Below are 1,153,433 nucleotides of genomic sequence, written 5' to 3' on the forward strand. Positions count from 1 at the left end.
GCAACTTCTCAACCCCAACTCGCTAGTTCACCTGTACCAGCAGGGTTTGTTGACATGTTTCAGTGAGTACACTCCTCGGGTAGTTACTAGCGCAGCGATGGCTTAATATCAAAGAATGTTTATTTCAAAGGAGATAAGTGAATCGAAAAATGCAAAGAAATATTTCCGTAAAGAATGAGAAGAACAATTCTTTATTTTATTTTATTTTATTTACTTGTACAGATGTATTTATGCATTCATTGGCATAATTTTCTGAAGATGACTCAGTCGAGTCGAAAACGTTAAATATTTATTAAACAAAAAATGTGTAAAATAACTTCTAGTTAATTGTTCAAAAATATATAAGCATAGACGGACCTTGTGTTTAACTCAACTTATATAACAGCTTAAAGGATATCCATTATGGCTTTTAAATTTAGAGTATACTTAACCTAACATAATACATAATAGTGAAGACCATAATAAGTTCAATGTTTCTGCCACAGATTTAGAGATGAGTAAAACTACAAAATACAAGAATTGGATGGCTAAATGTAGAGCAGAAAAAAAAGAAAATGAAAAGATATGAGCAAAGTATCTGAAAAGGGACACATAAAAAATAAGAATAATTATTGAAAGGAGAAAGTTAAGTGTCCTAATGATGAAAGATTGCTGCTCCAAAGAGAGAAAGCTAGCAAAAGAGAACAAGAATAAAGAAATAGGCAACAGAAAAAGCAAAAAAGAACACAATATCTGAAAGAGCACTCGGAACCTATAAAAGCTTAAGTACTTTAAGAAAAGCTGTTTTCAAAGTACAATCTGCCCTTCCACATAGCCCATACAAGAAAAAAGATGTAGTTCGTGAGCTTATGAAAGAAACCTTTCAAGCTCGTTAGAAATAGTAAATAATGTGATTAAATATTGTGACAGTGATAGGATTGGCTGCCAAGCTCTTGGAAGTGAAAGATAGTCAAACTGGTGAAAGAATGTATTTGCAGAAACGTTACCTTGAAATGAAAATAGGTTAAATATACCTAGAGGAATTTATATTTCAACGAAGTGAGTTGAGGCGAGTTTCAGATTTTTTTACTAAATATAATAATAATAATAATAATAATAATAATAATAATAATAATAATAATAATGATTTATTTTAGCTGGCAGAGTTAAGGCCGTAAGGCCTTCTCTTCCACTCAACCAGCAAAAAGTGTATATACATATGCATGAACTTACAAAGAATTCAACAATTTGATTTAGATGAGAGTTACATGTATACAAGAGTTATTTACGAATTAAACAACAAAATACTATGAACTATTAATTAAACACTGAAATAAACTGTGTAGCAGAATTAAACTAAAATACATAGAATGTTAATATATTACAAATAATATTAGATAATAGAAAGAGATTATTATGAGACAATTTTGAAAATACAGCACAATCAGGATGATGTCTAAAGAAAAAAGTAACAATGTAGTCAGTGATAGTTTAAATCAGTATGATTGGAGTGAAATGCTAATAAGATTATCTTTTAAGCTGTTCTTAAAGGTGTTGCAGCCCCTAATACTTTGTGACAAGGAATTCCATTGACGCGAGGTGGATATTGTAAAAGATGATGAATAACAAGATGTTCTATGAAGAGGTATACTTAGCGTGCCACAGATAAGTGATCTGGTATTTACGTCGTGGTTAGAGTATAGATAAGAGAAACGAGAAGAAAGGTAATTTGGTGTTAAGGTGTGCAGAATTCGAAAGAGTAAAGACAAAGAGTGTAGTTCTCCGTTCTTCAAGTCGGAGCCACGAAAGACTTGCGAAGGAAGGTGATATGTGATCATATCGTCGGATGTTGCACACGTATCTGACGCACATATTCTGAGCTCGCTGTAACTTGCCTGACAGTTCAGAACTTAGGTCACTTAACAAAACGTCACAATAATCGAAGTGCGGCATTACTAGGGTTTGTACTAGGGTAAGTTTTAGTTGCTGGGGCAAGAAATTTCTCTAGCGACTCAAACAGTGAATGGAGGAACAGATTTTTTTTTATCGTTTCTTTAACTTGAAAATTCCAACTTAGATTATTATCAAAAAAGAAGCCAAGATTTTTTACGACAGATGAATAAGGGATTAGTGTGTTGTTAAGGGTAACAACTGAAAGATTACTGTTATTAAGGGAGTTAACTAAACGCTTATGTCTAATAATTATGGCTTGAGTCTTACTTGGATTAAGTGCGAGTACGAAATTGGCCGCCCAAGTGGAGACAGTGGCTAGGTCACAATTTAACTTGTCAATCGATTCATTGATCGTATTGGGTCTGGAATGTAATGTAAAGTTGTAGGTCGTCGGCATAGAGGTGATATCGGCAATACTGTAAGTTCTTTGATACGTCATTAATGTAGATAGAGAAAAGTAGTGGTCCTAATACGGAGCCCTGCGGCACTCCTGCCTTTGTGCATCGCCATTGGGAGAATTGATTATCTAGTGAAACACATTGTTGGCGGTCCCGTAGGTAGGAGTCCATCCAGCTCAAGGTATTGTCTGACAGGTGCAAAGCCTTCATCTTTGCAAGAAGCAAGTCGATATCAACAGAGCCGAAGGCATTGCTGAAATCGAGAACAGTTAGTGCCGTTACTTCACCCCTATCCATAGCTTCACGGATGTCCTCAGTCACTTTAAGTAGGGCTGTAGTAGTGCTGTGTCCATGCCTAAAACCCGATTGATAGTCATCAAAGAGTTTGTGTTCGTCGAGATAGTTCGTAAGTTGTCCGTGTACAATATGTTCTAATGCTTTTGTAAGAGTGGGAAGAATTGATATCGGTCTGTATTGCTTTACTGTAGAAGGTGTGTTAGATTTAGGTAAAGGTTTCACTAATGCCATTTTCCAGAGTGAGGGGTAGGACCCAGTCATAATAGATGCATTGAATATATGGGTGACGGTCGGCAGGATCACATCTATTATTTTATACAGGAGAGTGATATTTATATTGTCTATACCTTGGGCTTTCGATTTCATACGTCGCAGCGTCTTCATTACGTCAGTCGGGTTAATGTATTTAAAGAAGAATTTATCCCACACAGGTTGGGGTAAGATCTGAGAAATTCAAGAGTCTTTTGCTTATGTAATGGTTCAGGTGGAGCAGTGACGAAATGTTCATTTAGACTATTGAGTGACAAGTTGAAGTTATCTACACGAGGCTTTGCTTTTGTTAGACCCAGGTTATTAAGGTTACGCCACAATTCTTTTGCACTGACCGAAGGTAGAATAAGGGAATGTGCATGGCGTAATTTAGCATTTCTTACTGCTTGATTACATTTATTTCTTAAAACTTTGTAAGTATTATAATCTAATTCGTCCTTGCTCCGTCTGTATTTACGATAAGCTGTGTCTCTGTCTGTCATGAGTAATTTTATGGCATCGCACATCCAAGGCGCAGGGCGTCTACCAACTCGTCTGGTTTTCAAGGGTGCGTGTTTATCGTATAACTGAATTACTAGGTCGTTAAATTTTTCGATTTTGTCGTCAATGTCTGGTAAATTCCACACTTCAGTCCAAGGCAGGCTAAGTGCGTCATTGATTAATTCATCATGCTCAATATGCTTCAAGTCACGGTATGATGTGATGTGAGGTTTATATTTTGGACAATACAAGGAATATTCTAGAAAGATTATGTCGTGAGCTGAGATACCCGGCGCTGGTAGTTGTCCATTCGTTAATACTAGCTGAGAATTAGTCGTGGCAATAATGTCAAGAAGTATCTCCGATGTGGTGTGGTGGGTAGCTGCGGAAGGAAGGATGGATATATTGTAAGACTCAAACATGTTCTTAAGTTGAACTGTAGCGTAATTACTTGAATTTAATAAGTTTGTATTGAAATCGCCTAAAATAACAGTATGGTCATAGTGAGGCACAAGATTAAGCAAAGGTGTTTCAAGATCACTTAAGAATCCTGATTTAGGGGGTTTGTATACAACTCCAAGGAGGCACTTTTTGTTGCTTGCACCGACTTCGATGAATAGATATTCAGGATGTTCTAAGACTTCATTCGAAGACTGGTAGACAATTTTAAACGGTAAGTCCGATCGCACATATATCGCAACACTACCTCCGCGTTTACCGATTCGGTCATTTCTACAGAGGGTGTAATTATCTAAACTTAAAGAGAAGATGAGAGGGAAGGCTTTAACCACGTTTCGGAGATAAGAATAGCGTGAAGAGACAAAGGAGAGAAAATAGATTGAACTTCATTGAAATGACAGAGAAGGCTTTGAGAATTTATGTGGGCTACTTTTAAAGTGTTAGGATGCGAGCTGAAAGACTATTTTAACAGGGCACTGGTCGAAAGAGCAGGTAGTACTATAAATTTTGTTCCCATAAACATCACACGAAATTTCATAACTGTATATATATAAATGGAAAATGTATTTGGGCTTTACCACAATACAGTTAGGCCCGGTATTTTGTACAATATAATACTAACTAGCATAACCTGAAGGTTGCTAGGACTTGAAACATTCATCGGCGAAAAATGACCGACAAATGTTTCTTAAAGCTCTCTGTAGGGACTAGGGTTTTTCTGTGTACCGTAAATCTACGATAAGAGCCTCCTAGCTTTATTCCCCTCACAGAATAACCCATGTTAAGCCATGCTAATGAATTTCGTTTTCAATATTTCCACTCTAAGAAAGAGTGCGTCAAAGAAACTTTAATGCAGGCTTGGAGAAGTGGGCGACAATTGTGGCGTTGCGTCACTCACCGGATACGTCACTCACCACTTCGTTCCATTCCCGCGTCATTGACTTGGTAGGGGAGAGGATTTGTATTCAATGTCTGTCTTATGTGATTGCGTACGGGCCCCGGATACGTCATTTAATTCCGGTGGACTGTGGACGGGGAACCAACGCTTTCCCAATGCTTTTCACCCCTCTCGCGCCAGTTCTGTATCCCTGCTTTAATGCGTAAAACAAACTTTAGTGCTTGAAAGTAAGTCATTTCGAAACTATTGTACGATTTATTAAAACGTTATGTAGGCCTACATTATACGTGGCTTATGGTAACTTTATTTCACGATATTCAGGAAAAGTCTACTGTACTTCTACTATTCATGAGAGAATCTGTTTTTGTTATGGTAATAAATAAACACGAGTTGTAACGAAATACACAATTTTCCAACTGCTCTACCTTATCTCCATCCATACGCAATAACATAGCCTGTTATTTAACACACACTAATAGCCTACGCGCAAAGAAGTAGAAGTTTTAAAACACGACTACATGCACCTGCAAATATAATTGGCTCCATTTATGAACTGTAATATTAGTCGCGCTAACAATGAATAGTGAAAATGTGAGGTTTTCATTTGTTTCCTCTATATACAAAAGCCCTGTTAGGAATATAAAATACACAAAAAACAAACAAACTGTACCCACATACATGCATACATACTTCTTGCAGTGCAAAATGAACTAAAACTACATAACACTGCAGAAATGCCATGTGTCCCATTTGACGTCTAATGAAGTTGTGAAATAGAGGGGTAGATCTATGTTCCTATCACAATTTTTTTATGTCCCAATTCCCTCTTCACTGCATCTTGGGCTACATTTTCCGAACACATTTCTGATATCAATACTCACACTGTTCGAAGCTCCGTAAGGTTATGTAAAGCTCTCGCCTCGATGCTCTGCAGTAGACGAACGTTGTTGAGTACTCTGGAACAAGGATAAACCACGAGTTATTACTTGTCCACTCTCTAAGTTTTAGCCTAGATCATAATATGTAACAGATTGTTCATCCCTATAATATCGGAAGCACTTTGAAGAGAACAACCGCCAGGATCGCCACCCGTCCGCCGTAAACGAACACGAGATGGCAGTACAGTCTCTAGTGCAACTGAAATGACGTGACACCTTACGTAACAACTAGATGGCAGCATAGTAAATCTGACAAAAGTGGGATTTAATAACGATCATAACAAACCATAATGGTGATTTTCAAATCGCAAACTCATGACGATGAAGCACTTTTCTCCTCGCGAATCATAGGCATGGTATAGAGCAGCTGTTATCAGCACAGTGCACCCTCGGGCTAACGTCTCTTACACGCGGATAAGAGACTGCACTATGGTGCATCCGTGGCTGCTGGCGGGAATTCTATCTCTCTGTCTTACTGCTGCACGACGGGGCATATTACGATGCACTCTTTACCCGTTACCAATTTCAGCGAGTGCTGACGACCACCGGTATAGTTTCGGCCTTGTAGAAAATCGTCCGGCAGTTTTGGTAGAAAATTAAAATCTAAGGTAGGAATGGTAGTAGAACTGGTGGCATTAGTCAGAAATGAAACTTGAATGCATTATAGAAAACGATTTTTTTCTTTAAGTTAAGGGCTATAGAATCACATGACAATCAACAATATATCTTCATAGGATACTCAAATAGGGCTGTGATGGTTATCAAAGTTATAATTGGTCTGAATGATAAATGAATCCATCATTGTTAAAAGGCACTAAGCCAATAATTCTTGATGAAAATGACATTTTCATGGATTTCTTAAGATTATTTCTGTTGGATTCAATAAGGGATGAAACAAACTTTTCTAGCTTAGTATTATCTGGTGAGTGATATGTAAACATAACAGAATCATACCTTGGAAAACATTATGTTTTGGATGCCACAGGAGTGTTCGAGTATGTAGTTTTCATTGTTAGAGTGGATTTTGCTTTATTTTCAATCGTAGCTATACGGAGTGGATGGTAATTTCTGCACCAAAATTTAAGAGGCGATTGTACATACTAAATATAACAAAACTTTTATTACACTTTCCCTTCGATGAAGCACCGTTAAGCAGGAAAAAATAGTCTTTGCTCAATATTTGTAGCGCTCTATTGCGGCAATGGCCCGAGACAAATGGCTAAATGCTATACAAGCAGATAGGTAAAAATAATCTGAACAGCTAAGATGTTGAGGCCTTTTTTATCGCAAATTAAACCGTTTAGCCATGAATTTAAACTGAATAATAGCGAAAAGCAGCAGAGGTGGACGAGAAGGCAAGAAGTGTAGGCCTCGCTTGCTTAGAGTTATTGCAGTAGCCGTGACGTTGCCAAATGCTTAATAGAAACATAACGATTTCCTCTAAAATGGTGAATGTTAGAGAAAAACTTACTTACATTTTTCAAATCTCTTCTCATGATCTGTTACCAGTTTCATTTTGGTGCAGAGGTTAATATCCACCCTGTATAATTACTTCATTAAGTGTTCAAATTAACTTTATTATAATTTTGAATTTATAATCTCTTTGATTTAAATAAGTAATAACGTAAATGTTCTGTTGTAACTGCATTATTGTAAATCGATACGCAATATTTGCATTTGGCTTCCATCTGGTTTTTATATCGTACAGTTCCCACACTTCAGACCTACGAAGAATTCTGAGGATCTTTACTCTAACACTCTTGCCTAAAGAAATCCTTTATATACAATACACTAACTTATCTTCTAGATCTTATGAGTGAAAGTAATTAAATAGTCTCTTTAAGGACAAATTTCCATGACGAGAATTCGGGATATCATGTTCAGACAGCGCATTTTTGTTCCTGTAGAAGTCATGAAAGTTATCGGTTAGTATATCCTGGAGTTTTAGAGTTCAAACTCTGACTATAAATGCTTACGTCAGGACGCTACGAAAGGTATAATCTAGCTTTGGTACGTAACAATAATAGAGCATGACAACTGTAAGTGGAATTGCTACTAAATTGAAATGGTCTGTCCAGATACGTTTTAACCATATAAACGCACTAACACTGCGAAACTAGCTCTGTACAAAATATTAGTGCTACATATTACAGAAACTATAATTATATCGATAAAACTATTGAACTAGTATATACAATACATATTATAGAACATAATAGTAAACATTATATACATTAACTGTAAATACTCTATTGTACATAAATTATACAATTAATTCATTTAACGAAATTAACTCCGTTACGGTGAACAAAAACATGTATTCTGAAATTATGAAGTTCATATCTTTTACCATAACTGCCAGTAAAAATTTGTTCAAGATAAGAAAATGTTCTTCCTATGTCATATAGCGTTACAGGAACAAAATAATAATAACAAAAATCAATATACAAATTATTAATATTTACATATTACACAATATATACAAATAATTCGTTTACGAAAACATATATTCTGAGGTTATGAAATGCGAATCTTTTACGAACATCACATAAAATTTGTTTAAATTAAGAGAATTTTCTTTTTACGTCATATGACGCTACAGAGGCATATTTATATTAGATTACATCATTATTATTTAATGATCCAATGCGTACCTGCTTGCTTATTCTACCCTCCTTATGCATCCACGTGATGTAATAGATGTAGCTACCAGAAGAAGCTACTCGATCCACTGTACGTTTGGGAACGAAAATGCGCTGTCTGATCATGATATATTTTGTAGTCACAAATCCTAACCCCTAGACAACGAAACTGTATGTTATACAAACTGATTACTGTATAGTTACTTATAGTAGCATTGATATATGACAGCCCTGTTATTTATGCAACTAATAACTAATACAGCCTTGGGGTACCTATCATTCTATTGTATTCTATGAATGTTACTAGGAAAACTACAGTATTCTACACTGGTATTTCTTATTCTACAGTAGTCTACCGCAGGTTTACAATAATTTTAGTACGGAGCATTCATTAGCGCGCTTGATGAAGTGTAATGTCATGTACGAAATATCATGTCTGTAAAATTTAAAATTAATGCAAATAAGGATATTTGATAATAAAATATATGCAACGGGACAAAACTGAAATACAGGGTCATATAAGTTAATAGAACAGGTATCTGACTTCAACTATCTTGGAAATTTCATATAAAAAATGAGAAGGCTGTACATACAAAATTGGACAATTGTAATAAATTAAATAACACAATCAAACGATTTTTTTTAATCCATGACGGCTGAAAAAAAAATGGAACAATACGCATGGTAAGCAAACATCGGTAGTCGACGTTGCTCGCTTGCTAATAGTCACCGGGCCGTACCGCGCCGTGCAAACAAAAGACAATCGATATGGTGGTAGTAAAATGCACGACTATATTCTTAAATAATTCCCTCCATTAGTCGAGTGCAAGGTTTATGCAGTACAACGGCGGTGTTTTGAATGCACCAAATGAAAATGCAGCTGTAGTAAGATCTTAAAGTAGGTTATCACAACGAAATAAAGAGGGAAAAAGGTGTGTTTCAGAGAATACCATTCAAATGAAAGAAATTAAAATTCCAATTAAAGTTCACCAAAGCGTTAAGTACGTAATTATGACCCCGTTGCTGTTTTATTTGTGGCCTAGAGAAAATAACTCGTCTTTTACGAAGAAAACTTTTAGCGGCTATGAAATTATTCACAGCTTTCATCATATTATCGTTTATCAATATTACGAAACAAAAACTATCATAAGGATCATGACCGACAGGACCATCTTGGCTTTCTGCTCATGCGCGGACTTGGTTAATAAACACTTAAACTAATCAAACCTAACCTTCGTATAATATGCGAGATGTGTAACCGGAACAAGAAGGGGTCTTCTTGATTTGACCTGGAATGTACACACGACAAAAAAATTCGAGTAAGAATCACACTGCCACTGCATGAGAGGTCCGCGCATGCGCCACAGAAAAACTGTTCCTGTCGCGAGCCCTTCATCAAAGCCACGTAAGCTACTTGCAATATTTAAGCAAATATATCTTGTCGCTAACATTTGTGCTATCTTTCAGTAATGTTCAGAACGAGGGAGGTAGAGAGAAAAATATCAAATTTCTCCTTCTAATGACGCCCCCGATCAACGTCATGTCCTTATGTTGGCGACATTGATTATTTAGTTAAATTTGGTCGTAACCGTAACGGCACGGTTCAAAGCTACCGTAGCAAATTCTCCAGTTTCGCGAAAAATATAATACTACATAACAACACTTAAAAATGGCAGTGAAGTAAGGGCATTAAATTAGCGAGATCAGAAAAAGATAGAGGCAGTACATACGAGATTCCTGAGATCACTTCTGGTATTCACGAGATTGGATCACAAAATAAATTCAGAAATTAAATAACAATTAAAAGTTAGTAACTTAATAGGCGTAATCTTAAATTACCAATATAAATGGGAAGAACACGTTATCAGGTTGGTAAGAGATAGACTTCCAAAATTAACAATGCAGTATCAACCACAGGAAAACAGGAACCAAACATTAACACTTTTTTTTATAAACTACAGGCGACAGTTCCTTTTACGAATGTTCATGATGATATATACATTTATGTTACATTTTTTATTCCAAGTAAGCGTGCAATTTTCATGCTCTGTACAGGATAACAGAGGAAGTTTGTGCCAGTTTATATCTTGATATTTTTATATAATATATGAAAAGCTATTTTTAAAGTACTTTCCTGAATATTAAATCTTAAGGAAATTGCACTAGAAATTCCAATGTCCTCACAACCACTTAATTATAACACGATGTCGCTCTTGTGTGGACGCTGTTCGATATTACGCCAAGTATTATAAAATAATACTTCGTCTTCTTCTTCTTTTTCTCCTTTTTCTCCATCTCTAGGCATAACAATCTCTGAGAAGTTTTCTACTATTAAATTCTATTTTGAACATATAATATAATATTATTCAGTTCTTTATTTTAATTTCTTTCATATCCACAATGAAATTATCTTTCCATTTACATTTTGGCTTTCCTGCTGTTCTCGTGCATAATGTTTTCCACCCGTGTAGCTTCATAACTTATCTGTCATTTTGTATGCGGTTTATGTGGCCAAAACATTCTAATCCTTGTGCCTTCATAGAAATGAAATAGGGTAAACTAGGGTCTGTTGGACAGTCGGGCATTCTGGACACTCCGTATTTTAACGTGTTACCACGCCACTTGTGGGCACCACATTCAGCTAGAAGTCAATGACGGAAGTAGGAACGAGTGGGGCTACTTCCGGCATTAACTTCTAGCAGAATGTGGTGCCCACAAGTGGCGTGGTAACACGTTAAAGTACAGAGTGTCCAACATGCCCGACTGTCCAACAGACCCTAGTTTACCCTAATAGTTAAAGTCATCAATGTCTTTCATAGTGCAGATAGCTCTGTCATTAAAGCTGCAAAGGTTCTCGCTTCAGAACTTTGCCAAAACATTTTGTTCATTTCAGATAACTTCAACGTCTCAATCAAAACCATAACATATTTAGAGAAATTTAATAAAGAAATATTTCATGTTCTTAATTCTGAATCTGCCCAGAATCTTTCTCAAATAATTAATAAGACTGCAGATGGTGAAACAGAAACATAAAAATGTACTTGATCAATATTTTTGGTTATTTTCAAATGTGTGAAATAAAAATTATTACCTTAAGGTCCGGTAAGGCAGATAAAACTAGACCTTCAATGCATAACGCTGTAAAATATTTTAAATATTCATAAGTAACACTATGGGCCATAAAGTGTACTTTTTCTCAGTTCAAACACTATCTAAAGGACAGTCGGATAAAAATTACATTTCATAATCTCAGAATTTATGCATCTCTTCATTGCAAAATGAATAATGTTTATATTATGCTCTATCTTAAACTTAACGTTTTCTGTATATGTTTGGTATTGGAGTATACAGGGTAATTTACGAGGATTTACTGTCACTTGCGGATGTTATTTCCGAAGACATTCTGAGCAAAAAAAAGTCATATAAACATTTGTCCTAATCCCAATATTTTAAAAGATACATTAATTTGAAGTTGTCAGTAAAATAATTTTTTTCTTTAGTTTTAAGGGTAAAAAAATATTGCCACCAGGTTGTCTTTTCGACATTTCTGGTCTTCTCTCCTGGCTGTGGCTTAGTTGTAACCCACTTCTGAGGTTGGGGCGCCTGGAAGGCGGAGTTACATTACTCCGATGATGTGATAGGATGATTATGATAATGTAGTGCCAGGAGAGGTCTTAAATCTAAACTTAACCTAAATTCCAGACCATGGACGAACACAGGAATAATCCCCTTTAAGGAAAAATTCCTGTGCTCTAACCGGGAATCGAACCCGGGACCTCATGAACTGTAGCCAGAAGCTCTGACCACTAGACCATGAGGCTGGTCGGGTAAAAAAATATATGAACTATTCAGAAGTATAATTTATTTAATTGGCTAGTATTCTGAAGCTAAAAATGTGTTGTTAATTGCTTCGTACAGATTTTGTTTCCCAATTTTTAACTAAAAATGACATCATTCTTACGTACTTTATCGCAAAAATTATTACAAATCATACGACTTCAGGAACTTGATTCTTTACAATTTAATTATGCATTGTAATGTACGGTCTTAAATAATTTACAGGAGTGGTATGATTTGTAACCTTGTTGTGATAAATGCGTAAGAAAATGTAATTTTGTAGTTAAAAATCTCAAAAAATCTGTACGAAGCAACAATGGAATTCACAACAATTTTTTAGCTTCAGAATACTAGCTAATTCAAGAAGTAATACTCCTGAATAGTTCATTCTTTATCTGTAATATTCTTTTACCTTTAAAACTTAAAAATAATGATATTTTACAAACACCTTCAAATTAGTGTAGTTCTGAAAATACTGAGATTAGGACAAATGTTTATATGACATTTTTGCTCAGAATGTCTTCGGAAATAAGCTCCGTAAGGGACGGTAAATCCTCGTGAATCACTCTGTATATTTTGCAATGTAAATTGGTTTCGAATGGTTAGTAAATATAGTATCTGTTTATAACATTTGCTGGGACAAAACAATCGAGTTGCAGTTCACAAAGTCATGTCTGTGAAACTGCATTAATTTCATTTATCGAATTACGCCCGTTATAGCAAGCAGTCTGCACTAGACATTCAAACCCCTCCGTCCATGGTAGTACTGCTACTGATAAATTCCGTACCTGGTTCGAGACAAAAATACTAAGCCATTTATAATTATGATTGTTAATGTCCGCTTTTCTGTGAAGGTGATGGCTCTTGGGCAGGTTCTCTACTGATATAGTCTCTTCTGCTATTAATGTAATTACACTTTTATTAAATTTTCTTGTAGGAACTAATACAGCTGCACACACCCACAATTACTATCTTTCTGCTTCCTGCGCCGGTTTCCCACCCCCCATTTTTAAAGAACACAACTTTCAACAAATAGCTACCCTAATACAGGTAGATTAAGTCTGAAGCTGTATATATTTTACACAGTGACACAGAGCTATCGCGTGTAATTATGCATAGGTTTTTAAGTAAACGAAAATCTCAAATTTATTCCATCTCGATGACTCATCACCAGACAGCGCATTTTCGTTCCCAAACAAGTTAGGAAAGTTATCGGTTAGTAGGTATATCCTGGAGTTTCAGGTTGAAACTTTAACCTTAAATGCTTATGTCAGACGCTACGAAAGGTAAAACCTAGTTCGGTACATAATAATAATAATAATAATAATAATAATAATAATAATAATAATAATAATAATAATAATAATTATTATTATTTATTTATTTATTTTTATTTTATAATATTAATGTGCGAAACAACAGCACAAGGCCAATTACAGTTTAGCACAAGATACAAACAAAACAAGAAATGATGATGAGAATGAATGATAGAAATGGCAGTGAGATGAAATACAATCAATATAATAGTCTACATTAATCAATTGACCAAATGCAACAAAATAAATAGCACAAATAATAATTATTAAAATTAGTTCAGTGAGATAATTAAAAATAATGGCAATTGAATAGAGTGAATTACAAATGTATTAATGAAATCAAATAAATGAAGACTGGAATAATATAAGTAATATTGTAAGATATGAATTGGCAAGAATAGTATAATACATATATTGACAATGGCATAAATTAATAAAAATGACATAAAAACTCAAAAGATATACTACACATTAAATGGATCCAAGTTCAATCCATGCAAATTAGCATATTTAATACATCTGCAGACCGGAGACAGAGATTTAGAATTCCTATCATAAAACATTTTATGAAATCTTAAACCCTTAGCAGGAATATGAAGACTGATATTGCTTATGAAAGATTCACAATCAATATCACCCTTAATGACTTTACAAAAAAATAAATAATCAAGATCCCGACGTCTGGTAAACAAACTACCGCAATTAAAATATTTGCAATTAGTCTCATAGTTATAATCGGAATTTGGTAAAAATCTATAAGAACACAAGGAAATAAATTTTCTTTGAATATTCTCCAATTTAGCCAAGTCAGTGGAAGTAATGCAGTTCCATACAACAGATGCATATTCAAGCTTGGATCTAACCAATGTATAGTATAAAATTAATAAACACATAGGAGTAGAAAAAGAATAAGTTATAGATCTGATTAGACCAAGCATTCTTAATGAATGGGTACAAATATATTGCACATGATCATGAAAATATTATTTTGAATCAAGTAAGACACCAAGATCTCTAATACAATCTTTCTTAGTAATTACGACATTACTAAGAGAATAATTAAATTTTTGGGAAGTAGTTTTCCGTGAGAAGGAAATAACAAAAGTTTTTGATTGATTAATTTTCATTCCATTTTCAACACACCATTGTAAAATTGAATTAATGTCATTTTGAAGAATTTGACAATCAGCCGAACTATTAATTTTACGAAAGATTTTGAGATCATCCGCAAATAAAAGGCAGCTAGAACTTATTCTTTTACTTATATCATTTATAAATAATAAAAATAGGAGAGGTCCCAATGTAGACCCTTGAGGAACTCCGCATACACTATTAAGTGGAACCAAGAGAGAATTACCTAGTCGAACACAAGACTGTCTATCTGTTAAATAATTTTCAAACCAATTAACATAGTTAGTGGAGAGACCAAAATTACTTAATTTATTTAATAAAATTTTGTGAGGAACAACATCAAATGCTTTGCTAAAATCAAAATAAATTGAGTCAATTTGACCTTGAGTTTCCACAACAGGCATAATGAGATTGAGATAGGAAACTAAATTTGTAGTAGTAGATTTCCCTCTAGTAAATCCATGTTGGGCCGAATTGATCTTATTTTTGACATAAAATGAAATGTGTTTGTGAATAATTTTTTCAAAAATTTTAGAAAAATTGTTTAGGATAGAAATGGGTCTATAATTAGTAACACGTTTTTATTACCATTTTTAAAAACTGGAATAATGGATGCTTCTTTCCAAAGTGATGGGTACATTCCTGTTTTTAAACTGAGATTGAATAAAAAAGTTAAAATGGGTATGAAAATATTGGAGTAACCCTTGATTATAAAATTAGGAATGCTATCTGTACCTTTAGATTTATTAGGCTTTAGCTTCTTAATGGCTTTAGTTACATCATCGGATGTAATTTTAGGATCATAAGTAATGAAATTAGAGTTACAATTTTGTTGAACAGATTTAAATTGACTAGCAAATGCATTTGCAATTTCTTTTTCATCTGTGATGTGAACGCCATTTATTATTAATTCTGTGGGATTGCTGTTAGTTTTTCGAAACGTTTCTACATATTTCCAAAATTTATTTGGTTGATGTTTTAGGTTATCATCAATTGATTGTAACCATTTGAATTTATCGGATTTAATCATGGCTTTGACTTGTTTTCTAAAATTAGAAAAAATTTGATAATGATGATCAGTTTTATATTTTTTTGTAATTTTTATGAGCTTTATTTTTTTTCTTAATAAGCTGACGTAATTCGTTTGAAAACCATTTAGGATAGTGCGATTTTTTAACAAAGGTGACAGGGACACAAAGAGATATAGCATTGCTTATAATTTGAGACAGACAAGGAATTTGCTGCAGTGTTTACATCAGTAGTCTGATATATGCTAGTCCAATCATAATTGTATAGAATAGAATAAAGATTCAGATAATCACCTTGAGAATAATTTAAGTATGAACTGATATGACAGTGTTCCGGTAACGATAAATTTACTTCAATATAAATAGAGATAGATGGATGATAAATATCCTCTAAAACTAGAGAGTGATCGCCAAGTTTAACTGTACTGTTAATGACATTAGTAAAAACCAAATCAAGAAGATTTTTACTTGTAACGGTAGAGTTAATTTGATTTAATCCAAGAAGGCAGGACGAGGAATATAAATCCTTAGCCTTAATTTTAGAGTAATAATGAGTGTCATTAAGATTAGAACCAGTTGACCAGTCCATAAAACCAGTTGACCAGTCCATAACCAGTTGACCAGTCCATAATAATAATAATAATAATAATAATAATAATAATAATAATAATAATAATAATAATAATAATAATAATAATAATAATAAGGAAGCATTGCAACTGCAAGTGGGATTGCTACTAAATTGAAATAGTCTGTCCAGCTACGTTTTAAACACATAAACGCACTAACATTGCGAAACTAGTGCTCTACAAAATATTAGTGCTACATATGACAGGATATATAATTAGATTGATGATAATCATGAACTAATCTATACAATATATTATAGAACATGACAGTAAACATGATACACATTAACTGCATATACCCTATAAGTACAACATATACAATTAAGTAATTTAACAAAATCAGCTCTGTTACGGTAAACAAAAATATATATTCTGAGATTATGAAATTCATATCTTTTGCCATAACAGTCAGTAAAAATTTGTTTAAACTAAGAAAATGTTTTTCCTACGTCACAAGACGTTACAGTGACACAATTATAACAACAAAAATCAATATAGAAATTAACAATATTTGCATTTTATACAATATATACAAAATACAGATCAAAATGAAATACTATATATAACATAGATAGATAAATTAAAATAATATTAATATAAAAGTCTGAATGAAAATGCAACTTACTCAGTATTAGAATCAGATCACAATGTAGTCGTAACTTGGTGTTTTTACATATTATTGACGATGGAGCGCCTGTATTGTACTATGATTCATAGTCTATGCGTACTTGCTCACAATACTACCCTGCTTATTCATCCATGGCTAACGAGCCACGTTATGCAACGACATGACGTAATAGATATACCAGAAGAAACTACTCGATCCGCTGTACGTTTGGGAACAGAAATGTGCTGCCTGCTCGTCACATTAGGCAGAGACTTTCTAAAAGTTATAATATTTTTTGGCATTTTAATGAAATTCCAAAATTAATAAATGTGGAGAAAAATACACTTCAGTCCTCTTCCCGACAGTTCAATTATTTACCCTACTTGTAAATTTCTTCATAAATATTAACAATAATAATAATAATAATAATAATAATAATAATAATAATAATAATAATAATAATCCGAGACGCGACGGCCCGTGAAGGACCAGCTGGCTGCTGGCCTTACGTCCAAAAACCTAACAGAGGTGAACGATCATTCAATCAGAATGGAAGTAGCGTGTGGTTAGCGCTTAGCAATATGATCCTCCAAGTCGTTCTAGCTGGATTTCGCTACCTATTGTAGCTCCCCAAAATATTCACGATGCTGCATGGATACCGCTTTCATACACTGATCAACATTTCAAGGACTCAGACAGATCCTATTCCGTAACGCGAGTCCTAGGCATAATGCCTTATACCACGATGCTACAAATTTCTTCATATTATACCAAAACGAAAATATAACTTCTTATATGCATAATACGCAACACTTCTCGTCTCAAAAACTGTTAAATATGTATAAATTCTGTTGTTTTTTAGGCCTACATCAGAATAATTTTATGACTACTCAGTATTATCAATTTATCTAAATTTAAATATTCCTTTGAATAAATATATTATTCACAAAAAAAAGCGCTTCGATCGGGAGTTTACAACAAGAAGAAGATTAGTAACTGAAATATGGGGATCGTCTTAAAAGTTCGATTAAAAACATTACTGGAAGAAAACCTGTGTCACAGACACTCTGCCTACTACAAGAATAATGAAATGCGCCGAACACGAACCTCCGGTTTCTCTTTATGGCAAGAATCCTTTAACTTTGTCAGTTGACCTAGACTTCAACGAGATTTGAATGACTATACAATTTACAGCTTTGTTCACCGTCCAAATTTTGATAAGATCGGCAACATACCAAGAAATTTCCATAGGCGAAGTAAAAACACGGGAGGATAAGATAACACTATATTATGCCATTGTAACCAGTGTTGCATCACACGCCCTTCATAGAGGCGTATGTAATCATGTCACTTGTTAACTTCAAAAGAGTTCATTATTACCCGCTTTGTGAGTTTAGCTAAAGCAAGCGTTATGACAGTGATGAAGTTTCATTTTCCGGTTAGAATACAATATTGATGTCCAATGGCTCTATGTGGACTTTACATCCGGCAGGTGGCCAGATTCTTAATTTTATATTATAATAACGCGGAATTTTCCTTACCACATTTTGTGAAGTGTCAGGAAGGAAGCGTATTCACCAATATCGTCACGTGTAGAAAAATGTAACAGTACAGCCTATTTGAAGTGAGTATTACGTCTGTGACAGGAATAATTCTTATGATGATTATTAGAGGAAAAAATTCGCTCCAGCGCCGAGGATCGAACCCGGCTCCTTGGTTCTACGTACCAAGTGCTCTAAACACTGAGCTATGCTGAAATTCAATCCAAAGCACCGGATCGAATCCCACTCGTCTAGTGTTTTTCCTTTTGTGGCCTGACTACAAGTTCGACATATATGTTGACATATTATATAAAGTCAACTGTCATTATACCTGAGCGCACTCAATTGAGTGACATGGTAGCCGGGATTCCACAGTAATATGCACTGTTGGGTGAAGAGTCTACGTAAAGATTATTTTTTGTGCTACAGAATATATATGTTATGGTAACAGTGATTATTAGGGGAGAAAATTCGCTCCGGCGCCGGGGATCGAACCAGGGTCCTTGGTTCTATGTACCAAGTGCTCTAACTACTGAGCTACGCCGAAGTTCAATCCACAGCACCGGGTCTGTTACCATGACAGATATATTCTGTAGGACCAAAAATTAATCTTTACGTAAATAAATAATCCTTATGTCTGGTTTCTCGCTGTACGTAGCCTACATATAGTAAATACCGAGTGACACTAAACTACATCCCATATATTTAAACAACATCATTTAAGCATTCTCATGAATTGGCACGTCATTCTTTGGTAGGTGATAAGTGTGATGGAGACACAAATAACAAGAACAACATTAGGACGTATTAAAAATATTTATGTAGCTATACGATATAGAGAAGTAGTGAGAACAAAGAAACCTTGGGTCACAGGGAAAATGTTGGAGAAGATGGATGAAAGAAGAAAATGGAAAAACATCAATACGGAAGAAGGTAGAAGAAACTACAGGACACTAAACGGCGAACTAAGAAGAGAAACTGATAAGGTCAAGGAAGACTGGATGAAAGAGAAATGTAAAGAAGTAGAGGATCTAGAGAGAAAATGATGATATTTAATGTACGGCGAACTTAAGTGTTCGGATTCACAAATAAGAATAGGAAATCCATATTGTTGATAGAAAACGAAGTAGAAAAACATGAAATAACAGACAAACAAGGAATACTGAACACATGGACGAAATATGTAGAAGAGTTATATGAGACAGGAAATCGTCCTGATAAGTTAGCCATAGAAGACGAAGCAACCGTATCAGAAGACGAAAAAGGATTTTATATTTTAAGAGAAGTTGAACTAGCGCTTCGGGAAATGACGAATGGGAAAGCAACAGGAAGTCCCCATTGAACTAGTGAAAAGCTTGGATGAAGAGAAGGAAATTCTATCATTATACAACGAAATATATAAGAAAGGCGAATGGCCTGAAGATTTTACGGAAACGGTGTTGCTGCCAATACAGAAAAAAAAATGCCAATAAATGTAAAGAGTTCAGGACTATCAGCCTGATATCGCATTCGGCGAAGATTCTCCTGCGAATATTGAATCGACACTTATATTCTACGAGTAAGATGGAAAAACAGTGGAAAGAACAGTGGTTTGGCTTCAGAAAAGGAAAAGGTACAAGGGATGAAAATGGACTACTACGAACAATCGGCGAAAGATATCTAGAGAAAAATAAAAAAGTGTATATAGTATTTGTTGACATAGAAAAGGCGTTTGACAGAGTGGATTAGAACAAACTGATGGACATCCTGAAGAAAATAAGTGTGGATTAGAAAGACAGGAGACTGTTAAGTAACGTATATATGAAACGAGTGAAATTCAGGATAAGTTAGGAGAAGAAATGTCTGAAGGAAGTGAAATAGGGAGAGAAATATAACAAGGATACCCTTTATCATCTATCCTGTTCAACATCTACCGGGAGGATTTGATGAAGTACTGTTTTCAGAATGTGGAAGGGGTAAAAGTAGGAGGAAGAAGAATAAATGCATAAGATTTGCTGATGATATGGCGTTGTTAGCAGAAGAGGAGACGATACTAAGGGATATGCTACTGGAGCTAAATGACAGCTGTGAGCAGTATGGAATGAAGATAAATGCAAACGAGACGAAGACCATGCATGTCACAAGAAAAATTAATAATGTAAACTTGCGAATTCTAAATGAGGCATTAGAGAAAGTGAACAGCTTCAAATACTTGGGATGTACATAAGCAGTAACATGAGCTGCAGCCAGCAAGTCAAAAGTAGGATAGCAATGGCAAAGGAAACTTGTAATAGAAAAAGGAGAAACTTCTGCGAACGTCTGAAAAAAGAACTAAGGAAGAGACTAGTGAAGTGCTTTGTGTGCAGTGTGACTTTGTATATGGAGAAACATTGACATTACGACAAAGTGAAGAGAAACGAATAGAAGCATTTGAAATGTGGATATGGAGAAGAATGGAGCGTGTGAAGTGGACAGACAGAATAAGAAATGAAGTTGTGTTGGAAAGAGTGGATGAAGAAAGAATGATGCTGAAACTTATCAAAAAGAGAAAAAGGAATTTGGTTGGGTCATTGACTGAGAAGAAAATGCCTACTGAAGGATGTACTGGAAGGAATGGTGAACGGGAGAAGAGTTCGGGGCAGAAAAAGATATCAGATGATAGAAGACATTAAGATATACGGTTCATATGCGGAGAATAATGGAAGGTAGAAAATAGGAAAGATTGGAGAATGCTGGATTTGCAGCCAATGCCAATGGGGGAGAACACTTACGTATGTATATGTATGACTTCAATACCTACCCATTTCACTTTACAAGATTCGGGTTCCGCACATTTCGTATAGGTGACAGAACTGAGACCCATTTTCTAGTTGCACACCACTTCGACGGCATGATGTATATCTGTCGAGAGTTAGGTCTGTACTAGGGTGAGTGTATGTGTAAGTGTTCGTGTAAGTGTAGTGTATGGAATGAGTTATGATGATGAATATGAGAAAGGGAGAAGGGGTAACCCGGTGCCGGCACGTAGCCTATTCCTGTCTAGAAGAACCAAGGGAACCGCCAGACTTACCGTCCTCGTTCAACGGACGATTCACTATCAATAGTGACATGCCTTCTCTTCATAAGCACTGCGAAGAGATTTGGGATTTAACCCAGGCATATTGGTGCACAATCTAATGATAAGAAGTTGTACACAACCATCTCTCCTACTTCCGAGATAGAAATTTTACATGAAAATATCTGACCCCGCCGGGGATCGAACTCGGTCCGGCTAGTCTGGAGGCAGACACGCTACCATACCACAGGTGTTCAAAATGTTCTATTCTACACGAAAGGGAGAAAAAGAGAAGGGACATATGGTTGGATTTTTATAAAACAGAAGCCATGACAAACAGATCCTGGACCGACGCAAATCAAGATCTCCGACACCTAGTGAACTCAATAGCGGTGCGTGGATACCACCACAAAATATGCAAGACCAAGTGCTTCCACGAACCCGGGAACAACTGTGTGTGTGAACTGTGCGAGCACCCGTGTAATCGGTACCACGTAACCAAGTGCAAGAAACGAATGAAATCCCTGGTAGAATTCTGTGAATAATGAACAAGGTGAATAGTTAGAGGGAAATCCTCGGCAGAACATTGAGCACAAACAATGTGAGCAACAGAGTGCTAAGTTCAATCTGTATCTTATGTAGCTTAACTACCTTATGCACGACTTGTGCGCATTTATTCTATTATTATTATTATTATTATTATTATTATTATTATTATTATTATTATTAAAATATTTATTAACTGTTTTATTGTACCGGCAGAAAAGATTACTCTTTTGAAATTAAAATAGGTAAAAAATAAAATAGGGGTCATTATAAGGACCACGACAAAGACAACAAGAATCATGATATTGATTACGACAAGGATCACGATAAGGACCAAAACATACACCACGACAAGAATTACGACAAGCACCATAGTCCATGTTGTGATAATTATCACAATCCAAGTCATAGTCCTCATCCTGGTCTTTATCAAATGTTAAAAAAGTAATGAAATGCAAATTTGTAATAAATTTCACATTTTTCACCGAAATAATTTATTTCGCTCTAAAACACATAACGCGAAAATTCGCGATAAAAAGTTGCTTTTTTCGCTATTGTTACAGACGTATTCGCAAAGAAAACCAACTTTCTTTTTAATCAACGATCTGCCGCTTTTATCGCTAATACGAAAGTCTGTGGTCTCTAGTGATGGATATCTGACAATACCTTAGAGGCGCTATTGTCAACCCGTAGAACGGCCTGCACTTGCTTCAATTGTATAGGATTAGTAGCCTCAGAATGAACATAGATCAGTGAGGTATATTTCGAGATAAGCTTTGATGGTCTGTTTTCCAGGAAATGGCAAAGAAGCCTCTCTTCTCCAACAATTTATTTAAAAGGACTGACCCTCAGACCGATAAAGGAACAATAGCGACCAGACCCTGATTGAGAGGAAATGCGATGTTGACAAGTATCTAACGTTCTAACCGAACCGAAAGACAAATGTCTCAGTTTCTATCGGTCTGATCGACTGAAACAATGTCTTCCATTTGTCAGCCATGTGCGGAAATTTATGAGGGAAGAAATGAAGAGCAAAATTCAAATCCTGGACCTTCGTCTCAGAAAACTCTTACAAAGGATGATTCAAACTCTGGTACTACGTCTCAAAAGACCTCCATAAAGAAAAGAACTGTGTAATTGAAAAAGGAGCGAAATTTCGGATATACACTGTGAAGATGGTGAAAATAGTTCAAAATATTCTGTGTTCCATGTTTGATCATGGGGGTGTCTTAATTAATACTCCAAAGTATTTAAAATTATAACTGTGGATGCGACAGGTGTAGGAATTATTACAACGGGAAAGAAAATTTTCATCAAACAATCTGGGCTAGTATCAGATTCCGACTGAAGAACACAAGATCACTATATTCTCTTCTTACCGAAGCGACGACTTTTCCCGTGACCTATTGCTCAGAACAATCTATGAGTGATATCGAAACGGTATATGACCTAATATAAGATAACTTGACTCAAGTCATGCGAGGAAAGACTGAGCTATGCTTCCATTCCTTTGCCATAAACGGTTTACTGTGAGTTTAAGTTTCATTATTTTTTAATCTGTACATGTATTTTCTTAAGTTTGCCTACAATCAATTTTAAATAACATAGTCGTAAAAATCGAGGGCTTCATAACGTATTAAAATGTATTTAGCAAAAAATGCGGCATCCCTTAAAATCTGACATTTGGCAAGTATCAAAGCTGTTTAAGGGAGGGGGATGGTGCGAGGAAGTTAAGGCTTGTCCAGAGGTAAAATAGTGCGGATTCTTGACCTACAGTTGGAAACATAATAGCAGAATTAATAAAAGCATGGTTTGATTCGAATATGAAGAATCCACTGCAAGAATGATGGATGTCATTTGGAATACATTTTGCAGGAGAAGCAATTGAAAGTTTGAAATGCTTAGCGCTCAAAGCTTAACTGTGATTTTCCGATCATTACTGGACAATGGCTATCAGTGATAATGCCATATAACTCTCTATGTACAGCTGTCAAAAGAAAAAAGTGGCCGCTCTCCTGAAACAAAGTTCCCTTCGGGTCTCTTCGCTATAATTCGGAGACAGGCGATGTTAAGTGTTGTTGGACCACGTTGCCTGATATCTACAGTTATAATTGAAGTATTCTCTCTGTGATTCGATAGCGTAATGGTAGCGTTCAGGTCTCTGATTCATGAGGTCCTGCGTTCGACTACAACCTCGTGCTTTTTATGTTCTTTTTTGTTATGTTTTTGAGAGAGACAAACTATACATAATGGCTCCTTTCTCTTTTACCATTATTTTAGTAATTAAAATCAGGTTCATTAATATATTATGCCATGACTTTATCATTATGATATTGTGGCTGCAAATGGGAAGAAAAAAGATTTTATTCTCAATAAAAATATCTTTCGTGGCATAAACAAAACAAATTTACTGGCGTCGGCCTTAAAACATTCAAACAATTAAGCGTTCAAAAAACAAAACAAAAAGCCACAATTCAATATTTAGTCTATCTTCCTCTTATCTCGATCATCTTGCAGTCGAGTGGGCATGGAATCGACTAGTCTTTGCAAATAGCGACTGTTCTTAGACACGATATTCCAGGCATTCTGAACATACCTACATAAATAAGTGTTCTGTCCATGGGCAGGTCTTTCATTGCAAACACAGCAATCTCCAATCTTTCCTATTTTCTGCCTTCCTCTTAGTCTCCGCACATGATCCACATATCCTAATGTCGTCTATTATTCTTTTCAACCAGAGACCCAACAAATTCCTTTTTCTCTTTCTAATCAGTTTCAGCATCATTCTTTCTTCACTCACTTTTTCAAACACAATTTTATTTCTTATTCTGTCTGTCCACTTCACACGCACCGTTCTTCACCACATCCACATTTCAAATGCTTCAATTCGTTTCTCTTCATTTCGTCGTAATGTCCATGTTCCTTCCCCATACAATGCCACACTCCACACAAAGCACTTCACTAGTCTCTTCCTTAGTTCTTTTTCCAGAGGTCCGCAGAATATCCTTCTTCTTCTTCTTCTATTAAAAGCTTCCTTTGTTCATGTTTGCAGTTTTTCTTGGGATGGATAGGCCTAAATGCGGTAACATCCCGTTGCTTTCCGCACACCACTATCTCTTTCGCATCTTATTAAATTTCAGGGGACCCAAGCGTGGAGATGAGGAGAGTGGATTTGACTAATTGGGCCCTCCGGACTTCACCGAAAGTCACGGCAAGGGTTAAATATTAATTCTATCAGGATGTTTGACCCGATCAGAGACCGGGAAATCTCAATTAGCCTTTGCCCCCCGCATCCTGGACTAGCTTCTACGAATCATCAGAAAATCTTAGAGTGTGACTTGGCCAATTTTTCCGAAAATGTTTCCACACTTTTGCCCTCGTAGCTCAGCGGACGAACGTCGAAATTTAGATGTCAACGTCTCAGGTTCAATTCCTCGTTACTCCTTTTCATTTTATTGTGGTTCAAGATAGTATAATGTAATAATACAAAAAGAAAACTAATACCAGTATTATGCAACTGGATTTTTCCAAACCTAATATTAAATTTATGTTATTTATATCGCTAAAGAACGATTACAATATAAATAACTTGAATATTATTTATACAGTATCACTAAAGAACGATAACAGAATATAAATGATAAATATCGGTTTGTTTAATTAATATAAGATATTATATAATACTTATTTAATTATCTAAATAAAATAACCTATTTTACAAAGGAAGATGGTTATTTGTGTTATAATAATTACTTACATAAAATACAGATTATTTATATTGCGAAAGAACAATAACAATATAAATAACTTGAATATTATTTTATAATGCTAATGAAGGAAAACAGAATATAAATGATAACTTGAATATTATCTATATCGCTAAAGAACGATAACAATATAAAAAAATGAATATTATTCATATCGGAATTTCACACACTTATTACAGATGTATTTAAGAAATTGTAGAAGAATAGTAATTAGTAACAGTGTCCTATTTATTCTTCTTGGAGCCAAATTTGTAACTTTTAAAAGTGTGGTTACTATGTTGAAGTGTATGTGTTGTAACGGATGCTTGATTTGTTATGTATGTGAGTCAGTTATGTGATTCTTGATGTCGTCGCAATGTCGTAATTATAGTTTGATTGTGTTTGTGTGACTATTGTGTATTAATTTATGATTTATGGTACGGAAAGCTGCGTATTTGTGTTATAGAAGTGTTACGTATGTGTGTTGTTAATGTTTTTGTATGTTTCAAATTGATACCTGATATTTATTTTGCAATCGCAATGCCTAATTTACGGATTGTTTATGTTTTGTTTACATCGCGTAAGCTAATTTAATTTTCTTTCCTATTTCTCTTTATGCTTATCTTTTTTGTGTATGAAACTATAGCCCTAACATACATATGTAAAATAGGACTAACCACCATTGGAGATACAGTAATAATAATTGTTATTCATATCGTTATAAAACGATAACAGAATACAAATGATGACTTGAATTTTATTCATATCTCTAAAGAACGATAACAAAATATAAATAACGTGATATCCATAAAGAACGATAACTGAATATAAATGATAATTCGAATAGCATTTATATCGCTAAAGGACGATTAAAAAATAAAATGAAAACTTGAACAAGGCCCGAACTCACAACCTTTGAATCATTAAACAAACACTCTACCGCTGGCCTACGAGGCGCAGACATGGAACACTTTCATAGTTCGGGAACTGCTTGTACAAGCACATGCATCGTGTAACATCGCCGCGACCCGAAGTGGACTTTGAAAATATTCGCTGTTCACGAGTGCGGCCACTTTTTTTTTGACAGCTGTACATTCTACATGTCTTAAGCTATGCATTGACAGTCTTGGTTCATTTTCGACAAGAAAGTGACATCCATCATTATTGCAGTGGACTCTTCATATTCTTTCTCTTTACACTGCTAAAACTACAGTTATTACTTTTTCATTAAGTAGTAAATTTTATAACTTATCTCATTCTCCCCATAACATTAAATTACATAATATTGGTTGTTCCGCAATTTACTGTAATTGTCCAATTATAATGAATTTTCAGACCTTAAATATTTAAGAATAATTATTCATAAACATCAGAAATGGAACAAACAAATCAACTGTCTTTGTAATAAATTACGTAGAATTATAGCCTATATCACTTTCTTCAGTTATGAAATTACTTATCAATGTATGTACTGCGTGCAGTTTACTTAGCCTTATCTCAGTCAATAACCTAATATGGAATAGTAAAACTAACCTTAATCAACTAGACTTATTACAAAGAAGAATAATTAAAATATGTATTTAAAAAAAGCCTATTGACTATCCTACCGGAAAATTGTTTTTAGAATTTAAAGTCTTGAAAATACATCAAATTTATATCAATGCATTATAAAATCTTATACATAAAAACCACACATATTTCAGATCATATATCCAAAAACATAAAGACAAAGGCTTGGATATAATACGTTTGTTTAAACTCAAGTGTTTAACGAGCACTGCTTTCAACCATAGTACTAATATCGGCCCTAGAATTGATAACAAATTAATAAAATGAAGACTCAGATCCAGGAGAAAAGTTTTCCGGGCTATCAGGCCGTGATCCATTGGTTGTGTGACCAAACGTAGGCCTATTCTACACCACTGATGATGTGATGTTTATTGACTTTTCTGGCTTTGAGCCAGAGGCCGTTTTAGGGTCTTATACGCGCAGGATGCCCTCTCCAGCCATTGTACATAAATAACAATAAATATATATTTACATACTTATACACTATCTCTGGCTTAAGTGCCAGTAGGTGTGTGAGTGCGGTGATTGGCTTTTTATTTATTTTATTTTATTTTATTTTTTACTTTATTTTTTTTTTGTTTTAATTATTTTGGTGTAGGCCTAATTTGTTAATTTGGAATGCTTAAGGAATGGTGAACGGGACAAGAGTTCGGGGTAAAAGATATCAGTTCATAGACAGCATTAAAGTATTATATGGGGAGATTAAGAGGAAAGCAAGAAAGGGAAATGCTGGGTTTGCAGTTAAAGACCTGCTCTTGGGCAGAACACTGTGCATACATACATATATTTTGAGTTTCCCCTTCCGGTGGCAGAAGCGTCTGAATCGTTATGGAGACTTTCATGGTGTGGTGTTATTTTATTCATCTGCCTCTCTGTTGCTGTCGTGTGTTCTCTCAGACAGTTTTCAAATTTCCAACACGTGTTTGTGGTTTTGTTTGTGTGTTTTAGTTTGGTGGTGGGGGCTGGTGGTAGTTGTAGAGGAGTTTCTCCAGTGTTGTTCTGTTGTTTGTGTTCGGGGGATTTGCGAGGATGTGTTGTGTATATACGCGATTTACTCCCGAATGTGTGTATTTCCTGTTTATGTTGTTTAGGTGTGTGAAGAGTGGCTTTGTTTTTGTGGTAGTGTAAACTGTGTTATTTCTGGTGCGTCTGTGCAGGTGGAAGATTTGGCGGAGAATTCTTCTTTCGCGTGCTTCAAATTTCAATTGGGTCGTTGGAGGGGCTTGTGCGAGGAAAATGGAGGGATATATGCATAGGGATCTAACCAATGCTTTGTATAGGTGGAGGAGTGTTTCGGTTATACAACCGGGTCGATTGATGCCACTTAGGTAGCTTATTGCTCTGGTGGCTGCATTATATTTCCTCCAGGTTTCTTTAGCTACTTCGGTCCAGGAGAGTTTGGAGGTGAGGGGTATTCCTAGATGTGTGAGATTCCGCTGGAGTGGAAGTTGAGTGTTGGCTATTGTGATTGGGTTGTTCTGGAGGACCCGAGTCCGGAGTTTTGGGCGGAAGACGCATATCTGTGTTTTGTCTGTGTTGACTGTGATCCGCCACGTGTTGGTCCAATTTAGATACTGCCTGAGTGTTGCGTTTAGTAACTTCCTAGCGGAGGGGAGTCGGGGGTGTGTTGCCCAATATGCGACGTCGTCTGCATATTGTGCCAGTCCTACTAGCGGATTATTAGGTAGGGGAATATCTGCCACATAGATGTTATACAGAGTGGGAGATATGACACTGCCTTGGGGGACCCCAGCTTCTATTCGGAAGGTCCGAGAAAGTTCGTTCCTTCCGAGTCTCACCTGTCCTGTTCGGTTCGATATGAAGCTGGAGAGCCAACGTGTGATTTCGTGTGGCAGGTTTAAGGATGTGAGTTTATATTTTAGGGCGTCTATCCAAACGGTGTCAAAGGCTCTCTTGGCGTCTAAGGCAATAAGGATGCTGTAGTGTCTGCGTGTATAAGCCTCTTCAATGGGAGTGAGCACTCGTATCAGCTGGTCGTGTAGCTGCGCTCCCGGTCGGAATCCGGCTTGAGTGGTCGGGAGTAGATTGCGGTTGCGCATATAGACGTGTAATCGTGACACGAGAACTTTCTCCATTAATTTGGCTAATGTTGATGTCAAACTGATCGGTCGGTAGTTTTGTGGGTCAGACGCGTCTTTGCCTGGTTTAGGAAAGAGAAGTATGTGAGAGTGTTTCCAGCGCTTTGGTGTGTGTCCTAGTCTGAGTGATCCTGTGTAAAGTTCTGCAAGATAATTTAGTGCTTTGGGAGGCAGTTGGCGTAGTATGTTGTAAGTGATTTGGTCTGGTCCGGGGGAAGAGTTTTTTATGTATCTTAGTTCCAATGATATGTCTAGCGGAGTGATGTTGTCAATGAGTGGATCGTCGGTCGATCGAGGAAGTGGCGCTGGAAGCGGCTCGTAGAGATCAGGATTCTGTGTGATGTGATGTGTAATGTATGCTAGATGTTGGGGGTCGAAAGATGGGTGATTTGGCGTGGTGTGTATATTTTCTAGTGTGCGGCTGAGAAGATCTAGTTTACCAGGCGTGTCGTATACTATGTGTTGTCCGTCGCGTAGTGGGTGGTTTGAGTTTGCGTGTTTTCCTCGTATCCGTTTGATCACGTCCCAGAAAAGATTGGGATTGTGAGTTCTATTGTGGTCAAGTCTGTCTATAAATCTTTTCCATCTGTGCGCCTCAAAACGTTGTATGGTATCTCGTACATCCTGTTGAAGGGAACGGTACAGTCGTCTGTCTTCGTCTGCGTGTGTCCGTGTGAATAGTCTGTGCGCTGCTCTCTTTGTCTTTATTAGTTTGATTATGTTTGGTGGTAGTCGCCTGCGTGTATCCGTGGTGCGTTTTCTTGTCGGTATGGATATATTCATTGCAGCTTCAAGCACCTGTACGAACGTTTCGTCGGCGTGGTCTATGTCTTCTGGTTTTGATATGTCGATGTCGGGTAGTGTCAGTGTAATGTGCGTCTTGAATTGGATCCAGTCTGCGTTGCGAAAATCTCTCGTAAGTATGGTCTCCTTGTCAGGAGTTGGGCGGTAGGTGGTGGTGGCCAGTTTGAAGACGATTGGTGAATGGTCTATATTGAGTGGGGCAAGAACTTTGATGTCAGTTATACGGTGTTGTAGGCGGTGGGAAGTGAATATTTTATCAGGTGTGGTGAAGTTTTGATTGAGGTAGGGTGTTCTTGTGGGGGCTGGTAGTGGTATTTGGATGTAGGATAGGTTTGGAAGTAGGGTGGCTAATTGTGTGCCCTTGGGGTTTCTGCGGTTGTCATGGAGGAGTTCATGGTGAGCATTGATGTCTGTTGTTATAACTATGTTTGGGAGAGTGTTCAGATATTGCAGTAGGAGTATGGGGAGGCGGCTTGTTGGAGGGGAGTACAGTGAAGCCACATGCACATTGGTATTTCCGTCGTCTATTCGGATTATGACGCATTCATTGTCGTCGAGGTACGGTGGTAGTGCGATTTGTCTCACGTGTAAGTCTTGTTTAGTCATTAACATGGCTCCTCCTCGTGGTATGCGGGTGGGTGGTCGATCGTATCTGTAGATTGTATAACCTTTTATGTTGAATTTGTCCGTTGGTTTCAGGCAAGTTTCGTTTAAACTTACAACGTCGGGTTCCATTTCTTGTATTAAGTCATAGAGTTCTGTGCGGTTGTTGTACAGGTGCCTGATATTGCAGTGAATAATGGTCATGTCGTGTCTTAATCGGATAGACCCCATATTGAATATTTAGGTTAGGGAGGGAGGAGGATGTTGTGAGGGATCGTCGGGGTGGGATGGGGGACATTGGATAGTATTGAAACCCTCCGCTAAGGCTGTGTTTATAGCGGTCCCAATTACAGTCTGCATTTTCTGTAGTATGGGTGTTATGATTATGTCAATGTTGTTGCCATAGGGCGTAACATTGACTTTTCTGTTGATCGTTTTCTTGGCTGTGGCGTTTATTGTTGCTGTCGTGGCGTCAAATCGTGACGGGGGCGTTGTGTTGATTGTGGTGGCAGTGATGAAAGAGGTGATACTGTTGATGGCCTGGCTTATCTTCTCTTCCACATATTTTTCCAGTCTGTCAATGTGGGCCGCTATTCTTTTGTCAATGTAGTCCCGGATTTGTTGGGGTGAAGGAATAGTTGGGGTTTCATTGGTGGGGGAAGCTACTTTCGCGTATGATGTAGTGTTGCTGGTTGTGGGAGAGGTTTGGTGCGGTGTGGTTGTTGGTTAGTGTAAGCTGGGAAGTTGTCATGTGTTAGTTCTGGTGGTGGAGGAGGCATTTTGCTGGGTTTAGTTGGGGAGAGTGGGGCTTGTCTTTTAATGAGTGGGTGGTATGTTGGTTCATCGGGGAGGTCAACATCTCGGGGGTACAGAGGGCAGTGCATCTCGCTGCAGTGAACGAAACGTTTGGTCACACACCCAACGCACCACGGCCTGATAGCCCGGAAAATTTTGCTCCTATTGACGCCGGCGGTGAAAGCCTACACTCGAATATAATACATCAATTTACCTCCAACAGTTTGACATTTAAAAATGTGCGTAAGCAATTTGTTATGAGTGATTATTAATTTTTAGATGATATTTGATTGTGATAGTAAATGTATTTGCATCCAATCCTACCCTGAGCACGAGAACACACTTTTTTCAGGGAAATGCTAGAATTTTGTAGATTCCAATTTATTTGTATTATACTTTTCGGCAATTAACAATTATTATTATTATTATTATTATTATTATTATTATTATTATTATTATTATTATTATTATTATTATTATTATAGTAGTGTGCACCTGTAGACGTATGCTTTGCGCGAACAATTACAACGTAAGAGACTTTTTTTTATTGAAATGTCAAGTGAACAGAAAACTGTAGCGATTACAGTTGAGACTGGGAGGAGAAGAAAAAAATGGTGAAATCCTACGATACAGACCGCCATATTACTTTTTATGACGGAAAGTGAGGCGATATCACCAGCAGATGTCTTATAATAAAGCAGTGGAAGGACATAACAGCAAAGAAACTTTGCGAAAATAAAACTCAAACCAAAATATCTGATTCCTCTAAGTAAATACTGTTACTATAATGTGTATTAAATAAGTTTTTAGAGTGCGTGGATAACAACAGAGATTTTTTTAATCACAATTTTTTCCCTTCAGAAATTACTGTAATTTCTGGCACTTACGGTTTATTAAAAAAATTTATCATCCGAAACATCCTCCGCCCCCATTGTTTCGGATGAACGGGGTTCTCCTGTAGTTGCATTCATCAATGGATCTAATCGAGCGATTAACGTTACGGACTAGGGCGCACGCTAACAAACCGCGTTAGAATCCAAGTGAAATTTGTGAAGGAAACGACTCCGTTCGGTAGTAGATTTTCGCGGGGTATTACCGTTTCCTTTACAAGCATGCTTCCATTTCTCTACTGTAGTTGCATTTATCAATGGACCTAATCGAGTGATTAACGTTACGGACTAGGGCGCACGCTATCAAACCGCGTTAGAATCCAAGTGAAATTTGTGAAGGAAACGACTCCGTTCGGTAGTAGATTTTCGCAGAGTATTACCGTTTCCTTTACAAGCATGCTTCCATTTCTCTACTGTAGTTGCATTTATCAATGGATCTAATCGAGTGATTAACGTTACGGACTAGGGCGCACGCTAACAAACCGCGTTAGAATCCAAGTGAAATTTGTGATGGAAACGACTCCGTTCGGTAGTAGATTTTCGCAGGGTATTGCCGTTTCCTTTACAAGCATGCTTCCATTTCTCTACTAATCATAATAACCGTCGAATTGGTGTCGTGTAAACCAGAGATATTCAATCTCTTTTGCTAGAGTACCCCCAAAATATATTTGTACCCCCGAACTTCATTGGAATTAAATAAGAATTAACACAAGACTATAACTGATGTTGTACGAAAAATAAATTGTTATATTATTATTATTATTATTATTATTATTATTATTATTATTATTATTATTATTATTATTATTAGACTATACAGTAGGCCTAGTTAATATTAGTAGTAATGATTTATGTTGTTGGTGCTTGCTCTCGGCGTGTTCCAAATATAGCATCGGAACTTGAATCAGGTATGGCTTATTGGATAAGGAGCCAGAACGTAAAGCTGGAAACCCGGGTTCGAGTCCTGGTACCGGAGAGAATTTTTCTCTATTCTACCGATCCTCCACCATATAAAATGTTTTAGTTTTGAAGTGCTTTTTGTTTTAGATATTTATACATGTTTTATCTCTATATTCAAACAGCTAAAATATATTTTAATATTTGCAATAACTTATTTAAAATTTATGTTATATAATAGATTTAGCTTTGTATGAATAACAAAGTAATACAGTATAGCTGCGAAATGTAGCTGAAGCAGAGTAAAAAGGTATAACGATGGGACAGATTCAGAAAGTCTAAGTGTGTGTTAAAAATTACGTACAATCTATTCAAATGCACTCTTCAAATGTTACACTTCTGCAAACGTTTCACTACATTATTTTACTTCCAGGTCGTGACCTCCTCCTGTATTCCATAATCTCAATGCCTACCTAGCATTCTAGAGTTACATTTGAATAAACTCACTGAAAAAATACTCCGTCATTAAATATATTTCTGATGATTATAAACTTGAAAATGTAGCAACCATAAGACTTACATCTCTCTCAAAGTCTCCCGGTAATGTTGTAAGGCTCCTTCTTTCAACACTGTCATGCCGGCGTGCACAACCGTTCTGAAAGAGCAAAGAAAGTTTGTTATTCAAACAGTTTACGATCAAATAACACTTACACGCAGAATGCTTTTTTATTTCTATAAACAAATAAACCTTTAAAATAATGTTCATGGGAATTATCTGAATGGTTCCATAATGGGAACCTTAATTGTATAACCGAACATAATATTACCACAGTTTAGCATATACAGTTGCGAAGTTCAATACTTACTAAATATGCAAACATAGACAGTTGAAATATGCATCCATAGGTAGTTGCTAGCCACCAGGATCGCTACTATCGCCTCATCACAGACTCTTTCCCTAGCAGACGATAGAATGTATTGTACTTTTGATATAGTGTTCTTTTGAAAAATTAACACCTTCCTTCCACTATTGAAATACGAAATACATACGGTTTATATATTATTTTCATAAAGTATAAATTATATTTTATAAACTCACCTTCCTGGATCTTTCGGAAGGATAACTCTGACCTCTTTTTCTTAGAATTTATAGTACAACAAACGTCTCCTTGTCCCATATTATTACTCAAATTATTGTATTTTAGCCATTTACAGTTATTACAACCGATAACGAACATTTCACAGTTTACACAACTTTTCACAACAATGCGAAACACGGCACAGTCAATGCCTTCGGGTTTTCTATTTCAGTGTATGGAGCTCAGTGAATTATTATATTATAAATTTATTGCGTATCATAGCTAAGTTTTATTTTGTGTAATGTGTCCAAAAGTTCCCTTTACTTCTTGTTGCATAATATGTTGCAGAAATAATTACAAATCTGTGTTATTTTAATGTGAAGAGAATTTTACATGCTAACATAATCTTTTCGCATCAACATTTTAAGTTTAGAATGGAAGCTATTTTGAGGTTTAATAAAAAAGAATTTATATTGTGATTTTAATATAGCACATCTACCTTCCTTGATAAAGACAGAAAATTTGTCATACCACTCTTATGAAATTAGTGTATGTACGATTGTTTCTTCCTATCTTAGGTAGTAGATAAATACAATAATTCAATACTCAATTGTAGTATTAAAATACAGACAAATTGAATGTGCGGAGTATCATACATGACATTATGCTTACTTATAATGTATAATTGCGAATTTAGGAATATAAGATATAGTAAACATAACCTATAATATTTCCATATGAATGGCAGGGCATTGGAGACCACTAAAATTAGACAGAAAGGGGCAATTGGTACAGTAAACATAACCTATAATTTCAACATATCTAAATATTCGTGCGGTTCAACTGAAAATTATTGAATCGTGCATAAATGAATGTACAATAATTTCGCAATATTTAATCGAAATAAAGGCAGGTAGGTCTATTACACATACGAACAACGTAATTTTCACATCAAAAATAATATTACACCTTAACTCGCAAGGAATTATGTCTGAAGTGTCTCCTAATCATTGTTTTAAATTTTATTAATGCAATTACACTAATTTTAGAGAAATATATGTTACTTTTTATGCATTCCAATTAATTTATATGCTTGAAACGCCGCCCTTCGTGATCGGGTTAAGCTAGTCACATGGCCTGCCTTACGGCCTGTATTAGATCACGATGGCAGTGACACAGTCTATTGTTCCTAGTACACACAGCGCTCCAAGCGGCTAGCAACTATCGCGAGAAATGCAAAAAATCACCCCAAGATCCGCGACTGTATATACTAGACTGTGATATTACAGTGAGTGCTGGATTCTATAAATACCAATAAGAGATTAGTAACTAATACTCGACCAAGGCCAGTGGAGACCTGCACCCAGGAGCCGTGGCGCTGCTGCTCCTGCGTTCGTAATACCGCATCGCAATAGTTCACATTACGCCCGCGGCTCCACCTGCTTTGGTCGAGTAATAACACAAGAAACATTATTGAGTGGCGACACATTAATATTCTTCCAAATATAGTTATAAGGCACATGTGGTTTCATCATGACGGTGTTTCAGCGAACTATTCGGCAATGTGTAGAACAGTGATAATTCCACTCATCCTTCATCAGTGATAGTAGGCCTAAGTCGAGGGAAATATCCCTTTTCGTGGAAATTCAGTTATCGATATTAAAAGAAAGGAAAATTGATGAGTGTTTATACGAAGAGAAATATTTATAATATGAGCAGCAACTTGTGATAAAATAAAACAAGCATTTAAGATCAATAACAGATAATTTAATATTTAGTTAAAATGTTATTTAACCAGCTATGAAAGAAACTGCGACTTTTAAATATGTTATTAATAAATAGGCCTACTTTAGCCACCGGTGTAGCTTAGTTGCCTAAGGCGCTTGCCTGCCGATTCGGAATTGCGCTCGGGCGTGTGTTCGGTTCCCCCTTGGGCTGATTACCTGTTTGGATTTTATCCGGTCAAATACTATCTCGCTTTCACCAAGCCTATCGACGCTAAATAACATAGTAGTTGATAATAATAGTAGTGGTAATAATAATAATAATAATAATAATAATAATAATAATAACAAACAAACTAGATTTTCTTCAAATGTGTCTGAAAGGTCGTTACAAAAATTGAATGATAATGAAAAATACATTATCTACTGAACCTAGGTCAAAATGTGAAAATGGCTATAAAAAGATTGTAAGTTTATTTTTGTTTTTGTGTTTTCTTTATTTGTTTGTTTTTCGCATCCTGTTATAGTTGGAGAAACATCCATAGTTTACAGATTAAATATTTATTTTTATTATACGAGAAAGAATAAGAGCAAATCGAAAAATCTTATTTCCGACACAAACAAGAAATTCAATGACAACAATATCTGCCACCGGCATGTCTGCTTCATAGATTCATAACTAGAATAGGCAGGGAAAAGATTATTTATCTGTTGGATTCGTTGTTACCACTTTTGCTATGTCTAGCTTCGTTATTGCTCTTGACCAATAAAAAGCTGAGGGGAATTTAGAGTGAATGAAGAGGTAAATTTTATAGAATTATCACAATTCACGAAAATAGCAGTACATTCTAGGACGTTATAGAGCAGTGGTATTCAATCTATGGTACGTGTAAGCCAGGGGTATGCGGGGTTGTCTCAAAGGGTACGCATCCCACTGACTAGGTATGTAAATATGCTGACGTATTTATTTCATTATATTTGTTGATAATTATTGCAGTTTGCATACTTATTTGCTTTTATAATATAAACTCTTGTTTTTCCTCCCTTCGGTAACACTTTACATAATTTATTACTATTAATATTGCATCAATAACTACTGTATGTATAATAATAATAATAATAATAATAATAATAATAATAATAATAATAATAATAATAATAATAATAATAATACTTATAATTTATTTTGCATACATCAATCATAGTCTTTTATTGTTACAATTGTAATGCAGTTTGGGGGTACGAAGGTAAAAAAAAATGTATTACGGGGGTACGCTGGCAAATAAGATTGAATACCACTGTTCTGGAGTGTGCCGAGTGTGTCAGTCAACTGTGTATTCTGTATTCTTAGTTTCGAAATTAATGGTCAGCATTTTGAACCTGTATATTATAAATTGTTTGAAAGACAAAATTAGTGGTTCTTCAAATAAAATATACATGATTTTCAGCATGGAATTGCGGATTTATATTCTTTCCACTTGTACTTGGCTTATGTCCGCTTGCTTTGTTATTGGCCTGCTTTTTTCTTATATGACGTAGGGACCTACATAGAAAAAAGCTTCTTTGCCATACTCTCTTAAAGAGTAGTCGAAGAGCAAGGGTTTGTAGGAGAGAGGTAGAGATGAACAAAATTAACTGCCGTTCTCGCTCGCTGTGTTCGTTGCATTTGTTTCGAATCTCGTCTCGTCATTCTCGTGCGCTTCGAGTCTCGCTCATCATTCTCGAAATAGCATTTGGTCGGCGTGGAAAGATTTCGTAACTTTGAATAACATAAACCATTGAAATAAATAACATTATAAATGTGTAAACGAAACAAAAAGACAAAACAGAACAGTATCTTAGTTATCAAATTGTTCTGGTTCTATTATATAATATTACCTATGGTTATATAAATAGGAAAAAAAACCATTCTCAAATAAATTTGCATTACTAAGAAACATAAAACATAACGTTAATATATTTTTACTTGAGATTGCACACTTGATTTCAAACATATGATAAGAAAATTCCTAGCCTTTTAATAAGAGTCTAGTAATTAAATAAAGATTGGGGAACGGGTTATTATTATTATTATTATTATTATTATTATTATTATTATTATTATACACAGAAAAGGTACAGATGGTATTTCAAATAGCCTACTTGATTGTTTATACATAAATAACAGTTGCCAAAATAAATAAAAGTACAGTCAGGTATAAACAACTGTGGCGATTCAAGCCTTCTTGACGTTCGGGACTTCGGGAGTGATCAATCTCGGCGTCTCGAAATACTCACAAGCAGTCTTTACATCAACGACGCGATGTATAGAAATTGTCGTGCGGGTTTTCGGCTTTGCGGGCGCTGTTAGCCTTATTTTCTCGATCGTTGTTCATTTCTAGAGAGAGGTTTTAGCGAGTATTCATAGCGGGGAGGCGAGTCGAGTATTTTACTGCAAGATAACAGTCGGAGAAAAGAGAAACAGTAATACAAACCATATGCGGGACCGTGTCCTCCCGCACATGTTCCATTTCTACATCCCCGCCATCTCGGCCCATTTTGTTCACATTATGTATTAAATAAAGAATGGTAATTTAGGCTTTCCTGGCTGAGTTTAGTCTATATACGAGTAAATACTTCTACATCCATCGTTGCACCGCAATGTGACGTGAGATGGCTTACGATGTGACTAATTTAGAACCTTATCCTATCGATATAAGACATGCGCCATTTACAAGTCACAAAAACATCATTTTAGTTGATCTTATAATGTCAGAAAGAAAGGCAAACGACCTAATGTTTTTAATATTTCATTTTTTGTGTATAAATTATAGCTTAACGTGAGGACGAGTTGAATAGCCTACCTAACGATCAGTGTCAGGATTGGCATGCTCACGACGAAACGAGTTGAGTACATGTTAATCTACTGGGCGAGATATGAAAGTATGAAATAAATGGGGATGTACAGGGTGTAAGGGGTATAAGTGCCGTCCTTTCCACAGTCGTAGGGGAGGTCTACAGGATCAAAAAATGTCCATACAACATAGGGTCAAAACTTTATAGTTTTCCCAGAAAAAATATTTCTTCTCTTATGTTATCCGCGTTATATTGCTTATATCGTTAGTAAAATTACGAAAACAATTACATCAGTAGGTATATCTAGCAAAGAACTAATATTAGTTTAAATATATATTTGTGTGTTCTATTAAGTTTTCGTGAAATTAAATAAAATGACATCCTTAAATTTGTTAATATTCTGGCGTGAGAGACGTGGCAACGTGTTCAGCAGGCAGTACTCTACACAGACGTACGTACATGTCAGCTGAGTTCAAGCTCCCTGTCCATAGCTCTACTGCCGAACGGATGATAGTTCGGTACCAGGTATTCGATAAACAATTTACAATGTTATTCACAGTTTAGGAATATCATATGTTATTAATTTATGGAGAAAGTCGTCGTAATTGAAGTGAGTCAAGGAGACGTGCAGTCAATGTTTTCCGCAATGAAGGTTACCTAATCGGCGAATTTTGTAGCGGTTTCTCAACGATTATATTTATTAGAACCTAGGGGTGCTATTCATAGACATTTCGCTATCCCGCGCTACGAGCGTGCTAAACTAGCCCCGGCTATCGACTGGTTACTTGTACACGATTCATATCATATCATATCGCTAACACTGGTTTATTAATACGAAAAACGTTAGTTCGCTGATAATGCACCGGAAGCCCGCGCTAAGAATGTCTACAGGAGTCTCTTACCTCGTTTCGAAAATCACACAAACAGATATTTCCTTAAGAATGGTACTGCTTTAAGGAAGCGGGAGAAGCTCAAATGTTGCATTTAAAAAAGAGTTCGTGTGATTTTATGCAGTAAACCATTATTGTTTATTTTTAGACGTACAATAAAAAATGGACCAATATTCCCAATATTGTTAAATAACATCGTTGTTTCTGCAATAACTCCTATGTGCAAAATATAAAATTTTTCAGTAGCAAGAAAAAACACAATTATTCATTCTATGGCAGTGGTACATAGATTTTATATCCTTATATTTTCGAAAGAAAGAAATACAATTACATATAGGAGATTTTATTATTTTCGGTATCACTATTTGAGTTATTTAACAGAGCAAAAATCAGAAAATTGATTAATATGTCACATAGGAATTATTGCAGGAACAACGACAATAAAATAGAAATTTACCATAAAGTTCTATTAATGAGATTTAAAGTTTGTAATTGCTGTTCGTTTTATGTAAACAACGGTCCGCCTCTGCAATAGAACAGAGCGTCTGTTTTGTACCGGTATGTCTGTATCCCTTGAGCTGTACCGTGTACTTATAAACTGCCTCCTCCCCATCCAGCAACGTTGCCAAAGGCCTAATATTGTGAACTTTAATAATTAGTTAAATATTGCAATTAGAAAAAAATTGAGAGGACATTTTTCCTTCCTTATGACATGAACAATCATCAGTTAAAACAATGGCACTTATACCCCTTATAACCTGTATACACGCATAAAGCCTGCTATCAAGCAATTTGATTAGAAATGCGTCTTATAACTAATAATAAATATATCACAATAGTTTAGGCTTGGTTTATGAAGAGAAGCCCATAAATATGGCTACCTTGAATTCGAAATAAATCGCAGATTCTCTCACAGCTTTTGTTAATGAACTCTATTACAAAGTAATTCGTGGAATGCTTTATAGGCCTACACAGCAACGCAAATCAATGGCAGCAGGTGGTGTAACTTACCAAAGGTGTGAATTTATCACGACGCTCATAAACCATCCATGCCAATACATGTCGAGGAAATATACGACTACAAAGGTAAATAAACATAAACGCAGCGTTTGAAAGTGTGGGAATACCAGCGATGTGTCAGCGAGTGAAATAATTAGATGGATCACTGAACTTGATTCTCCGAAATGTAGCGTAATGACACAAAATATATTATGTCATGACATATTAGTCAGCTGTGATATTTACACAATTTATTAATTAGGCTGTGATATATTTTCTGAATTTAAATCCACACAAAATTTGCTCTGGATACGAGACAGCATCGGTGATTCATTTTGAAAGCTGATTTCGTTCTGTATAAATTTATACCCTAAATATTATTGTTCACTGTCGTTATGTATTAATGTGAAAGAGCGTTTCAATCCGTCCTATTAGTGAAAGAAAGTAAAGATGTAGAAGAAGAGGAAGCGGGAAGAAGTTGAAAGTATAAAACATTACACTAGGTGAGTGAAGTATGGAAAAATGGCTGTAATTTTCCTGTTTTTAATTTTATGAAGAAGCTCTATATAAAAAAAACATAAGGTGTGGAAAAGTAAATATCTCTAACGTGCTTTCGAAAGGTATTTTTTTCACTTATAAAGAGTGTGTTAAGGGATCTGTTATTTTAAACGGCACTATGTGCTTATTTTTTCATCTTTTGGAATTTTCAGGTCTCAAAACGTACAAAATCATTATTATTATTTCTTACCATTTATGAATTACTATCTTCTAAAAATCGCCTTCACTTTATGATCTCAATAAACATATACATAACAAAGATATGATTTTCAGTAAGCTTTTATCAATTTATATCTATAAAGAATTAGGGAGCAATGTTGTATTAAAATCAAAGAAGAACACTTATAAAAGTCGGAGGCACCGATTTTGGCAGATGACCTCGATGACATTTCCAGTAGGCGAGCCAATACTGTTTGTGTAAGCTGCGAGAATGAGATGCGATAACATTCTGAGTCGTTCATATTTTCATAACAGCAGCTCATATCAATTATCCTTATTATGAAACACACCACGGTACAGTCCTACTCAAAGAATTCCCTTAATAAATGTAAATGACTTCCGTTCGCAATGATTTTACAATACGTCTCCTACATTTTCTAAATTAAATTAATTCTTAATTAAAAGGAAAAAGCATTGCATTACGCATACATGTATATATAATCCTACCCTTACCAGATCAATATACAAGATTTGTCCAGTAATAATCTAGGGATCGTCTACTGGTGGTGCGACAATTCAAGTTAATAAAATTACGATTCTTCTTAATAATCAAAATATAATTTGGTTAATTGGGTAAAATTGCATGCTGCGGAAGTTAGATTTATATAAGAGTATAATAAATAGGATTGTAATGGATATTACAAGGGCAATAACTTCTTCACACGCACATTGTGAATAGAACAGAGAAGAAAGCATTTTAAAATATTCGAAATCGTACAAAATACCGGAGAAACCAATTTTCTCTGCACAAATTGCACCAATTGAAAAATATAATTACCATTCACAATAAATACTATATTTTATGGATTCTAAAAAGTTGTTTATTAATCTAGAGGTATTGGGTGATGACTCTATTAAATTCCAGCACAACATTCATTCGGAATATGTAGAAATTACACTTTGGATTTCACTAAATGTAGAGGCCTACTATCAAAAGGTGCTACATACCCCCTTAAATACTGTACATGTGTTACCTGTGCGATATCCGATGTTTAATTTTTTTAAATGTAATTCATAGTACTGAAACTGCCATATTGAATTCGCACAAATTGTATTATTCGTAATTTTCGCCTCGAAAACCCCTAAGATATCTAATTTAATTTTTCACCCATTTTTGTCCCACTCCACCACTTTAGGGACAAAGTCGGACTAAATAATACCTTATTCGTATTCTGTGATAGTAAAGATCCCCAGATATGGACTTTCATCGAGATCGGATGACATGAGATTTCTCACTCCGTTCTGCCTTTTCATCAGTACCTTAGGATATGGCATTTAAAAAATCTAAGAATGTTTAACCAATATTGTAGAGAGTAACCTTCATTTTAAATTTTACGTCTTTAAATATAGTTTAGTGAATTTTTAAAATCGTCGACTTCTTTCTCTCTTCTCTCTGCTCGGAAGTAAAAAAAAAAAAAAAAAAAAAAAAAAAAAAAAAAAAAAAAAAAAAAAAAAAAAAAAAACTGAAGTTATTTCAAGGGAGTAGCCTACGTGAAATTGAATTTTTTTACTTTCCATATACATTTTAGAAACAATTCTGAGAGATGAGATGAATAGTCTAACCCAATTTTATGAGTGAATCTTTGTTTTAAATTTAAAGGCTGCACGTCTGCTGGTTAAAAAAAATAAATCGGTATAATTATTTTGATCATTACTGCCTCCCATTTTCCATCCCTTAATGTTCGTATTTTTTAAAACTCAGTCTTATCTATTGACTAAGGATTAACATATTTCCATATACATATATATTTCCATATAATATATAACAGATTATATTTCCATTTCGTACAATATTCTGGTCACGAGACATAATCATATACTTTGTCTTTTCGGGATTTACTACCAAACTTATCGCTTTATTTGCTTCAAGTAAAATTTCCGTGTTTTCCCTAATCGTTTGTGGAGTTTTTCCTAACATATTCACGTCATCCGCATAGACAAAAAGCTGATGTAACCCGTTCAATTCCAAACCCTCTCTGTTATCCTGAACTTCCCTAATGGCATATTCTAGAGCGAAGTTAAAAAGTAAAGGTGATAGTGCATCTCCTTGCTTTAGCCCGCAGTGAATTGAAACGCATCAGATAGAAACTGGCCTATACGGACTCTGCTGTAAGTTTCATTGAGACACATTTTAATTAATCGAACAAATTTCTTGGGAATACCAAAGACACATGTAGACTACTGTAATATTTGTTTAGTTTTTGGAGGTGATTGTCCAGAGTACACAAATACTCGTGAGTGCATGTTTACTCTTATGTCCTACCCATTCCACTGCGACAGAGATAACAGCCGATCTTGCAGCGGTGAGGATTCGCTCTCCAGTTCACATTCAGAAAATCCATCTGCCAAAATCCCTGGCGCGACCTATAGCTCATTTCATGATCCCTTTATTGACAAAGTGATAAATTGATGTACGGTACTAAAGGATTTCCTTTTGATAAGTACACGTACAATTATGATGATAAATTTCAGGGAATTTTTCAAAATATAAATTTATATGTAGTAAAATACCTGACTTTTACGTTCTGGGACCTGAAGAATCAAAGAATGGGTAAATAAGTGTATGATACCGTTTAAATAGAGACTCCTTGCACAACCTTTATAAATGGCATACATTGCTTTTGAAGACATCTATAAAAAATATTCCAATACCTATTCCTTTTTTCACTCGCTAGAACTTTCTCATTAAGGGTTAAGAGAAGAGAAAAAGAGAGGAGAGGAGAGGAGAGGAGAGGAGAGAAGAGAAGAGAAGAGAAGAGAAGAGAAGAGAAGAGAAGAGAAGAGAAGAGAAGAGAAGAGAAGAGAAGAGAAGAGAAGTCAGTGCTAACTCTCTATTTAACATCTGTATTTGACTCAGATTTTGTGATGTAATGATGAGACTGTAATGGGGCATTGGATAAATGAAACGTGTAAAGAGAACAAGATCAACAATATAAGGGCGAGTAGGTGTAAAGATTATAATAAAGAGTATAGATAAGAGATCAGAAAAACAGAGCAGTGAATCAAAGAAGAAAAATAACGCTTAAATTAGGAATGTTATTATTGGAAATGAACTTAATAATAAAGTAACAACCGAACACATGAAATCCCCCACGTTACACGCCTGATCTTTCAGAACATAATAGCTTAATGCAGAATAAGCGTTGTATGTAATTTTACAGACTTCTTACTAACCTAATTGAATAACTCAGGAAATAGAAAATTAATTTTCCCACCCTCCTCCTACATACTCACACTGCATCATAAGCTAGTCCTTTAGAAAAATTATTTTCAGGAAATACAAGCTCTTTGCCTGTAAGCGTGGGACTATCATTTTGCGTATAACAGATGAAACACTAGAGTCACTTGCAATCCCTCCAAGAGACATTGTTACTGGAAGTTACACTTCACACAAGAGAAAACAATCCACGTCTGAATTTGAAAATAAACAGAATCTATCTTCGTTTACAGAAAGGGGCTTCAGAGCAAAATATGTTATATGTTGTAGGTTGGATATCTCTGTTTAGTCTCTAAGCGATAACATGCGAGCCAGTTGACATACAATTGCCATTCTTGTACAGTTGATTTCAGAATTTGTAGCTCTATCGAATGTCATAGCTTAAAATTAATTCCTAGCCATAAATATTGTGCGTGCAAGAAAGAAACTAATACGCGACGCTTCAATGAGACTTCGCGACGATTTAACTAGGCAACACCGCTACACTGTTACTGGCTAGTCGACATACACCGGCCTGAATTAGCTCCCCCTTATATGCCTTCGTCCCGCGCCGTGGCGTCGCGGTCTAAGGCATCCCGCCTAGGACTCGCGTTACGGAATGCGCGCTGGTTCGAGTCCTCATGGGGGAAGAAATTTTCTCATGACATTTCGGCCAGTGTATGGGACCGGTGCCCACCCAGCATCGTGATGCACTTGGGGAGCTACGATAGGTAGCGAAATCCGGTTGCGAATACCAGCTATAACGGCTGTGGGGATCATCGTGCTAACCACACGATACCTCCATTCTGGTTGGATGATCGTCCACCTCTGCTTCGGCATGTGGGCGTGAGGCCAGCAGCCGGCTGGTCGGTCTAGGCCCTTCACGGGCTGTAGCGCCACGGATTATTATTATTATTATTATTATTATTATTATTATTATTATTATTATTATTATTATTATATGCCTTCATATTCTGAAATCGCTTTAGTGGTGCGATGGGATAAATGCCTGAACCGCGGTGATGACTAAGTGGAAAAATAATCAGAGGTATTTAAAATATTGCCTGCATTTTGATTTTCCTGTATGTTTATTATTGTCAGATTAACTCAGTCCTTAACGTCATATACTGTATCACCTCCCTCAAATCCATTTCAATATTATTATCTATGTCTAGGCGTCTCCAAAGTTCTTTTTCTTTCTGCTTCTGCCTCCCACTAACACTTAACATACATTTCTGAATTCGCACATTCGTGCTACATGTCCTGCCCTTCTCAAACATCTGGATTTAATGTTTTCAATTATTAGGTGAAGAATACAATGCGTGCAGTTCTGCGCTGTGTAACTTTCTCTATTCTCCTGTAACTTCATCCCTCTTAGCCCCGTATATTTTCCTAACAACCTTATTCTCAAACACCCTTAGCTTCTGTTTCTCTCTCAGAGTGATAGTCCAGGTTTCACAACAATACAGAACAACCGGTAATGTAACTGTTTTATAAATTCTAACTAATTTTCTTTAGAGCAGACTGGATGATAAAAGCTTCTCAACCGAATAATAGAAGGCATTTTCCATATTTATTCTGTGTTTAATTTCCTCCCGAGTGTGATTTATATTTTTGTTATTGTTGCTCCGAGTTATTTGAATTTTTCCACCTCTTCAAAGAATAAATTTCGAATTGTTATATTTCCATTCCGTATTATGTTCTCGTTACAAGACATAATCATATAAGCCTACTTTGTCTTTTCTGGATTTACTTCCAAACCTATCTCTTTACTTGCTTCAAGTAAAATTTCCGTGTCTTCCCTAATAGTTACAGGTAACTAAAGCTTCGGGGGGGGGGGGAAGTTCGACCAGAATATAAATTCACACCAAGGGCATCCCTCCCAGTATGAGTCCCGATCGCTACCTGTACCTTGCCTGTGGTGCTAAGATATTTATTATAACGTCAATGGTTTATATTCCTTACCATATTTATTTAACGTAAATTATTGAGTGAAATAAGGGATATGAAATAATTCATTCTCAGAATCGGGGGAATCAAGTATTCTGACTGCTTTTCTTCTCACAAAATGAAAATGAGCCAATTACTGGGCCTTAGCTAAGCAAAATCGTAACTCTGTTCATTCAATCAGAAGCGCGTGTCTTAATCACTTATCCGGAACGCTATTCTGATTTCCCTGCCAAGTTTCAAGCTGTACCAATTCTCAGAATACTTACTGTTCTAGGAGGCCCTGTTTGCTTGGTTGCCTACATCAATTATTTCTAATAATCTTAATGCTTGATCAGCGATATATTCTGGAAGCAGCTTAATTAGAAGACCGCAATTATATCCTTACTATTAATAGAAAGTGTAGTGTTTACTTTATGAAAACAACAGGACTGGAAAATTCAAAGTATAATTTTAGACACAATAGGAATATCCATTCACTTATAATTTAGGACTTCCATTTCAAAACTTCTCATTCTAAATAACAATTTATTTCAATTAAATTTAATTTAAACAAACAAAAAAATTCATTTTAGAAAATCAGGTGGAGTTTGAAATCAGTATCAGTTTTAATTGCATTTGAGGTTTCACTTCCTCACCTCCTGTCCCTTTGAAATTTTAAATGGCACACCTATAATATGGTTATGTCTCATGACCAGAATATAGTACGAAATGGAAATATAAGAATTCGAAATTTATCTTTTGAAGAGGTGGAAATATTTTGGATCAACAGTAACAAATATAAATGACACTCAGGAGGAAATTAAATGCAAAATAAATATAGAAAAGAGACTATTATTATTCGGTTCAGAAACTTTTGACATCCAATCTGCTTTCAAGAAAGATCAAAGTTAAAATTTATGAAACAGTTATATTAACGGTTGTTCTGTATTGTTGTGAAACTTGGACTCTCACTTCGAGACAGGAGCAGAGATTAAGAGTGTTCGAGAATAAGGTTGTTAGGAAAATATTTGAGGCTAAGAGGGATGAAGTTACAGGAGAATGGAGAAAGTTACACAACGCAGAACTGCACGCATTGTATTCTTCACCTCACATAATTAGCAATATTAAAATATGCCTGGGTTAAATCCCAAATCTCTCCGCGGTGCATATGAAGAGAAGGCATATGTCACTGTTGATAATGATTCGTCCGTCGAACGGGAATGTTAAGCCAGGCGGACCTTGGTGCTATTCGAAAGGAGTAGGCTACGTGTCGGCACCGGGTTTCCCCTTCTCCCTTCCTCATCATCATCATCATCACCATTTATTCCAGACACTACACTTACACAACACTTACACATACACTCACCCTAGTACACGACATAACTCGCCACAGATACACATGTGCAGTGTGGCTCGCCAAAGTGGCGTACAACTAGAAAATGGGTCACAGTCCTGCCATCTATCCGCAATATGCGAAACCCGAATCACGTAAGGTGAAATGAATAGGCATTGAATACATACATACATACATACATACATACATACATACATACATACATACATACATACATACATACATACATCTGTGTTATATTGTAAACATACAGGTAGCAAGGCATGTAGTATTACCTTTATTGTAATGGGACATGCCGTTCAACTAATATTTAAAAAAATACACACTGTACATACATACATACATACATACATACATACATACATACATACATACATACATACATACATACATACGAGTACATACATACATACAATTCAGACGTTTGAGATGGGTAAAGTATGTAGCATATATGGGTTAATTCAGAAATGTATATAGGCCTACAGTGTTATACTAGGGGCAGAAGAAATAGGCGGGTATGGTGAACCCCTCATTCACTACCCCGACTCCTATACCCCTCAGAACCTGCTTGGTGTATGGTCCTGTCCCAAGTAACTTACTCCTCCATTCACACGTTTTACACTATAGGAAAACTTAAAAGAATAAAATAATAACGTGATTTCTAGTAAGTACAAATACCTGATTTACTGAATATTGTTTGTTTTGGTTACTCAGCTATCCGAACACAGGTCTGAAACTCATAAATGACAACAATAACGCATTACTCATGAGGTAGCTAAGCCAGGAGATAATGGGGTATGGTGGCCAGTTTTCTTTCCCCTTCCATTGCATACATCGCTGAATAGTAACATATTACACTGAGACTTTAGATGATATTATCATTTATAATATTTCGCAAGTTAGCCATTTCACAAATGTAATAATTATTATAATGTAATGTAAACCTAATGGGGAAATTAAATATTTAGCACTACACATAAGTATTTTATTTTTATGTGTTTTCAGAATAGCCTATTGTATTTAAATAGTAAATACTAAATAATTGTTATACAATTGGCCTATTAACTTTGTGAATCAAGAGAAAATTAAGGTGCAAAAAATTATATAATATAATTTTACTGTGTGTAGAAAATGTACACGTTATCATAACATGAACGAGTTTCGTAATAAAAAATACTTACGTATTAGAAGCATACTTAAGAATGACTTAGCTTAACAAAACAAATAACACAATAAATATGACTAAGAATCGTTCTGCACAAATTCTTTGAATCGATCGTACTTTTAAAGTCCTCACAATCTTTAAGTTCTTTTAAGAAACAGTAAACGTGATTAATAACGCCTTTAGTATGACGTCTGACATCAGGGCTTGACTGAGACATGATAGCGATTACTTGGATGATTAGTATAAAATAAAAATAAATTATGAGTGATTGGTATTCAAAAATACTTTTTATTATGATATAATATATTTGCGAAGAAGCTATAACATAATAGTATCACAGAAGAGCACTTGTCAACAACTAGCATTCGAACGCAGCGACAGGAAGGTCTCTTTGTTCAGGTCATAAACCTCTAAAGAAAGTGTGGAGTGAGTAGCTTCAGCACAAGACCAAAAACCCGCCTATTTCGTCTGCCTTTACTATAGTTAGAAGTCCAGAGAGAAAAAGATCTTTGAGGAGGTCGAGACGTAGATGGGAGGGTAATATGAAAATGGATTTGAGGGAGGTGGGATATAACGGTAGGGATAGGATTAATCTTGCTCAGGATAGGGATCGATGGCGGGCTTATGTGAGAGCGGCAATGAATCTCTGGGTTCTCTAAAAGCCATTTGTAATTTAGTAACCCTTGTAATAGGCTATAATACTTCCATTTGAAAGATTATTAAATTTTTATACACCTCATTCATTTTTTGTTTCCTATCGTCGTGTGGCAGCTCTAGCTGAAGAGAATAAAGTAATAATCTACAAAGGCTATTGTTGATTACAGGTTATTTCAGGTAATAACACAAACTAATATTAAGGAATGTTACTGTTGTATATTATAAAATCATTATTTGAAAATTTAAAACCGGATAGGAGATTAAAAAAAAAGAAGTTTGAATTTACGTTATTTGTCTATGGATTTGATATTATGGCAATGTTAAGTAGAGGAGTTCCGAAACAGACTGTATCACAATGGAGCACATTTTGACATTTAATTTAGTAAATTTTATTAATTACATTTAGGAAATTACCCAAATGAAAATGTGTTTACATCCTACAACCAAGTAACAATAAAAAAAATCCAGGCTGCAAGGCGACGATAGAAAACAAAAATCTCAGAACAAATGAATGAGACGTGCGAACATTTGAATACTCTTTCAAATTAAATTTAAGTAACATGGAGGACTGCAATTGCAAAGGAAACTTTTAATATAATAAGTATAAATAAAGAATTATTATTATTATTACTATTACTATTATTATTATTATTATTATTATTATTATTATTATTAATATAAAAAGGACCTCTGGAAAAAGAACTAAGAAAGAGACTAGTGATGTGCTTTGTGTGGAGTGTGTGGCATTGTACGGGGCTGAAACATGAACATTACGAAGAAGTGAAGCGAATAGAAGCATTTGAAATGTGGATATGGAGAAGAATGGAGCATGTGAAATTGACAGAATAAGAAGTGAAGGTGTGTTGGAAAGAGTAGGTGAAGAAAGAATGATGCTCAAACTGATCAGGAAGAGAAAAAGGAATTGGCTGGGTCACTGGCTGGTATTAGGATTTATTTATCTTTATTATGATTTATTAAATTAATAGAAGATTCTAACTTCTTTCCTATGCTTTTAAAACATAGAGAAGAAACTGTCTGCTGAAGGATGCACTAGAAGGAATGGTGAGTGGGAGAAGAGTTGGGGCCAGTAGGAATATTGAAGAATGGTGGGTTTGCAGTGAAGGACCTGCCCTTGGGCCTAACACTATGAATTAATGAATGAATGAAGATGTATCATTAAAAATTTTAAAGGGGGTTGGAGTAATGGAGTGAAACGTAAAATGCAATTAACACTGTTTTTAAACTTCCCCGTCAATATCTAAATTGTTTTTTTTTAATTAATTAAATTCATTGAAGTAAATTTCATTCATGAGGTCCGCAGAAGATGCTTCTTTTTATATTAAATGTTTCCTTTGCCATTACAATCCTTCGTGATACTTAGGCTAAATTTAATTTGAAAGGGTATTCAAATGTTCGTACATCTCATTCAATGGTTCTGACATCTTTTGTTATTTGTATTGGAAAGTTTTGAAATAAACGCCGTGTATTTTATTATTAGTCACTGTTTATCCCCATGCAACTAAAGCTCCTTCTTAATAGATTGGTAGTATAATATTAGTAATAAAAATTGAAAAACTGATAGCGACAGTATAATAATAGGACCCGGTTTCTTCAAACTTTGTTAAATTATAAGAGTGTGTTATTCCATTTTAACCGTAAACTTAACAGTTGAAGCATTTCTTGAATTACTGTTACTACTAACAGGCTGTTAAAACCCATGTTAATTTAACTGCCCAATTTCATACAGATAAATCACTTAACTCCCTATTAGCATAGAAGTATTCAATATGGCTGGTGCATTAGATGCTGAACTTTTATATATTGATTTTATTCAGAAAATGATATCCGTGAATACCGGTACATAAACAGAGCGGATGATTTCTGTGATTTGATAGAAAAGAAGTTCATACAAAGGTATAGACTATTTTCTGCTAAGCCTTACTTTTCGCTTTCAACGTAAATCTATTTGTTTGTTTGTTCTCAATAACTGGTTTATTCTGCGAAATTATTTTCAGCAGAAGACTTATCTCGAATGAAGAGACATGAGTCCCACGATTTCTTTTTGTTCCAATGTTTACTATTCCACAACAGCAATACCAAAACGCCGCTCCACGCTATTGTGATACAGACGACGGAAAGAAGCTTAAATCAAACCTGAGAAAATAGAAAGACTTCTATCCTCTCTCAATCAAACACGAAAACAAGCGAGAATCGCAATTTTCAGAGTTCAGGAAACAGAATTGAGACTAGGCCTATACTTGGTTATAGGTTATGGTGAAATTCTAGAACAGGCGTTCTCAACCTGATGCTCGCGAGCACCAAGATGCTCTTTTAATGACATTTGGTGCTCTAGTCGTGCAAATAAAAAGTGCTCGCGAGCACAAACGCTCCTGAGGCCCCTTTTTCAATTCCAATTTTGTTTACGACCATCCATTATAATATTACCTTAGAGGCCTGATAGGTCTTCTCGTATTTCATGGTGTGTATCCCCTTTCAATTCAGTGTGGACTTAATCAGAAAAATCAAGACTATTCAAGAGAATAATATGGCTGCTCGTGAGAAACTTGAATTATTGATAGATCTCTAGTCCTTTTCAGAGCAGAAACGTTTGTTTTATAGGGAGAAATTCGTAGTCTTTGGGGAGCGGAAGATAAAAAGAAAAACTCAAAATACTGCAGCGTGTTTCTCTCATATGTCTTGCTATCTTCGGGACAACCTTCCTATGCGAAAAAACTTTCTCACTTATGAAATACCTCAAGAACAAAGTGCGTACGACCACTATTAATTAATTCACATCTGCAGGACTGTTTACGATTAGCTACAAGCGAGTTCTCCTTGGGAATCACTGAAATTCTAAGTAACATTCAAGTTCAATCATATCAATATCGTAGTGAATGTTTAAAAAATTTATTTATTTATTTATTTATTTATTTATTTACTCACTCATTTATTTATTTATTTATTTAATGTATTCATATATTAAACCTATTCCATTTCATATTGCTCCCTCACCTAATGTTACAGTAAATGTGCGCCGTGCTCACAAGCTTCAAAAGTTTGAGAATCCCTGCGTCTAGAATCTCTGGTCCTAACAGAGAGTTAACAAACAGAATGTTAAAATGTGAAATATGAAATTAAAGAAACGCAATATTTTTAACAGCAATTTATACTTTCAACTTACAGTTAATTAACGCTATTTTACGTGCATTTTAACAAAGGTTGAAGAAACCGGGCCTAGCAGTTACAGCAATCCATCAGTGGCGAGATCAGCCGACTGCTGGTCTCACGTCCACGTGCCTCAGCAGAGGTCAACGTTCATCAAACCAGAACGGAGGTATAGTGTGGAGAGTACGATGATTTCTCCAGCCGGTATAGCTGGCTTTCGAAACCGGATTTCACTATCTATCGGAATATCAGAAATTCATCACGCTGCTGGGTGGGCGCAAGTCTCGTCAGTGGCCGAAATTTAATGAGGCAATTTCTAAGATACAAAACAAATTATGTCAATAATGGTAAGAGTAAAAAATAAATATTTTAACTAAAAGTAGCATTAGTGGCCGATGTAAGAATATAAGTGTTGATATGAAAGACAGTGATATTATTATTGGTTTATTTTACGACGCTTTATCAACTGCGCTGATTATGTAGCGTCTGAGTGAAATCAGGGTGATAATGCCATCACCGAACGTTACCCTGGATTTGTTCTTAATGAGTTGAAAAAAACCTGAAAAAACCTCAACCAGGTAACTTGTCCCATCCAGGATTTGAACCCATGCCCGCTCGTTTTATTATCAGACGGACACACTAGCCGTTACTCCACAGCTGTGGACAGCAGTGGAAATTAGGGGCAGTACTTGTGGTAGGAGGCATCTGTAGCTCAACATCTTGGAGGCTAGACGATGATGGAATTTCTTAATTGCTATATTTCCTCAGAGGAGAGAGTTACATTAATTATTAAAATGAAATTACTGTCGGTGACTCAGGAGAAGACGAGAGCGGACTGAGGAGGAAGGGATGTGAACAGATAACGTACGACAACACGTGCAATATTTGGTATTGCAGTAAGAGGAAACATTAGGTCTCCTTCTGTTCAACTTAGCTTTAATTTCCATACGCATTGTTACTCATGTTTCCTTCACCAGTAATAACCTGGCTACTGGGATGCTTATCTGAGCGATGTTTATAATAATCAACAGCGATAGTCAAGAAGGTCACGTTCTTTCCGCTCGTCTTCTCCTGAGTAACGGACAATATGCATGTATCTTTAAGCCCTAACTATTGTATTTAATAGCCTCTCGGGATATGCGTAACAATTCATGTACTGTACAGAAAAATGTATATAGTCTACCTTTATAACAAAATATTCTGTAGATATCTCTGGACCTTGGTACTAAAGTTTGCTGTTTTTACAGGAAAGGCGAAAAATTAGATCCTTGGAAACGAATGTCACCTTTACATCTAGATTTTTTTTAATAATCTCATGGGTCATAGAAATATTTTTTCAGTCTCAAAATGTGATTAAAATTAATATTCAGGTCGAAATTTAAGCTTAAAAGTTGGAGTTGTCCATCTCTGAAACTAAATCATGGAACTGTCTGTTTTTGAAACCAAATGAAGCCATATTTAAAGTGGAATTGTCTTTTTGAAACCAAACGAAGGCATATTTATAGTGAAATTGTCTACTTTTTAATCTAAGTCTCTTCTAACTCGGTTTCAAAGAAAATTGATGTAAAACAGATTATATAAACAATCAGCAGTGTTGGATTCGCGATGCGTGATGGGAAAGGCGGTACGAATGTGGGCTTCTCATTGGCTACTGAAGGAATTGTCCTAATTTCAAACCAAGCTGCAATGGAGTTGTGTACATTTTGATTCTAAAGCACACAATTAAGTACTATTTTCGCTCTGTTCTATCCGTTTTTGAACAGAAACAGGCCCATAATCGCATTCAGCACACAAAATTCTATGAGAAACAATCAATAGAATTGTCCTAATTTGAAACCAAGCTACAATGGAGTTGTGTACATTTTGATTATAAAGCGCACAATTAAGTGCTATTTTCGCTCTGTTCTGTCTGTTTTTGAACATAAACAGGTCCAGAATCACATTCAGCACACAACATTCTATGAGAAACAATCAATAGTTATCTCGAAATCGCAAAAAATGGAGCTGTCTAATTTTGATACTATGCTCCTCATCTATACTCTTCCTTTTACTGCTTATAATTTTTTTTTAATTACAGCGTCCTACTTCGAGGAAATTATTATCTAATATTATTTTCAACTCAGTTGATTTAGCGGAAGTTCGTTAAGGCTATGGATCTGTGAAATTTCTAACTTCTACATTTTTACACCAATTAATCTTAAACTTTTACCACATATTTCTTACAATGTGGACATGCAATATCAAATTTTCATTTCTATATTCCAATGAGTTTATTTTGTTTGTTAATACTGAATTATAATTGTCCCGATTTTCAAAGTTTACATAATTTTTCTTTATATTTATATTTAATTTATTCCTGATAGATGTATGTAAAATATGATACATGCTTTACATATTTTCCAATTACTTTTTGAGAAAAAAAAAATGTTTACTCTTTTAGTTGTTAATTTTCAATTTTGTAAATCTTATCACATGCTCAACACATGATGATTTGAATACTTTCAATAGCAGAATAAAACACGAGTCAGTTTACTTCACATGCTTTTGTGGACTTCTGCGCAAAATTTCACTGAGATTTAATAAAAACTACATTCATTAGAGCATTTTGAATGTTATAAAATGTTGAAAATTTGAAAATCGAGTATCAAAGTACAGCATATTTGATATACACTATCTATTTCCTTCCTTCCTATACAGGCCTATCACACACATTTCTCTCCTACATAACATCGCGAAATATTAACTGAATGAAAAGTAAAATTAGTTAGAATGAAGAACAAAGTCTGTCATAACAACAGATGAGTGTCAGTTTAAAGGGCTGCAGCTTCACGCATGCACTGGTCCCTTTAAATTCGTTCTAAGGGGCTTTAAATAAGTTACCATAGGGCCAAAATAAATTCACATATTTAGAAAACTGAAACATTATTTTATTTTTTAGAGTTAAAAACGAAATTCCCATTTTCTAAGGGTTTTTTTTCGTTATTTTCACCAATTCATAGTCTTAATGTACTGTACATTATCTCCAAGCGAAGTGGCTCACAGATGCGCAATACTAAAATAATTGAATCCGCCCTATACTTTAGTTAGTAGACATTTCTGAGTATGAAGGAATAGAAAATCACGAATTGAATTATTGGTATCAATAATTATGTAAATGTCAATTTCCAGAAAAATATACCTAGATATTTGTAAACTAAAAATATTTATTTTTTAACCAATGGCAGATACTCTAATTTGCGTTATTGACCTAAGCGTCCCAATCTATGAGCGACGCGCCAAAGCTGTAGTTATTTTTGCATTCTTAGCGTTGCCCTCGGTGCACCATAGGGAGTCAAGTACATAGAACTGCATGATGATTAATGTACCAATGGTGGAATTAAATCGTGTCACTTGTTCAATTGTTTTATTATGTAATATTATTTTTGCTCTGATAAATGTTTTACCTACAAAGGTCAATGCCTTTTTTTTTTTTTTTTTTGTTTCTGAATTTGTTTATATTATATTTTTGTCACAATATGAAGTGCACATTTTGGTCACTGGATATCATCTTCTAAACCAGCCAGCAAAAACCTAGTCATCTGCAAAGGGTAAATTGTTAATGTGTTCAAATCTTACATTACTTCCTTCCGAATTTTTTTCTTTCTATTCCATTATCTAAATTTAAAGGTTTATCTAAATTTAAATAAACATTTACTTGCCGTTAAAACTTATCTGAAGAATATTGCTGGAGAATCTTTTAAGTGTAGTGTAAATATTCGTAATTTAAATATGTATTGTATTGATTAAGGCTGGTTGAGTGGAACAGAAGGACTTATGGCCTTAACTTTGCCAGCGAAAATAAATCATTCTATTCTATTCTATTCTATTTTATTCTATTATCTAGACAAAATAGTAGTGCCCTGGATAAACCTATCACTTAGTACCGTCTTTGTCTACAAGAAGTTTCACTTGGACAACCCAGGATTTGAATACCCGTCACTAGCGTGAAAAGCCAATGCCCTGCATTTCGGCTAAGGAAATTTCAAAATATATAAATAAAAAATCTATGTATGATTAGGAAAACTCCTGTTCCATATTGTCCTGAAGCGAAGACTAGAGAAACATCTCTACCATCTAGGAATAATTCCATTACAGATTTTTGTTAGGTTAGGCACGAACGTACAATTATTTTTATGGAAATGTCATGCCATAAGGCTCCATACTTAATGTTTTAGAAAGGAGATGTATGTAATTTATTTTGTGAAAATAATTTATATACTCCGATACATTTAGTGACTGTGTTTTCGGAATACTGAGTATACCAGACAAGAGGGCTGGAGTTCCTTCCCTTCAGAGGAAAGCGATGTAGTTTCTGGTCTTTCTCATGTGTACTACCAACGCCGCGAACCGATAATATAATTATATCTTCAAGCTATACCACGTCTTGAACAAATGAAAGCAGGAAGATTCCCAATACTTGAAATTTAATTTCGAAAGAAATTATCAGGAGGAAAAATAGACGTCCTCTGCAAACCACTGCAATCAATTTGTTAATAGCAACTCTATATTCAGCTGTGCAAGATAAAGTTTTCATGTAATCGTAGTTCTTTATATAACGTCACTCTCTCAATACACCGGTTACTTATAGACGAGACTATGACTGTGATGGAAGAATGACAAAATGAAAGCGATAAGGGAAAACGGAATATTAAATAGAAATCCACGTGATAACTTTCATTTTACCTTTATGGTAGATGAAGAAGAAGAAGAAGAAGAAGAAGAAAATGATCGAAAGGATCTACAACAGGAATATTTTAGTAATAACTAGAGACCGGAATCTTAGTCCCTAAAATTTGAAGTTAAGTGAGCACAGAGTTTGTGCAATGAGCCAATGACTTGAAGAAGAGTAGTGGCGCGTGGCGCTGTACTATTAAAACAGACAACGTCCGCATCAAGGAAATCGCAACAATTAAAATCTTGGTTTTTCTGAACCGACGCATGCGACGTGCGAGGTGCGAGGCCCGCCTCGCACAAATCCAGACTACAGTGGTTTGTATGGTTGCGAGATGCGAGGTCTACGTACCTCGCAGTTACAGAAACCAGTCACTATCTTTCGTGTAGTCCAGATTTGTGCGAGGCTGGCCTCGCACCTAGCACGTCGCATGCGTCGGTTCAGAAAAGCCAAGGCTTAAAGAATGATTTCAAGAGTAGGGCTGTGTTGTGTATTACGAAGGAGTAAACATAGCTTTTGCTGCAAACTGTTAAATTTAAATGTCACTGTTTCACAGCCACTACTCTTAATGAAATGTTTAAGCCTATATTTCAATAATCTTTGTTGTAAAATTTTTCCTTAAAATTTTACTGTTTAATACGTGCTGCGAGGTCTGCGCGCCTAACAGTTATAGAAACCACTCACTCTCTCCTCTGTGGTCCGGATTTGTGCGAGGCGGGCCTCGCACCTCGCATCTCGCATGCGTCGGTTCAGAAAAACCAAGGCTTTAAAGTTTAAGCTTGTATTACGATCTTTGTTGTAAAATTTTAACTTAAAATACCGGTACTACAGTAAAACAGGTACTTCTCTTAATGAAATGTTTCAGCCTATATAATCTTTGCCGTAAAATTTGATTTAAATCATATATACTACTATAACACAGGTACTGTGCTCTTCAATAACATTTGTGAAGTGCTTGTCCTCAACTTTGTTGAAAGGAATGTTGGCAGTGCATGACGAGTGGATAAAGCACAGGCTCGGCTCTCTTCACTGCGCATGCGCTAATCGTCTGTGCATCGATGTAACCATAAAATCGAGTTACCATCCGCTCTGAAGATGTCTTAAAGTCTTTTACAAGGTATGTGATAAGGTTAGTGGGTTAGTTGAGGGGATATCTAAGTGACGTGAGACCGAGGAATATGTGAAATATTTCAATTATTTAAGATCTACGGCCTCACGTCACTTACATATGCCCTCAACTAACCCACTAACCTTGTCACATACCGCGCATGCGCAATGAAGAGAGCCAAGGGTGAGATTTAGCCACTCGTATCTAATCCACCATCATTTCACACAGATCTCTGCTAAATTCGTCCTCTGACACTGAATTATTAGTTGAAGGTAAACATCGGACTCACTTCTTACTACCAATTTTAAGTGGTTTGTAGGTGTTTTTTTTTTAGTTGCAGTCCTGCTGTAAGTATGGTCTTTTAGAACAGATTTTGTCATTCTTACATAAATTACACACAATTATGTCACCATTTACTGTCCTCCGAATTCCTCTACTCACTTATGAAAAGCAAATTTCATATAATCGGTTACTTTTTGAATTTAATTATAAAACTTTAAAATCTAGACCATTATTAAATAGCCAAATTTTACTCTATAAGACTGTTAAAGGTATACTGAATAACTGTGATTTTCTTAAATTCCTTCATTCAATGTAAAAATAACAGAATTACGTCATAGACAACCTTTTGTTATTCCAATTCCTAGAACTGTTTTCTTGAACATCTCTCCATTGTTTGTTATTTGTAATACAACTCTGTGTCTTTAAACTGTGATTCTCAATTAGATTTCAGTTTAACAGTTAAAAAATTTCATACAATATTAAAAAGAATTGTGTTTCCTTAGATATTTAAATTATGAATAAATGTATTATAATGTTTTTTATACTAGTTTTGAAATAATTTTGCATTATTATATTGAAATTTGGCATCATATTAACTGAAAAATTATATTCTAGCATCTATTGTGTATCTTTCTTTCGTTTGTGTTGTTTGTTTTTTTTTTCTTATTATGTATTTTGTATATGTAACAATGTAAGCCACCTATAATTGGAAGCTTGCTTCTGTTGGTGGTGGATTTAAATAAAATAAAATTAAATTAAATTAAATTAAAATAATATCATAAACATTGCTGAACTGAAGTATACTGTACTTGTTTAGGAGTAAGGAATATCATGTAGTGTGACCCTGTAGTGCCCGTTATTTGTTGTGAGTAGCCTGTACTGAAGACACGTGCCTTATTGTAGACCCCGTGTGCACTTATACTCATTCCAATGTTGTGGTACTAAGAAAACGGTCTTTAGTAATAACCCTTTTTTAGCAAGAGTGCCTGAATAGAATAGTTTAAAATTTGGAATAAGTTAAAGAAGACAACGTATTTTCAACTAAAGTTACCATTTAATAAATAAGAGAAACAAATCACTTCCCTTAAATACAATAACTTGACTAGTTGGCTAGCTTTTCGAGGACAGGACCCCGGATGGATGCAATATGCACTTACCGCTCACAGTGGTCATTGTGCGCCCTGAATGCGATGATTGTTCCAGTCCGACAGATGGCATGCGTGAATCCGATATTAAGAGGCGGACCATACAACCTCATGTCTGATTGAGCCAGGTCCCTGATAATCTCTTGGGCTGGGAGTCCCAAGTCCTTTAATTCTTAATGAGCATCGGAAACCCGTAGAATCCTCAAAGCTTCACCCAGTTTATTTTTAACTATTGCAGAATATGGATGAAAAGAAAACGAGGTGGAGAGCGTTGTTGGAGTGAAAGAGAAATACCACCTGCAACGTTTACATTGTTCGCCACAAATTCCATCACGACCTGCCCGAAGATCGAAACCGGGTCGCCTGGATGGAAGACTAGCCAGCTAGTACTGAATAGAATAGAATAGAATAGAATAGAATAGAATAGAATAGAATAGAATGTTTTATTTTCGCTGGAAAAATTAAGGCCATAAGGCCTTCTCTACGACTCAACCAACCTTAATCAATACAATAGTTACATACATATTTAAATTATGAATATTTACAATACATTTAAAAGATTCTCCAGCAATATTCTTCAGTTAAGTTTTAACGACAAGTACATGTTTATTTAAATTGAGATAAAACCTATAAGAAAAAGTAATAACTCAATTTATAAGTTAATGTAATTCAATTTAGTCTATATCCAATATGTAAAGAACTATAATTAAATTGAAATAGCTATTTGGTTAAAATGATGAGAAACAATATAATAGAAGTTTACTAGAACCATGTTATAGGAAGCAAAATATATGAGAATATTAATGTAATGAGATTTTGCCATTAGAGGTTTTGTATTCTATTTAGAGAAATTAATGGTAATAATAAGAACGGACAGATGTTACTTTCTTATAAGTAACAAATATTAATCAGTGATTAACCTGTTAAGCAAGAATTTATGTAATTTTGACCTAAATGAAGTCATTGCCCAACAACCACTTACATCACTCGGAAGCGAGTTCCAATTTCTAGCAACTGAAACAGTATAGGATGAAGAATATAAAGATGTCTTGTGGTAGGGTATAATGAGTAAATTGTTATTATGAGACCTGGTAATTAGCTGATGATATGCGGATAAATTTTGAAAACGAGAAGTCAAATAGATTGGGGTAGCGGTGCGCAGAATTTCAAATAAGATAATAAGAAAATGCAGGGCTCGTCGATCACTTAGCCTTAAACAAGACAGATTTTGGAAAGACGGGGAAACATGATCATACTTACGAATATTGCAAATATAATGGACGTACGCATTATGCACACGTTGTAGCCTGCTGCTCAAATTTTCATTTAGGTTACTTAATATAATATCGCAGTAGTCGAAGTGTGGCATCACGAGTATTTATACAAAGATTAATTTTAGTCTATCACGAAGAAAGTGATTCAGTCGCTTTAATTAGTCACTGAAGAAGAAAAAACTTGAATGTTATGCAAATTTAAGTTGATTTAACTAAACATATAAAATCTGACAGTTTTAAAATTATAATACCATGGTATTAATAATAATAATAATAATAATAATAATAATAATAATAATAATAATAATAATTATTATTATTATTATTATTATTAACAATGGAAATTATGAGAAAAGATTAAACATAGGAATAATAAAGGTAAATTTGCTATATCGATGTTAAAAGGAACATAGCCTACTCATTTTTTTCGTCCTATCGTCATGCTGGGCCCGTAACAATAAATTTCGATGGTGAGATAGAAGCTATCAAATGCTACCTCGAAAAACTTCGTGATTTAAGACGGCGCTTATTCCGTCGGATCCCGGCCAACTAGTCACTCATAACGAGTGGACCTCAGCACATGTGTGTGGACTTCAGTCCTACGTTCATAGACATCTATGATGTAGTGCAGAGGGCGGCCACTAGAGGGAACCCAAGAGCTGGAACTTAAACTGAGACGATTCTGTCCGGCACCGAGATGGGTATCCGGTGTGGCTTAGTGGATAAAGCATCAGCACGTAGAGCTGAAAACCCTGGTTCAAATCCCGGTGCCGGAGAGAATTTTTCTCCGTTCCATTACTCTTTCATCGTATGATGACGCAGAATATCTGCATGCAAATATCATATGTACTTCGGTACATTAAAATAATATATATCAACAATGAAGTTATTAGGCAAAAAATGAGAGTCAAACATACAATTTTGGATGACATCTCAACAATTCAGTTGAGATAGTATGGGCACGTGCAAAGGCTGAATTGAGACAGACATCCTAAAAGTATATTCGAGAGGTTGCCAGAAGGAAGAAGGAAGAGGGGAAGACCAAGAACTACCTGACGGGATAGGATAACAGCAGTGATAACATCAAGAAATTTGGAAGATCTCTGGAGCGATAGAGAAGAATTGAAAAGGCCAATCGGAAGAGTCAAAGACTCAGAGATATTGAAATCCCGATATATTATTATAAAATCATTATTATTTTATGAGGCGAAACTTTCAACTGCAGATATTTATTGTCTCAATTCAACGCGGGTAAGAAATGCTGACAAAATTTGCCTTGTGTCCACTATTTCAGACATAGTAGTAAATATACGACCCATAGCTTTATCTTATGCCGGTAGAAAGCCATGCTAAGAGTTTTATTGTTCTTAATAATCTATCGTCCTCAACTGATTTTGAATCTGCGAACCTGTCAGCGACATTAAAGGTTGCACAGCTTTATCACAAATTTTACGTCAGTTGAGATTAAAATAATGTACGGTGAAGTATCATCATACGAAATTCTGCTGGTAGTAGCGAATGGAACCGCTGATCTGCATGATTGTACGCTCATTGTCAGTGGCACACGACTGAGTTGGATTATGAAAGAATGGTAGGTTTCTTAATAATACGAACGATATATACGTAGACTAAGAGAGAAGCGGAAAAAGATAAGATTGGAGAAACTGGGTTTAGAGTGAAGGTCGCTCTTGCCAGAAAAATATGAATGAAAATGAATTCTAATAAGAAATTCTTCAGGAAAAGTAATTAAATTGCATATGCATATGGAATTATAGACAAAAGGAATGCCAAAACCACTTTCTCAATATCAGCATGAACAAAACATATATTTTTTTTAATTTTTATTTGTCGTTTAACCTCCTGTGTTGTAGGTCTTACACACCAATGCTATTCTACAGACTCACACACTAGACAGCGACACATTTGTGGACCCCCCCCCCTCCAGTCTGTGATGGGCAGAGTGTAGAGACCTGTACAGAGACACAGGACAGAACATTAACATGCCAAGACGAGATTCGAACTCACCAACCTTCGGACAGTGCCGTCTAAGGGAAACGCTCCTTAGACCGCGTAGCCACCAAGCCGGGAAAACAACTTGAATTTCCGTGTTAAATTTTGAAATTGACCTAACTCAGCGTCAAAATATTTTTTTTTTCTTCGGAGAAGGACGCGCAGACAAGTACAGCAGCCTTAGGATTATTGTGCAGCCTTCTTATGTTGGTATGATTGTTGAAGTCCATTTAGGATCGCTCTCCAAGCGCATGGTTCACTGCATGGTGTCATCGTATCAATTCAGCCACAGAATTCAGTTCTGACTGGAGACGTGATCCTCCGCCTGCCTGTGATGTTATTCTGCAGCCTCCTCAATGGCATTTGTTCGCAATTCATGTGCCTGAATCTGCTGTATCCTCAACCAGAAGAACATTCCGCAGTCGATTCCATGGCTCACCAAGGCGTCATCTATCCAAGGGAGCTACACTCCCCAGGTAACACGCAGTCCGCCTATTAAAGCCCCTGCGGCTTCGCTGGATATGTGCAGCTCCCGCAGACAGATGCCGCCTGTACGCAGATCCTGGCACCACGCCCGCCACGTTCTCCTGATCGACCTGTAAACTATTAAGATGATTAATGAAATGATACTAATGAAGGCGAAATGAGTTCGAGGTCCAACGCTGAAACCTCAAAAAAAAAAAAAAATCCTAACCAGATAACTTGTCCCGATCAGGATTTTAAGCCGGGCCCTCTCGTTTCACGATCAAGAAGGCTAACCGTTACTCCACAGCGGTGGACATAAATAATTACTTTATCTCTTAAACTTAGTGTAACTTGAGGGAAGAAAGAGGTAATGACAACACAGCAACTACAAGAATCTTTTCATAATCCGTAGGGAAGAGGAAAATTGATCTGCGTTAGTGAAAGAAAGCGAGGACTTCTTTGAGGCTTCGGAATGGATAATTACATCCAAAACTTGGGGTGGACGAAGCCGTAGTAGCAAATCATGCTGCAGAACACGGACTGCGAACTGCGATAGTGGTAGCGGGATTTTTCTGATCAATAGTAGAGATGGGTACATTGTGAACGAGTCGTTCATAAAGAATGAATTATTGAACTGAGAGAACGGATGACGATTCAGTAAACGAAATGAATTAATTCCTTCGTGAATTGAAAGTTCAATTGATCGTCTTCTCGGTCCTCTACAATGAAGCTTGTGAATCAAGGTCACTTCATCGATTTGAGAGGAGACGTCAAATATAGCGTTCCAAATATGTTTTGTAATGTGTGCGTTTGTTCAAGTAAGCACACTTTCTCTTCTGGAGGCACTTTATATTACGATGTTCGAAGAAAGATCCCACTTCTGGTACTTTCATATTAAGCTCTTGAATTGTTTCGCTTGGGAAACTGTTAACATAATATAATTTTCTACTAAATTAACTACGACACTACTTATCGAACTTTCGTTAGACTAATGTATCGTGCAGGGATATTGGCTTCTCTAAAGTTCTAAACTGTACCGCACCATGACGAGCAGCTTCCCGAAATGTTGATAAACAAATTTAGGAGAGATATTTTCCATTCAAAAATATAAAAATTACCTTGTCTTTACCTGAATTTCCCTCCAACTTAAAGCATGAAACACGATACATCGTACATGAGAATGGTATTGATATACATTAATATTTAGCATATACTCGTATACTTATGGTACAAACAGAAACACACAATTTTTTATCACTTAAAGTATACGAACACAAAGGATTGCGGAGTTAATCTGTCTTTTCATACGAAATCGATTAGCTGAAAGCGGGCTCAGATGCTCTGGGGTGACGACGAATTTTTCACAATCAGTATTTTGCAATTGGAAGCTCAATCTAATTACTGCCACAGAGTTTGAATGAGTTTGAAGGAATCCTGGTCAATTTGATTCTTCTTCGCGCTCTTTATACAAGTGTCACTATTTAAAATATTCTGGCGGCGTTTGAATGAGGAAGTGAGAGGATTATTTCAGCCAGTTTCCCAAAGCGTTCGATCTGTGATTCATCTTGAAAATTCTTCATAGTGTAAATGTCATACCACTTCATCTTACCAAGACATAACTTACTATATATTTTCATTTCCTTCTGCTTTAGTTGGTTATTTAACGACGCTGTATCAACTACTACGTTATTTAGTGTCGATGGTATTGGTGATAGCGAGATGTTATTTGGCGAGATGAGACCGAGGATTCGCCATAGATTACTTGTTATTTGCCTTTTGGTTGGGGAAAACCTCAGAAAAAATACTACTAGGTAATCAGCCCAAGCGCGAATCGAACCTGCGCCCGAGCGCAACTCCAAATCGGAAGGCAAGCGCCTTAGCCAGTGGCTCATTTGCTCTTTTCACGCATCGCTGAGTGAGATAGATTCCTTAAAATTCACATATTAGTAGACATAATATCTGTGTAATTGCTGTACAAAATTTCTCTTTGTGAACTTCTTAACAATTCTCTCCAATGGAATATTTTCTCCCTTTCCATCCTAACCTTCTAAAAATTCCATCTCACAATGATATTTCCCTCCATCTGCCATTACTGTCTGTCACTAGCCTATATGTTGTTTTGTTTGACTGGCGTCACCGTAAGACGATTAAAAAAATGGGTGATGTTATTTGTTTCTGTTTTAAAAATGCCAGGAAAACTCTTGAGAGAGAAACTAATAATAACAGCCAATCTAACTGAAAGACTACAACGTGTTCATAATGTGTGTGTCTGCTTCACCTGCAATATTCGTACATTTGGCCATATAACGTCACTTTTTGAAGCTCTTTCATGGGCCCGCCTAAAGGAGCCAAGAACAGCACATGCTTTACCTGTTCTATTTACAATATTATCCACTTCTGCTCCAAAATACCTGAGAACTCGCTTTGAATACCTTACAACACTACGGAATCAACATCAGGCTTTATTATCCATTCCTCGTCTCGCAAGCAGGGAATACCGACGGAAGGAATGTGAATGAAACAATGCGATGAGGAAGACAGGGCGACATGAAAGGTCACGAGATAGCTGGAATGATATTCAAGAGTACAGTCGGAAGAGAAATGACGTCGATAGAATCAGTCTTGCGTTGTGATAGTTACATTACGACTTTAGTTTATTCCATTGCATGTGAATACGTGTCTTGTATCGCACGGTATTATTATTTCATTCGTAAACATATGTTGCGCGTTTAATTAGCTTCGAATTTTTCCTTGCTCGTTCTTTATTTCCACAGCGATGTCCTCATCTGTTCATCTTCTTGGAAGAGACAGTACGTTCAGCGGCCCTCATCTCTCGCTCCCTCGTCGTGCCTACATACACAAGTCAAAACAGACAGCAACGCCACCACTGCTTTTCGGTAATCGTTCCTTGCGCGAGCTATACCTTTTTCTATTCCTTATATATCACCGTGTCAGTTTGTCGCCTATGGAACTCCTTACCTCGTCATGTCAGGGATTGGCGAACAGTTAATCAATTTAAAATGAGAATTAAGAATTATATACTTTTACATGGAATTGATTTATGAGTGTTAGCTCATTTTTATAGGTTATTCTGTATGTTTGTATAAATTGTCATTTAGGCCTATTATAAAGTAGAATTAGGTTGTAAATTGTAATTAATTAAGTAACATGTGTAGTCAATATTTCATTATATGTAAGCTCCTTAATGTGCATGATAACGATTTAAGTATTACTATTAATTTTACTACTTTTGTTATTGCTATTGTTTGAATGAATATTTCACTTCTGGTAGTGGGAAAGAGAAGGCCTCATAGTCTTAACTCTAACAGAATGAATTAATGAATGAATGATATTTCCTTTGTCAAAAATACTCAGACGTGAACGTGTTTGTGACATGATGCCAAACCGATATGCAGGGGCTTGGATTCTCGTCACAACAGACCGCGTTGTACTATTGATTCTGCTTTCTTTAGACTCAAACACATTCTACTAAATAGGTGGAGCAATGTAACAGTGGAACATGAAACTAAAATCAACAACTACGTTTTTTTATTATATTAAAACACTTCATATTTCATAAAATACGAATAAGGAAAAGAAAATGACAGAAATGCCATACTGATGTTGGTGATTGTAGCTATGACTACCTTTTAGATCAGTCATGTCAATTGATGCCCATAGGCGCAAGCGCGCGCTTTAGAGCTCAGGAGAGCCTGTGCGCTTTAAAGCGGAAAGGAGACAGACGAAGGAGGTACGAGTAGTATACGCCACTTGGTCGAGCTATATACAGGGATGGCCAGCACTGATTCAATGGATAAAGGGAAGAGAACTTATTAAAATTGTATTCATGTTAATTTTTAGATTTGTCTGAGAAATGTAAATGCATTATAAGAATGTAAGTTTCAATTTTAATGCGCATTTTTCACAAGATTGTTTTTTTTATTCAAAAGGAATATTTTCTAAACTTTTTTTTATATAAAATTGAAATTTTCAGATATAGTCCTATTTATTTAATAGCCTTAAAGGTACTGAAACAATGTTTTCGTAAATATAATATACCGTAAATACGTATTACTGAAGATAGTGTATTACAAATTTTGAAAATATTCGCATGGGAAATGTTTGTAAGGAAATCGATTAACAAGTCCACACCTGTGGAGTAACGGTCAGCGCGTCTGGCTGCGAAACCAGGTGGCCCGGGTTCGAATCCCAGTCGGGACAAGTTACCTGGTTGAGGTTTTTTCCGGGGTTTTCCCTCAACCCAATACAAGCAAATGCTGGGTAACTTTCGGTGCTGGACCCCGGACTCATTTTCTCCGGCATTATCACCTTCATATCATTCAGACGCTAAATAACCTAGATGTTGATACAGCGTCGTAAAATAACCCAATAAAATAAAATAAAATAAAAATCGATTAACAAAGCAACTACTGTTACATCACAAGCAAATGATATGTGCCCATGTGTTGTAAAAATGTCAGCTCTATAGCTTCAGCAGGTTTCGAGAAAATAATTTAATATTCTGATGACAGGAAGTTTCGCACCAATATCACCTTAAAGCATAAATGCGATAAGAGTTTTGTTATGGAATATTAGTTAAACTTAAAAACATATACAGTACTTAGGTAACCTTGCTTTGTACTATAATATTGTTTTGATTAATTTATTGATTACTTTTATAAGGCTAAAGATACCATCAATATCAATTCCAACTTCTCATGTCATACTCAATCCCTTTTTATGGGATATCACTTTCTTCATGATGATGTATTTCATCCACTTAGTATAGTTGTACTACTATGGAATTTATGTGAATAAGCCTTCTTAACTCTTTATTTTGTTATTAACGTTTAAAACACAACTGCAATATTAAGAAATTGGTGTTAGTACTTCTGTATTACAGAAAGAAGCCATATAAAAATAACGACATAAAATTTCACGTTCCGTTTGAAGTTTGTGCATCACTGCTTTCTTAATCCAACAGGCTGCTTATTCCTTCTTCCACACCTAGCGCTTGATGCCCGCGCAAGACGTCAAGGTAAAAAAAATGCGCTTGCTTTGACAACACTGATTTAGATTGTTACAATTTTATCTTGAGGAAAAGTATTTTAAAAGACAGAACAATAAAATGTCATCACTCACTTTGTTCTTTTACATAATCTTCCTCAACCGTCTGAGCTCTGAATGATGTGATAGCCTCTGAAGACAAATCCACGCATCGGCGCTCATGAAAGCTGATATTATGCATGTGGCCGAGTAGGGCAATGTGAACCACTCGCAAGTTCGAACTTTCGATTAATTGGGTAATGAGATATACTTTTCACGCATCGCGGCCTACAAGAGGTGTAACGTGATTTCACGCTATCGGCAAGGAATGCATTGAACTTGCCTATTGATCTGTTCCATAATATGCATCTCTCATGCCGTTCTCCGCAATTACTTTCAAACCAGTGGTCTGTGAAAATCAACATTAGGTCTCAACGTTAATATTCCAAGTATTTTTGTCTGTGACGTTACGAGAAAATATTGATGTCGAGTGGTGTATCCTGCAGATCGAGGTTATTTCTAAGCCTCTTGTTCGATTCTGTAACTCTTACTTATCTATATCGGGTACAAATTATACTGCTGTTTTCGTAATTTGAAATTCCTGTAATCAATCAATCAATCAATCAAACGTTTATTAATGTCATGAGCAACAGTTTGTTGCAATAGACATAAAATATACTAAATTACAAGAGATATAAAATCTGTGGCCGGGAGGAAAAAGGTCTTAAGTGAAAATTTTATACTTTTCAGGAGAGCAGTAGAATGATTGAAATTGGTATCAATTAAAGAGTTTTTTAATTAAGAGGTTTTTCCTGGATATTATTTGTACATATTTCTTCTAAAATAGGTAATGTTGCTCATTTAACAACTTTCTTGATTATTTCCAAAATATAACCGCACTTAAGCCCTTTTAAGACTAGAACCCAAATTGAATAGAAGGGACTACTTAAACATAAGACCTTTTTCATGTCAAAATAAATGAGAAATGTAAATTATTAGGAATGCAAAATGGGTCTTAAACAGTTGTAGGACTGTTTAGCCTGCTGCTTAAAGTATTAAAAGGAAAGGTCATCAGTATGTGATAAAATGGCTAAAATACAAGTTAGACCTTTTTAATAGGAAAGCATGGACAGTAAACATGTGATGGTCTGTAAGGAACAAAGTGTTAAATATTCTTAAGTCCTTTATTCTGTGTGTGCTCGATTCAAAAAGTACTTAGGACATTTGGTAACGCTCTATAAATCAAGTCAGGAGTCTTATTTGACTTTAGCCGTTTTACCAGATTGTAGAGAACTATTTCCGCTTTCAGAATATCTAAAAATCTCATTTTCACAAAAAATTGACATAAGATGTTTTTCCTCCGGGCCACAGAAATAATATTTGACATAAAATATAAAAACAGATGAATACAACAATACAAATGAAATACAATACTGGTAATAATAATAACAATAATAATTACTAATAATAATCGTAATAATACAGAGCAATGCAGATTATAAACTTAGAATACATTTACAGTGGAGTCAAGAAATTCACTAATACTATAGAACAGATAGTTGATTAACCAGTTATACAAAACAGATTTAAATTATATATAGCTTGCATCATGTGCCTTTTGTGATAACTTATTAAACATTATTATAGCAATAGAATTGAACCATTTTTTTGTACTTAATCTAACTCTAGGTTCTGACACACAGTAATATTGTACTTTGTATTATAGTGATGAACTTCTGTTTTAGAGTGATAGGTATTAGACCCCTAAGGTGTTTCTTAATTTTCATTAGACATTGGAATAAATTTATGACAGTTACAATTTCTTCTTGAATAAATAGTGGTCTACAGAGAGCATCATATGCAGCCCCTGTTAAAATGTTTATAGGTTTTTTTGAAGAATGAGAATTTTGGATATGCTACTGCTATTTCCCAAATATAAATACCATATGGTAATATACTACTGAAAAATAAATAATAAGAATTTATGAGGTAGAATTTTGGTATTAAAGGTTTTAAATGTCTTAATAAGTAAATTACTCTTGACAGCCTAACACTTAACAAACTAATATTTTCATCCCATGCTAGTTTAGAATCCAATACAAGTCCTAACAATTTTACCTGTGACTGAGCTTCGGCGTTCGATGTATTTTTCAATGAAAATATTATATTTTGAGTTTTATTTAAATTTAGACTAAAACCATTCACCCGAAACCAATTTACTGCAGTATATGATTTTTTCATTATTGAATTCAAAATTTTTTATACCAGTATGTGATGAATAAAGAGTTGTTTCATCTGCAAATAATACAGATTCACAACTAACATTTTCTGGAAGGTCATTCACCATAATAAATAATCAATAAATGCCGATACCAACAAAATTGCGAACAATTACATGCCTTACATTTTTTAGTTCTTCATTAAGTAAAGGACACAACAAGATACTGTATCTTATAGAAATTTTGGAAGTAAGAAATAAACTGTAGATCGCGGAGAAATCCTGAAGTACGAGTACATAATCTGTGAATGAGTGTATTACAGCTGGAAAATCACACTCAAAAACTCAATAGTATTTTTCCTTTGTCCTAAGGCGGGGGCACGAAGAAACGGCTACCTACTTCCTTTTGTGACTCCTGCTATGTGGTGCCATCTGTCGATTCAGCCAAGTAGGTTTAATGTTCGGGCGAGATTCCATAAGAGTGCCCTTTCGCTCCCTGGAAAACATTTTACACCTCTTGAGCCTGATGCCATCTGTACTACAGTCACAATACTAAATAACACTGACAACGTTTTTTGTTAATGTTATTGTAATTATGTTAGTGAATACTGAAATGGAAAGTGGCGATGGAACGAAGGAGGGAAACGGGAAAATCCCTCATGAATCTTGGCTTTGTTCATTACAAATACGGCTCCTTTATCATCAGAATTCGAACCCATGTCCTCAGTAGTATTATTAATACTCAAGGGAAGTTCATTTTCGAAAAGTATCAACTGAGAAAATGAGTGTAAAGAGGCTGAAAACAATTGTATATTTATACATATATTTCATGCGTTTCATGACATTTAATTTCCTTTACTATATTGTCAACGATGTCATAGTTTATAGCTCTTTTCTCGGACTGTTATTCAACAGACATGCTTCAATGAAACCATTTAAGGGGTTAGGTACAGCTCACAGCAGTAAAATTTTGGAAATATTCAACATTTTTTCCTCCATTACTGTATCTTATACAATAATGAAAATTGGTATCTGTAAAACACTGTCCTGCTATATGAAAACAAAATTTTTCTGCGATTTAAAAAAATTATTTATATATGTTTTTTTTTTTTTTCAAAATTCAATACGGTGGCAGTTCACTGTGCAGTGATGAAGCGTTTCCTTCATAACTCATAAACTTGTTAACTTTTTCATGTTCTCTCTCTTTTATTTTATTGCTGAAACTCATGTTTAAAATATCATGTTATTTCAGCTACATTCCTTAATAAATAATATTTTTTTTTATTTTGTGTTAGAAGAAAATAATTGTATTTGATCATTTTTAAATGAATTTATTTTTTATCAGACAACCTATCAAAGGTAGAGAAGTGATCTTGCATAATATTGTAGATATGATATGCATAAATACACACACAAAATTTCATCACATAGTGTTGGATAGTTTCTTACTTATGTGGAAAATGGTTCATCACTGCACAGTGAATTGAATTTTGAAGAAAAAATATATAAATATGTTTTTAAATCGTAAAAATATTTTTTCTTGTAGCAGAAGGACAGTGTTTTACACATACCAATTTTCATTATTATACAATGATATAGTAATGGAGAAAAAAAATTGAATATTTCCAAAATTTTGCTACTGTAAGCTGTACCTAACCCCTTAATATGCACTTGACTAATATGAACTTTTGTTTTATGGATTTTACAGAAATAGACGTTTTACTTCATCTATACATTGTACAGCTTAAGTATACACAGTACACAAATATTTAATTTTGTATAAGTTTCCATAAAATGGCTGTATATATACATATTGTATAATGTTAAATTTATTCATGAAATTCGGTTCTTTTACTGGCAGAAATGATTATATCTGGCTTATCCCGATATGGTGTGGGAACTTTCACTCTAAAAATGTCATAATGAAAAGTAAATACATATGATAAGATAAGTCCATAACTTTCCAAAGATCCTTTTACCATAATAATAAGGCTGACATATAGTCTTACGGGGTGACCCAGTTCCTATGAGAACGCTCTCTTTTGCACACTCGCTTTGTAAAGAATAGATGTTAAAGAAAGGCTATGGTAAAAAGAAACCTCCTATGGAAAATATTAAAAGGAAAAGTTTTTCCACAGCATTTAATTAGAACTGTCCAGAGTCTTTATACTGAAACAAAGAATAGTTGAAAGTGGAGAAAAAAAAATAAAGAATTAATTTTAATAAATTTAGTTGTGCGACAAGGGTGTCCATCATCATCTATTTTATTCAAATTTTTATCTTGACCAGGTTATAAATGAATGGCTTGAATATTTGAGCAAACTTTATAATATGAATTTCATAATGCTCTTATTCACTTAAAATTCATCCGTACCCAAGGGACAACCCTGTACGTACGATAGAAATACCAAAATTCTCTCTCTTTCTCTACCAATAGATACCACACCCGTACAAACTATAGTCTCTGTACTGTGGATTGCATGAAATTCTTTTATTTATAAAGTTATGAACATCTGAAGAGTAAATACCGGGACATCATTTTATTTTTTACTAACATTTCTAATATTAACCTGACTATACCTTCGGATTAACGGTTGAGAACCAGAAACACAGTTTGCTACCGCCTTCAACGACTGGGCTTCAATGATACTGGCGTAAAATACAAACAAATCACTTTACTAGCTATAGAAGGGAAGAAAAGTAGTTATCCATTTACGTAAACTAGGAAATATCACGATTTTGAGTTTGACAATTTCCATTAGGTTTTTGTTTAATCAAAATACATTACTGTATTAACAATAAGTGTTTTTACTCCACGAACTGAACTATCCATTCGGACGTATTCATTATGCAGTGTATATTATACTGCCTACAGCACATTAGCGTACAATATAGAAAATGAAGTTAAATTGAAAAATAATCATAATATGGATGTTTAAACACATTTTTTAAAATGCTGGCCGTTCATTTCGATACAGGCTTCAGTTCTTTTCTGCCTATTATCGCACTATAGACTATTGTACCTAATTCCAATTACCAGTTTCCTCCTTAATACTAGTAACTCATGTTGATATAATTCTATATCTACTCTATAAAAGAGTACCTTACGTACTGTAAATTCAATCTTCACTTCTGCCCGATCCCAAAAGATAAAATTACTCAGACATGATATCTACTGTCCGTCCAAGTGGTTATGTCACAGGGTCGTAGAAAGGGGAGAAATCACGTGACAGTTAACTACTTAACGAGGCCCTTTTATTTAAGTTATTTTAAACAGTTGTATAATATTACGTAGACGTCCAATTTCTAACAGAAATTAATGTTTTCAGAAAAGAGCTAAGACAGTCCAGCTACTAGCCTTTACAGAGCGGCGAGCAGAAACAAGTGGGGAAACCGAGAAGCGACGTAGGTAAACGGGCCCACAGCACCTAGATGCCAAAATATCATAATATATTGAAAGTTCTTTCGTCACTGGAAAACGCGAACATATTTCTGGAACGTACTATACTCACTAAATCAGTACTCTTTACCATGACCGCAAGACGTCTTTGACTGCATATGCTGCCTTGGTTCTGTGTGGAGGACGAGTGTAAGTTTACTAGTAGAAGGGGCGGGAGGGAAGTACATTAAAAAACTCAGGTACAATAAAAATTGAAGTAAAAATAAAATGATCTCCCTGTATAATTCTACATACGATAAGATAAGTCCATAACATTCCAAAGATCAAGGTCCTTCTATCAGAATGGTAAGGCTGACATAATTAGTCTTACGCGGTGAACCAGTTCCTATGAGAACGCTCTCTTTTATTCACTCGCTTTGTAAGGAAGATTAAATAAGTGTTTAAATTGTAATGGGGAACATTTAACCCAAGTTATTTCCAAAATGTGAAGAAGATAACTAAATTGTATAGTTTTAAGTTTGTTTTTCTCAAATATTACACTTTGTTCACTCTTCTGTGGTATAGCAGAATCATTTTAAAATTCATCCGTACCCAGTGGCCAACCCTGTGCTTACGGTATAAATACCAAAAGTCTCTCTCTTTCCCTGCCAGAAGGTACCACACCCATACAAAGTATCGTCTCTGTACGGTGGATTACATGAAATTCTTTTCTTTATATAGTTGTGTACGTGGTTAGCTCAGAACATCTTTCTACGCTGCTTATAGGTTTTCGTGCTGTGAAAGGAATCAGGTATTTCCGATAAATACGATATTGTGACACTTCCGAGAAATCTAATATATCAAGAAAGAGATACTTGATCCTAAACAAGTGAAAAGCGAATGAAGTCTTACATAATTGAAAAAAATATACTGCGATAGCTAGTGTTCTATTCAGTAGAATATCTTTACGTGATATTAAAACCTTCAGCGTTTATTGATATACAACAAAGACCTTAATAAAGATGCTGCACTGCATAAGAAGTTCATTTCATCACTAGTATGCGTAACTTAATCAGAACTTTTGTTTATGGATTTTACAGAAATAGACTTTTTACTTCATCTATACATTGTACAGCTTACATATACACAATACACAAATATTTTAATTTTGTATGTTTCCATAAAATAGCTGTATATATATATATATATATATATATATATATATATATATATATATATATACATATACATATTGCAAGGCAAAAGATGGAGATGTTACATTATATTTTTAAACACAAAGTTAAGATGTATAAATTCTGTACTGTATGGTTATTTTAAAGTAATTGGCATAGTACAGATTATTATTATTATTATTATTATTATTATTATTATTATTATTATTATTATTATTATTATTATGCACCGAAGTACATTTGATATTTCCGTGCAGGAATTCTGCATTACCGTGTGATGAAGGATGGATAGAACGGAGAAAAATTCTTTCCGACACCGGAACTCGAACCCGGGTTTTCACCTCTAGGTGCTGACGCTTTATCCGCTAAGCCACACCGGATTCCAGTTCCGATGCCGGATCAAATCCCCTCAGTTTAAGTTCTACATCTCCGTTTTCCCTTTGGTGGCCTACCCTCATGTACTGTGTCACAGAATATGTGACAGTGGCACAATGTCCAACGCAATATGTACAGAGGTGCACTCATTACGAGTGACTAAATGGCCGGGATCCGACGGGATGAGCGCCGTCTTGAATCACTACGTAATTAGGCCTACTTACGCATATCATATTATTATGATTTACCGAAGTACATATGTTATTTCCGTGAAGGAATTCTGCGTTAGCATATGATGAAGGACGGATAGAACAGATTAATAAACTTCTTAAAAAATAATCAATATGAATTAAGCTGCTATGTAATCTACGAAGAACAGCATTTAGTTATTAAGTATCAAAACAAGAATGGCTTCATTTTTATGATTTGACAATAAAATTAATCTTTGAAACATAAATAGAAGTTTGTTAGACATTAGTTCAGCCCTAAACATAAAGGGGAAAGGAAGAGGAAAGGAAAAACCCAAGCCCATATCCATTTCGCTTACATCTTCATAAACAAACACACAGTAAAGCATTGTGCATCAGTGGTGGATTTTAGACAACCAGCGAGAGCTGAAAGTTCGTAAAAGTTATGATGCCTGTCTTCCACAATCCGTCACTGAGCGATGTTTAGCTTCCTGTCAACTCGTATCGATCCGAAACATCATTGTCTCATAATATCAAATAGTTTGTTTTATTTTCAGTCTATCACTTATCAAGTTATGGCAGCAAAAGTAGATTCTGTTACATCAATTACAATATATTAATATGCATCACGAATATTTTGGACTTTTTTATGTAAGTCATCTTCAGGTCACAGAGTGTTTCAGAATTCTTCTCACAAATTCCTAGCGTTTATAGAGAGGAATGATTAAATAAATTTTGAAAAGAAACCCATGTCCGGAAACGTACTTACCTTTTCCATACTACAAGTAAAACAAATTTAAACCAAGTTTTTTCCATTCCCCGTTTCGACATACCCATCTTCCCATGAATCACTGGTCAGGATGATCAAGAACGGCAAGTGCAAAGTAAGGTGGCCCAATTGCTTGGCTTCCACGATCGCCGGATTTAAGTGTATTCGACTTTTTCCTGTGAAGCCACAAGAAAAGTCGTATTTACGAGATGCCTGTAGAGTTAGAGGACTCATCCTGCCTGTGGTTTTCCTATATCGCTAAGAGGAATGTCGGGATTAGCCCTAAAAAATGGGCCACGGACGTACAATCCCTCTATCCACAAAATTTTCAGCATTTTTTCAAATTAAAGTCTTCGAAATAGGAGCCTTGAAATTCGCATAGGCCTATTACCTTTTGTACATGGCCAAGTTCACTCGACTTCCACTCGCACAGTGAAAAGGCTCGGAACCTTTCAATGTCCGGGCTTTTTACATTTTCCGGCGTTCCTTGTCCTGATGCTGGCTGAGTCAGAGGAAGACCTGCTTGCACGAGTTCTCGTCTCTGCGCTAGAGATTCAACAAACACTAGGTCTTTGCGAGCGAGTGTACCAGAACATGATTAGCAGATGCAGTGTCTGCAACGAAGTTAGTGGTCGCCACATCGAGTCACTATTGTAGTGTAGGGTAAAGTTTCGTAATTCCGTGATACTCGTAATCCCGTGAGAGGCGTTTTTCATTGAATGCCACGGGATTGGGTATCTTGCTAGGAAGTCCACCGATGTCTCAAAAGTAGGCGAAAGACGCACTCTTTCGAGAAAGATGTCTGGAGCTATGGTGGAACGGCAAAGCTTTGATTGACATTCAATTTTAAAAAAAAGTAGCATGGGATTAGGGGTATCACGGAAAGAGGCAACTTTACCCTACTGTACCAGGATGAAATGCAGGACACAGCTGAGTGGTCTCCTTGTCCTTCCTGTAATCTCCTTATCTCCCCTTATTCTCCTTCTCTTCCCCTTGTTCTTCTTGCCTTTCCCTTTTTCTCTTTGTTCAATGTTTGTTCTGTTTATCTCATTCCTGTTCTTCTTGTCTTAACTTTCTTAGTTTCGTCTTCCCCCTGTTCTCCTTATCTCCCCTTCTTCTCCTTGTCTTCCCCTTCCCCTTGTTCTACTTGTAACTGCGAAAAGAGGTCGCATTTGTACGTGATGTCCAATTTAAAAACTTCCCCCATCTAGTGACGAGAAAAACTTTCCCCGGAGCCTGTTATTAGGAACCAGGTTGTTTTATGTGCCGTAATTCAAGACAAGAGACTCAAATCTATAATACTCTCCCGGAAGAAGCTGTGCTAAGAATTTACCATTTATTATAGTCCACAGCACTCGGCCAGGTTTGAACCCGAAAACCTCGGACACAGCGTGTAGCATGCTAACCACAAGGCCACCGAGGACAATAATTCTAACCTGGAAGACAAAGATTTATAATTCCTGCATCTTCTTCCTGCCTTCTGCGTGGGTTTTAAAGAAGAGGCTCCGAGAATAAGATGGAACGTTAAACAAATACCGTAATTATAATATACTGAAGTTCTGTACGGATCTCCTCCTCTGTTTGGACTGTATTTGCAGTTCAACTCCCACGTCACTAATCTTATAGTGACCTTATTCTAGTACTAAGCCAAACAACAACAGATTTTCTAGTAGATGAAGAGTGGAGTGTATATTTAGACGTGTAATATCGTGTGGGCTGGGTGTAGAATAGAACCATAGCCTACACTGTTTGCCTTAAGAAGCGATTATAAGAGAACCTATCATCACCAGAGCTCTGTGTCATGTGAGATTCTCCATGTACTGCACATCAACGTTATTATAACATTAAAAAAAGGAAGTCTTGAAAGGACGGATTATCGTCTCCATTATTAAAGGTGATACTCTACACTGCCTTGCAGGAAGCTGAATTACTACCCAGTCCTAGAAGATAGTTTCAAGACGCTGAATACAGCATGAGTATTCATTCGTTATTCTTCTTTATTGGGCTACATCAGTTTTCTTCAAAAACATATTAGCTTGTCAGTCAGACATTGATATATCGATGGCTGAGAACCAGACTGTTCTAAGTCCAACTTTTTATAAGAAAGAAGTCCGTGTTTTATTGTCTTCCAGTTCTTGTCTGCATATATGAATCGAACAAAATTTAAAATATTCCTCTCCATAAGGTTGCAATGAAGCTACTCCAAATTGTTTCATGAAACTTTGAATGTCAGGAGCTTAAAACAGCTCTCGTGAAAAAAAAGTAAAATGGACTTGGAACAGTCTGGTTCTGAGCCATCGACGTATATATAAAGCTTATTCATAATTTTATTATAAAAAAATACTAATAAATTAATCTTACATTTAGTATAAAATGTTAAAATGACGATCAAAATATTACCTCATGAAATTCGAGAAACTGTACGTCTGCAATATAATTATAATACATCTTGCAAATATAACAACGGCTTGCATTAAGTTATAATTTATTTCTACAAAACACCAACAGTAGTCTGTGACGGTGTTTCTCAAACTTTTTTCACAGCGGAATCCCTTTCAACCTACAGTGTAACCAAGAAACAATTGTGATCCATTGTCTTGGTTCTATTATTATTATTATTATTATTATTATTATTATTATTATTATTATTATTATTATTATTATTATTATTATTCATGTAAGTACAGTAGTGGCAAAAAAACCGGACCGACCCTTGTAGCCGGTTTGAGAGCCTTGTTCACTTCAGACCACGATAGACTGGTAACTAAGACTGTCGTGGTTCGAATCCTGCCTGGAAAGGAAACTTTTTTTCTGCTCCTTATTCAAATTTATTGCCATTACTTTTCGATTGCAGCGATATTTTACTACTTAACTTAATTAACTTATTATTCCCAGAACATGAATTTTACCACCAATCGAAAGGTATTGGGAATAAATTTAAATAAGGAACAAAAAAAAGTTTCCTTCCCAGACAGGATTCGAACCACAAAAGTCCTAGTTACTAGTCTATCGTGCTCTGCAGTGAACAAGGCTCTGAAATCAGCTACAAGAGTTGGTCCGGGTTTTTTTGCCACTACTGTACATACTGATGATGTCTTATATTATTATTATTTTTATACATTAAATAGTATCCTCTAAGTACACAATAAAATACGAAAAGAAAAAAAAATTGGACTAGAAACCCCTGGATTCAGTCGGCCTCTTTCCAGCGTTGCTGCCACATCCATGTTCGCTCGGCACCGCTGAGTGGCCGTCTTTTTGTTCGTCATTTTTGCCTTCTCTCTTCCCGCATCAGAATTTTATAGGGTTTTGAATATCACCTTTGTAATTATTTCGAAATTTTGAAATGAAGCCTAAAGTACTGTCTTTCCTTGCAATCTTTCAATACCCATATATTAAATTTGCCCGTTCACTATTTACACACTTTTAAATTATAGTGTCAAGAAATGAAGCTATGTTGGAAAGAGTTGATGTAGAAAGAATGATGCTGAAACTGATCAGAAAGATAAAAAGGAATTGGCTGGGTTGCTGATTGAGAAGAAACTGCATAAAAAGGAATTGATTGGATCACTGATTGAGAAGAAACTGCACTGGAAGGAATGGTGTACGAGAGAAGAGCTCGGGGTAGAAAAAGATATCAGATGATAGATGGCATTAAGATATATAGATCATATGCGGAGACTAAGAGGAAGGCAGAAAATAGGAAAGGTTGGAGAATTCTGGATTTGCAGTGAAAGACCAATCTCAAATCACATTGACGCATGCGCATTAGGATAGCTGTGCTTTACTTTTATCACTAGACCGGCACATACGTAATTTTTGCGTTAATATTTTATGTTTCCATGCTTATCTACATCTTCTTGTTAAAATATATCTCGAAATTTAATTACACCTTCAATATACGAGATTAGTAAATTATTCTATAGTACCTACATGTACGTTCACGCAGGGATGGTTTGAAATGTAAATTAACTTCAAGCCGATCATCGCTGATCATTAACATTTTGAGTTTGGAACAGTTTTCAAATAGTTATCAAACCATCATAAACTCTCTGTAGAAACAAACTTCATATCATCTCTCTACTGCATGATATCACTGTCGTCCTCCTCATACTATTACACGCCGGACTACAAGCGTTTCCAATTTCACCCTTTTTCGTCACATCCGATCCGCCGACACGGTACATATACATATTCTAATTAAAAAATTATTATTGTTAACAGCTTATAAAATAAACTTCAAATAGTGAGGTACTTCATTGTCTCTTCCTTGTTTCATGGCATTCATGCGTGTTCATTTCGAACTTTCCTGCCCTCCATACAGGCATAGACATACAGAGGCGCTTACCGGGTGGGACATACAACATCCCTATGCATTGCAGCCTAAGGAGCTTTTTCTTCCATTCGCGATGGAATGAGTTGTGTGGCGACTATACTCCACTGCTAAGTCGGCTCCATCATCCGCATAGCTCTCCATCCTTCACTCCGTATATCATACCTCTGGTGGTGATCTGTCGTTTCTTAGAAATTTATGTACCGTATGTATGTCAGGAGGCTTCGGTGCCTCTGTTTACAAATCCACTAATCGCTTAGAGCCTAACACCAATGTCATCGACCAATTTTTTTGACAAACCACGAGGAACTTCTACCTTAAACCTTGGTTTTTCTGAACCGACGCATGCGACGTGCGAGGTGCGAGGCCCATCTCGCACAAATCCGGATTACACGAGAGATAGTGAGTGGTTTCTATGGCTGCGAGGTGTGCAGACCTCGCATCTCACAGTTATAGAAACCACTCACTATCTCTCGTGTAATCCGGATTTGTGCTAGGCGGGCCTCGCACCTCGGACGTCGCATGCGTCGGGTCAGAAAAACCAAGGCAGGTAGTAGATTTGACATCACGCAGCGCAGGAGATGCCATATTTTTGGAAAATAAAATTATAATGAAAGGGGAAATGCGAAGAGCGTTGTTAGAATGACGTGAGAAAAAGAAGGAGAACTTCGAGAAAAATTCTAACAATCTCGGTGTTGTCCACACAAATGCAACTCTGCTATTGCCGAGATATGAATTCGAGTTCCCGTCCGTCATAAGCGAACGTTGCAACCAAGCTACCAAGGAGGTTTTCTGCCATTCAGACTTATACTATAGGATAATTACAGTTACTCTTAGTCTTCATTCTTTTAACATGACCATACCAAGTTAGTTGTCTGTGTTCTATTTCATCGAAGCCATTTCTTTGTACTTTCATATCTCTTATTAGCCTACTTCATTCGTGACTAATCCAATTTAGACTTTCTTACTTAACTTCTTTAATAACCGATTACAGTTTTCAGAAGTATAAAGTCATTTTCTTCCAGTTTATTGTTCAAGTTTGGAAGACATAGGCTTGGAGTAACATGCTTTAAACTTTCAAGTAATAAAGTTTTTCTTTGTGCTGTTATTAAAGAGTATATTCAAATAGGTTACTTCACATAAATGTTACAAAAATAATTAAATTTAGAAGTTTAGAAATAAATGTTACGTGGGCAACAGAACAGCTTGGTGCATTCAAATGTTTCCGTAACAACGATTTTATGAACTAAACAATAATTTGACAGTGGAACAACGGTTCCGAACGAATTTGTATTGGAATTAGTTGTAAGCAGTAAATGAAATCACATCCACTATATATATACTGAATAATTATTATATTTTGTGTTAAATCTCTATATAATTATGCATTGTGGTAAATTTACATTTGCATTGGCTTGTAGTGATTGCTTTTTCCGATTTCGGTATTCGCTTATGCATTGGGAACCAATTTCGGAAATTGTTAGAAATTAGGCCTATGTAATTTATATGCTGTGTATATTTCACGTTTAGTGACTGTATAACGCTTGTAGTTGAACAATTTGTAGGCCTACTTATACTGGTTCCTACTACGCTTTTCAAATGACAAGCGATTTGTCCCTGAGAACCTCGCGATTAACGTCCAATTAGAAGAAGCGAAAGAAACGGCACTCTCTATACATGAAGCTGTAAGATTCCATTCATATAGCGCTCACTGGCTATTACGTAATTCGCTTTCTATTTGAAACATACATTACGCGTAATGCTTTTTGCGATTTCTATATTCCCTTATGCATTTTGTGCGAGTCTTAGGAACGTTCTCAGGAACCACATGTTCAATTTCTGCTGCTTGTAATCGATTTCTCCTTCTGTAATCTATTATACACTCCCAATTTTCAGCTCTCTTAGTTTGAAGATTATCCATTTTGTTATCTGTTCATGTGATTACACAACACTAATACACGCCGTAATGGCAGTAGACAATTTCAGCATTATTTAATATAAGCTTAATCAAATGCTTCTAATTTCGAAAAGGCTTATGCTAGCTCAAATCTGAGAACAGATTCAGAATTCTCGAAATGCAATATGTACTTATTTTGTATGCAGAATGTCCACTCCATCTCTTATGATCTAGGAGCTTAATGTGCATAACATTTTGAACTTGTATATACTGTTGCCTTAAAGCTACAATAATATTGTTGTTGACTAATGCTGCGTTCTTAGCAATAAAGTCATGGACTCTCTTGCTTTCCAGTATTTCTCAAACACAGTGATTTTGGAGGAAAGGGCTTCTGATCCATTTCTTCCTGAAGACTGCGTAATGGGCGAAGTAATGAAGAAGTAATTTTAATTTTGTTCAGGTGTTTTAATCAACAGTCATGCCCTGTGAGTAATAGAAAGGATGGAACTACACTTCCCTTTAGATACTCAGGATTTATATTTTTATACATTGAGACACTCCCTCTTTCATTATTTGAAATGTCGTACAAAAGTGTGCACATTAAAACTAAATTATATGTCAGTCTTCATTAAATTATGGTATTCACTTAACTTTAACCCTTACTTTCTCCGTTTTTAATAAATGGCGCTTGGCCCACTATGGCTTTGAACCCTTCAATTTGTCGGTATATATTGAAAATCTACGTTTATTAAGTTTTATCAGATGGTGTATAATGAATCAGTTGACTATTTATATCATAGCATTTTATTTAAAGGCATAAACATGAAGTGAACAGAAACGACTAGAAGTATTTGAAATGTAGTTATGGAAAAGAATGGAGCGTGTGAAATTGGTAGACAAAATAAGAAATGAAGCTTCACTGCAAAGAGCGAATGAAGAAAGAATAATGCTGAACCTGATCAGGAGGAGAAGAAAAAATTGGCTGTATCATTGCCAAGAAGAAATTGCATACTGAAGGATGCAGTGGAAGGAATGGTGAAAGGGAAAAAAATTCAGGGCATATGAAGATATTAGATGATAGACAACATGAAGATATATGATCGTATGTGGAGACTAAAAGGAAAGTGGAAAATAGGAAAAGTGAAGAATGCTAGATTCGTAGTAAAATACCTGCCCCTGGGCAGAAATGTGCAAATGAAAATGAATTAATGGTAATTATGGAGTTTGACTACTTTTGGACAATTTTTTTCCAAACTTCCATTTTCGTCGTATTTTACCGTCGTAAAAACGAAATATTTTCATTTGCCGGAAATGAACTACAATCTAAACCAACTTAACCTAACCTAAGAACGCGTTATTATAGGTAATTTCCGACAAGTGAAAGTATTTCTATCTTTTTTACGGCGGTAAAATAAGGCGAAAATGAAAGTTTGAAAAAATAGTCCAAAATCCATAATTACCAGCGAATATAATAAGCTCTGCAACTTAGCAATTAGACGTGAAGTTTTGAATATAGTATCTCCCAATCTTCTTTCAAAATATTCACACTATTCCCACATGCACAACTTTTAGATAACAAATTATTATTATTGTTGATAGGACTTCGTTAATAAAAACTTAAACTAACGAACTCTAACCTTCAAATATGCAGGATGTACAATCACGTTGCCACTGCATCGGAGTTCATCCACTGCCATCCAAGATCCAAATCAAAAAATCAAAAGACAGAGCCTCGAATGCTGCAATCGATCGATCAATCGAACTCTACCACCCAACAACCAATCACAATATATTTGAGCCACTAACCCTTCTAAAACAATTTCTCTTCCAATCCTTTCAAAATATCTCCACAAATGCCACACGCACAACTATCAGATAACACACCGTGATTAATTAAGAACCCACGCAATTCTTTTTCCCTCAATCTAATAAACTCTACCTCACTCGTTGTATAGTAGCCTCGTTTAATTATTAGGCAGCGGCATTCCTTTTAAGATTTGTAGGTCTTTATTGCATGCACCGATAATAAAATGAAATTGCGACGTTGTCACGTCTTGTTTGTTGCTGCTATATATTAATATAACATGGAGTATTGGAGCGGCCTTCAAAAGACTTGACGACAATGGACAGCGCGACATAATTAAAATTACTGAAACTATAAAGCTTCCGTCCTCTTTGACACCGCTAGCCTACTAATTGAACGTGGCCACTATACATCCCGCGCACAAGACAACATTGTTAAACCAGAAATAAGTAAAATAAAAATGTTTAATCAATCACTAAAAGCAGCTCTAAAACGAATTAATAAAAAAACAAACTGCAGTAACCAATGTTGAAGAATGAACTAAAGCAGACACAGGAGTAGGAGCTGCTATAGCAGCCGGAAGTCAAGAAGAAAATGGAATTTGAGCTCTCCCACTTCGAAGTCGAGACAAAAGCCATTTCCTTAAATACTACAATCGATCGACCAATAGAACTTCCCACTCAGCAGTCAATCACAACCACCTCCACTCAAACCGAGCCACCAATCATCACAAAGCCCGCCGAATTCAACCGTATAAATCGTAATAAATTAATAATCACATGTTTCCGTCATTTCCGACAAATAAAAAGCAAAACACTGTTTTCACCTTATAAAACTATCCTTAATCAAGAGCCCTTATTTAAAAATCCACGCAGTAGTCAAACTCCATAATTACCGAATTAGTAATGATTTCCTGCAAATACTGTAAATTTTATTCCGCGGTTTTAAGAACTGCTGAGTTGAGCAGAATTGCGTGAAAGATATTATTGTTGCATCTCATATACTTTTAAAGGTTGGATATTTTGTTCTTTTAAAGGGATGTACACTGCTTCATATAATTTCCCCTGAGGCCAAGATCTCGTTCCTTTTGAAGTAAAGAGGCGTTTTCTCAATATTGTGAGCTACAAGCACACCAATAATTTTTAACTTGTTTGTTAGGGTTGTGAAATGCACATAAACTGGTTATGAGTCTTGTAATCGCTTCAGTAATTCCGTTAAAGAGAATACTCGTATAATATCATAAATCAAAATACTGCAAACAAATTATAAGAAAACTGTACTAGGCCTATATCTTATATACAGGGTAGAAACGATATAACCGTGGCGATTGAAGGGGCAATAGAATGCATTGAAAGAAATAAAAAGCCTATTATGCGTTTTCAATTGAGTGCTTGGTTAAGGAGAGGCAGAGGTGAATATTTCAAAATCCACAAACTTTATCCGATTTGTTTGAAATTGATCATGGGTACTAAGTATGTTATTAGTAATGGACATACCAAGTTTCAACTTTCTAAGTATGTACAATAGTTCTGTAAATATTAATAATTTTATAAAACTTTATATCGTTTGATATAAAATGCTCCATACACCATATTGTAAGAAATTTTCAATATTTATTTTTATTTATATGTTCAGAGAAGGTATATAAGTACAGTAAATAATGATAATTATTAGTTTATTATGGTAATAATATAGTAATACAGTTATCTCGGTTTAAATTTCATACATTTAAGGGCACAAAATCAAAAACTAACATCGGAATATGAAAATAAAAATAATAAAAATGGAAAAAAACCAAATTTTCATTTTTTCTTCAGTTTTGTTCGAAAATTTCACCTCTGCCTCCCCTTAATTATAAAATTAGACAAAGTCTGCGTAGTTTGGCAACAGTGCGTCGCCAGCTCACATACGAACACACACTAACTCTTATCTCAATAGCAGAATTCCGTCCCTTAGTCACTGCAGTAGAGTTGCCAGATTTCCTAATGGCAGGAAATAACAATACTCGTCAATTCTTTTAACTTATTTAATTTCCAAAGAAACCGTACATTTTTTACTGCTCCTACAGGGATAAATTATTCCGCATCAGTTTCTCTCATGTAAAAATAAAAATCAGAATCGTACGGATAGTATTTGTCGAGTAAATCACTGTTAAAACTTACCAAAAATAAATTACTTTTATTATTTTTTGCGAAGAAAGTATTCATTTGGGACTAATGTGGTGTTAGAATTTTTTCCAAGGAATAGGTTGTTAAAATCTGTACAGTTATATTACTTATATTCTTCACAAAACCAAGTGGAAAATAAACAGAAGAATATATGAAACGACGTAGCAGAAGACTAGAGATAATGAGACAGCTTAAACTTTGAGTTTCACTACTGGCCATAAGGCCCAAATATGTTGACATATATTTAGACGACGCAGTTTCAAGAGCAAATACTGAAGATTGTATATCTAAACATTTAAGTCAGCTATCACAAAATATGGAACTGACATTTCTCCTTTAAAAATTATATTTTATCATTTTAGGGCTGAAATCTTATTTCAAATTTTCCAGAGCAGGAGACTTATCATATGAACAGTAAAATTCATTTTTTTCTTAATCAATAAACTTCATGATGAATACTTTCATGCTTTTACGTAGCTTACGACTTTACGATCTTAAGAATTTATATTCAGTGGCGGCTCGTGATAAAATATTATGTGTGTTCATAATTTTGTGTCCCAAAACCAAAGAGAATTTGAAATCATAAGTTTAGGTCTAATATGAAATGTCATGATTCCAATGTTTGACTATCGAAAAAAACCGGTCAAAAGTTTTCGATCAGCTATGAAACCAACTATATACTTTATTTCAATGTACAAACACATCGGAAAAAACCCTAAATAGACAAACAAAATAAATATTTTCTCTCTCTAGCATTATGATATGGTAGAATATTCAAAACGAAATCCCTGTTTTAACCACAAATCCATAGTTGTGATAGGTAATGGAAAACTTTTGACCGGTAGTATATATAATAATGAAACCCAAACTTTTTATTTCCAATTTTTCCTGGTAAGTCAGTTTACTCAGTTCTTTACTGTTCAAAATTGCTTGAACAGAGTTCAATGTTTATATTTCTTAAAAATTAATACATACCACTGTACCGTTATTCACAAAAGCGTGTGTTCAGTAATATATTTTGGTTCAGAACACACCGATATATTATAGCCTATGCCTGTACTGTAATCTCATTCGCATAGATTGATTTCTATAAATACATGCCAGTAAATATTATTCTTAAATAATATACACCACCATACAGACACTTAATATCTCTTTCTGACCTTGCTATTATATCAATGTCATCAGCAAATGCTAATAATTGAACTGATTTATGACAAAATAGTTCCTCTTGTTTGTATTTAAGCTTCCTGTATCACCTTTTCAAGGGATATGTTAAATAATAAACATGCTAGGAAGTCACCTTGTCTTAATCCACTTATGGTGTTAAGGGGTCAGATAGGCCTGCTTGTATTTTTATTCGAAACTGGCTGTTTGTCATGCTACCTCTCACTAGGTTTGTTACTTTTTGTGGGATTCCAAATTCCTCCATAGCTCTATAGATTCCAGCTCTACTAACGCTAACATATGCTGTAATAAAGTCTATGAATAAAATATGGTGAGTTTCAATGTTGTACTCTGCTGGTTCCCCCCCCCCTTTCAGAATTTGTCTTATCGTAAATAATTGGTTGATGGTAGATTTCCCTTTACGAAAGCTAGTCTGATAGGTTTCTGTAACTTTTAGAGCGTAGGAAAGGAGACGGTTATGATAGAATTGCAATACAATATGGCAGTCATCGGAAAATTTGTACTTATGATATCACTTGACGCAACCCGCAATACATATGACTTTATATCAATCGAGGAGTATAGAGCATTTCGTTCGGATGCCAGTGGCGAACTCTCAATCCAATCATCTGATGTAGATTACACAATAATGATTTATAGATGAACAGATTGTATTTTATTTCATCTCAATTTTTATTTTTCCATAACAATCTAGGAACATATGTCACAATTTTCGTCCGCTAGTCACGATCTTTGTTTATATTTTACAAGTTTTCATTCAGAAAATAATTGTTCGGAAATATACTGAATGTAGAGTCAAACATAGCAGCTACACTATCTACCAAAAAGTAATTGGACACTGTTTTCGCCCCTTCACAACCTCGTGGTACCACCTCTTGTTGCTACAACAGCAGCCACCCTGTTAGGCATGCTCTCCACTATTTTGTGTAGGATATCCACTGGAATGCGTCCCCATTCCTCTGGCACTCAGTTGGATAATGGAAGTTGGCCGCATCTCCCGAGACCTCAATCACCGGTTCAAATCGTTCCAAAGGTGCTCAATGGGATTGAGATCAGGACTCTGTGTAGCCAGCCCAACCGGTGAACATTATTGTCTGCATACCATTGCATAGTAGCCGCCGAAACATAGGGCCAACTTCCATTGTCCAACTGAGTGTCATGTTGCAAGAGGAACGGCGATGCATTCCAGTGGATATCCCACACAAACTAGTGGAGAGCATGCCTGGTGGTGGCTGCTGTTATAGCAACAAGAGGTGGTACCACGAGGTTCCAAAGGGGCAAAAACAGTGCCCAATTACTTTTTGGTAGATAGTGTATTTAGAGAAGCGGGAAGTGATCTAAGATAGAACTACAGATATTTGTCTATGGAGAGCATTTTAAATAAATAAATCTAAGCTAGTCTGGTGTGTTATACAATGACAACATTTTATGTCCTCACTGTCTGTGAACGTTACTGAAACATCGATTAGGTTTGTTTTCTCTACCATTCTACTTACAACTGTTATTTTCAATACATAATGTGCTATTATGATGTATATCATAATATCTCTAATACTTATATTTACTGCTTTTTAGAATAATTTCCGGACTATATTTGTACAGCATCCTGTTGATTCCGAAATTAACTTTTATTTCAAAGTCAATTTCCGGTTACATGTTAGGCCCCTAGATATTTAATTCCACCTCACGGTATGCTGTCTTCATGATGAAGCTCAGCATTGGCTATATGAGTAATTGCTTTATTATTTTCACCATATTTTCTAGAAGTATTCCCAGTACCAATCATAATACGATTGTATTAAATGTAGTTTTCTGTAGTCATCACCTGATCTTGTATGGCAATGGTCATACCTCTAGTTTAGGTGAATATATATATATATATATATATATATATATATATATATATATAATTTATGAGCCACATGTTAATTAAGACTGTATGTTAAAGTTTTCTTATGAAATTTAAGCCCTAATTCCTTTCATGAATTGGTTCTTCGCACAGTTCATTCCTTTCTCTTGTGGAGTTATAATTATTGTTATATTTTCCATGTCCTCTTAAGGCCACTAGCAGGATTTAGATTACAGGACCATAAGAGAAATGAAGATATACGTCAAGAAGTGAATATCGAATGTATAAAAACTATAATTGAAAACTATAGAAATAATTGGTACGACCACATAACAAGAATGCCCAACGACAGGATACCTTTTAGAACATGGCGTTACAGACCTACACGAAGAAAACGAGTGGAAAGAGCAAAGAGACGTTGGAGAGACCAGTTTGACGAATAAAATTCTGGAGGCGGAACAGGCCATCGGCCTAAACCTTGAAGTTATTGATGATGATGATGATGATGATGATGATGATGATGATGATGATGATGATGATGATGATGATGATGATTATGATGATGATGATGATTTTCCATGTCCTGTTTCGTATTTTAAAACATGTGCAGATGAGATCTGAATTAAGAACGTAATGTAATTGACTTTCTTGTTTACATTAATTTTTAATTTTGTATACTTTTGTGAAGAATTGTGACACTTTCTTCACAATTCCTTGACAAAAACATACATTTAATATCGCTATAATAAAACTACTGGCAACTGAAAGAGTGCCCACTGGAATTTTTTTTAATATTTGTTTCCATTACAGATTTTGAAATGAAACTTCTTTAGACAGTACAAGTCAAACTATGCGAAACAAAATTCTGTGGCGAAAGTTTTAAGAGGGCTTTACGTGTTGTTACGTATTTTATACGTTCCTGCAGTATTTTATCGCTTAAATGAAGTTTTGATCTTTGCAGTTTTCCACTAATTTACACAAATTACTGAATACATTATTGGGAGTGGGACTGTTGTCGGGCTGTAGGCATACTTCTATGCAGTGTTATGACTAGGGAAAGGAAGTTCATGCATTTGCATATTTGTTCTCTATCGTTGTGTGAATATGCTGAAAGATTATCTACATGAATCACAAATTTCTGGATACAATGATATTACTTTTATTGTGCATAAAAGTGTATATTTTGCCTTTATTTATAAAAGCATCATATTTTAACATTTATGCAGAGAAACTGCATATTATGTATGTTTGTTTTTCTCTCATTTTTTGAAGTGTGTAACCTCGTAAACACGACTAATTTATGTTAATGAATTTTGAACGTAACGATGACGCCCTCATAGGGAGCCTCTCAAGTTAGCAATTGGTATTCCTTCACTGCAGTCTTTAGCAGATTTAGATAGAACAATATCCAGTTTAACATCAGTTCCAGGAAATGTAGATGATAAAGTGAACGAGAAAACAAAAACCCTGGCTATTATCAACTTAAAGAAATTCAAGATATTCTCGAAGGAAAACACCCCAAAAAAAAAAAAAAAAATCAATAGAACAGCTCACAGCTTTTGTGCAAGCCCCTCTTACTTTTTGTGACGTAGAACGAAGTTTTTCGCAATACAAAGGTATGCTGAGAGACAACAGGCGAAGAATGACAACAAAAAACTGCTTAGTTGTGAAATGTAACAGCATAAGAGGAACATTCAGCTATGAGGCAAGCACTTCAAAATCCATAGAATAAACGTAAGTTACCTATACCTTATTATTCTGTTAAAATAATCTCAAACTGAAAATGCATATTCTGTAGCATATTAAATTTATCTATTTTTACGGCATAAATGCATACATATTCTTCACGTTTCTTGGGCATGAACTTCCTTTCCCTGGTTATGACGTTATAGTGTTATACAATCGAAACTATCAATGAGTGAAAGTATTACATTGTTGAGAAGCTTTCGATATAGAATATGCCGACATTTGGAGCTGAGCGAACGAGAGAGTGTGGCGTGGACAAAAGCGTGCAAATGAACTGCCAAGAATTGAGCTAACAACGAAAAACAGTAGTCCGGAACGAACGCGTGAATGTCAGAATGTCTTTGGAAATAAACTACATAAGTAGCAGTAAATCCTAGTGTATCAGCATGTATAGTCGTTGAATTAAAAGCAAGAATATATTCACAAGAACACTTTAACGCAGTCATTTTTCTTCCTTAAAATTGAATTTCGGGATTTTTCGGACGTGAAAGGCGATCGAAGCGTGGTGTTGACCATGGCACACGTTTTTTTTATCCGTGTTGAGAAGTCAGTAACATACGAACACATTTTCCCATATTTTATTCTGAAACTCTATCAAATTAATACCTTAATCAAAGGCATTTCATTTTACTATTAAATTACATGGAGATTACATTTGTAAATGCATCACTTAACAAATAAAGAAAAAATACAAGGTCTCCACTTATGTAATATTTTATTTGAATTACAGAGATTTTCTGTGTACATAGACTATGATATAAAAGAGAAATGCGTTCATCCTCTGCTTAAATGTCAGGATTAAACGAAATTAAATTTATCGTCTCACAGATGTATTAAATCTATTCGCCCGTCATATTCTGATTCTCTCTTGCAAAACTGTTACCAGGATTGAAATATCTTTATACTGCAGTAGCGTTATATGAGTGACTAAAGGTATTTCGTGACACTCCCTACTTCCTTTATGTGTTTTTTACTGAGTTATTTAACGACGTTTTATCAACGACGTGGAGCCACTGGCGTAGCTCGATCGGCTAAGGCGCTTGCCTGCCGATCCGGAGTTGCGCTCGGGCGCGGGTTCGATTCCCGCTTGGGCGGATTACCTGGTTGGGTTTTTCCGAGGTTTTTCCCAACTGTAAGGCAAATGACAGGTATCAATGGCAAATCCTCGGTCTCAACTCGCAAAATATCATCTCTCTATCAGCAATACCATCAACGCTGGATTACCTCGTAATAGATACAGTGTCGTTAAATAAACAAGGAAAAAGTAAGAAAAGATCAATAACTTGGTTATTCAGCAGAGATAGAATTATTGGTCACAGTATGACGGTATTTGGCGAGATGAGGTCGAGGATTTGCCATAGACTACCTAGCATTCGCCTTATGATTGGAAAAAACCTCGGAAAAATTCCAACCAGGTAATAAGCCCGAGCAGGAATTGAACCCATACTCAAACGCAGCTCCAAATCAGCAGGCAAATTCTATTTTTATGTCCGGAGACTAAAAATACTTTAGCTATATAGCAAAAAAGATTGCAATGCTGAGTTTGTAAATTAATTCATATAAGTTAATATTACAAAGGCGTGCCGTTACTATAAGTGTAGGAAGCAGATTTGTATTGTGCATATATGTTTTGGAATCGTGGTGATTAATTGGAATTTTTAAACGATATAGAAAGAAATTATGTTTTATTTAACGACGCTCGCAACTGCCGAGGTTATATCAGCGGTGTGCCGGAATTTTGTCCCGCAAGAGTTCTTTTACATGCCAGTAAATCTACTGACATGAGCCTGTCGCATGTAACTAAACTTAAATGCCATCAACCTGCGCCGGGACCGAACCGCAACCTTGGGCACAGAAGGCCAGGACTCACCGACTGCGCCACCCAGGCCGACTAAACGATATAGTGTATATTGGAGAACATTTCTTCCCTATAAGTCCATGCAATTTCATTATAGCCTAATATTTTTATAATAATTGACTCTAATCTATAGGTCTGCATGGAGGAGGGCAACTTAAAAAGTTGTGCAAATTAAAATTAAGGTGACATTTAACATTTAATTTTTTAAGGTGACATGTATTTATTTAGCCTGACGAGTTAATCTCTTGGTTTGAATTGTAAATTATTTAAAAATAGCGTGTAAGAGGGTCTTAGACTAGAAATGTTTAGCTTAAATGTGGTTCTGTTTATAAGTATGCATAAGGGTGTAATTATTTGTCTTATTTGAACTGTTGTATCAGTGAAGCGTGGTGAGTCAGTGAAGTGATGATTTTACAGTGCAATGAATAGTTCCGATCAGTGACAATTTATACTGTCAATTAAATGTGTTCTATAGTGTCAGTGAAATGTGTTATAGAGTGTCAGTGAAATGTGTCCTAAAGTATCAGTGAAATGCGTCATAGTGCCACTATAGTGAGTGAGATGAGAGTAAAGTGAAAGACTATTATCAGTACCAATGTGAAACTTATGTAGGGCCTATACATATGTAGGTTGTATTGTAAAATTAGGTTATTTTATGTATTATTATTAATTGTAATTATTTTGTTAAATTGTATTGTGTATATAATTGTATTGTGTATTGTAAAAAGAATTATCAAGATTTGTCTATATAAACCTTTTGATTACCCAACAAAATTAATTTTTCAGGAATTTGGTGTATCAAATCTAGAACAAATTTATAAACAAACATTGCTGATTTACTTCCATAAAAACCACATTGAATTTAAATTTGATCCTTACGAATACCATACGAGACAAAACTACAGTTTCTTCCTAAATAATCCCAAATGCCACACAATTGCTGGATTAAAACACAGCAGAAATTTTGGACCCAAAATATATAATGCATTAATTAGAGCTTACCCTGAGCTAAGTACACTTAACGCACATAGATTTGAGAAACAAATCAGATTAATTATTTAATTGTTTAAGCGAATTGAGTTAAAAATTGATACTCTAATATTCATGTATTTTTATATTTTCTATTTGTATATAGACCCTATTATTACATGCTGTATGTATTTTACCACTTATCAGTGTTACTTTGCTCAATGAACTCTCTTTATTTTCTTATATGTTTTGTATAACTGATCTGAACTGCGCCCGAGCACGAGCTTCTGTTCTTTCGGGCTGCAATGCCTAATGTAGCTCAAGTTTATAATATTAAATAAATGAAATGAAATGGAATGAAATGAAAATTGTAATTTTATTTTGTATTGATTATATCGTGTATACCACTGCCACCGGGTGCTTGCCCACTTGCAGTGTAAATAAATACATACAAATAAATTCGTTCTGCCACTGTGCTATATCGTCGTTGTTCCTGCAATAACTTCTATGTGACATATTTATCGATTTTCAAATTTTTGCTCTATTAAATAACTTAAATAGTGATACAGCAAATAATAAAATCTCCTATATGTAATTATATTTCTTTGTTTCGAAAATGTAAGAATTCACAGTCTCCTATGTACGGCTGCCATAGGATGAATAAATGTGTTTTTTCCTTCCTACTGAAAATGTTTATATTTTGCACATAGGAGTTATTGCAGGAACAACGACGATATGCTAAAATATGTAACAGCGGCCGAAAATAGGCCTATTACTTTCTGTATATGATGGATGGCGTTTTATAGATAAGGTCTTCTGAACTAAATACGCCTACGTTAGGAAACAATATTATTACAAAAATATTGAAAATGTATACAAAATTATATGTTCCAATTTACCTAAAAAGATTCTCCCAAATCGGCAACCAACTCTGTCAGGATATAATGCAAATATGACATATGGAAATATCATAAAGTCAACTGTTTCTAACACTCTGTTTTTAATACAGAAGAAAATTTCCCGCTCTTGAGTTTAAACGTTAGGACAAACCTTGCATCTTCTCATTTAAAGCTTTAATTAATTCAAAAATGTTTGGTTCGGTTTTTGGAATGTTTCTAAGGCGACGATGCCGCCCTTCAACGACGTAATAGTTCTGCGGTTTCGACCATGGTAAGTCCACATGCCGTACTTTGAATGATATCATTTTGTAGCCATTGTGCAGCAAAATAGTCGCTGAACTCTTCGATTTGTTTCCCTTGAGGGCAGGTTCCCATTATCGCGATCCACCCATCGTCAATGGCAGCAGGCGGCAGATGCGCCAGTGCGGCACACATTCGATGGAATCACAACGCAGAGTCCTCTCTGTATTTTTTATTGGGTTATTTTACGACGCTGTATCAACATCTAGGTTATTTAGCGTCTGAATGAAATGAAGGTGATAATGCCGGTGAAATGAGTCCGGGGTCCAGCACCGAAAGTTACCCAGCATTTGCTCGTATTGGGTTGAGGGAAACCCCCGGAAAAACCTCAACCAGGTAACTTGCCCGACCGGGATTCGAACCCGGGCCACCTGGTTTTGTGGCCAGACGCGCTGACCGTTACTCCACAGGTGTGGACTCCTCTCTGTATGCTGCAGACAGACTTGTATGTTCCACTCTTCTACACAGGGGGAAAGTGACAAAACTGTGCAGATTGAGGGACAATATACCACATTAAAATAAATAAAAACATATGTGTTGCGTTTTGTAATGGTTAATTAGAAAATTAGGCTGTAAGTCTGCGTAGTTTGGCAACAGACGGCTCACCTACGAATACACATAGGAACTCAGGTTTGGAAAAGTTCCGTCCCTTAGTTACAGTATTATGGTTGGCAGATTTCCTCATGGCAAGGAATAACGATGCGTGTTAATCTTTTTATTTAACAGTAATTTTCATAGAATCCATAGATTATACATTCTGTGCCATATTATTTGCTTGTTTATTCTCAAGTTATACCTTTGTTAAGAAACGTAAAAAATTATATATTTCAGTTATATGAACACTAATAAATATAATATAATTATTAAAAAATTAGTAAAAGTCAGACATGTTTCGGAGATGCTTCTCCATTCCCAGTGACCTTACCACGACCGCTGGTTCAGGTGATCGAACAGCGTTGTTGCTTGTCTCCTTTAAGCCAAGCAACAACGCTGTTCGATCACCTGAACCAGCGGTCGTGGTAAAGTCACTGAGGATGGAGAAGCATCTCCGAAACATGTCTGACTTTTACTAATTTTTTAATGATTATATTATATTTATTAGTGCTCATATAACTGTAATATATAATTTTTTACGTTTCTTATCAAATCTATGAACACTGTATAATTGGCCCAACATGTATGGTTTATCATTGAATATTATACCTTTGTAATAATAACCTTAATCTTAGCTCCTATTTTACTAGTGCCTAAAAATGTATTTCATTTCTCATCACTATTTTCTGGGGAAATAGTAGCAAAATTGGAAGTGTCTTGATTTTGCAAAAGAAAGCCATTAGAATTCCATGTCAATCAAACTATCTTGGACATTGTCGACCTCTTTTCAAACAATCACAGATATTAACTGTCACAAATTTATATATATATATATATATATATATATATATATATATATATATATATATATATATATATATTATAATTGGCTTTTAATTAATACTTTCTACTCTGTAGATGAGTTTCTTAACATAAATTCATACGAAATTGTTTTTTAATAAATAAAGTTATTTAGATTAGTTACAATTATTACATAAGAGTGAAGTGTTTTCATTAACTTTAGAGTTTCAAAATGTTTTGTGTTTTCATTTTAATTGCTGTTTTCAATTATATGTTTATTTTCAAATGTATTTTTTTTGTGACGAAGCCTATCACTGTATGTTTAATGGCTTAATAAATTGAATTGAATTGAATATTATTATTATTATTATTATTATCATTATCATTATCATTATCATTATCATTATCATTATCATTATCATTATCATTATCATTATCATCATTATTATTATTATTATTATTATTATTATTATTATTATTATTATTCCATGTATTGTGGGTCCCTGTCACCACGGCATGGCGCGTTCTCAGGTTGCGGATAGAGGAGACGGCCACCAGATATGGAGGGTAGCTGCGAAAATATTGAATAAGCAGTCGTGGACAGCCGATAAGGGGTGGTCCTCCAGCTTGGGGGTTGGACGAAGGGCTAGCAACCCATCACCGTAAAAACAACTTGTTACGAAACCCTACAATAAGCCTCGGAATGGGACTGATTCTCTGGCACGACCACAGCAAAGAAATAAGGTTAAAAATGGATTTGAGGGAGGTGGGATATACATTGATAGAGATTGGATTAATCTTGCACAGGGTAGGGATCGATGGCGGGCTTATGTGAGGGCGGCAATGAACCTGCGGGTTCCTTAAAAGTCATTTGTAAGTTGTAAGTATTATTATTATTATTATTATTATTATTATTATTATTATTACCTCAAAATCAATCAAGAAGGATGATAGGATGGTGGGATGATAGAGGAAACGGGAGAACCCAAAGGAAAAACGTCTTCAACGTCTGCTTTATTCATCACAATTTCCATCACAACTTGACCCGGGATGGAACATAAGGCAACGGATGAGTCAAAATAATAATAATAATAATAATAATAATAATAATAATAATAATAATAATAATAATAATATTATTATTATTATTATTATTATTATTATTATTATTATTATTATTATTATTATTCCTCAGAGCTTAAGCATGATTTCTAGTTAGGTATTAAATTCGAGACAATCCAGGAAAAGTGTCAGCAGAATACATCGCCTAAAGCGGAAACGCAATGCAATCCCAGCTTGCGAAGTAGATACTTAGCTAGCGTTATGGAGTTACGTATGTCGCGCGTGCGGTTAATCACCGACTGCGATAAAAGTATTCTTACGCCACGAATCACAGCTGGACTAATCACATTGGTTTAGTGTAATAAAGCATGCATTTTAATTGATTAAATGAAAACACGCATTGTTTGAACTCTTTTCTTGCGCGTAGTGTCATTAAAGCGACTTATTTCTGCATTGCATTGAATCGAATTAATTATAACAGACGTTTGATTAAGGCGTCATCCTCAAGCACGTATAAACAAAAAGGGTTTAAAGCCCATCTCACCTGTTGGATAGCGTGGGTACGCCTCGGCTGGGAAGTCGGGAAGAGAACATGAAAAGCGTTTGCTTGGGGGACGAAACGGCGGTCTTGGTGAAGAATAAGTCGAAGACAGGACACATCGTGATGGCATCAGCTCCGACAAGAGATATACCATGTGAGTAATTCATTATGTAAATTTGTATATATTTAATAAATCAAGTATAGTTCCGTTCATAATCAATTCAGTCTAGAACCTAAGTTAAGTAACCATGTAGTTTTCCTATAATATCTTGAGAGTCCCAGCTCTTTCAGTAAAATCGTTTCTTTTCCATTATAAATATAATAGTGGTGTCAGAAATCCTGATGAGTGTGAGCGGGAGTCGAACGCAGTAGTCATCCGACCTAAGTTGTCACGCACAACAGTAATAATAATAGTCATAATAATATAGCCGTGCTGGAAATGAAATTTTTGTGTTACATCTTGAAATTATTTTATATGAACGGGACAAATATAGTGCTTCTTTATAAGCAACATACATAAATACATTGGCATTAACAATAATGTTATCGAGGGAATCTTACTAGAAAGACGTTATTGAAATACTTTAATGGAACCTATTTATTTTAAAACAATCGTTTGAGAGTTGAAGAGTCCACTACAAGAATGATGGATGTCATTTGGAATACATTTTGCAGGAGAAGCAATTGAAAGTTTGAAATACTTAGCGCTCAAAGCTTAACTGTGATTTTCCGATCATTACTGGACAATGACTATCAGTGTCATTGCCATATAACTCTCTATGTACATTCTATATGTCTTAAGCTATGCCTTGACAGTCTTGGTTCATTTTCGACAAGAAAGTGACATCCATCATTCTTGCAGTGGACTCTTCAATTAGAATGGGAATGACAAAGAATCAAAGAACGTACTTGTTATGTCAACAAAGATAATAAAAATCGTTCCATATTTATATGATTTTACTGTACATTGCAGTATTTTTATGTGCTCTTCTGGAATGTTGCCCTTGATATGGATAATGAAGGTGTACATAAATGTAATTATTTTCCATGCATTGAGTATTGGTGGATAATATAATATATGCCTACAGAAAACAGTTGACACGAGCACCGGAACTCTGGTTTTTCATGTAGGTGTCTTTAACCGCTAATTATTATTTTTCCAGACATAGTTTTTTGGTTATATGCAGGAATTTGTGGATAATGATTAATGTCCCTGATATAAATTTTTTACATAGCCAAGTCCTTCCTCTTCATTTGTTATATTAAATTTAACATGTTGAAGGACAAATCAAGTCTTTGATATTTATTTCTCGTATTGTTATTCATGTTTCTTATTTGTAAGTTAATTCATTGTTTTCTACCCAAAGACAGGTCTTTCACTGCAAACCCAGCATTCTCCAATCTTTTTCTATTTACTGCCCTCTTTTTAGTCTCCATCTATGAACCGTGCACCTTAATGTTGTCTATAATTTGGTATCTTCTGCCCGAACTTTCCTCCCGTTCATCATTCCTCCCAGTGAATCCTTCAATAGGCAATTTCTTCTTTGCCATTTTTCCAGCCAATTCCTTTTTCTCTTCCTGGTGAGTTTCAGCATCATTCTTTCTTCACCCACTATTTCCAACACAGCTTCATTTCTTATTTTGTCTGTCCATTTCACGAACTCCATTATTTTGCATATCCACATCTCAATTGCTTCTAGTCGTTCCTTTTCACTTCATCGTAATGTTCACTTTCCTGCCCAAAACAATGGTAACTAATACTCCATACAAAGCACTTCAGTAATCTCTTCCTTAGTTCTTTTCCCAGAGGTCCGCAGAAGTTATCCCTTTTTCCTTTTCTGCTCAAAGCTTCCTTCGTCATTGCTATCCTCCTTTTGACTTCCCTGCAGCAGCTCATGTTACTACTTATAGAACACTGCAAGTATTTGAAGTTGTCCACTTGTTCCATTGCTTCATTTCGAATTCGCGCGTTTACTTTCTTTATTTTTCTTCCGATATATTCATCCCATACTGTTCACAGCTGCCATTTAGTTCAAATAGCATGTCCCTTAATACAGAGTGTCCCAGATTGATGTATACACTTTTTGAAATGCTATTTCACAGCCAAGAAATGAGATAGAAATACGATTTTTGCGGTTTATGATTCAGGAGGCAATGGAAAGCATGGAAACATGTTCATCTGTTTATAAACAAATATGGCGGTGCAATTATTGTTCGATTAACGTAAGTGGATACTAAAATGTTGTTGGAAAGTGCAGGATGTTGTTGAAGTTCAACGACGTTGGAGGGTTGAATTTGGAACACAACTACCAACAAGATTAACTATCACAAGAATCCGAGACAAGTTTGAAGTCGACAGAACGGTGCAAGTTATTATGTTGAAAGGGCGGTGCGGAAGAAAGAGAAGTTCCACCGATAACGCGAGTGTTGATGCAGTTATGCAGGCTTTTGCACAATCCCGAAAGAAGTCAATGAGGCAATGTTCTCGTGAGATTGACACCTGTGGAGTAACGGTTAGCGCGTCTAACCGCAAAACCAGGTGGCCCGGGTTCGATTCCCGGTCGGGGAAAGTTACCTGGTTGAGGTTTTTTCCGGGGTTTTCCCTCAACCCAATATGAGCAAATGCTGGGTAACTTTCGGTGTTGGACCACGGACTCATTTCACCGGCATTATCACCTTCATCTCATTCAGACGCTAAATAACCTAAGATGTTGATAAAGCGTCGTAAAATAACCTACTAAAATTAAAAAAAAATAAAAGATTGATATCAGCAAATCCAGTTTTCATCGAATTTTTCGAGCTCGAAAATGGAAGCTTTACATACCGAGACTTGTCCACGCGCTAAATGAGGACGATTCAGAGATGGATAGGACGAAGAGGAAGTGCTGCGGAGTTCTCCGGATTTAACCCCTCCAGACTTCTACCTACGGGAAGTTCTAAAGGACACAGTGTACATCACGAAACAAGTAAACACTGGAGGAACTGAGAGTTCAGATTGAACATGCCTGTAATGACATTCCATGAGCAACAATCCAGTTGGTATGTCGCTCTGTTGTACGTTGTTGTTGGGAGTGTACTGTGGCGAAGTGGGGCTATTTTGAACATGTACGGGCTTAAGGAATATAAAACCGCAAAAATCGTATTTCTGTCTCATCTCGTTGCTGAGAAATAGTATTTCAAAATGTGTATACATCAATTTGGGACACTCTATATTAACTCCTCAATATTTCACACTCGTCATTCTCAGATGAATTCACAGGTAAATTTTGAACATGAATAATAGTTTAGTATTTATCCAGACAGCCGGACAACCAGTGAGAGAGACATAAAGACTACAGAGAGCTTTACAATTTGTATTTATTTCATATTTCATAGTATGACAACATTCCGTCTTTAATACCTCGTACGACTTCAACTCCAATACGTTCACACAGGGGATTTTATGTAAATCCGATTTAGTATTACACAGAGAGTGAATTTTCCTATATCAAAACTTCCTTCGAAAGCGTTTAATTATTTTAATAACGGTAGGGAAATGGTAGCCGCTCAACAACACTCCCTGCGTTTCTTTCGCAATCATTTTCAGATATCAGGCCTGAAACAGTGATTATCTTCTCGCCATTCCTTGTAATAATATTAATAATAATAATAATAATAATGAACATCATCATTATCATCATCAACATCAAACTATCGTAGAACTGGCTCGTGTAATCGTTCCTGGCCTTAGAGATCTGCAAGAGCAAAGGCCAAACCCACGGATCTAAGTCGGTTTGGGTTTTGTTGAAATTTTTAAGGGTTTGTCAGGCTGAAGTCGGACGCACGCAAACAGAACTATAGCCTAACTCAATATTTTACCTGTATTTTCTCTGGCCGAAATAGCATTTTCCATTTTTATAAAATACAGCAGTGGAAAAAAAAATGACCGACCCTTGTAGCTGATTTCAGAGCCTTGTTCACTCCAGAGCACAATAGACTGGTAACTAATACTTTCGCGGTTCGAATCCTGCCTGGGAAGGAAACTTTTTTTTGTTCCTTATTCAAATTTATTCCCAATACTTTTCGATTGCAACGATATTTTACTACTTAATTAACTTATTATTCCCACAACATGAATTTTACCAGCAATCGATAAGTATTGGGAATAAATTATAATAAGAAACAAAAAAAAGTTTCCTTCCCAGGCAGGATTCGAACCACGAAAGTCTTAGTTACCAGTCTATTGTGCTTTGGAGTGAACAAGACTCTGAAATCAGCTACAAGGGTTGGTCCGGTTTTTTTGACACTACTGTACCCTAGAAGGCCTGTACTTGAAAATTATCAGTATGATTCTATTTCTGTCCTGTACATATTGGACCATGTTACTTCTGTATTAACATGTACCTACTTAATGGGGGAAGATCGTTAAATATGGTGAAAAACCAGTAAATTAAAAAAATGCTTTCCTTTAAAATAATGTTTATATATAAAAATAAATTACGTACAGTTTAATGCGTACTTACGGCCTTGTCATCTGTAGTGACGCCATTTTTAAAGATCTACAAACACAGTTTTTAAATGATACTAAACTTTGACTACAATTTGCAGCAAATTCTTTTTTTTTTTTTGTAATTGTTCTCTTTTTAAATACTCTTCGATACGAAAATAAGCTACATAAAATTTAATGGGCATTTATGACCTTGTCATCTGCAGCAGCGACTCCTCTTTTAAAGCTCTACTGCAGGCGGTTTTTAAATGACACTAATTTTTATTGCAATTTCCTGTAACTTCAATTTTTTGCTTTTTCATTACAAGTTATATATAGCATCTTCGGAACTATTAATGGTACGTGCGTCGGTGCAAACATTATTTAGGCTGTTAGGAAATTTTCTCTAGAATAGAAATTTGTTTCTTTGTTGCATTTGAAATATACGTCTTCATATTCTATAAAGAGTACCTGTAAAATTAATTCTTAAAGTGTATGAATAGGCTTAGTTCTTCATCTCAAAATTTTAAAAGCTGTGCTCCAGATATTTTAAAGAACATGTTCTCAGTAGTAAAATGTTATAGAAATTGTGAATTTATCTCTAAAACTGGCTGAGATACATCCACTTCAGTACATTATTGTATCATGTTTTTTTTAATTTGGACCGAATTTTTGTTTAAAAAAACTAATCTCGATTTTAAGTTCTTGCAGCAACAATATTTCTACATACAAAAAATGAAAATTGTTCATCAATTAGAAAAATAATTAAATTTCGGCATTTTCTCCCCTTAAGTTAATCCTAAATAGAACAAGGGCCTGTTACACTTGAAAAATGTGGCTAGCAATCATAATTTCCGAATATACATGCGTAAAAAGTAAATACCGTAACTTTAATAATAATAATAATAATAATAATAATAATAATAATAATAATAATATACAACATTTATCATCATCATCATCTTCTTCAAATAAGTATTAGGCCTCTCGAATGGCCTGTTACGTCTCCTCACAACTGATCTCGCCATCTCTTTCTAGGTCTTCCCAGCGATATTCTTCCTCTAGGCATATACTGTAGAGCAGCTTTTGTTATGCGTGTTTCAGGCATTCGGTCTACATGTTGTATCCAGTTAGTTCTATAATTGTCAATCGTCTCGATTAAACTTTCCATTTTTAGCTCCTTCCTTATATCTTCATTTCTCTTCCTATCTATCAAGGTGTAACCTGCCACATATCTTAAGAACTTCATTTCGCTGGCTACAATTCTACGTTCTTGATCTTTTCGTAATGTTTAACTCTCACTGCCATAAAGGAATGCTGGTAGAATCATAACTTTGTAAAATTTTAATAAAGTTTCCTTCCTCACTGTTCTGCCCAATGTTCGTCGTATAGTTCCGCAAAAATGATTAAAAACATTGATTTTAGTTTCAATCTCTGAGTTTGGCTTGTAAGTCAAATTGCAGCCTAAGTATTTAAATGTTGTTGTACAATTATATTATTTAATTCGATTTTCACCGGTAATGGTTGTGATCCTACAAATGCCATAGTTTTTGTTTTTTCTGCTGAGATTTTCAACAGTAATCTCACTAGAAGTTTTGATTTATCTAGAGAAAATCAAAACTCGAGTGGGATTTGATTGACTATTACACGATTAGAAGAAAGTATATAAAGATTAGAAGTAACGAAGTACTCCAATACAATAAAATATTAATTGACTTACGAAAATACAACCGTCTTCAAATATATTATTGTACCATCTCAACATTACAAATATTGCGCTAGACGCATGCTAGATGGCAGTGGAGTGTTATGATTATGTGATATTATCAGGTGTGCCAACTATGGAATCTTCATTGAACTCTGTAGACGGTTACTAGTCAAGAAGGCTTTGTTGATTCAATTTCATTTTTATTAAAACAGTTGTATTCCACTTCAATTATCCGGATCCCAGTAATCAACGTCACTTTACAGATGATTTTCAATAAATCTTAGTATTAAACAATCTCTGATACGTGACTATCCATAATATCATATAGCAGAAGCTATAACATAACCTAAATAAAATAAACAAGTGTTAGAAAAGTTTTAATTACGGATGATGAAATAAACAAGAAAAGTTTTAATTAACGATGATGACATAAAAAATAAACATGAATAATTTTAAAAGAAACAATTATTGAAAGTACAATTTTCAAATTTGAATGTTTTAGTGGTTGGTGTTAGTGTTTTATATTAGACGTGTACTTAAAAGAAGTAGAACTCGTTGATGTACATGGTTTATTCCTCAACTTATTCAGGATTTCCGAATGGCGCTCTTCATTTATTTGTAAATAGGATTTCGGGGAAGATGTATAGGTATGACCAGTGATCTTTATTAATGCTTGTTCTTGAATGCCAATGCGAGTCATATTTGAAACTGCTGTGCATCGACTGGAGTGGTTTGTAATTTTCTGTTGTTGTTTTTTTTTACGTCCAGACCAGCACAGTTTGAAATGTTGGCAAACAAAGAAACAAATGCTAGGGACGCGATAAAATTAAACAAATGGTAGGGACGGGATAAAATTGTACGATAAGCAGCCATGATTGGTTGAAATACGTCCTTTCGTACCGTTTTATTGGTCAAAAGTAGTATGACGTAGTAAAAGTGTAATAGTCATATTAAAATCACTGGCTACTTTATTCAATCTGAAAATTGCTTTCTGTAGTTCATTTTCACTGCCACTAATTATCACGTCTTGATCGTCTACATAAAATAATGTTGTAAAATTTAGCTTATTAATGTTAAAATGTTCAATCTTAGTCATCCATATTTGTATGATTTCGTCCATGTAGATAGATAATTTAGATAATTTGTAGAAACAAAAGCCGCCCTAAATAAGGGTTCGATAGATCGGCCTACTAATCAATTCATAAAGAATAATAAGTAAACAAAACAATTTTGTGACACTTGGAAAGAAAAAGAAAAAACATTAAGATAAGAAAACGTAGGAAATCATTTACAATAAAAATTTTGTTGGGTACATAGTGGGTGAAAGGGGACACCCTTGTCGCAGTCCTTGATTTATTTCTACCATCTCGCTTGTACTATTTGGTATTTTAATCATTATTTTATTGTTTTTGTAAAGGCTCTGTATAGCACTAATTAGTTGAAATGGGATTCCACGATTCATCAGTACTTTCCGTAGTATGTTACGATCAACTCTATCAAAAGCTTTTTCGTAGTCTGTAAAGACAAAATATGTAGGAAGATTGAATTCTCGTTGCTTTTCAATTAGTTGTGTGATAATAAATATACAATCTGCATATGACCTTCCTATCCTGAATCCATGTTGATTCTCCGAAATTAATGATTCTACAATTGGTTTGACACGTTTTACAACATTTATAATATCAATAAAGTAAATTTTAAACAATTTTAATAATGAAATTCTGCGTACGCCACTGTACAGTAGAAAGTAGTTTTGCTCCTATTGTTGTGTTAGAAGGAGAGCGAGAGTTAATTAAAAGCCAAGCTGGTATTGTAACTGTTGCACATTGCGGCACACAGCAGTCATCTTGCCATTATGGTGTTTTGAAAGTGGACGCGGAAATTGAAGCTGTGGATGAAACTAGAGACACATCACTGTAAAACTGGGTACCTTCAACCAACTTTCAGTGAAACTAATCGGTGCGGGTTACGACCCTAGAATGGCTACTTAAAATTGGTGAAATAGACCTACCGTTGCAAGTAGCTTGAAACCAATAAACTCACTTGCCAAGACACTCATAAGAAGCCCAAGATATACGCAGTTCGTTTTTATTTCATTTATCGTATTACATAGATCTTACACCAGCACTGTAGGTTTGAGATGTCGATGGCTAAGAAGTGATACCCGGTATCTACAAAAATGATAAATTTAGTTTAACTACATTGTTATTTACAATAATTAGAATAACTACATTAATATTACAGTAACACAATTGTACAGTTAACTGCTACTCTGTTCTCGAGTATAAGGTCTTGCAAAGCAAAAACATAATTATACAAAAACTTTGTCTATTTTGAGAAATATTAATTTATAAAATAATATTTTTATTCACCTGAAATTTTGCAGATACCAGGTACTACTTCTTAGCCATCGATGTGTTACAAGTAAACATTCTTGGGTGAAATCTTAATGTTTATTATGACTTTGTTGTATTTGAGGCTATAAAATCTTTTGTTCACATAGTATTAACATTATTTTTAACATTACCACTCTGTCAGTTTTATATTATTAAAATTTCAAATAATAATCCAATAATAAATATAAATGTTATCCATCTCCAACAAAATCTCTGTTCCTATCTCAACGTGAGAGTCCAAGTTTCACAACCATAAAGAAGAACCGGTAATATAACTGTTTTATAAATTCCAACTTTCAGGTTTTTTGAGAGAAGACTGGATGACACCGAATAATAGCAAATCATTTCCTATATTTATTCAGCGTTTAATTTCCTCCCTAGTGTCATTTATATTTATTACTGTTAATATTGATATTTGAATTTTTCTACTTCTTCAAAGAATAAATTTCCAATTTTTATATTTCCATTTCGTACAATAATATGGTCACGAGACATAATCATATACTTTGTCTTTTCGGGACTTACTGCTAAACCTATCTCTTTACTTGTTTCAGGTAAAATTATCGTGCTTTCCCTAATCGTTTGTGGATTTTCTCCTGATGGGCTATATTCACATCATCCGCATAGACAAGCAGCTGATGTATCCCGTTCAATTTCAAACCCTCTCTGTTATCCTGGGCTTTTCTAATGACATCCTCTAGACTAGAGCAAAGTTAAAAAGTAAAGGTGTTAGTGCATCTCCTTGCTTTTAGCCCGCGGTGAATTGGAAAAGCATTCGACCTATGCGGGCTCTGCTGTACGTTTCACTGAGACACATTTTAATTCATCGAACTAGTTTCTCGGGAATATGAAATTCATTAAGAATATCATATAAAACTTCTTAACTGAGTCATATGCCTTTTTGAAATCTATGAATAACTGATGTACTGTACCCTTATACTCCCATTTTTTTCTCCAATATCTATCGAATACAAAAAATCTAAATAATATTCGATCCATTACGCCTAAAAGCACACTGATGATCCCCAATAATTTTATCTACGGGTACATATTGAGCAATCTTCTCAAAAGAATATTGAATAAAATTTTGTACGACGTCAACAAAAGTTATATTTCTCGAAAGTTACTTATATTATATTATATTATATTATATTATATTATATTATATTATATTATATTATATTATATTATATTATATTATATTATATTATATTATATTATATTATATTATATTTCACTGCACTGCATTCATTATATTGTATTGTATGGTATTGTATTATATTATATTGGGACCTACAAGACGTGCAATAATTTGATGTCCATCACATAGGCTAAGCCTGGCATACATTTCCCACATACCGCAACTCTACGTTACTAATTAACATCGGTAGGCTACATATTCCACGAAATGTCACACTGCAGGTTCCTTTGATCTTCCGGTACATTACCGTTGTTAATATTGATATCCACGTAATAGCTGGTATGGAGACTGGCATCTCCGGTAACACTATTACGAAGATCCTTGACGTTGACTATAGTGATAGTTGTGGTTGTCCCGTTTCCATCAATTTTGTGAAGTCCAGTCCATTAATACTCTTTATGCAACGTACCTTCCTTTCTCCTAATAAGAGATATGGAACTGAGTAGTATACTAGCTGACGTGATACTAAATTATTACGGCAATCTAGATATAATTTGCTGGATAATTTTCGTAAACTGGTGCTGATCGAGAATGTCTAGAGCGGGGACATGGTTTCTCTTCGGAGTCACTGAAAAAGTGTAGCCTGGCATTCTTCTTCTTTGTTTAATTTTACTTGTTTATTCTTTTGTGCGTTATATGTATGCTATTGTAATAATTTTTCGTTTCTTGTAGTTGTGGTTGTATAAGAGTACAGCTAAATTAGAAAATACAGTATAATTTGTATAATACTACTGTAATAATTTGACATTTGCTTTGATTATATACAAGGTGTTTCCGGGCTAGTGTTACAAACTTTCAGGGATGATGGGGAAGGACAAATGCATCAATTTGAGATAAAGAACCCTGGTCCGGAAATGACTGAGTCGAAAGTAACAAGCAAAAATAGTTGTGTGGAAATGAAATAATTTTATTCCTCTGTCCACCTTAATTATGTGTATTTATCTGTACATCTTACACATACTGTATTCATCTGACTTTTTTACATTGCCTATTTACAGTATTCCGTTCAGTGCGCTATCTGAGGGGTGGGGATTAGAAACTATACTAGAGCAATGCAGATAGCGTAATGTGTAACGGACATGGTCGGTCCTGATATGCAGGTCTGTAGACAGCAGTATATGTGTACAAGTTGCAGTGTCCAGTCAAACTCACAGATTGTATCGGGACAAGTACCCACGTAGGAGACATCCGATCCATACCATCTTTCCACGACTGTTTCAAAGGTTAAGGGAAGGAGGGCACGTGGTGCGAAATTACAATTTCATTTCCACACAACTATTTTTTCTTATAACTTTCGACTCAGTCATTTCCGGACCAGTGTTCCTTATCTCAAATTGATACATGTGCCCTTCCCCATCATCCCTGAAAATTTGTAATACCAGACCTGAAACACCCTGTATATATGTATATTATATATGTATGTATATAGACAAATAACAAATAAATATACAAATAAATAAACAAATTTATAAATAAATAAGTAAATAAAAATGTGAATCAGTTAATGTCAAGTCAACTAATAAATACACAACAATAAATACATGTGTATTCTTCGTAGTATTTTTTCTCGTTTTAACATATAAATATAACACAAAATAGCAAAAGAATGCAAAAAATAAACAAGCAAAAAGAATGGAGGAATGCCAGGTTACACTTTCTCTAAGTCGGATGTTAATCTTTCAATCATATAGATCAAGACAAGTTATAAGTAAGATGAGGTGTATGAGAAAAACATATTATCAAATAAATGTGATTGACTGTTGTTAACTGTCCGAAGACAATTGTGAACCTCACAAGTGATACCAACATGGCACCACTTATGAGGCAAATAGGCCGGGAGGTGATGGTGTAGGTTGGCCAGTTCCTTTCCTCTGCCATTACAGAGGGCCTACATCGCCAATTAGCTACATAGTACACTAATCAGACTTCAGACATAATAATAATAATAATAATAATAATAATAATAATAATAATAATAATAATAATAATAATAATAATAACAATAATAATAATAATAATAATAATAATAATAATGTTTTATTTTCGCTGACAGAGTTAAGGCCATAAGGCCTTCTCTTCTACTCAACCAACCTTAATCAAAACAACACATATTTAAATTACGAATATTTACAGTACACTTCAAAGGGTTTCCAGTAATATTCTTCAGTTAAGTTTTAACGACTAGTAGACTACTTATTAATTTAAATTTAGATAAACCTATAAGGTATAGTAATTTAAATTTAGATAAACCTATAAGGTAAAGTAGTAATTTATGAGCTAATTTAATTCAATCAATTATAATTAATTTGAGATTTGAGATAGCTAGTAAAATGATGAAAATTAATTTAATATAAGCTTACTAGAACTATGTTACAGGGAGAAAAACAATATATATATATATATATATATATATATATATATATAATATATTTCTATAATAAGAATCTATATATATATATATATATATATATATATATATATATATATATATAATTTGAACTGATAATGGAAATTACGGGAAAACGGCTGAATGGATTTTAATGAGTGACCCCTCATTTTCATGCCTGGCATCCAAAGTTTTTCGGAAAAATAGTAGTTTTCAGTGAAATGTCAATTTTCTTACATAATTTTCCTATTTTCCAAAATCCATCTGTTGTCAGTTTTGAGAACTAATTTTATTGAATCACGGCCGACTTGATTGAATTTCAGAACAAAACACACACTACAATAAACAATAGGCTATTACACGAAGGCCATGACCTGCAGGATTTCCGACATATTTAGAGCTCAATTCAATTTGTTATTAAAAACTGATTCTGCAGTGTATAATATTCTGAGTATAGCTGTGTATTGGATATTCAAATCTACGAAACTTGAGGTGGTTTGATGACATTATTACCATTAGAAATTAAATATTATTATAGTTAAACTCATGATGCGTCTATTTTTAATTAATTGTACATAATATTGATGCTATATTGATGGCATGAAAGTGAAACGTTTTGAGGTATGTAAGTAAATGTAGAGAATATCTTAATTTAGATCTTCATTTCTATAATTTACTGAGTGGCTGCTATATATATAACTACAAAACTTAAGTAAGATAATAATATTGTTACTAAAAATCAAATATTTTTATACTTATTAACCCAGTGGGGTTGGGTCTTTTTCATATATTTAATGGCGGTGTAGTGTAGATATTGATATGTGTCTGTCTTCAGTATTGGCTCGAGAGAGCGCAAAAATTACAGTTCCTAAGGAAAGATAAAAAGGTATTACTTACTGATAAAATAAGAGGCCTAGAAAATATTGTAGTCTCCAGATCATTTCAGCAAGATCTCTTAGTAGGATAAAATGATTTTACTCTCTACATTTCAAGTTCTACATGCAGCAGCTATAAGAAAATGTTATTGTTCGAAAGCTTAGCAAACCTGACGTTTTTCTAACTTTTGCTTACAATCCAAAATGACATGAAATAGTTACTGCTATCGTCCTGACATTGATACTTGCGTTTTCGCGTTGAAACTCAAAAATTGAAGTTGGATAGGTTCAAAAAAAAGTATTTGGCCTAAAAAATCCATTCAGAGGGAGTATGTTTCATCATTATGGCAGCAAATAACTACAAAAAAGACAAGTATTCTTCATTGAAAATAAATCTGAAAAATTTTTATTTGCACGTCTAACGAACTTAGTTTGCAGCAGCATTCGCTGCACAAGCCACTAGTATTAATGTAATTGCCATTAGAGGTTTTGTAAATCTATTTAGAGAAATTAATGATGATAATAATAAGAATGGACAGATGTTAGTTTCATTAAATGTAATAAATATTAATCAGCAATTTACAAACAATAACACTAACCAACATAAAATTTACCTCCGTGAAGATAATACATGTTTTAGTCCATTTTTACGCGTAGATTCTGAAAACAAAGTTTAAAATGTCACATCACGTCACAATTTTTAGATATTTTAGATATACTACATCGAAAAATACTTCGCGTGCCACCTGGTAACACGCGTCATGTTGGCTACCCCTGTCCTACACGATTATTTACATACTTAGAAAAGATGAAAATGTGTTGTTTGTTTTACACTAAACAATACAATAATAATAATAATAATAATAATAATAATAATAATAATAATAATAATAATAATAATACTACTAATAATGAAACAAGATTGTAGTACTAAACGTAAAATACACTGAAAAAATTTTTTTTTTCACCTGGAGTGGCAATAAAGTTAATGAATTTAAATTCAAAATTGCATGGGTAGAAAACTTTATTTCTTTCGATTTCTTTCAATATATAGGAGTCTGACCAATACACTCTCAAAATACATACAAGGAAAATCAGTTAATTCTAACTTCATATGGAAAAAACTCTTTCTTCTGTGTATGTGTATACATTTTCAGTCGCCTGTACCCTCTCAACTCTTATTTCTTATCCCCACTTACTCCTTTGCTGTACGGCGGCCGAGCGTTCTCAGCTATCTGTTCTGCTCAGTGAGTACAAATTGTGTACAGTCCTGGTCTACGAGCACCTTGATGTTGATGCAGGTTCAATTGTACATTGGACGTATAGACAGACGATTCTAACTCAGAGCTCTTCAGTCTCAGTGGTTCCAACGCTACTGCCACTTTAACAACGCTTTTATAACATACTCCGCTCAATTTCGTTCACGTTACACAAATCTTCGTAGAAATATTAAGAAACATTGCAATAATGATAGAGTCAGCCTTTTTTTGTTGAATTAAGGAACTGGGTAATTTGAGGAAAGAATTATGTTATTGTTAATTTTAACTGTCATTAAGAAACACAGATTTTTTAATATGTAGTAAATCTATAATTTTATTTTTGTCCGAAGACGCCATAAAAGTAATTATTACCTCTCTCAACTACCCATCGTCCTCGCAATGCAATGACAAGCGCTCCAAGCAAGTAATTAACAGAGAGGCTACCGTAACTAAAGGCAGACTAAATGAAACCGTAAGATATATTCGGAGCTGCAAAAAAACTACGTCTATAACAAATTGAAACTGGTCAGTTTATATGAAACAACATAGGCCCACAATTTTATTATAGAACTGTGTAAAAGAATTTATGTAAAGTGTCATCAAACAGGCGTACCGTAGGGGAAACCCGGGCAAAGCGGATAAGCTAAGAATAAACAATGCCAAAGGCAATATTTTGGTGATCCCGAAACAAAAACTTCATGACTTTGGTTGTGACACATGTTGTCCATATATCTACAAAACAGCAGTTCGTTTCTCGTACCTACGGACAGTGATATGATTTGAGAAAGAAAATATAGTTAACTATTCGCTTTGCCCGGATAGAAGGGCAACGCGAATAATTAACCCGGGCAAAGTGAATATCCCTATAACATTTTCACCTTTCTATTTAATTTCTATTCACTGATAATAAAATTAAATCGACACATAAACACAATTTTAATGAGTCATATGAGACTATAAGAAATGTTATTACAGCCCTTTACAGCACGTTAGATTAGTACAAAATACAAATTTGAACAAGTCGACGTTTCACTGGCACTGAAGACTTTGATTTCTTCTGCTTTTCCTCCTGCCCATAAGTTACTTCTCTTTCAACGTTTTTAATCGGTATAGATGTAAGAGCTTCAGAGCGCTGACATTTTCTTCATTTAACTAGCATCTTTCGAGCATCCACTTTTGGCACTGGTCTAAATCAAAAGAACTGGCTTGGGTTCTCCTGCTGACGATGTTGAGGGTTTTGGTATAACAGGAACTGAAAATCTGAGTGTAATCGGTGTATTGAATATTTCTTCAATCTCTGAAGATGCCGACATCAAAGAGGTGGTTGATTCTATTGATTCTGAGTGAGCATTAACTGTTTCTTCAGCCGCTGAAGAAGCTGGCACCGCATAATTTGTTAAATCTGAGCCAGCTGTCGTTTCGCTGATTTCTGTCTCAAGTGGGCGATCTGTAAGTTTATCTGGAGCAAAATCTTCATCAACAAACACATTATGGTTGTATGGCCACATAGTAGAACCACTGATTGGAAGATTTTATTTCTTCAAGTGCTTTCTTCATGGCTTCTTCAGACCATTTGGCTTGTTCCGTCTTCCTCTTGAAAAATTAAACCATCTGAAAACACATTACGACCTTTTTAAATAAAAATTAAGCTCAGTGTTGCTGATTTATAATTTAATTAGTGTGACTTAATGCCTCCACTATGTAAAATGACCTAACACGCTTTATTACAATAGACAAACACAAACAAAAATACAGCTGACACTTATATAGACGAAAAGGGTGGCAGGGCAAAGCGGATAAGTTATCCACTTTGCCCTATTCACTTTGCCCGCAGACGCCACTTCGCTTTTCATTTAAGGTTATACAAATATGAACGTGAATAATCTTCTTCATAAGTACGGCAGTATAGAAGTAATAGTATCGCCTATATATTACTATCATATAACAAAGAGTTTCTGCAGTACTGTATGTTGTACATATATTTCTCTTACCTTGAAATATTTTAAGAAAACAGTCAATTTTCTTCAAACACACGCTCACTACTTCTCCCACTAGCTAGAATGACGATAAGTCAGTTCCAGCAGCAAAATCAGGTTGGGATTCTTCCCCAACATAGCGGAAAGCGCTATCTATTGGCGTTTCTAAGAAATAGACATTATTCTCTTTGCCCAGGTTATTCGTTTTGCCCAGGTCTCCCCTACTTAATTAAGTTACAAATGAAATGAATGAAAGAACATTGTAAAACCGAGTAATTGGATGGCTTAAACAATCCCATTATTTTATTTTTCGAATTCGAAATTCACATTATTATTATTATTATTATTATTATTATTATTATTATTATTATTATTATTATCATCATTACTAATACTGTTATTATTATCTTTACTATTACTGTTATTATTATTATTATTATTATTATTATTATTATTATTATTATTATTATTATTATTATTATTGTTGTTGTTGTTGTTGTTGTTTCAGACTGGCAACGTTGTTCTTGAAGAGCAGTGGCACACCGAAACCCAGACCAGGGCCACAATCGAAAAGAAAATGTCTTATAGACGTCAGGTTCAACAACATTGGGAATTTTATAGCAAAAGATCCATCAGGAAAACAAGTTCGGTGTGTCTACTGTCCGAAGGGAAAGCAGACAACAATGTGTCTGAAGTGTAAAAGGGGGCTCTGTGACAAATATTTTGAAAAATATCACAAATTGTAAAATTAATGGATGAAGATGTGAAGTAAAATATTTCTTAATAATGGAAATTAATATACTAGTAGATTTTTCAATATAGCCCTAATGTCCTATGTATAGGACACACTGTATATTTCTAATGTGACAATTTTTTTTAGAACGTCCAGTATGTAAGCCTACATATTGAGACAATGTATCTGAGTTCGTTTAGTAATAAAATATTAAAATGAATAATGATATGTTATTGTGGGTCTTAATGGGTTAACCAGTGACAAAGGGACATCATATTCAGTAAATATATTCCACAGTTTTTGTCATATCGCCTTCTCATAGTCCTTTTCATAATAAACAAATAAGAAATACAATTATAAATTAAATTCTCGTCTCTTGTCTATTAATTGTTTTATTACAAATGTCGCGTTTGTACAGGATCTAACTTTGCGGAAACCGCACTGTTTTTTCTGTAAGAATTCTTCTGCCAGAAGCTGTAGTTTATGGCGCGTATATTTTGTAAGCACTTGTTAATGAAGATATACCTCGGTAGACATAAGAAATTTATAAATGAAATAATAACAAATTGAAATAGATAAAGGATATAGTTAATTACTTACTTAAAAATGTATATGTTGTCAACATTCTAAAAAACTGATCATTGACATAACTCTGTAAATTCTTATTACTTAAAACAGTTACATTTTCATTAATGTAATAAGTTCGAGATTCTACTCTCCCTTAAGCGCTATCAGATTCTCTGTGTTACTTCTCTCCGAGAAGAGAAACACGCTCTGATGTCAGACGTTGGAAATCTCTGCAAAATTTCTCAGCAAGAATAATATGAGACATAAAACAAACATTAAATTTCTGTTGAACATCTGTTAAAGAAAATACGTGTATTTTGTTTGTCGTAAACAGGGAAGAAATTACGGCACATGCTAATATTATGACAGTTTGAAGTTAGATAAATGTTGACGCTCCACAAACCAAAAGTAATTACTGATATCATTGACGTAACACATCAAATTCTAATATCACCAAATAATGTTATCCAATCAATCTAGGCCTATGTGTTTATGAAGTTGCTGGCATAATTTCATGCACTACGGTACATCACCGATAACATATTCAATCCTAAAGTACACACGGATATTTCATTCTGACCTGCCGCTGGAAACATCAAGTGTAACTTCCGGTTCCGTAATTGCGGTTTAGTGTTCGAGAATGTTTCTTTTACCGTGAAAATCCGGTTGCGTAACAGTAATAACATAATCGTCTTTATTTACGTAACTGATTGCTAATATTAAATTGGTTTCAGAGAACACTTTGATGTCAAAGATAATGATTATTACAGGAACATTTTTATAGATTATAAAAATATTGATATGAAATTGGAACGTCTATAGGAGAGAAGTATTGGATGAACAAGCCTCTGCGCGCCCGTTTCCACTGCTTGCGAGTCTCGGGCGAGTCAAGCCGATAACCGCGGTGAACTGGTATCGGAGAGTCCGCAGTAAATCTACCTACAGTTTGTCGTGTAAATTCTTACTAATAAACACTTAAAAAGTGAAGTAAAAGTAATTTACCCACCCATATCAAGCAAGGGTTTCAACTCCAGTAACTTTACAGCCGTTCGAACAGAGCCATAAGAAATTCCCATTTGCTGAGAAAGACGTCGAAGTGATTTACTAGCGAAATTTTCCAAAGCACTGTCCAATGTTATCTAGAGTTTCTTCTGTGGTTACTGTACGTGGCTGTCTACGCTTCTTATCAAGAACATTTCCCATTTCACAAAATTTATTTACCAATCTTTGAGTCGAACTTCGCTTTAGAATTTTGACACCAGAGAATATTCTTAAAATAAACTCCTTACAGCAGGAGCCGATTCTGTACGAAAGTATGACTCATATATGAATACTCTTGGGAATAGAATACCTTAATTGAAGGGTTCAGAACCATAGTGGGCCAACAGCCGTTTACTAAAACCGTAGAAAACAAGGGTTAAAATGAAGTTATTACCTTAATTCAATGGAAACATATAGCAACTAATATAAAGTATACACATTAAAACTAAATGATAGGTATGCCAATTTTCATTAAACTATGGTATTCACTTAACTCTAAATCTTGCTTTCTCTATTTTTAATAAATGGCTCTTGGCCCACTATGGCTCTGAACCCTTCAATTGTGCCATATTAACTTAATTAATACACTGCATTATGTGCCTAAAGACCACATGCTTATCTTACAAGAGTATAACTCACACTGACGCCTGACGCGACCTTGAGCGCGGTGTAGCCAGGGAATTTATAACAGGCTTAGCAGCTAGTTCCGCAGGCTAGCCGTAAGCCGTGAAAGCGCAGGCGCGAAGAATTGTTCACCTAGTATAAGCAGACAGGACAATTTTATTTCTTTACAGGAGTAAACATGCATTTTGTCACGTGCTTCATACACAACACATAAATTGCAATTAGTCATTGATAATGTGAATTCCTCTAATAATTTATTACAATTATCACTCAGTTTTTCACATACACATAAAATTGTACAAGGAAATAGTAGTCATCACAGACAAAAAAATTAGGCTATACAACAAACCATAAGAAATAGGCTGATAACAAATCCACCGGGCAAGTCTAAATTTTATAAAATCAGCCTCTATTTTGGGGAAAAGCACAGTAGCATTGAAAAATATGAACAGCTACTTTTGCAAAAAGTAAAGTTATTGTATTGTCTAACCTTTGTAAGTGCCTTTATACGAATACGATACCGAAATTCTTATAATTATAATCTGAACATAAAGCCGCTTGTCCACCGTTATGGAGTAACAGTTAGCATGTCTGACCGTGAAACGAGCAGGGACGGGTTCAAATCCTGGTTGGGATAAGTTACATGGTTGAAGTTTTTCCGGGGTTTTCCCCAACCCATTGAGAACAAATGCTAGACAACTTTCGGCTTCTAGACCTTGGACTCATTTCGCTGACATCATCTCCATTTCAGTCAGACGCTAGATACCTGTCGCAGTAGTTGACAAAGCGTCGTAAAATATACCAATTGAAATAAGTAATAAGCGTTTTCTGTGCACAGAATCCACAGAAGTAGGCCTACTACTTTGGCCTTATTGAAAAAGAGAATACATTTCGCACACAGGTATTTAGATGAAATCTTCATGAAATGCATCTCTCTTTTGCTAAAGGTTTGTCACTAGAATATTGGTAAATTATTAATAGGATTTATTGTACAAATATTGGATAAACAACACGGAAGAGACAAAACGAAAATTCCGTAACTTAGATAATAATCAAAATTCCCAGACGACGAATAAATTCGTCAAAATAATGGTTAGAAATAAAAATAATACACAGTGGAATATCGAACTGAATGAATGAATGAATTAATTAATTAATTAATGCATGTATGTATGTACAGTATGACATCTATGTATGTATGTATGTATGTATGTATGTATGTATGTATGTATGTATGTATGTATGTATGTATGTATGTATGTATGTATGTATGTATTTACACTGCAAGTGGGCAAGCACCCGGTGGCAGTGGTACACACAATATAAACAATACACAATGCAATTATACAATACACAATACAATTATATACACAATATTATTAGAATACACAATAATTACAATTAATAATACTACATAAAATAACCTAATTAATAAGCGAACGTAATTTTACATTACAACCTACATATGTATAGGCCCTACATAAGTTTCACATTGATTCTGATAATAATCTTTCACTTTACTCTCATCTCACTCTCTGTACTGGCACTATGACACATTTCACTGACACTATAGAACACATTTCATTGACACTATAAATTATCACTGATCGGAATTATTCACTGCAATGTAAAACCATAACTTCACTGACTCACCACCCTTCACTGATACGAGAGTTCAAATAAGAAAAACAATTACACCCTTATTCATACTTGTAAACAGAACTACATTTAAACTAACATTTCTAGTTTAAGACCCTCTTACAAGCTATTTTTAAATAATTTAAAATTGAAACCAATTTTTATAACCTTCATAGTGAAAGAGCAATAACGTATTTATGGACATCTAACATTAACACTTAGAGGAAAGTACACTTTTGAAAATATATTTTGACTAAATACGTAGTAATACTTTTGTGTCTGTATGATTTCGGTAAGTCTCAGGGTCCTTGACAATTTTGTACAAACTTGGTATGTGAGTTTGTGTAAATATTGGTTTCGGTAAATAAAGATCAACTACAAACATTCTCTATTCAAAAAAGTGTGCTGTTAATCATTTCAGCACGGATGTCTTACAAATTTAAAATGCAGTAAATTAAATTTCCTAAACAGTTACAGCTAATTTAATTTAATAAAAAATTTCAGTAAAATAATTAAATATTAATAAATCAAAATTTTAAAAAATAAAATTTTAACAAACTTAAAATGATAGTTATTATAAAACCAACATTATCCAATAAATAACAAAAATTAATATCAATCGCAATTTTGTTTATCATACCTATATATAATTCAAATTTCCGAGGTATACAATTTTATCCTATTAATCAAATTATATTTTGATTAATAACAAATATTAATATATTATTCTGGTATTTATTCTTGTTCTTCAGGTTATTCTCGTGAATATTAGCAGAACGGATAAATTGACCAACTTCCGCCATGCGAGGCTGGTTGCTGAATAGTTTCCAAAGCACTGTAATGGCATTTTATTTCTGTTTTGCGATGACCGTTAGATTTTTTTAGAAAGGAAATTCTTTCAGTACATCAGAGATAGAAACAGTAGCTTCACTCTTGCTCTAAATTTTCCAGTCAATTTACCGGAAATCATGTAGGTTCCCAGATTTCTTAAAAGGCAAAAATTTATAAAGTTCTATAGTTAAATCCTAAAGATTTAAAGTTCAGTTTTTTTAAGTTTTACTATTACTATACCTTAAAAATATATTAAATCTGGATTTTAAAAATAGTAATGGCTCCATATATTTATATGCAGGTGATAAAGTGATTATATTTAGTGTTTATTCCTGGAATGATTTATAAAAATGTTAACAAATTATGCATACTAATTCTTGTAATGTTTCTTGTCTATGCAGAAGACGTGAATATGTTAGGAGAAAATCCACAAATGATTAGGGAAAACACGGAAATTTTACTTGAGGCAAGTAAAGCGATAGGTTTGGAAGTAGATCCAGAGAAGACAAAGTATATGATTATGTCTCGTAACCAGAATATTGTACGAAATGGAAACATAAAAATTGAAGATTTATCCTTCAAAGAGGTGGAAAAATTCAAATATCTTGGAGCAACAGTAACAAATATAAATGACACTCGGGAGGAAATTAAACGCAGAATAAATATGAGAAACTTTTATCATCCTATCTGCTCTCAAATAATCTGAAAGTTAGAATTTATAAAACAGTTATATTACCGATTGTTCTGTATGGTTGTGAAACTTGGACTCTCACTTTGAGAGAGGAACAGATATTAAGGGTGTTTGGGAATAAGGTTCTTAGGAAAACTGTTGGGGCTAAGAGGGATGAAGTTCAGGAGAATGGAGAAAGTTACACAACGCAGAACTGCACGCATTGTATTCTTCACCTGACATAATTAGGAACATTAAATCCAGACGTTTGAGATGGGCAGGGCATGTAGCACGCATGGGCGAATCCAGAAATGCATATAGAGTGTTAGTTGGGAGACCGGAGGGAAAAAAGACCATTGGGGAGGCCGAAACGTAGATGGGAGGATAATATTAAAATGGGTTTGATGGAGGTGGGATATGATGACAGACAGTGGATTAACGTTGCTCAGGATAGGGGCCGATGGCGGTCCATTTGTAAGTAAGTACTTCTTGTAACGTGGTAGCCATTGATTTAAATACTTTGTTCTCGGGAAGTCTCGACTCTGGATTCTATGCAGATATAGCAGCGACTCTTACAAGCGGCTGAGGCAGAAAATATCTCAAAGGTAGCTGTGTCGATGTTGGAAACAGACGTAGACGGAACTTCCAGTTATCGAGATGTGTCATTATGCTATGCAGAGCGGAATGTTCACATTCAGGTGATACAATTACTCACGAATGCAGCGCACGCATATTAGGATTCAATTATTGGAAAACGTGAAGATTCTCAGTAACCGATGACGAACTCTATGAAACTGTATCAGTTACGCCTCTCCACTGTGCTGCAATATCTGGTTCAGTTACTATTTGTGACAATGTCTGTTGGGCGCGGTGCAATACAAAATGACGAGGACGTATTTGGGCGAACACCGATTCATTTGGCTGCCAAGTCCGGATCTTTGCCACTCGTTCAAGAGTTCTCAGATATCGGTGCCAGTCCTTTGTATAAGAACAGTTAAGCCTTGGTTTTTCTGAACCGACGCATGCGAGCTGCGAGGCCCCCTCGCATAAATCCAGACTATACGAGAGATAGTGAGTGGTTTCTATAACTGTGCAGTACGCAGTCCTCGCACCTCGCAGTTATAGAAACCACTCACTATCTCTCGTGTAGTCCGGATTTGTACGAGGTGGGCCTCGCACCTCGCAACTCGCATGCGTCGGTTCAGAAAAACCTAGGCTTAAAAGTCACACTCCTGTATTCTTCGCATCGAAAAGTATTGGAACAAATTTGAATAAGGAACAAAAAAAATGTTTCCTTCCCAGGCAGGATTCGAACCACGAAAGTATTAGTACCAGTCTATCGTGCTCTGGAATGAATAAGGCTCTGAAATCAGCTACAAGGGTCGGTCCGATTTTTTTGCCACTACTGTACAACATCATACCTCAGTGGATTATGCCCGAGATGGGAGATTTGACTGTTTCAGATTGTGGCAGTTAGAGGTCATTTGGACGTGACAGAAGCGCTTTTAGAAGCAGGTGCTAACATCAGCGCTGTTAATAGTGACGATCAGGCAGTAGTTCATAATAATGTCTGTCTGTTCAGGCTCTTGTCAGAGCTCCCTCCGATCCTAGAGCTGTTGACAAACTCGGGAAAACAGCATTGGACTTAGCCAGAGAGAATTCTCGGCACGAGATACTGGAATGGTTCTCGAGACTAAAGACATGAAATTAGATTATAGCTGTACACAATATCTTAATAACACATGTCTTAAAAATTGGCTAACTGAACCTAACATAATTCCTCTCACGCCTTAAAGCAACTCCATTTTTTTCCCAGATGAGACTCTAGGCTTCGAAACTTCGGACCCAATAAGCAGTTCAATGGGAAATCCGCATAACGGCGTACTGAGTATAGTGATAAAGCGTACAGTGGGTGGGGGTACTGTAGAATGAATGCCAAAAAATACGCAAAGAAAAACGCTCTGGATTTGAAGGTTCTGACGAATAATTTAGTTTTCATACAAACCCATTTTCAAACTGTGTCTGAAACTATTATACGGTTAGAAAAGTCAGAGCAAGAGATGTCGGAAGCCCTCAAATTAATTGAGAAAATGGCGCAGAGAATTAATGAGACAACAAGTACACCGGTTACTGAACGTGTAAAACAGAAGTGGAAATCAATTTTATGTAAAAATAACGGATATGGAGCATTGTGTAACATAAACAGCAAATTAGTAGACATAGAGTCGCCCGAGAATAAAGGACTGTCTCTTAGAGACTGAAATGATGTTAGGTTTTTTCGTTTTGCTCCTATCACGTCATGCGACGTAGAGCGTAGCTTTTCACAATACATACTGTGTTTAGCTGATAACCGAAAAAGATTTACGTTTGGGACACTGAGAATGTACCTTGTAGTACACTGCAATTCGGTACTGTAACTGCACTTCCTAAAGACGACCAATAGGATAAATGAAAAAAATTAAAATTGCTACATGTTTATTTCCACCATTAACACTGTGTATAATTAAACACAAATGCTTATAAAAGACAGGAGAATAAATACTTTTCACATTCTTTTGACATTATCATTGTGTAGTGTATATTTACTTTCAGAATGTACATATGTGTGTGTTTCCCATACTACCGTACTCTACTCTAAATAGTAACGTTGTTACCTCAACACATCTCTACCTACCTGCAGCGAGTCAACAACCTATATTAGGCCTACATGCACAGTAAACTTATTGTATCGGGTCCAAAGTCTCGAAGCCTACGTTATGACGTACCGCAAGATATGTGCTGGAGATGCCAGTGACGTCTCATCATAGAGAAATTTGATAGTTTTATTTTGCTGACTTTATGAAATTTTGCTGAGAAGGAAGATATTGTGATACAAAATCATAATATTCATTTCTGCTGTAATGAAATTGATCTCATTCACAGGGACCAGAGTTTTCACAAGTACATAGAGTTACGTTTAACATTTAGATACATTGTTAAATTGTTTGTAATGGTTTGTCTTTAAGTTCTGTGCCTTGTATTAATATAGTATATGAGAGAGAGAGAGTAATATAATTCCGCAGATTCTAACACTTTATTCCTTGGATAGAACACAACAAAAATTTCTAATATCTTATTAGACTCAAATGAATACTTTCCCAGAAAAAAAACTTGAAATCTTAACACTGTTTCTCTCGATAAGTGTTATCCTTATGATTATGATTTTTACTCTTATCACTACAGAAACCGATAAGGAATGATTTATTCCTTTGCAGTTTTTAATTAAAATGGACGGTTTTCTTGTCAATTAAATAGAAAGATTGATCAGTTATTTCTGCCATTAGGAAGTTTAGCAGCCCTATTGCGGTGACTAAGGGATGGAACGTTACTATTCAGAACGAGTGCGTGTGTGTTGTAACTGAGCCTGCGATGCACTTGCCAACAGCCTAATTTTCTAATTAACCATGCACTTAATTATAAAACGCCTAACAGATTTTCATTTATTTTAATGTAGGCCTACTATTGCTCCCTTTAATCTGCAGAGTTATATCACTTCCCTCCTTGTGTAAAATCTTATAAAAGTGGTCATGGAAATGTAATGGAACTCTAGAAACTAATTCGTCTGAAAATATACAGATTAGATTAATGGGAATAAGTGGTCAGTGAACGTTAGTGATTCAAGTGAATAAATAAGTTGCCAACTATGGAAGACTTCAACTTAATGTAAACAATGTTGGGAACAATTAATAAGGAATTGAGAGAAGTGATTGTTTAGTTAAATGAGATTAGTAAGAATAAGATAGATAACTGCGAAAGGAAGGGGTAAGTAGAAAAAGAAGGGAGGGGAAACAGAGGTGAGAGACGTGATAGAAAAGTGATCAGGGTCATTTATATGTAATAGCGTAAAAAAGCGTAAGCAGAATGTTATGTATCCAAGGGAGTGATGGCACTATATGCAGAAATGTGAAGAGCTATCACGACCGATGTAAGCTGGTGGAATATATCATATCATATCATATCATATCATATCATATCATATCATATCATATCATATCATATCATATCATATCATGTCATGTCATATATCATATATCATATATATATATATTATATCATATATCATATCATGTCATGTCATATCATATCATATCATATCATATCATATCATATCATATCATATCATATATCATATCATACATATTGGGTGAAAGAGAAGGCCTTATGGCCTTATCTCTGCCAGCGAAAATAAAACATTCTATTCTATCCTATTCTATATAATTTCTTCATAAAATTAAAATAGAAAAGCTACAAGCATAATTCTTACTCATTGTATAGATCTATGAGGAACGGCACAAGTCCACCATATGTATGGTATACAGATTATGAGAAAGAGGAATGCATAATGTGACGGTTGGGTTAACCCCGCAGCTCAGTCGGCTCGCAACTTATTTCATCACGGGTGCAAAAATGCTTCATTATGCTGCAGTGCATATGGATGTTACATCCTCACTTGATAAGCACCTTTATAGCTGGTGAAATAAATATCACCATATCATATCATATCATATATATCATATCATTTATATCATATCATATCATATATCATATCATTTATATCATATCATATATATCATATCATTTATATCATATCATATATCATATCATTTATATCATATCATATATATCATATCATTTATATCATATCATATATCATATCATTTATATCATATCATATCATATCATATCATATAATATCACATATATTGAGTGAAAAAGAAGGCCTTATGGCCTTATCTCTGCCAGCGAAAATAAAACATTCTAGTCTATCCTATCCTATATTCTATATAATTTCTTCATAACATTAAAATAGCAAAGCTACAAGCATAATTCTTACTCATTATATAGGTCTATGAGGAACGGCAGAAATTCATCAAATGTATGGTAGCCTATATAGATTATATAATGAGAAAGAGGAATGCATAATGTGGCGGTTGGATTAACCCAACAGCTCAGTCGGCTCGCAACTCATTTCATCACGGGTGCAAAAAATGCTTCATTATGCTGCAGTGCATATGGATGTTACATTCTCACTTTATAAGCACCTTTATAGCTCTAGGAGGTATAAGACCTAATGCTATTAGCGAGGACAGAATTACCTTTGTGTAAAGTAGATTTCATCTTTATTTCCTCCCCCCATCTTCGTTAAAATTCGTTGTCATATAGTGCGACTCGCAATATTATAACCAAGCGCTCGTTTAGTAAGATGACTGTGGAACACATAGATATAATGAATGCTCTGACTTAATATAAACTTTGCGCTAGTAACGAACTGCGAAGTTAAGAGTTCTTAGCCTCTGCTGCTTAACTCTCTGTTTCATTTCCTCCTATTACAACCTGTTTCAAATAAGAAGGCTACAAGTTACGTTTCGTAGACGGAAAACAATTTCTACCCAAAAGAAACGAAATTATATTTCTAAGCTTGTCAAGGCTTTAGATTGTGTTCACACTTACAGGACTCTGCTGCGTCATATTGTAAGACTGACATGAAGAATACACAAATTGTTTCGAGCCACAAATGAAGAGTCTAACATTCGTTAAAGATAAATATGACGATGATGATGATTATGATTATTATTATTATTATTATCATTATTATTATTATTATTATTATTATTATTATTATTATTATACTACGTAACTAGTAAGCCACATATATTCTTGAAGGTTTTTATATTGAAATTTGCAAAGGACGCTAGCCTGATCTGTAATTACTAAAGTGTTTTCACGAAGTCTTATGATTGATTCGTAAATAAAATATTGTCATAGATCATATCAGAACAGCAATGGAAATATAAAAAATTACTTCGTTCAATGGTAACCACGAAAGTTTAGTTGACAGACAGACTATAAACTGGAAAAACTCCTGTTCAATCTCAGGTGGAGAAGGAATTATTCACTTAGTAATAATTTCTAGAACAACTTCGAATTCGAAACAACCTTTTATAAAATTGAATACTGGGTGCAATAAAACTCAGTTAAGCTAAACTCTGTTGAATGGGATATCGTTTAATCCGGACAAATTTGCTTTCACGGAATCAATTCCCAACAATAAAGTTAAATGAGATGAAACAATAACTTAAATTGCATGATCGATTTTATTCTACAAACTTACAAGTAAATATCTGTTCATTATCACTAAATAACGCATCTGTATGCATTTATAATGAAGGTGATATACTACATCACCTTTACTTTTTAACTTTGCTCTAGAATACGCCATTAGGAAAGTCCAGATAACAGAGAGGGTTACATCAGCTCCTTGTCTATGCGAATGACGTGAATATGTTAGAAGAAAATCCACAAACGATTAGGGAAAGCATGCGAAATTTACTTGAAGCAAATAAAGAGATAGGTTTGGAAGTAAATCCCGAAAACACTGAGTATATGATTATGTCTCGTGACCAGAACATAGGACGAGATATAAATATAAAAACTGGAAATTTATCCTTTGAAATGGTGAAAAAGTTCAAATATCTTCGAGCAACAGCAACAAATATAAATGACACTCGGGAGAAAATTAAACGCAAAATAAATATGGGAAATGTCTGCTATTATTTGGTTGAAAAGCTTTTGTCATCCTGTCTGCTCTCAAAAAAGCTGAAAGTTAGAATTTATAAAACAGTTATATTACCGGTTGTTCTGTATGGTTGTGAAACTTGAACTCTCACTTTGAGAGACGAACAGAGGCTAAGAGTGTTCGAGAATAAGGTTCTTAGGAAAATATTTGGGGCTAAGAGGGATAAAGTTATAAGGAAAATGGGTAAAGTTACACAACGCAGAACTGCAAGCATTATATTCTTCACCTGACATAATTAGGAATATTAAATCCAGACGTTTAAGTATAAAGAAATGCATATAGTGTGTTAGTTGGGAGACCGGAGGGAAAAAAACTTTTAGGGAACTAGAGACGTAGATGAGAGGATAATATTAAAATGGATTGGAGGGATATGATAGAGACTGGATTAATCTTGCTCAGGATAGGAACCGATTGCGGGCTTACGTGAGGGCGGCAATGAATCTCCGGGTTCCTTAAAATCCATAAATAAGTAAGTAAATAAGGTGATGTACTTACTACAAATCACAAAAGAAAATAGACACTCATTTTAAGCCAAAGTAAGGAAATTTACAACGTGTGGTATTATCAACACAGGTAGTACTGTACTATATTATTACACTGTAATTGCTTTTATGTTTGAGTCTCTTCACGGGCATGGAAGGATGTCCTTCCTTAATGTTCTGTCCTGTGTATGTCTCAGTGGAGGCCCCTATGGCATGCAGACTCCAGGCTAGGGAAGCTCACAAATGTGTCGATATCTAGTGTGTGGTCTATAGAATCGTCCCCTCCCCTACAGGCGTTGGTGTGTGACTTCTATAACAGAAGTAGTTTAAAACTAATCGGAAAATAAACTTTTATCCATGAAATTGTCTGTTTCATTATTTGCTTAATCCTCAATGTTGTTAACCCAGGCTACTTTCAACACGAATTGGTCTACTCATGCATTTCACGACGTGTAATATATCAGAGAAAATTCTCTTCTACATCCTGCAACGTCTCAACACACATTATTGGTGCCATTTTAACAGACAAGATAATTTTATAATTCATCGTCCATTTGAAAAGACATTTGTTATTTAGAGATGATGGTATGATATTTTATAGAGGAGCAATAAAGGAATAAAAAATTAAAGAAAAATTAGTAGAACATTAAGAACATTTGTTCGAAAACTACTTCATTCACCATAATTTTGAAAAAAATTCCAAAGATCAAAATTAGACCTTTTCATAAGAAACGATCACCAGATTGTGCAATGAATAGGCTTAACTGTATGATTGATATATCTCACTGCTTCTCAATTAACAAATAGTCACCGGATTTTCATTTATTAAAAATTAATATTCCAGAAATGCCCTCGCTCTGGTATAATTAATACCGTTCTATTTAATAGTAGTAGAGGCACACGCCTGGATACTACCGCGCACCCTTCCATGAATCAATTGTGTATTAGGGCTTAAAAGAAACCCAGATGGAAAACTACCAGGTTGTCTTATTGTGTCGGTATTTTTACGGCACCTTGTTATTTTCCTTTTCAAGTTCTTCATTGATTTTTCTTCTGTTGATCCCTTCTGATCGGTTTTCTTTATTTCTTTCTTTCTCCTACAGATGGCTCTCTCTTAGCTTTGTTTTTTCTTTGCTTTATGTCTCTTGTTTTGTTATTTAATATATGTCAGGGGACGAGACTACTTCCGGGTTTGAGGTTTGCTCACCCATTTTGCTGATTTTGAAAATTTTCCGTTGCGAGTTTTTGTCGTTCACCGTTACGTGGCGAAGAGTGACGTGACATGGAGTTGCCTAGAGACAGAGAGACAGACTGGTTGGAAGAGTGCTCCAGTTCACCAGTTGTGGGAGACCGAGAGCGGGTTTGGATGGCTGGTTCGCCTGGTTTGGGGACAACCAAGCCGTCTGGTGTGGACGAGAAATTTGTGAGATTAATTAAAGAGAGAGAGAGAGAGAGACAGAGACAGAGACACTCCTTTTGGTTTGAGATTACCTTTACTATTTGTTCATTCAGTTTTCGAAGTCCTTTATTCTGGTTTCAGTTATGCGTTTTGGTTATTTAAATAATTTCTGTTCACCCTTATTCGCTATCTTATCACATATTGTTTTTGACGTCAGATTCGTTACCTCATATATTCTGAATGTTGCATATACTGTATCTATCTTGTAGTGACGTGGGACATTGAGTTTAGGTATGCATGCACTGATTTCCTATTAACAGTGATTGTGATTAACATTGGCATACGTTATGGATTTTGTGTGAGTTTAGTGAGTTTTTTTCTATCTTCTCATGTTTCAACCAGATAATTTGCATCTCTAGTAATGTATTTACTAGAGCAATTATGAGAGGTTTTGGTTTGTTATAGTCAACGAGAATGAACTAGTTTTCTCTCTCTCTCTCTTTTTTATCTACCCGTCTCTCATTATCCCTAGTTGCCTTTCGCCCTTATATTGTTATTCTTACATATCTTTCCTGTGAGAACTTCACTCCGCTTATTGGTATTATTTTTCTAGTCTCATTGCTGTTTTTTATTTTATATTTATTTATTCATATATTTATATACAGCATGATTATTTAGTCCTGACAGTCGCCGGCGATATGCGCCTGGGTCAGGCAAGTCCATTTAGTTCCGCCAACGGGTGTTTGGGTTAGTCACTCGCTTGCCTTCGGAGCGATCGGATGTCATGCGTGCGGTAGAACTGTATGTTTCCAGTACAATTAAGTTGTACTGCATTCCTTTACCGACCGCTCGCCCTTATCTCTACTCCGAAGCTCTTCCCACTACTCCTATTACTTCCCCTCTTTCGCGTCGCCGAGCTGTCAGGACTAAATAATCGGTCTGTACATATTTACGGACAATTTAATGTTACTATATTATGTTGTTATTATTACCTTATTTTATATAAATAAATTGTTGTTAAGGTAAATGTTTAATTTTTTTATTATTAACCACATTATTCCAACAAGGTTTTCATCATTATTCAAGGGTTTACGGGTGAATAATGGTCAAAGGTAACCCAGTGCGTTTAATTGTGATCAGAAAATAAATGTAAAGCCAACTTTAATACCAACACATTGGCATGAACATTATTACAAAGAAACATACACACATTGTACAAACGCATCTCACATCATCTCACTACAGCTCGCCAAAATATTGTTAAAAAATTGTAGAAATTTACAAAATTGTAAAACTTTATAAATTGTAAAATATTGTAAAAATTGTAAAAATTTGTAAAAATTGTAACTGTAATATTGTAAAATTTTTTACTTGTTCCACATCTTAAAGCTTCATTGCTCATGTAAGATCTATGGAATATAATAAATGAAATGAAACGCCCCAACACTTACACTCTATTCCCTGGCAAGAGACGGGTAACAACCCAGCAAACGTAAAATGACCTCGATCTGTAGCGAGGGAAGGTAAAAAAAATTAACCGGTAATATATATATATATATATATATATATATATAATTCATTTGAACAAAATTAGGTTACGCCAGCCGTCCCTCTTAATTGATAACCTCCACACTCGGAATGAATCATAACCCCCAAAGAGCGTACGATGTTACAGACCAAATAATTACTATCCTATCTTGAAACATACGCATATGCGTCTCTGGAAGGATTCTTAATGTACCATTAGATGTAGGAAACAAAACACCATAAAATCCAGTTAATGCACTTGTACACAAGTTCACCACAAGAAACGATACTTCTCTCCAAATTACGTGGAAAATCCAACAAAATAACTCAGCGCGTGGTATAAGAAGTAATGGTGTGGCAGTGCAAAGCAGGAAATCCAATACAAAACAGGGTATCGTAGGCGGTCGACGTAATTGCAACGCTGGCTTACTTCGACGCTGGCTGATAGCAGACTCCTTATACAGGATCATGGTGGATCATGGTATTCTTCCACTATGTACAGGATAAATACCACAAGAAGAAAACATAAAACCGTCAGAAATTCAAAAGAGCCAATGAATCAACCCGTAGCAGTTAACCTCGAAATCCCTAAGAACCCAGAACCAAACCGCAGAGTTCTAGCGAGTGGAAAAAATGTTGGCGCAAGTCTTGAACCCTCCGGCAACGTAAAGGGGACCACAACTGGGCTATCCTCTATTGAGAAAATGAAAAAGGGAATAAAAAGGAATAAATTAAACGGAATAAATAAAGTAAAAGAAAAAGAAAGCAATAAAACTAAAATAGAAGAAAATAATGAATGAAAGAGGAGGAAAGAAGACGTGGCAGGACAAGCAAACGCCACAGTAGCCAATAGTAGTAAGTGGCACCAACTTCGTGTTAGCTCCATAATTAACAAAGTTGCACCATTCAGTACAATTGGCCACAACTTCTGTGACTTAGAACTTTGTAGGTGGTTTCTGTGGTTGTTGTTCGTTTTTCTAACGCAAGTACAATAGATTCGACTTGAACGTTAGTTACAATTTAGCAAGTGGGCTTCACTGTATGCATTCTTCAAACCTTGTGACTCAGCTGCTTTGCTAGAATTAAGAATCTTGTGAACAACATTTCAAAACGCTTATAATAATCTACATCACATCCAATCACATATATAATTTGTCAAGTTAACTTTTAATATAGCTGATAAAGTCCACTCTGTATTAATACACCGAATAATTAAGCAATATATTAATTAAACTATGCTTATAATTATTGTGTTATTTTATTTCTATTTCTATTGTTGTAATTATATTCTGTAGTCTGGTGTATTATTCTGCATTATATGTTCTGTTCTGTATGATTATATAATTTTGTACTTGACCATGTTATAGCATCTTCCGATGCATTTGAAATTTGAAATAAATAAATAAAAATAAATAAAAAAATCAAATGAATAATCTATCAAATATTTGATCGATTCTTAGTTTCCAAATAGCTATGAAATGTTTTGTATTAACACTTCTTCGAATGTAATTTATAATAAATACGTATTCTATAATATAATATCAAAAGAATGACATAATATCATCATCATCGTCATCATCATCATGTTCAAAACATAGAGAAGTGAGCCTGCCTGGAGAGAAATAAAAAATAGGTTGCAGCCGCCAAACTGCTCTTCAAGGAACGACCAGTCATATAAATTGAAGGAAAGAAGGCAGAGGACGGACACTGGAAAGTTTTCTTTTCTCAATCGTACTATCAAAGACTGGAGTGCTTTACCTGCAGACTTACTAAAGGCTTTACCAACAACCAAAAATGTATTTAAAAATAGGCTTAAGAACTTTATTAATAGAAGGTAGTATATTACACACATTATTTAAGGTGTGTATTTGATATTTTGTTATTTGAAATGTTGTATCAGTGAAGAAGTGAGTTTTGTCAGTGAAGTGTGTTGTGGAAGTGAAGTATGTTTCTGTCAGTGAAGCTTCATAGTTTATAGTGGCAGTGCAAAGTATTTGAACAGTGAAATGTTTTTGAAGTGTTAGTAAAATCACAATAGAATCAGTGAAATGTGTCGTAGTTCCAGTGCAGTGAGTGAGTTGTCAGTGAAATGAGTGTAGTGCTGAAAGGTACTTGTGCAGGTATGAACATATCATACTCGTTGGTTCTAGTTCGAACTTAGGATTAAGATACAAATTAGATTTACTTTAAATGTTATTTTAAGTGATCGTGCTTCATTTAATTTAGGATGCTCCCTGTTGTTGTTGTTGTTGTTATTATTATTAATTATTATTACTAATATTATTATTACTAGTATTATTATCATTAATTTATTATTTATTAATTGTGTTTATTATTATTAATGGTTATTACTGAGTGTAATTAGTTACCACTGCCACTGGGTATATACCATTTGCAATGTGATTACATACATACATACATACATACATACATACATCATCATCATCATCATCATCATCATCATCATCATCATCATCATCAAACATTACAGCTTAGGCCTACTGGCTTGTTCCATTTTCATAAAATCCAAATGTGTTTCAAATTACCTCTTCCCGTTTCTTTGCTCTGATCACATCCGTGCTCCAATTGCTCTATTATTGTGAAGTTGGAGCCAAATTCGTAATGGCATTACCTTAACTACATTTTTACATAAATTTAATTTATTCGCAAGAGCGTGCAGATGCATCCCGCTGTATATCGTTTATGTTTAGCGACAGTGGAACTATGCAACCTACAACAAAACATTAAGTTATTGGAAAAATAATTTAAGTTTAAATATCATCGTACCGTATAATATGTATTACATTCAAGATATTACTAGTGACTTACATTTTTCATTACAAGTTCAAGTTCTTTGTTTTATGATTAGGCGTAGCTAAGATGATTCTCATCAAACGGTGAGATACGATTATTTGAAATAGGACAACCACCAACCACTTAAACACTCCACACAATTATAGGGATTCTAAGAATCTCTTACCATGTTTTTTTGTGAATTTCTGAATTTTTTACTCCTGTCGGATATCTTCTTTTCTTTAAGGAGTCTGAAGGCTATGGTCAAGCAATTACTGCGCATTATTGCAAATACAAGTAATTTTTGTACGAGAGATGCAATTGGACTGCTAAGGACATTAGGCGAAAGATACCTAGAGAAGAATAAAGAAGTGTATGTAGTATTTGTGGACTTAGTAAAGACTTTTGAAAGAGTGGATTGGAATAAACTGATGGGGATCCTAAACAAAATTGGCGTGGATTGGAAAGAGAGAAGACTGTACAGTAATCTTTACATGAAACAACGAGTCAAATTCAGGATAGGAGAAGAAATGTCAGAAGGAAGTGAAATTTGGAGAGGAGTACGTCAAGGATGTCCTTTATCACCTACACTGTTCAACATCTACTTGGAGGATTTAGTAAAGAACTGATTTCAGAACATGCTAGGAGTGATAGTAGGAGGAAAAAGAATAAAGTCCATAAGATTTTCTGTTGATATGGCGTTGTTAGCAGAAGAGGAAATGCTACTAAAGGATATTTATTATACTGGAGCTAAATGACAGCTGCGAAGAGTATAGGATGAAGATAAATGCAAATAAGAGGAAGAGCATGGTCATAGGAAGAAAAATAAAGAAGATAAACTTGGGAATTCTAAATGAGGTAATAGAGCAAGTGGACAGCTTCAAATACACCGAGAACAGAACTACAGGCTTCAGTGACGTTACTACAGAAGAGCCCACACACAGCAGAATTGTTCGTTGCACTACAAACTGAAAACATTGACCACTTACTTTCACTGATCCAACTGTGCTCTCACAATGCAATAACTTCCGTTCAGAAAATGTTTTGCAGATGAATGGTACCGTACTTAATAGTGCGGGAGGAGGGATTGTCGGACCGCTTAAAAGTAAAGCTCTCCAAGCTTCTAGATGTTCTGTCCCCGGTGTATTTGGGGTATAGGCCTACTATAAGCAGCAACATGAGCTGCTACCAGGAAGTCAAAAGGAGGATAGATATGACCAAGGAAGCCTTTAATAGAAAAAGGAGCATCTTCTGCGGACCTCTGGAAAAAGAACTAAGGAAGAGACTAGTGAAGTGCTTTGAGTGGAGTGTGACACTGTATGCAGCAGAAACATGGACATTACGACGAAGTGAACAGAAGAGAATAGAAGCATTTGAAATGTGGATATGGAAGAGAATGGAACGTGTGCAGTGCACAGACAGAATAAGAAATGAAGCTGTGTTGGAAAGAGTGGGTGAAGAAAGAATGATGCTGTAACTGATCAGGAAGAAGAAAAGGAATTTGTTGGGTCATTGTCTGAGAAGAAACTGCTTACTGAAGGATGCACTGGAAGGAATGATGAACGGGCGAAGAGTTCGGGTAGAAGAAGATATCAGATGATAGACGACATTAAGATATATGGATTATATGAGGAAACAAAGAGGAATGCAGAAAATAGGAAAGACTGGAGAAAGCTGAGTTTGCAGTGAAAGACCAGCCTGTTGGACAGAACACTAAATGAAATGAAGTAATTTTTAAATTTTTCCGCTAGCTACTCAAGTTAGAACACAAATGAATTCTAAATTCGTCTCTCGAAATTGATATTTTACATTAAATATTTACATTTTATTCTGTCAAATTCCATTACTATAGCCACGAGAGAGAAATATTCCTTATCAAGCTGCACTGCAATCTCAGAAACATTATTACGTTCAATAATAGCGAAGTCTGATATTAACTTCCTTATTTGAATGGTATAAAGAGAAGAGAAAGTACTGTGATTCTTAAAAACAAATAGAGAGAGACAAAGGAAATTTAAAAAAAAATAAAAAAGAAGAAATAAAACATCTTGTAGAGTTCCACGAAATATACCTGCATTCTTAGTACCTCTCTTATCGAGAAATAAGTTTTCTGCATGACAGACCGCATCCTGCGCCTGGTACAACGACTGCTCTGAAATAATGACAGAGTTCGTTCATATTCAATATCTACAAGTGAATTCAATCGGAATAACGTACATGATATACAATCCGAAGGTTCAGAATAACAAGTTTCTATCTACTGTTTCGTAAATTTTACAGGAGAGCATTTTAAAGCTTGTTTAGAAATAAAATGGAAATGAAAAATATTTTTATTGACCACTCTGGTCTGTTAGCTTCGTAAATGAGTTGTTTATCATTTCATGAGTCTAAAATATTCAGAATAAAATTATTTTTTGTTGTACTGACATGAAATAAAATGGTTGTTCTCAAGTAGAACCTTGTGTTTCCAAATCGTTGTGTTCGCAGTTTCAGTTTTATTTTCATTACCACATGAAACAAAAGGAATCAACTATTTTTTTAAAGGCATGGTAAAATTCCTCATTTAGATCTTTTAATCTTAACTTGTCATAAATGTAAGAAAGGGGTAAGGTTATAAAATATAAGAAATGATAATTTCTCACTTCTATTAACATAACTCATCTTTGCAAATAATTTTGTTGGTCTAATTAAGACATCACTTGTAAATATAGAGGACTCTTTAGAAAAGTATACAAAATTGGATTAACATGCTCACTTCTAAATATCATTTCCAAGGGGTTGACCTCTTTCTGTGAATCATTAGCCTACATTCATAATAAACAACTCATTTACAAAGCTAACAGACAAGAGTGGTCATGAGCTGTTGCCAGGAAGTCAAAAGGACGATAGGAGAGGCAAAGAAAGCTTTTAATAGAAAAAGGAGCATTTTCTGTGAACTTCTGGACAAAGAACAAAGTACTAATGAAGTGCTTTGTATGAAGTGTGGTATTGTATGGGGCAGAAGTATGGACATTACGACGAAGTGAACAGAAGCGACTAGAAACATTTGAAATGTGGATATTTAAAAGAGTGGGGGCGTGTGAAATGGATAATGGACAGACAGAATAAGAAAGAAAGCTGTGTAAGAAAGAGTGGGTGAAAAAAGAATAATACTGAACTGATCGGGAAGAGTAAAAACGTTTTTTCACTACTACTTGATAAATCGTCGGAATTCTGGTATATAATCTTTGTCAGAGCTTGTATCTGAATCTAATATCTCTTTGAAAGGATTCGATTACACCATTTCTACCATTTTCTTACCTCTCGACATAATATAATGCTATACAATGAAAAAAAAAAGTGAAATGTATATGCAAATAAACACTTATCATAAACAAAGACACATTAAGTCAGCACCGAAAGGATGTAGACGAAATGTAGCAGTGCTACCAATGGCAGTAAAATTATTGTTCCTAAAATTTTGATGAAAATTGATTTATAATACTACAAATATTTGTCGCGCGCCGTGGCGAAATGGTCTAAGGCATCCTGCCTAGAACTCGCGTTACGGAATGCGCGCTGGTTCGAGTCCTCATGGAGAAATAAATTTTCTCATAAAATTTCGGCCAGTGTATGGGACCGGTGTCCACCCAGCATCGTGATACACTTGGGGAGCTACGATAGGTAGCAAAAATCCGGTTTCGCAAACCAGCTATAACGGCTGGGGGGGATCATCGTGCTAACCACACGATACCTCCATTCTGGTTGGTTGATCGTCCATCTCTGCTTCGGCATGTGAACATAAGGCCAGCAGCCGACTGGTCGGTCTTGGACCTTCATGGGCTGTAGTGCCATGGATTTACTTTTACTACAAATATTATATATTTATTGAACAATGTTAATTTATAATGCACATAAACGAAGAATGGTATCAAATAACTGATTTTATGCATTAATGTGACATAATCTTCTGATTGAGGTTCTGGCTGATATGTACATCTGTTATTAGACAGTACATCTCACTTGACGATATGTGTCAGAGGAAGAACAATTGGATGGAATTACGCAATAATAGACCAACCGACAAATTGAAAAAAAAAAGAGAGAGATATTTGTACAAATCTGTTGATGGCAGGCTAATTTAACTCAGAAAAAAATTCTAGAATGCGATATCTGAATTTTGCCCCTATTTATAAGCAAAAATTCGTTTATTACATAAAATTCATTTATTTATTTTGCTTTGAAATATTAATTCAAGTGCTGGTCTCTTATCAAAAATCGTTTAGCCTTTTTTTTTTTTGGTATTATTTGTGCTATTTCTTGTAATAGTATGAATGTTATAATAGCCTACTTCTTGCATAAAATGTTTTATGAAAAAATACTTATTTCCATCGGCAATATCTCGAAACAGGTTTTTGGCGCTTGGTCTATTATTGCGTAACTCTGTCCAATTGTTTTTATGCATCTGAAGTCTGATTAGTGTAATATGTAGCTAATCGGCGATATATGCAATAGAGGTGGAAAAAAACTAGCCACCCTACCACATTTTCTCCTGAGCTAATTGCCGTATAAGTTGTGCCTTATTGGTATCACTTGTGAGGTTCAGTCCTGTCTTCGGACAGTTGACTAAACAACAACGTGACATTTGATTGAAAATCATATATGTCGACTATTTTGGTTTACATGATTCTAGTGACGGAAAATAATATTGCAATATCAACAATTCATATGGTAGATAGTGCTAAAGTAGTACTACTCATTACAATAAAAATCTCAATTTCACACAATAAATGTCAAATAGAACCTTGTTATTCTGATCCCTCATCATTAAACAATTATAACGCTTCTTTACCTTAAAATAATGCAGAATACCTAGCTAGGTGGCTCAGTGATAAGACACTAGTCTCATATTCGACAGCACCTGGGATCAAATCCTGGGACTGATCAGGATTTTCAGTGGTCTCTTCTATCTAAATTACTTATTTGAAAGGAAAATGCCGGATTAATTCCAACTTTCACTACAGAGATACAGAACAGATAATGTTTCGCAAATCTTGTCTGCAGTATTCAGGCATGGCCACTAGAAGGCAACACATCCCTGGGGACTGGTCGATAGATGGCAGAAAAATGAAAATCCACTAACCATTACAAAGACGGAGTCTCTATATAACCTCATAGTTCAAGTGACTACAGACAAAACCTAGAATACAAACTATATAGAAAATTGACACTCGAAGGTAGCTGCAGTGACATTTTTAGGGCTTGTTTCTTATATAAAATCATGTGGCATAGCCAGTATGTCTGTAAGAACTTTTCTGAGAATTTCTTTTCTATAGACTCATACCTGAAATTAAAATATTTCTTCGATATCCTCCATTAGCGTACGAGGCGCATCTAGAAAGTAACTTTCCCTATTTTTTTTTAAAGAACAGACACTTTCAGGAAAACATTTATTGGCAACAGGTACAACAATGTTTCAGCTATTTTTCAACATAGCCACCATCAGAATTGAGACACTTGTCGTATCGTGGGATCAAATTTTGTATCCCTCTGTCGTAGAACTCTGCCGCCTGTGAATGGAACCAGCGTGTGACAGACGTCTTCAGCTCTTCGTCGTTGCCAAAACGCTCACCGGAGGACAGGAATTTCTTGAGGTGAAGAAAGCGTGAAAATCGCTGGGAGCAAGATCAGGACTGTAGGGTGGGTGATCAAACAACTCCCACCCAAATTCCGTCAAAACAGCTGCTGTGCGCCGAGCCGTATGTGGACGAGCATTGTCATGGAGGAGCACAACACTGCAGTAAGCATTCCACGCCTCTTGTTTTGAATGGTACGTTGGTCGCAATTTTCGCAGTGTTTCACAGTAATGGTCAGCGTTCACTGTTTCACCTCTTGGAAGGAAGTCAATGAGCAGAATGTCCTTCCTGTCCCAGAACACCGTGCACATCACTTTCCGTACCGACAGCGTCTGTTTGAATTTCGTCCTGACCGGAGATCCACTATGCCGCCAATGCATTGACTGCTGCTTGGTTTCCGGAGTGAAGTGTGAAATCCAAGTCTCATCGCCCGTGACGATCCTGTCGAGGAACTCGTCGCCGTCATCGTGATACCGTTGCAGAAATGTCAGTGCTGCTCCTAAACGTTGCATTTTGTGTTCGGGTGTCAGGTTTATAGGCACCCACCTGGCACACAATTTTTTGAACAGCAGGTGCTTAGTGACAATCTCATGCAACAAGGATCGCGATATCTGCGGAAAATGGCTGCTCAGCTCCGTAATCGTGAAGCGACGGTTCTCCATGATGCACTGCCGCACCAGCTCAACACGATCATCATTGATGAGGGATGGTCGCCCACTGCGCTCTTCATCATGGACACTTTGACGACCTTCGGAAAACTGCCTACACCAGCGACGTACCATCTGCTTACTCATGATGTTCGGCCCATAGACCTGACAGAGCTGCCGATGAGTTTCAATTCGCGCAATGCTTTGTGCATTAAAGAACTTTATCACCGACCGAACCTCGCAGGCGGCGGAAGAAGGAATAAGAGCTTCCATTTCGGACCACTGCTGCCACGCTACTGGCACCAGGCGGGGCCTGTCCGGCTGGCATATGATTGATACGTCATAGATTGTTACGCATGCGCAATTGACACGGCTAATTACGTTTACTTTCAAGGGGAAAAAATCGGGAAACTTACTTCCTGGATGCGCCTCATAAATGCCAGAGGTTCATACGTCTGTAAGATGGTAAAACTGCTGTTGAACGAGATACAGTGTTCGACCTTACGTGAGGAGATATTATGTTTTACGAGAATAGCAACGATTTATACGTCTGTGACGCATGGATACGATTTCACATTTTTAACATTTAAATTAGAGCATAGAGAATATTTAAACTTGAACGATTATGAGAGCATTTGCCTAGAAATCGAGCAGTAATTGACATTATATAAATTAAATGTGTCTACTGCAGATAAAAGGGCCCATTTGTGTAATCGCAGAACTGACAAGTCACCCAAAACTGCAGAAGAGAAGTAGAGGAAGAAGTTTATTTCACAAAGTCCATAAAGTCGTTCTACATTTCTGTTAGTATCTCCAATATTTCCTCTATGGGTGTTTGTTTGCTTGTTAATTCTGCAGTGCTTGCAAAACGTGGCATAAGTCAGTTTCCAAAAACATTTTTTAATAATTTATTGACAACTTAACGGGACATCTGCTCGCTTGGGAAAAGAGACATAAGTATTTCTCCCATTACAATAATTCATACAGAAGAAAATCAAATCGACTTAAACCAGTGTGAAGACAGTTTTTTTCCTTCGCCTGTAAAATTAATATTTTTGACTTGTGCCACTTTTCCCAAGCACTACAGAATTAGTATCTTTATTTCTTGTTTATTCACGACGGTATTATCCCTGTTCACAGCTGCATGCAATAAATTCTCTTCATCCGGAATTTTTTTTATTTTCAGTGCACGACATGGAATCTACTTATTGTTGCTTCCGATACACAGTGTACCTGATTATTTATTCCAGTCCTCAAACTTCGAACGATAAGTCGGCTTAGAAAAATATACTGTAACTTCGTGCCTTAGGAAATGGCTTAGTAGATCGTTATTCCAATAATATGCAGTTTTTTTTTATTTTTAATTGCGCGAATTTTAATGCATATTTAATTCCAGTAAAAAAAAAAGAAAAATCTGAGTGTGGACACACGACCCCTGGGCTTTACGTTAATGCGGATGGCTTAAATCGACAGACATAGACGAGATCTTTCGTTTAGCACCAAAATCAGATCGCTAGCACATCGGAGTCGGGAGATATAGGCCTACTGCCCGGAAATGTTCGTCCACGCTATGGGTCCCCTTCCACGCCTCCCGCGTGCGCGCCGCCAACTCGTCATGCTCACATCGTAGTTGTATACCCGATCGAACGGGGCCATATTTATTTCAGTCATGTTATTAGTTATTGTGGATTACTCTGCAAACATTACATCGCCGTTTCCGTCCTAGTATTCCATAATTATATCGATCTGATTTTAAAGACGTATTCACGATAAAAGTATTGTAATACAAATAGCAGACCATCATTCTAGGAAGAGCACCAGTGAAATATCAAATAAAAATGTGAGTATTACTATGGAGGAACGAAATCGTGGTAAGCTGTAAGGCTGAAAACAAAGACAATTGTTAAAGGGGAGTAGGAACCCTTGTCGGTGTGGTTGTTTCCTTAAAGTGGGCGAAGAAAAAATGGAGGAGATATTTTAGGGGAGAGTTGGTAGTATCGGACATCGGGTAATATCGGACAGTGCGTTTCTTTCATCTACCACAGATGGTAGTACCTGAATGACGTGGTTACGTAACTGTATGCGACATCACAGAAACGTAACCATATCATTCAGGTACTATCATCTGGTTGTAGATGAAAGAAACTCACTATCCGACATTACCGAATGTCCGATACTACCCAACTCTCCCCTATACATTTTTGGCAATTGATAATTATAAAATAAAAACTGGGTATTTAAACAGTATGATGAAACATTTCGAGGTGAAAATATCACGTATTAAGGGCGTACTTTCTCGTAGACTGAATACTGTGAACTCCACATTGAGATGGACTCAAGGGTTTCTTTCAGTATCTGTACTGTCGCTTTCAGAAACATTCATGGCCTAACTGAAAGAGGATTACGCACTTTATGTGGTAGTGAGATCAAAGGAAATGTCGGCTTGGAAAGATACCAGCATGGTCATAAAGAGAAAATTAGGACACTATCAGATTCGGTGTGGTCAAAGAGAATTGAACACATTAGTAGTCTACTCGCACTTGTAAGCCATTACAACAGAGAAAAATGTCATAATAGATCAACATTTTCATATGAATACCTATTAAGTGTTCCTAAATAATTACATGCAATATATTGCGATTGGCTCATTAAACATCATAGCGATGAACTAAGTTATGTCACAGAGTCATTCTATAGAAACATTTTAAATGCAGAATTCAATTACGGCGACAAAAGTAAAACAAAATCCAGATAAAGATTACGATGCTGAAAGAATGATAAAAATTAATACTGTGTAAGGTGTGCATGAAAGGAGGTCTAAGTTCCTTAAAAACTTTCCAGTGGTAAAATAACCGACAGTTGCGGCCGTAGATATAGACTTGCAAGCTACACGCTTTGCCAACTCACTGAATAATCTCCAGTACGACTATTACAAGAGAAAGTAGTGGACTTTTAATTTTACAGTACTTGACGTTAATATTGGAAACGCCTCAATATACATTTGAGATGAGAAATGAGCATTCCAAGCACCAAATTTTGTGAAGAAAATTGTTCACTTTTTCTAATACATAAGGTAAGGGGTTTGGCATCAAGGTTAGCTACAGTTTATAAGATCCGTATTTCATGAAGTTACAAAAGGTCGTAGAAGGAATTATAACAGTATAACATTTAATCTATCTACAATGGCTGTACAAAACAAGTGCAATAAATAAATACGTCTCACTACGTATCGCTAGATAAACATACGGATATCTGCCGACTTGTTACCTATAACAGCAGAACTCATCATGCACAATTTAATTCAATCAGCCCCAGGGAAGATTTATTATTATTATTATTATTATTATTATTATTATTATTATTATTACTATTATCGTCATCATCATCATCATCATCATCATTATCAGCAATAATTATTCATATCCTCCTGAGTCCTGAGAGTATAGTATACTAAGTTATACCATATTTCTAGACATCGGAAGTTAAGGCACTAAAAATGGTATTTTAGGCGCCTAAAAGACTCTAAAAACAATAAAAATAGGGCAATAAAAGGCATTAAAATTACATTGAATCACTTATAATTCATAAAGTAAACATCCATAAGACCATAAGTAACTTAACAAAGTGCACAGGAAAAGTAGTTTCTCTGTTCTATGGACTTGTTTCACTTGTACTTATGATTCCACAACTTCACGTCCATAATTTGAGTGCAATAAACAACAAGCAAATTTTCAAGATCAACACACAAACTTCTGCCAGTTTATTGAACAAAATCAGTTAATGTGCTGTAAAAGATTTCTCAACGTATACTGATGTGATTGAGCATACTTAAACAGTGCCATCCTGGCTATATAATAATCGTTCCATCAGTAGTTTGCCAGTTTATTGAACAAAATCAGTTAATGTGCTGTAAAAGATTTCTCAACGTATACTGATGTGATTGAGCATACTTAAACAGTGCCATCCTGGCTATATAATAATCGTTCCATCAGTAGTGTTTTTAATTTTGGCATTTTTCACCATACAGCACAAAGACAATCCTAGACTGACTGCATACCTCGTGTTCTCAACACAGTGCTGGAGTCAGAAGGACAAGGTCGATTCCGAAGTAAGCAAAGCAACAATGCTGCATTGCAACAGTGTGTCCCATATCTATGGCTGCTATAAGAACTGCAATTGCCTTAGTTTCGAACGCTGAAATAAATTCAGCACTTGGACACGTGCTTGGACAATGCCCTAAAGGCGAGCTGCTGATCAATGCTAGACATCATCGTGTACGACATGCTTTGGCGACATCGTTAAAAACTTTAAATTGGGAAATTCATGAGGAAGTACATTGTGTATCATCAGATGGTTCTTTCAGACGGGCAGACATTATTGCTATTAACGGACTCTTAAAACGGGCTCTTGTTCTTGACCCTACTATCCGTTTCGAAAGAAACCTAAATCAGGCCACCGAAGTTGATATTGAGAAGAAGTCCATATATGAACCTTGTCTGCCTTATATTTCTCAAAAGTACAACGTCCCTCTTAAACAATGGTCCGTCATTGGTTTGCTGTTTGGCAGTAGAGGTTCTATTTCCAAATTCACATTGAATTATCTTAAGGAACTTCACATTCCTTTTGATTATGTAATGTCTGTCCTTATAAATATTATCAAGGATTCTCTTCAAATATTACATCATCATCTGTATTTCAATTAATCCACTTATATTTGCCTTAAACAATTAACTTTCTTTTTTCTCTAATGTATCACATCACATTATATTGTACATGTTTATTTTATTCAGGACCCTTGTGGTCACTCAAATTCTTTGAGCTGATGTCTATAATTTAGAATTTATATATGAGTGAGTAGTCATATAAAGAAAAAGGCAAAAAAGTATAAAAGCAAAACAAGGCAAAAAAGTACGTATTAAAGCAAAAAAGACGTTAACGGCAAAAAGGCAAGATCAGAATGCTTCATTTCTCGTGATTCGTGCACATTTACTAAAAGCCTTTAAGTATGAACATTCAAATAATAGGCATTTTCCTAAACATCCGATGTCTACATTTTACATACATGATTATGATATAAGATGTATGTGCAGAGACTCAAAAGTATAATATAATATACCTGCATTTGTGTCCTAACTGTAACCTGCATAATTTTTTCAGCATTTTCCCTCATGTCAGTGACTTTTTAAAGTGTAGAATATTGAACTTTAAAAATAAAACAACAAATGTCTCAGGACTCAGGAGGATAATTACTACATTACGTAAAATGATACATAAAAAGTAAAAAACCGAGATCTTATACCAGTAAGTTGTGTACACAAAGAAACTGAATTATTTTGTTACCGTACTGTAATTGAGGTGTTTCCTAGAATAACAACTTAACGTACATTATGCCGTTTTTCCGTTTCCAACATATATTGAATTCTTAATAACACATCTCCCTCCTGACAATATAATCCTTACCTCTATCAACCACAGTGCCCTCTAGAAACATTTGAACGTAGTTCTGTGCAATGCTGTTATACCAGATCTAAAATATTTGATGCTCTGTATTTCAAATTCAAGACTTTGTAGTTAAGTTCTCGTTCCAGAGTAGCCTACGCCTTAATTATGCTATTTTAAATCTTACAAAATTCACAACATTTTAGAATCAAACTTTGCAAAGAATTAACATTTTGTCAATACCAAAATTTAGCTTCGGTGCATTAATAACTGTGAAAAACAGTAGGCCTATATGAAATATTACTGAACTTCAAACACGTTATTCTCGAAATTTATTTTAGCGCATAAGCATTGCTATTCTAATGCCCTTATTTCAGGAATTACACCAAAGAAGGCCCAATAATAAAACAACACTGGAAAAATAGATTGAGCATATAAAACAATACAATATACCAACACAAACAGCCGGTTAAGATACGCCATACGTACGAATAAATTACATCTAAAAATAACAAAATAAAAGAAAAACATCGATGGACGGAATATAGTTAACGATGAACAGAATATAAAAAAAAACACTCGAGGATGTTGTACGATGTTTTCGAGATTTTCATCGTACGAAATATGCAGATACATTTAATGTAGGAAAAAAGCATATCGGATCAATACGGACAGCAAAGAATAAGAAATTTATCTTCTGCTATTCGTTATCAATTGGAAATTTTACTTTCTGGTATTATTTCCGTAACGAACAAAACAGACAGATTTTCTTTTCGAACTCTTGTACAAAGTTAAAAATATGAAAGTATTAAATTACATTCAATTGGAGTATGCAACCTGACATATATCTACGACTCAATGTACGAAAAAGAATGACGAGGAACAAGGAAAAGAATGACGGTGTAGTAAACAATGACAAGGAAGAAGATAAAGAATGCTAAGAAACAAGAAAATGGAGAGGAAGAAAAATAATGGCAATGAAGATGAAAAAGAATGCTGAGGAAGAAGAATGCTGATAAAGAAAAAATGACGAGAAAAAGAATGACGAGGAAGAATAATATAAGAAAAGGAAAACAATGACGAAGAATAAAAATAATGACGAGGAGGAAGAGAAAGAATAACGAGGAAGAAAAAGAATTACAAGAAAGAAGAAAGAGAATGAAGAAGGAGAATGACGAGGGAGGACACAATACTGATAAAAAAGGAGAAAAATAATGACGAGAATGAAGAAAAATAACGACGGGAAGAAAATAAATAATGACGAGGAAAGAAAGAAAAGAGTAAAAGAAAAATAATTACTTAGAAGGAAAAGAATGATAGGAAAGAAAACATGAATTACGGAAAAAAGACAAAGGAATGAGGAAGAAAAATAATGAGGAAGGAGAAAAAGAATGACGAGGAAGAGGAAAAATAATAGAAGGAAAATAATGACGAGAAAGAATAAAGTTATTAAGAGGACGAAGAAAAAGAATTGCGAAGAAAAGGGAAAAATAATGACTAGAGAGGAGAAAAGAACACAAGAATGAGAAGAAGAAAGGAATAACGAGGAAGAAGAAAAATGAATGAGAAAGAAGAATAAAAGGGATGACGAGGAAGAAAAAGCGAGTGAAGAGGAGGAAAATAGGAATGACCAGCAAGAAGAAGAATAACGAGGAAGAAAAGGAATCAGGAAGAACAATGTGATGCGAAAAGAGAAAGGAGGAAGAAAGAAATAAAGGAAAGCGAAAATGTAAGAAAAGGAAAGAAGGACGAGGGAAAGTATATATGGAGAATAAAAACAGTAAGGAAACGAAGAAGTAGAAGAAATGAAATAAGAAAGGATGAGGGGAGAGAAAAAATAAAGAGCATAAGAAGAAAAACAGATAAGGAAAATGAGAGTGATATAAGATGAAAAGAGACGAAATGGAGAGAAAGAGGTTTCACGAAAAAAAAAAAAAGATAAAATAACAGGAGGAAGAGCATAGAGATATTTAACCGCTTCAACTCTGCATTGGTTAATTTTTGGTAGCGATCTTACAGCATTCTGTAGTATCACCACATATTCCACTAAAATTTTATCGTATGAAGTAAATATGATATAAAACGCATGAAATTTCTATACAGTCATATGGATACGCCTTCCACTTCCACGCACATCAATCAAACTCTTTGAGTTTTATTTTTAAACTGTGCGGACATGATGCTTATGATCGATCACAGTATCGAAGTGTAATATGCTTATTTATGTGAAAGGGTCATCGTCTCTTTCAACTGTTTTTCTTTCATTTTTTCCTAAAATAGTATTTAAGACACTTATCTCGAATTGTGCTCCTAAAATTTTTGAATAATAATAATAATAATAATAATAATAATAATAAACAGATTTACCAGTGGAAACCTCCAGGAAGAAGAGGAAGAGGTAGATCAAAAAGAACTTGGGACAACGAAGTAATGGAGGTCATGCACAAGAGGGGGTTGAGGACTGAAGACGCACAAGACAGAAGGCTTTGGGAGGATTGGCACAGGAAGACGGCAGTAGCTGTAGAATCCTGAATATATAATAATAATAATAATAATAATAATAATAATAATAATAATAATAATAATAATATAGCTGTAGAATCCTGAATATATAATAATAATAATAATTATTATTATTATTATTATTATTATTATTATTATTATATATTCAGGATTCTACAGCTATATTATTATTATTATTATTATTATTATTATTATTATTATTATTATTATTATTATTATTATTATTGTATATTCAATCCTCTAAAGCCTTCTGTCTTGTGCGTCTTCAGTCCTCAACCCCCTCTTGTGCATGACCTCCATTACTTCGTTGTCCCAAGTTCTTTTTGATCTACCTCTTCCTCTTCTTCCTGGAGGTTTCCACTGGTAAATTTGTTTAGACCATCTATCTTCGCCCATTCTCATCAGATGACCAAACCACTTCAAACTCTTATTTTCTATTCTATTTAACACTGTCTCTTAAGCAACCATTCTATGCCTAATTTCTTCATTTTTAATGTGGTCCAAGCGGGAGACTCTAGCACTTCGTCTCAAATAATCCATTTCTAAGGTCAAAATTCTTTTTTTCTATAATATGCATTTGTTACCCATATTTCACTTCCGTAGTTTAATACAGATTCAACTAACATTTTGTCAATATATTTTTTGGTTTTCTTCCAAAGATTTTTATCAACCATATAGAATTTAAACATGTTATAATTGCTTTACTTTGTTCAATTCTGTTAGATAATAATAATAATAATAATAATAATAATAATAATAATAATAATAATAATAATAATGACAATAATAATAATAATAATATAAATTGAAGATTAAACAGACACTTTTGCCAGGACAAGGATTCTTCATTGAGCCTGTACATTTAGTCAAAACATCTGGAATACAAATTGTCTTTCAATGCCCTGATCACTCTGACTACTTTGAATTTCCTCAGGATTCCCAACAATTTAAAGTACAATCTCTCAGTATCACATTTTCTTGATATCTTCTTTTCTTGGATGCTAGTGAATTTTCTAAGCAGATATTCTGTTTAATTGAAAACTCTTCCAATATTCCTCCAAACTTAAAAAGTTCATCACTTATTTTTCGTATAAGATGTCTATTATACTATCAGTTTTCTAGCACCTCGAAGTGAACTTTACATATGCTTGCTTAACACGTGAGGGTAACAGATAATTTCATGATAAAAAGATTGATAATAAAACTAGCCGTACATACACATCCTAAAATTCCAGTAACATATGGAGTTTTTATCTTCATTTATATCAATTTCAAACCTTAATGTCTCTTAGTGCTTACACTAAAACACTATCCTCTTCTGATATCAGCAGCTCCACTTTGTTACAATGTGTGAAGTGACATGAAATGGTTTATCTTAAATGATTGTCACATATTTTAGAATGCCATGATTACAAAGTTTTTAAAAATGCACATACAGTGATTCAAGGGCATTGAATAACATTTTTAAAGTTCCTATGTTTTTACAAGTAGGCTATTTAATAATAAAAGTGCTACTTTGTATGCACAGCAGTGAAAATGAACAGTTTAAGGGTATCTTTCCTTGACTTTAGTTTGTCTATGTTACCAGGCATTACGCTGCATCTTCATATACCGTATTTGAATTATTGTTATCAATCCTTCGTTAATTTAATTCTGAAGAACGCTAATTCTGCTATAGTTAGTTTGAGCAATCAATGAATTTGAGAATTTTTATGAAATTTGAGTTCATCATCATAACGAATGCAAAGTGATAATTGTTGCTATGTCTCACACCTAACCATAATGGTAAAACATTCACAGTCTTTAAATTCAGTAATAATTTTTCATGTAAAATTGTAGATATTATGATAATCACTTCATTTTGTATAGTCTTATTACCAAATCCAATGTTTCTATTAAAATTTTCTTAAATGAATTATCATATTGGGCAAAAAAAATTTAAAAAATCCCTAGAAATTAATATTTTCCTTGATTCCTTTATTTACTCATGTCCCCTTCAACATTATCAGCATTAGTCTTATGCCATGGAAGTTTGTTATAGGCATCCAACAAGGAAACTCAGTGCGCAGAAACCAGCGGGCCTGACTGTCTCACGCAGATGACGTATGCTCCCGTTCCCAGCATGCTCTCACGCTTATGGCGGGGGGGGGGGGGTAAGAGGAGTATAGCATGCGCGCCGCGAGGAGTCCGAGCTCAGTTTTGTTTGTAGGATACCTATAGTATCAATGTTATGAAACCTTTTCTCTTGTTACGCAACAAAATTGGAAATTTTCATCTTAAAAATAACTGTCTTAGATAATTTTTACTTGCATATTCCAGGAGATAAAGAAATTCAGGCTGTATATTGCGAAAATTAAAATAGTCACAGAGAGGTGTCCTTTATTTTTGTCCTATTTACAGAAGTCTATGATTACTTTAATTTTACACATTAATTCGTATATAATTAAAAAATTTCTGCCTAGAGACGTTTTCAAGGACACGCATAATTATGTATACACTAAATAATTTATTGTCGCGTCCCTATTATTTCCGGCGTGACTGCTCCTCTTTGCTTACACCTTAGGAAGTGAAGGCTCTATAAAGTCTAGGTAGGTAGGTAGGTAGGTAGGTAGGTTCTCTCGTTGCCGAGCTACCAGACGAGGAATCAATTTGCCGCACCGTTAAATATTATCATGTCGCAGCTCCTATGATAATAAATCAAACGCGCTGTAATTCAGCAAATAATTGAGCGGCACGTAACGTCTTCGTTTCTGCGAACACCAACGAAAGAGCAAAAATGGCGGGCGATTATATTAAGTATTTATCGAGCCTTATAAAGTGCATAACGTCATCAGCAGCGAATGATAAGACGCACACGTTTAAATCTAGCCGACCTGCAACGTGATTGGCTGCCGGAAATAAGAACTTATAAATCGCATTATATATTGTTATTCCATTTCATGTGTTTTTTAAATATGTAACATATGTATTTTTAAATGTATAGAGCTGTTTTCAATAAATCGCCTTCTTTTTAAAATTTTATTTGAAATTAAGAACCATCAGTGTTCAGCAATGTATTACATTTCATGTCAGTAATTCGTTGAATTGGTCATAGATACTAATTAATTACGAATAAAATCCATTGAGAAACTGACACAAGTTGCCAAAAACATGCACTCATACTTTCATGATCACTTCGAAATTTAATTTTTATGATAATTAAAATATTGTTGTCATGTATTGTACAATGAGGAAGTAAAACCCCATGAATTATATATAGACCTACAGTAATTATAGAGGAAAAATGTGAATAAGTGCATACAAGGTGTGTATAGAAGGTATATAGAGCTCAAGAAAAAGAAATACATTTCGCAGAAGTGATATTTCTGCAAGTTCAGGCTATAATAGATAAGACCGAACAGAAAAAAGTCCTGAAAATGTAAACACGAAAAGAGAACCGTAAATAACAAGCACGTTAAATGAGAACATTTGAAACTGCGGAGAAAACTAGCTGCGCATGTGAATAGAACAGTATCTGGCTGCGTTTCATTCAAAGTGCTCTAATTTAAACCGAGAGACAGGGAAAGTAGGGGTTGACTGAAATCATGAAGCATAGAACAGGTTTTTTTTTTTTTTTTTCAAGATTGTACGAATAGGCAGAAAACAAAAGATGTGAATTTTACAGTGAATTTAAGAATTCTACAGGATAATGCAACATTCTCTTCGTCATTGTCGTCGTCATCGTCACCAACACCACCGCCACCATCATTTTTATATATAATTACGGACAACGAAAGTTTACGTATTATAAATCCTTAAAAGAGGCATGCAAAAAGACGTTGTAAACAACTAAAATAGGTAATAAAACTAAGACAAAAAATAGTGATTTATGTAACTAGTGTATAATGTTGGTAATTATTTCACGAGAGAATGTTTAGTGCGTGAGCATAAGCGAGCGCTCTAATTTTCACGAATGTTTATAATGAAGATAATGCAAGTGTTACATACAACGTTTTATGCAATAACTGCATAACATTATAAACGTGTTTCATAGATCATTTTTGTACGACAACATTATAAAACAATAATTAATAAAGAAATAACATCAGATTTGTAATGATGGGTAGTTTGATATCATAGTCAATGAAGGAGGAGGTTGCTATGACGACAATGATATATTAAAGCATGGCAAATCGATTGATAATGATAACTTTATGGCACAGGTTATGCCGTCATACTAGAAGTCATTACTTTTTACTTGGCATACCTGTCACTGTTGCTGCAAATAAATTAAAAAAAGAAAAGAGAATGGTGCAGAATGAAGCGTCCAAAAGTGAATGGCATGCTGTAATTCTTATTCTGACTACCAAAGGATGTATACCTACTGAAATCCATCGCAAAATCATTGCAGTATATAGAGAGACATGCTCACAAAAATAAACTGTAAAGAATTGCTGTACGCGGTTTCGTTCAGGCCGAACATCTCTATAGGACAGTCCACGACTAAGGAAATCGCTCGAGGACAAGGCACCGAATTTAATTCAACATATTGATGCCTTATCCGAGAAAATAGGAGAATAACAGTAAACGAACTTAATTTATTAGTCAAATCAACCAGCGAAGTAACTATAAAATTATCCATAAACACAAGCAGTGTCGAAAAGTTTGCGCGCAATGGATACTAAATTCTTTTACAGTAATTGCTCAGCATAAAGCCGAACATGTGAGAATCTGCCAACAAAATCTCAGACGACATCAAAAGGATGGTGATCACTTCGTGCATCGAAATGTGACAGGTGATGATATCTGGTGTCATAATTTTGAACCACACTTCCGTCAGTCTAGCATGGAATGGAAATACACCAGATCTCTTAGGCCTAAAAGATCAAGTTGCAAGGAAATGGAGGAAAATATTACACTTTTTTTTCTTTCGATTCTTGAGCTCCGTATTTAGTGAAATTTCTGGAGCGTGGAAAAGTTACCAATACCCAGCGCTATACAGACGTTCTCGGACATCGTAGACAAAACATCAAGAATAAATGCCCAGGCGTTTTGACATGAAGAATTCCATGACAACGCTCGAGCTCACACTGTCAGATCAACAAAGGGCAAGTTGCAAGTGTTTTGCTGGGAAACATTACCACGCCCCTCTTACAGACCAGACATCTCCATGCGATTTCCGTAATTTTTTTAGATTTGAAGAAACACCTGAAGCAACAACATTTCCATCCGACGGACGGACCGATGCTGAACACTGTTAATCAAATCACCTCTAGGCCACAGGATTTCTTTAAAACCGGCATTCGTCACTTGTTGTTATAGTGAGGGGAGGTGTGAATTTGAATAATTTCAGCTTCACAGAGAGCGAGATTTGCATATCTATATATATAATTTGAACTGGTAATGGAAATTACGGGAAAACGGCTGAACGGATTTTAATAAATGACCCCTCATTTTCAAGCTTGGAACCCAACGTTTTTCGGAAAAATAGTTGTTTTCAGTGAAATGTCAATTTTCCTACATCATTTTCCTTTTTTTCCAAAATCCATCTTTCGTCAGTTTTGAGAACAAATTAATTGCATTCACGGCCGACTTGATGTTCGCTTCCTTAAGCGAAGCGAGCATCAAGTCGGCCGTGTTACATTTCAGAATAAAACAAAACACACACTACAATAAACAATAGGCTATTACACTAAGGCCATGACCTACAGGATTGCTGACATAGAGTTCAGATGGCTCAGATTCTTTCCCATCATAATGCCAATATGTCGATCTTCATTTGTACAATTTTTTGATATCGTATAAAAAATAATTTACAGGTCTGATTCTCTGGTCTGTAGTTTTCCGAGTACAGCTATGTATTGGATATTAAGAACTACAAAACTTAAGAATGTTTGATGACATTATTACCATTAAAAATGAAATATTATTATAGTTAATGCAACACAATGCTATACTGATATATGAAAGTGAAATCTGTTGGGGCTTTATGTAACTAGAAGCTGAGAAAGAATATTTTATATTAAATCTTCATTTCTATAATTTACTGAGTAACGGCTATAGGCCTATATAAACTTATGTTACTGAAAACTATAAAACTTACGTAAGGTAACAATATTGTTATTAAAAATGAAATACTTTTACAATTATTAATCAAGTGGTGTGGGTTCTTTTCATACATGTAATAGCAGTGTGATATAGATATTTATATGTCTGATTCTCTAACTTTCCTTGGTAGTAATTAAGTCATGCTTCCTATTTTAACTGCGTCTTTAAACTACATCAAAATTAATTTCATATTTCTTTGGTTTAATTGATTAGATTTGTGATCGCTGCCAAGCATATTTAGTTGTAGGGAAAATAGCATGCCATTTCACTTCTTGCTACCGTGATGAGTAAGTTTATTTCCCGCAAACAGCAACAAATGAAACACTGAAGCTGCTAACGATTTACGATGGACAATTTTATTTAGGGCGCATATAAGATTCTACAGCTCTGACGTATCATTCGCCTCATTTTCCACATCTCAGCAATAAATTCCTCACAACAGCCTATATTACAGAAAATATACGAAATACTGTAACATTCATTGTTACACAAATTAATCCAGCAGTATTTGATAGATCAGTATTGTCTGGAAGAAGCGCAAAAATTACAATTCATAAGAAAAGACCAAACGGTATTACTTATTGATAAAATAAGAGGCCTACAAGATTTTGTAGTCTTTTGATCACCTCAGCAAGATCTCTTAGTGGGAAAAAGTGATTCTGCCCTCTACATTTCAGGGTAGTTCACGAAACTTGCAGTAGCTATATCAAGATGCTAAGTCTTTTGTTCAAAGCATGACAAATCTTACATTTTCTTAACTTTCACATACAATCCGCAATGACCCGAAATAGCTACTGCATTACTCCCACATGAAAAACCCACTGATCATCCTGACATTGTTACTAGCATTGAAACTCAAGAACTGAAGACGGATAGGTTCGAGGAAAAGTATTTGGCAAAAAAAAAAAAAACATTCAGAGGGAGTATGTTTCACTATTATGGAAGCAAATGACTATCAAAATGTCTGGTATTCTTCATTGAAAATAAATCTGAACAATTTTTATTTGACCTTTTTATGGACTTAGTTTACAGCAATTGCTGCACAAACCACTAGTTATACTTTATTGTTCGTTAACAGAACACCAAAATTTAAGTCACACAGAGTTTGTGTACTTTGACGTCCTGTCAAGCCCACTTGAGGTATGTGGATATAAAGCTAGTGTCTGGTACAGCCCGATCGCACCAGCGCGAAAGACAAATTGGCATCCACTTACATGGACTTGCCCAAGGGGGTGTTTGAACAGTAAGCTCTATGAGTAAGCAGTCGCCTGCACACACAGTACCCTCCACTCCGAAGTCCCAGAAGAAGCTCGCGCATGTTGGTGCTACGAGTTTGCAATCGGGCTCGACAATTCCTGGGTAGCTCAGACGGTAAAGCGTTGACACGCTCCACCAAAGGTCCCGGGTTCGATACCCGGCTCCGGAACAATTTTTCCCTCGAAATTATTCAACAGAAGCGAGTATTAAGCATAAGTTTAATCTATTTTTTTCTGCTAGCGAATGCGGGTTTCATTTGAACAATGTCGAGTATTGTTATGCAATAATCAATAACTGTTTCTTTCATCATTTTTATATTATTATATCGTTACCACTCTGTGTGTGTCAAAATATCCTTTATTGAAGCTTTGTTTTCTAAGCTTCGCGTTATTATCGACTTATCTCACTCGACACCGATGTCCAATTTTAATTAATGACATATAGCATTCGATGATTGCAAGGGTCGCTTTTCTTCCCTGTCTCTGTCTCTGCGCCGAGCGCGATAAGCAGTTTTGTTCAGTATATAATCAACCAGCCATGGAATCCCATCATAAGTCCATACAGAATACAATGCAGAACAGACCAACAAAACTAAATTGAAAATATTAGTACAATAGAGGTGGGATATCGCTCCAAACGGCATTCGTCTTCATTGTCTGACTTCACGTCAGGGAGATTCATTAATAATAGGTAAATATGAGTTGGAGATTTGAAATGGTGAAAAGCATGTCTGAAGTTGGTCAATTACGTAAATGAAATATCATTCAGACGTGCAAAATTTTATAAATATAATACCAATGAGATATCTCAAAAGGGCATAAATATTTATTAAAATATTATGTTGGACATTCAGAACAAAGTCAGATGTTAGAGATAATTTGGTTTCAATCAATTAGGAAATGCTCTTAAAAACGTAATATACTGGCATGTAAATATCACCATCAATTCAATTCAATTTATTAGGTCACTAGACACAAGTATTAGGCTTCCTCACATATTATAATCCATTTCAAAACCAAAAATATAAATCAAATTAATTCAAACTTTAAAAATTAATTAAAACAATCCATAAACGATATATTAATACTAACTAAATATAACTAAATTTATTTATAAAAGAACAATAGGGTTCGTTATGAATTAATCTATGAGGGTATAGATTTTCTTTTTCGACTTTCCCTGTCTTCTACACCTCTAAGAAACTCATTTCCAACTGGCCAACCTGTGACGTCGGAGCGCATTTCCCCTCTCGAAGCAGAGCTGGAAGACTATGTGAGAATGGTGGTAATGTAATGTAATATATTCGCCATTAAGCAATTCTTTCGCGAGATGGTAGTTCACAGATTTTGCATAAAGTACCATCCCACCTTATTACATCGCAATTTATGTGAATCATATATTACTTAATTCACTCTTGCACTCATGGTCTTTTTTAATGTAATTTCATCACCTCTCACTCCCATTACTACCCCTCTATTACTTCTTCACTTCTCATATCAGTGATGATCTACTAGTGACACCCACACTTATTCCCACCCCATAACTTGCCATTGACATCCTTCTCCCCTCCTCCCTACTATCTACTTTTTCTTTCAATTCTCTCTCACTTCTTTCCCCCCATACGAACTCCTTAAATCATATTGCTTCATTTTGCTATTATCCCCTCTTCCTTCAACATTGCCCCCTGTTTCTGTTTCATCCCTCCTCGACTGCCTCGCTGTTGTTTTATTCTCGCGCTGTAATTCTCGTATCCTCTTCGGCATAGCCCCCAACTGTCGACCACTAATCTTCTCCGGTTTCATTGTGGTCGAATTCTGTCGCGTGTGAGCGAGGTAATTTTGAATTGAATTGAAAGAGAAGAATTGGGAGGACAAATTTAAGAGGTACGCAAAACGCGTCCTTGCAAGGGATTCGGGGCTGTAAGAAACTAAATATGTGAGCTCGAAGCCTGTTGGCCACTAGTCTCACAGCGAGGTAATATTGTGTCTCCGCTATTTAAACATCTCCATCCCTTTAGCTGCCATTCCCCCTACTTTGAACTTATAGCTATGCTTCCACTCACATGGAGCTCGAGAGAAGAGTCGTGTGACGTCACAGAACCAACAGTTGGAAATGACTGCTCGAAGGACTCCAGTCCAATGTATGTCTTATCAGATCACTATATTACAGAAACATTATGAAGTAGGAGTGACCTAGGAGGTATGCTTGGATACTAGTGGAATTAGTGTCAATTATGAACCATTAGTTAATAAAGACAAACTTTTGATACCACCGCTTAGATTAGGCCTAACTCAGATTTAATTAAAAATTTTATGAAGGCTTTCAACAGGGAGAGTAGCGGTTTCTAGTATTTCAAAGAAGAATTTCCAAGATGAAGTGTATATAAATTGAAAGAAAGTATTTTTGTTGGTACAGAAATATGTGAAATAATGCAAGACATATGTATGAAGATGTTCTATTGGACAACGAGAAAGCAATATAAGTGGAATATAAGACTGTGTGCAGAAACTTTCTAGAGAATATGTAGGCTGAAAACTACAGAGAAATAATTGAGGTCATGGTAAAGGCATATAAAACTTTTGAGTGCAATGTATCATTAAAAATCCATTTCTTACATTTCTATTTAAATTTCTTTCCTCCCAATCTGAGTGCTACTTATGAACTTTCTTGTTGTGAACTACAAACGAAAGTCTTTTAGATATTTTAATGTGAGTGAAATTAAGTGTATTTTTATTTTTGCATGATAACCATGAGTTTTCATTATATGCCATTCTAACGGCATTCGTTGAAATTTGTACATTTATTTTATAAGAATTTTGACTTTTATGAAGTTCTATATCATAGGTAGGTAATATTTAAATTAAGACCATTTCATGTATTTTTGTTGCAGAAAAACAAATTCCCCGACAAATGAATAAATGATAAGAAATTTTGGACTTCAGATCTGAATTCCGCACAAGTTTTATACCTGTTTTCATTCGAGTGCAAAATAAAAAAGTTGAAAATTGTTATTCAATGTTTTATTATTATTATTATTATTATTATTATTATTATTATTATTATTATTATTATTATTATTATTATTATACCGAGCGTGCTAGCGGCGAGGTAGAGAGCTAGCCTTGCATTCGGGAGGTCCGGGGTTCTATCCCAGGGGCCGGCAATCCTAACTGAGGTTTTTCATGGTTTCCTCAGTTATTTCCAGGCAAATGCCGGGATTGTACCTCTTGCAGTACGGCCATGGACGGCGATCCTTCCCTTAATCCTTTCATATGTGTGAGTGAACGCTGTGTAATGTCTTAAATGTTTGTGTTGTATCGGAGGTGGCCCTGGCATTGAGCTGATCCCTCATCCGAGGAAGCCCTCCATGTCCTTGTGTGGTCAAAAAAGTATGTATGTGATCCATAGATTAATTCCTCTCCCGACAGGTCGCGGCCCTGTAAGGCCCGGGTGGCGTGGGTCGTGTAAATGCACCTAAAAGGGAGAGGTTAAACTAAGGGAAAGAAGAAGAAGATGATGATGATGATGATGATTATTATTATTATTATTATTATTATTATTATTATTATTATTATTATTATTATAAAAAAGTTGAGAAAATATTTCTTTTGAATAAAAAAAATCAAACTTGTGAAAAATGAACATTAAAATTAAAACTTACATTCTTATAATCCACTTATACTTCTCAGACAAATCTAAAAATTAACAAGGATAGTTTTAATAAGTTCTCTTCCCTTTATCCATTGAATCAGTGCTGGCCATCCCTGAATGTAGCTCGACTAAGCGGCATATACTACCTCTTTCGTCTGTCTCTTTCCTTTCCGCTGTCAAGCGCTCAATCTCTCCTGGGCTCTAAAGCGCGCGCTTGCTCCTATGGGCATCAATTGACATGACTGATCTATGGGCTCTTTTTTTAGGGACTAGTGAATCCAGGGGATATTGTGCGGCCGGAGGTATTGTATAATTGAAGAGAATCCATGATCTCGCAGAAGATAGAACGCACAACCATCCGGCTTATAACGTAACGCTTACCCGCACGCTCCTGTCGTCAGAATAGAAATATAAAAAAATCCTTCACTGTATCTTACTGAAGAATAAGCAGAAGAAATGTTATTTCATCTGAGATTCATGAATTCAGCCCTGATGAATTTTTAAAGGCGAAAAAATATCTTTAGAATGGCCTCTGTGTGCAGCCCTTTAGAAAGATCAGTTTAGACGTAAAGCTCTTCTGGCTGAGAGGACTTGGGACAGGGCGAGTACATCAGTCAATATCGAAATTCAATTATTTTATTCAATCCTTATCCTATCGTTCTATAGCGCAATGAAGATGATAATATTGCCTTACAGCTGCGCTCACTTGAGAAATTATTGAATTCTTCATTTTGACAAGGGAGGGTTTTCTATAGGGCACTATGGATTTGGCTGAAAGTGTTAATATAGACTAATTTAGGGTTCCTAAAAACGATGATAAAGGTTCTCGTTTCGGAATTGCATATTTCTGAAAATACAGGAATTTTTTTAATCTGGATTGTATGTCGTTCTTGAGCGCAGCTTCCTCATAACCTACTTGCAGAGAGCACTAGAGGCGAGGAAACTACTTTCTTCCATCCCTGTTAGAAATCTAGGAGTCAAATATGTTCACATATTTGCTTTTAAGAGGAAATGGATAATATTTAGGATAAACTCATCTGTTATGTTCCCACATGATCATGCGGGTTCTCTGAGAAATGTTAAGACACAGTATCTTTTCACAATACAGGCATCTTATAATGGCTGCTTTTTCACACTCATCGACACAATAGACACTATTTCCCACCCGCAATAATGTTTGAAATACATTTTAAAGAGTTTATTTTTCTTCCCCGGAAAAAACCTCAACAAGGTAACTTGCCCCGACCGGGATTCGAACCCGGGCCACCTGGTTTCGCGGCCAGACGCGCTGACCGTTACTCCACAGGTGTGGACTGGAGGGAGAAAAGAACTGACCATTCTACTCCATTATTTCCTGGCTTAGTTGCCTCATAAGTGATGCCTCAATGGTGTCACTTATGAGATTCCAACCTTATTTCGAACAGTTGACAAAACAACAACATATTTTATTTTTGGTGCTAGATATCAGACGAAATTAAAGAATCAGCAGTGAGAAGTTAAAGAGAATGGAAGACGCGACACAGAGCACTTCATCTGAAATGGAGATGGAGAGAACAAGTAGACAGATGGGCCTACGTAAAAACTGTACGGAACCCGAGAATGGGGAAGAAGAATCAGGGACGCCGGAGACAAAAATAGTCGAAAGAACTTAAGACGATGGCCGGTGCTAAACGGTTACAAAAGCCTGTGACAAAGTTGTCTGGAAACAAATCTCAAGTCACAGAACTTCAAGACAGTGGACAATTTACAAAAATTAACGACTAAGTTAGTGTAAAGTGTATAAGTGCGTGCTTACAACGGTCTCGCAGGAATTAGCTCGCCTTGTGAGATTACGTTTGCGCCATTCGTACTGTCCTACCATTATGGCAGGATTTTCTTCCACTTAGGGATCTTAAGAACTTATCTTATTTCTTATTTATATCACTTTAATTGCTAATTATTTTAGGAGTTCTTTAAATCTTTATTTTTCTCGTATTAAATATGAGATCTGAAGTTCGTGGATTTAACCTGATTAGTGACGACAGATTTTGAAGAGCTATAAAAATTTAGCACGACTTCATTCGGAAGGAAAGTAATGTCATGGTACGATGTCCTAGATAAACTAAATGCAAAATTCCGATAATTACATTTCAGACAGTATTTAATAATACATTTGAAGCACATCACAATTATGGTTATGCTAGTCATCACTCTTTTTTTATCACACTGCCATAAGTCGCAATCATTTTTCCTTAGGGTAGGCTATATGTCACTGAGAGGTATTGAGATGCACAAGAAGCAGGAGGTAGAGCTCCCAGCTTTCTTTACTTCGGGATTTGGTGGAAGTGATATAGCCAGTATATTATCCTTGGGCCACGTTTTACCTCTTGAAAAGATCCAATAACATTGAGTAGGTCTTGCAACTGTTCTGTAATTTATGATGGAATTAAAAATATCACTTTTACTTGGGCTTCATATCAAACGCTTCCCTTCCTCAGCCTGCGACATTATCCTATAATTTTCCATTCTAAAAACAGAACTGCACATCAGAGAGACAAGCAATTTTAGTTCATTATATTGCAGGCATTGAAAGTTTTTTTTAACGATGTAAACAAAATATATCACATGCGTAGAATAAAACAAAATTAAACGCTGGAATAAAAATGTAAATTGATTACAATAACTTATTAGCAAATCGAATGAAAATTAGATTACAGTAAATGTAGTGTGATGTGATTTGTAATTAAATTCGGTCGCATTATAAATAAAGTACCAGTCGAACAGTAAATAACACACAATTCGATTTGCATACTCGCATTTATTCGCACTTCGTAGTAAATTACGAGTATATATTATTAGCCTGACTTTTACAGAAGCGCACTTCTCCCATAATCCTCTTGTTAGTAAATCGCAACGCATAGTAAAACATTATACTATTACGTTCGTCAAGTCGAAAGGGGTCCTATTTTGTAATATTTCTACTCAGTGGCATGGTTTTGAATCAATCTAAACGAGGGATGTCAAGGTCAGGCCACGTGAAAGACTATGTGCTATCAAGCGCTCACTGGTTCCAATGAATCTATTCTGCAACAATAGCGCTGAAAAAGAAGGGGTGAGCAAAATGAACAATATTGGCCTACCACTGCAAGATGAATTAAATTGTTCTTAAGTAATAGATAATGTGTTACGCCCATACAAGAAAGCAAGAAATAAAAGCATGTTTTGCAGCATGTACAGTAAGGTCCGAAAGTCTTGTCATCCCCCTCCCCTTGTTTGTATGTTGATGTGCATCCATTTTGAATATATCATAGCAGATGTGTGACAATGATTGGTACTTTACGTTTCAGCTTGTTTAGTGATCCAGAACATCAGTATGGGACCATCATTGTCGCGGCACAAAATGATGCGGCGCCATGTCCTGTGTGAAATTTTCCGCAGCAAAGGCGGTGTGATTTCCCTTTGGGGAATAATTAAGCAGCATGTCTCGATACATCGATACCAGACAATTGAAGATTTGAAGCAAGCTGTTAGGGAGGCATTCGGGAAATCACTTCCTTTGTTCAAATATGTACCCATAATCTCATGCCATGTCTAGATTGTTTTCGGTGTATAAGAACATATTCTCCGATTGCCGTGGAAATACTGAGAAATATCTCGTGGCACATTGTGCTTCATGCCTTGATTAACTTGAGAATCATAACAAAAACTATATCGTGACATAGCCCTATATAAATGTTTATGTTGTATGAAATTGATCTTCTTATTTATTTTCATTTAAATTCCATTTATTTTTAAAACTAGAAACAAATTTTAATTCCCTGTGAAATGTTGATATTTATTTATTTATTTATTCATTCATTCACTCATTCATTCATTCATTCATTCATTCATTCATTCATTCATTCATTCATTCATTCATTCATTCATTCATTCATTTATTTATTTAACCTGACAGGATTAAGGCCATAAGACCTTCTCTTCCATCCTGCCAGATAGCATATATAAATACAAAAAAGAAGTACAAACACTGATGAAAATAATACAAGTTAAATTATTAAAGTCCTATAGAGGGTCAACAGGATCAAAAGAATACTATAGAGCTCTCATCGAGCTAATACAAGAAAAAAATAATACAGAGATACCAATGATGATAGTGATAATTAATAATAATAATAATAATAATAATAATAATAACAATAATAAATAGATTACATATTAATTGTCAACCTTACAACAGTATAGTTACAATATTTATTATATGTCATGGGTTAAGCCGAAGTTGTGCAACCTGACAGGTGTTCAACAAGCAATTCTATGAACTAGTATATGATTTTTTAATTTAAATTTGAATTTTGATATCGTCCGACAGTCTCTGACATGGTCAGGGAGAGAATTCCAGAGGCGTGGAATCGATATGTTGAAAGATGAGTAGAAGGATATTCTGTGCAGAGGAATAAAGAGAAGGTACATGTTCCGGGTTCGAGGTAGTGAAAGGTAAACAAAACGAGATGCTAGGTAAGAGGGTGTGGAAGTGTGGATGATTTAGTATATATTTTGAGGTTTGTAATTACATTATTATGTACACATTTTTAGGATCAGTATTACATAAAAATCCGGACTCTATTTATGGAGACAATAACTTAGTCGTTTTCCTACCTCCATATTTGAAACTCTGCTACCGTATAATATATGAGTATCAATGAGAAGTTACTCAAATCAAGCATTATATCTTGGTAAAAGAATTAATAATGATCAGGTAAAATTATCAGACATCAAGGATCATGTAAAGTGACGCACCACCGGAAGTTTGATAACAACGCTAATGGAGATAGTGACATTTGTGAGATCCCTGGACAGCCCTCATCGTGATGGCCCGACCAACATGTTGTGTGCTAGCACAAAGCATTATCTCTAAGTTGTCTGTTAACACAGCACTGCATTTACACTGTGATGTGTACACAGTCATTGAAATTCAAATCCTACGCAAAATCAGGTGCCCACAGTTTTCAGTCGCCACACACACAGCAGCATGAAGAAAGAGCTCATCGTAGCTTATACTGCATGCTGCTTTTACGTCTTACATAAAACATTTTTACCCCTTCAGATATTATATTCATACACTTTTAAAGGATTTTACTACTTTTAAGGTGAGAGCGTGTGAATGAAATAGCGGAGGTTTGTTAACAGAGTACGTCAGCGGATGTGAGTGACTGAGTGAGTGAGTGAGTGAGTGAGTGAGTGAGTGAGTGAGTGAGTGAGTGAGTGAGTGAGTGAGTGAGTGAGTGAGTGAGTGAGTGAGTGAGTGAGCGAGTGAGTGAGCGAGTGAGTGAGTGAGTGAGTGACTTGATTTTATCCGAATGGAGTATTAAAGATCTAGTCTTTATTTCCTCAAAAAATCTGAGTGAGTTAACGAATTTTCCCCAAAGAATATCGAAATTCTGATTTAGACAGATTAAAATGTTGTTTCCGATCTCTGATAACGAATTTTAATGATGTCATGTGCGCCAGGAATCACACCGACAGCTGAATTGCGGCGAGAGGTGACAGACCAGTACTGTACTCCAACCAGGAGAAAGTCTTAGGGGAATGAGACGAAACGGGGTGATGCTATTAATGAATGTTGATATCATAAGGTCACACACCTGGGTGCACGCATCTCCATTGGCTAACTCTCAAAGCAAAAACGATAACACTGATACACACATACTTATACTACCCTACCCTAGTTACAAAATTAGATCACTGTTAATCTCCTGGTTTTTTAATCTCTCCATACAGGAAATAACATATGCAGGAGAGCGCATGTTTTTAAACTGACGTTATAATGGTCACATTATCTATCTACTTCGCTCCAATAGATGACGCAATATTAAGCACATTCCTTTCACGGTTAATCTCCTGGTTGGAGAACAGTAGTGAGTGATTTCATAATCAGAGTGCACGGCGTATCACAGTAGCAATGCCCAACAAAATCGAGCCTTTTTTTGGAGGGGTACATAACAACTCTTACAGATGCCAAGTACAGTTACATGAAAATCATAGGAGCCTGCAAAAAACGTGATTTCCTTATTTACAAGAAAAGCATCTTCTGTGTACCTAATAAGACTGGCAAAGCTCGGATGGGATTAATTGCAGAGTGGAAAAAGCAAGCAAATCCACCCCGGTCAAAAGTCGTCGCACCCACGAGAAGATACAAATTTATTCCATTCGAGCTTTACCAATCTTATTCAGTATACAGAAGATGCCTTTCTTGGAAATAACGAAACCTCGTTTATTGCAAGCTTCTTTTATTTTCAATTAAAGGGTCGTTATGTACCCCTCTCAAAAAAGCTCGATTTTCTTGGGAATTTCTGCTGTGAGTCGCCGTGCACTCTATGAAATCACTCACTACTGGTCTGTCACCTGCGCCACAGTTCAGCTGTCGTGTGACTCCTGACGCACAAATGTCTTTCAAATTCGTTATCGGAGATCGGAAACAACCCTGTATGTGAGATTTATGAAAATAAAGACGCAATTATATAGAATTTTCAGAGTAATTTGGTTGTATTTAGTTTGTTACTAGCGGCTACAATATTTCCCCATCACTATGTCATTAACGCTACATGGAGAAAATATTGAACTGAGAATGAAACTCGTTGATCTTAAACAGTACTCAAGAGTGAACAAGGTCGAAATTCAAGGAGTGCCTGTGAAATTTGCAGAAAATTCTGTTACTGTTGTACAAGATATAGTAAGAGTTCTTGGTCTTCAAGTCAAAGATAAATTTATAGATACTTGTCGTCTCCTGAAATCCAAGTCTCAAACTTAAGTCCCTGCTATTATAGTTAAATTCACTTATCGCTAGCATAAAGAAGATATCCTAAAGCAACGAAGTATGAAGCGCAATCTCAACACACTTGGTTTAGGGTATGACTTCAATAATCCAGTCTATATAAATGAATCTCTCTGCAGCGACAGGAGGAAACTTTTAGCCAAGGCTCGCGAAACAAGAAGACTTAAAAATGCCAAGTATAGTCCGGGTCAGCTTACTTCATACCGTAAGGGTGAAACATAACCATTTTTCCCCATTACTGCATAATATGCTAGTGCACTGTGGTGATTTTCTAGTTTGCAGGTTGAATTAAAGAAAGTTATAACAACTTCGTTTCAAATGTCGATACTGACAAATACTACAAATGGTAGTGATTTTGTAACTGCTATGTTGGCAACTAAGATAGACATTGTCGGTACTGGAGTTTCATGAAATTAAAATTGTACTAGATTTCTCAGCCAGTTACTAGAAGTTAGTGAAATCTGAACATACTAATAATTAATTAATATCTGTATGTATTAATATTAATACATAATAGTTATTTTTGTGTGTTGCGTTGTGGTTATAATTCAAGACTATAGTCAGGTAAGTTTTCGCAGTTAGTACTAATAATTTCATGTGGTCAAACAAAATATATTTTTAGGTTAGGTCTCGTGAATCAATTGTTTAGTCAAACCAATTAATTTCGTATTGCCAGATAAAATTCCTAACATGTATATCCCTTTCTCGTATAGTTTGCGTACGAAAATATGTTACAAATTATTGAATTATTTAGAATAACCTTCCAACATAAGGAAAATTACGGTAAGTAAATAAGTCATTCAGTAATAGGAACGTGTGATATCTGATAACAGGTGGCAACGCTGACAAGACGGAAATATTTGCTGTTTAGGAACTGTTCTTACGTGACACTCACTATAATATGTGTGGACAAGAAACGGAAATATTTTTTCACCTTCAGGATCAATCCCCTGTTTTCAAAATTAGATATTGCTAAATTTATTGAATGTCATTGAGTGAAGTAACTAATTTTACTATTTATTATGAGTATGTTAGAGATCTTAAGACAAAAAGTAAGATTATTTTAGTAACTTGTTCTTAATAGTTTTTCTGTAACAGCATTCTTTCTCAAAAAAGTATGGCCCTATTATTCCAAACTGTGCAACAGTACTCCAAACAGTAACACTCTCGCTGTGGAGAGTCGCTGATGCATTTCTGGAGAATTTTCTTGGGCCCAATACCGAAGGTTTTGTTTGTTGACGCAGCCCAACAAATGAGAATAACATTAGTCATTACTGAACACTACTGGAACATTTTTTTCGATATGGTCTCGCAAGCATCTTAATCTCCCAAAAGTACAATAAAGTATAATTATTAAAATAAGAACAATAAATAAAAAAAATTTTCAAAAAATTCCAGTAAAATAATTAAATATTAATAAATCAAAATTAAAAAAAAAATAAAATTTTAACAAACTTAAAATGATAGTTATTATAAAACCAACCGAAGTTCCTGAATCATCGTAACTTTGTAGGGATGGAACTTGAGGTCTAAGTGACATCTGATACTCCGGTCAGATATTCCCAATACCAGAGCATGTTAAATGGCTGAATAGTGTTGTGGAGATGTGCTAACAGCGTGCCTCACTGCTGCGGTATTCTCGGGAGTCCGAATGTTGCGACATCTACCGGGCGACTTCTGTTTGAAAGTTGAACTTTTTGTCTGAAATTTTTCACCCTTAACAGTATGATTTTCTTATCAGGAATTCTTTCCTGTCGACCTACTCTAAAATGGGTACGAAACTGCCGCTGCTTTGCAATCACAGAATTGCAATTTTTCTAATATGCTTGAACAACAAAATGCACGAGGTTCAACTGCCCTCGCTATGATGGTAACTGAAATGGCATGACTTGTGCTGCTTAAAGATATATACTACTCAAGCGCAACTATCAAGAAACCTGTGCGGCGGTCAATTCAAACCGGGGAGATCATTCTGCCGGACCCTGTGTAACATTTTAGAAATTTATTTTGAATTTTTTCTAGTAACAGAATATATTAATCCAGATAACCGCAACATACTCTAATTTAGATCGAACAATGGAATTATACAAAATTACTATGGTTTTGACTTTATATTTACAAGAATTTCTCATAACAAAACCTAAACTTTTATAGCAGAAATTTATAATTTTAATAACATGTCTATGAAATGTAAAATTACTGCTAAATATTATATTTAAATCTTTATGTTCATTTTCTGCTAGTAAAACTCTTGTCTCTGTTTTGTATGAAAATTTAATTTTATTTTTCAGTCTAGAAAGATCATAATGTATGTAAGTTTGTAACATCTTTTTGAAGTAGCTTACAATCTGATATAGTTTTGATTTCTTCACACAATTTAACATCATCACAAATAATAAAATTTATAATGTTGTACACAATTCACAATATCATTAAAATCAATAATGAACTAAGATTAGAACCTTGAAGCGCACCAGAATTTACTGTAAAAGGCTTAGAAGTATGCCCATGAATATTCACATGTACTGTCAAGTGAGGTGAGTTCGGACGCAGTGGTGAGTTCGGACAGTACTGTTATTCTCTCTTTTATGACAATCAGTTCACACTACAGCGTCAGTTTATGACTCCCGCACCTAACAGAACCTTAACAGATACTGCAAGTGACACGTGCTTCCTGTTTCCACTGATTGGTTTTGTTTGGAAAACTTAATTTGGGCCTTTTAAACTTTACGACGTAATAGCTGGGATTTTTACAATGTGGATAATTTTCACAGTTGTAGACTGAGGGATATACAGGGACATCATTTTATTTTTACTAACATTTTTAATATTAACCTGTCTATACCTTTAGAGAACCGGAAACACCGCTTGCTCCCCCCTCCAAGACTGGAGTTCGATGATACTGGCGTAAAACACAAATCACTCTACTAGGTATAGGAAGGAAGAAAAGTAGTTCATCCGTTTACTTAAACTAGGAAATATCGCAATTTTGAGTTTGATAGTTTTCATTAGGTTTTTCTTTAATCAAAGTACAGTACTATATTAAGAATAAGTGTTTTTACTCACGAAGTGAGTTATCCATGCGAACGTATTCATTATGCAGTGTATATTATACTGTCTACAGCACATTAGCGTACAATATAGAGAAAGAAGTTAAATTGAAAAATAATCATAATATGAATATTTAGACACAATTTTGAAAATGGTGGCCGTTCATTTCGATACAGGCTTCAGTTCTTTTGTGCATATTATCGCACTATAGACTATTGCATCTAATTTCAATTGCCAGTTTCGTCCTTCGTACTAGTAACTCATGTTGAAATAATTCTGTACCTACTCTAAGTACTGTAAATTCAATCTTCACTTCTGCCCGACCCGAAAATATAAAATTACTCAGACATGCTATCTACTGTCCGTCCAAGTGGTTATGCCGCAGGATTGTAGAAAGGGAGGAAATCACGTGACAGTTAATTACTTAACGAGGCCCTTTTATTTAAGTTAAATTAAACAGCTGTATAATATTACGTAAACTTCCAATTCCTAAGAGAAATTAATGTTTTCAGAAAAGAGCTAAGACAGCCCAGCTATTACAGAGGGGCGAGCAGAAGCAGGTGGGGGAAATCGGGATGCGACGTAGGCAAACGGACAGTACCTGTGCGAAAATATGATTCAATATTGAAAGCTCTTTGGTCACTGGAAAACGCGAACATATTTCTGGAACGTACTATACTCAGTAACTCAGTACTGCTTACTATCTGCGGTCTTGGTTCTGTGTGGAGTTGGAACTTCCTTAGTAGAAGGAGTGGGAGTGAAGTACATTCAAAAACTCAGGTACAATAAAAATTGAAGTAAAAATAAAATGATGTCCCTGTATAAGAAAAGCTTTGGTTGTGCATTTTGCAGTTTCTGAAAGTGTTTAGAAAGCCACAGATCAATTTGCATTATTAAGTGTTTATCAGTATCCTTGTAGTAAGCGTATGTGACTAAGAAAACAGTGTGGGGTGAGTGCGGACAATGCTACGTGAATACAAAAGTAAGCCGGGTTGTAGGCAAAGAGGTCATTATGACTCGAAGAAGCTTGAAAGAGCCGTAAAATATATTAAGGGGGGGGGGGAATTATCCTAGAGGAAGGCATCTGACCTATATGGAATTTCCAGATCAACATTGGAAAACAAAATTAATGCGGCAAACCCGACGTGGCCGCTACCTTGCAACTGAAATCTCAAATGTTCGCCATCGAATGATCGTTGAAAAGGAGGGGGCTGTGCTAGAACTGGAAGCATTTATAGTTGTTAATTTTACTTATCAGCAGAGGAAGAAACAACTTACAAGACAGTTTGTTGGTATCAACTGAAGTAGAGGCAAGGGATGCAGAAGTGAAATGTTTACGTCCGTATGAAGACAGTAAGTCAGTGTTTGTTTTCCCATAAGAGCCTGATGAAGACACCGTAACAAAAGACCAAATTTCAAAAGTGCTATAAACTCCAAAACATGAAAAAGGGAAATTTGTGTTTAAAAAGTAATCTAAAGTGTGTGTATTTGTAAACATAGAATAACAATTGAGAATAGTTTGTTCGAGTTTTAACATTGTGTAAAGGTGTAAATAGTTTTCTTAATTAATTATCAACATCACTTTCATCTGTTTTTATTGTTTATTATCAACTTTTACAATTTTTTTTGTTAAGAATTTATAATGTGGTCTATTCACAGCTGATTATGTTAAGCTTATTATAGACAAAATTTTCATATTAGGAAACGTTTTTATCTTCATATAAATTTTGTGTTCATAAAGGAATAAAAAGAATGTTTTTATGCAAATTATATGTAATTTTAATTTGCAATACTTATGTTTTATAGTCCAATATATTCTCATTACCCCAGCATTAAAAAGAAATAAGAAATTCTGTTCTAACTCACCTCACAGTGGAACAACTTCAGACATAAATAAGTAACTATTTAGTGGCCGAACTCACCCCAACGCTGGGGTGAGTTCGGACACTTTATATTAATTTCTATAAATTCCAGTAATCAATAACTATTATTAATTAATTAGGGAATATGTTCCTTAAACGTATACCCTACAATTTATGTAATTTCTATATTTATTGCATGTTTATTTACAAACTACATAAAAAAGCGTCTTAAAACCGTCCGTACTCACCCCACTTGACAGTACTCTTCCTTTCAAGTAAGATTTAATCAATGGAAGCAATGAGAAAGAAAATCCAAATTGTTTCAATTTTAATAAAGTAATATCATGCTCAAACTTATAAAATGTTATCCGAAAATCAGTGTAAATAACATCAACTTGTAATTTATTATGTATTTGGGTTGAAACAAATTCAGTGAAATTTAGTAAATTTGTGACAGTTGATCTTCCAATCATAAACTAATGCTGATCATGGAAAATTGATGCTGCCACGTAAGTATAAACTTGTTTATATATTAATAATTCAAATATTTTAGCCAGTGTTGATAAAACTGCAAATGGGACTATAATTTTTAATTTAGCTAAATTTACGAGACTTAAATATTATATTAATTTTTGTACATTTTCATTCTTTAGGGAAACAGTTGTATTTTATAATAAGACTGAATATACCAGTTAGCGGTGATACTAAATTGTCTGTACAACTTTTAAATACATAAGGTGGTATACAATCTGGCCCTGCAGAGTTTTTTGGGACGCAATTTTCTTATAGCACATTTTCAGTTCACAAAGTGCAGTCGTAGAGAGCGGTCGTGTGGTAAACAGTGTCTATAAGAAGGTTAGCGTGTGGAAGAAGTTATGGGTGACGATCTAGTTTCCTACAGAGCGCGGATCGGAGGCTATAATGCAGGGCATTACCACAGGCATACAAAATGAGAAAATGCTGTAGTGATAGATAGTTTCAATATATTTCTGACCGCGGCTGTTTTATCAATCCTCTTAATTATTGGAAATGTGGAGTTAAACCCTGGGCCTGGCTCTAGGGAAGGAAGAGATAACAGTGATGAAGTGTTTCAAAGAGAATGGATAAACTATATGAAAGAAACGAGAGAAGACAGACAGAAAGCAAGTGTTCTACTAAATAAAGTTTCAAATGACTTAGATACACTAGTTAATAGGTATAATGAAGTGGAAAATAAGTTAAAAGAGGTCATTCAAGAGCAGGTGGTGTTAAAAGCAATAGTGAAAAGATGGGAAATTAAAGCAGAAGAAATAACATTGTTTTCTATGGTGTGGAAGAGGAAAATTATGAAAAAGGAAGTGACACTTGTTTCGTTGTGTTAGACTTATTAACTAAATTTTTCAGACTTAACTTGGAGGTAAGCGCAATAAATAATGCTTATAGAGTTGGGAGAGGAAAGAATAGACCAATTGTCGTGAAATTAAACAGTTATTTCATCAAAGAACACATTATGGCTAACACGAATCAACTTAAAGGATCTAAGATTTACATCGAGAATGACTTCTCGAAAGAAATAAGAGAGAAACGAAAGAAATTAGTACCATTATTAAAAGAAGCCCGCTTTAAAGGCTTTAAAGCAAGCTTAGTGAATGATAAAATAAAGATAAATGGGAATATAGTCGACCTAGAATTCCTCAAAGATAAAAATATTGAGGATGTATTGAGCAGCTGCAAAAATAATAGAAATACGAAAATGGCGACAGATAGAAATAGATCATCCTCTCCACATAACGCAAACAGAAGAAGTGGGTCACGAAGTAGAAAATCTAGAAGCGTAGAGAGAACCGAGCAGATAAGTAATGCTACTGATAGGCTTCAGCAATCTGAAATAACAAATTGGAGAATGGATGGGCTTACAGGAGCAAAGGAGTTAATAAGCTACTTAAATAAAACTGAGAATGATGTTAACAGAAATCCCGACAGACGAAACAAGAGTGGAGAAGGAAAACCTAGTTTGGAAGAAGTTACAGGAGCTAGAGAGGATGCTGTTAGGGGAAGTGTACCACAGGCTACCAGGGAGGGTAGACCGAGGAGCTCGAGTGGATGTATAGCAAGAAGGAGCGGTTTTGGAGCAACTAATGAGGTCAGCGCAAGTGAAGATCTGGTGACACAGTCTGGTGGAAGTTCGTGGTGCTTGAGAGGAAGTGAAACGTCTACTGTAAGGAGAAGCGTTGCTGGATCAAACGATGAGGTCGATGCAGGTGACGAACATTTGCTCAGAGGTAAAATGACACATAGGAACTTTAATAAAAATAGATATGAACAATCTAATTCGAATAAGGATATAGTTAATGAAAGAATTTACTCGCTAAGAGATAGGCAGCAACAACGAATAAACTTTCATGCTATTAGAAAAATTAATAATTAATTAAGTAAGAATGGTAGACATATTTAAAAAAAATAAATAAGATTTATTAGTGTCGAAGTTTTAATAAATAAAATTGAAAATAATACTTTTATGAATTTATTAAGTAATAACGGTGTAAATTATTATAGATGATAAAAGTGATAAAAAGATTAAGACGTTATAAATTGGTAAATATTATTCTTTAATTTGACAGGATGGTACTAAGTTATAAATGTATTAGAAACATAATAGCAATGAATGTAAATGAGTGCATGCGATTGAATTGATTAAAGTGGAATTTATGTTATCATGTAATTAGTTTGACAAATAATGTATTTAAACAAGTAAGCTGACAGCTGTAATAAGGTTACGTCGAGGATTTTGCTGACAAGCGTAAGCACGAGGTTAGACACTGCCCTACATATTCACATAGAATGTACTGATTCAGCTATTCTGTTTGTTCACATATTGTCTGCATCTGCTAACCTCTATGCGATATTTATTACATGAAATAGTTAAGTATTGTGTAAACGAGGAACTGAAATTTAAATATAAATATGACTGTGGTAAAAGATAATTAGATGAATATAGCAGCAAGGACGATTTATATACACTTGTTTATTATAGAAAAAAAAAGAGAATTTCTATCTTAGCATGTAAACAAGTTTTGAATGTGTAAAAAATAAATGCGATAGGGTGAAAACTTGCACTAAAACCAGAAGTAAGTGTAAGTTAAACCACATAAGTTGAATAATTATATGATAGAAAATTTGTTATTAAATTGTGTAAATATTGTGTATTATCATTATTTGTGAATGTATCAGTTTTAAGATTAAGTTTATGTACTTTTGAACTATTAATAAATAATATCAATATCAATATCAATAGCACATTTTACATCTTCATGTGTAAAGTACATTATGTTTAACAAATTACAATATTATTCACTGTATCAGTCGATACAACACACACAAGGTCCACATTATAAGTGGGTTCAGTTGAAGAATAAACAGATTGAAAATAGTTGACAAAGCCTTCAGATATTTAATTTATCAATGACAATTTTTTCTAATGATATTCCATATAATGTAAGTAATTTGTGTGTTTTCCTTTTATTTTTAACAAAATTCCAGAAACTATTAGAATTAAATAAACTTGTACTGTCTATTTTATTGATATATTGATCATAAGCTTTTTACATTTAATTTTTTGTGACACTCCGATAAAATTGATACGTCAGTAAATAATATTATGATTTTTTTTTTAACTTTTCTCTTGATTTTAAGTTTTTATAACACTATTATTAAGTCTTAAAGAATATTTATTTTTTATACGTTTCTGTTCTGGGAACACATTGATCCATAATAAAATACATTTTAGTACAGAATATAAGAACAGCAAGACCAAATCCTCACAAAGATGAATACTTGTCCAGTCACAGTGTTGTATAAATCGATATAATTGAATTGTACTTTTTAAAAAGAAACTAAGTCAAAATTTGCTACTTTTCAGGAGAGGAAAAAAAAAAAAACTTAATTTCATGAATAAATTCCAGTGTACCAGTGCCGTGCTATAAACATCAACTTGATGTTAGAAATGCAGGGAAAAGTTTGACTGAGTTCCTTTCTTTGACAATTATTAATGAGTCTTGGAAGTATTGATCATTTCATCAGTAAAAATAAAAAATGACGAATTTTGACTTAGTTCCTTTCTAAAAAGTGCGATTCAATTTCTCAAAGTCCGCTTAACCCTTAAATTCTCAAAGTATCCTATAGGATACAACAACTTAATAGGCTATCTATATAATATAATTTGAACTGGTAATGGAAATTACGGGGAAAAGCCTGAACGGATTTTATTAAATGACCCCTCATTTTGAAGCTTGGAATCCAAAGTTTTTCAGAAAAAAATAATAGTTTTCAGTGAAATGTCAATTTTTCAACATAATTTTCCTATTTTCTAAAATCCATCTGTCGTCACAAACTAATTGCATTTCAGAATAAAACAAAACACACACTACAGTAGACAATTTTACACGAAGGCCATGATCTTCAAGAAAGCTGACATATCTAGAGCTCAAATTAAATTGGTTATTAAAAACTTCAAGACTTACTAAAAATAATTTACAGTTCTGATTCTGTGATGTGTAATTTTCTGAGTACAGCTGTGTATTGGATATTAAAAACTACAAAACTTGAGGTGGTTTGATGACATTATTACCATTAGAAATGAAATATTATTATAGTTAATGGCATGCTGTGACTATTTTTCATTAATTATACATATTAATGCTATATTGGTAATATGAAAGTGAAACGTTTTGGGGTTATATAAGTAGATGTAGAGAATATCTTAAATTAGATCTTGATTTCTATAATTTACAGAGTGGCGGCTATATAGTATTGTTACTGAAAACTATAAAACTTACGTAAGATAATAATATTGTTATTAAAAATCAAATATTTTATAGTTATTAATCAAGTGGGGTTGGGTCTTTTTCATATATTTAATGGCGGTGTGGTGTAGATATTTATATGAGTGATTCTCTTCAGTATTGGCTCGAGAGAGCGCAAAAATTAGAGTTCCTAAGGAAAGACCAAAAGATATTACTTACTGATAAAATAAAAGGCCTACAAGATTTTGTAGTCTCCCGATCATTTCAGCAAGATCTCTTAGCAGGATAAAATGATTTTACCCTCTATATTTCAAGGTAGTTCACCAAACATGCAGCAGCTATACCAAGATTCTATGTCTATTGTTCGAAAGCATAGCAAACCTGGCATATTTTTTTACTTTCACCTACAATCCGCAATGACCTGAAATAGCTACTGCTTTACTTCCAGATGAAAAACTGACTGATCGAACTGACATTGTTACTTGCGTTTTCGCGTTCAAACTAGAAAACTGAAGGTGTTTAGGTTCAAGAAAAAGTATTCGGCATAAAAAATCATTCAGAGGGAGTATGTTTCATTATTATGGTACAAATAACTTTCAGAATGTTTTTTTCATTGAAAATAAATCTGAAAAATGTTTATTTGAACATCTAATGAACTTAGTTTGCAGCATTTGCTGCACAAGTCACTAGTATGCTATAATTTTAATAGAGCAATACCCTATGCAAAAATTGGTAAGAAAGTATTTCAGAAAGGCATATGACTCGGTTAACAGAGAAGTTTTATGTAATATTCTTATTGAATTTGGTATTCCCAACTATAATATTGTTCAACATATAAAAACATATAAAATATGGACATTGCGATAGTTGTTTTCTTTACAGTTCGACACGATTTGATAAACTAGTGTGAGAAATGAAGTTTTGCCTTTAATGAAAATCATATTGTCCACATTGACTGACTGGTAGAGTTACTAATTTAACTAATTTAAATGTTACAGACAATGCAGAATGGTTACTATCTGGCCTAAAGATGGAATTTATTTTTCAACCTCTATAACGTTTTATGAGATCAAGAATCGTATTATTATTTATATTAAATATTTTATTATAGGATTTTAAATCGAATAAATTCATAAACTCCATTAACTATCATCCTTTAAGCCATCCTCTCGCAAGATCGTATGTATCATCAGTAATTTTATTTCAGGTATATTAATGTCTCCCAAAATCGATATCTTACTATGAAAAGAAATACTAGAATTTTTATAAGCGTTTTCTAAAAAATTATTGTAAATTTCAATTGCTGAATTAGGCGGGAATTATACTACACAAATTAAATATTTATAAATACAGGATAATATGTTAAGATAATTTGTAGAGTATAGTTATTAGTTAATCTCAAGCTACTTTCACACCTTATTCTCAACTAATTTTTTCCTTTCTCTTTTTTCTATTTTGTTTCTATTTTTAATAAGGGTATGTTTCGTTTTCCTTATGTTATGTGTTATAGATCATGTGAATTGTAAACCTTGAACATTGTAATTGGGCTTTGCCTGTTATGTTCATAAATAAAAAAAATAAAATAAAAATAAAGAAATAATACAAAGTAACATTTTTTTGTATATTAGTGTCAATATTTTTGTTATTTTTATTATACTGAATACGTTTGTACGCGAGCATGTTGTTAATAGGATTTGGTAACTTTTCATGACCTGTAATATATTCAATTACGTATGCATGAATTCCATCCTTTCATGTTTGCTTGTAGTAATAACCGAATATAATGTAAGCAAAACACACGCACATGATTCACATATATAAAGGCCACAGATTACAACCCGTAATTCTGTACAAGGGGAATCTGATATAGTTTTCTATAATTTCAATGTATTAGATTGTATACACTAATATATTCCAAAAGCTTTTTGTTCGTAACACTTCCACAGAAATGTAGAGGAATGATATTACTAGGATAGACAATTATAATTTCATAAAACACCCCAGAATATAAACAAACTTGAAAATGGTCTTGACAAAGAAGACCGTAGAAGGTTAATATAGCACAATATATTATGTTAGAAGAACATCACAAAATTTGAGCCGATAATCTTTTAAATCTCTATAAAAAAAAAAAAATGTAGAAAATTTTTACATTTGGCGAAGCAGGCTTTTATAGTCAAAATGTCTCTGAACAACTTGGCATCAAAGGACTCTACAATAATAATAATAATAATAATAATAATAATAATAATAATAATAATAATAATAATAATAATAATAATAATAATAATAACCGTAGATTCCCAGTGGGGCAAGGTCCCCTGCTTGGGCAGGGGTGGCTCGAGTCTTGACCATCAGAAGAGCCGATCTTTTAGTCTATATCAGCGGTCATCAAAGCACTGCACGCTCAGGCTAGCATCTCTTACCCGCGGACAAAACACAGCCCTAGCGTGCAATCGTCGGTCCTGGCGGGTATGCTATCTCTCTATCCCTTGTGCAGGACGGAGCAGAGTTCCTTACCCTCCATGCACTCTACCCATTTGAGCGAGTGCTGACGACCACTGCTCTATACTCTATAGTTACATTCCTAGTTCTAGTGTCCACAATTTCATTAACACTGGTTATTGCTGCCGCTCAAAGTTGGTTGACTGCGTCCTTCCACCGTGTTCTTTGGCGTCCTATTCTGGTCCACAGTCCTCCTAGCTGCTACTTGAACTCGTCCCCCTCTGGTTCTCGGTCGTCCACGGTTTCTCCAGCCAATTCTTGGATCCCACAGTGTCGCCGTGTGTGCCCATCTGGTAGGATGCATTCGTACCACGTGTCCTCCCCAGCGCCATTTCATCCTATTAGCTAGTGTGACCACGTCCTCTATGCCGCTTCGTCGTCGTACTTCTTCGTTTCTGACTCTGTCCTTCAGGCTTATTCAGAGTATTTTCCTTTCCATTCTTCTTTGACATCTTCCTAACTTTAACGTCTGCTTCTTGGTGAGTGACCAGGTTTGCGCCCCATACAGAGGTACAGGTGCAATGCAGCTGTTGAAGATCTGCCTCTTGTTCTGCAATTTCTGGGTCTTGTCCATTAGGTCGAAGGACAGACTCCAAAACTTTTTCCATGCTGATGCTATTCGTCTATCGATTTCTTTATCCATGCTATTCTGAAATGATATGGTCTGGCCAAGGTAAATGTATTGCGTGACAAATTCGATGTTCGCATTGTTTACGATCATCTGCCCTTCTACGTCGTTAGTCAATACTTTGGTTTTGCTACTATACACCTGCTTTGATTTTGTTAATGTTAATACTGTAAACGAAATGGAATATGGTAGCACTTTCAGTTGCGAATACCAGAGATTGAATACGGAAATAATATGTATATATATATATATATATATATATATATATATATATATATATATATATATATATAGATTTGGACATAATGCAACTTTACTCTTACGTTATCGTAATGACTGAAAACTCAATTTTATTGGAAAAATACGTCTTATGCGTCCGGATGTATTTTGACGTGGATAGTCTACGGTTTTTAAAATCGGTACCCTCTATGAACAGTTACGCGACTAAACAAAGTGGTATACGAGTAGAACTTCAGCTATTATCTCAAAAAGTATAACTGACAGCCACGGTGGCCAGATTTTTATTCGATCAAGTTTTGAGGCGCTACTGTAGCCAGCCCAATGTCGCCAATCCCTGAACTTTCATATAACCGCTCTTCAACGCATAATACGAATATACGCCTCAAATAAAAAAGGTAGTCCACGTACCTAATTAAACATACCTGAGACACACATTTAGTGTTAATAACAGTGACGATTTTCAAGTTATTAAATATAACGTATAACAGAATACGAATTTACGAACTAAAATTAAGGGTAAATTATGACAATTCAAGAGTGTGATCTCACGCAGTAAGCGAGTTTTCAAGTGACATACACAATAACACAAACTTTTAGACAAGGATTAGCGTTGTTTTGGAAGAATATAAGCTTCAATATAATGATAGAGGTCTAAAACATAATCATATACATATATAAATCTTAAAAATGGCCAATGTAACTGTAATAAAACTCTTAAAAACATAAAGGAGATATTGGATAAACAATTTCAGCGAAATTAGTGGAGAAAGGGTCCCGAAACAAATGATGAATTACCCCGAAGTAAATGTACATTTCCTACAAAATACAGGAACTTACTTTTACAGTGTTACATCCTAGAGCGGGAAAGTGATATATTGCATATTATAGATATTCCTAACGTTATAATCACAAAATTCCGACGTGTTCAATTCAACTGTGATCTGTCATCAAATTATTCCAAAAGGAATTCACACTATTCGCTTCCCAATTGGCAAACAGACCTCGAAACTGTTGTAATTCGAATCGGATCCCGTGGTTTGTAATTGGAATGCGGTATTTCTAAATAACGCAGCCATGTGATGCGCACACTGTTCTCCCCTCTGGCAGTACTACAGACGTAACGAACTGAAGTTCTGAATATAGCCACGAATTCTATTCTGTTCGAAGTACAAAAATATTCTATATCTGATTGTTGCCATATTAAACATCTGGCATTTCTTTAGCTAGGAGACTGAGGTTCCTTGCTGCTGCGCCTCTGGCTCAGAGCTAGTGTCACAGTCTAGTACAGCCGTGGCGAAAATGTAACTCACGAGCACATTGTGGCTCGTGATGATAGCTGTGCATGTCTCTTGCTCCCCCAACCCCCACCCTCTCACTCAATGGAGTCAAACTCCGTTCCATTTGTATTTGTCTCTGACCTGCGAGTGGCGTATCGTTGCAATGTCTCTCTCGAAACATGTACCTCTACAAAAACGAAAGTTTCAAGTAGGATGGGAGGACGCAATATGGTGAGAATATTAAATGCATGATTTGTTCACAAGTATTACGAGAAAAACGGTTGTATAACATAAAACAGCATTATACTACATGTTACTCATGAAACATTAAAAGGTTAAGTGTTATTATTATTATTATTATTATTATTATTATTATTATTATTATTATTATTATTATTATTATTTCGATCCTTTTTCAGCAGATGTACGATTAATGCGGTTAGGTCTTCAATTTAAACTCTCAGATTTACAATGTAATGTTACAATGAAAGCTAGATGTAAGGACTTGACAAATGTTGAACTTTTCAAATTTTTGCCAAAAAATAAATATCAGAAGCTTCGTTCTTTTGCTTGCTCTGTTGAAGACAATTCGCTACAACTTACGTTTGTGAAAAATTATTTTCAACAATGAAAATATTAAAACCAAATTTAGATCGCGACTGACAGACAAATATCTTCATGATCAACTACGACTGGCAGTAAGTGACATAATTCCTTATTTTGAAATTCTGTCGCAGAGACATTCTCAAGACAGTTAACTTTAGATTGTGATAATGTGTCCTATGTTTTCTTGTTCATTTCTTTCTTCGTTACACGTACTAAACATTAGTTTGTAACCTTATACTCTATAAAATTATATTTAAGTACTTGACGTAAGGAAAATGAAAATCCGTTAATAAGTCAGACAGTTGCTTCACTTCCCCTTCGGGTGTCCGCCTCCCTCCATAGGTGCTATGCACATTGCAGGTTAAACAGTGGCTCGGCGCACGATTACACTTTCGCCACGGCTGGTCTAGTATATACAGTCACGAAGCTTGAATTTATGAGAGTACTAGAAATAATAGACTGTGAATGTACCATTTCACATTGTAATGAGGCGATAGTAGCGATCGTACTGGTTAGCAACTATCTATGGATGCATATTTACTATGTATTGAACTTCGTAACTGTATATACTAGACTGTGCTAGTGCGCTAGTCTTTCTTCCAGGTGGCTCAGGTTCGATTCCTGGCTAGCTACGTGTTGGTACTTGTGATAGAGAAATCAAACGTTACAGAGAGTTTTTCTCGTTTGCCTCTTTAATTCCACCAACACCCTCCTTTTTCCTTATCATTTCATCTATCATCTACAACAGTGCTTCATAGAGTGCATTGCACTGCGCAATGCACTTTGCATGTGCATTAACAAGACAATACTGAGGGGGTGTCAGTACAAACTGTAGACGTGACGGCGAAATAAATAAATGTAAGTTACATATTTATTTACAATTTTTGTTTTTCTTAAGTAATATCTGACAGAAAGTGTATTGAGGTAACTTGAATTTTTTGTTTTATTGACAGAAACATAACACTTAACATAAAACGTAGTCTAGTGATGTTTCTTTCGTTGTTGTTTCATTGGGATGATACCTGTTACATCAGGAGCAATAGTACGATTGACATAAACCCTGAGAATATGGTTTAAATTAGCATTTGAAATACTCGACCGCAATTTTGTTTTTGTACACTTGAAGACAGAAAAAAAAATCGTTCACATAAACAAGTTGAGTAAAACTTAAAGTAAACAAAGTTAAGCTCCGTTCAGTGATCGATACCACACAATTGTCTTTACATGTTGCGGCAACGTAAGATTTTATTTATCTAATGAAGCCTAACCAAACATAACAAGTCCAAACCTGTGGAGTAACGGTTAGCGCGTCTGGCCGCGAAACCAGGTGGCCCGAGTTCGATTCCCGGTCTGGGAAAGTTACCTGGTTGAGGTTTTTCCGGGGCTTTTCCTCAACCCAATATGAGCAAATGCTGGATAACTATTGGTGCTGGACCCCGGACTCATTTCACCGACATCACCTTCATCTCATTCAGACGCTAAATAACCTAAGATGTTGATAAAGCGTCGTAAAATAACCTACTAAAAATAACATACGTATTTTTTATTTATTTAAACAACACTATTATGAAGTTTAGAACAGAAAAAGATCGATCACTAAACTGCGTACTTTTCAACTCAGGCTCCGCCGTCTAGACTTACTGTAATAATCGCGGAAGATGTATTTGGATACCTCACAGCAGTACTCTTTACCTCGTTGCACTGTTGCAGGGCTATTTGAACGCGTGCAATTTTGAGCATTTGTGAAGCCCTGATCTACAATATTTAAAATTAGGCTGAGTTGAAATCTTAGGAATTGTACGGGTTTCCGATGTGATAGAGGACTTCAGGGGCTTAAGGCTCTGTTCCTGAGAATTATTAGGTACTCGTCAGGAAATGGGACATTTCTCTGACACAGCTGTGGTAAGATTGCTCACCTGTCAGCATCGGATTTATGATTGCCATCCGGATCACCTATGGAACTAGATCCATAATCGCATGAGCTTATACAGGGTGTATCAAAACATATGGGAACGCTCTAGGGAATTGTTAGGGAACCTGAAAACAAGCAATAAAGTTCATATAAACATATGGTCAATTTCGTTTACATTAGTTTTTTAGTTACAGTCACTATTTGTGATGTATATCAGACCATTCCAAGTGGCCTGCCACAGTGATGTCGCGTGGCTGCTCTGGGTTCGTAGAAGCCGTGCCAAGTCCCGGAGAGAGACAGCGAGTGAGTGGGAAAGAGACGGAATACCGAACACTGAGAGAGAGGCTTGCGTGCAAGGGGTGGAATGAGCCAGTGAGGTATATGGATGTTACATTTTATGACACATAGAAAGAATTCAAGAATTACAACAATTGGCAATTACAAAATAACACAACAAAATAAAATTGTCCTTTTTTCTGTAGTTAAGAAGACAAATGACATTTCTTTGATTTCACCAACTTAGCTCTATCGGGGAAAATTGTTTAAGCAGAATGAATGCGTAACACTGCTTTCAACGCAACATCGACTGTCGACGCATTTCTTTTCATTCTTATTGAAAACAATTACGCACAAACGATAGTACACCATAAGGATGAATGAATGACTGATGGAACGTATAATCCAGTAATGCCTGCAGAATATCATTGAACAGACGAGAAGAGTTGATGATCGCATGCATTCGTACACTACCACAGCCTCAGCGACAGAGACAAGTGGGAGTCCGCCCTGGGCAGACACAGGGCAGCGTCCGGGCGCCCTAGCCCTCAAACGTTGTGTTGGAATGCTCTGGTGTACATAAGCCTAATATCTGTGATGACAAACAAGCCACATGTAATTTTTTTCCGTATTTAAGTCGTTGATTTGTTTTTTATTAAAAGCCACCTGATGACAGTTGCCATAGCAAAATAAACACAAAACATATGTTCGAACTTTCATTGATAATTTGTGAAAATGTGTTATTTTGAGTGTAATAATTAATTACATTACAACTAGTGCTCAAAATTGAGTACTCTAATCAGGAAATGGCAGAAATGCACTTTACTTACGGACGAGCTAATTGCAATGAAATGAAGCAATGCGTTTCTATACTCAACAATTTCCCAATAGAATTTACTCAACAACAAGACGTTCTAAATAATACATGACTATCTTGAGGAAAGAGGCTCTTTTAAAAAAAACGTGTTTCAGATGGTGGAAGACAAAGGAGCACCAACACCTAACTTAGAGGAAAGAGTACTCATAGGATAATATTGGGAACAGCTTCAGAGACATACCAGCCATAGAGAATGTGAGTCACATGGCAGTGTGGAGAACAACCTTATATCCATACCACCTTCAAAGAAGGATGTCAACAGATACAGCAGACGGCTGGAATATGGGAGAGAGGAAGGCAGTCGATGATGAAGCGCTCAGAAACCTGTATTACAGTTCATGGTAGACATTTTGAGCACTTTCTGTAGAAGTCTGAAGTCTTTGTATAAGAATAAAGTATTGTAACTTGTAAATTAAATTTTATCGTCACATATTATGTACACCACAAACAATGACTGTAACTAAAAAACTAAGCGAAATTAACCGTATGCTTATATTAAGTTTTTTGCTTCTTTTCAGGTTCTCTATCAATTCCCCAGAACTTTCCCACATGTTTTCATACACCATGTAGAGCGCGTAATGGACCATAACTCTAAATGCATACAGCACGCCCTGGAAATGATAACCAGCCACCAAGTCAGACGTTCATTGGTCGACATTACTATGCTGTCCGGTCGAACAAATAATTGCACTGTTAATCACGTGCGAATATAGAGTCAGAAAAACTTCGCTTTACTGCCACTGGAATTATTTTATATTTGATTATATATAAGAAACGTGCAATCACAAGTTTTGGTCCTCAAACTACTGCTGTAACCTGATTTTACAGAGGAGACATCCAACAAATTAAGCCGGAGAGCACTGAAACTTGCTCAGCATATAAATGGTTCCCTATCCTGAGCACGATTAATCCAGTCTCTATCATCATATCCCACATTCCTCGAACCCATCTTAATATTACCCTCCCATCTACGTCTCGGCCTCCCTAAAGTTCTTTTTCCCTCCGGTCTCCCAACTAACACTCTATATGCATTTCTAGATTCGCCCATACGTGCTACGTGCCCTACTCATTTCAAACGTCTGGATTTTTTGTTCCTAATTATGTCAGGTGAAGAATACAATGCGTGCAGTTCTGCGTTGTCTAACTTTCTCCATTCTCCTGTAATTTCATCCCTCTTAGCCCCAAATATTTTCCTAAGAACCTTATTCTCAAACACCCTTAATCTCTGTTCCTCTCTCAAAGTGAGAGTCCAAGTTTCACAACCATACAGAACGACCAGTAATATAACAGTTTTATAAATTCTAACTTTCAGATTTTTTGGCATGAGACTAGATGACAAAAGCTTCTCAACCGAATAATAACAGGCATTTCCCATATTTATTCTGCGTTTAATTCCCTCCCGAGTGTCATTTATATTTGTTATTGTTGCTCCAAGATATTTGAATTTTTCCACCTCTTCGAAGGAAAAAGCTCTAATTTTTATGTTTCTATTTCCTACAATATTCTGGTCACGAGACATAATCATATACTTTGTCTTTTCGGCATTTACTTCCAAACCTATAGCTTTACTTGCTTCAAGTAAAATTTCCGTGTTTTCCCTAATCGTTTGTGGATTTTCTTCTAACATATTCACGCCATCCTCATAGACAAGAACCTGATGTAACCCGTTCAACTCCAAACCTTGTCTGTTATCCTGAACTATCCTAATGGCATATTCTAGAGCGAAGTTAAAATGTAAAGGTGATAGTCAATCTCCTTGTTTTAGCCCCCAGTGAATTGGAAAAGCATCAGATAGAAACTGGCCTATAAGGACTCTACTGTAAGTTTCACTGAGACACATTTTAATTAATCGAACTAGTTTCTTGGGAATTCCAAATCCAATAAGAATATTATATAAAACTTCTATCTTAATCGAGTCATGTGCATTTTTTAAAACAATGAATAACACACCTACTCTTCCTGAAGTCGAAATTGCGATAGAAAATCAGAAAAAGTACGAGTCTCCAGGTATCGATCAAATTCCAGCAGAATTAATACAGGAGGGTGGAAGCGTATTATTTAGCGAAATTTATAAACTTGTACTTGCAAAGACTCAGAAGGTACTGATGATTATGTAGATGAAGATGATGTCCTTGAAGACACCTCAATAGGCTGCAAATTAACTTCTGACGTATTTGTTTTTGTCCTCTTTACTTGTGATATATCATTCGTAGCTACCCGTTTAACAGAGTTAGGTCAAAGCCCACTCTGATAAGATATTCCTTTAATCGTGATGCCAAAGCATTATGATAATGAATAGTGTTGCAATATTTATAAGTTGCCTCTGTTGCACACTTCCGATCAAAGACGCATTTCACTAGAGTATTAGGTTCTTCGGTTTGGCTGAGTAAGTTATACAGTAGATTAGCACTGGAATTAATTTGTATCATCTCGTGGAGTGCAGCGAATTGTGACGGGGTGGGTGGATTTGCTTACTTTTTCCACTCTAGAATTAATCCCATCCGAGCTTAGTCAGTCTTATTAGGTATACACAAGATGCCTTTCTTGGAAGTAACGAAACCACGTTTTTTGCAGGATCCTATGATTTTCACGTAACTGTACTTGGCATCGGAAAGAGTTGTTATGTACCCCTCCCAAAAAAGCTCGATTTTGTTGGGCATTGCTACTGTGATACACCGTGCACTCTGATTATGAAATCACTCACTACTGGTCTGTCACCTCTCGCCGCAATTCAGCTGTCGGTGTGATTCCTGACGCACAAGATTTCATTCAAATTTGTTATCAGAGATCGGAAATAACCCTGTAGGTAGTTCTGTACTTAATCTACTACTGGTACCGGTACTCTGAATGTAAAACTTGCATTGATTTGGCTTGCAGCCCTCATCCACTTTACAGGAACCATGTGAATAGGAGCTTTGACTTTGGAAAAATTATGTCTGCTGACTTAGAAAAGGTTATAATGTTGCCTCTCGTTGACAGTTTAAAAAAGCCATCTTCACTAACAAGCTTATAGTTCAGAACGAGACTATGCACCTGTAGGAACAAGTGAGAGTAATAAGATACACCCTTTTCCTTCTTTGTTGCATGAAAGTGTAAGAGTGAGAGGGTAAGAAAGAGTTAATAAGTTCTTTCATGCAGTTAATCATGTTTCACAGGAATTCAGAGCATTTCATATTATGGTTAGATAGCCTAATTGTGCTGCCCACAAGAAAAATTTGGGCCTTCCCACTTTTCCTTGTTTATACAGTATATTCTTCAAAAGTGAGTGAAAAGTCACTCGAATGTGAATTATTTTGAATCCTGACATACATTTGAGTATTATGACAACTTCTTACCATCTAATAGAATTGTCGTTGTAGCATCAAGAGAAAACATAATAACGTCAATGATTTCATCACTGCTGTACAGCCAAAAAATAAAGGTAAAATAACTAAGTAATGAACATTTCATATTCATTATCATTTTTAGGATTTTCTTGAGTTCTAAAGCGAAAATATTAATCCATTACTTTATTGAATACATGTATTTCGTAGGCTGGAGTATTATGGCTGATTTGTAAATCTGGCTTAGAAATGACTGAGAAACAACCTTAGTTAAATAACAAACAAAGCACACTAATGCACACTTGCATCAACGTCGGTTAGTGTAATCACCGGTTAAAATTGTCACCTAACCGCTGGTTAAGCATTTTTACAGTGGATCGACCTCGGTTACGACTTAAATAGGAGGTTAACCACAGTAATCTCTAACCGGCCATATTCGAGTGGTTAAAAGAGATAACCAGTGATTAGCAGAGCAAGTAAAGCAAAATGGCGGCCAGAGCCACATATGTTTATTTCGAAGACAATTATTATCGCACAGTAGCCTACTTGAATTTCTTGAATAGAGCATGAACGTGAAGTTTCTTTAGTGGAAAGAGAGAATTCTTACGAGGAATTAGGTGACAGAAAATTTCAGGAGGTATTTCGTTTATCAAAATGTACAAATGGATCACTTGAAATAACACACAAAGTCATATTTCTCCTATGGATCGGTTGCTTATATTACGATTCTATGTAACTGTTATTTTCTGTACTAAAAGGGGGAATACTCGAATATCTCTTTCTCCATGTCACTGGCTGAACAAAGAGAGGTTATGGATGGATCTTGGGATAATGAACAGTTCCCTCGTGTAAATGGGGTCCTGGATCGTATACACATTCCTACTAATCTTCTGCATCCTTTTCCTGTATATATATTCCATCTTTTTTATATATATTATATTTAAATCTAGTAATTGAGTTTATCGATACTTCAACCTCACATTGGGATATAATCATTTTTGCATTCAATTTTCTATTTTGTACGATTTTAACCTAACAGCACTGAAAAGCAAAGAAATGCAACTCGCAAATATAACAGCGCCCAAAGGCAAACAAATGCAAAACGAAAATGTAGGACACGTTCATTTCGATGTAGAACGGAGTGAGCGCAGCCGTTTTTAGACATTGACTATTATCTTTGCAGCGGTATGGATGCTTTCCTTTAGTAATTTTGTAGAAACAGTGTACCATCATAGACATTACTCTGGTTAAATGAGGTGTCAGCTAGCCATGTTTAAGTAATCGGTAATTGTGAATGGTGCACAGAAATTACATTTTAACCACTGTTACTGTTCAACCGCCGTTTCGTAATCTATGATTACTGCGTTTTTAACCGATGTTGATACACTTCGCCATAAATAAAGTTAATATTATGTTATTACGAAAAACATTGTTATAACCCAGGTAGAAGCCTACTATACCTGGTAAGGTTTAACTTGTCTCAGTAGCAATAAAACCAAGTCCCTTCAAATGAAGGTGGAGATTATAGGAGGGTTGTAAATTTTTAGGATTCCTTTCAAAACCTTGTTATTGTACAGGCTCCCGGAACTCAGTTTCTTGAAAGACAAGCTCAGTGACGGAACTATACAGTACGAAGAGAGATATTTTGTTACTTTATTTTGCGCTACAGAATGTATCAACTAGTCCCTTCCGCCACTGGCATCGCTTCACTCCCCCCATCGCAATAACAACACAGACGAGGTAAGACATATCTTCTTTCTCTCTCTTTTCACAGTGAGACAAGTTTCATCACACAGACTTTAGCACAATTCATTTTCAGTACTAGTAACCAATAATAATAATAATAATAATAATAATAATAATAATAATAATAATAATAATAATCCATGGCGCTACAGCCCGTGAAGGGCATAGACCGACCAGCCGGCTGCTGGCCTCACGCCCACATGTCGAAGCAGAGGTGGACGATCACCAGAATGGAGGTATCGTATGGTTAGCAAGATGGCCGTTATAGCTGGCATTCGCAACCGGATTTCGCTACCTATCGTAGCTCCTCAAGTGCATCACGATGTTGGGTGGGCACCGGTCCCATACACTGGTCGAAATTTAATGAGAAAATTTCTTCCCCCATGAGGACTCGAACCAGCGCGCATTCCGTAACGCGAGTCCTAGGGAGGATGCCTTAGACCGCGACGCCACGGCGCGGGACACTAGTACCAATAACACTTATAAATTCCACTGCTAGTACTGCTGTACTACTCCAGAGTATCAGTCCTTCTGAAGTCTGGTTGTAAGTCTATGAACATTTTCCTCTTTGACATTAAAGAGATGTATTGTACAATTCCGGTGACGTGAAATTAGCACGACGTCGGGAATTGATTTCAGACAATACATGCCATCACAATGACAAATGTACAAACGTTCAGACCCTAGGTGACCGAAGCATGCTAGTGGAACTCATCAAGATTCGAACTGCAATCTCCGACGTAGGAATTTAAAGTTCCAACTACCACAGTTTTATTACGGTAATAAAAATGCTCTCATAATCAGAACTCCTGCATTTTCAGTTAAAAATAGTAATATATAAAACATTTTAGAATAATACATCCTCTCAGAATGTGATAAATTAGTAGGAACTCTTTTTACGGGTGAACTTACTCCATTTTGAAATAATTATACAGAACACATTGTAATCATTATCACCTTCCTTATATCGTTGTCTTAGTCGTAAATGCTAATAACAGAAATAAGTTAAACATAAGTAGAAACAACTCGGGAGCAAATTAAACGCAGAATAAATATGGGAAATGTCTATTATTATTCGAGTGAGAAGCTTTTGTCATCCAGTCTGCTATCAAAAAATTTGGAAGTTAGAATTTATAAAACAGTTATATTACCGGTTGTTCTTTATGGTTGTGAAACTTGGACTCTCCCTTTGAGAGAGGAACAGAGATTAAGGCTGTTTGAGAATAAGGTTCCTAGGAAAATATTTGGGTCTAAGAGGGATGAAGTTACAGGAGAATGGAGAAAGTTACACAACTCAACTACACGCATTGTATTTTTCACCTGACATAACTAGGAACATTAAATTAAGACGTTTGAGATGGGCAGGGCATGTAACACGTATGGGCGAATCTAGAAATGTTTAGTTAGTATAGTATAGAGTGTTAGTTGGGAGGCTGGAGGGAAAATGACTTTTGAGGAGGCCGAGAGGTAGATGGGAGAATAATATTAAAATCGATTTGAGGGAGGTGGGATATGATGATAGAGATTGGATTAATCTTGCACAGGATAGGAACCGATGACGGGTTTATATGAGGGCGATAATGAACCTCCGGGCTCCTTTAAAGCCATAAGTAAGTATATTTGCTACATATCATTGTCAACGTAATCTACGTATCAAGTTATCTTCATTTACGTATTAAGATTATCTTCATCTCTATATCGTGGCTATTTTTACTCTGTATCGTGATTATCTTTATGTAGTATGTATCATGGATATCTTCACATACGTACCATAGCTCTCTTTACTTACATATCGTGGTTATTTTTATCTACGTACGTGACATGGTTATTTTTATCTACGTATGTGACATGGTTATCTTCATACACGCACCACGCAACCATGCAACTTCACTACGGCTCATGTTACCAGTTATCATGATTACCTTCACCTGCATATTATCATGGCCTTATTTTATCTGCATGTCGTTATTTCTATCTGCGTATCATGGTTATCTTCATCTACGTATCATCGTTATCTTTACCTATTTATCATGGCCATATAGCCTATTATTCACCTATTTTCATGGTTATCTTTACCTACATATGGTTATTTTATCTACTGGTTATTTCTATCTACGTGCCATGGTTATCTTCAAACATGTACGTCCTTTGACACGGAAATTGGTCGCTGTTCAAAGACTAAGTCCTACCTCGGAATAGCTCGGGAATCATCTTTTGTGCTGTATTTACACACGTGCGTTTTACGTAGAGAGATTCGAAGCCCGGCCTTTGTAACGAGAAGAAAGAGCTCTACTGCTAAGCCACAAAGGTTTCGTAGGGAATATATTTTCATGGCATACAGATACGTCGCAACTACGACTTCATTTCATCCTAGGACCTCGATGGTTAATATTTCCCCGTGTGAATCTCGCTTTAATCCTAACGGCACAGACAAATTCACGCATCACGGTTGTCTCTGTTTACAATACAGTGGTGTTATTCAGCTAGTTCGCTAGTTCAGCATAAGCTTTTTTTTACAGAAAGCAAGAAGAACACTAATTTAAGAAGAAATTCTCTAGGTTTTTAATATTGAAGTAAATATAATATAAATAAACTACAATAGAGTGATCATGCTTAATATTACATTGTTCTTTTCTGTCCACGTATCCAGGTACAGAAATTTGATATTCCTGCAACTTGGTAGCCGTCTACCCTTTTCTCTTCCAATTAACGCACACACAACAATGAAATGTAGTATACAAAACAATTAAAGAATAAAGAAGTTTCAACTACAAAACATACTATTGAGCAAATTATTAACGTACTTCCTTTCCTTCTTTTAATACCTTTCAACAATATTTTATGAAGGAAATAAATTATTTGTTCATTAGGAATAGGCCTACTGACTATACTGAATGCATTTTTCGTCATTGGGATACTATAGCATTCGGTATCTTTTAAACTGCATTTTATGTTTGAGTCTAATTCGCAGAGAACAATCAGTTACTGCAATGAAGCGTTAAGCAGTTCGATCAATTTTTTTTCTTGTAGTGATGGTAAAGTTACGTAATGAAAGTAAAACAGATGATATAAGCGTACTGGTTGACGTTTCGGAAAGTGAAGAGTTAAATTGAGACGTGTAGTTGCAAAATCAGATAATCACTTTTTTTCGAAAACGAGTTAATGTTATGTTTCATGTCTTCATAACATTCTACAACTGCTGTAGCACTGTTATGCTTCAAAACCAGATACATCACATGGATTTGTATGATGAAAAATAGTATTGGTTGCAAATTCAGATAAGTCATGTGACTTTATTTCCAAAACCAGATACATCAAGGGTTTGTGCATATGTTCACTGCGCATCAATATAGTTCCCGCGAAGGAACAGCTGAAAGGAAAACGGCAAGATGTCATTATTAGCTATAACGAATATACAGATATTTTCTCTAATTTTGGAATAGTCATAATTTTATCAGATAAGATATATGATTGAAAAAAAAATGTTTCCAATATAATGCGGCCAAAAGGTTCTTCTTTCAGTCGAACAAGAAGGATGACGTGCTGCTGAAGGGTGAAGTTCGTTCACTACAGAAGTGAGTCTGGTCAATACAAGGGCACTTTTAAGAAGAGCAAAAAAATAATAAATATTGCATCGCCAAGCATAATGCTATCAGAAGTACATCTTTTCTTACACCTCAAGATATTCCTGTCCGATCAGCATTTTCACAGTGACAGAGAGGTCAGACGGCTGTCACACACTGGTTTCGATCCCAGGCAGCAGAATGCTAGGACACAAGGATACGAAAGTTGATCCCATGTCTCAATTATGGTGGGGAACATGTTTAAAAAGTAGCTGAACAATTGCTGTATCTGTTCCAATAAATCTTTCCAATAAATTGTGTTTCTTTTCTCTAAACGGCTCCAGGGTAACTTACTTTCTGAACGCGCCTTGTACCATGTTTACCTTCACCAAAGCAAACTATCTCTGTTATCTCCACCTACGTATCGTAGTTATCTTCACCTGCATATCACGGTTATGTTCACCTAAATGTCATGGTTAGCTTCTACTACGTGTCATGAATATCTTCACTTATGTATCATGGTTATATTGATAAACATATCATTGTTACCTCCACCTGTTTCTTCTAGTGCGATCGTCGTTACCGTCAACTATATAGCCATATTAATATTGTCATTTTCACCTATGTATCACCTTTATCGTCACCTACACCTCATCGTCGTCACAGTCACCTACATAGTATTGTCAATATTGCCACTTACTTGTCATCGTCTCGAAATTCGCCTAATTTAACATCACCTTCCTCGTCATTATGTCCTTCATCTTCGTTGTTAACCAAAACATGCTCAGCGTTATCATGCTTACAACCTCAACATCGTCAATATCATCTTTAACATTGTTGTTGTACTACTTACTATGAGACGTATCATCATCACTAACTTCGTCTTAGTCGTCGTCATAGTTATTCTCGTCGTCAATATCATTATCTTCACGCTTTACTTCTTCTTGTATGCTCAGTCTTTGAATTCCACTGTCGTTTCGAATTTCCAGGAATCCTTTTTCCTGTTAACATGTGAGCCGTTCAGAGCAGAAATGGTTTAAGTCAAAAATGGATAATGAGGGTTAAAGTAAACATTCTGTAAAATACAGCGCAAAGTAGCAATTAATATGTAATTAATATAAAATATTAGTAGTCAGTGGATAGCACGAAGGACACCACTTCTGCTCTGAACGGCTCATATACTGCATTTCCATACCGTTTCTAGTAGTGATTATTGCTAGTCTCAAGATATACACTTCGGCACTTCTCTAATTTAATATCTGTTCGTTTCCCAACCTTCATTCCTGGTATGATCTAGTTGTTAACATTCTTTATTCGATGTAGAAATGCAATTCCGTATAACTGTATGCGAGACCTACTACCGCTGACTTCTTTACGTTTCATTACGCAGTATTCTTCTCCGAATGAAAGACTATATTCTCCCGAGTAAAGTTAGCTTAATGGAAGATGATCCTCCTAGGCATGCTCGTTCCTCTATCAGAATAATTAATATTTAAACCTTGAAGCGAGTGTCATTTCTTCATTAATATTTATATTACACACGTACTTTCTCTCTCTCTTAAGATTTATATTAGAACTCATTAATACAACTCGCCGTTCCTTCCTTAACAACCTTTCAGCAGAAACGGTCTGAGTCTCTAGTGCATGGGTGTCCAAAAGCCTATAGCACCAGGAGATATTGCACGTCAAGCATGCTCTGCTAAGGTCAATAACTTACCATATAAAATTGGAAAAACGACCTTAAAGAATATGCGTTGCGGGTTGCTTACTCCAGGGGTTACCTCGTACGAGTTACAATTTGACATTATGCTCTAATGGCAGAAGGTATGGATGATTCCACAGCCGATTTGAAAATAATTGGTATATAATGAAAATTTTTGCCATAGTTCTTTTATAAAGAAAGTGTTTCTTCTCACAGCGTATGAGAAAGGACAATTTAGAAATTGACAGTCACACAAAAATTCAACGCCCTCCTTTCCTCTCCTCGTATATTCGTTTACTCCTCGTCTCCCTCTTATTTTCTTTGTATTCCCTTTTTATGCTTGTATTGTCCTCATTCTACTTCCATTTCTATTTTTCCTTGCAATTCCCTTGTTCTCTTTGTCTCCGCCTTGTTATCTTCGTCTTAGCCTTGCTATCCTTGTCTTCGCCTTGTTCTCGCTTTCCTCGCTTTGTTCTCCTTGAATTACCTTTATTCTCCCCTCTTCCCCTCTTCTTCTACTTCTTCTTCTTCCTCTTCTTGTCTTCCTCTGTTCTTGTATTCTCCTTGCTCTTTTTATCTTCAAGTTTTATTTTCCTTGTTCTCCTTGTATTCTCTTGTTTCATTTCTTGCATTACACACGTAGTTCTACGTAAAGATATACTAAAACCCGTAGGGTAATTCCGGGGGAGATAGCCATGCGAGTGAGACGACCAACCGCTCTTATTTTTATTCTAATCATCTGTTTCGAATGAAAATCGGTTTGCGGCCAGATGTTAATTAAACGAAGTGATTGTTGCACCTGCGAAAACGGAAGGTTATTATTTCCGCGTTTTGTAGCCGTTCGTGAGTCTGTGAGCATGCAATAATTTTTCACCTTCTGAAATAACAATAGAGAAATACTGCATTTTGTGAGGAAATTTGCTGGAAACATTATCAAAGAGGTAAGGCATATTTAAACATTCTATCTTAACTGTATTTGTTCTCTTCACTGCTGCCAGTTTTTATTACGCGGTATGGCCATCTCTCCCGTAGAAAAAGGAGAGATGGCCAGCATTTTTCCGGGATAGATGGCCTACAATTGAGGAATATTATTATGTTAAAAGTATCGTTATTTCTAGATTCCGATAAAATATAAAGCAAAGCCCGGCAGCAAACGTGTCTTTGGAATGAAGATGACTTATACCGTGCTTTTGAAGCCATTAAATATGGCACTTCTGTACGCCAAGCCTTCATTACATTTCATATTCCAAGAAAAGCCTTGGAAAGTAGAGATAAAACAGACAATTCTACAAAGGGTGCAATGGGACCAAGTGACACATAGGCAATGTCAATGGATGTAGGTTTGTTCGCCATATTAAATATGCAGGAACATGGATTTTCCCTTACAGGGACCGATGTCTATAGTCTCGCTTACATTTTTGCTGAAGAACTTGTCAATATTCTCTGACTGGCTGACAAGCAAGCATTCTGATGGGAGCAGATAAAAAAGTTATTTTTTTTTTCATGTTAATAACGTCAAAAGAAGTGCTTATAAAAATTTTGGCCACTTGACCGCAATTACGAGGGCCGTAAAAAAGTTCGCCAGGGGTCGTTAACAGAAAGAAAACACAATTTAATTAAAAATATTATTGAACAGAAACAGCAATTGTTGAGCTATTTTTTCAACACATTCCACACCGGAATGAGTGTTAGAGAAGGCCGTATGGCCTTAACTCTGCCAGGTTAAATAAATCATTATTATTATTATTATTATTATTATTATTATTATTATTATTATTATTATTATATTATTATTATTATTATTATTATTATTATTATTATTATTATTTGTCATATCATGGGATCGGTAGGGAGGTGCAGGCGGCTGTCAAACGCTGGTTTCGATCCCAGGAAGCTGACTTCTACGACACAATTGTACAAAAATTGATTCCATGGTATGACAAATGTCTCAATTCCAGTGGGAGATACGTTGACAATTAGCGCAACAATTGCTGTATCTGTTTCAATAAATCTTTCCATGTAATTGTGTTTTTTTCTGTAAACGACCCCAGGTAAAATCACTTTCTGGATGGACTCGTAATTACGGTCGAGTGGCCAAAATTTGTATAAGCACTTCTTTTCACATTATTAATATGGCGGAAGAAAAAAAATAACTTTTTTATTTGCTCCCATCAGAATGTTTGCTTGTGAGACAACGCTTCCTATCCCGGAAACCAACTGGAAAAGACACTGTTACTTTGACCTTTCAGGATTTTGTTTCATTAACATGTTCATAAGGTCCCGCGTCGTGGCCTAAGGCATCCTGCCTAGGACTCGCGTTACGGAATTCGCGCTGGTTCGGGTCCTCATGGGGGAAGAAATTATCTCATGAAATTTGAGCCAGTGTATGGGACCGGTGCCCACCCAGCATCATGATGCACTTGGGTAACTACGATAGGTAGCGAAATCTGGTTAAGAAAGCCTGCTGTAACGGCTGGGGGGATCATCGGGCTAATCAAACGATACCGCCATTTGGTTGGATGATCGTCCACCTCTGCTTCGACATGTGGACGTGAGGCCAGCAGCCGGCTGGTCGATCATGGTCCTTCATGGGCTGTCGTGCCTCTGATTATTATTATAATGTGTTCATAAGGGTTTCAATTTATTTCTGTGTTGTTTTAAGGAAAATTCACTAAAAGAGGAAAAAACAAAAAATAAAGTTTTTGAAAAGTTTCAAACAATCATAATTATGCACTTAGACACTATATTTATGTGTCCAGTGCATAAAACCTCATTCTTTTACAAAAAAATTGTTATGAATTTACTTAAAAATTATGGTGGCCATCTATCCCTATATCCTATGGCCATCTCACCCACATATGTTGGGTGAGATGGCCAGTGACCTATTATATTTCGAACGTATTTTTTTATTACATCAGTGAATTCTATGCGCCCTGAGGCACTGTAGTGGAGAAATATAACCTAGAAGGAACGTATTTGATTCGTTTCGTATTTCTTTACCAATCGGTTACCCTGTTCTAAGTGATTTAAAAAACTATGGCCATCTAACCCGGAATTACCCTACATGGCAGAGCTATGCATCTGTAGACAGAGGATCGCAACCACACGCAGCTATACATAAAGATATACAACAACCCGTACATAGAAAAAAAGCTATGCATCTGTAGACTGAGGATCACTGCCACACACAGTTCTACGTACAGATATACAACCACCCATACATAGCAAATCTATGCATCTGTAGACTGAGGATCACTACCACACACAGTTCTACGTACAGATATACAACCACCCGTACATAGCAAATCTATGCATCTGTAGACTGAGGATCACTACCACACACAGTTCTATGTACAGATATACAACCACCCGTACACCGTACATAGCAAAGCTATGCATCTGTAGACTGAGGATCACTACCACACACAGTTCTACGTACAGATATACAACCACCTGTACATAGCAAAGCTATGCATCTGTAGACTGAGGATCACTACCACACACAGTTCTACGTACAGATATACAACCACCCGTACATAGCAAATCTATGCATCTGTAGAATGAGGATCACTATCACACACAGTTCTACGTACAGATATACAACCACCCGTACATAGCAAAGCTATGCATCTGTAGACTGAGGATCACTACCACACACAGTTCTACGTACAGATATACAACCACCCGTACATAGCAAAGCTATGCATCTGTAGACTGAGGATCACTACCACACACAGTTCTATGTACAGATATACAACCACCCGTACATAGCAAAGCTATGCATCTGTAGACTGAGGATCACTACCACACACAGTTCTACGTACAGATACACAACCACCCGTACATAGCAAAGCTATTCATCTGTAGACTGAGGATCACTACCACACACAGTTCTACGTACAGATACACAACCACCCGTACATAGCAAAGCTATTCATCTGTAGACTGAGGATCAATACCACACACAGTTCTACGTACAGATACACAACCACCCGTACATAGCAAAGCTATGTATCTGTAGACTGAGGATCACTACCACACACAGTTCTACGTACAGATACACAACCACCCGTACATAGCAAAGCTATGTATCTGTATACTGAGGATCACTACCACACACAGTTCTACGTACAGATATACAACCACTCTACATAGCAAAGCTATGTATCTGTAGACTGAGGATCACTACCACACACAGTTCTACGTACAGATATACAACCACCCGTACATAGCAAAGCTATGCATCTGTAGCGGTAGACTGAGGATCACTACCACACACAGTTCTACGTACAGATATACGACCAACCGTACATAGCAAATCTATGCATCTGTAGACTGAGGATCACTACCATACACAGTTATAAGTGAAGGCATGCAGCATAGTAGAGCTATGCAGCTATCTATTATGTCCTACATATTAAAATTTGTCTAGTATACTTATATAAATTTATTAATGCAAATTCCGTATATATGAAATGTGAAAGATTTATAAATTAAATTATTAGCTTAGAGAGATAGCCTACAAAGAATTTGCAGTGACAGATTCTGTACTGAACTGGAATAATATTTTATATATATATATATATATATATATATATATATATATATATATATATATATCCGGCGTGGCTTAGTGGATAAAGCATCAGCACGTAGAGCTGAAAACCCGGGTTCAAATCCCGGTGCCGGAGAGAATTTTTCTCCGTTCCATCACTCTTTCATCATATGATGACGCAGAATATCTGCATGGAAATATCATATGTACTTCGGTACATCAAAATATATATGATATGCGTAATAAAAAATCACTTTGTGATTTAAGACGGCACCTATACCGCCGGATCCCGGCCAACCAGTCACTCATTCGAGTGCACCTCAACACATGTATGGACTTCGGTCCTGCGTTCATAGATATCTATGACGTAGTGCAGAGGGCGGCCACTAGAGGGAACTCAAGAGATGGAGCTTAATCTGAGACGATTCTGACCGGCGTCGGGGTTGTATCCGGCGTGGCTTAGTGGATAAAGCATCAGCACGTAGAGCTGAAAACCCGGGTTCAAATCCCGGCGCCGGAGAGAATTTTTCTCCGTTCCATCACTCTTTCATCATGGAATAATATTGTTTTCATGTATCTGAATATCATTTTTGAAAGAAAATAAAAGAAAAATATATATTAACGTATTCTCATTTGCTGGCAGGTGACACGTTGTTTCAAAGTTATGATTATGTAACGTTCATAACCATATGTTTTCTATTGTATTCAGAGGAAAAAGTATTCATACAAGATAAAACCGTTACACTATCTAGCACTTCTACATAAAGCAAATTATTCAATATTATTATGAAATGATACTCTTTAAACCTATTGCTTCTATAAATATGGATTAGGCTGTTCGAAACCACCTCTCTTTCCAAATGCCAACGTCTTCTGTCCATTTCACCTGTATTATTAGGTTCCTATCCTCCATGGCTTTGATCATTCCAGAATTTTTTGGGTAAACAAATGACGATCTCAAAGCATATTTTATAGTACCATAAAGAATTTGCAGTTTGAAATGTTGGAAAACAAAGGAACAAATTATAGAGAAATTATAAAAGTAAACAAATGCTAGGGAAGGGACAAAATTGTAGCGATAAGCAGTTGAATATGGTTGAAACACGTCTTTTCGTACCGTTTTATTAGTAAAAAGTAGTATAACGTAGTAAACGTGTTATAGTCAGCTGAAACCTAAAATTCCCCCTTATAATATAATGATATTTTTAAGCTAAGCAATAGTCTAAAAGCAGCCGTATAACCATAAAGGCTTTCGCTTTGCCCAAAAATGTTCATCATACTTAAAGATAATAAAACAATCTGAACCAAACGTGAGGAGAATCGGTGCATTTCTAAACCATCAAGCTTCATGTTCATATGAACATTCCTTCATGGCACGTCAGTGTGATACAATTTAAGAACATGCCGAGAACGACATATGAATTTCAATTACTAAGATGTATGTACGATTCTCTGAGACAAAATGAAGAATTTTCATTAGAAATTTCCTGGCATCGGCATTTTTAACACTTAACAGAACCTCAATCTTCAGGGGTGTAAATAAAACAGTTATTGTTTATTTCAGACAAGAAAGTGATTACATCTTGTACTAACGAAAAATAAGTTAGATGAAATTGGCAATTTCTCCTGCCAGCTTACGTAGTGTAAATTATGTTGTGTACAGTTTAAGAGCTGAAAAAAATATTAATGGAGTTATTTCTCACATTTATGTAGATTCTGAGTCTCGCCCGTGCCCAGACATGGAGACAAAACATTAATATTTAAAATAAAATGGCTCTACTTCTTTTCTGTTTATTTTATAAATTTCAGTTTTGCTGCCTTCCTACCGAAAGATATGCCGTATATTCGCAGATGAAGTCAGGATTGTTTCCGGTAAGCGATTCGCTTGCAAGGTTAAAGATAACACTGTATATTAATGTAGCATCAATAAGTCAATAACAATGACATTAGGTAAATAACTACTAGGTCTAAGAATAATTATTAAGATAAAATTAAATTCAAATTCTCCATACTTTCCCATTACACATTTAATACGAGAAGTTAAAAGGTTTATATTTCAAGTGAAAGTGAAGTAAAATAATTCTCTGCGTTCATCTGTATATACAATGCATCCTCTGGTTTGCGCAGAATTATATCGATGGTGTTCGGGTAAAGAGGAGTTAAGTCATTTTTTTGTGCAAGTGGAGTTTTGTTCCCCAGATGAATATACAAGTTAAATTCTACAAGTGGGTGAGCAAAAACAAAAGAATACTAGTATTTGATGTGTTTTATTTGTGTAGAAAATTATTTGCAGTAAGGGTCCTAAGTTTTATTTTCATTTATTTCAAAATTCATTTTTATGACTTACCTCCCTTTACCCAAGCAATATACCACCGATATTCTCTTAATTATTTATTTATGTATTATATACAGTATATATATATATGTATATATATATATATATATATATATATATATATATATATATAGGAATCTTTCAGTTTAGGTACTACTGTACAAAGAAATATCAGTGACACAGGTTTCGTCACGACTTGAAATTACGTCATTATTATGTAGACCTATTTGAATACGAGTATAAGGACAAGTCCAGTCATAGGTCTACGCTTTTATTATTTGGGTGTGGCACAATGGTACAAAATCACATTGTTGACTTCAAAGAAAAATTAACTAACGCTATCAATCATCATTTCGATATAAGATAGCAGCTACTTACGCTATGGTACATGGATTATTTATTACACGCATTATATTTTTCTCCTTCAACAATAATTACTGCTATGAATAAAATCTGTAGCAGTAGTAGCATTATAGTAGTTATATAGTAGCCTAGTAATAGTCGTAGTCGTAGTAGTATTATGAGCAGTAGCAGTAACAGCAATGATAGTAGTAGCAGCAGCAATAGCAGTAGTATTAACAGTAGGACAAGCAATAGAAGTAGTGAAAGTAACAGTATTAGCAGTAGTAGTAGAAGTAGAGCAGCAGGATTAGCAGTAGTAACAGCAATATCATTGGTGGGAGTAGTAGTGTTCGTCTCTTGCTTTATTTTTTTCTATTTTTTTTTCTAGTAGGGGAATGTTTAGGTGGTAGTGGGGATGATTACTTGTTGCGTAGAATTATGTCGAATAGTATAGGTGTATTAAATTATAACTGATTATTGAATATGTGACACTGACGAAAGCAAACACCATGCCGAAACGTTTCTATGTACATTACCTTTCCTAATACAGATTTAACATTTCTAAAAGTTTAAAGTTTTACAATTTTTACATTTCGAGAAAACGGTGTTGCAGGTGACTTCGAGAAAACAGTCATTTTGTTATTTTATTTTTAAGGCATTTACCATTAACATGTTCATCATACTTGGCTGTTGATTTGCCTCATAGATAATTATAATTATTTAATGTAAACAATCTGTCAATAAATTTAAATTAAATCGCTGACCATAGAGAGACTGTATGCCAAAAACCACTCTTTAGATGGGACAAATATTGACAAGATGTATTTAGCTGAAAATCTCGAAATCGGCTTCTACTAGCATCACATCTGCCAGTTAATATCTTATCTAGGGTTCGCTTATTCGCGGATGATTGTATGCTATACAGGGAAATAAAAAGTCATGAAGATACTACTCTTCTCCAGAATGACCTCAATAGAATAAATGATTGGGCAATAGCCAACAAAATGAAAATAAATTCTCTAAAGAGCAAAGCCATCAGTTTTACAAGGAAAAGAAATAAAATAGTCGCATCGTATACGTTAGGGGGTGAAACCATTCCGGAAGTTAACAAATGTAAATACCTCGGAATAACATTTAGCAGCGATCTCGGCTGGGGGGAACACGTTACAGACACAGCGGGAAAAGCATGGAGAGCGTTACACTTTGTGATGAGGGTACTAAGAAAAGGTTCTGATAAATCCAAAGAGATTGCATATAAATCACTAGTACGTCCAGTAATGGAATATGGTGCTGCATGTTGGGATCCTTACAGATTAGAACATATTAAGACACTGGAAAAGATTCAAAAACGGGCTCTTAAGTGTTGTTGGAAAAATTCACCATTAAAATGGGACACACTCACGGACAGGAGAACGCGAATTCGATTATGCGCACTGTTCAAAACATACAGAGGTGAGCCTGCCTGGAAAGAAATAAAAAATAGGTTGCAGCCGCCAAATTACTCTTCAAGGAACGACCACTCATATAAATTGAGGGAAAGAAGGCAGAGGACGGACACTGGAAAGTTTTCTTTTCTCAATCGTACTATCAGGGACTGGAATGCTTTACCTGCAGACTTACTAAAGGCTTTACCAACAACCAAAAATGTATTTAAAAATAGGCTTAAGGACCTTACTAATAGACGGTAATTATACACAGTACTTAAAGGGTGTAAACGATATGTTGTTATTGAAGTGTTGTAGGCTATCAGTGAAGAATTATGTTGTGTCAGTGAAGTGTGTTGTATCAGTGAAGAAGTATGTCGTGTCAGTGAAGTGTGCTGTGTAAGTGAAACGTGTTCCTGTCAGTGAAGCTGTATAGGTTATAGTGGCAGTGCAAAGTATTTGAACAGTGAAATGTTTTTGAAGTGTTAGTGAAATCAGGATAGAATCAGTGAAATGTGTCGTAGTTCCAGTGCAGTGAGTGAGTTGACAGCGAAATGAGTGTAATGTTGAAAGGTACTTGTGCAGATATGAACATATACTCGTGGGTTTTAGTTCGATCTTAGTTTTAAGATACAAATTAGAATATTTCAAATGTTATTTTAAGTGATCGTTTCATTTAATTTAGTATATTCCCTGTTGTTGTTATTATTATTGTTATTATTATTATTAGTATTAATTATTAGTATTATCATTAATTGTATTTTTAATTAATAAGTTTATTATTGTCATTATTGAGTGTAATTAGTTACCACTGCCACCGGGTATATACCCATTGCAGTGTGAATAAATACATACATACAATATTCTTTTTTCCTTATAGCCTACCTCATACAATGAGGAAACATAAACTTGTACGACATTTTATTTTTAATAAAGCCTCTGTAAACTTACATGCGGTGCACGTCGCTGGCCAAGTTGTTGGGGATGTCGGTGAGCTCGAGACCACCACATCGGCACTCCACTTCGACGTCGCGTCCGTCCTCCGTGGTGTTCCAGCAGTCACAGGTGCCGTGTAGTTCCGCTCCCCACTCGTCCTCCGAGTCCACGACTTCAAACCCCGGCAACATCTCGAATCCGCGATCTAGAACCGACTTCCGAATCGATTCGATTTCTTGTTCCCCTCGCTTCGAATTTTTATCAATAGCATCAGGGACGACGTCTTCCTCTGGCTGCATGTTCAACACTGCCTCCCAGCCATGCTTCATATCTGACACTTCATCAGGCTCGTACCTGATCTCAGCTTCCACTTTCGAGTCTCTGTTTTCAGACTTCTGTTCCTCGTCCTCAAAAGCCATGAATCCATTCGCGATTCCTGGGAAGATCTTATCATGAAATCCTGCATCTGAATGCACGACGGTTCCCACGTTCTTGAAGGGATAAAATGAAAATTCTTTATCGTGTTTGACTGCTGTTTCGTCGTTCTTCCATTCGACGATGCTTGAATTTGTTGCTTCCAGTGTTTCCCCAAACATGAAGCATGCCTCCAGGAGCATCAGAAGATGCAGCCACCTGCAAGATAAGATAAATGGCGTCAGTACGTTTTATTAAGCAGCAGGAGAGTCAGTGAGATAGGGCTCAAGTATTTTTTCTCCTCCCACTAACTGAATCATTAGAATAGGAAAATACCGATCATTCCAGTAGAAGGATTTCTGTTGGTAAACTTATTTTAAAAACCGTAAATATTATCCCTTATGCGAGTGAATTTTAATAAGTTCGCGAACTTTGAGGTCATATCAACCAATTCATTTACTATCCCCTGCTGTAACGCTCTAGTGAATAACCTTGAGATTTTCAAACGAACAGAATACCATCTGATTTACAAACGATTCTAACGCTAATTTTAAAATAGTGTTGGGAAATTATCAGCTACCCACACTTTTAATCTCTTGTATACATTTTCTTATCTCATTCTAGACCCGAGGTCAAAGAATGCCTTGACCTCTACCTTCAAGGCCCCATGTGCCTCATGTCATGTACGGGAGTACCTTTAACATTTTTGTATATGTTATTAATTGTTACATTGTCTCTCCTTCTAAGCAGTAATAAAATCGCAATGCACATGCCGAATAGGCCTACGCTATAACAAAATTACACAAAACCTTACAAAGCCAATTAATTCACAGTTTTTAGTGCAATAAGTCACGTAGCAATTTACTATCCTTGGAATAGTAAGGAAAGTGTAATTTTAAAAATATTGGATATATTGTTGACATCACTAGAAAAATAATGACAAAAAATCTCATAAAACCATACATTTTGAATTAAGGTAGAAAGACTACTAGCTTCTTTCCGATATTACAAACCGAAGGAAAAACAAAGTGTGGGACACGTATGAACGAGATTCTTAGACGAACTTTCCTTAAGTTCAAGGAGCAACAGTTTGCAAGCAAATAAGTTGTTTATGATGACTATTAGAGCTGAAATTGTATGCAGTATCATAGTAAAATATGTTCATATACATGTAGTAAATTATTCTAAAATGCGTAGTAAAATCATAGGCCTATGCGTATATAAAATTATACAGATTGTACATCTCGGTCTATTAAACATGATGTGTAGTGAAATTGTATTTTCTCTTCTACTTTTGTTCTTGATTCCTAAAATATCGTGTTTTAGGATTGATACCTAAGGGCCCTATTCATAGACATTCTTAGCGCGGGCTTTCGGTGGATGATCAGCGAACTAACGTTTTTCGTATTCATAAACCAGTGTTAGCGATGTGATATGATATGAATCCTGTTTAGCACGCTCGTAGCGCGGGCTAGCGAAATGTCTATGAATAGCACCCTAATAGTCTATATTTACTGTTCGAGTAAATGTGAACGTCATTGCGAATGACCTTCCGTTCAACACACGCTAACACCACCACAATAGACACAACAAAGTATCCTGATTTCAACATGGATATCACCACAGTTGCAATGTACATGGCGGACCGAAGTAAACAGTGATGCTTTATTACAGATACCATTTTTTCTAGGGAAACCAAAAAGTTACAGAAAAATTTTATTAGACTTTTTTGTTCAGTAATTTATGTAATTTATGCTCTATCGCCATTATTGTATTTTACTTCTATGCTAATTGAAACATTACACTATCACAAATATTGAATTACTTTGGACCACAATGTTTTTTTTTTTTTAATTCTCTGATGTCATGGACTGATGTTTATCTGATAGAATGCTCCTACGCGTAGAATGGCATATGTTAGCAGAGGAATTTACCGAGAAAAATATCTTCAGGTGGACCAACATCATCTCTTTTATGGATCTGGTACACTATGTAATATCTTGAATGTTTTCTTTTAAACATTGCCTGGAGTTTACTACATACACCTTCATCAGTTTACTTTACAAATCATTGAGAACTCAACTGATGCCAAAGAAAATTCTGATATCAGATGGTTACTTATTTGTTCACTTTGACTGCCCACATGAAATCAGAATTACTTTGAGATATTTTAGATTAAGAACGAAGACGTTTAATCCAAGTACACAGGCTTGTTTGAGGACGGGGATGTCTTTTACACAGCGTGATTCTTTGCTGCTTGACAAAATATTTTGTTAACAATTATACAAGTAATGCAGGATGCAAGGCCCCTTGTAGGCAGGCTTGACGAAAATGGAAATACGTAGGTACCTACTGTATTTTACATAACAGTGTGCATCCTTAGATTGTACCGCGATCATAAATAAAACCCCATTTAATGTGTTGACTAAATCAATTAGTCTTCATCCGTTTCAAGACTGGTCACGTGTAATCCAAATTTTCTGAAGTTATGGTAGGCTACAAGTTACAAATCTTTAACTGGAAGTGGAGATTATAATCCCAAACAAGTCTGAAACTTATACACACATAAGAACATACGATGAAAGAGATAACGCAGAATATCTGCATGAAAATATCATATGTACTTCGGTACATTATGATAATATACATAAGAACATGTTAAAATATCTAGTTTTATGTAGGCTTAAATTTATTAGCAATATGTAAAGTATTGCCAAAGTATTAAAGTCATGTATAATATAAGTAAAATACGAGTACAATAACTTCAGGGCAGTAGTGAGAACCTAATGTATTAAATTAATTTGAAATTTAAAGAAAGAAAGTTATTCAAGGACAACATAGTTTTCTTCCAGCAGCTCAATATCGAGAAAAAATAGTACATATTACGGTCTAATGTTATACTTTATGGCATGAGTCAATGTTTAGGGAACGATCGGAGAGAATTTCCTAAATTTTGAACGAATGCAATAACTGTATAACCAGCGAATAGGGATTATAAAGAATGGACACTGAGCGAATTTTCCTGTGTTTTGTTTCTCTGTGTGCCGGCGTTTAGTTCCACTTTCAAGCGCTAGAGGTTAGTATAATCGAGCATACGCTAAGATAATAATTGAGTATAGAGTTGAGACACAGGATCCAAAAATCGCCCACCTTATTGCATAATCCAGTAATGCTTTGTTTCAAATAAATTCAAGTTAACAGTTTTTCCTTATTTCTCAGTGGCAAACTAGTTGTAATAATAATTTGTTTATATTTCAGATATAATAAATTATATTATAAAATAGTATAATACATTATAAAATTAAGTATCGAATTCGTTTAATATTTGCATATTATAATATAATATAATATAGGTATATGGTTTTACTTCTCATAAGAGTTTTGTTTTTCCATTTTCAGTGCTATCATATCATTACATATTTTCATTGTTGTTGGGGTCAACGTCTCAACTCTCATTATAAAGGAACTCTAGAGTCTAGACATTACAGTTAATGACGGATTTATTATTTTATGAATCCAATTTATTTTATTTGAGTACATAATGTACCTAGGTGTATTAATTATATGCAGGGAAAGGATTTATATGTAAATACATATTTACTTATAAAGCTAATATAATTTATATTTTGCATTATCTTTATGTTTCACAATGTGTAGGGTTGAAAAATCCTACTTTTATTTTCCATATTTTTCCATATTTTAGAGTTTAGTACATATTTTCGTTAATTTCCATATATTTTCCATATTTCATATAAAACAGTCCATATTATATTAGGTTTAACAATAAAACAAAACAAAATTCCATTAACTTTTAAAAATACATTTCAACAATAGAGATTTAAACACATGTTCAGTAATCCCTTTAACATCAGAGTTATTTGAAAATTAGCAGTCCTATCAACAATGGGAAAGTAAGTTACAAAACTGTATTAATTTAATTTAAAATTTTTAACAGACTTCAGTTGTGCAGCTCAACAGTTAAATGCCAGTCAGAGTACACATAGGTTCAGTTTTGTAAATCATACTATAAAGACGGTAAATATGCCAAAAGTACGTCATTCAGTCAATTTAAAATCAAAACTAACAAGTTACATTTCAGAATTTAAAGAAGATGGTTTATCAACTGACAATAAAATATTATTTTGTAATTTGTGTCAGTGTGCAGTATCATCTACACAAAAGTTCCTGGTGCAACAACACATTACAACTAGTAAACATCAGGCCAACAAACAACTAAATTCCAAGCAGAGACAATTGTTTTTAACACAACCAACAACATCGAATGTAAGATCTGAGTTTAACATCGACCTGTGCCGTTCTCTCATCTCTGCTGATATTCCTCTCTACAAACTAAAGAATAAGGTCTTCAGGGAATTCCTTGAAAAATATACTCAACATACAATCCCGGATGAGTCAACACTTAGGAAGACGTATGCTCCATCCATCTACGATGAGACAATACAGAAGATAAGAGATGAAATTAAAGATAGTTCAATTTGGGTTTCCATTGATGAGACTCCCGACAAAGAAGGTAGACTTGTTGGTAATGTAGTTATCGGTTTGTTAAGTGAACAATATTCTGAACGAATTCTTTTACATTGTGATGTTCTAGAAAAGTGCAATAACAAAACTATAGTTAAACTGTTCAACGAAGCTATGGGTATCCTGTGGCCAAAGGGTATTATGTACGATAATGTGTTATTCTTTATTAGCGATGCTGCCCCTTATATGGTCAAAGCTGGACAAGCATTATCTGTTGTATATCCTAAATTGACTCATTTTACTTGTGTGGCGCATGCATTTCATCGTGTGGCAGAAGTGGTCAGAGACAATTCCCCTAAAGTAGATTTGTTGATTTCATCAGTGAAAAAAGTATTTCTCAAAGCTCCCAGTAGAGTTAACGTGTTGAAAGAAATGTACCCTGAAATTCCATTGCCACCAAAGCCAATTTTAACTAGATGGGGTACATGGCTAGAAGCAGTTGAATATTATGCCGAACATATAGACTCTATTAACAATGTTCTCCTTGCATTGGACTCTGAAGATGCAGTCTCAATTGATACTGCGAAAACAGTTACCTGTGACATAAGTGTGAAGAATGACTTAGCTCACATTCAGCATACATTTTCATGCATCATAAAAACGCTCAAAAGTCTCCAAAATAGGCACCTTTCACTATCTGAAAGTTTTGAAATTATAAATAGTACTGTGGAACAACTGAATCGTGGTAGAGGTAAAGTTGCAGATGCAGTAAGAGCTAAGGTGGACACTGTACTTTCAAAAAACCCTGGATATGAAGAACTACAAAAGGTTGTTGCTGTGATGAGTGGTGAATCAACAGTGAAGATTAACTTGGACTTATCCCCAGCAGACATTGTGAAATTGAATTATGTACCAGTTACTTCTTGTGACGTCGAACGCTCTTTTAGTCAGTATAAATCTATCCTCAGAGACAATAGAAGAAGATTCACTTTTCAGCACTTGAAAGAAATGTTTGTAACCTATTGTTATGGTAACAGACAATAAAAATTGTGTTTTGTTGAAACTACATTGGAAGATAAGGTACGTCCATTATATTTTTTGTTTAGTTTGATTAAAATGTACCAATATTTAACGTACATAGTCATTTTTTTATAATTTTAAGTCCATATTTAATTCCATATTTTGGTAAAAATCCATATTTAATTCCATATTTTGGTAAAAATAACTACATATATATTTACATATTTCATATATTTTTAGTCCATATAAATCCGTTCCCTGATTATATGTGTTATATTTCCGCTGTGTCGACTGCTAGCTGGTGTGATGTCAGCGCCAACTCTAGGGAGAAAGCAGAATCTCACGCTCTAGCTGGCTTGAAGGTCATTGAAATCAGTCTGGCTGCAACAAAGGTACCGACGCGAAGTGTCCATACTTAATTACCTATACGCTGGTATAACATTATAAACGTGTTTCATGCGTTATTTTTGTACGACAACATTATAAAACAATTAATAAAGAAATAACATCTGATTTTTAATGATAACATGGTCTATGAAAGAAGAGGTTACTATGACAACAATGATGTATTAATATTGTGGCATGGCAAATCATTTCATAATGTTAGCTTTATGGCACAGGCTATACCGCCATAACAGAAGTCATGACGTTTTAGTTCTTATAGCAATATTTTACAGCACTGGTACAATAATGTGGCACATTTTTCGATTTTCACTGACGATGACGACTGTTTATAATGCTGGAGTAAAAGAAATAAATATAATATGCATTTACGTAAAAGTCATATCTAATGATGATACACTATTAAAATAATAAAAACAGACCATATATTTTACAAAGTTTTATATTTCTTATTTAGCTAATTATAATTTAATTTCAGAAACATTAACCAACGTAAGACATCAATAAGCTTTCTATAATTAGATATTTTCAATGTTTTATAAAATAGTAAAAATAACAACATATAACATACATTTTAGCACTAGCAATTCATATGAGATCACCTTTTCAAGAAACAGGCACAAACTGAAAAAGCCTGTGGAAATGTTACAAAAATGACTAGATGATGTTTGTTACTAGATTAGAGATTCTACAAATAAAAACGAAAGGACGTTTGAATTTTTATAACTTGAAAATATTTACAATGGCGTGCTCAGTAAACGTTTATTGCCCTCAGCCCGGATTAAATCCACGAACTTCGTATCTAATTGCAAACAATTTAACTAATCAGCGATCAAAGAGGACATTACGCGGCTGAAATGCGTGAGATTTTAAGTACACACATTTTCCGTAATACCACAAAAAACTAGTACAATAACATAAGTCCCCCATCATCAGTCCGCAGTGGTGATAAAGTTGCATTTATATCCACTGTACGGACATTTCAGGGTGCAGAGTTTCAGGGAAGTATTAGCAGGTACAGATATACAATAGAAACAACTCAACATGTGACTCAGGATTATATGAAGGGTTCAGAGCCATAGTGGGCCAAACGCCATTTATTAAAAATGGATGAAGCAAGGGTTAAAGTTAAGTGAATACCATAGTATATGTAGTTTGACATATCATTTAGTTTTAATGTATGTACTTTATATTACTTGCTATATGTTTCCATTGAATTATGGTAATAACTTCATTTTAACCATTGTTTTCTACGGTTTTAGTAAATGGCGCTTGACCCACTTTGGTTCTGAACCCTTCATATAGAAGCTGAACTATTATTCCTAACTAATCTTATTTATATTGTTTGTATCAAATAATGCGAAGCGTAATTGCTCACTAATCCCATAACAGTGATGGTCAATTTATATACTTTTTATTATTTTTTTCTGATCACCATATGTGTCTTAACCCTAGATCAAGTCCATGAGATCACTCATTCTGCCGTCGATATTATCCGGTAGGCCTATGTAGTACATCTTTTCTCTTTAATTTTGTTGAAAAAATTATAGTTTATTTAACGACTCTCACAACTGCAGAGGTTATATCGGCGTCGCCGGTGAGCCGGAATTATGTCCGGCATGAGTTATTTTACATGCCAGTAAATCTACTGACATGAGCCTGTCGCGTGTAAGTATGCGTACATTTAAATATCACGGACCTGGACCAGGATCGAAACCTAAAGCAAAGAATGCCAGCGCTATACCGACTACGGTACCCAAGCCGACTTCATTTTGTTGATGTTAGTAAATGAAGAAATAGCAGAATTACGGCGGGAAAGGTTAAAGTACCCTGAGAAAAATTATACCAGATTTACATATCAGTCAACTATAGGCTACATTCCGCAATTTAATTCGGGCTCAAATACATGTATAAACATACGAAAATTATTTAATATCTAACGCAATAGAAATGTCTCGGATCCAATTTCCACAAAATAAATGAAATACAGAGCTCTCGCTTACGTAATGTATGTCGACGGAGAGGCTTGCGACCGACACGAAGGCCATTCAGTACGCCGCAAACCGTCTCCCGAATGCTCGGCAGTCCAGATCAGTCTTTCTGTAGAATGGTTGTATTGAGGTTAAATTACGTGTTATTCTTCTGATTGTGTTAGTGACATGTTTAGATTTAGGCGTGGTTGTGTTGACGTCAGATTGCGTGTCATTCTTCTGATTGTGTTACTGAATTGTTTAGATTTAGGAGTGGTTGTGTTGACGATAGATTGTGTGTTATTCTTCTGATTGTGTTAGTGAAGTGTTTAGATTTAGGCGTGGTTGTGTTGACGATAGATTGCGTGTTATTCTTCTGATTGTGTTAGTGAAGTGTTTAGATTTAGGAGTGGTTGTGTTGACGATAGATTTCGTGTTATTCTTCTGATTGTGTTAGTGAAGTGTTTAGATTTAGGCGTGGTTGTGTTGACGATAGATTGCGTGTTATTCCTCTGATTGTGTTATTGAATTGTTTAGATTTAGAAGTGGTTGTATTTACGTCAGATTGCATGTTATTCTTCTGATTGTGTTACTGAATAGTTTAGACTTAGGAACGGTTGTGTTGACGGTAGATTGCGTGTTATTCTTCTGATTGTGTCAGTGAAGTGTTTAGATTTAGGCGTGGTTGTGTTGACGTCAGATTGAGTGTTAGTCTTCTGATTGTGTTACTGAAGTGTTTAGACTTAGGAGTAGTTGATTGTGTTGACGATAGATTGTGTGTTATTCTTTGGATTGTATCAGTGAAGTGTTCGGATTAGCTTGCTTTCATGCACTACATAAAGAAAAAAAGATGATTTGCACGAAAATGTCCTAATGTTAGCGTTCCACATAGCAACAACAACAAAAGACCACCTTAAATCTTGGGTGCAACTTTACAACTCAAAAATATTCACCACAAAAACTGTATGTAATACTTCAAAATGTAGGTGAATAATGTGAAAGGAAAATGCAGTAAACAAATGAAAAAGCAGAAGCTGCTATGCCCTATCACACACAAAAATCCCTTCTCTTTATAAAGTTTATAAGTTTTGCCTTAGTCAGACTAAAACTACGTATTATGGTGTTTACATAATCAGTGCGTGAACATGTACACATTTATAAATTGTACATATTAAGTAAAAAAGTAACAGTGTGGCAGAATGGAAGAACACTATAGACGTAAATTCCCTGGCCGCTGAATTTCGTGTAGAAAAGCAATATCAAATTTAGTGAATAGCTTTAGTGAAACAGCTTCTATGAATGCTTTATATGAATTAAGTGTCAGACAAGATATACAACACTTCCAGCAGCGACTGTGTAGAGGGTTGTAACGTAGTTAAGTTTTAATTCAAAGAAGTGCCGCGACTTCACGAATGGAGTACCTGCCTCTGGACGTCCGACAGAAATACCGAGAACGTTCGCTGGGACTCACTATACTTTGTCTCCTTTTGAAATATCTAGGATTTGAATTTTACAATAAGCAGATTTAGAACGAAGCTGTAGGTCCAGGGTCAATCAATTCCATTAATGTCGTCACGTTTTGAAGTTTCTTTACAGCCATTACTTCATCCCTCTCCCACTGCTAATGTTAGCAAGTTGTATACAACAGACACACAGATAGCCATTCCTACTAGCAGTGGCGTGCCACTGCACCTCTGAAATGGTGACATGCATCGAAAATCAGTTGTAAGTTGTAGCTACTACTCTATCATGAACATCAAAACAGGGATAGAAAATAAAGGTGAGCCAACTCGCACTTGCACAGTAGGGGTGAAGTTAGAAGTTGCAGTTATCGTTGTCAGTAAGACTAAGGAAAGAGGCGGCATTAATGCAATTCAGTATACGTATTCCTGAGGCACATACTGTATGTCACTAGGGAAACGAATTTGTAAAGTAAGCGCTTCTAAATGATGTAAACATTAAATCACGTTTATTCTTTCATGCTACATGGACGTGAAACATTAACTTTAAGAAAAGACCAAATTAAATATTAGAAGACACAAATGAGTTTTATCAGTTTGGTTGCTGGATACTGATTCAGGAATGAACATAAATTTCCAGTGGAATGAACTTCATATTTGCTACAGCTTCCGAAACACACAATATTAATTGAATTATGTACTGAAGATGTTATACAACAAATAAAATAACAAGCGAACTGTTATAAGCTCTTGTCGAAACTTCCTCTTAGACTGTGTACATTGTACTTTGTCAGCTCTCCACAGCATATAAACAATACAAGAATAGATGATGCTCACTCAGCTGGGCTGCACGACATTGCTACGTATGTCATGTTACGAGTGGAATATGGTTAATCGCCGGGGTTGGAAACTTAAATATCCCCTTCAAATACGTGCTATTGTTTCTTAATGAATATTCAAAGTAAATTTTCGCACCCAGTATTTCTTATACTTTCCTATCTCCTGTGGAAATGTAACTATGACCTCATTTTATGGAGACATTTCGAAATAAGTTCATTAACAGTTATCAAAAAACCATAGATCACAAGGAAGATCAAGGGAGATATCAAGAGAATAGTTATCTGCGTATGGAACAGGCCTGGCAAAGACTACACCTTCTACATAGTGAACAAATTATGAGTTTTCCGCCTGAGCGCTGTCAGTCAGCCCAGCTGCGGTGTCGGCCAAAGCCACGGCAGGGAGCGCGGGAAAGCATCATCAGTCTTAGCGTGCTAAGAAAGGTATGACTAATAATAGACTAAGTATTATATTCAAAAATGAGTGTTTATTTACGATTTGTATGTGCGTGCATAATCGACTCGTGCTGTCACATTATTCCAAGAAAATTTCCCTGATGATTGCGATCCAAGTCCTGCTGCGATTCATTAATTAGTCAACACCTCATCTAACCCCTTGACTATTATCTCTGAGGTACAATCAAATACAGGACAAATCCACATACTTTAGAGGAACTAAAGAAGAGCATAGCCTAAGTCAAGAAATAAATTCAATTAGCCAAAAGGAATTAAGAAAAGAGAATGTATAATTTCGTTAATCGATGCCAGAAATGTTTGAAATAAGAAAGAAATCAGTTCCAGCATCTCCTTGAGTGACATGGGTCAGTACATGTCTCAAATTATTATTCTTTTTAATATTATTAGCCAGTGCCTCCAGTACTGAAGACATAGTTTGGTAAAGCGCGGTCTAGTGTTGCTGCACGGCACATAAAATCTTGCGCACAGTACGGGAAACTCACATCTGTCCATCCAGTACCATCAGTACTTGATCATGACGGTAATTGAAAATCTCTCAGCTTTCCTTTCTATCACGTTTCTATATGACGGAATTGCAACATCTTGTTCGAAGTATTGCCCATATTTAGTTGTCATTACTACTTTACTACAGCACAATCTATTTGTACTTAAGGTTACTACTACCGCTGCCACTACCACTGCCACTAATATTAGTAATAGTAGCAGTAGTAGTAGTAGTAGTAGTAGTAGTAGTAGTAGTAATAGTAGAACCAGAGTATTTCGTGACACTACAACCCTATATCGGATATGGATTTGTCTTACACTTGGTCCATTTTGAGAAAATGCGTGGTGGGACCTCCATGACTCTACTAGTAGACTTCGTCCAAGTATAAGATAACATAAGACATCACCTTAAAAAAAAAGACAAAATACAATGCAGTAAGTGAGATTCAACCTAGAATTGTTGTTTTATGCCGTGACTAAGCTGTGTGCAACATACAAACGCATAATGCAGTGCATACGATTTTTTCCTTCATATCAATATTTTTTTATAATTGCTTTTACGAGAACTCTTTTCTATTTGAAGACTTAACGTTCGTGACAAACTGTGATTCAGAGAGCTCACTTGAAAGATGAACAAGAAAAGACAAATAGACTGTGGAAACAAGTTGTTAAGCGTAAAGTAACTGCTGCGTCCAAAACAGGAAACAATTTAAATTAAAAGGAGCAAGGAAGTAAACAAACGTAAAAGCTAAGAGATGTATAATCAATATTTGGTTTGCATTTGAAAGTAAAATACTACTTCAGGAAAATTAAAAAGTGGAAAGTCACCCACAAATTTGTCAGCAGCAGACATAGTTTCTCCTTTGTAATATGAGAATTACTTTACAATTTAAATTTGGCAAACATTAAGAATTAACAATATATAGACCTCGTAACAAATTAACAGAAATAACGTCTGAATTCATTACCGGATGAACAGAAATTATTATTTATTTCTGTTCATGCATTAATTTGAAAGAGAAGGCTCCATAGCCTTAACTCTACCAGAATAAATAAATACATAAATAAATAAATTCATTAATTTATTTCTGGATTATTTCGAAAGGTGAAGAATGCGAGACAATACAAATTTAAAATACAATATGACGAAGGTCAACCGTCCTCTTCGGCCACAAGCTGCGAGAGATCGACCAATAGAAACTTAGGTCTATTGCAGAGACGAGAAAAAAGAGAAATATAGCCTACGTACTGACTACTTCCTCCACTCCTATGCAATTTAATGCAATCAGAGCCTAGTTATTCCTAATATTGTCATCTAATTTGACTTAGATAACAATGTTAATCCTATTATAATTAATTAAAAGTATCATGGTTTATTACTAAGGGTAATAGTGAACAAGTTCGATTCGATCCGAGATACGAACAGCCCATAAAGGACCAACGCTGTCCAGCAGGCTGCTGTCCTCACGTCAACATGAATCAGGAGAGGACAGCCATTATCCAACCAGAAGGGAAGTATCATGATCCCTCAGCAATTACAGACAAAAGCCATATCAGACTGAACCGGTTCCCTGAAACTTGAGGTCCTGCTGTGCATGAGTGTTTTTTTCTTTTGTGAGTTGACTGTACGTACCTGATGTATGACGCAGCAGTAAACAAACGTAATGCTACACGTTACAGCAGGTCTGAGCGTCGGGAGCGGAACTGGACTCTAAACGGGGACGCTTAATATTCATCCGTTACTGAATCAACGCTGCGCGGTGTTCGGCGGGGAAGAAAGGGGATGAAGAGAAATTATATGGCTCCCCGTGAGAGAGTAGAATCCGCTCTTGCTGCCCAGCTCTGCGTTACAGCCTAGAATAGGAGCTAAATCTTCGGAATTTAATGATAACGATCAAGTGTGTTCTGTACAAAACTACGGTAATAATAACTGAACTGTGAGACATTAAATGCAAGCTTTTGTTCCATAGAGAGTCACCGGCGTAGCTCGGGCTGTAGCGCGTTTGCCTCCTGATCCGGAATTGCACTCGGGCTTGTGTTCGATTCCTGCTTGAGCTGATTACCTGGTAGGAATTTTTCCGAGGTTTTCTCAATCGTAAACGAATTTCAGGTAATCTACGGCAAATCCTCGGTCTCATCTCGTCAAATACCATCCCAATATCACCAACTCATCGACGCTAAATAACCCAGAGTTGATACAGACTCGCTTAATAACCAAGTTAATAAAGTCCCATAAATACAAAGAACAGAGCGATTCTATTACGAAAATTCTTATTCAACTACTGATCAAATAATGGTTTGCATTGGTTTTCGTCACTCTGTACTTTTAAATTCCTCTCGAAGTTTTTCATATGTAGGAAATCATTGTCTTTCTTGTTCTAGTTGAGACTATATTCTGAATTGGAAATGGTTTTAATTGTACAAATGCAGTTCTGAGATTTTCATCAAATACAGGTTTGGATAAGGTGATTTAGTTTTCTATTGATCCGTTTTACTTATCCTCCGGACCCTTTACATCCGGAGGTTACATTTGTTGTTTTATATTTGATTTTACATTGTTGACATTTCGGACTTTATAGATCCGAATATTTTATAAAATTTTATGGCTTTAAAATATGATTCACAAATTATCTCTGGTGGCCTTAGTTTTATTGTTTTATTTGTTCGTTTTGAATACAACCTAGTGTGGTAGAATTGCTCACTTTTATGATTCTGTAGAAATCACCTTATGTATACTGCATTTGTGTGCCTCGTTTTATCGTGACAACGCTGTTTAGTTCTTTTAGCACTCTGATTATTATATTATTTATGTATTTGTTATATTCAGAATTTTAGATAAGGGTGCAAATAGCCATAGTAGCTGACGCGCCCTTCTTAAACCCTACTACTCACTATTTTCTGAAATTAATAGAAAATATTACATCTGTTATTGACGTCATATGTCTATACCAGACCTACAAGGAAAGAAGAATTGTCACGTTCTGGCAATAAAGATTTTTCTGTAAACACTTGCGGCACCAAACACAAGACTGTAGCCCGGCAACATAAGAGTACATTTCAAAGACTGCAAAAATCAAGTGCTCCTACCGGCCATACTAGAGTGGGGATTAAGTCATTTGTAGGGTAAGATTCTGCTCCTATGAAGTACGGTTTACTCTAGATAGTGTAATAATATATTACTCGATTCAACTACAATTTGCCGATGACGTGGAAAATGCTTGTGTATGTTTATGTTTGCTCCTATTGGCCGGTCTGAGATACGGGACAGGAAGTATTGCATGCTTCGGTTCTATAATAAATGGAGCGTTGCACTAAATTAACTCCGCTCGTGAGGGGGAATAAAAAAACTTTCATTCACATTTTTAGTCTACAGTAATCGTGTCGAACAGCTTGTACCCCTTCCTCGGCGATATCTACCTCGTCAACAGTGTCCGTCAAGCTATCAGTTACGTCAGATATAATGTAAGGTTGAACTTCGCGCGTTTTCATCCGTTTTACGAGACAAGCCATCATTATTATTACACTTTCAACAACGTATTCCATTATACCACCTCTTCGCCAGTATTCATTTCCTATTTCAAGTACTTTATCGCAGGTCTTCTTCCAGTCTTCCTTTGTGATGCTCCATATAGCATCGTGTATCATTCTTTTAGCACTTTGAAATTAATACTGCCAATATTATCTGCTCCTTCAATAGGATCCATTTCACCTGCCGCATGTGCAGCCTTAGACACAAAAAATGACCGAAGCTGAATCTTACACCTCTCTGATCACTCTCTGCTGTTTTTCTATAGTCGTTCACTACATTTTGTATTGTTCTTACACTTTTCTCTACAGCTGGAGCCACTCTCTTCATGATTTTCAATGCAATTGCATGTACCTTTTCCTTTTCCTGCTTGCAGAATTGCACTGCGTTATTCATAATTTCTTTTCCATCTGACCGGACTCCTGTACAACGGAGCGATAGTTTGAGTTTTACAATATCCATGTCGCATTACTTCACTTCATGATGCACTCACTGCGCCATTGTGTATTCTGCACCGAGTGTCCTCGAAGATTCATAGCGATAACTCTTGCTCGCCTGCGATTATGTTTACTGTTTGGTTTCGTCATCGGAAATTGTAGATGGATACAGTTTTAGCTTTGTTGTATTCGTACTACGTCACCGTAAATCAGGTCAATCTTGAAGTATAAAATGGAAAAACTCTGTGTCACGCCACACGATATCTGTGAGTGGGCGTGATAGTATAACATCATGCGCTAAGCAGAAACTGAAGTGTTATGTTTAGTATGTTGTCACTCTACGGCAGCCGTGGCAGAAATGTGTTCGTGCGCCGAGCCACTGCGTAACCTGCAACGTGCATAGAACCTATGGAGGGAGGCGGACACCCGAAGGGGAAATGAAGCAACTGTCTGACTTATTAACGGATTTTAATTTTCCTTACGTCAAGCACTTAAATATAACTTTATACAGTACAAGGTTACAAACTAATGTTTAGTACGTGTATTGAAGAAAGAAATGTATAAGAAAACATAGGACACATTACCACAATCTAAAATTAACCGTCTTCAGAATGTCTCTGCGACAGAGTTTCAAAATCAGGAATTATCTCATTTACTAGGCCTACCAGCAGTAGTTGATCACGGAGGCATTTGTCTGTCAGTAGTGATCTAAATTTGGTTTTTACTATTTTCATTGTTGAAAATATTTTTTCACAAATTTAAGTTGTAGCGAACATAGCTTCAACAGATCAAGCGAAAGAACGAAGCTTCGGGTATTTATTTTCTGGCAAAGATTTGAAAAGTTCAACATTTGTCAACTCCTTACATCTAGCTTTCATTTAACATCACATAGTAAATCTGTGAGTTTAAATTGAAGATCTAACTGCATCATTCGTACATCTGTTGAAAAAGAATCGACGTGACGATGATGATGATGATGATGATGATGATAATGATAATGATAATGATAATGATAATGATAATGATAATAATAATAATAATAATAATAATAATAATAATAATAATAATAATAATAATCTGACAGTCGGGAGTCGATTGCGTCCCACAGAGGTCGGGGGTGCACGAAGAAAACGAGCAACGCAGCCACCTTCTTCGCTGCGGCCGCTCGGGTCTGGAGGGGACAGACGTAAGAGGGGGGCACGAGCTGGAGGCGCGGACGCGACGAAGGGTGAGGAGGGAGCAAAGCAGCTGGTGACTGAGGGGATAAATCCAGAGAACTCTGGATAGGCGTTATCTTCTAGGCATCTGTCGACCGATCGCGAACTCTCCAAAACTATGGTTTAGTTATAAATACAACACGCGAGTGAACTTTAGCAGTGTTGTAATCGTTGGACAGCAAGCCAGTCTTGTGTAGCAGTGAAACCAGCTTCGAGACTGGAGTTCGACTTGAGTTGTGTCCGTAACTGTGGAGCCGTAAGTCCTGAGTTTGAGTGCAGTGGACCGCAGTTGGGGGACCTGAGTTCGAAGTTCAGCTACTGTCTCTGAAGGTCTGGGGTTCGAGATACTGTGAACTCGAGTGACTGAGTTAGAAGAATTAGCCAAGGCAAACGAACTGTGAACTGAGAACTGACAGTTTTGATTTGTAAATAGTGCTCTGTGAACATTAGTTAAGATTAACAGTTCATTGTTGTTCACAATAATCCAAATAAATTGTCATTGTCGTCTGTGGAGTGCAATAACGAATACTGTGTTACGGTGTGGAGTGGAGATCCCATTGTTGACGGGAGTATTTAAACTAAATTATAGAAAGTAATTATTGTTGCTTTGAATAAAGGTTACATTGTTGAGTTGGAATAAATTTACAACAACAATAATAATAATAATAATAATAATAATAATAATAATAATAATAATAATAATAATAATAACTTAACATTTTAATGTTTCATGAGTAACATGTAGTATAATGCCGTTTTATGTTATACAACCGTTTTCCTCGTAATACTTGTGAACAAATCATACATTTAATATTCTCATCATATTGGCAGCAAAAAAATGCATCATCCCACCCTACTTGAAACTTTCGTTTTTGTAGAGGTACATAGTTTCTAGAGAGACATTGCGACGATACGCCACACGCAGGTCAGAGACAAATACAAATGGAACGGAGTTTGACTCCAGTGAGTGAGAGGGTGGGAGTTGGGGGAGGTACGAAGCAACAGAAATGCGAGCCACAATGTGCTCGCGAGTCACATTTTCGCCAAGGCTGCTCTACGGCCTACAGTATCACTTTCTTGCATTAACCTAGCCTAGTATATTGTTGTAAACTCTGACGTCACTCGAGGTTGCTTGCATTCACAGAGTTACATCACACGCGATGAAATAAGTGCAATTGCCTAGATAAATTCATTATTGCACAGAAGTGCATGTATACGAATTAGCTACACGAACGGGTTCATTAATATGTAGGGGTGTTAACATTATTTTGAAAGTGTAATGTTTGTTAGTAATGATTCGTCATGGAAGCTAAACGGACGCGTGTGGAATATCAACCTGAGTACGTGTGTGAGTAACCAAAACACAAAAGAGTGAAAATAGCGAATCTGTAAAATACACTTTTCAATTGGACCTATTTTCAATTCACGGATTAACATTACATGGAATAGGACTGATCCCTGTATTAATACGGAGTTTGTTGATTCTCCTGTATATATAACTACAGGGACATCATTTTATTTTTATTTCAATTTTTATTGTACCTGAGTTTTTGAATGTACTTCACTCCCACCCCTTCTACTAAGGAAGTTCCAACTCCACACAGAACCAAGACCGCAGATAGTAAGCAGTACTGAGTTACTGAGTATAGTACGTTCCAGAAATATGTTCGCGTTTTCCAGTGACGAAAGAGCTTTCAATATTGAATCATATTTTCGCACAGGTACTGTCCGTTTGCCTACGTCGCATCCCGATTTCCCCCACCTGCTTCTGCTCGCCTCTCTGTAATAGCTGGGCTGTCTTAGCTCTTTTCTGAAAACATTAATTTCTCTTAGGAATTGGAAGTTTACGTAATATTATACAGCTGTTTAATTTAACTTAAATAAAAGGGCCTCGTTAAGTAATTAACTGTCACGTGATTTCCTCCCTTTCTACAATCCTGCGGCATAACCACTTGGACGGACAGTAGATAGCATGTCTGAGTAATTTTATATTTTCGGGTAGGGCAGAAGTGAAGATTGAATTTACAGTACTTAGAGTAGGTACAGAATTATTTCAACATGAGTTACTAGTACGAAGGACGAAACTGGCAATTGGAATTAGATGCAATAGTCTATAGTGCGATAATATGCACAAAAGAACTGAAGCCTGTATCGAAATGAACGGCCACCATTTTCAAAATTGTGTTTAAATATTCATATTATGATTATTTTTCAATTTAACTTCTTTCTCTATATTGTACGCTAATGTGCTGTAGACAGTATAATATACACTGCATAATGAATACGTTCGCATGGATAACTCACTTCGTGAGTAAAAACACTTATTATTAATACAGTACTGTACTTTGATTAAAGAAAAACCTAATGAAAATTATCAAACTCAAAATCGCGATATTTCCTAGTTTACGTAAATGGATGAACTACTTTTCTTCCTTCCTATACCTAGTAGAGTGATTTGTGTTTTACGCCAGTATCATCGAACTCCAGTCTTGGAGGGGGGAGCAAGCGGTGTTTCCGGTTCTCTAAAGGTATAGACAGGTTAATATTGAAAATGTTAGTAAAAATAAAATTATGTCCCTGTAAATTACCTGTTTAAGTTATCATAGAAAAGGTTAAATCAATTCTTGCAGATACTAAAAATGTAGAAAAGGAACAATGTTCTATAAAGGTAAAGGTATCCTCTATACATGCCATGAAGGCACTTGGAGGGCGTGGAGGTGTAGCATGTTTTCATATTTTAGTTGGTTTATTTTTCGGCGATTTATCAACCGCGATGGTTATCTAGCTTCTGAGTGAAATGAAGGTGATAATTCCAGTGAATTGAGTCTAGAGTCCAGCGTCTCAGCATTTGTTCTTAATGGGATGAGGGAAAACTCCGTAAGAAACTCCAACCACGTAACTTGTTCCAACCAGGAACTGAACCCGGACCCGCTCGTTTCACCGTGTGACAAGCTAACCATTACTCCACAGCAGTGAACCCCATGCGTTCTTGACCTAGAATGAGGTGGTGTGGTCGGCACCACGCTCCGACCGCTTCTTACCCCGGGAAAGTCCCAGTACTCAATTTCATGGAAGCTGAGTGAATCTCGGGGCCGTTCTGGAAGTTTGGCAACGATAAAATCCCGTGACGACCCGGAACCGAAACCAGGACTTTCCAGTCCGCAGCCAGTTGCTCTACTAATGTTCTACAAGTGAAGTTTAAATTCAATTCTACAGGTAATAGTTGTGGAAATATTGGGTATATATTATGTTATGCCCTATACACACATGAATTTCAAATAAAATACACAAGAGTGTTAAAGAAAGTACACATCGTATTTTGTCACTTTAAATCGAGTATACAGTTTTTATTTCACACAATCATTTGGATTCCCTTAATTCCTTAAATTCCCTGCCAATTTTTTTCTCGTTGCCATCATCATCATCATCATCATCATCATCATCATCATCATCATCATGACTGTTAACCCTATCAGCATAGGCGGAGTTAAGGGGGAGCAGGGTGGGAACTGCCCCCCCAAACTTGTCTGACCTCTTTCTTTTACTAACATTAGAAAATATTGAATTCAAAAGATCTTTTTTGCTTTTGTTTATGATAAAGTTTCTGTGTTTAAATTGATGAATTAATGTATTTAGATCATGTATCTGGACTATAATATTTATTTTAAATTTCTGAATATATAAGAATTCCTATACCTCATTTGAGGAATGGAAGCACTGTAATCTTTCTTTTGTAAAGGCTGTACTTATGTGTTACAAGTCTGCAGGTGTTCAGACCGCCACTTGGAGAAATATGAATAACATACTGCACAACAATGCAGAAAAAAGAAAACTGATCCCGGTATAATGTGTAAACTTAAAGACGAGATTAAATAAAATAATAATTAGAGTTTACTTTTCATATGATATCTTCAGGAAGGTAAGTTTCATATAAAAAAGTTTTTGTTAGCAGTGTTACGTAGTTTTATTGATGTATGCATGTGTTTCTGTACGAGAGAGAAAAAGAGGGAGATTGTTTTAAGTTATGCCCTATTATAATTTGTAGTAGACCTATAGTTCAAGCCCTAAAAATCGTGGATATGGATGTAACACTGTAAGAAACATGCCCCCCGAAAATATCTTTATTAAATAATCATATTCCGACATACTGTACCACGGTCAAGCTATAACGGGGGAGGAGATAAATGATGTCTCCTATAACCCCGTTATATGGTGATTCTATGGTTTTGCTTTGACCCCCCCCCCCAAGAAATCTGTTCTCTCTCCGTCTATGCCTATCAGAACATTATACTGATCCTCTATATTCCGTTGAATGCTACATTCCAGAAACAAAATTCAGACGTCACTATTGAATATCAAGAATTTTTCTACCTTTGTATGTCTCCATTTTAGTGACCACGGGTCTGTTTCATGTGTTATATTTGAGTGATTCTATGAATATGTCGAATGGTAAAAATTGAAACTATACTGGGGTTGTTTGTTTTTTATTAAATGTGTCCTTAAATGTCTCAAGTGCCGTATTCAATAAGAACATTTGGGAAAGTATGTCATGAATGTACATTATCATAAATCAAAAGTTGTGGAATTAAATATCATATTGAAATCGTAGTGCAACCGGCACTATTCAAAGTGAGATTTCATTGGGTAAATATTTCATTTTATACAATAATTTTTTCCATGTCACACTTTGGTACTTCTTCAACATAAAGGATGATACAGTGTAATTTTTGCATATAAGTTAAGTCATCTATAATGTCATGTAATTATTCTCTGGTCAGTACGTAACACTCAACATGTAAATACTTTCGTAAACAGCATAATAAGCACTGGAATAAAAATTCCTTTCATGTTCAAAATCTACATTATAGTACAAACAAAAAATATTTAATCATTTTTTTCTCTAAAATAGGTTTTTCTGCGTACAGACGTCATGACAAAAATGTCAGTACGTAACGGCGCGTTTTCCTCTGACTCTCCTGCTTGGTCAGTAATAAGCGAGACGTTGGTGAAGGTGAATGTGTGTGTAGTTGCTTTTAAGGCCAAGTCTATATCAGTGTATTAAACAAGATTTGTTTCTTGTTCGCGTAGGCTTCCGCGGCTGGTGTAAATGGTGTGTGGATAAGCTTTAGGGCTTCTACCGCGTTGTCTTGGTGTTATTGGCTGACATTTCGACCGCTGTGTTGTGGCCATCTTCAGAGCAGTTGTTGGATAAGGAAATAGTCTGCCAGCTATTATATATATATATATAGAGCAGTCTCGATAATAATAATAATAATAATAATAATAATAATAATAATAATAATAATAATAATAATAATGTTTTATTTTCGCTGAAGTGCTAGCTGTGATAGGTCGTAGGTTCTCCTTCTGGCATCTGATTTGTTTCTGTTATGGCAAAATCGTCGTCAGCACAAAGACAACGTGGATTTAGGCAACGTATAAGGGAGCAGAACCGATAAAGAATGGAAAGAAAAAGAGAGTCAGAATTAGGAAGAAAAGAGCTGCACTCAGAAAAACTAAAAGCGGAAGAGAACAACTTAAAGCAAAGAACAGAGAGCATTAACGAGCTCAGAGGTTGAGAGACAAATTGAGGAGAACTGAGGAAGGTCTTACTAACATTGCGACGCCTAAAAAAGGATTTAAAAACAGACAGCCTTATGGAAAATGCAGAAAATGAGTTGAAGAAGCAATGTTCAACTCTCCAACCAAACTAAAAGAACTCATTGCTAATTTAGCACGGAAGGAAGGAAGGGTTAATAATCAAGAAAACAGAGGATCATATGTCGAAAAAAACCAACTATCAGACAACATTCACACAGCAAGTCTCCATTTCTATTTTTTTTTGTTACTAGGTAATTTTACGACGCTTTATCAACAGCTTAGGTTATTTAGCGTCTGAATGAGATGAAAGTGATAATGCCTGTGAAATGAGTCCGGGGTCCAGCACCAACATTTGCCCATATTGGGTTGAGGGAAAACCCCGGAAAAAACCTCAACCAGATAACTTGCCCCAAGCGGGAATCGAACCCGGGCCACCTGATTTCGCGGCCAGACGTGCTAGCCGTTACTCCACAGGTGTGGTTCTCCATTTCCATGAGGATGATACTATACCATACCAAGCTCCTGGGAGTTGCTTCTGCAACTTGCGCAATGCAGAATATACTTTAAAAAGGACGTGTAACTCATGAAGAACGTATCATCGGACATAATGTTCCTTAACAAAAAAAAAGTAATTCTCTTTGTGTGACCTATAATTCTTCAAAGTTTGTCAGTGATATCCTGTAACACTCTGTATATAGACGTAGGACGACATTTGATAGAAGAAGAAATTGATTGTTCTAGCAGTGATTTTCTCTCACGTGAGTGGTTTTCATTGAAAACAGTTAATTTAGCCATATTTCCAACCTGTGCTGCATTTAATCCATTGAGAATTTCAACCTACACCACTTAGTTTAAGTCAATACGGCTACCTACAATGATAGTTATAGCTGGAATGTTATTTACATGGTGAGATAGTCTGAATGAAAGTCCACTATACGACCACACTTCACACTGTACAAATACTGCCGCATTTGATATGGACAATGACAGTAATTGTTCTGTGAAATCCACTCCACAAAGTAACGAGCAAACCTTGCGTTGCTGCAAAACACCCAAGTAAAAAATAATTGCAGTCATCATTATTCATGATGTTACTGTTCAACCATCATACAAATAATATTTGCTTTAATACTTTTTAGTTAAAAATGTTTATATGCGACAAGAGATGGAACTCTATAGTTTTCTTAATCGCTCTGTCATGATCAATAATTACAGTATGTAAGATATCCACCACACGTGTAGTATATGTATAGCCCTAGCGTTTGATCTCCTCTAGTATATCTATTGCTATTTACCAGTGTTTCCATGCAGCTATGCTTTTATAATGGATCGTACTGTATTACTTTCAGTAGCTTTGAAGCCATTATTTTCGGATTCCCATTGATGTTTTCATACAATTTATTCCTCGGCCTGTTACAACTCTTTCATCTCTCTGATGGCGAACGAGCCCCACAATTAATGAAGTCCCTGTAATATCCTTCAATACTCGTTTATGTGTCTTAGGTAAGCAACCACCGAATCACTCTGACAAAAAATGTTATATAGTTCCAAGTTATGAGCTGGCAATTCTTTGCTTAAGTTCCATTTTGAACAACAGAAACTATTCAGATGTGATGGTATAACGAAAGTTGAATATGATGAAATGAGAATAGCACAATAACAACAAAAATCGAAGAAGTTAGAAAAACTTGCAACAGCTTTATCTCTCAGGATACACATTGATTTTAATCAGCTCTTCTTTCATGGAAATCAGCAAAGAAACAACTACTTCAATAACAATTCAATAAAGTCTTCTATTATGACAGGGATGCAGAACTGGCGAGAGAGGGGTGGAAAGCTTAGGGAAAGCGATGATTCCCCGGCGTTTAATGACGTATCTGTGGCCAGTACCAATCACATAAGACAGACACTGAATACAAATCTCCTCCCCTACCAAGTCAATGACGCGGGGATGGAAGGAAGGGATGAGTGACGCAACGCCACAATTGTCGCCCAGTTCTCCAAGCCTGTATTATGATTACCAGTAGTGGCAGCAACATCAAATCTTACTCAGTGTTATTATAAATGTAAAGAGGTTATTCCCGCACACTAAGAAGATTCAGAACTCTAGAGTGGGTGAAGAAAGAATGATGCTGAAACTGATCAGAAAGAGGAAAAGAAATTGGTTGGATTACTGGCTGAGGAGAAACTGCCTACTGAAGGATGCACTGGAAGGAATGGTGAACGGGAGAAGAGTTCAGGACAGAAGAAGATATCAAATGATAGACGACATTAAGATGGATCATATGAGGAGACAAAGAGAAAGGCAGAAAATAGGGAAGACTTGAAAATGCTTAGTTTGTAATGAAAGAATTACACCTTGGCAGAAAACTATGAATGAATGGCAACTTAGTGGTTACAAAGCCACCAATATAAATGTTTATTACTCCACAGAATGTTATCAAATAATTTAGACTAATTAGAGCATACTCTGCAGAAAATTCCAGCAAATTTCATCTTTTTTCGCAGTATTCAAGAAAAAGCTATTCTACATAATTAGATTTGCAAAACTTGATTCGTAGTTCTATCTTAAACATCACAGTTATGGCATAACAGAAAAGATGACTTTTTCTTTTGGATTGGCGAATGGATTTTGATAGACTGTATGTTCACGCACAGCAATCATTTTCTGCTCATCCCAAACGGCTAATGGTCGCCCTGTTCTTATTTTATCGCAGACACTGTCGGTTGTCATTAACTTTTAATGGTAATTCCTGCTGGTTCAATCATCCAGTGTAGCATGAATCGATCGCTGTCTCCTCCGCCACCTCTGAATATAGATTACAGAACCCCACACCTCGTAACGAGCAGCTATTTTTAGCTTTCTTCAATATTAAGAAATGCCAACAGTCCTCCAGCTTCGCATAGGCTCTTCGGCTTAGCCAGCGTTTCTAAAACTTTTTCCCTGCCAAGCTCCCCTCCAATTCAGAAATAAACACAAACTATTACAGATTTACAATAAAATCATGTTACTACTTTTTTGGCAATTAGATACAGTACAATTAAATGTAAAGAATATATTGAAAATAATTAAATAGTTTTACTAAAATATATACTGTGTGCCATAACTTTGGGACACACCCACAACTAGGGTGTGTATTCAAATATTCTATTTTATTTTCGTTATAGGTTTCACCAAGAATCTACTGCTTGGAGATTACGTAAATTATACAATGTGTTACTGGAATTCGTGAGAACCTACAAATATGTTTAACGACTGTTCTTGAAAATGAAACGAAATGATGGACCCAATCCCAGAAGAAGTTGAAAATAAAGATGGTGGTGGCAATGACAATGTTGACTAGGCTTACTTAGGTTCAAAGATATATTTATCATAGGAGATATTTGTCGGTTGTAGAAAATTCTTATGAATCATAACTACAATTGAGGTTTGTATTAATTTGGTTTTTAAATTATTTTTGACTACCTTTTGATGCATGCCCCAGTATTTTAGCACATAAATTGTAGCAAATGTATAACACTTAAAAAATCTCAAATCGAATATAATATAGATTTTATAGGCTAAATAAGATCACTGTTTCATTTTCATGAGTCAGAAACATGAGCTCTTTCAATCGTATGTATGTCCGTATCGTCCTCGAATTGGTGTGGTAAAATCGCGTGCGTGCATGTATTTAAGCTGTATGTGTACATGCGTATGTATTCTGTATGTATGTAGTCAATGTACGCATGAGTTGTAAGTAACCAGGTATGTATGTACTATATGAGGGTAAGTCAATAAGTGTCCGGATTTTGTAGGTTGGCTGTACGACTTTGTGCGCGCGCACGTCGACTGGTGGTGCCTTTGCCTTCGCTTGAGGAATGTTTGACTTATCATTCCACTTAATGTTACGCTGTTGCAGAGTAAATATGGCTACACCTCTCTCTGCTTGCACCAAACAAGAACAGGGTGCAGTGATCCGATTTTTGTCGCCTGAAGATGTACCAAGAGCCGGAATCCAACGAAGACTTTCCGCGCAATATGGGAACTATGTTTAACAACGGCTAAAGGTGTACTAATGATTGAAAAGTTCATAAATGCTCGGACAAGCGTGAAAAACGAGAAAAGAGCAGGATGTCCTCCATCCACATTCACTAGTGACGTCAACATTGAGCAAATCTGCACCATGATTCAGACGACTATCGATGAAATGGCAAACCATATGCAAATTAGTCGTGGTTCTGAATATGACATTCATAACAGGCTTGGCTTTCGCAAAGTCTGTACAAGATGAGTCCCAAAACAGCTCACATGAACAATCGAGGGTCCGTCTGCCAACGCTTACTGGGCCTTAATGCTAACGAAGTTCAACAAGCTATTTCGAAACGAATAGTCACTGGAGATGAAATGTGAATCCATCACTTTGAACCTCAAAGCAAAAACGCCAGAGCAAAGAATGTTAACTCCCCGAATTATCCAGTCAACAATAAATTCAATAGTCAACCCCTCCCCCCGCAGTAAAAGTAATGCTTACACTTTTCTGGGACTCACAAGGCCAATACTGCAACATTACTTAGAGAAGGGCTCAACAATAAACGGTGCAGATGCTGAGCAAGAGCTGAAGCCTGCAATTCGAACCAAAAGCCGAGGCCTATTTACGGACGGAGTTCTTTTCTTGCATGTCAATGCGCGTCCACACTACTTCTTTCAGTTCATGAAATACCTGTAGTCCATTTGAGTGAGCTCCAATATCCACAATCATGTGTTTTAACACTAAAATAATGTCTGTCATCTTTTCTTGACACATCCTATATTGATGCATATAAGGGTACGTGTAAATTTAAAGGCATACTTGGGCTGTATTTAATAAAATATATCTATGGTTCACACCTTAGTTATAGAAATAGGTAAGTTATTGAGGAACTGTGTTTATACATATACATCTTGATTATACAACTTTTAACACTGTATCACTTCGGAATATGTAGTTTATTTCTTTCTCTTGTTAAATAATAGGTTAAGTGCCTCGTTGACTAGTTTCAGCCTCTTGTGGACTATCTGCAGAACTGGTTGGTCCTCGTCTTCGCGCCTTCTGTTAGTTTTTCCTGTGGGGGTGTGTTTGTGTAGTGTAATGATTAGTAAGACGTTAGACATGTCACGACGTGTGCTCTGTGAAATTGTGTCGATGTCAGTGAAAACATTTTTATAGGAAAGGTCAAGTGAAGTACCGTATTTAATAATTAATTATTACATTCAACCGAAAAACCAGAAACTAAATACACTAGAACAATACGAAATATACACCGTGTCTTACTTAGAAGGATCGAGAAATAAATGCTCACTACTTAAAACTAGATAAAGATATCGTTGAGATTTACATCTGGCAAGATAGAGAAACTGTCCAAGTTTACGCAACAAAGTTTGAAAACAGCTGCATGCGTAACTTTCGTTTATTTGTTACTAAAACAAGCGTGGCGCCATTTTGTAAGAGAACACGCCATGGTCAAGATGTGGACACCACAACAGAAAGTTCAGTGTGTGCTATGGCTAGCTGAAGAAAAATCTATTACGCGAATACAACGCCGTGTTTTTCGTAAATGGATAGATGGATCGGAAAACGAGGACCCATTGCCCGGCCAAACAGATCACCCGACTTTTTTTTTCTGGGGTTTTATAAAGAATGCCGTGTACCAAAGAGGAAGAGCTAACACTTTGGAGGAAAAGAGGCAACGCACCACAAATGCAGCTGCGCTAGTGACTCCACAAATGCTACAGAACACTTGGCGGGAGGTTAAATACCGTTTAGATGTGTGCAGAGTAACTCAAGACGCACACATCGAATTGCATTGAGCATTCTCCGAAACTCGGAGAGTTTCTACATCAAGGTATTTAAAAAGGTATGGTTATAAACCATTATTTACACTTGAAATTATCACTTATTTCTCGATCCCTCTAAGTGGGACACGGTGTACAAACACACAAAAACGCACAAGCATGAAATTCTCAACACACAACTCAATTTCAGAACACACACATTTTAACTCCACATTACACATACAAACACACCCCCACAGGGAAAGCAATCAGAAGGCGCGAAGGCCAGGACCAACCAGTTCTATAGAGAGCTCACAACAGGCTGAAACTAGTCAACAAGGTACCGTACTTATTATTTAACACGCGAAAGCAATAAACTGTATATTCCGAAACTGTGTTTCATTTACGTTTAACTTTATTATTTGATTTATATTTGAACAATCTTTCAATTACTATTATATTTTCTAAACATGTTAGTATTTGAAGAGATAACTCTGTTTACTTCGAAGGAAGTATTGCATGTTAAAATTATGTGACAATGTCGACAGTACAATGACTCTAGCAGTTACTTGAACCAAGAAATAAACATTGTCGTGGGCGCGATGCAGAATTTACTCGGTGCCAAGAGAACTACGTACGTTACCAATTACATTACGGCACATTGAACTCCGTGTAGGCGCTGGTTTGACCTTTGGGCTCTCCGAACTTAACCAATTTAGGTGCAAACACATGACCCGAGCTTCGAGGAACGACGGCAGCCACTCCATGGGGAGCGGGAAGCGTATAGTTCACAGTACAGTGCCAAGACTTCATTACTATAGGAAGAAATATTCGTTCAAAGAGTTTGAGCGTTACGCTTCTTGTTATCGCACACTGACATTTGTGAACGTGTTATGTCTGTAAACATTGTGCAAAATTTATTCTCTAATCCTTTAAGTGTCGTACAAATTTAATGTAGAGATGAGAGTGCATACTGCAGAATTTAAAAACGTTCAGAGCAAAGCTGCATAATAAATAAATTAACAATATAATATGAATACGAATACAAACTAATCTCAGGATTATATGAAGAATAATAACTACAAAAGAAACAGATAAATAAAATAATAAACATGGAAAATAAAAACGATATTTAATTAAATTTCTATTAATCTACTTCTGATTGTTGGATACATCTCAGTTCTCATTAGTGAAATTATGTTACTAATCAGCGATGTACGCAATGGAAGGGGAAAGGAAGTTGCCACCCTTCTCCATTATCTCCTGGGTTAGTTTCTTCATGAGTGATGTCTTACTGGTGTCATTTATGACTCTTGATTAAATATACTACTGAAGAAACGAAGAAATACATGTAAACTAAATGATTAACGTTGAGTAAATAATTTATTAAAGTCAATTTAAGAAAGAATTCTTTTTAAACAACTTTTAAAATCAAGCTCACCTAATGACATCATACATACTGGTACATTTCATTCATTCATTATTTAATTAATTAATGAATTCATTCATTATTCTGCCCAAGGGCAGGTCTTTCACTGCAAATCCAGCTTTCTTCAATCTTTATTGTTTTCTACCTTCCTCTTTGTCTCCTCATATGATTCATATATCTTAATGTCGTCTATAACCTGAAATCTTGTTCTGCCCCGAACTCTTCTCCTGTTCACCATTCCTTCTAGTGCACTCTGCAGTAGGCAGTTTCTTCTCAGCCAGTGACCCAATCAATTCCTTTACTTCTTTCTGATCAGTTTCAGTTATTCTTTCTTCACCCACTCTTTCCAACACAGTTTCATTTCTTATTGTCTCTGTCCACTTCACACATTCTATTTTTCTCCATATCCACATACATTATCAACAGGTAAAAAAAAGGATTAAGGTCAAGTAGGGCTAATATGATACAGTAAAAAAAGTCGAGCTAATTTTATACAGACTTTAAAATGTACCAAAGGTTTAGTTTGAAAATATTTAAAACTGCGATTACGGTGGAAATACATTTGGGGAGTCTGTACTGCCTATCCCAGCAATGTAAATTTCATCTAATTTAGGTGCACTTTTCTCAGGACTTACATACGATAAACATTTGAAATGTTTAGGGGTTATTCTTCAAGTATTATTGTATGTAACAGGCTAAAATTACGGTCTTTATCTTTTATTATTCTGCTTTACATTGATGGGATGGCAGTACAGATTCCCCAAGGAGTAATATTAAACAAAATTTAGAAAATCATTATCAGCTCATAAATGTATTAAAGGAAGATAGTTTTGTTTCTTGGAAAAACTTTGATGTCATACTCGGTTACTTTTGTTATTGCTCTTGAATGAAGATATTATATATATATATATATATATATATATATATATATATATATATATTAATTTTCCTTCTATTCAGAATAGTTTATGTAAATCCTTTATGTAAAGAAAAACTGTGAATGTCGAGCAGTCTAGCAGTAATTAATGTGTTAATAAGGAGGGCTATTATGATACACATTTAAGGGATGTTATGATACGCTATAAGAGCTATTATTATACTGTATTAGGTTTACAATGAAAGAAATTTACCAAGTTAATCAATCTTCTAACATAATGTAATTTATTACCTCTTGAGGGATATTTCATAATTTCTCAGCTCTTGACGGCTTTTTAATTAACATGTTGGAATTGGAATGACACCTACAATATAGTGTAAGCTAAAAAAATTACACATATTATAGACTTATTTTTACTTATTATCTAACAGTTTTGGCTTAATCATCATTCTTCTTACTGCTAAAACTTAACACAACTTTGGAAAATATATTCATCACTATTTCAAAACTTATTTTAATTTAGATAAACACAGTATAATATTTGTTACTCAGTCAAATGACAAATCAATGTAAAATAATGACATATTATATGGTCATTAAGTTTTATATACTGTACATAAATTACAAATTGCAAACGTTTTCGCCCATTCAGGTATCTTCAGGCACAATTATACAATATCACAATATCAAACTGTGTAGTCATTACATTGGTGGTAGATGAAGTGTTTAAGGTTAATGATGTACAAAACATCTCCATAATTAAAATGTAATATTACAGGTCATAAAATTAAAATAATGTTAAAAACCACGTAGTGTTGTAATTAAACTTTATAATATTCTGTGGAACTCTTGTTCAGTAGAGTTCAATGAGTGATGAATTATGTCTGAAATATATAAATAATACGAAATAGAAATAGGAATTGTCAAATGTAAAAGTGTAATCGGATTGGATAATTGAAAGTACTCACGTCGTTTGAACGTGGCAACTGTATAGATCACTATAAAACATCCTATGATAAATTCTGCAGAGGAATATAATATTGCAAAACAGATTCAAATAGAGAACAGCAGTCTTAATGAAAATTTGACTCAAATCCGGAATCCCCTGTACAACCTCTAACCCCATCACTACGCAATATCCTTCTGCGTTAGTTCTTTACACGAACACACACTTCCCCCACGTCATACTAGCTACAGTTCCAACAGCAGCAGGTCGTCTCACGTCTACGTAAGTACGTCCATAATTTAGTCTTCCAATTAGTTTTTCAAATTCTTCAACATTTTTATTTATTTATTATTTCATTACAGATAACTACTTCAAACATAGGATGTTTTATAGTGATCTATACAGTTGCCACGTTCAAACGACGTGAGTACTTTCAATTATCCAATCCGATTACACTTTTACATTTGATAATTTCCTATTTCTATTTCGTATTATTTATATATTTCAGACATAATTCATCACTCATTGGACTCTACTGAACAAGAGTTCCACAGAATATTATAAAGTTTAATTACAACACTACGTGGTTTTTAACATTATTTTAATGTTATGACCTGTAATATTACATTTTAATTATGGAGATGTTTTGTACATCATTAATCTTAAACAGTTCATCTACCACCAATGTAATGGCTACACAGTTTGATATTGAGATATTGTATAATTGTGCCTGAAGATACCTGAATGGGCGAAAACGTTTGCAATTTGTAATTTATGTATATAAAACCTAATGACCATATAATATGTCATTATTTTACATTGATTTGTCATTTGACTGAGTAACAAATATTATATTGTGTTTATCTATATTAATTGACAATCTGAATATTTCCATCATGCTTTCTAAGTTATTTTAATTTACTTCAGTTATACAAACAGTATCATAATTTTCTCAATCTATTGCCTTAAACATAACAAATATTTAGGATACAGCAATTTTCTAGCATTGGCAGTAAGGTGTTAAAGTTTCAGTAAATTGTATACACTTTTATGGGAAAAAGAGGTCATTACTCATTACAATAGTTGCTAAATCTTAGTCAAATTTCACATGATTGCAACTCAACTTTTACAGGTGATACACTACCCATCTGTGTGTATCACAATGGCCTTACTTCATTCCTCTGTATAAGATGGCCAGATTGATAGTACTGCACCAGAATATCTTTCTAGGTGTATCACAATAGCCAACACAGAAGACATGATACGTTCGTTTTGTTTTAAATCTACCCATTATTACAAATAAACAATAAATTTAACTCCAAATCTTTCACATATGTCTAAAGTAGCATATGACTCGATTTTTTTCAAATTTGTATATATGCTTTGATAGAAAAATTACAGCAAAAAAATTGATATTTTGTATCACAATAGTCTTACTTGACCATTCGTCAAAAATTAAAAAAAAAAATCGAAGACAATGAAGATGGCATATTCCAGTAAATGACGTACTCCAAAAATTCAATAACCAAAGACAATAAAGATGGAGTAATACTACTACTACAGTAGAACGATTACGAACTCTAACGTACTGTCGTCTGCTTATGCTCCTCTTCATACAAACATAAAAAAAGGTAATACATGGTGACAAACGGTTGCATTCTGATTCCTCTTGCCAAACAGCCACAGTGGAAGATATGCTGCTTTTAGTGATGGCAAACATTTGCTCATGTCTCGGAAGATATTACAGTAATTTTAGGGCCAATGTTTGTAGGAATTATATTTCTCATTTGATGCATACTACCTCCTCTCTAAATATTGGAACCTTTTTTTCAGAACACCCTGTATGTTAATAATGTAAAGATTTATATCTATACCCCTTCCAACATTTGTACATACGGGTATAATATACATCTAAGTGCATGAACTATTTGAAAGTTGAGCATACAAAAATGCCACTAGAATGTTAATTACTAGTCAATAAATTCGATATCCTTGATGGAAAACTGGAAATAACTGTTTTTATGAGATGTACCACAGTGCAAATGCATATGAGAGCACTAAAGGGGAAACCACAATGACTACGTCAAAATCAGATAGTGCGTAATATTATGTTACACAAATATCAGATTTCGGTCTATCGTTATACGCCAATTCTACCCGTTTCTGTAGCTAGTTCAAAGCCCTTTTGCAGGTATATTCATCTGTACTGCACCCTACCTATACCTAGTATCAAGTGTGCAATGCTAGTTTTATTTTATCCTCTATCAGGCTGCTGTAGTCAATTTGTTGCATGAGTATACAGGATTATTTTTTATGTATGACCCGCGCTTTAGGAATTAGTCATATAGGTCATTTTGGGCAAAAATGTCTTATTAACCTAAGTCCAATTTGTAAAAATCCATACGTCGTACTGTGAATCAGATTGCAACTTGTTTGCGTCTTAATAGAAACATTGGGGCCTGCACTAAGAAGGTTTCGCTGTGACATGAAGAACGGCGGAGAGAGGGATAGGACAGATCAGGCCTGTACTCCAACCAGGAGAAAGTCTCAGGGGAATGAGACGCAGCGGGGTAATGCTGTGAATGAATGTTGCTGTCAAAAGATGACATAAGGTCACACACGTGGGTACACGCATCTTCATTGGCTCTCAAAGCACAAACGATAACACTGATACACACATACTTATACTACCCTAGTTACAAAATTAGATCACGGTTAATCTCCTGGTCTTTTTATCTCTCCATGCAGGAAATAACATATGCAGGAGAGCGCATGGTTTTTAAACTGACGTTATAAAGGTAATATTATCTATCTACTTCGCTCCAATAGATGACGCAATAGTAAGCACATTCCTTTCACGGTTAATCTCCTGGTTGGAGAACAGTAGTGACATCAACTGTCGATGAGTAGGCCAAACATCCGCATTTCGCAATCGTACATTGGAAGGTGTTCTTTTACAGACATAGCCTCCCCTCGCTTTCTCGTGCAGTAGTAGCTCACTTTAATGAACGTTCAATCAGCAATCAATTAATCACCAATCTTTATTAATGTTATGAGCAACAGTTTGTTGCAATAGACATAAAATATACTAAATTACAAGAGATATAAAATAATATTTGACGTAAATATAAGAACAGATGAATACAATACAAATGAAATACAATGCTGGTAATAATAATAATAATAATAATAATAATAATAATAATAATAATAATAATAACCAATACTAATAATAATCATAAAGACCAATCCAGCGTATAAATTTAGAATACATTTACAGTGGAGTCAAGAAATTCTCCTAATACTATAGACTGGATTGTTGATTAACTAGTTATACAAAACAGATTTAAATTGTATATAACTTGTATCATATCACATTGTTATAGCAATAGATTTGAACGTAGAAAGCCAATGTTTACCTACTTAGATATAACACGCGAAGCAAGTCCCCTGCAATCGGCAAACATAATAGGTAGACACAGTATGAAAGTCAAGGAATATTAAAGACAGTAAAAAATCGTTCACATGGCAATGAGTATTTAAGAGTTGTTAATTCATTATAAAAAGCGAATATGATACAATGTTAATATAAATTAATTTTATTTTCTACAAATACATAATACAGTAATAAATAACTGAATTAATAAATGAATAAATAAGTAAATACGTATATAAACAATAAGTAAATAAATAAACAAGCAAATAAATAAATACAGTAACTATGGATATAGTGTACTCCGTTATAGTGAACATTCGGCTTTAGTGAACCTAAATCGTTGGTCCCGACCCGCATACATTAATATTTCCGTTTATAGTGAACTCTCACTTCGGTTATAGTGAACCTTAAAATTGAAGTTACAAGAGTTGTATACTGACAAATCTCATTTTAAGTCAGACCTTCTTATATAAAATTGAAAGCATGTGTTGAGAACAACATTCCAAGTTTCTTACTCCTTTAGTCAAAGGACAAAGATACGATTAGTGATTCCTAGACAGTGAACTGTAATGTAAATCCAGGCAACGCGTGACAAACTTTGACTCACTCCACTGTTGCCATTCTGTTCTGAGGCACACTACTCTCTGTTATTTCTAATCCTCCACCTCCAAAGGGTTGCCTCTTGTTCTCAGAAACATTTCCATTATGACGGATAGCATCGAAACAACGGAAAATGAAATTGCCTTCTTTTATTAAAAGGGGAAGGACATTATGTCCAGAGCATAAATTAAGGTAAGATTCTGATGGGCTTCAAACTTCATCAACCCTCTCCCAGTTTCCATTAAGTGACCCTGAAAATTCCAAGGCTGAGTTTGCAGTCACACTATAACAGCATTTGTCATTTCTACCTGATCAGTCTGTTTCTAGTGTTCCAACAGTGAACGTACTGTATAAAAATGTCGAAGCGTAAAGTGTTTTCTTTGGAAGATAAAGTGAATATTGTAAGTGACATTGAATGTGGTCTTTCGCAAACTGACATGGATCGACAGCATAGTTTAAGTAACTCAACTGTGAGTAGCAGTATACCAGTGTAATCCATTTCACAAAAAATGAAATATTTTAATGGCTGTTTAGTATTTTATTTTCTTGTTCACAATTTCATTCATTCCTGTTATTTAAGATTAGGGCAGAGACACTTCGGATTTAGTGAACGAAGTATGCAACTCCACAGAGGTTCACTATCCAGAGTTGATTGTATATAAATAAGTAAATAAACAAGTAAAATAAACAATGAAATAAAGAAACAAAGGAGACATGGAAGTATTTGCGGCATGATGCCTTACGGCTATGCGGGGGCTTGGATTCTCGTCACAACAGGCCACGTTGTAGACCAACCGCTTTGCTGCTTTCTTTAACTCAAAAGCAATCTACTAAATCGACGGAGCAGTGTAGTTCATAATGCCTTCTGAATTGCTTGTGGAAACAAACATATTATCGGTCAGAAAACATATTTTCAAAATATTTAATAATGATAATAATTTAGTATTTGACTTTCTTCATTCAATTACTTATTTCAGCACTGGCGAAAATGTGATCGTGCGCCGAGCCACTGTGTAACCTGCAACGTGCATAGCACCTATGGAGGGAGGCGGACACACGAAGGGGAAGTGAAGCAACTATCTGACGTATTAACGGATTTTCTTTTTCCTTAAGTCATGCATTAAAATATAATTTTATACAGTATAAGGTTACACACTAATGTTTAGTACATGCAACGAAGAAAGAAATGAATAAGAAAACATAGGACACATTACCGCAAGCTATTAACCGTCTTCAGAATATCTCTACGACAGAGTTTCAAAATCAGGAATTATGTCACTTACTGCCAGTCGTAGGTGATCACGAAGGTATTTCTCTGTCAGTCGTGATCTAAATTTTGTTTTTACTATTTTCATTGTCGAAAATAGTTTTTTTACAAACTTAACGAAGATGTAGCGAACATGGCTTCGACAGAGCAAGTGAAAAAACGAAGTTTCGGATATTTATTTTTTTTGGCAAAGATTTGAAAAGTTCAACATTTGTCAAGTCCTTACATCTAGTTCTCATTTAACATCACATTGTAAATCTGCGGGTTTAAATTGTAGGTCTAACCTCATTATTCGTACATCTGCTGAAAAAGGATCGACGTACAGAGGAGATGATGATGATGATGATGATGATGACAATGATAATAATAATAATAATAATAATAATAATAATAATAATAATAGTAGTAGTAGTAGTAGTAGTAGTAGTAGTAGTAGAAGTAGTAGTAGTAATAATAATAATAATAATAATAATAATAGTAAATAAAATAATACTTAACCTTTTAATATTTCACGAGTAACATGTAGTATAATGCCGTTTTATGTTATACAACCATTTTCCTCGTAATACTTGTGAACAAATCATACATTTAATATTCTCATCATATTGGCAGCAAAAAAAAAAAAAAATGCGTCCTCCCATCCTACTTGAAACTGAGGTACATGGTTTCAAGAGAGACATTGCGACGATACGCCACTCGCAGGTTAGAGACAAATACAAATGGAACGGAGTTTGAATCCAGTGAGTGCGAGGGTGGGGGTTGGAGGAGATAGGGAGCAAGAGAAATGCACAGCTATCATTGCGAGCCACAATGTGCTCGCAAGTCACATTTTCGCCACGGCTGACTTATTTGAATCATGATATTCCTTGCTAATTTAATTTCGTTGCTCACAATACTATCTCGTCATGAACTATTCAGTACGTTTATAATCTCAATTCTCTATTCTATATTATGATATAGATCTGAGCAAGGTCTGTCTTGTCCCTAATAACAGACCACTTTCAAGTGGCTGAATCTGTACTGCATAATACAAGACACGTTGCTAGGAGCATTTCAGTCTGGCGTTGAAGATTTAGTTGGGAGCACCTTCCACACAGCGGATTATCTGGAATGAAATAGCAGCCTTTGTGAAGCAATGCTTGCCTGAGGGAAATAAAACGGGGAGGTTCTTCAACTATACAACAAGGTCGTGTATTGAGATGAGATTGGGCTGCACACAGGAATGAGGAGTGTTTGGTTAGATTTGAACACTCCGCTCACGTAAGCGGCCGAATCGAACGTGAATTGAAGTCACATGAACACACACACATACGGGCTTTGAGCTTAATGAAACAAATTTATTGCCTGGCATGGGGGCAATATTCAAAACACGTTTACACTGTAGCTGTTAATGAATTACAGATAAAAATTAAATAGCTTTATTCCACTGAAAGTACTGCAGCTTTGTAAATGACAAAATTAATCCAGAATACGTTTCAATTCGGTCTGGGTGGCACAGTCGGTAGAATGCTGGCTTTTTGTGCCAGAGGTTGCGGGTTCATTTCGACTCAGGTAGATGGCTTAAATGCAACAGACTCATGTCAGTAGATTTACTGGTATGAAAAAAACTCCTCGAGACAAAATTCCGGAACACCGGCGACGCTGATACAATAAAATGCACTTACAATATAACATCAACGGCATGTCTTACTTACTTTTGCCTGAAGTAATTCGAGGAAAGGAGAAATTTATTTCGGTTCAACGAATAAATAATTAATAATAATGATGATAATAATAATAGTAACAGTAATAATAATAATAATAATAATAATAATAATAATAATAATAATAATGATAATAATTTCAACTAATGACTCTAAACTTCCTCGTCTCTCCAGCTGTAACGACTTTTTTTAAAAGGCCTAAAGCCAGGAAAAGTCGTGTAAAGTTCGTGGGGTAGCTCAGTCGGTAGAGCATTCGTGCGCTAAGCGAAGGGTCCCGGGATCGATACCCGGCTTAGGGACAATTTTTCCTTGAAATTATTCAAACCTGCTTCACAGGAAGCTGCTATCCGAAAGCCAGATTTACAACAGGAAAAGTAAATTTGTGGGAAATTGAACAAACTATTTTAAGAGCTAAACTATCTGGAAATATATTTATACAGTAATTCCGGTCGCGTGGACTGATTATACGCATTATGCGGACACTTAAGTCAAGAATGTGGAAACGCCTATATTACATACTGATACTACAAGTAATACAAATTCAACAAGGTTCACTCTTCAGCAAGATAAAGTACAATCATCGATCTTAAGGAAATATGCGGGTTCTTTTTAGTGATATTCTTATATTACGTTACTGAAAATCAAACACAAACAACAAGCAAAATGTATAATAGTGATAAACTCAAAAAACATATGAAAATATCATGAAAGATAAAGAGAATCAGTATTTTCACTTGAGATGTACTGTTTTTTAGTCATCGTACTTTGCATTGCTATCTATAAGCAAACTGAAAAGTTCTTCATAAAATGACATATGCTCAGTAAGGACGCACTGATTTATTTTGTCCAAGTCTTGCACTTCTTTCTATTTTACTGACACTTCTGAGCTTATTGCTGGAGGAAAACAGATTCTCGCTTAAGTGCCATGAAGAATGTGCGACTTATTAACCCATTAATATTATAGGATTCTTTGATGTATTCAACTCTGTCATGTTTATAGTCCAAGTGGAATGAGCTAAATATTGCAAAATTTACTCTCTCATTTCTTTGTAACATGTTTCTTCAGAAACAGCAGTTTATTTCTTTTGTTTTCAGCTGTTCAGCTGTTCTCACTCAACCACCATTGTCAGTTGAATAATTTTAAAACGGCGCATGCCATTGACTACCGTCCACTTAAAACAAATTGTGATTTTAACTTGCCTCTCTAATATCCCAACGAACAATGCTATTGGCGCCCTTTCAAACAAAAAGAAGGCTTTATGCATGTACTTTCGAGACTACGATAAAAATGAAAACATCAAACATTCAATTCAGTTGTTCAATAAATCATTTCGATCATCATAAGCTTCTTCTATTTTCGTCTCTAATTAAGAATTTGGTTTAGGGTGTCAAATTATGCCTATTATTTGTACACTTCCGGGAAACAAATTTGACTAATTGTGGTGGCAAAATGAGTTGAAGTACACTTAACATCTAAAATCTGTATTTTTCCTTTCATTCAGTGGCGTAGCGTCAGGGGAGACAGGGCAGAATCGTCTACCAAAAGGTCACGAATTGATTCTTACTATATGTATTTATTATAATTTACTTATATGTTCTTTTGAATTTCTAAACAGCTTTCTTTTAATTTCTGATAAATTTAATGAAGATCCGCGTAATCTGTTTTAGGTGCCTCAGAAATAAGTTTCCTGCAACAATAATGAATACTGCATGTGAGGTATAGTCCGGATCAGCTTACTTCATACCCGAAGGGTGAAGCCTAACCATTTTTCCCTCCCATTACTACATATGCTAGTAGATTGTGGTGATTTTCTAGTTTGCACGTTGAATTTTCTTTTTCGAATTTCGCTACTGACAAATACTACAAATGGTAGTGATTTTGTAACTGGTATGTTGGCAGCTGAGACAAAAGTTGTCGGTACTGGAGTTCCATGAAATTAAAATTGTACTAGATTTATGAGCCGGTTACTCGAAGCTAGTGAAATTTGACCATACTAATAATTAATTAATATCAGTATTAATATTAAAACATAATAGTAATTATTTTATGTGTTGCTTTGTGGTTATAATTCAATACTATAGTCAGGTAAGTTTTCGGAGTTAGTACTAATAATTTCATGTGGCTAAACAAAATACATTTTTAGATTAGGTCTCGTGAATCAATTGTTTAGTCAAACCAATGAATTTCATATTGCCAGATAAAATATCTAACATGTTGATCCCTTTCTCGTATAGTTTGCCTACGAAAATATATTACAAATTATTGAATCATTTAGAATAACCTTCCAACATAAAGGTAAACTACGGTGAGTAAATAAGTCATCCAGTACGTAGGATCACGTGATAGCTAGTAACAGTTGGCAACACTGACAAGACGGCAATATTTGCTGTTCAGGAACTGTTCTTATGCGACCCTCACTATAGACACAACACGATTTCTCTCTCTCGTCTGCTGAAGTCTGTCGTAGCTGCACCAGACTACCCGGTATGACTTCACTTTAAAAAACGTGCGCGCTCAGGATCACCTTCTTCCCTCACACACAAAACATAACGCAGTCTACTCGTAAATTGCTACACGTGTCTACCCCGGTTTATACACTGCAGCGATGCGACAGTCAGTATTTTCTTCCCGTGAATGTTGTTTCTCTTGCTGCAGTTTTAAACAATCTCTAGGAATCATGGAAAGAGATCAGGTGATGATCGGAGTGAAAAATATGAGTTTTGATTCTGTTAGTTTTTTTAAAAGCAATTCTTTGTTGTCTTTAACATTGAGCAGAAGATGAAATTAAGTATAAAATAATTAGTCCTCAAAGTTGTCCCAGAAAGACGGAAATGTGAATAGAAAATGTCGAAGTATTTCGTACTCTAAACAAAGATGGCTATGTGGTTCTGAGCAGGTGAAGAACCCTGAGTCGTACTGTTATTACCGCAGTAAAAAACTTTGAAGTAAAAGTCATAAAGTATGCAGGGAGAAAAACATATTAAAAATGTTCCACGTTGTGAAGAAACAATAAAACACTGGCAGAAACATCATGCTTTGAACCTGTTAGACATAATGAAAATGAGACACGGAATAGACGAATAATTGATCACACTGTTGTAGTAATATGCACCTTGAACGGCAAGAATAAATTAATCTTTAGAGGAAATCAAGAAGCCCAAGAAACAATAAGTAAATACAGTTATTTACAAACCCTGCACTTACTGGTAATAGAAGAAGCCTTCCATGAAAGACCATGTTGAAAGCAGTTCTGTTTTTTTTATAGGCACATCTTCAGATATTCAGAACGATACGATCCAGTCTGTCATTAATGCTTTAAGGGTAAATATATTATTGTTCTCAGAATAATTTAGATATTTTGTGTCTACCCATACTTTTTGTTACGCTTCGCCACTGCTTTCATTATCACATTCTTTTCGATGTTTCTTCGCGACTAATTGGATATAATTTTCCAACAGAATAGTTTCATGTGCTTATACACCATATACCAGCTTCGTTTTAATAGTTTGTGGATGAAAAACAGTTATTTACTAATTACCTAGCAAACAAGCACCTAGTGAAAATAATTAACACAACAGAAATGAATACATAAATTTCATACAAGGCAACATTTTTTTAAATCAGAATACTAAAAGGTATTAAATGTGTCTTATTGTAAAAAAAAAAACAGATTTGCAAAGGTCTTAGATTTCTTTTTTCCTCTGTCTTTTAATAATGTTTTCAATGGATGGTGTAATGAAGTTTGATACAGCAACCTCTCTACAGTTCTTACCTACGAAATTCAATCCGTTACACTTGTTCTTAACTTGTCTTCACTCTTTTCGTTCTCTATATTAATGCTTCTGGATCGAACCTTATATTGTCAATCACATTAAATACAAATTGAAATAATACCACTTAGCCTTAAGTCCTCAATTAGTAGAGTGAATAAATTCATCCTTTCATCACTAACGATACGATACTTTTGTACTTTTCAGCATGGAACACATCACAATGTAGCTTTAAATTATATTTTCTGCACCTGACAAGTTTTTACGAATAAGACACTGTCCATCCACTGATTCTTTAAAAAAGAATAACAATTTCCAGTCATTGTTAAACTCACAGTAAGTTCCAGGTTTCTGCTTTGCTACATCCATGAAGATACATAGAAGATACTTCAACCCTGATCCGAACGAAATGAACTCCCTACTTTCCCCTTCACCGCTACCTTAGAGAAAGATAGCAATCCTTCCCGCGAGGGAACAAACCTATTTTCGTTTGCCCGTACGGGTAAAAAGCTCGTACGGGAAGCCAATTTACCAGCCCTGCCTGAGTTAAGTGATTACTATTGTCATTATAATCAAAGAAAACCATGCTTTTATATCTTAAATTAGTTTTTATGCAATATGTACTTTTCATATACATCAGGGCTCTAATAATAATAATAATAATAATAATAATAATAATAATAATAATAATAATAATCTTTCACGGTTAGCCGTTCTGGTTTGTTATGAAAACAAATGACAATAATAATAATAGTAATAATAATAATAATAATAATAACAATAATAATAATAATAATAATAATAATAATAGTAAACGACTATAATGAAAATCCTATTTACTACAATAGTCGAATTTTAATTAGTGACAAAGACATTTAAAAATATTTATTAAAATGTACAAAATTAATCCAAATTTTGTAAGTACTAAAAAACATATACTTCGGGAAAACACCCTCTTCATTTCTCACATAAAATTGCAGCAAGTGACACGTACTTTCTTAAGTATGTGCCACAAATGTTTGGAAGAAGAAGGCAGACAATTTCAGCACCTCTTTGTTTAATTATATTGAGTAAATGATATTTAAACCGTTTATAGTTAATTAATTAATCATATTTTATATTAATGTCAAGGCTAAAGTGCTAGGCTTATTAGCCAACGGTTCCTGGTTCAATTCCCGCTCTGCTCTGAATTTATAACTTGTGTTGTATAAGCCCGTGGTGCAGGAAACAAGTTTTTCTCCGCGTATTCAGTTTTACCTGTCGCATCATAATTTTTCTTCACCACCACCACCACCACCGCCGCCACGAATGTAATGCAGATCCCGGCCTATATACTACGGAAGTTTTTTTGACGAAGTATGGTAGTTTACGCTACTCGGCACTAGCGACATCTATGAACCCGCTTGTACAGTCGGGGCGAATAACGACAAGGGCTCTAGTCTGAGGATTGTCGAAACTGTTGCTCTATCCACTAAGACACACCGGATTAAATATATAAAAAACACAAGCCATATTATTTAGCAGGAGAAATAAATTCAATAGACCGGGCATAAATCACACAAAATTAGCCATAAATGGATCACAAATCGCGTGGAAAACTTCAGTAAAATATCTCGGAGTAACACTAGACAGACGGCTCACTTTCTCCGAACATGTACTACAAAAACTCAGACTTTCCAATTCTAGAATGGTGGAGCTTTATCCAATATTAAATAAAAGCAGACGTCTAAACATACACACAGCTCTAACTTTGTATAAAACATTAATTAGGTCAGTAATACTATATGCTTGTCCTGCTTGGGGACATGCACCTATTACAGTCCGTAAAAAATTACAAGTTTTCCAAAACAAAATTTTAAGATTCATCACAGGACTTCCTAGAGTAACTCCTGTTAGATTGATTCATGAAAAAACTAGAAATTCCGACAATTCAAGAATATATTTCAAATCAAGCCTTCGGCATGTACACCAAGTCGTACAGCAGCACAAACCCACTAATTTCTTCACTAGGAAATTACAACCCTGCATTAGACAAACATAAAAGACCTAAGAGCGTACTCCACCCTCTAGCTTGGAACGACAACGTACAAGACGAATACCAACTGGAACACTAAATAACCACTTGACTCTACACACAGACAAGTCTATTAATGCACTAATAATGTTATTTCTCTGTTTCAGGGTCATCACGTTATTGGCAGCATAAATGCATTGTTCTTATTGTAAACACTTTTTATGTATCTTTAATGTATTTGTACTTTGAATAATGATTAAACTAAAACCTCCCACCTGAACATATTCCGACCCCACTATAGCCAATTGGCTTGTCGTCAGCACGACATCTCATGCTGCTCTAGGTTTATCCGTGGTTTCCCTTGAGCAATAGACAAATGTCGAGATGAGCCCTAAAAGAAATGGGCCACGGACCACTTCCCTTCCCCCACTCTTTCTCTTCTATTATCACAAAGAACTTGCTAATTTCTTAGATAACAACCCTGTATTATGATAATAGGGGAACATAAATATATTGTAAGTTCACAGGGCTAACGGCTTCGAAGCTGGGTACCTGGTTCTAATGAAGTGCACTGGTAGCAATCTAAAACATGGGGGCATGAGATAGTTACTCTGCCTGCCATTAAAAATTCACTTCACTAAATCCCCAAGGTAAAAAAAAAAATACAAAAAAATAATAATAAAAAAAAAAGGACTGTCGAAACACCGATAACACGCTCTCACTGCAGCGCATGGGAGCGCACTGGCCGAAATTGATACTTCCACTTCGTGGTAAAGAAATAATCTTATTTACTCACCCACTAGTAGGCCTAAAGGGCGTAGGCCTACCATCACTTCCTTTCAACTAAATTTGGTTACTAGACATATAATTGAATGTTATAAATTTTATTACTTGAATCGAAAACGACGCGACGATGACAATAATGAGTGGTCGTTGTAGCAGTAGCAACAGCAGTAGTAGTAGTAGTGTAGCAGTAGCAACAGCAGTAGTAGTAGTAGTAGTAGTAGTAGTAGTAGTAGTAGGAGTAGGAGTAGTAGTAGTAGTGGTGGTGGTGGTAGGTAAACTAAAATAAATGCATTCCTTACCACTGACTGTTAGGCCTACCACGTGAATTCAGAATGTAACGTATTATTGAAGAACAGAATTATAACAATTGTAACACATTGTTATAACATAATACGCAAAAAATAAATCCTAGATGGACAGAGAAATATGTAGTGACTATATTCATATTAGCACAAGCAGAAGACGTTACGAGTAAAATATACTGAAGATAAAAAATAACATGAAAATATACACCACCGCTCTCATGTCGGATACGGTTTCTTTCCTGAGAACAGTAGAGCAGTCTCCTGAAATGACGAAAAATCCCAACAGACTGCAATGTAATTTGCATACGCTGGATCTAAAGCAGCTACAACCTCAATCTAGGGACATCATATTGCGTAACATCGCCCCTCATACTGGAGAATGTACTTTCGAGCCTTTGTCAGAAATGAGTACAATGAATTTAACACTAAATAAGTCTTCATACTCATTAACGAACATTAGGCTAGCTGGTCCGTTGCGGCGAACAAATGAACATTTCATAGGTTATAACTATTCTTTCCATCCGAATCCGCAGGTTAGGTGTACAGAATGTATCAAAAGTAGTGTTGTGGGGTTTAAGAGATTAATCGATCAATTTCTGTTGTAAGATTAATCGATCAAAAATATTTAATCGTATAATCGAGTCCATTAAAATTAATTGGTTGCACTTGATATTAATTATTTTGTTAATACAAACTCATATTAAAATTCCGAAAATATTTCTCTCTCAGAAATTGCTTACTTAAAAGCACAACCGTACTGTTATTTTCTAACTGTAAACCAGATAGCGTAGGGCAAAACACTTCAGAAAGAGATGGAGATATCAGGACAGAACCCTTAGTAAGTTCAATGGTTTTTCAAGAAAACTTCCACCTTGTTGTCAGCTCATCTTCCTAGCATATGAAATACATACTTTTCTGAGATTCGTCCCCCTCATCCCTTATAAAATAGCCATGCCTACACTGTGTGCAAGTGAGAGCGTAAGTATCTTCTTCTCTTTCTAAAATCTGGTAATTCGATTACAATAGGGGCCAGTCTTCTGTTTCGACCGCTGTACTTTTGCAGGTGCTTGCAGTTTCTGTATTGAGTTTGTATATGAAGGTTGTGTGTTCAGTTTCATTAAAAAATCACTTTTCTGTGGTTTGTGAAAAGTGTAAACTCCATTATGTCATATGAGATTTTGAGAGATAAACTCGGTGAAACTTTTGGTTTTAAATTGAACGTTCGTGGAGTAGCGTTTAGTGATGCAGGAAACATTGTTACTAAACGTAGAGCGGCACTTAATTCGGAGTATGTGAATGCACTCACATGTTTCAAATCATGATGAAGCAGTATTAACTAGGTGAGTCTTCGTACTTCTTGTTATTTATTTTTGTCTGAAAAAGTCCTGGAGAAATTGACACAATAAATTATAAGCCTCATAATAAATATGTTAGTAAGTAATTAAAATAGTTGTTTTGTAATATAACGATGCAATATATATAGATACACAACATTTAATATTTATGCTTATCACCGAACACAAGTTAAATTTAGCAATAATTGTGTAATGTATCGATTAATCGATTAAATTCAAATAGTTAAGAAGAGAAGCAAAAATAGTTCCAGTAAACACTGATCCGAAAATTAAACGTTTACGAGATGATATATTTTTTTGCTGGTTGGGGCAGCCAGTGAACAGAGCATTTGGATACGATAAAGCGGCAACATTCATTCTTCGTAGCTTACTATGTCGCACTCTCCCCATCCCATTTCCTTCTAAGTATAAGACGATATCTACACAGACGATATGGTGAACGGTGGATAGGTAGAGGAGGACCTATACCTAGATCACTGGATTTAAATCCTTTGGATTTTTATGTATGGAGTTATGCAAGAAGCCTGTTTACAGAACAGATATCACCTTCTCTGAAGAATTGTAACATCGGATTGTAGATGCCTTCCAGCAAATGAAGAATGGCCAAGGATTGCTGGAGCGCATTCCTGGTCTTGGAGAAGACTGGACAGATTCATTCAAATGCATGGTCAGCAATTTGAACATCAGCTGTAAATTTTTTAGTTAACAGGTTCATACTGTACTGTACCTTGTTTATCCACAATCTTCACTGCCGTTCAAACAAACAAAAAAAAAATTGTGTAAGTTCAATCATATTTCTGTGGTGGTGAAGCCAAAATTATGAATTTTGCTGTCTCGCGATTGATAAATTAAATAAAACTGTCACTGCTTTTATTAGAATAAGTACTTAATTTTCAGCGGGCCCCAACCAGCACAAAATGACATTATCTCGCAAACGATTATTTCGCGGAACTATGTTTACTGAAACTCTTATGATTCTCTTCGTACCTACTTTTTTCTCTACATTCTTTACCATCGCTTTTGCAACACTCCGTATTTATTTATTCTTATAATAATATATATTACATCAAATAACATACTGTACATAAATGCATTTTTTTCTTAAGTGGGTATGACTTCCAGTGATGATAAAACATTCATATTTTGCCAGTATGTATGTACGTGTGTGTAGCCTAACAAAGGGCTGTGTGATTATTCTCCTCTATTCTGCAAAATCTAATTTTTTCTGCATTTAAATTCAGTGTTATTTCTGAAAATCCTAACAATTCAAGTTTCATAATTTCTTTGCATTGTTTGGACTGAAAATTATATAATCATTCTCCTAGCTATGCAATTACCTCGGAAATGACCATCACGTAAAAATGTAGCCTTCTTCCTCAAGAAAACCAAGCTGAAAAAAAATAAGAACAAGGGTAATACAAGGAGAATAACGGGAATACAAGAAGAGGAAGGTGAATACGAGAAAAAATAGGAAGACAAACAGAACAAGGAGAACACAAGGACAAGAAAAACAACGAGAACAAGGATAAGATAATGAAAACAAGGAGAATACAAGTTGAACAAGGAAAATACAACTAGAACAACAAGGGAAATAAAGGTGACCAGTGAAATACAAGAAGCACAAGGGATATAAAAGGCAAAGGAGAAACCAAGAAGAACAAGGCGAAGGCAAGGAGATCATGGAAAAGGTAAGCAAAACAAGACGAACGCAAACAACAAAAAGGGAACTCAAGGGCAAGAACAAGGAAAAGGCAAGGGAACAGAAAGAACGCAAGGAAATTTTATTTTTAACTGTCGAATACTTTATTATTATATATCATCATTTGCTGCTATCTAAATTACCTTTCATATGCACAAAGGCAACGTTACGGAGGAAAAAATATCGACAGCCATGGTGAATCCCTCCTAGACAGAGGCGCTTGGGTGAATGACGCAAGTCAAGCGCTCGCTATTTAGAAAAAAGTCTTCAGCCATACACCGTGCATTATACAACCGTGGAAAGGATGTTTTATGAATGCATAGTGAATAAATGAAAGAAGCAATCTAGTTATAGATTCTGTGAGAATTATTCAATATATATGCAGTACAACATGAACACTTACTAAATGCTGCTCAGAATTCCAGGAAATTATAAAGGAAAATTATCAGTTTCTGGACTCTAAAGGAATCAGAAATATTATATTGGTTATGCAAGAAGAAAAATAAAAAATTGGTACTAAAGGCATAAAAATAGAAATTTCATAGGAAGCAGTAATTTATGTTTGCAATGTAGCATATTATTTGTACATCGCTTAATTATCCTTAAGCTACCAGCGTGGCTCAGTCGGCTAAGGCGCTTGCCTGCCAGCCTGAAGTTGCATTTGGTCTTGGGTTCGATCCTCACTTGGGCTGATTACCTGATTGTGCTTTTTCCGAGGTTTTCCCTGTGGCTTATCAGGCTACACGTCCGCGAAGCGAGCCCTAGCTCTATCGGGGGCTAAGGCAGGACGGCATCGGATTCATGAATGCTACCTAGGCCACCTGTCGGACTTGAACAATATTTGCATATAAGGGCGCACAATGTGCCGAAGCGTGCTTAAGTGTACGTGTCCAGTCCTCATCTAGCCAGTCAGCCACATACTACACGAGAATGAATGTTGAAGATCCTTTAGATATTTTACTTTTAAACCACTGTTATTGTTTTTTGTTAAGTCAACTGTTCGAAGATAGGTTGGAACCTCAGAAATTACACCAATAATGTATTGTATTGTATTGTATATTGTATTATATTATATTTACATTCAATGGTATTCGTACATCGCTTCACAGCAAGAATATCGAACATGTCATAAAAATCTCAATAGTATTATAAAGTCTTAATTATAGTCACAGTCTAGTTGAAATATATAGGGTAGGTTCGGCTAATAACGCCATAAATTCAGTCATTCGTCAATTATTCATACGTATAAAATATAAAAACCGTGAAACATGTAGGGGAAAGTTGGCCAAGACAAGATACATAGCGCGAAATAGCTAAAATATCTTCGAGATCACTGAGAGGAATAAGAAACAGTTATTGTTTATGAGTCCCTTAGGGAATGTGTTTTAATAAGTGATGTGGAAATTTGCTCTGTACCACAATGCTTAAGAGGAAAATAATGTTTATTTAAAGTTTTTAAGTGTCCCGTTTAGCCAAACGGTTGGATAAAACGGGACAGTTATATAAATCAATTGAAATTGTAGTAATATTAATGAATAAGTCACAAACATTGCACACAAAACATGAGTATGAACGAAACAAATTATTTATATGTAAATTTATACATTATATTTCCATTAATTATTATACAGCTTTGGTACGCCCACTTCCTAAAGTAAATTCACCTACTTCTGCAAAAGACTATAGGCCAATCTCCATTCTTCCCGTTTTATCTAAAGCTCTGGAACGCATCATTCATAAGCAGTTGTCAGACTACCTAATAGAATTTAATCTTTTAGACCCTTTACAATCAGGTTTCAGAAATGGCCATAGCACTTCTACTGCTTTGTTGAATGTTACTGAGGACATACGCGCAGCCATGGATAAACGACAGGCTACTGTACTAGTTTTATTGGACTATAGCAAAGCCTTTGATTCTGTTGACTTCGATCTACTATTAACTAAACTACAAACGCTACACCTTTCTGATAGTGCTATCACCTGGATGTACTCCTACCTTACTGGCCGCCAGCAGCGTGTCATATCTAATAATCGTTTCTCATCCTGGCGTACTGTAGATACAGGAGTTCCTCAGGGATCAGTATTAGGCCCCTTGCTCTTCTCTATTTATATAAATGGAATTTCCAACTCATTTAAGCACTGCAGATATCAAATATATGCAGACGACGTTCAATTGTATATTTCAGCCCGTCCCGACGCACTAAACGATACCATTAATAGTCTGAATGAAGATCTTGATTCCATCTCTTCCTGGTCTCAACAATTTGGGCTTAACCTAAACGCATGTAAATCACAGGCTATTCTGTTCGCGAACCGTAGATTAATTCCTGAAGTCAACGACCTGAATATTCCACCTGTGAAACTGAATAAAACAATCATCCCGTTTAGCTCTACCGTCAAAAATCTCGGAGTACATTTCGAATCTAATCTCAATTGGGATACGCATATTAAATATACATGTAAGAAGGCATTCTCTATTCTCCATTCACTAAAAAGATTGTATCATTATCCATCTAAATTAAAACAGACGCTGGTACAGACACTCATTCTACCTCACTTCGATTATTGCGACGTTTTGTTCAGTGATCTCAGGATTGATTCCGCTCAGAAACTACAGCGTGTTCATAACGCGTGCGTCCGCTTCATTTGTAATGTTCGATACTATGATCATATCTCACCTTCTTTCAAGAAGTTATCGTGGCTTAGGTTAAATGAGAGGAGAAATCTGCACTCACTTTCTCTCTTATATCGAATTATGCACTTTTCATCCCCCTATTATTTATTCGCTCGACTTCATACTCTCTCTCGCTATCATAATATTAATACTCGATCACAACGCGATAACACGCTACAAATTCCACTTCACGCATCGTCTCTGTATTCCTCATCCTTCACTGTTGCTACCTCTCGTCACTGGAACTCTCTGCCGCCTGAAGTCAAGGGCTGCCGAACATTGAATTCTTTCAAATCCAAGTTAGAAAATTATCTTATGACGAGTTGCCAAACTAACTTACTATTATGACAAGTGTTGTATTGCATGTTTCCACGTATTCACATTTTTTTTATGTTCTAATGATATTCAACTTATTTTATATTTTTGTTTTCATATTTTCCGATAATGTTATATCTCTAATGTGATAAGTTGAGCTATATATAATCTTAATTTTCCTTATTGTGTGTACTTAGAAATATTGTATTCACTGTATACTTCGTACTGCACTATTTTATTACTACTATTAGTATTATTATTATCATTATTATTATTATTATTATCATCATCATTATTACTATTATTATTATTATTATTATTATTATTATTATTATGAATAATTGTCTTTTTTTGTATGCCTCATTTACTTTGACCTGCTGTTCACATATTATTATGCTTTTTTCTTTCTTTCTGTATGTTATATATTATGTCTGATTTCTTCTTATTTGTTGTTTATTTTTTATTATTATTATTATCTTATTCAGTTTTGTGTGTAAAATTGTAGTGTAATTTGTAAATTTGTAATGTTTTTGTAACGCAGTCTTTACTCCTGGTTGAGTGTTAGAGAAGGCCGTATGGCCTTAACTCTGCCAGGTTAAATAAATCATTATTATTATTATTATTATTATTATTATTATTATTATTATTATTATTATTATTAAATATTATAATTATTCAAATTGAGAAATGTTCATTCACAAAATCTTCTGGATCTATGCCACTGCACTCCTCGTGAGTCCACTCTTGGCACTGGGCACACAGGATTTACCCCTCTTCCGATTTTGAATTTGGGTAGAGGTCGTTGCAATAAATAAATGCCTCATCATTGTCCTCGATTTCCTCCTCCTCAGAGCTGTTTAAGGGATCGGTGGACCTAACTTTTCTTGAATTGCTTTTCGACTTTTTGTTTTCCACAGAAAACTTATTGCCACACTTAGGCCTACTGCGATTTCTTAGAGTTTAATTTCTTTACCATTTTTCTTGTCCTTGCTTCCACAGCTACTACAAGCTCATTCTTGTAAGGTGAAGAGATCAATATTGCTGCCTTCCTTCGTCTTCTATCATTATTTGTTGGTCCTAACCTATACCGAGTTTGGGGAATTTTCATAATGACAAGACACTATCCCGTTTTGGCCAACTGTATAGTATCTCGTTTTGTCGGACCACGCGTTGAAATTTAAAATATAAAGCACCGATAGTTACGAAGAAATATATCGAATTTAACTAAACTACAATTGAAGACTAATGATTATAGAATTATTTCAAACACTTGCCTATTGGCTGTTGAAGTTAAATGCCTCGTTATAAACACGTTAAAATGAAGGATGTGTTTTAGGAAAGATGGCGGTTTCTAAATTCTGATTCACACAAAACACACGAGAGAATTCTCACCAAGTAATGGCTCCCCAGTGAAGAGCTTGCGTATAGGAAGGGAATGCATATCTTATTTGAGAAGTGACAGTATTTTCCTACGGAATAAATGTGGTATCCTGTTTTGCAGTACCATCATGTTTTACCCAACTCTTCCCTAGAAGTATGAAGTACAACTATCTGGCTTAACGTACTAATGTGTCTCTTAAAGAATTTTTAAATAATTTTACTTATTTATAAACCATTTTGAAAACGCGTAGAGATGACGTTATTACCCTCTGTGTGTAGGCCTATAACAACGCCAGGCAAGTATATTGCTATTTATTTTCACACTAGAAATGAACAAATTTATTAAAATAACGTTAATATAATTCAAGCAATTGATAGAATAATAATATATAGATACTGTAGCTACCAGAGAAGTCCTTGGTTCCATTTCTAACTCCATACTTAATGGGGACAAAACAAACATGTTAATCATGTCCACAACTTTGTAGGCCCTAATGTTAATTTCAAATTATTATTTAAGTAGGCCCTGCAGAAAAATCACACTTCACTTTCACTTAAAGAAGCACATCCTTCGTCACATAAAGTGCACAACCCACGCTTAACGATATTTCCTTTGTCGCACTTCTCATGGTACCACACTTTGCACTGAACACATTGTATCCAGCTATCCCTGTTCTTCTTGTCAAAATAAAATCTTCCGCAATCATCACAATACATATCATCAGTTTTCTTATTTTTGTTCAGAACTTTGGAACTTTTTTTGGCTCCTGATGCTGAAGTTTGAAACAAACTTCTGTTGACGAGTATGGCTTTCACATTGAGGGATCGACGACATTTCACGGGATTTCTTATAATTTTAGGAGTAAGGAGGAGTTCGTGAACGGAATGAGATGATGATGTGGTTGGAGTTGATGTGTTTTTGTTGGTGTTAATTCTGGCTCAGTCTCGTGTTGAGGGGTTTCTTGAATGGTCCCAGATGTTGATGGCTCCTCTGGAGTTGGACGGTCTGAAACGTTGCTTGGAGCAAATGCTTCATCAGGAATGATCTGAGATTATAAGGATAAATTCCTGTAGATTTGAAACCTGATGCAGCATTGCTTGGAGTGGCAGCACGCATCCATGCCTGGGCAAACAGTTTGGGGAACTGAAGCTTTCCCAAAGGCCTTCCAGGATTCTTTCTTCTGAAGTTATCTAGTTCTGCACTCCGGAAAACTTTCAGCGGCTTAAAAAAGCTTTTTTCGAGTGGCTGAAGTTCATGACTGCAATGTGCTGGGAGACAGAACAATTGAATACCCAATTCTTCTGCAACATCAACTACAGAAGAATCCAAGTGATTTCGATGCCCATCTAGAAACAACAATGCTCTTCCAGGCAATCGATTGGCATTGAAATGACGCAGAAATCTGCAGAATTCCTCCTTCGTGATGTACCCATTAGAAGTCATACCAAAAATGTTCCCGTTAGGGAGATCATCTCCAAATTCATTTTTGGCATACTTGCTTTGTAGGGGATCATTGGCGGTATCCAATTAGATCCAGTGGCATTGGTGCAAGCCACCACTGTCACAGTTTCGCTCCTATCACTGTGAGTTGCTGTATGGACTAGCTTACTTTCTTTTTGGGCCAACACCAATTGGGAACTGCTGTACGTCAGTTGTAACCCACTTTCATCCACATTGTATAGTAATTGTAGTTTGTCGCACAAATCTAATTTAATTAGAGTTTTTTTAAGGCGTTCAAAGAAGTCGGAAACTATTTCCTTGTTGAATCTTATCAGTCTTCCATAACTCAGAATTTCCGCTTTTCTCAGCACAATGTCTGGAAACCTTTTGAGAAAGCCGTACAACCAATCTTTCCCCGCTATTTCATTTTTAAACGGGTGGGGTATGTTATTTTCCTCACATATTTTATAGCTGCATGGTCGAACTTGCAGTCTTGTCAAGCCGAATCCAACTTGCTGCAGACGAACTATCCTTCTTTTAAGTTCCAGTTCTAGGTCTGGACTAAGAGCTGCACGCCTTCCAAGTTTCCTTTCTGGACTCTTATTTCCAATCATCCAGTCCCGTAACGTTCTTCTGGGGATGCTGTACTGACGGGATGCAGCAGCTACCGTTCAGGCAATCCCAATTTGATTGCCTGAAGGGCAAATTTAAGATGCTCAGTTGCCCATTTAGCCCTAACCTTGGCACACGTTTTATTCATTTTCTGTAAAGAAATAATTCGTGTAAATTGCGGGATGAAAACTATTCACCAAACTTCTTATTTCTGAACTAGTTTGATATCAGAATGAATTGAAGAAATCGATCTCCCGTAAAGTTTTACAGTCTTCTCCTCCCCCTTGGCTCATAAGAATTAACAATACATACTAGCACGCGGAAATATAATAACCTCAGTTTCGTTGATTTTCGGTTTGTAAAATATTTTCCGTAAATTTAGTTAAAATTAGGGGTTTGTGCAACAATACCCATTTAGGCCTACTTAGATACTTAAAGACAAGAGTACTTAATACTTACTTACTGGCTTTTAAGGAACCCGGAGGTTCATTGCCGCTCTCACATAATATCCCTATCCTGAGCAAGATTAATCCATTCTCTATCATCATATCCCACCTCCCTCAAATCCATTTTAATATTATCTTCCCATCTACGTCTCGGCCTCCCTAAAGGTCTTTTTCTCTCCGGCCTCCCAACTAACACTCTATATGCATTTCTGGATTCGCCCTTACGTGCTACATGCCCTGCCCATCTCAAACGTCTGGATTTAATGTTCCTAATTATGTCAGGTGAAGAATACAATGCGTGCAGTTCTGTGTTGTGTAACTTTCTCCATTCTCCTGTAACTTCATCCGTCTTAGCCCCAAATATTTTCCTAAGCACCTTATTCTCAAACACCCTTAATCTCTGTTCCTCTCTCAAAGTGAGAGTCCAAGTATCACAACCATACAGAACAACCGGTAATATAACTTTTTATAAATTCTAACTTTCAGATTTTTCGACAGCAGACTGGATGATAAAAGTTTCTCAACCGAATAATAACAGTTAATACTAATATTAAAATAATAATCATAGTAATAGCTGTATTTTGTCTATCAATGGAATAAAATGAACAACTAGAATAGTTCCTACAGAAGGATAGTTATCATTCCATTACATTATTAAATTAAATAATTTAATTAAAATAATCTAAGTAATTTAATGGCTCTATTCTTATAATTGAATGGTTCTTAATCAATATTGTTAAATTTTATTGCAGTGCAAACAAATCTCGAACGATATCAAGATTGCAATATACGAAACTAACATGGCGTTATTTCCCGAAACGTGCTTGGTGTTAATATCCAAAGTAATATGTTTCATTCAAATTATTTATAGCACCTTGGAAATTAACTCAAGACAGTTAATTACGTGAATCTAAGGACACTAGTTACAATATGATTCATTTCATATATAACACTGTTATATTACTCACCAAGAATAAGCGTTGAAAATTTCTTCAGAATTGTGACTTTTGCTGACGGCGCATTGTCGAACTTTTATTGCTGAGAAAGTAGAATAACAACTGTTCCCCTCCAAAAGCGTGGGTTTCATTGTGCAAGGTCCAGGCTACAATATACCCAAGTGGTATAGTCACTTCTTTTTACGATGTGTGTAAAACTTAGCTTAAAGAAATGAAATCGCGTTATTAGCCGCCTGGCATTATTTGCCGAAGTTTCCCTACAGAAGGATTTTACACCATACTAGTACAACGCAAGAGTTTAGTATCGATACTTAATACAAGACAGAAATATTCATGCTGCGTTGTTGAATGTCATGAATTCACCTAAAGAATAGAAGGCGTGAGGAATTAGGTACGTCTTTAATTTGACCTAGGTAATCTTATGTTTTCAGTTTGATTTTTTATATCCATAGAGAGACTATTAAAAATCTTTATTGCTATACAACGCACTCCTTTTTGATATCACTATCAGTTGCTAAGTCAGCGGTTTTGTAGCTAAATCTGGTGTTTTTAGGACTGTCGTCAGCTACAGAATTTTACCGTCAGCGGCTAGCTATTTATTTGGCGTTTTTTTATGACTCCAGGCAGAGAGAGATGATTGTTCGCGTAGGCTTCCGCGGCTGGTGTACATGGTGTGTGGATAAGCTTCAGGGCTTCTACCGCGTTGTCTTGGTGTTATTGGCTGACGTTTCGACCGCTGTGTTGTGGCCATCTTCAGAGCAGTTGTTGGATAAGGAAATAGTCTGCCAGCACTTATATATATAGTAGTCTCGATGGGGGAGTACTTGCTGTGATAGGTCGTAGGTTCTCCATCTGGCATCTGATTGGGCCTACATTGTCCAATCCGGTTGAGGTCTGTATGGAGGGGAGTATTCATATTAAATACTGGCCCTCATAAGATCCGAAAGAGTGACCTTGATACCGTGCCCGATGTCCGGATGAAGGGGGGCGCCGCGTACATGTGGAGACCTGGCTTCTCGTTCCTAAGCATGATCTTGGAATAGACTTCCCCATGAGTTGCTGAGTTGTAACCCCTCGTCCTTGTTGATGTTGTTGGGATGTTGTTTGATGTGGAAGGCTTCTTTAACCAGTCTTCTGTATAAGTTGTCTTCTTTATCTATTATCTTGATATTGTCGAATTCGATGGTGTGCCCTGAATCTGCTGAGTGTAAGGCTATTGCTGATTTTTCGTACGGTCCGTATTTCCAGAGTCGTATGTGTTCCTTCCTTCTATCTTCCACCGTACGTCCAGTTTGCCCTATGTATTTTAAACCGAATTTTCATTTTTTCATTGTGCGAGTTTTATGTGAACTCGATTTGGTGCAACCACATCCATTTCCTGCTTCATCCATTGTTGTTGTACAAATAGGTATTCCGCATTCATTAAACTCTTAATTTAATGTATGGATTGTTTTTGTAAATGAATTGATGTATTTAATCATAAAGAATAGATAATGAACTGAATTATTATTTTCATTTATGATATATATTTAATTCATCATTCCGCATTAAAATTTATGTAACACAGGTACTTAAAACCATACTCATTGTTAGCAGGCACGTCTCCAGCTCAGTGTGAAATCAGATTTCGAACTGAATGGTGTCACTGTGAATGTGATTATTTCCGAAGTGTCCAGTATATTCTTGATCTACTTCATTCAATTTTGAATATGCCATGTAAAACTACATAAGTACAAAAGTTCAGAGATGTGTGAAAAAAAAACCATAATGTGTTGAAAGATTGGGTGGAAGAAGTTACCGGTGGGTGATAGTTCGAAAGCTCGGTGTAAATGGTGTAAGGTGATATTGAATGCTAAATATTTAGATTTAATTACTCATGTGATAATTATACACAAGAAAAGAGTAGCGAGTGTTTTTCTGTTGTTCGATAATATAAAATTGCCATTCACAACAAACGTCTGGGCAGAGGTGAGTGTTATTTCAATTTCCAGATATTATAAATATTACAATTTTTTTTTAATTTGAAACCTAAAATTCTCCAGTTCCTAAAACTATATAGTTTGTATTTCAAATTTGGAAATGATGTGTTAAGAAAAATCTGGAGTTTTTTAACTACAGTTTAGCGGTTTTTTTAAGCTTGTGCAGCGGTAAATGGAATTCTGAGTTGGCACGACTGAATTCACTATAGACTTGCTGATGGAGTATGAAAGTCATTTTTTGACGAGTATTTATGCTATGAACTGTTGAATTAGTTATAAAGTTTTCACATTAATGAAAAAATATACTGACAAGCTATGGGCAGTATTGTTTTTCTTTTAATGGTCCTACACGAGTCCTACATTTGGCGCCTACTATTATTCTAATTACTCTTTTTTGTATAGAAGAAACATAATGTTACTGTCTGCAGACCTTCCCCAGAATATTATTCCAAAACTCATTACCGAGGGGAAGTATGCAGAGTATATTGTTTTTAAGGTATTTATATTTACTATCTTTTGCATAAATGTAATAGCAAAAAATATGCTAAATTTAGTTTGGGGATAATTTCTTTAATATGATTTTTAAAATTTAACACATTATCGATTTGTAAGCCATGGAATTTGGTTGTTGTTGTTGTTTCTGTTAGGGCTCTATTGTTAATTAATGCGCTTTAAATTTGCGACGTTGAATTTGGGCAGATTTAAATTGGATAAACCATAAACGACTGTATTAACTATGCTGGATTTCAAGTTAATACTAGTAAAGTTCACCACTGGTCCTCTGTTTTATTTTATGTTCATCAATATTTGTTATTCTCTGCCGATATCAACAAAAAAGGTAAAAATTTATAAAAGGCATCCGGTCTGTTTTAATTGATCAGGGTTGAACACGTGATCAGGAAACAATGTGGCTGGTAGAGAAAGTTTTACATCAGCAAATTCACAAGTCATGAGTTAAGTTGGTATTCGGTACGGCAATCCTAAATGGTTTTCCATTCAAAATCGTGTTTCATACCGAGAATCTCAGAGATCATCGACGTAATGTACAGTACGAAGGGCGAGCAGAGGCGAGGCTACGGTGCCCGTTTGCTTTACGGAATTAAAGTTAGATATATATTACTGTTAAGTTTCTTGGTATTTTTTTGGACAGTAAACTTACTTGGGAATGTGTGCACCAGATTTCACTTTACCATTAAGCGGAGGCAGAGGTGAAATTTTCGAACAAAACTGAAGAAAAAAATGAAAATTTGTTTTTTTTTTCTGTTTTTATTATCTTTATTTTGATATTCCCATATTAGTTTTTGATGTTGTGCCCTTAAAAGTTTGAAATTAAAACCAAGATAACTGTATTACTATATTATTCCCAAAATAAACTAATACTTATCATTATTTATATACCTTCTCTGAACATATAAATAAAAAGAAATATTAAAAATGTCTTACAATATGGTGCATGGAGCATTTTATATCAAACGATATAAAGTTTTATAAAATTATTAATATTTACAGAACTATTGTACTTAGAAAGTTGAAACTTGGTATGTCCATTACTAATAACATACTTAGTATCCATGATCAATTTCAAACAAATCGGATAAATTTTGTGGATTTTGAAATATTCACCTCTGCCTCCCCTTAAAGCTTTAAATAAACACAAATGATATACCGGTAATGTATAGTACATTAATTTGTTTTTTAATGTTAAAGTAAAACTTTGTATGTCAGAAAGGCCTAAACTACATTACAATTTCACTAGAATGCTGTTGTATCTTCTATGCAATTTAAAAACATTCATGCCTCGAACCACTGTTAAAGCCGCATAATTTGCCTTCTATCAATTCATTATTATGCTTTACAACTTTTTGAAAATGGAGCTCACATTAGCAAAATGTTCGTTATTCAAAAGAGGGCCATCTTAATATTGACTAATTTTAAGTTGACACCCTCTGTAGGCCTTTGTTTATTAGAGCAGAAATAATGACAGTAACTCTACTCTCGCTATTAATATACAGCATGTAAGGGATATAAGTGTCATTATTTTAACTGATGATTGTTTATGTCATAAGGAAGAAAAAATGCCCTCACATTTTTTTTTCTAATTGTAATATTTAACCAATTATTAAAGTTTACAATATTAGGCGTTTGGCAACGTTGCTGGATAGGGAGAAGGGAGTTTACAAGCACACGGTACAGCTCAAGCGGATACAGACATACCGGTACAAAACAGACGCTTTGTTCTATTGTAGCGGCGGACCGTTGTTTACATAAAACGAACAGCAAATACAAACTTTCAATCTCATTAATAGACCTTTATGGTAAATTTACATTTTATTTAACAATATTGGCAATATTGGTCCATTTTTTTTATTGTAAGTCTAAAAAATAAACAATGGTTTACTGCACAAAATCACACGAACTTTTTTAATGCAACATTTTAATATCTTCTTCTTCCATAAAGCAGTACCATTTTTAAAGAAATTTCTGTTTGTGTGATTTTCGAAACGGGGTAAGAGACTCCTAGTTTCTAATAATCGTTGAGAACCTGCTACAAAAGTTCGCCGATTAGGTAACTTTCATTGCGGAAAACATTGACGGTACATCTTCTTGCCTCACTTGAATTACGACAACTTTCTCCATAAATTAATAACATATGATATTCCTGAACTATGAATGACATTGAAAGTTGTTTATTGAATACCTGGTACCGAACTGTCATCTGCTCGGCAGTAGAACTATGGACAGAGAGCTTGAACTCAGCTGACATATACGTACGTCTGTGCAGAGTACTACCCACTCAACACGTTGCCACGTCTCTCACGCCAGAATATTAACAAATTTAAGCATGCAATTTTATTTAATTTCACGAAAATCTAATACAACACACAAATATGTATTTAAACTAATATTAACTCTTTACTAGATATACCTACTGATGCAATTGTTTTCGTAATTTTACTAACGATTTAAGCAGTATAACGCGAATAAAATAAGAGAAGAAATATTTTTTCTGGGAAAACTATCAAGTTTTGACTCCATGTTGTATGGACATTTTTTGATCTTGTAGACCGTCCCCAACGACTGTGAAAAAGACGGCACTTATACCCCTTACAGTCTGTATTCAAAATAACAATTTAAATTTAATTAAGCACACTAGTCAAATTTATGATTGTAATATTGTACAATTACTTTGCAGAACGAAAAGTTACATTTGTTCTGATCAAATGTCTGCACATTTAAAAGATATAACTAAAATTCTTTCAATTATTTATTATCATAACACACTTCCCTCTTAAATTGACTGAGCATATTGGGAATTAAATCAATAGCTTTTCTAAAACACGCTATGAAATGTTTCATATAAAACAATTTTATCTCGAAAAAGGAAGAAAAAACGACCAAAATTTTATGAAACTATTTGTTTGAAATATCTAAAAAAATAACCTCCTGAAATTCATGACATTACTTACGGTTCATCTTATAGGCTACAAAGAAAATATATACGAACCTAATCACCATAATCCACAGCCATCTAAATAAACTAACACACCAACTATCTCCATAACACGCGCAACACCAATTATAGTAATCGATGACGTAATTTTTATATCATTCATTTTTCAATCTAGCCAACACATAACTTATTCTCATAAACTCATATCCGATATCCTATAGCTAGTAAGATAGTCCCCCATGTCACTGTAAATTTTATTTACTTAACGACAATTAAATATCAACATTAAAAAACATAATTCGGTACTCCCCCTCCTGTACGTACTGTAAATAAAGTCTGCAATTACGTAGTTCTTTAATTTTATTAATTTGTTTGCTTCTCCTGCAGATGCTTTAAATTCCTATTTCCTGTTCTAAACGTTTCAAGGACTTTCGAGGACTACACTCCAAAGGCAGCTCCTATTTCATCAAGTTTTCCTTCCGTAAGCAGACGATGTTTTCTTTGGCTTTTCCGGTTATTCACAGAACCTGTTTTGTTAAACCTATCCACCCAACGTTATTCTTCGTTCATATTTACCGAACGTCCTTGAACTCTGCAACGCACTGAACAATCGTCTGCTAGCTTAGTCAATAAGAAGCGATTACTGGAGTGCAGCCAATATTCACCATACACATTTCCTTCCATGCCATCTACCAACATTATTTCTAACCCTTAATTTCATTGATGGTGACATCGCAAAACTTCGTGTGAATAAAGATGAATATCTTTCCTGGACCAAAAGTAAAATAAAATTGGAATAACAACACAGAACTGCACGCATTGTATTCTTCACTTGACATAATTAGGAACATTAAATCCAGACGTTTGAGATGGGCAGGGCATGTAGCACGTGTGGGCGAATCCAGAAATGTGTATAGTGTGTTAGTTGGGAGGGCGGAGGGAAAAAGACCTTTGAGGAGTCCGAGAGGTAGATGGGAGGATAATATTAAAATGGATTTGAGGGAGGTGAGATATGATAATAAAGATTGCACAGGATAGGGACCGATGGCGGGGTTATGTGAGGGTGGCAATGAACCTTCGGGTTCCTTAAAAGCCATTTGTAAGTAAGTAAGTAAGGAGTAACAACTTCTATTCGGGTATACTGCACGACTAGAAGTGAGCACATGAGCTGATAGCCAAGTAACAGGAGGTCGAGGACTGTGACAAGGTTACTTTACTTTACTTTACTTTACTTACTGGCTTTTAAGGAACTCGGAGGTTCATTGCCGCCCTCACATAAGCACGTCATTGGTCCCTATCCTGTGCAAGATTAATCCAGTCTCTACCATCATATCCCACCTCCCTCAAATCATTTTAATATTATCTTCCCATCTACGTCTCGGCCTCCCCAAAGGTCTTTTCCCCTCTGGCCTCCCAACTAATACTCTATATGCATTTCTGGATTCGCCCATACGTGCTACATGTCCTGCCCATCTCAAACGTCTGGATTTAATGTTCCTAATTATGTCAGATGAAGGATACAGTGCGTGCAACTCTGCGTTGTGTAACTTTCTCCATTCCTCTGTAACTTCATCCCTTTTAGCCCCAAATATTTTCCTAAGAACCTTATTCTCAAAAACCCTCAATCTCTGTTCCTCTCTCAAAGTGCGAGTCCAAGTTTCACAGCCATACAGAACAGCCGGTAATATAACTGTTTTATAAGTTCTAATTTTCAGATTTTTTGACAGCAGACTGGATGATAAAAGCTTCTCAACCGAATAATAACACGCATTTCCCATATTTGTTCTGCGTTTAATTTCCTCCCGAAAGGTTAGAGGTGGTTAAATGAGAGGATAGGTAAGTGACAAAAGGTGAGGCGTTCGACAAGGTTATGATTGTTGTTATGATGGGATAGACAAGTAACAGGAGTTTAAGAACTGTGACAAGTTTAGAAGTGGTTAGATGAGAGCATAGATAAGTGGCAGGAAGTCGAGGACTATAACAAGGTTAGATGAGAAAGTAGTTAACTGACAGGTTGTCGAGCACTGTGACGAACTTAAGAGTGTGTTAGATGAGAGGATAACTAAGCAACAGGATATCGAGTACTGTGACAAGGTTAGAGTGGGTAAGATAAGGAGATAAATAAGTGACTGGAGTTCGAGGACTGTGGCAAGGTTAAAGTGAATAAGTGAGAGAAGGTGGAAGATTGTGACAAAGATAGAGGTGGTTGCATGAGGAGATGGATAATAAGTGACAGGAGATCGAAAACTGTGACAAGGTTACAGAGTGGTTTTAATGTCACGAAAATGAAAATATGATCCATAAACACAGAACTGCATTTGCCTCCATCACCTACGCTACTAAACATTAACAACATTACTTCTACGTCTTCTGCTAGAAACTGCTCTGATACAATGTCTCTTTCCCCTCTATTTACCAACACTTCGAAGGACTAATATTAATACTTCGTTTCTAATTCTTCTGTTAAAAAGCAAGTAGTATTTAATGCGGATTAGTTGGGACACACACATTTTGATAGAAATGATCTCTCTCCCCACCATCCAGGTCACCTCCTGTATGCATCCTATACTCTGAAATTCGCTTCCTTAGTTCCGGTGATGGTAATTAGAAGTGCAACACTATTAAATTTAATATGTATTGTTTCTACACGGAATTGGACTGCCAGGAAACTTACGTCTAAATTTTTGCCTGTTTTTACCGCACGATTGCTTATTTTTATTACGTTTTGAACGTTAATACACTCAGTAAATACGTAACCATTGTACAACACAACAAAATAGACGGAAATAAACAGCACTGATTCGCAGCCGCCTCATAACTGGCTTGCGCGCTTATCGAAACCAAACTGCGCATGTACCTGCCGGCAGAACAGAACGGAAAAGCTAGCAGCGGCAACTGAATATATGCAACGATCCGACTGCGACGTATATTATACAAAGATATCTGATCGATAATTTGTTGGTGTAAATGTGGAGTCTTTAGTTATTGCTTCTATGAATAGATGGCGAAGATAATAGTCACTGTTGCCAATTATTGTAGATAAATATTCCCGCATTATGGATTTCAGTTTTTCATCCCACTCAACTAATTGTAAAATAACACTGGGTTTAGCTGGAAACCGCTAATATTGTCAGTTGTGACAATAATTAATGCTTATAGGCATCCGACAAGGAAAACTCAGTGCGCAGAAACCAGCGGGCGTGACTGTCTCGCGCAGATGACGTATGCTCCCGTTCCCCGCATGCTCTCACGCCTACTGCAGGGGGGTAAGAAGGTTATAGGATGCGCGCCGCGAGGAGTCCCAGCTGAGTTTTCCTTGCAAGATACCTATAATCTACATAATCATTTTCTCTGACACTTTTTAACTGTCCCAATAATGGTGCCACCTATTGAGAACTAACGGAACTGTTTCAAAGTTTGTTAATTTTTTTTATATCTTTGGTTCTGACTTATCCCGTGGTTGGAAAATTCACTTACACGATCATAAAATCGTAGGTCGGATACCTTTGAACCTCAATGTACGTACATTACGTCAACGTTTACTGAGACTCTCTGTACACATCTCGTATTACGAGTATATCTCTGCTTCTGTGCAACGTCACATTTGCGATGGGGAGGCAAGGTGATGGGAGGAAAGTGCAATGTTTTCAATATGCTGACGCCCACGTTGTAAGATAAGCCACTTGAAGTTTAATGACCACTGCGGCAGAGATATAATACGAATCTGTACCTTTCTGTCACGTTACGTACATCGTAATCCCAGCTTTGCTGTAAAAATTTTCTCGTATTAGGAAGAACTTTAGGAATAATTACAAAATATTATGTTAAGACACAGATTAGGGAACAATTTCAATTCATTCTAAGCTTCCAGCTAGTTACGGAGTTGAGAAAGAATAATAGTAATATTTACTTCTAAAAGACCAGGAACATTGTTAAAAGTTTTTACGGAACTTGGAGGATCTACGGCAGATTGGTTCATGATGATTAGAGCTAGGATTTTTTTTATTTTATTGAGTTATTCTACGACGCTATATCAACATCACAGGTTATTTAGCTTCTGAATGAAATGAACGTGATAATGCCGGTGAAATGAGTCTGGGGTTCAGCAACGAAAGTTACCTAGCATTTGCTCGTATTGGATTGAGGGAAAACCCCGGAAAAAAACCTCAACCAGGTAACTTTCTCCGACCGGGATTTGAAACCAGGTGTGGACTAGAGCCAGGAAGTTGGTACCGGAACTATTAAGTTGTATGAGCATGGACTATATCTCTATTAAATGAACAGTAGTGACACAGCTCTAAATATCAACAAACCAGCACAACAAACATGTGTAGGCGGTTGGTAATCAAACTTACCTTTATGTCAATGGTCCATGGCCATAGAACAAGAAATATAATGAACAAATAGGTGTCTAATATAAAAAGCTCTAATTCTTAACTAGAATCTTCGTAATTTTTAATCTAAAATAATTTACGCATACGTATATAGCAACAAATCACATAATGATGTGTCTTTGGACTTTTTACAATACTTAATAATGTACAGTAGTGGAAAAAAAACCGGACCAACCCTTGTAGCTGATTTCAGAGCCTTGTTCACTCCAGAGCACGATAGACTGGTAACTAAGACTTTCGTGGTTCGAATTCTCCTGGGAAGGAGACTTTTTTTTTTTTGTTCCTTATTCAAATTTATTCCCAATACTTTTCAATTGCTGGTAAAATTCATGTTCTGGGAATAATAAGTTAATTAAGTAGTAAAATATCGCTGCAATCGAAAAGTTTTTTTTTGCCATTATTGTACATTTTCAGTTTATGAAAAGAAATAATCCATGTTCAGAAAAACTATTTGTATGTGGAAAATGTTTGTTTTATGCCACAAGATGTGACAAGCCAATCTGTAATATCATGCAGTATTTCTCACTATGCCAAGTGAATAATAGCTTTGTGAATCTCACAGTTCATGTCGTTTGTGGCACATCATATTAAAACCGTAATTCTTTTCAAGGACACTTTTCATATTAATTGCTTTAATGGCTATTGATACTTCTGCGGATTGGTATGCATACAGTACTTGAACAATATTATTCTTCCATATGTCACTGCTTCAGTCATTTCCACATTTCTGGACTGCAGAAGAATGTTTGTTAAGGCAATTCAATTTGTTGGAAAGGATATTGTAACATACCAACATTATACATATATCGAAAAATCAGTAATTAAAGAGAGGTATTCCGCGTGTTCCTGAATTACTATTCATCTTATAAATTATATTTCCATATTACAAAACTTGCAGTACAATATTTCTTCATTTGCTACTATGATTACCAGCGAATTCTTGAACAATTGCATTCAACTTGGTGTAATTGAGTGAAAATGGGTCACAGTTCTTCCATCTATCCGCAATATGCGGAATCCGAATAACGCAAGTGAAGTGGGTAGGCATTAGGGACACACACACACACACACACCGCTCATTAAACTGCATAGCTCCGCTGCGACCGTTAGTACGTAATGAAACTTTTCTCTACTGTACATTATTGTTGTAATGTAATGGCTGAAGTCATTCATCCATACTTGCAGATATACTACTGCGAGTTGTTTATATGAATAGCAGTGGCGGTTCCTCAGGGGAGGGAAGGGAGGAACGACCTCCTCACATTTTTCTTCTTTTGAAAGTAAATACCAAATAAAATATGTGCCTTGAAATTCAAGGAAGATTCGATAATTTTTTAAGTTCACAGCTATAAGGAAACCTCGGTTGATCGAGTTGCAAACGATGCGCGCTCATGTGCTGCTAGAAAACTGTGAGAAAGATGCGAGATTGTTTGTGTGGAGGAAAGTCAATCCATTCCTCCTTTACTGCAGTTAGCACACATGGACAACAGCGCACTAGCGGCCAGAGAAAGAAAAAGAGTTTTAAAGCGAGTAAATGAACGGAAAGGGAGGAGATCCTCCTCTGAATCAGCGCATGCGCGGGAAATAGAAACCGACAGGTCGTGCAGCAAGCTCGCTATCGCTGCCATCTAACGATCTTGCATTCAACCATACTATAACACATCTAGGAGAGGCACAATAAAAACAGTTTGAACGCAATGCTATGAAAGACATCATAATATAAACTTTTTAAAAATTATAAATCAAAAATATTATTCATTGCACTTTATATAGGCTACTATTCATGGTTTGAAACTTTCAAGGATATTTGAAAGTTAAAGTCGGGTTTATATAAAACAAGGAGGAAGTAGTTCTACGTTAGTATCGCAGATCTTTTTGGCCCCTGAAATTCACTTCCATTCATTGAGTACTAGACAGGGCAACAGCCAAGTTGTCAGTTTTGTACAAATATATTTGAAACTCCAAACTACATTATTTTTAACATAAAAAATTGGCCACCGGCAACTTTGAACAATAATGGTAGTATGACTTTACAAGAACTGATATTCTTCAAAAGCATGTGAAACTGAACTTGTAAAATGTACATGTGGCAACACAGACCACGTGGGTGGGTGCAGTGTTCTCGCTTTCCTCAGATTATTTCCCATTCCCATTTCCGCGGTTCCGATTACGTGTTAGTAGCTATAGTCTCTTCCAACACGTGTGATGCTGTAGTGTGCTCGAAAAATGCTGCGAAGTGAATTTCCTTGTAATTGTTAATTTGTGCAATTATTCAACAATGAATGGAAGTGAAAACATTATATATTGTGGACAATTTAGAAAACTCAGTTTACAAGAACAGATTATTGCTATACAGAAGGGAAGGCCAACCCCAACACTACCTGGTCTTACATGTATGCATGTTGGTTAATTTGTAGCATGTTTCATCCAAGAAGGTGTCATTTCGTCCTGTTACCTTCTTTCCTCCTCTTAAGAAATACGCAGGAGCCGCCACTGATGAATAGAGTATTGGTATGCTAAAGTCTATCCCAGATAACCTGATAGGGACTCCTTCCCTTTTGCTAACGGCAGAGGGGAGGAAACTACGGTCTATTAGAAACATTGCCCATATGAATTCATTACTCTGTACATAGTGTGTGTCTTATATTGTAAGAGCAATCATACTAAAGTATAAAAATAAGGATGTGAGAAGTATGTTGCATGTACGAAAGTTGAATTAATCTAACCAAAATAAAAATATAGCCTACAGATGAATAATCAGCATTAAAAAAAATATATCAGAAAATAATACAGAAGAAGTCTTTATATTTAATAACTAGTCCTACGTACCTTTTCAATCACAATATCAATAGAGTCTTTTCCCGTCATTTCAGTCAGTTCTTCAAGAGTCGTAGTAGGATATTGTTCCTTCAATGAACTAAACACATTTCAAATGCATTTCTTCTCCCCACTTCTTAATGCTTTACAGTGCTTATGTTTTACGATCGAGTTTTCTGCCATTACAAATCTCACTCACTAGGCCTATATGGGCCTACTATACTGTTTAAACTGCACTCTTAACATTACAATTAGGTAATATATTTATATTACTCGTAGATCTATTTATACTATATACGGTACACTATTTACACACACACACACACACACACTAAATTATAGACTATATACAATTTATCATTATATATCTTACGCAAACAGTTCGGACAAATTACATCGCGAACACGTTCGACTGCAAAAAAAAAATGTTTTCTTCAAGGATAGTTACCATAACTCTAGGGGAGCTACCGCATTCCTAAGTTTTCTCACACCCCCCTTTAAAGTTTAAATAAAAAAAATATCATTAATTAAAATTAAAGGTATTATGTATTTATTTCACTTATGTGATTGGGAAAAGGATATCTAAACACTTTTACCTAAATTGTCTATATTCATATTTTTTTATTATCCGATTTAATAAACCCTATTTCACCCTTAGGTATATTAGGGTTATAGTTGGCGTCAAAATACATATTCTATAACCAATAAACAATAGTAAAGTTATAATATAAAATAGTGGTCACAGTTACAATTCACATGAATTATGTAGAAGCATGCACCTTAAAGAAAGAATGGCTCCTGTTAAAGATTAATGAGATGTTTGAGGAATAATCAATGCAAAAGATATACAAGATGCACCGTTTCAGAGTAAATACACGACCTAAAAAGATAATCAATAGTAGATTAATATAACAAAGTTTGACTTTCACTTTCAAATTAATACTTAATTCATGAACAATGGAACAGTTAAAAGTAATAAAGGGATATTACAAGCAATATTAATATTATGATGATTTCAGTTCAAAGTCTGTACTTTTTAAAAGTAAGTAAATTATGGCGAAGCAAGGGGGTAGAAAGCGGTAAGAGGAACAGCAATGTTCGCGCTGGAGACACGAAGAGGCTACAAGGAGGGGGTAGAAGTTCTTTTTTTTTCCCTGTCAGGTTACCCGAGATAGACTTTAGTGCAATAGGTCTTATATGTCTGGCTGCACTCAATCTGGAAACTGTGTCTTGGTACGAAATTCCTAAGAGTGATGATGATGAAGATAATATTCACTTTTCTTCAAGATAGGCTACAAATGTCTGAAAGACAGTGAAACATATTGACAGTTCTACAAATGGCTACATGTTTGATAAATTCTGGATAAACTAGCAAGCTCCAAATTAATGAACTCTCCATACTAAGAGGGGCAAACATTCTAGTTTGAGGAATGATGCATCGTCAAGCCCGCAGCCCTTGCGGCTTTGTAACGAGCTGAGTGAGTGGGCGCCTCATCGAATTCCAGCACACACCGGGACCGCGGCACGTATTTGTCTCCTCTTAAATAGGATTAGCACCCACTGACCGTTGCGGTCCGCCATCCTGCAAGTCCTTTATTCCTTTTCCAAGCACGTTTCATGAGTGCATCTGCAGTATAACTCTACCAATTGACAATCTTTCAGCACCATCCATACTCTCTATCTCTCTCCTCCACACACACACACACACACACACACACACACACATACACACACAAACACATACGTCTTAATCTACAGGATTATTCTAAAAGATGGACCCAATTTCATTAATTTGTATTTAATGAAGTATAAATTGGACATGAACAATCTACGTACTAATAAGAAGAGGAAGTTTCCAAGTTTTTTCAACACAGGTTATAAATGTTCATGTGTTCCCCCTCTGCTGCACGGCAAACATCTAAGCGGTAGCCAAACTCGTCCCACACGTTGTAAAGAAGCATGTCTTGTGTTACTGAGTTCACCGCAGCAGTGACACGGTTCCGCAGTTCGGTTAGAGCTGTTGGTAGAGATGAGACGTAAACAGCCTCCTTAACATACCCCCACAAGAAAAAGTCACATGGCGTGAGATCAGGAGATCTCGGTGACCAGATGTGTAGAGCCAGGTCTTGATTTCCAATGCGACCTATCTATCGTTGAGGAAGGAATTTGTTTAAAAATCCTCGGACATCACGGTGCCAATGGGGCGGAGCTCCATCCTGTTGGAAAATGAAGTCTTGTGAATCTTCAGTAAGTCGAGGAAAAAGCCATTGTTCCAACATGTCCAGGTACGTTATTCCACTTATAGTGCTTTCCTCAAAACAGAATGGTCCATAACCCTTTATCCGTGATAAGGCACAGAAGACGTTTAGATTCGCCGAGTCTCTCTTATGTTACAAAGTTGTACGGGGATTTTCAGACCCCATATGCGAAATTGTGTCTATTCACTTTTCCACTAAGGTGAAACGTAACTTCTTCGCTAAAAATTAAGCGCGGTAGAAACGCGTCATCCTCCATCATTGCTAGCATATCACCACAAAATTCAATACGCTTTTCTTTGTCAAACTTTGGAACTTCCTCTTTCGTTCGGTATGTAGACTGTTCATGTCCAAGTTGTATGTCGTGAAATACAAATTTTTTAAATTAGGTCCATCTTTTAGAATAATCCTGTATTTCTCTACCACTCTATCGAACCATCTGTGCATAAGGTATGGAATGGAATTTACGGGAGGGGCGGGGCAGTATGGCCCAGCACTGCGACCTGGTACGATCTATTGTGCTAACTCTCAAGCTAGGCGCATTCTGAAACCCCTCGCCGGCTGACTACACTAAGGTTCGCTGCGTACCCATGTTTCGAGCAAGCCACTCCACTCGTCCTTAGGCCAGTTCCCTCCGTGCGTTGCCAGCCGGCAATCGGGGAATGCTATGGAATGATGACGAAATGGAGAAATTATGACGGAATGATGTATATGCCTAATATTTAAAAAAACGGGGGAACCCCGAGAAAAACCCGGACTGCAACCTTGTCCGCCACAAGTGCCGCTATGGATTTTTCAATGAAAAATCTCAGACCTGCCCGGGACTAAAACCCGGGCCGGTCTGACCACTCTGTCAACGCAGGAGTTCCCCATAAGGTATACTTCATACTAGACTGCCGGTCCTTGTTTACCTGTCTATATTTCTATGAATTGCTTGTCTATCTAGCCATATATATCCACCAATATATCTATCTCTCCCTCCATCTACAGAGCTTTCCGTTGTCAATTAGTGTCTCATTACGAGCCGTTAGTGATATCGGAAAGAAAGTGGCCAGTTTTAGTAAGAAAATGTGTCGTCTAAGACATAGCTACACAAATATATTAAAAGACTTCAAACTTAACTTTACTATCGAGAGATTATTGAAATTGTAAGCGAATGTTTTAACCATTGGTGGCAAACATCGAAACTACATCTTATGATATAGAGTCCAAAGCTATGAAATGTATCCATTATACCATTATTATTATTATTATTATTATTATTATTATTATTATCATCATCATCATCATCATATTGTTAATAAAATAGCAATAGTAGTAGTACTTTTCATATTACTTCCCAAAGGTAGAGTGCGAAATGATTTAACAATTTAAATAATACTGTATTTTAAACCATAAAATGCATACAACATAACACAGGATTATTTCAACACTACAGGCATGTGACATGAAGCTTTCTTCCCACTTCATCTTCAAATGTTACTGAGGTCCCAGGTTAGATTCTTTGAAGAAAAGTTCCCTGGGTTTCTTGGTTTTGAAAATGTATATGAATGATTGCGAGTGTGCCAGGTTGTAAATTAACCAATCTTCAAAATATGAAACATACAATATATCAAGACTGTCGCTGAGCTTAAATCTAGACACGCGTTTCAACATCACATTGTTGACGTGTAACTCCATCAATTATTGTTTAACATTTCGATACTATGAATATAACGTTTCAACATTAAACTAAAAAGCACTGACACTATATTCCCTTTGTTACCCGATCTGTTTACATCAATGGCCTGTGTATTTAGTATTCAAACATAACATGATCGCCAACATCTAATCACTGACCAGATAAATACAAGTAGCTAATATGATTAGGTTGCTTCCGACTAAAATTCTAAATCGGCTATACATTGGGACGATTTTTATACATCAATAATAATAATAATAATAATAATAATAATAATAATAATAATAATAATAATAATAATCATATCTAACTGACAATAGGAAGGCAGAAAATATGAAAGATTGGAGAAAGCTTGGTTTGATTGAAAGACTTGTTCTTGGGAAGAACATAGAATGATGATAATAATGATGATGATGATGATGATGATGATGATGATTCTATAAATAAAGAATATTCATAATGTATCTAAAAATTTTCAGATTTTAAACAATAAAATAATCAGTTTCTTCCCATCATTCCCATCGGAACACAGCTAATAACACTTTTGCCCCAGTACAATAAACTCACGAACTTCCATTATGATACACCTTGCTTCATAGGAGTTAACACTTCTCCCCTCCGTCCAAAGGCCTCGGACGTGCACAATATCTAATTACATTCAGGTCCACATTTACTGTTACTAGCAACCGCCCTGGTAGCTCAGTTGGCAGAGCGCTAGCTTACGACAACCGTGAACCCTCAATCAAATCTCGGCCACGACGGAGGTGTGTTTGTGGTGCACAAAGCCAAAACTTTGAGGCTTTTCCTCGGGGCTCTCCCGTTTTTCCCACATTATTCCATGCAACAAAGGACACCAAAAGTGAAATTTACAAATCCATAGATCGAATTACTATAATATACGGAGCTGAAACTTGACAATAAAATTAAATCACAATACTAAATTAAAATTACTATAAACAGAAATGGATTATTTGAGATAATCGGTGTAGATAGAATCAGAAAGGAGATTCTCAGAATTCTCTATTAGATGTTATTAAATAAAAGCAATTAGAATGACATGGACACGTAAGACGGATACCACAGAAGAGAAGTCAACCTAAGATCACATAGTTAATGTAGTTAGAGCAGTCCTGCCACCAGTATGACTTTGTGGAACAGATGGAATTTTGCTATATGAAGTGCGCGGCTATCTATCTAGCAGGCGTACTGTTGTCACTGTACGCGAGAGCCGTATTTTGACATCCTTTCTCCGTTCTTACACTTTCAGTTTCTTCATTCGTTTTGATTTTACTATGGCCTTGAAGTTGGGATGAATATTATCAGCAAAAGATATCCGCAAACTATTTCTCAGGTTACTGTCACTCATCCTCAATCTGTGTTGACTTTTTAGAAGTTTCATAACAGAAAATGCCTGCTCACATATGTACTTCGAAACATGGCTATTGTTATTGCTTTATAAAATTATATTAGATTAGTACTTGAGGTAATGATGAACTTTTCACGAAGCCTACTGTCGCATCTTAGGTTGATCAATTCTATTTGCAATGGTGCATCCTGAATATTCTTAAAATGTACTGTGAATGGGATATCAAACAGAGAAACACATTTCCATTTTCTTCATACTTTCATAACGTATTTTGATTTGCTTCTCTAGATGTCTTAGAACAGCTACAAATCCTTCGAGAGAAATATTCTCACAGTTATCTAAGGCTTTAAGTTTCAGAAAGTGCAGTAAATTTCCGTATTCCAATTATTCTATTCACAGTAGTAGTTTAATTTTGGAGTGCTCGTTATTAAATCCCACATAACTGATATCAGCTTATTTTTTTACTTGTAATGTTTGATTACATAACAAACTTTTACTATACCGGTACGTATCAAAATTCTGACATAAGAAACTTTTTTCCCAAGCAGGATCAGAATATTTAATACCACTTGACAAACAAGTTGATGTAGATGCACACGAAGACATCGCTATCTCTTAACTAAGCAAGGAGTCATCTAAACAAATTCCACATATAACACTCTTGCGCGCGCATACAAGTACTTCACGTTCAGCACTCGATAGGCGCTGACAGCTTCAAGGTTTGCCACGAAGCCATAGGCAAAGCTACTGCCACAGGTAGAAGAAATTGACATCGCTGGATTAGAGGAACGATGGAAGGGAAAGAATTAGAAGACAAGGATTGGGACGACACAATGGAACAGAAAAGAAAAGTTGAAATGTCATAAAACTATATTCAGGACGATGGATATGCATTGTAAACTCTTTAGTATGGAAATTGAATCCCTATGTTCAGAAATATAGCCTATTTCTTCTGTAAATAACCGATGTTGATATTATTATATTTCATAACAATTTAAATAATTGATTAAATGGCGATCTTACTCGTGTTAATAATGTACGCATTCGTGGCTCACAGCTGTTTTGGAGCTACTTGACACCATCCTCAGAGCCTACTAGATCTCGGCGCTATCTCAACTTCGCTGCCTGTTATGTGGGTGCGTTCGTGTGATGAAGAGTTGTGTCAAATAGTGTGTGTGTTCTGAAATTGATCTGTGTGTTGAGAATTTGATTAGGGAAATTGAAATTAATATACCTCTTATTAGAGTTGTTAATAAGAGGATTTTTGTTGAATTGTTGGTCATTAGAGAAGAGAGGATTTCCTCTATAAATGGGGTGTGTTTTAGTGTGTCTGTATATTTCATATTGTTCTAGTGTGTTGAGTTTTTGGTTTTTGGGTTGTATGTGTAGGATTTCCATGTCTGTATTTAAGTTATTGTATGTGTGGTTAGAACACAATTTCAGAACACACACAATATTTGACACAACTCTTCATCACACGAACGCACCCACACAACAGGCAGCGAAGTTGAGATAGCGCCGAGATCTAGTAGGCTCTGAGGATGGTGTCAAGTAGCACCGAAACAGCTATAAGCCACACTTGCTTACATAATTAACACGAGTAAGATCGCCATTTAATCAATTATTTATATTCAAGTGTTAAAAGTAGTGTACGAAAGATTCAACATGGATAAAAATTTACTAACACCGGGACAAATTCAATTACATTACATTATTTAAAAAAAAGTCATTGCTCACCGACAGCTATGTTTCAAAGAAAACACAGTATGAGAGTCATTAGGTCACAAAGGAGGAGTGTTTCGATATTTTATTTGAGCTGTTAGCACACCCGTTCTTCCTTTCTAAACGCCAACTCTATACCATTTTTAGTTGTGATTTATGAGGATTATAGTGATAAAAATGTTGAGAGTGATAGCGATGACAACGATGATGATTCGATATGATTCGATTCGGGTTAGATTCCCGCTAGGATTTTTTCAGATACTTTCCAAATTGTAAAGCGAATTACAGGTAATGCCATGGCGAATCCTCCTCTCATTTCGTCAAACACAATCTCGCTATCTCCAATTCCATCGACGCTAAATAACAAGCAGTTGATCCAACATCGTAAAATTACCTACTAGGGAAAAAAGGACCAAATAGGTTCTTCGAACTGTTTCTAATAAATATTTTGACGTAGAACTTAGTATTTCTTCTCGCTGGGTAAGGGGGGTTGGCTTGTGAAATGATGGTGATATAAAAATGCAACTCCGTCTATTGTTCTCCTTGTATTCTCCTGTTCTCCTTTATTCTCCAAGTATAAGCATTATTCCACTTCCATTATACTTTTTCTTGTCTTCCCGTTGTTCTCCTAACCTACCCATTGTTCTTTCCTTTCCCTTATTCTCCTTGTATTATCTTATTTTGCTTGTATCCTTAATGTTCTCCTTGTATTTTAACTGTTCTCCTTGTATTACCATTTTCCTTCTGGTGCTTCCCCTTGTATTCCCTTTGTTGTCCTTGTTTTCCCTTATCCCTCTTATCTTTCTCTTGTTCTCCTTATGTTCCCCTATTCTGCTTATTTTCTCTTTGTTCGCCTTATACAGGGTTGTTTCCGATCTCTGATAACGAATTTGAATGACGTCATGTGTGTCAGGAATCACACCGACAGCTGAATTGCGGCGAGAGTGACAGACCAGTAGTGAGTGATTTCATAATCAGAGTGCACGGTGTATCACAGTAGCAATGCCCAAGAAAATCGAGCCTTTTTGGGAGCGGTACATAATAACTCTTTCCGATGCCAAGTACAGTTACGTGAAAATCGTAGGAGCCTGCAAAAAACATGGTTTCGTTATTTCCAAGAAAGGCATCTTGTGTGTACCTAATAAGGCTGGGAAAGCTCGGATGGGATTAATTCCAGAGTGGAAAAAGCAAGCAAATCTACCCCCCGTCAATAGTCGCCGCACCCCACGAGATGATACAAATTAATTCCATTCGAGCTTTACCAATCTTATTAAGTACACAGAATATGCCTTTCTTGGAAATGACGAAACCTCGTTTATTACAGGCTTCTTTTATTTTCACTTAACTATATTTCGCATCGGAAAGAGTAGTTATGTACCCCTCCCAAAAAGGATCGATTTTCTTGGGAATTTCTGCTGTGAGTCGCCTTGCATTCTGACTATGAGATCACTCACTACTGGTCTGTCACTTCGCGCCACAGTTCAGCTGTCGTGTGATTGCTGACGCACATGATGTGATTCAAATTCGTTATCAGAGATGGGAAACAACCCAGTATTCTCCTTGTTTTACTTAGCTTCTCCAGCTCCTTATATTACCCTTCTTCTCCTTGTCTTCCCTTTATCCTTATATTCTCTTTTTTTCATTTCTCGCACCATACACATTTACGTATACGTAAATAGATGCAGCAAAGTAAAGCTATGCATCTGTCGACTGGTGATCGCACCAATACGTATTTCTGCGTAAAGTTATGCAGCATTTTAAAGCTAAACTCCTGTAGACTGTTTTCTTCTCATTTTTCCTTTTGGCATGTCATTTGTGCCATTACCTTTTCTATTCTGAATCAAGTTGTTTTCAATTTTCTCTTTCTCATACCAAATAAGTTTTTCTTTTATTATTTCGTCTCTTACTGCATGAATGATTCTCTCATCAGCCCTACGTGATAAGTGGGCGCATCACGCCTTTCTTTTCTCCACAATTGTTCCTTTGCGCTGTGTTTGACAAAGTTCTCTATTAACTTCATTTCATATTCTGTCGTATCTCTTCCCCTGCTACTTTAAGGAGCACTTTATCTCATTCCCCTCAAGAATTTGTTGTGTTTCTCTGATGTCTGCCCTTGTTTCCGCTCCATAAATTAGAATTGATCCGATCATGGTTTTGTAATCCTGGCTTGTCTCCCTTTGCGAATATATTTGTTCCTTCATATTACATCAGCAAGTCAACTAGCCTCTCTCCCTGTTTTATTCTGACTCGACACTTCATTCTTCAGATTTCCCCACGTTGTTCTACCCAAGTAAATATGATGTAAGACGTTCATGGCCTTCAAGGTTGTGCAAAGATTTCGAACAACGATCGAGTAGTTGAAATGCATTACTTGTTCCTTTACTTTTAGAAAGCAGAATAATCAAAGTAAACAGAAGTGAAGGCAAGATTGTGGTTTATCTCTGTTTTTAACATTTACTTTTGGAATATCCTTCCATAATGGATAGATGGAAAATACTTTCGTTTTGTACTTCATTATTATAAATAGTCTTTACCGCTAGTGAAAATCGTGCGCAAGATGCCACACTATTGTACCAGTGCCGTAAAATATTATCATGCCAAATAAAACGTCAAGACTTCAATAATAGTACGCATATTATGCAACAAGCCTATAATGGGAGGTATTAATTAAGACGCGAGTATGTTTATGAAACGAGCTTAAGCGAGTGTCATAATTTTCATACGAGCATCTTAAATAATTACCATTATAGGCAAGATTCATACGATTCTTTTTGTTCGACCATTCTTAAATGTCTAAGAAGCAAACATTCTGATGGGGGCACATAAAAAAGTTAAATTTTTTTCTACAACCATGTTAATAATGTCAAAATAAGTGCATTTACAAATTTTTACCACTCGACCGCAATTACGAGGGCCGTAAAAAAAATAAGTTCGCCAGGGACCGTTAACAGAAAAAAAAACAGTTTCATTCGACAAATTTATTGGAACTTACAAAGCAATTGTTCAGCTATTTTTCAACATATTTTCTATTGGAAATGAGAGATTTCTCATATCATGGATCGAGAGAGAGAGGTGTAGATGCAGTCAAACGCTAGTTCCGACCCCAGGCGGCTGACTTCTACGACACAAAAATTGATCCCATGGTATGACAAATGTTTGAATTCCAGTGGGGAATATGTTGACAAATAGCGCAACAATTGCTTTATCTGTTTCAATAAATATTTCCATACCATTGTGCTGTTTTCTATAAACGGCCCCAGGGAAAATCGCTTTCTGTACAGCCTCGTAATTGCGGTCGAGTGGCCAAAATATGTATAAGCACTTCTTTTGACATTATTAACATGGTGGAAGGAAAAAAAAAATAACTTTTTTATCTGTCCCCATCAGAACGTTTGCTTGTAAGCTTTGAGTTTTTTACGAATACCTTACCTTGTTACTTTACTGGTAATGAAACAGTGGCCATGAGTGTATTTTCAGTGTGTTCTCGACTATTACAACAGATGGCAGGCATGAAGCACTTTTGCGCCTAAGCAGTATTTATTGCTTTTTTGCAGGTTTTGAGATTTTAACCTCAAAGCAACACACATTAAAACACGGAAAATTAACTCAATTTATTACAATATTATTATTAGGACTAGAAATTTTATGATGTGGCATATATTTTTTGGTATGACTGATATGTTCCTTAAATAGCTATATATAAATGCTTATTATGAAAAAACTAATTGTTTCAAAGTACTTTGTTAAGTCATATTTATGCATATGAACATTTCTTTGTGATAGAGCATATTTTAGTAATTTAATGGTCATATTTGCCATATTTTCACTCTTTCAAGAAGTAAAGAATTTTTCTGATATAATTTCTTTCTTTCGTGTTCAATCGAGATGTCACATTTTTCAAAATTACATATCGAATTTTGTTTTCTGGAAAATGGTAAAATTTGCCTTCTTCTCCTATTTCGTTTAAATTCACAACGGACATAACCCTTACGTACCAGTGAACAAATATTTGTGTAGGCCTATTGTTTCGCGACATGCTGGTAACCGATTATTTAATCCTGACAGCTCAGCGACGCGAAAGAGGGGAAGTAATAGGAGTAGTGGGGAGAGTTCCAGAGTGGAGATAAAGACGAGAGATCGGTAAAGGAATGCAGTACAACTTAACTGTACTGGAAACACAACCCTCAACCGCACGCGTGAAATCCGATCGCTCTGACTGCAGGCGACAGACTAACCTAAACATCCCTTGGCATAACTTAATGGACTCGCCTGACCCAGGCACACATTATAGGCGAATGTCAGGACTAAATAATCGTACTGTAGCTACTGGAGCCTGTCTTTATAATCTGGTTACAGGACTGCAAACCGATTACAAAAATTGACGGCGAATCCTCTGTTCTCCAATCTGAACGAAAAACATGTGTTGCAGATGTCACTGAACAATTAGTTTGAAAGTATTGTGAAATTATTTCAACTCAACAATTGGATTTTATTCTTCCAACAATAATTCCTTTCTACAATTCACCTTAAACGCTCTCGTCAAGAATAGGATTTTCACTCAACACAGTATTCGTTATAGCACTCCACTGACGGCAATGACAATTTACTTGGACAATTACGAACAACAATGAACTGTTAATCTTAACTAATATTTACAAAGCACTATTTACAAATCAGAACTGTCAGTTCTCGGTTCACAGTTCTTCTAGCTCTGTCACTCGAGTTCACAGTATCTCGAACCACAGACCTTCAGAGACAGTCCACTGTACTCGAACTCAGGTCCCTCCAACTGCGGTCCACTGCACTCGAACTCAGGTCCCTCCATCTGCGGTCCACCGCACTCGAACTCAGGCCTTCGGATGTTGACAGTTGCGGACGCACACTCGAGTCGAATTCCGGTACACAGGACTGGCTTTCTTGCTCTGTTCACTGGCTTAGTCACTGAATGGCTGAATAAACTGGAACTGCTCGAGTTCGCTGGCGTTTCTTCTTTTATAGCGAAATCATAGTTGCGAGAAATTTCTACAGGTGTACAGAGAATTATCTGGATATCTCCACTTCGACGGACTTCTGGAAGAGTCGGGAGGGTCCGTCCCCCCTACTCCGCACGCAGCAGTTGCGCGGGCACTCTCTCCGCCGCGCGCCGTCCCTCAGTGCTCCGTGAAGCCCGCGCGATCTGCTTTCTTGCGGGACGCTGGTCGTGAGTTCGAATCTCACGTCGCTGTCACATCGCTCCCTCCTTAGGACTGCTCGTCTCGGGCAGTCCCTTGGTAGGCTGCTAATCGGTCCAGATGCACCACCATCATATTCCCTCGAGGTTGTCGCTGGATGCGGTACACCACGTCGTTGATCCGGGTCACCAAGCGGTATGGTCCATCCCAGGCACGCTGCAGCTTTGGTGATTTCCCTTTGGTCCTGGTAGGTCGATACAGCCACACCAGGTCGCCCTCCTGGAATCCTGCAGAGTTGGCTAATCTGTCGCAGCGCACTTTCATCCTGTCGCTGCCCAACTTGAGGTGCTCTCTGGCCAGTTGGAGAACTCCATTCAACTTCTCGGTGAGTTCTGCCACATAGTCAGTCGCTGGCTGGTCGGCGCTGGGTGGCGTGCCAAACAGCAGATCACAGGGCAGGCGCAGCTCTCTCCCGAAGACCATGTTTGCCGGTGTCATCCCTGTTGTATCGTGGACCGAAGCTCTGTAGGCCAAGAGGAACAGTGGGACCCTGGCATCCCAGTCTCACTGATGGTTGGACACCACCTTCCGCAGGTGCTCCTCCACGGTTTTGATGTATCGTTCCACCATGCCGTCGGACTGTGGGTGGAGGGGAGTGGTCCTGATTTAATGCACCCCAGACGCTCGAGCAATTCTCCCATTAGGTTGGATTCGAAGTTGCGCCCCTGATCGCTATGCAATTCCAGGGGCACCCCGAATCGGCAGATGAAGTTATCAAGCAGCGCTTCGGCCACCGTCGAAGCCTCTTGGTTGGGAATCGCGTACACCTCTGGCCATTTTGTGAAGTAATCCATGGCGACTAGCAGGTAGCGGTTCCCGCGATCCGTGACCGGGAACGGTCCAGCAACGTCGATGGCGATCCTCTCAAAAGGAGCTCCCACGTTGTACTGCTGCATGTCTCACCTGCTGCGGGTCCTTGGTCCGCGACTGGCTGCACAGGTGTCGCATCTTCGGCACCATTGTTCCGTGTCGGGTCTCTGATGCAACCAATAGAACTTCTGCCTTAACTTCTTCAGCGTCCTGTTGGCTCCCAGGTGGCCTCCAGTCACTCCAGCATGAGTCTCCTCCAGCACTTCCTTCACCTTGCTCCTGTGCAGGACAAGTTGTTCTATGCGGGTCCTTCCATCGGCCGACTCCCAAATCCTCTTCAGGATACCGTCCTTGACAGTGAAGGATTCCCACTGGGCCCAGTAGCTCTTGTAAGTGGTGCTACGGTTGACGATATCGGCCTATACTGGTCTCTGGCCGGACTCCACATCACGCAGTAGCTGTCCAATATTTGGGTCCTCCAGCTGCTCCCTCCTTATGGCGGCGTTATCCCATCCTGGGCTCGGCTGGGCGGCAATTGCTCGGAATGCGTGGGCGCCATCCCGCTCTTCTACTTTCAGGCAGTGTTTGCAGCCATCCGGGCACGGACGTCGTGATAGGGCATCAGCGTTGGAATGTTTCTTCCCTTGTCGGTGTTCAGAGGTGACGTTGTACTCCTGCAGACGTTGAACCCAACGGGCGGTCTGCCCCTCCAGATTCTTGAAGCCCAATAGCCAGGTGAGTGCAGAATGGTCTGTCCTCAGATGGAATTCCTGGCCATACAAATATATGTGGAAATACTTCAGGGTTTCCAAAATGGCAAGAAGTTCTCTACGTGTCACGCAGTAGTTTCTCTCAGCCTTGGACAATGTTCGGCTGAAGTAGGCAATCACCCTCTCTTGCCCGTCCTGTTCCTGAGAGAGTACTCCGCCGATGCCTACGTTCCTAGCGTCCGTGTCAAGTGTGAACTTCCTTCCAGGGATGGGATATCCCAATACAGGAGCAGTGCAGAGCGCCTCTTTCAGTGACTGGAAGGATGACTTCGCCTCGTCCGTCCACTGGAATTGTCGTTACTCCTCGGTCAGCGGGGTTAGAGGGTTACAGATGTTGGCGTACCCAGCTACGAACCTTCTGTAATAAGTGCAGAGGCCGAGAAAGCGGCGCAACTCTTGTTTGTCCCTCGGTCTCTGCCATCCTCTGACGGCTTGTAGTTTCTCCGGGTCCGTGGCCACTCCTTTCGTCCCTACTTCGTGCCCCAAGTAGCTGACCTTCTTCTGGAATAGATTACATTTCTTCGGGTTCAACTTCAGCCTGGCTTATCGCAGTCTCTCGAACATTTTCCTCAGGTTCAACAGCTGTTCGCTGAAAGTCTTGCCCACCACGATGACGTCATCAAGGTACAGCAAACAGGTGTCGTATGTCAGGCCTCTCATTACGGACTCCATTAGTCTCTGGAATGTAGCCGGGGCGTTGCAGAGGCCGAACGGCATAAGAGTGAACTGCCATAGTCCCTGGCCTGTAGAGAATGCCGTTTTCTCCTTGTCCTCAGGATGTAGCGCCATCTGCCAGTATCCTGACTTGAGATCCAACGTCGAGAACCACTCTGCTCCGGCCAGGGTGTCCAAGGTGTCGTCAATTCGTGGAAGGGGAAAGCAGTCTTTCCTGGTGACGTCATTCAGTCTTCTGTAGTCCAAGCAGAAACGCAGGTCCCCATTCTTCTTCTTCACCAGCACCACAGGTGATGACCAAGGGCTGTCGGATTCCTCGATGACCCCTCTTGCTTTCATGCCCTCTAGTTAGTTGTCAATCTCCCTCTGTTTAGCTAGAGAGACGCGTCGAGGAGGTTGTCTGATTGGGCGGGCATTTCCAGTGACAATGCTGTGCTGAACTTTCTCCGTTCTCCCGTAGTCGTTTTCGGAGAGACTGAACACGTCTTGAAATTCCATCAGTAGATCGTGGACTTGTCTTCTTTCTTCTTTGCTTAAATTCTCCGCCAATTCTCGAGCCAGCTCTTTCAGTAATGGATCTAGATCTGGACGTGGACGGTGACACTCCTCGTTATCTGTCAGAGACGTCACAGACACCACCGGCTCGACGCTACCTAGTACAGTTCCACTAGGCACTTCCTTGTCCCGATTGGTGACATTCAGGACCCTCACCGGTACCACCTTCTGATTCGGGAGTAGGGATCTGGCCACATAAACCCCATCTATCGGAGTTGTTTCCGAATCGAGGAGCAGGTTTCTCTTAGGTTGTCCGTCCAGTCTTGCCGTCACCACCATCTCGCAGCCTGCTGGGATTGTCACTTGATTCTCCAGGGTGAGTCTGCTGGCCATGGGTTGGTCTTCGACGTCCCTCAGGAACACTTCATCCTGACCAAAACGGAGGATACGGCGCCGGACGTCCACCGTTGCATCGAAGATCCGCATGGCGTCGAGTCCCAGGATGACGTCTTCAGTGATGTTGGCGACGAACACCCACATCTCCAGTCCCCTCTTTCCCAATGTCAGCACAGCCCAGGATGGGATAACTCCGCCATAAGAAGGAAGCAGCTGGAGGAACCAAACATTTGACAGCTACTGCGTGATGTGGAGTCCGGCCAGAGACCAGTATGGGCCGATATCGCCAACCGTAGCACCACTTACAAAGCTACTGGGCCCAGTGAGAATCCTTCACTGTCAAGGACGGTATCCTGAAGAGGATTTGGGAGTCGGCCGATGGAAGGACCCGCATAGAACAACTTGTCCTGCACAGGAGCAAGGTGAAGGAAGTGCTGGAGGAGACTCATGCTGGAGTGACTGGAGGCCACCTGGGAGCCAACAGGACGCTGGACAAGTTAAGGCAGAAGTTCTATTGGTTGCATCAGAGAACCGTCATGGAACAATGGTACCGAAGATGCGACATCTGTGCAGCCAGTCGCGGACCAAGGACCCGCAGCAGGGGAGCCATGCAGCAGTACAACGTGGGAGCTCCTTTTGAGAGGATCGCCATCGACGTTGCTGGACCGTTCCCGGTCACGGATCGCGGGAACCGCTACCTGCTAGTCGCCATGGATTACTTCACAAAATGGCCAGAGGTGTACGCGATTCCCGACCAAGAGGCTTCGACGATGGGCTGAACTACGTACTGCCTCAGGCGAAAACCTCTTTTTGGATGGGCAGGTTCTCGCCTGAGGCAGTACGTAGTTCATACCGGCGCAGCGGCGTCCTCCCAGGTAGGCCACGCATGATTTCCGGTCTGGTGATAGTGAGCGACGCCCCGGTTTCTACCAGTACTCTGCATGGGCGGCCTCTTATCCGTCCGTCAGCAATCAGCCCATCGTCGCATCTTCTGTTAACCGTCTTCAATATCAGCCGAGGGGATGGTGATTACGGCGCCGACGTGCCCCTCATCGCATCAGACCCTTTTATTTTCCTGTTTGTGACCAGATCGGTCACAGTCCCTCCTCAGGTGTCCAGGTTCGCCGCCAGACCAGCAGGTGAGCACTCTTCGTCTTCGGCGCTCGGGTGACTTCGGTTGACGCTCCTCGACGTCGGCCGCTGCCACACTCCTAATCCGGTGCGACGTCGAGACGTTCGCCGTCAACTTTGCTGCCTCCATCCTGAGGGCCGCCGCCAGAGCTGCGTTGATAGTACGATGCTCTGCCAGGAGTAGCTGTTGTCTGATTTCGGGGTCTCGAACCCCGCTGCCGAAGGTGTAGGTCGTCTCTCCAGCGATGAAATCATTAGGTAGGCCCCTGAGGGCCTTATGGGCCAGTTGTTCCACCACCATCGCGAATTCTTGTAGGGACTCGCCTGACTGTTGGACCCTCGCTTTTAATTGGGTCTAAATGCTGCAGCAAGTTGATGGTCACCATAACGTCCCTCCAGGGCCGCCATTATCTCAGCGGCTGTCCCATCTTCTGGAACGCTGTGAAGAATCTCCGACGCCTGTCCCTGAAGCGCGGCCAGCAGCTGAGTAGTTTTCTCTGCCGGCGTCCACCCATTGTGCTCTGCGATTGCCTCGAACTGGCGACGGAATATCACCCAAGACGTCGTACCGTCGAACTTCGGCGTCTTGTCGTTGCAATGTCTGGCTGAGGGCGATGGTTCCACGTGGCCACTACATGAGGTCCTCAATTCTGTCGTCGATCTTTCCACGGCCCGTTGAACTTCCTCGGCAATTATCTGTTTCTGTTCTCTAGCCTGGCGATCCACCAACGCGAGGATGTGTTTGTTTCCTACAGCATGTTGGTCCATTAACGCGAGTATGTGCTTGTTTTCCTCAGCGTGTTTGTCCATCACCTCACCCGTCTGCTCTTGACGACGCTCGAGATCGCGGATTTTTCTGTCGAAATGGTCTACATCCTGTCTCAACTCGGCTACTGTCTCGTTTATAGTTGTAAAATTCTGGTTTAGTTTATCCAAATCGACCTTAAGTTCGTCTTTCACGATGGCGACAATTCCATCTACGTGGGCCGAAACGCTTTCAATTTGCGTAGTGACGTCATCTTTCACTCCGCTTATGTCACTTTTCACCTCCGTTTTCACTTCACTTAGGTCACTTTTCATCTCCGTTTTCACTTCAGTTAGGTCACTTTTCATCTCCGTTTTCACTTCACTTATGTCACTTTTCATCTCCGTTTTCACTTCACTTATATCGTTCTTCAACTCACTGATGTGCTTGTTCATTTCGTCTTTCATTTCTGCTTTCATTTCCGCGATGGCTTGCAGGATCTGCTGTAGGTTCTCCATTGTCGATAATATCCCACTTCTGACACCAGTGTGAATTTATTTCAACTCAACAATTGGATTTTATTCTTCCAACAATAATTCCTTTCTACAATTCACCTTAAACGCTCTCGTCAACAATAGGATTTTCACTCAACACAGTATTCGTTATAGCACTCCACTGACGGCAATGACAATTTACTTGGACTATTACGAACAACAATGAACTGTTAATCTTAACTAATATTTACAAAGCACTATTTACAAATCAAAACTGTCAGTTCTCGGTTCACAGTTCTTCTAGCTCTGTCACTCGAGTTCACAGTATCTCGAACCACAGACCTTCAGAGACAGTCCACTGTACTCGAACTCAGGTCCCTCCGACTGCGGTCCACCGCACTCGAACTCAGGCCTTCGGATGCTGACAGTTGCGGACGCACACTCGAGTCGAACTCCGGTACACAGGACTGGCTTGCTTGCTCTGTTCACTGGCTTAGTCACTGAATGGCTGAATAAACTGGAACTGCTCGAGTTCGCTGGCGTTTCTTCTTTTATAGCGAAATCATAGTTGCGAGAAATTTCTACAGGTATACAGAGCTTTATCTGGATATCTCCACTTCGACGGACTTCTGGAAGAGTCGGGAGGGTCCGTCCCCCCTACTCCGCACGCAGCAGTTGCGCGGGCACTCTCTCCGCCGCGCGCCGTCCCTCAGTGCTCCGTGGAGCCCGCGCGATCTGCTTTCTTGCGGGACGCTGGTCGTGAGTTCGAATCTCACGTCGCTGTCACATTATAAACACATTTTTTCACTTAAATTGAACATAAAGGCATTCTGAATCCAATTCTCGATACTGAATAATCATAGTGAATACTGCCTCTTCGCAAGTTTGCATTGCAGTGTGTAAGTGCTTGTTTCAAAACCGGAGTATCATGATTGTTTTAAAGTAACAGACATAGAAATTTAAATATTAATATGAAAAAATGCAAGGGACTTTCCTTAATTTTGGTATTAAGAAATTTCATACTAAAGGTGTTTGTGACGTAACAACTAGTGAACTAGTGGTGCATCGTGCATCCACTTCAAGTTCACAGAACGATCTCCAGGATAGGCAAAAAAAAAGAGAGAGAGAGAGAAACTACCAGCACAGAGAAGAAAAATTCTGCGTTCACTCGCAAGTACATGGACAACTGCTTAAAATTTGGTTTCATACAATGCCCTTGCACTGAACAATTGCCACGACCGCAATGAGTCATTTGTGCTACTGTTCTGGGAAATGGAGCTATTAAGCCATCGCGACTTTTTCGAGATCTCAACACAAAATATTCCGATTTAGTCAACAAACCCCTGAATTATTCATGAGTAAAAGAGATGTACTTAAAATGAAAAAAAATTACTTCCTGTATTTCAACCAAACGTACTCTCTAAGTCTTAAGATTACATACGCTATACTTAATTATTAATACTTGTGTTAATTAAACATATAATCTTTTAAAAAATTATAAAGATAAGTAAATTTGTTGGGGACGGCCCTCGTCTTAAAGAAAAATAATTACCGGGTTGCGGTCTCACAAAGGTTAGAGCCACTGATTTAGATTAGGCCTATTATGTCATCTGACAGATAAAATGTACAGGAGCTCCGTCATGCTGGAAGAACATGCTAATTACAAACAGCTGTTTCTCTACACCCATTATGATCATTTCTGCTCTCAGACGATCTCAGAAGAGAGACACGTGTTATTCCTTTTATACGTAGTCAATAGTTTGCAGTTATTTGTCGTTCCTTCATACCATTTTTAAGACTTGTTATGTGTAACATTCAAACAAATGTATCTCCAAACTCATTGTAAATTAGACATATATTTTTATTAACTTTACTCAGAATAGTCCATACTACCACCCCGAATATATTTACAATACTATTCCTCCTGAATCATCCTCTAGATACTTTTTGATTAATTTCACATATGTCAAATACATTTCTCGCCTTATTAACCTACCGTACAAGACTTGCAGTTCAGTACACGAGAAAAGTGTGTTTACACATAATGTGAAATGTAGGCTAGTGTGTTAATATAATAATGTAAACAATTTTCAAGGATGGATAATAATGAATTAAAATTGGAGAAAACATATAAAATTATGGAGATGAGAATTGAAACTCTTAGGTATAACAGCGCATAAAATTGTATATTTCGTCGCCTGATTCTTGGTAACGAGATGCAATTTATGTGATGAATGAATGATCAGAAAGGCTAATGATAACACCGCTGTAAAAAGTAATTATTAAAAAAATTCCTCAACTTCGACTTCAGCCTAAGGTTTGCTTGCGTTTACATTTAAAATCCTGTAACTTTGTATGTCTGCCATTAAAATAACTCGTTTTCCGCTGGCCTTCCGTCATTATCTATCTTCAAAATCCTGACACTCTAGCACGTTTCTTCGTCGTTTTTTCTCTCGTGTTCTGACCAACATTACTAATTGAAAACAGCGGTAGTCTGTGGTAATGCGCTCAGCCATCGCTTGACAAACAAACCAAAAAGAAAAGAAATACAGACATCATGGAAAAAATATGAATCTTCATTTTCCTGCAGTTAATCGAACCTGGGTCTATATAATATGTAAGTAGACACATATACCCTTGAGCTTTAACATTAAAATATTGTTTGCCTTACATCTCCATTCTTATTCCTATTTCGTAATTTTAAATACATAAGTTAATCTGTTTATTTTGAGGGGCAAAAGTTGATTGCATGTAGGCCTAATTTTTTCGTTTTTTTCCATCCTATTGGAGTGTCAGAGGGGAATTGTTTCCAAGCATAATTTCTCTTTACCATGATAATCAGAGCATCCCCAAAGAGTACTATGAGCTCAAAATCGTCGAGAAATATGAAAAGTCTCTGTCATTGGTTGATTAAATCCTTCAGATTGTGTAAATCAAGAGGTAGACTGTTAGGTAGATATGCAGGGTGATTCTCGAGGATTTACCGTCCTTTACCGAGGTTATTTCTGAAGACATTCTGAGCAAAAAATGTCACAAACATAGTTCCTATTCTCAATATTTTCAGAGTTACACTAATTTAAAGTTGTTTGTAAAATACGTTTTTTTCTTTAGTTTGAAGCTAAAATAATAATACAAATAGAGAATGAACCATTCAGAATTATAATTTCTTTAATTGGCAAGTATTATGAAGCTAAAATGTGCTGTAAACTCCTTAGTTGCTTCGTAGAGACATCTTTTTTTCTATTTTTAACTAGAAAATTACATTATTCTTACGCACTTATCACAACAATTATTACAAATCACACCACTTCCACCGACTTAATTATTTTCAATTCAATTTTGCATCCTAATTTACAGTCTTGGAGAGTTTACAACACATTTTAAAAAATGTCGCCGTCCGCTTGAGTACACTTGGCCGCACGCTTGTGAACGGCACTTGTCGCTCTACGTAACTGCATACGGCTATCTTTGATTTCCGTAGCGCTCGCTCTGGGTGCTGACTGCACGCTGACTATGATCACGCGTTCACAGCAATGCGTTCCAATAACGAAACGTAACTCTGTAAATATTGGGAATAAGACCCATGTTTATATGACAGTTTTTGCTCAGAATGTCTTCGGAAATAAGCTCCATAAAGGACAGTACATCCTCGTGAATCATCCTGTATGTTACATATACATATTTCGATACATAATAAAACAATTATTTCTACTGCTTCAAAGTTAGAAATTATAAACCCGTAAACCTTATGATATTCCACCATGAAGTATCCGATGAATATTGAATCTACTGCATACTGAAGGTAAACTATTTTTCCACGTCCAATAACAAAAATAGATTGTTCAATGTTAGTAACGTATTACAACGAACACAATATGACCAAATTTCACTGATACAATATAGCTACCTAATGTAAGATATTTAATAGTCATGCTTTGGACTAGCGATACAGAATGAGAGCTGATTCAAGCCCTCAGGGGAAAGAAATTATCTCATGAAATGTCGAACAATGTGCTCACCCAACATAGTGATAAATTTGGTGAGCTACAGTGAGTAGCGAAATCCGATTTCAGACGCCAGTTATAACGGATGGAAGGATCATTGTGCCGTCCTGGTTGGATAATCGTTCATCTCTGATAAGTCACGTGGACGTGAAGTCAACAATCGGCTGTTTTGCTTTGGCTCTCTATGGGTTGTCGCGCCACGCATTTTAAACAATATATAGGTAAAGGACAAATAATGAGTTCACAATGTAACAACTCGGAATTAAAGAAATGAGGATGCTGGGAGAGAACGGGTTTCACGTTACACTTTGAATTTACAAGCAAAGTCCAAATCAAGAACCTAAGAAGGCTGACGATCCACTTAGCCGGTTGTCAGTAGGTCTCTAAGGACAGCCGCTTGTCCCAGCAGATTCTCAGACTAAAATCCCCGATCAAATGTCGATGAAAAATTTGCTCAGGGTTAAACACATGAATGCAAAGCAGTACGTATAGGGGTGGTGAAATAGAGGGTAGCACTATGGGACACAATTGGTGACTGCTGGGGAGGAAAATATAAAAACAGGATTGAATTAGCGATCTCTTAAGGAGAAAACTGTAACCATTACATCACCAGTTTCTTACTTGCGAGTAGACAAACTGTACAAATTATTTATCTTCTACTTTTAAGCGTCGGGTCCTTCCGTCCTCAATGTTGTGAGGATTATCCACCATTATTCTACCTACAGACATAAGTAGCAGGACTTTTTAATCATGTAAATGACAAATCACTGACGAAAGGAAAACTGAAATAATTCTTGGACAACAATCAGAAATGGCTAGTGGTGTCTTCTGGGCAATGTTAAATGTTCTGGACTTAAGGAAATTTACATGGGCCCAACATTTTATCTGTTCCATTTTCAGGGGAATTTACATGACTATTACACTTTTACTACGTCATGCTATTTTGACCAATAAAACAGTAGGAAAGGACACGTTTCAACAATCATGGCTGTTTATCGCTACAATTTTATTACTTCCCTAGCATTTGTCTGTTTTTATCATTTCCCTAACATTTGTTTGTTTGTATCACTTCCCTACTATTTGTTTCTTTGTTTGCCAACATTTCAAACTTCAAAATCTTTACGGTACTATAAAACATGCTTTGCGACCGTCATTTGTTTACCGCATAAATAGTCAACTGAAAATGGCGGCTCCGTTGAAACATTTTGGTGAAGCTAACATTAGTGAAACAGAATTTTAGTAAGTCAATTAATACCTATTTTTATTGCATTAGAGTACTTTATTTCTTCTAATCCTTATACACTTTCTTCTGTTTTTTATCACCTGCCTACTATAACTTGTTTCTTTGTTTGCCAACATTTCAAACTGCAAATTCTTTACGGTACTATAAAACATGCTTTGCGACCGTCATTGTTTACCGCATAAATAGTTAACTGAAAATGGCAGTTCCGTTGAAACGTTTTGGTGAAACTAACATTAGTGAAATAGAATTTTAGTAAGTTAATTAACATTTTATTGTATTAGAGTACTTTATTCCTTCTAATCTCTATATACTTTCTTCTAATCGTGTAATAGCCAATTAAAACCCACTGGAGTTTTGATTTTCTTTAGATAAATCAAAACCTCTAGTGATATTACTGTTGACAAAATTATAAGCCCTTTTGAATTAGGGGAACTTAAAATATTCCGTTGTATCAACTACTAGATTATTTAGCGTCGATGGAATTGGTGATGGCGGGATGAGACCGACAATTCACTATGGGATTAACTGACATTCGCCTTACAGTTTGGAAAACCTATTAAAAACAAACAACCATATAATCAGTCCAAGCGCGAATCAAACCCAGTAGGCAAACACACCTATCGCTTGACTATGCGGTGGCTTACAAGAATGAGGAACAAGTTAAATGTAGGTGGATAATAACCTTGGATATGTAACTATGTGTAATATTAGATTTTTTTTATTTCCGATAGTGACTCCGAATCCAACAAAGTAGATAGTTGTATTATCTGTTTTTTTTCATATATTCACCAGTTACCTCATGGGAAGTAGAAAGATTTTTTAACGATATAAAGTTTGGTGAATTGTCAATAATAATAATAATAATAATAATAATAATAATAATAATAATAATAATAATAATAATAATAATAATAGAGGTTTTCTTTCGATACATTTAAAGTCATGTTTTGTTGAACAATATAATGAGCAGACCTCGGATTTTAGGCTAAGTGCCTATTTTTTTTACAGGGCTGAACTAAAATATCTTTCCAATAAAATATGAACGTTTAATAGAAGTTTTATTGTGCCTAAAATGCCTATTTTTTCCATTATGATCTATTTTAATATTTTAGAGCCTATAAGTGCCTATTTCGGGTATAGGCCTATATATTTTTTTGCTGCAATATTATAATAATTTTTTAATACTGACATCACACACACACCTTTCAATTACTTTGGCTGTAGAAAGAAATTCCTGTAATGTTGCTGGATTTGTTCATTACGAGCGTATTCCGAATCTCACCGGTGAAAAATCCGATGGCATCATGGTGTTCCGAATTCCACCGATGACGTCATTGATGCTCCACTGGTGTCTCACCGGTGCCATCAACTTGCAGAGGTGGTAGCAGTCTCCATCAGCCGCCATCAATGAATCTGATTGGTTCTTGTATAGGGCGGGAATTAGCAGACGAATAACATCGTGCACTGTTGTGTCATGGCGGTGTATTCTGCTTTAGTTGTGCTGTATTGTTTGTAATGAGCACAACGTAAAAACAATATGTTAATGGCTTATGAGCGAACATGTCAACGGACCCGTTATTACTAACGGTTCAAGAAATAAATTGTTTATGCTATCTTTTCTTTGAACGAGATCGGAGTACGAAAATTTCGCAAAATTTTGCTAGCGTAGCACAGACAACAACTTGTACAGTCGCAATTGACAGCCATCGGTCCTTCCAGCAGTTTTGTTCCTTATTTCGCTGCAACGTGACGTCATTGATGCCATCGGACCGGTGAGATTCGGAATACGCTGTACTTTAGCAGGTAGCAAGGAAACAAAAGAGCAGCGACCTTGTGAGAACTGGAATTCCCAAAATACAGACTATGAAGCTGAAAAGAAAGGACAGGAATTGAACTGGCTGTTATTTGTCTGCAGTCGAATAGTGTGCAAAGTCTTACACGTAGTTACAGTTAAACGTGTAGTACAGTTTTTATTGAGTATATTTATTTAGTTTTAAATTAAGTTGTGTGAAATTGTGTAGTTCGAATTATTGTAATTATGTAATGCCGAAGGAGAAAGGAAACAAAAGTTCACTAATTAAGCAATGAATCCAGCAAGTTCCAAGACTGACCTATGATAGGACAATTATATTCTGCCGGTATTGTTGCAAAGAGGTGATAAAATAGTGAATAAAAACAAAACAATGAACTACATAGCAGTAGCAGATGATGTAGACTTAATACCGGTAACATGGATTTCAACAGTTCAATTTCTAATATCAATAAAGAATATTGCAGAGTAATTATAGCTATTGTTTTCTGGTGTTTATATGTCGCAAGAGAAAAAACCTCACATCAGCAAGCATGTTAATGGCTCCGGTCATAAAGCAAAAAGTCACCCAGAATAATAACACTAATCAAATCAATCAAACTCCTGTATCTCCTCATGAGGAGCATAAGGCGTTCACAAAGTGCCTCCATCGGACCCTATTTGTAGCAAACTTCTTCACTTCGCTCCATGTTTTCCCCTCCCTAGCAATTTCCTCCAAAACTGTTCTCTTCCATGTATTTTTTGGCCTTGCTCTTGTTCTACTACCCTGAGGGTTCCAATCCAAAGCCATTCTTTCTACTGCTCCATCTTTTTTACGTTATTTATATTTTTAAAAATATCACGTGTCGTCTTCTGACAAGCAAACTTCATATAATCAGTTACTTTTTAAATTTAATTATAAAACTTTAAAATTTCGACGATTAATAAATAGTCAAATTTTACTCTATAAGACTGTTAACGGTATATTGCATAACTGTGATTTTCTTAAATTCCTTCAGTTCAATGTAAAAAAAAAAACAGAATTACGTCATAGGCAACCTTTTGTTATTCCCATTCCTAGAACTCTTTTCTTCAGGAACTCTCCATTGTTTGTTATGTGTAATAGGCCTACTTACAACTCTCTGTCTTTAAACTGTGATTCTAAATTAGATTTCAGTTTAACAGTTGAAAATGTTCATACAATATTAAAAAGAATTGTATTTCCTTAGATATTTAAATTATGAAAAAGTGTATTATAATGTTTTTACTCTAGTTTTAAAATAATTTTGCATAATTATATTCACATTTGGCACTATATTAACTGCAATATCATACTCTGGCATCTATTACCGTTATATATTTTCTGTCTTTCATTTGTGTTGTTTGTTTTGTTTTTGTATTATGTATTTTGTGTATGTATCTATGTAAGCCACCTGTAATTGGAAGCCTGCTTCTGTTGGTGGTGGATTTAAATAAATAAATAAATCTTCTTTCCTGATTGTGTGCCCTATCCAATTCCACTTTTGTCTTTTGATTTCTAAATAACACTAATACCTTATACCTACTAATACCTACCTACCGCAGAACAAGATAAATAAATCCATTATAATTAATGATATAATTAAACATAGGCTAATTTGAGATTTTAACAAAACCATAAACTAACCAAAGTATTTTTTTGTTCTTGTAACTATAATTAATACACCGCAATGTCTAATATTAATGATTACAGTTATTGTAATTTCAATAGGTAGAATGTATTTAAAAATAGAAATGTATTTAAAAATAGGCTGAAGGACTTTACTAATAGACGGTAGGCCTAATTATACACAGTATTTAAAGGGTGTAAATAATATGTTGTTATTGAAGTGTTGTATCAGTGAAGAATTATGTTGTGTCAGTGAAGTGTGTAGTGTAAGTGAAACGTGTTCCCGTCGGTGAAGTTTTATAGTTTATAGTGGCAGTGCAAAGTATTTGAACAGTGAAATGTTTTTCAAGTGTTAGTGAAATCAGGATAGAATCAGTGAAATGTGTCGTAGTTCCAGTGCAGTGAGTGAGTTGACAGCGAAATGAGTGTAATGTTGAAAGGCACTTGTGCAGATATGAACATATCATACTCGTGGGTTTTAGTTCGATCTTAGTTTTAAGATAAAAATTAGATTTATTTCAAATGTTATTTTAACCGATCATTTAATTTAGGATATTCCCTGCTATTATTATTATTATTATTATTATTATTATTATTATTATTATTAGTATTAATTATTAGTATTATTATTAATTGTATTTTTAATTAATAAGTTTATTATTGTCATTATTGAGTGTAATTAGTTACCACTGCCACCGGGCATATACCCATTGCAGTGTAAATAAATAAATACATACATACATACATACATACATACATACATACATACATACATACATACATACATACATACATACATACATACATACACACACATTTAAGGTGTGAAAAACCCTATCTTGATTTGCCTTAAATTGTATTTTAGGTGCCTAAATTTATATTTTAGTGTCTAATTGACAATTTTTAGAGCCTATTTTAGATGCGTAAAAGTGCATTTTTAACGGCCTAAAATCCGAGGTCTAATAATGAGTCGTAAAGGAATGTGATCAACTACTGGGTTGGCGCCATTGCTAAAATACTTTATTAGACCTTTGCAGCACAATTTTTTTTTTCATATCAAGGATCATAACAAAGCTTCGATCAATTTTTTTTTTCAACATTTTAACTCTACACACACATTTCAAAACATAGCTGGCACCTCTATGTATACTCAAGAGGTGGTTCCTTGGTGGAATATCTATATATATTCCAGGCACGAAATTAGGCCATTGTTGGCTTGTTTCGGTTCCAGCTATACAGGATCCAATAGACGTTTCTGTGGACGTCCAGGTCGTCGTCGTCCTTGAGGGTGGTATTTTAGCATTTATTGGGGTGTCCGGCCAGCTTCCATACGAGAAATGTGTTCAAGCCATCTATTTCTCTATTCTGTAATTTTTTCTTCTAATGGTTGCATGTTGAGTTCCTGCAGTATATCCTCGTTCCTCTTGTGGTCCAGAAGTGTGTATCCTGCAGTTCGTCGCAGATATTTTATTTCAGCTGCTCTTAATCTGCTGATATCTCTTTGTTTCAGAACCCAAATTTCGCTTCCATAGAGGAGAGTTGGTATTGCAAGCGTTTTATATAGTTCTATTCTGGAATGTTTCTGTACTAAACTTGGTTTTAGTGTATGGTTTAGCAGTCCTAATATTTTAAAAAATTTGTTATTTTTTCTGCTTACATCATTCTCTCCTTCGATCCCGGACCAGGTCGATGGCATTTAAGTGTGCTTAAATGCGACAGGCTCATGTCAGTAGATTTACTGGCATGTAAAAGAACTCCTGCGGGACAAAATTCCGGCACATCCGGCGACGCTGATATAACCTCTGCAGTTGCGAGCGTCGTTAAATAAAACATAACATTTCTCTCCTTCGCGTGATATATTACATCCTAACTATGAAAAGAAATTTATCTGTTCTAAAATCACATTTTCAACAACAATTTTGCTTCGGATTGGGTTTGCACCTTCAAATGCCTTTTTTTTTTTTTTTTTTTTTTTTTTTTTTTTAAATCTTCATGCCATGTTCTTCTATGATTTTATTTAGTTTAAATATACCCATCTGTAAATTGTCTTCGGAGTTTGCAACTAATACTTGGTCGTCCGCGAAAAGAACTGAGTTTAGTCTTATGGAACTTGAAATTTGAATTCCTAATGTGTACTCCTCACACCAAAGGCGTATTATTTTACCCATGTATATATTGAAAAGACTTGGAGACAATGGGCAACCTTCGTACTCCTTGCTTTATGGATCTATAGTTAGAAGTAAAATTATTAAATTTTATATTTATTTTAATGTTAGTGTAAATATTGCAAATGTTTTGAAGCAGGATATTTGTTATATTTCTTTTTTGCAAAATTTCCACTAATTTAGGTCTTTTGATCAAATCAAAAGCTTTGTTATAATGAATAAATGCTAAATGCGTTTCTAAATTGAACTCTCGTCTTTTTTCAATTAACAATTTTATCGAGAAGGCAGCATCCATGCAAGATCTAATCTTTCTCAACTCATTCTGACTTTCTGAAAGGAACAATTCACTTTCTTGTTTTAATCTTCCATTTAAAATTTTGGCATCTATCTTGTAGCATGTATTTAATAAACTAATTCCTCTATAATTATTTGGGTTCGTTTATCTCCTTTTTTGCATAATGGTATTCGTTAGGTATGTTAGCTTGTAAATATATATTACTAAAGAAATTTAATAATCTTATGTGAAATTTTTCACCGGAATATTTGTACAATTCGGAATTTATGCCATCTTCTCCAGTTGCTTTGCCATTTTTAGTTTTCTTTAAACTTTCAGTTAATATCTGTGGAATATCTGTGACATAAAATTTAGGAAGAAAGAAAACAGTGGTTCTTCTGAACAACCACTATTCTGCAAAGGGTTAAGTATGTACGTCAATGTAATTCTTGTTATTGTGTTCATTTTCACATCTTGTTTCTAGGTACATATTATTTTACTGCATGCTATAATATAAAAAAAAAATATTACAAATATATATTCCGTTCTAGCTTCTTTAACGGATTATTCCTACAAGTAACTGTGGCACTATCTCGCTCCAATTCTCCACCTTCTGACAGAATACAATACAAGCCGGTACCTCCCAACTTGGATGTTTTATAACCCCGCATGACTTCATTCCTAGGCTACACAATAACGTCGTGCAGGTTTGCTTCTGACACCACGCTCTAAAACAAGACGTCGCTTTCCTTGGAAAATGGTTTAATCTACTGCACATTTTGACACAGATGAGAATAGAATTTATACTGTCGTCGGCTTAAATAGAGTGAGGATTTACAAAGCCATTTGTGTTTCAAGTTGAGGTTAGCACCATTTGCTTAGTTAAGCTTCTTCTTTTAGTGAAGGATGGATGGGGCGAGAAAAATTCTCTCCGGCACCGGGACTTGAACCCGGGTTTTCAGCTCTACATGCAGAAGCTTTATCCACTAATTTCCTGCATGGAAATATCATTCGTACTTCGCTACTGTACATCACAATAATTCTTCTTTTAGGTTAACAGTGAGTTCCTTTTTAAACTACGTACTATCATCATCATCATCATCATCATCATCATCATCATCATCATCATCATCATCATCAACTTTCAGGTTTAGGCCTTCAGACCTGTTCCGTCCTCAGGGAATATCATCAGTCAATCTTGTTCTTGGGCGCCCAACATCTCTACGTCCTTTGGGCTTATAATTTAGCATTATTTTAGGAAGTCGCGTTTCATCCATTCTAATTATGTGGTCATGCTAATTTTTCTTCTGTTGTTCATGTTAAATATGTTCAGCTCTGTTCTGATATCAGTGTTCTTTCTGTGGTCTAGGAGAGTAGTCCCTGCAACTGATGTTAGGAATTTCATTTCCGAAGTCTCTATTTTCCTCTTATCTTTCCTATTTAAGGTCCAATTTTTGCATCCATACATCAGGACTGGTGTGGCTACTACTTTATAAAGTTTCAGTTGCGTTTCTTTTGTAGTTTTCTGTCGTAAGTGTCTCCTGATGGTTCCGCATATTCTCCCAAATTTCTGAACTTTCATATTTATATCTTCATTTTGATTATATGTCACATTAGACCCTAAATATTGGAAGTGGGATACTTGTTCGATTATTTTATTATTTATAATGATTTTGCATCTAAGTGGATTTTTCCCTAAAAAGGCCATTGATTTTGTCTTCGTAGTAGATATATTCAAGTTATATTCTGTCTTTATGTTCTGTAATTTGAAGGATGCCATTTGTAGTCCATCTTCTGTTTCTTCTATAATAGCCTGATCATCAGCAAATAAAATTGTGTTTAAAACTGTATTTCCTAGTTTTATACCCCCCATTATAGTATCTAGCCATCTCTTAATGGCCTCGGTCAATATATATACTAAAAAGTGCTGGAGACATCGGGCAGCCTTGTTTAACACCTTGGTTTACTTCAGCTGTTGTGCCTGTTCCATTGTCAATCGTAATTAATGTATTTTGATACAGGCTTTGTATAACATTTATTAGATGGATAGGGTATCCTTTGTTCCTCATTATGTTCCATAGTTTTTCCCGTAAGACTTTGTCAAAGGCTTTTTCGTAATCCACAAATAATATGTACGTTGGTAGATTGTATTCTCTCCTTTTTTGTATAAGCTTTTCCATTATAAATATGCAGTCAGAACATGACCATCCTTTCCGGAATCCGTTTTGTTCTTCTCCCAGCTTTACTTCATTTATAATATTCAATCTTCTTGTGAATTTTCGCGTAAATTTTATAGGCTATATTAAGTAAACTTATTCCTCTGTAGTTGTTGCAGTCATTTCCATTTCCTTTTTTGAAAATTGGACATATTTTAGATATTTTCCACTCTTTCGGTATTGTGTATGTGCTCCAGCATATATTAATTATTTGTAGATATCTTGATTTTACTTTTACTGGAGCGTATCTTATTAACTCGATGTTCATTGCGTCAATACCTGGCGACTTTCTGTTTTTGAAACTTTTTAATATTTCTTCTAGTTCATAATATTCTATAGGATCAAAATCATTCATTTCTTCATTTTGAATTTCGATATTATCTTTGTTGTTATTTGTCCACAAATGTTGAAAATAGTTGAGCCAGTCCTCGTGTTTGATGTTCATGTTCAAGCAGTCTTTCTCAGATTTATTTAAATGTTTTATCACTTTATAAGCCATATTTTGTGCTCCATGTATATCGTATTCAATGTCACTTACAAATTTAACCCAACTTTCTCTGTTTATTTTCCTTACTTCTCTCTTGGCTATAGCACTTTTCTTCTTATATTCTATTCTGTCTTCAGTAGATTTTGTTTGCAAGTATTTAAGGGAACAAGGTAGTGTGAACATCTAGCTGTCACACATTCCGGAAAGAAAATTTCTATTACTCACAAGGTTCTCAATGAATTTGCATGTAAATTTTACCATATATACACAATGCCTTGGAGATTATTTTTGTTTTTAGTTTGTCTTGCTATCTATTGTATTTGATTTTATAAAAATTATTATGTGATAAAAATTATCGAAATTTTTATCTAAAACAGTGGTATCTTCATGTACGTTTTTCTCAGAAGTGACATGCAGTACAGGATTAAATTTTTTTGTACATGTTCATTATATACTTTTTTACTTTGTCTGCCACAAAGATGTTGTTAGGACTACCAGGTTAGGAGAAATAAATTTATTCACATTTAAGAAATTAAAAACCATTTTTGCTCTAATTTTTCCAATGGTAATGTGTCACTAAAAACCAAAATTATCATTATATTCTTATGTCTTATGGCGGATAAAGTTCAAAACTATATATGAAAGAAGTGTGCAAAATTTCAGATTTTTAGCTCCAATAGTTCTCGAGAAAAAGGAACATATGTGTCAAAAAATTTAGATTTGAGAAAAATGGGTTTAAAGTTAGTGATAACAAATTGTACCTCACATCAATGCATTCCAGGATCATAATCATCTGCTTCTTCACGAGCCGACTCTTTCTGCTTCTCAGCATTCCTTCTTGTGGTCCTGGCTTCCTTCGTGGATGACTGGGCAGCTCGCTGTGCATGATAAACCCGTTCGTTGTCGATGCGACATAGTGCTCTCTCTGTGTTGAAACCTGGTTTTAGGCCCATTTCATTCAAAACCAGCAATCTACGTGCAGCACCATTATTGAATGTGATCACGGCATCATGCACAGCAATCCAAATTGTCTGATGTCCCACAAATACTGTTTTTGGTGCTCGCTCCCAGATTAAGTTGTTAAAACTTTCATTTTGGTTCTGTGTCTGGCCATGTAAACACTTTCTGAGTAGGTTAACATCTGACAGATCTTTATACACTGGTTTTATGGTCTCCAATACTGCATTAGGAAGAGAATGCTTGTGGTGGTATGCCTCTCCAGAAGCTGCAGCCTTCTGAAATCCACACCATGAGTCGGGTCCTTTCGGGCAGAGTTGGTGTTGAGGTCTGTCATCGGTTGAAGCCTTATGGAGGAATGATGCCCACACTGCTGATGTCATTTCATTGAGACTGTTTGTGTTACGTCTAATAGCCAGGCCATAATAAGTCTGAAGTTTGTCTATTTCAGCCTCAGTTAGTCGGCCTGGTCCACCAAGACTCTTTCCGTCAGAAAGTTTTTTCCCCTTCATTTCTTTCTTGAGGTTTCTCAACCTTCTCCCCATTCTCTTTTGCATGTGGCCCACACACTCTAGCTTTTCAATAGCTACATCTCCATAAGGCTTACTCTCACAAACAGTCTTGTAGGCCTTAGAGTCTCCATCGCCCAAATATTTTACATACCTGACACCGCGGTCTCCTAAAGAGCGCTGGAAAATTTCTTTAGCACCCTCTGCCTCCATGGCTCCACTTGACCCGTCATGATTCTTGACACACTTGTGACCTTCTATATTAGTGCTGCAGCCCCTACAGTGGTTGGATAATACTTCCACATCCAATACCTTGCCCGTAGCAAGGGACGTTGCTGCTACGACACCATGATGAGACAAATGTCCCCTACGTTGCCATGTTCCATCGATAGCCACTGTCAGGTCACCATTTCCTCCATTTGCTCTCTTGGCTTCCATGGCAGCATTCATCATTGAACCCTTGGAAACTTCTCTCAAGTTTATTTCCAAGAATTCAGTGTAGTCACTAAATTTAGTAGGTGGAGGAGGGAGGTTGAGCATGCCACACAGGAGTTCACCACATTTCTTCCCTTTGCCTATAGATCGGAGACCATATACAAGTCTGACATTAATATCATAGTATTTGTGCCTCGTGCATACTGAAGTTCTTGATGTGTTGGCAGCATCACACTTCTTGCACTTCATAACAATCTGGGAGCAGAGACCCAATCTACCACTAATATTTTCCTCTATATACAATGAGTCTGAAGACTTACAGTATTTACAGATAGTGTTTTTATTCACAAAAGATGAAAGTAAGTCAACACTAATAATAATATTTACATCATTAGGCATACTATTTTCACTATTACTACTATTTACACTGTCACTATCATTATGTACAACTGCTTCACTTAGTTTCCTCTTGGAAGCACTAACCACACACTCTGTAACACTATGGTCAACACGTGGAGTTCGGAGGTTAGACTGCACATTGTTTTTGGTATGTTGATTACCATGAAATCTGTGTTTTTTGTACACTCTCGTACTTCTCGGCATGTTGTAGAAATGAAATCAAACTATAATGAACTCCAAAATTTTCACTGAGTCTGCTAAACTTTTCACTATTATCCACAAGAAAAAATGCTCACATTCCTTTCCACACAACAACAGAGAAAGAACAAAGCAGCGTCACGAAGCTGCAGTGCAGCCACTAACTTTCCAGCACAAAATAACATTTACCTGCGGTTTTTATCACCTCTGGAAGCAAAGAAATACATGTACCAAGAAGGGGGTGTGGCACTCCAAGTTTAAAGGGATGCACTGTCATATTTAAAATGGCATTTAAATTGCCATAAATTGTCGTATCACTATAAACCTATATATTTTCTTAATCAGGAGAGATTGGAGAATTTAACTACTCTAACATTAAAAAATGCCATTTTTGACCATTTCATACTATCTTGTCCCCTTAGATATGCTTCTTTCTTTTCCTTGATAATCTGTTTATTTCTTCAATTCCACAGCCATATTCCTTTCTTTTTTTTAAGCTTCCTTCTTTTACCAAAGCCTTCATTTGCCCTATATTAAATAAAATGTTCCGTAGTATTAGGTTAGGAGTAGGCCCGTGTGGCGTGGGTCGTATAAATGAACCTAAAAGAGAGAGGTTAAACTAAGGGAAAGAAAGAAAGAAAGAAAGAAAGAAAGAAAGAAAGAAAGAAAGAAAGAAAGAAAGAAAGAAAGGTTAGGAGTAGTAGTAGTAGTAGTTGTAGCAATAATAGTAGTAGGAATAACATAAGTAGTACGAGTATTATTTTTTATTTGTATCTTATTTTTATTGTGTACCGGTATATTTAATTCAATTGTCTTTAAAATGTTATTGTGTAAATAGTATTTTCTTCTAATGTAATGTTCATATGTTTACCGCCGTGTTCATTTTTGCGTATTCTTTATTCAACTTCTGATGATTACTTTATCATGTAAATCGTGTTTACTTACCACTTAACTTCAATATGTATTCCACTGTATTGTCTCTTTATTATTTTTTTCCTTGTGTAAATTTTATTCAATGTCGGTTTCTGGTTCAATTATGTGAACCCTACTTGTAGTTTAATACTAATAGTCTATGTATTCCAATGTGATTATTATTATTTTTATTGTGTACATTTTATTGAATTGTCGGCTTTTGATTTTATGTGATTTGTATAGATTATAATATTGTGTGTTATTGGTATGTAAGTCAGATTCAATTCAATATATGTTATTAAATTAATAGTTCAGTACGTGTTTAGATACTAATCCAGAAATATATTCAGTTTAAAACCAATTAAACAAAAATTATAATGACTATCGATAGTTTTGATTATACCTATCAATAGGACTATCGATTGTAGTAACTACAATAGATACTCCACTGCTGTGGCCTCGTAGTAGCATTTTCGCTTCCGTACCCAATGGGCCGCGGTTCGATTCCCCGCTTGGGACGAGTTGCCTGGGTGAAGTGTTTTTTGGGATTTTCCCCTCTCTCCTATGGATGAATATCAAGTAACTTTATGAGGCGTATGCAATCCCACTCATTTACGCCACCTCCTTTCCTCCATCATCATCCTTTCCTTATCATTTGAATTGTCTTTCCTGGTTTTTAGATCGCGCCTCCGGCGGCCCTCCGAAGCTACTGACGCTCTCGGCCGGTCTCCATGGATATGTCAAGCATGGTAGTTGGTCACCCAGCAGCGGAACCCACTCCCCACCCGACGGGATAGGGGGTCTACACCTCAGACCGTTGAGGAGACGGGGAGGGGTGGTTTACATCTCAGATCTTTTGAGGGGGGAATGTGGGAGGCTGTTGGGACTGGAATGGTATACGGACTTGTATGGTTGGTTGACTAGTCGTCAGAATTTTAGCGGTTAGGTCGGTTCGGCGTGGGTGCGGTCGGTGGGCTTGCAACTCATCCCAGGGCGCACAATAAACCTCAGGTCACGGTGCACAGGGATGTTCCCCTCCCGGCCTCACACAGAGAGAGAAAAAAACTGCAATAGATAGTACAATCGACAATATTGCAAGCGACATATCTAGGGTGTTGTAGGTAGCATTTGTTTATACCATTAATGCACTCGAGTGTACCCTCTTGAGTGATCAGCTAGTATTTGTACAAATGTAAGAGATGCAACATCATTACCCAGTCTCGTGGTAATTAGTAGTTATGGACAACTTGAAGAGCCGTTTTATCATTCTTGCCAAGCTTCACTCATTGCACTATTTGTCACTGAAGTTTCGTTGATAGGTATTGCATTATGTATTTAATTCAAATACAAAAAAAATAGAACATAGGGCCCACTGATATAACATGATGATGACCAATATGAAATATAACATGATGTCACTGGTGACGAGAACTCGGATTTCCATGCGCTATCAAATCTTAAAACAAGCATGCATTCATGAACTATCGTATGACAAAACATGCATAATGAAGGAAAAAAACGTTAAAAATATACACTGTCAAAATTGAGTTCTAAATTACATTTTTATTTTATTTTGAAACAACGTACTACAAGTAATTTCTCAAAATTTTCTTCATTAAGCTCATATGTTTATCTGAAGCATGTTCTTGACCACAGAAAATGATCTCTCTTCGTCACAAGAAGTGACATATTTAAACGAAGAAATTTGAGATAAAGTTAGGTCAAATTGTAAATCTTGCATTTATGTATGATGACGACCCCATCGGGAATCGAACCCGCGATTTCCGGACTTAGTAGTGTTACTCCTTAAAGTGCGATGCTATCACATTCCCCAAAATACAAAATTACTTAGGTCTTTATTGCAACAATCACAATAAACTATAATCTTTTCGCTGTAAGAAAAATCCTAATGTAAACAATAGCACGTGACTGAAGTGAGGCTTCATTGGCCGCTGTTTGGCGCAATAGATTCTCAGTACGTGTTCCCGCCTACGTTGTACATTCTGTTTCATGTTAAACATTTCCCGTTACTCGTCAAGTAGGCCTAACCTCACTACTATGTATTCGTTTGCTTAGGAAACATTTACTTTATAATTACTGTAATTAAAACTCACTTAACTTATTATATACATTTAAGACTATTTGTTTTTCTCCGCTTTCGAGAGGATTTCCACTCTTATGTTTAATAACTACACACACCGATGATGCAGAAGCCATACTACAGTACCATGTGCTTACGTGAACAACTACGAGCTCAAGTGACGTCAGCTTGTTACAGGAACAGACTACCTCGGTATTACTGTTGGTGTTCATCCGCGTTCATAGTACATAACAAGATTAAAAGTAGCTTTTCTTTTACATAGCGTTTTACATATGAGTAAGTTATATGTTTCATCGTATTTAAGAACTAGAATTCAATTTTTTATTTTGAAATAATACAAGATTATGGTTTCCAAATACGAACTATATTTTCCTGCGTCGTGTGAGTGTTTCCACTGGGAGCCAATCCTGGGTATGACAGCAACGTGCTTATGTTTGCATTAGGATTTTTCTTACAGCGAAAACAGTATATACATTACCGTTTTTCTTTAGGAATGCCTTTCCCTCAATCCATTTTGACACAAGATCTCTTCTTGCACTTGTAACAGAAGCTATAGCAACACTTCATAATTCGACTCAAAGCTATATACTAAATTGCAGTTTGCAAGCATGCTGCTTCTGCCTTCCTTTCTTTCTTTCAATTATTTTGATCTCCGGCTTGTAACGAGCAAGAGTTTGGGATTAAAAATTTCAGTGTAATAAGGGAATGTTTAGTTAAAATCCAAACACTAATTGTCAGGTAGGATGCCAGGAAACCATATTACCGACACCTCTCTTCCCCCCCCCTCCCAATAGACAAATAACGTGGAAATACCAGAGTCTATGAAGCATAAAAGACACTATTATGCAACTTAACATAATATATGCACTAAAGTCAGAAAAAGGGCATAATATGCAATAAGAAAGTGTATTGCATTCTTTATAAATTTACTCCCCAAAAAGGCCAAAACATGCAAACATTTACGGAAAAAATACAGTTATTTGGAATCGATAAGTCACAAAACTAATATTTGCAAAGACAGAGACGTATAACATATAAACGCATTTGCATGAATTTCCGAGCTCTACTGATGACTAGAGCCGTGACATTGGTATATTTGTATTAGTCTGAGGTGAACATACGACGCCCCGGAAGAATGTAGTCGACGTGTTTCAAGTACAGGCAGCGCAAGCGAATTTGACACACCTAAGCAAACACGTTCCTTGTTTTGTATAGGCCTACGATTATTGCGTATTATAAAATCAAGACAATACAATTTATTGTATAATAAGAGCTAATATCGGAAAGGTCTAAAATGCTGGTGAGGTTGAGAAATCATACTTAAATTGTCACAAATGTGGTAAAACATGTAAATCTGAAAAGATGTTTATATATATATATATATATATATATATATATATATATATATATATATATATAGACAGAGAGAGAGAGAGAGAGAGTTTTTTGCATTACAGTTTTAGAAACCCGAAAAGGTATATGGCGTACAATTTTGCTTTCTCTATATTTAACACTTACATTAATTTATTTATCACATCTAATCCGTACCTTACTTTTCTTGCATGTTGTTCGCTTAGTTTCGGTTCCTGCTACAATAAACAACAACATTTACGGTAGGTTACGAAATTGATGCGATAAATAAATTAATGTAAGTTAAATATAGAAAAAGCAAAATTGTATACTATATACGTTTTCGGCATTCTAAAACTATAATGCAGAACTAAAAAAAAAAAAAAACACATTTGTGACAATTTAAGTATGATTTCCAATAATTATTCTCAACCTCATCGGCATTTTAGACCTTTCCGATATTAATCCTTATTATACAATAATTGTATTGTCTTCATTTCATAACACGCAATAATCGTATACAAAACATGGAGCGTGCTTGCTTAGGCGTGTGTCAAATTCGCTTCCGTTGCCTGTACTTGAAACACGTCGACTACATTCTGTCCGGGGCGTCTTATGTTCACCTCATTCTAATACAAATATACCGATGTCACGGACCTACTGATGACCCATAAGATCCAATATGACGTAATTTATGTCAATAAAAGGAGAGGGTTTATTAACTCTCAATCTTATATGGAAACTGGAGAGCAATGGATCACATCATTATCCAATCGCGAGATCATGTATATGTCGTAATAAATATATGTTTCCCGTTTAAAGGAATATGTAAGCCTACTTACTGTTAGACTTATGCCATTAAATGACTGTAGAGTGAAAAGTTTGTAGGATATAATAGTGAGATTACAAACAACAATACCAGGGAAATGGAAGTTCTCCGTGAAATCTCAATTCACAGACAAGTCATCCATTACAAAAGTCAGAGGATTGTTCCGTTATTAAATCCGGGGCTTCTCCGGTGAGAAAGCCGTAACAGACAGCACTACAGTCAGCCAGGTACTGTAGATTACTCCACAAGAGACCTCGCTGCAGACAAAGAGAGCAAAGAAAGCAGGAAATCAATCCCGTGGCTTTGTGTGTTGTAGTATTTGGGTACAGACTAATACGTACAAAGCTAACAACAGTGGTGCAAAAGGTTTCCTCTTGTTCTGTGTAACTCACGCGTCAACTGGTAAGTACTGTATTCTCTGTCTGGTATTCATGGCACGACTACAGTATGCATTATGTTTACAGTCTCTTAAAGTCAATCTCATTACAGGCCAAATCGGCCCAGAGGGAGACGGGAGGTAAGGCTACCATCTTTACAAACGGTATTAATAGCAGTAGAGATGTCAGTTCTACGTGTCCGCCGCCTTTACGTCCAAGGTGCTCATCTCTATACAGGGTGATTCACGAGGATTTACCGTCCTTTACAGAGCTTATTTTCGAAGACATTCTGAGCAAAAAATGTCATATAAACATGGCTCTTATTCTCAACATTTAGAGTTGCGTTTCGTTATTGGAACGCATTGCTTGAATGAGTGATATTGTTCATTGTGCAGTCAGCAGCCAGCGCGAGCGCTACGGAAATTAAAGATAGCCGTATGCAGTTACGTAGAGCGACGAGTGCCGTTCACAAGCGTGCGGCCAAGGGTACTCAAGCGGACGGCGACATTTTTTAAAATGTGTTGTAAACTCTCCAAGCTGTATATTAGGATGCAAAATTCAACTGCAAATAATTAAGTCGGTGGAAGTGGTGTGATTTGTAATAACTCTTGTGATAAGTGCGTAAGAATAGCCTAATATGATTTTATAGTTAAAAATAGACAAAGATGTCTGTACGAAGCAACTAAGGAGTTCACAGCACATTTTTAGCTTCATAATACTTGTCAATTAAAGAAATGATACTTCTGAATGGTTCATTCTCTATCTGTATTATTCTTTTACCTTCAAACTAAAGCAAAACATACTTTACAAACAACATTAAATTAGTGTAACTCTGAAAATATTGACAATAGGAACTATGTTCATGTGACATGTTTTGCTCAAAATGTCATCAGAAATAAGCTTCGTTAAGGACGGTAAATCCTCGTGAATCACCCAGTACATTCTTATCGAGGACCTCACCGTCCTCTAATGAATATTGTGTAATCAAATAACTTTTTATATACTCACCACGTAGATAATTATTAATGGAGAAAAATTCGTTCCGGCACCGGGAATCGAACTCAGGACCCTCAGCTTGGCGCGCTGAGTGCTCTTACCTTCTGAGCTATGCTGGAACCCGATCCACAGTGCCGGTCGAACTCACCTCATTTGTATCGTCAGGTAGTAGGCCATCGACGATATAAAGGAGGAGAGCCAAAGTCAATTAACTATTAACTGGTATATTGTGTATTAGCATGAGAATACTCAGTAAATATTGTTATGGTCATTTGTCCATCTGTATATGAGTAATAACAAGCTTGTATTATGAAGGATGGGTGGAACTGAGAAAAATTCTCTCCGGCACCGGGACTCGAACCCGGGTTTTCAGCTCTATGTGCTTTATCCACTAAGCCACACCGGATTCCAGTTCGATGCCGGATTGAATTCTCTTTGTTTAAATTCCACTTCTTAGGTTCCCTTTAGTAGCCCACTCTCATGCACTGTCACAGATGTGTGACAGTGGCACAATGTTCAACATACTATGTGTAGAGGTGCACTCATTACGAGTGACTAAGTGGCCGGGATCCGACGGAATGAGCGCCGTCTAAATCGCTAAGTGATTATTTACGCATATCATATTATTGTGATGTACCGAAGTACTATAATATATCCATGCAGGAATTTCGCATTACCACATGATGAAGGATGGGTGGAGCGGATGACCAATTCGTTTCTTGTGGAGTACACTGAAAGTTGTTTTAAATTTCTGCAATAATTTGACCACATATTGGTATGATGGTTTCTAAATATCAGGATGACGACGATGAAACTCGTCTGCGGCTTCTCTTGTTGTCCTGTGATTGTCCACAGAGCAATACTAGTTCCACTCGCTGTTCAAAATGATCTCTTCAACTTTCAAAGAATACAGTATCAGTGCCACAGCTGAAAACAATGCTATCTTCTTCAACTCTTACTCAACTCAAAATAATATCTCAATAGTTGCACACAATAAACGAAACGAAACACAAACTAACTGTAGCATTGTTGTTTACCGTGCCATAGCCTGCTTCAATTTATGTAGGCCTACTGTACTCATTTTAAGTATTCCACTATTTCAGGAAAACTGATAAGGGAACTATTTCAGGAAAACTGATGAGGAGGCAAAAGGTAGAGAACTCTAGCGGCACAAAAGGGAAATATGTACTGCGAACCTAACAGTACAAATGAAAAAGTTCACACAGATTACGGACATCTTGGAGGGAACACGTCGTTATGTTACTCTGTACAATAAATAGTTCAATTTTACAATTACTAATGTTTCCATTTGTCAACTGCCTTCTGTGTCACACAGTATGTCACCAGGAGTATCATCCCGAGAGAGATCAACTTGACTCTTGACATGAACAAGGACAAGGACACTTAACGGCTTCCTCATTAATAAGAGAGTACAGGTTGTCTCAGATACATACAGAGTAGTTAGTTAGGTCGTCTACCAAGATTATTACAAGAGAACATATTTGTCTACGACTTATAGTATGTAGAGTAATAGGATAGCCATTGTAGATATATTTTATATGTAAATGGTATAAAATAACACACTTCTAGTCCTTGCGATATATCATTACCAGTGGTATTTTTAATAACAGCAAAAAGGCTATGCTCTCAACAGCGATAGAACAGATTTGAAACATCGGACTTATGTGTGCAAAGTTACATCAGGTGTTCAAAATAAACTTCTTCCTGCGCTGCACATAATGTGACTTCCCTCATTACCATTCTCGCATCCTCAGCAATACTACGGGTGTTATAGTTTCACTTTCTGCGAGAATTCTCGTTATAAGATCATCCCTGTCAGCAGGTAACTCATGTCAAACACGACCTCAAAGGAACTCCTTAGAAAATAATCCATAAAGTTAAATCCGTGGATGTCGGGGGCCATTCTTGTAAACGACTATGCAGTCCTGTCGATCTGCCGGAGTGACATCTATGCAATATAGCACAGTTCATTAATGCCACGTGAGTGGGATGGACATCTTGGTGAAAAAATGTCTCGGAGATTAGCCAGTGGGACATTCTCTAACAGATTGTTCAACTGTGCCTCAAGAAATACCGAGTATAGTCAGCTTACTTCATACTCTAAAGGTGAAATCTAACCATTTTCCTCCATTATTACATATGCTAGTGGATTGTGGCGATTTTCTAGTTTGCAGGTTGAATTTTCTTTTGCCAACTTCGTTTCGAATACTGATATATACTACAAATGGTAAGTTAGTGATTTTGTAACTGGTATGTTGGCAGCTGAGACAAATATCAATATTTGTCGGTACTGGAGTTCCATGAAATAAAAACTGTATTAGATTTCTGAGCGGGTTATTGGAAGCTAGTGTAATTTGAACATACTAATAATTAATTAATATCAGTATTAATATTAATACATAATAGTTATTTTATGTTTTGCGTTGTGGTTATAATTCACGACTATAATCAGGTAAGTTTTCGGAGTTGGTACTAACAATTACATGAGGTCAAGCAAAATACATTTTTAGACTAGGTCTCGTGAAACAATGTTTAGTCAAACCAATGAATTTCATATTACCAGACATGTTGATCCCTTTCTCGTATAGTTTGCCTACGAAAATATGTTGCAAATTATTGAATTATTTAGAATAACCTTTTAACATAAAGGTAAAGTACGGTAAGTAAATAAGTCATTCAGTACGTAGGATCGTGAGATATCTGGTAACAGATGGCAACACTGACTAGACGGCAATATTTACTGTTCAGGAACTGTTCTTACGTGACCCTCACTATAGCGTGCAGTACGACATTCTCTTCGATGAAATGGGGGCCAATGACCTGGTTATATACTATTCCCACCCAAATTTTTATGGTGAAACGATCTTGGAAATACAGTTATTTCCGGCAATGAGGTTCTGATTAGCAAAGTGTTGTTCGTTACGGTGGTTTATGATATCTTCACTTCCAAATACCTCATTTATCGGTCCATTAAATTCTTCTTAATAAGTCATCATCATTGTGAATATCTTCTACATCAACGAGAACATGTTCGCCTATAATAACCTTGGTAGGCCACCCAACTATCTGCTCTGTATGTATCTGAAACGACCTTCATATTATTAGTAAAGAAAATGACGAAATCATCTTCCGTATACGTCATAAGATATAAGTAATCGTATTATGTATGACCGTATTCCCAATCTCAGCGCTCAGCAATCTGATGGCATCACGGTGCTCCGAATTTCAACAATGACGTCACTGATGCTCCACCGGTGTCGCACCGGTGCCATCAGCTTGCAGAGGTGGTGGCAGTCTCCATCAGCCGCCATCAGTGAATCTGATTGGTTCTTGTATAGGGTGGGAATTAGCAGACGAGTGACATCGTGCACTGTTGTGTTTGTAATGAGCACAACGTAAAAACAATATATTAATGGCTTATGAGCGAACATGTCAACGGACCAGTTATTACTACTGGTTCAAGAAATAAATTGTTTGTGCTCTCTTTTCTTTGAACGAGATGACAGTACTGGAATTTCTCAAAATCTTGCTAGCGTAGCACAGACAACAACTTGTACAGCCGGCGTGTTAGCCATTGAACCTTCCAGCAGTTTTGTTCCTATTTCGCTGCAGCGTGACGTCATTGATGTCCACCGGTCCGGTGAGATTCGGAATACGCCGTATAGTAGAGTGGGGCTATGAGAAATAACTTGAGAACAGGAATACAAGGCCAGAAATGCCTCGAATGCGGACTGTAACTCAAAACAATTGTCACTGAAACACCGAAGTCCGGTTAATCCTTCCGCATGTATACAAACTGAGAGTTCTACCGAACAGGGAAACTTAACCAATGGATCTGTAGTAACTCTTCCAAAAGCCGCAAGTTTGTAGTGGAGGCAGAATAATTACCAGGCAGCTGTACGCAAATGTACACAGGTGGCACAAAGCCACAATTGTGATTAGAGCTGTGGCGAAATCCATCATATCTGTTGTGGCAAAACAATGTGTAGTATATTTAGTATAGGTGTTGAACATTTGTTCCTTTTCTGCTTGAATTGTTTCTATTGAATTCTGTGGTTCATGTTTCACAGTATGTTGAAGGGCCCTTCAACTACATGAAATACAAAACTACATATGCCTAATAACCATGATTATATGGTCTGTGAGAACAGCCTATCAGATGTTCCAGTTTACACTACTGGCTCTCTGTACTGGAATATTACAAGTCAAAACTTAAAATATTAATACTGTAAACAAATCGCATTATTTTAAATGGTGACGAATCGTGTTTTCTTTAATCCAAAGCCTTGATTTTATTAGCTGATATCGAAATCTGTATTGTTTAAGATTATTGTTTCGGGAAGACAGATAGTAATTAAAAATATTATATTCTTAGTCATAAAATTTGGAATTAATTATTATTATCTCGCTGAATACGTTATGTAAAATAGTGCCAAAAAAACCGGACCGACCCTTGTAGCTGATTTCAGAGCCTTGTTCACTCCAGAGCACGATAGACGGGTAAATAAGACTTTCGTGGTTCGAATCCTGCCTTGGAAGGAAACTTTTTTTTTTTTTTTTTTCCTTATTCAAATTCATTCCCAATACTTTTCGATTGCTGATAAAATTCATGTTCTGGGAATAATAAGTTAATTAAGTAGTCAAATATCGCTGCAATCGATTCGAACCACGAAAGTCTTATTTACCAGTCTGTCGTGCTCTGTAGTGAACAAGGCTCTGAAATCAACTGCAATGATCGGTCCGGTTTTTTTTTTTTTTTCCGTTACTGTACAGTACTACATTGTATGGCATAAGTGTAAAATACATTATTAAATTAATAATAGTTCACTTTTGGTAAATGATATACTGTATATGTCTAACTTGCAATTCATGAAAGAAAGATATAGTATTGTGACTGACGTATAGATGGCATTAGTCTGCGTAGATGTACGCTTTCGAAGGTGGAAGGACATTTTAGTGGTACTACACCGGGATCTTAAGACGTGGAGTCTGAATCAACAGATGGGCTCAAACGACTGAGTTTACAATACCTACAAAATCTTCATTGTTCGTAATTAAAAAATCATTCCCACTACAAAGTGGAAGTGAAATAATCCTGCAGATTGAAAGGGACGATGGAGTACACTTACATGCATAGACAACCTATATCAAGTTTTGTAAAAGCACGGTTAATTAGAAAATTGAGTTGGAAGTTTCAGCAGTCTGGCAACATCGCTGCTAACACAGACCTGTTTCTTCTTGTAATACAGATGTAAGAGGCCAACGAACTCAGGTCTGTCTCGCTACGCAAACCTCCCTCTCTGGCTACAAAGTTGCAATCTGGTTGCATCGTTCAGTGGCTTTAAATTAGTGGTTTTTAAATTAAATTTACACGAAAACCGTCCACGCTACTGAAATACACCAGATGGATAAAATATTCTTTATTCGATTTTCTATCGATATGGATAAAAATCACGATCCTACTCGCAATAGTTACCGAATAAGAGACTGTTAAAATTTGGGATTTTTTTTTTTCTTCAGAGAAAGCAATGAACTTTCCCCTAATATCTGTATTGCACTTTTTTGTTACATACAACATGATCTATTCGCTCTGAAAATCTGCAGGATTATTTCACTTCCATCCTGTATAGAAGCGATAAGGTACAATAAGCCTTTCCTCCGTACCAAAAATAAGAACAGAGAAGACGACTCTTCATATCAACGTGATGAAGAAATCTCCGGCAGCCAATCACGTTGCAGGTCGGCTACATTTAAACGTGTGCGTCTTGTAATTCGCTGATGAAGATGTTATGCATTTCCTAAGGCTGGATAAATACTTCATATAATCGCACGCCATTTTGGCTCTTTCGTTGGCGTTCGCAGAAAGCACACGAGGACGTTATTTACCGCTCAATTATTCGCTGAATTACAGTTCGTTTGATTTATTATCATAGGAGCTACAACATGATAATGTTTAACGGTGTGGCAAATAGATCCCTCCTCTGGTAGCTCGGCAACGAAAGAACAAAAATTGCGAACGATACTACTTACCTAGACTTTATAGAGCCTTGAGTTCCTAACACGTAAGCAAAGAGAAGGAGTCACGCCGGGAATAACAGCGTCGCGACTATAGTTTCATGACGTTAGGGGTATTAGCCTAAAGGCTGGTTCACAATAAACCGGGAACAGAAGTATTGTTAAAATAAATGTATTTAAATGTAAGCATTCACAATTAGCTATTGTGAATGATCACATTTAAATATATCTATTTTAACACAATTAGCTATTGTGAATGATCACATTTAAATATATCTATTTTAACATTATCTCCGTTCTCGTTCTCGTTGTCGTTTTCGTTCCCGGTTTATTGTGAACCAGCCTTAAGTCGTTACAAAGCTTAAAAATATGTTTTTTTTTTTCTGAAACAAAAATACTATTTTCCCTACTACAGGCCTACATGAAACCCTCATTTTCGCAACGGCAGTTTTCAGAACATGTTGATCACCCATCCGACACGGTCTGTAACTTCGCAGATGGGGAGAAATACAGTATGTCATGATGTCATGTATCCAGTGAGGGTTGTAATTTTATTACATGTTTTATCACAACATCCTTTTTGTCCATCGCAGCTACACATGTCATTTATCGTCATCACCAGCGTCATCATTTTACATAGGCCTAAATGGATATTCTTTACATTTCTATGGAGAATGTGTGTACACACTATGTTTTCAGTACTATACACTTTATATGAATGAGACATGGAAGTTAACAGTAGACTCATTTAACAGTCAATTAGTCATTAAGTACAGGTACGTATGTGTTAAGATTAGAAAGTCGTCATGAATGAAGCCAATATAAACGATATCTTTTTCCTATGCCGGGCACTTGACTACCGTCATTCTCTCATGCATCCTCATCTGGACGGAGCGCCGAGCTGTAGTTCTTTTTGCTACCGTACATCCCGCCTGGGTTTCGAAACCGGCCTACCAGCGTAGAAAGATGACGCCATGAACGGTGCGCCATGAAAATGAATAGCAAGAAGATTACACATTCTTTCTTCTTATATTCTTTTCTTGTCTCGCGACAGTTCAGTTCTCTTGTCATGTTACGAATAATATACTACAGTTTAAAGTACACTGAGTTGAACTATTTTTAAAAACACATAATTTACTGTGCACCAGAAAGCAAGATGATTTGAATTGTACACAAGAGGCATTATTTATAAATAAAAATAGAGATTTGATGTCATTCAGGTCATGTACTATATGGTTTAAGTGGTACTGTAGATGTTATTAATTTTACACAAATGTACTCAAATTATTGTTGATATATTCATATAATTTTTTACGCTTTCAATTTTACATTTATGATAATCGAATTTAAAATTCATCCAAATGTTGAAATATCTTAGTATTATGAGGTAAAAGCCCGATTTTTGATAGGGACTTTATTCCAGTAAATTGGGATTTAAAAAGCTTACAAAATGTTCTTCGCTTTGCACTGCACTTCTGACAGGTCAACATCGTTTGTCAACAAAATTATGAAACTTCAATAATTTATAAAAACAAATATCGCAATATTATCCAAAACCAGGTGCCGAAAAGAGGGTAATTAATATAATTGAATATTAAAAATTTTTGGCTACGTTGCTCTATGTTTCTCACACACAATTTTAATATAATCGGAGACATAAAGGTCCAGGAACTATATTATTATGATATTTTAAATAGGCTTGACATATGCCCGGTTTTTTTTACACAAAGTGTCACTTTATAACAGCTCTGTACATTTTGCATTTCATATAAACAGCCTTCTCAGTTTTTGCAGACTTCTCAAGATTCTGTTGGAAAAACTATTGAAACTACACATGTATAGATGAAGGTATCTACTACTGGGCACTTTATCCAAAACCGAGCTTTTACCTTAGTAGGTAAATAATAATAATAATAATAATAATAATAATAATAATAATTTATTTTAGCTATCACAGTTAAGGCCGTAAGGCCTTCTCTTCCACTCAAACAGCAAAAAGTATACATACATATATATGAACTTACAAGCTACAGAGAATACAACAGTTTGATTTAGATAAAACGTGTATACAAGATTTCCTTATTAATTAAACAGTAAAATACTATGAACTATTAATTAAACAATGAAATACAAACTGTGTAGCAGAATTAATCTAAAATACAAGGAATGTTAATAAGTATATATTTCAAATAATGTTGCATAATAGAAAGAGATGATTGAGAGAATTTTTTGAAAATACAGCGCTATCAGGATGCATGTCTAAAGAAAGAAGTGTCCATGTAGTCAGTGACCGTTAAGTGAGTATAATTAGAGAGAATTTCTAAGAAGGTTATCCTTTAAGCTATTTTTTTTTTATGTTTATTGTCTTGCAGCTCCTAATACTTTGTGATAAGGTATTCCATTGTCGCGAGGTGGATACTGTAAAAGATGATGAATAACAAGATGATGATAATAATGATGATAATGATAATAATCATCATCATCATAATAATATTCTTAGCATATTATCCACTTTTTATTCCTATAGAAATTCCTCCACAACTGCAAGGAAGTCATAATTTAATAAGTGGTGAGAGTCACAACCAACATACAATATCCTTTAAGAAGCAACGGAGTTTGCAACTAATGGCCGATATTCCTTACGAATATGTTTCTTTCCTTACTGCTTGGCCGAGGCAGTGAAACATTTAATGTAACATCGCAAATACATGTAATTTTGTAGCATATAACGGTTACTGATTAATATTTCGTAATAGTCTATTACTTTCTTTATATGAAATACATAGTTTCATTTGTCAGTTTACTCGCAGCCCTGGGTATAAGAGGAGAAGTGAAAAGAATGAAGAAACTCTCGCCCATGTCCTTTTCGTTTACATCGCCTTATAAACAAACCCATAGTAATGCTCTGTGCATCAGTGGTGGATTATAGGCGACCAGCGAGAACCGAAAGTTCGTAAAAACTATGGTGTCCGCCTGTTACAATCCTCACTGACCTTCCTGTCCGGTCGTACCGTACCAAAGTAATTGAATGAAGGGGTGGTCTGCAGTAACTCAATTGAGTTATCAGCGCCCAGGCCTGGTTTACTGTATATAATACAAAAAAATCGATAGGCTATACCGGAGGTACAGTACGATTATTTAGTCAATTTAGTTACGGCAAGGAGTGTTTGGGTTAGTCAGTCGCTTGTCTTCAGAGCGATCGGATGTCATGTGTGCGGTAGAGCTGTATGTTTCCAGTATATTTAAGCTGTACTGCATTTCTTTACTGACAGCTCGCCCCTATCTCTACTCCGAAGCTCTCTCCACTACTCCTATTACTTCCCCTCTTTCGCATCGCTGAGCTGTCTGTACATCAGCAACGTAGAAATACGTCTTGTCACACGGATGCTTACAAATGAAACACGGTTTACTTAACAATTTCATTTATTTCTAAAAATTAAGCGTTTTACTCAATAATTCAAACTCTTCTTAGCTAATATATACCACATCCTGGTGACATGTTTTGAACGTGTTTCTGAACTTAATTAATATCTGTAGAAGAGTTTTACTTAAGAAATAAAATTACTACATGTGGTTTTCAAGTAGGCTAAATTTAAATAATTCATCTTATTGAGTTCGTCCACGTAGACGGGAATTCACTTCGGCTTGTGATTCATGTAAACACGAATTCTGTCGATATGGCTCTGTATATGTTCGATCGCCATTTATCTCGACTGTTTGCGAAATCAGAATTGTTCTCGTTAATAATTTAGTAATAAATGGCCTCTTTGCAGTATTCCCGCCACTTCCGTATTCACTCGGCATCGCTGAGTGGCCCCTCATTTTCTTCGGCGTTTCGCCTTCTTTCATCCCGAGCCTGAACCTTACAGGGTTTTTTAATATTATCTATGTAAATGTTTCGACATTTTCACATAAAGTTCAAATTTTTGTCCTTTTCGAACTTGTACTATGTTACACTTGCCTGTTCAATACTTTTACACATTTATTTTGTAGAGCAATCCTTAACGAGATATTTGAATGACCAAACATGTGTGTAGGTCCTTCGGTTAGGCCTCCTGAGGTAAAAAAAATGTAGGGAAATGTGATAATTTTTACCTCGCGTTCAGTCGCATCCCCCTATTCCAATACGATAATGCAACCATAAAAGCACGCGTATGTCCTTGCCCTGCTGTATGATACCACTGTCGTGCCACTCCAGTTATTAGATGCTGAGCAGGAAGCATTTCAAATATCACCCTTTTTCGTCACACTCCATCCGTGGGTATGGAGCTCCATACCAGGTACGTACAAAGACTAATTTAAGTTAAAATTCAGTCTAATTTAATTTTTGTTGTTTTTGACTTGAAATAAAATCCCATTTAGATTCGTTAAAAATGCATTTAGTTTGCATTATGTGCTGAATATGAACAAAACAGTCAAATTATTTGAGATGAATCATTGTGTGCAGATATTTCATAATCCTTTTCTTTTTGTTTACCAGAAAGCTCAAAACACGTATTTCCTTAGAAATCATGAAATTTATATCTTTCAGCATTATAAAAACAGCGTTTAATTTCCTAACTTAAGTGTCACTTTCGCTATTAACAGCTACGGACCGGTTTCCGACATACTACTCACAAGATAGTTTCAAAAGAATCTCTTGGATAGTCACTCATCGTTATCACTATTTATTTAATAAAAACAGAAAATAGATAGACTTAAAGAAACGTTCTACCCCAAGTGTTACATCGTTTTAAAGTTTCTTTGGTCTTTCCTATTCTTATAAATTTTCTAACAAAATTATACACTGTAGGACGACAAATAAAATTGACACCTGAACATTTTCTACTAATATTTTTTCTACATTTCTGAGTACGAGAGAAACATAATACTCGCTGCTATATAGTGAACCGGAAAACATTTATTCCAACGACACGATGACCACAAAAATTTCTCCCACTCGTATTGGCTGCTGAAACAAATTGAAAACAAAACTCCCTTCTACAGGGAATAGATGAATTCAATTGCCTTAAGTTTAGCCTGTGTTATCTTATTATTGTCTCAGGCCTTGAACTTAGTCATCACCAGGCTTCGGCCTAGGGACACAGAGTAACCAGTATGAGGTTTAGAGTACACGGAGTATAAATGACGTCATGATCTGTGTGGAGAGGTGACTGCAACAGCATAGGTGGGTCCGTAATGTGCATTACCGTTGTGTGTAGGCCTATTGCTGCTTAGCTGCGGTACGTGTAACAGGCTTCGGCGTAGGGACACCTGATTGAAGGTTACAATTCACGTTAATACTTTAATGGTAGACATTTATTGTCTACACTTGGAATGTACTGTATATACTGCATCTGTACAGAGTGAAATATATTTTGTGCCTTACTATGACGGACTGTTTACAGGTTGAGACACGAAGTAACAGCGCGCTCCAACTCCTACTCCACTCGACCAACACAAAAGTATCGTCCGTGCATTCTGAACGTCATGCGCTTCTGTGCCCAGAACCGAAGCCTGGTCATCACACAGAGCATGAGGTGAGTGAGAGAAATAGCGTTTTCCCCAACTGTAAGATGAGTGTCAGGTACTCTATGGCGAATCGGCCTCATCTCCCAAATACCATCTCATTATCACTAATCCCATAGACGCTAAATAACCGAGTAGTTGATACAACGTCATTAAATAACCAAATAAAAATATAAAAAAAGAAACTAGCGACATAGCTGCTGGTGTTTATGTCTCTCTAGCGGTAAGGAAATGAAATGGGCGCTTTACATTTTCATCAATTCTTTTACGATGCTGTATCAAATACTAGGTTATATAGCGTCGATGGATGTGGTGATAGTGAGATAATGTTTAGAGAGACGAGGCCGAGGATTCACCACGTGATTACATGACATTTGCCTTACGGTTGGGAAAAACCTCTGAAAAATGTCATCGGGTAATCAGGTCAAGCGTGAATCGAACCCACGCCAGAATGCAGAAGACGAAAGCGCTACCACCGGAGCCACGCGTGTGACCCACTATATTTTTTCGTCACAATTTTTATAATACAAGAATTAAAATGCAAAATATAGCCTACTTGTCTAGCTTCTCTACTTGGGAATTAAATCCTCAACATCTAAATTATCTGTTATCTCACTTGATGATATGTGTCAGAGGAAGTCTGACTAGTGTAATATGTAGCTAGTCGGGATGTATGCAATGAAGGGAGAAAATATCTGGCCACCCCACCCCATTATTTCCTGGCCTAGTTGCCTCATAAGTTGTGTCTTCTTGGTATCACTTTTGAGGTTCAGACCTGTCTTCTGACAGTAGATTAAACAACAAACATCTAAATTAGTGAACATAAACTTTAAAATTAATTTACCGACATATGACTTTGTTATTTTTTCATTGGTGTTTTTTTTTTTTTTTTTTTTTTTTGCAATAGAAGAAATTATGAATGTGCTTCTTACGATTTTTGTGTAATCAATTTACCTTAAAATCGATTAAACATTATCGCAATTAATCTTTTAGCCTGTACTTGTAATGAATTATTACATTTACCCTAAGCCGAAGTACACGGATATGTATGAGAAAGTATACGAAACGTTTTACAAAATATTTTTGTCAGGCTACAGTCCCTATGGACAGAAAATTTTGTCTTATATATATATATATATATATATATCCTAATCACACGAGACGCAGATGTGCTTTTTTTCATAAGCAGTTTTTTTTTCCGTTAATGCCCTCATGTTTCAAAACCCAGAGTGTGCGTAAAAAAAGCGTTCCGATAAATTTTCCCGAGGCATGCAGAAACTGTACTTGACAGATATTGTGACAAATACTCCCCAACTCCAATCTATTAAAAGGTTAAAAGCCATTACGTGGAAAACAGAATACCATCGGTAATTCAGTTACGGAAGGCTACGCTGTGTTCAACAACCACGCATATTTCAATTTATGCCTCTAGTGAAGAAATAATTAGACTAAAAGTTCTCAGAATCATATTTTTCCTTTATTTTCTGAATTCCACAAAATATTCAGGAGAAAAATGCTCAAAATCCTCAATTAATTAATACGCGCACATTTAAATAAATAATATTCCGTGTATCTAAATGGCCTTCAAAAATATGAAAGAGTAGAAATGGTTTTTCAGAAGACATACACAATGTGTTCAAGTGGCATAATGCAGAGAAACACAAAAAGTTTGGTACCGTACGTAGTGAATGTTGAGTTATATACGGTTACTTTCACAGGTGCAGAGCATGTGTTTTGGTTCGAATACACGAAGTATGCTATACAAGTTCGAAAAATGTTTCGAAATCAGTATTACAAGAAACATTCCTAGTAAGCCTACAATTTACTCATGGCACAAGAATTTGGCTCAGAACTGGTATTATATGTGTCATGTCAAAACTTCTGTTCGTCTGCATGTTTCTGACACCACCGTAGAACTGGTTAGATAAGATTTGGTTCGCAGTCTACTAAAGTCAAAATGTGCATCTCGGGAAAGCAATATTCCGTAAAGAATGTATAGATGATTGAATGGCGTTTCGTAAAAATTTAAACTTAAAGGCGTACGAATTATCTATCATGCAATACTTTACGAACACAGATAAAATGGCACCTAAAGAATTATCTACGGAAATGTTACATCGAATGGAAGGCAATGAAACATTTTTGGACTTTTTCAGTGATGAGAGAATGTTTCATATCACTGGCAAGGTTAACAACTACAACAATAGAGATAGGGGCAACAAAAATTCGCATGTCTTCGTGGAACATGTTAATGACAGCTCAAAGATGAATATGTCTTGCGCTCTCAGCAAAGTAATAGTGTGCGGCTCCTTCTTCTTCACGGAGACGGCCATTATCAGTTATCATGAAGGATACATTCATTTCCAGCAATAGTACATATCACCGCATTACCTTACAGAAGTGCGAGAATATCTCAACACTCATTTTCGAGGTCGGTGAATTGGTAGAGGAGTGCCGATACCACGACCCCCTCGTTCTCCGGATGCTACAGATGTGATTTTTCTTACGCATGTCCCTTAAATATGGAGTGTACGTACCACTCTTACCTGCAAATATCGCTGAGCTCAGAAATCGAATTACCGCCGCAGTTGCAGAAGTGACACCAGAGATGTTATGTTGAGTGTAAGGAAAAAACTTTCTACAAGTGCTGCATTACCAATGGAAGTCACATCTAACCGTACCTATACGAGGTGAAACTTTATGTCTCTTGCCACATTATGAGACTTCAAAACATTTGGTATGTTCTCTGTATAAATATTTTATATTCTTACAAATTCCTAAACTCATTTTAGACAAACCTGTTCTTTTTCTCACCGACAAGCATTCCGATTGTTCAGAGAATCATGTGTAACGTGCTGAAATTGCAGGTCGCTTTACCTACATACATACTGTATCATCCGTGATGCACCATGATATATTGATTTACATATCATCAAATTATTGAACTAAGAGAGAAATTATGAGTTTGCGGTAGGATAAAATATGGCAGCACACCGCAGACACGTCTAAAATATCAATTTTACCCTCCACACATTCTATTTGAAAACGCCAGTATAGTATAAACCCGAGCTTATACTGGAAAGCCAGCGCTCCAACCGATCGGCTAACGGTATACAAAATTGTAAGAATACAAAAACATAATAGGCCTAATTATCTAATTACCGGAAAATCAAACTTCAGCGATAATTTCAGAGATTTCTATGGCCATTTTCCCTATAAAACAATAATACAAATGTTTTAACACTTCTCAAATTAATTATTTTCTGAGATGATCCTGTGAATTTGAATTTCTGCTTTCATAATAAAGATAAACTTGCATTTAAAAAAAATCCTAGAATTATGACAGAGGAAACACTGGCACATCGAGACAATCATCCGATCATGAGTACAACAAAACCCGATAAAGAATGATGGGTTTTTACATTTGGTTATTATGTCTTCTTCAATACTTAATTTCTACACACAATATTCCACATAAATAATTTGTGTTCCCATTATTGAGTCCGAAACACCACACTCTTTCAGGATGTGAGCATAATAATGTGATAAAAACATTCGCATCCCATTCTATATCGTTTACAACCGCTGTGAGTTGTGCTAGCGTGTTTCGAGAATACCCATGATGTTATCGTTCCCGCATTGTCATAACCTCTATTGTGTTCTTCAATATTGTCCAGAAATGCTCGGCCCCGTTAAGATGTGATGATACACGAGATCATTTTGCGTTCCTATACCACTATCGGGGATCAGCTGTTGTATTGCGTTTGCCTCAAACATTGTGCTTTATCGTCCAGAAAGAAACCTCTTGAGGGTCAAGGATATTACCAGGATTTCTCAAAATGCGGAAATAAACTACAATCTACGATGCATCGTCTTCTCCTCTGATAATCAGCAGAAGATTGCGAGCTGTGCGGGAAGGAAGTGGAGGACACATAAATTATTGAAGTGGAATATGTGGAAAAATTAACACCGTAATTTAATAATTATTTGTAACTACCAAGTGTGTTTATATGTGTTTCATTTTACGTTGAACCCCTAGGCAATGCTTATGACTTGACACAGGATTTTCATGCAAATGCATGTTTTTATACAGGGACATCATTTTGTTTTTAGTAACATTTCTAATATTAACCTGACTATACCTTTGGATCAACGATTAAGAACGGGAAACACCGTTTGCTACCCCTTTCCACGAGTGCAGTTCGATGATACTGGCGTAATATACAAACAAATCACTTTACTAGGTATAGCAGGGAAGAAAAGTAGTTCATCCATTTACGTAAACTAGGAAATATCGCGATTTTGAGTTTGATCATTTCCATTAGGTTTTTGTTTAATCAAAATAAAGTACAGTATTAACAATGAGTGTTTTTACTCACGAATTGAGCTATCCATTCAGACGTATTCATCATGCAGTATATATTATACTGTCTACAGTACATTAGCGTACAATATAGGGAATGAAGTTAAATTGAAAAATAATCATAATATGGATATTTAAACACATTTTTGAAAATGGTGGCCGTTCATTTCGATACAGGCTTCAGTTCTTTTGTGTATATTATTGCACTATAGACTATTGTACGTAATTCCAATTACCAGGTTCGTACTTCGTATCAGTAACTCATGTTGAAATAATTCTGTACCTACTCTATAAAATAGTACCTTACGTACTGTAAATTCAATCTTCACTTCTGCCCGATCCGAAAAGATAAAATTACTCAGACATGCTATCTACTGTCCGTCCAAGTGGTTACGTCGCAGCGTCGTAGAAAGGGAGGAAATCATGTGACAGTTAATTACTTAACGAGGCCCTTTTATTTAAGTTATTTTAAACAATTGTATTAGTATAATATTACGTAGACGTCCAATTCCTAACAGAAATTAATGTTCCCAGAAAAGAGCTAAGACAGCCCAGCCACTAGCATTTACAGAGAGGCGAATAGAAGCAGGTGGGGGAAACCGTGATGCGACGTAAGCAAATGGAAAATGATGCAATATTGAAAGCTCTTTCGTCACTGGAAAACGCGAACATATTTTTGGAACGTACTGTTTACTATGACAGTAAGGCTACTATGACTGTATATGCGGTCTTGGATCTGTGTGGAGAACGGTTGAGCTTCATTAGTAGAAGGGGTGGGAGTGAAGTACATTCAAAAACTCAGGTACAATAAAAATTGAAGTAAAAATAAAATGATGTCCCTGTATAAGCTTGCTACAGTTCTCAAACTTCGTAAATATCTGTTTCATGGCTTAGTGATTCGAAATAGGTATACTTTTTTCGTGCATATTCGCATATTTTGGTCTTTTTAGTGGTAAATTCATGTATAATGTATGTTTGTTTTAGATTTTATGTTTAATAATGCATATTTTGAGGTTCATGTTGCATATTACGTTCATTTTTACATTTTCAGTGCATATTTCATATTAAATCGCATGATACTTCAGTTTATAAATGAAGCTTACAATATTTGAGTATATGTACTAAAAATATAAGTTAAATGCTAACGGCTTGCAGGGTTTCTACCCGAGAACTTTGAACCTTACCAGCTAATACTCTCACTGTATTGTCACACTGGAATTTCACACTCCTGTTCTATACAAGTTTTGCCCTGAAGCTAAAATTATTATTAGAAGGATGCCTCTTCTGCTCCCTCCCATACTTCGTAGTTTGGCAACAATAGCACTAACATGCTTCCCTTAATATGCCTTTAATTTGGAAAGGTATATAGGTAGAAGGTCTGTGGTAGGCTACTTGTACAGGTGTTTTGTGAATTAGCTACTGTATTTGTGTTCTGTGGTGATCTGTGAAGTGTTGTAATGCCCCCGATTAAATGTTCGAGAAGAGATCTTGTGGCACAGTGGATCAAGGGAAAAGAATATCTTAGAAATTTGGAAAGATTGTTAGTAATACATTGTGCCATTCTAAAATAAAATATGTTTCAATTTTCGTAGTGCATATTTTCAATATTTTTTTTTCCTTCATAGTGCATATTTGGCCATTTGATAGTGCATGGATGCATGCATATTTTACGATTTGATAGTGCATGAAAATCCTGTCTCTACTTATGACTAAAGATAGGAATTTACCCACAGAGACTACAAGGTTAGGTATGCATCGAATGTTTGTTGTTAAAAAAGAGAGTGAGCGTAGCTAGCAATGCAGGTGCAGGGGTACCTGTCAGGGAACTCTGCCGTAGTGTAAGCAGGGTGAGATTGTAGCTTTATGTGGTTAATCAATCAATGAATCTCAGTGCAATGTAAACAAATCAATCAAGGAGCACAATGCGAACCCTACTCACGAAAAACGTATCTCCATTCAAATGCTGCGATACACAACACATTTCAGTCTTCACGTCATTCATGGTTTGCACAACTAACCTAATATCCTCATGTTGTGGTATAAATTCATACCATTACTTATGACCAATTCTGTATATTTTATCAGTTTACAGATTATTACTACTCTGTTATGTGATAGGTTTCAGAAGATTTAATGCTACTTTACTTTCTAACACATGGAAGAGAGAATACAGTTTGTTTATGCATATTATGCTCTTGCTTCACTCCCTAAGCCATGGCTCCACATACGCAATGAACTCGTATTATGCTACCAGGTTCGAAGCGACAAGTTGGCAGATTGTCATTATATCTTACTTGTATTATTATTATTATTATTATTATTATTATTATTATTATTATTATTATTATTATTATTATTAAACGATGTCTCCATGCAGATTTGATTTTCTCTTTAAGATCATCGCAATATAAAACAACTGTTCTTTTAAATGCCTTTATTTAACGAGGTTGTAGGAACTACAAGGTTATCTAGCGTCGGTGGAATTGAAGAAAGCGAGACGGATGAAGCCGAGGATTCGCCTTGTGATTAAATGGCATACGTCTTACAGCTGCGGAAGCCTCATAAAAATTGTGCACTAATATTAATTATGCGTATACCTGTAGGACTGTAGGTAGAGTACGCCGCCGTGTTTCTGGAATTAAGCTACAGTTGCATTAGTTGCAATCAGTGGCGTACGCAGAATTTTGTCAAGGGGAGATCATTATTAAAATTGTTTACAATTTACATTAATGGTAGGCCTACCGTACTTTAAATTTTGTGTATATTATTATTATTATTATTATTATTATTATTATTATTATTATTATTACCATCCCTGATCACCACCATACTGTCGCCAATCATCATGACCTTCATAATTAGCACTACTATCTTACTTTTACTATCACCAGCATTATTATTATTATTAGCATCATCATCATCATCATCATCATCATCATCATCACTGACCACCACCATACTGTCGCCATCATCATGACCTTCATGATCAGCATTACTATCTTACTTTCACTATCACCAGCATTATCATTATTATTATTATTACTATTAGCCTCATCATCATCACCATCATCACTGACGACCACCATACTGTCGCCATCATCATGACCTTCATCATTACTATCTTACGTTTATAATCACCAACATTATTGTTATTATTATCACTGACCAGCATACTGTCGCCATTATCATGCCTTTCATGATCAGCATTATGATCTTACTTTTACTATCACCAGCACTATCACCATCATCATCATCATCATCATCATCATCATCATCAGTGACCACCACTCTGTGTATATTTTTGTGTGGCTTTACTTTGTTTATAGTGTGTTTTTTTTTCTTTTTATGTCTATTATTGTATTTGTGTTTCTGGTGCTGTGGAAGAGAAGGCCTGATGGCCTTAACTACATCAGAATAAATAAATAAATAAATAAATAAATAAATAAATAAATAAATAAATAAATACTGGGTGCGATAGTACAAGTTCCACTAGTTCATGGTCTAACTACTAATAACATTAGCATTCGGCTGTGGCTCATAATGTTGTTACAGTACGCATTTGAAATTCAGCCAATTTTTGTTTCACCGCAGGTAGCGGAACGAGCGCCCATATTCGGTGCGGGGAAAAATGTATTCTACGTCAAAATTCAGCGAGGTAATCAGCTCATGCCAGAATACAATCTCTGGTATGTAGGCAAACGCGCTGCCGGTGGCTAAGAAGTAGTTATACTATAACAACTGCAACATCAGTACCATTTTCAAGGAATGTAGAACGATGTAATTAATAAATTTAAAAAGGATATTTTAATAGTAATTGTGTTTTATTGTAATAAGAACATAAATTCTAGCACACACTTGATTTTATTCCACGAGCCACTAGTACAGGGACATCATTTTATTTTTACATCAATTTTTATTGTACCTGAGTTTTTAATGTACTTCACTCCCACACTTTCTACTAATGAAATTCCAACTGTCCTCCACACAGAACCAAGGCCGCATATAGTAAACAGTACTGAGTTAGTGAGTACAGTACTTTCCAGAAATATGTTCGCGTTTTCCAGTGACGAAAGATCTATCAATATTGAATCATATTTTCGCACAGGTACTGTCGTCCGTTTGCCTACGTCGCATCCCGGTTTCCCCCACCAGCTTCTCTCGCCCCTCTGTAAAGAATAGTAGCTGGGCTCTCTTAGCTCTTTTCTGAAAACAATAATTTCTGTTAGGAATTGGACGTCTACGTAATATTATACACGTGTTTAAAATAACTTAAATAAAAGGGCCTCGTTAAGTAATTAACTGTCAAGTCTATTCCCCCCTTTCTACGATCTTGCGACATAACCACTTCGACGGACAGTAGATAGCATGTCTGAGTAATTTTGTCTATGCAGGTCGGGCAGAAGTGAATATCGGATTTAGAGTAAGTAAGGTACTCTTTTATAGAGTAAGTACAGAATTATTTCAACATGAGTTACTAGTACGAAGGACAAATCTGGCATTTGGAATTCGATGCAATAGTCTATAGTGCGATAATATGCACAAAAGAACTGAAGCCCGTATCGAAATGAACAGCCACCATTTTCAAAAATGTGTTCAAATATCCATATTATGATTATTTTTCAATTTAACTTCATTCTCTATATTGTACGCTAATGTGCTGTATACAGTACAATATACACTGCATAATGAATACGTTCGCATGGATAACTCAGTTCGTGAGTAAAACCACTTATTGTTAATACTGTAATGTATTTTGATTAAACGAACACCCAATGAAAGTTATCAAACTCAAAATTGTGATATTTTCTAATTTACGTAAATGGATGAACTAATTTTCTTCCCTCCTATACCTAGTAAAGTAATTTGTTTGTATTTTATGCAAGTATCATCGAACTCCAGTCGTGGAAGGAGGTAGCAACTATGTTTCCGGTTCTCAACCGTTAATCCAAAGGTATAGCCAGGTTAAAATTAAAAATTTTAGTAAATATAAAATGATGTCCCAGTATTTTAAGAGAAGGAAAAAATTCTTTGCATATCTTTCTAAGGAGTAGAAGTACTGTTAGCACAGTGAGGCTAATTGTAAGCACGCCATATCTTCTTCCTTTCCCCTACGGACCAACCACATGGACCTTGCGTGATTGTGTACATTATCAAACTATTCACTGCGCTGACTGTACAGTTGATTTTTCTAACACTGACAGCTGGGTAACTCACTTAGTAGAGTAAATTATTACGGATTGGATCCATTCAGCCATCTGTCAAATTGAGTACCGGGTCTCTCCCGGGGGTAAAAGTGGTTCGGAGATTGATGCCGACCACATCATCTCATTTTAGTGCCGAAATAATGAAAGCTGTAACTTCATGTCCGATATGTCCCTCCAGGGAGTGTAGTGCGATACCATACAAACAAGAGAACACTTTCGCTGCATGAGATGGTAGTGAGGAAAAGCAACGGCAACTGAACATTTTTGGTCCATTTCAAAATTCTAAACTGCTGCTCCCCATCTTCGCCCGCCGATATTGAATTATCTTCGCAGTGATGCCCATCTACACGTTATCATTTCATAGAAGTGGATAGAGATCTCGAAGTCATCTTGAGAGACTTGGGGAGAAAATAATCCGCCTCAGCCTACGCTTGACACGGATTCCTCCAGTTCATACCATGTTACCCCGCTGAGAGAGCCAGATCGATTCCTCCTTATTCTTCCTTTCTTTTTTTTTTTTTGTCAGAAGTCCTAATACCAAATCCATACTGCTGTTTTTTCTTATGGTCTAGATTACTATGTATAGCTACTGTATATACCGTACAGTGTGTAATCCATACTGAATAGGAAGTGTTCAGGTAATGACTCTTCTGTTTTACATTTAACGCACAGAGGGAAGCGTTTCACGAAAGCTTTTTCCATTTTCTCGTCCTTTTCATTCTATTAAAGAGGCACTGTCATTTTCCAAGATGTGTACTGCTCAATCTTCATACAGTTATTTCATCTTCTCTACTTAGGGTAACTTAGTCTGAATAGGGTCAAAAATGACAAAAATCAAGATGACTCTTAACAACTTACTATTTATTAAACATAAAATATACCAAAGTTTAGATTGGTCTTTAAGCAACAAATCACATTAGTGTTAAATTCAGTAATAACAAAAACCTATGAACGATATATATTAATTTCACTCCACTGCACGACCCTATTCACCCTACCAAGTTAGGCTAAATCGGGTCAACCATTAGGGCGAATGGGGTCACTCTTACAATGCTCTTACATGTTATTTGGATCACCAAAAACAAAAAATAAGTTCAAAATTTTAATCATTCAACCTACATTTGCCACAAATGAACTTCTTCTTTCCCTTGGCCCCAACACAATGTTCGCGATACCATTCTTTTCCTCCCCCAATGCATTAAATCCAATCCCCAAGTTTCTCTGAGCGAGGATCACTGTATTTCGTTGAACAGAATCCACAAGTTCCGATTAAGTTTAAGTTCGTGTATAAATTCGTAACGACATTTTGTTACACTCAAAATTATTTATCTTACATAAAATACATTAACGAATCGATAATATATACTCCTACTAGTGTCGTGCAATGTTCGAACATGTGAGGGGATGTCAAGATACTACAAACTTCGCCGTACTCCATAGGCATCCCAACAGTACGTGGAAGTGAAGCATGTGAACTAAAATAACTAACCAGTAAGAGGCCTTATGTTCAGTTCATGTTTGTCGAGTCTCTGTAAAAGCGAAGCTCCCTTTGCGTTTGTTCAATCTTCCTCTTTCCTTACATGTGTTCGATGACTTTCTCCTTAGTTCCTCTTCTCTCTTCGCCTTTATGCTTTAGCTGCATAAGGATATCAGGCAGATATCTTGCGAACTTACGCATAGTAATGAGTATAGGTAACTTTTCTTGTTATTAATATGAATAAATATTCACAAAAAATATGTATAAATAAATTAAACAATATGTATTAAAGCGCATATGTTCAAAGTACTGACTAATACTGTGCAATGTTCAAACACGAGGGAGGAAACCAAGACATTGCAAACTTCGTCTTATTCCATATGAAAAATTAATCGCAAGATATGTGCTCAAATTTTTAAGCCGTTTAAAATAGTATCCTGCAATGTTCCAACATGAGAAAGACAATCAAGACATTACAAACTTCGTCTTACATCGTACTTAATATGAAAAACTAATAGCAAGATATGTGCTAAAATATGAAGGGGTGGGAGTGGAGAACAGCGAATATTTTTATAACAAGGTGGAACAAACACGACAGACCTTCTTTTGCAGAGCGGAAATCGACGAATATCGAATTTCCTCATACTCGACTAACTAGAATCGAACATAGTGATTGTAATAAGTACACGTCGCTAAAACTTTCATCATCCGTATAGTCACACAAATATTGCATCCGAGCAATTGTGATTAATTTCAATATTATGTTAAATTACCTGTTTTTACATCTAAATAAAATTTCACAAGAATTGTTCTAAAATCTTTACTTAGCTAAAAGTATAATGACATGGGAGGGGAGGGTAGGAGAAGCCAGCGAACTTCAAGGGCAGAGATCATACAAGGCGCAAGTCCGAGCGAGCTGTGACAGACTCTCTTCTTCAAAGCAGACTTCGGTTCTTGTCACGTTCGACAAACTTGAACCGAATATAGAGCTTGAAATGCACGACACTAACTCCCACTTTTTTATGATTGACTCCAGACGCTCTCGCAGTTTTTCGATCTCAAGCCTGAAGAAATCCGGTAGTTTCGAGTTGAAGAAATCGTCGAGTCAATTTTGAAGAACAGCTTCGTTAATAAAGGAAACCCCCATATAGAGAGCAGAATGTATTAAACTCTCGTGAAGAAAGATCAAGAGAATAGGTGGATGTGGAAAAATTTTCCAACCGAACTCTTGGATAACGACTTTTGTAATGTTAGTAGTATGCTGACTGGCTTTATCAAGCTGCAAAATCACCTGACGCAGTCGTATTGGTCATCTTCCTCGAATTGCGGCCTCAAGCCTGAGTTGTTAGCAATGAATATCGGTAGTGAGGAACACATTCTTCGGAAGTAATTCATAGCTGATGACACTTTCTTTGTCCCACCAGATGCACAACATTAGCTTACATTAACGGACACCAGCTTTGCAAGACTAGTTTTTTTGCTTGTTAGAACTCAGCCTTTCATTTCTCTTCTTGATGGTTATGAGATGTACTATTTTCTTTGTCAGAAACAATCTGGGACAAAAACGATCAATGATGTTGACGTGCTAAACGATGAAGAACAAGCAAAGATGCACAAGTGGTAACACTCTGACATTGTTGTTCTTTTTTTTTTTTTCAAAATGTATAACACATATAAACCCAGTTTTTGAAGTTAGCCAGTGCAATGCAAATGTCATACAATATTTGATTGGTTACAATTCCTGAATTTATTGGCGCGGATCATCTTCAATGGAAACGTTTGGAAGATATTCAACAAGTCGGTCTTCTTGAACGTGAAGAATCATTCCTATCAAAACAATACTCTTTGAAACGAGAAAACCATTTTCGTGTCGTGCTTAGCCCGATAGCGTTCTTCTTGTAAACGGTACAAATATTTGTTGAGGTCTGCAATGTCTTTACTCTTCGGTTAAACTCAGAAGGATATTATGTCGGAAAGGTGTTTTTGTACTTATAACTTCTTTTTAGCCCATTATTAACACAATCTTTCCTGGAAATTAAAAAATTCAGTACATAATCAGTACGATAATATTCTGTTATTGAAATTAGAAATGACAAATTTCAAAGAAATTCCTTGCCAAACCCTATTGTCGTAGGAAAGAAAAACACTACAAACACAAGCATCAATTTGTTATTAATGAATAAACTTATGCCGAAATCGCCCCTCAAACTGCGCATTGTTCACTGTAGACAAATGCAGAATATTTGTTGCGCAAGCTAACTGTAGGCTTAACTGTATGCTTTAAAACTTGCTTCCATTCTTGCATTAAGAAACAATAGCCTGTTCTTGGAGAAAGTAATTAACTTGCCTAGTTACTTGAATGCTCTACGCTGTCACGTGAAATACTAAATTGACCTTTGATATTCAACGCATTTAGCCAGATGCTTGAGCACTATGCATTCACTCCTGGAGGCTATTAATTTTCTTATAATATTCTATTCACTACTATTTCGCAACGTAACATGACTGTTCGTATGCGCAGTTAGATTTCTTGTACTTGTCTATCTGCTGTGGAAATGTAACATTGTGTGGAATATGAGAGGTTTCGACGTAACCTCATTAACAATTCCCTTGTTAAATAGTGAAGGATAGGTGGAGCTGAGAAAAATTCTCTCCGGAACCGTGACTCGAACACGGGTTTTCAGCTTTATGTGCTGCAACATGTTCATAATGCTTGTGTTCATTTCATTTGTAATGTCCGCTACTTCGATCACATTTCGCTTTCTTTCGATAAATTATTGTGGCTCAGGTTAAATGAGAGGAGAAAGTTACATTCCCTTTCTCTCTTATACCGAATTTTGCACACCTCTACTCCCTCTTACTTATCTGTCCGATTCCACAGTCTTTCTCGGTATCATAACTTAAATACTCGGTCACAATATGATAACACGCTAGAAATACCACTCCACACACCATCTCTTTATTCTTCATCTTTCACTGTTGCTACTTCTCGTCACTGGAATTCTCTGCCGCCTGAAGTCAAGGGCTTACGAACTTTAATTTCCTTTAAATCTAAATTAGAAAAATATCTTATGATGAGTTGCCAGACCTAACGCGTTGCAAATATTTAATGGAATGTGTTCCACTGTATTTATTTTTTATTATTTGTTTCTTATTTTTATTATCTAAATCGTGTTTATTTATCACTTAACGCCAATATGTATCTCACTGTGTTGTTGTTTTTTTTTTATTAATCTATTTTTGTCTACATTTTATTCAATTGTCGGTTTCTGGTTTAATTATGTAAATCCTACTTAATTGTAATCTAATACTAATATGTATACTAATGTGTTTATTTTTATTTTTACTGTGTACATTTTTTTTTATTGAATTATCGGCTTCTGTTTTTATGTGATTCGTATTTGATTCTAACAACATTAATATGTATTCCACTATGTTTATTTTTATTTTATGAGGTAAATTTTTATGTAACTACCTCTTTTGATCTCATTATATACCTAAATTGTATCAGTATGTAATTACTTAATTCCGATCCAGTTTTATGTTTAACTATCTAAGCAAGTTTTAATCCTGGTTGAGTGTAAGAGAATGTCTTACGGCCTTAACTCTGCCAGGTTAAATACAGTCATTATTATTATTATTATTATTATTATTATTATTATTATCATCATTATCATCATCATCATTACTATACCGGATTTCAGTTTCGATGCCGGATTGAATCCTCTCAGTTTAATTTCCACCTCTTAGTTTCCCTTTAGTGGCCAACCCTCATGCACTGTGTCACAGATGTGTGACAATGTCCAACACAATATGTGCAGAGGTGCACTCATTATTAGTGACTAAGTGGCCGGGATTCGACGGAATTAGCGCCGTCTTAAATCACTAAGTGATTATTTACGCATATCGTCGCTTAAGAAACAATACCGCGTAACTGACATTTTTGGTCAAAACTGTTTTTTTTGCACAGATGGTATCTCCACTTTCATCTGCATGCATTGACAAGCGCGGGAATTTGATTGCATGAATGGCCTGCGTGCGAAGGAGGGGGGGTACAATACCGCGTATCTGAAGTCACGAGGAGTCTGTAGGAAATATCGCGTATCTGACAACAGATAGGCTGTTATTTCTACTCCCTGCGCGCCATCAGTACGGAAGCTAGTTCTCGTTACTGCCTTGTAAAATTGTATCAACAGTGTGTGATATTCTGAGAAGATTAAAGAAGTGTTCAGTTTCAAATATTTTAAAATTTAAATACAATATAATTATTTCACTAGTGTCAATTGAATGTTAGTTGAGCTAGGCCTACAGATACAAGAAAAGAAATGGACAATGCATTAGACGACGGTCAGTTTAGCGAGAACGAAATCCTATCTTTGCTATGTTCTGCATTCAAGACGGGAGAAACTTCTGTGAAGATTAACAAAGGTATGGCATAAGAAGTATCACAGTTATTAAACGTTTATTTTTCTTCAGTTATGGAATCATAACAGCAAACTTAATTTAATTAATAATTATATATAATAAATTTTCAGTCAAATACACTTTTCAGTTTGTGAGGTCAGATAATCTGTTACATCACAATATTTAATACAAAGTCACTAATATTTTCGACTTTAAAAAGTCATCATCAGGTGCATGAGATGCAAACAATTTTAAAATAGGTGATAGTTGATCTAACAATTAATAATATAGTAAGTAATGCATATGCTGGCATTTACAAGTATGTAAGTTTCGTGCCTCTTGAGGTAAACTGTACATGGTAAAGCTGAACACTGATGCTAGATTCTCGTATGTATATAAAACAAGGAAAGGCACAGCATGATATTAACCTTATACAATTAAGGCTAAATATTCTCAGTAGGTCATATCATTAAAATTAAATTTGTACAATTTGATATTAACTATGTTAAAATGTTATATATAATGTATAAATTTAAAAGGGATGGAAAAAGCTGTAATGCAAGTGCTGCTGGTAGGAGAGCACGCAGTCTAACTTAATTTAAGTGATATAAATAATCATGAATGGGCCGCTAAAATAATTTGCGTGGTCCTGAGCTTGGTTCCTTCCATTTCCTCTGGTAGGAGAAAGATCTAAATTGATGATAATATTTACTACACATGTTTTTTAATCCATTTATATCACATTTACAAACATTAGTAATCTAATCTTATTCGTAGGTGTACTGCCTGATAATTCAAGTGCAAATGAAAACCGTCCTTCTGAAAATAGGTTGCTGCTTATCAGGCATTGTCCGTCCAGTGTTACCGGTAAGGTTATGATCGTATTATGCAGTCTAGTATGACTTAAAGCAACACTATTAAAATAATACCGCTAGAAATAGGATAGGACAGAAACTGAAGACAATACCCTGTCAATGAAGGATCTACACCAAATTTCGGATGCGTCTTCAGATGTAGACGACCGCGAAGAATTCGTGAGTGCTACTTATTCTACATCTTTACATTCGTCAGGAAAAGGTAAAGAGAAGAATCTACAAGCGTTTCATGGAAATTTGACAGAAAAGAGAAAAAGAAGTTAAAAGCCACACAAGGGTAAGTGGATGAAAATGAAAAATAGAAAACTTAGAATCGAAGAGGATGCTTATCTTAGCTACAAGAGATCGAAAGATGGCAAAGTAACACATGATACGGAAAGAGATGCAAGGAATTTGGGACCAGAGTGTAGTTATAAAATGTGCCAAAATTCGAAAGTAAGAGGCTGTAATTTAATTTCTAATGAGAGAAGACACATCTTTCAGACATTCTGGAAAACTATGACTTAGGAACAGAGGACCGTTCACGTATCAAATCTTGTGAATTTCACTCCTACGAAAAGACCTGGCAGTACAAATTCTGAATCGAGAAGAAAGAGAACATTTGTCTACAATCTAAAAGTTGATGAGAAAAAAAAATTCAGGTTTATATGTAGAACCGATTGTGCCATAGTTTTTATGATAGTATTCCACACTAGGGTTACTCAAGGATTACTTTTTGTGATTTCAGCATAGGCCTATAATTATTTCTTTATTGTGTTTAACGAATATTGTGCCTGAAAAATTATCATCATTATTATAATTTTTATATGATTTTCTTTTCATTATTCGCAAGTCAGTCAAGTCCATTGTCAATAATAATAATAATAATAATAATAATAATAATAATAATAATAATAATAATAATATTATTATTATTATTATTATTATTCATTATTTTATTATAAAATTATAATTGTCAGCAACGTTTTAGTAAGAATTCTACATATCTATTCAAATACGTAGTGTGAAAATAAAGTACCTGGTAACAGATTATTATTATTATTATTATTATTATTATTATTATTATTATTATTATAACAATAAACATTGAACTATGTCTTCGTTTTCCCTTTCCCATAGTTTCACCATCTGATTGACTAAGAATGCAGCAATCATTGTCTGGAACGTAATCTAGTGCTGATTCGAGCTACAACCTACCGACCTTGACCTCAAGTCAGATGGTAGGACAACAATTCAGATAACACATTGACATATACAAGAGCACGAATAATATTTCAAGAAGGCAGTTTTAACGTAAAGTAAACGCTTGTCAGCATGTGTTTTGAAGGTGCTAAAGTTGTTTCACAATACCGCGTAACTAACAAAATGTAGTCAACGGCAGAGTTCCAATACCGCTTAAGTGACATGGCCAAATGTCTACGGCCATGATCATCCATTTTCACTTAGTTACAAATTAGTTAAGCTATTTCATAGCCATACACCACTTTTCAAGACTATAGCGTTATTTTTATGGTTTTTATTCGGTTTTTTCCTTCTCCTGTAAAATTTACATTTTGTCAGTTACGCGGTATTGGTTCTTAAGCGACGATATCATATTATAGCGATGTACCGAAGTACATATGATATTTCCGTGCAGGAATTTTGCATTACTATATGATGAAGGATGGATGGAGCGGAGAAAAATTCTCTCCGGTACCGAGAGGATAAAATCCAGCATCGGAACTGAAATTCGGTGTGGCTTAGTGGATAAAGGATCAGCATGTAGAGCTGAAAACCCGGGTTCTAGTCCCGGTGCCGGAGAGAAATTTTCTCCGCTCCACCCATCCTTTATTATATAATGCAGAATTCCTGCACGGAAATATCATACGTACTACGATAGGTCTACATCACAATAACATGTTAGACCTATGCGTAAATAATCACGGCGCTTAACCGCTATTAACCTCAAACAGAAGAATATGATAGCCACCGGCGTAGCTCAGTAGACTAATGCCTGCGGATCCGGAGTTGCGCTCGGACGCGGATTCAATTCCGCCTTGGGCTGATTACCTGGTTGGGTTTTTGTGAGGTTTACTCCAACCGTAAGGCGAATCCTCGGCCTCATCTCGCCGAATACCAACCCGCTACCGCCAATCCCATCAACGCTATATAACCTAATAGCTGATACAGCGTCGTTAAATTAGAATTAGAATTAGCCACGAAATCCCATGAAGGGCAAGGCCTCCTGACTATGCAGGTGACTTGTGAAGCAGGTATAGCCAACTAAAAAAAAAAAAAAAAAAAAAAAAAAACATGGTGAAAGTGTTCGTTCTTTTTCATTTGACATTACATTTCTTTTAGCCCACAAATAGCACAAACTTTGTTCAAATCCGCAAAATGCAAGGCATATTTACAAGCACGGCACTCAAAATAACAAATGACGAAATGTCAAATGGCAAACGACAAACGATCTCCTACTGCAATAACACAGTGTTGTGATGACGAACAAAAACGATACGAACCTATGCATTTGCTCATGATCCACAGTTAATTCCCGATTTACCACGAAAATAGTCTGTAGCTGCATTTAGATTGGCAACAGGCCATGATTGTTTGGCCAAACACCTGCATAGAATTGGAATATATCAGTCCCCTAACTGCCCATTGTGCAACTCAAACCAAGAAATGGATTCAGAACATCTCAAAATCTGTGCTTCAGTGGCTGACCATGATAATATCTTTGAAAAATATTGGAGTGCAAGAAGTCAAATGACTTTATTGTCAAACGCCTGGCATTAGAAAACAACAACAACAACAACCTATGCATCTGCCTAATAGAACCATTTAGTAATTATTAGCACAGAGCAGACATAATAAATTTGAAAACTATTCTATATGGATTCATTATTTCTTTCTTAAACCCTACATCATATATACCCAGATTGCTCAACCCTATGTTAAAATCGGTAGCACTTTAAAAGAGAACAACCGCCAGGATCGTCACCCGTCTGCCGTAAACGAACACGAGATGGCAGTACAGTCGCTAATGCAATTCAAATGGGAGTTATGACGTGACTCCTTATGTAACAACTAGATGGCAGCATAGTAAACCTGACAAAAGTTATTACCGTCAAAGCCTATTAGGCCGAGCAATCTGAGTATATATGATCTACACTTAAACCTACGCCTTGTGTAGGCGTATATTCAGTTCACAAATAACAGGGAATCTTTGTAATGACGACGTATCAATTGCTCAGTTTTGCAGAGTCAGTGAAATTAGTAATAGTGTTATGGTATTCAGCAAGAGGAGATATCGAAGGGTTTGCCCTGGGATTGCCTGACACTTACAGTGAGAAAACGCAACCAGATAATCGGCCCACACAAGATTAAAATAAGAGTTCAGGCGCTGCCTCGGGGAAAAAGTTGAGCTCACTAATCCTTAAATGTTGTGGACACACGGAGATCACTGAAGAAAGCTCGAAACGCAAAACAAAAAAGGAACACATGAACTAGGAGTAGATTCCGTTCTTCGCGCGCTGCTGGTGCGCAGGACGCATGTGGCTCGCGATCAATCTCTCTGACACCCACTTGCAGCCTCCCGAAGCGCGTTAATCCCGTCTAACTTATCAGCGAGGCTTCAGAAATATGAAATTCCAACTCCATGTGAAGTTCCATTTAGTAGAAATACGTGACGTTGCCTGAGGCCCTTCATTTCATGAAAAACACACATCTCTAATTTTATAGAATCGTCGTCCGTATCACACACAAAACAATGTTCTCTGTAAACTATTGGCAGTTAAAATATATAGAAGTGGAAGACGTGCTTAGCAGACAGAAATAAGAAATTAAGAATCAATAGGGACATTGCAACACACTGGCTATATTTACGAGGATAGATAGTGATATTTTACTTTATCTTACCAACGTTACTGAATATTTTATATAGTTCAATTATCATTAATAAAGTCTCTTACTAATGGTACATTTACCACCACCACTACCACTACTACCAAAAACCATTACTACTACTACTACTACTACTACTACTACTACTACTACTACTACTACTACTACTACTACTACTACTACTACTAATAATAATAATAATAATAAAATTATTATTATTATTATTACTATTATTTATAATATACAAGGTGATTCACGAGGATTTACGTCCCTTACGGAGCTTATTTCCGAAGATATTCTGAGCAAAAAAATGTCATATAAACATTTGTACTAATTTCAATATTTTCAGAGTTACACTAAATTGAAATTGTTTGTAAAATTTCATTATTCTTGAGTTTTAAGGGTAAAAGAATATTACAGATAAAGAATGAACTATTGAGGAGTATCATTGCTTTAACTAACTAATATTCTGAAGCCAAAAATGTGTTGAGAATTCCATAATTCCTTCCTACAGAATTTTTTTTTCGATTTTCAACTACAAAATTACATTTTCTTACGTATTATCATATAATTGTTACAAATCACGCCACTCTTGTAGATTCTTCAAGGCTGTAAATTAGGATGCATAATTAAACTGTAAACAATCAAGTTCCTGAAGTCGTATCATTTGTAACAATGTTTTAGATAAGTGCCTAAGAATGAAAAAAATTGAAAAAATAAAATATATACAAAGCAATTAATAACACATTTTCAGCTTCAGAACACTAGCGAATTAAAGAAGTGACACTTCTGCATAGTTCATTCTCTATTTGTGATATTTTTTACCTGTAAAACTAAAGAGAAAAGGTATTTTACTAACAACTTCAAATTAATGTAACTTTGAAAATATTTGGATTAGGACAAATGTTTGTATGACATTTTGTGCTCAGAATGTTTCGGAAATAACCTCCGGAAGGTACGGTGAATCATCCTCTATGTTGATTCATAAACCACATAGGCCCTATTATTTACTTACCGATTCTAATATAGGATACCTACTACATATAGCCCACGGTACACTTGTATTCTTTTATGCAAAATCCTAGTAATATACTCATTCATATTTACATCAGTTAAAGTTATTAAATACAATACAATTGTTTCTCTCATATGGTGAGTAAAATTGTTTAAATTATGATATACACAGATAGTTTATTTGGTCAGTGTATTTATTGATCGCGTTGTGAATTCTGGATATTTTGAATGTGGTTTACTTCATGTGTGTGAATGCCAGTCTGTTTTAAAAAATATATATATTTCATTCGATTATTAAAATTCAGAATAACGTAGGTTTCTCTTTTTGCGTCCAGGTATTTCTTGCCTGTCATTTGTTTCCTTCAATACCATATTGACGACATTATACTCTATATTCAAACTTGTCTTCAAAAATGTACAAGTATTATAGTACATCAAGTCCGTGAACTTACATAGTACAAACATCATTACGATAATAAAAATTGATCGTTTGAGACGGGCCGGAAATTTGGCAAGAATGGAGGACTTACGACCAGCTAAAAGAGTCTTTTTATATAATCCAGGAGGACAGAGGATTAGAGGAAGACCGAGAGCTAGATGGGAGGACGACATAGAAAAGTATTCTAAAAGTTTTGGAGTGCGTAATTGGACTGGAAGAGCAAAAAAAGAGAAAGGAGTGGCGAAAACTTCTTGGGACAGCCAGGACCCTTCATGGGTTGTAGCGATGATGATGTTGATGATTATGATGATGATGATGATTATTATTATTATTATTATTATTATTATTATTATTATTATTATTATTATAGTACTTACTTCTCTCTTATTTTTATATTTTCAATTGTTTCTTTGTATACTTTGTTTCCAATGGTAGCCTCCCATTGGGAGAAATAAAATTAACAATTAATCAATAATAGTTAATCTGATTACGCCTACTGTTTTTTTAATATTTTTAGAGTTATTGTAAATGTATTGTAAGTTCCGGACCTCCATTATCAGCTGTTAGAGCAGCAGAATATCTTCAATTAAAGATTGTACATACATAGTAGAGTATATATAAATACGTAGGGGAGAGTCGGGTAGTATCGGACATCGGGTAATATCGGACAGTGAGTTTCTTTCATCTACCACACGATGATAGTACCTGATTGACATGGTTACGTTTCTGTGATGTCGCATAGAGGAACTACCATATGGTGGTAGATGAAAGAAACGCACTGTCCGATATTACCCGATGTCCAATATTACCCGACTCTCCCCTAGTGATAATTGTACATACAATACGTTACTAATACGGTACATGAATAAAACAATGTTTCAATTACTTTGTTTCATACTCTTAACAATTATCATGTGTATTTAAGATAATTCGTATCACTTTGTAAATGCAGTCATATAATGGATGTATATTATGGGTCTACTAGCTCAAAATATTATTTTGTTTTATTGTAATAATATTGTTTTATAAACATAAAATGACGAGTGGGACGTTTGTAAATACAAGGACATCATTTTATTTTTACTAACATTTTTAATATTAACATGGCTATACCTTTGGATTAACGGTTGAGAACCGGAAACACCGTTTGCTAACCCTTCCACGATTGGACATCGATGATACTGGCGTAAAATACAAACAAATCACTTTACTAGATATAGGAGGGAAGAAAAGTAGTTCATCCATTTACGTAAACTAGGAAATATTGCAATTTTGAGTTTGATAATTATTTTCATTAGGTTTTTGTTTAATCAAAATACAGTACAGTATTAACAATAAGTGTTTTTACTCACGAACTGAGTTATCCATGCGAACGTATTCATTATGCAGTGTATATTATACTGTCTACAGCACATTAGCGTACAATATAGAGAATAAAGTTAAATTGAAAAATAATCATAATATGGATATTTAAACACATTTTTGAAAATAGTGGCCGTTCATTTCGATACAGGCTTCAGTTCTTTAGTGCATATTATCGCACTATAGACTATTGCACCTAATTCCAATTACCAGTTTCGGCCTTCGTGCTACTAGTAACTCATGTTGAAATAATTCTGTACCTACTCTATAAAAGAGTACCTTACATACTGTAAATTCAATCTTCATTTCTGCCCGACCCGCATAGATAAAATTACTCAGATATGCTATCTACTTTCCGTCCAAGTGGTTATGTCGCAGGATCGTAGGAAGGGGGGAAATCATGTGACAGTTAATTACTTAACGAGGCCCTTTTATTTAAGTTATTTTAAACAGTTGTATAATATTACGTAGATCTCCAATTTCTAACAGAAATTAATTTTTTCAGAAAACAGCTAAGACAGCCCAGCCACCAGCCTTAACAGAGGGGTGAGCAGAAGCAGGTGGGGGAAATCGGGATGCGACGTATGCAAACGGACGACAATACCTGTGCGAAAATATGATTCAATATTGAAAGCTCTTTCGTCACTGGAAAACGCGAACATATATCTGGAATATACTATACTCACTAACTCAGTACTATTCACTATATGCGGCCTTGGTTCTGTGTGGAGGACAGTTGGAACTTCATTAGTAGAAGGGATGGGAGTGAAGTACATTAAAAAACTCAGGTACAATAAAAATTCAAGTAAAAATAAAATGATGCCCTGTATAATAGGCCTATAGCAAAGACTTTCGGTATACAGTTGAGCGATATAGCGCCATCGCTAACTTCCTCGCCATCGTTGCGATGTAACTTAAACATCATGTGCTGGCGAAGTGCATGCGTGTCTATCTAGTACATATGAGGCTTTTCAACATATTTCAACCGATAATGTTACCTCCAAAAGAAGAGTCTGGCAGTGTAGATAATGGGATATTTTCTTGTTATATGCCTTTTCTTCAACGACCTTTCAATGTGCAAAGTTTGGAAAAGAATCTCAACATGACACAGTTAAAGGTTTCCTTGTTAGCGTGATCTTTAGTTCAAGTGTCAGAGTAGAAAACTCGTTATTCAATACGCCACAAAATCTAAATCAAAAGTGTTAAAAAATAATTTTCTTCCCATTCAAAAGGTTAACGTCGGCAACTCTTTGATACTCATGCTACAACGCACTGCTATATTCTTCCATGAATGATTCACCTAATCATCCGTAAACATTCTTGGGAGAATACAAGAACCCACACATCGCGATAGCACAGCTCAGAGCATGTTTGTTTTACATTCGCCGCGCTAATTAGTATTGTTCATATAAGACAAGAATCCGGATATATATATAACTCGCAGAGGAGCGATAAACTTAAACATCTGTTGGCTCGTGATGAGAAATATTCACAATCGCCAAGATTCAACCGAAGACAAAAATCACACTGTGACAAAATCGCTATTATCTGTCACAGCAATTTTTCCGGAGCTGTGACTGCAAAACCTGGCATATCCCACCTGTGTTATGTTATGTGAACCCTTCTCTCCCCCCTCCAAATTGCCGAGCTAGATTGCTCAAAGCCCTCACTGTTCCGAGGCTGATGATCCCTGCTATTGATGGTAATGTTAGTTTTGATAATTTTATTGGAAATGCTGTTCATCAGGATATGACGATTATTATACCGTTGAAGACAATGGGACAATGGGGGTGACTATGATGTTGATGGTAGTGGAGCAAATGATGATGGTGATTATAATAATGCAGTTATGAACAATGACAGTATGGTGATGATGACAATGATTATAATGCTTATGATAGTGACAGTAACAATGATGATACTGATTATGAGGTTCATAATGATGGTGATGGTATGGTGATGAGTGATAATAATGATAATGTTGTTGATAGTGAAAACAACGTTAATTCTGATTATGAAGGTCATGTTGATGGCGACAGTATGGTGTGGTCAGGTGATGGTGATGATGATGATGTTGATGATGATGATGACGACGACGATAATAATGCTGGTGATAGTAAAAGTAAGACAGTAGTACTGATTATGAAGACCATTATGATTGGCGACAGTATGGTGGTGATCAGAGACGGTGATGATAATAATAATAATAATAATAATAATACTAACAATAATAATTGTGTTGATAGTGAAAGTAAGATAGTAATGTTGATTATGAAGGTCATGATGGCGACAGTATGGTGGTGGTCAATGATGATGATGATGATAATGATGATTGATGATGATAATAATGCTGGTGATAGTAAAAGTAAGATAGTAGTGCTTATTATGAAGGCTATGATGATTGGCGACAGTATGGTGGTGATCAGAGACGGTGATAATAATAGTGATGATGATAATAATAATAATAAGTCTAATAATAATAATAATAATAATAATAACTGTGTTGATAGTAAAAGTAAGATAGTAATATTGATTATGAAGGTCATGATGATGACGACAGTGTAGTGATGATAATAATGATGATAATTAAAGTAACGATGGTGATGCTAATGATGACGGTGGGGATCATGGTGATAGTAGACTGTAGTCATAATGAAGATGATATTGGCAGTGAAAGTAAAGGTAACGATACTGAAGAAAGAGTCAACTTGAAAGTCCCTTCCCCGCTTGTAAGACACTTTGCACAGATTGTAGCTGTCAGCTGCTAGGGATTAGCACTATTTCCTTGTGAAACAAATCGCCCCTCCGTCGATTCCTCTCAGCCTCCACAATGCTTCTCCGACACGTTCCACAGCGTGGGTGCCCGCATCAATAACCATTCCGCAACTCGAACTGGAGGCGTCACAGTCGCCTGGAATTTTTATCGCGTCCGTGAACTTACATCGCTCTGAACTCTTTATGGATATTAGTAGAAATGTAGCAGTCACCTCAGAGACTCCACAGTGACTATTCTGATATGAATATACGGTGATACAGCGGGGTTGGAAAATACTGTTGTAAGAATATTGCGAGTGAAATCGATTTACTTGTAGAAAGCGACTCCTTTCTGCCACTCCCATCAAAAGTTTATAGCTGCTGTACTACCAAAGTTCTGTGGCTTTGACCTAGAAAATCGAGCGCTAGTGCAGTACTTATCACTTAGCAGCGGGTGCGTGGGAGTGCGAAGCTATCTGGAACTGGAATACGATCCTCATGATTGCGTCAGTTACTGTGTTGCCACGACTGATAAAATCATCATTAAGGATCGTGAAAATTATGTTATGTCGACCACTAATCGAGAATAGGTAACAACATTGTATACACCGGAGAGAAATTCAGCAAGCTGATAATAACAAGTTGGGACTTAGCGGCTGGTTGAAAGGTCAGCCAGATGATGTCAGTCGATCTACTGTAGTGGTTCGCATATTCTCCATGTCGTCAGAAGTTTTGGCGCATCAGACCTTGATCGAATTCCGATTACTTTAGTAAATACTATTTTTATTGGTGATTTTATGACGCTTTATCATCTGTTGTGGTTATCTAGTTTCTGGATGGGATGAAGGTGATAATGCCAGCGAAATTATTCCAGGGTCCAGTGCCGAAAATTATCCAGCATTTGCTCTTAAAGGGTTGAGAGAAAAACCCCAGGAAAAACCTCAATCAGGTAACTTGTCCCAACCAGGATTTGAACCCGGGCCCGCTCGTTTCACGGTCGGGCATGCTAATCGTTCCTCTACAGCGGTGAACACTAATTTCTTAAACTATGAGAAAATTTCATAACCTAAATAAGCGATAAAGTTTTATATCTGATAACTAAATTACATTATGCCTACTAACTTTTATTTAGTTATATTTTGCTACTTTATTTTTTATTGGGTTATTTTACTACGCTGTATCAACATCTAGGTTATTTAGCGTCTGAGTGAAATGGTGATAATGCCGGTGAAATGAGTCCGGGGTCCAGCACCGAAAGTTACCCAGCATTTGCTCGTATTGGGTTGAGGGAAAATCCCGGAAAAAACCTCAACCAGGTAACTTGCCCCGGCCGGGATTCGAACCCGGGCCACCTGGTTTCGCGGCCAGACGCGCTGACCGTTACTCCATAGATGTGGACTTGCTACTTTATGTTCCTAACAGTTTCAGATATGCTTTTAATTCTTATAGTTTGTATCATTAGGCTGTTTCAGTGAGTTTGTATCACTTACTTGTTAGTTCTTTTAACTTAATTAATAGGTCTACCCCATAGCTTCTGCCAGTTAGATTGAATTCGGACTTGTTTTGAATTGTTTTTGTCAGTTTTCTCAACGTTGAATATGTTACATCTACCAGCCTACGCTAGATATAAAATTTAATTTACTCAGTAACTGTAAAATATGGATAGCACAAACCTAAAGTAAGTAAATTAAAGAGAAAATAAAAGAACTTTCTATTTACCTAACTTATTTTTTTGACAATGAATGTTTTACACATTGTTACATAATTACTGAAAACATACAACAATTTTTGGTCACTTTACAAGTACCTACTACAAGTGTTTAATGTATACATATTTAGGGTGAAAAAAGTAAGTCTTCTGAAATCTGTATTCTAATGTTAACTAGTGTTTGTGGTTTAAGACGTTTGGTACAATTTGTAATAAAACTTTGATTTACTGAAGGAGGACTGTTACAGACCAATTATATAGTCCTGGCAGCTCAGCGACGCGAAAGAGGGGAAGTAATAGCAGTAGTGGGGAGAGCTCGGGAGTAGGAGCGAGCGGTCAGTAAAGAGATGCAGTACAGCTTAACTTAAACATACAGCTCTACCTCACGCATGACATTCGATCGCTCCGAAGGTAAGCGAATGACTAACCCAAACACCCCTTGACGTAACTAAATGGACTCGCCTGATCCAGACGCACATCACCGGCGACTGTCAGGACTAAATAATGTACTGTACGTAGTCCGCTGTGACGACATATAGCTGCGAGCTCTGCACCACTCACTATCTCTCGTGTAGTCCGAATTTCTGCGAGGCGGGCCTCGCTCCTCGCATGCATCGGTTCAGAAAAACCAAAGCTTAACCTAAAATATATACGTAATACCGATACATATAATAATTACCTGAAGGATCTGATTATAGCACTTTTATTTCTTTGCGCTATAGCAATTATTGTTAAAAACTCCCAAATTTTGAAACTTTCGAAACTAAATGAATGAAGAATATCGAATAATATATTCTGTATGAAGACAATCTGCGTTCCAAGTCTGCTGAAACTACAGGTGCATATACGAAGTATTTTATGTCATTTATTTTTACATCTCTATTGGCAGCATTAACATTCTCCACTTGAAATAACTTCAGAAATTTTAAAGAGAGTTGTTATTTCTCTGTTTTTCTGCAAGGTATTTCTCACTTTCTCAGACACTTATCGTATCTTGATTGTTAAGTTTGCATTAGGGATTTATTATTACAGTTTGGCCTACTAATTCTGCTCTAGATTTTTTCAAGAATTTATTTGAAGCCGGAAGAAATAAAAAATTTGATTCAATGTATTTCAATTAATCATTAACAGTTGATTTACTCAGGAGTCTTTGAAAGATGCGTACTGGTGCCGCGTCACTGCTGTCAAATAACTGGATCACTTTGTAACTCTGGACAAATACGTATCCGCAAATGATTCATCCGGTTTTAATATGGTTTATTTCAAAAATCACGTAAGCTGTGCGAATGCTGTTACTGTCAACACATGGCTAATATCTCTAGTTTATTAAGTACTTATACTGCTGTCACATACGCATGCAAAATGCTCACAGTAGTATTATCAAGCGTCCAGCAAGGACCCCCACCGTCTAAGAATAGAACTTATTGCAAATTTTCAATAGAATTTTATATTAATAACAGAGAAAACAATATTCTCACCGTATTTGGAAATATATTTGTTCAGATTACTGGGAAGTTTCTTTTCACCTTCGGTATTTTGACAATAAACACAGTTTGTCCCCTGCGGTGAATGTTGTTTGAAAGAATGACACCTGTGCAGTCAGCTCTCTGCCTTGTCACACAGACGAGCCTTGTATTTTGATGTATTTCATATTGGTAAAGAAAGAAGTCGGAGTTCCACTGAACGTTGAAGAGGCGCAAATGCTCCAATGTCTCAGCCCTACGTTATAATAAATAAATACTTCGCGTAACAAATTATGCTAAATATCAATTGTGATATTTCGTTTATATTCAGTATCTACAAGACAAATCAGCCAAGAAGTTTCACATGATATTCAATCACTTTACAGAAAAACAATCGATTTTTATTTGAAAATGAAATAACGCCAAAATACGTTTCACTTTAAATCAGCGCTATTTTCTTTCATAATCATTCCCCAATACAAATTGGTAGAAATAGAGGTAGAGATGTCTTTCGTGAAGACCATGCAACATTCCTAAGAACTTCAACCCAAGTAGATCTACTTTTCGTACACTCGTTATGGGATGAGTTCTGTGCCAATTTTGCTCTCCGGCTAAGCCGGTCTCACCATCCGACTCATCATAAATTCTTATCCAGACATCAAATATATTATATATTATACCTATGGTGGTGATATGCCGTCCCTCATAGATCTACATTCAGTCGTCATGTGCTCATCAGGAAGAAAAGTAAGATCTGGGGACTCAGATGCCCCTTTTCCCAGATGTATCAGTCTTCTAGAATCCTCATCACTACATATACCAATCTTTGGACAAACCTCGAGGAACACGTACCATAAATGACAACCGATTTGGCGCCGACAAATTTCAAATCTTGCCCTGTTTTCGAGACGGAGTTGATACTGAAAGTAGCAGTTGTAGAGAGGATTGGTGAAATGGAGAGGAGAGAAACGGAAGAACTCCTGTAAAACCTCACAAACCTGGGTTTTCCCATCACAAATCCAACTCTGCCATCATTAGGTTTTGAACTCGGATTTATGACTTCGTAATCCAGCGCTCTGCGAACTGAGCTACAAATGCGGCTAAGATAAAGTGGTTAGTGAAATGATATAGGTTATGACTGGGCGCTAATAACTCAATTGAGTCACTGCACCCCTTAACTCCCCACTCCACCTTCACCGGCAGAGACATATGTTTTGGACCGATACGTGTAGAGGAAGGCAAACTTTGCTGAGTGACGAATTGTGTAAGGCAGATATACCTTTCGGCTCTAGCGGGTCGCCTTAAAATCCACCACTGATGCACAGTGCCACACTATGCGTTTGTTTCTAAAGCGGTGTTGACGAAAAGAACATGGGCGGAGTTCTCTCCTCTCCTTTTCACTTCCACTTTGTGCCTAGGACTGATATAGGTAGTATGTCTCGAAAACGCTTTCGTCAGAGAATGTTTCCGTCACGCGACAGCCCATCGAGGGCCAAGATCATCCAGCCTACTACCTGGCCTCACGTCCACACGCCTAAGCAGAAGTGAACAATCATATAGAACCAATATGGGAGTAAAATAAGTATATAGTGATACCACAGTCTAGGATATACAATCACGAAGCTTGAGTTGTTGAGGGTACTAGGAACAACAGACTGTGCCGGTACTATTTCGCATTGTTTGTGATGAGGCGATAGTAGCGATTCTAGTGGTTAGCAACTATCTATAGATGCATATTCCCTACGTATTGAGCTTCGTGACTGTATATATAACACGGGCGGTAAGACCTGAACCAAACAAATGTTTGCGCAGACGTCTACGATGACGTAATATCGACTTGCCTGACCTTCACAGCACGTGATATCCATTCTCTTCTACCCGTACGGAAGAGAATCTAGCTGCGCGAGTTTGGTTCAGGTCTTACCGTCCGAGTAATACTAGACTGTGCTGATACCCTAGTTGCGACAACTGACGTACGAAGCCGAAGCTGGACGGGAACCAACCCCACAAATTGGTCAAAATATCATGGCAGAATTGGTTCCCCCTTATGGCTGGAACCAGGCTTCATTCCATATCGCTAGTTCTAGGCATGACACCAGTGACCGCAGACAGCTATGTCGCGACACTTGCCCCTGCCTCTACTCGAGCCTAAAGATGATATTATATCCCCACTCTCTTCTTACCCCTTCATTCCGTTAGAAGTAAGCAGTCAGATACAGGCGGCCCGGTTTCGAGTCCCGGTCAGGACTGAAAAATTCATAGTGACACTTGTGGCGGACAATATCGTAGTCAGGATTTTTCTCGGGGCTGTCCAGTTTTTCTCCATATTAGGCATCTACATCATTCTGTTACCATTTCTCCATTTCGTCATTATTCCATAGCATACCCCTATCGCCGGCTGGCGACGCACGGAGAGGTCTGGCCTAGGGACGAGGGGCTGGGGGGGTTGACTGTTGTAAACCTGGTACGCATCGAACCTTAGTGTAATCAGCAGTGTGGGTTTGGAAATACGCCTAGCTTAAGGGTTAGCGCAATAGGTCGTAACAAGTCGCAGTCCTGGGCCATAGTGCCCCTCTCCTGTAAATTCCATTCCATTTCTTATGAAAGGCTAAGACTACAATGTCACGATCCTCATTAGCTTCAACTTCTTTTTTAGTTTTCTTATTCCGGTCGCTATATTCTTTACTTCCCGAACAGCTGACAATGTCCTATACACTTCTATAAATCCTGTAGAAGCCAGAAGACTGAGTTAAGCTGCCTGCGGCGTGGTCTTGTGTCGCCTTTACACTTTCAAACATGCACCGGTTTGTCTGCGCTAGTTCTGCGTTAATTCAAGTCTCGACAGACTTCTCTCAAGCCGAACACAAACCGTACGCAGACCAATTTTTCCGTCGGCGATTCATTTACACACGAATACTCTCCAGTTTGTCTGTACATAGTCTCGCAATTATTGTGTAATGATGCTATTTCAAGTTCTGTTAAACAATTTATAAAAATAAGAGTGTGATAAAACGTGTTTCAGACTAACAAATGTTTTGTGCCTAAAATTATAATCTGATGAAAAAAGTTTGTTTCTATCTAAACAAAACCAGGTTCACCTTAAAATGACTTTGATAGTAGCAGCAGCAGCAGTAGTAGTAGTAGTAGTAGTAGTAGTAGTAGTAGTAGTAGTAGTAGTAGTAGTAGTAGTAGTAGTAGTAATAGTAGTAGTAGTAATAGTAGTGTAATCTTAAATATTTGTGTTGTATCGGAGGTGGCCCTGGAATTGAGCTGATCCCTCATCCGGGGAAGCCCTCCATGTCCTTGTGTGGTCAAAAAAGCATGTATCTGATCCATAGATTAATTCCTCTCCCGACAGGTCGCGGCCCTGTAAGGCCCTGGTGGCGTGGGTCATGTAAAACGAACCTAAAAGGGAGAGGTTAAACTAAGGGAAAGAAGAAGATGAAGAAGAAGAAGAAGTAATAATAGTAGTAATAATATTAATAACAGTAGTAGTAATAGTAGTAGTAGTAATAGTAGCAGTAATATTAGTAATAGTAGTAGTAGCAATAGTAGTAGTAGCAATAGTAGTAGTAGCAATAGTAGTAGTAGCAGCAGCAGCAGTAGTAGTAGCAGTAGTAGTAGTAGTAGTAGTAGTAGTAGTAGTAGGCCTAGTAGTAGTAGTGGCTAGGGATGGGTTAGAGACGACCATTCAGCATGTCGTCTCGACAGTGGCCATTTGTGCATCCCCAATTATGGGATGAACGGGAATGAGGTTTACCAGCCCACCGGTCGCATGAGATCCCTCACCCGCTCACCCAATGGGCCCCCTACACCTACGCCTTAAGTTCAAACAACCAAGGTGACAAACAGCATAGGATTCATTTCGACAGCCCCTCTACGGTGTCGAAGTGCCCCTCGGAAGTGCTCTTAAGGAATGAATCCTGGCACAGATAATGCAAAAGGCTTGAAACCCAGAGAGGGTTTCGGAGAGGACGCTTCTCCTACAAGCGAATCAAGATATGCGTCATGACCTGAATACGTCTATGGAATGAGATGATGAATATAAATGACCTTGATAACCTCCACTAAATCGAAAATTACCATGCCATTGTTTTTCCCCTACAAAAGAAGAAACACTTACTTAAAATTGTATTCTCACAAATGCATTATTTTCGAGGTTAGCAGCTACAGAGATTTTTTAAAACACGCTGTAAATCCTTTCGAAAATTCTTGAAATAAACATTTGTAGTTGAAATATAAATTGTAAGAATTTTTTACAAATTTAACCTACTCGTAGCCATTACGGAAGAAGAAGAATAAATGTAATCCTTATTTAGCTCTGAAAAGGTAACAAGTATAAAATTATGCCTTTAATTAAAACTTCTTGAGACGAAATTTTCATGATTAAAAGATTGAAAAGTTAACGTTACAGGAGTAGAGCAATTTTAAAGATATTTTATTCCTAAGAATTTTACTTTTCTAGACCCATATTGTGTATTGTCAGAAACTGCACTTCTTCCTCGCAACAGATAATAATTTAAGTCATACAGGACCATTATAAGGGGATTATTATAATGGTTTTCAAAGTACTGTATGTTACCATACGTTCGCCGAATCAATGTCTTTAAAGGAGAAGTTGTATCTTTTTTTATAGTCGTACTACTGGGAATCAAGAAGTAGGCATGTAAGAAATTGCATTTCATATTCATGTTAATTTTAAACACTGACTTTTATACACAGCAAAAGATAAAAGGTTCAAATAGGCGAAAAAATTCTCATTACACTTAGTTGATATCTTTTCAATTTTAGGAGCTGTTAATTATCTCAACAAAAATTAATATAAACCAATTAATGTAAAACCTGAGTGAATTAAATTATTTATATTAGCCGCAGCTATTACACTGCTTAAGTAATTATAACCAAAATGTAGAAGATTTTATGTAAAGTACAGTAGAAATGAATTATATGTTACTTATACCGTAAAACTGATCAAGAACGTTATGTATCTCGGTCTTTGAAATTGTAACAAGTATCTTCGTATCTTGCAGTCATTTAGGTCAGAAAAGCTCTTCACCCTCTCCTTATGTACAACAAAATAAAATTTCATTGGATCCGAGGACACACGCAGCGTGTGGGAACGAACAGGCAGATTTCATAGCAAGAATAGACTCCAGAAACCACAATGTAATACAATATAACAGACATTCCTTATCACTCTGCAAACGCAAAGTCTCTGACTACTACAGAAACCCCTGGAGAAAAAAAACTACCTATGTATATACATCCTCTCCTAAAGCCTTCCATACAAAACTCCTCTTCCCATACATTCACCCCAGGTAACAAACCAATATCCTTCTAACTTTTATCCTGACGCAGTTTCTAACCAGCTACGGTAAGTTCCTGCACTACTTATACAGACTAGAAAAAAATCTCCACAATGCCCATATAAATAAGACAGACGGATGTTCATCTTCTCGCCACATGCAGACTCCAAGAATACAACAGACATCGATACGTAAAGAATTCCAGGGCAAACCTCTATGCCGTCATCTCACACCAAAGAATAGTGACTTGGCTTTACAAGAACTGGACGCGGTACGGGTCCGTTCACATAGGCATTCTTTGATCCATTGTGCGCTTTATGTATGCCATGATTGTCGAAGTCCGAAAGGTGACCTTCATGGCATTCGTGAGTTCGACACTGACAGGTGGGCCATCCTGCCCTCTAGATTAGCCAGGTCCCGTATGCACACGAATAGCCTGATAAACCACAGGAGCCAGGAGCCCAAAGCACTTCCTATATCAGATCGAAAATCCGTACTATCTCAGACTTTATTTCTCAGCCTATTTTTACTATTGCAAATGATAGATAAGATGAGGGGAAGATAGTGTGTGTTAGTGTAATGACAGAGTAAAACGGGGGTATCCCGAGAAATAACCCTCTGCAACAAACTCCATCACGAGCTGGCGTGGAATCGAAACCAGGCTGCCAGGCTGAAATGATCTTTCAGCGCTCTATCACTTGAGCCACAGCCGCGGAAAGGACAGCAACACTCATGGACCAGATATATACAGGGTGTAACAGGACGTAACCGACAAACTTTGAGGAATGATAGGTCACACAGAGAGGATAATTTTTTATTCATGAACACATACTCGAAGACATGCCCTTAAGGAGCTAATATCCGAAGAATCAGATCTCCGGTAAATTTTTTACAGAAATTAAATTTAATTTTCCATGCATATTTTGACAATTTACAACAGCTGTTAAAAATTGCATACCCTGTTACAGAACCTCGTTACATTTTCGACACCTTCTCAGCATTCGTCATCCAACATTGTCGAGCATGGTAGGGTTGTGTTGGATTTGTTCGATGATAAGACGGAATGAAAATGCATCACACAGATCAATAGTAAACTGCAGCAGTGTAACAGATATGGTAAGGACTTCAAACGCACAGTTATGCAATACACGTGATGCGGAATGAGCCTCTAAAAAGGACGTATAACTTTACTCATGAAGGATGTGTTATCGAGCTTATTTTCCTTAACAAAAAAATTATCCTCTCTATGTGACCTATCATTTCTCAAAGTTTGTCGGTGAGGTTTTGTTACACTCTGTATATGTGACACTAAATCAGCAGCTGTAAACAATGTGTTTGTTAGTTTAACCAGTGTCAACGGTGGAAATATACCATGATTTACGCCCACGGGATTAAACGTGGGTTGCATTACAAGACTAAATTTTAAAAAGTAACTTCACATACTATGCGAAGCAAATAGCTATTCTTATTTGGATGAATAGTAAATGTCTCTTGAATAAGAGTTCATGGAAATAGGAATACTATTGATAACATGGAATAGAACTGAACTTTTCGAAACATTAAACTGTATAATGAAAAATCATATGTTATTTTCTTCCTGATACTATTGGAGGGATCAATACGATCCAGCATTGCGGCTTTTGTAGATATTTTTGCTAATCCCCTCAGCTAGGCGGATTCCCAAACCACACCACCTGACTACACTAAGGCTCGCTGTGTATCTGGAGTCTCCGCTCGTCGCCATTCGGCAATCGGGGAATGTTGTGGAATTGCGATGGAATGGAGTTCGAGAGTTCGAACGAAATGATGATTCTTAATATGGACAAATGGGTAAACCCTGAGAAAACTCTAACTACGATCTTATCCGATATACGCGAGTAATTTATAGATTTTTCAACGACAATCCTTTAGGGCTGACCGGGATTCGAACCCAGACAACCTGCGTGCCAGGCTGATGGTGTAGCAACCGCAGAAACTCTCATCTTTTCGACTCCAATTTTCAACATTTTGTTCTTTGCTCTTTGTTCATTTTCAAATAAAGAAGGATCAATACTTCGCTATACCGCTACGTCGCAATTTTTCTACAGGACAGCATACTGCTGCTCACCGGATGCAGAGAAATTCGGCATCGGTATTTCGACAAAAAGCAATCTCCTAGTATAAATATTTTTAAATAAAGGTAGTTAAAAGTAATGTACTTAATAGTATTAAATAATACGTTGCTGAAACTGTCTGTTCTCGACTTATTCTTCGCATATGTTTATAAATTTACACACAAATCGATGCAATTTCCTTTGAGAAATGGAAGCAATGTTTTAACGGATGCAATTTATCACTTCTTCCTGGATGTGAGGATTTACTGTATTTTGTACGCTGAATTTTAAAGAAAGAAAGAAGCTGTACAGAAAATATGCTTTTACTGAAACAATTAATAAAAAACGAAAAGATTTTAATTTGGAAACACATTTACACTTTTCATTGATTATAATAAAGCTTTTGATAAAGTAAAAAGTTCAAAAATACGTATACAAAAATCTAACAAGGAGAAGACTAACAAAACAATTTTATATAAGTAGACCTACTCAAAAACATGAAGGAACACAGATAAAAATGAATCGGCGTGAGTCAGTAATAATTGCAGCCAGGATCAGACAAACATGTCCCATAAATCACAATTTTTTTTAATTCTTATGTGGATGAAATAATTAATACTATGGGAGAACTTAGTTCAATGAAGTATTAAACTAGTTGTTGTTATAATAGTCAATAAACTGGCGTTTGCAGACGATGAGATCCTGCTAACTAAAACGGAAGGCGAATTGCAGAAGATGTGAATATGGTGGCAAAAATTAAATATGAAAATATCCGCAGATAAATCGAACACAATGGCTTTTAAATGTGCATAGTCAGTTCATTTAGAAACTGCTTTCGAAAACTGAATACAGGGACAAGTACCAAAATTTAAGTTTCTTGGCTTCAGAATTTCATATGCAGACAAAATAGATAATATTTGCAAAATAAATAGATTTAACTCTATAACTGGAACATATTTATTGCACTCATGACTCCAAAGAACACAATCGCTTATTTCAAGGGGCGTTACACAATAGAGTTAACGTGAAAGTACTTGCAATCATAAATTTAAATTAAGTAAATTTAGAACATAAATTAAGAGAAAAATTATAACATTTAAAATAACACAAATAGACAGCACACGTTTGTTATAGAAAACAATGACAATGCATTCATTTGCTTACATTTACACTTAAACTTATTTATATAATCCATAATTATTACATAAGCAACTGCAAATAAAAGTGGATTACTTTGATAGAAGTGAGAACTATTTTAACAGGTAATGAAAATGCTATGTACTCCTACATTAATACAAACTCTGAACAATAAAATAAAGCCAGACCAGAATCAGCAATTAAACTGTATGAGACAATGACAGTAATTCCTAGTGTCATTTATGATGACTCAGAACCACGGACATAAAGTAAACATTATTATTATTATTATTATTATTATTATTATTATTATTATTATTATTATTATTATTATTATTATTATTATCAAAACCTTTTCCTTAACAGGGATTGCCTAGAGGACAAAGTATACCATTTACAAAACAAAATTTTGAATAGTACATATTACATGGATAATTTGTTATGAATATAAAATCAATGCAAGAAAGAGAACAGAAATGAATTATAATGCAATATCTTATCTGAGGTGATTTCTTAACAATGCAACCGAACCTTTCAACGCAAGTAAACAAACATGTGTAATTATAGATGACGGCAAATGAAAAGCCTTGCAAAAATCAACAAACTGCTTCGAGATGGATCCTCTTGCTCCGACCATCAAACCTATTACTTCTGTCTGTTGTAATTGATATTTCTCTTGATAATACGGGATTGTTGGTTCATAGATTAATTGTTTCTCCTTGTGGACATCTTGCGCTTGGCTCTTGCAAGTCTCGAAACGAACTGTAGGGTCAATTATATTAAATAAAACCTCTCCGATGGTCCTGGAAAGCGATCATATCTATCCTACGAGTGCTTCCGGTGGTTGATAGGCCATGAACCTCTTCGAAAACAGTAAACCCAGTATTACGTGGTGCTTGAGCAATGGCGCTTCTTACTTTATGGTGTCTGGTATTGCGCAAAGCTTCGCCATGCGGGCAAGAACCGAGCACGTGATAGCTGAGATGAGATATTTTCTTAGAATAGCAGGCTACGCCAAACATGATAGGAAAAGAAACACATATTAGATAATAACTTAATATTGAAGAGTTAAATAAGACAATCATAACATACAGAGAAAACTGGAAATAAAACTTGAATGCCAAATAGAAGACTACCCTAAGAAACACAGGCCTGAAAAGGAATCCAGTAACAACTAAGAAAAGCTGTCCTCAGCAGTTTGAAGCCGGAAAGAGTTGAAACCCAAATTGCGTTGAAGAAGAAGACATTTTAAAGTGTCCGATATTAAATTAGTACGAGATTAAATCGGGGGATTGAGGAGGCCACACATTGTTACTCTGTGCTCAAACACTTCACGAAATCCTTGCATGGAAACATTGGCTATTTCATCATGACAGAATACCGTCGAAAAATATTAAAATACAGCCATAGATGTAGGGTGTGGTTCGAATCCCGCTTGTACTGATCGTTTAGTTGGTTTCGTTCCTACATTTTCCCTAACTATAATAAGAACAACATGATGAATCCTCAGACTCAAGTCGCTAAATATCATAACGCAAACACCAATTCCACTTATACTAGGCAATATCATATATATGATATATCGTTATTTAAATAACTGATAAAAAATGGTGACAGAGGATTTGGGAAAATCTCTATGCTTGCGGGTAACGTCAATATGGGAGTTAGGGTAATGGAATTATGATAAATGCTGTATAGTTCGAGAGGCGAGACCTCGCATGTGAACTACGCGACAGGAAAAAGAATGGGAATCAGGAAGAAAGTTTGTTTGGGGGTTTGGTAAATACTTACTTACTTACTTACTTACTTACTTACTTACTTACTGGCTTTTAAGGAACCCGGAGGTTCATTGCCGCCCTCACATAAGCCCGCCATTGGTCCCTATCCTGAGCAAGATTAATCCATTCTCTATCATCATATCCCACATCCCTCAAATACATTTTAATATTATCTTCCCATCTACGTTTCGGCCTCCCTAAAGGTCTTTTTCCCTCCGGCTCCCAACTAACACTCTATATTTGGGTTTGGTAAATATTAGACGAATCTACCGATACAGAAATCCAATTCAAACTAAAACTTCATTTCCCCCCTCCATGCTCACTGGCGTAATAAGATCACAGGACAGGTCTTGCTTCCTCTACTATAGTTTTCTGTAACCCTGTAAGATATGCGTGTCCAGTGAGCGCAATGAAATACGCTACAATAATAATAATAATAATAATAATAATAATAATAATAATAATAATAATAATAATAATAATATAATATAATAATGTAATAATAATAATAATAATAATAATAATAATAATAAAGAATGTATTAATATAATAGACAAGTAAACAACTGATTCTGAGGCACAGACAGTTAACAATTGACTGGAAATATTGTATAGAAGTAAATGAGATTATCCCGTAAATATTACTAAGTTATTTACCTGTCTACATGAGAGTAATGACAAGCATATATTAACTGTATTATGCATGAATTGTGCATGTGTGTGTTTCGCATTCATGTCAAAGAACAACCGAATAACTTATTTTCTTAAATATGTTGAAACACTCATGGGTTATAATAAACCATTCCAAGTAGATTATGCAGGTTTCTGTTATACGTAGGATTAGATCCTGTACATTAGCATGTTATCAGGCATGATGTAAACATTTCCATGGCGATTAAAATCGAATTTACGTTCAAATTTTTTCTATTAGTGAGGTTGAACACAGACTTTTTTTCGTTTTCGTTTAACCTGCTCCCATTGTAGCACTTACTCGCCAATGCCTCCTGTAGGAGAGGGAAATATTCTGATTACCACACACACTAGATACCAACATATATGTATGTCTTCCCTAGCCTAGGATCAGCAGAGCGTAGGGGCCTCCACAGAGACACACTCAGGACAGAACTTTAACGAAGAACATCCATCCATTCTCAAGTTGGGTTTCCAACCCACGAACTTTCGGACCGAGCTGTTCAATGGGAGTGCGTCTTAGACCGTGTAGCCCTCCGACTTGGCCGAATATATAGTCCGAGTCAGCTTACTTCATACCCCAAGGGTGAAATCTAACAATTTTTCCTCCATTACTACATATGCTAGTGGATTGTGGTGATTTTATAGTTTGCAGGTTAAATTTTCTTTTGCCAACTTCGTTTTGAATTTCGATACTGACAAATAGCCTAGTACAAATGGTAGTGATTTTGTAACTGGCAAGTTGGCAGCTGAGACAAATATCGACAATATTTATCGGTACTGGAGTTCCATGAAATTAAAGTTGTACTAGATTTCTGAGCCGGTTAATGGAAGCTAGTGAAATTTGAACATACTAATAATTAATTAATATCAGTATTAATATTAATACATAATAGTTATTTTATGTGTTGCGTTGTGGTTATAATTCAACACTATAATTAGGTAAGTTTTCGGAGTTAGTACTAAAAATTTCTTGCGGTCAAACAAAATACATTTTGTTTAGTCAATTGTTTGGTCAAACCAATGAATTTCGTATTGCAGACAAAATACTTGACATGTTGATCCCTTTCCCGTATAGTTTGCCTAAGAAAATATGTTACAAATTATTGAATTATTTAGAATAGCCTTCCAACATAAAGTACGGTAAGTAAATAAGTCATTTAGTACGTAGGATCGTGTAATATCTGGTAACGGCAACACTGACAAGACGGCAATATTTGCTGTTTAGGAACTGTTCTTATAGTGACCCTCACTATAGACGTTACACGACAGAAAGTAAAATTACGTTCCTTCTCAGTTAACTCACTAAAAACGAATACAAAATTATCGCATATTCATCGAAGTTAAGACATTCTTTGTTTTAATTGCCTATTATTCTCTCGCCGCTAATGGCGCACCATATTCCTACTTTCGCACCATGGAAGAGCACTTAAATGAGATATCGTTTTCCGTAGTTCTTACACCACGACAATTTTCAATGTCTTGTAACTTTTCACGCAGAACTATAAGATTTTACTGCAACTTCCCAGGTCATACGTAAAGCCATCTAGCTGAATGTTCCTCCTTGAGGTCCGTACTCTGTTGTCTATCTTAGGGAATTTGTTCACCATGTCATGAACTTGGAACATTAACATCATGAAATCTCTCTTGAAATGACTTTTGTGCAATTTAATGCTTAACCTAAAGCATTTTACTTTTAATGATTCAATTCGAACACCAATGCCTAGAAGAAACGTACAACCTCATGTACAGTTCTTTACTACTTTTTTGGCTTGATTGTAATTGCACCTGTTGTTACCAGCGTACTAATACAAGTAGCAAAAGTGACGCGTGAAAGCATAACGGAACTTTCCTCACCCAGTAGTTTGTTTCTTTCATAATATGTTTTCAGCCTTTTTTTCTTTCATTCATTTCTTCTTCCACAGGATATATTTATTTATATTGTACACTTCAACTTTTAACAAGGCATAGGCTACACATAGTGTTTAATATATTTGGCTGCCGTAGCATGGGATCTGGCTCCCGGCCGACAAGTTGAGCATCAGCGGGTAAAATACTGCCTGCAACTGCGGAAGCACAAATGATTATGATAGTATATTATGTTGAAATTGTCGTCCTTACGCCCGTATACAAGCTTGACATCGACAGAATAATTATGTTATCATTCACTCCTCATCAATTACGTTCACTCTTTCTTATTCTTTCTTTTTAAGATTACTCTGTTTCTATTTTGCTTACTTTTTTGTTAATAAGCAACACACGTTAATTGTTTATGTACTATATTCTCAATTATTTTTCTCTTTTCTTTATTCTTCTTTCATTTTTGTCCCGTTCTTTCCTTATTTCTTTCATTCTTCAATGAAATACCTTTATAACTACGGACATTACTCAATTCCGATGAAGTGAAGATGTAGAGGGATTACCGAAATGTAAAAGAAAAGGTGCCTTATAAGATTATCTGTTTCTTTGTAGCACGTTTCGAAATCGATTAACTAAATCCTGTAGGTTAAAAGAGAGCTACTATTCGCTTAATATGTGGCTTTATTAATTCAATATTGGAAGTGAAATTTATCAAAATTAATTTTTAATGTACCAAGCTAGCTAGAATTTAGACAAGTGGCCATAAGTTCAAGCGTTTTAACTCCGACATTAAATAAAGAAATTTAGTTGAAATAGTAATTCAGAGACGCACAATTGTAACTCAGTTGACGGTTTCTTGATAGACATATCGGATTTTCGATTTCTTGCAGATTTTTTCATAATTCTAATATTCATAACACGCTACATTCGCTGTAAAGAATGAAGTGAAGTAATATTCTTCTTTACCAGACCAATTTAATTAGCACTAATGTTCCCTTTAGGAGACATTTTAAACCTAAAATTCCTCACCGGTTGCACTTAAGATTGGATTCTAATCCTGCCAGGACTGTTCGCCGGGTTGGGTTTTTCCGAAATTTATCCCAGCTGTGAGGCAAATCCCACGACTCGTTTTACTAAATAACATCTCGTCAGAACCAATTCCACAGTCACTACGTATATGATACAATGACTTTAAATAACTGAACAAAAATTCTTAAGAGTACACAGCCTAGTGTCCTTCCAAATATTCGGCTCCAAGAGTGAAATTAAATATCTCCCGTGAATTAAGAGACTTAAGGGGTTAGGTATAGCTTACAACAGTAAAATGTTTGGAAATATTCAACATTTTTTTCCTCCATTACTGTATTTTCTACAATAATGAAAACTGATATGTCTAAAACATTGTCCTTCTGAAAAAATATTTTTACGATTTAAAAAAATATATATACATTTTTTTTTTTCAAAATTCAAAATGTTTGCAGTTTACTGTGTAATGATGAAGCGTTTCCCTCATAACTCATAAACTTCTTAACTTTTTCATGTTCTCTCTCTTTTATTTTACTGCTGAAACTCATGTTTACGATATCATGCTCTTTCAAATGCATTTCTTAAAAAATGATGTTTTTTTTATTTTGTGTTAGAAGAAAATATTGATATTTGACCATTTTAGATGAATTTATTTTTATCAGACAATCTATCAAAGGTAGACAAGTGATCTTGCATCATATTGTGTATATGACATATATAAACATAAACAAAATACTTCATCACAGAATGTTGGATAGTTCTTGAGTTATGTGGGAAACGCTTCATCACTGCACAGTGAACTAAATTTTGAAAGAAAAAATAGAAATATATTTTTTTAATCGTAAAAATATATTTTTCATGTAGCAGAAGGACAGTGTTTTACACATACTAATTTTCATTATTGTACAAGATACAGTAATGGAGGAAAACAATGTTGAATATTTTCAAAATGTTATTGCTTTAAGCTCTACCTAACCCCTTGAAAAAGAAATGTCATATATATCATAGAGAATGCAACTCGTCTGGAAAATTATAATTCTGAAATTTCAAATTTGGGGAATATTTCAGTTCCGTAGAAGAAGTACAATCTTAAACCAATAAATAAACCAATATAAAATATAAATAAAATAATATATTATGTCGAAAATGAAATAATCAATGCAAAACGTAAGCAAATATTATGTCAGTGAGAGAACTAGTTTTAAACAATAAAAGCATATTATAATACGCGTTTCAATTTAATAAATTCTTGATATGCTTCTCTTTTTCTCCGGAGGAGGATCCAGAAGGCACTGCAGTCTTTATTGGACTAATGTGCCTTACCGGTTCTATTACGGGAAAGACGGTCCGAACGGTTGAGCTCTTGATATATCGTTACACATTTATTTATTTATTTATTTATTTATTTATTTATTTATTTATTTATTTATTTATTTATTTATTTATTTATTTATTTATTTATTTATTTATTTATTTATTTATTTATTTATTTATTTATTTATTTATTTATTTATTTATTTATTTATTTATTTATTTATTTATTTATTTATTTATTTATTTATTTATTTACTTAACCTGGTAAAGATAAGGTCATCAGGCCTTCTCTTCCTCTCAAGCAGGGGATTACAACTACAGTGACTGTATGTATACAGTCACTGTAATTACAACTACAATTTGATGCCATCTGTCGATGACTGAACAGAAGTAGTCCGATTGTAGTGCTCTCTACCTACAGTGCCACAAAAAATAAAAGGTCCCGGAGTTTCAAGTCCTTAAATCCCATATTAACATCAGAGATAAGAACTTCACACCAACATTATTTTTAGCTGTTACAAATGAGAAATAAAATTAGGGGCTGGTAGAGACTGTTAGTTGTATAAATGAGGGATATGGAAGTATTCCTAGAAAAATTTCCTAAAATGTCTGTTTTGTTCATCACAAGTTTCACCATGGCCATGTCGGAGATCGAATTGGGGCCGCCCAGAATAAAGTCTAGCAAGCTAGCGCTGAGCCATGGACGTATATTCTTGAATAACTGTATCAGTTTACTATAAAATTCATTTCTTGTTAACTTAAAAAAATTAAATTTAAACCATTTCATCTTGGAGTCATTAGTAAATAAAGAGTAGTGGACAAACTGGTGATATAAAGTCTCACTTTTAATAGTAAGTGCAGGTGGAAACAAATTTCTATGGCATCTTTGCAATGAATTCATTTGAGAGAGCTCATAGAGGGTTGTTATTAAGTTTAATTTAAGTTGTAAACGCTCTCAAGGTTGTCCTTCGTGCATTATAGACCCAGATCCCTGCACTCTCTCAAAGGGTGGCGCTTGTCTTTAATAAAGAAACGAGAGCCTGCAGTCTGGTGCAAAGTCCCGCAGTTCATAACGTGTAATGAATATTAATGGATATTCTCACATCCTCATAAAGGTTTTACACACTTTCTGAGGGACTCCCAACCCTGTTGCAAACATCCGTCGCTTGTCGTAATTGTAATTTTACCCCACTTTAAAAAAAAAAAAAGAGAGAGTCCATTCAGGTAAGTTTAATATATTGCGCATGTTTTAAACCCAGACCGTTTTAACCTAATAAAGTATGAAGTGAAGGAAGTATATAAAGTAGGCTATATGAAACTCCAATAAGCATTATGCTATGTAGATGATAACATCCTGGTTGTAGAGATCGAAGATGATTTTCAATGTTCCTTCTGCCAATTTAGAAGTTTCATCTTTATTAAGCTTTCAAGAACATTACGTGGAAACTCATAATTTTAACTTTATTACAAAATATTGATGATTAATAAAGACGAGAATTCCATGCAAATGCATGTTTTCATAGGAACATAGGACGTAGCTCAAACTTAGTAGGAACTATTCATCCATTTCATTACTTTCCAGTTCCAAATATGTGTACTTTTCCCGTGCATATTTGCATGTTTTGGCCTTTTTGGGGATAAAAACATGCAAAATGCATATTTAAGCAATTTTTAGCATAATAATACATATAATATACATTATATTCAGTTTAAATGCAGATTTTAATGGTTTTGAGTAGACACCACAGTTTCTCGATTTTTATAACCCTCATCTTACCTTCAGAAATTAGGATTGAAAAAGGAAAAGAAAAAGAAAACTAAGTAACAGAAAACGGTTCTTGCACCCATAAATTCTTGCGATGTAGAGGGGTCATTCTTTGCCTACAAAAACATATTGACTGACAAACGCAGGAACCTCACAGAAACAAATTTAGAAATTCTATTAGTTGTTACAGTCTGCGTCACCGTTTTTGGCGTGTGAAATAAGTAATGGGAACGTTAAGTGCGAGTGTTTTACATTTTCCGCAGTCAATCTGACAACTGTGTGTGGCAAATCGCTGATGTGACGTGTATAGGAAGTGGTACCATTCTCAGCTGCACTAGCAGCATGCTCACAAACTGGGCACTATATATCTAGGACACACACCAAAAACGCTGTCGCCAGCTGTAACTGGGCAAAAAAAAAAGTGAAGTGAAATGAATTTGGAACTAAAATGAAAGTGTATGTTTTAATGTATTTTTCACTTAATCGTGCATGTTTAATAGTTTGACAGTGCATGAATGCATGCATATTTTGAGATTTTATAGTGCATGAAATTCTCGTCTCTAATGATTAATTTATGTAATGTTAATTCTCTAGTGTATGTTACTTATATGTTTCACCTTTATCTACTTAGAATTTTTTGTTGTTATTTTTATATGTCTTGCAATGTTGGTTCTTCTTCTTCGTTGTTGCTACAATGCTCTAGAAAAGCTTGATCTTTTTTTTTAGTGGGTTTTTTTCTTACACTGTATCAACATCTTAGGTCATTTAGCGTCTGAATGAAATGAAGATGATAATGTGAGCGAAATGAGTCCAGGGTCCAACGCCGAAAGTTACTCAGCATTTGCTTATATTGAGTTGAGGGAAAACCCCGGAGAAACCTTAACCAGGCAACTTTCCCCAATCGGGATTCGAATCCGGGCCACCTGGTTCCGCGGTCAGACGCACTAACCGTTACTCCATAGGTGTTCACACCTTGACCTCTTTAATGTCAGTTTATTCTGCACTGCAGTTCTCCAAATACGACATTCTATCCTCCTTAAATCTTCCTCCACTCCACCCAGCCATCGAATTTTAAGGTCATCCTCTGATCCTACGTGCTCCAGAGTTATCAATCGGGACTCTTTTTGGTATTGTCAATTCTCAAAACGTATCCAGCACATCTTAATCTTAATGCTCTTGTTACATTCAAGACCGGAAGATCTCCATATATTTTACATAATTAATTCACGAAATATGTATTACATGTCTTTCTCGTATTAAATTTTACCGTACCTAGTTAACATGTTTCAGTCTGTTATAGGCTATCTTCAGAACTGGTTGGTGCTGGTCTTGGCGTCTTGTGTTTGTGTTTCCTGTGGAGGTGTGTTTGTGTAGTGTAATGTGGAGTCAAAGAGCGTGTATTTTCTGAAATTGAGTTGTGTGTTGAGACTTTCATTTGGAAGGTTTTTTTTTGCGTGTCTATATTTCGTATTGTTTTAGTGTGTGAAATCATGAATTCATTAGCAAAATTATATAATCAACCAACAAATTTAATTACTATTAAGTGTATTAATTTAAGTAAAGTTTCTGGATTTTTGGTTGAATATGTAGAATTTCCATGTCTGTGTTTATGTCTCTGTAGGTGTGGTTAGCATTTGTGATGTGTTCTGCATATGTGGAAGTGTTTTGTAGTTTTGTTATGGCTGTGATTTATTCTTTGTAACAAGATTTGGATTTGACCAAAACAGCGCAGTGGAAGCAAACAAATAAGAAAGGCTGAATATATGTAATAAGATATAAAAAAATGAAAGAATACAAATACATATTATACAATTAACTGAAATAAGATGGATGTCATTTGGAATACATTTTGCAGGAGAAGCAATTGAAAGTTGAAATGCTTAGCGCTCAAAGCTTAACTGTGATTTTCCGATCATTACTGAACAATGACAGTGTTAATGCCATATAACTCTCTATGTACATTCTATATGTCTTAAGCTATGCATTGACAGATTTGGTTCATTTTCGACAAGAAAGTGACATCCATCATTCTTGCAGTGGACTCTTCAAATAATAGCTTCTCTTGTCTATACCACACGAGAGCAAGTTTCCAAGCCTCACTCCCACACCAGGCGGGATAGAATTTCCGAATGTCGATGTATGATCATCCGCCTATTCAAGAAAACTCCTTTCCTCCTCTCTCGTCTACCAACAATTCCTCGCTGGTGCCAATTATGGAACTTTTGGAAAAACCGAGTGAAAAGATAGCGCTGGCGAAAGAGCAAAATTCGTCCTTCCTTCCTACATTTATTTATTTATTTATTTGTTCATTTACTTATTTATTTACTTATTTATTTATTTATTTATTTATTTATTTATTTATTTATTTATTTATTTATTTATTTATTTATTTGTTTGTCTGTCTGTCTGTCTGTCTATCTATCTATCTATCTATCTATCTATCTATCTATCTATCTATCTATCTATCTATCTATCTATCTATCTATCTATCTATCTATCTATCTATCTATCTATCTATCTATCTATCTATCTATCTATCTATCTATCTATCTATCTATCTATCTATCTATCTATCTATCTATCTATCTATCTATCTATCTATTTATCTATGTATTTATCTATTTACTTATCTATCTATTATTTATTTATCTATCTATTTATTTATTTATCTATGTATCTATCTATCTATCTATCTATCTATCTATCTATCTATCTATCTATCTATCTATCTATCTATCTATCTATCTATCTATCTATCTATCTATCTATCTATCTATCTATCTATCTATCTATCTATCTATCTATCTATCTATCTATCTATCTATCTATCTATCTATCTATCTATCTATCTATCTATCTATCTATCTATCTATCTATCTATCTATCTATCTATCTATCTATCTATCTATCTATCTATTTATCTACCTACCTATCTATCTATCTATCTATCTATCTATCTATCTATCTATCTATCTATCTATCTATCTATCTATCTATCTATCTATCTATCTATCTATCTATCTATCTATCTATCTATCTATCTATCTACCTACCTACCTACCTACCTACCTACCTACCTACCTACCTACCTACCTACCTATCTATCTATCTATCTATCTATCTATCTATCTATCTATCTATCTATCTATCTATCTATCTATCTATCTATCTATCTATCTATCTATCTATCTATCTATCTATCTATCTATCTATTTATTTATTTATCTATCTATTTATTTATTTATCTGTTTACCTGTTTATCTATTTATGTATTTATCTATTTATCAATGTATTTATCTATTTATCTATCTATCTATTTATCTATTTATGTATATATCTATTTATTTATCTGTTTATCTATCTATTTATCTACCTATTTATGTTTTTATCTATTTATCTATTTATGTTTTTATCTATTTATCTATTTATTTATTTATTTATTTATTTCTTTATTTATTTATTTATTTACTGTATTTTATAGCTAGTTATATTACAGGAAATAAAATTAATTTATATTAATGTTGTTTCAACTTCACTTTTTTTAAATTAATTGACAACTCTTAACTATCCATTCCAGTAAGATCGATTTTTTACTGTGCATTATATTCCTGCATTTTCATGCTGTACCTACACATGATGCTTGCCGATTGCAAGGGACTTGCTCCGCTTGTTATACTGGTCAACAGTCATTTTGCGCCAGACATAAAACTTATATAATTCTTACTAATTCCGACCTCCTGAATTAAAAAATAACAAGAAAAATGTTCCATCAGTTCGGGTTTCCGAGATGCACAATATGATTAATTTTCTATGCATTTTATTTAAAAAATCATCGTATTTCGTGTGTAACTATTTTGTTTTACAAATGTGACGACCCATTATGTGAAAACAATATTAATATAAGTAGGCCACCATGTTAGAAGCACTTGTAGAAACGGAATTATTTTATTGCCCTTTTATTACGAACCTATTTGGAGGGACAGGATCGCGGTATGAATTCGCTTGAGTTTACCTCATTTTACTTGAGATGTGTATTTCTTTCACTGTGAGCTTCAATTACATTACCGGTACTGTAGTTTGCAATAGACGACCCTGTCAAAACCACTTCTAAAAGCGGAAATTGTTTTATTGCCCTTTTCGGTTCCATTTAGAGAGGGAGAATCAGGTTCGCCATATGAAATCGCTACAGTTTATCAGGAGATTTCCGTGGTGTTAGTATTCTGTGCAAGACGTTTATTTCTTTAAAGTGTGTTTTAATGATAATTTCAAAGTACGAATTATTTAAATGTGAGAACTTGAAGGTTGTAGCATTGCTTCTTGGAATGCAATTAAGCTACACAAAATGTTTCTGCTTTCTCTGCGAATGGAACAGTCGCGCTCGAGATAAACATTATAAAATAAAATGAAAATCACTAGAGCCAGAGACGAAAAATATTATACATAAATCCCTTGTACCTCAAAGTAAAGTAATTTTACCCCCTTTACACATCAAGTTAGGATTAATGAAGAATTTTGTTAAAGGGTTGAATAAAAAAACTGAAGCATTTAAACATGTCCAGGAAAAATTTCCTGCTATTAGTGACTCAAATAAAAGAGGGAGTTTTCAATGGACCACAAATTAGAAAAATAATGAAAGCCAATCACTTCGAATCTCTGTTGGAAGGAAATGAGAGAGCCGCCTGGATTGCATTCAAGGAGATTGTATTAAGTTTTCTGGGTAACCGTAGAAGTGAGGACTATGAAGAACTAGTGCGAAATTTACTGTTGGCGTATGAAACTATGTGTGGTAAGATGTCTCTGAAAATCCATCTTGACTTTTTCCCTGAGAATTGTGACGATTTCAGTGATGAACATGGTGAGCCCTTTCGTCAAGAAATTTCAACTATGGAAGACATATGCTAAGAACAATGGAGTACCAATATGCTAGCAGACTATTGTTGGACTCGTGATGTACATGATGCCAAGTTTTATTGAATATGTTGAAAAAGAAAGCCGTAATCTTCTGAACAGTGAATGTTTAAGCTTATTGTCATTATACGAGTATAAAGTAGTATTTTGAATAGATATAAATTCGAACATTTCTCAAAAACCATAACTAACAACTGTTTTTATTGTCATATTCGTATTCAGGAGGCTCAAATTATATAGAAAACATGTATCACATGCCCAGCGCAAAAAAAAAGTTAAAATTTGTTATGCAGTGTTATATCTAAGTACAGGGACATCATTTTATTTTTACTAACATTTATAATATTAACTTGGCTATACCTTTGGATTAACAGTTGAGAATCGGAAATAAAGTTTGCTACCCCTTCCACGACTGGAGTTCAATGATACTGGCGTAAAACACAAATAAATCACTTTACTAGGTATAGGGTGTAAAGTAGTTTATCCATTTACGTAAACTAGGAAATATCGCAATTTTGAGTTTGATCATTTTCATTAGGTTTTTCTTTAATCAAAATACAGTACAGTATTAACAATAAGTGTTTTTACTCAAGAACTGAGTTATCCATGTGGACGTATTCATTATGCAGTGTATATTATACTGTCTACAGCATATTAGCGTACAATATAGAGAATGAAGTTAAATTGAAAAATAATCATAATATGGATATTTAAACAAATTTTTTAAAATAGTGACCATTCATTTCGTTACAGGCTTCAGTTCTTTTGTGCATATTGTCGCACTATAGACTATTGCATCTAATTCCAATTACCATTTTCGTCCTTCGTACTTGCAACTCATGTTGAAATAATTCTGTACCTACTCTTAAAAGAGTATCTTACGTACTGTAAATTCAATCTTCACTTCTGCCCGATCCGCACAGATAAAATTGCTCAAACATCTACTGTCCGTGCAAGTGGTTATGTCTCAGGATCGTAGAAAGGAAGGAAATCACGTGACAGTTAATTACTTAACGAGGCCCTTTTATTTAAGTTATTTTAAATAGTTGTATAATATTATGTACGTAATAGTTGTATAATATTACTAGTCTTTACAGAGGAGCGAGCAGAAGCATGTGGGGGAGTTCGGGATGCAACGTAGGCAAACGGACGACAGTACCTGTGCGAAAATATGACTCAATATTGTAAGTTTTCGTCACTGGAAAACGCGAACATATTTTCTGGAACGTACTATACTCACTAACTCAGTACTGCTTAATATATGCGGCCTTGGTTCTGTGAGGACAGTTGGAGCTTCATTAGTAGAAGGGGTAGGAGTGAAGTACATTCAAAAACTCAGGTACAATAAAAATTGAAGTAAAAATGAAATGATGTCCCTGTAGATAGACATTGACTTTCTCCTATATCGACGGAATAGTGTACGTAACGGCCTAACTATAGTTTTGATGATGCATAGAATTCGCATTTCACAATCTCGTATTCGAATCCTTCTACTAGGACACGGATGTTTATTCGTTTTGAATGGATGCTGGCTCCACATCGCATCATTCCAACCAAGTCTTTCATCGTTCAAATAGTTATTAGAGAAAATGTTCAATATGAATATGGACAGAGGTCTTTAAAGACATCAGCTTCAAGAAAGAAGAGAAAGGAGCAGCAGTAACAGTCATTAAAATTTTCGATTATGTAGTATGCGAAGGAGTGTAAGTGACTGTCCAGGATTCAGAGGACTACAATTTATTTCTATCGAATCCACCCACACAATCCAGTGTGCTATTTCGGGCAAGGGAAACTGAAAGTTATAAAAATGAAGTACATCACACCTCACTTCACGTCAATTAGGTCACGTAGGAGCAGCTGAGGAACAAAATGCAGCTACCAGAAGACTTTAACAAATTTTCCAAGTGAATTGTTTTAAAAATCATAATCATACTCGTATAACGTGATGGGTCAATTTTGAGACTTCCTTGGCACTGCACTGTAACAGCGATAACATAATAGGAAGCTGCCTTCAATTTAGGATGAACAAGAATGTGACCCGAGAGAGAAGCTACCGTAATGAGGTCTTCAAAGTTCCTTGGTCCTGTGGCAGTTCGTTGGGTTGAAAAGCTATCCGAAAGGGACACACTCCATAAGATTGTTGTGAGTAAAGTGGCATTAGAGGAAGAGTGCTGTTAGAACGAGGATGAGAAAAAGAGGGGAGCGAAATAAATAGGAATAAGAGAGAGGAAATAAGATAAAGGAACCAGAATGAGGTGTATGAGAAATAGACGAAGAAGAGGAATAGGAGTAAGAAAATGAGGGGAAAAGAGACAAAGGAGCGGAGGACGAACATTAGGAAAAAAGAGTGCGAAAGAGCGGATGACGAAAATTAGAGGAAAGAGGCGGAATACGTGGGAACATAATTATGGGAAATAGACGAAAGAGAGAAGAGGATGAAAATTAGAAAGAAGAGAATTCTTCCGTTAACACTATACGCGACACAGTAAAAACATCTGATATATGATATTTTAACGTATTAACAAGCTAAGATAGAAAGAATGTCACCGGCGACAAACCAACATTCGAGAATTCATTCAAGAATGTAATTGTAATTTGATCATATTGTCTGCACTTACAAGCAAACGTTCTGATGGGGGCAGATAAAAAAGTTATTTTTTTTCTTCCACCATGTTAATAATGTCAAAAGAAGTGCTTATACAAATTTTGGCCACTCGACCGCAATTACGAGAGTCGTAAAAAAATAAGTTCGCCAGGGGCGCTAACAAATTTATGGGAACAGACACAGCAATTATTGAGCTATTTTTCAACATATTTTCCATCGGAATTGAGACATTTCTCATGACAGAGAGAGATGCAGAAGCAGTCAAACGCTGGTTCCGATCTGAGGCGGCTGACTTCTACGACACAAAAATTGATCCCATGGTATGACAAATGTCTCAATTCCAGTGGGGGATATCTTGACAAATAGCGCAACAAGTGCTGCATCTGTTTCAATAAATATTTCCATGCAATTGTGCTTTTTTCTATAAACGGCCCCAGGGAAAATCATTTTCTGGACGGCCTCGTAATTGCGATCGAGTGGCCAAAATTTGTATAAGTACTTCTTTTAACATTATTAACATGGTGGAAGAAAAAAAATTTACTTTTTTATCTGCCCCCATCAGGACGTTTACTTGTTAGATGTACTTTTTAAATACATTCAAATACAGAGTGTTAAAAAAAGTATCCAATATTTTAGGAAGTGATAGTATGCATCAAAACAAGAAAAAATATCTGATAAACATGGGTCCTACAACGCACACTTTCTGAGATCTGAACACTTGTTCATAGGAGGTGCTCAATGTGACGTCCATTTATGGCAATGCATTTTTCTGGCCTACAATACAGCAGGCTACCAGATAATCATACCGTAGTTGACACCCCTGGCATGGAATATTGATACGTTGCAAGGAATATTGAAAAGAAAATTTTGGTTGCAGATATGAGCAGGGTCAAGCAGAGATGGTGTTGTGAATTTTCGTAATCAGCATGTGTGGGCAGATGAAAATTCTCATGCAGTTGAAGAAACAAGGCATCAGCACCAATTCTCAATCAACGTATGGGCAGGCGTTCTTGGCGATAGATTAAGTGCTACCACAGAGATTAACTGGGGCTCTTTATCAGAATTTTCTAATTAACGTATTGCCTATCTTTCTGGAGTATGTAACATGTCAGCAAAGACTACAGATGTGGTTCATGCATGATGGCACACCAGCACATTTTTTTCCGCAATGAGCGTGAACACCTGACGCTGACATTTCAGGACCGCTGGATTGGTTGGGGAGGCCCCACACCTTGACCTGCTCGTCCTCAAATCTAAATCCCCTAGACTTTTGGTTGTCAAGAACAACCAGATCAATTTCAAAGAGTGCATGATTCCTTATGCTGAAGGGCAGAAGAATGCATTACCATGAATGGACGTCACAATGAGCACCTCCTATGAACAAGTGTTGAGATCTCAGAAAGTATGTGTTGCAGAACCCATGTTTATTAGACTTTTTTTCTTGTTTTGATACCTACTAGCACCTCCTAAAATATTGTACACTTTTTAACACTCTGTATAAGTCTCATAATGTGATAGATTAATGTGCTCTCAGGATACAATTTTTAAAGTTTGACATTGATTAGCACAGAGAGGAAGAGTAGGCTCAAGATGCTTATAAAAATTTTTAATAAAGCTTTACCAGTGGGGTAAAACATATCATTTTTCTAATAATATACCTCTACAGTTGATATAATTTTGTAAAATATAAAGTAAAAAAAATCTACAATATTATTAAATCGTTGTCACTTATTGCAAATTTGATTTAATTAATAATTTTAATTAAAATAATTAATACATATTTTTACATTACTTTTTTCACCTATATCACATATTCCAAGAATCTGATATTACATCCTTTTTCCGGGGAAGTCTTCAATTATAGAACTCTTCATTAGAATTTGATAAGTAATTTGCTACCATGTAAAAATAAAATATAAATGCATATCCGACGTCTGCTTAGCGGTTTTTCAGCGTCTTAGTTTTCGGAAATAAATTCTCGCGATTTATAGATTACATTACAGATGTGACAACTACACTGAAGAACTAAACACAATAAAAATATGTAGCACAAGACAACGGATATACCCTTACATGATAGACACACTAATAAAAAAAAAGCAAAACAAAAACAGAACAAACCAAAACAAACACCGCGTGAGAAAAAATACATAACATTAACATATCACAATACCAATACGTATAAAATCGCAACTTCATTCAGAAAACTAAAATACAAGATAGCATATAAAACAAATAACACAACAAAGAAGTATCTAAATAATCACGTCAGACATACAAATAAATATGATTCAACTGGCGTTTACAAACTAAAATGCAATAGCTACCCACATTTTTACATAGGACAGACAGGAAGAGCCTTTCAAACAAGATATAATGAACACATTAAAGCTACTCGTATAACCAAACCCTACATCACATCAAATTACGCAGAGCATATTATCAACAATAATCACGACTACAATGATATAGAAAGAGATATGGAAATTCTACATATCACACCAAAAAGTCCACAGTTAAACATGTTAAAACAATACGAAATATACAAACAATAACACACCCACAACATACACTTAATACACAATTACAGTTCAATACCCACACATTATTCGATATTATAACACATAATACACAAACAACCACCCCCACCATAAGAGCAACACATTTCCACCTCTACAACTGCCGAATGCAAATGGCAGAATTCAAGATCAGCAGGAACAACAGTAGTTCGTAGGACACTGAAGATGGCTTTGTACCGGCGTCGAAACGGGCCGTCTGTCTAAGGTACATAACCTATAATAAATTTTAACACTTTTAACGTGTCGACTAATACAATTTTGTGCGAGATCGTGCGTATTTGCTTGGTTTCCGCACAAAACCAATCCGCGGAAAGTCTAAAATTCCACATTCAGTATTTCCAACCTAACACACATAACAATTTCCCTCTTCTTACCACTTAAGTGACATATTGATTTTACTGCTTTAGGCTTTTAACATATTATTTTTAGAGACGTTCAATATAGTAATAATTATAAATTGGAAACTTACCACTGCAATTTCACCTAAATTGCACTGTTAATTATTGTTTTTAAATATTTGCAAAAATTAAGTAAACTCTACAACTCCACTAAAGTTACTGCATTCATGATGCAAGTAACATTAAGGAAGCCGTGAAAAAATCAACAAATCAACATGCCGATGTTATTACTGCAATATATTATATAAATAATATTGTTAAAATATTAAAATGAAAAATAAATCATTACATAACCTTACCGTTTGTTTTAAGTTCGCATTTATAGACTGGGGGAAAAAAAGACAGACGTATATCACGGCCTGCTGGAGTATAGTAAACACAGAAAACATTTTAAAGCAACAATGTTGAAAATAGATATTTTTGTTTTGCAAATTTGCCGTCATTGAACAGATACCAAGATGGAGATTTCATTGCAACTAATAGAAATTCCTCTTTCAGGTATGTAATAAACGATCTTCGCACAAAATAATGTACGATACACGAGCGGTATGTTTTGTTTCAACTACGTTTCGCTTTTTCAAACTTTTCTTCGAACATGAAAACTTCAACATACCGCTCTTGTAACGCATATTACTATTAAGTTTTTAAACAAAGTGTTAACGTGAACTAGAATCAATGATTCTATTGACGTATATTATAGTAAATTAAGTGAACTTTCGACTGCTGAAAATATAACACTAAGTTTTGTACGATTTCTTCGTCATATTCGTGCCGTAAATGAAGATTGGGTGTTCTAATGTATAAGTTACTGTATTGCCACTAGGTTGAACTGCACTAAATGGAAGTCAGCTTTATAATAAAGCTCAAATCTCAACGACCTTTCAGTCTGTGTTATCTGTTCATACAAAGCAGAACAAAACTTTCCACGCTCGATTCAGAAGAAATGTAAACAAAATTTCCTCGGCAATCGCTTGCGATTTATGACAGTAAAAGGCCGATGACATCTACCTGAGAAAAACTTATTTCCCCTACGAACGCTCTGTATAAAAAAAATCCGTTCTCTAGCGATAATGACAATGCTAATGATGGCGATAATTGTGATAAACGTGATGGTGAGGAGGATGAGGACAACGATGGGGAAGACAAGTCTACTTATCTCAATGTTCCTAATTTCGTAAAGAAATATTTTGTAATTTACATTAGTATGTAAACATATTATGAATAAGAATTATACTTTCCCTGAAAGTAACTAAATTGTTCTCCAGAAGTAAAAAGCATTTTATTTATCCTGTTATTTCACCAAATAATATTATGTCAATCATCCACTTATATCTTAATTTATTCTCTCCAATATGCACGTACATAATTTCGTTTCACCCTACGTACGGTACACGAAAATTACAGGTTAGGCATGCAAAACAGCTGGAAATCTTGAGATTCAGTGAAATAAGTCTGCGATGTAATTCCGACGCTTCCTGCGTCAGAATAAATCTTATCGCCTCTGCTCTTGAACAAACAGACTCAAGCAGCGTGGAAATCAGATTCTTCAACTGAATAATTCAATTCTAGATATGCAAATTTCGCGCTTTGTCACCATGGACTTCCACCTCTTCCAACAACAAAGAGATTGCTATTATACGTTTCCTGTATTTACTATTTCAATTTCCGCCGGTATTGAGTCGAGACTTTAACTCCTCAATGTCTACGTTCCTTCAGAAGTTTCTTAATAACAGTGGAAAGATTTGCATTAATAATGCTGTGAAATGTTCATGTTGAGATATATTTCCGCCAGTTATAGTCTTTGTTACGATGCGCAGTTCTAAAATTGAGTGAAATCAAAGACCGTTGATTCGAGACCTACATGTGGCATGAATAATTGTATTTTATCAACAGTAGGGGAGGGTCGGGTAAGTTGACGAGGAGGTTAAGATGACGAATACTTAATTTTTCCGAAGTTTTCACATATAGTACCACTTATTCCGTAGTGTCAATTCCTTACAGCGCCTCTGAAGGCATTGCTGTGAAACGGAACCTGTTTGACTATCTGGTTTTGATGAGAACAGAAGCTTGCAAGCAGAAACACATTTCGCTACTATTTTTCAGAGTTATAAAATAAGTTTCATGTAAGTATCATTGAACTTTTAACTTAACTCAATTTATTTCCTTCTAAATACATACGTTTAATGATTTCCTAATGAAGATTAATTTAAAATATTTTATAAACTCTCGTATACATTTAATGTCAACTAAAAAATGGCGTCTTCGGTTAAGATGAACAAAGATGCAGGGGATAAAATGACTATTTCGTCATCTTACCCGCCACTCTATTTTTTTAAGTTTCTATACCAAGTTCCTTTCTTATTTTGTAATACCGCAATCTAATTCGAATTGGAGAGTATAGACATGGCAAAAGTGTATGTTCGGAAGACAGGGCGGAAAAGAATGAAACAATGCAGGAAGTAACAAATGCAGTCCCTGTTAATGCTGCCGCCAAGGAATTCTATGTACCTGAAGCTACTTTACGTTGCTGTATGAAAAATTATGCAGAAGTTGTAAGTAGGGTATGCTTCGTTATATATTTGAATTATATTGATTATTTGTTATTTAAACATTCTTATAGTAATCTCTGATATTGTTTCAGGATCTACTGCAAAAAGCAGGTATATATAAACACATTTAAAGATGACTAATTACAATGATTATAAGAATATGTTATAGAAGTGGATAAAAGAGCTTTCGCTCAATGGGGTCTGATTTTGCTCGACTTGTATATTACTATGCTGAACCAAAGAAGATACCGCACAGATTCAAAAAGGAGAAGAAACAGGCAGGGAAAGATTTTATTCATGATTTCATGAAAAGATTTAAGTTTTCTTTTCGCAAACCATAAGATATGTCGGCTGCTCGACTGGCTGCATTTAATAAAGTGAATGTAGATGATTTTTTCAATTTATATAGAGAAATACGATCGAAATAAAATTTAAATCCCATCAGATACACAATGTTGATGAGACGAGATGTTGAACTGTTTCCACAAAGACATCGTCAGTACTGAGCCCTATTGGCAATAGAAGAGTTATAAAAATGTCCTCTGCTGAGAGAGGAACAAATGTTAGCATTGCTTGTTGTGTTAAGTGTGACAGTTTATACCTCCGTTTTTCATTTACCCGATGGTAAGAATGCAGGCAGCATATCTTGATGGTACACCCAGGGACTAAACGTGTACTAGCATTAGGTCAGAAGATATGAAAAAAATGAACTAAACAATGTTCCGGCTCCTCTTATAACTCTTCAATTGAAATAGAATATGCAGGCAGTGATTCCGACTATGCAAAAGAGAGAGAGTCCATCATTTGTGAAGAGTATGGCAAGACAGAACTACAGTATCAATGCTCACTAGGCCAATAGTGGGCACATGCCCAATGTACAGACTTGGATAAGAGGGCTGCAAAGGAAAAGTCTTATATTTGTGATTTTGTGATAGTAAGTAGACTTCAATAAAATTTCATTTCATTCTTAAATAACAATATTATTTCGTCATCTCACCCGCAATCTGAAGTCATCTTACCCTCATGGGTGTGTAAGTTGACGAAAGAGATCAGCATGGAGAAAAGTAGGTAAAACTGAACATTTTTCAGTTTTAAGAAATTTTTGAGAATACATTTTTAAAAACAATAAATCAAGTAATCATACTATAATAAACACACCGCTTAAGGGTAAATTAAAAGCAAGCAAAGAAACAAGAAAGCTTAAGGTCGCCAACTTACCCGACCCTCCCCTAATCTCAGGCTAGAGGTCTTCATTTATCTAAAGAAAATCAAAACTCGAGTCGTATTTAATTGAATATTACTAGATTAGAAGGAAGTAAGCCTAAAATATAATATGGCGAAAACGTTCGTCGGTCATTATGTACCATCATATGTCATAATCTAATGATTTGAATTAGTCCACACCTGTGGAGTAACGGTTAGCGCGTCTGGCCGCGAAACCAGGTGGCCCGGGTTCGATTCCTGGTTGGGACAAGTTACCTGGTTGAGGTTTTTTCCGGGGTTTTCCCTCAACCTAATATGAGCTGGGTAATTTTCGGTGCTGGACCCCGGACTCATTTCACCGGCATTGTCACCTTCATCTCATTCAGACGCTAAATAACCTGAGCTGTTGATAAAGCGTCGTAAAATAACCTACTAAAATAAAAAAAAATGATTTGAATTATTGATTATTGATAAGTAATTCTGACGGTAATAAATCTATACATATTTGAAATTGTAAAAATAATTACTAAAATATGAAGATTAAAAGAAATAAAGTACTCTAATAGAATATAATATTAATTAATATATTTCACTAAATTTAGCTTCACCAAAACGTTTGAACGGAGCTCCCATTTTCATTTCACTATCTATGCGGTAAACAAATGACGATCGCAAAGCATGTTTTATAGTACCGTAAAGAATTTTCAATTTGTAATGTTGACAAACAAAGAAACAACTGGAAAGAGTGATAAAAACAGAAGAACATATATAACGATTATAAAACATAAAGTACTCTAACACAATAAAATAGGTATTAATTGACTTATTAAAATTCTCTTTATCTAATGTTAGTTTTACCGATACGTTTGAACCGAGCCACCACTTTCAGCTGACTATCTATACGGGAAACAAATGACATCGCAAAGTATGTTTGATAGTACCGTAAAGAATTTTCAGTTTGAAATGTTGGCAAACAAAGAAACAAATGCTAGGGAAGTGATAAAAACAAACAAGTGCTAGGGAAGTGATAAAATTGTAGCGATAAACGGCCATGATTGGTTGAAACACGTCTATTCGTACAGTTTTATTGGTCAAAAGTAGTATGACGTAGTAAAAGTGTAATAGTCAGTGTAATGTCACATGTTGTCTCAGATGGAGATCAGGCGTCGCACAGACTTAAAACCGTAGAAGTTCTACTATATGTTCACCTACGGCAGTGGTAGCCACTTTTTTTTATAACTTTAGGTGTTCTGTAGGAGATCTGTGCACAATAGTGTTCTACGAGCAAAGCGCACCAAGAGCGTTCGCCTGTGTGGCAAGTTGTCGGGCTGCCTCGTGTGACGTCAGTGCCTTGAGACCAGTGGAGATACAGGAGAGAGTATTTGATTACAACGTTAACAACTACATTAGTAACTTACAAGTGTAGCCTACTATAGAGTAAGAACATGTCTGAACCAAGTCCAAGTTATAAGCGCAGCTCTACCACATGTACTTTAAAGTGTGACTGGGGAGAAATGTTCCTTATTGAATTTGAAGGAAGTGCAAAACGTTCAATAAGTACTCCGTATATCACAGCCAACAATGTTATGACTAGAGCCCGGATGTTTAGGCATTTATAACAGTTAACATAGGCAGGCAAAAAAGGCAATAAAAACGTAAAAAAAAAGGTACAGTAATATTTGAAAAAGACATTACCAATTTTTAAAATGCATCATAAATTTTAGCAATAAATTTAAATTATATCAACATAACTGATATATTTACTTCGTAGGTGACACATGTTGACTTATAAAATACTATTTTTCGTGATTAACTGTCTTCTCACAAACCTTACGTAACAAAACTGTTTCATCGGCACCAAATTCACTAACGTTAGCATGAAATTTACTTTGCAATGGTTTACTGAATTTAGGTATTCTAGCTAACCGATCTTATACCTTCTGTCACCCTACAATAACTAACTGTTCCTCACTCAAATTTCTTTCTCCTACAATAATAAACACGTGTAGCACATAACTGTAACAGTAAGATTTGAAAATATGAAAGCAAACAATTGAAAATGCTACGTGACAACTACGAGAATGAGCTTAATATTTAAAATTATAAAGCTTATTGTTGATACCGTGAAGACATGACAATATATTATAATTCTGCAGTGCTCGGGAAAAGTGACATAAGTCAGTTTCCACAAACCTTTTTTGATAATTTATTGACAACTTACACTGGTTTATGTCGATTTGATTTTTTTCTGTATGAATTATTGTAATGGGAGAAATACTTATGTCTCTTTTTCCAAGCGAGCAGATGTTCCGTAAGTTGTCAATAAATTATCAAAAAAGGTTTGTGGAAACTGACTTATGTAACTTTTCCCAGGCACTGCAGATTTGAAACTGTGGATTGTCGATCATTATTCATATTACACCAATAGTATTAAAGCACGATTATTATCAGATTAAGCACCGAAATAAATACTTTTATTTACTATTGTTAGTAAAGTTAGTCATTGTTTCAAATATTTAAATTTCATACACATTACAATACAATTAATTAGAAAATTGCAAATAAACAAGAAATATTGCTTTAAAATGCCATAAAAGGCTTTTATTAGTAAGAAACACCGTAAAAAGGAAAAACAGGCAAAATAAAAATTGACGCTATCACTTTGATTTACTTAAAATCACATTTATTTATATCTATGCAAATAATGATTTACTTCCACCCAGTAAAAAAGGCATTTTGCCAAACATCCGGGCTCTAGTTATGACTAGGTGAATATCAAATTAAATTAATAAATGAACTCAAAGAAGCACTGTTATCAAAAGAGGTTTAAATTAACATAAAATAAATCTTTGGGGGGACATTCAGTCACAGTGATCATGAATAAAACTACACCATGAAAGAAGTGAAATTGAGAATATTATTATCATCATCGTCATCATCATCATCATCATCATCATTATATTCACTGTCACCGTCACCCCTGAGCGTATCTCTTACATATTAAATTTATTTTGCTTTCTAGAGCGACACCGAGGAATAGATATACAAAGAGCCAGCCCATCGGTTCAGTTACCGATTTTGTTTAAATTTAGCAAGGCCTATCAAATTTTTTGATGATGGAAATAACATTAACGAACGTTTCATAATGTCTACAGAAGAATTTTTACCTTACCTAAAGACAGAGTATCAGTCCGTTGCCATGTCGTACAGCACTGTGACACTCAAATATTATATGTTTTGCTAAAGAAATGTAAAAGTTGATTTACGAGCAGGTATGTGCTTGAAATATATTATTTTTATTAAGAATTTAGCATTAAGAACGTGTTATTGATTCGAGTGCAAGTTAGTGATAATATTGCAGTTTATGTATTATATTACTCCTTGAACTTCAAAATAACTCCGTGTCATAAAATTCTGCAGTGCACGCCACTGATGCGGCGAGCTTGCATCCGAGAGCGGAGCTGTGGAATTCCCTTACCAGGAGGGCAAGAGTACGCTCGTACGGGCAAAGAGGTGCACGGGGCTGATCGCAGCTCATTCAAGTCACGCGCTAGCGGCTAGACTGTCTTAAAACCTCCTTACTGCAGCTCAGGGGTGGCTCATACATAGTACAACAGTACAAATCATTGATAACCTTAATGGAAACAGAACTAGTTTATTACAATAGGAACTAAAACTGAAATTTATGTAAACAAAACAATATCTTCTTTAATAATGAGCTCACCACAAACTTTAACATTTATCAATTATCATCATGATATGATATAAAATTTCTTTCACAAAATTCATATATTCTTGAGGACATATAGGCTATGTTGTGCTACTTTAATTAGGCGCTTTTAATACATTCTCCTTCCGTATACAGTTTTTGCTTTACCAATTTCCTACCAAGCTACATAGTTCATTTCAAAAAGTTTTTTTTTTCCTCCTGAATTGCGGTTCAGTTGTTGTATTTGGCTTATTGTTGATTGTCTTTATTTGTTTCTACCATAAAACCAGTTTTTTAGTTCTACTAGTTGTGTAGCACGATCAGCACATGCCAAGGGATGTAGTTTGTAAATATAGTAATTTACATGAGCGTACTGATGAATTTTACTTATAGGTCTATATCAAAATCAATATGTATACATTATGGGTATACAGGCCTATGTGTAGCATATATATATATATGTGTGTGTGTGTGTGTGTGTGTGTGTGTGTGTGTGTGTGTGTGTGTGTGTGTGTGTGTGTGTGTTAAATGCTATGTTTTATTTAACGACGCTCGCAACTGCAGAGGTTATATTAGCGTCGCCGGATGTGCCGGAATTTTGTCCCGCAGGAGTTCTTTTACATGCCAATAAATCTACTGACATGAGCCTGTCGCATTTAAGCACACTTAAATCCCATCGACCTGGCCCGGGATCGAATCCGCATAGAAGGACAGAGCTATACCAACTCGCCAACCAGGCCGACTATATATATATATTGTACTCGCCAAACTTAGACGACCGCAGCTCAGAGGAAACAAGTCAAAGAAGCCGCATCAACATGCTCTCGATGTTTATGTTATGCTGTTGGCCGCGTCCGATAACTGAATTGCTTTATAACAGCGTTGCCGAACATAGACGGCCTTAGCCCGAGTAGAGAGGTCAGTTTATCTTGCCCAGCAAAAGATAATTACTAACTTCTCTGTAAAAAAAAAAAAAAAAAAAACATCGTACTTGCTTCAGGACAGCGACTTGGTTAATTCCGAGTCATAATGTGACAACGCTGCTTAACTAGCAGGCATGCACCGTATGATTTATTATGTTTCGGGTAAAGCACGAGTCAGCAGAGTGGTGTGAGTGAGGTGCTCTAAGATTGGCGAAAATATATAGTTAGAAAGAAAATAGCTTCATTTTTCAGAAAAAGACAATTACATTTTAATTAGGCTACTTGGATCATAAAAATTAAACCCTTACATTTTTATATAGCTACACGTACGGTGCATATTTTCATAATGTCGCTGCACATTTCTTATTTTAGAAAGCTAGTAATACTTTTTGGCACATCAAACATCTATTGTTCTCTTATACCTCACCAAAAATACCGTATTGTTTTTTCGCATTCCTTATGGAAATACTATTTCCTTGCCTTCTTCGATTCACTTACTTTCTTTGAAAGATACACTCTTTCTTATTAAGCTGCCGTTAACAATCGGACGCGGTAAATCGATATACAGAGTGAACTAGAATAATTAAAAAAAAGTATATAATTATTTTAAGAAAGGAGGACGGCAATGTCATGACTCATTTACAAAAACCATAGTTGCAACAGGAGTAGCACGCTCTACGCTAAAAACAAATAGTTGCACTAGATACAGCAAAATATTTCACGCCAAAAGAACTGTTCAAAACAGGAGAACAGATTTGTGTATAATCAATTTAGTCATGACCTAATTCGAAAAACCGTGCATGAATTTTATGTGAATCAAACCGCCCCAAATATAGACAAAATTTTAGAGCTCTTCACATCATACAATGAGCACTGAATAGTTCCTATATCACAGAGCCACTCGCTGAACCCATGTTGAGTGCGGTACTTCTGCCGCAGCTATGGTTTTTGCAAGTGGGTCATGACATTTTCCTCTTCCCTCCTTAAAATATTTATATACATTATGAACGATTTTACCTGACTGTATGTATTGGTTTACCGCGTTCAATTGCTGACACACAGCGCTCATTTTCATCATCAGTAGGCTATAGACATTTCGCGACACAGACTTCCAAGGACGTCACATGACAACAATTGGCTTACACTTTAACCAATCCTAACAGAAAACTTACTTTCAGTTCATAAGCAAAGAATACTAACCAGCCTCTTCTTAAAGTAACATGTTGCAACCGCGATTGGGTTCTTCTAAATAGCATATTCTTCACTAGCTCGAAAAGGTAGTATCCAGAGATACTACCTCTTTCCACTGGCTAATACATCTATGAACGGACACCACTTAATCGAATAATCCCTTCACAAATATCGTTTATAGTTCTAATTAAATCATACGTCTTATCTTCATCAGTATTGTGTTGCAGCATCGTAAATCGGTATGGTTTAAGTGCAAACGTCTCCTTAAAATGCGCCAAACGGTTGGGTGTGGAATCCCAGTCTCACGAGAAGCACGCCACGTTGATTTTCTAGGGTTTCGAACAAAGCTTTCCATCATTTGTTCGACCACAGCATCAATCACACGTGGAAGTCCGGAAGATTTGGCATGGGTAATAGAACAGCCAGTCTAAAGAAAAGTACGGTGCCAAGAATAAATTTTTGCTCTCGTAGGAGGATCCTTGCCATACTGGGTACGAAATCTACACTGAACCACTGTCGCAGATTTAGTTTTTTCAAACAAAAACACAGCGAGCTCACTCTGCACTGTGAAAGTTGTATAGTCCTTTAGGAATCACCGTATATTATCACTCTTCATCTTTCGTCTTTTATGTTTTCCTGTGACAGACACGCTAATGAACAGGAAAGCTTCATTTCAACATTTCTATCTCAAGCGTCAACTTCAATTTGCAGTCACTTGGGAAGTAATTGACGTAATATAATATAACAAACGTGTAATTACATTAGTCTACCCACTTTAAATTTGGCTAAAAATAATATGGGCTTTCCATTTAAGAAATAAACTATGTGTTACAAATTACTATTTCCACATATGTTTCGTATTCCTGTAAGTCTATGAAACCCCTCCCATGTCTATTTCTATGAAAACAGTATTTCAGTAATGGTTTAAGAAGTATTTACGGTGATAAAGTACACCGAATGACACAGTGCTTCAATTAAAATAATTGTATTTGTGTTACAATGTATGATGTTGTGTTCTACCAGAAGTGTATACGACTTTTCCTAGAGTGCAACTTTGCTGCCACTTAAAGTAGTGTGAGCTTACTACACGTCTATCTTACGTGTGTGTCAGAGGCAAGGATAGAACAGAAGGCGAACAAATGCTACGTTCCACTGGGAAAAAGTGCCACAGAAACATTTCGAATGTACGGAAGTAGTTGTCTCTCTCGTACACTCATTTTTCAGTGGCAAACAGTTTCCGCCAAGGAAGAGAATCATTAGTAGACAATGAACATTCCGGCCAGACAAAAACGATTCAAACTTCAGACTTGATTGAAAAGGCCATGAAAATGACTAACGAACAATACGCAACGCTTCGAATTATTTCAGAGCATCTTTTGCATCAATAAGGAAATCATTCGACAAATAATAGTAGCGTTTAGAAGATAACTACAGACTCTGTACGGTTAGATTTATATTAATTAACAATAAAAAACAAATCCAAGTCTGTTGTGTTTAGATAGCTTGACCGGTCATAGCAGTAAACCAGGCAAGTCTATTTGATACTGATAACGGACAAAGGGATTGCTGTGCAGCTCTTGTAGAGTTCACTTATTTTCTTTGAGCAAGTGCGTAGCATATTAACTATTGAAAATACATCAATACCGTAATGGAACCAATGAAGAAGAAGTTTATTTTATTGTGATTCAAAGAGTAAAAATTAAGATGCACTGTGTTAAGTACAAGTGTTTAATCATCTTAATAGATACAGGTCGACCAGGGGCCTGTTTCACAATGTTTACAATCTTTGTAAATTGTAAACTTTGCTTGTAAATTGTAAACTTCTGTTTCGCAATCTTTGTTTGTAATGTTGAACTTTACAAAGGAAATCAAATCTTTACAAATTAAATTTTCCTCACTTTACAAGTATTCTGTTTCACAATGAAGAGTAATTTTACAAACATGTGCATTTTACTTGTAAAATTAGCACATTTTCTGCAATACCTCTGAGATGTGTAAAGTTTGATATTGCAACAAATTATGACTAAATACTTATTGTATTAATACTTATTAAATACTTAAATTACATAAGTTAGGTCAGATGCAACAGTGTTCATGAGTAAGATAGTTATATATAATAAAAGTGATTTAATACAGTTATATGAACACTTTTTAATGATTGAATAAAATTAATAAAATCGGTTAAAAACCATACATTTTTCGGAGGAATGCTCCTCCACCTTCAGTGGTAGTACCACGACTGTAACAGGAAACATAAATTGTGTGGTAAGTAATAATTTTACAAAGATACATAATCTTGCTGACATTTAGATTATGTATATTTGTAAAATTATTACTTACCACGAGCTTTACACAATTTATGTTTCCTGTTACAGTCGTGGTACTACCACTGAAGATGGAGGAGCATTCCTTCGAAACATGTATGGTTTTTAACCGATTTTATTAATTTTATTCAATCATTAAAAGTGTTCATATAACTGTATTATATTACTTTTATGATATATATAAAGAAATACTTATTAAATTAAGTTTTGAGTAACTGGAAAATATTAAGAATTAAACTAAAGCAGTTTTGATATTATTAAGGAGTTCTAATGACTCAGACGAAGATATTGAATTTAGTCCTAATGAAACGAAGACGTATACGTAAAATTCTCCGGGCAAGAATTAATAACACGTTCGTATCATTGTATAAATTTAATGAAAGGTTTCGAATGAGTCCCGCGCTATACTTCAGAATACCGCGTAAGTATGTATATACGAAGACTATTTAATAAATACTCGCACTTAATAAAGAAGTTCCCTGCACCAAAAATAAATAATTCAATAATGCAATAGCGACACTACTTACGCGGTATTCTGAAGTTGTTTCGAGTCCCGTTTCGCTGGAATCTCTCCTACAAGATATGGGACATCATATCCAACATCCAAAAGAGAAAAGTGATGCCCTAACCTCAAAGCGAGAACTGTATTGTTTTGCATTGGATGCATACTAGCTGTCAGTTCCGTGGGTTAGCAGATAAGCACGGAATTTCTAAGATATCCGTGTGCAAAAGTGCTCACAGGGTAGTTGATGTTGTTAAAAGAGTTAAATTCGGGACAGGTTTTTGATCACCAAAATGTTATTTACTATAGCACAGAATTTTTATTCTGCTGATGGGATCACTAATGTTTGAGAGGTTATGGATGCAACATTAATAAATACTGATGGATCAACACAAAATTAACCTGATTTTGTGGTTAGACATCGTAATTATTTTATCAATAGCATATTTGTACGTGGACCAAATCTGTTATTTACTTATTTGACTGAATTTTGTGCTAACTTTGGTCATTTAAGTAATAGACGTATTGGTATACTCGACCAATCACATCACATGAAACTCCATTGTCGCCAATATATAAAAATCTAAATACTTTTAATTTTTTTTAATACATTATATTTTCTGTTGGTGAAATATGAATCAGCAAGCTTAGAATAATCTATTTTAGTACAAAATATAAACATATGTATCGATAGTAGTAAAAATACAGCGACTTTAGGGCTGCTCCTTAGCGATTTTTGTAAACTGTCATTGGCGATATTGTGTAACCAATAATGCGTATTTCTAAATTTCTTTAGCTGATTTTGTAAAGTTCGTCAGACTTTACAAACTAATAAAATAGCTTTGTAAAACACAATTTACAAGCATTTGTAATCTTTTACTTGTTATTTGTAAATTGTTAATTTGTAATTTTTAAGGATTGTGAAACGGGTCCCAGGAGTACACAGCGGATGTGGTTCCAGGATCTGACTATAGGCGCATCTGTCTGCGGGAGCTGCACATATTCAGCAAAGCCGCAGGGGCTTTTAAGTGGACTGTTGATGACCGGGTAGTGTAGCTCTTTCGGGTAGTTGGCGACTTGGTGAGTCATGGAGTCTTGAAATCGGCTGCGACATATTCTTCTACTTAAGAATGCAGCAGATTCAAGTACATGAATTGCAAACAGATGCTATCGATCTGAGGAGGCCGCAGAACAACATCACAGAAAGGCGGAGGATCAGGTCTCCAGTCAGAACTGGATGCTGTGGCCGAATCGATGCAATGACACCATGCAATGAATCGTACGCTTGAAGAGAAATCCTAAATAGACTTCAACAATAATTCCAATATAAGAAGGATGCAAAATAAGCCTAAGGCTGCGGTTCTTGTCTGCGGGCCTTCCTCTGAAAAAAATACGATTGTTTGGATAGCAGTGAGTGGAAAAACTGTGATTGCCCATGGAATGTAGGTACGTGGTCAATGCTTTTTTATATAGCTATACTTATGTCAGCATTCATACAGTTCTCCTCCCTTCCACTCCTGTCCCACTGAATATGCTGAGAAACTACCTCATTCCCCATCACTCCTACTCAAATGTTCGCGCGTAACACAGGCCAAGCTACCTAAACACAACAGTAAAACATTTCAGAGAACTCATTGAGGACATGGGAAACAAACTCAACTTCTTGAATTCGATTATGATTAGTGTCGGTATGTCAGAAAAGCCTCCCCGAGCCAAAAAAAGTTCACAGAGAATAAAAAATCAGAACTCTATTCATTTTATACGACAGCGAGGAAATTGTTCACAAAGAGTTCGTACCAGTGCGCAGTGGTCAGACTGCTTACCACTGGATATTTTGAAACGTTGCTTCAGACAATCTGTCATGTAGTCACCAGCAGCGAGAAGAAGGCAGTTGATTTCTATTTCATGACAACACATCAAGTCACAGGGCTTTCATTCCTAAAGATACATTGACGAGAAAAATGCTTGTGTGCTGTAGCATCCAAGTGATCACAGGACTTAGTAACGTATTAACACTTTTTCTCCTGAAAGGCTGTTATTTTTATGACCTGGACACCGTCCAAAGGGACTGTAACGAGGGAAATAGTACCGGCCATTTGAAAATGAAATATTCAATCTTGTCGCATATCTTCATTAACGCATCGGAGGAGCACAGTGCAACTTTTCACGAATTCTATATGTGTAGGTTATATACTGGTATATATTATAATATAAAGGGTGATTCACGACTAATGACCCGCACTTTAGGAATCAGTTTTACAGTCTATTTTCAACATAAAATGTCATATGAACATGGGTCCGATTATCATTAGTTTCAAAGTTATTCGTAAAAATTCAAACGTCACACTGTGAATCAAGCTTTGGAGTTAATTGCATCGTAAAACAAACATTGAAACGTAAATTAAACGGAGGGTTGCGCCGTGACATGAAGTACTGAGGAAATGGGAAGATAGATCTGGTGATTATCAGCTGCGCTTATCAAGGACAGCCGTGACGTAGTACGGAACGCTAAGCGTCATTCACATCCGTGCAGCCAAATACATTGAAGTGGAAGAAGGAATATTTGAAACTCTGTTTCCAAACTGAGTTATGTTTATTTTATGATTAATAGAGTATTTTTAAGTAACATATATATATATATATATATATATATATGTATTTCTAAGTAAATAACTCTTAGTTCTGTTCAAACCACGGCAACTATTGTAGAATTCAATCAGCTGTAATTCCTTAACGGTCGATAATCAGACCCATGTTCATATAACATGCTCAAAATGACTCATAGAACAGATTCCTAAAGCGAGTGCCATTAGTCGTGAATCACCCTGTGTATACAAGTTTTTATTATGTATACGGTGTCCTTTCAAGAAATTGAGTTTCCCTGCAATAAAGTAAATACGTTTCATTTGTTCAGTTTAGTGTTACGTTTTCAAACTAAGTCACTTTAATAGTGTCACATGTTTGTCTCTATACTCGTCATTTTAAGTACCAATGTTACACTTAATAGAAAAACCATCAGTATTTTCAATTCAATTTAATTTCCCTCCGGAAAACTTTGTGGTGTGCAATATACGGTATTTGACAGAGTTTTAATTAATTGTTTTAGTCCACAGACACCGAATACCGATGGTAACAAACGCTTTGTCTCCCAAATAATTATCTTCTAAAAGTGTTGGCCGCAGGTAATTTGTATGTGTCGTGTCAGGAAACCTGCGAAGTCCAGTCCGAAACTTACACAACAAAACAGTTGGTTGAAATTCATTTGTATAGTGACACAAGTGTTCATATATCTTCTGAACTTGCCCTTATTGAAAATAATGGCGCAAATGAAAATTAGTCACCGTCCAGATTTTTACTTTCATGAATTTAACAACACAAAAGTAATAAAAGAAACGAAAGTGATACTCTACAGTGTGAATTTGAAATACTGCGTTATATTCCCATATTATATTAATGAACGCAAGAAATATAAAAATATGTGGTCTCGAATGTGACGTAGACAACATTCTTGTGTGTTTTACACTAGTTGTTCTCAAAGTGAGGGTCGCCGAAGCTAATTCTGGGAGTCCACAAATATTCTGGATAGGGAAAATTTGTATTTTTTTTATTTTGCAATATTATGTCAGGAGCGCATTAGGCTCGTGGGTACAACTTAAATTCTTTCAATTGTCAACACTTTCTGTGTGTTATTAAACAATGTATTTGGTCGAGTTTGGCATGAAGATCTTCGGTACAAATTATACAGGTTCGGCGTTCTAGACTACCTATGCAACATAATCACGAATTTCTTGTCAAATCACACATTCTCAGTTAGAGTGGGTTGTACCTACTCCTCTGGTAGACTCATCAGTGCTGGCGTTCCTCAAGGCTCTGTCTTAGGTCCGATATTAAATGTATATAAGTACTTAGGATATTTATGCAATAACTGCACAAATTGCAATGTATTCAGATGATACAGGTATTTATGCAACCCATCGCAACATTAATATAGCCTCAAATCACCTTCAGAAAGCCTTAAACATCATGTGCCCTTGACTTGAAAATTGGCGCATCGCATTGAATTACAACAAATGCGAAGCAATGATATTTACATTGTGTCGTCCTGCTAGTCCTCTATAAATAAATCTTTCAACCAACGTGATGCCGTGGAAACCAAAGGATGAAGCTGTAAAATATCATTGGGGTACACTTAGATCGCCGTCTATCATGAAAATATCATATCAACAACAAACTTAAATTGGCCTACTCACGATTCGCTAAATTATATCCGCTTCTCAACAAGAAAGCATCTCTAAAGCTACAATTTGCATGCTACTCTACATATCTCTATTACGACCTCTACTGCTTTACGCCTGTCCTATCAGGGGTCGAAGCTGCAATAAGTGAAATAAACACAAAGTCATTTCATAATGAAGTCCTAAGAATTTCACTCAATTCTTCTTGGTTTGTCCGTAACAGCCAACTACACAGAGAAACTGGTATTGACACAATGAAACAGTTTATTTATTCACAATCTATAAGCTATTCATTCACAAGTTCTGTAACAATATAGAAAATACGATGAAAGAGTAATGGAACGGAGAAAAATTCTCTCCGGCGCCGGGATTTGAACCCGGGTTTTCAGCTCTACGTGCTGATGCTTTATCCACTAAGCCACACCGGATACAACTCCGACGCCGGACTTCATATCATAAATATCATAAATAATCAAAATGTATCATCACACCAAACTATGTATATCACTTATTAACAATTTTTTGTTCACTGAGGAGTCCAATCTAGGCTGCCCTCAATTCTATGTCACGTATTGTATTTGTATTACATTTAGACGTGGTCTGTATAGCATTAAATCCGCTGATCGATCAATAAATTATTAAAAAAGTAGTATATCGAAATGATAGCCGTACAAATCTTGGATTTAAAATATCGGCATTCTAATCAATTCAAATGAACAGAAAAGAAAATGTAAATTAATGTTAGAAAAATGCATCATGGAATTTAAAAAAAAAAAATTAATAATATTCTGCGACAAAGTGTGGTAGCTATCAAAATGATAAAAATGTATTAAAATGAATAATACATAAAGACGAATAAAGATGGTGATTGATGATGTTCAATGAAGATTTTGAAATGGTTGATGAAATTATCTGAAGAGTCTTTTCAGGAACCTTTAATTTTCTGAGGTTCTCCCATGTAAATTTGGGAATTGATCCTCACGCACCAAACATAATTCCAATGACATTCCAATCTTGAATATTATATTTATGAGTGAGATCATCACAGCATGGAAGGTAAATAGCGTGCATTTCTTCATGTACTTGCTTTAGTTAAACAATGTAAAACTGCAGAGCTACGGAGGAATTTTTGTGTGGCAATGAAGGAATTCTTGTGTGATAACAATGTTACAGATGCATTGGCCGTTGTTAGTACAACTTCAAAATTCACTCATTTGTTGTCGACTGTCTTCTCCTGTTACTAACGTTATTAAACAGTGTGATACTTAAGTTTAAACAAAATAACCACACACGTTATAAGTTTTGGCTATAATGGATCGTTGGCTTAAAACGTCATAATACGGATGAAGATGAACTCGAAGATTATTTTCTAGTTCTTAATTCTAAGAATATGTAGATTCAAGATATCTTTATCAGAATGGAGACTCACAATCTCGCCAAACAGGAGCAATATCAGTTTGTCGACTTATCGTGTGACACTACTTGGAAAAACACAGTGAATGTCAGCTTTTTAATTTTTTTTATGAAAGTTCATGTTTAACATAAAGAATTCTCACAAAAAGCCTTCAAACATTCAATGCCGTTTCCCACGGTTTACTTGTGCGAGCAGGTGTTTTCTGCTCTTTCTTGTATCAGAACTGTTAAAAGAAACCGAGTAAATTATGTGTTAGACTTAGCATTAAAAATAACAAAACATTGAACCTAAATGTAAAGACATTTTAAGCTTGTATATGCGGATGACATCAATATGTTAGAACAGTGGTCGTCAACACTCGCTGAAATGGGTAACGGCTAAGCGGTGCGACGTAATATGCTCTGTTGTGCAGCAAGAAGAGGGAGAGAGCATACCCGTCAGCAGCCACGGTTGCAGTCTCTTATCCACGGGTAAGAGATGCTAACCCGAGGGCTCACTGTGCTGATGACCGCTGTGTTAACAGAAAATCCACAAACTATTAGGAAAAACACGGGAATTTTATTTGAAGCAAGTAAAGAAATATGTCTGGAAGTAAATTCCGAAAAGACAAAGAATATGATTATGTCTCGTGATCAGAACATAGTACGAAATATAAATATAAAATTGAAAATTTATCCTTTGAAAAGGTGCAAAAGTTCAAATATCTTGGAACAACAGTAACAAATATAAATGACCCTCGGGAGGAAATGAAACGCAGAATAAATATGGAAAATGCCTGTTATTATTCGGTTGAGAAGCTTTTGTCATCCAATCTGCTCTCTAAAAACCTGACATTTAGAATTTATAAAACAATTATATTACCGGTTGTCCTGTATGTTTGTGAAACTTGGACTCTCACTTTGAGAGAGGAACACAGATTGAGGGTTTTTGAGAATAAGGCGCTTAGGAAAATATTTGGGACTAAGAGGGATGAAGTTACAGGAGAATGGAGAAAGTTACACAACACAGAACTGCACGCATTGTATTCCTCACCTAACATAATTACGAATATGAAATCCAGATGTTTGAGATGGGCAGGGCATGTAAGCATATATGGGTGAATCCAGAAATGCATAAAGAATCTTAGTTGGGAGGCCGGAGGGAAAAAGACCTTTGGGGAGGCCGAGACGTAGATGGGAAGTTAATATAAAAATGGATTTGAGGGAGGTGGGATATGATTGTAGAGACTGGATTAATCTTGTTCAGGATAGAGACCAATGGCGGGCTTATGTGAGGGCGGCAATGAAACTCCGGGTTTCTTAAAAGCCATTTGTAAGTAAGATTGTTGCTTTAGCTAGCGGCTCACTCATGCATATCAAATGTTTTTGGAAGTGGTGGTAAATCCAGTACAAGGAAGCTCGTTCTAACTCGTCCTGCGGTATACGTACTCAGCTGTTTAGCTTCAAGCTTTGAAAACAGACTAAACTCATAAGAAGTATAAATAATTCTATGTTAAGTTGGCCTTCACGTTTGTCAGTTTATTCTATGTAAAACATACAGTCACGAAGTAAATTTGATAAATATTCTTGGAGTTGAGCTCCATTTTGTACTTTTGATTTCAACTAATTAGACATTAATTTTTATTTAAAAAATATATATCTGCTCTTTATCAAGGATAGAGGTTACGAAAAATAGAAATTATATATTGCTATTGAACGCCTGGCGCTATAGTCAGTATGCAAAGCTCTCCCATCTCGCAGAGTGTCTCAGGGTCAATTTATCGAATATTCAGGTTGTTTCTTATTCATTGTTGGTCGACGGCAAAGGAAAACCACACTGAGACCTGCAGGAGTTACAAGAGCCCTTGCAAGAACGCGTTTATTATCGTGTAGGTCTGCCATTAATTGATAATTCCTCCTCTCTGAGTACATTCAATCAATCATCCATCCACCCATCCAACCATCGACTCATTAATTCATACTTCGATTCATTGATTCATACATCTATGAATTGATTGATTCATTCATTCATTAATTGATTCACTGATTAATTGATTTATCAGTTGATTCATTCGTAGATTCATTGATTGATTCATTCATCCTGTCCAGGTATTACAATTGGGTTCCTTTTAGGGCAACAACATGCTCCGTGAAAGTACAAGTATTTGAGCTTCAAAGTGCTTTTCTTTTTGTTAATAACACTCTAGCTTCTCAAAAAATGATTTATTAATAAAATAGTAGCCTAATGCTCATACAACTCTTTAGAGTAATTAAAAGGCATTATATATCAACAACTCCTGTTTTAGATTTTAAAATGTAAATGATGCAGCACAATGTAGGCCTACGTACTTATTTGCTCTTCTCTTTAGTAAGTAATTGTAATTTATTTTATTCTTGCACTTTTTTACGCACCAGATTTCATATTCTGTACAACACTTATTTAATGTCTCTTACTGATGTCCAGTTGTTCATTTATGTATTAGTTATGGAGATAAGTGTATTAAAGTTTCCAATCAATAAATTCTAGACCTACATCAAGCAAACACATTTTTTAATAAGACAAGAAAATTTCCTTCAATTATTACTCCATTTGTGTTCTCAAAAAATGTCAGATTCATGTATGATGAAGTGCGCTTTGTATTCTATCTGCAAAACATAAGAGGTAACCGGTTGAAAATCGAACATTCGGTCGGTTGCCCTACCTTGGCGGATATTCTCTAACCGGTCGAATCTAAACCGGCTGTAAGCGTTATTTTGCTGCTCTCTAATCAGGGATACGCCAACACGTAGAACACGTCACACAGTTTCTTTAATGGAATTATAGTTTCGATTCACAAATGCAAAGTTTGGGCCTATGATACGAGAAGTAATTAAAAATGAAGGGCGTATTATATATGTTCTCTTCAAATGAAATGCCATTCAGGAATTTATCCCTGCTCACAAATGTTTGAATATGGTCTACTCAAATTGCATCATGCTTTTATATTATGGCTTTAATATTGCATAATTCGAAATTACAAAACAAATGAGTGGTCGCACACGTCTGTAGTTGTTCGCGGTGCCGAGATATTACTGAGAGAGATCGCAGGTCTATTTTTTACGTGAATACGGCACCCTCATGCCTGTAACGAGGGGTGGTGGTGTCATTGGGCGTATTCATATAAATTACATTTGTTTATGGCTTAAGTACTAATAACATTAAAATTCGGCTGTGTCCCTAAGTTTTGTTATAGTAAGCATTTGAAATTCTGTAATTTTTTGTTTCAATAGGGAGCCTAGAACGGATGCCCATATTCGGTGCAGCGAAAGATGTAGTCTACGTCAAAAAAATGTATATTTCATGTGTGTCACTACAGGATAATTTGACCCTTATACAGAGTGTCTCAGGAGGAATGTAAAATACTTCAAGCTAATGTTGTTTGGGTTAATCTACATCGATTTAATCTCATATAATTATGTACGAAATGTGACGGTTGGGATGTTATTAAATGGAGCGGGACGTTACAGACGTTTTTTACCTTTTGGAACGTTGTGATAGGATACATTATTGAAAATGCTGCATCTCTTATTTCAATAAGTTTATTTCATTATTAAGTACAAACTCAGTAAGAAAATAAAATAATTGCACTAGACAAATTACTAAGGTTGTTCTTATAGATTCCATTAATTGTAAATCCATATCAGGAACTTTACCGCTTCTCTTTCCAACCTCAATGAAACACTTAGTACCTTGCCGGTTTCAGGTAACATCCGGTAAACACGGGAAAACACACAGCTAGATGAAACCTCTCGATTGGGAAAACGTCGTCTGTATTCCTCAACAGGAGCCAATGCATTGCCATCACAAAATCCGGAAACAAAAAGAATGTTTGCATATTCACTCTGTGAATACTTACTTACTTACTTACAAATGGCTTTTAAGGAACCCGAAGGTTCATTGCCGCCCTCACATAAGCCCGCCATCGGTCCCTATCCTGTGCAAGATTAAGCCAGTCTCTATCATCATACCCCACCTCCCTCAAATCCATTTTAATATTATCCTCCCATCTACGTCTCGGCCTCCCCAAAGGTCTTTTTCCCTCCGGTCTCCCAACTAACACTCTATATGCATTTCTAGAACCGCCCATACGTGCTACATGCCCTGCCCATCTCAAACGTCTGGATTTCAAGTTCCTAATTATGTCAGGTGAAGAATACAATGCGTGCAGTTCTGTGTTGTGTAACTTTCTCCATTCTCCTGTAACTTCATCCCGCTTAGCCCCAAATATTTTCCTAAGCACCTTATTCTCAAACACCCTTAACCTATGTTCCTCTCTCAGAGTGAGAGTCCAAGTTTCACAGCCATATAGAAGAACCGGTAATATAACTGTTTTATAAATTCTAACTTTCAGATTTTTGGACAGCAGACTGGATGATAAGAGCTTCTCGACCGAATAATAACAGGCATTTCCCATATTTATTCTGCGTTTAATTTCCTCCCGAGTCTCATTTATATTTGTTACTGTTGCTCCAAGATATTTGAATTTTTCACTCTGTGAATACACGAATTAAATGTCAAGTGAACATGTATTTAGTTGTGTGTGTTGTGCTGGTGTTGCGGTACTCAGATGCTACCGTGTGAAAAAGATCTCGTGTAACAGGTCAAGTATAGTACATGGAAACACAGGACGTTCCAGTATCTCCCCTTAATTTCTCCCCTACCGTTAGACTTCGGATATAGGTATATCAGATTAAATCGATGTAGGTTAATTCAAATTACATTATCCAGCAGTATTTTACATTTCTTCTCAAACACCCTGTATATTGACAATGAACAATCTAAGCAATATGCAAATCTGGCTTTCAGGTAGTAGCTCCCTGTAAAGCAGGTTTGAATAATTTCAAAAAAATTTTTTCCGGGGCCGGGTATCGATCCCGGGACCCTTCGTTTAGCGCACGAATGCTGTCCCGACTGAGCTACCCCAGGAACTATACGCGACACCGTTACAATTTTTCCTTTATATCCACACAACTCAAATGGGCTGACAAGTCGCGCCAGAACCAAACTTTGAGTGCACACAAGTTCTATGTGACTTAAATTGTGGCTTCCTGTTAACGTACCTCCAATAATGAATATATTATACAAATCTGGCTTTCAGGTAGTAGCTCCCTGTAAAGCAGGTTTGAATAATTTCAAGGAAAAATTGTTTCGGGGCCGGGTACCGATCCCGATCTAATCAATAAGTTAGGAAAAATCACTGTACACAAGACACAGTGTATAAAACCACTTTTTGGTGTGATGGACGCTGAAAACGTGTATCTTCGCAGAATCTCGAAATAGATATTTCGCAGAATCAAAATGCTAGAGATGAACAACGATCGAGAAAGCATGATTAACAACGCCCGCAAAGCCGAAAACCCGCACGACAATGTTCTATACGTCGCGTCATTGACGTAAAGACTGCTTGTGAGTGTTTTGAGACGTTTAGATTGATCACTCCCGAAGTCCCGAACGTCAAGCAGCCTTGAATCGCTACAGTTGTTTACACCTGACTGAACTTTTATCTACTTTGACAACTGTTATATATGTATAAACAATCAAGTAGCCTGTTTGAAACATCATCTCTAACTTTCAGTGTATAATAACCCGTTCCCCTGTCTTTATTTAATTACTAGGCCCTTATTAGAAGGCTAGGAATATTCTTTTCATATGTTTGAGATCAACTATGCAATCTCAAGTAAAAATATATTAACGTTATGTTTTATGTTTCTTAGAAATGCAAACTTAATTGAGAACTGTTTTTTTTTTTCCTATTTGTAATAGGTAATATCATATAATAGAACCAGAACATTTTGATAACTAAGATACTCATCTGTTTTGTCTTTTTGTCTCATTTAAACATTTATAATGTTATTTATTTCAATGATGTATGTTATTCAATGTTACGAAATCTTCCCACGCCGACCAAATGCTATTTCGAGAATGATGAGCGAGACTCGAAGCGCACGAGAATGACGAGACGAGACGAGACTCGAAAGACAAACGTAAAGAACACAGTGAGCGAGAGCGGCAGTTAGTTTTGTTCATCTCTACAAAATACCTATTAACTATAAGATGACAGCAAAACTCGCAATTTCTCATTACATCAGTGTTTGAAAGACGAGATATTTAATATTTCTATTATGCAGTATGGAAATACTACGTAACATTATTAGAGTTGGATTTAGCAGGAAACTGAATATATTTCTTATCGAGACATAATCGTGCTGCTTGCACTACTGCACGTATTTTTATTTCATCAAATACATAAATAAAAGTAATTCTATCTTATTTAACATAAAATTCAGTAATCAGACATCTTACTTAATCGATAGATGTTCTCACGATGCCCTGAAGCATGGGTCTTCACCAAGAATATGCGACGAACAAAAAAAAAATTCTGTCCTCGGCAGCGAGAAAACTTAACCGAATTAATATTCGATGACGATTATTATTGCTTTATTGGGGAACATACCTCTCATCGGATTATAACAGAATTCGCAATATTTCGTTTCAAATCGTGCTTTCACTGTGGAATGAAGTCTAAAATAGCGTTAAATAACACAAACTTCAGAGTTTAATAAGAAATTAAAACATTACTAAGTAACAAACGTTTACATTGACACATAATTATATAATACATAAAAAACGGGAAATTAAAACGGATAAATGACTACAAACCGTATTACAAATTAGTCGCAAATTCAATACAGAACGTTCGCTTACATAACGTAGGTCGACTGGAGGGGGGGCGAGCGACCGGCACGAAGGCAAACCGTCTCCCGCACACTTGGCAGTCCAGTTCAGTCTCTCTGTAGGAGTGGTTGTGTTGACATTAGATTGCGTGTTATTCTTTTATTTCTGTTAGTGACGTGTTTAGATTGAGGAGTGGTTTGTTGACGTTAGATTGCATGTTATTTTTCCGAGTGTGTTAGTGAAGTGTTTAGATTTAGGAGTGATAGTGTTGAAGTTAGATTACGAGGTTTTTTTTAAGTTTACTTATATACGCTTTAACATCTTCGGTCATATCGCGTGTTTAGGATCTGTGGGTATACCAGTAGGCCGTTTTTAATATTGTTAAGGTTCTACAGTATTTCTATTGTGTTGTTTGTGTTCATGTGTTTATGTAACTGATAGATTACGAGTTATTCTTCTGATTGTGTTAGTGAAGTGTTGAGATTTAGAAATGGTTGTGTTGATGTTATATTGCATGTTATTCTTCTGACTGTGTAAGAGAAGTGTTTAGATATAGGAGTGGTTATGTGAAAGTTATATTCCGTATTATTCCGTTGATTGTGTTAATGTTTAGATATAGCAGTAGCTGTGTTGACGTTATATTGCGTGGTATTCTTCAGAATGTGTTAGTGAAGTGTTTAGATATAGGAGTGGTTATGTGAAAGTTATATTCCGTATTATTCCGTTGATTGTGTTAATGAAGTGTTTAGATATAGCAGTAGCTGTGTTGACGTTATATTGCGTGGTATTCTTCAGATTGTGTTAGTGAAGTGTTTAGATATAGGAGTGGTTATGTGAAAGTTATATTCCGTATTATTCCGTTGATTGTGTTAATGAAGTGTTTAGATATAGCAGTAGCTGTGTTGACGTTATATTGCGTGGTATTCTTCAGATTGTGTTAGCGAAGTGTTTAGATATAGGAGTGGTTATGTGAAAGTTATATTCCGTATTTTTCCGTTGATTGTGTTAATGAAGTGTTTAGATACAGCAGTAGCTGTGTTGACGTTATATTGCGTGGTATTCTTCAGAATGTGTTAGTGAAGTGTTTAGATATAGGAGTGGTTATGTGAAAGTTATATTCCGTATTATTCTGTTGATTGTGTTAATGAAGTGTTTAGATATACCAGTAGCTGTGTTGACGTTATATTGCGTGGTATTCTTCAGATTATTTTAGTGAAGTGTTTAGGTATAGGAGTGGTTATGTGAAAGTTACATTCCGTATTATTCCGTTGATTGTGTTAATGAAGTGTTTAGATATAGCAGTAGCTGTGTTGACGTTATATTGCGTGGTATTCTTCAGATTATGTTAGTGAAGTGTTTAGGTATAGGAGTGGTTATGTGAAAGTTATATTCCGTATTATTTCGTTGATTGTGTTAATGAAGTGTTTAGATATAGCAGTAGCTGTATTGACGTTATATTGCGTGGTATTCTTCAGATTGTGTTAGTGAAGTGTTTAGATATAGGAGTGGTCGTGTTAACATTAGATTGCGTGTTATTTTTCTGATTGTATTAGTGAAGCGTTTAGATACATGACACTACAGAAATTTAGATTACAGTAAAAGATTTCCATGGCAGAGACATCTGAAAAAGAGTGATTGCGGAAAGATAAAAAAGATGATTTGAAAGAAAATTTCCTAATGTTACCGTTACAGATAACAACAGCAGCAAAAGCACCACTCCTAAATCTAAATCTAAATACTTTACTAACACAATCAGAAGAATAACACGCAATCTGACGTCAACACCACTCCTATAGGGGGACTGGACTGAACTGAACTGCCTAGCGTTCGGGAGACGGTTTGCAGCGTGTTGCATGGCTTTCGTGCCGGTCGTGCGCCGCCCGGTTGATCTACATAATGTAAGCGAATGCTCTGTATTTGTTTAATGGCCGAAATGAAATGGATTTACAACTTTGATTGAATTTCGTGAGTAGGTACGAAAAGAGGCCTGAGAAGCTTAAATTTTATATATATTTTATTATTATTATTATTATTGTTATTATTATTATTATTATTATTATTATTATTATTATTATTATTATTATTATTATTATTATTATTACTGTACTAACGAAACACTTCAGGTTTTCCTGACTCTCTATAGCAAACATCAAGAGCAACCGAGTAACCGAAGCTTCAATGGTTTTTTTTTATAGATTCCAGGAAGAGAAAGATCCGCATGTATTCTGCTAGGAGTGTCTGTGTTTCACCCACTCTCTCTTTGTAAACGTGGGTGGAACGTCATGTTAAAAGCTCGATACAAAAAGAGTGACGAAAGATGTACTGCGTACCAAATCGAATCTGACGCAACAGACTTATTTCCTCCAAAATAGCAGGCCACTAACATTATTCGTATTGGATGATTTGAAAAACTCTCAAATTAAACATTTCGTCGTTGTTCCTGCAATAACTCCTATGTGCAAAATATAAAATTTTTCAGTAGGAAGAAATAAAACATTTATTCAGTCCATGGCAGCCGTACATAGTAGACTGTGAATTCTTATATTTTCGAAACGAAGAAATATAATTACATATAGGAGATTTTATTATTTGCTGTATCACTATTTAAGTTATTTAATAGAGCAAAAATAAGAAAATCGATAAATATGTCACATAGAAGTTATTGCAGGAACAACGATGATTTACACAATAAAATATATATAGTATAGCCCATTGAATTAAGTATTCAACTTCCATCAACGTACTTGTATATTAATATTAAATTAGCTTAAATCTTTACAAAATACAACTTTTCCTCCTCAGTGCCTCAATCAATAATTTTTTTTTAACTATAAAGTTACATTTCCTAGAGGAAAGTTCAGATGTACTCATATATTCCTCTAATACAAAACTGTCTGTCTGTTATGACCTTCATCTTGTGCGGGATTTATATTGGCTTTAGTAGTGGCTTTGCGCTATGCTAACCACTGACCAAGAGTTCGGTCATTTCTGAATAACGGAAGAAAGGAGCTTATTGTAACAGTTTTTCTCTTGCCCCATGTAAGTGTTCACTGTTTCTAGATTCCTTTATCACTCTGCATGACGATGTCCTTTGTCTAATACTGGGATTTTTTCGTTTTATTTCATTTCATTTATTGTATTACACAGATCTTAAGTCAGCATTACAGCTTTGACATGTGAAACAAGACGTAACAAATAACAAAACATTGTACATGATTATTAATAAAAGTAGGAGCATTAATTTAATTTATCCAACCATAAACTATTTATAGTTGAGTAGAAAGTAGTGATGGTAGTATCCTAATGAATAAATACGAATGATTCGAATCTTGTAAGTTCTCGAGATATATTTCGAATTGTGAACAAGTATTCGAATACTTTTCTCAGATGGCTGATGCTGCGAGAAGTGAAGAATGAGAACTGAAAGAAACTTTATAAAGAACACCGATTGCTCAATAGTCATATACTTACAAACATGACGTAGTTGCGTGCAATAAAGACTTGCTCTAGATCGTCTCTCTCTGTCTCACCTCTATCCTCTTTCTTTCTCTCGTCTAATTATGGAACGCTGGAATCAACATCTTTATCGGAAGTTGCAGGTAGCTACAGCTCGTGATTTATAGAATATTAAAAAAAAATACGAACTCCTGTTGCATAATAGAGATGGGAAAAGTTGTAATTTTCTCGTAATAGTTACAACTGTTCGAGTTCCTTGAAAATACTAGGTTTCAAATAACAGTTCCGAAATAATAGTATTATCGCCGCGCTCTCGTGGTTAACATTCGGCAGGTCTTTGAGCGGCCTCGTGCATAACATTCGGCAGGACTTTGAAATTTAATTGCATTATTGTTTTCAATTCCTTATGTCGCCGCTCCAATCACTCGCCTCAATTTCAATATTGCAACCAATAAGCTGCTTCCATTATTAAATGACACCTACTTGTCTAATCCACGTGGACTAAAACAGAGGTTGCAATGTCTTGTGCTGAGGACGAACATTAAGGTATGTGATTAAAAATTATTATTAAAGAGTTATTATTAAGAGTTAAGAATGTCAACGTACTCGTATATGAAATAATAATAATAATAATAATAATAATAATAATAATAATAATAATAATAACAACAACAATAAATCGGTCGGCAAAATTATGTTTTAAAAGCACACCGCACGTTATTGTATGATGCCGACATGTTAAGCATGAGTTCGCGGCGATAATACCATATGTAACTACACAGGTGCACAGTGATATCTTGGGACATGCACGTATGACTAGTATCTGATGGAACAGTAGTATTTCGGAACAAGTACGTACTACTAGTATCTAATGGAACAGTAGTATTTTGGAACATGGACATACGACCAGTATTTAATGTAACAATGGTATTTTGAACGCTAAATGACCACATACTTCCCTGTATGCCATGTGATGCAGTATGATGTTATACTGAGCCGAGATGTGAATTCATGGAAAAGAAATGTTTTCTAATGCCAAATTGAATTCGTAGATCAGGTTTGTTCGAAGCAGGAAATGTAATGCAATTTTAAATTATTTGTAAATTGGTCACGAAATCGAAGTGGATCCCAATGGTAAATAAAACAACTAACAAACATGCTTTCTCTTCTGCTCAGCTCAAGTTCACAATGGTGTTCAATTTCCCCAAAAATGAGTAAATAAAATCTATAATCATTTCGGCCGTGCTAAAATTCATATTAATACCGCCATGAAAAGTAATCTCATTATGATGAAATAGGAAAATTGACCGTTGTATTGTTACATCAGCTTCTTGTCTATGCGGATGACGTGAATATGTTAGGAGAAAATACACAAACGATTAGGGAAAACACGGAAATTTTACTTGAAGCAAGTAGAGCGATCGGTTTGGAAGTAAATCCCGAAAAGACAAAGTATATGATTATGTCTCGTGACCAGAATATTGTACGAAATGGAAATATAAAAATTGGAGATTTATCCTTCGAAGAGGTGGAAAAATTCAAATATCTTGGAGCAACAGTAACAAATATAAATGACACTCGGGAGGAAATTAAACGCAGAATAAATATGGGAAATGCGTGTTATTATTCGGTTGAGAAGCTCTTATCATCCAGTCTGCTGTCCAAAAATCTGAAAGTTAGAATTTATAAAACAGTTATATTACCGGTTCTTCTGTATGGTTATGAAACTTGGACTCTCACTCTGAGAGAGGAACATAGGTTCAGGGTGTTTGAGAATAAGGTGCTAAGGAAAATATTTGGGGCTAAGCGGGATGAAGTTACAGGAGAATGGAGAAAGTTACACAACACAGAACTGCACGCATTGTATTCTTCACCTGACATAATTAGGAACATTAAATCCAGACGTTTGAGATGAGCAGGGCATGTAGCACGTATGGGCGAATTCAGAAATGCATATAGAGTGTTAGTTGGGAGACCGGAGGGAAAAAGACCTTTAGGGAGGCCGAGACGTAGATGGGAGGATAATATTAAAATGGATTTGAGGGAGGTGGGGTATGATGATAGAGACTGGATTAATCTTGCACAGGATAGGGACCGCTGGCGGGCTTATGTGAGGGCGGCAATGAACCTTCGGGTTCCTTAAAAGCCATTTGTAAGTAAGTAAGTATTTTCGTAAATAAAATAACTTCAACAATATAGTCATGTTTCAACGGAATTTAGTTTAATTTCAAGAATTGGTAATGAAGCTAAAAATATAAAAATTTGTAAATAAAACATAACCCATATATTTTCATCTCCCTTGAGCACAATAATTGAACTTTAAATTTTCTTTGTTAACAACAATTTTTAATAGTTTTTTTTAAATAAGGAGCATTAGCAAATTGTATGTTTGGGAATTTAGCTATTATCATGTTATAACGTCTTGGACCGAAGTTGCTATTGTGATTATATACTACAATTGTAGTACATTTAGGAACTGACAAGCATGTTGTCTGATCTTTTGGTTTTATATTTATATGAGTATAAATTAAATACATTTCGGTTTTTATGTACGAAATTCAAGTAATACATTGTTATAAATTTGACGGAAGTCAAATACTTTAAATTCTGAATACAGCAACTCTGAAGGATAATCAAGAAGTTTATTAAGGCATATTTTTATTATTATTTTCTGTAGCAGAGTTATTGGCATGAGGTAATGTTTTGATTACTATTAAATTTATCTTGGCTTTTAATATAACACATTATTAGGTAACGAATATTACTCGCATGGTAAGGTCAAGATTACTAAATTTTGAAAAGTATTTCTACATCCTTTTGCGCATACCACTCGTTATCCTAATACCTTTCTTTTGTAAAACAAATATCATCTGTTCAGCTTCAGAAAAGAAAATATCATACTTTGCATATACTCTGACTTTGATTTTACAGCGATAAGAACTCAATAATAAGTAACATCCACTTCCTGTTGGCGTCTATACATTCGGTAAAGTGGATTTCGACACAAACGCGTTTGCAACTAATTTCCTTTCCTTGTACAGGAAATTGTGAACCGTGCTCTGCGTGCGTTACCGGATATCTAGCCAATTAGAGGCGCCACACATAGGCCTATCTACAACAGCAGCTGTCTTGTGACACATCACTCCATACTTAGTGAATAATGTTACGTATGGCTCAAAAAACTAAAACATATGATACGTTCAGGGTTAACCACTGTGGAGGGTACATGGCATAATTATTATTGTCTTGGAAATGAAACCGAAACCCAGTGCCCATGTTGTGAATTTACAGAACACAAAAGAACTCTGTTACAGATAGATAAAACTCTAGGTTATACTGTGACCAAGAATTCAGTCGAATCCGCTGTATGGTACTTAAAATAAACGTCATACGTCATATTTTATAATCACAGAGTACATGTAACATCAGACGTGCCAGTAATAATAATAATAATAATAATAATAATAATAATAATAATAATAATAATAATGATAAAAATATCTGTCTGTCCGCCTGTCCATCCATCTCTTATATGTTTAAGTAGGTTATTTTACGACGCTTTATCAACATCTTAGGTTATTTAGCGTCTGAATAAGATAAAGGTGATAATGCCGATGAAATGAGTCCGGGGTCCAGCACCGAAAGTTACACAGCATTAGCTCATTTTGGGTTGAGGGAAAACTCCGGAAGAAACCTCAACCAGGTAACTTCCCCCGACCGGGAATCGAACCCGGGCCGCCTGGTTTCGTAGCCAGACGCGTTAACCGTTACTCCACAGGTGTAGAATCTATCTATCTATCTATCTATCTATTTATCTATCTATCTATCTATCTATCTATCTATCTATCTATCTATCTATCTATCTATCTATCTATCTATCTATCTATCCATCTATCCATCCGTCCGTCCGTCCGTCCGTCCCTATCTATCTATCTATCTATCTATCTATCTATCTATCTATCTATCTATCTATCTATCTATCTATCTATCTATCTATCTATCTATCTATCTATCTATCTATCTATCTATCTATCTATCTATCCATTCCAATCCTGTCTGTCTATCTGTCTGTCTGTCTATCTATCTATCTATCTATCTATCTGGTTGAAACAGAGCTTCCGGGCTAAGATGCCGTGGTCTACTGGTGCTGACGTTACCAGACGTTTCGTCTACTTCTACGGCAGACATCTTCAGTAGTTAGGTATCCTCGGTCGAAGTCTTCTGCTCGGGATACCTGTAGCAACTGATGACCTGGCTCGAAAAAAATCGAAAAATCGAAGGAGAATTGGGAGGAAAATTTTAAAAGGTACGCAAAACGCGTCCTTGCAAGGGGTTGGGGGCTGTACAAAACTAAATATGTGAGCTCCAAGCCTGTTGGCCACTAGTCTCACTCCGGGTTACGCTGCTCCCCTGAAGGAGCTCTAGAAAATTTTGAAGGGGAAGCCGAAATTGGACGTAACCTCTTAGGTACCACATACGCGAGGGGGGCTGAGATTGATCAATTGATCACGGAACGGGGCGAGGAGGAGTTGGCTGGTGTTTGCCGTTAGTATGGCAAGACGCTGTCATCTGTTGTTCGATGACAAAGCAGGTGAAGGCCGTCGGAATAAGCGCCGTGAAATCTAAGCTGCAATTTGAGAGGTCCCTGTCCTTTCAATTTGCGACTTATTGAGTGACCTCGTATGTTTAATAGACTATTAATATTATCTGAACTAGGGCATACATAATTTATAATAAAGGTGGAATATATATGGGGAAGGGCATATAGGTCCGTGGCCCATTTCTTATAGGGCTCATCCCGACATTTGTCTTACGCCTGAGGAAAACCACGGAATACCTTAGGCAGGATGAGTTGTCTCATATAAGAGACTAGCCAATTTGGCTATTATGTAGGAGGTCATGAGCCTTGTTGATTTGTCTCAATTTCGAGACCAGCCATTTGGCTATATGATGGCTCAATTGCGAAGAGGGGGGAGAGATGTAATTGTTAATTAGGGGGATTCATGGGGATATGAGTGCAGGTCCGTGGCCCATTTCTTTTAGGGCTCATCCCGACATTTGTCTTAGCGCCTTAGGAAAACCACGGAAAAACCTTAGGCAGGATGAGTTGTCTCAATATCAGAGACTAGCCAGTTGGCTCTTAGGTTGAATGACTCTATGAATCGATGGATATATACTAGCCAATTGGCTCTATTAGATTTCCATCGATCAACAAAAGTAGATAATGTTATGGAGGGATTTTGTTTAGCCCAGTTAAGACAAGGTCATTTTAAAGCGGTTGCACTATCCAAGGAGTCTCATGGAGTTGAGTCGTAGCTACCAAAACCTGGGAGTAACGCCAGCCTCCCTGTCCTCCTGTCTCAATAGTATAGCTAATGGACCTGTCTGGTGTCTACGCCGTAACCTAGGATCATACTGGCCGAGGCCAGATATGAGCGGGTTGGGGTTAGCACGAGCTTCCGCATACAGGTTCCTAGCCAGTCGAGCAATGAACTCGTCTATGGTTGGCAACTCTAGTTCATCATGGAACTTTCTTCTCGAGGCGACTCGGGGGAGATGGGTAATGAGTCGAATCACCTGGTTTTGGACAACTTGGAGTTTACGGAGATGGGACACTGCCGCAAACCCCCATGCGGGTGCGGCATAGGTAATGACAGAGCGAATGAGGGCCTTATACATGGTAAGTCCTACCCTCAGGTTGTCAGGAGTTAAGGCCGCCAGAATGGGATAGTGTCTAACTATCAGCCCGTTGGCCTTACGAAGAAGGGATTGGATGTGATCTCGGAAGTTGAGATGAGAGTCCATAATGATCCCTAAATATTTAATTTGGTTCATCCGCGGCATTTCTCGTCCGAAAAGTGTGGGTGGTGGTGGTATGTCTTCGAGCCTCGCTCTTAGTGAAAAGAGTATGGCCTGACATTTCTCTACATTGACCTTGATTCTCCAGTCGTGGAACCACGGCTGGAGGTGATCTAAGATCGACTGTAATCTACGGGACGCTAATCTATAGGTTTTGCCCATCGCCAAGAGGGCAGTGTCGTCTGCATAGATATACAGATGACTACTTCTGCCGTGGATATAGCGAAACGGGAGGTCATTAATGAATATATTGAAAAGTATGGGCCCGATAATGGAACCCTGTGGGACTCCTGCGTGAATTTCACGGGGGGTGGAGAAACTAGTGCCTACACGGGTTTTGAATGTACGGCCTCGGAGGTAGTTAGAAATGAGGCGTATCATTCCATCTGGGACTCCCATGCCCAGTAACTTAACGAGGAGTCCCTCATGCCAGACCTTGTCGAATGCTCGCTCGATGTCCAGGTAAGCTGCAGCTACTACACGCTTCGTGCTCATAGCCCAGGTAATGTCCTCCGTCATGCGGAGTGCCTGGAGTGTAGTGGAACGACCAGGGTGGAAACCGAACTGCTCGTTCCTGATTTGGGGCAACACTACTTCAGTGAGGCGTCTATGTATGACTCGCTCCGCCAGTTTGCTGAGACAACTGAGGAGACTAATAGGCCTATAGTTCCTTGGATTCGTCTTATCCTTTCCGGGCTTTGGAAAGAGAACTACTTGAGCCTCTTTCCAGGGAATGGGATAGTGACCGGAAGCCAAGATATTATTAATTATCTCTGCTATGCGCTTCATAGCTGACTTTGGGAGATGCTGCAATATAATTCCTTGGATACCGTCGGCTCCTGCGGCCTTATGAGGGCCGAGGCGACGAATGAAATGGGCGACCTCGTGGGTGTTCGTAGGTCGTATCCCATTTTCCGGCTCCCTGCTAAGGAGGTCTCGAACCGATTCCTCAACAGCTCTGATATGGGGCAAGTTTAAATTTTGTTCCACGGGTTGAAAAGTGGTCTCTAGCACGTCTGCCAGTGCGGTAGCCTTTTCCTCAGAAGTAAAGGCCGTGACATCTGGACCGACTACTAATGGGTGAATAGATTGAGACGGATTGGACAGAGCTCGAGATACACGCCAGACATCTGACATGTTTCTGCTGTCCATCGTTTCAACCTTGGATTTCCAAGCATCCACGACCGTTTCGTGGACCGCCTCACTGATCCGCCTGCGCAAGCGGTTCATTTCTATTCTATGTTGATCTAACCTAGTACGCTTCCACAATGTTCTTGCTCTATTGCGGGCGATCTTTAGGTCTCTAATATAGGCTGGCAGCTGCATCCGTCCCGGTTGTGAAGACCGTTTCGGTATTGCAGCAACCATTGCCTTCTTTATGCACTCCGTCAGGTCGCTAACTGACCTATCTATCCCTGCCGGAGTGACTTCAGGGGGGAGTGGTGGAAGCGTAGCGGCTACCTGGTCTTGAAAGAACACCCAGTCTGCCGCCTTGTAGTTGAATTTCTCAGCGGTTGGGGAGAGTTCGACTGGGTGCATGATCTCCATTATCACCGGTAGGTGGTCGGACGGAAGATCATCCAGGGTTGTTAGTCTCGCTCTAGTTGTGAGACCTTTCACCAGAGCGATGTCTAATATGTCAGGCAGTTGATTTGCAGCATCCGGTACGTGTGTGGGTTCCCTTGGGGCCATCACGACGTATCCGTTTCCTGTAGAATTAAGAAAAAGCCTATCGCCCTGGCTGGTTGCTCGTCCTTATTTATAGCGCCGAGACTTGGTGTTCCGTTGTCGCGGCGGTCCGCGCCCGTCAGATCGTGACCTTGGACTGGCCGTGGCGTTGATTGGTCGCGGCGGCTCGCACCTGCTCGGTCCCGGTGGCCTTGGGCTGGTCGTGGCGCACAGTTGTTGCGGCGGTCCGCGCTCGCTAGAGTGCGGTGGCCTTGGGCTGGTTGTTGTGTTCCAATATCGTGGCGGACAGCACTCGCAGGATTTCGGTTTCCATCCGTCGTACCGTCGCTGTGCACAGGTTTTGTACGAGTCCGTTTCAGGACAGGATGCCAGCAGTTGTTAAGTTTCAGACCCTCTTCTTTACGGTTGAAATTGTTTGGATGTTTATGGATTTCAATCGCTTCCCTGAATAGGCGGGGGAAGTAATTGGACGTGTTACTGAGGATGTCTGTTTCTCGGAACTGTATGTCGTGCCTCCCATCCTGAAACGCATGTTCCGCCACTGCAGATTTATCCAGCTGTCCCAATCTGCAGTTCCGTTCGTGTTCCACTAGTCTAGTTTTGACGCTACGTTGTGTAGTGCCTATGTATACGGCACCGCAGGAGCACGGAATCCTGTATACACCTGCGGCAACCAACTTGTCTCTCTTGTCCTTTACCGATCTCAGCATGTTACGGACTTGTTGGGTCGGCAGGAAAACCGTGTCTACATCGTGCCGTTTTAATATCTTGCCGATCCGGTCCGTGACATTCTGATGATACGGGAGGAAGACCGTGCCCTTTTTCTTCTGCTGGACTAGAGTGTGGCTTTGGGATGGCCCGTTCAGATCTCTCCTGGGATGCATGGCCCTCCTAATCTCCGGAGCTGAGTACCCGTTACTGCTTAGCGCAGCTCTTAAGTGGGCCATTTCTTGTCGGAGATGTTGTGGTTCTGAGATTTTCTGCGCTCGCTCAATCAGAGTCTTCATCATGGCTCGTTTTTGACCAGGATGATGGTTTGAGCTCTTGTGTAGGTATCTATCGGTGTGGGTGGGTTTCCGATAGACGCTGTGTCCTAGGGTACCGTCCGGTTTCCTGTGGACCAACACATCCAGGAACGGTAACTTTCCTTCTGATTCTAATTCCATCGTAAACTGGATCTTTTTGTGGACCCCATTTAGATGGTTGAGAAAATCCCTTAGTGCTGGTTCTCCATGTCTCCACACCACAAATGTGTCGTCCACGTATCTGAACCAGCATTCAGGTCTTCGTGTCGTGGCCTTGAGTGTAGTATCTTCAAAGGACTCCATGTAGAAGTTGGCAACCATCGGGCTAAGAGGGCTGCCCATGGCTACTCCGTCTGTCTGTTCATAGAAGTCCCCATTCCATTGAAAATACGTAGTAGTGAGCACCAGTTGGAATAGCGCTACAATGTCCTCTGGGAAGATGTTGCACCAGTAGACCACGGCATCTTAGCCCGGAAGCTCTGTTTCAACTAGACACCGGCCGTGAAAGCCTGCATGCTAAGATTATCTATCTATCTATCTATCTATCTATCTATCTATCTATCTATCTATCTATCTATCTATCTATCTATCTATCTATCTATCTATCTATCTATCTATCTATCTATCTATCTATCTATCTATCTGTCTGTCTGTCTGTCTGTCTGTCTGTCTGTCTGTCTGTCTGTCTGTCTGTCTGTCTATCTATCTATCTATCTATCTATCTATCTATCTATCTATCTATCTATCTATCTATCTATCTATCTATCTATCTATCTATCTATCTATCTATCTATCTAACTATCCATCCGTCTATCAATCCAGCCATCCATTCACCCACACAGATAACACGGACTCTACCGTAGTAGTAGTAGTAGTAGTAGTAGTAGTAGTAGTAGTAGTAGTAGTAGTAGTAGTAGTAGTCGTAGTAGTAGTAGTAGTAGTAGTAGTAGTAGTAGTAATGATAATAATGGACTAATAATAGTAGTAATAATAATAATAGCAATAATAATAATAATAATAATGATAAAAACATCTGTCTGTCCGCCTGTCCGTCCGTCCATCCATCTCTTATATGTTTATGTAGGTTATTTTACGAAGCTTTATCAACATCTTAGGTTATTTAGCGTCTGAATAAGATAAAGGTGATAATGCCGGTGAAATGAGTCCGGGGTCCAGCACCGAAAGTTACACAGCATTAGCTCATTTCGGGTTGAGGGAAAACCCCGGAAGAAACCTCAACCAGGTAACTTGCCCCGACCGGGAATCGAAACCGGGCCGCCTGGTTTCGAGGCCAGACGCGTTAACCGTTACTCCACAGGTGTAGAATCTATCTATCTATCTATCTATCTATCTATCTATCTATCTATCTATCTATCTATCTATCTATCTATCTATCTATCTATCTATCTATCTATCTATCTATCTATCTATCTATCTATCTATCTATCTATCTATCTATCTATCCATCCATTCACCCACACAGATAACACGGAAGCCCTGATAAATCGGGACTCTACAGTAGTAGTAGTAGTAGTAGTAGTAGTTGTAATGGACTAATAATAGTAGTAATAATAATAGCAATAATAATAATAATAATAATAATAATAATAATAATAATAATAATAATAATAATAATAATAATAATAGCGTAGGGACGAAAGCATAATATCAAAGACGATAGTTATGAGATTAGACTACAACTAAATTCGGAAAGCAGAGAACGGAAGTAATTTAGGGTGCTATGCATAGACATTTCGCTTGCCCGGGCTACGAGCGTGCTAAAGAGGATTCATATCATATCATATCATATAGCAGACACTAATTTATGAATACGAAAAACCTTAGTTCGCTGATCATCCACCGAAAGCCCGCGTTAAGAATGTCTATGAATCGGCCCTTAGCGACGAACAGATGACAAGAAAACTACAGCACCCATCTTCTTCCGACACGTCTCATCCCTTGGCCGCTCAGTATCTGCATTTTCTCACCAACATCAACATTTGACTGTACATTGTCACAGTGCTGTCTTATGTAGATTTATTGAAGATCTGACGTTCATTTCGAAGATGTCATAGCGTCTATCGTGTCTAGGATACGTACAAGCAGGGTGCGAATTAAAAGGGGGAATGGGGGATTTACTCCCTGTTGGAAAGTTATCCCCCTCTCATAAATTCATATTAAGGGGTTAGGTACAGCTTATAGCAGTAAAAGTTTTGGAAATACTCAACATTTTTTTCCTCCATTACTGTATCTTGTACAATAATTAAAATTGGTATGTGTAAAACACTGTCCTTCTGCTATTTGAAAAAAAAAAATATTTTTACGATTTAAAAAAGTTATTTATATATATATATATATATATATATTTTTTTTTTTTTCAAAATTCAAAATGGTGGCAGTTCACTGTGCAGTGAAGAAGCATTTCCCTCATAACTCATAAACTTGTTAAGTTTTTCATGTTCTCTCTCTTTTATTTTATTCCTGAAACATGTTTACAATATCATGCTCTTTCAACTGCATTCCTTAATAAATAATATATTTTTTTTATTTTGAGTTAGAAGAATGAATTTATTTTTATCAGACAATTTATCAAAGGTAGGGAAGTGATTTTGCATCATATTGTAGATATGACATGCATAAATACATACAAGAAATTTCATCACAGGATGTTGGATAGTTTTTTAGTTATGTGGGAAACGCTTCATCACTGCACAGTGAAATGAATTTCGAAAACAAAAATGTAAATAATTTTTTTAAATCGTAAAAATATATTTTTTTAATATAGCAAAAGGACAGTGTTTTACACATATTAATTTTCATTATTGTACAAGATACAATAATGGAGGGAAAAAATATTGAATATTTCCAAAATATTTGTGCTGTAAGCTGTACCTAACCTCTTAACATCCCTGCCAGGGATAACTTCTATCGCCCATCACAAAATATAATACAGTATACTTTATAACGTATAAAGTACGCAAAGAAAGTAATATTACTGTACTCGTATTATCATCACCCGCAAGCTGACAACAATCAATAACTTAGGAATTACACAGGCATCTTATTTTAATTTACAATTCATTTTAATATATTAATATGCCTGGTAAATACTTATTAATAATCTTATTTTAAGCTGCTCATGGATATAATTATTATTATGATCAGGATTCAAGACAACCAACTCAGTGCGACCAAGCGTTGAGCCGTATCGATTGAAGATAATAATAAGTTTATGTATGGCATTCTCTATCTAGGATTCTATCCCCCCCTCATCAGAAATCTTAATTCGCACCCTGCGTGCAAGATGAAGCCTGGCTGGTTACCGAGTTCTTGGCTCGTAACCTACCTGGTCGCTGAGTGAAAGTCAGACTGATCAAAAAGAAACTTGTTTTCACCTGCCATCAAGTGTAGCAGAACTCACTCAGATTTCTAAATTGTCTTTGAAAAAGAATAACAATTTGTAAAACTACCAGGGTGAACTGTATTGGCCTCCAGGATCTCCTGAGCGTACTTTAGATATTTTGAACTTAATTTCTTATTATATCTGTCTGTCTGTCCATTTCACACGCTCTATTCTTCTCCGGCTCCACAATTCAAATGCCTCTACTAGTTAAGCTTCTCTTCATTTCGTTGTAATGTCCATGTTTCTGCCCCATCACACTCCACACAAAGCTAATGATAACGAGAGACAAACATATTTCCCAGAATCGGAAAGTGAAAGAAGTATGGAGGAATTAATATATAACACAAGGAAAAACAGCTATTGTTGAAGTATTCCATGATAGTTCAGATTTGAAACAAGATTATCACTTAACGATGTATGTTAGAGAAAGCATAGTTGAAGCGTTGGGCCGAATAACGGTCTATGTTACAATTTTTCAAAATCGACTTTTTAATTGAATAATGCTGTATATAGTCTTACTCAGCTGTCACAAAAATTGTTTTTCAATATCTGTACCAGAAGAGCTTCTACACGAGTTACAACCATAACTTCCAGATTGTAACATAGACCGCTTCAATTGTTGCATACTTATGAATAGAGCTCGAATGTTTAGGCATTTATAACATTTGAAATAGGCAGGTAAAAAGGCAATAAAAACGTAAAAAAGCACAATAATCTTTGAGAAAGGCATTATAAATTTTAAAAAGGCATAATATACTTTAACAATAAATTTAAATTATATCACATAACGCACATTTTTACTTCGTAATTGATACATGATGACTTATAAAATATTATTTTTCATTATTAACAGTTACTGTTTTTTCACAAACCTTACATAACAAAAACTCTTCCATCGGTTGAAAACACATGGGCACCAAATTCACTAACGTAAGCATGAAGTTTATTTTTCAATGGTTTACTGAATTTAGGCATTCTAGCTAACCGATCTTATAGCTTCTGTCACCCGAAAATAACTGACTGTTTCTCACTCAAATTTCTTTCTCCTACAATAAGAAACACGTGTAGCACAAAATTGTAACAGTAAGATTTGAAAATATGAAAGCAAACAATTTGGAAATGCTACGTGATAACTTCTATGAGAACGAACTTAATATTTAAAATTATAAAGTTGATTGTTGGTATCGTGAAGACATGACAATATCATATTTGTAATTGTAACTGTGGATTGTCGATCATTATTCATATTACACCAATAGTATTAAAGCACGATTATTAGCAGAATAAGAACAGAAATAAATTACTTTTAATTACTCTTGTTAGTAAAGTTAGTCATTGTTTGAAATATTCATACACATTACATTACAATTAATTATAAAATTGCAAATAAACAATAAATATTGCTTTAAAATGACAAAAAAAGGCATTTATTAGTAAAGAAACACCTTAAAAAGGCAAAATTGGAAAAATAAAAATTGGCCCTATCACTCTGATTACTTCAAATCAGATTTATATTTATGCAAATAATGATTTACTTCCACCCAGTAAAAGAGGCATTTTGCCAAACATTGGAGCTCTAATTATGAAGTATGTTTATTATTAGTGAACAGCTGTGTTACTAGTAAGGGATGTACGCAATGGAGGCCACTCTACCCCACTATCTCCTATGAGTGATGCCTTATTGGTGACACTTATGAGGTTCTAACTAGTCTTCGGATTGCTGATTAAATATACAACATAGGCCAACACAAGTGTTTCCAAAATAACTGTTTCCACATATTGTATCCCGCGTAAATATGCCATATTTTCCACAATAGATTGTATTATTATAACCTCTACAATAGTTAATAATATGTCGTGTGTTAAATTCTATCGTACCTGGTTTACATGTTTCGACCTATTATGGGACATCCTCAGAACTGGTCGTTGTTGGTCTTGGCGCCTGTTGTTTTGTTTCCTGTGAAGATGTGTTCGTGCGGTGTAATGTAGAGTCAAAGAGTGTGTGTGTACTGAAATTGAGTTATGTGTTGAGAATTTCATTGGGGTGTGTTTTTGTTTGTCTGTATATTTCATAGTGTTCTAGTGTGTTTAGTTTCTGGCTTTTTGGTTGGTTGTGTAATATTTCTATGTCTGTGTCGATGTCTCTGTAGGTGTGGTTAGCATTTGTGATGTGTTCTGCATACGTGGAGGTGTTTTGTAATTTTGTTATGGCTGTGATGTGTTCTTTGTAACGTGTTTGAAATGATCTGCCTTTCTGTCCTATGTAGAAGTTGTTGCAGGTGTTACATTTGACTTTGTATACGCCTGTGTGGTTGTATTTGTTTGTGTTGTTTGTGTGTTGAGATGTTTTTGTAAAGTGTTATTTGTTCTGTATGCGATGTTGCAATTTAATTTCTTGAATGAGGTTGCAATCTTGTGTGTGTTTTTGTTTTCGTATGTTAGTGTGACCAACAACGACCAGTTATGAGGATGACCCATAATAGGTCGAAACATGTAAACCAGGTACGATAGAATTTAACACAAGAAAGTCTTATAATACATATTCCGAAGTGATACAGTGTTAAAAGTTGTGTAATCAAGATGTATAGTTAATAATAGTCAGCATAACCTCAAACATAGGCAATAAAAAGAGCTAGTAACCAAAAAACGAAATACTTATTTGTACAAAACACGGCATACTAAGAATTTCTGTGGTGTTATGGTAGAAGCTGATATGTACAATTTCACCAAAAATATATTGTCTAAATATGTTGCAGTTTCAGGCTGCAGTGTAAACCTTCAGGTCCCTCCTCCGTACAAGAAAAAAAAAGTTGCATATGTTTTTTTAACGTTATTACTAGGAACAGGATTTTTATGTAATGGGCCATTCCATGTCAAATCAACACAAAAAAGTGGACTTTTCAACCCGACCACCTCAGATTTTCATTAAATTTGGTGGGATGGTAAAGAACCTTAAGTTAATTAATTATGTAAAATTTTAGCCCTCAATAATGCACGATATCCATAGAGCAATTCTGTCAATACGAGAAAAAATGTAAAAATGTCGCATACTATGTCAACAAAAATAATTCATAACTTCTCTTCTAATTGAGGTAGAATCTTAAACTTGAGCTTATTTTAAAGCTAAGCGATCATACGTTTCAATACAAATAGGTTTGCACCAAAGTAATGAATTCTTTATTGAATGGTCACGTGAAACACATTTTAACATTGAATATCTATAAATGCGGGACATAAATTATTTCGCGAAAAATGTATGTTATAGAGGTAAGAGTACTCTCCCCTTGGAGTAAATTTAATTTTGGAAACTTTTCAGGAATATCAGTAAAAAAATATATCAATGTATTGGTTTGTAACACTTAAACCCATCTTACACCAACACTGCATGCGCGCGAGTTCGTACTTGTCTGATTATCTGCGTCGTCGATCTGTCAGGCCGTCATGAGTGGCAGTTTATACAGTCTTCAATTTATACAAAACGTGCAATCTGTTTCAAGTGCAGTGTCGTTAGTTTTTGTAGTATGTGGTAGTTTTGTGCGATGTAATGGAGTCGCGTTTTAAGTTATAGGCCTTTGTTTGCTGCAATCCCTTCGAGAAATCAGGGCATTGTAATTAGAGGAACAATTTAAGATGTGTTATATCGTGGATACTTAATGTATTTCCTGATTTAAAACAGGAACAAAAGGAGTGCGCTATATGTCGCAAAGAAATAAAAATATAATATGATGCTATTACGCAGAATCCTCAGAATGACTCTAGTAATGAAGAATACGTCGATTCTACAGCAAATGTAAGTTCATTAAAAACAAGTCTTTTTGACCAAGGTGTGTTCCTTATTAAACAAAAAAGGCTACAACAAGAGAAATATAAGAGACAGAAATTTGGAAATATTGTAAAAGATAAAGTCTTCGATATTAAAGACGCCGAGGAACCAGGATCTTTCTGATTCTGAAATTTTATCTCAGTTGCAGGAAAATTTTCAAAATTCAGGTAAAAGTGAGAAAATCACCATTTTAACACTACTACATAAAAGCTGGAGCGTAAATAATATAAAAAAGAGTTTCTCTCAGCTTTCGAATACATAATTCGGAAAGCAATAGTCCTGGCAAAGGGAAAGAGAAGTTTGTGTTCACCAAATCCCAACCCTGGAAAACCCTTGCTCTCGGCTGTTGCCGGTAAAGTTAAAGAATTCTGTTGTCCTGACGAGATAAGCAGAATGATGCCTGGTAAGAAATATTTGTTGTGATTAAAGAATCAGGGAGTAAATCACATGAGCAGAAATGAATTATATGCAGTGTTTAAAAATTCTAACCCTGAAATGAAGGTAATAGTCTCCAAATTTTCAGCTCTTAGACCAAGAAATTGTATTCTAGCTGGAGTTAGTGGAACTATACTGTCTGTGTTTATGTCCTTATCAGAATGTAAAACTTATACCGGAAGCAATTTATTAAAGTTTCAGGTCTACGTGGAATTCTAGAAAATTTTTCTTTATACCTTCCAACTTATCAACATTTCTTGGCTACTATGGTGTGCAATCCTTCTCATATAAATTGCTTGTTCAGGAAATGTACAGAATTTCCTGAACCATTCAAAATAAGAGAGGGTTTAGAGAAATGTTTCGAATAAAACTTGAGTGAATCAGTGACCTACAAGCAGTGGATGACGACTGACCGATCAACGCTTGAGACCATAATGGAACCCACAGACAAATTTTTCGACTGTCTCTTGGAGAAACTTGCTGATTTACTGACTCACTCATTTATATCATCTGAACAAAGTAAGTTTCTACGTGATATGAAATCATTTCTACAGCCATGCCAGCATGTTGCGTTATGCGACTTCGCTGAAAACTATTATTTCGTAATCCAAGATGAAATTCAGTCATATCACAGGACTAATGTGCAGAAAACCATTCATACTTTCGTAATATATTATAACGAATCGTCATCCGATAGAGTCTCTATTAAAAATCTGGTAATAATTTCACACTGCCCGAAATATGACACTACAGCTGTACATCTGTTTCAAAAATATCTAATGGAGTCATTAAAACAAACATCTGTAATTCACCACAAAAATTATGTATTTCTCCGATGGATTCTCTGCTCAGTATAAAAATAGGAAAAAAATTCCTGAACCTCACATTACATGAAGAAGATTTTGGATTTCCAACAGAATTGCATTATTTTTGCATATCGCATGGCAAAAGAGCATGCGACGTTGTAGGTGGGACACTTAAAAGGTTTGCGGCTTGTGCTAGTTTGCAGAGACCATCCGATAAACAAATAACTACACCTAGGGAATTGTACGACTGGACAAGGGATCATCTCCCAAACATTAATACCGTTTATGTGACTGAAAAAAGCTATACTGAAGAGGAAAAAATGCTTGCTCTTCGATTTGCAAAATCCACCGCAGTGCCTGGAACACAAGTTTCATACAGTCCTGCTGTTTAGGATGGGTATTATACTTGCTAAGCAGTTTTAAAATGCAGCTGAAACAACGCAGCATCCTGTCTGGAAAGATGATCAGGCTATTTCATCTCAGCAATGAAAGATAAGCATTTCTTACAGAACTTCAGGTTTAACAAAATCCATGTGACAATAATTTATTTGAGGTAATAATTAAAAGAATTCGAAGTATGTACTATATGTTAAATTACATAGCAACTTTCAAGAATATGATCAAATATAATTAAATACAACGAATGTGTGGGACATAATTATCGCAACTTATACGGTTAGCTTACGCTTGCAGTGACATAACAATTTTTATCTTTATAACCTATGATGATTCCAAGTTGAAACTTATCAGTTCATTATATCACTAATTGAGGCGTACTATATATTTTTTCCTTAAAATAGAACCCCCGCATTTTAAATATGAATATATGAAAATTGTTTCACCATGTTTTTTAGTGTAATTAAATACATGCAGAAAACAATATAAGCAATAAAAACTATCACATATTAAGAATGTATCACCCAATTTTTGTATATTTATCTGGAGACGTTGTTGAGATATATAATTTTAATTGAAGCGGCGTCCTTACAAAAATGTGATTTTTCTTCATGTTTGAAACGCCACTGACAGAAAACGAAAACCACAGGACATATGAAACCCGGCAGTTTTAGTTAGCGCGGCAGGTAAAACAAACCCTCAAATTTTGAAAGAAATCTGAGTCGGTCGGGTTGAGCGCCTTGTTGATTTGATACGGAATGACCCTAATATCAAGGTGTGAAATATGTACATATTTATGTAAGAAAAATAAGCTGAATATGTACCAAAATATGTAAAATCATGAAAATATTTAATATCAATATCTGGCAGGTATAGGATAGGTAAAACTCTCCAGTTGTGATTTCGTAGAGCATCTGACTTTTTTACCGCACACTTGACACATTGCTATTTTTCCATCTGTAGTGAAAGCTTCGTTCATCGCAATCCATGATTTTATTTTTGTCGTTAGGGTTGAAGATACAGGAGCCATTTTAGTTAGCTAAAAGCATTAGATAAACTCACTTGGAGTTTATAACTTACTGTAAGTACTAAAACTAGAGAACTGAGTGAAGTGAATGACACAACTACACTGCAAGCACTGTTTCGCTTTACTAGATTAAGAGAAAATAAGAGGAGATGTGGGACACATGCATTTTAGTTGCTCCCTGTAAGAAACAAAATACCTACTAAAACCTCAAACTGTTGTTTGAAAAGTGACATTCCTGTCTCATTCAGGAGGGTAGTATTATTCCTACTTTCTAATTGCTTGGAAAATCTCATTTCCGTATAGGTCTACTAAACTTAAAGTAAAGAGGTCAAGCAATAACCTGAAAAGCTATTTATTTTAATATTTCAACATCTTTTCAGTTTATTCTTTTACTCCAGCTTCTTTTCAAAAGCTGGCTACTTTATTGCGGCTCATGTCAAACTTGACACGAGTTTTCCGAGGGTGGGTAAGGTTGCATAAGAACAACTTATTAAGACGTGTGCAGAACAATTATTATAGTCCGAGACAAATCATGTCGTCCTCGTCCCATTTCATCACATGAAGACAACGCTACTTTCTGAGTGATTTTTGCAATACAAGGTAGTTGTATGAGAAAGATTGTCTTTTGTTCACTCATATTTACAGTGGGTGGTATGGGGTGAGTGCTTCTATTACTTCCTGGAACTAAGGGCGTTTCGTCCCAAAATAGATCTTTTCTCGGGTAGGTAAAAAGGCCTTTTAAATCTATGTATTTCAAATTGTAAACTTCCCCAGCAGGAGTTTTTTTTAAGAGAAGTAAAAATGAATAAACCCACTAAATATGTTGGTTTATGTAATACCAAGCCATAATATGTAATGTGGGGTAAATATGTAAAAATATGTAGTATCAAATTTTAATATATTAATGATAATTACAAGATTTGCAAAGATTTGTTATTTATATACAGTGAGGTTGAAAGGAATAGAATATGTAATTACATAAAAATTCAGTCCCTAGTTATTACAAAACATGATATGTCTACTCTTATTAGTAGCTAACACTGGTAGTAATAAAAAATATTTATTTTAATATGTCCCTGATTTTTCCTGAAAGAATCAACTTTAGAACTGCTCTCCTGTAAAATAAGGAAAATGAACAAATCAGCTTATTCCATAATACCACAGAATTTTAACTTAACTCTATTCAAAACTGAAATGAACTTTTTCCGTATGATGGGTTATACGAGTACAACCCTCATGGACCGTTATAGAACAGTCTGCGGTTTCCCACCAGCTCGAAAAGGATCTGCAAGTATCGAAGAGTCAATATTCGGAACATAATAACTTCCGGTCTCAACAAATATTTGCAATATTCATTTGAAAGGTTAAATAATACGCTTCAATTGGCTTACCTTAACAAGACTCTTCGATATTTCAAAGTAAACATACAACACTAAGCCTACACATCCTGTGCACCCCCGCAGTGCGCGGGCCGCAATCCTATGTCCGCCTCTGCAAAGAATGCATTAGAGCTTGATCTGTTCAATTAAAAATGTGAAATGTCACCTCACAGGCAACTGTCATTGAATGAATAAAGGTTTTCTGGTATCGGATAAAAAGAAATCCAGTGGGAAGATATCCGGTGAACTTGTAGACCAGTTGATCCCAAAGTGGGGGTCGTGGCCCTCAGGTAGGTTGTGTAAAGAACTGATGAGGGCCGCGAGATGATTTACAAAAAAAAAAAAAAGAAAGAAAAAAAAAGAAAAAGAAAAAAGAAAAAAAAAGAAAAATAAAGAACGCCTTACGAACATACATTTACTTTGCCTTTAGAAACACAAACTTAAATAACGCTTAACACTTAAATAACGCTTAACATGAAATAAAAAAAATGTTTCAGTACCTCGTTATAAAGTAAATAGTAATATGCGTTACAAGAGCGGTATGTTGAAGTTTTCATGTTCGAGGAAAAGTTTGAAAAAGCGAAACGTAGTTGAGTTTTTTTAATTTCCGAGAATTGAAACAAAACATACCGCTCGTGTATCGTACACTATTTTGTGCGAAGATCGTTTATTACATGCCTGAAAGAGTAATTTCTAATCAGTTGCACTGAAATCTCCATCTTGGTTTCTGTTCAATGACGGCAAATTGCAAAACAAAAATATCTATCTTCAACATTGTTGCTTTAAAATGTTTTCTGTGTTTACTATACTCCAGCAGGCCGTGATATACGTCTGTCTTTTTTTCCCCCAGTCTATAAATGCGAACTTAAAACAAACGGTAAGGTTATGTAATGATTTATTTTTCATTTTAATATTTTAACAATATTATTTATATAACATATTACAGTAATAACATCGGCAAGTTTAATTTTGCCGGTCATGTTGATTTTTTCACGGCTTCCTTAATGTTACTTGCATCACAAATGCAGTAACTTTAATGGAGTTGTAGAGTTTACTTAATTTTTGCAAACATTTAAAAACAATAATTAACAGTGCAATTTAGGTGAAATTGCAGTGGTAAGTTTCCAATTTATAATTATTACTATATTGAACGTCTCTAAAAAGAATATGTTAAAAGCCTAAAGCAGTAAAATCAATATGTCATTTAAGCGGTAAGAAGAGGGAAATTGTTATGTGTGTTAGGTTGGGAATACTGAATGTAGAATTTTACGTTTTCCGAGGATTGGTTTTGTGCGGAAACCAAGCAAATACGCACGATCGCGCACAAAAATAATTAATGTGACTATTACACTTTTACTACGTCATACTACTTTTGACCAATGAAACGATACGAAAGGACGTCTTTCAACCAATCATGGCTGCTTATTGCACAATTTTATCGCCTCCCTAGCATTTGTTTAATTTTATCGCTTCCCTAGCATTTGTTCGTTTTTATCACTACCCTAGCATTTGTCTCTTTGTTTGCCAACATTTCAAAATGCATATTCTTTACGGTACTATAAAACATGCTTTGCGATCGTAATTTGTTTCCCGCATAGGTAGTCGACTGAAAATGGCGGTTCCGTTCAAACATCAGTGAAATAGAATTTTATAGTAGCGACGCTGTTATTCCCGGCGTGACTCCTCCTCTTTGATTACGTCTTAGGAAGTGAAGGCTCTATAAAGTCTACGTAGGTAGTATCGTTCGCCATTTTTGCTCTTTCGTTGCCGAGCTACCAGACGAGGAATTTATTTTCCACACCGTTAAACATTATCATGTCGTAACTCCTATGATAATAAATCAAACGCTCTGTAATTCAGCAAATAATTCAGTGGCAAATAACGTCCTCGTGTGCTTTCTGCGACCGCCAACGAAAGAGCCAAAATGGCGGGCGATTATATTAATTATTTATCGAACCTTAGGAAATGAATAACGTCATCATCAGCGAATCACAAGACGCACACGTTTAAATGTAGTCTATTTTCAACGTGATTGGCTGCCGGAAATAAGAGCGACGGGACTATAGTAAGTCAATTAATATCTATATTATTATATTAGAATATTTTATTTCTTCTAATCTGTATATACTTTCTTCAGTTTTTATCACCTCTCTACCATTTCTTTCTTTGTATGCCAAAATTTCAAACTGAAAATTCTTTACGGTACTATCTGAGAAGATAAAAACGAGGGTACTATAAAATATGTTTGCGATCGTCATTTATTTACAGCATAGACAGTCAACTGAAAATGTCAGTTTCGTTCAAACGTTTTCGTAAAGCTAACATTAGTGAAATAGAATTTCAGTAAGTCAATTAATATTTTATTGTATTAAAGTACTTTATTTCTTCTAATCTTTATATACTTTCTTCTAATCGTGTAATAGTCAATTAAATCCCACTCGAGTTTTGATTTTCTCTAGATAAATCAAAATCTATAGCGAGATTACTGTTGACAAATGTGCTGTTTGTTGGAAAGTATCTCTCAAATCTGGACTAAGCATTCCATACACACACAGTGATATCATTTTCAAATTCAAGGAGGTTTCTCGCTTTTGTTTTATTGGCAATCGTAGAGGATGAACATAATTTGCATAAGTACGAGGTTGTAAAATGTTATTAAAAATGTAAGAGAATTTTTGAAAGCTCGAAGTATTCCTTTCATACAAAACTCCTATGTTCTGCGAAAAAAAATGTCTAGTTTCAACATTCCACTAGGAGACATTTCGCTGAGTTTTCCTCTTTCTCTTAATTTCAGCCAGTTTAAGGGGTTAGGTACAGCTTACAGCAGTAAAATTTTTGGAAATATTTAACAATTTTTTCCTCCATTACTGTATCTTGTGCAATAATGAAAATTGATATATGTGAAACACTGTTCTTCTGCTATATAAAAGAAATATTTTTACGATTTATAAAAATCACTTATATTTTTTTTATTAAAAATGGTGGCAGCTATGAAGCGTTTCCCTCGTAACTCTTAAACTTGTTAACTTTTTCATATTCTCTCTCTTTTATTTTATTTGCTGAAACTCATATTTACAATATCATGCCCTTTCAACTACATTCCTTAATAAATAATATATATTTTCATTTTGTGTTAGAAGAAAATATTGATATTTGATCTTTTTTAAACGAATTTGTTTTTTATAAGACATTCTATCAAAAGTAGAGGAGTGATCTTGCATCATATTGTTGATATGACATGTATAAATACACACAAAAATTTCATTACAGAATGTTGGATAGTTTTTAAGTTATGTGGGAAACGCTTCATTACTTCACAGTGAACTGAATTATGAAAAAAAAAAAAAAAAAAGTAAATAATTTTTTTAACCGTAAAAATATTTTTTTCATATAGCAGAAGGACAGTGTTTTAAAAATACCAATTTTCATTATTGTACAAGATACAGTAATGGAGGAAAAAATGCTGAATATTTCCAAAATTTACTGCTGTAAGCTGTACCTAACCCCTTAATGCTACTGTCTAAAAGCGGATTCAGTATCCATCTGTGACTGTCGTAATTGTTATGAGTTTTTTTTTTTTTGTTTGGAAAATACTAAAAGTTGTTCTTTAAAATCGTGCTTTCGGTGGTATCCATTGATACTGACAAATAGCGCAACAATTGCTGTATCTGTTTCAATAAATCTTTCCATGTAATTGTGCTTTTTTCTGTAAACGGCCCCAAGGAAAATCACTTTCTGGACGGCCTCGTAATTGCGGTCGAGCGACCAAAATTTGTATAAACACTTTTTTGACATTATTAAGATAGTGGAAGAAAAAAACTAACTTTTTTATCTGCTTCCTTCAGAATGTTTCCTTGTAAGAGATTTGTTTCGAACACAATAATTTGTTATGCCTACATCTGTCATTTCAAAATAATACTGTTTTGCCCATAAGGCAAGTGACTTTTGTGTCACACGATGCATGAATCAGTTCAAAATCGAATGTTCAATACAACTGCATAAAATCTGAAACGCTTTTGATTAATAGGGATATCCTGAACTAGCACCAACAGATAGCGCACGTGTACTTTGAGGGATACGCTTTGCGTGTGCATTTGTTTTCCGGTATAAACATTGGGAAATACGTAGTGTATTAGTATATTAAATACTCTTAAAAATAACTCAAAATGCCAAATTTTTGTTATGTTCCTATATGTAGAAACCAGGGAAAGCTTTTTATCTTCATTTAGGTCCCGAAATATTCTGAATATATACTTTAAATCTTAAAAAACAGAACTAATTAAATTGCGTTATTAAACAAAAGTATCTACTTCAAGTAAGGTATTGTTAGCTACAGTTTCATTTTGGAAGAGGGAAAAGAAAAATTAATAAAATCATATGCAACCTCTACAGCGAGTTATGTTAGCTTAGATGACTTACATTATACACAGTAGTTGTAGGAATCTCCGAAGTTTACGCCTGCAATAAACTCTCGATAAACTGTTATGTTTATTATCCAGGACGATCCGTAGTAAAATCCATTTCATGAATAATGTTTTTAATGTACTCTAGACTAATTATTACAACCATGTTTTAACTTCAAATTTTCAAAATCATCCTACATAGTATTCTAAACTGCATGCCCTTAACCTACAAAACACAGGAATAATCGTCATACTACTGCGATCATATTATATTGTGAATTTTATTTGTAACAACAATGTAATTTATTCGTCACAACAATAATTCCTTTCTACAATTCACCTTAAACGCTCTCGTCAACAATTGGATCTTCACTCACACAGTATTCGTTATAGCACTCCACCGACGACATTGACAATTGACTTGGACTATTACGCACAACAATGAACTGTTAATCTTAACTAATATTTACAAAGCACTATTTACAAATCAGAACTACCAGTTCTCAGTTCACAGTTCTTCTATCTCAGTCACTCGAGTTCACGGTATCTCGAACCACAGACCTTCAGAGACAGTTCACTGTACTCGAACTCGGGTCCCTCACAAATACAAATATTTGTGGAATTGCTTCAGGGCTTCCACAATGGCAAGAAGTTCTCTACGGGTCACGCAGTAGTTTCTCTCAGCCTTGGACAATGTTCGGTTGAAGTAGGCAATCACCCTCTCTTTCCCGTCCTGTTCCTGAGAGAGTACTCCGCCGATGCCTACGTTGCTAGCGTCCGTGTCGAGCGTGAACTTCCTTCCCGGGATGGGATATCCCAGTACAGGAGCAGTGCAGACCGCTTCTTTCAGCGACTGGAAGGATGACTCCGCCTCGTCTGTCCACTGGAATTGTCGTTTCTCCTCGGTCAGCTGGGTTAGAGGCTTAGCGATGTTGGCGTACCCAGCTACGAACCTTCTGTAATAAGTGCAGAGGCCGAGAAAGCGGCGCAGCTCCTGCTTGTCCCTCGGTCTAGGCCATCCTCTGACGGCTTGTAGCTTCTCCGGGTCCGTGGCCACTCCGTTGGTCCCTACTACGTGTCCCAAGTAGTTGACCTTCTTCTGGAATAGATGACATTTCTTCGGGTTCAACTTCAGTCTGGCTTGTCGCAGTCTCTCGAACACTTTCCTCAGGTTCAACAGCTGTTCGCCGAAAGTCTTGCCCACCACGATGAAGTCATCAAGGTACAGCAAACAGGTGTCGTATGTCAGGCCTCTCATTACGGACTCCATTAGTCTCTGGAATGTAGCCGGGGCGTTGCAGAGGCCGAACGGCATAACGGTGAACTGCCATAGTCCCTGGCCTGTAGAGAATGCCGTTTTCTCCTTGTCCTCAGGATGTAGCGCCACCTTCCAGTATCCTGACTTGAGATCCAACGTCGAGAACCACTCTGCTCCGGCCAGGGTGTCCAAGGTGTCGTCAATTCGTGGGAGGGGAAAGCAGTCTTTCCTGGTGACGTCATTCAGTCTTCTGTAGTCCACGCAGAAACGCAGGTCCCCATTCTTCTTCTTCACCAGCACTACAGGTGATGACCAAGGGCTGTCGGATTCCTCGATGATCCCTCTTGCTTTCATGCCCTCCAGTTGGCTGTCAATCTCCCTCTGTTTAGCTAGAGGGACGCGTCGAGGAGGTTGTCTGATTGGGCGAGCATTTCCGGTGTCAATGCGGTGCTGAACTTTCTCCGTTCTCCCGTAGTCGTTTTCAGACAGACTGAACACGTCCTGAAATTCTGTCAGTAGATCGTGGACTTGTCTTCTTTCTCTTTTGCTTAAATTCGCCGGTAATTCTCGAACCAGCTCTTTCAGTGATGGGTCTAGATCTGGACGTGGTCGGTGACACTCTTCGTTTTCTGCCAGCGACGTCACAGACACCACCGGCTCGACGTTACCTAGTACAGTTCCACTAGGCACCTCCTTGTCCCGATTGGTGACATTCAGGACCCTCACCGGTACCACCTTCTGATTCGGGAGTAGGGATCTGGCCACATAAACCCCATCTATCGGAGTTGTTTGCGAATCGAGGAGCAGGTTTCTCTTAGGTTGTCCGTCCAGTCTTGCCGTCACCACCATCTCGCAGCCTGCCGGGATTGTCACATGATTCTCCAGGGTGAGTCTGCTGGCCATGGGTTGGTCTTCGACGTCCCTCAGGAACACTTCATCCTGACCAAAACGCAGGATACGGCGCCTGAGTCCACCGTTGCATCGAAGATCCGCATGGCGTCGAGTCCCAGGATGACGTCTTCAGTGATGTTGGCGACGAACACCCACATCTCTAGTCTCCTCTTTCCCAATGTCAGATCAAGGAAAACCTCCTTTTGGATGGGCAGGTTCTCGCCTGAGGCAGTACGTAGCTCATACCGGCGCAGCGGCGTCCTCCCAGGTAGGCCACGCACGACTTCCGGTCTGGCGATAGTGAGGGACGCCCCGGTGTCTACCAGTACTCTGCATGGGCGGCCTCTTATCCATCCGTCAGCAATCAGCCCATCGTCGCATCTTCTGTTAACAGTCTTCAAGATCAGCCGAGGGGATGGTGATGACGGCGCCGACGTGCCCCTCATCGCATCGGCCCCTTTTAGTTTTCCTGTTTGTGACCAGATCGGTCACAGTCCCTCCTCAGGTGCCCAGGCTCGCCGCAGGACCAGCAGGTAGGCAATCCTCGTCTTCGTCGCTCGGGTGATTTCGGTTGACGCTCCTCGACGTCGGCCGCCGCGACGCTCCTAATCCGGTGCGATGCCGAGACGTTCGCCGTCAACTTGGCTGCCTCCATCCTGAGGGCCGCCGCCAGAGCTAAATTGATGGTGCGATGCTCTGCCAGGAGTAGCTGTTGCTTTATTTCCGGGTCTCGAACTCCGCTGCCGAAGGTGTAGGCCGCCTCTCCAGCGATGAAGTCATTAGGTAGGCCCCTGAGCGCCTTATGGGCCAGTTGTTCCACCGCCATCGCGAATTCTTGCAGGGACTCGCCTGACTGTTGGACCCTCGTTTTTAGTTGGGTCCTAAATGCTGCAGCAAGTTGATGGTCACCATAACGTCCCTCCAGGGCCGCCATTATCTCAGCGGCTGTCCCATCTTCTGGAACGCTGTGAAGAATCTCCGACGCCTGTCCTTGAAGCGCGGTCAGCAACTGTGTAGTCTTCTCCGCTGGGGTCCAGCCATTATGTGCTGCGGTGGCCTCGAACTGGCGACGGAATATCGCCCAAGACGTCGTACCGTCGAACTTCGGCGTCTTGACGTTGTGATGTCTGGCTGAAGGCGATGATTCCGCAGGGCCACTATATGGAGTCCTCAACTCTGTGGCCGCTTCTTGCATGGCACGTCGAACTTCCTCGGCAACTATCTGTTTATGTTCTCTAGCCTGGCGATCCACCAACGCGAGAATGTGCTTGTTTTCTTCAGCATGTCGGTCCATCACCTCACTCGTCTGCTCTTGACGACGCTCGAGATCGCGGATTTTTCCGTCGAAATGGTCTACCTCCTGTCTCAACTCGGCTACTGTCTCGTTTATAGTTGTAAAATTCTGGTTTAATTTATCCAGATCGGCCTTAAGTTCGTCTTTCACAATGGCGACAATTCCATCTACGTGGGCCGAAACACTTTCGATTTGTGTAGTGACGTCATCTTTCACTCCGCTTATGTGGCCTTTCACTCCGCTTATGTCACTTTTCATCTCTGTTTTCACTTCGCTTATGTCACTTTTCATCTCCGTTTTCACTTCACTTATGTCGTTCTTAACCTCACTGATGTGCTTGTTCATGTTATCTTTTACTTCACTAATGTGCATGTTCATTTCTGCTTTCATTTCTGCGATGGCTTGCAGGATCTGCTGTAGGTTCTCCATTGTCGATAATGTCCCGATTCTGACACCAGTGTGAATTTTATTTGTAACAACAATGTAATTTATTCGTCACAACAATAATTCCTTTCTACAATTCACCTTAAACGCTCTCGTCAACAATTGGATCTTCACTCACACAGTATTCGTTATAGCACTCCACCGACGACAATGACAATTGACTTGGACTATTACGCACAACAATGAACTGTTAATCTTAACTAATATTTACAAAGCACTATTTACAAATCAGAACTACCAGTTCTCAGTTCACAGTTCTTCTATCTCAGTCACTCGAGTTCACGGTATCTCGAACCACAGACCTTCAGAGACAGTTCACTGTACTCGAACTCGGGTCCCTCCAACTGCGGTCCACTGCACTCGAACTCAGGTCCCTCCAACTGCGGTCCACTGCACTCGAACTCAGGCCTTCGGATGCTGACGCAGATGCGGACGCACACTCGAGTCGAACTCCGGCTGGCTTGCTTGCTCTGGCTTTCTCACTGACTGAATAACTGAAAACTCTGAAACTCTAGTTCGCTGGCACCTGCTCTTTTATAGCAAAATCATAGTTGCGAGAACCTTCTACAGTTGTGTAGAGAATTATCTCGATATCTCTACATCGACAGACTCCTGGAATAATCGAGAAGGTCGTTCCACATTCACTGCGTTAAGTAGCAGCTGCGCGCAGACTCGTTGCGTTGACGTAATACACCCTCTCTCTTCTCTCCACCGCGCGACGTCACTCAATGTTCCGTGGAGCCTGTGCGATCTGCTTTCATGCGGGACGCTGGTCGTGAGTTCGATTCTCACGTCGCTGTCACAATATCATCGTGTCAAATATTGCACTTCATCTCTCTGCAACTATAGAAAAAATACGAGGAATTCAATCTCGATAATCCCTTCCCTATAAAAAAAACGCATTGGTGGCTGCATATCTTGTTTTTAGCGTACGGTACTTAAATACTTATGATTAAAGAGGTAACATTCACCTTCGACAAAGTTTCTATTTTTTTATTTGTGCACCTCGTTCTCAAAGTTCTCGTTTATGTTCATGAATATTCAATTTACTCGTATCTGAAATACTGCAGATTTCCCCACTCATCTCTTAAGAGGAATCGCTTAGTATTATACAGGTTTACGCTATTATTTATTGTAAATTAAGTTAAATTATGAGGTAAGAAAATACTGAATTATATTAAATTATACTAGGTTATACAAAATAATTGTGAATGTAATTTTGACACGCACAGAAAACCAACAAGCGGGAAAACATAATCAACTGTAGCATGTGATATAATATAGCCCTACAACATATTGCGCCGCATGGAACGCTCCTGCAATCTAACGGTAAAACTTCGCATAAGATATCCCTATTTTGAACGTCCCAAAGTAGTAGTATTCCATCTAATCGCTTATAATATTAGTGTAATTAAAACATACTTTGAATCTGCAGTAGGTAGTGTTAATTCACTCCATTACAGAGTGTGCGAACGCAGAATTGCATTTGGAATAAATTCACGTGGTGTAATTCACTTTATATGCAAGTGGAATGTAGCGACTGGCTCATTAAAAATGCATTCGAATAGCTAGAAGGAATTTTCATTTACGAGTTGCGGCTGCCCTCGCTTGCTTGAGCGGCTGTGGAAACAACCGCAACCTCAGACAGGTGCAGAGGGGCGCAGCCCATTCAAGACCGGCAGCACGAACTGCAGTTTCCCCCGCGACCCGCTAACTCAATCAGCAGAACGAATGCGTGCTCGCCCTAACAGAGAGCAGGGTGGCAATTACTTGTGTACCACCTCAGAGTGGAGAGGTGTGCTCGCTAACGTAGGGCAGGATGGCAATTTTGTGATAACTTCCTTTAAGAGTGGAGAGGTAATTCAGAGGAAATGACAGGCACGACTAAAATGAAGCAGTCAAAATGAAAATACTTGAAAAATAACTATTCCGAAAGAAAGAGAAAAAATAGCTTTTCAACTCAGAATCATCTTTAATAGGTTATTTTACGACGCTTTATCAACATCTTAGATTATTTAGCGTCTAAATGAGATGACGGTGATAATGCCGGTGAAATTAGGCCGGGGTCCAGCACTGGAAGTTACCCAGTACTTGTTCATACTGGGTTGAAGGAAAACCCCGGAAAAACCTGAACCAGGTAACTTTACCCGACCGGAAATCGAACATGGCCGCCTGGTTTCGCGACCAGACGCGTTAACCGTTACTCCACAGGTGTGGACCTCAGAATCATATAAAAAGGCGTACTCACTAATAAAATCACAAAGCCTACATAAATATTGTTATACAGTCGAGTGTCTAGTGTTTTCATATCCATCAGGTGTTCCTTAGTTCAATTTCGGTCATTTTGAATTGACATTAGATCAGTGATGTCAATTGATGCCCATAGGAGCAAGCGCGCGCTTTAGAGCCCAGGAGAGCCTGAGCGCTTTACAGTGGAAAGGAAAGAGACAGACGAAACAGGTAGTATATGCCGCTTGGTCGAGCTATATACAGGATGGCCAGCACTGATTCAATGAATAAAGGGAAGAGTACTTATTAAAACTATATCTATGTTAATTTTTAGATTTGTCTGAGAAGTGTAAGTGCATTATAAGAATGTACAGTTTCCTTGAAAAAGGATGAGACGATTGAATATTCCTAAGTCTCAGATGTGAGACACTGCGCATGATCGGAGACCAGAGCACTGATACACAAGATAACGAATATTGAGTTACTTAAATTCAGGCTATTTGGCTTGTTACTAGCATCGTTCCGAAATTCACTTCAAAAACTGCAAAAAATATGATAATATTACGTAAATAAAAGATAAATAGGCCTATATACATAAATCGTGTAGTTAAATCGACAATGGACCTTCATGACTAGATCGACACCCCGCACAGAAAGGAACGCTTTTATGTCGTTTCAATAGCTCAGACGGTAAGACTTCTGCGTGTTGTGTAGAAGAGTGCGAGTTCGATTCTTAGTCTATACAACGATTTTTTTTGTCTAAATAACGTTGAAATAGATAAGTAACGTTGAAATAGAGTTTTACAAAGTCCTGAGATTAAGTGTTAATGATCGCAAACAATACAAAATTACAAGTTATAATATTATAAACGTTAATCTAATGAATGCATTTATACACACACATATATACAATGTAAATGCATATATATTAAAAACTAACAATTAAAATGAAATTAAAAAATATATATAATAATAGACAAACTTTTACAAAGGTTTAGAGTCCTTAGGCTATGTCATTTGTTGAGTAATTATTACAATAATTTATTAATAGCTTTCCCATATGTGTAAGAAATGCACTCGCAAAAAACAATTTTTGTTAAAAGTATGGCTTTGGATTATTTCATTGTCACTCCTGCAGTTAATTTTAACTATTTTATCTACGTGTTTGCATTCAATTTTATTCATGTTATGATTGAATGTATAAGCACTGTTGCAGTTATTGACTAATTACATATATTAATAATAATTATTAAATGCATCTGTTAAGTAACCAATTGCAGTATCTTTTGCAAAATCTTGAATGTTTAAGTTGTCAATAATATTTCTGTACTATATACTATAATACTTTAAAAGAATTTGCAATAGATTTGGGATCCTCTACTTTATAATCATTGGTTTTAGTGAAAAAATATTTTCTTTCTTAGGATATCTACAAGTTTAAATTTAATAATATTCCGAATAGATTTAATTGCATTATCTGAATTTTGTACTTTTCTATTCAAATATATTCTATTTCCCTCTTTCATAATTTTTGATAAATTACACTGTACTCCTTGCAGTATTTAAGAACATGAGGATCATTACATTGCAACTCATTACATATAGATTCTTCTTTTTAATACATGAGATTTTGAAGTCCCTGCGTTATCTACATGTTTTTACTTTTGAATTTTTTCACAACATTGAGTGGAGAAAATCCACTGAAGTGATTATGAAATTAAGTGAAAAATGCAATACATTAACTCTTAATATCAGTAGTACCAGTATCATATACGTTTTTCCAAGATTCATTTTGTAGACATAAATGCAAATGATCATTAGATACAACATTTACGATCCTTTCTTAGTTTTTAAATTAATATTTTGAAATTGTTCAGTGACATTGGAAACACTTAGGATTTGTTTATCATGTTCAGACAAGCTATTGATTATAGGTTCTGTCGAATAGAAATTCAGTCTAATTCTGTGTACAAAACATTTATCAATGGCTGTGCTACTTCAGCTTAGATTTAATTTGATTAGTTACGCAACAGTTGGACTTCCTGTTATATCCTGTTATTTAGATATTAGATGCAAGATGCCTCTTATTTCAATAATTCTATATCACGTTAAATAGCCATTGTCTACAGTACACTAAAGTATTATCGTCATCCCTCATTTCTCATCGTAATGGCGAACCGACGTGACATGAGACAGCGAGTTATAGCTCTAGTTGAGGCTGGATATGGGGCTAGATCTGCTGGCCGTTTGGTCGGTGTTCCTGGAAGTACAGCCGCGAGGTGGGTGATCGTTACCAAAATTTAGGGGAGGTCGAAAATCGCCCTATTCCTGGGCGTCCGCGGATTTCTTCATTGGAAGAGGATGCTCTCTTATTCGAGACAGTTCGACAGGACCCCTTTCTGACTGCTAACGAAATAAGAGCAGTATCTAACTTTCCCGGCTCTTCACAGACTGTGATCAGCAGGTTGAGGAACCGCGGTATTAGGAGCCGGAGGGCTGCGCAAATGGAAATATTGGGGGAAGCACAAGCTGTCGACCGTCTTGCCTTCGCTACCAATCGAGTGGATTTCGATTGGGGAAATGTAATTTTCTCCGACGAAACAACCATCTCGAGTGATTACGAAGGTCCTGTTCGTGTCTATCGTGAGGATGGTCTCCGACATGACCAGCGCTATGTGCACTGACGTGAAAGATCGGGGCGCTTTAGGATATCGTGTTGGGGGTGGATGTCTTACGATGGACCTGGCGTTATAGAAGCATCTATGGCCGATTTAATGCGGGAACTTACGAGCACATTCTGGAAAATATATTCCTTCCCTCCGCCCGAGAACGTTTTCCCGAAGGAACATTGCTCTTCCAGCAGGATAGCCATCCCGTGCACTCTGCTGCAAGCATTCAAAGATGGTTTCAAAGGAGACCCGAGATCGAAATCATTAATTGGCCTCCGAAGTCACCTGATTTGAATGTCATCAAAAATTTATGGGTGGAATTGAAAAAGAGAAGGATAGTCCCTATGCCCACCGACGCCCTCGAAATCGAGACGAATTGTGGGATCAAGTTGTTGACACCTGGGAAGATCTCGCCGGGGATCAGAACTTATTTCACAATCTCGTGACATCCATGCCGGATCGACTTAGATCTGTAATAGAAGCTGATGGCAAGTGGAAAAGATTTTAAGTTAACAGGTCTGTTTTTGTTTCTTATGATTTTTGTTTGAGGAAGAATACTTTTAACTTCCAAGTAAGTTTTATTTTTTTTTTTGACGAGGTTCAGCCAACTTGTAAAACCCAGAAATTGGGCATAAATTATTCCATATTTTTCGACAAATTAGACAGTCGAGGAACTCTGAACAAATTAATTACACCTCAATAAAAAAAAGTTTTACCCGGGATCGAACACGAGACGTTTCGGTTATACAGCGGAACCAATACGCTACTATATGAGCTACCGAGACAAGACAGTGACAGCAGCAGTCCAGAATGTAGATCCCTTAGCAGGTATTTGCCATTCGGTACAGTGAAGCAATGATATTTTGTGACTCGAGCTATGTTGTGAAATCCTGGCCTTAAATGGCAGTCTTCTTCGTGATCCTTATTCTGGTCCTTGTCCTTATTGTGGTCCTTGTAACAATTCTTGTACTTTTTCTCATGTTATGTATCGTTACGTCGATATCGAGTGAACCGCGCTGTAGAACTTTAACTTCCGACGACCAAGAATCGTCTCATTCTTTTTAAGGGTAACTGTACGTTTTAATTTTAATATTCATTTTTCACAAGTTTGCTTTTTTATTCAAAAGGAATATTTTCTCAACTTTTTTACAGAAAAATGAAATTTTTAGATATGTTTGTTTAGTACAGGTACTAAAACAATGTTTTCGTAAATCTAATATATCGTAAATACGTATTATTGAAGATAGTGTATTAAAATGTTCGAAAATATTCGCATGGAAAATATTTGTAAGGAAATGAATTAACAAAGCAAATACTGTTACATCACAAACAAAATATATGTGTCTATGTGTTGGTAAAACGTCAGCTCTATAGCTTTAGCAGATTTCGAGATAATTTAATATTCTGTTAACAGAACGTTGCGCACCAATATTCCCTTAAAGCATAATGCGATAAGAGTTTTATTATGTAATATTAGTTACAGTTAAAACATATACTTAGGCAACTTTGCTTTGTACTGCAATATTGTTTTGATTACTTTTATAAGGCTAAAGATACATCAATATCAATTTCAATTTATCATGTCATATTCAGTGCTTTCTTTGGGATAACACTTTCTTTATTAATGATGTGTTTAATTCACTTAGTACGTATAGTTGTAGTTATTATGGAATTTGTGTGAATATTCTTTCTTTACTCTTCATTATATTATTAACGTTTAAAACAAAACTGCAATATTAGGCTAAGAAATAGGTGCTAGTACTTTTGTTTTACAGACAATATAGAAAATAACAAACAGAAAGAAGCCCTTTATAAATAACGACATAAAATTTCACGTTCCGTTTGAAGTTTGTGCACCACTGTTTTCTTAATGCAACAGGCTGCTTATTCCTCCTAGCATACCTAGCGCTTAATGCCCGCGCACGACGTCAAGGTCAGAAAAATGCGCTTGTTTTGACATCACTGCATTAGATGAAAAATTAACAAAAATCTCGTGACGTGGAGTCAGCAAGACGCCAGGTCTCTATTTAAGACAGCAAAAGTTAATATAATAACAGACAAATATACAATATAGGCTCTGTGTGTGTGCGCGCGCGCGCGTGCGTGCGTGCGTGCGTGCGGTCGAAGAGAGCGGTGCGTGAGAAGTGGTCGTTCCGCTACTATCGTTACCTAAAAACATTGACTACACCAGCCGTGGGCATAAAGAGGTAGTGCAAGGAAATGGAGAAACTCCCGCCCACGTTCTTCTTTCCTTACACCATCTTACAAATAAAAGCACAGTAAGATACTCTGTCTGTGTCAGTGATGGATTTCAGGCGACCAGCGAGAGACGAAATTTCGTAAAAACTGTGATAATAATATGATGAAACGGCACTTGATATAATTATTTCCATATTCGTTTGGTACCTTGCATCAATAAGAGGTACAGATATAACTTAAAGGATCTTTTCTTCATTTTACTCATTTATGATAGGCTATAGATCACTCTGTTACAGTCCTGGGGATTAACCAGCCGAGAAAGAAAGTAAGTTTCGCTTTTTCTTCTCTCTTTTTATGAGGAAAACTTGTTACATCACTGTCACGTATTTGTAGATGCAACAATGGCGAAAATCATATCGCAATTTCTGTACATATTTTTTGGAAGAAAACCTGATTAGTGATAACAAAATAAAAGGTTTTTAAGTTTTTTAATTAGGAGGACTTTACCCTATTTTAATAAAAATTAAATGCAATAAATAACAAAATGGTTCTCTTCAATTCCTTTAAACTGCAAATTAGGAGCACTGAACCTCAAAATACTCGCTGTTCAGCCCTATTTCAATACAATATTATTCAATGTTACTCAAGCTCACATGAAAATGGACAGCATTTTCTGCTTGTTAACAATATTTATCATTTATCTGCTTGGTTCATAAAATATCACTGAAAATCTGAGAAGCCAAAAAAATTGTAATCTTGTAACATTTTGACTTGTTCCATATTTTAAACCTTCAATGCTAATATAAGATCTATGGAATAGATTAAATGAAATTAAAATGAAAAAAATGAAAATCTGTCAGGCTTATTGTCTCCTTTCTGAAACTTGTAAAGTATCTGTGCGACAAAACTTGTTTTTAAGACTGTACGTACATTTCGTCCATAAAAATTATAGGCCTTGTTTCAGGCTTCTGAAATATTTCAGTCTCAACTCTCGAATTTCACTTCTATCAAGCAGCTTTGGATTATTCACATATTTCTTCCATCGGGATCCAAGGCGTCTAAAATTAAACGAGGAATCCATGAGCTACCACTTTAATTCTATTTCATCTTTTAGAACACGAAGCAAAGATTTTACCGTTCGCCATTCCTTTTGCGTCAAATGGAACTCATTCGCAGTTCTCTTAACTAGAAACAGATTAAATTCGTTAAATTAGACTTGATTTTTCCCCAAGGCTTCTTCTTGTGGTGAGTTGAAAATGTGGTCGCGCTACTCACACATTCTTTCTCTTCTTTTAAAATGCGTTGTTTGCTTGTGATGCATTCACTAATCACCTCTGAAACACGAGCTTCTACCTGCTTAATATTTATTGATTCCCCCATTCTCAGTTTCCCTCTTCATAATGTGTAGACGCTGGTTATTATTTCCCTACTTTGACTATGAATTACTTTGTTACCTCCTTCCTACTGTATGTTTGGTGACTTCACTATCCATGACCCACAACAGCATGAAGAAAATACACATTGCACGTAAATACACGAAATGAAACAAATACTATTAGTGAGCTGACGAGAAGAGCCGTGGCCAGGCGAGGGAACACAATCGCGGAAGAGACTGCTACTGTTCGACCGGAAACATTAGTTCATAAATTTTCTGTCAGATAGGATGAAGATTTGACTTTCTCTCTGAGCATTCGAATTAGACTTACTGTATGTAATGCGTTATACTGTCTAATAAACTTATACAAATTCGTCATTTGTCTTATCGATTCACTTCATAACACATATAGTCTAATATTTAAAATGATAACACAATATTTAAAATGATACAAGTTAAAAAATTTAAAATCTTTATAACTTTACTGTGTTAAAATATTGTTAAAGAAGAAGGAAATTAGTTAGTTAGTTAGTTAGTTAGTTAGTTAGTTAGTTAGTTAGTTAGTTAGTTAGTTAGTTAGTTAGTTAGTTAGTTAGTTAGTTAGTTAGTTAGTTAGTTAGTTAGTTAGTTAGTTAGTTAGTTAGTTAGTTAGTTAGTTAGTTAGTTAGTGGGGTTTAAAAAGGGCGCGTCCGCTACTATGACTATTTGCGTCCTTATCTAAAATTCTTCACAAAACAGAAACACAATACAATAATCAGAATGCTAAAAAGAACAAAAAGCTTTGTCACGGTTAAAATGAGGTACACACAAAGAAGAAGTATTCAAGGTGTGTTGCCTTTTTTAACAATATTTCAATACAGTGAAGTTTCAAAGTTTTTAAATATTTAAACTTTTATCATATTTTAAATCAAATACATCACAATTTAATTACAGAAATAATTCAAACTGTGAAATCGAATTGCAAAAAAGGTAGCCTACAAAACTGTACTTCTAAAAATTAAACTAAAAAGACATGCAATTATCTTAGAAAGTTAAAGCCAGCTCCTAGTCTTCGCTTTCTTCGGAAGATGATGACTCATTAGAATCTTCGTCGCTGTTGCTAGTATTAGGGTTGCTAATGATAATTTCATCAATGACGTGTTCAATAATCCCGTCCCACTGCCAGTATTCCTCTGCCAGCTTTTGAACATGACGGCTATAGCACTGCCAATCATCTTTTGTTACTGTCTTTATTCCCTCTTGAATAAGCTCCTAAACCTCCTATCCCTGCATATTTTCCTGCTCTCTCTGTAACTTGAGCCATAGCCAGCTGTTTGCTAACTACCTCCTTGCTGCATAAATTTAAAATCTACGTAAAGATTAACCATACATTTATTATGTCGGCTATAATCTCTCGATCTTCACTATGAATAGTTTTACAGCGTTTACGAACATGCGGCATGCTGGTATATAGTAGGTATAAAACCCTACAGAAAATATTGCGATAACAAACTGCCTAATAAAATACTGACATTCATGTAGCATTACAATTAAACAGCAACTAATTACAGTACATGCAATCACTTACTAAAAACGCATTTAAATTTCACACAACAATTTCTGTACAACATTGCACTTGCAACCCCATGTTTTCTTAGTGGTTATTAAGAGCTACCGCGCTCTTATCTGTAGCCAATAGCAGCACTCCTCTCTACCTGCAGCTTAAGATAGAACACCGGTTCCCCTTGCACATCCCCGCCAAATCACGGATCAACTCGTCAGCTCGCTACTTTACACGACGAGAATGGTTAGCCTACTGTTCTCGACTGTAACACGCGGTATTTTATCTCATTACGCCAAGTGTTGTCCTCCTTGCCCACTGGCTCTGTAATCTCTGTGCATATGAAGGTCACCAGATAGGTCTCGCCTCGCGATTTATATCTACACCAGGGATACAGAACTGGCGAGAGAGGGGTGGAAAGCATAGTGAAAGCGTTGGTTCCCCGTCCACAGTCCACCGGCGTTGAATGACGTCACTGTCGCCCGTATGTAATCACATAAGACAGATACTGAATACATATTCCTTCCCCTACCAAGTCAATGAGCAGAGGCGGAAGGAAGGGGTGAGTGACGTATTTCGATGAGTGACGTAACGCCACAACTGTCGCCCAGTTTTGCAAGCCTCATCTACACCGATATGAGATTTTTAACTCTTACTAATCAATTGTCTGAAAGCTAGGAAAAAGTTGCAGTGATGGAAAGAGCACTAGATGTAACGATAAGAAATCAAGAAATTTCTACATATAGAAGGAAAATGGCAGTAAAGTAGCAGTAAATAAATAATTAGCAGTAAGTAAAGAATAAGCAGTAAATACATTAGCAGAAGATAAAAAAGAAGTAGCAGTAAATGAAATAACAACAGTTAATGATGATATTTATTGGGTTATTTTACGACGCTTTATCACTGCTGTGGTTATTTCGCGTCTGAATTATATGAAGGTGATAATGTCCACAAAATGAGTCCAGGGTCCAACGCCGAAAGTTACCCAGCAAGTGCTCTTAATTAGTTGAAGGAAAACTCCGGTAAAAACCACAACCAGGTAACCTGTCCCAACCAGGATTTGAACCCGCCAGCTCGTTTCACGGTCAAGCATGCTAACCTTTACTCCACAGTGGTGGACCGTTCATGATGATGTAGCAGTTAGTGAAGAAGGAATAATTAATTAATGAATAAATAAGCAATTAATCAATAAGTATGTTTTAATTGGTTTATTTACGACTCGTTTTCAACTGCGATGGTTATCTAGCGTCTGAATGAGATGAAGGTGAAAATGCAAGCGAAATGAGACCAGGATTCAGGGCCGAAAGTTACCTAGCATTTGCTCTTAATGGGTTGAGGAAAAACCCCAGAAACAAACTGCACCAGGTAACTTGTCCCACCCAGGATTTGAAGCCAAACCAATTCATTTCACGGTCAAACATGTTAACCGTTACTCCAAAACGGGGGACAAGTAGAACTTAATCAATAAGAACTTAAATCAATAAGTACAAATTAATGAATAAGTAACAATAAGTTAAATAGTAGTAAGTGAATAAGTAGCAGTAATTGAAGTAGTAGACCTAGCAGTAAGTGAAGAAGTAGGCCTAGCAGTAAGTGAAGAAATAGGCCTAGCAGTAAGTGAAGAAGTAGACCTAACAGTAAGTGAAGAAGTAGACCTAGCAGTAAGTGAAGAAGTAGACCTAACAGTAAGTGAAGAAGTAGGCCTAGCTGCAAGTGAAGAAGTAGATCTAACAGTAAGTGAGGAAGTAGACCTAACAGTAAGTGAAGAATTAGGCCTAGCAGTAAGTGAAGAAGTAGGCCTAACAGCAAGTGAAGAATTAGGTCTAGCAGTAAGTGAAGAAGTAGACCTAACAATAAGTGAAGAAGTAGGCCTAGCTGCAAGTGAAGAATTAGACCTAACAGTAAGTGAGGAAGTAGACTTAATAGTAAGTGAAGAATTAGGCCTAGCAGTAAGTGAAGAAGTAGACCTAACAGTAAGTGAGGAAGTAGATCTAACAGTAAGTGAACAAGTAGGCCTAGCTGCAAGTGAAGAAGTAGACCTAACAGTAAGTGAGGAAGTAGACCTAACAGTAAGTGAAGAATTAGACCTAGCAGTAAGTGAAGAAGTAGACCTAACAGTAAGTGAAGAAGTAGGCCTAGCAGTAAGTGAAGAAGTAGACCTAACAGTAAGTGAAGAAGTAGGCCTAGCTGCAAGTGAAGAAGTAGATCTAACAGTAAGTGAGGAAGTAGACCTAACAGTAAGTGAAGAATTAGGCCAAGCAGTAAGTGAAGAAGTAGGCCTAACAGCAAGTGAAGAATTAGGTTTAGCAGTAAGTGAAGAAGTAGACCTAACAGTAAGTGAAGAAGTAGGCCTAGCTGCAAGTGAGGAAGTAGGCCTAGCTGCAAGTGAAGAAGTAGACCTAACAGTAATTGAAGAAGTAGGCCTAGCTGCAAGTGAAGAATTAGACCTACAGTAAGTGAGGAAGTAGACCTAATAGTAAGTGAAGAATTAGGCCTAGCAGTAAGTGAAGAAGTATACCTAACAGTAAGTGAAGAAGTAGGCCTAGCTGCAAGTGAAGAAGTAGACCTAACAGTAAGTGAGGAAGTAGACCTAACAGTAAGGGAAGAATTAGAGCTAGCAGTAAGTGAAGAAGTAGACCTAACAGTAGTGTGAAGAAGTAGGCCTAGCTGCAAGTGAAGAAGTAGATCTAACAGTAAGTGAAGAAGTAGACCTAACAGTAAATGAAGAAGTAGGCCTAGCTGCAAGTGAAGAAGTAGACATAACAGTGAGGAATTAGACCTAACAGTAAGTGAAGAATTAGGCCTAGCAGTAGGCCTAAGTGAAGAAGTAGACCTAACAGTAAGTGAAAAAGTAGGCCTAGCTGCAAGTGAAGAAGTAGATCTAACAGTAAGTGAGGAAGAAGCAGCAGTAAGTGAGGAAGAAGCAACAGTAAGTGAGGAAGAAGCAGCAGTACGTGAGGAAGAAGCAGCACTAAGCGAAGAAGCTGCAGTAAGCGAGGAAGCAGCAGTAAGTGAAGAATCAGTAGGAAGTGAAGAATCAGCAGGAAGTGAAGAATCAACAATAACGGGAAAAGCAGCAGTAAGTGAAGGAGTAGTAGTAAGTGAAGAATAAGCATTAAATGAAGAAGCTGCAGTAAGCAAAGAAGCAGTAATAAGTAAAGAATCAGCAGTAAGGGAAGAAATAGCATTCAAAGAAAAGTAGCAGCAGAAGATATAGCAGTTAATGAAACAAGTAGCAAGAAATAGAGTAGACCCTAATAGCAGTAAACGGTGGAGTAGCAGTAAATGAAGAAGAAGCAGTCGATGGATAAGTAGCAGCCGATCGATAAGTAGCAGTTAGTGTTTCGTCATTGAATTATCTGACATTCGCTTACATTGGATAAAATGTATGAAAACTCAACCATGTAATTAATCCAAGCTGTAATCAAACCTGCGCCCGATCACAAGTCCCGCTCGCCATTCCAAGGTCATGTTGGTGAGCAACAATGAGAAGTGAAGAAAAATAAGATTTAGTAAAAGAGGAAACGAGAAATAATAAAAAGGAAAGAGGTAAAGAAAGTGGAATAAGATGTTGGAAGGAGAAACCTAAGTGATAATGAAGGTAATATTAGAAGAAAAGAGTGAAAAATTTGATCAGTAGGGTTAACATCAAATAAAAGAAAGTGAAGAGGAGCAGAGAACTAGATGGAAGAAGTTATGGACCTGCTAAAAAGAAATACAAGGAAAAATGAATATAACTAAACAGATTTTTTAGATTCCTCATAATGTTGGAAAATGATAATACGTATACATAGCAGATAAAACAATTCTCTGACCTGCCTCTGTGCAATCTGACGCCTGCTACCATTCACTTTTAGTAGCAAAATTCAATATCTGTGTTGTTACAACAGTTTCACTGTAATTAAATTATTTTATTAACGCAATTCGGAACAGAATAATCATTATAAAAGCGATGTACACGTCAGCGAAACCAACGAATGATTAAAGCTGAGTGGCTCAAACGACACCATTTGATCACACGAGCAGGAACGACACAAACACCGCCTTTAAACGTGACCCACACAGTTACACGTAGTTGTACGTAGTAATCCTCACAAACGGCGAGTAACGATTCCTTCTAATCTGATGAAAAAGGCAACTGTACGCGAACTGGAAGCAAGACTACAGTAGCTCAAACGGAAATCTAAATGTGGTTTTAAATGTGGATATGATTTAATTTGGTTTTATACATTGCAGACATCACATATAGGATGGAAGGAAATCTATTACATTAATTCACAGAGGTATAGATCAAGTCAATGTGAACAAGTTTTGTCAGATAAGTTTTTTGATACGTTCAATAGTTTTGAGAATACGAAATGTAACGTGTTGTAACGCTGCAAAAAGTAGCAGTACTACTTGAGGTCATTGCTCCGCAGTGTGTGAATATAACTACAATCATCTTCGGAAGATTTGCAAGAGGAGAATGTAAACAAAAACGTTTCATCAGATACGTTTCTATCAGATTACTGTAGATTAAAACGTAAAGAAGTCAATGAATTAATTACGCAACTAGTTTGGTTTTTAACTTGCTTTATTGCGCTATAACCTCTTTAACTCTGGATTTAATACCATGAAACTTATTTAACATTCACAGTATGGTCCACACCTGTGGAGTAACGGTCAGCGCGTCTGGCCGCGAAACCAGGTGGCCCGAGTTCGAATCCTGGTTGGGTCTAGTTACCTGGTTGAGGTTTTTTCCGGGGTTTTCCCTCAACCCAATACGAGCAAATGCTGGGTAACTTTCGGTGTTGGACCCCGGACTCATTTCACTGGCATTACCACCTTCATATTCAGACGCTAAATAGCCTCAGATGTTGATACAGCGTCGTAAAATAACCTAATAAAAAATAAATTCACAGTATGTGTTGATTTCTTTACTTTTAACGTAATTACAAAATAGTAAAGAATGTATGCTAACGTTCAAAGATATCTGACCCTACTAATCGATAGTGATCGATAATTTGTTGGTCTAAATGTGGCTTCTTTAGTTATTACTTCTGTGAATAAATGGAGAAGATAATAGTCAGTGTCGCCTAGTAGAATGACATAACTCTCCACAGAAGCACACCATGTACAGTGTGACCCGCCGAAGTGGTGTACAACTAGAAAATGGGTCACAGTTCTGCCATCTATCCGCAATATGCGGAACCGAACCACGCAAGTGAAGTGGTTGGGCATTGGATACACACACATAGTCAGTGTCGTCACTGGTACATAAATATACCCGCATTATAGAATTCAATTTATCACACCACTCTACTGATTGTAAAACAACACTGGGTTTAGCTGGAAACCACTCATATTGAGAATAATTTATGCTTAATCTACATAATCATTTTGCCTGACAAATTTTTAATCGCCCCAATAATGGTGCCACCTATTGAGAAGTAGCGGAACTCTTCCAAAGTCTGTCAATTTTTTTATATCTTCGATTTTGACTTATCCCATGGTTGGAAAGTTCGCTTACACAATCATAAAATCGTAGGTCAAATATCTTTGAATGTCAGTGTACATTCTTATAAAACAAAACTATTTTCATTAAAGATTCCTTTATATTTGATGTACTCAAAATAACATTGTTACGAATACACATTCTGTAACTCAATCTCCATCAGAACCCTTCCAGGCAGAAGCCTTGGTACTACCCATTGCAAAAGATGCGATGAGCAAGAAACCTCAGCCCATGTACTGGGTTTTTGCCGGAAGGGAGAATTACCGAGAATTGAACGTCATAATAAAATAAAATTCTCTCAATGATTATCATTGAAATTCGTCGGGCTAATAAGTATGAGGTTTACGAGGAAATTGGGTGGCTTTCTGCTGACGGATCAACTCGAAGAGCAGATATCATTGTTATAGACCGAAAAAAAAATTGTGGACTCATTCTAGATCCCACAGTCCGTTTTGAGAACAGCGAGGAACAACCTAGAGAAGTCAGCAAAGAAAAACGGGCAATTTATCTGCCATGCTGCAGGGATTTGGGGACCAAATACAACAACAAGACATGGGACGTTATAGGAATTATGATTGAGCATAGAGGCACAATCCCACGAGAGTCCTTAGAAGTCTTCCAAAAATTAATAGTTCCTGACAGCACCCTGGAGATGATATCCTCCACTACACTGAAGTCATCGATTTGCATAATTAATCATCATTTATATTCTTTATAAAATGTGATTTATGTTATAGCCTAAATTGTTTATTGCATTTCCAATAAATTTTTCAATGATAGCCTACCTAAATAGGGTTTCTATTAAAGAAAAAAATTGAATCAAATATAAAATTCTTTTAGAATTGATTGGGAGACCGATTATTAAACCCTGGTTGGGACGGCTACCAAATATCTAATATATTTCAATAAATTAAAAAAAAATCATTTTTAAAAAGAAAATTAAGTTCATAGTAGAGTTAAATAATATGTTAAGTGTTAACGTAGACCTATGCACCGTAATTTAATCGAAACGTATCTGATGAGACGTGTTTGTTTACATGCTCCTCTCGCAAGTGTTGCGGAGTGGATGATTGGAGTTAATGCCCATGGCTTGTCAGTATATCTTTTCATTAATAGTCTTCCTCGTATGTAATCGTGAAAACTTTGTAACTAATTCAACAGTTCATAGCATAAAAACACGTCAAAATAATTACTTTCATACTCCATCGGCAAGTCTATCGTGCTATCAAAAAGGAGTGCGTTATATGGCAGTAAAAATTTTTAATAGCCTCCCTATCGATATAAAAAATGAAACTCAAAACATAAGATTATTTAGGGCCAAATTAAAGAAATACCTAATTTCTCACGCCTTCTATTCTGTAGGTGAACTCATGACATTCAATAACACATCATGAAATTGATACTAAAACTATGTGTTGTACTATTATACTATATTGTAAATCTCGTCTGTATATACATTTCATCTAGACTGTGACTATAAATTAAGACTTTATAATAGTATTACGTTTTTTGACTTGTTCCATATTCTAGCTGTAAAGCAATGTATGAATACCATGGAATGTTAATAAATACAACACAATACAATACAACAGTCACCTCCACGGCGGAGCAATGACCTCAAAGTGCACTACTACTCTTTGCAGCGTTCCAAGGCGTTACATTTCGTATTCTCGAAACTATTGGACGTATCAAAAAACTTATTTGACAAAACGTGTTGTCATTGACTTGATCTATAACATCTGTGAACTAATGTAATAGGTTCCCTTTCACCCTGTGTATCAAAAACAATAACTCCATTTCAAACATCTATAATTCCTACATTTGAAAAGTTACAATTGTGGGGTTTGCTTCAAACTGTAGAATAACTCTCCAACTTTCATCTTAGTTCTTTATATCTTGTATAATTATGTGAACACCACCAGTCACACTACGTACATTGAAACGAAAATCCTATTCGTCCTACAGTTCAGGTAATATTATTCTTGTTATTTCTTCCATCAGAGATTCGTGGACAGAGGTGACATATAGATAATATCTTTGACACAGCCTCACAAAAGAAAATTCATTACATTATGTCCAAGCATCTGATGGCCAGCGATGTCTTTGATGCCGCTGCGCCCAATCCAACGATATACGGGTGATTCACGAGGATTTACTGTCCTTCACAGAGCTTATTTCTGAAGACATTTTCAGCAAAAAAATATCATATAAACATAGTTCCTATTCTCAATATTTTCAGAGTTACACTAATTTAAATTTGTTTGTAACATATGTTTTTTTTCTTTAGTTTTAAGGTAAAAGAATAATACAAATAGAGAATGAACCATTCAGAAGTATCATTTCTTTAATTCGCAAGCTAAAAATGTGCTGTGAATTCCTTAGTTGCTTCGTACAGACATCTGTTTCTATTTTTAACTAGAAAATTACATTATTCTTACGCACTTATCACAACAATTATTACAAATCACACTACTTCCACCGACTTAATTATTTGTAGTTCAATTTTGCATCCTAATTTACAGTCTTGGAGAGTTTACAACACATTTTAAAAAATGTCGCCGTCCGCTTGAGTACACTTGGCCGCACGCTTATAAACGGCACTCGTCGCGCTCTGTAACTGCATACGGTTATCTTTGATTTCCGTAGCGCTCGCGCTAGCTGCTGACTGCACGCTGACCAAGATCACGCGTTCACAGCAATGCGTTCAAATAACGAAACGTAACTCTGTAAATATTGAGAATAGGACCCATGTTTATATGACATTGTTTGCTCACAATGTCTTCGGAAATAAGCTCCTTAAAGGACGGTAAATTCTCGTGAATCACCCTGTAGAACTTCACCAAGAAAGTTACGGACCTTTCAATGAAAATTGGTGGAAGTAGGCGTACCGTTTTGTTGGAAAATTGTATTGTAATCACGTAGTCTTGCAATCATTACCTTGTGGGAGCAAATAAATACAATGGAGATAGATCCGATGGTGAGAAGTGCCAAAGAAGACAGACGCTTAGATGGGAAGAGAGGAAAAGGAAGACCTCTTCAAAGATGCGCGGAGATTAGATGCACATCTTTAGAGGAGGAAACTTGCTAGGAAAAACAAACAGGAGCAACTCCTGTATCAGCAGAATATTAAGACAAGTCAGACAACTCCACTAATTGCGCAAAATACTTTATGCTGCGGAATATTCATTTTGTTTCCGACAAACAGTACAAAAATTTCGACAGTTGAAATATAGTTGGGAGAGTTTTTCTACCATCTGGTTCAAATGACATATTTGTTACTTTTCAAATACCACCATTATTTACGTAGGCCTATAAAATTGTACCATTCTTTTTTTAATAGTTCTCTATGTCTATACCTTCTTCTGTATCGATCCCTTTGTCCTTCAGCTACTTCCTAAACTCAATTCTATCTTGAGGAGGGTTTCATTTTCAGTAAGGTCTCCCCCCCTTCTGCTGGCATGTTTATAATTCTCTATAGATATAGGAAGGGGTTTCTTACTTTTTCTTTGGCAATAGTTTCATTTACTTCTGGTTTCGTTCCAATAAAGTTAGAAAAATATTAACTACAAATAAACAAAATCTATGCTACACTACTATTGCGTACCACTGATAACTTAAAGTTTCGAATATTTAATTCAATTACTCTTCGCGGCCTATTAAATTTATTCAAAAGGCACAACAAGTAGGTTGACTACTTCGCATCACAAAATCTATCATAGTTGTTATGGTTGTAATTTAACAGTATTTGTGTTACAATAAATGCTTAATAGCGCAATTTTAACATCTTCAGACACAGAACTAGAGTATCTTATTTTTATTTAGGCTTATTTATAATCGCTTTAACAGTGAGGTCATACTTCGACAGTCTATTAAGAATGAGATACTGACTCACGTAGCACTAAAACAAATGAGCGTAGTACAATGACGCATTTCCAAAAGACGTAAGAATTTCTTATTCACTAAGCTTCGGGGAATTGCTGAACATGCCGTTTGTTTTAAAACAAAAAACATATACATGAAAATATGTTCAGAATGTGCAATTTTCTTACTTAAATAGGAAAATATGCATGCACTGTAACTATATCTTAAGTATGTAATCATAAAAACTAATAAAATATATTCGTGATGACGAATATTCATAATCTTCATAATATTTTTTTTAATTAAATTGCATGCAATATACATTTTGCATATAAATCCGGGCTATATTTATAATCTTGATATTGTGTAATCTCAAGTTCACTTAGAGTAACCTACCGATTGATATTACATTGATTTTTAATGGGTATAATTTTATCTTATCTTCAACCTATATATTTTTAGAACGTCGTTAATGATAATATGGTTGTTGGGATGGCAACTATATAATTATGCTTTGTATTCTCTGCGCTCTACAAAACAAGAGTCTGTCCTTGTGGATTATAGCGATACTGTTCCAAGCCTCAAGCCCCACTGCCTAGTAAGCAGGTGTATGAGATTTAAGCTTCAGATTATCTTTAATATACAATCTGAGGTAAAAATCACAAATTTGATTAACTCCAAAAAGGATCCTGATCCACAACCAGTTTATTGTTCACTCCTCGAAATACAAGGTAGTAACTCCATGCCAGTGATGCCAAAAATAAACGTGATTCGGCAGCGACTATAGCAATTTCCACATGAAATCCTAGTTCATCTTTCCCCAGTCGCACAATGTCTATTTCAGTTCTGAAATCGTGTGAGATAAAGTAAGAAGCGGAGATAAATGTACAAAATAGAGAAGAGAAAGTATACAGCAAATCTGGCTTTCAGGTACAGCCACCTGTGAAGCTGACTTGAATAATTTCAAGGGAAAAATTGTTCCGGGGCCGGGTATCGATCCCGGGGCCTTTGCCTTAACGCACCGAAATTGAAATTGTTCAAGCCTGCTTCACAGGGAGCTATACCCGAAAGCCAGATTTGCATAATATACAGGGTGTAAGGGGTATAAGAGCCGTCCTTTTCACAGTCGTCTGGGACGGTCTACACGCAGGTATGCTCATTCTCTCACTCGAGATTACGTTCTGTAATCACAGCCTTCGAATGTAGAGCGTGCTGTTCCTCGTTCGAAGCTCGACGGATGACTGCGGAAGGCAATTCAAGTACTTAGTAACGTACGAACAGTGCGGGACAATGACAGAGTCAAAACCTTCTGTAAGCAAACGACATATACCATATTGTTTTGCGTTCGATAAAGTGTTTACTATGTTGTAAGGTACTATCAGGAATACTACTGAGCAACATAAAATGACATTATACGCTCTGACATCCAGAACATGCCGAAGTGACAGGGAGGCTGTTTTCTGTAATATGTATTCATATACCAACGTTGTTATTATTATTACTATTTTTATTATTATTATTATTATTATTATTAGTAGTAGTAGTAGTAGTAGTAGTAGTAGTAGTAGCAGTGTTATTACTATTGTTAGGTAAATTACAATTATTATTATTATTATTATTATTATTATTATTATTATTATTACTATTATTATTGTTAGATAAATTACAATTATTATTATTGTTATTGTTATTATTATTATTATTATTATTATTATTATTATTATTATTATTATTATTATTATTATTATTGTGGTGATTTTATTTCAACAGAAATGCATGCTATTATAAAATAATTTTTCAGAGGCACTACAGTTTCAAGAATTGAAAGCACTTAATGAAAGGCCAAACATTGAAGAGAGTCTAAGAATTTAGAGTCTATGTTTAGGAACAAGTTATGTAGTGTGTTGGGAATTAGCTAAAGCACTAAAACCCTTCACGGATGGTGAACTTGTAAAGAGATGTATGGTGCCTGAACAAATTATAGTTAATTATATCTGTGTACTGAAACAACTCAAATTTGAATTCACACAACACAGATTTAGTGATTTTAGATGTATGGAAAGTGGTATTAATCTTTTTGTTAATCCTTTCATAGTATATTTAGTACAATCCGTGAGAGTGCAGTTCCAGGACGAGTTAATTGATTTACAAAGTAACGTAGAATTGAGAACTAAATGCAGAGAATATGACTTGACAAGCATAGAAGTATTAAAAAATTAACAAAACGTAATATCCCACGATGAGCTTATTCGCTGCCACTATGTTAGCTACCTTTGCCTCGACATATGTGTGCGAACAATTATTTTAGAGAATGAAAGTTGTTAAATCCAAACATAGAACCCGATTAACAGATGAGCATTTTTTGAGCCAGCTGCCCATTGAGTAAATTCGTTGGAAATGGATTTCCGATTACTTGCAGAAAAGAATCCACATGTTGAACAGACCGCAATGTATGGTGCAATATGAAAATAGCATTATCTATGATATAATAATAATATCATAACTATATTAAATATAATACACAATGTAATAACTGAATATTACAGTGTATATTCTCTACTTTTTCGAATGCAGTTTATTATCCATATTTGTAAGAGTATCAGAGCGATGCCACAGGCGGTGCTACAATGTAGTTGCGGAGCCCAGTCCGTACACTGTGTGTGTTATGCAATGCAGCATCATCCGTGTAATCGGGGCTTCTACAATTTTGAGCATACCTGGTCTACAGCAGTGGTCGTCAGCACTCGCTGAAATGTGCAAAGGGTACGAGGTGCTCTCCCAACAGGAAGAGAGAGAGAGAGCACACCCGCTAGCAGCTACGGAGTGCACCCTAGTACACTGCGTTTTCCGCGGGTAAGAGAGACTAGCCCCAGCGTGCTCTGTGCTGACGACCCCTGGTCTACAGGATCAAAAAATATTCATAAAACATAGGGTCAAAACTTTATAGTTTTCCCAGAAAAAAAATATATATATTTATTTTCTTATTTTATTTGTGTTATACTGTTTATATTGTTAGTAAAATTACGAAAACAATTACATAAGTAGATATATCTAGCAAATCGTTTATATTACTTTAAATAAATATTTGTGTGTTCTATTACGTTTTCGTGAAATTAAGTAAAACTGTATGCTTAAATTTGTTAATATTCTGGCGTGAGAGACGTGGCAACGTGTTCAGCAGACAATACTCTGCACAGACGTACGTACATACAAGCTGAGTTCAAGCTTCCTGTCCAAAGATCTACAGCCGAGTGGATGACAGTTCAGTACAGGGTATTCGATAAACAACTTACAATGTCATTTGCAGTTTAGGAAGATCATGTGTTATTAATTTATGGAGAAAGTCGTCGTAATTCAAGTGAGACAAAAAGGATGTATCGTCAACATTTTCCTCAAAGATATAAAAGGAAAAATTGAAAAGGTGTCGGGTGTAGTTCCTGGGTACCTCAGTTGATAGAGCGCTGGTGCGTTAAGGCAGAAACCCTGGGATCGATTCTCGGCCCCGGAACAATATTTCCCTTAAAATTATTCAGAAAGTATATAGATTGGGCTTTGGGAAGGCATGACCTTATTCAAAACTTCACACAAACATTTCTAAAGTAAATATACTGTTAGTACAGCAAAATATTGCACTCAATGTCCATTAGTGTAAAGATGGAGCATTTCGAACTAACTGTTCTGCAGGCACAATTTCTTTTTTAAGTACCTTATTAAACCTTCGACTTGATACTTTAACGTTGGACTCATTAACTCTTCAGAACAGTTTTAAAATCGCTGACATATTTTTAAAAGTCACATTTACATACTAATAAAAATGTCCAAACAGAAAATAACAGAGTTTATTTGTGTAAAAAGCAATTAATATTAAAATCAAAATATGGAATACATTTTATTCTTCAAAGAGTATAAACTTTCGTAAAGAACGCACTTCGCAAGATCAACATCTTAAAATATTTACATTTCTAAATATTCACAGGGCGTTCTCTATGTTATTCACAGGAATAACGACTAAGAACATTACTATCTGAAGAGAGAAAAAGCGTTATTTATAAGAATAAGTTTAGAGAATAAAAACACAGTAATTCATATAAGAATAGCTTCGATTAAGTTTTCTTTGTTAGATTTCGAAATAAAAGTTAACAAAACAACAGAGTAATAGAACTGAAATCGAATAAAATGCCGTTGAAACACATTAGGCCTATATTGTAAATAAGACTTTTTTTATTTTTTCTCATAATTCATTTTAAGGAAACTTCAGATACTTACAATACTATACTTAAAATAATTTGGAGAGTTAATTCATGTATTCCTCGTAAATTAAGTTCATTTGCGATTTACTGTATATGCATTATTAATTTCAGTTTCATACATTCTGAATGCTTTTACAAATTACAAATAAAAACGTGGCACTACTTTCTTGGATTGGACAGATAGAGCGGTTAAATTACAGCAGGTTGCATTCCTTCATAGTTAAGATGAAAGAATATTTTCAAACGAAATAATACCCTTAACATCACTTTATTTATACAAATGTAGCTTTCAGGTATAGCTCCCTGTAAAGTCCACTTGAATAATTTTAAGGGAAAAATTGTTACAGGACCGGGTATCGAAAACGGGACCTTTGGCTGATCGCGCCAACGCTCTACCGACAGAGTTACCCAGGAACTGTACCAGACCCCATCTCAATTATTTTCCTTATGTCCACATACCTCAAACAAATTGACAGAACGTCATAGCCCAGCATTGAGTGCACACTTACTGTGTGACTCAAATTTGTGGTTTTCTGTTAACGAACAATTTTTCCCTTGAAATTATTCAAGTCAGCTTTACAGGGAGCTAAGCCTTAAAGCCAGATTTATATATTATACACGTTTACTGTTCGTTAACAGAAGACCACAAATTTAAGTCATGCAGAAGTGTCCACTCAGTAAGTCTGGCGTTCTGTCAACCCACTTGAGGTATCTGGATATAAGGGGAATAATTGAGCCGGGGTCTGGTACAGTTCCTGGGTGGCTCAGTCGGTAGAGCGATCGTGCGCTCAGCCAAAGGTCCCGGTTTCGATACCCGGCCCTAAAACAATTCTTCCCTTGAAATTATTCATTATTTGATTTACATTTACACTAAGCTAAGACTACAGAGTTGGAACTCAACAGTAGATAGCATACATTAGATTCCTCAAAAGTAAGATGTAATTTCAATTGCTCATATTCTTTCTATTTTCTATGTAATCCTAGAAATTCGTATATGATAGCCTATGAGATAGACTGAAGATCCGCATTGGGTAATGGCCTCCTACTCAAGGTAGAGTGGCTCCGTTGAGGCAATCCATGAGAGATTTTTACCCTGTTACCATTGGTGTGAATTTAATCAATTAGCTAATACTATTACTAACATTATGGTCTTTCATATCTATACGCTGTTCACTATAACATTTCTCACTTTTATCATCATTTCTCTTCTATAGCACTGTGTATGGTGCATAATTAGTTCATTCTCATATGTTTCCACTACTCACGGGGTCTGACTATTCTTGTCTACTTTTTCGCCATTACGTTCATAAGTTGCCTGACCATCTGCGATGCTCTCTTCCTCTCTTCCCCAGTCGGTTGTCCCACATTGTTGACGCGTATGCTCATCAACCTTGGTATATCCATGCAATGAGCCCTCCCCACTTCAACTTCAGCTGACTTGCTCGTGCCGCTACGTCCTTCATGCCCGTTTTCCTTCTGATGTCTAAAAATTCTTAACATAGCAACGAATTTGTTTATTTTTGTAGAAGCAGTAATATTCTCTTTGCGTTCATCAACTTATTTCAACGTATAAACTCTACTAAAATGGATTTATTAATTTTTTGTAAAATAAAAAATAGTAGGCCTACATTATGCAACGAGCCTATAATGGTAATAACTAAGACGCGAGTATGTTTGTTTATGAAACGAGCGCAAGCGAGTTTCATAATTTTCATGCGAGCGTCTTAATTACCATTATAGGCAAGTTTCATACGACTTTTTATGCTCGACCATATTTCTAACTTGAAATTATTCATAAGTATTCATGTTATGGTTATCTAAGTGAAGAGCGGAACTGACCTTCTAAATTGTAAGATGTGCGCAGACGCGAAAGTACTGATTTTTTTCCGAGGGACGAATGTCATTGACCTTGATATAATCTAGAGAATAACATGAACATTAATATTGATATAACCTGGAAATTGATTTAGAATTGAAAAACAAGATGACAAATTGAATTTATTTGAATATTACTTACAATTAACGCTAATTATTATAGTAACAGAACATAACCTTCTGCGATAGTATTGGATTTCCAGCCTCCGTGACGTTTCGCTAATTGTCTTTGATTGCATATCCGAGAATAATCGATACTTGCGGTTTTATAATGGTACAATGGTGATTTCTCATTGGCTGAACAACTGAACTATAATGAATAGGTGTACTTTAATGAGGTGCATTAAAGGGCTACTATCAGGTGTATAATTACTACATTTCGGCATGGTCGAGCATAAAATATAGGCCTATATTACTTCTGCAAACTCGTATATAAATGATTAATCATTATTAGAAATGTGGACGGATTTTACAGCATCTTTCAACGGTTTTATACCCTCCATATATTAATTTCTTCAATTTTTATACTAGCCTTTGGAAGAAATTGGTTTGTAAAGGCTATAGCCTAGATGTAAGGAAATCAGGAAGATCTACAACGACAACAGATGTAAGAGTTGAAGTTTTACACGACACATAGAATATTGCTTATGAGAACCACTGAAGTAGCAAAGTGTCTGGAGATGTGCAAACACACCGGTATGGCAAATACCAAAGAGAAAACTTAAACTGCATTCATATAAAAGGGAAGTTTTGTTCTAATTGAAAGAAAAGAATAAAGTTAAATGAATAGATTTTGCTATGCGCACGATGAATGAAATTGAGATGGATGCATAGTTGCCTGATAATATTTTTCAGATTAACGAAGAGTACTTCCAACTCAATGGTATTGTAAACACTTACAGTCTAATTAAAAGATTTGGTATTCAAATCATTCACATACAAAAACTTTAAGATTTTACCGATTTATGTGTTTCACGCTCATAAAAGCAGTAATACTTTTTCTGAATAGACCGAAGAAAAATAGCAAAAATTGTTACAGTAAATAAACATTATTTTTTATTATTTTCGGAGAAAAATTATTTGAATATACTTCGTGTTTATACGATTCATCTGTAAAAGATAAGTCACTGAAAATATCTTATTGTGCAGGATGGTTCGCCAGACCATATCTTTGATCCCACAAAAGAATATCGTAGGTTTACAAGCAAACACATTAAGTAAAAAATATTACTTCTGAGAAAAGACGTACATAATGTATGTTTATAAACTCAGAATCGGAAAATGGAATACACATAAAGGAAAACAGTCTACAGCGAACAGCGGATCAGTATAGACGTGTGCGGAGGGAGCTCGGCAGTGGAGAAATATTGTAGCAGAGGCATTGACACAGACATCGCGTAGCAGTGTAATAATGGCGAATAGTGAAGAAAATAATCAAGCAGTAGTAAAACTGGAAGCAAACATTGAAGAGATCTACAAGAACTTGGAAACGCTACAGAAGGAAAACGATCTAATGAAAAGTAAGGTGAAATATCTAGAAGAAGATCAGAGAATAAAGAACTTAATATTTTTTGGAATCGAGAAAAGGAAGAAGGAACAGGCATTGGAAACATACGAGACTGTAATGAAAGTGTGCTGGGATTGGTTCAGGATTGATGTGAGTGATGGTCAAATAAGAGAAGCATACAGAATCGGGAAAAATGGAAATAGACCTATACTAGTTAAATTCTCAAGTATAATGGCAAAAGAAAAAAATTTGAGCAAAAGAAAGTACTTAAACAACTCAAATATTAGACTGGAACATGATTTTGAATATGAAGTAAGATGCAGGAGAAGAATATTGATTCCTTTTATGAAGGCTGCAAGAAAAAATGGTCATTTCGCTAGATTATACGGAGACAAATTAAAGATAAATGGGCAGATGTTTGATGTGGAATTCTGCTTGGAAAATTTGAACCATAAAGAGTTAGGGACAATGAAAGAGGAAATAAGGAACATTATAGTAAAACATACGATGGGAGAACTATTTGAAAAACTAGAAGGTGGAGAGATCATCACATAGGAAAGAATAGCAAGCGATGGAATGAACCAGTCAGCGAGTAACATGAACCAGGAAGAGAGGCCAGAGGAATGCATAGCTCAGCAACAGCAGCGGACGAAGTTGCCAACAAGCAATTAAAGAATAAACAAGAGACTTGCACTGAAATTATGATGACGACATCAGGTAGACAGGGGAGAACAGAAGGACGGCATACAGGAGCTGAGAACAGCAAAAAGAGTTCAGAGAATCCAGCTGGAAGAACAAATATGGGTCAGCAATTACAGTAGGGATCGAGAGATGAAGAAGATACCAAGATAAGAAAACAAGATTCTACAAGAACCGGAAGGGATGAAGTAACATTAGGGACACCGAATAGAGGTTTGTCAGTGGGAAGAAGTAAGGGACAGAAAACTTATAACTTAAGAGGTTGGTGCATGAGTGGCATGAGTGACAAAACGTAAGAAAGTGACAAAGTGAAAAGAGTGATAGTGACAGAAAAGACGGTAAGGCAAGGGAATAATGGTGAAAAAGGATAAGATACAAGTAATAACCAGAGAGTGATAATAAGTAAGTAGTGATACAAATATAATAAAGAAAGTGGGAATGGAAAGGTAATGAAACGGTAGAAACTACATCGTCTGAAAATATACAGATTAGATTAATGGGAATAAGTGGTTAGTGAATGTTAGTGATTCAAGTGAATAAATAAGTTAACAACTATGGAAGAGTTCAACAAATATAAACAATGTTCGGATCAATTAATAAGAGATTGAAAGAAGTCATTGTTTAGTTAAATGAGATTAGTAAGAAAAAGGGAAGGGAAAGGTAAATATAAGAAGAAGGCAGGGAAACAGAGGTGAGGGACGTGATAGAAAAGTGATCAAGGTCATTTATATGTAATTTCCGGAGGTTTAGAAAAAGCGTAATCAGAAAATCATGTATCCAAGGGAGTGATGGCACTGTATACAGAAATGTGAAGAGCCATCACGACCGATGTAAGCTGGTGGAATAAATATATCATATATCATATCATATCATATCATATCATATCATATCATATCATATCATATCATATCATATCACATCATATCATATCATAAAGGAAAACAACTTACTAAAAATAATATTTTGAGGATTAAATTTTACCAACAACTTTCAAACGCCTTTTCCTCAGAATTAATTTTTTTTTACTTAGTGTGTTTTGCTTGTAAACCGCCGATATTTACGTAACACTTCAGGTCACCGTGTTATCAGTAAACAATTTCCCATAAGTTAGCTTGCAACACTTTCACATATGAGGCCTAACCCTGCAAATGATTGGTTGTGGGGTAGGAATGTTTGTGGGCAGACCTACGACAATTCATTAGTTGAAAGGATGAGCACACAACATGTAACAGATATTCCAGAACATAAGCTCGGAATTGTTACTTACAGGATTGAAGAGAGGTGCTACTTAGGCTATACAGGAAGACTATTGTGAACACATACAACGTTTACAATAAAGTTATAGCAATGAATACTGGATTTGAAAATCCATTTCTTGTGTAATAAGGCAGTTTAAGAATTTTTAATAGTCTACTATGTGGAAAAAAAGATGTAAGTTATAAATTAAAATTACCTATATAACAATATTTTTTAAATACGATCTAACTTTAAATGACATGATTCATTACTCTCTTGTTGGAAACTCATAAAAAGTTAGGCCAAGTTTTCAGAATATACCTTGTGATTATGATTATGATGATGGCAATAATAATAATAATAATAATAATAATAATAATAATAATAATAATAATAATAATAATAATAATAATAATAATCCAAAGTTCATCTAAACTCATGTAACCATGTGATGTTCGATCAATTCCTCTTCTTTCTCCCAGATGGAAACCATTTTAAAATTTTCCTAGGTAATCTCAGCTCTATCTTTTTTTTATTGGGTTATTTTACGACGCTGTATTAACATCTAGGTTACTTAGCGTCTGAATGATATGAAGGTGATAATGCCGGTGAAATGAGTCCGGGGTCCAACACCGAAAGTTATCCAGCATTTGCTCGTATTGGGAAACCCCGGAAAAAACCTCAACCAGGTAACTTGCCCCGACCGGGATTCGAACCCGGGCCACCTGGTTTCGCAGCCAGACGCGCTGACCGTTACTCCACAGGTGTGGACTCTCAGCTCTATCATTCGTCTTACGTGCCGATACTACTCCAATTGTATGTTATAAAATCAAATAAAGAATTTTTAACATTAATTTCTTGTTTCATTATCCCGCTTGTGATTGTATCTAATCTAGAATGTCTCACCGATTGTCTCAAATAATTAATTTCTGTCTACAGTTATTGGCAATTCAATAAGTATGGTGATTTCATTTTTCGCTTAGCAGCAGAAGGGACTTAAGAAGAAGAAGAAGAAGATGATGATTATGGTGATTTCATTACCAAGTTTCAGATCTGCATGTTACAACATTTCGAACTATGGCTTTATAAATTAAAATTTTGGCGTCCTTTGTTATATTTGTATTTCATAATACTCCATTATCTCCTGGTTTAGTTGTCTCATGAGTCATGCCTCATTGGTGTCACGAGGTTGTAACCAATTTTCGGACTGCTGACTAAAAAAAAAAAAAGAACAAACCCATTTAACACTGCTATTGCTCATCTTCCTTTCTGTGCTCTGCGATTAATATAATTTTTTCCCCACTACTTTTATTAATTTTAGCGGCCAGATTCGTAGTAGCCTATATTCATTACAATTTTTCCATCCTCCAGAATAAAATTAATTGTTTATTCTCCAGAAATCATGGAACATTTTTTTGTAAATTTATTGTTAGTCCCCATTTGTTACGAGTATATTCCTCTACTAATTTTCAACTCATAGGGATATAATGCCTATCATACCCGTAATTTTGAGTTATAACAACTGGATATCTGTTAATAAGAGTACAATTTTATAGAAACCGTTTTATTTCCAATAGGTATTCCCATTACACTGAATTTCTTCTTCCGGATTTCTAAAGGTTTTTGGTACATATTATATATATTATACAAGGTGATTCACGAGGATTTACCGTCCTTTACAGAGCTTATTTCCGAAGACATTCTGAGCAAAAAATTGTCATATAAACATGACTCCTATTCTCAATATTTACAGAGTTACGTTTCGTTATTGGAACGCTTTGCTGTGAACGCGTGATCTTGGTCAGCGTGCAGTCAGCAGCCAGCGCGAGCGCTACGGAAATCAAAGATAGCTGTATGTAGTTATGTAGAGCGACGAGTGCCGTTCACAAGTGTGCGGCCAAGTGTACTCAAGCGCACGGAGACATTTTTAAAAATGTGTTGTAAACTCTCCAAGACTGTAAATTAGAATGCAAAATTGAACTGCAAATAATTAAGTCGGTAGAAGTAGTGTGATTTGTAAAAATTGTTGTGATAAGTGTGTAAGAATAATGTAATTTTTTAGTTAAAAATAGAAAAAGATGTATGTACGAAGCAACTAAGGAGTTCACAGCACATTTTTAGCTTCATAACACTTGCGAATTAAAGAAATGATACTTCTGAATGGTTCATTCTCTATTTGTATTATTCTTTTACCTTCAAACTAAAGAAAAAACGTATTTTACAAACAACTTTAGATTAGTGTAATTCTGAAAATATTGATAATAGGAACTATGTTTATATGACTTTTTTGCTCAAAATGTCTTCAGAAATAAGCTCCGTGAAGGATGGTAAATCCTCATGAATCACCCTGTATAAAGAAATCATCGTCATTATCTAAAGTAAGATGTGATCAATAACTTACAACTGTTCTTATTTTGTATTCAAATTCACTTCAACTCTTTATTCCATCAATATGGCTCAAATAACAATCTGGCTACAAAAATAGCCTATTTGGGCTCGATTTCTGTTAGGCGAGTGACGGCTTAAGGCTGGTTCACAATAAACCGGGAACGGAAACGACAACGAGAACGAGCACGGAAATATTGTTAAAATAAATGTATTTAAATGTGAGGATTTACAATTAACTATTGTGAATGCTCACATTTAAATACATTTTAACATTATTTCCGTTCTCGTTCTCGTTGTCGTTTCCGTTCCCGGTTTATTGTGAACCAGCCTATATGTTCTTTTAAAAACAGTTTGTTTTTATCAGTGTTGTGGTAAGGGATAACCACGTGAGTAGGATATTCCGCTACAAGTGACAATGATTAGTGATAGTAGTAGTAGTAGTAGTAGTAGTAGTAGTAGTAGTAGTAGTAGTAGTAGTAGTAGTAGTAGTAGTAGTTTTAGTAGTAGGCCGTACTTACAAATGGATTTTAAGAAACACGGATTTTCATTGCCGCCCTCACATAAGCTCGCTATCGGTCCATGTCCTGAGCAAGTTCAATCCAGTCCCTACAATCATATCTCACCTCCCTCTAATCCATTTTAATATTATTCTCCCATCTACGCCTCGGCCTCCCCAAAGGTCTTTACTCCTCAGGTCTTCAAACTAACACTGTAATGCATTCCTAGATTCACCCATACGTGCTACATATCTCAAATGTATGGATTTAAAGTTCCTAATTATGTCAGATGAAGAATATAATGCGTGCAGTTCGCGTTGGGCAACTTTTTCCATATTCATATAACTTCATCCCTCTTAGCCTCATATATTTTTCCTAAGCACTTCTATTCCTCTCCCAAGGTCAGAGTTCAAGTGTCACAACCATACAGAACAACCGGTAATATAACTATTTTATAAATTCTAACTTTCAGCTTTTTAGTAGTAGAACTAGTGGTAATAATATTAGTAGTGGTGGTAATATTATTATTTGTGGTATAATATTAGCGGTAGTTGCAATAATATTAGTAGTAGTAACAGTGATATGAATTAGTGGTGGTGGTAGTCTTAAACCTAATAGTAGTGGTGATGGAAGCAAATGTTTTACTTTACGACAGTTTTAACTGTAGATTTTATGATTATTTTATGATTATATGAGAAGATTCGAAGAGAACGGCAGATACGTAGACTTTCGGCTCCCCCCTATTACCAATAATGCATAACACAATGTCAATACGGCGGTTGCTGTCGTCTGCGATACAAGGAACTTTTCTGTTGATTTTCGAGTTCGTCATTTTTTTTTCCTGGTTATTATATCCTTATTTAAGTTGTGTTAATTCTCGCTAAGTGGTTTTATATTTTATTTTATCCGTCTTAGTATTTATTTTATTATTGTAAATATTTTTGTTTTATTACTATTATTATTATTATTATTATTATTATTATTATTATTATTAATTAATTAATTAATTTGTATTACTATCTTTGTATCATCTCCGTCACGGTTATTGTATTATTATTATTATTATTATTATTATTATTATTATTATTATTATTGTTACTATTATTTCTATCATCAACATTATTATTGATCTCTGTAAAATGTATGTAGACTACTGGACTGTACCCGAGCACGAGCATATGCTCATTTCGGGTATCTATTCATATGAATTAATTTCAAATGTAAATTGTGAATAAATTTGAAATTTGAATTTGAAGATGCCAATCAGATGAAATTTTAATTTGGGCGAGAAATGGTCGACAAATGTCGACGGAAGTCCTCTTTTAAGTTTATGCCGTAAATCTACGACACGGAACTCACAGTTTCAATTGCCTCACGGTGAAAGCCACGCGGAAATATTTATAATCCTTCAAAATCATCGTACTTAATCGGGTTGGAAGCCGCGAACCTAGAATGCAATGGCTAGTATAGTAACAACTAGATCACGAAGAATTATCATCATCATCATCATCATCATCATCATCATCATCATACAATCACATTCTACAATCTTCATAACTAGATCTTGAATTTTTAGGCTGAAACATACGTTCTTTAATGGACATAGTTTTAGGCAATACCATCGCTCGTGAATTTCTCGTGTTGCTTACATTTAGGGATTTTTACATAAAATTGTTGCAATCTATCCTATTCGAGCCTAAAAATGCGAGGTCTACATATTCATAACATTTAATTACCAGTTCTATTGCACATGCTATTAAAAAAACATAAATTCGAACACTGCATATGTTTAAACAGTACAGTTACAGAAAAAAATGGCAACAGTTTGCGCATGCTCAGTGCTCCAAAGCAGTGGTGCACACGAGATCACTTTGGCAGTTATTGAAACTCATTTCACTTCGATTATTATCGTAACCTGAAAGGCATTTGAAAAGATTCGATGAAAATTTATCTATTCTTAATATACCTAGTAGATGAATATTTCTAAATTTTGCAGTAAAATATAATGTTGGTAAACGAAAAACAGCCTGCATAACTGATTTTTAAAAATTCTTTCCTGAACAGTTTTCCGACTCTGCGAGTACAGAGCTATGGGAATGTTTGCGATGAATTTTCATAATCCGGATAGTCGTGCTATAGGTCTATCGTGTTTACTGCATAATGACTCTTAGGCATTAATTCGACCTTATTTTCAGATTAAATACGTACTTTTTGCATTAGTTATTAAATACCTTCCTGCAATACTATTCAAATAATACTTGGTTGAAAACAGTTGTTAAATCGTTGTAGTGTGAATCGTGCTCTTATAAGAATTTTCAAGAATTGGGTCTTTTTTTTTTTGTCCTCGGGTTGTACATTAAATGTTCGGTTTGCTAAAAAGGTGTGAGTTAAACTTGCGAATCGAAAACTAAGAAGCATACATTCTCATGGGGACAGATTAAAAAGTATTTTTCTTCCAACATGTTAATAATGTCAAAAGAAGTGCTTATTTAAATTTTGGCAACTCGACCGCAATTACGAGGGCAGTAAAAAATAAGTCTCCCTGGGGTCGTTTACAGAAAATAAAACACAATATCATGAAAAGATATATTGGAACAGATACAGCAATTGTTGAGCTATTTTTCAACATATTCCCCACCGGAATTGACAGATTTGTCATACCGTGGGATCAACTTTTGTATCTCTGTGTCGTAAAAGTCTGTCGCCTGGGATCGTAACCAGTGTATGACAACCGTTTGTACCTCTCTGTTGATCTCATGGTATGATAAATGTCTCAGTTACGGTGGGGAATATGTTGAAAATAGCTCAAGAGTTGTTGTATCTGTTTCAATAAATTTTTCGAAGGAAATTGTGTCTTCTTTCTTTAAACGGCCCCATGAAGGCTTATTTTTTACTATCCTCGTAATTGCGCTCGAGTGGCCAAAATGGGCATAAGTGCTTGATATGACATTAACCACTTCAGTCCAGATTTTATATTTTTTAAATATTGAAAAAAAAAATCGGTTACATAATCATTCTGGGGTTTCAAAAATCCCAAATCAAGTCTTCACAGAAAATCAAATTTTGGGGCATTGCAAAAGTGATACCCTTCGTTTCTATCAAATTTAATGTTTCAAAATTTTCAAAAGTATCCAAGACATTGCAAAAAAAATTAAAAGAAAATTATGTATAGTATACTCTACAACAGAAGAGATTAACATGGTGGAAATAATTATTAACTTTTTTATCTGCTCCCATGAGAATGTTTGCTTGTAAGATAATATATGAACATGTTACATAAAAAAGTGTCTATGGGAATAATCTAGAACCAACCTTCTAATATGATTAGTCCAATGAGAAATTTTGTTAATCAACTAGATATAGATATAGATATAATAGCTTTCAAGGAATCTACAAGATCTGGGTTCATAATTGATCCCACTGTGCGTTTCCAAACGAATGAAGAACAGCCAGCAGAAGTGGATAAGGAAAAAAAAAAGAATATCTACAATCCTACTATTCCCTATTACCTCCAAAAGTACCAGCTAAAAGAGCTTGAAGTAATCGGACTTCTGGTTGGAGCAAGAGGTACAGCTATTCTCTTCATGAAAGATGTGTTTAAGAGGCTTGGAATACCTACATCTATTATTCCGGTTGTAACCTTAGCTGCAATGAAAGGATCAATTGCTCTCCTGAAGCATCACCTATATTCGAAATCAAACTAAGTTCATTAGCATTCTTTACTTTTTTGTAACACTTATCTCCCTAAAATTAGGTATATTTTCACCAATCACAAAATATATTTGCAGCTATGTACTTGTAGGAGTTTCATTGTCGAAACAAAATCAATGGTTCAGTGAACTTGTAAACATTTATATGATTAAGTACTCTTTGTCCCTTGTGGCAGCTCACAAATGGTGAGAAGATTTCTAAATTCTAAATTCTTTGTCGTAATTGTAACATTAAAAAAATCTTTCGGCACTGATTCACACAAAATAGTAGGGCCTATACATATTATACAAGAAATACTGAAAAGCATGCTTAGAAACTCAGAGCATGTAGTACAGTTAAAATCTTGACTATATTACTGAATTAATATCTTCCGTTTACATATGAGTTAGAGAGTAAAATTAAATACTTAGGCAACATTACTTCAAAACGAATTCCTTTTTCCGTTAAAGGAAATTGTTTACAATCTCTTTCGCTTCTTTTGTGTGCGTTGCTATGTTTGATTTGTGCCCTGTTGCAGACCTTTAAGATAACCAATACTCTAGAGATCGACAAGTTCTTTTAAGGAATGATCCCTTAGAAAGTGAGAGGAGAGGTCATCTCTAGGGGCTATACATAAGATTGCTTTCCTCATATGCTGTCTTTCTCATATACTGTCCGGCCGGCATTCCCTCAGGAACAACGTCTTCCATATTCAAAGAGAATCACGATACTTGAGCCTAAGCTTTGTGATGGACAGTTTCAAACTAGGCTATTGGTAAATGGTTTCTTTTAGAATATGGGAAGAGAGGAATGAATAAGCATAGGAAAAGACGAATGATGGCGTAAGAATATATGTACGTGAACGACCACAAATATTATCAGAAAATGCAGGTTCTAAATTTACAAAATTTTGTAAGAAAATTCATTTGAACTGAACTCACAATGAGGACTGTTTTTGCAAAACTTGCTAACTGAAAAAAAAAACTAAATTTTACAGGAGACACAAAAAACTGAATGATGACAAGTATGTTATACTACAATGAAGAAAAATAATTCAATTTTACTAAGATAACTTTAACATCGTATAGAGGCCCGCTTTATGTTAACGAACACACCAAAATCTCAATTTTGCAAATTTTGCAGTTAGCAAGTTTTGGACAAAAATTACAAGGTACACCAACAAGCCTTATTAGAACTTAAATATCTGATAAAAGTATAAAAAAATTACTAATAATATTTTTCAGTCCACACCTGTGAAGTAACGGTCAGCGCATCTGGCCGCGAAACCAGGTGGCCCGGGTTCGAATCCCGGTCGGGGCAAGTTATCTGGTTGAGGTTTTTTCCGGGGTTTTCCCTCAACCCAATACGAGCAAATGCTAGGGTGAGTTTCGGTGTTGGACCTCGGGCTCATTTCACCGGCATTATCACCTTCATTTCATTCAGACGCTAAATAAACATAAATTTTGATACAGCGTCGTAAAATAACCCAATAAAAATATTTTTCAAACCAGTTTTATCAAAGTATGCAAAAAAATCTGCAGTTACATCATTTAGTAACAATAACATTGTTATGGTCTCTCTGACATCTTTAATATTTTTCCTGCATGTAATAAACACTTATTTCTGAAAAGTAGACTACTCTCAGACATGTACAGTTGATTATTTTAATACAATTAATTTTTTATTTGTCCTGTATAAAGTACATTAAAATTTGCATAATGTTTTGTGACCTATTTTTTCTATTTTCAAAGAAATGGGCATTTTATTGTAGTCTACCGTTTTCATAAATGCATGTTAAATCTGTGTACAAAATTTCAGAATTCTCTAATAATTGTGGAGTTATGAAATATTATGTGTGAAAATTTTCAAATTTTGGAAAATGTAGTTTAAAGTAAAAAGTGAATTCTAAAAAATATTATTAGTAACCTTTTTATACTTTTATAAGATATTTTAGTTCTAATAAGTCTTGTTGTGGTACCTTGTAATTTTTGTCCAATTGTGAGTTCATGTCCTCATAAAATTTTAGAAATTTAGAGCCTGCATTTTGTGATAATATTTGTGGTCGTTCACGTACATATACCCTTTTTAAAAGAGCACACTGAAAATAAAATAGAAAAAAAAATAAGTGAAAAGTGCAATAAAAAGATAGAAAGCGGAAAGAGAATTAAGAATAAAGAAACTAATATACTGAAAGGAAGCAAACAAAAGAAGAAAATAATACTGCAGAAAAGTCGAAACGAAATAATAGAAGGAAAGGAAGAGTAGAAATAAACTAAATATGACAACAAGAGAAGAAATAATACAAAATAAATAAAAGAAAAAAAAACATAAAAGAAAAGAAAAATAAAGTAACTGCTAACCGAATGATCAAACAAAGGTGCCCACTAATTCAGTTTTATATTGACGGCGTTATTTCAGAAAGGAAAGAAAGCTTCTTTCTAAAATATAATAAATAATTAACCTATCAAAGACAAATCTATCTCAAGTTATAATTATATAGATTATAGAGATCAATTAATTAATTATATTTAACTAGCAATTCCCGTTGATAATCAACGGAAAATTCGCAAAATAATACATAACATAACATTCAGCGTTAGACCCACTTTATGAAATGAAAATCATAAGCGAATTCTCCCATTACAACTAAAAGGCCAATGCCAGTTACTTTATAAATTGAGTTCATTCTGCCGAGTTTTTGATGGGCCTCAGTACACATTTATGTTCTTGCAAATTGTAAATTAGCGTCATTAGGGACATTTCGACACGCTAAGCAAAATGTTAATTTTGAGATCAATTTATGCAAATTTTATTATAATTTTTCCCCTAATATATATGGATATGTTTGCCGTACATTTTATATATATAGTGCCAATGTGACCAATTTTTCCACTGTATTAAAAATATACAAAATTCTACCGAAGTGTAGACTTCTCCCATAATGGAGGAGATTTTCACATAGAATTACAAATATATGAAACACTTTAAAATCCAACAATTACGTTAAAAATTTCTATCCTGAAATAATTCTAAATATTTTATAATACTTCTACTCGCGTTGGTCACATGTGAATTTTTCATGGGTGCCATTTCCCACACATGTCTTGTGAAAATATTTCTGGTATTCTCCAACACACTGAATACAAAGTTCTCTAGCATTGTCATCATAGTAACACCCACTACACGCTCGGCACAATAAGTTTTTTTGGTTTGTCCAAATTGTTTGATGAACCAACTCCTTCCCCCTGCACGCCGAGCATCATACGGGAGGAAGCTAACTTCTTTTGTTGTTTAGTTCCCTTCACCTGTTTCCTATAGTTTTCAGACGTTAATAGCTGAGTCTTGCAGCTTTTTCCCAACCACAAGTACAGACGTGCCCTTATTGCGAGTGGCTTAGTGGATAAAGCTCCAGCACGTAAAGCTGGAAACCCGGGTTTGAGTCCTGGTGTCGAGAGAATTTTTCTCCGTTCTGCCGAATCTTCATCATATGGAAACGCAGAATTACTGCACTGAAACACCATATGTATTTCGGTACATCATAGTAATATGATAAAGGCGTAAGTAATCATTTTGTGATTCTAGACGGCGACATGTTGCGTCGGACCCCGGCCACTTAGTCACTCGTAATGAGTGCACCTCTGTACTTGCGGTTGGACATTGTGTCTACTGTCACACATACTGTGACACGGTTCATGAGGGTAGGCCAACAAAGGAGAACACAGTACGTAGAACTTAAAAATGAAAGGGATTCAATCCGGCATCGGAGCTTGAATTCGGTGTGGCTTAGTGGATAAGATACCAGCACGGAAAGCTGGAAACCCGGGCTCGAGTCCCGGTGCCAGAGAGAATTTTCTCCGTTCTACCGATTATTCATCAAATTAAGATAAACGCTAAAAAAGAAGATAAACAAGGAGAAATTGTGCGAAAGTAGACGAGATAATGGAAAAAGTTTTCATAAAATAATGATTGTTAATGCATTCACTTTTCAAAAGTATCTTTATCAGAGAAGGTCATGAATAATTTGTGTGCAGTGTTCTTTTTGTTATTCAGTACATTACTTGTAATTTTGTGAAGCTTTACTTAACCACTCATCGTATCACTTTTGTGATGACACTGTTAAAAGAAGAGAGAATTGATTTCATTCTGTGTGTGACGAGTTAAGCCACAGGGACATTAGTTTTTTAGAAATTTTAATGCACGATATTTTCTATACGAATTGAGGTAATATCTTTAAACAGATTTTTCTATTTTTCACAAAAATGTAGACACTTTAGAGTAGTCCCACAACCCTTTTTCCATTTCAAATTTCAAAGTTGTATCCAAGATAGCTGAGTGTTAGGTCATCACGGTGGTTCAGTGCTGAAGCGCTGGGCTCATAAACTCCGAGTTCAAGTGTCCCTCTACCCTGAATTTACAACTTGTGTTCAGTAAACCCGTGGTCCCCGCAATTCATCGGTTTCTCGCCGCCTGTGTTGCACTCTGGGTGGCCTCTGACGAAATAAGTGGTCTAAGCTTCTCGGTACTGGCGACATCACTGAGCCGCTGATAAAATCGAGACGAATAACAAGTTAAGGGCTTCCTATTAGACAATAGTAATTTGTATATCAAGGGCGAAATGAAGATGTTTATAGGGAGAGATACAGAGTTGCTGCCGAGGATCTCTGGCCCGAGATTTAAACATGAAATTTCGCCAAAAGTTCATACTTTATTTTGTGGCACAGTAGTCCGTCATTGAATAAATGAAAACTTTTTGATAAGAATTTTAAGTTACAAATTCGCTTTATGTTTGTATGTCTTGTTCAGCGTGTTTTGTTTTGGTATCTAAGAACTGTGTATACTTAAAAAAAAGGATACGTAAAATAAAGTTATTCGTTGAGGGAGGCCACGCATGATGCTATTCTTTATTTGTTGTTCAGTTACCAGTCTCTGAATTTAATAATCAATGTTCTGTTATGTTGGAAATTATGTCGGGATCTGTTGAAACCTAAATTCCTTCTGGATTTATTAAAGCGAAACAAGTTGAAGATAAATGTAGAAATTTGTATGACATTTTTTGACCCTACTGCCTACAAGAGTATTTTTACGCTGCAAAGGTGTAATGGGCTGTATTACATATTTCGCACCCAAGGAGAAATTGAACAATTTATTATGGACTAGTTCTCCACAAAAGAAAAATATATTTATCTTTCCCAGGCGTTTGATTCTTTCTGTATAGTTTTGTACCATCATAATATTTTGTTGTTGCGCTTTGTGCATTGGAAAGTGAAAATAAGAAATGAGGTAAAATAGAGGGAAAATGAGAACAATAGAAAACAGTAAAAAGAAAGGAGAAATAAATAATATGGAGAGAGGAAGAAAGTTCTTTACAATGCCTCGTCTATTGTTGTAAGACAAAACTCTCAGTGTGAAAAGATGTAGGAAGATTTTCCTATACATCTTTCAACATCAGCCTCTATATTGTAGCCTACATGTATGTGAAGAAATAATTATGACTACAGAACATGAGTTCGCAGAATCTGCACGTCCTGTGAAGGCGTCAAATGCTTTACTATTTATAAAGAATTCAAAGGAATTCTCAAACACAATTTTCGTCGTAGAATTCAGTGTACACATACACACGGGTTGTGAGAGCTACACTCGGATATGGAAGAATAAACTCACATTACCTGCTTCTCTTGAGACAGGATAATTAATCTGGAAACTCAAAGTTTCTCTACCGTCACCATAAAGTCCTAACGCAAGCGTATTATGCATTGAAATTAAAGCATAATTAATCTCGAGGAAGCCCAGTCTAACAAACATTCCACTTGTAAAATGTGATTATGGAATTTTCGCTCATCCAGGAATAAAATCTTTCTAAACTTAAAGCTTATGATTCTGATTATACTCTCCGTTGTATTTTTAAACTTCCTTTTTAACGTATATTATTTTTCATATTGTTATAGGAGTATACAGAATGCACTTAAATGCTGCAAAACATCGAGTTCGAGTGGTCCCAACCTCACCAACAGTCTCTGTCTGTCTCTTCGTAACTGGTTCTAGCATCTATTTCTTCTCTGTATACTTGCCTCTATCTGCTTCATCTCTGACTATCTGCTACCTGCTTTCTCCTCCTCTATGACTTTCTCCACTATCTTCTCATCCTTCCCTTTCTTTGACTCTGTACTCTTCTCGTTCTCCTTCTGTGTCTTTCTCTGACTTAGCCTTCTTCACCGTCCCCTTCTCTAATTCTTCATTTATTCTCCGTCCCCTTTTGTCTCCTCCGTCCTCTCCTTCGTCACCTTCTGTATTCTTCTTTGTTGTTTGTTTTCTTTCTGTTCCCTTCTATCCTCTTCTCTGTTCCCGTCTGTCCCCTTCCCTGTCACTTCTGTCCTCTTCTCCGTCCCATTCTATCCTCTTATGTTCCCTTCTGCCCTCTTCTCTGTTACCTTCTGTCTTCTTCTTTGTCTTCTTCTCCGTCCCTTCTATCGTCTTCTCTGTTCCCTTCTGTCGGCTCCTCTGTTTCTTCTGTTCTTATCTCTGTCCCCTTCTGTCCTCTTCACCGTCCCCTTCTGTCCTCTTCACCGTCCCCTTCTGTCCTCCTCTGTTCCCTTCTGTCTTCTCCGTCCCCTTCTGTCGTCTTCTCTGTTCCCTTCTGTCGTCTCCTCTGTTCCCTTCTGTTCTTATCTCTGTCCCCTTCTTTCCTCTTCACCGTCCCCTTCTGTCCTCCTCTGTTCCCTTCTGTCTTCTTCTCCGTCCCCTTCTGTTCTCCTCTGTTCCCTTCTGTCGCCTTCTCCGTCCCCTTCTGTCCTCCTCTGTCCCCTTCTGTCCTCCTCTGCTCCCCTCTGTCTTCTTCTCTATCCTAGCTTCTAAACGACGTGTCGTAGAAAATGGGTTGTCCGACAAAAAATGGTCCTCCACGCGAAACCCATCATCCCTCAGATTTTGGTGCAGAGGTTCTGAATTGCTCTGTATTTATGGTTGTGAAGAGCGAGCCCCTACAGCCAAGGCTGCGCAGAAGTTTAGAGTAGGGACAAATTGAAGCTTGCGTCCGCCGCCATGTTTTGGGAGAAGCACCGGCTAGCAGACGGCTGCACTATACAATGCTGAATGTTTAATATATATGTTTGGTGTCTCTTATAAATCAATCTGAATGGATAAATGAAAAAATCTTATTAACATTTAATGCGACCACTTTACGGACATAATCAAGCTTAGTTACCGTTAGTTTGACACGAAATAAAAGAAGACTGGAACAATTTTATTCCGTAACCAAAACTGTTGTGTAGTTATTTGACAACATATAGAGCGAACAGAAATACAAATGCATATTGTCGTAATAGTTCAGATGAAAAGAAAGTCATTAGTATTAACTATTATTAACACAATACTGCCTGCTGTGTAAGGCATTACATTAGGTCCATATTGTAAACACACGTTTTCTTTGATGTGGACAAGAAACGAACAATTATTATTTATTCGCTTCCATATCACGTAATATACACCAGTAAATAAAAACACATACCTAATGTTTTAGTTTGAAATATAAGTAGGCCTACCATGCATTAGCTTATTATCACAGCTGTAGTATGAAATAAAAGTCACATGCATGAATTAGTCATATAATAGAACTCAGGCCTAGTGTACAGAACATCTTGCCTATTGATTCATTATTATTACTATTATTATTATTATTATTATTATTATTATTATTATTATTATTATTGTTGTTGTTGTTGTTGTTGTTGTTGTTGTTGTTGACTCCGTTAAATATTGTCTTACAACATTTTTATGTAAAGTCGTGTTGTACTGGTAACTTTAAGTTGTGTGCTGACATCTGCTGGTTATGTAATACTTTTCTTAGTTGATTATTTAACGACGCTGTATCAACTACTAGATTATTTAACATCGATGGTATTGATGATAGAGAGATGGTACTTGGCGACACGAGGCCAAGGATTCGCCATAGATTATCCTGACATTCCCCTTACGGTTGGGGATATCGGAAAAAGCCCAGCCAGATAATAAGCCTAAGCTGGAATCGAACCCGCGCCCGAGCGCGACTCCTTATCGGCAGGCCTTAGCCCATTGAGCTACGCCAGTAGCTCTTTATGTACTTCTATGTCAGTTTAACAAGTTTAAAATATGATTCTCGGGAGGAATCCGGGATCCATTTTTTTTAATATGTCCCTATAAGTGTAGAAAGATTATACAAGTGTTCTATTGTTAGATCACATTGTTTTCACACGATATAAGAGTGGGTGGTAATATGCCATTGAACTGTCAACACCTGTATAATCGCTCTTTCACTTAAGCGGCATATTTCTATAATCTCAGATGATGGTATGACAAGATTCCCATTATTCTTTCGTTAAAAAAAAAAATAAAAGATTTTGTTTACTGCTGGTAGGCTACGTACCATAAATTGAGAATTTAGATTTATTACACCATATTTTTCTTAACGATTTAACAACTAAGCCAGCAATGCATACAATCACATTTTGACAATATTGTGTCATTTAGAATGATGTAAGAATGAGGAACTTGCAATCAATGTCTCCAGTAGAAGAATCATATCGCCTCTGATTCTCAAAACACATCAATGCACATTAGTGCGCTTTCATTTATTTATTAAAACACGGAGGATTATTATTACAGTGAGTTAGGTGTTTGCAAATACCATTGGGTATATAGACATTTTAACGGACATCCCTCTCTTTGTAATACAATTTAAATAAATTATTTAAGTATTTTCTAACGTATATAAAATAACATAAGGTAACATATTCCATGTATTCGGTCATAGGAAATAGAAATAAACTAATAAGTCTATTTATGAGCAATATAAGGCGTTTACATTTAAAACAATGCTTAGTTACAATATTTAGATTTACTTCTGTTATTTTATATTATTATACGTTAGACAATACGTAAATAAGTTAGTTACTGTATATTACAGTGAAGGAGGAAATCCACTAAGAAAACGCCTATATACTCAATTGTATTTTCTAAATTCCGAATGCTTTATAGAAACAATCATTCGTGCTCCCCAAACATGGCGTCGCGCGAACCTGAGCGAGAGGTTTCAAATTTGTACACGACACCAGCGCCAATTGTGTGTTTAGATATATAACTACAACGTCTTTGGTGAAGAGCATCGTGTGAGCTATGATGTGTCCAAAACTACCTTCCGATGGTGCCTTTAGCATGTTTCCATAGTAAACATTCAAATCAACCAATCACGAGAGACGCGTAACTATGGTAAAGGGACGGTGTTGCAATGTCTATGTTTACATGTTGCACGTGCATACATTGCCCGGGATGACTTTGAGTTGGCTGGTTAGAGCGTGCGTTGTGTGAATTAAAAATATTCCTTAGTTTTATTATTGTTTTAGTGTAGGCCTATCGATAATTGTGTTCAAATTATATTACACGTATTATCTTCCTTATCATTGGTGGAGTGTTTAACTAGTGTATGTTTTATAGTTTCTGTGAGAATTTCTAAACAGGTGACTTGTGCAATGTCGGAATTAAGGAAAGGCAGGCGGAGAACAAAGAATATTATAGAGGGTGCCTCGTTAAAGAGTGAAGCGCGAGAAATGGTGTGTAACGTAAGAGAGTATTTTGAGAGAGAAAAAGATAATGGCGGGCCTCTTTTATCTTTGGCGCAAGCCGTAATGAGAACTGCTGTTTGTGTTAAAATTAATAATAGCTCTGTTATCGATATTGGAAAAGAAAAAGGCCGTGTAGATGAAGATGACGCAGGGTCCTCAAGACTTGAAACTCCGAGGAAAAGGGAAAAGTGGAAAAAAGTGTAACAAATATAAGTGCTTTCCAGCAAGATGCTTTTGTGACAATATTACATGGACGAATACTGGCACACATAAAGGTAAAGCTATCGTATTAATTTTAAACTTATTTTTACAGTTTACAGTCCTTTCAATGCTTTTCTAACATTATTATGATTACATGTATTTCTTAAAATGGTGTAATTATTAAAATCTACTCCGTCCTTGCTCCGTCTGAATTTACGATAAGCAGCGTCTCTGTCTGTGACGAGTAATTTTATGCACCGCATATCCAGGGTGCAGGGCTCTACCAACAACACGTTTTGGTTTTCAAGGTTGCGTGTTTATCGTATATTTGAACTACTAGGGCCTTAAATTTTGTTTTCGATTTTGTCGTCAATGTCTGGTAGACACCAGACTTCAGTCCAAGGTAGATTAAATGCGTCATTGATTAATTCATCATGATCAATAAGCTTCAAGTCACGGTATGATGTAATGTGAGGTTTATATTTTGGACAACTATAAATTTTCAGATAGTGTAGTTGTGTGATAGTTTTCTACAGTTCCCTACTTTCTGCTGTCATTTCTGCATTACTGTTATGTTATATTATATTTATTAATAACGGGAAAAAATTCGCTCCGCCGCCGGGGATCGATCCCAGGACTGCCAGTTCTACGTAATGGGTGCTCTACCACTGAGCTACGCCGAGGCTCAATCCACGGCACCGGATCGAATTCCTTTCTGGTTTTTTCCCCTTTTTGGCCTACTTCATGCAGAAGAGCACTCATTTGACTTGGACGATCAGGAACCAACAGTTATGTAGACCTATTGTTAGAATCTATATCATATTATTATTATTATTATTATTATTATTATTATTATTATTATTATTATTATTATTATTATTATTATTAGAGACCGGATTTTAAAAAGAAAATATTTCATTAAAAAAGAATAAAAAAGGAAAGTTATAGCCAAAAAAAAGGGCCTGAAAAAGGGCTATATTACTCCCCGAAACACACTTCAGCACATTCATGGATATACATGGCACACACAATCTTACATTTCTCTCTTCACAACATAAGAAAAGTGTTGTATTTGATCACATTGAACATTTTAATATGTTTCAATATGATTCTTCTCTCTGAATGCAGAATGCCTTCATAAACAGAAAATGATTGCTCAACAACGACTGAAACTAGGGGTGAAAATTTTCTTTATATCCTGAACTCTAAATTAGCACACTTTATTAGTTTTTCAATGTCTGGAATCAGAAGAAGATCGATATTTATTTTCGCTTGTTCAGGAAGTTATAGGTCTATTGGAAAAAATATAGGAAAATTATCTAAATGTTTTAGATATTCTATCAAATAAGGACCAAAATAAGAGATGTTTAAAAAAAAAGGGAAAAAGAGGAATATGGACTGAAAAAGAGAAAAAAGGGAATATGGACTAAAAAAGGGAAAAAGGAAAGTCAAAACAACATAATTTGGTCGTTGGGAGATAGTTCTGAACATCGTAATTAATTATTTCATATTTCGTGTTGAAATGAAAAAGGACTTCCCTTTAAAATCCGGTCTCTAATTATTATAGTAACCACAACAGAGAATTTGTAAGATCAAAAATTAATATCATCATATATAAGTTATAATATATCTCTAAATGTCATATTATAATCATGAATATCTTGAACGAGGCCATTACTGGAAGCTTCGCTTATGTATTTTATTTGTACATATAGCCTACGTATTTATTTATTATTCTAAGGGCTTGCATGCACTAATCAGAGTAAGTATATAATTGTAGGTTTTTGTTAATTCCCGCAGCTGACAGCCGGATATTCAAATGAAGAATTCTTGAAAACCGAATCCCAGACGCCTTATGCGGGCGCAGGAAGAGAATTTGATCACGTCTTGTGACGACAGCTGCTTAACGATTACCCATTCATAAGCCCGCGCGTGGGCTCGAGGACCTGTCTTGCCACTTCCATTAGCAATTCCAAGCGAGTACTCGGCTTTGCTCTACATTTCTATATTTAGAAACACCGGCCGAAGAATTCGGCTTTAGTATAAAAGATATACTCCAGTAATTCAGCAAGGCCTTATATCTATGCCGGTCAACTATATGTGTACAGAAACATATTGATCCAACCGATTACTCTTCATGTCACATTTCTAAAATATCGAATCCTTGTTTAGGATGAAGAAGAAAACAAATATACTGAAGAAAAAATTTCAAATTATTTTTTATTATCATGGAGGTGGGAAAGACAAGCTACAAGCAAATAAAGAAGATAAATTAATGAAAGGCAATGAAAACGAAAAGCATAAGTTCCTTCCGTGTACAGTGACTCGCTCTCTACTCCCTTACTCGATTAAATTTTTCTTTTCTCTTTCATTTCTGCTTGTTAATGAGAACTGACAATGAGCGAAGTTCCCTACTTTTTTGTGCACATGGACTAGTTTCGCATTTGATTCCACTTTCAAACGATAGATGTCAGAATAATCGAGGACTCCCGAGCAGTGGAACAGCAATCCCTATTCGCTGGCAAGTCTGCTAAAAATATTTCTGCTGTCGATTGCTGGTCCGATATCAGCGCCAACTTTAGGGAAAAGTCAGAACCTCACGCTGATGTAGGTACAGCTCCTTTGAAGGTCATTGAAATAAGTTATTGCTACAACAAAAATACTGACGCTCACTTATAATTCTCTGTATGCTGGGTAAGGTTCTTACTATCCTGATTACTACTGGGTGTTCATTTCAAAGTGTATCATAACGTCATTGTTGTGAGTCAGCGATTTGAAGCGAGTTTCAACTTTTATGTTGCCTATTAATCAAGGCGTTCAATCTGAACTTGAGAACGTGTACGGTAAAACTTGAACGTCGTAGCAACAGATGGCGGTCTGTACGGTCTCTGTGCTAGCATAACCTCTTTCGAACTGTATTTTGCGCGGGCAAGTCGTACGCAGGGTATTTGTTATCATCGGTTGTGTACGGCAGTATTCCACAACACAAATCAAATGCTCCGTGTCCATGTTGACCGTCGAAGTTAATGTCAACAAATACTGTACGTAAGTAATCGTCTTAACTCTCTCCCCATATCCCGACAGTAAGAAAAAATTCACCTCAGTACGTGTTTCGAAACAGTTCACATTCCTGCCACTACCGGCGTTACCGTACGTATTGGTAAGTACTCTTCAGAATGAACGCCATACTTGCCAGGAAACTTCTCTTGCACATAGGTAATACGCCTCTGCGGAAGTGTAGGAAGATTGAATTCTCTAGGCTCATCGGCTAGCCACATGACATACAGCGAGCCACGACACACTTTGAACTGAACACGCAGTATAAGGATACCACTTTGTAAATGCAGTTGTAATGCGCATGTGCTGATCTCCCCTCCCACAATTCTTGTTCATGGCGAACGCTGAGTTCGTAGAAAGTACAGTTGCGATAAAGTGAAGTGAAGTATAAAATAAAGGAATTAATACTAGTAATAGTGCTGTGTGTTTAAGTAATAACCAGAGTATTGACATGTTTTTATATGTGAAATAGTGTTTGATCATAAACTCATAGGTGAATATTCCCCCGAAAAATGGAGAAAATTAAGTGAGCATGTAGGAAAAATAGAGGACATATTTAGACCAGAAGTGTACGGTTGAAGCGGAAGTAAACAACGTAATCCAATGAGAGTCACGATAATAGCGGTCTAGTACCGCCAACTTGGGTTAAGACACAGATTCTCATTGGTTATCGACGTCGGGGAATGCACAGACGGGAACACGCAGCGAATGTGAGAGAAGGAAATGAGTTAAGGCTTCGATCATAGCTTCATTTTTTAAGTGGTCTAGCTATAGCTTATTGTAAACAGCTTGGGACAGTGGCAGTCGAGTATTATAGTAGACTTAACCTTTCTTTCGACTTATGACAGCTGACTAGCCGCGTGGCTTACAGGTCTGCTGTCATGGTAACGTTGCCAACTTGCTGCTACCGGTAAGAACCGATCAGTCAGTCAAGTGTGATATGTTCGATAATGTGGCAGCAATGCCAGCAAACTTGGACGAAGAGACCAGGGGGCATCAAACGATGATTGGCTAATTCCAAAGTTAACCTTGGTTGCCATTACAACATCCCGTAAGCCACGTAGCTAGCGAGCTGTCAGAAGTCTAAAGAAATATTAATTCCACTATAATATTATAGCAGCCAGCAAAGCAAAGTGGATAGCACGTATGTGGTACAGTACGGCTCACTATAGTCCCGTCGCTCTAATTTCCGGCAACCAATCACGTTGCAGGTCGGCTACATTTAAACGTGTACGTCTTGTGATTCGCTGATGAAGACGTTATGCATTTCCTAAGGCTCGATAAATACGTAATATAATCGCCCGCCATTTTGGTTCATTCGTTGGCGTTCGCAGAAAGTACACGAGGACGTTATTTGCCGCTCAATTATTTGCTGAGTTACAGTGGGTTTGATTTATTATCATAGGAGCTACGACATGATAATTTTTAACGGTGTGGCAAATAGATTCCTCGTCTGGTAGCTCGGCAACGAAAGAATAAAAATGGCGAACGATACTACCTACCTAGACTTTATAGAGCCTTCACTTCCTAACACGTAATCAAAGAGGAGGAGTCACGCCGGGAATAACAGCGTCGCGACTATACATAGGACAATACAGCAACACGACGACGGCGTACGGCGTTCATTATTAAACTCTCCTCTACTCCGTTCCAGAAATCTGTGGAGTAACTTCACGGATATGGGGGCGGAGTCAATCTGTGCCGGAGTGTATTGCGGGCAGCATCAGCTCGAGGCCGCTAAGGGGTAAGATGCTCGTGGTAGAAGGTAGAGTAGAGTTCAGATAGAAATTATACAATCCCTACAAGCCATTGCTAGCTTCGTTCAACTCTAGATTATATATACCCAGATTGCTCGGCCTTATAGGCTTTGAGGTAACAACTTTTCTCAGGTTTACTATGTTGCCATCTAGTTGTTAAATAAGGAGTCACGTCATAACTCCCATTTGAATTGCATTAGCGACTGTACTGCCATCTCGTGTTCGTTTACGGCGGACGGGTGGCGATCCTGGCGGTTGTTCTCTACAAAGTGCTACCGATTTTAACATAGGGATAATCAATCCGTTATATATGTGATCTGGGGTTCAACCAACACTTCCCCCAAGCAAGATCACTGACCCTAGCCCTCCCACATACCACTTGCGCTGAGGTCTTGTTTCGTCTTTCTACTCCACAGATACTTGGGACGGACCATAGATTAATGTAAGTGATAGAGTGGAGTGGTCTGGAGAAAAATTAGGGTAGTGTACTCTGTCACTTACTTCCTAATGTAAACCAAATTTAAACAGTGAATTAATGATTCAGTGAGTAAAGTGATTAAAAGTATCGAAAAACGCTGAAAAAGAAAATATTAAAAACGAAAGAATTAAAGAAAATGGGGGTACATAAAGAAAAGTAACAGGAAGCAAAAGGAACGAGAAAAGATTCGAAGATATAGAAATAGGCTTAAGGGAAACAAATTTAAATAAGACACAAACAAGCAACCCTAACTCCAAAACTGAACTGTGTGCTTCACTACATTCCTATCATCGCTGATTCCCAATTGGTGCTGGTCCATGCTAATAACAATTTCAGATCTCATCAATCAGCGTGTTTTCACCTGTCCGGTGACACGCAGCATGCAAAGCACGGCATATGACCGGCAGACCAGTTCATGATAAAAGCTGGTACTGTAAATTGCTTCCAGCACACTGGAGCACATGAAACAAAAAATAATGATCTCGCATTAAAAACTTGCGTCAGATCGGTTTCCAATTACGAAATTGAGTCCAGTTTTAACGAGAATTAGCCTATTACCTTTAATGGTTGTTAGCGGTACATCAATTGCCCGATACTACACGAAACAGAAACCTCTCGTCAACTCATGAAACAGTATAACAATGGAATTAAAAATAACAATAAATTTATTCTAAAGACAATTAGGCCTACTGCAATCAAATAAATTCGATTGACAAATGTTTGCCAATTATTTTTCACACGAGACGTTCTAATTGATTCAACATTGTTTGAAGTTAAGATTTTTTTTTCGCCTACATAGTCATCGTTTCAGATTACACCCCAGTTCAGTGTTGCCAAGTCAGCAGTTTTGTAGATAAATCTGATGTTTTCAGGACTATAGTCAGCTACATAATTTTACCGTCAGCGGATAGCTATTTATTTAGTGTTTTTTTGGTAATTCCGGCAGAGGGAGACGATATATTTTAAGTTTGTCTTAATGTAATTTTTGTACAAAAAACAAATTTATAAATTGTTTTATGTAGTTTAAGAAACAGATAGTTTTTATGGTAATCCCATCGTAAAGGTTGATCTATAATAATACAATACCTAGGTATTTTACTTGGTTTAATTTTTTTTTTTTTTTGAGCATCTAAAAATTGCTAACTGAGAGCAATTACTGTCATGGATAACTAAATTTTTATTTAGTTTCATCGAAGACAAACCTTATTTATATATATTAAACGGTATTAATGTAGTTTCATCAGTACTGAGCGAGAGAAGACTTGTATCCAGCCATTTTAATCGAGTTAAATAATAATAATAATAATAATAATAATAATAATAATAATAATAATAATAATAATAATAATAATAATATCTTACCACAAAATACTTCCATAATAAACACGACACGAATATATTATCTCTTCTGTTTAGGTACAGTACAATGGCTGCATACAAGTCGGGTAATGAAAGACAATCACCTCGTGAGTTGCAGGGTTAGAGCCTACAAAATGATACACACTTTCAATAATTTACTTTATATTTATATAAAATTCCTAAAACTGTATAGCTTGTCTTTCAAATTTAGAAGGGATGTGTTAAGAGAAAATCTGGGTTTTTTAAACTATACTTTAGCAGTTTTTTTAATCTTGCGCAGCGGTAAATGGGATTCTGAGTTGGCAACACTGCTCCAGTTGCTTTAGTCAGATTGTTTTTTGTGGCCAGTTAAGAGTGGTTGGTTCCATTTGCAATGGGGTGTAGCTCATTTTGTTTTGATAGATTTTCTTTGATTCGGTCGTTTCGAATGACGATTTAATTTGTAGCTTTATTTCGTTTGTATTTACTTGTTTGATTTGGATTTGTTTTGTAGCTTTACTAGTATTTGTTGGTATTCGCTGTTCATTTTACAGTACTGATGATAATCTACAGAACGATTTAATACAGTGTTCGTATTTTTTACATTATTAAAATAACAAGTCGAAAATGGAGCTAAGTAACAGGTAGAAAAGAATTGAGACACGAATAATCTTGCCTTACTGATATATACGATGTACGTGTATTAGAGATTTTATCCACCTCCATTTCTTCCTTCAAAGGATTTTAAAAAAAGTGAAATCTTACGACTTGGAGCAGCTTCAAATGCTTTAGCAACGTAATTGATTAAATTACGACTACTAAAACGTAAGAATCTCTCTTCAATAATTCATCGACACTTCTGCCTCAATTTCAAGTAAAATTACACTTCCTACATCTCGGTAGATTTTGGTAAAAGTAGGTAATTTCTAATAGATAAGCATTTTACAAAAAGTGGATCACAGATTGTGAACATCATGAAAATCTGTATAGAAATACAAGAAAATTCTTTGAATTCTTGACATTCTAATTTCTCATCAGAGGAAGTATTGTGATGCTATAATAATAATAATAATAATAATAATAATAATAATAATAATAATAATAATAATAATAATAATAATAATTTTATTATCAAAAAATATAATACAATGAAATTGTGAATTCACAGAATTCTAGAACTTTCCTGAAAGAGAGTTTTCTCGTACTCAGGGGAGGATTCAATATACTCGTATGATAAAGAGTTATATATATATATATATATATATATATATAAATTACAGTAAAATTCGACTTCGCTTGTGGAAAAATAATCGTTCTAAGAGTTCCTGATTCCAAAAAAATAGTGTATTTATGTAAAAAGTTTCTTTGCCTGCCAATTCATGCAAAATTATTTCTCCTAGCTAAGGGACGTATATAGCTCATAAATATTAAGTACCTACAAGCCAAGTCAACCGGAAATCATACACATGAAATACTAGATGCGCGAACTGTAAACGGCACACACATTTCAGGTATATTGACCTAAAAGAAGGTGATTTACACACATGTAATTTGCACACACCGATTTTGGATATGTAATCAGCACACGCAAACAACCCAGGTAATAAAGACAGGATGCAGAAATTGCACACAGAGCTAAAATGGCATGTATTTCCTTTGAACATAATCCTATTACAATATTACGACATTAACCAATAAATTTATATTGGTAGGTGTATTTTGCTCGCTTAATGAATTCCAATCGAGATGTTGCCTCTCATTATCTTTTATATTTCTCTCCGTAGTTTCTTTCCTCCTTAACGAGCACCTATTTTTAACTTTTGCTGCATTAGATATCCTCTGAATTTTCATGTATGTGTCTATTTGAAATTCAGTTAATCTATTTGTAAAAGTATAACTATCAGGATGAGCAAAGTAAAAAGTCTTGTTGAATCTACTATGAAAAGGCTCACAGGTATTAGTTGTACGCTGCAAGCTTGCTGTTTTAGCTGTCCAGATTCAAGGAAGAAATGTAGCGTCAGTGTCTAATAAATATTCACAAAAATTATATAATTTTTCATCTTGTGGCTTAATGGCCACTAAATCAGATACAAAACAGTCGCCAACCTCATGTGGGTCTAAAAATAGAAGACCGAATACAAGTTTTAACCATCTGCCGATTTCAGAATCACTTTTATATTCCTTTATCAAACCATATTTCTTAATCTGACGTAGCCAGGATTGACATAGTGGAATCTATACATCCAATGACATTGGCCTCACTTCATACATCTAACTGATACAGTACGTCACTCCTCCCATTACAATTGGTTGACATTGAGTTCGATTTTTATGTAATTTATTGAAAACATAAACCGAAGCATGCTGTGTGTGTAGTTTACATACGACCCCTACCACCTAGGTTTTGTTGTGTGTGTAGATTACATACCACAAGTGTATAGCAAAGGTATGGAAAAAAATATACATGAAAACTGTGTGTAGTTTACCTCCGCCCACTAGATGAACAGTATAGAACAGAACGGGTTTTACGGCCGGCCTGCTATGCGTGCGAAGGTGGGGGACTCAAGGCCGCGCGACGCCGTGAAACCTGTTCTGCTCTATACTGTTCATCGAATATAACCATACTCGATACTAGTAAAATTTAATATATTTGAAATAAAAAAACACATAACAGCAAGTTAGTTGAACTCGGTTCTAACGGTTTGATTTTCAATTTTGTTTCTCACATAACTTCAAGTTACACATTAAATTATGTTATAATTAGTGTGTTCCCGAAGATTTTTCATATGAGAAGAATTAATGATTTCTTGCGTAATTTCCAATCTAAAGACAATATCTATACAGTTTTATAGCTATTATGCTGCATATCTTTAGGTAGAACTTTGTTTGGGTGTGATCTGTTACAGGTGCATAGCTTTACCATGCTGTTTATCTTCACAGCGCGCGGAACAAGGATAACTAGGGGAATACAAAGAGAAGAAGGGGAATACGATAAAAATGGAAGTACAAGGAGAGCAAGAGAGAAAGACAGAGAATACAAGAATAAGAAGGGAAATAGAAGTATAAAAGATGTAATACAAGGTGAACAAGGGAAATACAATGTGTACAAGGGGAAAACAAGGAGAATAATGGGAAGACAAGGATAACAAGGGGACAAGGAGAATACAAGGCGAACAAGAGAATACAAGTAGAAACGGTGTAACTCAAGGTTAACAAGGGGAAAACAAGAAAAATAGGGGAAAGACAAGGATAAGAAGGGTGATATAAGGAGAACAAGGAGAGTTGCATTTTTATGTGATAGTCAGTTACCAAGTTATCCTCCTATCCGTCCATCTGAGTCCTTATGTCGCAGGGTGGTCGGAACGAGAGGAAATCATGTGACGCTTACTTACTTAACGGGTTCCTTTTCATTACACTATTTTAAACAGTTGTATAATATTACGTAGACTTCCAATTTCGTACAGAAAAAAATATTTTCAGCAAAGAGATAAGACTGGCTAACAGCCCGGCCATTAGCCTTTACAGAAGGGTCAGCAGAAACGGATGGGGGAAACGGGGATGTGACATAACCACTCGGACGGATAGTAGACCTCCATCGAAATTCTTTTAATAAAAACTTTAGGATTAAACACATCCGTTTTTAAAAAGTAACACAACTTAATTCTGCATGGTTATGGACTGAAAAACATACTTTAAAATGTCCTCTAAAGACTATCTGCGGAATTATACTTCCATCTGAAAACTTCGTAACGAAAAATATTTAGGTACAATGAAGATATCGACAAAAATAAGTTTTCAAACTAATTACTTCAAAACAGAGCAACGAAAGGGAGCTTGATTGACATAAAACTTATTTCATGATATCTTAGCTGCAAAGTCTCGCAATATACAGAGTGTGTATAATAACAGTCCTTGTAAGAGACGAATCTTTAGAATAGTATGAATGGAAAAGTTCTCTATCATTTCGTTCCTTTGCGCTTAAATTTCTCAGAAATTGTTATTTTATATAACAAATTTTGATCCCGTCTTCGTTTAAATGCATTTAGAAATATACATTTTGTAAACTATTTAGAGTTCCCCGATCCAACAAATAATTTTCCACAATATTTCTCTGATGCTTACGGTTCAAGAAGTATTTTAATACTTTGTTTATTAGTAAATCACTTTAAGTAATTGATGTTTAGAACGTTGTTACCGAAATGTATACTTGTGCTTTACCCCAGGGTCAAAGTACCGTGGAGAGAAGAGGATTTTATAAAGCGGAGCATGCAACAAGCAATGTTTGTCTCCATCTTTTCTACGGAGAAGGAATATTTACTCGAACATGTGATGACAAGTGTGCTTGTATGTTGTAATTATTTCTAGAAATATAGTTGATTTATCATTAAATAAAATAAGTAACTCAAAATGGCAAAGGAAGATTCTGTTTCTTTTATCATAAGCATTCATTCAGTGACGTTACTGTCATTGAACACTCTCCGCCCTATATCGTCAAAATATGTCCCTCATTACAAGCAATTTAAATATCATGGAAGATCGATCATTGTAACGGAAGATAATCTGATCTGGAATTCAATTGAAACATCTGCTTTATACTGAAAAGATTTAATCATTTTTCCTTCACTTCTAAGTTGTTTTTAAAAGTAATACAGATTCTCATTATAAAAGAAAAATATTTTCATATTGTTACCAATTTCCAACAGAGTTGTGATAACACTTCTCAACACATTTTAACTTTTTTTCCATAACATTAGTAAAATAGGCTGATCTTAAATAATTTTCATGCGCTGAACACGAAAATGACAGTGAAAAGTCCGTAATACATCACGTTTTTGTGTTATAGATATTTACTTGATACATTGAAAAATCAGGATTTTTTTACCTATTAAAAATTACTTTATTCTCATTTTTTGTATGAAAATTACCAAGGGCAGCCTAGATTTGATAAAACGGATACATTAATAACTGACCAGCTATTAAGACTTATAAAAACCACTCTCCGTGTACGAAAATAGAGAAAGATAAAAAAGACTTTAATTTTTTTCTCTTATGAGAACTGGAATCTTCCTTTTTAAAAACCGGCAATAATAGCCCATCATCGCTGGATTCTATCTTCCTTGATACTGTTGCTCCATTGTTGCAACGTCTTGGTGAAATCGTTCTCCCTGTTCATCACTTACAGCCCCCAAGTTCTCAGGAAAGAAGTCCAAATGTGAGTGTAAGAAGTGAATCTTCAGTAACATACGGCAGCCCATTTTTTTGTAGTTTCTTAGTAACGTCACTATTACTTGGCTGTAATTTTCTGTCTTGTGATTCCCTAAAAACCATTTGATGACAGATGCAAAATATTTCCATGCTGGTAATTCCTTAGGGTTAAATCTTTTCTCAAAAATGCTGTCCTTCAAAAGTTTTTTAATTTGTGGACCGACAAAGATGCCTCCTTTTAATTTAGCATCACTGATTTTAGGGAACATAGTCTTTAAGTATTGAAAGGCTTCTCCACTCTTATCTAAAGCTTTCACTAGCCATAGTTTTATATGAAGTGGCGGAAGGAGTACGTTTTCACGTTGCACTAGCGGAGGATATTTAATATTATGCTCACCAGGAATATAACCTTGTTTAATAGGCCAGTTCTTCACCACATAATGTTGTGCTGCTGCTTAACTGTCCCACAAACATAAAAAACAACGTAACTTAGTAAACTCTCCTTGTAAAACAAGCAAAAAAGCTATTACTTTCAAATCTCCACAAATTGCCCAGCGATGTTCATTATAATTTACTGCATTCAATATTGTGATATATTTTCATAATTCTGTTTCACAGCGACTGAATGAGCCATTAGAATGGAAGGTTTTGTATAGCCGTTGTGCAAAAAAACTGCTTTTAAGCTTAATTTTGATAAATCGATGAACAATCTCCATTCTTCTGGATTATATTCAATATCTAATTCATTCATCAGCGCGTTCACATTTTTGCAGGCACAAACAGAATTTTTCATTGCAAAATAACTAGTCAGTTTATCGTTTCGTTTTTTAACACTAAAATCTCGGTATATTTTGATAATAATCAAAGTAGACGTAATATTAGAAATGATGTACATAGAACTCTGTCATGACAATGTTTGCAAAATTAATTACATACAGATCTTGAACCGTACAATTTATTTATGTGAACTGAGATCGTAATTTTGGCATAACTGTATTCAAATAATGGAAGGTTTGTAAATTTACGAAGCGAAGGATATCCATTAGACAACAGTTAAACACAATTCATTTTACACAAAGTTACGTAAAATAGTAGTTTAATTACAGTAGTTACTGTGTGAAATACAAAGTAAGAAACTCTGACCCTTTCACATACCACTAGTTATTAAATGAGATTATTTATTTTTAGTGTAGATCGTCACTAACTGCACTTCATTTTTTAGAAGTTTATAAGGACTGTAGGGACGATTATTTTAATATTAAAAAACGTATGTGCTTTAATATCAGTACTTCAGATATTGCTTCACCACCGTCCTGAAATTAAAAATATAACACATAATACAAAACGTACAAACAAACAAAGCTGTAGGATGAGATAGCACGCTATACTCCCAGAACTAATTAAAAATTGAGGCTGAATATTAAAACAAAAAGTGTGTTGCTGATACCGAAAATACGGAATGAAAAACAATTATTAAATCAGCTGAACGAAATGTTTGTTTGTCCGGTGTTCAAAAATGGAGATAGACTTAACTGTGATAACCACATGCAAATTAGTTCATTAAGTAATGATTTGCATACAAAGTATTGTTCGTTTATTGGTGTTATAGCCAGTGGGCAAGGTATGAGTTCACCGCGTCCAATTGGTGGCACATAATTTTAATTTTCATAATTACTAAGGTTCGGCTTTTTAATTTTTAAGGCCAATTTATCCTTCCTGTACACAATAAATAACCTTTTTTTTTAGGGTTTATAAAAATTATAACAGACGTTCCTTTATTACAAAAATAATGAAATAATTAACAATGACAAACAGGTCAATTTATTGTTTATTGATCAGTGGCATGAAATATATGACACTTTATTAAATAAGTGAGTTGATTAAAATATAGACCTGTGACAAATCACATGTATAAATTTTCTGATGCAAATTTTTTTATTGCCTATCAACAGTGTTTTGTATATGTTGAAAGTGTCCTTTTAACAACACAGGATCACAGTTTTTATATACAGTCACGAAGCTTGAGTTGTGAGGGTACTAGAAACAATAGACTGTGCAGGTACTATTTCGCATTGTCTGTAATGAGGCGATATTAGCGATCCTAGTGGTGAGCAACTATCTATGGATGCATATTTACTACGTATTGAGCTTCGTGACTGTATATACTAGACTGTGACAGGATGTTATGTTATGGGAGCAAATTTCATCACTGCCATGGATATTGCACCCTGGTACTAGACTCCAAATTTAATTAAAAAATAAAAGTATGGAAGAAATTAAATCACTTCGAAAACATGCTGAATTCGAAACAACTGCAGATAGGCCTATAATTAAGATGTAATGATCAGCGTAAATATTTATTAATTGGAAGAGAAAAGTTCTATCCTGCACAGAGACTTGAATTCGCGTCTGCCAATTGTTTGTGCTGGTTTAACTGCTGATCCAGGTCTCTGTTTCAATTATTGAAACTGACCAACAGAAGGTACGGTCTGAAAGCTAATATTTCCTTAATTGTTTACTGCATAGCCTACTTACTTTCGACAAGCTTGACAGAAGATTTTTTGACCATCCATTGTGAAATTAGAATCGTTGTCTATCCATATTCGAAGTAAATTTGCATATGATGCTGAAAATTTCGACATGTCTAAACTGTAACTGTGCCAAGAAGTAACAAATTAATAACGAACATCATCTGTGAAATGTTAGCGAAGAACTAAATGGATAATTTTATTGCGGAAGTGTAGCTTGATTCCAAAATGTGTCTCATACAGTAGCTCAGTCAGGTTGTGTACAGTTTCAAGACAGTTTCCTTCTACTGTAAATATCTTTTTCAGTTATCGTTGTCCTATTTAGGCTTTCTTGTTTCACAGGTTTCATATAGCCCTTTTCAAGTTTACATGCATCATTTAGCCTTTCTTTTTAGGTTTTATAAGATTCACATATTTTACCGAGGTATGCATGAAGCGAATAATTGTGTTAAAATATTCGAGATACTGTATGTAGTAAGAAAGAAAGTAGCTTAAATCCTAACAATCCGAACTCTGATAACTACTATCATAATTTAGAGGCACAGACTCCTAGGGACTTTACACAATAACCACTGTTTTACACTTTAACCAATACTTATTTACTTACAAATGGATTTCGAGGAACCCGGAGGTTGATTCCCGCCCTTACATAAGCCCGCCATCGGTCCCTATTATGTGCAAGATTAATCCAGTCTCTATCTTCATATCCAACCTCTCTCAAATCCATTTTAATATTATCCTCCTATCTACGTCTCGGCCTCTCCAAAGGTCTTATTCCCTCCGGCCTCCCGACTAACACTATAATTAACAGATTTTTTCCAGTATAGGCCGAAATATTATTATTATTATTATTATTATTATTATTATTATTATTATTATTATTATTATTATTATTATTATTATTATTAGGGAGGTAGATGGATGGAGTTTACGAACCCTTTAAAATTTTATGTCTGAAGATAGGGGAAGCAATTTTGAATTTAAAAGTGGGGTTGTTGAGGTGAAGGAGTTGAAAAGAAAATTCAATCGGCAGTGGTTTTGAACTTCCCCCTCGAAAACTAAATCGACATGTTTTCCCCCAAAATCGTGTCCCCTACACATTTAAAATTATTCAAGGTAGGAAGTTTTGAAATGAACACATATGCTACAACAAAATAAATCCTTTAAATATCTTCAGCAATTGGTGTGGAGGACCATTACACCGCACAATACAATTGCAGAAGTTGGAGAATTGTCTCAGGTAGGAAAGCATTCTACTTTAGCATAGACTTTATTTAAAAGAAAATTATTATCCTGGAATGCTAAACTAAGATTTTATTACTCGATATTATGTAACAGGTATTTATTAGTATTTAGTATTTATTTATTTAACCTGGTAGAGATAAGGCCGTCAGGCCTTCTCTGCCCCTCTACCAGAGGATTACAACTATAACATGAACAATAAAATTACAATTAACAGGTAACAGGTGTGTCTTACAGAAATATATAATGGATAAATAAATAAATATCATATCATATTATATATCTTATCATACCATATCATATCATATCATATCATATATCACATATATCATATATCATATCATATCATATCATATCATATATCAAATCATATCATATCATATCATTTATCAAATCATATCATATCATATCATATCATATCATATCATATCATATCATATCATATCATATCATATCATATCATATCATATCATATCATATCATATCATATCATATCATATCATATCATATATACTCAATATGAAGACGTGTAGTTACTTTCGTGTGTTTAACATTGGTACTCAAGGATTCGTGCAAACAAAACCTATTGATACTGTTAAGAATATACTAACCAATTAAAGATGTGCGTGATACCTGGAGAATTCAGATAAATTTGAATTTTATATAAAGTAATCCAAAATAAATATTCTATATATTGTATTAGGTTTTAGATCTGTAGATATTTCGGACATGTAGGCCTACATATAATAACACACGAAAGGTTAGTTACAGAAATACAGCATATAAATGGAAACCAATTGCAGAACGAACACAGGGCAGACCAAAAAGTTGACAGGAAGATAGTATAACAAAATATTTGAAAACAATTAAATTTTAAAAATTCATAAAATTCATCCAAGATAGAAAATATTGTTCGAAAATTGTTGAGACGAACGAAACTTCCAATATATGACACTGTAGTGCCTTACAACGAAGAAGAAGAAGAAGAAGAAGAAGAAGAAGAAGAAGAAGAAGAAGAAGAAGAAGAAGAAAAATAAGAACAAGAAAAAGCAGAAGAAGAAGAAGAAGAAATTATTTCAATATTGTGAAAATAATTTCTTAAAATTTACCACTATAGATTACCTCTCATTGTTAGTATAAAGTACATGGGTTTTGTATCCACAATAATTTCAATTATAATGAAATTAAATTTTCAATCTGAGCGCTTTTTACATTACAATCACACACATTCTTTATGTATCTTTAAAAACACAACATATATTTGTCCAACTTTATTTAGAATTTATCAACATGTTGGAATATTTTACAGTAGATTCTAGTATAACTTGTGGGCAAGATAATTTGAAAATTTATTTTTAAAAATTCTTCGAATTCTTTGCATTTGACATAACAACATTGTATAAATTCATTTAATAAACAGATTTCACACCTACCTCTAAGAATATTTGATTAAAATACCTTCAGTTTGTGTCCACAATAATTTGAATGATAATGGACCGAATTTCTTCAGGTTCAACAAATGAAAATAAGTATAACTTTTCTTTATTTGATCATTCATTAAGAGTTACCTTAAGAAGTAGAATCTTAAATGTGGTACTCATAGAGAGACCTGTGAATTTTGTGTTACACTATATGTGATAGTAATAGTAGAAGTCTATATTACTTCTCAAAAAGAAACATTAACTTGCCTCTTTGTGGCACATCTTACTTTAAAAATAAATCAGAAGTGCTCTGCAACACAATATTTCATTTTACTGAATATGCCTTTTTCTTCTCTATCGATATAGGTTCTGCATATGAAGTACAAAGAGAATTCAATATAAGGGGAGATGACGTTCTTGCGCACAGAAGATGCGTGGCTGAAAAATCTTTGGAGAGTGAAGACATTCCTGTCTGTTGACACAGAGTAACACTGTGTCACTAGGCAAAGTCTCCGAGATTCTGTGAGATGCAGAGATTTCTGACGTTTCAAGTATGAGAATTGATCAAAGGAGGTGTTACATTACACAGAATGTAAGAAAAGTACGGGGCAAAACTTCAGGAATTAATTTCTCATATGTAAGAAAGAAAAACTGGTTATAAGAAATTGGGTCTTGAAATGCTTAATTTGTGAATCATTACTAGGGCTCGGAAGTTGATGAAATATTATCTTTTTTTCTGAAACATCACAGAAAATGCAGGATGTAACATAAACTCGTTTCACTTCAACATAGACCACTATATCTTACTTTTATTTCGAATTTTTCAGTCTTTCATTATCTATTCGTCATTTTTTTAGGAAATGTTCAACTTTTTGTTGCATTTTTGCCTTTTTCTGCTTTCGAAAGGGCGTTTTTAAGGTGTAATCGTAGTCTATATTCGAGAACCTACTGCAGATTGCTTGTGCTATTCGATTGCGTCATACAGAAATTTTCCTTGTGGTTGCAACATTCTTGACTCCTGATCTCGTGTGTTACGTGCTTCCCCCCAATTCAATGCAACAGAACAAATACTGCAGCCGCAGTGCCAGCAGTCAGCAAACTGTATCTCTTAAGTGAAGACATAAAAATGACGAAAGTAAAGTAACCGGCGATTCTTCGAACTCGAGACTCTACGAATGGTGATGGCTCTTTGCTGCAATGCTACACTAAGAGGTATGTTTGGCAATTTAACTTCCTTCTAATACAAGTACAGTCAGCTCTGAGTATAGTGAACTCGATTATAGTGAACGTCGGCTATAGTGAACCTAAATCGTTGGTCCCGAACCAGAACATTAAAACGTACATGAATATTTCCGTATATAGTGAACCCTCACTTCGGTTGTAATGAGGCTAAAACTAGAACATCCCCAAGAAAATGTAATTTTAAAATGGCCAAATGGTAATTTAGAAAACACTTTCTCCTATAAACTTCCAACAATATGTTCAGAATAAAATCTCACACCTTCTACTCCTTAAGTGCACTGAAAGACAAAGGATTTGTTCAGCTTCCTGGACAGCTTGAAACATGTTAAAGAGAATAGTTTACGCAGTGAGGGATAAAGGAAGATTAGTTCTGACTTCTTAAAAAGAAGTTATCAGAAGAATAGGAAGAGAAAGTGTTTTCTTTTGTAAAGCGGAGTAGGGTGATGACCAAAGGGTAAATACAATAAAGATTAAAGTATAATGGTCCTCAACCCTCCCTCCCGCATCTTTGTAAAAGTGAACCGGGGGAAATTCCAAGGCAGAGTACACAGTAGCATATCTCTAGTGGGAAGAGGTGCGAAATCGGTCAGTGCCTACTACCTACATGGCCAGATTAGATTCAAGTTTCGAACTGTGAACATCAGGATGTCAAAGGGTAAAGTGTTTAAGTTGGAAGATACAGCGAACATTAGTACTGATATTGAAAGTGGTCTGTTCCAAACGGGCATTAATACTGTATGTATAGCAACGTCAGTTGTCTAAACAGACACTTCGGTTTTAGTGAACCTCGGATGTAGTGAACGAAATATGCTGGTCCGCAGAGGTTCACTATAACCGGAGTTGACTGTATTTAAATGTACATTGGCGTGATTTCGGAGACACTGAATAATAATAATAATAATAATAATAATAATAATAATAATAATAATAATAATGTAAGAATATAATAATACTATTATTATTATCATTATTATTAAAATCTTGGTCTTTTTTATTTTAATGTCATATTTCCAGGCATTTAAGGTCATTTTTAGGCCATTTTTCGGTGATTTTTTGGTCATCAACTTCCGACCACTGGTTATTACGTTTATTTGCTTAGTGTATGATACACACTGTTAACATTTCCTTACATGAATTGTTTAAAATGTCCACCTTCTGCCTGAATAAAAGTTTCTGCTCATCGCTTTACTGAATTCCAAACACACTAAAAATTCCTGGTGTAATGTGTATTGGTTCACAGACTGACACAATTCACTCACTGCAAAGCAGTTGAACATACCAACGAATTTAAGAAATCCCCCTACATAGAAGGAAGTTCAATGATTTTAAGTCAGGTGAGCGTGGAGGACAAAATTGTTCCACCGCTACCTATTCAGTGATCACGACAATTTGTATTAAGATGCCCGTCGGCATAAAATTGAAATGTGAGAAAGCGCATGCATGAAGTACAATCCTCGATGGAGTACTAGTCGTATGTCGACCAAACACTATCGTGAGCAACAAATCTCTGTAGTTCCGCCTGCTCAGAAGTACGTGCCGGCCCAGATTTTGATGGAGAACCTCCGCTGGCGAGATGATTGAACTGTTGCACTGGGATTTGTGTCTGTCTAACCACACGTGCCAGTAATGTGGAAATTCCCGATTCCATGTGGTGTGCACTAAGATCGAACTTTAAAGTTTAATAACGCATGTCGTTATAACCTGTTTTTCTTCTATTTACATATGCTCCTGAAGTTCTTCCCCTTGTTTTTGTTACACTGTGTAGTACATGAAAGACAATGTTCTACGGTATGCGCCAAAACAAACTATACTGAAATATTATTGCTCATCTGCTGCCCATGTTTCCCTAGCAATGAATTATTTATTTGTTGCATACAATTGTTTGATATAATATTGTGAATTCAGTTTTGTGTTGATTTCTGCAATTATGGTTCACACAACAGAGGAAAAGGTATTTGTCGTGGAACATTATTTCCGGTCATACGGAGTAGGACTTCAGAAGGAGCGAAGTTTGCTTCACGTTAAAGAACAGTATAAGGAGCTATTTAATGAGGCACCAAATAACAGAACAATGTTCGCTGTCGTTGACAAGTTCCATCATACGGGATCAGTCTTATATCAACGAAAGGGGACAACAAGAACCGTCACCACAAACGAGAATTATGAACGACTTCTCCAACAGTCTTCAAAGTGTAGTCTGAGACGAACACCGCTGAAATGTGGTTTGAACGATAGATCTGTTCGTCGGATGTTTAAAGAGCTGTGAGGAACTCCATTCCCGTACCTTTCCTGCTCCCCGGATCTCACGGCCGTCATGCATTATGTCCAGATACTCCCCTTCTCTTACTACAGAGCTGCGCACGAGATCGGATGAGTCTACTTACGAATTATAGAGGAATGGGTTAGCCTTTGCCTTGAACTCGGTAGACACAAGCCCGACCTTCCATTCTACTCCTATCCCCTCCACTGAAACGTTATTCCCCTACTGCGCATCGCGAGTGTCTTGACAAAATACATGAGCTGTACATATAGGGCATCTTGAAAGAATTCGTTTTCCAGACAGATGACCCACCTACAAATATTCCGGAATTATGCTAGAAGATAACGTCATCTTTTGTGTCCTTAAACCTTTGTTCACTAACATGTTCGATAATCTTCAGAAACGTTATGAACCAATGTGTGGCACGTGGTGGTACACATTTTGAACACATACTGTACCAACGCAATTAGATAACATTTCTGTGTCCCACACCGTACACGAGCGTGGCTCTTACGGTAGTAGCTAGAAACATTTTTGTTCTTATATTTTTCAATTTGTACTCATTTTATTTACTAGCTAAAATAAATAAAAAAAATGGTGTATGTTTTGCCGCTTAATATATTAATGGGAAAATTTCACATTTGCCTTACTCTCTCATATGATCCTCTTCCCTTCGTCTTCCTCGGTAGCCTAGTAGATAACATGCTATCCGTTGAATCCTAGGTTCGCGAGTTTAAACCCGCCGACGGCGGTGGTTTTTAAACCCTCACTATAGCTTACTCTGGCTTTACTAATACACTTCAATGAAAATGCTGCAGCAATTTCTGCATCTGCGAAGAGAGGATCATTCCGTCGCCCAGCTGCCCAGAACAGATTCTCTTAATGTCTTTTTTTCTCTGCCATTTCACAGTATTTATCGACACAGAAAGTTCGTTCGTCCTATACGAAATCAACCAGTAACACCGATAAAGAGGTGTAAAAGAAGGAGAAGTATCCAGAAACACATCTCTTGCAACAAATTAGATCTCTTGAAACTTCCTCTTCATTCCTGAACCAGTGTGTTTCCATGACTTCCATCTTACTAACAGAAGTAAAGTGATATGGTTATGTCCCGTCAGCAGTAACAATTGGACTGAGACACCAATTGAATCGCTCCATACAGAAAGGGCTTTAGTCCATTAGACCTAGTTTTGAGAAAACTAAAGAAAACATTCTGTAAATGCCTACTCTATTCCTTTCTGCATAGAACTCTGAGCCCTGACGCTTCAGTTTCTATCTTTCCAAACATTGGACTGAATATCTTTCTGCACAGGCCGATGGAGCCACCCATAAATATATGATTTCCATCTATATCTCGTTTTTTTAAATTTGTGACTGAAGCCCTTTCTGTATGGACCGATTCAATTATAGTCAACGCCGGTTATAGTGAACCTCTGTGGACCAGCATATTTCGTTCACTACATCCGAGGATCACTAAAACCGAAGTGTCTGTTTTATACTACTAACGTTGCTATACATACAGCATTAATGCCCGTTTGGAACAGACCACGTTCAATATCAGTACTAATGTTCGCTGTATCTTTCAATTTCCAACACTTCTACGCTTCGACATCCTGATGTTCACAGTTCGAAACTTGAATCTAATCTGGCCATGTAGGTAATACGCACTGACCGATTTCGCACCTCTTTCTACTAGAGATATGCTACTGTGTACTCGGCCTTGGAATGCGGGAGGAAGGGTTGAGGATCATTATACTGTAATTCTTCTTGTATTTACTCTTTGGTCATCACTACTCCCTTTTACAAGAGAAAACACTTTCTCTTTCTATTCTTCTTACAACCTCTTTTAAAGGAGTCAGAATTAATCCTTCCTTTATCCCTCACTGCGTACACTATTCACTTTAATATGTTTTAAGCTGTCAAGGAAGCTAAACAAATCCTTTGTCTTTCAGTACACTTACGGAGTAGAAGGTTTGAGATTTTGTTCTGAACTTATTCTTGGAAGTTTAGAGGAGAAAGGATTTTCTAAATTATCATTTTGGCCATTTCAAAATTACATTTTCTTGGGGAAGTTCTAGTTTTGGATCACTATAACCGAAGTGAGGGTTCACTATAAACCGAAATATTAATGTACTTTTTAATGTATGCGGGTCGGGACCAACGCTTTAGGTTCACTATAGCCGAATGTTCCTTATAACCGAGTTCACTATATCCAGAGTTGACTATATTCAAATTTATCTTCATTTCAACTCTGTTAGTGCTTCTCCTGTGCTGCATAGGATTGAAATTACGAGACGCTAAGCATTGAAGTCTCTATTGAATATAACAATAACATTTCAGTTTAAACAAAGTCATAATTTTTGTGTATAGGGTGTACAACTTTACCATTACTGTGATAAGAAGTCGATTACGATATTTTCTCGAAAATATACATCATCAGCATTCCAAAGAAAATATATGTGTATAATAATTTCTCCTGGAAAATTATAGGGATTTTGTTTATATTGAGTAGTTTCCCACAAGCACAAAGACTCACACATAAGAATATATACAGTATAATATACAGAGCGATCGCTGGTAAATACCGTCAGTCTTTTACTGCTATAGATCGAACGTAACTGCCGAAGAAATAATGTTTACATTTCTCATGGATCAAACATGTAAAGTTTTGTGTTGCGTAGTATGGACAAATAACACAAGCTGAAGGGACGTCGATGTTACAGCATTAGTATACAGCTGACTTCCATTCACTAAAGTTCAGTTTAGTTCGTAGCAATACAGTGGACATTAGAGTAATGCATCTTAATTTATGATATGAATATTACGAATAAATGGTACAAAAAGTGCCGCGCTACTTTTCTACGGAAATATCCTGGCGCTCAACATCCATCTGCTTAAAAAATCCAAACCTTAGTGAAAAATTAAGAGAAACCGGTTCGATACCAGGTCTCGGAACAATTTTTTACTTGAAATTGCTCGCTTTCTTTGTTACTCTCTGACACGTGTTATATAAGTAGCCTTTTTTCTGGCTTAATCGGCACAACGATTTCTGTGGTGAGTGAATTAAGCGTTGTCGAACATCATCTACACGATTTTGAGGCACTACAGGACTATGTTTGCCACTATTGCTGAGAAGAGATGAGATTGTTTCCAGCTTTCTTGTTAAATACAGACTAACTGTTGGCTTGCTTGGAATATCACGCACGGTATACCAAACTCTCTTCGAAATGTCCTTTGTGATTCAACCACAGAATCTGTAATTCAGTATTCTAACCAAATAAACACGCGACACAATAGAATACCTTATGTTTGCTAATTTATCACTAAGTACTCGTATAATTTTCAACAATATACGATAACTGTCGGTCGACAGCCGTGTTATTGCAGCTGCGACCACCTATAATACAGATTCTCCCAAAAGCTATTACTATAATTAAATCGAATTTCAAGTTTACACTGGCGTCCGTAGGAAAGTTCTGTTGTTTTTGTTTAGTCAACTGTCCAAAGACAGCTCTGAGTTATAACTGGTTGAAATGGTAAAGGTTTTATATATCACTCCGTATGAAGTTCCTATGCATGAAAACTTCGCATACGTTTTCAAGAGAGAGAAAACAGAGAAATATCCCTACGCTTCCTTTGATGTTTAGAATGTGATTTGCGTGAATTGAGCAGAAAATGCTGTGTGAAGTGTAGAAAAGTTTTATAAAGCGTCGAAATACTGCATATTGTTAATTTCGAAGGAGTAGGCTCCCATTTCAAGTCAAAGCTGGGCCAGGTTCGGAGAAGTGTTTGTTACTCCTCTAGGAAATACGATTAAATATAGGCACAGAACCCAACGTCGTCTTACTTCTATAACCGCAATAATCACTTTGACGTAATTATGTTAAAACAGACTTGCAAGTTTTCAAAAAGGAAGATATCTGCTGCAGACTGGTTAGGCACAATTCATTTAACACACTTAGTAGCTTCGTCATTTCATATTTACATATAATGAGAAAGTAATTGCCAATTACGTGATATTTCCTAAATTTCCATGAAACAAGTTCAATTCTAAAAGTTTTCTAAAGGAGGCCCTGGTATATGAAACAGATTGAACGGAGGTATGTTACCGTATGGAAGCCAAGACCGTGGTCATGGGTTCGAATACAACACAGACCAGTCAGTAAGTCACAAATCGAAATACAGTTCAACAACAGTCTTGTATATACAGTCACTAAGCTTGAGTTTATGATGGTACTAGGAACAATAGACTGTGCGGGTACTATTTCGCATTGTCTGTAATGAGGCGATAGTAGCGATCCTAGTGGTTAGCAACTATCTATGGATGCATATTTTCTATGTATTGAGCTTTGCGACTATACACTAGACTGTGGTACAACTCTAATTCTGTATAAAATCCTTCACAGAAAGAGCTCACCTATTTTGCTTCATCAAGGTTGCAGCACTACAGGCGCACTAGGGAAAGACCCATTAACACGATAGTAGTGCCACAAATAAGTACGCAGTGTTATATAATGCAACATTTTGATGGTGTTGAACAGCAACCTGGTATGTAAAAAAAAAATGAACGCAATAAGATTTCGCTTGATTTCCAATAAAGCAATTTTCCCGAAACTTCTGCGAACACATTTTAAATCAAGGCATGGATACAAACTTCACAAGAAGAGATTTAAATACTCTATTATGTCAGACATTGATTCGTTATCAAGATATTAAAATGTTTCTTCGCTCTCCTGTAAAATTGATTGTTTTATATACGAATTAAAGATTGCTGCTCAACACCATCGATTTCCTTTAACACTAAATACAAATTACATCTTCATATATCAAACATACAGCTTTTCTTTTTTTCTTTTATGAGCTGTAATATTTTTAGGGTTGAAAGCGTACCTAACAAACTGATTCATATAGTTTTACACTGCTATTAAAGAAAAATTAATAGTATTTTACAAACTGCAACCTTATATGACAGACTAACATACCTACATTTTTCTAACTGAGCTACATGAAATTTTGTATAATGCGTCTCTTTGAAAAAGGCAGTTGCTGTGGTACATATATGACGGAACACCAGCTCACTTTCATTTGAACGTTCGAGAGTTCTTATGCACAAGCTTCCACAACAGGCGCATCGGGCATGGCTTACCAACACTATGACCTCCCAGGTCCCCCGACGTCAATCCTCTGGATTGTTTGGAGATATTTGAAATTTTCAGTGTATTTCAGCCCTGTTGATAACGTTAACGAACTCTGATAATGTATTGACAATTGTTGTCAACGCATTACCATTATCGATAAGGAAACTTGTTTATGCCTGTCTTATCATGAATGGTGACCATATTGAGGGCATGTTTTAACACTGTTTTTCTCCAGTGCATATCGAATGTTATGTTACACCAGTACACCTGTACTGACGACACATAATGAAACGCCATAAATTTAGAAAACGACTGGTTTCCAGACCTATGTTTATTACGAATTTTTGCCGTATTTCATTGTCCTCTACTCACTTGTATTTATATTTTTGAAACATTCTGTATATTGTATGAACAAAGCGTGAAGAAGCAAAGAGCACCAACATTTTATTCGGAACATTCCGTACGTCTTCGGGAAGTTGCAAAGGTAGCTGACCAGCCACGCAGTGATCCACAACTTACCTATCATTGTATTACTGCCTGGGCAGAAGAACTTTTGCTGTTGCTGTTAAAATAGGATTATATAAAAAAAGTACGTATAAGTTAAACTACTCGTATTTGAAAACATCTATTAGTTATTTATAAAATAAGCGATTTCTGAGTTACATAAATTAAAATATTAGGAGTGTGCATAAACATTCGATAAGAGGCTTAATCAGATCCAAGAGCTTGCCTAATTTACATTGAGACATTTTGAAGTGTTCTATAAATTTCTTTCTGTTTTCAAGAGATCTGCAAAAATATGATGACATTAATCAAAAACAGCTCTTTTGGTGTTGATTTCACGGATCCACGTTCTAACCTATCACGTTTCCTCCTCCTCCTGGCTTCATAGAGCTAACAGAAACATTTCATCCTCAAATTCACTGGACGTGTTGCACTTACCACATTAGAACTGACACTGCCTTGGAGGGGGGAGAGGGGGCATGTCATTGGAAGCTTTGTCTTGCCGCGCCTTGCCTCGTTAAGTGAGCATCCGCTGTGTCGCGGCATGTCTTGCTGCCCCTTGCCTCTAGTGGGCGTCCAGCTTTAAGTAGCGACGTACGGACAGGGTTGTCAGGGTTCCATCCGCAAACTTTTTGCTTTGTTCCGTTAGCGATTTTTGGCAGTTGCTAAATGCACATCGTAGACAGAGTATATATCAAGATACAATGTATTTTTTTAACTTTCCGTAGTACAGTTTTAAATCGTTGAGTTGCCAACATTTTAAAGAGAATACTGATGTTGATTATTATTAAAGTATATTGGAGTTTTTCTGATGGCTATATAATAAGAGTACTTAATTCAACTTGGAATATTCCGGTAGAGCCCGATTGCAAACTCGTGGCACCGACATGCGCCAACTTCTTTCTGAGCTTCTGTGTGTGCGGGCGAATGCTTACTCATAGAACAGCGATATCAAGGTCAAAAGCACGTACTTGACTCTACGTGCAATCAAGCGCTGACTCGTTGCAATGAATCTATTCAGCAGGCAGCAGCGGTGAACAAGAAGGGTGCGCAAAATGAGCGCTATTGGCCTACCACTGCCGGGCGAATTAAACTGCTTCTACGTATTAAAAAGTCGATAACATGTCATACTAATAAAAGACAACAAGAAATCAAAGCATGTTTTGCAGCAGGTGCCTCAGTAATAAATGCAATGAAATATAAAATTGTACAATAAATAATAAACATAGACTATCCTTAACTTACACAGTTGCAGATAATAATTAGTATCTAATTAATTGTTATATGATTATGTAATTATGCAATTATTAATATATAACCATTGCTGTTGTGTTTCAAATTAATATAAAAGTAAAATAAATCATATAACATTCTACATCTGTAAAAAATTAAATAATAGGCCTACAACAAATAATAAACAATTCTCTTTAACTTATGCAGTTTTATATAATAAGGCCTATCTAATTAATAGTGTTATGTAAGTGTTACATATTCATGCACTTATTATTATTATTATTATTATTATTATTATTATTATTATTATTATTATTATTATTATTATTATTGTTATTAGATATGGTGTTACACTCGTATAAAAAGACATCAAAGCATGTTTTCCAGCGGGTAACTCTCTAATAAATAAAATAAAATTATAAAATACTACACTAATGACAAATCTAGACTCTCCTTAACTTACACAGTTTCAGATAATAATAAATTAGTAGGCCTCTATAATATATTGTTATACGAATCAAAATGCCAAAGTAGGCTGTGCATTTGTTTTTCTTTTTATTTTAGTTGGTTATTTAACGACGCTGTATCAACTACTAGGTTATTTAGCGTCGATGAGATGGGTGATAGCGAGATGATATTTGGCGAGATGAGGCCGAGGATTCGCCATTAGATTACCTTGCATTCACATTACGGTTGGGGAAAACCTCGAAAAAAAAACCCAACCAGGTAATCAGCCCAAGCGGGAATCGAACCCGCGCCCGAACGCAACTTCAGACCGGCAGGCAAGCGCCTTAACCGACTGAGCTACGCCGGTGGCTACAGGAACAGGAACGACAGCGAACACACCTCACCTATCTTCTCTCCTCAGAATGTTCAGTGTTTCAGGCGGAATTATTAACTTTGCGAGAAGCAATCAAATGGTGCAGTCAGTCTGGTTACAGCGCTTGCGTCACAGTGACTCGCAGTCAGCAGTAATATCAATTAATGATATATATAACACTAGCATTATAGCCTCAGAGATAAGAACTTTAGTAATGAAAAGTGCCGTCCATATTTGTATAACTTGGGTCAGAGGTCACACTGGGATCATTTGAATTGATAGAGCCGATGAATTGGCAAAGACGGCAGCCAACTCTAATATGCCACAGTCGTACAATTTATGTCCGATATCCTATATCAAAAAAATAGCCAAAGAACTTTATATGCAAGAATGGAACGAAAGATGGATCAATAGTGATAAGGGAATTCTTACAAAAGAGCTATATTTTCCAACAGTCTATGATCGAAATGAATGTAAAGTAATAACACCAAATTTCGTACCGACACAGTTTTTGACTGGGCATGGAAAATTCGGAGAATACTTAAATAGATTCCATATTAAAGACGATGCAACTTGCATTTGTGGGGAAGAATCTCAAGATGTCAAACATGTATTATATGATTGTCCAGTCTTTTGCCGTGAAAGATACGAGTTTGAGTTGTTACTGAACACTTTAAATTATATATTTACCAAACAGTTAACCAATATACTTACCAGCTCTAAATCATATAATTATTTCATGTCCTTGAATAGAATATTCGTGAAACTGTAAAATGTTAAATTATTCAAGGGGAAAAAATCGTACTAGTTCTAATCAACTATTATGAAACTGTAAGTCTTCAATTTCGCATACTATTATTGTACTAATGGTTTTAATTTTTTTTAATTAGGTATTTTATTTCTAATTTTGAGCCATTTCTTGTAATACCGCCTTATTGCCAATTGTTGTTACTAAATAATGTATTTAATTCGTAAATTTTAAGTCCTCTCTTAGTATAGCTATTTATTGCTTCTAAAATAGTGTGTTTAATAGCTATTTTATTTTTATTTATATACATTTCTTCCTATAACCATTACAGGTTGCCATTGATAAAGAGTACAGTGATACAATAAATATAGAGAAATGCCTTGAGGCTTTATGAAACATATTTTTGTTGTTACAGTAAAAATAACAAATTGAAATAGACTGAAACACAAAATAATATACGAAGTAACGTCAAGAAGATGTGAATTAAAATCACGGTCCATGTATACATATAATGCCTGAAAATAGCTATTGATCCTTTGCCTGTTCGTTTTTAAAATAATGTGTTTAATCTGTAACTACAGTCAGTTTATTGTTATTAGTATCTCTTTGTTGTTACTTATTACTTTAAAAAGAATGTGTTTAACTTTTAATTTTAAGCGAGTTTTTCTACTATTCCTCTACTGTTTACATATTTTTTTAAACCTTTTGTATTGCCCTTCAAGAATTTCGTTATTCGTTAGTTGTAAGTCATTACTTGTCTTATCATTTTAATTACTGTACTTGTTCCTGAATCACGTATGTAATTTGTAACCGTAAAGCATTGCTTGTAATATCTCTTTATTACTCTTAACTGTTCCATTGTTCATGAATTAAGTATTAATTTGAAAGTGAAAGACAAACTTTGTTATATTAATCTACTATTGATTATCTTTTCAGGTCGTGTATTTACTCTGAAACGGGTAGACATTCTTGTATATCTTTTGCATTGATTATTTCTCAAACATCTCATTAATCTTTAACAGGATCCATTTTTCATTAAGGTGCATTCTTCTACATAATTCATGTGAATTGTAACTGTGACCACTATTTTATATTATAACTTTACTATTGTGTTATTGGTTATAAAATATGTATTTTGATGCCAACTATAATCCTAATATACCTCAGGGTGAAATAGGGTTTATTAAATTGGATAATAAAGAAATGATCAATAATGTAATTATTAGTACATAAGCCTACTTCTATGTTTAAACTTAGACAAATGTAAAAGAAATCGTATGATATTCTATATTTCGAAAAATTATTTAATAGATCTAAAATAAATAAACATATATTCTGTTTAATTTACGAGTTTTAGATAATAAAGTCTATCTAAATTGTTCTGTAATTGTTATATAATCATTTACTTATTATATGTACATCACATTTAAAAAAACAATGTAGATTCCTGACTTCTCGCCCAATTCAGAATCGCTCTTCCTACTTTTAGCAAACACCAATCTTCTTAGTTTGTCCGGCGAAATATTGTATCCTGCAGCAATAGTAGCATTGTCCGCATATTTTCATCTGATAATCCTGATCTCAATCTTGGTTTTGTGGTATTCATAAGTGAGAAAAATTGCTCACATACGTACGTAGTGCCAAATATAGAAATCATTTGCACGCAAATTTTCGTACCGCTGGATATAGTTCGGGATTTAAAGCTTTATAAAATCTGAGAAGATCTTGATATTTCAAGAGTCCAGACAGCCTGAAACTTATTGTACGACTTCTTCCGCTCCAACGTCAATGTCTAATGTACAACCTTTTTTTTTTACATTGGGGAATTTAATTTAAATAAATTTTATTATGGCAGGCAAAGTAACTATCTCATGCCCCCATGTTATATTGCTACGTGGGGGTATGAGATAGTTACTCTGCCTACCCTTGTGTTCGCCAGTGACTTGTACCTGCGTGCCCTACGTGCTCTGCACAGCGCATACGGGCAGTGTGGCACGCCTGCGCTCTCGTTGACATCACTGTCATAGAGCGTACTGTTCAAACACATGAGCGAGTCCATGTAAGTGGATGCCAATTCGTCTTTCGCCCAGGTGCCACCACGAGTTAGCCATCGGGCTCTACTAGTTATGAAAAAAAGATAAATAATAGACCAACTTGAACTACGAAAGTGCATTTGGAATTTCCAAATGTAGATTGCCGTAGAAAAAAAAAATAAAAGACGGTTAGCTTTAATAGAAGTAGCTAATGCAATTAAAATATCAGAAGACGATGTTCCAAGTAAATTGCACATTCTTCGTGATCAATACAGTAAAGAGAAGCTTAAAAATCTTGCTCACACTCGAAAAAAGTTCTTCTAACATTATGCATTCCCTTCATCGTAGTTCTAGAAGAAGACTGTAATTTCACATTGTTCTGTATTATTTTTATTCACTCTTTGACTCAGAATCTCTTTTCCTAGTTCGACTTTTTGCGGTCCGTTTTATAATCAAGGCAGCTGATAAGTAAATTGCCGCTTGCATTTCATCATATGAAACCCTAATGCGAACATAATCATAAACTCCTTTGAAGAATCAACGCAGAGAACACAAATCTGCGGCTGTAAAAGTAGCGCCCTGTGTGAACAGGCTCGCAATTCCCAGTCGCAAATTTTGCAGCGCTTTGGTTTCAAAGCACGAAAAGTAGCGCGCTCCACTGTAGGCTACTTTCGGCTTGTACTTGAGCACAACGCGCAAATTTTGCAACGGCAGTAAAAGTAGCAAAAGTAGAGACAAGTGACAGTACATTAACACTCCACACTTCGCTTATTACAGTAATTTCTACCACAGCCCTAATTTTCTTTTTAAATTATACAGCTACTGCCGTCCAATTGATTTTCGAGGAGGTTATACCACTGATGTGTCTTCTGCATTAATCCCACAAATATACTACTTCGGAGGACAGTGAAAGGTTCGTGAAGGTCCAACGAGATGCATAATTTAATTAAGCGGTCATTATTCTCATCATTTTAATACACCTCCGATCCACCATTTCTATTACAGCTGAAAAATAATGTAGCTGAAAGAAACATTTTCATATAAAGCAGAATGTTGTGATAACCTAAACACAAACGTATCCGTGAATTCAAATAAATAACTTGAATTAGAAATTCAACAAATGATCAGAGCTTTTAACTGAGTCGAATGATAGGTCGTTTTTTCTTGTACGTGATTTGAATCCATAACAGACATATTAAATAATTTTAAATGTACGAGTATATTGATGACAGGGATATGCGGACTTTTCGCCCACTCTTAGAGAAACGGCATGAACTAAACCAGTTCTCATTTGTAATGGATGTTGAAAAAGTGTATTTCACTGTGCATCTTGAAATGGATTATATAGCATCACAATAATTTGGTTCTCTCTGTATTTCGTATAATGAAGCATATGAGAGGTTAAACACACAATAATAATGACATTTTAAAGGAATAAAATATATCATTCATCTTGATAAATGCTATAAAATCCTTATGTCAAATACAAGTAGTACTACTTCAAACCTGCGAAAAGACAAGCCTAATATAGCCTATAATTTAAGGTTAGTTAAGGACTATGACAAGGATGTGGCCTATCACCAATATTATCATTATATATATATATATATATATATATATATATATATGGTAAAGTTGTCTAATGCCGTGATACCCCTAATCCCGTGATACTTTTTTTTAGTGAATGCCAGTCAAAACTTTGCCGTTCGATCATAGCGTCAGACATCTTTCTCGAAAGAGTGCATCTTTCACCTACTTTTGAGACATCGGTGAACTTCATAACAAGATACCCAATCCCGTGATAGTCGGTGAAAAAAAACATATTATGGAATTAGGGGTATCACGGCATTAGACAACTTTACCATATAAGACTTCTAAGAATGGTAATTGACAATGGCGCAAGAGATTGATGTAGGACAGTGAGTTTCTCAAACTTCATACCAAGCAATCCCACAAAAGGTAAAAAATAATATTAATACTTCGCGAACCCCCTGCATAACTTTGTAATAATGTGAGCGACTAGTTCGAACTGTTCAGATGCCTTGATAGCGACGTGTTTGAATTGACATGTATGTACACTTTCTTTTAATGGAAAACGGACAAATAATACTATTTATAGAAAGTGGAAGATGTGGTTCAGTACTTCCAGTGTCGGATTAGCATTAGTAGCAAATATAGTATATGCTATGGGACCCGCGTTTCCGAGAGCCTAAATAGGAAATAAAAAATTAAAGAAACACATTGAAATTTTTAAAATGCTTATAAGCTACCCGTTCAATCCAAATCTTACAGAGAAAAAAGAGAAGTAAACAAAGGGCATAATCACTTTTAAACTTAGGATTTGTCGTTAAAAAGAGACAAAAACAAATTTCAAAATATTGTATAATGGAAAAATTAATTACATGTGATTAAAATAAGAATATATCGTCTTCAGACGAACTATTTAACCAGATAACATACAACAGAGAGTAAAACCGAACTGTCAGGGCGAAAACCAGACTGTTGGCAACACTAGTAGCCTAGCTACACGTCGATGCTCGTACAAAGCGCCTGCATGTCTTGACATATTCAAACATGAACATAACCTGTTTACAAATGCCTGTTAAAGAAGAAATGGATTGAGGGACAGAGAATCATTTTCGAGGTTCCGGCTGGTGCTTCCATTTGATTTTTCAGAAATATAGTTTCAATACTAATTGAGTTGTACCCTCGGCTAAAACAATTCGTGAAGTACTTTTTCAATTGATAATGCGAAACTGACAATTTTGTAACAAACATAATAAGCCGACAACACTCGGAAATCAGTAATGAAAAGAAGAGATTGTACAACGACAGTAATTTAAAATATCGATTTATTTCATTGTATGGTAAGACACATTGTGTTGTTTGCTTACAAGTAAGTCCTCTGAAAGTATGAACACAGTCTAGTACTGCGTGTTCAGTTCAAAGTGTGTCATGGCTCGCTGTATGCCGTCATGTGGCTAGCCGATGAGCCTAGAGAATTCAATCTTCCTATACTTCTGCAGAGGCGTATTACCTATGTGCAAGAGAAGTTGCCTTGGCAAGTACGGCGTTCATTCTGAAGAGTACGTACCGATACGTACGGTAACGCCGGTAGTGGAAGGAATGTGAACTGTTTGGAAACATGTACTGAAGTGAGTTTCTTTTTTACTGTCGGGATATGGGAAGAGGGTTAAGACGATTACTTACGTATTTGTTGACATTAACTTGGACGGTCAACATGGACACGGAGCATTTGATTTGTGTTATGGAATGTTGCCGTACGCAACCGATGATAACAAATACCCTGCGTACGACTTGCCCGCGCAGAACACAGTTCGAAATAGGTTATGGTAGCACACAGACCGTACAGACTACCGTCTGTTGCTACGACGTTCACGTTAAACAGTACACGTTCTCAAGTTCAGGTTGAACGCCTTGAATAATAGGCAACTTCTCTGACATAAAAGCTGAAACTCGCTTCAAATCGCTGACTCACAACAGTGACGTCATGACACACTTTGAAATGAACACCCAGTATATACAGTCACGAAGCTCAATACGTAGGGAATATGCATCCATAGACAATTGTTAACCACTAGGATCGCTACTATCGCCTCATTACATACAATGTGAAACGGTACCGGCACAGTCTATTGTTACTAGTATCCTCATCAACTCAAGCTCCGTGACTGTATATACTAGACTGTGGTATGAAGCCGTTTTAGTTCGGCACTTGAAAAACAAAAAACCCGTCTATTGAAAAGAAATATTTGGAATTTCTGGCAGACAATTACATTCTTTTAAAAATCAACAATCTTGTATTTATAAGATAAGCCAGAATTGCCTATAACACAAAACTTAAAAAATCCTGCATTAAGATTATCTAAGATGCAAATCTCATACGAATTCGGAAATCTAATGTTGCCTCCTGTTGTCGATATGGTCAATGAATTAATACGTCCGATAAAGCAAAAACAAAATTAAAGATAATTCGCTTTTGAACGGCATTGTGCCACGGCTAATCAATGACATGCTGCCAATGTTCGTGATCAGATATTTCAGGAATTGAAATAAAGTTATTTTTTTGCTCTTCAGTTTGATGAATCAACAGATGTGTCGAACATTTTTTAGTTTTTATATTTTGTCAATTATGATGAATATGATGGGTCAATTGAAGAAAATATGTTGTTTTGCAAATCAGTGCCTAGTTAATGCAAGAGGACGAGGGCTTTTAACGCTTTTTATGAGGGTATTGAAAACAATAACATGAACTGAACAAAATATACAGCAATGTATAGCGATGGTGCAAAGGTGATAATATAACAGAATAGTGCATTGGATAGCTGTTTTCAATAGTGCTTTAATATTTTGTGTGTATAGTAATTGTGTTTTTAATGCATGTTCGCTTTTTCTCAGAAGATGTGTTTTATCCATTATACAAGTAGTAAGAAATGAAGCTGTGTTTGAAAGAAGAAAGAATGATACTGAAACTGATCAGGAAAAGGAAAAGAAATTGGTTGGGTGACTGGCTGAGAATGAACTGCCTTCTGAAGGATCCACTAGAAGGAATGGTACTGTAAAAGAGAGAATACTTAAGGGGAGAAGAAGGTATCAGATAATAGAGACATTAAGATATATGTGGATCATATGAGGAGACAAAGAGGAAGGCACAAAATAGGAAAGATTGGAGAAAGCGGGGTTTGCAGTGAAAGACCTGCCCTCGAGCAGAACAATGAATGAATACAGATAGTTATTTTTATTTCGTGACCCCCAGTTTGAGAAATGCTGATAAGGGAGATAAGAGGAAAATATAAACTACTTTGCAAATTATGTAACACTCTTAACTGAATCAAAGTATAATTTCTAAAGAAATGTAACCAAATTAAATTCATTATTGCATCAAAGACAAAAGGTATGGCAGCAAACGTAATAATAAGGAAAGAGTAGATAAATATAGGCTAGTGTAAATATTTCACCTTTTAAAAGCGATATATTGAAAATACTGAAATATCAACTAGACTAAATAACAGTATTTAAATAACTTCAGGAAAATCAATGAAACAAAGTAAATGTGAGAATGCATAATACAGAGTAACCGGACTAAAGTAGGCTATACATAAAGAACAGCGTATAATGCGAGAATTATGCATTATAATGTTATAGTGTAAAGAGCAATAGATAGAATATCTCTACGAGATTCGCTTTGTCACACTTGCAAGACCATTGTTACGTCATCTGCCGCGTAAGCGAAGAAAGGGCATGAGGACAGGTTATGAATTGTCAGTGAAGATGCCACAGCGTAAAGTGCAGTGCTCTAGTTTGGAGAATTTATTCCGTTACACATGTTCAGCGGCGTGCACGCACAGAGGGAATGGAATGTGGATCCTCCCACACGAAAATTCATTTACGAGTGGAACAAAACTCTAAGACATACTGGAAGCTTGATTTCAAAAAGCAGACATAGACTCTAAAAAGCATGTCGCCGAAGAAATTATGTATCAAGTGCGTCATTCTTTCGCTAAAAGTCCACATAAGTTCAATTAGACAGGCTAGTATTGAAGTGCAAGTTCCTCGTTCAACTGTTCGCAAGCATCTCCATTTTATTTTTATTTATTTCTTTTTATTATTTATTTAACCTTTTAGGACCATATTCATAGACATTCTTAGCGCGGGCTTCCAGTGGATGATCAGCAAACTAACGTTTTTCGTATTCATAAACCAGTGTTAACGATATAATATGATATGATATGAATCCTGTACAAGTAATCAGTCGATAGCCGGGACTAGTTTAGCACGCCCATGGCGCAGGCTAGCGAAATGTCTATACATAGCACCCTTAGAGATAAGGCCATCAGGTTTTCCAGAGGATTACAACTACAATATTATGAATACAATTACAATTATAATTACAATTAATATTAAATTTATAAATACAATAAAAATAAAAGTACTAAAAGATTAACTATTTAATAAAAGCTAGACAGTTTATTGTAGGAGTTAAAAAGGAAGAAAGATTTGTTTTTACTTAAGTAAGAATTAAACCTACTCTACGCAGTAAGAAAATGCTTAATGAGTTTGTTTTTGAACACTGTTAAATTCTGACAATCTCTGATGTCACTGGGAGAGTATTCCACAAGCGCGATAGCGAGATTATGTATGATGATGAATACGATGATGTCCTATGTGTTGGTATGGCTAGTATGCGGCTATTTTGCTTGAATGAATGAGTGGGGGGAAGTGGGAGGAGAAACTTTAAAGGTACGTGAAAACACGTCCTTTTTTGCAAGGGGGGAGTTGGGGCTGTGAAAAACTGAATATGTGAGCTCCAAGCCTCTTGGCCACTTGTCTCACTTCGGGTTTCGCCGCCCCAGTGAAGGAGCGCTAGAAATTTCCAGTGGGTAAGCCGAAAATGGACGTAACTGATTAGCTACAACATACGGGGAGGGAGGAGGGGCAGAAGTACAGCGACCTGATCCGGAGGAGAGACGCGATGGAGAAGTCTAGGCATGAAACGGTAATAGCCAGTTTGACTGTTTGAAGATTCGAACGTGTAGAGATTAATCTTACAATAGCCAATTGGCTCTTTGATGATTTTTCTCAGATCAGGAGACCAGCCAATTGGCTCCTTGATGACTCCAGTGATCTGTACAAGGGGACGATTGAACCCTGCCAGGGGGTCCGAGTTCGATGTGAACAATCATTAATCTTGAGCCGTCACCAATGTCTGGGGAAGTGAATGCAGGTCCGTGGCCCATTTCTTTTAGGGTTCATCCCGACATTTGTCTTAACGCCTTAGGAAAACCACGGAAAAACCTTAGGCAGGATGAGATGTCTCAATTTTAGAGACTAGCCAGTTGGCTCTTAGGTAAAATGACTTGATTCGATGGATGTAGACTAGCCAATTGGCTCTATTACAACTCCATCGATCAGCAAAACGGATTTATTGGGGATGATATGTTAGCTCAAGTTATTTAACCATCATAACGGTATTAGCCAATTGGCTTTTTGATGGTTTCTGTCAGATCCGGAGACTAGTCAATTGACTCTTCACTCCGTACACCTGTAAGAGGGATAGAATGGATTTATAGCCCGAGTTAGAGCAGGCCATTTCACAGCGGTTGCTTATTATGAATTAATAATCTACTACCTAAATCTGGGAGTGACCCCTGCCTCCCTGTTTTCCTGTCTTAAGAGAATAGCTAGTGGACCTGTCTGGTGTCTTCGTCGTAGGATCATACCGGCCGAGGCCTGATATGAGTGGGTTGGGGCTGGCACGAGCGGCCTCATACAGGTTTCTAGCCAATCGAGCAATGAACTCGTCTACGGTTGGCAAGTTTAGCTCATCGTGGAACTTCTCTCTCGAAGCGACTCGGGGGAGATGTGTTATGATGCGAATCACCTGGTTCCGGATAACTTGGAGTTTCCGGAGATGGGTCACTGCCGCGAACCCCCATGCGGGTGCGGCATAGGTTATTACAGACCGAATGAGGGCCTTATACATGGTAAGTCCTACCCCCAGGTTGTCAGGAGTGAAGGCCGCCAGAATGGGATAGTGTCTCACTATCAATCCATTAGCCTTACGAAGAAGGGAATGGATATGATCTCGGAAGGTAAGATGAGAGTCCATAATGATCCCTAAGTATTTAATTTGGTTCATCCACGCCATTGCTTGTCCGAAAAGTGTGGGTGGAGGTGGTATGTCTTCGAGCCTCGCTCTTAGTGAAAAGAGTATGGCCTGACATTTATCTACATTGACCTTGATTCTCCAGTCGTGGGACCACGGCTGGAGGTGATCTAAGATCGACTGCAATCTACGGGACGCTAACCTGTAGGTTTTGCCCATCGCCAAGAGGGCAGTGTCATCTGCATAGATATACAGATGGCTACTTCTGCCGTGGATATAGCGAAACGGGAGGTCATTAATGAATATATTGAAAAGTATGGGACCGATAATCGATCCCTGCGGGACTCCTGCGTGAATTTCACGACGGGTGGAGAAACTAGTGCCTACTCGGGTCTTGAATGTACGGCCTCGGAGGTAATCTGAAATGAGGCGTACCATTCCATCTGGGACTCCCATGCCCAGTAGCTTAACCAGGAGCCCTTCATGCCAAACCTTGTCGAATACTCGCTCGACGTCCAGGTAAGCTGCAGCTACGACACGCTTCGTGCTCATGCCCCAGGTAATGTCCTCCGTCATGCGGAGTGCCTGGAGTGTAGTGGAACTACCAGGGTTGAAGCCGAACTGCTCGTTCCTGATTTGGGGCAACACTACTTCAGTGAGGCGTCTATGTATGACCCTCTCCGCCAGTTTGCTGAGACAACTGAGGAGACTAATAGGCTTATAGTTGCTTGGATTCGTCTTATCCTTTCCGGGCTTTGGAAAGAGAACTACGTGAGCCTCTTTCCAGAAAATGGGATAGTGACCGGAAGCCAAGATGTTATTAATTATTTCTGCTATGCGCTTCATAGCTGACCTTGGGAGATGCTGCAATAAAATTCCTTGGATACCGTCGGCTCCTGCGGCCTTATAAGGGCCGAGGCGACGAATGAAATGGGCGACCTCGTGGGTGTTCGTAGGTCGTATCCCATTTTCCGGCTCCCTGCTAAGGAGGTCTCGAACCGATTCCTCAACAGCTCTGATATGGGGTAAGTTTAAATTTTGTTCCACGGGTTGAAAAGGGGTCTCTAGAACGTCTGCCAGTGCGGTAGCCTTCTCCTCAGGAGTAAAGGCCGTGACATCTGGACAGACTATTAATGGGTGTATAGATTGAGACGGATTAGACAGAGTTCGAGATACACGCCAGACATCTGACATGTTTCTGCTGTCCATCGTCTCAACCTTGGATTTCCAAGCATCCACGACCGTTTCGTGGACCGCCTCACTGATCCGCCTGCGCAAGCGGTTCATCTCTACTCTATGTTCATCTAACCTAGTACGCTTCCACAATGTCCTGGCTCTATTGCGGGCGATCTTTAGGTCTCTAATATAGGCTGGCAGCTGCATCCGTCCTGGTTGTAGAGACCGTTTCGGTATTGCTGCATCCATTGCCTTTTTAATGCACTCCGTCAGGTCGCTAACTGACCTATCTATCCCTGCCGGAGTAACTTCGGGCGGGAGTGATGGAAGCGTAGCGGCTACCTGGTCTTGAAAGAACACCCAGTCTGCCGCCTTGTAATTGAATTTCTCAGCGGTTGGGGAGAGTTCGACTGGGTGCATGATCTCCATGATCACCGGTAGGTGGTCGGATGGAAGATCATCCAGAGTTGTTAATCTCGCCCTGGTTGTGAGTCCTTTCACCAGAGCAATATCTAGGATATCGGGAACTTGATTAGCAGCATCTGGTACGTGAGTGGGGTTCCTAGGGGCCATCACAACGTACCCGTTTCCTGTGGAATTTTGAAAAAGTCTATCGCCCTGCCGATTGGGGCGTCTACAGTTCCAGCTAGCGTGCTTCGCATTGAAGTCGCCGGCGACTATGAACCTATCTGTGAGGCTTGTCACTATATCTAAATCCCGTTCAGTGAGTGTGCCCGGGGGACTGTAGGCAGCCATAAGTAGAAAGGGGATTCTACCTATGTCGGCTCTAATAGCTACTGCCTTTAACGTCGCTAGCTGGGGAAGGAGATACTCGCAGTGCGCGATCGTAGATCGAACGAACACCGCTACACCTCCGCCTCTTCTAACTGGTCTATCCAATCTATAAATTTTAAACCCCGCGCATCTGAAATTTACTTGGGGTATCAGGAACGTTTCCGTTACAAATGCTATGTCTATATTATTTACGTCCAGAAATGCCCTAAACTCGTTTCTAACATATCCAAGGCCCCTGGCGTTCCATATACACATCCTAGCAGCTCCGTCATTTCGTCTGGCCGTTAGGGGAAACGAGGGAGGTTAGGAGTTTAAATAACTCCGGGAGGGCGGACATAGGATTCTCCATCAGGAGAACTATCACCCTAGTTAATCCTTCTAGGATTGGGGCGAGCGGCAGGTTAGGGTTAGCTAGTTGCACCGCCTCAGCAAAGTTCTGAAATTGCTCGAGGGTAGCACCTGGATCGGTCACACCTTTCGAGGTACTTGCAACAGCTTCCTGCTGGGCTGGTGGGACAGGGGCTGAGGTGGGCTCTGCCGTGGTAGTCTTAGTGACTTTTCTGCTGCCCTTGTTGCGCTTAGGGCGCTGGGATAATGGTTCTCCACTATTGGCAGCAGGATTGGGGATTGTCGCTGCACGGTCGACCACAGAGGCGCGACGGGCATATCTAGCAGGGGAGGGATTACCGTCTGCTGCTGCTGCTGTTGACGGACCCTCCCGAGTTCCATGCGTGACACCGCACGAGGCTCCCTCACAGGGGCTCGAGCTTGCTGCTGCTGTTCCAGGAACAGCTGCTGTTGCCTGGCAGCTCGCTCTACCCGCTGCTGTCGGAGCCACTCGTATTGGAGCGTCCGCTGTTCCTCGAACTCTGCCCTCCTCCGCCGGGCCGCCCTGCTCGATCCTTCTGTGGCATCCCTAACTTGGAGAGCTACAGGACAACCTCCGTAGTTGGCGGTGTCAGCGCCGCCACAGAGTGTGCAAGTAGCAGGGACATTGTTGGGCTTGCGACAGTCTCTAGATCTATGGGGGCGTGCGCAAGCCCGACACATTCGCTGTGCTCTGCAACTAGCCTGAGTGTGGTAATACCATTGGCAGTTGCTGCACTGAGGTGGACGCTTGCTGGGGACATAGTCCTCAACCGTAATCCGCATCAGGCAACACTGCCGTAGGGCTCTAATTCTATCCCGGCCTTCGGGGGTGTTGTCTATATCCACAATGACCATAGGAAGTTTGGTCTTCATCCTAGAGGAGTGCATCCTCGTCACTCGCCGGACGGTGATGCCTTGGAAATCCAGGTCGCCCTGGATGTCCTCCTCTGTGGTATGAATGTCGACTCCTCTCAGTACAAAACGAAGAGGCTTCTCATTTTTGGGGCGAAGCAGGTTAAACGCTACTCGCTGATCTGTCAGGAACCTGCAGAGATTTGCGTAGTCCCTGTCGCAGATGGTTTTCACAGCCGTCCCGCCACGCGTCCGGTATGAGCACATTCCTAGCGGTTCGTACTCCGCTTTGAACTCAAGGTTCAATCGGCCTAATGAACCTGTAAAGGCCGGGGTAATAATGACTGGGGGAATGTCCCCCCGTCTCCTAGTAAAGGCCGTCTCAGCAGCGCCTTCTCGATCTTCGTCCTCACTCTCCGAAACGTGAGTACGAGCGGGGGAAGGGGGTCGCGGAGGAACATCTACTACTTCAGGAGCAGTATCCATTTCCTGTTGAACTTCAGGAACGGGGGGAAGTTCCGCATCCTGTATCTCGTCGCGTTGTGCAGAATTATTGGCCTGAGGGGCCGTTAATTTCTCTAAGTTAGAGAGGATAATTCTCTCTCCCTCACTCAGGGCAATTGCGGTGGGAGCGCCGCATTCTTCGGGGCAAGCTGTGCCCTTCTTTTTCTTCTTATTGGCCTTCTTGGCCTGTGGCGCATTAGAGCCCGACGGGCCTGGCTGCGGCTCCACTAGTGACTTGCCCTTATCACTGGGTCTATGAAGACCACTCGGACCAGGTACTACTGCAATAGCCGCGTCTGCGACTTTGGAAGCTGCCAGCTTGCACTGGTCAGCCGGCTTTCTAACTAGTCCTGAGGGGACTGGGAGAGTCTGGGAGGGCCGCAGATTTAGAATCTCTGCGACTGGCACTGGAATCGGCGGTGTCCGTACTGGTCCCGTCGAGCGCAGGCCTCGGCGTTTCGGGGGAGGTGGAGGAGTATGGGCCGCGGGTTTAGGCTGAACTATCAAGTACGACGCAGTGGGTCCTGCTTGATCAGTGCACTTAAGCTACCGCCGAACGCCACCGACTTCAGATGGGCTCATGACCTTCTTTTCCCTAACTCGGGTCATTATTCGATCTCGAAGATCGAGGGGGAATGTCCCTAAGCGGCACGCCGTCCGCAGTGCAAGTACCTGCTAGGCCCCTGTCCCACTAGGGGTGGAAGCCCAGCAGTTCTGCCCGACCGGTCGCCGGAGCCTAGCCCGGTTAGCTACCGTAGCAAGCGCTATGGAGCCCGCCGGGGACCGTCGGTGTGATTCGCTTTATCTCGTAGGCCCTGAGAAGGGCCGGACGAAATTTAGCGTAGCCCTCAGAAGGGCCGGACAATAGTTCAAGAATGGAGGGCAGAAAGCAAATTAGCCCGAGGACCCTGCCTTTAGGCAGTTACTCCGGGACCGGTACCGTCACTCCAAGGAGTGCGTGAACCAGTAACGCGCGGAGTCTCTCCCTAGCAGGAAGCCTGCCTAAGGACCAAGGACGGCTAGGGGTCTCCTCGAGAGAGGACCCAATCCCCGACCGGGATCCGCCTGGCCTAGGGAAGATTAGTGCACGCAGCCCTCCGTGGGCTGCGCGGCTATCTTCGCGCTGCGCGCCGGTGCGGCACGTGGACCAGTTGTCTGCTTAAGTGCCGATCACGTGGCCTGTGCTCGGCAATTCGAGTCTCACTGGCCGAGAGCTGCTGGGCTGCTGCGCTGTCTTAACTTGTAGCCGCTGTTTTGAAGTTCTCCGATGGGTTGCGTTAGCTGCGAAACCGAAGATCTGCTGCTGCTGCTGCTGCTGCTGCTGCTGCTAAAAGCTCCAAGCACGTCTGACTTCTTCCACGTCCTAGAAAGAAGCTCGTCCGGCTATTTTGCGTGCGTGTGAAGAGATATGATGATAGGTAACTGAAATGGGAGGTAAGGTAGGTAGGTGTACAATTGTGAAGGACTTGAAAAAAGAGAACTAGAGAATGAAAATTTCTACGTTCGTTAAGCCGTAGCCAGTTTAGAGTTTGGAAGGATGGGGTAATGTGGTCAGCGCGACGGACATTGCAGACGAAGCGAACACAAGAATTATGAACACGTTGTAATTTTTGCGACTGGTTAACATTGAAGTGAGTCAGTATAAAATCACAATAATCAAAGTGGGGCATTACTAGTGTTTTCACTAGTAATTTTTTTTTTTTTTTTTTAGTGATAGCTAGAGAAATTTTTGAATGCTGTTTAATGAATGTAGTATGCAAAGCACGTTTTTGATAATGTGAGTTACTTGGTTATTCCAGTTTAAATACATATCGAAGTATCATTTGCGCACCTACAATTTTTTTAAGCAGATTATTGCCACAATATAGCTGATTTCGGTGCTGAGATTATTCGCCATATGGATGAAAATCAGCATGCACAGCACTTTATGCTGTGGCTTGCATCTTGCATACCTCAATTGATAAGTGAACGGCTGATACATACCTGTCCTCAATTCGTTTCCGTGCTTGCGTGGCAGATGACTCAACATTGATCTTGCAAGTATGCCAGAACAAATCTCGTAGAGATTTTCTATCGATTGCTCTTTACTTACAAAATTATACGCTGTTCTTTATGTAAACCTTTAGCCCGGTCATTCTGCATATCAAAACCTGCGTAGTTATACGGTAGTGAAACACGGGCCATAAGAGCGCGAAACGAAATAAGGTTGAAATTAGCAGAGATGGGTTTCAAGTAATCAACAATGGGAGTGACGTTAGAAGACAATCAGGAACGAAACAAAACAAAATCTAAATCTGACTCCAATAATTTAAGAGATATTAAAAGCTGTCAGTAAAAATGGTATCATCATGTACAAAGAATGTCGATTACAAGTAGACAAAGCAAGGTTTCTTACATAGATTAAAAAAAAAAGATACGACGCAGGACGTTCTAGAACCAGCTGGAGAAAACAATAATTCCTTCCATTAGTCTCGGAACGGGAATGTAAAGACCCATCGTATAACTGGAGCAAGACGAATAGGACTTCGAATAATGAGAAGAAAGAAGTCACATACCTACTAAAGAAATCAATGAAGATGAGAAAGTAACAAACATCACAGGAGCGCCAAAAATAAAATGAAAAATACAGAACAGAATCTACAGAAAAAGTTCATGTCTAAAATATTGTACAATATCTTTACACGTACAAATTTGTCGCATCCCTGGACTGTAAACGCACTGGAAACATCCACAATAAAGAATTCTGAAATTAAACTCCCTTACTTCAGTAATAGGCTGCATTAGAATTCTGGTTCAAAGGAAATAAATTATCTCGTCAAATAATTAATTAACTCATCAAGAAATAAATGTACAGAGAGAACTAAACGGGAAATGCAGATAGAAATTACAGAAAACAGTATTTTCTTAAAGCCACAGTCTAGTATATACAGTCACGAAGCTCAATACGTAGAAAATATGCATCCATAGATATACCTGGTAAAATTTATCTTGTCTCAGTAGCAATAAAACCAAGTCCCTTCAAATGAGGGTGGAGATTATAGAAGGGATGTAAATTTTCAGTATTCCTTTCAAAACCTTGTTATTGTGCAGGCTACCGGAACTCAATTTCTTGAAAAACAAGCTCAGTGACGGAACTACACAGTACAAAGAGAGATATTTTGTAATTTTATTTTGCGCTACAGAATGTATCAACTGGTCCCTTCCGCCACTGGATGGATGGACGGCACCGCACCATTCCCCCATCGCCATAACAACACAGACGAAGTAAGACATATCTCCTTTCTCTCTCTTTTCACAGTGAGACAAGATACATCACACAGACTTTAGTTGCTAACTACTAGGATCGCTACTAACGCCTCATCACAGACAATGGGAAATAGTACCTGCACTGTCTATTGTTTCTAGTACCCTCATCAACTCAAGTTTCGTGACTGTATATACTAGACTGTGATAAAGCACACTACATCCACAACTCACGTTAGAAGAATCTTTGGAAACGAAAGAAAAAATAGTAGGAAATATAAATTAAATAACAAAATAAAGCAGTTTATAGGACGGATCGGAAAATGTTTAGAAAGAATGATAGAAATTCGAATTTATAAGAGTCTGTGCAGAGAGTAACGTGGTACAGCAACGTTCTATCAAGGAAAAAGCCAAGACATTTTAGTGCACTCCGACATTTTTTCTGTCAAAATTTACCTTACATGTTGATATAAACTCACAGACCGATTTATACATTCTAATCTGTCATTTACAGTAGGTTTCCGCTCCGAAGCGACGGCGGGATACTTGCGGTCCTCCGTCGAACAGCGAAAGAATACATCTCATTTCCATAATAAAAGCACATTAACCGTTTCCTATCCTTCAGTTCTCTACAGTCGTTTATACAGGATGTTTCCACTTACATGGGAAATAATTAGGGTGTGGATAGTAGACTTTGAAACAACAAAAAAACGTCCGCGTGAACATAAGTCTTATGGTCGATTGTTTACGAGTTACAGGCCTCCATGTGTCAGGTAGATAGTAAGTACAGTTCAGTTTGTCTACAGACTGTGATTAGATACTAAATTGGTTTGTGTTGCTATTCCCATTGCACTGTTGATATCCAACTCACATCGAATGTCAAGTGCTACTGATACTACTAACGTAAACTCAGGGTTTCAGAAACATTTTAATGTGTTGCTCTAGATCAGACGTCTCCAAAAGCGTACTCGTGAGTAAGCCAGTACGTAATGAGCGCGCTCCGCCTCTCCCATCCCCACCTGTACTGCACTCAATGTTTATGCGCAAAGGAAGAGCAATGGTGGAGTGTCATTATCATTGTGTGGGTCGGCGTGTTCTACCTTTTCACAATGTCTTCAAATCATGGACGTAGTACATTCAAGGATGAATAGGAAGAGAATTTTTTTTCGAGTTAGTGGGAAGAATGTGAAATGCTTAATTTGTTCGAAAATTCTTAAGGGTGTGTTAAAATTCAACATGCGACGATAATACTCGACTCTTCACAAAGAATATCATATAATTACAGGCATGTTGGACATGTGAAAATAATTTATTTTGGGACTATCTGTATGACTGTTGGTTATACATAATAATCAGTATATTACAATACATTTACACTCAGTTCCGCATGACAAACATATAGTTTTTTGTTTAATTTTAAGTAAAATGCGTAGGCCTACAAATATTTTCATAAATATAAAACAAGAAAATACAAACACAAATTACACACGTGTCCTCAGTCTTAAACAAAAAAGCTTTTTGCTAGCTATGTTCTAGCTTGGAATATTGGAAAATCAATGAAGCCCTTTACATAAGCATCATTTGTAAAATTGTGCATACAGGACGTTACTAAAATACTGTGTCCAGAACAAAGTCAAAGTTTAAGGGGAGGCAGAGGTGAATATTTCAAAATCCATAAAATTTATCTGATTTGTTTGAAATTGATCATGGATACTAAGTATGTTATTAGTAATGGACATGCCAAGTTTCAACTTTCTCAGTACAATAGTTCTGTAAATATTAATAATTTTATAAAATTTTATATCGTTTGATATAAAATGCTCCATGCACCATATTGTAAGTAATTTTCGATATTTCTTTTTATTTATATGTTCAGAGAAGGTATATAAATAATGATAAGTATTAGTTTATTATGGGAATAATATAGTGATACAGTTATCTTGGTTTTAATTTCATACTTTTAAAGGGCACAAAATCAAAAACTAACATCGGAATATTAAAATAAAGATAATAAAAATGGAAAAAACCAAATTTTCATTTTTTCTTCAGTTTTGTTTGAAAATTTCACCTCTGCCTCCCCTGAAGAAAATTGAAATGTTTCCAATTACAGTTCAGAGAAGGAATTTCAAGATTGAAAATGTAATTGAATCTGAAGTCGAAACCACAATTAACCACTTTGTAGCTTATTCACTTGCATTGCACGAAAGCACAGATAGAAATGACAAAGCTCACCAAGCCATTTTCATCCGAGGAGTTAATGAACATTTTACTGTGTCTGAATGTCTTCTAGATGTAATTACAAAACACAACTGGAGAATATCTTTTCCAGGCATTGAAATGCACCATAGAACAGAAGAGGTTGAATTTACAGTGGCTTGTGTCAATAGCAACAGCTTCATATTATGTCAAAATAATATACAAATGTATGATATTTCTTATTCTTTTGATGTTATTATTTGTAAATTTAAGCAGACCGTTGCCGCGATCCCCCACTGATCGCTCCTATCTGTTGAGGTAGAGTCTCTTCCCCTTTCCTAGCCTTGCAGCACACTGTGTTCGGCGGGCAGCATCGAGAGCACGAATGATGATACGCTTTTTGGAGACCTCTGCTCTAGATATACCGCTGGATCTGATATGCCATATGCGGTTTATGCATAATGGGACGCCACCATATTTCAGTAGAGTAACCAGTGCCTTTCTGGATGAGCGAATCCCGCACAAGTGGATAGGCCGTACAGTACCAATCGCCTGGCGTGCACGGTCCCCAGTTCTTAATCCAATGCACTACTTATTACCTGTGGGGAAACATGAAGGCCATAGTTTAAGCAGCATCCGTTACGAATATTACGGACAATGCTACTCTAGCGTGTGGAACAAGGTTGCCAACAGATTCGTGGAATATCTGGTATGTTTGAACGTTTTAGACAGTTAATGATGTAGTGTATGCAAGAGTGTATTTAGGTGCAAGGTACTTCTTACAGAGTGTCGTATCACTACCGATACACAGGCAAGGCTGCAGCTACATGAACAGGGATGTATCAATTAGGAGTTTAAACGATTCCAGCAGAAGGTCTGTAACTTGGGGACGGTCGACCATAGGATATAGACTATGCTCATATGGACGTTTTATGTTGTTTTGGGATCTTCTGTCTACAGTCCAATTACTTCCCATATATAACGGGACATATTTCTGAGTACGGAAACAAAAGACATATATTTTCTATGACGAAGTTAAAACAAACAATGAGTGTTATTTTCAAGCACATATTATAGACGGGAAAATAACGAAGAGCTGAAAATTGAGATATTCATTCAAATGCACTTTTTCTGTGTATCTGATATCAATAACGTGTTTTCGTCATAATTATTTCCTGTCTTTGATCGTGACACTATCCCTCCCTCGTCTCCCTCTCTCTCTCTGCCTCTCTCTCGCTCGCTCTCTCTCTATCATTGTCTTCCTATATTTTTTCATATATTCCTTTCTGGCAGTATCTTTCTCTCATTGTCAGTTTTCTCTATCCTCGTCTATCTTATTTTACCTTTCTATGTATTTGTCAGACTTCTTTCAAGTCTGTGCCTATGCTCATCTTCCCGTATCTGCCTTACTGTGCATACACAAAGTTGTTATTGGTTTGGTTTACCGACCCACTGCATGTGGACCGGCCGGATCTAGTCTACCGTCTGCCGCCCAATCTGCTCCCCGATCCCTTCTCACGCTTGGTCGCGCCCGTACATGTTGTGCAATTGTGCGATTGTTGTGAGAGCAGTTTCGTGAGAGATACCGCATAGAATGGATCGCTATTTGACTCTAGAAGAAAGAGTGTTTGTGTGCAAAACATAGATGTATGAATCGGATCGCCGAGTCTGTGCGGACTTTATTGCGAAATTTCCGAATACTCGACTGCTGACGAGGCAGGAAGTACATTAGTTAGTGAATAAATCTGAGAACATGAAGTCGGTGTTCAAAAATAAGCGCTATAAGCAGACAAGTTTTAACAGACGCATTCAAATGACATTGGCCCTATTCTCAACAAAATTTACATCACTATACCCTAGTGTATGCTCCAAAAGAAGGTGACTCACGTTTGTGACTGAATTATTTCAATTAGTTTCAGGAACTGAAAGATATTGAGTTATAAATTACAAAATTTCAGCGGAACAACTTCAGAGAGTGAAGCAGAACATATTTACGCGATATTCTATTTGTGTGGTATACAAGGGTCGACTTTTCAGCAATTACTGTATTATAAGATAGTGTGTTATAGTTTATTTACGCTGTCACGGGACTAATCTGGCGGCCGCAACCGTTGTCATCATCGAGGACCCACGCGCCGGTACATCGGTAAACCAAACCAATAACAGCTCTTTATGTCGTACTCTTCATCTGCTTCCCAGTCTATCTGTTCTCCTGTCAGTCTTTCTTTCTTCCTTCCTTCCATTTTCTTATATATTTGTTCCATTTCCTTTTCCTGTATGTATGTATGTATGTATGTATGTATGTATGTATGTATGTATGTATGTATGTATGTATGTATGTATGTATGTATGTATGTATGTATGTATGTATGTATGTATGTATGTATGTAAAGTCACATATATTCGTATTTGTATTTCTTTCCCTACACGTACTACGTTATCTCTCTATATATCATAATTTCTACCTCCTTGAATGTATGTATTTTTTCTTGCCCGTCTGTCTGTGCGCCTGTTCTGTGTATATTGGTCTGTGTACAACCGCTTCCCGTAGACGATGAAAGGAAGTTTATCCATAATCAAAAGTTACTACCTATTTTATCCGGGAAGTCCGGAATATATACATAAAATGTCGGAACATTTTATTCGCAAAATAACTGCTGCATGTTTGAAGGATTGCTAAAATAACACAATGATGTTTACTTGTAATAAAGAACAAAGTTTGTTGAAATCCAACATTTGTGAGCTATTGGACCCAGGAAGGTTGTGTGTGAAAGGTCACATTTTTACACTAAAAATCATTACATTGAGATTCATTGTATAAAATCTTTGTTCGTGATGTATGCACATGTAATGTCAGGATTATTTGCTGATAAAATTAAGGCTGCAATTTGCATTACACTTGCAATGGGGTAAGTCTAATCTTAACACCTCTTCAATAATGCAAAACTTCTCTCCCTAATAAAACGATTCGTCATCACCATCATCATCATCACTATCACCGTAGGCCATTAAGTCCTGTTTCAACTCACAAAAATCCATCGTCCCATCGCAGGGAGTTTCGATGTTCCCACATCACGACTTGCTTGTGCTTACTAATTACTTTTTCCTCCATCATCATTATCTAAAATAACATTTTTCTCAGTCTCTAAGCACGAAAACAATATAATTATTGACAATTCGTAATCTTTTTTACAGTATGAGGAAAAAACTTGGACAACAAATTCTTATCTTAGTAAGGACATATAACTAGATTGTTACAGCATTTGCTTGCTCTCGGATTTGCAGAGGAATACTGGTAGTGGCAATAATTTCTTCTTCAGTATCACCACTCACATTAAAAATTCAAGAAATACAAATGTCCTTCCTTATTATACCTCGTTGGTAAATTGTTACTATAAAAATCACTAAAACTTACAGCACCACCTTCTGGAAAGACATCTAAATATTGTGTTACAATCAGGTTGTTCCAATTTAATATTTCATAACTAAATTAATTGTGAACCTTTTTAAATGTTGTGTTTTTCTGCAAATATTCGAACGGCGATGAAAAAAATAATGTAGGCATGGACCTATATCACTCGTGTCTAAACGTTTCTTTCTTTATTCGTAATTTTAAGGCATTTGATACTCTCGTGCTCTAATTTAATCAAGCCACTTGTTTTTTTATTGGGTTGTTTTACGACGCTATATCAACATCTCAAGTTATTTAGCGTCTGAATGAAATGAAGGTGATAATGTCGGTGAAATGAGTCCGGGGTCCAGCACCGAAAGTTACCCAGCATTTGCTCGTATTGGGTTGAGGGAAAACCCCGGAAAAAACCTCAACCAGGTAACTTGCCCCGGCCGGGAATCAAACGCGGGCCATCTGGTTTCGCGGCCAGACGCGCTGACCATTACTCCATAGGTGTGGACAAGCCACTTGTTATAAAAATTACTATTTCGATACTTATTATCATCAATATTCAAATGTTTCAACCATTTCAAATTGCATTACATTATTCTCTTAAACTAGAAATTTTGCTCTCTCAGAGCATAACTAACAGCATGAGTTCATTTACTGTTTAATTGTTCCACACACAAGTACTGGAACTTGTAATGTTCCATATTTAAATCTTCATTATTCGCGTAAGATATTTATAAGACCGAATAATTAAGACTTTGAACCTATTGTAGTTTCAACTGATAAACTGAGACAAACTAAAAATTTTAAATTTTATTAATTACATTAGGCGCTGCGTAGCTGAGTTGATAGAACAACTGACTAGGATGCGTTCTTTATCGGATGATGGCGGCATTTTGCTCATTGTCCAACTTCCGGTACGATCCAGAGTGGTCCATTCAGCCTCCTGTCAAATTGAATACTATGTCTTTACCAGGGGTAAAACCAGTAGCACAAGCGCTCCTAAAGTTTTTTTTTTTTTTTTTTTTTTTTCCAATTAAAACTTTGTTGTACGAGCCGGAATAATAGTGTTGCTATCCATCCATTATAATATTTTATAATTTAGAATTTGGCTACTTGTTAAAATGTTCTAAGAAGAAAATCGGAGCTCTGGCAGCGAGGAGTCAATTGAGAATCGACTTGCAGACGGATCGAGCTGCCGATGTGTAGCTGCCAGGAAATACCGAGCCTAGAGTCGTCTAGGATATGTCGGACTTCAGGATAGTTAACGTTGGGACATAGCATGTACTAGGCAGAAGTACAGACCGCTCGAGTGACGCTGGCTGTCTCGGGCTGTCACCGACCAGAAGTCTACAGGATAGCGGGCTCATTTGTCTGCTCTGCTGATTGTGTACTGTCGTCTAGACCAGGCATGTCAATTGATACCCACATGAGCAAGCGCGCGCTTTAGAGCCCAAGAGAGCCTGAGCGCTTTACAGCGGAAAGGAAAGAGACAGACGAAAGAGGTGGTATATGCGGCTTGGTCGAGCTATATTCAGGGATGGCCAGCACTGATTCAATAGATAAAGGGAAGAGAACTTATTAAAACTGTATCCATGTAAATTTTAAATTTGCCTGAGAAGTATAAGTGCGTTATAAGAATGTAAGTTTTAATTTTAATCCTCATTTTTCACAAGTTTGATTTTTTTTATTCAAAAGAAATATTTTCTCAACTTTTCGTATAGAAAAGTGAAACTTTCAGGTATAGGCCTATTTATTTAGTAGCCTTACAGAATGATTTCGTAAATCTAATATACCGTATATACGTATTACTGAAGATAGTGTATTGAAAATTTTGAAAATATTTGCATGGATATTGTTTGTAAGGAAATGAATTAACAAAGCAACTACTGTTACATCATAAGCAAAAGATACGTGCCCATGTGTTGTAAAAATGTCAGCTCTATAGCTTGAGCAGATTTCGAGAAAATAATTTAATATTCTCATGATAGGAAGTTGCTCACAAATATCACCTTAAAAGCATAATGAGATAAGAGTTTTGTTATGTAATATTAGTTACACTTAAAACAGATACAGTACCTAGGTAACTTTGCTTTGTACTGTAATATTGTTTTGATAAGTTTATTGATTACTTTTGTAAGGCTAAAGATACCATCAATATAAATTCCAACTTATCATGTCATACTCAATCTCTTTCTATGGAATATCACTTTCTTTATGAATGATGTGTTTCATCCACTTAGTACAGTATAATATTATACTACAATGGAATTTAAGTGAATATTCCTTCTTAACTCTCTATTATGTTATTAAGATTTAAAACACAAGTGCAATATTAAGAAATCAGTGTTAGTACTTTTGTTTTACAAACAATATAGATACTATTAAACAGAAAGAAGCCATATAAAAATAACGACATAAAATTTCACGTTCCGTTTGGAGTTTGTGCACCACAGTTTTCTTAATCCAACAGGTTGCTTATTCATATACACAACCCTTCCTCTTTCCATACTTAGCGCTTGCTGCACGACGTCAAGGTCAGAAAAATGCGCTTGCTTTGACATCATTGGTCTAGACCAAGTTGTTCGATACTTGGAAATTCCTCGACGGTAATGACTGACGGCGTGACATTGCAGTTCTACTTAAACTAGTCTGGGAGACTGGGTGATGTGCGGGATTATTTTACGTTGTTCAACGTGGATCATCAAGCGGCAGTGCGGCGGAACCGCAGTTGGACTGCAGTATATGAACCAGTGTTCTAGAACATTCGTTTCGTATATTTACGATGCGGGAACGTGACTGTGGCGTTTCCTGCTAACGACGAGTTCTTTCAGCGCGTGACACGTTGTATGGTTGATATTAGAGTGCTGTGAGTGTGTGTAGTCCTGTTACGGTAGGAATTTCTTCTGGCTTGTTCCAGTTTGGAATATTGTTTCTTGAACTATTTTTAGCAAGTCTTCCATTACTAATTTGACTTCAAGGTTACTGCGTATGCTAGGTATTACTCGGGGCTCCCAGTTTACTATTTTATAGTGATGACTTAGTGTCTGGGGATCTATTTATTTCTTTCTTATATTGTTATAGTTAGTTTTAGGAATTATTATTACCATGATTGTTATTATGTATATACACCGTGTCCCGCTTAGAGGGATCGAGAAATAAATGCTAATTTAAAGTATAAATAATGGTTTTATAACATAAATTTTTGTATAACTTGATGTAAAAACTCTCCGAGTTTCGGAGAATGGTCAGTGCAACTCGATATGTGCACCTCGAGCTACCCTGAAGACATCCAAAAGGTACTCAACCTTCTGCCAAGTGTTCCATAACATTTGTGAAGTGATTAGCGCAGCTGCATTTATAATGCGTTGTCTCAGTTTTTCCAAAGTGTCAACTGTATCACGTTGGTACACAACACTTGTCACAAAGCCCCAGAGGAAGGTCAATGGGCGTCAAGTCGATTAACCTAGGTGGCCGGGCAAGGGTTCTCCTCTTCAGATCTACCTATTGGGAAAGTTTGCATTCAAGAAGCCACGCACTGCTGCATAGTAATGGGGTGGAGCCCCATGTTGCTGAAAAATGGATTCTGGGAGGAGTTGATCAACAAAAAAAGTTCTGCAACATGCCCAGATACACATTCCCTGTGACTGTCGCCTCGATGAAGAAGAATGGTCCAATGGCGGAATGCTCTACTGAATGGCGCCAGGCTTGTTTCCACGATAAACGTTAGTGCGCATGCGCTTGAACATGCAACTGTTTTTAAACCATTGGTGCATAAACTTGGACAGTTTCTGCATCTTATCTGATGTAAATCAAAACAATATCTTCATCTGATTTTAAATGGTTAGTATTTATTTCTCGATTCCTTTAAGTGGGACACGGTGTATTTATTGCTCCTTATTTAGTCTGTTATTGTTGTTAAATGAATGAATGAATGAATGAATGAATGAATGAATGAATGAATGAATGAATGAATGAATGAATGAATGAATGAATGAATGAATGAATGAATGAATGAATGAATGAATGAATGAATGAATGAATGAATGAATGAATGAATTTAGCCTATAACATCCCTTGAGGGCTAAGACCTCCCAGCGGTAGGTGGGGTAGCTTTACGAGCACTCACTAAAGCGGGTGCCGGCACTCACTAGGCTAGCTATTCCTAGAGAGTGTTTGTTGCTCTGGGGTATTTCACAGGTTTGTTGCTATTCCGACTACAGTGTATGCACTGAACATTTTGACTGTGATTGGTATGATTTCTTTTCACTTCACTTTTGCACTTGCACTTATATTGCGCTATATTGCAATTTCACTGATCACTGTTGGTTCTGTTGTTGCGTCTGTATTTGCTGCTCGCTTTGGTTCTGGCGCTTCCTCTGTATTTCTGCGTCTACATTTATGCTGTGCTTCTCCTATCGCTGTGTCCCGGTGCCTGTTGTCTCCACTCTCCTCTGTTCCTTGCTAGTCTCGTCCATTGGTGACCAGCTCGTTTAACGAATGAGTCCGCCCATCTGGTCTTCTGCCTCCCGACGCGCCTTTTGCCGGTCCCACATGGTTGCTCTGTATGTCCATTTGGTACTCTGCATCCTCGCCACGTGGCCTCCCCATTGCCATTTGAGCCCTTCTGCTATGTCGATCGCGTCCTTCAAACCTGTGGTTCTACATATGTCTTCATTCCGGATCTTGTCCCTTAGAGATACTCGCAATATCATCCTCTCCATTTTTCTCTGGCATACTTGGATCATGTGCTTTGTCTTCCCGTTTAATGACCAGATTTGGCTGCTGTATGTCAGTACCGGTAACACACATTTTTCTAGCACTTCCGCTTTTGTACTCGTTGTTAAACAAATAGTGAATGGTAATTCTTTGGTTTAGAGGCAACCATAACCTTGCCACTATACAGATCCTTGGTCCTCTCACTTCCTGTAAATGTCTAACATCGAGAAAAAGGACCTAACAATACACATACACACATAAAATATAAATTCAATATTTTTAATTTTTCTTAATTAATTTTTATTAATTTCAATAACCAAATAACTCCTAATGTAGCAATAAACAATGAGTTTTTTTTTTAATTTTATTTGGTTATTTAACGACGCTGTATCAACTACTAGGTTATTTAGCGTCGATGAGATTGGTGATAGCGAGATGATGAACGATGAGTAATAGTGACTTCTAATGAAGGACTTTCAATAAAGGGCTGTATTGACTGTACCCAAATTTACCCTAGATCACATATAACAGATTGCTCAACCTTAAAGGTTTCAACGGCAACAACTTTTATCAATTCCATTAATCTACCATCTAGCTACTGCAAAAGAAGTCGCGTTATAACTCTCATTTGAATTGCATGGAGCAACTGTACTACCATCTAGCGGTCGTTCCCAATCGACGGTGGCGATCCTAGTGGTTGTTCTCTTCCACATGTTACCGTTTTTAATATGGGGATGGCCAATCTGTTATATATTATGTGATCAGGAGCAATACTTACATGCCATGATTAAAGTGCATAATGAGGTTCAAACCTGTCTTCGAACAGTTGACTAAACAAAACAACAACAACAACAACAATATGAGAAAGTGACCCCTAAAGTCTGTAGTTAGAATGATCCCTATAAACATGGACAAATTCTAGATTATCGTTGTTTGTACACCGAGAAAAGTTTAAATCATTTAATTTTACAAAATAAAAAGTACAATTTCCTAATTCTCTATTTGTACTTCAACAAATTATTACAATATCTCTGTCGTAACAAATTTCTAATTTTCTATTTGTGCTTTCTAATTTGCAAATTTGAATCGCTCATAAGTGAACTGAATGCCAGCAGTTAGGACGTGTGTCTCGCTTTGAGTCCTACGAGGTACCTGCCGCCATAACGCACCAGCTCAGTTGGTCAAAGGTGTTTAATTATTTCAGCAGATAACCCCATGTAGTAGGCTTCTGGTTGGACTTTCTCTCACGCATTTCCCAATTGTAAGGCGAATGTCAGATAATATTTGGCGAATCCTTGACATTATCTTGCCAAATACCATCTCGCTATCAATAATTCCATCGACACTAAATAACCTAGTAATCGACACAGTGTCGTTAAACAACCGATAAGAAATAAGTTAGTAGGTTGTAGACTGTGTGATAATAAATTAGGCCTACTATTGAAACCTACTGTACTGGAAAATAAATTCATGAATTCATCGTCTACGTACAATACAAGCATTAGCTGTAAATATAGGAATTCATTATGTACTTTTAACACAAACATTAAAATGTCAAAGTAAATGTGAACTCAAGCTGTATTTCATTGCATTCATAATGACTTTCCCAAAAAAGAAAACACTATCAGGTGTAAAAATAGCCGCTGATATTCCACAAATAGCAACGGCATTTACATTGCAAAATCAAAGCACAAAAATTAAATTCGTGCACTCGGTATGAGACAATGTGTACGGCACAGGGCTAGGACTTCCACAAATTCACAAGACCATATGCAAACAAATCCAGTAAGAGTTTGGCTGTTACTTGTTTACCATTCGAGTGATGAAGCGCGGTTTCCATAAACTTTGATAATTTTCTAATCTGACCCATTTCCGTACGAATTATACGAGTATGTATCTGAATAATATGAGAAATCATTCTTTAAGTTATAGACCTACACTTTTATCATCAATCACTCTATAATCACGTAAAAAAAATCATGATCTATGGATGAAAATATTCAGCTCAGATATGTAACAATAAATAAATAGTGAAACAACTACTACGTTTAATTTTTCTATTAATGGCGGAAGTAGAGACTGATAAAAAAGAAGCTTTTCTTCCTACGAGTCAATGTCAAGAATTAAAATAAAAAAATATATATATCTACAAGTGCATAGTTTTACTGCGCTGCATATATTTGCGTAGAACTACGGAAAGAGAACAAGGAGAATACGAGGAGGACAAGGGGAATACAAGGAGGACAAGAGGAATACAAAGGGAATATAAGGATAAAAAGGGGAATAGAAAGAGAAAAGGGGGACTACAAGGAGAAAAGGGGGAATGGACGGATAAAAGGGGGAATACAATGAGAAAAGGGGGAACACAAGAAGCACAAAGTGAATGCATGCAGAAAAAGGGGATTAGAAGGAGAGTAAAGGGACAAAAGGAGAATAAGGTGAATACTAAGACTGAAAATGTAATACGAAACTAACAAGGTGAATACAAGGAAGAACAAGGGGAAGGGCAAGAGAATAGAGAAGGACAAGGGGAATACAAGGAGAAAAATAAGAATACAAGGATAACAAGGCGATTGCAAGGAAAGCAAGGCCAATACTAGGATAACAAAGAAACAAAGAGAACAAAAGTAATGGAGAAAAAGAGGAATATATTGCGAAAAAGGTGAATATATTGCAAACTTGGGAAATATAAGCGAACATGGAGAATATAAAGTATACAATATAAATACAAAGAGAACAAGGGAAATATAAGGAGAACGTGGAAAATATAAGGAGAACAAGGGGAATAAGGCGAACAATGGAAATATAAGGAAAAATGAGAGAATACAAGGTGAAGGGAAATGCAAAAAGAACAATAGAAATACAAGGAGGACAAGAGAAATACAAGGAGAACGAGGAGAATAAAAGAAAGACAAGTGAAATACAAAGAAGATAAGAGAAATACAAGAAGAACAAGGGGAATACAAAAAGAACAAGGAGAATACAAAAAAAACAAGGAGAATGCAGAGAGAACGAAGGGAATGTAAAGAGAACAAAGGAAATACAAAGAGCATAGGGGGAGTATAAAGAAAACAAGGGACATACAAACAGAGCAAAATGAATATAAGGAGAAAAATGGAACAAGTTACCAGCAACAGCGGCAAGATGGGGTTGGATTTATTTATTTATTTATTTATTTATTTATTTATTTATTTATTTATTTATTTATTTATTTATTTATTTATTTATTTATTTATTTATTTATTTATTTATTTATTTATTTATTTATCTATTTATCTATTTATCTATTTATTTATTTATTTATTTATTTATTTATTTATTTATTTATTGATTTATTTATTTATTTATTTATTTATTTATTTATTTATTTACTTTCTTTTGAGAAAATCAATTCCTAAGTCTCCTCTTCCCACATGTCTAGTAAGGAAAAAAACGTAATTCTACATCAAAAGGCAATTAAATTTTAACGAGGCAATAGTTCCACTTAGGAGCTGGTATGGATGTGAATGATTAATAATAAGAAAAGTTGACAAAAGGAGAAGGCAAACATGTGAAAGAGGCAAATTATGAGATATGTTACGACTGTTACACATACATATAGAATTATAAGTAAAGATGCAAGTAGCAGGCAACACATATGAATTGAATGTCAACATTCCAAAGAAATATGCAACCAAATAGATCTCTTTAACAGGATTCCATACAAATGACGTACTAGAAGTTTATGTAAGGGAAGAAAGCACACATTTTTCAAGTTGGAGTTTGGTAAACTAAATATACTCATATGTACAGTAGTGCCAAAAAAAACCGGGCCGACCCTTGTAGCTGATTTCAGAGCCCTGTTCACTCCAGAGCACGGTAGACTGGTAACTAAACTTTCGTGGTTCGAGTCCTGCCTGGGAAGGAAACTTTTTTGTTCCTTATTCACATTTATTCTCAATACTTTTCGATTGCTGGTAAAATTCATGTTCTGAGAGTAATAAGTTAATTAAGTAGTAAAATATCGCTGCAATCGAAAAGTATTGGGAATAAATCTGAAGAAGGAACAAAAAAAAGTTTCCTTCCCAGGCAGGACTCGAATCACAAAAGTCCTAGTTACCAGTCTATCGTGCTCTTGAGTGAACAAGGGTCTGAAATCAGCTACAAGTGTCGGTCCGGTTTTTTTGCCACTACTGTACACCCGCAACACATCTGAGCAACCTAAATTGTGATTTATTATTATTATTATTATTATTATTATTATTATTATTATTATTATTATTATTATTATTATTATTAATATTGGACTATTATAATATTACTGTTATTATTAAGATGTTAAGATGATTATCATTTTTATTATTACCATTATTATTATTATTATTATTATTATTATTATTATTATTATTATTATTATTATTATTGTTATTATTATTATTATTATTATTATTATTATTATTATTATTATTATTATTATTATTATCATTGATGATAATGTTAACTGTTAGGCAGGTTTTCAAACGAAAGGAAGTAAAATAAAGGAAAATCACTAGTCGTCATAACAGTAAATTATTACATAGCCTACCAACTGAAAGTACAGTTGAGTCTATACGGTAAGCGTTCGCCGTGATGTGGACTGCCTTCCCACTACAAATCCGGCCAACTTCACCGTCTTACCGGCGCAACACATTGTAGTGGAGCGAACAGTTGAATGCATTCTTTCACACGTGCCGTGTCTGTTGTCCGGTTCCTTAACTTATGTACAAATATAGCCATTTGACATATCAATACCATTTTCTGAAGAAGGCGCCAGCAGTGTGTTTCTATGGCGACCAAATATCATCAACATTCGTCGGCACAGATATACAAAGTGAATAATATATCACTATTACTGTTAGGCCTACATTTATGTAATAATTAAACATTTGTAAACAGAAATGGGAAAGTGGTTTGAAATTAAGAAAAAATAACTTTCAACTCCAGGCTAACTCGTGGAATCGGAGAGTTCCTTTCGAGAGTAATTATTAATAAATGAAATTATCGTGACTGAATTGTCATGCTGCTCATTAGGCAATAATTTATTCCAAGTTAGGAGAGTATGTTGCCCCAGACTGCAGTGATCACTTTATTTTAACTGTTAAAATTATTGAAGAATACTGAATTTTCAGAAAGAAATCCCAATAACATTAGATGAGGATCAGGTAAAATTTACGATATCTTCGACGTTATGAGGTATATCTCTGACGTTTCGGACCTATCTGAATGTTCCATAATTAGGGTAATATCGGCGAAATTATACTAAATCGCTTACTCCAATTAGAACTTCTTGGTTTGCCAAACAAATGCAGAAATGAATGGCCTCTAAAATTCTCCTTGACGTACGTATAACAAGCCTGATATGGCATGTAGAACCGTGTTCAGTTGAAAACGTATTGTAATATTTAAAATGGCAGTTACCTAGGCTTAAATACGTAATAACTGGAAGCTAACCTACTCATAATTATTGATAAATGTAATTTTAAAAACTAACAGAGGATTCATAAGATCCTTGTAATTAGGTGAAACTTTTATGTTCTCATTTGGGTGCGACATTTAGATTTTTAACGAAACTGTTATTATTTATAAGCACTGTGAATACGATTGAAAGCGAAGTAAATTTGACGGAATTTATGTGTTGTATAATAAGTGATAATTTTTCATTTATTTCTTTATATAACATAATTATACCAATTATCTTCACAAGCATTTTCAATAGAAATCATGCATTTTTTCCTGAAGATCCGTTGTTAGGCAAGTTACGTCAGAATAGCAGTGGCGTAGCGTCAATGTAAGCTAAAAAGCTTAGCTTCCCCAGTTAATAATGATTTCATAATAAACCTGCAGTTTATGGAGAAAATTATTTATCAATTTTAATAGAATTTATATTTACGCTTTAAATGTTGTGATGCGGCAGCTCAGGATGATTTGAGATGCAGCAGTAAACAAGAAGCCTGCACACACCAGCTTCCAAGCAGACCGGTTTCTTCTGTGTAATCCATCCCGCAGATTTTCCATCCCTTTCTAACTAAACTACCGGTACCCTAGTCGCAAGGCTTCCAAGAAGCTAGCTTTAACATTTAAAATAAGTAGTTTCCGAGTTATCCCTTTTCGTCATTTGTGTTCAGTTGAAGTGTTAGTGTGCATTGTGGCTGATATAATAAATAATGAGCGAAATAACAGTTCCTGACACTAATTTACTTGAGTTTTTTAGGACAATTGTATTATCAAGACTGACTTACGAACAAAAGTGTGATTTAAAAAACAAATGACCGACTCCCTTGCTGTCAATGAAGGACACAACCAAAAGACAGACAACTTTAGTTAGCTTCCCCTGCTCAAAATTTCATGCTACGCCACTGCAGAATAGTGTGACATAACTCATTGCTGTTGCTAATCAACTGACCTCAGGATAGTGTGATGTAACTCGTTGCTAATCAACTGACCTCAGGATAGTGTGATGTAACTCATTGCTGTTGCTAATCAACTGACCTCAGGATAGTGTGATGTAACTCATTGCTCTTGCTAATCAACTGACGTTACGTAGATGTCAGTCTAATGCAAGCAAATTAGATTACTTAGAACATTATCCAAGAGCCACTGAGTGATTACGATATATTAAAACCAATGTGGTGAGCATGATTTAATATTGGCCAGAACTGAGATATAAAAACTAGTGTATCAAACGTCGGTGTGTATGAAAACTTATGTGAAGTCTGCAAAGTATCAAATACTTTTACCTGAGACAGTTTCACTGAGTGAAAAGTATGATGAAAGAATGTGTCATTTGAGTGGCATCATTTACTTTTATCGTAAATAAAATGTTACAATATGAAATAAATTTGCAGCACGGCAATTTGCTTTTCCTTCCACTTGGAACATGAAACTGGTGTTCCTTTGAAAGACATATACAAGTATAACATTATATACAATCTTTCTATTCAAGAAGCATTCCACTCAGAGTCTTTCTTCTGTAAATTGGCAACGAAAAGTTTTTTAATCAAGCACCATTTTGAGTAAGTTACGATATAATGCTCCCTAGTTCAAAGAACTTATTGATTTTTCTGAGCCCTCCGACACATAATAAATACCCAACTGAAATGCGGACATGTTACGCTTTTGTTAGAGACAATTGGTTTCCTGTATTTATTATTCATTCTCTTCTTTCAAAAGGTTTATATTATGCAATATACACGGTTTTGATAAACCTATACAAATATAAAATTTACGTGTTACTATTTTTTGTAAACAAAAAAGGGAACAATAATAAAATACAATTTTCCGTTCCCTGTCATTTGTCCTGAAGCTCTTTCTTCCGAATAGCAAATTTTCTAAAATTATAATTTCTAATTCTATTTTCTTAACCCTATCTTTCCTAAAACTTTTCTTTTAAAGACAGAATGAAGAGAGCTGAAAATAATTTAATTACACAAAAGTATTTATTTAGAGTTTAAAACAGAATAGTAGGCCTATGTGCTAATGTACGTAGGTTTTGCAAAATACGATTTTCATTCTTAAAAACATCATAATTGTTGACTATATTTCTAATTCTTCTTTGAGTTACTATCTTCCTTTTTTATGCTGTCTTAACACGTCCCAAATGTAATTTCACTGCATTCATTTAATGATCTGATTGCTATTTTTTTTTAATTCGATCAACGCTGAAAAGAAATTATTTGAGAACCGTTCTATGTGATCATGTAATTGTTCAATTTTTCTACAAGATATGTAGGTGGAACCGTTCGTTTTCCCTTGCTGCACGCCCAACAATGTATTACCCGGCAAGGCGAACTTACGACTTGGCATTGTAGGTCAGGGCGCTGCAGTCGACCAGGCGACTGTTTAGATTACGATACGATGACGTCATAGCGTGTTGCACATATTTTCCGCGTCGCAAGTTCGCTTTGCCGGATAGTAAAATTCTTTGAAGTAATCCATGGTTGCATTCAATTCATAAAGTACGTCATCTCTAAGAAGGTCAAAGAAAGATTTAACATCATTTACCGGCACAAAAAAGAAAGAAAATAGCATGTGCGTTTGGGTTTTCAATTCGCGATCATCCGCATTATTATAAACCTCTTGCAAACCTTCACTTTGAACTCTCTATATAGAGTCTAAGATGAAAGAAACTTCCTGAAAGTGACTCTTCTGGGAATATTGTTGTGCTCGAGTTCATGTTCACTAATTCTAAATCATTCATAAGTTTTTGATGTCGACAATTTTGAATTCGAAAATTTTGTGCAGCGGACACGACAGAACGTAATACATCTTCAAACTGGATTATTTCTTTAGATGAAAATAACACATACAAACGGTAAGTAACTTCAATTTCTGTTAAGGATGCAAATAGCCATAGTAGCTGACACGCCCTTTTTAAACCCCACTAACTCAATTTCTGTTATTAGATTGTTCCTAATTTTAATAATTGTGCTAAGAATAATGTCAATGTTGCAGGAGATACCTAGAAACAGAAATTTTAATAATCATGGATAAATCAGTATAAATATTTAAATATAAGTAGTTTGGAATAAGGTGCTTGGGAAAATATTTGGGGCTAAGAGAGATGAAGTTACACGAGAATGGAGAAAGTTACACAACACAGAGCTGCACGCATTGTATTCTTCACCTGACATAATTAGGAACATTAAATCCAGACGCTTGAGATGGGCAGGGCATGTAGCACGTATGGGCGAATCCAGAAATGCATATAGAGTGTTAATTGGGAGGCCGGCGGGAAAAAGACGTTTGGGGAGGCCGAGACGTAGATGGGAAGATAATATTAAAATTGATTTGAGGGAGGTGGGATATGATGGTAGAGACTGGATTAATCTTGCTCAGGATAGGGATCAATGGCGGGCTTATGTGAGGGCGGCAATGAACCTTCGGATTCCTTAAAAGCCATTTGTAAGTAAGTAAGTGTATATATACTGTATATAATCAAATAACCTTAAATCCTTCACCCAACAGCCATACGATACTTTTGGGTACAAGTTCCAAATTCTCTCTACTAGAGAAAGCCAACAGCCATTCTTCAAAGTTCTCACTCCCTAATGAATCACGAAGTAGAAAATTTTCACCAGCAAGAGTCCTTCGGTATTGATCAAGAAGATCTTTCAAATCATGTAGGAATTTGTGATATGGAGACAAATTTCGGCGTCGGTGTCGTTTCATCGACCTTTTCAAATTGTCCTTTCGGTAACTGACTCAGTGTTCCAGACGGTACTGCAGTTGTGTCCGAAGTATTTGAGCGGATGGCTGAGCAGGAAGTTCTTCAACAGTTATTTTCAATGTGCAGACACGGAAATAAAACTAGGATCTCCCGTATTGTTTGATTCGCTTACAACACACTGCGCATGTGCAGATAACAAGAGTTCCTGTATACTGTATATGGTACTTATGGACAGTCGTGTGAAATTGTTGCCTACATTACAGGTGTACTCCCATCCATACTCACTTAAAATTTTAATTCCGTATCTGTACAAAGAGAGTGTAAAGGATATAGACTGCAAAATATATATATATATATATATATATATATATATATATATATATATATATATATAGGGTGATTCACGAGAATTTGCCGTCCTTTATGGACCTTATTTCTGAAGACATTTTGACCAAAAATGTCACATAAACACAATTCCTATTCTAAATATTTTCAGAGTTACACTAATTTAAAGTTGTTTGTAAAATACATTTTTCTTTAGTTTGAAGGTAAAAGAATAATACAAATAGAGACTGAACCATTCAGAGGTATCAGTTCTTTAATTGGCAAGTATTGTGGCCTTCCGGACTAATAATAAACTTAATAACATCATTCCAAACAACCTACAAAATCACAATAACTTTGCTAATACTGGGATTTACTTATTACAATATAAAAATTGCCCTAGCAAATATGTGATTTAAACAAAGAGAAATTTTCGTACACGTTACGTTTCCGATTTCAAACATACAGTAATAAAAATAAGTCAAAACTTGCAACACACCTCATTAACCACAATCATGAACTCACAGGTATAGAAGATACCCTCCAAGTTTTAAAAATTGTCAATAACTACAAGTACATGAATGCCGCAGAAGAGTATCTTCATTTTAAGACTTTATAAAAAAAATTAATTGTTATCAAAAACTTTCTTTTACACCACTCTTTATACTTTACAGGGCTTTATTCCATACATCCATATTCAGCAACACGATCGTCCCATATTGTAGGATTTTTCATCTTTTTGGAAATGTACCTGCAATACTTGAAGAGGTCATGCCTTCTTTCTTCGTCACATATACTTCGATGTTAATACATCGACCCCAGTATACTCTATGATATGTGGATAACTTTTTCTTGCCACTTGTTTTTAATACCATATTATTCAGATTGCCTATTATACCATTTTAATTTTTTAACGACTGTTTTAACTAGAATATCTCAAGTGTTCATTTTATGTCAATATGTTTTACTTTGATCTGAAGATGCCAATTTATTGGTGGAAACGTTTGTCATTATTTGTAAATGTTGTCTCATGTAGTAACATAAAGATTTAATGTATGTAATATTGTTAAGTATTGACTGTATAAAACTCACCCATTAATTAAGTATTGTGAAGCTAAAAATATGCTGTGAACTCCTTAGTTGCTTCGTACAGACATCTTCTTCTTCTTTAACTAGAAAATTACATTATTCTTAAGCACTTATCACAACAGTTATTACAAATCACACCACTTCTACCGACTTAATTATTTACAGTTCAATTTTGCATCCTAATTTACAGTCTCAGAGAGTTTACAACACATTTTTAAAAATGTCGCCGTCCGCTTGAGTACACTTGGCCGCACGCTTGTGAACGGTATTCGTCGCGCTACGTAACTGCATACGCCTATCTTTGACTTCCGTAGCGCTCGCGCTGGCTGCTGATTGCAAGCTGACCAAAATCACGCGTTCACAGCAATGCGTTCCAATAACGAAACGTAACTCTGAAAATATTGAGAATAGGACCCATGTTTATATGACATTTTTTGCTCAGAATGTCTTCGGAAATAAGCTCCGTAAAGGGCGGTAAATCCTCGTGAATCACCCTGTGTGTATGTGTGGGTATATATGTAACATATATATATACTAGATATATCCGTGCGCTTGGCTGCACTTGTTAGAAATAAATATTTACTTAAATCTAAATACAGTTTTGTAATTATTCAGTGAATAATAGCTTTTTGTATGTTGTAACTCGTTTGCTCCTAAACCATTTTGAAAGTTGTATTGAAAACTATTAATTTAACTGTTATTATCATGCAATACTTTCTGGAGTTGTTCAGTCAATTGTACCTTTAAGATTGATACTATATTAGACCTAATAGACAATTGGTCAGCGTCTGAAATGAAATATTCTTGTAAGAACTGAGGGCTCTTGCTCTCAGCTGGAAGAAGACTTCCAATTAAATGATAAGCCTATGCTTGAAGTTTAAATGATGGCGTAGAATTGACTTTATACATTTCTTTTGCACCAAACGATGCCACTTGTAATAAGTGTTGTACTGTATTATACAGAATGTCCCAAATTGATGTATACACATTTTTAAACACTATTTCTCAGCATCGAGAGGAGACATAAATACGATTTTTGCGGTTTTGTATTCATTAAGCCCTTACACGTTCAAAATGGCCTTCTTCCGCCACAGTACACTCCCAACAACGACGTACAGCTGTCAAAAAAAAAAAAGTGGCCGCACTCGTGAACAGCGAATATTTTCAAAGTCCACTTCGGGTCGCGGCGATGTTACACGATGCATGTGCTTGTACAAGCAGTTCCGGAACCATGGAAGCATTCCATATCTGCTCCTCGCAGACCAGCGGTAGAGTGCTTGTTTAATGATTCAAAGGTTGTGGGTTCGCGCCTTCTTCAAGTTTTCATTTTATTTTTTAATCCTTCTTTAGCGATGTAAATTATATTCAAATTATCATTTATATCCAGTTATCGTTCTTGATGGATATCACGTTATTTATATTTTGTTATCGTTCTTTAGGGATATGAATAAAATTCAAGTCATCATTTGTATTCTGTTATCGTTTTATAACGATATGAATAATAATAATAATAATAATTATTATTATTATTATTATTATTATTATTATTATTATTATTATTATTATTATTATTATTATTATTATTGTATCTCCAGTGGGGGTTAGCCCTAATTTACATATGTATGTTAGGGCTATAGTTTTATACACAAAACAGATAAGCATAAAGAGAAATGGAAAAGAAAATTAAATTAGCTTACGCGATGTAAACAAAACATAAACAATCCGTAAATTAGGCATTGCGATTGCAAAACAAATATTAGTTATCAATTTGAAACATACAAAAACATTAACAACACACATACGTAACACTTCTATAACACAAATATGCAGCTTTCCATACCATACATCATAAATTAATACACAATAGTCACACAAACACAATCAAACTATAATTACGACATTGCGACGACATCAAGCATCCCATAACTGACTCACATATATAACAAATCAAGCATCCGTTGCAACACATACACTTCAACATAGTAACCACACTTTTAAAAGTTACAAATTTGGCTCCAAGAAGAATAAATAGGACACTGTTACTAATTACTATTCTTCTACAATTTCTTAAATACATCTGTAATAAATCTGTGAAATTCCGATATGAATAATATTCACGTTTTTTATATTGTTATCGTTCTTTAGCGATATAAATAATATTCAAGTTATCATTTACCCTATATTCTGTTTTCCTTCATTAGCATTATAAAATAATATTCAAGTTATTTATATTGTTATTGTTCTTTCGCAATATAAATAATCTGTATTTTATGTAAGTAATTATTATAACACAAATAAACAGCTTTCTTTGTAAAATAGGTTACTTTATTTAGATAATTAAACACGTATTATATAATATCTTATATTAATTAAACAAACCGATATTTATCATTTATATTGTGTTATCGTTCTTTAGTGATACTGTATAAATAATATTTAAGTTATTTATATTGTAATCGTTCTTTAGCGATATAAATAACATAAATTTAATATTAGGTTTGGAAAAATCCAGTTGCATAATACTGGTATTAGTTTTTCTTTTTGTATTATACATTATACTATCTTGAACCACAATAAAATGAAAAGGAGTAACGAGGAATTGAACCTGAGACGTTGACATCTAAATTCCGACGTTCGTCCGCTGAGCTACGAGGGCAAAAGTGTGGAAACATTTTCGGAAAAATTGGCCCAATCACACTCTAAGATTTTCTGATGATTCGTAGAAGCTAGTCCAGGATGCGGGGGGCAAAGACTAATTGAGATTTCCCGATCTCTGATAGGGTCAAACATCCTGATAGAATTAATATTTAACCCTTGCCGTGACTTTCGGTGAAGTCCGGAGGGCCCAATTAGTCAAATCCACTCTCCTCATCTCCACGCTTGGGCCCCCTGGAATTTAATAAGATGCGAAAGAGATAGTGGTGTGCGGAAAGCAACGGGATGTTACCGCATTTAGGCCTATCCTTCCCAAGAAAAACTGCAAACATGAACAAAGGAAGCTTTAAATAGAAGAAGAAGCATCTTCTGCGGACCTCTGGAAAAAGAACCAAGGAAGAGACTAGTGAAGTGCTTTGTGTGGAGTGTGGCATTGTATGGGGAAGGAACATGGACATTACGACGAAATGAAGAGAAACGAATTGAAGCATTTGAAATGTGGATGTGGAGAAGAACGGTGCGTGTGAAGTGGACAGATAGAATAAGAAATAAAATTGTGTTTGAAAAAGTGAGTGAAGAAAGAATGATGCTGAAACTGATTAGAAAGATAAAAAGTAACTGGTTGGGTCTCTGGTTGAAAAGAATAATAGACGACATTAGGATATGTGGATCATATGCGGAGACTAAGAGGAAGGCAGAAAATAGGAAAGATTGGAGATTGCTGGGTTTGCAATGAAAGACCTGCCCATGGACAGAACACTTATGTATGTATGTTCAGAATGCCTGGAATATCGTGTCTAAAAACAGTCGCTATTTGCATAGACTAGTCAATTCCATGCCCACTCGACTGCAAGATGATCGAGATAAGAGGAAGATAGACTAAATATTGAATTATGGCTTTTTGTTTTGTTTTTTGAACGCTTAATTGTTTGAATGTTTTAAGGCCGACGCCAGTAAATTTGTTTTGTTTATGCCACGAAAGATATTTTTATTGAGAATAAAATCTTATTTCTTTCCATTTGCAGCCACAATATCATAATGATAAAGTCATGGCATAATATATTAATGAACCTGATGTTAATTACTAAAATAATCGTAAAAGAAAAAGGAGCCACTATGTATAGTTTGTCTCTCTCAAAAACAGAACAAAAAAGAACATAAAAAGCACGTGGTTGTAGTCGAACGCAGGACCTCATGAATAAGAGGCCTGAACGCTACCATTATGCTATCGATAACACACAGAATACTTCAATTATAACTGTAGATATCAGGCAACGTGGTCCAACAACATGTAACATCGCCTGTCTCCGAATTGTAGCAAAGATACCCGAAGGGAACTTTGTTCCAGGAGAGCGACCACTTTTTCTTTTGACAGCTGTACAACAGAGCGACATACCAACTGGATTGTCGCTAATGGAATATCATTACAGGCATGTTCAATCTGAACTCTCAGTTCCTCCAGTGTTTGTGGTTTTGTGGCGTACACTGTGTACTTTAGAGCTCCGCATAGGTAGAAGTCTGGAGGGGTTAAATCCGGAGATGGAGGCAGGAACACCGCAGCACTTCCTCTTTGTCCTATCCATCTCTGGGTCGTCCTCATTTAGTGCGTGGACAAGTCTCGGGATGTAAGGCTTCCATTTTTGAGTTCGCAAGATTCGATGAACACTGGATTTGCTGATACTAATCTCATGAGAACATTGTCTCATTGACTTCTTTGGAGACTGTGAAAAAACCTACATGACTGCATCAACACTCTCGTTATCGGTGGAACTTCTCTTTCTTCCGCACCGCCCTTTCAATACATCTTGCACTGTTCCGTCGACTTCAAACTTGTCTCGGATTCTTGTGATAGTTAACCTTGCTTACCCTTGTTGGTAGTTGTGTTTCATTTCAACCCTCCAACGTCGTTGAACCTCAACAACATTCTCCACTTTCCAATAACATTTCAGTAACCATTTACGTTATTCGAACGATAATTGCACCGCCATGTTTGTTTATAAACAGATGAAAATGTTTCCATGCTTTCCACTGCCTTATGAATCATAAACAGCCAAAATCATATTTCTACCTAATTTCTTTGTTGTGAAATTGTATTTAAAAGAGTGCATACATAAATTTGAGATACTCTGTATTATTTAAAATGTGTGTTGATAACGGATGTACTCCGATAAGTTTTTAATTGGTTGTGGGGGGAGGGGGCTCTTGAATCTCAGGAGGAACAACTTTTACAACAGCGCAGCATAATCAGTTTGGCTCATTACCCTATTTTTGCATTGCATTTATTGCATAGTTTATTCACTTTATCTATTTTAACACAATTCAAATGAGCATAGTTAATGTCTGGATTATAAAATAATGGAATGCTAAGCTAACGTACTATTACTGTATTACTAAATCAATACACTCTCGTTGCTGATTAATTCTCTGAGATGAAAATGAATGTGGTGCATAAATTTTATTTTATTATAAGAAACACAGGAAACGAATATGGGTAAATTCTGAGCGCAGGAATACTATTTCGTGACACTTTGTAAAATAACTCAGCTCCAGTGAGCTAAACGGTAAAGTACTAATTTTAAATCCATGTGTGCTGTATTTTTGGTTCCGGGAAAATACTCATCTTTACGATAAAACTCTTAAAATTACTGTAATGTTCTGTGGACAAAAAGAACTGAAGTGTATAAAATTAGAGTATTTTATGTGAACCAAATAAAGTTTAAATAATCAAGTAATATAATACTGCAACAGAATATCAAGTTTTCTGTGCGTAAAAACCTATTTTAATCTCACCTGTCGTGATTCACTCAGGATTTATTGTAATGGCATATAGAATTACGTCCACCTAGAAAAACTACACTTTCCAATGGTGAAATAGTAATTATACACATCGGTTAAGTACGAGTAGCTTCTGAGATTACTTCATACAAATACACAAACATTCTCTCTAAGATTGTGTTAATATTGATAAACATTTATATATTCCCATCATACAATTATATCCGTATAAAATAGTTTAAGTGAATAGCTTCCGTTTGTTGTTGTGTAAGGTCCCTTATAGACGAAGTCATTTGATTTCGTTTCATTATAGCCTATTAGCTTCAGGCGGCGCTGATAGAATGCATTGTCATTTTAAAACTCGTGTATCTCGTTACATATCAGTTCTATCAAAATTTTGCGTAGGATAAAACTTATCGGAAATCGTTTTTAAAGAAACATTTGGTATGTAATATTTTTCATAAAAATCAATAATAAGTGAGATATTTCGATTTATTTAATTCAGGCGCCCTTATAGCTCCCCTTTATACCAATGAACACAAAGTCATAAACAAGTTTCAATAAACCATGTAATATGACTATACGTTATGGGGCATGGTGATAATTAAACGAAATTTAAAAAAAATAGCTCCCCTTTTTAAATAAAGTATTTTGAATGTCATATAACGTAACATCTAAATTAGAACAAACTTAATTTATATTCCAATTTTCATATGAATCAGTTCAGTCATTATCGCGTAAAAAGGTAACAAACATCCAAACAGACAGAAAGACAGACATAAAAGCAAAAATTTCAAAAATACGATTTTTGGTCTCAGGATGGTTAATAATACATGTTGACACCAATTATTTTTGGAAAAGCCAAAATTATTAGAACAATTTTGGTTATAGACTTATTATTAGTATAGATAAGAACATTATTAACTGATAGAAAAGGTCCAATAGTTTTTTTTTTCTGTAACTATCACGGTTTTTACAGAAAAAAGTGTTTTTTGTGTCTAACTTTTTTTTTAATGAGAAGTCATTATTTACTTTGTCCGATACGTACGCCGAAGCAGTCCTTGTTACTCTTGTGTATTGGTATGTGTCGAGCGCAAGATCATTGGCAAGGGCATTCACGTTCAGTCCCTCTGTTACTGAAGTTAAATGGAAATATCACTGACGTATCCTTTAATAATTATCATCTGTCTGTGGCGGCGTATGCTGATGATGTGAACGTTGTCCTTGCAAATGACGAGGATATTCAGCACATGACGGAATCTCTACATCAATATTCTGCGTTGTCTGGACTAACGCTAAATTATCACAAATCACATAATTACCTCTTGATCCCTGGGATGTTCAACCTCGTTGCTCCTTTCAGAACAATTACATCGTTAAAAATTCTAGGTATTCTATTCTCACCATCCATTATTGAAATGCAACAACAAAATTGGAAAACTGTCTCCCAGACAATTAAAATTACCGCTCAACAGCTTTATTATCGTGATCTCACTTTATATCAGAGAAGTTGGATAGCGCATACCTTTCTGCTATCGAAATGTTGGTATCTTGCCCAGGTGTTTCCAATAACAATTACCTCTGCAAGGCAAATAACGAGTGCAATTTGTTGGTTTTTATGGAAAGGAACCACCTTTCGTGTGCCCCTGTCAACTCTGTGTCTCCAACCCACTGAAGGGGGGATAGGATTACTAAATATTCGTCTGAAATGTATGGCTTTATTTTTAAGTCGTGGACGGAAAATACAGCATACTCTATCGTGTTTTTCCGCCTTCTGGCTACAGTTTTGGACGACAGCAGGTGATTTGCAAAATCCTCCTGATTTATGTGTTGTGCCACGATATCTCAAGTACCTTTGGATATATATACAAGAATGGAGTTATCTAGGTCCCGCTCAGTTCCTAGTAAACAAAGGTCTATCAAAGGCAATTTACACTACATTAGTACCAACTGTTTCTGTTGCTCCTCTACGTATTCAGCGTATTGTACCAGAGAATACCAATTTCACTCAACTTTGGAAGAATATTAGTTCTCGGGTACTACCAGTGACAGTGCGCTCTGTGTGGTATACAGTAATTCATGACATAATTGCAACAAAAGAACGTTTATTTAAAATAAACAGAGTAGACAACAATATGTGTCAGTATTGTCAACAAATAGACTCCTTGCATCTCGTCTTAATACTTGTACAAGGATTCTTTCCATACGAGAACAATTTGGAAAGTATGTGAAGGACAATAATATATTTGGCAAGGACACTCTTCATCCTACAACATTTCAATTACCAGTCTTCAATCTCAAGCCACAGCAAAGACAAAATGCTGCACTGTGGTTGATATGTCATACAGTAACTTTCCTTATTCAGAACCAAGAGAATACCTTTAAAATACATTATGTAGCTTATATTAATCAGGCTAGAAGGAACAGAACTCTCCATCGAAAATGGGACCTTTTGTTTGGGCATTATCTCTGTCACTTAGATTAATTAAATTTGATAGTAAAAAAACTTTCAAATAGGAAAATGTAAGCATATTTAAATGCATGCTTTTTTCTTTTAACTTGTCTTAATAAAATAAAAGTTCCTTCTGAATATAGATGGGTGGTTTCTCCCGGAGTGAATGATTTCTTGTTATTGGATGAATGAATGTGTACTTTTTTGTTTTGATAGAGTGAAGGAATTACTTTAATAGTGCAAGTCAGATTTTTATTTTATTTTTATAATGGTTAAAATTTCTTTACATGGTTATTTAAAAATATATACGGGGAAAAAGTATGCATGGAATTTGTTGTCACTACAGTATACTGTTTCTATCAGTTTATTGTTCAGCTTGAAATGTATATGTGATTTGGTTTCAGTACTGCATACTGTTAATATCAGTTAATTTGCTTAGCTTGAAGTGTACATGCGAATTTGTTTTCAGTACTGCATACTGATTATATCAGTTTATTTGTTCAGTTTGAAATGTATATAAGATTACGATGAAAGAGTAATGGAACGATATCTATGACGTAGTGCAGAGGGCGGCCACTAGAGGGAACCCAAGAGTTGGAACTTAAAATTGAGACGATTCTTCTGACGCCGGGGTGGAATCCGGTGTGGCTTAGTGGATAAAGCGTCAGCACGTAGAGCTGAAAACCCGGGTTCAAATCCCGGCGCCAGAGAGAATTTTTCTCCGTTCCATTACTCTTTCATCGTATGATGACGCAGAATATCTGTATGGAAATATCATATGTACTTCGGTACATTATAATAATATATATGTATATAAGATTGTTTTCAGTACTGCATACTGTTAATATCAGTTAATTTGCTTAGCTTGAAGTGTACATGCGAAATTGTTTTCAGTACTGCATACTGTTATATTAACTTGAAATGTACTTGTGCATCATTATTAGTATTGTATACTGTTATATTAGTTTTATTTGTTTAATAAAAAAAGTCGAAATGTAAAGAAATATTAGACTACTATCAATCTTAAAAACATTGGTACTTTACAAATTAAAAGTATAATATAAGAAATAATAACATTTCATTGGATATTTTGTTCAGTAGATCGATATGTACTGTCTGTAGAATTTTGGAATTTAATATGGTTTACAAACTATGTATGTAGTAACTTTTACTTCGGCTTCCTCGCGGTTTGCTGAGTGTGATGATCAGAATTTTTAGTAATAATTTGGATATCTTGACCAACTTGAAGAGTAACTATTCGCCTCTTACATTATTTTCGTTTTCACGTTGCACATTTCCAGTAAGTTTTTGTTTCAGTAGGCCGTCTTGCTTCATATAATAAATATAATCACCAACAATTAACCACTTTTTACCTACAATTTTCCGCTGTTCCATTCTTAACTTTTTCATTTAATTTGGATAATAATACAATGATTTCTGTACACAACTCTAAAGTCTATTATTACTATTTCTATTATCAAATCAGTAATCATAGTTTCAGAAAATCTTACATAACAATATTATAAACAGTGGATTTGGAAGGAATATTATTTTTACGAAAAATGGACATTATACAAATAGGTTTAGAATATTTTATGAGTAAGTCTTGTCGAAAACAAATTAAGGGTTTAGTGTCATAGTGGGCCAAGCGCCATTTATTAAAAACGGAGAAAGCAAGTGTTAAAGTTAAATGAATATCATAGCTTAATGAAGATAGACGTATCATTTACTCGTTTACCGTTTTAGCAAATGGCGCTTGGCCCACTATGGTTCTGAACCTTTCAAATGTTTTCATTATGAGAATTTGTTGCATCTTCTTGTAATTATTATAAACATGTCTAGTCTTTCCAGTAATTTTAATGGCGTGATAGAAATTTGCCTAAAATCAATTACTATTATTCTAATATCAACTTTTTGCTGTTATTTATTGTTAGGCCTAATTTCATTTCATAATTTATTGTTTTTTTATAATTACAATTATTAATATTAATATTATTTTTACTATCATTAACAATATTGATAGAATATTGAATAAAAATAGAGGAATATCAGAATAATTCAGTACCGTATGCATTTATGTTATAAACTTTTCATATACCGGTACCACTTTTAATACATTCCCCCCTCCCCTCGATAAATACAAATTTGCCTCATTACTCTACAAGCTATAGAAAAGATTTAGTAGCCAGTATTACAATTTTGTTTTCACTTGACTATTATCACCGGATTTCATACTCCCAAGGGCGTCTTTCATGGGACCGAACATGTGATAGTCTGATCGTACGAGATTTCGGAGGTATTGCACAGTCTCTCTAAGCCTATCTGTTCAATGCATTCGACGGTGGTATAAGCACAGTGAAGACGAACGTTATTCTAAAGGAGTCCCCTCCTTAGCATTCCACGACGTACTCACAATAACGTCTGCTTTACACTTTTTCTCATCAAGTCTGCGTAATACTCGTTACTCACAGTATGGCTATCTTCCAAAAATTTGAAGTAAATTGCTCCTTTAATATTCCAAAAAAAGAGTCGCCATTATTTCGACTGCAAATGGTTAAGATTTGAATTTTTTCTTAATAGGTCAGGATAGATGCCTCCACTTTATGCTTTACCTATCGCATCCTGGCTCGGAATCATGTATCTACATGTCATTACACTTCACAATTTTTTCTAAAACCTTATTTCCTTTAGGTAAACATCGATTTTTCAGACACTGCTATCTTAAGTTTCGTTTCTTTGTTTTCATCGGGTCGACATGGGTAGCGCAGTCGGTATAGCGCTGGTCTTCTGTGCTCCAGGTTGCGGGTTCAATCCCGACCAAGGTCGATGGCATTTAAATGGGGGTTTCATGGGTCCTAAATACCCCTTTTATAAGTTACATGAGCCCATCCCCTATGATCAAATGGGCTCGCTCCCGTCCAAGTATAAATACTTTCCTTCCCATTTTATGCAGACTTACGACTGCCATATAGGCTATATGGATATGATATAATCTAAAAAGGTCTAACGAAGTCGTATCTTTTTATTGAATGTGTTTTATATTCCATCATTGTATGCAAGATGAACGTCTCTTTCTCGTGGTATTTATTACTCTGCTTATCGTTTTTTTCTGATTAGAAGGTACGTGTCACTTCGAATGTCCTTGTGGGTGCGGGTTGCAGAATAGTCCGTTCAACTTAGCATGGAATGCTTCGCAGTTTTTTGTGGTACGGACGGAGGTTTCTGAGAACTGTGCCCACATTTCTGGAGGGAAATTATTGTGCATTCATCTATTTCATTTTATAATACTAAGTCCACGTTCTTCGAGGGGAAGGGGGTTGGAGCGAGTTCATAAATAGTGTAGGACGCCTCAAGAAAGTAAATAACTTCCGCGCGGGAGCGACTTCAGTTATCGTTCCTTTCTTACTACCCCTGATTTGGAGCGACTTCGTTAGCAGCCTTTAAATGTGCTGAAATGCGACAGGGTCATGTCAATAGATTTACTGGCATTTAAAAGAACTCCTGCAGGACAAAATTCCTGCAAACCGGCGACGCTGATATAGGCCTGACCTCGGCAGTTGCGAGCGTCGTTAAATAAACCATATTTTTTTTGTTTTCATCGGCACCTAACTTGAATAAATTTTATTATGGTTCAGACGGTTACTTAACTGAAACCACATGAAAATTTAATTATTTCAGAGTTTACTTGGCAAGTAATATAAAGGGCGACATGTGAATAAAAGTGTGGGTTTACTCGTGAGTAAACTCTTGCCAGTTGTCGAATCTACTTTCGAGTTTTTATTTCATTCACTGTTTCCCGAGTAATCTCGCCCTACACTATCAAAGGCAACATGCGAAAAACAAGGCTCCGACTTCAGAGTGCTTTAATTTGGAAAATTCCGAAATTTGTGTGAGGGGGAAGATGTAGATGCCCATTTCCTTTAGGGCTCATCTAGATATTTGCCTTGGCGCCTTAGAAATACGACGGAAAACAACAGGCAGTCTCAATTTTGGGGACCACCAAATTGACTGTGAAGTGACTAAAATGTTGCTCAGTTCTCCCTGAGGATATATTGTGCGGAAAGGTTTCTATTTTTTTTTCTTACCAAGGGGGATAAGTAGAATGTGTCCCTGGTTTAGAAATTGGTTGCTGGTGGGGCACGTTCGTCGTTCTTCTGAATGTATTACTCAAGAACGCGAAGTGGCTTTGAAAAAAAGGAAATTAATTCGTTACAAGCAATATAGCTACGGCACCCATTTCAACCTTACGGCGGTTTTCTCTGAAGTTAGTTTGTTGCAAGGAAGGAATTTCAACTGTACAGACAAACAGTGCTTACTGAGTATGCGTAGTATGTTATAACTGGAAATTGGAAGGAAAATTCAGATGGCCCAAATTTTGTTTCTATGTCTGTAAATTTTGTGACAGCAATAGAAAAGCAAAATGTTTACAGAAAAATATTTATTTCTCTATTTCTATAATAGCTAAAGAGTCGTTAATTTTTCTAAGTAAATTATACAGATAAGTTACATTTGAACTCTAAAATGTTTTCTTCGCTATGTTTTCAATGACGCGTTTTTCTACTCTATTTCTATAAGAGCTACGGCTATGTTAATATAGCAATGTAATTCATAAATTATATATGGGGTGTTTCAGAAATACTTTGACAAACCTTGGGGGCATTTATCTCACACGAAAACAAGAAAAAAAGTTCACATAAACATATGTCCGAAAATCCTTAGATTTTTAGTTATTAATGAAAGACGCAATGAAACATCTGTTAGATATTGTCAGCTTGGTAGCGAGTGTTGCAACTTTAATCAATTTAGAAACTCATAAGAATGAAAGTTTACGTTCAACGCGTTTCGAGGTAAAATCCAACAACTTAACTTAAGTTTGTAACCGATAATAATATTCATTTTGTTTGATAATCGAATGATTTTATCGATACAAGTCGATACCGTGTGAGACTATTTGAAAGGGTGCGACAGTCCATGATCCGACGAGTGTATGCGTGTGTGGAAGGAAGAGGAGAACATTTTGAACATTTGGTATGGGTTTCTGAAATGATTAAAGTTGCAACACTTGCTACCAAGCTTAAATATCTAACGGATGTTTCATTATGTTCTTTCATTAATAACTCAAAAACTAAGGATTTTCGGGCATATGTTTATATGAACTTTTTCTTGTTTTGGTGTGAGAAACACCCCTAAGATTTGTCGAAGTATTTTTAAACACCCTGTGTATAAGAATTAAAGCTTTCAGATAATTTTAACACGTTGCAAGAATTTTAGGGCCATATTCATAGACATTCTTAGCGCGGGCTTCCGGTGGATGATCAGCGAACTAACGTTTTTCATATTCATAAACCAGTGTTAGCGATATGATATGTTATGAATCCTGTATAAGTAACCAGTCGATAGCCGGGGCTAGTTTAGCACGCTCGTAGCGCGGGCTAGCGAAATGTCTATGAATAGCACCCTTAGGTATTTGCACCGTATCATGACCGCAAAAATATAAAAAATTTCAGTACTACATTTCGGTTCCATCATAAGTGAAAATAGGAGAAAGAGAACGTTATATCTTATCTTAGTGATGGATCCATCAGATAGGCTTTCCCTTATGCAGGTGTCGAGATGTAACTTAAGAACGAATATTTTAAGTTCCTGCTCCCATAACGCAGAAAAAAAAAATTAACAAATTTCTTGCGCCCCATTCTGATATTCTTAAGCTTCAAGTTTTTTCTCAGTGTAGAAGTTTTCGATTAAAAAATAATCATGTTTATAAAATTTTACTATCACTTCATAATGTGCAAGGGAAATAAATATAAGAATAATGGTTAGAGACTGTAAAATGCCATTTTATGTTATTTTTACAAATAAAGAAGCTCTATTACTTTCTCTTGGATCATGCAAAGTTGAATTGACTCGCAGATACGTATTAAGAAGAAAACTCGTCTATAGTAAATTTCAGATATGAAGCGAGGAACCGTCAACATTCCTCTCGTGACAGTATCCGAGCGCTCAAATCGGCTAGTTAGCAGGGGAGACTATGTCCGCATAAGCGCACTTTACCCGTGCTCTTAACATTGATACACGGTTTTGAATTATGTTTGTGGACGTAAGTCGTGCTAAAGTTTTACATTGCATTATTATAGCGGTAACGCGACAGATGGAACATTTTTACAGATGGCGTTAACATGTAGTACTAATAACATGAACGGCATCTATGGTCCGTTGCAGGAATCTGTGGAGTAGAAAGACGAAATAAGACCTGTGCGTAAGTAGAATGTGGGAGGGCTAGGACCAATAAGCGCTCTGGGGGGAGGCATTGGTTGAACGAAACTACCAATCCCTTGCAGGGACGGTATCATTTCTATCTGGACACACTACCACGAGCATCTTACCCCTTAGCGGCCTCGAACTGATACTGCCTGCAATACACTGCAGCACAGATAGACTCCGCCCCCACATGCGCCGGTTCACTCTACAAATGCCTGGGACGGACCATAGTGAACAAAACTTTTCGCTTCTATTTTGGCACCCTCTATTCTCATCTGGAATATACTATAGTATTTAGCATAAATCACTGTACACACAGACAGGTAAAGTGCATGCCAAGAATCAATTTTTAATTCATCAGGGATATCGGAAATGTGTATTTCTGAGGCATCGCAATTACTCCTGCTATATACTACGCATTAAGCAAAATCTTCTATATTAGTAGAGTTCATCTTCGCAAAATACTAAGAGTTTCAGTTATTCCCTTTATGTTATTCATTTTTGACAGTTTCAGACTACTTTAACTTTATACTTGATAGTATTTCTGATATGGCACTAGGCGGACAAAATGAGATTCTCATGACGTAACGTCAGCACAAAGTCAAACCTTTGGCTAAGAGAACACAAAACAATTGACAGCAGACAAACAACTATGTCCTTGTCAGTATTTGAACCAAAATTCATAATTTCTAAGAAACTGTAAAGCTCAGGGCTTTAGTCGTTGCGAATATCGCCGCCGGAAAATTATTTTTCACTTTGTTATCACTAAAGTAAACAAAAATTAATTTAAGACAACCTGAAGATAAATAAAACTATAATTTTAGTACTTTATAGTACAAGAGAGTAAAATTAGATTTTACCCGCGTGTGTAAATTTGCGCCCTAAGCGAAGTCGAAGGTGATAATTTCCACGAGTGCATAAAGTCAGTTTGCTCTTGTGTGCTATGCAATATTTTATCCATTACTGGTATCTAAATTTAATTTTAAATTGTAGGCTTGTTCTTTGTGTTTGCGTTCTTTGTGAAGAAGCAATAAATGAATGAATGTATGTATGGATTTTATTGTTGCTAATGCGTTGGTTGTCATAGAACGAGTAATTTAACACAATTTCATTTCACTGCTGTGAATAAAGTCATTATTATTTAGGTTATAGCGATGTACCGAAGTACATATGATATTTCCATGCAGGAATTCTGCGTTATCATATGATGAAGGATCGGTGGAGCGAAGAAAAATTCTCTCCGGCACCGGAATTCGAACCCGGGTTTTCAGCTCTACGTGCTGACGCTCTATCCACTAAGCCACACCGGATTCAATCCGGCATCGGAATTGGAATCCGGTGTGGCTTAGTGGATAGAGCATCAGCACGTAGAGCTGAAAACCCCGGTTCGAATTCCGGTGCCGGAGAGAATTTTTCTCCGCGCCACCGATCCTTTATCATTATTTTGGTTGAAATAAAAGCCAGTTTAGATATAATGTATAAAAAATATTTAGCCTTCTTATATAAAAATAATTTTGTAAACGCTGTCTTGTGAAATTAATAATTTAAATTTTGTCATAACTTCCATTTTAAAAATTATCGCATTTTTTCATAATAAAACCATTATTACAATTGTTACTACTAAGGGAACGAGCTGTTTTAAACTGTAGTTTTCAAACTTTCATTATTTAAATTTTGTTTATGTGAATATTTACATAATGTCAAACAGTGGCGATATTTATACGGCATTTAATAGACTAATATATAATTAGAATTATAGCGATATATTTTATATGGTTTTAGAGTACAAATAAACAATTTAGGAAAATAAAAGATTTAAAACATTACTTCTACAAATATTATAAGAGGGTACATAATTCTGAACATATAATTACAGATAGTCTTACTTAAAAATTATCATCTAAATAAATGTCTAGGAAACCATACAGTGAGAAGATCCTAGCCAGAATACTATGCTTACATGCGCATCTAACTTTCAAAGATGATTCACTTTTCCCGTTGTTTATTAATTATATTAATTCCATTCTCTACTATGTCGTTTCTAATAGACTGATTCATCACTGTAGAACATTTAAAAACAACATGATAATACTTTGTGAGACAGAAATATTTTCTAAGACCGAAGTATCTGAATTATGAAAAATATCGTCTTAAAAATCCCCTTTGACCAAACAACTTAAAGTACAATTTCTTATGAAAGCTTTCTTTCAAAAGTCAAGCAATAGCATTTTCATCAATTTTAACATACAACACTACAAGAAGAAATGTTCTGTCCGATGTACCTTAAAGTTGTAATAATTTATTCTGCAGTGCTTGGGGAAGTGATATAAGTCAGTTTCCAGAAACCTTTTTTGATAATTTATTGACAACTTACACTGGTTTATATCGATTTGATTTTTTTCTGTATGAATTATTGTAATGGGAGGAATACCTATGTATTTTTTTCCAAGCGAACAGATGTTCCGTAAGTTGTCAATAAATTATCAAAAAAGGTTTGTGGAAACTGACTTGTGTCACTTTTCCCGAGCACTACAGAATTATGGAATTATTTTAGACCCAAGTAGAACTTGTTATATGCTGTCTCACTACACAATGTAATGATACCCTTTAATTCAAACAAGAAAGTGATACATACGCAAATCCTGTGAAGAGATACAAATATTCATATGCACGCCGGGATTTTAACGCAATTCTATTCAATTGATTGCTACCAAAAACGAAATTGTATTTACGTGTGCAAATATATATATATGTATATATATATTTATTTATTTATTTATTTATTTATTTATTTATTTATTTTTATAGATTCTGAAATATTCACAAAAATAATGAAGAAATTACCAAGAAAATTATAGAAAAATCATGTTTCGCTGTAGTTTTCAATACAAGTGAAGCTAATGAGCAGTCCAAAACGTTTCAAACATGCTCTACACTTCAAAGAGCAGCCATTTTTCCTGCATAGACTTCACACACTTTACACTGTCTCGTGAGTCTGTCATAATTTCGTACATACTTTTAGTTGTAATAGCAAGCTCCTTTAAGCAACGTACTCCTTTCCATCGACATCAACAACACCATCACTATCACCATAATCCAGATTAAGAACTGTACCTTAGTGATATGTTGTAATCTCAATGTATCCAAGCGTCATTCTTCTTCTTTACGGGACATGTCACACTCAATTTAAAGTATTCAACAACTCAACCATTACTCAAACGGCGTGGGCATCTGTTTTCTATGTTGGTACCCTAGGTTCGAATCCAGTCGGGTCCAAGTAGAAATTGTGATGCTCAAATTGTGATGTTTTCTGGGGTACTCCCGTTTCCTCTACTGGCATTTATATATCGCTATCTTAATCATTAGGCTATCATTATGTATATTACACCGAATGCAACGCAACGGTGGCAAAAATATTTACAGTTACGACGCGTCATTCCTAGAAGGGGACACTTGGATGAATGGTGCAAAGTCGAGTACCCGCCACTGAAAGAAAAACTGTTGTCTAACGAATTTAATTGAAATTCATTTCTTACACATTCATTACTTATACAGTTTCATACAACTGATTACAGTAATAATAGTAGCAGTGATAGTAGCAGTATTAATAGTAGTAGCATACAGTAGTGGTAGTAATAGTAGCAGTGGTAGTAACAGTAGTAGTATTAGCAATAGTAGTGGTAGTACTAGTAGTAGATATTAGTAGGCAGTAGTAGCAGCAGTAGTGTTAGTATTAGTAGTAAGTAGTAGTACCGTCATTTCCCATAACTATGGTCCTGGAACACAACTATGGCCCAGGATACAACCATTCAAATTTTGTACTCCATAACGTAGTACCTCGTTTATTTATATTTTTGCTGTATTGTAGTTTGAATTAAAAGTCACTGCAGCTATCTACGAACGGTCCATGTTATTTCTACAATGTTCTTTGAATAGTTGTATCGTGGACCATAGTTTTGTTCCAGAGCCATAGTTATGGGAAATGACATTACTGGTAAATGTAAGTAGTAGTCGCAGTATAAGTAGGTAGTGGTAGTAGGTAGTAGGCAGTGGTGGTTGTTGGTAATAGTGATAGAAAATTGTTGTGGTAGTAGTAGTTAGTACATAGTAGTAGTAGTAGTAGTAGTAGTAGTAGTAGTAGAGGTAGCAATAGGTAGTGGTAGTAATAGCAGTAGATAGTAGTAGTAACAGTAGTAGTAGGGCCTAGCAAGTATTGGTAGTAATAGCAATAGATAGTAGAAGTAGTGGTAGCTGTAGGTAATAGATAGTAGAAGTAGAAATAGAAATAAGTAATGATGTAGTAATGGTAGGCCTAACAGTAGTAGTAGTAGTAGTAGTAGTAGTAGTAGTAGTAGTAGTAGTAGTAGTAGTAGTAGTAGTAGTAGTAGTAGTAGTAGTAGTAGTAGTGTAGTAGTAGGCAGTAGTGATTTGTAGCAGTAAGCAGTAGTGGTAATAGGAAATTGTAGTGATAGTAGTAGTTAGTAAATACCAGTACTAGTAGATAGCAGTAGATAATAGTAGTAGTAGTAGTAGTAGTAAGAAGTAGTACATAGTGGTAGTAATGCATTGTACTGGTACGTAGCAATAATAGTAGTACTCAGTAGTCGGTAGTGATAGCAATAGAAGTAATGAGTAGCAGCAGGTGGTAGTAGATAGTGATCGCAATAGTAGTAGTAGTAGTAATAATAATAATAGTAGGTGGTAGTAGGTAGTGATAACAATAATAATAGTAGTAGTAGTAGTAATAGTATTAATAGTAGTAGTAATATTAGTGTAGTATTAGTAATAATGACAATAGTAGTAGTGTCAGTAATAGTAGGATGCTTTCAAATGTAGAATTTATTCAGAGTCTGAATTTAACTTGGATAAGATGACTGACGAATATTGCCTGGAATTCTATAACAGAGACAGGATACTTTTGTGTGTCGTAAATCTACAATATGCTATCTGAAGCCTTACGTATATTGTGGAGGAACACATACATAGAATTTTACAGTTTTCGGGCTGGTTTTAACTCGCGAACCTTGAATTCAACGATCACACCGCAAGGGCCGCAGAAAACGACTCGGTCCCTTGTATTTGTGTAATATCCAATGTTGATTAGCACAGAAATGATACGAAATGTTGCTATGGCTCATAACCGAGTGTTTATGTATAACTTTGTTTTGGATTTTATTTTGAAATGTAATGTTAATTGCACATACGGCTCGAAAACTATATTATCCATTAATTATATTATTGTTAAATTATAGTTATTAATACAGACCAAGTGTTTTGAATTTTTATTTGTTCTAAATTATAAAAATCTGTAACTACTTTCTTAGAACTGAATATTTCCATGCATATTTATGTGCCTAATTTTATTATTAACGTTGAAATTCTTAATTTAACGACGCCAAATCCATTGCATTGTGTCATAAATCTCACGAAATGTTCTGCAAACTCTAGTCATCTTGCCTTTCAGAACATAAATAATACAGTTCTAAAACCGTCATTTTTTCAAAGTAGAAATATATATTTACAGAAGAAATAATCCATCACCTTCTACCGTTGTAATAGAAATAAGTAAATGTAGATCTTTAAATAGTTTTTACCTTGTAAATTTCTTCATTTCCGCGGCTCCTGTGCGTGGGTTTCCCAGCATCCACATTACAGCGATGTTTCACACGCCCTGGTTGTTAGCGTCGAGTCGCACCGCGATCGTGCGACGTCGAGGCGGTAGTCCGCGACACTGAAGTGTAGGGCAGCGGCCCACCCGACCCTCTGGTCGGAGCAGGCGCGTCAGACCCCACACAGGTGCCCACACCATTACGCTATCCTGTCGCTTCATTGTGTACCCCAACTGTAACAAAAAGATCAGAAAGAATCGGTGTCGTCAGTATAAAGCATAAAGCATACTTCCTCATAAGTTTCATACATTTCGCAACAATTCCATTCATTTCATATTACCAGTACTAATGGTTAGGGACCGTACTTTGTTAAGTATTACCGGAGTTTTTACTGTAACGGAGGAGTGCGTGCATGTAGCAAGGGAAGTACCTCTGTCTGCTCACGCGAATCCTGTTTTGTCAAGTTGGATAGAAAAAAAACATAGACCACTTTAACAATTACACTAATATTTGCAATTTGTATAATTTAAACTATGTACATTAGAATATGCTAATTTCACTAACTTATTTACATTGTGATAAAGAATGTAGATCTACATTGATCAAACATTATTTTTGCATGAAAGTGTGTTTTCTCGTCGTTACAGCAAACGGCCGCCACTATTGAAAGTTGATTTTACTGAATTCAGTGTTGCCAAACTAGATAATTATGTTGAAATATTACAAATAACTGCTCTAGGATTGTAATTAAAACTACTCCTGCCATCTACCGACGCCTATGACAAACTTACTGCTGAGAATCAGTCAGCTGTTCATAGTCTAACGTACGTAGGCACTTTATATTAAGATTTTTTTTTAAATATTATTTTCAAAATATACTATGGTGTAAAAAAACTGTACAATACATGTTTGTGATGTGCATTACAAATCTTGTATCGTAATATACTATACATTATTATGAACAGTATTATGTAGATTCCTATACTGAGAGCTACGTTATTTCATAATACTACAGTCTACTTATTTTGTAAATAGTGTACAATAATGTATCAAGGGACTGTCAGACATTGACTACTTTCAAAAGCCGAATGTCAGAAAGACTGCTTTTCTTCAAATATAACTTTTGGGGAATATGATTTTTATTTTTCACATAGCAGTCCTTCATTATGAAATACCATTTCTTTGATACTAATTGTCTTATTAAAACTAAATTTTAACTGTCTAACTCTTCGAATTACACATAACTAAACACATTTACATTTTGATGTTAATAATAATAATAATAATAATAATAATAATAATAATAATAATAATAATAATATTGCATTGTTTTCTGTGTCGTTATTTATATTTGTTGTGCATTTTTATACTGATTGAAAGGAAGGGAAGGCCTTAACTCTGCTAATGAAAATAAAAGAATTAAATAAGTGAAGAAATAATTTAAATTGTAGGAAACATAATCGTAGTACCAGTCTTTAATGCACTGTAAACAGTCTATTAGATCTAGTTTGAACCATGAATAGAATGTCAACTTCAGCACAAACAAGATGGTTTGGCACGCGTCAAATTTGACGTCACGTCAATATAGTCTATGAACAGCTAACCTTACATCTGTACGCCCTGGGCAAAATACGGTCCCTTATAATGATATTCACTTCAGTAGCTTATTTCATTGGATTGTCATTTACAACACAACCAGAGCAGAATCATATCACTCTATCCTCAAAAAACAAGAGGATTGAACTTTCGTTTTAATTTTCTGGACGAAACACCAATTTTCCAATCTCACAAACGTAAAATATCCGACTTAAATTAAATTACATCATTAAAGTATAAATATTATAGATGGGATGCAATAGTAGTATGTACAATGTAACAGAATCTAGAACACGTTAGAAAAAAAAAAAGAGACGAAGTCGAGTCTTTTCTATTTCCGAAATACTAGTACGCACTTAACACATAATGTATTGCATACTATTTTTATCACAATCATATTTTTAGATCTACAAATACTGTATAACTTTTACGATATTTGTTTGAATTGAAAAATATACAGTTAATACTAATTTCTAGCATAAGAGAGTAAAATTAGATTTTATCCGTGAATGAAAGGTTCAGCCCCAGAGACGAAGACGAGGGTATAATTTCCACAAGCGCATACAGCAGCGATGTCATCCCGTTCTATTACGTGCTGTGCTTCAATTTCGTTCCAGCAACAGCACGCGCTCAAACCTTACCTCTCTTGCCACACTTATCTTAACTCAGACGTAATAGGGAAGTAAAAATTTAACACAGTCCATCACTCTATCTCATGCCAAAGAGTATAGAGCATTGAAGTCATCAGAATATCCTCAATTTCTACTTTTAATTTTAAATAATAAATTACAAGTTTGTCTCAGAAACAATATCACTGTTCGGAAGTACTTATAGGCGTAAACAGTTATTTCTTTCATGGAACTTAACAAATCGAGTCTAAGGAGTCGAGACAATCATTTATGTTCAGTTTTAATGATTGCAACTGCTAACGAAATATTACCTAATGTAGAGAATGTTATATCTAAAAATAAACGTCAAACGTCTGCAGCAGGTCCTTCAAGTGAGAAAAATGAACTCTTGTATTTTAAGAAAATGTGTTTTAACAGCAACGAAATGAAAACTTAGAAAAGAAATTACTTTTTTTTGTTTTTCAGTTTGTATATGTATTTCAAATGCTTCGTGGCGCAATATAATACACTATATATACTATATTATTTAACTTGAATTATTGTTAATTCATAAATAAATATTAATAAACTCATAATTATATATCACAAATACCTGTTCGTATCTTATTCCTTTGTGTTTTGTAGAAGTTTTTATACACTTTAATTACAATTTATTTACTTCTGATGATTATTATTATTATGCATGACGTAAGCTATCTCATGTTTGTGTGATTGTGATTTTCCCTACAACTACAGAGCTATTATTATCATACGTCCCAGAAAAGAGCGGGTGGCCATCCGGCCACGTCTTGCGTGATTTCCGCCGCTCGCTAACAGTTTCTCTCGTGTAATCGAGCTCCAGTAGCCATATGGCATTCAGTGTGCTTAAAAGTCGTGTAATGAAACTCTCGATTCTTCAAGTGTACAACGTTAGTGTATAAAGTCAGTGATTATTGTGCATTTAGGTAATGCCAGCAACAAATTCTCACTGTGTGAACGTGTATATGTACAATACGTACATAAAAGGCAAAAGGTCGTGCGCGAAAACAAGACATAAATTTCGAATAAAGTTTCCAAACATACCTGTGCTTCTGCCAAAATAATTAGACGACTAGCTAAAAGATTTAAAGAAACAGGCTCAGTGAAGAATAAAAAATCAAGCAGAAAGCGTAGTGTTCTTATGAGGAACGATTGTCAGTTTATTTCCAACAAGATTCCGCCACTGCTCACACAGCTGTCGTGTCAATGAGGAAATTGAGGCGTATTTTCGGTACGAAACTAATCAGTAAATAATTTGTGGCCTCCACGAAGCCCAGATATAGCACCCTGTGACTTTATTTATGGGGAACACTAAAAGGTAGGGCTTATAGGAAAAATCCTCATTCTATAGATGAATTAAAAGACTATATTCAAGAAGAAATCCAAGCTATCAATGATGTGTAACTTAAATAGTGTTATTCATTTGTTCATCAGAAAATGTCAGTTGTGTGTGGCGGCAAACGGGACCCATTTTCAGCAACGATTGTGAGTACGGTAAGTCCAAATTATTGAACATTTTTTGTTAGTACTGTTATATATGGAGAAGCGCCGGAGAAATGGTTATGCGCTCGGCGGAAACCACGCAGGGCGCGGCCGGCCGGACGTATGATAATAATAGCTCTGTACAATCCTTTCCTTACTACAACACTTTCTACGTTCTTGCCTGAACTCTGAGTAGTCTTACAGTTATATGCAGTCATGTACAGCGAAACACTCGGCATATCCAATAACTTCAAAATCATAAGTTGCCGTGCTGTTTTGTGACACCATTGGCATACAGAAATAATAAAGAAAGAATGCAAACCCTGAGAAACAGAACAGTTTCAGCTGATGACCTTTATTCACAAAGGTGCCCATATTCAAGCACATTTGTAATGTGTACATCAACGATGTCATTAAAAATCAGCTAATGACATTAAGCGTTATTTTAATTACTGTATTAACAATATATATAGTTAAATTTTACTAATGTGTCCTTTGCTTTTAATAAAAATGATCAGCTTACTTTAGGTAAGTCCGAGACTGAAGCCAAGCAAGCAGTCCACAAACTAAGCCAGGTATTGCGATTTCAACAAATACACAGGTTGTAACTTTAATAGTGGCAACTATTTATTTATTACGAATATACAAGTGGTATATCTGTGAAACGTCTACAGTCCTTCAATGTAGTAACCAGCATTGTCTACAACTCGTTGCCAGCGATGTGGAAGTCATAGTATCTCTGTAGCAGCTCCTATTCTTTTGATGTTTCTGATGGACCGCCCTACTGTCTGCAGGATATCGGGAATAGTCCGGAATCGAACGTTACGAAGTGGTTCCTTCATCTTTGGGATTAAGTCATAACCACAGGAGCTTAAGTCCGGTGAATGTGGTGGATGGAAAAGCACTTCCCACTCCCAGCGACGGTACAAAACAGCTACAGGGTGTGCCGTGTGCGTCCTTGTGTTATCCTGCAAAACGTGTGGGCGCTTTCGTCGCAACGCTGGTCTCAGATTATGCTCCAAAAATGACGAAAATATTGTGCATTAACATTCTGTCTTTGCGGGACGGTATGTGTTAGGATGACGCCATCACAGTCGTACACAACAATAAGCATAATTTTCGCATTCGTAGGGGTACGACGCACTACTGTTTTGCGTGGTGACCCGTAATGACGCCACTCATTTGATTGGCGCTTAAGTAGAGGTTCGTATTACCTGGCCCATGTCTCATCAAGCGCAACAATACGCCGTATGAAGACGTCTCTTTCACGATCATAACGCTCCAAGTGAGTTTGAGCGGTGTCGTATCGTATCCATCGCTGTGCCTCCGTCAAATCCCAGGGAACCTACCGAGATGCAATTTTTCTCATTTTTAGGCGATTCTTTAGATACGAAACACAGTCAAATGCGATATTCCTATCTCCTGGGCTAACTCACGTACCGTCTGTCGTCGATTGTTGTCTAATAGCGAAGAAAGAGCTTTCACTTCCACTTCACTAACACTCTGAGCCATGTTTTCCACGCGGTCACGCCCCTCGTTGAAGGCTCGAACCCACATCGCCACAGTCCTGTATGGTAACGCCGTCTCTCCACATGCCTCAACAAGACCGTCATGACATTGACATACTGTACGACCACGGGCAGATTGAATTTTCAGCCAAGATCGCTGTTCTTGCTTTGTAAACATGGCGAAACACAACCGCTTAGACCTGTAACTAACAGGAGACTAACTTCAACTCTCCACAGCGTATGCACTGTGAGTCGGAAGGAAGAGTCCTTTTAGGGGGAATGATGGCAGACATACACTAACATGTGGTAGAAGTGGCAACAGTTAACTCCGCCTCGTTCCGCTTTTACAGCAGTGTTGCCACTATTAAAGTTACACCCCACGTAAAACTAAATTAATTGCATTCCCATAACAGTTAAAATTGTAATAAATGGAGAAATAAAAGCGAGGAGATAAATGAATTGAAATAGTATAAGCTGGGGTATCACTTCGGATATATAAAGTCAGATGTTGAAATAAAACTGAACAAATTTATATTATTATGACGTACCGAAGTACATAAGATATTTCCGTGCAGATATTCTGCGTCATCAGATGATGAAAGATGAGTGGAACTGAGAAAAATTCTCTCCGGCACCGATATTTCAACCCGGGTTTTCAGCTCTACGTGCTGATGCTCTATCCACTGAGCCACACCGGATTCCCACCCCAATGTCGGATCGAATCCTCCCAATTTAAGTTCCACCTCTTGGGTTCCCTCTAGTGGCCTATCCTCATGCACTGCGTCATAGATGTACGACAGTGGGACCATGTCCACACACATGTGCAGAGGTGCACTCGTTATGAGTGGCTGAGTGGCCGGGATCCGACGGAACAAGCGCTCATAACGAGTGGGCCTCTGCACATGTGTGTGGACATGGTCCCACTGTCGTACATCTACGACGCAATGCATGAGGGTAGGCCATTAGAGGGAACCCAAGAGGTGGAACTTAAACTGAGAGGGTTCGATCCGACATCGGGATGGGAATCCGGTGTGGCTTAGTGGATAGAGCATCAGCATCAGCAAATCCCGGTGCCGGAGAGAATTTTTCTCCGTTCCACTCATCTTTCATCATATGAATAAATTAGGAAGTTCTATGAAACAATTCAGCGAGCAATGAAGCACAATTTACTGAAAGTAACATGGATAAAAATGTTATGAAGTAATAGGATTGCTATTATTATTTTATGGATGCGGTAGCTAGACCAGACAAACGAAGACGAATCGAATAATCAGAAATATGATTCCTCCACTTTGTAGCAGGATGTACATTGTTAGACCACAAAAGAAATATTGATATCAATTTCAAAATGAATGTGTAATCAAATGCAGCTACAATTGAAAGTCATACAATAGCCTATACAGTAACAAAATGGAGAGGTAATATCCGGTGTATGGCAGACTTCACAATAAGCAAGGCTGCCTTTCAATATATTATATTTTTTGCGTCCTGAAAATTCCATCGAGTCTAGCCAGGTCTGACCCCACAACCCTTGGGTTTAGAGGGGAGATAATCAGGGTATATAGTAGGATAAAATAAACTTACTTCTACCTGAAGTTTATCATTACATCATACTGAAACTGACTCACGAAATCTCTTTATATACAATATTGCACTCAGTGCATGCGGTGAAAATGTACAAGAATAATAAACCACTTCTTCGGTATCAGGAATGCTTAAAATCTGAAATCCCGAGATCAGGTTTTTGCACCATTATAATAATTTCCGTTTTTTTCTTCGAATAATGAAGCAGTGGAAAATTATTTTATCTATACATAGCCTATAGGCATAACTGAAGTTTTACCAAAGGATGATTCTATCTGTTTCATACTAGTGACTCTTGAATCTTCAATAAGTATAGTTATTGTCCTATAACAGGAGCAAAAATGACATCTTAAATCAGTGAAAGGATACACGAAGCTTTACCGACATAGTAATGAAGAGTAAGAATGAATGTTTCTTTCATAATTAAGGCTATAAACATTTATAGAGAAAGATTGGTGTAACACTTTTGGAGAATAGACGATCAAGGCTTCGTAAAAGTACAGGAGATAATTCCATAGCCAGCATTAACGTAATAATTTCTGAGCAGTAATTAGTAAGTACAGAGGAATGCAGTAGAACCTGAGTTATACATAACCCAGTTATATGTAGTTCTCGCTTGTACGTAATTACGCATGGGTCCTGGCAAAATGACATTTAATTGCATATAAATTAATGGAATTGATTTGTACAAACTCCTTTCGTAAGTATGGTAATAATTTATTTTTTAATTGTGTTTCAATTGTAGGTATTTTTGTTCACTTTGCAATGTAATAAAGTTCCATTTTAACTTCACATGATTTGCCTTAACTGTGAATACTGTTTAATCAATCCTCAAGGTCAGCTGCGGGCTACGGGAAACATACACGGCAAGTGACAGTGAAGTGAAGACCGTTGCCTCTCTAGATCAGTGATCTCAAGCTTACGGGACTCTTATCGATAATATGGCAAACTCTCACAGCCCAGGCGAATACAGAACCGGCATGCTCCGTCTTTACATTCTAGCTTATATCTTTTCTCAAAGAACGTGTTACAAACACTTGAAAACAGTTGCAGGTCACTCAGTATCTGTCTAGCAATCATGTATTACAGTAAACGGAAGAGCTATTCGCTAGAAGACAAAGTCAGACTTAAAAAAAAAAAGTTGAGAAAAATCCTAACAAAACAAAAACTGAAAATACTTGAGGTTTGTAATAAAAGTGTACAATATAAAAGCCTGAATTCATAAATGAAGAAAAAATGTCATAGTACAGTAAATGTAGTCTATGTAGGGCATTTATAATGAACATTAAAATTCTAGTTACGTTCTATTGATTAAGGTACATTGTAACAAGTTGAAAGAATGCTTAAATGCTCCCAGCTCTCTCGTTTTTTTGTCAAACTGATTCCTAGTCATTTAAAAATTATCTTATAATTATTCAAACCCTACTTATACGTAGTTCTGGGTCGTACGTAATTTATATCATTGGGTGACATATGAAGTCTGATTAGTGTAATATGTTACTAGTCAGGAATATGTGAAATGAAGAGGGAAAGGAACTGGTCACCCCACCCCAATATCTCCTGACTTAGTTGCCTATGAATGATGTCTTATTGATGTCAATTATGAGGTTCGAACCTGTCTTCGAACAGTTGACTCAACATCAACTCTCCCATACGTTAACCCTCTCTCTCATTTACTCCACACAAACTCTCACATTAACTGTCATATGTATTCATTTTCACCCTCACTTTTATTACTACCTCCACTCTCGGTCCTACCCCCACTTTCAGCTCCCACTCTCACTGTCACCACTTCTCTCCCTGCCTTCGACACACCAACCCACAGTCATTTTCAACCTCATTGTCTCGTTTATTTGCACACGAACTGTCATATTTATTCTTGCCTCAAGGCAAGGTGGCGTTTTCGATGGCTTGACCCCTTACACTTATACACGCTTTGGCGCATTGTACATCCTGTATATTCGATGATTGTCCAAGTCCGAAGGGCAGCCTGGGTGGCATTCGTGAATCCGAAGCTGACAGGTGGGCCATTCTACCTCAGCTCCTGATTGAGTCAGGTTCCATTCGCAGACGAGTAGTCTGATAAGCCCCAGGGGCCCGGAGCCCCAAGCCCTTCTATATCAGCATCGAAACCCCATAGTATCTCCAAGACTTCAACCTACACTATTTTTACTATTGAACATGATAAATGAAATATGGGGATGTTGGAGACTGTCGCCGGAATGATAGATGGAAACGGGAGTATCCCGAGAAAATCCCTTTGCTATGTCTGCTTTGTCCACCACAGGAGATAAATTACTTCTTAACAGTTTCTATAATGATGAGAGTAAGAATCAGACTCGTACGGGTAATTTAGGACTAATATGGCATTAGAATCTTTTGTTGTTCTGGATTCAAAGAATAAGCTGTTGAAATCTGCGCAGTTATATTACTTCCACTTTGTATAGGATATTCTCGACTTCCACATGCATTTATTAAACGAAATCTGTGCCACAGCTCCAAGGTAATGGTATTCGAAGACGCACTTTGATGTTGATCAAAACAGCCTGTTGGGCGTTTTAATTAGTTTTGTTGACTGCATTAAAACTTTCGCTGTGTAAAAATGTTATTAAACAGAAAGTTTTATAATAATAAATATAATAACAAATAAACATAATGCAGTAAGGAATCTCAAGTTGGTTCATTTTAGTGTTAAAAAACTTGTTGACAGGTCTTCCGGGTTATCTTCGTCTTTTTAGTTGATAACTTAGCATCTACTTTTTTTAGTTGGTTATTTAACGACACTGTATCAACTACGAGGTTATTTAGCGTCGATGAGATTGGTGATAGCGAGATGGTATTTGGCGAGATGAGGCCGAGGATTCGCCATGGATTACCTGCCATTCACCTTACGGTTGGAGAAAACCTCGGAAAAGAACCCAACCAGGTAATCAGCCCAAGTGGGGATCGAACCCGCGGCCGAGCGCAACTTCAGACCGGCAGGCAAGTGCCTTAACCACACCGGTGGATATCTACTTTAAAAATCTTGTGTTTTGCAAGTCTAGTTTTTCAGGTAAAGCTCCCTGTAAAGCACACTTGAATGATTTCAAGGGAAAAATTGTTCCGGGACCGGGTATCCGATCTCGAGACCTCTAGTTGAACGTACCAGCGCTCTACTAACTGAGCTACACAGGAACTCCACCCGACACTGTCTCAATGCTTCCCTTTATATTCACACAACTCGAGTGAGCTGGCATGACTCCAGAGACCCACATCGAGTGCACACAACCTTTGTGTGACTTGGAATTGTGGTTTTCTGTTAACGTACCTACAGTAATGTATATATTATGCAAGTCTAGTTTTTCAGATCCCTGTGAAGCAGACTTGAATCATTTCAAGGGAAAAATTGTTACGGGGCCGGGTATCGATCCCGAGACCTCTAGTTGAACGTACCATGAACGTACCAGCGCTCTAGTAACTGAGCTATCCAGGAACTCCACCCGACACTGTCTCAATGTTTCCTTTTATATTCACGCAACTCGAGTGAGTTGGCATGACGCCAGAGACCCACATCGAGTGCACACAACCTCTGTGTGATTTGGAATTGTGGTTTTCTGTTAACGTACCTACAGTAATGTATATATTATGCAAGTCTAGTTTTTCAGGTAAAGCTCCCTGTGAAGCAGACTTGAATAATTTCAAGGGAAAAATTCTTGTATTTGTTTTCATGACTTGCAATATTAAATTATTATTTTTGTACGTTGACAGCTTGCTATCCACCTTATGTGAGAAATAAGGGTTGTTATTGACACTGCATGGGGGAACTCACATGCGTGTAGAAGCTCGACGCTATCTTGCCCAGTACTTGCCTGCCGATCCGGAGTTGCGCTCGGGCGTGGGTTCGATTCCCGCTTGAGCTGATTACCTGATTGGGTTTTTTCCGAGCTTTTCCCCAACCGTAAGGCAAATGTCAGGTAACCTATGGCGAATTCTCGGCCTCGTCTCGCCAAATACCATCGCGTTATCACCAATCTCATTGGCGTTAAATAACCGAGTAGTTGATATAGCGCCATTAAAGAACCAAATAAAAGAAAATCTAGCCCAATAACAATTGCTGGTCCACACCTGTGGAGTAGTGGTCAGCGCGTCTGGCCGCGAAACCAGGTGGCCCGGGTTCGAATCCTGGTCGGGGCAAGTTACCTGGTTGAGGTTTTTTCCGGGGTTTTCCCTCAACCCAATACGAGCAAATGCTGGGTAACTTTCGGTGCTGGACCCTGGACTCATTTCACCGGCATTATCACCTTCATTTCATTCAGACGCTAAATAACCTGAGATGTTGATACAGCGTCGTAAAATAATCCAATAAAATGGGGGGAAAAAAACAATTGCTGACCTCTTACGTTACCCTTGCCACAGAGCAAGATAAGGCCGAACCTTCACACATGTGAGTTCACCAACGCAATGTCAATCACAACCTTATTTATCACTTACTGTAACAGCTGGTACACAATATTCCTGACTTCAACAAACGGGTAATTGAGAATTTTACTCTTAAAAGAGCAGGAAAGTCGACCTAATTTACAAGACGTTATAGTTGAGTTTTTTCTCTTTCGTATTACGTTTTTTAAATTTATTTTTCTTTGTGCCATACCTGATTAAAAGTCGTCACTGGTTTAGTGTGTCCGACATGAAACGAAGTGGTCGTCCTAAATAGGCTAACGACTAAGAACATTCAATTTTATAGCTGCGATTGCTAAGATGTCGGTCAGCGATGTGCTATGTGGCTCGAGAGAATGGGATTGGTAGAGAATTTGTTCGCAGAGTATTGAAATCGGCATGTCCCACCCATATAAATTGCAGCATGTGCACACAATGCAAGAAGTTGATCCACGGAAAAGTCAAGCTTACTGTAACTAGATTATACGGAGTTTGAATTATGTCTTATTCAGTGACGAATTCTTATTCTTTCTGGGTGGGTATACTCGCACACAAAATGCACGACATAGGTCCAAAAAAATCCGAGATAAATCTTTTGCTCAAAAAGTAGTGATGTGGTATAGAAAACTAGACGATATGATTGTGGAACCATATTTTTATATATATTTTTATGGAAATAAAATTTAGTACGCATTTGGTACGTTTCCACATATTCACTACATTTTTATATTCCAGTAATATCTATTTTATTTTATACCGTCCTAGCATTATAAACAGGTTTGTACATCCAGTATCGTGCTTAATCGGTTTATTATAGCACGCGTGCCAATAAAAGCAATGACGTATTCGCTATAACGTAATATCGGAACGCTTGCTATGTTGCTTACCGCTTCTACGCGCGACGTAACAAGAAATGAAAAGCAGGACAGAAGGTAACGTATCATCACAGTTTAGTATATACAGTTGCGAAGCTCAGTACTTACTAAATATGCAAACATAGACAGTTGAAATATGCATCCATAGATAGTTGCTAGCCACCAGGATCGCTACTATCGCCTCATCACAGACTCTTTCCCTAGCAGACGATAAAATGTATTGTACTTTTGATATCGTATTCTTTTAAAAAATTAACACCTTCCTTCCACTATTGAAATACGAAATACATAAGGTTTATATATTATTTTCATAAAGTATATATTATATTTTATAAACTCACCTTCCTGGATCTTTCGGAAGGATAACTCTGACCTCTTTTTCTTAGAATTTATAGTGCAACAAACGTCTCCTTGTCCATATTATTACTCGAATTATTGTATTTCAGCCATTTACAATTATTACAACCGATAACGAACATTTCACAGTTTACACAACTTTTCACAACAAAGCGAAATACAGCACAGTTAATGCTTTTTCGATCTAGACCAGACAGTAATATATGTTCGGGTTTTCTATTTCAGTGTATGGAGCTCAGGGAATTATTATATTTTAACTTTATTGCGTATCATAGCTAAGTTTTATTTAGTGTTATGTGTCCATAAGTTCCCTTTACTTCTTGTTGCATAATATGTTGCAGAAATAATTACAAAACTGTGTTATTTTAATGTGAAGAGAATTTTACATGTTAATATAATCTTTTCGCATCAACATTTTAAGTTTAGAATGGAAGCTATTTTGAGGTTTAATAAAAAGAATTTATATTGTGATTTTAATATAGCACATCTACCTTCCTTGATAAAGACAGAAAATTTATCATACCACTCTTATGAAATTAGTGTACGTACGATTGTTACTTCGTCTCTTAGGTAGTAGATAAATACAATAATTCAATACTCAATTGTAGTATTAAAATACACACAAATTGAATGTGCGGAGTATCATACATGACATTATGCTTAATTATAATTTATAATTGCGAATTTAGGAATATAAGATATAGTAAACATAACCTATAATATTTCCATATGAATGGCAGGGCACTGGAGACCACTAAAATTAGACAGAAAGGGGCAACTGGGACAGTAAACATAACCTATAATTTCAACATATCTAAATATTCGTGCGGTGCAACTGAAAATTATTGAATCGTGCATAAATGAATGTACAATAATTTCGCAATTTTTAATCGAAATAAAGGCGGGTAGGTTTATTACACATACGAACAACGTAATTTTCACACCAAAAATAATATTACACCTTAACTCGCAAGGAATTATGTCTGAAGTGTCTCCTAATCATTGTTTGAAATTTTATTAATGCAATTACACTACATTTTAGAGAAATATATGTTACTTTTTATGCATTCCAATTAATTTATATGGTTGAAACGCCGCCCTTCGTGATCGGGTTAAGCGAGTCACATGGTGTGCCTTACGGCCTGTATCAGATCACGATGGCAGTAACACAGTCTATTGTTCCTAGCACACATAGCGCTCCAAGCGGCTAGCAACTATCGCGAGAAATGCAAAAAAATCACCCCAAGCTTCGCGACTGTATATACTAGACTGTGGTATTATGTATTTCCAATCTTTAACAATTTTGTATCACTTTTGTAATATCACATAAAACAGTTCTGTGGTTCTGAGAAACTATATTAACAAAATAAAGGAACATTTGTAACATAACTCGCAAGGTCATTCATTACTCTTTACGCCTACTCAATGCCAACGCCAGGCGTAGCTAATCGATACGAATATATGTCACTATGGACCCCGAATTGAATTTCTTTAATAATTTCTTTCCTAAGATGCCATAAAGTGTTGTATCCAACTCATGGATAATCTTCTTATGACACTCGTGAAAATTCACTCATGCCATAATCATCAAGATTATCCACTTGTTGCATAAATAATTATTATCTGTTTTTGTTTCATCATATTTCCAGATAATGGTATGTCTATCATGTGATAACTTGAGTTACTTATAATCATAATTTTTTCTTGCTGTGTGTACCTTATAAATATTGTGTTCATTGTTTGCTTTGTATTTTACTATTTTGTTATGATGATGATGATGATTATTATTATTATTGTTATTATTATTATTATTATTATTATTATTATTATTATTATTATTATTATTATTATTATTATACTTTGTGTGTCTCATTTATTTTGACTTTTCACATTTTATTATGTCTTTTCCTTTCTGTCTATATGTTATATATTATGTCTCATTAGTCATTTCTATTGACTTGTTTAGATTGTATTATGATTGTGTACGTTAGTTTTTTGTGTGTGCTGTATTTTGTAAATTCGTAGTGTTTTTAGTACCACAGTTTTGCTCCTGGTTGAGTGTTAGAGAAAGTAGTATGGCCTTAACTCTACCAGGTTAAATAAACCATTATTATTATTATTATTATTATTATTATTATTATTATTATTATTATTATTATTCTTTTTAATTATTGCTGGACAGCATTGAAAAATGGACTTCTTATATGATTTGCCACTGAATGAACGGTTGAGAATGTGTTTTCAGCTTAATAGTACCACAGCACATTACGCTATGACAGTGAGTAGAAATTAAATAACATGTTCGGTGTGCACTGGATTGGGTAGGGTGGGCCTCCACGGTCACCATACCTCACACCTCTACAACGTTTATGCTCGAGTGTCAAATTAATGAAATGTTTCGAAAATTTCAACATCAGATGTCATTTCTTTAGCAACCAAATGAGTTGTCACAGCAATTTGATGTTACTTGCTCAACAACGGATCAAACTCTTACATTATAAAGTTGTTTGCTAAAAGGGTAGACTTATTTTCTTGCATGAATTGTTGTATATTTCTTTGTTTTTTTTTCTTATCAAAGAACCATACTAACGGCTCTCAATAAAATCAGTACAAGTGAAACAAGTAATTCCATGTTAAATATTGGTATATATATAGCATATTCCATATATTTAATAAAGAAATAAATGAATAATATTTCCAATAATATAACAGATAGAAAGTATTAAATTTATTTCATTGTTAATCATATTCAAAATCCTTATAAATAAGAACCTTTTCCTTAAAAATCTAAATAATATCACAAAAATCCAGAAACTAAACACACTAGAACAATACGAAATACACAGACACACAAAAACACATCCAAATAAAATTCTCAACACACAACTCAATTTCAGAACACACACACTCTTCGACTCCACATTACACTACACAAACACACCCCCACATGAAACAAAACCAAAGGCGCCAAGACCAGTACCAACCAGTTCTGAAGATGGTCAATAGCAAGCCGTAACATGTTAACAGATAATAAAATTTAACACGTGAAAGACACATAATACGTTTTCCGTAGTGATATAGGCCTAGTGTTAAAAGTTGTGTAATCAAAATGTATAAAATAAATAAATGACACAATTAAATTTATGATTTTCTAAAGAGGAAGTAATGACTTAGAGGATAAAACTGTAAGAGAAGTTCTGTGCACAACTTATTGTAATTAACAATACTTTGTTATTTTATTTTATATGCGTACAGTAGTTTAACTCATTATTTGTGTTAAAAATTCATTCCGCTGTAAAGCAACCACCTCTCTAAAAGGCAGATTTTAAAAGTAACTACCATAGGCCGTTTAATACAGGTTTTATATATTTTTAATTTGCTATTTGTTAAATTAATTAAACAACTACATGTATTGATAACTCGCGAATGTACTCGTAGAGCTTGTGGGTTTCTAGAAAAGCATACTTCCAGTTACTTAACTTGAAACAAAATTAAAATCTGGGCTGCTCAATCGATTAGCCTAAGTACGGAAGGAAGAATGTTCTGAATAAATCATGATCGGATGTCTGTTAGTTTACGTTGCCAATCACTTCCTGCTTCCACAGCGCGTTTCTTGAGTGACTAACTAAACGCTCTTGAATGATAGATTGTATTAATGCCGAACACCCGGGCACGCGTCGGAAAAGAGAACGAAAACAATGTTCCTCAAACACGAGACCTGAAAGGTGATTTGAAACGTGTTTGGGATAACTGCAATAAAGAATGAATTAGATGGAGGAGTGAAGCTAGGTGTAATTTTTATTGAAATGGTAAGTCAAACTGATAAACGCAAGGGATATTGACTTTTTTTATTCATTCACAACGTACAATGATTCACACTGTTAAAATTCAATCAGAGCTTTTATGATTTTGTGACACGTTCTACACACATATCAGCGATCACACATATAAGTTCTTTTACATATACAGTACCGGTATATATAACATATGCGTACAAACGCACATACACACAGACTCAGAGGGATACAAAAAATGTATACACACTGTCATAGAGCAGCGTTTCTCAAAGTGTGTTCCGCGAAACAGCCAAGAGTTCCGCGAACAAATCCTAGGGACTTCGCGAGTCCTAAATGGTTTTTAAATTTTATTTCATATTCAGAGGATACTAAAAAAAATGTATATATAAATCACGAAAATATTAATCACAAATAAAATGAAACATCGCCAATAATAATAATAATAATAATAATAATAATAATAATAATAATAATAATAATAATAATAATAATAATAATAATATTAATAATAATTGGAATTATTGAAGGTGAAGTGGTCGTTATTGAGGCCCCACGTTGGGCGCCATTTGAGGGTGTGTGGTGATTGTGGCCCCACGTTGGAAGCCGTTTGAGGGTGGGGTGCGTCTCGGTGTTGCGTCAGATTCACTCAGGGTAGCCGAGGTACTGTTGTGGTATAGGATGATGTCGGGAATAATACCAAGCCGGCTACTTATATAAAAGGCAGTGTAAACTCCAAAACTATAAGTTTATTGTCGTATTCACTTGGTAAACCCTAGAGTATGTATTTCCGGCTGACTTATAATTCAATCGTTGGTCGCACCTCTGTATCGACTCTATGGCAACTCTGAATAAGCTCTATCCGATACTATAAATTCAATACTCTGCCCAGTACACTATGATCGAAGCTCCTAAACGTTGACGAGTGGTCTCGCCGATGACAAAGTTCTATCTATCGAGTCTTCGCCGGAAGAAAGACTATTAAGTTGGTCCGCCGACACGAAAAAAAAAAAGATGTCGCGCCGTCTACACGAAGAAAAGTAGTTATCCTGTCGACACGAAACGAAGTAGTTATTCTGCCCTGTATGTAGGGCCGTCGACGCGAAAAGGAGTAGTGATTGTGCCCTGTATGTAGGGCCGCCGACACGATGAGATGTTGTGATGATCTCCGCTCCCCGTTACCCTTATTTATAAAAAATCTATCCTACGCTAAAACTAACTATCCTATTGGCTAACAACTACGTCACTTAACCGGCCTAAAATCTATTCCCTATTGGTCCAAAGTGACCTCATAAGCTGGACCAAGATCTCTTCTTATTGGGCGCGAAATATGTCATCTCTAAATTTAGACTTTGGATTTCCCATAACATCTAATTAGTTTGTCGATTTTGGAGAACCCCGTTCTTTGGAAAACCCAAACTTGCAATTGCTTTCCCACGGGTCCAGTCTAACTCCGGCTTTTACGCATCGCCGAGTGTCTATATACAATCACGCACAAGGTGGCCCTAAATCTGTCCGATGCTGACAAGTGACGAAACACCTGTGTGGGAAGCTAATTCTAACGAAGTCGCCAGAACATCCCCGCGAATACATGTAATAAAAATATGGAGATATCACTTCGCTAATAAATCGGTCTCTCCCTCTCCTAATTCCTGCTTCAAATGCCCATCTCCATAACACTGGAAATTCCCGAAAGAGTTTCCAATGTTATGAGATGTCCCCGCTTTCTGCCTATAACTAGCCTCATAGTTCCCCTTAGCGGTCAGCCGGTGATACATTATTTACAATACAATCTGATTATAATGTCACTACAAACAATTACAATAAATATTACATATATCTTCACAAGCCTTTCTATGTACACAACTCTCACACAATAAGCACAACAATGTACAATTTATATCCACATTTACATATGTACAGTCCCATTCATTCACATATTTACATTTGTTTATTCATTGGTCAGTTACACACTCTGCGTGCTTGGTTGTACCAGCCGCCCTGTACAGGTTCACCTAGCTGTACGCGTGAGACTAACTATCCTTACTCTTTCTCATTCCTGCCTCCTTGCCTCTCCTGTTTGAAAGGCCGCAATAGTTGCCTGTGGTACCTTCCAACAGGTTTACTTTTTCCCCTTTCTACCAATTCGAAAGTATGGTCTCCGTATTTACTTTTAATTTCGTAGGGCCCCTTGTACAGTAGCTCCATGCGTGAGTAACGTCCTCTAAGGGCGGAAGATAACTTCACGTCCCTTAGCAGTACCAAATCGCCGGTTGTGGGCTCCCATTTGTGGCGATATCTTTTGACTTTACCGAGTCTATACTCAGCCTTTTTCCTGATTCGGTCGAAAGCTAGTTTACACAATAGTTCCGCACTAGGAGGCTCACCCTCCTGTATTGCCTGCGGCAAACTCTTTATCATAGGATCGGGATCGATCCCTAACATAAGTTTGATCGGAGCTATTCCGGTCGTTGGATTGATAGAGTGGTTCATGACTCTCTCAATCACCTCACATTGCCTAAACCAGTCCTTATGGTTTCGGTGACACAGAATACGGAGGTACAATGATATATCCCTAAGCGCTCTTTCGCAGGGATTACCGCTGGGAAAGTATGCGGAGCAATTATATAGCTTCACGCCCGCATCTTCCAGCCTTTTGCAAAACACTTTCGATTTATGTACCGACACATTGTCACTGAGCACCGCTGTTACCGGACCGTAAGTCGGTATGTAATCTCTAACCAGCTTGTCAGCACACAACTTACTAGAGATATTTCTTAAAGGGTAAATCTTTACAAATTTTGTGAATACATCGTACGTAACAAATATGTACCTGTGTCCGAAGGACGATGTGGGCATTGGACCGTGTTCGTCCACTGCTACAAGTTCATTCTTTTTACCCCTAATAACGACCTGTGGTACATTGTCATACCTTACATTTAGAGGTTTCGCCCTCTGGCAGACCTCGCAACGAGATATTACCCTTCTAACCTTCTTTGACAGTTGCTTAATATAAAATGATTCTGACATAGTTAAAATGATCCTATCACTCCCAGAGTGACACATAGATAGGTGAAAGTTATTTATAAGTTCATTCTCCATACTCGCAGGTATGTATATCTTCCACTTCTGGATATCCCTACCATGCAATTTATACAAGATACCAGAGCGCAATCCATACACTTCATCTTTCGCCTGTGAGATTTCTCTAGCTTTGTCCATTAAGGCCCTTATCGTGGAATCCTCCTGCTGCAAATCTGCAATTCTCCTAAATTTTCCCGTCAGAGCTCCATTCCTCGTGGAATCAATTTTCATCACGGCAATTTCGTACGCGGGGGCGGTGATAGTTTCCGGTAGCCCCGATTTGGAATTCAAACGAGAGAGACAATCCCCAAAGATATTGTCTGCCCCCGGAATATGTCTAATCGTCACATCATGAGCCAAAATTTCGTGCACATATCTAGATATTCTAGAGTTCGTCAATTTGCATCTACTCAGAAACGCTAGGCTCACATGGTCAGTGAATATGATGATCTGCCTATTAAAGATATACTGACGGAACTTCTGTAGTGCGAAGTACACAGCAGAAATCTCTAGTTCCGTGATTGATGCGTTGCTTTCGGTACGCGACAGTCCCCTAGAAGCTGTGGCAATCACATGTCGCTTATTATCTTCATCGGTCTGACATAGAATTGCTCCATATCCATATGAAGACGCATCAGTATAAATCTGAAAAGGTAGGCGGTCGTTAGGCCTTTCCAACAGAATTGAGTCGACGAAAAGCAGTTTCGTTCGATCGAATGCTTCCTGCTCTGCCGACCCCCACCTGAAGGGTGTATCCTTCTTCAATAAAGCTCTGAGTGGCGCTACATGCTTAGCAAAATTGACGAGAAACCGATTCTGGTATTGTAGGATACCTAGATATCTATGAACCTGTTTCCGGTTCCGCGGCGGCGGGATCCTCGAAATGCTCTGAATTCTCTCTTGGTCCGGTCTAATTCCGTCAGACGAAATTACGTAACCCAGGAAAACTGTCTCAACTTTAAAAAATGCTGTTTTCCCCAGCTTGACTGTCATACAAGCCTCTCTCAATTTAGTAAGTACGAAATCAGTATCCCTAATATGCCTATCAACATTATTGCCATATATAAGAAAATCGTCAATGTACTGTGCCAGAAAACCTCTCGTCGAATCACCAAAAATTATGTCAAGTGCCCTTAGTAGCGCAGATCCAGAACTCGCGATGCCGAATGGGCATCGGGTATACTGATAAACTTTCCCGTTATGTAGGAACGCCGTGAATTTTCTCGAGTCCTCGTCCAGCGGAATCTGCCAATACGAACTGGTCAAGTCCAAACTAGTGAATATAGAACAGTCACTGATACGGCCTAACAAAGTGTCCACTGACTCCGTCCTGAAATTATCTTTAACTGAAAACGAGTTAACGTGTCGGGCATCGATTGTTACTCTTAAGCTTCCGTTGGGCTTCCCAACCCAGCACAATGCATTTACATAAGGCGAGTCTGATACTTCTATAACTCCGTCTTTTAACATATCATTTATGACTTCGTCTGCCTGATCCCGTAAAGATAGGGGGATGGGCCTACATTTATGCCGAAATTCCTCCATTCCTACCACGTTAATTTTGTGTGTATACACTCTACACAGACCCGGCGCGTCTGAAAAGACATTTAAATGGCTACCTACAACATCCATTAAGCGTTTTCTTTCACTCTCACTCAGGCCGTGTGCCTGGTTAACTTCATCTCTCACTATTTCGAAAGTATCTGTCCTCCTATTGTTAGACGCGAATACCTGCCTAAGATCGCCAAGCGAACTCTCATTACAATACCTGGCCCTACCGCTAATGAGATTACGTCCTATTTGTCTCGCCTGGACTAATTCGCCGATACACAACTCGCATTCTCCGCAGTCTACTTGACACACTCCCCTAGTTACCTCGTTACCTTCCCACGGATTAACCTCTATAATTACATTCTTACAAATTTTGAGATGCTCTACGAAAAATAACTCTTCCTGTAATCCCATCTCTTCCGCGGTTCTCTCGTCTATCTCTGGTCTAGAGCTATCCCTACTGAATGGGACATGGCCTACACTGCCGTTACCTGCCGTAACCCCTAGTCTGTTTTCCCTGAAATCTAATAGTGCGTGCCATTCATAGAAGCTTTCTACTCCAATAATGATGTCGGTAGTCAACCTTTGTATCACAAGAAAAATAGCATTTAATTTCAAGTCTCCGCCCTCTAACTCGAACCATACTTGATATTTTACCTTTTCCTTCTTCTTGCTTAGGGCGCCCGCACAGTACAGTGAACATATGGGTAACGTTTGCAGTTTTATTCCTGAATCCCTAACCTTTTGAAAAAATTCCAAGCTGCATACATTATTTGTGGAGCCCGAGTCCAACAACACACAACACTTTATCCCAAATATTTTAGCATCTATATAAGGCAATACATAAGTCCCATTATTTTCTAACTCTGGGTTAGTAATCTCGCTCTGTCTCTTCACGCTAACCGCATTGGTGAATTCTTTTGATAGTGACTTACTGCACTTAGCTACAGAAATCTCCGAACCCTTGAGACTTCTGTCTAGCAGTTTCCCGAGTATGATGCAGTCGGTTCCACTGCTATCTCGTCTCTATTTCTACTATTTATAGGCTCCCGGCCCATATTCATTCTGACCGGACTTTGCTGACGTCCGTTCATGTCTCTATTCCTACTTTGTCCCACGTTACACTGTGTAGGTGGCCTATTGCAACCTTGTGAGGCCATTTCTTGTAGGACGTCTCGTCTATCTCTCTCCTGCTCCTGTGTCCTCCAATCACCTCGATTTTACGGTCCCCTGCTAAAATTAGGCTGCCAGAATCCCTGTCTGTAATTCCTGTTCCGAAGCCAGTGTGGTTGGGTTCTAAGCCTGTTATTTCCATTTTCTTGTCTTCCCGTGTACCATCGTATGTGGTTAACCCTACGCACGGGATCAACACCTCCTCTATCGTTCCCTCATCCTGTTATGACTACTCTGGTTATTCCTAATATTATTGTAAGGACCCCCAAAGGGCGGGTCACTCCTTCTCTCCCTGTTGGGACCATTCCTCCGTTCTGACCATTATGGTATCGACTATATGCATTGTTGGGGCTCCTGTCACCACCCCAGCTACTCTGATTTTGGGCTCCTGTCCTTGGGGATGAAAAGGCCGTACTTGCCCCCTTCCCCGCTTTCTGGTCGGTGGGGCTTGAACCCTTTCCTTTGCCATGTTCATAATCTGCCTGGCCACTACATTCATAGTGCGTGGCGTCCGAACCGTCCAGCGCAGTCAACAGATCTATTGTTTCCCCGAAGTCTCGGGGCCCTGCTACAATCAGATTATATCTGATGTTCTCGGGATACTGCGAAATCACAGTTTGGATCAGCTCTGAATCCGGTATTGGCGGATTGAGGCTTTTCCCTTTCTTAACCAGTTCAAGAAAATAATCTATCATAGAGACGCCTCTTCCCGCGTCAAACCTGCTCTGATTAATTTCCTTCCTAATTCTTTGTTGTTGTCTTTGTCCCCAGTATCTCTCCGAAAATTTTTCTCTGAATTCCTCATAAGTGACATTATCCCCTAGGGCCACTAGCGTCCAGTTGAGTGGTCGGCTCTTTAGGCTCTTTCGTACAACAGTCATTTTTAGGTCATCCGGCACCCCTCTTACTCTGAAGTACGTTTCTAGCTCACTTATGTAATTACGTGGGTTTGAAAATTCAACCTCATCAAAAATAGGGTAACCAATCTCATTCATAATGTGAGTGGGGTACTGAGGACGGCCTAAATATGCCTTGTCGTTTACATTCATCAACTCACTACGCACATCATCCCGGGAGGTCTGACATTCCTCAACAACACTATTGTTAACATGTCTTACATTTATGTTACTACCTGATGCCGGGCTCTCACTTGTGCCCTCTTGTCTAGAAACTGCACGGTCCGAGCTGCTATGTCCGCTTAAATTTGCGGGACTACCCCCATTTAGTACGTCGTTTATTGAATTTAATTTACTTCTTAATTCTTCCAAACATTCGTTATCCGCCCTTTATTCTTTATGGCTGGCTTGAGACCGTCCACTTCCTGATCCATCTCACCTATTTTCTCTTCCACCGAATTCTGAATTTCCCGAACCTTCTCCACTATCGTTTCCTCAACAGCTGATTTTAGATCGCTATTCTCTTTCATAGCGCTATCTCTAACTCTGACTTCTAAATCCTTCATACTTTCTGACATCCTATCCATAGCTATCTTCAGTTGGTTCTCCATTCCGATCCCGTTCTCGGCTAATTTCCCCTCTAGCTTCTCTATTTTGTCTTCCATCTTGTTTCCTCTTTCCGCTAATTTTGCAATATGATCTCTAATCACCCTCGAACTTTCCCCCAATCTATTTTCCATTTGTTTTATTTGCTCTCTACTTTCCCTTGAGTTATTCTCTAATTTAGTTTCAATTTGTTTTATTTGGTCTCGACTTTCTCTTGAGTTGCTGTCTAACTTAGTTTCCATTTGTTTTATTTGTTCTTTACTTTCCCTCAGAATCTGCTCTCTACTTTCCCTTGAGTTATTCTCTAATTTAGTTTCCATTTGTTTTATTTGTTCTTTACTTTCCCTCAGAATCTGCTCTCTACTTTCCCTTGAGTTATTCTCTAATTTAGTTTCCATTTGTTTCATTTGTTCTCTACTTTCCCTTGAATTGTTGTCTAATTTATTTTCCATGAATTGTCTCATCTGCTCCCATAACTGTTCTAGCGTCATTTCCCCTTTGCCACTGTCTCTACTCTGTTGCTTTTCCACCGTTCGCTCTCCCTCTATTTCTTGTCCTGCGTTATTCTCGACCTCCTCCCTAATTTCCATAATTTCTTCGTCCTTCCTTTGCTCCATGGTTCCCTTGTCTCTATTTCCTCGTCTTTCTCGTATTTTCCTAACTACTTTACTCCTATGGCTACGTAATATCATCTATATGCTACTCTGTCATCTATCCGACGCTTGCTTTCCCAATAATACTCTAACTAGGCCTGTATTTGCACTCTACTCACTTCCAACAAATTACGCAATACACTTATTTCACTCTTTCCCCCAAAATATCACACACAAAAAATACACACACACATATATATATATATATATATATATATATATATATATATATATATATATATATATATATATACCCAAAATATCACACCAGAAATTGAAACATATACACTTTATAATTATTGCCCCAAAATATCATATACTGTACATATATACACACATTTATACATCCTCCATTCATACTTGCCACCGCCTCTCCGAGTTGCCTTCTCTGGTGGTCTCCGTGTTGCCTTCTCTGGTGTTGTCGTGATGTCGCGATGACTTGGTTCTATTCCCGCCTTCCAGCGTCGTTCCTCGGCTATGCAGGGCTGAACTGCTCCGTCCGGTCCTCCGCGTTGTTTGGTGCTGTGTTCGCACCCGGGGCCGGTCACTGGAACAGCTGTCTTCCTTCGAGCCCCACGTTGGAAAGCGCCATTTGAAGGTGAAGTGGTCGTTATTGAGGCCCCACGTTGGGCGCCATTTGAGGGTGTGTGGTGATTGTGGCCCCACGTTGGAAGCCGTTTGAGGGTGGGGTGCGTCTCGGTGTTGCGTCAGATTCACTCAGGGTAGCCGAGGTACTGTTGTGGTATAGGATGATGTCGGGAATAATACCAAGCCGGCTACTTATATAAAAGGCAGTGTAAACTCCAAAACTATAAGTTTATTGTCGTATTCACTTGGTAAACCCTAGAGTATGTATTTCCGGCTGACTTATAATTCAATCGTTGGTCGCACCTCTGTATCGACTCTATGGCAACTCTGAATAAGCTCTATCCGATACTATAAATTCAATACTCTGCCCAGTACACTATGATCGAAGCTCCTAAACGTTGACGAGTGGTCTCGCCGATGACAAAGTTCTATCTATCGAGTCTTCGCCGGAAGAAAGACTATTAAGTTGGGCCGCCGACACGAAAAAAAAAAAAAGATGTCGCGCCGTCTACACGAAGAAAAGTAGTTATCCTGTCGACACGAAACGAAGTAGTTATTCTGCCCTGTATGTAGGGCCGTCGACGCGAAAAGGAGTAGTGATTGTGCCCTGTATGTAGGGCCGCCGACACGATGAGATGTTGTGATGATCTCCGCTCCCTGTCACCCTTATTTATAAAAAACCTATCCTACTCTAAAACTAACTATCCTATTGGCTAACAACTACGTCACTTAACCGGCCTAAAATCTATTCCCTATTGGTCCAAAGTGACCTCATAAGCTGGACCAAGATCTCTTCTTATTGGGCGCGAAATATGTCATCTCTAAATTTAGACTTCGGATTTCCCATAACATCTAATTAGTTTGTCGATTTTGGAGAACCCCGTTCTTTGGAAAACCCAAACTTGCAATTGCTTTCCCACGGGTCCAGTCTAACTCCGGCTTTTACGCATCGCCGAGTGTCTATATACAATCACGCACAAGGTGGCCCTAAATCTGTCCGATGCTGACAAGTGACGAAACACCTGTGTGGGAAGCTAATTCTAACGAAGTCGCCAGAACATCCCCGCGAATACATGTAATAAAAATATGGAGATATCACTTCGCTAATAAGTCGGTCTCTCCCTCTCCTAATTCCTGCTTCATTTTGGAAATATGGTGGGAAACCATTATAAATGAGACAGGTGCAACTTTTAAATGATATTTGGGCCCAAGGGAAGATACCACAAGATTGGATGACAAATTAAGTGATCCTAATTATAAAAAAGGACCAAGAAATATTTGTTCCAACTACCACGGAATCTCATTAATAAACTCAGCGTCAAAATTATATGCAGTAAATTTTAAAAGAGAAATTGAAAACATTAGTAGAAGCTCAAATTGTGGAAGAACAATGTGGCTTCCGAAAGGGATGTTCCTGTGTAGATGCCATATTTATAGTAAAACAATTTTAGAAATAGGCGAGAATTTAATCTCCCTAAATATATGCTATTTTTAGATTATGAAAAAGCATATGATAGAGTCAATAGAGTACAGTTATGGTAAATTTTAGAGTCTTATAGCATTCAGGAAAATCTGTTAAATTCTATAAAAAGTCTTCATGAAACAACTACTATAAAAATTAAGATAGATCATAACAAATATACGGAAACAATAGTAACTAATCAAGGACTTAGACAAGGTTGTGGCCTTTCCCCCCTTTTGTTTATACTGTAATATACACAAAGCAATTCAAGAATGGAATGAAGTAGCACCACAAGGCATACAAATTGACGGAACACACAAGACTAAATATAACAATATATGCAGACGACCAAGTTTTGTTTGCAGAAACTGAAGACGAATTACAAAGTTCTGTTTTTAAACTACAGATGTTTTAAAAGAATGCAATATGAAAATATCAACCGAAAATACAAAAGTAATGGCAGTTTATGGCAAAAACACTCTACGGGCAAAAATAGTGGTTGATAACAAAATAATAGAACAAGTGACAGATTTTGTATATTTAGGAATTCATATTTCTTTGTATAATTATCAAAAAGACATAAATAAAAATATATTGAAATATAATCAATTAAATGGTATCTTGAGAAGGAACTTTGGAAAACAAATGCGAAAACAGGTCCAAAACCGATTTCACAATATAATATCAAACCCAGCTCTGTTATATGGCAGTGAATGTTGGACACTGCGGCAAAAGGAAATAAATAGAATCAAGACATCACAAATGAGATTTCTACGATCACTGACGGGTGTTACCTTGCAGGACCGCATTAGGAACGAAGACATAAGAAATCAGTGGGAAGTTGAGGAGATGACCGCAGACGTCCAACATTATCAACGTAAATGGAGAAACCACCTTCTTAGGATGCCTGAACATCGTTTACCGAAGAGACTATTGTATTACCATCCACGAGAACGAAGACATTTAGGCAGACCTCACCAACGTTGGACGGACCAATTCAATTTGTAGTTCACTGACGGGAAACAACCCAAAACTGTGTATTGGCAGAAGAAGAAGAAGAAGATGATGATGATGATGATGATGATGATGATGATGATGATGATGATGATGGTGATGATGATGATGATGATGATGATGATGATAATAATAATAATAATAATAATAATAATAATAATAATAATAATAATAATAATAATAATAATAATAATAATAATTGTTATCATTAAGCACCTAAAGTGAAAAATAATATCTATAACATCACTTTCATCAATGGATTTTCTGTGTATGTGCCTACCAAATCAAATTACCGAAAAATACTAAAAAGAGAAGCAGAAATGAGACTACAACTTTCCGCAATAAAACCAGATATAAAACGAATCAGCAGGCTTAAAAACACAAACATATCCATCCATCTGAAAGGAATTATTGAGGTACTAGCTGCAAATATGTGTTAATTATTAAATATTAATAGAAATATAATATATTGTACAGGGTGGGCGAAAAGTAACTAAGTATTATTAAATGGCTGTAGAATTTTTAATATCGATGAAATCATAAGGAAGATAGTGTGTACATAAACGTCATTAAATAGAATTTAAATTTTCGCGCGTAGCGTCGGTAGTATAGACGGTGGCCGTGAAAGGAAGTACACATAACAATATGGCTGATCGCCTATCTGTACGCAAGCGAGCGCAGATTGCTGCACGCTATGAAGTGTGGAATTCCATTGTTCTTGTACAGGAATGGTGGCGTACGGTGAAGGTAAGGAATGCCACAATCCGTCCAGAGACAATAAAGAATTGTCATAGGAAGCTAATGACCACAGGTTCGGTTAAGGATGCAAGAAGAACTTGCCGTCCATCCACGTCTCGGTCTGAGGAGAATGTGGCGATTCTGCGGGAAATGTTCAATCGTAGACCGGCTAAATCAACATATCAGGCAGCTCGCGAAAGTGCACTCACAAGGTACGCAGTACGTCAGATGTTCCAGAAAGAATTGAATTACCGCCCATGGAAACCTCATTACGTGCAGCAGCTGGCACCAGAAAACTGCGATCGCAGAATGGAGTATGGGGAGTTGATACTGGGTTGGCACGAGGATTGGCCTTAACTGTTTCAAAACATCCTCTGGAGTGACAGAGTAACAAGGTCGTATTGCATATGGAAGAGTTCGTCAATCGACACTATTGCCATTATTGGGCGGTACAAAATCCCGGTATGACGGTGGAGAAGATGCAATCTCGTCCAAAGTGACCATGTGGTGTGGAATGTCATCGGGACATAACACCTGCGTGACACCATGAACGCAGAGCGCTACCATGAGATACTTGAAGACTACGTTTGGCCCACGGTATCTGGATGGGAAAACATCAACGACATTGAATAATTTCAAGGGAAAAATTGTTCCGGGGCCGGGCATCGATCCCGGGACCTCTGGTTGAACGTACCAGCGCTCTACCAACTGAACTACCCGGGAAGTACACCCGACATATATATAAAGGGAAAAGTTGAGACGGTGTCGGGTGTACTTCCCGGGTAGCTCAGTTGGTAGAGCGCTGGTACGTTCAACCAGAGGTCCCGGGATCGATGCCCGGCCCCGGAACAATTTTTCCCTTGAAATTATTCAAATCTGCTTTACAGGGAGCTTTACCTGAAAGACTAGATTTGCATAATATATACGTCACTGTGTACGTTAACAGAAAACCACAATTCCAAGTCACACAGAGATTGTGTGCACTCGATGTGGGTCTCTGGCGTTTCGTCAGCCCACCCGAGTTGTGTGGATATAAAGGGAAAAGTTGAGACGGTGTCGGGTGTACTTCCCGGGTAGCTCAGTTGGTAGAGCGCTGGTACGTTCAACCAGAGGTCCCGGGATCGATGCCCGGCCCCGGAAAAATTTTTCCCTTGAAATTATTCAAACCTGCTTTACAGGGAGCTTTACCTGAAAGACTAGATTTGCATCAACGACATTATCTTCATGTAGGACGGTGCACCACCTTACTTTGCAAATGTCGTACGTACGTGGTTGGATGAGAAGTTTCCGGGACGTTGGCTGGGACGACGCGACCTCATGAATGGCCTGCAAGAAGTGCTGACCTGACACCCTGTGACTTTTTTATAAGGCTGGGCAAAACATGAGGTGTACCGGACGAAACCTCGCACACTGGAAGAATTGGAAGCACGAATTCGGTTCGTTCTCACCAGGAACTTTCTCCAGAAGACTGTGAATTTGATTCCATGTGGATTTATGAAACTGGTCGATGCCACAGGTACCTACGTTGAATTCTGAGGTATGTATCCGTATCCCCATTTAATAATGTGCACGTATAATTATTTTCAATAAATCAGTGTTGTAAATGCAGATATTATACTCCTTTCTAAATACGCAGTTACTTACCGCCTATCTTGTATATTTTTATTTTAGTTAGTTATTTAACGACACTGTATCAACTACTAGGTTATTTAGCGCCGATAAAATTGGTGATAGCGAGATGGTATTTGGCGAGATGAGGACGAGGATTCGCCATAGATTACCTGGCATTCATCTTACGGTTGGGGAAAACCTCGGAAAAAAACCCAACCAGGTAATCGGCCCAAGGGGGGATCGAACTCGAGCCCGAGCGCAACTTTAGACCGGCAGGCAAGCGCCTTAACCGACTGAGCCACGCCGGTGGCTCATCTTGTATATCATAATAAAATTTCGTAGTAATGGTTATAGCCAGGCTTAGGATCCGAGACAACTTAAGAATGAAGTGAAGTTAACAATGCAACGGAGTATAGATGTAGTGAGGTGGCGCGTTGAGTTTTGTTTACCTGTGCGTTAGAGTACAAACCGGTTCGTGATCAAAGGTACAGTATTCTTCCGTCTCTCCCCACGAAACGAACTCAGGCCATCACGGTGCATTTAAAAATATAGTGAACAGTTTTTTCGAACTAGTTGCAAGTATGTACTACATGGTTGTTCATTGTAACGCTAACGACTTCAATGTCACCGAGGGACATGAAAACTTGAGAGGTATGTATCCTACTTCATTTTCCACAGTCACTAGATTGTACTATTAACAGTAGAATATAACGCAGCACATTGACGTCGTTGCTCACATTCACAGTACGTCTGTCTACTATGTTCAAGGAACTCTATTACTGAGACTCAACTTTGCAGTTACGCCCACTTCAATAAATGTACAATAATAATAATAATAATAATAATAATAATAATAATAATAATAATATCGAATAAAAGAAAATGTGTTACAAGGGTTCCACAGTTAAAAGGTATTCTGTCGTAGAAAAAGTTTGAGAAACATTGTCATAGAAAGCAGAAACTTAACTACAACAGGAAAGTGTAGTGTGATATTATATCAAAAGATGGTGTTGATCAGATACAGACCACAGTCTGAAACCAGACTGGCAATGGCGGCACGGTTGTCATACGAACAAGGCAAGTTTATTTTGAAATGATATTAGTCTGTTTCAAAATGTGTGCGGGCGTCGTGAATTTTCAACGAAATCTCCAACACGTTTGACAATTGGACGCAAACGTGATAAATTCAAGGCTGATTGTATCGTATGTGATGTGCACAAGAAAAGACACGGGAGGCTTCGAACTGCAAGAAGTCCTGCCTCCTCGTCCATGGTGCTGCGGCAGTTCACACGTTTACCATAATCCTCAGTGTATATACACAAACACACACGCAAGGAAACATACACATAAATACTGTAAATACATATAATATACAATACATAGTCGTTCTGAGTGGTACAGGCGGTATAGCACTGGCCTTCTGTGGCCGAGGTTGCGGGTTCGATCCCGGTCCAGGTCGATGGCATCTAAATGTGCTTAAATGCGACAGGCTCATGTCACTAGATTTAGTGGCATGTAAAAGAACTCCTGCGGAATAAATTCCGGCACACCGGCGACGCACGAAATTTTTCATACTATCATAATAGCTTTATAATAATAAATTAATATTATCCATACCCAAACGGCTCAGACTGTAGTATATTGTAATATAAGTGTTGAAAGGCGCTCATTGCGCATCCTAGTGTGATTAGTTGCAACCCGAGGTTTACCGAGGGTTGCATATCACGCGAGGATAGCAATAAGCCTTTCAAGACGTTTGTTACATACTATTTTTATATAATCATGTCGTAATGTAAGTAAATTATTTAATATAATTTATTTCAACTTGGAAAGTTAAGAATAACGAGATCTAGAAATATATCATCGATTAATAGTTGTTCTTATGTTTGTGTAGTTACGCGTTAGTATGTTGTTATTTATTTAAACATTTAGAAGGTCGATGATATGAAGATTAATTGAAAATTAAGCACTTTTCGAAACGAATTATGCTCGTAATCCAAGGTTTTACTGTACTATATAACGTTAGAATGACAAAAATGACAAATCCCGAACAAATTACTTACAAACGCCCTATTTCCATGGAAAACAAAAACTCTACGAAATTATGCATCAATCTGTTGCAATATTTTTTTTTTTATCACGATTGGATATTTCTTCATTTCCTCATTGATTCCTCACAATTCCGAAACACTAGGGGAAAAAAAATCAGAGTAGGTTGTATAGAAGAGACAGTCGAAAGTTTTATGCGTGAATACCCCGCTGATAGAAATTATTGTTAAGGTATACGCCACCAGTGACAATCAACATCTCTTCTTTCCAGATACCCTGAAAACCGTGTATTTCTTCGCTATGCCGGGACTTTTGTAATTAGCCATCTTCTATGCATTGAAAGTAATTACCTCGGTCACTATAGCAACCATCGTGCTCTATCGTTTGCTACCCGTTGCTAATACACCCGCTCCCATTTCCGCTGCATATGTCTCGACATTGTGAATTTTTTCGCTTCACTCAAATTCACTAGCGAATTTTTCCAATTTAACTTGCTCACTGCTGATTTTTGCTGAATTAAGATTGTGGCCTGGGTCGTTACGAATTGTTTGACACAACTGCTAACATTCTATCCCTTCGCATTCTCCAGTTACACTGCCTCGGCCGCTGTGCGACCCGCCAACTTGTGCCTCAACTTGCCCCTACCTGCGTATTGCTAGACGACATCAACCGCTCCAACTCAAGGTGACACTGGATACATTGTTCCTTCGTCTGTCGATCGCCGTTTACTTCAATAGAATATGTCGTGTACCTAGTTTATAGGGTAAAGGTGCCTAATTCCGTGATACCCCTAATCCCGTGATAAAATTTCAATTGACTGCCATGAAGTTGTGGTCTCTGACTTTTAAGTCTTTGACATACCTAATAGATGCCAGGAGATGTTTTCTTTTCAATTCCATTGACTATCGGCCTTTTGAATAAAAGAAATCGACTGCAGAAGCTTTTGTTCAGTGAAAGGTGGTTTAGCAGTAAGTTTTTCTTTCTCTTGTGACCACTTCTGAAGAAACATTTTATATTTGAGGTAAGAGTTGATATAGCATTATAAAAATGATATATTACTGTAGATTATAGTCAGCTGAATCAATGTGTACGATTATTTAAACATTATGAGACAATAACAATGCTTCAGGAGCTTTCCCATTTTCGGACTTCTTTTCATATTTCTCCTTACTGGCTCACTCGACCAGTGATGCCAACGGTAAATTGTGAAAATTAATGTCTATGAACGAAAATAGTCCGTGGAAATAATAACAAAAATAAGTTATAAAAACATCAATTATAATTATAATAAAATAATAGGACATATATTTAACTAAATTACTGCTGTTGTTAGGAATATAAATAATGAGAAATAATTGTGTTATAATTCAATTTATTCAAATTTAATTTTGTATTGAATTTAACTTTCAGTTTATTTTGTTCTAATATATTAATATGTAATATGTATTCCTGTAGTTACACAAGCATTTTCTGTGAAATTTCTCACTTAAGCTCTTTTTCTATGTTGTAATTTCTTGCTTAATCCATATTAAAACAATATACCATGACTTTAATGTGTTTTCCAAATACACGTTTGTTTTCTGAGCAGTTAATGAGGATTATTTTAGTATCACGGAATTAGGATATCACTCACGGAATTAGGAAACCAGTATCACGGAATTTGGATCCCTGTCACGGATTTAGGAGCCACTGTATAACAATGAAGAATCATATATTATATACCAAACTTATGAAACTGTTGACACTGGATGTTGTGAAAACTGTAGCTATAGGTCCAAATAACGTCATTTAGGTGTTGTTTGAAAATTTTTATTACAATTTTGGCATAAATATAGACTTTATTAAATATGTCACGTAATTAGAAATCTTTACCCTACATTATAGGCGCGGCAAAACTGTTCTGAAAATGTGTCGGTCGACTTCCTGGAATGGCACTCTGGTATTGAACAAAATAGGCCTACTGTAGGCGTATTCGCGTCCTCACAACAAAACGCGTGAGACTGGCAATGTGAATTATCGTCAAGAATAAGCAGAAATAAGATTTACTCTAAATTTAAGGTTCTCACATAGTGTTAACCGCAGACGCGTCTAGAAATAAACTGAAAATGGATTCAGTGATTTACTGCGATAAGGATGCTCTGCAGGTAACATGGCTGGTGGTTTTATAGAACATATTGGCCTCGCAATAATTCCGGTCACGTACGACTCCAACATCGCTGAAGATGCGGCATTGCAGCCTAGTTAGGGGCGGTGAAACAAATTGCCATCGATAAAAAATTGTCACATATTTATTTTAGATTAACAGCATATTTATTTTTTTGTTGAAAAGAGAACGTTTTTACAGACCAGTGATCAATATCGAATCTAACTTTTCTAGTCGTACGCTTTCAATTTCGTTATTTAATTTTACTGAATTCCTGATTCTCCATGTGCTGTACATGAATAGAGGACAACTTGGTTCAAATCATGAAATTGAGGGTAGGGATAATTAAAAATCTATATTAATGAAATGTGCTCGGTCGGAACAAATCATGGGATACTGTAATTATGCAATTTGTAACATAATTCGCATGGAATATCAAACCGTTCTCAGTGAATTAATTCTGCATGAAGTTGGAAGTTAAATCCAATTTTATTTTCAATATTCTATTCATACGAAGAAGAACGTGTTTTTTTTATTCTGGTTGAATTCAAGCAACCTCGAAACCTGCCTTTCTCAATATCTGAGCACGGTGAGCTTCTCTTAACTTAGGAGCTTTGAGCTGAACAACGGCCGAGAAATCGAGACTAACAGCGCCCGAAAAGCTGAAAACCCGCAAGACAATATTGTCTATGTCGTTGACTGCTTGTAACAATCAAGACATCGGGAGTTTTTTTTTAAACATGTCGCAAAATCTCTGTTTATGTAGCCCAAACGGCGAAATATCGCCCAATGTGGCACCCCCGCAATCAAGAAATGTCTACTTGATGGGGAGTGGTCAACTCTCGAATGTCAAGCAGCCTTGAATCGTCACAGTTGTTTATACCAGACTGAACTTTTATGTTTTGGCAACTATATAGGCTAAGTATAAGCAATCAAGTATCCTATTTGAAACATCATCTCTACCTTTCAGTGTCTACCTTTCCGTTCCCCAATCTTTATTTAATTACTAGACTCTCATTAATCCTTTGCAGAACAAATTATTTTTTATGTTTTTCATTTCACGGATCATAACAAAACTTCGATCAATTTTTTTCAACATTTTAACTCTGCACATAATTTCAAAACATAGATTAGCACCTGTATGTATAGGCTACTCAAGAGGTGGTTCCTTGGTGGAATATCTGTGCCATAAAATTTACAAAGAAAGGAAACTGTGGTTCTTCTGAACAACCACTATGCTGCAAAGGGTTAAGGCTAGGATTTTTTTTTCATGTGTTTGAGATCAAATGTACAATCTCAAATAAAAATATATTAACGCTTATTTAACGTTATGTTTTATGTTTCTTAGAAATGCAAATTTATTTGAGATTTTTTCAATTTATATAACCATAGATAATAACTGATAATACAACCAGAACATTTTGATAACTATGATACTGTTTGTTTTGTCTTTTTGTAGTCTATCAATTAAACATCTATAATGTTATTTATGACAATGATGTATGTTATTCAAAGTTACGAAATCTCTCCACGCCGGCCAAATGTTTTTTCGAAAATGATGAGTAAGACTCGAAGCGCACGAGAGTTATGAGACGAGACTCGAAAGACAAATGCAACGAACACAGCGCGCGAGAGCAGCAGTTAGTTTTGTTCATCCCTAGTAGGAGCTTATTTCAAAGAGAGCACGAACTTGACAAGTCTTTCAAATCATCCACCGTATTAGTACATGTGTAAACCAATCGTTGGAAAGAACTGATCTGTTTCTCAATAAAATTTATTTAAGAGCAAATCAACTCCAATAGGTGCAATGTGCTTTCTATTCAGGAGCTCAGTGTACAGTACATCGCTACCCCGTTACATCTGCTAGTTTTTATCCCCAGAACCAGTATATAGACATACGGTTCTCTACTTATCATTCAAAATATGCCATCTGGTGTAAAGAAGTGAAACTTGTAGGGCATAGGCGGTATGGTGCAAATATTCAATTTTATAATCATACACTTAAGAGAAAAAATAAGGAGATATTACTTCGGAATGGCAGTTGTGTATAACATTTCGCGGGAATTATCTAAAGCAACGATAAATTGAAACTACATGTGACAGATTATGCATGTGTCCTTAATTAAAATCAAATATTTATCTTCGAGAAACCTCCAAAAATCGTGTTCTTGAAGATGGTAGATAGCTATATTCTCCCAGACAAAAAGCAGTAACATTCAAAGTCTACGTACAGAACGAGGTATATATAGTAGGTCTATTACTTAAATCATTGAAAACTATAGGAATAAATAATAAATTATTGGTAACCAATCACTACAAACAATGTCACAAATCTTCGCCATTAATACAAGAAAGTAAATCTGATAGTATAATTCAGGCATGTCACTTGTTGCCCATAGGAGCAAACGCGCGCTTTAGAGCTCAGGAGAGCCTGAGCGCTTTACAGCGGAAAAGAAAGAGACAGAGGAAAGAGGTAGTATATGCCGCTTGGTCGAGCTATATTCAGGGATGGCCAGCACTGATTCAATAGATAAAGGAAAGAGAACTTATTAAAACTGAATCCATGTTAATTTTTAGATTTTCCTGAGAAGTATAAGTGCATTATAAGAATGTAAGTTTTAATTTTAATACTCATTTTTCACAAGTTTGATTTTTTTTATTCAAAAGAAATATTTTCTCAACTTTTCGTATAGAAAAGTGAAATTTTCAGGTATAGGCCTATTTATTTAGTAGCCTTACAGAATGTTTTCGTAAATCTAATATACCGTATATACGTATTACTGAAGATAGTGTATTGAAAATTTTGAAAATATTCGCATGGAAATTGTTTGTAAGGAAATGAATTAAAAAAGCAACTACTGTTACATCATAAGCAAAAGATACGTGCCCATTGTGTTGTAAAAATGTCAGCTCTATAGCTTCAGCAGATTTCGAGAAAATAATTTCATATTCTGATGATAGGAAGTTGTTCACAAATATCACCTTAAAAGCATAATGCAATAACAGTTTTGTTATGTAATATTAGTTACAGTTAAAACATATACAGCACCTAGGTAACTTTGCTTCGTACTGTAATATTGTTTTGATTAGTTTATTGATTACTTTTGTAGGACTAAAGATACCATCAATATCAATTCCAACTTATCATGTCATACTCAATCTCTTTCTTTGGAATATCACTTTCTTTATGAATGATGTGTTTCATTCACTTAATACAGTTATACTACTACGGAATTTAAGTGAATATTCCTTCTTAACTCTCTATTATGTTATTAACATTTAAAACACAAGTGCAATATTAAGAAATCAGTGTTAGTACTTTTGTTTTACAGACAATATAGATAATATTAAACAGAAAGAAGCCATATAAAAATAACGACATAAAATTTCACGTTCCGTTTGAAGTTTGTGCACCACTGTTTTCTTAATCCAACAGGTTGCTTATTCATATACACAACCCTTCCGCTTTCCATACTTAGCGTTTGCTGCCCGCGCACGACGTCAAGGTCAGAAAAATGCGCTTACTTTGACATCACTGGTATAATTGAATGATTACATCCAATATCATATTACACAGAATGAACTATTAAAAGTTGCCATACAATTAGCTACGCGCCTTTTTCCTGTTCTCAAATACACCAATGCGTTATTTTCCGTGTATAAATGGGCGGGAGTAAACAAAAACGTGCGGTTGTATGCTTCTTGTGCTGGGTCGTCCGTAACTCAACAGCGTCATTTTTTCACATTCAGAATTTATTTATATTTACAGAGCGTTTGCCAGGAAATAGGATTCGCTCAGGTACGACCTTTTACTAATATCGAACGTAACTGCCAAGGAAATAGTGTGCATTTTCCCTGGATCGAATGTGGGAAAGTTTTGTATTGCGTAGTAAGGACAGATAACACAGGCTGAAGAGACGTCAAGGTTAGAGCATTATTATACAACTGGATTCCATGCAGATTAGTTTAGTTCATGGCAATTCATTATGGATTTAGGAGAAATCGTTACAATTTTTCGTCATCTTTACAATTTTATTGATCACACTTAATTCGTAACAGATTCATATTCGCCACAGATGATTTTTGGTAACAATTTGAATTGGTCACAGGTGATCCATTGGTTACAATTTCATTTGGTGAAATTGAACTCCCACTGAATTAATAACAAAAATTAAGTTAGTCACTTAATAAATTTCCTGCTATTTTACCGTAAGTTTGCTGTTATATGACGGCCCAACGCCCGGAGATGGTCCAGAATTTCTCCTTCCTCCTCATATTGTTCGTAATTTAAGACGCTGCGAGAATACCTTTTCTTACTTTCCATTAGTACCAGTATAACAGGGAAACACTGAATTCGAATGTTCACGTGTGCAGGGCCGGATTCAGGAATAGTGCCTCCCCCCCCCCCAACTCCCACAAACATTTTATGTAGGATCAGGAAATAAATTACAGCTGTAATATAATGATAATTTGCGAGATTTTTTTGTCGAAAGCTGACGTTCTGAATCACCGCAAATATGGTTGTTTTACTTGTTCATGCCAATTTTCGAAAGGTGCCGCACTAAACAAGACCAGTTTTCAGGCGTACGTCCGTTATAATCGATTAACTATGTACGTTCTAAGCAGCAATATTCTGTTCCCTGGCATTAGTTAGTCCCTCATTACGAGCGATGCCTCGTATTTTGTATTACTATTCCCTCCTTATAATATTGTCTGAGTTGTAGTTGTAGAATAATAGTGCATCATAATTACATTGTTTTCAAATTATAATTATAATTATCTCTGATCTTATATCTCAAGTTTGCTCAATTCGTTCGTTTTCACGATGATTTTTATCATTAATAGCAGCAGCAGCAGCAGCAGCAGCAGCAGCAGCAGCAGCAGTAGTAGTAGTAGTAGTAGTAGTAGTAGTAGTAGTAGTAGTAGTAGTAGTAGTAGTAGTAGTAGTAGTAGTAGCAATGCATATTAAAAGCATATCGTCGTTGTTCCTGCAATAACTCCTATGTGCAAAATATAAATTTTTTCAGTAGGAAGAAAAAACACATTTATTCATCCTATGTTAGCCGTACATAGAATGAATTCTTACATTTTCGAAACAAAGAAATATAATTACACATAGAAGATTTTATTATTTGCTGTATCACTATTTAAGTTATTTAATAGAGCAAAATCTGAAAATCGATAAATATGCCACATAGATGTTATTTACTTAAAATGGATTTGAGGGAGATGAGATATGATGATAGAGAATGGATTAATCTTGCTCAGGATAGGGACCAATGGTGGGCTTATGTGAGGGCGGCAATGAACCTCCGGGTTCCTTAAAAGCCAGTAAGTAAGTAAGTAAGATGTTATTGCAGGAACAACGACGATATTCGACATCCCTGCTACACAGATTTGTTGCGCATCTCATTTCCTTCCCAAGGATTTCCAGTTTATTTCCTCAGAAAATATTCATTCTTCATGCCCTCCGGTTATTACAGACATGGCTATACAGTACTATACTCTCAGAAGCAATACTGGACTTTGTTATAGAAATTCACAGGATTACAGTACACCATGCCCCTGAAGTCTCGATTTCAGTAATTTATAGAGCATAGCCTGGCGGATAAACTATGATGAATCAGGTGGTAGCTTATATGTAAGAACAGTCCGTCTGATTTTGTTTTGTTTTAATTCTAGTATCCTTAGTTGACCGCAACAATACAGCAATGACGTACAATAATGGAGAGAAATCTTTTTGTATCCTATAATTCGATAGAAATGGTTGTGCTACACGAATGCAACGTTCTTTTCGAGCTAAATATGGGAAGGAGGTACCTGCCAGGAAGTAGATAACGAAGTGACAATCCCAACTTTTTACGACTGATTGCTTACGCCCAGAGAAAATACCACATTTTTTCTTGGAAACCACAGTCCCTGGCATATCCTTTTCCGACATGCTCCAGTCGTGGTTAATTCCGCAATTGAATTAAGATTCTAATGATCAGGCACAAACAGCGCTCGCCGAAACGGAGAGGAAGATACGTCAGAATGACATAGACTTGTTATAGGTAGAGGAGAGGGAAACGGCCACTCAGCTATCTAGTGGAGTGCAGTGTGTATACTTGGCTCGAAAACATAACGGCCTCTCCAATTATAAAGCGAATGTCAGATAATCCCATGGCGAATTCTCGCATTCACTCGTCATCAATAACTCCCATGACGCTGGAAAACCTTACCAAACAACATGTATTTTTTTTAATTATAACTGCATAGTATTGTGTTTTTTCTTGTGTTAACTTCAGGCAGTCCTCTGCCTCATCTCGAACTTTTCTCCCGTTCACTATTCCTTCCAGTGCATCCCTTAGTAGGCAGTTTCTTCGCCGGTGTTTTATGTGATATTACTCTCACTTAGAACAGTGAGCTTTTCACTCCAAAGGCAAAGTTAAGACAGAGTTATCACTAGCACTAGCACTTTCAATCCACTACTACCACCGCCATCATCATTACCACTTCCATCATCTCCACTCGAATTATTTCGTCCATAGGAGACTCGCACTGTTACAGATGCAGGTGGCGAGTTTGGAGTTACTCGCTCCCTCAACCATTCTCGAAGCTGGTGGAGTTCATTTCTCGGTGATATTCACCAGTAGTTGAGGGGTCATTCCACGAAAATGCCACATTTTCACGAAAAATAAAAATCTCATGAATCTCTGCTTGTTATATGTCATTTTTTCGTTATGATCCGAATTTTTTTAATCTGTTAACACTCATTGTGTAACAACACGTATGTGGGAGAAAAAGCACCAAGAAGTCTGTGGTTTAAGAGCGCGAAATTATCTACTAGAAATCACATATTTGAATGCACATTTAAGGCAAATAAATCATTACTTCTGTATGTTAAATTCAATTAATAATGAAGTGCGGACCTTTGTTAATAATTACAATGCATAGAAACCGTAATACAATGATTATTTCGTGCTTGATTGCAATTATTACAAGGAAAGGTTGAGAGTTCGTGTGTCACGCTCAAATGGACATTTGTTTATATTTCTTCAAAACCATTTAATTTTTTCATGATTCATAAATGTAAAAGTGAGAAACACCACATAACAATCAACTTCTTATATGGACAACATTTTGATTTATGTACGTATTCTACAAGAAAAACACGTGACACACGTAACACAATGACTGTGACACACTAACAAAAATGTTATGTTCGTGTGTCACTAAAGTTTATCCTAAAATCCAGTTACAATTTTGGTTGTTATTGGAAGTCTTTACGTCTAAACATAATTAGTAGTGGAATTTCAAATACTTACTAGTGGCTCGTCGCAGCATTAGCTGCATATTTTGGTGATTATATCACTGTGTTGGAACTGATAATCATTTATTTGATTATTGCAAAGTAAATGAAACCATAATTATACCATAGCCATATCTTCGATATGAAGTACTGCTTCATCTCAATACTTCATCATAAACGATGTTCTTGGTGAAATATCCTTCAACACGTGGAAATTGACCTTCATGTGAAGTAAGCATAATCATAAGTTTCACATCACTTGCGGCTTTGACTCTGCTGAATGCCACATATAACTGCCCATGGCTGAAAACGCACCGAGACAAATAAATTCCAATTTTGTCTAAAGTCTGGCCTTATGTTTTGTTGATGGTCATTGCGAAAGTAAGACGTAATGGAAACTGACGCCTTTTAAATTTAAAAGGCAAATTATTGTCAGTAGACAACAAATCAATACGTGGTAAATAGGTTACTTTCCTTTGGATGCACCATTAATCACTTCTAGTTTTAAAAGATTATTATACATCTCTCTAACAATCATTCGGACACCATTTACCAAACCAAAGTCCATATCCATATTTCGGATAAGGATTACAACTGCTCCAACTTTTAGCTTTAATGTATGCGGAGGCATCCCAGATGGTGTGATGGAGTGCAAATATTCTAATGGTATGGTATTTATTAAATTGCCATCATGGTCATCGGGCAGTACCATATCAATACTGTTATATTCTCTTGTATATCCGTCAATTAGTTCCAATGCTTCTTCATTAATGATTGTACAGTCATCATTGAATGGACAGACAATAGCTCTGTTGCAGTAAGATGTAATATTGTTATCAATAGAATTACCAAAAACATGAGTTATCAGTGAATCATTAGTTATAAATTATCAGGAATTCTTATTAGGTTATCTCCTATGTCACTTTTGATCTCATTACTTCCCAATTGTAAAAGCCACACTGCAAATTTTTTTCTGAGGATTTGGCTCTCATATTTGACTTCAAATGTAGTATTTTAATTTTTTACCAAACTTGAGCAGCTTGAATACATGACTCAATTACTTTAACCTTTCCTCCTTTAGGTATCACAGGCAAAACTTGTCGAAAATCTCCACGAAACACTACAGTCTTACCGCCCATCTCTTTTCCACATCTCATTATGTCCTTTAGCAGGCGATCAATGCAATTTACTGCCAATGCAGGAATCATCGATGCTTCATCTATAATAACTATGTATCTGTCCTTGAATTTTAAAACAATAAGGATCTATCCCGGGAATATGACTACGATTAGCAGAAAACGAAGCAAATGACATGGCACTATTATACTTTCTTATGTTGTTCATAAAATGATTATCATTTATCATCAAATCTTTAAGAGTATCATTAATATGAGGTTGTGGGAAATAAACCAAACCATTATGACAGCAAGAATTGAAATGCCCGTTCACCATTTCATTTTGGAAGTGTCTTCCTTGACAGTGTCCACAAATTCCATTTAAAGAGCCAACACTGAAAATTTCAATTAATCTTTCATCATGAATAGTATTTGGTGCTAACGGGTTTACATTTCTATTACGGATATTGTTCACTGCATCGCGATTACAAGCCCTGGCTGCAGCAGCGCAGCGATGTCCACCGCCTCGCCTTCTTGGGCATCCTCTTAGACTCATTTTGGTATCACTTAAAAAAGGATGAAATCACTTTTTACGTAGTTAATTTTATCCACTACACTTACGAAATTGCAATTCAACTGGAACATGTTTAACTCATTTCGATATTACTTAAAAAAAGATGAAGTCACTTTTTACATAAATAATTCACTCCATTTAAGAAATTACAATTAAACTGAAACACATGTTCAACTCATTTCGATATTACTTTAAAAAATACGCAACCACTTTTTATATAATTTACTTCAATCAAGTACGAATCAGCTTAAACAAATGTTTAACTAAATCAAAACACGCGCTGTTTGAAAACATGATCGCTTCATTCTTGGTCGATGGTCAGGACTTGCTTTAACAAATGAAAACGCTACTGCGCCGAGCATTTCCAATCTCGAAAGTTCATGTTACTGGAGAAGATCGCTAGAAGGCTCTGACGCATAACTTTGAATTAGTTTTTGATTTTAAAATTATTTTCAACAATGAATTAACTTATTTAAAAAAAAGCTATATCATATCTTCCAAAAATTCTAGGATTAATCCTTTATAGTGATATAAGATGATATCTCATACCTACTGATTTTACGTTTTGGTAGTGACTTGGATTTTTGTATGAAATAGCATAAAGATTGTTGGTAAGGATATTATCTGACAACGTTTGGAGTATATTAAGCACCAGTGAATGCCGGACATCGTTTTGGCCACGTAAAATGTTAGCATAAATTATGTCGAATAAATGACGTACAATTTTATTGTCCATAAGCTCGTAATGACTGCACTACTACCTACGAAAATAGCCACATATCTACACCACACCGCAATTAAATATCTGAAAAAAAAAAGACTCACACCACTTAAATATTTCATTTTAATAACAATATAAACAATAGGATAAATCGCAAAGAACAGAACACCAGTAGGGGAAGTTATCCCCCCCTCGCTGCTCTGCAGCTCGCTGGCCACACGGCAGCTCTCTCTGTCTACTTACATAACCTCAAAAGGTTTTTCTATCAATAATAACGCTATACTTCAGAATACCACGTAAGTACTTATGTACAAAGACTGTGCAAATTAAAAATAATTAAAACACATGTTTTTATTGATGGCACAAGGGTAGAAAAAATAAATAAGTACATAAAAAATATGTTCCCTGAACCAAAAATAAATCATTCAACAAAGCAATAACGACATGTACTTACGCGGTATTCTGGAGTCGTTCCAATAATAGCATTAATGTGTATCATTAGGGACAAATAAACCATGAGACCACCTCTGTGGTGTAAGAGGTCAGCATGCAGATCTCTTACGCAGAGGGCCCGGGTCCGATTCCCGGTCGGGTTGAATTTCCTGGTTGAAATTTCTTCAGTTTTCCCTCAAATGCAAATGCCAGGAAATTCGGGCCACAACATCCTTGAATATCACCGGAATCATATTCATAACAAATCAGTAATACGTATACATTCGCCATCTAGTTCACAACAATAGAACCAGTCTCAATAATAGTACACAGGCCTTCGGAATTCACACAGAAAATAACTCGCTGTATGATTTTAAAGTGAGTATAAATAACAGCGAGAAAAAATCATGATATTAACTATACAATATTTAAAAAAACTTCTTAAGTATTCTCTGACATCAATGAAAATCAAAGACGTTGTAGTTATATATTGAAAATCGACCTATTGACACTGTGATGTCAAAGAATCTGTTGGAAATCTTGGAGACATGGTCTCCTTGATAATATTTATTTTATTGCTTTGTTCGAATATGAGAAGCTATTAGTTCTCAAAACTGACAACAGATGGATTTTGGAAAATAGGAAAATTATGTAGGAAAATTGACATTTCACTGAAAACTACTACTTTTCCGAAAAACTTTGGGTTCCAAGCTTCAAAATGAGGGGCCATTTATCAAAATCCGTTCAGCCGTTTTCCCGTAATTTCCATTACCAGTTCAAATTATATATATAGAAGATATATATATATATATATATATAGATTGTTGATTTAGATAATTGTGTGTGCGTTTTTTTTTTCATGTACATTAACTGCAGGTTAAACACTCTTGAAAATATGTGTTCCATAACTGTTGTAAGGGGGAGAGGAACTGGCCACGCTATCCCATTATCTCCTGGCCTAGTTGCCTCATAAGTGGTGCCTTTTTGGTATCACTTGTGAGGTTCACACCTGTCTTTGGACAGACTAAACAACAGCTGTTGTAAAAATATAGTGTGTAGGCCTAAAATTAGCATAAGACAATTTATGCCTGAAGTTCATATAAAATATTTATTATTTTTTTAATTCCTTAAATTAAAAACTTACAAAAATTGGTTTATGTTAATTTATTTCATATATGTAGTACATTTATATCGTAAATAGGTAGCCACCATACTAGGCCTATGTATAAATAAATTGGTGTAATTATTTGCACATTAGGTAAATGGTATTAAATTTCTGATATTAATTTAAAATAGTTTTAGTTAATAATATTAATTAATTTACCCCAGGTATCATTTAGCAATTCTAAAAGTTGGGCCTTATTAAATCTATATTGGTTTTTCTATTGATATAAATATTAATATATTTTGAACATTTTTTGATAGTATTTTCAAGAATTTAATTTGGGCTGATTACTTGGTTGGATTTTTTCCGAGGTTTTCTCCAACCATAAGGCGAATGTCAGGTAATCTGTGGCGAATTCTCGGCCTCATCTCGCCAAATACCATTTCGCTATCACCAATCCCATTGACACTAAATAACCTAGTGGTTGATACAGTGTCGTTAAATGATCAAGTAAAAAAAAAGATGTCAAATATACAGGTGAAGTTACAAAATCTTGTGGTGGCGAAGAATTTAAAGTGTCTGTGATGTCCAAGGAAGGGAAGTACTACAAATGGCTGACATATTGGTATATTCGTCACATGACATTACACAGGAAATATCACCACATATGGTTGTAAACAACTGTGGATATTTTAAATTTAAAAGTGTAATTTAGTGTAATCTAGTGTTGTTTTGTATAATAAGAACTGTAGGCATAGTATATAAGTCTTCCACAAGAAGTGATGTATTTATAGTGCATTTAAAACAATTAGTAACCAACATGACAGAAATGTCTGTGTGTCACATTCGTGTGTCACAACATATTTGCAATATTTTGTTTCTTAATGGCACTGTTAATTTTTTTAAAGTTCGTGACTTAGCAGTTACATGTACTACACAAGTGTTTTAATTGTTTGGAAAACAACTGAATGCATTTATGTCATTTGGCATAAAAATATGAACATTTTCCATTTTGGTAATAAATCTAGTGGCAAGAAAATGTTCGTGTGTCACACCATACAATATTTAATATTTTTTTGCATTATTAATTATTCCTTTTCATTAAGAATTTTTGTTTATATTTAGGAATGCTTATGTTAAAAGACAGTAATGTCTTTTTCATGAATTACTAAGTATTTAATTAAATATCCTGTGAAGATCATAGTTAGATACTTAAAAAATGTTACGTGTGTCACTATGGAATGACCCTGAGCCACCTTTATAAATGAGAAGGCCACTATCAAGAAATCCAGTTTCGGAATCTGTATCTACTATTATAAACCTTTTGTACTTGTTTCCTTCTAATATCTTTTCCTTTCTGCCACGATTTTCGGAAAGTCAAATCGATGTCTATCGAACACTCATATAGATAATTTGTCTTTGGTCTGCTCCAAAGCTTTTAATTTTTGTGATATTCCTGCAACATCAATGAATAATGTTCGGACGTTCTCGAATGAGTGTTCGATCCTGTAATACCGCAGAAATCTCAAGCTTTTCAGTATACCTAGTATTAAAAAACATTACAACCTTTTGCTGTCTCTCTTTCCGCTAAATGCAAACTGTGACGTTGCAGAAAGGCAGAGATTTAAACAGACTATGAAGCAGTAATGTTTTTGAACGGGTGATATTGCATGTTATCTCAGGTCGGCATAATGCATACATAGACCGAGAGGTTACCTTCCCCTAGCCCCACTTCTCCGCTCTCAGAACTAGCTACTAAACGTGGCCTATCTATACACGGAACTTACATCACCGGTCCTGTGAAGAATGCGAAAGGAATGCATGAACTGTTACTCACTCCAAAGCTACTTGAAACCACGCCTCTATTCCCCAGCTTCCGAATTGATAACGTCCCACTGTAGCTTAATGATCAGATATTTAGCCTCTCGCCGCCTCTTATCAATTCCACTACATTCCCATTTCCAGCTTACCCTGTGATGTTCCCCTCCGTGAGCTCAGTCACTGCCATCGTGATCTAATACAGGCCGTAAGGCAGACCACGTGACTCGCTTAACAGCTGATCGCGAAAGGCGGTCTTTCAACCATATGAATTAGTTGCAGTGCATGAAGAATAACATATATTTCTCTGAAATGCAGTGTAATTGCGTCAGTAAAATTTTAAACAGTGATTGTGAGAGGCTTGAGACACAATTTACTTGCAATTTAAGGTATAATATTATTTTTGGTGTGAAAATTACGTTGTTGCAGGCAAAGTTCGTATGTGTAATACCTGCCTTTATTTCGATTAAATATTGCGCCCTTATGTGGTTAAGTGAAATTTTGGTCTTATAAACAGTAGGCTAAATATGTGTAATAATATATACGTGAAAGTGAAACATTGACTGGCATGTAAAGTAAGTTGTGATTAGGCCTAAGTGCAGCGTTACCAATGTTACTCTTGTCTAATCCATTATTGTTAGTTTACCGTATTTGTCTTATTAAATTTAAATTATTGCTCCCTTTTTATTTGTGAATAACCTACATTATACGAGTAAATAATACGACGTTTGATAATATACACAATTTGAACTAAAAACGAGATACATATAGTATATTACAAAAAATTATACCCTATAGTTTCCATTACTGTTACAGTATCTAGAATTGTAATTAGTTGAAATAAAGCACTCATGCTTCATTACGAAATTCTTGCACATTCATTTATGCACGTTTCAACAATTTTCAGTTGCATCGCGCGCATATTTTAATGTGTTGAAGTTATAGGTTATGTTTATTCTATCAGTACTTGCCTTATTTCCATATTCGCAATTATGCATTATAATTAAGCATAACGCTACGTATAACTCATAAATGCAATTTGTCTACACTTCAATTGTATTTATTCGTTTCATACGGTACTCCAGTCTGAAGTCTGATTAGTGTAATATGTTACTAGGGCTAAACTAGCGCTGAGGTAGTTCCCTTCGTATTCATACATCTTGCATATACAAATTAGTTCGGTTCGTTCAGGATTTTAATATGCCTTGCTTATAGGATCAAATGCATCTCCACAAAAAATAAATTCAACTGTTTTCAGTTCAGAAATTACCGGAACTATACCTCAGCGCTACTAAGTAATATAACGTATGTACATTTCATAGGAGGGACTGTGGTGAATTTTCTACCTATAAGTAAGGACGGTAAACGTGTTCTGAAGTTTATCCTAAAAAATATATTCTTCTTTGTTAAATCTCAAAACCGTTTTCGTTCTCAACTTAAGCCTAAAATGTTGACGCAGATAGGTTATGTTAACATGGTAAATTCTCTTCACATAAAAATAACACAGTTTTATTTATTATTCCTGCCACATTATGCAACACATAAATGGAACTTATGCACATATTACATCGAATAAAAATTTAATTGTATTATTGATTTGTTCCCTACTATACTGGGTTGTAATGAATTGTATTTATCTAACCTATCAGATTAACACACAACTGTACATACACTAATTTCATAGGAGGGACTGGGGTAAATTTTGTACCTACAGGTAAGGAAGGTAGATGTGCTAAATTAAAATCACAATAAAAATAATTCTTCTTTATTAAATCTCAAAATAACTTCCATTCCAAACTTAAAATGTTGATGCAACCAGGTTATGTTACCATGTAAAACTCCGTTCATATTAAAATAACACAGTTTTGTAATTATTTCTGCAACATATTATGCGATAAGAACTGTGAAGGGGTCTTATACACACATTACACTAAATAAAATTGAGCGCCGACACGCATTAAAGTAATATATTTCACTCAGCTCCGTATACTCAAATAGAAAAGCCCGACTCATCGAGTGACGTCACACAACCTGCATTACGGCCTGGTCTAGATCACGATGGCAGTGGCTCAGTCCCATACTGTATAGGTCTCGCAAGCACGGAATACCGACGGAAGGAATGCCAATAAAACACTGCGATAAGGAAGAGCGGGCGATAGGAAAGGTCACGAGATAACTTAAATGATATTCAAGAGTACAGTCGGAAGAGAAATGACTTCGATAGAATCAGTCTTGCGTTGCGATAGTTACATTACGATTTTAGGTTGTTCCATTGCATGTCTTTATCGCACGGTATTATTATTTCATTCGTAAACATATGTTACGCGTTTAATTAGCTTCGAATTTTTCTCTTGCAACGTTTTTTATTTCCACAGCGATGTCCTCATTTGTTCATATTCTTGGAAGAGACAGTACTTCCATCGGCCCGCACTTCTCCTCCCTCGGCGTGCCTACATACACACGACAAAACAGACAGCAAAGCCACCATTGCTTTTCGGTACCGTAATCGTTCCTTGCGCGACGAGCTATAGCAGTTAATATAGCATCTTTAAATAACAGAATAAATTATTAATTGCGGTAAACACCATAATTAGGTTAAAGAAAAGCCTATATCTGATGTAAGAAAACAATAAGACAATTGGAATACTCATTAAGAACATTATGTAAGAAGTATCGGCCCTAAAATAAACCAATTTTAGGATTGTGAAGGACGTAATGACTAGACACTGTAAGCTTAGGCCTGCCTTGAGACACACGCACAATTAAAAATTCACTGTAAAATATATTGCAAGTGCATACACTTCACCTTGAAAGGTAATTTATTATTTTATAATTTCAATCCGGAAAAGAGACCGTCGTAAAAAGTAATTGTGAACAGCCTTCTAAAAGTTATCACAGTTCCAAAGATTTTTTAGCAAGTCTACTCTTTTTAATATTAAATAAGGAGGTACACTGACGTTCAAAGATATCTGACCCTATTAATCGATACTGATCGATAATTTATTGGTGTAAGTGTGGCTTCTTTAGTTATTACTTCTGAAGGGTACAGTGGAAAAACGATCAGAGTCACAATTCTCATAAGGGTGATGACATCATCTAATTCAGTTTATTACTGCAAAATGTATGTGTTTTTGTGATAAAAACAAATAAATGAGAATTATCATCACGGATGCAGTCATCCTTTCCTACGTTTTCATTAAAAACTGCAATAAGTTTGCAGTAATATAAAATTAGATGATATCACACTTATGAGAATTGTGATTCTGATCGTTTTTTCTCTGTACCCTTCTTCCATGAATAGATGACGAATATAATATAGTCAATGTTGCCAATCATACATAAATATAACCGCATTGTACAATTCAATTTTTCATACCACTTTACTAATTGTAAAACCACTGGGTGTAGCTAGCTGAAAACAGCTGATATTGTCAATTATGAGAATAATTTATGCTTAATCTATATAATCATTTTCCCTGACACTTTTCTAACCGCCCGAATAATGGTGCCATCAATTGAGAACCAGTGAAACTCTTTCAAAATTTGTCAATTGTTTATATATTTGATTCTGGCTTATTTCGTGGTTGGAAAGTTCGCTTAGGCCTACACAATCATAAAATCGTAGGTCGAGTATCTTTGAACGTCAGTGTACAATTTGTCCGTTAGGGCAGAAGTGTTAACAAATAATATAACACACTTCTGGTTTTCTCCCATCTACCCGTCCATTATTATCTACCTGCGTATAATCTATATCAGTATACTGGGTGTTCATTTCAAAGTGTGTCATGACGTCACTGTTGATGAGTCAGAGATTTGAAGCGAGTTTCAGCTTTTGTGTCAGATAAGTTGCCTATTAATCATGGCGTTCAATCTGAACTTGAGAACGTGTATGGTATAACTTGAACGTCGTAGCAACAGATGGCGGTCTGTACGGTCTGTATGCTAACATAACCTCTTTCGAACTGTGTTTTGCGCGGGCAGGTCGTACGCAGGGTATTTGTTATCGGTTGCGTACGGTAACATTCCACAACGCAAATCTAATGCTCCTTATCCATGTTGACCGTCGAAGTTAATGTCAACAAATACGTAAGTAATCGTCTTAATCCTCTCCACATATCCCGACAGTAAGAAAAAATTCAACTCAGTACATGTTTCGAAACAGTTCACATTCCTGCCACTACCGACGTTACCGTACTTATCGGTAAGTACTCTTCTGAATGAACGCCGTACTTGCTAGGCAACTTCTCTGGCACATAAGTAATACACCTCTGCGGAAGTGTAGGAAGATTGGATGAACACCCGGTATATCTTTAATATCTTTACTCATAATCTCTTTTTTACATTTATACATAACTCTATAGATAAATGTATATCTATCTCACTCTATCTCTTCATGTCTCTCTCTCTCCTATCTCTATCGCTCAATATCTCTCTGCCTCGCCAAGACGGTGGTAAGTGTTTTCAGTTTAATTTATAGACTTAATTCCTTTATCTTCAGTAGCTCATATAGGTACTGTAATTGGAAGTTTGATAAAAATATTTTCAGATTTATTAATTCCATTACATATGGTAATTATGGCTAGAGAGTCAGTTTAAAATATGCATTACTTTTCTTCATTTATATGTATGTTGTATTTCATTAATTGTAATAATAATTTATTTTGAAGAATAAATTTATTTTCTTTACATTTCATTTTATTTCATAAAACTTAAGAATCCGCCTTCCATATCTTTTCTGAGAATTGCACACATTCATATAATAGGCTATTATACTATACACACATTACACAAACCAAACCGTGCAGCAAAGTCGCATGACGGAGCTCCTGATGAAAGCAACTATGTCACGATTCGTCAACGCACCCTAATCGATCAGAAAAAGCGAAAGACTTTGCGATAGACTGTCGTTAATAGATGCTTTTCTTTCTCATGAAGTGCGATCGGTGTTTTTGTAACACTCAGTACAAGCTTCAGGTAGAAAACAGCTGTAGGGAAAGAAGAGAGCATAGAGCACTATATTATATTCCAGTTGTGAATAGAGAGCGCCCAAACGGAAGACAAAAGCTCTGTTCACTAGATGCCGTTCATGTTATTAGAACTACATGTTAATACCAGCTATAAAAATGGTGCATCTGTAGCGTTGTTGCTATGTATCGCTGACACGATCAAGGTAAATGTGATGGAAAACTTTAGCAAGACTTGTATCCACAAACACCAAGTAAAAATATGTCGCAGTTACGAGCACGGGTGAAGTGAGCTTACGCGGACATGGTCTTGCCTGCCAACTAGCCAATCAAAGCGGTCGGATACTGTGAAGGTCACGACAGCAATCTTGATGGTTCCTCTATACACATCTGGAATTTACTTTTATGGGGAGCCCAACTACAGAGATAACTTGCGCGGACAATACCTGGCTAGCTCCCTTATCTTTCCAACATTCTCTCTGTACCTCCTCCTCTCTCCTTCCCCTTTTCTTCTTACTCTCTGTCTCTTCACTCTATATGAAATATCTCTCTCTCTCTTTTTTTTTGCAATCTTTCACTGTATCGCAGCCGTCGGCAGAAATGTCATCGCGATGCCTGTTACTAAGTGACGTTGCAGGGGTAGGCAAGGAATACACATCCACCCTCCCAACCAATCCTTTGTGGCGTAACATATAGCTATACCTGGTAAGGTTTATCTTGTCTCAGTAGCAATAAAACCAAGTCCCTTCAAATGAGGGTAGAGATTATAGGAGGGTTGTAAATTTTCAGGATTACGTTCAAAACCTTGTTATTGTACAGGCTACCGGAACTGAATTTCTTGAAAGACAAGCTCAGTGACGGAACTACACAGTATGAAGAGAGATATTTTGTTATTTTATTTTGTGCTACAGAATGTATCAACTAGTCCCTTCCGCCACTGGATGGATGGATGGACGGCATTGCTCCACTCCCCCATCGCCATAATAATACAGACGAGGTAAGGCATATAACCTTTCTCTCTCTTTTCACAGATAGACTTTAGTTAAGCATGACTCTCTCCAAAGGTATGAAACGTGTATTTAAAGAAGAATGGGAGGAGACGTACTTTTCTTGGGCTTATGGAAACAATAGTATAGGTTTATTGTGCTCGAAAGTTTTAAAGGACATTTATCAACACAGTATTAGACGTCATTATAATGTAGCATATGTCATAAAGAGCATCAGAAGATCACAGGTATTTATGAACATTTTATAACCAAATTGCAGTACGAAGGGCAATAGCAAAACGTAGTTGATATGTACGATAGGGTGCTATCATTCATTACAATGATAAATATCTGAAAATCAAATATGAAGGAAAAACAGTTCCATCATTTCCCATGCTTACAATCTCTTTCTGATATTTCTGAATAAAATTTAAATAATTATGCTCATCTAAATCTAACAACAGAATTTGAACAACGGAGATTCGATGATTTTTAAAATATTGAAAATGATGTCTTACTTTTTGCGAATCCTTTGACCACAAACATAAACAAGGTTAAGCCAGAAATGCAGCAAGTAGTAGCTGATTTACAGAGTGATACATATTTACAAACACGGTGCAAAGATATGTGTGGTTTAAATTTCTTTAAAATTCTGTCTGCGGAAAATATGCTTCCCTTAGGTTATTAGCCGCCAATATAGCGGCTATGTTTGGTTCCACTTACAGTTACGAACATTTTTTTTTTTTCAAAATTGAAACTTGCAAAATCAAAACAAAAATTGCGGCTGAAAGATGAAAGTTTATTGGCTATCTTGAGATTGGCTACTTGTAACATAAACTTAGAATTCTGTGGCACTTTGAAAGTTACGGTACAGTAAATTTGAAGTTTGTGATGGCTGCACGCCACTGATGTCTGACCGGGCCGTCCACTCTACTCATAACCATGTATTGCTGGTTGCATTACCTGATGTCATCGTGAGTACAATTCTGCCGATGACTGCTGTATGGACTTTCAGAAAATGCGAAAGAGTGTAGTATGAGTGTGTCAAGTTCTGAAATATAGGCTATATATTTAATTCAGATCCATAATCTTCACTTACAGATGAATTATTATCTTAAATTAGAATGTACTTAACTGTATTAAAAGAGGAATAAATAAATACTGTAGTGATCAACCTGTATAACTGAAGTTATAAATCGGCATAGCGTAATAAACATTACCGCTACTATTGTTTCAGTGCCGTCCTTATGTAAAGACTGCTCCAATCTGATATCAATTTTTTCTTTTTTTTCTGGTAATGCGTTTTATTACAGCATTTAATATTTTGTCTCTCTCTCTTCCTCTTCAACACAGAAAATGTCAAGTCCTTTAATTTTGCTTAACTCGTAAAAAAAGACACAATACTTGAAAATGTTAAATGTTATGTTCTATTTAACGACGCTCGCAACTGCAGAGGTTATATCAGCGTCGCCGGATGTGCCGGAATTTTGTCCCGCAGGAGTTCTTTTACATGCCAGTAAATCTACTGACATGAGCCTGTCGCATTTAAGCACATTTAAATGCCATCGACCTGGGCCGGGATCGAACCCGCAACCTTGGGCATAGAAGGCCAGCGCTATACCAACTCGCCAACCAGGTCGACCAATACTTGAAAATACACATGTTTATTATTATCATAGGTCTTCAACATTCATGAATTCTTGCTCTGCACAAATGGTACTGGTGGTATTTGGGATTGTCGATATGACAGTAGGGAATTCTGAATAGTATAGCATCTTAGGCGAGTTTTGTATAGTAGATAGACCTTATTGTCTAGCAGGGTGGATGAGGGTGGAATTTGTCACTGCATTCTGAGTGTAGAAAAGACTCGACTACTTGTAGTAAAATATATATCCCACCTCAGTCTCCTTGACACATTTTTTGCTACTTTGATGTGAGAGGTTTGACTAGGATGTTGTGTTCGCAGACTTTTCTTCTTAAAGTGAATTCAAAATAACTGTTAACTTAATTAGACAGAACCCTCAAGAATTACATTGTGAACTATGCGTGTTTCGAAAAGAAAAAATTACAAATGCAACAAGCGCGTTGAACTTGCGAAATTGTAGGCCTATTTATGAAAACATTTTGATGAATATTTTACCAGAGATTCTTAACCTTGTGAAGATCACAGAAATTATTCCGACTATTACACTTTTACTACGTCATACTACTTTTGACCAATAAAACCGTACGAAAGGACGTATTTCAACCAATCATGGCTGCTTATCGCACAATTTTATCGCGTCCCTAGCATTTGTTTAATTTTATCGCGTCCCTAGCATTTGTTTCTTTGTTTGCCAACATTTCAAACTGTGCTGGTCTGGACGTCAAAAAAAAAAAAAAAAAAAAAATACAAACCACTCCAGTCGATGCACAGCAGTTTCAAATATGACTCGCATTGGCATTCAAGAACAAGAATTAATAAAGATCACTGGTCATACGTATGCATCTTCCCTGAAATCCTATTTACAAATAAATTAAGAGCGCCATTCGGAAACTCTGAATAAGTTGAGGAATACACCATGTAGGCCTACATCAACGAGTTCCACTTCTTTTACGCACACGTCCAATATAACATCAACTGAACCACCAACCACTAAAACATTCAAATTTGAAAATTGTACATTCAATAATTATTCCTTTTAAAATTATTCGTGTTTATTTTTTATGCCATCGTCGTTAATTAAAACTATTCTAACACTTGTATATATTATTTAGGTTATGTTATAGCTTCTGCTATATGATATTATGGATAGTCACGTATCAGATATTGTTTAATATTAAGATTCATTGAAAATCATCTGTCAAGTGACGTTGATTACTGGGATCCGGATAATTGAAGTTGAATGCAACTGTTTTAATAAATATTAAACTCAATCAACAAAGCCTTCTCGACTAGTAACACTGCCATCGTGATCTAGATCGAGAAGGCATTGCTAGTAATCGTCTACAGAGTTCAATGAAGATTCCATAGTTGGCAGCTAATCATAACACAGTACTGCCATCTAGCATGCATCTAGCGTAATATTTGTAATGTTGAGATGGTACAATAATACATTTGAAGACAGTTGTATTTTCGTAAGTCAATTAATATTTTATTGTATTGGAGTACTTCGTTACTTCTAATCTTTATACACTTTCTTCTAATCGTGTAACAGTCAATTAAATCCCACTCGAGTTTTGATTTTCTCTAGATAAATCAAAACCTCTAGTGAGATTACTGTTGATAATCACTAGACAAGTACAATGGTGTTTACCTATTAAAAAAAAGAGTGCAAATATTTAGACGGAATACAATGAAACAAGATAAACCTTGCGTAATTCCAAAGTGTTTGACTCAGAAGCAACTGTCATCGTCACCGAACTTCAATGAACTTACGGTAGCATAAACCACAGATTAAATAATAATAATAATAATAATAATAATAATAATAATAATAATAATAATAATAATAAAAACAATCCGTGGCGCTACAGCCCATGAAGGGCCAAGACCGACCAGCCGGCTGCTGGCCTCACGGCCACATGCCGAAGCAGAGGTGGACGATCATCCAACCAGAATGGAGGTATCATAGATTAAACAATAATTTACTTCATTATTATAATTACCTACTTAACATCTTCTTAACGATTACGTGTTCGTTTTATATTCCTTCTTAAGAAGACTCCAGGCGCGGTTGATCAAAATCATTCTTAAAACGTACTATTTTCGCAAAGTTTGATTCCTACTAGCAAAAAAACAATTCCAACTCCTTGATGTTTTCAACAACAATGCAACAACATATTATTAGAATTTAAAATCTCCTGAGACGACCAAAACCAACCGACTTTAGCTATAGAACATTTTTCTGCTCGCACCCTAATGAAGTTACTAGTCCGCTCCTCAAGCATATCCTCTTGAGCGACTGTCAGAATTTTCCTATTCACTGTACTTCCATGTTCCACTCACACTCAGAAATAGGGATAACATGATGTTACACAATTTTAGCAGTTTTCCTTTACAAGTAGTACAGAGTTCCCTCATTAGGCGGAATTCAAGTTCCGACTGCGAAGTAACTTCAATGCCTTAATTGTGTGTGCTGCTGCCCGATAAACTCTGATATAAAAACCGTATTCTGTTGCAACTTCTGGCAGAATCTCGAAGTAATGATCTTCTTCTTATATATAGGACTTGTAGCCTATCTTGTAAAATATAGGAAAGATCTCTTTTCGTAGTATATTTCGTGTATATTTCAACATCGATAGTGAATTTAAATTCATCTACCAGAGAATTATTCACATAGACACTATATTGTAATATCTCTCGTGAATTTAATATTCAATTACAGTATACTCTCGATTATCCGGGCTAATGAAGGGGGGATAGATACGAATAATCCCATAACCCTGTTATTCCTGTTGATATTTGCAAGGCTCAACAGTATCTAATTATTAAATTTTAATTTTAATTTTCAGCATGAACCGTTTTACATCCAAATATGAATGATATACAGGTGATTCAGAAGGAATAGTAAATATTTTGGGGAGTAGTAGCCTAGTATTGAATATTCTGAGTCAAAATGTTCATATAAACGTGTGTCCAATTTTCAATGGGTGTGGAGATAAGCTATTTGAATGTTACGCATAACAAGCCTTACAAGTGGCAAGGAAGAAAGTGAACTAATTTAATGATTACATTGATTGCTTATTTACAAGATACCAATATAGTTCAACAGTTCAAAGCAATTCTTAAAAAATTTCACCACCGACTTCAGTCCACACTTCTCCTCTGTTTACAGCAGTAGGCCTAAGTGTTAATCTTTTGAGCTCGTCTTGTTCTTTTAATGAAAGCAGCATTATTCATAATGCGAGAGAGCAAAACGTCCCCTGTGTATGTCGGGATGAGCCCTAAAAGAAATGGGCCACGGACCACTTCTCTTCCCCCACTCTTTCTCTTCTACTGTCACAAAGAACTTGTTAATTTCTTAGATAACCTGTACTATGATAATAGGGGAAAATAATTATCTGTAAGTTCACAGGGCTAACGACTTCGAAGCTGGGTACCTGGTTCTAAATGAAGTGCACTGGAAGCAATTTAAAACATGGGGGCATGAGATAGTTACTCTGCCTGCCATAAAAATTCACTTCAACTAAATCCACAGGTTAAAAAAAACCGTCCCCTGTGTTAATCCTCGCAATACCAAGCGGGGTATTCCGCCCAGCCCAGCTACGAGATGGGCAAAATATAATTATATGAAATATATGAATTTATATGTATAAAACTGATGCGGAAATGACCCTGACAATGCAAGAAACCGTGATTTAGATGCAACAATGGGTTGCTGTCACATGTCCGCGCATGCGCATCTCCCGCATGCTCTGTCCCGAGCTTCCCTGAGCCTTTACGTTTGAGTGAGTGAGATGAGCAGACGTGTTTATAGGCATCCAACAAACAAAACTCAGTGCGCAGAAACCAGAGAGCCTGACTGTCTCGCGCAGATGACGTATGCTCCCTTTCCCAGCATGCTCCCCGTCTCCAATCACAACACCGACACTATGCGCATGCGCACATATTATCTTCTTGTACTGAACTGAACACGTGTTATTGCTACAGAGTCAGGGAGTCACATAGCGTTTTATATTAAATATTAATTTAATTTAAATATTTAAATTTAAATATGAGGACATTTCCAGTGAAGATAGATACCGATTGTGACTTAGAAAGAGACGATGTTGACAGCTTGTAATGTTATATTCACATAATTGGTTATTGTTACAGCTGCTCTTTGAGTGCACATGTCCGCAACCGTAGCCGTTATAGCTATACCAATAGCCGCTTATTAAAGAACCCGCCTACTGCACGGGGTAAGAGGGGTATAGCATGCGCGGCGCGAGGACTCTGAGCTGAGTTTTACTTGTAGGATACCTATAGTGGCCAGTTGAATGCAACACAAAATGGTGCTCACGATAAAACGCGTGCTCATGTCAAGTGTTATGCGAAGCACAATTCATGGAAAAGGTGTGCGGAACTGTTTGCGCAAAACCTTCAGCAAAGGCTGCAATGCAAAACTTAGTGACAAAATGGCGTAAAACGGGCTCTGTAGCGAATAAAAACTGGAACTATCCGAAAAGAGTTCGAATACCAGAAAATATTGCTCGAGTGCAGGAAAGCGTGGAACAAAGTCCGACGAAATCGCAACGCCGCTTATCTGTGCAAGTGAGAATTAAGAGAACGTCGTGTCGAAACATTATTAAGGAGGACCTGCATCTGTATCCTTACAAATTTACTGTTTTGCATGCGTTAAAGCGTCCAGACCTCCGGGCCAGTTTTATGTTGCCCAACCTGTATAAAATTAGTGTGCGGTTCAACAGGCATTTGTGGCTTTGTGGTTTTGTGAAATAAGTTTCTCACTTTACAACAATACGTTGTAGACTTATTGTTCTCTATTTCTGTTAGTAATATTGTTTAAAAACCGTTTGGGATAATCAGATTATCCCGGTTGGTATTGTATGGCATGTTTTCTTCCTCTTCTCGGAAATTTTTCATATTATTCATAAATTTTATTTTAGTTGGTTTTATGTTATATCGAGGACGGAGAGACGAACGGACGGTCGGATAGATTGATGTACGAACGTACGGAGGGAGGGAGGGAGGGAGGGAGGGAGGGAGGGAGGGAGGGACTGACAGACAGACTGACTGACAGACAGACAGACGGACACACGGACGGACAGAGGGACGGACGGACAGACGAACATAAGGACAGACGGACAGATGGATTAAGTGGCGAAGGACAGGTGGAGAGGGGCGGACGGACAGCTAAAAGACGGCGGGACAGACTGACGGACTGACGGACAGATGGACAAACAGACGGACGGAGGCGCGGAAGACAGAAGACTGGACAGACAGACAGACGGAAACACGGAAGGACGGAGAGAAGGACGGACGCACAGACAGACGGATACACGGACGCACGGAGACAGACGAACAGACGGACGGACAGGCAAACAGATAGACAGGTAGATAGGTAAGAAGGTAGATAGGTAGGTATGTAGGCAAGCAGACAGACAGATTTATATAGATAAAGGTAATATGTCACTAAATAATAAAAAATTGCTTCAAACATCTGAAAAAATATACAAAACTTTACCGAGGCAGTTCAACTACCCCGCTTGATAGAAGAAAGTTGTTGAAAAGCTTAGGCTCGGGAGCGTTAATATTGGTTTTGTACACTTCGTCTTTCATCCACATCTACACACAAAAATCGACAGGAGTAAAGTCTGGGGATGTTGGTGGCCAATGAACGTTACCAACGCGGCCTATTCATCGTTCGGGGAATGTGAGATTTAAATAATGTATTAGCTGACAGCTAAAATGTACAGGGACTAAATCTTGCTGGAACATCATGCCCATCCTTGTAGCCAAGAGAACCTCCTGCAACATTGGAAGCTTGTTTTGCGAAAAGACTAATTAGCTGCGCCCTACCATATGATGCGATAACACAGCAGGTATAATCAAATGATTGTCGATCACATCGCTCCCCACAGTCACAAAGAAGCGACACCGATTGTTTGCACAATGGCCACAGAGGTGAGTTACAGGTCAGAATTAGGCTTTTGGGTATTCCGTGTCCTGAAACTTGATCCAAAAGTCTAACTGCTGATCATAGTCAAAGTGGAAGCGTAAAAACTCAAATGTGAGTTACAGGTATTTACAGCGCCACAAGTGAAATTAGCTTCATCGGCAAAACTGTATCAATGGAACTAATCAGCGAGAGATTACGAACTCTAACCTACTGTTGTCTGTTTAAATGTCCTCTTGATACAAACACACACAAAGGTGTGCTGTGTAATACACAGTGACAAACGGCTGTTTTCTGTTTTATCGAGTGTTTCTTGCCAAACAGCTCACAGTGATGGTAAACATTTGCTCATTTCTCAGAAGTTATTAATTTTAGGACCCATGTTTGTAGAACTTTCATTTCTTGTTTTGATGCATACTACCTCCTCTCTAAATACTGGAATCTTTTTACAGAACACTCTGTGTACTACAAAAAGCTATATCCTTACACTCAGACGATCTTAGAAGAGAGACAAGTGCTATTATTATTATTATTATTATTATTATTATTATTATTATTATTATTATTATTATTATTATTATTATTATTATTTTAATTAATAGTAGGCCTACGCAGTAATTTGTCGTTCCTTCATATCATTTGTAAGGCATGTTATGTCTAACATTCAAACAGCTGTAGGCTATCGTAAACGCATTGCAAATTGGACACATGTTTATATGAACTTCTTTTTACTCAGAATTGTATACTACTACCCTCTAAAATATTTACTATTCCTCCTGACACATCCTGTATGTCATAAATTTTAATTATAAACTAATTCCCATGTTTATTTACTGGCTTCTAACGAAACAGGAGGTTCATTGGCGCCCTCACATAAGCCCGCCATTGGTCCCTATCCCGAGCAAGATTAATCCAGTCTCTATCATCATATCCCACCTCCCTCAAATCCATTTTAATATTATCCTCCCATCTACGTCTCGGCCTCCCTAAAGGTCTTTTTCCCTCCGGCCTCCCAACTAACACTCTATATGCATTTCTGGATTTGTTCATACGTGCTACATGCCCTGCTCATCTCAAACGTCTTGATTTAATGTTTCTAATTATGTCAGGTGAAGAATACAATGCGTGCAGATCTGTGTTGTGTAACTTTCTCCATTCTCCTGTAACTTCATCCCTCTTAGCCCCAAATATTTTCCTAAGCACCTTATTCTCAAACACCCTTAACTATGTTCCTCTCTCAAAGTGAAAGTCCAAGTTTCACAACCATAAATTTCCATGCTATGAATGTATCTTCTTCTTCTGCTTCTCCTTCTAGTGCATTATGTTAAAGGCAAAATGAAGTTTTGTATTATCGATACACTTGTTTCTTCCTCCCTTTGAAATTCTTATAATAAAGCTCCCCATTTCGCTTACGCCAAAAGTCTATATTTAGTCACTTGATGACCTTACAAGTGCGAACGATTTGCGAGACTGAGAACTCTTCTTTCACAAATCCCTCAAGAAGAAACAAGAGTGAAGAAAGAAGATCGTGCATGAAAGAAGCTACGGGAGCCAGAGAAGAGGCGGCTTGCGGGGCGGTAACACAGACTGAGAGGCGATCGAGTGACAGTGCTACACAGGGAAGCATCTATGGCTCATCCAACAAGTGCAGTGAAAGTGAAAATCGTCTACAAATAGTGCAACTGTCCTTGGGTAGTTCGAGGCGCGCTGGAGGAAGTGACACACCATCAAAACTGATGAGCTTAGCGGATTCTACGGAGGAGGATGAAGTTGAGGACGATCACATAATTAGAAGTAATGGGCAATAGAGAAATAGTAGCAGAAAAAATTATGATCAATCAAATACAAATAATGATAGAAGTACAAAACGAAACTGCTGGGCAACAACAAAAACTTTCCTATAATAAAAAAAAAAATCTGAACAAAAAGATGTATTTAGTAGTACAATTATTTTTCTTTTCTTTTTTAAGACAACATCAAATTAATTTTTATATGTAAGACTTGTAATGTCAATAAGATTACGCATATAATAAATTTAATAAAAAGTAGAATAGAGTTGAATGAAAATATGAACATGGAAAAGAATGTTGTAACTGTAATTGATACTAATTTACGTAATTAATATGCCAAGTGTGTTTACATGTATACTGCAAGATTATGTATAAATGTTACGCAAATAACTTGCTGACAGTCATGTAGCAAGTATTGAGACTGACCTGCATACTGAAAAATACCGAGTCAGCTATTGCAATCTGCTGGCTATACGTCAACAACTGCTAACCTGGATGCAGTATGATGACACGAAATAATTAGTTAACATGCATAAGTGAACCTATAGCTAAACATAAATATGAAAGTTATAGAATAGATTTAGAAGATTAAAGTAAAAAGAAAAATTGATTTTAAAAAATGTTTATGGTAGAAAATTATCAAAAGGAGCAGATAAATAAGTTTTAAAGTTTTAATGGTTATCACGATTGGTTAAAACATGCACTAAAACCAGACGTAAGCGCAAGTTTGAACCAATAAATTACTGAGATTTTCGATAGATTAAGTAGTTCAGGAAATTGTATATTTATTATGTGTAACTACTTTTTGTATTGAGATCATTTTTTAAATTATTCAGTTTGTACTTTTGCGAACTAATATCAATAAATCAAAATCTATATTTAGTCATTATAACCTGCTTACATTGTATTTTCTGGTACATAACTTTGCCTTATCCACTTTTACTATTAACACTTCACTTCCAGTAATGAATGGTACATAATTATTAGTAACGGATACGTTACAGAATTCTCTACAGAATCCATACTAATTTTGGACATTGTTCATATTAATGTCCATTTTGGCCGCTTCTACTTCAGTTGATTTATCATTCGTTCAAGAATAAATTAGCCCAACGCTTTTCTTCACTGATATAATTATGTGCACCTTCGAACCATGTCTTAACATGACTGTGAACGATTTTTCTACATTATAACACTTTATAATACGTAGATATATTTGTTATTTTTATTATTATTGAAACTTTACCCTTTGCGCCACTGTTTTCATAGTCTCTCTTACTATCGATCGGAATTAATATGTGCTGTTTTGCAAACTTAGTGGAACTGTCTCTGATAAAATCACTCCCAATTAGAATCAAGAAATAATATCAACTGTTTCACTACCACTAGTAGTAGCTATTATGCTGATGTTAAATCCCATGACAACGTTTCTTGAACTAAACGTCTGTTTTCATATTAAATGAATATGAATCACTTATGAAAAGGAAGTAAATTCTATTACGTTCCATGTTATTTAAAAGTCAAACTAAACTCAATACTGCGATCTATCACAGCATTTCTACATAGCAGACATTCAAATTTCATCATATAAAATTATATCAAAATGTACACGATACAGTTTCCTCATCAACTTCGCAAACTCCATTCCTTCCTGTAAGTAAGTTATTACAATAATTCCAAGCACTAGAATAACTGTGAATTAAGAAGTGGAAAATCAAACTCATGTACGAAAGGTCAAGCAATAATTTTCGATATATGCTATTCACAACAAATATAGATATTCTACTACTACAAACATACCAACAGTAAAATATTTAGGTGATACACCAGACCAGGCCTGCACAAGGTTTGCGTTCTCCGAGTCGGCTCACAGCTCGAGAGCGGAATGCACATATTGGCTGCGCTCTATATAAGAGTTGAGTTTTACAAGACTATACCTCAGCAATAATATCCATGACTACACAAGCTGGCTGTGAAAATGATTGTTGTGTTTTGCTCAACATTTTTATTTGTGAGCAACTGTTTTCTGTTATCAACTTTAATAAAGGCAGACATCGAAGATCTGTAACTGATGTTTCATTACGATCAGTATTGTTCCTTTCAGCTGCCAACAGCATAAAACCCCGTTTTGATGTATTGATAAATAAAAGTATAACAAAATGATATTGTACAAAATGTACACAAAAGGAAGTACTAGTACCGAGTGTTCATGAAATGAATTCCCGTTCAGTGTTTACAAGACTATCTTAGACTATTATTAATGAATAAAGAAATATTTATTTTACAGAAATAATAGAAACTCTATAGCTACTTAAATGAGCCGTTCAGAGCAGAAGTGGTGTAAGTCAAAATTGGGTAATGAGGTTTAAAGTAAAAATTCTGTAAAATATAGCGCAAAGTAGCAATTAATATATCATTCGTGCTAGCCACTGACTACTAATAGTTTAAATAAATTCAATATTAACTGCTACTTTGCACTGAATTTTACAGAATGTTTATTTTAACCCTCATTATCCATGTTTGACTTACACCACTTCTGCTCTGAACGGCTCAAATATACAATATCATTTTGTTATACTTTTATTTATCAATACATCAAAACGGGGTTTTATGCTGTTGACAGCTGAAAGGAACAGTACTGATCGTAATGAAACATCAGTTACAGATCTTCGATGTCTGCCTTTATTAAAGTTGATAACAGAAAACAGTTGCTCACAAATAAAAATGTTGAGCAAAACACAACAATCATTTTCACAGCCAGCTTGTGTAGTCATGGATATTATTGCTGAGGTATAGTCTTGTAAAACTCAACCAGGCTAGTAGTATTATTCAAACGGTCTTTAGCCCTTAGGCCACATTGAAGATCAATAAGTTCAAGCTTTAAATCGTATGACACGGTTTCAACTGGTGTTGAAGGAATTTATTATGATAACTTTAAACTTCTTTCCCATTAAGACAAGATCTTGGTACCCAGAATTAAATTCATTTTGAATTTCAGTTAATATTTGCACATAATCGTTTAACATGGATTCATCACGAGCAGTTTCTATCGTTGGAAAGTGAGCCATATTACCTTCCCGAAACTGATTTACGAAAAGCGCAAGTTTAAGACTGAAATCCTGTAATTTATTCACATATCAACAATGAGCTGGCCTTTTCCCAGAAGAGAGATATTTAAATTGTTGAAGATTAATAAATTCTAACCTACCCTACCTCATGTAATAATGCAACTTTCAACTCCTGAACATTTTACTGCGATCTTCACCAACAAAACCATCGTATCTCTATATGTGGACTAGTAATGACGCATTATATTATGTTTTCCTCTTTCTTTCGAACTTTTGTGGCAGAAAAGTATTGACTCCAGCAGCTGTGAAAAAAATAAGGGTTTTCGCATATAATATTGAAAGAATTTGCCTGATGATCACTTTTCCGTGTTTTAGATTCCTCCATTATGTAGCCGTAGATAGGCAAAGTGAAATAGCTACTGATAATACACACTACACCAGATAGCTGCGTGAACTATCCTCTACCTATAGCAGGCTTACGTCATTCCGACGTACCTTTCCGGCGAGCTGTTAGACGGCTCTTCTCCCGCTCCGAAAGAGCGGCCGCACTCAATGAGCGCCGTTTGTGCAGGCCTCCTCTAGACTGTCACGATATCGAAATGTCCAGGGCAAATCTACGTCCTAAAATTCATCTATCAATCAAAAAGCGTATATGCAAGACATATCAAAAGTCTGAACAAATCAGATCTAACCTATCACTTTTCCTCGAACGTAGAACACAGTTTCAGAAACTATTATGTAATAGTAAATAACATAGAATAACGAAATTCGGAGCGGGAGAAGAGCCGTCTAACAGCTCGCCGGAAAGGAACATCATAAAATTCATCTATCAATCAAAAAGCGTATATGCAAGACATATCAAAAGTCTGAACAAGTCAAATCTAACCAATCACTTTTCCTCGAACTTATGAACACTGTTTCATAAATTATTACGCTAATAGTAAATAACATAGAATAACGAAATTCAGTATGTAGATCTCCAAATAATGTCTCCTAGAATGTCGACACATAAAGTATAAAATGATTAAAGGTTACAGAAGGTTTCATTCTCTATATCCATTCACTGTATCTTCGGTTTTCAATTAATACAAAGTAAAACAAAACATACAGAAAATCCTCATTCCATCTGGCCTGCTTTATTCTACCTCAGCTCCAACAGCAATCAATCAATGAAATGCTATAAAACTAGCAATTGTTGTATATCTGTAAGTTTAATCTTAAAAATGAGCCTAAGGAATTTGATGAAACTCATTTAGGCAGTTTTACAGAATGAAAGGAGTACAAATTCATTATTTTGAACTGGTAACATATCAATAAAAGTATTAGATAATTTCGAATAACCGTTTCTCTATCTACAATGATTATGGAAAAAATCGAGTTCCTATTGAAAGATTGGAAGTGGATATGTTGCAAGAGCGCAATGCTTTCCTTACAGCTTCGGAAGTACGAAGCCTAACCAAAGGATTCCCTTCTGATTGCATCGAAAGAGAGGCCTTTCAGTGAGGAGGAGATCGATAAAAGCTGATTTGTAAGCCAGTGTGCTTTCTAAAGACGAAAATTCATACATGCGCTGTTACTTTTACGAATAAAGTAAAATTAAACAGAACGAACTACTTAAAGATAACCTTGCAATTCATAATGAACAAACATAAATAGGCTAATTCGCAACATCGGTAGGCCTATTTCATTAACATTTTGTGAATAACAAAAAAAAAAAACAACAAAATTTATTAACATATGCGTACATTCACCTGAATTACATTGCAAGAAATAAAAACAAATTGCACGTGAACTTGGGCAGTAATCAACTCCCGTGCAGAACAAATATCAAAATAAACTTTATAACACGTAAAGGTAGACTAGTAGTCCTGGTTCTCGATTGCTACATGCTGTAAAAGGCTCTGGTCTGGTTCTCCAAGTAGGGGATTAGGCAAAGATTTGGCGACCCTTTACTGTAAAATAACCCTCGCTGCGTTTCCCAATAATAATAATAATAATAATAATAATAATAATAATAATAATAATAATAATAATAATATTAATAATAATAATGAAGCCGGACGGAAATTTAGGCAACGAAAAAAAAAGGCAACCGCTGAAAGTGGAAACGACTATAAAATTTAAAAAGTAAATAGAGTTAGTTATGGTTAGGTTAGGTTAGTTTAGTTTATTTTGCGACAGCTTATGTTAGGTTACATAACCTAATATGTGTTTCTGAAATTCTTTTGTTTTATCTTTCGAAAATCGAGCATAAAATCGTCGTTTGTGAGAAAGAAAAAGTTCGAAAATCGTGGAGTGGTCGTCCTCCAGAATTACCGATAACATCAATTAAGACTCCATTTCTAACCTCAAAATCGCGTTTTCCTCGTAAGCAATGTGAAGCGGGTAATTACTAAATTTCTGTGTTACAAAAACAACGTTTTGCAAAGTACCATAATTTCTAATTACTATATTTCTAAAATAAATAAATTAGTGGGTACTTAGGTCTACAATAGCAAAAATATCTATTTGAAAGGAATTAGTGCTTTGAATCAGACATACAAGTTTTGAATGGGAAGATCTTATCTAGTGAAGTACTACATATATCCGAACGAACGTTTAATATCCACAATTGCTATTAATACCATTTGAAATTTAAATAAAAGTATTACCTTCCGAAAAGTCTGCGTTGCAAGAACTGAATGCTTTATATCAATTTCACCACTAGCACGCTCCATGATTGCGTTGATTCGTTGTGTTCACATATTTGAAGACGTTCTATGCAGCCAATTAGGTCCGAATTAAAAGTCTGTGTTAATTCATATTAAAAAATGGATAAAGATAACACGAACGTTGAAATCTGACGAAGAATACGCTGCATAGGACGTTGACGAACACAAATAACTATAAGTAGTACTCGTACTTGCAAGTAGAATTAATAGTATATCCACTGTTGACATCAGCACTTGAACGAAACGAACGCCAGACTCCCGTAGCACGTTCCATAACTGTGTCATTCATAATAATCCTGACCACTGTCACGAGTTTTACCGATGTGTGCATTTCACTTATTCGTATTTTCTCCGTGGTACGGCACTGAACCATTCATACGTGGCAATCCGAATGGACTGATGCTTAAGTCATATTGTATTATTTAATATGGAGTATGTTTCTGTGTCCCGCGTCATGGCGTCGTGGTCTAAGGCTTCATGCCTAGGATTCGCGTTATGGAATGCGCGCTGATTCGAGTCCTGAATATGTAGCGAAATCCGGTTACGAAGGCCAGCTATAACGGCTGTGGGGATCATCGTGCTAACCACACGATACCTCCATCCTGGTTGGATGATCGTCCACCTCTGCCTCGGCATGTGGATGTGAGGCCAGCGGCCGGCTGGTGGGTTATGGTCCTTCATGGACTGTCGTGCCTCGGATTATTACTATTATTATCATTATTATTATTATTATTATCAAGCGACATTATTTTATTTTTACTTCAATTATTATTGTACCTAAGTTTTTTTAATGTACTTCACTCCCGTCCCTTCTACTAGTAAACTTCCACCCGTCTTCCACACAGAACCAAGACCGTATATGCAGTCAGAGTCGTAAGGTCACATTAAAGAGTACTGATTGTGAGTGAGTACAGTACGTTCCAGAAATATGTTCGTATTTTCCAGTGACGAAAAAGCTTTCAATATTTTCGCACAGGGAGTGTCATCCGTTTGTCTACGTCGCATCCCGATTTCTCCCACCCGTTTCTGCTCGCCCTTCTGTAAAGGCTAGTGGCTAGACTGTCTTAGCTCCTTTCTGAAAATATTAATTTCTGTTAGAAATTGGACGTCTATGTAATATTATACAATTGCTTAAAAATAACTTAAACAAAAGGGCCTCGTTATATAATTAACTGTCACGTGATTTCCCCCTTTCTATGACCCTACGACATAGCCACTTGGACGGACAGTAGATAGCATGTCTGAGTAATTTTATCTTTTCAGATCGAATTGAATTTACTGGTGCGAAGGACGAAACTGGTAATTGGAATTAAGTACAATAGTCTATAGTGCGATAATATGCACAAAAGAACTGAAGCCTGTATCGAAATGAACGGCCACCGTTTTCAAAAATGTGTTTACATATCCATATTATTATTATTATTATTATTATTATTATTATTATTATTATTATTATTATTATTATTATTATTATTCAATGTAACTTCATTCTCTATATTGTACGCTAATGTGCTGTACACAGTATACTATACACTGCGTAATGAATACTGTACTTCATCAGCATGGATATCTCAGTTCGTGAGTAAAAACACTTATTATTAATACTGTATTGTACTTTGATTAAACAAAAACATAATGAAAATTATCAAACTCAAAATCGCGATATTTCCTAGTTTACGTAAATGGAAAAACTACTTTTCTTCCCTCCTATACCTAGTAAGTGATTTGTTTGTATTTTACGCCAGTATCGTCGAACTCCAGTCTTGGAAGGGGGTAGCAAACAGTGTTTCCGGTTGTCAACAGTTAATCCACAGGTATAGCTAGGTTAATATTAGAAATGTTAGTAAAAATAAAATGATGTCCTATATTTCTGTAGTTATATGACGAGGTAAAATTCGTCAAATAGGTCTGAAACATTTTACGTATAATATTTTCTTCACTATGACTCAAGAGGTAGGAGTTTCTAAATGAAAAGCTAGGGGACCTGAGTCAGATTTTCGGCAGAAAGTGGGCATTTGTCTTAATCGAGTATTTAAATTGCTGTATTAACACATCAGATATCTGTGGCCAGTAGAAGTGCTGATAGCGATGCAGTGTTGGACGAGATGAGTCCAAGGATTTCCCTTGAGGTTATCGGGGAAAACCTCGCAAAGAACTTAATTAAATAATCACCCCAAGCGGGACTTGAACCCTCGTCTAAATATCCTCTCGGGGGCACGAATCCCACTCGTTATTTCTAGACAATTTCAGTGGCTTACTGGGTTGTCATAAGGGGACCTGTACGCAAAAGTATGGGAATAATCATTTGGTAATATTTGAATTTATATAGTGAACGGAAAGTTGCAGCCGTAAGTTTATATGTATAATATCTTACAGCACTATGATGGATAATTTATTAATATTTTAAATTTTGAGGTATAACTTTTAAATGCATAGATTTTTTTAAATTCATTATACTGGATGTAACGGAATAAGTATTCATAATTTTCTTGTGTGATAGGGGGAACTGAAATTAAACCCATTTTGAATCTTGCGTACACTATTTTTAACATTTGAATATAATTAATTGATTAACTAGTGGACTTACTCGTGTTAATTATGTAATATTTGTGCGGCTTACAGCTGTTTCAGTGCTTCACGCACCATCTTCAGAGCCTACTAGAGCATAGCTTCATCTCGAACTTCTCTGCCTGTTATGTGGGTGTGTTTGATTGTTGAAAGGTGTCGAAGAGTGGAGTCAAATAGTGTGTGTGTGTGTGTGTGTGTGTGTGTGTACTGAAATTGATCTGTGTGTTGAGAATTTGATCGGGGTGTGTTTTAGTGTGTTTGTATATTTCGTATTGTTCTAATGTGTCGAGTGTTTGGTTCTTGGGTTGTATGTGTAGGATTTCCATGTCCGCATTTATGTTGGCAGGTCATTCCAAACACGCTACAAAGAACACATTAAAGCAATAACCAGAGGACACAATACATCTACATACGCCGATCACATAACCAATGCTAACCATACATACAATAACATAAATGCGGACATGGAAATCCTACACATACAACCCAAGAACCAAAAACTCAACACATTAGAACAATACGAAATATACAAAAACACTAAAACACACCCCGATCAAATTCTCAACACACAGATCAATTTCAGTACACACACACTATTTGACTCCACTCTTCAACACCTTTCAACAATCAAACACACCCATATAACAGGCAGAGAAGTTCGAGATGAAGCCATGATCTAGTAGGCTCTGAAGATGGTGCGTGAAGCACTGAAACAGCTGTAAGCCGCACAAATCTTACATAATTAACAAGAGTAAGTCCACTAGTTAATCAATTAATTATGAAATTAAACATTTTTTTATTAAAAGGTGATGTCCGAAGGTTTTCAAATGATAATGGTATGTAGGAAAAAATGAAAGAATCTCAACTCGGAAAGTTACTGTATTTACTTTCTATGGTTACACAGTAACTTTTTTTTTATCTAATACCAGATATTAAGAAATTTGTATTGACAAACTATAGGAACTGTTCAAAATTGCGACCGCCATTCTTGACACACAAAGTATAACACCGTATGATTGAACGATGAATCCTTCGAAATATCTGCGGTCGGTTACGAAGATCGTCAAAATCAAGAATAATAAAATTCTAGCAACTAATTTTTCTGATGTGCCGTTGGGTGTTTCATGTACAATTGATTCAATATGACCCCAAATACAAAATTGGAGTCATATCTGGGGAACGTGCCGGTCAAGGAATTGGACCTGCTCTCCCTAGCCAACGATTCGAAAAATTTACGTTTAAATAATTTCGACAATTTAAGCCGAAATGTGCAGGTGTACCGTCGTGATGAAAGATCATGTTTCTCCGAATATTAATCGGGATATCTTCAAATAGCTCCGGAAGCATTTCTGCAAGAAAAATACCATAAACATGTTCAGTTAATTGTGCAGGCATAAAATATGGCCCCACTAGATAGTTATCAACAAATCCAACCCGAATATTTGCAGAAAACATCCATTCATTGCAGAGGTTCTCCAGAGCTTCAGGATTCGTGTCACTTAAAATGTGACTTTTGTAGGCCTATATTAAAAAGCCATCTCTTAAAAAACATGCCTCGTCTGTCTATTATATCGACATATCAATTTTTTTTCCTTCATGCCACTATCATTTGAAAACGAAGCATTTTCGGACATTACTTTATTAAGAAAAAACGTTTATTTTCATGCCCTCTATTACATCAGAGAATTAGGAATAGTTATTCTGTTACATTCTATATAAACAATGTAGAAAAAGCTCGACAGATGCATAGTTTTACTATACTGCATATCTTCACGTAGAATTACGTGTGGATGAGGAGAAAAGGGGAAACCAAGAGGGGAACAGAGGGACTGCAAAGAGAAAGAGAGAATAGAGGGGAAGACAGGGCAGAAAGACGAAAACTAGGAAAACAAGTTGAAGAAAAGGAGAAAAAGGGAAAGAAAAGGATAAAAAGGAGAAAACAAGGAGAAGACAAAGAGAAAAGAGGAAAACAGACAGAAGAAGGGGACTATAAGCAGAACAAAAGACCTACAAAGTGAACAACGGTAATAAAATGAGAACACGGGAACAAAGGAAATACAACCAGAACAAGAGGAGTGTAAAAAGAACAGGCGAAATCTAAAGAGAGCAGGAAAAATGCAAAGAGAATAGGGGGAATGTAAATATAACAGCGGAAATGCAAAGAGAACAACGGGAATGCAAAGAGAACAGCGGGAATACAAAGACTACAAGAGAATGCAAAGAAAAGGGGGGGGGGGTAATCCAAAGAGAGCATGGGAAATGCAAAGAGAAGAGGGGGAATGTAAATAGAACAGCGGAAATGCAAAGAGAACAACGGACTGCAAAGAGGACCGCGGGAATGCAAAGAAAACGGGGGGGAATCCAAAGAGAGCAGGGGAAATGCAAAGAGAACAACGGGAATGCAAAGAGGACCGCGGGAATAAAATGGGGTAAAAGGGATGCAAAGAAAACGGTGGGGGGGGGTATCCAAAGAGAGCAGGGGTAATGCAAAGAGAAGAGGGGGAATGTAAATAGAGCAGCAGAAATGCAAAGGGAACTACGGAAATGCAAAGAGGACCACGGGAATGCAAAGAGTACAGGGGGGAATGCAAAGAAAACAGGAATAATGCAAAGAGAAGAGGGGGGTTGCAAAGAGAACAACGGAAATGCAAAGAGAATAGGGGGATGCAAGGAGAACAGAGGGGTGCAAAGAGAACAGCGGCGCAAAGAGAACATGTGAATGCAAAGAGAACAGGGGAATGCAAAGAGAACAGAGGGGTGCAAAGAGAACATGTGAATGCAAAGAGAACAGGGGAATGCAAAGAGAACAGGGGGTGTGCAAAGAGAATAGGTTGAATATACAGAGAGAACAGGGTGAATACAGAAAGAACAGGAAAATTCAAAGGGAATAGAGTGAAGCCAAAGAGAACAGTAGAAATGCAAAAAGAACGGGCGGAATGCAAACAGAACAGAGGGAATACAAAGAGAGCAGGGGAAATGCAAGTTGAAGGGGAAGACAAGGAGAACAAGGAAAATACAAGAAGAATAAGGTGAATAATAGGAGAACAATGAAAATACAGAGAGAATAGGGAGAATAAAAGGAACACAAGATTGATCCAAGAACAAGATGAATAGAAGGAGACGGAGAATACAAGGAGAACAAAGAAACTATAAAGAGAATAAGAAGGAAGGGAAATCAAGGGGAATACAAAGAGAACAAAGGGAACACAAGGAGAAAGGGCGAACACGAAGATAAAAGGTGGATACAGGTAAAAAATTGCAATACATGAAGAATACGGGAATACAAGGAGAACAGGGGTAATATAAGCTGAACAACGTAAATAAAAGGAGAACAAGAGGAAGCCAAGAAGATTAATGGGAATATAAAGAGAAGAAGGGAACGACAAAGAGGAGGTTGCATTTTTCTGTGACAATTAATTTCCAAGTTACAGCTTCCCGAAAAACTTTGTGAGGAGAAATTAGTTGTAAATAAAAATAATAATTTGCATAATGTACAGTATATGAGTATCAGTGCACACATCTCAAAAACAAACTAAGAAATCAATGCACAAAGCAGAAGGCGCTAAAACAAAACTCTTGTAAATAGATCTTACTATAACACCTGGGAAACAGAGCAGACTCACGTTCACTCAGTGCTAAGATGCTTCCAGACACTGGCTACATCCGCCCTCGCAGATAAATCTTCGTATTCCCAAACGTTTCTGACACCTGGGTTCCTGCTACAGCCACAGGTTTCTTATGACACGTGAAGGAAAATTAATAGTATTTTTAATAATATTAATAAATTTAAATACGAAAGCCCTTTTTTAAATGCATATATATTTTTATTTTTCGTATTTAAATGCACATATTAATATCTTTCCTTGTTTTTCCCGGTTTATTACCTAATTTCGAAATTTCTTTTTGATAAAAATAAGAATAATTTCCAAGAAATACAAACATTGTTAGAAAAAAAATCAATAATTAACTAGTTACTACTGGGAGTTCATGAAATTGCTGCGACGACAATGGATACTTCTTCCTAGTGTAGAAGTTTGGTAATTTTCCACTTTAACATGAGACTAGTTGCTGCTCAGTGTACATAATAGCCTTTAAATGTAAAGTTTCGGAAGCCAGAGTGAGATGTCATTCAGACTTTTACTTTGATGTCGTAGAACCAAAACTGAATGTATTAGATATCTGAGATATATTATTATTATTATTATTATTATTATTATTATTATTATTATTATTATTATTAAACCAAGTAAACCTCTATACCAACGGTCATCAGCACAGTACACCCTCGGGCTAGCGTCTCTTACCCGCGGATAAGACATTGCACTAGCGTACATCCGTGGCTGCTGGTGGGTATGCTTCCTCTCTCGCCCTTCTGCACGATGAAGCATATTCCGAGACATTCCTTACTCTCTACCCATTTCAGCGAATGCTGACGACCACTGCTCTAAAGTGTATTTTCGCTGCATATTTTTAATTTTTAGCGCATTTTTCAATAGTTTTTACTACATAGTTGCATGTATATTTTCAGGTTTTTAGTGCATAAAGTTCCGTGGTCTACTAATCAATAACATGTTTTCCTCCAATGTTTACGGCTGATTTCCAATGTTCTGGTACTTTTTAAATTCCACATCTAAAGAAATCCGGTGGTTTGGAGTTTAAATCGTCAAGCCAATTTTGAAGAGCACAACATTAAAGCGTTTAAAAGATCTTCATAAAAATAGGACAGCCTTCCAGAACGTGGACAATCATTCGTACTAAAATGGCTCTCTTTGAAAAGAGAAAACCATTTACCATTTTCATGCCGCACTTACTCCTATGGCGTTCTCCCCGCAAATGGTTCTAGCGGCCTTCATGTCTTTACTCCTCGCTTAAACTCAAACAAAAGGATGTCTTGGAAAAGCTATGATTTTCTATATTTTCCACTTCGTTTCTTTGGCCCAGAGCCTAATTAAGGGGTTAGGTACAGCTTACAGCAGTAAAATTTTTGGAAATATTCAACATTTTTTCCTCCATTACTGTGTCTTGTACAATAACGAAAATTGGTACATGTAAAAACACTGTCCTTCTGCTATATGAAAAAAAAAATTACGATTTAAAAAAAATATATATATATATATATATTTTTTTTTTTTTTTCAGAATTGAAAATGCTGGCAGTTCACTGCGCAGTGATGAAGCTTTTCCGTCATAACTCATAAACTTGTTAACTTTTTCATCTTCTCTCTCTTTTATTTTATTGCTGAAACTCATATTTACAATATCATGCTTTTTCAACTACACTCCTTAATAAATTAAATTTTTTAAATGTTGTGTTAGAAGAAAATATTGATATTTGACCATTTTTTTAAATGAATTTATTTTTTATCAGACAATCTATCAAAGGTAGAGAAGTGATCTTGCACCATATTGTAGATATGATACGCATAAATACACTCAAAAAATTGCATCATAGAACGTTGCATAGGTTTTGACTTACGTGGGAAACGCTTCATCACTGCACAGTGAACTGAATTTTGAAAAAAAAAAATAAATAAATATTTTTTTTTAATCGTAAAAATATTTTTTTGTCATATAGCAGAAGGACAGTGTTTTAAATATACCAATTTTCATTATTGTACAAGATACAGTAATGGAGGAAAAAATGTTGAATATTTCCAAAATTTTACTGCTGTAAGCTGTACCTAACCCTTTAACACAAACTTCCTTCAAAATTGACAAAATGAAGGCGAAATCTCTAACACAATACTATAACATTAAAATTTAAAATGATTAATTCCAAATAAATTCCTTACAAAAGCCCTATTGTCATGGAAAACAAAAACGCTACGAACTTATTCCTATGCACAATCTGTTAGAATCCAGTTTCGTTGTAGCTGTAGCCAGTTATGTATTCCTTAAGCCACAAGTTTGAATATCAAATAATTTCCACAAGGAGAGTTATCCATATATACACTGATGGATTACAGATGAAAGATCGTAGGCCTATAAGTTTTTGCTGGAGTAAACAGTAATATTTCAGAGGAAATATACTCGTACAAAAGTGTCTAGTTTGAGAAATTGATGCCATACACGTAGTCCTCAGTCAAATGATTTGCGACCATGAGAAATTCCTACTCAAGGGCAGCTAGATCTGTAAGCACTCCTAAATGAACAGAAATTTAAAACTGTCAAAATTTTACACGGCAACTTAAAGCAAACATTAAAATAGCAACCCTGCTGTGGATCCTTGGATACTGCCAAATGTATGATAACGAGCAGCTGAGATAACCTAAAAAAATATTTTGTCCAATGGCAGGGTCCTTAACTTACCGTTATTTGCCTTAGTACAACGAACGGGTCCATAGATATCGCTAGTGCCGAAATGTGTAGAACGCTTAGTGCGTCAGAGACTAACTTGAGTACACCACATGCAGTGAATTTGCATTACACTCGTAATGGATAATGATGATAGGGAATTGTTGCTTGGGATGTCATAAGCCAACGCGATAGCACTGAGCCATAAACATTTTATCATTCAGCTAAATTCTATATATGGTAAACAAAACTATTCAAAATGGACTCATGCATGAAACTGAAAAAATTCACATGGAAAACACCGGCGAAGACATCCTTGTGATATCAGACAGCCAAGAAAAGGAATAGTTACAAAATTCCTCTTATCCAATGAACACGACTGCCTAATACAACATCGTTTCTGGTTCGACAGCAACCAGTTTGTAATCTCTGTGACCAGATAGGAATTAACAGAGATGAACTCCAGAAATACTTAGCTCTATCCAGTAACAATGGATGGTATCGGGAAGTAAGGAACCTTATGGTTGTGGGACAGGGATTAAAATATGCTTAATTACACGACATAAATCTTCACAGAAACACATCATGCATAACGTGGCCCGCCGAAGAGGTATATAACTTGAAAATGGGTCACAGTCCTACCATCTATCCGCAATATGCGGAACTCGAATCATGAAAGTAAAGTGGATAGGCATTAGATACACACATACACATTATCTATTTATATTCATTTCTGATTGTGTTTACAGCTACCATTGTAGATTTGTTTTATCATACTGGTTTTCGTCTGTATTATTTTAGATTTATGAGTTTTATTCAGAGGTTGTATTTTGCTCAATGATATTACTCACTGTAACTACCATTAGAAAATAATAATTTTTTCAGCTTTCATTTAACTCTTAAATTTATTAATTAATAATCAACAGCAGCAGCTTTTATACATTAAACAGATTCTGTCTTCGCTCTCGTTAAAGATTTCGAACAAACATTAGACATTAACAACCAATGATCATGTGGTCAACTAGGTGTAAGACAATCGCTTTATATAACACAAAACCAGACAGAATTAGACACGTGCAATTAGTTTCTATGCGAGAGAAACATATTCAGATATCTCAGCTGGGAATCAAATTCAGTTTCGCTGTATTTATGACTGAAAATACTACCAATTAGCCGAAATAATAAATATTTATTATTTCATATTAATGTGAAGTGATTAAGTTCTTCATAAAGAGTTAATTGCATCCTTTAAAATTGGCCCCAAGTGAGAATTTAAAAACTCGTTGAAACTTTTGCATTTATCCGTAGTGTTGAGGTCGTTAGAACTGCCCCAAAGGATCACTCCAGAAGCGCCGTAATCTCTCATCGTCTTGAAGCCGTTAGACAGATCATCCTGCAACACAGCCAATCAATCAACAACATGAACATTAGAGTCTGTCAATCTTGCACTGTTGTATGCATTTGCTAGAGCTAGAAGTGCACTTCTCACATGTTCATGCTATACGGTGTAATTCTTGTGAAGACAAACTTCATTGGCAATTCGTCTTTAATATACATTCTTTATTTTGCTTTAGATATCAAAAGTGCTTTAGAACAATGAACACAGAACCTCAGTCTCCTGGATATCTGCAACACTTGTGACTGACACAGCTAGGCTCCCAGCATAGCAGACAGTCTGTATTAGTAGTAGTAGGGATGTTACTCCTATATACTTGCCGTCTTTGTCACTAAGGTGATCTCTCTGGTATTTATTTCTGTTAGAGGCTGAGTCGACATCGGGTACAGTCGTAAGATTAAATCAATTCAAAAAATCTGTCAACTCATCGGAATCGAAATCGTAGCAGTAATAGTACTAACATTAATAATAAAATCAATAACAAAACAATGGTATTAGTAACAGCAGACGGTACTGTAACAAATCCCCAGAAGCAGCTCAGGCTGCTGGAGCGTTTGCCTTCTGATCCGGAACTCCATTCGGGCGTGGGTTCCATTCCCGCTTGAGCTGATTACGTGATTGGATTTTTTTAGGTTTGTCCAACCGTAAGGCGAATTCTATGTAATCCATAGCGGATCCTCGGCCTTATCTCGCTATCATCAATTCCACCGACGATAAATAACCTACTCGTTGATACAGCGTTGTTTAATAACCAAATAAAAATATACTGGTAACAATAACAGGACTGGTACTAAAATGTAATACAGTGAGTCCCAGCAAACGTTGCCGGTGTTCCTGTCAGCCGTTCAGCAGCAGGTCTCCCCGCCCTCTTACATCAGCGTACTCACGGCGCTTCGTCAGATTAAAATTTACACAGTATGCAATATTAATAACATTCGATATTTATAGGGTGACCAGACCTCCTCTTTTATCCGGACTTGTCCTCCTTTTTAGGCCTTTGTCCGGAGTCCGGGTGGATTTTTAAAAATCAAGAAATGTCCTCCTTTTCGTAACTTGTATTCCTGATATTTTCAAACTATCTGATTTGACGTCTTTTTCAAGTAATTTGCCAGTAGGTAGCAGCAGCATCGTCGGAATATACTCTTTGCCAACGTTCTTAACTCTCTTTGCTCCTCCTTTTGATAATAATTATAGTTCCCTTGGCTTTCATATGTAAAATCATTTATATTATTCAGTTTTATCATAAGTATGCTATAATAAAATAAATATTGACATAATTTTAAATACAATATAGGCCTGAGCCTAAATATAAATAGATATTTTCTTTCCTCTTTAATAATTATAGTAGGTAACTATAAAATCATTATTATTATTATTATTATTATTATTATTATTATTATTTTATAATAATTATTTTGTAATAAAATAGATATTAGGTAACATACTTTTGAGTATGATATAAGCCTAAACCTGTACTGTATATTGACGTAATTTAAAGTATAATAAAAGCCTAAGCCTAAATCTAAATACATATTTTCTGTCCTCTTTTTTCGAACACTGTCTTCCTTCTTGAAGCTTTGTGTCCTCTTTTTTATCGATTTGAATCTGGTCACCCTAGATATTCACCCTCCCCATAGTAGCTGTTGGGAAGATTGCCCATCGTCTGTGACACTTATATGACAAAACATCATTCACACATATATTTCATTAAACCTATTCGCTAAATTTAGTAGTTTTTCTGCACGAAACAGCGCGGACAGTATATTTGTCTACATTTTTTCGCGGAGTCTTGCTGCAAGTTGACAGACTGATCGCTCCACGTCACAGACGATGGACAACCTTCCCAATAGCTACTATGGGGAGGGTGAATATCTAGGGTGACCAGATTCAAATCGATAAAAAAGAGGACACAAAGCTTCAAAAAGGAGGACGTTGTCTTCACTTGTCATGTTGAAGTTTTCTCTTTAACGATCCATAAAATTAATCTCTTAGATATGGAGAAACTTGTTTTCTGTCGTTCTCTATAGATGTAATTCAGATTATTGTGAATTACAGAGGGATATGGAGTAATGGGTTTAGAAATGTAGTTCTTTCTTAGATCTAGCTTCCACATAGACATAGACTTTTTCCGCCAATAAATTAATTTGAATTTTCCAAAATTCGAAAAAAAAAAATCAACGTACAATCAATGACTGAACCACTTCAAATGTTTCTCAAAATCAGAGGTTTAATGAAAGTACAGAGGGTCTTACTGAAGGTAATGAGCAACACATTGCTATGATTTCAATTTCAACAATGTAACAAAAACGATTATATGATCATAATCTACAGACTTTACATACTGTTATGTCATTAACTTCTATCATGTGGCCACAGGCAATGTTTGCAAAATGGTCAGCAACGATGGTTCCTTTCGACAGCGTGCTGTCATTAAATTCCTTGTTAAGGAATAAAAATCTGCTGCTGAAATCCACCTCAGACTTCAGCGTGCATACGGAGATGTGTGCATGGGCGACAGCAGTGTTAGGAAATGGGTGAAACATTTCGAAGATGGGAACACGAGCATTCAAGATGAGCCTCGTAGCGTTCGCCCTCGAACTGCCTCCACGGAACGCAACAAGAGTTAAGTTTTGGGGTACATTTTGGTTGAATTTCTTGAACCTGGACAGACCATAAATCCTATCCGCTTTATTCAGACAGTTTTGAAGCTCCATTGCGCATTGCGCGAAAAACGCCCTGGAAAGAAAATCATCCTGCAACATGATAACGCGTGGCCTCACACTGATCATATCACCATGGAGAAAATCAGAACATTTGGGTGGGAAACTCTTCCGCAATCTCCCTACAGTCCCGACTTGGCACCCTCAGACTATCATCTTTTCGGTTCTGTAAAGGAGCAGCTGCGAGGCCAACGCTACGAGACGCTAGAGGACATTCGGAAAGCAGTGCGTCAGTATCTTCGGGAAGATGAAACAAACTTCTATAGCAAAGGAATTTTCAAACTTACAGAACGGCGCGGCGGGAAAAATGTGTGCAAAGAAATGGAGACTATGTTGAAAAGTGACAGAAAAGTCTGTAAATTAAGATGATGTACCTGGTTTGTCTAAAAAATAAAAATTAAGATTTCTAATAATGGGTTGCTCATCTTTCAGTACGACTCTCATCAACTAGTATTTTCAGAATTAACAATTTTAATATTAGATATAATAATAATAATAATAATAATAATAATAATAATAATAATAATGAGAGATGGGTATAAATCTTTAGCACGACATCTTTTGGAAAGAAACCAAATAAAACTACTGGCGGAAAGTCCTGCATAGTAGACAAAGGGATGTAAAAGGACCCGGCGTTGTCAAGGAAAAATTACGGGCTTATTATTTCTCGTCTCATAAAGTTCTCTTACTTTGCTGACAGAAGAATGTGCTAGTCAACACTTCAGAATAATTCTACAGATATAAAAAGAGACATCCACTATAATTTAGATTTATAAATGGCATACTTTGTTGTAGTAATGGAAAGAGAATGAAAGAGCACAAAACTCATACACTCTATTTCAAAACCTCTGTTCCTCGTACTGAGATTGAGATCACAAATTTTATGATCAAAGGTTACATGCCTCGTTGTTATACTGTTTAGAGACTCCACTATGTAAATCAGTAAGAAACATGAAATAATTAAGGTGAAAAGTTGAAGTTTCCTGGGGTGGTTATCTTCATCTCGTAGCAGGTTCTAATAAACAGGTGCTCGCATTATAATTAAGATCTCTTTTCAAGTGTCTGCTAAACAAATTAATTCCCAGAATTGAAAATTGAACACAGCAGAAGCTGCAAAATATCTACAACAAATCTTCAAGAAAGAACATGTTCTCCACAGTTCTTTTACTTCTCCATTACAAATAGTACAGGGGAATCAAGAATTTACAGTCCAAAGTTTTGTGCCTAAACGTGTCTTATTCAGTGTATTTTACATTAATATTTAGTACTTCAAAGGCCTGTTCCTTATATAATAGACCTCAACTTAAGCCAATCTATCCTACATTGCTGTGTATTCAAAGCTGAAAATTTTGACCGTAATTTCGTGAGAAAATTTTGAAGTTCTTGCAATTCCTATTATTATAAATTTCAACAATCTGTAATGATCTACAGATGAAAACATAATTCTCATTATTTTCTTGGCCCCTGCTATAAAAGTCACTACCGGTGATTTGTAGAGCTAGATTAATATGTTTTACCTATTCTCCATAACATAATATTTAAAATTGATTAATGGCGACTTACTCGTGTTAATTATGTAAGCATGTGCGGCTTACAGCTGTTTCGGTGCTACTTGACACCATCCTCAGAGCCTTCTGTGTCTCGGCGTCATCTCAACTTCGCTGCCTGTTGTGTGGGTGCGTTCGTGTGATGAAGAATTGAGTCAAATACTGTGTGTTCTGAAATTGATCTGTGTGTTGAGTATTTGATTAGGGTGTGTTTTAGTGTGTCTGAATATGTATTTCATATTGTTCTGGTGTGTTGAGTTTTTGGTTTTTGAGTTGTATGTGTAGGATTTCCATGTCTGTGTTTATGTTATTGTATGTGTGGTTGGCATTAGTTATGTGTTTGGCATATGCAGATGTATTGTGGCCTCTGGTTATTGCTTTAATGTGTTCTTTGTATCGAGTTTGGAATGATCTACCTGTCTGTCCAATGTAGGAACTGTCGCAACTATTGCATGTGAGCTTGTATACTCCTGTGTGGTTGTATTTATTTGTTTGTGTGTTGAAATGTCTTTGTAGTGTGTTTTCTGTTCTGTATGCTATGTTGTATTTCTGTTTTCTGAATGAGGATGCGATCTTGTGTGTGCTTTTGTTTTCGTATGTTAGTGTGATGTATTCCTTGTGTTCTTGTGTTTGTGTTGTGTTTTGTGTTTGTTGACTTTTGACTTCTCTTCCTTATGATATTGTCTATTATGTTTAGGTTGTAACCATTTTCTTGTGCTATGTATTTGATTGTGTTCACTTCTTCATTGTAGTGTTGTTGGCTTATGGGTATGTTGAGTAATCTGTGTACCATTGTCCTGAATGCATCATGTTTGTGTTGTGTGGGGTGATTAGATGTGTTGTGTATGTGTGTGGTGGTGATGGTGGTGGTGGTGGTGGTGGTGGTGGTGGTGGTGGTGGTGGTGGTGGTGGTGGTGGTGGTGGTGGTGGTGGGTTTTCTGTATATTTTGAAGGTGTGTTTGTTGTCAACTTTCGTTATGTTGATGTCTAGGAAATGTATGGAGTTATTGTTTTCTTTATTATTATCTCATAATCAAAGCCCAAAGTCCATGGAATGTTTTCCTATTGCACCTCATCGACTTTCATAAGGTCTATACATGAAATATTTTCGATGAATATCATATCTGTTACAATCAAACATTCAAAGAAAGTGTCAGAATAATATTTTAATACATCTGTTTTGTTGAAAGGAACTATTGAGCAGAAGTAAAAATCTTTAAACTGTCCATTACTCTTTATTTCACCCATAAAACGCAGTCAGTCAGGCCCTTCTGTGTCTCTATTTGCAGACCACAGTCTTATGTTGTTGTAGAATTCTTTGTGCTCATCTGGAATATACTGAACTCTCTTGGCCACATCCTCAAGTTTCTTCCGGTTAATCCAAACTTTATTTTCATAGGCATGTGCTGTTGATAGCGTTATGTTCTCACGACCTTTATAAAGATTAAAAAATCACTGCCCACCCCATTTATGAATCTGAATGTATCAATAAACCCTTTGCGATTTTTCCTGTAGACGAGCTGACTGCAATGGACAAATGACTAATCTGGAAATCATTTCGATACTGAAGACTTTATGTTTGCTTCTTGAATACAGAGGGCCACTACTACTTGCAGTTTATTATCTCCTGAGTTTACACAGATCTTACTTCAAAGGCGTTTTTCTTTGCATTTCGAATGATGTTATCATACAGGGGTAATAGCGTAGAAAGGAAAACATTAGTGGAATCTTTTCTTTCTGCGCGTCATTGAAACTTCCACAGTCGATTTTAACAGAGTCAAGATGAAGGAAAATTTTCTTTTTGCCTGTTTTAAGTAACAAAATGGATATCTCATTTTGAAATGAACAAAAAGTGTAATGTTTTCCTTTTGCATCTCGCCGATTCAATTAAGAAGTTGTTTCATCAGTTGCACAATGCGACGTACTTCTATATGAGAGTAGATACTTACCTCCTAAAATGGAGATATCCTATTTTCAATATCTGGGTTCAAACAACAGTTTCCTTAAAGTCTCTTTAAATATCGTTACCACATTTTCTTCAGTCCATTAGTAGAGGAATGATAAGATGCCGACGTACGGTGAATAATTTCATTCATTTAACAAAAAAACTTTTAAATTCATTGCCATTGTCAGTAATTGTTAGATTATTACATTATAAAATCCAAAACGCGCAAAACAATCCTTAAGAACATTAAGTGTTGAAGAAGTATTCAACTTAGACATGCGATAGAGTTCTGGCTATTTAGAATAGAAAATGTATCAACAGTTTACTTTCCCTAATAGGTCCTAAAAAATCAATGTGGATCCGATCAAACACATATGACACTTGTTAAAGTTGTACTAACAAGGCCATTTCAGGATTTCTAGCGGTGGACATACATAAATTAAAATTTTTAACATATTGTTTTGTGTCAATATCAAGCCCTGTCCACCAAAAATAATGGCACGCAGGCATCTACATTTTAAGAATTCCTTTGTGTGTCCGATAAATTTTATCCAAAAGTTAAGCGAGTATTAAAATCATGCATCCCTACTTCAAAATATTACACTCTAAGCTAATTTCGTAAGACTGTCTAAAATAAAGCTTCAGAGTATCACCAACCTCCTTAGGCCAACTATTCCTACCAAAAAAAAAAAAGCTTTAGATACTTAACATTTTATCTTTGTTCAATTATTTACGAATGTCATCCATTCTTATTTGGTACTTTATCCTCTACTAAAAATTAGAATAATGTTGTTCAACTGACTCATTAAGGCAATGCATCGGTGAAATTCTGGTCAAAAATTGAAAAATAGTTTTTTTTTTTTTAGTTCTTCAGTATTTTATTATCAACAAACTTTCCATTTTAAAATGACGCTCTACTCTGAAAAGTTCTAAGGCAACAGGATGATGATAATAAGGTTCTAAGGCAACAGGATGATGGTAATGTACAGTTTTTCACATTTTAATTTTGAAATTAATTTTTCTCTTCAGCATTTTGTTTATAAAGCCTGAAATGTAGTATCATCTATTGGATCTATAATTTCATTTGTAGGAGTATTAATATTTATTTTCATCATATGAGAAAGTATAAGAACTAATCGACAAATTCTATTTCCAACACAAACAACAAATTCAATTGTTTTGAAATTTTCAGGAATTGTGTCTTAAACACTGAATTAAAAATCTGATTTGGGCTTTTTTTCATAGTGCTAATAATACCATGTAATTTTAAGAAATCTTTGGCAGGTAATATAAAATGCGAAAAGAAAAATCATATCAATATTTTAAAATCTGTTAATAGAAAAGTAACAAGAGTTTCTTAAAAGCTCCAAATCAGTTAAAAATTTGTTAATAGCAAAGTAACAGCGGTTTCTTAAAAACTTCAAATCAGTTTCTTGATATGGGTCTTGTGAGGCAAATATTAAATTTGTAGATAGAAATTTGAAACAGTTCATCGCATGATGCACATTGATGAAATATTAATTTAGCGATTAAAAATGTAATTAAAATTGATATCTCAGGAATGGTACACTATGTAGCAATGCAATTTGGTGTGTTGTATTAACCATTTTTCATGATATGGTAAAAATTTGAAGTTCATCTTTTAGACAATTATATCTTTGTCCCCTTTGCTGTGGAGACCTTCGGTCCTTGGAGTCATGACGCTAAAGTTTTGGTAACTAAACTCGGCCAAATTTTGATCTCCATTACTGGTGATCGTCGTTGCGCTACTTATTTGCGTCAACGCTTAAGTATCGCTATCCAACGCGGAAATGCAATGAGCGTTTTAGGTACTCTTCCCGAATCCAGCCCTTTGGACGAACTTTTTCTCCTGTAAAATTTATTAAGTATTCCTTATGCAAATATTTGTATTTAGTTTTATATACCGTATTTGTAATACAATGTATATTAGTTTATATAACTCCATAATATACACTAAATTAAAAAAAAAATAGGATTCACCGATGTATTGCCATAATCGTAGTCCGTCTAGAAAGGTCATCAGACATTGCATTCTTATTAGAGCTGATACGAAATTATAATCAAATCCACTCAAAAATAAAGCCCATGTCTGAAGTCGATCAGCCGCCAAATGGGAAATTTCTCTATTTTCCCGAAATATAGCAGGTAAATGCTTGTCATCAGAGCAAAGTAATAAATTCCTTCCCATAAAGTATCGGAAAATCTTGTTTACTCACCGATAAATAGCTAAAGCCTCCCTCTGAATTTCCGAATAGTTCCTTGCAGAACATAAAGTTCTAGAAGCAGAGAATATTGGCCCTTCACTTTCATCAGAAAACGCAAAGTACAACCCCAATCCCATGTTAGACGTATCATAGAGCAGCTTAATAGATAAATCAGGATTGAAGTGAGCTAAGCGTAACTCCGATGCTAACATAGCTTTAACCCGTTTAAATCACTATCACAAACAGTGGACCAATCAAGTGTAGTCACTCTGAAGTAGATTATGGAGAGGTTATAACACGACCTGGTAAAAACTTGACATAATAATTTGTCTTAGCAATGAAAGTTTTTGCCTCTGCTATAGTTTAAGATTGAGGGGAGTCCCACATAGCACTAACTTTCCTGGATCCTTACGAAGACTATCTATTGATAACGTAACCTAAGTATTTTATTTCACTATTAAAAAATTGAAATTTCTTAATATTTAACGTTAGACCAGCTTTATTCAATCTGTTGAATATTTTGTCTAATTATTTTTTAAATTGAAAGGTTCAGAGCGATAGTGGGCCAAGCGCCATTTATTGAAAACGGAGAAAGCAAGGGTTAAAGTTAAGTGAATACCATAGTTTAATGAAGTTTGACACATAATTTAGTTTTAATGTGTATACTTTATATTACTTGCTATGTTTCGATTGAATTATGGTAAGAACTTCACTTTAACCCTTGTTTTCTAAGATTTCTAGTAAATGGCGCTTGGCCCACTATGGTTCTGAACCCTTCAATTATACACTTTATTCTTTGCGGTAACAATATCATGCAAAGAATTAATTACAAAAGCCGCCTCTTGTAACACTTTTCCAATCACTTTATGAAACACAGCACAAAGCCACCGGCGTAGCTCAGTTGACTGAGGCGCTTGCCTCCCAACACGGAGTTGCGCTCGGGCTGATTCTCACTTGGGCTGATTACCTGATTGGGTTTTTCCGAGGTTTTCCCCAACCGTAAGTCGAATGTCAGGTAATCTATGGCGAATCCTCGGCCTCATCTCGCCAAATACCATCTCGCCATCATCAATTTCATCGACGATAAATAACCCAGTAGTTGATACAGTGTCGTTAAATAACCAAGTAAAAGAAAAACACAGCACAAGCCTGCTTCGTAGCAAAAGGTGGCCTTTTAGTAACAAAAATGTCTTTGTGAGTACCTACTCCAACCAATAATTTATTTAGTTTAGTCTGCTAATTCCAACTATTTATAAACTTGATAAATATTCAACTTACGTTAGTACAATATATGCCTTCTTACAGCGTCTAAAATAAATATTCAAATCACTGTGTAGGGGTTCGTTCAACAGAGTCTTCAATGATATGTCACTTAGTACAAAACTTTATTCAATAAAGCTTATGTATTTTTATTCTACATGTAATAATTAGTCGTAATTAGAGTCCTGCATAACCGGTTAAAAAAGATAGATTGCTACTGAACGCCTGGCGCTATAGACAGTATGCAAAGCTCTTCCGTCTCGCGGAGTAGTCCAACGTTCGGTTTAACGAATGTCCGAATTTCACTCGGTTGGACGGCTCTGGATCATGAAAAACAGATAATATTGAGCTGTCCAGGAGTTCCAAGAATAGTGTACCTTTCAAATTATATTTTCTCCTCTCTCCTCTTGATTGAAGCACGCATCATGAAACTACAATCATTAGACTTGAGAGTGCTTTTATTTTTGTTAATAACTTATCTCCCTGAAAACGATTTATTAGAGAAGTAATAATACATCCACTTAGAATAATTAAAAGACAAGGCTGTATTAACAACTACTCTTTCAGAGGCAGCTTATGTATTTTGAGTTTAAAGTATGAACGTTACATTAGTAAATGTGTACATATTTTCTCTTCTCTTTTGTAAGTAATTGTAATTGATTTTATTCTTGTATTTGTTTACATTTCAGTTTTCATCCATGCATTACGCTTATTTCCTTTGTTCTTACCGGTGTCCATTAGTTGATTTATATAGCCTATTAGTTATGACGATAAATGTACCAAAGTGCCCAATCAATTATAAGCCTATTTCAAGCTAACTTACTTATGGCTTTTAAGGAACCCGCGGGTTCATTGCCGCCCTCACATAAGCCCGCCATCAGTCCCTATCCTGTGCAAGATTAATCCAGTCTCTATCATCATATCCCACTTCCCTCAAATCCATTTTAATATTATCCTCCCATATACGTCTCGGCCTCCTCAAAGGTCTTTTTCCTTCTGGCCTTCCAACTAACACTACATATACGTTTCTGGATTCGCCCATATATGCTACATGCCCTGCCCATCTCAAACGTCTGGATTTAATGTTCCTAATTATGTCAAGTGGAGAATACAATGCGTGCATCTGCGTTGTGTAACTTACTCCATTCTCCTGTAACTTCATCCCTCTTAGCCCCAAATATTTTCCTAAGAATTTCAAACTAATCCTTTTTTTAATTAGGAAAAGTAAATTTCCTTCGATTACTCCGTTTTTGTAGTTATATGCAAAATGTCATCAGAGTTTCTGTATGGTGAAATGCGCTTGGTATTCTGTCCTCTATGGTTGTAAGCGCTGTTCTGCAGCACTCTGGTCGTAATAATATAGCCTGTGAGTGTCTTTGCCCGGTAGCGCATTTGTGGATAGTATAAAAGTACTCTTTTGAGGTAATAAAATGCTAGGCACCCACTGTACTAACTTACTTACTTACAAATGGCTTTTAAGGAACCCGAAGGTTCATTGCCGCCCTCACATAAGCCCGCCATCGGTCCCTATCCTGTGCAAGATTAATCCAGTCTCTATCATCATACCCCACCTCCCTCAAATCCATTTTAATATTATCCTCCCATCTACGTCTCGGCCTCCCTAAAGGTCTTTTTCCCTCCGGTCTCCCAACTAACACTCCATATGCATTTCTGGATTCGCCCATACGTGCTACATGCCCTGCCCATCTCAAACGTCTGGATTTTAAGTTCCTAATTATGTTAGGTGAAGAATACAATGCGTGCAGTTCTGTGTTGTGTAACTTTCTCCATTCTCCTGTAACTTCATCCCGCTTAGCCCCAAATATTTTCCTAAGCACCTTATTCTCAAACACCCTTAACCTATGTTTCTCTATCAGAGTGAGAGTCCAAGTTTCACAACCATACAGAACAACCTGTAATATAAGTGTTTTATAAATTCTAACTTTCAGATTTTTTGACAGCAGACTGGATGATAAGAGCTTCTCAACCGAATAATAACACGCATTTCCCATATTTATTCTGCGTTAATTTCCTCCCGAGTGTCATTTATATTTGTTACTGTTGCTCCAAGATATTTGAATTTTTCCACCTCTTCGAAGGATAAATCTCCAATTTTTATATTTCCATTTCGTACAATATTCTGGTCACGAGACATAATCATATACTTTGTCTTTTCGGGATTTACTTCCAAACCGATCGCTTTACTTGCTTCAAGTAAAATTTCCGTGTTTTCCCTAATCGTTTGTGTATTTTCTCCTAACATATTCACGTCATCTGCATAGACAAGAAGCTGATGTAACCCGTTCAATTCCAAACCCTGCCTGTTATCCTGAACTTTCCTAATGGCAACTAGAGCGAAGTTAAAAACTAAAGGTGATAGTGCATCTCCCTGCTTTAGCCCGCAGTGAATTGGAAAAGCATCAGACAGAAACTGACCTATACGGACTCTGCTGTATGTTTCACTGAGACACATTTTAATTAATCGAACTAGTTTCTTGGGAATATCAAATTCAATAAGAATATCATATAATACTTCCCTCTTAACCGAGTCATATGCCTTTTTCAAATCTATGAATAACTGATATACTGTACCCTTATACTCCCATTTTTTCTCCATTATCTGTCGAATACAAAAAATCTTATCAATAGTCGATCTATTACGCCGAAAACCATACTGATGATCCCCAATAATTTCATCTACGTACGGAGTTAATCTTCTCAAAAGAATATTGGACAAAATTTTGTAAGACGTCAACAAAAGTGATATTCCTCGAAAGTTACCACAGTTGGTTTTGTCTCCTTTTTTAAAAATAGGTACAATTATGGACTCCTTCCATTGTTCTGGTACAATTTCCTTTTCCCAGGCATCCACCGTATTAGTTCATAAACGTCTGACCCTCTTTCATAAGTATTGCGGACAAATTACTATACTAAGTTCCCAAGATATGTAAAATGTTTTCGAATATAAGTGTATTGAAAATTGACTTTTTTTTACTAAAATGTTTATTTACATATATAACGTGGATGTGAAATAACCACGCAGAGTGAAAGGGACGACAGGACACACTTAAAGAAATAGATAACCCATAATGTCCGATTAATTAAAGAGTCCTCTGAAGTTAAGTATTTAGGCACAATTTTCGATAATCATTTAAAATGGAACCAACACATTAATTATCTTTGTAATAAATTACGTAAAATAGTATATTATTTTGTTTTATTGAGAAATTACTTGTCAATAAGTTTATTACGTACAATATATTTAACTTTATTTCAATTGGTAATTATGTATGGAATTATAGGATGGGGTAGCTCATTTAAATCCAATTTTAATCCACTTTATTTATTACAGAAGAAAATAATTAAAATATGTCTTCATAAACCTATTGATTTTCCATCTCAAAATTTGTTTCTAGACTTTAATGTACTTAACGTAAGACAAATTTATTATATTGTATTAATAAAATTCATACATAAAAATCGAAATAATTTTGAATTGTATTCTCATAGTTATGAAACAAAAGGTATGAATTCTTTAAGATTGTTTGAACCAAAATGCAACACTGTTACAGTATTTAATCATAGTAGTAATTTAGGCCCAAGAATATATAACAAATTTATATTTAAATATCCTAATCTTGTCAATTCTAATAGTTCTAGTATTAAATTTAAAAAGTTATGTATGGATTTTATAAAAATTGAAAAATTGTAAATTTAAATTTATATACTATAATTGCACAGTAGACATAAGACAAATTCTATTGTATAATTATTAATTTCAATTCAGGAATCCGCCCCTGAGCACGAGTTCTACTCTTTCAGGGGCGAGCTAAAGTTTTTCTGTATATATTATATTTTATGTTAAAATTATTAGCAAAATAATAAATAAATAAATATTACGTTTTGTAATTAAAAGCACGGTTAATTAGAAAATTAAGTTGGAAATTTCAACACTCTGGCAACACTGCCGTAACACAGTCGCCTTTTTTTCTCGTAATAAAGATTTAAGAGGTCAATGAACTCAGGTCTGTCTCTATACCCGAGCCCTTCTGTCTCGCTACGACGTTGCAATCTGCTCGCATCGTTCAGTGGCTTGAAATTAGTGGTTTTTAAATTAAATTTACATGAAAACCATCCACGCTATTGAAATATGCCAGAGGGATAAAAGATTCTTTATTAGATTTTCTATAGATATGAAATAAAATGACGATCCTACTCGCAATAGTTACCGAATAAGAGGATGTTAAACATTTGGGGCAATTTTTTTCCTGACAAAAGTATAGACTGTCCTCCAATATGGTATTACACTTTTTTGTTACATACAACATGAGCTATTCACTCTGAAAATGTGCAGGGTTATTTTACTTCCTCCCTGTATAATCAAAATGTCACAAACTAGGACATGTTTTGGTCTACTCACAACTGATAAATATTCTCCTGAATCGAAGTAGTTGTAGCGGTAGTAGCTGTAGATGGGAGGTCTCGGTGTGGTGTTGTCAGCAACCCGAACAGCTTCATCCATCCGTCCCTTCAGAAATGCGATGTGCTGGTCTGTGGAGTACTGTGCGGACTCGTACAAGGAAGGGTACAAGGCCCCACTGGCCTCAAACATCCATTGCAACCTGAAACAAAGTATTGAAGTCAATCCATTACATCTCCGTATCTGGCTTTTCGCCCATCCCAGTTGAATAGTGGTTACTTCAAACCCTGTTTCATACACTCGAGTTGAGCACAAGTTAAAATCGTGTATTCAAATTGAGCACAAAAATATTCTAGTTAAGGGGACACTCAACTTAAAAATTTGAGAAAAAGTATAATTTTGTGTATCAGTTTTACAATATTATCTTTTCGAAGTTATTTATGATTTTTTAATCATTAAAAAAATTTAAAATTTAATTTCATAGAAATAAAAAAAAATAAATTTTTTCACTAATTTACGTGATTGAACTAATTCAATACACAGAATTCTTCCCCGCTTCATTGAGAAGGCACAGTCATATGCACAAAGCCAACAAATAAAAAATGATAATTAAAAGTGATATTTCAATTAATCATCGATTAAAAATTGAAATATATATATTTTTTTAAGTACTGGATCTAATGAGCTGAGATTTTGCATGTTACTTCCCATGTGTATATTAAACTTTTTCTCCAAATTTGAAAAAGATTGGTCAAATAGGAAAAAAGTTCCAAAATATAGTTGAGTGTCCCCTTAAGAAATTGCAATTTCCCTTTCCACTTGCTCATTAACAAAGATTTAAGACTTGATAAAAACTGTTTCAGATGTTAAAAATATTTTTCGTAACTAGTTTCTTTTTAAAAATTAGGAAGTTTTGCTGTGATATGCCTCTTGCTTCATGTACGGTACCTATGTATGCACTTCTACATAGAAAGTATCAATTTCGGTTGGATCAAAGTAAGCAAGTCCGAAAATTGTACGAAACCAAATGCAAGAATCTGATTGTCTGTCCCTATGTCATGATGATAGTTCTAATGAGTTTAATTCTGGAAAAGTTGAAATCGAAATATTTACCGATGCTCCAACGTATGTTTGCGCAATTAATTCCTTGCTATAATTAAATCCTTCCAAATGATCAAATACAACTTCAGATATTCTTTCGGCTGTCCTGTTACCTGAAAGTCTTGTTAACTCTTGTATTTATTATAGCTTATTCTATTTGTTATTTATTTTATTTTTATATTATATCATTTAAATTCTTTATTATTTCGTTTATTTTATTCTTTTAAAATGACCAATGAACTGCATTTAAGAAGGCTATAAGGATAGTTGAAAATTCTTATTGTAGTCTCTGACAGGGTCTCCATCACTCAGAGAGAAGGGTCGTAGTATTAGGATACACGGTCACATCCTAAAACGGGGTTAAACTCAAGCCATACCCCGCTCTCCGCACCCTCCCCGTCGGCTAACTTCACTGCTAGAAAAAACCGTTCACTGTAAGATATTTGGATGGTTCCTCGGAATTTATTTCTGAGCTATGCAGTGGCGACAACTCACGACAGAAAGTGGAAGCTTAAAGGAAATTATTATGTCGGGACGCATTGAAAATCAAAATCTGTAATTAAAATGTTTTCAATCCTCAGAGGCACGAAATTAAACTGTAGGATCGTCCTCATATCCTTCATGGAGAAATCGCCACTGTTTTCATTATAGCGCCTCCAATGAAAAGAAAGGCATTTTCAATACTGGAGATGTGTGAAATTCTTCGCAAATACGACGAGAACACAACACTAAAAGAAAGAACTTGCAAATCACACAAACGACAGCCAGGAACAAAGAGATGATAGAGTTGACGATGTGCTCCACTGCCTCCGCCAACGAAGTCAGCTGTGCTGGATGCGTTGTCCACCACCAGAGCGTATTTGACTTCTAGTCTGATGTATCGGAAGATTCATTTCTAATCTTCGCCACACTGAGAACGACAACATGCACCCGGAGAAAAATGACATGCGACAGATGTGGGAAGAGTACTCCGGTAGCGTCAAGTAATTATATGTAGCCTATACTGGAAATAATAAAATGAATACCTATACTACTGTATTCAATATGTGTTGTATGTTTAAAACATGTGTTGAATTCAAATTCCCTCATTTAACTATTTCCCGCTTGTAGCATGGTTTTCGTCTGATTCTTGAAGAAGCGTTCAACCGAGATTTTGTTGTACTTAATTTCACAGTGTAACAATACATGTTTACACATGAGACTGTTCGCTTATTGTTAGCAACTCCTACTTAGCGGCTAAAGCCTTGGTTTTTTAACAACCGCGCAATGACGCGTGCGTAAGCGTGGTGTGGTACGCAGAAGTCAAATCTGTATTTATTTAGGAGGCTGGATTTTAACAACCACGTGCATGACTATTGCGCAGCGACTCTGCGCAAGAACCGTTGCGCAATGCGGCAGCGGGATCCAGGCTTTGACTTCGGTGTGACACGCAGTAGTGTGTTAAGCACTGTGGTATAATGATTAGGGGTTGGAATTCAATTATGCATTATAAAGTAGTATTACTACTTCGTATATATTTAACCTAGCTCTCATACACGTCTGATACGATAAAATGACGTCAACTATATTTGGGTAAGCATGGTGCACATTATGGCTGAGAAAGAAGTTTAAATCGTCCCGTCTTTATCTAATAATAATAAGGAAGGAAAGTAGTCACCTATATCTGGTAAGGTTTATCTTGTCTCAGTAGCAATAAAATCAAGTCCCTTCAAATGAGGGTGGAGATTATAGGAGGGCTGTAAATTTTCAGGATTCCTTTCAAAACCTTGTTATTGCACAGGCTACCGGAACTCAGTTTCTTGAAAGACAAGCTCAGTGACGGAACTACACAGTACGAAGAGAGATATTTTGTTATTTTATTTTGCGCTACAGAATGTATCAACTAGTCTCTTCCGCCACTGGATGGATGGAGGCATCGCTCCACTCCCCCATCGCCATAACAATACAGACGAAGTAAGACATATCGCCTCTCTCTCTCTTTTCACAGTGAGACAAGATACATCACTCAGACTTTAGTCAACTGCATGCCGAGCGCTTCACATGTGCAAGTTACCGTTACAGCGGTTAGCAAGAGTGTTGCGCTCAAATTATATTTGTCTCCTTTAAAAGCTTCTATGATTGGACATAACATGCATTGCTTCCCACACCACAGCTAAGTATTCAGAAATATCTAATATCAGAAGAGTATGGAGGGTAGTTAAATATATGCGAACTAGTAATAGGCCTACTAATTTATAGTGCATATACTTCCTACCCCTACAGCCATACCCTTTATAACAGGTTGGAATTTCTGTACAGTACTGTTCTTGTATTGTAGGCCTACAATGTTCATTTTTGTATCATGAGTTCCAAAGAAGAGTTTGAAGTGAAATTATTAATAGATTGCGTGCATAGTTTCCTGTTATTTATGAAGTCAATAAAAGTCGTACAAGGACAGGATTGCCAAGTAAAATGCCTTGAAATGTCGCCTATCCTTCTATTGAAAAAATTTGTGGCACCTTCAGTTGCACAGTAAACCAGTAGGCCTAATCTTAAATCATTAACATCATCATCATTCTCCTGCTCTTCAAGCAACAACCAACAAGGCAACCACGAGTAGGATCATGCCAACACGAAACGCGCGAATTTCATGATATTCCTAGTGAGATGCACAGAATGACGGCCTGTTAAAAACCACGACAGTTCGCGTCACGCACACGTCAATCTTTTCGTTTCACGTTGTGCCGCAAAGCGCTCACGCAGGTGTCATTGCGTGGTTGTTATAAACCAAGACTTTAGGTTTCAATTAATTCCGTCTACTGAAGGTAAATTCACCATGTAGCTTTTTGAAGTGAACAGGGAGACGGAAAGAGGAATTTCGCTCGCTCAGTGAGTGCTCTGCATGACTGGCTACCTTACCTATCGTTCTCAGGCAACATCTCGGAAGGGCAATGGTCCTGGTAGGTGTTAGCGCAGTGGGGAAAGCCGTAATATCCCCAGAGAGCGTTTGGTCTCAGGGCAGTCACCAGCTGCAGCGATTGCAACATGAACTCGCGAGCAGCCGTTTCAAAGTTTCGCAAAGCCTGCAACACGTGAAAGATCAAAATAGAGGACAGTGGGTCAAGTAGAGGTAGCGGTAGTAGCTTATGGAACATATAAGAGGTAGCATAAGATGCAGCTTTAATGTTCTTTGAAACACATGAAAGGTAGCAACAGTGGCATACGAAACACGCGAAAGGTAATGGTTGTGTCTTGGGGAACATGTGTGAGGTAGCGAAGGTGGTGTATTATACAGAGTGTCCCGCAGCGGGATGTCCATAGCTTACCTACGTGTTCCTGGGATTATTTCGAGTGAAAAAGTTATAATCAACATGGGTACGAATTGCAACGGTATTTACAGAAAACCCAATTCTAAATTAATCATTTTACTTGTGATTTACTTACAACAGTATGCAACCTCGTTGTAAGGGTGTAGCTCAGTTAATTATAAACAGAATGCGCCACACTGTTCAGCTACATGACTTTGGTTTATACCCATTTCACATCCGAAGTGTCCAGACTCTGCAACCAAATGCTGTTCCTCTTCTTATTATACAAGGAATGACTGCAGCAAGATGCTGTACTTCCACACTTTGGCAGGTATGTGACTGCATTTTTAAATCAACAGTTTCCACATCGTTGGATTGGCCAAGGAGATCCAGAGGTTTGGCCACCAAGATCACCAGACCTGTCTCCATTAGATCACTTCCTTTAGGAGCACATGAAATCAGTTGTGTATCCTGCTCAGCCGAACACAAGGGTCGAACTTATCAGGAAAATAGCAGTAGTGGATTATATAATACATGGAAAGTAGCAGTAGTGGCCTACATGACACGTCAAAAGTAGTAGTTCTCCGTTCTACCCATTTTTCATCATATGATAATGCAGAATTCCTGCACGGAAATATCATATGTACTTCGGTACATCATAGTAATACTTTCATTTCACTTAGACGGTAGATAACCGTAGCAGTTGATAAAGCGTCGCAAAATGAACAAATTAAAGAGTATCACCCATGTGTTACATAGACAACTGATAGTAGCCTGTATGACACGTGGAGCTAAAATCCGGTGTGGCTTACTGGATAAAGCATCAGCACATAGACCTGAAAACCTGGGTTCGAGTCCCGGTGTCGGAGAGCATTTTTCTACCCATTCTTCACCATATGGTAATTCAGAATTCTGCACGGAAATATCCTATGTACTTCCGTACATCATAGTAATATGATATGCGTAAGTAATCACTTTGTGGTTCAAGACGGCGCCATGTTCCGTAGGACCCCGGCCACTCAGTCACTCGTAATGAGTGCATCTCTGTACATAGTGATGGACATTGTGCCACTGCCACACAGTACATGATGGTAGGCCACCAAAGGGGAACAGAGAGGTAAAACTTAAACTGAGAAGGATTAAATCCGACGTCGGAGCTAGAATCCGGTGTGGCTTAGTGGATAAGTCAGCACGTAGAGCTGAAAACCCGAGTTCGAGTCATGGTGCCGAAGAGAATTTTTCTCCGTTCTACACATTCTTCACTATATCAAATGAAAGTGACAATGAGTCCAGGGTCCAGCGCCGAAAGTTACTCAGTATTTGCTCTTAACCGGTTGAGAGGAATGTGTATTGTGACGGATGCTAGAGCCGGCTTAACCGGGTAACACAGTCGGTACGCAACTCACTTCATCACGGGTACTTAAAAATCTACTTGGGCTGGAGTGCTTAGAGATGCCCCATGTTCCGCTCATAAGCACTATAATCTACACTTTTATGACAAGTGTCATTCCAGTCAAGTCGGGTCTCGAATCCTAGTGCGCAGAATGATAAATCCGAGCTCTAAATTTTTAAGACACGAGATAAAAAGGAATACAATTTCATCGATGTAGAGAACAACTTTAAACATGTCGCTTAGGAGAAATCATAGGCTTAGTTAATATCACTTTTGTTGTGGAGGAGGAGAAGGAGAAGAATGAGGATGATGATGATGATGATGATGATGATAAGGCAAATTTTAGGTCCAATAATCATAGTGAAGGAATGGTAAACGTGAGAAGAGTTCGGGGCAGAAGAAGATATCAAATGATGGACTACATTAAGATATATGGATCATATGCGGAGACTAAGAGGAAGGCAGAAAATAGGAAAGACTGGAGAATACTGGGTTTGCAGTGAAAAACCTGCCCTTGGGCAGAACACTTATGCATGCATGTATGTATGTATGTATGTATAGTCATAGGTAAACAATACAGACTCAGAAGTAAACAAGAAACAAAAAAATACACAGACATTCATAGTGACATTAGAAAACGAAGGTTAACATTTTGCGGACACATCAAAAGAATCAACCCCGATAGACTCACAGAACACAAATAGGCCTAGTGTAATTTTATGAAAATAGGAGTAAAGCACAAAGAGATACTATAAAATGGATTGGCGAAATAAAAAGTGACTTAAAATTAGCAGGAATCACACAAGAAGACATCTTAAACAGGAAGATCTTAAGAATCAGGTTCATAAACGGTAAGTTGACAAAGAGGAAAAGCCGAAGGAAAAGACCGGAATAACGTTAACTGAAGAGAGACAAGAAGCCCGCAGCCAAAGAATGAGAGAACTATAGGCAAAAAGAAGGGCAAAGAAACGCCTCAAAGTACTTTGCTTAGTCCTAAATGGGCTTATTCGCAACAAAAATAATAATTTACTTAATTACAAATGGCTTTTAAATAGCCCTGAGATTCATTGCCGCTTTCACTTAAGTCCACCATCGGTCCCTATCCTGAGCAAAATTAATCCAGTCCCTACCATCATATCCCAACTCCCTCAAATCCATTTTTATTTTATCCTCCCATCTACATGTCTGCCTCCCCAAAGTTCTTTTTCCCTCAGGTCTCCCAACTAACATTCCATACGCATTTCTGGATACACCCATTCGTGCTACATGTTCTGCCCATCTCAAACATCTGGATTTAATATTCCTAATTATGTTAGAAAGAGCAGTCGCGGACAGCCGTTAAAGGGTGGTCCTCCAGCTTGGGGGTTGGCGAAGGGCTAACAACCTAACACAGTAAAAAGAGTCTGTTACGAAATCCCAACATAAGCCTTGGAATTGGACTGATTCTTTGGTGCGACCACAGCAAAGTAATAAGGGTTTCTTTGGTGCGACCAAAACAAAAGAATAAAGGTACGAGATTTGGCACTTGTCTTTATAGAACAGGAGTGGTAACATTAGTAGCAAAAGAACTAGCTAGATAAAGAATAGACTTCGTGGGAGTACAGGAGGTTAGGTTAGATGGGAATAGCATATTACCATCAGGAGATTACTAATTGTATTATGGGGAAGGAAACAATATAGGTGTACAGTAATTATTTCAATGAAAGACGGAAAGCAAGTCGTACACTAGGAAAAAAAAAAAAGATTACTTGAAAGAAAAATTGAATGAGGAAGAAGCAAATAGTAATAATAAAATCATCAGAGATTTATGTAAGAGTGTAAAGGAATTTAAGAAAGGATATCAGGCAAAGATAACCGCGATCAAAGATGAGAAAGGTGACTTGCTTCCAGACTCTCATTCCATCCTGAAAAAATGGAAAAACTACTTTGAACAACTATTAAATGTACACAGGCCAAATAGAAATGATCGGGACGATATTCAAAATAATAATGTGTAAGAGATAAGCCAGAAGATTCAGACTTCGCTAGCAGTCGAATCTTCGCGCATTAATGGGAATACAACTAAATAGATTAGTAGGCCTATCTGCAGATGACATCCTTAGAAACAATAGCACATTGACAGAGACCATTTATCAAGCTTCGCGAGTATCACTTTCTTACTTCTGCTTCAAGCTGGGATTCGTTCCACTCCGGATGAAGCTCCTTCTCTATCCTGATCGATTCGTTCTTGTAGGTGGTCTGGTAATTCCAGTTCTGTCTCCAGATCGGATTCCAATCTTCAAAGTCGAGGACCCCTAATCCTACGAACAGATTTCAAAGGTTAACTTTATGTTTCGTCAAAATAGTGCTGTTATATTTTAGTATTTTAACGTGAAATGTTCATACCCTTGACATTCGAAACAACTAATTATGTGGTCACACTTTCTGTTAATACGTTGACCATCCAAGTGCCGTAAGTCACGCAAGCGGTAAGAGCCGCGCTGTTCCGCTCAGGCTGGGAATATGTATAGCAAATGTAACAGCTTAACAAAATACAGTGTTAAACTTACTCTAATGTAACCCAAAAGTATTTGATAGGGCTTTTGAGAGGTTATTAAATGGCGAAATGGAGGCGGAATAGTGAGGAGGATGGAATTAGCTAGGAAGAAGAGTGTTCAAAAGTAGTGTTGTGGGATTTAATCGATTAACCGATCAATTTCTGTTGTAAGATTAATCGATCAAAAATATTTAATCGAATAATCCAGTCAATTAAAATTAATCGGTTGTAGTTTATATTAATTATTATTTTATTAGGCCTAATACAAACTCATACTAAAAATTCCGACAATACTCCTCTCTCCCAAATTGCTTACTTAAAAGCACAATAGTACTGTTATTTTATAACTGTAAACCAGGTAGTCTAGGGAAAATCTTTGCACATACACTTCAGAAAGAGATAGAGATATGAGGACAGTGACATAGTCTACCTCTATTGAAAGTTGAAACACAATGTGAAACCCTTAAGTTTTATGGTTTTCCAAGAAAACTTTCACCTTGTCGTCAGCTCATCTTCCTAGTGTATGAAATACATACTTTTCTGGAATTCGTCCTCCTCATCCCTTATAAAATAGCCATGTCTACACTGTATGCAAATGAGAGCGTAACTACCTTCTTCTCTTTCTCAAATCTGGTAATTCAATTTCAGTAGGGGCCAGTCTTCTGTTTTGACCGCTGTATTTTAGCAGTTGCAGTTTCTGTACTGAGTTTGTATATGAAGGTTGTGTGTTTAGTTTGATAAAAAAAAATCCGTTTTCTGTGGTTTGTGAAAAGTGTAAACTCCATTATGTCATATGAGAATTTGAGAGGTAAACTCGGTGAAGCGTTTGAATTTAAATTGAACGATCATGGAGAAGTGCTTGACAGAAAAAAAGTTTTCCGTGTTTAGTGGTGCAGAAAACATTGTTACTAAATGTAGAGCGACACTTAATTCGTAGCATGTGAATGCACTCACATGTTTAAAATCATGGATGAAGCAGTATTAACTAGGTGAGTCTTCATGCTTTTTATTATTTTTGTCTCAAAAATTCCCGGAGAAATTGATACAATAAATTATAAGCCCCATAATAAATATGTTAGTAAGTAATTAATATAGTTGTTTTTTAATATAACGATACATTATATACAGATATACAACATTTAATACTTATTCTTATCACCAAACACAAATTAAATTTAACAATAATTGTGTCGCAGTATATTAAAACATTTTTTCAACTCGATCAAAACTCGATTAATCTATCGATTAATCGATTAAATTCAAATAGTTAATCGATTAAATATTTTGATCGATCAACAGCACTATTAAAATGTGAGTGCAAGAAAGTCAGGGGTGGCAAAAGTGATGGACTAGAAATAGAGAAGAAAGAGTTAAGTGAAGAAGATGGTGTGAGAGTGTAATAAAATAGACATACAAACATTTAATAAAAGAAAATTAAAGTGAAAGAACATGTGAGTAAATGTGAAGTAGAAGAGAGAGAAATTGTAAGCGTAATTAAGTAAACTAGATATTTCACATTTTTTTATATTTCATATGGGTTGGGAGTAGTATCAGGGGTACTATAACTGTAGGAGTATTATAGAAATAAATTTATGGAAAGAGGTAATAAAAGAGGAAATTTAGGAATGAAGTGAAGAGAGAAAGTTAAATACTAAAGAAATAGAAGACAGAATAATAGGAAAATACTAAGTGATGTGTTGTAAAATAGAGAAAAGGAAAATGTAAACAAATAATTTCGGAGAAAATAGCTGGAAAATAATGATTAAGAGCAGGTAGATTTGAAGATAGAGAATAAAATAAATAATATAAATTATTAAAGATGGGAATATGCAATATTAAATAGGAAAGCGAAAAATAGAAGGGAGACGATCTAGGTCTGAGAGAGAGAATAGAATAGGATAGATAGGGAAGAATAGATAGCAATTCATTTAAAACAGAATAATAGGAACTAATCAAAAAATACTTGGCAAATGAATATATTAATAGGGATGGTGGATCGAAAAGCAGAAATGTGATGGTTCACCATAACTATGAATTGTAAAGTTGTCATGTCATGTCATGTCATATCATATATTATATCATATCGTATATCATATCATATCATATCATATCATATCATATCATAAATACAGATCTACAAGAATAAGAAATTTTGGTAGACCGAGGATAAGATGGTCAGTCAGTTTCCTTGAAGTCGGAACAGGCCACTAGGTTTAAACCATGACGAAGATGATAATCATACGAGTACATTTGTGTTTTGTATTATTATATCTATAAAAAATAAGAACTTATCTCACTATTAATGTTGTCTAACTGTAATATCTGATCTGTTATGTCCAGCCGTTTCGCCTGTTAAAGCTGGTCCACAATAAACCGGAAATGAGAACGGAAATATTGTTAAAATAAATGTATTTAAATGCAAGCATTCACAATTAACGAGAAGCTTACCGGGGCCCGGGAACGGGAATGTGAAAATTAATTGTGAATGCTCACATTTAAATACATTTATTTTAACAATATTTCCATTCTCGTTCTCGTCGTCATTTCCGTTCCCGGTTTATTCTGGGCCAGTCTTTAATACACTTACAGACCACAGTGTACCTTTACTTAATTATTTTCTAATCTTAAATGGTTTGCACTGATATACTGTCGATCACTAGTAAATATTCAAGGGCGACTTTTGATTCAAAATTTCGGTACATTATCATGTCTCAATTTGTAATCAATAAGTCTTCGTTTGGTATGCTCATGTATGTTGAATACATTAATTAAAGTTATACATTATTCTTGGATAAATCACTCTGTTCAATTTCTAACTCAGTCATCAATCAACAGCGAGCGAAGACAGTCATGTTTAACTGAGCTTCTAGAGCAGACGTGGGCATCAGTAGTACATGTCGAACGGAGTCGAACGCAAGGACGTGATCTCCCTCCCTCCCTCCACACCCCTAGCTGGGGTACCTGTCCGACCGGTTGAAGCACTGGCGGTCAGCGGTGGATTTCACTAAAAAAAATAAGTCGCTCTCTGAGGAAGCTCCTGAAGTAAAAAGGTCCAAAAATATTATTTCCACAAAGAATGGAAAAATGAATTCTTTGTTGCGAAGAAGGGGAAAGCGTTAGGTGCTTATTATGCTACAAAATTTTACTAGCACGTTGAGCGACATTATGAAAAGACTCGTTTTAATGGAACAATTATTTTATTTTATTTTTATAATAATAGTAGTCCACACCTGTGGAGTAACGGTTAGCGCGTCTGGCCGCGAAACCCCAAGTGCAAGTGCACAAATATGGCTGGTTTAGATGTATATAAGCTTAAACAACTTTGCAAAGTAAAATATTCACATCTTTGGAGTTTTGTTATGAAAATTGCTTCTATGTTTGGCTCAACCTTTATTTGTGAACAGTTTTTTTTCTCAGTTGGCCATTGTAAGATCCAAATCAAGATCACGCATTTCAGACGAACATTTATTCTATCAGCTCACAATTGCAATGTCTGACATACGGTAACTCTTTTAAGGGCATAAGTCAATTGACGTAAATTGACAAAAACAACAAAGAACTACAGTAAGTAGTTTAAAAAATAGCCTAATTGTTGTTTTTCTGTTTCTTAGTAATCTGCTTGATATTTTGTTAAGAATCTATTTTTCCTTAGTTCCTTAATCTTATTTTGAAAGGATGCAAATTAGTGACTGATGCCCTTTCAAAACAAATAGGTTCAGATTATGGCATTACTTTTTAATTGTTGTGGAATTGTACGTTTTATATCATTTTATAAGGTTTTTACAGTAATTGTTTAAATTAGAAATACAGTTATGTTTCAGCTTTTTGTAAAATAGTTTGAATTTGTTTTGGAAAATTTATTTTCTTTCATTGTCATTATTCATAAAAATAACATTTGTCGAAAACTGTGTATCTTTTTGTCGTGCGTAATTATTTAACGTTCCGTGTTTCAATACTTCACGCGATCCACAGCTGAGTATTACGTTAACAGGTGATGCGTGTTGCAGCAATCAGAGTAGTACGGCGCATCTCTTTAAATACCCACGTCTGTCCTAGAGCCTAGACGCTGACACACCAATGTAAGGTTACAACTCCGAGTATAAGTACATCCACCTGATGTGGAATATAATATAGTGGAAAATAATGTGTATACTAACTAATCAAGGCCTACAGTGAACACTGAGTTAATTTCGAATACGACGCAAGTGAATTGTGAAAGCAAGAAGGGGTTATGTTATGTGTATATCGAGCAAGAATAGGAAGACTCAGGATAAAAATGGGTGAAGTGTTTGGAAGTCAGAGCTTATTAGGCTATGATCAACTACTTCGAGCAATATCAATAGTATTGACAATACTACCGATAATTGGAGGTGTTGCGTTAAACCTGGGGCCGACAAATGGAAAAGATACTTCACTTTTATTATCAATCCGTGAAGAGATGAAGTAGGGATTCAAGGCAATGTTGGTGGAAGACAAACAGAACTTCAATGGACTGAACAGTACAATATCCAGACTGAAGGAAGAAATTGTGAACAATATTGTGAGCATAAAGAAACTTCAACAAGAAAACGACCAACTGCAGAACAAGATAAAACACTTCGAATTCTAGCTGAGGAAGAAAAACTTAATATTATTTTTGGAATGGAGGAAGACAGGCGCGAAAATGGAATAGAACCATACAATTTAGTAATTCATCTGTGTAATGAGATTTTTGGCCTAAACCTGATCAATGATCAGATTGAAGAAGCCTACAGAATTGGAAGAGGGAAAAAATTGACCCATACTAGTGAAATTTACAAGTATGAAGACAAAAATATTTATCTTGAATCACTTGAATATGCTGGGAGGTACGAATTTAAAATTTGAGCAGGATTATAGGGTAGAAACAAGGAGAAAGATGTTACTACCATTTATGAAAGAGGCGAGATAGAGAGATTAGTTTGCGATCTTAATGAAGGATAAAATAAAGATAAATAGAAATCTGTATGACTTTGAGTATTGTCAGAGGAACTTCAATTCACAGAAATCCCATATACCTGAGGGTAGAAATTACCCGACGAGAAAGAAAAATAATTCCGTACATAGTTCATCCCCTATTAGATTGAATACCGAACAACCGGAAGAGATTAGAGATGAGTTGGTTCGTGAAGGCGAGGAACAATCGAGTCAGCAGAATGAAATATGGGCGAGATTAAAGGCCAAATCGGAGACCTGATAGCTGATGGACAAAACGTGACGACCGAGCAGAATCCAGTCAGGAATCTACTGAGCCAAGTGGAGTAGTCGACGAGCAGAACAACGCAGCAACATATGGTCTAGACCAGACCTGCAGAACTGTAGCTCCTCAGAGCGACTGATTTTTACCCCTTCTTACCCCACCCACCTTTTCTACCAATGCGGTCATGGCGTTCTAGTTACGCTCGGCTGCATCAACATTCATTCTCGCGGGTGCAGGTATACAATACGCCAGGCATCTCAGAAATCAGACTCTGAATGTGCAGTTATGTGCGTGGATCGCCGGTCTGTGGGGACTGCATCATTCAAGGGTTGCTCTTACCAGTTCTTAGCTGGAGTGATGTACAATAATCTATTCTGCGCTTCTAAGATTGGATTAAATAAGCATTTTGATATTATAAATACACTTAGCAGAAGGAAAATGACACGGTTATTATCAGTGTCTATATTTGACAATTGCAATACAAAAAACTTTAGGCTTTCTCAGTTATACTTGACAAAGTAGTGGTTTGTAAAGCATAATTCATTAAAATGATTTTTATGTAGTATTTGAAGAAAAAGAATATTGCAGTAATTTCGAAACAACAAAAACCGAACACAGTATTTCATTTTACGTAGTATGTACTAATTATTTTAAATAATAGATCCTATTCTTTCATTGTTCGTCAAGCATTATTATTTATTGGAACCATTGGTACACAAATGTTGAAGTTAATTACATGCAGTAGGACATTGTGAAGTTTTTACACTGAAATAATTTCCTTGCTGTATGTCAATATAAATTAACATTAATATTAATAAATGATATACATTAAGCTTAGAATTTAAATTCACATGTAGTTTATTTAGAAAACGTTGAGAGCAAGTATCGACAAGTTGGAAGCGTTACTGAAAGAAATTAAAAGTGTAGTTCACAAGCTGTGAAGCGACGATATTCTATTTATGTCAGGTTTAAGGATTTATTAATGTAAGTATACTGTATTAGCATAATATAGTGACGTGAGACGGAAAATTTGTCATTATATATTTTTCCAGACAATTTTTTCGCCTTTCAAATAGTTGCTTTCTTCGCTCCTTACAACCTCAAGAGCCTCACACGTATTCATCACAATATTCTCATCACTTCCCAGCTTATGAATGAAAGTCGTAAGTCGTCTAATCTTTGATGGCTGTTAGTACAGACTCTAAAACAACGCCAATGTCTAGTTCGTTTTGCCGTGAGAGTACTGATTAACTTTACTAATCTGATCTGAACTGTCACAACATTATTACCTCGACATGGGCTGATCAAAACCTTTCATTTTAAAATAATTATTGTTGGCTGAGGAAAACATAACATTTATGTCATATGATTCATAATTTCCCTTCTTCGTCATCTGTGAACTCCTCTCTTTATTTATCATAACTAGACTTCGTGGAATTGCCACGAGAATCGTAAGGTTTACTATGCACGCAGTATAGACTGTATGAGAAGGGGACGTGCAACGGATGGAGTATGCCTCTAATGTAAACACTGAGCAGTATACTGCGGTTACAATAAAACCTGTATCCTGTATTCAAGAAATATAATGATCATTGAAGTAGGATATGTCTAAACATGTAAATACACAATTATTTTGTAGTGAGATATATTAACTCTTAAAATTTAATGTAATATACTCACATCATCCTTGAATATGTGCATTGCAGTGAAGAGTTACGTACATTTTGAGCGACTGCAAAGTGAACTTCATCCGATGGTTACTCAAACAGTTTTTATATTGGGAAAATGTACGTTCAACATCACACGATGTAGTAGGTGCATATTTGAAGAACGGAAAGTCACTACTTTATAGTACACCAACTTCAGACGTCTTGTCGTGACCTAATGGCACATCATTTATAATAAGAAGTTGTGAATAAGAGAATTTTTAACAATAATGTTTCCCAACTCACATTTCACTTTTTCTGAAATCAGTGAATTGTTATTTTGGATAACGGTTTGTGATACTTTATCCACTATATTAAGCGCTTCTGAGAGTTGTAGTTTCGACGATTCTAACAGGGTGATGCTTTTGGACACGATTTTAAAATTAGAATCAATGAACAGAATATATTCCAATAGCTGTTCAGAAGGCAATGATTTTACAGCTGCAACAGCGGAACTATCTGTGCTATCTAATGCATAAATTACCTCCATTATTTTGCAGTAATATTCTGCATCATACTGTAATTAACAGAATCCAACCACGTTTTCCAAAGGGTCAAGACTGGCTGCGGGGGTAAGGGTATTCCAGGGGCAATTGTTTGGAACAGCAACACTCTCATTGTAGTATGTTTGATTGAATTCTTGTCTGCGCTGAACAAATGTTAAGCTTTGACTATTCCAACCACAGTAATGCAAAAACAAGTGCTTACATAGGTATACATTAGCTGTAGGTGCTCTATCTATTTGGACCGGTCACATCACTTAACATGAACTGCTTATACTATGAGACCGGGAGGTCGCTCAACTCTTCTATACTACCGTACATCAGCAACCTGATTGCATGCTGCATGTGGCAATTCAACGAAGTCTAATCATAACTCATTCACAAACAGCCAAATCAATACCCGTACTGAAACTGTGTTACTGAAACAAAAGCTGATATGCTGTTGCAGGTCTGTATAGCCCTGTCGCGTTCCCCTCCAAGGCGATTCACTCGCTCCAGGTAGGGGAATAGAAAGTGCACATCGCACAGAAACTACTGCACAATGTGAGCGACAGCACAATGTCCAGGGTTTTGACATGCCTGCAATACGCTACCAAGAATTACAAATGAACAGATAATAAAATCCTTAGAAACGTACCTTTAGAAAGTAAGAGAAAATGAATGAGGGAAATAAATAAGTTAAAAGACATGTAAAATAAATTTTAAAATGTATGTGTGAATGTAATGTAAGAAGGTCTACCTATTACTAGTAAAGCCGATTAAGTCCACTTTTTGTGTAAAATAAGTTAAGTACAGTCCCCGACTTGTCTTTCCGTGCTCTGTATTCTACTAAAATGAAATAAGTCCGAAATGTTACATGCAGGCAACAAAACAATTATTTTATTTGAAGAATTCATTATGATTTTTCGTGCATTAATAAAGTTCTAGAGGAATTATATGTGGAAGTGATCATTATCTTTTAAGATCAAAAATTATATTCCCCGCATGAAAAGAGATGCAAAAGAGAAGTTGATGATAGAGAAAACACATCTGAGGTAAATGATAAAAAATATAATTTAGAAAGTTTGAACAACGAAAGTACCTCATATTTGTATACAAAGAGACTAAATGAAAAGATAGACGATAGGACATTTGAAACAACACAACAATTACGAGTATATTCGTATATTTCTGATAAAATGCATGAAGCTGTTAAAGAGGCTCTGGGAGAGAAACAGAAATTCCAACAGAAGAAAAGCTTATATTATTGGAATGAAGAGATTGAAAGAGAAGTAATTGATAAGAATCAAAAGTATTTGAAGTGGATAAATACAAGAGCAGTTGAATATAAGATTATATATAAGCATGCACAGGCTAAAGTCAGAAGACTAGTAACCAAAGAAAAAAATAAATATTCGGAGAAAAGATGTAATATAATTGATATCTATATAGGAGGTACAAAGAGCTCTGAAGCATAGAGCATATTAAAAAATTTAAGAGTAATTATGTAAATAATAAATATTTAAACTTTATTTCATTGGAAAATTGGAAGAAATATTTTGAAGAGCTATTGCAAGAAAATAGACCAGAATATGAAATTAATACAGAAATGATGAACAGATTGTGGAAAATTACAACGATAATAGCATTCAAATTAAACTAGAAATGGTGAAACAAGCAATAAGTCAATTTAAAAACAGAAAAGCTAGTGGTAATGGAGGAATTGCTGGAGAACTGGTGAAGCATGGAACAAGTAAACTTTGAGAAAAATTAAGAGAGTTATTTGAAAGATTCATAAATGGAGAAGACATACTAACTGAATGGAAATTGGGGTATACAGTATATCCACAATCCATAAAAAAAGGATCAAAGAATGAATGTAATAATTATAGAGGTTTGACTGTTACAAGTACTATTAGTCGTTTATATGGTAAAATATTAAAAGGAATTCTAGAAGAAGAATACACAAATAAAGAAGCTGAAGAACTTGTTTAGGCCTAGACGATCTACTACTGACAATATTTTTTTCTAAATCAGATTATTGAAAAGACAATAATGTGCAATCAAGAATTACATACTGTATATTATTTGTGGATTTGGAAAAAGCATAAGATATCATTAAACTTTGGGAATATTTGAAAAAGAGTTGATATTTCAAAAAGTTTAATTAAAGCAATTAAGAATTTATACAGACATTCTTTGGCAAGAATAAAAACAAAAAATAAGGTATCAACTGAATTTCGCATTACTAAAGGATTACGTCAGGGATGCTGCCTGTCTCCAACACTGTTTAAAATTTACCTGGAAGAAGCTCTGAAAGGATGGAAGAAGAAATGAAGACATATGGGTGTTTTGGTTGGTGACAAAAATATATACGAGTATACTCTACAATTTGCGAATGGTCAAATTATACTAGCAGAAGACTATGATGATATTGAATACATGAGCAGAAAACTCATTGAAGAATATGAAAAATCTGAATTAAAATTTAATTTTGAAAAATCTCATTATATGGTTATAGGGGGACAGAAACAAAATCTGATACTTGAAAATAAAGGTGTTATTAAATACAGTAATAAATACAAATATTTCGGTGTTACAATCACAGATGATAAATTGTAGGTAAATGTAATAGAAATTATGGTAAAACCCGTATGCAGAAATGTGGTGGTACACTATAACTGGTATAAATGTTGATGACAATACAAATAAACAAATAAATAAATCTCTAACTAAGCATTTCCTCATTTCCTGTAATTTCATTTGGTAACACACGACCCTCAGTATCACAAATGAAGTCTTCTACCTCAAGACACAGTCCAGAACAAACCATACGTAAGTTCTATGCTTTTGTAGACATAAGATACTGTTTGGTCGTGGGCGTGTTTACCAAACAAAGTTTCTTAATCCAAGTTTGCTTCTTCTCTTCATCTGTCACCAGCGAGAATCAGTTCATTGTAAGCGTCTCCATTTGACCATCGATCGTAACTCGTATTTCCATACCCTTGCTTCCCTCCTCTGCGGTCAGCCATTGCACAGTCCACTCAGAATTCCTTCGCCTTCCCTTGGGCTTAAACGGGGAAGGCGTATTGCGCTTCGCGATCCGATTAGATGCAAAAACAAGAAGTCATTTTTTGGGCGAACCTACAGAATAATGTAAATAAAAGGTCATGCCACAGTTGCGACTCGTATTCGACTGCGTATGAATAGCAATTATGCTACACCAGAGGTTTCCAACCTTTGAGTGTCACGTACACTTTAAAGCTCATATTTCATTTTTGCGGACCCTCAAAATGTTTTGTATAATTTAGATTGACAATCATGTTCATTAAACATTTACATAATGTAGTGAATCAAATATCCTTAATAAATTGACAGCGATATTAAATTTCAGTTTCAGCTTTTGAATATAATCTGAAAATACAAAAAAAAAAAACACTTATTTTGTATTATATAATATATTTGCTGTGAAAAATGGAACCAGTGTTTTTACCAATGAGATGATTCAAGTCTTTGGTATCAAAATTTAAACAAATTTTTTTAGACTTAACATAAAGTTATTAGTGGAATGTTTGATGTTTTGCGACGTCCGGCTCAATTGTAGATACTCTAAGTCGCAAATCTACCTCAACATTAAGTTTACTTCTATAATTATATGTTCTTCAAGAAGAGCAGAGCAGAAAATGTACTCTCACACAAGTATGCTGATGTACGTACTGTGTATGGCACTTATGTATTGCAGTTAGGGAAACATCAAGCTATATGGATGGCGCAAGAAATTAAAATTACAAAAGGGACATTGTAGAAAACACGGTTTTTAAGCTATGGTCCGTCCCAGGAATCTGTAGAGTAGAAAGACGAAACAAAACTTCTGCGCAAGTGGTATGTGGGAGGGCTAGGACCAATGACTGCCCTGGGGGAAGGCATTGCTTGAACGAAGCAGCAATCGCTTGCAGGGAGGGGATCATTTTATCTGTACTCTACTTCAACCACGTGCATCTTACCCCTTAGCGACCTCGAGCTGATACTACCCTCCTTACACTCCGGCACAGATAGACTGCGCCCCCATAAGCGCGAAGTTGCTCTACACATTCCTGGAACGGATCATAGAATCAGAAGAAAAGTTCTAATATTTTAACGGCATCTCTTTTTTTTTTTTGACGGAAATACTACTATTTTTCACAAAGTGAGGATTTTTCATAATTTTTTATTGCAGAAAGTATAACATTCCCTTAATTTTAATGTCAATCAATGAAGATTTTTTATACTTCCAAAGAAATCGGAAAATAATCATCAAAGTGTTACTACAAAGTCACTGAGAATGGGATATGAATCGAATTATCGACTGATAAACTCAGTGAGACCACAAGTTTAATTTTTTATCGCACTTCAGTCTTATCGTAAATGGTGAACACAGTTAAGTTGTACTTCATAGATAATTAAAAAACAAACTATCGTATAGGTACGCAAGACTTGCAAGGCAAGAGAAGTTCCTCAGGCGAACTCATTCCTTTTAAAGACTGTACCTCAAAAGTGTTTTATAAATAGCATTCCGGCAAACTGATAAAACAGCAACTTGTTTCACCTATGACTTAATGAGTAATAAGCAGGCAACGCATTTCTGTTCCCAAACGTACAGCGGATCGAGTAGTTTCTTTTGGTACGTCTACCATATTACGTCACAGGGATGCATAAGCAAGTTAGAATTGCAAGAAGGTACGCATGGGGTCATTAAATATCAATTTTGTAATGTATTATAAATATTTTCCTGTAACGACGTATTACGTAGAAAGAACATTCTCTTAGTTTAAACAAATTTTATGTGATGTTTGTAAAAGATTTGCATTTCATAACCTCAGCATATATGTTTCCGTTCACTGCAACGGGATATGTTTTGATAAATGAATTATTCGTATATATTGTGAAAATGTAAATATTGCTAATTTGTACATTGATTTTTGTTACTATTATTTTGTCCCTATAACGTCATGTGATGTAGGAAGAATATTTTCTTAGCTTAAGCAAATTTTACTGGCAGTTACAGTAAAAAATATAAATTTCATAATTTCGGATTATATGTATTTGTTCACCGTAACGGAGTTGATTTCGTTAAATGAATTAATTGTATATATTATATAGTATTTACAGTTAATGTGTATCATATATATATTGTATATACTAGTTCAGTATTATTATCATCGATCTAATTATATATGTAGCACTAATATTTTGTACAGAGCTAGTTTCGCAATGTTAGTGCGTTTATATGTTTAAAAATTAGTTGGACAGAACATTTCAATTTAGTAGCAATCCCACTTATTGTCATGCTCCATTATTATTATTATTATTATTATTATTATTATTATTATTATTATTATTATTTATCTAACTAGGTTATACAGGGACATAATTTTATTTTTACTAACATCTTTAATATTAACCTGTCTACACATTTAGAGAACCGGAAACACCGCTTGCTCCCCCCTCCAAGACTAGAGTTCGAAGATACTGGCGTAAAACACAAATCACTCTACTAGGTATAGGATGGAAGAAAAGTAGTTCATCCATTTACGTAAACTATGAAATATCGAGATTTTGAGTTTGATAATTTTCATTAGGTTTTTCTTTAATCAAAGTACAGTACTGTATTAAGAATAAGTGTTTTTACTCACGAAGTGAGTTATCCATGCGAACGTATTCATTATGCAGTGTATACTGTCTACAGCACATTAGCGTACAATATAGAGGAAGAAGTTAAATTGAAAAATAATCATAATATGAATATTTAAACACAATTTTGAAAATGGTGGCCGTTCATTTCGATACAGGCTTCAGTTCTTTTGTGCATATTATCGCACTATAGACTATTGCATCTAATTCCAATTGCAAGTTTCGTCCTTCGTACTAGTAACTCATGTTGAAATAATTCTGTACCTACTCTACGTACTGTGAATTCAATCTTTACTTCTGCCCGACCCGAAAATATAAAATTACTCAGACATGCTATCTACTGTCCGTCCAAGTGGTTATGCCGCAGGATTGTAGAAAGGGAGGAAATCACGTGACAGTTAATTACTTAACGAGGCCCTTTTATTTAAGTTAAATTAAACAGCTGTATAATATTACTTAAACGTCCAATTCCTAAGAGAAATTAATGTTTTCAGAAAAGAGCTAAGACAGCCCAGCTTTTACAGAGGGGCGAGCAGAAGCAGGTGGGGAAAATCGGGATGCGACGTAGGCAAACGGACAGTACCTGTGCGAAAATATGATTCAATATTGAAAGCTCTTTCGTCACTGGAAAATGCGAACATATTTCTGGAACGTACTATACTCAGTAACTTATACTGCTTACCATCTGCGGTCTTGGTTCTGTGTGGAGTTGGAACTTCCTTAGTAGAAGGGGTGGGAGTGAAGTACATTCAAAAACTCAGGTACAATAAAAATTGAAGTAAAAATAAAATGATGTCCCTGTACTTTTCGTAGCGTCCTGACGTAAGCAATTAGGGTCAGAGTTTGAACCCTGAGACTCCAGGATATACTAACCGATAACTTTCCTAAGTTGTTTGGAAACGAAAATGGCGCTGCCTGGTAATAAGCCACTGAACAAACAAATATGAGTAGATGCCTACACCGAATATTCGTTGGGAACATACATTCCGCCAGAATTCCCGTTCCCCCTCAAACATAGGCATGTAACTCGGCATCAAATTAATTAACGATAATTTTATAATGCAAGTGTTTCCAAGCTACTACAATAAATCATTCTACCATGAACAACTAAGCCTTCCGGTAATTTTAAATGTTTTTAAGCATAATAATAAACCAGCCAAGTTCAACCGTAACTCGTATGTGTTACTGGCATTTGAGCTAGAGCACACCTAGATTTGAGGGGAAAGGATTTGCCAGCTGTCCGTCCCTTATTATGACATTCACATTAGTTCATTCGCAGTGGCGATGGCCTTGTGAGTTACTGTAATTTTCAATGGTTTATCCCAGTAGTGTCAGAGTTGTAAGCTCTAAAACCGGTTGTGGAGATAGATCGGAGCTTGAACTTGCTTATATCTGTGGAAACACCGGAGCACGCAACCAGTTTAGTGGAGCGCTCCGCTCCGTTTAGTCCCTGTCTGACAACGCTAGTTTATCCAAAGACGTTCAGATATTAATTTTTCTTCCTTGGATTCGGTTTTTACTATAAATGTTAGTTTGTTAGAAAAATATCTTGATATTATAAAGCAATTACATACAATTTCCGAATTACAATTTGCCGACTTGAAAATGATAAACTGGGAAATTCGCCAGTTTAACAACTCTCTGAATTCCCCCTGCAGTGAGGTTTCACATAATCTCCTAATGGAATTACTTTAATTACAGAATTCTTCTACAATTAAAAATATTCTAACAAAGAAGGCTGGAAACTATTTAAATCACTTCCCTGTGATAGATTTCCACGGTTGCGTGTATTTACAACAAATGTAATGACAATCCATGTTGAATCTTTCGTACACTACTTTTAACACTTGAATATAAATAATTGATTAAATGACGATCTTACTCGTGTTAATTATGTAAGCATGTGTGGCTTACAGCTGTTTCGGTGTTACTTAACACCATCCTCAGAGCCTACTAGATCTCGGCGCTATCTCAACTTCGCTGCCTATTGTGTGGGTGCATTCGTGTGAAGAAGAATTGTGTCAAATAGTGTGTGTGTTCTGAAATTGATCTGTGTGTTGAGAATTTTATTAGGGTATGTTTTAGTGTGTCTGTATATTTAATATTGTTCTAGTGTGTTGAGTTTTTGGTTTTTGGGTTGTATTTGTAGGATTTCCTTCAATGTTATGTAAATTTTATGATATAACCATATTTAAGTTCTTTTTAGATGCTTATCCCTTCAAACAATTTTTGTTTATGCTTTTACAATTTTTTAGACATTGAACATAAAGATATAATTCTATATACTACGTCATTATTCGATACTATGACATATATAACTTGTAAACTTTATGTCTGCATTTGTTTTTAATTTCACTCCATCTTATAATGTATTTTATTTGTCATTTTAGTCCCACAAGATAAGAGAGGAGGCTGTTTAGTAATCTTTATATGAAAGTCAGGATAGGAGACGAAATGTCTGAAAGAAGATAAACAGGGAGAGGAGTACGACAAGGATGCCTTTCAACAACATTTCTGTTGGGTCCCTTTACTGTCATACCAGTACAGTGTCTTCGACATGAAATATATGGTAATCATTATGTAGGTCTGGAAAAAAAGAAACACCTGAAAGATATACGATCAGCAATGTATGAAGTTAGTTCCTCACTGAGTTCTATGTCAGATGAAAAAACAGAGATTTGAAGGCCATGATTCCAAGGAAGAAAATAAAGAATACTATTTGCAGATCTGTGGATAATAAATAGAACGCAGGACGTACGAAATGTTTATGGGACTTATGGGAAAGTGTGAAGTTTGTTTTTATCTCAGTGTGTTAATTTTAGCAGTATCATCAAACCATTGATAAATATTTGTCAAAAATTGTCATATGTGCCTCTAATATTTTTCTAAAAAATAAAATCTCAAAATTGTTTAAAAGAGAAAGACTTTTATTAATAAAACGCTGTTTATAAACTTGGTACTTTGCACCTTTCTACTGTTAAGTATTCAATTGTAACAGGAAAACCAGTTTATACAAAACTTAATGCCAATATGGTACATAATATGTGTGGAATCAGCGCAAATATATATGCACTATATAAAATGCACGCGAAGTTTTAAAGCCTTATTGTGTTGAACTAAAATATTATAAGATTTCCTATAGAAATATATAATTAAGTAATCTATACAATAACATTCATCGGTGCAAACGCAAGGAAGTATGAGCAAACATTTGTCAGGAAAAGAATGGCTGAAATAAAATGGGTCTCGTTTGTTGATTGTGAAACCAAAACTAATACTGATGTATATTATGAAATCCCAAAGAAATTGAGTCGCGCCATTCAGACCGAAATGCGCGGAATTCTGTTGTGCTTCTGCATGACAAAGAGGGACCTCATACCGCGACTCGAACAGTTCAACTAATTAAACATTTTGTTGGCAAGCTTTTCTCTTTCCTCCGCACAGCATCCACCTCGTGCTAAATGACTACTTTTTACTGCGCCTAAGGAAATGAATCGACTTTGCAGATAATGAGAAACTGAAGACACGAATATCAAAGTGGCTCAACTCATTGGGAGGATATAAAGAAGCTGGTATTACGATTAACAAAATGCGTGACAAACATGACAACTAAGCGGAAAAGTGATTTATGTAGAGATATTTTAACTTGTAATAAACCATTTTGTCTCTCATACACGAGTATATTATTGTTATTTACTAAATGGGCATTTTTGGGCGTTCTCCGTAGAACATTTCAAATGTATCGGACGGAAAAGGACATCACATTACGACGCCCAAAAACCTTCAAATTTTTAAAGAAATTAAACTCCGATATTACAGAGAATGTAGTTATTAACCCCATTACTATTGATAAATGGTTCAAGTATTTCCACAACCTATGGTTCAAGACAGACACTCCTTTTCACCAACAATGTTCTCATACCAGTTTCCAAGTCAGAGGGCAGTCAAGAGATATCTAACTGGCGTCCAATAACCATCTCATCTGTACTTCGTAGGGTAATCGATCGCATTTTTGGACAAGAGATTACGAAATTTCATATAATTTAATGACTACCAAATTGGATTTTCTAAAACACCAGGGACACTAATAAATACTTAAATTCTCCGATCAGTTCTTCATGCTGCTAAAACAAAAAAGACTGACGTAACAATTGTCTTTCTGGACATCACGAAAGCTTTTGATAGTGTTGGCCATGATCACATAAGAGCTACTTTGGAAAGTTCTCCTGCCCCAACACAACTTACCCAACTTGTGATAGCTCTACAGGAGGGAAACACAACACGAATTGAATTAGGTCACACAAAAACTAAGCCAATTGTTCTAAAGAAAGGAGTCATGCAAAGATCTCCTCTGTCGCCAGCTTTATATAATTTAGCAACAGATCATATTTTAAATGAGTTATGCGAGCAGACAATAACATCAACTTTTGGATTTGAACTTGTACCAGGACTGCCTCCTGTAACTGTTCTCGGCTTTGCCGACGATACCGTACTTATTGGTAAAGATGAAGTTTCCGCTAGTGAACTGACAAGAATGGCTTATCAAAGATTTACAGACATTGGGCTTAACTAAAATCCTAATAAATCCGTAATTATAAATATCTCCAAAGGTAAGCTTGTCGGACACAATCTCAGTATATATCCTGATTTTGACATTAAATCTATTGGTACAAACGACTCTATTCGTTATCTGGGAATAAACTTCTCTGACTCAATAATGTTCAATCTCCAGTCAACACTAAAAGATCTAAATAACAAACTTGAAACTCTTACCTCGTCACCTTTTCTTCATGCAGACCAGAAATATTGTGTTCTAAATACCTCCATGTGTCCTTCCTTAATATATCAATTTCAAACCATCCTTTCTGAACTTATAACAAAAAAGTTCTTGGATGACGCCGACAAATTAATAAAAAGTGCACTGAAAGAGGTACTGAATCTGCCTACAGACATTCCCGATGCAATGGTCTATAGTCCCAGGAAGTACAAAGAACTAGGAATTTTTCGAACAAAATGGGAAGCACTATTACAACAAATTAATGTCCTTCGATGTTTACACAAATCTCAAAACCCATAACATCATACAAACACGTCAGGTTCATGAGGAGAGCATTAGATGTGACTAATCTCTGAACATTGTTCCAGAAGATGCCTTATTTCATAAGAATGAACATTTCTTAAATGCTACAAAGATTCGTAACCTTCTGAGGAACAGAGAATTTGATGTTTGGTGTCGTCATCCACAGAAAGGGAAAGGCGTAGTTTTATTTAAACAATATCCTAGTGCCAACAAATGGATTTGTACACACGAAGGACTCTCCAACAGCGAATGGCGCGATGGCATTAAAATGGTTGGAAATGTTGCTGCAGTACGTGCTGTGCCGGGAAGATCTCAGGATAACCGTTGTGGGCATTGCCACAACGAGGTTGAAACTCTTGCACACGTCCTGGGATCCTGTCCGCACGGCGAAGGTCTGCGAAACGCTAGACACCACCAAGTACGATCAATTATAGCCACTGCCCTTAAAGATGCCGATTACAACACCTTTGAAGAAGTACATGGTCTCTCCGTCACTGGCAGTACACGGCGCATAGATATAATAGCTTTCAAGGAATCTACAAGATCTGGATTCATAATTGATCCCACTGTGCGTTTCGAAACGAATGAGGAACAGCCAGCAGAAGTGGATAAGGAAAAAAAGAATATCTACAATCCTACCATTCCATATTACCTCCAAACGTACCAGCTAGAAGAGCTTGAAGTAATCGGACTTCTGGTTGGAGCAATAGGTACCGCTACTCTCTTCATGAAAGATGTGTTTAAGAGGTTTGGAATACCTACATCTATTATTCCGATTGTAACTTTAGCTGCATTGAAAGGATCAATTGCTCTCCTGAAGCATCGCCTATATTCGAAATGAAACCTAGTTCATTAGTATTCTTTACGTTTTCGTAACACTTGCTTCTCTAAAACTAGGTATATTTCCACCAATCACAAAATGTATTTGCAGTTATGTACTTGTAGGAGTTTCATTGTCAAAACAAAATTAATGGTTCACTGAACTTGTAAACATTTATATGGTTAAGTACTCTTTGTTTATTGTGGCAGCTCACGAATAGTGAGATTTCTAAATTAAAATTAACATTTGAAGAATTGAGTAGAGCTCTTAAAATTCCAAAAATGGTAAAACCCCAGGAGATAAACATGGATCTCTTTAAATACTGTGGATTGCACTTTACCTATAGATTTCCGTAACTTTTGAACTATATTTGGAATGGTTCCAAACCTCCTACTAGCTGCCAAAAAGCTCTTGTGATTCCAATTTATAAAAAGGGTGATAAGAAGAAGAGTGACAACTATAAGGGTATGTCTATTAAATACGGGCTACAAAATATATTCCAACATACGGTAATCAAAATTATTTTTTTATTTATTTTAGTAGGTTGTTTTACGACGCTTTATCAACAGCTAAGGTCATAATCAAAAACAAATTATCTATATTTTACGCTGACAAATTGGGATAAGAACAGAATGGCTTCCGACAAGGAAGGTCTTGTTGCCACAATTATTTCACATGGATAATATAAGTTGAAAAACACAGAGAATTTAATATTGAAACACACAGAGGTTTTATTGATTTCGTTAAAGCTTTTGATAAAGTTAACAGGCAACAACTCCTCGAGATAACGGTCAATGATAATGTACCTAATCAGTTCATTACTACAATATATAATACATATAACACCAACCAAATTGCTATACAAATCGACGATAGATTCTCCACTTGGGCTCCTATAAATCGAGGTGTCTGACAGGGCCGCGGCCTTTCTCCACTCCTGATTATTATATACATGAGCCATATTATTCACTTATGGAGACAAGACTTTAATGCTGGAATCTCACTAAGCCGAAATTCCCATCTCGAAACAATTTATTATTGCTGACGATCAGATTATTATTGCAAGAACGGAATACGAACTTCAATATGCCATACATAACTTACAAAATACTTCTTCCAAATTTGATATCACAATCTCAACACAGAAAACGAAAGTAATGCCATTTTTAGGCACAGAACCAATTCAGAGTAAAATTTGTGTAAATAATATTTTAATAGACCGTGTTAATTTATTCAGTTACCTTGGTTACAATCTCTCATTTCTGACGAAGAAGATATGAAGATTAAAATTTCTAAATTCACCAAGATCCTAAGTGTAATCAATCAGATTTTTAAGTCTTCTCAAATCCAGGGACACACTAGACTCAGGGTATATAAAACTCGTGCTCAACCAGTTCTCATATATGGAAGCGAAGCCTGGACCATCAAAAAGGCTGACGGAAGAAGGCTCACAACAGCCGAAATGCGATTTATGAGAAGAACTGCTGGTTACTCCCTCCTTGACCATAAAAGAAATGAGGAAATTTTTAAAGAATTAAAAGTATATGCAATTACCCAGTACATGTAATAGAACAATACAGACTGAACTGGAAAGAACATGTTGACAGAATGGCCTCCAACTGCTTGTCAAAACTGATCTTTCGCTATACTCCAAGAGGCCGAAGGAACTTGGAAAGATCTAAAAAGCTCTGAATAGAGACCGTAACAGGTCCCTAGGTCTAATACGTGAAATGATTATGATGCTAAATTCTTTAAAAAAATCTCTGCATATAATATGTGTATCAGAATGTTTAATATTAAATGCTTAATGCAATTTTGCTAACGAAATTCACAGAAAAACTCTACAAGCTGTGAAATTTACGAAAATGATAAGAACCTCTTTATTTTCTCGCGATTGAATACAGTTGTTCTCGCAGAAATTTCTAAGCTGTGCATATGTAGAATTTCGAAGATGCATTATTATAGCTTATTTAAATACGAACAAATAACGTAGATATAAACAATTATTACTTAAAACAGTATAATTTATGTACAGTTGGAACTCGAACTAATTCGTTTTCTTAATCAATTTAATAATGTATTTTCTGCCTTTTTAAGTAACAAAAGTGGCGGTGTCCAATGCACTCTACACACATAAAATAAATTTTATGTCTGCTTCCTTCATTCGGAGGCTGCAAAAGACGAAGCCTTCTACACTATTAATTACATATATCTAGAAAATAAAAAAAATTGAGCGTGAAACACTAAACAATTTAAATATACTGACCGATCAAATCGAGAAAAGAATGTAGTAAAACAGAACATCAGTAACTTACAAGAAATACAAATGATGTTTAAGTATTTCTAGTGAACCTTTTGGCGAAGCTAACCTAATTATCCTTAATAAAATGACATCTACAGAGTTTCGCAAAAGTCTCCATATATAGGAAATGTAAGTTCAAAATAAAAATGTCACATAGTGTGCTCAATGTGGCCAACCTGTTCCCCAGATCTCACACACTTTGATTTTTTTCCTCTAGGGTCACCTTAATTTGCATGCCTACCAGGAGGAAATTCGGAATTCTCTACATCTGAATGGTATCGGGAGAAAACAGATAATGCCACGAAACATCATTATAGAGAAAAAACAAGTTTTAATACCTGAATATTTTTGGTTTTTAATCAGTGTATCAAATGTCCAAAGTTACTTTATACGACCATTTCCACTTTTAATGTTTTTTTTTTTTTTTTTTTTGCGATTGTGACAATTCTGTAGTCTCAGTTGCCACGTTTAGAATTTGCAATATACCATAAAATTGCTAAAAATTATCATTTCTTGATTTCCCCCACAATTTTCATCTGCAAGCTCTTATCGTCGATGCCTTCATGTGACGACGGTCATGTTGCAGCTTCTGCATCGAAACAGGTTGGAATAAATTCACCGACCTGTGCCTGACTCTCGAAAGCCTTTATATTGAACACATTATGTAACATTTCTATTTTTATCTCATATTCCCTATGTATGGAGACTTTTGGAACATCCTGTATTTGGAATAAATGAGCTTTCCGGTTTGGAACACGTGTAACATACGTTTAACGAAACTCAGATAATTAAAATTCATACAGAAAGAAAGATAAACTCGGAAAGTTTCATTGTACTCGTAGTAGGCCTACATCACATGTTGTAAGACCGCTGCGTAATAACATTAATTTTGTTCATTGTCGAGACCAAACGGCTGCTATGGAGGACTGAAAAACATACTCTCGCAGAAAGTCGCAGCACTTTGTCTTCTGGTTTTAGAGCCTGCTGCAACTTTAGGATCTTCCACATAGTCGACTTCGGTATTTGCAGCGTTGGCTCTGTGATGGTGCATTTTCTCGGACTACGTGGGAAACTTTACTGACACGCTCACCTGTTTCTTCGCTTACTGGCGGGCGTTCGGTTGATTTCCTCTTACAAATGCATCCCCCTTGCTTTAAAATCGGAGTACCACTTGCGAATTGGAGGTCCACTATGTGGTTCTGTAGCAAACCTTGTTCGGAAATGTCGCTGTATACTAATAAGTGACCGGTTAACATCAAAATCAAGGTTACATAAAGGTTTTCTGTCCTCCATAGCAGCCATTTCGTCTCAACAATGAACAAATTATTATTACGTAGGGTTACAAAACGTCCGTATTTAGCAGGATATGTCTGTATTTTGAAGGTTTGTCCTGCCGTCCGTATTTATTTTTGAAGATTTGTTAAATGTCCGTATTTTTATGGAAAAGTCACACTCATCTCATTTTTTATAATTACATTTCAAAACATATTTCTGAACTGCGAATAAAACTATAGTTTTTCGTCCCTATATTTTATTCAGAGTCTGAACTCATTGCAACGGTAGAATAATGTTCCAAGTATTAGCATCACTGGTCAATAAACTTTCATTCTTCATCCATCCTACTGTATGTTATTCAGGGACTGAACTCACTTCAATGTCACAATAGTGCTGCAAGTATTTGCGTCAATGGTCAGTATTCTCCTTCGAATATAAGCCACGAATAAACCATGACAGATCACGCTTTGTCCGTAAAATCGGTCGATCGACGTGCATATACAGTGGCATGACCCGCAGTACCATCAGTAACACGAGGTTGAGCCAATTTAATATTTTTTCACCTGAAAATCAGCATCAGTAAAACTGTAAACATACGAAATTATTCTTCCGAGAGTAGTGGTGATCTGTCAGCAAATATAAGGTGAGTGAAGTAGTTGTTGTAATTATGGCTACATGTAAAATTTGGTTTAAAAAAATAGGTTGGTGTTTCTCATGTAGGCCTATGTTTCTGTATTCAGTGCTGGAATTAAAATGTACTGTACTGTGATTTTTTTCTTTTATTTTAACTGTATTTTAATTATTTTATTTTATTGTACAGATAATTATTTAATATATTATGCCTACGCAACTTAACAACCAATAATCAATTAAATTCGACTTTTGAATCTGAAAAAGTCCTAAAGAATAAGACGTCTACAAATGTTTTCGTGTTCGGATTTTGCCCTGCTTTTTTAACTAGTTTGTCCTGTTTTTCACACTAGTGAGTATCTGGTAACCCTATTATTACGTAGCTGTCGAACCGCATGTGATGTACTACATCAAAACTTACTTAGTTTCTCTTTATATCGGTATGGATTTAAATATCTGAGTTTCATTAACCATATAAGTTACATGTGTTCGAAACTGGAAAGGTCAATTGTGGGAACCCTGTCTATTCCTTTGGAAATATGATTAAAATGCGCGTCACATTAGTTGTGTAGGAAATGCAGTAAGTGCGATGTTTTAAAACAATGCATTTTATGGTATGTTGCCGTCACGTGCTACTAGTAGCCTATGATTCAAATGTTCACATCTCTTATTGTTAGCCATCAGTGACTGTGTTATATTGATCACTCCACGTACCTGAGAAATGTGGGTCGGGGACGTTATCCTCAACGTTTTGTCGCAATTCCTGCAGGTGCAAAGTGAGGTTGCCCTCCTGAGGAACTCCTCCGTTTATCTTCTCTCCGGACTTGGTTATGATCGGCCAGAGCCCCGGGTTATAGAGCAAAGACACCTGATCACCGCGGAACTCGTCGCCCGTGTTCTGAGCCATTCCCCATACAGTCCTTACCTCGTTGAAGCTTAGATTATAGCGATGACACATGAAGGACGGAACATTCCACACCACGCGGAATACTTCCTCAGCATTACTACAACCCAAAATGTATTTCGAGCAACAAAGTTACTGGCAAGTCATTTCATATTATGAAACTTAGATTATAACATTGTCCTTATTTTTAACCTAAAGAATTACTTTGAGAATAAACGTCACTCCGTGATCTTAAGGGCTGAAGATATTTATTTTTAAGTCTGAGACATTACGATCTCATACAAGGTGATTTCAAAAGGACTATACAACTTTGTAAGCTTACAGAAATTTATTTAGAAAACATACGAAGCTGGTTACAATGCCATCTGATAGCAAAACTCATCAAGTTTTCACTGACATAGCTTTGTAGTATCTAGTTCTGTTACCGCGTGCGCTAACGTAGTTCATTTCAAAATGGCTGCTTTCACAGGTGCAGAGCGACATCGCTGTGTTTTTTTTTTTTTTTTTTTGAAGAAACGAAATCCGCGACAGTGGTTCAGCGAAGATTTCGTACCCAGTATGGCAAGGATCCTCCTACCAGGGCAACAATTTATTCTTGGCACCGTACTTATGTTGAGACTGGCTGTTCTATTACTCATGACAAATCTCCCGGACGTCCACATGTGGCCGATGCTGTGATCGAACAAATGAGGGAAAGCTTTGTTCATAGTCCTAGAAAGTCCGGGGCCGGAACAATTTTTCCTTGAAATTATTCAAACCTGCTTTGCAGGGACACTGCCTGAAAGCCAGATTTGTATAATATATTCGTTACTGGAGGTACGTTAACAGGAAGCCACAATTTAAGTCACTCAGAATTTGTGTGCACTCAAAGTTGGGTTCTGGCGTCTTGTCAGCCCATTTGAGTTGCGTGGATATAAAGGAAAATTTGTGACGGTGTCGTGTACAGCTCAGTCGGGAGAGCATTCATGCGCTAAGCGAAGGGTCCGGTGATCGATACCGGGCCCCGGAACAATTTTTCATTGAAATTATTTAAATGAAGCTGTGTTCGAAAGAATGGGTGAAGAAAGAATGATGCGAAAACTGATCAGGAAGAGAAAAATGAATTGGTTGAGTCATTGACTGAGAAGAAACTGCCTACTTAAAGATGCACTGAAAGGAATTGTGAACAGGAGAAGAGTTCGGGACAGAAGAAGATATCAGATGATAGACGACATTAAAATATATAGATCATACGCGGAGACTAAGAGGAAGGCAGAAAATAAGAAAGATTGGAGAATGTTGAGTTTGCAGTAAAAGACCTGCTCTTGGCCAGAACACGTACGTACGTACGTACGTATGTATGTATGTATGTATGTATGTATGTATGTATGTATGTATGTATGTATGTATGTATGTATGTATGTATGTATGTATGTATGTATATTTATGAGATTCTCAGCGCACAAATGGCCCAAAGCAAAAGATTATATTTATCACTCTGTAACAGTGCGCGAAATGCGATACACAAATGAAACTTGTGCTGAAATCTCATGGAAAGACTGGGAATGATGATTAGTCCGACTTACACTTTGAAGAGAACAATATGAGGAGCTCTTTAAAGCAATAAACTAAACATGCAAATTTTGTGGGCAGGGCTATTTGTGCGCTGAGCGCTGGCTAAGGAGGCGAGATGAGACGCGACGCGTCGAAGGTCCCAATTCAAAGTGATACGTACTACAAGAAGAGCGCCACACTTCCGCTAGAGCTAAACTACAGGGCTAAACGAGGTAGTGTGGGTAGGAGAGGAAAGGGTAGAGAAAAGATGAAGCAAGAGATCTCTATATTGAACGAAGAAAACAGATAACAAGCTGTATTGGGAAAAGAGAAAACCAGACAGATTGAGAACAAAAGTTAACAGTCGAACTGTCACAACTTCTAACGTTAGAAATCTTGGCTTTATTAGACAGAAAGGAAATATTTTTAAGCGCCAATTTTATATTATGTTGTGTCATACTATCTCATGTTATGTTTCTATTCAGTTTCTTAAGGACGATGTATCAACTACGCCCTTCTTTAGAGTCGCTGAAATTGGTAACAGCGAGATGTATTTTTGTGAGAAAAGTTCAAGGATTCGTTATCTGACTGACATTCGCCTTATAGTTTGCATTGCATTGTATTATGTGGGATACGTAACGCTAAGGCGCACTTATATCAGCATAACATTATTGGCAACATAATTTGGCAATAAATCGTAGAAATGTTGACAGAATATTTCTGCAGCAAGGTGCTGAAACCAAATCAGAATTTAGTTAATTCAGGATGATGTGAGAGGAATATGTGCTTCCATTTTGAACCATTTTGAGAAATAATCTTGCTAAATTTCAGTTTCTGTGTTTCCTTCTTTTAGTTCGCACTGTGCCTTTGCACCCTTAATTTTTTCTACCTCAAGCATTTTTATACTATATTTAGTGATTTTTAAATTTCTTACCATATCTCACTTTGACGATGTGTGTCAGAGGAAGCACAATATTGTTTTAGTGCACCTAAAGTCTAATTAGTGTAATATCTAGCTAATCGGCGATGTATGCAATGGAGGGGGAAAGGAACTGGCCACCCTACCCTATTATTTCCTGGTCTAGTTTGCCTCATAAGTGGAGCCTTGTTGGTATCACTTATGAGGTTCAGACCTGTCTTCGGACCACTGCCTGCCTGCCTGCCTGCCTGCTTATTCCTCTTTCTTAGCATTGAGTTTCTCGTGGAGCATTATTATCCAGTTTCGACGCTAGAGTGCAGCAAGTAACTGCCGTTGGTTTGGCTGTGCTAAGTGTGCAGAGTGAATTATAATTTTTAATTTGAAATCTTAGAAGTAATTACAGTGTAGTAAATAAGACTGTAGTTAATTCGAACATTGATTTCCAATAATGTTGTAGCTCGGTTAGAGGAAGCATATTATATTTCTTCGTAAATATGTTTAAACTTGTTAACATATTTTATATCAGTTTCAGGCATTATTTTATTACAGTATATTAATTGATTTTAATAATAATTTTAGTAAGCTTACTTATATGATACAAACCCGTTAATTAGAATTTGTGTTTGGATGTAGTATCGCTTAGAAAAAAAAAGTTTTAAGTTAAGTAATAATATTACTACATATTAAGCACTGCGGAAGAATCCGGACGCCCTGGACCATCGTTTCCCTAAGCCCTTATCTCTTCTGGTACTTAAGGAAGTCGTAACAATATTTATTTTAGGGTACTTTGCATACACTAATAATGTTAATAGAGGTCAAGGTCTCTAGATATCGCTGTCGAACAGCTCTTAGTCACGTCCTCTCATCCCATTCCACTAATGTCCGCCATCTTTGCGCCATCGGTTGCTGTTGTCAAGCAGAACATTCTCCGAAAGTTATCGAAATATCTGTTTTGGAAACTTATTTTATGAACTATATAAATTTAAACACAAATTTCTTCCGCAACCAATCATAGCGCAATGTAAAAAACCTAAGGGTTGGCGCAAATATGGCAGCGTGCGAAAACCTGACTTATGACGGACCTTGATAGAGGTGGATACTACCTGCCACCTAGCGGCAAAATAACTTTTTTCATTACTCGCACATAAGCGCTGATTGAGCAGGCAGTGTAAGCAGCCATAAGATGCAATCCAGCAGGCAGTGCTTCGGATAGTTGACTAAACAACAACATACAGAGAGCGATATACAGAGAGATGAACGATTTTATTTTGTCAATATTGAGAAGCTATTAATCATTTATTTATAGTGCCCTATTGCTGGAGAACACAAAGCAAGCTTGGGAGTTTGTGTTAAAATGGTTTTAACAGTTTTAGAACCATCTGTGAGCTGAAGAGAAACGTGGAGAACTTCATTGAGTCTATACCTGACGACATGGGCCAAACAGTAATATTACTGACAATTTTAAAGAACGTTTAAATCATTGTACTGCTATTTAAAATTTAAATTATGGTTTATTTAACGACGCTCGCACCTACCGAGGTGTTATATCATCGTTGCCGGTGTGCCGGAATTTTGTCCCGCAGGAATTCGTTTACATGCCAGTGAATCCACTGACATGAACCTGTCGCATTTAAGCACATTTAAATGCCATTGACCTGCGCCGGGATCGTACCCGCAACCTCGAGCACAGAAGGCCAGCGCTATACCGACTACGCTACAGAGGCCGATTCGTACTGCTATTCGCGGTGCTCATTTCGAAAATGTTATTCATTGTGCGCATGAATCTCCCATGTCCTGTCCTTAAACATATGCAGTAATAATTGAAATATACAAAATTAGTTCAAAATTGTTTTTTTTTTTTCAAGTGACAGATTGCCAATAATGTTAAACGGCGGTGTAAATGCGCCTTTAGAACCGACTTTAGTGCTGTATGAAAGTTCATGAATATTGAGTCAAATCTCCCCGTCCCCCAAGCAGAAATGTGTATTGACTGTCATTGTAATATGTCTGTGATGAAAGACCGTCTTATTGTTCATTTCACTCACTGCAATTTCATAGTACATCTCTCTACTGAGTCGATAAAAATTCCATGTTCAGAATGAATATTGCATTGTATTTTGCTGCAAAGGCAATTCCTCGGTCGAGAGGATCGACTGACTCGTCTACTAACGAGGCAAGTATTGTCTCCGTGATCAAATGTTCCGTTAGACATAAACAGCATAAAAATGAATAGCAGTTTACGGCTCACTTCCCATCAACTATAGAATTCGGTCTATTTCCTCGACCGAGGAATTCGCTTTATTACGACTGACGAATGTCACAACCCCGTTAATCAAGTTCAGGTATAAATTATCCGTATTAGTCCCTGAGATGTTTCTCTGGCACGAATAGCATCTAGCTAGTGTCCCCTTTAAATACCATAAACGCGTATGGAGGGCACGAAGATAGAGTTCCATGTTTTCATGATCTTAGTAGATACATAGATGGATTTATTCAGCAATATTATACATACAGATGCACTACACCAGCCGTGGCGAGAAAGTGACTCGCGAGACATTGTGGCTTGCAGTGATAGCTGTGCATTTCGCTTGCTTCTAACCTCCGCCAATCCCCACCCTCTCACTCACTGGAGTCAAACTCCTTTCCATTTGTATTTGTCTCTGACCTGCGAGTGGCATATGTCTCTCTCGAAACCATGTACGAAAGTTCCAAGTAGGGTGGGAGGACGCATTTTTTGCTGTCAATACGATGAGAATATTAAATGTATGATTTGTTCACAAGTATTACGAGGAAAACGGTAATGGTAATAGTAATAGTATAAGTTAAATCGCAATCAAAGATAAAATATTATTTCTAAATTAAAGAAACACGTAGTCTAATAAAAGTAAATATCCAGAAACAAGCAACAAATAAAACATCAACAATACATTTAAAATAAAGAAATAAAAGGAATCTAGATACTATCTATTGACCCAAATGTAAATTAATTTACCTTCGATGTCAATTCCGAAATTAATGTTGCTTTTTTTGCAAATGATATTTTTTTACACAACAAACACTGGACTTCATCACCATGTTCGAAGCATAAATATTGTATCTTCCACTCTTCCTTGAAAGCTTTAAGCGCTTCCGTTCCGTCATGATGCGCTGTGTTCTAAGATCTGTACATCCTTTAGCAATGTTTACAGATAAAAGAACTCCGCGCGCGCGCAGCGGGCATAAAATAGCTCTCGCTCGCAATTATTAGTCTCCATCGCAAGACTGATCTATGGTATGTCATCTACGAATATATTAAAAAGAAGGGGTGAGAGTATGCAGCCTTGTCTAACCCCTCTATAGGTAGCCACATTTTCCGAAACTTTCTAACGATCGTACTTTACACAAAACTCTACTTTCTCGTATATTGTTGATATAGCTTTAAGCATTCTCGACAACATTCCTTTTTTCCACAGCTTGTACAACAATGCTTCACGTTCTACCTAATCAAATACTTTTTCAAAGTCTACAAATACGCACAGCAGTTTTCCCCTCTTCTTCTGTGTTTCTTTTAGCCTTAATGAGTCCAAAACAATTATGTCATCTGTTGTACTGTAACCCACTCTGAAACCAGCCTGAAATTTAGAGAGCGAATCATATTGAAGCGTCCACTTCCTCAGTCTCTCATATATAATTATACAGTAAATTTTGTCCATTGTTGGTAAAAGTGCCCCCCTATAATTATTTTTTTCTTAGTTGGTTATTTAACGACGTTGCATCAACTACGAAGTTATTTAGCGTCAATGAGATTGGTGATAACGAGATGGTATTTGGAGAGATGAGGCCGAGGATTCGCCATAGATTACCTGGCATTCGCCTTACGGTTGGGGAAAACCTCGGAAAAAACCCAACCAGGTAATCATCCCAAGCGGGGATCGAACCCGCGCCCGAGCGCAACTTCAGACCAGCAGGCAAGCACCTTAACCGACCGACCCTATAATTATCGGGTACCGACATGATTGGGCATATAATTTTCTATGTCCATTCACTAGGATAACTTTCTCCCATAAAAATTTTGTTAAACATGTTCGTGATTTTACTTGTAGTTGCCTGTATATTAATGCACTCTTTGAGAAATTCAGAAGGTATCCCGTCTACACCCGGTGCTTTTTGTTATTTTTAAACTACTTATAGCTTTCGTCACCTTGTCGGTTGTAAATTCGGTATCTAATATAATAATTTATTTTTCTTAATTTCCTTAGGCCTAATATTCATACGATGAAAATTAATGACACGTCCTATCATAAAAACAAATGGATTCAATTATTTAGTTCGAAATGAAATGTATATTAGTCTATACAGTATATCGTCGTTGTTCCTGCAATAACTCTTATGTGTAAAATATATAATTGTTCAGTAGGAGGAAAAACACATTTATTCTTTCTATGGCAGTAGTACATAGGAGATTGTGAATTCTTACATTTTCGAAAGAAAGAAATATAATTACATATAGGAGATTTTATCATTTGCTGTATCACTATTTAAGTTATTTAATAGAGCAAAAATCCGAAAATCGATAAATATGTAACATAGGAGTTATTGCAGGAACAACGACGATATGTGGGCCAATGTATTTCTTTAAACTATGTGACACTTCATTTGTTATCAAATAATTTTGTAATAAGTTGCGTGTATTTTTTTATGATTGAACTGTACTTCTGCTTTGTCAATGCAGTGGCTCCGTTCCAGTTCGGTAAACCTTGGGCTATACTCGTATATACTACAGGGACATCATTTTATTTTTACTAACATTTCTAATATTAACCTGGCTATACCTTTGGATTAAAGATTGAGAACCGGAAACGACGTTTGCTACCTCCTTCCACGACTGGAGTTCGATGATACTGGGTAAAATACAAACAAATCATTTTACTAGGTATAGGAGGGAAGAAAAGTAGTTTATCCATTTACGTAAACAAGGAAATATTGGGATTGTCAGTTTGTTAATTTTTATTAGGTTTTTGTTTAATCAAAATACAGTATTGTATTAACAAAAAGTGTTTTTATTCATGAATTGAGCTATCCATTCGGACGCATTCATTATGCAGTGTATATTATTCTATCTACAGCACATTAGCGTACAACATAGAGAATGAAGTTAAATTGAAAATAATCATAATATGGATATTTAAACACATTTTTTAAAATGCTGGCCGTTTATTTCGATACAGGCTTCAGTTCTTTTGTGCATATTATCGCACTATAGACTACTGGACCTAATTCCAATTACCAGCTTCGTCCTTCGTACTAGTAAGTCATGTTGAAATAATTCTGTACCTACTCTATAAAAGAGTACCTTACGTACTGTAAATTCAATCTTCACTTCTACCCGATCAGAAAAGATAAAATTACTCAGACATGCTACCTACTGTCCGTCCAAGTGGTTTTGTAGCAGGGTAGTAGAAAGAGTGGAATTCACGTGACAGTTAATTACTTAACGAGACCCTTTTATTTAAGTTATTTTAAACAGTTGTATAATAATACGTAGACGTCCAATTCTTAACAGAAATTGATATTTTCAAAAACGAGCTAAGACAGCCCAGCCACTAGTCTTTACAGAGGGGCGAATAGAAGCGAGTGGGGGAAACCGGGATGCAACGTAGGCAAACAGACGACAGTACCTGTGCGAAAATGTGATTCAATATTGAAAGCTCTTTCGCCACTTGAAAACGCGAACATATTTCTGGAACGTACTATACTCACTAACTCAATACTGCTTACTATGACCGCATACGCGGCCATGGTTCTGTGTGGAGAACGGTTGGAAGTTTACTAGTAGAGGAGGTGGGAGTGAAGTACATTAAAAAATTCAGGTACAATAAAAATTGAAGTAAAAATAAAATGATGTCCCTGTACTTTTCAAAATTACCCTACAGTACTCCAAATCCCCGTTAATGACATTATTTAAGATATACGTGTATACTCGTATATTGTTAATAGTTCAAGAAGGTAAACTATAAACAGTAAAACATTGCAGCATGATGAAGGAACTGGGCTGTTGCGAAGAGGGTAAAAAGTATAATGGATTAGCAAGATTGAAGTATGAATCACATTCATTATCCTCATATTTAAGATACGGTCCATTTTAGTGTCAAATGAAAGAAATAAAGAGAACTCACCTGACTGTGACATACGCAAGTATCAGTAATTCCAACAGCTCCATGAACATTTGTTTGTCTCCTTGGTAACCTCAATACGTAATTAGTAGTTTACCGTCAGGTGCAGAAATATATATTGCTGACATTTATCTAATTTGTGTAAATAGCACATCACAGATATCCTTGAGAGAGAAGATAAAGAAGAGATATTACATAAATTATCACTAGTCAACAAGGTTTTTGTCACAAGGGTGAAAACGTTTATTTTAGATCAATTTTTGTGTGCTGATAGTGGATCTAAACTTGAACATTTTCCATCATGCATCATTTAAGAGGAAAATTGGAAATTGTAAAAAAAAATGAATGAATGAATTTACTAAGGAAATCGGGTATCGAACTATGGACTTTATTTAAACGGTTACACAGTATATTCATACGTTTTATAACTTATTGTTGCTCAGAATATACTAGAAGTGTATTTTAAGGAATAGGTTCTTTGAAATACATGAGTCTGCATTAATAAGGCGCGTAGTGGGCGATATATATCTGTATAACGTTATTGCTTTATGACGCTAGACCAAGAGAAAGCACTGAGAGGGTGGGCTTTTGGAGTGAAATAGATTGCATTTTAGGATTAGTTGAAAATTGTTTGAGCTTGTAACAAGTTGTATCGCTGGTTTTAAGTGTTTATCTTCGCGTTCATTTACTCTTTCTGAGAATGAAAAAATCTCGTCGTGCGTGTGTAACTTCGCCGGACAGCTTTTGTTACGTATGTGGAGAATTTACGGCAAAATCGCAGCGTCGGCCTTTATCAGATAAGTTGAAACAAGCATATTATTGCTATTTTGAATGTAATGTGTGTGATGAGGACAAATCGTGGGCTCCCCATGCGTGCTGCATAACATGTTACTCAAAACTGATAAAATGGATGAATGGAGAGAAGAATCGAAGTATGCCGTTTGCATTTCCAAAGATCTGACGTGAACCGACAAGCCATGCAGAAGACTGTTATTTTTGTTTAACAAAGATTACGGGATTTTCAAAGAAAACAAGATCTAAAATTGAATATCCTAATGTTCAATCTGTAATAAGACCTGTAACACATGGACCAAAACACCCTATTCCTACTCCATCTTCGCAATTGGAGGAACTGGTTCTTCCAATAGAACAAACAGATGACTTGGCTCAACCATCAACGTCCTCTGATCCGTCCTGTAGTCCAGAACATCATAAAGAACCCCATTTAATTCAACAATGTGAACTGAACGACTTAATAAGAGATCTTAATCTCACTAAACAACAAGCTGAGATTTTAGGGTCTAGACTGCAACAATGGAACCTGCTAGCACCAGATACTAGAATTTCATTGTACAGGAAGAGACATGAACGGTTTTCGAAGTATTTTATAATGGAAAATTCTATGTTCGCTTATGTAGCCTAAATATAGATGGCTTAATGGAAGAACTAGGATTTCAACACATCCCAGAGGAATTGAGGTTATTCATAGATTCTTCCAAAATAAGTTTAAAAGCAGTGTTAATGCACAAAGAAACACTAAACCATCAATTCCAGTGGCGTATTCAGTGGATATGAAGGAAACTTATACAAATTTGTCAGTGTTACTAGATGCAATCCAATATAAAGCATACGGCTGAAAACTCTGCGGAGATTTGAAAATTGTCGCCTTATTGCTCGGACTTCAGGGTGGATTCACAAAATACTGTTGCTTTCTCTGTTTATGGGATAGTAGAGCGACTGAAAAACACTACATAGTGAAATACTGGCCTCCCAGAGAAAGCTATGTCCCAGGAGAACATAATATAAAGTATGTCTCTTTAGTAAAACCGGAAAAAGTACTGCTTCCTCCTTTACATATCAAGCTTGGTTTAATGAAGAATTTCGTTAAAGCTATGGATAAAAATGGAGAAGGTTTTGCATATGTAAGAAATATGTTTCCGAAACTCAGTGAAGCTAAAGTGAAAGAGGGAATTTTTGTTGGCCCTCTAATTAGGAAACTTTTAAAAGATAAGACCTTCGAAAAAAATTAAGTGTTGAGGAACTAGAAGCTTGGAATGCCTTTGGAAGTGTTTTAGTGGGTTTTTAGGTAATAATAAAGTTGACAATTACCAACAGCTTGTGCAAGAACTCCTGCATAGTTACCAGAAGCTTGGTTGTCAAATGTCTTTGAAAATACATGTCCTACATTCCCATCTCGAATTTTTCCCAAAGAACTTAGGAGCTGTAAGCGATGAACAAGGGGAAAGATTCCATCAAGATATACACAGGATGGAACAACGACATCAAGGAAGGTGGGATTCTAGTATGATTGGGGACTACTGTTGGTTTTTGTTCAGAGAAGGTGACTCAAACTACAAGAGGAAAACATAATTCTAAGTAACTAAATATATTTTTAAAAAATCTAGCTTGAAGTCTGTATATCGTTGTTTACTTCAGTGTAGGGCTCCTAAGTTATTTGATTTGAGATTTTAATCAATTTAATTTATAAATCTTAAAAAAATTATAGTTCATTTGATCCAGTTTTAAATTAATAAAGTAAAAGCTTATTTTGAAGGAAAAAAGGTATATAATGCTACTTTTTCTTATTGTAATTATTATTTATGCAGCGTTATTATTTTTCTATGAAACGTCAGTGTATTTTGTATATAAATTTTGTATCTTAGGAATTTATTTTTTATCACTGTTGTAATTATGTATTTTGAAATGCACGAAAACGTTTTTTTTTATCAAAATACTTCCCCTTCTGTCACACAAAAATGTTACGTGTTACAGATTTTTCACTGCGATTTTCGTAATCAGCAGGGTCGATTTAGTAAAAATCAGCCGATTTCATTTCTGTGACTGACAAAAAGTTAAAATTTGTTGACTAGTATTATTAGTCGCCAGCTTATTTGCATTTTATCAGGCAATCCGGAATTTATCTCACACTCTGTGAATGGGCAACACATCTGATAAAAGTGGCTAAATATAATTAGTACGAGGAAATTGAATTTATTCGAAGAAATATAAAAAGAATTTCAGCTTCTGTCGAAGACGATTAATACATTACAAGTTTTTTTAATGGTTTCATATTTTAAAATTTCATAAAGAAGCTATGAATCTAAGATGTTTATAAGAAACATATCACAACAAACTTGAAAAATTGTAATATTTGGTACACAGAATTTAAGGGACTACAACAAATCGTAAAGAAGTTACAGCTTGTAAGATGTTCAGAACCTCATTTAAAAGCGTAACACAACATAAAAGGCTAAAAATTGTGCACAAAAAAAATAACTAGGACTAATATCGTTAACTTGCAATAACTAAATGGTTTCGTAAAAATTGTAGACCTCGCTTCATACAAACTGCAAACAACAAGTTTTCATAAGTAAAACCATTTCATGAAGTAATTTTTGTTAAATTTGTGGGATCAATTTCTCGTAGGCTTCCTCCAAGTAAATCGATTTATCATTTCAAAATCAATTATGTTCTCCAATAATAATAATAATAATAATAATAATAATAATAATAATAATAATAATAATAATAATAATAAGAATAATAATAATAATAATATCATGCTTTTTAAAAGTACTTCAATACTACCAACCTTAAACCTGAAGCACTAATGTTACTAAATGAATCCTCAGGACTTAAAAATATTATAATTCTTACCTAAACTTCATCACATTACATACATTCTTATTATTACACACTGTGTCCCGCTTATAGGGTTCGAGAAATAAATGCTCACCATTTAAAATCAGATGAATATATTGTTTTGATTTACATCTGGCAATATGCAGAAACTGTCCAAGTTTATGAACTAGTGGTTTAAAAACAGTTGCATGTTCATGCACATGCGCACTAACGTTTATCGTGGAAACAAGCATGGCGCCATTCAGTAGAGCATTCCGTCATTGGACCATTCTTCTTCATCGAGGCGACAGTCAGAGGGAATGTATATCTGGACATGTTGCGGAACTTTTGTTGTTGACCAACTCTCCCCAGGATTGGTTTTTCAGCAACATGGGACTCCACCCCATTACTATGGAGCAGTGCGTGGCTTCTTGAATGCAAACTTTCCCAATAAGTTATCGGAAGAGGAGAACCCTTGCCTGGCCAACTAGGTCACCTGACTTGATGCCCATTGACCTTTTTCTGGGGCTTTATGAAGAGTATTGTGTACCAACGTGGTACAGTTGACACTTGGGAAAAACTGAGACAACGCATTATAAATGCAGCTGCGCTAATCACTCCACAAATGTTATGGAACACTTGGCAGACGGTTGAGTACCATTTGGATGTCTTCAGGGTAGCTCGAGGCGCACACATCGAGTTGCACTGAGAGTTTTTACATCAAGCTGTACAAAAAGGTATGTTAACAAACCATTATTTATACTTTAAATTAGCACTTATTTCTCGATCCCTCTAAGCGGGACACGGAATATTATTAATTATTTTTCATTGTTTTCTCTACATATATAAAATATGCACATAATATGGCATATGAATAAAATAATTGGTGAATTTGGTGTTGAGTAGCTTGCCTCCCCTGATTAGTATTTCAAATTGTGCAACCTAACAGTTATAAAATGAATAATTATCTTGACATTTGTAACATGCGTTTATTTGCCAGTAATAAAATGAACCTAATAGCTAGAAAATCACTAAATTTGGTCAAGTAATAGCGGAAAAATATTGCAATTTCAACTTAGTACCTCACGTTAGATGTACCGACTATAGCGAGGGTAGTAAACGTGGTAATCGACCAGTCACGGAATAAAATTAAAGAGAAAGGTGTAAACTTCTTGCCTGTGGACTTATGCATTTGTTTGTTTTTATTTCTTTTCTAGTGGTGCTATTGGCGTTTTGGTGATATGTAGTTGTACGCACAGATACACTGCAAAATTTTGTTGTTTACAAAATGGCGACTTCGGATGAAGAGAAAGTATTATGCGTGATGGAATTTGCGCGAACAGGAGCTGTGGTGACAGTGCAGGAACTCTTTCAAGCTAATTTTTATTGGTTCAGAAAACCCATATGTTTGTGTCTTGCGCAATGAGCAGACATAAAGTGTACTATCCGTTCTTTTTTGTAGATTCCACAATCACTGGCCATTCCTACCTGAACATAACAATATGGTTTATGTCTTAGCTGTAGGAAAATATTCCCGACTTAATCTTTCAACCGGAATGTTCGTCAGTACTTGAATGTCAACCTTCCAGGACGATAGATCAGCCAGATGATATGAGAATTTGCCAATAATACTCTAGCCTCCAAGATCGCCAGACTTGTCATCCTGCGACTTTTTTTGTGGAAATTCATTAAGGATGCCGTCTATCTTCGTCCATTGCCACAGCAACAGGACGCAATGCGACAACGTATCTCCGATGCAGTGCAAGTGATACCAGACTAATATCTAGGCATCTGCCGTGTCACCATCGAATAACTATAACATCCATGAGTATTCGTCTCTTTTCATGTTATTACTGTTATTATTACCTCTGGTTGAGGTTCTGGCTGATATGTACAGATGCGGAATTATAATTTGGAGCGAGTCTTGATGGGATTACACCTGTATGTAGGCAACAATTTCGCACGACTGTCCAGAAGTAGCACATATACAGGAGCTCTTGTTTACTGCATATGCGCAGTGTGTTATAAGCGAAACTTATACAACAAAGAAGCACCAAATTTTATTTCCTTATCTGTACATCTATTATCATCACTCAGTACATCTCACTTGACGATATTTGTGTCAGAGGAAGAACAACTGTTTGTATATACATCTGAAATATGATTAGTGTAATATGTTACTAGTCAGCGATGTATCCAACGGAAGGGGGAAAGGAACTGGTCAACCTACCCGTTATCTCCTGGCTTAGTTGTCTCATGAGTGATGCCTTATTGATGTCACTTATGAGTAGAGTCCTGCCTTTGGTCACCTAAACGCTCCAAGCAATCGGCAGCAGTGTACGTGTATATATATAATATAGCTCCGTGCCACCACCCCTCATCTGCACAGTTGCGTTCTGCTGTTCAGTGAATGAAGTACGCCAGTCATGTCAATTGATGCCCATAGGAGCAAGCGCGCGCTTTAGAGCTCAGGAGAGCCTGAGCGCTTTACAGCGGAAAGGAAAGAGACAGACGAAAGAAGTAATATATGCCGCTTGGTCGAGCTATATTCAGGGATGGCCAGCACTGATTCAATAGATAAAAGAAAGAGAACTTATTAAAACTGTATCCATGTTAATTTTTAGATTTGGCTGAGAAGTATAAGTGCATTATAAGAATGTAAATTTTAATTTTAATGCTCATTTTTCACAAGTTTGATTTTTTTATTCAAAAGAAATATTTTCTCAACTTTTCGTATAGAAAAGTGAAATTTTCAGGTATAGGTCTATTTATTTAGTAGCCTTACAGAATGTTTTCGTAAATCTAATATACCGTATATAAGTATTACTGAAGATAGTGTATTGAAAATTTTGAAAATATTCGCATGGAAATGGTTTGTAAGGAAATGAATTAACAAAGCAACTACTGTTACATCATAAGCAAAAGATACGTGCCCATGTGTTGTAAAAATGTCAGCTCTATAGCTTGAGCAGATTTCGAGAAAATAATTTAATATTCTGATGATAGGAAGTTGCTCACAAATATCACCTTAAAAGCATAATGCGATAAGAGTTTTGTTGTGGAATATTAGTTATACTTAAAACATATACAGCACCTAGGTAACTTTGCTTTGTACTATAATATTGTTTTGATTAGTTTATTGATTACTTTTATAAGGCTAAAGGTACTATCAATATCAATTCCAACTTATCATGTCATACTCAGACTCTTTTTTGAGGGATATCACTTTCTTTATGAATGATATGTTTCATCCATTTAGTATAGTATAGTTGTACTCCTATGGAATTTATGTGAATATTCCTTCTTAAGTACTTATTATGTTATTAACATTTAAAACACAACTTCAATATTAATAAATTGATATTAGTAATTTGTTTTACAGACAATATAGATAATATCAAACAGAAAGAAGCCATATAAAAATAACGACATAAAATTTCACGTTCCGTTTGAAGTTTGTGCACCACTGTTTTCTTAATCCAACAGGCTGCTTATTCATATATACAACCCTTCCTCTTTCCATACTTAGCGCTTGATGCCCGCGCACGACGTCAAGGTCAGAAAAATGCGCTTGCTTTGACACCACTGAAGTACGCGGTTAACATGCCAAAACAAACCAAAGGTAGGCGCTTGGCGATCAGTGCTCTGATAGAAGAATTTGGTAACGAGTATTTCATGCAGAAAAAAATAAAACATTTTCTGTAAGGTATGCAACATAGAAATTAAAATCAACAAACGATGTTTTATAGAGAAACATTGCAATACGAAAACACATGTTACACATGTAAAAGAATTGTCCACAAAGCATGGAAATGTCCCTTCCACTTCAGACTTTCCCGCTAATCGATCTGAATTTTACAATGACTTGTGTAAAATGTACGTATTAGAGGATATTCCATTTGGAAAGATCGAAAATAGTCACTTTCAAGAATTCATGGAAAATATACAGAAAGAAAACTTCCTTGTGCAATAACATTATGTAGATATCATTTACTGCCCTGCTATGAAAATGTGGTAACTCGCATAGTGGAATCTAAAAATGTTTATGATAATTCATTATTGAGTCTAGAATTTATTGTTTTAGTTTTATTTTTAATATTGTATATTTATATGAATGGCATAGACGATCTAAAGTTCATAAAAGATAAAGTTTTGGTTAATGAGATGTTATGTCTTTTCAACTAATAATTCCAATCAGTACGATGTCTACAGTATGTAATTGCAATATATCTATTGTAAAAATAATATTTTACTTGAAATTACTAGTTTATTCTTATTGAGTCTTATAAAATAATTTGTCGCATGACTACTGTAAAATATATCGTACCTACGGTTCACAGCGCGCGCACGCACGCACACACACACACACACACACACACACACACACACACACAGAGATGCAAGATGTAAACACACAGTACAGTACAGGGGAGACTGATTCGCTGCTACTTGCACTGTTTTGATTGACAGGGCTCTCCGTGCACAGCGAGGTTAGAAATGCTTGACTTATACCTAACTTGTATCCAAAGTGACTGAAGGCAGGGCTCTACTTATGAGGTTCCAACCTGTCTCCGTACAGTTGATTGAACAACTATTATGATAAATTCTTCTGAGAGTAAATTCGGTTTACTTTCGCAGTATTCATTTTAATAATTTTGTATACTTTATGGGACAAGCGCCTACAAAACAGGACGACTGAAGGCAGATTATGCTTTTCGTTTGATCTCTCTATTTTTCGTTTGATCTCTCTATTGTATTGTAATCATATTAATCACCATCATCATTGTTATTATCTTAGCTCGCTTATTCTTTATGCCTATATTTTATTTTATTTTATGACGCTTTATCAACATCTTAGGTTATTTAGCGTCTGAATGAGATGAAGGTGATAATGCCGGTGAAATGAGTCCGAGGTCCAACACCGAAAGTTACCCAGCATTTGCTCATATTGGGTTGAGGAAAAACCCCAGAAAAAAACTCAACCAGGTAACTTGCCCCGACCGGGAATCGAACCCGGGCCACTTATGCCTATAAGATTACTATGTCTTGTGATTATAATTATAATAATAATGTAGGACTTGAGGCTTTCCCGGCGTTGAATATGGAATAACTCGTCTCGGGTTCTCAGCCAGGTGAGTTGAATTGTTGCTTCCAAGCTTTCGATGACTACAGGTATCCTACAAGGAAAACTCAGCTCGGACTCCTCGCGGCGCGCATGAAATACCCCTTTTACCCCCCTGCAGTAGGCATGAGAGCATGCTGGGAACGGGAGCATTCGTCATCTGCGCGAGACAGTCACGCCCGCTGGTTTTTGCGCACTGAGTTTTCGTTGTCGGATGCCTATAGCTCTACAATCTTCTTCAGGGATTGAAGTGTTGTGGGACGAATTGAATTGAAAGAGGAGAAAAGGGAAGAGAAATTTAAAAGGTACTCAAAACACGTCCTCGCAAAGGATTCGGAGCTGAAAGAAACTGAATATGTGAGCTCCAAGCCTGTTGGCCACTTGTCTCACTCCGGGCTACGCTGCTCCACTGAAGGAGCTCTAGAAAATTTTGAAGGGGAAAAGCCGAAAATGGACGTAACCTCTCAGGTATCACATACGCCAGGGTAGGGGAATGTGATCAAACTGATCACAGGACGAAGAAGAAATGGCGGATGGTGTAAGTCTGCACATTGAAAGAAACTTTGTCATTTCGCAGTGCAGGTGGAGTCGATAAGACTCGTTCGTTGTTGTTCGATGACTAAGGCAAGTGAAGGCCGTCGGAAGAGACGCCGCGAGTTTTAAATCTGCAAATTGACATGTTCTGTCCTTTCGTAAAGCGACTAGGGACGAGTACCTCACTCATGTAACGGGTATTATATAGAAGCTGAACCAGGGCATTTATGTCGCTTTGTCGGAAATTTCGGGAACTTTATAGGGAAGGGCATGTATGTCCGTGGCCCATTTTTCTTAGGACTCATCCTCACATTCGTTTTAGCGCCTTAGGAAAACCACGGAAATACCTTAGGCAGTATGAGTTGTCTCAATTCAAGAGCCTAGCCAATTGGCTCTTAGATAAGGCGTGGATTGAATTATGACGAGTCTGGCTGTATCTCTTCGATATAGAGACCAGCCAATTGGCTCTATGGTGACTCAATTAGGACGCGATCGGCGAGAGGGCATTAGGTGTAAAATAATTACTAAAACAGAGGAATTGTTGAAGTGAGGGCAGGTCCATAACCCATTTCTTTTAGGACTCATCCCGACATTTGTCTTAGAACCTTAGGAAAACCCGGAAAAACCTTAGGTAGGATGAGTTGTCTCAATTTGAGAGACTAGCCAATTGGCTCTTACATAAAATGACTTTATGAATCGATGGGTGCAGATTAGCCAATTGGCTCTATGGCACGGCACTTCAATCCCTGAAGAAGATGGCAGAGTAGTCATCGAAACCACGGAAGCAACAATCCAAGTCACCTGGCTGAGAACCCGAGAAGAATTAATCCAACAATAATAACATTTCTGTTGTCCTTGGGTGTGGGTTCCAACACCGCTTGGGCTGATTACTGATTGGAATTTCCTGAAATGTTTATATTTGTAAGGAAAATGTCAGGTAATCCATTGCGAATCATCTGTCTCATCTCACTATGTAAAATACCATATCCACCAAAGCTAGGAAATCTTGAAATTGATACAACAACGTTAAATAGCCAACTAAAAACAATTTTCTTATTCAAAATTGGAATACCACATAACATCAGGAACATAGCCTAAATGTAAGAACTGAATATAAAAACCTAACACTCTTTACGATATTGTAAAAGCTACACACAACACATTAAAAGAATGGATAAAACAGACTTGACAAAACATAATTGTTTTGAAATTACAAGTCAAAAGAATTAAGAACTTGTACTGCGATCATGGAACAGAATGAACCATCAACTGGAATCGTAACAGTAGACTTAGCTTAATACGTGATAAAAGAATATTAGATTCATACACTTAGGACTTATATCGGAATTAGAATTCTTCGAGTTCAAGAATATTTTAGGCCTATCATTGAAGCTTCCAGAGAAATGTATAGGCTTAAGTTCTTTATCGGGAAGGGAATATTTCAATGGAGGAGAAACTTCAACAGATCCTTTCTGTAAATATTCTTCTTCTACCTACATGCGAGTAGCATGCTACTAATTTAAAAATCTCATTTAAGCATTCTGTAAACAAGATTTATTAGTCTTTTATTTTTTAACTTTATACAATTCGCTTTCATGAATACACACAAAAATACTAGGTCAGAGCTTCATAATATTCCAGTGGAGTTTCTCGGTGTAGTTATTTCTCGAGAGCCTTGTATCCTTCCATTCAGAAAATCAAAATTTTAATTTAATTATGCACAATAAATTGTAAAAATATTACCTTGTTCTGAAGAAAATAGTAAACTCGAATATTACACATTCCATCTGAAATAAGCTTTAATCGATTATAAGAGATAGCAAAAGAGTATCACTTTGTATTAGGATTTGGGAGATCTCAATGTTCCTAATGTTATGTGGTATTCTAATTTTGAATAACGAGTTTAACATGTCTTATTCCACGTGTGTAGGATTGATTTTACATAGTATATACGTACTAGTGACACCGATGGTGAAGTAAAGTTTTCAGGAGAGCACAAAAAACTATGCAGGCTTGCCATATAAGAGCATTGAAATAAATATTTGTCCGATTTAAAAAAACAGGCTTAAAGTCGGACTTGGAATATTCTTTTTTACAGAATCTTAGCCTATGCAAAACACAACATACATCAGGTAAAAAGTCACATTCTATAAATACTGAACTTGAGATGTTTGTCAGTTCAGGTCTTCAATTGCATATTCAAATTGCATTTCAATAAATACATATCCAGGATGTTTCTATCTGCATCACTTATACCGACTGATTAATGTGAAACTGGTGGCTTTTCAATTCTTCAAACATAGCTTTATGCTCTCCTGAAAACTTTATTCCAGTTATAATTCAATGTAGCTATATTAGGATAGAATTTTATTACTCTCTACTGTTGCAGTACACTTGGTCAAAATGAAAGTGGCCGGCGTCTAAGAGACTAAGTTCGAATCGGGTGTTTCCGTGAGCGCTCGGGACAGCCACGCTTTGTTAAAAAGATTGCGTATATTCTTCTAGTAATTATAATGGGGAACACAACTATTAATCACTAAAATCTTCCGAGAAAATAATTCATATAACATATTTAAAACAGACAGATCGTTCAGAGTGTTTAAACAGTGAATATTGTAACACAAACACTATATACTGTATAACAGGTTCTCAAGTGGCGTACGACATTGCTCGTTACAATGCCATTGTCACTGCTGTAAAACTCTTAGCGTGGTTGGTAGAGCGTTAGCTAAGAGTTCGTGAGATTGCAAGTTCAAATGTTCTTGGAGTTACTAAATGCATCAGTGAAAATATAACAGGTATTCGTCATTTCTTTTGTCCTTAGAATACTTTTCGTTTTATTATTTTTTTTTCGTGTTAATAGAAACGTTTGACGCTAGATGGAAGTAACATTAAAGACGACAATTATTAGGGGCTTTCATATTAAAATGCTGTGTTAATTATTTTATTAATCCCTGCTGCTTTACACTCTATTGCCTGAGGAACATTCAGTAAATTTATGTGGACAGTTAAATAATTGGCAATAATTAATTTGCAAGTTGTGCTAGAAGGAATATGATTATTATACTAATCTAAATCCGTGATCATCAGGGCCCAAACGTAGTAATTGTAAACAATAAGAAAAACCATAATTCTGATGACAAAATATATCCTGATTTCCTGGAATTACAACCACAAATTTTCACCAATTTTGTAATTATCTGTAAGTAACATGAATTAATATAAGCAAAATTATTTGATTATATTACACTAAAAGAAGTTGTAAAAAATAACAGAAAGGACAAAACAAAACATTCTCTACGGAGATTCGAAGCATGCTGTGGAGGTAGCCCAAATCAGCGCCTTGTATTATGGAGTTAACTAAAGCGGCGCACGGAGGTTTACGGTAGTGAACTGCGCGCTCACCCGAAGGGACTTAGAACATTTTACAATATCTGACGTCACCGGAAAAAAAACAATAACATGTTCAGGGCCAAGGTTCTGTCAATTACTCGAAACGACACAACTAGCTTCACGTATTCCTTTAGAAAGGAAGCCATACCAAAGACTTTCGTAACGTCATAAACCTCGTTGCACATAAACATACCAAAGATGGAAATGATGATATTTAGAAATGGGAGCAAAGCACCTGCAGCTGCTGAAATCAGCATCAGAGGGCAAAAAATCAAAAACTCACCAGACTTTAAATACCTCGGAATGACACTGCAGCCAACCGCCAAATGCTTCACAAAACACGTGACAGAGAGGAGAGCCCAAGCAGTAATGGCAATGCACGACATAAAAAATATACGGCTACTCAGCCTAGAAACAGCCCTAAACATATTCAAGGCCAAAATCATGCCGATGCTATGGTACGGAATTGAGGTTATATGAAATCATCTGACAGAAAGTAACCTAAATGCATTAGAATCTAAAAAGAGCACTTGGACTATCAAAAACAACTAGATCGCGATTGTTATATCTCCTAGCTAGCGAATCTTTCCTAATAGAAGACATCAAATTTCGATATTTGTTACAACACACCAAGGCTTTTGGAAACCAAATGAAGATCATGGAGAGAAAAAGGGAAGAAGTATGGCCTGAGTTCTACGGCACCGGAGCCATGACAGACCGAACATGGACGACGCCAAATTTCGAACTGCGGCACGTCGTGACTAGACTGGCAATCCACGGCTTCCATCACCTAATATGTACCAACAAGACGTATCACGACCCAACCCAAGCATGCATGTGTGAATTGTGTAGTAAAGTCTGTGAACGCTACCACATAGAACTATGCACAAAAAAGACTAAGATCAATACGCGACTACACAAATGCAAACTAACTAAGGTTGAAACAATGCACATTTGTGCGCTTTTCAGTTTATTATAAACCTCGTTTAAATCGGTAGAAATCGAATCTAGGCAATCGTACCGAGGATGGTTTGTTCTCATATTACTTTTCCGGTCCTGCTATTCCGCGCTAGTAATTTTAACACTTTCTCAGTCAAAGCGTTCTTGTTGACGCAGTTGCTATGATATTCACAGTACTAGCAGTGATCGACCCATCTGAACAAACAGGTAAGCAGTCCTTCCGTAATATTGCGTTATCAAATTAATATAGAATATCCGCCCAGTGACAATCAAGTCTGTTAATTATGTAATATGCATGTGATACCTAGGCCAATGCCTATGCACTGTATACATTTACACACACTACATACAGTTGTGCAACAGTATTACAGCGTGTGATTACGAAGCCAGTGGCCATTGATTCTATTCTCGAATGTTTGAAAGGCCTGGCGGAATTGGTTGAAAGTGATTTCGTTTCACATGCTGGTCATTTCCAAAGAACCATGCCTTGTAAATTATTATAAATATATAACATTACATTCTGTACAAACGGTATATTTCGGGAAAATTTTTGAATGGCATTGTAAATAGAATTATTAGGGATAAAACGAAAATACAATAACTGAAATGTTAAAATCAACAAAAATACTGTAATTGCGGTTGTTGAAAAGATGTCTCAACAGAAAATGCAAAGAAGAATTTTTTAGTAAATTTGTAAGTAAATGTGAAGATTATTATTCCCGGGTACTACTACAGGATATAAGGAAATGTGAAATTCTAGAAGAGCAGATATGGGCACAATGTTCCCGCGAGGGGCACTGTATACACCACCCTTTCATTTCTTCCTCCACAAATATTCTGCCAATCTGCATGTATGTAAAGCAAGCAGAGTTTTAATTCGGTACCATAACTTTCTAATCAGGGGTATGTAAAGTGGTGGAATATAGCGAAAAAATTGTTGGTTTCTTTTTAATTTAAAAGAAACGTGGGAACAAGACTATTTTGTTATTATGAATAAAGGTAAAAAATTCAATGCCTAAACTGTTCAATGCCCTTTTGTTACAAAAAATTTCAGCTATTATTCCCTATCAACTCATTGTCAGCCACTAGGCCAGTAGTGTCAGAGTTGTAAGCTCCAATACCGGTTGTGGAGCTAGATCGGAGCTTGAACTTGCTTATGTCTGTGGAAATACCGGAGCACGAAACCAATCTAGTGGAGCGCTCCGCTCCGTTTAGTCCCTGCCTGACATCGCTGCTCTAGGCCATACCTGCACAAACAGCGCTCCTTCGGAGCGGGAGAGCTGTGTTTACCGCTCGCCGAAACGGAGAGGAAGATACGTCACTTTTTTTTTATTTATTTTAGTTGGTTATTTAACGACGCTGTATCAACTACTAGGTTATTTAGCGTCGATGAGATTGGTGATAGCGAGATGATATTTGGCGAAATGAGGCCGAGGATTCGCCTCAGATTACCTTGCATTCACATTACGGCTGGGGAAAACCTCGGAAAAAACCCAACCAGGTAATCAGCCCAAGCGGGGATCGAACCCGCGCCCGAACGCAACTTCAGACCGGCAGGCAAGCGCCTTAACCGACTGAGCCACGCCGGTGGCTGATACGTCACAATGACATAGACTTGCTATAGGTAGAGGAGAGGGAAACGACCACTCAGTTATCTAGCGGAGTGCAGTGTGTAAGCCTATTCTCAGTAACTGTTTCACGTTGCTTACCTACTGATACAGTACAGTATGGAGGAATCTAAAAGACGGAACATAACATTTAACATTTAATGATTTACAGCTCGATCTTATTGATCTTCAATGTGACCTAAGGGCTAAAAATCGTTTGAATAATACTACTAGCCTGGTTGAGTTTTACAAGACTAAACATTAGCAATAATATCCACGACTACACAGGCTGGCTGTGAAAATGATTGCTATGTTTGGCTCAACATTTATATTTGTGAGCAACTGTTTTCTATAATCAACTTTAATAAAGGCAGACATCGAACGTATGTAACTGATGTTTCATTACGATCAGTAGGGTACTGTTCCTTTCAGCTGCAAAGAGCATAAAACCTCGTTTTGATGTACTGATAAATAAAAATATAACAAAATGATATTGTACATTTAAGTAGCTATAGAATTTATATTACGTCTGTAAAATAAATATTTCTTTATTAATTAATAATAGTCCAAGATAGTTTTGCAAACACTGAACGGGAATTCAGTTCATAAACACTCTTACTAGTACTATATTTCCTTTTGTGTAGGCCTATATTTTGTATGAGATCACCCCTTCTTTCAGTCCACCCTTATACAGAGCGCAGCTAATATCTGCATTCCGCTCATGAACTGTGAGCAGGCTCGGAGAGCGCAAACCTTGTGCAGGCCTGCTCTAGGCCAAGGATGGACATAAAGGAGGGGAGGTAAATGTGATCCATTTCACCCCTTCCATAATATTTCGGATGTGTTTATATCATATGAACTTGACTTTTCTTCCGCTTAGGGCTGTACAAACATGTCATTACATTAAACATTTCAAATCAAGTCAAATATGTAATAGAAGCATTCATATGGCCATTATGGCTTAGCACTCATAAATAATCACTTATATCGCTTATATTGTTTGGTCAGGACGAGTCTGTCTATATTAGAATGAATACTATTATTACATAAACGTAAAGCTGTTACGAGTTTATAGACGTGTATGCGAAATATTTTTATCAGGTTCATTTTAGAAGAAAAGTGTTCGCAGACATAAGTGGATTCAAAGATTTCCAGCATCTTAGCTGCGAAATTACGTAAGTTAGGAGACTTGTCATTAGGCAATAATTCATACAATTCCTTGATGGTTTTACTTGGCATTTGAAAAAGGGTATTTTTCTCTATGACACGCCTATGTAGTATTTGAAATGCGATAAATTGATCGGACTGCATTTTCAACTAGTACCGGTAGTGATTGTGGGTTGGCTTTTTCATTAACTAATTATTCTTGTAGATTTTTTAAAACTTATCGCATGTAACAACTATTTTATTAATATAAACAATTTTAACAATCCTGTTTAAAATTGAGTACCGGGTCTTTCCCGGGGGTAAAAGGCGGTCAGAGCGTGGTGCCGACCACACCACCTCATTCTAGTGCCGAGGTCATGGAAAGCATGGGGCTCTACCTCCATGCCCCCCAAGTGTCTTCATGGCATGTTACGGGGATACCTTTACCTTTACCTTTTACCTTTTACCTGTTTAAACTCTTACCTATAGGCCTAAGTTTATGTTTGCCAAATCCTCCATATGCTGACTCTTGTAGACTCACCTTTTTTACTACTCTTTTTCACTTTTATTTTTGCAATTTTTGCTACGACAACCTATGGGGTAAAGTTACCTATTTCCGTGATACCCCTAATCCCGTAATACTTTTTTTAAAATTGAATGTCAGTCAAAGCTTTGCAGTTCGACCATAGCGCTACTTTTGAGACATCGCATCGGTGAACTTTCTAGCAAAATGTCCAATCCCGTGACACTCAGTGAAGAAAACGTATCACGGAATTAGGAGTATTACGAAATTAGGCAACTTTACCCTACTATTTTCATTTTCTCGCGGCACACTAGCGGATCATTCGCGACACACCGGTTGAAAATGGCTATGATAAAGTAAGGAAAACTCTCTATGTTCTTTCAAAGATAATATAATTGATCATCATCAGCCTCATTTTAAGACAATTATTCATTTTAAAGAGCTGAAGCTGTAGTATTTTTTATAATTTTTCAGAAATTAGTTATTGTTTAAATTGTTAGAAAACTATGTAATATCATAAAAGCAGTGAACATCTTGTCATTTTAGGCACGAACCGCCACTGAACACATCAAAAACATAACTTCAGATTTTACTATTGCTTACTATACAATCGTCCGTCATTCTTCTAACCGTCTGACCTTTAGCCCGTTTAGATCGGATGTTTGTTACTTTTAATAAATTACATGAAAATACTACTTATTGGCAGCCACTGACTGTACAGCTGCCATATGGAGACATAGATAGCTTCGGTTACAATGAAAGATTACGCGGTGAAAGAACAGCAATAGGACTCCCTGCGAATTCTCTTAAGCTGAGAGGAAATCCATGTCGTAACAGAAAGAGGCAACGTAGTCGCCCAGCAGAAGTTTGTCGACTGTGTTCTTGCTTTGTAGCCATGTTCGTAAAGTCTTTGTGGCTGGAAATAATATAGAATCAGAGTCGTCTTTCAAAACAAGTGACCTTACAGGAAATTTATGAATGCATATTTTCATTATAGATATTATTTAAGTGGCGAGCGGTGACATTTTCCAGGGGGGGGGGCAGCAGTAATAGAACTGTCTGACACTATTTAATAATAAACAGAAAAAATATAAAAGGTAATACGTATTAAAACGAAAATCAGACTTACCAGTTACCACCTTCATGTGTACACCAACGGAATCCTCCTCTCTCCTTTTCGGGCAAATTTGTGTATGACGTCATCGTAAAAATGTCTTTGGCTTTGAATTTTGTTCAGTAGAGCCTTTTCGATCGATAACAGTGAAAGTCGCGAAAGCCTGTCTTCGCACTGAGTGTTCCGTACGTAACTCTTTACGCGTTTTAAACAGGAAAAAGTACGTTCCACTGTGGAGGTGCTCACTGGAATTGTAGCTATTAGGCAGCATAATTCATAAACTTCTGGAAATGCCTCTTCTCCTAACTCGATGTCTTTCAAAAACTTCGTTATCTCAGTCATGTAGATTTGAATGAATTAAATTAAAGTCATTATATTAAGCAGACCGTGATATTTACAGTGTTCTTTGGCATCCCTCTTGGATACTTGTGAGGCTTGAAAAAAGTGTTGAACAAATTGGCTTATAGCTGTCCCAAACTGATTTCGGTGCTCTTATGCTGGAAGAAACTCATCTTATGGAAGATATTTCTTTCAACTGCTCTAAATTTTTCCTCTAGTTATGATGCACACTCATTAAGCTCTAACCGGATTTTTGGTGATAAACTCTGCAGTGCTCGAGAAAAATGACATAAGTCAGTTTCCACAAACCTTTTTTGATAATTTATTGACAACTTACACTGGTTTACGTCGATATGATTTTTTTCTGTATGAATTATTGTAATGGGAGGAATACTTATGTATTTTTTTTCCAAGCGAGCAGATGTTCCGTAAGTTGTCAATAAATTATCAAAAAAGGTTTGTGGAAACTGACTTGTGTCACTTTTTCCAAGCACTGTAGAACTATAAACAGAAGCTTATCAAAAAAGAACTGAAAGTTAGTGGGTCCCTGAACCTTATTTCTTACATCGTGTACTGCTAACTCCAATGTATGGTTGCACAATGCCACACTATCAAATTTGGAAAGTCTCTCTGCAACTCTATTGCAACATCATTTTTTCTTCCTAGCATAACTGATGTGCCATCACATGCAAAACTAATAAGAAGATACAAATTAATCAAATTCGTAAGATTTCAAGTTCTCTATAATATGTCTTGCTAGCATTGCTTGTTGTTTCATGTAACATAATCAGGCTCCAAAAGAAAGACTGTACAGAGATATCTTCTGACATAGGACAATGCAAGCACAACAATAACATTGGCTTATTACTAACAGTAGTAGATTCATCAACCATGATACTAATTTTTTGTTTTTTATGTTTTAGCTATTTTATTTCTCATTTCGCTAACCTAACGCCTATACCCAGACTGTGACCTATGTCATGCTTACTATATCTCTTCTTTTTTTTTTTAAAGATGGAACATGACATTATCGCTGGGATCGGAAAAACAACTGAATGTCACATAGCGTGATAAACCTGTTGCTATAGTAACAAAGATTGAGTTGTCAAGGTTACAGTTTCCACGGAGTGTATCAATAGCTCTCTTAGCGATTTTATTGTCACACAATGTTAGCATTACTACATTTCGTCTTTCATTCTCTGTCGAGTTTTGCATTGCTTTTTTATAGTCCCGTCGCTCTTATTTCCGGAAGCCAATCACGTTGCAGGTCGGCTACATTTAAACGTGTGCGTCTTGTCATTCGCTATTGATGATGTAATGAATTTCCTAAGGCTCGATAAATACTTAATATAATCGCCCGCCATTTTGGCTCTTTCGTTGGAGTTCGCAGAAATCACACGAGGACGTTATTTGCCGCTCAATTACAGTGCGTTTGATTTATTATCATAGGAGCTACGACATGATAATGTTTAACGATGAAGCAAATAGATTCCTCATCTGGTAGCTCACCAACGAAAGAACAAAAATGGCGAACGATACTACCTACCTAGACTTTATAGAGCCTTCACTTTCTAAGACGTAAGCAAAGAGGAGGAGTCACACCGGAAATAACAGCGACATGACTATAGGTACCTTCGCGTCAATTGTCAATGCATGTTTAACGTCAGCAATCTAACGTCAATTGCTAGTTCCCATCAGCTGACAGAGTGGTAGTTCATATTGGTAACATAACACTGTAGTTCTAAGCTCGGCCGTTTAACTGTCATGTACCATCTTTAAAAAAAAATGTTATAGCAGCTAAGCAAATTGAGCATTCAAATTTTCCTTTATTTAAAACAAGCCAATTGTTATCTTTCTTAAAGTATTCGCACTGGGATGTTGATCAACATTGTGGATAATCATGAGAGTCACTTTCTTGCAGTGGCGGTACACAGAATTTGATCAAGGGGGGTCATTATTAAAATTGTTTACAATTTAGATTATTGTTATTTTAAATGTTGTGTACTATTATTATTATTATTATTATTATTATTATTATTATTATTATTATTATTATTATTATTAGCGGCCGTAGCAGCTGGCTACGGACTGAAAGGTCCGGGGTTCGATACCAGGTGGTGACAGAATTTTTTCTCATTGCCAAACTTTCAGAACGGCCCCGAGGTTCACTCAGCCTCCTATAAAATTGAGTACCGGGTCTTTCCCGAGGGTAAAAGGCGGTCAGAGCGTGGTGCCGACCACACCACCTCATTCTTGTGCCGAGGTCATGGAAAGCATGGGGCTCTACCTCCATGCCCCCCAAGTGCCTTCATGGCATGTTACGGGGATACCTTTACCTTTACCTTTATTATTATTATTATTATTATTATTATTATTATTATTATTATTATTTTATCATCACCACCTCAGTTTTCATAGGGAGACGTGAAACTAGTTCCGAGAAGAAAGAACGTTCGCGACATCGTCACGCTGAGGCTGCGAAGAAAAATTTGCCAATGTGAAATTTTCTCTAACCTTACGAGAATCACTACGCGATTTTTTGATTATATATATATATATATTGTAAAATTGAGCTTTGCGGTCGCTTAGACATGAAAGAATCCGGAACGATAATATGAAGTTTAAATTACAAATAATATGAACTGTCAAATACACAAAACGTTAAACGAATGTTTCACAATGAATCAGAACTCTAACAAACGGATGAATACCGCTCTCAAAATGAATTTAAAATCAATAGTGCACAATATTTGACATCTGCGCCGAAGAACCGTCAAAACAAACTTTTCAATATATATATATATATATATATATATATATATATATATATATATATATATATATATATATATAGTGGTCCGAAACGCAAATCTAGCCGGACAAAAGTTATATCACTTTAAAGAAAGTTGTCTCAAATGAATATTCTCATATTCTACATTATTTTCCTTCATCGAATGCCGCATCAACTTAATTTATTCCTCATCACGCGCCCCTGTGTTTCGTAAACATAAACAGCTGAGAGTTGCATTTCCGCTGACAGGTAGGGATCTAAAACCACAAATACGTACGTAGGAAATATGCATTCATAGATAGTTGCTAATCACTAGGATCGGTAATATTGCCTCATCACAGACAAAGCGAAATAGTACCGGCACAGTCTCTTGTTCCTAGTAGGCCTACCCTCGACAACACAAGCTTCGTGACACACACACATATACACACACACACACGACGGCGACGACGTTCAACACAAAATCTGCATGCATCATTTTATTACAAGAACGGTACTAATTGGTAGGTCTCGCTATAATAAAGATAGCATTGTTACAATTCGAATGTACCGCAGCACCAAACACAGGGATTATATTGAAGGAGGAGTAGGAAGACTATGCCTTATGTCGATGTAGATTTTGTTACTCTGGCAGTGAAAAATTAGAGAAGCAAAAACGATTATAGATTTAAAAAATACTCAAATCTAATAAATATGACGTCATTTTTTCAAAAAGTTCAAGGGGGGGGGGTTCAAACGCGGTAAACCCCCTTTGCGTACTTCCCTGGGTTGAGATAATACGGCTAATACATTACTTTCTTAGATACAAAATAAAATTGAAGTTGGATCGAATCACTGCTAAGTCAAAGGTAAATTTAAATAATTTCCTTGTACGACTCATGCAGGATCCCAAAGACGAAGGCTGATCAATTGCTCATGTTCACTTGTTTTTTTAACTATGATATTGTCTGGAAAAATCACTTCCTCTTCGACAAAAATACGGGAACTGTTCTGTGGGTTTCCTGCCAATTTGTCTTATATTTACTACATAAAACTCTAACAGTTTTTTTCCATTACTGTCTTCTGATAAAAAGCTACTATATATTTATATAAACAATCAGTCTTTTTGTTTAAGTCACTTTCCGCAGTTTACAATTCAAGCAACTGTTTCCGATATAGAGTTCCCGGTAGCACTGAAATAAAGATTTAAAACGTTTAGGCACTTACTGGCAGCTAATTTTTATAGGAACTACACTACAACAGTTCCTCTATCGACTGGATGTAGGACCTAGTAGTACCTCGTAGTACTTTTTTTTTAAGTCTTGTGAAACATTACAATTGTCTGAAATATTTATCATACAATAAATAATTTAAAAACAAATACATAAAACTTTTTAGCACATTTTTACAGTATAATTACCTTTAGGAGAAGCTTCTACTTGAAATAAAAATACACGCAAGCTGCACACTCACAGACTTCACTGTAACACTAAACATGACTATTTTTTGGATCTGTCAGCGGAAATGCAACTCTCAGCTGTTTAAGTTTACCGGAAGCACCACTGGGGTGCGTGATGAATAAATTAAGTTGATACGGCGTTTGATGAAGGATTTTTATTTTTTTATTTAGGTTATTTTACGACGCTTTATCAACATCTTAGGTTATTTAGCGTCTGAATGAGATGGTGATAATGCCGGTGAAATGAGTCCGGGGTCCAACACCGAAAGTTACCCAGCATTTGCTCATATTGGGTTGAGGGAAAACCCCGAAAAAAACCTCAACCAGGTAACTTGCCCAGACCGGGAATCGAACCCGGGCCACCTGGTTTCGCGGCTAGACGCGCTAACCGTTACTCCACAGGTATGGACTTGATGGAGGAAAATAATGTAGAATATGAGAATATGCATTTGAGACAGCTTTCTTTAAAGTGATAAAATGACTTTTGTCCGGCTAGATTTGCGTTTTGGACCACTGTGCACCAATGTCACCTGTCGAACCATCGCCATCGTCAGTCAGTCACAACAGCCCCATTCAACTTTAAAACCACCTTCAGAAGACATAAAAACGAAAATCAGTTCGGGTAAACGAGTGCAATTCGAGGACCTTAAGTAAGGTATTGGCTTCGCGTTTGGGTAGCGAGGTTAGAATAAATAGGTTAGTATTTAGAAATTAGAGTGGACGATATCTCTAGGCCTAGAGGACGGGGGTATGGGGAGACTCTCCTTCGACAACGGGCACTCGTAGGGAGGCTTGGAAACACGGAAAGGATAAGACAAATGTTTGTCTTAATTAAGCAGTAGGCCTACTATTAGAAATACTGTAGTTACACTTTAAAACTTGAAGGTTGCTAAATGATAATGATTTGCATGGAAAATAAGTATTTATTCTCAATTTATGTTCGTTCCATGGCGTTAGAACATTATTTTTGTCACAATGAATGCGTCATTAATTTGATGATGATACGATGATGATTATTGAGGGGTAACGCTTGTCCCATTACAATTCTGACGAGAGATATTAATCGACCTGATAATAGACCATATTCGTAAGTATCGGGATGCTTTAACATGGCTCAAGACCGTTCCTTAAGCACATATGATGCGGACGTGAAACAAGACACATACAGAATGGAAGGGAACATGCTACATACCGTATCTTAGGTATAATTTCTACAAATATGACGAAAAAGAATGTATAACAATAGTTTTATCACCTTCGAATAGAATTCATTTTGTGTTAAAATTTTAATGGTGGCTAGGTATCCATGACAGCAGTATTATATACTCCACATTCAGACAAAAGTCCAGTTTATGCTAGTTAAACAAATAAGTTATCATTAAAGACGAGTGTCAGAACTTCATTATACAGAGACATTATTATGACGTGAGGCCCACTGCTATATAGCGTGGTTTCTGGCGAGCGCGTAACCATTTCTCCGGCACTTCTATGTACAGCACATAACAGTACTAACGATAAATGTTCAATAATTTGGACTTACCATGCTCAGTCGCTGCTGAAAATAGCCCCCCCCCCCCATTTGCCGCCACACACAACTGACATCTTCTGATAAACGAATGCACAACACTCTGAAGTTTCACATCATTGATAGCTTGGATTTCTTCTCGTATATAGTCTTTTAATTCATCTATAGAATGAGGATTTTTCCTATAAACCCTTCCTTTTAGTGTCCCCCATAAATAAAAATCACAGGGTGTTAGATCTGTTTGGGAACTTTATTCGAAATTTTCGTCTTGTTTTCGCACATGACCTTCTGCCTTTTATGTACGTATCGTACATATACACACGTTCACGCAATGAGAATTTGTTGGTATACATTACCTAAATACACAATAATCACTAAACTTTATACACCAACTTTGTACAGTACGTTCAAACCTCGGCCGAACCGTTCCGCAGCGGCCTTGGACTGGGTGAAGATTGGCGCGCCTGCCGCCAGAGTTAAGGCTGGTTCACAATAAACCGGGAATGAAAACAACGAGAACGAGAACGGAAATAATGTTAAAATAAGTGTACTTAAATGTGAGCGTTCACAATAGTTAATTGTGAATGCTCACATTTAACTACATTTATTTTAACAATATTTCCGTTCCCGTTCTCGTTTTCATTCCCGGTTTATTGTGAACCAGCCTTTACACGTAAATGACCGGCAAGTCACGGGTACGGAACACTGCATCACCACAACAGATGTTGAAAGTGATGACCTTCAACTCGAACACATTGCCTATATCCAGGGCTGGGCAGTATTTGAAATACATTTGTATTTTGTACTTTGTAATTTGTAAGGATTTTCGAAAGTATTTTGTATTTAAATACATAAAATTGATGTATTTTGTATTTCAAATACTCAAAATAATTTTTTACTCTTGTTCTTCAAGTTTTTGATTTGGATTTGAAGAATAAACTTTAATAGATAATGTTACGACAATAGTGCAATGCCTGTACTACTAGTAAGCAGAAATAATGTTTTCACTTACTAGTAGTACAAGTATTACACATGTTGTCGTAACGTTATCTATTAATCACTCTTTCTCCTCACTCCGCGGTCGTCTTCTCCGAGTCACTGACTATATTTCATTATGTATGTGTGTATTTAATGCTCTACCAGAGTGATTCAACATCATTTGGTTTCTGGCAGACCAGTACAAAGTCCCCATAGAGGATTTAAAATTTACAAGATTTTTACAAACATTTAAATGTTCCCAATTCATAATCGAATTTTCCTCATTACAAACGACACACTGAGGTGATGGTAAAATACCCAGTTTATATAAATATTCCGCCAGGCTTCATACTTCATTACTATACTAGATTACTATACTTCATTATAAGGAATAATAGAGAAGAAGAAATTTTCAATGCCGAGTTTCAGTGTGGTTTGCATTCAATCAAACGGAAAAACATTCATGCCTCACCATTTGAAGTGTTAGAAAATATTATAATGAAATGTATTGTAAATAATAATTGTAGGCCTAATTAAATAATTATAAAGTTTAGTACATTGAGGGCTTAGAGTCAGACGCCAACTCCAAAAATCGACTTTTTTGTTAAAGGTAGTTTTAAAAACATAAATGTCATACCTTTCTACCACCAAATTGCTATTCTCTTATTTTCAATAGTTTAAAGTTTTTTGGAGTTAATGTTCTGGCATTTTAAAAATTATGAAGAGTCAAACAGCGTTAACTAGACTTAACATTCTCTGCCTCCAACTTATTAGTGGCGTACAAAGCTACAACTGGAGATAATGTTCTCTGTCTCTAACGTCTCTCTTAATATGAAATGAAACATATATCATGCATTTATTATTCATTTACAGGACAAAAAGTCTTGATTTCCTATCACAGTCCATTATTAGACAAACTGATTGTGCAGGAGTTTCCTTAAACTGGGTTCCTTAAAAGCAGAAGTTAATTACATTATTCTTATGGTAATTTGGCTGAGACTTAACAGATTATTCCTTAAAAACGAGAAGGTTAAAATGAGGTTTTACTGTATCTCTATTTTTATTTATTTTTTTCAAGATGGAATAAGACTTTTTCTTCATCTTTCCTATCACCCTCAGATTCAGTCTCTGAAAAATCGAACTCGCCATTTTCATCCATATGCTTGTGAAAGAATGACTTATTCTGTAACACTTGTGACAAAGACATAGAGGAATGATTCAGAGAAAAAATAATTTAATACTCCGCACATGTGCATGCAAAATACAAAATTATACCACCAATAATGAACACCACCACTTTCTGAAATATGATTAAGGGTATTCTGTTTCACAATGCATTACTTGAGGAAAAGTAATTTAATACATGACTGATGAGGTCATGATATGAGATCCACTAACCTACTATGTACCTCTGGTTGAAGTTCTGGCTGATATGTACATCTATTATCAGGCAGTACATCTCACTTGACGACGTGTCAGAGGAAGAACAATTGTTTGTATATATCTGAAATCTGATTAGTGTAATATGTGTCTAGTAAGTGATGTATGCAATGGAGGGGGGGAAAAGGAACTGGCTACCCCACCCTATTATCTCCTGGCCTATTATCTCATGACGTCATGAGTGATGCCTCATTGGTGTCACTTGTGGAGTCCATACCTGTCTTCGGACAGTTGACTAAACAACAACCTACTATGTAATTTGTTCTTCACATTACAAGGAAAACCTGAAAATATTGCCTGAGATGAACATTTTGAGCACATGGCACTCTATCAGGTTATGAAAAATTGCTCGTGACTCATTATTCTATAAACATGTCAAATACCGAGATATGAGAAATCCAACTTTTCTCAAAATTTGTCTCTATCGAGTTTTGAAAAAATGCTCCTCAATTGACTTGTAGCTACCAAACATAACAAAATCTGTCCAGTAAATGAGGATAAATCACTATACAGAGATGGACAGACAGATAGCTTTAAAATCACTTTTTTTCTGTATCAAACATACTGAAAACGTGTATTTTCACGAAAATATCGAAATCGATATTCTGCAACATCATTATAGCCTATATAAGGTGAGTTTTAAATCAACCGACGAACTTCAGGGGGTGATTCCTCACTGAAAATGGAACACAAAAGTTCATATCACCTTGTGTCCGGAAATGCATAGTTTCCACGGTAGATGGCACTGGCTACATTCTCTCATAACTTGCAATGTGCGTTTTGTGTGTTGCAGATAGTGTGATTTAAGTAACGTAGAAGCACAATGGTCCAGTATTCATTCCAGGAACAAGCCGAGATGGTGTTCATGTATGGCCAAGCAGGTGGAAACGGTCGAGAGGCAGCACAGATGTACCGAGCCACGTACCCTGACAGACAGCACCACCCACATTTGCAGCCATTTTTCGGCATTTACGGCCACTCTGCACGTTCGTCTGTCTCAAAGGACCCATGCTAACATAAACACATGTTATTTTCTACTGTCAGGCGTTTGACAATGAAGTCATTTGACCTCTTGCACTCCAATATTTTTCAAAGATATTGTCATGGTCAACCACTGAAGCACAGATTTTGAGGTGTTCCCAATCCATTTCTTGGTTTGAGTTGCACAATGGGCAGTTAGGGGACTGATATATTCCAATTCTATGCAGGTGTTTGGCCAAATATATATATAGTGTTTCACGAGGAAAGATAAAAAATTTAGTATACGATATCTTAGGCCATTTTGAGTGAAAAAGTTCATATGAACATAGGTCCGTTTTCGAACGATGGCGGAGCTAGATGCATTTTTTTGTTAAAACGTCTCGCCCCAATGTGAATCAGACATTACCATATGCTGCTGTCGTGAGATGTGAGACAAGGTCACGGGTCGCAATGAATGATATAACATTGGAATCTGCATTGTGAGCGACGTGGATAAGTTCATTCACCTCACAAACCAGGTCATTGGGCATTACAAATGTCCAATCGCCTGCCCTTATTGATGTAATGACACAGAACCCGCACATAGTATCACTTATCAGTTCACAGCAGTTCACTCAGCTATTTACAGTACAGTAGTTATACAGGTACAGTTATGGGAAGTGTTAAGTTGTCTTTTTCAAGATGCCTTATAAATTTTTGACTGCAGAATACGCGATATTGTGTATGTTTATGGTTTGTGCGATGGAAGTTCCTTGTGTGCCGTTGCTGAATATGAATGATGCTTTCCGAACAGAAGGGTACCATATCAAAGAGTATTTACTGTCTATGGGATTGGATGAAAGACTTCTTATACCAAAGGAAGGTGGAAATAAGAGAAGCGCTAATTGACCGCTGCATGCCACATAAAGAATAGCCACGTGCAACTCTCCCGAGCGATGAGCGTGATTCACGCCCAAGCGCAATAGTGCATTGAAGCAGAAGGAGGTACCTTTGAAAATGTGCGAAAACATCGATCCCGACATCTAGAATACTAGGTATGTATGCATACGTGAATATAAACTTTAAATTTGTCCATTATCTGTCTCTAAATGCGAGTTAGTACAATGAAATCCCAGAAGTTTTTGTGAAATCAAAGAGCCATATCTCCGTAACTGGTCGAAAACGGACCCATATTCATATGAACTTTTTGACTCAGAATGACTTCAGTATTCACATCCCAAATTTTTTACCTTTCCTCATGAATCACCCTGTGTGTATGTGTGTGTATATATATATATATATATATATATATATATATATGAACACCTTGAACAACAGAAGGCCACTGGGAAGATCTCGAAGTAGATGGAAAGATGAAATTCAGAAGGAATGCATGGAAATGGGAATTACCAACTGGGAGGAACTAGCAAATACAGAACAGAGTGGAAGCGTTTTGTGAAATCGACATGGAGTCGACATGCTCCATAATGTTCTTTGATAGATTGATTGACATATTTTCTCTAATGAGGAAGTAAACCTAGACCGAGAAAATTAAATCTTTCCTAGAAGAGAGAGAGAGAGAGAGAGAGAGAGAGAGAGAGAGAGAGAGCAACATTTATAAAAACAGTGCCAACACCATAATTATATTACAATTTACCAGTTTATTGCTTTGCCTTTTGCTTAGGAACAAAATTATTATAATTATAATTAAGATGATAATATTAATTAAACGCTTGATGGATTAATTCAAGTTTTTCACAGTATAAAACTAATATACAATACAAATAGTAGCTCTCAAAATAACAAATACAGTAATGAATGTTTTACATTAACATAACTATATGGCCAATACAAATTAATTTGCACATACAAATGTAGATAAGAAAAATGACAAAATATCATTATGTAAATTAGTAAATTACACGAACGAATATTACTGTTTATAAATGGCCATTGATATAAATAAAAAAATGCGAAAATAGTGCAAATGAGGGCAATTCATTTGTTCCTAACAATAAACCACGAGTTCTCTTTACACTTGTATATGTAGTTCTAATCTTTTTTTATTTCTAGAAGAAATTTAAGACATTACAAAATACTTTTCATCTACAGCCACTGCCTAGTAAAACTAATAACATTCTATATATTTGGCAACTTGTGAACAAATTATGTGTATAAAAAATTCACAGTTATGTCCTAACCTTTCTCTGGGTTTCCCTAACATCAAGAACCATATCCACAATTTGATAAACCCAAATACAAATCAACCATTTCTACACTACGGTCATACATACAGGAAGTCAAAATCGCCAAAGCATCCAAATTTTTCTCAAAACTGATCATCTTAATTGGTGTTCATTTAAAATATATTTGTAATAAATACATAAATACTGGACAAAATAAAATATCCACTTCCATCTGAAAAATAAACGTTTTCTTGAGGAAGTAAAATATTAAACAATCTAAGTCACAAAATTGCTCAAAACGATCCCACAGAACATGTATGGGACAATCTTGGAACTTTGATAAATTGGACATAACATCTTTATTGTCAATCTAAATTTGAACACAAGAATTCTGAACCTCACGTATAAAATAGGCAACAAAAGCAATTTCAATCCAGAACCAATGACTGATTCAAACAACTCCAACTCAACACATGCAACAATGACTTAGGTAACTCAATACTATTTACCACTCGAAAGAAGAAATTTTGTACAGCTTTCCTTTTAGCAAGCATTTAAATCGATGGTGACCAAACTTATAAGAAAATATTAGATGAAAATACTGTACGCTTTCTGGTGATTTAGTATATTTATCACCAGAATTGATTTCCCACCTCAAGAAACAAATAAACAAACCGTTTATCCTTAAGGATGTTCGCTCACTTTCCTCCCAGATAAGTTTTGTATGTGTAAAGATTGTTCAATTTGCAACCTACAAGGCAATGAAATATCTCTGGACTATGAATATGAAGCTAGATTCTAGTGCACAGTTCCATGAATTGTAATGTAACTCTATAACCAAGTTTCGCAAGTAAAATGTGGTGATCCATTTCATTTGATTTTAATGACGAAATGTTTCAAGTATAATTCTGTCAAACATTGCTCGTATTAACCGTACACTTAAAAATAAAGTTCTCCTTTTTTATACTTGGTTACGAACTAAGAAAAACAGTAACATTCTGCAAATGGTTAGATTAAGATTTTGTGTCTAATTGTGGTAGCACTGCAATACGGTAAAAATGTTGATCAGACAGCAATTTATGCCACACTTTTCCATCAGAGTTATGTCAACAGTTCCATTATCTTCGATAATGTAAACTAATTGTTAAGAATGTAAATAATAGGCCTATAAAGTCTTTTCTAACTAATAAAATAATAAAATTTAAGGAATTAGGCCACCTCCATAAATTACACCTTTTATTACAGTACATCATATCGACTGGAAGGCATAAGATATATTTATATTGTACACAACAATCTTACACGTCAGACTCATTGTATTGTTACAACAATTAATAAACATAGAACACGTTCTCTTGCAGAACAATATGTACAGCAAATAAAGCAATGAATCCATTAGCAAGAGATTTTTAGGCTATTTTACTTGGACCACAAATAATAGAAATTTCTCTCTTTCTTAAGGTTTTCACATAAATGGAGGAAAAATTTATTTAGAGCACCTAAAACACATTATTAAAAAAATAGTTTGGGAATGTTACATAAATTTATGACAAACGTTTCTGTTAAAGACTATGCCAAATACATTCAAATTTCTCAATTCACTCTGTACTTTCGAATGCTGGTGCATGCATCTGTGTGGATGGCATCGGTTTGCACAATGTCAGTACTATATACCATTCACATATTTCCTGAGGTTCTGAGTGCCTTTCAGTACGTGGTTAACACGTGTGTTGGTGTTGGTGTTGCAGCTGCTACATCTTCGTCATCAAGTTCTAAATGTGATGGTGTCTCAACTCCATTAATGTTGCTTGATGGAGCACTACTTGATGTTTTTGGCGGTGTAGACGGTTTTGTTTTCCTTGTAAGGTATGCAGACCGTGGGAAGGGCTTCAATACAACACCATACTTCCCACTTCGAGGACGAGCAGCTCTGTAGAGAGCTACTGATGACAAATTCTGAACTTTCCTGCTAAAAAACAATACAAATGAGATTCTCATTCATTCCTTTTGCCACAATAAAATCTTTCAGTGCTTCAAAACTTTCTAATTTTAATGTGATATTATCATCAAACATTTATGACTAAAATGAACTCATATTCAAATAGAAATTACAGTGGAATGAGTTATGATTGATCCAGTATATTAGTTCACGCAAGGTTGGGCATTTTCAGCGAATTATTTTTAAAGTGTGTTAAAACGTTATGGAGAAAAATATATATTTTTACAACCTAATAGCATATTTATACTTTGATTTTGTTTATTTATACAATGTAAGTTATTTTTTAATAAACCACATCCTTCAGGGGACCTTATCCACTTGCAGTACACTGCTGAAGTTGCTTCTAGAAACTTGTTATGATACAACTCCTAACCATGTGTTCAATTTCATGCTAAAACTTATTCTTCAGCTTTTTAATACTCCTGTAACAAATACTCCATAACAAAAAATATGGAGCTGTCAAATCGGGTGAAAGCGAAAGACATGGAATATCACCAGATTGGGCGATGATGCACCTGGGCAAGAACCTCTGCAAGTCTGCAAAAGTATTTGAAGCAGAGAGTGTTCTCTCATAGATTATATGATATTCAAGAGCTGAAAAATAAGATTCAGCACAAAATTGAATACATTGATCAGGAGTTACAGATCTATGTTCATGTCATGACAAAGTTTCCATAAGCGACATCAGCAGTGCATTATTGCAAGTTAAGAAGGTCACTTGAAGGATGTGATTTAAAAAGAAAATAACTTCAATTGTGTAAATAAACAAAATCAAAAGTATCAAACTATTAAGCTGTTTAAATACATATTTCATTCACTCCATTAAGTTTAATCACACATTAAAAATAGTTCACTGAAATTGTCCCACCCTGTTTTCCTAATGCTCAAAAAGAGAAAATATTTTGGTGTAAATTTTCATGTAGTTTCCTAACTCAACTGTAAAGGGAATATATACAGATACACTTTTATTTAAAATTACATTATTACCATTTAAGGGATTAGGTATAGCTTACAGCAGTAAAATTTTTGGAAATATTCAACATTTTTTCCCTCCATTACTGCATCTTGTACAATAACAAAACTTGGTATGTGTAAAACACTGTCCTTCTGCTATATGAAAAAAATATTTTTACGATTTAAATTTTTTTTCTCAAAATTCAAAATGATAGCAATTTACTGTGCAGTGATGAAGCATTTCCCTCATAACTCATAAACTTGTTAACTTTTATTTTATTGCTGAAACTCCTGTTTACAATATCATGCTCTTTCAACTACATTTCTTAATACTGTAAATGATATTTTTTATTTTGTGTTAGAAGAAAATATGGAGAAACTGCACCTAGTGTCCCGCAAGAAATTTTTCTAAGTCGAATTATATGATACTGCACATGCGTAACACACAGATAAGTAAAGAAGCTACCATCCCATAGATAAAGCTAGTGACTAACAGTGTCATGTACTTACACCATTTTAACACGTACATTTCGCAGTAGTTAAACATATCAAATGGCGGCAGTTATGATGCAAACGTTTACTGTACTGTTTCATCTATGGAATCTTTGACGATGCAGTCTGAACAGAGTTTGAGAAGGGAACAAGGGCAGTATTTCCTGAGTTGAAACATACTCTTTGAAATAAGACAGCAGTCTTTTATACTCTTCGCGCGTCTTGTACTCTCTGTTCGACCTGAAGTCGGTAAGATTGGCATAAGTAGCAACTTTCGTCACAGTGGAGGCAAATGACTTAAGATTGGTAGTGCAAAATGCGCAAGAAGTATGTTCTTCAGATGTTAGAGCATAGTGGGACAAATACTGCAATTGAGCCAAAAATACTTATATTTGACCATTTTTAAAAATGAATTTATTTTTTATCAGACAATCTATCATAGGTAGAGAAGTGATCTTACATCATATTGTAGATATGACATGCATAAATACACACAAAAAATTTCATCACAGAATGTTGGATAGTTTTTGAGCTATGTGGGAAAAACTTCATCACTGCACAGTGAACTGAATTTTGAAAAAAAAAAAAAAAATGTAAATAATTATTTGAAATCGTAAAAATATTTTTTTCATATAGCAGAAGGACAGTGTTTTACACATACTAATTTTCATTATTGTACAAGATACAGTAATGGAGGAAAAAATGTTGAATATTTCCAAAATTTTACTGCTGTAAGCTGTACCTAACCCCTTAATATCATGATTTTTCAGTGTTAAACTTGCCACTATTTCGGTGGGTATTTCGTGAAATAAATTATCAATTCGATAGGTATTTCATGAAATAAGTTGTCAAAAATTACAAATTATGTTCTTGAAATACTATATATAGTTTATTGTTTTCACATGTTAAATACTAGGTTACGATATCTTGTTGACTAGTTTCAGTCTGTTGTGAGCTATCTTCACAGGCTGAAACTAGCCAACAAGGTACTGTAACTTAGTATTTAACACGTGAAAGCAATAAACTATATATTCTGAAGTGATATAGTGTTAAAAGTTGTGTAATCAAGATGTATAATTATGTTTTATTTAACGACACTTGCAATTCCCAAAGTTATATCAGCATTGCCAGTGTACCGGAATTCTGTCCTGCAAAAGTTGTTTTACATGTCAGTAAATCAATTGACATGAGTCTGTAGCATTTAAGCACACCTTCGTTTTTTAATGAATGTGTGTTAAATACAGTCTCAACCCAACAAATACTCTCTATTGGCCATAATGAACCTTTACCAGAATCCAACGAACCATTAATATTAATTATTTGGAAAGTAATATTCATACTGAGTTAATACTCCAATTCAAAAATAATTGTATTTTCCAAGATTTTCATTAATCTCCGTCAAGAGTACAAATCAATTTCCAATAATCTCCACTGACACCAATATTAAAAAACACAAATGATAAAATTGATCTCAATATATACCTGCCCCTGCCAATGGGTATGAAGGGAGAAGATTTGTTTTAGTCTGAGATAAGCCTCCGTGTCTATAGATTTGTATAATATTAGCCCATCATGTAACCCACAGCATACCTCTTGCTTAAATCTTCTACTAATGAATCTAAAAGTTTGTTTCGCCAAATTCAAATCCTCTGTCTTTGACATTTGACTGCATCCTTGGTGTAACGGCTAGCTTGCCCAATTATGAACCAAGAGGTCCCAGATTTGATTCCCAGCTATACCCAAGATATTTTGCAAGGGAATAGGATCTGGAATGGAATTCATTCAGCCTCATGATTGGAAAATTGGAGAACTACGATAGGCTTATTATGGTTAAAGAAAACCAGATTCCTACCAACTGACTTTCAAATGGTGTCCTCCTGTACTTGGAAGTAGAACATTGTGGAAATCTCTCTTAGTCACCTATCATTCTATCACTGGGTGTAATAGTCCACCTTTCTAGTGGTCTCCACTTCAAAGAAATTCAACTCTCTCAGATTAGCAGAATTCCAGAATGATCTTAATTGATACCGTAAAGAGGGGTGACTCTGAATGCCGAGGTGACTTTGAACAGTAATTTAGCGCCTTTCTAAATTAAATGCTGTACCCAATTGCGATAAAACTGTTTAAGCTGTCAATAATCTAGTTCAGTTCTTTCGCAATAGGGCACAGCATTTAATTTAGAAAGGCGCTAAATTACTGTTCAAAGTCACCTCGGCGTTCAAGGTCACCCCACTTTACGGTAACTAAAGAAATGAAAATTAATATGTATTAATGTAAGAAGAAAGGTTAGTGCATTTACGCCATTAACTGAATTAAATTAATCAATCTTACAAAAATAATACGAAAATTTAGACTTGTTCTATTCATGATACCTGGCACTCATGGCCACATACATCAATGCTGGTTAGTGTAACTATCAGTTAAAATTGCAACCTAACCCCTGGTTACGCATTTTTACAGTGCATCAACCTCAAGACTTACACAGAAGGTTGACCATGGTAATCTCTAACCAGCCATATTTTGTATTGTATTGCATTTATTTACATTCCATGGTATTCGTCCATGTTTCACAGCTAGAATGTAAGAGCATGTCAAAAAATCTTAATATTACTACAAAGTCTTAATTCATAGTCACAGTCTAGTTGAAATATATACAGATGGGTTTTACAACACACTGAAGGGTTTTACAATATACCAGTACAATTTTAAGGGTTAGTATTGATACTTAACACAAGACAGAAATATTCATGCAGCATTGTTGGATGTCATAAATTCATCTACAGAATAGAAGGCGTGAGAAATTAGGTACTTCTTTAATTTGCACTAAATAATCTCTTTGGTCCTAAATAATCTTATTTATACTATGAATTATTGAATTAGTTGCAAAGTTTTCACCATTACATAAGAGGAAATTTGTTAATGAAAAAATATACTGGAAGCAAGTAAAGAGATAGGTTTGGAAATAAATTCCAAAAAGACAAAGTATATGATTATGTCTCGTGACGAGAATATTGTACGAAATGGAAATATAAAAACTGGAAATTTATCTTTTGAAGAGGTGGAGAAGTTCAAATATCTTGGAGCAACTGTAACAAATATAAATGATACTCGGGAAGAAATTAAACACAGAATAAATATGGGAAATGCCTGTTATTATTCGGTTCAGAAGCTTTTATCATCCAGTCTGCTGTCAAAAAATCTGAAAGTTAGAATTTATAAAACAGTTATATTACCGGTTGTTCTTTATGGTTGTGAAACTTGGACTCTCACTTTGAGAGAGGAACATAGGTTAAGGAAAAAGGTGCTTAGGAAAATATTTGGGGCTGAGAGGGATAAAGTTACAGGAGAATGGAGAAAGTTATACAACACAGAACTGCATGCATTATATTCTTCACCTGACATAATTAGGAACATTAAATCCAGACGTTTGAGATGGGCAGGGCATGTAGCATGTATGAACAAATCCAGAAATGCATATAGAGTGTTAGTTGGGAAGCTGGAGGGGAAAAAGACCTTTAGGGAGGCCAAGACATAGATGGGAAGATAATATTAAAATGGATTTGAGGTGGGATATGATGATAGAGAATGGATTAATCTTGCTCAGGATAGGGACCAATGGCGGGCTTATGTAAGGGCAGCAATGAACCTCCGGGTTCCTTAAAAACCAGTAAGTTAGTTAGTTAGTTAGTTATTCTAATTACTTTTTTTGTAGTAGGAATATACTGTTACTATCTGTAGAATTTCCTCAGAATATTATTCCAAAACGCGAAATATAGCTCAATTCAACGATTATGGCCCTTGTCCTTGCTTGTTTGGCTAGTGAGCAAGCTGTGTGTTGCGTCATAAGAAAGAACTTTAACCACAAATGTACATAGGAGGGGAAGAAGGAAGAGAAAGAATGAAAATAATATCTGCTCGTAGCTGAGGAACACTCCATGTCAAGAAAATATAAATCATACATTGTTTAGTCAACAGACTAGTGGTTAGTAATGGAATGTGTCGAAGAATATTGTGTTTTTAAGACAGAGTGTACCGTGACATGATAAGAAGGAAGCATTAGGTGTTATGACTGTGCGGTCTGACCTATTTTTGTTGTATTTAAGAGAATTTTTTATTTATTGGTTCTATATTTATATTTTATAATTAATTTTTCTATTATTTGCTGGTAATTCGATTTTTTATTAATATAAGATATTATATATATATATATATATATATTAATTATTTAAATAAAATAACCCCAGCCCACAAGTAATGATGAGTAACTCACTCTTAGTCTATCTACTTTCTTTTTGCAAGCTGTGTATTTTTTTAAGGTATTGATATTTACATAGATCTAATAGCAAAACATGCTGAATTTAGTTTGGGGTAATTTCTTTAATATTATTTTTCCAATTTCATATATTATCAATTTGTAAGACAATTTGAGCAGTTAAAAGGCATCACCAATACAGTAACAAAAGAAAATGGCAGTCAGATTCACAGTTGATGATTTCGAAGACAAATTATTATATTTGAATCATTTGGATCAGGATGATGGGGAAGGTGAAATTGTATTAGTGAAAAATAAGAGAATTCTTACAAGGAATTAGGTGACAGAAATTTTCAGAAGAAATTTCGTGCATAGATCAACTGCAGTACGAATCATCCACAATGTAAGCAATGTAATAGCACTGCTTGGCTTGGCTCAAGGTGTACGAGTATCTTTTTTCCTACCATTGCAGGCTGAACAAAGGATGGATTATAGGATATTGCACAGTTTGCAATAGATTGCACATATATTCGTATTAATCTCCTGGTGGTCTAAGGTTCATTCTTTTATTTTATGGATATTCCATCTTTATTTCTTGCTTCCTATTCCATATTTAGTGATACAAGGTGCAGCAATGAATCAGGCGATTTTGCAAGAGCGCTTATTTTGATTTGGCTTGAGTGGGGGGGGGGGGGGCGAATAATGCTACAGCATCTGATAGAACATTTTAAAGCATTTCAATTACAATGGAATTGTGGACTGGAGCACAATGTGCTTACGCAATGAAAGCATTTTATAAGAATGGTCACAGTTACGTAATTGCTCAGCATAAATTTCAGAGTGAGTTATTGGTCTACCACAAACCCACAAGAAATTCATGAGAAACCACTTCACAGTGTTTGAAAATAACAGTATGGTGCGCAATATCTTCTTTTGTAATTATTGGTCCATACTTCTTTGAAGATGAGAGGGAAAGGGCTATAACTGTGACAGGGCAATGCTATGTTCATATTTTGGAGAACTCCTTAGCTCCTGTATTTGCCCATCTTTCTATGAATGGGGACATGTTCTTCCAGCAAGATGGGGCTACGAGCCACACTACATGAATTTCAACGCTACGTTCATATGTTGGAGCACTTCTAAGCTCCTGCACTTGCCCATATTTCTGTGAACGAGAACACGTTCTTCTAGTAAGATGGGGCTAGCTACAAGCCACACCGCACGAATTTCCATGGCAGCTGTGAGGAATTCGTTTTTTAACCATGTGATCTCCAGACACGGAAATATAGGATGGCCAGCCAGATCACCCAATCTTTCAGTCTGTGACTTCTTTCTCTGGGGATATTTGAAATCTGAAGTTTTTAATGCTTCAGTACCACACACAATCCAGGAGTAGAAATACCGAATTTAGGAAGAAACTGAACGAATTCCAGTGGCTTACCGAGTGAGTACAGAGGAATGGTGATCATTTGACAGACATTATTTTTGTAAAATAGAACTTGTCATTGAGTTAAATTGGAAATAAACTAAATGCTAACATGTATACTTTGTGTTTTTCTGTGATAAAGGTAAATAATCTAATCACTCACTCTTGATAACATTTTTAAAATCATCCAATTCATTGCCACACCTTGTATTTCAGACTGACTTCGAAATATAATCATTTTCGCTTTTCATTTTGTAATATTTTAATCTAACAGCACTGAAAAACAAGGAAATGCAATCCAGAAACACAACAGCATCATTTTTAGACACTGTCTGTAATGTGAAGGTATGGATGTTTTCCTTTTATCATTTTGTGGAAACAGTGTACCATCACAGACTTTACCCTGGTTAAATTAAGTGCCAAGTAACCATGTGTAAGTAACCAATGATTATGAATAGTACATCAGAATTACAACTATGGTTACATTTTAACCATGATTTTGTAACCCATGGTTGCTATGTTTTTAATCTAGGTTGATGCACATTGCCATAAATTCACGAAGTACTAATATTACATATGAGTTAAAAAAAAAGTACAAAGAAGAATCAAATGGGGGGGGGGGGGAATATTCTGCAGTTACCTTTCATTGGGAGACTTTTCCTCGTCCTTCTCTTCAGCTGCTGGTTGAGGGCTTGGACTTCTCCGGTATGTATTCAATAGGCTGACAGAGGACTGAAAAAACAGAACAATCATTTTAAAAATCTCTTCTTTATTCTAGACAAATCGAAGTCCTGACATAGTATTACCACCACCAGAAATTTTATTTCTCGCTTCCATTCCCCTCTCCACCCCTCAACATTAAGTGTTAAATACAATTTTTGATAACATCATACAGAGTATGACAAAGATTCACACTACTTTCACAAAGTTTAAATGTGCATAAATTTGATTTCTGCATTATGATAATTAATTTAATATAAATACGTATATTTTATGATGTAATATCAATGTGGTTGTATATCAAAATAAATAATGATTACATATAACAATACATGATTACAGACTTCAGATTGTTCAATGGTAAGTGAAATTTGAAGAAAATTTAGATGTAGCTTATTTCTAGAAATTTATGCAAAACTGTTTCAATATGTCATTATATGTAACAACCCACAATCAATATTTAAACTATATACTGAGATACTACGAAACAAATGCCTTGGCTTATTTCTTAATGTGTAACTACCAACATTTGTATATCTTTCTGCAATGTATAAATTTAATGGAAAATATATTACATTTATGATAACTTTAATCCTATTTACTGCTCTACTTGAAGAGAACACGCAAATGCCATACACTCTTAAAAAGAAGTTATTTCTGAATATAAATATTTAAAGTATAATAAATGTTTTATGCATTCTATATAGCTGATTACACTCAATGTTGACATAGTCTTAATAAGCTGGAAATTCACTTAATAAATCTTTTTTTTAACTTATTTTAACCCAGGAAGTGATAATACTGGAAAAATTAAACCTCTCACATGAAATTTTCGTCTCGAATGTAAATTTTTTAATCTCTCAGAATACGCAATGGCTTTTCTAAGATTACAACTACTGTAGGGTAATAATCGTTGACAAAATGCATCCAGAAGTAAGTTATGAAAGTTTTAATCTCGCAAATGAAAGAGAAATTACTATTTATCTTAGATTACTGACTTTGTTAAAATAATAAACTGCAAATGCACTCCGCACTCACAGGATGACCACAAGATATGTTTCCAGGATTCACTCAATCACATTATACAATCTTTCCATGTATGATAGTTATAATAATGGCTTTTCCTCTCAAGTAAAGTAATTGATAGAGGTGTGCTTAAGCCAGATGTGGAGATAGGGAATTCTTAAGCCCATCAACAGATGGAAATAAATAGATACAATAGATTTCTGTTGTTTAACTTGTAAGAACGGAAAAACAATTTCATGAGGAGAAATAATAAAATGAGTAAATAAATGTTGCAATTCACATTACTGATACCTTCTCGCCATATATATCGAAAATAAACGTATAATTTTATGAAAATGTGTTCACAGTAAACAACAGAGAAGACATGGAACAGCTGGACCATTCAAAGGAGAGATGTACACAATCAATTCTACAGATGCCTTAAACTAGCTAGCTGTCTCGTTTGCACAAGCGCATAGAGCACATCTCTCCTACCACTGTTCGCCTACTGCTGTGCACTGCGGACTAAAACAGTACAGCTCGATTCAGCGTTAATGGCCCCTGTCCTTGGTTGTTTGGCTTGTGAGCGAGCTGTGTATTGCGTCATAAGAAAGAAATTTAATCACAAATGTGCATAGGAGGGGAAAAGGAAAGAGGAAGAATGAAAATAATATCTATACTCGAAGCTGAGGGACACTCATGTCAAGAAAATATAAATCATTATGACATTGTTTAGTTAAGAGATGTAGTGGTTAGTAACGGAACATGTGAAAGAATGTTGTATTTCAAGACGGAGTGTACCGCGACATGATAAGAAGGAAGTGTTAGGTGTTATGACTGTGTGGCCTGACCTATGTGACCCAGCCCATCAGTAGTGATGAGTAACTCACTCTTAGTCTATCTACTTACTTTTTGCAGGGGCCAAAATCCCTGAATCAAGTTGTACAATTAAGTTGTAATAACAGTTGAGAAGGCTGTATTCTGTGTAAAAACATTTTTATGTGTGGCTGTTATTTGTGATAGAAGTATTTCTTCTATTATGATAAGTAGTACATTATAAGGCAAAGTTCTCCTTAGTCAAACATTATAATCTACGATTTGGGCACATATAACTAGAATAATGATGGAACATTTAGGTCAGTCATATATTATACTAATGAATATACCTTTGCAATTAGAAAATAAATCATTAACACCAATAACATTAAACGAATTATTATGTATTACAACACTGCTCAATATATTATAGAAAGGATGCAACTTGAATACATTGCCAGGAAGTCAACTTTTCAGATAATATGACTATATATGGGTATCGGAGGCTAGGTGGGCCCCCTTCTTTAGCTATACTACCTCCCCTCTCTAGGCAGCTTCCTAGCTTGAGTTATCTGTACACTTGAATTGGTACTGAAAAGATCCAGATGGAACTAACCTGGTGGATAATAAGAACTGCAGTAATTCTGGTATGACTATAGTGGTGAGATGGTGGTAATGAATTAAATGCTATATGGTATGTTCCAAAACGTTAATTTTTATTCTTATGAGTTATAAACAGAAGATAATTTTAACAATTACTATTTTCGTTTGGAAACGTTCTTATTTCAGGCTTTTCAAAAAGTATATGATTACTTCAAATGAAACGTTTTGGAAATATACAATACAGATAGGGATAGGACCTCGATACTCACATGTCTAATATATCGGAATAAGTCCTCGATACTTTCAATTTCAAATAATATGCAATTCTAAATCTAGAATTTCAGCATGTAGTTATCATGTTAAGATCCTCTCTCCAAAAGGCAAAACTCATTGTACCTGGCACGCATAGTTCCCTCAATTAGTGACTAGAAAACAGAATAAACCTGTTCTCTGTTCAGTCAGTTATTCCTATTATCAGTCGGTTTAATTAGTGAATATTGAATAACAAAAACTGGTGGTGTGGAAAGAGTACCTACCGACCTTTCAGCTTAGGGTCTATAGCTGTCAACTTGTCAAAACAGCTTAAGTTATAAATAACTATATAAACAATACCGTAAATATAAAAGAAGAATAAACCGTAGATTCATAGAACTAGTTACAATACTTGTAATTTAAAATAAAAGCAGTGATACGAGAAGGGTGAAAACGATGGTGTGACATGAGATGTACTACCTAGCTATCTACAATAACAGTTCTTAGGCGACGAAGAAAAAAAGGATGCTATTCTTAAGTTTCCAAAATAATTAGAATTCACTACAAAAAAACATACCATATTATACTTTCCCTAACCCTTCCCTCTCAGCTTCGAGATTTCTTTTAGCAGGTTATGGTGTTACTGTCAATACTGTAGTGTGTAGTTCGTTTGTGTCTAACTATTCAACAGCATGCAGTACATTGTGTATCATCTGGAAAATTTACAAAGATGATTTTAACAAGTGAGTATTGAGTATCGAGCATCAGGTATCAATTTCAAAATTTTGGTATCAGTATCAGGTATCGAGTATCGAAAAAAACTGGTATCATCTAATTCCTAGATACAGATTAAAAAAAAAAAAAAAAAAAAACAAGAAAATGCTTAACACTGTTTCCATAAATTCGCCATTTTGTGCTACTTCTACCATAACGCTCCATATTAAGTACTTACCATGTGTACAGATTTTCAAAACAAAACAAATTACCCTGTAAACACTTAATACATCAAAATAATTCCAACAGTTCAGGAGAATATGTCTAGATATGCCTGTCGAAAAAAGTAAAGCACGTCAAACCACCTTGCTAATATCACTATTATCTTGAGTAATTCTTTTTTTTTTATTTTAGTAGGTTATTTTACGACGCTTTATCAACATCTAAGGTTAGTTAGCATCTGAATGAGATGGAGGTGATAATGGCGGTGAAATGGGTCCGGGATCCAACACCGAAAGTTACCCAGCATTTGCTCATATTGGATTGAGGGAAAACCCCGGAAAAAAACCTCAACCAGGTAACTTGCCCTGACCGGGAATCGAACCCGGGCCACCTGGTTTCACGGCCAGATGCACTGACCATTACTCCACAGGTGTGGACTTGAGTAATTCATTATGTTTTTTTTTTTATGATGCTTTATGAACCGCTATGGTTTCCTAGCGTCAGATTGAGATGAAGGTGATAATGCTAGCAAAACGAGTTCAGGGTCCAGCTCTGAAAGTTACTCAGTATTTGCTCTTAATAGGTTGAGGGAAAACCCCGGAAAAAAACTTCAACCAGGTAACTTGTTCCAACCAGAATTTGAATCCGAGCCCCCTCATTTCATGGTCAGGCATGCTAACCATTACTCTACATTAACTTTTCTCAAGATTTAAAACTTTTACCTGAAGAAATTCTCGATTTCAAACTTATGATACATTATTTGTATTTTGTATTTTAAGTTTATTTATATACATTTTAACATCTGTAGTCATATCGCATATGTAAGAGCTTTGAGTATATCAGTAGGCCATTTTTACTATTGTTGAGTTCCTGTTCCTATTGTGTGCTATAGATGGCTTGTGTCCATGTAACTGATATTAGGTTTTGATTAATATTTATGATATTGGTGATTGAAGTAGTGATGAATCATGTTTGTAAATTTCCAATCTGACATTTGCCTTTGTAACTGAGGGGAAACCATGAAAATACCCCAGGGATCTCCTGAACACGAGTCTCAAACATTACTGTCTGAGCCAACTGTTTTAGTGGTATACTTCCAATTCTTTATTCAACTTTATGACCATTTCATTATTTTCCAATCTCGGTAAAAAAAATATGTTTAGGTGAGGGGTTTGGACTTTTTCCATTGCTGGTTGTCACAATAAAAAAATTAAGACAACGTTTCGAAGGGTGGTTCTCCCTTCGTCTTCAGGTGGAAGGAAGGAAAGAAGAGAAAAAAACCTACTGTTGGGATTGTTACGCACAGCTATTCTGTATGACTGATCGTCGATTCCTGGCTTTGGTGGAGATTATAATTAAGAAAGACCCGAAGTCATTAGCAGTATGTTGGCACTAAAACCAAACGGAATAAAGAAGATGGGCATGAAGTGGCTAAAAAATTGATGAAAGACACACAAAAGGAGGGGATGGGGAACTGAAAAAATGAACAAGTGTTATGATACCGTGATAGAAAATAATAGAAAGATAAAAAGGAAAAAAATAGTAACAAAGGACAAGATAAAAAACTACTACTGCCACCTAGCGGTTGCAGACACTACTACTAGTTACTAAGCTGCAACACTAGGTTGCGTTGTCTAATCGTGGTGGAGATGACCCCAGGTGGTCTACGTGGTGTTTGTGACAGCATTCTTCCTCTTGTACTGAATATTTCTGATGTCTTGTTCAACTATGGGTAACCAAATATCCGGAAGAATTAGACTAGGTTGACTAATGGCAATGTCCGAAAAACTCATATGTGCGGTTTCCTTGTATTTCCTCTGAGTCAGAGAACGCTCAGTTTGTAGGATTGAAGTGTTTTCCCACTTCATTTTGTGTCCGGATTCAAAGCTGTGTTGTACTATTCTTGATTTGTCTATTAGGCATTGTTTGAAGTTGTACTTGTGCTCCTTAATTCTTGTGAACAGAGGTCTGCTCGTTTCGCCTATATACACGCGACCGCATTCGCACGGAATGTTATAAATGCAGTCTCTGGTATCCATGTAATTAGGTTTGGGTTTGTTATAGGACAGGATTCGGCTGAGCGTGCTCTCTGATTTGAAGACTGTTCTGATGTTATATTTCTTGGAGATTTTCTTGAGTTTTTCGGAGGTGCCTCTTACATATGGGATGACTATGGTACTCAAGGGGTCCGGGGGGGGGGGGGATCGCTCTTGTTTTCTTGGTTATGACTTATGGCCTTTTTTGATGAATTCTTGGGGATAACCATTCGTTACAAAAGTGTTAGTGAGTGATTGTACTTCATTTTGAAGGTCGGATTCTTTACTACAGATGTAGTTAGCCCTGTTGAGGAGGGTAGATGTAATGTCTCTCTTTACATGTGTGGGATGGTTGGACTGGAAATGAAGATACCTCCCCGTATGTGTGGATTTCCGGTAGACTGTGGTTGTCAGTTTGTCTTGGTCCCTCGTGACTAATACATCTAGAAATGGCAGACAATTGTCTTTTTCCAATTCCATCGTGAACTGGATAGAGGGGCGGAGTGAGTTGAGATGTATTAAGAAGCCATCTAATAATTGGGGATTATGAGGCCATATTATGAATGTATCATCTACATAAAGGAGCCACAGGGTAGGTTTATGGCTGGCAGTAGATAAGGCCAGTTCCTCGAAATATTCCATGTAGATGTTGCTGATGAGAGGGGAAAGGGGGGAACCCATCGCCATGCCTTCGTTCTGTTGGAAGAGCCTGTTGTTAAAAACAAAATAAGTCGTCTTGAGACAAATATCCAGTAGTTCCATTAATGACTCTATGGAGAGTTGAGTGGACGAAGAGATGTTATTATCAGCTTCTAATTTCCTTCTTACAATGGAAAGAGCTTCATCTATTGGGACATTTGTAAATAGGCTTACCACGCCAAAGCTCACAAGAGTGTCGTGCATATCTACAGAGGTGTTCCTTATGATGTCGACAAAATGTCTGGAATTCTTTACATAGGAGGACATCTTCCCGATGAGATGTGTTAAGGTCTTGCACAAGAATCTAGCTAAGGCATGACAAGGAGAGCCTATGGAACTCACTATGGGTCTGAGAGGGACATCCTGTTTATGAACCTTGGGGAGACCATATAAGTGTGGTGGTTTGCTGTGGCGTGGGGTAATCTTCTTGTAGATACTCGGTGGGAGGAGAGATTTGTGTTTGTTCAACAGTTTTTTTATTTTGTTTTCCACCTTAGTGGTGGGGTCTTTGTGTATTTCGGTATAGGTCTCGTTCTGAAGGAAATCGGAGATCTTTTCTTGGTAATCAGTTGTATTGAGTACTACGGTACAGTTTCCTTTGTCCGCAGGTAGGATTTTGATGTTAGGGTTAGTTTTTAGGTCGTGTAGGGCTTTGCGTTCTGCAGGGGATATATTATGTTTAGGTGGTTTCGATTTTTCGAGCATGGATCTAATTCTCCACCTGTACTCAGAGGCCTGTGGATCTGAAAGTTTGGACGCTGCAGCCTTGGCTGCACATGATAGGTCCAGATTGGTGACTGGGTTGGACAAAGCGAAGTTCAGTTCTTTATTTAGAATAGAAGATTCTGCTTCTGACAAGTTGTAACTCGAGAGGTTGATGACATGATTCACACTTGACGAACTGGGTATCATTTCTTGGTTCCTGCGGTTTAGATGGTTCAGTTTGTTGGAATGGGATTCTGATTGTTTCTTGTGTATTTTCTGGTAGGAACTGTTAACTGCCGTGAGGATTCTGTTGCAGTCCACTTCTGCGGTATTAGTTTTAAAATATTCTCTGAGGTGTTTACACTCCGCGATGAGGACAGATTTTTTGGATCTATGTGAGTTCAGTCTGTCCCTCAGGAGGGCCAGATTAGTTCTATGGATTATCTTCTCGGTGCGGGGCGAATGGTAAGGCACTTTGACTCGTAGACCTTTGGGAATGATGTTGTTTGATCTGCACTGTAGAAGAAAGTTGATATGGCCAGAGGTTTTGGCTAAAAGAATGTGTGATTTTTCGAATTGTCGAAAAGTAGAATATATTCCGGGTCCACACCGGTTGTCTAATGTTGATCTAAATGAGGGGTTGGAAGAATCCGAAGCCAGGAATCGACGATCAGTCATACAGAATAGCTGTGCGTAACGATCCCAACAGTAGGTTTTTTTCTCTTCCTTCCTTCCTTCCACCTGAAGACGAAGGGAGAACCACCCTCCGAAACGTTGTGTCTTAATTTTTTGATTGTGACAACCAGCAATGGAAAAAGTCCAAACTCCTCACCTAAACATTAACAATTCACCATTGCTTTCCACCCCCTCATTTAGATAAAAAAAAATATATCCAACTGAACTGTCATTCAACAAAATTTTAAGCTCATGGACTGAGATTTTGTGCCAATATAACTTTGCGAAAATGTTTTCATTGCCACTTTTGAAATGTTACGATGTCATGATAAAGAATTTCGAAATAACAAAGGTCCTAAAGTGATTCTGTACTATATTGCATTTTGGAAGGGGCGGCACTGCGATCTAGATCTTGAGCTAGGAGTATATCCAACTCACACTGGCTGATTAAAATAAGATATATATTCATATTTCGAGCAGACAAGCCCACTTGTTCCTAGACTAGCCACCTCCATGCATTACCAGCCAGCATTTGGGGATTACCATGAAATGATAACAGAATGGAGATCTGATAGAATGATGTTGATGCCTAATGTGAGAAAATGGGAGAATCCCGAGAAAATCCTCAACTGCGACCTTGTCTGCTACAAGTGTCACTATGGATTTCTAGACCAGTACTCGAACCCAGACAGGCTGAAGGTCTGACCGCTCAGCCACTGCAGGGCACTGATATGATTTCAAAATAAAAATGTCAAGTATGACAATTTCAAAAGCAGTAGAGCTTGACAGTGGGACTGCCTATTAATGGAAATAAAACATCAAACACTAACAAGAGTAAGTAAAGACAATAGGCATTTTGTTTGTAGGTTCTCAAAAAAAATTCCTTAAAAAAAGACACTATTTGTTTTCCTTCAGATCTCGAAAATATACTAGGACAAAAATGCATCATTTCACAACCATTTTATTATTAGGAAATTACAAGGCTGCCATTTTCAAGTGAAAGATATAATATAAATTTACATAGTACCGAAACAGATTAATATAAATTTATTAACGAAAAATAACCAATAACAGTCAAATTTTCTTTTCTACGAATAAACTAATATGTAATGGCTAAACATTGACTTTAGTAAATTTAATATCTTCCTTGCGGAATCTGAGTTATTGCACATGTATGGATGAAGATATTAACTATGAAGAGCTTGTATAGGTACATGCAAACAAACTAAAATATAGTCAGTACTTGAGAGGAAGCCATTAATAAAAAACGAAAAAAGAAAATTATTTCGCACGTGAAAATATATATTCACCGACCACTAAAATCTACGCAAAACAGAAACACTATACAATAATCCTGAACACTAAAATACGTCACATTTATTCAGGCAGTTGTAAATAAGCTGGTTCTACAAAATTGTTACGTATTAAAAATTGCAATCCTGGAAACTCTTGTGGATAAATATTTATATTTAAGTAACAAGTTTAAAATGTACCTGAAAATTCAATAACAACATACAATTGTGACAAATATTAACAACAGATACACACATACATACACAGGAGTATGTAGAATAACTCACAGCAAGATAAGAAAATCTATAAAATCTATACACTTTATTACATACTATAGATATGCAAATTTAATTAACTACTCAATATCCTTGTAATTAAATATTTTTACTGTACTACAAGACGGCTAAATCTTTTAATCAAATTTTAATTATACAGTCATGTACTGCTACTTGCATTATACTACATAATGAGCAACTCTACAACAAGAGAACCAATTCTTATTTCCTATGAAAAATAGCTAAGACATTATATCCATGAACATGTAATTCCAAAGATGAGTTGAAGCATACTATTCAGGCAATCTTAAAGTTAGGATAAGCTATAATCACAAAACTACCTACATAAAAACTAACAACTTAAGGTAACACATACTAATATACCTTTCTTCTTTCTGGCATCATATGACAGGAAGTTAAATTTATTCCCGTGAAGGAAGGTCATTTTCTATTTCTTAAATGTTATAACCTTCAAAGCATTCCATGCATAAGTTGAATTCATTTGTCCTTGAACTATTCACTGCCAGTCCCAAACAAATGCTTATTTTAAAAAAATAATGCACTTTGTGTTGTTTTCTATTACTTTTTACTAGTTCAAAGAGTAAGCTGTATATTATACTCACATTTGAACTTAAGTAATTTATATTCGTGAAAATATTGCAAATAATCAAATCTACCAAGAAGACACATATGGCAGGCAATAAGGCACAAAAAGGCTTCTTGCTCATAAAACCAAAATTCACTACAGTAAAACACTATGTTAATGATAAATTCAGATAATAAGAATAGGTTAGGTTCAAGTACATAAGTTGAGTTTGATTATGTTACGTTATTACTTTTTAGTGATCCAAAAGTATTATGGTTTTCAGTCTCTTTTATGTCTGAACACCCAAAATAACCTACAAAAACAAATAATACTAACTCCCTTCTTCCTCAATATTACATTTGACGCTTCCACATCTTGTCATATTTTACAATGACATAAATATAACTCCACAAGTGTTGTACTGTGCTATGTCATTATGTACGCAGTTATGTTCTACAAATAAATTATTTGCTATCTAAAGATATTAATCTTAACATTCTATCAATGGCTTTTCAAAGAAGTCTGGTTAAAAAGAGATGGGAGAGGTATGCCAAATTCAAGACTTGAAATCCATCTAACACTATACTGACTACTATAGGTTGCAGGGTTTAATGACAAGTCTGTGTTTACAATTTAATATCTGTGTCTTTTATAACTCATATTCCTGGCACAACTTGCCAGACTCTAATGTAACATAGTCATACATTGCGAAGAGTTAAGGATTCATTGAAAAACTATTATATGAATGTATTTCATTTATATTATATAAAGTGGCCAACAATCAAATTTATTAAAAGAGACAGACTCCATCTAATGCTCTCAAGGTAATATAAAAGATACGTGAGAGTTCTGTAAGAGGATTACATTACTTAAATTCAGTGTAGCTGAATTTTGTAGATGGTTATTTAACAACACTGTGACAAGTACTAGGTTATTTAGTATCAATGGAATTGGTGATAGCCAGGTGGTATTTGGAGAGATGAGGCCAAAGATTCGTAAAGTTTCGATTACTCTATGGATAAAATTCCTAACATTACACACAATTTAACACTGTGTTTTCTTAGCTTCGCTCCTCTACCAATAACATAATCTGTTTTCTTCGACAGTGTCCTTTGTTTTTGTTGTGATGGTCCTGGATCTTCAGGTGAATTAGAAGGCCTTGGCTGCAGACAATCTACTCCATCACTCATTAACCACAGCCGGAAAAAATCAGACATATAAGGTCACAAACATTTTGTTGCAAAAAACTCTCTAGCAATGAAAGCCATATACAACAGGAAACAATTTATTTGCCCCTTCTTGATACTAAGGACATAGGATGACCAATTCTATGAAGCAAACATTTCAACATGTCCACACACTAGGCAGCAATAATTGTGAGCTATTGTGTACAAAATCTCTGTGCACAATTAAACAATTTGCCCCTTCTTGATAATGAGGACATAGAATGACCAATTCTATGAAGCAAACATTTCAACATGTCCACACACTAGGCAGCAATAACTGTGAGCTATTGTGTACAAAATCTCTGTGCACAATTTCCTTCACTATCATAGGAAATAGTTGCCACTACTTTAATTTTTTATGTTTCTTGGCCTGGGAAGAGTTTGCTGATTTCCGCTCAGCACGCTGTCACTGGAAACACTACGTCTCGTCATTCATAACAATCAAATTCAGGAAGTTCAGTTTGTTTTCAATGACTTCATTGAGTTGCCTGCAGTGTTCAACTTAGAGCAGTTGTCAATCGTATACAGTATTAATGAATCACACATACCTTAGTTGTCTTCAGATCCTGAGTTATTTGTTGCATGGTTCCTTTATTAATACTCAGATTCTCTGAAATAATTCGGAGAACTGCATACTACAGTAGCTGTAATTTGTGACTCTTGTATCTTTTGCAACCAACTCTGGCTTGTTTTTGTTGGACCAGGAAGTTCACTGTCTTCTAATGATTCTCTTCTGTAGCGTAAATGTTTATGCCATTCAAAAACACGTCTACAAGACAGACAATTATTTCCACACACTTGATTCCTTCAAAATGTTTCCATAGCTGAATGCATTCTTGCACACACACACACACACACAGAAGATATGTGTAAATTCAGCTCACACTATGTTCTCAAATGGCAGCACTCTAGAAACAATCCCTCTTAGGACTCATGCTCATTTCTGCTAAATAGCATCACCAGTTCCAGTCGTGTTTTCAATTGCCACACAGTGTATGTTCATTCACAAAACTTGTTCAAGAAATTATTTTTTTCTTTTTGTAATTTCTGAGTCTATGAATTAAACTGATTATACTTTGAATTCCTAAGCAATTCTCTCATTTCTCTTTTCATCCAAAATGCATATTCTGCTGCTTTTTTAATTCCACTTCTACTGCTTTTAGTTGGTTTCTTCTTTGTATATTAAATTTCAACCTTCTTCACTTATACAGCAAAATGGGAGGAAATATATAATAAACTGTATAGCTTACTTTTATTCTAGATGATTTTAAAACTAAATTAAATATTAAAGCCACCCATCAATCTCTTTTAAAATTTTTCTCTCTCCTAACTATGCCTCCTACATTATCATTATTGCAAAATAAAAAATAACGATTTTTTTTAAAGAACTCTACATCTTCAGAAGAGTTACCAAAGGAAGTTTCTTAAAGGTAATTTCCATTGAGATATGAGTAATGGTTTATATTTGGCATTTAAATATTGCACGCTTAATGACGAAAACGCTTATGTTTTTTTTTTAGTTGATTTAATGATGCTATATCAACTAACACATTATTTAGCATTGACGGCATTTGTGACAGCGAGATGGTATTTGGCAAGATGAGGCCGAGAATTCGCCATAGACCACTTGACATTCGCCTTATGGTTGGGCAAAATCTCGGAAAAAACCCAACCAAGTAATCAGCCCAAACGGGAATCGAACCCATACCCGAGTACAACTTCAGATTGGCAGGCAAGCATCTCAGCCGAATGAACTACATCGGTGGCTAACTCTTATGTTAAATTCTACACTGTTATAAAAATGCCTTTGAACAGCTTCATCGAATTTTTGGAGCCAATTATTTCAATTTACTTTTAAAGTATGTTACAAAGTCGCAGTAATTCTAGCTGCTTATAAATGCTATGTATCAGGAAAACCTAGTAAAAAAGAAGAAATCATATGTCATACACTACTGCATTTATTTTATTGGTGTTTACATGTTTAGGAAGAGAAACTCAAAAAGTTTTGTTCACATTCTAATATATCTTGATATGAGCGCCAGTTTTGTTTACATTCTAGTATATCTTGATATGAGCGCCATTTGTGGCGGGGATTACATCCAAGCAAAACTCTATCTCCTGCCAAACGTGCAAGAGTGAACAGTTCCAACAGGGGTGACTGTCTAGCTTCACAGCATGAAGTTGCAGTTTGTAGTTGTGTGGATGCATTTGTGGACGATGACATGGGTGGTGGATTTTGGCATATTTAGCTGCCTTGCCATCATATGAATGGATTTCTGTTGGCTTCGTGTACCGAAAGCTTGCACCCTATCAACATCATGCTCAGTAAGGTATTGTTTCCTTGCTTTCCCGCTTTGACACACAACACTACCTGTCTCCAAAATTGCTTGTCTCAGCATAAGACGCTGGCACATCTTGAAGGAGTTCTGCCTCGTTCCATGATGTTGCACTCATTTGACCGACTGCAAACTACAAAAGACACCAAGCCTTCTCCTGTACAGTTCACATCCCCAGATGAAAATTAAAATGCAATGAAATCAATACTAACAACAACAATGTCAACAACTGTAATGCGAGAGGAACATTTTCTGTTTCTTTTCATGCAAAAGTATGTGCATGTGTATGGCTAATTGTAAGTGCACTCAACGAAACATTTTCAGTTTCTCTTTCTAAACATGTAAACATAGAGACAATAAATGCAGTAGTTTCTGAGATATGACTTTTTCTTTTTGACTAGGTTTTCCCGGATGTGGTGTATTTTAAGTACTTGATCATATATTTATAAAGTAATCAATCTGTAAAATGATGAAATATATAGGTAATATTTAATGCCCTACAAATTCACATGTAATGTACAGTATACATGTTTTTTTTAACAACACAGTGTCAACTAGTAGGTTATTTAGCATTGATGAAACTGGTGATAGTGAGATGTTATTTGGCAAGATGAGGTAGATATATATATATATATATATATATATATATATATATATTTTTTTTTTTTATTTTGATAGGTTATTTTACGACACTTTATCAACATCTTAGGTTATTTAGCGTCTGAATGAGATGAACGTGATAATGCGGGTGAAATGAGTCCGGGGTCCAGCACCGAAAGTTACCCGCATTTGCTCATATTGGGTTGAGGAAAAACCCCGCAAAAAACCTCAACCAGATAACTTGCCCCAAGCGGGAATCGAACCCGGGCCACCTGGTTTCGCGGCCAGATGCGCTAACCATTACTCCACAGGTATGGACAAGATGAGGTAGAGGATTCGCCAGGTATTTCCTGACATTCGCCATACAGTTGGGGAGAACCTTGGGGGGAAAAAAAACCAACCAGCTAATAGCCCAAGCACAGATCGAACCTATGCCTAAGCGCAGCTCCAGTTCAGTAGGTAAACACACTAGGTAACATAGTTGTGCTACACCAGTGTAATATTAACTGTATCTAGCTTAAATTTAAAGCTTAATGCTCACAATAAATAACAGATTTACTATTAGTGAGCAAAATTAAAAGCCCTGATCTCGAACTTCTGTTAATACAAGAATTTTATATCTAACATTCTGATCCAGATAACATAAAGACCTTAAATAGATCAAATTCCCATGTAAGAAACCAAACATTTCCACATGTTTAAAATTAATGAATCACTTACAATACTGTCAGTTAGCTAATAAATAATTAGCAGAATGAACACAGTAGGCAGAAAATTAATGTTGCCAACTGTTTGATACTAATATGTATTTATATTCAAAATCAAATGTAAGTTTTAAACCTTTATGCTAAGCCTGTTGAATCTAAATCCAACTTGGCCCATTCATTGTGGAATAAATGAGAATGTATATGATGCAGTTACATTCATATGTCACATTCACACGTTTCCTTCTTGTTTCGTATCAGTAATCATCAGAGAAACTGACGTTTCGTTATAACAATTAAACAAAAATAAATAAATAATAATGATTATGATAATAGCACACAGAACAAGCAGAACTTACTGCACAATGCATAATGCATTCTTGTGTGTATGAATTCATTCTCGAAGATAAAGATTGTAAAAATAGCTGAATACAAAATACAGTAAAATCCCTTGTAACCAGAACCCAAAAACCGGCAATACCAAAACAATGGCATTTTTGACTGGACCAAAAAAAAAGTTTAAATCTGCCACATTTCCAGTCTGGGCCATCAGTTTTGCCACATAGGAAGTTCACTCGAATTTTCATTTTCAGTGAATATTCGAACCTAAAATTAATGTATTATTTGTGTTGTGTGATGTGTTTTAATAAAGAAAATTCACACAGTTATGTTTATTTAATTATGTTCGGGTCGTCAGTGTTGCTACATTAGGAAGTTCGTACGAACTTTCGTTTTCAGTGAATATTCAAACCTAAAATTAGTTTATTATTTATGTTGTGTGATGTGTTTTAATAAAGAAAATCTACACAGTTTTTATATTATTTAGTTACAGTATGTTCAGGCCATCAGTGTTGCTTCATTAGGAAGTTCGCAAGAACTTTCATTTTCAGTGAATATTCTAACTTAAAATTAGTGCATTATTTGTGTTGTGTGATATCTTTTAATAAGGAATATCCACACAGATTTATGTTTATTCAGTTATGAGCAAGTGATGAGAAATAAGCTTCACATTGCTGCAGTTTCAACATTTGGCACCATGAAATACAAACTTTTCTTTTGTATATACCAGTATTTAGGCGGCCAGGTAGCTCAGTTGGTAGAGCAGCTGGCTACAGACTGAAAGGTCCGGGGTCCGATCCCCGGTGGTGACAGGATTTTTTCTCATTGCCAAACTTTCAGAACAGCCCCGAGGTTCACTCAGCCTCCTATAAAATTGAGTACCGGGTCTTTCTCAGGGGTAAAAGGCAGTCAGAGCGTGGTGCTGACCACACCACCTCATTCTAGTGCCGAGGTCATGGAAAGCATGGGGCTCTACCTCCATGCCCCCCCAAGTACCTTCATGGCATTTTACGGGGATACCTTTACCTTTTTTTTTTTTATATATATATACCAGTATTTATTCAAATTATCCGGCAAAAACCTCGTATCCAGAAGCAGCCTGGTCCTTTTGGTGCTGGATAAGAGGGATTCTACTGTATTACAAATTTATTATTTATCTATGTATAATCGTCTCTCATTTTCAACTCATGCATTCAAGCATGCATGTAACATAATTAGATGTCGAAGTCTTGTCAAAGGATTAAATATTATTTCAACATTATAATACTATCTTGAAAAGCCCATCCCTAAGTATGTATGATATGTACAATTTAATTTTAAAACATTAAGAAAAACTTGTATGATTTAATGAAAAATGACGTCTAATATCACATCTATAAGTAGCTCAAATATATTAAAAATGTTCGCTCAAATAAGCTGCTAAATATTAAATTTTATATCACCGCAGAATATATAATGTATTAAAGATTAGGTACAATCTTCATATAGTTTTTATAACTTCAATTACTAATTTCTAGTTAATTCTGAAATCGGTAGAAAAAAAGTAAAGGTCTCTCTCTCTCTCTAATTATTCTATAAATTGACTGCACCACTCATTTACATTCCAATAAAATATAATATTGTGACTATGATTAATCTGCACAGCAAATAACCACACTATTACACACTAACTATCGTACAATAAATAACTATCACATAAAGACTATTTTGAAAATATATGGTTAAGATAAGAAAACCACTGAATAGCAGATAAACAAATACAAAAAGTAATAATAATAACACTGGCGATTTTGATGGAAAAGTTACACAACTTTTCAAGAACTACAGCATAATAAGGAATATAAGTTTGTTGTCTACACCAAGTAGAAATAGAAATTACCGGTATTACAGGAGCTAAAAATAACATTCAGAAGTCTTAGGAAACAGAGAGAAGGATACGCAATTAAATATGACAAACGAGGATATTAACATACGAATTATGTTTCTTTTCCATCAATTCCTCACCTCTTTCCTTGAAATGACTTAACATTTCACTACATAAACACACACAATTTTATTCTATTATCTTTCTAATATTACTTCTTTTACTAGTTATATACCAACGCACTCTTTACTTTTACGAAACAGAGAATTCCACAGATACTGAACCTAATCTATCACGTCCTACTATTTCACTTCATTACCTCCTACTGTAACATTCACCACAACTTACTCTTTTCCGCCTTCTTATATTGGCTGTAAATTTTCCGCAATAGACCAAACACTTTGTCCTTTAGTAAAGCAAATGACAGAGAGAGGCTATGTAACTTTTCCCAATAGAAAACTAAGCAATTAATCATGAACAACTGCATAACAGAGCGACAGATACAGTTATTACATTGGGACAGCATAATCATATTTCGAATGTTCAATATTACGATAAAAAGACAGAAAATATTGGCTGCAACGTTCACATATGATGACAAATTCTCAGAGTTTGTTCCAAATTATATATATCAGCCATGTCAACAAGTGCTCGCTGTAGACGTTTGCTCGCTCTAACAATCCTTGTTCAAAGATATACAGTTCGCTTCCCCTCTCAAGGCTGTAAGATGGATAGCAAGGGTCTTGTATAGCAGGGGTTAGCACACATTCACTTGTTTCTGGGAACATGGCAGACGACAGCAAACATAGATGCCACAGTTACAGATCTCATTTGACAATCATCTCACGTCCTTAATGAGACTTTCGTCTGCTAAAGTAATACAAACTTAAAATTATTTCGGAATATGTATTATATATCTTTTGCGTGTTAAATATTACAGTACCTGGTTAACTAGTTTCAGCCTGTTATGGGCCATCTTTAGAAGTGGTTGGTGCTGGTCTTGGTACTTTTTGTTTGTGTTTCCTGTGGGGGTGTGTTTGTGTAGTGTAACGTGGAGTCAAAGAGTGTGTATGTTCTGAAATTGAGTTGTGTGTTGATAATTTCATTTGGATGTGTTTTTGTATGTCTATATATTTCGTATTGTTCTAGTGTGTTTAACCTCTGGTTTTTTGGTTGAATATATAGAATTTTCATGTCTGTGTTTATGTCTCTGTTAAAAGTTGTGTAATCAAGATGTATTAAAATTATTGATAATGTTCTTCATTTATAGCTAGAAACCTAATTATGTCAAGAAATAGCAATGACTAATGCACTTCTAACTTAATTTCTTTAGTTTGTATCCTAAATTAATTTGTCTTAAGTAGTAGATGTTCATAAGAATTAATGCTTTAATTTGCAATGTAATGAGATAATAACTATAAAAAGGTCAGTTTATGGTTTATATTATAATCGCCATTATTATTATTGTTATTATTGTTATTATTATTATTATTATTATTATTATTATTATTAATTTTATTATAATATTTCATTGTTCGAAAGGAAAGATAATATTATTTGTTCCTTGTAACTATTGTACAAAGATCAAAATCTGTTAATGGTGTTATTAGTACAAGGGTCGTCCAAAATTAAGTTTACAAAATGTTTATCACCTGTAAACTTGATGCTACACTGATTGCAATTTTAGCATAATTTACGCATAGCTGCATTACTGAGCAGTTAGGATTTCACAGTGTGTGCACAGTGGGTCCCACAAAACCTTTCTGAAGATCACAAAGCTCAGAGAATGGCTTGTGCCCTATCATTCTTGCAACATTATGCCAGTGATGGCCAAGACTTTGTAGAACGCAATGTCACTGGTGGCAAGACATGGGTCCACCATCACACCCCAGAAACGAAAAGGACAAGGATGGACTGGAAATATCAAGGTTTCTTCACGAACCATAAAATTCAAGGTCGTGAAGTCGGCTGGAAAAGTAATGACTACTGTATTCTGGGATCAGAAAAGTGTGTTGCTAGTCGATTTCTTGGATTAGGAAACAACAATTAATGCAGCTGTATATGGTGCTTCAGTAGTGAAATGCTGGCTCAACAGTCAGGACACCACATTTTACAAGAGTTGCACCAAAAAACTTGTCTCACATCTAGACAAATGCCTCAATCACCATGAAGACTATGTGGAAAAATAAAGTGTTAAGTGAAAAATACAGTGCATGGTGTGTTATGTACAAACTATTACGTAAGTTATATAATATTGAAAAATACACATGTAAACTTAATTTTGGAACAACCATCATATTTTATATCCATTGCTATTTTTTTCCCCAGAAGACAATATTACGAGTTACATAGATATTACAGTAAAACTTGTTCAAGACAGAAGTGACATGGTCATTTTTTTTTTCCGTTGTGGAAAGGTTTCTGTATTATTCAGATGTGAAATTAAAATGGAATATTTTATCATTCGTATACATGAATTTATAAAACAGTTATATTACCGGTTATTCTTTATGGTTGTGACACTTGGACTCTCACTTTGAGAGAGGAACATAGGTTAAGGGTGTTCGAGACTAAGAGGGATGAAGTTACAGGAGAATGGAGAAAGTTACACAATACAGAACTGCACACATTGTATTCTTCACCTGACATAATTAGGAACATTAAATCCAGACGTTTGAGATGGGCAGGGCATGTAGCACATATGGGCGAATCCAGAAATGCATATAGTGTGTTAGTTGGGAGGCCGGAGGGAAAAAGACTTTTGGGGAGGCCGAGATGTAGATGGGAAGATAAAATTAAAATGGATTTGAGGGAGATGGGATATAATAGAGACTTGATTAATCTTGTTCAGGATAGGGACCAATGGTGGCCTTATGTGAAGGCGGCAATGAACCTCCAGATTCCTTAAAAGCCAGTAAGTAAGTATACAGGAAAAACAAAATGGCATGCCGCAAACTGCAAGAAGTACAAAATATTCAGTTTAACACTACTCACTTAAAAGCAGCTTCCTGTCGCTTATTTCACTGGTTAATCATCTTCATTAAAATCTCATTTTCTGTACAAATAGTATCGTAACTCACTCATTAGTCATTCTACTAAAGTTTACTAATATCATTCAATTTAATATCTAACACTATACTATAATACTGTATTGTATATCACTCACTGCACATTATTAATTAATTAGACTAGAAGCCATCCATTAGAAGCCTTGAATTCTGGTTTATCTAATTTCTTTGCCAGTTCAATGGCTTGCTTTGCAGAATAGATCCAGAAATTGGCATGTTCTTTGAAAGGTCATGAAGTACCCACTCCCACAACAGTTCACTTATTTCCACATAAATGGTTGCTTTCTGGTTCCTTTTATGTCACCAATATTGGCCACAAGCCACTCACACATTATGATCTTTATTTTTTAAAGTGTCACACCTGACTTTTCCACAATTGAACTTCAATATTATTTCAAATACACTTCGTTTCTAATTTTCCTATAACTCGAAAACTTTTACTTCATCACTTAATGTTAATGCCACATTTTACGCAACTTTTTCTTTTTATCAGGAAATCATTACACTTACGCTCTGTCTAGCTACGACAGTATACGGGTGTGAAAATCTTTGAAGGGACTTGTCTGCCTAGTCAATAGGGTAATAAAATTTATGACCGACAGGCCAACACACCCTCGTCCTCTCTCAAATTTTGCAAAGAAAACTTGTTTTCATCTTAGTGACCTACAGATTTTGTATATTCCTTGAAATTACACGCTGTTTCAAAACTAAAGCAGTGTGCTCAAAATAATATTTCCATTTTGAACAGTAGCAGGCAGTTTCCATATCCGCGTTGGACAGTTTCCATTTTATTCAGGAAAAATTACACATAATACATACGAATTTCGACGGGACCAATAAACTGTTTCATAATAGACAGGATTCCGGATTATTCAGCTTCTGATTTGAACAGATTTCACTGTAATATTATTGTTCTTACTTCAACTATTATGCAGTTATTTGTAAGTGGTACTGATATTCATATTATATACAACCCTTCCCTTCCCACTGGATGCTCTCCTACATCAGGCCAGGTACTTGCGGTAATATGACAGTGCTCGTGACTTCATAGACGTGCACTGTAGTCTGACAAGGCTGACGCAGACAACCATAGTGTCACGTTCAATGCCAGACTGTATTCGTTGAAAACAGACAATATTAACAAGTACAAATTCAAACTTAATTTATTATTTTTCATAAAGCTTCTACTCTATTTAATAAAGTAGATCTTTACATGTCACAGGACTTGAGAAACATATTTACCAGGTGAGACTCGCTAGCATACAGAGATATTAATCTTTGCCAAGACTGAACAAATGCAACAATCGACACGTAATAATGTACCGTCATTGCAAGTTATCTTGAACCTTACATCCCCTAAGTCTGTCTTTGGAACTGCTCGGTACGGCGTGTACTCATCAACATAACGGCACGGCAAGGATGCTCCTCCCTCGGGTAACGTGACTCTTTTCAGAAAACGTTGGTTCTTTCACCTTACGGCTCTCTACTGTAAAAGAACTTGGTTCAATACAGACATCATCTTCTCTCGATACTCCGGTTTTGAGAGGAGAACATAGTTTCGTAGCAAGCTTTAATTAACCTGTAATGAGTAAGTATTTAAATATAATCGTGTGTACACTCCTCTCTCATCCGGGCTGGGGACCGGCAATGGAGGAGTTACTACAGTTACTTCTATACATTATATAGCCCTGCATGACTTACACCTTCAGCTAATATGTACATATTCTTATAACAATGTTTTACAGGCTTATTATTTGAATTTACATTAATTTACAATTATACACAATCCATATCCCTATCATTGCTGCCATCATCGTTTGTTCCAAAATTAATTATTTCGTCAATGGCATCATCCATTCGGAATTATCTTCTTAATCGTAGACTATGTACTACTTTCTGAACATGATAGAATTCTTCGATTGTATCCCGAATAACGTGTTGATCGAAGTCGTCCACTTCAACTTTACACAAGTCCTAATTCTGGAATGAAATAATATGTTTAGTAGAACTATAAGAAAATAATAACTTACAATAGTAATTCATTATGTCGTTCACAGTACACACACTATTGTACATAACTATTATAGCAATAATTTCTAAACATTACATAACTATTCTTTCCCGAGTAGTGTGAGGTTCATTCGGTTGTAATTCAATATTATTCTTAATTCTCTTCACGGAACTAATACTTTTGCCAGAGTATTTAGCCGCTCTCTCATATTCCTTAGCAAGAGGTTCCAGCAAATATTTGTTTAATTTTTCCTCCTCGCAACGCTTAATTTTATTATATTTGCGATAATTTCTCTTTCTCGGCTATGGATAACAGCGTTACTTTTTCTCCGCGGTGGTGTGATTTCACCATAATTACTACCCTGTGGTTGCTGCTCCATGGTAACACTACTGGTACGCAGTGAAGGAAATAGCTCTATGTTTCTTGACAAGAGATTATGCTGCGGAGCATGCGCAAACAACTCAGTTGGCTCCACCCGCGTTACGCGCTTCCTTCCCTCTGCCCCTCTGTCCCTGCTCAGAAGGTTCAAGATAACTTGCATTAACAATAGTAATGTTGTGCAAAAGAAGTATAGTCTTCAACAATGACTTTGTATTTGTGAAACATTTCTCAAACAATCATTATGGAATAAGTGTTGCAGAAAATTTGACAAGGAGTTAAAAGGTAGTATGTTACTACTATTTATGTTATTATACAAACAAAAGCAGTTCCATTGCGTGACAGCCCATGGAGAGCCAAGGTCTACCAGCAGACTGCTGGTTTCACATGCCTCAGAAGAGGTCAACAATCCAAACAATCCAACCAGTACAGGGGTTACATGTTGTTGAGCATGATAATCCCTCTCAGCCACTGTGCAGAATGAGTCAGAAATATGGCTACACATTTAAAGTAAATGTAGTATGTCACTGTACATTACAGAGGGAATTGGGAAAGAGCACAAGAAACTCGAAACTTTGTTCATTTCAGGTAAGTGGCACAGCTTACAGCAGTAAAATTTTGGAAATATTCAACATTTTTTTCCTCCATTACTGTATCTTGTACAATAATGAAAATTAGTATGTGTAAAACACTGTCTTTCTGCTATACGAAAAAAAAATATTTTTACGATTTAAGAAAAATTATTTATTTTTTTATTTTTTTTTTTTTAATTAAAATTCAGTTCACTATGCAGTGATGAAGCATTTCCCACATAACTCAAAAACTATCCAACATTCTGTGATGAAATTTGTTGTGTGTATTTATGCATGTGATATCTACAATATGATGCAAGATCACTTCTCTACCTTTGATAGATTGTCTGATAAAAAATAAATTCATTAACAAAAATGGTCAAATATTAGTATTTTCTTCTAACACAAAATAAAAAAAAAATATTATTTATTAAGGAATGTAGTTGAAAGAGCATGATATTGTAAAAATGAGTTTCAGCAAATAAAATAAAAGAGAGAGAACATGAAGAAGTTAACAAGTTTGTGAGTTATGAGGGAAACGCTTCATCACTGCACAGTGAACTACCACCATTATGAATTTTGAAAAAAAATATATATACATATATATAATTTTTTTTAAGTCGTAAAAATATTTTTTTCATATAGCAGAAAGACAGTGTTTTACATACATCAATTTTCATTATTGTACAAGATACAGTAATGGAGGAAAAAAATGTTGAATATTTCCAAAAATTTTACTGCTGTAAGCTGTACCTAACTCCTTAAGGGAATGTGAAAATATCGAATTTTGGTTTGACAAACTGCACTTTTCTGATGAAATTGTTGTCCATGTGAACAGAAGTGTTAATCCACACAACTGCCATTATAGTGCAAGAGAGAATACTCGAGTTATTGAAGAGAGAAAGAAATGTTCAAAATATGGATCAGTTACAGTTTGGGCAATGATAGGATGGGAAGGATTGTTAGGAATATGAATACTGGAGGAGATTGTTCATGCTTTTCAGTACTGTGAAATCCTTAATGAACTTGTGATGCAAAGTGATGAACATGAACACTGCTTACTCCAATAGGACGGTGTACTCTCTCACTGTTAGTGCTGATCAAAATATTTAATCGATTAACTATTTGAATTTAATCGATTAATCGAGTTGTAAAGGTGTTTTAATATACTGCAATACACATTTGTTGTTAAATTTAACTTGTGTTCGGTGATAAGCATAAATATTAAATGTTGTATATCTGTATACATTGTATCGTTATATTACAAAACAACTATTTTAATTACTTACATATTTATTATGAGGCTTATAATTTATTGTATCAATTTCTCCGGGAATTTTTGAGACAAATATAAATAACAAAAAGTATGAAGACTCACCTAATTAATACTGCTTCATACATGATTTTGAACATGTGAGTGCATTCACATGCTAAGAATTAAGTGCCGCTCTACGTTTAGTAACAATGTTTCCTGCATCACTATACACAAAAAAACTTTTTTTTCTGTCAAGCACTTCTCCACGATCGTTCAATTTAAATCCAAACGTTTCACTGAGTTTACCTCTCAAATTCTCATATGACATAATGGAGTTTACACTTTTCACAGGCCACAGAAAATTGATTTTTTTTTTCTTTATCAAACTAAACACACAACCTTCATATACAAACTCAGTACAGAAACTGCAAGCACCTGCAAAAGTTCAGCGGTCGAAACAGAAGACTGGCCCCTATTGTAATCCGAATTATCAGATTTTAGAAAAGAAGAAGATAGTTACGCTCTCACTTGCACACAGTGTAGACATGGCTATTTTATAAAGAATGAAGGGGACGAATCCCAGAAAAGTATGTATTTCATATGCTAGGAAGATGAGCTGACAACAAGGTGGAAGTTTCCTTGGAAAACCATAAAACTTAATAAGGGTTTCGCATTTTTTTAACTTTCATATTTCCAGCACTGTCACTGTCGTCATATCTCCATCTCTTTCTGAAGTATTTGTATACTTGATTTAGTTAGAAAATAACAGTATTATTGTGCTTTTAACTAAGCAATTTCCGAGAGAGAAATATTGTCGGAATTTTTAGTATGAGTTCGTATTAATAAAATAATAATAATTAATATCAACTACAACCGATTAATTTTAATCGACTTGATTATTCAATTAAATATTTTTGATCAATTAATCTTACAACAAAAATCGATAAATTATGCTATTGTGGCAAGGGAAATTTTTAATCCTGAATTGCCAAACAGGTGGTTGAGAAGGAGAGGATTGACGGAATGTCCAGCCCACTCCCCCCGATCTCACAGTCTGTGACTATTGGTTATGGAGTTATTTGAAGGAAAAGGTTTATGCTCAGAAACCACAAGACATAGACATGCTAAAAACAAATGAGGAAGAAATTCGTGCTATTCCTGTGGGCATGTATCGTAGAGTAATGAGAATGATTTTCTTAAGCATTGCCGATTATGCTTGGATGTGAATGGCTGGCAGTTTAAGGTAATAAAGCAACGCTGGTTAGTATTGTTATGTATTGCTCTGTAATTTGAAGAACTGCCTTTCCAATGGTAATGTCTCATTTTCCATACTCATAATATTGTCATCACACGAAGTGATCAAACGTGTAACCATGACTCACCCTGTGGATGGCTTGCAAAACTGGATTTCGCTACTCACTCAAGCTCCCCAAATTCATCTCAATGCTGGGGAGGCACTGGTCAGTCCCATACAGTTTCTGAAATTTCACGAAATAATTTCGTCCCCTATGAAGACTCGAACCAGTCCTCATTCTACAACATTAACCCAAGGTATGACCAAGCAGCTATAGTATAGAACTACTGCTTATTCTACACATTTTAAAAACATACGAACTATAGGATGTGTGATCATTGCTCATTCTTTTTGTAACTGTCAAGTGATTCAGAAAATTGCAATACCTTGACACTCATTCCATGATTGCCAAAATGGAGAAAGAAAGTACTTATGCATAATTCATATTGGTTAATGCACCACACACACTTTTATCACTGAGTGACTACAGTTCATAGTCTTGCACTGTCAGCCATATGGGTAGTTAATATCTTTGATGTCACCTGTTCTGAATCCATGGCTTATCTATTAGAATACCCTGAAAACTATGTGTATGGCGACAATCCTAATTCTTTAGATGAACTCGAAAATATAAAGAGAGGAATTCTTAATATTTCACGCAAAGAATAATTCAATCAGTTTTGAAGAGTATGTTTAACAAGTGCAAGGCATGTATACAAGCAGCACATAGAAATCATTCGGAGCATCTATCATAAATAATAAGTCTGTACACATTTACTTTTAATTACGAAAACAGGTTTCAATTTAGCAGGAGATAGCTAGAAGAATGAGATATGCGAAAAAATGGCAGCCAGTGGTATTTATGAAGAATTCCCTTGTACAGTAGACACTCGATTATCCATGGCAATGGAGGGGAGAAAGGGCGTTGAAAATAATAATAAACAATTAAATCATATAGTTTTAAGGCAGTGGCACTATTTTAAGTAACTACATACAGTAAAACCCCGATAAAATGCTGATCACGGAACTGCGTGTAAACCACGCATTAACCGGGACCGCGTATTAGGTGGGTATACTAATTTTGACTTATATACAGTATATATTAGCATTTTTCTTTATTGAAATACATGATTCATGAAAGGTAATACAGTATTACTCCATTATGTAATTACTGTACTGTACGTCAAAGACAATATGTACTGTACTTACTTCTTTCGAAAAAAAAAAGTCGTTTATAGTTGTTTGCCGTGTATGTGAACCCTTACAATGAATAATCACATTTTCAACATGATTTAAATATGAATTTACACTAACTGACATATCATCAGAACAAGCACTGATAAATTGTCTTATCACTGTCATCGCTGCCAGGGCTTCCTGTTGCATGGGAACAGATTGAACTGATTCCTCTTCTTCCTCAACTGTGACATGATTTTCTACGATGTCATCTAAATCAAGAATATCTGAGGTCACAACACCATCGTCTAAAGATATAAAATCCTCCAAGTGAATCGACCAGCTTTTCGCGCACAGCAACCCAATCCTCATCGTCAACTTCATCATCAGTTACGTCAGATGGGGGACTACTTTCAGGCAACGAATTATCGGAATCCTATGAATTAAAAAAAACTGTACTCACCATTTTGTTGTCCAAATCCTTTAACCACGTGACAAACAGATCACTGGCCATCCATGTATGTGCCTGGTTCTTATAAACACATGGCAGGTTCTTTACACGTTTGAAGCATCACGGTTTTGCTGATTTTTCCACCACGACCAGAGGCAGCTTTTCAGAGCCATCAACGAGCACTGTTACCTTCTTCTTACTTAATTTTCCCCCATGACACTTTTCTCCTTTGAAAATGTATGATTTGTCGGGCTTGAGCTTAAAGAATAAATCACATTCGTCCGCATTAAAAATATCACGGGGTTCGTATTTTGAAATCAGATTAGGCAGACTCTGCTTGTCCATTCACTAACGTCACTTTCACCGACAGTTCTTGACTCGGCGGAAATTGGGTGGTAAACAATTCCATGTCGTTGTTTAAATCTGTCAAGCCAACCATTAGAAGCAGAAAAGTCGAAGTTCAATCTGCATGCGATTTCGCGCGCCTTCTCTTGAATGATAGGGCCACTTACGGGTATGGTTGCACTTCGAGACTGATGAAGCCAGTCGACCAAAATGTTCTTCAAGTCCTCTTGTTTACCACACTTCACTTTCCTATGCTTACATCTTCCCGACGTCGCTGCTCCAGTGATTGTGTCGTGATTTTATATTATCGTCCTTGATGTCGATTATCCGATTGCTAATGAATCAGAGAGTTGTTTCTGATTAAGAGTACTGTTTTCATCGTACTTTCGTAAGATTTCCAATTTTTCCGACACAGAAAGCGCTTTTCGTTTAACAATCATTGTAATCACATTCACAGATACTTTAATACACGAGGACAACAAACTGACCAGCAAGAATTTCCAGAATTTTATTACTGCCGAGTGAGGAATGTTGTTTGAGACAGAGGGTTAGCAAGAGGGTGAGGTATTGTAACTGTATGTAGGCTTTACGCGCGCAGATAAAGAGTCAAATAAGAGGGCGTAACAAGAGGGTGGCGGTATTGTACAGATTTAAATGAGCAGGTAAAGGTTCGATTACTTTTCAGGTTAATGGCACCGGTGAGTTCAATGGCAAAAATGTTTCATTTCTGTAAAATACATCGAAAATATTCCACAAAAACAACGTATTATGTGGGACTAGAGCGTAACAAATGGAGTATTTTATAAAGGTGTCATATATGACCGGACAAAAAAAAAGTGTATTACATGGGATAGCATAACAAGCAGGCGCGTCTTATCGAGGTTTTACTGAATATGCCTTTGGAGATAACAAGAGACAAAGATTAATATTATCAACTACAGACAGCATTTATTTAAGCATTTATGACACAGACAAGCATTCTCTCTTTTATACATTAGTGCACCATTAGCTTTCCACACTGAAAACCAGCATTAAAAAAACTGCCACTGCTGCCACCACCTCCACCCCACCACCACCATGATTAAAAATTTCCCTTGCCACAACAGCATAGTGAGGTGAGGGAGTGCACCATTAGCACGGAGAGGAAGGTGGTCCTTGTCCATGATTGTGTACGTGTTGTTGCATAGGATACAATATGGAGATGTAAATATAGACACTTTATGCAAGTGAGCTGCCAAACAATCATGTCCTGTATGCAACCAAAAGAGGGCTACAGCTTCACTGTGTGGGGACTCAGGAATTATGATATATTCTTATATATGAATTTTCATGCTGTTTCAATCAATCTCTTAGCTGAGTGGAAGAAAATTCTATGACTAGTTCTGTATTTTATTCTCCCCCCCCCCCCCCAGGGCATCTGTTTTCTCATTTTCAACTCACAGTATGCAGGTATCCACTGCAAAGTAATTAATTTTTGTAATTATATTAATAGTTTTAATAACTAATGAAATCCACATAGTTTTAAAGAGTTGGTTAACTGCTATCTGATAGTTTGAATGGGCAACCATGAGTCACACAGAATTGCTTTCTTAAAACACTGGATTCGATGTAGTAACTGTTTCAATACTGTATTTACTGCTTCAAGTTTTCCTTCATAATGTGTTGAGTTTGTGCCTAATGAAATGTAAAATGAGAAGAGACATATAATTTTCACAAATGGGCCTACTACTATTCTTATTCTCAATTTTCTTTTTTGTAAAAATTAACCTCCATAACATTATGTACTACCTCTCATTCGGGCTTTGACTGATACATCTATTACACTACTCAACAAATTTCAACTTAGAAAATTGTACAGAAATTAAACATTATGATTATCCATATATTTACCATGCTGAATCCGAAAATGTAACCCACTTTTCTGCAGCACCTTTCAGATTTTCAGTTACCAGTATTACACTTCTGAAAATTTTGATACTAACTAAGCAGTTTCACATTGTTAATATCTAATACAGATCCTTCAACATTATAATGGTGTTAATACTGGAGACAAAGTATTTTTCATAATATATTGTGTAAACAGCAACTTTCATATACGTAGCAGAAGTCAGGAATCACTTTAAAATGCTTTGTCTCCTCTCTTTGTAAGAACCAGCAGTAATCACTCATCATTGATGGATCCTATCTTCCATTATAATGATCTTCCATCTGAAAAATGTCTTGATAAAATTGTTCCCCCTTGTTCATCGCTCATTACACCCAAGTTTTGAGGAAAAAAATCGAAATGAGAGTGTAGGAAGTGAATTTTGAGAGACATCCTACATTCCAAATTCTTGTAATTTTGAAGGAGGTTCTGAACTAGTTCTTCGCTATTTTCTTCCTTCTTGTTTCCGAGGAACTCAATCACGACACTTTTATATTATTCCCATGCTGCAAGTCCGTTTAAGAGTTAGCAATTCCAAAAAAAATATTGTTCACTCATCATTTTTTTAATCTGAGGTCCAATGAATATTTCTTCTATTAATTTTGCATCACTTTGTAGATATTTGAAACTGTCACCTGTTTTGTCCATACCTTTCACAAAGTTCTTCATAAACCCCAATTTAATGTCTAAGAGAGAAAGAAATATATTTTGTGAATCAACTAAAGGTTTTAATTTTACGTTATGTTGCCTGGGAGTGAATTTCTCTCTTATTGGTCATTCCTTGACTATGTAGTGTTGTCCCAAAGACACAGAAAACAAGGATATTTAGTGAATCCACTCTGTATTTCAAGTAGAAGACCAATAACTTTAAGATCCCAGCAAATATGCCAACAATTGTTTTCATATTTAATGTCTTCAACAATATGACGCATGTTTTCTTAAGTTTCCTTTGTTGCTACACAATTTGCTACAGGTATAAAGGGAAGTTTATTGCCATTGTGTAACAAAATGGTCTTTAAATTAATTTTAGAAGCATCTATAAATAAGTGCTACTCTTCAGCATTATGTGTAATAACCAATTTTAACATCAGCCCATTTACATTGCTGGATGCACAAACTCCAGAATCTGTAACTATGAACTATTATAATAAATCCTTATTTCTGTTTCTGAATACTGAAACCTTAGTAACTTTATCCTAAAACTTCCATACTTACTTACTGGCTTTTAAGGAACCCAGAGGTTCATTGCCGCCCTCACATAGGCCCACCATTGGTCCCTATCCTGAGCAAGATTAATCCACTCTCTATCATCATATCCACCTCCCACAAAGCCATTTTAATATTATCTTCCCATCTACGTCTCGCCTCCCCAAAGGTCTTTTTCCCTCCGGCCTCCCAACTTAACACTCTATATGCATTTCTGAATTTGCCCATACGTGCTACATGTCCTGCCCATCTCAAAAGTCTGAATTTAATGTTCCTAATTATGTCAGGTGAAAAATACAATGCATGCAGTTCTGTGTTGTGTAACTTTCTCCATTCTCCTGTTACTTCATCCCTCTTAGCCCCAAATATCTTCCTAAGCACCTTATTCTCAAACACCCTTAACCTATGTTCCTCTCTCAAAGTGAGAGTCCAAGTTTCACAACCATAAAGAACAACCTTAAAACTTCCATAAGCCAAAAAAACTTCCATAAGAAAAAAAATATTTGGGAAGTTTTTACAACTACGTCTTTGTTTCTTCATAATTTCACACAGAACAGCTCACACTACTATCGAAACCTCTGCACTCCAACTGAACAAAATATGGACTGAATCCTGCATTTACATTACCAGTTACCCTTCTAACTTTCCAAATGTCAACAATCGTAAATAAGATAAGTCAAGTAAAGCGATTCTTGGTATAATTGATGAAAATCAAAGAAGCATTGTATGTATATATGGCTCTTGATAAAATATAAGTTTGTTAAAGTACTCAGAAACCTGACGTGATGGACAAAATCTGATTACATGTTACAGACTTGGTGAAAATCAACATTCTGTTTACCTGTACAGAAAACTGTGATTACTAGTGTTATCAGACAGTACATCTCACTTGACGATGTGTAAGAGGAAGAACAAATGTTGCATACATTCAAGTCTGATTAGTGAAAAATATGTTACTAGTCAGCAATGTATGCAAAAGTTGCCTCACTAGTGATGGCTTATTGATGTCACTTATGAGGTTGCAACCAGTTTTTGGACTGCTGACTAAACAAAACGAATATTATTTATACACGCTTTAACATCTGTGGTCATATCACGTGTTTAGGATCTTTGGGTATACCAGAACACCATTTTTACTATTGTCGAGTTCCTGTTTCTATTGTGTGTTGTAGATGGCCTGTGTTTATGCAACTGATTTTAGATTTTGATTAATGTATATGATATTGGTGATTGAGGCGTTGATGAATCATGGAATGTGAATTTCCAATGTGGCATTTGCCTTTGTGACTGAGGGAAACCATGAAAAACCACAGTCAGTCGGCCACGGTGTTTGAACACAGGCCCTCCCGGATGTGAAACAAAATATTATGTAAGCTCTATATTAAAAATAATTTCTATTTTCATGCAAAAAAAAGTTCTTTTAAAATATTACAAATATTGCAAATTTGTAGAGCATACAAAGCTTTTTACAACTTCATACAATTCAACTCTAAATATAAGGTGAAGTGGAGGTGGGGCTTAGGGGAAAGGACAGTAAATAATCAAGTACATGTAAAATAAACCATACAGACCCAGAAACAAAATTTGGGCCACCTGAACACTGAGTATGCACAGTATTTTGTAAAATTGGAACTTGGAAAATTCAGGTGGCCCAAATATTGTTTCTGGGTCTGTACAATCTTTAAACTGTTGTAAACTAATGTCCGATAATATTGTATAACACGACATTTGCTCCAGCACAAAACAATGTAATTTGTATGTTTTTCTGTGTACTCAATACGATAATACATTTCATTTCTCTCTCATCTAAAGCCAGGAAGCATCTGGCACGCACATTGAATTGTGAATTTAAATGAAAGCTAATGCATTTTTTTTTTCAAATATGACACGTTTCTGGTTATATAGTTTGAGAAGTGTCAGAATTATTCCTGTTACTGCAAATACTTTGAAAACTCTGTCAGTTTTGTGTTTATCTTGTCATGGTTCAAAATTTTTTGGTGTGTTGCGAGGTTTGTGATTGTATTTATTATTGCAGTTTAAAAGTTAAAGTTAATAGTATTTATAACATACCAATAGTATTTTGGATATAAAGTGGGTGATCAGGACAAAAGGTGAGTACACCATGTGTACTGTAATGGATATTTCCAGTATTTTAGAGTTTGATTAAATGGTACCCATCCTTCAAGGTCGTTTGCTGTTCCAATGGTATGGACAGAACAGAAGGACCATATCTCAAACTGTCAACGCAGGTTTTTGACTTTTCTTAAGAAAAACAATATTCCATAGTCTATCTAGATTTCTCTTCAAACATACAGCCTGTAAAGCATTGTGAGAGTCTTCCAAATTCTAAGCCACCAGACAGCTAAAATAGGTCCCAGACAAGGAAATATCGAACTCTTTCTCTACAATAGATCTTACTACAACTCCTGACTCAGATTCTCAGTTTCTAGAATCCGAAAAGAACCACTTAGTTTTACAAAATTAAACAAACTCGTAAGAGAGCTAAAAAAAATTTGTACTATATTCTTCTCAACTACAAGAATTACATTTTCTACAGCTGGGCACTAAAACAACAGTATGTCGATAGTGTTATTATTATAGTCGTCATCATCATCATCTTTTTCTAAAAAATTATGTAAATGAGCAGTGAAGTACAGAACATATTCCTGACACCTCTTGATAGACTCCTCTAAATCAACTCTGAAAGCAGTATTACTACAGTAGAAACGTTATCTTTCAGTACCAGTGGCTTATGCTGAGAATACTGAATTATTCTGAATATAAATGGCAAATATGTGAGGAACTGAAAGTCATTTTGTTGTTTTTTATGCGAATGGAATAAGAATCACTGCAAAATGAATAGCCTCTGCGAAAAAAATTAGTGCTAGGATAAAAAAAAACTGGAAAGTATCATTCACTTGTACATCTTAACAAAATTTTCCTACTAGCACTCCATGTCGTTAGGCCTAATGGAAAACTTTCTTAAAGCAACAGATTAAAAGGAGAGTGTATATCAATAATATCTAAAAACCATATTTCCAAGGCTGAGTGAAGGAAAATTAAAATAGGGCATTTCCATTTATTCTCAAAATCCCCACAATCTTGGTGGAAAAATCATCAGAATAGAAAAAGCGGAGAAACTTTTGAGCAGATAACTATATCGAACTGGTGAAAAATACAGGGTGGACCACTCGAATGTACCTAATTTCAATTGTATGTGACTGGTGAACGGTTGAAGATAGAACCTTACGGTAATGTTTATATGAAAGGAAAACTCAACAACTTTCGAATTCTATCAGTAGATGGTGCGCAGACACGGTTTCTTTTTGTAGATTGTATCGATTGTCAAAATGGCGACACCGCAAATGAAAGCGCAAACTGTGTTGTGGTATGCGGAGTTTAAATCAATTATTAGGGTTCAAAGGGAGTATCGGCAAGTGTTTAACCATAACGTTCCAACTGCTAAAAGCATTAAGAAGTGACACAATACATTTTTAGCTACAGGATCGGTGTTGAAGAAGCATGGTGGTGGTCGTAGAACATCCGACGAAATGGTTGCAAATGTTCAAGCTGCATATGAGCAAAGCCTGCAGAAGAGCTTCGCAGGAACTTTAAGTATCAAAATCAACATTGCAACAAATTGTCCACAAACGTCTCAAATTGTACGCATACAAAGTGCAGTTAATGCAATGTCTGGAGCCAGATGACAAACCCAAACGAGTCGAATTTGCCAATACGATTTCTTTCTCTGGGGCTACATCAAAGATAAAGTGTACACCACCACAGTCAGAGACCTTCGTGATCTTCGGGAGCGCATCATAGAGGCTATTAAAAGCATTCCAGAAGACATGCTCCAACATGCTTGACAAGAAATCGTTCATCGTTTCGATATCGTCACAGTGACAGCTGGAGCTCACGTAGAGATATGGTGATGTGCAAATCGAAACTTGTTGAGTTTTCCTTTCATATAAACGTTACTCTAGGTTTCTATCTTCAACCATTTACCAGTCACATACAATTGAAATTAGGTACATTCGAATGGTCCACCCTGTATGTTAATGGTATTTGTAGTAATGGGCTGCAATATGTCCCTAAAAATCTATTTCTGCACTCCCACATGAATTTATTTCCACGGAAAGTGGTGAGCAATGAGCATGGAGAGAGATTCCATTAGGACATATCTCAATCTAAAAGATGGTATATGGAAAAATGCTTACTGATAATTATTTATTTCTTGTTAGTTGGTCCAGCTACAAACGAAAGTCTTCCAGAAAATCATTTTAAAATTTAAGTAAAATTATAGGCAAAAGCAATTATTTTCAGTGATTAAAATTCTGTAACATCACATGTGTTCTGCATACCCTTTTCAATTAAACCAAACCAAAGAACACTCAGAGTCTAAAAGTGATGTACAGTTTCAGCATTTTAGTCATAGAGAGGGGTTTTCTTACATCAATAACGAAAATGAAAGTATTCATCAATAAAGAGGAAAAATGTCTGAAACACTGACATACACTTACGTGCAACATTATAATGGCTCCATCACAAACAAGCAAACACATTTAGAGCCACATGCTACACATTCATTCAACGAGTGCAAATTGAAGGTCAGCCCAACTTTTTAGACACCAGAGGTGTTAAAAATGTTGTCATAATTTCAGAGTAAACGCAAAACAGTCTACTTGTGGTCCAGTTACCTGTCTCACGAGCTGGATATCCTGACAGACTGTGTATCATTTGTTAGTGACAGCACGAGAAGCATGCTTAAGCATGTGAACGTTTATGCGTCCCCTGCACAATCTCATCAGAAATAACCCTGCCTGCACACCACCGAACTTTGCTTTGCCCACCCATCTCCGAGTGGCCTAAGAGTTAAAAGTGAATGATTATGAACTATAACTGACAATACAGTAGGATGGAAGTGTACAGTAATAAACAAAATGGTTCCAATATTCATGCAATGACAGCACTTCATGTGAATTATTACTAACTAGAATGTGCTGCCATCCACATGCTTTTACCCCAAGAGAAAGAAATAAAAAGACTCAAAAGGGAAATACGTAAATCTATGTTTCCTAACTGTGTATTAAGTCACATTCATTTATCATAATCACTAGAGTCTTCATCATTCTTGAACGAGTATTTCGTAACATTACACCAAAAAACACACTAAACGACCACTATATATTGTTTACTTATTTGAAGCACTGTGTAATGGTTAAACCTTGGATTGTTAGACCCTAAAAGACAAATTTAAACATATGAGAAAGACTGTATGAATATAATTTTAGTCCTTTACAATGAAGTATTATTACCCAACAAAACAATACTTTCTTCAATAATGGGAAGGAATGTGTATTTTAAATTGAACTATGAATCTATATGATTAACACTTGAAATTATTTATTCCTCTAAATATCTTAGTTTAACACAATTGGCATTGCAACAGATTTGATTCATAATTTTGTTTGCCATAATGATAGTATTTTCTTAATCAATTTTCCACTGTCAAACTGTCTTTTGTTCATTTGAATCATTTTGTATGCAGAAAGAAAAAAACTTTCACAGACAGTGAAGTTAATGGAGCATATTTTAAACTGGAAATACATAATTTTAAGTTCTCCGAAAGATCTATATTTTCTCCATTCTCCACATTCAACAAAACTTTCAATATGAAAAACTTTGAGCTCTTTTCTAGCATATTCGTCCATTTTCCCCTAACTTTATCGCCAACACTTTCTACAGCACATTTTACTTTTTTATATTTTCAATACACAGAAGGCCAGTCACTAAGAAGTTCACCTTTAGCTTATAGTTTCATAATGCAAATCAAACACGAACAATGAAATCCGATGAATATCAAACAATATCTCCTTTTACAGTACTGTCTAAAATTTGTTTATAACAGTAACACAGGCTGCATTGCCTTCCATTACTTCAAAATAAGGCAATCTCTTCTCAATATTCAATATACAGAGCACTGTCGTCTCAAGATAAAATAATGTGCTTGTATGTCACACAATTTAGTTCCGTAGCTGCCTTCATCGGGCAGTGTGTAATGTGATAAGTCTCTTGAAGATCAAGATGTGTCCTTGCTTTCAGTGTTAGTTCTTTCAAATGTAATTTCAGTGTGTGTGCATTAAATTAGATTGTCAGACCACTGAAATGTTAACTGAAAAGTTCACACTAGAACAAATAATTTTTATGCATAGTTACACATGTGAAAAACTGACTCATATCGAAACATGTACATGCAATTTAGAGAGATTCCTTGGTATATCTACTCCTAATAGAGAAAAACAGAAAACTTATTCTTAGATTAAGGGAAATGGGCTGCTAAATGCTAGATTTCCTTAGCCAAAACGAAGAGTTCTAATGGAAAAAAAACTCAATGAAATTGGGGCATCACAAGAATGATCTCCACAGAAATCCCCAAGTCATGTTCCAAAAGTAGTATATGTTTTTTTTTTTTTTAGTTGGCTATTTAACGACGCTGTATCAACTACTCAGTTATTTAGCGTCAATGGGATTATGATAGCAAGATGGTATTTGTAGAGATGAAGCTGAGGATCTGCCATAAATTACCTGAAATTTGCCTTACAGTTGGGGAAAGTAAAATAAATCCGTGGTGCTACAACCCATGAAGGGCCAATCTTCCTTATTTTTTACCATCATATTAGTCTCAGCATATGACCCATATATCTTAATGTTGTCTGAAAATCGTCTGTAGCTGCATTTAGATTGGCAACAGGCCAAACACCTGCATAGAATTGGAATATATCAGTCCCCTAACTGCCCATTGTGCAAGCCAAACCAAGAAATGGATTCGGAACACCTCAAAATCTGTGCTTCAGTGGCTGACCATGATAATATCTTTGAAAAAGATTGGAGTGCAAGAGGTCAAATGACTTTATTGTCAAACGCCTGGCATTAGAAAACAACATCCTCATCATCTTAATGTTGTCTTTCTACCCCAAACTTTTCTCACATTCACCATTCCTTCCAGTGCATACTTCAGTAGGCAGTTCCTTCTTAGCCAGTGACTCAGCCAATTTTTTTTCTCTTCCTGATCAGTTTCAGCATTATTCATTCTTCACCCACTCTTTCTAGCATAGCTTAATTTCTTCAATAAAGTATATAATATATTATTTTTGAATCAGACACACAGTACACATTACTAAGTCACAATATGTCCTAACACTTATTAATAGACTTCGTGGAATTGCCTGCCACGAGAATCGTAAGCTTTCCTACGCTCGCGGTATAGACTGTATGAGAAAGGGACGTGCAACGGATGGAGTATGCCTCTGATGTAAACACTGAGCAGTATATTGCGGTTACAATAAAACCTGTATCCTGCAATCAAGATATATAATGAATGATCATTGAAGTAGGAAATGTCTAAACATGTAAATACACAATTATTTTGTAGTGAGATATATTAACTCTTAAAATTTCATGTAATATACTCACATCATCCTTGAATATGTACATTGCAGTGAAGAGTTACGTATATTTTAAGCGACTGCAAAGTAACCTCCTTCGATGGTCACTTAAACAGTTTTTATTTTGGAAAAATGTACATTCAACATCACACGAAGTAATAGGTGCATATTTGAAGAACGGGAAGTCACTAGTTTTTAGCACACCAACTTCACACGTCTTGTCGTGACATGATAGTACATCATTTATAGTACGAAGTTGTGAATAGGCAGAATTTTTAGCAATAATGTTTCTCATCTTACATTTCACTTTTTCTGAAATTAGTGATATTTTGGATAACGATTTGTGATGCTTTATCCACTTTATTAAGGGCTTTTGAGATTTGTAGTTTAGAAGATTCTAACAGGGTGATCCTTTTGGACACGATTTTAAAATTAGAATCAATGAACAGAATATCTTCCAATAGCTGTTCAGAAGGCAATGATTTTACAGCTGCAACAGCGGAACTGTCTGTGCTATCTAATGCATCAATTACCTCCATTATTTTGCCGTAATGTTCTGCATAATAATTAACAGCATCCAACCACGTTCCCCAACGGGTCAAGACTGGCTGCGGGGGTAAGGGTATTCCAGAGGTAATTGTCTGGAACAGCAACACTCTCATTGTAGTATGTTTGATTGAATTCTTGTCTGCACTGAACAAATGTTAAGCTTTGACTATTCCGACCACAGTAATGTAAAAACAAGTTCTTACATAGGTATACATTAGCTGTAGCTGCTCTATCTATTTGGACCGGTCACATCTCTTAACATGAACTGCTTATACTACGAGACAAGGCGGCCGCTCACCTTCTCTATACTACCGCACATCAGCAACCTGATTGCATGCTGCGTGTGGCAATTCAACGAAGTCTACTTATTAACATACAAAATGACTGCAAGTAAAGAAATGGGTACTAAAGGAACATAAAGAAAAAAAATCTTTTGTGACTCAGAAAATGAGATTTCTAAGATCACTTATTGGTATTACATGTAGCGATCATATCCTAAAGAGGTAATAAGATAGAAGGCTAAAAACAAATACCATGGTGGAAGAAATCAAGGAATGTAAAAGAAAATTAACAAAAAAATTTTAATGTGGCAAAACTCAGATTAATTCAGTTTCAGAATCGAAGGAAATAATTATAACCAAGTGGAATTCCATTGAAAAGCTGTGCGACTGGAGAACATATAAATGGATTTCTTAATATATTGAAAGATAGTTTAGAGAATGAAATAATGTAATAAAAAATGCAATAAAATGATGAGTTCCATTTATGATTTTCTGAAGAGGAAGTAATGAGTTACAGCATAAAATTTAAAAAATGTTCTATGCAAAACTTATTATAATTAACAATACATTCCTAGTTATTTTATTTTGTGTATGTACAGTACTTTAAATCATTGTTTGTGTAAAAAAAAAAGCCTCTCCTTAAAATAAGCAACCACCTCACTAAAAAACCAATTTTACATGGAACTATCAGTGGTCATTGGATACAGGTTTCACTGTACTTTTGTTCCTGAGAAATGTAGTTCATAAGGAACGAGATGACAAAAATATACCCCTTAACAATTATAACTTGTTGAAGATAATCACATGAAAGTAACTAAAAAAAACTAATCAGAAAATCAAGGTTTAATTGCTAATATGGAACTGTTCAAATTAGAGGACTGCTACAAATCCAGAAAACCTGGGTTTAATTCCTGGCAGGTAATATTTTTATAATATTTTAAGTGATGGTCTTACACCATGTTGAGTTGACTACATGACTAAGAAGTTTCACTACATGTGAATGTCTAGGGACAGTTCAAAATTCTTTCAAGCAAGGGATTCAATCCACGAAGACGACAATAAAGAAGAAGGAACAGGTGGTGGTGGTGGCAGTGATGATAATATAGTAATGTTTTCAAAATTACTGAACCTACCAACATTAGACAAATATGTGTTTTAATATAACTGTTTGTGTGTATGCGCATGCAGATGTATATACATGCACAGGTATGTGTGTGTATGCGTGAACACAGGGAAGAGGGGTGTGAATTTTTTTTTTTTTTTTGATAGACAAAACATATCTACAAAATGTTTAATACGCAAGTAGAAACCTTCTTTAAGTTACATCAAGAACTTAATTTCACTATACACAAATATTTTTGTATAAAATATAAATAGCTTATCTCCATGAAACAAAACTTTGAGATTTTTTTACCATAGAGGAAACGTTTCAATGCCAATATTTTCGAACATTTCAAAATATGATTACATATTTTAGAATCCCATATAATTGTATACAAGAACTGATTAGTATGCACTGACCATGATATACAATATGACCATATTCAATATACATACGACAAAATCACCCTATCAATAAGTAGTTTCTATATAAAAATTGTCAAGTTTCCCAGACATTACTCTACAAAAAGAGAAGAGAAAAGAAAAGCCACTGAAAATAACTTACAGAACCTCAAGAAAGATAGATTATCACCTAACTTCAAGCAAGTCTATTGTAAAACTACTGTACTTCAAGATCCATTCAAAAATACAATATAAAATTCATGTGTGCTCTGCATTCATAGATTTTATCAACTACTCAGGCATTTCAATTTCAAATTACCAATAATTAAATTGAAATATGATGTATTATGTCAAGAATAAAATTTACGCTTATGCCAATGCAATGAAAATTGATGCTAAAAAGATGTCATTCTAACTCTCATTAAAATAATGAACTATTTAATGAGAAAATATTTCGTATATTCCTATAAACTTAATTAACTCTTTTTGTAACTTCACTGCATGAATTATGATCCCATTCTGTCTCCATATAGTTTATTGGTTTCGTTGCCTTTACAATTTCATTATGGCGACATTTCAGTGCAGTATCAATTTTAAGGGTCAGTCATATAGATAAACACATTTAAAAACAAACATAATAAAAAAATATTTTATTCTGAAACTAAATTCCGTCAACACCACAGCTAATTTTTTAATTACTATCTGATTAAGTTTATAAGGTAAATAATGAAATAAAACAACCTGTCACAAAATAAATAATCACTAGAGCTCGTACATGTAGGCCCTTAAAAAAAAAACAGGCAGACAAAAGGCACTTAAAATGCGAACTAATATTAAAATTGTATATAATGGATATATCATTTATAAACATTTTCACTAATTTTGTTTTGCTGCAATTTTAATATGAGCAGCTGCATTTTTGTTGTGCTTTAAATGCCACGCCTTTTTACATTTTACCTGTGAAAAAAGTAAGGTAATCTATCAGTCCAACAACAGATCTAATTCTTAATAAAAATAAATGAATTATTACACCAATTTCCTTGGGTGGGGGGGGGGGGAGTAATAATTAAAAAAATATGTAACTCCTACCTACATCAGAAATAAACTCATAAAATTTACAGCTAAATTTTTATAGATTAATATTATGTGAAGAATAACAAAGAATTCAAACTACATTTCATTTAAAATAAAATATGCTGCTTCCACATGTTTCATGCAAGCTTAAGCAAGTAGTTTTGCTGTCTCAAACTTCACATTTACAATTTGCTTCTTTTCTGCAGTAGTAACAGTAAATTATCCTTTCATCTGTCGTGAAATCTTTGTCATCATCAATTCATTCCTTTAATAACACACTTCTTTAACGCTTTTCTTTAGACATTACAGAGGTTGTTAGCATACCGAATCACTAACAGATTGAAAGTGACATATTTAAAGTAACAGTACAAAGTCAGAAGAAAGTCACCAACCTAACATCATATCATGTTTATTTCGATATATTTTGAGAGGCTGCTTCATTATGAGTGCGCACATCTGCAATAATGCTGCCTCAATAATGAAATGCCAAAGGTAACAATAGTAGTTCGTAATACAAAAATTGTAACTTTGAACACTATGAAGAAGAGAAAATTCAAAAGTGTGAAATACAGAACACACAACATTTTTCAAAATAGGTGGTGACAGGCTCCTATCCCTAAACAGGCTATTATCCCTAAAACAGGCATTTATAGACATTATAAAAGTTGGGCAGATGCTTTTAAACGATCTAACATAGAGTTTGGATTAAGTTCCCTAACTTATGCACACAAATAAAATAGGCAAAAAGGACAATGTCCGAGCTCTAATAATCACAAATACAAGATTCAAATTTGAAGAATTTTAGACAGTGAAAAAATATGTTTTTGGTAACTTTAATAATTCTTTTTTACAAAGTACAGAATGCAATTTTCTGAAGACAAGTATTTCAATTTTTATTTATATATTTGTTAAGGATTACACAAATTTACTTCACTCTTTATTGAGCACTTAATGAAAGAATTTTAAGAAAGAAAGTGGAGATCGAACAGAGGATGATCTTGTTTCGACTACACAGTACATCAGCCATAAGAATGAAATTTTTTACAAGTCCAGACTGTCCTCTTTACAATCAACATGATGTACTGAATACTGATCAGTGATCCCACCCATTAGTCCCAACAAAAATGTGAATAATGAAACACTTTCTCATAATATATTACTATCAAACCAACATACTACAGCAGAAGAACAATAAATTTAACATCTTTCAGGTGCAAGAATACAAACAAACTTTTGAATGTACATGACTAAGAAAAACCTCTTTACTACAATCTCATTGTACCTGATATACAAATGCAACTGCTAGAAGTAAACTGTTATTGTAACATGTGTCATTTTATTTAACTTGCGTATTAATCTGTTCACATTATCTATACTTTTCCAACTATGCACACTTATGTTCCCTGCAATTAAATTTCTGCTAATGACGTAGCAAGTATATTTACAATGTAATCTTGCAAGTTATGAGTATATTCCCATAGCCATAATGAACAACACGGGAAGGCTTTGTACACTTTTCCTATGAAAGAAAATAAATTTGTTACTAAAAATTGCAATACTGTTATTTTGCAGGCAGATATGAAAGAAATGGCTCCTTAATAACGAGAATAGGGTTTTGTTTGAATGTTTTCAGAACTGAACTTATAAGGAGAGGACACGCTCTGTATATCACCGAATGGAATAAGATTGTGTGAGATGAAAGTACAAGACGTACTGTTTAAAGTCATACCTGGTATGGGTGGCCAATGACTCCTCATTTTGAAAATATTGGCTATTGTTTGTGACATACTTCCGTTAGGTGTCTAATAGGAAAACATTAGACTGTGTAACGGCGTAGCTCATATGGTTGGATGCTGAGTTGTCATCCAGGCAACCTGAGTTCGAATCCTAATGCCTTCTCATTTTTTAAAGCTTGATATTATTATTATTATTATTATTATTATTATTATTATTATTATTTCTTTTTTTTTTTTTCTTTCTTTTTTTTTGTTCACTTTCAGTTGTCAGCTCCTATATTCAAAGCCATGTTGAAATATGTGTGGTATGCATAAAAATTAATAAACGAATGAGAAGTGTTTGTGAATGTGAATGATATCTGTTTCACAGTAGAAGTGCGGAAAAATGTGTGTGACTGTGGACAACCTTCTTTCATTTGCTGTGCATGGTGCAGGAAATATGTATGTTTTGTGTGTTTTTATGACATTTATCACAACGAATCGGGTACAAAATGAAGTGGAATAGATGCTACAGAAACAGAACAGACACCAGTGACACATCTTACCTGCCTACATGAGTAACATTTCATTGTTTATCCTTTACAATACAATGTTAGTTAATTATAATTTGTTTAAAACATGATGAAGCGTTCAATACATTGAGAAATATGATATACGTAAATAGATAACTGTGATCACAATATTAATCATGATAATATCTTTGAAAAATATTGGAGTGCAAGAGGTCAAATGACTTTATTGTCAAACGCCTGGCATTAGAAAACAACAACAATATTAATCATTATTAAAAGAAAAAAAAATATAGGACCAGTTAAGATTCGAACTTAGGTTGTCTGGATAACAACTCAGCATCCAACCATATGGGCTATGCTGTTACACAGTATAATGCTTCCCTATTAAGCACCTAACAGAAGTATGTCACAAACAATAGCCAATATTTTCAAAACGAGGGGTCATTGGCCACCCATACCAGGTATGACTTTAAACAGTACGTCTTGTACTTTCATCTCACACAATCTTATTCCATTCAGTGATATACAGAGCGTGTCCTCTCCTTGTTAGTAAACAAAAGGTTTCAAAGCACGTAATTATCTTTGTTACCAGTCATGAAGAGAACCCGAGCTCACTTGGTCTGTTACAAAGGGCTAACAACTGATAATAAGAAATATGTAAATCAATTGAGCTAGCCAAATGCAATAGTCCTGATGGGTAGGGCACATTTTCTTTCTGTCCCTCTCCATTTCCTCAGATCCAGACTTTGAGACGTACATTTCTGATACTTTCAGCAATGAAAAGAAATGTAAATAAAACCCTCTTATTTAATTCTTAGTAACTGAAATACGTAAAAGATGTTTGGGAGACTTGACAAGCTTGCTCGCTGTTATAAATGGATGTGACCTAATATTCCGTCATGTTACATATCATTTGCAATATAAATTCACTTTAAAATCATCTGAAAACACTTAAAAAATAACCTAAATAATTCAAAATTAAGTATAATATAGGAAGTGAATAATTCATGCTAAGTTAGAAAAATTACCACTGGATATCCTACCTTTGTTAGTCCTCCAGGAATAGGAACAGTTAAGTGCTTTCTCTCCTGGCACAATGATTCCAACAGCTCGATACCTAACAAAGAGAGATAACTTCTCATTTCATCATATTAAATATATTTAACAGAAATAAATGATTAAATAACAGAAACACAACAGAAATAAATTATTAAATGTATTAGCCACAGACCATGTTCCACAACAACTTATAGCAAACATATATAATATCTATAAAACAAATCTAATTGCTGTAAAGTGTGACAATAAATTATCGCAATGGACAGAAATTCATATAGGAATAACACATTTACAGCTAGATTCATTACTTTTTGCAGACAATTTAGCTCTGGTAGCATCCTCAGAAGATGAATTACAACTTTCAATTTTAAATTTTAACAAAATTGGAATTAAATATGATACGAAAATCAATAAAGGAAAAACTAAAATTATGGCCTTCTGAGGAAAATACCCTGTGCCTAGCAAAATATGTTTAGATTAAAAAATATAGGAAAGAGTAAATTATTTTACATATCTCGGATAATTATCTTTTTTCGATGAAGCAGACATTTCACAGAAAATTTCTAAATACACCAAAACAATGGGAATAATTAACAACATTATGAAACCTTCCCTAGTACAAAGGCATACTAGAATTCGCCTATACAAGACCTTGGCAAGACCTGTACTTTGTTACGGCAGTGAGCCATGGACATTGAGGACGAAAGACGAAAGCAGAATAACGGCCAATGAAATGAAATTTATGAGATATATAGTGGGATATACGAAATGGGATCACAAATACAATGAAGATGTAATGGAAGAAATACAACTAGAACTTGTAATTAATCGCGTAAAACATTATCGGAACTGGATAAATCATCTGCATCACATGCATAGAGATAGAATCCCAAAAGTCATGCTCCACTATCGTCCAAACAGGAAGAGATCTCTCGGTTGTCCAAAGAACCACTGGATTGAAAATTCAACTGTGAGATCGTAACATCATATGGCCTAATACTTGAAGGGAAGAAGAAGAGAAGAAGAAGAAATATATTTAACAACATATTTTCAAGTAATTATCATCGAAACACTTAATTCTATTAATAATTTTGCTTACATAAAACAATAAAATAATATTTCTCCATGAAAATAAGATTTTACATAATTTGCCATGAGACATTGGAGTTAATTTGAAATGCAGTGGAATCCCTCATATCCAGGACCCAAATAACCAGCAATTTCAAAATAATAGCACTTCTGAATAAGAAAAAGAAAAATGAAAATACGAAGGAGAATCCATAAACAAGTTACAAATTGAGGTAGCAACTTACATTTTTTAATGTGGCTGCAAAAGGGTATCTGTCGGATACAGGGGGGAGAGCCATTAATCCTTCCCATTGAAGGCCTTAAGGAACCAACCTGGACAAATACCTAATGTCCCATCCCTACCTTCCCGTGGTGCAGCTGTTAGTAAGCGTAATTTTACGAGCTGAACTAAAGGGAGGGGCTACTCATCAATTAGCACTGGTCAGCTTGATGAGTTAATGATTGAATTTGGTATAATTTTCCTCTATTCAATACCTAATTCCCTCTTTACCCTTTCCTATCCAGTCCTCTGACTGAACTCTTACTTTCTTCGATCCCGACGGCATTAGAGCATTCGAGGCCTAGGGGTTCATTTCACTTTCCTTCCTCCTCTTTCTACTTTCCTGTTCCTAGTGCTGACCTGCTATGGCACTAAAATCGTCCTCCAGTGGCTTAAGGAGGGAAAGCTGGTGATCAACAAGATCTCCCAGCTAGGTCCAATGGACCCGTCGACCAACAGCAGGTGTGGTCCTCCAGACATTCTGGGGGTTGTGTGTGAATGAAGTAGCCACCAAAACGTTAAAATATGGTGTTCACTTAAATCGGCTACAACTTGCCATTTTCACTGATAATATCTTTGAAAAATATTGGAGTGCAAGAGGTCAAATGACTTTATTGTCAAACGCCTGGCATTAGAAAACAACAACAACATTTTTTAATGTGGCACTTGAAGCTATCACTGCTTGATAACAGTATTATCAATGTGCACACAAGTGAAACGAATACAGCTCATGCATTTTGTCAAGACACTCATGATATGCAGTATGGAAACAACGTTTCTGTGCAGGAGGTAGGAGTAGAAGGGAAGGTCGGGCATGTGTCTACTGAGTTCAAGCCAAAGACTAACCCAATCCCCTTTAATTCGTAAGTAGACTTATCCGATCTCGTGCGCAGCTCTGTAGGAAGAGTGGGGGAATGTCTGGACATAATGCATGAGCTGTAAGAAACAGGTATTTAGACTACTAGCTTCACATCGGCAACTGAGGTCAGAAGCCGCCATTTTTAAAATGGGTAAGAACCTGTGTTTGTTTCACAGATTTTTGTTATATGCTATATCAGCGATGTCAGACAGGGACTAAACGGAGTGGAGCGCTCCACTAGACTGGTTGCATGCTCCGGTGTTTCCACAGACATAAGCAAGTTCAAGCTCCGATCTAGCTCCACAACCGGTATTGGAGCTTACAACTCTGACACTACTGTGCTACATAGATGTGCACTTCTATATACTGTGTGTGACACAATCACAAAATACCGACGTTATGTCCCACTTTTGGGTGCACAAACAGCTATTACATGAGTACTACTTACTATCTTGTCCATTCAACAAATGGTGGAACAGTTAATTCACGGCCTCAGTCCCTAAAGCTTGCAAGACAGCCAGTTAGTGATCTAGATAGGTTTGGAAACTGTAGTTGCAAGATGGAAGCATACTTGAAAAATTCAGGTGGCCCAAATTTTGTTCCTGGGTCTGTACCAATGTGTCTTTAAATAACTTATAAATTTACTTTCCATTACTTACTGAAACAATAATAATCATAGAATGGCTTGCTTCCCTATACATTTTTAGGTAATATTTATGACTGAATGATGGCAACTGTTGCTTCTAATAGTAATAATTTAGACACACCCGATTTTCGTGAAGATTTTTTTCACGAATTTCTGTTAATTGAGACAAAGAGTTAGAATTTATATAAATATGAACGAGACTTCGTCTGTAGATATGTTTTACGATTGTAATTTGTTGCGAATTATGCTAGTGTTTTCCATTATTTGCGAATTTGTCAATTTTTTGTATTAAACGCAAGAATATCACTGAATTGTACATTCGTCAGTCACGAAATTCCATTATTTTATTTTCGGCAATGAAACATTCAAAATAAGTACGAAAATGAGTTTGTCTTTCATGCCTTATCACGTCACTGCTTAGCTGTGAAAAATGAAAAATCTGTATCACGCATGTGCAATGCTTAAGTTCTTAATGCACTAACACAATAAGAAAAAATGTGTAAAAGATATTAACCACATTTTCAGCAAGAGTACACAACAAAGACCAAGTAATAATGTATTTTGATAATTTGGCAGTCAAGCGGCTTGTCACAGTGTGCAATGAATATAGGCCTAATATTTGTTACATTCACATAACACTCTTCTCCTTATTAACACCAGGGAAGCCTGTACAAGAATGAGTGCCTCATTACAAATTTTATAAAGTGATTTCTTTGTTTAAAATTGTTTCTTCACGATTTATATGTTGAAATAACAGACTTGTTTTTATGATTTACATATTTAAGTAACAACTTTTTCCACAATTTACACATTTAAATAACTCTTTTCACGAATTACAGTAATTATATTTATTGATTTTATAAAAGCATTTGATAAAGTGAACAGAAATTTGTTATTCGAAATTTTGACAAAGAATCAGATTCCAAAACAGATCATATATAATATTTATAACCTTTATAAATCAAACCTTATTGCAGTCAAATAAAAGAAAAAATAACCCATTGGACGGAAATAAACTCAGGAGTCAGACAACGTTGTGGCCTCTCTCCTTTGCTTTTTAAAGTTTATATTAATGCCATTGTGAAAGATTTTAGAGAAACAAAACATGGATATATCACTATTAACAGAAATTTAAAATTAGATGTAATAACATTTGCAGATGATCTTGTTTTACTAACAACATCTGAAGATGATTTGCTATGGTCAGTACATAATTTAAATTTCATCATCATCATCATCATCATCATCATCATCATCTGCATTACGGTATGGACCATAAGATCCGTTCCACTCCAATCAAAACTGGTCCTGCCATCTTTTTATGGGTCTTCCTGGGTTTCTTCTCCCACGAGGATCGTGATTGTATATTGTTCTGGTAACTGATGTTTCTGGCATGCGCTCTATAAAGGTAAGCATTCACTACATCGTATCGCATGCATCGGACAAATCGCACGGATCGGATATTTTAAGTGCAGTGCATTCACTGTAACGGCTTCACCTCATCGCCTCATCGGATTCCCCTATCAGCTGTTTAAAACATGACGTCGTACGATATTGACATTACTGAAAGCAGAGGAGTTGAGGTTACGTCTATTAATTACATCTGTTAGCGAATAAGAATTTGTAATTGTTTCATGCGTCTTAATTGAAGAGAAAGAAACGAAAGAAATGTTGGTTACATAATATATTTGCAAGAAACGACTTGATTACTGTAATGGGAACGCCTCAAATTATATAATTCTTCGCAATTTTCTACACGCGAAATAAGTTTTCCGTCTGCCATTTTGGCGCGACACTGAACATGGCACAACATGATAGTAACAGTTGACCAATTAAAATTGATGTATTAAAGAAGGCCATGATCGCATGCATCGGAAAAGTTGCCCATCCGAGAAATGTAGACGGATTTGCCGTGAGGCGATGCGTCCGATACGATGTAGTGAATGCGGTTACATAATAATTACAGCAAAGATAGTCTTTTTCCGATCAGTGCGATTCGTGCGATACGATGCAGTGAACGCTTACCTTAAAAGCTCAAAAATATTCAATGGAAATATCCATTAACAAAAAAAATAATAATGGCCTTCTGTGGTAAATACCCAATACCAAGCAAAATTTGTTTAAATAACACAGTTTTGGAAAGAGTTAATGAGTTTAATTATTTAGGATATAAACTTTCTTTTGTTGAAAATTTGGATTTATCAGAGAAAATTGTAAAATTCAACAAATCAATGGGCATCATTAATAGAGTTTTAAAACCTTCATTAGTACAAAAATCAACTCGTACTCGTCTTTATCAAATAACAGCTCGACCAGTCTTATGTTATGGGAGTGAAGCGTGGACTATAAGGACAAAAGATGAAAGCAGACTAACAGCTTGCGAGACGAGATTCATGCGCCGAACAACTGGCTACACTAAATGGGATCGAAAGAAAAATGAAGATATCCTTCAAGAACTTAATGTGTCATCAATACTGGACCATATCTCCAGATATCAGTTAAACTGGAAGGAACACATCTCAAGAATGGTTTCATCCCGGATCCCTAAGGCAATAAGGAAGTATCGTCCAAATGGGAAATGGTCACTTGGTCGACCTATGAAAAGATGGCAAGAAAATCGCTTTTTCAGGCTGTAACAGTTCTTTTGGCACTAGTACTTGACAGGATGATGATGATGATGATGATGATGATGATGATGATGATGATGATGATATTAACGAACTTTGATGTATTTTATTCACCATTTTATGATGTCTCTAGTAATAATATAATTCAAATAGCTACAAGAGTTTCTTGTAAGGAAAGAAGGGCCCTGACAACTCCTTAGCAAGTACTCTCCACCACCCCCTCTACCCTTGCATCCTGCTCCAAGGTCAACAGCAGCATACGAAAAATCCAATAGCTTATTCCTAGAACTGCATTCTTTTAGATTATCATAGAAATAGACGTAGTTACTGGCTGTTTTGTAAGCACAACATGGGTACACTTGGCTACGCGAGGACGACACTGAGTGATAATAACTCTTCTTAGCATATTGTGTTAAATATCAGGCACTTCCCCATACTACATGAATTATAATTAATAGTTCAGAAGTGGCTATTTTCAAATACAGTCAACTCTGGATATAGTGAACCTCTGCGGACTTGCATATTTCGTTCACTATATCCGAAGTCTCTCTCCCCTAACCTTAAATGACAGAAATGAATGAAATTGTGAACAAGAAAATAAAATATTTCATTTCTGTGGAAAGGATTACACTATATACTATTACTCACAGTTGATTTACTTAAACTATGCTGTTGATCCACGTCTGCTTGCGAAAGACCACATTCAATGTTACTTATAAAATTTGCATTATCTTCCAAAGAAAACACTTTACTCTTCGACATTTTTATACAGTACATTCACTGTTGGAACACTGGGTCAGGTAGAAATGACAAACGTGTTATGGTGTGACTGCGTACTCAGCCTTGGAACTTCCTGGGTCACTTCATGGAAACTGGGAGAGGGTTGATGGAGTTTGAAAGCCATCGAAATCTTATCTTCATTTATGCTCTGGACATAATGTCCGTCCCCTTTTAATAAAAGAAGGCAATTTCATTTTCCACTGTTTCGATGCTATCAGTCATAATGGAAATGTTTCTGAGAACAAAAGGCAACCCTTTGACGGTGGAGGATTAGAAATAACAGTAGAGTAGAATGCCTGAGAACAGAATGTCAACCCTTCAGTGAGGCAAGGTCGTCACAGGTTGCCTGGATTTACAGTACAGCTCATTGTCTAGAAATCACTAATCCTATCTTCGTCCTTTTGACTAAAGGAGTAAGAAACTTAGAATGTTGTTCTCAACACATTCTTTCAATTTTATATAAGAAGATCTGACTTCAGATAAGAATTTATCAGGATACAAGGTTCACTATAACCAAAGTGAAGGTTCACTCTAAACGGAAATTTTAATGTACAGTATGCTGGTCGGGACCAACGATTTAGGTTCACTATAGCTGAATGTTCACTATAACCGAGTTCACTATACCCAGAATTGACTGTACAAACATTTTTTCTGCAATAAAAACAAATAAAAATGGGATCTTCCATTCCAATAAAACAATAACTTTATGCTACAATTTTTGAGACATGCATATATAGCAAAAATATGTTCATACCTTCCTCTCTATTTTCACTATACTTAGTTTCCCATGCATCAAAAACCATATTGTAGTACCGTGGAGCTTCAAAGAACTCATGATAGGTATGTGTAGTTGTTGTTGGGAAGATCTTCGTAAATCTAGAAAAAATATAAATAGATTTAGGACGCTATAAACTATAGTAAACTGGAATTCGGAATTCACATACAACATTTTAACAAAAATTCATTTTTAAGATATTCTACCATAGTATCTAGTCATTATTATCCTTCAAATTTCATCAGAAGGAAAAGCAACGAAGCAAATAATGACATTATATTGCTTTCACTATTCTAGTATAATGAATAATTTGGAAAAAGGAGTGATAATTTGTGAATGAAGTTCACAAAGCAAATGTTCAATTGTATGTATTTTTAGCAGTAAGTTAACAACTATATAGACAGACAATGGTAGGAAATCAATATTGTTAATGCAGTGAGAAGAATAACTAATATTTCTACATACAGTACCATTAAATGTACTTAGGCTACTATTTCATTTATTACCATATCCAAACTGTCACTTCTAGAGATTCAATGCACATATACAGAACCAAAACATGAGTATGCATATAATGATGAAAGGTTTTCCTCTCACAAGTTGTTTCATATTTACTTTATTATTTTTGTTCACAACAGGTTATCCTCCAGAGTCACCTGCACTTCGAACATATTTGTGTTCAGTGGGAACACAGTAATCATCAGATTACCAATGATATACATAGAATTATAATTCGTTATTGAAGTAAAGTGCTACTGAATTGTTTTCCACCTGTTGTGTGGTTAGTCGTATAAAAATATGAATACTCCAAATATTTTGCTGAAAACGTTGTTCAAATATTTAAAAAAAGAAAGGAAAGAATAAATCGCGGGTGCTCGTGTAAAGGGGGTTAACTTGATTTGGCTAAACTGGAATAAGTACAGATTTGAACTATCCACAATTACTTTTCTCTTGTGTTAAAGGGGTTAAGTTATTCTTCCATCTACGATGCAGTTACAGTGCTCCATAATTTGTGACAAAGGGGTTTTATTCAGTACCAAAGGAGAGAAGTTTACATACCTTACAATATGACTTAACTCCCTTTACACGAGCACCCGCGAAATATTGTCGATTAGTAGAATTGTAAAGGTAAAGGTATCCCCTACATATGCCAAGAAGGCACTTGGAGGGCATGGAGATAAGCTCCAAGCTTTCTTGACCTCGACAATAGAATGAGTGGTGTGGTCAGCACCATGATTTGACCATCTTTTTAACCCTAGGAAAGACACGGCGCTCAATTCGATAGGAGGCTGAGTGAACCTCGGGGCTATTCTGAAAGTCTGGCAACAAGAAAATCCTGTCACCAATCAGGATTGAATCCCAGACATTCCAGTCCATAGCCAGTTGCTCTACCAACTGAGCTATTCAGCCGCCATTAGTAGAATCGTATCTAGGAATAGTAATTTTTAGGTCTCAATTTCAAGATAACAGTATATAAAAACATAAAGCATTAAAAGTTTTAATTTCGTAGAAATTATTTAAAAGAAACACACATCATTTTTACACGTTTATAAATTTGAATCTGCCTTTATGTAATAAACATATATTGTTTTAATATGCATAATACATGACTTGTAATTAACTTAAAAAATATGAACAGAACTTAATGTTCACTCCCAGAACTCACTGCAGATCATGCACCCTATATTTAAATGGCTACACAGTATACAATGCTCTGAAAGATTATATAAAGTGAACTTAAGAATTGAAATATAGCAAAAAGTGTTCCAATTGCAGAGTTCAAATAACTATGAATTTTTTAGTGTCAAACTAAAAATTAAAAAAGATTTTGACACATATTCAATACAGCATTGTGTTAATGCATTACCTTCCAGCCTGAGTTAATTCATCTTCTGATTGTATGAGGTGTCGTACATCATCTGGAGTCAAATCCTTCAGAATTTCTTCAAGGTACTGAAAATAATTTTAAAGAATTATTTTAAAATGTAAAATTATACCACAGCTTTTATATGACTAATTACACCATTGTATAAGTGTGTCTGTATGTGTGTGCTTGTTTACAAACACACATACAAAGAACACGAAATCTCACCTCATCTCTGGAGCAATTCTGTTGGTAATAGGAATGTTTGGATCTCTCTTCCTTTGACAGAACAGTGGTGTAGAGTCGCTTGTCAAAGCACAATGTCATCCCTGTATCTTTCAAGCCAAAACTATTCAGAATCTCTTCTTGTTGAGCAATGAGCAACTTGTTCGGAACCTGATAGCCAGCCATGTTCAGCAAATCTCTGACCATTGGGCCTTTCACAGCCAGATCCAATGGTGAAGACGAATGTAGTGAGGGAGATATATTTACCTATGAGTACAAAATAATTTTAAGTTATAGTGGTCCAGTGTTTTAACACAATACAATCTCAAACTTTACCTTAAAAAAAAAAAAACACGCACGCACACGCACACACAAAAAAAACTTGCGTGAACTTTATAAAGACAAAGTAAGTTTAATATCACTTTGAATGCACCGAATATTACTTGGTTGTGGTCAATATTACATTGTATCCTACAAGCTCAGATTTTTAGCAAATCCGTGGCGTTACAACCCGTGAGGGGCCTAGACCAACCAGCCGGCTGCTGGCCTCACGCCCACATGCCGAAGCAGAGGTGGATGATCATGCAACCAGAATGGAGGTATCGTGTGGTTAGCACGATGATCCCCCCAGCCGATTTTTAGCAAAGTGTATTCAAATATTAAACGACTGAGAACAATACTTTACAGAAAGCAACTTTTTTCATGACAATTGATAACCTATCAACTCAAAGCTTAAAGTGAAATACATCAAATATTTGATTTAAAGTATTAAATATGTATGAACTTGCCCATTGTGCAATTCAAATCAAGAAATGGATTCAGAACACCTCAAAATCTGTGCTTCAGTGGCTGACCATGACAATAACTTTGAAAAATATTGGAGTGCAAGAGGACAAATGACTTTATTGTGAAATGCCTGGCATTAGAAAACAACGACATGTATGAACTTGTTAGGTTTTAAATGAAAAATATGTCAAATATTACGTGATTTAAAATAACACCTTTTATTAGTAAACTCTTACCTCATTAAGTTTGGGATGTCCATTATTATTCTTGTTTCTTAATTAAATTAAGAGTACAGTAAAACCGCGTTAATATCCTCCCACTTATAACACTATCCCATTTATTATGCTCCTCTTTTATACAGTCCCTGGACTTTTCATATATAATCATGCATAATTTTACCCTCTTGTAAAAGCTTCCAAATCCCGCTTGTAATGCCTTTTTCGGATAGGGAATGAGTAAAAAATTTCGTATAAAATACGAAACTTAATTTTAAAAGCATGATGAAGAAATATGTTGCTGTGACCATACTGAGGGTCATTACAACACAAGTGCAAAAAAGAAATTTCACCCTCTATCTGAAAAAATCCTCTGATCAGCACTGTCTGAAGATGTATTTATCAGTACTTTCCTTTGTATGAAAGGATTTTAACACTTAAATGTCCCCCTGTGAATACATTCCTGTCCTTTCTGTAAAATTTAGTCATCCTTTGAATTCTGTGTAGTGTGCAGTAAGTTTGATAGTGCAAAATGGCAAAGCAGAAATCTCTGTCTTATGTGAAAAATTACATTAGTGTTTCTCCTAGTGGTATATCAAGTGAAGTTATCTGTAGTTACTTGAACTGCATAGAAAATGTTATTCTTAATAGCCGTACAAACACATGGCAAACAACAATCACAGATTCTTATTTGCATTTTGCACTGTAACTAATGCACAATAAAATATGTTTCCTATGAAGTGGTGTCCAAATTATTTTCCCTATTTCATAAATCACTTCCCGTCTATAGTGCTGTCCTGCTTATTACTCTTGAAGGCAACACTCCCTTGACGAACGTATTCATGGAGTTATACTGTATATGAATAAACGTCCTTCATAATTTTAGAGCCTTTCATTAATTTCATCCATGTTATCCAATTATTGCACATGTGCCCAATTATTATTCTTAACCAATTACAGAAAATCTACAAAGAGTACTATGACAGCCACGACTTACAATAGAAATTTATGGCAATGAGATATTACTAAAGACATTTTAATACTGTTCCTCTTTTAGGCACCAGAAACCACTAAATGCTAGCTGACAAAACCATCTACATCCGAAATAGAAACTACAGGGGGCATTCAAAGACATTTTGAAACTCTACGGACAATCAATCAAATAACATAGGCTACATTTCTTTTATAGGCCACGAACACAATGTAATTTAAAACCTTACTTTTACCATTTGTTATTAACGGAGAAAAACTCGCTCTGGTGCCGAAGATCAAACTCAGGTCTCCCAGTTCTATGCACTAGGTGCTCTAACCACTGAGCTACGATGTTGTTGGTGTTGTTGTTTTCTAATGCCAGGCATTTGACAATAAAGTCATTTGACCTCTTGCACTACAATATTTTTCAAAGTGTATATATATATATATTAATAAAAAAATACTGTATATATATATGTATATATATATATATATATATATATATATATATATATATATATTGAATACAGAATATAATACAGTACCTACAATACCACTGAATACGACTTTTCGAATCTTAGTCAAAAATGCTAAATACAGTCTGGACTACAGGTTTCATCAAATTGGGTGCACTGGTTCAAAAACTGTCCTGTATGTACTTACTAGAAACATGGTTACCTCATGTTTTTTTAATGATTAAAAAACAGACTAAAGATAGCATAAAAACTAATGCACTCACCTCTAGAAGCCACGGTTTGAGTGTTTCATCTAGAAGCACATCAATGCCAAACAACTCATATGAGCAATAACGAGAAACAAGGTTGGCTCGAGTCAGCTGGCTGATAGATGATTCTCCACTGATGATTGTCTTGATCACTAGATCAACCAGACTGTTCCACAAAGCTGTCACGTCCACCCCTTCTTTCTCAAGATAAGTCCACAATGTTTTCACAGTCCTATTGAAAGTAAACATTATTTAAATAATGTTAATTCTCTAATTAAAAAAAGTTACCACAGAAAAAACAATGCAGGTGTACATACTGTATTTATATTAATGTAATAGCCCTATGTTATTTTCTTATTAGTTAGGCCTACATGAAATATAGATTGTGTTGTCATTCGACTTTTTAATGGACATTTACAGTATCACTGTCACTCAAAGAATGGTTCCTGGCATTCCATTTGCCTATCCATCTGTTCAATTCATTCATTCGTCAGTCCCTCATCCATCCATATGTATTGTCTGTTATTCTAAATTACTGAATGGATTTTTTTATGCTTATACAAGTCAATTTGTCCAAGCATAAAAATGTAACAAATTTTATTAGAAAAGAAAAGAATATATTTGAAGTCTTTATGCAACAATTTACAAATTGTGACTTCTTCCTCTTCCTCTTCCTCCTCCTCTTCCTCTTCCTCCTCCTCTTCCTCCTCCTCTTCCTCCTCCTCTTCCTCCTCCTCTTCCTCCTCCTCTTCCTCCTCCTCTTCCTCCTCCTCCTCCTCCTCTTCCTCCTCCTCCTCCTCTTCTTCTTCTTCTTCTTCTTCTTCCTCTTCTTCCTCTTCCTCTTCCTCTTCTTCCTCTTCCTCTTCTTCCTCTTCCTCTTCCTCCTCCTCCTCCTCCTTCTTCTTCTTCTTCTTCTTCTTCTTCTTCTTCTTCTTCTTCTTCTTCCAGGCACGAAATTAGGCCATTGTTGGAGTGTTTCGGTTCCAGCTATACAGGATCCAATAGACGTTTCTGTGGACATCCAGGTCGTTGTCGTCCTAGAGGGTGGTATTTTAGCATTTCTTGGAGTGTCCGACCAGCTTCCATTAGAGAAATGTGTTCAAGCCATCTATTTCTGTATTCTGTAATTTTTTCTTCTAATGGTTGCATGTTGAGTTCCTGAAGTATATCCTCATTCCTCTTGTGGTCCAGAAGTGTGTATCCTGCAGTTCGTCGCAGATATTTCATTTCAGCTGCTCTTAATCTGCTGTTATCTCTTTGTTTCAGAACCCAAATTTCGCTTCCATAGAGGAGAGTTGGTAGTGCAAGGGTTTTATATAGCTTTATTCTGGAATGTTTCTGTACTAAACTCGGTTTTAGGGTATGGTTTAGCAGTCCTAATATTTGTAAAAATTTGTTAATTTTTCTGCTTACATCATTCTCTCCTTCGTATGATATATTACATCCTAAGTATGAAAAGGAATTTATCTGTTCTAAAATCACATTTTCAACAACAATTTTGCTTCGGATTGGGTTTGTACCTTCAAATGCCATTATTTTGGTTTTTTCTGGTGAAATCTTCATGCCATGTTCTTCTATGATTTTATTTAGTTTAAATATACCCATCTATAAATTGTCTTCGGAGTTTGCAACTAATACTTGGTCGTCCGCAAAAAGAAAAAAAGAACTGTGTTTAGTCTTATGGAACTTGAAATTTGAATTCCTAATTTGTACTCCTCACACCAAAGGCGTATTATTTCATCCATGTATATATGTATTTATTCATAATTACCTCTAACAATATTTATTTTATTCTTTCATTACATAAAAAATCAGTGCTGGTTCGAGTCTTCAGAAGGGAAAAATTTTCTCATGAAATTTCGTCCAGTGTATGAGACCAGTGTCCATCTAGCATTGTGATGAATTTTGGGGAATTATGCTAGGTAACAAAATTCGGTTTCAGAAACCAGCTATAACGGCTGGGAAGATCATCGTGCTGCCCAGACATTACCCCTATACTGGTTGGATGATCGTTCACCTCTGCTGAGTCATGTGACGTGAGGCCAGCAGTCAAATGGTTGGCCTTGGCCTTTGATAGGCTGCCACACCATAGATTACTTACTACATGAACAGTCTGAAATGAAACAGTATGCTTGTTGTCACTAAAAATGTTTGATTCAGAATAATCATAATCTACAAAATTATACAGCACCTGTACAATTTTCTAAGCCTCTTGATCAACAAGCAGAAGAGTGTATGCCATTGTGTCAGCTTTCAATGTCATTGTGCTACAAATCTATGGGACATGGATTAGAGAAAGCAAAAAAATCTCAAATTAAGAATACTATGTCTGCAAATAACAGGCTCTACAAGAATGTAACCATGGATAATTTTAAAGTGGGTATACTGCATTAAACTTCATCCACCTATTTGATCACTTAACTTTATAACATTAACTACATTCTTAACTGTCAACATGGCAACAATAGTTGAAAATAATTACAGCATTAGTTTTTTACATCAGAGACCTGGGTCCAAATCTTGTAATTCAAAATGAAATTTGTGTCAGACATTTAAAATTCAAATTTATTACCAAGCCCCGATTTCTTAAGTTCGAACCTATTCTGTTGCTATCTAGTTATTCTCGAAATATCACTTTTCTTTTCCATTTTATGTACCAATGAATAACATACTTAAATTTTATAGGACCTAAAAAAGGCCTAATTCGTTGATTTAACCTATACATCTGTATTTATTTATTTTAAAGTGACTGTGAAACACGCTCAAATAGTATTGCCATTCATTCCAACATAAATACCTTATCGTAGATAGTGTTCTTTGAATGAATTGTTCTACAATGTGGCGACAATATACATACTGAGGAGGACAGTCTGTAGAAACATTGAACAAATTTTAATTTTAAAGACACATGGCACAGTCACGTGATCACGGCATGGTGGGCAAAGAATAGCAGTGTTCTCTCCACATTCAATAGTGAACTAAGTAGTGATACAACCTCTGCGGTGGCTGAATGGTCAGACCTTCAGACTGTCACGCAGGTGGCCCGGGTTCGATTCCCGGTTAGGTCTGGGATTTTTTCATAAAAATTCATAGTGACACTTGTGATGGACAAGGTTGCAGTTAAGGTTTTCCCCGTTTTTTTCCCCACATTAGGCATTTACATCATTCCACCACCATTTCTCCATTTCGTTATCATTCTGTAGCATTCCCTGAATGCCAGCTGGCGAAGCATGGAGGGTGCTGGCCTAGGGACAAGTGGGGTTGCCTGCTCGAAATGTGAGCACACAGAGAACCTTAGTGTGGTCAGTTGGTGTGGGTTTGGGAATGCATCACCAGAGGGACAGCGCAATAGATCTTAACAGGTCGCAGTGCTGAGCCATAGTGCCCCCCTCCATTAACAACTGGCTTAACTGTGTAGTTATAAATTTCTCTTGTGAAAATTTTACTAAATTAACAACTCGTTCTCCCCATACAGTTTTCAAATGCTATTTAATGTCATTCCAGTTACATATGTTTTTCTCACGCTATTTTTTTTTTTTTCCTTCAGACTCCCATAAAAACGTATAAATTAAGTTCTACTGTATTTATTTTCATGTGCACCATTTGCAGATCAATTGATTCGTAGTTTATTATAAACAAAATCCATCTATCCAATAGTTTAGAAGAAATCTCTGCAGACAGATGGATGGACGAACAGACAGCATATCCAATTATCCAATACCACTTTTTCTGTAACAGTGATGCTGGAAACCTGTAGTTCCACGAAAATTTCGAAATCGACTTTTACAACATTACAATTCTTTCTCTAATGAGAAAATAAAAAACGGGGAAAACATGTAACCCTTGCGCGAAAAGGGACCTAAAGTCGTGAAAGGAAGTTTTAACGAATTTGCGGTATAAAAACTGCATTTCTATGTTTTGATATCTCACGCTACCGTAGGCTTTTTTACATACTAAACTAGGACGTAGTTTTACACAATGCTTCTTAACAGAGGTCTGCATTGGATGTTTTCGCTCGAGCACCAAGTAGTTCATAGCATAATCCGATAGGTAGCGCACATGCATGATGGGTAAAATTGTCGCGAGCGATAATCCTCGAACGGTATAAGCCAAGCGTTAGACATTCGTTCTTGTTACAGTGATGAACTGTGTAGTAACATCATAGATGTTTATCATTTCAAAACTTTGCAGTGTTTAACTAACCTCTTCATAGTACAACTACAAAACTTGCTTTAAAATGTAATATAAATGTTGTAGGTAAATGTTCCCCCTCCACACAGGAGTGATTTTGTTTTTGGCGTCTCTGATAGATGTTATTGGATGTAAATGTAATTATTATAAACAGAGAACACAATCACAATAATGCAAGAAATGTATCAAGTTTTCTAGTAGTAGTAATAATAATAATAATAATAATAATAATAATAATAATAATAATAATAATAATAATAATAATAATAATAATAATCTCTAATAATTAGTGTATCAATCTTTGCGTCTGTAACAGTTGTGCAGCATGATTATTCGTTTTATTATATTTTCTGTGATGTTATCTCTGTACTAATATTGTTATTAATTTACTGCTATATAATTTTGTAAACCGTTTCTACATTGTCGCAGTATATAGACGGAACACTATGTATGGACCTATCATATTATGTATGTGGTAAATCAAATATTGAATAATTATTAATTAGAAATAATAACTGTATATCGAAGTTTTTCATACTATTTTATTTATAACTTCATGTTACTGTTTCGGTACATTCCATTAGACGTTTATCATAAACACAGAAGATAAAGCCTTATTTTTACCGTGTGAGCAAAACATATGTCTATCTTATCTGTCACCTTCCATACAAGATAAAACATGTCGGTGAGATGACCTTGTACTGTGCTTCTATTTATTACGAGCGTATCACGTCCGATCGTATCTCACTCGAGGGTGCGATATTCGACTGAGTCAAGCGAGCGATTTAACTCCAATGCAGCACTCTGCTTCTTAAATACTTAAAAAATCTTTCTTATAGTTGCTAAGGAAACAAATGAAAATTTTAATTTGCAGTTTTCTCGAAAAGTGTATAATGTAATATCAATAGTCAATAAGTAATATATTAAAAACTACGGCACCTAGAACCATGATTTTTTTTTAATGCTCAGTATTTCATCCTCTTTCTAAAACCACAAAAAGCAAAAAAATGAAAAATCCGACTTTAGATCCCATTTCCTGCAATTAGTCATATATAGAATAGAAAGCAGCAACAAATAAAACAAGTAAAAAAGCAGTAAAATGTTTAGACTAAATACTCAGCAACATAACAACACAAAACCAACACTGAATATTCATCACACTGCATTATCAGTATGCCACAGTGACAATAGATCACATTACTATTAACTCATAAAGAAAAAAATTAGAGCCAAAAATAACCAAAGAGATTCCAATGTAAATTATAAAATTTCGAACTTTCTATCACAAATTCAACGTACATAAATACAAATCAATGAGAACTTGCAAGAACTTACCACTTATGCCCCTGACAAGCTGTGGCATCCTCATTCTGAGTGTACTGACTACTCATCTTGTTGATGCTGTAGTTGGTGAGATGCATGTAGCGATCACTCAGGCTTGCCATGTCACTGGAGTACTTCACTGTGATCAAATTAAAAATAAAAATGACAACATAATATTCTATCAATGCAAGAAATACAACTGCAAATATGTCAAATCAAGAGACAAACAATTTTTCTAATATGCTACATTTTTTTTTGTGTGTTACAGTACAACAGGACAAATTCAGCACATTGCATAAAAAAATTATTTGTAAGTAATAGCATTTCATATTTATTGTCATCAGTTAAACATTTGGGGCTAAATTAGCTCTGTTTGTAGAATAACAAACGTGAATGAGCCTGTGTCCAAGATCAAGTGGAGGTGAATTTTTTATCTGATAAATACCAGAATGACTCCAGTAACCACTCTCTTTTGTAAGACTCAGTACTGGGTGTTCCTGGGATTGTAAAAGAGATTCAGAATGTGTGTTGACATCACCTCCTTTAAATTTAGAAGTAAAGAATTCATGGGAACCCAAACTTCTTGCCTCTCATACACATCAGTGGCATGTATGCAGATTCTTTTTAATACATTTTCACACTAACAAACACTACAAAATTAAACAATCTTTATGCAGATGATGAGTTTTAATCACGAAATCAGACGACAATTTAAAGAGAGAAATATTAACATTACAAAATTTATCAGAAGATTTTGGATTGGAGATAACACCAGAAAAATAAAAAACAATGGAATTTTGAGAGAGGATCCAATATGAAGCATATTCGCAGTAAACAGCAACTGTTTGGAACAAGTACACATTATTTTAGTTACATGGATTGTGATTTATCTTACAAAGAAACTGAGAGCAAGTGACATGAGATTTTTCAATTTTTCAGAAAAAAAAAAAAGAAAGAAACAGTAGGATACACTCTTTCAGGGCATGAGAAAAATGTGTAAATTTTAGAAGAATTGAAAGCAAACACAAAAACGAAAAATACAACAAATAATCGGATTCAACGTGTTTTGAAAATAAATGAGGCCCATAAGAATAGCAAATTACAAATAAAAATATTACAGGCAAAAAGGAATAACGAAAAATCTACTCTACAAAGATGAGCCAGGCCAACTAGATGTAATTCATAATTGATGACAGTTCTAATTTGAGATAAAATATTTAATATACTTCCCAGAACGTTTTTATTAAAATAAGCTATTTCGTACCCTGGAATTAGTTCAGTGAACACTGGAGAAACTACAAGTAAATAGCGTAACATCCAATATATTTCACAATGCACTGAATAATGGTAGATAAACATGTGCATAATAGTATTGTAAACTTTCTACATAAAGATACTACATACTAATTATACATAGCTTACATTCAATAGTACTAAAATAATTCTATAAAAAAAACCTGTAACATGCACAACAAAAAGAATTATCCTACCTATGGAAATTATAGTACCTATTCTAAGAAATCAAAATCATATTTACACACCAATTAGTCAAGTTTCTTCACCTGACCAGCTGTCAAATCTAGTGTTCCTACAAAGCAATGACAAAATATTTCCTACAAGCATGCCAAATATGCTCAGTTTTTTACTAACAATACTTTACAATAACAGAAGAGTTATACATCTCTAGACTTACCTCAAATGAGCTACAATATGAACCAAATTTCTAGAATATGATAAACTTATAATTAACTGTACTTTCTAAATTTTATTCATAACTAGACCTCAGATTTTAGGACAAATTTTCTTGAAAGATTAAAAGAGACACTCTAAATTATATTTACATGTCATACAAAAATTGAAGGGTCTGCATTCTGCCTAAAATTGTCTAATTGACACTGCTGAAACATATTTTATTTTTATGTCAAAAATGGTCTTCTTTAGTGTCTTTTTTATTTATTCATAGTCGTTTTAACTGCAATGTTATATCACTATTGGCTGTTAGGAATGGTGCAATAGATTTCCTTTTGCTGCCATCTACCAACCTGTCTGAAGACATGTTGCATCTAGTAACCATGTCTCAGACATGTCCACATTCAGATCTTAAGAAACAGTATCTGTATTTTTGTACATGAAGTGGAAACCAATCAAACATTTGCCTTTTACATAACTAGTATCGTAATCGAGGAAACCATTAAAATACCTCAATCAGATTGGCAGATCCCAGGATATCACAAATGAGAGTCCAATTTCTTCCCATGAGCCACCCAGCTCGGTCTTTTGTGAAATTAATACCTTTAAGACGGTTCAAAATTCATTTGGTAAAAACAGTAACCATTATTGCAATACCCACTCATTTTTTTTTAAATAAGACAGTTTATTTTGTAAAATAAACAATTTTTTACATTACTGCTGAAAAGTTCTGTTCCCCAACATTCTACTTCTCTGAATTATGAAAGCGAAACATGAGGTTGAATGGTAGATCAATCAGCCTAATCAGTCTGTGGAATTCATGTCAGGATGTTTATGAATGATGCTTAAGCAAAGCTGCACTGGTACAGTATTGGTTAAAAACATACGGGTTTCCCTATATTGTGACAATAGCAAGTGCATAAACACGTTTAGGAAGGTTTAAAAAATATACAAACTGTAACAGAAAGACTTTAATAATGGCAAGTAAAAGAAAGAAGTATATTTTTCGTTTCGTATATTTCATAACCTAGTTAATTTTGAAGGTTAATGGGCAAAACATTTTATAGCCTAGTTTCCCCATTTTGAGAAAAATGAGCTTCTCTTTCCTTTGTGGTTCCATGACAAGTCAAGGAGATAGTTTCAGAAAACTATTAGCCAGTTTAGTTCTGTAATTTACAATGGTGACCGTTAGATGAAGTTATATACAGTAAAACTTCATTTATACATTTTTCATTTACACGTTTTTCACACTTTAAGTTTTTTTTTTTCTGAAGTCTCACCAAAATTCCTGTACTTTCATGTTAATTTATTTCAGTTAAACACTTTTCGTTTATGCACTTTTCACATTTATTCCAGAATTTGAACCCAGTCTGCTCGTTTCATGGTTAGGCATACTAACCGTTACTCCATAGTGGTAGACTGTGAAGTTATATTACATAGTATTAAAAAATAATCTTTTTGTTGGTAGTCTCTGAGAGTTCTTTACAAAACTTCAACGTAACGCAGATTTATAGGTATATTTAAAATACACATTTCTTCTGATAGTTTAATAAAATATTTGCGTTTTAACATGAAAAACTACCCAACTTTTTAAAGGTATTTCTGCTTTCCAGCAGTTGCCTCCAATAGCATTGTCAGCCAGTTGTGATACTTGTCAGATATATGGCCAACCTACTTAACTTTTAAAGGTCTAAAAACGATACCTTTAGACCCCATTTCATTTATTATGGGATTCAGGTGTCTAAAACTTTAATTTTTAGAATCTAAAAATCCAAGGTCTATTCATACACCACAGACAATAATGAAATAAAAAAAAATGTAATACACTACAAGAATGCTTAAAAATAAATATTAAAATTTTGTATATACCTATTTCATCATTATTACGTCTTATATCACATAAACTTCTGTTTTACAAAGAACAACTTTCATATACGTGAGTAACTCATTTAAAAAACACATAATACAATCACAAGCAGAATTCATTAAAATTTCAGTTGTTCTTTCCCAATAACTCTACGAACTGACAACTCAATTCTTCTTGAATTCTGGTGACAAAGCTGAATTACATTTCTAAGGTGGAAGCAATTAGAGGAAAGAATGTACTAACTCATAATACAGGAAAATTAATACAAAGATTCGTATCAGACTTTTATTTTGATATGGAGGAAAATTACTAGTAAGTTTTGTATGTAGCCTTCTTATTCAACATACAACATTGAATACATGACTTTATTTTCCTTCACAATTCGTGCTATGGATTTTTATAATTTATTATTAAAAATCCACCACCTTCACTCAGTTTGAACCCACAAACACTGGGTCTAATGGTAAACATAGTAACCAAAGACTACCAGAGTTAAATTTTGAAGTGGGAAAGAAATGGTTGAAAATTTTGTCTGAAGTTCTTATTCAGAGATTGGGTTCTCTGGCTTGCATAAATGTATGACATACAACCCAAGGCTTCACTTTCCTTTCAAAGGAAGTCAGGTTAACAATATTTATCACTATTAAAATCCATCAACATCAACTGATTCTGATATAGATCTAATGGAAAGCATAACAGCCACTGAATAAACCGCATCTGTGGCAAAAGTGTTAGCACACTGGTCTTCCATCCAAGTGGCCTGGGTTCGATCCCCAGCCAAGTCATGATGGAATTTGTGGTGAACAAATGGACGTTGCAGAGGGTTTTTCTCGGGATACTCCCATTCCCCTCTATAATTTTACAAAGATTTTCATCTATCATCTATAATAGTTAAACACAGACTAGTCGCTAGAGTGAAGTCTTGTGGGATAGTATGGGTTTCTGAGGCTTATATGGGAAGGAATTGGGGCTCTGGGGTTTATCAAGCTACTCGTCCAAGACCTTGCTCTGTCAGGGCTGAGGTAGGAAGGTCCACCTGTCAGCATCGAATTCACAAATGCCACTCAGGCTACATGTCAGACTTGGACAATTATCATATATATATATATATATATATATATATATATATATATATATATATATATATAGGGTGCACAATGAGCCAAAGCAAGTTTGAGTGCAAGACATGTTCTGGGTCCAGTTCTCAGAAGCCAAGCCAACCAATGCAATGATTAGTGGAGTTTAATTTTGACGTGGACAAAGAAAGGATAGGCAAATTTTACCTGCAACCCACTCATTCAGAGACAATATTCTTTTAATGTGTTGTATATCTACGACTATACACTATAATAATATAACAATTGAAAGGAACAATTATGAAAGAGTACAGAGCTTTAAATATCTCGGGAGTGTGATTACTGATAATAATATGGTATTGACAGAGGTTAAAGAAAGATTACAAGCGGGAAACTGATGCTATTGGGCCTTACTTCCTTTGTTACGATCTAGGGATCTCTCAAGAAATGGGAAAAAGAAAATATACAGAACAATAATCAGGCCAGTGGTTACATACGCCTCTGAAACCTAGTCTTTACTAATAAATGAGGAAAATTGTGTCATGGGAAAGGAAAATTCTGAGAAGAATATTTGGGCCCAAAATGGAGAATGGAAAATTAGAACTAACAAGGAACTTTACGATATATATGGTGAACTGCATATAATGGGAGTAATTAGAAGCACAAGGTTGAGATGGGCCAACCATGTTGAAAGACGTGAAGAGGGATCCTTACTGAAAAAGATTTATAGTGGGAAGCCAGATGGTAGAAGATGTGTTGGGAGATCTAGGAAGAAATGGATTGAAGGCATTGAAGAAAATATAAAGCAGATGGGTATAAGGGCATGGAGGAGAAGAACTCAGAACAGAAGAGAATGGGCTTCTATTGCTAGGCAGGATCTGTTCCTTCAAGGAACGTAATCGCCATGGAGTAAGTAAGTAGTATATCTATGACTACGAAACAGTTTTTTTTTCCTTTCCAAATGAAGTCAAGTTAAGCATGCTAATCATAAATAAAAATCCATAGCCGTTACATGTCTGAACTAATAATCCACAATTCTAAGGTGGAATATGAAAGCCATTCGACCAAAGAGAGCAATATTAAATAAATTTATTTCACACATTAAATGTTTTTTGCATAAACATAGTAAAAATAATAAAAAGATCTCATACCTGAAGCAAAACGGACTAATCCATCATCATATATATAGATGCGAAGAGGATTGATGCTGGTAACAAGCACATATAGGCGGAGATCAAACTTGCTGCCATTGATGAGATATGGCTGAGATATGTACTTCTGAACAACCAATGGTCGCTTCTTAGGTATCTGGGCCCAGCGGTGAATGACCTTAATGCCAGTACCTCTTGCTGAAGCAGGCTGAAAAATGGTATGTAATTGCATTGTTATTTGTACTTAATGACAGTTAATTGTCATATATTTGCTGAAATGCAGTAAATTGTTATTTAACTTCATACCGGTTTAATTATCCATCTCTCCTTGCCACAACTCTTCTCCCAAGCCTGGCGAAGCAACTTGCTGTCTTGAGGTAGTACGTATGTGCGAGGGATAAACCCAAATCTGAACACCAGACATATATCATAGGAGTAAAACAACAAACATTTGAATTGCAATACAAAAACTGCCATATTTTCCAAGTCATTACACACTGTTATCTATTTATGTTTTCAAACCTGAGATCCCTTCACTAAATAAAATCAAATCAGAGAGTCAATATATCCATGATGCAGTGTCACAAAATTTGATAACCTCTAGAGCAGTGGTCGGCAACATGGCTGTCCCCATGTTCGTACATCTGTGTGGACAGTTCGTAGTGAGTTCAACAAATAAACAGTGGCGTACTACACACTGTTTATTACAGCAAAGAAATTTAGATATTTGTCATTCTGTGTCATAAAGAAAGTAGAGGATTACTGCTTGGGTCTGATGGTTGAACAGATCTCGACAAACTGACCTCAAATGAAGCTTTAAGATTAGGAATCCCTTCAAAAATGGTTATTTATCTTCTGCACGTTGTCAACATAGCAAACTGAAGTGACCAGTGAAATATTCCCATTTAATAGTTTCCTAGAATTCCGCAAATAACCTGCAAACCAATACTTTTTTCCTATAAATGTGTGGATGAAGATTCAGGATACTTTAAGCTTTAAGAGAAAGTGACTCCCTTAATTCTGCCAATGAGATGCAATCAACATATTCAACTTTAAAGCCTCCCCATACCAATGCAAAATATTCGCAGCAATGGCAAAGACGAAAATTTCGCGTATGTAGCAGAATTTCATGTCGTAGCTCCTATGATAGTCAATCAATCACATTGTTATTTTTATGACTGGTAGGTCAATGTCTGACCAAAGCATATAAAAAAATTTGAAATCAAAATAGTTTTTTCAAAAATGGAGAAAAAGGTACTAACTTCGAAGTGATTTGTTTATTTTAAACATTTTGATTCTTTTTTTTTTTAATATTTTAATTGCATTTATTTTAATATTTTTATTACATCTCAAAATTCACGATTAACTCAAAAAATTTAAGCGATGGAAATATTTTGTAAGCGGATTTGAAATCAGTGCAAAGATTTCTGTAAGAAGCCACCTCTTCTTGCTCTTTAACAGACAAAAGTTTGCCTTGAGCTCTCAGTCAAGTGAAAATGCTTGTTTAACTTGCCATAACTCAAAACCAGTAAAGATCTTGAATAGCAGTGACTTTTAAAATTAATTTCCATTCTTTTTCAACATTTCTCTCGCTTTTATCCCCCATCTAACGTGAAAAATAAAGTAACTAAAGTGCACTTATACTCCTTTGTTTCTGACCTCAATTATTTTGATTTTTATGGTACAGAATGAGTGATACGAAGAGACTGGCACTGTAAATCTCTCGGCATTGGAGGAAAGTTTCAAAGCATTTACAGTTCGTGAACCAGTAAATGCCCATCCATGCTACAGATGGACCATGAACAAAAGGCACTGACACTATGTATCCACTAGGATTAGTATGATGTCATGTTCCCCTGCCACTAGTAACACAGTGGTGAATAATATAATAATATTCCTTCCTTCCGACCCTACTGTAAGTGGCAATGATACCAACAAGTCAACTGATATGTGATGCTGATTGGTGAAGAAAGATGGAAAGAGTAGAATACAACTCAGTTTAGTGGGGGATGCATGCATGTAGGTACATATAAGAACTGTATTTTGTTTAGTGTCCTTTAGTAGTGAAAATGAGAAGGCAAACTCAGTACATATGCAAACATTTTGAAAAGTGAACACACTAGAAAAATGAATCTAATATCTCATCTACAGCAAATAATGTAAAATAGAGGAAGAATCACACCGGAACACATCCTATCCTGTATTGGCAACACAATACAGTCAACTCCGGATATAGCGAACCTCTGCGGACTTGCATATTTCGTTCACTATATCCAAGGTTCACTAAATACGAAGTATCTCTGCCCTAATCTTAATCAACAGGAATGAATGAAATTGTGAACAAGAAAATAAAAAAACTATACAGTAATTACTGTTACTAACAGTTGATTTAATTAAACTATGCTGCCAACCCACGTTCGCTTGCACATTCAATATCACTTATAATATTCACCTTATCTTCCAAAGAAAACACTTTACGCTTCGACATTTTTATATAGTACACTCACTGTTCGAACACTAAAAATGCGTACTCAGTCTGGGAATTTCCTTGATCACTTAATGGAAACTGGGAAGGGGTTGATGGAGTTTGAAAGCCATTGTAATCTTATCTTCATTTATGCTTTGGACATAATGTCCGTTCCCTTTTAATCAATCAATAAACCAATCAATCAATCTTCTTAATGTATCCAGCTGTTTGCTGACAACAAAGTCCACTATAGTCCACTGTAGTCTATTCAGTTGTTGTTTTATGTGATGATCGTTTGGGTTTAAAGACCCAACAAATCGCTGCCAGCTTGTTCTTATGGCTTCAAGAATACTTCTTCTGAGATTTCCCTTTTAATAAAAGAAGACAATTTCATTTTCCTTTGTTTCGATGCTATCCGTCATAATGGAAATGTTTCTGAGAACAAAAGGTAACCCTTTGACAGTGGAGGATTAAAAATAACATTAGAGTAGTGTGCCTGAGAACAGAATGGCAACCCTTTGACAGTGGAGTGAGGCAAGGTCGTCACACATTGCCTGGATTTACAGTACAGCTCATTGTCTAGGAATCACTAATTCTATCTTTGACCTTTCACTAAAGGAATAAGAAACTTAGAATGGTGTTCTCAACACATTCTTTCAATTTTGTACAAGAAGGCCTGCATTCAAATAAGAACTTGTCAGGATACAACTCTTGTAACTTCAATTTTCAAGGTTCACTATAACTGAAGTGAGGGTTCACTATAAACGGAAATATTAATGTACTTTTTAATGTATTTGGGTTGGGACCAATGATTTAGGCTCACTATAGCCGAATGTACACTATAACAAAGTTCACTATATCCAGAGTTGACTGTACAGTAGAACCTCTATTATCCGTAGTAATGAAGGGGATGGACTGGGCGGTTAATCGAAAAAATCGGATAATCCGTATCACAAAATATTTTCGTAAATTAAGTGAATAAGAGCTGAAGTTTCGTAATTTTCTCCGTTGTATTATGTTTAACACGCTAGGTAGTGGATTAGAAGTTCATTATTTAAGTTCAGTTGTCAACGACGTGCTTTTAAGGGGCAAGAAACTCCTTGTAATGACTGTCAGCGGAAAGATAGGAATAGTAGCGTAGATGTCTCATGTTGTAGATTTACATACTCTATATACACTTTATCCTTGATTTTTATTAAATCGCGCACAGTTGTAACATCAATCTCATATTCTGATGCGAGATGAGCCACAGTTTCTCTTTCCCCCAAACACTCAATTATATGCATTTTTTTATGCTTATCACAAAAGTTTTCTTTTGACACTCATGGAATACATTTTATATAGAAGTTGTACAGTACGGCAATTGGAACAGTACACCAAACTGGATAAGTATTAAGGCTTGTTGTAACACTCTCTAGAAAAACATACGTACTAATATAACGTGCAGTAGAGTGTTCATGTGTTTGTATAGCAAAAAAAAAAAAAAAAAAAAAAAAAAAAAAAAAAAAAAAAAGTGAGAGAAAAATAGTCGGATAATCCATCAATCGGTTAATAGGGTATCGGATAATCGGGGTTCTACTGTATAACAAATGTACACACAACCCTACCCAATGATCCAGAACTTAAAGAAATCCAACACATGGATCTGGTCTAAGGACCTCGGGAGAAGGAGGAGTAGGAGGAGACGAAGTCAACCTGTAATACTTAGTAATACATTTTATGTACTTATATTTATACAGTAAATGCTATTCATTTCATATTAAATACTTATTTGATATACAGGTAGCCTATGCATTCTTTTTCATTTTAATTTGTTACATTTTTAGACAGTTTAGAATAATTAGATAGAAAAGTTAACTTTTTATATAAGTTTAATGGCATAGAACCATTACACTCATCTAATATATAAAAGTGAATGTGGATATGTATGTATGTTCTCTATACAAATCTACACGCTTTGACCGATATGTGCCAAAGTTTGCATATTTAACCTTCAAAACCAGGAGAAAAACATAGGCTACATTAAAATTGTGCAAATGGACGTTAAATGAATTAAACAATTAAAAAAATCAAATAAGTACGATCAAACATTCATGTTTAATACTAAATTGCAATCATCTATAGTCAATTGTTTTTTGTTATTGTCTGTTGTATTCAACATCGACTTCCACGAGGCCATGGAAATTATAACACGAAATTAAATAACATTATTGATACAGCATGAAAGCTAAAATCTAGGCAATTCATGCAATAAATATTTTTACGCAGTCCAGGACCATATTATGAATTTCTCGATGCAGTTGTAGATAGTGAGCAAGCTGTGTTTTATTCAACCGAATTCTTGAATTCTTTGAAACTAGAAGGGCTCCTACCATATAATTGTTTTAATATTTGATATTGAATCACCAATTGCGAAATATGGACCCACCAAAATCATGCAATGGAACAAGAGTTGGTGTGAAAAAACTCATTCAAAACGTAGTAATAGAAGTGACAATATTAACTGGGAAAACGAAACGAGAAGATGTTTTTATCTCACGTATTCCTATGATACCCACTAACATCCCTTTCGATTTTAAGTAATTGCAATTTCAGTGCGACTAGCATTTGTAATGGCCATATTAAAATTATGATCAAGGACAGTCGCTCAAAGTAGCAGGCATTAACTTAAAAACTGCGTTTTTCACATTCTTAACTATATTTTATACAAAGAAGTAGGGGAGAAAAAAGATTTTACACACATCAAAAAGCAATTCAATGATACTTTTGTCATATTGCTAATGTAGTATGTGAATGTACATAAGGCGACTGAAAATAACACTGTATTAATTCTGAAACATACGTCTCTCAAAATATTGTTGTTCATGTCAGAAAATGTGTTACTGCGAAATTCTAACTAGCCTACATAATCACGTTGCCAATTTGTATGTTATACGTTGTGGAAATAACAATCTATTAATTTCTAGAAAATAAAAACCGGGTCTCTGAGAATATTACTCTTTATGTTAAAAAATGACTTATTGTGAGTTAATATTGTATCTGTATTCTGTGTATAAAATAAGAATTAATATAATATGTTCTGAATTTGTGAGATATAGTTTCTCAAGTCATATTAAGAAAAATATGCATACAGCGGTTAAGGGTAAAAAAATCTTTCAATATAAATTAAATTATATACGTATATATTGATTCTTTAGTATAATCAATAGAGAGAGAAATTTTGGCTCTCGATGGCACCCCAATGGGTTCAGACTGGGAACAAGGGAATTCCCTGTTTGTCGTCAGCTGTCTCTGAAATTCAAGTGAAAGCATACACAGACATGAAATTACGTGAAATGCACAGCTTCAGATCAATGTACAGATCTTATAATTATTTTATCTCTGCCTCTGTGCAACGTCACATTTGTGGGGGAGGAAAGGAGATGGCAGAAAGATTGTAATGCTTTTTAATACCATGACTAAGATAAGCCACTTGAAATTTAACAGTCACTGACTGGCAGAGATAAAATGTAAGATCTTAGAACATTGATACAATGCTAAGTGGGCCTATAGGGACCGAGGAGTGTGTCTTTGTTTTGCTGAACTTCAAGACAATGCTAATTCATTTAAAGTTTGTGTGACTGTAGCCTGTATGTTATATGTTCGTTTGGTTTTACTTTATTTATAGTTTGGTTTCTTTATTATTTTATTTGTATTTCTGGTGATGTGGAAGAGAAGGCCTGACGGCCTTAATTACGCCAGAATAAATAAATAAACACATATATGTATACAGCATATATACGAGTACATACAAATTAAAACAAATCTGAAAGTAAGGCAAGTGATGAAATGTTTTCTTTCGTTGCCTGATCTGTAGTTGTTTTAAATTGAGTTAATCCTTTGAGGCATTTGGCTAAGAAGTTCATTAATTCATATAAGTGATGCTATGTAAAGATTCATCTTTATGGACGAGGAAAGCTTATTGAAGACAATTCGTTTTGATTGTCTATAGATGAGTTTCTAAGATTTCCGAAAAGTCTAACAACCAGTTTAATTAAATAAAAGAAGCAAAAAGGACAACCCGGGCAACGCCGGGTGCTTTCAGCTAGTATACTCATATTGCTAAGTACGCCACTAGCAAGTCAGGTTATGTCATTTAACTTAACACTTGCTATTCACTGCTGTACATGGACAAACATCAAAGATGCACACAAGCCGACTCTGTTCTAGAGATTAATCCACAGCTTCAAAATGTTACAGAGGACAACTGGGTCATGAGGACAGAGAAAGAGCAAGCCTACTGTATATTTCATAAAAAATTACTTTAAATCATAAGCTGAGGTATATCAATTAATCTATATCATACTGACTAATTAGTTTCCAATATTGAACCTTTAACAATAAAGTAAATCAGTTTTTCTACACTGATTTCGACATAAATCCATTTTCAATTTTTGTATATCATACATGCAGGCACAGAGAGTTAAAGACTAGTAAGACTCTTAAATAAACAATGTTTTCACTATTTTCTAGTAGAGTCCTCTACAGTTGTTGCTGTGGTGAAATTGCTTCCAAGAGTAGTAACAGACATTGGCATACAATTTTGCTCTCATTCGTTTTTATTTGTGAAGAAAGGGATCACAAACATACTACTATATGGGGACAATAGCTTTATGGATTTACTTCCTTATCCAATGGAAGTTGAAATTCAAGATTCTTTATACCTAAGAATCCAATACTTCCCCTTTCGATTTGAACTCAAGACACTTGGATCCAATGGCATGCATGGCAATATCACTACATCAAAGATGAATACATACATAAAAAATATACATATCAAATTAACTGGGAATATATTTCAGCTATTTTACGATTTATATTTTAAACTGTGGCGAAAGATTACAAACATCAGCATTCAAAGCTAATTTTAAATCTAATTGTGTAAGTATTCTACCTCAAACATAATTGACATAAAAGAAAAAATACTTTCTTCTGACCTAATATACAGCAAAATTTATAAATGAAAACAGTTTATCTGTGTTATTCTTTGACATCTATGGAGTAATATAGTGTAGAGTTAAAGAAGGCAATTATTTTGAGTCAATATATTTTGATTAGTATATGATGCTTATGTAGTTTATTGCAATGATATATAAATGATTTAACTATCTAATAACATGTTTTCAACATGCATCACTATTTGATTTCTTTATAAAGCTCAGTTTCAAACACATATGCTATATCTATTGATGCTGGAACACATTCCTTCGAGAAATGGCATCATCAGACATAATTAAATTATCTCTTAAGCAGCAATGTTATGTTAAAATGGTTAAATAGAAACTCATTAATTATGTAGAGTGAAATTATCATTTTGAAATGATGTTCTATTAAAGAAACTGAGAAATACTAAATTAACATGCCATCAGACATAGTTTCAGATTAGATCAGATTAATTTCCTCAGTTTCAAATATCTGAAACATCTAAACATGTAAATGTTTTAAATAAGAAGTACAAAAAAGATGATTTTCAGTCATATATCTAATGTGTAAGTGCACACTAGAAACTACTCCTTTAGACTGCGATGTACACAAATTCTCTGTAGCTGAATCTTATTTAAATAATAAATAACAAAATAATAGAAGTTTAATACACGAAAATAATTACGATTATAGTGACATTTTCTACACTCCACTAATTGTGAGCAGGTGCAACAGCAAAAAAAGATATAGTGTCAGTGTATGTGCATGCGTGAGTGCATGCATTTTGTATGGAGTGCACGTGCATATGTGAGGGAAGTGGGGAGAAAAGAGAAGGATGGAAGGAGAAAATTAATGAACAAACAAGCATTTATTTGTGTGTGCATGCGTGGAAGAGTGCGAGAATTGTTACTTTACATACATACACACAACTATATGAACTTTAGTATAACTTTTAAAAGGTGATAAACTAAATTTATATGTAAATAATGGCATTTGTGCAAATTGTACTAGAGTATGAAAATGTACCTTCTTGCTACCATGACAGAAAATTATTTAAAATGTGCACTGTTTACGTGAGAAATTGTTCACAAAATATACTTATTTTATGAGAATTGTTCTTAAATTGGACTGTACAATTCAATTCTTTTCTATAATGTGAATACAACACTTTTAAGAATTTCAATTTGAAATTTTGGGGAAGCACAGTATGATATTACAGTACTTTAACATAAGTGATGCTAAACATTTAATGAAACTTTTAAATATTCCTATTTAGAGAATGTATCAAACTACATATAAAGTTACTTACTCTTTCTTTCCAAACTTTGTCATAAGGCGATACAAATTCTTCCACAGTCGATCCTTGCGACCAATTTGAAATGTCCCAGGAAAATGATTTATTTTTTGGAACTCCTTTAGAGTTTTGAAACACAAAGATTTCATATGTTTTCCCCATGTACCACACCAATCATTTGATTCTGAAAAAAATAATATGTTATACAATGTTATAAACTATCAATGCTTTCAAAAAATTTCCAGATATAAATGAGTAACAACAGTGCAGAGAAGGAATGCAGAGTAGGTCACAACCATGTTTACATGCATTACCATCACAAAAGTATTCTGACGACAATAAATGATAAGTTTGGTTCTATCTGCATACTGAAATCAGTAGTTTCTAAGTTATTGTTGTACATATTTTAATAGTATTTTTCTTTAAAATCTTTTTGGAAGTAAATATGCATAGGAAATCTGATAGAGAGCAAGGGGTAGGACATAGATTGGTGTAGCACAAAAAGTATCAACCACTCGTATTTCTTCTCTTAACAATATATAGCCTTTAGGTTGGGTGCACACTTATCTAGCAAAACTGCTTTAAGCAGAAACGTTTTTGCTGTAACCAAAAACAATTTTACTTTCCCAGAAAGCATTTTGCTTTAAAATGTTTTTGCTGTAAACAAAAACATGTTTTTTTCCGAGAACATTAGAGTCATGGCAGACTAGAAGTAGAAACACAAATCAGTCTTGCAATGGCGTAGAGGATGATGTGGTTGTAGTGTTATGGCACTGGATGGACAGGTTGAAATTCACTGTGCCTGCCAGGCTCGGGCCTTAAAAAAACTAAAATATTTTTTTCTTCGCAAAAATATGAACCTTTGTGAGAAATATGTAGTATTAAAATTAAATATAATAGTCTTAGTAGCCTAATTCGCCAACATACTGATTTTTCAGACAGATACATACTAAGGAAAAAATAATATATAATTACAATTACATAAAAATCTGGACTCTAGACATAACTAATTTGAGTAGTTCTGTCATGATACTTTCCTTCTCGACAATGTTTTTGCTTTAAAGTCCGGCTATAATGTCACTTTCCTTCACAATTATGAGTTTTGGCTTAACAGTGTCCATCACTCAGACAACCAACTTCTACAAAACTGTCATCACTTCCAATATTCAAATCTATCAGATGTTTATCTCTTCTATATATGCTGACATTACTTTATTCTTCCATTGGAACTACTATACAGTATATTGCATCTTATTCTATGTATACATATGAAATAGTAGCGACATTAAGTTAGGTTAGATTACCCAATAGGTTAGAGTTTCGGTCACTGCTCAGCAACCTATAACTAAGATGTTTCTAAGGAAAAAACTTCAACACATTCACTACACCATAAGCCAAGAGAATATAGAAAATATGTTATCCTCATTCATCCAGGCTGATTAGAGGAAACCAATTCAGATAACCTTAAAAAATTCACATTTTCCCCAAATTCTAGCCAAGGAATTTATGTACAGATGAAGACAGCCACGAACCCGAAAGTGTGAAAACTACTTGTAGGAAGAGAGAGAGAGAGAGAGAGAAGACATTTCCATTACATACATAGTCGGAAATATCTTAGAACCGAAAACAATATGCTACTATTAAGTTCCACTGACCAAAGTAACAAATTCTGTGCATTAGCTGAAATAAATTCGTGATGTAAGTTCATTGTGTTATGTTTTTATATGCCACCTTGTTCGTGTATCACAAAAGCTGCTGAAAGTCAATGTATGAGTGACAACAATATACCATGTCTTAATCGAACTGCACTGAACTTATAACACTATGGAAAATTATTTTAGCTAGTGTACAAATTTGATATTTTGATAAGTGCAATGTAATAGTATTGGTTTCGGCCAATAGAAGATATTACAATTCAGATCTTATGTATATAATGCAAATGTAAATGTTTATATATAATTTACAATTCCTCGAAATCTGTAAAAATAATTCACTCACAGCCTGCTCTTTATGAGTAATCACCAAAATTCTGGTACAGAAGGTCTTTATGTAAATCCAAGATTCCTGTGATAGTTCCATACCAGTGATTATTTTCACAATCGGGTAATTCCATATCAAATCATCACAAAAAAAGTGCAATTCTCAACCTCTGTATTTTTTATTTTAACAAAACTTATTCCACATTTAGAAGATGTAATTGTGTATAGAAAATGGTCTTTAGATATTTTTCACAACAGAACTCAAGCTACTGTTCTTTGAAAATCGGCCAATGTATCGAAGTTTGATGCACTGACCAGTTTCAAAAGTGCTATATTTTGAAGACAATTAAAGAGACAGTTGTGGGACACAGTGCCATTGGAAAGCTTATGAAATGAGTTTAAAATGATATATAACATGATCTAAATTTTTTTTTTTACCTTTCTAAGGTCATCCAACATTTAAAAAATGAACAGAAAAAAAAATTCGACACTTAATTTTCTTTCAAAAAAATATATCTGATCTATCATGTAATGTATTAACTAAGTTCCGAATCTCAATTTGTGATGATAATGGGATTAAGAGATATAAATTAATACATTAAGAATTCTAGGGAATTTTAAAACATATTTTCAGATGAGTTTTGTCATGCCTATAGGCCTAATTTCTAAGCTACACAACATATTCCAATAAAGTAAACGGTGATCGATAGACAAAGGCTTAATGTATCCAACATGACCTTGATTTGTAGCGGGTGATATGCAGGAGGGAGGAAGTTGAGACACAAATTAGTGGGTTGCACAGCAGCAGAGGCAGTGTGACCCAAGAATGTAAAACGATAGAACGTCCATAGTGGTGTCAAACTATTGGTTATGAACGACGCTACAATCTCAATTGAGCAACAATCAGCAATTGACAAGTTAAATTGGAAAAATTCGCGAGTAATGTTGATTGAGGAGAGAAAATATACAATGTAGTTATCTCCAATACAGCTCATCCCGTTTTTTTTTTTTTTGGGTTCACCTTGGTGAAAATGTGTCTTTTTGGTCAAAAATCATATTTTTAGTTTTCAGCATTAAAAAATAGTTTATGGTCCAAGGAAGCACTGGGGCAATTTTCATGTACTTATGCTCCTTTAATTTCATGTTTCAGCAGTCATTTTTAAAAGACATAAGCATGTGTTTATATTCATTTAAAATATTTCAAACTCAGTTTTCTGCTTTTGTTTTTTGCACATTTTGGTTTGCTAAAATACTATTTCTCCTATATAACGATTTTTTAATTGTTTTTTTTTTGTCTGTTTCTTTAAGCTTCGCTTTTTTTATTTTCTTTTGCAAGACTTGCTACTTTTCTAGTTGTTTTCAGAGTTGACTATATGATAATTTTCCGGGGTGGGGGGGGGGTATAAGAAATGAAAACACTGCTTAGTACGCTTTGTTTGTTTTGAGGTGTTTGAAGGTTATAAAAATTAAATTTCAAGCAACAGGAATAATAGCGATTTTTAAAAGAAAATAATTTAAATTTACAAAAAATTAATAATTTACACATTCTTAAACCAAATTAAATAAAATTTGGTATACCACACTATTTACAAACAGTACAATAACTGTACAAAATTTCAGACTTCTAACTTCATTTGTTCAGAAAATTTCACCTCAGTGAACTCGTAAGTTTATTTATACACGCATTAACATTAGGTCATAATGCATGTGTAGAATCTTTGGGTACTATTGCTTTGACTGTTTCTATTGTTGTATGTTATATAATAATTATGACTTGTACTCATTTTAACAGAATTCAGTTTTTAATGATTATGTATATTATAATAAGAGTAATTAAGGCAGTGATGAAACTTGGTATGTAAATTTTCAATCTGACATTTGCCTTAGTGATTGAGGGAAACCGTGAGAAGTCTCGGTCACATTGACCGGCCATGGGTTTTGAACCCCCAACCTCCCAAATGCGAGTCTAGTGTGTTACCACTGAACCACTTCGCTCAATTGCAGTATTCTTAAGTAGAGACAATACAAACTAATAACCAAGAAAGTGTTATCACCACAATTTGAAGCTCGAAGCAAGTTTCATACCACTATCTTAACAATCATAACTCATTTCTGATATTTAAGTGTATATTATTTAGAAACTCAAGACATGGTCATATAACTATAAATCGAAATTTGTGTCTGGACGTACAGACTTTTGCAGATGATTTGGTTTTCCTAGCCACTTCAGAAGATGATTTACATCAGTCTATAGTTTAAAATTAACAGCTGATAAATATTGCATGGAAATATCCACGGAAAAAAAAACAAAAATAATGGCATTCTGTGGCAAAGAACCAGTATAAAGCAAAATTTGTATAAAAGGTAACATTTTAGAAAGGGTTAATGAATTCAATTATCTTGGTTTCAAGCTTTCCTTTCTACCTCATCTAGATATTTCACAAAAAAATTTTATATTCAATAAATCTATAAGCATTATCAACAGTATAATGAAATCTTCTTTAGTTCAGAAACATACCCGCACTCGTCTGTACAAGATCTTAGCAAGACCTGTCCTTTGTTACGGCAGCGAAGCTTGGACCTTACGAAAAAGTGATGAAAATAAAATTACTGCCAGTGAAATGAAGTTTATGCACCGAACAGCAGTAGGAACACTAAAAGGAATGAACACATCCTACAAGAACTGGGAATGGAACCTATACTGCAGTATATTCATCAATATCAAGACAACTGGTTTCACCATGTCAAGCTTATGCCTAGAATAAGGATTCTTTGAATGATCTTGAACTACAGACCAATAGGGAAACGATCACTGGGTTGCCCTGTGAAAAAATGGCGGGAAAACTTTTGTAGACCAGAACAGTCCTTCTAAGACTATCACCTGTTAGGAAGATGATGATTATTTAGAAAATTTAGTCAGTGTCACCACCTCTGTTCTTCCAATCAAGTGCATTTATGTTGTACTAAAATCTAACTTCTTGCAATGTGATGGTCCCAAATTCAAATTTCAAATGTAGATAGGACATTGAATGACATAAAATATATTATTTAGAATAAAATCCAAAGCGCGCATTTTCTATAAGTAAAGGTCATAGTCATAATAGCTGATCTTGACATTTCAAAAGCTAATAAGTAATATACCCATGCAACTTATCATTGGAAAGAGTAAGAAATTAGCCTTCTAACAATTTTTTTAATCAACTCTTTATGCTTAATAGGTCCCGAGTTAGAGTACTTTTATGCCAGAGGTCGTAGAGCAAATATGAAAAATGTTTAAATTTTGCAACAGCATTGTGTCAAAAGGTTTCATTTACAACGTTAAAACAACATTATACCTTCATGTGGTCTATGAACAGACAAAAATTTTATTAAAATTTAAAAGGGTTAGGTTATGAGCTGTGTTGATTTGATATGGATCCAATCCTTATTATTAATTTATAATCTTTGGTCATTATTTGTAATTTATATTATGCAGCTTTCTATTCAGACTTTTTTTTTTTTTAAGAAGTTTAAGAAAGTTTAAGAAAAATGTTAGTTCAATAGCTCAAATTCTACAAGAGAAATAATGCATGCACACCTCTGTAGAACTCACTTCTAACAAGTCTGAAACCTGAGTTTACAAGAGTACGACGAATAACCAGTGGTGTGATGGTACTCAACTTCCATTTCATATGACGTTGAATCTCACTGGGCAGTGCTTCACCTATAAAACAAAGAAGCATATGTTTCTATATACAGTATGAATTGAATAAATGTTGTCCAATAAAATTAGACATACCAACCTAAGGTAAAGAACATATAAAAATTCTATTTTCTAACCTCCATATTTCGCAACTGAAAAAGGGCAGTGCAATGAAATTTATCCTACACCATATGTACGAATAAATTAAAACTACATTCCCTAAAATTTGTAAATACTTTATGCAAAATTATACAAGCTACAATATAAAAGTTAATCTGATTTTTCGCGCTCCAAGTTTGACAGAGAAAAGTGAAATTTTAATGCCAATCATTTACAATTTAACAAAACTCAACAAAGAAAACACTGTTAATTACTGTAAAAACTTAACTTATTAGGGCAACAAAAACTCTTAATTTAGTTTCCCTCAGAAGGCAATATAGTTTATGCTATAAATTTACAGCTTGTAAAAGAACTCAGTACCTGAACGAAAACATGAAAAGCAATATTTACAGATTCTTTCACGTCCATGACATAATTCAACTCTGACAGTCACCACACTTACCTAGCATTCTATTACTATACTTTTAAAAGTGCCTTAACCTCAGAATCGGAATTTGACAATAGTGTACAAGCAGAATCCAGGAAGGTTAGAGTGACCATACTTTGAAACATTGATAATTAATCTAGACCAAATAATGAATTTAAATACTATTATAGTCACAATCATGCCATGGTATGAAAGAAAAATTTCACAACCTCAAGTGGGAATCGAATCTGCGACTTCCTGTTCTCCGGTCAGGCGTTCTACCACTGAACTATCGATTTCGTCTCACGCCAAAGGTTTGGAATTATCCTTTCATACTGGCGACTCTGTTATAGAGTACTGTCCATAGCGTCTGATCTAGTCAGCACTGCTTATGGGTTGAAAGAAACTTTACAAATGTAATCTTCATCTTACGATGTTTGGTGACGTATACACGTCCGTTAATGTGACATATTAATGAATTTAAATACTATTATAGTCACAATCATGCCATGGTATGAAAGAAAAATTTCACAACCTCGAGCGGGAATCGAACCTGCGACTTCCTGTTCTCCGGTCAGGCGCTCTACCACTGAGCTATCGAGTTCGTCTCACGCCAAAGGCTTGGAATTATCCTTTCATACTGGCGACTCTGTTATAGAGTACTGTCCATAGCATCTGATCTAGTCAGCACTGCTTATGGGTTGAAAGAAACTTTACAAATGTAATCTTCATCTTACGATGTTTGGTGACGTATACATGTCCGTTGATGTGACATATTAATCTTAAAAAGGTAAAAATTAAAATATTTTATATATTTAAGAAGACCATATTACAGTAGAATTCCTCGAATCCAGCAACTGTGGGAAAAAGCCAGTGCCAGATAACTGATTTTACTGGATAATTGGAAAATACATTTATAGGTTATGTAAAGACACACTGTACTGCACACACATTTTTTTCCATGTTGAAGTTTAGTCATTTTCATACAGATATTTAAAAATAAAATTTTAAAATATGTACAATATTTATTCTTAGTACTGAATATGGTAATGTACATTCATCAGTTCATAATTTTTGTAATACAATAATACATAATAGCGTATAAAATACTAAAAATTTTCGTAACCTTACAACAATTTTAAATGGCAGTCATGTGAGTCATGTGACGTGAAGAGCAGTGTAGCCAATGTCGCAACTATGAAGACGAAGTAGCGTTTGATGATTTGAGCATAAGAACATTTTGCTTACGTTTCACGGAATCCACTTTGCAACATCAGGGCTTAGCGGTAACAGCCATGATACTATCACTCGAATGAAATTTTTACACGCTGTAGGAACAGAGAATTTCACACTTTCCTATTTAGACTCATCCAACACCCCTTCGAAATAAGCGAGTTCGAGTGGTAAATTTAAAGATATTGTCTCTGCACATCATTGTTCTGTGCTGCGCAATGTTTGCAAGGTCCAAGTGACAGTTACCAATGCTACCCGATCTACTCTAGGAACATAACAGGATTTTCTGTCTGTGTTTTCATGCGTGAACAGAGTAAACACAATATGCAGCATGTGATCCACGAAAACCACTCACATCTTCGTCTGACTTTTCCCTTTCGCATGAATGGCTATTTTTTTTTTTTTTTTTGCCTAGCAAAAAGTGCCATTGTTTTGGTATTGCTGGTTATTTGGGTACTGGATACGAGGGACTGCTTTTCCTACAAGATACAAGATCAGTTTCTGACTACATTTTTATGCCAGAAAAGAACCTCTAGAACTTATTTTATAGGAGTAATTATTCCAGATTTATCATGGAAGAAAAATTCTTGCCCCTGAAATCGAATCCAGTCCTTTACAGTCCGAAGTCGGTCAATCTGACACATAAATTAATTATCTTAGCTCCATAAACTCATGATCTACTTATATGAAAAATATTTCAGTACTAATTTTTTACATATATCTGTGCACCTATAAGAAGCATAGCTGAAACTTTATAAGAGTTTACTAAACTGAAATGATACCTAACACAGATGCTTGCATATAATCCAAGATTAACTATTAACTTACCCTTTACATCATGCATGGAAAAGCGTATATATGGAGGAACATGGGAAAACAAGCTGGTCCTGAGGCATTGCGGCAAACCTTTTTGCTCACTTATAATAACTGGAGTAGCTGAAAACAGAGTACACGTAATTAAATTATCAAGTATTAAAATCACACCTGTACTTCCTTAGTAACTCATTTTCTATACAAATCATTACCTGCAGTGTGGTGAGCAGTATCATTGAGTGAGATTGAACCAAGAGTCTCTCCCACTACTGATGGAGTATTAGAATCATTGGATATGGTGGTTAAGCTGCTAAGTACAGACTGGTCATCTGCTAAAAAATACATTAAGAAATTTAAGAGTTCAATAATTACAAAAATGATGTAGTAAAGATGAAGACCTCCTTTCTGTAATGTTCAATAAGAAAAAGTTTCACGCAAACATAAAAAAACATCACTAACTCAACTGTCTTCAAACTCAGGCTGTATAAAAAAAAAGTTATAAAGAAACTCCAAAGTAACAGGCAGCTATAATATTATCCATAACTCGGCCTCCTGTGAATCTCTACACGTGGAGTGATGTATTGATTTATTTATAGAGTGGAATGAGTTGCTGACTCCATCCCAGTTACATCATCACACAATATTACAGAGAAAATGCCAAGGATACAAGTCCAGAAACTAAAATATTTAGCATTAAATTCGTCTTCTTTTATGTCAGAAAGGTGAACTGAATTCTACGGAGTTGCATAAATCACATGAATCAGTTGCTTATTAACAAGTATAGGATAGAATAATAAAGTGTTTGTGTATCTTCAAGAAAAAGGTATTTTAATAATTTCCATTTATTTTCTTTCAACATCACTGTAAGATAGGATAAAAGGAAGGAAGAAATGAACGAAAACAAAACTTCCTTTAAACATGGGACAATTATCCCAAATGTTCTTCCTAAATGTTCTTGAATCTAGCAAAAATTGTGTAATAACATAAATGTTATTTAATTATTAATTCAAGGAATATCGAAATTAAAAGAAAATGATTTCACTCAAACACTATTTACTTGTCCTAAGAAAGACCATGTTCCTCTACTCTCCATCTCAGAAACTAGCCTAAAACTTTTTTTCTACTGAAACAACTTCTTCCTGGTAAGTATCAGTCCTTATGAGAACTGTTGCAGTCTAAACAAAAAGTTTATATTTTCGAGCCATCTTTTCGTGGGGCAACTTAGTGAACTTTTAGTGAATAATGCATTCACTCTTTTTTTTATTACTTAGTTTCTTTACAGATTTCATTGTCCTCAGGTTGACAACAAGACATGATCCTCTGGTAGTTCGTCTGCATGAAATATATTGATAATTCTTTATGAATAATCCTGGGCATGACAACCCACAAAGGACCAAGGGAACCGATCATCCAATCTGTAAGGCAGTATTGTGTAGTTAGTATAATGGTCCCCTCAGCTATTGTAGCTGGTTCGTGAAAATGGATTTCACTATTGTAGCGCCTCAAATTCCTCACAATGATACTGGACGAAATTTCATGAGACAATTTCTTCATACTCCCTACAACATACATATTCAATATTCTACAGCGAGCTCAATAGGTCAAGGATGCTCTTTCGAATGGTGTATAAATTGTTCGGAAGTTTTCTTAATATTGAGTGATGTTCCCTTGTCAGTCATGGCTAAACATCAAATTTGGAGATAAAACTCTTAATATGTATTATTATTTAGATTAACTATATTATTATTATTATTATTATTATTATTATTATTATTATTATTATTATTATGTTCACAAAATTGGAAAGTTAATTAATATTTTGTTCTCGAGTAGAAGATCTTACAAAGGAGAAACATACATAAAAATGTTGTCCATAATAAGAAAAATTAATTTTTAAAACAGTTGCAAGTTTACAAATACCAAGTATCACTTCTTAGCCACCAATATAGTATAACTCTGATACTCTCTACCATGGACATGGATATCAATCCTGGGCAGGGTTAAAGGAAGCACCACCTGTTCGCAATATTTCGATTGATGATTTTAAATTACATTATAATTGTTGTTGACACGAATGTTCATTTTGTGTTGTGCTGTTATAGCAAAATGGGTCTCCCTCAATATATAACTCAGCACTTCCCACCCCACTCCCTGCAGATTCATTTTTTTGGCAACATAATTGAAAGTAGTTATTTAACTGAACATTTTAACACTGATCTGGTATATCTATTACCATATCTTATTTTCATTTGCCCCCCCCCCAAATATATAAAATAGCAAAACAGATTTCAGTTAATAAATGCTATTTCTTTAAATGAATTTTATAAAATGCCATTTTTTTTAAAACATATCTACTATAATCACAAGAAATTAATGCTATAATTTCACACCTCTATAAGGTTAAGTGAATTCGAAATTGAAGAAAGTTATTGTGATGAACTATATGTAATAAAGTGCATCAACTTCCTTGTACCGAACATTTTTTGTCATCAATTTTACTTATATCAGTATTCATAGGAAACTGAATTCTTTGTACAAATCTGATGTCAACTGCATGCAATGATTAGTAATAAAATTATCTACACTGTTTATTCGGTATCCTTCCTACTACTTTACCATCAAATTTCAATGTCATAAGTTTACTATCGATATGTGTCAGAGGAAGAACAATTGTCTGTATGCATCTGAAGTCTGATTGTGTAATACGTTTCTAGTCAGTAATATATGCAATTGAGGGGGGAAAGGAACTGGACACTCTGCTCCATTATCTTCTGATTTAGCTGCACCATGAGTGATGACTAATTAGGCCATTTGTGAGGTGTTGACTAAACAACAACAACAAACTTTACAATTTACTCGTAAAATGTAACATGACATGTGCATTTCTGAACTCGTTTCAAAGAGAATTTTCAAGTACTAAATAACTTTAATACAACTTTTTAAACATTGGTTGACCTTCCCTTCTTATACTATCTTGATAGTGAAGCTGAAAAACCACAAGCTAGGTGAATGACCCAAGAGACCTAGTTAACTGGCACTTCTTTGTTTCTCTACTGAAGGGACTGCTTATATAAAATAGGTATGTTGTATTAATGGTCGTGATGTTAAGTTCAGTGCAGAGACCAAAGATCAATCATCACTTTAAATATGTACTAGTTAGTATGGTTGCCTTGTATACATGCTTCTTGTTCTTACTTGGAAGTTGGTTGGCCTTTCCAATAAGTTGTGAATGAACAGATTAACAACTCAAGCTGCCTTGCACACAGTCATGATACTTTCATTATATCAGACAATGCAGCACTCAGCCTAGCCAAACAGGTGCACTTGTCTCAAACACAATCTTCAGGCAGAGATAGTATAATAGGAGCACAGAAGACTAATACCAGCCAGGGAGGTGAGAAGTTTAAAGCTGGCTCAAGATTAGCAACTCCTGGTACCATCATCCTTCCATAAGTGACACTATTTTACTATATCCACATTTATACAGGGTGATTCACGAGAATTTACCGCCACTTACAGAGCTTTTTTCTGAAGACATTCTGAGCAAAAAATGTCATATAAACTTGTATCCTAATCTCAATATTTTCAGAGTTACACTAATTTGAAGTTGTTTGTAAAATGCCATTATCCTTTAGTTTTAAGGGTAAAAGAATATTACAGATGAAGATTGAACTATTCAGGAGTATCATTTCTTTAATTAGCTAGTATTCTGAAGCTAAAAATGTGTTGTTTCGTACAGAATATTTTCTCGATTTTTAACTAAAAATTACATTTTTCTTGTGCATTTATCACAAAAATTCTTACAAATTACGCCATTCTTGTAAATTCTTCAAGATTGTACATTAGGGTGCATAATTACACTGTAAAGAATGAAGTTCCTAAAGTCTTATGATTTGTAACAATTTTTGTGATAAGTGCGTAAGAATAATTTAATTTTTAGTTAAAAATTGAAAAACAAAATCTGTGCAAAGCAATTAACACATTTTTAGCTTCAGAACACTAGCCAATATAAGAAATGATACTTTTGAATAGTTCATTCTCTATTTGTAATATTCTTTCACCCTTAAAACTAAAGAAATAAAAAGTATTTTACAAACAATTTCAAATTAGTGTAACTCTGAAAATATTGAGATTAGGACAAATGTTTATATGACTTTTTTTCTCAGAATGTCTTCAGAAATAAGCTCCATAAGTGGCGGTAAATCTTCGTGAATCTCCTATATAATTCACTAAAGTATTACATGGCCAATCATTTAGAATCTTTTCTGAATATCTAACTTTTGCAAACATATTTAAGACTTACGTATTTATAATAGGATCAAAGACAGCATGAATATTAAAAAATAAATGTATATTTTACCTTCCTCACTATCTTCTCCAGGCTCTCCTTTGCTGTCACCATCTTCACCACTACATGTTCGTTCACTGAAAACCAAATACTCTGTAGAATGCTATGAAAGTGCAAGCAATTTCGAGTTGTTGTTATCCATCTAACTCAATAAGTGAAACCTGATGTCAACAAATGCACATATTATTTCTCACAATTGACTGTCTACCACAATACATCCCTCTGCATAAAGAATATAGTCCAATATTCTATTTTATATTTTACCACTTATTTTAATCTATACTAGGCCCTAATACTGTATATCGTCGTCATTCCTGCAATAACTCCTATGTGACATATTTATCGATTTTCAGATTTTTGCTCTATTAAATAACTTAAATAATGGCACAGCAAATAATAAAATCTCCTATATGTAATTATGTTTCTTTGTTTCGAAAATGTAAGAATTCACCATCTCCTATGTACGGCTGCCATAGGATGAATAAATGTGTTTTTTCTTCCTACTGCAAAATTTTATATTAATAGTAATTAAAAAAACTACTTAACCAATTACGGTAATTCTTTTACCAATGGAAATTGTAATTACTCAAAATGAACATAGGCTATATGTCATTATAGGAACTTGTGAATGAATTGATGATTGAGCAGAAATGTGCCATAAGACAGGATTAAAACAGATTCTTACACACACACAAAACTTGATATACTGTTGAAACAAAAAATGAATGAGCAAAATGTCATCAAATTTAATGCTATTTGGGGACTTTTAACCCATTTTGTGTTTTAGTTCCCAGTCCACTTAGATTTTTTTATAGTTGAAGTTCTTTTATTAGTTTGATGCAGCTCAGCAGGTGATCCCAGTTCATGTTTGTCTCGTAATCTGCATAGTGTGCATTCTTCAGTTTCTAAAATTTTTATTTTGCACAGAGGAGCGGCTAAGCAATCATGACTCGAGTTTAACCTATAAATATAAAATATATTGGACTATATTTTTTTATGCTGGCAGATGTTTCCCCCTTTGACTACAGGTCTGTCTGCATTAAGCTCCAGATGCACCACAGGCCCCGGCTTTTTGTAAAAATTATAAATTATGTTTCATTTAAAGATACTCGCAACTGTCGAGGTTATATCAACATCGCCGGTGTGCTGGAATTTTGTCCTGCAGAAGTTCTTTTACATGCCAGTAAATCTACTGACATAAACCTGACGCATTTAAGTACACTTAAATTCCATTGATCTGGACCAGGATCGTACCCACAATCTCGGGCACAGAAGGCCAGCACTCTACTGACTGTGTATCCAGCCTGGCCCGGCTTTTTGTGCTTAACCTGAGTTATTTATTAATAGTAGCTCATTAACCCTCTATCCTTGACTAAGGAATACAGTCCTGTTAATTGTTAATGAGACTTGGTCAAGATTCTCTGGTACTAAACTAATTTCCAAAAGATACATCTCTTGTGAGCAAGGGCCTTGCAACAGCATATGATATGAGGAATGTTTCAGTTTCCACTTTCAGAATCTACGAACCAGTCTATATGCTGAGATGTGCTATGAGACATCACAACATGTGCATTTGTTGACTCCAGGTTTCACTCTTGAGTTGGATGGATGATAGTGACTGAGTGAGCTAGACCATGGATAATATGTGTAATACGGTATTGATTTTTGTTAGTATGTTTATACTTCTACTTAAATTAATATCAACCTGTATTTTGTCTCTAAAAAGATCTGCGAGATAATAAAAGCTACTTAAAAATCAGATGACACAAAAGGCATGTAATACAGCTCTATGCAGTACGACTCTTTCAAAATAAGTTACTTAAATCAGAGTCCTACTGGTCGAAAGATTAGACCTGACCCAAACACGCACAGAAGAGAAAGCACAGCAGACACTAATAGAAGAATCATTAAAAGGAGAAAAGTATTACACTATCCATGCAAAATAAGACAGCTGTTCAAGTCAGTGTGAACTGCCAAGAGCATTACACAGTTTTTAAGTAAAGGAAACTCCTTCACATGACATGAAGACACTTGGAGGGCATGTAGAGCCCCATACTTTCTTGATCTCAGCACTAGAATGAGGTGGTGTGGTTGGCACCATGCTCTTACTGCCCTAGGAATGAACCAGAGCTCAATTTGATAGGGGATGGAGTGAACCTCAGGGTTATTGTGGAAGTTTGGCAACGAGAAAATCTCGTCACCACTAGGGATCGAACCCCGAACCTTCCAGTTCGTAGCCAATTGCTCTACCAACTGAGCTACACTTTACTATCACCAACTTTTGTACACAATTACTATATTCGCCTTCCACTGCTTTAAAGAAAACTAAATACAGCATGGCTATTAGAGGAGAAAAACTCGCTCCAGTGCCGGGGATCGAACCAGGTCCTTGGTTCTACATACCAAGTGCTCTAACCACTGAGCTACGCCGAAGTTCAATTCACAGAACCAGATCGAATCCCTCTCCTCTAGTATTTTTCCCTTTGTAGCCTGATTCCGAGTTCGACATATATGTTGACATAGCCTATATTAAGTCAACTGCCATTAAACAAGGAGCACACTCAATCGAGTGACTTGGTGGCCGGGATTCCACAGTATTATGCACTGTTTTTCTCCTCAAACAATTGTTATCATAACAGATATATTCTGTAGGACCAAAAATTAATTTTACATAAATACAGCACACTCAGAGAATACAGTAAATATCTTCAAACAACATGCATCAACTCGTTTTTGCTTACAAACATCTCCATGACATCATCTTAGCTTAGTTTTGTGCTACTGTGCATACCAATGTTTGGTTGAGGTCTCATCTTCCCATCAATACAACCTTCATATTTTAAATAAATAAATCTATTCATGCAGAAAAATGATAAGTACTTTAGCATATTGTTTTTCTTGTACTTCTTTACACAGCAAAATAACTACAGTGGATATAAAGGATGTATGGATTTACGTAGGAAATAACTGAGATGTGTATAGTAGACCTCAAAGCATTAAATGCTCAATTGAACATATGTCCTTTGCTCAATAGTTCCTGAGTTACAGACAGTCAAGGGTCTGCTAGAATTGTTAATAGCCATATTTGATACACTCTTGTTTATGTAGTTGCAACCCTTCCTGTGTACTAGCACGAAGTGCTTGAAATGTCCGCCTTGTGTCTGAATGCATGCCTGCACATGCCACATCAGGCATGGATCTGCTGGCAATCTTGTTCCACAAATTAGAAACCTCACTCTGTTTTTTTATTATTGCAGATGACTGATGAAATGAGGGGGAGGTGGAAAGTTCTAGTAGAATGTAAGAGGAAAATGGAAGTATGGTATCAAGAGAAAAACTTTCAGCAACATCTACATTGTCCACCACAAATTCTATCACAGCCAGGCCAAAATCAAATCTAGACAGCCTGAATGGAAGACAACCACATTAGCAATGAGCCATAGATGTAGCTCCACTATCTGTACACAAACAAAGGTGTACAGATCTGTTATTATATCTCTGCCTCTGTCATTGACACTGACATCACGTAACAGTGTAATAATGGCGAATAATGAAGATAATAGCCAACCAGTAGTAAATCTTGAAGCAAACATTGAAGAGATCTACAAGAAGTTGGAAACTCTACAGAAGGAAAATGACCGAATAAGGAGTAAGGTGAAATATCTAGAAGAAGATCAGAAAAGAAAGACCTTAATATTTTTTGGAATCGAGGAAAAGAAGAAGGAACAGGCATTGGAAACATACGAGACTGTAATGAAAGTGTGCTGGGATTGGTTCAGGATTGATGTGAGTGATCGACAAATAAAAGAAGCATACAGAATTGGAATGGAAATAGACCTATTCCAGTTCAATTCTTATGTATAATGGCAAAAGAAAAAATTTTGAGCAAACGAAAGTACTTAAAAAACTCAAATATTAGACTGGAACATGATTTTGAATATGAAGTAAGATGCAGGAGAAGAATATTGATTCCTTTCACGAAGGCTGCAAGGAAAAATGGTCATTTCGCTAGAGACAAATTAAAAATAAATGGCGAGATGTTTGATGTGGAATTCTGTTTGGAAAATTTGAACCATACAGAGACAGGGACAATGAAAGAGGAGATAAGGAACATTATTACATATGATGGGAGAACTATTTGAAAAATTAGAAGGTGGAGAGGTCATCAGACAGGAAAAAATAGCAAGCGATGGAATGAATCAGTCAGCGAGTCACATGAACCAGGGAGAGGAGCCAGTGACCAGACTAATGCATAGCGTAGCAACAGCAGCAGACAAGGAAGTCAACAAGCGATTAATGAAGAAACAAGAGACTTGCACTAAAATAATGATGATGCCATCAGGTAGACAGGGGAAAAACGAAAGGATGGTATACAGGAGCTGAGAACAGCAAAAAGAGTTCATGAATCCAGTTGGAAAAACAAAATGGGTCAGCAATTGCAAAAGGGATCAACAGATGAAGAAGATACTAAGATAAGAAGTCAAGATTCTGCAAGAACTGAAAGGGATGAAGTAACATTAGTGACAGTGAATAGAGGTATGTTAGTGGGAAGAAGTAAGAGACAGAAAAGTTATAACTTATGAGGTTGGTGCACGAGTGGCAAAACACAGCAGCATGAGTGACAAAACTTAGGAAAGTGATAAAGTGAAAAGAGTGATAGTGACAGAAAAGACAATAAGGCAAGGGAATAATACTGAAAAAGGATAAGATACAAGTAATAACCAGAGAGTGATAATAAGTACAGTAAATAGTGATACAAATATAATAAAGAGAGTAGCAATGGAAATGTAATGAAATTAGAAACTATTTCGTCTGAAAATAAACTGAATAGATTAATGGGAATAAGTGGTCAGTGAATGTTAGTGATTCAAGTGAATAAATAAGTTAACAACTATGAAAGAGTTCAACTAATGTGAACAATGTTGAGAACAAGTAATAATAAGAGGTTAAGAGAAGTGATTGTTTAATTAAATGAGATTAGTTAGAATAAGATAGATAACTAGGAAAGGGAAGGGTAAATAGAAAAAGAAGGGAGGGAAACACAGGTGAGTGACGTAATAGAAAAGTAATCAGGGTCATTTATATGTAATAGCTGGATGTTTAAAAAAAGGGTAAGCAGAAAATTATGTATCCAAGGGAGTGATGGCACTGTATGCAGAAATGTGAAGGGCCATCACAACCGATGTAAGCTGGTGGAATAAATATTTCATATCATCATATCATATCTCTGCCTCCCTGCAATGTCACAGTTTATGATGAGGGGGGCAGAAAGATAGTATCAAAAGATTGTACTAATCTGTGAGAAAAAGTATATCTAAACTATCAGCTCACACTCAGGCAAGCAGTGACCAGAATACTGAAATGAATGCAACCCAATATCTTTTGTTCTACTTTTTAGTATTCCCATGCCCACGACCAAAATAAGCCACTTGAAACTACTTGAAACTCGACAGTCAATCACCAGCAAAGTTACAATGCAACAATTGCACTTACTACGAACAGCTGATACTTGCAGACCTATAATTTTTTAACGATCAAACTTAGGACTCATGCCCATATATACTTTTGATACAAACATCAAACTAAGGATACTATTCACAACATAGAACATGTTCTGATTTACGTTATTGCAAACTGTAAAAATCGAGTTTTCACCGCAATAATAATAGTGATCATTAAGGACCGGATTTTTATGTAACAGCAAGGTGTGAAATATGTACATATTTATGTAAGAAAAATAAGCTAAATATGCACCAAAATATGTAAAATCATGAAAATATTATATCAATAGGTAAAACTCTCCAGTTGTGATTTCACAGAGCACCCGACTTTTTTACCGCACACTTGACACATTACTATTTTGCCATCCATAGTGAAAGCTTCGTCCATCGCAATCCATGATTTTATTTTTGTCATTAGGGTTGAAGATACAGGGGCCAATTTAGTTAGTTAAAAGCAGTAGATAAACAAACTTGCACTTTATACTGAAAGTACTAAAACTAGAGAACTGAGTGAAATGAATGATACAACAGTACTCCATGCACTGTTTCGCTTTACTGGATTAGGAGAAAATAAGAGAAGATGTGGGATACATGCATTTTAGCTGCTCCCTGTAAGAAACAAAGTACCTACCAAAACCTCAAACTATAGGCATTTACAAACTGTTGTTTGGAAAGTGACATTCCTATCTCATTCATAAGGGTAGGATTATTCCAGCCAAGAACCATACTTTCTAATTGCTAGGAAAATCTCACTTCCGTATAGGTCTACTAAATTTAAAGTAAAGAGGTCAAGCAATAACCTGAAAAGCTATTAACTTTAATCTTTCAACATCTTTCCAATTTATTCCTTTACTCCAGTTTCTTTTCAAAAGCCGGCTACTTTATTGCGGCTCATGACAGACTTGACACGGGTTTTCCGAGGGTGGGTAAGGTTGCAAATTGCATGAGAAAGACTTGTTAAGACGTGTGCAGAACAAGTATTATAGTTCGAGGCAAATCATGTCGTCCTCGTCCCACTTCATCACATGAAGACAATGCTACTTTCCGAGTGATTTTTTACAATACAAGGTAGTTGTATGAGAAAGATTGCCTTTTGTTCACTCATATTTATAGTGGGTGGTATGGGGTGAGTGCCTCTATTACTTCCAGGAATTAAGGACGTTATTTTTTGTCCCGAAATATATCTTTTCTTGGGTAGGTAAAAAAGCCTTTTAAATCTGTATTTCAAATTGTAAACTTCCCCAGCAGAAGTTTTTTTTTCCCCCTTTTAGAAAAGTAAAAATGAATAAACCCCCTAAATATGTAGGTTTATGTAATACCAAGCCATAATATGTAATGTGGGGTAAATATGTAAAAATATGTAGTATCAAATTTTAATATATTAATGGTAATTACAAGATTCGCAAAAATTTTTTATTGATATATGGTTAGGTTGAAAGGAATATAATATCTAATTACATAAAAATCCAGTCCCTAGTAATCATGATGAAAAAATTACGGTGATGGTGACACAGGTGATGTTAGTGTATTATTGGTGACAGTAATGGTAATCATGGTGGTGATGGTTGTTATGGCAGTAGTGATGATAACGATGATGTGGCAATTGTAGCAGTAGTGATCCTGATGATCACAGTTCTGAATATGATCATAGTTCTGAATATGATGATAATACTGGTGGTAATGATATGTATCTCCACCAATTGACCAACATCATAATTACAACACAGAAAAGTAAAATAAGCAATCTCAGAAGCGATATCAGCATATTACATAAGAATATAATCATATTATCAAAAACCCATGAAACTGAACACATTATGTGCACAAAACTTTACAAAATAAAAAAGATAACGTCTATACAGAAAAAAAAATTACCTGTAAGCAAAATCTGAATCAGAAGATACACTTATTTCGTCATCTTGTGTATCTGAAGACTGTTTTACCACTGGAGTCTTTGTAGATACAGGTAGATGCAGAAGCTATAACAATGAAGTATTATTAGAAAATTGAAGACCTCACTCAAAGAAGGTTATATACCATATACTTTATCATATGATATACAACCTTCTTCGAGGGAGGTCTTCAATTAACCTGCACAACTAAAAATATCATATTATTTCATCAGACATGTTAAAATTCAATGAAAATATTTGTGATCTGCGTCTTATTTTGGAGATCACTCACTAGTCCGAATTTCTGTAAATTACTATTATATGACATTTCAAGTCCATCATGCTGTGTTCTCCATTTCCGATTACATCTATATAATAACAATTTAACAAATGTTGGTACTGATCAAGAATGAATCCAATAAGACCACAATGGTCCGATGGTAGTGATGATATCTAAGCTTACTATTGATTAAAAAAAAAAAGAAATTTGAAACAAATAGGTATAGATTGGTAGATATTATAATTCATTTTCTAGTTTAAGCTCAATATGAACAATATCATATGATCGCAATGAAATATTTATTAGTTTTATGTCATGTCAACTAATTCATTCAGCACAGAACAGTATACATTCATCCAATTCCATGTTCCACACTGCTATTCAACAGTCTACTCATAAATATGTCAAGTTAAACATTTTTTTCTTTCTTTTTTTTTTTTTTTTTTTTTTGTTAATTATGGTTTTAACCTTCTTTCAACAAGTGCGAGATTAATGTTCCTCCAGCAATACAACTTATAAACGAAATGCGACTAATGTAGGCTAATATGCACCTCACATTACATGACTGCTGAGTGCTAATGTCGCCACTGTCACAAAACATCGTAGGCAATTGCACAGAGTAGGCACTGAGGGGATTAAAGTATTCATGGGATGATATGACGCATTCTGCTAGTTCGTGAAATCAACACTGGCCAATATACAAGAGGCAGGTAGTAAGTCTCCTATGTGCATGTATTTACAAGGAAATTACACTAAGAGCAGCAAGATGGTAGATAGGAAGGAAGAGAGAAAGGAAAGGGGAGAAAGTGGAAAGGAAAGAAATAGAAGAGAAAGGAGGAAAGAATAGAAAAGGAGGAGGAGAGAAAGAAAAGGAGTAGGGAGGGAGGTAGGAGGTGATGTAATAGTAAATAAGATGGTGTGATGTCCCCTTCAGTGGTAAAGTGGTCAGGCCTTCAGCCTGACATGCAGGCGATCCGAATTCGAATCCTGGCTAGAGCTAGAATTTTTCATTGAAAAATCTAGTGACAATTGTGGCAGGTCGCAGTTGGGGGTTTTCTCGAATTTCCCTGTTTCCCTATATTAGGCATCTACATCATTCCATCATTTCTACATTTCGTCATCATTCCATAGCATTCCCCGAACACCAGCTGGTGATGCACGGAGGGGGCTGGTCTAGGGGGAGTAGGATGGCTTGCTCGAAATCTGGATACACAGCGAACCTTAGTGTAGGCAGCCAGTGTGGGTTTGGAAATGCACCTAGCGTGAGGATTAGTACAATACTCATAAAAGGTCGCAGTGCTGGGTCATATTGACCTCCTCCCGAAATTCAAATCCATTCCATTCCAAGATGGTAAGAGAATGTGAATAGTAAAGGTTTATGGCCACCTCGATCCCCATGCTTAATTCCTTTCAACTTTTATTTATTGGGGAAACAGTAGGCCTACTGATGTCTTGAGTTACTAAAACAATATAAACAATAAAAGTTCAACTCAGTAATGTGTTTGTCAGTTCTTGGAATTATTGGCCACGTTTATGTTTATTTAATGATGCACTAGTTTTACTGAAACTTTATATCATGTTTTTACAAGCAGACAGCCTAATAAAAAAACGAACTTTATGCAGATATTTGTGTAGAATGACAAGAATAATTTGTGTTAAAGTGTTAAATACCATATGTAAGCATATGTAAATTTTCATACAAGGTGAACAAAATTTCGATTACCACTATGCAACAATTTTTCTATCAGCAGGCACACCAACACAAAAAAGATACAATTGCTTGTACAGTATGTTTTTTTCTTCACTAGTGTGCACAGAATGACATGCTAGTTCAGTCATCCTCAATGGTTTAGCAGCTACCATGCTTGTCATTAGATCAAGGTTCATGACTTCAAAGGCTGCAGAAGATGAATTTTTAAGAAAGGAGTAAACAGGAAAAAATGATTGGCCATTTACCGCCAACATTAAAATTTTGACATGTATTCACTTGTCCCATATTTCATACCACAATATAATCCATCCATACCCTATCAAGATCAAATTCACAAACATTCATGTAACGAAGGAATATAATCTGTAATTGAGGCAGTGAGTTCCAAAACTTCATAATACACCTGATATTATTTTCAGAGAGCAAAATAATAATAATTTTTTTACCAAACTGCAATTGTTGAATTGTTTATCACCAAAATAAAAAAAAAAATAGTTAATAAAAGCAAGTTAAGAAAATGAAGTTCATGACTTCCTCATATATTTTTCAACATAGCAACACACTGCAATATGTATGTATCAAGTTTTGATGCAAAAGATCGCATGTACCTATCAGTAATGACAAAGAAAATTATAGTTTTACTTAATCCAAACCTGAAATAATACTACTCACCACAAAACTGTTTTTTTTCCCCCCCAGTAATGCCTCAATATTTTCTAGTTTTGCCACTAGGAAGCATGTTGTCAATTTAAACTTCAAGAAAGAAATTATAAATTTGTCTTAAAATTACAGAAAAAAAATATCAAATATGTGTTGTTTGCTTTAAAATTCCATGCTGATACTGTACAGTTTCTGCGTTGGTAGCAGTATGAAGTATGAATGTATGAAGTTTTAGAACAAACCAAGAATTCGTGTCATCTAGATCAGGGCTGGGCATCGGGAGCGGAACTAGACTCTAAACGGGACGCTTAATATTCATCCGTCATTGAATCAACGCTGCGCAGTGTTCGGCGGGGAAGAAAGGGGATGAAGAGAAATCATATGGTTCCCCCTGAGAGAGTCGAATCCGCTCTTGCTGCCCAGCCCTGAACTAGATAAATAAGAATGTATGAAGTTTAGACTCAAAATAAATAAGAATGTATGAAGTTTAGACTCAAAATGGCCATTCTTTATGTATGAAGTTTTGAGACAAAATGTCTTATTAAGTTTTGGAACAATATTCAGACTTTAAATATAAAACAAAAAAAATTCCTACATAAGCAGACTTGACACAAACACTTGGTGTAATATGATGCAGGTATACCATCTTAATTGGTTGAAATAGGTATCTCAATATTTTTTTTTTAATTTTTGCACTTACCAAGTTTTCGAACTCACAGCTTCAATTACATAAAAATCCGAGCTGTAGTCATTATTATAATTCATAAAAATCATTGATATCATGATCTTGACAGCAGATTCTAAGCACAAGCTGTCTTAGAAATGAAAGGAGGGAATAAACAGAAACAAACAATAACCTACCTTACTGTCATTGCCTCTGCGTGCTGATGGTCTATGTAGATGAATCACTTGCACGCGATTGTTTTCAGAAGCTGAGCCCTGGGTGTGTTGAGCAAAGTTTAAGTGATTGACATCTCCCACATAGTAGGAATCTAAGTTTTCAGTTAGGCCAGGTGAACCATCTCTGGCACGCTTAGGTTCCCATGAGCTATCTTGACCACTACCACCAAATCCTGCTCCAGGTTCTGATTCACTGCGCTGCCTCATCCTCTTTCCATCTACACCACCTCTCAACTCCCGCATCTTGCTACGAAGCACTTCAACTTCCCGCAAATATCTGTCCTGCACTGATGCAGATTCTGATACAAACAGATATCTGGATGCATTTCCTCCATCTCTGTTTATTACACATGATTGATCACGACGATTTTCACCTGATAGACAAGTATGAGAATCCTGCTTTGTGGCGAAACCCTGAACAGATGTCAAACGATTATCAAAATTACCTCCATAAGATTTTTGTGGGAAACAATGTCCATTATGATCACTTCCTTCAGTCCACGCATGATTACAAAGCGTACTATTTTTTCTCATTATTTCAGTAGACACTTTTGCAGATTTTCTCGGCAATAAACCATTTAAATTTTGTCCCCTATCTGGGCAAACATCACTGTGGGTGTCATATGAATTGATTAAATGTGTCGGATTTTCATTCACTTCAGGAAGTAATACATTGTGCGTCGCACTGAAGCCATTATCATAGTTTCTGTGTTGGTAACGGACATTACCAATTAAAGAATGTTCTTTGTATTTCTTAGCAGATGCAAGAGTTCTGTGATCAATAGTTCCATCTATATCCATAGGTTGAGGCAATGAAGACTGGTACAAAGTCTCTCTTGATGAATCAGAGTGATGATTTGGCTGTCTCACTAAATCATTTGATGTGTGTTGATAATTGCATAAATCATATTCTTTCACCACTCTCTTCCTCCAATGCTCAGCATCATACCTTGATTCACAAAGTCTGTTACGTTCACGAAGAGGATCAGCTTCCAGACCTTCACTCTTGCTACGTCTCCGTCCACATCTTGGAGTTCTTCGTGCTTCGCAAACTGGGCACCAGTTGGAATATGTGAAACGGCATTGATAGTAATTTGGATTGTTGTGTGGAGTGCTGCAGTTATATTCACCCTGTGATTCCGGATGGTGATATCCAGAGTTAGAACTTTTTAAGGCCACTTTCTGAACCACATATGGAGTTGCCATGCCTTCCCGTTATTCAATGGCACGTTGCCATTGAGGTCTGTCTTCCTCAGTTTCTTTAGAAGTGATCTGGAATCAAAAAAATATAAATCAATTTTTAAAGCTCATAACGAATTTGGTTGACATCAAAGAATTAAAACATTTGAGCACCGATAAAATAAAACCCTTATACTTAAACACAAATAAAACATTGATTGATCAAATAAATTAGAGATTCAAGAAATACAAGACAAGAATTGAGTGAGGACAAGATATAATTACAAAGAACATAATGACAGGATGGAGAGCCATGAAAAAGAAGATGAAGACAATAAATTGATTCAGTTACATGGTGAAACTCATGAAATGGAACCAAACCCCAAATTTCAAAGTTTTAGCGTTACTGGCTTGAGTCAATTAAATTTCGTTGTGAAGCATTATTTCGAACAGATACATTTTCAAAATTATTTGTAGGTAGGTAGTTTTCGCATCTATTCCTCTTAGACAAATTCTCATGACTTTGGTACTACTCCTTTTTTTCCAACATTTGTTTATCAAATGGAATAATCGAAGTTAGCAGCTTTCCTGTTTCCATTTGCTTTCGAGCTTCCTGAAAATCCTCTAACGTGATATCCTCTTGGCAAGTCCAAATATCGACTGCAAAATTTTTACTTACATAGCTTATAAAACTTTTCATTGGCGAAGTCTTTTACTTTTACCCATATGCTTTGATAATATTTAATTCATTTATCTTTATCAATAATATGAAGGAGTGTTGCTTCACTTTCTGTTTTATTTGTTTCATGAACTTTTATGCTATTCACCTGCCATGAATAAAATTTTCCACAATGGACATTAATTTATTCCAAGGCTCCTGGTGGTCCCTCCTTGTTATTTCTTAGGAAAACTAAGTTTTTCTTTATACTCTATGCTATTCTTTTCCGTATTATTTTATCAAGTTTTCTGCTTTTTTAATTCAACTTCTATGTCTTTATTAATAATGGATAAAAATTCGCTCTGGCACTCCGGATCGAACTCAGGACCTTCAGTTCTACGTACTGAATGCTCTACTACTGAGCTACGTTGGGGCTCCATCCACAGCACCAGATAGAATTCCTCTCCTTTAAGTTGTTTTTCCTTTTGACCTACTCCATGTTTCAATATTACAGTATGTCATTATTAGGAGAGCACTCATTAAGTGATTGAGCGACTGGGAACAAATAGTTATTATGTAGCCTACTGTTACACAATTAGAGCTATACGATGATATTTTTTTAAGCCTTCATAATTTTGTTATGGTTATTATTTCTTATTAACAGAGAAAAATTCACTCCGATATTGGGATGGAACCTAGGACCTTCAGTTCTACATACTGAATGGTCTACCACTAACTAGTGTAATATACTGTGTATATATATATATATATATATATATATATATATATACAGGGTGTTTCAAAAATACGGGGCATAATTTCAGGTATGTATTTCCCACATGTAGACAATCAAAATGGTTCATTACAACATGTGTCCGGAAATGCTTCATTTCCGAGTTATGGCCTTCACAACATTGAAATTCACCAGAACATTTTTCTTTCCGCAGGTCGTTGTCATTACAGAAGATGTTCAAAATGTCCACCTCCTGCTTGAATACAGACCTCACATCGATGTCTCATTGACCTGTGAACACGATCCCAAACTCCAGGAGTATTGCATATGTCTTCAGAACATGCCACAATTCGATTCCGAAGGGATTCCAAATCAGGCACTGGAGACGAATAAACCAACGATTTTAAATGGCCCCACAAGTAGAAATCGAGAGGGTTCAGATCAGGTGAGCGTGGAGGCCAAGCAATTGGGCCACCTCTACCTATCCATCGATCAGGAAACCTTCGATCCAAGTACCGGCGAGCCGTACGACTCAAGTGTGCAGGAGCACCATCATGCAAGAAGTGAATGTGTTGACGATTGATCAGTGGAGTGTCTTCTAAAACATGAGATATGGTGTTTTCCAGGAAGTTTGTGTATGCCTGCCCCGTAAGGCTGTTTACAAGTACATGGGGTCCAACTAATCGATCACCAATGATACCGGCCCACATGTTGAGGGAGAACCGCACCTGGTGATGAGATGGAACAGTTGCACATGGGTTTTCATACGCCCATACATGCTGATTGTGGAAATTTTTATGCCATCTCGTGTGAACTGTGCTTCATCTGTAAATAATACTAAGGCAGGAACGTTCGGATTTACACCACACTGCTGCAAGAACCACTGACAGAACCTAACTCGTGCAGGGTAATCTGCTGGTGACTGGGCCTGTACACGTTGCAAATGATAAGGATACAATTGATACTCTTTCAACAGTCTCCAGACAGTCGCATGAGGAACAATGACTTGCAACGCTACCCTTCGTGTGCTGATAGAAGGAGTCATGTTCACAGCCTCCATAATCTCCTCCTGTACTTCTGGAGTTGTAGATCTTGGTCGTCCCCTTCCCAAACCAGGAGAGTTAAATTTTCCATACTTGCACAGACGGTAATGGAGACATACAAATGTCTTCCGATCTGGACATTGTCGCTGTGGGTACCTCTCCTGGTACAAACGACGAGCCAGCGCAGCATTGCCGTCCGCCTTACCGTACATGAAGTGTATCTCTGCCAGCTCTTGATTTGAATACATGTCGCACAGTGTAACGCCTACACAACACTGAATGTAACCTTCGCCTCGGAATGAACTGTCAGAGTGCCCTCTTAATGTCGCCTTTGACGGCAACGACCTGTGGAAAGAAAAACGTTCTGGTGAATTTCAATGTTGTGAAGGCCATAACTAGGAAATAAAGCATTTCCGGACACATGTTGTAATGAACTATTTTGATTGTCTACATGTGGGAAATACATACCTGAAATTATGCCCCGTATTTTTGAAACACCCTGTATATATATATATGTTATCACTCTATTAATCATTAATTTTATTACATAATCTATTACTGATCTGTATATGCACTTACTTCTTTCTGATGAAGTTGTTCATTATTTTAATAATGCTGAATGAGACATACTGGTACTATGCTTATTTCTGCATTGAAAACACCACACAAGATAAGACAATTCCTTTTGATAATTCTGTTCATCCGTTTTTATATATTTTTTTTAAGCACAGTCACATACCCTACATCTGCAGCGCTTCAGTACTGCACAACTCACATACAGCAGTACAACTGCAACTCAGAAATTAGTAGTTACCGAAGCACTGTTTGCTACTTTTTCACACTGTATGCATCTTAAAAATAGAGTTCTCAGGGTTGCAGCTGCAGCATTTTTATAATGGTTTTGTTGAAACTTTTCAGTGGTTGCAAACAATGTTGTCACCCAAATGTGCCAATAATACTTTATATGTTTGTATGTAATTTACTGTTTGATGTGGTAAAAATACAGAGCAGTTGCTAAATACACAATGTAGAAAATGCACATACGCTGATAACACAATTTCTTTTTTCCATAGCACAGTTTCAAGGTAGGAGAGTTGCCAACACTGTTTACGAAGTATACTGGCGCTTTTTAGTTTTTATAACAGATTTATTATAAAAATTTCAATTTGTAATGTTAGTTAGGACAGAAAAATAAACAACAGACCCATTTGAACAAAGAGAGTGTTTATGGAATTTGTAAATGCTGACTGCCTCAACAAAAAAAATTAAACACAACAAGTTTCAGCAGAAATTACTAATACAAGGCAAATGTCAGAAGATTATGTTTCACAGTCTTTGGGCCCAACAGAGTAAACAGAGACTAAAATAAGAAAAATTTCTAACATTCGCAAGAAGTTCTTGTAACAGATAACATTATTCATCCACTTCATTGTAGTTCTCAATGGAGATTGTAACTCCGCATTGTTCTCTTTTTTTATTCTTTCTTTGTCCCTGAATCTTCTCCTTTCTGAAGTTTTGTTCTTAGTCTCATAATTAAAACAGGTGATAAGTGAGGTGTTACTTTAGTTTCATCTGAAACCCTACTGTGACCACAACTCCTGAAAAATCAACAGATGCAAAGCTACAGCTAAACTGCAGCTGAAAAAGTATAGGCTCATAACCTCCAGTCACAAATTGTGAGTGCTCAGGTTATAAGCATGGAAAGTAGTATGCAGCATGTTACGAGGCGCATCCAGAAAGTAAGTTTCCCTATTTAAAAAAAAAAGAACACACACTTTCAGGAAAATATTTATTGGCAACAGGTACAGCAATGTTTCAGCTATTTTTCAACATAGCCACCATCAGAATTGAGACATTTGTCGTATCGTGGGATCAACTTTTGTATCCCTCTGTCGTAGAACTCTGCCACCTGTGAATGGAACCAGCGTGTGACAGACGTCTTCAGCTCTTCGTCATTGCCAAAATGCTCACCGGAGGACAGGAATTTCTTGAGATGCAAGAAAACGTGAAAATCGCTGGGAGCAAGATCAGGACTGTAGGGTGGATGATCAAACAACTCCCAGCCAAATTCCGTCAAAACAGCTGCCGTGCCGTATGTGGACGAGCATTGTCATGGAGGAGCACAACACCTGCAGTAAGCATTCCATGCCTCTTGCTTTGAATGGCACATCGCAATTTTCGCAGTGTTTCACAGTAATGGTCAGCGTTCACTGTTTCACCTCTTGGAAGGAAGTCAATGAGCAGAATGCCCTTCCTGTCCCAGAACACCATGCACATCACTTTCCGTACCGACAGCATCTGTTTGAATTTCGTCCTGACTGGAGATCCACTATGCCGCCAATGCATTGACTATTGCTTGGTTTCCGGGGTGAAGTGCGAAATCCAAGTCTCATCGCCCATGACGATCCTGTCGAGGAACTCGTTGCCGTCATTATGATACCATTGCAGAAATGTCAGTGCTGCTCCTAAACGTTGCATTTTGTGTTCGGGTGTCAGGTATTTCGGCACCCACCTGGCACACACTTTTTTGAACAGCAGGTGCTTAGTGACAATCTCATGCAACAAGGATCGCGATATCTGCGGAAAATGGCTGCTCAGCTCCATAATCGTGAAGCGTCGGTTCTCCATGATGCACTGCCACACCAGCTCAACACGATCATCATTGATGAGGGACGGTCGCCCACTGCACTCTTCATCATGGACACTTTGACGACCTTCGGAAAACTGCCTACACCAGCGACGCACCATCTGCTTACTCATGATGTTCGGCCCATAGACCTGACAGAGCTGCCGATGAATTACAATTGGCGCAATGCTTTGTGCATTAAAGAACTTTATCACCGACCGAACCTCGCAGGCAGCGGAAGAAGAAATAAGAGCTTCCATTTCGGACCACTGCTGCCACGCTACTGGCACCAGGCAGGACCTGTCCGGCTGGCATATGATTGATATGTCATAGATCTGTTACGTATGCGCAATTGACACGGCTAATTACATTTACTTTCAAGGGGAAAAAATCGGGAAACTTACTTTCTGGATGCGCCTCGTACTTATGGCTTATCAAACTCAGTAACATCACAAAGATGGTAACACATTCATGGGGTGTACAATGGGCCATTTGTGCATAATGCTATTGTTGTAATCTATACCCTTAATTCTGGAGGAGAAGGAGGAGGAGGAGGAGAAATTACTTTTGACTCAGGGGTGTGTAAACATGACACACAACTTTTACAGCTGCAGTAGAAAAGTTGTGCAGCAGTAGCAGCAACATGTGGTCATATCTTTAGGTTTCTTGTATTTTACCTTTCTTGAATTCATATACTTCAATTATTGAAAGATACTTTCTACTGATTTTATTCTTCTTGCCACAATTCTTTCATTAACATAGTTGTCGTTTTGAACCATGTTTGTCTATTAAAATTGTAATTCTATTTCGAGCTATGAATTTCATATCTACACTGCTGTAAGTCATTCTGTCACTATTCAGTTCTTTTGTACCTTTTAGTGTCAGTTATGACTGCAATATTAATTTTCTTTGCTTTTAATTTTCCATTTAAATTTCCTTCTCCTGTCCTTACATTTCAAATCTCCATTAACAATCTTTCCAACATACATCGTTTGTCAACTTGTCCTACCCAGGTAGTTATTTTGTTTCAGGTCTGAGTGGCTATGAAGATTATGAATACTTTATTGATGCCACAGTACAGAAGATTATTCTGTAGCAGGCAGACAAGTGGTGGGACTGCCATCTAAACATGTTATCCTAATGAATCTGTCTTCTGAGCTCTGTTTGTTGTTGAATTAAAATATTGACAATAATAGCAAATTATTATTGCAATAAAAATTCATAAACATAAAAGCTCTTCAATTATCAATAGTAATGTCAACAGTTTCATTTATACACAATATATGAAAAGTAAGCAAATTCATTTTTGATGAAAGATAATTCATTATCATTAGGAATGATTATTTAACCTCACTGGTAAAATGCAGCTACAATACGATCTCCTGTCTTGCACTATAATAACTATCTATTATTGCTTATTTACTTACAAATGATTTTTAAGAAACCCAGAGGTTCATTGTTGCTCTCACATAAACACATCATCAGTCCCTATCCTGAGCAAGATTAAACCAGTCCCTATCATCATATCCCACCTCCCTCAAATCAATTTTAATATTATCCTCTCATCTACATCTCAGCCTCCCCAGAGGTCTTTTTCCTCACGTCTTCCAATGTCTCGGTCTCCCCAGAGGTCTTTTTCCTCACGTCTTCTAACACTTTGTATGAATTTCTGGATTCACCCATTGCTACATGCCCTGTCCATCTCAAACGTCTGGATTTAATGTTCCTAATTATATCAGGTCAAGAATACAATGCATGTAGTTCTGCATTGTGTAACTTTCTCCATTCTCCTGTAATTTCATCCCTCTTAGCCCCAAATATTATCCAAAGCACCTTATCCTCGAACCTCTTAACCTCTGTTCCCCTCTCAAAGTGAGAGTCCAAGTTTCACAACCATACAAAACAAGCAGTAATATAACTGTTTTATAAATTCTAACTTTCAACTTTTTTGAAAGCAGACTGGATGACAAATGCTTCTCAATTGAATATACAGACATTTCCCATATTTATTCTGCATTTAATTTCCTGCAGGTCAATTATATTTGTTGCTGTTGCTCCAAGCTATTCGAAATGTTCCACCTTTTCAAAGGATAAATTTTCAATTTTTATATTTAGGTACATTTCGTACTATGTTCTGGTCATGAGCCACAATCATATTTATTTGGTTTTTCGAGGTTTACTTCCAAACCTATATGCTTACTTGCTTCAAGTAAAATTCCCGTAATAACTACTATCATCATCATCATCATCATCAATTTTCTAATTCTGCTTCAGTTGTAAATAGCTTAGAATCAAGTTAAAAAAAGTAAACTTAGTAAATCCCCAGCCAAGCCACATAAAGCAATAACTATTTACCATTATCAAAAAGAAGTCAGAAAGGCCTGAGGAACTAGATAAGTTATGGAAAACAATTGAGAAACAGGAAACTGTATATTGGTAATTATAACACAGAAAATGATAATTTAAAAGCTGGAAGAAAGAAAGAGAAAAGATGAGAAAGGAAAATAATGAGATAGAAACAGGAGAGAAAAGCAACAAAAGAAGATAAGAAAAAATGGGCAAAAGAAAAAAATGAGAAGTGAAAGCAGCACTTTTATTCCTTTTTCCTTTGTCTCTCTCCCTTCCTCTCTGTTATTCAACAATGCTGTATCAATCTACTAGGTTATTTAGTATCAATGGAGTTTGAGATAGCGAGATCATACTTCACAAGACAAGGCCGAGGATTAGCCCTGTGATTACCCGACATTCGCCTTACAGTTGGGAAAAACCTAAGAAAAACCTAATGTAGATAATCAGTCCAAGTCAGAATCGAACCCGCACCCAAGCACAGCTCCAGATCAGTGGGCAAGCTTGTTACCACCTGAGCTACACAGATGGCTTTTTATCTCTTTTCCAAAGCCTTTGTCTGTAAGTTGATAATCGATAAAATATAAAACAAACCGAGATATGTGTACACATAATTTTATTATGTAAAATAAATCTCATTATCTTGATTAATTCATATAGTCTACAGAGGGATTCCCAAAGTGTCCCTCATCTGTACTCACCATTTCAATACCTACATCTTATTACAAATTCAAACAATCAAGCAACAGAACAAACGAGCGCACTTCCGTACAGGGGCAGTGGCATTTCCTCTAAGGTTAAGAGTCCAGTTTAGGTGTGTGTGTATTAATCTAAAATTAGGGGCTAGAAAATATTGAGAATAGGACGCATGTTTATATGATTTTTTTTTATTAATACACACACACTTAAACTGGGCTCTAACCTTATAGAAATGCTAATGTCCCTGTATGGAAGTGCGCCTGAACAAACTAAATAACATAATATTGAGAACTTAAATTAAATTTTACTTTTTTTTTTTTTTTAATAAATTATGTCCTCTGTAATCTAATGGTTACCATGCTTGCCAATGGACCCAAGGTTCACAGGTTCAAATATGACCGAGGCTAATTGATTTTTAGAGAAAATGAAAATTCTTAGTAACTTATGTGGCTTCCTTCAGAAGAGAAGTATTGATAATATTCATGGTGACAGGATTGTTCGTTCCATTGAATAAATTTTCTAAAAACACTATGATGTTTGCTTTGCAGGGTATGTCCATGAGAAACAGGATAAAACTCTTAATTTTTTTAACAATTGAACTTCAACATAAATTTGATTTCCATAACGTAACAACTTGAGATAACATTGGTAGCACAAAATTATAGAGATTAAACAAAGCATTTGTGTGTATCTTGTATGTGAAACATGATAATCTGTAAGGCAGTCATAGAAGTTACACTTGTGCTATTTCTATTGTATATTTTCAAACATTTTTATAATAAACAAAAGAAACACTCATAGTGGAGGATATTAACAGATATACAAGGTAAGTGAACTTACTTACTTATGGCTTTTAAAGAACCCGGAGGTTCATTGCTGCCTTCACATAAGCCCGCCATAGATCCCTATCCTGAGCAAGATTAATCCAGTCTGTACCATCATATCCCACCTCCCTCAAATCCATTTTAATATTATCCTCTCAATTACGTCTCGGCCTCCCCAAAGGTCTCCCTCCGGCCTTCCAACTAACACTCTATATGCATTTCTGGATTCACCCATACGTGCCACATGCCCTGCCCATCTCAAACGTCTGGATTTAATGTTCCTAATTATGTCAGGTGAAGAATACAATGCGACAAGGTAAGTGAACACAAAGTTTTATTTTCACTTGATTTTTGTGCTAAACCTTTTACCAAGTAGTGAAAATTAAAGATTAAGTTGTAATGTGAGTAATCAGAAATATAGAAAAGTTTATTTTGAAGTCATCATATTTGCTTTAGTTATTGATTATGTAGATTAACTACCTCGGTTTATACTGAGTAAAAAGGTATGAAAATAGGTTAATATGTACTAACTTCTGAGTGGAACGGATTTGTTATATATCCGCATTTGTGTTAATATATATTTGAACATACCAATTATGTTGTAAGAAAAGGTAATTTATTTAAATTAATATATTTTTTCTAAGTTGTGTTCGTGCAGTTGTTCCACTTTTGCACTGCGATGGCGTTAGGTTAGTGTTGCTAGGTGAGCTAGGTTAGCATAGATTTGCTTATTTTATGTTCAACAGTTTCTTCGAATTTTTCGGCCACAAACAGTCACGGTAGTTCATGTAAATAATTACCCTTTAATCGAACAAAAATGTAATTTACTAGTAAATTATTGAGTAAATTAGTAAAGACATTGATTTGTGCCTTTGTTCATAACCTTTTCTATTTAAGTTTCAATTTTTGTAATGTTACCGATGATCTACTCTATGCACGACATTCCCAGACCTAAATTAGAATATGAAATATTTATGTAACAAAGCTGTTCCAGAAATACAGTAGGCTACAATATAACGAGTCCCCATGTCTTGGCCTAAGGCAGCCTGCTTAGAATTCATGTTACAGAATGCACGCTGGTTCGAGTCCCCATGGGGGAAGAAATTTTCTCATGAAATTTCGGTCAGTGTATGGGACCAGTGCCATGAAATTTCGGCCAGTCTATGGGACCAGTGCCCACCCAGTATCGTGATACACTTGGGGAGCTACGATAGGTAGCAAGATCCAGTTGCAAAAGCCAGCTATAACGGCTGGAGGGGATCATCGTGCTAACAACACAATACCTCCATTCTGGTTGGATCATCATCCACCTCTGCTTCGACATGTGAACGTGAGGCCAGTGCCGGCTGGTCGGTCTGGGCCCTTCAAGGGCTGTGGTGTTACAGATTATTATTAGTTTATATACTACAAAGAACTAAATAAAATACAATACCGGTATTTTTTTTTTTTTAATTTAACCTCCAATAACGTGAGTTTATATGTAATAGAAGAAATTCTTTCAAAACGACAAGAATTTTTAATACATGTATACTTATGTATACAAGCTGAAGTATGCAAAATCACCTCACTTTTAACATCCATTTCTGGAATTCTTACTTTATTTTTAGCCATGCCATTATCTGGAGCAGGATAAATGAGAAGGTGGCAGCAGAAGTTAATAAATAAAGGGATATATCATGAATACAAGCAAAAACAAAAACAATTTATGGAAAGGATAAGAGAAAAGCAAGAACTAGCTAAACCGAGTGACAGAAAAAGGAATGGAATTGAACTAGAAGAAAGAAGGAAAGCAAAGGAGAGAGTTTCAAGACATAGAGCACTAGAAAAACAAAGGATGGCGCTTCAAAATCTAACATCTTCAGTACCAGTAGCATAAGAAAATTCTTGTTCACTTGGAAAAGACGCTACTGCTCATGCCTGTTAGACATTACAAAAATCACCACGGAAATAAGAAAAATTATTTCAATCCATTGCCATTGTAGGAAACAGAGACTTCAAAACCTGAAAAACACGTAAGGTGCATCTACACAGTTGAACTTTTCTTTCAACTTTAAGCATTCAAGAGATGCATGCAAGAGTGAGTGAAACACATTCAATTGTGTATGCTTTTTTTTCACTAAAAATGAGAGTGCATGCGGCAATTGAATTCTATCCATTGCCAGTGGGTATCTTGTGCGTATTTCGTTCACAGGAGCATGTAGCGAGCAACTGACTGTTAGGTGTTCGTGAATAAACTGAAAATTCTTGTGTTTGGTGATGGTGAACCTTTTAAGCTGAAAATGGTCGTAAGTACGATTGGCTTTACTGAAGATTATCGCAAATATGAGTGCCTATGGAGTGTTCAACCACAATTTTGTGAATCAAGTAGGCCTAAGTATTGGATTGATATTTAATATATATAAATTAAAATATCTTGGAGCAACAGTAACAAATATAAATGACACTTGGGAGGAAATTAAACGCAGACTAAATATGGGACATGCCTGCTATTATTCGGTTGAGAAGCTTTTGTCATTTAGTCTTCTGTCAAAAAGTCTGAAAGTTAGAATTTATAAAACAGTTATATTACCGGTTGTTCTGTATGGTTGTGAAACTTGGACTCTCACTTTGAGAGAGGAACAGAGATTAAGGCTGTTTGAGAATAAGGTTCTTAGAAAAATATTTGGGGCTAAAAGGGATGAAGTTACAGGAGAATGGAGAAAGTTACACAAAGCAGAGCTGCATGCATTGTATACTTCACCTGACATAATTAGGAACATAAAATCCAGACGTTTGAGATGGGCAGGACATGTAGCACGTATGGGCGAATCCAGAAATGCATATAGAGTGTTAGCTGGGAGGCCGGAGGGAAAAATACCTTTGGGGAGGCCGAGACGTAGATGGGAAGCTAATATTAAAATGGATTTGAGGGAGGTCGGATATGATGGTAGAGACTGGATTAATCTTGCTCAGGTTAGGGACCAATGGCGGGCTTATGTGAGGGCGGCAATGAACCTCCAGGTTCCTTAAAAGCCAGTAATATATAAAATTAATGCACAAAAAATTTAACAGTATAGATGCACCTTTAGGTCTAGCAATTTACTGGCACTGAATTCAAATACCATTAAAAAAATGTAAAGAATTTTATGAAGGCAATGATATTAGTCGACAGGCATTTGGAACGATGAAAGACACTATGGCTATCAAAGATAGCCTAATGATGATTCTAAGTGTAAACTTCAAGCTCCGCATCTTTATCAATCAATTAGAGAAACCCATTCAGTGTTTGGTCTATGATTAGATTGAAAATATTAAAATAGGAAAAAGTAAGTTCTGTGAACTGAGACCTCTTAATGTTAAGTTTGCCAATAAAATGTCACACAATATAATTATGCCTATGCCATTGACATGAAAATCGTATTGCCACTGTGAATTCATTACATGATAGATTTTCATCATTCCCCAAATAGGTACATTGAAAAATCAATTTCTGAGATCACTTTTTGTGCCAACCGACTTCAGAAGATGTTGTTTTAATGAATGTAAAGTATGTAAGTGAAATATGTTTAGTCAAATTATTACAAAATTACTAGATGATCAAAATGATTGTGAAGATGTATCTGTGTGGAAAGATCTTTCACATGGACTTGTACGGAAAGTGATTGAAGATGAAAATTAAAATGTTTAACTAAAAGTTTATAATACTGCCAGAGAAACGTAAGTTAAACGGGAAAGTTTCAGTATACGGATTCCTCACTGACAATTGTATTTTAAAATACTAAAAGAGCAGATTTGTCTGTGTTTGTCAAATGCGCATCAACATACGAAAAGGCACTTTTCAGTGCCAATAATTTATTTTGTGTGCACAAGGTTGCAATTTTCAAGTAAGAGAGAAAGGAAGGAATCCGTGTTCTGAAATGTATCCTAGATTTTTAGTTATTTTATCTTTCTGTAAAATATCGCTGTCACTTTGTAAAATTAGTGACCATGAACAGACCTTGCATCATACAATATGTTTATCATTACCATATACATGTGTAGTAATTAACGCATTGAAAAAGTTGTAATTTGCTTTCCAATGGCTTTTAATGCATATTTGGTAGTCACTTTGCTTTATAATAGTAATAGAGAGTGCGCACAAGTGTGCATAGATGATAATTCAGTTTTCAGCATTGAGTTGCGTCACTGTTTTGCTGCATCTGTTACTTTGCTTTATATAGCAGTTGAAAAAAATGGACTGCTGTAACACATTGGAAAGAAAAGCCTTAATATGTTTTGGAGTCGAGAAAATATGGAGCCTCACGTGATTAAAAAACCTCTCCCTCTCTCTCTTTTTTTTTTCAGAACACGGTTATACCTCTCTTTCCCTCTACGCCCAAAATTCAAACTTTTTGCACACAAAATAAATTGTTGGCATTGAAAAGTGACTCTTCGTAGGCATAATGAGCATTCGACAAACACAGACAAATCTGTTGTTTTTTTTTTTTTTTTTTTAGTATATTAAGATAAATTGTTGGCAGTGAGGTAACCGTATACTGATATTTTCCCATACCAATATAAAAAAATATGTTGCGAGTTATCGTACCTTAACTTATCCCAAATAACTTCTAAAAACAACTAAAAATCGAATAAACAATTTGTACTGCATCATAAACACTCCTCAAATATAATATATCATTGAGTACTTCCATTCCCTCCATTCCCCAGATGAATACCTCCAGACAGCTTTGTTTTCGCTAATATTAACATAATGGCTTGTATTATTTTTTCAAGAACTCTGATAATGCTGAGAAGGAAAAATGAAAAAAATGTAATCAATCAGTAATCATTTTAAGAGAAAACCAAAAATAAAAAAAAATGCTGTAAGTTCCTGCACTCAAATTAAGAATCGATGATATTCAAATACATCTTCAGTTGTTTGTACACAGCCATTGCAAACAAATATTCACACGAACATAACCTTAAATACATCTATTCGCTGTACCAAGATACTTATTATGTTATAAGAATCTTATATATATATTGATATTATATGTAGATAAGCGCGTATATTATTCCCAATCCACAGTATCACAGCAAACCAAACATGTAAACACATTAACGTCCATTCTTTACCATGCCGTACTATAAAACACAGACAATTCACTTCCTCCTGTTCCTGCGTTAACGTTATCAAAATGCTTGCAATAATACTCTTCAAGCACTATTGAAGCTTGTATTTAATTCTATAACCAATGTACGCTATACACACCTATGAAAAGCATTTTACTTACCACAATAACAATGACCGGATACAAAATACCATCTCCCGCATTACGTCCTATATGTGAAGGTAGACAAATTTCGGAAATCGATTCAATTGTTTCGACAGTATTACCAACATCAAATTACATCATCTCATTTTATGTCCGCTCGAATGCTCGATCAGTCTTTTCGTTTCATAGGACGTCATATTTTTTAATGTTTGAAAACTGAAAGCATTTTCTTAAAAAAAAAAGCTATAAGAACTTAAAAGTTAATAAATTGACGTAAATGGTATAAAAACTTACAATTTTTCAGTAATAAAAATAAAAATGGCAATATGAATATACATTGAGGATTTCTATGTGAACATCGGAGTATATGACATAGAAGGGGGGTTCCCCGCCATTCTGTTATACGTCATACTTTGGTCATGTTCTTGTTCTGTTACAGTCTTGTGCAGTCTGTTACGTGAAGTGTTGCTTGTTGGATGTTGTAGATGCACTCTGAAGAATGTTTCAGACCGGTTGTTAATCTTCATAGTATTCTGTTTATTTGTGGTATAAAGATTGACACTCTAAGGTAAGCAACATATTGCAGAATACTAGTTAGAAACTTTGGAAAATTTATATTACTTGCCGTCATTGTTTAGAATGCATCTTTGTTGTTGTAAAGCCCTATTGCGCAAGTTTGACTTATTACGCAGTTTCAAAGGTATGGAATTTTGGTCTGAAGTTTATCAGCAAGCTTTCATTTATAAAGAAATTAATATTCCTGAAATCCTTTATAGATGAGCACTCAGTAGGCCTATTATTAAGTACCTAGACCTACAAACCGGCAACAATTGAAAAATACCAATTTCAAAGAAAGTTATTACCATTTACCATTGTCATATTTGTATACGTGGCTATGTGATGTAAATGTTCTTTAGACCCATTAGCAAATGGCATCAGTTTTCTATAAAATTATTTGATTAATGTAGGCTACCAATTTTTATACTATTGACCGACCTTAAATAAGTTACTAATATGGACAAGTAGGCCTGTAACATATTTTCAGTGTTTAGATTTTCTCCACAATTGTTTTTCTAAAATGATAATATTTAGACTGTAGGTCTGGCCAGTAGACAGTAGCATGTGCACAAATAGGCTATATACAGATTTATATAAACATAATTAGGAGTAAACCTCAAGATCTCTGACTCTCAATTTTTTACTCATTCGCCACAGACTATCCCACTCATGACTGTTAATTTCTGCAGCTCAAAAGGTTTATGTACGGACAAGCCTATTGAAAGATTGACTGTAATTATGTAGTAAGCAACGACCAGGCCGCCATCTTCTCGCAACAGAGGTCCAAGGAAAATACATGTACTCTCCTGTTAGAGAGCTGGGTGAATATTAGGCCTACTTATGTTCCAGCCACTATAGGAACTTTACAAAATACCTTGAAAATGACTTGGATTCATAGTATTGATTAGTAGACATTGATATGATCACTGGGAGAGCTGTAAGCCCACCCCACCCGCCCTAAATACGTACCTTATATACGAAAATCTCGCGCGTGAATGAAGAATAGGGTCATATTTCTTTAATGTAATAATGGGTTTCAGTGTCGCCAACATAGTAATAATACTACACATCTAATCAAACCTAACCTAACCTCTTTCATACTACTCACATAATCAAACCTAACCTAACCTAACCTGTCGCACAATACACCTAATCTAACCTATCACATAATATTACACACCTGTTGTTACATTCCTCACATTTAGTATAATTTCGTTTGCATGTATTTTCGGTCCTGCTTCTCATGTCGGTAGCCATCTAGTGGAAGTGGATCGTAATTCGAGAAAAGAAATCTGGTGACTTTACATTTAGTTCGTCCAGTGTATGTTTTCTGACATATTAAATGTGTTAATCTAGTAATCTAGTATATAGGGAAGCTGTTGTACCCAGGGATAGTTTTTTAAATTTCAATTTTTTTAATTTTTGTGTAAGCTTTTATAACTTTTTATTATTAACAACAGTATCCCTGAAGTGTAAAGTATCTTAGAAAAAAAAAAGGTTTCAATTAAATAATTTTTTGTATAGGCGTATATTTTTTTAAGTTTCCTAAAGTGCTACATACTGTCCCTAGGTACATAAGAGTGATGTACCTTGGGACATGGTTCAAGATAATATTAATGTAACTAATGTTTTATTAAGTTTATATTTCTACAAAATACAGACAATTTACTGTTTTCTAATTAATTATTATTAATGATAAATTTTGCCTTTAAATTTAATGTAATAACGATAGTGATAATGTTGCTAAGTTTTAAAATAATTCTCAATTTTCTTGACAGGAAACAATATTAGGCTTTCCAATTAAATGAATTTCTTATTATCCAAAGGCGTATCCTTCAAATGACATTTTGAAAACATATTTCTTAGTGCTCCTTAGGCTTGAATCTTTTCTTTGAGAAGGTGGAGATGTTTGAACGCAATATCCTCTGAAGGAAGATAAACAATTCCTGATTGCTCATCATGTAAAAAAAAATAACTTTTCATATTTAGTAAACTTCTTTAGATACTGAACTTCAAATTCTATTTCATAAATCTTCTTACAAATTCTATCAAAAAAAAATTATAATTAGTCTCTCTTTCCTGCCACACGAATGAGAACAAAATTTTCTTCTCATATTTCTTCTAAATTCGCTCGAGTAGTGTAATTTACAGTTTAAATGGCATCTTCATCATCATTATCATTAGAACTAACACATTCCTCGGCTCATCTGCAGTCTCTTCTGAATTATCTTCTGGAAACAGAACTTGTGGCTTCAACTTCTTCTGTTTGTAAACTTTATGCATCATATTTCTCTTCTCACTCAACTTTCTTTTTCTTTCTTCTATTTCGGTTTTCCCTGGCATATCTGTTAAAGCGCTTGTCTTTACAACTCACCCTAACCATTATGACAGGTGTACTTGCACTGTTAGGTTGAAAGAAAGAAGTTGAAACATTTTCATCCTCATTCACTGTAACATTTCCATTACCCACAGGATTATTATTATTATCTGGTACCAGTACTGTTGAGATATGTTTTGGACTAACCTGCTGTTTAATTTTTCTTCAGATATAGAAGAGATTTCTGTCTGCTTCTGGTCCTTGCCATTCCCCTTCTCCTGAAATTTTAAATGACTCTAGAGTTTCTTGTTCAATGAAATTTTCAAAGAAGAAGAAGAAGAAAGTGCTGTTTCATCTGTTTTCCAGGGGTGATGGTGGCATTTGAAGCTACTGGAGTTGAAGAGAGATCAGTATTTTGTCCGAACATCTGTACGATTGCTGTAGGGTCCCATGGATATAGTCCACATTTCCGGAAGCCACTCTGTATGATTCTGTCTGTGATCTTTTCTTCCATGACTGAATTTAAAATCCCTGCAAACTGAAATTTCTTCACAGTTTCAGTCTGATGTTTTGCTCTCCAATCATTAACATGATTTTTCGAACTCAACTTCAGACTGTGAAACACTGCAATAACAAGTAGTTGCAACAAATGAGTTGTGTTAGGGTATCAAGCTACTAGAACAATGGTTTTTTTCACGACAGAACTGACTAAGGTGATAAGACAAGTGGGAAGAATAACCGTCTATGAACAGAAGGACTGGAAATTTGATTCCCTCGGCTTTAAGCCGAAGATAGCTATGTAGCTTTAGAATGTGTCACTAGTATTCCATCCTGAATCTGAAACTGCTATTCCCAATCCTTTGGATACACTTCTGCCAACATCACCTGGAATTCTCCAATATGTCATTAGTATTACATAGACCTACTAACAGATCGCTAAATCGTACTTTAGTAAATAAAATGCCTAATTACACTGTAAGATGATTGTCAACCTCGTAAAGATTTCAGCCTCCTGGTATAAAAAAAGCCAGGAGGTAGACATTTTGCACTATTTTATTTTATTGCTCGGCCATGAATGTAAATTTAAGTTATATAAAGTGGTTTAGAGATATCAGTGTACTATATGATAATTTCAGGGTATATTTCAGAATTTTATATATTATATCTTAGAAGTGATGGTTAGAAAATAAGTGAGATATTATTGTTTTTTTTTTTTTTTTTTTCTATTTGTAAGCTCCAAAAATAATGTTAGAAGATGAATCTCACATCCGTGTTTGATGTTTTTCTCCAATTGCACATCTGCTTCAATATTAAGAACTTACGAAGAAAAAAGTACCTATCTAGGCAGCAAAAATATCCCTTTATTCTTTTCCAGGAGGCTGATATCTAAAACTCTAGACATATTTTACAAATACATAAGAAACGTGTAAATGGTGTAACATATTTTATAGACATCCTACATTACGCTTTTAAGTATACATTTCGAGATAGTGGACCAGATAAATAAAAAAAATTATCATGGTATCAGGATTCTGAAATTCTTGTGGAATGGACTATCCAGGAGGCTGACATTTAAGGAGTTAATCATTTTTATCACCACTGTATGAAATATTTAAACAATAATTTGAGGTGGGGAAAAATAAGCCTACAGGCATAAAAGATGTGAATTTTTAGTTTCCGCACGAGTGGTGTTGGACTTCAAATTAGGCCTAACATCATTTGAGAGATTCATCAATTTATCAGTTTTTGCAGGATACTTTAGTTTCTCCTACCAGCATTCCCTTCATTAATAATAATATTAATAATAGGCCTAGTAAAATGGTAATATTAATCATCATCATATGGTGCTACATAATTTGCCTCTCATAGTGCACTGAGGACAAAGCTGAAGGAGCAACGAAAAGAACTACAGATTTGGCTCATCACCCCTAGATAGAAAAGTTTGGGTGAATGACGTGGAGTAAGGTACCCTCCATTTGATTAAAAAAATTAACTTAGACGAAAAATAATATCAAATGCAGGAAATACATTTTTCAAGATTATCACTCCGATGTAAATTACCGGTACAAACTGACTACAGTTATCCAGTTACAAGTTATAACCCATCTGTATACATAATTAAATATGTATTCTGTAGATGGAATGCGCTAAAGAACATAAACAAAAAAAAAAAAACAGCATTTTGAAGGCTTGCAGGTATCTTTATTTTAAATAAAACCTCTCACGAAAAGAAAAAAAAATATTGATACAAGAAAATAAAACCGTGTAAATCTAAAAGATTTAGTACAATGAGTATGAGGTGGCTTTGCTGTAGATAACGCAACATTTAATCGATTCTTTACATTTCATTTCTTATAACCATTTATTGTAATAGCAACCATAATAGTTCATCTACAAGTGGCTGCTGAAGTACAAAAATGTTAGTGGGATACAAATCTTACCCTTACAGAACGATATTTCTTTAAACATTCTAGTAAAATGTTTGAGAAATATCGTTCCGTAAGGGTAAGATAGACTAGGTCTGTCCAGAAAGATTTCTAAAATTATGAGAGGGAAAGTTGAGTCTACTAGCAACAGGCATCTATAATGAACACCGATCAAAATACCTCATTTCTCGTGAAAAACAACAACTGATTAGACTACAGTGGACTGTAGTGGACTTTATGTTGTCAGCAAACAGCTGGATACATTAAGAAGATTGATTGAAAGTTGAGTCTAATATGTTTCTTGGGCAGCCAAAATTAGAGGCTGAGGAATATGCCACAGAACAAGAACAAAGACGAAATGTTCGACCTTGACATTTGTGGGATATATGACTGTACACGTGTTCGACCTTGACATTTGTGGGATGTATGACTACACGTGTTCGACCTTGATATTTGTGGGATGTATGACTGTACACGTGTTCGACCTTGATATTTGTCACATTATGACTGTACATGTGCTCGAACTACCTTGACATTTATGACAAAATTTTCCTGCTCGTGGTTCAACTTTGACATTTATGACAAACTGACCAGGTCTGCCTACAAAAACAAGCATTGCAATTGGAAGAAATTGGATTGAACATTAATAATAGCAAGACAAAGTGGATGATACAGTCCAGAAATACCCTAAGATCCAATCAACAGATAGGTTCAGAAAGATTCGAAACCATGAAGGATTTTAAATATCTTGGGTCAGTAATAACCAATGATAAAAAAGAATGGACAGATATACAAACACGTATGACCAAAGGAAATCAAACATACTTTGCATTACTGGATATCCTGAAATCAAGATTTGTAGGCCTACATAAGAAAACTAAATTTCGAATCTATAAAACAATGATTAGAACAGTACTCTGTTATGGATGTGAAACTTGGGTAATGAATAATAAGATAGAATCAGCCTTAGGTGCATTCGAAAGAAAGACATTGAAGCGGATAGTTGGACCAGTTAATGAAAATGGAAAATGGAGGATAAGGTATAACCAGGAAGTAGGCTAATGGAACAATATCGAGATATGGATGTAGTGACACACATCAAACTCCGAAGATTGGAATGGGCTGGGCATATCAACAGAATGGAGAACCAGAGGATACCTAGGAAAATAATGGAGGGAAGGATTTATGGTAAAAGACCGATAGGCAGACCGAAGGATAGATGTGCTGATACTGTGAGAGTGGATGCTAGACAAGTTTTGGGGCATGGAAGAGAACATCACTGGACAGATCTCATTGGAAGAGAAGAATAGAGGAGGTCAAGGCCCGATTTGGGTTGTAGTACCATAGTAGAAGAAGAAGAATTGGAAGAAAATATGTACAAAACTTCATGAAATATGTATCAAATATGCAGTTACCAATCTTACATTCATTCATAGTTTTCTGCCCAAGCGCAGATCTTTCACTGCAAACCCATCATTCTCCAATATTTCCTATTTTCTGCCATCCTCTTCTTCTGTTCTGATCTCTTCTCGCGTTCACAATTCCTTCCAGTGCATCCTTCAGCAGACAGTTTTTCCTCAGCCATTGATCCAACCAATTCCTTTTTTTCTTCCTGATCAATTTCAGCATCATTCTTTCTTTACTCATTCTTCCCAACACAGCTACATTTTTATCATATACTATATACATATATATATATATTGTATATAATTAGAGCAGGATATATCTTTCTTACAAATGGCTTTTAGAGAACCTGGAAGTTCATTGCCGCCCTCACATAAGTCCACCATCGGTGCTTATACTGAGCAATATTAATGCAGTCCCTAGCATCATATTCCACCTCCCTCAAATCCATTTCGATATTATCCTCCCATCTACGTCTCTGCCTCCCCAAAGCTCTTTTTCTCTCTGGTCTCCCAACTAACACTTTATATGCATGTCTGGACTCGCCCATATGTGCTACATTCCCTGCCCATCTCAAACGTCTGGATTTAATGTTCCTAATTATGTCAGGTGAAGAATACAATATGTGCAGTTCTGCATTGTGTAAATTTCTCCATTCTCCTGTGATTTCATCCTTCGTAATCTCAAATATTTTCCTAAGCACCTTATTCTCAAACACCCTTCGTCTCTGTTCCTCTCTCAAAGTGAGGGTCTAAGTTTCACAACCATACAGAACAACCAGTAAGTTAATATAACATACAGTACTGTTTTATAAATTCTAATTTTCAGTTTTTCTGAGAGTAGACTGGATGACAAACGCTTCTCAACCGCATAATAACAGAAATTTTCCATATTTATTCTGCGTTTGATTTCCTCCCCAATGTCATTTATATTTGTTACTGTTGCTCCGAGATATTTGGAATTTTTGTACCTCTTCAAAGGATAAGTTTCCAATTTTTATATTTTTCATTTCGTACTATGTTCTAGTCACAAGACATAATTAATCATATTCTTTGTCTTTTCGGGATTTACTTCCAAACCTCTCTCTTTACTTGCTTCAAGTAAAATTCCCGTGTTTTCCCTAATAGTTTGTGGATTTCCTCCTAACATATTCACATCATCCGCATAAACAAGCTGCTGATGTAGCCTAACCTGTTCAGTTCCAAACTCTCTATGTTATCCTGGACTTTCCTGGCATATTCTAGAGCAAAATTAAAAAGTAAAGGCGATATGAAAACTAATTACTGGTAATCTTGTTCTCTGCCTTAGGAATACATACGTTATAAAAGTCATTCTGAAGTTTTTCATGGTGAAACTGAAGTTTGTTTTAAATACAGTCCAAATGATTTTTTCTCCAATACATTATTACACAGATGAATCTACGCAACACAGTAATATTCACTGATGAAGTGTTAAGTTATTTAAATAATAACTCCACTGTGTTAATATTTAAATTAATCATGGTGTTATTTTACTTTGACTAGTTTCGATGGCATATCCATCATCCTCTAATACTTACTTACTGGCTTTTAAGGAACCCGGAGGTTCATTGCCGCCCTCACATAAGCCCGCCATTGGTCCCTATCCTGAGCAAGATTAATCCAGTCTCTACCATCATATCCTACCTCCCTCAAATCCATTTTAATATTATCTTCCCATCTACGTCTCGGCCTCCCCAAAGGTATTTTGCCTTCCGGCCTTCCAACTAACACTCTATATGCATTTCTGGATTCGCCCATACGTGCTACATGTCCTGCCCATCTCAAACGTCTGGATTTTATGGTCCTAACTATGTCAGGTGAAGTATACAATGCGTGCAGCTCTGTCTTGTGTAACTTTCTCCATTCTCCTGTAACTTCATCCCTCTTAGCCCCAAATATTTTCCTAAGAACCTTATTCTCAAACACCCTTAATCTCTGTTCCTCTCTCAAAGTGAGAGTCCAAGTTTCACAACCATACAGAACAACCAGTAATATAATTGTTTTATAAATTCTTTCAGATTTTTTGACAGAAGACTAGATGACAAAAACTTCTCAACCGAATAATAACAGGCATTTCCCATATTTATTCTGCGTTTAATTTCCTCCCGAGTGTCATTTATGTTTGTTACTGTTGCTCCAAGATATTTGAATTTTTCCACCTCTTCGAAGGATAAATCTCCAATTTTTATAGTTCCATTTCGTACTAGGCCTATATTCTGGTCACGAGACATAATCATATACTTAGTCTTTTCAGGATTTACTTCCAACCCAATCGCTTTACTTGCTTCAACTAGAATTTCTGCGTTTCCCCTAATCGTTTGTGGATTTTCTCCTAACATATTCACGTCATCCGCATAGACAAGAAGCTGATGTAACCCGTTCAATTTCAAACCCTCTGTGTTATCCTGAACTTTCCTAATGGCATATTCTAGAGCGAAGATAAAAAGTAAAGGTGACAGTGCATCTCCCTGCTTTAGCCCGCAGTGAATTGGAAAAGTATCATATAGAAACTGGCCTATACGGACTCTGCTGTAAGTTTCAGCTAAGACACATTTTAATTAATCGAACTAGTTTCTTGGGAATACCAAATTCAATAAGAATATTATATAAAACTTCTCATCCTCTAATAGTACATCGAAACTAGCCAATCAGGTAAAATAACGTTATAATTTAAATATGAACCCGTGAAGTTATTTAAATAACTTAATAGTACAACATCAAAATCTATTCTCTGCAGAGAAGATTCAACTTCATACTTTCACCAAAAGGTATTCTTCTTCTTCTCCTCCTCCTCCTCCTCCTTCTTCTTCTCCTCCCCCTCCTCCTCCTTCTTCTTCTCCTCCCCCTCCTCCTCCTCCTCCTTCTTCTTCTTCTTCTTCTTCTTCTTCTTCTTTTGTATAGGCACATGGCCTGTTTGTCTTCACACAGGAGACGATTCAGTAGAAGATGATATCAGTCCTTTCTTCCACTGTTTTTTCGGTCGGCCCATATCTCTTTTGCCACTGGGAATTATATCTCGTGCCATTTTAATAAGTCTTGAGTTATCTGCTCTGTCTATGTGCGCATTCCATTCTTTCTTTCTCATATTTATGAACTTTTTAACGTCCATTATATTGCACTGTTGTCTCACATCTTTATTTCTTACTCTATCAAGTCTAGTTTTACCACCTATGGCTCGTAGAGTATTCATTTCTGATGTATGCATGAGTTGTTCAGTCTTCTTTGTCTCTGCATGGGTTTCTGTACTATACGTCATCACTGGTCTTATTGTGGTTTTAAAGATTTTCATTTTACTTTCAATATTGAGATATTTATTATTCCATATTACATCCCTTAGGCAACCCGACAGTCTGGAGGCTTTGGACACTTGATCTCTTACTTCATTTATTACATCCCAATGACTTGTTATATTAAGCCCTAAATATTTGAAACTCATGACCTGTTCTATAATTTTACCATTAATTTCCAATTTGCATCTTATTGGATATTTAGATATGCACATGCATTTTGTGGAGGATGTTACAACGAAAGCTTTTTATTCACAACGATTAGAACAAAAAATAGAAGCAAACTATATTGAAACAAATGATACCGTAGAAACAGCATGGAATAAAATTAAGGTGAATATTTTGGATGCAGCCAAAGAAACTGTGGGTAAACATATGATTAAGAACAGAAAGGGCGAAGGAGGAATACACCATGGTTCACAGAGGAAGTGAAACAAATAACCGAAGTAAAGAAGAAAGCGTTCCTAAGATTCAGGAGTACTCAAAAACCAGAAGATAAAGAGGCATATAAAACAATTAGAAATGAAACCAAAAGGTAAACTGCTAAATTATCATTATTTCAGATGAAAGTGTTAATAACAACTTAACATCAATAGATGTTTACTGGCAAATTAGAAAACAAAATAATGTAGAAAATGCAATGTTCTGACGTGAACATTTGATTGAGTAACTAATTAATGAATATTATACAGTGCAAATGTTTTTCCTACACTACAGTATTGGTACAGTGGAAATGTTCTTCCGATACCAAAATACACTTAAAAACGGAATAAATAAATAAATAGCCCAACCATTTATTGATGGGGCACTGTATGTTTCACAGTTACCCTTATTTAGTATAGCATTTCCTTCACACAGCATGGAACAGTTACACCAGTGTGACTTTCCCCAGAGCATCTCTTACTTATAATAGGTTGCACCACATGAAAGTGTTTCTTATCTGTAATACTTCCAGTCTCCCGATATTTGACTAGAGCTGAAACCTTCACACAATGAAATCTTTCTGCAAATATCTTTGAACTTAACGAGCAGACCAAGTATATGTAAGAATTGTATATGAACACACGATGTTCTAAAGAAGAAACAACTCAAGTCATATTACACACTTTTTAAAGAAATATTGACTCTAATACACACATGCCTTGTTGCAACGGCTGAATGATTCAGAATGATTGAGAGCACATCGCGCGTGTGTGATGATGTTTGAACTTTACATAATAGGATTCAGCTGGTATAGAGATATCCTGCTCATGGCCCAAGTTAGACTGAGAACCAGTAGAATGCCTATAATAAATTCTCAGCTGTGACTCAATTGATGCATTCCCTGGACTAACAACTTTGCGTACATTGCGTCGTTTTTCTGCTTCCAGCATAATTGAATCCTTAACACACATTCCTCTGATTGAGATTCTGACTGATATGTATATGTATTATCAGACAGTATATCTCACTTGACGATGTGTGTCAGAGGAAGAACAATTGTTTGTATACATCTGAAGTCTGATTAGTGTAATTTGTTACTAGTCGGCAATGTATGCATTTGAGGAGGAAAGAAGCTGGCCACCTTATCCCATTATCTCCTGGCATAGTTGCTTCATAAGTGATGCCTTATTGGTATCATTTATGAGGTTCAGGTCTCTCTTCGGACAGTTGACCGAACAACAACACCACCACATCTCCAACCAGGCAAAATATTATTATTCCCTCCAATAAATATAGTGCCCTCTAGAAAAATATATGAATGTCATTCCAGGCAATGCTGTTATACCAGATATAAAATGTTTGATGCTCTGTATCTCAATGTCAAGCTTTTGTAGTTAAGTCTTTGTTCCAGAGAACACCTCAATTGCTGGCAAGGAAGTGAAGATTCATAACTTTTTCCTGTGAACTAGTTATGTGCCTCTTCCCTTAAATTTGTCTTAATGTTTGAGACCCTCTTTTCAGTGAGGGATATACGAAGTCATTAGTTCTGTCAATGTAACTTATGATCCGTGCTTGTGTGTATTAAGTAGCATCAAACAGACTAAAATCTTTGAAAATGATTATTTATTTATCCTTTAATTTTTTATAAATATGGAGTAGTACGCTGAACATTAAAGAATTTAGATTAGTTCTGAAAGTAGCTGCTAATACTACAGTTTGTGTGTGCATATGTGTGTGTTTTTTTTTTCTTTTTTTCTTTTTTTTTTTTTTTCTTTTTTTTTCTTTTTTCTTTTTCTTTTTTTTTTTTTTTTTTTTTTTTTTTTTTCCTTGTTACATACCATTCACAAATAAATATGTAAATATTTAATAATTGACATTATAGAGGCTAATATTGTGTAGTTGAAAATTTAATAAATGAACTGAATGTTGATTTCTCTCTCTCTTTTTTAGTCATCCAGAGTAACAGAACAATGAAGCGTGTTGTGATAAAAGACGATGATGAGGAGTTATTTGACATTCCACTGCAACCTGTACTTTATATTCATTATAAAAGAATGTCTAAGGAAATTCATAGAATGGTGAAACAACAGGTAAACATATCATTATAAATTTTATTTTAATTTGATCTAATTTTATCAGGTTTATAAATAGCTTAAGAAATTGCGAACTGAGAGGAACACACAAAAAATTAAACTGTGGAATCTGATACGGAAATTAAATACTTAACGACTTTGGTCACTGTAGTGAAACATATCTTCAGTATCCTGGAGTAAACGAGTGGAAGTGTTCTTTCTCTCTTATGGAGGAGGGATCCGAACGATTACACTGCAGCCTGAGACTTATTGTGCTTACCATTCATGTTCTATGGATGATACTTGTAGTCACTAATTTTCACTTGCATAAAAGATTATAGGTATTGCCATTGTTTTGTAAAGTTTTGAGTAGTTCATCTTGTCTTCGTATCTAATCATCATCATCATCATCATCATCATCAGGATCAGGGAGTTAGGCCACTGTTGACCTGTTCCGATCTCAAATCAGATGTCGAGGAGTCTCTTCAATGGTCTTCTTTGGTTTCTTGTGCCTGATGGGGTGTAATTTTTAAGTAATCTAGGCGTGGCATTCTGTTCATATGTTCATATCCATCGTGATTTATAATTTTGGATTTTGTCGAGAACTGATCTTTTAAAATGTCTGTGTTTGTTTTAAAATCAGCCCAGTTCATATCTAGTGTTCTTGTAATAGTTTTGCATATTCTTTGAAAATTATTCAACTTTATGTGTACTGGTATATCTTCTTTTTAACAGCACGAACCCAATCTCAATTTGAATCCCAATTTAGAAATTAATAGTTGAACAGTATAGAGAAAATGTTATACTGCAAGGAATAAATACTAATGCCGTTTATTGAGGTGATGGTTGGCAAGGAATGCAGCAGATTATCATAAAACACATACAAAGGACTTGAATTTGTACAATATAATTTTAACTCGAGCTAACCTACAAGCTTTCCAGGGATCACTAGCACTTGTTAACCCCAAATGTAAGCAGCAAGAAGGCCATGAATCGTAGAAATCATTTTTCATTATATATTTCCACACTCGCATGTATGCGACTGCACTGTATACTGCCACTTCTGTTCTATCTTTGCGATCCTGGAAAGATAAAATGTATGCACTATATATAAATATAAATAGCTACCACATTGTCATTCAGTGTTTGAAGAATTTTTCTGCAGTTGGCTCAGAAATAGAAACAGAAAAAGCTTTTCAAGTAGGTTTTTAAGCATATAAGTTTAATAATGAAATTAAACTGTTGTAATTATTATTTTTACTAGTACTACTACTGCGACTAAGGTTACTGTTTATTTTTAGTACTCGTACTAACAATTTAACCAGTTGTCTGCAATTTTCAGGCTTATAATTAAAATTTTAAAATGATGAACATGTAAGATCTACTTTGTTAACATAGACTATATTTTTAGTGTTCTCTCTTGTCGTCCATGTTTTAGTTTGTATAAAATAAGTACGTGAATAATAATAAGAATATTACATAATATAGTGAAATGATATTAAAATAAATATATTGTTGTAGTTTAAAGATAAGATTTATATTTAAAACTAATTTTTAATCTCGAATTGATCCCTGAGTGTGACTGCAATTTTAATTGATTCGTTTAATGTTAAAGAAATTCATGACTGTCACATTGTCATAAGTTGTATTTCTGTTTTCAGGGTATTGGATTTTGGATCCAGTTTGTAACATCTTTCCGTTCATTTATGTTCAACCAAAATTTTTACTTTGGTGCTCAATCTGCTGAATCAGAGTTATATGAAAAAGCATTCATTGACATGCTCCAAATGCTCACAGAAAAGGACAGGTATGTAAGATACAATAGGCTCAGTATTTAAGCCTGAACTTCCCATCGTCTTTAATCCAAAGATTCCTTAAATTAGACAAAGCCATGCAGTCCTGATAAAATATTCTTAAACATAACACTAATAAGTAGTTATTTTGTACGGAACATAGCCTAGTTGCCTCATATGTGATGCCTTGTTGGTGTCACTTATGAGGTTCAAATCTATATTGGGGCAGTTGACTAAACAACAATAAACAACATAGAAGGGTAGTTCTTGGAAATATGATTCAACATCATATGACATGAAAGATACTTTGTCTTTAACACTCTTTCCTGTATATCAAACTGCATTGAAATACTTAATGACCTACTTCACAGCCTACACAGTTACTAAATTGTCGAGATAATACATGTCCAGAAAAATGATAATGCGCCAATTTCAAGGCTTTGTCATTCTTGAAGGCCTGTTATAATCCACTGTTCGCTTGCTGGGCCTGTCAGAGCTTCACTGGAATCCCTTTAACTACTCATTTTCAGGGTTCACGTCAGAACTTCACAGCTACTTTGAAGCTGTCAGGGACAAGGCCCACTGTACTTCACCCTGACATGCATTCCCCTACTTGAGTATTGCCATGGCTAGGACACTGTCAGACTGATGGAAGGAGCTTTGTACATAGACGACCTGCAGTAGTGGAAACATCTTATGATGATGAATGAACTAATAATTTTATAAGTAATATAATTGTGACTTCTTCTTCTTCTTCTTCTTCTTCTTCTTCTTCTTCTTCTTCTTCTTCTTCTTCTCTTCATGGAGTAGGAGAGTCTCCTGTTCCGTCCTCAACTTTCCACCTTGTTCTTGGCCGACCAATATCTCTTCTTCCTTGTGGTTTATAATCCAACACCTGTTTCGGTATTCGTTCAACAGGTTCGTAACCTGTTATGGGGACATTTTCATACTGACAATCCTCAACAAATGAAGCCGAACGGAAACAATGGTGTTTGTGACTCTTTCTCAAGTATTATGGACAGTATGACGTTTCCATGTATTATTATGTATGTATGTCCAAATCCACGAGTATGATATGTTCATACATGCACAAATACCTTTCAGCACTACACTCATTTCGCTGTCAACTCACTCACTGCACTGGAATTGCGTCACATTTCACTGAAACTATCCTGATTTCACTAACACTTCAAAAACATTTCACTATTCAAATACTTTGCACTACCACTATAAACTATAAAACTTCACTGACACAACACACTTCTTCATCGATACAGCACTTCAAATAACAAAACATCAATTACACCCTTTAAGTAGTGCGTATAATATACTACCGTCTATTAGTAAAGTCCTTAAGCCTATTTTTAAATACATTTTTGGTTATTGCTAAAGCCTTTAGTAAGTCTGCAGGTAAAGCATTCCAGTCCCTGATAGTACAATTGAGCAACCATTTGAAATACATTTCTGAAAAAGCTCATAAAAGATTCTCCCTTCTAAAAAGACTAGCAGGAAAGAAATGGGGATGCTCTAGGAATACTTTGAACACTACATACAAAATGTTTATACAGCCAGTGCTGACATACTGCGGAGAAATTTTAATTACTTCACCTTTCATAAACGAAATAGAATATGTTCAAAACCAAGCTCTCAGACTCATTACTGGTGGAATCAAAACAACTCCAATAGATTCTGTGAGATTCCTCACTAATATTAACAGCATCAAAATGACAATAGAAGAAAAAGCACTGATTCAGTATGAAAAACTTATTAGATTACCAGGAAACAATTGGCATTCATACAGTCCTCTCTGTAGATTAAAAACTCAAAGTTTCATATCCATTGTTCAAGAATTAAAACAGAAAATCAATATCCCGAATTTAAAAGAAAATCTACAAATTAAACCAAACCCTTTAACTCTATTAAATATGGAATATAATCTAAATTTAACAGAAGAAATACTGAAATCAGAAGTAAACACTGAAATACTAAAACAATTGTCTTTAGAGACAATTAATATTAGGTACCCTCCACAAAACTGGCTTCATTTATACACTGACGGATCCTTGATCTCCAGAGAACAAGGTGCCGGTGCAGGTGTTACGTGCTGTCTCTTCTCACTTTATAGATCTCTTGGGTATGGAACAACAAGTTTTGATGGAGAAATCATTGCAATAAGTGAAAGTCTCAGGAATCTTCTATGCCACATCAGTAAATTTAAAAATGCAGTTATATTGTCAGACTCCAAAGCAGCTATTCTATCAATAGTCTCTAAACACACACCTTCATCTCAAACAGCAGAAATAACTAAAATGCTCTCTCAATTAATATCACTGAATAAAAGAATTGTATTCCAATGGATACCATCCCATTGTGGAATCCTGGGAAACGAGAATGCGGATGCTTTAGCAAAGAAGGGCAGCACTGCAGCTTACAGACCTGTTACTAAATCTACGTATTACTCTGTGAAAAGATTTATTAAATCTACATACATAGACTTCAACAAACAAAATTTGATAACTCAATCCCAAGGGAAAAAAATGGAACTCTCTGCATCAGAATCCACAGTTGATTCCCGATTTACCACGAAAATCGTCTGTAGCTGCATTTAGATTGGCAACAGGCCATGATTGTTTGGCCAAACACCTGCATAGAATTGGAATATATCAGTCCCCTAACTGTCCATTGTGCAACTCAAACCAAGAAATGGATTCGGAACACCTCAAAATCTGTGCTTCATTGGCTGGTCATGATAATATCTTTGAAAAATATTGGAGTGCAAGAGGTCAAATGACTTTATTGTAAAAAGCCTGGCATTAGAAAACAACAACAACAATTGAGAAACGAAAACTTTCCAGTGTCTGTTCTCTGTGTCCTTTCCCTCAATTTATATGAGTGGCCGTTCCTTGAAGAGTAATTTGGCAGCTGCAATCTATTTTTTATTCCTCTCCAGGCAGAGTCACTTCTGTATGTTTTGAACATAGCGCATAATCGAATTCGCGTTCTCCTGTCCGAGAGTGTGCCCCATTTTTTAATGGTGAATTATTACGACAACGCTTGAGAGCCCGTTTTTTTTAATCTTTTCCAATGTCTTAATCACCTTTCACAATCACGATTATCATCCCCAGTACTATCGCTGACGAATTTGCCTCTGCGATATGAGATATCCTTCTCATTGGTTTTCAGCGATGTAAACTTATATTTTATAAGATAAATAAATATTTACCGGTAGTCTTTTGTTAGTCGATGTACTTTTCGTACAACACTCTTTCTGCCACTAGACTAGTGTGAAAGAGACAAAATTTGGATACGAATTTAACAAGAGAAGTTCCATAATGCTGTAACAGCAGATTAGCCTTCGAAGTACGATATCAGGATGTTAAATTTCATTAACTTTAAAGTATCACAAAACTTCTGTTTTGATGTGACACTGTGTCCTGCACTTCTCCTAGGGATTGCCTAGTATGGCACTCTTGTATTTGACTTTCTCTCTCAGAACAAAACTGATTTCTAATATCACTGAGTACTGTACTTATTAAGGAGGTAATAATCAAGTAGTTGCAGAATTAACGAGAGGGAAGTAATTTCACTATCTGATACTATTTGCGTTAAAAAAAAAAAAAAAAAAAAAAGGTAAAGGTATCCCCGTAACATGCCATGAAGGCACTTGGGGGGCATGGAGGTAGAGCCCCATGCTTTTCATGACCTCGGCACTAGAATGAGGTGGTGTAGTCGGCACCACGCTCTGACTGTCTTTTACCCCCGGAAAAGACCCGGTACTCAATTTTATAGGAGGCTGAGTGAACCTTGGGGCCGTTCTGAAAGTTTGGCAACGAGAAAAAATCCTGTCACCACCTGGGATCGAACCCCAGATCTTCCAGTCCGTAGCCAGCTGCTCTACCAACTGAGCTACCCGGCCGCCTACTATTTGCATACCAGTAGTAAATAAAATACCAGTACTAGAAATTAAGTAATGAATCGGTGATATGCATTTATGATAGTTACGAAACCAATCATAAAATTACGGAACCTTGTTAAAGCAGTTTCGTAGGAAAGGTTTTGGAACGTCTTTTTGTTGCATTCTGCCTGAAAAATATCTCAATTGTTACACATAGCTGTTTCATAAAATTTCATGATTTTGTCTAGAATTAAAATTACTCTCAGACTCAAAAGTGATGTTAAATTTAGATTTTTCATGTTGTAATAAATGTACACAAGAATTCGAAGTGTGTTCGTTCATTTTTGTATCATAATAGTAGTTATTCACCAATTATGATTGTATTGTTTAATTTTTAAATTTTCAGATTCAAAGAATTTACACCATTAATTGAATCACTGAAGCAACTGCACATGATGTTTGAAAGTTTATTCGGTAAGTATTTTATTCTTTTAGTAATCTCGTATAATCTTAATTATACTGAAAAGTATCTTACAAACATCAGCATGCTTTTTCATTAAAAGTAAAAATGTACAGGTTACCTGTTAGAATATATAGAGTCACACTGTTAGGCGAATGGCTAGAGCATTGGCTTTCCAAGCTGGTAACCCAGGTTCGAATGCCAGCAAGTCCAATTGGAATTTGTTGTGAACTCAATGCGTGCAGAATCCAAATCTTATACTAAATTTGACATAAAAAATCAACCAGTAGGAAAGAGGGACATAAAGAGACCATGACAGAACCAGGGAACAGATTACAAAAGACCTAATCCATTCGTTCATGATGATGATGATGATGATGATATTTAGGCCTAGGCCTAATGTGTATATTAATTTTTTAATGGGAAAATAATGAACGGATATAGTTAAGTTCCATTTTGAACACAATTTTATCATTTTTAAATAAAAAGGAATCCTTTTTCATATACTTTTTCTCGTCTTTTCTTTAGGTACTACCTTGTCATCAGTGAACTATTTCAGAGCTTACTTGGTGTCTGGTTTACGCAAGGTAGTGTATATATTTATTATTGAATTTAAAGCTTTGTTTAGTGCTTTAGGGCCGTATTCATAGACATTTTTAGCGCGGGCTTTCGGTGGGTGATCAGCGTTTTTCGTATTCATAAACTAGTGTTAGCGATAGGATATGATTTGAATTCTGTACAAGTAACCAATGGATAGCCGGAGCTAGCTTAGTACGCTCGTAGCGCGTGCTGCAAAATGTCTATGAATAGCACCCTTAAAGTGCAGGTGGAGCTTAAGATCGTGTACAGTCACATACTAGCACTCTTTTGTTTATTTATTTATCTATTTATGTCCATAACAGGGCAAAGCCCCAATTACAATAGACAGTACAGATAAAAAAAAAAACATATTGCATACAACACGAAAAAAGAGGTAAAACAGATACAAGTGTAATTACAATCAGATTTAAAGTTACAGGTTGCATTGAGCTTCTCCTCCCTCCTTTCTTCTTATGTGTTGTATGTAATAGACAATAGTCATTACTAGCTATAGACCTCTCATCACGGGAAGACGACAGAAGTATCGTAAAAGTATTCGGAAAATAAATAAAATAAATGTGTGTTATCTACGTTACACTAGCTACAATGGAACTAATGCAGCACTGTTATCACAAAGATGCATATTCAGAAAATCGCATATTACAGAGCAATTATCATCATAGGTCCCAGAAAAGAGCGGCTGGCCAGCCAGGCCCTGCGTGGTTTTCACCGAGCGCATAACCATTTCTCTGATGCTTCTCCAATATATAACAGTACTAACAATAAATGTTCAATAACGTGGACTTACCATGCTCAGTCGTTGCTGAAAATGGCCCCCATTTGCCGCCATACACAACTGACATCTTCTGATAAATGAATGAGCAACACTCTGAAGTTCCACATCATTGATAGTTTGGATTTCTTCCCGTATATAGTCTTTTAGTTCATCTATAGAATAAGGATTTTTCTTATAAACCCTATCTTTTAGTGTTCCGCGTAAATAAAAGTCACAGGGTGTTATATCTGGACTTCGTGAGGCCACAAATTATTACTGATTAGTTTCGTACCGAAAATACGCCTTAATTCCCTCATTGACACAGCAGCTGTATGAGTAGTGGCGGAATCTTGTTGGAAATAAACTGACAATCGTTCTGCATAAGAACACTACATTTTCTGCTTGATTTTGGATTCTTCACAGAGCCGGTTTCTTTAAATGTTGTAGTGAGTCGTTTGATTGTTTTAGCAGAAGGCTCAGGTCTGTTTGGAAACTTTATTCGAAATTTTCGTCTTGTTTTCGCACACGACCTTCTGCCTTTTATGTACGTATTGTACATATCACGTTCACACAATGAGAATTTGTTGCTAGACATTACCTAAATACACAATAACCATTAAACTTTATATACTAAAGTTATACACTTGAAGAATAGAGTGTTTCATTACACTACTTTTAAGCACACTGAATGCCATATGGCTACTGGAGGTCGATTGCGCGGGAGAAACGGTTAGCACGCGGCAAAAACCACGCAGGGCGTGGCCAGCCACTCTTTTCTGGGACCTATGATAATAATAGCTCTGTACTTAGCCATTAGTAGATAAATATTTCTGAAGAAGAAATTTTGTTGACTATGTGCATTACAACCTTACTGCCTATAAAAGTGCCATAGTACATATGTCCATGAATATAAAAGTTAATAATATTGCCGTATGTAAGTAAGCCAGTATTTAATTTCATTATTGTTTATCAGCCTTTTGCAGCCATTCCATTGTACACGAGGTTTGTAAGTGCCATTACACTCCTGTACCAGCGTTGGAGACATGCACCCCGAATCAAGGCACGTACTTCTCCTGCACAATGGTTGCCCCCTGATCACTGGGCAGAAGAGTATTATGGAGGTCCAACAACTTACGAGAGATACCTCCTCGACCAGTGGGGAAATAGACTATACAGACTTGTTCGTGTGGAAAAGGATGTGATGAAGCTGTTCATTGCATTGGTATGTCAAACACTATATTCTACGAGAGTAGTTAAATTAACACTAACAACGATATTTTATGTCTTCAATCCTGTAATTTTGATTATATTAGGTACTCACTGCAGTGCACTAGTCAGACCTAGTACTCTATTCCTCCTCACCCCCTCCCCCTCATACATTAGGGATAACTAGTTGGACTCGTCTCGCGTCTCCACTATTAAACATTTAACAACAGCATGTTAAATATAACACGTTGAATTTAACATGTATATGGACATTTCAAGTCTCAATTGACTTTACATGTTAACTAAGTATGTTGAATTTAACACTTTTAACATGTTGGCGTGTTTTCCAGCAGAAATGGAAAACATGTCAAGACAATTCATTTGCTCATGCAGTGTCGGTACAGTTCGGCAAAGTTCATACAGTTTCCATAGCAACAACTATAAGTTCCGATTTTGTGGCGCGTATCTTGATCATTTTTATACTATAATTGGTCCTTGGTGTTGGCTGTAAGTTGTTCGAAGTAATGGAATGGACGAAAGAAAATACATTAGAATAAAATTAATGCACTGATGGAAAGGCCTTTTTTGTGGGATGTGTCTGCAAAAGAATACACAGGCAAAACTAAGAAGGCCGACTGTTTTAGAGAACTGGAATTATTATTTAATTGTTCTCGAGAATACAATAGAGAGTTTTCGCACTCTCGTCATACACTAAACGTTAATGCTATGTTGACGTCAGTAATGGTCGTATTTGGTGATGTATGTTAAAGTTCGTATAACTTCGGAAAGAATAATTATACGATATTACCCACTCCTTTAACATTTATCATGTCGTAGGTCCTATGATAATCAATCGCGCTGTAATTGTTTTAATTGAGGTGAAATGGCTGCTCTTAAATTGTGTATTTCTTTGATGTAACAGGAAGTATTTTTGTAGCACTATATTAAAATCGTGTTCTGACTCAGCAAGTTTTTGAATCCAAATCGATACTGTATTCAACTTTAAGCTCGTTTAGAATGTATCCTGCATAGTGTCTTTTACTAAGATATTGCCGCATCCACATTCTCATTTTCTTCCTTTTCAAAGCCTTGTAACAAGCAATAGAGGTAATTACAAAAGTCAGATCATCATCTGAGTCCATTGTCCAAGGTTTGAAAATAAAACACTATCTATATTAAACTCTCATAGACTGTTTATGGTGGACTACGCAAAGAAAGTCAAGTTTAACATGTTTAACAGTGTGGACAAAGTGTTAAATGAAATTAGCATTAACATGTTCAATCAACATGTTGGGATGTTAACGGTAAACAATTTAACATTTAACATGTTGTTAAATGTTTAATAGTGGAGACGCGCCTTAAGGCTGTGGTAGGACGTGGATTTGAAACCCCCAGGGGGTGATTATCTGGTTCAGTTTTTCCTAGGTTTTCCCCAACTATAAGGTGAATGTCGGACAATCTTAATGGAAGATCTTCAGTCTCATCTCACTATAATACAGTGTTATTAAATAACTGATACTCTAAGGAAAAGCTACTTTTTCTAGGATCTTAGCAATTTTCGCCATAGTAATTATTATTACTACTACTACTGAAAACTTTTAGTTTTGTAAATGTCTGTTTAGAATTGGGAATTGGACCCACAGGGTCAAGATGTGGACTGTATGGAAGGGATATGGAACACAGCTGATATTTATTTGAACAGTCTATGTTAAAACAGTATACTCCTCGTGGACTATCTCCGATGGTTTCATAGAATTGAACTATGTTGTTGAATGCTTTGATTTGCTGCTTTATGATGCAATAGGTTTTTATGACACTGACAATTTAATACTGAATTTCTATTTTTTAATGTAAAAGCTCATTATTTTGAATCATTTAATTCAAATTAGTATATATTTTGAAGGACTTGTTCCCCAGTTTGATATATAAGCATTTATATGCTTTAAAATGTGATTAATTTGTATTTCGAATGCATATGAGAACCCAAAGACAATTCTTAATTCCAAATTATAAAATACCGGTACATCATTGTTACATTTCATATTTGAGCACCTGGGATCTTGCAAGTTATAATTTTGTGAGTCATGTAGTTAGGACTAGACTTGGGGGTTCACAGTCTTCATATTCATAATAGTATTGAAGAGTTGATTCATAGCTATCAGTAAAGTCTGTCGAGTGTTTGCAGTTGTGTATATATGTTACTGTTAAAACCCAAAATCCATCAAAACCAGTTTCAACTAATAAGAACTAGTTTTAAAAATGTAGATAGTTAGAAATTTAAATTATGGTTTATTTAACGACGTTCGCAACTGCAGAGGTTATATCAGTGTTGCCTGTGTGCCGGAATTTTGTCCCGCAGGAGTTCTTTTACATGCCAGCAAATCTACCGACATGAGCCTGTCGCATTTAAACACACTTAAATGCCATTGACCTCGGCCGGGATCGAACACACAACCTCGAGCATAGAAGGCTAGTGCTATACCAACTATGCTACCGATGGCGACAGATAGATCGAAAGCGAGTTTTTGTAAGATCTAGAAGTCCACACCTGTGGGGTAACTGTCAGCGTGTCTGGCCGCGAAACCAGGTGGCCCGGGTTCGAATCCTGGTCGGGACAAGTTACCTGGTTGAGGTTTTTTCCTGGGTTTTCCCTCAACCCAATACGAGCAAATGCTGGGTAACTTTCAGTGGTGGACCCCGGACTCATTTCACTGGCATTATCACCTTCATTTCATTCAGACACTAAATAACCTAGATGTTGATACAGCGTCGTAAAATAACCCAATAAAATAAAATAAAATAAAATAAAAAGATCTAGAATCAGTGACAGGTTAGGTTTGGTTTAGGTTTTTGGTTTCTTTAGGCTTTTACCAAACAAAAACCTAAACAAACCAAACAACGTGTCACTGTTTCTAGATCTTACGAAAATTCGCTTTTATCTACCTACATTTGCTTGCACTAGTTTTTACTAGTTGCAACTGGTTTTGACTGGCATTATCACCTTCATTTCATTCAGACACTAAATAACCTAGATGTTGATACAGCGTCGTAAAATAACCCAATAAAATAAAATAAAAAGATCTAGAATCAGTGACAGGTTAGGTTTGGTTTAGGTTTTTGGTTTCTTTAGGCTTTTACCAAACAAAAACCTAAACAAACCAAACAACTTGTCACTGTTTCTAGATCTTACGAAAATTCGCTTTTATCTACCTACATTTGCTTGCACTAGTTTTTACTAGTTGCAACTGGTTTTGACGTATTTCGGGTTTTAACGGTAACACACACACATACACACCGTAATTAGAATGAATAAACATTTGTCTTGTCTTATTCCTTGCACCAGTATTGAAGTGTCACTTACAGTTATAGTTATCTGTGTGTGGCCAAAGGAATGTAACATTAGTTAAGCTGTATCATGTGTAATCTTATCATTCTGTAATGACTGTGAAAAGAAAAAGTACTTATATATGACAATTAGCAAAACACTTGAAATATGTAACTAAGGAAGTGGACCAAAAAAATCAAAGTGATATTGCAAAATTGAATAGAATCTCCCTCTCTACACTGTAAACTTATCTAAAATATCGCGATGTTATTGAAATCCAAGCAGTTGAAGACCTATATTTACAAAGAGGTTCGCCCAGAAGAACTTTGAGATATTGATCAAAAACATACTGCCAAATGTACTGCCGGAAATGTTTCGGGAAAATGTAGGGAAAAATTATCCATTTCAGAAAATGTTCTATTCTCACATCACTAGAGATACTAACAATATGGTAACAAGGATAAACGCACACTCATTGGGATTGGGAATCACACATTTTCTCAAGAAGAGAGTTAATTTTCCTGCTGAGTTTGGCAGTCAGTACAAATGAGGATTTCTTTTATGGTTATCAAGTGTTTGGAATGTAAGTTTCTCAGTATACTATAGAAAACGAATATTTGTTTCTGATATACTTTCTAACTCTACCCAATAATTTGTTCTACAATACTTGATCTAGTTGGAAAATTTAGAAAAGATTGGAAATATACTAGACAAAAGGCATAGGATGAGACTTTATGTTTATCCAGGAAATCCTGGACAATATAACACACGGTGTAGAAGCAAGTCAGTCCATAAGCTGACAAATTAATAAGGAGAAATCTGTGGTTACCTGGAACCTCTGACTTACCCCCTGTAAGTTTTACTTTTTGAAAAATAAAGGGTACAGGACAAATCTCCATACTCTAGAACAATCATGTCATTTGATGCCCATAGGCGCAAGCACGCGCTTAGAGCTCAGGAGAGCCTGAGCGCTTTATTGCGAAAAGGAAAGAGACAGACGAAAGAGGTAGTATATGTTGCTTGGTCGAGCTATATACAGGGATGGCCAGCACTGATTCAAAGATAAAGGGAAGAGAACTTATTAAAACTGTATCCATGTTAATTTTTTAGATTTGTCTGAGAAGTATAAGTTCATTATAAGAATGTACATTTTAATTTTAATGCTCATTTTTCACAAGTTTGTTTTTTATACAAAAGGAATATTTTCTCAACTTTTTTAAATAGAAAAGTGAAATTTTCAGATAAAGACCTATTTATTTAGTAGCCTTACAGGTACTGAAACAATGTTTTCGTAAATCTAATATACCATAAGCTTAAATACGTATTACTGAAGATAGTGTATTACAAATTTTGAAAGTATTCGCATGGAAAATGTTTGTAAGGAAATGAATTAACAAAGCAACTACACTTACATCATAAGCAAGAGATATGTGCCCACATGTTATAAAAAATGTCACCAATATCACCTCAAAACCATAATGCAATAAAAGTTTTGTTATGGAATATTAGTTACACTTAAAACATACACAGTAGCTATCTACTACCTAGGTAACTTTGCTTTGTACTGTAATATTGTTTTGTTCAGTTCATTGATTACTTTTATAAGGCTAAAGATACCATCAATATCAATTCCAGCTTGTCATAATCTCTTTACGAAAGATGTGTTTCATCGACTTAGTACAGTATAGTTATACTGCTCTGGAATTTATGTGAATATTCCTTCTTAACTCTTTATTATGTTATTAATGTTTAAAACACAACTGCAGTATTAAAAAATTGGTGTTAGTACTTTTGTTTTACATAAATAATCCATATAAAAATAACGACATAAAATTTCACGTTCTGTTTGAAGTTTGTGCACTACTGTTTTCTTAATCCAACAGGCTGCTTATTTCTCCTTCCGTGTAAGACGTCAAGGTCAGAAAAATGCGCTTGCTTTGACATCACTGCTCTAGAACATCTGCAGGAAAATGTATGCTTACAAAATTTGCTCCACAGTTGTAGATGAATTGCATTGGAAATAAGGAATTTCCTTCACATATGTTAAATATTTTTGTGAATGTCACGTTCATCATCTTCGAGGATTGAGTTTTAAATAAATCCATGCATTTTATGTATTTATTTTTAATATAATAATTGATAATAATGACGAGGTTCTTTAGTGGCTATCTAATGGGCCATATGACAGAAGCTGATAGTACAGTTGCGAGAATTGAAAATTACATTCAGTGATAAGGTTTCACCACCATAAATTATACCATGATTTCACGATGTATCGAAAAAATTGTGGCAGTTCTTTTACGTTATCTGATGAACTATAATAGTCACAACTAGGTAAGTGTCCATGACTGACACAGTACCCTAAACCAGGCCTGGGCGCTATTAAATCGAGTCACTACAGATTTTCTCTGAACTCCCGACTCCACCTTCCCCTGCTGAGACGAGTCGATTGGCAGTTAAGCACTGCTCAGTGACCGATTGAATCATAGCTTTCACTAACTTTCGCTCTCGGTGGTCGCTTGAAATCCATCACTGATGCACAGTGCCCACTGTGTGTTTGTTTATAAGGCAGAGTAAGTGGAAAGGACATGGGAGGGTGTTCCACTTTCCCTTTGTGCCTAGGGCTGCCCTAAGCCTATAAAATCTTCATTTACGTTACTTATTTCATGTAGTTTTAATACACGACTTTAAAATTACAGGGTCAAGAAAATTCTGGTGATACAGAAAATCAAAATCAAGCTGAAGAAAACGGTTTTCATGGAAGAAGAGGAAGGAGGAGGAGGAGACGGTGGAGAAGGAGAAATAACGGTGGTGGTCCAAGGCTACAACAAACAACTGGTACAATAAATGAGACTGAATTACCAAATATGAGAGAAAAGACTGAGGAATTCCGTGCCATGTCAGATGTATCAAGTGTACAGAATCACGTTACAAACGATTTAAGAAATTCTGAAAATGAGAGAGATAATAGAATGAATGTACAAACAGAGGAAGAGACACCATTACCTTCGTCATCTGTAGGTGCAGATGGTGATAAAAAGACTATTGAGATGAAGAGAACCGATACTTTCAGATATGACAAACTTTTCAGTTTCGGGAAAAGAGAGGGTGATGCTAACTCTCCTGGAACTAGTAATAGTCGAAGCAGCTACATGGAGAGAGAAGCAAGAGATGGAAAGAATGATAATATATTGAAAGACAGTTTTGAAGACGAATTTACAACTAACAGAAATGGAGCAACTAATACTCCTAAGTCAAACACTTTTCGATATGACAGGCTGTTTAAGTTCAGTTCAGATGCAAATGTTCATCGAACTAGTGAAGTTGTTAATGAAATGAATGATGCCAAAGAAAAGACTGGACAAAAAAATACCTCTCCACATGACGAGAAAAACACAGCATCGGATACTAAATCTGGGAAATCTTTCTTCGATTATAACAGAATGTTCAAATTCAGGAGTGAGAATAATACTGGAGAAATTGAAAAAGAAAATAATATTGACTCAAGTAATGCCGAACAGAAAAATGAACAAAGCAAGAATAAAGTGCCTTCCTCAAAAGACGGGAAATTTAACGAAAGTACACAAAAGAAAGAGGAAAGTAAACAGAGAGATTTCTTTAGATATGACAAACTTTTCACCTTCAGTACAAATAAACAGAATGGGTCAGAGAAAAATAACAGCAAATCAAAGGATTATGATCCTGAAGAAGTGTATTACAGTTGTGATTCTGATGAAGAATATGACGATTATTCAGAAAATGAGGATGAAGACGTAGAAGATGAGTCCTCAGAATTTAATGGATATCAGAGAGGTACGTTATTTTTAATTGTTTAAGTTTTGTAAAATTCTAGTCAATACACCAACTGTCGATGAATGTCGTCTAATTCATCTTACTACTACATGTTTTAGATTCGGATATGTATTATTCATTCACTTCAATTTCATAGATTCATCTTTTGTTATAATTTTTAATGTAAAAAATGTAAGATCATAAGTAAGCAACTTACCACTTCTTATAGTTTTGGGTATCTTTCCATGTTCAAGCACTTAGATTACTATGCATGAAAGCTTGAAACATCTGACAAGTAATCATTATTATTTATTTATTTAATCAGTGAAGTTAAGGCCATCAGGCCTTCTCTACCACACCACCAGAATACAAATAGGCATATACAAAAACAAATGCAAAGAGAAGTAGTAAATAAGAAATAGAAATAAAATTACAAATACAAAAACCAAAAATGTGAAAAGAAGGGAATAAAAAAAATACAGGTAGAAAGATAAGATCACACTGGGCACAAAAAGTACTGTTGGTGACTCAGGAGAAGACGAGAGCGGACTGAAGAGGAAGGGATGTGAACAGATAATGTACAACAACACGTCAATATTTGTACTGCAGTAAGCGGAAACATTAGGTCTTCTTCTGTTCAACTTAGCTTTAATTTCCATATGCATTGTTACCCATGTTTCCTGCACGAGTAATAACCTGGATACTGGGATGCTTATCTGAGCGATGTTTATAATAATCAACAGTGATAGTCAAGAAGGTCACATTCTTGCTCCTCGTCTTCTCCTGAGTAACGGACAGTACTAATGCAATGTATTGGCTGCCTAATATATTAGTCATGATAATATCTTTGAAAAATATTGGAGTGCAAGAGGTCAAATGACTTCATTGTCAAATGCCTGGCATTAGAAAACAACAACAACAACAACAACATATATTAGTCATTAAAGAAAATGACTAAATATCTAGAAATAAGTACCGGTAACTAATTGTACAAATCTACAGTGCCTGGGAAAAGTGACATAAGTCAGTTTCCACAAACCTTTTTTGATAATTTATTGACAACTTACACTGGTTTATGTCGATTTGATTTTCTTCTGTATGAATTATTGTAATGGGAGGAATACTTATGTCTCTTTTTCCAAGCAAGTAGATGTTCCATAATTTGTCAATAAATTATCAAAAAAGGTTTGTGGAAACTGACTTATGTCACTTTTCCCAGGCACTGCAGAAATATCAAGAGAAAAACTGTAACAATTTCGGAACATTTACACTAAGTTAGTATACTCAGTTTACTGCATTGCACTCTACACAGTAAGAAAATGCTTAATAAGTTTGTTTTTGAATACTGTTAAATTCCGACGTCTCTGATGTTACTGGGTAAAGTATTCCACAAGTGCAATAGTGAGCCACAAGTGCGATCATTGGCTGATCAACTGTCACACCTCTGGATGACAATAAAATTGTTTAAAATAAACTTTTAAAAACTTCTCAATCTCTTCTAATACAATGACTAAAGAGTGTCTGAGTTAGGAGGAGATATTTTTCTGACTTTGTCGCAGCCTTGATGGCGAAAAGCATTGCTCCATTCCATGGTTATGCAGCTGCCATTTTTGCTGACAAAATTTTGCATTCTCTCATTTTTAACTTAAAGTAGAGTCTTGAAATTTAATGCTGTCCCTATGATAAGATACATGGCCCACATTGTTTAAAAATGTTAGAAACAGCATGGTCAAGTTCTTGTTCTGTGACAGTGGTTTGTTATGCCAAGTATGAACACTTTCTCGGACTCCTTTTATTAGGCACCTATCTCATCCATTGTGTCCGGTAAGAACATGTCTACGTTTAGTTGTTTATTCAACAGTGATCTCATTGCACGAAAGTTTGCCACTAATATGTAAATCATAGACCTACTACATATCAGGAAATTTGGAAATTTTCTACAAAAATATCTGTGACATCTCCAATTTTCATGATTAGCAAAAGTATCGTATATAAAAACACGCTGTTTAACGGAATACATGTTATCACAACAGAGTCATTGAAGCTACTGAGCGAGTTACTTTTAATTGTTGTAGAGTAGTTTGAGTTTTATTCTGTAATGGACAGAAGTCACCTACTACAGTGCAATGCCCTTGGGAATACATTAGACGTAACTTCACGCTACTGGGATGCAAGATGGCAAATGGAAGTTCTCCAACAAGCCATGCATTAGCAACCAAACAACCAACTTTGAGTTCTTTGTTCTTATTTTCCAGCCCACCGTTAATAGTGTCAAAAATCTGATGCAGAATTTTTCGTTTCCATATCCCTAGGAAATCATCTTGTGCTTTCAGCAGAAGTCATGTCTCGTACACGTGACAGGTGGCCTAACAATCATAAGACATCCTATATTCATATTCATATTCATCATACAGCGTTCAGGTAGTAGTTTCCCTCACATTACTGCATACGGTCTACCACTATCCTTGATTACATTCAATGACATATCCTAATATATTCCCCCAATCATCTATGTCTCCCCATATCTTCCAATTACCTAAAGTTAAACTCTATTTCTGTCTATTTCTTCCTCCATCCTTTCTGATGTACAGTATTTTCAATTCTTCACCTTCTTTATCTCCCCTCAATCCCATTCCCGAATACTATGCAATAATGTAGGTCTGAATTTTCCTTTCTCAATTCTGTAAATCTGTTTTAATGTGGCCTACTCTCACATTGATACCAAAAATCTTATCGCACACGTTACATACAGCCTTATATGTATCTATTTCGTATTCATGACCCTCTTCTTCCACCCCAAAGAATATTAAATTATTCTTTCTTTGCTTATCTTCATAATATTTGAATTTCTCTTTCATTTGCTCATTATCCTGTCCCAGATATTCAATCTTCACACTGATTCAGTTTACACTTTCAGCTTTCTGATGTTATATCCACTTGTTTCTTCGTGTTTCCTGTACTATTCTGCATTAGTAATCCTCCATTCCTGACTTCACTTCTCCCTTTCTTTATCACTTCTCGTTGCAGCACTTTATCCATTTTATATTGTAATTTCTGCTTTACCACTCACTCATAAGTCAATGCTTCTCTACGCTGTTCAGTCCCCACTTCTTTAGCACACGTCTACTGTACTTGGCCAAACTCGCTGATGACTGATAAGACATCCTATAATATTTAATTCAGCCTTTTATAGAAACAGTGATACTCAAAAATACAAAAGTGACTGTATTGATGTGCTAAGAGAAACAGTGGTACCCAAAAATACAAGAGTGATTGTATTTATGTGCTCAGAGAAAGCTAAAATTTGAAATATCAATACGCCATTTATATGTAGTTGTAGTAGTATATCATCTCACTCCGTCAAGAGCAAAGGACATCTGTGAAATACCTCCATCCAACTCTGTTCCTTGCCAACATTTTAATCTCATTACATGTTTTGCCGCATATCTTTGCCTCCACTATGATTGTCCTTTTCCAAGTATGTTTAGGAGACCTACTTTTCATTTGCCTTGTAGATTCCAGTCCAGTGCCTGCTTCTCAATAGATTCAACTTCTTTCCTCAAAGTGTGTCCTATTCAATTCCACTTTCTCATTTCAATTTGTTTTTCAACCGGTTTCTCACCACAAACTTGCAGAATTACTATTACTTCAGGCCATCTTATACAATTATTCTTCTCAAGCAGCAATCTGTGAATGTTTGTAATCTATTTGTAACTTGGTTAGGTAGTTATTTTCCAGGTTTCACATCCATAAAACAGAAGTGATTTAACATTGCTACTAAATATTCGAACCTTTCTTTTCTTAGATATATTTTTTTCTTCCATACTGTATACAAATGTACAAAGTCCCTATTTGCTTTTAATGCGTATTTTAACATTCTCTGTAGCTCGTTCACTTGTTGCTACTGTGCTACTAGGTCAATAAATTACCGGTAAACTATTTCGATACCGTATCTTCTTTATTTGTTTGTATTTTGGTACTGGATCTTGAATTTATTCGTATATCCTTGGTTTTTTACTATTGATTTTTAATCCTACTTTAGCTGCTTCAATCTCTAAACAAGATACTTTCTCAATCATATCTTTAAAACTTTGAGCCATATAAGTATGTCATATGCCGCATGCTTTAAAATAATGTACTTAAATAAGTTATTGTTGGATTTCAGCTTTTTTTGGAGAACCATTTCAACATCCTACTTACCGGTACCCTGGGAAGAAAAAGTATCTACCTGTAAGGAAATGTATGTATATTTATATGTAATGATGAAAAATTAATTGGAGGGACATAATATTTTCATAGGAATTGTTACAAACTTTGAAGTACTGAAACATTTTCAGGTGTTATTTTTATTTATTATTTGTTAGTAGTATTATAGTCAACATTTCTTAATATTATGAGTGAACTAATTTTAAATATAAACAACATGTACCTCCTCTCCCTACTCTACCCCTGTTCCATGGTGAGTTGTACTACAGTCAACATTTCTGTAATATTACTAGTGAATTAATTTGAAATATAAATAGCATGTACCCCCCCTCTCTCTCTCTCCCTCTCTCTCCCCCTCTCCCTCTCCCCCCTCTCTCTCCCCCCTCCCCCCTCTCTCCCTCTCTCTCTCTCTCTGTTTTTTTTTAAGGTAGATTTATATTTATTCTTCAGACTTTTATCTGTTTTTGTTGCCAGTTGCTTATTGTATTTCATCTTCGTAAAAAAACAGTGATTTCGTAATTTTCTGTTTACTTCATTACTGTAACTTCCAGTACCGGTAGCTTTAATTTAATGTACCCATTGTCATGCACCAATAAGCTAAAAATTTCTTATTCTGGCTCTTTTTTTTTTATGAGAGATTAAAAAGCGTAATCTGTTCTACTGCACAGCAAATGCTGAAGTAACAGAATAGTGAAATAGAAATGTTTCTTCTAGAACTTATTTCTTGCCACTTTCTTTAATTCAGTTTACTAGGTAGTGACAAATATAAATCAGAACTACTTTAATTTCTTTATAATATTCAGTTGTTCCAAGTTCTTATCAATTATTCTGAATGGAACAAGATTTGTATAGATTACAGCGGATCCTTGCTATTTCGGCCGTTCCTTGCACAGAGGGGTGCTGGATTACTGAGAATACTTAAAAATGTCATTAAATTTAATGTTACAAGCTGCGCCAACCACTCCACTTGCACTTCTAAATCCAAACTAGAGAGTTTCACACGTGTATATACGTGTATAAGTAATGCAGTATAACACATGGCACAGGTGCAAGTTTCCCAGAAAACTATTACAGTAGAAGTGATAGGAAGTACACTAGAAGGAGACTGGATTAGTGAGAGTCTAGTTATTATATCATGCATTAAATATTTTCTGTTTCAGTTCTGTTACATAAATGTTCTAACTGCAATGTCTTGGAGAAAAGGCCTGGAGTGTACAAAATGTGTGTGAAATGTAAGAGAGAGAATGTGCATGTTCCAAAAGTTTACTGCGGATCGCACTGTGGTCGTAAGTATGAATATTATTATAAAAATTATTACGTTGCATTTGCTATAATGTAGATTGCAGCTATTTTTGCTCTAGGAATACTTTGAACACTACATACAAAATGTTTATACAGCCAGTGCTGACATACTGCGAAGAAATTTTAATTACTTCACCTTTCATAAACAAAATAGAATATGTTCAAAACCAAGCTCTCAGACTCATTACTGGTGGAATCAAAACAACTCCAATAGATTTTATGAGATGCCTCACTAATATTAACAGCATCAAAATGACAATAGAAGAAAAAGCACTGATTCAATATGAAAAACTTATCAGGTTACCAGGAAACAATTGGCATTCATACAGTCCTCTCTGTAGATTGAACACTCAAAAAAGTTTCATATCCATTGTTGAAGAATTAAAATAGAAAATCAATATCCCGAATTTAAAAGAAAACTTACAAATTAAACCAAACCCTTTAACTCTCTCAAATACAGAATATAATCTAAATTTAACAGAAGAAATACTGAAATCAAAAGTAAACACTGAAACAATTGTCTTTAGAGACAATTAATATTAGGTACCCTCAACAAAACTGGCTTCATTTATACACTGACGGATCCTTGATCTCCAGAGAACAAGGTGCCGGTGCAGGTGTTACGTGCTGTCTCTTCTCACTTTATAGATCTCTTGGATATGGAACAAAAAGTTTTGATGGAGAAATCATTGCAATAAGTGAAAGTCTCAGGAATCTTCTATGCCACATCAATAAATTTAAGAATGCAGTTACATTGTCAGTCTCCAAAGCAGCTATTCTATCAATAGTCTCTAAACACACACCTTCATTTCAAACAGCAGAAATAACTAAAATGCTCTCTCAATTAATATAACTCAATAAAAGAATTGTATTCCAATGGATACCATCCCATTGTGGAATTCTGGGAAACGTGAATGCGGATGCTTTAGCAAAGAAGGGCAGCACTGCTACTTACAGACCTGTTACTAAATCTACGTATTACTCTGTGAAAAGATTTATTAAATCTACATACTTAGACTTCAACAAACAAAATTTGATAACACAATCTCAAGGGAAAAAAATGGAACTCTCTGCATCAAAATCCACAGTTAATTCCCGATTTACCACGAAAATCGTCTGTAGCTGCATTTAGATTGGCAACAGGCCATGATTGTTTGGCCAAACACCTGCATAGAATTGGAATATATCAGTCCCCTAACTGCCCATTGTGCAACTCAAACCAAGAAATGGATTCGGAACATCTAAATATCTGTGCTCAGTGGCTGGCCATGATAATATCTTTGAAAAATATTGGAGTGCAAGAGGTCAAATGGCTTTATTGTCAAACCCCTGGCATTAGAAAACAACAACAGATTGCAGCTATTAACGTCAATCAAGGTAGACTGTTAAGTTTCTAGAACTGAGATTAGTTTTATTTAAATAAAATTATCTTAGCTATCTGTACAAGTATATGGTGTTTTTATATGGCGTCACCTCCTCCCAACTGCAAAACAACTTGCATGCATTTTTTTCTCTCTTATACGGAGAAGGGACCCGAAGGCTTACACTGCAGCCTGAGGCTTATTGTGCTTACCACTCCTATTCTGTGAATGATTGGGTAGCCGAACGGCCGCGCTCTTATACAAGTACAGCACACCACACCGTGAACTTAATCCAGGTTATTATTGTATTGATGATGATGATGATGATGATGATGATGATGATGATGATGATGATGATGATGATGTGAATTAATTATGGCGAAATGAGTCTGAGATCCAATGCCGAAAGTTACCCAGCAATTCTGCTTTAAATGGTTGAGGGAAAACCCCGGAAAAACCCAAACCAGGTAACTTGTCCCAACCAGAAACTTGCATGCCTTAAAGCAGCACATTATTTGTTTTCCAATGAACTACTGTTTGGTTTCCTTGACTTATTCTTGAATGAATGCTGCATGCCTTTTGAAACTTTCAACAGCTCTATGAAGATATTGTTATGATTTCAACATGAATTTTATCTTTTAGTTTAGATAGCAAGTGAGAAATTGTTCATATACAAGGTGGTTCAGAAGAAATAAGTAATAAATATTTGTAGGGGGTGGTAGTATTGAACATTCTGAGTAAAAAAAAAAAAATCTTTATAAACATGTGTCCAGTTTTCAATGAGAGTGAAGATACAGATGTGTTTGCATGTAACACATCAAGCGCGCCTCTCTCTCTCTCTCTCTCTCTGTCGCTGTCTTTCTCTCTGTCTCTCTCCCTCTCTCTCTCAAAGATTACATACTATATCATGTCCTGGATTCATAAAAATGCGCACTTGACTATACGAAACAAACTTGCACTCTCTCAGTGCAAAACTAATGTTTCAACTTCTCTCAACCATTACCATTGTCAACTGAAAGCAAAAAAGAAAATCTTTCCTACTCTGGAAACATGTAGCCTACACTTGAGGTGGGAAATGGTATATAATATATTGCCATGACAAAGGTTGCAAATGCAGATTCCACACTTCTTTTTTTGCGTACTTATTCACTTTCCTCATCATTTCTTATTGTGGAACCTTGAAAGAGATGATGCTAGGGCCATTCGCTTTCATGAGACAACCCTCAACATACCTGCTAGTGTAACTGAGAAAATTATAGTCATTATGGGGGAGGTGATATTTAAAAACTTTGGATTATAATTTAATCGATCAATCTTCTTAATGTATCCAGCTGTTTGCTGACAACATAAAGTCCACTGTAGTCTATTCAGTTGTTGTTTTTTACGAGAAATGAGGGGTATTTTGATCGGTGTTCATTATAGATACCTGTTGCTGGTAGCCAGAGTTGGGGTGTAGTCAATATATGCTGCAGGGCTGTCTTTTCTGCAACTGGTACTGATGATTTTAATTTACTTCTTTTGTGGTTTATGGATGAACAGTATATAAAATGTGTTCCAGATCTTCATCATGATTATTACACCACAGACAAGTAGGATTATCGTGGATTATAATTTAAAATATAGGTGGAGTGCCAGTTCATCTGTTATACGCAAATAGCCATCTGTGACTCATCTCCAGATAATTAGTACAGTGTGCTTATTTCATTAGAAATTTAGCCTATTTCATTTTTTTACTGCAAGGTGGCAGGCACTTTCACTATTAGCAGCTGCACCACTAGCTTCCGTCACATGCTGTCTGCAAGATTCCCACAAAAGAATTTTTTGGACAAGCATTCAGTCTTGTCAATAATAATAATAATAATAATAATAATAATAATAATAATTATTATTATTATTATTATTATTATTATTATTATTATTATTATTATTATTATTATTATTATTATTATTATTATTTATTTATTAATTATTATTATTGGTATATTAAAAATAAAATGCATAACTTTATTTAAAAAACATTCTACATGAAGTGTTACATGATCCTGAGTCAAAATATACATGTGTGACCTCGTCCTATGCTAACAAGATTTTGCACTATAGAGCGACTAGGAATTTTTCACACCTTCTAGACCACCTTTGCACTTGTTTGGCAGAGTTATTACATGATAAATACTCACTGTTGTAGAGTAAACTGAGAGAGAACCATTCCAATTGCACAACCATCATAAAAAAAGAATTCCCGCTCGTACTGACTGTCAGACACCACTGCATTTATAAATGAGTTCCGAGATGTGAATCATCAAAAATGTTATCCATATGATTGTTTATATAGAGATAAGATGCTTCATAAATTACCACTCTGAGCTAAACATTGTAACTCAGGATTACTGATATGTTTTCGTTGTGAAGCATATTAATTATTTTTATTTTTTTCTTTAGGTGTCCATTGGCGGAAGAGACATCGTAGGGACCATTCACAGTGGTATGGGTATTATAATGACTGGTAAAACAGAATAAAAGAGAATTGTGGTTAAATCTACGCAAGTCGAAAAAAAATAATAAAACATTTCAAGTGCAGTTACCTTCTCATCTATTTCAAATACACCAAAGATGTGAGAAGTATAATCAAGTTGGTGCTTTCCCTTTTTAACAATATTGTGTTATAAAATGTGATATAATTTGTGTTCTGTTGTGTAATAAGGCATGAAAAAAAAATCAGTATTGTTTCAAATGTAGTATAATTTGATATATTATTTGTTATTGTCTTGTAATGCTACATACCAAGAATGCATCTGCAGGTATGCAAATGGTAGCGTTTTGCTCACAAGATCTTCAATAGTGCGTAACAAAGTCGTTGGTATTGCCAAAATTTTAGATTAAAATGAGATTCTATGTGTTATTAGAATTGCATTTACAATCTGAATTTTGAATAGTTATGATGACTTGTATTTATAAAACAAGAGGCAAGAAATTTTTTATCCCATTGCAGTGTCTTCTGTGTTATGGGTTATGTAATTTAAAATATCCAGAATCTGATACTAAAAACCAATGCCCCTTTATATGCTGTTAGAATTACAACTCTGTGTTTACATTCCCGTGTTACCTGAATTTGGTGCTCTGTGATAAGTAACCATATTCAGTTGTGATCTATGGAAGTTCCTGTGTTATTTTTTTTTTTTTTTTTTTTTGTATCGACAGATTTGATGTATTTTGGAATAATTGATACTATAGTACATTGCTAATTTTTTTTAATCTTAGATACAAATTATAATTAATCAGAAGTTTTTTTTTGTACATTAATAATATATACATTCTGATATTGTTGGTCACATGTGAAGAGTGAGCTGTAATCTGTGTCTAATTTAAAGTGAAATATTTGCTTCAAATATACCTAGGTACATATTTGAATCCATATTTCATTTTATAACTGAAATTTTACAATGTCGTATATAATTTTAAAATATTGGCACAAAAATTATTGATATTCCAGTTTTGCTGATGTACGACAGTTTTAATTAGTGTAAATGAGATAGATACTAAAATAATATCCCTTCTGATTGCGAGGGATAAAATTTGTTATAAAGGAAAAATGATTCAGATATGATATCTCTAATATTAGAATAATGGCATTTCCAGAATATGTAGCTTCTTAAAAACCTCACATTTATTTTCAGGAGGTTTATATTTATATTATTCATATGATATTAAAATTCAGCAAACACTAAACGTCAAGTTGAATATCGATATAAAAGTGCTTGTTCAAATTTTGTAATGTAGATGTTTGCTCCAAAAGTGTTTCCTCATTTTATTCCAACTGCAGATGATGATGGAATTTCCATACAAAATCCCGAATCCAATATCCTGAATGATCATTTCCCTGAAAGGAAGGAATTCCGAATGTTAATCGGATGTATTCAATATAGCTTAGTAAATATTTATTTTATTTCTCTTCTCAAATATATTTTTTTTTAATTCTCTCTCTCTGGCAAAACATTCAAAACACCTGACCGAACTTAGAGTAACTGATTTCTAAGCAACTGGCCTAGGTTTCAGTTCTTGATATTCATGAACTGTTTCTTTGAGATAGCTTTAACAATCTCCAAGTTAGCTGTTTCTTTGGCGAATGTGAGTGTGGTGCCCATCGCTTTTTATGACAATATCATCCTCGCATCCTTTTATGATTTCACAGGACTTACCATCTTTCTGAGGTAGTCTTTGACAATCCCTACAAACCTAACGTCTAGGTCCGCCTGTACTTTTGCAGTATATAAATTCATTCAGAAGAATTTTTTTTAACAATCTTGTACCAGTAGATACAATTTCTGGTTTCATATCCACCTTGTAAATTTTGATCGTGTGTGAAGATAAACAAACAGTCGTTACCAAACAGTGACAGCAAAAACTGTTATAATTACTATCAAGCATTGACTCTGGAACCTTATTTCGGAAAATTTCAGAAAAAGTATGCATTCAGGTTGCACATTCTGGAAAATTACAATCTGGGATATTGGATTTGAGAACGGATGGTAGCAATACTCACACTTAACGAATTAACTACATTATTTTTGTTAAAAAATGTAATTAGTAGTAGTAACTTACTTTTATTTATCATGAAAATATGGAGACCATCTTTAAATTGTGGTTTGATAAATATGCCATACGAGTGCTATTTCAAGTTTTGATACTGTAGTACATATTATGCGTATCATGTGAAAAATCTAAATACATTATCCAAAGAATAAACTGTCTTTATATTGCATGTTTCATTTTCGGAATTACGTTACTAGTACTACTCATTCAACTTGAAAATAGAAATGTTGCACGACAATACTCTGTGGAGAATTAATGAATGTATTTAAATAAGGTAAGAGACCTATAATTTTAGATAACAACGCAGCATTACTACTAGTTACAGATATTGTGTAACACTGTAATAAAATTAATAGGAGTTGGAAGCTTCTATTCACTTTATTACAGTATTACATAGTATCTGTAACTAGCAGTAATGCTGCGTTGTTATCTAAAATTATAGGTCTCTTACCTCATTTAAATACATTCATTCTTCATACAGTATTATTTCTTTTTTATGCAGCAGTTGCTCTTATTGAATAACAATAAATATTGTTGCGCAATAATGTTTAAGATGCAGAATCTCTTCTTGGCCACAGTAATGTAATTGACGATGAAAATGATACTAGGTACTTTTCACTTTATCTGCTACTATCAGTAATTTTTATTACCTTTTACAATATGATTCTGAATTGCTGTGTGTTATATGTCAAACTTTCCCCATATAAAACGTCTTATTTATAAACGATACATTATCACATCTATAGCACATTGCATACACTGCAATTATACAAACTGAGAAAATGTTTAGGTATTTTCTGTGAAATAAAATTATTCAAAGCATGACTTCCATTATTTCTGAATTGAGCTCCTGATTATACGTTCTTACCTTAAAGAATTTTGAATTTAGTATGAAAATAAATGTAATAATTCTAAATAATATCTTCTCCCTTTTTCGCCAACAGTGATCAGTGTGTTCCATTCTGAGAGTGATGCACTAAAACTATAGATTACTTGGCCATCTTAGATGTTGCTTAAAGTGCACAATGTGGAGATGAATGTACGTTGGTCCTAGAATGACTAATAGTGAAATCGTGGCTGAAGGAATGCGAATTCTGCCTCTACACTACACTTGTGCACTGCAAATTTCACTCCGACTTATTTGTATTTTAGTCTGGGTTTTAAAACATTTTAAATTTTCAATTTCTCTCCTGTAAGATTCTCCATGTTATGTGCCTTCATATTCATTTTCTTAAAAGAATCATTAAAGAATGTGAGTGTCACTATTGTTAACATTTTCTTATGATACTGAGCAATACATATATAAACAAACAGTTATTCTGCCCCTCTTTTTCTTGTAGTTTAACAAATGGTAATGGTCATTTATTTTTTTTCTCCTTCCAGTTTTTACATTTGTCTTGACAACTTCTTGTCCGAAAGTCGTTGGGTATTTTTACTAGTAGAAGATACTTTACTGCGTTCAAACAGTATTTAAAATCTCTATTTTATAGTAAAGGATTGAATTTCTGTAATTTACAAATTTGTCTACCTACCTCCACTCGTCTCAACTAACTTGTAGCAATTTGTGAACTTTCATTATGAGAATAGAATAGTCTTAGCCATAATTCATTTCTGACGGATTTACCATAATCTGTGTTTCCAAATCTTCAAAGTAATATCATCATCCTCATTACGTTTCCACTTGAGTTGAAAGACTGGTCACCATATCACGGTCTGGTGAAGACCATCATCATAGTCATCCTTTTCAGGAATAGCCACCTCGCCAATAAGCATGTTAGTCCTACCAGTACTAAGTAGCTGATATTGACGGCCATCCATTCCACGCGGAATTGATGTATAGTAAAGATGTCTACAAATTTATCTGAACTTAGCCACACTTCAGTATCCCAAGTAATTTTGAAGCAATGGGTTCACTCGTACATACATAATATACGAATGAAAATTATAGTTTTGATACGCAACATATGTCGGAAATAAATTACGATATTATCCCTTAATCTCAAAATGAAATGTGACAATGCTGCTTTTCTGTCCGTCTCTTATTTTGCTTCACTCACCTTCACTGAATGCCTCTAGCCTTATCTGAACTTTCACACTGATTTTGTTTTAGACCTATGGAAATATAAGGGGGACGATGATTAATCTGTGTAAATAGTAAACTTCTACGCCGAATATATAAACAACAATAATACCACTAATAATAATATACTTCGTCTTCATATCAATAAAAAAATTGCATTTTAAGAAATAAAAATATAAGTAAGGATGACAAGTGACTGCAGCTTTTGTTACTGTATTTGTTTGTGTTCTATAAGGGACAGAGTGAATAAAATAAGAGATTGTGAGTGAAGTATACGGAAATAATTTATTTAAAGTCGTTGAATAGAATAACGCAAATAACAATCTCTTATTATTATTATTATTATTATTATTATTATTATTATTATTATTATTATTATTATAATATCGCTATCATAGGAGACAATTGAGATGAAAAGAAATTTCTGCATGGCTGATACATACCATAGAAATAGGGATAAAAATAATGTAGCTGCCACATTGTTTCTATACAAGGAGTATATCACAAGACATCAATACTGTATAAATAATGAGTTATAAAAGCGGCAACATATGGTATTTGAACTTTGACAGTTGGAAAACAATTTTTTTGTGATAGATACAGGAGAACTTAAAGGCCTGTCAGGCTTCTTTGCTCTAAATTCAGAGTTTGCCATCTGTCACTGATAATAGTGACTCGATAATAAAAGAAAAGCAAAACACTTTGAAATAACATAAAACCAAAGGATTATTACATATTTTGATAGCAGGGTAGAGTTGCTGTAGAAACTCAAAACAAACTCAGATATGAAGTTTCGATGTTTAAAACCTGATGTTTTACAGTAGCCGCATAGTATCTGTGCCTCAGTTGAGTTACTTTTCTGAGAAGTGGAGGGAAGAGAGTTCATTGGCTCGTGTATCTCAAAAAAAAAAAAAAATAGTGTTTGTAATGACATTTTATATTCCATGTTGAATCTTTCGTACACTACTTTTAACACTTGAATATAAATAACTGATTAAATGGCGATCTTACTCGTGTTAATTATGTAAGCATGTGTGGCTTACAGCTGTTTCGGTGTTACTTGACACCATCCTCAGAGCCTACTAGATCTCGGCGCTATCTCAACTTCGCTGCCTGTTGTGTGGGTGCGTTTGTGTGATGAACACACACTCTATTTGACACAACTCTTCATCACACGAACGCACCCACACAACAGGCAGCGAAGTTGAGATAGCGCCGAGATCTAGTAGGCTCTGAGGATGGTGTCAAGTAACACCGAAACAGCTATAAGCCACACATGCTTACATAATTAACACACGTAAGATCGCCATTTAATCAATTATTGACATTTTATAGTTTCATATTGCATTAATCCACAAATATAATGCTGTAATAGCTGTGTATGCAACAAGTGGATAATCTTGATGATTATGGCATTAATCATAATAAGATTATCCTCGAGTTGGATACAACACTTTATGACATCGTAGCATTATAAATTGTAGGAAATAAATTCAATTCAGGATCCATAGCTGACAAATTGTCTTCATATGTTCATATCGATTAGTTGCGCCTGGCGTTAGCATAGAGTAAAGAGTAATGGATGACCTTGCAGGTTATGTTACAAATGTTCCTTTATTTTGTTAATATAGTTTCTCTGAACCACAGAACTGTTTTATGTGACATTACAAAAGTGATACAAAATTGTTAAAGACTGAAAATAAATTATATGTTACCTTCTGTCCTACATTTCATTTCTTGTTACATCGCACGTAGAAGCGATAACCAAGATAGCAAGCGTTTCCAGTATTACGTCATAGCAAATACATCATTGCTTTTATCAGCATGCATGCTATAATAAACCAATTACGCACGATTTTCGTTGTAGTAACAACCTGTTTATAATCTAGGAAGGCATAAAATAATGTAGTTAATTTTGAAGTTGAGTTTTTAAAACGTCCAGATTTATAAAATGTTTTTGCACATGCATTGCTCCCTACTGTCCTTGGTCAAATAGTTATTGTCTGGTGACACAGATAAAATGCACTTGTAGTACGACCACTTGATCATCAAACATCAGAGAAGAACTGTGGCTCACTCTATTTTAAACTGAACAGCACACTTTGGTGCTGACATAATGAAAGCTATAGGCCTACACATATGTATATCCATGGTCTGGATTGTAGAGATACTGATATTACAATTAACTAAATATGCTCATGATTATTAGCATAGACGTAAGTGAACTTAGATGAATTCCGAAATTAATCAGATTTCTGTGATTGACTGTTTGTTGGGTATTAAGAATCCTAGCTCGTAAAAGTTTTTTCAACACGTTTAATATTAAATAAGCTTTAAAGTCTTAGCTTGAGAATCAGCTTCAGTATTTTTCAGTATATTAAAATTAAAACAAGGAATATCTTCCCTTTGATGCTGAAAATATATTATGTTTCTTATAATTGAATACAGAATAAGTAATTGAAAGGTCCAGTGGAAAAGGGATCCATGCAATATTCTGTTGATTTTTAGTTTCTTCGATAATCAGGCAGATCTTACCATCTAGGACCTCTTTTATGAACTTCCAGTCTTGTGGCATGTGCCAGCCAGACATATGGTACTGGTAAGCATTTATAAATGCCTCTGCTTCACTTGGAAAAAGAGAATCTCAAAAGAGTAAATGCTTCTCCTACAAAAATTAGTTTTTGTGTATGGACCCTATTTCACTGAACCCCTCAATTATTGGCCTCGCCACATTCAAAGCTATTTGTTTGTAATCATTATTAAAACAGATATATAATACTTTTTATTCAAAGTTGTCAAATATGGTCAGGGTGACCAGGTGCTGAAATGGGGGACAAAACGTTGAAAGAAGGGGAAAATTTAGTTTAAAAAAAATTCCACGAAGTCTCTTGTAATGACACTGTATTGTATACTTAAATGTTGCGTAGGGTTTATTTTTGTTTTTTCAGTCCTTATTCTTAAATTGAAAGAATTCACTCCACTGCAAATCAATTTCCCATCAAGAAGAAATTGTTACTCTGAACACTTACAAATGCTTTCAGTTCTTGATGTAGGTCAAACAATTTGATATCATAAATCCATTGTCTCTCTGTTTCATGTATCTTAGCAAGAATATAATTCATCAAAAGGAGGAAGTACAGCATATTTGTTAAACTGTATCACTCAGAATTAAATTCTTGCAAGAGTACAGCTCATTTCTCCGAGTAATCAATGCAAGATTGATATATATCGCTTATACCTCGTGAACGAAAGATTTTCAGTCCTCTATCTGACCATTCTGTTCTGTTAGGTAGTAATGATATGACTTTCTTGAGCAAAAATACTGAACATTTTCTGTACAAAATAGAAGTTCGGGGCAATTTTATGTAGAGTTCAGTTTTCAGTATTCATACTTTTTTAAAATTCCGGACATTTTGGCAAATTTTTAAATGCCTGGAGACAAGAAGGTAAGGCCAAAAAAAAAAGGATGTCCTCCAAAAGCAGAACACCTGGTCACCCTGAATAGGATACAAAAATCGTGAGTTTTCATACAATGTAAAAATACTGTCATCTTATAGGCATCCAACAAGGAAAACTCAGTGCACAGAAACCAGCAGGCATGACTGTCTCGCACAGATGACGTATGCTCCCGTTCCTAGCATCCTCTCACTGCCTACTGCAGGGTGGTAAGAAGGTATAGATAGCATGCATGCCGCGAGGAGTCCGAGCTGAGTTTTGCTTGTAGGATACCTATAGTAACATCTGTTCTCTTGTGTGTAAATTATGTTTAACATTATGTAAATTGGTTTTATTAATTTCAAGACATTTTATCAATAAGACTTGCTCTATAAGTTTAAGTTAGACCCAATCATAAACAGTATTTCTTGTTATAACATTAAACTTTTATTATTTTTGTTATTGTATCGGTACTTTAAATTTAAGATAATGTTGATACCAGTATATCGTCGTCGTTCCTGCAATAACTCCTATGTGCAAAATGTAAAATTTTTCAGTAGGAAGAAAAAACACATTTATTCATCCTACGGCAGCCATACATAGGAAACTGTGAATTCTTACATTTTCGAAACAAAGAAATATAATTACATATAGAAGATTTTATTATTTGCTTTATCACTATTTAAGTTACCGTATTTAATAGAGCAAAAATCTGAAAATCGATAAATATGTCATATAGGAGTTATTGCAGGAAAAACGACGATATATAAGTGTCATCACTCATGAGTGTTCATTGTTTTTTACAGCAGAAAACTACTAGTGTTACTTTCATGTTTATATTTAATTTTTTTTTTGTCAATTTTTCATCAAAATAGGCTGCTTTTCAGCTGAAATTTGATGACACTTCATTCCAAGATCTTAATTTCAAATTACTTTATTTCAGACGAACTGTTAGAAGAACAGGCCTACGTTTTAGAAGTTATTATTAGAAAAGTAGTCTTGATCATAGTGCTGTTTATATATGAATGACTGTAATTTATCTACCATGCATGACTATAGCATATAATTGCTGTTTTTAGGCGAGGAAGCTATGATTTGTAATTTTAATTATGGGTAACAGCAGAGGACTGAAGAATAAGAGAAAATTCTGTGATGTGTACCAGTACTTTATTTGTACATAAGATTGCCACCTTTATTTTTTGATATGCAGGCAATTGACACCAAGAGTTTCCTCTCCCCTGTGTTAAAATTCCAGCTTGGCGAATTGTTGCAACATTTAAAGATACTGGTATTAGTTCTAAATTATTTTATACTTATTTTCTTTGGGAGAAACCAAACTCCGTAAACATCTTATAATTCATTCTCCACAGGTCAAATTTGCACTCGTTCTTTAATATTTCCATAGGCTTTTTATAATTGAAAACACGTAATGAAGGAAATGGAAGGGGGGGGGGGGGGGGCAGAGAAACTTATTGCAAATGTTTTGCTTCCATCTCGGTGTCAGGTCACTGATCAAACTTTCAGTAAAATTCAGCCGAGGGTGTATAAAACAATACTCACTCTTGAAGCATCCTGTCCTGTTTATACACAAGGATAAAGAGAACACCAATTTGCTTTCAGTTAATCATGTTTATCTGCTACTACGACCTAAACTTCCCTGCCTATGACCCATTTCAGTCATAGAGAATACACACTTAACCTCAAAGGTGGCAATCCAATAGTGAACTTGTCTGATGCAGCTTATTTTAAGTTTATTTTTTTCTCATAATGATCTTGCTGTATGGAGTTGATGTATTAAACCAAAACAGATTGGCAGCCAATTTGGAGCCCATCTTCAAAGTTTTAATGAAGCTGGATTGCATTTGAAGTATCTGTTTTCATTGTTCAATTCTATCTTGTATAAGAAAATACCTATTAATTGCAATATAATTATTAATCAATGAGAGCTGTGAATTTTATAACTAGCCAAGATTCTTGTTAATTTTAGTAAGATTTTGTAGTATAGTAGAACTATTCATAATCATTCATGTTAAGCGTTTCCTCACATTGTATGTTGTTTTCTTGTGGTGAATATTAGTATTTACGCCATGTCACTGAGAAACTGTCCAGAATTAAAAATGTTTGGCATTTTTGTTTATAGTAATTTGACAGTAGATATCTGCTTAATATGTTGCAAGTCAGAGTGTCCATTTTTACACTGGTTATTCAGTTAAATATGGTGATACTCAGAGTGATTGGAAAAAAAGAAGAGATTTCTGTTCTCTTGTATTTTAATGATCCATTACTTGTTTTTAAAATAGTTTTATAAAGATTTAACGATTGATCAGACTTGTCTTCTTATGGTCAATTTTTAAGGACAATATTGTGGTAATACAGTAGAGCATCGATTATCCGAAACATCGGTTAACCGAAAGCGTTCCAGTCGGCAAAATTTAATTTGCACGCTCGCGCCATGTAGAAGTTTCACTAGCGCTGTTTGCGAGATCTGAAGCAAAAAGAAAAAAAAGAAAAGTTTGGACTTATATTTCTAAACTGTGTCTACTTTAATGGCCGTTTAGAATTTGTCAGACTAGGCCAGTCAGTTTTTCTGTGTTATTTGTAAGACTCTATGTACAGTTTTGTGTTTAATATCAGTGTTTCTTTGTTTCATATTGCTCCTATGACACTGGTACAGTAAAATTTGTTTTTGTAAATGATCGGTTATCCGAAAACAACCCCCATGCCCAATTGTTTCTGATAATCGAGCTCTACTGTATTACAAGAATTTATTCAATTAGTAGTATGTATTATCATATTAAAATGTTACTTGCTCATTAGAAAATTAAAAAGTTAGATTGTCTAATTAAATATAAGATAAACTATATATTTTTCCATTGCTGCAATTTCATTAACTGTAGCACGTGATAATCGAGGAAAGATATAAGTAATCAATATGTATTAAACAGTAATCTTCGGTAACATATCATTACGCATTATAGTAATTATAACTCTGCAAGTTATTTTTTAAAAGAGAAAACTGCATCTTTACAAACAAATTATGTGTACTTAAATAAATTAAATAACCTACAGTATTTCTAAGCATGACTTATATTTTTTTTATATGGACTTAGTTACTTGGATCTATTGCAGTAGTCCCATGCTGGTTTGAGTTCTCATGAGAGAAGAAATTTTCTCATGAAATATCGGCCAGTGTATGGGATCAGTGTCCACCCAACATCGTGATGCACTTTTGAAACTATGATAGCAAAATTCGGTTACGAAAGCCATCTATAATGGCTGGAGGGATCATCGTGCTAACCATATGATACCTCCATTCTGGTTGGATGATTGTCTACCTCTGCATGAGCATGTGAACATGAGGCCAGTAGCCAGTTGGTCTGGGTCTTTTAAAAGCTCTAGTGCCACAGATTCAGATTATTATTATTATTATTATTATTATTATTATTATTATTACTACAGTACTACCTTCATATTACGAGCTTCTGCGCCCAGTAGCAAAAATAAACTTTATATTACTAGTATTCCAAAAACTGATCTTTATTTAATTTTCGCACATTCCAACAGGTAGGAAAAGCAAAAAGTGTGTTTTGTGCTAAATTTCAAGCTCGTGTAGTAGAATATAGAAAACCTGAAAGAGCTTGAGTGATGTCTGAAATATAGATATAGAATATAGCTCGTGTAGTGTGTTGGGGAAGTTTGATATGCAACAATGAAATTCTTTTGAGTTGAGATGGATTATACAAGAAAGTAAGGGGGGGGGGGGAAGTTTAAAAGTGTTCCTGGAACAAATTTCAGAGCAACATCCATGTTACACACCAACATTTATGGTATGTATACTTAAATTATAAGTTATTATACCCGTTATTATTGTATTTTTGTTTACCTTGCCTTTTTCGGCAACCTGTAAATTCAGGAGGTTGTTGTTTTATATATGACGATAGCGTACTGTTAACGTATTTAATAATTTAAATCCCATTCTTAAATGGCACAAATGTGTGTCACAAATTCGTAATGTGAACATGTGAATACTTGATCAGAGACTACTAACATGATACAAAATCATTTCTCTGAATGAGAATAATTATGAAGATGTAGAAGAGTGATGAATATACAGTTTCCTTGGTACCAAGTGGAAATTAACAGTACACTATCGTCATATATAAAACATAAGATTTTTCGGATTGAAATTTGATTTAATCCACCAATAGATCCAATAGTAACTGGTATTAAATTTACAGTTGCTGAAAAAGACAAGGTAAACAAAAATACAATAATAATGGGAATAATAACTTAGAATTAAATTGTACATACAATAAATGTTGAAAAAAAAAAACCTAAATTAATATGAAATCAGAGATCAAAATAACATTTAAGTGTTACCTCTAAAAATTATTATATAAATGATTTTTTAATATATGCAAAGGTCCCCTAATTACAATGATAACAATGCTTTTAATTTTCTTTATGAGTAGTCCGAGACTTTTCCAAATTTACACAAAATAGCATGGTATAATGCTGTTTGATGCCACCATGGTGTGTAACGTGTGTAACATGGATGTTGCTCTGAAATTAGTTCTAGGAACTTTCTCTTCCCCCCCCCCCCCCGTTTTTTTTTTTTTTTTTTTTTTTTTTTTTTTTTTTTACTCTATAAGCCTGTCATGTTTAAGTTAATTTTCCTTCAGTATACATTAATAAAAGCTTATAACTTTAGACATTAATATTTTCTCAGACTCAACAGTTTTTCTTCCTATTTTATTTCAGTCTTGTTAACGAAAATGAACTGAACAAATTCTGCTAGTACCAGAATTCCATTCGCCATTCCTACAGCAAGCAGATATTGACTGTCACTGTTTTCATTGCCCCGCATTTGCTGCCTTTGGTCTATTATAACTGATACATTTCCAAATTATAAAAATAATTTAAAATTCACCATATCATTTTTGGTGTTAACACTACTTTTTATTAATTAATCGAAAATTGATTCTCCTTTACTTTAAGTACAAATATGAACACTTAGTAATAAACAGTATCCAGTGTAAAATCCTCTCATCTGAATAATTAAATTCTCAGTTAATAAAACTTTAAATGGAATTATAGCTAATGTTACAACGTTAAGAAGGTGACGACAACACAACACAAGGAGAAGGGGAAGTATCATTCTCACATTGCTTAAACATATAATCTTTAGAGAGTTGAACAATGTAGTTTGTAATACCACTTCTCTGTATGCGCAAAGAGGACAAAGACTAAGTGAATACAGCAAGGAGTGATAGCCCAAATCTTTATGCACGTTCGTGCCCATTTATCCTATTATTAATTAACACCCTTTGGAATTCCAGACATCATTCGATCAGAATCAGTCTGTTTTGTTCCATAAGGTTGCGAAATCTAGCACAACAGCTTCCTTTTTCATCCAAGAGTAATGTGGAAATTCTAATCCTGTTTTCCCTGTTAGTTTCACATATTTCCATTATTTTTTATATTTTTTTCGTTTATATGACATTACCAGCTTTAATAATAATGTGAGGCAGTGTTTCCCTACAATCATTTTTATTTATTTAATTAACAGTACCTAATATATATTTACCAGTAAGATATCTCCACGAACCATGGAACTTTATTCTATGGAAGCTAAAATTCATTTTCAGATTTCATGTGCTTTATGTTAGTACTTGCTGAACATCCACATAATTTCGAAACTCCGACTTTAGATCAAAACAAAGCAACATTAGTAAACTTATTAAAAGGCTCAAGTTTGGTTATCGATACTTAACTTTTACAAAAGTATTTTTATGTATTTATTTTTTTCCGAGAAATGGAAAAATTGCAGACTTTTAGAGTTCATTATTCTAGAGCTAACAAATATGGCTGTCATTTGACCAGAATGAAGGATGTCACCATTGTCGTAACTTCCTGGTTGCAGTAAAAATGTATTTTAAACACTACATATTACAACAGGTTTGGTCACTGCATTCCGTTATTTCTTAGTTATTAGTATATAATCATGGTCCATTTTGATTATCTAGAAATTAAAAAGTAACTAAACTTATACAGTTTTTTTTAACCCTTAAATCTATGGTGCGTGGTAAAAATGACATAAGTCAGAAATGAGTGATTTTGTTATAACCTCCATGTGATTACTAAAAATGCACTTTTTCAGATGATACAAAGGGCATATGTCTGTCCTCTTCCATAATGATGTAGAGCATAAGATTCCCAGTCCATCTGATTGATATTGGTCCTCATTTCAAATTTCACTTTTGCTCTACTCAAAACTTGCAGTTTATGACTTATGCCCCTGTTACCACGCAAATAGAAATTACCTGTTAAATATAACTACCATGTAATCATTAATTATTTATTCATTTTAAAATCAAAACTTGCATCCAACAGCCAGATTATTTTCAAATCCAACAGAATTCACACTTGTAATCTTGGTGGCATTTCTCTGTTTGATTATTCACTAATTTTAAAACTTTCCGTCTAACTTTGATCATCTGACGTTCTGCAGGAGATTCGAATCAGCATGCTTTTGCATTATCCATTGTTAGCATGCTAGACTTATTTTCCAATCAATTCAGCGAGTCTTTTTCGAATGCAACTAATATAGTAGTTCTACAGTATTATGAAAGGTATAAGATATGTTTGTAGTATGTAGTAGGCTTTTCTGTGTTATGACAACACTGGTTAGATATAAGAGCGATTGAAATTTGTTACAACTTCCTTCTAACAAAATTATCTTCAAAATTTTAATATAATAAACACTCAGAGAAACTCTTAAATTATTAAAGTAATAACAGAAGATGGAAAAACACTGTACTGTGTTGTATTATTCACTTTATTTTATTCATTACGAGAAAAGTTATGTGAAGTGTTTAATTAAAAGTTTGTGTTATCTTAAGCCCAGTTCCTACAGTGCTTGTTTCCTTGCTGGCCAGCAAGCTTGGTGCTATGATGTGTATGCTGCTGACTCCCGTGCTAGTTACTATGTTGGTTACCACTGTTCATATGCAACTGGCTCTTTTCACAGTTCGAATTGGGAAATCATCTGCTATTTAATCAGTTGTCAACACTCATGATGAAAAAGAAACTAAACTGTGAGTGGAATACAACTAAGTCCTACATGAACAATAGTAAATGTTTTAATAAAATAATTAAACCAGAAGTATAAAACAGCTCAAGTTCGATATTTAATTGTTGTTTCTTAGAAACTAAGGAATACAGGAGGGGGGGGGGACAGATTTAGTTGGAAAACAACGAACATGGGAACACTGTTCCAGCGGTGATATTATGTTATCATCATTGGTTCCAGCATGCAAGCAACTTAATCTTGAAATCCAGCATGTTAGCTAACAAAGCAGCCACCAGGGGGCAGGATTTCCAGCAAGCACACAGAACTGCCATCAGCTCTCCCAGCATGCAATCCATCACAGAAACAAGCACCGTAAGAACTGGTCTTTATAGTCATATATGTAAATGCTTATTATGTAAAGGAATATTCTAGTTAAATAGATAATTGCATTTGTGACATAACCTAACAGATTTTCCTATCATTTATTATTATTATTATTATTATTATTATTATTATTATTATTATTATTGTGTGTACTTACTGGCTTGTAACTGGTATAGATTATATTCCAAAAACTATTCCTTTGATATATTGTACAGTGGAAGTTCGATTATTGTAATTAAATTCTTTCACAAAGGCTATAACGTTTAATCAGGCAAGAGTAGTCAAGTTACAGCAGTAATTCGTTCCAAAAGTTCTTTCCATACAAAACTTGATGAAGACTTTTTTTTTTTTTTTTTTTGTAATTTATAACTCTGAATAAAATTATATCTCAGAAACACTATCACTTATCACACAGAAATTGATAAGATTAACAAAATATGTTCAATCTTGAGATTTCTCATTACCAATACTCTAAAAATTAATCACATCCTAATTTTGCATTTGTTTCTAATTTAAGATTGTTCTAACCACTGTATGAAGGATTTGTATGTACGTCAACAATTCCTCTATGTGCTTCAGTCATATTTTTTATTTAGCTTTTATTGAAGTAACATACTATCAGCATATATCAATATTATTTTCACACTTGTAACACAGGAAGCAACTTCACCATCTTTCTCTGTATACATGATTCCATTATCTATAGCAGTAGTGTCAGAGTTGTAAGCTCTGAAACCGGTTGTGGTGCTAGAGACATCCAGTCGGAGCATGAACTTGCTTATGTCTGTGGAAGCACCGGAGCACGCAACGAGTTATAGTGGAGCGCTCCGCTCTGTTTAGGCTGTGTCTGACAACGCTGATCAATAGTGTAATTCTCCTATTTCACACGATTTGTAACATTTGAAATACTGACACGTGACTGACTAATAAAGAGATTATTAGTCACCCAGCAGAAATACACCAGTACAGAGAGTTCCTATGCACACTGGTGCCAGGTAGTAATGTTCCGTTGGGTTAATGACTGTAGTACGAAGTACTAGCCCAAGGAAGCTAAGTGGTAAGGGTAGAGTTGGAGTGGTCTGCATAGGGAAGCGTGCACGGACCTGTCTGGCATACGAATGCTCGTCACCTGGCAACAGATTTTGTTAGGTAGAGGTTGAAGTAGGACTGATCTTCATAGAAACTCTCTGTACATATATGATCGAGCATGAATGACTAATCGAAATTCTGCTGTACATTAAAACTTCTATATTTTAAGTGCCTTGGTAATAATACAACAGTGATGAATATTTTTGAATTGTCAAGAAGAAGACTAAGGCTTTGTTCTTTGTATGGATTGCGTGTATGTGTGTGTGTGTAGTGTGATGAAATTATTTTTGTAACAGTTACTTTTGTTTCATAACATTGTTGCTGCCTGTGTAACATGCTTCCCACGTGTGAAGTTAGTCTCTACTTCATATTGTACTATTTTCAACACTATCCCTTGTATGTTTAAAATATAATCTATTTTCATAAATTAGAAGATGCATTTTTATTTGGTTAGGTAAGGATTCTTGCAGATAAACATTTGGCTACAAGTATTTACCTCTATCTTCAGTTGTTCAACAGTTACCTAACGTGCTTGCCTCAGTTTTCACATACCTTGTGTTTAAATCTGACCGACAGTGATGGCTTTTTCAAACAATCAATGGATATGTTGAGAAATATTCTTTAAACGACATGTGCATTGTCATAGCATCATCATGATCATCATCATCATATCACTACAGTCCAAAGTCTTGGCTTCTCTCACAACAGCTTTCCACTTCACTGTGTTCCCAGCCACAGTTTTCCAATAATTCCTCACTCCCAGGCTTGTAACATCTCGCAATACGTCGCAGCCACCTCTTCTTCGGTCTTCCTCTCCTCCTTTCTCCCTCCATTCTTGCGTTCTTTATCATCTTAGGAAGCTTTCCCCCATTCATTCTCACTACATGTCCTAACCATCTCAGCCTAATAGATTTAATAAAGCTCACTATATTCTCGCCTTCCAATAGCTGATTAATTTCTTTATTTGTTTTTTTTTTCTCCACTCTTCTTTATTGTATACTGGACCGTAAATCCTACGTACAATTTTTCTTTCAAAGATGAGAAGGCTATTCTCATCTTTCAGTTTCATTGTCCATGTTTCCCCTCCATAAGTAAAACTACTGGGCGAATGAGTGTTTTATAGAGTTTAAGTTTTGTTCCTTTAGATAGCATTCTTGATGTGAACATGTGTGAGAACGACAAATAAGTTCTGTTTCCATACATTATTCCAGTGGTTCCGAACCTTTTTTGACTGACGACACACTTTACCGAACGCCCATACCTGTGGAGTAACTGTTAGCGCGTCTGGCCGCGAAACCAGGTGTCCCGGGTTCGATTCCCGGTCGGGGCAAGTTACCTGATTGAGGTTTTTTCCGGGGTTTTCCCTCCACCCAATATGAGCAAATGCTGGGTAACTCTAGGTGCTGGACCCCGGACTCATTTCACCAGCATTATTACCTTCATCTCATTCAGACGCTAAATAACCTAAGATGTTGATAAAGCGTCGTAAAATAGCCTACTAAAAAAAAGGTATCGCGACACACTTGTTTGTTTTTTATTAGTAATAATACTAATATAATAATAACAACCAATGCTTTTCTTCTGGAAAAAAGGTGGTGTAACTCTGTGTAGAATATTTTATAGCGGACGGGGAGCTAGCTGATTACTGTTCACTGCACGGGAATTTTGTCTTTTTAACCTCCTTTTCGTCCAACTAACACTTTTAAGGTCTAAGCGGAATTCGAAGAAAAATTATATTGAAAACGTAGTTATTCACACATGTTTTGTTCAATGATGAAATATGCAACAAAAAGGTGCCGGAACGCCGTTCCAGCATGTTCCGCTAGAAAAAAGCACTGATAACTTCTATGTGGTGTTGAAGATTCCGTGTTGTCGATAGGTCGATGTTAACACGCAATCGAAAATTCTTTAAAAAAAAAAAAAAAAAAAAAAAAAGCAGCAACTTGAGTGGCATTAGAATAAAACAAAGGTGTGTAAAAAATCCCAACCTATCTACACTGGAATTCCGAAAAAAAGATTTTTATTGTCGTTTTGGAAAACTCATCTATTTAAATTAATGTGAAGTCTGTGCTTGGTGGATTGCTTAGAGTTTCCCTATACGTGGCCTTAAAGTTGACAGGCCAACACGTAAATCATCTTCAGTCTGTTCCTTTGTTTAGATTTTACTATTCTTATGGTAGGAAATGCTGATTCACAATGATTTTGAAAACGGCAGTTCTAAATGTCTTTTTAGTTTATTCGGCACCATTGACTGATCTGACAAAACATTTCCGCATATAGGCTAAGACACACGGGATTTTGTTTACATTCATCTCCACGCCACGTAAAACCATATTGCTAGTATTCATCGGTGTATTTACGAAACTCAGTACGTTTTTTGTGAACCCTGAGGGAATTTTCGGTCACATTGTGAATTAGCACTGCTGTCATCTAACCCAGAACTTGATTCAGATTGTCTTTTTCGAATTCAAAATTTGTCCATGACTAAATCTAAATAGTGCGACTATTTTATCAAAAGTGCTTTATCACCCGCTCACACGTACTATATACTGAAATTGACCAATATGTTCTGACGATTCTAAACTCTGTTTATTACTAAGTGGGAAGAGTAAACGAATTACTAAGCACTGTTGCAGGTGTTCATTTTCATTCGAATTATCGTCAGGCAGAAAAACTGAACTGAACATTGTTGCAGGTCTTCACATTTCATTGGTAAAGTCTGTCTCAAAATAAAATGTATCATATCAAAGACTTCATTGTAAATAAAAAAAATGCGTTGTAAAGAGACTTTCTGAATGGCATTAAATTTATTTTTCAGTTCCAAAATTTCGCGACACACCTCATGGTACTGCGGTACACCCGGTTGGGAACCCCTGCATTATTCTTTTATGAATAAATTTCATTCTCCATTTTATTTTCATTATTGACAGACGACCCAAGGTATGTGAATTCTTTAACACATTTATATTGTACTCTTAATTTTTACTTTCAGGTGCAGGTAATTCTATCGGTTAATTCCTAACGATATCGTTTGGTATCAAAAAGTATTTAGTGAATAGACTGTAGAGAAAATGCAACCCTACTCAACCAGAGTTGCTTGCAGGCTCTGGTTATACAGAGAGCTTGTTATCCATAATATGCAGCGCAGTATCGGTTATGAAAAACACTACAAACTATTAATGTAAAAATTGATATATATATATATATATATATATATATATATATATATATATATATATATATATTAGTTAAAACATTATTTACTCACCGAAATTAGGCAAGGAGGTGCTGTAACTGTCTACCTTCTTGTTCCAACGCCCTAGTCAAAAGCCATTCTGCAACCAAAACGAAACCATGTGATCTTGCATGATTTTGATGTGCTGAATTCGAATGTGCCACCATAAAATCTCCATCAGACATATGAATGAAAACAAGTATAAAAATATTGCACGCCACTGATCACTGAAGAACTCAGTCTGTTACAAAAACTCGTGTTTTGTTCCATGAAAGTGCCTAGGTCAAAAACTCAGAACTAACAAATGAAAACCATTACATCCACAATTATTATAAAAGCTTCGACTGATTACTGGGAACCAGAATAAGCCTTGGACTCCTCATGTTTGTCACTCTTCTTTTGTAATTTGAAAGTTACGACAAGAATGTAAAAGTCACGTAGCCGATTGTCACATTACGCGTATGTCGAGATTTACTGCGAAAACCGAGCATTTTATTGTGTATCTTGAAGTGGTGTTGGCTTTAAAGTCCGTACCGCATACTGATGACCTGCCTCTTCTGTTTTACATAAAGGAACAACCTTCAAAAGTCGTAAAAAAAATTCTCCTCGAGGTAATCATTCTATGTTATTTTAAAGAAGAATAATTTTTCAACAATAGCAGATCAACTCACTAAAAGTCCCGTCGCTCTAATTTCCGGCAGCCAATCACGTTACAGGTCGGCTACATTTAAACGTGTGCGTCTTGTGATTTGCTGATGACGTTATGCATTTCCTAAGGCTCGATAAATACTTAATATAATCGCCCGCCATTTTGGCTCTTTCGTTTGCGTTCGCAGAAAGCACACGAGGATTTTATTTGCCGCTCAATTATTTGCTGAATTACAGTGCGTTTGATTTATTATCATAGGAGCTACGACATGGTAATGTTTAACGGTGTGGCAAATAGATCCCTCGTCTGGTAGCTCGGCAACGAAAGAGCAAAAATGGCGAACGATACTACCTACCTAGACTTTATAAAGCCTTGACTTCCTAAGACGTAAGCAAAGAGGAGGAGTCACGCCGGGAATAACAGCGTCGCGACTTAAGCACTACGAACTAAATGATTTAGTGAGCAGTCTCAACCTTTCAAAAACAGAAGGCCGAATTGTTTGCTTGAGGATTGCATCAGTGGAAGTACAGTCGAGTCCCGATAATTCGCGGTAGAACTTTCGCGAAATACTGAAAATCGCAAACTATCAGCAAAATTTTTATTAGTATTTAAAGTCCAGTAAAAGTTCAATTACTAAAATAACTTCAAAATCAAGTGCAAAATGTGAAACGGTGCAAAACATTTTGAAACAATATTATAGTGTGTCTGACTCAAGCCGTTAATAAATTGCTTTTGGCACTCACGTACAACACGACTAAGGGTGGACACTTTTCGTCGTTGAAATTCTTCAATTTTCAGCGCTTGTATTTTAATTTTAATAATGATTGAAAACAGCTAAAATAATATATAAACAATGAATGGTGGACTGATTAATTTAGTGATTTATACTATGCGTTTGAGGAAAGAATTTCTAATAAGCGGATCTCAAGGTAATTCATAGCTCTCAGCTAAAGTAATGGGTTCTATGAATATTTCAACTGCCTGCAATGGTTCGATCCTCGGTTCTTTTTTTTCGTACTCTTTAATTTCGACCTCCGATTCCAGGTGATTCTAGAACGTTCTAGTTACAACTACTGTAAAACGGAAATACGTAAATGATCAAAATATCACATGAACCAGGATGATCCACAAAAGTACCTATAAAAGCTCGAATCCTGCCTTCTGTAATCATTCACGTTTCGAATTTCTCAAACTCGTGACAGCAGAAGTGAGAGACGCGAAAGAAGAATGAATATAACTATCTATATTCCATTTTCTTTAACAACGAAAGGTTTACCTCCACCTATGAATAATTATCACTTAGTAATACATAATATTTCATGTAATGAATTAACAAATAATTATTGTAATTGCCCACATCTAACACCTTCCACACAAGTTAAATATTTAGGAATTATTATAGACCAGTATTTACGTTGAGATAAACAAATTGATTTCATGTGTACAAGTATAAGAAAGACAATTTATAAATTCATAATACTTTGAAATTTTATCACTAAGGGGGCATTGAGAATAATATTTTTAGCTTTGGTACAATCATTAATACAATATGGTATAATAAATTGGGGTGGAGTAGCATTATCTGTACAGTACTTAATTCATTAATTTTATTACACAGAAGATTAATAAAAATTTGTCTGACCAAAAATATGGATTACCTAACAAATTTAATTTATACAGATTTTAATGTATTGCCTATTGAAAAATTTATAAATATAGTTTACTAACTTAGTTTAACCACAGAAATCAAATAAAACATAAATCTAATCGACATGAATATCGTACTCAAAGACAAAAGTTAACTTTCCCATTAATTGAGCCTAAATTTTATACAAGTGCAGCTCTTAAACATGGTACTAGTTTCGGCCCAAGACTTTATTTTCCAAATTTGAAATATTTTAAAATTGAAGCTTTCAAAAAAGAAATTTGTAAAATTATCCATGATATATAATATTAACAAATGTATTTTTTACCTTTTATTTCTGTCGACTATATTCATGTTTTTATTGAATATCACTGGCTTCTGTCGGATTGTCAATTTATTTTAAATGTGTATTTTTCTCTCTTTTTCTCTTTCTTTTTTATTCTTGCTCTTGTGTTGTATTTATTGGTTTAAATTAAGTTACTTACTGTATTTAGTAAACTGTCCTTGTAAATTTTATGTTATATTATTGACCAAGACACGAGCCTGACTATTACGGTAGTGGCTAGAAACATTTTTGTTTTATAAAATGTAATTTGTACTCACTAGCTAGCTAGTTAAATAAATAAACATGTTCCATCAAGCAATGTGATCCAACTTAATGCGTGTTGTCGTCGATCTGGTATGTCGTAGACCATATGGTCTGTCATAGTCTGAATCCAACGTTTTTCTTGGCCTACCCAGGTTGTGACGTTCTCATGGTAGAGTGACACTCAAAATATCATTAATAAATTCTGTTAAAATTCTACGTTGTCTGTTCTTTAAAGGTGCTTGTTGTATTATGTCCGTTAGTTATTCCGAATGAAACAAAAATTAATCTGAGGGACTGGAGATAACTTACACATTAAGAAATAAATTCGGGATTGTAAGAAGAGCAAATGATTCAATAAAACACTATCTAATGATAAACGTGACTGTAAGAAACGTTGGAAAGCCGAAAGAAAATAAATAATTAACAAATTGACTGCATATCGTCGTCGTTCCTGCAATAACTCCTATCTGCAAAATATAAAAATTTTCAGTAGGAAAAGAAAACGTATTTTTATTCATCCTAATGCAGCCGTACATAGGAGACTGTGAATTCTTACATTTTCGAAACAAAGAAATTTAATTACATACAGGATATTTTATTATTTGCTGTATCACTATTTAAGCTAATTAATAGAGCAAAAATCTGCAAATCGATAAATATGTCACAAAGGAGTTATTGCAGAAACAACAACGATATGTTTAACATAACATCATATGAAAACATACACATGCGCGAATACACACCCCTGATTCCGCCTGCGAAACCATAAAATACCTCCCGCATGTCTAGACTGATATTTGGGCTGCCTAAACAAAAATGAACAGCTTAAATCAGACAACTGTACAGTACTACAGTTGGATAGAATCTTAAAAGAAGAGAAACAAGTTTTATCAAACATCTTAAGACACCAGTTTAACAAAAATAATGTCATATGTTCTTGTTTCTTACAGAATTATTTATCTACCTACATGCATACCTATCTATCTACCTACTTAGCTACTTATTTTAGATCGTAAATTTCTTAATAGGTAGGAAGAGAACGTAAATCGAGTAAAAACTGAAATGAAAACATTACTTCGCCCTCTCTCCCCAAAAAATGATCGCGAATTTTCGTGAGTCGATTGTATATACAGAAATCGTAATAAACGAACTACTTACTTTCACGGGATTCAAAATAGATTGTATTTGCAAAAACGCACTGCTGTCATCATGAATCACTGAAATGATGCCTTTTCATTGGTGCATCGAAATTTAGTTTGAAAGCAGTGCTTCTACATAACTGCGACGAGACGCCATCTATTCCTGTTGCACACTGTAGAAATGAAAGATTTATTGCGCCTTAAAAGTAGCTTCCATCTTGGTTTGCTGATGGATTTACTAAATAGTATTTTTTGTGGCTTATGGAGAATGGAGACCAGCGTTATCGTATGTACGAGAATTCTATGGTATGGTGAAGTGGAAGAGAAGATATGATGGCCTTAACTTCACCCTAATAAATAATTCTAATTCTATGTAGGCCTATACGATCTCTTACTGTTTGTACTACCGGTACGTACAAGGGAAATCTCCACTCGTATGCAAAATGTACTAGAATTCCATATCCCATCTTTTTTTTACGTGCAATTCGTGTAACTTCTATATTCAACCTATACTAGGCCTAATAGAAAAAATTACAGGATTGCAACGGTTCGAATCTCTGAAACTCCTGACTACAGAAATGAATGATAGCGGCAGTTTACAAGCAAAACACATTGCGTCAAAAATATTACTTTTGAGAAAACTGCGTATATAATGTAGCCTACATAACTTGATGTGTATGAACTTAGAATTAAAAAAATTAAATATACATAAAGAGAAATAGCTTACTAAAAATAACATTTTGAGGATTCAGTTTTGTCAAGAATTTTCAAACGTCTTTTTCTTAGAAGTAATATTTTTTACTTAATATAATTTGCTTATAAGCCGACGATAAGATATTCCAGCAAGCAGTATACGTCGACATGGTCCAGCTCCATTTAGTTGCCCTGGTTGCCGAGTTGGTATAGCGCTGGCCTTCTATGCCCAAGGTTGCGGGTTCGATCCCGGGCCAGGTCGATGCATTTAAGTGTGTTTAAATGCGACAGGCTCATGTCAGTAGATTTACTGGCATGTAAAAGAACTCCTGCAAGACAAAATTCCGGCACATCCGGCGACGCTGAACCTCTGCAGTTGCGAGCGTCGTTAAATAAAACATAATATTTAACATTTCCAGCTCCATTTGGGTTGTAATAGTCTGAATCCAACGTTTTTCATAGTCTACCCAGGTTGTGACGATTTCATGATACTGTAGTGTCGCTAGGAGTGACATACTGAAAATGGATTTAAATAAATGAATAAATTGTGTTAAAACTCTACGCTGTCTGTTCTTTACATGTACATTCTTATTATGTCCATTATTTATTCAGAATGAAAAAAAAATTAATTTGAGTAATTGGAGATAACTTATGTATTAAGAAATAATATGAGAAGAGCAAATGACTCGATGAAACACTAGCCAATGAAAAATGCGACTATAATAAACGTTGAAAAGCCGAAAGAAAATAAATAATTAACATAACAGATTGACTCCACATGTTTAACATAAAATTATCACAAGAAAACTAAAATTCGTGGCATCTACGTGATGATGTCAGTAAACGTTATTCACATTCCTGATTCCGCCTGCGAAACCATTAAATACCTCCCACATATCTGAACTGATATTTGGGCTGTCTAAACAAAAATGAACGGCTTAAATCAGATACCTTGTACATGAAATTAGTTTTATTTAAAATATGTTAAGGCTCTAGATAAAAATAGGTAGTCTTATTTCAAAGATTTTACGGAAAATGGAGAATGAATCTTTCTAAATCTATAAACGTTATTTATTCGAACAGTAACGACACATCAAACATGAGGAAATCAATAGAAGACTGTCAAATATAGGGACGATGTATGTTATATTCCCGATCATTAATTATTAACGACATACGAGATTTTACGGAAAATGGAGAATGAATCTTTCCAAACCTATAAACGTTATTTATTCGAACAGTAACAACACATCAGACATGAGGAAATCAATAGAAGACTGTCGAATATAGGGACGATGTATGTTCTATTTCCGATCATTAATGATTAACGACATACGAGAGACTTACTGAAATGCGATGGTGGTATAGTAGAAGTGTTTTGTTTGACGACGCTTTCAACATGGACGAGAAATGACCGATGAACTGTTTCTGAGGAACAGGACTCTTTTATGTGTCGTATATCTATGAAAAGGGACTCACAGCGTTAGGCTACTTGCCTCCCAGAGAAAGCCATGCTAACAACTTTATTATTGCCCTCGGCCGCAAACCTCGCTCGTATCAAACGGCTAGCATGCTATTAATCCCACCGTCTAGAACAGTGACCGGCATGTTCCGTGCTCTGTGACGTCATACCACGGAGCCGCCACGCTCTTTGCTCGGCAATCTCTGCATACTGAGCACAGCGAGGAGAGAAGGTTCATCTGAACAGTGGTGGCGCGGCGCATATGCACTGACAGAGCGCGATCCATTCGTCTGAGGTAGTATGGGAACAGCACAATTACAATACATTTGTACGAAAACAAAACTGTACATCCGTGATAAATCAATGTAACAAAATATTTTGGTTTGTAATCAAATTTAATATACTTATAATAGTATGAAATTCATAATACAGCCAGCTGCAGAAGCGTTCGCATTATGTAAATGAGGCTCCGGAACTGCTATAAATATACAAATATAGAAATAAATAATTTAAGCAGTACTACAACACTTTGTCTACTCGGAAACTTGAAAACAGTTCAAGTGTTTTTAACAGACATTTTCCTACACAATATACAGATTGAACTATGTAGGCCCTAACTTCGTGAGTAGTATGCAAAGTATATTTCAACTTTTGAAACACACCATCACTACCTGCCTAAGCTAAATGCTTTGTCGAGATCAAACTGTGTAATGGTGTATGGAGGAATGGCGAAGTGTTTGATTTGTGGCAAGCTGTTTCAGCATGTAAAGAAATTCAATATACATTGCCATTATTCTGTATGCCACACAAATGATTATGAGAAATATGGGGGAGAATATCGACAAGTACTAGTGCAGCAATTGAAAGATAAATTGTTAAGTGAAGCTAGGGAACACACTGTCAGTGAATCAATGGTAAGCTTATGGCTTAAGATATAGGATTTCACTAGCCATTGCAAAGAACATGCGTTCTTTTAATGACGAGGAATTTGCCAAGAATGTTGCCATCTTGACCGCAGAGTAGTTATTCCCTAGCAAAATACAGGAATGTATCTCCAAGAACTGTCGTATCATTGCTGCACTGACGCCACTGCGCTGGTGCGTGATAACAGTAATACGACTCAACTGCTCGCTCTTCCAAGCTCTTGAGGCCTGACTGGCTCTTACGTCATAACTGCAGCATCTGCCGGCCACTGGTCTAGAACGATTAACAAAGCATGGAACCTTCCAAATCTGTAGAGGCGCGAACGACGTTGGATTCTTTCGCGTGCTACCTGGCAGCAGTATAATTGTATGCTGTACAAATAGAAGCAACCAAAAGACAAGGGTGAACAAAATTAACATTACGAAGTCGAGATGCAATAACTCTTTTATACTTTTGTTTACACATTTTGTAGACTACATTACAATACGAAATGAATAAGTTAAAAATAACTGCGTTCACGTATACAATTTTCGAAAATCCTGGAGTATTATAACATTGACGTTATAACAGCAATACTGTTGTGCGAAAATAAACTTCTTGAGATAAAATTTCGCCAGAATCTCTTCTTCGATTTCCGCCTCACACCAACCTTATTACGCCTCACAAAATGTTATTTAAAGAAGCAAATATAAGCATAGTGCGCTTATCATGGTCGAGTAGCTTGGCGTTCAGTCTTGGCTTTGTTAGGTTCATGAAACCCTACAGGTACGTATGTGCTGCTGAAAATCGTAATTTTCGCTGCAAATTTACGAATTCTCGGACACAGTTCATAGTTTAAGGAGTTGTAAAAGCTAAAGAAGTCCTTGTCATTATACGTACATTTCAGCAGTGCAGTATGTGAAAGATCAAATAATTTTAGCTGCAACTCTGGAGAAAAATTTCCTGGATTTTCGGAATGGGAGCGACAGAAGAGATCTAATTTTTATTGAATCATTTCCATTTAGCGTCTCTGAACACTGTATTTCTAAATAATGCAATATTTTCCACACATTAAGGACAGTATGCCTCCTCTTTTTTCTTACACGATTGCTCTACTCAACGTATTCGCATGGACAACCTTTTCACCGCTATCTCTCTTTCGGTGCATTCTAGTAGGAGAAGAAAGTTAACCCGCGCGCAAAGCAGTTTGTTAGCGCGTAGGCCTACTTCAGCCTGTACGGGCTTGAAAATGCACCGTTAGTATAGGCTATTAGAGACCGGATGTTCAGGCATTTAATATACTTAAAACACGTAATTAAAACATGAAAAAGGCACTATAAAATTAATTGAATACAATAGGCCTGTCTATGTTTATCTTAATTAAAAGACAAAATAACTTCAATGTTATTTTACATAATTTTATTAATTGGATTAACGTTTTCGATTCAACTGAGTCTTCTTCAGATTATAACATGCCAAATAGAACTTATATGACAATTGTTAAACAGAAATGCATAAAATCTAACCAAGTGCGCTATTTTATAAGAGTATTAAGCATGTGTCAAAAATTAAAACATTTAAAATACGTTAAATATTACGACAATGTTGAACACGTGCACAGTATTATAACAAGTTTAAAAGTACATGAACTACATGAAAATTAGGTACAATGTGAATAAGGTATGTGCTGATTGGTAAAACACACGAGGTAAACAAACATACCAAATCTGTTTTACTAGACATGAATTGAATAATATTCAGTTAAAAGTTACGTAAAATGTGTGTATGTAGTTACCATGAAACTGATAAATGAACCTTACATCATATCATGTGATTGGTGCTCTTAAGAATTCATAAAATACGTGTGCGTGGTTGCCATACAAGGCTCTGTTTAACCATGCTAATAGATGCATAACATATATATATATATATATATCATTAGTGTACATAACATTAAACCTAATATGGAAATTGAGGATAAAATTATTCCAGCTGGAATAAATAATCCGTTCCCTAATCTTTATTTAATTACTAGGCTGCGATTTATTTTTTTATGTTTGAGATCAAGTGTACAATCTGAAGTAAAAAATATTAACGATTTATTTAATGTTATGTTTTGTTTCTTGTTTCTAAAGAGGGTCGTCGAGTGAATTTACTGTAAAATTAGGCTATGTAGGCCTAATAATAATGAGCAAGCCCCGGATTCTTAGGTTCAAACCAATTTTTTTGCTATTTCGTTATTCTCGAAATATTGCTTTTCTTATTCGTTTTATGTAGGAACGAATAACATTCTTAAATTTAATATAACCTGAAAGACCTAATTCATAGGTTAGGACTTAAAATGTCCTAAAGAGATCTAATTCATATTAGGAGCACTACTTAAATGAATGGTTTGCGGGTGTAATAATTTAATAAAGATACAGTGTTGCAAACATAATAAACTATTAATATGTATTAATATTGGTAAATAGTTCCAGAAAACATTCCATCATCATCACGTGAATCAGTAGGCTACTATTTAGATTTATAACGTTAGGCCTATAATAACGGATATTTGAATGTAACTGAATATATTAACAGTATGTTGTTTATTTTCATTTCCCTGTAAAATCATTTAAATTCCTAAACATAAGATCTAAAATCCTAAAAAGATTCTTAAACATAGATTGGAAAACCTAATTTTAGTTTCTTAAAACTTATAAATTTTGCGCTTGGTAATGAGGTACGTCACAGGCCTTATATTTTTAATACATGCAATGCAAACTCTCATCAGTCACGTCTTGGCCTCCTCAACTTTCAAACCCACCGTCAACCACTGCCCAAACAATCTGTGACATGAATGTGACGATCTGTCCTTGTAAGAGCAGCAGTACATATTTTGCGACTTGTTGCACAGTAATGATGGAAGATGTTTTTTCTCCATGGAACTGATTCACTATTCAGATTTACCAGAAATATTAATTCTCAAACAGCAGTTTCGAAATAACAGTTCCACATTATATTGTAAAGTGGAGCGGTTATCTGAGCAGCAGTTCTAGGAGACTGTACAACGTCACAGAGCAATAGGATGGAGAGATTATAAATTATACATAACGCATGGTCGTCAGTTCGAAACTTGAAAAACAACTAGGAATTCTGGCCGAATGGGATATTCTACCTTACACACCACTTTCGCTAACAATAAATACAGAGTTGTCGGTTAGTCTAAATAATTTAGACGAATTTTGAACGGTTTTGAAGTACCGGTCATTATTGCACAGAAAATTATGGAATTTGTACAAAAATTATTTTTATGTACCTACTCAGTATGACTGCGTGGGGCACATGATACAGGTCTATGTCGTACTTACGCTGTTTCTATACATTTCTCAGCAAAGCACCATCAATGCTGACAATATAACTGCTTACCCGCATCATCAGAACAGCCAGATCGCCTCCTTCATGCAATCACATAGAAACAAACTCGAAAGAAGTCAGATCCGATGAATATTGTGGTAATAATTATCTCTTGCTCGTACTATCCAACACCGTCGCTAATGATGATTTAGCTACTCAATCACTTCTCAGTGAAAATGTGGTGAAGCGCTATTCTGTTGGAAAATTAAATCATCCTTTTCGTTTCTTAGTTGTGGTTATCAGCCACCACTATGTCAAGGTAGCAGACACAGTTCGTTTAATGAAAAATAATTATACATAGGCCATACATACATACATACATACATACATACATACATACATACATACATACATACATACATAATTGAGCCCAGTCTAAGATTGGAGAATGCTGGGTTTGCAGTGAAAGACCTGCCCATAGGCAGAAAATGTATGTATGTATGTATGTATGTATGTATGTATGTATGTATGTATGTATGTATGTATGTATGTATATGCGCCAATTCCAGAGAAGGCAGCGAGGGCTCTTTTAAACCAGTTTTTTACCACAGTAACACAAATTTGAATTTTGCACATAGCACAATATGGATTTCTGTTTTTATTGTAAAGCGCAGTATCATCTTTAAAAAAAGACAAGATAACATAAAGGCAATTTGATCACGTATGATTTATACAGATTGTATAATACTGGTCCAAGAACTGGTGATTGTTAAATTTGTTATATAAACAACTTTTTAACTTTGTTGTGTTAACTGAATCTATTATAGTATTTTACTTTAAGCCGAAATAGTAATTAATTAAAGTAAAATACCATAATAATTGCAATTACCACATGAAATTTTAAAAAGTTGTTCATAATTTATAAGAAATTTGACAATCAAGATATATAGCCTGCCCAAGAACCGATCCTTGAGTTACACCTGCTGTAATATTTCAGGTAGTTGAGGAAAGAACGCCTCGAACTTAAACATGAAATGATCTACTTACTAATTAAAATATCTTAAACATAGGACGTGAGAAGTTGAATTACAATAACTTACAAAATAAATCTTCATGCCATAATTTATCAAAGATCTCTTAAACGTTAAATAACAGAGCTTTCTTTCTTATTAAATTATACAGTACTGTAATTAATATTTTGAGTTACTCTCGTAGCAATTGAGGTGTAGTTGACCGATCAGAAAGGAATGCGTAGGTACTATTCTAATGGTAGTGCGCTTTGGGTTTCATTTAATAGTCCCTCGAGGATTGTTCTTTCGTAGATTTTGAGTAGAAACGTGCGCAACGGACAAAGTTCCGCAAGACGGTGCTAGGCGCTCTACACGACAGTGTATAAACCAGGAAGCGTTGTGCTGCCGCTAGTGGGAATTTTTAGAACTCCATGATTAGCGTGGCTGGACCGAGTAAGAATCCTTTGACAGCTGAGAACTGAAAGAGAAGTTATTAGGCAGCCGGCGAGACCAGACCAGCAAAGTGACAGCCTGCCTGATAAAAGATACATGGGCTTCAGGTAAGACGATTAATTAATATATTAATAAAGTGAGCGTAACTTCGCTTTTTATCGCTACAAATTTTCTGTTTTTATTTTACTGACCTATTTTTATATGATTAATATAATTAATTTTTACATTGTTTATTTATGTCGGAAACTCTGATAAACTATGACAGGTACACCTAAGCATTAAATATTTCGTTCCGTGCCTTGGACTGTAGTTGGAAATAATTCAATGAGTACATCCATTTTTAAGTTATTATACAATTAAAAGTAACATATATTTAATTTGAAAATGGACTCATGGGTTCCAAGATATCGCGTAACAATGTAAGATTATGAAGATTTTAATACTATAGCACAATACTGTTAGAATTTAAATACATTTTTTGAAATTATTTCTTTCAGCCTTACATAATAAAAGAGTTCCTACTTTGTCTTACAAATTATGTACAGTACGTTGTGGATACTGCACTCATGGGAAAGTCCACGATATATTAATTATTGTCCATACATATTATCGACTATTCAGCATTGTGTTGGTACAAAGCGGGAAAGGACGCGGTAAATATTTCAAAGCGTAGGCTAAACGAAGCTCCATAATAGGCCTACTGTATGAATGTTATTCAGTTGTAATTTTTTTGCAGAGGTATGGAAATTACACAAATCGATTTTCTATTAATATTTGAATTTGTATGTCATTAACATCGACATATAACACAGCAGCAGAAGAAAACGTATTTTCACCGTATTTCTAAAAAGTATACCGCCACGGTGGTTCAGTGCTAGCGCGTTGAGCTTAGGCCTATAAGCCAGGGATCGCGGGTTCAAATCCGCTTCCCTGAACTTATAATTTTTTTTGGACAAGTCCAGGTCCAATTAACACAAGGGTTTTCAGCGGGTACTCCTATTTCCCTGTGATATTCCAACAATATTCTCCGTCTTCTTCTTCTTCTTCTTCTTCTTCTTCTTCTTCTTCTTCTTCTTCTTCTTCTTCTTCTTCACTGATACGAGTGTGATGTAGATTCATCGTCTTTGGTGCATTCTGAATAGTCTCTGACGAACTAAGTGTTTTACGTTTCTTGGTCTAGCGACGACACGATCGTATAAGTCGGGGCGAATAATGGCAAGTTAAGGGTCCTGCCATTAGACAAAAACAATTCTGAAAGTTACATGTGTGCACGCTTTCCGTCCTTCAACATGGAAAAAACTTTTTTCTCCTACTGGAGAGTAGTTCCTGGTAATCTAGTCTAGTGGTTACCAAGCTGGCTGTTGAATATGAGGTTCGTAGATTCAAATCCGGTAGAGGGCGATGGATTTTAACAGGTTATACAATTCTTAAGGTTGGTTCACAATCAAACGAGAACGGAAATAAGGCTGGTTCACAATAAACCGGAAACGAGAATCGGAACGAAAGCTAAAACGGTAAAATTGTTAAAATGTGTACATTTAAATGTGAGCATTCACAATTAACGAAAAGCTTGCCGGAGCCCGGGATCGGGAACGGAGAGTTGGCCAAGTTTCAACTTTGGCGTTCACATTTCCGATCACAGCCCACTAGATTCATTCTATTGCCATGTAAAAGCTATTTTGTCGTATATTTTGTAGCAAGAAGACCGTGACATAACCTATGCATTATTTTGTTCTGTGCTGTGCATCATGGAGCAAGTTTTATTTGATGAGATTCTAATATTGAGTGTTGAGGAAAATTCTTACGTTTACGATAAGCGGCGCGCCTCGTATAAAGATGAGAAAATGAAGGAGAATACGTGGCTTTCAATAGCTGCATCTTTGAACACCGATCGTAAGTGAATCATATTTTATTACTGTACTAGCCGTACCCGTGCGCTTCGCTGCACCTGTTAGAAATAAATACTGTATAAAGTAATTACATAATTAAAATAGGACGTTTGATCCAGGGAACATTCGTGTTTGATAGAAGGATAAATCGTTTAATATGCTACTTAATTTCAATTGTATTTAAATAATTAAAATGCGGTCATTTTGGTCCAGAGAGCAATCATTTGGTGCAATGACAATTCCTTTAATATGTTTCTTAATAGTTATTACATGCAACCATAGTTTAATGAAGATTGACATATCATTTAGTTTTAATGTGTATACTTTATATTACTTGCTATATGTTTCAGAAGTTACTGTAATAATATTGTAGAATTATGTCCACCTGGAGAAACTACACTTTCCTATGGTGAAATAATATAATTAAACAATTAATTAGCTTCCGATATTACTTCATACAAACACAGAAACATTCTCTGTAGGCTATGTTTAATAGCTTTCGATTATTGTTGTCCAAGAACCCTTATAGACGAAGTCATTTGTTTTTATTTCAGTACAGCGCCTTAGATGGCGTTGTTATTGTAATTGTAAAACTCATTTATCTCATTAAATATCAGTCCTATCAAAATTTTGTATAGAATAAAACTTATCGGAAATTATTTTTAAAGAAACTTTTGTTATGTAATATTTTTCATGAAAATTAATAATAAGGGAGATATTTCGATTTATTTAATTCAAGTCCCCTTATAACCCCCTTTTAAATAAAGTATTTTGAATGCCATATAGCCTAAAATCTAAGTTACAACGAACTTAATTTATATTCCAATTTTCATATAAATCGGTTCAGCCATTATCGCGTGAAAAGGTAACAAACATCCAGACAGACAGACAGACATACAAATAAAAATTTAAAAAAAGCGATTTTCGGTTTCAGGATGGTTAATTATACATGTTAAGACGAATTATTTTTGGAAAAGCGAAAATTACCAGAAAAATTTTGGCTACAGATTTATTATTAGTATAGATTGGTTGTATTACACACTACATAATCATGCTTCAATTCAATAACTACTGTTGTGTTCATTTTTGTTCTATTACAAATATTTCTTCTCTAATTATTTTACGTTATGGTAGACTTAAAATAGGTTGTGATAATAAAGATGCATGGGCATATTTATAGTACCGTTGAAATTTTGAAGTTGGTTAACCTGTGTTTATGTTGGTTGCCTTGTACTCATGAGAGAACGCCATTGGTCAATTATACACAAATAACATCAGAATGCGTAATATCGACTTTACATATCGTTATTGACATGCATATCGATATGCATAGTCGTCTATCTTGTCGGTTTATTGTGAATCAAAAATTTTCATATTCACGTTCTCTGCTTCTCGCTTTCACTCTGGATCTCGTTCCCGGTTTATTGTGAACCAGCCTATAATGTTAAAATAAATGTATTTAAATGTGAACATTCACAATAGTTAATTGTGAATGCTCACATTTAAATACATTTATTTTAACAATATTTCAGTTCTCGTTCTCGTTGTCGTTTTCGTTCCCAGTTTATTGTGAACCAGCATTTAACATGGCTTCTTCCGGGAGGGAGACCCATGTTCTAGATTCACACGTGAAAGAATCCTGTTTCCAGGTAAAATTTGTCGGCCTTTTATCGCACATGTCGAAATTTTGAGATAACACAGTGGGCCGATATTCTTGGCCTAAATTCGTTCCGGCTTATAAACGTGACATCTAACATCTTAAAAAAAAGTCTAAGTGACAAGGGATACGTAGGATCCCTGTAAATGAGTGAAAGGTTTGCATTCTCAGTTGGGTGCTAGTGTGATATTTAGATTCTTAAAGCATTAATTATAATAATATTAGTGAATATGATTGAGCCATAAATAAATTTAATGTAATTTGTGTGTGCTATTACTCAATTATTATTTTTCCTTTATTTTGTTTAACCGTTTTGTTTTGTTTGTTACGTATTATGTACGCCTATAATTATCTCTACAAGTGTTTACAATGGATCTAGTGGTTAGAAAAGTCGGCTCCTAATCAGGAGGTTTCCGGTTCGATTCACGATTCTGCCAAAGGATTTTTCCTTGGTTAAGAATTGTTCCCTGATGTCTACAGGGTTGTTTCCGATCTCTGATAACGAATTTGAATGACGTCATGTGCGTCAGGAATCACACCGACACACAGTGTGCAATTTTCCCAGTATAGGTGGACAAAAATCAAATTTCGACTTGTTTAGTTAGGCAGAGGTGAATATGAATTCATGTTCCTTAACATTTGAAGAATGCTGTGAGAAATAGCTTTTACTGTTTTATCGGCGGCAAGCTATTTTTAGAAGGGTTTGAACAATGAGTTCTTCCTAACACTTCTCGCTCCTGTTCAGCTGTAGACAGAGGCTTATTACGTGGGTGAAAAAGAGCCAATTGTAAGTGATTTATTGTGTTGTGAGACTTGGAATCTGTTCAGATAGGTACGTTCTTACTAATGTAACTTCAATTTCAAGTTTGTAAAGTATTATTCTTCTCACAGAAGGGTTTCAACATTACAATTAAAAATAATATTATTTTAAAGTTCCCCAAATATAATGTGAGTTTTAATATAGTCGATCACGTAACGGTTACAACAATATTTTACCATTTAACACATCATTTAGAGTGTTGAATCCCTGTTTTAAAGTTTGCGCGTTCTTGCGGTGGGGCATACAGTAACTATTCCATATTTGGCTTAGAAGTAGAAAAGAATAATGGAATAAGGAAGTTCTTAATCACTGTGCGAGTGTTTTAGGCTTACAAAATTATTCACATAACATCGAACATCACGTTAAAACACATTGGACACATTTTTATCTAACTTTAACAAACGCACAGTGAATCATAACTAAAATCACTAGCTGGACAAAATAACTTCTCTGTATTACAACGGATTGTTATGAAACTTTATACATGCCTTACAGGTGGCACACATGTTTTGTGTACAAACTCTGATTATGTTTGCACAAGAAAAATTACCCATTTACAGCGTGTGCATTTAAAAAAAATTAATAACTTCTCTCCTATCTAACAGACTTTTATGAAATTTTATACAGAAGTTACAGGTGGAATATTTAATTTTTTTTGTCTACAAAGTCTGATTATGTTTCATAAGAGGAACTGCCCCTTTATAGTGGTGCAACAATTAGACCTATAGGTAGCATACAGGTGTAATCAGAATTTGTACATAAAATATATGCTACCTGTAACTCCTGTATGTTTCATAAAAATCTGTTATGTAGGAGAGAAGTTAATTTTGCGTAAATACACTCCCTGCAAAGGGGTACTTCCTCTTATGAAACCATAAATATAGTTTGTACACAAAAATATATTCTACCTGTAACTTCCGTACACTGTTTCATAAAAATCTGTTAGACAGGAGAGAAGTTATTATTTTAATCTAAAACCACCACCTATAAAGTGGTAGTTCCTCATACACAAATGTATTCAGAGTTTGTACACAAAAAAATATTATGTGCTATTTATAAGGTCTGTACAAAGTTTCATAACAATCCATTGGAATGCAGAGAAGTTATTAATTTTGTCCAACTAGATTTGCGTTATTGCACATTGTGCGACAGCTGAATTGCGGCGGACAGACCAGTAGTGAGTGATTTCATAATCAGAATGCACGGTGTATCACAGTAGCAATGCCCAAGAAAATCGAGCTTTTTTGGGAGGAGTACATAACAACCCTTTCCTATGCCAAGTACAGTTACGTGAAAATAATAGGAGCCTGCAAAAACGTGGTTTCGTTATTTCCAAGAAAGGCATCTTGTGTGTACCTAATAAGACTGGCAAAGCTCTGATGGGATTAATTCCAGAGTGGAAAAAGCAAGCAAATCTACCCCCCGTCACAAGTCGCCGCACCCCACGAGATGATACAAATTAATTCCATTCGAGCTTTACCAATCTTATTAAGTACACAGAAGATGCCTTTCTTGAAATAACGAAATCTCGTTTATTGCAGGCTTCTTTTATTTTCACTTAACTGTACTTGGCATCGGAAAGGGTTGTTATGTACTCCTCCCAAAAAGGCTCGATTTTCTTGGGAATTTCTGCTGTGAGTCGCCGTGCACTCTGACTATGAGATCACTCACTACTGGTCTGTCACCTCGCGCCACAGTTCAGCTGTCGTGTGACTCCTGACGCACATGATGTCATTCAAATTCGTTATCAGAGATCGAAAACAACCCTGTATAACACGCAAATTGAAATTTGTTTGATATTTTTCTCGTACAAATAAATAGTATACACAACTGTGTACGCAACTGGCCTAAGCATAGTTCGTAAGAAAATAAGAGGTGATTGAGTGACATTACAAAGAAGTAGCAGTGCCACAGGTTTTTCCATAACTCCATATAACATTACCATTCGCGTATCTGATTGTGCAGATTCTGAAAGTAAATAAAAAGGCACCCACCCACCCACCCATTCATTCATTCATTCATTCATTCATTCATTCATTCATTCATTCATTCATTCATTCATTCATTCATTCATTCATTCATTCATTCATTCATTCAATTTTCTGCCCAAAGACAGGTCCTTCACTGCAAAACTCAGCATTCTCCAACATTTCCTATTTTCTGCCTTCCTCTTAGTGTCCGCATAATATGATCCATGTAGCTTAATGTTGTCTATCGTCTGATATCATCTTCTGGTCTGAATTTTTCTCTCGTTCACCATTTCTTCTAGTACATCTTTCAGTAGGCAGTTTCTTCTTAGCCTATTTATTTTCCCTCTTACTGATCAGTTTCAGCAATATTCATTCTTCACCCATTCTTTCTAGCACAGCTTCATTTCTTATTTTATCTGTGCATTTCACACACTCCATTCTTCTCCATATTCACATTTCAAATGCTATAGCCTACTCCACAGATTCCAGAAACGGAGTATAGTCGGTTCTCTTCACTTCGTCGTAATGTCTATGTTTCTGCCCCATATAATGCCGCACTCTATACAAAGCACTTCACTAGTCTCTTCCTTAGATCTTTTTCCAAAAGTCCACAGATGCTCCTTTTACTTTTAAAAACTTTCTTTGCCATTGCTATCCTCCTTTTAGTTTCCTGGCATCAGTTCATGTCATTACTTACAGTATAGCCTACCCCAAATATTTGAAAGTGTCCACTTGTTCTAATGCCCCATTTCGAATTCACATGTTTATCTTCTTTATTTTTCTTACGATAACCAGGATCTTCGTCTTGTTTGCATTTATCTTCATCCCATACTGTTCACCGTCTGTCATTGATTTTATCTCCTGAAGCATATTCCTTAGTATCGTCTCCTCTTCTGTTAACAACGCCATATCATCAGCAAATGTCATACTTTATTATGCTTCTTTTTTCTATTGAAAAGGAATGATCGACAAAAATATAGCCCATTTCAGAGACAAGTGAGTGACCCGTCTGTGGCTCAAATGCTAGCGCGTTGGTCTTCCATATATGCGACCGGCTTCGATCACCGGCCAGGTCATGATGAAATTTGGGACTGAAAAAGGAGACGACATAGACGGGTTTTCTCAAAGTACTCCCGTTTCTCCCTCTCATTCCATAAACACTCTCCATATCCCCCTCATTTCATCTATCAAATGCAACAGTTAAAAATAAGCTGAGGTAAACTTTTGGGGTTCGACGGGATTCCAATGCTGATATAGGAAGGGATTGGGGCTCGGCCCTGGGGCTTATCAGGTACTCGTCCGAGAATGGGATCTGGCTCTGTCAGGGATGAGGCAGGATGGCCCACTGGTAAGCATCGGATTCATGAATGCCATCCAGGTCATTTATCGGACTTGTCATATAAAAAAATATTTAATATTTTGAGAGGTGTTAATATTCATCAAAAACAAGACAAAGAAGTCAAATAAACATGCATCCTAAAATTAGTATCGTACGAGATATAAATATGCCTACTTGTTCATCAACATCATAGAACAGGCTTGCAGAACTGGGCGACAATTGTGGCGTTACGCCACTCATCGGAATATGTCACTCACCCCTTCCTTCCACCCCCACGTCATTGATTTGGTAGGGGAGGGAATTTGTATTCAGTGTCTGTCTTATGTGATTGCGTACTGGCCACAGATACGTCATTCAACGCCGGTGGATTGTGGACTGGGAACCAACGTTTTCCCCATGCTTTCCACCCTCTCTCGCCAGTTCTATATCCCTGTCATAGAAGATGCTCAATGCGATTTTCATAAAGAAAAGAGCTTCAGTATTCTGAGAGATGGTAGTATTCAACAAAACGTGACAAAAATCTTCAATAAGCATGGGTCCTAAAATTAATATCTTCTTTCATCTGCATCTTAGGAGATGCTCAATGTGATTTTCATTCATTATAACGTATCTTTCTGCCATACGTCTTAGGGATTCACACTTTATTATCCTTTTGTTTATTGCATTTCCGATTACTGCATACCCAATAAACAACCAAAGAGCTTACATTAGAAGATACACTATTCTTACAATACCAATTTAAAAGCCTTTGTTTCGTAGAAAATTTAATTTTATGTCCCATGTTTAGGTCTATTAGACATTTTTTCTTGTTTCGATGAATACTATCACCTCTCAGAATAATGAATGCTTTCCTTTTTCAATGGAAATGATATTGAGCATCTCCTAAGATACTGGTAAACATATTTCGGAATATATTAATTTCAGAACCATGTTTATTAGACTGCGTTCTCTTGTTCTGATGACTACTGCTATCGCTCAGAATATTGAATGCTTTTTTTATAATGGCTTCCTATGTTGATGATAAACAAGTACCTATATCTCGGAAAATATTAATTTTAGGACTCGTGATGAAGGATCGGTGGAGCGGAAAAAAATTCTCTCCGGCACCGAGATTCGAGCGCGGGGTTTCAGCTCTGCGTGCTGACGCTCTGTCCACTAAGCCACACCGGATTCCAATTCCGATGCCGGATTGAATCCTCTCAGTTTAAGCTCCAAGTCTTAGTTTCCTTTTAGTGGCCAACCCTCATGCACTGTGTCACAGATGTGTGACCGGCACAATGTCCAACATACTAATCGATGGCTGAGAACCAGGCTGTTCTAAGTTCAACTTTTTATAAGAAAGAAATCTGTGTTTCATTGTGTTCCAGTTCTTGTCTGCATATATGAATCGAACAAAATTGTAAATATTCCTCTCCATAAGGTTGCTATGAAGCTATTCGAAATTGTTTCATGAAGCTTTGAATGTCAGAAACTTAAAATAGCTCTTCTGAAAAAAAAAAAAAGTAAAATGGACTTGGAACAGTCTGGGTCTGGGCCATCATAATGTGCAGAGGTGCACTCATTACGAGTGACTAAGTGGCAGGGTTCCGACGGAATGAACGCCGTCTTAAATCACTAAGGGCCGTATTCATACACATTCTTAGCGCGGGCTTTCAATGGATGATCAGCGAACTAACGTTTTTCGTATTCATAAACCAGTTTTAGCAATATGACATGATATGAATCCTGTTTAGCACGCTCGTAGCGCGGGATAGCAAAATGTCTATGAATAGCACCCTAAGTGTTTATTTAGACTACGCATATCATATTATTGCGATGATATTTTCATGCAGGAATTCTGCGTTATCATATGATGAAGGATCTATGAAACGGAGGAAAATTCTCTCCGGGACCGGGATTCGAACCCGGGGTTTTAGCTCTACATGCTGACGCTCTATCCACTAAGTCACACCGGATTCCAATTCCGATGCCGGATTGAATCCTCTCAGTTTAAGCTCCACCTCTTAGTTTCACTCGTAATGACACCTCTGCACATTAGTGTGTTGGACATTGTGCCACGGTCACACATCTGTGACACAGTGCATGAGGGTTGGCCACTAAGGGAAACTAAGAGGTGGAGCTTAAACTGAGAGGATTCAATCCGGCATCGAAATTGGAATCCTGTGTGGCTTAGTGGATAGAGCGTCAGCACGTCGAGCCGAAAACCCGGGCTCGAGTCCCGGTGCCGGAGAGAATTTTTCTCCGTTTCACAGATCCTTCATCATATGCTAACGTAGAATTCCTGCACGGAAATATCATATGCACTTCGGTACATCACTATAATATTTAGGACTCGTGTTTATCAGATGTTTCTTTCTTGTCTTGATGAATACTACTATCTCTCAAAATACTGAATGTTTTTTTAACATTCTGTATAGGGCGCATAATGGTCCAATGTAAGCAAGTGCATCGATCCGTCCGGGTTCGGCTCTCGAAAAGTCAAGTCAAGATGGAACAGGTTAAAAAGCAGCTTATTACAAATACTGAATAGTGATTTGACGTTCATAACAGCTGAACAGCTGAACAAACTAAACAGCCGACTTCAGTGACGTGATTAGAACATAATTTACATGTATGACGCTTTACCAAGATGATAAATGTTTGGAAAGTGCCAATAGAAGTTGAAGATCTTAAAATGCATAACAGTTAAAGCTCAATTTAGGAGTGATATATTCTACAGTATGTATGAATGAATGTATGAATGTATATATTTGTCTTTAAGCAATATACCTTTCGGTGAGGCGGCACTTCACATTATCAGTATACAGTCCCGTCTCCTCGTTTTACACGCCTATCTTACAAGTCAATTGGGACATTACTTATTTCTAATTGCAATTCTTCCACTAGTCTTTTCTTATCTTTCATCAATTCTTCCTCTACTTTACTCCTAACCCATCATTATACCAAAAATATTGTAACCCCCCTCACTCTACATCTCTAATTATTTGCACTTTTCACTACTCCCTTTTCCACATAGCTACTTTTTTTCTACAGTATGTGTCTTTTCCAGTTCATGTGATTATCCAACTCCAAACCAAGAAACGTTGTGCTTATAAATTCATTGAGATCAGTTTCATTTAATGAAAGTGAGACCAAAAGTGAGTCGCCTCTTGTAGAAATTGCAACCAAAGGTGAAAAAAACTACTGTAAAAACTGTGTCTAGTGATTTGAATTCTGCTGACAAGCAAGAGTCTGTGGAAGTAGCAAATAGTAAACCCAAGATTTAGGAGGCTTATATGAAGAGGATGCCATTAAAAGACTTGTGGGGGGAAAAAAAAAAAAAAAAAAAAAAAAAAAAAAAAAAAAAAAAAAAAAAAAAAAATGAAGACTATGAAAATTTACGAAAAAAAATTGCTACAATTATCTTAACAATGTTGTTATTGAAGATTATGGTGAAGATGAGAATGATGATGTTATTTTATATATTTGTATCATTACTATTTATTATTAATGTTATTTATTATATTATTAATGTATTTATTTTAAACGTAGGTTATAGGTATGAAAGTGTTTCTATTCCACAGTCAGACCATACAATTTCAGAATCAATGTGATGAATAGTAAATAATGAATTTTATTTTAAATGGAAAAAAAAACACGACTTTTCGATCGTGAAATAATAATGATTTTGAACCGTTATGTCACATGACAGCCAATGAAAGCATATTGGTGTACATTTACATTTCTGTTCGCCAGTGTTCCAATTCGGCGATCAATTATTCATAGATATTTACCGTAATGGCTGGGTTTATGAATATGTTGGTAAATAATTCATGGAACAATAGCAGGGAAGATTAGCTCACATCGATATTCTCTTTAGATATTCTGTTCTCAAGGTTCGTTCCACCTACAATAGTAAACTCGCACTGGCCCTATGATGTTAGTTGTGTACTACATACACGATCTTACTCAACTGGGGAAGCAGCAACAATAAATAAACCTGTAAGCACTCTTTGCAAGGAATGTCTCTTTGAGGATCAGTCGAAGCTGCGGTAGGCGAAGTGAATTTCAACCTAGACTTTCGACTTAATAAATCAAGCTCATTGATTGTGTCAGTTTCCTCCTTCTGATTTTCATGTTCTTTTTCCCTTCGTCTTTTTTCTTTTTGTATTCTATTGTATGCTATAACTGTCATTTCTTTCTCATCTTATTCTATCTCTTATTCTTCGCATCCCTAATTCATCTTATTCCATCTCTTTTATTCTTCGCTCCCCTAATTCATCTTATTCTATCTCTTTTATTCTTCGCTCTCCTAATTCACCTTATTCCATCTCTTTTATTCTTCGCTTTCCTAATTCATCTTATTCTATCCTCTTATTCGCTTTCTTACTTCATGTTATTCCATCTTTTTTATTCTTCGCTGCCCTAATTCATCTTATTCGCTTTCCTACTTCATATTATTCTATCTCTTTTACTCTTCGCAACCCTAATTCATCTTATTCCATCTCTTTTATTCTTTGCTCTCCTAATTCATCTTATTCCATCTCTTTCATTCTTCGCATCACTAATTCATCGTATTCCACCTCTTTTATTATTCGCTTCCCTAATTCATCTTATTCGTTTTCCTACTTCATATTATTTTATCTCTTTTATTCTTTGCATCCCTAATTCATCTTATTCCATCTTTTTTATTCTTCGCATTCCTAGTCTTATTCCATCTCTTTTATTTTTCGCTCCCCTAATTCTTTTTAACCGACCTCTTTTATTCTTCGCATCCCTAATTCATCTTATTCCATCTTTTTTATTCTTCGCATTCCTAGTCTTATTCCATCTCTTTTATTTTTCGCTCCCCTAATTCTTTTTAACCGACCTCTTTTATTCTTCGCATCCCTAATTCATCTTATTCCATCTCTTTTATTCTTCGCTCCCATAATTCATCTTATTCCATCTCTTTTATTCTTTGCTCTCCTAATTCATCTTATTCCATCTCTTTTATTCTTTGCTTTCCTAATTCATCTTATTCTGTCTCTTCTCTTATTCGCTTTCTTACTTCATATTATTCCATTTCTTTTATTCTTCGCTCCCCTAATTCATCTTATTCCATCTATTTTATTATTCGCTTCCCTGATTCATCTTATTCGTTTTCCTACTTCATATTATTCTATCTCTTCTCTTATTCGCTTTTTACAAGTTCTCTAACCACTAAGCTACGCCGAAGTTCAACCCACAGCACCGGATCAATCCACAAAGGGAAAAACACTAAAGAAACGGGATTCGATCCGGTGCTGTGGATTGAACTTCGGCGTAGCTCTGTGGTTAGAGCACTTTGTACGTAGAACCAAGGACCCGAGTTCAATCCCCGGCGCCGGAGCGCATTTTTCTCCTCTAGTAATAATCATTCTGCTGTAGTTCAGAATTGTGGAAATGACTGAAGTCATGACGTGTGAAAGAATAATATTGTAAAGTCTGTGTATGTATGTATGTATGTATGTATGTATGTACGTACAATTAAAATCCCAATAGTTATTAAAGGAAATAAGTGTTCTTGAAAATAATTATCGGTTCAATGTGATGTGCCACGTACCAAATAATGCATTATTAGATTCAAAAAACTATTGTTCACTTGTAGTAATAAATGCTGTATCATATTTCATATTTCTGAAGTCACGTCTTTTGACACAGAAACGAATATTTTCCACATACAAATGGTTTTTCTGAACATGCAAGGAATATTTCTTTTGATAAATTGAAAAAATTATATTATTAAGTATTGTAGCAAGTGTAGAGTGCTGCATTGGAGTTAAATCGCTCGCTTGAACTCGGTCGAGTGTCGCACCCTCGAGTGAGATACGATCGGTCGTGATACGCTCGTAATAAATAGAAGCACAGTACAAGGTCATCTCGCCGACATGTCTTATCTTGTATGGAAGGCGACAGTTAAATACACATATTTTTTGCTCACACGGTAAAAATAAGGCTTTATTTTCTGCGTTTATGACAAACGTTTAATGTAACAGTCAATGGAACATACCAAATAAACTATGAAGTTATAAATAAACTAGTGGCTCGTCGCACCATTAGCTGCATATTTTGGTGATTATATCACTGTGTTGGAACTGATAATCATTTAATTTATTATAGCAAAGTAAATGAAACCATAATTATACCATAGCCATATCTTCAATATGAAGTACTGCTTCATCTCAATACTTCATCATAAACGATGTTCTTGGTGAAATATGCTTCAACACTGGAAATTGACCCTGATGTGCAGTAGGCATAACCTTAATTTTCACATCACTTTCGGCTTTGACTCTGTTGAATGCCACATATAACTGCCCATGGCTGAAAACGCACCGAGACAAATACATTCCAATTTTGTCTAAAGTCTGGCCTTGTGCTTTGTTGATGGTCATTGCGAAAGCAAGACGTAATGGAAACTGACGCCTTTTAATTTAAAAGACAAATTATTGTCAGTGGACAACAAATCAATACGTGGTAAATAGGTTACTTGTTCTTTGGATGCACCAGCAATCACTTCTAGTCTTAAAAGATGATTATACATCTCTGTAACAATCATTCGGACACCATTTACCAAACCAAAGCCCATATCCATATTTCGGATAAGCATTACAACTGCTCCAACTTTCAGCTTTAATGTATGCGGAGGCATCCCAGATGGTGTGATGGAGTGCAAATATTCTATTGGTATGGTATTTATTAAATTGTCATCATGGTCATCGGGCAGTACCATATCAATACTGTTATATTCTCTTGTATATCCGTCAATTAGTTCCAATGCTTCTTCATTAATGATTGTACAGTCATCATTGAATGGACAGACAATAGCTCTGTTGCAGTAAGATGTAATATTGTTATCAATAGAATTACCAAAAACATGAGTTATCAGTGAATCATTAGTTATAAATTCATCAGGAATTCTTATTAGGTTATCTCCTATGTCACTTTTGATCTCATTATTTCCCAATTGTAAAAGCCACACTGCAAAATTTTTTTTCTGAGGATTTGGCTCTCATATTTGTCTTCAAATGTAGTATTTTAATTTTTTACCAAACTTGAGCAGCCTGAATACATGACTCAATTACTTTAACCTTTCCTCCTTTAGGTATCATAGGCAAAACTTGTCGAAAATTTCCACCAAACACCACAGTCTTACCGCCCATCTCTTTTCCACATCTCATAATGTCCTTTATCAGGCGATCAATGCAATATACTGCCAATACAGGAATCATCGATGCTTCATCTATAATAACTATATATCTGTCCTTGAATTTTAAAACAATAAGGACCTATCCCAGGAATATGACTACGATTAGCAGAAAACGAAGCAAATGACATGGCACTATTATACTCTCTTATGTTGTTCATAAAATGATTATCATTTATCATCAAATCTTTAAGAGTATCATTAATATGAGGTTGTGGGAAATAAACCAAAGCATTATGACAGCAAGAATTGAAATGCCCATTCAGCATTTCATTTTGGAAGTGCCTTGCTTGACAGTGTCCACAAATTTCATTTAAAGAGCCAACACTGAAAATTTCAATTAATCTTTCATCATGAATAGTATTTCGTGCTAACGGATTTACATTCCTATTACGGATATTGTTCACTGCATCGCGATTACAAGCCCTGGTTGCAGCAGTGCAGCGATGTCCACCGCCTCGCCTTCTTGGGCGTCCTCTTAGACTCATTTTTATATCGCTTAAAAAAGGATGAAATCACTTTTTATGTAGTTCATTTTATCCACTACACTTACGAAATTGCAATTCAACTGGAACATGTTTAACTCATTTCGATATTACTTAAAAAAAGATGAAATCACTTTTTACATAAATAATTCACTTCATTTAAGAAATTGCAATTAAACTGAAACACATGTTCAACTCATTTCGATATTACTTTAAAAAATACGAAACCACTTTTTATATAAATAATTTACTTCAATTAAGCACGAATCAACTTAAACAAATGTTTAACTAAATCAAAACACGTGCTGTTTGAAAACATGATCGCTTCATTCTTGGTCGATGGTCAGGACTTGCTTTAACAAATGAAAACGCTACTGCGCCGAGCATTTCCAATCTCGAAAGTTCATGTTACTGGAGAAGATCGTTAGAAGGCTCTGACGCATAACTTAGAATTAGCTTTTGATTTTAAAATTATTTTCAACAATTAACTTATTTAAAAAAAGCTATATTATATTTTCCAAAAATCCTAGGATTAATCCTTTATAGTGATATAAGGTGATATAATCTCATACCTACTGATTTTAAGTTTTGGTAGAGACTTGGATTTTTGTATGAAATAGCATAAAGATTGTTGGTAAGGATATTGTCTGACAACGTTTGGAGTATATTAAGTACCAGTGAATGCCGGACATCGTTTTGGCCAAGTAAAACGTTAGCATAAATTATGTCGAATAAATGACGTACAATTTTATTGTCCATAAGCTCGTAATGACTGCACTACTACCTAGAAAAATTAGGTACTCACACATAATAGCCTACATATCTACATCACACAGCAATTAAATATCTGAAAAAGACTCAGACCACTTAAATATTTCATTTTTAATAACAATATAAACAATAGGATAAATCGCAAAGAACAGAACACCAGTAGGGGAAGTTATCCCCACTCTCGCTGCTCTGCAGCTCGTTGGCCACACGGCAGCTCTCTCTGTCTACTTACATAACCTCGAAAGGTTCTTCTATCAATAATAACGCTATACTTCAGAATACCACGTAAATACTTATGTACAAAGACTGCAAATTAAAAATAATTAAAACACATGTTTTTATTGATGGCACAAGGGTAGAAAAAATAAATAAGTACATAAAAATATGTTCCCTGAACCAAAAATAAATCATTCAACAAAGCAATAACGACATGTACTTACGCGATATTCTGGAGTCGTTCCAATAATAGCATTAATGTGTATCATTAGGGACAAATAAACCATGAGACCACCTCTGTGGTGTAAGAGGTCAGCATGCTGGTCTCTTACGCAGAGGGCCCGGGTCCGATTCCCGGTCGGGTTGAATTTCCTGGTTGAGGTTTCTTCAGTTTTCCCTCAAATGCAAATTCCAGGCAATTCGGGCCACAACATCCCTGAATATCACCGGAATCATATTCATAACAAATCAGTAATACGTATACAGTATAAAGATTCTAAAACACACATTCTCATTGGTGACGTTAATATTCAAATCTTGGAAAAATGTCTAGACAATTTTGGCCACAAATATATGGATATTCTACAGGAATTTGGTTTTAGTAAATTTTTAAATGCAGTCACTAGACAGTTATCGTTATCGTGTCTTGATCATATTTTTTTTTAAAGTTGTACAAATTTTCTCAATTTTGATTCTGGAGTCTATTGTAGTGCATTGACAGATCATTATTGTACGTTTGCTCTCATTAACTTCATTAATAACACTACTTTTGTGCAATATGATTTATCTACATGTGTTAAAAAATAGATTATGAAAATGTGTTATCTGACATAAAAACTGAAACTTGGGATAATGTTATTAAGTGCGAGAATCCTGATATTAGTCTTGATAATTTTTATGAAATTTTGAATACGGTTATTAGTAAAAATACTACGAATAAATTTATTAAACAATCTAGTAAATATAAAAAAATAAAGCCTTGGATCACAGTTGGTATCGTGAGGTCTATACGAACTAGAGATAGACTAGCTAAGAAAGTACATAAAGAACCATTCAATACTGAACTTAAATATAAATACAAAAAATATCGAAATATTCTAACAAATGTTATAAAATCCAGGAAAATTAGCTATTATTCCGAAAAACTAGAAAACAATCGAAGTGACCCTAAAAAATTTTGGCAGACAATTAGAGAGGCAACTAACTTAGAACCGAAAGTGAAAGACGATGTTACAGAATTGTATAATAAAGATGGTGAATTAATTACGGACAAATTTGAAATAGCTCAGGAGTTTAATAATTATTTTTCAAATATTGGCATTAAAATTGCTTCTAGTATAAGAACTAGGAAGAGTGGTAATTTTTGTAATAATATGAAACAACTACAGTCTTCTATGTTTTTGTTCCCTGTAACAGAAAATGAAATAATTAAACATATTTCCTCATTAAAAAAATAACATAAGCCCTGGTGAAGATGCTATACCCTCCAAAATATTTAAACTGTTCAGTATTTTCTTGGCTAAACCGCTTGTTCATGTATTTAATTTGTGCTTCTTACATGCTAAATTTCCAGATAAATTGAAAAATGCTATAATTGTCCCTATTTTCAAATCAGGAGATAAAAAATGCATGAACAATTACCGACCAATATCTTTACTCTCATGTATATCTAAACTCTTAGAAAAATGCATAAAAAGTCGTCTATTAAATTATTTGGACAAATACAACGTACTTTCTTCAAATCAATTCGGTTTTAGAAATAAACTTGGCACAGATGACGCTATTTCATGTGTTACAAACAAAATCATATGTGAGTTAGACCGAGGGAATAAATGCTTGGGTATATTTTTGGATATTCGAAAAGCATTTGATACCGTTAACCATGATACTTTATTAGAGAATTTAAACTTGTTAGGCATTAATGGTCTTGTTCTAAGTTTATTTAAGTCATATTTGAATAACAGAAATCAAGTAACTAAAATTGATAATGAATTTAGTTTTACTCAAAACATAGAAGTAGGGGTCCCTCAGGGCACAGTTCTTGGTCCAATTTTATTCTTGATTTATATACATGATTTGTTATTAACAGATTTACGCAAATATAATGGGGTTAAATATTCATATGCGGATGATACCGTAATTCTTTTTGGTGAACAATCTTGGGAAGGCACTTATATTAATGCGAATAATGGATTACAGGTAATTAAAGAGTGGTTTTATTCAAACGCTCTTTCCTTAAACACATCCAAAACAACTGTTGTTCCATTTTCACTAAGGTCCAGTGGTCTTCAATCTCCTCAATCTTCCTTTAGGCTCAAAATTCATCATTCAGATTGTTCTTTTCAAAATTGTGAATGTCCCATATTAACAGAATCCTCAGAAGTTAAGTATTTAGGCATTACGATCGACCAACACTTACGATGGAACAAATATATTACATATTTATGCAATAGATTACGTAAAACAATTTATATCTTTGTTATACTTCGGTCATATTTGCCAATTAATATTTTACGTCTCATTTATTTAGCTTTATTTCAATCCATTCTCCAGTATGGAATTTTAGGGTGGGGAAATGCTTGTAATTCTAATCTCACTCCACTAATACTTATTCAGAAAAGAATCATTAAAATATGCCTTAATAAACCAATTGATTACTCATCTGAGCTTTTGTTTACTGATTTTAATGTTTTGAAAATTAAACGGATTTATTATATTGCCTTATTAATCTTCATACATAAAAACCGTAATAAATTCAAATTGTATCATCATAAATATGGAACTAAAAGATCCGATTTTATACGACTAGAGGAACCAAAGTGTTTCACAAGCACAGCTCTGAGCCATGGTACCTACTTTGGTCCAAGGTTATACAATAAAATAATTGATAAATACCCAAATTTGGAAAATTTTAGTATCAGGAATTTCAAAAATAGCGTTAGGAATTTAATTTTTAAAGAATATATATTGATTTAATATGTATATGTACTTGTATGACTTAAATTGTTAAAATTGAAATTGTATTTTTAAATTTAATTTATTCCTGTATTTTTTTCTTGACCCAGTTTGTGTCAAAAAATTATCTTTGTGTTTATCTTTGTGTTTAGATATCTCCCTGAGCACGAGTTTTTTTTCCTCCTTCAGGGAAGAACTAAGATTGTATTTCTGTCAATGTTATTTTATTAACAATAAACAACAATCTAGTTCACAACAATAGAACCAGTCTCAATAATAGTACACAGGCCTTCGGATTTCACACAGAAGATAACTCGCGGTATGATTTTAAAGCGAGTATAAATAACAGCGAGAAAAAAACCATGATATTAATTATACAATATTTAAAAAAAACTTCTTAAGTATTCTGACATCAATGAAAATCAAAGACGTTGTAGATATATATCGAAAATCGACCTATTGACACTGTGATGTGAAGGAATCTGTTGGAAATCTTGGAGGCATGGCCTCCTTGATAATGTTTATTTTATTGCTTTGTTCGAATATGAGAAACTATTAGTTCTCAAAGCTGACAACAGATGGATTTTGGAAAATAGGAAAATTATGTAGGAAAATTGACATTTCACTGAAAACTACTACTTTTCCGAAAAACTTTGGGTTCCAAGCTTCAAAATGAGGGGCCATTTATTAAAATCCGTTCAGCAGTTTTCCCGTAATTTTCATTACCAGTTCAAATTATATATATATATATATATATATATATATATATATATATATATATATATAGTGTATGAAAAACTTCGATATACGGTTATTATTGCTAATTAATAATTATTCAATATTTGATTTACCACATATATAATATGATAGGTCCATACACAGTGTTCCGCCTATATACTGCGACAATGTAGAAACGTTTTACAAAATATTGATAGCCTATAGCAGCAGCTTAATAACAATATTAGTACAGAGATAACGTCACAGAAAATATAATAAAACGAATAATCATGCTGCACAACTGTTACAGACGCAAAGATTGATACATTAATTATTAGAGATTATTATTATTATTATTATTATTATTATTATTATTATTATTATTATTATTATTATTATTATTATTACTAGAAAACTTGATACAGTTCTTGCATTATCGTGATTGTGTTCTCCGTTTATAATAATTACATTTACATCCAATAACATCTATCAGATGTGGCAAAAACAAAATCACTCCTGTGTGGGGGAAAAAAAAAAACATTTAGGCCTACCTACAACATTTATATTACATTTTAAAGCAAGTTTTGTAGTTGTACTATGGAGAGGTTAGTTAAACACTGCGAAGTTTTGAAATGATAAACATCTATCATGTTATTACACAGTTCATCACTGTAACAAGAATGAATGTCTAACGCTCGGCTTATACCGTTCGAGGATTTATCGCTCGCGACAATTTTACCCATCATGCATCTGCGCTACCTATCGGATTATGCTATGAACTACATGGCGCTCGAGCGAAAACGTCCGATGCAGACCTCTGGGAGATATATCACTACATTTATTTGATTTGTTACTTTTATAACTATGCGTAAATTATTTTAGATTTAAATTTACGAAGGTTCTAATTTGACAATCAGTGTCTTTTTATATTACTTGCTTATTGTGGCCATTACCCATTGGCACAAAGAGAAGTTTGGCTACCACCCGACTGTAAATGTTTATTCTGCTGGTTTGTTGATGTTTAGAGCTTCGTTACTACTGTTAATTCGGTAGAGATATAGTCCAAGCTCACTCAACTCAACAGTTTTGGTACCAGCTTCCTAGCTCTGGGGACAAGATTCCTTTACATGATGTACTTGTGAATCTACGACATGGGACTCCCAGCTTTAGTTCTCTCCCCGAAGAAGCAGTGCTAATTATATAGTCGTTCTATTTGAATCCAAGGATCTCGAATTCAACGGCAATCGTGGTAACAACTACTAGACCGTGGGGGACGACTTGTTTTTTTTTTCTTCCGAGACTACGCAATAGCTAAGAATTCGTTACAATAATTGTCTACCAGCAACGTAGGTTCAACTTGGAGTACCGAATACCATTGGTAATTCCAAGTAACTCTGAGATTTTTTAACCACAAGTTGTTCCGAGTAAATCTGCGATTTTTTAAACAAACAACTTGCAACTGCCGTCAAGGCAACACCGCAACCCTCGAGGGCCTGCATTACCGCCGTCCATGTCACCAAGGTCAGCTGAATTATTGCTATATAGGTTCCGCAACCTACATAGCGGTTGATCGAGAGTCTGTAATGAATTATTTATCCTACAACTAACGCACGTTTGGAATCTTAAATGTTAAGTTGAAGTTGCTACAAATAAAACAAATGTCAGAACATACTAAAAGAAATTCTCTCAGGGAAAAGAAAAAAAAAATCAAATAATATTTGGAGCTCGTGAAGTTCTGTAAGAAAACTGATAATATTATTGAAAATGATGAAATAATACTTAAATGCTGTGAGATTTTCCAAGGAAAATAACGGAATTGAACATTATTATAAGATAATACCTGGAGATGTGAAAAATTTTTGGTTGAAATTGATTAAATGACATATTAAACTTAAAGAATTCTAGAGGATAATCTTCTTGGAATTATAGCCTATAATTAAATTAAACAATACTCTAAGCCAGTGGTTCCCAACCTTTCTTAACTTACGACACACTTTACTGAATGCCCAGGATATCGCGGCACACTTATTTGTTTTTATTAATAATAACATAATAATAACCAGTGCTTTTATTCTGGAGAAAAAGGTGGTAGAACTCTGTGTAGAATATTTTATAGCGGACTGAGAGATAATACTGTTCATTGCACGGGAATTTTATAGTTTTTAACCTCCTTTTTTTCCAACTAAGTCTTGCAAGGTATAAGTGGAATTTAAAGAAAAATTGGGATATTAAAACATAGTTATTCACACATATTTGGGTTCCATGATGAAAAATTTAACAAAAAGGTGCCGGGAACTTTGTAACGAATTTAGGTGTTCTGCTATTAACTTCTTCGGGCATTCTTTTTCAGTTTCAGCAAGTCGATTTTCGAAGCTCTCAACTAAAGAAAAGGACAATAATTTGCCTGCTATAACCGAAGACTCCCAAAACTTCAGTTTTTTGTAAAATTCTTGAATTTTGTTTGTGGCTGAAATAATAGTTTCTGTTTTCTGTTCTATACTTGTAATTAAAGAGTTCAGTCTCTCGGAAATTTCGGCAAGATATGCTAGTTTCGCACTCCAAAAATTATTTTCCAAAAGTTTAGCATACTCTGGCTTTTCGTCAAATAATAATAATAATAATAATAATAATAATAATAATAATAATAATAATAATAATAATAATAATAATAATAATAATAATAATAATCCCGTTTTGAAGCTCTACCACTCGCATCATTGATTTCTCCTAGAAAGCTTCATGAGAATGATTACTTTCTATATGTCTTTTCTTAGTTTATTTGGCACCGTCGACTGATTTGATAAAACATTTCCGCAAATGAGACACTCGGGATTTTGTTTATTATTCATCTCCACGCCACGTAAAACCATATTGAAAGTATTCATCACTTTATACTTACGAAACGCAGTACGTTTTTGTGAACTTTGAAGGGAATTTTCGCTCTCATTATTTGAATTAGCACTGTTTCATCTGACCCAGTATCCCCTTAATTATATTAAATCTATATTCACCTATATTATATATACTTAATATATTAAAATCCTTCAGATTGTCTTTTTCGAATTAAAAATTTGACCATGATAAAATCTAAATAAAGCACTTTTAATAAAATAGTCGCACTACCACCCGCTCACCCTATATACTGAATCTGATCAATATGTTCTGACGATTCTAAACTCTGTTTTATAAGTAGGAAGAGTAAACGAATTGCTAAGCATTGTTGCAGGTGTTCATTTTCATTCGAATTATTGGGCAGAAAAATCAAATTGAGCATTGTTGCAGTTGTTCACGTTTCATTGGTAAAGTCTGTCTCAAAATAAAATGTACCATATCAAAGACTTCGTTGTAAATAAAAAAAATGCGTTGTAAAGGGACTTTCTGGATGGCATAACATTTATTTTTCATTCCAAAATTTCACGACGCACTCCATAGGGTTGCGCAACACACCGGTTGGGAACCCCTGCTCTAAGCGGTAGCATTTAGACTCGAATACCACATTTTCACCACCACAACCATCACCATCACCATCACCATCATTATCACCTTTATGATGTCAGAATGAGACCGATATCAGCTGCAAATCAAGATTTCAGGTATAACTCCATGTGAAGTTGATTTCAATAATTTCGAGGGAAAAATTGTTCCGGGGCCGGACATCGAACCCGGGACCTTTGGTTTAACGTACCAACGCTCTACCAACTGAGCTACCCGGGAACTCTACCCGACACCGATCCAATTTTTCAAATAAACTTTACAGGGAGTTATACCTGAAATCTTGATTTGCATAATACACGTCACTGTTCGTTAACAGAAAACCACAATTTAAGTCACACTGAGTTAGTGTGCACTCGAAGTTGGTTGCTTGACGGTTGTCAGCCCACTTTGAGGTCTGTGGATATAGAGGGAAAAATTGGATCGGTGTCGGGTAGAGTTCCCGGGTAGCTCAGTTGGTAAAGCGTTGGTACGTTAAACCAAAGGTCCCGGGTTCGATGCGCGGCCCCGGAACAATTTTTCCCTCGAAATTATTCGATATCAGCTGTTTCGCTTTCTCTATGTTCTTCGCATGTCTAGAGCTTATTCTCTCTTCTTCTTAATAATTTTATTCAGGACTTCAGTCAGTAATCTTCAGTTTTCCAGTCTCTGTAGATTTGAATAATTTCGACTTTAATTATAATAATCTAGTTTACTGTTAATAAATTTTAACAGTATCAATAGAGAAACAAAAACAAAGTGAGTCAAAAGTCGCTTTCCCCAATATTTGTTCTTAGGTTTCATACTTGTACATACCGTATATACAGATGTCATGACTTGAACAAACGAATAGCTTGTGCAATAAGTGGTAGGTTGGCAACCATGTTCGTGCGTCAACTATTTTTCTGATGTCACGTCTTGAAAACAGCCCTCGTTTTGCCGATATGCAGTTCATATTACAACATGATGGAGCACGACCTCATTTTGGTGTAGGAGTGAGGGACTTCTTGAACCAGCAATTCCATGAATGGATTGGCCGTCGTGGCACAACAGAATGACCACCCAGATCATGTGACCTGACGCCATGTGATTTTTCGGTGTGAGGTATCCTGAAAAATGATGTGTTTGTTCAGAAATCGCAGGATCTGCATCTGTTGCGACAGATGATCTTACAGTCATTCGTGAAAATCGATGAAAATCGTGAGTTATGTTCTGCCATTTGTAAATCAGTGTCTAAAAGTTGTGAATTGTGTATCGAGAAACAGGGTCTCCATTTTGAACGAAATCTGTAAAGGAATGTGTAGTCAAATGTAAATTGAATGTAACCAAATGTAAGGAAGTGTTTGGGGAAAGCGACTTTTAACCCACTCTGTATAATGGCTTTCAAACGTGCAAAAATCATGATACAATAAGTTTTAAAACAAATTAAGGAATTCTGCTATTGAGGTTGCAAAATCATATTAAAGATCCAGTGATGTAGAGAATAAACTTGCCAGATCAAAAAAATGACGATAATAAAAATAATCTTATCTGGAAAAGTAAGAAAAGATACCATAGTAAAATTCTGTAAGATAATGGCAGTATCGATACTGATTTATGGTTCGGAGACATGGTCACTAACAACAAGAGAAAAACAAAGAATTGAAGCAACAGAAATAAGAGCGCTGGTACGTTCAATCAGAGGTCCCGGGATCGATACCTGGCCCCGGAACAATTTTTCCCTTGAAATTATTCAAATCTGCTTTACAGGAAGCTTTACCTGAAAGATTAGATTTGCATAATATATACGTCACTGTGTACGTTAACAGAAAACTACAATTTCAAGTCACACAGAGTTTGTGTGCACTCGATGTGGGTCTCTGGCGTTTCGTCAGCCCACGCGAGTTGTGTGGATATAAAGTTGAGACGGTGTCGGGTGGAGTTCCCGGGTTGCTCAGTTAGAAAGAGAGCTGGTACGTTCAACCAGAGGTCCCGGGATCGATACCCGGCCCCCGGAACAATTTTTCCCTTGAAATTATTCAAATCTGCTTTACAGGAAGCTTTACCTGAAAGGTTAGATTTGCAGAAATAAGATTTCTCAGTCAATAGTGGGATATAATACAAGTGATCATTATATGTAGTCATGCCATACGGAAGAAATTACAACTAAAAAAATCTAAATAATTTAAAAGAAAAGTTCAAGAATAAATAGAAAGAATACGTAGAACGAATGTAACCTCACAGTATATCATATAAACTACTTCATTACAAACCAGACGGGAGGAGAAACATACTGTAGGACGCTCAAGAAAGTTCTGATCAGACAAATATTAAACCACTTTGAAACCAGAATAGGCCTTCAGGCTTAATCCATGTTGTAAATGATGACAAGTACTAAGCAACTACATGTCCTCTTCATTTCGAATAGTGTCTCTCATTTTGTCCGATTTTGTACACCTCTTTAACTAGTCTGAAAAACTTTATGCCCACAGTTTAGATTTTATGTCTCCTGCTGAATCTATGACTGGGTTGCTAAAACAAACTGACGAATACACATTTTAGTGCAATACAGTACAGCATAGATTAAGGGGTAGAGGTTTTATCTACTTATACTGTGTACCTGGTTTAAATTTCTAGTAAACTAAATTTGTGGTATAATAATTTGGACGCCAGGATTATGGTTTTACAAACGAATCAACCACAGCAGCAATGGGCAGATTTCTGCACTGCGTGTATACACTGTGCAAGACAAACTGCGCGGCGGCGCGCGTGCGTATTTCATACACGAGGAACCGGTTTTCACCCGAAGCGGTGAGGATGGGTTAAACATTAGCGAGCTGTTTAGATGGTTCAAAGTTACATCGCGTATATAAGTACATAGCTTTAACAGTTTAAAGAATTAAATTACTTACACAGTAAGCATTATTCTTTAATTTTAAATATCAAAACTGGACCAAAATTGTCGAGGAAACTTAAAAATAACACAGAATAAAGAAATACTTCTTTGAGAAACAAATTAAAATATAATCACTTTTTTTCTCCAAGAAGAAAGATATCTAATAATATGTAACATATTCAAGAACATACCATAGGATTAAATGAACTTACATCTATCTCAAGTTTACCATTATGAAGATCATTCAGAAGTGTTTCACGATGCACTCCTACGACATCTCCACACTGATTAATACGATGTGTTATAATGGCGTTCTAAATTGAATTTTCTAACAGTGGTAATTACTTTTCCACAAACGATTAAATTCAGAACCTGATCACCGTATAATATCACTCGTTCTAGTCATATTGGAACTAACTCACAAAGCACTGTTTATATCCAATGTGGATTACGTATTTAAGTTCGTTTTCAAATGCTGCAAACGATGCTCTTTGAAGTACTGCAAGCGATGTTTGCCGATCACTGACTTATCGAGACAAGAAAGTCAAGAGCGCCTAGAGGTTAGACAATCTTAAAACAATGTTACTAGTGAAAGCACTTAGTGCACGCGGTGCAAATGTACACGAAAGCCCGTCTCTGATCTACGGCGCCAAAAGTGAAACATACTGTATAAACATACTGCACAGTGTGGATCAGAGGTCTGCATCGGACGTTTTCGCTCGAGCGCCAAGTAGTTCATAGCATAATCCGATAGGTAGCGCACATGCATGATGGGTAAAATTGTCACGAGCGATAAATCCTCGAACGGTATAAGCCGAGCGTTAGACATTCGTTCTTGTTACAGTGATGAACTGTGTAGTAACATCATAGATGTTTATCATTTCAAAACTTTGCAGTGTTTAACCTCTCCATAGTACAACTACAAAACTTGCTTTAAAATGTAATATAAATGTTGTAGGTAGGCCTAAATGTTTTTTTTTTTCCCCCACACAGGAGTGATTTTGTTTTTGCCACATCTGGTAGATGTTATTGAATATAAATGTAATTATTATAAACGGAGAACACAATCACGATAATGCAAGAACTGTATCAAGTTTTCTAGTAATAATAATAATAATAATAATAATAATAATAATAATAATAATAATAATAATAATAATAATAATGATAATAATAATAATCTCTAATAATTAGTGTATCAATCTTTGCGTCTGTAACAGTTGTGCACATGATTATTCGTTTTATTATATTTTCTGTGACGTTATCTCTGTACTAATATTGTTATTAAGCTACTGCTATAGGCTATCAATAATTTGTAAAACGTTTCTACATTGTCGCAGTATATAGGCGGAACACTATGAATGGACCTATCATATTATATATGTGGTAAATCAAATATTGAATAATTATTAATTAGCAATAATAACCGTATATCGAAGTTTTTCATACTATTTTATTTATAACTTCATGTTCCTGTTTTGGTACGTTCCAGTGACTGTTCCATTAAACGTTTGTCATAAACGCAAAAAATAAAGCCTTATTTTTACCGTGTGAGCAAAACATACGTGTATCTTATCTGTCGCCTTCCATACAAGATAAGACATGTCGGTGAGATGATCTTGTACTGTGCTTATATTTATTACGAGCGTATCACGACCGATCGTATCTCACTCGAGGGTGCGACACTCGACCGAGTTCAAGCGAGTGATTTAACTCAAATGCAGCACTCTGGTGTGGATGGACGATTTACGTTTACCGTTGAGTCTTTTCAGAGATGGCATCTCATTTGCGCGTTATGGATAATGAGTTAATTAAATGAGAGTTAAACATTCTACCCTGCTTCACTGTAGAACCTATAGAGCGAGTACTGGTGCTGGAGTTAGATATTTTAATTTATTCTTGTTCTTTAGGATATTCTCGTGAAAATTTATTGTTTTTGCATTGATTTCCTTTAAATGTATTAATTTTGAATAGTGATATTGTTGCGTTTCACTCTTACCTTGCTTGTCACGTGCTATTCCTTAGCATGGCTTCCTCTCGAACGAAAGTAAAGCTCGGAGGCTGGTGTCGTAGATTTTGGCACGTAAAAGAATCCCGCCCTTGTCAGGAAGCTCCAGACAATTTTTGTCAGTCATTTCGCACCCTTCGACGCTGGATAAGCTCTACAAAAGAAAGAGTTGAATATTCATCTTCGTCACTATAACTAGCACCAATGTCGGTACAATTACACTTGCCACTACTACCACTACCATAAATAATTGAGGGGTTTGCCGGAAAAAGGACGTATACGTCAATATGGCGAATTGAAATACATGCAATCTAAGATTTTAAAACGCACCTGAATAAAATGTTATACACGCACGCAGCCCTGTCCTGCAGGTATGTACAGTACAATCAAAACAAAATTTCGCTACTATAATTATTCACTACATTTTAAACCGTTTTCCCGAAGAAGGGCGTATAGGTCTATCCGCCTTTCTTCCGGCAAGGCCCTCAATTACACTATCACCACCACTGCCATCACGCAATTTAGTCAACTACCGAAAAAAATAACTCTGCCAATTATTCGTTTCCAATAATTCGCGGTAATAGAAGAGAATTCCTGATCACCAACTTACAACGGCAGTTTTCCATTTGAAGGCAGAGTAAAAGGACAGCCAAGGGAACCACTACTGTGTTGTATGGGAGCTATGAATTCAGGAAGTTTCATCTATGCATACTATCTATTCTTTTAGTCCCTCTTAAGGGGAAAGGCACAGGCTGCGGACTGTCCATTGTACTGTTCGGAATGGAATGATGTGCATACTTTAAGGCCCTATGCGCTACATATTCCTCTGCGGAACGCCCTCTAACTCTCCTACGTCAACTGCATGAATCCTGTTGAACATGTTGCCACGTCTCTCACGCCAGAATATTAACAAATTTAAGCATGTATTATTATTTAATTTCACGAAAACGTAATAGAAGACACTAATATTCATTTAAACTATGTAATATTAATTCTTTGCTAGATATATCTACTAATGTAATTGTTTTCGTAATTTTACTAACGATGTAAGCAGTAAAACGCAAATAAAATAAGGAAAGAAATATTTTTATCTGGGAAAACTATAAAGTTTTGACCCTATGTTGTATGAACATTTTTTGATCCTGTAGACAGTCCACGACGACTGTGAAAAGGACGGCACTTATACTCCTTACCTTCTGCATAACTAAAAGGCTGATGGCATTTACCTTAGCGAAACCTATTTTCTGGCGTACGCTCTCTGTACTTAAAATCACAAAGAATCGATAGGTTTGCTTAAGTAAATATTATGCCGTCTATATTTATCATTGGCTCCTCGCCGTAGCTACGTGGTCTAGACGTTATGCCTTGCACTAGCGATAAGGAATGAGCTCTGGCTCGGACCTTCATGAGAGGAAGAAATTTACACATAAAATCTCGACTAGTACAAGGGACCAACTTCCACCCAACATGCGTGATGAATTTGGGGAGCTACAGTGAGCTGCGAAAAGCCAGCTGTAACAGCTGAGGGGGTGGGGGGGAATCATCTTGCTGATCACGCGTTACCCCAGTACTGGTTGGATGATTGTTCATACGGTATCTACTGAAGTATGTGAATGTGAGGCAACAGTTTACTTGTCGTCCTTGACCCTCCATTTATTGTTGCGCTAAGGGTTTTAATTTAACATTGATTTAATTTTTAATTTCTTCTAGCATATAAAAGCCATTTGCAGTACGGTGAATGATCTGATACATTTTTAATCAATGCGCAGATCTCGCACCTCACAGCTATAGAAACCACTCTCGTGTATAGTGAGGGTCACATAAGAACAGTTCCTAAACAGCAAATATTGTCGTCTTGTCAGTGTTGCCAACTGTTACCAGATATCACACGATTCTACGTAATAAATGACTTATTTAAGTACCGTATTTTATGTTGGAAGGTTATTCTAAATAATTCAATAATTTGTAACATATTTTCGTAGGCAAACTATACGAGAAAGGGATCAACATGTCAAGTATTTTGTCTGGTAAATTCATTGGTTTGACTAAACAATTGACTCACGAGACCTAAACTAAAAATGTATTTTGTTTGACCACATGAAATTATTAGTACTAACTCCGAAAACTTACCTGACTATAGTCTTGAATTATAACCACAACATAAAATAACTTTCATGTATTAATATTAATACTGATATTAATTAATGATTAGTATGTTCAAATTTCACTAGCTTACAGTAACCGGCTCAGAAATCTAGTACAATTTTAATATCATGGAACTCCAGTACCGACAAATATTGTCGATATTTGTCTCAGCTACCAACATACTAGTTACAAAATCACTACAATTGTATCGAAATTCGAAACGAAGTTGGCAAAAGAAAATTCAACCTGCAAACTAGAAAATCACCACAATCCACTAGCATATGTAGTAATGGGGGAAAAATGGTTAGGTTTCACCATTAGGGTATGAAATAAGCTGGCCCGGACTATAGTCCGGATTTGTGCGAGGCAGGGCTCGCATGCGTTTGTTCAAAAAAACCAAGGCTTTACGTAGCATTTGTTTACAACCTGCCGCGGGCTAGTGAGTTCTCGAACTTCATTCCGCGTGCATGCCTGCTTTAAAGGGTTGATCTACTCAGTTTCGTTTCTGCTGAACATCTCTACAGGACAATCCATGAACAGGGAAAGCGCTCAAGTCTGTCACGCCAAATTCAGTTCAACATGTTGGTGTTCTTGTCCGAGAGAGTAGGAGAATAGCAATAGGCCTAAGCCAATTATGTTTATTATTGAATATCAACCAGGAAAGTATTCATACAATTCTCCACAAAAGTATGCAATTTTGCAAAGTTTGCACACAGTGGGTGCCACATTCTTTAACTGTTGAGCAGAAAGCCGAACTTGTGAAAATCTGCCAACAGAACCCCAGACGATATCACGAGGAAGGTGATCAATTCTTGCATCGCATTGTGACAGGTGACGAGTGCTGGTGACATTTTGAGAAACGTTCCCGTCAATCTAGCATGAAATGGAAACACACCGGATATTCTCGCCCCGTAAAGCTCAAGTTGAAAGAAAATGTACAGAAAGTCATGCTAATATTTTATGTTATCGAGGTCCATTGCTAGTGGAATTTCTGAAGCGTGGATTAATGATCAATGCCCAGCGCTGTACAGACATTCTCGGGCAACTTAGACGAAACATAAAGAATAAATTTCCGAGCTTTTTGACAAGAACAAACAAAGCCCGAGCTCACACTACCAGATCAGCAAGTGAAGAGTTGCAAATGTTTCGGTGGGAAACACAACCACATCTCCTTACAGACTAAATTTATCTCACTGCGATTTCCATATTTTTGGAGATTTGAAGCAAAGCCTGAAGAAAATTACATTTCTATCGGATGAAGCGTTGCAAAATGCTGTTAATCATTGGTTCACATCCAGGGTACAGGGATTTTTTGAAGCCGGTATTCGTCACCTGGTGTCACAGTGGGAGAAGTGTGTTAACCGTGGCAAGTATTATGCAGTAGGTTTAAGTTTAATGTACTTCTTTCTATTAGCGATGGGCTGGTTTCATTTGGAAGACCTAATACTTTGTGCTTTACTGTGCTACTGCATTATAATTATCCTAAAGGAGTAAGATTTCCCACCAGACTGACACTATGATAACTAGAGTCCTGCGATTAGTTACCTGAAGTCTCCGAGCAACGCGCAACGGTGTAGGCACAGTATGTACGGAGTATAGTGAAGCATACACACTTAATACCTGATGTTCAGTGGACCATGTCAAAACAAAACAAAGCTAGACGTTGGAAATGAGTGCTCCAATAGAAGAATTTGTTAGCGAACAATTCATTAGGATAGAAGAAAACATACTTTATCAGAAAAAGGAGAAATTTTTATTTGGAAACACTTAAAATGTTTACAGTGACTTGTTGTAATGTATAGAAACTCGTAAAGCAAGTAGTCAGTGTAAATAATTTTGTTTTTATTGTGATTTATTGTATTATATGCTGTATCCAGTTACAACGTTCACATGTAAAGCAATTTCTGTAATCTGGCATTAGAGACGGTAATACTGTACGTGGAGACAAAACAATCTACAAACAATTATAAATGAACAAAAGTTGAAACATCGGGGCCGAAATATATTTTATATAATATTTCAGTATTAGGCCTAACTCATTTTTAATTGTGAATATTCAAATTTCAATCTTTTAAATAAACTATAAAAGGAAAAAATCAATAAGCGAATATGCAAAACACAACCTGTTCTTATGAACTAAATGGCCATTTGGATGTAATAAATATATTGTTAAATAAACTATCATATTATTTACTTCTAAACACATTTCGCTTTGATAAAATATATCTATTTATTTTAAAAAGCGCAATTTAAATATTCAAATCTCTGTACATAGATGAAAAATAATGAGCATTAGCTTTTACTTTTTGGGTGAAAAATGTATTGTGAAACAAAAAAGTAGGTGTATAATGAATCTAGCTGCGTTTTACTTATTGTGAGAATAATCTTCTGTTGTCCATAATATTGATTAAGTGAATATTTTATTTGTTATTAAATACACATGACAGTATATTTTGTACGTGAGTAGCATTCTCATTATTCAGTGCCTGTACTGCTCTATAAGAATAAGCAGGTGCAAACACACGAAACGGAGCGGGCAGACGAGTCACAGCTCTCCATTCCAAGCTATGATCCATGTGCATCTAACTTGTACTCAAAGTAACCAAACGCGGGACTCTAATGATAACTGTCGCTCTTTAAGAAGAAAAAAAGAAAGGAAACACTGACTTAAACGTATACCTGTTCCACCATTTCTTTCAGCATTTGATTCTCAAAAATCGTAAAGGATCATACAATATGATGATTATGATGATGATAATGATGATGATACTGCATGTCCCGTAATTATCATGCTTGTCATTTTATTGGAACTTCGTGAGTTCAAATCCGGCTAGATTTTTAAAGGACAAAATTCAATTATTAGAATGATTCATCGCAAGGAAAATAAGGCAGGAATCCCGTGTGTTAGACCTATAGCACGTGAAAGATACTGTAATTGATCCAGAGAACTCCAGACAAACTTTTTCTGTCTATTATTTCTCGCTCAACCTCGCTCCCTCCTTGGAGGAGCATCTGAAATAGATCTGCAAATGTCACTGCAGAATGTCCCGCGAAGGTAAAACTTTGTTGTGCAAGTAAATTCAGGAAAAGAATAAGAGCGACATATTAAGCAAATGAAGGGTTCAAAAAAAAAAAAAAAAAAAAAAACAACCATAGTCCAAAAACATAAATTTTCAGGAGAAACAAAAAACTGTCTGGCTTGGATGTTGTTGACACTTCAAGTACGAAATTCATCATGCCATTTCTTAAAGTATTCATAGAAATACATGTGTAAATGCAGGTAACTATGGACAATAGTTGTTTTAAGAAAAAATTCTCTGTTGTGGCTGAAGTGTGCCTATCCTTTAACCTTCTTTTTCTTTATTATATCCTGTTTATTCTCCTTTCGTTGCTTACGTTTTTTCAATGGGGTTACTTCTGCACCTAAAGATCACTCCATAACTAATACAACAATTCACGTGCCAAAGTATTTTTCTCTGAAGCGGCTTTTGCCGCATACGTAAGAAGCAGTAGGTCTACTGCCAATCTACTACAGTTTAAAATTGTATGGGTAAATGTTTCAAAATGATATAGGCTAAATGCGATATTAAAAAAAAAAATTTGGACTATGATTGTTTTATGAAAACCACTGAAAATTTCCACTTCTATAACATAGGCCTATGGTGTTTTTCCCCTAACAATTAATTCATAGATGGCCGCTACAATACGCTCACCATATACTTAATATCTCAAATTTGCATTTTTGGAATATAGTTTATTTTTAACCCTTCAATTGATCTAGGTCTCGCAAGCAGGGAATACCGACAGAAGGAATGCGAATGAAACAATGCGATAAGGAAGAGCGGGCGACAGGAAAGGTCACGACATATCTTGAATGATATTCAAGAGTGCAGTCGGAAAAGAAATGGCATCGATAGAATCTGTCTTGCGTTGTGATAGTTACATTACGACTTTAGTTTGTTCCATTGCATGTGAATACGTGTCTTGTATCACACGATATTATTATTTCATTCGTAAACATATGCTGAGCATTTAATTACAGTAGCTTCGAATTTTTTCTCTTGCTACGTTCTTTATTTCCACAGGGATGTCCTCATCTTCTTGGAAGAGACAGTACTTCCATCGGCCCGCACCTCTCGCCCTCCTCGGCGTGCTTACATACACGCGTCAAAACAGACAGCAACGCCATCATAGCTTTTCGGTAATCGTTCCTTGCGCGAGCTATACTACTGTTTTTGAAGATGGATAACGCACAGACCCTAGAAATAAAAATGAAGTATGGTTGGAATTCGAGAGTAGAAAGGTGCAAGAATTTTGGTCACGGAAAATACATTTGTTCCAGCTTTACGCAACACAAAGATGTTACGAAACAATGCGTGAAATGTATGAATTAATGCCACATTATACTGTTTTCTTTAATTCATCAGATTTTAAAAGTTCCTGCTTCGTTGACCATCCTTCCTATGTTAAAATTCTGTACTTATTATTCCTTTGGGCGTTTCCGAAAAGTATATTTCACACTTTGTCTCTTTTGAACCTACACTGCTTGTGTTATGTGGGAGGCCGCACACAGGCATGCCGTAATAGATTCATGTTAGATAAGTAGACACAGACCCAGGACATAAAGCTGTAATGTGTGAACATCTCTCTGTAAGAATATGACTCGAGAAGAATTTATCGTTTGATATGAACAACAATAGAGAGATTTCAGAGGAAGAGTTTTGAATATTTTACCGTGTGCTAGAATTTAACATCTCCAAAGCATCAGAACGCATACGGATTCTATCATCAGGGCGACATAGTAAGACCTGAAGAGTCACCTACTGTGTCGGACCATTTCATATTGTAAACATTGTAACTGAAACACGTCAAAAACTGAGAGCGTTAAAAATGTCAGACGCAAGAGCAACTCGGTGCAAAATGAAACAAATTGTCTTATCATTCACGTCTATCACTATATCTACATATTCATTAGTCAACCCATCTCACCGCTCGTGAAATAACTTGAAATGAAATGGAATTCTTTACAATTTACATGAATTGAAATCAATTTCATCTGGTGCAATTATATCTATCCAAATCTATACGACCCAGTGGTACGAAGTAGAGATGGGATAAACTGTTCTTTTTAAGAAACAGTTTCAACTGTAACTGTTTCATGAACGAAGCTGTTCCAAAATAACAGTTTCAAAGAAACTGTTTCTTAAGAATATGTTTACAACATCAGTGCCAATTGTTCCAAGAGTTTCAACCTCTCATCTGCTTCGGGAACATGTTTCAAAGCCCTTGAATCGTCTTTAAATCAGCTGTTCAGTGTATTATGACGACGAAAGTCATTTTTCGTACGTTACTGTTAAGGATACAGTAAATAACTACAATTCAAAATAAATCAATTTGAGTAAAAATAATGCATATAACTCTAGGAGAGTTTAATAACGATGACATTAGCCGATGACATTTTTCGCGGTATATTACTAATTAACACTATGTTAGGGCACCATGAACATACTCTCCATCAATGGACAACTAATAAGGAGATTTATTAGGGAATTTGATTCGTACAATTAAATTGCGCGATCCTCCATAGGCTACTGTTGCATGAAGGCCGTGTGGAATTTGGATAATATTATAACTACTTTCGATTGGAGGTCAATGATAGCGCTACACGTGCCTTTGCAGACAGCAAAGAAGGGGAAAACTGTTTAGAAATTGAACTGTTTATCTCTTGGAACCATGTGGGACGTTTAAGTGATCACTGGAGCAGTGTAACACTCTTTGGAAAAGTTGGAACAGGTTATATCACGAAACTGTTTCGTATCGAAGCAGCTTCAATTGTGGAACAGTTTCACATACTGACATACTGTACTCCAACCAGGAGAAAGTCTCAGGGGAATGAGACGCAGCGGAGTAATGCAGTGAATGAATGTTGGTGTCATAAGATATCATAAGGTCACACACGTGGGTACACGCATCTCCATTGGCTAACTCTCAAAGCACAAACGATAACACTGATACACACATTCTTATACTACCCTAGTTACAAAATTAGATCACGGTTAATCTCCTGGTCTTTTAATCGCTCCATACAGGAAATAACATAAAGCAGGAGAGCGCATGTTTTTTAAACTGACGTTAAAACAGTAATATTATCTATCTACTTCTCTCCAATAATGACGCAATAGTAAGCACATCCCTTTCACGGTTAATCTCCTGGTTGGAGAGCAGTAAACTGTTCCAGCTTTTTTACCCATCTCTAGTACGAAGTGAAATCAAATGAATCCAAATAAAATAAATCCATAACATGAATCAAATTAAATCGAATCACAGTCAATCTATAAAATCAAGTTAAATTCAGTCCATAATATTCTAACAAAAGAAGTGAAATCAAATTAAATAAATCTAATAAAATGAAATAAAGTGAAAGTCATCTATCCAATCAAATAGAATTGAATTAGAGCTGCATCCAATCAATAACATATAATCCAAACATTTTATATAATTAATAGGAAGTAAATAAAATCCAGTCCATTTGATGAAACGAAATTAAATTAATCTGATGGAGCGAATTAAAATTAAATGTATTGCATTCGATTAAATTAAATCAAACCCATCCAATTTTATTAAAGTCTAACAGAGTCCATGAGATTTCCAACCAAATTAATTCTATATACAATCACACAATCCATCGATCGATTAAATAAAATCAAAGTAAGTTTATATTCGAATACAATCAGTTGAAATCAACTCACATTCATCCCAATACGATCACATGAAATCAAATCATATGCATCCGAATACAATCGAATAAAATAAAATTCAATCAAATTCATCCCATACTACGAAATGAAATAAAACTAATTAATTAAAACGATGTGATAAAATGCAATCAAATCAAATTCAGGCGAATACGATCAAATGAAATTAAATGAGATCAAATTCATTAAAATATGACCAAATGAAATCTAATAAAGCCAAATTCACTCGAATACGACCAAATGAAATGAAATATACTCCATCCGATACAATTAAATTACATCAAATCTAATTCATCTGAATACGATCAAATGAAACCATATCAAAATCAGATTCATCCGAATACGATGAAATGAAACAAATCAAGTCAAATTCATCTGGATATAAATCTGAGTATTAGGACCATGCTCAGAGAGACAAATACAGTACACGTCAATATATGTATCTTAATTCCGGTTAAGGGTATATGTACGTGAACGACCACAAATATTATCAGAAAATTAAGCCTCTAAATTTCTAAAATTTTATGAGGAAATGAGTTCACAATTCTACAAAAATTACAAAGTATCATAATAAGCCTTATTAGAACTTAAATATCTGATAAAATTATAGAAAAGGTTACTAATATTTTTTAGAATTCACTTCTTACTTTAAATTAAATTTTCCAACATTTGAAAATTTTTACACATATTATTTCATAACTCCACAACCATTAGAGATAGAATTATGAAATTTTGTACACTGATTTAACATGCATTTATGCAAAAGCTCGACTACAATAATGCCCATTTCTTTGAAAATAGAAAAATTAAGTCACAAAACATTATGTAAATTTTAATATATTTTATATAGGACAGATAAAAAATTAATTGTATTAAAATAAACAACTCTACATGTCTGAGAGTAATCTATTTTTCAGAAATAAGTGTTTATTACATGCAGGAAAAATATTAAAGATGTCAGAGACCATAGCAATGTTATGGTTACCAAATGATGTAACTGCAGAATTGTTTTTTTTTTTTTTTCCATACTGTGATAAAACTGGTTTGAAAAATATTTTTAGTAACCTTTTTTATATTTTTATCGGATATTTAAGTTCAAATAATTCTTGTTGTGGTACCTTGTAATTTTTGTCCAATTGTGAGTTCATTTTCTTATAAAATTTGAGTAATTTAGAGTCTGCATTTTCTGACAATATTTGTGGTCGTTCATGTACATACACCCTTAAGAGGATCAGCCGCATTATTGGACCAAAACGCATGGTCCCAACGTGGTCCTATTAAGCGGAATCTACTGTATAATTGTGTGCATGCTATTACATGTTAATAAAAGTTACATGTGTTGAACTACGTGGAGGTTACATATAGAAATTGCCGCTGTCTACACCGTGCGCCGCTCGCCATGCATGGATGCACTTTATAGGCCTAGACCCGAGTCGAACGCTTTGTATTTTCTTATATGAGAAACTTTTCTATGAAACAATACGTTTCCTCTGAAGATGCAAGAATTAAATTGATTCCCATTGCAACAATAACGTAATTTCTTACGGCAAAACATTGATAAATGTCATTGATTCCGATAGTCTGCAAAGGTAAGAGTTTGTTTCCTGTTACCTTATGGGTCTCCGTGACCTGTTAGAGGTACCGGTAATTTTAAAACTCTTCTCTAAAAATATTTTACATTTACTCCTATCACTGATCGATGCAGGTCCATTTTACCTGGTATTAATAATGTACACATCGTACGAATATTTCTACTAAAGTGGATTTGATTTATCAGAGGCTGGGATGGTCATTCTCTTTCTCTCTCTCTATGTCTCTATCTCTTTTCTATTTTCTATCCAGTACTGAAATTACGTACTTCAAATTATTACAAAATAGTATTTATCTTATCGTCCATTCATTCATTTAGCGTTCTGACCAAGGACAAAGTCTTTCACTGCAAATCCAGCTTCCCATTTTCTGCCTTCCTCTTTGTTTCCTCATATGATCCATATATCTTAATGTCGCCTATCATCTGATATCTTCTTCTACCCCGAACTCTTCTCCCGTTCACCATTCCTTCCAGTGCATCCTTCAGGAGGCAGTTTCTTCTCAGCCAGTGACCCAACCAATTTCTTTTCCTCTTCCTGATCAGGTTCAGCATCATTCTTTCTTCACGCACTCTTTCCAACACAGCTTCATTTCTTATTCTGTCTGCCCACTTTACACGTTCCATTCTTCTCCATATCCACATTTCAAATAGCCTACTTCTATTCTCTTCTCTTCACTTCGTCGTAGTGTCCATGTTTCTGCTCCATACAATGCCACATTGCATAAAAAACACTTCACTAGTATCTTCCTTAGCTCTTTTTCCAGAGGTCCATAGAAAATGCTTCTTTTTCTATTTAAAGCTTCATTGGCCATTCCTATCCTCCTCCTGATTTCCTGGGAGCAGCTCATGTTACTGCTTATAGTATAATCAGAGCGGTACAATCTTAGCGTTATAGAATACTAAATTCTACACGTTCATATATAATTAATTAAAAATATCATTATATGCAGACTGATACTCTCTCACCAGCAAATAGGCCTATTATTTATCTCACTGTACCTACAAATGAGTAACGAGTGTGTAAAGAATTGGTAGTCTTACAGAATTAAGCTAATAGTATTATTATAATCATCATCATCATCAGCAGCAGCAGCAGCATCAGCATCAGCAACAGCATCATCATCTGAAAGCGTATAAAGTCGCCAATCAATTTCGTAGAAAATACAATATAGGGAGGCAAATTATTATCCAAGGTTGGAAAGAGTTAAGGTGGGAATACTGTTTGCAGTGTAATGTGGGAAATGCCTGTTATTATTCGGTTGAGAGGCTTTTGCCATCATAAAAAACTGGAAGTTAGAATTTATAAAACAGTTATATTACCGGTTCTTCTGTATGGTTATAAAACTTGGACTCGCACTTTGAGAGATGAACAGAGGCTAAGGGTGTTCGAGAATAAGGTGATTAGGAAAATCTTTGAGGCTAAGATGAAGTTACACAACGCAGAACTACACGCGTTGTATTTTTCGTCTACCTGAATTGGTCATTGCTAGAAGGCCCTTTGTCCAAAAATGTTAGTTCTGAATAAATCGAAAAAAACTGTTTTTAAGAAATAGTAATCTTCGTAGAGCAATGTGGTGACTGTCCATCATAAAGGTATATTTGTGCTTTCTGGAAGCACAATTTTTATTTTGTTGTCATATGTAGTTTGTATAATATTATTAATTAAAAATTCAAATTTAAGGGCCTTTTAGCAGTGAACTTAAAATAATTTCACATTTGGTTAAAAATGGAGTACTGTAATAAAATACAGGATTGTAAATTAAATAAACTACCATTATTTCAAGTTAAAAGTATATTTCTCTTCTTAAAATATATTTTAATTGCGTATTACAAAGTTTTAGGCCCTTGTTTTAAATCTAACTTGACGATTTCATTCTGTATTTTCTATATGTTCTGCTAGTGGAGAATTTACAACTTTCTTATAATAAGGTAACTGTTCATGGGGAATGTAGCATAGAATTTTCTTGATATCCTGCATTTTGTCTGGGTTGATTGCAATCAATTCATCATAAGTAGGACGTTGGGGAAGGACTATGTTTTCAATTCCAGGTAGACAAAGAGCAAAGGTATGCCTAATACAACCATCAATGAACTTGGATGTTGAAACAATATGAGGAAGAGTGGCATTGTACATATATTCATAATAACTCGCAGGGGCAAATGACAACTTCGAATACCGAGGTACCTTTCTACCATAAGATTCTACAGAAAGACCTCTTTTGTAAAACATGGGCCACCAGTTAATGAGTGACTTTATTTTTGTGCATGCATAAATATTTTATATAGCCTATAAAGATTTTTGTGGCCTAAGGAAATAACATTTTTATGCAATATTCATTTACGTCAGTGATTCAGTGTAAATATTCTGAACTTACCTACAATCCTCACCAGTTCGTCTTTCAGCCACCAATTCTCCAGAGTAAGTCACATGTTCAGTACCTTTAACTTTGGCTTTCTTTAATATATTTCGTTTCCAACTGCAAGTATCACTAGCTACATCTCTTTTTGCTTTTCAAACTCTCAGTCTCCATTTTAATTAGCCGAAATTGCATATAATATAATAATTTGTATTAAAACACAAATAAAGATCAGAGCAGAATAAACAGACCGCTTCAAACAATGAAGATAGCTGATAGTATAGTAAGTATAAAGGTTTGTCATCAGATGGAAACGCCGCTAAATGACAAGTTCACAGCTAGAAGGCCCTCTATCCTGGAGTAAGGGCATTTTAGCATGACACGAAAAATGAAATGCTCAACTGTGCGTGTGTATGAAGGCTTGAGGAAAGTCCTTTCAGCACAGATTGTGTATTTATGTGTAAGGATGTTGAATCTGTACTTAACCCATTTTTGCAAAAATACGGAGAAAGGGCCTTTTAGCAATGACCAATTCAATTAGGAACATCAAAATCCAGACGTTTGAGATGGGCAGTACATGTAGCACGTATGGGTGAATCCAGAAATGCATTGAGTGTTAGTTGGAAGACCTGAGGCAAAAATACCTTTGAAGAGGCTGAGACATAGGTGGGAGGATAATATTTAAATGGATTTGAGGGACGTGGGATATAATGGTAGGGATTGAATTAATCTTGCTCAGGTTAGGGACCGATGGCGGGCTTATGTGAGGACGGCAATGAATCTCCGGGTTCTTTAAAAACCATTTGTAAATAAGTATACTGTTTGCAGTGAGGGGGAAATGCTTCCCAGCCTTCTACAAATCTCACCTTTTACTGTTAATTAAAAATATATACATGAATTTATTCACATGGTAATGTTAGCATTGGTATCGAAGCTACATTCTAAAAACAGTTTCTACAATTTAAATTATAATACCTTTGTGTAATATACGAATACATACATACATACATACATACATACATACATACATACATACATACATACATACATACATACATACATACATACATACATACATACATACATACATACATACATACATACATACATACATACATACATACATACATACATACATACATACATACATACATACATACATACACACACTATTGTCTTGGTACAAGATGAGTGATGTTATTTCTTAATTTCATTTTTCCTCATTGTTTCATTCCGAACGCGTCTCTTATTAATATTCTGCAAGAACATCTTCAAAAACTCATTACCACTGGTAACAATGTTTTCTTACTATCTTCCTTCAGCTGCCAAACTTCATATCCTTAAATCAAGATGCCCATTCTTCTCTCGTCTTTGTATACTTTTTATTCCTTGTCTTGGTTTTATAATTTTGAGGATATATTTTAATACCTTATTTGATGCACTTCGTTACATAGACTAGCGTTTGTCAAACTATGGTCCGCGGACCACCTGTGGTCCTCGAAGTCTGCCCTTGTAGTCCTTCAAAAAAGGCAGAATGAAAAATTAAATTCAAACGAACTGCGTATCACTCAATAGCTGAAAATCTCAGAGTTTGGAAATGACACATGGCAATCGCCTTTCACTTTTTCTCTCAGTAATGACGTTTTATGAAATTTATTACCCTATTCGTCTACTGACTTCCCACTCTACTCTCAACAACAAAAGAGGGATTTAAAGCACTATGAACGTGGTGTTTCTCCATCTTTTTTTTTTCTGCACATTTGGCGCCGCCCGTGTAATCCAGCCAGGGACCACTCGAATTTATGACAGAGGACCAAAGTACCGAACTTTTCATGTATTTATGACTTTCTTAATACTTTTGCCGACACCCAGTCTGCACATTGAAATGGTCACGTACTGTACGTCGTACACCAATAATACAACTCTGAGGTCACAATTTGAAACTTATTTTCCAAGTAAATGTGACGAATTTTCATGGGTTCGTGATCATTTTCATTGTGATATTGAAACTAACAAACTTTCATTGAGTGAAGGAGAATAGTTAATTGAACTCTCGAATGAGACCGGACTTAAAATGAAATTTCAAGCGGAAGGTATGGTTAATTTCTGGACCTTATCATAAGTGAAAAAAGAATATAGTGAACTGTGCAATGGTGCTTTAGAGATTATATTTCAGTTTGCGTCTACGTATCTGTGTGAGAAAGAGTTTTTATCACTAACTCTAATAAAAGCAAAGTAGACTACCGAAATCGACTTGATGTATGTGATGATCTCCGACTTAAGCTTACCAGCATACGTCCAAGTATAGAACAACTGTGCAAAAATCGGCAGGCTTATTCATCTCATTAATGTGAGTACCAACATTTATTTTTTTTAGTTAATAAGTTAAAGATTATCCAAACTCTAATAGCCTTGAATTATTAAAGAAACAAAAATGAATTTTCTTCTATTAACATTAGCTTAATTATTAATATTAATATAAAATTAATCGAATTTAATTAATTCTATTTTAAAATATAAGCATATTGATATTAAAATATACTACAAAAATGATAAATTTGCTTTCTAAGGGAACAAGAGTAAGGTGATCCGCGGAACTGTTCTGACTTAAAAAAAGTGGTCCCCACTTCAAAAAAAAAGTTTGAGAAATGCTGACATAGGCTACACTTAGAATTTAAATCGTTCTCATGTCAAACAGCCTTATTTCATACAATAAGACGCCGTCGGTTTTCAGAGTGATTTACAACTTCATTTAAATTAAAAGATTTAAACAAGGCGGTACTGTGTACGATATAATCCATTAATTCCAGTGATATTACGTATTAACAATGGATGCAGACAATGGCAGGCGAGTTCTTGAATTCGCCCACGTAAATCATAAACTGTCCAAATTGTCAGGTCCCGATTGTTTGATTTTAGGCGACAGTTTAAAAGTAATAGCTCGCCATGTGACACGTGTGAGATGGTGCAAAGAACGGAATAGCTGTTAAAGGAGAAACTAATTGCAGGAAATGTGGGTAGAACCCTAGTAAATTGCTGGTTACGTCTCAGCTTCACGAAGCTTAAATGTGCACTTAGATCAGGAGTGCACAACATTTGCAATACGAAAATCCGAGGAATGGAAGGGTGTTAATAATTGAATTTAAATTATATTAGGCCTATGGCGTCTCTGTAAGATGAAGTAAATTGTAAAACATCATGTAAACAAGGCAGGGTATCCGGATACTTCAATGATATAAAATGGAAAAATAAATATTTGCAACATGAACCCCAACTAATAATTATATAGTGAGTCCCGTAGAATCACTACCACAAAGAAACCTGAATATCTTCTAAACTAATAGTGGCAGAATAACCAGACTTAGATTTTATGTTAGAAAAACTCACCAAGTTTCAATAGACCTCCACATGTGCGCCTCTGGTGGCCCGAACAATATCAAGACGGTATTCTATCTCCCTCCATGTGTTCCGCAGCATTACATTTATCATTTCGCTGCAGCTTTTGCACAAGTTGGATTTTGTATGATTTTGTCGCAATCTTTTATGGACAATGTTGTGAACAGTCTACTTCGGAATACCCAGCTCTGAACTGGCCCGTCGAATTGATTTCCTTCGGCTGCGCTGAAATGCTTGCCTAACATCTTCAACTTTAGCTGCGGACCTGCTTTTTTGCCGCTTCCCTTCTTCCTTTAACACAGAGCCTGTTTCCAACAGCTGATTATACCATTTCACAATGGTATGACGCTCTGAAGCATTTACACCATATTCCTGCCTAAATCGTCTTTGCACTGCAATTGGGAACTTCAATTCGGCTAACCAATAACAACATTTCACTTTCTGTTGTAACGTGAATTCCGCTATTTTAACTCTATGTATTATCATACCCCGCGCATGCGTTCTAGAGTCATAATTTTCATTGCTACCAAACATTGCTACATAAGATAAGATGAGAAACATATTTCTAAGTTCACTGAGTGACGAGATATTTATATTTCTTTGTGGTAGTGATTCTACGGGACACAGTGTACAGTAAAAGCACCATAAGGCCCATATTAACATGTACAATAGAAACAAGATGAGATACCTTGAAGACAAAGTAACTAATGAAAATAACTGAAATGTGAACTTCAAGAAAATAATGGGACTAACGAAGCTCGATCACATCAGAATTCAGATCATCAGACATCAATGTGAAATACAGGAGATAGGGAAATGAACCTCAAGAAGAAGGGAGGAATAGAACGCATAAATATCAAGAATTGAACCTGACAGAATTGTGAAAGTGGCAAGCAACAACTATTCTTTCGGAAACAGAAGTCCTGGAAGACTTAGGTATTGAAGGAAAGGTTCTTTGATAACAAGCTAATAGCCTAACAAAAGTAGAATAGGAAGTTACTTTCATGGGTGCGTCTGAAGGAACGAAGAACAATACATTCACCGTCTTTTTTAATTAGAATCACGCATACCGTCATTTCCCATAACTATGGTCCTGGCATAACTATTGTCCATTCAAATGTTGTATTCCATAACGCAGTACCTCGTTTATCTATATTTTTGCTGTACTGTAGTTTGAAATCAAGTCACTGCAGCTATCTACGAACGGTCTATCTTACTCGTACTTCTACAATGTTCTTTGAGTAGTTGTTTCGTGGACCATAGTTGTGTTCCAGGACGGTACTTCTACTCCGAATTATCTGCTATCGCGCTTTCAATTTCTTACAACTCTTCGAAACCGGCATCAAGCACTTCTTTCTATCCCTCATCACAGAACGTCTTTACACTCATCCTCCTACACTATAAAAATACCTCGCCTCCGGAATTCGTTACTTAATGACGTCAGGGATTGCCGGACTTTATCACAATTCAAAATTAAATTGGACAATTTTGTCTTATTTAAATTTAAAGCTTTTAGATATTGCTAGAAGTGTTTATTATTTTTTTTTACTCGATTAAAATTTCAAGTTTCTTCTTTATGTTAGTTAATTAGTTAGGATATCATTAATTACGATAGTTAATCACTCATCTAAAGTTTGTGTGACTGCAACCTGTATATTATATTTTTGTGTGGCTTTACTTTGTTTATAGGATGATTTTTCTTTTTATTTCTATCACTGTATTTGTATTTCTGGTGGTGTGGAAGAGAAGGCCTGATGACCTAAACTACATCAGAATAAATAAATAAATAAATAAATAAATAATAAATATTTTCAATGATATCATCGGAAAAATCATAAGGATAAGCAGATGTAGCACTGATAGCAAGATAAAATTTTTATGGAATGCAAAAAAAAAAAAAAAATCTCAGAAAGTATGTGTAATCGTCACACCTCTTAACTTTTTATATTATATCTCCAGGAATCCATCTCGATACCTAATATGTGCTATTTCCATCCATCCTTCAGTATAAATTATGTCACGGTCTCCTTGCAACAAAATAGACAACCAAATAGCTTTATGATGACAGCAGAAAGAATCTAGTGAGCTGTGATTCTGAAACGAACGAGAACGACAAATAAAACTTTGCCAACTTTCACGTTCCCGTCCCGGGTTCCGGCAATTTTCTCGTTAATTGTGAATGCTCACGTTTAAATATATGTGCTTTAACAATTTTTTCGTTCTCGTTCTCGTTGTAGTTCCCGTTTCCAGTTTATTGTGGACCAGGCTTAAGGCATTGTGCCTTGGACTAACAATGTCGAATGGGCGCTCATCCGAATCGTCATTTCGTTCAATTTTCTCATGAATTTCGCCCAGTGTATAGGACCGGTGCCCACCATAGTGGTGAATAATTTGGGAAGCTACAGTCAGTAGCGAAAGCCAGTTTCGTAAGCCAGCTATAACGGGTATACTCACCGTAGCCTATGCTAAGACTGGGTCACAATAAACCGGGAACGGAAACAACCAAGAACTGAAATAATGTTAAATATATTTATTTTAACAAAATTTCAGTTCTCGTTCTCGTTTCCGTTCCCGGTTTATTGTGACCCAGCCTTTACCCGCGTACTGGTTAGATTATCGTTCATCTTTTCTGAGGCATATGATCGTGAAGCCAGAAGTCGATTGGTGGACCTTAGCCCTCCATGGGCTGTCGCGTTACGGATTGCCATGTTATGAGAGAAATTAATTTTTTATCTGATTTTATAGCTCCAATTTTTTTCGATTCTTGATTTTCCTTATAGTCATCTCGAGAATTGAACATGAGGAGCTGTTATTATTCTTTTTATCTATCCTTTCTTTGCCATGCTTCCTTGATATATTTTTCCTTATTATTATTATTATTATTATTATTATTATTATTATTATTATTATTATTATTGATAATATAATATTATTATTATTATTATTATTATTATTATTATTATTATTATTATTAAAATGAATTTGAAGGAGGTGGGCTATGATGATAGAGGCTGGATTAATCTTGCGCAGGATAGGCATCGATGGCGGGCTTATGTGATGGTGGCATGAACCTGCGGGTTCCTTAAAAGCCATTTGTAAGTTATTATTATTATTATTATTATTATTATTATTATTATTATTATTATTAACAATGTTTTGAATACAACACCCATTTCCGAATTCAGAATTAGTCGCACTTATGGAACTTCACATGTCTCGTCGTTAATGTACGGTAGTTTGTATTTCATAGCAGTATTTGTTGTGTGATCCTGTTGTATCCTTTCCACATGTTCCTTCCATTTTCTTTGATTATCTGGTATGTCTTCAATTACATTTACAGTCTGTAGGGTAGTTTTTCACTTACCACGTCATCTCTCTCGGGCACTCCTAAAGTCCTAAGGAGTCTCACATGTGTTGTTTCTAATGTCTGTTATCTGTTTTCGTAAAACCTGCGTTTCGCTTCCGGAATGCTGCTGAGAATACTGTGTAGACTACGTCGAGTGCATCACAGACGTACAATGCACATCGATGTGGGCGTGCAGGCTGAATGAAGGAACACAGCTACAACTTACTAAGAGCTGAACTTTGGCTGGTAGTTCGTAACGAACATTTTAAATGAACATGTTCCAATTTTTATTCAACATGTAGGCTTGCGTGTTGCGGAGATTGTTTAAATTCGTTTTCAAGAGCTCTTCTCCAGGATCCTCTTGGTAACTGAGACTATAAGTAATTCCCCTTTCTTTGCCTTCTCTGGTGATTGAGACTATATGTAACTCAGAAACGCTAGGTGTTTCTGCATCTGTGGCACGACGAAAAAGAAAAGAACAAAATTATCTCACCACGGTATGATAGTATACAATTACACAAAATGTAGTCGAAAGGAAAATACGATTTTTCATGCTTCAACTAATGTAAAATGACCGCTAACAATGGCGGCATTATTGACACGTTTTCAATGCCATCTGTGTGTCAGGTCACGAACTTTTCAAACGCACCTCTTATTAGTTAAAAAAAAGAAAAAGAACGGATGTCTAATCAGTAGACTTCGTGGAATTGCCACGAGAATCGTAAGGTTTACTACGCACGCGGTATAGACTGTATGAGAAGGGGACGTGCAACGGATGGATCATGCCTCTGACGTAAACACTGAGCAGTATACTGCGGTTACAATAAAACCTGTATCCTGCAGTCATGAAATATAATGAATGATCATTGAAGTAGGAAATGTCTAAACATGTAAATACACAATTATTTTGTAGTGAGATATATTAACTCTTAAAATTTAATGTAATATACTCACATCATCCTTGAATATGTTCATTGCAGTGAAGAATTACGTACATTTTGAGCGACTGCAAAGTGAACCTCCGATGGTCACTCAAACAGTTTTTATATTGGGAAAATGTACGTTCAACATCACACGATGTAATAGATGTATATTTGAAGAACGGAAAGTCACTACTTTTTAGTACACCAACTTCAGGCATCTTGTCGTGACCTGATAGTACATCATTTATAATACGAAGTTGTGAATAGGCATAATTTTCAGCAATAATGTTTCTCAACTTACATTTCACTTTTTCTGAAATTAGTGAATTGTTACTTTGGATAACGGTTTGTGATACTTTATACATTATATTAAGAGCTTCTGAGAGTTGTACTGGTTGCGGGGGTAAGGGTATTCCAGGGGCAATTGTTTGGAACAGCAACACTCTCATTGTAGTATGTTTGATTGAATTCTTGTCTGCACTGAACATATGTTAAGCTTTGACTATCCCAACCACAGTAATGCAAAAACAAGTGCTTACATAGGTATACATTAGCTGTAGCTGCTCTATCTATTTGGACCGGTCACAACTCTTAACATGAACTGCTTATACTACGAGACCGGGAGATCGCTCACCTCCTCTATACTACCGTACATCGGCAACCTGATTGCATGCTGTGTGTGGCAATTCAACGAAGTCTGCTAATCAGTAATCACAGTATTGATGTAATATACAGTATTATCACAATGATTTCATTAACTGTAATAGTAACTGAGTTTTTTTATACTTGCAACATTCAACTTCTTAAACTCAAAATAGGTCGTTCGCCATTGCATCAGAATTAGTTCATTCGCCATAGTACTAGCACGATCGAAGCTTGCCTTGCGTTAAGTATTCAGGAACCCCTGCGGTGTCTGAGTGGTCAGACCTTCAGCCTGTCAAGCAGATGGTCCCGGTTCGAATCCTGGTGAAGGCCTGGTGTTTTTCATTTAAATATCCATAGTGACACTTGTGACGGACATGGTCGCAGTTGGGGTTTTTCTCGGGGTTCTCCATTTTCCTCATATTAGACATCTACATCATTCCGTCAACATTTATCCATTTCGTTATCATTCCATAGCATTCCCCGAACGTCGGCTGGCGACGCACGGAGGCTCGAAACCTGGGTACATAGCTGATCTTAATGTAGTTAGCCGGTGTGGGTTTGGGAATGCGCCTAGCTTGAGGGTTAGCGTAATAGATAATGAAAGGTCGCAGTGCTGGGTCGTCGTTGTGACGCCCTTCCCGAAGTTCCATTTTATTCCATTAACTCATCAGGAAATCTATTATCCGAGTGTTTACACACACGTTCAGCTGTTAATAAAATGATAGGCTTAGTATCGACACAGTCTAGTACATACAGTCACGAAGATTGAGGTGATTTTTTGCATTTCTCGCGATACAATGCTTCAAGATGTTAGCAACTGAGAGTACTAGGAACAATAGACTGTGCGATAGTAGCGGTCCTAGTTGCTAGAGCGCTTTCAGAATAAGAAGGCATATAAGGCGGAGCTAGTTCAGGCCGGTCTATGTCGACTAGCCAGTGACAGTGAAGCGGTGTTGCCTAGTTAAATCGTCGCGAAGTCTCGCTGAAGCGTCGCGTATTAATTTCTTTCTTGCGCGCACAATACTTATGGCTAGGAATGAATTTTAAGCTATCGCATTCGATAGAGCTCCGAATTATGAATCCAACAGTACAAGATTGGCAATTGTATGTCAACTGGTTCGCGTGTTATCGCTTTAAGACTAAACAGAGATATCCAACCTACAGCATAGAACATATTTTGCTCTGAATTCCGTCTCTGTAAACGAAGATAGAATCTGTTTATTTTCAAATTCAGATGTGGACTGTTTTCTCTTGTGTGATGCGTAACTTACCGTAACAATGTCTCTTGAAGGGATTGCAATTGGCTCTGGTGTTTCATCTATTATACGCAAAGGGATAGTTCTACACTCACAGCGAGGGGTATTGTATTTTTGTACATAATTTTTTTCAGTGCGTGTCAGTTCTTCACAAACAAAGAATCTGACTGCAGAGACGTGTGGTTTAGAAGTGCATACGTTATCTCATATTCGTGGACAGGACAAAGAGACAATTAAAATAGGTGGTATACTTGAATTTACCTCTCCTGGAAAATAACGCAAAACAAACGTGTTAATTATTTGTACAATTTTCAGAACCGTGTATTACTTCATCGTACGATATTTTAAATACATTAGTAGTATGTGTTAGCAGTGCCATTGTAATAGAACGTGGAAAGAAGAAGAAAGCTAAGAATAATCATAGATACGACTTTCACTTTTCATTTGAATATTATACATGGTATAAGACGAAATATTGCATAAACATGAGATATTTGGATGATATTATAAACATAAACACTCCTGCCTCTTTTTCCATGAATTATACGAAGAGCATTAACAACATTTCCTTAAGAGCATTAGAAAACTTTATAAAATGAAGCACATTAACTACATTTCACTTTTAAAATAAATACAAGCATGCTAGGAACGAGGAGATTTTATAATTCCAAAACTCAATTTTTATTTTAAAAACCTTTCGTTATATATATTACACTTTATATGATGTTTTCTAATATACAATTTTATCTTCAATATATTAACGATATTATTGGATTACGGTTTTCATATTCGCTTCTATACAACTACCTTCACTCGTAGGTTTATATTGCCACAGGCCAGAGTGATAGAACATAGAATCCTGGACTTCTAGGTAGGTATAAGCTAGAGGATTAAATTAAATTAGATAGGCTTGATTTAATAAAGTAAAAGAAAGTAATCTTCAGTTTCAATATGAGTACTGAATTAGGCCTACATATGAACAGATATGCTTATATCCTTACAGCCGGATTCTTAGTCAGAATATGGAACACTGGCCCTCTAGATATGTAAAAATTATATGATAAAATAAAATTAGATAGACTTAGTTTATCATAGAAAAATAAAATAATCTACAGTTCCAGTATGAGTACTGAATTATGTATGAACACACATTATGATTACGTTGCATTATAGTCAGATTCGTAACCAGAATGTAGAACCCTGGACCCCTAGGTACATGTATAAGCTAGATAATTAAATTAAATTATATAGGCTTCATTTAACGGAGGAAAAATAAAATACTTTCCAACTTCAATACTAAATTACGTATCTACAGATTTGTTTTCGTTTTGTTATCGCTAGATTCTTAGGCTGCCCCTACAAACAAACTGTACCTTATCTTTCCTCTGGAGAAATAAACAATAATAAATTCAGCTTTGCTGTACAAGGAAGTCTGAGTAAGAATTAAAAACATTCTTTCTCAGACATTAGCAAAGTAAATTTCTACATATCTGTCACTTTATTTCGCAAGTCATTGACTCCAAGAGCTACTGATCTATGAAACTAAGAAGTAATAAAAATTGAGATGAGAATTACTTCAGTAAGAGTAATTATATTTAAACATTACACAAAATGAAGAAACAGGTCTCGACCCGCTCGCGCAGCGAGAGAGCTGCAACTGATATGTTCTGTCCTTATCTGTTGTCTCTGTCTTCCACGTCTCGTGCACCGTGCACTGTGTGACAACATAGAACTGTTGCTAGCACTCAATTGGCTTAGGCCATATGCCTTCTTATTCTGAAACCGCTATAGCAACTAAAGTTCAACGTATTGAGCTTCGTGACTATATGTACTAGACCAGTCATGTCAATTGATGCCCATAGGCGCAAGCGCGCGCTTTAGAGCTCAGGTGAGCCTGAGCGCTTTACAGCGGAAAGGAAAGAGACAGACGAAAGAGGTAGTAGGCTATATGCCGCTTGGTCGAGCTATATTCAGGGATGGCCAGCACTGAATCAATAGATAAAAGGAAGAGAACTTATTAAAACTGTATCTATGATAATTTTTAGATTTGTCTGAGAAGTATACGTCCATTATAGGAATGTAAGTTTTAATTTTAATTATCATTTTTCACAAGTTTGTTTTTTTTTATTCAAAAGGAATATTTTCTCATCTTTTTTTTTTTTTATAGAAAAGTGAAATTTTCAGACATGTTCATTTAGTAGCCTTACAGGTACTGAAACAATGTTTTCGTAAATCTAATATATCGTAAATACGTATTACTGAATACAGTGTTTCGAAGATTTTGAAAATATTCGCATGGAAAATGTTTATAAGGAAATGAATAAAACAGAGCAACTACTGTTATATCATAAACAAAAGACAAGTCGCCATGCGTTGTAAAAATGTCAGCTCTATAGTTTCAGAAGATTTCGAGAAAATAATTTAATAATCTGAAAGTTAGAATTTATAAAACAGTTATATTACCGGTTGTTCTTTATGGTTGTGAAACTTGGACTCTCACTTTGAGAGAGGAACATAGGTTAAGGGTGTTTGAGAATAAGTTGCTTAGGAAAATATTTGGGGCTAAGAGGGATGAAGTTACAGGAGAATGGAGAAAGTTGCACAACACAAAACTGCACGCATTGTATTCTTCACCTGACATAATTAGGAACATTAAATCCAGAAGTTTGAGATGGGCAGGGCATGTAGCACGTATGGGCGAATCCAGAAATGCATATAGAGTGTTAGTTGGGAGGCGGGAGAGAAAAATACCTTTAGGGAGGCCGAGACGTAGATGGGAATATAATATTAGAATGGATTTGAGGGAGGTGGGATATGATGATAGAGAATGGATTAATCTAGCTCAGGATAGGGACCGATGGTGGGCTTACAGTATGTGAGGGCGGCAATGAACCTCCGGGTTCCTTAAAAGCCAGTAAGTAAGTATTCTGATGATAGGAAGTTGCACACCAGTATCAACTTAAAAGCATAAAGCGATAAGAGTTTTGTTATGTAACATTACTTACTGTTAAAACATATACTTAGGTAACTTTTCTTTGTACTATAATATTGTTTTGATTAGTTTATTGGTTACTTTTATAAGGCTAAATATATCATTCAGCTGATCATGTCATACTCAATCTCTTTTTTTGGGATATAACTTTCTTTATGAATGATTTGTTTTATTCACTTAGTACAGTATAGTTGTATTACTATGGAATTTATGTGAATATTCCTTCTTAACTCTTTATTAATGTTATTAACATTTAAAACACAACTGCAATTTTAAGAAACTGGTGTTAGCACTTTTTTTTTCAGACAATATACATAATATCAAACAGAAAGAAGTCATATAAAAATAACGACATAACATTTCACGTTCTGTTTGAAGTTTGTGCACCATTGTTTTTTTTTGTAATCCAACAGGCTGCTTATTCATATAACATAACCCTTCCTCCTTCCATATCTAGCGCTTGATGCCCGCGCACGACGTCAAGGTCAGAAAAATGCGCTTGCTTTGACATCACTGTACTAGACTGTGGTTTTGACGTGAGAATTACTGTAGGCCTGCATATGAAAGCAATTATTTTACTTCGTTGTTCCAACGTACAGTTTGACCAAGATTCTGTAATAACCTTAAATTTATATAGCCTATTCGCACATATTCAACCTGGCAATTAAATCCGGAAAAAAGATTACAAAACAAATTGAATACTAGGCAACTTTATGGCATTCATCTTAGAGCAAAGTTGACAGATTGATTAAAATTATTGATTTAAATCATTCATTCATCCATTTATATGAGGAGTCATGGCGACCCAATACTTATTGTTGAACCATTCTCCTTTCCATTGCATTAACCCCCAGCTAGGCGCTTTCTCACCACACGATCGACTGTGCTAAGATACGCTGTGTATCCAAGGCGTATACAGGCAACCTCAACTGCCCATACACCAGCATCTCCGCACATCACCGATAGGTGATCAGATCTCGACTTTACTTGGTTATTTAACGACGCTATTTAGCATCGATGGGATTTATGATAGCGAGATGATATTTAGCGAGATGAGGCCGAAGATTCGCCAGAGATTACCTGACATTTGCCTTACGGTTGGGGAAAACCTCGGAAAAAACCCAATCAGGTAATCAGCCGAAGCGGGAATCGAACCCGCGCCCGAGCGCAACTCCGACCGAGCTACGCCGGTGGCTCGGATCTCGATAGTAACGTTAAGATTGATAATAAAATTAATAATTTCAATGGAATTAATGTTATTTTAGGAAAGTTATTTGCTGAGACTCTACAGAATTATATATTTTGATTGCTCCTCGTAAATAGTCCATTTCTATGGCACGGTCTTTCCTATTCTCTTGATTTGGTCGTTAATGGACCATTCAAAAATGCTTTTCGATTAAACTTAATAATATATTACCGACAAGCTCGCCTGGATTGGCTCACCAAGCGAGTACACCTGTCGAGGGGGTTCTAACCCCATCACAGGAGGCCTGTTCCAACATGGAACATCATGGCTAGCATTCATTCATTCATTCATTCATTCATTCATTCATTCATTCATTCATTCATTCATTCATTCATTCATTCATAACTTATAAAGCAGTGGTTCATGTAATGAAAATTAATTCCCCTTTTCTTCAAATAAGTATGCGAACACTTCGTGGGCTAAGCTGTCGCGATCAACAGGAAATAACATTATGACAACTGTTTTTTTTTTCGCCATCGGCATAGCACATCGTTACCTAAGCATGTCTTCCTCCTAAAGTTAAAAATAACACGTTTTTGAACCCGAGGTTACTTCTTTGTACACGTCCATCCTTATATTTAGGCTGAATGAGCCGAAGCTTCGCCTCTTTGGACTTCAACTGAATAAACATTTACAATCGCACTATAGATGTCTCTTTCAGCTCAATATAATATAAAATTGTTCAGTAACCTTTAAAACGCCATTTCTTCAATTATCCTATGTCAAACGAATTGAGTGACTCAATGACAATATGCTAAGAAACAGATGAAGTGAGAAAAGAGTTCTCATAATGCTAATTTTGTACATCATCATCATCATCATCATCATCATCTTCTTCTTCTTCTTCTTCTTCTTCTTCTTCTTCATTTTTTTTCTTTCTTAAATCTTCAGTAACCAACTCAGTCTTCCTTTCCGTTCCCGTAAGAATTTTAAGCAACATTAAAGGCTGATTCACAATAAACCGGGAACGGAAGCGACAACGATAACGAGAACGGAAATAATATTAAAATAAAAGTATTTCCGTTCTCGTTCTCGTTGTCGTTTCCGTTCCCGGTTTATTGTGGACCAGTCTTAAGTAATCAAAAGTACTGTACCAGTAATCTCCAGTTACCTGTTCAGCATATTATGAAAAGACTAAAAGACTTCCTTAAGACATATTATACGTGAACGCATGGGAAAATAAAATGTCTAGTATTTAAACTGGAAATGTACAAAAAGTTACAGACATTACATGATATAATTTTCACATCGTTATAACGGATTATTTAAGAATAATTTAAGGCATGAAACAAAACTTATAGATGCGTAGTCTTTCTTTACTTACTATTACATACCATGCGAAAAATATTTCAAATTTCCATATTGTGCAGACAACGCAAAATTAAATTATATTTTTTTGTAGAACTTTCAGAACTCAAATACATAAAAGATATACTATTATTTTGATATTAATCTAAGAATTTAAAGTAATTTGACCGAAATTATGAATTTTAATCAGTCATTCTTGATAATCAAATGATTTTTTTCAACATAACTAAAACTTATACACTATTCAGTAGGTTTGTTCTAGCAAGCAATTCAGAACACGTTCCGAACTAATACCGAACTATTTCTTTCGACGCATGCGCCAGTTGTGAAGGGTGTCAGAACTAGTTCGGGATTTTACGTTGTTAGAATGTTTCTTGAACTCTTCTTTCACGGCCTTCGGAGTTTCTTTACAATCAATGTATGGTGATATCTACACATCTTTACGGATAAATTCTGAGTAATGAAACGCACAGAAGAAAGCAATGTACAGTCCTCAGAAATGAAATTTTAACCTGACTAGTCTTAAAGTATTTTAACCACAACTTCAGATTAAACCATCTGCGCCGATTCTTTCCTCCTTTTCTCTTTTTTTTTCTCCTGTGTGTTAATTGTCGGTCTGAATTAAGTTAATTAGTGTAATTAGTAAACTGCCTTTGTAAATTTTTACGGTAGTGGCCAGAAACATTTTGTTGTATACATTTGAATTGTACTCACTTTGCTTACTAGCTAAATAAATATATATGAAAAAGATCTTTTCAATATAGTATAGTGCCATCCTCACTTGTCATCCTATCATCGAAGCACAAATTGAATTCCAGATCAGTGGAGTGCAAGAAGATATTCAGCTGACCACATCTGGAAGTGTTAGTAGACAACCAAGTATAATTAAATAAAGAACTACGTGTATGTAGTTATTTTCTCTGTATAGTCTACTATTAAAAAACAAATATTGTAACAAATTGTACTCAGTATCTTAAGTCAAAAAAGTTAATGAAATATGAGTACGTACAGACTAAATCTTACGGGAAAGTACTAGGTTATATCAGTGTTAATGTTGCAAAGAACTACATTTCCATTAAACTGCCCAATTATTTTTTACTTTAGGCTATGTTCTATATTTTCTACGTTTTGTAGTGTAAAGAAGTAATTTTTTTCTTTCAAAGGCAATCCTGTCGACCTTCACGTCAGTAATTATACCTAGTAGTGCAATAGCAGCCATCGAATCGATGACAAACTGTCTTCTTTATTGCTATATTTAACTCGGGCTTTGGTTTACACACACAGATATTCTTGTCACGATAGTCAATTATTGCTTCCTAGTAGAATCCAGACGCAATGCTTAAAGCGACATGAATCAACATCTTAATTATAAAACACGCTTGAAACGCTCCTCCTGCATACAAATTCTGTCTGTCTCGCCGTCGCCTTGTGTCTCTACACTTCCATGTAAATAACCTCTGATTTACTCAAAGAAATAGGCCTACTGCAGAATTTGTAATATTATTCCCAGAACATACTCCTGAGATGAATAGATGAATGCAGAAATAATATGTCGAGGGATTCTTCTCCTTGTAATCTGCTGAAGAACACCAATGGAAATGCTTTGGCAGGAAGCAAAACCAATTTATATCGTTAATCCGATCATCACCTTCATCTTCATTTATTCTACATTTTATCATTATCACCACCACCGACATCGTCATAATCTTCACCGTACTCATCTTCATTATCACTATCTTCTGTTTTAAGAAGGTTATTTTACGACGCTTTATCAACATCAACAGCGTCTGAATGATATGAAGGTGATAATGCCGGTGAAATGAGTCCGGGGTCCAGCACCGAAAGTTACCCAGTATTTGCTCATATTGAGTTGAGGGAAAACCCCGGAAAAAACCTCAACCAGATAACTTACCCCGAGCGGGAATCGAACCCAGGTCACCTGGTTTCGCGGCCAAACGCGCTAACCGTTACTCCACAGGTGTGGACACTATCTTCTTACTTATTCATAAATTCCATCATTATCATCACCATCGCCAGCACATAACTTTCTGCATCTCTTTCATATTGTTCATTTCTAGTTTTCCGTCGTGTTCTTTTCCATCACCTTCTTTACTATCGTCATTTATGACGGTCTTTATAGACCTGTTGTTGAACACTCAGGACGAATTAAAAGAAAACACATATACTGGAAGTAATCTAGTACAATGCAATTTATTAATGTCTGATTATCTTTTTAAAGATACATTTCGTTAGTAGCGTCCACGGCAACGAATATATTCCTGCAATCTGCTGTGAAAGTTCTGCATAACTCGCCCCAACAAAACAGGTTCGGTGGCACTGATTTCGTTCCTTATGTTTTGTTTCAGCTGGATGCTGGAGCGAGGCTTGTTGCGATACACCCCATAGGAAGTAATCAGCTCCAGTCAGGTCAGGAGATCTTGGCGGCCAGACAATGTCTCCAAATCGTGAAATTATTCGTCCTGGAAACATGTTTCACAGACATTTCATTGAACCATGAGCATTGTGCGCTGATTACTTCCTATGGGATTATCTCAAAAGTAGGGTGTATCGCAACAAGCCTCACACCATCATCCAGCTGAAACAAAACGTAAGGAACGAAATTAGTGCCACCGAAACTTTTGTTGGGGCGAGTTCTCCAAAACTTTCATAGCAAATTGCAGGAATGTATTCGTTGCCGTGGAGGCTACTTATGAAATGCAGTTTTTAAAAAGTAATCAGACATTAATAAATTGCATTATACTAGATTACTTCCAGTATATGTTTTTTTCTTTTAATTCGTCCTGAGTGTCCAACAACAGTTCTATAAAAACCGTCATATCCCACTGCCGCACCTTATATAATATTAATCTTCACCTGCACCAATATTACCACTATCTTCTTTATTATTACCGTTTTCTTCATCACTATCATTATAGTTATATTTTGATCTACATTATCATCACTCCTTTCATCACCTGCTTCCTCTTCATCACTGTCTTCATAGCAATCTTCTTCATCACCTCCTTTGACATATCTTCAACACCATAATCTTCCTCATAATCATCTTCATTTACAGACATCACCTTTCTCGACCATAACGATATCTTCTTTTTCTTTATATCTATAACTGACGCACTCTCTTTATCTTCTCGTCTATCGTAATTATCTTCATAATTATTATCAACAGTATCTTCAAAATAACATTTTTCATAGCCATCAGTGTAATTTTCAAAATCATATTCATCAACATCGAAATCGTGGTCAATATCTTCGTCATTATCGCCATCTATATCATAAGCCTTCATAAGCATTTCCTCAATTTTTATAATATTTCTCTTCATCACTTCCTTTCTTAGAATTTTATTATTCATCATCGTCATGATCTTCGTCGTATTTTTCATTATCAGTTTCATTTTCTTTGTTATCACATTTCAGTTTCTGTGTGGGAATTCTAACTTTGAAATCCTAACAACAATAGCTGTAAATACAACAAACAACACGATCGTGCTAAAATAGTAATATGCGTTACAAGAGCGGTATGTTGAAGTTTTCATGTTCGAGGAAAAGTTTGAAAAAAGCGAAACGTAGTTGAGCTTTTTTAATTTCCGAGAATTGAAAGAAAACATACCGCTCGTGTATCGTACATTATTTTGTGTGAGATCGTGCGTATTTGCTTGGTTTCCGCACAAAACCAATCCGCGGTAAGTCTAAAATTCCACATTCAGTATTCCCAAGCTAACACACATAACAATTTCCCTCTTCTTACCGCTTAAGTGACATATTGATTTTACTGCTTTAGGCTTTTAACGTATTATTTTTTAGAGACGTTCAATATAGTACTAAAATTATAAATTGGAAACTTACCACTGCAATTTCACCTAAATTGCACTGTTAATTATTGTTTTTAAATATTTGCAAAAATTAAGTAAACTCTACAACTCCACTAAAGTTACTGCATTCGTGATGCATGTAACATTAAGGAAGCCGTTTGTTTTAAGTTCGCATTTATAGACTGGGGGGAGGGGAGACAGACGTATATCACGGCCTGCTGGAGTATAGTAAACACAGAAAACATTTTAAAGCAACAATGTTGAAGATAGATGTAATGTACGATACACGAGCGGTATGTTTTCTTTCAATTCTCGGAAATTAAAAAAGCTCAACTACGTTTCGCTTTTTCAAACTTTTCCTCGAACATGAAAACTTCAACATACCGCTCTTGTAACGCATATTACTATTGTGCGAAGATCGTTTATTACATCCTGAAAGAGGAATTTCTAATTAGTTGCAATGAAATCTCCATCTTGGTTTCTGTTCAATGACGGCAAATTTTCAAAACAAAAATATCTATCTTCAACATTGTTGCTTTAAAATGTTTTCTGTGTTTACTATACTCCAGCAGACCGTGATATACGTCTGTCTCCCCCCCCCCCCAGTCTATAAATGCGAACTTAAAACAAACGGTAAGGTTATGTAATAATTTAGAGTTTACTTAATTTTTGCAAATATTTAAAAACAATAATTAACAATGCAATTTAGGTAAAATTGCAGTGGTAAGTTTCCAATTCATAATTATTACTATATTGAACGTCTCTAAAAATAATATGTTAAAAGCCTAAAGCAGTAAAATCAATATGTCACTTAAGCGGTAAGAAGAGGGAAATTGTTATATGTGTTAGGTTGGGAATACTGAATGTGGAATTTTAGACTTTCTGCGGATTGGTTTTGTGCGGAAACCAAGCAAATACGCACGGTCTCGCATAAAATAACATTACAATTGCTTCATTTTACCTTCTAATGCTGTCCAATTACTCAAAAATGAACTTAATAATAATTTTTTCGTATGCAAAATTCATCTTATTTTCTTTCTCAACTTCGTCTTTATGCTTTTTGTTAAATTTCACTGCTTGTATACTTTGTGACCTGGTAGAGTGTAAGAGAAGGCCCTATGGCCTTAACTCTGCCGGTATAAATAAATAAATTATTATTATTATTATTATTATTATTATTATTATTATTATTATTATTATTATTATTATTATTATTATTATTATTATTATGTTCTTTCTCATATTTCTCTTCTTCATGTGTATCTTCATCCTCGACTTTATCTCAGTCTTCCTCATCTTTAATATCTTTAATTTCTTCATCGTTATAAATTTCTGTTTGTCTTTATAATTTTAATAATTTCCGTTATCATTACTATGATCACTCTTGCCAGCATCATCATCACTATTATCTTATACAGTACTTACTTACTGGCTTTTAAGGAACCCGGAGGTTCATTGCCGCCCTCACATAAGCCCGCCATTGGTCCCTATCCTGAGCAAGATTAATCCAGTCTCTACCATCATATCCCACCTATCTCAAATCCATTTTAATATTATCTTCCCATCTACGTCTCGGCCTCCCCAAAGGTCTTTTTCCCTTCGGCCTCCCAACTAACACTCTATATCAGGGCTGGGCATCGGGAGCGGAACCAGACTCTAAACGGGGACACTTAATATTTATCCGTTACTGAATCAACGCTGCGCGGTGTTCGGCGGGAAAGAAAGGGGATGAAGAGCAATCATATGGCTCCCCGTGAGCGAGTAGAATCCGCTCTTGCTGCCCAGCCCTACTCTATATGCATTTCTGGATTCGCCCATACGTGCTACATGTCCTGCCCATCACAAACGTCTGGATTTAATGTTCCTAAGTAGGTCAGGTGAAGAATACAATGCGTGCAGCTCTGCGTTGTGTAACTTTCTCCAATCTCCTGTAACTTCATCCCTCTTAGCCCCAAATATTTTCCTAAGAACCTTATTCTCAAACACCCTTAATGTCTGCTCTCTCAAAGTGAGAGTCCACGTTTCACAGCCATGCAGAACAACGGGTAATATAATTGTTTTATAAATTCTAACTTTCAGATTTTTTGACAGCAGACTAGATGACAAAAGCTTCTCAACCGAATAATAACACGCATTTTCCATATTTATTCTGCGTTTAATTTCCTCCAGAGTGTCTCACTATTATCTTATAGTCATCTTATCATCTTCAATATCATCGTACCTTCATCGTCATTTTTATCTCCCCCCCCCCCCACTTTCATCTTCAACATCTTCACCATCTGTATTTTCTTCGTCATTACCAACTTCATCTTCGTTATTTTCTTTCTCTTTATCATTATAATTCATTATAACCCTCAGTATCACCTTCATTTTCATCTTCGTCTTATTTTAATCTTGTTTGCTCCTCGCCATTTTCTTTATCCTCATCCTCTATTCACTTCCCTGATTATATTTTTTTTCTCACTTTTATCTACTTCTGCATCATCGTCATCATCATCATCATCATTATCACCGTTATCAGAGTTTTATCTCTGCTCTCCCACTTCATTAATATTAGAAAATCAATTGCAATGTAAACGACACTAATGACTAGACAGTGGATGCGGGATGACTTAAGGAAAAGTGAATTTGTTTCGTATCAGAGTACAGCTGTCAAAAGAAAAAGTGGCCGCTCTCCTGAAACAAAGTTCCCTTCGGGTATCTTCGCTACAATTCGGAGACAGGCGATGTTACATGTTGTTGGACCACATTGCCTGATATCTACAGTTATAATTGAAGTATACTGTGTGTTATTCGGTAGCGTAATGGTAGCGTTCAGGCCTCTTATTCAGGAGGTCCTGCGTTCGACTACAACCTCGTGTTTTTATGTTCTTTTTTGTTCTGTTTTTGAGAGAGACAAACTATACATAATGGCTCCTTTCTCTTTTGCGATTATTTTAGTAATTAACATCAGGTTCATTAATATATTATGCCATGACTTTATCATTATGATATTGTGGCTGCAAATGGAAAGAAAAAAGATTTTATTCTCAATAAAATATCTTTCGTGGCATAAACAAAGCTAATTTACTGGCGTCGGCCTTAAAACATTCAAACAATTAAGCGTTCAAAAAACAAAACAAAAAGCCACAATTCAATATTTAGTCTATCTTCCTCTTATCTCGATCATCTTGCAGTCGAATGGGCATGGAATTGACTAGTCTTTGCAAATAGCGACTGTTCTTAGACACGATATTCCAGGCATTCTGAACATACATACATAAGTGTTCTGTCCATGGGCAGGTCTTTCATTGCAAACCCAGCAATCTCCAATCTTTCCTATTTTCTGCCTTCCTCTTAGTCTCCGCATATGATCCACATATCCTAATGTCGTCTATTATCCTTTTCAACCAGAGACCCAACCAATTCCTTTTTCTCTTTCTAATCAGTTTCAGCATCATTCTTTCTTCACTCACTTTTTCAAACACAATTTTATTTCTTATTCGGTCTGTCCACTTCACACGCACCGTTCTTCTCCACATCCACATTTCAATTGCTCTAATTCGTTTCTCTTCATTTCGTCGTAATGTCCATGTTCCTTCCCCATACAGTGCCACACTCCACACAAAGCACTTCACTGGTCTCTTCCTTAGTTCTTTTTCCAGAGGTCCGCAGAATATCCTTCTTCTTCTATTAAAAGCTTCCTTTGTTCATGTTTGCAGTTTTTCTTGGGAAGGATAGGTCTAAATGCGGTAACATCCCGTTGCTTTCCGCACACCACTATCTCTTTCTCATCTTATTAGATTCCAGGGGGCCCAAGCGTGGAGATGAGGAGAGTGGATTTGACTAATTGGGCCCTCCGGACTTCATCGAAAGTCACGGCAAGGGTTAAATATTAATTCTATCAGGATGTTTGACCCGATCAGAGACCGGGAAATCTCAATTAGTCTTTGCCCCCCCCCCCCCATCCTGGACGAGCTTCTACGAATCATCAGAAAATCTTAGAGTGTGATTGCGCCAATTTTTCCGAAAATGTTTCCACACTTTTGCCCTCGTAGCTCAGCGGACGTACGTCGGAATTTAGATGTCAACGTCTCAGGTTCAATTCCTCGTTACTCCTTTTCATTTTATTGTGGTTCAAGATAGTATAATATAATAATACAAAAAGAAAAACTAATACCAGTATTATGCAACTGGATTTTTCCAAACCTAATATTAAATTTATGTTATTTATATAGCTAAAGAACGATTACAATAAAAATAACTTGGATATTATTTATACAGTATCACTAAAGAACGATAACAGAATATAAATGATAAATATCGGTTTGTTTAATTAATATAAGATAATATATAATACGTATTTAATTATCTAAATAAAATAACCTATTTTTCAAAGAAAGATGGTTATTTGTGTTATAATAATTACTTACATAAAACACAGATTATTTATATTGCGAAAGAACAATAACAATATAAATAACTTGAATATTATTTTATAATGCTAATGAAGGAAAACAGAATTTATATGATAACTTGAATATTATTTATATCCTAAAGAACGATAACAATATAAAAAACGTGAATATTATTCATATCGGAATTTCACAGATTTATTACAGATGTATTTAAGAAATTGTAGAAGAATAGTAATTAGTAACAGTGTCCTATTTATTCTTCTTGGAGGCAAATTTGTAACTTTTAAAAGTGTGGTTACTATGTTGAAGTGTTTGTGTTGTAACGGATGCTTGATTTGTTATGTATGTGAGTCAGTTATGGGATGCTTGATGTCGTCGCAATGTCGTAATTATAGTTTGATTGTGTTTGTGTGACTATTGTGTATTCATTTATGATGTATGGTACGGAAAGCTGCAGATTTGTGTAATAGAAGTGTTACGTATGTGTGTTGTTAATGTTTTTGTATGTTTCAAATTGATAACTGATATTTGTTTTGCAATCGCAATGCCTAATTTACGGACTGTTTATGTTTTGTTTACATCGCGTAAGCTAATTTAATTTTCTTTTCCATTTCTCTTTATGCTTATGTTTTTTTTGTGTATAAAACTATAGTCCTAATATACATATGTAAAATAGGGCTAACCCCCATTGGAGATACAATAATAATTATTATTATTCATATCGTTATAAAACGATAACAGAATACAAATGATGACTTGAATTTTATTCATATCTCTAAAGAACGATAACAAAATACAAATAACGTGATATCCATAAAGAACGATAACTGGATATAAATGATAATTTGAATATCATTTACATCGCTAAAGAACGATTAAAAAATAAAATGAAAATTTGAAGAAGGCCTGAACCCACAACCTTTGAATCATTAAACAAGCACTCTACCGCTGGTCTACGAGGCGCAGATATGGAACACTTCCATAGTTCCGGAACTGCTTGTACAAGCACATGCATCGTGTAACATCGCCGCGACCCGAAGTGGACTTCGAAAATATTCGCTGTTCACGAGTGCGGCCACTTTTTTTTTTTTTGACAACTGTACATGGCACGTGCCGCGCCGTCCGTCTTTTGTGTGTTCCTGGCGATTACAGCAGCGTACAAAACGAAGGAACCCCGATCAGTTCATAGTAACATTGTAACGCAATGTGTGCAATTGTTTTATCCTGCTCAAGTATTTAGTATGCGTTGAATATGTTGTGCTGATCCATTCATAATGGCAATACGTTAAATTCGCTCAGAGATACGAAATGCAATAATTAAGAAGTATGAGAGTGACATTTTATGTATTAACGAAGACAATATCGTGTGTAATGTTTGTAAAATTGAAATAAAAACCAGAACAACTCAGGCTATAAAGAAACATTACAACAGTACATCGCACAGGAAATGCGTTGAAATGAAATCTGAGGAACCATCTACATCATCATCATCATCATCATCATCATCATCATCATCATCATCATCATCATCATCATCATCATCATCATCATCATCATCATCATCTAGTTGTACGGGTCTAATGACACGTGCAACATGATAATCAGTACAAATATTCCTCTAAAGAAATTGAGTGATCCCCATTTTAGAGCTTTTCTTCAGAAATTCTCTCGATACAAAAACTTTTTAAGCGATAGGCGAAGACGATTCAGCTTCGACAACTTACAAGAATATACTGGGTGTTCAGTTCAAAATGTGTCTTGGCTCGCTGCATGCCGTCATGTGGCTAGCTGATGAGCCTAGAGAATTCAATCTTCCTACACTTCCGCAGCTCAGGTGTATAATCTAAGAGGCAGAGAAGTTGGCTAGCAAGTACGGCGTTCATTCTGAAGAGTACGTGCCGATACGTACGGTAACGCCGGTAGTGGCAGGAATGTGAACTGTTTGGAAATACGTACTGTCGAGATATGGGGAGAGGGTTAAGACGATTACTTACGTATTTGTTGACATTAACTTCGACGGTCAACATGGACACGGAGCATTTGATTTGTGTTGTGGAATGTTACCATACGCAACCGATGATAACAAATACCCTGCGTACGACTTGCCGGCGCAAAACACAGTTCGAAAGAGGTTATGGTAGCACACAGACCGTACAGACCGCCATCTGTTGCTACGACGTTCAAGTTATACCGTACACATTCTCAAGTTCAGATTGAAGAACGCCTCAAATAATAGGCAACTTCTCTAACATATAAACTGAAACTCGCTTCAAATCGGTGACCCAACAACAGTGACGTCATGACACACTTTGAAATGAACACCCAGTATAGTCGTTTACTGCAACGCTGGTAATTGCATCAATGATGACCAGGACTGAACCTTGCAAGGTATGTACTACAGTACGTTATTTTTCTTTTCCTTCTGACTGTACGGAGATACAGTAGCATGTTGACGTTGTCTGTTTACGTTTAAAACCTGTTCAGCCAATGGTCTGAATGAAAAAAAAAAATGTAACATATTCTAGTAAATGTTCACTTACATTCAACGATAAGTCATCCCGCATCCACTGTCTACTAATGATTAAACAATGTTAAATCTTAAATTCCCAAAATGTATTAGCGTATCGAACCATATATTAAAAGGAATGGAAAATGTATCAACGGGGAGTTGAACAAGTCGACAACAGATAGTGTTGATGTGTTCACTCATCTCACAAAAGAGTTATAATTATTTATGAAAACTCATTGAACGGAATTTCTTTTATGTAGATTATACTGTTTCTTTTGCACGACATGGCAATCATACGAAAGTCCACGGAATATGATAAATAGAAACTGATGAAAGAAAAGTTTCCAAGATGTTTTTCTCTGTAAATTTATGTTTTTTTTTTTTTTTTTTTTTTTTTTTTTTTTTTTTTTTTTTTGACAATATCTCCTGGATAAAGTTCTTTTACAATATTTAAAAAATTGTGTTAAGTTTATGAGCCGTGTTAAACGCGTAGAAAATATAGTCCAAATTATTTTTATGTAAAGGCTTTTAAGAAAATTTTGTTATCGTAAGCACATAAATAATCATCTTGTGAGGCTTGTATCCAGTCCGGAAAGCAGTCTTAAAGACCATTTGCCTGAGCTGTCTGCATAAAGCAGTTCCTTAGATTTACGCAGCAAGGTTTCCCTGTAGTTATGACGCATCGTTAAACGAATTAGGAACCAGGAGATTCAAATTTTTTGTCTAGACATTGTAACCAGGCTTCTGGGAACTCAATTATTAGAAAGAAAAACAAGGAGTATCTGTAAAACTGCTGAACATTTTAATGAACAAATTAAGAAGCAAGTCTTTCAAACTTCTTAAACTTAGCAGAAAGGATCTAAAATTGGTTGTTCGTCTCCGTATAAAGAGAGGTAATCCATACATGATTGGATAAGATGTAAATGTTTCATGATGCAGAAATTTAAAAGATATTACTAAATTACCAAACGTAAGAACTTAGAAATTCCTGATCAATATTAGGTACAATAAAAGGAATTTTCCATGCAAAAGTTAGTTTAAGCACCATTAATGAGAACTATGGAGTATGGAAATCTCCTTAGGACATATGAACATATGAATGAGAGCTATAGACACTAACGTAAGAGCAATTAAAAAGAATCGAATTTGACATGTTATTCTTAAGATCAATTGCTAAATTATTCATTAAAAGAACACAAACGTACCCAACATACTTGAAATGAGTTACACCTAAATAGTTCAAATTGTACTGCTGAACAACGTAGAACATGCTGCAAAGAGCACGTTTTAAGGATCCATAATAATTGATTGCTCTACATGTTATCCAAATATAGAGTTCGGAGGAAATTAGGATATTCGATGAAGACATGGAGTTATAACTAAATATACTTAATCTGTTTACGGTTGGACCATATCTGACTTTGTCGTCGTCATCGCTGCTGATTTTTAATAGGTTATTTTACAACGCTTTATCAACATCTTACGTTATTTAGCGTCTGAATGAGATGAAGGTGATAATGTCAGTGAAATGAGTGCGGAGTCCAGCACCGATAGTTACACAGCATTTGCTCATATTGGGTTGAGGGAAAACCCCGGAAAAACCTCAACCTGACAACTTGTCTAGACTGGCCACCTGGTTTCACGGCCAGACGCGCTAACCGTTACTCCACAGGTGTGGACTCACCGCTGATACTTGTGTTGGCGATGATGATGATGATGATGATGATGATGGTGATGGTGATGATATTGCTAGACATTCACTGCGTTAATACAAAGTCTCAGCGTTATATCTAACCCCTCTTTTTTTTGTCAGTTACTTCAAGAAAGTAATGTATTCTTCTAAGTTCGAATTAGTTGCATAATAAATATATTATTGCCATGTTGCTCAAACTATGAACTTCATACCACTGCAGGCCATTACAATGAGTAGTTTAGTGGGTTACACTTTAGCAAAAATATTAATTTAAGTAATACATTGCAGTTCCTTAATTTGAAATGTTTTATATTTAATTGAATACCTAACTGAGAGTGTTTACGTGAAGGTTAACATTGAGACAGAGTTTATAATTATAACACATTGAGGCAGATTCAGATAAAGAGAGAGAATGAGAAATTAATTAAAATAGATCAACCTGGTTGAACCATGTAAAAAGTTTAATCTCAAGAAGGAAATATAAACCCAGTAGGAGAAGAGACACAGGTGAGGAAAGAAAAATTTGGGCGAATCAAAATATGCTGTAGACAGAACAAGATTTCTAATCTAATAAATGAAAACAGATTACTATAGATATTTCACTTTCCTCTTGTGTGTTATATGACTGTTCCTCGCTGAAGTCACAATCATAGGCGGAGACAGAACAGTTTCCTTGGGGGGGGGCAAAGCAAAACCATAGAATCCCGATATAACAAGGTTATGGGGGGACATTATTTACCTTCTCCCCGTTATAGCTTGACCGTGGTACAGTATATCGGAATATGACCATTTAATAAAGGTATTTTCGGGGGGCACATTTCTTACAATGTTTCAGACCGACTTGTATAGGGCTTGAACTGTAGATCTACCACAAATTATTATAATAGGACATAACTTAAAAGAATCTCTCTATTTTTCTCTCTCATGCACAAACACATCTATACATCAATAACACTACGTAACAGTGCTAACAAAAACTTTTTTTATCTGAAGCTTACCTTTCTAAATATATATATATATATATATATGAAATGTAAATTCTAATTATTTTACTTAATCTCTGTACCGGGATCACGTTTCTTTTTTCTGCATTGTTCTGCAGTGTTATTCATATTTTCAAATGAGGTATAGAAATTCTTCTTGAATAATTTCTAGGGAAAAATTGTTCCGAAGCCGGGCATCGAACCCGGAAACTTTGGTTAAACGTACCAACACTCTACCACTGAGTTACGGGGAACTCTACCAGACACCGATCCAATTTTTCCCCTCTATATCCACAGACCTCAAAGTGAGCTGGCAACCGTCAAGCAACCTACATTGAGTGCACACTAACTCTGTGTGACTTAAATTGTGGTTTTCTGTTAACGAACAGTGACGTGTATTATGCAAATCAAGATTTCAAGTATAACTCCCTATAAAGTTGATTTGAATAATTTCCAGGGAAAAATTGTTCAAATCAACTTTACAGGGTGTTATACTTGAAAGCTTGATTTGCAGAAATTCTTCTTATATTTTCAAATGAGGTATAGAAATTCTAATACATTCAGAAATTTAAAATAAATATTATAGTCCACATGATCTGAAGACATTAATTCGTCAATTTAAGCACAGAAATTTAATCATAAACAAAAGAAAGAAAAATATTTTGAATTCAGTATTTTCTAACGTTAATAGAAAAAAAAATTCAGACAAGTTTGGGAGGGGGCAGTGCCCCCATAACTCTGCCTATGGTCACGATATACGTAACTGCTAATAATTGAGTATAAGGTGAAAGATTCACATCTGAGTAGCACCAGACTAACTCACTATTCTGAGTACATCGGTTTTGGTTGGCCGTGCCCCAGCTCCTTGGAATGAAAGAATTCATTGTACGTAATTGTTACTTTGTGCGGCGTGGCCCGCCGATTAAGAAGTAGCACTGCTGTCTGGTCCACTCACACACTTCTTCACAAAGAATCGTTTCTTTAGTAAAATGGTTTTCTCAAGTGGCATAGGGTGTGCTCAGGGGTGATCAAAGACCAGCTAAGTCGAACGCCTTATGACAATCATTCAATTGAAAAATGCCGGTTCATAAGGTAGAGTGATAGGTCTGTGCAAGATTGCGCTGTGAATAATATTTTGTTATTATTTGTTTATTACTGAGATATGGAGTCTCTCATTCTTAGCTACTTAAAACTGAAAAACTACGCAAATGTGTTCATATCGTCGTATGTGTAGACAAGTTCATAACGAGTAGACCTCCAATCGGAGTCAGTTGAGCATCTAGTATAGTGATAAAGAACGACAGTACTGAAAATGTGCACTAATTAAAAGAAATGCTCTACATATTTATTTATATAAATGCAGCGTTATTACATTATATTAAATGAAAGGATAACTGAATAGATAGGCCTACAGTCAGGGTGCGAATTAACGGGAGGAATGGGGGGGGGGATTTCTCCCCCTGTTGGTAAGTTATCTCCCTTTCATAAAATCATATTAACATCCCTTCCAGGGATAACTTCTATCCCCTTCACAAAATATAATTGTTTGAATATGAGTATACTTCATAAAGAACAGTATAAAGTATGCAAATAAAATAATATTGATGTATTATCATCACCGGCAAGCTGACAACAATCAATAACTTAGGAATTACACATCTTAGCTTAAGCCTGTTCATGGATATAATTATTATTATTATTATCATCAAGATGCAAGACAAGCAACTCAGTGCGACCAAGCGTTGAGCCGTATCGAATGAGGATAATAATAATTTTATGTATGGTATTCTCTGTCTAGGATTCTATCCCCCCCTCCTCATCAGAAATCTTAATTCGCACCCTGCCTACAGTTATTGTTTCTTTCTCACCAGATGATAAAAATTCTCCAATTTTCGAGTATCATATTTCATTTAAATCTCCATAGGTTATCTAGGTAACGTAATAAAATAATGATTTCTCTTTCCGCCTACTTTTCTCAGATGAAGAGACATTCCACTCTGTAATTTTTAAAATAAAAAAATATCATTCCCAGATTAATACTGGAAAATAATTATAGTTACCAAAATTAAATGATGTCTGTACACTATGTAAAAGATTTCATTCATATCCTTCCACAGGTTTATGAGAAGAATTGGCATTTAAGTATGTCTCAATGTTTTCAGGTTTTCAGAAGACTGTTTTCTAAAATGTTTTATTAAAATTATTATACGTTTGTTAGAATATTAAAATTTACAGGTTATGTTCACCAGAGTTTCCTTGATCTTTCTTAAAAATTTCAAATGGATAGCCTTAAAATTGATGAAATATAAAGCAAAATGTGGGTTACTTACATAGTTCGCTTTCTGTGGCAATGTCTTCATGGTAGCTGAAAGAATTACAAGCTTCGCTAGATGGGGACGCTTGGGTGAATGATGGAAGTCAAGTGCATGCCATTAGTTTAAAAAATATATATTTTTATAGTATATTTATACTACATTGGCACCTCCACGACATGCGCATTTGGGACACAGAAAAAATATGCAAAAAAATCAAAGCTCGAGCAGAATTCGCCAAAAGTTTAAGTTTTCTGCGCCATTTCTCAGCGAAGGGTGTATGGACCTTTCTTCTTTGCAGAATCAATGTAATTGTGCTTCCATGTTACAAAATTGGTTATTTCCAAAACCAAATTCCATTGACTTAATTTTCCACCAAGACAGTACTCAGTCAATCTTAATTGAAAAGTCCGTAAATTCTTAATAAAATTCTTTCACGTGGCTGGATAGGATGTGTCGATATCCACTTCTCTGGCCACTTCGATCTCCGGACCTAACGCTGTGCGATTTCTTTGTGTGAGGCTGAGTAAACGACATCGCCTATGCGCTACTTCTTTCCGCAGTTCTCCAAGAACTGAAGAATAAAATCGTAGCAGCTACAGAAGAAATAATAGGAGGATATATTGGATCGAACGTAAGGCGAATTGTCTTTCGTCTGGATTGTGTTAGTGTGTCCGACGCTGCATACACAGAAATTGTATGAGATAAAATTCGAAGAGTTTCTCTACTACTAACATAGTACAAACCGCATTCTCTTATCTGCAAATGTCCTTATTATTGACGTTTGAAATGGGTACACTATTTTTAATATCACTATATATAAGGTGTTTAACGATTGATGATATAACACAATCCATTGAACAAAAAGTTCATTGAATTTTTCTTCTCTGTCGACTTTTTATTTCAGTTTAATGCCATATAACGTCTGTTATAGGATGGAGGTAGCCACTGATCATATAATAGCCTCCATCTATACTGTTAATTTTGGGCAACAGCAACACACGTTGAATGTGCAGAAAGTTGTTTCTTAGAAAAGCGTTGTGATCAAGTGAGGCGCTGCCCTAGACAAACATTTTGCCTTTTCATAAATTAAATGAATATCAAAAAGCACATGGACATTAAAGATTTTACGATACAAGTGTTAAAAATAGCAATTTATTTCGTGCATAGGGTTATCTGCGAAACGAAGCTGCAGGCCGAGAGTATAAAACTTACGAACAAAATAAAGCCACTTTTAATATGCGAGTTGTACACCGTTCAATATTTATAAATACATTATATAATTTAATAACTGATATGTGACTAGTTCCAGGAAATGGGACCTAAAGTCGGATTTTTCATTTTTTGTTTTTTTTTTTTTGTTCGTTTTTTGTGTGTGGTTTGAAAAAGAGGATGAAATACTGAGCATTTAAAAAAATCATGGTTCTAGGTGCTATAGTTTTTAATATATTACTTATTGAATATTGGTATTACATTATGTACTTTTCGCGAAAAATGCAATTACAGTTTTCACTTGTTTTCTTAACAACTATAAGAAAGATTTAGGTATTTAAGGAGCACTATGTAAGACTACGTCCTAATTTAGTATGTAAAAAGCCTACACGTAGCGCAAGATGTCAAAACATAGAAATGCACTTTTTACACCGCAAATTCGTTATTTTGTTCTCCTGTAAAATTTCCTTTCGCGACTTTAGGTCCCTTTTCGCGCAACGGGTCACATATACTTACATATTTTACTTGGATTTGATGGCTCTGCTTCTTGGCGACAAATTTATGAACTGTTATTTACAGTAATGATCCACATGACAGGCGTCACATTGAATGCAAACTGACTGTAAATTTATTCACATTTTGATTGAAGTCTCAAACTCGCGTTAGAAAAATGAATAATTCTGAAAGTAAACCGAAAGAAATAAAGGAAGCTGCAGGGAGGGTACATTGGAATTATTAGCAGAAAAACCAAGGAAGCAATACTATATTCCATACAATAGGTTTATTGAATGGTGCAAAATAAGGAATGTGAAGTAAGCGAAAATGTGTAAATTCTGGCAAGTGTATTACCAGTAATCCTTCCACACAAGGAATTTCTATAAGCAACTGCAGCAGTATAAAAGCCTAATAATTTCTTAAATATATGTTAAATGTTATCGTTATCAATGATATAGTTCTTGCAGCAATTTATTTAATTTATATACATTTCTTAACCAAAAACAGTCTTTTTTTTAAGTAGGCCTGGCGTTGTTTGAACCTCTTTATTGATCGGTTGCGATCACTGCTCTGGTAGCGATTATTGCCGTGTGACATGTGGTGGGGAACAATTGACAATCGGTGCAAATAGTTGAAAGTCAGTGTTAAAATACTTTTCGCACTAGTGTTAAAAGTACTCTTTTCCCGCTCAGTATAATAGTTGATTTTTAGCACACTTACCTAGCCTTAAAAGATCTAGTTTTAGGCAACTGTAATGCAATTGCGAAATTTAGATAAACGCTATCCGTGATGACACTCAACATCACAATAAGACCAACACAGCGGACATGGCAAACATAGGCATTCTGAGAAACAAACAATGTGTGTACAGTAAACCTTCGAGTGCTATGAATAGTATCAGATGCACATATATGCGGATGCGAAACCCATAAATTATTGTTGTGTTGCCTTCTCTCTCATCGTTCTCTGTGTATTTTTAGAGCGTGCAGAATTTGTTTTTATGACTTACATATGAAACCAGTAGTACAATTTTGGAACATAAATTAATTTTAATGGCATCTCTAATTCTACGGCCTGTTATCCGAACAGTTTCTCGTGCAGGAGATCGAGTTCGTTTCCTAGCGTTGACTGCAGTGATGCATGTGCGCAGGTTTAGGCTTCTTACAGAGTTCTTTCGTTTCCCTCGACATAAACATTTCACTCAATTTTCTCTTCATTATATAGGAAAAATACGGTAAAAGTTGGTAATATTCTGATATGAGTAATATTGTGATAGTTCTCTTTGAGAATTTATTACAATTTTACTGAGCGAGAGGAAGGTCTGGTTTTTGCGTCAACGTATTAAGAGAATGTTCGTGGACACGTTGCTGCACAAAACTGGTCCTTCTCAGGCTCAGTAAAATTGTAATAAATTCTCAAAAAGAACTATCACAATATTACTCATATCACAATATTACCAACCTTTACTCTATATAGTTTCAGAGTAAAGTGTACGAGTGTCGCAGTTCCTGAGTGCAGGTGATCAGTCAGAAGAGAGAATATAAAACTGTTAACTGTTAAGATTTGGTGATCTCAAACATCTATAGGCCTAATTAATCTCCTTCAAATGTAGATGTTATTTAGTTTCACGTAACTATGGAATAGTTAGATTCCTTCCTTGTGGCTTAAGTGCCAATGTATCCGGCTATTAATCCAGCTGCCTATTCAATTTCCGACTTCTGAATGGAAAATAATATTCCGATAAGAACTGTTGTATGTCCTTGTGTTATGTTTTTGTCATGTCTCAAGCGCTTTGCCTTGTTCCATGCTAACTACATGATCAAAGTGACAACAGTTGAAATCAGTTCAGAGGTGGTGACATTTTTGTGCTTACTGCATGACAGGCTTGTCAGAAGTTACGGGATTCTTCAGGTGGTTTCCCATTGCTTTTTTTATAGTTCGCCATGATGCCTTTCTTCATTCATGATCAGCTAATATTCAGTCTCACCAACACTAGAAACATGACACGCTGCACGATACATCAGCCTATGATAAGGAAAATGCTCAATATTACGATGATTTGGGACATGTATAAAAAATTATACTCATTAGAATTGTTCCTCATTAAAGTATGAAAAGTAATTATATTATTCCTTAATATATACATTAAATAAATCAAACAGTAATGGGTTCGTTGTCCGATGATTTGGGATATGTATAAGAAATTATACTCTCTTCCTTGATTTTTTAAACTACAGTAACTTCTTATTCACATTGCTCTATTAGCAGTAACTCAATATGATCATTCACCTAGTAAATAGTATAGCAATAAATTAAAACTCATTTCATTATAGAGTAGCTCATTTTTAATCGAGAAACAAATTCGTCCGCACTACTGAACAGAAGTAGGATATTCCAGCTTAAATGCCAGACGTGATAATGTGAACATTTACGATTTATTGTAAAAGCCGATCGTAACCTAAGCGTTAGCGATCTTGTAGTGTAAACGGGCCTTCACATAAGACATCCGTCAGCGGCTGTTTCCAACACCCACCAGGTCTTGGTTTCTCCCCTCTGCAAACAACACAGCAGCAGTCCGAGCGTAGCTACGCCGGAGCAAGGAAACTGCTCAATATTACGGGAGTACGGAACAGTCAACATACCCAGCATGTGTCACTTCTTCCCCGTCCCATTCTTAATCTATCTCTCCCTCCAATCACCATCTCTTCTTGATCTGCTACTCCATCTTCTCTTCAAATTTATCACGTCCCATTTGCCCTCTTCTTCCTCTAATTTCTCCTCTCCTTACTCACTCTCTTCCTTTCCTCCCTTTTCCTCTCCACGCCCCCATCCATCCCATCTCCCTCCTACACATGCCACCTTTTCTCTATCACTCTCTCCTACTTTTCATTATTTTGCAGTTTTTATTTTCTAAAGTTTCCGATTCTTTGTGAAATGAACAAGAAAATAATCAAGTGACTGAAATAATAATAATAATAATAATAATAATAATAATAATAATAATAATAATAATAATAATAATTGCTAGAACAAAGATAAGTTACATACTTTTTTACATATAAAAATCACTCAACACCTCCAGAAAGAGTACATACTGTGCTCCAACCACGAGAAAGTCTTTCCGGAATGAAACGCAGGGGGGGTGATGCTGTGAATGAATGTTGATGTCATAAGATGTCATAAGGTCACAGACGTGGGTACTCGTTTCTCTATTGGCTAGCTCTCACAGCACAAACAATAACATTGACACACATGTTTATACTACCCTAGTTACAAAAGTAGATCTCCTGGTCTTTTAATCTCTCCATACATATGCAGGAGAGCGCTTGGTTTTTAAACTGACGTTATTACGATAACATTATCTATCTACTTCGCTCCAGTAGATGACGCAATAGTAAGCACATTCCTTTCACGGTTAATCTGGTTGGAGAACAGTACTCGTGCTCAGGTGGCATTCCACAAAAATGGATTAACACATTGAACTAATTAGTCACAAATATAACTCAAGTCAAGAGGCAGTGCTTAGTATGTAAAATAATAATAATAATAATAATAATAATAATAATAATAATAATAATAATAATAATAATAATAATAAACCCCAGGAATTTTCATTATTATTTTGGTTATTAACGACGCTGTATCGACTGTTAGATTGTTTAGCATCGATGAAATTGATGATAGCGGGATGGTATTTGGCAAGATAAGGCCGAGGATTCGTGACAGATTACTTGACATTCGCCTTATAGTTAGGAAATCTCGGAAAAAAAAACAACCACGTAAGCCTAATAAGCCCAAACGAGAATCGAACCCACGCTTAAGAGCAGCTCCGGATCAGTAGACAAACTTTTTACCGCCTGAGATTTTATTACTAGTCCTATGTGCTTGCCGCCTTTATCTGCTGGAAAAACTGTTTTCTGTTAAAAGGCCGGAGGGCTTAGTCCAATCACGATCCCCGGGGACTGAATCCATGATATTCCGGCTTGCAACATAACGCATTAACCGTAAAGGTTGGTTCACAATAAGCTGGGAACGGAAACGACAAGTAGAACGGAAATATTGTTAAAATACATTTATTTAAATGTGAGCATTCGCAACTAAATATTGTCGTTTCCATTCCCGGTTTATTGTGAACCAGCCTTTATGCTATCGGCCTCCCTTCTTAAGGATAATAAACTATTTCATTTTTTACAATAATTATAGGATTCATTAATACAGTCTATTTTGAAAGCCACATTGCAGGTAAAAAGTTATCTATATTACCGGACATGGAGACACGTGGGATAAGGGAGTTAAGGTTCCCACCATTTCAGACAATCATCATTAACAGTAATGGGACATCAGTCGTACGTGCTTGCACCTTTATCCCCCCTACAAAAAAAAAAAAACACGCCCGTCTCAACATAAAGAAAGGGATGAGGTATCCAATTCCCTGCTATAAATCGAATATTATTATTATTATTATTATTATTATTATTATTATTATTATTATTATTATTATTATTATTATGTTTTTCAACTCTGCGCTGGCTCATTCAACTCATTATAGCAAGCTCAATTAAGCAAAGGACGATCAATTGAAAGAACGAAAGCTGAAAGAAACTTCGGCGTAATGTAAGGAATTCAATTTATTAATTAGAGTTTGAATTCAGGAAATGGAACCTCAGTTAATTTATTTACATTCCATGGTATTCGTACAATGCTTCTCAGCTAGAATATGGACCATGTCAAACGAAAAAAAAAACCTTATTATTACTATAACGTCTTAATTATAGTCACGGTCTAGTTGAAATATATACAGAAGAGGTTTACAATGTAGTCTACTAGTACAACACAAAGTTCTAGTATCAGTACTTAATAAAACACAGAAATATTCATGGAGCGTTGTTGAATGTCATAAATTCAACAACAGAAATAACAAAACGTAACGAAAGAACGAAATGGACAACAGAATCGGAAAGAAGAATAAAAAAACGGAAAGAACGAAAAGGAGAAGAAAACGGACAGGAAAACGGAAAGAACTAAAACAGAACGCGAAGGAAAACAAGAGAATAGAAATGAGAACAGATAGGGAAGAACTAGAACAGAACGTTTGTTGTTTAGTCAACTGTCCGAAGACACGTTTGAACCTCATAAATGACACAAATAAGGCATCACAACTAGGCCAGGAGATAATGGGGGAGGGTGGTCAATTTTTTCCCCCTCCATTGCATACAATCTCCAATTAGCTACGTATTACAATTACACTAATCAGACTTCAGACGCATACAAACAATTAACAGAACTGTAAGAACTAAAACAGACTGGAAAGGAGACCAACAGAAAGAACTATAACGGAACGGAAAAGAGAACAAGCGAACGGAAAGGAAAACAACAAAACGGAAAGGAGAACAACAAAACGGAAAGGAAAACAACGGAAGGGAAATGAGAACAACAGAACGGAAAGAACTATAACGTAACGGTAAGGTCTAACCGAAAGGAAAACAAGAGAACCGAAAGGAAAGAATAAAAGACTAGAAAGGAGAAGAGCAAAGGAACGGAAAGGAGAACAACAGAAATTAAAAGAGGGCAACAGTAGAACAGATAGAACAACAAAACGGAAAGAACAACAATAAGAAGAAAACAACAATTGTAGGAAAAGTTAAGAGTACGGAGTACGGAAAGAACAAAAGCACGGATAGGATAACAACAGTAGGAAAGAACAACATTACGGGAATAACAGTATGGAAAGAACAACAAAGGCACGAATAGAACAAAAGCAGGGAATGGACAACAACAGTACGTCAATAATAGCAGTAAGGAAAGAACAACAAAGGCACGAAAAGAACAAAAGCGCGGAAAAAACAACAAAACGGAACAACAGAACGGAAAGAACTACAGTACGGAAAAACAACAGAATGGAAAGTACGGCAGTACGGGAAAACCAGTATAACAAAAAGAGCGACAGTAAGGTAAAAACAACAGAACGGAAATAACGACAACAGAATGGAAAGAATGACCTTACGGGAAGAACGAAAAAAACGGCAGTGTGGGAAGAACAACAACCGAACGGAAAGAATAACAGTAAGGGAAGAATAACAGAACGGGAATAAGAACAGTAAGAGAAGAACAATAGAATGACAGTAGGAGAAAAACGACAACAGAACAGAAAGAACAACAGTAGGCTACAGGAAGAACGACAACAAAACGGAAAAACGACAGTATGGGAAGAACAACAACCGAACGGAAAGAACAACAGTAAGGGAAGAATAACAGAACGGGAATAAGAACAGTAAGAGAAGAACAATAGAACGACAGTAGGAGAAAAACGACAACAGAACAGAAAGAATAACAGTAGGTTACAGGAAGAACGACAACAAAACGGAAAAACAACAGTGTGGGAAGAACAACGGAATGGAAAGAACGACAGTATGGGAAGAACAACAAAAGCACGGAAAGAACAACAGAAGGGGAAGAACGACAGTACGTGAAGAACGGCAGCATGGGGAATAACGCAGTATGAACGAGAGTACAGGAAGAACGCCAGTTCGGAAAGTAGTACGGCAAGAACAACAGAACGAAAAGAACAACAAAAGCACAGAGAGAACTACAATAGAACGAAAAGAACGTTACAAAGAAATCAGGACAGAAAGAAAAAAAAAACAAAAGATAGGAGAAGTTATAATAAAGGAAAGAACATTATAAGATAGCCAGTGTAGAGAAGAATTTAATGAAGTACAGCAACAGAAAACCGACAAAAACAGCACAGTGTTTTTTTTTTTTTTTTCGGTGAAATTGACACCCATTGCTCAACATGCTCGCGTCCAGCAAACCACTTAGCATGTCGTGGGATCTGTGTTAATCACTGTGGAAGGTGAGAAGGCCGTGGTGAGCAGCTGTCTGACAGCTAGGGTGATGCCGCCAAGACCTTGAGCACGAGAAGTGAAAATAAACACCGAATGGAAGGACACCCCAAGCTCGACTCTGCCGAGGGCGCGTCTGTTTCGTGCAGCGGACGTCAATTCCTAATGAAGCCGCTAATTGCGCTACACAGTTCAGGATCTTCTGTATCGTAAGTTTGAGTAATATACAGGCTTTGTATTCAAAATATCATTCGATCTCCTGCCCCACGCGGTATATACAAACCTCAACACACATCTATGACGCGTGTGGTAGACAGGCCAACAGTGTTGTTATGAATGTTGATCGTATTTTTTTTTTTTTTTTTTTTTTTTTTCACAAATTACAGAAATGAATTGCAATGTGTGTGGGTCTAGCGTAAGAAGTCCGAATTGGGATTGGGATGTTGACACTCTTTATTGCAGAGATTTGTTTTCCCCAGCAGTGGCGACTTGTATTTATACACGGAGGGGCTGCAATTTTATAATGGTAAATCATGCTTTGTGAGAGTATGCGTTTACCTAATTTTTAGAAATGAAACAAGTAAGTTAAAACAAAAGAAGTGTTTTAAATAGTCTAATATTCTTGTGAGACAGCGCTCCAGAGTTCATCTTCAGCAGCCGCCACTGATCTCAAGTCTATTATTATTATATATATATATATATATATATATATATATATATATATATATATATATATATTTTCAGAACTTAGTAACTGTAATTTCCAATAAAAAATCCAAGACCTGACCGGGACTCCAATTCGAATCGCCTACTGTGACAGATCTAGGTCTAGGCCACATAGCCACCGCAAGGACTTACGTTTACAATTAAAATTGATGTGTGAAACTACAGTGCATATTAAATTTAATAATTTGTAAGTAAACTAAGAGAGTATAATCATAACCTTCGCCGTCGTTTCACTTTCCTTATCACAGGCGCTATCACCATTATCACATTTGTCATCACCATAATCAGTGTTGTCACCATCGTCATGTTTGACATCTTAGTCATCGTGTTACCTTCCTCGTCATCATATAGGCCTACCGGTCAGCGCGTCTGGCTGCGAAACCAGGTGGCCCGGGTTCGAATCCCGGTCGGGGCAAGTTACCTGGTTGAGGTTTTTTCCGGTGTTTTCCCTCAACCCAATACGAGCAATGCTTGGTAATTTTCGGTGCTGGATCCCGGACTCATTTCACCGGCATTATCACCTTCATTTCATTCAGACGCTAAATAACCTAGATGCTGATACAGCGTCGTAAAATAGCCAAATAAAATAAAATATAGGCCTACTATTGGTCCTTCATCTTTCTCGTCATCATCGTCGTACCGTCAGCTCATTGCCATCATTTCAGTCGTGATCTAAAGTACCTAACTTATATAGGCTATTCGTCGTCAGTTTTTTCATTATCGTTATCACTAATGACAGGCAGAATACGACATATATTATAAAACGTTCCTGCTAATGGCAGGAATTTTCACATTCGCAATGTGTTGAAAGCAATTAAAGCCAAAAAAATTTCATATTTCATAATATTTTGATAAAATGTTAGTATTTCATAAAAATCTTCATTTTTATCATACTTTGCACGATTTTTTCCCTCCGTTAATATTGCTGTAACTATCACTGAACCGGGCTTCCCAGACATTGTAATGAGACAATAGAGATGTTTTCCAGGAAACACTTGAAAAATTCAAGCAAACTATTCCATCAACAATTCGAAATAGTAAGGGCAAGTGAAATCTTCAAATTCCTCTTTAGAGTCATTGAACTCGTAGCGTCAGCAAATTCTAGAAGTCAAATCAAAATAAGTAATTCCTTTGCTCATACTTTAGAATCCAGTGAAAGGTTTTTCAGTGTTTCCATGCATATTTATAGGCCTATACTACGTATAAATTAATGTTATTTAAACAACTGTCAACCTCCAGTTTTGCTGTATACTTATTTTTTTTTATTTTTTTTTTTTTACAACTTAATGGGTTTCTCATATACAGAACAATAACTCACAAAGTGTAAACTTTTGCTAGAAAATATACAAAAGTTATTTTTGTTGTATTGTGACAGTATTGAGTCCAGCCAATGTAAGAACGTGTCTCTCTCTCTCTACCCCTCTCTCTCTCTGTCTATCCCTCCCGATCTCTCTGTCTCTCGCCCCTCTCTGTCTTTCCCCGTCTCTATCCCCTGTCTCTCTCTCTCCTCATGTTTTTCTCTGCACCTGTCTCTCTTTCTCCCCATCTCTATCTCTTTTGTCTCTCTCTCTCTCGCTCTCTCTCTCTCTCTCTCTCTCTCTCTCTCTATCCTTTCAGTGTCAAAAATTGAGTCACTTAGTTCTTTCATTCAAGTAAGGATTTGATGATGCTGAAAAAATATTTGACTATGAAGATTTATTTGTTTTATTTGGTAGTATATTAAATATAAATAAAACTATTACCCCCCCTTTAAAGACTTATTTTGTAAATAATGATATAAGCCTTCTCAAAATGTTTCTCGAACGAAGATATTTTATCAGTGAATATTAATTTCATATTTTAATAGTATGCCAAAATACAACTTCATTTTTCTGGCAAATGTTTCCTCATATTGTACCTGTCACTAGTTACCACATTCTTTGTAATCTTTCATCATCATCGTCACCTTTATCGTCATCGTTGTCATTGGCACTAATGTCGGCAACATCATTACGTCATAATATCACTACCACCGCCGCCATCATCATCATCATCATCATCATCATCATCACCACCACCACCATCATCTTCCACATTTCTCATCATCATGTCTTATTCATCATCTTCTTCATGTCATAATCCACAATCACTATCATCGTTATCATGCCATTTACTATTATTATTATTATTATTATTATTATTATTATTATTATTATTATTATTATTATTACCATCATAGTATCTTTTCTTCCTTATCATCATGTCACATTCTGTAATCATCAACGTCATCATGCGATATTCTATATTATCATCATCGTCGTCATTATGCCATATCCTCTACTATCATCGTCATGATATCTTCCTATCATCAACATTGTCTTCATGCAATACTTCTTAATCATCGTCGTCGTTGTCGTCAGCACTGTCGTCATCTTATCATCTTCATCTTCGTTACAATAGTTATCATTGTTACTATCATCATCATAGTCATCACTCTTACCACCATCATCGTCGCGTCATTTTCGTTACTGTCATATTCTCACCATAATTTTAAATATTGCCATTTTCTCTGTCATCATTATCCAGATCATAGCAATGTTAATCTAATCAAATTCATTCATTGTGTTCTACCCCAGAACAGGTATCTCAGTGCAAATTCAGCATTCTCCAATCTTTTTGTTATTTTCCGCTTTCCTCTTAGTCTCCGCATATGATCCGTATATCTTAATGTTGTCTATCATCTCACATCTTCTTCTGCCCCAAACATTAATTTCTTCCGTTCACCATTCCTTACAGTGCATCCTTCAGTAGGCAGTATTTCTTAGCCAGTGACAACCATTTTTTTTTTCTTTTCCTGATCAGTTTCAGCAATATTCTTTCTTCAACCACTCTTTCTAATACAGCTTCATTTCTTATTCTGTCTGTACATTTCACACGCTGCATTCTTCTCCATATCCACATTTCAAATGCTCCTAGGCAGGGTTACCATTCGTCTGGCAAAAGGAAGAAATGTCCTCTTTTTTAATCATTTTATTCTGTTCGACAGACATTAAAAAAAATTGAAATGTTCGGCATTTCGCATTTCAACTAGAATTAGTATGAATATTGAACAAAGTGCGATATTATGCATAGAATATCTAAACAAATGGTGAAAACCTATAAAAGAATTTAACTGCTTTCAATGATTGAAGCTGGAGCACATAAAAACATAAAATATGATGACCTATTGACATGCATTGAATTCTTACACTCTAAAAATGTCACTATTCAAGATTCTAAGCTATTTCATCAATTTTATTCTGCAATGTACAAAGATATGTCAATCAAGTTAATTTTGACAAAGGTATAAGTTTAGAAAAACAATGGTACAAATTCTTCAATTCCAGTAGTTCTGCGAGCACTGAAACTTTCTCAGAGCTCTTAAAAATATGTTAATTCTATTTATTTATCCCAAGTCACAATGGACGTGCTGAGGAGTACTTTCCCTAATATCTGCTCAATGGACAAAAGAACGAAATCGCATGCTAACGGAGACAGTCAGAGGTATCATCATGGCGAAATATAATTTCAACGACATGTCCTGTGAACAGTTCCATAGTTATTTGTTACAAAATATGTTTGTCTGTTCAGGTTCTTGTGCACAAAGTGGACTCCACCAACCCTGGCTAGGCGTTTCTCTTCACTTCGTCGTAGTGTCCAGGTTTCTGCCTCATACAATGCCACGCTCCACACAAAAACTTCATTTTCATCATAATTATCATCATATCGCCATATTTGCCATCACCAGTTTCGTCATCATCGACGAGCCCTACATTGTAACCATTAAAAGCTAAAACCTCGCACAAATGAAAAGTCAGCAATTATAGGAAAATGTTACAGATAACTTAACCTTGACCCTCTCATTCAATTCCGCCAAGTGAGCCGTCGTCTATAGCCAAGGGAGCCGGCAGCCGAGTTGGGAACAACTTCGGCCACTGCTTGATAAGGTTGACGAGCAAAACATAATAGTGTTCACTATCTTACGCGGGCAAAAAAAGAAGCAGGATCATTAAACTCGGTTGAGTTATTATATAAAAAGCCTTCTATGCCTCCGACTACCCCCAATTAGCTAGCCGTAGGTTCGCTCATCAGTGCCGACCGCTGTACAGTGTCAAAGACACGACGTGGATAATTGTGGCATTCCGATCCCCACGCAATGGACTTCTCAGAATGCTTCTAAATATAACGCATTTACGTCTGCAAACAGAGATGCAGAATTCACTGTTAGTGAGGTATGGCGGCCACAGGTGGGCCTCATCAACACAATGTGCACAATTTGCCAGCGCTTGCGCACTTCACTGGCGTGCCCCAACTTTAAACTGCGGATTAGCAAAGGTCGAGTGGATGGATACTTTGTACTTTACATAAGGATGCTTTTACAGTAGAAAATAATAATAATAATAATAATAATAATAATAATAATAATAATAATAATAATAATAATAAATTATTACTTTATTTTCAGAATAAAATAGCCTATAAGATAAAGTACACATACGGAGCTATGTCAAGCTCTTGCATACGTTCAGACAGAAAATAATCTCCCAAACATGTTACTTACTCACAAATGGCTTTTAAGGAACCCTCAGGTTCATTGCCGCCCTCACATAAGCCCGCCATCGGTCCCTATCCTGTGCAAGATTAATTCACTCTCTATCATCATATCCCACCTTCCTCAAGTCCATTTTAATATTATCCTCCCATCTACGTCTCGGCCTCCCCAAAGGTCTTTTTCCCTCCGGCCTCCCAACTAACATTCTATATGCATTTCTAGATTCGCTCATACGTGCTACATGCCCTGCCCATCTTAAACGTCTGGATTTAATGTTCCTAATTATGTCAGATGAATACAATGCATGCAGTTCTGCGTTGTGTAACTTTCTCCATTCTCCTTTAACCTCATCCCTCTTAGCCCCGTATATTTTCCTAGGAACCTTATTCTCAAACACCCTTAATCTCTGAATAATTTCAAGGGAAAATTTGTTCCGGGGCCGGGTATCGATCCCGGGACCTCTGGTTGAACGTACCAGCGCTCTACCAACTGAGCTACCCGGGAACTCCACCCGACACCGTGTCAACTTTTCCCTTTATATCCACACAACTCGCGTGGACTGACGAAACGCCAGAGACCCACATCGAGAGCACACAAACTCTGTGTGACTTGGAATTGTGGTTTTCTGTTAACGTACACAGTGACGTATGCAAATCTAGTCTTTCAGGTAAAGCTCCCGGCCCCGGAACAATTTTTCCCTTGAAATTATTCAAATCTGCTTTACAGGGAGTTTTACCTGAAAGACTAGATTTGCATACGTCACTGTGTACGTTAACAGAAAACCACAATTCCAAGTCACACAGAGATTGTGTGCACTCGATGTGGGTCTCTGGCGTTTCGTCAGCCCACGCGAGTTGTGTGGATATAAAGGAAAAAGTTGGGACGGTGTCGGGTGGAGTTCCCGGGTAGCTTAGTTGGTAGAGCGCTGGTACGTTCAACCAGAGGTGCTGGAATCGATACCCGGCCCCGGAACAATTTTTACCTTGAAATTATTCAAATCTGCTTTACAGGGAGCTTTACTTGAAAGACTAGATTTACCCTTAATCTCTGTTCCTCTCTCAATGTGAGAGTCCAACTTTCACAACCATACAGAACAACAGGTAATATAACTGTTTTATAAATTCTAACTTTCAGGTTTTTTGACAGCAGACTAGATGACAAACGCTTCTCATCTGAATAATAACAAGCATTTCCCATATTTATTCTGCGTTTAATTTGTCATTTATATTTGTTACTGTTGCTCCAAGATATTTGAATTTTTCCACCTCTTCGAAAGATAAATCTCCAATTTTTTATTTCCATTTCCTAGAATATTCTGGTCACGAGACATAATCATATACTTCGTGTTTTCGGGGTTTACTTCAAACCTATCGCTTTACTTGCTTCAAGTAAAATTTCCATGAATTTCCTAATCGTTTGTGGATTTTCTCCTAACATATTCACGTCATCCGCATAGACAAGAAGCTGATGTAACCTGTTCATTTCTAAATCCTCTGTGTTATCCTGAACTTTCCTAATGGCATATTCTAGAGCGAAGTTAAAAAATGAAGGTGATAGTGCATCTCCTTGCTTTAGCCCGCAGCGAATTGGAAAAGCATCAGACAGAAGCTGGCCTATACGGACTCTACTGTAAGTTTCATTGAGACACATTTTAATTACTCGAACTAATTTCTTGGGAATACCAAATTCAATAAGAATATCATATAAAACTTCTCTCTTAACCGAGTCATATGCCTTTTTTAAATCTATGAATAACTGATGTACTGTACCCTTAGTCTATACTCCCATTTTTTCTCCAATATCTGTCGAATACAAAAAAATCTTATAATAGTCGATCTATTACGCCTAAAACCACACTGATGGTCCCCAATAATTTCATCTACATACGGTGTTAATCTCCTCAAAAGAATGATTCCTGAAAATATAGGAGTATCCGGAATATTGAATTTCTTTATTTTATTGGAAATGCGATGTTTACAGTTGATTAGCGGATCTTCTAAATTTATGTCATTATGTAGAATATTAGCTATAAATGTTTCATTTGAAACTGTATGGTTTGCATTTTTTCGCTTATGTTTTCCGTTGTCCCGCTTTTAAGAATTAGTGAGTGAAAAACAGAACTGGAAATATCAACAAGATATTTTATTATAAACATCAGTGTCCATCACTGCTGGTGATACTGGAATGCCATATATTGACAACACTGGAGGTGACAATGAATATTAATATGTAATGTTCTTAAAACAGTTCATACTATGAAGCAAACTAAGTTGCTAAGATCATAATTGTGAAAAATGTTCTGAATTCCAAAAAAGATGGTGAATTGAAGGAAATTCCTAAATCAAAACTTTTAAATGAAGTCTGGTTGGATCTGTTCAAAGGCGTTAATAAATAGCTCCCAAATTAAATAATATACAGGGAGTTTCGGGACTGGTGTTACCATCTTTCAGGGATGATTGGGAAGGGCACATGTATCAATTTGAGATAAGGAACCCTGGTCCGGAAATGACTGAGTCTAAAGTTATAAGCAAAAATAGAAGAGAATGGGGCCGAAGGAAGGGACAAAACAAGACCGGACCGAAAAGACCGAAAAAATATGGGACTGAACAATAAGGAAAAAGATGGTATTGAACAGAATGGAACAAGATGGGATTGAACAGAATAGAATAAGAGGAATGGAAAGACACGGACCGAAACAGACTGAAATGGTAAGAAATTGAACGGAATAGAATTCAACCCGAGAAGAAACGGGACGAGAAGTGACAGAAAGGAACGGAACAGGGCGAGACGGTACAGTTCGGAACAGAATGGGACAGAACAGAAAGAGACGGAATGTAACGGAACGGGACAGACTGGAGTAGAGTGGGACTGAACGACTAAGATAGGCAGCAATTCGCAACTACTGTATATTCAAGTAGTGAGAATTATAGGAAAAGACGCTTCTCCATCATGTGATTATGACTTTTGGATAAATTTGTTCGTGAAGCTGCTAAGAATCATAAGAGTTTCTTACATCAGAACTCTAAGCGCACTTCCTACTCTGGATTCCATTCCGGCAGACCTCTCAGCCTCGACAATTGAGCTCAACAATCAAGAGCACTTCTCCTCCTCCTCCTGCACCCGAGAATAATCCAATTATGTGGTCCTCAAAGCAGAAATAGTGGGGCGCGGTTCTTACGAGACGGCGGTTTCTAGACCGTACTTATATGGGCTTGCTCGGCTTCTGTTACTTTAACAATGTTTTATCAGCTACAGTGGTTGTTGAACCTCTGAGACCGTGATGTTAGGGTTCTCTACGAAAGCGAAGTCTCTCCTAAATGTAAAAGGCCACATTACACAGTATATAAATGACAGAAGGAAACTTCAGCCAATCATACAAATTCAGCCAGTCATATAAATTTCTTTACGTACGTTGATTTTGTATGCAGAAAATAATACATAGCTACATTATCTGCTTTGAGTTGACGTAGGCCTAGGCTTTAAATAAAGTAGAAATAGTGTTGGAGTAAACTAAATGTTTTCCTCTGCTCATTTAATTAATTCGTGGCTCGACAGTATATATAGTGCCAAAGTCGAACAATACACTGCTGGCCTTATATTCGCATGCCTCGGCAGAAGTGTATGTATGTATGTATGTATGTATGTATGTATGTATGTATGTATGTATGTATGTATGTATGTATGTATGTATGTATGTATGTATGTATGTATGTATGTATGTATATGTATTTCACCTTGCAAATGGGTATATATCCGGTGGCAGTGGTAACTAACTACACTCAATAATGACAATTAATAATAAACACAACTAATAAAACACATTAATAATGAATAATAATGACAATAATAATAATAATAATAATAATAATAATAATAATAATAATAATAATAAAATAATAATAATAATAATAAGGAACATCCTAAATTAAATGAAGCACGATCGCTTAAAATAACATTTAAAGTAAATCTAATTTGTATCTTAACCCTAAGTTCGAACTAAGACCCACGAGTGTGATAAGTTCATACCTGCACAAGTACCTTTCAGCACTACACTTATTTCGCAGTCAACTCACTCACTGCACTGATTCTACCCTGATTTCACTATCACTTCAAAACCATTTCATTGTTCAAATACTTTGCACAAGTCCACACCTGTGGAGTAACGGTCAGCGCGTCTGGCCGCGAAACCAGGTGGCCCGGGTTCGATTCCCGGTCGAGGCAAGTTACCTGGTTGAGGTTTTTTCCGGGGGTTTTCCCTCAACCCAATACGAGCAAATGCTGGGTAACTTTCGGTGCTGGACCTCGGACTCATTTCACCGGCATTATCACCTTCATTTCATTCAGACGCTAAATAACCTAGATGTTGATACAGCGTCGTAAAATAACCCAATAAAATAAAAATAAAATACTTTGCACAGCCACTATGAACTATAGAACTTCACTGACACAAACACACTTCACTTACACAATAGACTTTACTTACACTATACACTTCACGCTTCACTGACATAACACACTTCCTCACTGATACAACACTTCAAATAACAAAATACCAATTACACCCTTTAAATAGTGTGTATAATAAACTACTGTCTATTAGTAAAGTCCTTAAGCCTATTTTTAAATACGGTACATTTTTAGTTATTGGTAAAGCCTTTAGTAAGTCTGCAGGTAATGCATTCCAGTCCCTGATAGTACGATTGAGAAAAAACTTTCCAGTGTCCGTCCTCTGTCTTGTTTCCCTCACTTTATATGAGTGGTCGTTACTTGAAGAGTATTTTGGCGGCTGCGACCTATTTTTTATTTCTCTCCAGGCAGGCTCACCTCTGTATGTTTTGAACATTGCGCATAATCGAATTCGCGTTCTCCGGTCCGTGAGTGTGTCCCATTTTAATGGTGAATTATTACGACAACACTTGAGAGCCCGTTTTTTAATTTTTTCCAGTGTCTTAATACGTTCTAATCTGTAAGGATCCCAACATGCAGCACCATATTCCATTACTGGACGAACTAGTGATTTATATTCAATCTCTTTGGATTTATCAGAGCCTTTTCTTAGTACCCTCATCACAAAGTGTAACGCCCTCCATGTCTATCCCGCTGTGTCAGTAACGTGTTCCCCCCAGCCGAGATCGAGTGAACGATCATCCAACCAGTATGGTGGTAACGTGTGGTCGACATGATGATCCCCCCCAGCCGCTATAGCTGGTTTTCGAAACCGGATTTCTCTACTTAGCATATCCAAAAATGCATTACGATGCTGGATGAGCACCGGTCCCATACACTAGCCAAAATGTCATGAGAAAATTTCTTCCACATGAGGATTCGAATCAGCGATCATTCCGTATCGCAGTCATGATAACTTTGACTAGACCATGACGCGGGATTTTTCTATACTTAGGGAAGATAAATTAGAAGATCTGTACCTGGTTAGTCCAGTTGTTTGGAAATTGAAGAACAGTTAACACAGGCCAATAAATCGTGAAGCATTTAATCCATTTTACTGTTTTGAGATAAACTAACGCTGATGGTGACTTCAAAACTGTTTTCATCGATAGAAAGTAACTCTCATCTTCTGAAACAGTGGTATTACAAGAACTTGCGTTTATTTATTTTTAATTATGAATATTTCATGCTACATAGTAATTGCTTTTCGCTAGTAAAAACACAAATTATAACACAACGAAACTGTGCTGCAGGCAGCATGCGTTTGAAATTTCAATTTATTCAATGTTTTATCTAATCTGCTTCTTTACACCTTACTTTTTAAATTACCGTATACTGTAGACGCCTTTATTGCATAGTAAATATTTAAAAAATATATATGTAGGCTACTTTCGATTTGAAAACACGACAAATGAACTGATATTCAGATCATGATAACAATGTAAAATTATTATAAGTCAGATTTTATAGTGTAATATTAGCTTTAGATACAATGTCGTTTACAGTTTTATTATTTAAAAAAGAAAAAGTCCAAGAGAGTTGTTAAATAACTTCGTATATGCTGCACAACTGATATCTTCGTAATTCGAGCATCTCTTGTATATCCAAATAATTGATCAAGAATCTCATCTCTGCTGTCTGTATCCTATTTTTGTTGTTGTGGCTGCTGCTGTTGTGTCAGGGTTCAGTACTCTGCACCATAAAGAATTGTTGCGGCTGTCATTACTTTATAAAACTTTAGAATTGTATCAATGTTGGCTTTACATACTAAAGATGCAGTCTACACAGGATCTTCCTTTTCAAGATCCTCCCACTGGTCTCCATAATTTAAAGATAGTAAATAAAAAAGAGTTATCGACTAAAACCATTATTTTCTTGCACTGTTGTTTTTAATTTGTAAGCCCTCTTTCTAAATACACATTAAAAAGTGTGGTAAATAGGCTACAATCTTGTTTCAAACTTCTGGTAACGATATTTTTATGTGGCAATTTCCTTCCAATTTTAATACGAGTAACCTACGACATGTTGGAATCATACAACTTTTAATTAGCCATAGGCTATTAAATTACTCTTAAGACTATCATTAATCATAATCTGCCACAGATTACACTTGGAAACATAATCATACACTTTACAATTAGGCTTTTGGGCAATCCACCGTGTCCTGGAACTTGACATTTTCGTTTCGAAACTATAGAAAGGTTCCATCACCAAGGTAATATCAGAATTTTCCATTCTACAGGAATTTCCCTTTATTTAATACATATATAAAAACTTTAGCCAAATACTTTATTAAAATGCGTGGTTCAGATTTTATTATATTTTTAGCGGATCCCATCGAGTCCCGGACACTTTCTGTATTTTCTTATATGTATATGTTTCACTGCAATTATTATTTCTCCTTCACTGATTACTACATCAAAGTTCTCATTTGTTTTTATTGACACTGATAGGCATAAAGGAATAAATATTTAGGGGAAAATCCATAAGAATAGATTGTCGAATTAATTGCAGCTGTAGTTGAAAGTTATAAAATAAACTGGAGAAATTATGTCCAGCGTATGTCAGTTACCTACAGCAAAGTCCGAATAGGCCAGCTTCTGTCTGATGCTTTTTCAATTCACAACGGGCTAAAGCAAGGAGATGCACTGTCACCTCTACTTTTTAACTTCGCTATAGAATATGCCATTAGAAAAGTTCAGGATAACAGACAGGGTTTGGAATTGAACGGGTTACATCAGCTTCTTGTCAATGCGGATGACGTGAATATGTTAGGAGAAAATCCACAAACGGTTAGGGAAAACACGGAAATTTTACTTGAAGCAAGTAAAGCAATAGGTTTGAAAGTAAATCCCGAAAAGACAAAGTATATGACTATGTCCCGTGACCAGAATATTGTACGCAGTGGAAATATAAAAATTGTAGATTTATCCTTCGAAGGGATGAATAAATTCAGATATCTTGGAGCAACAGTAACAAATCGGGAGGAAATTAAACGCAGAATGGGAAATGCGTGTTATTATTCGGTTGAGAAGCGTTTGTCATCTAGTCTGCTGTCAAAACATCTGAAAGTTAGAATTTATAAAACAGTTATATTACCTGTTGTTCTTTATGGTTATGAAACTTGGACTCTTACTTTGAGAGAGGAACAGAGATTAAGGATGTTTGAGAATAAGGTTCTTAGGAAAATATTTGAGGCTAAAAGGGATGAAGTTATAGGAAAATGGAGAAAGTTACACAACGCAGAACTGCACGCATTATATTCTTCACCTGACATAATTAGGAGTATTAAATCCAGACGTTTGAGATGGGCAGGGCATGTAGCACGTATGGGCGAATCCAGAAATGCATATAGTGTTAATTGGGGGCCGGAGGGAAAAAGACCTTTGGGGAGGCCGAGACGTAGATGGGAGGATAATATTAAAATAGATTTGAGGAAGGTGGGATATGATGATAGAGACTGGATTAATCTTGCACAGGATAGGTCCCCGCCCAGACGTGGGCATTTAAAGAGATGCGCCGTACTACTCTGATTGCTGCAACACGCATCACCTGTTAACGTAATACTCAGCGGTGGATCGCGTGAAGTATTGAAACACGGAACGTTAAGTAATTACGCAGGACAAAAAGATACAGTTTTCTGCAAATGTTATTTTTATGAATAATGACAATGAAAGAAAACAAATTTTCCAAAACAAGTACAAACTATTTTACAAAAAGCTGAAACATAACTGTATTTCTAATATTTAAACAATTACTGAAAAACCTTATAAAATGACATAAAAAGTACAATTTGCAACAGTTAAAATGTAATGCCATAATCTGAACCTATTTATTTTGAAAGGGCATCAGTCACTGATTTGCATCCTTTGAAAATAAAATTAAGTAACTAAGAAAAAATAGATTCTTAACAAAATATCAAGCACATTACTAAGAAACAGAAAAACAACAATTATGCTATTTTCTAAACTTCTTACTGAAGTTCTTTGTTGTTTTTGTCAATTTACGTCAATTGACTCATGCCCTTAAAAGAAAGGTTTCATTTATTCTTCTTCATCACGTAAATCAGCAAATGTTTCAAAATTTGGAGTTATGTCAGACATTGCAATTGAGCTGATGGAATAAATTTTCGTCTGAAATGCGTTATCTTTATTTGGATTTTACAATGGCCAACTGAGAAAAAGCTGTTCACAAAAAAAGGTTGAGCCAAACATAGAAACAATTTTCATAACAAAACTCCGAAGATATGAATATTTTACTTTGCAAAGTTGTTTATATATATCTAAACGAGCCATATTTGTGCACTTGCACTTGGTAAACGTGTCATTTTTCAGTCGAAGAACTTCTAACTGAAGGTCTAATCTTACACATTGATCATTAACGGAGAATGCATTAAAAATAATAGAAATTCATTCTCTAATTTATTAAAATCACTGAATCTTTTGTCTGCGAATTCATTTATTACATTTTCCAATATTTGATAGAAGTGGCTAATGTTAACAACGGGTGATAGATTAAGCGATTTTAAAGAAGGAAAATAATAAAATTCTCTCTGATTTAACTGCATCAGAAATAGACGCAGTTGTGACACAAACAGCTTTAATTCATCGTACATGTGTACGATATTTTTATCTTTTACATGAAGAGAAATGTTGAAATCGGTAAGAGTGCAGGTTATGTCCCACAGGAAAGCCAAATCAATGACCCATCTCTCGTCTGTCAATTCATTTATCGTTTCACCCCGAAAAGGAAACGCATTATGATTATAACGTCGCTTTACAAGCAAAATACATTAAGTCAGAAATATTACTTCTGAGAAAAAGAAATATGTATTTTACATACTGCATATGTATAAAGTTAGAATTGGAAAATAAAATACAATTAAAAATAAATAACTTATTGAAATTAATAATATTTTGAGGATTCAGTTTTGTCGGAATAAAAGCGCCTTTTTCTCAGACGTAATATTTTTACTTAATGTGTTTTGTTTGTAAACCGACGATATTATTACGTTACTACTACTTACTACCCACCACCATCACCACCACCACCAGTATTATTATTCCTATTATTATAAAAAATAAAATAAAGTAATTATTCTATTAAAACGAGTCTTTTCATAATGTCGCTGAATGTGGTAGTAAAATTTTGTAGCATAATAAGCACCTAACGCTTTCCCCTTCTTCACAACAAAAGAATTCATTTTCCCATTCTTTGTGGTAATAATATTTTTCGACTTTTTTACTTCAGGAGCTTCCTCAGAGAGCGACTTTTTTTAGTGAAATCCACCGCTGTACCTCAACCGGTCAGACAGGTTCCCCGCGTAAACAGCTAGGGATGTGGAGGGAGGGAGATCACGTCATTCCGTTCGACTCCGTTCGACATGTACTACTGATGCCCACGGATAGGGACTGATGGTCGGCTTATATGAGGGCGGCAATGAACCTACGGGTTCCTTAAAAGAAAAGTCATTTGTAAGTATAAAGTAAGTATGCCAGTTACCAGAATAACTTAGGCTGTCTTTCAGTACAGTTCTACAACAAAGAAAAATTTGTAGTCTACCCTTGACTAGTTCTGAGACGGAACAGGCCGAAAGGTCTATTTCTCGATGATATTGATTATGATGATGATGATGACGAAGAAGAAGAAGAAGAAAAAGAAGATGAAATCCGCATTATGGCAGAGTTTGTAGCCAAATTTATTAGTCTTAATAATATAATAGCACATTCTCTCCTTTGCTCTTTGCTGATTGTATTTTCCGATCACCTAAATTATAAAACATGAGACGTGTTATCTAGTGCAGAGGTCAAAGTCTCTCGCATGTTATTTACAGACCAGCTCCAGCGTGAAGGCTCTTTGCTCTTGACCGCTCACTCGGGATTCCCTACTATAAATAAACCGAGCGGTAGAAATTGCACATTCTCTTCCATTTACGCAGTAATGTTGAAAAGCATTTTCATGGAAATTCACGTCAAACGATTTGCGCAATGTTTTAGGCAAAATACATTCCTAACAGATCGCTGTGAAATATTTCTGCTACTAGAGTAAGTACTACCTCCAAAAATAATTATTTACGATACTAGTGTTAAGAATGATGTTTTATTCCGCGAGTATAGATAATTACGAAACGAGGCCACAAGCTAAGTGAAGCAACCGTACGAACAAAATAAAATAATTTCTAACACCATGTGGCGTACACTATTTTTTTTAGACAGCCCTTGATCCATGTTGGTATAAAGACAATTTCTACCACTTTTCCACTAATGTATTCCCTTTCATTGTAATAGTGAAATTTCATCACATTAAAACCAAGCGATGGTACATTTCAGTGAAAGGTCATTCCACTGTAAGCCGAGAGGTCCCCGGTTCAAAAAATAGTGTCCCGTAATTTTTTATAATAAAATTAAATTCTTAATTGTTGAAGCAACATTCATTTATTTTGTGTACATTTGTTAATCAAAAACAGCCATTTTTTAAAAATGCAGAACTGCAATTGTTTGAACTTTTTTATTGAACAGTTGCTGTGTGAGCTGTGTGAGATCTGGTTTTAAACAATTGATAAATAATCGGTGCTAACAGTTAAAATTCAGTCTCAAAAGTACTTTTTCCACTACTACTAAAATTACTTTTCATATGCTACCGTATAATAATCAATTTTTTAATATGCTTGCCTAAAGTTTAAATATCTACTTTTAGGAACGGCTTTCTAAGCATGTTATAAAAGAACAGTTAAATTACCTATATCACATTTAATTTAGCTCTCAAACAAATAATTTAGTTGGTGCTTATATTTGAATCTTTTTTAAACATATACAGTGACTCAGCCATAAGAATACTGCAAATTAAAATAACATATTGACTCAAGAGAAGAAGAAAATCTTTGGATAGTAATACACTTTTCTGTTTTCTTGATTTAGCAACACTGAATTTGCACAGAATTATCAAATGTGGGTACTTTTTGAAAAGCGCTTAATGGGCATTTTTGAAAACTAAAAATATATACTGTACTCCAACCACGAGAAAGTCTCCAGGGAATGAGAGGGAGCGGGGTGATGCTGTGAATGAATGTTGATGTCATAAGGTGTCATAAGGTCACACACGTGGGTACTCGTATCTCTATTGGCTAAGTCTCACAGCACAAACAATAACATTGATATACACATTTTTATACTATCGTAGTTACAAAATTAGATCACGGTTAATCTCCTGGTCTTTTAATCCCTACATATAGGAAATAGCATATGCAGGAGAGCGCATGGTTTTTAAACTGACGTTATAACGATAATATTATCTACCGATTTCGCTCCAATAGATGATGCAATAGTAAGCACATTCCTTTCACGGTTGATCTCCTGGTTGGAGAACAGTAGGCAGACACAACTGAAGAGACACAAACATAGATAGACCGAGAAGACAGTCAAACAGAGACAAAAGATGACAACAGCAGGCAAGCAGAAAGACAGAAACGAACAAAGACAAGCAGAGAGAAGATTACAGAAGAAACAGACACAGACAGAGAAAGCGAGAAAGATGATATAGGCCCTAGATATATAGAGTCAGACAGGCAAACAAACATGATGCAGTGTAGCAAACAAAACGAATGAAAAAACAGACAGCGCAACATAACAAACAGCACACAAACATATGAGAACAGAGAAGAAGAGGAATATTAACACAGTCTGGTATATACAGTCTCGAAGCTTGAGTTGTGAGAGTGCTAGGAACAATAGACTGTGCCGGTACTATTTCGCATTGTCTGTAATGAGGCGATAGTCGCGATTCTAGTGGTTAGCAACTATCTGTGGATGCATATTTACTACTTATTGAGCTTCGTGACTGTATATACTAGACTGTGATAATAGAAACAGGCAAAGAAATAAAACTGCAATTAAGAAACCAAAATAAATTATTTAAAAAAAATTCAAAGAAAAAAATCACGACTGTGACCTATTTATGTTTCACCAGAATTGCCTCTAATGATATTAATACGGAATTAATTGGTTCTAAGAATTACATTAAATTTGCATTTAATCAAATTAATTTTTCATGTTTTATATGAAGGAAATCTATTGTACTGTATTGTAGCAAAGTCCTTATACGTAACCTATAATAAAGAAATAATTAAAATTTTGATAATGTAAATAAGGTTATCACTATCACAGATTAATGACACACAAATTACTAAATCATATGTCTAGCAGTTCATTTATTTAGCTTTCATTTCTACATTACATTAACTAAGTTCTTAATTTTTTCCCTGTTTCTGTTAGGTTCTCCTCATTTCTCCCAGTTCACAGAAATAAATTGAACAAAGAAGTCAAAGGCCAAAGAGCGAGTGTCAAATTACAGAATAAATTTCAAGATTAATTTTGTTAGCTTTGAAGACGAGACCACCAGCGTAACACAGAATATATGACTAAGCCCAGACAAGCGCGCGCGCACGCACACACAATGATAATTTATTTCTTCGTTGTATTCCTATTAATAAAGATATTGATACGAACTTATTGCTCAAAAATAGGTTTCATGAATGAAAAGTGTTGATCTGTTAAAGATTCCTGTTGCCGCAACATACTCGTATCTCTTGTTTAGGTCATACAGCGAAAGCATTTATGTTGCTGAGAGTGCGTATGAGTATCTGAGAGGGAGAAAAAATGTAATTTAGAAATCAAGGTACAGAACTTTAACCAAGAAACTAGTTTCGCTCAGGTAACTGCAGTCGAACCATTGCTGTTAGAGATGGAATGCGACGGCCGAGGAAATAGGTAAAAATTATGTGTTACATAATTTGGACATATAACGCAATCTGAAGAGACATCAAGATCAGTGCATTAGTATACAGCTGACTTCCATTCAGTGCAGTTCAATTTAGTTCGTGGCAATGCAGTACACATTAAAACAGCGAATCTTCATTCAAGATACGAAGAAAATGCATAAAAAGTGTCGTGCTATATGTAGTATATATTCCCAGCAATGGACAGTTCCAGCACTTAATATAAGATAAGTCACATTTGTAATATAATGCATTAGTCGTCAGGTTTTATTGCCGAAAGCTGACACACTGAATCATCAATAAGGCGGACATGCCATTATAGCAGGATTCATTCAATGATATCCATTATTTACGGGTCTAACTATAAATCCAGTCATCCTGCTTCAGTCATCTGCTTCAGTCATCCTGTCTCGGACGGGACAATTTCATCTCGGACCGTCTGATACCGGACAATACTGTTTCGGTCTGTCTAGGACTGTCTCAAACATAATTTCGCCATGTTGTAGTATGTAGTTGGTTTTCATATGTAACGCTACTCTCAATTGTAATATGATAGTAACCGATTACGAAATCGTAGAAATGACCTATAATTTTATATGCTTGGAAGAAAAAAGTCACATAAGTAGAAGTTGTTCGATCTATCTTCTGAACTAAAAATGTTATTAAAATATTTGACTTCAAAAAATTCAATAACTTCTTCGCAAATTTTTCCTACAGGTTATGCAGTAGATCCTTCTTATATATAATCAAAAAGTAGGAACCTTGCATGCACACAAACAACAAGTCTGTCTCCGTCTATAACCATTTTCAATTCACTTGGCAAATACTAATAAATACAATGTATGAATAAAATTATACCACTATATGTAACCCACACTGAACATAGAGCAAATCAGATGCGTGAGTGAGCAGACAGGAGAATTCAAGCATGTGTAGAATCCTAGATCATATATACCCAGATTGCTCGGCTGTGACGGTAACAACTTGTCAGGTTTACTATGCTACCATCTAGTTGTTACATAAGGAGTGACGATCCTGGCGATTGTTCTCTTCAAAGTGCTACAGATTTTAACATAGGGATGAGGAATCTGTTATATATGTGATCTGGGGTAGAATGTAATATCCAATCGTGTCCACCAGCGAACGAAACTTTAGGTGACATCACTGTACAGTTCGGGATAGTCCTGTACGTTCCGTGACGAATATCCGATGCAATATGCTGTAGCCTAATAACAATACGTGTGATCACCATCACAATGAACGGTCCGAGACAAAACCGTCCTGTCCGAGACAGAATGTTCGATGCAGTATGTTGCAGCCTAATAACAAAGTGTGTGATCACCATCACATCGAACGATCCGAGACAAAACCATCCTGTGCGAAACAGAATGTCCGATGCAGTATGTTTCCAGCCTAATAACAAAGTGTGTGATCACTGTCACATCGAACGGTCCGAGACAGAATGTTCGGTGCAGTATGTTGCAGCCTAATAACAAAGTGTGTGATCACCATCACATCGAACGATCCGAGACAAAACCATCCTGTGCGAGACAGAATGTCCGATGCAGTATGTTTCCAGCCTAATAACAAAGTGTGTGATCACTGTCACATCGAACGGTCCGAGACAGAATGTTCGGTGCAGTATGTTGCAGCCTAATAACAAAGTGTGTGATCACCATCACATCGAACGATCCGAGACAAAACCATCCTGTGCGAGACAGAATGTCCGATGCAGTATGTTTCCAGCCTAATAACAAAGTGTGTGATCACTGTCACATCGAACGGTCCGAGACAGAATGTTCGGTGCAGTATGCTGTAGCCTAATAACAATGCGTGTAATCACCATCACAATGACCGATCCGAGACAAAACCGTCCTGTCCGAGACAATGTTCGGTGCAGTATGCTGTAGCCTAATAACAATGCGTGTAATCACCATCACAATGACCGATCCGAGACAAAGCCGTCCTGTCCGAGACAGAATGTTCGATGCGGTATGCTTCCAGCCTAAGCAGGCACTTGTCCATTTTACTTTTCGAAAGGGCCCGTACTAAGCAAAGCATGTTTCCAGACGTACATCCGCTATTAAAATCATGTAGAAAGCTGAGGGCATCCGATAGTTCACTTCTTAAGGACTTGTAGGTTACGCAAGTGATGTTAAATGGAGTCACTGTAATGATTTAACGCATCTGAGAGTGAGAATTTTTTTTTCTTATATTCTCTCGTTTCACTTAACTGTACAAATTTAAATTCACCCTTCATAAAAATGATGGTATTAGACGGCATATGAGCCGTGGTGATAGAGATGAAAATGACCAGCCAGATATACTTTTCTCTCTTTGTAGCTAACACGGACCGGCGAATAATGTCGGAGCTACTGAAAGCCACTGCCAACATGTGTTTATGGGCTCTGTCATTAGCACAATATAAAAACAGAAATAAAAAGACAACCACTCTCTCTTTTCAGCTGGTTAGAAATCTCCAACAAGTGGCAGAAATTGAAGAGATAGATTTCCAAACTGACCTAAATCAAAATGATAGGGCCTAAGTTATGACAAAAATGACAAAACTAATAAAACAAATCTGACACTCCTAGTGCCACCTTATTGTACTTCATTAGGTGGCTGAATTTATTTTGATACTTCTCTGAAATATTTAAAATCACTTTTCTTATATAGATTTAATGAACTTGTTGTTTTTCAAACTTACACTCAGAAAAGTCTGGAAAGTAAACATGTTTACTGGAACTTTTTTTTGTTTCTCTGCGTTTTTACTCCTAATCCTTAAATTTTTTACCATCACATTTCAAACACTCTGTATATAAGGGTAAATTAAAACGTGAATGTAACAGCTTAAAATTTTTTTGAGAAGGAACAAATTTTATGTCCTGTCCTTTCACATTTCCACATTGGTAATAGTTTAACAGTGAACCGGGGGGGGGGGAGGAAGATAGCTTCTTGCTCTGTTTCCTCTGCCATAAGACTCTCATAACATTTAAGTTTCGAAATGAAAGCAATGCCCGAATCTGAGACGTGCATGTACAGTTACCCTTAAAAAGAATGAGACGATTCTTGGTCGTCGGAAGTTAAAGTTCTACAGCGCGGTTCACTCGATATCGACGTATAACGATAAGTACCATCACAAATAGAACAAGAATTGTTACAAGGACCACAACAAGGACAAGGATCAGTTTAAGGATCACGAAGAAGACAGCCATTTAAGGCCACGATTTCACAACATAGCTCGGGTAACAAAATATCATTGCTTCTCTGTACCGAATGGCAAATGCCTGCTATCGGATCTAGGCCCTACATTCTAGACTGCTGCTGTCACTGTCTTGTCTCGGTAGCTCATATAGTAGCGTGTCGGTTCCACCGTATAGCCGGAATGTTTCGTGTTCGATCCCAGGTAAAACTCTTTTTTTTTATTGAGGTGTAATTAATTTGTTCAGAGTTCCTCGACTGTATAATTTGTCGAAAAATATGGAGAAATGAGGGATGACGATAATACTTTAGTGTAGACAATGACTATTTAGCGTGATATAGAATTATTGAAATAAGGGGCAACTTGCACAGTAAGAGTTAATAAATCAACCCTAAATTAAATATTTAAATAACAGGATATAACAGGAAGTCCAATTATTGTTGCGAAACTAATCAAATTAAATCTAATTACGTTAAGTAAACAAATCCCAAGTTATGACACCACATTGCTACAGCTAAATTCTATGTTATTAACATAAGCACTGAATAGGCCAGTGCTTATGCGTTGGACGACAAAACCAAACATCGAAAGTTCGAATGTTGCCGCGGAATGTAACTTCTTGCTTTTTATACAATCATTCATATTCCTTATATTATTTATTAATATTTATAGCCAACATTGAATTTGTAAAGAAAAGACTTTAGAAATCTCATATGGAATTTGTGATCTGTAGTGACATAAACATAGATTATCTCTCCTTGAAACTGGAGCCATTTTCCCACCAGCATACAAGCTGAAGTAGCACAGCCATTGATAAAAGTTTTGTACACAGAATTAGACTGAATTCCTATTCGACAGAACCTATAATCAATGGCTTGTCTGAACATGATAAATTAATCCTAAGTGTTTCCAATGTCACTGAACAATTTCAAAATATTAATTTAAAAACTAAAAAAGGGTCGTAAATGCTGTATCTAGTGACTATTCACATTTATGTCTACAAAATGAATCTTGGAAAAACGTATATGATACTGGTACTACTGATATTAAGAGTAAATGTATTGTATTTTTCACTTTAATTTCAGAATCACTTTAGTGGATGTTCTCCACTCAATATTGTGAAAAAATTCAAAAGTAAAAACATGTAGATAACGCAGGGACTTAAAAATCTCATGTATTAAAAAGAAGAATCTATATGTAATGAGTTGCAATGTAATGATCCTCATGTTCTTAAATACTACAAGAAGTACGGTGTAATTTATCAAAAATTATGAAAGAGGGAAATAGAATACATTCGAATAGAAAAGTACAACATTCAGATAATGCAATTAAAGCTATTCGGAATATTATTGAAGTTAAACTTGCAGATATTCTAAGAAAGAAAATATTTTTTCATTAAAACAAGTGATTATAAACTAGAGGACCCCAAATCTTTTGCAAATTCTTTTAATGTCTTATAGTATATAGTACAGAAATATTATTGACAACTGAAACATTCAAGATTTTGCAAAAGATACTGCAATTGGTTATTTAAGAGATGCATTTAATAATTGGTATTAATATATGTAATTAGTCAATAACTGCAACAGCGTTTTTTCATTCAATCATAACATGAATAAAACTGAATGAACATTAAATTAAACACTATTGGAAACACGTAGATAAAATAGTTAAAATCAACTGAAGGGGTGAGAATGAAATAATCCAAAGCCACACTTTTAACAAAAATTGTTCTGTGCAAGTGCATTTCTTACACATATGGGAAAGCTACTAATAAAATATTGTAATAACTACTCAACAAAAGACATAGCCTAAGGACTCTAAACCTTTGTAAAAGTTTGTCTGTGTGGCTTAGAAATATTTTTTTTTAATTTCATTTTAATTGTTAGTTTTTAATATATATGCATTTATATTGTATGTGTGTGTATGTATAAATGCATTCATTAGATTAACGTTTACAATATTATAACTTGTAATTTTGTATTGTCTGTAATCATTAACACTTAAAACTTGTAAAACTCTATTTCAAAGTTATTTAAACAAAAAAAAAAATCGTTGTGTAGACTAGGAATCGAACTCGCACTCTTCTACACGAGACGCAGAAGTCTTAGAGTCTGAGCTATGGAAACGACATGAAAGCTTTCCTTTCTGTGCGGAGTGTCGATCTAGTCATGAAGGTCTATTGTCGATTTAACTACACGATTTATGTATATATTTATCTTTTATTTACGTAATATTATCCTATTTTTGCAGTTTTTGAAGTGAATTTTGGAACGATGCTAGTAAGAAACCAAATAGCCTGAATTTAAGTAACTCAATATTCGTTATCTTGTGTATCAGTGCTCTGGTCTCTGATCATGCGCAGTGTCTTACATCTGAAACTTAGGAATATTCAATCGTCTCATCCTTTTCTAGGGAAACTGTACCTTGTAGTTTGTCAATATGTTTAAGATGGGTTTCCTACTAGCTCGAGCAGTTATAAAGTACTAATTCCATTTCACTGATCGATATTTTGTGTATAAATATTGAAAACAGATGAAGCCCCAAATACTTTTAAGATACCCTCGGTGGGAAAAGTTATAATCATCATTAAGGAGAAGGTCGAACCGTAGCGCTACGTATATCTAAGAACACTATCATCCTGGTTTCCAGCTAAGGGAATTCCCAATGCACACCTTGTTCGTTCTTAGACAAGCTATTTCCTCGCGTTGCCTGCAGGCGATCGGGAAATGCTATTGAATGACGACGGACTGTAAATCGGACGAAATGATGATGCCTGAGGAAAGAGGAGAACCCCAAGAAAACCCCAGCTACGAACCTGTCCGCCACAAGTGTCATATGGATATTTCAATGAAAATTCCAGGCTTACCGGATTTCAAACCCGGTCCACCTGCGTGACAGACTGATGGTCTAGAGCAGCGGTGACCAAAACTCGAGCTGCAGTGATTACATGCGACAGACAGCCTATGAAGTAAGGTGACGGAGGAAAGGTACTTGGCATGAAAACTACAACCAGTGGTGGTTCCTGTACTAACATCTTGATCAATCCCGGGGAGAAAAATTTCAAGTTTTGCTGTATCAGTAATGTCACTGCTGTCATCAAGAGCCATTACTATTTTTCTTGCTTCTTTTTTTAACCTTCCTCTTTATAGTCAGGAATTTTCTAAATTCTTCTCGCGATACTTGGTCGAGAAATTCGTAGTTTTTCAAAATTAAAAACTTCTTAGGGGCAAGTTATTTAAGCTATTTTAATCATTACTCTTTTGAGAAGTTCTGTTCTATTAAAAGGCTTTAGAGCACGAGATATTTCAAACCCCATTAGGTAGCTGACTTTCTTACATTTACTTATGTCATCTTTCTATTTCTGGCTATGATTTAAGACATGTCAATTCCTGGCGTTTACCAGTTCGTTGGCACATAATATTGAATCAGTTTTTCTACAATATTATTATTAAATGAATAACTAATAAATAATTATTCTCATCTAATGATTAAGAAGATTAAAATTGAGATAAAACCTAATAATTTTATCCTTCTAGGAAGAATACCTAAAAATATCAATATTCATGCACGTACAGAAGAATTATAGTAGAAACATATTTAGTGGTCAGTAATAATAATAATAATAATAATAATAATAATAATAATAATAATAATACATTATTCAGCGTGGCAATTAATGTTTCTAATGTTCCTAATTGAACCTTGAGCAAAGTAAACATTTATTACATTTTGTCCGACAGAGCAACAAAAAAGTTCTCCTTCTCATTCTTTACGACTACCTGTTACTGCTTGTAGAGACAGAGTTTGTAAAGTGACATGATACTGCCATTGTGAATGAAACACACAACAATGTATAGTAAACTCTTCGTACCCATTTGAATGTCTGTGATTACACGATGTAATCACGACACCCACTTTGGTCACCGCTGGTCTAGAGTCTACAGACCATGCAGAGACGTGGTAAAAGTTGCTGCAACTGATCGTACAGTGTAGTATAGCCCAACAGGTATCTGCTCACCTCTCTTTCCACCTCGGTGATCCGAGACGTTAACAAAGTTTTCTCGATGATAAGAAGTAAACATTTACAGACTTCATCACAATCTAACAACCGGTGAAATATTTTCGTTCTTCATCATGGCTTCTCTGTGTTTACAAGCTTCCACAATCATCTTATACAGGATGGAAGGTGTTCAATGACAATAACGTCACAGAGTAAATCCATAAATGAACAGAAATTTTCTTTGCCATTTCCCTTATTTATTTTTATTTAATGAGAGCCACCAATGTAGCTCAGGCGGTATCACATTTGCCTGCTGATTCGGAGCCGTACTCGTACGTGGCGTGGGTTCTATTCCCGCTTGGCCTGATTTCTCGGTTAGGTTTTTTCCGAGGTTTTTTCCAACTGTAGAAGGAATACTAGGTAATCGTTGGCGAATCCTCTGCCACGTCTCGCCAGATACCATCTCGCTGCCACCAGTTCCATCGACGGTCAATAACCTAATACTTGATAGGCCTACAGTGTCGTTAAGTAACAGAATTTTAAAAAGTGGGAAATCGACTGCATTTCTAAAAATAATTGTAATATTGCAGTAAATTCAGTAGCACTTGCCAACGCTTGAAAACACCTCTTCGTATCAGTGAGGGGAAAAATATTAGGAAACACCGCCGACTGCACGCAAACGTTCTCAGGCCTCAGGGTGAAGCAAGTTTCTACATTTCGGTAAAAGCGTAGCCAAACATCAATTACTTAAAATGTTTTAATTATCATTAAAGTATTAAATACTTAAAAAGACTAAACGTGACAGAAGCATTATGCAAAATATTTGTTGGAGCTGAGAACTTTAATGTAAATATATTTATAAAACGTATATTTCTAAACGCGATTAAATGTTCTTGCGATCAAAAATTGCCATGCAATGTAATTATTTCTGGGAAAACTAAGCGCAAAGGATTTTATTGGTAGAGGATTTTCCCATTCATACTATGCTAAGAATTCGTCCCTTGAAAAGACTCTCATTGAACACCATCTACTCTGTATGTAATTATGTGAATTTTCTCTTGTTTAGCAGCTACACGAAAATAGCTTCCTAGTTGTAGATCTGTTTATTTGCTGACATTACAAAGTAATAATAATTCCCTTCTCTCTGTAAATCTTCTGTCTTCCACTGAATCAATCAATCAAACTCCTTTATCTCCTCATGAGGAGCATAGGGAATTCACAAAATGCCTCTATTTGTAGCCAACTTCTTCACTTCGCTCCATGTTTTCCCCTCCCTAGCAATTTCCTCCAAAACTGTTCTCTTCCATGTATTTTTTGCCCTTCCTCTTGTTCTACTACCCTGGGGGTTCCAATCCAAAGCCATTCTTTCTACTGCTCCATCTTCTTTCCTGATTGTGTGCCCTATCCAATTCCACTTTCGTCTTTTGATTTCTATTGTGATTTCTTTCTGATTTGCTATCTTCCATAGTTCTGAGTTTGTGATTATATCTGGGCATCTAATATTTAAAATTCTTCGTAAACATCTATTAACAAATGTTTGCAGTTTATTTTGTATAATTTTACTTGTTTTCCATGTCTCACAGCCATATAATAAGACTGATTTCACAATACTGTTAAAGATTTTAATTTTTGTAGATCTAGATATAATATAAGATTTCCATATTGGGTATAACTGGACAAATGCACTAATTGCATTTTTATTCGGTTCTTTACATCCTCAAAGGCTCCACCATCCTTGTCAATTGTTATACTACCCAAATATTTAAATTCTTGAACAGTATCAACCGTCTTCCACTACATTATCTTTAACAATAATGAGACGACGTAGAATGTCATTTTGATTTGCGGACAGTACCCAAATTGCTCAGTTTTGCTCTTTTTGCAGTATTTCTATAATTTATAAGTTTTGTTGTATGGGCCTCAATACCTGCTCTTTTGAAGTATGCGAAGTCATAGGCTTATTCAACGATTAACGATAACTCCAGAACTTATTCCTACCTTTTCTTTACACCATTCATCCTCCTCCTCTGTGTTTCAAACGATAGCTTTTACAGTTTACAATCCACCGTATTAAGGTTATATTCCGTGCATGAAACAGAAGATGGAACTCTCTTCCATACAGACAATAAAATTCTGTGTCCTTTGCTTTGAATATGCCACATGATCAGAGCGGCCCGCTACTACATCTTAATGGTGATCATAATCTTCATTCGAATGAGAACTGAATGAGCCACGGAACACAATTCCCGAAGTACGATTATGATGGCTTTTATGATTCAAGCCTAGCAAACATGAAATGACCACATCTTTCTCAAAGGACGCTCTCACTTCGTTGATTTAATTGACTGATGGTTCAGCGATCGTATCGTGCTTCCGATGGCAGAGAAGCGGAATACACATAAGCGCAATACAGTTTGAGTGAATTCGCTGACAGAATATATAAACACAAAAGCAACACTTTGAAAGAAAATTATACAAGTGTAGCCAGTTGAAATGTTTTCATTTCCAGGAGCTTTGTTCATCGAATAGGCCTAGGTATATGTTTATTTTCGTTTGTCAATTCGATGGTTTATACACATACCATTGTGTCTGTGTTTATATGTGTATAGTAATAGTACCCTGCCGGGTATGCGGCCCAAGTGCCAGCGCGCTGTCTTCCATCCAGACGGCCCAGATTCGACCCCCAGCCAGCGCGAGATGGAATTTCTGGTGGATTAAAGCAGACGTTTCAGAGTGTTTTTCTCGGAGTACTCCCGTTTCCGTCTATCATTCCACTAAAACTCTCCACCATCTCCTCATTTCATCTATAAATCTAGAATAGTAAAAATGGGCTGGGTTGAAGTCTTGGTGAAAATACAGAATTCAGATGCTGATGTAAGTCCTGGGGCTTATCAGGCTATTCGTGTATGTGGATGGGACCTGGCTCTATCAGGGACTGAGGCAGGATGTCCCACCTGTCAGCGTCGGCTGATCATGAAGGACTTGGGGCTCCGGGCCCTTGGAGCTTATCAGGCTATTGTCTGGGAAACGGGACCTGACTATTAGCGGTTTAGATAGAATAGCCAGCCTGTCAGCGTCGAATTCACTAATGCCACCCAGGCCACGTGTCGGATTTAGGCCATCATCGCATATATAGGGCTCACAATGACTCAAATCGTGCCTAAGTGCACGGATCCATCCAGCCTTCGTAAAGTGAAACCAAGCCAAGCCAGTAGTAATATCACAATCTAGTATATACAATCACGAAGCTCAATACGTAGTAAATATGCATCCATAGATAGTTGCTAACCACTACTATCGCCTCATTATAGGAAATGCGAAATAGTATCAGCACAGTCTATTGTTACTAGTACCCTCAACAACTCAAGCTTCGTGACTGTATATACTAGACTGTGGTAATACCCTAGTAATAGTGGATTTTATTTGGCGATTGTTTCAACTGCAGAATTCACATAGAAATTCAATGAGAGCAAGAAATGATCTCCAAACTTTGGTTTGAGCCCCTAATAGGGACAGATAGCTTTTACAGGGTGGAAGTGACATGACACTGTAAAATTTTTGAGTGAATAGCTTAAGTTGTATGTAACAAAAAGGTATAATATCATATTGGTGTAAAGTTTATAATTTCCTCAGAAAAAAAATCCCAAATGCTTAACACCCTCTTATTCGATAATTTTATTATTACTACCTAGTAAGATTGTGATTTTTGTCCATATCGATAGAAAATCTAATAAAGAATCATTTATCCCTCTGACGTATTTCAATAACGTGGACGGTTTTCGTGTAAATTTAATTTAAAAACCACTAATTTAAAGCCACTGAACGATGCGAGCAGATTGCAACGTTGTAGCGAGAGAGGGAGGCTCGCGTACAGAGATAGACCCGAATTCGTTGATCTCTTCCACCTGTATTACGAGAAGAAATAAGAGTGTGTTAGCGACGACGTTGCCAGACTGCGAAACTTCTAACTTAAGTTTCTAATTAACTGTGCATTTAACCATGAAACGTAATATAAATTTTCTATTCCATTAAGTGTACCCTATCGTCCATTTCAATCTGCAGGATTATTTCACTTCCATCCTGTATATGCCGTAAATTTGGGACATGTTACCACAGCTTTACTTCCCGCCACTGTCCAAAGGAAGCCATGCTAATGATTTTATCACCCTCCTTTAAAATCCATCGTCCTCGACCGAATTTGAACCCTCGAACTTCGTATCCAACAACTAGCATAAGTATTTTTGCTTGAGGTGTGTGAAGTATTGCTCCTATATGAATTTGTCGGTTTCTTTATAGTCAATAGCCTTCCAAGGTGTTTGAAGCATGACCTTGGATGCGCTGTGAACGAAAACGCGTCTACTCCATAAGACTTCCACGTGCTGCCTGCCACATAACCTGTGCGAGATATTTAGGTTATGCTTCAACTACGGTGGGACGGCTTCTATGATGACGATGACGATGACGATGACGATGATGATGATGATGATGATCTAACAGCTAGAGATAGAGAGTCGATTTTTCAACCTGGAGTCCGCGAATTCGAATCTCGGCGAGACCAAACAATATTTGGCGACGAAAGACAGTGTTTAATTCATATTTTATGAAAACAATTTCCTTGATTTTAAGAAGTGCATTACAAAGAATATGTTAGAATAAATATTGGACGACGAAAGTGACGCAAGAGAAATGCAATGTTCAGTGTTTTCTCTGGCACGCACAAAAGGCAAATATTCAGTCTATACCAAAAGTATAGCCGTTTGAAATATTTTCATTTCAGAGTGCTTTGTTCATTGAATCTGTTTATTTCCGTTTGTCAGTCCAGAGTTTGATGCACGTCCCTGAAATTTGCGAACGAGTGACAGCGGTCTGAACCTGTTTATACCGAATGTTGACGGACTGGAAGATTTTTTTTTTACTGTGTTGGCAGATGTTTGCTGCAACACGCTGTAAGAAGTGGCAATCTGGTAGTTTGAATGACCTGCTCTGTTTACAAGATCAAGGCCGCGCCCTCTGATGTCAGAGCACCGCGCACCCAGTGGAACATCGCACATATCTATATTTAATGGCTTAAACACCAGTTAATCGCACACAGCATTTAAACATCGCTACCATTTTCAAAATAAACACGATGTGCCTTTTATTACGGTAATACTACATACGCTGAACTTTCTATCAGTTTTGAACAACCATAGCGATGACCACAGCGACGGCGATCATGTTGAGGGTCATATTTCTAATACTTAAAATAATGCAATTCTTGTAATTTAAATTTGTGTCTGCTGTTAGATTATGATTTAAATAAATAATAACTACAAGAATAAATTACTTTATATAAAAGAATTTCTGGAGTATAGCCTACAAGAGAGCTTGCTTCACAAAGAGCTCTTTTCTCTTCTCCACAATTCCGTAACGACAAATTTAATAATGACGCCAATAATAATAATAATAATAATAATAATAATAATAATAATAATAATAATAATAATACTTACAAATGGCATTTAATGAACCCGGGGGTTCACTGTCGCCCTCACATAAGCCCGCCATCCTTCCCTGTCCTCAGCAAGATGATTCCAGCCGCTACTATCATATCCCACATTCCTCAAATTCATTTTATATTATCCTCCCATCTAAGTCTCGGCCTCCCCAAAGGTCTCTTTTTCTCCGACCTCCCAACTAACACTCTATATGCATTTCTGGACCCACTCGTACGTGCTACATGCCCTGCCCATCTCAAATGTCTGGATTTAATATTCCTAATTATGTCATGTGAAGAATACAATGCATTCAGTTCTACGTTGTGTAACTTTCTCCATTCTCCTGTAACTTCATCCTTCTTAGCCCCAAATATTTTCCTAAGCAACTTATTCTCGAACACCCTTAGCGTTTGTTCCTTTCTCAAATTGAGAGTCCAAGTTTCACAATCATACAGAACAACCGATAATATAACTGTTTTATAAATTTCAACTTTCAGGTTTTTTGAGAGCAGACTGGATGACAAAAGCTTCTCAACCGAATAATAATAGGCATTTCTCATATTTAATAATTATTCTGCGTTTAATTTCCTCCCGAGTGTCATATATATTTGTTACTGTTGCTTCAAGATATTTGAACGGCCGAGTGCAGTCCTGGATCAGCAGGCAAGCACGCTACCGCCTGCAATACACCTGTGGCCGACTACAGTATTATCTATTATGCCGTCAAATGTGAAAAAAGTGTATTTTACTCATTTTAGTTAATACTACACTAAGAGGCAAAAAACCCCGATCACATAAAAAAGTAGATAAATATAATGGTAGTTATTGTCTATTGAAGAAAGTATATGGTGTATAACGCTCTCCAGTTCGGATTCTGGAGTCGATTTCGGGCCTTCACCGTAATTCTACTACGATTTCTTAAAATCTGCAGCACTATACATCCATTATAACAGGCTGTAGTTTTCCTTTTTCGGTCAGATCTAAACTTCTTAGAGTAACTTACTATTTCTCTAAACCTTTTTACTGCATCTCTAACCGTTGCGTACCGTGCATCAGCAACAGCATAGAGCAAACTGCGACCATTGCTAATAACAGCAATAGTTTTTGCAAATTCTTCTGCTCTCAGCGGCATTCTTGCAGACGAATTTATTGTTATAATGACAAAATCAACATTCACCAACAACGTTTCTCACAACAAAACAAATTAATGCAGTCCTCTGTAATGACTAAAGACCGTTTTCTTAGTCCAACAACATTGGAATGAGTGTAAGTGTGCACGGGATATACATTACGTCACTTGTCCTTCAGTACACACTCTGCTCACAAACACAAGTAACGCGCACTAAAGGGTCACTCTACAACAGGTTCCTTACTCCTAAACAAATACAGTATATTTCAGTTTAGCAATGTTTATGAAGTTAAATTCTGCAGAAAATAGTATTGTAAGTCGCGGCCCTGTAAGGCCTGTGTGGTGTGGGTGAAAGAAAGAAAGAAATAAAGAAAGAAAGAAAGGACAGTATTGAAATATAGGTTTAAACATTTCATTCAGGCCAGTACCTGTGTTACAGTTGTACCGGTGTTTTAAGTTAAAATTTTACAATAAAGATTATCGTAATGTGGGATTAAACATTGCATTAAGAGCGGTACCTATTGATCAGTAGCATTTTAAGTTAAAAATGTTATCATAAAAGATTATTGTAATACAGGGTTAAATGTGGTAAGAGTAGTACCTCTGATACAGTAACATTTTAAGTTAAAATTTTACATCAAACATTGTTGCAATATAAGCTTAAACATTTCATTAAGAGTAGTAACAGTAATATTTTAAGTTAAAAGAGCACAGCAAGGGCTATGTTTATTCTTTTGTAATACACAACATAGCCCCGTCTCTGATAGGGAGTTGTCTTACATCGTACATCATCGGGCGCCACTACCTTGAGTCAAATCATTCGAGTCATTGCATGATCTTCGTACTCACTTAACTTCAAAGAGTAGTGGCTAAGACTCCGGTCTCTAGTAATGACATATTATTCATTACCATTTCATATTGATGTGTGAATCGTTTCAACTACCAATTGAATTTTTGTCTCGAGACTAGATCTCGTGGAATGAGAGAGGAAATATGAAGTTAATAATTAGCGAGAAGGCTTCGCCCTGTTAAATTTAAATACTGGAAGTATAAAGACAGAAATGAAAAGTTATATCGAAATGTTATTTCAAATCCCAAACCACGCTCACAATAACAATAACAATCACAAATCGTTTCAAGGTCAGACATGTTATTACTCCACAGCGGTGGAATCCCCAAATGTATTGATGAGAAGTGAAAATAAATTTAATGGATTTTGAACCATAATTTCGAAAGAGCTCGCAGGCAAGAAGGGAATTTTTACATTCAGCCACTAAGTGCAGTAGAAGGTTATAAAAAAAAGACTATCATTCCTCATAACTAGGGGGCGGATGTTGATGACCTAAAAATCTACTTAAAATGATCATTAAAATGCCCTTAAACTAATGGAAAATGACATAAAATTAAAAGAAAATGACATTTAAATATTATTCAAAGTACTCGCACCACAACTTCTTAAAAATTAGTCACCTTGTTTCAGTAACTGCCCTGCAAATCTCAGAGAGACGAAGCAACTTCCTGAAATTTGACTAAGATAAAGGAAAAGGGCATGCAAGAAAATTAAGGTTTTAAGGGAAAGCTATAGATTTTAATGAGATTTTACAACGTGTTTCAATCGGGATGGTCCATGTCAGTGCCTTCATTCTCTGTCTCCTTCTCCTTCCGTTCTTCACTTTTGTTACCAGATTTTCCAGATGAGGGAGTGTGAATGACAAAACAAATTGTGGGCGCAGCGGGCATTCTTGCAATCTTTGTGTTAAAAATGTACATCCCTTCTGAAGCATACTGGGGACACGACGTCCTGTCCAGGACACGGTGAAAGTTTCCCCCCCTTCCAAACATAAGTTCTAAAGACACCCTCGTACCGACAAAAGAACAGTAGCGTTCAAAGCCCTCACTTAAACTAATCTGTTGTCAAGCATTTTGTATTACTTCCGTTATGTGAAGTGAAGCCTTCAGTAGAATGAGGGATGGACTTTAGACTTTGTTCCAAACTATAACATTCAAACTTCACTGTTATTCACTTATTCAATAGGGAAACTGTTACTACTGACCTATTTGCTTAGAAAAAGGTTTAACAGACCTATCGGTAAAGAAGAAAGTAAAATGCATTCCAAATTATGTAAAAGTATTACAAATGACCAAAAAGTGCCGAAAAAATATAAAAATAACCAATTAGTTAAAAAAAACTTAAAAAAAATGCTAAAAATGCAATATAAGAAATTAACTTTTTACGTTGATATTAACATAGAAAGGATTTCTATATTAATAGGCATCGTCCTAATGTGAAAAATAAGAAGATGACTTTTCATCAACATCCGCCCCTTACTCATAAGTCATAACAGCATACAAGTCAAATGAATAGTGTGTTTACGTTTAAAAAATCTTAATTTAAAATTGAGCGGTTTTTTTTATCTCGCAGTATATCTGCCGTCAAGGTCTGGAACTGTGCTCTTGACATTCCATATAAAAATACAACCATTTTTATTATTTCAAGTTCGCAGTTTACAAATGTGACCTCCAGAGTATGGATGTCAAAGGTTGTGCGTTTTACGGGAAATCCTCCTAGTACTGCGAAGAAGTGTCCTTGTCCTTGGCTCAACCCCGGAGAAAAACACGAGCGGGATGAGAATAAGGGACCTTGTTATCGGTCATCACCTCCCGAGCACCGCACGGTCCGGGAACGAAACGCGATCCCTGCCAATCTCAAGGGTCATTAAGCCCTCTCGACATAGCAAAAATTGATGTTATGAGCTGCAACAACTTCTTTCTGCTAACAGATCAACAACTGTTAGAGGGGAATGTATCATTTATAGTGCCCAAAGGTGCTTTCGATAAACAAATGAATCCAGTTGAGAAAACATCACGATGTAACAAGAAGTTTATGTTGCTATGAGTCACAGCTTTGTTTGTTGACACTGCAGATTATAACCGTCATGCGGCGTTCTCCCATGTGGAACTTGTAACAAAATCTCGGAGGCGAACAAGATGCATCTCCGCTGCATTTCATCTCATTCCACTTGTTATCCTCCACAGACTATATAGATGATATATTAACAATATACAATGACATACACAATATAAATAAACAGACTGAAAAGAATGTACACAACATAAATTACAACACTATTACAAGAATGTGTAATTATTATACATATTCACTGACAGAACAAAAACAATTTTCCATGATGATTTGTTGTATTCTTTATTTAATAAAGTGGACTGATGTGATGTTTTGGACGTCCTGAGGCGATCTATTCTACGGCATTGCATCATTATAATGAACACTTTTTTGGCTGAAAGATTTATGTTTTCTCATACCATACATGCAGTGTTTTTCGTGCTGTTATAAGAATAGCAGCCAACGTTTTTTTTTTTTTTAACGAGACTTCTTTCTTAATGAATTGAACGTGATACTGCTCTGAAGAATGAAAATGCAGGGTAGGCCACCTATGGGAGGGATACTCATTTTGTAATCCTAAAAATTATTTATAAATTAGCTACTATTTTGACGACAGCTCTAATGGAAAGAAAATAACCAAAATGTGCAATTTTAGCATATTCCTCATTGCACACGTCAGTTATTTATTTCTTATATTTTACTAGGTTATTTTATGACACTTTATCAACAACTTAGGTTATTTAGCGTCTGAATGAGATGAAGGTGATAATGCTAATGCCGGTGAAATGAGTCCGGGGTCCAGCACCGAAAGTTACCCTGCATTTGCTCATATTGGGTTGAGGGAAAACCCCGAAAAACCTCAACCTGGTAACTTGCCCCGACCGGGAATCGAACCCGGGCCACCTGGTTTCGCGGCCAGACGTGGTAGCCGTCACTCCACAAATGTGGACTACGCGTCAGTTAACATTTTAAGAACGAAACATATAGGACTTAATTTGTTTAATTACGCTACCATGTTCATTCCATTTTAATTTTGAGACAATATGAATGCCAAGTAACTTAGTTGTCAGTACTTTATTTATCGTGTTTATTGAAATTTAAGATGAATTTGAATTTAGTTGGGACAGCAAAAAGATAATTAATTTTGACTCTTCAACATTTAGTCAAGGAGAACAAGAAGAATACAAGAATAACGAGAAGTCGAGAGAACAAGACAAATACAAAGAGAGAAAGGGGAAGCAAGGAGAACAAGGGGAATGCAAGGACAAGGGGAATGGGACAAGGATAATGCAAGGATAGCAAGGAAAAGGGAAGAGGACAAGGGAAATGCGAAGACAACAAGGAGAAGGCAAGGAGATCACAAAGAGAATAAGAGAAAGACAAGGAGAACAAGGGAAAGACTATGAGAACAAAGAGAATATGAGAACAAAGGGAAGGAGAACAAGAAAAGACAAGGAGAACGAGGGGAAGATAATGAGAACAATGAGAAGATAAGAGGAACAAGGGGAAGATAGGAAAACAAGGGGAAGACACGCAGAATAAAGGAAACACAAAGAGAACAGGAAGAAGACAAGGAGAACAAAGGCAACATAAGCGAAACAAGGAGAAAACAAGGGGGACAAGGAGAACACAAGGGGACAAGGAGAAGACAAGGAGAGGAAAAGTGGAAGACAAGGAGGAAAACTAGGAAGAAAAGGAGAAAAAGGAAAAATCAAGGAGGGAAAGGGAAAGGCAATGATAAAAGAGAAAAACAAGGAAATAAACAACGGACAAAGAGAAAAAGGAGAAAAAGAAAAACGGGGAAGACAAGGAGAAAATGGATAAACAAGCAAAAAAGGGGAAAGACAAGGAGAAAATGGAAAGGACGAGGAGAAAAAGAGAAAGATAATGAGAATAAGGAAATAGGAACAAGGGGAAGACAAGAACAAAAAGTTGAAGACAAAGAGAAGGAAAAGACAAAGAGGACATGGGGTAGAAAAGGGGAAAAAAGTGGAAGACAGAGAGAACAAAGGGAAGACAGAGGGAACAAAGGGAAGACAGAGGGAACAAAGGGAGGGCAAGGAGAACAAGGAGAAGACAAGAAGAACAAAGGGAAGACAAGGAGAACAATGAAAACACAAGTAGAACGTGAAACACCAGGACAATAAGGAGAACACAAGAACAAGGGGAAGACAAGAGAACAAGGGAGAGTGTTGCACTCATATGTATTGAGGAGAAAGAAGTGGAGACAATTTTTTTGCGATATTTAACGACACGCCAACTGCGCTGTTATCCATCGTTGATGGAAATGATAATATCGAGATATTATTTTGACGAAATAAGTCCCAGAATTTGCCTTAGAAATGCAGGCAATCTTTGAAAAAAACACAACGAGATAAGAGGCCTAAACAGGTTTCAAACTCATTCCCGAGCAGAACAAAATCTGAGTACGAATCCCGCACGCCATGCCTAGACCAAGAGAGTGGATCATGATGGGGACAAAACTGTATTTGTAAACAAAAAGGAGCATATAGTTTTAATTCAATCTAGAAACAGTAAACGAGAAGGGTTCCAATGTATGACCCTTAAAAGATATACAGAATGTACAAATATTCTAGCTCAGGGATTCAGAGCTGGCGAGAGGGGGGCGTTGAATGATGTCACTGTGCACCATATGTAATCATATAACACAGACACTGAATACAAATCCCCTCCCCTACCAAGTCAATGTCGCGGGGGCAGAAGAAAGGGATGAGTGACGTTTCCGATGAGTGGCGCAACGCCACAATTGTCGCCCAGTTCTGTAAGCCTGTTGTAGCTAGAAACACAGGGTTTTATGACTGATAACTAGGACAGCATTATAAGTAAAGATCTTTTTCTTAGTTCCACAACATTGGAATGAGTATAAGTGTGCACGGAGTAAACATTTCGTCACGTGTTCTTCAGTAGACACCCTGCTCACAAACACAAGTAACGTGCACTACAGAGTAACTCTACAACAGATTCCTTACTCCTAAACAAGTACAGTATACTTCAGTTTAGAAATGTTTATGAAGTTAAATTTTACAGCAAATATTATTGTAATATTGGTTTAAACATTCCATGCAGAGAAGTACCTGTGTTACAGTTGTACCGGTGTTTTAAGTTAAAAATTTATAATAAAGATTATCGTAATATGGGCTTAAACATTGCATTAAGAGCGGTACATATGAAACAGTAATATTTTAAGTTACAAAATTACATCAACGATTATTGTAATATTGGCTTAAACATGTTAAGAGTAGTGCCTCTGCTACAGTAACATTTTAGATTAAAAATTGACATCAAAGTTTGTTGTAATATAGGGTTAAATATTTAATTAATAATAGTGCTTGTGAAACAGTAACATTTTAATTAAAAGTTTACAGCAAAGACTACGTTCATTCTTTCGGGGTATCTACATCATTCCGTCACCATTTCTCCATTTCGTCACCATTACATAGCATTACCCGATTGCCGGCTGGCGACGCAAGGAGTGGGCTGACCTAGAACAAATGGATTTGCCTGCTCGAAACCTGAGTATGCAGCGAACCTTAGTGTAGCCAGCTGGTGTGAGTTTGGGAATGCTCCTAGCTTGGGGGTTAGCGCAATAGATCGTAACAGGTCGCAGTGCTGAGTCATAGTTCCTCGTCCCGTAAATTCCATTTCATTCCAATTCCATTTCATGTTTATTCTTTTGTAATACACAACACAGCCGCGTCCTTGATGCAGAAGTAGTCTGTTTTAATCGCACAGCATTGTGCGCCACTACTCTTCGTCAAGTCATTTGGCTCATTGCACAAACTCCGTACTCAACTTCAAAGAGTACCGGTAGTGGCTAAGATTCCGATCTCTAATTATAAGTTTCAGGGTTATATTGAAATAAAACACAAATAAGGGTAGAAAATGTAATGTTTCATGATCGTCAAATTATTATTATTATTATTATTATTATTATTATTATTATTATTATTATTATTTTCTATTTTCAGTGCATGAGTACAACTTCCCGTTCCGTGACTACATTAGAAATTGTTCAATCCATCCATTCATCTACGGTAAGTGTTTATCATTCTGGTCACGTAGTTTGTACAGAGCGTTCGCCAGGAAACAGGTTTTGCTCAGGTAAATGCTTGTACTGTTAAGGTAAGCGTTCACTACATCGTATCGGACGAATCGCACAGATCGGAAAAAGACAATCTTTGCTGTAATTGTTATGTAACCGCGTTCACTACATCGTATCGCACGCATCGGCTCTCGGCAAATCCGTCCACGTTTCTCGAATGAGCAACTTTTCCGATGCGTGCGATCATGTCCTTCTTTAATAAATCAATTTTAATTGCTCAACTGTTACTATTATGTTGTGCCATGTTCAGTGTCGCGCCAAAATGGCAGAAGGGAAACTTATTTCGCTTGTAGAAAATTTCGAAGAATTATATAATTTGAGACGCTCCCATTACAGTAATCAAGTCGTGTCCTACATATATATTATCTAACCAGTATCTCTTTCGTTTCGTCCTCTTCAATAAAGACGCATGAAGCAATTACAAATTATTATTCGCTAACACTCATAATTAATAGACATAACCTCAAACTCCTCTGTGTTCAGCAATGACAATATCATACGACGTCATGTTTTAAACAGCTGATAGGGAATCCGATGAAGCGATGAGGTATACAGCCGTTACAGTGAACGCACTGCATTTAAAATATCCGTTGCGTGCGATTCGTATTACGAGGAGTGCGATACGATATAGTGAACGCTTACCTTTGTAGATCGAATGTGACTGCCGAGGAAATAGTGTATACATTTCCTCTACGTCGAGCGTGGGAAACTTTTGTGTTACGTAGTATGGACAGGTAACAGAGGCTGAAGGGACATCAAGGTTAAAACATTAGTATACAGCCGACTTCCATTCAGTGCTGTTTAGTCTAGTTCTTGGCTATGCAGTACACATCAGGACAATTTATTATACTATATTACGAAGAAATAGTACAGAGTGAGTCGTGCTATATTTCTACGGAAATATCCTGACATTCAACAACTACTGTAACTGATTTAATAATTCAGGATTTAGTGAAAAATTCACAGAAACCGGCTCATTTTAAATAAAAAGGTACATAATTGCGTTCTCACTAGAGAAAACTCGATGACACCGGCTGTAGATAGAATAGTCTCCCACGAAATCATGACAAAAGATATCTTGGAAAGCGGTAAAATTATTTATAACCAAACCTTGTAAGACAATAGTCATTCAGAATTTGGATTAAATGGTCCATGTGCCTAGGGTTCAATTGCATGGATAGAGACGAAAGCCAGCGTTTGTGTAGAAACCTTTTCAGGAATGTGAAACATGCATTAATAGAATAATAGAGATGGTCGACAATTCCAGCTGTTATAAGATATGCGAATAAATTACATCTGTAGTGTAATGTGTAGTCCCGCACCGTAATATCCTAGTCTAAGGAATCATATTCAGGACTCGTGTTACGGAACGCACTTTTGTTCGAGTCCTCATGGGGAAGGAATTATATCATGAAATTTCATTCTGTGTGTGAGACAAATTCCCACCTAGCATCGTGGTGAATTGCAACAGATAGCGAAATCTGGTTACGAAAACTAGCTGGGGGATCATCGTGCTAACAGAGGAATGGTGCGTAGAAAAGAAGAAACAGAAGAATGAGGTGATACAGAAAAGAATGCTGTGGAGGAGAATGGAAAGAGAACACTGGTCTAAAATGATACATAGGAGGAGAAAGGGAAGTATATGAAGCAGAAGAGACAAAGTAAAGGAAGGAGAGAATTATGATGTGGAGAAGGAAGAGAATTGGGTGAAGGAAAACTATGAATAGAAGAATGATATACAAGAGGAGGACAGAATAATGATGTGGAGGAAAGTGAGAAAGAAAAGAGTGATGTAGAGGAGAAATAAGTTAAAGTTATATGAAAGAGGACAAAAAGGAGAGTAAAGAAGTTGAAGAAAAGAGTTAAGGGAGAATAAGGTCGAATAGTAAGAGGAATAGAAAAACGGGAAATAGAAGAGAAAAACTGTGTGGAAAGGAGAAGTAAAGAATTGGAAAGTGACGACTGAAGAAAATGGGAAACATAAAACTGAGGAGAGAAAAATAATGAGAAAGACTACTGAAAGGATAAGAATGAGACGAAAACAAGACGCTGGACAAAGATGAAGATTATAATTATTCTTACAGAAATAAAGTTAATGTTAATGTCATGTTTTATTTAACGACGCTCGCAACTGCAGAGGTTATATCAACATCGCCGGATGTGCCGGAATTTTGTCCCACAGGAGTTCTTTTACATGCCAGTAAATCTACTGACATGAGCGTATCGCATTTAAGCACACTTAAATGTCATCGACCTGGCCCGGGATCGAACCCGCAACCTTGGGCATAGAAGGCCAGCGCTATACCAACTCGCCAACCAGGTCGACTTATAGAAATAATAACTACTGTAAAATAAATTAGAAGTTAAAGTAAACGGAAGGTAAAGAAAAGGGAAGAAAGAGGAAGGAGAACAATTAAAGATCAGCCTTGGGCAATATGAGCACATGATTGTTATTGAATGTGCAGTCTCGGAAGGCTGCCAACACAATCTTGTGTGATATATTCAAACGTAAAAATTGACATTCGAACTCTCGTTATCTGGACAGACGCTCCTTGCATTTCAACGCCGGACTAGATTCTACAGTAGAATGAATGATTTGGCATAGACATCTAGACAAAGAATTCTATTACGTTACTCTTATATAATTCGCTCACTTTTGATTTGCCTCATTTCTCTTCAGCTGGCAGTGCAAAGGCCGAGAGTGAATTGTCATCCGTCGTATTTCTCTGAATTCATAGACTAACAGGAGATACGAATTCTCGTCGTAATATCAGTACGCTATATAGTGTGTCCCGTAAGCTCTTACAGATCAAAGTGTAAAAACTCTACTTAACAAAATCTGTTGGTAGGAGGCAAGTGGTCATTCGGTGGCGTATGGACAGGTCCGTTGTCTGAAAACTGGTCCCACTCCACCCTCTACCGCAGTTTCCTCCGGAGCTCCACATTACCGTCGGCTTACGACGGAACATGATCACCTGGGACGGTCTGCATAGAAACGCTCTGTACGTACATCTTGCATACATGCATACATGTACAGGATAAACCTTAAGTAATGTAATTAATTTCACGAGAGTATTCTCTGAGATATGTATACCTGGGACAAATTGTGCCACTTTTCTGTAGGAGAGAGAAAGAGATAAGAAGACGAATATGTTTGGCATGGAAAAACTTTTGGAGCTTGAAATTCATCCTGCAAAACCAAAACATCAGCACCAAACTGAAATTTGTAGTTCTGCAAACCTGTGTAATCTCAGTAATGTTGCACGGATGCCAAGTTTGGTCTCTGACAGAGCAACAGAAAAACCTGCTTCGCGTGTGCCAGAGGAAAATGGAAAGAAAAGTCCTCCAGCTGAGACTGCAAGACAGGATAAGAAACACCGACACTCGAATAAGAAGCGGTATGCAGGATGCAGTCGCAACGTCTCAAATGGAAATGGGGCGGACACGTGAGTAGGATGGACTGCCGCAGGTGGACGTATGCCTCGACCATGTGGGACCCACGCATTGGGAAAAGAAGCAGAAGACGTCCAAGGAGAAGATGGTCGGACGCGTTCCGGAGAGAGACTGGAGCGCAGTGGACGAGAACAGCGAGGGACAGGCAGGCATGGAAAAGACTGGAAGAAATTACGAACACTGTGTAAACTGTGTATTGTTTATATAGTTATTTTTGTGTGTGTTAGTTTGAATAGTTTGAGCCCGTGTATAGTTGGTATAATTCATGTATTTAGTTAGTATAATTTTTGTGTCCAATTGTATGGTTTTGTGTGTTTAGTTTAGATAGTTCGTGTGTTTAGACTGTATAATTTATGTGTGCAATTTGTATAGGTTTTTGTGTGTTTAGTTCGTGTGTGAGTTAAGACTGTATATGTGTTCAGTTTGTATAATTTTTTGTGTGTTTAATGTGGATAGTTGTGTGTTCAGACTATGATTTATGTGTTTAGTTTGCATAGTTTTTTGTGGATGTTTAGTTTGCATAATTTATGTGTTTAGTCTGTATAGTTTTTCGTGTTTGGTTTGCATAGTTTGTTTATTTGTTTAGTGTAAGCTCTCTTGGACTGGCTCCCCAAGTGTAGTAGACCTTCAGCTCACCCTACACTACTGTAGGAGGCCGTTGCCCTTATGGGATTTCAGGCTTTTCGTATTTTCGTATTCTTTGAGATATTACAAACAAAAAAGATTAATACAATTTTGCTTGTTTTTGCTTCCTTTTAGTGATAAAATTTGTTTTATATAAAATATTTCATAGCGAGTTCTGGGAAAGCCATTGATTTAATTCCCAATATGTTCAGTCAATTTAAGAGAGCAGTGTATTAAGATAATAAATGATTGAAAAAATTTAGGTCTGTCCTTTAAATATGCAGAAATTTGATCCGAACAAATCGTTTTGCAAAATAATTTTACGATGTTAAGTTTGTTATAAATTAAATTTCTGCACGTCATTTAAAGGGCAAAACTAAAACTCTTGCAATCATTTATTATCATAATACACTGCTCTCTTAAACTGACTGAGCATATTGGGAATTACGTCAATGGCTTTCCCAAAACACGCTATGAAATGTTATGCAAATCTGGCTTTCAGGTAGTAGCTCCATGTAAAGCAGGTTTGAATAATTTCAAGGAAAAATTGTTTCGGGGCCGGGTATCGATCCCGGGACCCTTCGCTTAGCGCACGAATGCTATACCGACTGAGCTACCCCAGGAACTATACACGACACCGTCACAATTTTTCCTTGAAATTATTCAAACCTGCTTTACAGGGAGCTACTACCTGAAGGCCAGATTTGCAGAATATATTCGTTACTGGAGATACGTTAACAGGAAGCCACAATTTAAGTCACACAGAATTTGTGTGCACTCAAAGTTGGGTTCTGGAGTCTTGTCAGCCCATTTGAGGAGTGTAGATATAAAGGAAAACTTGTGACGGTGTCCTGTATAGTTTCTACGGTAGCTCAGTCGGTAGAGCATTCGTGCGCTAAGCGAAGGTTCCCGGGATCGATACCCGGCCCCAGAACAATTTTTCCTTGAAATTATTCACGCTATGAAATGTTTCGTATAAAACAATTATCTCAAAAAGGAAGTAAAAACGAACAAAATTGTATTAAACATTTTGTTTGAAATATCTCAGAGAATAATTCCCTAAATTAATTACATTACACGGTTTACTCTCCATACAGACCCGTATTTACACATGGGCTACATCGGCCCGGGCGCAGGGCGGAAAATTCGTAAGAGCGGCAAGATTTTGAGAAAAGAAAAGAACTCGAGCTGAAAATAAATGTTCCATATTTTCCTACTTCGCAGATGTCTGCTTTAGATAGTAGCATATGTTAAATTATCTCTATATTTCCCTCTCCCCAGTTTGACTGCTTATATACCTATCTAAGATTTGCCTAAAAGTTGGTGCAACATTTTTTCGGGCCTACTGGCTGCGCCAGTGCATACACGCATCCGCACACACATGCATACATATACATGCATACACTCACTCATTCACACACACACACACACACACACTCCGACAACCGGACAGACTGGAAGGCATGCATACATACATACATACATACATACATACATACATACATACATGTGGCCTGGGTTCGAATCGCAGTCAGAGCAAGTTACCTGGTTGAGGTTTATTTCGGGGTTTTCCCTCAACCCAATATGAGCAAATGCTGGGTAACTATCGGTGTTGGATCCCGGACTCATTTCACCGGCATTATCACTTCATTCAATCGCTAAATAACCTGAGATATTGATACAGCGTCACATAACCTACTAACCTACATACATACACACACATACACATACATACATACATACATACATACATACATACATACATACATACATACATACATACATACATACATACATACATACATACATACATACATACATACATACATACATTACTAGGGAGCGGATTTTTATGTGCTAACAAATTTAAATATACTATTTTTTATGTGCTAAAAAGTACGAAAATATGTGCTAAAAATAAAAATAAAATATATATTTTTTAAATATGACAAAAATACCTTACGTAGCTTGAAAAAAAATGTTACTAGGTACGCCTACTCACCAATCACACTTGAGTATCAGTTGCTAGTAGTTGTCCGAGAATTGCAGTGAACAACAAAGGTAATTTCAAAATTCTCCATCACAAATGCATGCCCATTATCTCTGAACAACGACTTATACTGTGAAAACGATCTTTCCACATCACAGGACGTCAGACGTGCATATTTAAAGAGAGGAATGTCACAAACACCTACACCGTCAATTTCACCTATAGGCACACCCTCCAATACTTCAGCAACTTTACACATTTTTTTATATCCACTGTTTTGCCGTGAATGCACACGTGAAGCAGCGGCAATGTGCTTGTTTCCAGACAAATGTTGGGTTACCTGGGAGCTCTGATCTGCACTTACTGATTTACCACATGGTTGGCAAAATAACACTTTTCCGTCGGTAGAAAAAATGTTTTTAAAATTCATCTACATATTGCTGTAGACGCGATCTTAAACTCGATTTGATTTTAGGCATCTTAAGAGGCTAATATACACACACGTCTCAATGTAAAAAAATCTTTCTAGCTACTGACTGACAATGTCGGAGAAAACCTTCCTATAGCGACGCCACCACGTCTACACTACGCAGCTTATGCTTATGGTCCCATAACGGAGAATCACAACAAGATGTAGTTCCTCACTTCATAGGCATGAACGAGAGGCGAAAGATTTATTTAAATAAAATAATGTTTATACCCGAGCTCTTATCTGTTGTGTTTCACAAACAAAGCGCGGAATGAAATCATCTTCAGCAATAATAAACATTCCTAATTATGTGTTGCAAAATCTCTCCTTCTTGTCCATGTTAATTTATTCTTATATAATACTGATATGCTACCTAGCAGTTCTAAGAACTTGAGGCGATACTATTACAAAAATGGATCACGGATAGGCCTACACCACACAGCCCATAGAAACACGAAGCAACCAAGAATTCTTAAAAAAGATAACGTACTTCTGAGTGATACAATTGATTTAGTTTTAAAATATTTAAAAGTTCTTGTAAAAAATTATTTAAGTAAAAAAACTCCAAGATTTATGAGTTTATAATACATTTTTTTGTGAAAATATGTGTTTTTATGTGAAATAAAATTCGGGTTTTAAACTTGAAACTTGACATTCGGAATTTTTAACTTTGTTAATTGTGTTTTATCACACGCAAGAAAAATATTTAATTACATAGGAATCCGCTCCTTATACATTACATACATACTACCTACATACATACATACATACATACATACATACATACATACATACATACATACATACATACATACATACATACATACATATATACATACGAGGCGCATTCAGAAAGTAAGTTTCCCGATTTTTTCCCCTTGAAAGTAAACGTAATTAGCCGTGTCAATTGCGCATGCGTAACAGATCTATGACGTATAAATCATATGCCAGCCGGACAGGTCCCGCCTGGTGCCAGTAGCGTGGCAGTAGTGGTCCGAAATGGAAGCTCTTATTCCTTCTCCTGCTGCCTGCGAGGTTCGGTCGGTGATAAAGTTCTTTAATGCACAAAGCATTGCGCCAATTGAAATTCATCGGCAGCTCTGTCACGTCTATGGGCCGAACATCATGAGTAACAGATGGTGCGTCGCTGGTGTAGGCATTTTTCCGAAGGTCGTCAAAGTGTCCATGATGAAGAGCGCAGTGGGCGACCGTCCCTCATCAATGATGGTGTTGAGCTGGTGCGGCAGTGCATCATGGAGAACCGTCGCTTCACGATTACGGAGCTGAGCAGCCATTTTCCGCAGATATCGCGATCCTTGTTGCATGAGATTGTCACTAAGCACCTGCTGTTCAAAAACGTGTGTGCCAGGTGGGTGCCGAAAAACCTGACACCCGAACACAAAATGCAACGTTTAGGAGCAGCACTGACATTTCTGCAATGGTATCACGATGACGGCGACGAGTTCCTCGACAGGATCGTCACGGGCGATGAGACTTGGATTTCGCACTTCACCCCGGAAACCAAGCAGCAGTCAATGCATTGGCGGCATAGTGGATCTCCGGTCAGGACGAAATTCAAACAGACGCTGTCGGTACGGAAAGTGATGTGCACGGTATTCTGGGACAGGAAGGGCATTCTGCTCATTGACTTCCTTTCAAGAGGTGAAACAGTGAACGCTGACCGTTACTGTGAAACACTGCGAAAATTGCGACGTGCCATTCAAAACAAGAGGCGTGGAATGCTTACTGCAGGTGTTGTGCTCATCCATGACAATGCTCGTCCACATACGGCTCGGCGCACAGCAGCTGTTTTGACGGAATTTGGCTGGGAGTTGTTTGATCACCCACCCTACAGTCCTGATCTTGCTCCCAGCGATTTTCACGTTTTCTTGGACCTCAAGAAATTCCTGTCCTCCGGTGAGCGTTTTTGCAACGACGAAGAGCTGAACACACGCTGGTTCCATTCACAGGCGGCAGAGTTCTACGACAGAGGGATACAAAAGTTGATCCCACGATACGACAAGTGTCTCAATTCTGATGGTGGCTATGTTGAAAAATAGCTGAAACATTGATGTACCTGTTGCCAATAAATGTTTTCCTGAAAGTGTGTGTTCTTAAAAAAAAATAGGGAAACTTACTTTCTGGATGCACCTCGTACATACCTACATAAATACCTACATACAGTACATACCTACATACCATACATACATACATACATACATACATACATACATACATACATACATACATACATACCGTACGTACATACATACATACATACATACATACATACATACATACATACATACATACATACATACATACATACATACATACATACATACATACATACTGCAGAACTAATCCACTATTTATCATCCCGTGTTTAAGTCCGATTGCCTATTTAAATAATGTTTAATAGGAAAAAAGGGGTGGGGTAGGTCAGTAACCACTTCTGATTCTTCACCGAATACCCACATAAAGGTTAACTACGATAATTTTGAAAAGATATGAACCTGTTTTTAATGTCATTTTACATTTATCAGCGATTTGTTCATTCCGGGACATGTTATCTCATCGGACACAAGTGAAGTATTCCCATCGATCGCACCTCTGAACACAATAGGGTCCATCCAACATCTCCCCGGCAGGTATGATAGCAGTTCTTCCTCGGGGAAATAGGTCGGGCGTAAAACTGCCAACTCATTTGTCCGCACATGTGAACGAATGCGTAGGTTCATCGTTACATCACGCCGCATACTGTACATATAAGTTTATTATAGTCGATTACATCTCTATAATTACGTGCTGAGTAACCCAAATATCTTGTTACAGTACTGAATTATAGCAAATAATTTATACAGAGGTACAGATATGGAAATAAATGTGGAGCTCCTTTATTGTATAACCTAAGTTTCGCTTACAACACACACAGCATGTGCTGTAAACAAGAGCCTCTCTATATATGCTACTTGTGGATAGTCGTGCGAAATTGTTATCTACATACAGATGAATTCCCATCAAGACTCGCTCAAAATTGTAATTCCGTATCTGTAAATATTAACATACGGTGTCGGAAAATGTTTAAGACCACCTCTATAAATAATTTTATTTGCCTACTGGTCTTATAATTTTTTCTACATCTACTTTCTGACAATTCTATCGCAATCTAAGTTCAAAATGGATCATTTTACTGAAAAAAATAATCTCGTAGCTGAAACGACTCAATAGCTATGAATTAATTTTTATTTTCAAGTACTCAACAAGGATCTGCACTTTATTTTAGCGAAGAGAATGTTGTGGTAAAAAAAAATTATGGTCTAAAATAGAGCTATGATTTTTGATCTCTAAAACGAAATTACGAAGGGTATTTAAATGCAAGGTGTGGAAAACAAAATACAAAAAATTTTCAACTTAACATTCCGAGAGGGCTTTACGATCTATGTTGCTGAAATTTGAACTAAGATTCCTAATTCGGAATCTTAATGTTAGTGTCTTTTAAAATTTCAGCCTCGATTGTAGGTTGGCACCATATTAGGTTTCTTCTGATGTTAATAGATTGCACTGCTAACCTAAAAGCGAAGTAGGTAATTTTAAAATGTACTAAAAATAAAACCTTAGGTCTAATAATTTTAGTTCAAATTTCAGATATAAACTCACGAAATTTTAAGTTCGTCTTTCTTCCACACTTTGCATTTACGAGTAAATACCCCTTACAAGTCCTTTTACTTACTTATTTACTTTCTTGCAAATGGATTTTAAGGATCCCGGAGGTTCATTGCCGCCCTCACATAAGCCCCCCATCGGTCCCTATCCTGAGCAAGATCAATCCAGTCCCTATCATCATATCCCAACTCCCTCAAATCCATTTTAATATTATCCTCCCATCTACGTCTCGGCTCCCCAAAGGTCTTTCTCCCTCCAGCCTTCCAACTAACACTCTATATGCATTTCTGGATTCACCCATACGTACTACATGCCCTGCCCATCTCAAACGTCTGGATTTTGATGTTCCTAATTAAGGTAGACGAATACAACGCGTGCAGTTCTGCGTTGTGTAACTTTCTACATTCTCCTGTAACTTCATCCCTCTTAGCACCAAATATTTTCCTAAGAACCTTATTCTCAAATACCCTTCATCTCTGTTCCTTTCTCAAAGTGAGAGTCCAAGTTTCACAACCATACTTAACAACCGGTAATATAACTGTTTTATAAATTCTAACTTTTAAATTTTTTGACAGCAAACTAGATGACAAAAGCTTCCCCGCCGATTAATAACAGGCATTTCCCATATTTATTCTGCGTTTAATTTCCTCCCGAGTGTCATTCATATTTATAAGTCCTGTTTGGATACCAAAAATCATTATTCATTTTAATCACAATATTTTCTTTGGTAAAAAAGTGCAGTTCCTTGTTGTGTGCCTAAAAATAAAAACAAATTCCTAGCTCTTCAGCTGTTTCAGCTACGGGATTATTTCTTTCAGTAAAATCATCTATTTTTAATATAGATTACGACAGAATTATCGGAAGTTGATATAGAAAAACTGTAAGACCGGTAGGCAAATAAAACTAGGCTATTTCTAGAGCTGGTTTTAAATTTTTTCCCTACTCTGCATTATAACTTACAAAAGACGCCGCTATTCGATACGAAGAACTTGCAATCTAACAGGGCCTACAATTCATTCCTGACAGGGAATGGACATTTATCCCCCCCACCCCATAGAGTCTGGGTGTGTCTCCTCGTCCTTTTATTATTATCCTTAAAGGGGAGGGTGATCTCGTAGTGCTACATATAAGTATCATAGTTAACTATAACGCTAACCCCACATCAGTTGATAGTGCAAAGTTTCGCTGCGGATCTAGATTTCATGCAGGCATTCCCAGATGTCCGTAAACTACACCCCTACGAATTTTGCCAACTAGTGTCAGAGAAATGCTTTGAATATAGTAAAGGAAATGAGATTGGCAAAACTGAGGTGAATATCTATGATGGGTAAACAGGAGAACCTCGAGAAAAACAATAGGCGTCCTTGTCCGTATACAGTTGTACTAGGCATTTTTCAATGAAAAATCACAGACCTGATCTGAATCAAACCCGGACCGCCTGCATAACAGACTAATGATCTAGGCTAGTGACGAGCAGATTCCTGCACTGCGTGCCTGCAATGTGCAGGACTGAAACAGCGCACTTATTTCATGCACGAGGAACCGGTTCTCAGCCGAAGCGATGATGATGGGTTGAGGATTAGCTAAAGCTGGTTCACAATAAACCGGGAACGGACACGACAACGAGAATGAGAACGGAAATAATGTTAAAATAAATGTAAGTGTGAGTATTCACAATAATTAATTATTATGAACCAGCCTCTAGTTGTTACATGTTCAAACAAAGTGGAATAAGTCACGTGTATAATAAGTAGCTTTAATACATTGAATAACGGAAGTTTTACACTGTAGACATTTTTCTTTAATTTTAAATATCTCAACTGGACCTAGAAATACAAACACAAGTAAAAAGAAGACAGAGTAAGAAATGCTTTGAAAAATAAATTAAAATAAAATCAATAGTTTTCTATTCGAAAGATCTCAAATAATGCATAATATATTCAATTATACAGAGTGATTCACGAGGATTTACCGTTCTTTACGAAGCTTATTTCTGAAGACATTTTGAGCAAAAAATGTCATATAAACATAGTTCCTATTCTCAATATTTTCAGAGTTACACTAATTTAAAGTTGTTTGTAAAATACGTTAAATAAGGTAAAAGAATAATACAAATAGAGAATGAACCATTCAGAAGTATCATTTCTTTAATTGGCAAGTATTATGAAGCTAAAAATGTGCTGTGAACTCCTTAGTTGCTTCGTACAGACATCTTTTTCTATTTTTAACTAGGAAATTACATCGATCCTTGTAAAAGATGTATCAAATTATTGTTATAATTATGCTAAAATTTATAACTTACTTTCCTGTAACTTCACAATTAAACATAGGTAATAATAATAATAGTAGTAATAGTGATGATAATGAAAATAATAATAACGATGACGACAACGACAATAAAACTTTCATCCATTCTCTAATTCACCAAGAGGCATTATAGAGCAAAGCAACAAAATATGAAATATGTTATGGAGTTGGTTGTTGACACCATGACCCAAATAAAATCAAAGTCAAATTAAAACATCGGAAATTCCGAAAACTTCTACAGGATATGGGGAAGAATACCAAATTTTCCATATTATACAGCTGTAAGGTGACTTAGTCTTGGAAAAATGTTTCGTCGGTTTTTGGCAAGCGTAAAATAACTTTTGCTTTTATGAAGGAAAAGGTGCGGTAATTATCTTAAAGTATCTGTAACTGTCGCTTATGTTTAAATATATTCCACTGTCCTACGATTCCAATATGTTAATAAATAATTACTGTTATAGGACATAGAAATTCCCAAGTTGGAGAAAAATTGATTGCTAGATTTGACATTCCCTTCCGAAATTTCAGAACACTTCAACAATTTAAGTTTCAAGGGAATAATAAAAAATATAACTCATTTGTACGACAGCATGAATTCTTTCTTTTTACTTAACAGATTCATGAAATCAAAATTTATTAGAAAGAAGACATTTAATTTTCCTTCCTTACACTCATTTGGCAATATTGTATATGCGATATCAAATTACAATATTACATTGATCTCTTGAATTAACTACAAATAGATTTTCCTAACAAAAGATTCGTTCAATTTAAAAAATTGAAACTGAGTTCCAATTGCATGGAAATTCTTTTGGCTTAGAAATAATGATCTGTGTGCAATAAAAAAGGACAAGGACTACTGGAAACAAAAAAAGTTACAGACGAAAGGGTTAATGATATCTGAGTGTAGACGTAGTCCTTTATCCGATGGTGTTAGAAATATCTGGCTGCGAAAGTTGGTCACTTTGAGCAATTGCATTTAAATTTGGTAACTTGGCCTAATATCATGCTTCATTTATTTATTATTTATTCATTTCATATATTCCTTTATTATTCATTAATTTATTATCCACTATGTCATCTATTTATTAATTTAATAGAATATTGGAAATAATATATCGGGCGAACAGTGACGAAACAGGAAAGCTGACGGCAGACTCCTCTTATCGTTGCAACTCCCTGTACATTTTAGCGTTTACATCACTTTAAAATGCTGATTTTCGTGAATGTAAAAATATTCTTAGACGGATTATAATATATGAAAAGCTATTTGAAGTGAATTTTAAATCGTACATTGTATAAATGAAGTCATAATGTCTTAATTTTGGGATTACATATAATACCTTTTGTATGTAATCCAGAAAACTAAATATTATATTATATCATATGTATTTTTAGTAGGTTATTTTACGACTATTTATCAACATCTTAGGTTGTTTAGCGACTGAATAAGATGAAGATGATAATGTCGATGAAAGAAGTCCGAGGTCCAGCACCGAAAGTTACCCAGCATTTGCTCATATTGGGTTGAGGAAAACCTCCGGAAAAAACATCAACTAGGTAACTTGCCACGACCGGGAATCGAACCCGGGCCACCTGGTTTCGCAGCCAGACGCGCTAACCGTATCATATGTACTTCGGTACATCATAATAATATGATATGCGTAAGTAATCACTTTGTGATTCAAGATGACGCTCATCCCATCGGATCCCGGCCACTTAGTCACTCGTAATGAGTGCACCTCTGTACATAGTGTGTTGGACATTGTGCCACTGTCACATATCCTGTGACACAGTACATAAGGGTAGGCCACCAAAGGGAAAACTGAGAGGTAAAACTTAAACTGAGGGATTCGATCCGGCATCGGAAATGGAATCCGGTGTAGCTTAGTGGATAAAGCGTCAGCACGTAGAGCTGAAAACCCGGGTCCGGGTCTCGGTGCCGGAGAGAATTTTTCTCTGTTCCGTCCATCCTTCATCAGAAAACTAAAGCTCATCTTATTTGGACGTATATTAAATTATTTAATTTTCTGAATAATACTGTAGTTCAAGAAACTACAAATAGTAATATTATTTGGAACATGACAAATAACTGAATTCTCTATAAAGAGCTCCGAAGTTGTAATAGTTCGTTGCATGTACCATGTCCAGTAATTCCAATGTCGTTTTCTCCCCCTTCGTTTTCTCTCTGCATAAAGGCTTTGACAACAGTTCTAATGGACATTTTAACGGAGGATTTTCGTAATATTTGCTCAAGGAACTTATTACGTAATTTTGGTTCCTTTCTGTACATCCATAGACTGAAATTGTAGCCTTGTTTCTGATTAATTACCTCACAGGCTTGTACAATAAAAGGACCAGTAGCTTCCACATCTGCTATTCTCTTTTGATTTGTAATTGTATAGCTACTTGAAACGGGTTCCGATACGGCTCTATTTTCAACTCATTTTCACGCAGTTTCAATTTGTTGGTGTTATTGTATCCGCAACGTTTGTAACATTTCAGTCAGTTCGTATTTCCTTCTTTGTTTGATGATCAACTACCATGTAATCAGCGAATAATGGAAGTAACTTCGTTTGTGTCGCATCTGCTCCATGTAAATTTTTGTCCGCGAGACTCTTAATATCTGATCTGTAAAACAGACAGGTATAGCCACAATTTTAGACACTTTAAAATAATTATTATTGGCTGGTTTCCTTTGTGGCCATTGTCTATATTTATACTCGTAAATTTCATTATCGATACTTTTTGCTTCATCCATGAATACAACCAAGATAATTTAAACTTAAAATTTTGTATAGTAGCGCCGTGTCTAAGACATCATGGACTCGCGTTACGGAAAGCTTACTGGTTCGAGTCCTCGTGGGAAAGAAATTTTATCGTAAAATTTCGACCAGTGTATGGGAGCAGTGTACACCCAGCATCGTGATGAAATTGGGAAGTTAAAATAGGTAACGAAATTCGGTTTCGTAAACCAGCTATAGCGGCTGAGGCGAGAGCACCGTACTGACCACAAGTTATCCTCTTTTTGGTTCGATTATAGTTCACCTCTTGTGATGCATGTGGACGTGATGCCAGCAGTCGGCTTGTCGGCCTTGGCCTTTCATGGGCTGTCACGCCACAGATTATTATTATTATTATTATTATTATTATTATTATTATTATTATTATTATTATTGACAAAGTTTATGATTATGTCTCGTGACCAGAACATTGTACGAAATGTAAATATAAAAAGTGGAGATTTATCCTTCGACGAGGTGGAGAAATTCAAATTTCTTGGAGCAACAGTAACAAATATAAATGACACTCCGGAGGAAATTAAACGCAGAATAAATATGGGAAATGCCTATTATTATTCGGTTGAGAAGCTTTTGTCATCTAGTCTTCTGTCAAAAAATCTGAAAGTTAGAATTTATAAAACAGTTATATTATCGGTTGTTCTGTATGGTTGAGAAACTTTGACTCTCACTTTGAGAGAGGAACAGAGATTAAGAGTGTTTGAGAATAAGGTTCTTAGGAAAATATTTGGGGCTAAGAGGGATGAAGTTACAGTAGAGTGGAGAAAGTTACACAACGCAGAACTACACGCATTGTATTCTTCACCTGACATAATTAGGAACATTAAATCCAGACGTTTGACATGGGCAGGGCATGTAGCACATATGGGCGAATCCAGAAATGCATATAGAGTGTTAGTTGGGAGACCGGAGGGAAAAAGACCTTTGGGGAGGCCGAGACGTAGATGGAGGATAATATTAAAATGGATTTGAGAGAAGTGGGATATGATGATAGAGACTGGATTAATCTTGCACAGGATAGGGACCGATGGCGGGCTTATGTGAGGGCGGCAATGAACCTGCGGGTTCCTTAAAAGCCATTTGTAAGTAAGTATTATTACTATTATTATTATTATTATTATTATTATTATTATTATTATTTAGTATATATTATTCCGGTGCTTGACTCTCGTCTTTCATCCATTGAAGCTAGTTGTGTAGACCAATTTACCGACAGAATCGTTGCCCAGGGTGCTTCATAAGAGGTTGGTCTACATGGGATGCAATGCTATGCGATGAGATGAGGTGAGGTGAGGTGAGATTTGTTGGAATGTCACAGGAGAACCGGAGCTCCCGAAGAAAGCCCTGTGTAACTGGACAACGGGCTTGCCCAAAATAAGTTATAAATCGGGAATACGCCAGAAATCGAACATGGTCCGCAAGATTATAAGTCTAGCTCTCTAGTCACTAGACCACTGTGTCGCCTCTATGTTTAATATGACGTTTCTCAAAATTCACAAGCCGTTATTTTTGTGTGGAATGTTAAAGTTCTTTTTATGAAATTCTATAAAATTGTCATTAATTTAGCTATTTATTGGCTACTCACGGCGGTTCGTTATTTATGTTTGTAAACATTTTTTTCCCCACAGACATTATCGTATGTAGCCTATATTTAAATAATCTAAAGCATAGATGTCCAATTATTGTAACTCGTAAGAGATAACCCCTGGTGTAAGCAACCCGCAGCGTCTATTCTTTAAGGTCGTTTTTACTATTTTATATGGAAAGTTATTGACCTTAGCAAAGCATGCTCCTGGTTCTATAGGCGTTTGGACACCCAGATTCTGAAGTGTAGTCCGTACTTGAATGTTTTGCTACTTTTTATGATGAACTAATCAATATAAATGGACTTTGCGGGTGAAAGGGGATACATTTGTCTCACTCCTCTAAAAATTCTCTTACTGCAGGTACTTTTAGTTTATTTGAATATCGGAATAATAGTTTGTGCAACCGTTCCGTCCAACTTTTACCCAATCACAATCTCTCCACCGTATCACATTCCAACAGCAGGTAACAAAGCGCCATTGCGATGAAAGATAGGAAGTAAATGTATTTTTGTTCTGTTGCTATTATATTGACTCGCAATATCGGCCCAACACAATTACATTTGTTGAAATCCTCTTTTCTCAGGAATGTAGAATTATACTGGAATTTATTGAAAAGAGTTTCAATTAAACAAATAATAATGATAATGATAATAATAATGATGATGATAATAATAATAATAATAATAATAATAATAATAATAATAATAATAGTGAAGCCGTTATGTTAAAATACTATTAGATCTAATATTCAAATGTACTTTTAAACAGGTAACACACTTCAAAAACCGGTATGTAACATAGGTCACAAACATGACACATTAAAGTGAAATTACAGATATATCAAGCAACACGTCGTATCCCGCTTAGAGGGATGGAGAAATAAATGCTAACAATTTAAAATCAGATGAAGATATTGTTTTCATTTACATCTTACAATATGCAGAAACTGTCCAAGTTTAAAAAAATATTAAAATGTTATGTTTTATTTAACGACGCTCGCAACTGCAGAGGTTATATCAGCGTCGCCGGATGTGCCGGAATTTTGTCCCGCAGGAGTTCTTTTACATGCCAGTAAATCTACTGACGTGAGCCTGTCGCATTTAAGCACACTTAAATGCCATCGACCTGGCCCGGGGTCAAACCCGCAACCTTGGGCATAGAAGGCCAGCGCTATACCAAATAACCAGGTCGACGCCCAAGTTTATGCACCAATGGTTTAAAAACAGTTAAATGTTCATGCGCATGCGCACTAACATTTATCGTGGAAACAAGCCTGGCGCCATTTAGTAGAACATTCCGTCATTGGACCATTCTTCTTCATCTTGGCGAGTCACAGGGAATGTGTATCTGGACATGTGCAGAACTTTAGTTGTTGATAAGCTCCTCTCAGAATTGGTTTTTCAGCAACATGGGGCTCCACCCCATTACTATGGAGCAGTGCGTGGCTTCTTGAATGCAAACTTTCCCAATAAGTTGATCGGAAGAGGAGAACCCTTGCCTGGCCACCTAGGTCAACCGACTTGACGCTCATTGACCTTCCTCTGGGGCTTTGTGACGAGTATTGTGTACCAACGTGATACAGTTGACACTTGGGAAAAACTGAGACAACGCATTATAAATGCAGCCGCGCTAATCACTCCACAAATGTTATAGAACACTTGGCAGAAGGTTGAGTACCTTTTAGATGTCTTCAGGGTAGTTCGAGGCGCACACATCGAGTTGCACTGACCATTCTCCCAAACTCTGAGAGTTTTTACATCAAGTTATACAAGAAGTTATGTTATAAAACCATTATTTACACTTTAAATTAGCACTTATTTCTCTACCCCTTAAGCGAGACACGGTGTATATGAAACAATTAATAGAAGATTAAGTAATAAAACTAGGAGGGATATTAAACTAAAATTTTACTAAGTCATGGCCATCTCCGTCCTTTTATATGACTGTGAAAGCTGGCTTTTTAAATTAGTCAAATACAAGTTGCTGACAAGAGATTTCTACTTAATGTGCAGAGATGTACGAGACTGGACAGAATTCTAAATGAAAACATCAGTAAAGAACTACAGGTAGAAGATTAGACAGGAATAGATATGGCATATACACAGAATAATTGATAATCTTATAGTTAAAAATATAGACTATCAACCGAAAGGAAGAAAATGCATCGACTACTGAAGAGAGGACTTTGAAGCAGGAACGGGCGTTTACCTAAAGTGATGATGATGATGGCATATTGGGTGAAGTTGCCTAATTCTGTGATAACGTGTTTTTCATTGAATGTCACGGTATTGGGTATTTTGCTAAGAAGTTCACCGATGTCTCAAAGTAGGCGAAAGACGCACTCTTTCGAGAAAAATGTCTGGCACTATGGTCAAAAGACAAAGCTTTGACTGACATTCAATTTAAGAAAAGTATCACGGAATTAGGCAACTTTACCCTACCTATATAATAATAATAATAATAATAATAATAATAATAATAATAATAATAATAATAATAATATGCCTAGTACAGAGCGTTTGCGAGGAAACAGGTCACCATGTTTTTTTTTTTACCATTATAGGTCGAACGCTACTGCCAAGAACCAGTGTGTACATTTCTCTTGGATCGAACAAGAGGAGCTTTTGTGTTGCATAGTATGGACAGATAACACAGGCTGAAAGGACGTCAAGATTAAATCATTAATATACAATTTACTTCCATTCTGTGTAGTTAAGTTTAGTTCGTGGCAATTCAGTAGGCCTACACATTAGATCAGTGAATATTCATTTATGATATGCATATTACGAATAAATTAACAAAAAGTGTCATACTGTATTTCCAACAGTCGACAGTTCCAGCCATTAACTTTTATCTGCAAATAATGTATAAATATCTAGATTTTACTGCCTAAAGCTGATGTGTTGTATCACCGCAAAGCCGACGAGTAGGCTATTTGCCCATGTCACTTTTCGTACGTCGCCATACTAAGCGAAACCTGTTTCCAGTCGTACACCTGTTATAAACGTATAATATAGCCTAGGCCTATTGTATACTTACAGATTGCTATTGTGCAGAACGTAGATAAGTGTAAACACGAGTAGAAACGTACAAATTGTTGATATACCGCTTACGATTAATAGATACTTATTGCATAGTAGGCTGCAGTGATTACATAATGGATCATATAAATAGGATTACATGTCACATTCATCACGCCTTATTTCTCTTGGTATCGCAGGACATGCGACAACTCCGATACAAGCCGCGCGTTTATGGACACAATATCAGTGTTGGTATCAGAGTTCTACCGGTTGAGTGCGTTACAAGCGAGGCTAAATTATATCTAAAGTACTATGATGCTGTAAGAATCTATTTTGGAATTTTGACAAAAATACAACTTTTCAACATTCCTGACAGTATCGAAAAAGTGGTTTTTGGCATTCTGTCAAACTGTATACAACCATATATGGCCTATCTAATTATTTGATGGATTTTGTACTTATGTAGTACGTATCTGAGCACGTGTATATACTCTTTCTGGTGGTGCTTATAAAAGAAACCAATGTGTATCCTTATTCTAGCCATTTATTATTATTATTATTATTATTATTATTATGATTATTATTATTATTATTATTATTATTATTATTATCATCATCATCATCATCATCATTATATTATTACTTACTGTTTGTAAGGAACCCGGAGGTTCAATGCTGGCCTCACATAAGCTCGCCATCGCCATGCATCGGTCCCTATTCTGAACAAGATTAATCCAGTCTCTACAATCATATCCCACCTCCCTCAAATCCATTTTAATACGTCTCAGTACCCTCTTTTAGCTAACATAAGTATGATTAAATTTGAACCGAAAATTAAAGAAATTATTAAGGGAACTTAACATAGGGTTAGATAATAATTAATTGCTAAATATTAGTCTTATTTTATTATACTTGTGAATACTGGTTATAAATATTTTCAGACCTCCTGGTTGGCGCAGTTGGTATAGCGCTGGCCTTCTATGCCCGAGGTTGCCAGGTCGATGGCGTTTAAGTGTGCTTAAATACGACAGGCTCATGTCAGTAGATTTATGGCATGTACAAAACTCCTGCGGGACAAAATTCCAACACACCGGCGGCGTTGATATAACCTCGGCAGTTGCGAATGTCGTTAAATGAAACATAACATTTTTTTCAACACTTTCAATTGTGATTGTTCACTATCATATAGGCTCTTGGCAATGAACCTGCTGGTTCCTTAAAAGCCATTTGTATGTAAGTAATGCACATAAAAATAAATAAATAAATAATAATAATAATAATAATAATAATAATAATAATAATAATAATAATAATAATAATATCGCGAATAGAGGCGTGTAAATGTGAAAAATGCATTTGAAATCGCTAAACTGCAACATAACAAGTTACCGGCGTAGCTCAGTCAACTAAGGCGCTTGCCTGCCGATCCGGAGTTGTGCTCGGGTGCGGGTTCGAATCCCGTTTGAACTGATTACCTGGTTGGGTTTTTTCGAGGTGTTCCCCATCCGTAAGGCGAATGTCAGGTAATCTACGGCGAATCCTCGGTCTCCTCTCGCCAAATACTATCTCGCTGTCACCAATCCCATCGACGCTAAATGACCTAGTAGTTGATACAGCGTCGTTAAATAACCCACTTAAAAACATAACAGGTTGGAGTAGGGTTAATCGAACACGTGCGCGTAATAATACATATTCGTGTGTTAAGAATAGGTTTTACGTATGCTGAATTGTAGTGAATTGTACACTGAAAAATAAACTTAATGCTATTCTACATAAAGATTATTATTTTTTGGTCCTACAGAATACATCTGTTATGCTAACAATTAATATTAGAGGAGAAAAATTCGCTCCGGCGCCGGGGAACGAACCCGGGTCCTTGATTCTACGTACCAAGCGCTCTCACCATTGAGCTACGCCGAACACCTCGCCTCCAGTTTTTTTCCCCCATACCATCTGTTACCATAACAGATGTATTCTGTACGACCAAAAAATAATATATTTACGTAGATTCTTCGAGCAACAGTGCATATTATTTTACAGATTATTGTGCATATTACTGTGGAATCCCGGCCACCAAGTCACTCAATTGAGTGCGCTCCTTGTATAATGGCAGTTGACTTAATATAAAATGTCAACATACATGCCCAACTTGGAGTCAGGCCACAAAGGGAAAAACACTGGACGAGAGGGGTTCGATTCAGTGCTGTGGATTGAACTTCGGCGTAGCTCAATGGTGAGAGCAATTGGTACGTAGAACCAAGGACCTGGGTTCGATTCCCGGCTCCGGAGCGAATTTTTCTCCTCTAATATTAATGCTATTCGTTAAGAAGATACAGCAAAATGTGGGACATATATGGTTGGAAATCCTACATCTTATTTCAGATATTATGAACAAAAACTTGAAACATAACATCTCTGAGTTTTAAGTTAATTATTTCGAAAAATTATTGTCCTGTAACTCCGATCATTAGGAAGGTACATCAACAAGTAGCATAATTAGACCTATTAAGATAGCTTTTATGGTACATTGTATGGAATGTTATAACTTGTACCTTATTTTCCTGCTATGAGACAAGGTTGATGAAGCAGACTATCGATTACTGGTCGCATCAGAAACCTGATGTTTGTTTTGGATGTTATTGTAGCCTATGTGGTAGGTTCTTGGTGAATGAGCTACAGAAGGGATTTTGTAACTTTGGAAAATAAAGTTATCTGTGAGGTATTACTTGTGGATAATTTGATGAAGTTTCATTAATAAAATGGACGATTTACGAGTGTTTACGTCATAATGAATGTAATGAGAAAAATTGTCATAATTTTTATACCCATTTTAAACACACATAATTTGGAACCATAGCTTATTCAAAGGCGTGTATGACGGATCTACATAAACTCACATAAACGAAAACACCACTGGCAACACAAGTTGGTGTTAGGTAAATTGAAATGTAATATTTTGTTGCTTCTTTGTTGGAGTTCTCGGCTGCCGTCCAGCAGATGTCTCGGAATTGAAAACACTGAGCGGACCGCTGCTGGATAGCCGCCAAATGGCGATGCAGTGTTTTGACGTATTCATTTGTCCATATGTCTCACGCAATATTCGGTGTATCCAGAAATAAATATGAAGGCCTGATGTTTGGAGAAAGAAACCCCTATCTAGATCAACAGTTTCAAGTTCATAAATAAACTTAACCTCCAAATGTTTTAGAAAACGTGGCACATTGGTTTCTTCGATGCACGTGTTGCTTCCAAACCTGTCATCTTACGTTCCTCCAATAAGCTGGTAGGTTATTCTTTGTTTTACATAAATAAACATTGGGGTGGTGAAATTACCGAACTCGTCTGAAGTACCTTCTTCAAACCTCATAGACATCAGAATTTTCTGGTAGAAAAGAATTGAATTCTTTCAGATTTCAACAAAAATTTCATGTTAGCGCATGTTCTTACGAATTTCTATTGAAAAACTGCATGGACGTGTTCCTCATAATCACGGTACCGTCATTTTCCATAACTATGGTGCTGGAACACAACTATGGTCCACGATACAACCATTCAAATTCTGTACTCCATAACGTAGTATCTCGTTTATCTGTAATTTTGCTGTACTGTAGTTTGAAGTCAAGTCACTGCAGCTATCTACGAACGGTCTATGTTACTTCTACAATGATCTTTGAATGGTTGTATCATGGACCATAGTTGTGTTCTATGACTATAGTTATGGGAAATGATGGTATTGATACATTTGTGACGAAATGACAGTTGTCTCATATTTTCTCCCTTTCTTCTACTATACCTCTTGTTCCAGCTTATTTAATCCTTTCTTTAAGTCCTCCTGCATTCTCTCCACTTTATCTTTTTTTCTCTTTTTTATTTCTTACATTGATTTTTCTTATCATGCCTTTGTCTTCTGCTTTTCGTTCTTAGCTAATTTTCTTATGCATCTTGATTACACAACTTTTAACACTGTATCACTTCGGAATATGTATGATAAGACTTTCCTGTCTCAAACTTCAACGTACCTCGTTTACATGTTTCGACCTATTTATGGGTCATCTTCAGAACTGGTCGTTGTTGGTCTTGGCGCCTCTTGTTCTGTTTCCTGTGAGGGTGCGTTCGTGTGGTATAGTGTAGAGTCAAAGAGTGTATGTGTTTTGAAGTTGAGTTGTGTGTTGAGAATTTCGTTGGGGGTGTGTTTTCGTGTGTGTATATTTCATATTGTTCTAGTGTGTTTAGTTTCTGGCTTTTTGGTTGGATGTGTAGTATTTCCATGTCTGTGTCGATGTCTCTGTGGGTGTGGTTAGCATTTATGATGTGTTTGGCATATGTGGAGGTGTTTTGTAATTTGGTTATGGCTGTGATGTGTTCTTTGTCACGTGTTTGAAACGATCTGCCTGTCTGTCCTATGTAGAAGTTGTTGCAGGCGTTACATTTGAGTTAGTATACGCCTATGTGGTTGTATTTCTTATTTTACTGTTCTTTATTTTTTCAATTCCCCTTCTGCTTCCTACTTTGCATTCCTTTCTTCCTCTTCCTTTAACTCCCCCCTTTTTTCTCCTTCTGTCCTTCTCTTTTGTCCCCTGTATTTATTTTCTGTTCATTCCTCTCTCCCTTCTCTTCTTCCTTTTTCTTTTCTCCACATCATCTTCCTCATTGTTATTTTTTTTCTTTTCTTTTAACCCTTTTTATTTTATTTATGCCTCTTTTCTCCCTATTTTTCTCCTTTTTCTCTTCATTTTTATCCCTCATCTCTCGTCCTTTTCCTTTCACGTTCTCCCACTATCACTGGATTTCATTTCTCGTCCTTCCAGCGACACAAGGCAAGTGACGACATTGTTGCTATAGATGCCTAATGTAAACATTTCCGTGCTGTAATACCCGCCTACTGCTGCCTCTGGGGAAGAAAAGGGAATGCTGCTAGCTGCAACGATAGATCATACTCGTATACATGTATACCCAGAGTGCTCGGCCTTATAAGCTTTGACGGTAACAAATTTATTAGGTTTACTATGTTGCAACCTAGTTGTTACATAAGGAGTTGGAGTAGACGCAAGAAGAGCTTGCCACGGTAAGCTGCGCGAACTATCGGAAACGTTAGGGTGCACTCGACCTCGCTTTGATTCGATTGGCAAACTGTCGACAGTTCTCAGTCGTCTGCTAGCTTGATGTTTCGAGTGAGAGTTATCACAGCGCATGTAATGTAACCTAAACCTTGTTGCAGAGTAACTAATAACATAACATTGTTGAAAATACAGAAGCACTATTTTTTTTTCATATAAAATCACTGAATGAAATGACAAAGATGTTATAAGAAATATGTAATTGTTGAAAATACAGAAACACGAATTTTTTTACATATAAAACCACTGAATGAAATGACAAAGATGTTATAAAAAATATGTAATCGTGTAATAATAATTGATATTTGACGTTGTAATAAAACACATACTATGTGATTTTATTAAAATATTCCGAGAACTAGGGTACTATGGTCGGTTTATTTTTATCTGTGTATACTCCTTATGTTATGATCGGAGCCTATTTCGTTTTTCATAAATTTATGAACGTTATAAATAATTCCCTAGTTAGACTGTGTAACGTTTTATTAGCACTTCGTAATTTAGAGCGAAACGGAGGGCATTGTTAAGTACATAGAATGTTATACAGAACTCTGTTATTTAACAAACACACTTTGAACTACATAAAACTCCTGATATCAGGGATAAAACGCAGAATATGTAACGCAAACGCTAGCCTCTACCCGCTCTGCACAGCAACAATCCACGATACGAACAGCTCAAGACCGCGCTTTCGAATGCGCCCTGTAATCAGCATTAGGTAATTCATAGCAGCCCTGTAACGAGCATGGCGGCACGAGGACCGAATATCGTTCTCTGCGCATCAGTCAAATGGACAAGCTTTCTTTGCGCTTCCTCTACATCATACTATCATGACTCCCATTTGAATTGTATTAGCGACTGTACTACCATCTCGTGTTCGTTTACGGCGGACCGTTGGCGATCCTGATGGTTGTTCTCTACAAAGTGCTACCGATTTTAACATAGGATGAGCAATCTGTTATATTTATATAATTATGATCTAGGCTGCAACGCCACGCTCTGGTCTTGTACTTTCACTAGAGATGCCAGAAGTTGCTTTTTTGGCTGCAACAGCTTCACTATTTTGCAAAAAAAATATTTATGTACTATTGGAAAACCTTCAAAGACTTGGCATATTGCAGCGTCATCAATGAATACCGTACTTCAGCTGACGAGAATTTGAAAAATAAAATAGATTGGATCAGGCTATTCTCTGTATTTTAAACAATGACATCTAGAAATATTCCGATATAAACAAAGTAACCATATCAGAAGAATAATACCGATACCAGTACCTATAGTGTCATCGAATATCTCTTTAAAATCTGGATCCTTCTCACGTGTTTAAAAATTTCAGCAAGAATTAAGATACAAAATGAATGAAATGACAAGTAAACAGCTGAAGTAGGCCTACTTTATTTTATAAAAAAATATTAATATTAAGAAAGCATTCACATTTCAAACATTTCTCAAATCCTACGGAACTAAGTTTCCCACATGTGTTCCCAGCCAGATACGGCAATTTATGTACCGTATCTGCCCAAGAGTAACCTCGTCTTAGGAAACCATTCCTCTTCTAGCATGGGCGTTGCCATAATTGTGAGGTACTTCTGTGTCTCTTTGTATAAGTTTGGGAATGCTGGTATTATTTCAGCTCACTACTGAAGAAGATCAGAGGTTAAAGGCGTTGCTGGATTGGCTAAATAAATACTAAGTCCATCACTTTTCTGTGACTTTTTTTTTATTTATGCAGCAGCATTTTGTAGTGAAATACAGGGAACTCTTTGTTTAAAGAACAGCTATGTCATTGAAACACGATTATCAGCTTTGCCAACCTGTTGGGTGATTTTTTTGCTGCAAAGAATAAATACAGAAATTCGGAAGAAAAGTAGTGCTAATATGAATAAAATATGTGGAATGAATTATCGATACCAAAATAATAGTATTGAAAACAAACATCGATGCGGTACCGTATCAATATTATCGTAACATCTCTATCAACACAGCCAAGCACAGAACGGTTAGAAGTGTTCAGGGCCGTCAGACTTCGTTTCATGCCTGCGCTGTATCTCGCATTGCAACCTTGGGAAAGGGAATCAACGTCGCCGCTAATTTCAGCGCACAATGTAACAATTTTGTTACTGAGAGTAGAAATATTTAAAACTGATAATGAGCACTAAGCTGTATTACAAAAATAATTTAAAATGAAATCTCTCAGCAACGACACATTCTCGAAATCTGCGTATAAAATTCCCGTTAACACGCAAAAGTTCCTGAGGTGTAAATGAATTCTGCTGAACACGCTGCCACGTCTCTCACGCCAGAATATCAACAAATTTAAGCATGCATTATTATTTAATTTCACTAAAACGTAACAGAACACACAAATATTTATTTAAACTAATATTAACTCTTTGCTGGATATACCTACTGATGTGAGTGTTCCCATATTTTTACTAACGATATAAAATAAGGAAAGAAATATTTTTTCTGGGAAAGCTATAAAGTTTTGATCCTATGTTGTACGGACATTTTTTTATCCTGTAGACCGTCCCCGACAACTGTGAAAAAAACAGCACTTATACCCCTTACATCCTGTATACCGTCTGAATGAGATGGAAATAAAGCCAGCGAAATGAGTCCATGGTCCAACGCCGAAAGTTATCCAGTATTTGCTCGTAATGGGATGAGGAAAAACACCGGAAGAAAACCTCAACCAGGTAACTTATCCCAACAAGGATTTGAACCCGAGCCCGTTCGTTTCACGGTCGGGCACTCTAACCGTTACCACACAGCGGTGGACTCCCCGATTTCATATTAATATTGTACGCATAGTATGAGACTTATAAAACTGAGATATATAGCGACCTGAAGAATACCTTGCCAAATTTTTCGAAACTACAGGTCTTTGATGTATGTTTTCCATGTCATACGATGCATTTCGACACATTAATCTATCTCTTCCCACACACCTCGAAGCATATGCTGGTCAATGTTAGCCACAGCTGCGGTGATCCTCTTCTTCAAATAATCAAGACTGGATGGAAAGGGTGTTACATAAATCTGAGATGAGAAGGTTTACTCCGTTCACAAAGTATATAATCTGTTAGGGATCGAACAGGAATCATCATAAGCCGGACAAACTATTTTGCTCAGTGTTCGTCACATAATGAGCTCTCTTGTACACATAGAGTATGCATCTATTTGCGGAATCTGAAATGTTCGTGAATACTGTTGGGAAACTTGCGAATGTTTTCTCTATCAGGAAGGACGCTAAAATGGAATATTGTTGTTTAGTCAACTGTCCGAAGACAGGTCTGAAAGTGATACCAAGAAAGTACCACTTATGAGGCAACTACGCCAGGAGATAATGGGGTAGAGTGGCCAGTTTCTTTCCCCCTCCATTGCATATATCGCCGACTAGCTACGTATTACACTAGTCAGGCTTCAGAAATGGACGATTATTGTCACAAATTTCTGCAGTAGCTTTTGTATAGGGTGCGGCAGTGGGACATGACGGTTTTATAGCCCTGTTGTGAGACACTCTGGACGAATTAAAAGAAAACACATATACTGGAAGTAATCTAGTACAATACAATTAATTAATATCTGATTACTTTTTAAAAACATTTCGTAAGTACCCTCCACGGCAACGATTACATTTCTGCAATTTGCTATGAAAGTTCTGTATAACTCGCCGAACAAAACAGGTTCGATGGCACTAATTTCGTTCCTTATGTTTTGTTTCGGCTGGATGATGGTGCGAGGCTTGTTGCGATACGCCCTACTTTTGAGGTAACCCTCATAGGAAGTAATCAGCGCACACTGCTCATGGCTCATTGAATAATTGTCTGTGAAACAGGTTTCCAGGACGAATAATTTCACGATTTGGAGACATTGTCTGGCCGTCAAGATCTCCTGACCTGACTGCAGTTGATTACTTCCTATGGGGTTATCTCAAAAGTAGGGTGTATCGCAACAAGCCTCGCACCATCATCCAGCTGAAACAAAACATCAGGAACGAAATTAGTGCCATCGAACCTGTTTTGTTGGGACGAGTTATGCATAACTTTCATAGCAGATTGCAGGAATGTATTCGTTGCCGTGGAGGCTACTTACGAAATGTAGTTTTAAATAGTAATCAGATATTAATAAATTGCATTGTACTGGGTTACTTCCAGTATACAGTATGTGTTTTCTTTTAATTCGTCCTGAGTGTCTCACAACAGGGCTATAAAAACCGTCATATCTCACTGCCGCACTCTATACTGTAGCCTATGTTAATTACGACGAGAAAGAAGCCTCTAAGAAAATTAAGACCAAAACAGATTTAAACCGAAAAATAGACAACAGTATGTATCTAATATAACCCATTACACATCCCGAATGTTTGGACAAATGTCTGGATCGACTTTCTGCAGATGTCTAGGACGAATATAGCCTTCTATGATATGGGTAAAAGACCGACTCTGAGCGGGAAAGGTTTTGTGCTCTGCGTATATTTACAACGAACTATCATTCGCGCTATTCTGTATTCTTCAAATGGCGAATATTCGTCTCTCGGGATTTGTCGAACATCGCATGTGTAGCGACGGCTTTATAAGAAACCGCCAGCGAAGAATTCGTCGCTTTCACTCTTGCACACCTACAAACTATACCGACTGTGCTTTTTTATTCTTCAAACAACAGTGATTTGTTTGTTTCAGTACAATGTGTGACAGCGCCAGCGAAGATTGTTACCCACTTTGGAAATGAATACCAGACTCGTGCTCATGCGGGTCTGAACGGGGAAGTTCTGTTGCCTACCGCGTGTGGCGTTTACAAGGGTTGTCCATGCGGTTGTGAAAGCACTGCGTGTTTCCTTCCTACAGGAAATGTGGGACACTGTCAGCACTGCGTGTTTCAATGTTGAAATAAATAACTGAAGAAAGGAACAATACACTGTTTTAGCGTATGAAATAGTAATTAGCCTATTGTGTAATAAGCGCCAATAATATTGCAGCTTTTGCATCGGAACAGGTTGCAACACATTCACCGACCTTGTGCCTGACTCTCGAAAGCTGTTATATTGAGTGTATTATAGGACATTTCTATTTTAAACTGATATTCTCTATGTACGGAGACTTTTGGGGCACTCTGTACATTACAACTTTTTGCACGTGACATCATTCACTCGGAGTGACATTGTATTGGATATTTTGTGTCATATTTTACGGCTATAAACTTTTCCAATATAGGCTTACTCATATTCTAGCTTATAAGCACCTACATGGAGATCGCCTTCTGCTGTATTAAAATACCTTGAACATAGGATTATTGCATACTATACGATACATACGTATTGTATTATGTTTCGTACCTGATTAAATTAATGGCGGGTACTTAATATCATAATCTATCCAAGCGTTTCCTTATAGCACTAACACACAACCACATTAATTCATCCACAACGTGTGGCTCAAAACGTCACAATCTCGCAAAGCATGGGACTCAACGGAAGAAAATTGTTAAATAGATACTTTCTTAAAAGGTACCGTATCGATGTTGGAGTCTGCACATTTTTACCATTTCCGTTATTCCGATCCTCCCAGAATTGCCTACAACTTCCAATATTCTTTTAACGAAGCTTTCGCATTCCTATGTTACCCGCATTACTTAAGTAATCTGATAATGAAGCAACAGTACTGAGGATTTGCAAGATAATCCGAAATAATTTAGTTTAAAAATAACCTTCATTGAATAAAGGACCATCTGCTTACCAAAAAGCGAGAAGAAATCCGCTTTGTAACAAAACGCCGAGACCACCGGCTCTCCTCGGTGAGAAATTGTCAATTGAGTCCGCACTGATGTGTGAAGAAGAGTGTTTAATGATTTGGAACAATCCCCCATTCATTGCGGTTTCAACAAAAGTAATGATTCCTATTTCTATTTTTTTCCCAAATATAGACCATATGAATTCTTAAAGAAAGTCTGCAGTTTGAAGTATGTTACATCCAGATAGGCCTATTAGTTTCTACTCTAGAATTATCATTCTATGATCGTACCAAGTGTTTTGTTGTCTTATATTTACTTCGTTTTCATGGAGTATTCAGATCGATCTGAATACAGTTACCGTACTGAAATCTTCATGAAAACGGGGATTCAATTCGATCTGAGTCTCAAGGTCGATACACCTAAAAAGTGGGATCGGATCGTATTCAGTTCAAATTGAGTTCCATGAAAACGGGTATCGTATTCAATTCGATCTCAATACGCTAAGCGCGTGATCGATCGTCATTTGTTTGACATGTCAGCTGTTTTATCAACAGCGAGGGAAATATGTGTGTTTTTTTAGTAGGTTATTTTACGACGCCTTATCAACAGCTTAGGTTATTTAGCGTCTTAATGAGATGAAGGTGATAATGCCGGTGAAATGAGTCCAGAGTCCAACACCGAAAGTTACCCAGCATTTGCTCATATTGGGTTGAGGGAAAACCCCGGAAAAAACCTCAACCAGGTAACTTGCCCCGACAAGGAATCGAACCCGGGCCATCTGGTTTCGCGGCTAGACGCGCTAACCGTTACTCCACAGGTGTGGACTAAATATATATGTTGAAAAAGAGTGTTGTAAAACATAATATTTCGTGGTTTCCTAAAAGACAATATTACCATTATTCATTAAACGGCAGAATATTAAGTTTTCATGCGCCTCATTTGGAAAACGCAACATTGTTTATAGCTAATGCCTACAGAGTGACCAACACGCTAATATGTCCATGACATGTTAACCAACATAACTATATTTCGGGACTTCAGCTTCCGTACTCATATCGTTTTCAATACGTATCGAAAATTGCATGAAAATAAGGATCGTATTCAGTACGGATCGTATTCAGATCGAATTGAATACTCTATGAAAACGTAGTAATTAAATGGAGATATGATTAAATTTGCGTCATTTGGCACGTGGTTTCCAATTTACCAAAGAGAATGAGACCTGCAAAAGTGGTGCTTTAATCTGAATCGAACTGAACAATAGATTCTAGAGCAATTTGGTCAACAATTTTTAAGTCTAGTACACATTAATTACGAGTGCAACTCGCTGTCTATAATACTATCAATTAATGGTGAGCGTTAGATCCTGTGTTTGAATCAGCGTTGAAGCAGTAATTAGGAGAGGGAGAGACCGATTTATTAGCGAAGTGAAACCTCCATATTTTTATTACATGTATTCGCGGGGATGTTCTGGCGACTTCGTTAGACTTAGCTTCCTCACACAGGTGTCTCGACACTTGTCAGCATCGGACAGATTTAGGGCCACCTTGAGCGGGGTTTTGTATAGACTCGATGAAGCATAAAAACCCTAAAGTTAGACTAGACCCGTGGGAAAGATACTGCCAAGCTTGGGTTTTCCAAAGAACGGGTATTCTTGTGAGATATACAAACTAATTTGAGGTTATGGGAAATCCAAAGTCTAAATTTAGAGATGACATATTTCGCGCCCAATAAGAAGAGATCTTGGTCCAGCTTATGAGGTCACTTTGGACCAATAGGGAATAGATTTTAGGCCAGTTAGTGACGTAGTTTTTAACCAATAGGATAGTTAGTTTTAGCGTAGGATAGGTTTTTATAAATAAGGGTGACGGGGAGCGGAGATGAGGACTACTATTCCGCTTCGGAGCGGAGATCATCGAAACAACTTTACATCGTGTCGGCGGCCCTACATACAGGGCAGAATAACTACTTCGTTTGGTGTCGACAGGACTACTATTCCGCTTCGGAGCGGAGATCATCGAAACAACTTTACATCGTGTCGGCGGCCCTACATACAGGGCAGAATAACTACTTCGTTTGGTGTCGACACGACTACTATTCCGCTTCGGAGCGGAGATCATCGAAACAACTTTACATCGTGTCGGCGGCCCTACATACAGGGCAGAATAACTACTTCGTTTGGTGTCGACAGGACTACTATTTCGCTTCGTGTCATAGTGTACTGGACAGAGTATTGAATTTGTAGTATCGGATAGAGCTTATTCAGAGCCGCCATAGAGTCGATACAAAAGGCGATCAACGATTGAATTATATGTCAGCCGGAAATACATATTCTAGGGTTTACCAAGTGGATACGACAATAAACTTATAGTTTTGAAGTTTACGCTGCCTTTTATTTAAGTAGCCGGCTTGGTATTATTCCCGACATCAACCTATACCACAACCGTACCTCGGCTACCCTGAGTGAATCTCACGCAACATCGAGACGCACCCACCCACAAATGGCGTCCAACGTGGGGTCTCAACAACGACACCACCCACAGCGTGTAGCTTTGTGAATGTGAATGTGTGAAAGAGTGAAGAAGAAAAGGAAGAAGATGAGAAAGAAGAAAAGAGAGAATGTACAGTATGTGTGCCTACATACAAGATGTTATAGAAACAAGGGTAAATATTTTGACGTGTAGAATCTGTCTTTGTCCGCACTTTGTAGGGGGGGACCATGCCCACGAATTGGCTGTGACTAAAAGATGAGATTTGAAACACTTGTAGCTCGGCGTGTACAGACCGATTATTTACTCCTGACAGCTCAACGACGCGAAAGAGGGGAAGTAATAGGAATAGTGGGGAGAACTCTGGAGTAGAGATAAGGGCGAACGGTCGGTAAAGGAATGCAGTACAGCTTAACTGCACTGGAAACATATCGCTCTACCGCATGCATGATACCCGATCGCTCTGAAGGCAAGCGACTGACTAACCCCGACACCCCTTGGCGTGACTAAATGGACTCGCCAAACCCAGGCGCACATTGCCGGCGACTGTCAGGACTACATCTGTGGTGTTCGGATAAAGAGAGATAAGTTTTTTATAGGCCTACAGCTGGAATTTTGTTTCCCATATGAACACACAAGTAAAATTATACAAGTGGATGTGCAAAACTCAAAAGAATACTAACATTTGATGTGTTTTATTTGTGTACAAAATTATTTGCTATAAGGGTTCAATGTTTAATTTTCATTTATCTCCAAACTCATTTTTATGACTTATCTGCCTTTACCCAAACAACACAGAAATAATCGTACTGTAATAGAGGAGGACGGCAGTGGTATCACGCGATAGGGCGAGGACGTACGAGTGCTGTGATGGATGACTTAGTTATCAGGTTTACGCGCATGACATAAGAGAGTAATGCGGTCGAACGCGAAGTAAAAATTATCACGTTTCACACCATTCCAGCAGTCGTAACTCAGCAGCCGGAGAAGCTACACATATGTTTAACTATTATGGACTGATACAAATATAAAAGGGGTGTGGTTGTATCCTCGACACAACCGTGGATTTTACGTGAATACATATTAACAGATCTAGACGAGATCTTTCGTTTGGCACCGAAACCAGAGCGCTAGCACATCGGAGTCGCGAGATATACTGTAGGCTTACTAGCCGGAAATTTTAGCGCAAACCAAATTCATGCTTACATAGTACAGTACGATTATTTAGTCCTGACAGTCGTCAGAGATGTGCGCCTGGGTCAGGTGAGTCCATTTAGTTACGCCAAGGGGTGTTTGGGTTAGTCACTCGCTTGCCTTCGGAGCGATCGGATGTCATGCGTGCGGTAGAGCGGTTTGTTTAGACTAAAATTAAGCTGTACTACATTCCTTTACCGACCGCTCGCCCTTATCTATACTCCGGAGCTCTCCCCACTACTCCTACTACTTCCCCTCTTTCGCGTCGCTGAGCTGTCAGGACTAAATAATCGGTCTATACTAGTATACTCGGTCGAACGAGGCCGCATTTATTTCAATCGTGTTATTAATCACGAAGTAATGGTGTCAGAATGGATCACCCTGCAAACGCCACATCGTTACATCGAGGTTTCCGTCCTCGTACCCCATATATCGGTATGATTTTAAAGACGTATACGCTTAAAAAAGTGCAACAATAGTGAACGGGCAACTGTAACATAGTGAAAATTTGGGCACAACTACAAAAATGTGAACTTCATTTCAAAATGTCGAAATATTCACAAAGAAAATATTAAAAATCCTATAAGATTCAACTGTGGAAAGAAAAATGTCAAAATACCGAACAAAATTAGGGGCCATTCAGCGGTGCCGCGCGAACACGGAGGTGGCGATGATTTTCAATCTGACAAGTGATCTAGATGGTATTCGTTAATCCGACGCTGACAGGTGGCCCATTCTGCCTCAGCTCCTGATAGAACCAGGTCCCAACAACACACGAGTAGCCACGAATAAATGAAGTGAGGAGAAGGTGGAGAGTATTGGTAGAATGGTAGGGAAACGGGAGTACCTTGAAAAAACCTCTGCAACGTCTGCTTTGTCCACCACAAATTCCGTCACAACCTCGCCGGGAATCGAACCGGGCTGCCTTGATGGAAGATCAGCGAGCCAGGGCTTGAGTCACAGATGCGGTTTTCTTCAGGTTTACTTTAGTCTAGTTGAAAGGAATTTACTCGTAGCAGCTGTAAAAAGTACTGTGTTTTATGATTAATTACCTGATCTACAAGAGGGTGGTAGTGGAGTGATGGCTGAGAAAAGGGATAGTCGCTCTAAACATGACGATTCGCTTTCCTTTACGATGTAGAAAAATAGTAAGACATGAATACGAGTAAGAATGCCAAAAACCAAGGCAATTCGTTTTGTATGTTGCTACTTTATCCAAAATGAGGGTTACTTTCAATTCTTGCAAAATTGCATTATTTGATTTGAAGTCTGGCCAATTGTACCCTGCTGTTCTTTGCATAAATTTAATCTCAGCCTTTTTTTTTTTTTGCCGACATTTTACCACATAACAATGATTTACTGTCATAGCCATCGAGCACAGCTTTACCGAGTGCGCTACTTTGTCGGACAGTTAGCAGGCCTGTCACGGGTAGCTGATAGGATGGTAGATGAGAAGTGATGATAAAGGAGTAATGACGATTCGGAAAGAGTCGGGTCTTGCCCCTTGAAATTGGCACTATCCCTGTATTGATTTCAATCTGAATTTATATTTGCCTCTGATAATATAATCTAACCTCAGGAGACGTGTTCCCGGTGGGCATTTTGCACTTTGGGCGCCCGGTGCACTATGTGTGCGTGTGCTGGAAACCTGTTGTATATGCAGACAGTGTCGCGCGCTCAAACCTAGCGTAACCAAGCAGCAACATCGCTGTCTCCTCATTACTGTTTTCCAACCAGGAGATTAACCGTGAAATGAATGTGCTTACTATTGCGTCATCTATTGGAGCGAAGTAGATAGATAATATCACCGTTATAACGTCAGTTTAAAAAAACATACGCTTTCCTGCATATGTTATTTCCTGTGTGGAGGGATTAAAAGACCAGGAGATTAACCGTGATCTAATTTTGTAACTAGGGTACTATAAGTATGTGTGTATCAATGTTATCGTTTGTACTTTAAGAGTTAGCCAATGGAGATGCGTGTACCCACGTGTGTGACCTTATGACATCTTATGACATCAACATTCATTCACAGCATTACCCCCGCCGCGTCTCATTCCCCTGAGACTTTCTCGTGGTTGGAGTACAGTAGGTATGGGTCTGGATTAACTCGGGATTTGACCGTCACATAAAAATGAAACAACCTTCTTATCTTCTCCTTGTTCATCTCGTCCTTCCTTTCTTATACGTGCATTTCTCTTCTTCTCCTCTTCCTTGTATTCCCATTATACATCTGTAGATTCTTTTATCATTTTCATATGAAATCAAATTTCCTAAACGGCAGCAGTATGTTTATAGGCTGCCATCATTATTGTCTATCTTTTTAAGATCCTTCTATACTAAGTTCCTCGAGGACACATATAGGAGGACCCTATCGCAGACAGACTGATTAGGTTCTTATTATTTAGTCACAACAACAGGAATTGTACCGACGATGGAGGAGAAGAAGAGGAAGAAGAAGAAAATAATTGGAAACTAAAAATAAAACACGTCGCATACGTCGATAGCAATATAATTTCAAAGTAAATATACTGGCTAATACTTACAATCACTTTAATTTATTTATATCCCATGGAACAAAATTTGTGTAGCGAAAACCAGTATGCATGAATTATTACTTAAAGCTTACAAATTGCCTTTATGAATTCTCTGTCGTAATAACTCACACATAATTGGCGGCAAAGAACAACTTACGGAGCCACTAACGCTAGTCTGGACAACTAGTGTCTAAAACCTGTATTCAGCTCCTGATTTACAATGAGAAACAATTTCTCGTTTTATATATGAAAGTACCTACAATTCATCATGAATCCTGGTAAAACAATTTTAACGAATACCTACACAATCACGATTTTGGTCTAATAACCATAGTACTGAAATATGTATGTACATTTTAGTCGAAACGTAAAATCAGCATCATATAGAAAGAATCCTCATCATAATCATAATTACCATCACGAGTGAATTTAAGCTTATAATCATCAAAGCTTTTCCTATATCACAATATATTCCTGATCATCTAGATATTGTTTCCGTCTTTGCAGATCTCGGAGGCCTCTCGGTGGTTGATACAAAGTGTAGAGGACGATCTGCACTCATCCTGTGTACATGATCACTCCAGGTTTGTTGATATTGTAACATTGCATCAGCACGTTTGGAATTTTGAACCTTACTCCACTGATAAAGATACAAAGATTCCAAGCAGATTACTATGGAACATTCTTAAGTCATGTTTTTCTTTTCTTGTACAGTGCATGGTGTGGATTGTACAAAGTGACTCATATGAAACTAACACACTTCTTTATTTATTTCAACAAGAATGATGCTGACCACAATTTGTTATACCTCAAGTGTAGCGTATCTTAGAAAATACTGAACATGTCTTTCCTCCTGCTCAGTGCCCAATTCAACACGTCGTTCCATGTTACTGGGCGCTCGATGGAGGACTCTGTTATCAAATATTGATCTCGTGTGTTCAAATCGTCGAATGTCTGGGGACGTATGGCGTGAACTCGGTCCTTTAGGTAACCCTATAGGAAGAAGTCCCGTGTTGTCAATACGAAGTTCTCGGTAGCCACAGAAGAAGTCCCGTGTTGTCAATACGAAGTTCTCGGTAGCCACAGATCCTTGGAAATTATCCGGTCGTCAAAAAAGACTTTCAATTAGTTCCAAGGATTCCTTTGAAGAAGGCATATGGCGCCGCTTTGTTGTAAATATCCAAAATCCACACGTCATTCATGAAGCACCTATGCACCCATCGAAAGTCTGGATTTGGTGCGCAGTTTTCGCACAGAAAATAGTGGGAGCAATTTTTTTTCGACCAGACTGTGAACACTGCAGAGTACCGTGGAATTTTCATGGAGTTTGTTGAGCAACTAGACGATGTAGAGCAGGGACAAGGATATTGTGTCGAGTTGTACCCTGAACGGGAGAGGGAACATTTTCAGTATTTTCTGTAGAAGTTAGTAATTTCCCAAAGGTACTCTACATTTTGAGGTATAAAAAATTGTAGTTAGCATCATTCTTGTTGAAATAAATAAAGAAAGAAATATGTTAGTTTTATATTAATCACTATGTAGAACGGGAATAGACAAGTCTATGCACATTTTAGGCTACTGACATGAGCCCATTATACTAGTCCTATCTTCAAATGCAAGTCTAGTTTTTCAGGTAAAGCTCCCTGTGAAGCAGACTTGAATAACGTCAAGGGAAAAAATGGTTCCGGGGCCGGGTATCGATCCCGGGACCTCTGGTTAATCGCACAAGTGCTCTACCAACTGAGCTACCCAGGAACTCCACCCGACACCGTCTCAAATTTTCCCCTTATATCCACACAATTCGAGAGGGCTGACCAGACGCCAGAGACCCATGTCGAGTGCACACAAACACTGTGTGACTTGGAACTGTGGTTTTCTGTTAACGTGCCTACAGTAACGTATATATTATGCGAGTCTAGTTTTTCAGATAAAGCTCCCTGTGAAGCAGATTTGAATAATTTCAAGGGAAAAATTGTTCCGGGGCCGGGTATCGATCCCTCGACCTCTGGTTGGTGCTCTACCAACAAATTTATTCTCAATAAATTGCATTTTCCGATGGTCTTCAATAATTAAAACAGCATTGAATCTCATAAGTGACACCAATAAGGTATCACTTATGAGGCAACTAAGCCAGGAGATAATGGAGTAGGGTGGCCAGTTCCTTTCACCCTCTATTGTATACATCGCTCATATTCCACTAATCAGACTTTAGATGTATACAAACAATAAAATTGTTCTTCCTCTGACACATCGTCAAGTGAGATGTAGGCTAATGCCTGATAATAGATGTGCATGTCAGCCAGAGCCTCAGAGGTATCATAAGCGTGAAGTATAATTACTAAGAACTAGAAACATTGCGTGGATTTCGAAAACTGCTGTTAACTTCTGCACTGACCTATGATTGGCCGACACGAATAGGTTATTGGTTAGATAGCGGTACGTCAAATTAGTGTCAAATAATTAACATGTATGTTTACAGAAGAAATCTTTGCAGAGCCGATGAGTACGATCGAGTGGCTACTATATAAAGAAAAACCGCTCTTATCGCTTTGGAGTCAAGAGGCGGAAAGCTGTTTGCGAGTTGGGGTGAGAAATTGACATCGCTTTGTAAACAAATGGAAAAGCTATAAGCAAGGCTATTGTATATCAGCTATGCAGAAAGACGTGTGAAAATCTAAATCGAGCCTTGGAGTGCTGAGTGGTAACCAAGGAGATTATCTTGTGCTTCCAACCTGCGCTCGGGTTAGGGTTGCCAGATTCTCAAATTGAAGTTAAGGAACAAATTTATGACTGCTATGGAATATACACTATAGAAAGTGATTACAAATAGTAGTGTAAGATTGGGAAATATATTTCGTTTAAATGAAATCCCAATAAAATTTACTGCTTAAACAAAACTTTTATTAGTTAACCCTTTGAAGCATAGTGGTTACACAGAAGAACCACCAATTTCTTTCTTTCTAAATTTTATGGCACAGATATTCCACCAAGTAACTACCTCTTGAGTATACATAGAGATGCCATCTGTGTTTTGAAATTGTGTGCAGAGTTAAAATATTGAAAAAAAAAAAAAAGATCTAAGCTTTGTTATGATCCATAATATGAGAAACATAAAACATTAATTTGTGCTTCAAAGGGTTAAACTTTTATGATATTATTTGCCAACTAGGCGTACATACGCACACATCACAGCTTGGAATGAATTGCAACAGATCAATTGGATACTTTAAAGTAGAAAGGTGCAAAGTGCCAAAATCAAAGAAAACGAAATTATTATGCAGAAAAGTGCAATGTACCTAGGAGAATGATGTATGAAAGAGGCTACATCCAGTTGTGTTTCTTAAGCGAGATATTTAGATGTTACGTTAGACGGTAAGCGCCCTATTGAGCTGCATCATAGAATGCAATGGATCTTCAACAGGTCATGTTTGTGCCCAAACTTACACACAGCGAAATGTTTTACAGATGTCAGCTTTCACGTTATAACTTTGGAGTTTGTGTATGTCAGGGCTGGGCAGCAAGAGCGGATTCTACTCTCTCACGGGGAGCTATATGATTTCTCTTCATCCCCTTTCTTCCCCACCGAATACCGCGCAGCGTTGATTCAGTCACGGATGAATATTAAGCGTCCCCGTTTCGAGTCTGGATGCGCTCCCGATGCCCAGCCCTGCTGTATGTGATACAATGCAGTCTTATATATGTATGTGTGATGAAAGCATCGCGAGTAGAGGTGCCAATGAGATTGCCTCGTGTGTGCTAAAACTGATGAATATGGACATAACAAACAAGAAGAATCTGATAACTTTGCAGCTGAAAACAAAAATCGTGTAATGGTTTTCATGTGTCTCTTTTTAGTTGCCATTGGTTTATTTGAGCACATAGAACAACGTTTCCTTCTCACAGCGGCAACAGTTTCTCGCAATGCGATTCTGATTTTGCTTTGACTGAAAAACGACAGAAAGTGACAAAAGCCTTCATTTCTAGTGACCTGCTTAAAATCGTACAAGACTCTAAAGTTGTAAAACCATTTCAAACCGTTTCAATGCTAGAGTCATATTTCTTTAATATGCAAGATGTTGCTGATCAACTAATTTCCATCAAGAACGTGAATATTTCTAAGGCATCTTGCATTCAGTATGATGTTAGTAAAGCAGGTAGTGTTTCTGTGAAATAGTCCCATGATAATGAAGCAGTGCATACCATTAAAGTGCTTAAAAAAACATGAAAGATGTGCAGTCAGCATTATTTCAAGTTAAAGCATAAAATAGGGAAATTACTGAAGAAAAGAAGGGGGATCTACTAGCAATTACTCCCTATCTTCCAAATGAGGAGCATAGGCAGTTCTACAGGCAGATCTGTGAGTAAAAATTGCTCCAGAATAGGAAAAAATAGGTATTGGACTTTGCACCATTCTACTGCAACTGTACCCATTACTTAACCCTTTTCACAATCTGTGTTATATAATTAAATATGGAGAAATAATGTCTTTACATACCACTATTATTAATGAGTAAACATTGTACTATTGCTGTTTTCTATCAGTAAAAAAACATGACACAAATATGTGTGCAATTACTGTTATAGCTACATTTTTTTATCTTATCTCCAATGTTTCATTTTGGCACTTTGCACCCTTCTACTTTAAAGTATCCAATTGTCATACTTACTGCTCTTTCTACAATAACTTCATTTAGGTAAAAATTACATAAATTCTTACTTAACAGATTAATTACCCATTAATATTTGTTACTTATAATGAAACTAACATCTGTCCATTCTTATTATTACCATTAATTTCTCTAAATAGAATACAAACCCTCTAACGGCAAAATTTCATTACATTAATATTCTCATTATATAAATATATTTTAGATTTATATTTTTTCTCCCTATAACATAGTTCTAGTAAACTTATATTAAATTAATTCTCATCATTTTACTACCTATCTCAACTTAATTATAATTGATTGAATTAAATTTGTTCATAAATTGAGTTATTACTTTATCTTATATATTTTATTGGGTTATTTTACGACGCTGTATCAACATCTATGGTTATTTAGCGTCTGAATGAAATGAAGGTGATAATGCCGGTGAAATGAGTCCGGGGTCCAACACCGAAAGTTACACAGCATTTGCTCGTATTGGGTTGAGGGAAAACCCCGGAAAAAACCTCAACTAGGTAACTTGCCCCGACCGGGATTCGAACCCGGCCACCTGGTTTCGCGGCTAGATGCGCTGACCATTACTCCACAGGTGTGGACCTTTATCTTATAGGTTTATCTAAATTTAAATAAACATGTACTAGTCGTTAAAACTTAACTGAAGAATATTGCTGAAGAATCTTTTAAATGTAGTGTAAATATCCATAATTTAAATAGCCTATGTATTGTATTGATTAAGGTTGGTTGAGTGGAAGAGAAGGCCTTATGGCCTTAATTCTGCTAGCGAAAATAAAATATTGTATTCTATTTTAAAACATTCTCTTTCTAGCCATATTTAACAAAATATTAATGAAAACAATACTATCATAAAATTGTCTGCGTGATTTTTTTAAACTGAAATAAATCAATAACTCGTTTTTTATTACGTTCACTGAACTCTGTTTACGTCATCCCTCCATTTGAATTTCATTGCAGAAAATATTCTTTCAGTGAAAAGCTTGGGTGGAAACACACTCAATACAGTCTTTTATGAGCTTATTTTATTGTAAATATAAAGATAATCAATGGAAAGCAGTTTGGGGGCCCCCTAACAACTGCCCCCATCCTGGAGATCTGCAGTGCAGTTATTTATGCCACTGACGATGGTAGTACTAGTAGCAGCAGCAGTAGTTGGTAGAAGTAGCAGCATCAGTATAGTAATAATAATAATAATAATAATAATCATAATAATAATAATAATAATAATAGGCAAAAGGCGATATTTATTACATGTACATTATTTCCTTCAGGGCGGATTTTTGTGTTTGTTTTTGTTGCAAGACTATTAAAATATTGCCGGACATCGGTAATGTCTTTATGTGATAGAAAACCCCGTATATATGAGAATATCCCGTAAATATATTACTATTATTATTATTATTATTATTATTATTATTATTATTATTATTATTATTATTATTATTATTCCATCAGTATGTAATGCAGCGCTTGTATTAACTTTCTTTAGTTACGCACATATTATGCACGCATCTGTTTCACTTCAATGTCAAGAGAGAACTGAATAACATTTTTAAAATTATATTACAACCCCACAGCATTACAATAAATTCGTATGAGTAGTTATGTATGTATACGGACTCCCCTTGAGTATAAGAATGGACTTGTTCACATTGTTCAGTTTATCGGATATAACGTAAGATTTACGTGACAACTGGATTCGAATTATTTTCGTTCAATAAAATCCTTTCATTTTTGTATTAGTACATCGCGTAAAAAGACGTTAAACGACAAACTTTTGAATTATATTCTGCAGCTCACAATCCTCTCTATGCACTTCGTTAGCCTAGTGGCCTCGTATTTAAATTTGCTATGCTTGGATTTTTATGTCCAGTTTGGGGATGAATGTGCAGTGTCCTGTAAAAAAAATGATAAATATAACTACATGCAAAATTTTAATACAGAATGTATCAGAGCCTATGTCGGAAGAATGTACTTACCTACTAAGATATTATGATGTGGTCAATTTCGGGCGACTTCAGTTCGTCAAACGAGTTGATTGGTTAAGTCAGAAAGTAGAATGTATTAGAATTATGAACGTGGAAGGTCTAAAAAGTTTTTATCTCCATATTCTGCATTCATCTCAGAATTGTTATTTTATAGATGATATGTATATTCATGATAATGATTTGGGGCAGAATTCTAAAATATACAACACACGCTGCAAAGTGTTGTAAACACGATAGTTTAATTCAAGTGCTGTATCTGACAATTCGATATACGAGATAAGTGAATATTTGATACTAGATAGTAGATTTTTAGAGAAAATTAATTTTCTCTGAGGAGAGTAGAAATTCTCTGTCTTGCCACATCATGGATTCTTCACTGCTTCAAAATACATTACTAAAGTAGGTGAGAAAAACTACTGCTACCAAACTTAACGATATTACCACAGTCTAGTATATACAGTCACGAAGCTTGAGTTCTTGAGGGTACTAGGAACAATAGACTGTGATGAGGCGATAGTAGCGATCCTAGTGATTAGCAACTATCTATTAATGCATATTCCCTACATATTGAGCTTCGTGACTGTATATATTAGAGACTAGACTGTGATATTACCACAGTTTAGTATATACAGTTGCGAAGCTCAATACTAAATATGCAAACATAGACAGTTGAAATATGCATCCATAGATAGTTGCTAGCCACCAGGACCGCTACTATCGCCTCATTACAGACTCTTTCTCTAGCAGACGATAAAATGTATTGCACTTTTGATATCGTGTTCTTTTGAAAAATTAACACCTTCCTTCCACTATTGAAATACGAAATACATAAGGTTTATATATTATTTTCATAAAGTATATATTATATTTTATAAACTCACCTTCCTGGATCTTTCGGAAGAAGGATAACTCTGACCTCTTTTTCTTAGAATTTATAGTGCTACAAACGTCTCCTTGTCCCATATTATTATTCAAATTATTGTATTTTAGCCATTTGTAGTTATTACAACCGATAACGAACATTTCACAGTTTACACAACTTTTCACAACAATGCGAAATACGGCACAGTCAATGCATTTTCGATCTTGACCAGGCCGTAATATATGTTCGGGTTTTCTATTTCAGTGTATGGAGCTCAGTGAATTATTATGTTATAACTTTATTGCGTATCGTAGCTAAGTTTTATTTAGTGTAATGTGTCCATAAGTTCCCTTTACTTCTTCTTGCATAATATGTTGCAGAAATAATTACAAAACTGTGTTATTTTAATGTGAAGAGAATTTTACATGTTAACATAATCTTTTCGCATCAACATTTTAAGTTTAGAATGGAAGCTATTTTGAGGTTTAATAAAAAAGAATTTATATTGTGATTTAATATAGCACATCTACCTTCCTTAATAAAGATAGAAAATTTATCATACCACTCCTAAGAAATTAGTGTACGTACGATTGTTACTTCGTCTCTTAGGTAGTAGATAAATACAATAATTCAATACTCAATTGTAGTATTAAAATACAGACAAATTGAATGTGCGGAGTATCATACATGACATTATGCTTAATTATAATGTATAATTGCGAATTTAGGAATATAAGATATAGTAAACATAACCTATAATATTTCCATATGAATGGCAGGGCATTGGAGACCACTAAAATTAGACAGAAAGGGGCAACTGGGACAGTAAACATAACCTTTAATTTTAACATATCTAAATATCCGTCCGGTGCAACTGAAAATTATTGAATCGTGCATAAATGAATGTACAAGAATTTCGCAATATTTAATCGAAATAAAGGCAAGTATTACACATACGAACAATGTAATTTTCATACCAAAAATAATATCTCATCTTAACTCGCAAGTAATTTATGTCTGAAGTGTCTCATCATTGTTTTAAATTTTATTAATGCAATTACACTACATTTTAGAGAAATATATGTTACTCTGTACGCATTCCAACTAATTTATATGGTTGAAACGCCGCCCTTCGTGATCAGGTTAAGCAAGTTACATGTTCTGCCTTACGGCCTGTATTAGATCACGATGGCAGTGACACAGTCTATTGTTCCTAGTACTCACAGCGCTCCAAGCGGCTAGCAACTATCGCGAGAAATGCAAAAAATCATCCCAAGCTTCGCAACTGTATATATTAAACTGTGATATTACTTTCTACGCGCCCTAGCAACCGACTGACCACATGTTACAAACACGCAGCTGAAGGCGATCTGTCTTTCCAGCTCGCGTTGCCGCGAAGAACGCTTTCAACCGCATATTTACACAACCTCGAATTCTTTGGCACCTTACAGCCAACAGAAGATATTTTTCGGTTAAATGGATTTTCTGGATGAAACTAGCTCACTATGGCTTCTATAAGAAATTTCTTCTCGTGCGTATTAAACAGCCGACTCTATACTTAACGGTTACCGTCGTGGTTTGCACGGATGCAAAAAGTCATGGACAGCTTTGCCAGATAAATTTGCAAAATTATGACAGATTATTAAAGAACTGGCAATTTTATATTATAATTATAACTACTATTTGCAGTATTAAAAAGGCATATTATTGGTATTGGTATTGGGAGAATAAATTATTTCCTTACCACAAATCGGCAACTTTTCTGTCGGCCGATGTCCTCACAGATGGATGCCGGTTACGGAGAGAACGTGGTACCGGTGAGTAAATGCGGCAACGTTGCTAACAGCGGTGGTGATTTCTTGAGAATAGCAGCGTACACACTGTTCGATGTTTCCAGTATATAATTTAAATTTCATTATGCACGGGAAAAAATCAAACCGTGTGTGCACTGCTGTCTGCAAGAAGTCGATTCGAATAAATACCAGTTTCGAGAAATTCCCGTACCGTGTGAACGGGCCCTAAGACGTGTTGTAAGCTTGTACGCGTGTTTATAATTTGTAGTTTAAAATGTCACATAGATCTGACATTACACTGTGAGTGTTTATGTATCATCATAAGTACGTGTTAACGAATCCCTCGTTTCAAGTCACCATAGGATCCATGGCCTTGTGAATGAATTTCGAGAGACAAGAAATATTACAGATAAAAAACAGAGAAGAAAACGTAGTATCCTCCACGATAAAAAATTAGGATGATACTGGACATCGCTTAGAAAATTCTCCTAAAAATAGCAGCATAGTCTTTCACAGGAAACGGTATATCTTATAGTTCTGTGCGAAATGTTACTAAGATACCGGTATTGAAGTTAAAAACCTTACAACTTTCTAGTGATGTAAAAACTACAACCCGATGACCCTGAAATCAGGGATAGATTTTGTGAGTGGATACAGTTTGTACACAAGAGCAAAGGGAAAAGTTAAGTGTACATCTTGAAAAGGCAACTACTAACAATGGTTTGAAAGTCTGAAGGAATATTTTAAGGGATTTTAAGAAAACTTTTGAATTTTTTCAAAGACGAAATAAATGTGCATGGCAGAAAAGAAACTTTCCTTAAACTTATAAGAGAAATGGAGCTTCGATATTTTAAGAGGTGCAAAAACAAAATCAGTTTTAATGGAAAGAACTGACACAGTCGCACGACGAATCTCTTATTTTAAGAAAATCAATTAAAATCAAATTGGTCCAGAGAATCTAGTTATGAATACTGATGAGATATGGAATCATACGAAATATATAGAGAAAAAATTGCTGGCAGCACGAGGAAGTCCCCGAAACTTTAACGGATACCAGTTCTGATCACGGAGCAACTGTAGTTCATGCAGTTCTATGGAGTTTGTAGAGGGAGCAGAATTAATTTTCCATTCCAAATCTGAGTTAGCTGATTATCATGACGAGATTAATGATTCCAATTATCATAAATGAATAGAATAGAAGTCCTTTATTTCTAATGTTGCACCTGATAGTATTGTTGTCATAGACAGCGCGCCCTACTATAATTCCATATTATGCAAGAATATAAATATTCTAATATGCCACATTGTAAGGCGGAAATAGTTGGGCCGAAACAAAATTCAATTTGATCCAGGTTAGCTGAAAACTAACTTCTCTTATGGCGATCACTAAATCCCGTAGAAGATATCTGGGATGTACTGAAACAAAGAACTGCTGACAACAATAGACTTATCTCGTCTCAGCTTACAGCAGAAAAATGTTTGAAAATATTCAACATTTTTTCCTCCATTACTGTATCTTGTCCAATAATGAAAATTGGTAAGTGTAAAACAATGTCCTTCTGCTATATGAAAAAAATATTTTTACGATTTAGAAAAATTATTTATATATATATTTTTTTCAAAATTCAAAATGGTGGCATTTTGCTGTGCAGTGATGAAGCGTTTCCCTCATAACTCATAAACTTGTTAACTTTTTCATGTTCTCTCTCTTTTATTTTATTGCTGAAACTCATGTTTACAACTACAGTCCTTAATCTATACTAATAATAAATCTGTAACCGAAATTTTTCTGGTAATTTTCGATTTTCTAAAAATAATTGGTCCTAACATGTATAATTAACCACCCTGAAACCGAAAATCGCTTTTTTGACATTTTTGTTTGTATGTATGTCTGTCTGTTTGTTACCTTTTCACGCGATAATGGATGAACGGATTTCGATGAAAATTGAAATATAAATTAAGTTCGTTGTAACTTAGATTTTAGGCTATATGGCATTCAAAATACTGTGACAGCGACGTGAGATTCGAACTCACGACCAGCGTCCAGCAAGAGAGAAGATCGCGCGGAGCACTTTGGGATGGCGCGCGGCGAAGAGGGGAAAGGGGCCAACGCGGCGAGAGAGTGGAGCGAGAGTGCGCGCGCATCTGGTGCTGGTAGAGAGGAGAGGGCTCGGGCTTTTTCTGGAATGCCATGTCTAGAGACGCGTGGAACCTTCGAGGCTACGTCGCTGTAGTTATAAATTACGGTCGCGAAGGAACGACAGCAGTTTAGAGTTTTCAGTCGATTAGTCAGCCAGTCAGTGAGAAAGCCAGAGCAAGCAAGCCAGTCTTGTGTACCGGAGTTCGACTCGAGTGTGCGTCCGCATCTGCGTCAGCATCCGAAGGCCTGAGTTCGAGTGCAGTGGACCGCAGTTGGAGGGACCCGAGTTCGAGTGCAGTGAACTGTCTCTGAAGGTCTGTGGTTCGAGATACCGTGAACTCGAGTGACTGAGATAGAAGAACTGTGAACTGAGAACTGGTAGTTCTGATTTGTAAATAGTGCTTTGTAAATATTAGTTAAGATTAACAGTTCATTGTTGTGCGTAATAGTCCAAGTAAATTGTCATTGTCGTCGGTGGAGTGCTGTAACGAATACTGTGTTGAGTGAAGATCCAATTGTTGACGAGAGCGTTTAAGGTGAATTGTAGAAAGGAATTATTGTTGTGACGAATAAATTACATTGTTGTAACCAATAAAATTCACACTGGTGTCAGAATCGGGACATTATCGACAATGGAGAACCTACAGCAGATCCTGCAAGCCATCGCAGAAATGAAAGCAGAAATGAACATGCACATTAGTGAAGTAAAAGATAACATGAACAAGCACATCAGTGAGGTTAAGAACGACATAAGTGATGTGAAAACGGAGATGAAAAGTGACATAAGTGAAGTGAAGGGCGACATAAGCGGAGTGAAAGGCGACATAAGCGGAGTGAAAGGCGACATAAGCGGAGTGAAAGATGTCGTCACTACGCAAATTGAAAGCGTTTCGGCCCACGTAGATGGAATTGTCGCCATCGTGAAAGACGAACTTAAGGCCGATTTGGACAACCTAAACAAGAATTTTACAACTATAAACGAGACAGTAGCCGAGCCCAGGATGGGATAACGCCGCCATAAGGAGGGAGCAGCTGGAGGACCCAAACATTGGACAGCTACTACGTGATGTGGAGTCCGGCCAGAGACCAGTATGGGCCGATATCGCCAACCGTAGCACCACTTACAAGAGCTAATGGGCCCAGTGGGAATCCTTCACTGTCAAGGACGGTATCCTGAAGAGGATTTGGGAGTCGGCCGATGGAAGGACCCACATAGAACAACTTGTCCTGCCCAGGAGCAAGGTGAAGGAAGTGCTGGAGGAGACTCATGCTGGAGTGACTGGAGGCCACCTGGGAGCCAACAGGACGCTGGACAAGTTAAGGCAGAGGTTCTATTGGTTGCATCAGAGAACCGACACGGAACAATGGTGCCGAAGATGCGACACCTGTGCAGCCAGTCGCGGACCAAGGACCCGCAGCAGGGGAGCCATGCAGCAGTACAACGTGGGAGCTCCTTTTGAGAGGATCGCCATCGACGTTGCTGGACCGTTCCCGGTCACGGATCGCGGGAACCGCTACCTGTTAGTCGCCATGGATTACTTCACAAAATGGCCAGAGGTGTACGCGATTCCTAACCAAGAGGCTTCGACGGCGGCCGACGTCGAGAAACGTCAACCGAAATCACCCGAGCGACGAAGACGAGGATTGCCTACCTGCTGGTCCTGCGATGAACCTGGGCACCTGCGGAGGAGTTGCGACCGACCTGGCAACAGTCGGGAGAGAGAGGGGGCCGATGCTAAGAGGAGCACGTCGGCGCCATCATCACCGTCCCCTCGGCTCGTCCTGAAACCGGTCGACAGAAGATGCGACGATGGGCTGATTGCTGAAGGACGGATAAAAGGCCGTCCATGCAGAGTACTGGTGGACACCGGGGCGATGCTCACTATCGCCAGACCAGACGTCGTGCGGGGCCTACCTGGGAGGACGCCGCTGCGCCAATACGAGCTACGGACTGCTTCAGGCGAGAGCTTGCCCATCCAGAGAGAGGTCTTCCTGGACCTGACCTTGGGGAAGAGGAAACTGGAGATGTGGGTGTTCGTCGCCAACATCACCGAGGACGTCGTCCTGGAACTCGACGCTATGCGGTTACTCGATGCGACGGTGGACGTCCGGCGCCGTATACTCCGTCTTGGTCGGGATGAAGTGTTCCTGATGGACGCCGAGGACCAACCCGTGGCCAGCGAGCTCTCCTTGGAGGGCCAAGGGGAAAAGCAAGATGGCGCCCACGCAGAACGAGTATCGCTGCCCAGCCAAGCCAAGGATGGGGTGGCGCCACCATAAGGAGGGAGCAGCCGGAGGACCCCAAACGTTGGACCGACTAGCAGCCTACCAAGGGACTGCCCGAGACGAGCAGTCCTAAGGAGGGAGCAATGTGACAGCGACGTGAGATTCGAACTCACGACCAGCGTCCAGCAAGAGAGAAGATCGCGCGGAGCACTTTGGGATGGCGCGCGGCGAAGAGGGGAAAGGGGCCAACGCGGCGAGAGAGTGGAGCGAGAGTGCGCGCGCATCTGGTGCTGGTAGAGAGGAGAGGGCTCGGGCTTTTTCTGGAATGCCATGTCTAGAGACGCGTGGAACCTTCGAGGCTACGTCGCTGTAGTTATAAATTACGGTCGCGAAGGAACGACAGCAGTTTAGAGTTTTCAGTCGATTAGTCAGCCAGTCAGTGAGAAAGCCAGAGCAAGCAAGCCAGTCTTGTGTACCGGAGTTCGACTCGAGTGTGCGTCCGCATCTGCGTCAGCATCCGAAGGCCTGAGTTCGAGTGCAGTGGACCGCAGTTGGAGGGACCCGAGTTCGAGTGCAGTGAACTGTCTCTGAAGGTCTGTGGTTCGAGATACCGTGAACTCGAGTGACTGAGATAGAAGAACTGTGAACTGAGAACTGGTAGTTCTGATTTGTAAATAGTGCTTTGTAAATATTAGTTAAGATTAACAGTTCATTGTTGTGCGTAATAGTCCAAGTAAATTGTCATTGTCGTCGGTGGAGTGCTGTAACGAATACTGTGTTGAGTGAAGATCCAATTGTTGACGAGAGCGTTTAAGGTGAATTGTAGAAAGGAATTATTGTTGTGACGATTAAATTACATTGTTGTTACTAATAAAATTCACAATACATTATTTAAAAGGGGGATTATAAGGGGGTCTGAATTAAATAAATCGAAATATCTCGCTTATTATTGATTTTTGTGAAAAATGTTACATAACAAACGTTTCTTTAACAATAATTTGCGATAAGTTATATTCCTTGAAAAATTTTGATAGGACTGATATTTAATGAGATAAATGAGTTTTAAAATTAAAATAACTGCCATCTAAGGCCGTGTAATGAATTAAAAAATAAATGACTTCGTCTATAAGGGGCCTTGGACAGCAACAATCGAAAACTATGAAAGATAGCCTACAGAGAATGTTTCTGTGTTTGTATGAAGTAATATCGGAAGCTAAATTAACCGATTCGTATAATTAATTAATTATTATTTCACCATTGGAAAGTGTAGTTTCTCTAGATGGACATAATGCTATAATGTTATTACAGTAACTTCTGATATAATATAATATAATATAATATAATATAATATAATATAATATATAATATAATATAATATATAATATAATATAATATAATATAACATAATATAATATCTATACTAATAATAAATCTGTAGCCGAAATTTTTCTGGTAATTTTCGATTTTCCAAAAATAATTGGTCCTAACATATATAATTAACCACCCTGAAACCGAAAATCGCTTTTTTTTTAATTTTTGTTTGTATGTCTGTCTGTCTGTCTGTCTGTCTGTATGTTTGTTACCTTTTCACGCGATAATAGATGAACGGATTTCGATGAAAATTGGAATATAAATTATGTTCGTTGTAACTTAGATTTTAGGCTATAAGGCATTCAAAATATATTATTTAAAATGGGGGTTATAAGGGGGCCTGAATTAAATAAATCGAAATATCTCGCTTATTATTGATTTTTGTGAAAAATGTTACATAACAACAGTTTCTTTAAAAATAATGTGCGATAAGTTTTATTCATTGAAAAATTTTGATAGGACTGATATTTAATGAGATAGCCTAAATGAGTTTTAAAATTAAAATAATTGCCATCTAAGGCCGTATAATGAAATAAAAAACAAATGACTTCGTCTGTAAGGGGCCTTGGACAGCAACAATCGAAAGCTATGAAAGATAGCCTACAGAGAATGTTTCTGTGTTTGTATGAAGTAATATCGGAAGCTAAATTAACCGATTTGTATAATTAATTATTATTTCACCATTGGAAAGTGTAGTTTCTCTAGATGGACATAATGCTATAATGTTATTACAGTAACTTCTGATATAATAATGTAATGTAATATAATATAATATAATATAATATAATATAATATAATATAATATAATATAATATATGTCATGTAATATTATATAATATAATTTAAGTTATTTGAAGGGTTCAGAACCATAGTGGGTCAAACGGCATTTACTGAATACGTAGAAAACAAGGGTTAAAAAATAAGTTATTACCATAATTCAATGGAAACCTATAACAAGTAAAATAAAGTATACACATTAAATCTAAATGATGTCAATGTTCATTAAACTATGGTTGCATGTAATAAAAATTAGAAACATGTTAAAGGAATTGTCATTGCACCAATGAGTGGTCTCTGGACCAAAATGATCTCATTTTAATTATTTGGATGCAATTTAAATTAAGTAACATATTAAACGATTTATCCTTCTATCAAAGACGAATGTTCCCTGGATCAAATGTCCTATTTTAATTATGTAATTACTTTATATTTATTTCTAACGGGTGCAGCGGAGCGCACGGGTACGGCTAGTAATATAATATAATATAATATGTAATATTATATCATATAATTTAAGTTATTTGAAGGGTTCAGAACCATAGTGGGCCAAGCGCCATTTACTGAATACGTAGAAAACAAGGGTTAAAATTAAGTTATTACCATAATTCAATGGAAACCTATAACAAGTAAAATAAAATATATACATTAAATCTAAATGATGTCAGTCTTCATTAAACTATGGTTGTATGTAATAAAAATTAAGAGACATGTTAAAGGAATTGGCATTGCACCAAATGAGTGTCTCTGGACCAAAATGATCGCATTTTAATTATTTGGATGCAATTTAAATTAAGTAACATATTAAACGATTTATCCTTCTATCAAACTCGAAAGTTCCCTGGATCAAATGTCCTATTTTAATTATGTAATTACTTTATATTTATTTCTAACGGGTGCAGCGGAGCGCACGGGTACGGCTAGTAAATAATATTTTTCTTATTTTGTGTTAGAAGGAAGTACTGATTATTGACCATTTTTTAAAATGAATTTATTTTTTTTCAGACAATCTATCAAAGTTAGAAAAGTGATCTTGCATCATATTGTAGATATGTCATGCAAAAATAGACACAAAAAATTTCATTATATAATATTGAATAGTTTTTTAGTTATGTGGAAAAGCTTGATCACTGCATAGTGAACTGAATTTTGAAAAATAAAATGTAAATAATTTTTTTAATCGTAAAAGTATTTTTTTTTTTTCATATAGCAGAAGGACTGTTTTACACATACTAATTTTCATTATTGTACAAGATATAGTAATGGAAGAAAAAAATGTTGAATATTTCTAACATTTTACTGCTGTAAGCTGTACCTAACCCCTTAATACATAAAAAAAAAAATGAAAGCTACAGTTACCTAAGGATTGATTAAAAGACTGTGAACACGTGAATTATTGAACAAAATATATTGGCGCAGAAATGGATTAATGCATGAAGCTATTGAAAATGTGATTATAAATGTACATAGATTTAGATGGCGGTGATACTGATAACGAGACTGATAGGATATAGACACTGCTGGTGAAGGAGCTGATGAAGGCGAACAGCGACAGAGACAGATGAAACCTACTCTTCAGAGGAAGTTACTTCAGTTTCAAAGTATTAATTTCAAGACAGGCTAGCACAGTTTCCATTTCACAAATGTACCTGCTTCACCCTCTCTCCTGGCTCGCGTTACCAGCCTCGCGACAGCGTAATATCAACACAACAGTGGCTCCCTCCTTCGACTGCGTTCGTTCCCGGGGGAGTTGTGTGTTAGTGACGCTTCGTACGAACGACAGGAAACATTTTGCAGCCAATGAAGCGAGATTATTAAAGAAAATAGTTGTTTTGCGAAACTAGATAAAGAAAAATTTAGAGACATCGTTCAGGAGTTAAAAATTATATCATGTTTAAATTACAATATAGGTTTATTAGAATGTCGGTGGATTACGTTTGCGCCAACTATTGTTTACAAGAGCTACTATAAGCGCCAATCACGAATAACTAACGTAAATATAACAATAACGATAAATGAAATAACTTCTAATAAAGATTTGATAACATCGCTACAAAGTAGTGCCGTACAGTACATACGAGTAGGTTACATACGTAAGTAAATATTAAATTAATGTATTTCGAATATATAATTAAAGTTTTCTACAAAATCTTATTCCAAATTTTAAAAAAATCAGTAGGTTCATAATTTTACTATGATGTACATACAGGGCGATTCAAAAGGTTGCGCACAAACTTAAGGAGCTTACAGAGGAGTCGAAATACAGCAACTTTCGAATAGGAACTTATGGTCTAGGACCTAATCCTGAGTCAGTGCACGCTTGGGAATGTCAGGAATTAGATTGCAGATGTAAGCTTACTTTGCAATGAGGCACTGGGTTCGATACACTAAGAAATGATGAAGACGTTCCTCTGCCACCACGTTTGAATGGGGTGAGGTATAAGATCTTCATACGAGACGTTCTTCCAGAACTGTTAGAGAATGTACCACTTATCGTGCGTCGTGTGAAGTATACTACATAAATATGCTCTTTCAGATATTAAAAGAACTATACAGTTTAATTAAAATGTCCTCGATGATGTCATAAACCTGCAAAATAATAGGTGCAAAAATATTTCGTTTTCATAAAAAAAATCCTTTCTAAATACATGGATCGACGTGCCTGAGCTATTGTCCATTTTTTTTTACTTGGTTATTTAACGACGCTGTATCAACTACGAGGTTATTTAGCGTCGACGGGATTGGTGATGGCGAGATGAGGCCGAGGATTCGCCATAGATTACCTGACATTTGCCTTACGGTTGGGGAAAACTTCGGAAAAAACCCAACCAGGTAATCGAACCCGCGTCCGAACGAAACTCCGGATCGGTAGGCAAGCGCCTTAACCGAAAGAGCTACCCCGGTGGCTTTGTCCAAAGTACCCTCATTCAGTTTTAATTCCAATTATGCGTTAATTTTGAAAGAAAAATATAAATATAAAGTGTAAGGAAAATTAATTCAAATATTTTGAGAGGTTATCGATAAAATCAACGCGAATTGAAAATCCCCGAGCAATTTCTTCTTTATTACATTCTAACGATTTGTCCAATAATTATCAGTTTATTGAGTTGAGATGTTTTTTTTTTTTTTTCAAACGAATATGCATACACCTATAAACTCCTGCAATATTAGGCTGTCTGCAGGAAGGCATAGTGCCCTTTGCCTTTTGAAGGCTGAATCAGACGGTCCAAGTCCGTTCGTGTACGTGAAATCAACATGCGATACAGTTTAAGTTAGAGGCATCAATTTTATTTCAGCGGATATAATCATTAAAGGATATGCTAAAATGTATACCAAGTACAGGTTTTTTTTTTATTTATTCTCCAGCATTACGATCTCAAAATATTGGTTATAAATATTTTCAATTGTGATTGTTCTTTATCATATAGGCTCTTGTTTTTGTAACCTGTGCTATTTTATTGCCTATATTAATTGTTTATTTTGTCTTCTTCTTTCTGCTTATCTAGAGTCCGGTTTTGAACTCCCGACCACGAGCGTTTGCTCATACGGAGGTCATTTCTTTCATTTATACTGCAGTTCTGTTTTATGTATATAATAGTTTTTTAATGTAAAAAATATATCTTTTTGTATAGGCTACTTAAAAAAATATTTGCACTTGTTTTCTAGTACTATATAACTGTACGCATCTCACTTCTCCCGTATTACTGATTGCATTACTGCTGCCTGCAGCATCAAATGAAGAGCTGAAGTCTACAAGTTCTCAGTTCTGCGCAGTGCGTGATATTGCGGCACCATAAAATCCGGGTTTCGACGGAAATCTGATCTCCAGATGAATAATTGAGAGTGCCGACCGTCCGCTGTGATAGACACAGCGAAACACTTTGCCGCTGTTATTTCAGCAATAGGCTATTCCAGACGTGGCTAATTTGCTTGTAAGTGGCACAAGCAGTAATTTGAGAACCCAGAATAAGTCGGCTTTCTGTATGCTTGCCATTTTTCTGATATTATCATCACTAGAGTTCATTGAGCTTCATTCAGTATCCATGAATATGAATGCACATACGGAACGAAAAGAGTCATCAAATGCGTCTATAATAAGGTTTGTTAAAAAAATAGCGTTTCCTTACACGCGGGTTCATTATGCGAAGTACACAGTTACTTGATTCTTCGGACAGTTGACAAAACAACAAACAATATATGGATACTAAGTTTTATTAGAAAGTCATCATCATCATCATTCACTGGTTAGGTCATTAGATCTGTTCCGACATCGACCTATCGCTTCCTAGGTCTTCCTACAACTCGTCTTCCCCTTGACTTGTATTATTTGCTTATGATATCTTTCTTCATTCATTTTTTCTAAGTGATCTTTCCAGTTTTTTCGATATGTTTCTATTTTGTCTGGTCTGTTATTGCATATATTTCAATATCTTGTGTATTTTCTGTGTTTGAAATTATGTCTTCCTTTGTACAGCCTTTTATTGAAAGTACCATAAATATTTCGTTTCTGTTGCTGTTATTTTACATCTTGATTTTTCTATATCCAGGATTCAGAACCGTATAGTAATACTGGCATTGCTATGGTCCCGACGCTGTTATTTCCGATGTGACTCCGCCTCTTTGCTTACGTCTTAGAAAGTGAAGGCTCTATAAAGTCTAGGTAGGTAGTATCGTTCGCCATTTTTGTTCTTACGTTGCCGAGCTACCATACGAGGAATCTATTTGCCACGCCGTTAAACATTATCATGTCGTAGTTCCTATGATAATAAATCAAACGCAATGTAATTCAGCAAATAATTGAGCGGCAAATAACGTCTTCGTGTGCTTTCTGTGAACGCCAACAAAAGAGCTAAAATGGCGGGCGATTATATTAAGTATTTATCGAGCCTTAAGAAATGAATCAGGGAATCACAAGACGCACACGTTTAAATGTAGCCGACCTGCAAAGCGATTGGCTGCCGGAAATTAGAGCGACGGGACTATAATATTTTACACAATTTTAATTTATCTCTTTTGTTGCTTTATTATTTAGTGATCGTTTCATAATTTCATATACCCTGAAAATTTTGCTTACTTACTTACAAATGGCTTTTAAGGAACCAGCAGGTTCATTGCCGCCCTCACATAAGCTTGCCATTGGTCCCTACCCTGAGCAAGATTAATCACGTCCCTGGCATCATATCTCATCTCCTTCAAATCCATTTTAATATTATCCTCCCATTTACGCCTCGGCCTCCCCAAAGGTCTTTTTCCCTCCGGCCTCCAAGCTAACACTCTATATGCATTTCTGGGTTCGCCCATACGTGCTACACGCTCTGCCCATCTCAAACGTCTGGATTTAATGTTCCTAATTATGTCAGGTGAAGAATAAAATGCATGCAGTTCTGCGTTGTGTAACTTTCTCCATTCACTTGTAACTTCATCCCTCTTAGCCCCAGATATTTTCCTAAGAACCTTATTCTCAAACACCCTTAATCTCTGCTTATTATATGGATTCGTAACAAGCTGTTTTTGTACAGTGATGGGTTGTTAGCCCTTCGCCCAACCCCCAAGCTGGAGGACCACCCCTTATCGGCTGTCCACGACTGCTTATTCAATATATTCGCAGCTACCCTCCATATCTGGAGGCCGTCTCCTCTATCCGCAACCTGAGGACGCGCCATGCCGTGGTGATAGGGACCCACAATACATGGTGAAAATTTTGCTACCTCTATTATATCACTGTCATAATCAAACTAAATGATACACTCGAGGTAATTAAAATGGTTTACTTGTCTTGTTCGATGATTTTCTCTTATGTTGCTATTTTGTATATAATTTGTTTTTTTCCTTGGAATGGCATTATCTTTATTTCTTAATTGTATATTTTAAAATTGTATTCTTGACACGTAACTTAAAATTATTCCTTTGCAATTATTCGTCTTCTCTACTCACTACTATTACCTGTTCATCAGCATATAGTAATGTTTTCAAGTAAATTACTCAATTTTATTTCTTTATTTGTTTTTTCATTTCATTTTTTATTTCATTCATACATTATAGATTAAACAAAATTGGAGAGATTGCATCCTTATTTAACTCCTTGGTTAGTATCGATTTAATTTTTACTTTTAGTATATTTTGTATCCTGTAGTTAAAATACTAATTTCTCTGTACTTGTTTCAGTCTTTGTGTTTTCTTTCTTAAAAATGGAGTGAACTATAGCTGGTGACCAGTTATGTGACATTTCTGCTCGTTTCTAGCATAAATTTAAAAAGTGTAAACATTTTATATTATTATATTATTGTGATGTACCGAAGTACATATGATATTTCCGTGCAGGAATTCCGTCGGATCCCGACCACTTAATCACTCATAATGAGTGCACCTCTGCACGTAATGTGTTGGACACAGTGCCTGAGGGTTGGCCACTAAAAGGAAACTAAGAGGTAGAACTTAAATTGAGAGGATTCAACCTGGCGTCGGAACTGGAATCCATTGTGGCTTAGTGAATAAAGGGTCAGCACGTAGAGGTGAAAACCCGGTTTCGAATCCCGGTGCCGGAGAGAATTTTTCTCCGCTGCTCCACCCATCCTTCATCATATGTAAAAATTTAAGCTTAAAAATATCCCTCCATATATATCACCAACTACTTATCAATTCCATCTATCGCAGCTGCCTTTCTGTTTTTTTTTAATTCGAAAGAGTATGGCATATAATTTGATATAAAAGCACAGATGTAATAAAATACAAAGAAATAATATCAACAGGTAGTGTGAAATGAGCCTTTGATGTAAAATCTGAGAGGCCAAGACTGATGTTCTAAGCAAAGCTAAGACATTAAAATATTCGTTCAATTTAGTTCAAAATTTTAACAGAACTTCTTTCGAAAACGTACTCTGTTGCAAATTTTTTTCATTATTCAGTACATTGGATTCGCTTTTCCTTTCTATTTACTTGTATCTTTCTAGACAGTGTATAAATACAGTACTTTACCATGATAACTTCGTCTCATATTATATTTAAAAAAAATCACTAAATTCTTGTAATGTGTGTTAGAAAAGCAAAGTATAATGATGTTATTCAATTGTAGACTTTATTGATAGCAACGTATTGCTGTATGAATTATATACGATTACATGGCTTGAATGTGTTCCTTAAATGCATACATAGGCCTATGTTAAATATACAATTAATTAGATGTAGGCTATGTTAATTATAATTCACGCGTATTTATTGAACTAGCCTACGCCTTATTATTGATATTTTTCGTAGTAAATTATATACATTAGTGTAATTTTATTTGTTACTGGTAAAATTTAACATCAAATATTGTACATAGGCTATAACTTCTCACTGATCCGACAATAGTCAATTCAGTCGATGGGCTGAATTTGCATTTACATATTTGACAGGCTTCAAAGTTTACGGAAAGCTGATGAAATTAAAACAAGTTCTTGTACAATTATTTTTAGACATTAGGGTCTACATATGTCAATGTGTTCGCCAATCGTCGAATATGCCTAAGTTTATGCCAACAAGCGAAAGTGGTTCTGTTATTAAGGACTTTAAATAGAGAAAAATAAATATAAGAATGTCGGCTTTCATAAAAGCACTTGAAATGTATGCATTCCTCAAACTCATGAATTTGAATTTCGTCACGGACAAGAGTTGAATTTCTGCACAGCCCGCTTCCGTCCTCTTTGTCCTTCGGAACGAATGTAATATTGATAAGTACGAACCGAGAATATTTTAAACTTGTAATATTGAAATGCATGTATGATTTGTCAGTTCATTTACAATGCAAAATAAGAGACGTAGCAACAGGATCTACTTATTCGACAGATACAAAGTCGACACCAGTCTCTGCCTTTATTTACTTCATTAGCATTTGACACAATGATTGGGACTGAAACAAAAGAACGCAAGTTCAAATACAGACGGATGAAAAATGCCATTTTGTTCTTTGTAATCCAGCATCATTGAAGAGTGTTTACTTGAAGCCCCTTTGTTACTTTGTGGATCCAATTTATCATCTCTCTTCAGACTCATTTGTAAATGTTTTCATGGGTTCGTACCATTTGGGAGAACCAACTCAGTGTATATTATGTCAAGTAGAAAGCATTTTTATTTCGGCATTAGCATCTCCACGTTAAGTAACTTAAATTCTTCTCTTCCTCTTCCTCTCCCCCTGCCGTATCAATTATTGAGCATTTTCTTGTTATTATTCGACCGAGGTCAGTGGAGTCCTGCAGCCCGGAGCGCCACTTGTATTGCTCCTGCGTTAGTAATACGTCACCGCGATAGTTCACATTACGCCCGCGGCTCCACTCGCCTCGGTGGAGTAATAACTGACAGTCGTGCGGTGGCTAAATGGTCCAGATTATCATGAAAAATCTGTAAGTGAGACTTGTGGCAAACAAGGTCGTACTTGGGATTTTTTCAAGGTTCCTTTGTTTTCCCATTTTAGACATCAACATCATCCCGCCCGAGTTCCATTCTATTACCATTCCATAGCATTTTCCGGTTGCGGATGCGACACGAGGAAGAGGCTAGGCTAGGTATGAACGAGGCTGTCTGTGTCGAAATCTAGATACGATCAAGTAGGGTTATTATGATACAAAAAAATAATCTTTTGCCCTTCAGAACCAGGCCCCAGTACCCGATAAGCCCCAAGGCCTGCAGCCCCAAGCCTTTCCTTGCCAGTAAAGGAAAAGCCTTACTCCCTCCCTAATTTTAACTACTGCATGTGATAGATGAAATAAGGGGGAAGGTGAAGAACGATGGTGAAATGATAGAGGAAAGCGGGAGTATACCGAGAAAAACCATCTGCAACGTTTTACTTTGTCCACCACAAATTTTATCACGACCTAGCCAAGGATCGAACCTAGCCTCCTGGATGGAAGACTAGCGCGCTATTACTTGAGTTATAGACGCGGCTGTACACCAGTGATACGGATGAAAATGGACTGCTAGGAAATAGTAGTATGGGAAAAAAATATATTTTCATAAACTGTGTCCAAACATATCTTCTGTACCATACCAGTATTTCGTATATTACAAGTATAGTTCTTATAACGAAAATAAAATGAGTACTGTTTATTACAACATGGAAATATCGCAGTAAAAGGAGCTTATTTCTGCTTTAGACTTCGACCGAATAGCTTTCAGTTATATTTCATTACTTTATTCTTTCTGAACTAAGTACGAGATTAGTGCTGGTCTCTCTCACAATTTGCCTACAGTTGTGTGATTTTCTTACCATTTTCTATCCAGGCATTAGACACACACACACACACACACCTCCCAAGTCTTCCACTAACAAATGGAGGTGCTCAAACCGTAAGTTATTCGAGAATTTTCGTGAAACTTCTGTCATAGGGCTAAGCTAGTTTAATTAAGGCCGTTGATTAATATGATAGTAGCGGCATGTTTCGCTTTCGAGATATTCAGTAGCTACGATATCTTGAAGAACGCAGTATCGCATTCACTTCTTTTATAAGCGGGTAGCAGTGGGCAGCGGAGTAAGCGGTAAGGGAATATTAAAGATTTTATTAATTTGTCCCACAGAATAACATCTGTAATATTGGCAATTAATATTGGAAGAGAAAAATTCTCTCCGGCGCCGGGGATCGAACCCGGATCCTTGGTTCTACGTACCAAGCGCTCTGACCACTTAGCTACGCCGAATGAAATAACAAACGTATTGAATTATTATTCTGCAATATTTCTTAGACCAATTAGCACATCAAATTATGTAATTATCAAACTAAACGTTTTCAGACACGGTTTTATACATGAAAATTGTTCATAATGAGCTCCTCTATTATCCCTAAAAGTTTGTAACAAATTGCAGAATCACCCTGTGTTAGCTGATTTCGAGGAGACTATTTCAGATAAAACATGATTTTGAGAAGATGTATTAGGTTAGGTTAGGTAACAGTGGCTAAGAGCGGGTTAGCGGCGACCCTTTGCACGTCGGTCATACTGAGGCCTATTGTGCACCCCGAATTTTATGAGATGAACGAGGATGAGGTGTACCAGACCACTGGCTGCATGTGACCCCTTACCCACTACCCCTATCCCCCCGCCCTAAGTTCATACCGCCAAGGTACCAAGCAGCACAAGATCCATTCCAGCTGTCCTTCCAATGTGTCGAAGCGCCCTTGGAAGTGCTCTTAAGGAATGAATTCTGGCAGAGATATTGCGAAAGGTTGGGAATCCAGGGACGGTTGCGGAGAGGACGTCCTCTCCCGTAAGCGGACGAAGATACGATTCTTGACTTGAATATGTCTATGGAATGAGATGAAGATGAATGGTATGAAATCTAAATTCTTTTTCTACACGGCAGGGGAAGAGAAATGGACCATGGTAATGAAAATTCCAACCCGGCATTTGCCTAAGTAACTATGGAAAACCACGGAAAAACCACAATCAGGTTGATCGGTCAGGAAATCGAACCACGGACCTCCCGAATGCGAGTCCCGTGCGAAACGAATAAGCCATCTCGCTCGGTACAAGACGTATTAAATTTCATGTACAAAATTCTCGGATGAAGATTCGTAAATCGTGGGCCATGAATAGCTATAAAGTTCGTCCAATAACACTAGACAACAAATTTAAACTTTGTTTCTGTCCTTTAGATGAAACTATGTAATTATAAGTAAATTAGATGTGCTGAGTTCATTTCTGAAAACCAAAATTTTCTAACACATACCATTTTTATGCTACACACACTTCACTTATTTACACAAATTTGTTACTCTAGCACATAAAAGTAACCTTTGTTTGGCCAAAATTCACAAATTAAAATATCTTTTTGATCTTTTACGTTTGTAAACACCATCTGCAGTCTCTTTGATGAGTGACCTGCAAAATTCAGCCAGCATACTTGCATTCCACCTTCCACTGAAGCGCTTTTCGGAGGTAGATATTTCTTGATGAAACCTCTCCCCGTGTTCATCGCTTACAGCACCAAGATTTTTTTTTTTTTTTTAAGAAGTTCAGGTGGCTGTCGAGAAAGTGTATTCTCAGTGAGATGTTGCATCTCATGAGGTGAAAGTAGTGCAACATTTCACTAACATTAAATAAATATTTATTTTGGAGAAACAGTACGTCCTGGATAAAACCTAACTGCAGATTCGTTTTTGCCATCACAAAAGACATCGAATACACCCTATTTCTGTAAAAAAAAAGACAAATTTCATGTTCCAGAGTGATAATCGAAGAGAAAAATTGTACACAGACAGATAGGTGAAAGCAAAGATAGAAGACATACAAAAACCACTACTTTAATATCAGAGATGCTGAAAATGAACATTCCCTTGAAAAATCTCGAAATCTATGTTTTCTCCTTATGACTTAGTATAATGAGAAAGTAAAAGAAGGTCCTTCTCGCCTCCATGCGCTGAACACAGACTCTTAACACCCTAATGGACTTAATCTTTCTGGCACAAGTCCTGTTGTGGGGGCAAATCCAAGTCTCAGAGCAGAACGTGCAATTTGTTTTACATAACGACCCAACACGCTCTTGACATTCTTCTTCTTCGGTTATTTTTAACGGTGAAGGGACGGCTGCAATCGCGAATTATCTCTCAGAGCTAGCGTGAGAGATGAATCAAGTGGTCCAATTATGTATGCGTACAGAGCAGATGTGTTCGACTTCTTGCTTTTATTTTAATTAAATATAAAACAAGTAGTTAAACCACTCTGAAATCTGGCCATCCAATCATTTTACATTCGTTGTTTTTTGTGAACAACATCTGCCACTAGAGATTTACACTAATGCATTCAGGTACTACGAGGGTAAGTTGATAAAAGAGGGTGGTACTTAATAGCGCTATGAGTGGATCGGCGTTTTGATGTATTTTAACCTCTCCAATACACGACCCTGGACGTACTGTATTGTTCCTGTAAGCCTACAGTAATGTACTGCCCATTAAGTATGCTAATAGGAACGATTCTTAGGTTTGGTTTCTTTGTTCGCAGCTGCGTCGAGATGTGGTGTGGGAATGCAATTAGTAAAGCCGTTCAGTGGAAACAATTTGAGACGTGGTTGTGCGCTGTGCTTCGTAAGCTTTTTGGCTATTGGTTGTAGTTCAGTTTCTACCTTAAACTCTATGTACAGTAAGGTCCCAAAAGTCTTGCAACCCCCCTTATTTGTATGTTGATGTGCATCCATTTTGAACATGTCATAGCAGATGTGTGACAATGGTTGATACTTTACGTTCCAGCTTGTTTAGTGATCCAGAACATCAATATGGGAACATCATTGTCACGGCACAAGATGATGCGGCGCCATGTCCTGTGTGAAATTTTCCCTGATTGCCTCCCTAACAGCTTGCTTCAAATCTTCAATTGTCTGGTATCGATGTTTCGAAATATGCTGCTTAATAATTATTCCCCACAGGGAAATCACACCGCCTTTACTGCGGATAATTTCACAAAGGACTTAGCGCCGTATCGATGATGGGGCCCATACTGATGTTGTGGATCACTAAACAAGCTGGAACGTGAAGTATCAACCATTGTCACACATCTGCTATGACATGTTGAAAATGGATGCACATCAACATACAAACAAGACTTTCGAACCTTACTGTAGTGTGTAAGAAAATTGTTTTCACACTTTTCAATTTTCAAATTCTCTTCAAGCATAGTCCATTGTTAGTGATATATGAACTATTCAGAAGCCAATCAGCAAGTTAAGTCAAATTCCCTTCAGCAAGTCCACTGTTAGTAATATACGCCTACGTATGAACTATGTAGAAGTCAGTCGGTTAAGTCAGCAAAATTTCAATACTTATTTATTTAGTTGCACTGCGTTACAATGTTGAATGACAGCATTGACCTCAAAGGTCATAGGTCATTTACATATCATTCACTTATGAACATACAGTTTTGTACATACATAGGTAGGTATGCTTACATTTCACACACACATACACTTACTTACGCAATAAAAAGTTATTTAATATTTCTTTTACCTCATTCGCTTTCCTAGTAGCCTACTTTCCAAAAGATGTTTCTAAGAATTTTATTATCTGTCCGTCTATTCCGCCACATAATATAGATCTATCATGTTCTATAGGCCTATTATTTCTAAAAAGTCTCAATTCAATACTCCTAACGTAAATCATGCAAAACAAATTATATCATTTCTATCGCATATATTACCGTATATGATTATTTACTCCATACAGTTTTACAACTTATAAAATTGTTTATAGTTTCTTTTTGTGTTATCTACGCTCCGCCTCATGTTCTTTCCCACTTTTTTCTGCTCGTTTTACTTCCATTATTATCTTGTCTTTTTAGCTTGCGATAAACAAGGATACACTCTGCTTAGATTTTTTTCGCTTCAGTAACAAAGCAATGCTGACTCTTGTACAAGTTATCCATTTCAACCTTCACATATGGATATAATAAATTGATTCCACCTATTTCTAAATGTTAAATTACTCAATCTTCCTTATATAAAATTGGTCTCATCTAGCTTGCATTTGCATGGTTGACTTTGTTTTATCAGCCTACGACGTCATCATTTCATTTTACACACATTTCACTTGGACACTGCCATCTATTAGCTGATTCAATAACGAAAGCGATGGTACTGCTCCTATAATCAATTTTTGGAACTTCATCTTACACAAAAGTGTTGCGCATTTTTTCAATTTTTAAGTTGAATGTAGAAGTTTTACGTCAGAAAATAAAAGAAACCCGTTAGGATTACATCGTCTTCATCGCCATTCAGTGTTTTTTTTTTTAACTTCAAATATAGGCAACTATTAATTTTAACAAAAAGATATATTCCATGTGCATTATACCCGAATAAATTTAATCATGGGGTATTGAATATCAACAAAATCGTTTCAATAGTTTAGGAGAAATTGCTATACAAACAGACGGAAAGTCCAAAGCAACTTTCTCGTTATATCAGAGGAGCTGAAAACTTGTATTATTGCAACTATACAGTATTCATCTCCAGATGAAAAAGAGAAGGGTAGAAATAATATTCCCGTCGGGCCGATAGAAGTGTCTATGATTGTATTTGACCTTTACTGACACTATTCACCACTTTACTCGTACTTCCATCTTTTCTCCTGAAGACGAAGTTATTTTTAAATTTTGCATAATGAAGTTATAAGTTATGACAGTAATATAATTTTACTTAATGTCGAATGCCAAAATTAAACAAAAATCTTAAATACCAGCATGTAAATTAATATAATAAACCTATATCACATTCTAGTATATACAGTTACGAAGCTTGAGTTGATGAGAGTACTAAGAACAATAGATTGTGCCGGTATTATTTCGCATTGTCTGTGATGAGGCGATAGTAGCGGTCCTAGTGGTTAGCAACTATCTATGGATGCATATTCCCTACATGTTGAGCTTCATGACTATGTACCTGACTGTGCCTATATTGTAATGACCAACATCTTATTCCACAGTTTCATACCTTTGCTGACGTTTAAAGTCTCTTGATTGCAAACTCCAGAGATATTTAAAATTTGAACATTCCCAATATTGTTTCAGTGATAAGTGCAAGTGAATTTGTACAAATTTACGGACGTTATTTCTACAATTGCACAAGTATTTCTTGAAAATAGTACAAGTTAGTACATTACACTTGTTGGGTGCCATTACAATTCTACCCTACCTTCAGAGGTAGGTTAATTTATGTACAAGTAATTGTAAAGTGAATATTTTATACGGTGTAACACGTTTACAATATGTTCGTTCGTCGGCGTAGAACATTTAAAGCACAGACAAATGTGTATTTTGATAATGTCTATGAGTTCAATGAGAGATTTAGAATGACTTCAGTTAAACTGGCACTGACTTGAAAGATGATATCATTTTTGCACCTTCTTGTGCAATTGTGTTTTTTCTTTTACAAATGTACTAATACTTCGTGAAACGCATGTTGCACAATTCTTGTCAAAACTGAAGGCCGTACTTGTAAAATTGTAACTTTTAACTTGTTCTTTCGTGAAATAGGGTCCAGGTGTCAAAGCAGTAGGCCTATATAAATAATAGAATTGGATACATTATTAAGTTCATATAGGTGCAAACGACTGTCCTCTTAAATAATATAATATAATGTTTGCCTTTGCGGGAAACAAACTCTCACGCTGTCTTTTCACATGGAAAGCACTCAGTCATAACAATGGGTCATTCGCATGAAACCGGGTGGGAAGATTATGACAGTAATTGATTTCTTGACGTCATCATTTAAATGTCTTCGTTAAAGTGTCTCAGTTTGATAGACGTAAGGTCGTCTGCGAGAAGAGTTAACACTAGAGTAAATAGTGGTGAGAGATATTCAAGTGCTGTGCCGTTAGCATTCAGAGCTATACAGGGTGAGCCTCAAGGGTCTCTACTTCTGTACCATTTTTATCCTAACAACCAGTCAGATATCTAGCACCAGATACACCTCAATTTATTAGCTAGAAAACCTGCTCTCACATTTTTTCTTTGTTAGCCAGATATATCTCTTACTTCACGGGATGTTATCCCGCAGAAATGTCTGTAACCTCATTCGAAAATTTATATGCAAAGGAGAGAACATGATGGGAGGAGGAAGAAAACCAAATGAGCAATATTTTCCCTTCAGGTCCATACAATCTTTTATGTGTAGTAAATCTGATGATGGCAGCTGCTCCTAACCTGTTCAGATGCTCAGAATATTGGTGGCTTTATTCATATATAAATTATTTTCTTTTAAAATACATGTTTACCTATTAAATAACAGATAATAAATTATCCACTCCTTCACTAATTGTCAGTATTTTGTGCTTGCAAGGCGAATTTATTGTGAAATAAAATACACTCAGTTCGATCTGCACCCCTAAAAATTTGCATTTTTATGTTGCACTTCAGTAGTGCATTAAGCGATTGCTTGTAGTAATAAATAAAGTCTGTTACAAAACACTCGTTCCTACTACACATCGATGTATTATACAAGCATGACGCAAGGCTTTCAAGTATATTATCCCTTTAAAAAAGAAGCGTTCGGTTTTACACCGCGTATTCGAAAACCCTTAATTTTTCATCTGAACATTATCGCTATGAAAACCTAAAGTGATCTCTCTTGTTCTGTAATTGTAATGGAAAACCCAAAAACTTTTTTTCCGGAAGATAAACTAGTCCTGGAGCATAGTTTATGATTACCAACGCAGCAGACAGATTCCTCTTTCCTTATCTTTCCTGAAGATGAAGCCTATATATACACCTATGACGTGGTACAGAAATAAAAAATCTTTCACCACAGAAAGTTGTAATGAAAACATACATCTGGTAACTAATGTCTTGGCCTTCACCAACACTAATTATCATCTGTCGCATTTCCAGTTGCAAATGTAGTGGACCGGGTTCCATTCAAGATTTATCTCCCTTCCACTGGGAATTCGTCTCTTGTTTGTTGTTCTGTCTAGTGTTATACGGTGGCTTTAAGCCAAGATCATGACATGACTAGGAATTCGAGATACTTTTAAATATCTAATGTTGGTTCTAAATCATTACAGGACGAGAATGAAACAGGGAATTGATGTGATCTTTTAAGAAGGATGATCAATACTGTGGTTTTTTTAGTATTGGCGATAAAAGCGAAAAGTGACTTATAAATACACCAAGAAGAATGTGTAGGATTAATCTGAAATGTAAGTAATTTATTGTACCGAATTTCTCGAAATTTTTAGCGAAATTTGACTGTTTCTGCGAAATATATTCATTCTTAGACAGTCATTCCTAAAAGTAGATTTTTTAATGCTAAACAAGCATATTCAACATTTCCTACTATTTGGTAGCATGTGAAAAGTAGTACTTCTTAACACTAGAGATTACTCATTTCAGAAAGAGCGTCAGCGGTTTCTCGGTCAAGGTTACAGTAAATCCCTTACACAGAAAATGTGGAGACAGGTTTATGATCCTGAGGGGTTATATTTGCTTGTAAAATATTGTTGGTTTAGTTAGATGCAAGATGTTGCTGAATGGAGACCGGTTTTCGTCTTTCTTTTAAGTAAATTTATAAAATTTTTGTAGTGCTGTGCTTAACCATATACATGTCTCTTTTACCAGCAGACTAATTTTGAATTCTGCATAGTGATAAGCCATAAATATCCAACACACATCAGAACATTGGAGGCTATTTTTAGATGCTTCCACGCTGAGCCTTAAAGTAAGGTGACCAGACTTCCTCTTTTATCCGGACATGTCCTCCTTTTTTAGGCCTTTGTCCGGGGTCCGGGCGGATTTTTAAAAAATCAAGAAATGTCCTCCTTTTCGTAACTTGTATGCCTGATATTTTGAAATTATCTGATTTGACGTCTTTTTCAAGTAATTTGCCTGTAGGTGGCAGCAGCATCGACGGAATATATTCCTTGCCAACGATCATAAATCTCTTTGCTTACAAAATAATATTAAATTCACACTTTGTGCGGCCTTTTTATGTATTTTGATAAAAATTATAGTTCCCTTGGCTTTAATATGTAGTTAATTGTAAAACCATTTTATATTATTAACTTTTATCACATGTAATGCTATAATAAATAGATACTGACAATTTTAAGTATAATATAGACCTCAGCCTAAATCTAAATATATATTTTCTGTCTTCTTTAATAATTATAGTTCCCTTGATTTTCATATGTACATACCTGTAAAACCATTATTATTAAGTTTTATCGTAATTATTTTGTAATGTCAACATATTTTTAAGTATGATATAAGCCTAAATCTGTACTGTAAATATTTTGAAATAAAATAGATATTGACGTAATTTATAGTATAATATAGGCCTAAGTCTAAATCTAAGTATAATATTTTCTGTCCTCTTTTTTTCAAACAATGTCCTCCTTTTTGAAGCTTTGTGTCCTCCTTTTTATCGATGTGAATCTAGTCACCCTACCTTAAAGCTGTATTATTGCACAATGGAAACACTTTGCATTCAGTTCCAATTGGCTACGCAGTCCATATGAAAGAGACATATCAAATTATGAGAGATATTTTAAATTACATAAATTATAACAGATTTAAGTGGTAAATATGTGGTGACTTAAAGATGGTTGCGATTCTTCTTGGCTTATAACAAGAGTTTACAAAATATTGCTGTGTCCTATGTGAATGTGTCAGCCGAGCTAAGACTTTGCATTACAAAAGGAAACAAACTTTGGAACCAGGGACGTAAAGCAGCGGTCATTGATTGGATGTAGAAAAATTTTGCTTCCTCCGTTACACATCAAACTGGTACTGATTAAAAATTTCGTAAAAGCATTGAATCGTGATAGACCAACGTTCAGATATTTACACTCAAAATTTCCAAAGATAAGTACAGTTAAAATTAAAGAAGGAATTTTCATAGGACCCCAAGTCACAGAACTCTTTTCAGATCAACATTTCGATAGACTTCTGACAAGAAAAGAACACGCTGCTTGGGCATCTTTCAGAACGTCGCCTCAAATTTTCTAGGAACCGTCGTGCGCCAAACTATAGGGAAATAGTGGATAATATGTTTTGACTTTTTCCCTGAAAATTGTGGTGCAGTTTCTAATGAACATGGAGAGAGTTTTCACTAGACAATTTCAACATTCGAAAGACGAAATGGTAAATAGAGTACATCCATGTTAGCTCATTATTGCTGGTCGGTGATGAGGGATGCTCCCGAGGTCCAGTATAGCAGACAAGTTAAAAGTAGACATCTGTAATAATAATTGAGGTAAGCCCAGCAGAATATATTTAGGAAAATACAATTCTTTTTCTATTGATTTCTTTCTCAAATTACAAGAAAATTAACCACATCTGACAATTTTATTGCCATATTCATATTCAGCATGAAAAAGTACATTGAATTCCATCGTTTTCATATCCTTAACAGAAAAAAAGTTAAATTTTGTTGTCCAGTGTTATCGAACACTATCGATTAGTAGAGTTAGGTATCTTTGAATGTCAGTGTACCTGGAACATTGAATAATCATATTGAATACGCGCTCTGGACGTTAGATGGCAGCACTAGGGCTATGTCACATTGCTTATCTATGTTAAAAGGCGCCACGAACACGGACAACCAATTCCCCATATCAATTCCATTACGCGTCGTGCTTTTCTTTATATTTTTTCGTTTTATTTTCATTTCTCTATTTAACATAATCACAAAATTTTCACATTATGTAACACTTCAAAACTCAAAGATTCCAATATGCTACCTTAAAGTATAATAATATACTGTACATTGGTGTGCAATGTATTAATCAACATTAATCTCATTAGAGGTTTTGATTTATCTAGAGAAAATCAAAACTCGAGTGGGATTTAATTGATTGTTACAGGATTAGAAGAAAGTATATAAAGATCAGAAGAAATAAAGTAATCTAATAAAATAAAATATATATTAATGGACTTACTAAAATCCTGTTTCACTAATGTTACCTTAATCAAAACGTTTGAACGAAGCCGCCGTTTTCAGTCGACTATCTATGCGGGAAACAAATGACGATCGCAAATCATGTTTTATAGTAGGCCTACCGTAAAGAATATGCAGTTTGAAATGTTGGCAAACGAAGAAACAAACACTAGGGAAGTGACAAAAACAAATACTAGGGAAGTGATAAAATTTTAGCGATAAACAGCCATGATTGGTTGAAACACGTCCTTTCGTATCGTTTTATTGGTCAAAAGTAATATGACGTAGTAAAAGTGTAATAGTAACTATAATTCCCTTTGTTCATTTCCGTTTAAAATGTTTAATGTTTGATTTCTTTCTTTGTTGGTAATTCGCGGGCTCAGAATGACAAGGTTCTATCTGACATTTTTAGCAAAATTGAGATTTTTGTTGCATTGAATTCTGCTACTTCACAGCTATCTACCATATAAATTGTATGTGATACCTCAATTATTGTTCGTGGTAAGGTTAGTTTGAAAAGGTTCTTATCTGCATTGATTTTATTGACAACTAATCTTTTAAAATCCTCTCCTGCAAAATTTACTAAAACTATATAGAACCTTGTCATTCTGAACCCTCGATATGATTACTTTCGAGCACAAAAAAACATACTGTGAGTAACTTGTCCCCTTGCAAATTTATTTTGTCTCTTCTTGTAATGGACGAAAATTTTATTCTAATTTACATATGTCTTCTTTTATTGTACAAATAGGTCTACATGTTTCAATGAAGTACACTTTCAATTTAGAAACTTGAAAGAATAGTTAAAGATTTATCCAGTTCATAAATTACATATCATAGTGTTATGTCAATTCTAACGGTAATATTATTTAATTCTCTATGTCTACAAAGAGAAAATTTTCAGAAATTTAATGACTCTCCCTACATCCACATACATACATACATACATACATACATACATACATACATACATACATACATACATACATACATACATACATACATACATACATACATACAGTACTGGAAAACATTTTTAAAGTTTTTCCTACATGATATCCGGAGGTTTGTATTGAAACTATAATAACGACTGGGCTTGTAAAATATCATAATAACCTATACCATTCAAAATATCGGCATCTCACATTAGGGCCAATGTTCAGTATTTTACTGTAAAAGAGAGAAAACAGACTATCTGGGAACCGGCAGTTAATGAACTAGCAACCCCTCCCGGGTGTTCTCATATACAAACAACCCTCGTCTCGTAGAAGCTCTCCCCTTGTTCTGGAAGCCTTCACCTTAATTCTCCTCACAGGATGAATGAAAGCGAGTGGCTGCTGGGAATGAATGAAATCCTGTAGCAGCTTCACTGGACTCTCGCCAGATCTTCGCTGCGGTGGCCAAATTTAGTAGCATAGGTGTGAGAAGAATTTTATAAAAGATTGGCAGTTTCATTCAAACAACGAAGCAAGGACCAACATAAAGAAATGTGCGCTTGAAGCGAATTATTTACGCACAACTTCACTCTTATTTATTGCCGCAGGTGTGCTTCCATTCGCAGCTAGCTGCATTCATTCTCGTTTTTATATCTGTTCCTTTCTTTCATTGTAGGTTTATTTCCAGTATCCTATTCTTTCTTCTTTTTCTTTATTTCTTCATTCTTTCCTGCTTCTTTGTATTTCATTCTTACCTTCTATTCTTTCTCTGCCCTTTTCTTACTTTTTATTTTTCTCTTCTCGTTCTTATTTAAGTCTTTTGTTTTCAGTATATAGCATGTCATTTGTATGCAAGTCTATGTGGGAAATATAAAATATTTTGCCATTATAGAGACGTCTTAAATTTATGTAATGAATGTCGTAAGACAACTGAGTTTTGAATCCGACATTTCTGGACTACGTAATGAATATTAATATTTAATAATAGGGAGGGAGGTATTTTATGAATATTTTATTAATTAATACAATTTCTTTCCTTTTATTAAGGAGCGTCTCTTAAAAGATAACAGCCTTCATGTCCCAATAGATTACTTTTGTCCGAATTTAGAGAACTTAGAGCGACGTTGATTTCAAATTCGCAAATGCAATGTCAGACTTTCAAAGTGATTGGATTGTGACGATGATTTTTTTTTTCCGATCGTGTGTTGAAAGTTAATTTCTCCGACACAACCAAGTGGGCGACCTTTCAAGGTCCCAGCCGATACTACCTCGAGGGATGAACTTCAAGCATCTTCAAAACACCAGAGAAATTAAATGTCAAAACGCGAGTAAAAATTCAAAATCGTCTTTGTTTCACATACATAGTAATCTATTATTCTCGTTCTTGTAATTCTGCTTTGTTCCAATCTAGTGAGACAAAACCAGTTATATAATTTTATACAGAAGAGTGAATTCATCAGTTTCTCTAGTTAAATTAATGATATTGATATATGCAACAAACTGTATAACCCTGAAAGGCCATGAACCGACTGAGCAGAATCCTTGAAAGGTCATATCCCTGGACTCGTCTTATCTCACTCTCAATGATAAAAATAAACACAAGTTTGCATCTTCATTTATGCTACACCTCAGCCACTTGCCACTTCAATAATCAAAAAATGAATTACTTAGACTACGCTACAACAAATAGCTTATACATATGTTGAATTATACAGTAGTCTCTCGATCATCTGGCCTTCGGCCATCCGACATTCCGTATTATCCATCATTGTCCGTGGTAGATCTATCACCTTCACGTTTTAACTTCGCTCTGGAATATGCCATTAGGAAAGTTCAGGATAACAGACAGGGTTTGGAATTGAACGAGTAACATCAGCTTCTTGTCTATGCGGATGACGTGAATATATTAGGGGAAAATCCATAAACACGGGAAAACACGGAAATTTTACTTGAAGCAAGTAAAGCGATAGGGTTAGAAGTAAATCCCGAAAAGACAAAGTATATGATCATGTCTCGTGACCAGAATATTGTACGAAATGGAAACATAAAAATTGGAGATTTATCCTTCGAAGAGGTGGAAAAATTCAAATATTTTGGAGCAAAAGTAACAAATATAAATTACACTCGGGAGGAAATTAAGCACAGAATAAATATGGGAAATGCCTGTTATTTTTCGGTTGAAAAGCTTTTGTCATCTAGTTTGGTGTCAAAAAATCTGAAAGTTAGATTTTATAAAATAGTTATATCACCGGTTGTTCTTTATGGTTGTGAAACTTCGACTCTAACTTTGAGAGAGGAACATAAATTTAAGGGTATTTGAGAATAAGGTTCTTAAGAAAATATTTGAGGATAAGAGGGATGAAATTACAGGAGAATGTAGAAAGTTACACAACGCAGAACTGCACGCATTGTGTTCTTCATCTGACATAATTAGGAACATTAGATTCAGACGTATGAGATGGGCAGGACATGTAGCACGTATGGGCGAATCGAGAAATGCATATAGAGTGTTAGTTGGGAGACCGGAGGGAAAATGACCTTTGAGGAGGCCGAGACGTAGATGAGAGGATAATATTAAAATAGATTTGAGGGAGGTGGGATATGATGATAGAGACTGGATTAATCTTGCACAGGATAGGGACCAATGGCGGGCTTATGTGAGGGCGGCAATGAACCTCCGGGTTCCTTAAAAGCCAGTAAGTAGGTAAGTAAGTAGGCTAGTAGTAGCACAACAAATTATTGGGTGGGCCCATATAAATTGGCGCCACTGGGATCTGTCATACTTTTCGCCTATAATACCATGCGTTTACACTTTCTTCACTAATTTACAAATTGAGGGCTTTGCCGGAAGAAAGGCGGATAGACCTATACGCCCTTCTTCGGGAAAACGGTTTAAAATTTAGTGAATAATTATAGTAGCGAAATTTTGTTTTGATTGTACTGTACATACCTGCAGGACAGGGCTGCGTGCGTGTATAACATTTTATTCAGGTGCGTTTTAAAATCTTAGATTGCATATATCTCAATTCGCCATATTGACGTATACGCCCATTTTCCGGCAAACCCCTCAATTGTTTGTGATTGTAGAACATGTACTCGTATCTCTAGATAATTACGAAGAAATTTTCTCGTGCAGAATTTGTAAGAATGTTTTTATCATAACGCCGTAAATGAATATTCTGTGTTCTAAATTATACTGAATTCTCACAATGTTACACAATAAACCAGACAAAAATCAATAAAATGTCAAACTCAAGAACTAAACTGCGTACGAAACCGGTTATCAGCTAACATGATTTGCGGCCGCCGACCTTAACTATGCCGGGAACACAGTTGGACCACTTTCGCCAGCTTCTGTTCAACCTAACCGGCGGACACCTGATATTTTCTTCAGTTAAATGAAATTTCAGTAAGTATAACGGAAATAATTTCACTGTCTCCAGAAAACAGTTAAGCCAACATCAGACTACAGCCTATTTGAAGGTGTGTCATTACTAGACTTCGTTGAATTGCCACACGCAGCATGCAATCAGGTTGCCGATGAACGGTAGTATAGAAGAGGTGAGCGACTTCCCGGTCTCGTAGTATAAGCAGTTCGTGTTAAGAGATGTGACCGGTCCAAATAGATATAGCAGCTACAGCTAATGCATACCTATGTAAGCACTTGTTTTTGTATTACTGTTGTTGGAATAGTCAAAGCTTAACATTGTTCAGTGCAGACAAGAATTCAATCAAACATACTACAATGAGAGTGTTGATGTTCCAAACAATTGCCCCTGGAATATCCTTACCCCCGCAGCCAGTCTTGACCCGTTGGAAAACGTGGTTGGATGCTGTTAATTATTATGCAAAATATCACGGCAAAATAATGGAGGTAATTGATGCATTGGATAGCATAGACAGTTCCGCTGTTGCAGCTGTAAAATCATTGCCTTCTGAACAGCTATTGGAAGATATTCTGTTCATCGATTCTAATTTTAAAATCGTGTCCAATAGCAGCACTCTGTTAGAATCGTCTAAACTACAACTCTCAGAAGCCCTTAATATAGTGTATAAAGTATCACAAACCGTTATCGAAAATAACAATTCACTAATTTCAGAAAAAGTGAAATGTAGGTTAAGAAACAATATTGCTAAAAATTCTGTCTATTCACAACTTCGTATTATAAATGATGTACTATCAGGTCACGAGAAGACGTCTGAAGTTGGTGTACTAAAAAGTAGTGACTTTCCGTTCTTCAAATATGCACCTATTACATCGTGTGTTGTTGAACATGCATTTTCCCAATGTAAAAACTGTTTGAGTGACCATTGGAGAAGGTTCACTTTGCAGTCGCTCAAAATGTACGTAACTCTTCACTGCAATGCACATATTCAAGGATGATGCGAGTATATTATATTACATTTTAAGAGTTAATACGTCGTATATCTCACTACAAAATAATTGTGTATTTACATGTTTAGACATTTACTACTTCAGTGATCATTCATTATATTTCTTGAATGCAGGATACAGGTTTTATTGTAACCGCAGTATACTGCTCAGTGTTTACATCAGAGGCAAACTCCATCCGTTGCACGTTCCCTTCTCATACAGTCTATACCGCGTGCGTAGTAAACCTTACGATTCTCGTGGCAATTCCACGAAATCTAGTCATTACGAATACAGTAAATTTATCACCATCATCACCGTCGTCCTCAGTAAGTACCATCGTCTACAACATTAACATTAAATACCTTCAAAGATTATGCACTTAGGTCTGCTCTTTCCTGGTCCTTATGAGGGTTATGAATCAAAGTTGAGGCACTCACGAATAGCGGGACTTGCTGACTGCGTAACCAACATGACGCAAAGTCACCACTTAAAACAGAAGACAAACACAAGAAAAGAGAGACACACACCTAATACTGAATGGGGAAGATAAATTTTCAGCTACCTACCGGAAATCGAATCAGAGTCCGTTGCGTTTGTACCTAAATCCACTGATTGAAATACATAAGGCAAGGTGGCTGCGGAAAGGTGATTACCGTAAAGTGGGGTAACTTTGCACCTGCAGGGGTAACATTGCACCATCTATGAAAAACTTTTTATATAGGTCTGGGGGTGTTTACGTGAATCAAATTTATCTGTTCATCACTTCCACCACTAGATGGTATGTGTACAGTATTTTTCCACTGTTCGTGGTCATAGAATTTGTTTATGGTATTTCTATACCTTAACAACAGAACGTGTACATAATTTTATTGAAATATAGATCAAATTAATTACCTTTCATCACAGATGGTGTGCACTATCTCAAGATAATTTATACTTGTATCTGTTCCTTATTGATCCATTTAGACTTTCTAGTTTCGCTTGTGCAGCTGTTTTGTCGGCAAATGATGTTACAGAATAATTTTCTAATCAAGGCGAATTTGAGACTAAATTGGGGTTACTTTGCACCATAGCACAAACGAAGATTTTTTTAAATTTTAATTGCATTATTTTCGAGGACCTTCCATGAAGTTTAAAAACGCTTACTATAATTCACACTTTGTATTACAGCTAAATTACTTGAATTTGTTTTTATTTTTATTGCATATTAAAGTCATACATGGTCTCTCATTGCCAAACTTGGTAACAATCTCCAGATATGCCAAAGGAAAATGTTGAGAAGGATACTAGGCTTATCACTGAGGGACAAAGTTCCAAATGAAGTGCTCCAAAAGATGTCCGCAATTGGTACGGCTTGGACAGGTACCAGGGAATAAAAACAGTGCTGTCATCAAGGCAGTGACAAAATCATTCAAATCCTGCAAATGAACTGAAAGGAAAGATATTATGGAATATGAATGGGAGGATGTAATTGGGAGAGTAAATCCACCCAAGAAAGTATCAAGAAAGGGCTTGAATTATATTCCATTCCAGAACTTGACACAAAATAATACATATAATTTTTTACAGTTATTTACGTGCTGTTATCTCGACTTGTCATTCGAAAGAACTGAAAATATTTTTGAAACAACATTTTAGAAGAGTGTGATCACTTGTATTGAAATTTTGTGTAGTTTTTTCAAAACGTTTTGTCTGTGTTACTATTTATAGCAGTTTTTGAATCTGTGTTTCCATTTTTTCTGTTCCTGATACATTATATTTTCATTGTTTAACACGTGTATGGTGCAATGTAACACCAGCAGTGGCAAACTTTGCATCACCCCTCTTAAAACTCTGGCGGTGCAAAGTAACCCCCCCAACTATGGGTAAATTTGCACCAATTTTTGGCAAATTATACATTTCAAAAGACATTTATTTTCGAAGATATGACTGGCTAAATACATTCACGCATATTCCTAGAAAGTATTAAATAAATGCCCAACTCAAAATTAGAGATACGGACTGAAAACAAATTTTTAACTAAAAAATGGTGCACCCATTTACGGTACTTTATTACCCTTTACAATAAAAGTTATTCAGAGACATTGAAGTGGTGATGTTGGAGCAATGGTGGAAAGAGAACTGGACTACAAAGGAAACGGAAGTATTTAACGAAATCTACTCAAAGGGGCTTTGTTCAATAATTTGCGAACCATTTGACATTTGGTTATGACGCAACAAACTTTAACACCATTACTACGATGAGAAAGAGGAAGAAGAGGAGAAAGAAAAGGAAGATGAGCAGGAGGAGTAAATGGAAGAAAATAAAGATGACGATAATAATGAAGTCACTAGTAAATGTCTCTTTCATATACTTGAACTCTGCAACTTTAAGATCAACCCGTTAAGAGATATAACTCATGCTTATCTCTAGGACACTATGTTTATAACTTTTAAGATAATTTCCGTACTGCAAGCATAATATTTCCTATTTAATTGATACAGATAGAGTATACCAGTATACGTATAAGCAGTTCCTTTATTCCGCTTCATTGCAGCCTTGATGTAATTTTTTCTCGTGCTGTCAAGGCTGAATTATGCATTTATTGGTACGTAAGTTGGCATGAAAAAAAATATTCCAATTTTGTCCACTAGGCCTGTACTTAGTCTTCTTTAAGAATACTAATGTGAAAATTCCCCAAGCGGTACATCAGTATCAAACATGTGTTTAGTAAAACTATGGTCCCACTAGAGTTGAACAACGATCGAGAAAGCAAGACTAACAGCGCCCGCAAAGCCGAAAACCCGCACGACAATGTTGTATACGTCGCGTCGTTTTCGTACAGACTACTTGTGAGTGTTCAAGACATCGAGAGTTGATCACTCCCGAAGTCCCGAACGTCAAGCAATCTTCAATCGCCACAGTTTTTTTATACCAGACTGAACATTTATCTACTTTGGGAAATGTTATATATGTATAAACAATCAAGTAGCCTATTCGAAACATCATCTCTTTCTTTCATTGTGTAATAATCCGTTCCCCAATCTTTATTTAAATACTAGGCCCTCATTAAAAGCTGGAGTGCGTTACAATGTTGAATGACAGCATTGACATTCGGTCATATAGCTATCACTCACTTATCAACATACAATTTATTTATCGTCCTATTACTAGTAAAACCAGTTAAGACCAGTAATGCAAGTTTTGTAAAAATAGGAATTAAAACTTTATTAATGCACGAAGAACCATAATAAATTCTTCAAATAAAGTAATTGGTTTGTTGTCCGCATGCAACATTTCGGACTTATTTCATTTTAGTAGAATACAGAGCACGGAAAGACAAGTCGGGGACTCTACTTAACTTATTTTATACAAAAAGTGGACTTAATCGGCTTTACTAGTAATAGAACGATATATACATATGTAGATCTTCTTACATTATATGCACACGTACACTTTAAAATTTATTTTACATGTCTTTTAACTTATTTATTTCCTTCGTTTGTTTTTCTCTTACTTTCTAAAGGTATGTTCCTAAGGATTTTATTATATGTTCATTTGTAATTCTTGATAGCGTATTGTATACCTGCCGCCGCGAGAATGAATGTTGATGCAGCCGAGCGTAAATAGAACGCCATGACCGCACTGGTAGAAAAGGTGGGTGGGGTAGAAGGGATACGAAGGCAGTCGCTCTGAGGAGCTACAGTTCTGCAGGTCTGAACTAGAGCATAGATGTCGAACTCGTACGAGGTAACCCCTGGCGTAAGCAACCCGCAGCGCATATTCTTTAAGGTAGTGTTTCCTATTTTATATGGAAAGTTATTGACTTTAGTAGAGCATACTTGACGTGCAATATCTCCTGGTTCTATAGGCGTTTGGACACCAATGAACTAGAGCGTCGGCTGTCCATGTCAGAGATCTTGACTGAGATTCTGCTGAACTGAATTAGTTTTGTAGCGAACAAAGACGATGCTAGGAATGGTTTAATCCGCTATACGTTTCTCGTAACTTGATTTCGTAATTTCTGCATATTTCACATTATTTAACACACCAAAGAGACGGACAACATTTGAATCGTATCATATTCCCTTAGCAATTCCATTGAAACCCTACGGTGAACATTATCTGAAGGAGGAGGACAAACCGTAGCGCTGCGCACATCTCAGAGAATTATTATGCTAACACGTAGCTAGATGCATTCTCAACCCACACAAGCAGAATACGCTAAGGTTCGCTGAGTATTCAGATTACAAAGCCGGCAAATTCCCTCGTCCCTAGACAGCCCTCTCCGCGCGTGGCCAGTGGCTGTTGGAGAATGTTACAGAACGATGACTGAATGTAAATCGGGCGGAATGATGCTGATGTCTCATGTAAGGAAACGGAAGAACCCCGAGAAAACCCCAATTGCGACCTTGTTCCCCACAAATGTCACTATGATTTTTCAATTAAAAATCCCAGGCCTGATCAGGATCGAAGCAGATCGCCTGCGTGACAGGCTGATGCCTAGCTCTAGGTCATGCAGTCATCGCAAGGATAATACGCTTGACGTTGTACAGAGAAATTAACTGAAGGAGTCCCTACATTTCCGACGATGCCAGAGTGAAGCATGATGACGATTCTAGGCAGATAGAACGAAATATACTGTGTGTGTGAGAGTGTGTGTGTGAGTGAGTGAGTGAGTGAGTGAGTGAGTGAGTGAGTGAGTGAGTGAGTGAGTGAGTGAGTGAGTGAGTGAGTGAGTGTCGTTAATCCGAACTAATTGGGACCAAGACCTATTCGGATTACAAGATTTTCGGATTAACCGAAATATTTCCTGTAATGCAATGCATGCTATTCACGAGCGCTGAGAGACGGTGGTGGGAGTACCCTGTTGCTATTTTTAGAACCACAACCAACAGGTTCACTTCATTACGAAAACAGAAAATTACTGATTTTATGAGCATGACAGGTGTGTAAATTATGTACAGAAAACACTAATTGCTGTAAGTACCCTTGAATGTGCTATTTTCATAATTTTTAAAGTAAAAGAAATTGAGTGAATTTATACATTTTTTCTTTTCGCTACTTTGTACTATTACAACAAATTTGTTTTTTTTTCTTAAAATAATTTTGTTCGGATTAATTGATTTTCGGATTAACGAGACTCTACTGCAGCCGTGGCGAAAATATGATCGTGCGCCGAGCCACTGTGTAACCTGCAACGTGCATAGCACCTATGGAGGCAGGCGAACACTCGATGGGGAAGTGAAGCAACTGTCTGACTTACTAACGGATTTTAATTTTCCTTACGTCAAGCACTTAAATATAATTTTACACAGTACAAGATTACAAACTAATGTTTAGTACGTGTAATAAAGAAAGATATGAACAAGAAAACATAGGATACATTATCACAACCTAAAATTAACTATCTTCAGAATGTCTCTGCGACAGAGTTTCAAAATAAGGAATTATGTCACTTACTGCCAGTCGTAGTTGATCACGAAGGTATTTACCTGTCAGTCGTGATCTAAATTTGGTTTTTGCTATTTTCATTATTGAAAATAATTTTTTCACAAACGTAAGCTGTAGCGAACATGGCTTAAACAGAGCAAACGAAAGAACGAAGCTTCGGATATTTATATTTTGGCAAAGATTTCAAAGGTTGAACATTTGTCAAGTCCTTATATCTAGCTTTCATTTAACATCACATTGCAAATCTGTGAGCTTAAATTGAAGATCTAACCGCATTATTCGTACATCTGCTGAAAAAGGATTGACCTACAGAGATAATAATAATAATAATAATAATAATAATAATAATAATAATAATAATAATAATAACACTTAACCTTTTAATGTTTCATAAGTGCCATTTTATGTTATACAACCGTTTTCCTCGTAATACTTGTGAAGAAATCATACTTTTAATATTCTTATCATACTGGCAGCAAAAATTTCGTCCTCTCATCCTACTTGAAACTTTCGTTTTTGTAGAGGTACATGATTTCGAGAGAGACATTGCGACGATACGCCACTCGCAGGTCAGAGACAAATACAAATGGAACGGAGTTTGACTCCAGTGAGTGAGTGGGTGGGGGTTGGGGAGGTAAGAATCAAGAGAAATGCATAGCTATCATTGCGAGCCACAATGTGCTCGCGAGTCACATTTTCGCCACGGCTGCTCTGCTGTGTATATTATAGTGAGTTTATTGCTTCAGTTGCTTCATTTACGTCGCTTCTAAAGTCCAGCTCAGTCAGCTACGAACATTGAAACGGAACCAGAATCCAATTCCTGGTATACTGATTGTTTACCGTGCTTGTCATTGGCTCCATAAAAAGGGGGTAATAGAAGGGGTTTCATATTTGACCAGTCACTCTAGTAACATATTAAAAGAGATGTATAAAAACAAGCTTAGCATTAAATAACACTACGTTCACATTATACAGTATTAAGCAATCCCTGTTTTAAGTGAAGGTTCATCAAACTATCCATCCTTACAGATCTCCTTCTCTTAAGAAGTTACACTATAGTCACTGTCAAAGTTCTCTTTCTCCACTCGCCCTTCCACTACGTCTGTACAACACACGAATTGTCACCTTTAACAAATTATCCATCTTCAGCCTTGATCCCTCCCTACCTTCAACTACTGTGTAGGCTTGCTTTTGCGATAGCCTAGGTTCTTTTCAGGCAATCTTATCAGCTATGGCAATCGTCATGATAGTCTGCTAGCAGAGTACTATCATTCTGAACCGATAATTTAATGGGACATATGGTTATACTGTCACAGTTGATTCTACAGTGAGAGATCCATTTATAATTTGAGAGCTGGTTTGCCCCACATCGCTGCAATAAGTTATCGGCATTTCTGTCATCACCTCCCGCATAAGCTTAATTACCTTTACGGCGAAGCAGCGTTTGACATAATTGTTCAGTATATTATTAAATTACTTTAATGGATGCGTCTGAAGGAACGAAGAACAATACATTCAATGTCTCTTCTATTTAAAATCATGCATACTTCTACTCCGAATTATCTGTTATCACACTTTCAATTTCTTACAACTCTTCGAAACCGACATCAAGCACTTCTTTCTATCCCTCATCATAGAACGTCTTCATACTCATCCTCCTACACTGTAGAAATACCTCGTCTCTGGAATTCGTTACCTATTGATGTCAGGGACTGCCAAACTTTATCACAATTCATAAACTGGAAAATTTTGTCTTATTTAATGTTTTTAGGTATTGCTAGAAGTGTTGATTTGTGTTTTTTAATCTAGATTAAAGCTGCAAGTTTCTTGTTTATGTTAGTTTATTAGTTAGGATATAATTAATTACGATACTTAATCACTCATCTAAAGTTTGTGTGACTGCGACCTGTGTATATTTTTGTGTGGCTTTACTTTGTTTATAGTGTGATTTTTTCTTTTTATTTCTATTATTATATTTGTATTTCTGGTGGTTTGAAAGAGAAGGCCTGATGGCCTTAACTACACCAGAATAAACAAATAAATAAATAAAGAGATTTTTTTAGAATAAAATTTATTTATAGAATAAAAACTCTCTAAAATGTATTTATGGGTGCATTCATAATTTCGCTGCATATATCCGAAATCTCGCATGCTAAAACTAGAATTGTATCTCTCTGCATTTCTTTTCTTATAAAAATAAAAATTAAGAACTATTGTAACCGATACTAACTAAATGGTATTGTCTATATTGGAATAAAGTTTTTAATTTATAATTTCATGTCTCGTTATTGGAATACAAATTATTTTAGCGAATGAAACGGGCCACTTTAAAACAACAACCATGACACTGATCGATTTTATAAAAAGAATTTACTCTAAATGTATATATCATAACACTCATGTGCTAAACACTACTTCTTGAAGGTTATCTCTATTTTTTCTGCACACAGTCTTCAGTAATCTACAGGGACATCATTTTATTTTTACTTCAATTTTTATTGTACCCAAGTTTTTGAATGTACTTCACTCCCACTCCTTCTACTAATGAAGTTCAACCGTCCTCCACACAGATCCAAGACCGCATATACAGTCATAGTAGCCTTACGGTCACAGTAAACAGTACGTTCCAAAAATATGTTCGCGTTTTCCAGTGACGAAAGAGCTTTCAATATTGAATCATTTTCGCACAGGTACTGTCGTCCATTTGCCTACGTCGTATCCCGGTTTCCCCCAACCTACTTTTTTTCTCCAGCTAGTGGCTAGGCTGTCGTCTTAGCTCTTTTGTGAGAACATTAATTTCTGTTAGGAATTGGACCTCCACGTAATATTATACAACTGTTTAAAATAACTTAAATAAAAGGGCCTCGTGATTTACTCCCTTTCTACGACCCTACGACATAACCACGTGGATGGACAGTAGATAGCATGTCTGAGTAATTTTATCTTTCGGATCGGGCAGAAATGAAGATTGAATTTACAGTACGTAAAGTACTCTTTTATAGAGTAGGTGCAGAATTATTTCAACATGAGTTCTAGTACGAAGAACGAAACTGGTAATTAGGATTAGGTACAATAGTCCATAGTGCGATAATATGCACGTTCGAACTGAAGCCTGTATCGAAATGAACGGCCACCATTTTCAAAAATGGGTTTAAATATCCATATTACGATTATTTTTCAATTTAACTTCATTCTCTACATTGTTCGCTAATGTGCTGTAGACAGTATAATATACACTGCATAATGAATAAATCCGAATGGATAGCTCAGTTCGTGAGTAAAAACACTTATTGTTAATACAGTACTGTATTTTGATTAAACAAAAACCTAATGAAAATGATCAAACTCAAAAGCGCGATATTTCCTAGTTTACGTAAATGGATGAACTACTTTTCTTCCCTCCTATTCCTAGTAAAGTGATTTGTTTGTATATTACGCCAGTATGATCGAACTCCAGTCGTGGAAGGGGGTAGACAACGGCGTTGATCCAAAGGTATAGCCAGGTTAATATTTAAAATGTTGATAAAAATAAAATGATGTCCCTGTAGATTCTGTTTTCATTTGCATGATGTAACATGTCAACAGGAAATTCATAAATTTCATTACGATTACTTAAGTTCTTTGATGTTTCGTGGGGGTGGATCACTGAACACCCAGCGTACTACCACATAGCAAACCTCGCGACTCGGTAAGAATGCCGGTAACTTACGTTTGATACTCTGTGTATACTTATGGCTATACACTGCATACATACACGCAATATTCTCTGCTTTCTATCATTCTCCGAGTCTTTCTTGATACAAATTATCTTTGTACATCTATTTGCTCACACTTTCTTCGGTCATACATCGCATTCCTTTACATTTAATGTTTCCTCCGTACTTACTGTATACAATATTCTGTAATGTTTTCCTGATATTTTTAGATATAAATTCTTCCTCCACTCATACACATATTTCCTCATGTTTTCAACCGATTAAATATTGATATGAAGTAAGAATAACCTGAAGACTGATCCAAGCAGCTGATTCTTCATAAACAAACCATTCGCCATGGAATGTTTCACAAGTCCAACTTCATTACGTTTTGGTTTAATTTTATTGCTTTTGGCCAGTTCTCAAAACTAGAGCATTGCAATCTCATGCCACTCTTCGGGGAAATACCGACTCCCACACACAATGTCTCAGTACCAAACACATTAACTCAGCTCCTTTGTTCTTGAGTTCTGTGTTCGATTATAAATTTAATTAAATGATTAATTTTGTCTATCTCTAGATAGTTTCTACACATCCATGTCCATATATGGACTTCATTCGAGTTGTCACTATACGGATATACAGTAGGTCTGGTGACATGGTGTCAGCACAATGTTAGAATTCGTACGAAAACAGAAACAACACATTGGAAACTTACAAAAATAATTGTCCATATCCTAAGTGGGACTGTAATTTTTTATTTGCAATGTTTTTCATATTGTGAGAAAATTACTAATATATCAGACTTACGAATACTCAGTCTTTTTCTTCGTTCTCGAATGTTTTAGCCAGCGGGAAGTGATAGTATGTATGCAGGTTGGAATCAGCAAAACGAATCAGCACATGACGGTTAAAAGAAAGCAAGCGCGCGATTACAACACGTTACTTTGAAGCGGGCCAGTTAGTATTCTTCACTTACGAGTTGAAGCTAAGTTTTGAGTTTGGATTAGTTAAAGTACTCCTGTAAACCAAATATAGCCACATGTGGCTTCCTTTGGAATCTGTGCTTCGAAATACGAGTGATGAAAATGAATGTTCTGTATCACCAAGTGGAATATCCATGGAGATTATCGGATTGCGCCTTCTTGAATCCAATGCCATCGATAATGTTTATCATTAAATAAACTTTGAACTTCAGTTCTTACTTCGAGATGTCTTGATAGCTCTTTCCCACGAATCAACCAACGTACTTCTGAATGCAATAATAAGTCACAATGATCACGAATTTCAACACAAAAACGCTAAGAACTTGAAGTTTTTGGGAAATATTTAACCGTATTTACAATTTAACTGTATATCTCAATAAAGCATTTGTAGACTAACTCTGGTAACATTCCCTTACTACCCAATTGTTCACGGTTAATTAGAGTATTGTTTAATCAACTGTCCGAAGACAGGTTTGTACCTCATAAATGAAGTCCGCCGAGTTAGCTCTGTGGTACCGAGTTCGATTCCCGGCGAGGTCAGAGATTTTCATGTAAAATTTCTACCTCGGGACCAGGATAAATAGCGGTGCACAACTTCTAATCACTAAATTATACACCAATACGCCTGGGTTAAATCCCAAATCTCTCCGCAGTGCATATGAAGAGAAGGCAATGTCACTGTTATAGTGATTCGTCCGTCGGATGCGGACGTTAAGCCTGGCGGCCCCCTTGATGCTATTCGACAGGAGTAGGCTACGTGCCGGCATCGGGCTTCCCCTTCTCCCTTCCTCACCATCATCCTTGCCCATTCTCTACACTACACTTACACATACACTCACCCTAGTACACGACATAACAGTCGACCTGGTTGGCAAATTGGTATAGCGCTGGCCTTCTATGTCCAAGGTTGCGGGTTCGATCCCGGGCCAGGTCGATGGCATTTAAGTGTGCTTAAATGCGACAGGCTCATGTCAGTAGATTTACTGGCATGTAAAAGAACTCCTGCGGGACAAAATTCCGGCACATCCGGCGACGCTGATATAACCTCTGCAGTTGCGAGCGTCGTTAAATAAAACATAACTTTAACTACACGACATAACACTTCACAGATAGCCTACACATCATCCCAGATCACATATATAACAGATTGCTCATCCCTATGTTAAAATCGGTAGCACTTTGAAGAGAACAACCGCCAGGATCGGCATCCGTCCGCCGTAAACGAACATGAGATGGCAGTACAGTCGCAAATGGAATTCAAATAGGAGTTATGACGTGACTCCTTACGTAACAACTAGATGGCAGCATAGTAAACCTGATAAAAGTTGTTACCGTCAAAGCCTATAAGGCCGAGCAGTCTGGGTATATGTGATCTAGGACATCATGTACAGCGTGGCTCGCCAAAGTAATGTACAAATTGAAAATGGGTCATAGTATTGCCATCTATCCGCAATATGCGGAACCAAAATCACGCAAGTAAAGTGGGTAAGCATTAGATACACACACATACCTCATAAGTGACACCAATAAGGCATCACTCACGAGGCTACGCAGCCAGGAGATAACGGGGTAGAGTGCCCAGTTTCATATGCAGGGGCGGGGAATTCGTATTGTGAACAGAGCAGTCGGCACGTGTACCTATATACGTAGAACAGCAACTAAGGTAGAGGGAGAAACAAAGTGGTTTAAGAGTGGCTGTTCCCAGTCGCTGGAATATACTGACCTCTCATTGCTACCGCTCCATCTGCACATACCTAACACAGTACAGTATTTCAATTCAAATGTTCAGAAGTAAAGTAGGAGTTCAGAACGTTCAAATTCTCTCGGCTATTGTAGACCTAACAGTTTCAAGTTCAGACAATACTTCTCTTTCAAAATATTTCCTGTTTATTGTTTAACAGACCTTATATAGACCATCAAAATGACATGATCAGTCCGTGGATTTTCCTATCTATGCAAGAAAACCACGTATATAAATTATGCAGTCAATTAATTGGGTTTTTCTATCGTTGGCCAACACTGTAAATCATATTTATACGTCTAGTGATGGTATCATGGATAATGGAAGTTGTTTAACTGTTTTAGATTGTGGTAGCCCTAAGAGTTCACTAAACTTATCTTAATAAGAGACTCACCTAGATTAAAAGGACCAGAATTTATAAAACTCAAAACATAACACTTACTAAAACTACAGCTTCGCATTAAAAACTCCCTGTCCTAATCGTACAACATTCAGTACCGGAAATATACATTTAATTCTTTAACTTTACAATAATGTAAACACAATGCAGACATTAATTGTTAAAGATTTATTATACATATAACAAACTTACAAAAAATAGAATAAAATTACAACATCACATCAATCATAACATTCAACACGAAATTACGTTAGTCTACAGTACTCATAATATTCCTATTGGGCATATTTTTCTGGTGAATTAATTTTCATTAAGAATTCTCCGCTATTCTCCTTCAAGAAATTGTACAAGTCAAGGCAACTATATTTGAAATTAACTTTTGTAGTTAAAAATGCCTGCAATAAAACTGTTTTCTCCGATGTCCACATTTTATTCATTATGGCAAAAACTCTTTCTACAAAAGTATTGGTTCCAGGCAGAATTAAGTCATACTTTACAATGTTTTGGAATGGCAGTTGTTGAAAAGAGAATACTGGAATATATTGGAAGGAATGGTGAACGGGAGAAGAGTTCGAGGCAGAAAAAGATATCAGATGATAGACGACATTAGGATATATGGGTCATATGAAGAGACAAAGAGGAAGGCAGAAAATATGAAAAACTGGAGAATGCTGGGTTTGCAGTGAAAGACCTGCCCTTTGGCAGAATACTATGAATGAATTACTGTATACTCATCTCATATGAACTTCTTTCTCTTCTTTATTCCATTGAGTGTTTTGTCTGCACTAGCAAATTGTTCTGCTCAAACAAATTCACTAAACATGGCAACAATAATTCTTATCTTTAAATTGTCAGTGTACATGTTTTCAGAATCATAAAAGGAAAAGCTAACAATTCGATATGCCTTCAAGGAAAAAGCATATGTATGAGAAGTATGCCAGTATGGTAATACAGCGTTTATATCGCGTTGTTACTAATATTCATATCAATATAACCGTTCAGTATTTTGTACAGACATGCCCTAAGGGAAAAAACACAGGTTATTCAAATGGTAATCTCTTCAGATCAAAATAAACAGATTGTAAAATTCAGATATGAGCCAAGGTTTATGGTGGCTACAGCCATCTATAACCGGCAATGCCAGAAACTTCTCTTTATTTCTCCACACCACGTTGATATTTTCTAAACAATCAGCTTATATTCGGTTTCAAAATACAGTGGATTGAATTCAGATAGTAATATTCTTTATTTGTTTGCGCTGTTCAAAATAGCAGGTTACATATGGAATTCATAAGGATCAGGGAGACGATTGATATGGATAATATTCATTCTTTGTTAATTGTACAGGGACATCATTTTATTTTTACTTCAATTTTTATTGTACCTGAGTTTTTGAATGTACTTCACTCCCACCCCTTCTACTAATGAAGTTTCAACTGTCCTCAACACAGATCTAAGGCCGCATATAGTAAACAGCACTGAGTTAGTGAGTATAGTACGTTCCAGAAATATGTTCGCGTTTTCTAGTGACGAAAGAGCTTTCAATATTGACTAATATTTTCTCACAGGTACTGTCCGTTTGCCTACGTCGCATCCCAATTTCCCCCACCTGCTTCTGCTCTTTTCTGAAAACATTAATTTCTGTTAGGAATTGGACGTTTACGTAATATTATACAACTGTTTAAATTACTTAAATAAAAGGGCCTCGTTAAGTAATTAACTGTCACGTGATTTTCCCCCTTTCTACGATCCTGCGGCATAACCACTTGGACGGACAGTAGATAGCATGTCGTCCATATCTGTGGAGTAACGGTCAGCGCGTCTGGCCGAGAAACCAGGTGGCCCGGGTTCGAATCCCGGTCGGGGCAAGTTACCTGGTTGAGGTTTTTTCCGGGGTTTTTCCTCAACCCAATACGAGCAAATGCTGAGTAACCTTCGGTGCTGGACCCGGACTCATTTCACCGGCATTATCACCTTCATTTCATTCATACGCTAAATAACCTAGATGTTATAACAAAATAAAATAAATAGATAGCATGTCTGAGTAATTTTATTTGTGCGGGTCGGGCAGAAGTGAAGATTGAATTTACAGTACGTAAGGTACTCTTTTATAAAATACAGAATTATTTCAACATGAGTTACTAGTACGAAGGACGAAACTGGCAATTGGAATTAGATGCAATAGTCTATAGTGCGATAATATGCACAAAAGAACTGAAGCCTGTTTCGAAATGAACGGCCACCATTTTAAAAAATGTGTTTAAATATCCATATTATGATTATTTTTCAATTTAACTTCATTCTCTATATTGTACGCTTATGTGCTGTAGACAGTATAATATAGCCTACACTGCATAATGAATACGTTCGCATGGATAACTCAGTTCGTGAGTAAAAACACTTATTCTTGATACAGTATTGTATTTTGACTAAACAAAAACGTAATGAAAATTATCAAACTCAAAATCGCGATATTTCCTAGTTTACGTAAATGGATGAACTACTTTTCTTCCCTCCTATACCTAGTAGAGTGATTTGTTGTGTTTACGCCAGTATCATCGAACTACAGTCGTGGAAGGGGATAGCAAACTGTGTTTCCGGTTCTCTAAAGGTATAGCCAGGTTAATATTAAAAATGTTAGTAAAAATAAAATGATGACCATGTACTAGTTGGTAAACAGTAGACCTACATAACCTAATTCCGAAAATTGTATTACTGTAAAATCCCCGTAACAACGCGGGGTCGGACGACATCTTTGCACGCGCGTTGTAACATACTCGCGGTGCAACGAAACTTTTGGTCATTGAGTAGAAAAAATCTATTAAATATTCTCATAGGTGGAGAAAGAACCGTTTTCTTGGGGGGGGGGGGGAAGCAAAACCATAGAATCCCGATATAACGAGGTTATGGGGAGATCATTAACTCCTCCCCCCGTTATAGCTTGACCGTGGTACAGTATATCGGAATATGATAATTTAATAAAGGTATTTTCGAGGGGCTCGTTTCTTACATCCATAAACGCGATGTTCCGAACCGAATTGTACAGGGCTTGAACTGTAGGTTTACTACAAAATTATAATAGGGCATAACTTAAAACAATCTCCCTCTTTTCTCTCCCGTACAGAAACACATGCATACATCAATAAAAGTTTTTTATATGAAGCTTACCTTCCTGAAGGTATCATATCAAATGTAAACTCTAATTATTTTATTTAATTTCGTCTTTAAGTTTACACATTATACCAAATAACTTTTCTTTTTTCTGCATTGTTGTGCAGTATGTTATTCATATTTCTCCGAGTGGCGGCCTGAATACCTGCAGACTAACACATGAATACAGGCCGTTACAAAAGAAACATTACAATGCTACCATTCCTCAAATGAGGTATAGAAATTCTTATACATATTCAGAAATTTAAAATACCGGTAAATATTATAGTCCAGACACATGATCAGAAGACATAAATTTATGAACTAAAGCACAGAAGCTTAATCATAAACAAAAGCAGAAAAGATTTTTTGAATTCAATATTTTTAACGTTAATAGAAAAAAAAGAGTTCAGACAAGTTTGGGGGGGCAGTGCTCCCCATGTCCCTCCCCTATAATTCCGCCTGTGAATGTTCTTATGAACTGCACTCAAAACGTTATTAAATACTGTACTCTAAAACAATTTTACTTCAATTTTACGTCTTCTTCACAAAAATCGCTTAATTTTACCTGTCGAAACTGTTTTGAAAAAAAGTACAATGTGTTTGATATAAACGGAAAATAACTTCTTTTATATATTTTTTTTTTGTTTTGTTTGTTTTAGTAAGTTATTTTACGACGATTTATCAACATCTCAGGTTATTTAGCGTCTGAATGAGATGAAGGTGATAATGCCGGTGAAATGAGTCCGGGGTCCAGCACCTAAAGCTACCCAGCATTTGCTTATATTTGGAAAAAACCTCAACCAGGTGACTTGCCCCGACCGGGAACCGAACCCGGGCCACCTGGTTTCGCGGTCAGACGCGCTAACCGTTACTCCACAGGTGTGGACCTCTTTTATATAGTCTACTCTTTTTACCACATGTACTATAAATTATTCCGAAATATCATGATATAGTGTTTAGTTAATTATAACTATAATTATATTATGTTGAAGATTCTCTCTCCAGTGTTGAAACAAAAAAATTAGAAATTGTCTCTCTCTTGTTCCCAAAACGAGGCCAGTCACTTCTTTCGGCAGGTACGATATTATTAGTTTTCAAATAAGGTAATCAATTATACTTTCAAAATGTTCTTTCCATTTACTTTTTTCAGTTATTCTGTCAAGTTGAAAATGTTTAGTTCCTTAGTCATCTACATTCCATTTATTATGTAGCCTACTGTAGAAGAATTTACTGGTTTTGTAATAAACTTATTTCTCTTGTTTAATCCCTCCTCGTTAAGGTCATGCAGTTTAAGTAAACACAACAATGTGGATACTTACAATTTCAGTTTTGTTTTATTTTCTTATAGGTAGGCTACGTTCTATCGTGCCTCCTAAAGTGTCTCCGGTATTAGGAAGCTAATACTTTTGCTTTATTGGTTGATAACTTTACTTATAATTCATAATTCTCACATTTTATGTAATTTAAATTTCGCTCTCTGTAGGTTATCACCGCAACTAGATAATGCAATTTTATCGTTAGCAACGACTGTTGTATTCTAAAATCTGCGTTTATATCATTTAATACAACATTAAGTCCACATCTGTGGAGTAACGGTCAGCGCGTCTGGCCGCGAAACCAGGTGGCCCGGGTTCGAATCCCGGTCGGGACAAGTTACCTGGTTGAGATTTTTTCCGGGGTTTTCCCTCAACCCAATACGAGCAAATGCTGGGTAACTTTCGGTGCTGGACCCCGGACTCATTTCACCGTCATTATCACCTTCATTTCATTCAGACGCTAAATAACCTAGATGTTGATACAGCGTCGTAAAATAACCCAATAAAAAAATACAACATTAAAACGGAATAATATGCCTACTTTCCCGTTCAATGACACAAATAAAAAATAATACACGCTGTGAGAAAATATACCGTATCACATTTATAGTTTCAAGTGATGAAATCTGATGCACAGTGATGGAATAATGCAGCGGTATTCACATTTCTATTAATAATTTCTGTCCCACTGCAAAGGAGAATTTATAGCTTTTACAGCCCCAGCACAGCATATATACACTCACGTACTGGGACTTTAGTTGTCGCAAAATGATTTGCGGCTGCGAGTTAAGAGATCCAGATCTAGAGATTTAGTCTACTTTAAAAGTAAGACAAATTCACTTATTTGTGTGGCGGAATGCAAAGTAATTTTAAAGGATAAGTAGCCTATCTCAAATTCCCATCTATAATTATGAGTGCCATCATTTATGACAGTAACAAATTGAGAAGGCTTTTGATGAAATCCATATAGAAGTTACGAAATATAACACAACAAGAAATATAACGTCCGCCGCCTTGGCTATGTGGACAGCATATACAGAGTGATTCACGAGGATTTACCGTCCTTTACGGAGCTTATTTCTTAAGACATTTTGAGCAAAAAATGTCATACCAACATAGTTCCTATTCTCAATATTTCAGAGTTACACTAATTTAAAGTTGTTTGTAAAATAAGTTTTTTCTTTGGTTTGAAGGTAAAAGAATAATACAAATAGAGAATGAACCATTCAGAAGCAACATTTCTTTAATTGGCAAGTATTATGAAGCTGCAAATGTGCTGTGAACTTCTTAGTTGCTTCATAGACTTTATTTTTTCTATTTTTAACTAGAAAATTGCATTATTCTTACGCACTTATCACAACAATTATTACAAATCACACCACTTTCACTGACTTAATTATTTGCAGTTCAATTTTGCATCCTAATTTACAGTGTTGGAGTGTTTACAACACATTTTTAAAAATGTCGCCGTGCACTTGAGTATAATTGGCCGCACGCTTGTGAACGGCATTCGTCGCGCTACGTAACTGCATACGGCTATCTTTGATTTCCGTAGCGCTCGCGCTGGCTGCTGACTGCACGCTGACCAAGATCACGCGTTCACAGCAATGCGTTCCAATAACGAAACGTAACTCTGTAAATATTAAGAATAGGACCCATGTTTATATGACATTTTTTGCTTAGAATGTCTTCGGAAATAAGCTCCGTAAAGGACGGTAAATCCTCGTGAATCACCCTGTATAGACAACACTTCCGAACCACGGACCTGGTTCGATTCTCGTCGTGGCCAATGGAAGAGATTTATCTTCCGTCCACGGGACTGGTTGTATGTTCTTTGTCTTGTGCTGTCCTGTGTTACCTCAGCAATGGTCCTGTGCCGTGCTGACGATCAAGGAGGCTCTCAAAAGATAGTATCTCCCCTACACCGCATTGGATTGTAATTCGGTGGTGGGGCATTTTCAGCTAACTATTTTTAAAGTGTGATAAAACTTTACGAATTGGATGAAATATGTATTTCAACAACCTTGCTAGTCTATTTATACTTTCGGATTTTGTTTATTTACACAATCGAAGTTACTTTTAAAAACTACATCCTTCAGATGACCTTCTCCACTTGCAGTGCACTACTGAAGTTGCTTCTGAAAACTTGTCATTACACGAAAACGTAACTCTGGATCAATTTAGTATACTTTTATGTGGTAAAGTGTTGTTATGGTTCCTGTTAGAACTGGCGTAAGGAGATAGTGTCAAAATGGATTGAGAGAAAGGAATTTCTAAAGACGGACGGTGATGTAGTTTGTGATTGCTGTAATAAAGACTTAAGTAGTTGTAGCTATATTTTGGGGCAAGCGACAGCGTCGTGATTAAAGCGTAACGCTGCAAAGACGGAAGGTCACGGGTTCGATTTTCGACTTAGAATTCGACGTCATTTTGTCCCAGATTTCTTCGCGTAAGTATGCACCTATCATTTCTTGTGACGTAGAAATATCATGTTCTGTGTTCAAGAACGTATTTCAGATAGACAAACGAGCATGAGTGAAGAAAATTTTGGGAGATTAGTTATAGTACGTTGTTTCAAAATAAAATATAAATGTAACAAAATGCAGAATTCAATTTTGATAGTGCATATTTTTACTGTTTTTTCGCTTCATTGTGCATGTTTTGTCATATGATAGTCCATGAATGCATGTATGTTTTAAGATTTGATAGTGCATGGAAATCCGGGCTCTAATTATAACAAATTATGATACTACCCGCATTGTTGTAATATGCCTCTGAATTTATACCATAACGTAAAAGAAAAAAAAACTGTATAAATGGAAATGAGGCTTCTAAGAAACATCGCAGGATGTACTCTTTTAGGTAAGCAGAAAAGAAGATAATAGGCTTAAGTGCACAATACCGAAGTGGGCGTATGGTAATTGCGTAGAAAACGCCAGCTGTTCACGTATGCCATTTTTTAACTACTCTTACATCTCGTAGGCGTTACTGTTAACTCTGATACTTTTATCTATATTTGTTATTCATTATGTTGGTTTTTGATGGTTCAGGAATAATATAGAAGGGTTATGGTGAAGGTATCTTGGGGGCAGCAGGGGCTTGTATCGGCTGTATCGTAAATGCAATGAATATCGTCTTTGCGGGTACAGGAAGCATTGACACACAACTATACATAGATAATATGTCATTTTAGTGCTCACCTTGTATCTAATTCGCGTCTTCATTCGTACTTCTGAATTGTCAATGTTATGTTTTGAAGTAATAAAACACTGTTACCATTAACCTATACGGATATCGTTCGTAAAATTGAAGTAGGTACTCTGCACTGACGGTTCACTGCTCACTGTTTACTGTTGATTTCACTCAGTGCTGGTTAACTGTGTCGTGTCTGCTTAAGCCCTGTTGTCAATACTCTGAATTAACGTCGTTGTTGATGCCATCTAGTGTGGAGTTTCTATTAATGAAGGTATATTTATGTTGGAGATTTAGAGGTTGTTCTTTCAACTTGACTTTGTAGCATAGCGGTTAAGCTACTGAAATTACTAACTAGTGTGTCGAGTTGGAGGTTCGAGATTCGAGGATCGAATCCCCCTTCGGAAAGGTAAGTAATTTAAAAGTACAATATGCATTGTAGTCGGTTTAATGTAGGTTAAATATAAATAATGTGTGAAATAAGTGACATTGTGAGTGATATATGATATATAAGACATAGGAGAAGGGGAGAAGGAGAAGGGGAGAGAAGGAGAAGGGGAGAAGGAGAGAAGGAGAGAAGGAGAGAAGGGGAGAAGGAGAGGGGAATAGGAGTGTAATTTCGTTTTTATTTCCGAGTAACTTCGCCTCTCCGGTATTGTGCACTTGTTCCAGATAATACAGCCTACTGTATAAGTGAGAATTTTTTAATTAACAAGATAATGTAACAGGCTACAGAAACACGTAAAGAAAACCAGTTGACAGGACGGTAGAATGACTGACGACCGTATTCTAAAACTCATAATCAATTATTATATGTAGACCTGGTGCAAGAAGGGATATTGGAATGCGAGGAAAAATGTATGCAACAATATTATAACTGTTAAAACTTCCGGAATTGGAAGAAGCCTGAGGTGCTTACTCCTCGTGATTATAGTGATTAGGAGAATGATTGCAATGATGCGTTAATAAATTAATTATATTTGCGGCATTGCTTTAATCTTGTAATTTGTTGAAAATAATTTATCATTTACGTAAGTTATTTAACGACGTTGTATCAAATAGTAGATTATTTAGCGTCGATGGAATTGGTAATAGCGAGATGAGGCTGACGATTCGCTATTAGAGTTGGGTCGATTCGTGAACGAATCGTTCATTCGAACGACTAATAATAAAGAATCGTAAGAATCGATTCGTGGTATCAACGAATCGTCGTTCAAAAGAATCGTAACGAATCGTCGTTCAAAAGAATAGTAACGAATTGACATGGTATCGTAACCCACGATTCTATTTACTTGTTTGATGTAACCTGTCAGCGGACATTTCCGAACCGTGCCGAATGCTCCCGAGCGAGAGTGAAATCAAAATACTGCATTTGTTAAGTATGGAAAATAATGAACACAAACCTGAAATTTGCATAGTTAAATAGAGATGTAATGCAAAAAATGTACTTCGTAATAAGGTTCAGTTGATAAATTATAATTTAGAAACATTATCTTGGGTAATTTTGTAGACTAATGGAGGTCAAGCTGAATGGTTCCAGCCAATGAGAAAGAGACAATCGAATGTCTCGCCTCTTATGCCATCTATGCGAGAGATGTAGAACGTTTTTGTTCTACGCGTGGTTTGCAAAGGAAAGTGTCCTGCAAGTCGTTTGTTGACGAATCGTTGGAATCGCAGAGTAGAAAGAATCTTGAACTCGTTGACGATTCAAAAGAATAGTTGGAATCGCAGACTGAGAAGAATCGTGAACGAATCGTTAGAATCGATTCGTAATGTATGATTGAATCGTTGGAATCGACTTCTGAAAAAGAATCGTATTGCCCAACTCTATTCGCTATGTGATTAACTGACGCCGTTGTAAAGGAAAACCAGGGATGAACCAGCCCAACCGGGACCGAATTCACGTGCGACCGCAGCTCCGGATTAGCAGGCAAACGCGCTACCGCCTCTGCTATCCGGATGGCATTTTGTTACACATCTCGCGGTGTATCTTGAGCGCTGGGTGACGCGACGTCAGCGGACGTTTAGAACTAAAGTAAGAACGGGCGCTCGTATACTACGGCAAACTACAAACATTTATCACATACATCATCTGATACAACTGTTGTGTTGTATCTAGAGTGTAGAAATCAGTGTAACGCATACACAGAACATAGCAACCACTTCCAATTTAACGGTCGCTATCACAAACACATCATTCAAGATAGGCCTATACCGCGCGATGTGTACTCCCATTCAGACTTAAATACTCTTTCTTCAGTCCTTAATTCAGAAAACTGTTTCTAGGATATTCCTCATAGAAAGCAATAAATTTCGTTTTAGTTTTTTTTTTCTTTACTAATTGCTGGTACTTGATTGTTCGTCATTTACCCACGTGAAGCCAGTTGTGTAGACCAATTTATGACAGAGTCGTTGCCCATAGGGCGCGATAGGAGGCTGGTCTAAGCTACAGATGAGATGAGATGAGATGAGATGCCACAGGGGAACCGGAGCTCCCGGAGAAAACCTTTGTGAACTATTCTTAAAAATAAATATTGTTATGTATGTAGCCTACGCATTAATTAATAAGAAAATCAAGAAACGAGTATACCTCGATGTGAGGGCGCTGTGTGATACATTTTCATTTGCCGATAATTAAATAGTTATTATCATCATCATCATCATCATCATCATAATCAGAGCTGCGATTCCTTTAATCAAAACATTGAAAATAGGTTAGTGATGTCTAGACTTTAGCTGTAATCTGGTGTATAGAGTTACGAGCATACACTCGCAACGAGAATACGATATCAAAGTAGGTCGTCCCATGAAGGTTTGTTTTCCTTACTCAGGTACATGGACATTTAATTTATTACGAGCACAAGCGCTAGTCAGAACGTAGTCTTATGTTGTTCAGAAATATGTCGAAAATAAGAAAACACAACATGCAATAAATATTGGTAAACAAATTTGGCTCTGAGTACTTTTGTGTGAAAGGGTGTAATATATTTTGTAAAGTATGTAATGTGGAAATAAGAGCGGAAAAAAAATTAAATTTCGTTCAATCACATTGTAATTCAAGAAGACATAGTGAACATATAAAAATTCATGTTAAAACACAACAGGAAGAACTCCCGTCCACCTCACGGAGTACAAATACCCAACAAGACCCTTCACCCGACTGCACCTCTTTTTGTTTTGATATGATCTGAATGTACATTGTAATTTATTGTCATAAAGATCAGTGAACCATATACTGGTATTTGTTATGCATAGAAGTACATTTTATTTAGGTATGTCAAAGTATAATTACTAGTGTTTGTTATTCATAGAAATGTATTGTATTTATGTATTTTATTTAATTACTTTTCAAAATTATATGAATTTTACTGTGTTAAATTGCAGTGCAAATGTTGCTCAATAATGACAAATTTAGTACACACGGAAACTTTGTTCACTGACCTGCTAGAGGATTTACCTACATACACGCGAGCACTGCTTTCGAATGCGATCGTAAAGGTATTCTCTGTCCCTTTCTTTCCTCTAGAAACATACTCGCTGCGTCGTTTACAGCACCGCGCAGGTTAAAGGAATCTCAGCTCTGATCATCACGTTACGTGTTCTCCAACAAATTATTCTATCAATATTGTATACGTGAAGTAGCTTGCTGTATACTGTACTGCACCGCTGAACGTCTCTCCACAGCTGACATCACAGTTTAGTTCCGAAATAAGCCACGTCTATTCCTTTCCTGATCCAGTTATATTTTATAAATATTTGCGCCAAATGAACTATAAAGATAGTAAGGGAGAAGTATGATGAGCTACAGATATAATAAACGATCTCTGCTACCTAAACAAGATATGAATTCAAAACTTTACATGCAGCTCTTATGCCACTTCTTGCTGTAGCTGCTTAACTGAAGACTGCATCTTAATTTATTCAAAGCAATTGCATTATTTGTATATTATTTACCTGAGGACGTTTTAAATTCGAAGAAAATATTTGTAGGCAGTTACTGCTATGTATAGGTCACTGTTCAAAATCTTAAAACTTTTTTTATATATTTGTCTTTGTCTTCTTCCTCTTTCATCACCGGGGCGCGGATTTTGACGACCTAAAAAACCCTAAAAATGGCCTATAAAATGGCCCAAAATGTAAGCAAATGACCTAAAAATAAACAATCCTATACATAAGTAGTAAATATCCCACATTAAATTAACAGCTCTCCTGTTCATTGCAATAGATGACAGTGTACATCCGAAGATTATTGGATTATTTTACGACGCTGTATCTAGCGTCTGAATGAGATGAAGGTGATAAAGCCGGTGAAATGAGTCCAGGGTCCAGCACTGACAGTTACCCAGCATTTGCTCGTATTGGGTTGAGGGAAAACCCCGAAAAAAACCTCAACCAGGTAACTTGCCCCGACCGGGATTCGAACCCGGGCCACCTGGTTTCGCGGCCAGACGCGCTGACCGTTACTCCACAGGTGTGGACCATCCGAAGATTCTGGAATGTGAACGACCGGGCGGTTGTCGGCCAGGACGTTGTTATACATTGAGAAGCTGATTTCCACAACCGCGCTGACCGCAGGAGCATATTTGAAGAGTGACAGATCACTGTCTATTAATTCTTCTTGTATCTGCGCTATTTTAAAGCTTTCTCCTGAAAGGATTTTAACGATTGTGCACAAGTTTTGTAACCTGAATTTTTGTCTAACATGTTTTTAAATTTCATTGAGACCTTTTCGCCAATATCACCAACTACACTGTTCATTTTATCTTGAACATTCTTAACCAATGCTATAGAAAATTCTTCCAGATTCCGCATTTGAATGGGATGTGTCAGTACTAATTTTTCAAGTTTTCCTACATTGGGAAATTTTAGTTAGTCATTGAAGTCTTAGCTTAAATGACTAAGAAAATCATCTTAAAATTAAAAGTGTCCAAAAAATGGCTTCAAAATTTAAAAAAATGATCTAGAATATTGAAATAGCAATAAATGACGTAAAAGCTCTACATTTCTGTAACTAGCAGCTCGTATCCAGGATTTATATATTTACGTGCGTTGCAAAGGATATAAAAAAAAAGGACATGTCATCAAAATCCGCGCTCTGTTCAACGATCATTATCGCCATATTATTTTCTTCCCATTTCTTGTGTCTCTTTCTTTTTCTTTTTCATTCCACTCCATATTCGTTTGTTCTCATCTTCACATCTCCCATCTCCTGCTCCCATCTCAATTATTTTCTCCTCCTCTTTTTTCTTACACATTCTTTCTTACCTTTTCCTCTCACTCTTTCACTTTTCTTAGTTTCTTCTCTTCCTCTATCCTCTCAAATATCTGTCTCACTTAAAATTTGACATAGTCGAGAGCAAAGGAATTTTGTTCTAGTCTAAGTTTAAATGTGATTGAATTAAGTCACCAACTCTTTTCGTCTGGTATAGGTTCAAATAATAATAATAATAATAATAATAATAATAATAATAATAATAATAATAATAATAATAATAATAATAATATTATTATTATTATTATGACAACCCATTGAGAGTCAAAACGACCAGCTGGCTCCTTGCCTCACGTCCACATGCCTCAAGCAGAGGTGCACGATCATCCAACCAGTACAAGATATTGTGGTTAACACAATGATCCTCCCCCCTCCAGTGTTATAGCTGGTTCCCAGAACCAGATTTCGGTACCTATCGCACCTTTTTTTAATTTAACACGATGCTGGTTGGGCACTGGTCCTATACACTGGCTGAAATTTCATGAGAAAATTTGTTTCCCCATGAAGACCCGAACCAGCACTCATTTCATAACGCGACCCCAGATATGTCATAGTGTGGGACTCGGCTTAATTGATGCCCAGTTTCAATTTTTCATTTCGAACACATACAATGAAATACTGATGAACATGAGAATTTCATTCAACATCTTCCTTTTGCTCTTTATTTCTATAGAAGGTTTTCACATTCGTTATATTGGAGACACTGTTTACAAGTTGAGAAGAGAGATATGTTGAGACACATGGAATTTGATCTTTACGTGCAGTAAATCTATTACGTCGGACCAACGACTTCACTTCTTCATCCTGTGGAGATGGTCTTTGAACAGAATTGAACCCTGACTGCTCGTGTGCAGAAATAAATACATTAACCATTAAACTTCCGAAGCTGATTTGTAACTTCAGGTGACTCGTTCTATTTTTACCTACGCCTACAAAATATTTCATCAACTTTAAAATATATATATATATATATATATATATATATATATATATATATATATATATATATCTGCAAGAATAAATCCGTTAAATAAGTTGGCGTGTGGCGAGGTGTAACAATTTATTATTTTTGGGTTCGAGCTTCGAAGGTTTGGGAGAAGCTGGATAAAGTCCAGCGAATCCTTTTCTGCCAGTGTCTCCTCCTCGTTTCCCTCGATTATGGACTGAAAATCTATTCCGAGGTTAGCACGTGGTTTACAAAATTGTAAGGATTCCTGCATTTCATTGATTAATTTCATATTACTGTAATTTTCGTTGTTCCTAAAACTGGAATATTTGCATTCTTCAAAATACAAGGTATGATTTTACTATTATTCTTTTCTTTTTCACTTTTTCTTGCAACTGCTTTTGTGGTATTCCTTGTTGAATTTCTGCCGCCTAGGGGCCATATTCGCGGTGCACAATACCAAAACAATCGAGAAAAAAACGAACGAGGAATTTTCCACTGCAAGATTGTGCGTTAGATTCTAAATAATTCCTATAATCCCATGAATCGTTACCTGTAATGACCTTATTTAAAAAATCTGGATAATTTTTGGAACGATTAATTAATTCTTGGCACACTTCAAGATGATGTTGCTTCTGCTCGTCTAACAACAATTCCAGGATGAATTTCGAAAACACACGACGCACATTTAATTTTTCAGTTTAAATTAATTGAACCATATAGAAACTCAAATTAATTTCACTGGCCGTCTCTCTGATCGTTAGTCGAGGATCAGAACGCAGTAAGTCATGAACTTTGGTAATATTATGATTTATTTTTAAAGTGGAAGGCCGACGAGATCGTGGGTCATCTTCGACTGATCCTCGGCCATCTATAAAGCTATTGTACCAGTTGAAAACGCTTTCCTGCATAAATACTTATTCCCGAAAGCCCTGATCACATATTCCAGGCCTTCAGAACCCATTAAGTAGGGGAAATACGACGTCAGCCTCACTTCACTTCTATTGGGGATGATCGACTTCTGCTTAGAGTTATTGACGTTCTTTGCGTGTGGAAGGTCCATCAGTGGCGGCACTGCAATTTTCAAAAAGGATTGTAATAAAGTAATTGTATTTATAATGCGTTATGTCGTTCTAAGGTTTACGATTATGCTAGATTTTCTGTCGGTAGTTTCTTTGAGATTTCTTTGCACCTAGCCTGCTATAGATTTTCCAAAACTTTCCTCCTATCATCACCTACGGAAACTTTAATTTGTAGCATTTAAGTAATGAACCTTGAGAGTTAATATAAATGTCACTATTCATTTCAGTACAAAATGAACACAACGAGTGATGTCCTTCATTTAACAGTATATAAATAAATATTCTATATGCCGTTCGTAATAATGAATTTACCCGGAAGTTTCTCTATTCCATAATTCTTAATATGGGCTTTGTTGAAATGTCGTTTAATATTGAAATGACGTGTAGAAATGAATTGGATGGGACACAATAAATAATCAATTCTTTCGTCTTCTTCAACAACAACAACAACAACATAATCATATTCCCATTTCCTTTGGAAGTAATATTTCTTCAAGGGTTTAGATTTTGCCATGTTCCAGTTCTCTTCAAATTGCTTGCCTTGCCTTGGCTTGCTTGGCTTGCTTGCATTTTATTTATTTATTTGGCTGCAGTGCATTACAATGTTGAATGACAGCATTGATCTCCGGTTATATAGCTACCACTCACTTATCAACATACAATTTATATAATATATATTATATAATATATTTATCTATTATATATACACACATATAGGTAGACCGTCTTACATTATATGCACACATACATTTAAAAATTTATTTTACATGTCTTTTAACTTATTTATTTCCTTCGTTTGTTTTTCTCTTACTTTCCAAAGGTATGTTCCTAAGGATTTTATTATGTGTTCATTTGTAATTCTTGGTAGCGTATTGTGTACCTGCCGCTGCGAGAATGAATGTTGATACAGCCGAGCGCAATTAGAAAGCTATGACCACACTGGTAGAAAAGGTGGGTGGGATAGAAGGGGTACGAAGGCAGTCGCTCTGAGGAGCTACAGTTCTGCAGGTCTGGCATATACAGTATATCAGATTGGCCATTCCCATATTATGAAATGGAAACATAAAAAGAGAACAAACACTAGGGCCTCCACTGTCGAAAATGGATTTTTTGGTAACGATCGCTAGATGGAAGTACTGCTGCAAGCTATTACGCAATGCAACTTCATCACAGCTACAACGTAACTTTTTTTGCAGTTGCTAGAAGGGAGCATAGTGAAATTAATAAAAGTTGTCTTTAAAGTCCATAAGGCTGACCAATCTGTTATATGTAATCAAGATCGAAAGCTAATTTTAAAAGTTCATAGGTATCCGAAACTGATTTTCCGGATTTAAAGCGCAATTTTATACAAACATTTCCATTTTTACTCGTACAATAATCCGCCTAGAGCTCTTAACACATCTCACTCAACAGACCACAACCCTATACTAAACAAAAATAGAGCGATGAACGTTTCGGTATAATTCAAGGACAAAGAAGCTTTCTTTTTCTCACCCCCACTCTCGCAACCCTAACCAGGAAAAAGTGGCGCCTTCAGAAACTTATTACAGTAGGGTCCCGATTATCCGTCACCCTATTAACCGATTGGCGGATTATCCGACTCTATATCTCTCTCTCTCTCTCTCTTTTAAAG

At 36.0% G+C, this 1,153,433-nt stretch overlaps 6 protein-coding genes across 10 annotated transcripts in view; 2 read left to right on the forward strand and 4 right to left on the reverse strand.

The window, feature by feature from the left end:
* LOC138704228 (follicle-stimulating hormone receptor-like) overlaps window positions 1-5,672 on the reverse strand; it is a 312,886-nt gene extending 307,214 nt beyond the window's left edge. The window contains exon 1 of the mRNA XM_069832109.1: window positions 5,616-5,672. The gene's annotated coding sequence lies outside the window, so the exon portion shown is untranslated. The remainder of the gene's footprint in view (window positions 1-5,615) is intronic.
* Window positions 5,673-31,466: 25,794 nt separating this feature from the next.
* Window positions 31,467-569,850, reverse strand: LOC138704230 (uncharacterized). The gene is made up of 4 exons (XM_069832110.1): window positions 569,719-569,850; window positions 204,502-205,119; window positions 33,967-34,041; window positions 31,467-31,692 (listed from the first exon to the last, which is right to left on the reverse strand). The coding sequence occupies exons 1-4, from the start codon at window positions 569,772-569,774 to the stop codon at window positions 31,467-31,469; spliced, it is 975 nt and encodes a 324-aa protein (XP_069688211.1). The 5' UTR covers window positions 569,775-569,850.
* A 77,580-nt stretch (window positions 569,851-647,430) lies between these two features.
* On the reverse strand, window positions 647,431-703,202 carry LOC138704817 (hyaluronidase Tab y 2.0101-like). The gene is made up of 6 exons (XM_069833098.1): window positions 703,119-703,202; window positions 694,322-694,611; window positions 670,049-670,188; window positions 666,107-666,270; window positions 662,108-662,309; window positions 647,431-647,987 (listed from the first exon to the last, which is right to left on the reverse strand). The coding sequence occupies exons 1-6, from the start codon at window positions 703,166-703,168 to the stop codon at window positions 647,820-647,822; spliced, it is 1,014 nt and encodes a 337-aa protein (XP_069689199.1). The 5' UTR covers window positions 703,169-703,202; the 3' UTR covers window positions 647,431-647,819.
* A 29,031-nt stretch (window positions 703,203-732,233) lies between these two features.
* Window positions 732,234-858,301, reverse strand: LOC138704818 (tubulin polyglutamylase ttll-4-like). 5 transcript variants are annotated; one of them, XM_069833103.1, is made up of 18 exons: window positions 858,151-858,300; window positions 842,752-844,062; window positions 839,223-839,326; window positions 831,859-831,923; window positions 827,711-827,830; window positions 827,514-827,621; window positions 824,837-824,947; window positions 819,281-819,449; window positions 810,849-810,951; window positions 810,543-810,750; window positions 804,772-804,898; window positions 799,261-799,477; window positions 796,552-796,815; window positions 796,327-796,412; window positions 794,439-794,560; window positions 787,409-787,482; window positions 742,556-742,647; window positions 732,234-734,761 (listed from the first exon to the last, which is right to left on the reverse strand). In XM_069833103.1, exons 2-18 carry the CDS (start codon window positions 843,994-843,996, stop codon window positions 734,500-734,502), a joined length of 3,477 nt encoding a protein of 1,158 aa, XP_069689204.1. In that variant the 5' UTR covers window positions 843,997-844,062; window positions 858,151-858,300; the 3' UTR covers window positions 732,234-734,499. The 5 variants fall into 5 exon arrangements, with proteins under 5 accessions (XP_069689204.1, XP_069689202.1, XP_069689203.1 ...); XM_069833101.1 differs by having other exon boundaries at window positions 732,254-734,761; window positions 824,822-824,947; window positions 827,711-827,827; window positions 858,151-858,301; XM_069833102.1 differs by having other exon boundaries at window positions 732,254-734,758; window positions 824,822-824,947; window positions 858,151-858,301.
* A 272-nt stretch (window positions 858,302-858,573) lies between these two features.
* LOC138704819 (myb-like protein F) lies at window positions 858,574-896,520 on the forward strand. The gene is made up of 10 exons (XM_069833105.1): window positions 858,574-858,700; window positions 870,518-870,657; window positions 872,301-872,446; window positions 876,734-876,801; window positions 877,316-877,374; window positions 879,115-879,363; window positions 885,372-886,485; window positions 890,630-890,704; window positions 891,831-891,956; window positions 895,773-896,520. Exons 2-10 carry the CDS (start codon window positions 870,538-870,540, stop codon window positions 895,838-895,840), a joined length of 2,025 nt encoding a protein of 674 aa, XP_069689206.1. The 5' UTR covers window positions 858,574-858,700; window positions 870,518-870,537; the 3' UTR covers window positions 895,841-896,520.
* A 30,527-nt stretch (window positions 896,521-927,047) lies between these two features.
* The window catches only part of LOC138704231 (uncharacterized), a 276,917-nt gene continuing 50,531 nt past the window's right edge, over window positions 927,048-1,153,433 (forward strand). Inside the window, exons 1-3 of the mRNA XM_069832111.1 lie at window positions 927,048-927,204; window positions 1,046,928-1,046,993; window positions 1,084,558-1,084,634. The gene's annotated coding sequence lies outside the window, so the exon portion shown is untranslated. The remainder of the gene's footprint in view (window positions 927,205-1,046,927; window positions 1,046,994-1,084,557; window positions 1,084,635-1,153,433) is intronic.

This window comes from Periplaneta americana, chromosome 8 (genome assembly GCF_040183065.1).
Source record: "Periplaneta americana isolate PAMFEO1 chromosome 8, P.americana_PAMFEO1_priV1, whole genome shotgun sequence".
Lineage (NCBI taxonomy): Eukaryota > Metazoa > Arthropoda > Insecta > Blattodea > Blattidae > Periplaneta > Periplaneta americana.

Coding starts and splice junctions, on each gene's coding strand:
- LOC138704230 (XM_069832110.1), bottom strand. CDS start 569,774: ATGTGGATGCTGGGAAACCCACGCACAGGAGCCGCGGAAATGAAGAAA. Junction 34,042..204,501: donor GCCAGCGACGTGCACCGCAT/GTAAGTTTACAG, acceptor TTGCTCTTTCAG/AACGGTTGTGCACGCCGGCA. Junction 31,693..33,966: donor CGGGAGACTTTGAGAGAGAT/GTAAGTCTTATG, acceptor CGTTCACTGCAG/CGAGATGCACTGCCCTCTGT.
- LOC138704817 (XM_069833098.1), bottom strand. CDS start 703,168: ATGTTCATGGAGCTGTTGGAATTACTGATACTTGCGTATGTCACAGTC. Junction 670,189..694,321: donor CCCCGACCCACATTTCTCAG/GTACGTGGAGTG, acceptor ATCTGTTCGTAG/GATTAGGGGTCCTCGACTTT. Junction 662,310..666,106: donor ATGTTGCCTGAGAACGATAG/GTAAGGTAGCCA, acceptor ACTTTGTTTCAG/GTTGCAATGGATGTTTGAGG.
- LOC138704818 (XM_069833100.1), bottom strand. CDS start 843,996: ATGGCAACTCCATATGTGGTTCAGAAAGTGGCCTTAAAAAGTTCTAAC. Junction 796,816..799,260: donor TCAAACCGTGGCTTCTAGAG/GTGAGTGCATTA, acceptor TTGTACTCATAG/GTAAATATATCTCCCTCACT. Junction 742,648..787,408: donor TTCCTGGAGGACTAACAAAG/GTAGGATATCCA, acceptor CTGTTTTTTCAG/TCCTCTGTCAGCCTATTGAA.
- LOC138704819 (XM_069833105.1), top strand. CDS start 870,538: ATGAAGCGTGTTGTGATAAAAGACGATGATGAGGAGTTATTTGACATT. Junction 870,658..872,300: donor ATAGAATGGTGAAACAACAG/GTAAACATATCA, acceptor TTCTGTTTTCAG/GGTATTGGATTTTGGATCCA. Junction 872,447..876,733: donor ATGCTCACAGAAAAGGACAG/GTATGTAAGATA, acceptor TTAAATTTTCAG/ATTCAAAGAATTTACACCAT.